Source organism: Mustela nivalis (genome assembly GCF_964662115.1).
Source record: "Mustela nivalis genome assembly, chromosome: 7".
NCBI lineage: Eukaryota > Metazoa > Chordata > Mammalia > Carnivora > Mustelidae > Mustela > Mustela nivalis.
The window spans coordinates 122,745,830-123,709,137 of NC_139026.1; the positions used below are offsets into that span (position 1 = coordinate 122,745,830).

General features: G+C 43.3%; 3 protein-coding genes and 4 long non-coding RNA genes across 37 annotated transcripts; 3 read left to right on the forward strand and 4 right to left on the reverse strand.

The window, feature by feature from the left end:
- Positions 1-1,984: 1,984 nt before the first annotated feature.
- On the reverse strand, positions 1,985-81,377 carry BEND7 (BEN domain containing 7). 13 transcript variants are annotated; one of them, XM_082739545.1, is made up of 9 exons: positions 81,232-81,377; positions 78,816-78,899; positions 54,709-55,011; positions 51,972-52,094; positions 48,115-48,380; positions 36,855-37,080; positions 15,540-15,659; positions 7,137-7,190; positions 1,985-4,161 (listed from the first exon to the last, which is right to left on the reverse strand). In XM_082739545.1, the coding sequence occupies exons 3-9, from the start codon at positions 54,998-55,000 to the stop codon at positions 4,100-4,102; spliced, it is 1,143 nt and encodes a 380-aa protein (XP_082595671.1). In that variant the 5' UTR covers positions 55,001-55,011; positions 78,816-78,899; positions 81,232-81,377; the 3' UTR covers positions 1,985-4,099. The 13 variants fall into 13 exon arrangements, with proteins under 13 accessions (XP_082595671.1, XP_082595677.1, XP_082595672.1 ...); XM_082739551.1 differs by having other exon boundaries at positions 1,985-2,012; positions 7,137-7,187; positions 81,222-81,352; XM_082739546.1 differs by having other exon boundaries at positions 7,137-7,187; positions 81,222-81,352.
- On the forward strand, positions 81,276-116,746 carry LOC309869065. Of its 2 annotated transcripts, XR_014313966.1 has the most exons (4): positions 81,276-81,409; positions 101,857-101,992; positions 104,639-104,856; positions 116,204-116,746. It is a non-coding gene; the product is annotated as an uncharacterized lncRNA (long non-coding RNA). The 2 variants fall into 2 exon arrangements; XR_014313967.1 differs by lacking the exon at positions 116,204-116,746 and having other exon boundaries at positions 104,639-104,857.
- Positions 103,503-104,623, reverse strand: LOC309869068. The gene is made up of 2 exons (XR_014313970.1): positions 104,330-104,623; positions 103,503-103,638 (listed from the first exon to the last, which is right to left on the reverse strand). It is a non-coding gene; the product is annotated as an uncharacterized lncRNA (long non-coding RNA).
- An 18,403-nt stretch (positions 116,747-135,149) lies between the features above and the next one.
- On the forward strand, positions 135,150-183,287 carry PRPF18 (pre-mRNA processing factor 18). Of its 4 annotated transcripts, XM_082739537.1 has the most exons (12): positions 135,161-135,420; positions 150,745-150,887; positions 152,475-152,552; positions 152,664-152,690; positions 155,270-155,374; positions 157,566-157,679; positions 162,905-163,051; positions 164,432-164,500; positions 166,597-166,737; positions 166,867-166,938; positions 169,255-169,410; positions 181,940-183,287. In XM_082739537.1, the coding sequence occupies exons 5-12, from the start codon at positions 155,354-155,356 to the stop codon at positions 182,018-182,020; spliced, it is 801 nt and encodes a 266-aa protein (XP_082595663.1). In that variant the 5' UTR covers positions 135,161-135,420; positions 150,745-150,887; positions 152,475-152,552; positions 152,664-152,690; positions 155,270-155,353; the 3' UTR covers positions 182,021-183,287. The 4 variants fall into 4 exon arrangements, with proteins under 4 accessions (XP_082595666.1, XP_082595663.1, XP_082595664.1 ...); XM_082739538.1 differs by lacking the exon at positions 152,664-152,690 and having other exon boundaries at positions 135,164-135,420; XM_082739539.1 differs by lacking the exon at positions 150,745-150,887 and having other exon boundaries at positions 135,200-135,420.
- A 12,855-nt stretch (positions 183,288-196,142) lies between these two features.
- FRMD4A (FERM domain containing 4A) lies at positions 196,143-800,535 on the reverse strand. 15 transcript variants are annotated; one of them, XM_082739512.1, is made up of 24 exons: positions 800,252-800,535; positions 799,695-799,806; positions 379,954-380,019; positions 340,762-340,856; positions 328,616-328,708; positions 317,345-317,429; positions 303,524-303,580; positions 302,603-302,625; positions 291,172-291,255; positions 285,802-285,867; positions 285,513-285,570; positions 281,950-282,036; positions 259,358-259,434; positions 253,150-253,288; positions 247,276-247,417; positions 230,338-230,471; positions 226,407-226,529; positions 223,193-223,421; positions 220,792-220,848; positions 218,060-218,297; positions 217,112-217,279; positions 214,276-215,138; positions 212,118-212,214; positions 196,143-196,869 (listed from the first exon to the last, which is right to left on the reverse strand). In XM_082739512.1, the coding sequence occupies exons 2-24, from the start codon at positions 799,794-799,796 to the stop codon at positions 196,767-196,769; spliced, it is 3,186 nt and encodes a 1,061-aa protein (XP_082595638.1). In that variant the 5' UTR covers positions 799,797-799,806; positions 800,252-800,535; the 3' UTR covers positions 196,143-196,766. The 15 variants fall into 15 exon arrangements, with proteins under 15 accessions (XP_082595638.1, XP_082595639.1, XP_082595641.1 ...); XM_082739510.1 differs by lacking the exon at positions 800,252-800,535 and adding an exon at positions 209,819-209,890 and having other exon boundaries at positions 196,781-196,869; positions 799,695-799,781; XM_082739514.1 differs by lacking the exons at positions 799,695-799,806; positions 800,252-800,535 and adding exons at positions 209,819-209,890; positions 501,930-502,160 and having other exon boundaries at positions 196,781-196,869.
- Positions 196,877-209,281, forward strand: LOC309869066. The gene is made up of 5 exons (XR_014313968.1): positions 196,877-197,488; positions 199,287-199,404; positions 202,859-203,183; positions 206,820-206,898; positions 207,524-209,281. It is a non-coding gene; the product is annotated as an uncharacterized lncRNA (long non-coding RNA).
- LOC309869069 lies at positions 255,265-259,345 on the reverse strand. Its single transcript, XR_014313971.1, has 2 exons — positions 256,765-259,345; positions 255,265-255,447 (listed from the first exon to the last, which is right to left on the reverse strand). It is a non-coding gene; the product is annotated as an uncharacterized lncRNA (long non-coding RNA).
- Positions 800,536-963,308: the final 162,773 nt, after the last annotated feature.

Consider the following 963,308-nt stretch of genomic DNA (forward strand, 5'->3'; position numbering starts at 1 on the left):
CAGGGCTTCTAACATTTCCTTCATGGTCTTACAGATAAGGTCCCTGACCTCATGAGGCTTAGATGCCAGTGAAAAACAGGCCATAAACAATCATGTTGTTAAACAAGGCAGTGTCAGAGAGTGGTAAGTGACAAGACAGACGGAGCCTGTGACCTGATGGAGGCTGCTTGTGAGCCTCGGGTTAGGACTCGCTCTGTGCTGATGTGTAGTTGAGACTCGAATCATGCTGCATGAAGGGTGCTGCGAATCTTGATTGCCTCTAGTTTGGGGCTGAGCTCCAAGTTCAAGTGCCTTCTCTGGTTCAGGAGCATACTGTACCTTATATCCTGGTGTTTCCTCAGGGCTCACACTTTGTAAATGATGGTCCTGGCAAGGACTTTGGCTCACTGTTCTCCTGGCCTCTAGAACAGCACCAGGCACATTCTACGTGTTCAACACACACATGTTGAATGAATGAATGGAGTCACCTCCACACCCTAACGCACCTGTCATTCTTCTCCCAATGGCGCCTCTCGGTGTTCCCTACCTTAAGGAGGACAAAGGACCCTGAGGTTCCCCAACCAGAGCCCCTCCCTAGAGCTGCACTCCCCTTTCTACCCCAAGCTAGTCCTGTTGGATCTCTCCTGCTTGGGCATTCAGGGCTGTGTCCTCATGACAGCTCGATCTAACACTAGCTATTCCAGCAGCTTCTTAAGGGGACTCCCTACTTGAGGCTCGCCTGTGCCCAGTCAATGTACCATATTTCAGCCAGACAGATCAATACGTTCTATGAATCTGATCAAGAGCTCTTAGGGTGCCTCAGGGGCCCTCGCGACCTCCCACCCCTGCCCTGTGTCTTCCCAGTTTCTTGGGATGGTCTGCACTGCCTAGCCTATTTGGTCTGGGGCCGACCTCCCCAGTCACTGCTCTGTCCCTTGCTTCCAAGTGTCCCTGCTGGACCGAGCCAATGCAGCACTTGCCCACAGTGGGTGTTTAGTGAACGGCTGAGCTGGGCTCGAGGTGCCTCTGGGGAATGAGCCAGTGACTGCTCCCAATCATGCTGTGAGGCCAGGCCTGTGGAAGGGGAGGCGACAAAGGAAGTCTGTGAGCTTTCTGTCTGTGGGGATGGGACATGGTCCCCTTCCTGGTGACGTCTCCCATGGTGCACCTGGGCCCCCCACACTGCCCTGGAGAGCCCTTTAGAGCTGTCTGTTGGCTGACAAATGTGTGGGAGCGAGGGCATCCTAGGGCCTTGGGCCATTGCATCGTGGCAGTTGGGGCCGGCTGGTGTCAGGCTCCCAGCTTCTAGGAGGCATGGGGATGTGAGAGCCTCCGGGCGGCTGGAGTTTGGGTGTTCCTGTTCTTGCAAGCACCTTGCCCTGCTGCCTTCTCACCTTCGACCCAGCTGCTTTCTTCTGTGGCAGCTGCAGAAGAGCTCAGGGCCCTCCCAAGTGGGGCCCCAAACCAGACCCCGAAGAGAGGCCAGGAGAGAATGGACAGACCGGCCTGGGTAGGCTCCAGGCTGGGGAGCATTGGGGTGGGGTGGGGGCCATGAGAGGCAGCGCCCTCCTGTGTTCAGAGAGGAGAAGAAAGCGATTATGTTGGACCAGCCACTTTGCATTAAAGAAGACTGATTTGTCCTTCTGATGTGTTGTTTCCATAGAAGCAGGGCTTAACCTTTTAAGTGAAGATTATAAAGCTACCTAATTCATTTAAAATTAGGCTTCAAGCCTATCCGCACTTAATGCTCCAGTGGTACGAGGGGGACCGGCTTCAGCCATTCACGGGGACTGCCAGGCAGAGCTTGTGATTTTCTGTGTTTGAAGACAGTCTTTCTGGTGGCAATCTAGTTTATTTATTTATTTTTAAAAATTAGCTTCCTAAGGAGATGTAACCCTCTGTGTAGGATCACCCGAGTATTAATAAATACCTTTTAATTAATGATTAGCCCCGACTCCTCTTCATAAGCACAGGAGGACTGGCACACAGGCACGAAACAGGCATGTTCAATTAAAGTAATTTATTGTATTCTTCTGGAACGGACATAAAGAGCATCTTGGGAATTGATATCACAACACAATGTTATTCACCATTTCACAACTAGCCTTGTGTTGAAATTCTTTTTAAAGAACATAGTAATTTTTAAAAATCTAAATATTTACATATTAATAAAACATATATACAGAAGATTGAGACATCATCCATAGATAATGGAATTTTTTTTTTTTACTAAGAAAGCCTATAAAAAGGATTTCTGAATAAAGTCTGAACAGTAGTCACAGTAAGTAAACACAAATACAATTTTAATGTACAAAATATGATTTTACTGTTGCAGTTTTGTGATATGTATTTCCAATTTGTGGATGCATTGCACATACTTGTGAGTTGAGCAGTACCCCCCCTCAAGTACTGAAAAATCCAAGCTGTCACCCAGTCTTGGAAGGAAGTGCTTTCGAAGGTTTGTGACGCGTATTTAACAGATCCCACAGTGGTAAGGTAAATGTTTCTACCTTTATTAGCAACACACTCATCTCACTGTAATAGAGTTGAAAGGTCACTAATTAATCTTTTCAATTCCCTTGAGAAATATCTCCTGCTGAGGGGCAAAAGACAAATTTTAAAACACACGTTGTGGAAAAACAAAAGCCCTGAATGCAGAACTTCATCAGGCCACTTGATGACCAGTGGGACCAGTTTCAGGGAAGGGATTCCTAACTGGCCTAGAAATGTAAAAGGCTAATAACTACAGAACGTGACGGAAACCGTTTCTCTGAACCTTTCTTGTAACTTCAGAAATAAGACAAAGGACGCACGGATAAGAGATGGAGCTCTCTAGCAGGGAGGTGGATTCCACAAGCCACGCCTGTGACCAGCTTTGTCACATTTCAGGGACACCTCCTAGCTCTCATCTTTGGCTGATGAGCTGGTCTTTGGTGGCACTCCGCATCGCCCCCGAGCTCAGGGGGAGCGGCTTGGCGTGTTACGGCACATGTCCCCTGGACAGGGCAGCTCTACAAGAACTCGGAGCTCTAATGCTCTATGACTCATAAAACAAGTGCTAGGGAAATGACAGCCGTTCTCTCCCCCTCTGGCTCGGCGCGGCTACAGACCCAATATCTTTCTGGCCGATTTTTGGCCTTTGGGTCAAGTGCCAAAGACTTTATGGTAATTTAATTATACAGTGAATGAGATCTACGTGCAATGTTTCTAAGTAAAACAGTATTTTTAAATTCACCATCTTTTTGGAGAAGGGAATGTGGAGGTGAATATTTCTGTAAAACAAAAACCCACATGGCAAGATATCTCTTTAGTGTAAACCCTTATTTTCATATGTTGGTTTTCTACGAAGCAGAGGGCGAGCGTCCTTAGAGCCAAATAAAGTATATAATATTAAGTCCCTTTGTGGCTGGTTGTCCAAAACCCTGGGCCCTGCAGTTTAAAATCCTCTGTGCAAACAGTTGTCAGGTATCATGTGGGTCACTGGTTACTTTGAGTTCCTCGCCTTTTATTTTGTCACTGTGTTGATACAATCTTTGTGAAATGTCTTTCTTTCCTTGGGAGTTCCTAGATCAACTTACTTACTGAGTAAGTGGCTATCTTTGGAGGAAATAATGTCACAAATGATTTCATCTACTAGGTCAGAGCTCTCCTGTCCCCCAAAACAACTTTTTCATCTTCGAAGCCACTGAAGGCCTAATTAATGTTGGCCTTCCCGACTGCTCCCCAGGGCTGGAAAGAGCTGTTTTCCTTTATTCTGTATCTAAGCAGTACACATTAAAATAAATACGCTTCAAAACTCTATATATTCACATTGAGCTTATGAAAAAAAGAAAAAACGAGAGAGAACTGCTGCTTTTTAATGAACAATGAACTCACCGGTCTGACGCCAGACTTTTGAAAAGGAATGAGTTAACTCTCAAAATGATTTCCAAAAATCTTAACACCAAATTGGAGGCTTGATTATCACACACGACAAAGTATATGACAACTATTCAGATAGGACGGGAAAACTTCACAGAACGCCCACACTTTGCAGGAACCTGAAATGCTACGTGGATCTTTGAAGGAATTCAACAGAACAGTTACGTGTGCTAATGAACAGTGTCACTAAAATGAAAGTCTAGGCAGTGAAATCTGGCTCTGTGTCTTCCGTGTTTTCTCTCCTGGTGTCAAATATATGACCTACAACAGAGACAAGACAATGAAGGGGGACCGCTCCTCTAAAGGGGAGTCGCACACTTCTCTATGACTGGGCAAGAGACAAGGAGGCTGGGCAGCTGGAGAACCTCACTGGTGAAGTATCGGCTTCACATTTAAATCACTGATTTTTCAGCCAAGGCTTTAGTTGCGAGCAATTTTAGCCCCTGGAGATTTGTACTGATTATTTTTACAGGAAAGTCCATGACACTGTGTCACTATTAGAGCATGTCCACATAGTGTCCGGGATAAGAATAGGGCTAAATAAAATAGGGTTTACCTGTAAGAGAGAACATGATGCAGCTATTAAAATAATGTGTACGAAGATTTGTGAAAAGTGGATAATGTTTGTTAGGTTAAAAAAAAAAAGGGGAGAAAAACTCTCAGGAAACAAAAATTTTATGTAGTTGGGTGTCCGATGCGTAAATAAAAAAGTCTGTGGGGGAAAATACCCATTAATGGCTGTCTCTGAGTGGTAAAACTAATTTAAATTTTCTTCCTTTACTTCTGTTAAGTGTTTAGAAGTATGTAAAAGATGGCCCATTTTTGACAAAAATTGCTAGGCCCAGGTGAGCTCTGCTCTCTCCTCTTTCAAATTAAGAAGCCTTCTTGCTCAATTTTAGAAAGCACTATTTTGATTTTACTTTCTCTGTAGTTTTTTTGTCTCCCCAACACAGCGTGTTCCCCAGTCCTGGGTGGTTTCTTGGGGTTCTCAGAGCACACTGCCCACCCCGCCCCCCTGCTTGCCTCACATGGGACCAGGCTTCCCTGAGGGCCGGCATTTGTTCCCAGAACCTAACAGGGCTGAGGCGATCGAGACACACTAGTCTAACCAAAATGATCTGTTTCCAATACTGTGACATTTGAGCACCAATCCGTGACTTCGTTTCCCCTTTTCTAAATTGATCACCGGTATTATTTATCATGCTGCTCAGTAACCTGTAGCGAACGTCAATAGACTCGTGAAAGACCTGGCCTAGTCCTGTGTCCGTCAGGACCTCCCCACCTTGGGCAAGGTTCGAGAAAGAACTCCAGTGAGTTTACACAGCAGAGGACTTCCGGTAGGCTTACAACAGACATTCTAACTGTGAAGACAGACAGTGGAATGGAATCCTAAAGGGATTAGCACATCCAGTGACTCTTAAGATCTTTAGGAAACATGCAGAGAAAAGCTGGCTTTGGCTTAGGTATAAGAAAGCTACGCGGTGTAAGGGCTGGAAGTCGAGAGGCCGGGGTCCGGCCGGGCCACCAACCAGCTGGGAGACCTTGACAGAGTCATTTAGTGTTTCTGGGCCTCAGGCTTTTTTACCTGTAAAATAAAAGGACTGGATAAAAAGAAGGGAGGGGACTAGATGATCTCTAACGCTCCTTCTTTCTCAGATTCCTTGAAATTCTTTTCAGTTCCGTGAGGTGTTTCTACCATCCCGGGTTCAATTTCCTCATCTGAAACATCTCTCTGCCTCCATCTTCAGACAGGAAAATGCAAAGGAATTATTTCAAGGGGAATGGCTTTCAAATAATAATAGCAGTACTGCTAATAATCACAAAGCCCGCCCACAGTGTCAGGAAGATCATGGGGAAGGGCAGCACTGTGGGCTCTGGGAGGGAAGGGGCTGGGGGAGCGGGGGAGGAAGGCTGGACTGGCACAACCGGGACAGCACAACTGGGACAGCGGGGATTCCTCCGACCGCCTCCTGAAGTGCACGGTTTCATGCCTGGCGGTGATACTTCCTGTGTCTACTGGGAGCAAGGGCTGGGTGTGATCAGAACAAGGCTCATACGAGCTGTGCTGATGGACAAGGACACGGTGGGAAGGAACAGTAGAGATCATGCATTTCAGTTATCTTAATTCATAAATGTGGAAACGTAGCCAAACAAGCAGTCTTAGATTCCCTTTCGTATGACGGCTGCACGCGGTAAGGGCTTGATGTAAGCAGAGCTTTTTTGCACGAGGGGCCGCAGTTCATTTATGTGCCCATCCATCTGTCCCTTAGCCACGGAGTAACCGAGCGAGCGGGACGACATTTACACGGCCCGGCTTTCTCCCGGCCCTGACCTGGGTCTGTCCCGCAGCTGGGAGCTCTGCTCACCTTGCCTCCTCAGGACAGGTGCTCCCAGGGAGCACACGACCCAGCAGGGCTCCTACGAAGACTAGCTCCTCCACTTATATTTGCTAGATTTTACTTAAAACTTACCACCCTATATCTGGAGTTGGGCTTTTTGGGGTGTCTGGGTTTTATGGGCAGAAAATGGTCAGGTTGACTTTGCAGGGAGGTCAATAAAGAGTCAGGGAGTAAGCAGTCACGTGGCTCAGGCATCAGGGCCCATCCCTCGGGCTCTCAGGCAAGGGCAAACAGAGGCAAGAGGCCGGGGTTGGAGTCAAATACTATGAAGTCAGAATGATGTCTGTGGCTTCCCGCTGCAGCAAATGCTGCCTGGAATGTTGTATCAGGCTGATCTGCTTCTAGGACCAGGAATTGGCAGCCGGGCTGGAGGGACTGGCCTGTTCATACACTCGCACTATTCGCTGAGTGCCTGTTTCATGATGAGCCACTACTGCCTCTCAAAACCCCTTTTGGGGGAGGTGGACGAGGACAGAGTGGACACGAATTTTATCATAAAACTGGTGATCCTTGTTCTAGAAAGCAATATCGTTTCATGTAAAAGTCCTCTTAATGCCCACAGGTTTGGGGAAGCACGATGTTATGACACTAAGTTCTTAGGACTTGCTGTTCTGAGGCTCTCGAGAATGTGAGACAGTGTGAGAAAAACGGGAGCTTTTCAGACTCAGGGTAAAAATATCTCTGAACACAGGGCACTGAGAACCTCTGATTACTAGGGTCTGGGCCAGAAGCCGTTGCCTCAAGCATCTGCGTCTGTGACGTTACAAACATTTTCAATGCAAATATTTTCGTGTGCTGCATTTTCCAGCGGGTGGTGAAAATGTAAATGTGTTTTACCTGTTGGTGGTAGGGAAATGCTGTCCAGTCTTTCATCACCGTCAGCTACCTCTGCTGGTTACAAACATAAAACACAAATCTCATTAGGTTCAGGGAGCACATTCATTTTCCTGAATGCAGTAATACAATTTAAAAACTCCGATAATGCATAATATTTTCAACTTTCTCACCCCCTCTTTCAGCTTCAGTTGGTTCACATTACATATTTTAGTACCAGTAGTTAAGTAAAGTATTTTTTTTAAGATAATGATATAACGTCTTTTCTTCTGCATTGAATTTCTTTCTGGTATCTTATGAACCTTATTCTGTCAATCACTGATGATTTCAGTTCATTTTCCCTTGTTTGCCAAGGCTTAAATATCCACCCAGTATCTGGGGGGAATTGTTTAAATATGATCATGGAAGGATAGAAGTCAGTGAATCCCTGTGGTAGAATTTTCCCATGTCATCCCCAGAACCATCCCGGTGGGGGAGGCTTAGGAAATCCTGGAAACGAGCCTTTCTTTGGAGATGACTAGAAACTCTGATCCCAGAGCGGCCTGTCTAAAATTGGCATCAATTCAGTCATAAAGACAATCAGAAGGAATAAGTGTCTCTTCAAAAGATTCGTCACGCCTGTGTTTTAAAATGCAAACCTTTGCTCATGCCTGATATGTTTTAATCTTCTTAAGAGTTTTCCAAAGGTATCTCCTTCAGTCACAGAGAACCTTCCACTAAGTACAAAAAAGAGAGTGCTCCCATGTCTCGCGATAACTGATGGGGTGCTTGGGCTCCGGGACCTGCTGGGTCCAGGTCAAGACGTTTCGTCAGGGTCATTTGCTCCCTGCATCCCTGGGCTGGTTCCCTCTCACAGGGGCGTGTGAGGCCAGTCATGTGGGGGCTACCATTTGCCATCGCGTTGGAATGTTGAGTGGCGGGGGGGGGGGGCAGCAAAAGTAATACTGTGCTCCTGTTTTTATTGCTGTGGCTTTAAACCCAATCAGGGGGGCAGATATGGCCGGGAACATTCCCCTCCAGTTCATGCTCTCACACCTTGTCCTCAGATTGCTACACCCTGACTGGCCTCAGTGAAAGACCCATTGTGTGCCGACCGGCTGAATCCACCACAGGGAAAACACCGAGAGGACACAGCAGTCAAGGCCAGGCTGGGCTGGAGAAGAGTTTCTGGTCTTCTCCTCTAAAATGGTGCCGTAGGGGACTATTTAGTAACATAGAACTTTCTATTGAAGTGTGAGGATAAATGAGAGGATTAAAAATCTTTAAATAAGCTTATAGACAAAATACAGGATATACTAAAATGTTAACAGTGTCTCCTTCTGGAGGAGAGGCTTATAGGCATTTAAAATGTTGTTCTTTGGGTTTTTAAAACCGTTGTAAATATTTATGAAATGATGAACATACATTATCTTTATATTGAGAAGACACCATTTTCTTCTAATTGGCCTGAGTGAATTTGATTAGGGAGATGAACTACATGGTAGTCCTTTCACTGCCTAGGATTTTTAAAAAATTTTCAATAATAATACCAATAATAGCAACAAGAGCCACCACCGTTTATTAAATGTTTACCATTTACTGAGCACTTGACATACGTCGCGTCATTTAACTCTTAGAAAATCCTACAAGGGAGGTCAGTTAATATGCCTGTTTTGACAACAGAAACTACTAGGGGTTAAGAGACTAAGGTAATACAGGGCAGCTGGCTGGCTCAGTTAGAAGAGTGTGTAGCTCTTGATCTCAGGGTCATGGGTTTGAGCCCCCGCTGGGTACAGAGATTGCTAAAAATAATAATAATGATGATGATAATAATAAACTTAAAAAAAGAGAGAGAGAGAGATGAAAGGGCTGTAGCTAGTAAGTGGCCAAGGCTGTGAGTCAGGTTCATGCCTGGGCTCTTAATCTCTTTGCCGTTAACAGTCCAGACATATACTGCCTGCATCACTGTGAGCTAATTTTGAAAATCTTCAACTTCTAGTTCATTTTATATTTTAGTTACTTTCTCTACAAGTATAATTACTTTCTCTTTAGTTATAACAAAACCCCACCCTTTGTGATTTAACCATCCCTACTTTTTAAAAACCAGACCTAGGCAGTCCTGTGCTCTTGTAAAAACAAAATGTATACATCTGAAAAATATACAAATTATTGTATGCAAATTAGTGTCTGCTGGCTACAGGAACAGGGCCAAGTGACACGGCTGAAGAACACGGCTGTGTTCCTTAAATTTAATTATAACATCTGTCTGTACCAACAAACTCATAGTCTTTCTTCTCAGGTGACAGTCAAGTTGTGAAATTTAGAAAAGATTGAGCAAGTTCAATAAAAATTTAATAGCAGTGACAGCTTTGCTCTTAGATCTAACACAAATAAAAAACTGTGGTTGCAAGCTCAGAGGAAATAACCTAATGAAAATGATTAAAAATCTACACTGAGAAAGGAATCATTCCAGTTACAAGAGGAAATTATTACATGGGAGGAGAGCCCCCGATGAATTTTTTTTTTCCTTTCTTTCTTTCTTTCTTTGACAGAGAAAGAAATCACAAGTAGGCAGAGAAGCAGGCAGAGAGGGCTAAGCAGGCTCCCTGATGAGCAGAGAGCCTGATATGGGGGCTCGATCCCAGGACCCTGAGACCATGACCTGAGTTGAAGGCAAAGGCTTAACCCACGGAGCCACCCAGGTGCCCCCCTCAATGAATTTCTACTCGGTCCTGCAGAACCACCTTTCAGATCTGTGTGGGGCACTTCTCTTTCCTGGAGGCAGGGTGGGCTTCCTTCAGCAACAAGCCAATGAGCTCGCCCAGTTAGGAGTCTGTGCCTAATCCCAGGAACTGCACCAAATATGGTAAATAAGGTTGAAAATGTGGAACATCTATGGGACACTGTTCATATGATCATTTGGACAGAGAATAATCAAGACAAAAGAACATGGCGGGACCAACATTGATCTAGGACGCTCAGTTGCTATCAACCTCAGGAAATCCAGGCAAGGGTCCCACTTTGGTGCCGCTTGAGAAGAATGAAGTGTAACAATATTTGATGAAACTAGAAGGGAAAAGCTATTTGGCAGGTCACCGCTGATGTGCTGTGCCTTGGTCTAGTCTGGTCTGTAGGTCAGGGCTGGGTTCGCCCAGCCTGGGTTCACCCCCCTTCTCAGATGCAGAAGGGACCTGCCGAGAAGGCAGAGGTATGCCAAGGTGCCCACCACAAACAACTAGGCAGATCCTCTAAACCCAGTGGTCAGACGTGAAGATGCCCTCAGGCCAATACAGGGATGACAAAGGAAGGGGCAGACACCGTCTGAGCCTGAGAGAGGCTCCGGCAGGATGGGAAGGGTAGGAGAGCAGTCCACACTTTGGACCCCATTCTGCACAAACAGGCGTGCATCTGCGCAATGTGTGTGTCCTCGTGAATTACTAATACAGATGCCAGGATGGTTAAGAAATGTGCTCACTGGCCAGTCTGTGGGAAACAGAAGCAGGAACGTGGAGGAAAGTCCCCACTATGTGCAAGTGTGTTTGCTGGGGGGAAGCAGGGAAGGGAATGGAGACCAGAGCTCATCCTAATCAGTCTCAGCAGCTGACACTGGGGTGTGGGGGGGATGTGCTTCTGGATAGAAGATATAGCACAAGGGAAACAAAAATTTTTTAATCAAATATAAATTTATATCAAGATCCAGGTTACAAGTGGATTTTCCTTTTTCTTTAAACAAACAAATAAACAAACCCTGCCAACTATATGTTGAAGATGTTTTCACACTACCTTACAACAAAGAAACAAAATTTAAACCAAACTTCCTATTTTAGTCATGTGGGCTGTTTCCAGTTGAAAAATACAATTCATCTGAGTAAATGTGGAGACCCAGTTGGCTCTATGAAGGGATTCAGGAATCGGGAAGCATCCTAACCAGCAAACAGACAGGAGCTCCAAAGGGCTCCAGCAAAGCATGAAGGTTTTAAAAGACAGGACGAGAAAGTCATCAACAGAAGAAAGGATTATTGTGGGTAAGGTCACCTTCCTTTGGGGACAGAAGGGTCTTAGTAGGTAGATTACTTCATCTTGCTTGGGGAGACGGGGAAGGTCCATGTGACCGATTACTTTATTGGAGCTGACCCCCAAATCCCTGACTGACCAGTTACGAGTACATTCCCACGGGAGACTGAAAGTGCAGTCAGATTAGGGACGACACCCCAGTCTGGTGATGCGGCCTGGCACAAGAGACTCCATTTTGAGTCTGTGGGTTTCCTTTTAACACCAGAAAGGCTGTTTCTGTGTCTCTAAAGATAGCTTTCCACTATACACTCTGTATACTCAATACCCTCCCTACTTCTCATGTCTTCTACCTTCAGAGGTTCCTCTTCAGACTTAAACTTTTCAGGTCCCCCAGAGACTTATATTCCTTCTCCTCAGCTAGAGGCACGTGTTCTGTAACACAAAGCCCCCTTCCTCCTTACTTGGAGTTGGCTCTGTCTTTCCTGAATTAGCAGTATCAGTACTCTGGATTCATACAGTTCTTTTTCCCCAAGTTCCCAAGTTGCTCCAAGTATTTCTCCCATTTTCCCATTGCCTCCCCCCAACCCTCTGTGGAGCAGGCAGGGACCAGGCAGCTTCTGTGGATTCTAGGCTGAGGAACAGAAGGGCACGCATATGCTAACCCCCCTCGGACTAGAGGTTGGTGGCATTCCTGGGACCAGTGTGTGGAAGCACCAGAAGGTAGTCAAGTGGCCGGGTCTTGGGTACTTTGGGCCTTTCCCTCTCTTTCAGGCTTACAGACTATTAAATTCAGGTTTCTTCGCTATGGCAAATTTCAGATTTCTCTCAGGCCTGACGATTCTCCTTAGCATCTCTGTTTTTGGGGCTTCAACTATTTCTTCAATAGGTAAACGAAGTTCCTATATATGCAAACAGTCCAGATCGCCAAGGTAGAATTTTGGCAACACAGAACCAATGAAATACTCACTAGCAAAGACACTATTCAGGTTAATAAGCGGAATGTTGCTTGGGGTATAAAACTAAGGAGATACAGCAGCCAGCATGACATCAGTGCTCAGTTTGCTGTGTGGTCTACTGGGCAGGTGTCTTTGAGAACACCTGTCATTCAACTGTGACCCTTTCCCCCAACACTTTCCTGGAGGCTGAAGTAATAAAAGGGTCTTGGAGAGGCAAACAAAGCTGAGGCAGGCAGAAGACCTTTAGCATAAGAAGGAGTGAGTGACCCTAGGGGAGTTAACCTTCCTAATTGTTATTCAGTGTGTCTACCTTGAGTGAGGTCAGGCCACTGTGAATCAAGACTCTGAACCTTTGGGGGAGGAAGCAGGAAGAACGGAAGTCGGGAGAGGACTAAGGAGGTAGGGTGCAGAGAAGGAAATGGGAGAACGCGCTGGAGGAGGAGGAAGGAAGGGACACTCAAGGACGACCATGTGCGTGCCACAGGCACAGGAGTCCTAGGGATCTCATCCCCAGGGACCGAGCTCAGTGAGGTTGTCACCCTGTGGCTTCTGGGGGGCCATGGAATAAGTATTTGAATGTCAAGTAAGGAACTAGTAGAATAGTTTCCAGGATCTTACGTGACCAGGATGAGCTAAACAGTAAGACCTTTTTGTTGTGGACTATTGCGTCTTCTTTTCCACGGACTGATTTGTGGGTTTATTTGCCAAATATTCTTGTGTACCCACGCTGTGCCCCCCACTTGGGATAGAAACACGACTCAGGTGCAGACCCTGCTCCTGGGGATCTCGTGGTCAGTGGAAGAGACAGGAGTGCCATTATTCTGGTGGCAGAAAGAGCACGGGCCACTTATCAAGGCTCCGGGAGGAAGTGTCCTTTAAGATCTGTGACAAGAGTAGGTGCCATTTCCCAGGGAGAGCCCAGCAGGTTCACAACAGGGAGGTGTCTGGTGAGGCCGGGGCAGAAGTGGGTGAGGAGGGTAGGGCTGGCTGTCAGGGACGCTGCCTGTTGTGCTGAAGGGGGTGGCGTATGAGGGATTGTGTTTGGGGAAGACAAAAAGCTAGCGGAAGTACCTAATTCTCAGAGAGAGAAGTTTAGGGTCTCGGCGCACGGCCAGTCTGGAGCGGCAAACCGGTAAGCCATCCACGGCGGGACGGGTCAAGTCCTGGGTGAGGCCTTAGAATAACAACAGCACCAAGAATGGAGGTGCGCCCAGAAGGAGGCAGCGGCCCTGAACTAGACCAAAGGCAGTGTGGGGGAACAGGGAGGACAAGCAAAGACAGGGAGGCCCCAGAGCCCAGGGGAACAGACCCCATGGAGTCAAATCAACAAGCAGGTCAAGTGGAGTGTTAATGTAAGCAGAGAGCGAACGTGACCATCCCACGCGAATGCAGCGGGAGTTTCTGTATGGGAGCGGGGCAGAGGGCAAAAGGCAATGGGTTCTGAAGTGAGCGGGCACAGGGAAGCGGACTCTGGCCACGAAAACCCTCTGGGAGGAAATCTGACCAACGTCATCCAGGAGAACGAGATGGTGGTGGGTCTAAGAAATGGCAGGGATAAAGGAATAGTTCTGCTTTGTTTGGGGTTGGCAAAGGGAAGGAGGATCGGGGCCTGAACATTTTTTGAGCATTACCCATCAGCTTTATATTAGTGGCAATGCTTACATGGTCTGATTCTAACTCTGAAAACAGCCCTGAGGCAGGTATTAGCCTCGTTATATAAACGGAGAGCCCCAGGCTCAGAGAAGGTCCCAGGAATTTGGAAATGGCAGATGGGAGCTAGGAAGTCAGACCTGTTCTTCCCAGTGCTCCCCTGCTGAGTTTATTTGCGGTGATTTTTAGATTAAGAAAAAGAAGGCAGAGGAAAGGGAGAGACCCGGGAGAAGGGCAAGTGTATCATTTATTCATTATCCAAGCCTGGAAACCTGCGCAGGCACAAAGGGCATTAGTAGCAGTTAGGCTGGGACAACAGGAGCAGAGAGGACTGCCGGACAGGGCGGGCTGCCTGGGCCCCTGTCCTAGGACACCCCCTCCTCAGTGCTGCTGCCCACGAATGCAGACATTTTCAGAAGGCACACTGGTTTTGTTTATGGAGACATTTACGTATGACGTGTGTCTGGAACCTCGTGATGCAGGCTTATCTTTCCGTCCCTTCATGACTGAGACACTGAGGACTGGGAAGCTGGAGTGACTTGCCCGGGGTCCAGGGCTGGTGAAGAGCAGAGGAGAGACCTGAACATCAGGTCTGGACTCCACTACAACTTACTGCCTGATGCGACACTACATCTCTACCAAGGACAAATACCAGTCATCCACTGCTGTTTATGGAGAGCATCAGTTCGCATAAAAGGAAGCAAATGGGGGGAAAAAAAAAGAGGAAGGGAAGGTTTTAATTAAAAATAAAATTATCTACAGTTAAGTACTGTAGAGTCCTGATAACTACTTTATGGAAGAGAGCTGTAAGGTTTTTCACCCTGAAGACGTACTTGGTCCCTTGCCGCCCATGTCTTGCTGCATTGAGGGTGTTCCCAGGCTGAGCTGGGGGACTCCCCACTGGAGACTGGTCACTGTTCCCAGTATGCTGCGAATGCACCTAAGTGATGCAGAGACCCAGGTCCCGTGTGTGCGCTGCTGTTCTCAGGGCTTCCGTACCAGACAGCTGTGCAGCGGTCAGCATCTGGAGCTCGGCTCTCACACCTGCGCGCTCTGCTAGAGAAGCACGGAGGCTCTTAGCGGGCCAGGCGTCCTGAGGTTTGATGGGAATTGTTTGTTTGTTTAAAAAATAACGTCTAGAGGTTTGTGGCCTCCTAGAGATGATTATTCTTACATGATGGCAGAAAACTGATCTCAAAGGAATTCTTCACTGGTAAATCGGCCCACTATCATTTGGGACCTCAAATCACCAAATCTAAGTAGTCCTACTTCAATTGGTATTCACGTTCCTGGGTAAAATCATCTCCAGACTGCCAAAGCCAGATTTGAAAAAATATCTATGCAACTTAAAATCCCTTTGTCTATTTCATGCGGTGTTTCTGGTAGGAGGATTATTTTTTGTTTTTGTTTTTGTTTTTTTACACCTCAAGCAACTGGTACTTTTTAATAAAGTCATGCAGATCCAAACAAATAAAACTCAACAGCAAATAGAAGTGGATCATAAAAGAGAGATCTTGCTTCACAGGTAAGACACACAAAGCCACGAACAAGATGAGTAATCTTCTTCATTCATACTAGTAAAAGTAAATGGCCTGATGTAATTTTTACTATTTAACCTTCAGCTAAATTTCAGAACTCACTCAAGTAAGACTTTAAAATGCAAAATCACGGCACCTTCTCCAGAGCTTTTCCTTCAAAAGACAAAAGACAGCAAAGCGCCCTAGAGCAGAGGAATTGTACTTTGCTGCATCTAAGAATTCAGGAAAGGGCTGATGGTGATGATTCTTTTCCTGCAGCTGATTCATACCTGAGCCTCTTTTTAACCTTCTTCTGGCCAGTTTGATTTGATCCTGCAGAATCTGTACCCAGTCTCTCGGGCCAGGAAGTTTATCCACGTGGTTAGCCGTACAGTATTTTTCTGTGAAGACTGAGAGAAAATATGAAATATTGTTAAATACTTTCATAAATAAACCACGCAGATCTGAAATAGGAATATATCCCAAAAAGAAAAAAAAAATGTGTTTTCCTAAAAGTGGGTATCTTCAACGTCTATACTACGTTCCCTTGGTAAAGAAGGAGGCTGGCAGGAGCCCCCTCACATACACTGGATGGTGCCTCAGGATGTAGCTGGCCATAGAACATGAGTAGATCTAATGGAATCTCTCTTTCTATTTGTTCCACATGCATGTACATGTCTCTTATGGGCAGAGAAGAAAAAGCTTCCTCTGGGTCCGCTGGCGCCATGACAGAATTCAGCCAATGGATTAGTACTGTTGGTAAATTGAATCTCGGGCAAGATCATACAAAATTGAATGCCAGATGATACAAAAAGATGGCATTCTCACAGTGTTTCCCTCTAACTCAGTCAACACTCGAACAATTATGCAGGTGTGTCTTAGAGTCTGGGCAGTACTAGGAGTCAGCTTCTGGTGTGTCTTAGAGTCTGAGCAGTACTAGGAGTCAGCTTCTGGTGTGTCTTAGAGTCTGGGCAGTACTAGGAGTCAGCTTCTGGTGTGTCTTAGAGTCTGGGCAGTACTAGGAGTCAGCTTCTGGTGTGTCTTAGAGTCTGGGCAGTACTAGGAGTCAGCTTCTGGTGTGTGGTGCTTGCACCTGGGAGAATAGTGTATGGGGAGCTATGGAGGGAGCCGCGATGGGACACAGGGGAGGCGGGACAGTGGCCCTCTCGGTAGACAGTCCCGCTTCCCTCTGCCCCTGGGCACTGTCATACCCTCATCTGTGCAAGAACAAGACCTCGTATGTGTCAGCTCCCTGGCTTTGGTGGTATTTAAAATACTGGCAGTTTTAATGTTTTAAAAAGAAAGGGCAAGGGGAAATGTTGATAGATTCCACTCTCTACAACTGTAAAACTTGTACTGAACAAAAAAGAAACATTTCACCAGTTTTAAAAAAGCTGATTGTGCTAAATACGACTGAAGAGGTTCCATATCCACCACCAAAAAAAAAGTTCATTCAAATAAAAGAACTACTTCAAAAGTCTCTGTAGATAAATGGACAGAGTGTGCCCAGGAGACTTGGCAGCCGATACATAAACCAAAGAATCACAGAACACACTTTATGTCACTACATTAGGGAAATGACGTTAAAAAGCTAATACTTAATACAGAATCAACAGTGGGGACCAGACCCATTCAAACATTAGGGAGCAGGTGGCGGGGGTGACTGGACCTGGTAGATATGGGAGAAACGGCATGTTTGAGGGGAAAGGCACGCTGTGCTGGGTTTGGTTTGGGTCGTGCTGACTTGGGGTGTCTGCGATGGTTAGCCGCTAGTTGGCACGGAAGCCTGAGGCTGAGGGAAGGGGTCCAGGCAGAAGATACGGACCCAAGGGGCACATATCTGTAGGTGGTAGTTACAGCAATGAGAAAAAAATGTTGGCCAGGAGAGCATATGGAGTGAAGAGAGCATGGTGCCAAGCCCAGAGCCAGAGAAAACCCCAGACGGAAGGAGATGAAGGCACAGGACTGGCGAAATCCAGAAAGCCGGGAAGTGCGGTCTGTAAAGACAAGTAAGGGGTGCTAAGGAAGACAAGGGACAACAGTCTGAAGTGCAGAAGAGAGGGTCAGGCACAGCGCTTTGCTAGGTGTCACTGGAGCCCCTCAAAGGAGAGGTGGGGCGGCCACAGATGACATTCCAGAAATACCAGGTCAGTGGGGGAAGAAGAAGAGGGGCGGGGTTGGGGGAGGGCTGTAGGCAGGAGAGACGTGAGCATGGTTTCCATTCTGGAGAAGGCAGGATCCAGGGGAAGGAAGGAGACAGTCAAAGGAACCACGCCAGAAGAACTGAGGCGGTGGGATCCGGAACGGGTTGGGGGGAGGAGCTGCCCTTGAAGAGGAGGAAGACTCCCCATCTGAGCCCAGAGAGAGTGGGAGCTGGGGTGGATCTAGAAGTGGTCTAGGTTGGAGCAGTCACTCCTGAGACCTCAGTGACTCAGTGGCAAAGGGTAGGGAGAGTGTGAGGAATGTCTGGCATTGCCTCTGAGAAGAAGAGGAAGAGGACAGCGGTAGACCAAGGACGTGAGCATGACGAGCCAAAGAGAAGCCTACACACTTGTGGTGGCAACAGTCCTGTGGCAGCTTGCAGCTCGGGGCTAGGAGTGGTGCCACTGGATGGCAGTTTTGGCCCAGGTCAGGATTCTGCTGGACGGTTTTGTCAGGAGGACAGGGACAGAAAGCCCTTGCAGATGCCAGTGAGACTCTATGACCTCTGTTTTCTTCACTTCCCTGCCCCCTCCCCAAATCTGGGGAGGAAGCAAAGCCAGAAAAAGGCTCAGACACTTGGAAAAAAATCTCTGGGGATCAGGGAGTGAAATCAGTGGGGTTAGCAAGGAGGTGTCATAGAGTAAGGGCAATTGAGAGTGTCACACTGGAGTAGATGACATCTGTGGGGGAGCGGTTCTGGGTGAGAATGCTGAGGTGTGGTCACAGGGGACTGGGTCTGGACATGGTGTGGCTAGGGGTCAGGATCTTTCAGAGGATCGTGAAGTCACTCAAGCGGCCAGCAAGACCTGAGAGGGAGAGGAAGGCGTGTAGCTGTGGTAAGAGCCTTGATGGAAAGGGTCCACTCCAGCCTCCGCCGAGCAGAGGAAGGGAGACGATTAGAAAGCAGGGCTGAGGATGGGGGAGAATGTCAACCAGACCATCTAGTATACAGCCTGTGGGCATGAGCAAGCCCTGTGGTCTCTACTCTCTACTCGGGAGGGAGGCAGATGCTGTGCTATCCCCAGGGGTAGGTGTGTCCTTGAATCTTCTGTGCCAGACTGGAGACCACTTCAAGGGTCCTCATGTATCTTGTCTCCCTCAAAGCACCGACAACAGTGCCCTGTACTGAACGAGAGGTCAATAAATATTTGATGAACACACACATTTTCCAGTTTTGTTTCTAATGGCAACAGATACAATAGCTCATGAATTTAGACTAATTAGGAAGTTTTAGTTCATGGAATATAGTTAAACAAGATTGAATTACATCCAAATGCCCACAGTAACACTTGCTAATCAGAGAACTGCCAAAAGGTTCTCGAAGTTCTATTTTAACAAAAAGAAAATAATTGTATGTAGCACACTGTTAATTTATGTGAAAATGTGTACCACAAAAATGACTGAATATATCATCTTACCAGGTAAACATCTCCTTCTCTGTGATATTATTTCTAAAATTAATTTCTATAGCAACCCCTCTTTTCTTAGATTGTGAAAAGCCTGTGTCCAAATTAACACACACTAGAAAACAGTGGTTCCAAATTACAAAGTCAATGTGGGTTATGCCAACATCAAAATGACTCCTAGCAACCACGCATGTCAATAACCAAGTTTAGGAGAACCAAAGGGAAGGCTCTGGAATGTTTTCTCCCACTCTGTGAGGGACTTCTAAGCAAATCCTTCTAAGCTAATCTTGGGCTCAAATATTGTCACCCACTAAAAAGGCAATAATTTCAATTTCTTTTTTCTCCTTTCAGTTAAAATTCATCCAGTCACAATAAAAATCCAGGGAAATCTCTGTCTTCTGGGTCTGCGTCTGAGAGCTTTGAAGGCATAGCATTAGGCTTCTCAGAAAGTACCTACACCAACAAATAGTTCCACAGGCTGTATTACTGATATTCTATTTCGTGGATCACATTCAAACTTAAAAGACTTTTAACTTGGATCTATCTCCTGAAGATAAAATCCTATTCTGTTACATGTGCAGATGAGGCCTTAGAACAAGGCCAAAAGATTGTCATTGTATTGATCCAAAAATGCTCAATATGCTGTGTGAATAGAGGTATCGAGTAAGCAGAATATATTTTGCTGTCTGAATCTATAGCTAAAGGTCAAGCTATTATCCTGGTAACAGTTCCATTAGGAGTAATGATGTGAAAAGAGGCATTGCATTAATGCACTGGGTTTCCTACTACGTTAATGGTGGGTCATTAAGAATCATAGCACAATTTGCATTCATCCTTAGAATGCGATAGGTACTAAAAAGAAATTTCCCTCTTTTTTCTATTTTCATGTATTAAGGAGAAGCAAGGACTAATTTTAAACAAGTCCGAATAATCTGAGCAAGCGGATTAGAGCCAACAATGAGACTAAGTAAAAGAGTTGAAGCATCTCCTGCGCTTCATATAATTTGAGGTCCCAAGGTACAAAGGGTATGTTAAGTCACTAGGGAAATGACAAATGTTCAGTTTGATCTGTACTTTTCTCATATGCTTGTGTTCATTTGAACCGTGCCCTTTAATTGTATATAAATTATGAATAAGCTGGCGGTGGCTGAGCAGATCTGTCCCTGGGAAACGCAGCATCTAATGTAATCATCAATGAACAGGCGGTCTATAGGGTGTCTGGTTGTGCCCTGCTGAGGACATGGCAGACTGGCCGCGTTCCCCAAACAGCTATCTGTTCACACAGTGGTTCCTAGAGGATTTTTCTGGCTCCCTATCCTGGGAAAAGCAGAACATGGAGAGGGTGTTTAAAGGAAGTCACTGGATGGCAGAGACCCTCAGAGAAGCAGGAGGAGACCTGCAGAGCTTTCGTTTCTCTGTGGCACCTTCAGACAAGGCCACAGCTGGCCAGCAGAGAGAGCCCAAGTTCTGATGTGATGATGCAGTTTTATGTTTTGGTCAAACAGACAAGTGGTAATCAAGGCGGACATCAAGCCACACTGAAGCCAGGTCCACCCGGGCCCTGCCCATGTCCCCAAGCACGAGAGGGGCCAGGGACCAGTGGGAAGGAGCTCTCGCTGTGGTTAGGTTTTGGGGCTGTGCCAAGGAGAGGGAACCCTGGCGCCAGCCTGCAGGGGGAGTTGATGAGGTGTTCCTGCAGGCGGCCCACCTTCCCCCTTCTCACATGTGAGCCACCCGAAGACCACGAGCACCCTCCCATGGGCCCCTCTTCCCTTTGCTCTTTTGAAACTATTATGTGGAGCTTCCTATGTGCTAATAAGCCTGTTAGAGATCTATCTCATTTAATGGTCGCTGTAACCTGATGGTACCGGTGTTGGGATATTGTACTAGAGACAAAATCAAAGTACAGGTGGGTTAAGTAACCTGTCCCAGACTGCATGGCTCATAGGGATTATTTTCCACATAAATTATTTAATTTTTTTAAATATTTTTTTTAAAGATTGTTTGAGAGAGAGCACAGAGAAAAGAATGAGAGGGAGAAGGAGGCTCCCTGCTAAGCAGAGAGACCTACATGGGGTTTGATCCCAGGACCCTGGGATCATGACCTGAGCTGAAGGCAGATGCTTAACCACCTGAGCCACACAGGTGCCTCCTAATTTGTAATTTAAAGTTATATATGAGCACATAGATTCTGCAGAAGAATAATGGCTGAATTCTAAATATAAGCAAATCAATAGCTAACTTAATGTTGTGAATGTTGGTCTTACTTTCATCTACACAAAACAGAAGCAAGCGGGGACAGAAGGGAGAGGACCCGGGTGTCTGAGATCACCTCCCCTCTAGATCAAAGGGGTTGGTCGGCCTGAGGCAAGGAAGGGAGAAGGAGAGTGAGCCTTCAGGAGGAGGGGCATACAGGTTTTTTTCAACTTCTGAGATTAAGGACTTGGTCCACTTTTTTTTTTTTTAATATTTTATTTATTTGACAGAGATCACAAGTAGGCAGGGAGGCCAGGTGTGGTGGGGAGCAGACTCCCCGCTGAGCAGAGAGCCCAATGCGGGGTTCGATCCCAAGACCCTGAGGTTATGACTCGAGCTGAAGGCAGAGGCTTAACCCACTGAGCCACCCAGGTGCCCCTTGGTCCACATTTTATATGGATCTAACAGAGAATATCTTTTCTTTGATGATAATATGGTGCTTCATTTCCCAGATTCCAGGGGACAGGTGAAATCCCACAAGTCATAGGCTTGATACCCATTCCACTAATTTATTAGTCACAAGAAATGTGGACGTACTAGGAGAGAAAGGGAAAGAGCTAGAAGAAGGGCTGGAGGATGCTGCATGGTGTTCTAATGCTTCAGATCTCAGGGCAAGTTCTGCTGGTTTGGAGATGGGCTCTCAGTGTGCAGCTTCAAAACTCTGATTGTCTCAGACCACCCAGGGCTTCAGGCCTGAGAAACCAGCTCACAATGTCTAGACCTACAAGGAACTAATCAATAAGCGACAATGAAATTAATTAGTGCGTAAGCGGGGATTACCTTCCTAGTATGTGGAACATCTGTCATAACCCAGTACTCTCACTTCTTGGAATCAAGGTGCTGGAATGAAAAACTCAACAGAAGGCTTGACTTGAAGCAAAGGTACCTAGATGGTGTGGGGCTGGCCAAGCTCAAAGATGCCTCTGGAAAACCGCCCCATGCCCCCGACCCCTGCTGCTGAAGTGGGCAGGAATGTTTCCTACCTGCGCCCTCAGCTCAGTCACAGCAGTGACGGGCGCTTGACCACAGACAGCAGAAAAGGATGAGCTTCTCAGAATAGCAAGCAAGGAGAGGCCGAGGGCTTGAGCAGTAATAGGTAAAGCCGAGACCTCATGGTGCGAGTGGCCCTACCACACCTTGCAAACCACAAGGGGGTGGGGTGGGACAGGGGAAGGAAGCAAGGGGAGGAAGCCAGCTGGTAAGGAGGAGAAGGAGCAGATGTGCAGAGAGAAGGGAGACAGAGAGACTGACAAGTGTCGCTTGGAAGCAAGGGAGGCAGCGTGCAGGCAGTCAACAGCGTGTCTATTTTGCAGCCTTGCAAAACTTAGCTTCTTCCTAAGGGAGTGTTAGTGACACTGTGTTTTGAGACCAAAAGAGCCTTCTTGAAGAGAACATTTTATACACATTGAAGTCTGGTTTTTCTTTTTCTTCTTTTTTTAAAAAGATTTTATTTATTTATTTGTCAGGGAGAGAGAGAGAGAGACAAGCAGAAAGAGAAGCAGGTTCCCTGCTGGGCAAGGAGCCCGATGCAGACTCAATCCCCGGACACTGGGACCATGACCTGAGCCGAAACCATCATGATGCTTAGCCACTTAACTGACTAAGCCACCCAGGCATCCCTCCTTTTTTTTTTTTCTCCCTCTCTTCAAACTCACGACCTGAGCTGGAACCAAGAGTCAAGACGCCCAACTGACTGAGCCACCCAGATGCCCCAAGTTAAAACCTGATTCTTAATTCACCACCAATTACACATGAATGACCACCAAACCCTACCATTACCATTACAGTTACAAATTAGGCAACCAAGCACATTCATAAGAATATATACCTAGACAGAGAAAACAGAGAATACCAAGGCAAAGAGATCTTAAAAGCAACTAGACGGAAAAAGATTATCTACGGAAGAACAATAGACCAACAATAGCAACCAAATTTTGAAGAACATGGGATGTTTTCAAATTGCTCTGTAAAAGCCGCCCTCAGGCTAGAGCACAGTGCCCCACTGGACTGCCCACCATTCAACAGTAAGGGTGAAATAGGGAAATGGTCAGAACAGAGACTGCAGCAACGTACCACACAGACCCTCGAAGAATTACTACAGGCTGTAGCTGAGGAAGAAGAGCGCTGAGAGCAGAAGGGAGGAGGGAGAGGGGATGCGGGGAGGGGGGGAGGGGGAGGGAGGGCATAAGCTCTGAGATACTAGGTGCTCCTGCAATGCCAAACTAATGAAAACCGTAGGACTGGCTCAGAGGCAGACAAAAGACCAAGTGTAAACAGGTAAAGTGCGAGCTTGGTATAGGACTGAGGGGCAATTACAATCCAGATCAAAAAAGAGGATGGTGTTAAAATGATGATTGCCCAGAGAGAAAAACAAATTAAATCCTTCCCTCACGTTTTAGGCAAAAGAAAATTCTAAGGGGACGAAAGATCCAAACGGAAAAGATAAAACTTTAAAACTTGGTTGGGAAAAAAAAAAATAGGAATATCATTATATATTATCATGGTAGGAAAAATTTCTTAAAACAGCCATCCAAAAAAAAAAGGGCATAAAGTAGTCTATCTGGTTGTTAGATCTCAACTTTGGTGTGGTAAGTGGTCAGAGACAGAGTTTTCACAGGTGAGAAAATAAGAGAAAACATTTGTACCATGTGCAACTGACAGAAGAATTCATAGAAGTCAACAAGAACACAACAGCCTATTGGAGAGACAGGAAAAGGACAGAAATTCACAGAGGGAAAATAACCAAAGAGTGGTGAGTAGGGAAGGATGGTCAACGTTCTTAATCAGGGAATCCACCACGGAGGTACCGCTGAAGACCAATCAAACAGGCAAAGAGTAAAGCTTGTTAGTACCACAAGTTGGCAAGAATGAGGCAAAACAGGATTTCTTATTTGTTGCTGGGGGATATGTAAGTGATGTGTCACATGAAAGAGCCATTTGGCAAAATGCTTAATGAAGCTGAAAACGCTCGCTCGTGTCCTCAGTTCTGCTCCCTGGTGTGTCCCCAGAGATACGCCCACATGAGCCACAGGAAACACAAAGGGGACTGTCGCCAGCCTAACTAAGCCTTAACAGAAGACTGCAGAAAAAAAAAAAAATCACTGTGTTGATAGGATGGTTAGGGTTAAACTGAATCAACGAGATTTATAATGTATGGATATGGATAAATCTTAAAAAAAAAAAACTCACAAAGTTGCAAAAGTACAGTATAAGGCTGTGTGTGTGGATTCATAAATTCCCAAGACAGTAGTGCGGGTGATTTATGGACACACACTTAAGCAGTAATGTGGAAAAACATAAGGGAGAAAGATTCACACCAACTTCGGGTTGCTCTGGAGTGGGAGGGAGAAAGAAAGGAGATGGTAGAAGAATATTTTTATTAATTTTTGTTAAGGAGGGGGAGGTGCAGAGGGAGAGAGAGAGAGAGAGAATCTAAGGCAGGCTTCACCCCCAGCGCACAGCCCCAAGGCAGGGCTTGATCTCAGGACCCTGAGATCATGACCTGAGCCAGAATCAAGAGTTGGATGCTAAACCGACTGAGCCCCCCCAGGCGCCCCGAACATTTTGACTCTTAATTAAAAAAAAGGGTGGGTATGCAGTAAATAAACATCTGTTTTAAACCTCAGGGGTACGGTGGAGAGAAAATGAATCTTGGAAAATGTCTTCAACGTACTTAAGATGAAGAAGAATGCTACTAGTTCTACTTCTGGCCTAACGACCACTGCTAATGGGTACAAATGCCTATGAATCAATCAGAGTTTCTCCTAGGACAATGCTGGGACATCGTCAGTTCTGACAGGATCTCAAGTCTGCTGCCTATATCCACTCTCGTTGACGAAGGGGGGATCACAGAGAAGACTCAGTACTTTGCCTGCCCCAAGCAGCAGGGGAAGGCGTCAGTCACCCGCCCCTCTCCCAGGCTCTCAGCTGAAATAAATGTGACCTTCTCAGCCAAGGGCCCCCTGAGCTCGTTAACCAATGGTTTTCAGAATTACAGCATGTAGTGATCAGTGAGACTCTGCACTTGGCAAGGGCAGAGATCGAGGCTCCCTCGCACATGGTGGCTGGCCCATGTCAGGCAGTGGTTTGTGAAAGAATAAAACCTGAGAAAAAGTTTGCTCGGGTCTGTGGCTTCACTTGAAAGAACTAGAGAATTTCTTCAGTAAACAGCCGTAGGTCTTGAGATTACACGGAGCCCTCAAGTTCATTTGGGATTTCATCTAATCAAAAGATTCAGCACAGTTCATCAACTAATGCACCTAAAAATGACATTTTTTTAAAAAAATGAAATCTTTAAAGTTAACAAATGAAGAAAATACAGCAGTGCCAACAATGATGCTTCAGTGATGAAATGAGAATGTCCTCCTGGATTATCTATGCAGGGGACTGCAGGTGAGTCAGCTGGTCAAGCAGAATGGTGACCATAATGTCCATTGTATTCTTTGTCCCCTAGTACTGATCCCCGTGCGGGGCTGTAATTTCCATAATTGATTCCCAGTCATATTTACTTAATTCTCTAGGATTACTTCTGAGAATGTGGACTAAAATTACTGAACCATAGACTTTCTGAACTGGCAGAGATTTTAAAAATCAGCCAACCCACACCTCTTCCTTTCTTTCCCCCCCCCAAGAGAAGGTTAATGTTTCAAGACCTTAATCACAGCATTAGGAGTGGGTCTATACCCACAATGCTCCTTTCAGGATCCCCAAACTGGTGGGGCTTTGAGGTCTGAGCAATCTTGTTTAATCACAGCGATCCTCAAAGATTTGAGGCCAGAACAGTCTGGGGAAAAGAACAATACCCCTTGTCTTCTTTTCGCTACAATGGCATCTCTGTCTAAAAGAAAGTGCCTTTAGTGGTTTCTCAGATTAAACAAAGTTAATCTTAAATTTACTTCGATTCGAGAGAACCCTCAGCACAGCTCACGTATAATACAACTTAGTGGGAGCTATGATGAACACTTTCCTTTGGCTTGCTCCAACAACACATGTTTGTTTAACATGTTTGCTATATTTCGAGGGAATAAATTATATCTGTGAAATATTAAGGTCTGGATAATAACCAGTTTTGATGTCATGGTGGTTTTACTATTTACTCCCTTTTTCAGGCACAGGAAACATGCCTGGAAAAATCACAGATTTATAGAAATTCTACTTGGAAGACATCTTGGAAATAGTACAACCCACTTATTTTCTAGATCATAGATAAGAGAACCATCGATTCAAGAAGTCAGGCAAGTGGCATAAGGCACTCCCTAACCTTTGGGGCACAAGGCGCTGCTGTGTTTGTCGGCTCTGCATGTAAATGTACTGACTTTTTCTTCCGGTTTTTAAAGGTAGGGTTTCTGGGACACCTGGGGGGCTCAGTCGATTAAGCATCTGCCTTCCGCTCAGGTCATGAACCCAGGGTCCTGGGATCAAGCCCGGTATCGGGTTCCCTACTTAGTGGGGAGCCTGTTTCTCCCTCTCCTTCTGCCTCCTCCCCCTGCTTATGCTCTCTCTCTCACTCTCTAATGAATAAGATCTTAAAAAAATAAAAATAAAGAATAAACTAAGGTTTCATGCAATATGAACTTTTGAAGTCATTCCACGAGGTGCTGAGTTCATGCCCTGGCCGGTAAATCTGGAAGCTAAAATACCCACAGTACCAGAGTAAGTTAGGGAACATTCTGGAAGTTCAGGTACTGTCCTGGTCCTCACAACCACCTATACTCAGAGATGGCTAAGGGGGGGAATAATAAGAGTGATGAGCTAGGAGGGCAGTGGTAGTGACAGGGCCTCACCTACGAGGATCAGGTCACTGGATCAGGACGCTCGCCACCATCCCTGCCGCTACTGGCCTGTGGGCATTGTGTGGGGTGTGTGGTATGGTGGTGTGACTTCAGGGTGATGATGCTGGGGTTTGGGTAGGCCAGTGCCTCAGAGGCTTTTGTTTCCTGTTCTTTCTTAATGGTGATAACCGCCTCCTCTAATGGAGATCTGCTAAAGGAGAATTTGGGGGCTCCCATTTTGAGGCTGACAATATAAAAGTTCTCTTTTCTTTGATACTGTCTTTGAGGCACCACGTTGCCATGATGGTGAGTGCTAAAAAACACACATGGATGGGTCAGCACACTCAGGTTTCCAGAAGACTTGAGATGGCAAAGACAGGAACTGGCACACTGAGCCGGCTGTTGGGTTCCACGATGGGGTTTGTTTCCATCACAGTCCCACAATGCCATTATTATACGTAACATTTGAAGAGGACTGTTCTCCAGTATGAAGGAAGGCATGACACTCTGCTCCTTCCATGCAGCAGACCGAGGAGGCTGCTCTATGACACTTGACAAGTCAGGGATTTCCAGGTCTCCACTGGACAAAGCGGGTTTGACATTCAGGGTCATCGTGATGCTTCTGGCTGACGAGATTTCTACCAGCCTCAACTGTGGTGCACGACTTGACTTGTCAGTTGGCGTCTCTTCTCATCTGCAGACTTACATTCTGCCTTCTGGAATTTCAGCTGCCCTCCTCTGAGGGTTCATGGAGAAGCTGTGTAGTTCTCCCATTATTCGTGCCCTGTGTGCCTCCAATGTAGTGGAGCTGTGTTGGCATTTTTAAGAAACCACCTTTTTAGGGGCGCCTGGGTGGTTCAGTGGGTTAAAGCGTCTGCCTTCGGCTCAGGTCACGATCCCAGGGTCCTGGGATTGAGCCCCACATCGGGCTCTCTGCTCTGTACGGAGCCTGCTTCCTCTTCTCTCTCTGCCTGTCTCTCTGCCTACTTGTGATCTCTGTCAAATAAATAAAATCTTAAAAAAAAAAAAAAAAGAAACCATCTTTTTCCTTGAAGAGACCTTGACTGCCTCATTCCTTCCATCCCTTTTTCCTTCCTTCCTCTATTTATTCATCATGGATTATGTGGGTGGCACTGTGTCACACGCCGGGGAGCATGCAAAGCAAATCTAGAACGTGGTCTCTGCCCCACGGGGCTTGCAGTCTTGTTGAGAAGACAAGAGGTGCGAGCGTAAGTAGGATGGCCACATATCCTGCTTTGTCCAGGACAGTTCAAAATGCCTGTTTTCCTGGTGAAATGATTGAGAGTCACCTCTTCACTCTCCAAAGCAACACTGTTTGGGAAATAAATGATACTGTCATCTTCCACATAAACCATGAGTGGCAGAGCAAAGGGTTGAGATTTATGGGTAAACTATGCAAAGGTAACGTGTGCGACAGGAATGCAGAGAAAGGAGAAATCAGGGCAGGCTGGGACACTGGGGAAAGTCTCATGGTAGAGATCGTGAGATGTGGCCGGACCATGAAGCGCTGGATTGGTCTAAAGAGAGAAGAGCGTGGCAGTCCCAGAACCCAGCATAACTCAGAGTCCATGATGAGGATGTGACCCCTGGGGTACAGTGTCAATGCTGGGCTGGCTCACCTGGTAGGAAGGGACACTGGGACACGTAGTTGTGGGAGAGAACTCCAGTGATGGCGAGTCTGGAAGAGGCCAGAGTTTGGACTTAACGGGCAAAGACGGGTTAGGTGGGGAAATGGTAGGAAATTTGGGTTTGTAAGTAAATGTTACTTGGCCACATGCTAATACAGCAGGAACTGGAGGGGGAAAGGCAGGGCAGGAGGATATTTACAGAGATCTTTTTCCAGACCATCAAGGCCAAGGGGATGCATGGCTGGGTTAGGAGCTTACCAGTGATGAGGGAGTGAAGACAGGACAGACAGGGCTGGGTGAGTAGGCAGGATTAGGGGCAAAGGCAAAAAGGCACCAAAGAAGATTCCGAGTGTTCAAACGTAAAAAGCAGAATGTTGATGTCTCTGCCAACAGTGTGATTATGAGGGGGTGTTATGTCAGAAGTCCCATGCTACCCTTCAAGGGGTGTGCTGTGTGGGTAAGGAGGACACACCTGACTCTTTCAAAAGAGGCCAGGCCAGGCCCCAAGCCCTGCGATTAAGCCGGCGTGTTCTGCATGTCTTAGTCCCCGCCGTCCACTGTCTCATCTGCTCCTGGCTTCTGTGCCCATTTATAATCAGAATCGGCCCCCACTTAGTTGCCTGTGGCAACTAAGACTATACTGATAGTCTGGGTGGTGATGAAGAGGTGTGGGAGGGATGTACTTAATGAGTACTGGTTTGTTCTGGGGTCAAAGGCACATGGTTGGTGAGTGGAGGTTCAGGTTCTGAGAGCTACCAGAAGCTGGCCACGGAGAGGCATCAAGATCTCATCAAGAGCCCGGTGCAAGAAAGAAGAGCCTTTTCCAGGTTACACAGTCAGTGTAACAAGAGACTCAAGTGTTAGGAGCAGCCGTGGGAAGACGGGATGAGTCCAAGAGGCAGCCTCCCTCTCTTATAAGGGTGCTTTTAACAGGATAGATGCAGCCATGCCTGCTTTTAGACAAAGATGTCTTAAAGGTGGCCAAGATCAATGCCACTTTCAGTTCAATTTTAAATGAAGGTCTATGGATTTTCAAGGGGATTTCTTAATGGAAGCTGACATACACCCTCAATTTTTTTTGCATGGTACTACATGGACTAGAAGTATTCCACGATCGTTTGCACACACACTTTAGGGCAGAAATTCATGCGAGTCTCAATTTCTGCATCTCTCAGATTTTGGAGGCATAGCTTGTAGGAGATCGTCAACAACCATTCATGGAACAGAACTGGAACTTGTGTCAGGTCACTGGCACCCATGACAGGTCCAGGAGAAAAGCTATAAGGAGTATAACATGACCAGCGGTGGGCTTCCTCTACAAGTCTGCTCCCCTACAGTGGGAAAGAAAACAGAGATGCAGCTTTGTTGCCTTACGATGCTGGTGAGCGCTCTGGATCAGCTACATCATTGAGGAATCCATGCAAAAAAAGATGACAGGCCATGAAAACACCGCTTTCTATTTCCGGGCCATAGTTGGGCCGTACAGTGCCGCAGTGCAAACCAGGAAGGCACCCCTTCCTCAGGACGTTTTACTTGTGCCTGCCAGGAAACTGTCATAATGAAGAGACAAATCGGCAAAGTCAACAATGGGAAGGTTGCCTGTAATGTTGTGCAATGCACAGTCACGCTGGAGTGGCCCTCTTTGGGCCACAGAAACTTATCTCTTTTGACAGGAGGCTTTTTTTGTCAACCCAGGTGTTAAAATGTGGGTTTTGTAAGAATTCAGTGACTGGGAGTTGGAGTTGGATCCTTGTGGGTTAGCCCACAGCTGTTTCCTGTCCATTCTGTGAGAGGCTGAATAAAGAGCCACGAGAAGCTGCAACCTTCTTAAGAAATATCTCTCCATTTCCACATGCTCCTGATGTAGCAAGCAGATGGATCTGGATTTCTGAGGTAGGCAAGATTCCTTTGTTGAGCTTATGGAAGACCGGTGACAAAGGAGGGACAGAATTCTGACTTGCTGTGGCCACAACCCCCCAAATTCTGACTCCTCAGGTCTGACGGGGAGACAGTCAGAAGCTTGGGAAGAAACTTCTAGAAGTACAGCTCGGGCCGAAAACCCCTGGGGAGTGTTTCCCTGTCATCTACATTCACAGAGTTTAAACACTTCAAGGAAAACAGGTCAGTGAGGACTCAAGGTCCAACAACTCAGAACAGACTTTAAACAGTTCTGGGGGCAAAAGGCTTCCATCCAGTGTTTTATTTAATTTCGGCCTCCTTGAACTTGTCCTGCAGTTAACCTTCTCCACCCCGCTTGCATTTGATCCACTTCTCATCCTTCACAGTCTAGTTCAGAGTCACCTATTCTGCGAGGCCTTCTTTTTTGGGGCTGTCCCTCCTCCGTACTCTCCCTCCATTCAGTAGTGGGTGCTACTGTGGAGGTTTTGGCATTCTCGTGACTGACCCGGTACTGGAGAAGCAGCCAGGACCACAGCTTTGCTGTCATACATGGTGAAGAAGTTGGCTACACCGAGTGCACCAAACTTGCAATCGAGGAGACTGGCCGTGAGCTTGCCAACAACGGAGAAGACGCTTTCTTCAAGCCTTTACTGAGAAGGCCATACAGAAGACTATACAGCATTTGTTTAGTGATCCAGATGTGAGAGTTGTGCTGATGTCTGGAAAGGCCTTTCTGCCAGTGATAAACGAGGCCATTATTCAGGTGCAGGCATGTCTGAAAGCGGGACCCTCATGCAACACAACGAATATAAGTAATTCCTAGCCCCAGAGATTCGAAGGACAAGAACCTTGACATACGCTATTTTCTCATTTGCTCCAGAAGAGAAGTAGGGAAGCCTTCAGAAAAAGGGCTGTTCTTGAAGAACAGAAGAAGGAGACCGAGTTTCACAGGGTGGCTCGTATGTTAGAATCTGCCATCAGCATCAGGAGCTCCATGGCGTGGCTTCCCAAGGGTGGTCTGACACCACCTATGTCACCGTCACCCGCTGTTGCTTGTCCAAAGTCAGATTTCTGGGACTACCCTACACCTACTGAATTAGTCTCTGAGGAGAACACCCAGAAATCTGAATTTCGGTTCAAAATACTTCAGGTGATCCTGATGCATACTAAAATGTGAGACTCGCTATAGAAGGGGTTGAATATAGGGCTCTCTGCATAGAACGGCCAAGATTCAATACTGCCTATCTGTCACCGGGTCTCCATAAAAAGTGGGAAAATACAACCTCAATAACAACTACGTAAGAGTTCCTGAGCCGGGGACAGCTATGTGTGTGATATAATTATAGAGCTGTTACATGTTATTTTGCTGTTATATATTATGCAGTTTATCCTGTTTTAAGCTGATCTGTTATGTAAAAATATGAACAGATAAATTAACAAATGATTATGCATCTTCCAAAAGGATTCTTGAATTAGAGCATTCATCAATTGGTTTCAATTGCCAAACAGTTCCGCTAGAATTAAATTTATAGACAACTTTGAAAAATTACTTACATGCAGTGTGACTTCCAAGCTCCACGTACTGGAAGAGTCTCAGAAGTGTCTCTTTTCCTTGGGGAGGGGATCGCACTTCTCTTTTCCCTAGCATGATGGGACTGATTCTCACTAGCTTCAGCGGAGCCCTTGCCCTTGAAGTTGCTGAGTAAACTGAGCTATAGCCCTACCCTTTACCCAGAAACTCACTGTGAATGTGCTCTGCATACACAGTAACCGACTAGTCATTTTAAATGACTAGTATAGCCACCTTCCTAGGAATTTATAAAGGATCCAAAAATGCTAAATTTCCAGGCAGAAATTGAAAGTTGGGACACCTTTCTTCTTTCCTTTCAGATACTGCTTGGAGAAGGAAAGGACTGTGCTAGACAGTGGCTCTGGAGCCAGATAGGCCTGGGGCCAAGTCCCAGCTCTACCTTCTACTAGAGGTTTATCCTTAAGTTAGTTACTCAGTTTCTCAGATTTCTGAAAATGAAGATGAAGATAAAATCACCGACACCATGAGGCTGTTCACACCCAAGCTGATGGCCCATCCTTGATCTTACAGAGAGTTCTTAGGATGCACAGAGGTATCAAGAAATAAATAATAAATCAGAGGCAAATCCCACAACCATATTAATCTCTATCTCTATGAGGTCAAATGAAAAGCAGAATGATGTGCAATAAAATGGAAAATTGAAGTATTTTGAAAGGACCGCTATGGGTCCTTCAAGTCCCCAGAGTTCCGGGATAAAATGTGAGGTTTTGGTGGTCAACTCAGCAGAGTCTCTGAAAGGGCGATGCCAACTCTGGTTGGGCTTTCCATTCTTGCTAGAGGCATAGTTAAGTTTCTGGAGGCCTGCCAGCCACGGAGGGTTCCCTCTCAGGGAGGCTGTGACCCCCACGGCTAACGTCAGCACTGACTGCCCGCTGGGGGGGCCAGCGTGTATTCATGTGTTGCAGGGAGTAAACTGAGAGCAGTTGGTGGGGTCTTTCACGTGATAGGCATACAGAATTTCCTCTGAATGCAAGAAGATTCAAGAATCTAGTAGAGTTTGATAGTAATAAAATGTTCTCAACTAATCACCATGAAACTGAATTAAAAATCAGAACCCGGGTCCTAAAAATTGCTTTACAGCAACTGCATTTTCCGAACACAGTCGAAGATCCAAGGATTACATCAATGTTCAGATAACGCTCACTAAGGCAAACTGTACAGTCTCCTGGCATATAGCAAGAATGAACTGGTCTTCAGAGAACGTACCTGGGTCTTGACCTCTATTCTATGTTCTGGCCATGAAGTAAGTTCTGAATTCAATCCAAGATACTAAACTATCCTCAGCCTTAAAATCTAAAGCTCCACTTAATAAGATCATAGGTACTTCTTTCCAGAGTTAAACTCCAAGTGCTCAGGTAAATGCTTCTAATTAAAGATCCTTTCATCATTAATACTTTGGGTCATATTTATAAATGAATTTTTAATGAATTACCAATAAGTGTTAACCACCATAAAACAGATTAAAATATGTGAAAAGTGTGATCTCTACAAAGACTTATGTCTTAGTTTCAAGATACTGTCATGGGGAATATTAATTATCACTACAAAAAGCCTTGTTAATAATCCCACAATAAACTCTTCTTCTGGGGCGCCTGGGTGGCTCAGCGGCGTCTGCCTTTGGCTCAGGTCATGATCCCAGGGTCTTGGAATCGAGCCCCATGTTGGGCTCCCTACTCCTCAGGAAGCCTGTTTCTCCCTCTCCCACTCCCCCTGCCTGTGTTCCCTCTCTTGCTGTGTCTTTCTGTCAATTAAATAAATAAAATCTTAAAAAAAAAAAAACCCAAACTCTTCTTCAGTCTATGTCTGTTCTTATTTATAACCATATTACAGATTTTCATTTATCTTTTTCCCCCACTCCTGTTTTAACCAGCCCAATGACTTCATTTGAAACAAAATTCAGCCCCTACTGTTATTTTTAGTTGTAGTATCTTATAGAATTGACCAGTCTTTGTAAATTCCTAGGTTGTAGAACTTTTGCATTTATATGGTATTGGTGTATTATCCCTGAAAGGATAGAGGAAGGAGGACAGTACTTAATATTTGGAAAATCTTGTCCAAATCTGTGGCAGACACCAGCAATGACACGAGTGGTTCTGCCTCCTTACATATAAAGATACATATAAAGAAGCCATTTTTTTCACTTGCCTAGATGACACTGATTCAAAAGACTTGGGTTAGGGAAGTAAACTTGCCTTTTTATCTCTACCAATAAATAGCAAGAAAAGCCAGGGAGAGTTACAAGACCTTCCATTACTAGCTACTTTCAAAGACCTCTTTAAATTATAATATGTGTATTAATGAACTTTCTAGTAGAAGTATGGTAATGTATGTAAAGGAAAAACGTACTAAGGAATTAAGAGAGTTGTATCTAAATTTATACTGAATTTGGGTTTCCTTTCCCCCCCCCTCTCACTGGCATTTTATTAACTGGTAGAAATTCACAACATTTTGATGTCAATCATTTCAAATCGGTTGAAGACATTAAGATGGGTATTTCATATAAGAACCATATGTCAATACATGAAGGCCAAAGTCAAGATAAAAAAATAAAAACTCATGTCTGTCCACTCATCCAGCATGTATTGATGGAAACCCCACTATATGTAAAGCTTAGTGAAGCATCAAAGGTAATAAAAAATATTTAAGACAGAGCTTGTCCTCAGGGTGCTTATGAGAAATTACCAGAATAAATCAGGTAAAAATGATGGCTGACCATTACAAACAGAATGTCCTTGTAGGAAAGACAAATCTGATACCAGAGTCAAACTCTGAACAAAGATTTCATGGGGAAAAAAGATAGGAATGTACATAGTAACTTCTGAAGAATGTGACTACAGAGGCTTTTTAGCTTTCTATACATTTCTATGGTTTGGAATTTTTACAAGCATGTACTATTTTTGTAACTAGGGGAAAAAATCTAGATCAAAATACACACATTTATGAGTAAATACTGCAAGGAAACAAGGAAACAACAAATACTATATATTTGTTGACTTAAGTTGGTGGCTTATGGTTGGATTTCTCTGTTTTAAAGTGTTCTTGTTGTTTTAATAGAATTTTAATGCCAGATTTAATTCAACAATAAAAGTATATAGAATATTTAATTTCCTTGATTTGAATAATCTGCTTTATTGAAATTAGGAGCAGAAGCCTTGTTACAATTGTTATTTCTAGCTAAAGAGGAGGGCTATGAAGAAAATGAAGGCATATTCTTTATTTCTCTGTGTAATATGCTTTTCAAACTATCGTATGATGACCAGTCTCAAGTGAAAATGGTAGAATAAACCCTATCACTACTTGTAATGACATATTTCATCACCATCTATCATTAGGGTAACTCCTCTACTGTCATTAAAATGGAACATGGTCACTTCCAGTTCCCTAATTTCTAAATTCACACTGTCCTGAAAAAAGAAAATTAAAACTATTCCTGGTGACATTTCAATGTGTTTAAAAGCTTCAGCATGAAAAGTGTCATCAACCTTGACCTTCATGTTTCTAGAAGGCTCCAGCCACATTAAATGGAAATGGGACCCTTCCTGACTTTAGCTGGTCTCAGTTACATCACTGACCGTTTTTCAAATTCAGTAATCTAGTTTTTAGTGTCACTTCAGGCTGAATCATTCTTTTCAGAAATGACACAGATTGTAGTATCTCTGTAGCTTTTCCTATTTAATACAACTCAACTGTCACTTTAAGTGAAAAAAATTCTGTCAGAGAATGAGAAATTTTCTGTTAGTCAACGCTTGTGTCCTTCTGGCCATGAAAAAGGCTGTTGGGTACCTGCTAACTCCATTTAAAAGTCACATTATTTTGTAAAGTTAATTGTGGGTTTCCAAGTATCCTTTAAGCGCTATTAAATTCATTTACTCATTTCACAAGATAACGGGGAGCAGGAGTGGGGAGGAAGGCACTCCGCGTCCAGTCCCAGGCTGCAACCCCAGAACGATGAAGAACGTCCTTATCAGCAATTCAAGTGTAAATTAAGGCCTGATCTCAAATGCCATTTTCATGGTAGTTGTGTTTATATTTGAGAATTCATTTACGTTCTTTTTTGAAAATAACGCTTAAGGACTTCTATTACATAAAATTACATTTATCAGAGTTCTACATAAGGACTTTTTAAAGTGAAGAAATGGGTTTAGGATGCAGACCTGGATATAAATGAAAAGCTACTCACACAGGTGCCTGCACGCCTACTGTCGCGTGTGGAGCTCGGGTGTGTGTGCACGGTGCCAAGGCGGAGAGACTCACAGTTTTCTCTGCACATAACTCATGTGACTCTGCGCACAGAACCAGAGGGAGCAGAGCAGGCCAGGAATGGGTGCAGATGCACAGGGTTTGGCTTCACTTTTCAATTTCAATTTAAAATGTCTTTACTCTAGAAGCCATGACCTATGTATGTGAAGCAACTTCCGAACTTTGGAAGGAACTGTTTTCCTTTATTTTCCAAAAAACATCAGAGTTTTATCCTTTCAACTAAAAATTGAAGTCAAAATCATATTTTGATGAAGTTCTAAGTTAGAAATTACTAAGAGGAAAGATACTTTCTTCTTAAACACTTAGGGAAAAACTTCTTGGTTCGGCAGCAGAACAAACTGGCTCTGAAATCACAATTTTAACAAGCCAGCCTCTCCTTCAAATACCAAATTCTGGTGATATTTGGGGTGCTGAGTTACAGAGCTCATACCCCGAAGCCACACTGGTGTGTAAATTGCCAAGGGCAAATTAAAGTGACCTCTAGCTACGTGACTACAGGTTCCACTGCATCTTTATGAAATGAAGGCAAAGCTTAACAAAGAACCCATAAAATGAAATGACGCACACCAACCTTTGATTGCACCCACAATATTTTGGTCTAGTCCTTTCCGGTTGTCATTGAGTCCTCTTTTCCTCTTCCCATTGGGTAAGGAGTTAGCCAAAGTCTTGTCATCAAAAAATGCACACACCAGCTTTCTAAACAGAAGGCTTCCTGAGCGAGTGTAGTTTGACAATATAGAGTCCAGCTGTGATTTAGGCATGAACACATCAAAGCCTTCAGCAAGTTGCACTTCTGGCTACCAAAAGAACATAAATATTTCATTAAAAGCAACATTTGAAGCATTTGACTTCGGGCATATGCGTAACAAAAAACCCATCACTAGCTTCTGCAATGTCCGTATCCTATAAACGAGGTGGTTTCGGCTTTGTGCACCAGTGTTTGCAATTTATAAAACCCATGACTATTACTCACAAAACAAGATGCTCTAATTCCAGCATTAAGTCTCTTCCAAAGCAAAGGACAGGAGCATGCTGAAAAGGCAGGTTTGTCCTCAGAAACAGTCAAGAGAAGGCAGATCAACTCAAATTCATAGAACTGTAGAGCTACAGGGGGCTTGAGATTTCTAGGTGAAATACTCTCATTTTCTTTTTCTGAAATGAAGGAACTAAGGTCCAAAGAGATAATAATAAAATGATTTAAAAATAATCTGAATGTACTCAGTGCATTGTACTTGACAGGCTACTTTCTCCTACGTGAAATAATTTCATTTGCCTAAGCACACGAATACGGGCCTACCCAGAGGCCTCTGCTCTTTTACTCTGCCAGTGGTTTTCGGCTGTGGGACTGTATTTTTTTTTCCTCCAGTGAGAACTTATGGAAACGAATCCATAAAATAAATAGACAGGAAGAGCAGGTGCCCCAGGCACTTTGATTCTGCCTCTCACCCCTACCCCGGGAGGAGAACCTGCAGCCAGGTCCCACAGCACAACTCGAAAACCAATGCACCTGTCACCCTGCTTCCCTGTCAGGGATTTTCTGCCTGGGCTGCCGGAGCAGAAGACCTATAAGGCACCTTTCAACTTGGACTCTATGTGGTACAATATGAGCTCAGATGATGATAATATATTGTCTGTCAGCAGTCTGTGGATGCTTACAGCCTGTCTTTTCCTCCACAACCCAGTGAACACTTCATTTTCAAAGTCTTTGCTAACTCCTTCCTTCCCGTGGAGGTGGGCACGTACTCTGACTGCTCTTTATGTGACATACTCACATGGCTGCATTTATTACCCTGGATAATTATTTCTTAGATGTGGCCCTTTCTGATGCCTGCAACTTAAGACTTTGTATCTCCTAGGCCTGGCACATAGTAAGTACTCAATAAATTCTTGAATAGAGAAAAGTTCATTAGTCATAATCTAAACTATTATGTCATTGGCTATTGATTATAACATAACTCTCAAATAGTAACTTTATTTTTAAAAAGATTTTATTTATTTATTTGACAAAGAGAGAAAGATCACAAATAGGCAGAGAGGCAGGCAGAGGAGTGGAAGCAGTCTCCCTGCTGATCAGAGAGCCCGAGGCAGGGCTCTATCCCAGGACCCTGAGATCATGACCTGAGGGCAGAGGTCTAACCCACTGAGCCACCCAGGTGCTCCTCAAATAATGACCTTAATACGAAGAAATGCAATTGGTAAATGTTCATTAGGAAAAAGGAAGAAAATCTCACGTAACTAAGATGTATTATAAAAGCTGATTCTTGGATCATTATACTTAACACTTTGCAAATCTGGTCCTACTTTAGATTTTTTAAACCATATTGGAAACAAGAGGATCTGGGATTTGTTCTTCTCCTGGTGAGTAGGAATTATTAGTTTTATTTGTCCTAGTGCTTCTCAAAAATGCCTAGCACACTATGGTCAGCGTAAAGAGGGCGTCAGTGATTCAGATGATGGGGAAAGTTTAGGCCCTGCCCTTGCCAAATGCTATTGTCGACTGGATTATCCATGACATCTCATTTCTCTGCTTCACTTTGGCTTTCAACTTGTGGTCCCTGGATGCTTGGTAAACATCGTTATGCAAAGAGTGCTGTCAGACCGTTTGCTGAGTTTGGGGTACTGCAGCTGGTAGTGTAGGGGCGTTGCTGGGAGCCAGAGGCTGTGACTCTGACTCCTGTCCCATACCGGGTTCTCCATGCATGTTTGTCGAATGAGTCGATGTGGGAATATTAGATGGAGAGGAGTTTTACCATCATCATCTAAGATGAAGTTTTATTCATAACCAGAATTTTGCTATGCCTATCAGTGGCTGCATTCAGACTTTATTCCAAATCAATTGATCTTAGATTTTTGCTAAGTGCTCCTATATCATTTAGAAGCCATTAAAAAAAGGAATCCTAATTTACTTTACAGAAGCAGCTGCATATAGCTATATGGGGGACTAAGGAGGTATAGAAGCTTTTAGAGGTTCAGGAGTCAAAAGGGGAAGACACCAGTCACTCTGGTTCGTACACCCCGTTGAATTCTGATACTATCAACCGGCTGCTTCACACTCAGCCACCTGACCCGAGACTCCCAGAAGCCGACCAGGACCCACCCGGCAGGACTTGACCCTGGTTTGAGGACTGTGGACCTAATCTAGCCATCAGGCAAAACTGAGCCCCTCCTTTCTTCACAGACTCCGTCTTTTCTAGCAACTATGTTTCCAGCACTTTCCACACTGCATTTCTTTGGTTGGGAGTTTGTGTTTCTCATAAGAATAGGCGTTCTTTTATGCTCAGAGAGCCAAATGCCCTGTTACTGCCCAATAGGTATTTGTCAGAATAAACAAAACACTATGTAAGAATTCATTCAAAATTCATTCATTCAAAAATTGTATTGATTTAGAGACCTTTTGGCCCCATGCAAAGGGAGCATATTTGAGAGCCTGCCATGCCGTGGCTGAGCGGACGGTCTTCCCCGGGGCAGCTCAAGTGCTCGCTTGAGGCGCAGACTGCTTGGAGGGCACTGAACTGAGTCAATACGTATTTATTGTGTGTGTAGCTCCACGTGCAGGGGATTTCGGGTTGGGATCCCCAGATGAGATACATGCATAAATATCTGTCATATAAAGTACAAGGTGATAAATGCCACAAGAGAGGTTCAGGGCGTTAGGAAGCATTTGGTGGGTGAGGAGTGAGCGGGGTTGGGGAGGGCCCGGGATGGCATTTTATGAGGGTCTTACAGCAGCATTTAGAAGACAGAGATGCAGTTGCTGTTTCTAGCATTTGCTGCGACTCCTAAAACTGGGTATCTGGAGGTTTCTGTGGAGCCGGGAGACTCCCTATGGGATCATATAGCATGTTGACTTCCGAGACGCTGTCCTAATGCAGAAGCTGGCAGTGCTTCCTAGTCCACTTTCTACTGGCGGACAAAGATTGTTACTTTGAAGTGTTCTTACCAGATCAAGACACGTGAACTTGCCCAGTTATGAGCCGCATACAGAGGGGGCAGCTTTCTGACTTATGGCCATAGCAGTGGCAGCAAGAGCAGAGGTGGCTCATGTTTGGCCCCTTCCTGCTCTCCAGCCCTTCCTCTTATGCAGGTTCTTGTAGCTCCTTGAAAGGGGCGCCAATGCCTTGTGTACAAGGGCCACAAAGCAACAAACTCCAAAAAAGAGGGTCGCTTTATTTTCTGAGACATGAAGAAAACAAATCTCGAAATTTCACTATGAAACCTTCTGATTTCCTTCATTTTATAAATAAGATTACCGTGGACTACCATGTGATGAGCTGTAACTCTGCACGCATGTTTAAAAACAGGTTAAGGGGCGCCTGGGTGGCTCAGTGGTTAAGCCGCTGCCTTCGGCTCAGGTCATGATCTCAGGGTCCTGGGATCGAGTCCCGCATCGGGCTCTCTGCTCAGCAGAGAGCCTGCTTCCTCCTCTCTCTCTCTCTCTCTGCCTGCCTCTCTGCCTACTTGTGATTTCTCTCTGTCAAATAAATAAATAAAATCTTTAAAAATAAAAATAAAAAAAAATAAAAACAGGTTAAAACTCCAGTTGTATCATTGGATTGCCTCTTTTTGCTTACTGCTGCTGGCTTAAACGAGCTCTCTTTGCTTACTAAGGAAGGCTGTGATAGAAACCACACTATTCCAAATGAGCATCATTTTACAAACTAGACTTTCTTTGACAGCATCACTCTCCGCTATTCAAGCAAAGACAGGTCTCTAATACACTAACTGACAGATTCTGTTGTTTACTGAGGTAGTTTGAGATTTAAAGGAGGACATCCAAAGTGTGGGGTTGGGGTGGAATTTACGACACTTAGAGTCCTCATCTTAAGAGTTAAGAGTCTGAATTTGTGCTATAAATTTGGGTTTTCATGGATGTCTTGCCCATTTTGGGAACTGCAGCTACTTAGGACCAGAGCATATCAGAGGTTGAATTTTTCTTATCTTGTGGTGGGAGGTCCTCTACCCGGGAAATCTGGAGGCAGAAACCACTTGTAGTTATAATGACCCTTAAAAATATTCATGGACTCAGGCCTGGGGGCATTAACTCTCCTGTTTCTCCTTGAACTTCAGTTGAGGCCTTCCTTTGCTTAGTAGAAGTTGAGGGCAGGATCTAGTATGGGTGGAGGATTCCCCTAACCAGGTAAATTAAAAGATTTCCCCCTCAGTCTCTGTGAGTGAGGGTATCATGTGATTCCCTTGTACAATCCAAAGAAACACTTGTAAAGCAATTTTAAAGAGATCATATCAGTGAATCACAGAAGGAACAATTCTGATAGAGGCTATTTTCCAGAAGGTATTATCAATGTTGAATTATAGTATAACATGTAAATAGCTAAATGTGGTCCATGGTTAAAGGAGTAAAAAACAGCTGTGTGAATATTCACACCGTACATTAACCTCAGGTTTTCAATTGCCAGTTAGTAAATTACACACAGTAGTTGGTATACTCTGCTGGCTATCTAGTTGAGGTTCAGAAAAGGGGTTCTGAAAGGGGCTCAAGAAAAAAACTCAAACAAACCATGAATGAAGAGGCTGGATTCTGGGGAATAAGACTGATTTGGGGGCTGAAAACCCATAACAGAATTTTTAAGATTGTGTAAAGACTATGAATTTAGTCTTTCTGCTCGTAGGACTTCCATATACAATGGTCCTTTATTCTCATTTCGCATTTATTTTGCAGTATTAGATGTATTTCTAGGCAAATGAGCTTTAGTTTATGAAAAGACATTTTTTAAACACCACAAAAGCCCCTCACAGTGGATTTTATTTTGCTCAAAAATGTGATCTGGTTCGGTTGCTCACAAATGTGATCTGGAAAAACTGAAATCATTTCCTCTAACTCGGGTCTGCTCCAGGTAGGTGAAGCAGGAACCACTATTACTGTTTATTAAATGCAACGCCATCATGATGGCCAGGGAGCTGGGTAGCCATGAGAATACACCAGATCACAAGGCTGGGCTGCCGCAGCCGGGTCTGGCTGAGAGCTAGGAGCCTCAGTGTCAAAGGGGCAGAGTCTCCACCTTGGATGAACTATAGCAAGACTCCATTGTAAGGTGAATGCTCGGCAGTAGGTAAAAAATGCTCGGGCAAAAGTTCTAGCTCAACTATATACTAGCGTACATGTAAGGTTGAACTGGATGAAAATGACAAGAAGTCATTAAAGGGCTAAGCCTTTACAGACTTTTGTGTTTGACAAACTTTTGGTAGAACTAAGCATTTAACTTCAGAAAACACAATACAACTTGGCCCCTTGAAATTTCTCCGTGCACTTGCATAATGAGACACTCTAACGTCTTTTAGAGATGTTTTTGTCTTTTTTCTTCCTCAGGTGGTAAATTAATGACTTGAAGCACTATGGCTTGATTTATGCTAAAGATATTTGAACCCAAATGTTGAAGATGTAAGATGTTAGCTACGGCCCTCTTGCTTCTTCAACTCCAGTGCACCTGCTCCTCAGAGAGCCTGTCCTTGACCTTCCAGACAGAGGGCCAGTTCTGCTCTTGAAGGCTCCTCTGCCATCTTCTGACTGCCACAACTAGACCTTCCATTGTATTACACCGTTCCTCTTGCTTCTGTGTTCTCCTCCTATACTCCTTGCAGGTCAAGGGCTGCTTCCTTCACTGAGGTATGCCCCGGAAAATGGAAATGTCATTAACATTTACTTGTTCCTCCATATTCCAAGCCCTAGGCTAACCCACGTGAAGTGGATTTTTCTAACTTTTATTCTCACCCCGCGAAGTGAGTATTTTATTATTCCCAGTTTGCAAATGCAAAAACTAAGGCTTGGAGAGGTCAGATAACTGGTTTAAGATTATCTAGCTAATTAGGGGCAAAGGCACGATTTGAACCCGAACAGTCGGCACTGGAACATCCTTACTTAAGCATATGCTGCCTGAAGTGCAGTGTGTCAGTGAGTAACAGTCACCTGCTTGACTGATTGGCTTTACTAGTTCCCAGTGGGTGACATATTTATTGGGCTAAGAAGGTGTTAAGAAACCAGATTCTGATTTCAGAAGTTACTTCTGTTGAGAGCAGCAATACATTTTAAATTATTTATTTTTGGAAGAATGACTTAGTATAAACATTAATGAAATTATCTTCAGTTAATGAGTAGCCATAGATTTATCTTCTGATACCTTTTAAATTTGTATAATCTAGGTTTACTGGAAAGTATTCACAATAATTCCAATAAAGAGAAAAAAGTGCTCTACTATTAAAAATTATCATAAACATATATATGATAATTTTTAATTATCATATATATGTTTATGATATACTACATATATATGTACACTACATATATATATATATATATATATGCAATCTGGTGTTCTTCAGGCAGGTCGAAACTCTCAAAACCTAAAGGATTGAAGGGAAAGAATATATATATATATATATATAGTATTTAAATTTGAAATTCGGTTTTGGGTTTTGGGCTCTTGGTTTGGCATGGTTTGGGTTTGGGGCTCCTGGTTTGGCATCTGTGGAACTTGAATTTTATTTAATGTGCTAATTTAAAATGGGTCAAATATTTCTTCCCCAAAGTAGAAACATTTCTGGCCACTCTATTTTTATAATCACTATTTATTCGTGTATATTATTCATTTACATGTACACTTCAGTTTATTTAACAAACATTTAGATCTGTCCCTATAATATACTCAGCTAGGACTGCTACGGTTCAAAAAAGAACCAATATTTATTGAGTGTTTAAATAATACCAGGAACTATTCAAAGTGCTTCACATAGATGACTTCATGTAACTCTTCCGGCAGGCCAGTTCGAGGAGGTCAGCATTCCTATTATTCCCATTTTATGGAGAGAAAACTGAAGCAAGGGCTACCTGGCTGAGCTTCTCACAAAGGCAGCCTGATTTCAGATTTCACCATTCGCTTCTCTCCTAGAACAGAACTGCCTTGATCCCACCTTTCTGTTCTCCTCACACAACAATCGTCCTGTGACCAGTTACTGAGTGAGGGTCACATACAGAAACAGAGCTAGAACAGATGCCCAAGTGTGTCACTCAGTGATTAAGGGCGACTGCAGACCTGAGTGTGAGAACCAGCTCAACCTTTCTGGCTGGGACCCTGAGTAGGCTACGTAAGCCCTTTATGCCACTGTGTCCTGATCTACGAGGACAGTAATGATACCTCAGAGAGCGGGGATGAAAGCGATTTAAAATTATTGAGCCAAGGGGGGCACACAAATACTATTATTATCATATAGCCCCTGCTCTGGAGAAACTGGCATTCCTTCCTGGAAGGAAGGGAAATCATGTAAATAATTACAGACCAGTATAAAAAGTTCTATAAAAGAGAATTATCTTGGGAGCCCCTGGGGGGCTCAGGCGGTTGACCATCTGACTCTTGATCTCAGCTCAGATCATGATCTCAGGGTTTTGAGATCGAGCCCTACGTTGGGCTCCATGTTCGGTAGGGAGTCTGCTTGAGATTCTCTCTCCCCTTCTCCCTCTGCCCCTGCTGCCTGTGCTCTCTCTCTCCTCCCTCTCCCTGTGCCCCTCCCCACACTCCCATGCATGCACGAGTGCTTATTCTCTCTCTCAAATAAAAAAAAAAAATCTTAAAAAAAAAATTATGCTGGAGCCCAGGGAAGGGGTTAGGGGTAACGAGGAGAGAATGAAGAAATGGGAGTTAAGGTGAAGAGAGGTTTCTAATTAAAGCTGAACCCTAGATCTAAAGTTTCCAAAGTTTATTTTGTATATTGTGCTTCATGCAAATGCAGCTGCTTTGTTGTTTGCAGACTAAGTCACATTTATTGAGTACCTTTTACGTGCCAGGCCCTGCAGGAGGGCAGTTGCACATGCTCTCTATCATTTAATGTTTACAACACTCGGCGGGTCAGTGCTGTTGGCTTTGGTGAGAGTGCAGTGTTTTTACATATCTGAGTAGGGGTAACCATTGTGGCTCAGATGACGGGCAGTCTCCCTGCAAGGCCCTGCACGGCCCCTAGACAAATCTGTATTGGGGTGACCCTAAAAGTCACGGTGCAAAACAGAGGACTTAATACACTGTGAATGAAAAAAAAATTAATGTGAATTTTTACACCTAACAATGCCGTGAAAGCACAAGTTTTACATGTCTTTTTCTTGTTGCTTCTAGCTCTAATCTTCCTGCCACCCTCCTAAAGACCCAAGAACCTTTTTGCGATACAAACTTACTTGTGCTTCCCATCTGGAGCTGAAGGCCCGCTTCTGCCCTTGCTTCCCCTACATCTCAGTTAACCGAGGGCCTCACCTGGTTATCCAAAAGAGAAATGTGGGGGGTGTTTTCGACCGAGCCACCAAGGCCTCTGTGCACTTCCTAAATGGCTCCTTTCTCTTTCTGCAGGCTCACTGCTCATGTAGACCTTCCCAGACCTGACCGACTCTGTCTTCTTCCTGGTCTCTTGGTCTCTACTATCTTTTCTCCATCTCCCTCTCATCTACAAGGCAGTGCCACTCTCCACTCTTAACACACAGGTGTGATCATTCCTCTACTTGAAACTTGCAATGGCTCCCTAGTGTCCACAAGATGAAGGTCGAGGGTATCAGCATGGCATAGTAGGGCTTTCACTACCTGGCCCCATACTACCTTTGTATCATCATCCACTACCAGTGCTGGTCAGACAGCTGTTCCAGCAGTCTTGGGCCACTTGCCCAATCCTACAGCTTTGGACCTAATCCTCCCATTGCTGGGTACTTCTTAGGGGCCATCTTCAAATCCACAAATTCCCATCCACTTATATATAATCCAATTATATTTCATTTTCTCATATTCACTCTATCGAACAATTCCTACAAGATCACTATGTATTCCCTATTTTCTCCTCTGGATTTCCACCAGATTTAAAAGGACCATGGCTAAGAAATAATAAAGAATAGAAGGGCACCTAAATCTAGATGCCTTTGCACTGATGATTCTGTCCACTAAGGGAGTCAATTCACACACCCTCCCCTGCCCCCCATACCTGCCCTGCCCAGCGACCGTGGAAGCTGGCTCATTAATGCCAGTGAACACCATCTGTGGACAGAACTGCCTCACCCATTGATGGGATTCATTGCACAGAGCTCTTGGCGCCGGTATAGTTTCTGCTGAACAGATGAATCGGATGGTATATCAGCTGGATAATGTAAAGATAATTATCTCTATATATTTTTTGCTTTTAGAAGCATGTTATTCTTCATTCAAAGATAATCAGCATCTAACTGAGTTTTCATGGACAATTCTGAATGTGCTTTGTTTAATTTAACAGCTCTTGTTAGCAAAAATAATTATGAATAAAAGGCAATTTGTTTTTATTTGGCATATAAACAAAATTATGCTGATATTGGTAAAATTCTATTGTTTTATTAGTGTACATAAGGCTTTTATCAGATATTCCTCAATTTACCTCTGAAGTATATTTGGAGCTTAAAAATAAAGAAAGGAGGAAGTTCAGTTATTAGCATGGAAGTGACCCATTTAGGAGATGGGTTACACCATTCGAATGATGGCTCCTGATACATTAGTGTCTATCAGAAAAGAACTCTTGGAATGTTCAAGAAAAATATAAAAGTTTTACAAAAACTGCTTAAGATGGAATGTACTTTGTGTCATGGAATAATTCACCTCTGTTTCCAAATATGTGATCTATCTGTGTTTTGAAACCGGGGCCTTAGTTGCAGTAAGCATATGATATAATCAAATCAGCTGACTGGCCTGGGGTAGAACATTATCAACATTAGTGATTTTTTTTGAAGTTTAGTTTTGAGTTGATAAGAACTGTTTCATAATTTTAGCATGCGTTCAAAGATAAAAAACAAAAACAAAAACAAAAACAAAAACAAGAAAACCCTTTCACACTAAGGACTGGGCAAAAGTTCAAATGACTTTCTAGTCTAAGAATGTCACCTCCCTTTAGTAAAGACCCAATGTGGATACATACTAGCAAACTGCAATTTCAAAGGGAACACTTTTTTTTTAATAGCAATTATTTTTTATTTAAAGTTTAAAAGGTAGGGCTGAACTCCAATCCCATATAGGCTTGTGGGTGTTCTCAGCAGGATTCTCATCCTATGCAAACTGATAATAATAGATCACTCATTCTTGTTTATTTTAAGAACTCCCCCAACAAGATGGGGCTCGCATCCATGTACTTAGATAAAGATGTTGTGAAAAGCGTGTGGAGTTGCAAAGATGCGTATTCTTAAAGACACGAGTTTCTGATCATAGGGCTATAAAATGGCTGGTCGGATGGATATCTTAGATGTCATCCAACATCTGGGACTGCACCAACTTTCTAGCTAGGATATTAAAATAGAAAAACCTTTGCAGAGCGTGAACCTATCATTACACAGAGTAAATGGCATGGCACTGCGACCTAATTAGCAGTGTGGCTTGCATCTGTAAAATAGAATTAGCACTACTGCTCTTTTTCTTTATTATTAGTTTGTGTTTCTAGAAAGGTGTGACCTTATCTGTAAGGCTCTGTTCATTTATGCCCATTTACAAAGGATTTAATTATGTTCCTTTAGCTCTCTACGATGAGGAAATTGAAAACGGCCACATCAGAATTAAAACTGTTCAAGAAATTAGCAGCTGATTATTTACTCCATCAGCCTCCGTGCAGGGATAAAGGCTGGAGGCAGGTTCAAATAAAGAAAGTAGAAGATTTTGGGAAGAGAAAATTCTAGGCAAGGAAATTATTGATAGTCTTCCTTTCCTCTTTCCCACATATCTTTTGCAAGTTTCTCTAGTGTTCTTGCGAGGAACCAGCTACGGAGAAAGTGTACAATGCTACAAAATTCCTGCAAGTGACGTCAGCTTAGTGTCAGCCGCGAAAGAACATAGACTTACATCTGAGGCAGGCGACTCCAGGACAATGCCGAATCCCAGCACGCGGTTCTCCCCGGCAGAGGGGGGCTCGGGAGCCTGGGGGCCAGGCTGCTCGGAGGCCCCGGATGTCTTCTTCTCCATTTCTAACACACCAGGCTTCTGCCTCATGGTCAGAGGTTCAACGGTCTTTGGGGGCACTTTTTTCTTTTTATTTCTCTTGCGTGAGACAGCAGTTCGTTGGGAGCATATAAGGGAAATTGGGGGTTGTTGTCTGTTTTGGGTTCCAACTGTGGAGAATGAACAAAAATAGGGTACAGGCACCTGAGTCTAACTTAGGAGAAATGATCACCCATCTACATGTTCCACAAGCTGAGACTGAAACAGGGTTCAGTCAAGGAAGCAGACCAAAGGCAATCTCCCGTGGGACCTGTAGGTCACCAAAGGTGGTCTCTGGAGCATTGTCGAGTTGTACGCGCAGGAGAGTAACCCAGAGAAAACTCTGTCCCCCACGCTGGTAAATGATGACACTGACTGCTGCAGCTGGGCTCCGGGGAAGAGAGGGTTGATGAGCCGTAGGAAAATACCTGAGCCTGATCTCACAAGTCGCAGGACATTTTTATATAAATGGGAACCCAGAACTTAACTTCAGGTGTAGCTGTCCGTGCTTCCTGGTAAGCCAAACTCAGGAATGTTCTAATTGTCCTTTGAGGATAAAATGATAAACTGCTAGCAACCTACAGACACCAAAACTGACTAAGACTGAGCAATGGTGACCATGTACTAAAGAACGAGTCTGAAATGACTACTCCGTATGTGGTCAAAGCCTGCTGGTCATTTCTCAGGGACAGTTACTGCTTCCGCACAAACCCATACTGTCCACACATCAGCTATCTCCACAGCCTTACACTCACTACTGCATTCTGCCCAGGCTGCCCTCCATACCTTGGTTTTAGGTAGCTAAAAGATAGGAATGACATAGTTCTGCGCAAGTCAAGAAGACCAGTAAAATCCAGAAACAAGAGGGAGTTCCAAAGACGAAAGCACCGAACAAAGGCCAAGTACCAGTACTGAATCTACACTTAAGGAAACCAAGGATACTAAGTACAGTTTTCACAGACGCTCTTTGGCAAATCATGTTTGTTAACCATTTAGAAATATTCTGATGGAAAGTGTTAGAGAAAAATATGGCATCATTATTTAAATCTTCATGTATCAATATGGCTTACTAAATATGATCAGAGGATATGCCTGCTTTTTTACAGAAAGAAGCCAAATGAAAACCAAAGATCTTTAAATGCACATAAATATGGATCATCTCCTATCAGTTTGCAAATAAAGGGTATTTATACTTTGAACTTGGTATTTGCATCTCTAGACTGGCAAGAAATTCACAAGTATTAGAAATGAACTACTTGGAGAGCCTGGCTGGCTCAGCTGGAAGAGTGGGCAAATTTGGTCTTGGGGTTGTAAATTTGAGCCCCACGTTGGGTACAGAGATTACTTTAAAAAAGAAAGAAAGAAGAAAGAAAGAAACCAACTACTTGCACTTCATAGGAGCACTGAAACAGTTTTTAGTCACCTGTGCAGTAATTAGTCTTGTTCATTGGAGCTTGACCTTGACTGCACATTAGAATCACCCGGGAGCCTTTAAAAAAAAAAAAAAAAAGTCCGTGCCTCAGCCTTACCCCAGACTAACTGAATTGGAATTTGCAGGGATGACACCCGGGCACTTAGATTTTTTTTAAAAGCTCTGCCGGTAATTCCAGTGTACAAGCCCGAGAGAAGAACTCTTGTCTCTTCTCTGGACTTTGACCGAAGGCCAGGTCTCCACACCCAAAGTCAAGCGGACAAGGGAATCAGCTCTCAGTGGTCTAGGACTCACACCTCTCCAAGTCTCGCTATTCTAAAGTAGAAGTGAAAATGCTTTGGCTTTAAAGAACACAGGGACTATTTGAGTTTTTCTCCTCCGTTGGCAAGTCTAGACACAGTTGTCCTCGGTTGCTTCCAGATCTTATCATTTTATCGTATTCCTTGTCTTCTCCCTCAAGCAAAGGTGAAACTTTCTGAATATAATTTAAATCTACATGTTACAGGCAATAAGCCTTAAGTCAATCTACCCACACAACACAGATTCTTAAGTTTAAGGAAATTAAAGAAGAGTAATTTTTTCAGTTTATCCTTTCTGCTTTCCTATGAGCTCTGGACTCATTTACCGGCCTAATCTGCAAAGGTTCAGAAAAGAAAACACGGTGACAAAGTGGCATTTACTTAATAGATTCCAAAAGGGCTTCAGTCAAGGATTTAAATGGTTGCAATTTGTAGTTTGCCATTTCGGTAGTAAGGAGCTTAAGTAACAAAATAAATCATTAGAATTTCATATGCATATTTTTTTAAGTGCTACCAAACTCTTCCTCCGAGAAAAGAACCTGTACATCATGGAGTAAACTTTCTTTCTGTGTTCCTCATTTAAGAGATGTTAACTTTTGCCAGGTCAATAAGAACATGGGTTGTTGTGTTGGAACAAGATGAGTGAACGCCTACTGGCCTGACCAAAATGTTTATTCCTTCCTGGGGCTAAAACCAAATTCAGCACACACAATTAGATGTTGCTTCTCAGGGGCCCTTTTGCTCACTTTCCTTTCCTGTGCTCTTGGGTGATGAGCGTGTCTAAGTATTAAGCTTTTTATATCAAAACCACCTTACTGAATATTATAATTTTACTAGAATTCACCAAATGGTGCCAAGTACGGTTTTGGAAGGACGACCTTCCTGAATCTCTTTCCAGTGCAGGGATGGGAAGGCTGACCGTATATGACTGTACTATTTCCTGCTCAGGGACCAGTCTTCCCTCACCAGAGGAGGCCTTAATGAAATGACTTAGTATTTTCTGGACCTGTGACCAGAAAGTTGTATCCCGCCCCCCACCACTGATGGAGATTAAACACCACAGCCGCTGTGGTGAACCCGCTCCTGGTCTTTAGTACAACACTAATGAAATAGCTGCTGCCTGTATCATGCTTTACAGACTTCATTTACGTTTACTAACTCATCCTATTTTGAAAACTGTCCTGCGAGTTAGAGATTAACGTTCCTGCTCCAGAGGATAAATGTGAGAGCAGAGAAGTCACACAGCTTCATGAGGAGAGCAAGGACCCTGACCCCAGCCTGCAGACTCATGGCTCTTCCACCCCTCCACTTGACTAACAAGAGTGAGAACAGAAGACGCATCGTGTAACTAAGGAAGACAGGACGCCCAGTGTCTTTGGGCTTCTATATGCTGAATATTAGGGAGACAAGTCAGAAGCAGGGCCTAAGAGGCAACACCTCATGTGCTTATGCTTGTGAATGTCTCTTCCAGAACAGCCCGCGCCCCGAGAGTGCCCTCCAGCCCCTGTATGACAGTGTGCGGCTTCCCCTCTGTCGCGCTGCACCCCACAAGGGAGGGGGACAGGCGTGGGAGTTGCCGACGCACACGCAGCCCCCAAATGGAGCACCTCAGGAGGTAAGAGAAGTCAGCCATGCTTTTGTTCTGAGGTGAACTTCCTTGCTGACTCACACAGGGAAAGTGAGCTGAAGAACTATGCCCACCTTCACTTATGACTGTTTTCAAAACTCAGTTAACTGACATGTGTCAAGGCCTTGGAGATGAGGGAGTAAACTATGAGGAGCACGTGTGCACCAACGTGTGAGAAGTAGTATCAGCGATGAGAAACCTGTTAGAGTTGCTATGGGAAAAACGTGTTGGAGTAAAAGCTGAGGAAACAAAAAAGCACAGCAGACAGCAAGGTGGGAAGAACCAGGTACGAAGAGCACAATAACTGTCCCAGCCCAAGAGGCCTAAGGCGTCACAAGCCTCCTCCCCGGCCTGGTCTCGATACCTGCTTGAATTTGCATTAATTTCCGCATGGTCCTGAGTTCTTGGAGGATGGCCTGCAACGTCGACTGGCAATTGCAAGTACAGCAGTTTGATCCAACGGACGAATTCATGGCCGGAAGTTCTCCTAAGCATCAGAGAAGAGAATGGCCCACTCCAAGCATCAACAACAAAATTACAAAGGGGTGGGGAGGGGGAGGAAGGTATCTTGACAGTAGTATGAGACAGTGCCCAAGGGATATGGACCTAATAACGGTTACCACCTGAATGTCAGAGGCCCACGCTCGCTCACAGCAGGCCTCCCTAGTGCCACACCGGTGCATCTCAGGGGACAGCACTGTAAAAATTCACTAGAAACACACACTCCATTGTACAAAAATATGAGCTCTGAAAAGAACGGCCTTCCAGAAAAACCTGGGACACACCTGTTCTAAAATCTCATGTTAAAAATGAAATCTAACTATTAAAAAAAAACCAGTTTTTCGGGGCACCCGGGTGGCTTAGTCATTAAGTGTCTGCCTTTAGCTCAGGTCATGATCCAGAGTCCTGGGATCGAGCCCCACATCAGGCTCCCTGTTTGGCGGGAAGCCTGCTTCTCCCTCTTCACTCCCCCTGTTTGTGTTCCCTTTCTTGCTGTCTCTCTGTCAAATAAAGAAATAAAATATTTTAAAAAATATATAGTTTTTCTAGTATTTCCCTAAATTAAGAATTGTCAACACATTAAAACTTTTAGAACACTCTCTGGGGGGTGGGACATCGGGGCGGGGAAGAGCGGGGGGGGGGGCACAATGTACATGGGAGGCTGTATTCAGACTCAGTGGATTCCGGGCGGGGGGTGTGTTCCCTTTCCTCCACCTTAATGAAGGAGATCCTCATACATCTTTTCTCCATCCCCATGTTTTACATTTCCATCACTTTAGCCTCTTTACCTCTGTTGCAATTTAGTATCTTTTCCTTAATAAAACTGTCCTATTAAAGTAAACAGAGGTTGTCCCCTTGTCCTTGGGATGGATACAGGGGAACATTTGGAAAATCCCTCTTTCTGCAGCACTCCCTCTAGTGCCTGTATCCAGCCCGACCACTGGGAACTGGAAATGTGCTGCGGTTACTTAGGTTGTCCCTAGGCGCAATGGGAAAGTTCGAAGGATTGGATCTAATAGTATCTTTTATTATACATTAAATGCAATTTTAATTCTACGGTATGCATTATTTGAGGATACTACAAAAAACTTCACGTACGGACAACTTAAGGCTTGGGGTACCATAATTATTTACACTCAAAGTTGTAGCAAACAGAAATGTTATAACTTTAAAAACTGCAAACAATTTCAATGAAATTCGAGGTAGTCAGTTATAGATGATGAATGTCTACTGAAAATAAGCAAACAATAAACACAAAAAAATCTGTTTTCAAACCAATATGGGGGGAATTTATGTTTGTAACTTTTAACATTAATAACATTTCTCCAAGTAAATCCACCATCCTTGTATGCTGTAAAACAGAACACTCTTTACACACAACTTATTGATGTTGGGTGAACTAACTTCATACACACCTAAGGGTGTCCTATTTCTCTTACCATTTCTTCCATGGCAGTCAAATTAGGAGGGTCTTATAGAATATTCCTAGTCACTATGCTAAGTACTGTCTTTATCATTTTTAGACGACCAAATCAACCCTTTCCAGCTTGTTATAAATCATTTTCTAATTTTAAAGAGAACTGACTTCTTATTTTTATGGAGGAGTCTTTGAAGAGCCATGTCCCCTTAACTTGGAAGCATGCCAGCACGTGAATGTGATCTGGCTTATGCAATATTGAGAGAAAGAGAAGACTCCCGTACGTCTCTTGGGGTCCCTCCTGTCTCATCAGCTGCGCCTCGGGATGGCTTTTCATGCCTCTGAACTGGTTACTGCAAATTGTGTTAAAAAATAATCAAAACAGTTTTCTTCTTGAAGAAATAATGAATGGAAAAAGGAAACCCTTAACTTTTCAAGGAAAATGAAAAATGCAGTCTTGCTTTTTCTTGTTCTCTTTCTGAAAACTAGAGATCCGCACATCCATATATAATTTATGGGACAACTAACATCCAAGGTTACTGAATGGGAAGTTAACACATCCAAAAAAATTTCAATTTCTTTAAGCTCTGGGGAAAAAAATGCCATTTAATTTATTTCTGAACAATTAGGAATTTAAATTAAGGAAATTTTATTCTAAAGGGATAATTTTCAGCCCCAATGAAGCCTGCCCCACAACAAGGGTCACCTGCTGCTGTTGCTGGAACGTGCCATAAAAGCGAAGGTGTCACTAGGATGTTGGGATATGTGTCCCCTTCCTTTCACCACAAGTCTTGTGCTCACAAAGAAAAGCAAAAAACAAAAAAGAATAGGATGTAATCACAATATACATATGACTGGAAGGTCCCTTTGATGACAAAGGGGAGCTCCTTCTGCCCTAATGTTCAGTCTCTTGTGATAAAAGTATCTGCATGTTGGCAAGTAATAGCTCTCACTTTTTAAAGGGCTGAAATCTCTACTGAGAAATCCTTACTTCTAACATAGAGCCTCAGTCTTGCTTCTCAATTTGGTTTTTTATACCCTTTGCGTTACTCAGTCAAGGCAGGTGACTAGGGAAGGATTTAATGTACTGAACTCAAAACCATGCTAAACATGTAGAAATAAAACACATTCAGACACACCCCTTACCCCCACAAGCATTCTCAATGTCTGATAATGACCATACCGTTGGAGCTCCCAGTGGTGTGGGGCTGACTCTGGAAGGTTCTAGAGCGGGTGCCATACTGCCCTGAGAACTGCCCACTGTGGGGTGGTAACTCATTCCATGCACCACGTGAAGGAGGGTGGAGGCTCTGTGGGGCCTCAGCAGAGGAGTTCAAACGTGGAGGCCAGACTGCATCCAAATCCTGGGGTTCTTCTTTTAATTTTTCTCCTTCTTTGCCTACACGTTGATAGATCCTCCCAGTGCTATCATTCAGTAATCTTCTCATTCCTGTGATTTGTTTTTTAATTTCCATGCTTTCATCTCCTAATGGAAACAGGGCCAAAGAGATCACTGTGCATGAGCAGAAGAAAAAATAATCCACTGCCAAAAAACACACCCCTCCTTTGGAAATGGGAACGATTCCTGAGTTCAGAAGCAAGCTTTCAGAAACTTAAGTAATCTATAAAAATTAAAGGCAAGAAAACTGGCTATGGTCTCAAGCAACCCATCATATTCCTGGTGCATCTCATTTTAACTTTGTTTCTGGCTAAGTTCTCTTAGGATAAAATAACTTTTCCTGAGCAGGTTTCCTCTGGAACACATCTTAAATTCCCTCTGAGGGAGGGTGTCATAAGAAAAATGAGCTGAGGCAAAAGACCCACGATGGGACAATAGGACTGAAAGCCCGGGCTTGGCTCTGCCGCAGACATTCACTCGGGTTGGATGTGGAAGCCAGCCAGCCCGCTCACCCACCGGGCCGGCAGGTGCAAGTACCAGGACGAATATGTGGCATGGGTTGGGACAGAGAGCTTTCAGAGAATAGGCTGTCGGCACAGGAGACACCCCAGTATGATGCTGTTGCTAGAGGCATCACCTTCAGAAATGACAGTGTAGGAGCAGAGAGATATCCAAGGCAATGGAGGAGAGGGTTTTGTCTTTCTCCAGCCTTGACTCACGCGGGGAGGCGTCCCTGCAACTATGCCTTCCTGGACCTACCCAGACCAAATCTACTGCCATCCACTTTGTAACTATGTGTCTTCACTTTTTCCCCCCAATTACGGTTAAAAAACACACAACATAAAATTTACCATCTTAATCATTTTTTTAAAAAAGATTGAGAGAGAGAGAGCACGTGCATCCACACACACCCTCGAGCAAGTGGGGGGAGGGGCAGAGGGAGAGACTCTTGAAGCAGACTCTCCATTGAGCAGGGAGCCCAATGAGGGGCTCGATCTCACCACTCTGAGATCATGACCTGAACCAAAATCAAGAGTCAGAGGCTTAACCAATTGAGCCACTAGGCACCTCACCATCTTAATCATTTTTAAGTGTGTAGTTCAGTTAATGATATTTGCATTGTTGTGCAACGGATCTCCAGAACTTTTACAATGGCTTTAAGATTCTTTTTCCCTAAAGGGATTTTGTTTTTGAACTAAGGTATCTCTGGATTGCACTGGGGGTACAATAAATACTACTTAAAGAAAGTAGTAGGTATAAAATTGTTTCCGTATATAATAACATTAGAAGATGCTATGAGGAGTTGTTTTGGACCTCCTGTCTTTTTACCGTGGGCATCACCTGGTGTCCTCCCAAAGATTGAGAGAAGTGGATTTTTTCCCCTGGGTGTTAAAGTGGAAGTCTTATGCCAGGATTTCTGCACCCCACGCCCATATCTGGGAGTTAAAATAAAAGTCTCACACGGTCACTCCATTAAATGCTTGAAATTTAAACTATGCTGAAAACAAAAGATCTATAGAAAGTATCTATCAGGAAAAGCACAGCTCTGGCAGATAAATACAGCACATTTACTATAATGATATTTTAATGCACTTAGCATCATATAAGCCAGATTTCTTTGTAGAATTGGTAACTGTATAATGAATCTAGGTATTCTGTGTTGCCTAGCTAGCTATTTAGCTAATTAATATATGGATATATTATTGAATATAAGGAAATTTTATATACTGCTTTGAGATAAGTATCTCCAATTTTTAAAAAGGTAATAAAAGTATTAATTCTGCCTTTACTACCTAACATGGGTGAACACAAATGGCACAGATTTCCAACTTTACAATATCGTTATGTGTTGGTGTCTGCTTGAGGGGAGAAATATTTTCATTTGTGATGAAACTATTTTTACCTCGAACACCTGCGAAAAGGACAACACAGAAACAGTAAGTGATATGCCAGATCTTAGGAGAATGAATGACTAAGCACGATTTAAATAATGCAGAGCCAGCAAAATTTACGACCTCCTCAGGATATCTCCGGCACAGGGTGTGTCTGGAAGAGCTCCGGGAGGAATTCCGAAGGAAAGCTGCACACAAACGTGGTGTTAGTTTCAGCACCCAAACAGATACTTTCCTGGCTGGTGACCAGCACAGTCTGGGCAAGAAGCTGCTTTCCTGCGGGGTTTTTCTCCTCCATCTTCTCAATGCGGGAGGCCGCGCACCGGCTGATTTCCGCGGGCACGGCTGGCGGCTGCCACGCCCCCCCTCCTGACACCCTGGCAGGAGCTGTGCCCACTCGGCCGCCTTCTGCCTGCTCCTCCGGTTGGTGCCAACCTGCTTCTCTGCACGAACCCTGACACATGGCGCTAAAGGGATGCTCTCTCTTCAGAGCTTCCACCTCTGCTTTGGAGATCGAGCTCGACGATAGAGGGCTGTCCTCAGACGGAGAGAAAGAAAGCTACCGGATTTGGGACATGCTAAAAGCCAATGTGCTTTGTCACAATCTGAGTTTCTTAGTTCTGAAAATTACCAGAATGAATGAACAGGCCACTTGAGTTTCACATGCTTTCTGTGTTTGTGGGGAGGGTCAGAACCCGGCCCTACAAGTTGACTCTGCAAGAGGAGACGAGAGTATGCAGGGAGCCTCTGGTTAGGGGCCATCTCAGCAATGTTTAGAAACATTTCTTCTGAAGTCACAACAAAAACCCACCAAATGACAACAAATCAGGACCGGGTGGGGCCCAAGGAGGAAGACACAGTGCTGGGAAGGAGGACAGCTCACAGTTTATCTGCCTGCAGAGGATCTCAAAGGACAGAAGACAGCGACCCGCTGCAGTCAATGAGGGGAAAGTCAGCGGGGAAGGCGGAGGAAGGCTGAGCTCAGAAAGCTCCTCAGAAGAGACAGCCTGGGCGTCCCTAGAGGACAACCAGATGGATGTGTGCACGTGTCGTTGGGGTAACTGAACTGTCCTTCCTTTGGCCAGAGAAGCAGGGAGTAGCCCTGAAAATCCCACCTGAAGAAGATGTCCTGGAGTCCTGCTACACCTATGGGCGATGGCGGTCTTTGGCAGAGAGAGCGGAGAACCTACCCCACTCCATGGGGGAAGATGGAGCGAGGGTCAGAAACGTGAGCCAGAGATCAAACCATCCGAGTTAACGGACATAAACTGGGATGGAGTGGGTGCCGAACGCAGCAGGCAGGCTGAGAGGGCACAGGTTCTTTGACTTAAAACGAAATGGTGAAAAGTATGTAAGAGATTGAGATGGGAAGCATTAGTTGACTTTACTTGTCTTTCCAGTTGGGATCAGTCAGCTTCTTCGCCATGTTTAATGCCAGGAAAAGGAAGCTCCGCAAGCATGATTCTATAAGGAAACGTACACACTTTCTTCATTTCTTTCCAAATCTATGTCTTTACTTACACTCAACTCCAAGAGGCTGAATCTTTTTAGGAAAGACAAAAAGAAATTTTACTAAAAGGTATAACAACCTCAACTAAAATCCTTTTGAGAGTTTGGACAAGGTCTTAAAAAAAATTGCAGAATGAATTCTATCTTGGGCTAAATTTCCAGACTCTACCAGATCACTTTTCTTTGCATAAACAACATACAGGTATATCATAATAATAATCCTACATATGATGATTCTGCATAATAATACATACAAAGTCTTGCAACACAGAGATCATACATGATCTCTCTTAAGTTGGCCAGGAGAGAAGGATTTGCTACACAAATCATCATGGTCTGGGATGATAAAAGAAAAAGCTGGTAACATACAAATATATAGTAAGAGATTATGTGTAAACATCTTTTTTTAAAAATGAAGTTTATTTTTTTAAAGATTTTTTATTTATTTGACAGACAGAGATCACAAGAAGGCAGAGAGGCAGGCAGAGAGAGGGAGGGCGAAGCAGGCTCCCGGCTGAGCAGAGAGCCCGATGCAGGGCTCGATCCCAGGACCCTGGGATCATGACCTGAGCCGAAGGCAGATGCTTAACCCACTGAGCCACCCGGTGTCTACCTCTAAATGTCTTACTATGAAGATTCACAGAGAACAGTTATCCTATCTTTGCCCTACAAATGTTCTCATGTAGATGCATGGTATGTAGTCCATAAAATTTTCCTAAGTGAATGAAAGAAATGGCTTTTTGAAACCAGAATGAATCCAGTAGAATTAAATGTAATATTAACATTATAAGCAAACACTATACTCATAGAGTGAAGTGAAAAAAGTCACAGAAATAAATTGTTCAACAAACATTTATCAAGCACTTTCTGGGCCTCAGAGATGTAAAGATCATCTGGCACAAATTAAAAGATAGCCCCTCTCCAAATCTCTTGACATTTTTTACCCAGAATGCTTTATATTGATCAGTTGTTCTGAAAAATGGTCCTGATTTTTCCTGGCCCGTTGACCTCTAACATTGTGGACCTCGTGCCGCAGGACTTAAACCGGCAAACTACCCTACTATTTGCCAATGATTTTCTTCCTGCTAAAGCTGAAGACCTTGCCTGATGGTCCTGCTTTCCCTGAAGCTCCTCCCTTTGGGGCTGGAGATGGTGGCTCCCCAAAACATCACACTTCCGGCCCCAGGAGAAAGCTTACTCTTGTCTGAGCAGATGCCCCAGAGCTGTCCCCTCTCCCCCTTCTTCCTCAATGGCGGTTCTGTGTGCCAGGAGTTCAAGCTCTCTAAGGGGAAGGACAGGTGATGAAGTTGAACTGTAGAGCAAGGTCATCCCATTAAGGGCCATACATGCCAGGCGAAGGAAGAATAATTTTACACGGGAGATACTAGGTTATTACTCCGGGTAATTTTAGATTCATATCTCTTTCAATAGAAGGACAGTAAATAATCAGGTCTATCCCATAGAAAAATAATTCTGGTAAAACTATGGAGAATGCGGTGTGGTGAAAGAAAACCAGTTAGTTACAGTGTCCTTGCTGATGGCTCGGTGAAGGACCTGAGAGTCTGTGCCAGGACTGGAGGGGCTGCGGCTGGAGAGAGAGACCCTGAAGAAGCTTCATCAGACAGACCTGGTGATGGGCTGGACATGGGGACAGTGGGGGTGGTGAAGGACGAGAACCCATGAAAGAGACACCATGATCTCTACTGGGAATTAGGAAAAAAAGGTTGCTGTGGAGTGAGGTTATAATGATAGTTCTGACAAAAAAAATTCCGACAATAAGCAGGCAACTGGGAATGCAACTGCGTTCATGGCTGGGGCATGAAGCGGACTCCAGAGCCATCCTCTTAATAGTTGCTACTGCCACTACCAGTAGTAGCCAGCCCTCTGGGCCGAGTAAGCCCCTGGGGTTCACTAACAACTCAGGGGGTGGAAGGGCACCTTATACAGAGACGCCAGATTTCCTATCAATCTAGCATGCAGAGAGCGTGAAACCCCCATGTCCACAGGAGAAGAGCCACAAGCTCATCTCTTTCCAAGCTGGCAAAGTGGGTCACCTCATTCCTCCTGGGCTTCTGACCCCTGGGCAAGCAACAGTCACCTTGGTCAGAAGTGAGTCATCTGCCAAGCCCTCCCTCCCTCCTGCCACCAACAAGAAGTCCACCACTGAAGCGCCACCCTTGGTACCACGCCTCAACAGGAGGACTGACAGAATCCTAAGGAACCGAGGGACCATTCCACCATATTTGGCACTGGTCAACCTTCATGATACTGTCATGTCCAGTTTTGTCCTATTTTAAAGAGGTCATTGAGAGTCTTTAGGATGTCATGAAAAGTCAACAGGAAAGGTTAAAGGGACAAGGACAGGTTACTGGAGTTGGGTGTTTCACTGAGAAATAAACGTTTTTCCAGGGACTCGTCTTCAACTATACTATGGGCTGTTATGGGTAGAACGTTGTTCTTTATCACCAAAGGAGAAATGGATTGCACTGGAGCTTCTAGGCAGGAGGCTGGGCATATCTGGTCTTCAAGAGCTGATCCTTCCAGCCCATAAACACCAACTGTGCAGCAGAGATGCAGCAGAGAACATGTGCAGAAGGAGGGACAAGAATGCTTTTGTGTTTGGGATGATGAAGAAGTTCAGGAAACGGACAGAGGTGGTGGTTGCACAATACTGAATATACTTTAAAAAAAAAAAGAGAGAGAGAGAAAGAAAGATGCTTTAAAGCTTCTTGTGTTTTTCAGGTAATGAAGTGTTAAAAGATAAAGAAGTTGAGTACATCAGTAAGAAGCACTAAGAGGACCGGATTTATATTAAACAGTCCAACTATGTCTTCTCAAGCACTAGTAGCAGCAGCACGGGGCCCCGGTGTAGAAGAGACTCCCCCATAGCAGCTCAAATGACAGCACTGAGAGAGAGCAGGAGAAGGGGACAGGGTGCTTCTGGCCACGCTACAGCTTTCTTGAGCACAAATCTCAACAAACAGTCTCAGAGCAGAGGAAAGGGAAGCAGACGCTGTGCTGTGCGGAGGCCTGAGGTCGACATCCTCGTTCCAAGCCCATCCTCACACACACAGGCTATCAAGGTTCCACCTGGCCACCCTCAGGGCTGAGAGCCATGTTGACAAAGCACAGGCAAGACTGGGATTCTACCTCAGCAAAAATGGTCTGAAAAGCATGAATTTACAGAGCAATCGTTTCCAAGTGAGCCCTTTCCTCTAATGCAATCTTAAGCGGGACCCCAATAAATAAAGCAGAGTAAAGCCTGCTAAAGAGAACATGCCAGAACGCACATTCCTGCATCAGTCCCTGGGGCGCATTCAGGAACTCTGTGGGCACCACACCACGGAGTCTAAATGCCACTGAGACGGAAGGAGGCAAAGAGTATCTCCAGAATCATTTGCTTGGTTGAATCAAACACTCTGGTAAGGAGTATCTCAGCCGCGTGTGCGTTGGCACATGTGCGGGGACCCAGGTAAACTGAAAGGTAGAAGTGCAAATAATTAAGCAGCTCAGTATATACATGGCATTTTCATTTAAAGGGCAACTAAGATCCTTTCAAATCTATTTAGGGAATAACAGGTTCATTCATCCATTCAATAAATATTTACTGTACTACTACTAAATATGAGATACTGTGAGACTAAAAAAAGGAAAAGAAAAGAGATATAAGCTCCAGTGGCTCCCTGTGAGGGTGGACAGTCCGGCAGGGCAGACACTTGAATGTACAGACAATTTTAAAAACACAATGCCCCTCTTCTAATGAATGGAAGGCTCACCCAGGATAAGCCACCTGAAGCCAGGGTGGGAGGCTGGAGCTCTTTTTATTGAAGGCATATGAAGCCAGGACAGGTACCAGGAGAGGATGCCATGGATCCGAGCTGGAAAATAGGCCTTCAAAGCAAAAAGAACTTGAGACGACTCTTTAGGGCCCAAAGAGCAAAGACAGACCAGGAAATGAAGCAAAGCCTAGCGATTCAAAATGGGCCATCAGCATTAGTACTGAGCTGTAAGAAAAGAATGAGATCTTGCCATTGGCAACAACATGGATGGACTCAGAGGGTGTCGTGTGAAGTGAAATAAATCAGACAGAGACAGATAGATACCATAGGATTTCACTTATCTGTGGAATCTAAAAAGCAAAAACATCCAAACAAAACTGAAACATACTGTTAAGGCACAGAGAACTGGGGGTCGCCAGAGAGGAGAGAATAGGAGGATGAGCAAAATAGATGAAGGGGATTAAGAGGGAGAAAAGTCCAGTTGTACAGTAAGACAAGGGGATGAAAAGTATAGCATCAGAAATCTAGTCAATAATATTGTAATCATGTTGTCTGGTGTCTACAGGAAGCACCGGGTAATGTACAGAATTGTCTGTCTGCTGTACACCTGAAGCTACCATACGTTGTACATCAACTACTTTTCAATAAATAAATAAAATCAACTGGACAGATATAGAAAATGGGCTGTCATACTGCTTCTCAAATGTGTCCCTCAAAGAGCACCTACAAAGGAGAATAAACACATAGAAGAAGTTTGGACGCAAAGTCCTAAAAAGGGACTAGGGAATAATTTTCTTTGAGTCTTCATATTTTACCTTAAAAAATAAATGCCAGTATTATACTCTGCTCTCTACCCATCAAGTGCAGGTTCCTGTTAAATTGGACTGGTCAGCAGGAGGAGACGCTGGGCTGTTACAGAAGGCAAAGGGCTTGGCTTTTTAAGTCAGGCTTTTGAATGCCCCCAGCGACTTACTTTCTTTCTTTCTTTCTTTCTTTCTTTCTTTCTTTCTTTCTTTTTTAATTTTTATTTATTTATTTGACAGAGAGAGAGATCACAAGTAGACAGAGAAGCAGGCAGAGAGAAGGGAGAAGCAGGCCCCCTGCCGAGCAGAGAGCCCGATGTGGGGCTCGATCCCAGGACCCTGAGATCATGACCTGAGCAAAAGGAGGAGGCTTAACCCACTGAGCCACCCAGGTGCCACCCCTCCCCACCCAGCGACTTTCTAAGAGAACATCTCTAGCGTCCATGACGGAACAGACAAAACCAAGAGATTACATGAGAAATGTCTTGGACATTGCATGAATAACAAGGAATTGAGAGGCCGTTTTTTTTTTTTTTAAGATTTTATTCATTTATTTGACAGATCACAAGTAGGCAGAGAGGCAGGCAGAGAGAGAGAGAGAGAGGGAAGCAGGCTCCCTGCCGAGCAGAGAGCCCGATGCGGGGGTCGATCCCAGGATCCTGAGATCATGACCTGAGCCGAAGGCAGCGGCCCAACCCACTGAGCCACCCAGGCGCCCCAGAGAGGCCGTTTTAAACTGGGAGCGCAACAGCCAGTGTCATGAAGATGCCTGATGTGAGGGGTCAGTAAAGACGGCTGGCATTTCCACGGGCACTTCTGGGAAGAAGAGGGAGGGAACGGTATCAAGCAAAGACTGAACACAGAGAAAAACAGAATGGGTAATGGTAAACAAGCTAACTCAGCTGGAGTTGAGGCATGGAGTGGGCCAAGTGAACAACAGAAAGACACTGAAGCTTTTACTTTATCCTGCAATGTCAGGAAGTCAACAAGGTTTTTCCATGAGACTCGCTGTGATACATAAAGAGTAGCTGGAACTCCCCAACCAATTCCAAGAGTCAGAATCGCTCCCTCAAATGCTCTTGTATCATGGAAAATGAACTTTTATTTTATAATAACTACAACATGGCTGTCCAACTGAATGCTCTTTGGATGTGGAATTCCAGCCATTGTTAACAGAAGCCATCACTTTAAACAATGTTCGAGAATAATTAAGCCAGGGGCACCTGGGTGGCTCTGTGGTTAAGCGTCTGCCTTCAGCTCAGGTCATGATCCCAGGATCCTGGGATTGAATCCCGCATTAAGCTCCTTGCTTCTCCCTCTGCCTGCCACTTCCCCTCCTTGTGTGCTCTCTCTCTCTCTCTCTCTGACAAATAAATAAAATCTTAAAAAATAAGAAACAGTTTAAATCCTGTTATCTCCATAATTATTAATGTAAAGAAAATTAAATAATATGACATTCTTTATCTATTAATTTGGCAAAGACTGTAGCTTCATAAAACCCATTTTTGGTGGGAGTGTAGGGTTACCGTTGCTCTCATATGCTGTTGGTAGGGAACCTTTCTGGAGGGAAATTCAGCAATTCCACTACCAGGAATTGATCCTACAGAAACATCCCACCAAGTACCCATGACATATATACAAGGATATGCACGATGGCATTATTGTACTCATGAAACCCTGCGAATCATCCAAACATTTGTCAATGGAGCTTCAGATAAGTGAATAATGGCATGTTGGTATAATGAAATTATGATATATGTTTACATATCCTGTAAAGAACGAAATAGCCCTTTTTATAGTCATTTGGAGGTATGTGCAAGACAAACTGTAAACTTGTGATGGTTGATATCATAGTGACTTCATTCACTACCTTATAACCAGGGCTGGCTGTCTGCCTCAAACTAGCCACTCAGTTCTTGTAGAATACATGGAGCCTCCGTTAAGCAAAAAAGTTATAAAACGTTATATAGCATAGTCCCATTTTCCTTTCATTATAACACACACAAAAACAACTCTATTATTAACAGTGCTTGTTACTGGAGAGTCTGATGGGGACAGGATGCTCTCCTTTTCACTTTCTACCTTTTTTTCACCTTTCTCAATTTTAAGTTTAAAAATGGTTTTGAAATTATTTGAAACATATTTTTTTTTGTAAGAAAAAAACGACCTAGAAGAATTATGTACGATCCTTTCCCTGTGGTATTCTGAAGCTAGGTATAGTGGCAGCTTTGGACATGAAAGCATCTTACAGTGTCACCCAGGAACAGACGAAGGTGGACAGGAGTGAGAAAAAGGGGGCTAGAGGTAGCAGCAAAAGCAAGTCAAGGAAAGAGGATGCTGGGGTGCAGTCTCTTTTGCACCTCTTGGTGTACAGGTCAAGATAACTTTCCTCTGAAGCTCACACAAGCCATGTATTCTGTATTTTTTTTTTTAAGTTTGTTTATGTATGTGTGTGTGTGTGTGTATACGTGTGTAAGTAATCTTTATAGCTAATGGGCTCGAACTCATGACCCTGAGATCAAGAGTCACATGCTCTTCCAACTGAGCTGGCCAAGCACCCCAACCCTTGTATTATTATTATTATTATTATTTTTTTTTTTTTTAAGTAATTTGGCAGTATGTAGTGGGAAAAGTGTTACAGTCACCATTTATGGAGTACTCACTATGTACCACGTCCTTGGGCAAACTCTGCCTACTTTTAATCCTGATGACAAGGTAAGAGTTTTGAATGTTGATGAATACATTTTACCCAGGAAATAACAGAGACTTTGAGATTGGAGTTTTAAACTGGGTAGGTCAGGCTCCAATGTCCATGAACTACTCTACTAAAACGCTCAAGGAACAGGCTGACTGGCAGGAATGAGGCCATTCACAAAATAATGCAGCTGCGTGGTATCCAGGAAGCAGTGAGGACACACACTGGGTGCTGTGTGAACCAGTTAGCACCTTAACCACCCGTTATGTTAACACATATGGTGGAAACAATTCAGTCATTGCACCAAACCATCTATGAATTTCAGCTTAGTTGTACTGTTTCTAAGTAAGGAGAATAAGGCTCAGGTATTTCTTTTTAAACTGGCAGCACGCTTCACGTGAATCCTGTGAGTTCTACAAAAGCCAAATATTAACACTTAGAGGACGCACAATCAGAATTTATTTATGTTCGCGATCCTGTGAAACACAGCAAAAGTCTTTGAATGCTGGAAATAGACAGAGCTTAAATAAAACAAGACTAGCATAGGAGCTGCTTCTGTATTCCTGTAGTGGCCTAGCCTAAATCTCGCCTTTATTCAACAAGAGGTAAAATGTTCATAACTTGGTCTGGAAAGAGTCCTTTTCAACAGAATTTGAAGTGCTAATCCTCTGCTCTCCTGTACAGAAAACTTCTAAAAGAATGCTCAGGGGATGCCTGGGTGGCTCAGTCGGTTAGGCTGCTGCCTTCAGCTCGGGTTATGATCCCGGGGTCCTAGGATCGAGTCCTGAATCGTGCTCCTTGTCCAGTGGGGAGCCTACTTCTCTCTCTGCCTCTGCCTGCTACTCTGCCTCCTTGTGCTCTCTCTATGACTAATAAATAAAATCTTTAAAAAAAAAAAATGCTCAGAGTGCAAATCTCCTCTCTCCGAGCCCTCAGTTTACACATGCCATTCAGAGACCAGTTAAGTGTGAACGTGTTTAAGAAAAAGGCCACACTGTTTCTTCGGCCATTTAAAATTTTAAAATATTCCTAGTTATATTATATACACGCTATTGTCCTGTCTCATCTTCAGTGCGAATAGTGTTCCTGGTGACGAAAAACGGATCATATTCACAGCACCTTTTTTTCCTGAGGATTTCAGGAACTCCGCTGAGTCTGGGTCCAAAGCACCTGGAGAGTGGTAGCCTTTCCTGAGTGACACTAATGACAGAGCTCCAAGGGTAAGGCAGTCATGGCTTAGGTCGGTGAGTTCCAACCTTTTTTGACCAGGGTTCACAGCAAGAAATACATTTTTCATGATTTCACACACTTTCATATGCATGCATGTGCATGTGCACACACACACACACACACACTACGTATGTAATTATAAAAGATTCATGAATTTATCCTTCCTGCGTGCAATGCACCCTGACATTTTCTATTCTACTCTCTTTGTTATTATTATTACCATTATTGTTGTTCGCTCCTATGGGTGACAATCTGCTAAATCGATTTCATGACCCACTTATAGGTCACAACACGGGTGTGAAAAGGACTGCCCTAAATGTCAAAGGTTTTCAGGATGCTGCCTGGGCAGCCTTCTCACTCCCCACCCCCTTTCTGGACCCACAGATCTTCTCTCTGGCTCCGTGGACCATCTGTATGTGAGGACTCCAGCCCTGATCCCACTTCGGGGCTCCAGACCCACACATCCAACTGCCCACTGGACAGCCCCACTTGTGCACTTCAAAAGCAGCCTTAACGCCATGTCCAAAACCATATTTAATACTGACCCTCTGTGAGCCTTACTGAACAGCACCCACCCTGCCATTCAAGCCAGAAACCTGGGAGCTCTCTCTCTCCCTGCCCTCCCACAGCCAGTTAATCATAGAGTCCTGCCTACGGTGACTTCCAAATTACTTTTGAATCCTTCCACTTCTCTCCATCCCCCTGTCCCCATTATCTCTTGATGGGGCTACTGCCAAAAACCTCCAGTGTCGCGCCCCTCTCTCCAATCCCTCTTCCACCCTGAGGCCAGTGTGATCTCTCAGACACGCAAACCTCATTACATGACACACCACAGTGGAATGCCAACCACCTCAGGATGGAGCCCAGCTCCACATCTGACCTTTTTGGTCTCTCTCTCCCGTCTCAGCTCTTGTCACGTTCCCTCCCCATCCCCATCCCCTTTAGTCTACCCAGGGTTTTGGGGGTGGGGGTTGGTTCGCAGGTCTGGTTGCAGTTAGGATCACCTAGACATCTCTGTAAAAATACCAGTGCCCAGGCCTCACTTAAGAACAATTAAATACCAATCCAATTAGTAGTCAAAATGGACAGCTGGAGGTCCTCTGCTTTCCTTTATTTATTTATTTTTAAATTTTATCTATTTATTTGACAGACAGAGATCACAAGTAGGCAGAGAGGTGGGCAGAGAGGGGGAAGCAGGCTCCCCACTGAGCAGAGAGCCCGATGCGGGGTTTGACCCCAGGACCCCGAGATCATGACCTGAGCCGAAGGTAGAGGCTTAACCCACTGAGCCACACAGGCTCCCCTGCTTTCCTTTAGAAGGAAGGTCTCTCGGTGGTCCAGAAGTGCTCTCGCTGCCGGGCCTTCATAGAGCCTCGGCTCTAGCCCCGCCCCATACTTACCCCTCAGGTGTCTGCTGGAATGTCATCTTCTCAAGCTGTATCCCCTAATCCCCCAAGCCTGGTGAGTCCCCTCCTCCCCCATTCCATGTTCCCGTAGAATCCTTCAACTCCCTGTCGCAACCTACTGAGCTTCAAAATCTTTTAGCTTGGCACTAATGGCTACTCAACAAATACCCACAGAATGAACACAAGAATAAGTAAATTCCAGCATCAGATATGCGGAGAAGCTGCAGTTGAGGGGAGCTGACAAAGAAAACACTACTGACGGGTCAAGACGTAGACCATCTGTGCTTTCTTAGATTCTCAAGTCCACGGGGTGTGTAGGGTTGGAAGCAGAGGCCACTGGGCGTCTAAAGTCAATCATGTCTTCTTATGAAAGCTTTCCCAAAGGAACACAGCTCATCCTCATCAGAGGTGACAGACAGGGACTCACCCGCCCCATTTAACAAAGGATAAGACTAAGTTGCTTGCCCAGATTGACCAAAGCAGACCAGAGGAAGGCAAGTCGGATCTGAGCCGCGTGTGTCCGTGGTGCTCAAGGCAGCAGGCTCTGTCTTCCAGAGCAGAGCTAGACAGCAGAACAGCGAACGCACAGAGAAAGCTAAGGCTAACATTCCAGCAGCAACTCCTTTTCAACCGTATTTCACACAATGCTTATTACGGTACCCATTAAAGTCTTGCTAGTAATTGAAAAAATTATATATGTGCAATGAGCATGAGTTAATGTTAACAGAAGAGCCTTAACTTTTGCATCTCCTGACTTTTTACTTTTAGCTTGTACCTTAACCTTGCATTTTTGTGGGGTTCTTTACATTTTATATGGAGGTGTAAAGTCACATTTGAGATATAATTCCATTAGCCATACAAGCAACTTCATAAGGCTATTATGTTGCATCAACTTTTTCTGTAAAAATAAATTGTTAAGGATATTATTCCTGGAACAGAATAAATTCTTGGAATTACTGAGTAACTTATGTACCGTACCACTGTTCCAAGAACACATTACTTATTTTATCATGACAAAGTAAAGTTATTAATCTTCTGGCTTCCATTTCAACAATGAGAAATGCCGTGAGATGCAGAGACACCTGCATTACATTTCAGTTCAACTTTATATCATCCATAAACATCTCTGCTTTGGACACCTCATCCAAACAAATGCTCACAGAATCCTCTATGTAGCATTCGATTTTATGAAACTATAAAAGTTCCTTGCTGTTAATTACAGAGACAAATGTCTCATCACACATTTGGTTACCAGATAGCATAATTAGTTTTCTCCATTAACCTTTCAGATATAAAATTTGATTTCTAAGTAAAAAAACATTGTAAAACCCTTGCAATTCAAATGATACAGTATACTTGGACATGTTTGGGAAAAAAAGCAATACTAAGAAAACAATTTTATGGATTCTTATTTACAAGGATACTGATTGTCTGAAACACTCAAAGGCAATCTGTCTAAACTTCTTAATGATTTTAAAATATATGATGGAATATGCATGTAACAAGGTGTACTTTGTATAGAAAGGAGGCTCAGTAATCTGACCGTGAATGGAATGTGCCCTTTGATCTCGCTCTGGGTATGGTGATGTGGCTGAGTGGGTCCACCTTGGCCGCTCCTCTCTGCCCACTTCACATGGGCATCTGGGAGACAGCTGGTGACGAAGGGTATATAGTCTAGAGCAGTGTAATAGCATTTCTCTGCTCAAAGCTAAATGACCCCACAGCCTTGTCCTGCAGAGGACCACATGCCAGCCAACATGTGTAGGGGGCATTTCCGATCATCACAATGGGGGTGAGGGGGTGTGCTCCTGACATTTATGTACACTGATGCTGCCAACATTCAGTCCTCTTGTAATACGCAGGACAGTCCTGCACAACAAAACCGTCTCGCCACAACAGACTGACCCCCTTGATCAGCAGATAATTGGCAGCAAATTGCATTTTTAACATGTTTTAAACATGGTACTTACTTGTTTATTCAAAAAGAATTATCGAGACTCGACTCTGTGTCAAGTATCGTGTACTAGGAACACAGTCAACAGAGTCTTGGCCTGCAGGAATTCAAACTGAGATGGGAAAAATGAAGCCTTAGACAGAGAGGGCAGCAGGGGTGGGCAGAGCCCAGCAGGCCAGATGCCAGGCCCACTGGACTGCGGCATCCGGGGAGGCCCCCACAACACGGTGTACCTGCAGGGCCCTGGGGGCCAGGGCTGGTACACGTACACAGGCACAGGGATGCGTCCTCTCTCAGGGTTTAACTTTAAGAGGGGGCCCTGCCATTAACTAATCAAAAAGAACAAAAATAGGAAATGAAAACTAAATCATCTGTGATCAGTGTTGACAAATTTTACTCCTGATATGTGAGGTCCAGTTAGCTACTAAGAAGGGAGTGTAAATTTTCAGCCCCTGAAGCCAGGATGGAACTTGGAGGTAAGAGTTGAATAATAAAGTTTCAAAGTAGCTGAATCCACCACTTAATTTTGCATTTAAAAGTGGACATCTTACTCATTACCTGAGCATGTACTGGTGATTATCACGTGACCAGCATGGTGCTAGGCAGTGGGGACACAGAGATGATTCTCAGAGAGTTTACAGCCCAGCAGGGAGAGAGAAGTAAAACAGCAATGCCTTGGCTGTGATGGCACCATGCCCTGGAGGCTGTGGGGGAGAGGTGAGGGCAATCAGAGAAGACTTCCTGAAAGAAGTTTCATCAACTTGAAGACTTTAGGGAGAAGAGAAAGCCAAGCCAAGCAGAGGGAGGATGATGCAAGTGTGAAATTCCAAGCAAAGGAATTTCTACGGCTTCTATGCAGCCACCAGGGTGAGAAAGTGCCTGGCCTCAAAGGCCAGGAAGGATTCCTACTGCAGGAATAAAAGAGGTCTGGTATGGGTGACGGGCCTGCGAAGGACAATGTCAGCAATGAGCTCCAAAGAAACAGGTGGCAGTTCACTCAGAGTCTTATCTGTCAGGCTGAGGAGTCTTAATCCTAACCTGAAAGCCACAAATAATGAAGATGTTCAGGCAAGGAGCAACCCAAGTGGCCCAGCACCTGGACAAATCCCTCCAGGGTTGGGCACATGCGCCTTGCAGGATCTACCACCCCCACTACTGCGTGCACACACTCGGGCACATCGATTCCAGGTAGCATCCGCTCCAGGAATCTGTGACTTATGAGAATAACAGAGTTGCTTTGTAAATGTCCTAGATCTATTTTTAACTTGGAGATGCAAAACACACTGTTCCAAAATCTTTATTTTATCTTATAGATGGCCATGTTATTTTCTTCCAAAAGTAAAAAATCCATATTCCCATGGGAACCAGAGAGGCTAAATTGTTAATACATCTCCTTAGAGCCTGTCCTTCTTGGAAGTTTTTTTTTTTTTTTTTTTTTTTATTTTATTGTATTTATTTTTTAAATGATTTGGTCACAATCAGAGGAGGAACAGCCAATGATCACAACCTGTCATACATGTTACCCCAAGGGTGGCTCCTGAGCCACACCACGTCTGGAGAAACAGAAAGAAGCAACTTTTCCTGGGGACACGGAAGGGCGTTGGGGAGGGGGCACAGCGCGTGTGCTCCCTCACCGTGTCACATGCACCAAGGTCTGTTGCTGAAGGCTTGGCTTTTGGTTTTTCTGAAATTCAGGTAGGAAAACTTGCTTCCTTTGGAAACTGAGACCCAGACAATGCCAAAAATCAGTTGATAAACAGGTCAGTCCTCTCTTAAGCACCCTGAAGAGGGTGTACCAATGTCACAGCACATAGAGAGCTAGCAGAGCTCAGACTATTTTTGTTTTGATTTTCAACATGTCTCTGGCTTTCATATGCAAGGTCCTCTCCTTTTTGGTATTTCTAGGTTTGAAGGGGGAAAATAGGTTTCAAGTTGTATCTCACAAATCAACATCAGAAATCCCAAATTTCTGCGCTAGTTGAATATATTATAAAAGATTCTTCCAGTTAAATGAGGCATTTTTTAGTCTGGCTCACTAAATGTCCCCCAAATCTCAACAGAGTGGTATATCTTATTCTATTTTTTTTTAAAGATTTTATTTATTTGACAGAGACAGAGATCACAAGTAGGCAGAGAGGCAGGCAGAGGGGAAGGGGAAGGGGAAAGCAGGCCCCCTGCTGAGCAGAGTGTCCAATGCAGGGCTTCATCCCAAGACCCTGAGATCATGACCTGAGCCAAAGGCAGAGGCTTAAACCACTGAGCCACCCAGGTGCTCCAGAGTGGTGTATTTTAAAGCAGCTCTTCAGGGTGGCTCAATGGGTTAAGCCTCTGCCTTTGGCTCAGGTCATGATCTCAAGGTCCTGGGATCAAGCTCCACGTCAGGCTCATGCTCAGAGGGGAGTCTGCTTCTCCCTCTCCATCTGCCCCTCCCCCTTCTCTCTCTCAAAATAAATAAATAAAATCCCCTTAAAAAAAATAAAGCAACTCTTCATTGGTCTATACGACAGTGTCCAAGCTACTCACGCACTTAGATATTTGAGTACCTATCATCTGGGTACCTATTATGAACACAATACTGTGCTGGGTGCTTCAAAGGATATGAAAAAGAATCCAGGTCACACTCGCTCTGTGATCTTACAATTTACAGGAGGAGAGATGGTGCAAATAAACAACCACAGTTCAATGCAGTAATTGTCCAGGTTTGGGGATGATGGGCATGTCTGCAGGGTAACTTGCAGTGCAATAAAGCTGTGTACAAAATTAGTAGGTATTAGGCAGTACATGGGAAGCGCCATAAAAGAGTGATGTTATTATTTAGTGCTAAGACATTCAGAAGAACATTTAAATTCTATTTCAGAAAGAGAAAAGACAAGGGGATAATAAAAATCAGAATACAGCATTTCCTACTTTGAAAAAGTGTTTTGTCATTGGGGTTTCCTACATGCTAGAGGAGAACCTGCAGGGGAGGTCAGGGCCCACATTATTATTCTATTACGGAAGACAAAGAAAAACCCTCAAGAGTTTTGTGCAAGGTGTTATTAACTGTTAACCTGAGACTCAAACCAAGGTTTTCTGACTTCAAACCTGACTTCTCTCTACTGTGCTAGACAAACTGAGAAGGCCTCCAGGCTTAGGTAATGTTTGAATTGGGCTTTGAAAACCAATAGGAGATAGGATTGTAATAGATGGAGTCTGGAAACAGGCTACGACATGGGAGCGCCTGGAGAGAACAGGCTGGAGAGAGGTGCACACTTGGGCAGGGCAAGGTGCTCCAGGAAGGAATGCTAAGAGACCAGGCTGACATGTTTTTAGCAGGAGGAAGAGGGAGATAAGGTTAGAAAGGTGAGCTGGAAGCAGACTACGAACGACAAAGGGAGGAGGAAAGGGGGCCTGGCTTTCTCAGAGGCTGCCTCGCAGAGCAGAGCAGCAACAACGTGGGAGCCATGTCCACAGCCAGGCTCTCACCTGTGAGCTCTCTGACCTTGGGCAAACTGACATTTCCAAAGATGCCTATTTTTCATTTAAAAATGGAAATAACTATACTTCTCCAGTACGGGAAGTGCCCTGCGTACAGCAAATGTTCGACTAACTGGGCTTCCTTTCTTCCCAAGTGGGTCCTAGGCTCTGCCCAGTGGAAGCTTCCGCCCACCCCTCCCTTCCACCGAGAGCCCGTGCCCCGCCTCTCACATCTGGGGCCCCGCTCTGCCGGAGAGAGGATGAGACGTTACACACCCAACTCAGTCCATGAGGGCAGAAGGGCAGGCAGGACAGCTGGCAGAACTGCCATGGTGAAAGAGGGCAGGAATGGGTGTCAAGACACCGGAGTCTAAAGCATGCTCAACTACTACTTTCCGTGTGCTCTGGCGCGAATCACTTGCACCTCCAAGCTCTGCTTCCTATCTGTATAGCCGGTATAACACCTGCCTCATGCGCAGTTGTGATGTTAGCTAAATGATTAACCCCGGTATGTGACAGGCCTAACTGCAAACTTCGCCCGAACTTGAGACCATGAGTAATATCTAAGAGCGTCTCTGTCTGCGTCTAAAGGTAACAGAAGCACATTTACAGGCGCGCTTCTACTCAAGGAAGCCATCAGTGTTCAAGAGTCTCAAGAGGCTCTCTCAACCTTGACTTTGCTTGCAATTGTTCAAGAAGCCATTTGTGGACCTAGAGGATGAGCAGGTCTACTGTTAGTGCTGTAGGAAACCTTAGAAACCATTCCGATCAGAGGTTTTTCCAGGGTGACGGGGATGCCCTAAAAGCCGTGCAGATGCCCGCAGAGGTGGGGAGGTAGGTTTGGGATGTGTCACCTGTGATAACACGCGAAGTTCTTACCATGGTGGCTGGCACACAGCCAGCTCTTCCAAAATGACCCCTACAGTTACTGGCTGTGTTTCCAACCCCAGGAAACGCTCAGGCCCACTTGGATGGATCTCCATGATATTTGAGGTTGTTTCTCACTCATGGAACTCCAGCCACAGTTGAGGTAACACATCAGGGCCCTTTCCCTCTGGGGAAGAAACAGGAAGCAAGCAGGACCCAGGCTGCCGGACTCTAGGTGAAGAGCACCCCCATTTAACACACGCACATGTCTATGTCTCCGGGAAGGAGACTTATGTTGTCATGAGAGGCTGGCGCCCTAGCCTGGAAAAGTGGGTAGGGATTGAGTGTGTCATCTTTGAGGAGACTCTGGGACCCTGGTGGGGGTGGCTGTCATTGGCAAAGCCATGGACAAAGATTTCAAAATTCCGACATCTCGATCCTGCTCAACTGGCATGGCTACAACATGTGCTTTCTTTGTCTTCTGAAAGCTGTGTAACCGAACCGAGTATTGAAAGGAATGAGGACAAGGCCAGGGCCTGGCATGTAATTGGAGCTCAAGAAATATTTGTCAAATGAATAAATGAATGAGATCGAACACCTGAGAAACAGACATGTTCCAAATTTCTATCTTATGACAGTAAACCTAAACAAAGCCCAACATCTCAAAAGAGATTTTATCAAAAGTTTGTATTATTGTTATGGGTAATAAACTTGCTGTCTCACTAATATATTTTCCAAAAGTGCCTTGTTCTTTCCGGTAAGGTCTCCTGATGATCCTTGAATTGTCTGGCCCAGCATGGTAGAGAGGAAAGGTCTCTGGACAGGAAACGTGGGTCTGCTCCAGGTTCTGCTATTTCTGAGCAAGTTGCTTTACTCTGAGCCTCAGGTCTGTCCTCTAAGTAATGGGAATAAGAATGCCTGCCCCAGTGACCTTACAGGAAGTCAAAACCACAGGATGACAGAGGTGAAAGCAGTTCTTAAATGGATGACGCTCACTTAATATCTGATCCTGACAACACTTCCCTGCTGTAGCTTACAGCACCTTTTTGCACCTGGAACCTTCTCCAGCTCCCCTCTGTCTATGCAAATTGTCTCCAACTTTGAGGGAGACTCCCCACTTGACCCTCCATTTGATCCTTCCCTTTCCATGCTGCTGTGGCTCACTGCCCCGATGGTCCGTATTTGTTGGTTAATTACCGTTACTACTTGAGCGGCCTCTGGCTACTTGCTACTTGAGCGGCCTCTGGCAGGCCACTAAACATCTATGTCTCCTGTACAAAATGGGGAGGATAATGACTTACAGGTTTGCCGCGAGGGATAAATGAACATAATTCATGTGAGGGATTCAGGTCAACACCATGTGTACAGAAAGTGCCCAGCGACGGGAGCTGTTACAGTCACTGAACATTGTTCCTTAACTGTGCTCTGAATGTGCCCCATCTCCTCAACTGGATTTCATCTTTGAGAACAAGGTCTCTGTCCTTTCCATTTCTTTGGTTACCCCCAATCCCACTCTCATCCCAGAAAAGCACTGAGCACATAGTCTTTTCTAAAAAAAAAAAAAAAAAATCTGTTGAGTTGATTAAAACAGATAATTGTTTTTCTCCAAACAGGACTCAAATTTTTATGGTCGCCCATCACAGCCCGCCTGACAATGTCAATGTCCACAGGGCAAAGTAACCTCCTCTGGCCCTATTATCACACTAAAAATGTGTGGGTAACTCTGAAAGGACTCAGCCAAGTCATTCACACTACTGAGCTATCCTACCATGTTGGATGTGCTGCATTAGTCAACAGCCTAAAAATATTCCAGAGAAATAAATTTCATGTGGGAACACTGCCAAAACCTGGAGAACTCACTCTCTTTTCCTGAGATGTGAACTTTAATATTACAGGTGCGGATAGTATTAAAAATACAACATATGTCTGAACACAGAAAATCCTATACAACATCCTAGGGGCCATGTATTAGGACTAGATTGTATTTGAAACTGTTCTTCTGGCGTTTGGCTAACAAAATCCCTTGGATGTCATAAACCTCACACTGAATTCTACACCCTAGCAAGTAACATCACGGATAGACTCAAGCAATTTATAAAACAAGCATGCTTTAAATCTATGTTTTGAAATGAGAACCTAAAAACTAAAAAATGCCTGTTTTAGAACATCATAGACAACCAAAATCTTAATTTCCTATGTTTTCAGTAACTATTCCCAATTGCTCTAGAAATTATGATAGTGTAACCACTTATTCCTCTAGTTTTTAAAAAAATGACTGGAAATCACAAAATACAAATGTTCTTTGGGAACTACATCTCACGTCCCCCAGAATAAGCAAGACTGAGAAGGAAGCCAGGCACACGTCTGCCACTGTTCAATCTTTGGTCTCCTCATGGCTGAGGCCTTCTTGACCAGAACTTGCAAAGCTTATCCTGATCCTGGTCTTTTGCTAATGTTCTCTTATCTTCCTGGCCTCGAGCTGGGAAAAATGAAAGCAGCAACGTGTGCCCCTTTCAAGAGTTTGTATTTTCCTGAATTCTGAGAACTAGCATCTTCCTATTGTTCAGCCCCCTACTCTGTCATAGCCAGAATTACCTCACTGTATAGCATCCTACTGTTTTCCAAACACACAGCAGCCTGCTTTGTTGGAGAATAACTCAACCAAGGACATGATGTTCCGTTTTTATGATAAATGTAAATTTTCTACTAATGGGCAAATTCCTCATTTCCAATGACTATATCGAGTAGTACTTAGATACAGAATTCCAACCAATCAAGCTTAAGGAACTGAAAATACAAAATTCCAACTGATTAAGTTTAAGGAACTGAAGAGAGTGCCAACCAAGAATATTCTCCTTCTGGGTTGTAGCATTTCACTTGACTATTCACTTTTTGGTTTTTAGTTCTCTTAACCGTAAACAGGTGCTGAGCACAGCTGCCAGCCTCAGTGACAGTCTCTGCTTGAGTACAGAGATCTATGTGCTTTCAGTGGTCACTTATGACCACTAAGTTTGTTTGCTGATACTTCCCTCCTGTTTTACCTCACTCAAGTATCCGTTTTCATTTCTCTGTCCACCGCATCCCACCGTTTCTCTCTCTCAAAGCCAGAAAGAGAGATCCTGGTGGCTGAGGACTCCACCATGTGGCTTTCACGTTGTTGGGATCTGCACCAATCCTACGTCCTTCAGCCCTCGATACTCCTCAGGGAGCAGGCAAAACTGACCCTTGCTTTTCATCACTCTTGCCCCAACTGTCTCCCACTTTATGCTCCCTTGCCATGCAGCACCCAGCTCTTACATCACTACCAAGAATGGTGGGGATGCTCAGGATGGGCAAGATGGAAGCCACACGCCACTGTTTACTCTCTAATCCTACTTCTCCTCCTCTCTGGGTACTCACTCTTAGTGGCAAAATCGCAAGTTGTTTGCATTTTGGGTTCACAGTCTGCAAATAACGAACTGCACATTCAAGTTCTCTCCTGTATGACATTTGTCCCAAAAGCTGTACTTAGAGAGAGTGGCAATGCTTCTGACCACCTACTTATTCATCATGCAGCTAGCCTTGTCGGATGGTCTCCCGGACGCCACTTTTGCTCGGCCTGTCCCTAAGGGGAGCTGGGAATGAGGATGGTAAGAGCAAAAAGTATGGCTAGTCACCCTGACCACAGGTATCGGGGTGAAATGCACACAGGTCCAGGAAAATGATAGCTAGTATTCTCAAGCGGTGGTTAGGTGGACAATCACACTTTGATTTTCCTTACGCTTTTTGACTGTAGATTTAATTTAATTTTGTCATGGCAGGATTAGCAACCAGGCCACAGAGGTGAAGGGACTTTATAATAAGACAGCATATTAATCCTCCATCCCACCCAAGGCAGAAGCAAAACCAAACAAATAGCAGCTTCCTGGAAATTGAATTTCTGTTATCCAGATGTCAAAGATGTAATACCCCAATTACACAAACTATTGCCAGTGAAGCATGCCAGCGAATATGCAATGTAAATGGGGTGAGCACAGAGCGACAAACCTGCACAGTCAGCATCTGGCTCTGAGAGTGAGTGATAATTAGCACTGTGTGTAGACACTAATAAACATTTATGTCTGAAATTACAACTTTTAGCAATGTTAATAAGGGATATATTGGCAATCTGTAAAATAAAAGGTCTTGAAAAGAATGTCATACATTAAGCAATGGCAGACATTTCCCGTTCTGGCACAACCTTTTTTTTTTTTTTCCCCTTCCCCCTAACTGCAAATGGCCACACTGTTTTGCTGAGAAATTAATTGACATAGGAACCTACCTAAATAAATGGGTTGTGTCTCTTTGGCCTCCCCATTAACATCGTTGCTGAATTCTGAGATCTTATATACCTCATGGTGATAATCTGGGATGAGAAAACAACCAAAAATTAAAATTCTAATGACTTGCAAGTTATGAAAAAAATAATAAAAACTAACTCTCCTTATATATAAGAAGTAGAATCTATACTTTAAATTATAAACATAATTTCCAAGAACTCAATTAATCACCGAATTTATAGTCACTAATAATCCCTAAAACTTTGCTTACTCTGAAGAAGTACACAGACTTGAAATATTACTTTGACTTTAGAAAATAGCTTTGCTGATCACATGGTTTTCACAGTAAATTTGGCCCAGAGATGCCAATTACTAGGTCTCTTGGCTTTCAAATGACAACTATGTTTATAAGGGAAAGAAAAACCTTGCCCAATCATAGGCCAGGAGGGTGATTCCAAAATTATCTCAACTCATTTCCATGAGTACAGTATATCAAAAGCATGCTTTAGGGTAACCCGACACTCAGTTTTCTCAGTTTACCCAGCAAAATCCCAGCCTTTAAGCAGCTTACCGGAAAGCACACACGAAAAATACTGATTTGTTATTTCAAATATAGTATAATCTAGATAAGAACACGAGATTCTCATCTTTCTCACAATCTTTTGCATTCAGCTACTGCACTTTAATATGCAATAGTTTATTTGCTAAAAATGCACCTGCAGAGAGAAGAATCAGACCCATAATTTAAAGAGAGGAAAAAAAGTAAAAAGAAAAACTTGCTATGTCAGTCAAACTTTACAATACAGTACTTTAGGAGCTTCCTTTTTCTCTACCGAGGCCCCTGGACTTGCCCATGGTCTATTATCTAAAAAGTAGGATCATCTAGGTGAGAAAATAGAGGTTCCTTCTTAACAGCCATTCCTTTTTTTGTGACTTGAGACCTGACAGAACAAGGTCTACAAAACTATTCTCACTTTTCAGATAAAGTAGGAAGTTTTCTGAGGTCATAAATAAGAAAGCAACCTACATTCCTGAATGAATCAATAGACCAACAGGCCAGTCACATATGGAGAGGTGTTTTTTTTTTGTTTTTTTTTTTTTTTTAAGTACAAATGACTGAGTAATCCACACAGAGAAAGAGGGAAGAGCCAAATATTTTGAATACGTAAAACAATCTCAGGCCTCTTTCATTAAACAGTATCCAAACTAAATCAGGGGGAATAGACATGAACAGATCTTCAAAATGTCTATAATCAGACCATTTTCAGGCTAGCCAAAAGCAGGCTTTATTGAATCTACATCATAGTTAGCTCAGCTTAGCTTGAAAAGCTCTATTACTTGGAATCACCCTCTAATTTTCATCAGCTCACATGTGACTTCCCCAGGTTGCTGAAACAATCGCCTTGCTTTCTACTCTGATGCCAATGCTAGAGAAAACAACAGAGAAAAGGGGACAGGTTCTGTGGTTTGGTTTTGACCTCAAGTTGACTCAAAGAAGATAGTTCAACAAGGTGATTCTAAACTCAGTACCAGGACTTGTGACATTAGGACGAGAAAAGTCACCTCTCTCTTATTTAAGGTGACACAATGCATTTTAATAGACATATATTTATTTCTGCTCTTATCTCAAGTTCTCATCGTCTCTGACAAAGTCCAGTCAGGAAAAGAAAGCCTCTGACAAGTAACTGAACCCAGACAAGGCGATTCAACTTTCCCCTCCCCTGATAAAATAGACCCAAGCCCAAAGACCGCGATGTACACCTGTTAAATCGTCAGGAACCCGCTGGAATTTTTTTTTTTTTTTTTTTTTTTAAATAGGGATACTTTTCTGACCGATAAGTGATCTCTTCCCAAACACCTTTCCAACCCAAATAACGTCTCTAGAAAAGATGCCGGAGGTCAACAATTCTCATTTGGGCTCGTACACCTAACGAGCTTCTTTCTGGTTCTTAAGAGAACCACCACCTTTTTTTTTTTTTTTTTGCTTCTGTTTGGGGGGAAAAAAGCAAACCCACAACCATTGGTCGGTATCCGTGTGTGCACGGCCTGACGGAGAGGCAGTTCTCCCCCACCCCCCAACCTAGCCACAGGAGTGGAATACCAAAGAAGGCTCTCGGCTCCCCAAGTGTCATTGTTTGCTAATTTCCTGATGTGCCCTCCGACTTGTTTACGCTGAATAACATCCTGCCTCCCCCCCGCACAACTTTCCCCGCCGCGCGGCGTGTGCGGCCGCGGCCCCCGCGGGAGGAGATTCGGGGGTCCCGGAAGCCCGGACCCCCGGCTGGGACGCGCGGCCGCGGCGCGGGGCGAGGGGCGGCGGGCCGGGCGCGGGGATGTTTACGCGGCGCCAAGTCCTCCCTCCGCCGCCCGCACGCCCCCCGCCCGGCCCGGCGCGGCCCGCCGCTTACCTCGGCTCACCAGTTTGAAGCTCTGGGATTTCCTGCTCCTTTTCCTCTCGGAGAACTCCATGGTGCTGGCAGGAGGCAGGGGCTGCGGCCGGTGGGCGGCCGGCGGGCGGAGGGAGCGGCGGCCGAGGCGGCGGCGGTGGTGGCGGCGCTGGCTCTTGTCACCCGGCAGCGGGAGCGCCAGGACCAAGGTCCGTGTCTTGAATCCGCAGGGGGAGGCAAAGGCAAGGGAAAAACCACCTCGAGCCCACTCGGGGGCTGCGGCTTGCGGGGTCGGCAGGAGGCGCTTTCCCGGGAGAAGTTGCCCCCGCCTCGCCGCCGCCGCCCGCTCCCCTCAGCACGCCCCCCGACCCCCTCTCATTCCCGGTCCCTGTGCCGCACGCAGCCGGAGCCGAACTTTCCGTTGGGGAGCGAGTTGGGGGCGGGGAGGGCGCGGCGCGGCGGGCCGGGTGCTGCCGGCGCCCTGCGCGCTGGCCGCGGGCCGGCCTGGGCGCTGCTCCGGACGCGGCGGCGGCGGCGGCGAGCGCGGCCCCGGGGACGCGGCGGGCGGGCCGAGGGCGGCGGCGGCGGCGGCGGCGGTGGCGGCGGCGGGGTGCGAGCCGGGTCGGGGCGCTGACCGCCCCCGCGGGAGGAGGGGCACCGGGGAGGAGGCGGCGCCGCCGGGACCCCGGGGCCACCTGCTGGCGGAGCGCGGCCGCCGCCATCCCCGGGGGCCCGGGCAGCCGCCACCCACCGGCCTGGACGCGCGGCGCCCTGAAGAGGAGCCGGAGGCCGCGGCGCAGCGCCCTCGGCCCGGCCGGCCGGCCTTCCCGCGGGGACTGCGGGCTCGGCTGGACGCGGGGGTCGGGGGGTCGGGGCGCTGCTGCTTGGGGCCCGGCTCTCGGCCCCGAGCTCGCCTGCCTGTCGCCACCGCTTCCCGGGGCCGAGCTTGTTATACGTAGTGCTGGGTGTCGGGGACCCTCCGGCCAGCCCACTCCTTGCCTTGAGAGGCAGGATGTCGGAGGGCCACACTCACGGGCTTCATGCAAGTTTTAGGAAACACACACACACTACACACACACACACACACACACACGGAGGGCCACACTCACGGGCTTCATGCAAGTTTTAGGAAACACAAATTACACACACACACACACACAACTTACCCTCCGCGCTCTGCCAGGAAACGAAGAGATTTGAGAATTTACTGGTAAGAAGAGTATAGAAAAGAGTGAGCTTCAATTCTTCTTCACCAACAAAGAGGGTTGTAGAAGGATCCGGAGTTATATTCAAGGAGACAACTTGGAATGTGGGGCTTGGAGCGGGTGGAAGGAACAAGGGGTGCAACGTCAGTGGGTGCTCGATGGCTTTAGAGAAGAAACGGCCAAGGCAGGTGCGGGGCGGGGGGGCGGGGGGACTCTGCCACCTGGTGTAATAGTGCCAAAATAATTGACAGCAACAATGCTTCTATTACTTTTATATAACATTCTTCTCTGGGGAGCTAGGAGCACGCCATTTCCTTCTTAGAACCTCTTTAGGGTGGGAATGGAAGAGAATTTTACACCACCTGGGAATGGCAGTACAGGACGGTAATCTGACATGCTTAAAAGTACCTCACCAAACTGACCGTCCCTAGACCTAAATACAAAAGAGAGTAAAGAGATGGACAATGCATTCAGCCGGGTGGCAAACTCACGTGGCCCTAAAAGAGTGGCGAGGAATATGGGAAAAGGGTATGTTGATAAATGCGATACATTTCATCACAGGTCACACTCAGAGGAGGAGACAGTACCTCTGTTTAACTGGGATACACGAATAGGACAACTTTGAGCAAGGGGGAAGCTGAAGGCAGCTAGGATACACAACACCAGGAAACAAAACCAAGGAATAAGGTAATCAGATAGTGGAAGCAAGCCTGGTATACCTTCTAAGGTCTTTTTGTAAGGCAGTATGCTGCAAGTGAGGAGGCTGGGTGTTCTACCTGACCAGGTGTGAGGAGAAATGTCCATTCACTTTCATTAAACAAACCTTAAACAAGAGGTTCTTAACCTTTTCTGGGTCATTGTTTCCTTGGAGATTATGTTCAAACCTAAGGGTCCTTCTCCCAGAAAATATGTAGAGGACACACAAAATTTTGTATAGTTTTCTTGGAGTAACTTAGACCCCTTGGAGCTCCAAAAGGTAGCAAAAGCGATTAAAATGATAAAAAGGGATTAAATCCACTATGTTATTTGGTTCACTTCCTTACCTCTCCCTTTCTTTCTTCAAAGTCAGGCAGTACACATCTCATGATGTTTTGAATGTTTCTGAAGAAACAAACATACCATTTTGTTATCTAGGCTCGGACCCTTTCTTTTTTGTGATGTTTACTTAAACGTTGTTCCCTAAAACCACAAGGTTGCATACTATACTGGTTGAGGAACATTTAGGATCGTTCCTGCCTTGGAGCATAAAATGAGATTTTATTATGCTTAAACTCTGGTGAAATCATTGCAGGTGTCACACCAGGAAGAAAATCTCTAGGGGAGAGATGAACACCTTTGCATTTTCAGTTAGAATAGAAATATAAGTTCCATGTATTGAAGAAAATATTTTTTATATAATTAAGAATGAAATATTTTTTAAAAATTTTTATTTATTTATTTGACAGAGAGAGATCACAAGTAGGCAGAGAGGAAGGCAGAGAGAGAGGGAGAGGCAGCCTCCCCGCTGAGCAGAGAGCCCGATGCGGGGCTCGATCCCAGCATCCTGAGATCATACGTGAGCCAAATGTAGAGGCTTAAACCACTGAGCCACCTAGGCACCCCAAGAATGAAATATTTTGAAGTAACAATGTTTTTAGATAGTAATAATTTTCCTTGACCCTTTTTCCTGGCTCGGCAAAGGTGGTCTATGAGTGAGTTGGTCTACAGAGGCCATGGGTCAGACCTGTCCTAAAAACACAGAGAAAATTAACAAATATTTATTTTTTATTTTTCACATTGTGCAAGTCACTATGCCTTTATATAACAAAAGTACGTATTCATAGCCTTAGATAAAGATTAATTATGATATTTAATAAAAAAGAGATTGCTTTGTGGGGCGCCTGGGTGGCTCAGTGGGTTAAAGCCTCTGCCTTCAGCTCAGGTCATGATCCCAGGATGCTGGGATCAAGCCCTGCATTGGGCTCTCTGCTCAGAAGGGAGCCTGCGTCCCTTCCTCTCTCTCTGCCTGCCTCTCTGCCTACTTGTGATCTCTCTTTGTCAAAAAAAAAAAAAAAAAAAAAGAGATTGCTTTAAGCAGTGGGTATCTGTGTTTGTTGCTTGAACTACCATAACAAAATACAGTAGACTAGGTGGTTTAAACTATCAAAATTTATTTTCTCCCAGTTCTGAAGACTAGAAGTCCCAGATGAAGGTCTGGCAGGTTCAGTTCCTGGTGAGAGCTCCTGGTTTGTAGATGGCTGCTTTTTCACAGTGTCCTCACATCAGAGAGTTCTGATCTTTTCCTCCTCTTATAAGGACACTAATCTATTAGCACTGCATCCTCAGGACCTCATCTAAACCTATTTCCCAAAGCCCCCACTTCTTAATATGGTCATATTGGGGGTTAGGGCTTCAACATATGAATTTAGGAGAACACAGTTCATTTAATAGCATTTTTGGTGAATTGAATGTATCATTTGTATTGGGGCATCCTGGAAAGTCAGGTTGGAGATTATTTCTCTGGAGGTCATTTCTCTGCCTCAATAGTAAAAAGCCCTGAAATGTTTTAGAACTACAGGTTTACATATTACATATTATTAAAGCTCAGGGAAATTAAATAACCTGTGGCTTCATGGGGCTCAAACATCAGATGAGAATACAAAAACTCAGTTGATTATGAAGATTCAACATAGATTTTAGTTATTGGTAAAGACATGTAATTTGGCCAGAAAACATTTAAGCAAGCTTCATCCTAATTCTTAAAACTCTTTTGAAAACTCTGTCTTAAGAGAAATAGCATTATGAACTTTCCATCTTTAGTTAGATCTCTGCTGTCCAATAGAAATATAATGCCAGCCATTATAAAGAATTTAAAGTTTTCTGTTAGCCACATTAGAAAAACTAAAAATAAGCTGGTTAAATTCATTGTAGTATACCTTATTTAACCCAGTGTATTAAAAATACTATCATTTTGACATGTAATCAATATAAAAATATGAATGAGATATATTATGTTCATTTTTGTATGAAATTTTGAAGATGATGTGTATATTTTACTTAGAGGACAGACAGATCAATTCAGATTAGTGAAATTTCAGGTGCTCAGTAGCCACATATGGCTAGTGGCTACCACACTGGACAGCTCTGATTTATAGGAATTATGATTTGATCCATGCTATTTATATACAGAGAGACAACTGCAACCTTGTTTGTTTTATTAATAACTTTCAAAAAGGAGATAAGCAGGATGGTATTATTGGGCTTGAAACTTTATAAATCTTTAATTGGAGTTTCTGGAATTGAGTATTTTGTCCCAGGTAGATTCTGGAATCCTTCAGGAAGATTTAATGTTAGGATAAAGATTAACTTTTCAGTTGAATGAGAATTGCCTATCAGAAGGGTCATGGAAAGAGTGGGCAGATCTACTTTAGTACCAATTATCAATTTATCAATTTGTTGCTGGCCTAACTCAAGTTCCTCTTTCATTTACTTTATGGGTTTTACTTATTGTATTTTAGAAGAATGGAAGTTGTATTTCTAAGAGATTACTTAAGTGAAAATGGTATCTTGGAAGGCTCCACAAATATTACCTTATAGCATTGATATTTTTACATTATCTAATACTCTTAGTTGCTATATGAGGTTGGTAGATATTACTACCAAGAGGAATTTGCAAATGAGGAAAATCCTAAAACTTTTTTTTTTCTTTTTAAGGATTCTATTTATTTATTTGACACACAAAAACACAGAGAGATAGCACAAGCAGAGGAAGTGGCAGGCAGTGGGAGAGGGAGAAGCAGACTTCTTGCTGAGGAGACCCTGACTCGGGGCTCCATCCCAGGATGCTGGGATCATGACCAAAGCCAAAGGCAGCCGCTTTAACCAACTGAGCCACACAGGCATCCTAAAACTCTTTTTTTAGTGAAACTTCAAAATGGTATACTGGTTTTGTGATTATCTTAAATGTGATGCATTTCTACATTTCTGTCGTTTCTTTAAAATAAATATTTAATGTTCTTTTTTATTAAGATCTAATTTATATTTGGTAAAGAATATAAATATGTTGTGTACACTTCAATTCCTTTTACTTGGGTATACATCTGTGTAAACTCCCTCCCCCCAGATTAAGATACAGAACATTTCCAGCCCAGCAGCAGGCTCCCCTGTGGCTCCCCTACCCCAGATAATCCCCTAGGGAAACCACAGTTCTAACTTCTGTCACCATACCTCCATATGTGCCTGTTCTTGAACTTTCTGTTTTGTGTCAGGCTTCTTTTGGTCAGCGTCCTGTATGTGAGATTCATCCATGTTGGCTAGAGGGACGGTTCACTCTTTTCCATTGCCGTGTGTTCTTTCTTTCTTTCTTTTTTTTTTTTTAAGATATTATTTATTTATTTGACAGAGATCACAAGTAGGCAGAGAGGCAGGCAGAGAGAGAGGAGGAAGCAGGCTCCCTGGTGAGCAGAGAGCCCGACACGGGTCTCGATCTCAGGACCCTGAGATCATGACCTGAGCCCACGGCAGAGGCTTTAACCCACTGAGCCACCCAAGCGCCCCTGCCCTGTGTTATTTCATCATCTAAATCTACCACAGTTTTTTTTTTATCCATTCTATTGTTGATGGATATTCTTGTACATTTGCTTTTGTCTATTTTAATGGAAGTGTATTAACGTACCGTGTTATATTGGTTTGAGGTGTACACTATAATGATTTAACAATTCTATACTTTACTCAGTGCTCCTCAAGGTGAGTATGCTCTTGATTCCTTTTATCTGTTTCACCCATTCCCAACCCCCACCTCTCCTCCGGCAGCCACCAGTTTGTTTTCTGTTCTTAAGAATCTGTTCTTTTATTTCTTTCTCTCTCTCTCTTTTCTTTTTCTTTTGTCTGTTTGTTTGGTTCGTTTTTTAAATTCCACATGTGAGTGAAATCACATGCTATTTGTCCTTCTCTGACATATCTCACGTAACATTATACCCTCCAGATCCATTCATGTTGTTGTACCTGGCAGCATATCTTTTTTTTTTTTAAGATTTTATGTATTTATTTGACAGCAACAGCAAGAGAGGGAACACAAGCAGGGGGATTGGGAGAGGGAGAAAGAGGCTTCCTGCCAAGCAGGGAGCCAGATGCAGGGCTCAATCTCAGGACCCTGGGATCATGACCTGAGCTGAAGGCAGACAACTAAGCCACCCAGGCACCCCAACATATCTTCTCTTTTATGGCTGAGTAATATTCCATGGTATATCTGTACCACATTTGCTTTATCCTTTCATCTATGCGTGGACATTTGGGTTCCTTCCATATCTTGGCTATTGTAAATAACACCGCAATAAACATTGGAGTGCATATGTCTTTTAAAATTAGTATTTTTATTTTCTTTAGATGAATATATAGTCATGGAATTTTTGCATCATATGGTGATTCTGTTTTCAATATTTTGGGCCCTCTGTACTGTTTTCCAAGCTGCATCAGTTTGCATTGCCACCAATAGTTCACAAGGGTTCCTTTTTTCCCACATCCTCACCAACACTTGTTTCTCATGTTTTCGATTTCATTCATTCTGACAGGTGTGAGGTAATAACTTGTTTGGTTTTGATTTGTATTTCCCTGGGGATGAGTGATGTTGTACATCTTTTCATATGTCTGTTGACCATCTGTATGTCTTCTTTGGAAAAATGTTTATTCAGTGCCTCTGCCCGTTTTTAAATTGGATTATTTGTTGTTTTTGTGTTGAGTTGTATACTTTATGTACTCTGGATATTAATCCCTTATTGAATGTATCATTTGCTAATATTTTCTCCCGTTCAGCAGGTTACCTTTTCATTTTGTAGATGGGTTCCTTCGCTGTGCAAAAGACTTTCATTTTGGTGTAGTACCAACAGTTTACTTTTGCTTTTGTTTTCCTTGTCTGAGGAGATATATCTAGAAAAATGTTGCTAAGACAACAGCAGAAAGATTACTGCTTATGTTTTCTTCTAGGAGTTTATGGTCCCAGGTCTCACATTTAGGTCTTTAACCCATTTTGAGTTTATTTTGTAGATGGTGTGAGAAAGTGGTCCAGTGTTATTCTTTAGTGTATAGCTGTCCCTTTTCCCCAACACCATTTGTTGAAGAAACTGTCTTTTCCTTACTGTATATTCTTACCTCCCTTGTCATAGATTAATTGACCATGTAAGTATGGATTTATTTCTAGGCTTTCAGCCTGTTCTATTGATCTATGTGTCTATTTTTAGGCTAATACCATACTGTTTTGATTACTATAGCTTTGTAGTATATCTTGAAGTCTGGGATTGTGATAACTCCAGCTTTGTCCTTAAGATTCCTCTGGCTATTTGGCATCTTTTGTGGTTCCATACACATTTCAGTATTGTTTTTTCTAGTTCTGTGAAAAATGCTATTGGTATTTTGATAGGGATTGCACTGAATCTGTAGATTGCTTTGGATAATATGGACATTTTAACAATATTAATTCTTCCAGTCCATGAGTGTGGACTATTTTTCCATTTATTTGTGTTGTCTTTAGTTTCTTTCATCGATATTTTATAGTTTTCAGAGTATAGGTCTCACCCCTCCTTGGTTAGGTTTATTCCTATGTATTTTATTCTTTTTGATGTAATTATAAGTGGAATTATTTTCTTAATTTCTTTTGCTGCTACTATGTTATTAGTGTATAGAAACACAAGATATGGGGTGCCTGGGTGGTTCAGTGGCTTAAAGCCTCTGCCTTTGGCTCAGGTCATGATCCCAGGATCCTGGGATTGAGCCCCGCATCAGGCTCTCCATCAGCAGGGAGCCTGCTCCCCTTCCTCTCTCTCTGCCTGCCTCTCTGCCTGCTTGTGATCTCTGTCTTTGAAATAAATAAATAAAATCTTAAAAAAAAAAAAAAGAAACACAAGATATTTTTGTATTTTGGTTTTGCATCCTGCAATTTTATGGAATTCTTAATGAATTATGTAAGTAATGTAACTATTTCTGATAGTTTTTTGGTGGGATCTTCAGGGTTTTACATGTACAGTATCATGTCATCTGCAAACAGTGACAGTTTAACTTCTTCCTTAATTATTCAGATGCCTTTTTATTTCTTTTCCCTGATTGCTGTCATTAGGACTTCCAGTACTATGTTGAATAGAAGTGAAGGGAATGGACATTCTTGTCTTGTTCTTGAGCTTAAATGAAAAGCTTCCAGATTTTAATGTTGAGTATGATGTTAGCCATGGGTTTTTCCACATATGGCCTTTATTATGTTGAGGTTTGTTCCCTTGAAACCCACTTTTTTGAGAGTTACCATAAACGAATGTTGAATTTGGTCAAATGCTTTTTCCACATCTATTATGATGATCATATGACTTTTATCCTTCATTTTCTTAATGTGGGATGTCATGTTGATCAACTTGCAGATATTGAACCATCCTTGCATCCCCAGAATAAATTCCACTCGAACATAGTGAACGATCATTTTATTGTAGTGTTGAGTGGGGTTTGCTAATATTTCATTGAGGATTTTTGCATCTATGTTCATCAGGGTTATTGGCCTATTGTTTTCTTTCTTTCTCTTCTTTTGTAGCATCTTTGTCTGGGTTTTGGTATCAGGGGAATGTTGGCCTTGTAGAATGTTTGGTTTAATTTACCTGTGAAAACATTTTTCCTGGAGTTTTGTTTGTTGGGAACTTTTTTGATTATCAATTCAATTTTGTCACTAGTAATTGGGCTATTCATATTTTCTATTTCTCCCTGATTCAATTTTAGAAGATTTTATTTTCTATGTAGTTTGTGTTTTTATTCTCAATGTTCTTTTTTTTTCTTAAGTTTCTATTTATTTATTTGCTGGGGCACCTGGGTGGCTCAGTCATCTGCCTTTGGCTCAGGTCATGATCCACCTGGGGTCCTGGGATCAAGCCCTGCATTGGGCTCCCTTCCCAGCAGGAAGCCTGCTTCTCCCTTTCTCACTTCCCCTGCTTGTATTCCTTCTCTCCCTGTGTCTTTCTCTGTCAAAAAATAAATAAAAATCTTAAAAAAAAAAGAAAAGAAAAGAAAATAAGATTTTATTTATTTATTTGAGAAAGGAGAGCAAGAGGGAACACCAGCAGGGGTTGGGGAGGGGAGAGACGGAAGAAGAGGGAGAAGCAGATTCACTGTTGAGCGGGGAGCCTGATGCAGGGCTTGATCCCAGGAACCTAGGATCATAATCTGAGCTGAAGGCAGAGGCTTCAGGCACCACCTGTGCCACCCAGGTATCCCCATTCTGCATATTCTAAATATCCTTCATTTTATTTATTTTTTGAGTGAGAGAATGAGAGTGAGAATGAGTGTGTCTGTGAGCATTTGGGTGAGGGTGCGGCAAAGTGAGAGGAAGAGAGAATCTCAAGCAGGCTCCATGCTCAGTCCAAGCTCAGCACAGGGCTTGATCTCACAACCCTGAGATTCTGACCTGACCCCAAATCCAGAGACAGAGGCTTAACTGACTGAGCCACCCAGGTGCCCAGCCTCCTTTATTTTAATGAAACTAATTTTATAAACCTATTTATGTCATGTTTAGAAATTATTTTCTATCTGTATAAACTTCTCTTTTAAACTTGAGTTTATCAGTATGTTAGCTCCCTGGAGCTATTGTAAGAACTTATCACAAACTTGGTGATTTAAAACAATAGAAATTTAGTCTCTCACAGTTCTGGAGGCCAGAAATTGGAAGTCAGTAAAGCTGGGCTATTGTCAGGTGTCAGCAGGGCTGTGTTCCCTACAGAAGTTCTAGAGGAGAAGTGTTCCTTATTTCTTTCTGTGCCTGTTCTCTTCCAGCTTCTGGAGGCTACTGGCATTCCTTGGCCTGTGGCCACATCATTCCCATCTTTGCCTCCATCTTCACTACATCATTTCCTGTATATGCATGAGGTCTCTCTCTCTCCCTGTCTAATGAGGACTCTTATGATGGCATTTAGGGGCTACTCTGATTATCTAGGATCACTCCTCTCTCCCCTTAATTTAATCACATCTGCAAAGTTCCCTTTTCCATATAAGGTTATACATACAGGCTTTGAGAATTAGGACATGGATCTTTTGGAGATCCATTATTTGGTCTCACACTCCAATTGGCCTCCAGAGTAACTAAACCTCAAGACAAGATCATGATATTATAGACAAGTTCTGGCTGGAAGTTGGAAGACTTGAGTGTACTTGTGTAAAATGCTAATATCTGTGGGCTTCAGTTTCTTTATAGGAATGATAGCATATGCCTTATCAACTCTACAGAGTTGTTTGGTGGTGAAACTCTGCATATAAAAGGGATCTGAGGGGCGCCACCTTAGTTAAGTGTCTGCCTTCAGCTCAGGTCATGATCATGATCCCAGGGTCCTGGGATCAAGTCCTGCATCAGGCTCCTTGCTCAGTCGGGAGCCTGCTTCTCCTATATTGCAGTTCTCATTTTTGCAGCCTCAGAGGGTCCAGGCTGGGGGCGGAGTTAATCCGGATTCTATCCCAAACACGGGAGACTGTAACATCATATTTGGAGTGTCCCTCTGGTATCAGACTTACTGGGTTTGAAGTCCAGCTTGATTGCTTCCTAGTGGTACAGTCTTGGGACTATTTGGGGTCTGAAATAATAGAGTATCCTTCCAGCACTCTATCTAGGGACAATTTAATATGAAGACTTGCTCACTAGTAGAAGGAGGCTGACTAGTTACAGGAGTAAAAGTTGTGTGCCAACCACTACCTCTTGGCTGAAGAAAGGAGACAATAAAGGAACTAAGGGCCAGGGTGGGAGTCAGTCCTCCTCAGAGAAGCTGTGGATACCTCAGGAACATGCAGCCTGCTGGTGGGGAAGGACTTTCCAGAAGGTAGGACCAGAGCTGTGCTGCAGAAGCCTCTAGGGAGGACAGTGTGGCCCCAGGTACAGCTGGGACTCCTCCAAGCTGCCTTCTGGTTTCTCCTGATGGAAGAACAAACATGGAGGGTCAGGGCCTGGAGGGGAGGGTCTTCCTGGCATGTCCCTCTGGTGCCCTCTATTGACACAATATTTGGCCAGTCCCAGCTCACAAAACCTGGCAAAGGAGGGTGGGTTTGGAGCTGATGGACAATACAGTGATATCCGGCAGTTATTTTTTCTCTTAGGCTTTAATGTTCTTCATCTAGAAACTGGGAATAAGAATTGTGCCCCCAGGTAGAACTATCCTACAAAATAAATGAATTAATGCCTGTAAGTGCTTAGACCAGTGGCTAGCACAATCTAGGTTAGCTATTCCAACCGATCTTATTTATTCCTCATTCCAGGTCTGTGTCATGTGCTGACATGGAGAGAAAAATCCGACACTCCCACTGGCTTCATGGAGCCTCATGTTTAGCACCATAATTACCTGGTCAGATTTGAGATACTTCCAAGGTTATATTTTAAGGACAAATACTATCTCAAAGCCTACCCTCAAGAATTTAAAAAATTTCTCCCCATAGTAGAACAATTTGGGGGGGGGGGGTCTGGTTCTTTTTAGCAGAGAATATGCATGCTATTTTTCTGTCTGACTCTGTAAATGGAGAAGTCAGTGCCAAATTAGTGACTTCCTTTAACCAATCCTTAACTGCATGCTGTGGGTCAGGCAGTGTTCTAGGCATGGGGGTATAGGAGAAAACAAGACAAAAACAAAAAATTTCTGTCCTCGTGGAGCTTAGATTCTAGGTGAGAGCCAGAGGACACAGACAATAAATAAACTAAAAAATGATGTAGACGTACTAAATACTATGGTGAAAACTAAAATTGGGAGCAAGGATAAATTTGATTCTTCTCAAATCTCACTACTTAAAAGGAATTGTGTGCACATGTGTTTTGGTACCAAATCCTTGTCCATTTGGCGATTCTGTGTCATCTGTGGAAACCAGAAACCCCAGGTTTCCTGTGCTGGAGAGCCTGTGCTGGGAAAGTTTTCCTTTTCACACAGAGGAATTTTGGTTAAATTGGAGTTAGGGGGTACCTGGGTGGCTCAGTGGGTTAGGCCTCTACCTTCAGCTCAGGTCATGATCCCAGGGTCCTGGGATCGAGTCCAGCATTGGGCTCTCTGCTCAGCAGGGAGCCTGCTTCCCACCACCCCTGTCTGTCCCTCTGCCTACTTGTGATCTCTCTCTCTTTCTGTCAAATAAATAGATCCTTGATAATGAAAAAAAAAATTGGGGTTAGGCTCTTTTATTTTAAAATCTTCTTCTCATACTATAAACACGTGCACAATTCAGATTCATCGTACCCAGTTTCACATATACTCTGTGAGCAATAAACTCCTCTTCCTTAATGTTCTCTTAACTGTTAGATTGTTGGTGACGATGTCGGGAGAGTTCCTAAACCTCATCTTTTTTCACCTATATGCCTGAATGGCAACATCTCCTTAAATCTGACTAGGACCTTTGTGTTAAGTTCTTTGAAAAAAAAAAAAATTCTTTCTCTTTTCAATATTCATGGGAATGGCTGATCTCCAACCTATGAAATGAAAGGAGAAGTTTTAGAAGAATCTCTTCCATTTAATTCCCCCACTGTAGAGACTTAGAAACAGGCCTCAAAATTATAGGAACCACAAATTTAAAAAGTGTTAGTTTGATATGTCTGAAATTAATGCTTTAATTTATTCACCACAGAATGTCTTCACACATCGCTGTTGTGTGTAATTTATACCATATACTGTCTACTCAAGTTAATGTGTGAAGCATGGTTAAATTATGCCTAAAATGGAATATGAAAACTATCTACAATATGGTGACGGGAAAAGGGCCTAAGTAGGAGTAATGGGGCAAAATTTAAATACGACAAATGAAAATAGAAGCTTCAGAAAAACTGTCAGGTGTCTAAGATGAGCCTAAATGGAACACGCTCCCCAGAAAAGACTTTAAGACATTCAGAGAAGTCTACTGGGAAAGGGGCAGACAAAGTTCTAGAAAATATTTCTATAGGGAACACGTAATTGTACATGTGGCCTAAAAAATGGACTAGATAATCTAATAGGCTTTTGTGTGTCTCATATCTTCAGTTTTCAGTCTTTGGTTAATCATGTCAAAGAAGCTTTGGGATAAAGATCAAATGAACAATTCTAGAGAAAAAGGAGACCTATTTTGTCAATATTATTTCATTTGCTCTTTTCCCCAAAGTGTATAGCATGCTGATAGGACTGTCATTCATTTTTCTTATGGCTAATTTAAGGCTGGTAAAAGGGGCCAAACCCATAGCTCAGGAGAATGCAGTCTGCCCTTCACCCCCCTGACCTTGTGCTCAGTCTCATTCTCAAGGCGTCTGGGGGAGAACCGTAAAGGCAGGATGATCTCCCAGTGATCCATTTTGGTTTTGTTTTTGAGATTAATAATACAATGCTAGTAAGTGTTGTTAATATTAGCAATTTGGAGATTGTTTTCATTAATTCACTGAAACTCCTGCTTATGTGCAAGGCACTTGCTTCTAGGTTTTAGGCCATGTAGGAAATACAGGTCTCTGGGAGACTGCTCCTGCCTTCAGTGGTATACAGCTCGGTCAGCTGCTAAAATGAGAAAGAGCTGCTGTGTTTACAGTGGGCCATCACTTCTAAAACACCGAAGGCACAATGGGAAATGGAATTGAGATTAGGGGCTGGGGAGAGGGGAAGTGCAGGAAGAGGTCTCTAGGTTGGGTGGGTCTAAGTTTATTTCCCTCTGTGATGTTTAATAGTCTTGTTTTTACTCTTATATTAATCAGGGCTTTCCAGAGAAACAGAATCAATAGGGGATATAGATACAGACTCAGATATAGAGATCTGAGGAACTGGCCCGGAGGCGGAGGAATCCCACAGTCCAATTCTGGAAGCTGGAGACCCAGGAAGGTCAGAGGTGTAGCTTGGTCCGAGTCTGAAGGTCAGAGAACCAGAGGAGCTGAGGCTGTAACTCTCAGTCCAAGGGCAGGAGAGGACTGATGTCCCAGCTCAAGCAGGCAGGGAGGAAGGCAAAGGGGTGAATTCCTCTTTCCACTGCCTGTTTTCTTCAAACCCTCAAGGGTTTGGATAATGCCCACCCACCCACTTGGGGAGGGCAAACTACTGAACCAGGCCCACCGAGTCAACTGTTAATCTCATTTGGAAACACCTTCACAGGCACACCAAGAAATAACATTTAATTTGAGTGCCCATGTCCCAGTCCAGCTGACAGATACAGTTAATCATCATCAAACTCTGAAGTTGTATTTCAGTAAAAGAGCCTAAGTTTTGGACTTTGCTAGAGGAGGCATCTCAGGACAGTCTTTTAGCTGTTGTCTGCACCACCATCCCTTAGACCTCGCCCTGTTTCACTCACGCCCTGAGTGCCTCTCCTTGATCCCCTGCTGTGTTCTCTGGTTTGGGGCAGAGGGTGCTCTGCTCTCACAGGAGCCGAGTCACCCCCTATGAGCCCACGGCTGCTGCTGCTGCCCCCAGAACTAGCACAGCCCAGGTCCACTCCAACAGTGGGGCCAACCAAGGGCCTCTCATTGCTTCCACACATCCTGGGTAGCTAAAATCCTTGCTTAGGAATGCTTGAATGAGATCTCTATCTTAGGGGGGACCTGTAGTTTTTTAAAAAGCAAAGCAAAACAAGTAAACTGGAGGTCTGCTATAAAATTCAAGTGATCTGGTACACCTTCTGGTTTCATAAATTGGTTATTAGTAATTAATAATCCATGCAGATATGTTCTACCATTTTAGTACTTTTTGCTAATTTCATCGAAGTCGTTTATTTTTTATTTTATTTATTTATTTTTAAGATTTTATTTATTTATTTGACAGACGGAGATCACAAAGAAGCAGGCAGAGAGAGAGGAGGAAGCAGGCTCCCCACTGAGCAGAGAGCCTGATGCAGGGCTCAATCCCAGGCCCCTGGGATCATGACCTCAGCCGAAGGCAGAAGCTTTAACCCACTGAGCCACCCAGGCACCCTATTTTTTATTTTTTTAAAAGATTTTATTTATTTATTTATTTATTTATTTATTTATTTATTTGTTAGAGAGAGAGAGTGCACGCGCACAAGCAGGCAGAGTGAGAAGCAAGCTCCTCGCTGAGCAAGGAGCCCAATGCTGGTCTTGATCCCAGAACCCTGGGATCATGACCTGAGCCAAAGGCAGCAACTTAACCAACTGAGCCACCCAGGTGTCCCATCGAAGTAGTTTATAATTTCATTTTAAATGAGATGTAAACATATTCTGTATTTGCTCTGAAAGTAATGCTCAACCCCCAGGAAGCTACGCGGCACTAGTTTCAATCTCTGAAGCATTAGGCTGAGCCTGCTTTTTCTTTTCTTATGAGGATGAGCAGTATTGAAGGTGAGCAAGTGAGAATAAACCAGGCTAGACTGTGTTTATCTCTGCAAGTCTTCACATTTCGACTCAATCTATATTAGCGTTTTTCAAGACAAAAACTTCATAGGCTTTTGAGCACTGAAAGGCCTACCTTTCACCCCTGAGTTTTTCCAGGTGGGCCTGGTTAGTTTAGCGTCTTTGATCTCTTTGTCTTCTCAGTCGGGCCAAACAGATTTCCTCCGGACTTTTGTGTTCCTATAAGCAGTTAGCTTTGCAATTCCCATCACCCTTTACAGAAACTGAGAGGAGACTTTGATTTCATCTGTACAAGGTGTGCTCACAAGGAAAGTACCACACGGCTATAGCATCATTTACGCTTTATGGACAAACTGACGTAGTATCTCTCTCTAGTACACCAATAAAATATTTCCAGCTACTTAACCATCTTACTACTCTATGTCTGATTCTGCTGTTTCCAGAGACAGTTTACTATTATTTTTTGATATTCTGATTTTTTAGTTACTTTCTAAAAAAGATTATTTATTTACTTATTTATTTTTGTGTGAGAGGGAGAGAGAGAGTGCATGAGCAGGGGCAGAGGGAGAAGCAGATTCCTGGCCGAGCAGGGAGCCTGAAACGGAGCTCCATCTCAGGGTCCTGGGATCACGACCTGTACCCAAGGCAGGCACTTAACCAACTGAGCCACCCAGGTTCCTCCAGGTACATTTTTAATGGGCAACTCAAGACACAGTATCTACCTAAGAATTCCCATTTTTAAGCCTAACGTATTCATTCCTGGTTGGTATTCTTCTCATTGATTGTCCTAAATTAGGGTTAACAGATCTCTGGGCATAACTCATAAGGGAACACCTAGCTAAATTTGAACTTCACATAAATAATGAATGCTTTTCTTTAAAGTATAAGTATGCCCCATGCAAAATTTGGGACCTACTCATACTAAGAAATTATTCATTCTCTACGTGAAATTGAGACTTAATTCAGTGTATCATGTTTTGTTTTGCAACCTTATCATAAATGGGAATTTCTGCTCTGCAGCATCTCCACCCTTCAACCCCCAGAAATTTGGGGGTTCAGAGTCAAAAGAGGGAGAAGGGGATATAGGAGTAGATACTTGGCTTTCGTTATTAGGTCTTTGGTAATTTCTGGGGTTTTAAACCCCCTTGGAAGCCTAGAAAAGTGGTACCTGAGGCATTCAGTGAAAGGAGAGAGGGACCCCAGGAATGAGGTTGCCCCAGGGATGAGATAGCTCTTCATGACATGGTTTACACATCCATTTAAATCAATATCAATTTATCCACACCCCCGCAGGCCTGCAGCAAAAGATACCAGTGAGTGTGTGGTCCTTGAACTGTTCATCTAGAATCCGTGGGCGGGTCATGTTTTACTGTATGCTATCCTGATAGTGTCTGGCCGAGGTTACTTATCATACTATTGCTGTTTAGTGAAATGGAATTCTGCTTGTAAGATGTTGGTATGACAATGAAAAAGATTCATATTTCAGGATTCATAGCTTCTCCCCTCCTCACCTTGAAAAAGAGAGTTTCTTTTCATCTGTGCTGTCTCTGGTCCCAGGATTGCACGGGGCCAGGTTAATGCATGAGGAAGGGAATTAATACAGCCAAGGCCAGTTTGATTGATCTGAGGAAGCAGCATGATGAGAAAATACCAGATTGAGAAGATGAGAGGGGTAGGCAGAAAAAGAACAGGGTGCTCTATGTGTGCAAGGGGGCCTGGAAGAGAATGAGAAAGGGGGTTTTTGGAGGAATACAACAGAAAAGGAGGAGGTCTGGAGGCAGTGTTTCTGCCAGACTCCATGAAACACCAGAGAAGAGAAAGAAAAGATTAGAAGTTGTGCCATGGATTGTAAGATTCGTCCCCCTCTTGACATTTTTTGAGAGACTGTGGTTAATATTATTTTTATCTGATGATTTTTGCTTTCACAGAGATTTCCTCCGAGTGTGAATAGTCCTGAAACATATGTACATGTAACCCAGCTTCTGCCATTGACACAACAGGGGGAGGGAGGGTAAAGCAGGGCAGTAAGGATCCATTAAATTCTGATCAGACAGTTGTTGGGTAGCAAAACTGAAGCACTTGTATCTCCTGATTTCATCATATACAATTCCCTATTGGGGGGAGTAGGGGGGCTAGAACTGTTATTCCCGATGGGAACACTAAAAAACAAATCAACCCTATCTATTCATGTCTTTGTGACATTATGGATTTTCTCTCTACCTTCATTCCCTTTCCTCATGTAGTTAAGTATATGTGTGACATGATGTATATATGACATGAGTATGAGAGAAATAAACTTATATTTTGGTCATGCAAAGTAGAACTTACACTCCAAATTAATGTGTTTTTCTTCCATAGTTGTCAACATGAATGCTTCAATCTTTGCATCTGTGCATTATTTCCAGATATTGCATTAACTTTGACACTGCATTGTTAAAAAAATTGGGATCTCCTGTTTGGGTATAACCTTCAGAGTCTACGTCAAATTACTTTGATTATCTTCAGTAATGGGAAATCTTCTTCCTTAAGGATGCATTTGACTTTTGGAAACAGCCAAGGATAATTTGGAACATGCTTTGATGGATAAAGTACATAATCATAATAGATAACACTTCTGGGGGTGCCTGGGTGGCTCAGTGGGTTCAGCGTCTGATTCTCGGTTTTGATTCAAGGCGTGATCTCAGATTTGTGGGATTGAGTCCTGTGTCAGGCTCTGTGCTCTGTGGGGAGTCTGCTTGATATTCTCTCTCCCTCACCCCTCCTCCTGGCCCTACTCACATGTGCTCTCTCTCTGTCTCTAAAATAAATGTTTAAAAAAGAAGATAACACTTCTGGATAAAAACAACTTAGGAAAATTGATGAAATTTTTGTATCATTCATAAACAAAAAACAGTTAGAAAAATAAGGTATTCTAAGTTATTTTCGAGCAATGGATTGAGTTGAATGAAAGTATAGTCTACTGAAAAACTATTTCAAAATAACCATATGTTTGGAACTGTATTTATTTTTTCATTCATCTATACATTCAATATTACTTCAATAGATAATGCCTTGAGGACCTACCCAATCTTAGAATGGTAGCTGTTGAGAATATCTTAAAAATCTTAAAAAAGGAAAGAAAGAAAGAAAGAAAGGAAAACTTGGTTCTTGTCCTCAAAGAACTTCTAATTCTATAGAAAAATAATTATGTAAACATGATATTAGTTTGCAGATCTTATCTGAAACCTTTCATGGGTTTTAGAACTCTGAGTATTTCACATTTTTACAAGGTAATAGGAGGAGATTCCAATCACTGTGGCTGCAGAACATTACCCATAATTTTGTGCCTTAAAACAAAAACATGTATCTTTCTCATGAATCTGTGTTTTGGTCAAGGCGTGGGGTCATATCACCCTCCACCCACAAGGACAACAAGAAACCTGGTTCGGATGCATCTTTTCTCTATTTCCGCAAGTCTACACACTTATATAGGCTTACATGACCAATCAGCGAGCAGGGTACAGGAGGGAGCGAATCAGGCTGTGCACCTAAACGAACAACTTCGCTAGCAACCAATGCTGTTTACTTCCTCTTTGGGCGTTCCGCTTAGTCTCACGAGGCAATCCTAACCTGGCAACTAGCCAGGCGCCATCTTTTAATGGCGGAGGCCGCCCTGGCCAGGGGCCTGCCTCCGACAGGGTCAGCTTGTCTTTGCTCTGCTCAGCCAAGGTGGGGGCACTTGAGTATCAAGGATAGGCATCACCTGAAAATGTCAATTCATTCTTATGTCTGGTCGTTGATGCTGGTCAGTCATTGATGATGACTGGTAACTGAGATCTTGGTTGGGGCTATGGGCTAGAACAGCTATAGGTGGCCTCACTACATGACTGAGCTTCCTCACTTCATGGTGGCTGAGTTCTAAGGGCAAGCATTTTGAGAGTGGAATGGAGAATAGGTAGAAGCCATATCACCTTCTGTGACCTAGACTTGGAAGTCAAGCAGTGTCACTTCTACTACTTTTATTCATAAAATCACTCCCATTTTCAAGAGGGGAGTAAAAATAGACCTCCTCTTTTGATAAGTGGTAAAGTTCTAGAAGAATTTGTGGGATGCAACACGTTGCAGTAGCCATTTTCGGAATGATGCATAAGGTAGAGATATGTATACCATGTGTTAACATACTGTTATCAGTGGGGTCTGAGGCTTCACTCTGCAGTGAAACCCATTAATATTTCTGCAGCAAAATTAATGAATATTAATATAAAGTAGAATAAATTGAGATTATAAATATAAGTAGTTCAATTCAGATCTTATCACCAAATGAGTTACCAAAAAAATTTCAGTTTTAAGAGATGTTCTGATTCCATCCAGACTTTCTAGTAGCTGGTTTTTGAGCTGTCATATAATTCACACTGATGGGAGGCCATAACTATCTATAACACATCTGAACAAGAGACCGTAGGAGAACTGGAGGAGAAAAAAATCTTCACAGGACAGGTAGCTGAAAGTGGATTATTTAGGAAGGGTGTTCCAAACCAAAGAAACTCCAAAAGAATGGATGTCTGAGTGGAGAAAAGCAAGATTTTCAAAACAGGTAGAATGTACGCATTAGAGAACACAAGAGGTCAGATCGTGAAGAGTCTTAGATGCCCTATTATGGAATTTGCATTTTATCCTGTAGAGGAATAAATGAAGCCAATTAGGGGTTTTAAGCAGGAGAGAGATGTGATCATATTTGCCCTTCGGAATGATAATTTTGGTGACAGACAGTAGATTGAGGCAGATAAAGATAGGGTTCACTCAGAAAGCTCTTCAACAGGCAACCAAAACTGATGATCACCTGAAATAAAAGCAGGAAAGAACTATTGCATTTAGCTGCCATTTTCTTTTGTGCTAAGATCAGCATTAAGCATGAAAACTGTGATGTGGAGATGGAGAGGAGTTGTCAGATTGTCTCTTATAATTAATTAATTAGTGCATATATCTTCTTTACAGTGTTAACTAACACAAAACATAGATTAAAAGCCAACATGCACCGTACCACATCCCATTACCCCAAGTCTTACTCCCTTAAAGGCTACCACTTTCTCCCCTTTAAATGGTTTCTTCTGGGATCTATATAAGGTGCCGCATCTGCTGCAAGTAACAAAATAAACCAATTTGAAAATATCTTAAATAATAACACTTATTCTCACAACAGGATATCCAGAATGGACAGGCTTCAGACACCATATTTGCTTCCATCTCAGCTGGCTCATCATAATCATAAGATCAATGCTTCTGTTCCAAGAATCATATGAAAAAAATCCATTGTAAGAAGAGGGACCATTCTTCTTGTGAGTCTTTGGGGTTTGTTTTGTTTTGATTTTTCTTTTTTTGTTTGTTTGTTTGTTTGTTTAGTTTATTAGCAATTTTTTTTTTCCAGAAGCTCTGCAGCTCCCTTTCCCTCCTGTGCCGTTGGCTAATTTGGGTCACATGCCTTGTTTGGATTCTGTATTGTCAACTTGGCATCACCGCCACCCCTTCTAAAGTCTCCTTTCCTTTGAAGAGAAGCCAGGAGCTACATTTGCTAGATTCCCCTTTGTTGTATGGTCCCAGGCTAGAGAGTACTGATGAGAGGCAACCTTGAGCCAAAGTAATGGAGAGCTCATTATTCTCAGACAGTTGCAGCCAGAACTGGGGAAACTTCAAGGTGAGTTTTGAAAACCACCTGCTTGAACACTTCAGGTTGAGAAGGTCAGTAGCAGTTTCTCTAACCATTGCTCTCTTAAGTTTCTTGGGGGGAGGAGAATAAGCCACCAATTCCGTGTCTTAAAGCCCCTTATAGCTAGCTCTGGTTTCATAGAATGATCTATGACCTTTCCTAAACAGAGCACCAATGCAAGGGAAATGAATTACAACACTGATATAGACAAATCAGGATTTAAGTATGATTCCAGTGTGGAACACCATGGTAATATATGGGGAAATTTGACTTCAAGTAATGGTAGTGTAGCTCAGTCAAGCTGATCTTCCTACAGATAACAATGATAGAGTCTGGCTGGGAATGTTAAAAACCAACTATCTGGAGGCATTGGATGGAGACCAAACACAAGCAGATATTGAGGAGTCTACCTTTAAAAGATTAGAATTACGCCATTGTGGTTTTTGAGTTTGTTGTTTTTGCTCAAAGTTGTCCACCAGTCCATTATGTGGCTCAGAATGAAAACCTTACTGAATATTGGTGTTAGAGTATAGAGCTCAGGACTGGAAGAGCAGCTGGGGAGCTGCAAGGGCGCATCCTAGGAGGGAGGAGGTCATAGAAGTTGTGAACCTACATCCTCATATAATCTCTGCTGAATTTCTTGTTCAGCTGCTGAAATATGCATCAGTAGGAGAGACCACATAGAGTACAAAGAAAAAGTGACTACTAGAAACTGAAAGAATTAAGCAGAGATTTCAGCTATCACCCAGAACAGAGGAGACAGACTTAGGAGTTTGAGTCCAGCCAATTTAACTCCCTGCTAGAACAAAAATCACAGTCTTCTTAACAATGTAACAGAATCCAGAATTTCTACAATGTATAATTGCTAATGTCTAGTATACAATAAAAGTAACCAAATGTGTAAAGAAATGGGAAAATATGACCCATATGCAAGAAGGAAAAAACAACCAAAGAAAACTAAACCTTACATGGTACATTACATTATAGACAGAAACTTTAAAGCAGCTATTATAAATATGTATGTGAACTTATGGGAAAATATAGTCTTAATAAATGAACAGATGGCGAAACAGCAGCAAAATAGAATGAAAAGTCCATTTTCCTCTGTTTGTGCTACTCTAACAAAAACACCATAGCCTGGGTGGCTTAAATAACAAATATTTATTTCTCATACTTCTGGAAGATGGGCAGTCCAGGATCAGGGCGCCAGCAGGTCTGCTCTCTGATGACATTCTGCTTACTGGTTCAGAGTTGGCCATCTTCTCACTGTGTCCTTGCCTGGCAGAAAGAAGGAGCTCTCTGGGGCTTCTTGTACAAGGGCCTTAATACCATTCACGAAGACTCCACCTCATGACCTCATTACCTCTCAGAGGCACCACCTGCTCTAATAACCATCACACTGGGGGTTAGGATTTCAACATGTGGATGGCAGGGAGAGACACATTCCATCTACAGCAGACTCAAATGAAAATTCTAGGTGAAAAATACAGAAACTAAAATGAAAAACTTACTAGATATGCTTAGTGGCAGATTAGGGAATGCCCAAGAATCAGTAAATTTGAAAGAAGATAAATGGAAATTGTTCAAATTCCAGAAAAGGGAGAAAAGATAGAAGAAATATGAATGGAGTTTTCAAAGAGCTCTGGTTTCTTAAACACGAGCAGTCTAATACATGTGATTAGAATACTAGGAGCCAAGAGAATAGGGAAGAAAAAATATTTGAAGAAACAATGGCTGAAAACTTAGCAATTTGGTAAAAACAATAATGGATCCAAGGACAGTGAAGCACAAACAAAATAAATACAAAGAAAACAACACTAGACACATGACTGACTATTGGATTCTAAAGATAAGGAAAAAGGAGTCAGGAGAAGAATAAGGCCTATATGTTACTTAGAGAGAAACTACAACACAAAAAAGGCAGACTTCTCACGAGAAACAGGGGAGACCAGAAGTCTGTGATACACACCCAGATCACACCAGTGGAAAAACCCGTTGCCCCAGCTGAGAGGAGTGCAGACACCCTTCCATTTTCAGCCCCCTAGGAGGGATTGACTCAGCTGTAGAGCACTGACTTAAGATCAAGCCTCTTCCTGGGCTGTAGAGCCAGTGGTTGATCAGGGTGGGACCTGACCATCTTGGCCCAATGCAAGACAAATCTGAAGGGCCATTCTTGCTCCAGATCTCCCCCCGGGGCGTTGGCTGAGGCTACCAAAGGACACGCATCAGAGCTCAATTTTTCCTTCTGACTACTCTTGCTTCCTTCTCCTTTCCACAGGTTTTGATACCAAGGAGACTCCTTAGTAAACATTCTGCTGGCTCAATTCCACCTCAGAGTCTACCTCCTAGGAAACTCAACCCATGACGACTATTGGATAACACCTTTAAGTACTAAAATAAGTACAGCTATTAACTCAGCTTCTATATGCTACAAAATTATCTTTCAAAAATGAAGAAAAACAAAGATGTTTTCAGATGGATAAAAGCTAAGAATTGGTGTGTTGTGCTATAAGAAATACTTAAGGGAATTCTTAAGTGGGAGGTGAATGACATCGGATGATAACTTGGATTCAATGGAAGAAATTAAGAGCACAGGAAGTGGTAAATTTAGGGGTAAACATGAGAAAATACACACATTTTCTTTTTTTTTCCTTTTTTTTAAGATTTTATTTTTAAGTAATCTCTATACCCAAAGTGGGGCTTGAACTCATAACTCCGAGATCAAGAGTTACATGCTCCACCAACTGAACCAGCCAGGGGCCCCTGGTACCCATATTCTTAATTTCTTGAAAAAGCATAGGATTGCATAATGCGGCTTATAACATAGTATTGTGGGTTTTATAACACAAGTACATATAGTAGATATGACAAAAATCTCACCAAGTTGGGAGTGTGGTAAATAAAACTATGATTATTAAATGTTGCTATATTTTATGTGAAGTAGTACAATATAAACTCTAAGTAGATTGTGGTAATATAAAGATGTATATTGAAGTCATTGGAGTAACTACTAAAATAATGGAAGATATATGGCTAAAAAGCCAACAAAGAAATAAAAATGGGATCCTCTAAAGTATTCCAACAACCCAAAAGAAGGAAAGAGGTAAGGGAAAAAAATGAAGTGGACAAACAGAAAACAAACTGAATGCATTATTAATGTATGGTAACAATCGTGGGAGCTAGGTTGCTTATCATCAGAGAAGGAAATTATCAATGTAGAAAGTAGAGTCAACTAGTGGTGTTGGAATTATTTATATAAGTAAACACACAAATAAGGATATAATATATGTTTGTGTATGTGGGTATCCATAGATATCCATAGATACACACAACTATATTATTTCTAGCTGTGACCACTGACAAGGTTTGAAAACATCAACTATGAGCGTATTTAGAGGCCCAGTCTTGATTTCTGAAAATGTTTCTAAGTGTAAAAGAACCAAGCCTTTTTGTTGAGAAATGACTGATTTGAGGACTGGGGTAAGGAATGTACAAAATGAGCCTGGAACATTCTGTGCCCCAAAGTAAGGAAGTCCCTTAGGAGTGATGGGGATCTGTCAACAGCCATAGAATTCAGCTTGACTGGGCTTCCCACCAGTGAAATATGGAACACTGTGACTTCAAAATAAATAATAGTATCAAATTGTAAGCCATTGAATAATACAAGAATTCATGAGTCCACAGTTGCTCTGAGTAAATACGTGAGTAAATTGAAATTTAGGTGAAGGAACAGATATCTATATAGTCTTTACCTCTTCATGAAGCACTTATTGATTACAGAGGGAAAAAGTAAGTTGAGAGTGGGAGAGGCCTGCCAGATACCAGATCTTAATCAAATGAGCCACAGCAACATCCCTAGTAATGGGACAAACAAATCAGAACCACCTGCTAGAACACAATGAGAAGAATACACAAAACATCACTTCTGTGATCACTCCTGTTGAAGATTCATAAGCTGCATCTAATCATAAGGAAACAGCAGAGAAACCCAAACTGAAGGACATTATACAAAATAACTGTTTTGTAATCTTCAGAATTGTCAAGGTCATGAAAGTCAAGAAAGGACCAAGGAACTATTCCAGAGAGAAGGTTACAAAAGAAACATGACAAGTAAATGCAGTGTATTATCTTGGACTGGCTCCTTTTGCTATTAAGATTGTTACTGGGGGACGCCTACTGGGGGACGCCTGGGTGGCTCAGTTGGTTGGACAACTGCCTTCGGCTCAGGTCATGATCCCAGAGTCCTGGGATCGAGTCCCGCATCGGGCTTCCAGCTCTGCGGGGAGTCTGCTTCTCTCTCTGACCTTCTCCTCGCTCATGTTCTCTCTCACTGTCTCTCTCTCAAATAAATAAATAAAATCTTTAAAAAAAAAAAAAAGATTGTTACTGGAACAACTGGTGAAACTTAAATGGGTAGAAAAATTAAATAGTAATGTATTAATGTTAATTTCCTCACTTTGATGATGGTGTTGTGATTACGCAGGAGAATACCCTTGCCTTTAAGAAGTAAACAGTAAAGTATATGAGAGTAAGGAACATGATATTAGTAACTTCTCTCAACTGGCTTAGGATGAAAAGTACTGTGCACTGTACCTGCAACTTTTCTGTAAGTTTGAGTTTGTCTCCAAAATAAACAAATACCCACTTAGGAACAAAACCCACAAGATAGCATTAGAATGGTTAAAATAAATTAGAAAGGATGATAGAAATGTTGAGAGGAGGGTTCAAAGTAACCAGTACTCTCATAAATTGCTGGTGTAATGTGAAATTATAAAATCATGTTGGAAAATGTTTGGTAGTTTCGTATAAGGTTATCCCTTCCTTTGAGCCAGCAATCCCACTCCTGGGTATGTACCCAAGAGAAATGAAAATGTATGCCAACACAGATACTTGGATAGGAATACTTGTGGCAGCTCTCTTCATAATAGCCAAAATCTGGAACAAAAGATCTCTCAGTAGGAAAATGGATTTTAAATTGTTGATATAATTGTACAGTATAATATTACTCTGATCAAAATGTACTATTTATACATGTAATAGTATGAGTGAATTTCATAGACATTATGCTGAGTGAACAAAACTGGAGTACATATTGTATGATTCTATTTATGGAGAGTTTTAGAGGAGGCAGAACTACTTTATGATGCAAAAACTAAGAACAGTTACTGCCTCTGGTGGGAATAACTGCAAAAGGACACTAGAGATATTTGGGGGGTATGTAGATGTTCTACATCTTGTTGGGTTACAGAGGTGCATCAATTAATCTATATTGTAGACTGTTGACATAGACAATCCTAAGCAATCTACAAAAAAAAAAAAGATGAGAATTTAGCAAGGTTGCAATATACGAATTTACTACTCAAAAATGAATTTTAATTTTATATACTAGCAGCGAACAATTGGAAATGAAAAAAAATTTTTTTTCAGGGAGAGAGTGGGTGCATGAGCATTGGGGGAGGGGCAGAGGAAGAGGAGTCTAAGAAGACTCCTAGCTGAGCAAGGAGCCAACATGGGGCTTGATTCCATGACCCCAAGATCATGACCAAGGCAAAAATCAAGAGTCAACACTTGACTGACTGAGCCACCCAGGCATCTTGGAAATGAAAAGCATAATGCCATTTACAGTAATGTCAAAATTTACAACATTTGGGAAGAATTTAGCAAAAGATATGTAAGACCCCTATCCTGGAAACTATAAAATAATTTTGAGAAAAAAATTTTAAATCTCAAGAAATGGAGAGAGATACCAAGTTGAAGAATTGGAAGACCCAATATTGCCAGTGTGTCACTTCTCCCCAAATTGATTTCAATCCAACTAGGCTTTTTTTGTAGAAATTGAGTAGCCAATTGTATTTTGATAGAATTACAAAGGACTTAAAATATTCAAATAATTCTTGAAAAAGAACATTAGAGGTGTTCCTCAATTGTTTAGTGATCAATGGCCTGTCCTTTTACCTACAGAAATAAGATATTAAAAAATAATTGGAAGATTAATATGTATAAATAGGGCTGTTGTCTGCATAGGATTACTGTCTGGTAGGCTTCACTGTAGGCTAATTGGCATAGTTGTTTTATTGGTAAACTATCAAATGCAAATGTCTGCACATTTTCTCCAGGAAGATAGGGGTAGGTGAGGGGTGGTGTTGTGAGGCACTAGTGGTTGGTGGTATAAGCTTGGGAGATGACACTGGGAAAAGGAACTTCAAATGATGCTCACTATGCAGACTTTCATGCAAAAATGTTTCAGGGACATTTCTTCATTGCCTCCCTCTACAAAGTGTCCATGGCCAGAGTGTAGGGTTAAACCTCTCCAAAAATACAATAAATGTCTTACCCCTTCTGCGGGTTGGTAATGGAGTTTATGGAGGATCAGAGATTATTTTTTTATAAACACTTTAATCCCATTTTCACAACTACCTTCTGTCTTATTTGGTACCTCTAATGTCCAGGCCTTCCCAGGGTTCTTTTTGGTAAATCGAATTGTTTCTTGTCGGCATGTTATTGCCAACAAGTCTGGTTGTGGGTTTTTTTTTTAGCTCTCTCCTGTCCTGCTAAGAAAATTTCCACTCCACCATCTGTTTTCCATTTTCCAAAATTTCATTGATAATACTTATCTTTCACTTCCTTCCCTTTCCTTCTTCTTGTGTGTGTGTGTGTGTGTGCACATGTGTGTGTGGTTTTGCATTTTTAAATTCTTTACTATTATTTTTGTTTGGTTTCAGGAGTGAGCAGGTAAAAACACTTTGTTAATGTGATCTTTAGTTTAATCTACCATGAAAAACTGGAAATCCTTCTGAGCTTTCCTAAAAGGTAGTGTGATTAAGAGTGGTAGAGTGGAGGGGAGGGTATCACAATGGGAGAGAGATGTCTTAGATGGAGAGACGGGACAAATACAAAAGATAGTTATATAGCATTTTTTAACCCAATCCTATTACTTTATATTCTTGAATATATAGCCCCAATAACATGAGTATTTAATCATTCTACTATACAAAGAATGTAAATATACCCTTTTTTTTCTGCACAAACACATGTGGATTATTGTAAAATAATATATGTTTTACTGCTGCTCAAAAATCAATTCTTCCTCAACAGAATATTAGCAAATCAAATCAAACAATGAATAAAAAAATGATACGCCACAACCAAGTGGGATTTATCCCAGTTACGCAAGGCTAGTTCAACATTTGAAATCAATTAATGTAATCCATCATGTCAACAGGCTAAAGAAGAAAACTCACCAGCATATGGATAGTTGCAGAAAATCTGACATTTATTCGTGGTAAAAACTAGGAATGGAGGGGAGCTTCCTTAATTTTATAAAGAATGTATACTAAAAAGCCTACTCAACATCATTCTTAATGATGAGAAACTAGGGACTTTCCCACTTGATTGGGAACATGACAGAAATATACTCTTGCCACTCCTATTCGACATCATATTTGAAGTCATAGCTAATGGAATAAGACAAGAAAAGGGAGGAATGATAAACAGGTTGGAAAGGAAGATGTAAAACAGTCTTTGTTTGCAGATGACATGACTGTCTATGTAGAAAATCTCAAAAAATCAACAACAAAAAACCGCCGGAAACAAAGTTAGGTCATAGCAAGGTTGCAGGATACAAGGTTAATATACAAAAGTCAATTGACTTTTTATGTACTATCAACAAGCAAGTGGAATTTGAAATTTAAAACATAGTACTATATACATTAGCACCAAAACGGAAATAAAGATCAAAGAAGATATAAATGAACAGAGAGATATTCCATGCACATGAATAGGAATACACAGTATGTCAAGATGTCAGTTTTTTCCAACTTAATGTATAGACTTAATGCAATCTTAATCCAAGAATAGAAAGCCCAGACATAAATCCACACAAATACAGTCATTTTAGACAAAAGGAGCAAAAAGGAACTTAATGGATAAATAATAGTCTTTTAACCAAATGGTGCTTGAACAATTGGGATACTCACATGCAAAAAAATGAATCGATGCACTTTTCACAAAAAAACTAACTCAAAATGAATTATGAACTTAACTATACAGAACTCCTAGAAGATAAAATAGAAAATCTAAGTGACTGGTTTTGGTGGTGACTTTTCAGATAAAGCAACAAAAGCATGATCCATGAAAGATAAAATTGATAAACTGGACTTTATTAAAATTAAAAAACTTCTCTGCAATAGACACTGTTCAAAGAATGAAATAAGCCAGAAATTGAGAGGAAAAATCTTTGCAAAATACGTATCTGATAAAAGACTGGTATCCAAATATGTAAAGAACTCTTAAAACTCAATAAGAAAACAAACAGCTCAATTTTTTAAAAAGATTTTATTTATTTATTTGACAGAGCAAGACACAGCGAGAGAGGGAACTCAAGCAGGGAGCCTATTTGCTCCCGGGAGCCTGATGTGGGACTCAATCCCAGGACCCTGGGATCATGATCTAAGCCAAAGGCAGATGCTTAATGACTGAGCCACCAAGGTGCCTCAACAGCTCAATTTTTTTAATGGACAAAAGATCTGAATAGTCACATTACCAGAGAAGTTACACAAATGGCCAATAATTATATGAAGAGATGTTTAATATCATATATCAAAAGGAATTGCAAATAAAAACAACAAGATACCACTATACATTGCTATACATCTATTAGAATGGCCAAAATCCGGAACACAGATAACACTAAATGCTACTGAGTTTGTGGAGAAAGAGGAACTCAGTGGTGGTGGGAATATACAATAATACAGTGAGTTTGGAAGACAATTTAACAGTTGTTTTTTGTTGTTTTGTTTTGTTTTATTTGTATTTTTTATAAAGCCTTAACATACTCCCCTTCCATATGATCCAGCAATCATGCTCCTTGGTATTTACTCAAATGAGCTGAAAATTTAACATTCACACAAAAATCTACACACAATTTACAGCAGCTTTATTCATAATTGCCAAAACTTGGAAGCAAACAAGATGTCTTTCAGCAAGTGAATGGGTAAATAGAATCTGGTATATCCAGGCAGTGGAATATTATTCAGTGATGAAAAAGTAATGAGCTATTAAGCCACAAAAAGACATGGGGGAAAGTTAACTGCATTTTGCAAAATGAAAAAAGCCCATCTGAAAAACCTACATAGTGCATGATCCCGAATATGTGACATTCTTTGAAAGGCAAAACTATAGAGAAAATAATATCAGTTGTTTCTAGGAATTAGAAGGTAGGGGGAAAGAATGATTAGGTGGAGCACAGGGATTCTTAAGACAGTGAAAATATGATACTATAATGGTGTATGTATGTCATTATGCATTTGTCAAAACCTATAGAATGTACAACACAAAGTATGGACCCTACTGTAAATTTGGACTTTAGATAATCATAATCTATTAATATTGGCTCATCAGTTCTGTCAAGTGCACTATACTAATGCAAATGTTAACAATGGAGGAAACAGTATAGAGGGGAAAGGGGGTATCTGGGAACTCTGTACTTCCTACTCATTTTTCTATAAACCTAAAACTGCCCTAAAAAGAAAGTCTATTTTACATATGTATACATACTTTTTTTTTTTTTAATGTAAACTCTACCCAGCGTGGGGTTTGAACTGACGACCCCAAGATCAAGAGTCACATGTTCTATAGACTGAGACAGCCAAGTGCCACAGTCTATTATTTAAAAAAAAAAAAAAAAAAAAAAAAGGAAAGAAAGAAAGAAAGGAAAAATAAACAGAGAAGAGGCTATTTAAAAAGCCATGTCCAGGGGCGCCTGGGTGGCTTGGTGGGTTAAGCCTCTGCTTTCGTCTCAGGTCGTGATCTCAGGGTCCTGGGATCAAGCCTAGCATTGGGCTCTCTGCTGAGTGGGAAGCCTGCTTCCCCCTCTCTCTACCTGCCTCTCTGCCTACTCGTGATCTCTCTCTCTCTCTGTCAAATAAATAAATAATAATAATAAATCTTTAAAAAAAAAAGTCAAGTCCATGACAGAGTTATAGTGATAGGAGTTGTGTTTACACATGTGTGTATGTTAATCAAAACTCATTTAACCATAGACTTAAGATTTATACATTTAACTGCATGTAAATTTTATCTCAATAAAAAATCAAGTTGGTATTATTATCTGTGCTTAATTTGGCTATAGCCAACTAAACATATGATGCAACTGAAAAATTTAAAGGAAGCAGGACTTAGCTATAAATAAGTGTTCTTGACCTTGAAGAGATGCTGCAGTGTTCTTGAGCATCATGACTAGGTGGAGAATGGCTTTCTCAAATGTATTTCCCTGTGTAGCTAGTCCTCTTTCAGGTTAGTTAATATGCAGAGGGGAAAAAAATCTAGCTCCAGCTCTCATTCCTCTCTGACTTTTTTTTTTTGATGTCTCATTATAATATCTTTTCTTTTGGATTTCGTCAGAATCTTGGTAGAGGAGCACTGTTGTGAACTTGTTCTTGAAGGAAGTGAGGGGTCTGCATGGGAAGAGAAATTGAGATTCACAGCAGCAGGAATGCCCATAATCTACTGGTGAATGCTAGGGAATAAGAAAGAGGCAGAGCTGACCTGACTCACCAAGAGAAAGGTTGTATTCAGGATCCATGAGAGATAAGTACTTAAACATAAAAATGAGAAATGTGGGTTTGTTTCCATAATCTTGAACTAATTGGGAAAAGATACATTTATCTTGACCTGTCTCCCATATTCAGGAGTTGAGTGACCTGGATTTGTTTCAGTGGCTGTGATGGTTAATTCTCTATTGGCCAGGCTATGGTGCCCAGTTATTTGGCCAAATATATTAGAGGCTATTTGTTCAATGACACTGGCATTTAAATTAGTAGAGTCTTGAGTAAAACAGTTACTCTTTGTAACGTTGTGGGCCTCGTCCAATTAGACGAGGGTCTTTTTTTTTTAACTTAAGATTTTATTTATTTGACAGAGAGAGGGAGAGAGAGAAAACAAGCATGAGCAGGGGGAGAGGGAGAAGCAGGCTCTTTGCTGAGCAGGGAGTCTGATGTGAGGCTTGATCCCAGAACCCTGGGATCATAACCCGAGCCAAAGGCAGTCACTCAGCCAACTGAGCCACCCAGGTGCCCCATCAGATAAGGGTCTTAAGAGAAAATGGCTGAGATTCCCCAAAGAGGAAGAAATTCTATCTCTAGGCGCCTTTACATCAACACTGAAACATTGGGGCATCTGGGTGGCTCAGTTGGTTGAGCAACTGACGCTTGATTTTGGCTTAGCTCATAATCACACACTTGTGGGATTGAGCTCCGCCTTGGACTCCACACTCAGCATAGAGTCTGCTTGAGATTCTCTCTCTCCCTTTGCCTCTGCTCCTCCCTCCACTCATGTTCTCTCTCAAAATAAATAAAATCTTAAAAAGCAAACCAAAACCAGCAACATCAACTCTTCTTGGGTGCTAGCCTGCTGGCCTGCCCTGCAGATTTTGGCCTTGTCAGTCTCCACAACTGCATGAGCCAATTCCTTAAAATCAGTCTCTTTGTGTATTCATATAGACTGTTCTGTTTCTCTGGAGAACATTGACTAAGGCAATGTCTAATAGCCCACTGCCAGCTCTGAATTCCTCTTGCCTCCTTTTCCCTTCAACCCATATTAGCTTCTAGCTAATTCTCAATTTGTGGAAAAATAGAGAATTTACATTGAAATATTGTTTATGTGAAGTTGGTAGGGCATTTCATATCTTTTTAACAATGATAACGCCCTCAGGCTAAAAAGTTGGTGGAGTGTACCATACATATACATCTAATTATTCATACATGGGCACGTGTTTTCACTTGAGTTTTGGTTTGAGGCTCTTTCTGGATGTCTGGTTGCTACCAGCGGCAGATAGGGGGTGCTAAGTCTTTGTGAATTTGTAATAAATAGATCTTTTCAGTCATGGGTAGTTCATTAAAAACCCAGGTCCACTAGTTCCAGATGTAGTCTGCTGCTCTCAATCAGACATCTCATGTAGTGATACCCCCAAAACCCAAATACTTACATGGGCCTGCTTTATACAACTGGGCTTCTCCCCTGTTTCCTTATTTGCACTCTAGTAATCTGGTAGTTCTGGAATCATACCACAAAGCAAGACCAATTGGCTGCGCTCTGATCCCCTGTCTAGATTACGTTGTCTCCTCTGCCCCTGGGTATCTGACCTTGTTCACCCCTCTCTAAGTCTCGTTCAACCTGGATAAACTCCTCTTGAACTTTGATTTTGGTTCTGCTTGATTGTGTGTGTTACCACCCCTCTGTGACCACCAATGTCATGTCCTTACTGGATAAGGCCTCCCAGGTGGATCCAACTTGAACTTGACCCAAATTTTACTTGCTTCAGTGGACATTGTAATATGCATTTAGGGACCCACTATTGTTTCTGGGTTGGTGTATCATGAATCTAGTCCCACTGGCTCCAGTTTATGTCCTGGTTCCTGCTGTTTATTTAGCCTTTGAGGATTCAACACACTTCAAATTTTGGTCTGTAAGGGTTATATAGAGTAGTCCAATCATACCACATGGAAGCAAATAAGGATATCTTAAGTGGGAAAATGACATGATGAAAGTGGTGTATTAGGATAATTAATCTCTTAGTGTTCTGCAGGATAGATTGGAAGCAAGGGAGACTGGGTAGCATGTTAATCTGTTAAGTCGGAGATGTGATGCTTAAGATCAGGCCTAGAGTGGTAGTGAATATAAGAAGGAGTAAAGAATCTTAATACTTTATGCCAGTAAAATGCTATTTGCATAAAGATGTTCACTGCAGAATAGTTTATAACTGCAAAAACTTGCAATGATCTAAATACCCAACAGCAGGGAGATGATTTAAGTAAATTTTGGTTGTAGCCCACTTCATGAAATGTTATGTAGCTAATAAATAAACTGTTAAAGCTATTAGTCAAAATATAGAAGTTCCTATGATGTAATAGTAAGGGGGGAAAAAAAGCAAGATACCAGCAATGCAAACTGGTGTAGCTGCTATGAGAAACAGTATGGATGTTCCTCAAAAAATTAAAAATAGAATTACCATATGAGCCAGTAATTCCACTACTAGGTATTTACCCAAAGAATATAAAAAATGCTAATTTGAAAAGATATTGTACCCCTGTGTTTATTGCAGTATTATTTGTAGTAGCCAATTATAGAAGCCGCCCAAGTGCCAATTGATGAATGAACCAATAAATACGTGGTGTATACACACAATGGAATATTACTAAGCCATAAAAAAGAATGAGGTCTTGCCATTTGCAAAAACAGGATGGATCTAGAGGATATAATGCTAAGTGAAATAAGTCAGAGAAAGACAAATGCCATATAATTTCACTCACATGTGGAATTTAAGAAACAAAACAAACAAAAGAGACAAACCAAAAAACAGACTCTTAAATATAGTAGAACAAACTGATGGTTACTGGGGAGGAGGGGATGAGGGAAATAGGTGAAGGGGATTAAAGAGTACCCTTATCTTAACGAGCAGTGAGTAATGTACAGAATTTTTGAAGTACTATATTGTTATTGTAGTCCTAAAACTAATATAACACTGTGTGTTATTAATTATACTGGAATTAAAAGTTTTAAAAGGGTACAAAATACACACACAATTATTACAAAGTCTGTAAATATGCATATAAAATATGTATATAAGTTGTATGAAACGATAACAATGATGGTGGTAGAGTTGGGATTACATATGCTTTCATTTTCTCTATTTTCCAAATTTCTCGAATCTTTAATTTTAAAGACTATAGAGTAACTACTACTAATATAATATAAATATATATAATATAAATAATATAATAACTAATTCATTCTCTCATTTAAGTGATTATTTTGACAAATTTATTGGTGTTCTCATGTCTTCTAGGTCCTGGAATGAGCCTGGAGAAAGTATAAGCATAGCCATTTTGAGAAAGTCATCATTTCATTACCAAACGCAGGTTTGGCTGTTGATGAAAAATAAAAACAAAGAAGCAACAACCACTAAAACATCTTTTTCCAGGTACTCCCAGAAAGACCTACTTAATGAAGATTTCTGCATTGGATTTATATTGATTTCTAGCATAGCTGGGCTCTAGCACTCTTATGGAACAACCAGAGGACCATATTTTGTACTCACTTTCTCTTCCCCTTTGGCCATGGTGGGAATTAGTGTTGAAATCAAGAAGCCCTAACCATTGTCTCGTTGACATGGCGTTCACCTGTGATTTTTTTGTCCTCTGACAGTGTTCCTTATTTTTACCTTAGGGAGTGCTAACTTAGTTGGTAAGATCATAGACTTTGAACTAAGGCAAATATGGGTTAAGGTTCTAGGTCTTCTGCTCATAGCTGTATGACTCTGGACAAATTACATAATCATGCTGTGTCTTTGTTTGCTCAAGTGTGAGATTACTTACCTTTGGGGATTGGAGGGTAGTTGAAGCAAGGCAAAGGAAGAGCTTTGATAGAGCTGTCTCTTAACTTTATCAAATTGCTGCTGAGTGAGAAGGGCTTTGGCCCCTGAGTGGATCCTGTAACTTACACTCCCCCCTTTCAGGGGAGGTCAGGGCAGAGCTGTACTCAAAGACCTTATGTCTTTTGACTCAATGGATTCTGAGATATCATCTGCATTAATGACTCTCCTGGGACATTTGGAAGTCTCCATGATCTACTGCCCAGATACTCTTTAGTGCTACAGAATTTATTAAGGACAATAATTTCGAGAGGAGGCTGGAAAGGTAGCACTCTTTGTATACCTTAATAGTGGCGAAGATGAGTAGATAAGTCAGTAATCAGAAATAACCTCTGCATTTATATGTAATAGCTCTCTGAACTCCTCTCCCCTGAATGCTCCCTTTTGTGGTATTTATTGTTTTACTGTCACCTCTTCCAGGATGACCCAGAACCTCTGGGAGCCCAGCTACTGGTCAAACCTATGTTTGAGCTCAGGCTGCTTAGAAACACCTATAGGACATCCTCTAGCCTGACAAGGGACATTATAATACAAGGCCATAGTCAATAGGTACCAAATAGCAAGGGGAGTGAGTCAGATGGGAGAAGTCCTGGCTGTCCTTCTCCCACTCTCCTCATCTGTCCTTGTCAGAGAGTTTGGACCCTTTGTAATGACAAAGTCCATAGCTCTGGTTGCCTCCCACATTCAATTCCTCCATTCCTCCTTTCCTACCTCAATTTTAGCAACTTTTCTCTATTACACAGCCTAGAGACTCACCCCAGCAATCTTATATGAGGCCCCAAACAAGTGATTGGTGAGGTTGATGTAGATACAACCTCCAAGAATAGCTCCAACTCTGGCCCAGTGGAAGGGGGCCAAGACTGCAGGACGCTCAAGGATGCTCATACACAGCCCAGAGGGCAACTCCATTTCTGTCAGAATACCCAGATGGGTGACTCCAGGTCTATCCTCTCTGGTGGGGGGAACTTTTAGAAGAGATTAGCCTGTCTGTATCCTTAAACTGGCCAGCTACTTCTAGCGCATGGGTCCAATCCTCAATGTAAATGAATTGCTACTCTGATACATTGTGCACAGCTTAGAATGCCAAATACTTATTTCAGGATTGCATTGTGTTTTAGGAAGAGATTTATAATGCCTTTGGCTCTTGATCCCTTGCCCCATTTCCTGTTTATGGGTATATACTTGTCCCTCTGACCTCATGCTTGATGCTGTCCTTTGGACATTGCCTTTTAATTTCTCTTTATAGTAACTTTGATTTACCCTTAGGATTACCTCTGCTTCTACTTCATTGAGTCAACACTTATGCCTGGTCCAGCCCTCCCCTCATGATTCCTGATATTATCTTTCATGGCAGGTATTTTCCACCCTGACCCTGTTAAGAGGAACCACATATAAAAAGTAACACATGAGGTTACCATCTACTGTAAGGACTATAGGTTTCTAGGGAGTTTCACCTCTTTCACCCCACAAAACCCCAGTCTAGTAACTCTCAGGGGTAAGATTTATAGCCAGCAGAGTCAGAAACCATCCAAGTATGAACACTTTAAGACTGATGGGGTACAACAAAAACAGGTATAGAATACAACTGGGAAGCTGTAAATAATACATGCATCTAACATTCTTGCTCATGACTCTGATCATGGCATTTTGTTACCTATGTTTCTTCTCTATCTGTTCCTAACTCTAAATGGTTTCCTTGTGGCTGGATCCATGAACTTGCTGGCTATTTTTCTTGACTTACTTCTTCCCCATTGCATTTTGACAATAGCCCTTATTCTCTGTCCCTCATCTGTCCTCCACCCTGTCTCTCTAGCGTGGAATGATCAGGTCCTCCTCCACCAACTGCTACTCTTTTCCTTATTTTGTGATCTAGATACTTTTAAATAGGGCTTACACCCCCTATGGGAAATTTAGAAGAAAGACAGTTAAGCGATGGAAAAGGGGATGAGGCAAAGAGCTAGTAGGAAGTGGGAAAGGGTGAAGCCAGGGAAGAGCCATGGAGGGAGAGGAAGAATTGTAAGGTCATTCAGGTAATATTTGGTGGGTAAAACATTTGAAAGAATGAAGACAAATGGTAAATGGAATTCTCCAAGAACAAAAGTAAAGTGTGTGGACATGAGACCTGGAAATAGGAAAAGAAAATGGGTGTAATAGTCATTGGAGAGGTGTGTGGCAGGAATGAGTGCTGGGAAGGTGAAATACAGGGCCATTCCAAGGTGAAATGATAAGGGTGGGCAACTGAAGCATTAAACAGAGGACTCCCATGAAAGGTCCCTGTCATAGTTCTTGTCTTGAAGAAAGGGATATTTTAAAGTTTATTTATTTATTTATTTATTTAATAATCCCTCCACCTAGTGTGGGGCTCAAACTCATTACCCTGAGATCAAAAATCATTTACTGTAACAACTAAACCAGGAAGGGACCCCAAGAAAAGGATATTCTAAAAAATGGCTTGAATAAGTACAAAAAGAATTATACAACAAAGTAGACTATTAACTACAACCAGAGAAATACAAATAAAGGGTAAGGGGTGACTGCAAAAAGGATGCCATGGCAGTTGACACTTAGTGCTGTGCCTTATATGGAATATATACTCAACAAAACCATTTCAGGAGAAAAGCTGACGTTGGAAAGTGTACATGTGTGCTTTTGAAATCATATAGCTGATGTTTACTTCTCTACTAGTGATTCTCAACAATGGATGCACATAAGAATTCCCTGGGAAGCCTTTAGAATGACCAATATCCAGACTCGGCATTCAGAGGTTTTCAGTTAATGGGCCTGGAATAAAACCTGAGCATTACTATTTTTCTAAAGCTCCCAGATGATTCTAATGGTCAACTAAGATGAGAGACCTTTGGTATGTGTACATTTTTTTCTTTTAAAAGATTAAAAGGCTTAGAATCAAAGAATAGAAACACAGATTTGGGAAGTAGAAGGTACAGATTCTAGATTAAGTACTAATGCCAGTTAATACATCTTGGATAATTTTCTGCGAGGAGTGCCTGTGTGGCTCAGTTAGTTGAGTGTTCGACTCTTGACTTTGGCTCAGGTCATGTTCTCTGGGTCATGACATTGAGAGCCCCACATCGGATTTAGGTGCATTTCAGTATGGAGTCTGCTTGTCCCTCTCCCTCCCCCTCTGCTCCCACCTCAGACTTGCTCATGTGCACTCTCTCTCTAAAATAAATAAATCTTTTAAAAAATATCCTTTCATCAGTACAATTTTAAAAATGGTATATAAACTCAGGGTAATGTGTTGTTTCTGTCCCTTATCTTTCAGGAGTTTAGGGAATTAAATTTGGGGATTTTTTTCAGTAGGAAGTTACTATGTAAATACACTTAATTACTATAATCAATCAAAGGAAAATCATGGGTTTTTGTTTGTTTGTTTGTTTTGTTTTTTACTTTCTAAAAATTGAGGTTGGGTCATCTGGATGGCTCAGTTGGTTAAGCATCTGCCTTCGGTTTAGGTCATGATCCCAGGCTCCTGGTTTTTCTCTCAAGTCTTTGCCAGTTAAGTATTATCTTTATTTTGCAAATGACTGACCTACAGTCACACCTCATTATATGACAAAGCCACTCTCTATTTTCTTTCTTTAATCTTAAGTATCTTTCTTTTTTTTTTTTAAGATTTTATTTATTTATTTGACATACAGAGATCACAAGCAGGCAGAGAAGCAGGCAGAGAGTGAGGAGGAAGCAGGCTTAAGTATCTTTCTAAATCTTTGTTGACATGGTATATTTTACAGTGAGTCAGTAGCATTGGTTATAGTGCAAAGAGTAAAAACTATAGCTCTGTTCAACCAGTTGTCTAACTGATAGGATGATGGAACAGAAATAAAATGTCTTGAGGAGGATAAATAAGTCGGGAGAAATTGGCATTTGCCATTGGCTGTTGCTAATCAGATTAAAAGGACAGAAAAAAAAACCAGTAACAAACTACAATAAACTATTCAGGTTTTAGCATTATAACTGCTAAATAAATGTTGAAAGAATGAATAAATGAATAGGTGAATTTTAAAATATTTATGGAAATGACCATAACGATACATAAACTCATTGAATACTTACATATGCCAGGCACTATTTTTAGCACTTTACCTGTTTTATCTCTCTCTCTCTCTCTTTTTCTTTTTTTTAAAGATTTTGAGTAATCTTTACACCCAGTGTGGGGCTTGAACTCACATGTCCAAGATCCATAGTTGCATGCTCCACTGACTGAGCCAGCCAGGTGCCCCAGGCTTATCTCAATCAACATGCTAATTCTTTTAGGTCGGTATTATTATCATTATTCATTTTGCAGGTGAAGAAACTGAAGTGCAGACAGATTAATTATAGTGCTGAGGCATCTATTTGTCTTTTCTTTTTGTGGTGCCACCTGCTGGAGACAGGACCTGCTTGTGTTGCCTTTCCAGACCACTAGCTCTTCTATCCTGTTCCAAAGTCTGTCTGCACTGCTTGTCAATGCAGGGCACCTCTTTTAGCTTAACTGGGGATAGGAATACAGGGCCACAGGGCTGATAATGTCATACATAACATAAAGACTATGGCCCAGGGCATGGATTCCAGTCCTCTAGATTCTGCCTTGGCTCTCATCTCTTCTGTCTTAACCTTGTCAGCCACAGCAAAAACCTGTGCATCCTCTGTCCAGTCATTCTGCAGCTTATTGATTCTGTGAAAGCCATGAATTTTAAGGTGCGCCAGTAAAAGAAATTTACTACTAAGAAAAATAAAAAATACAATTATTATTTTATTTTTATTTATTTACTTTTTTAGAGAGGGCAAGGGAGAGTGTGCAGAGGGAAAGGGAGAGAGAAAATCTTAAGCAGGTTCCACACCCGGGGCAGAGCTGGATATAGAACTTGATCTCTATATCTCAAGATCTCTTGGGTTTGGGCACAATCCAGCTGATAAATGGATAAACAGTGGTACAATCCATTCAAAGGAGTACTATTCTGCAAGAGAAGGTAGTTAACAGCTGAGAGATTTCAAAACATTATGCTAAGTAGGATATCTCAGACACAAAACACCATACACTTCATGATTCTTGAGAACATGACCTGAGCCAAAATCAAAAGTCAAACACTTAACTGACCGAGCCACCTAGATGCCCCATAAACACACCCAATTATAATGATATGATGTCACCAGTTGAAAGATGCATCCTTGTTTCAGAGAAGTTAAAATGTGTAAAAAAAATTTTTTTTAATTGATGAAATATGTACATGTATATATATATAAAATGTGTTTTGATAGATTTTTCTGACACTTAAGGGCTGTTCATAGCCAGCTTTTCTCATGACCACTGCTATTGCCAACTTGCAGTGTTTGTCCCTCCTTTCAGGTGCTGTGAACTGTAGCAGCTTTTGTCACAAGCAGGGCTTTCCTTGAAAAAATTGTGAAGCGTGTGTATTATGGGGAGTGGTGGTTCATACAGGAGAAGAGAATGGTGGAACGCTCTAAAGACTGGATACAATCAGATTGTGGAATATGCCACATTATAGGGAGGTTAAGGAGGTTCTAGAAGTCTCTCTTTTACCACTTTGTGACATGTAGAGTTTCCATCCCCCCTCAAAGTTTCCTTCCTGCCCCTTTGTAGTCAACTCCAGCTCAGACCCCAGCTCCTGGCAGTCACTAATCTGCTATCACTACAGTTATAACTATTTAAGAATTTGAGTGCATGGAGGGTTACCTGGGTGGCTCAGTCGGTTAAGCATCTGACTCTTGGAACTCAGCTCAGATCTTGATCTCAGCGTGGTGAGTTCAAGATCCACATTGGTGTCCCTGCTGGGTGTGGAGCCTACTTAAGAAAGAAAAAAAAAGAATTCATGTGCATGGAATCATGAAGTGTATGGTGTTTTGTGTCTGAGATATCCTACTTAGCATAATGTTTTGAAATATCTCAGCTGTTAACTACCTTCTCTTGAAGAATAGTACTCCTTTGAATGGATTGTACCACTGTTTATCCATTTATCAGCTGGTATACATTTGGATTGTGCCCAAACCCAATGGGGGCACAATTTAGTCTTTCAACATCTAGTATGATATTAACTTTGTAATGATATTAACTTTGTATGATATTAACTTTGTAAATGCTCTTTTTCCAAATTTGCTGTCTTCTGCTGTGGGTGTTGGATTTTGTGAAATGCTTTTTCACCTATCATTTACTATAATCACTTGCTTTTTCTTCTTTAGCCTGTTGATATGGTGGATGACATTGATTTCTGGATGTTGAATCACATAGTTGGATTGAATTTGTTAATGTTTTGTTAAGGAATTCCGTATCTTAAGTTTATGAGAGATGTTGGTTTGTTGTTTTCTTTTTCTGTACTGTCTTTGTCTGGTTTTGGTATAAGAGGAATGCTGGCCTCATAAAATAAGTTGGGAAGTGTCACCTCCTTTTCCATTTTCTGAAAGAAACTGTCCAAAATTTGTGTTAATGCTTCTTTAAATATTTGAAAACTTCTCCAGTGAATCTATTAGGGCCTGCAGATTTCTGTTTATATCCCAGAGATTTTTAGACCCTGTGCTCTGATTTTCATTCAGTTCAAAATACTTTCTAATTTCCCTTGTGATTTCTTCTTTGATTCTGTGGTTTATTTATAAGGGTGTTTAATTTCCAGTAATTGGGGATTTTTCTAGAAATATTTCTGTTACTGATTACTAATTTAGTTCATTATTAGAAAACATACAGAGCATGGTTTTAATAGTTTTTAATTTATTGAGATTTGTTTATGTCACCAGAATATGATCTGTTTTAGTACGTATTCCAAATGGACTTCAAAAGAACATGTATATAGGGGCACCTGGCTGGCTCACCTGATAAAATATGTGACTCTTGATCTTGGGGTTATGAGTCCAAGCCCCGTGCTGGGTGTAGAGCACCCAGCTCTAAAGTTTTAAAGTTTTTTTTCACTTTAAAAAAATAAATAAAAGAGCACATATGCATTCTGAAGTTCGGGGTAGATTGTTCTATAAATTTTAATTAGCTCATGTTAGTTTGGATAGTGTTCAATCCTATTGTATTCTTACTGATTTCCTGTCCGCTTATTCTATCAATTACTGATAGTAATGTGTGGAACTCTCTCTCTAATTGTGGACTTGTTTACTTCTTCCAATTCGAACAGTTTTTGCTTCATGTATTTTGATGCTATGTCATAAAATACATTCAAATTTAGAATAACATGTTCTCTTGTTACTGCAACATCTTCATCATTATAAAATATCTCTCTTGATCCTTAATAATATTCCTAATTCCAAAGTTTACTTTGTCTGATATTACTATAGCCACTCCCAATTTCTTTTTATTAATGACAGCATGCATATATCCTTTCCCATCCTTTTACCTTTAACCTATTTGTGTTTTTATATTTAAATTAGGATTCTTGTGGATAGTTGGGTCTTGTTTTTGTTTTTTTTCTTTAAGTCCACCTGATAATCTCTGCTTTTCAATTATACTGTTTAGGCAATTTATATTTAATACAATTATTGGTATATATCGTTTGTTACCTTTCTTTTAATAGGATTAAACAATTGGGAAAAGTCTTTCCTATTTAATTCACGTTTAGCATTTCCATACTGTCGTTAGTCCTTTTGCAACATTTTTCTTCCTTATGAAGAACTTCAACATTTCCTTCTTTTTTTAAAAGAGTTATTTCTTTGTTGTAGAGAGGTGGTAAGGGGCAGAGGGGGAGGGAGAGGGACAAACAAACTTGGCCCTGGTCACTGAGCCCCATGTGGGGCTCTATCTGAGGACCCTGAGATCATGACCTGAGCCGAAACCAAGAGTTGGACACTTAACTGACTGCACCACTCAGGTGCCCCAAGAACTTCAATCTTTCTTGTAGCACAGGCTTGCTGATGAGTCCTCTCAACAATTCTTGTCTAAGAAAAAAAATCTTTAGTTCATTTCCATTTTTAATAGATATTTTTGCTGAGTGTAGAATTCTAGGTTGACAGTTTTTTCTTTCAGTACTTTAGAAACGTCACTTCTTTTGTCTTCTAGCTTATGTCATTTAAAAAAATTTGTTTGAGAGAGAGAGAGCAAGTGAGCGAGCACACACAAGCAGGAAGGAGGGCCAGAGGGAGAGGCTGAAGCAGACTCCCCAGTGAGCAGGGAGCCTGACTTGGGCTCAGTCCCTGGACCATGGGGATCATGACCTGAGCTGAAGGCAGACACTTACCTGACTGAGCCACCCAGGTGTCCCTAGCTTGAATCATTTCTAATGGGAACTCTGTAGTCATTCTTTCCTTTGTTCCTCTTTACATAATGACTTTGGGTGCAGTTTTTTTTTTTTTTTAAAGATTTTATTTATTTATTTGACAGAGAGAAATCACAAGTAGATGGAGAGGCAGGCAGAGAGAGAGAGAGAGAGGGAAGCAGGCTCCCTGCTGAGCAGAGAGCCCAATGCGGGACTCGATCCCAGGACCCTGAGATCATGACCTGAGCCGAAGGCAGCGGCTTAACCCACTGAGCCACCCAGGCGCCCTGGGTGCAGCTTTAAACATATTCTTTTATCACTGTGTCTCACAAATTTGATTATGATGTGCTTTGGTGTCGTTTTCTGTTGGGTTTATGAGCTTTTTGGATCTGTGTATTTTCTAGTTTTCATCAGATTTGGAAAAATTTTGGCCATTGCTTCTTGAAACATCTATCCCAACCCCTGCCACCAACCCCTGCCCTGCAACCTCTGATTTCCTGGGGCTCCAATTACAGACACGTTAGACTACTTGATATTGTTCCACTGGTCACTCATGCTACGTTTTTTTGGTTTGTTTGTTTGTTTGTTTGTTTTCATTTCATTTCAGATACTGTGTTTTTGATCTAAAATTTTAATTTGGTCTTTTTTTTCCCTTTCTCTCTTCATTATGTTTATATTTTCCTCTGCATTCCTGAGTATCTGGAGCATATTTATAATAGCTGGTTTGGAAGCTTTCCTAGTTCATCATCTCTGTCATTTCTAGGCTTATTCATATTGATTGACTTTTCCCCTGGTTAGGGATTTTATTTTCTGCATGTCTGATAATTCTGTTTGGATCTCAGGACACTGGATTTTTATGTTTTGCGTTGCTGGATTTTGTTCTGTTCCTTCAAAAATGTTGGCCTTTTATCTGACAAGCAGTTAAGTTAGTGGGGATCAGTTTGATCCTTTTGAGGCTTGCTTCTCTGCTTTGTTAGGGTGAATCAAAGCAGTCTTCAGTCTGGAATAATTTAGCCCCACTACTTGGGTGATTGCCTTCTGAGGACTTCATCCAATGCATGATGCCCTCTGTGGGACATTTGCATGTCCCACTGCTTTATGTTGGTTCTTTACTCACTCTTTGGAATTTCAACGAAATATATGCAGATCGGGATTCAGACAATGACTTGAAGGCTCTCCTCTACAGATCTCTTGAGATCTCCCCCTGGACACCTTTTTGCTCACGAGTACTCTTCCTCCACAAATGTAGCTTCCTCAATCTGACAGTACATTTTCCTCAACTCAGTGAAACAACTGGGCTCTGTTTAGGTTTTCTATACCTGTGCTGTTATCCTGGAAACTGCCTCCATGTAGTAATCCTGGGCTAGGGCTCAACTCATTTGTTTTCCTTCTCTTAGGAATCATAGCCCTTTGTGGCGTGTTGTCCAACGTCTGAAAAATAGTTAACTTTCATCTGTCTTGCCTGTTTTTCTAGTTGTTTATGCTGGGACAGCAGTTCCTATAGCACTTAGTCCTTCAGGCCAGAAGCAACAGTCCATTATACCTTTCCATTATTTTTGTGATTATTATTGGAAATGTATGCTTCCATATGATCTGCAAGCTCATTATCTCCTATTACAAAAACACTGCTCCATTATTATAAGTGAAACATGGAATTTGTATATTACCTTTTGAAAGGTGACACTTGCACTCAATGTACAAAAGCAATACCAAGTTTGCTGACGCACTGGCAGGAATCAAAGCAGTGTCGCTAAATTGCACAAGAAGGCTTATTCCTCATCTGCCTACAGTCACACAAAAGCCAGTGTCATTTAAAAATTCTTTTAAAAAATTAATCTTTACTAACTTTTGACACACGAGTAGGCTTTTTTGTAACATTCTGTGAGATGGCATGGGACACAGAAGCATGTCTTCTGTGGACTGAAGTATGATGGTTGACTGCGGGAAAAGCGCTGGGTCATTGCTTGAATTTCAAGGTGAACTAGCCCTTGTTTTTATGCAGTACTACTTTTGCTTAAAAGAATAATCAATGGACAAATATGGTTATTCAGCTTTGGGGTATTTGGCAGATGTTTTCTTGCAAATAAAGTGACCCTGTCTCTTAGAGAAAACAACTGACTATATTTGCTGCTAGTGATAAAGTATGAGCTTTCAGGGAAAATTAGCATTTTACAATTAGTCAATTGCGTCTGCCACCATGAGCTTAATAGCTTCCCAATAATTAAAAGGCTTTTCTGATGAGATTCAGGGGGTGATATTAATGGATGTGATTTCTAAAATGTTGTGTAATAAAGTGTGTCAACATTTGGAAGGTTCACGTGAATCAGTGAACTAATATTTTCCAAATGACCAATGCCTGATGTTACAACGTTATGCACAAGTAAAAGATCCCTTCGAAGTTCAAGATAGGCCAATGGATTTAATGTGATGGAGAATGAAAAGTTTTTCAATAGGTAGGACACCTGGATGGTTCAGTCAGTCAAGCATCTGACTCTTGATTTTGGTCCAGCTCATGATCTCAGGGTCATGAGATTGAGCTCCATGCTGAGTGAGAATCCTGCTTAAGATTTTCTCTCTTCCCGAACCATGAGAGATTATGGACTCTGGGAATTAAACTGAGGGTTTTGGGGGGGGGGGGGGATAAAGGGATGGGTGAGCCAGGTGATGGGTAGTACGGAGGGCATGGAGCACTGGGTGTTATATGCAAACAATGAATCATGGAACACTACATCAAAAATTAATGATTTACTGTATGATGACTAACATAATACAAAAATTGTTTAACAAAAACAACAGAAAAACTATCTGAAACTTAAAAAAAAGAAAATATTTTTCTTTCTCCTTTTCCCTCTGTCCCTCCCCTACCGTGTTTGCACACGCCTGCTCCCCAGCTCTTGCTCTCGCTCTCTCTCTCTGAAAAAAAAAAAATAAAATAAATTTTTCAAAAGTTTATCAACATGATTTTGGATTACAGGTAACTTTTAGGAAACTACCAGTTGTCATGTCCGGGTGTAGTATCAAAGAAGAATGTCCGCAATTATCTGATAAAGATACTCTTCCTTGGGGCCTGACTGGCGGCAACTCTTAATCTGGGGCTCCTGGGTTCAAGCTCCACGTTGGGTATAGAGCTTACTTAAAAAATAAAGATTCTCTTCTCTTTTCCAAGTACATATCTGTGTGAGGCTAGACTTTCTTCTTGTAGTTCACATAAAATAACATATTATAACAGAGATTGAGTGCAGAAGCAGATATGAAAATCTGGATTTTTTTTTTTAACTTAGGTGTGACACTAAAGAGGCTTATGATAATGTGAAAGAATGCTACTCTTCTTCCTAACTTTTTTTGAAACTTTTTTTTTTACCAAATATATTATTTATATGGATATATATAATATTTGTTATTTTTAAATGAATTAATAACTTGACATTTTTCCTGTTTTAATTTCTAGGATGGTAAGTATTGATAGTTCTAACCTATATAAACAAAAGCCTTTCTGAAAAATTCAAGAATTTTTAAGAATAGACAGGGGCCAGAAAGTTTGAATTATCTGTTTTTTAAAGATTGCATGCAGTGAAAACATCAGGATCTGATGTTTTTTAAATGGGAGAATTTATAATCACCTTTTCTTTCTTTCCACTGTAATTGCTTATTTCAGTTTTATACTTTTAGTTGAGCGATTTTGGTAAGTTTTTGTTAGGAAATCATATCTTTAAGGTTTTTTAATTTATTGCCATTGTGTTGCAGGCAGTAATTCTGACATTTCCTTTAATGTTTTTTGTACCCTAGGTTTTTCTCCTTTCTTATTCCTAACCTTGGATTTTTTTCTCCTGAGCCCCTCTTTATTCCCTTCGGTGCCCACATCCCATTAATAAAACAGTACAAAAGCTTTGGGATGAAGGGAATACAAGGGGAGACCATAGCAGACAAGCGCTGTTCAGGAAGAAGGAAAGAGGTCCGATGGGTGTGTGGGGTATCCCTCTCGTTTGATCCCTATGAAAGTTCCAGACAAAGAGACGTCAATGGGGATTGCCAGCTGGTCTCTCAGCCTAGGCTTCACAGGGCCATCGTTTGTAGACCCACCTGGATCCAAGCCTTTCTTCTCAAATTTTAGTGTCCTTAACTTTAATATTGCTTGTGTTACCAGATTTGGATCAGGTTCTGGAGTAGCTGGCTAACCCTAGTCACAGAAATGACTGATGTGAAAGCTAGAATGCCAATTTAATAGTTTCCTAACAAATGAAGCTGAATACCTGTTGTTTGTGGATGGATGCACTGTTTTCTTTTGCTTGCAAGTGTTTCTGGTTTCCTAGAGACTGCTCCTGGAGATGCATCTGTAAGGGAATGAGGAAGGCAGGGTTTGGCAGAGGGAGTTGCAACTCTGCTGTCCTGGGACCCCATGGAGAGCTCTGCAGTGAGAATGGCCCTTTGAGATGCTCTAAGTTGAGGCAGTAAGCCGGGCCTTGGAATCCCCACATCAGTCAGTAGTTGGTAATGGACACCACCTGGGAGAGCCTGTAACCACAGCTGGGGCAGGTCCCTGCAGCCTGGGGCTTTGCCCAGTGAGGGATGCCGCTGTGCGCCCCCTGTCCCCAGCAGATGGGGGATGGGTGCCTGGGCCCTAAAGAGAGGTCTTAGGCAGAACACCACAGCGTTCACTACAAACGCATTGGTTGTAAGATACATCCTGAATTCAGAAACATTAAATGGGAAGAACGTACAACTTAAAATATGGGTAGAACTAGGTTGTAAAGATTTAGTAGTGTTTTTTTGGTACAGAGATGCAAGTTGGACTTCAGGATGAATCCAAGCAGAGAATAGGAAATCCAGAGGGTGTCAGGGTTTATTCTCCATTGTCTGTCATTTATGATTTTTAAAAAAAAATCTATTTTATTCTTCCTTCTTAATATTCCAACTTTCTTTGCTGAAGAGTTTAGCAAAGCCCACATGGGAGGTGGATGATGGCCAACACTGTGCTGGTGAGCATATAAGTTGGCTCTCTGGTGGAAAAGAAGTGTGCACATATAGTCATGTAATTTTTGCTGATATAAAGGATATGGAGGACACAATTTTAGGCAATAATGAACTCTACAATATTTTTTCTTCTAAGTTATATAGCCAGTTGATTCTCACAGAATGCTTTAATGATTTTTGCAGAACTCTTGTATCCCCAGCTAACCTGTGATTATAAAGGAGGAATGAGTCTAGCTCTGACGAGAAAGCTGGTTAATATTTTTGCCTAAATTAATAAGGCAGAAGTGTAGCAACAACAATGCATGTTAGAACTTCATTTGTTTGTCACATAAGATGACTTCTTTATTGAATCAGATAATAGTTCTCGAATCCTGGGAGAATAGCTCCTCAAGGTTTTCCTCTTCACCTACTAGGAGACAGCTGCAGACACAATACTTTTAAATTTAATTTGTATCAATTCTTTTAGACGGGAGAGAGATTTTGCTCCCCAGAGGATCTTTGGCAATGTCCAGAGACATTTTTGCTGGTCACAACTATAGAAGGAGGGTGTTACTGGCATCTAATAGATAAATAGATGTCAAACATCCTTCTCCCCCAAAAGAATTATCTGGCTCAAGGTTGAGAAATCCTGATCAGTATCAGTAACATTTTCTCCATAACTCTTTAAAGTTTAGATAGTTAACAAAATAATAAATCAAGCCCAGATTTGTAGCAGCTGCCAATTTCAGTGGTGTAAATATTCCCACTGTGGCTGATTGAATCTACCAATATGACATCTTCAAGTGTGGAGTCGTTGAAAAATGTGTGGTAGCACGTTACGTGGAATTTCCACCACAGAGAGGCAATAGTTAAAACTAACGCCAAGATTAGAAATTCTAAATTAACGTGTAGTAATATAATTGTATGTAATAGGTTCTGTGTATTTATTGCCTGTATTTATAATGTACTTATGTAAATAAACATTTAACTTTTAATAATGGCTGTGTTTCACAGCTGGCTCATAAAATTCTTAAAGATTCAGTAGTTTACTCTTGGAGGTCAGTATAGACCAGCCTGGCTCCAGCTTGCCACTGAAATGACTATCCTCCACCCTTGAATTCACATTTTGTATTTCCTGCATCTTAGAAAGATCAACCCAATTCCAATGCCAGTTGCCTAGGGAATGGACTCTGGCTGGCCCAGAGTGGGTCAGGTACCCGCCCATGGGGTAGCTATGCGAATATAGCTGGATCTAAAGGGAGCCTGTCCCCTCCCATTAGGAAATTTCTGGATGCTTCCGTGTGCGTGGGAGGGCACCCGCAGAGGAGTCGATGACTGCTACAGACACATAGACACTTGCTTCCTCCTCCGCTCCTGTTTATCAAGACTCCATGCAGACTGAGTTTCTGACTCATCCACTTTTTCCTCCCCAGAGAGATTTCAAAATAATGTATTAGATCAGTGGTTCTCAAAGTGTGGTCCCGGGATCAACAACAGCTGCTTCACTTGGGAGCTTGTTCAAAAAGCAGATTATTGGGCAGGACTTCAAACCTCCTGACTGAGATGTTCTGGGAGGGTGGGGACCCACAGTCTGGGTTTCAGAAGGTCCTCCAGGTTATTCTCAGGGAAGCTGAAGAACGAGAGCCACTGTACTAGATTATCTAGTTTTAAAAAAGAAGTTACATTCTATTCTTTAGGACAGCAGCAAAACAAACCCAGTCATCCTGATTAAATTTGGTATTTCTTCCAGTCTTCAGAAATGACAGACAATCTCCCTTTGGATGAATTACTTTAGCAGAGGAAAAATGTCATCAATCTTATATTGATTGATTTTCACTATTTCTTCTTTTAGGAAATGACTGGTCTTTTAGTTCTGTGAATGCTTTATTATAACCTCATCTATGCTATTAAATCATAGTTAACTTACGTAATTTGACTTTTCAGGATCAATTTCTTGATTCCCAAGCCAGCTGGTACTATCCTCAAGAGTAGGGACAACATTTTGTATTTGGTTTAGGTCACAGAACCTAATGTAGTACAGAGCTTACAGAGGACACCTAAATATGGTTGAATAATTATAAAGATTTACACAATTTTTTTTGGTCCAATGCCTTGCTTTCTTTTATTAGCATTATTTAAAGTTCATCACACCTTATTTCTAAAGTAGTTACACTGGAAAAATTTATAAAGAATTTCAATAATTAAAACAGAAAATGGATATTTTCTGGATATTTTCTCCAAATTACGGGACTTTTATCAAATTATGTGTGAGGAAGAAAAGGAGAATCACCAGTGGTTACTATGGATAGATAACAAGCTGATATTTTATGTTTCCTTCCAATCATTTTTTCTCAGTTTATATGCTTTTCTAGCCAAAAAGAAACCATATGCTAGATTTCTAGTTTCATTAGTTTACTTTTTCACTAAGCACTATATCATGAGCATTTCTGAAACATGGTTTTTAATGTTCTAGATTATTCTATGTATGAACTGTAAGTTATTTAACCATTCCTCCATTTAGGATATTTGGGTGGCTAACAAAATTTGACTTTTTAAATAACTACTGTGATGGAATGGGATGCAGTTTTCTTAAAGGTTTTATTTATTTATTTAGAGTGCACAAGCTGGGGTGGGAGAGTGGGGGAAGGGACAGAGGACTAATGAGAAAGAGAATCTGAGGTTGACTTCCCGCTGAGTCTGGGGGGTGGGGTTAACCTCCTGCTGCAGAGATCTTGACCAGAGCAGAAATCAAGAGCACAACGGACCAAGCCACCCAGCGGCTCCCTCAGAGTCAGGATGGGTTGGTTCTCTTTTTATCCCTTCTGTATTGAAAAGCTTACACATCAGTTCGCTTGTTCAAGTACACATCTCTCTGTTTCATTTCAAGGCTTTGTCAAGATTTAATGCATATGTTTACATAAACATCGAAATCAGCGAGAGCCTGAAATTATTTTATTTTATTTTTTTATTTTTTATTTTTTATAAACATATATTTTTATCCCCAGGGGTACAGGTCTGTGAATTGCCAGGTTTACACACTTCACAGCACTCACCAAAGCATATACCCTCCCCAATGTCCATAACCCCACCCCCCTTCTCCCAACCCCCCTCCCCCCAGCAACCCTCAGTTTGTTTTGTGAGATTAAGAGTCACTTATGGTTTGTCTCCCTCCCAATCCCATCTTGTTTCATTGATTCTTCTCCTACCCACTTAAGCCCCCATGTTGTATCACCACTTCCTCATATCAGGGAGATCATATGATAGTTGTCTTTCTCTGCTTGACTTATTTCGCTAAGCATGATATGCTCTAGTTCCATCCATGTTGTCGCAAATGGCAAGATTTCATTTCTTTTGATGGCTGCATAGTATTCCATTGTGTATATATACCACATCTTCTTGATCCATTCATCTGTTGATGGACATCTAGGTTCTTTCCATAGTTTGGCTATTGTGGACATTGCTGCTATAAACATTCGGGTGCACGTGCCCCTTTGGATCAGAGAGCCAGAAATTTAAAAGGAGCCTGTTTTTGGTGGCTAGTTTTTTCTCTGTCTTGCGCTTAGCTGTCTCCCATTGGCCAGCTGTTCCTTTGCTGGAAACCTCCCCTCACTGTTACTATCATCCCTGTCAATCCTTCATTCAGGTTTCTGTGTAATAATCTCTCCTCCCTAAAACAGGAAAATGTTAATAAATTATTTGCTTAGGGAATTATAAGTGACTTAAAAGGCTGTTAGCCATATAAGAGTGTTGCCATGTTTATTAGTTCAAGGACTTTTTCTTTGTAAAATATTTTAAGCTTTCCAAAGCCTTAAAAATTAGCTTAGTATCAGGGAGTGAGTTAACTTCCTATGTTGATTTATTTCTGGTAAAAGTCAGCCATCTTTTGGATGAAATGTAACCAACACACACACACACATACGTGCACACGCACACACACAGGTGTACAAAACTTTGTAAATCGACTGAACAGTTCTCTACCATCTTTTATTTTGTTAAATCATCTCACCCAGTATCAACCGACTGAACTGAATGATATTTCTTTCCTTTTTTAGTGGGAGAAACTAAACTGTCAAATATTGTTCAATTATGACTTATTTGGAATTTCAAAAACAACTTCAATGGCATAGAACCAAAGAGAAATGCTTTGTAAACAGTTCCTAAGATTTTTTTTTTCCTTATAAAGATTTCTATTTATTTGGCAGACAGAGATCACAAGTAGGCAGAGAGGCAGGCAGAGAGAGGAGGAAGCAGGCTCCCCGCCGAGCAGAGAGCCCGATGTGCAGCTCGATCTGAGGACTCTGGGATCATGACCTGAGCTGAAGGCAGAGGTTTTAGCCCACTGAGCCACCCAGGCATCCCTTAAGGTCATTTTAAAAATTAAATCTTAGGGGTGCCTGGGTGGCTCAGTGGTTTAGGCCTCTGCTTTTAGCTTTGGTCATGATCTCAGGGTCCTGGGATCAAGCCCCTGGGCTCTCTGCTCAGCCGGGAGCCTGCTTCCCTCTCCCTCTCTGCCTGTTTCTCTGCCTGCTTGTGATCTCTTTCTGTCAAATGACTAAATAAAATCTTTAAAAAAAATAAAAATTGAAATCTTAAATATAATTTTTCTCCACAATTTAATTTCTCTTGGGTTGGACTGACACACACACACACACACACACACACACACTTTCTGATTACATCTCCAATCATGTCACTGAAAATCTTGATTGCTGAACACATGACCATAAAGATTATCTCAGCCTCGGGTAAAAGTTCAATTAGCACCAAGATATGTAAGCCCTTTAGAACTGAGAAATGAGAGACATTTACTTCTGAAGTGAATTAAATGGACGTAGTTGCTTAACTTTACAGGGAATTTAATGGGCTGGCAACAAACACTGCCCCTTTATTCTTTACTGAGCTAATAGTATTGTTCACGGTTTTCCCACTTTAGTGCATTCATTTTGACAAGCAGGTAACTTCAAGAACTCTGGTTTAAACTGGTTTAATGAGTGAGGATCTGGCCCTAATTAATACAATTGAAGTGTTCTATGAAAAGACTTTTCCTTCTGAACTAGTAGATACAAGCAGATGCAATAACTTCTCATTAAAAATACAGCATGTCGACCTCCACCGGCTTCAAGACTCCTGTTTCAGCCTACTTTGAATTGTTAGCTCTCCTAACATCAACGACTGGCGCACTTCCGGAGGGCGCCACCAGGGGGCGCAAGTTTACAGAGGCTTCGTCAACAACAGGGGCCGTGGAGCACTCCCTTCCCTCCTCTCACTCACTTCGGCTTCCGCCGGAAGTGGTTATTAACAGTCGTTGTCGGGTACTTGGGCTTGTTTGTGGTGGGCTCGCTGCGCCTTGGTGGGTGAGGCTTGGTCGGAGGAGTCCGAGAGGGAAGCTCGGGCGTAAACCCGGGCAACGAGATGGACGTTCTGAAATCGGAGATCCTCCGGAAGCGGCAGCTGGTGGAAGACAGGAACCTGTTGGTGGTGAGACTCCTGGGCTGTCGTGGGGCTTTGGCGTTCGAAGACGTGTGGGTGGGGGGCGCAGGGAGTGAGGGTGGGGTGAAGGGGTCTGGGCGGAGATGAGGCTTGGTGGGAGCTCCGCGGCGACCCGGAGCGGCCCCTTTAGACCCACCCTTTGACGCCTACCTCGGGAGTCTGAGGGAGGCTGGGAATCGCAGCAAACGCCCCAATTTTGGCAGATTTACCCCGGCTGCCCTCTTTCCCTCGAAGTTTCTCTGTTTACCCTTTACACCCACTCCCATATGTCTGTATTCTGCGAACGTGCCGCGGTTCTGGTGGTTCACGTCTGTGGTTTTACTGAGGGTTTGTGCCCGGCTGAAACGAGAATAAGGGAGGGCCAGAATTATTTAAAATCTAGGACTCCGTCCTACTTTTGAAACCCGAGTTTTTATTACATCCCTCCAGCACATAGGACAAGTCTTTTGGCCAGCCCTTCGCTTGATAGGACGGTTAAAACTGTTGTGGACAAACAGTGGAGTAAAAGGAGAAAGGAGAGAATTGCGTGATTTAGGAACTTCCTTAACTAGATGTTCCTGACTTTGTTGCATAACAATAACAGACCAGCGGTTTTCAAAGCCTTAGGCCTCCGGAGCCCTTTACACTACTACAAATTAGGATCACAAAGGGCTTTGGTTGGGGTATTTATAGATATTTGCCGCGTTAGAAGTTAAAGCTGAGAAGTTTTTCTTATTGAAATTTAGATGAGGTACAAAACTGTATTAGTTGCGGGTGCTTAACATAGTGGTTGACAATTACAGACATTACGAAATGCTGACCACATTGCAGTTTAATATGTCACCAACAAAGGTATTAAAATGTTATTGAGTGTATTCCCAGTGCTGCACTTTTCATCAGCCGTGACTTAATTTTATAATGGGAAGTTTGTATCTTTTAGTCCTCCTTACCTGTTTTGCTAGAGTCCCACCCCATCACCTTTTCTCTGTATTTTTAAGTTTTTTTTCTTTAGATTCTATATATAAGTGATATCATACGGTATTTCTTTCTCTGATTTACTTCACGTAGGGAAATGACCTCTAGCTCCATCTGTATTGTCCCAAATGGCAAATTTCATTTTTTTATATGCAACTATATAATTTAATATAGAATTGATGATTTATAATCCTTTCTGCGTTGAAGTGTCCATCAGTATTTTTCAAATTTTTCACTGGCCACAGTCACTTTAAGAAATTTTTATATTTTGCTCTGAAATATATGTGGAAAAAATTTCGTGAAACAGTTACCTTAACTACATGTAATTCAGTCATATGTTTTAATCTCTTCTGTTTGATTTAAAAATGCTGGTTGGGGAATGGCTGAATTGTTTTCATTACCTTATCTGTAACTGGAAAACACCTATGTTACCTTGTTGTTCTGGTAGAGCTGCCTCAACTTGGTCATTTCAAGTGATGTCGCAGCTTTTTATTGTTTGTCCGAGAGTTGAAATAGTAAGTAGTTATTGCGAGTGTCTCATTGTTAAATTGGAGAAGCTCCTGTAATAGCCTCCTGTCACCCGTCCTAAATTGTCTGCCTGGTGTAACTACTCAGTTAAGTATAGCTCTCATACCAGTGCTTTGGGGCTAACACAGAGCATCATTATGTGGAAAATGCAGGTGCTTAGGGAACAATAGAGCATAAGTAGCAGTTTTTGTTGTAGTGATGAGGATGGGTTTTGGGTAGAATTTTTAGCTTTGTTTTTTCCCCCAGTATTTATTGAATATTTTGTATATTTCTATATATGTTACACTGTGCCACAGAAGATTAAAAAAAAATCATGCTCGATCCTTTAAGGAGTATGCATTCAGTTTCACAGAAAATAGGGAAACCAACAGGCATGATACTCTCACCTTTTTTTCCTGTTAAAACAGGATGAGGTATCCGTTAAAACTTGGGTCAAACTTTCCACCTGCGCACTGGATCCGAGCTCATCCTAGCACCACCAGGAATCTGAAATGTCACATATCTCATTTCTTCCTTTGCCGTCTATTGGCTTACCCCCTCCAGCCCTGGAACATACTGGATGTCTCTGTCGTCTTTAACAAGGTGGTTTTTTTTTTTTTTTTTTTTTTAAAGATTTTATTTATTTATTTGTCACACAGAGATCACAAGTAGGCAGAGAGGCAGGCAGAGAGAGAGAGGGAATGGGGCTCCCTCCTGAGCAGAGAGCCCGATGCAGGGCTTTATCCCAGGACCCTAAGATCATGACCTGAGCCGAAGGCAGAGGCTTAACCCACTGAGCCACCCAGGTGCCCAACAATCAGGCTTCCTAAAATAAGTTCTAATTTCTGCACACTCCTTAACATGATGCACAAAGGTTGCTGCCCCCACAACAGTACTGAATCCATTCTAATCAGGGACCCAGTGACCTCCATGCTTTCCAGCTGACCTCGACAACACTTGACACTCTTGACCAGTCTTCTTTCTACAGGTGCTCCTCCACCTCTCCTCCTTTATGATAATACTAAAAGGATCTTGGACTTAAAAATGTCAAGAGTTAGTAATTTCTATGCCGGTGAAAATCTGTGCCTTTCTCATTTTTTCAGTTCTTTGAACTTGCCCTTACTCTTAGTCATCCTTTTTTTTTTTTTGTAATAGTCTTCTGTAATAGTCTTCTGTAATTTTCTTTAGCTCCTTCATGGTGAGTGAGTAGCCTTCGAAAGTGTTTTTTTCTTCCTAGTGTAGCCAAAAAAAACAGTGTGATGGGGGCTTTGTTTTCCTGTTGATAGCATATTTTGACATCTGCGGAGATTTTTTTTCTTCAACATTTTACTGTAAAAATTTTTAGTTGTGCAGAAAACTCAAAATTTTACAGTTAGAGGGGTGCCTGGGTGGCCCAGTCGGTTAAGCGTCTGTCTGAAGCTCAGGCCATGACCTTGGGGTTCTGGGACCTAGCTGTGGGTTGAACTCCCTGCTCAACAGATTGTCTTCTTCTCGCTCTCCTTTGCCCCTTCCCACTGCTTGTGACTTCTCTCTCTCCCTCTCTCTCTCAAATAAATAAAATCTTAAAATTAAAAAAAATTGTACAGTTAGAAACTCACATGCGTACTAGATTCTGTAGTTAAACCTGCATTAATATTTTGCTCTATTTGCGTTATCATGTACCTGTCCAAAAGGAAGGCTCCATAGCTCAGGGGTAAGAGCACTGGTCTTGTATCGTGTACCTGTCCATCTGTCTTATCACTTCATGTAACAGTGCAGAAACTACTTCAGAGCGGTTACAGCAGTCAGAACTTTTTAGGACGGTGATAGGCTATTGTAGCTTTTCCACAGTTTGATGAAGGGGCACTCACAAGGTAAGTATCATAACTCCCACAGGTTAACAATAAAAAGCCAGGACACCACTTGAAATGACCAAAGATAAGGGAGCTCTTCAGGAGCTCTATGGACCGGTGTTACTCAGCTGCAGATGTGGTAATGAAAACAATTTAACGACCTTAATATATTTCAAGTTAGGTTATAGACATTGGCACACTTTACCCCTAAACAGTTTGGTGTGCATATCATGAACAAGAGTTCAGTGTTTTAAATAAACACTTCTTTTTATATGTATGCACAATTTTACATATTAAATAAATTTTAAATTTTGAAATTTAAAATATTTTATATATTAAGAAATACACAGATCAGTGAATTTTGACAAATGCATATGCCTGTGTAATCCCATCTGTATCAAAATAGAGAGTCTTACCTCACTCCATCTTCCAGTCATTCCCGTTGCCTACTACCCCCAGAAGCCGTCACTGTTCGTATTTCTTTGCACCAGTGGTTAGTTTTGCCTGCCCAGAACCTCACAGGACTGGAATTGTACTGTGCACTCTTCTGTGTTCCACTGTGTTTCATCATAATGATTTGAGTTTTCTCCATGTTGGGCAGATCATTTCCTTTTTTTGCTGAGTAGTATTTCATTGCATGAATAGATCTGGTTTGGGAATCTGTTCTTCTGATGTTGGGCTCCTGGGCTGTTTCCAGGGTTTGGCTCTGAAGATGAAAGCTGCTGTGGAACGTGCTGTATAAGTCTGCTGTTTGCATTTCTCTGAGGGATTGGAATTGCTAGGTCACAGAGAACATATATGTTTTTTATAAAAAGTCACCACATGTTTTTCTTATGTGTTTGGACCATGTTACACATCTACCAGCAAGGAGGGTTCAGAGGTCCTCCATTCCCACGAACAGTTTGTGTTGTCAGTCTTTTTAACTTTAGCCATTTGGAGGATGTGTAGTGATACTGCATTTTGGTTTTAATTTGCATCTGTCTGATAATGATAAGTGCTCTGTGTGTGTGTGTGTGTGTGTGTGTGTTTAGCTCTTTTGTAAAGTGTTAAAATTGCTTGCATATTTTTTTAATTGGGTTGGGTTTTTTTCCCTTCTTGTGTTGAAGGAATTCTTCATTAATTATTGATGCCAGACTTTAGATACCTCAGAGATGTTTTGTGAACATTTTCTTCCGGACTATGGGTCTTCTATTCCATTCCTTTCCTTTCCTTTCTCTTCTCTTCCCCTCCCCCCTTCACCCTCCCCCCTCTGCTTTTCCCTTTCCTTTTCCCCTCCCCTCCCTTTCCTTTCCTTTTCTTTAAGGATTTATTTATTTAAGAAGGAAGGGAGAGGCAGGGAAAGGGAGAGGGAGAGAAGCAGACTCCTAAGTGGGGAGCCTGACACGGGGCTTGCTCTCACCAACCTGAGATTGTGACCTGAGCCAATATCAAGAGTCTGATGCTTAACTGACTGAGCCACCCAAGCACCCCTCTATTCATTTTCTCAGTTATGTTTTTTGAAGAGCAAAAGCTTTGAATTTTGAGAAGTCCATTTTACCAACTTGTAATGGTTATTGTTCTGTGTGTCCTGTCTGGGACTATGAGAGCACAGCTAGCTGGAAAAAAGTTTGGCCGTTCTTAAAAGCTAAATATACCCCTACTGTATATGACCCAGTCCCTCTATTCCTAGGCGTTAATTCAGGAGACTAAGGTATTCTCTCACATTCTAAAAGCTTTTTGTTTTTATTTAATAAACAGAATTCTAAACAATTTTGAATCAGTTTTTTGGTATGATGTGAGATAGTTGTATGGTTTATTGCATTCCGTGTGGGTATCTCATGGTTCCAGCACCATTTACTGAAAATAATTTTCCCTTTGGATGGTTTTGGTGTCTTGAAAAATCGAATAATTGTTTAAGTGTGGCTCCATTCTGGGTGCTCACTTCTATTCTCATAAGCTCTTTGTTGATCTTTATGCCAATGCCACACTGTCTTTTGATTCCTGTCACATCATGGTGAGTCTCAAGGTCAGGCGAGGTCCATACCACCACTGCTACTAATTCTCCTTCCTTCCTTCTCTTCCTCTTTCTCTTCCTTTTTATTCTCTTGCTGTGATATTTTATTTTTAAGCAACTTTATTGAGGTGTGATTGACATACAGTATACTACACATATTTAAAATGTACAGTCAGGTGCATTCGACGTAACTGTTTACCTGTGAAACTTTCACCACAGTGAAGAGCATGAAATGTCCATTGCACTCCAGAGTTTCCTTTTGCCCTTTTGTAATCCCACTTTCCTGCCCCTCCCTGCTCCCAACACTTGCTCTATCCACAGGCAACCACTCATCTGCTTTTACTTTCAATTAGTTAGCATTTTCTAGAGTTAGCTGAGAAAGAAATTGTTGAGTATGCTTTTTTTTTTTAAGATGTTATTTATTTATTTGACAGAGAGAGATTACAAGTAGGCAGAGAGGCAGAGAGAGAGAGAGGAAGAAGCAGTCTCCCTGCCAAGCAGAGAGGCCGATGTGGGACTTGATCCTAGGACCCTGAGATCATGACCTGAGCCAAAGGCAGAGGCTTAACCCACTGAGCCACCCATGCGCCCCTGTTGAGTATGTTTTCTATCTTGTCGGCCTCCTCTCATTCAGCCTAATAATCATGAGGTTGATTCATATGCTTATATATATCAGTATTTCATTATTTTTGTTACTGAACAATATTCCACCCTTACATGGGGAAACCCCAATTTGTTAATTAAACTATTGAAAGGCATTTAGGTTGTTTACAGTTTTTGGCTGTCACAATAGAGCTGCTTTGAACATTCGTGGACAGGTTTTTATATGGATATGTGCTTTCATTTCCCTTGACTAAATGCCAAGGAGGTGAGATGGTTGGGTCATATAGTAGTTATGTTTAACTTTATTTTCTTTAAGAGTTTGTGTAAGATTCTTGCATACAGTTTTATATAATTGTATATGTTTTATAGCATATGTAATTACAAAATAGATTTTATTTGTGCAAAGTAAATTTTCATGTAGTTTTCTCCTTTGGATGATATCAGAGATAAAATACAGCCAACAGGATTCAGTGGCACTTAATAGCTCTTTCATTTTGAAAAACATTTGTCTTTTTTTCCTTTCGTGAGGACTTAAGGTTTACTCTCCTCAATTTTCATTTTTCAGTTTTCAAATGTGTAACAGTAGTCACTGTGCTGTACACTGCATCTCTGTCAGTAATTATTTTGTACCTGAAAGTTTGTACCTTCTGATCATCACCCATTCCCCAATCCAACTCCTGCCTCTGGCACCCACTAACCTGTGTATTTAGGAGCTTGGTTTGTTGTTAAAATTCCTTGTGTAAGTGAGATCATACGTTGTCTTTCTCACTTCAAACTTCACTTAGAGTAATGCCCTTCGGGTCTGTCCATGTTGCTGTAAATGGCAAGATTTCATTTTTTACGGCTGAGTAATACTCCATTGTGTGTATATGTGTGTGTGTGTGTGAGAGAGAGAGAGAAGGAAAGAGAGAGATTTTTTTAAATTTTTTAATCCATTCGTTCAGTGATGGACAAGTTGTTTCCATGTCTTGGCTATTAAAAATAATGCTGCGATGAACACGAGGGTGCAGACATCTTTTCAAATTAGCGTTTTCCTTTTCTTTGGATAAATTCCCTGAAGTGCAGTTGCTGAGCAATATGGTGTTTCTCTTTTTAAGTTTTTGAGGAACCTCCACATCATTTTCTGTAGTGGCTCCACCAGTTTACATTTCCACCAAGAGTGCACAAGGGTTCTCTTTTCTCCCCATCTTTGCCAATGCTTGTTATTTCCTGTCTTTTTGATAATCGCATTCTGATGGGTGTGAGGTGCTATCTCCTGGTTTTGGTTTGCATTTCCCTGATTAGTGATGTTGATTGGCATCTTTTCATGTGTCTGTTGGCCATTTCTGCAACTGGGCAACTGTTGGCATCTTTTTGGGAAAATGTCTATTCAGGCCTTCTGCTTATTTTTAAATTAGATTATTCTTGTGCTATTTAGTTGAATGAGTTCTATATCTGTTTTGGATATTAACCCTCTATCAGGTATATGATTTATAAATATCTTTTATTCAGTAGATTGCCTTTTCAGTTTGTTGATGGTTTTGTTTGCTTAGCAGAAACTTTCTAGTTTCATGTAGTTTCACTTATTTTTTTTCTTGTTGGCTTTGGTTTTGGAGTCAGACCTAAAAACTCCTTATTAAGACAGATGTCAAAGAGCTAACTGCCTCTGGTTTAATGGTTTTGGGTCTTACATTCAAATCTTTAATCAATTTTGAGTTAATTTTTTTTTTTTTTAAAGATTTTATTTATTTATTCGACAGAGAGAGATCACAAGTAGTCAGAGAGGCAGGCAGAGAGAGAGAGAGGAGGAAGCAGGCTCCCTGCTGAGCAGAAGAGCCCGATGCGGGACTCGATCCCAGTACCCCGAGATCATGACCTGAGCCGAAGGCAGCGGCTTAACCCACTGAGCCACCCAGGCGCCCCAATTTTGAGTTAATTTTTATGTATGGTTTACGATAGTAGTGTAGTTCAGTTCTTTTGCATGTGGCAATCTAGCTCCATTTTTTGAAGAGACTACGTTTTCCTTGTATGTTTTTGGCTCCCTTGTGGTAAATTAATGGATTATATGGGCATGGGTTTATTTCTGGACTTTTTTTTTTTTTAAGACTGCTTTATTTGAGAGAGAGAGCGAGCAGGCGGGGGAGAGGAAGAGAGACTCAAGCAGATCCACTGTTGAGTGCGGAGCCCGACCTGGGGCTTGCTCTCAGGACCCTGAGATCATGACGTGAGCCGAAATCAAGAGTTGGATGTTTAACTGACTGAGCCACCCAGGCATCCCTCTGGGCTCTCTCTTTTGTTGCATTCATCTGTTTTTATGCAACTACCTGTTTGAATTACTCTAACTTCGTATTATAGTAAGAGATGAGGGAGTGTGATACCTCCAGCTTTGCTCTTTCTCAAAATTACTTTGGCTATTGAGGTCTTTCATGGTTCCATATAAAACTTCGGATTGTTCGTCCTATTTTTGTAATAAATGCTATTGTAATTTTGACAGGGATTGGGTTGAATTTGTAGAGTGCTTTGATAGTGTGGATATTTTCACAGTACAGGCATACCTTGGAGATACTGCAGTTTTGGTTCCAGACCACTGCGGTAAAGCAAATATTGCAATAAAGTGAGTCAGAGTTTTTTGGTTGCCCAATGCACATCAAAGTTAAGTTTACACTATATTAAGTGTGCAGTAGCTTCGTGTCTATAAAAATACAACGTAATTTACAAATATGGCTAAAATATTGCTAATATATGCTAACCATCATCTTTTCTTTTAGTGAGTTGTAATCACTGATCAGATACCATAGCAAAAATAATAAAATGATAAAAGTGAAAAAGTTTGAAGTATTGCTGGAATTAACCAAAGTAGGGCACAAAGTACACAACTGCTGTTGGAAAAATGGCACTGATAGACTTGCTCAAGTGAGGGTTGCTACACATCCTCAGTTTGTAAAAGGCTTAATATATGTGGAGCACAACAAAACAACATAAGCCTGTACTAATTCTTCCATTCCATGAGCACAGAATATCTTTCCATTTATTTGTCTTCAGTTTCTTTCATCACCGTCTTAGGGTTTTCAGCATATAGCTGTTTTATCTCCTTGGTTAAATTTATTTTTTGGTAGTTTATTCATTTTGATGCAATTATAAATGGAATTGTTTTCTTAATTTCTGTATCTGATACTTTATTAGTGCATAGAAACAACAGATTTGTATGTTGATTTTTGTATCCTGCAGTTTTACTGAATTTATTTATTCTTACAGTGTTTTGATGGAGTCTTTAGGGCTTTCTGTATATAATACGTCTTCTGCAAATAGTGACAGTTTTACCTTTTCATTTTGGATTTTTTTTTGAGTATTTGCTGTGGTGAGGACTTCGAATACTGTGTTGAATAAAAGTGATGAGAATTGATCCTGTTGTCTTGTTCCTGATCTTAGAGGAAAAGCTTTCAACTTTTCATTATTGACTATGATGTTTTCTGTGGGCTTGTCCTATTTGGCCTTTATTATGTTAGTATGTTCCCTCTCTAACACTATTTTGAGAGTTTTTTTTTTTTTTTAATCATAAGTGGATGTTGAATTTTGTCAAATGCTTTTTCTGCATCTATTGAGATAAGATTTTTTTTCCCTTCCATTTTGTTAATGTGGTGTATCACATTGATTTGTGGGCCTTGAATGATCCTTGCATCCTTAGAATAAATCCCACTTGGTTATGGTGTATGGTTCTCCAAATTCATTGTTGAATTTGACTTGTTAATACTTTGTTGAGGATTTTTGTGTCTATATTCATCAGGAATATTGGTCAGTAATTTTTCTTTCCTTGTAGGATCCTTGTATGGTTTTTAGAATTGGGGTGATGCTGGTCTAATAAGATGAGTTTGGAAGTGTTCCCTCCTCTATTTTTTGGAAGCATTTGTGAAGGATTAGTGTCAATTCTTTGAATGTTTAGTAGACTTAACCAGTAAATCCATCTGGTCCTGAACTTTTGTTTTTTGAGAGGTCTTTGATTTCTGATTGTCTCCTTGCTAGTAATCAGTCTGTTCAGATTTTGTATTTCTTGATGATTCAGTCTTGAAGGTTGTAGTTTTCTAGGAATTTATCCAAGGTTGTCCAGTTTGTTGGCATATGATTGTTCATGATAGTTTAAGATCTTTTGTATTTCTGTGGTATCAATTGTAACGTCTTTCATTTATGATTTTATTTGAGCACTGTCTCTTTTTACTTGATAAGTGTAGCTGAAGATTTGTTGATGTTTATCTTCTCAAAAAAACTTAGTTTCATTGATCTCTTAGCGTTTTAGTCTCAATTTCATTTATTTTTGCTCTGATATTTGTTAATACCTTCCCTCTGTGAACTTCGGGATTCATTTATTCTTTTCCTAGTTCCTTGAGGTGTGAAGTTAGGTTGTTGGAGATTTTTCTTGTTTCCTGAGGTAAGCATGTATTGATATGAGCTTCCCTCTTAGGACTGCTTTTGCTGCATCCCATAAATTTTAGTAAGTTATACTTCCATTTTATTTGTTTGAAGGTGTTTTTTCATTTCTCCTTTGATTTCATCGACACTGCCTTTGTTCAGTAACATGTTGTTGAATCTCCACATATTTGTGAAATTTCCAGTTTGCTTCCTATAATTGATGTCTGGTTTCATACTGTTGTGGTTGGAAAAGATGGTTGATGTGAATTGATTCTTCTTTAAGACTTGCTTTGTGGCTTAATGCATGATCTGTTCTGGAGAATGTTCCATGTGCACTCGAAGAATGTTCTGTTTTTGGATGGAATGTTCTGTATGTATGTGTTATGTCCAGCAGGTTTTAAGGCATCATTTCCTTATTTTTTTAATCTGTCTGGATGATCTGTCCAATGATGTAGCATTGTGTCTCTTCAGATTGTTTGGTATATTACTTTAGGGATTTTTAAGACTTATTTTTGTATTTCAGGAAGATGTTGACCTTGCTACATGGTTTACGATCTCATGTATAGTTTTTTTTTTTTTTTTTTTAAAGACTGCATCTGAGAGAGCATGTGAGCTGGGGAGGGCAGATGGAGAGAATCTTAAGTGGGTTCAACAGGAAGCCCCAGGTAGGGCTTGATAACAGGACCCTGAGATCCTGGCCTGAACCTAAATCAAGAGTCTGATGCTTAACTGACTGAGCCACCCAGGCACCCATATAGTATCTTGCTTTGCATATTCAGGCTGTATATTTGTTGGCTTTCCAATGTGTTTTTGTAGAGTTCCTGGTGATGTTTGTATCTAATTCATATAAGCACTAAAAACCTTGACATGATTCAGGAAGGCTGATTTTAATTATTGAAATGTTGACAGTCATGCTTGAAAGTTTTAAATTTTGCTTTTCCTTTATTAGTGAAGGCAGACATTTTAGATGTTATGGTAGGTAGGTAGGTTTCTGTACTTTGGACCTATGAATCTCAGTTTTATAATCTAGAAAGTACAACTTGGATAGAGTCCAAGAATAACATTTGTGAAGCAGCATGTAGGAATTAGGGTCTGTCTTAAAAAGTAGAAGCACTTTTATATATATCTTTTGTGCATTGTTTTTTAAAATCTGCCAGGGTGAAAGGGCCGATAGAAATGTTGGGTGTTTTAGGAGAGAATCCAAAGAAATAAAAACCATCCATTCATATGCTGTCTTAAAATGTTTACCAGCCACTTTTAGATTTTCATGTTTGTAGGTCTTTATTATGCATTCTATAGTTCAACAAACTTTGAGTTTAAATATTTTGAATATAGTTAGAAAGGAAAGTAAATTTGTAAAGTGAATAAACAAGTTGTAAAACCTGACTGTGGCTGCATTCCTGCATAGCTCTATAACTTTGGGCAAGTTATCCAACCTCCTTGAGTTACCTTTAAAGGTACTGCATCACTGATATTTAAGTTTTCGTACTGTGTAGTTTTAATTCTCTCATAAGTTTGTCCCCAGCACCTTATATTTCAAAGCATATTTTCAGTGTACTTTATAAAATAAAGTTTTATGGTTAGAGAAGCTTTAGTTGCTCTTGCAAACTGCTGTTTTTTTCTAAATAGAAGACATATAAAGAGTGGCATTTGAAACATGGTGGGTAACCTTTTGTGTCAGACATCTTTTGTTGTCATGAAATAAATGGTCACATAGTACAAAGCAAAGTATTTTTATTTTTCTCATCCTAATTTCGAAATGAAAAGCTAAGTAATTAAAAATTTTATTGTTAGTCATTCATTCAGAGGTGCCTGGATGACTCAGTTGGTTAAGCGTCTGCCTCCACTCTGGTCGTGATCTCTAGGTCCTGGGATTGACCCCTGCATCAGGCTCCCTGCTCAGCGGGGAAATCTTGAGCTCTGGAATGCCCCTGGAAGGGATGGGCCTTAGGCAGGAGGAGGGTTTCCTTTTTTTTCTGTTCTGAAATGAGAAAAGTATTGGTACAGAGCTCCATAAGGATTGGTACTGGGAGGACTTCTCTTTCAGTGGCTTCCTTTTTCTCTGTAACAGAGTGGTTTAGTCATTTGCTGAGAATGAGGGGGAAAATGAAGGGGTCAAAGGTCTAAGAGAGTGGAGAATGTTACTGGTCATTGTAGAGAATAGGAGAGCAAACTAAATGGATAAGTACACCAGGATCAGTGGACAGCATTGAGGCCCAAGTGGTTTCCTAATATGCTTAGCACACCGGGTGCCACCATGGGGAGGGCCAATGAAGGGATTCTACTAGGACCGTGGTTCTCACTTCTTGATTTCAGAACCCCTTTACATCTTTAGTTGATGGCTCCAGAGAACTTTTGTTTATATAGGATGTATTTATTGATAATTATACAATTAGAAATCAAAACTGGGAAATTTAGGGGCATCTGGGTGGCTCAGTTAAGTACCTGCCTCTTGATTTTGGTTCAGGCCAGGATCCCAGGGTACTGAGATTGAGCGTCATGTCAGGCTCTGTGCTGGATGTGGAGCTGGATGTGCTTGAGATTCTTTCTCTCTTCCCTCACCCACTCCCCTTACTCTCATGCATGAATGCATTCTCTCTCAAAAAAAAAAAAAAAAAAAAAGAATTACAAATTAAAACTGGGAAATTTAAAAATACTTATATTCCATGTTGACTTCTGTTTTATACTATAGTAAACCCATGTGTGTTAACATAGTGCTCTTATGAAAACTGTATTTTCCAAAACAAAAGATATTAGCAAGAAGAATGACATATTTTACAACTTTGCAAATCTTTTTAATCCCTGTCATGTTAGGAGACAGTTGGAGTCTCCTGTTTCTACATTCAGCCTGTTGGCCTGTTGCGGTATGTTGTTTTTGTTCAAGTATATGAGGAAACTTCATTTTCACATAGCTGGGCAGTTGGAAAAGGTAGTATTTTAATAGCCTTTTCAGATAATTGTGGATATTCTTCTTTGATACTATACTAAAACTACACAAATGGTAAATTTTTAAAGATGAGAGTATGGATTTTGGCTGATACCAATGAACTTTTTTTTTTTTTTTAAAGATTTTATTTTTAAGTAATCTCTGTACCCAGTTTGGGTGTCAAACTTGACACACCTTGATCAAGAGTCATATTTCCCACTGGCTGAATCAGCCAGGCGCCCCATCAGTTAACTTTTTATATATTACAGTCTATTGATCTATTATGCTCCAGATCTATTCTAATCTAGCCTGCTCATAAATCTTCTGCCTATGCATAATTTTGGAGCTTGTTTCCTTTGTACTGTCATAGTTTGCTGAGTTACATAGATTTTCTACATGGTGATATGTTTCAATAGATGATGTAAAAATGGCATTCATTAATATAACCACTGATTCATCTGAAAAGTTTTCAAATATTGGGAAGCCATCAAGTTCATAGTGATGGCTGCAAGTTTGCCACCATTCTCATTTTTGCTTGAAAGATGGAATTTTATCATAGGCAAGAAATAGTATCGTTGTCCTTTTAGTAACAGGCTTGCTTGGTCCAGCTTTGAGAAAACGTCTGCCAAACAGGAGACAGCTATCCTACTTTATTATGTAGCAGAACTGATTTATATGTTTAATTTCATCACACTAAATAGTAAAAGGTGAAGAATACAATGAACTCTGAGGCATAAATAAAGATCAGTACTTTTATTTGTGCTGAGGTTCCAGTGGGTTTCAGCACCCCTGCTTTTGTACCATCAGTGCAAGTATGATCGCAGGGAAGGGGTGGAGGCACATAACCTCTTAGTATTATTATGATAATATGTCTGACCTTGTACAACTTCTGAAAAGGCCTTAGGGACCCCCCAGAGGTCTATGAACAACATTTGGAGTATCAATGTTCTGGGTAAGATTTTCTTAGGTATATTCCATTGGAATTGGGGTGTGGTAGTAAAAGATGCTACTGCAGACTGGACCACAGACTCTGGCCTGGAGAGTCCTTTACTTTCTTCCTACATAGCTGCTCCTTCTAGAGGATACCAATGTGTGTTTGTCAGCTTATTTATATGAAATGTGACGTGGTGCCTGGGTGGCTCAGTTGGTAAAGCGTCTGCCTTTGGCTCAGTTCATGATCCTGGGGTCTTGCTCTGTGGGAGTCTGTTTCTTCCTCTGCCCCTCCCCTGACTTGTGCATCTCTCCCCTGCCCCCAACTCCCACACTCCCTCTCAAATTAAAAAAAAAAAAAAAAAAGAAGAAGCTTTAAATGAAAATACAACAGCTGTGTAGTCAAAAGAAATGGCTGATGCTGGGATAAGATATTGGCAGTGAAGAACTGTAGCTTGCAGTACTGGATCAGTTCAAAGGATTTAAGGACCAGAGTTCTAGTTGTGCGTGTTACTCATGAGACTCAGTAAGTTGTGAGAATGTCCCCTGCTCTTTCTAACTCTCAGGTCTCTCGTGTCTAAACTAGGATTAATATTATTTGCTTCCGGGGCGCCTGGGTGGATCAGTGGGTTAAGCCTCTGCCTTCGGCCCAGGTCATGAACCCAGGGTTCTGGGATCGAGCCCCGCATGCGGCTCTCTGCTCAGCAGGGAGCCTGCTTCCCCCTCTCTCTCTGCCTGCCTCTCTGCCTACTTGTGAGCTCTATCTGTCAAATAAATAAATAAAATCTTTAAAAAATATATATTATTTGCTTCCAACTTTCTCAGGTAGTTTTGATGTTAGGACGATGCCATCAGTTCCTTATTCCAGGGAATATCTTCAACTTGATACCTATAAAGCTGTGTTTAGCGTGTGGTAGATGAATCGGTAAATGTTCATTGAGTTAATGGACTAAAACAAAGCTGTTTATTGTGAGAAATTTAAACATATGCAAAAAGAGAATTATATAATGAACCTCTCTCTATCCTTGTCTTGACACTTTGTAACTCTAGAAACTAAGAACATGTTTCTTTATAAACAAGATGTGATCATACCCCCCAAAATTAGGTCCTTAATATCATTAAATATTCCTCTCACTCCAGTGTCTGCAATTGAATGAAAATATGTGCATACATGTTTTTTACAGTTGGTTTCTTCAAGTCCGATGCAGTCAATCCACTCATTGCATTTGTTTACTATGACTCTTGGTTTCTTTTAATCAAGAACAATTTCTTCAAACCCTTCCCCCCTTTTTATGCCATTAATTTTTTGGAGAAACTGGCTAGTTTGGTAAGTGTCCCAGTTTTTTTTATTGCTTCGATGGCATTTAGTTTATTTCCCTATTCCCTACATTTCTAATAAACTAGAGATGAGACCTACCGTCAACAGATGAATGGATAAAGATGTGATGTGTGTATATGTGTACACACACACAATGGAATATTACTCAGCCATCAGAAAGAATGAAATCTTGCCATTTGCAGTGACATGGATGGAACTAGTGGGTATTATGCTAAGTGAAATAAGTCTGAGAAAGACAAATACCATACGATTTCACTCATGTGGAATTTAAGAAACAAAACATATGAACGTAGAGGGCGGGAAGGAAAAATAAAAATGGAGGCAAACCGTAAGAGACTCTTAGCTTATAGAGAACAAACCAAGGGTTGCTGAAGGATAGGTTAGTGGGGGGAAGGATTGATGGGCATTAAGATGGGCTCTTGATATAATGAGCACTGGGTGTTATATGCAACTCAGAAATCACCGAATTCTATCCCTGAAACTAGTAACACACTGTATGTTAACTAAATTGGATTTAAATAAAAATTTAAAAAGACTTAAATGTATGATTAGATTGACATGGAGCTTTTTGGCAAGAATACTTTGTAGATGTGCTGTGTACCTCCTCTGTGTATAATATAGGAGACACTTAATGTTTTCCTGATGCCAGGCCTTCAGGTGTGGTGCCCTGAGCTGTTGATTGTTCACCATCAACTTCTGTTGTCATGATCTTAACATCCATGATTATTGTCAGAGTGAATGAGCTTGGACACTGAGGTGCTAAATACATGTGTGGAGATATTACTGAAGTACTGTTACAGATACTACTAATAAAGTAGGGCAGTAGCATTATTTGAGCTAAATTATTAGTGGAATAGTATCCAAGATGGATAGCTGTAGACGATGGTAACAACATCCAAATTAGGGACCGTAGGTTTAACAAGAGACTAATGTATGTAGTATAGAACTAATATTTTTTTCTCCTACAGATTTAGAGCTTGTCTCATAACATTGAATCCTATAAAACAAATAGCTTTAATGATTTTGTTAATACTTTCAAACCATTTTATGTCTGGATTAAGAATTAATGCAATTTTATGGCTTGATTAATACAAATATAATTAATTGATACAAAAAGATTACAAGTGACAAGAAGAACTTGGACACACACCCTTGGAACTGTCTGGGTAATGGGAGTTAAGATGTCAGATATAGTTAACCCTAAATTTTGTTTAGTTGTTTCTGTTGGGAGAAAATAAAGCATCTGGTTTAATGTGGTTCATAATGAATTCATTTGTAGAAATTATCTTTGAAACCAAACATTGGGAAATCACATCAAAACAATGTGGACAATTGGAAAATATTGTTGGTTTCTTCTCTTTGCTATTGGATATGCCTGTTAAAATGATGCTGTAAGAAAAATACTTCATATTTAGAGCGGGGTAGAAGACAGATGCCATGTTCAAGAAATCAGTATAATCTCTGTAGAATCAAACTTGACCATACTCTTGAAAAACTGAAAAATGTTTTTAGGTTGATGGTAGAACATGAAATTTTTTCCCCAGGGACCTATTAATGTACTTCTTTCTTCAATAGGAAAATAGAAAGTATTTCAAGCGTAGTGAACTTGCAAAAAAAGAAGAGGAAGCATATTTTGAAAGATGTGGCTACAAGGTATGACTGCTTGCTTTTATGTTATTGTATATTTGAGTTTAAATTTTTATAGCTGTTGTTAAAGTGATAAAATTATTGATCTCTGTTCACTTTATCAATGTTATACATTAGCCTATAAATGAGAAGCCATCTGGAGAGGTATGAGCTTTTTTCTTTTCTTTTCTTTTTTTAATCTTGAATTCAGGAAAATACATGCATGACTTTTTGGCTTGGAATGGTTTGGCTTTTTGTGGACAGCATGAAGTGGCTTGAGATCAAAGCTTGAATTTTTTTTTTTCTTTCAATTCCTGGATCTGATACTGCCTCATCTTCATCACCACCACCACGCCTTTCCTCACCTCTCCCAATAAAAGTCTATTTTAAAGGGTTTCAAAACATTTTATTTATTCAACCACCGAGGTGTTACCAGTGGTATTTTCCCCACTTTCACTTGACTATTTTAAGCCATCCTTTTTGTTTGCATTGTTGGTTCCTTTTGGCCCTAAGTACCTCTGTCTGAGATAGTAAGTCATAATTTATATGCTTTTGTGTAATAAGGTACCACATTTGAAACACTGCTTGTCTATTGTATAGAAAATGTATAGAAATATTTGTTAGAAACAAGTGAGTTGTCTGGAAAACTATATTTTTGAAGCATGACTAAAAGTATCCTTAAGGTTCCCCTATTATTACCCTATTCAACTATTATCCTAGTTGAATAATATTTTGGCGTTTTTATTGGGAGGGGTTAAATGTTATGAGGTGAAGTTCTGTTTAAATTATTTTAAAAGAAGACAATATCTAGTGTGATAATTTTTTAAACAATACTTAGCAGTTCTGTTGAAATATTTTTGCCAGATCATAAATTTGACATCAACTTTTTGCTCGTGAAATGTGTATAATATAATATTCTTGTGCATGTGGTGGGGAAAGTTCTAGAAATTAATCTAGCAAAGCATTTCTAGATGGAAGCATGAGGAATGTAAATGGTATGTATATGCATTTGATTTTGTCTTGTAGTATGGCAGAGGGCAAGTGTTAATGTAGTTTTACATTTCTGATAGATTTCTAAAATATGAAAGTTTGCATTTGTATTTTATATTTCCCATAAATATATTGGTTTCATTTGTTTCCAGTTTAGGAAGTTAAAACATAATTCATGTAAATAGCCATCAAATAGATAATAAGAAGAATTCTTTTGCTTACCCATTGTTGTCTAACTGACACTTGATCTGGAATGATCTGGAATTAGAATCATTGGTTTAGTCTGCTGACTTGTTGCTTTCCCCCATTCCTAAATTTGAACCTTTTCCACTTTTTGGTAAGGTAGGGAAATAATTTAAAACAGTCAGTTTTGCATTGTTTAGATTGCTTCAGTGATGTGTTGGTACTTGTTGATTCAGAACGAAGCACTGAAGCAAAATCACTATTGTAAAGTTATTGATTACAACATGGAGTCATGCTGACAACATGTCTTCGATTTTTTTTTTTTCCTACAAGTGATGAGCTGGCATTCTATAATTAAAAATGCTTTTCATCCTCAGAGTTTGGGAGAAATACCTGTTTTTATGCTTAGAAAGAAAGGGTTTTCTAAAACATGTTTAATATTTCCTTTTGGTAATAATGAACATACAGCATGTGTTACCTTTATTCCTTTATGAAAACTAGTTACCATTTATGAGGCTTGAGGCTGATGTGGTTTGTGAAAAATCTGGAAGTTTAGTTTTTTCTTCAATTTTCTGTCTGTACCAGTTAATATAACCTTTAACCCTTAACTACAGAATCAGAAATGATATAATTTTAACCATATAGCCTTTCTTAATTGCTTTTTCCCCCTTAATGTTGACCTTTTATTTATTTATTTATTTATTTATTTAATCTTCTTTTGGCATTTTAGATTAGTCTCATGATCAGATGGAAAACCGTGTTTGAGTATGTTTTTACAGACCACACACGCCATGGGCCTTATAAATTGCTGAACTTAATTTTCCTAAACTGTGAGCTGGGCAGCAGACTCAAGAAAGCACATGTAGAGATTTTTCCCCCTGCAGGTCCCTATATACAAGAATGTCCACTCTTTGTGGATGAGTGGGAAGGTGCTAGAGCTGTTGTTGATGCTGTGGTGCTGTTATTTCCCTGGGGTTCAGAGCACAGTTTGGGGGCAGATCTCTGTAGCTTTGGGAGTGTTTCTACATGTCCAGCAGTGATTTCAGTGCACTTGGAATCCTGCCTTTCAAAAAGGAGGGTAGGAAATAAACAGGAGCATGAAGCATCATGGGTTTCTTAGAAAGCAGTTTTTTGGGGGTCTTCATTTAAAACCCAGAGCAAGGATCTGGGTTTTAACCCTGTCAGATAATTTTCTCAAAGAAGAGAAGCCATTTGATTGTTTTTAAGAAAAAAGTAAAATTCTTAAGAGTCTAGGGAGGAAGGAGTCTAAATTACAGCCCTTTTAAAAGTTTTTGATTTTGGAAACCATTATATTTCTGTCACTTTTCAGTAGCAAGAATGCTGTCTCCTGTGTGCATGTTTGCTACTTGTGTCCCTAAAATGGAGGCATTTTATGAGTTTTCAAAAGCATGTCCATTTATTTAGAAGCTTTTTCCTTGGTGGAACATTTAGAAAACCTGGAATATTTGAAACATGTTTAATTTCCATTACCAACTAATGCACAGAATGGTAAATATTAGCTATATTATACTTTAAAAACCTGAATTTAATTCTTTTGGCTATTTATGCAGATACAGCCAAAGGAGGAGGACCAGAAACCATTAACTTCTTCAAATCCAGTGCTAGAACTTGAACTGGCAGAGGAAAAGTTACCCATGACTCTTTCTAGGCAAGAGGTAAGTTTATATATAAACTTATACTTATATAAGTGTTTGATTGCAAATGCTCTGGAGATTTTTTTTTTTCCATTTATCTTCCGTTCTTTCCAGTAAGCTTGTGTCATTATTGCCTATATAACATGTCTGGCTGAACTAAAATAATGTGCAGCTAGCCAGTTTCCTTCTTGAGATTCTAAATCTCCACCTCGCCCCCCCCCCTTTTTTTTTAAAGAGAGAGAGATTGCATGCACAAGAACATGGGAGAGGGACAGAGACAAAGGGAGAGGGGAGAAGCAGACGCCCTCCTGAGATAGGGACTTGGGTCTCTATCCCAGGGCCCTGAGATCATGACCCGAGCCAAAGACAGATGCTTAATCCACTGAGCCAATCTCTGCTTTTCTTCATACTCTTAAAGTTTTAAAAGAATATATTTTTCTAAACTTTAAAAATTAAACACATTGCTCTGATATATATTTTTAAAATAATTATACATAGATTATTTGTCTAAATTATTTTAAATACACATTTTGTAACAATACCTCACTCTAGGTCAAAACACAGATCTGTATAATTTTTTATGACTATATAGTTTCCCATAATATTTTAAAAGCCTATTATTATTTTAAAAATCAAACAGTAATGGTCAGTTAGATTGTTTCAGGATTTCCCTATTTTAAATCCTACTGAGATGAACATTTTTATACAGATGTCATTACATGCATGCTAACATTGTTCCCTTCGGAAAATTTGTGAAAAGCATGATTTCTGGAGTCTGTTGACTAAAGACTGTGCGTTTCTGTTACTCGGGGTACATATCACTACAGGGGTCTGTAGACATGTTGCCCCAGTTTGTACTCTTAACTGCAGTGCTCGTCTGTACTTGGATCAATATCAGCTGTTACTTTTCTGGAAAAAAAAAAAAAAAAATCTACTGTTTTTTTCTGGAAAAAAAAATCAATCAACTGTCAATATCAACTGTTACTTTTCTGAAAAAGCCAAAAACCACAAAAATTTCAGTATACTCCTGTGACACGAAGATTACATACTATACAGGGTGGGAGGGAACCAAACAAAAATGAACTTGGAAGGGAAGGAAAGGGAGGAAAGAAAGGATGGCTGACCCTAAACGCTATCATGGGAGTCAGATGAAGGATTTTGGAATACCGAGCCTGAAGAGAAGAATATTGGAGACCTTAAAAAAAAAATCGATTGACAGCAGCTACAATTTTGAAAAAATTTTATATCTTCTGTGGTTTCATGGAGTAGAAATGAGATAAATGGGCAGAATTTTGAGGCAGAGAGATTTTAATTGAGTGTGAGAAGTAAAAGCTATCTGTCCCAAACTGGTATGGCCTATTGCATAAGAGATGTGGTCTCTGTCATTGGTCAGTTGCAGACCTCGTAGAGGTGCATTTAAGGTCATTTCTGCATTGATGGGAGGTAGCACCAGATGGCCTCTTAAGCTGCTTTTGAATACCGAGCTTCGGTTAATTCAGTGGGAGCTCGACTAGTGGTTTCTGTGCTACTATTTATGTTTCCAGATAAAATTCTTGGTACTTAAAAAACATTTTGGATCAACCTTTATTTTTCTCAGTTACAATTTTTTCTTATGAAATGGAACATATATACAAATAACACACAAAACATGCATGTGCAATATAATGGAAGATTCTCAAACAGACACCATTGACCATCACCCAAGTCAAGACACCATATTCTCAGTCCCTCAAAAACCTGCCCTGTGCCCTCCCCTGATCATTACTCACTTCTCTTCTGGGAGGTAAGTGTTTGGTTTTCATGTAGTCTTGGCCATGGTCTGTGAGTTATCAGCTGATTCTGGAGTATATAAAAGTTTAAAAATATGCTCAGCAGAAGAAGCCAGACATACTTTCATGACTCCATCTATATAAATATAAATAAATAAAAATATATAAAAGTTACCATTCCCTTCCATCTTAATGCTTTTCTTAGGTATTCTGTTATACAGATGGAGCCTTTGCTGAAACAGTCAGCCAAAGGACCTTAAATATGGTAGGGTTTTTTAAAGTGTGACAGTAACTCTTTGTATCCATTCATGGAAAATTAAAGAAAAAACAAACACAACTGACTTTTTCTGTCTACATTTCAAAATAAGTATTTTATCACTTAAGGGAGGAATTACTATTACTCCAAACACTGGAATTACTATTATTGTTACTACTTCTTACAGGTTATCAGAAGATTGAGAGAAAGAGGAGAACCAATCAGACTATTTGGAGAAACTGATTATGACGCTTTTCAACGTTTAAGAAAAATAGAGATCCTCACACCAGAAGTTAACAAGGTAAGAAGTCAGAACAAAACTTGAGAAAGCTCACTGTACCACATAAACAAGAATAGTATGGAGTTTGAATTACTGCATTATTTTAGCCAAAGATGAAAAAGTAAAGTTGCCAGATTATTGCTGCTGAATGTAAGTTTTCTTTAATTCTTTTAAAAAGCACCTATCTTAAGCATACAGCTCAGTGCATTTTGACAAGTCCACTCCAGGCATGTAACCACCACCCTTAGGAAGATAGAGAAGGTTTTCACCACACATTTTTGTGTCCAGTGCCCCTTCTTAGCCAGTCCTATTTCTTCTTCTCAATGCCTGAGCCAACACCTTTTAAAATTCTATCACTGTAGATTAATTTTGCTTGTTCTGCATTTCATATAGATGGAGTCATGAAAGTATGTCTGGCTTCTTCTGCTGAGCATATTTTTAAAAAGACTGTTTCTGCAGAAATCGGTAGTTTGTTCCTTTTCATTGCTGGTGATAGTTGCCTGAATAACCCACCATTTGTTTCCACCTTTGGGCTGTTATGAATAACATTGCTATGAACATTTTTTTTTTTTTTAAAAGATTATTTATAGGGACGCCTGGGTGGCTCAGTTGGTTGGACGACTGCCTTCGGCTCAGGTCATGGTCCTGGAGTCCTGGGATCGAGTCCCACATCAGGCTCCCAGCTCCATGGGAGTCTGCTTCACTCTCTTGGACCTTCTCCTCGCTCATGCTCTCTCTCACTGTCTCTCTCTCAAATAAATAAATAAAATCTTTAAAAAAAAAAAAAGATTATTTATTTATTTATTTGACAGAGAGAGATCACAAGTAGGCAGAGAGGCAGGCAGAGAGAGAGAGGAGGAAGCAGGCTCCCTGCTGAGCAGAGAGCCCGATGTGGGACTCGATCCCAGGACCCTGAGATCATGACCTGAGCCGAAGGCAGTGGCTTTACCCACTGAGCCACCCAGGCGCCCCGCTATGAACATTTTTAAACAGGTCTGCTTGGGACCTGTGTTACTTCTCTTTGGTAAATATGTTCTGTCTCTTAGTAAATACCTGAAGAAGAATTGCTGAATAATGAGTAAATGTGTGCTTTAGTTTTTAAGAAATGCCAGGTGTTTGCAAATGTCATCAGTATTTGTTATTTTAAGTCTTTTAAATTGTAACCGTTCTCTTGTATGTGTAGTATTATTTCCTTGCAGTTCTGTTCACAGCCTCCTGTTAACTAACTGTAATGAACATCTTTCCTTAGATTTACTGCCCATACATTTCTCTGGGCAGTGCATGTTAAAACCTTTTGTTCATGTTTTAGTTGGTTATTTGCCCTTTTATTTTTGAATTGTAGGAGTTCTTTGTATATTCTGAATACAAGCCCTTAGATGTACAGATACATGGTTTGTTACTATTTTCTGCTTGTCTTTGGCTTACCTGTTCTTTTCATGGTGTCTTTTGCTGGGCAAATTTAAATTTTGATGAACTCCACTTTTTTATGGTTATCGCTTTTGGTGTTTTTCTGAAGAAATATTTGCTTATCCCAAGGTTTTAAAGAGATTCTCTTTATTTTCTCTAAAAGCTTAATAGTTATAGCTCGTAGGGCTTTGATCTGGTCTTATAGCTCAGCAGATGGTCTGTCTTGGTGAATATTCCATAGGCTCCTAAAAAAAAAAAGTCTTTTATACGTTGGGTAAATGTCAGTTACAGTAGTGTTGTTCAGATCTTCTGTGGCCTTAATAACTTACCTGTTTGCTCTACCAGTTACTTAGAGACAGGTGTGTGATCTGTGCTGTGTAACATGCCGCTCCAAAACTGAGGAGCTTCAAACAACTTACTGTAAAATCTTTTTCAATCCTCTGTGCCTGTAACGAACCGCCCTGAAACTTAGTAACTTAATTTATTTTATCACTTAGGGTTCTGTGGTTTGATTGGGGGTGCACTGGACCATTTTTTTTGCTTGGAGTCTCCCATGTGATTGCAGTCCGATGTGGACTGTGGCCAAGGTCATCAAAGGGTCCCTTGGACTGGCCTTCCAACTGCATAATACCATAGAGGTTCATCTATGTGATAGTGTAGGTCAGAATTTCCTTCCTTTTTAAGGCTGAATTAATATGCTCTTGTTCATATGGATCCCATTTTGTTTATCCACTCAGCTTTGATGGACATTTGAGTTGTTGCTACCTTTTAGCTATTGTGAATAATCCTGCTTTCAACAGAGGTTTACAAATACCTGTTTGAGTCCCTGCTTTCACTTCTTTTTTGTATACCTGAGATGCAGACTTGGTTGATTCTACAGTCATTCTGTTTAGCTTCTTTCTTTTAAGCATAAATGAATAAAAACATTCACCTGCTCTAATGTTCACAGCAATTTTTTGAAAAAATTTCAGACCTGTTGAAATTCTTAGAATTAGTGGTTTTTATAATGCTTAATTTTTACCAACATTTATTTCTTTTCTATATCCTGAATTCCTTTCTTTATCAAAAGATAGTATTAAGGGGCGCCTGGGTGGCTCAGTGGGTAAAGCCTCTGCCTTGGCTCAGGTCATGATCTCAGGGTCCTGGGATTGAGCCCCACATTGGGCTCTCTGCTTGGCCGGGAGCCTGCTTCCTCCTCTCTCTGCCTGCTTCTGCCTACTTGTGATCTCTCTCTGTCAAATAAATAAATACAATGTTTTTAAAAAAGAGATAGTATTAAAATACTAATGCGAACTATTAAATTAGTATGTGATATAATTTTTCTACTAGTCATGTTTTTTTCCTTGAAAATTTTTCTGGTTATTAATATTAATTTATTACAACCTGCCATATTTTAATCTTCTAAAGCTTTTCCCAGGTACCAAAGAGCTTATTTGTAAATTTTTTAAAAATTGAGGTATAATTGACATATTACATATATTAGTTTCAGATGTATAGCTTAGTGATTTGATATTAGTGTTTTGTGAAATGATCCCCACAATAAGTGTAGTTAATATCTGTCACCATACATAGTTACACATTTTTTTTGCTTGTGGTAAGGACCTTTAAGATCTACTCTTATCGGGCTACCTGGGTGGCTCAGTGGGTTAAGCCTCTGCCTTTGGCTCAGGTCATGATCCCAGGGTCCTGGGATCGAGCCCCACATCTGGCGCTCTGCTCAGCAGAGAGTCTGTTTCCCACCCTCTCCTCCCTGCCTGACTCTCTGCCTACTTGTGATCTCTGTCTGTCAAATAAATAAATAAAAAGTCTTAAAAAAAAGATCTATTCCTACCAATTTTTAAGTACACAGTGCAGTATTAACTGTGGTCACCATCCCAGTGACTTATTTTATAGTTGAAACAGACTATTTGAAGATGAAAACGTAAGCGTGAATGCGTTCTAAAGCTCTCCATATTTACGCCTCCCGGCCACGTCTTAGTCACATTTTATATGTTTTTCTTGTGTATCTTTTAACTTAACGATTATAGTTTTTTTGTTTTTTTTTTTTTACTATTTTCGTCTTTATAAGTGATTAATCTACTATCTTTACTATATATTTACCTATTCCAATGAGATTTATACTTTCATATGTTGTTACTAATTAGCCCCCTTTACAGCTTAAAGAAGGCCCCTTAACATTGTTGTAAGGCTGGTTTAGTGGCGATGAACTCATTTAGTTTTGCGTGTCTGCGAGATTCTCTCCTCCAATTCTGGATGATGACTTTGTGAGGTAGAGTATTCTTGGTTGGAAGTTTTTTCTTGTAACACTTTGAATATATTATGCTCTACCCCTCCCCTTTTGTCCTGCAGAATTTCTGCTGAAAAATCTGCTGATAGGTACACAACAGATGGTTTTTCTTTTGCTGCTTTTAATATTCTCTCCTTGTCTTTACCTTGTGATATTTTAATTAGAATATGTCTTGGTGTGGGTGCATGTAAATTTTTGAGGTGATTGCCATACACTTTCCCAGCAGCTGTACCATTTTACATTTCCAGCAATGAAGAGTTCCATTTCTCCACATCCTAGCCAGCACTTACTACTTCCTGTTATTTTTGATCATAGCCATCCTAATGGATTTGAAGTGGTATCTTAATGTGTGTGTGTGTGTGTGTGTGTGTGTTTTAAGATTTTTATTTATTTGAGAGAGAGAGAGCATGAGCAGTGGGAAGGGGCAGAGGGAGAGGAAGAAGCAGACTCCCTGGGAGAAGAGCCCAATGTGGGGCAGGGTAGGGGGGCGCCTGTCAAAGCAGATGCTTAAATGACTGAGCCACCCAGGCATCCTTTTATTGTGGTTTTAATTTGCATTCCCCTAATGACAAGTGATGTTAGACATCTTTTCATTTGCTTATTGGCATTTTATGTGTGGTCTTCTATTCAAGACTTTTGCAATTTTTAGTGTTTTTTTTTTTGTTGTTAATTTGGAGCAGTTCTTTGTATATTCTGGATATCAGTCATCATCAAATTAGTGACTTGCGAATACTCCCATTCCACTGGTTATCTTTTCACTCTGTTGATAGTATCTTTGCAGAAAAGTTTTTAATTTCGATGAAGTCCAGCATGTACCTATTTTGTTCTTCTGGGTTTTGTGTGTGTGTGTGTGTGTGTGTGTGTGTGTGTGTGTTTGTTTGTTTGCCTGTGCCTTTGGTCTTATATCCAAGAAATGATTGCCAAATCCAATATCATGAAGCTTTCCCCATGTATTGTCCTCTGGGAGTTTTATAGATTGAGCTCTTAAATGTACATCTTTGATCCATTTTGAGTTAGTTTTTGTATGTGGTATAAGGGATGGGTCCAGATTTAAGGCTTCTTCTGTTTTTATCGAATGGTCACAAACTGGATGTGAATAGAATGTGGAATTTTCTGGTTTATTAGAAACCTGGTGAAAGCCTATGATATAGATAAGACGCTATCTTCATGCAGCTGACTTTGCTGAATGTTAAGGCAATTCAGAGTTGTTGCAGTGAGGTTAGACATTTTAAGTAAACTGGGAAAATGGTTGAGGGCTTGAGTGGAGACCTGGTCACTTGTTCAGCATCTATGAATATTCTCATCACTTATGTTTTATTTTTCTGACCAGAGTGGTTTTGTGCATACATTCTTTTAAATTTAAATATGTTCATTATATTTAACTTTGGGCAATGATAGCTGCATAATAAATTGAAATCTTTCTCAAGTCTCTGGTTTTACTACGCTCTTAACTTCTGTGGAGGAAAAAAATGAACTGAACTTACTAGTAGTGAAAAATCAAAAGAAACATGAGTGAAATTCCGTAGTATGTGTAATTTTTCACCTTTCTCAGGGATTGAGGAATGATCTGAAAGCAGCTTTGGATAAGATCGACCAGCAGTACCTCAATGAGCTTGTGGGTGGTCAGGAACCTGGAGAGGAAGACACACAGAATGATTTGAAAGTTCATGAAGAAAACACCACAATTGAAGAGTTAGAGGTAATCTTTACACCCACCTGATCTCATTTCCCGATCACATCCTTCATTTCCTGGGGCAGATGATGCTTGATTTGATCGTGTTGTTCAATTCAGAGCATGCTACTATGGGCTGTGGTCATTACAAAGGCCCTTTTTATAACAAATTTCTTGCTTTTATTTATTCACTCCCTCTTTCCTCATTCTCCACTTACATTACCCTACTTCCTGCCTTCAGAAGTAATCATTCTGACATATTTGATGTGCATCCCCTTATTTGTTGGGGGTCTTTGTAAAGCCAGTAGTATTTTGTATGCTTATGTTTTTAATATACGTAAATGATACTATACTGTGAAAATTTTCTTTTAAATGTTTATTTTTTTCTATTTGAAACTATAGTTAAGATCCTTCTTTGATGCTTTATGTATATCTGAACCTTTGATTTTAACTGCTGCATAGCATTTCCTACTTGATGGCATTCACTGCCTTTTACTTTTTGTTCCCTTGTAATGAGAGCTGGATTTCTCCCAGCTCTCTATTACTGCAAACAGCTTTGTGATGAATAGTCTTGTACGTAACCCCTGTGGACTCAGAAGCAGGATGGCTGGATTTATCTGTGTGTAACTCGTCCAAGTACTGTCATGGTGCTCTCTAGAATGGCTGTACGAGTCTGCACCCCCATCAAAAGTGTGTGCGTGCCTTTTATTCCCACAGCACTGCCAACACTTGGCAGTATCTTGCTTTTTAATTTTTGCCAATGTGTTGAATGTGGAATGATAAATGTAATCCTAATTAAAAATCCATGTTATACTATCTGAATATCTCGCTCGAGCAGAAATTATGGCTTAGTTGAAAGCTTCTACTGCTTAATAAACAGAAACTGTTATTTTTCTGTTTCTTTTCATTCCTGGCTGCGTGCTTTGTGAGATCATAGTTGTTTTAATTTTGCCCCCCCCCCCCCAGCACCTCTCTGTAGATCCTAAATTTGACAGAAATAGTGTGAGCAACCATTTCTGGCTTTTTTCTTAAATAGCTTTATTGAGATACTCACTTTACAACTTAACCATTTAAAATGTGCAGTTCACTGGTTTTTAGTATATTCACAGGTTGTTGCCGCCATCATCATGACCTAACATTTCTATTCCCTTAAAAAGAAATTTATCCATTATTTCCCTAAGCCCCTCCCCGCCTTTTTTGTCTTTTGATTGATAAAAGATGCCTTCCTGTCTAAATTTCAATGACAGATTGGTGTTTTCTTCTTTTTTAACTTACCTAGAAGTTCCTTTGGGCTTTTTAAAAATAGAAATTAGTATATATCATAAATGTCCATGTTCAGACTGGTGTTGAGAATGACTTTTCAACTGTTGGTCTTCACTAATGAACAGAAGCGTTGTTTTTCTGCAGGCATTGGGAGAGTCTTTAGGAAAAGGCGATGATCATAAGGACATGGACATCATTACCAAGTTCCTTAAGGTATGTACTTTTAGGCCTAGGAAAGGACATTTGGGTTGGTTAAAAACTGTTGTTTAATTTTTGGATGATTTAAGGGTTAAGGACTGGAAAGGAAATCCCTCAATAAACATGTTTTGCATGTACACAGTTTATGTTATTGCTGTGCACTGGCATTTGGAGGTTAATCAAAGGAGACATATATTTACTTCACTGCAGCACTTTAAAACTGACTTGTCAATGTAAACACACAGAAAAGAGTCACAGCAGTGGAATGAACAAGAAGTTGGGGGATTTTAAAATTTTTAAAAAACATTCCAGGAGAGAGTGCGGTGAGGGGAGTATTCCAGAAGCTTTTATGAGTAGTGATGACAGTAGGGAGAGGAAGGAGGTGGGAAGACCTTGGCGGTAGAAAAAGGCAAACCCATTAGCAACCTTTCAGAGACTGTTCGTTTTCTCAGTTCTGCAGATAGCTGTGTATCCCTGCTGTGATGAGTTCAATCCATCTTTCTCCTCAGCATTTCTTGCTTTACTGGTTTAGGTAGAGTGTGTGCAAATGCCAGATTCATTTTAGCATTTATTCACAAACCATTTGTGTTCAAGCCAAGAGATTAAAATGCAGGAAGTGCTTTTATTTATATTAACAGTTTAAGTACAACATATTAGTCATCAAGATTCTCAGTCTATTGAAGATATGGTATGGAATTAGATAAGCCTGGGAACTAATGTGAACTAGAATTTTCCTCTCTGAGTGACAGCCTCTCCTTATAGGGTTACCCATAGGTAATGCCACTAGAGGGATATGTCCTCCGCCACCTTCCCTGTGTATGTGCCTCTAGGAATGGTGCTCTTGATGTGTTTGAACCCAGGGGGCCCCAGGGTGGTTTTCCAGGGCCAGGAGGAGGGGTTATAGTTTCTTTATTTCTGTTCTTTGTTTTCCTTCTTTCTCCTTTAGTGACGTGCTTTAGTGGGAGTATTTAAATCGTCCCTACTACCGAAAGCAGAAAGTCCAAATAGAGGTGTACCCCACTATTATAGTGCTTGGTTTTATTGTGCTTTGTTGATAATGCTGTTTTATTTGGTGATTTTGTTGTTGTTGTTTGTTTTTTTTTTTTGGTTTCCTATAAATGGATGGTTTGTGGCAGCCATGTGTGGAACAAGTGTACTGGCACTGTTTTTCCAGTAGCATTGGTTCACTTTGTATCTCTGTGTCACATTTTGGTGATTCTTGCGGTATTTCAGGCTTTTTCATTGTTACTATATTTGTCATGGTTAATTGTGATCAGTGATTAGGACATGAAAGCTTAGATGATGATTAGCATGTTTTAGCAATAAAGTGTTTTTTTAAGGTGGGAAGGGGAGAGGAAGAGAGAGAATCTCAGGGAGGCTCCATGCCCAGTGCAGAGCCTGATGCAGGGGCCCAATCTCAGTCTCATGACCCTGAGAATAGACCTGAGCTGAAATCAAGAGTCAGATGCTTAACCAACCAAGCCACCCAGGTGCCCCAGCAATGAAGTATTCTTTAGTTAGGGTATATACATTTCTTTAAGACATAGTGCTGTCATACACTTAATAGACTCCATTACAGTGTAAACATAACTTTTATATACATTAGGAAACTAAAAAATTCATTTGAGTCACTTTGCTGTGATACTTGCTTTATTAATCCAGTAGTGTGGAACCGGTCCCGCAGCGTCCATGGGTGTGCCTAGAGCACAGCAACATACTTGGAAGATTAAGTATCACAGCACAGTAGGTATTATGGCAAATGAATCTAGGTGGGTTGAATTTTAGTAGAAATAGGAGTAAAAGTTTATTTCTGTCAAAGTTAGCTATGAAATTTGAAATTTGATAGTTGTTAGCAGGAAATTGTTTGCATTAGGAATGAATATATATGTATGTAAATATAGAATAGGGAAGTTAGTGACTTGTTAAGCACTACAAACACTCATGTCATACATGACAAAATAAGCACAAATAGTTCATCAGTTAAATATTGATGCTATTAGAAAAAAATTTACCTTAAAGATGATAATACATTGTTGAGTGTGTTAGAGAACTTTAAGCCTTTTGAACCACTGGGGGGCATCATAGTCTAAATTTACCCATTCTTTCAACAGTTTCTTCTTGGTGTTTGGGCTAAAGAATTGAATGCCCGAGAAGATTATGTGAAGCGCAGTGTGCAGGGCAAACTAAACAGTGCTACTCAAAAACAAACCGAGTCCTATCTCAGACCCCTTTTCAGAAAGCTACGGAAAAGGGTAAGGTTCCTTGAAAAACGCTTTCACATAACTGATTTTTTAAAGACTATCTAAAGTTAGTATAAATGGCAGTCTGTAATTATACACAGTAGCTTCCATAAATAGTTATACTTTTCTTTTCTTTTCCAGAATCTTCCTGCTGATATTAAAGAATCCATAACAGATATTATTAAATTCATGTTGCAGAGAGAATATGTAAAGGTACATTACCATGCTGTGCATCAATATCATGGTTATGAGCTTATCTAGGTTGTGTATGCATAATACGTTCATTTGATGTGGAAGTATTTTACATAGGAGCTTTAAGAATAAATGTGAAATGAATTAGTAGTAAAAAACAAAACAAAACCTTTATTTTCTAATTCATTGTCAGCTTTATTACTAGGCATCGATAATAAACTTTCCTGACCACATTGGTTTTTTAGTCATTTTTACGATAGGTGTAAAGATTCTTCAGAGTATGAACTAGATATAGGCAATGTTTATTTCATGAATGGGATTGAATTTCAAAGATTGTCCAAGATTATGGCTTAGAACAAATTTTTCCATAGAAACAATGTTATGTAGTTTCCCAGGCCAGCTATAAAAGCCTACTTAATCCGTAATATAGCTGAACTATTGTACTAATGATACAATGGAATTTAACCACCCTTTATACTTGTATGAGAAAATATTCCAAGTAAGGCTGCTAGAATTCATCCCACCCATTTCAAAGCAGCAACAATAGCAGGCCCCTTGTTAGGGAAGACTTTTCCTCCTGCCCCAGTGTCTTTGTAGGCAGCAGCAGGGGGAAAGAGCTCCCCGCAGCCCAGCGCTCCTGGAGCGGAGTTCAGGAAGGGGAGTGGGAAGCTGTCACTTGCTGCAGGGAATGGAAGGAGAATGGCCTGCTGTACCAGTAGTGGGGATTGGAAACGTGCCCCTGCATCTGGCCTATCAGCAGAGTCTGAAGAGGGAGGCGTCTAGTGGTAGTGCCACAAGAGTGAGGAGGAGGGAGTTTTAGCGCAATGGAGGAGGGAGTTTTAGCGCAATGGTTCCCCTGTCCGTTCCAGAGCCGTAGGTGGGGCTCTGGCAGAAAAGTGGGGAATGCCAGGGCTTACTCCTGTACTCGGAGTATCTGTAGTAAACAGAGGGTTGCCTGGCATGCCTCCCGGCTAGAACCTTGTGCTGATGAGGTGAACGTAGTGTTTTTACTCCTTCTGAGAGCCAGTTTGTTTTATCAAAGGAAATGTTTTTGTTTTATGCTTATAAATTTTATTCCTGGATAGTTTCTGTTAGTTGCATGGTACTTAATAAGGACAGTTGCCTTGGAAGGGATGGATAAGGTCACCATCGCTGCAGAAAGAAGTCAGATCACTTGCCTACTAGCAAGCATGCCTTCCCTTTCCTTGCTTTTTCTATTTTTATATTCGAGAAGCAGGTGAAAGTTTATTTTGTGTAAACTGCAGAAGAACCAAGAAACTTTAATAACCTATTGGGACAGCTTTCTTTAGAAATTTGGGGAGACTAAATATTGGAAATTTTATCAGTTAATAACCAGTGTGAAAATGGACACAAGTCAGAATCTGATAAGTGTGTAACATGCTTTTTAAAATTAAGCTTTGTAAAACTGAGTAGCGCAAATTCAAATTTGCCTTCAGGGCAGAAGATGGTCTTCTAGTTAGCCTATTTGTGGTACCTGATTTTTAAAATCAGCTCTGCATATCAATCGTGTATTTGGTTTTTAAAAATAAAATCTCTTCAAAACCTGGCTATTTGAGCTTCTCTGAAACCCTAGGGGTCTTTCAGAATTTACTTGATTTCTGTTTTATTTTTATTTTTTCCTCCTAGGTAGCCAGACTTGGTTTAGAAAAAGAGCTGTTTGTCTTCATTGATTTCTGTCTTTACATTTTGTAGCTTTTATTTTAAGGTTTTTGGCAGGTGGGAGGTGCAGAAGGGCCAAAGTGAAACGATCTCATCCAGTAACTATTCAGCTCAAGGGCTAGTATTTAATCTCTGTTTACACATCTGCTGTGGACCCTGTGTGATAGTCCCAGCTCACACAGCCGTCCCCACCCTCCCCCCGCCCCCCAGCCTCAGCTTTCAGAGGCAGACAGTGGATATAGTTGCAGGTTGGATTCTGAAAAACCAGTCAGCCTCCATCTTCTCCATGTGACCACCTGTAGAGAAGACTGGGTCTAGAGGAGACCGAAACTAGAGTTGCATCAAAGTACCTACCTGGGAATTCCCGATCTGAAATGTATTAATTGCAGGGGTACAAAGGCTGCAAAGGAATGTTTGTCTTTTTACTCACAGGGTTAGCTTTGGTTTCTGGTTTTCCATGGACGTTTGTGGTCCTGGGCAAGGCAGTCCTGACACCTCATATTTTAATTTCTTTTGTTTGAATAATGGAAATGATAATACTTGCAACATGCTGAAGAGATGGATGAAATTTGTGTTGTAAGGGGCTGTGAAATACTTCACAAATTGGGACCAACCCAGTATTTTTGTTTTCCTGATCTCTTAAACTTTTCTTTTTAGGCTAATGATGCTTATCTTCAGATGGCCATTGGAAATGCCCCTTGGCCCATAGGTGTCACCATGGTTGGTATCCATGCCAGAACTGGCAGAGAAAAGATTTTTTCTAAGCATGTTGCGCATGTTTTAAATGATGAAACACAGCGGAAATATATTCAGGTAAGCAACTGCGAGGGAGAGAAGTTGCTCTGGAGGTTAACGTTCTGCAGTTCCCAAACTGTCAGTTTTTGAGAGCAGGAGAAGAATTGTAGCAAACTGGATACAATACGATAGGACACAAGTCCAATTTTTTTAAGTACTTACACTTAAGACCTCTTCACAGAATAGAAGAGAAACCTTGTAAGTTTCGTATACGACGCAAGACAGGATGAGACGTGCTTTAATTCCCTTGGCATTGGAAGAATGCTGTTTCATTTGGCTTTGGGAGTTTGGTGAAGAAGGACAAATTTAGACTGTTTAGCAGTAATTCTCATTTTGTCATTTTCCAGATAGATCTAATATCTACTGGGCTAAAAAGAAGGTATGAATAGTAAAAATCTGGCTTTAATGAAAAATTATTTTCAGTAACATTTAATGATACTTCTTGACACAAACAGGGTGAAAGGGTTAATAGTTTATTTTCTTACGGTCCTCTTTGCGTCACATAAACTGGTTTGCGTTATTGTTGGGTAAAACTTTTCTCCTTAGTGGGGGAAGAAAGTCAACTGTTAAATCACTATTGCCAAATTGTCAAAAATCCCAGGTTCTGTCTGTATAAGGACTTGTGCCGGATGCTAATTCTAAAGTTTGAAGATGATACTCGGGAAGTTTACTTAAAATGTAAAATTTGCTTAGAATGCATAACGTGCTTTCAGATTTTGTGCCAGAGAGCAATTATTACCATATTCATGAATTATCTTGTTATGTGATTTCAATTCCAAGTGCTGAAGATTAACTTGTGCGTCATGCTTGATGCCTTATTCATATATATTAGCATTTTCAAATAGTTCAACTTGACTCCCTAATATGAATTGTAGAATTTATAGAGTTCAAATATACTTGTTGAAATTCAAAGACCTTTCCATTTTTTAATAACCACTAGTGACTGTTGAAGGCAAAAAGCTTTTATTTCAGTGGGGGGAGGGGAAGGTCATTTTGCTTTAACAATAGAAAACAGTTTCCGATGATTAAATTTGCTAATTGTGTTCAGCTGTACCATGGCCAAAGCCAGAGTGTGTGTAGAAGTTCATATAACAACATAAATTGTCTCAGGGACAGCTTTTAGGTTTTTCAACAATAGCATGATTTCCACTTCCCCACAAACCGATTTTCTTCTTAAAAATATATCTAACATTTTTAAAGATTCCTGGTTTATTTTTGAAAGCTATATAATGACCTGTTCTTCCATTGGTCTTCTTTTTCAACTCTTCCTTCCCATTTAAAAAAATCTTCTTTTTTTCCTCCAAGATGATTAGGGAAAATTGGACTTAGGCTGAACTTTAGGAGGATGTTTGACCTAAACCTAATACTTTTCTCGTGGACAGATGTTGATATGCTAATACAGTCAGGTAGATGCATAGCTGGTTGAGTGCAGGATGCCACAGGACTCGGTAATGGATCCATGGCTCTTCGGATGGATGCTAGTGAGATATCATGGGGTTCTTAGTCACTCAATCCTGTCCTGTTAAAATATTTTAATGATTGATTTGGTTGGCTCTATCTATAGAGAGGTTTATTTATCAGATTTATGGACAAAAAGGGTAGGGTGTGTGTTAAGGTGGAAAAGGACATTGGCATTTCAGCAGTTCTTGACAGACTGAAAGAAAGAACAGATTCTAAAAATGCAATATGTAGCAAGAATGACCATAAAAAAATTGGATCCAGGGAACTGGTTGCTTGAATATACAGTCTGAGCAATGTAGATATGAGAAAGGATTAGGGAATTTTGTAGGCTATACATGCAGTAAAATTAAGAGTATGATATGACTTCTACAGAATCTAATGGTAATTTATGCTACATTATTAGACATAATAATTTAGGTGTAGGTTCCATAGGCAAGAACGTGGTTCACTGTTAACATACCCAGAGTCTAGAACAGTTCCTTACTCAGTGGTGTGTGCTTAGTAAATGTTTGCTGATGGAATGAATATTGTATAGGACCAGAAATGTGAAAGTCGTGTTACTTTTGTAGTTCTTGAAGGAAAGGAGACTGTTGGTGGGGGATCTGAGCAAGAGACCTGTAGATAATGGTGGCCCTTTTCTGGCAGAAAAGGGAGTAAACTTGTCCTATAGTTAAGGATCAATTGAAGTAATAGGAAGGAAGATGCATTTTTTTTAATCAGCCCAAGAAAACAGTGATTTTCTTTTTATTAAACTTTTATTTTTGAATAATTACAGATAAACTCACAAGAGGTTGAAAAATAGGACAAAGAAGCTTTTTAACAGAAGTGCCCTGAGACAGGAGTAGAGCCACTTGCAATATGTGAGGGAGATCTCTGCCACTTGATGTTTGCCAGCATCAGGTTAATTATTGCCCTTTTTGCTCCTTGGATATCTTTGATTCTGCTCTGCCATTTTTCCTTGAGGCCATTGCTTAAACCTAAGGTTGCAAGCTCACATGCCCCAATAGTCAGTAATGAGTGAGCTGAGTGTGTAAGAAACACTTGAGTCTTTTGTTTTCCTACTTCTCATATAGGCAAAATCGAAGCAGTATTTCATTTTGTCTCAACTCGTTGTAACAGGGGACAGTGAAGGCTAGTGTGAGGTGTCAACTGATGCATGACCTTCACTGGTACTGGAGTTACTTCAGCTTGTTGTTCCCTCGGAGGGATAATAGTAGTGCTCCATCCTCCACTTTTTAAAAAATATGCTAAATATCTTAATTTTTTCAAAAAAATTGAATGGTTCTATTTTTAAAATAGTGGCACCAAATTAAAGTAGCATTGTGTATGGACAAGTAAAATGCTGATTTCTGATGTCTGTGGTGCGAATCAGCTCAAGGCCAAAAAACACTGCCATCTCTACGTGAGAGTTTTATGAAATTCTTGATGGCAATGAATGGACTCATTTACTAAGGTCTTTTGAGTCTTCCTCCTGTTACTTTGGTGTTTGGGTGAGGTGGATTTGGACTATCCTTGGAAAAGGAACACTTTAAATATATTATTTGAAGGTTAAGTCAGGGGTTGACAAACTTTGTCTTAAAGGATCGGATAGAAAATACTTGAGGCTTTGCATTTCCCAGGTGTCTGTTGCATCTCTTGGACCTGGCAGCTGGGGTGTGAAAGCAGCTGATGGCTGCAGTCTGAGGACTATACTTAGGAAAGACGCGGGTGGCCTGTGGACCCTAGTTTGCTGACCTCCAGGAAACTGCCTGACCCACACGTTTTCTACTTTAAGATACTGGTGGAGTAGGCAGTAATGGAAATTCTTAATAGGGTAACTATTTCTACTAAATTGAGGTACAGTTAACCTATCAAAGGCAGTGAGTGTGTGAGGTGTACTCACCTTCATTGTACAGCTCAGTGATTCTTGGTGTGCATAATAATTTATCAAGACAGAAAACAACATCTAGATGCAGAATGTTTCTGATGGCACCTCAGAAATTTGTTCATGCCTTTTCCGGCTCAAGTCCTCCTGCCGTCAGAAATAACCAGTCTTCTGACTTGTGTTATTACAAGTTAATTTTGCCTGTTTTTGGACATCATTTAATGGAATCTTAGATGTATGGAATAATCATTCTTTTATTTAGAAAACCTGGTGAGAAATATCTGTGTTAGAAAATACGGTTGAAAATAATTCAAGGGGCTATTTTATTGTACCATGATTTCATCTTTGGGTTTTATGTAAACCTCTATAGAATTTAAACTGTGAAAGTTGTTTGAAGTGTTCTCTTACTCACAAAAATTAAACACACCACAGGGAGGGTTTTTTCACCATGCAGATCAAAGAAAAGCTGTATAGTTTATTAGCTAGCCTCAAATCTGGGGTTAGATTTAAATTGGTGTTAGTAACTTCAAGAACTTTATTTGTTTGCCAAATACAGATGTAACCTTTGGCCCAGATTTGGGAAAAGCTTCTTTTATACAGATTATAGTAAGCTCTTGCTATTGAGAGACTATAATTGAGTCATTTAAAGACATCTCTTGAAAAGGTTCATGTCTTGGGCATTCTTTACTTGTCTGTGAAGACGAGGAGGAGGAAGAGCTAAAATGCACACCAGGTGGCTGTTTGCTCTGCAGGTCACTCTCCACTTTTCCTCACCTTGTCCTGTGCCCCGAGAAACCTGGCTTTTATGAACATTGACAGGCTCCCTTTTCTTGCGTCTGAGATGGGTAGGCAGTGACAGGGACGGGAAGGCGTTTTGTAGGTGGCAGAAGCACAAGTTTGGAGTATTTATTTCCGCGCCTTCCTCCCTGTGGGGTCACTGAACGATGATGGCACCTCCTACCCACGGCCGTAGCTTCTCCCAGATGGCTGTCAGCACACAGTTACCCTCTCTGGGCTTCGGTTAACTCCCCCTTTCCTTGCCTCTCAGAGCACAGGCTGGCTACTGCTTCCCAGTGTTGGTACTCACAAGGCACTGTACTGTCTCCTGTTGGTCCCACGTCCTGCCCATTCCATGCCTTTGTAAAGTTCTGGGAAATACTACCATCGAATTTTCAGGTTTGAGTGTGCTCTTTGTTTCCTGCTGGTAACATCCCTGATATATCTAGATTAATTGATCTGTGTACTGTGTTAGAAAAGATTTCTTTGGGGATTAGATGATTAAGCAGTAATAATTCATTCTGAGTAATTTTTCTTAGAGTCGCACATTCCTATAACAAGTCTGCTCTGATAGTTGTTTTCTGTAATCTAAGTTAGCAAATTCCCTAGTAAAGACATCATTCTAACATTTTCTGTCCGTTATTTCAATCCATATTTCAGGTTTTGGGGTATATACTAACATTTGTAAATTTATAATATATTCATGTGTTGCCCCAAATGATAAAACAGACACTTTAGTCACTGCACTGAGTGGTCACAACTTGAGCCACACATTGAATAGACAGTCTCATGGTTAGCTGGTAAATATTCCCTTAGCGTCAAAGCATATGTCACACTTGTGGGTCATGTGGCTTCATGCTGCCTCCTGGCATTGTTGGCTATGACCTGCCATTTCCTAAATGCAGGTTATTGTGTGATATTGTACTGTTTACCCATTTAATGTTTTCTGCCATATTAGATTTTTAGAAAAAAATACTGCTAGCATTTATTGACCACATACGTCACCTTTTAAGATCATAGAATAGCAGTGTTCAGTGGAAACACATTTGGGGACTGCTGATCTAAGCAGTGCATGTTTCCTTTTCAGCTGGCAACTGAACTGATAGCAAACAGACATTTAACTTGGGGTTCTAAATCTTCTATTTCTCAACTACATGCTTGAGAAAAAAGATCACCCTGTACTGGGAAAGGTAATCAAATAACGGAAATCTTCCCCCAGATGGGTCAGTTAGTAAAAATTTTTACCTAACTTAGCTAAGCAGGCAAGTGCTATTTTTAAAATGGAGTTCTCACTTGTGATTGTACTTTGTTACTTTCTGTGAAATGTTGAGCCTTTGAGCTAGAAATACGTTCTCTTAAAGGAGCATTCAGACAAGTGAAAAATGAGTGCAGCTCTGCTTCTTACTGTGAGCCAGAGAGGCACCCTGAGTCCCGAGTTACCAGTTTTGTTTCGGTGTCCATTAAGTTCTACAGATACTGAAATATTTTATACTTTTGATACTTGCAGTAGGACTTTTCATCATCCCAGGTTGTGAGGTCCAGATAAGTTATTTAAAAGGCTAGAGTGAGTTATTTCGATGAAAGCGCTTTTAATGATCTTGTGTGAAAAGAATTCCTGTAGACAGTTTTTGAGGGATTGGCCTTTTTTTGTCTAACTGTGGGTGTTAGTTGAAATTGTAGAAATTAACTTTTCATTATTAAGTACACGTTTTTTAAATATTCTGTTTTAGGTCAAGTGAGTATTCCTTCAGTCCAAAGTGAGGATTAATTCTTAAGTGTCTTGTATTCATTTTTTATCAGAACTTCAGCAGCTCATTGACAGAATTTTAAATAGCTAGGAAGAAAATGTCACTCAGCTAAGATCTTACTTTTCACATTCCTGGGCTGTATCACTAGACGGATCTGTGCTTTCATTTTCAAGACTTTGTTCTTAGAGTATAGACTAGTGATAGGGACAGAAATAATTGATGAGATGAAATGTCTTTTTTGTACTTCAGTACAGAGATTACTTAAGAACAGTAACAAAATCTTCCTTAAGTCGTAGTAATTAATGAGAATTTATAAATGAAAAGGCAAGTCTAGCCGAAGAATTGTGATTGTAGTTGGTTTGGTTTTAAAAAGTTACTGTTTTCTGCAATAATAATAAAAAAAAATTGGTAATTTTTTAGTGGCTGCAGGTTGATATAATGGTTCATTGATTTTTATCTGGGTATAAACAGCTTTCATTATGGAGAATTTGTATCCTGTATCATGTGCTATAATACACCAGACTGTATCTGTATTTGATACAGATATACTTTATGTAGAATATTCTGTAACACTTTATGTAGAATATTTTATGTAGAATATTCTGTAGAATATTATACACTTTATACTTTATGTAGAATATTTTGTAACACTTTCAATTAGATTTTTGGAATATTGTGAAATAAACAAAATTTACCATGTTCATCACTTTTAAGTGTACAGTTTTAGACTTTTATTTCAATGCAAGTATTTTTCTAGAAACATACTGATGAAAATAGTTTGAAATTTGTGTGGAGAAGAATCATTAAGAAGCCATTAATGTAAACTATAGAATCTGGAGGGATCAAGATGTGGGACTATTTGACACTTCTTCTAAAAGGTCAGACTATAGGATGGGGCTGAAAATGAGGGAGTGGCTGAGAATTAGGATAAGTAGGCCAGAGAGATTCCTTCTCCCTTATCCAGGTGGGCTCTCTTGCTCTTCTCTGGCAGAAAGCAGTTAACTTCCTAAGGGATCTGTACTGTTCAGGAATCATGACATGCCTTAGTGAAAAGAGGAAACTTAACTGAGAGCCTGTGTATTGGCAGATGAGCCCTGTAGTTCCTGTTCTCCCTTGATCCCTGTGATCTTGGAAGCCGGGCTTTTATCTTCCCACTCAGGAATTGAGAGGATTCTTCTCTGTGAACTGACTCGAGAAAAGATTGGCAGTTACTTAACATTCAGTATTCCTCCAATGAAAAAAACTAGCTTGCTGCCATATTGTCCCCAAATGAACCTCCACTGACAGGCCCTGCCCATTCAGGGAGTGTCCCTTAGCTCTTCAGTGCCTCACTCGTAAATATAAATGTTCACCTAGGATCATCAGATCTTTAGAGAAAGTTTACAGTGTGAAAGAGACCAAAATAAACCCTAGAAAACAAGGAATTCAGAGAAAGAAGGAGCAGGGGAAAAAAAAAAAAAACCCTTCAATTAAAAGCTTGCTTAATATCCTTAGCTAAGACTGTGACCATGAAATAAGAACAGTATGCCACAAAGAAGAGTCAGAGAATCAAAATTAGCTTTGAGAAATTAAACATAACAGAAATTCAAAAGTTAAAGGGTTAGAAGGATAAGACAATGAGGGAGTCAGTCTAGAAGATCTGCAGTATTCAGATTCCAGGGAAAAGTGAACAGAGAAATTGGAGAGTAGGAAATAAAGACTAATGCAGAGAAACTTCCCAGAGGTGAAAGATCGAAGTGTCTAGAATGAAAAGAGCTCACTGAATACAGAACAAATGAGGATGAAAGTTCTCACACCAAGACCTAATATAATGAAATACTAGAAGGCCAGAAGTTAAAAAAAAGACTTGAAATGCTTTGGGAGAAAAGAAACAGGTCATTTACAGGGACTCAGGGATTCAAATGCTATCATACTTCTCATTAACAGTTCTGGAAGCTGGGAGAAAGTGGGAGAGTACCTGTGTCATAACAACGAAAATAATTTTCAACTCATTTACATTCTTCTTTGAACTACCCGTTAAGTGTGAATATAGGCTAAAGATGTTTTCAGATGAGTCTCAGAATGTCTTCAGAATGTGACCTCCACGTATCCTTCTCCAGAATCATTGTTAATATTTATATCGTGCTCACTGGATGCTTCACTTCAGTACTTGGGAGCAGCAATATGAGGTTGATGGCATAATTTCTCTGTTTTACAAGTGAAGAAACTGAGCTATGGAGAAGTTTGCAGGGTTACCCAGCTAGGAAGGGCCGGAATGAGGATTTGAACCTAAGTCCATGGTGTTAGACTGCCTCTACTTGAGGATATACTCCGTCACCGTGACAGAGGGAAACAGAGAAGGTCCAGGAAACAAGATCCAGGACAGGAGTGGATCAGAAGGAACTGCCGGATTGGAGGTGAAGGGATGCACTAGGGTAACAGCAGTACAAGGAGCTCCGGAATTCATTTGTTCTAGGTTGGAACACAGAGAGGGCTCCAGGAGAAAAATGGAACAGATTTAATACCTGTTCTGTTTGGCCATATTGAGCGTAGCCTACTGGTGAAAAGTAAATTGGTGGTATCTCCATAAACAAAAAGAGAAAAATATGAAAGGAGGTACCGTCACAATATGCTGCGTGGCTCTGCTTTGAATAATATTTGTGTAGACAGTATGCAGTAAATCCTGGATGTTGCATCCACTAGGAATTACGATTGGGGAGAATGGGGAAGAGAATTGCGGTGAGGTGTGTATGCCTGTGCAGGGCCAGTGAGTGTGGCGTAAGAAGATTAAATCTCAGCTTTCACAGTAGGAAGTCCGTAGAGACGATTTTGAGACAGAAGAAAAATCAGGCACTGTCAATATCAGTACATACCAGAAGAAACAGGAGATTTAAAGTGGTTGCCTCTGGGGTGCTGGAATTAGGGACTGGAAAGTGTGAGGCAGAGGACTGCTATCATTTAAGAAAGCATGTGACTTCAAAAAGATAATTGTGTGTATACAAAACATGGCGTTATTTTTCTGTCTCAGCCCATAACCTGTGTGTCAGCAAACCTTGTGGTTCTATATGCAGAGTCTGTCTGTGGTCGGGGCCCTTCTCCGCACTATCACTGCTGCCCCCTGGGCTTAGCCACCAACCTCTCTTACCTGGATTACTACAGCGTCTCTTGTCTGGACTCTGAGCTTGTATCCTTGTTCTTTTTTCTCTTTTTTAAAGATTTTATTTTTAAGTAATTTCTACACCCAACATAGGGCCTGAACTTAGAACCCCGAGATCAAGATTTGCATGCTCTACTGAGCCAGCCAGGCACCCCATATCCTTGCTCCTCTTCAGGATCTGCACAGCACCCAGAGTGAGGCAGTTCCAGTATGATTCAGATGATGATGCTCTCTTGCTCAGAGCTCTGCAGTGGTGTCCTCGCTCACTTGGAGTAAAAGCTCAAATGCCCTTCTGGCCACACACCCTTCCCTGCTATATTTTTCTTCATCACATTTATCATCTAATATTACATGTTTTACATATTCCTTTTGTTTCTTGGCTCTGTTCCCTCATTAGAATATAATCTTAATGAGTGTGGGGATTTTTGTCTGCTTTGTTCCCATATTCTCAGCTGAAAACCGTGCTTGGCACACTTGTAGCCCCTGAATAAAGATTTCTTAAATAAATGTATTGCTTTCATGGAAAAAAAATTACATTTAAAAATGGCACCAGTTTTTAGGAAGCTGTTTGCAATAAGCTAAGCTAAGCAGTTCGTTGTCTGACTGGTGTAAGCATCCTCGAGCAATTGGAAACGGAAATCCCAGGGGATCTAATTGAAAAGATTTGTTTCCAATTTGGAAAATAACCATATGCTGTCCTGACATTACACCCCTTGAAAAATGTGTGCTGTGTACTATCAGTCCTTACTGCAGAAGTGGGTCATAATGTTTTGTGGTAACCATTTATGACTCAGACTGTTGACTTTCACAACCTTTTGGCAGCTGAGATTTCAGACAGGATACTGGTATTTATTTTTAAATCCTAGAATCTGCTTAGTGAGGTTAAGTAAGCATCAGAGATATCTCCTATGAGGAGCCAACAGCCAAGATTCCATTTCTTACAGGGAACACTACTTCCAGCAGTCTGAACACCAGTTGGCCTCATAGTGGCTCCTAATCCTCCTTGGCGTGTTGCGGCTGACGAAGGCTGCTCGCATCTCGTTGGCGCGGTCTTGCTCAGCCCTCTGCCTTCTCACCTCTTCGTTCAGAAAGTATAAGGTGCCACACGAGTGCGATCCCCTACATTTCCATGGCTCCAGATCACATGTGTGCATGCACATGGTTAGAGTTCCCAGCGGGAGAAGCTGCACTGTGAGAGGGGAGGGTCTTCATCCTGAAGCAAACCCCGATCCCTGGGGGCCAGCCGCGAGAAGACGTGAGCGGGGAGCGACGTGAATGACACGGTCTCTCTCTGCACTGCCTGCCGATGTCTCCTTGGAAGTCAGCTGAAGCATAACCTTACTGCACACTCCCACTTCTTAAGTTAGCACCGTGTGGCTACGCTTTGAATCTATGAAGGACTTAAGTGAGGTGCTTGAAAATCATGCTCCTCAGATGTTGGATCTGTTAGGCTGTAGTTCCGTGTGTATTTGAGGGGATGTATATTTGTGTTCAGTTAACTGTGGCACCAAAGAGGTTTCACAGGGACTTTTGTTGTTGTCATTATTGATTTTGTTTGGCTTTTGGTGATTTCCTGAGTGTAAGCGTTGTTTGCATACTTTGGTAATTACAGAGGAAGAGTTCTAAATGCGTGATGGTGACTTGGGTCCCTGTTACGTCAGCGGGTCTTTCCAGGCTGTGATTTGCCTTCCTCCTCAGACTTCCAGATACGCCCTTGTGTTACTGCATTGTATAACGATCTATATAATGATAGCCACACACTGCTTTTCCTGATAGGCTGTGAAGCTCTTTCTTGTTTTAAGAGCAGATATTATTTTGTTGTATTGTTTTGAGGAAAGACTGAATCCTGACAGAATCCTAGTTAAGTAGCAGGCAGTGTGCTGTATACATTTTCATATTCAGTATCTAGTAGAGCTCTGACCGAAGCCAGCCTTTGGCCTGTGATAGGATTTCATTGTTCTTGTTACTGTGATAGGGAACTGGATGGCTTCAGCTTTTGCAAACCCACGGATGAGAAACCTTAAACTAATTTGTGCCAAACAATACCTTGTGGGTCATTAAAGTGAAGTGCCATTATGCTTGGTGGTGGTTTATGTATAGATCGCAATAAAACATTGAGCAGAGCGTCTCCTTGTAAACAAAGCTTGTAGACTGGCAGACGAGAGTGAATAGCATCCATTGCTATTGGCGGAGCTCTGCCAGAATTGTTCTGGAGAGATCTGTAGTGACGTGTTGCAGATTTCTACTCTTGTCCCTCTCCTGTTGGTGAATTCGGATAATGACTTAGGGGTATATTTGCTCAGTGGTGGATGAGAAAACCGAGAGGAATAACTAAAAGCCAGATGCCAGCTAAGGATGTTGAAAGATCACAGAAGGATCTGTGAAGGGTGAGCTGCAGGGAGCCGAATGCATTCTAATAGTGGCAGTTATTGTCATCGATTCCCAAGTCTCTACAGAGTTACAAACTGGTGAAGAACTGGCCAAACTGCAGAAGAGAGACAGGCACTTAAAATTTGTGAGATCCCGTGTGTCTTAGTTGCTTGTCACCAGAACCTGGTGACAGATGCCAAAGGTGTAGAACAGAGGCAGTATGGGAGTCCTTGGACTGAATTCTGAAGGAATAGCTGGGTTAGGTTTGGGATGCTGTACTGTGCTCTTACACTTATATTAGAATGTTTTTATCATGTAGTACTTGGTAATATAAAAGAATACATGTAATATATAAGTTATGAAATAAAAAATATATCTAAAGACTGATTCCCAGCTTAAGAACTAGAACATTCTGAAGAACATTGACTGTTTTCCTCCTCTACCCCAGAAGTAACTGTTATTCTGAATTTGCCATTGCCTTGCCTTTTTCAGAAGTAATTCTTCCATGCTGTGTGTGTATTTATAAGCCATGTATTGTTTAAAATTTTTCAGTTTCATTAAAATGACATTATACTTAAAAGCCTTTGCTCCTGGCTTTTTATGTTCAGTATTGTTTCTAAGATGCATGTGTTTCAGTTCTCAACAAGAATCCCTCATCAACAGAATTTCTGCATGGAACACAGAACATCTTGTGTGTTTTCTCAGTTCTTGCAAGGATGGTACATATGCAGCACTTTCTAGATGCACTGGAGAGCTGCGATCTGGGTACCTACCATGGGTGCTTGAAAGCAGCACTTTGGGCTTCACTCTCTGTTGGAACCCACTGGAGTTCTAGTTAATACTAAGTTAATACTAGTTGATACTAGTTAATACTAAGTTAATATTAGTTAATACTAAGTTTATTGCTGTAAAATGTTCCATGTGTGAGCATAGTAAAGCTTACTCATCTCTTCTCTTGAGGACGTTTGGGTCGTTGCCAGCACTTCCGTTGTTGTGGACAGTTTCGCTCTGTGTTGTATGCATCTTGGGTGTATGTGAATAAACATTTCTCTCTGTGTACATCTGGTTGGTGTTGCTGGGGTGCTGCATTTTCATGGGGACATTGGTAAACCCGTGAATAAAACGAAGGGTGATTCGGAATAGTTCATTCAGCTCTATCATAACCAGTCTTTATTCTTATTATCTTCTTAGGGATTGAAGAGGTTAATGACCATTTGCCAGAAGCACTTTCCTACAGATCCATCAAAATGTGTGGAGTACAATGCACTGTGAAGTCTGTGAATGGTGTCGAAGTAATAGGAAACTTGAGTGGTCGTGGCACAGACTTCTGGAATTACCAGCAAGAGTGACGGAAGAAGAGCAAGGAACGCGGTTTCCTGTGTTTGAGTTCTACCTAATTCTCCTCTCACAGTGTTAAGAAATGGTGTTGGCTCTGTCACATCCGCTGCGAACTGATTTTTGTGTCATTTACTTTAAATAGTCAAAAAATTAAGTTCTAAAACTTCTTCAAATTTAAATGTGTAGACAACTGTCCCAGAAGGGGATCTAAAATGATGTCTTCCCTCTAGACCTGCAAGCTGGCAGTTAGATGCCTGAAAAGGAACATTTGAGGATGGACTTACTTCTTTCTGTAAAATATGGTAATTTTCACATTGTCTTTTATGTAACATTTTTTAAAAGATATTTTTATATATTTCAACAAAAATATGGAACCATTTAGTGAAACTTTATAGTCCTTAAACGTTGCTGAACTTTTGCCATCTTGCAGTAGAATTGGAATGTAAATATTACTACTGTTAACTCAAGTGTTGTTTTTCTTGCATTTCAAGGCTTGCTTTTACCTTCTAAGGAGTGTAAATTTTGGTATTTGTCATCTCTTGGGACAGAAAGAATTAAAAGGAAATCGTGATTTGAAAAAGATGGTACATGATACCAACAGAAGTTTAAGTTAAGGAACCCCAGTGCATCAGAGTTCAAGGTGGGGCAGTGGATTGTCAAGCCAGCCAAGGATGGAGCTGTTGGGACACCACTGGTTATTCCCAGACCAGGACTGCTGGCAAGTCTCCCCATCGCAGGGTCTGTGGTGGGCTGCCGCCCCTGGCTCTGTGCCACCGGCCAGAGGGACGAGGGCCTGGGACTCCGGTCCCTGCCTGACCCAGTAGGCTGGGTCTGAGTTGGCCCAGATGGAAGACTTGCGGATCTCACAGTGTCCTATGCAGATAATGCCGATGAATCACTGCGGTCTGCGAGCTGCGAGGACTCGGTTAATAGAGGAAGGTGGGTGAAGGGAGCCAACCTGCCCAGGTGGAGTGGCAGTGTCGGATAGCAGTAAGGGGGTGCTTCCGAGGCAGCACTGCCGAGCTGGAGATCCCAGCTTTCCCCCCATGAATGTGTGACCCTGGGCATCTCTTAGCCTTTCTCCACTTGACTTCCCCATCTGCAAGCGGTCGTGAGGAATTGCAGCGTATACCTCAGCGCGCCGTTGTGGTGTTCAAGTCAAATAAAACGCTTAGCACTCTGCCTGGCAAATGAGAGCTCAGCCAGTACTGGTTCTTGTGTCCTTGTTCCTAGAGTGTTGCCACAGTAGTGTTCCTGAGCCCTGTGCCTAGGGACGATGTGTGCTCAGGACATGGGAACCCTAGCGACGGGGTGGGAGCGGTTACTAACAGGGACCGTGTCTTGGCTCTTGACCACTCCTGCTTTTCAGCCAGTTCGGAGTCGAAAGGATGAGAGATCATGGGGGAAGCTGGAGTCCGCTAAGTTGTAGGTGGGGGTCGCTTCTCAGCTTCACGGTCACCTATTCTGGCCGCTTTGGGAAGGCTTGAGAGCCTTTTGTGGTCATTTGCGTATGGCCATGCCTGTCGGATCATTTCTGCGGGGTTACTGCTCGGGGTGGCTGGAGCTCGCCATCGTGAATTGAATCAGGCTTTCTCCCTGCCCCACTCCCCACTTTGGAAACCATTTCTTACGATTAAATTAGTTAGGACTTAGGAGAGCTTACTCTAGGGCAAATGAGAGACTTCCAGAAGCGAGGATGCTAGTCTAGACTTGAGTTATGTAGTCTTTTTTGTGTCAGACTTGATAAGTATTGTTGAATGAATACTTCCCAAATTGCTTTTTTTTTTTTTCATCAGAGCACAGCATGGTAATCCGAGAATTTCATACTCTCTTCCCGTTTGCTTTTAATTAATACTCCACATAAAGAAGAAACTATCATGTGATACCAATACCTTCTAAAATTGACCCATATGGGTAGAAGGTTTGGGGGGAAAAATGGTCACCTTCTGTAGTCCTGTGGGCTTGGGTAGAGGGAAGCAGGTTCATAGAAAAGCTTCCATTTCCCTCAAAGTAAAGATCTTCTGCTAAGTGCAAATAATCATGTGGCTATATGGAACAGTGACCTCCCAGATTGTTCACAGCATGAAAATTGTAGCTCAGCAAATACGACATTCTTCTGGTTTTAGCCATTTTTAAAATAATAAAGGCATCCTTCAGAAATCAATCACAGCCCTGAAGTAACCATTCTTCCCTTTCTTCATTACTGTCGGCCCAGACTCCTGTCCAAAGGCGTTCTGTCTTTTTGGAGTCAAATTTAAGAAATTCTGGTTTTTCTCTCAGAAGTCATATTGTATTTCCTAGGAGTGTTCTTGCCAACTGCGGAGACCAAGCATTGTATTTTAGCATTACAACACAGAGCCTGTGGCAATCTGGAAGCCAGGGCTGTGCTCTCAGTCTTTGGGGGAAAATTAGGAAAATAAAGTTGAAGCCAAAGACAATGGAGGGAGAGAGAATGAGGATGGTCCAGATCTCCTACAGAGAAGGGCGAGGTCCCGGGAGACCTGAGCTGGGAAGGCAGCCATCACGAGTCCCAGAACTGAGGGATTTGCTCCGAGTTTGGTCAGGATTGGGAGGAATGGGAAATAGGATGGATAGCAGTCGGCTTCTTGGTGTTAAGTTCTTCCATCTGGTGATTTCCTGACCTACTCTCACACTCTGGATTGCCCTGGGTGTTGACCTCGGTAAATACGCAACTGTCTTTTCACTTGAAAGAAAGTAATTTATTCTGAAAGCAAACAGTTTAGAAGAGACAACAGAAAGTGTTCCAGAAGTCTTTGGTAGATTTGGGGATTCCTATCACTGACTCCTTTTCAGCCACACAGTCACCCCCTTTTAATGCTTCATATGGAAAGTGGTCGAACTTGGGGCAGTTGCAGTGGAAGGGGAGCCTTAAGTTGCAGTGTGGCAGTTGTCTTTGAGTGTCTTGGAGATGTGCCTCCCCCAGTGTGCTCACATGAAGCCCCTCGCAGACCAATTCGATCCTGTAGAAATGTAGGATATGGGATCACATTGGGAGTCCTGAACTGCAAGAACTTTCTCACGGCATATGTATGTAAGAGTTTCCAGCTGTCCGGAGTGTGGGGAGCCAGCGCCAGTCCCCCGAGGGTCACTGTGGGAACACTGTTATGGCAACTGGTTTTCATCACAGACGCTGTAGCTCCGTTGGCTGAATTTTAACCACACACTAGTAGTGTAATGGTTAATGGTATCCTGCAGATCTTTTGAAATTTAAGAATAAGTTCTGGTGGTGTGGAGTAACTAGGGGGAAGGCGGTGTGGCCGGCGGCAGCAGCTGTGGTATAAGCTGACCCCATTCGGGAGTTTGGAGCCATGCTCATTTAGAAAAAGTCTTTTGTACATTTACCAAAACCGCTTATTATGAAAGCTGAGATTACTTACCCAGGTGTCCCCATTGTACCCCCCAGGGTCCTTGGTACAACTTGCTGGAGCTACCCGTCCTCACGCTGCCATCGGGATTGCTCTGTTGAAGCGGGTGTCTTGGTTTTGTGGAGTTGTGCCTCCTCACCTTTAAGCATCAGGTTTGAAAATACTGTCAGCCTTCCCTCACAGCATTCCAGCTGGACACATACTTTCACCGTGGAGAGCAGCTAAGAACTTTCGAGCTTCCTTTTGAGTATGATCGGTGACCTCAGACGTGTTCACCGAGCTTCTTTCCACAACTTGCACAGTCTGCTCTCCGTACCTTTCTGAACTCCCAGTGTGACAGCTTGCCGAAACCAAATTGCCTTTCCTGTCCAGCTGCTCTGTCTTTAAGGCTTCGGAGCAGTCAGGAACCTTTAGCCTGAGCTTGACTTGAGCTTCTGCCCTCCGGGAAGCAGGAGAGTTAAAGCTGTAGCTTTGGAAACTTCCTGACCACAACTCAAGACAGTAACAAATGCATCCATACATAAACGCATATGGGACTGAAACAAAGGCGCTCACATACCTCTTCTCTTGTATTTCTTTTAAAACATGCTGGCCTTGACTCCACAAACTGGCTTACAACGCATCAATGCGCCGTGACCGGTAGTTTGAAAACCATTGATTAAGACCACCAGTTATCAGTAGAGTTAAGGATGGAAATGGACCTGGTAGATGAATTCAGGACAAAAGGACTCTACTTTTAAAAAGTTTTGTGTTTTTGTGTTTTTTTTTAATACAGAGCTACAGAGATAATACTCAGCATTCAAGGCTAGTGTGGAGTAGAGCAGATTATAAAACTTTTCCAGTGCTGAGTACTTGGGAAGCAGTAATCCTATTTCAGATGAGGAATGTCCACCAAGGGGGGAGTAACCACAACACACAGCCTAGCACTGGCGGGGCCAGGTGGCCACCTTGTGCTGGCTGTCGGTGGTATAAAGCGAGATGCAACAAGATATAAAATAAATGGGAGCTCAGAGGTAGGGCTGAGGCAGAAAAATATACCTAAGAGACCAGTATCATGCATCAGATATGTATTGAGAATTGGTGCGGGCCTTTAAAGATTACTTCCCAAGACTCAGGTAGGGCTGGATTACATTCCCTTTTTTTTTTTTCTATTTTATTTTTATTTATTTATTTTAAAAGATTTTATTTATTTATTCGACAGATCACAAGTAGGCAGAGAGGCTGGCAGAGGGGGGAAGCAGGCTCCCTGCTGAGCAGAAAACTGATGCTGGGCTCAATCCCAGGACCCTGAGACCATGACCTGAGCTGAAGGTGGAGGCTTAACCCACTGAGCCACCTAGGCGCCCCTCCTTTCCTTTTACTGTAAATTTTTAAGCAACCTTGTAACACACAAAAAAGGACAAAGAGCACCATGTCCTGATATATTTTTCAAAGTGAACAACTCCTAAAGTGTCTAGCACCCGGGTCAGATAACGTTATTAATGCCCCAGAAGTCTCCTTGAGCCCCCTTCTGGTCACGGCCTTGGTCCTAATGTCCCGTGATGTACACGTCCTGTGGTTCATCTATTAAAAGTATCTAGTGGATTTAGAACATCAGAGTTGTGCTGCCATCGCTATGATCTAAGTTCAGAACATTCCTTCACCCCCAAAACTAATAGGTTTGCCTGATTTTTTTCATCTGCTCATTTTTAAGTGGATTTGGTGTGGTTGATTTGTTTCATGTTTGCTTTTTTCCGGTTTCTGATTCTCTTCCTCACATGTAGTTGTGGTTGGTTCATTCTCATTGCCACATCCCACCATTTATCTGTTTGACCGTCGGTAGACTTCTGGGCTGGTTCCAATCTGTGCATGAACATTGTGGTGCGTTCTTTGGTAAATACAAATCTCTGGAGGGTACACGCCACGGTGTGAAATCTCTGGGACATGGGTATGTACGTACTCAGCGATATTAAGCTACTGTCCAGGAATTTCCCAAAGGGCTTGTACAGTGGACACTCCCCCAGGCAGGATTTGAGAGTTCCAGCTTCTCTACTTCCCAGCCATGCACGATACAGTCTCTGTCATTTTCATTTTAGCCCTTCTCTTGGGTTAACATGGTATTCCATGGCTTGAATTTGCATTTCCTGGCTGACCCGTGCTTGCTGGCCATTTGGATGTTCTGTTTTGTGCAATTCCCCATTCAGAATTTTATTTTTCCCCATGTCTTCTGTTTAACTGCCTGCTGTTTTCTTAGTGATCGTAGTTTGTTCTTCTGGGTAGGAGTCCTTTGTTGGACGCATTTATTCAAATACTTCTACTCTGTGGCTTCCCTCTCTGTGAGGTTCCTCTTTATGCCAAGTGGAAATAACCTTGTAAGCAGCTCAAATACTGACATAATTGTTGCTACCTGTGCCAGGTTGTACAACAATCAAGTCATGTGTTAGTCTTACAGGAACTTTTTCTCTTGATTAATAAAGTCATATTGGTGTGCCTTAAGGGTGTAGGATTTGAGAGAGAGGAAATCATGGATTTTGGTTTTTTTTTTTTAGTTTTTGCTATACTTCAGTTTTATTAGATTATTTTATTTAAGACTTGGCGATTTTTCTCTTCCTTTGGTGTGCAGGTTGGTATGCCATCTGTGTGTGGTGTAGACACTGCTAGTGGCTTACCCTCTTTTCATTCTTCCCCTCTTGGTAACAGAAGCTTAATTTGTTCAGAGCTACAAGGAGTTAAAACTCCTTGCTCTCCCAGGACCCTTTGAAGTTAGGGTTGGCTTTGTGACCTGTCCTGCTAATAACCTGTGGAGAGAAGTCTGTTGGGTGGGAGTTCCCAAAAGCTGTTGATTTTCTAAGAGAAAAAGAAATAGAATCAGCTGACAGACATCTTTTGCCCTTTCTCTGTTCTGTTCTGGAAGGTGGTTGTGAACCTCACATGCTTTGTGGCCATGGTGCAGTCCTTGACAGCGAGAGAGACGTGCTAAACATGGCAGAGCTGGTTCTTGGGTGGTGTCATGGAGTCGCTGTATAAATCTTGAACTGCTTTCTTGGGGTTCTCCAGAGAGAGGGCAACAGGAGATTATGTATGTATCTCTATCTCTATAAAGTAAATGATGTAAAGTTATGAATATATATATTAAAATATAGGAGCTAATGTAATTACATAAATGTATATGCATTATGAGGAATTGGCTCCTGTGACTGTGGAGACTGAGAAGCCCCATGATTTGCCGTCTGTAAGCTAGAGACCCAGGAGAGATGATGGTAGAAATTCCAGTTGGAATCAAATGCTTGGTATAATCAAAGCCAATGGTATAAGTCTTACTCTGAGGGAAGGAGAAGACCAAGACCCTAGTTCAATGATTAGGCAGAGAGAGAGAGAGAGAGAGAGAGAGGCACACACAGAGCGTGTGTGCGCATGTGCACGTAGTCTCCCCTACCCTCCCCACCAACACTGGGAGGAGCCATCTGCTTTCCACAGTCCACTGGTTCAGGTACTCATCTTACCCAGAATAATGTTTAATCAGACATCTGGCCCCGTGTGTCCCAGTCGTGTTGACACATGAAACTAACCATAACAGCTGCCTTCCTCTGGGCCTCTTTTTTCATGAGACTAGTACGGGGTCATTTCCTAGGACTGTGTGTTCCCGTATATGCCACTGGATTCAGTCCCTAAGCATTATGTATGTTACTCAGGTATTTTGTGGCTTTCAACATCACCGAGACTCGTGGCAGGCGTGTGATGGTGACCTCAGCTGGACTAAAATGGGACTTGGCCGCATCCTGCTAAGGTAGAAATAGGTGTCACTGATCATCGGAGGGAGCGCACTGGGTGCTGGCACCAGGCCACCAGCTGCAGAAGAGCCCCTCATCAGGCTGATGTTAAAGGCAGTTCAGAGACAACCATGTGTTGGAGCCCCAGAGGAGTGCTTCTGGCCGGTCGCGACAATTCCTGCTCATTTGACAAAGCATCTAGCTCTTGTCCCTCTCTTGGGTTTTCCCCAGAGCTTCATTAGAATAAGAAATGACTTGGAGAGGACAGACTCCTAAATACTTCTTACGGATGTGAGACACACTTGAGAAAACAGATGATTGTGACTTTGGTATTTTGGGGAAAATCGGCTTTGACTTGCTTTTCTTCTGAGACCGTGACTCACTTTACACTCCCGTGGGCTGAAAAGATATTGGTGTCTTTTGTCCTTGGTAACATTTCTTTTAATCTAAAAATTGAAGATTGGCTTGCTCTTAATGTGGCGGGAGCTTTTACCCCTGTCTGATGGCAGAGCCTTGGGGTCCCTGCGTTGATGGGATGCCATGGGCCTGCCAGTGAGCCGACAGGGACAGCTTGGGGCATGCGGGCCAGGCCTCTTCGCACTCGTACCACACCTCGCACGGCAGCTGTGACACGGAACAGCGGGCCGCCTTTCTCCTTGGGTGGCCGGCTTCCTGTTCAGTTCCGCTCACGGCGGGCACACGAGAGACGGGCGGCTCCTCTCTGTTGGCTTTTTCCTTCCCTCACAGAGATGGCGCGGCCGCGGCTCCCCAGCCCGGCACAGCCGTCGGGTATGGACGCAGGAGCTGCTTCCCGCGGGCGGTTTTCCACGCGTGGAGAGGGGGCTCCGTTCCGCCGCTCAGAGATCACAGCCCTGTTGGCGGGGGCCGCCTCTCCTGGGGCCCGAAACCCAGCTCTGCGGGTCCTGCCGACTTGCGGGGGCCCCGGGCGGCCGGCTGCCGAGCCGAGCGGCTCCCCTCAGCCTGCTCCTCACGGGGTTGCCTTCCAGCTCCGCGGGGCGCCTCCTCGTGCTTCTAGGTTTTCACAGTCCCTCACCTTGGTTTCCCTGCCCTGAGCGGGGGCTGCTTCCCTGGGGTCCTCTGCGATCTAGCGTCCTGTTGTGCTGTCCCCTCTTCACCGTCTGGGTGACAGGCCGGCCCTTCATAGGAAATCCTCTCCGTTAAGGTCATGGCTGTGGTCTCGGACTCCTGATCCGAAAGGCAGTCAGATGGGCAGCGCCTGCACAAAGGGGAGGAGGCCCTGGGTCCTTTTCCTGGCACCCCTGAGCTCTGAGAAGTTTCCCCGCTGGCGTGCATTGCTGTAGCGTCGAGACTTTCCTTCTAGCTGATAGGATTCACTCCGGGGGGCTGAGGTCGTGGGGACACCCGTATTGTCCCTGCTGTCTGGTCCTGAGGTCCTGCCCTTGCTGCCTCTCTCCTTGCCCCCCGCTCTGCTCTTCGGCGGCCTCTTCAAGGCATCCTTCCATTCCTGCGGGGACTTCCACTTTCTCAGGAATGCCTTGGCTCTGCCTTTCCTTGTGGATCCCATTGTCATTGTCACTTCCTGGGGACCTTCTGTTGCCTTGCTCTTCTGTCCTGCCACACGGTGCTACAAAAACCAAGCTATGTCGTCCCATCAGTGTCCTCCAGAGCGTCTGGAGGGGATTGACCAAGTGTCTGGTGTCCCCTGGGCCCCAGGTGATACCTGGAGACATTCTTCCATCTTCTCTCCTCTCGGGGGCTCTCCTCAGCGGACTGCTCGATGCGGACCCGGCCCCGCCGTCTCTTCCCCTCGCGCTTAGCTGCGGCCTCGCCTGGCTTAGCTAGTGCTGGGCTGACCGTGGAGGGGACCTTCAGCGCGCTGTCTGCCTCCACACTTGTCGGCAACTGGCCTTACTTGACTGGCAGGAAAAGCTGTTCTTCCACCCGTCCTAAGTAAAATCTGCTGTCTTAGCACCTGGTAATGTGTTCTAGAACTGATTTCATTTCTCCCTTCCTGCGTTCCCGATCTCACGGAAGTCTCATCAGGGCACGGATGCTGCGTTCTCCGTGTGCTGCAGATGTGAGGCGAGAGAGAGAATGACTGGATGGTCATCCAGTGGTGTGGCAAGATGGTCGGGTGATCCCGGGCTTTCTGGCCTGACCCTGGACGGCTGGAGATGCCTGGTGAGGGAGCAGGTTCGGAGGGAAGGCTCAGAACTCCGGCTCTGGCCATGTTAGCACGTTTGACCGCCGAGCGGTACAGGTGTTGTCAGCCCCTAGATGACACTGAAAACCATGAGGCCAGGGGAGAGCTACCAGAAGCGTGGTGGCCAGTGGAGGGGAGAAGCCCAAGAGTAGAGCTGGGGGGGGCACACCGATGCCAGGGCACCAGGAGATGACATCTGTCAGGGAGGCTGGAAAGAGGAGCTCCGCCCGTCAAGAGCAGGAGGACCCAAGAGGGCGTCGCCTCCTGGCCTTGTGGTGAAGGACACCCGGGGAATCCACTGTTTCCTGTTGCTGGTAAGTCACGTGAGCTGAGAACAGAGACTCAGCCATTGTCTGTGGCGCTGTGCCATTCCTCCTTGACCTGGGCAGCAGTGGCTTTGGAGGGGGCGGTGGTAGATCAAAAGCACGCAAGGAGTAGGTCTGACAAAACGGAGGAATGAATGAAAAACAGAAGGAACCTGCTCGTGTGTAGGGATAGCAGTTTATGGGGAGAAGAATGGGTTTCTGGTAAGGACTCTTGTACAGTTGCAAATGTACGGGCTCTGTGAGTCCGCTCGCTGTTTAGACTCCGGCACTGCAGGCCCCGTCGCCCCTGTGTGAGGGGACAGTGGCTGTGCCTGGAGGCGGGGGGCCTTGGTGCAAGACAAAGAGGGTGCAGCAGGTTCGTGCCCTCTCCGCGGCTGTGACCCGCAGCAGCCGGCTCCTCGGACCAGGTTAGCAGTGAGATCCCATGTAGACACTCGGGGATTTCTTCCCCTTCGGACCCCTTTGACTCTTTTCCTTCCCTTTAACGTCGGTGACTTAGTTTGCTCTTCTGTTGCGGTGATGGGTCTGTGTCTAACCTGTGCAAGTGTACGCTTTTGGAGACCGGACTCCCCCTGCCCAGACACGCAGCGTGGCACTGCCTGCCTCCCCCGGCCGGGGCTTCTCGGACGCCCGCCCTGGGGAGGAGGTTACGGACCGCCTCTTCTGAACTGGTATTTGGGGGAGAGGAGCCAAAGGCCTGGGCTATTTTTAATGCCTTCTACTGGGATTTTTGGGTGTGTTCTCCGAAAACCAGAATAATAGCTGTGTAGAAGTGCTTTGTGAGCACTTTGTTAGTATGGGGTCATGGGGGTGGTGGGGGTGGTGTGTTGTGTGTGTGTGTGTGTGGGTGTGTGTGTGGGGGTGTGGTGTAGAAGGTGGAGGAAGTGCGAAAGCATGGTCTTCCTGCCGCTTGCCTTCGTGGGCTCGTCAGAGCTTCATGAGGAGATAACGGATTTGTCTCCCGAGCTGTGACATGTCTGCAGGGAAAAAACTTAGAGAAGATCTGTCTGTGTGACGTGAGTGCTGATCATCTTGAGATACGGAGCCCCTGGCTGCTTTCGCAGGGGAAGGCTCAGAAGTGTAAATGCCCTAATGAGCTCGCGTCCCACATGCTTCGCGTTCTCTGTGGATGGTTTTCATTTTTGGCAAGGCTTAGCTCGCTCGGGCTGCAAGTGCTCCAGCAAGGGCTTTCCATCTGGGGGGTGCTCTTGGCTTATAGACGTCTGGGCTCCTGCTGGCGAAGACATGCTTGTTGGCCCAGGGGACGGGGGACGCGACCGCAGCACCGTCCTTACGAAGGTGAGCAGATCACCATCTTATCGTTAAGTAGCAGGGTCGGGGGGCTTTTGGTGCCCGCGGACCCCGCAGGCTGCTGCATTGGGGATGTGACTCCGGCGGTGGGGGATGGGGTTGACGGTAGGGTGGGTGGGCACGGGGCTGGTGAGGAGCCTGAGCATCCCGCTGCCTCCCTGATGGGCCCTTGGCTTCCTGCAGGGCCCTGGGCACCGCACAGGGGAGGAGAGCCCAAGGACGGCCTCTGAAGCCCACATTCCCTCTCTCCCCCACCACATAGAGTTCTGTGCGGAACAGGACCCAAACCTGGCATGAACTGCAGACAGGTAACTAGTTGTAACCAACAGTGTCCGACAAAGACCAGCCTCTAACCTCAGACCCTTTTTTGTGGCGGTAGAATACACAGCTGAGAATGGATTATCTCTGTATCCTTAACAAGCCCGTTAGAGTAAGGGAGAACTAGACTTGACCACACAAACTGAGCTCATCCGTATCTAACAAGCCAGTAAGGAGATGAGCTTTCAATTGACTTTAAAAAAGGAGTCCAGTGAGGCTGCAGGCACCCGAATTAGAGATTTCCAGACTGTGGGTCATCTAGAAACAAAATCTCCAAGAGGCAGCTGAGATCTTTTCATTTTGAAAATGCTTTAATAAGTGTTGACAACACTGTTTTGCAAAATGTAAAGGTACTATACAAATTCTTAATACAAAAAGAATAAATTAAAAGCAGATTTCTTTTTTAATTCTGCAACTTTGTCTACAACATACATCCTTTTCATTGATTACAGTTGAACAGAATCCAGTAAAATCATTTTCCATGCTCTACAGTCAGTTTCAGGAGCAACCTAACCCTTTCTCCCCGTTATTAAACTAGAGTCCATTTTACACGACGTGTAATAAACTATTGACATGAATGTGTATGTAAAACTTTACACCTAGTTAACTAAGCAGTAACTGGTCATCTGATAGCACCTGGAGGGGTCTGCTCTATTTAGAACTAACACTGAATGAAAACAAATCGGGATTTTAACAGTTTCAACACTCACCTGCATGTAAAAAAAAAAAAAATCCACCTGTCTTACAACAAAGTCTGATGTAGGTGTTCCTACCAGTCTTCAGGCTAAACAGGCAACTTCTTACACGTATCCAAAGAATCCAGTCGGGCCTTTATACCAGACCAGGGGCTTCAGATTCCATCTTACTTTGTTTTAAAGAAAGACAGATCTGTGAAGAGCTCGCAAGTGCTTGTTTGCACTAACTCCCGTTCCCTGCCACACTGATCATGAATCCCGTGGCTCTCAAAGGACTAACATTATGTACATTTTGTAGTAACTGAACGCAGCTCAACAGTAAAACCTGTTTTACGTCATCTCTGTCTTTCCTACCAGACTCTCGTGGCGTTTGAACTATAATTTTCCTCCCTCTCCATTCCTTTCTGCCTCCTGAATTTGAAACCCAAGCGTTGAGAAAGAATTTTCATCTCTTATCCCTGTCACCCAGCTGGGCTAAACGCGCGATCCGAGGGACTGCAGGCTGGATTTGAAACTATGGGACATGCTGTCTAACCTGCAGCCACGTGACCTCGTCACCTCCTCTGTTTCTCTGGACTTTTCCCATTGCACACAGTTCAGTCTGATTAGCCAGTATGTCTCTGGGGTGAAAGAAAAATGGCCCAGTGTATAGTGTTCCGAATGGGGAAGGAAGAAACCTGTTGGCCGTAGCTCTGATCCTCAAAGTATGAGCAACAAAAATAACCGCCCCCTCCATCCCCAGAATCCGTTAACATTAGAACCAGTTTAGTTGATCCCGCAGGGTTTACCCACCTGTTGTGTGAATATTCGTCCCTTCCCCAAGCTGTGTCACCAGTCCGGTGCCCACAGGGCTGGGGAAGCAAGCCCTGAATTGTCCGGAGTGGTCCCAGTGTGCTGTGAGCCCACAGCGCTTTCGAAGCTGCAGCGGAGGGAGCATTGTTAAACTGAGTTTTTAGGGTCCATCTTCCCTCCTGGTCTGGTAGTCTCGTGCTTCTCGGATTACACATACATAAAAAAAAAGATTTTTCTTTTTATTCTAAAGCTACCTGTGGTTTTGCTTTCCCACAAAACTACCCCACCCCAGCTCCTGTCCCTGGCTGTCAAATGCCTTTCCAATAGGAAGTCGTTACAAGTGAGAAAAACCGTCCCACCCCCCGCCCCCCTTGCGCCCATAAGCACAGCGTACCACCTCCGTGGAGACCGTGTTTGTGCCATTTTGAATAACCCAACTAAGAGTGTGCGCTTGTTATGATTAGAAAAGTAATTTTGAGGCCTTTGAAGATAGATGGCTTTCTAGTTGTGTCTTAAGCATAGCTCAAAACACATGTAAACATGCAGCTCTTGCTTCCCCTCTGGGTTTCTGCAGACCACTGTGGTCGATCAGGGTCGCTGCCAAGGCCGGAGGCCCCTGGGCCCCCGGGGAGCTGGCGTGCTCTTCAGCCCCGCTCCGCCTGCTAGTAGACATGGGAGTAAACTCTTCCTACCTAAGGGCAGAGTTGGGTTCTCGGAGTAAGTGACACATGGGTAACCGGGTGCCGAGAGAAGTCGGGTCTGGGCTCTTTGTCACACAAGTGTGCTAACAAGTATAAAATGAGCCACAACAGTTAAACACTTGAATGGATCGTGATGTGCTTTTTCCCTTGGTTTCCCATAAAAAGTAAAATCAAACACCTTGTGCAAAACAATAGGACACGCTTTTACTGCTTGTTTTAATGAGAGAGAAGCGCTCTTGGCCATCCCCACCTTCTGCTTCCTACAGATCCCACCAGGAAAGCAGCTCGGTGCAGGGGGCTGGGCCCGGACCCCCACGCAGCCCGGGCTGGCGGCGCACCCTGCTCCCCACCTGCGGGCCTGGCCCCCGTGGGCACAGCCCTGGGGACCCGAGGCCGCAGTGCCACTCTGGCTCCTTTGACCGGGTAAGTTTTCCAGGCTCTGGCCTGAGAGAGAAGGTGGGACGTTAAGGGCGAGGGATAAAGAGATGGAAACAATTTACAAATGGTTGACTTTTCACTTGTGATGAGTAGTAGCAGTTGAGAATTTAAAAGACTTCACTGCAGAAAGAATGTCTTCCTCTTGGCCCCTCATATTTTTTTATTTTTAATTTTTTTTTAATCTTTGGCAGCATAGAACTGATTGTGATCCTTGGATGCATCTCTGACACATGACGCTTCCTGTTCATTCTCCTTCCCCTCCCCCAACAGCGACTCCCCCAGGGAACATTCCAAGTGTCAACTGAGCAGTCCCGGTGCATGCGAGGTGTCCTCCTCACCGAGGGCCTGGTGGGCCTGCGGGTGGCAGGCTGACCACAGCGGAACAAACAGTCCTTCGGGATCACCCTGTACGGAAGTCCCCTTTCCTGTTCTCCTGCCACTTGTCCACAGGAATCGGATGTCTGCTACCTTCCCTGATGGTTTCTGGCCTGGGGGCTGTCACGGCCCCGGGGTGAGGGGAAGCCACCAAGGTGCCATTGAGGATTGGTGCCTGGCTCTCTGTGGGCGAGAGTGCCAGGGGACACACAGTGGGACCGGAACCTTCCAGAATGTCTCCTCAGTCAGGGTTTTAAGGGTGAAGGGGATGCGGAGACGGGAGGAAAAAAAAGTGCTGAGGGCCGAAGCTGGTGCAGGGTGACAGTGCGTCTGGGTAAGGCAAATGAGAGGCAGTGAGGTGATCTCTGAATGGCGTTGAGGCGGTCAGATTGCGGCCGGCTGGCTCACACGAGGGTCCCGGGCTTGGCTTTCTCCTGCCCGTACCACTGGACGTCGGCTAGTTCTGGATAGAGGGAGGAATCCAGGAAACAGCTGTCGGTGTAGCTCCTGCAGGGAGGGCGAGGAGGAGAGGAGCAGGTTAGTGGACGAGCGCGGCCTTCCTCGGCCCGCGAGCACAAGTCCGTGCGCCCGCACGGGGGGTCTGCTACTGCGGGGGGTCTCCCTGGGTCGTGGGGAGGTCGGCCTGAGTCAGGGCCCGGCAGGGGGAAGCTGCTCACAGGCCAGAAAAAAGAAATCCACGCTCAGGAGCCCTGCACCAGGGACGCCTGTGCAGGGGGAGAGGGAGACGGGGGCTTGAGAACTCTAGGAAACCCTCCGGTCGGGGCCCTGCCCTCTGCGCCCACGCCTCAGGAGCGTGCAGACCTCCGGGATGCCTAGAGTCCTCTCTGAGAGCAGCTGCTTGGGTCGCCCTCCAGGGGACCGCAGGCACCACCAGCTTTCCCTGCATTTGTATGTGGTCCTAGAAGCACGTTCAGAGTGTCAAGTAAACGGAGATATTTTGAAAGGAGTTTAAAAAATTTCTGAATCCACACTATTTTTAAAAATTATATCCACTGTTTACTGATTACAGAAACTATGGGAAATGTATTGGACACTAGAATGAAAAAAGAGACTTTTTCAAGTCCTGGAGATACGCATCACCGTGGAGGCTGGGAGAGGTGACGAGGTAACGACAGACACGCCGCGGCCAGTATTCAGGACTAGGAAACTGCCCCTTTGTGATCCCAAACTGGCTCTTTCCGGGCAAGAGTAGAGGTCAGACTTCACCGCCACGGACCCAGGAGAGTGGGTGGCATTCGCCCGGTTGGTATCTGGAGGCGGGCTAAGGGCCTGTTGCAGCCCATGTGGCCTGGGTAGATGAAGGCCTGCCCTCCTCTCCCCTGCCCTGCTGGCTGCAGCCCTACCACTGGCCTGCTCAACTCTGGGCTCTGTTCACGCACTGCATGTCGGGCCTGGCGCCCCCTGGATGCTGTTGCCTTTGTTCCTAGCATGGCTCCTACTGTCCTCTGAGTGTCAATTTGTAGCGAGGCCCACAGCGACGAAACTAGAGGCCTGGAGCCTCCAGGTAATGAAGCAACATGTCCTGTGAGTGACATTGGTCTGTGATTCCGGGGCAGTAGGTGTGTCTAGGCCCCACAGCATACGCTGTTTCAGGGTAGAGCTGCTGCTTTGGGAACACCATGGGGCTTCTGCGTATGTCAGAAGAGTCCTGGTTCTCCCCGCCCTTGGCGCTAGGGCTTGGGGTGGCAGAAAAGCGACCCCGAACTCCATGCCCCGCAGCGAGGTGAGCGAGCACCTTCGCCCCAGCCCCAAGAGCCATTCGGTGAGCGAGAGCAGCTGTTGGGTGCATCTGTCTGACTGGCCGACCTTGCTAGGAACGAAGGGATGAAGGCATTGTGGTTTTGTAGATGTTTCTCATCTGGCTTTTAAAAAAACCCATAAAAGTTGGAAAACCCAAGGCATCGGTGGCATCCAGGGGCCTTTACTGAGAGTCCTGGGCTAGGACTCCTGACCCAGTGGCATGAAGGCCGCTTTCAGGAGCAAAGTGACATATGGGCCCTTCCTCCTGGTCCTGGCCATGGGCACCTGTTAGGGCATTTGAGCGGTGCAGGGCCCTGGAAGTGCCGTTCGCCATGTGCCTGAGGACTGAGAAAGTTTTCTGGCAGGAGGTGGTTGGATCCACTGGGGGAACCTAGATCTTGTACTTTGGGGCTGGTCCCTCCCTAACTCCTTGTGGTCCTGACGCTGCCCTTCCCCTTCCCCCAGGTGAACCAGTGACCCAGGTGGGCCAGTTAGAATCCTCCACCCGCAGCTTCAGAGAGGCCCAGCAAGGCCAAGCAGCCTTCAGCCCAGGAGGACGTGTTTCCTCCCGACACTGTAGTTAGCGGGGGCAGGAAGTGGAGGCAGAGATGAACGCGAACTAGCCGGGTCTGGCTCCCCTTGTGCTCTGAACCACGAGACAGGCATGATACCGGAAAACCCATCCATTTCTAAAACAACAGTTGGATCCAAATTGTTTCTGGGAGTTGGAATAAATTAAGGCTACCTGCTCAGACGGCTGAAGCACCTGTGGAGAAGACACTTAGGATTTTCACTCCCCTAAGTTCCAAATAGACTTGCCCTCTTTTTTCATTCTGGTAAGAATGACTGCCCTGAAGTTCGCACTTCAAAGAAACGGCCTGTATGACAGGTCCTGGAGGAGACCAGCTGGAGCATTTATGTCTCAGAGAGAGAGAAGGCAAGCTCCTCCAAGAAGGATTTTTGGAATTTGTAACAACAAGAACAAAAAAACCCTTAGTGGAAGGGCTTTGAATTGCTTCCAGAGCTGCGGGACTATTCCTGTAAACACTGAATTAGTAAGACGGGGACACCTGTCCTTAGTTCCTCAACAACTGGGGTTGCAACTTGATTAAAAGCCAGTAAGATCCCGAAATTTTACTTAGTTGAATTTTGTTTCCTAACAGTTTGGTGGCAGTGCTGGGATCCCAAGGAGACCTCACACGGCTTCGGGGACAGCAAGAAACACAGGCAGCGGAGACTGTGAACCCCGAGGTGTCTCTGTCACCGTTCGTGAGGCCGAGGGTAAGTTCCTCTCGGTTCCGAGCTCTGCTTTCTTTGCGTTAAGCTCCCCATGGAAGTGGCTTCCCGGTCTAAGTGAACACTGTCTGGCCTGACAGGTGGCTCTGAGTCCTCGGCCCTCACTTCACCTGCAGTCCCAGGCCAGGGTGTGGTGACTTGGCTTGAGCTGGCCGATGGTTGCACCTGGAACCTCAGTCCCTAGTCTCAGTTAGTCCCCAGGGCCCACGTGTTGGGGGCTGCTGGTTGTGCGCACCTGACACCTCCTTTTGGCCAGTGCACGGCATCATCTCTGCGGTTACTGTGGGTCTGTTAACCTGCCCGTGAGGTGAAGGAATAACAGATGTGATGTTCATGAGAACCTCAGAAGCCAAAGCTGCAAAATGGGTGGGCACAGGCCAAGCACTGAGAAGCCATTAGGGCGCTTGCCCCCCAGTGCTGGGGTAAGTGGGTTACGGAATGGGTTAGACGGCCACCAGGTCGACCTCAAGAAAACTTCCACGACCAGGTACACTGCGAAAAGCCCCAAGAACCCCAACCAGAGGCATGCTCCTCTTGGGTGTTCACTGGTCTCTGAGAGACCGAAGGCTCAGCTGAGAGCTCGTGTCCTCCGGTTCCAGACAACGGCATGTGCCACCTGGCGCAGCTGCTTGGGTGCCTTCTGGTTAAACACGCTGGCATCACCGTGGCCGTTGGGAAGCAATTTCAGTCCAGAGCAAGACCAGAGAATGTGAAATGGAGCCGCTTAGGCACATGCCCTCAGAAGGACGGATCGTAAATGCCGAGAGATTGATGTCCTGTAACTCCCTGATCAATAGAAGACGGACACTTCTCTCCTGAGCAGCCAAAACCTGCCCAGGATCTCTCCCTGTTCTCAAGCCAGTGAATTGGGACCGTGGACATTGCTAGAACACTTGCCACTTTTCTGTGAGACTATCTTCTGCAAAGCGTAAGACTGCTGTGTAAGATAAGGTGCTTACGGACACGTAGGCTTTACACCGGGTCACCTGTCACCCACCAGACGATCCTGGGCAATCAGGGACACCTGGTCTTAGATCAGACCTCTGGGAAAAACCCCCCAAAATGGGATCCCAGTCATCTCAAGGCTCTCTGGGTGCCCCCACCAAACCCCAGGGGTTTCATGCTAAAAATAGTTATGGTGTCTCATGCACACAGACCAGCAGCACTGAAGACAACCTAGAATCCCAGAGATCCCTATGAGGAATGTTCCAGTGAGACAAGTTCATTCATTTAAGACGTGCACATGAATGTAAGGGGTTCCCAAACAGAATGGGATCCATGTTTTAACTGGTACGCAGAAGCCTCCGGAAGGCTTCAAAATTTGGAACCGCTTCACTAATTCTGATTCATTGCAAAAGGGTAATGAAAAGTTCAAGGCAGAGGTGGTACCTAAAACAAAAGACTGTCTGCCTGCTGGGACTCCTGCTACTCCCCTTTACCTTCTTTTGTACCGAAGCGCTCGTGGTATTACTCCTTTATCCGAGTGGTCTTCCAGCCCGCAAGAGACTACGTGAGCCTGTAACACGGCTGTCAGAGGAGGGTCCCCACACGGGGCCCTCGAGGGATTCTCTTGCAGCTGCTACCAGTGACTCCTGAAAGAGCCCAGCGGAAACTAAACCTGGGGCACCCCGTCAGCTTCCGGTAGTGCATGAGATACACTCTGTACTTCAGACCCCACTCGCTCTGGAGCCCACAGATGGGAATCCTGGAAAAACTAGCAGAAGCCCGCGACAGGCAGGAATCCTTACCAGAGTCCTCTCTCCCAAATCTCTGTAGCCCACTCGAGAGAGGAAGGTAAAATTTGGAGTTCCTTCCTTTCCAACTCCAAACTGACGGGTTACTGAACCTTTCCCAGGGACAGCTGTTGCCCTCCTGTCTCCTGGGTCCTGAGAGCTGAGCTTGGCAGCCAACACCTTGCCCCCCCACCCCCCAATTTCTGCCAGGCAGAAATGTGGGTTGAACTCCATGTGCTTATCACCAGTCCTCAGGAAGTGTCTCAGCCTGTTTTGGTCATCTCTGGGAGTGGCTCTGGCTCCTGGGCGGGTGGTATTCTCTGTACCCTCTTCGGAGGACACCTTCTGTGTCCATGGTGGTGTTCAGTCCTAGCCAGGAATAGGTACTGTTTGGGCTCAAACCTGACAGAGTTGAAAGGATTTTTAGGAAGCTCTCTGGTCAGAAGTTGGCCAGATTGGAAGCAGACTATTCTCCCCAGAGCCTGACAACAACCTCATGGGCAGCTTTCTCCCCATGTCCTCAGAGGGCAAGAAAAACATCTTGCTGCCATCTGTGGAAAAATTTACTAGAACAAGCCAGAGACTGAGCTCTAAATCTGGAACACAGGAATCTGGTGATTTCCATTCTAACTAGGGTGCAGTGGGATGGTGGGTCAGCCTGTGATGTCTCTCATGTTGCATCCCGATTTCTCGAGGAATTAAAAACAAGGGTTCCTGTCTGAGGACAAATCACATCTTCACCAGAACAAGTACAGCTCTAGGAGCAAGTCAGATCCCACATGTCGTTTTGACCAATCCCCAACCCTTCCCAGTTTGTCTCAAGAGGCTTGATGTGAATTTAAAAACAAAGGCCTTCTCCCAGGAATGATGGGAATGTTCTACTTGCAGAACTTGTCTCGTAGGCCATCCCTTTCCCGTGCAAACTTCAGGGAGGTCTTTCTTACCAGAAGGAGAAAAAAAGGGGGGAGGCTATTTGGAATTAGGTGAATGACAGTCTTAAATGTCTTCTCCCCAAATGCTTTAGCTGTCTGAGCCGGTAACCTGAATTTATCCCAACTTTCAGAAACATGGTTTAGTTCCAGCTGTTCTTTTGTAAACTAGTCAGTTTTGCATTCTCATACTGGTCTCCTGGCTACACTTTAAAACGAAAGCTGAAGATCTCTATGTCTGTGGATGTATGTTGTAGTTGGGTGATGTTTTTTCTACCTCTGGGTGATAATGCCAAAATTAATTTGTAAAAGTTTTTTAATCAATTGGCTTAAAAAGAAGCTTTCCTTGTCAACAAACCACTGCCAGTTTTGTAGCAACAAGATCACTTGAGAACACCATCTGGACCTGGGCCGCTGCCACAGGTTTGCACAGTGACCTCAGAAGCCATGTCCCTGGCCTGCCGACCCCAGGGCACGCACAGCCCTTCCTGTACCTTAGAGGCTGCCCTGCCCTGCCCTCCTTAATCTCCAGAACTAGTCGAAAGGACTAAAGGCATCATGAAACCCCATTAGGAAATTTCTGTGCAACTCTGGAATTTCTCTGGACCAAAATGCGGTCATTGGACTTTCTGAAGCTCAAGTCTGTATGTTTAGAAAAGCTGTTCCTTACAGAGCAGTAACTGGCGGGTGCACGCATTTGCCTCCTTCCTGGTACTCTGACCCTCAGATTGCCCAACCAGACCTGTTAGGATATTTCCCCTTCTTCTCTCTTTCCAGAACAAGAATACCACCTGACCTTCATGAGCCACATGCCAGAGAGCACTCGTACTGGAAGGGACATCAAGTCAAAGACTCCCTCTGCCCTATTGTGAAAGGACCTTTCTGGTACTGCTGACCAGTTCCTGCCCAGCTAACCCTGGAGGCATCTGCCCCTGGATTCATCTGTCCCAAGGTCCAGGAGTCAGGGGACCTGAACGGAACAGCCGCAAGCTCTCTAGCCACCAGCAGCAGAGGGCTAGCCCGGGTGTCGGACCAGGCCTCGACCACTGTCCTTCTTCTCTTTGAAAATCGTGACGGCCAAAAATGAACCAGACTCCTCCATGTAAGTGTTGTTTTTCTATCTGCTCTCTTCTGTTACTCCTTGGAAAGACTTGGAAAAACTATACGCTCCCTCTTACGGACAACTGCCCAGGGAGACAACCTCTCAGACTGCTGAATCAGCCTTCGCAAACTCTGATCTGTCTGTGATTTGGGGCACCCCTGGGCTTTCCTGTAGCCAGTTCTCCTTCATAAACCACATCCGAATTCCCTTCAATGTCAGCTTCTACTTCGCAGCCAGGCTTTCCCAGTGCCTTCTTGTTACCGCTCTCCAGTGATACCGGTCCTTGACCAACGAGGTATAGATACCCGTGTGCCCTAGATAAGTCCACTGGCATCACCAGGCTCTTAACGATTTTCTAAATCAGATTCACCCCTAATCACAAAGAATTTTCACCAGAAGCATCTGCTTTGACAAGGAATTTAGAACAACTCTCTATTTCAGACTAGGAGACTGACTTCCTGAATGTGCCAAAAACCTAACCAACCCCTGGCTGGACCGAGCAGACGTGGCGCTGACCCCCTGAGTAGGGCCGCTTCAGCCCGACAGCACTGATCTTTGTCCGGGGCGGGGCTCTGATCCTCCTCCTCGGGCCTCTGAGCACCCAGACTGGCATATAAGCAGTTCTCTCCCTCTGGTTCTGTCAGTGAACCCCATCTCTCCGCAGCCAAACTGAGACACCTTATTGGTCAGCTCCCCTGAATTTACATTATCAGGTTAGAGGAGACCAGGAAGCATTCATAATTCAGGAGTCGCTTCCTTTGGCTGATCTCTACCTCGCTGATTAGGGGTGCACGAACAGGCTAGGGCCCCAGACTTTGCTTTAACCCATCGAACCACTGACAACTCAAGTGCTAAGGCTATCGCTGCCCAGCAAGACTCCCTAGATTCTCTGCCTAAAACTGTCTTGGACGGCAGGCTAGCCCTCGATTACCTCTTGGCAGTACAGGCTGTCTGTGCCACAGTCAGTCAAGATGCAGACTTGGCATAACACTTCCAGGGAAGTCAAGGTTCAGTTACATTGAGAAAAAGCCACTGGTTACAAGTCCAGTTTGACTCATCTTGGAATTCTGATTTATTCAGCTGGTTCCCAAAAAGACCAGGCTTATGGTTTAAATCTATACTACAATTGGGTCTTTCTATCCTACTTGTCATTTTGTTTTATGATTCTTTAAAGTACTAAGTTTCCTATCTGGCCTTTTTTTTTTTTTTAAAGATTTTATTTATTAATTTGACAGAGAAATTACAAGTAGATGGAGAGGCAGGCAGAGAGAGAGAGATAGGGAAGCAGGCTCCCTGCTGAGCAGAGAGCCCGACGCGGAACTCGATCCCAGGACCCTGAGATCATGACCTGAGCCAAAGGCAGTGGCTTAACCCACTGAGCCACCCAGGCGCCCCCTATCTGGCCTTTGTGAAAATAACGAGCCTGACGCATTTCCAAGCCTTGGGCAAGCAGCTGTCTGACATCTACACCCTTGACAAGGTCTCCTTGCCTTGACCGTCCACTTTGACCCAATATAAGTTGCTCAGGAGTGGGCTTTTGCTTGCTATGATTCCCGAAGCTGTTCTCACCCTGAAGGAAGGCATGGTAAAGAATAAAGATACGAGTATGAGTGAAGAAACAACACGGATCATCAAAAGGTGAAGTCCCTGCAAAAGACACTCAGCGGTGTATTGCATGATTGCTGCCCCTCACTCGATACGGAAGGGGAAATGTAGAACCAAACTAAAATGGAGTCACGTATGTCAAGGACAAAATGGAGACCATCAGTGCAGGCTCATACAGGAAAATTAACCTATCCTTACACAAATTCTAGCTCTTCCCAGAAATCAGAGGCCACCAGCCAGTCTCCCAAAGCCAATTCGGTTTAGTCTCTTTCTGAACTTTCCTGTCCCCTGCAAATATGCATGGTTTGGTTTTTGGCCTTGCTGTTGTTCAGATGGGGCCACTGAGATCCCCTTTCCAGTTCCCTCCTCTGTGGCACATGACACATGTGAAGATGGTCTTCCCTCCAAGGGGCTTGTGCTCCATCTAACATCTTTGATTACAGAAGAAATAAAAGGGAAAACAATGCCTAAACAACATGGTTATCAGTGATGGTTTCTGCAAAAGATCTTGAGCAACAGTGGGGAATGTGAAAGGATTTCAATCTTAAACCAGAGGCTATGAAATGAACAATCTCACACATGTCCCCTGTCCCCTCAGAAGAATGGAACTTAAGAACTCAGAAATTGATTTTCCGTAAATACGTAACTTACTTACAGAAGACTGAGACTGACTGCTTAACCAGAGAACTATGCCAAGGATCTCTAACTGTCCTGCAGCCGGCGAATTTGTTTAGACTCTGGTTGGACTTTTCCCTCTTCGTACACTTTGCAAATCCAGCCTGCCCAAGCCCTCAATGCTCACCTGTCACTTGCTACAGCCTGCATTTCTCAAAGTGCACTTCTTCTGCCACTCCTATATGAACCCCATTTCTGGCCGCTGGAGCCTGCCTCAGTTGACCTACTTAGTGAGGTGGTTCGCCATCACTGGGAACATTCCAGTTAGATAATCCACGTAAGTCAACCTGAAAGCAAGGTTTGCCAAACGCATCAGAATGGGTTACCCACCTTCGTGGGCATGCGGAAGCCTCCAAAAGGTTTCACAATTCCAGAATAGCTTCATTAAGAGAGTCATGCAAAGGATAATGAAAAGTGAAGGCCACAAGAGGTACCCGAAACCAAGACCGTAACACGGACGTGACTCTTCCTGAGCACTCATGATCCGCTCATCCTCTGAAGTGTCTTTTCCCTCTGAAGAGACCACATGACTGTCAACAAAAGTCTGGCCCGTTACTGGCCCCAAAGGTGGACCTCCGATGAGCCCTTCTCATAGTTGACAGGACTCTGAGGGGTTTTCTGATAACCGGTGACCAGTCAGTCCATTAAACAGCCAACGGGAAACTAAAATGGAAATGAATGGAGAGCCTTGCTCAATTCTGATAGATTCCAGGGCTATACGCTCTACTCTATGTCTCACTTGCTTGAGACCCTGCAGGTGAGAGCCTGGGAAAAGCGGCTTCCCTGACTTCTTACAACTCAAGTCTTTACAAGAACAGAAGTACAGCCATTTAAATGGAAGCAATGCAGAGCCCACCTAGCATTTTTAGCAATCCTCAAATCTCCACACCCACTCCCTCTCCTCCTGTCATCATCTCAAAAGCTCTATAATTACTGTAAAATTCTGGCCTCAGGATAACAAAATTCTGTCTTGAAGGAACTAGAGATGTAAGTGTTCTATCTGGTTTTCTCTAGAGTGTCCCTGGAAAATCTCAAAGGATTTGTTTCTCCCCTTACAAAAGATGCTTCACTAATTAGGTTTATTTGCTACGTTAAATTACATGGGAAGCTTTGTCATGTAAGTAATAAAAACCTTCTTAGGTTATTTTTATAGACCATGTTATTCTTGAAAATGTATGAAGTTTCTAGAAATCTGATAAGTCCTGATATAATGTTATTCATAATTTCAGTTATTATCTTTAAATGTTGTATATCACAGAAATAATTAAATTTCCTTATCAATTTCATTATAATGAACTCCAATCAGATCTGAGCATTTTAAAGTGTTTTGTCATTTATAGCCACTTGATTTTGCAGAACTGAGACTCGGGAAGGAATCCTACCAAGAACTCCTGACCCCTGACACTGCTGCTCGATTACAAGGTGCTGAACCTTGGTGCGTATTTTGTAACCCAAGAAGGCTCCACCTCCCGTCTGGTCCAGTGCAGAAGCTGGAGACGCCAGACTCAAACTGACGAGTTAGAGGGGTACCAAGTCAAGGTTGAGGGCTTCCTCCCAAGGTGTGGCAAATTTCTCTTTCCCTCTCTGAGCATTCTTCCCCTAATTCTTACTCCATGAAGGTCTGTATGATCCTTTTGTCCACTTTTCTCCTGGCTCTGGCCTGCAGAGATAATGCCATTGTGCACCCATCTCAAGCCATTGCCACAGGAGAGGTAATCTGGCCTCCGGAAGATGGCCGGATTCTCCACGATGCTCTTGCTCCCGCGGTCCTGCCCATCACAAACTTCTGCCTGACTGCCCGCGCCTCACTTGCCCTGGGCCCAACGCAGCCCCTCTGTGCACCAGGTCACAGTCTCTGGTTACGAACCCCAGGCCCAGAGAACTTGGCATCCAGGCTCTGTCCAAAGAAAGGGACACCAGGCAAGGGTAATAACCAAATAAAACCACAGACCTCGAGTTGTACTGGCCTCCGTGGCTGTCCTCCTCTGAGTCCCAAGCCACAGACTCAAATAGGAATGACCAAGAAGCATTCACGAATCCAAGTTTGCTTCCCTTAGCAGATCGTCCGCCTCCTGGGCAGGAGTGAGCTCGAGTGAGCCTGCACTTTGGGACTTCTCCCTCACTCTCGCAGATGTTGCAGAATTGGCTTCTAGAACAAGACCTGCCTCACGAATTCCTAGGCTCTCTGCCCGAGCTGTTCCGATGTGTAGCCCCGGAGTGTCTCAGCTGAGGTGCCGCTGTGGCCAAACAGTGCCACTTGCTGAACTCGGACAGATGCTTCCCAGGAAGCGAAGACTCAGTTATCCAAGACCCCCGCACACGGCAGTGGGCTTACGAAATGGACGCCGTCTGTGGGGTCCTCCTCAGAAGTTGTTCCTCTGCTCTAACCACAGTCATCCCACTCGCGCACGCTTTGCTCTCAAAAGCTTATGGTTGCAGCCGTTCACCACCCGGCAAAGGATCTCCCTACGGACAGAACTTCAGAAAAGGAACGAAGAGAATGACCAGCTTATAGAATGAACCTGATCTAGTGACCTGTGAGTACCACACAGAGATTCAGCAAAACCTGTGAGAACTGAGTGTTAGCTACAAGTAACCCTAATGCCTTAAGTTTTGATCACATTTCTTGGTGAGGCTAGGAGTCTGAATAAAAGGAAGGAATTGTTAAAAATAAGAAAACAAGCCCAAAATGGAGTCACCGATGCTAAGATCCACATCACCAAACTGAGACCTCAACTTAATTAGCATCAGTTCTCCCAGAGTCATAACCCAATCAAAAATGACCTTGCAAGAACCAGTCGATTTTTTGCCTCGTATAAATCCATGTTCCTGCTCCCTTCTGCCTAGAGAAGTCTCATCTGGGACAGCTCCTTTCTATCTGCTAGAGATGCTGCCCGAGTCATGAATTACTGAATAAAGCCTATACAGTCTCTCCGATTTCCTCAGTTTGTTTCTTTGAGCACCATCTTCCTCTCAAAGGCTAAGCCCCTGTTTTCCTAATCGCCCATCTGCCAACTCAGGAACCTTTCATTAAAAACTGTTCCACGTGTCTCTCCTAGTTTGTTCAGGACCTCATCCTGCCCTTCTTTTTAGGGAGAAGTCTCTACAACACTCACCCTCTACAACAAGATGAGGCTCTTTGCTGGTCATCAGACACCCCTGCCTGTTGCTACATCTGTGTTTTTGCCCGTGGAACGCCGCCTCCCCCCCACCCAACCCACCGCAAGCCGCGGAAGCCAGATTCAAGAGCTACTGCCATAAGCCCGAGACCTCCTGCTCCCCCTGGAAAGCTCTGAAGTCTCGGGGTAGTTAATACCTACGTCCTGCTCTTCCTCCCTCTCCTCGCATGGCTCCTGTTAGAACTCCTGTTCTCAAGCATGGTTCCTGGGACACAGGGTTCTATTTTTGGCTGAAAAAAAAGCTTATAACTTTTTATCCACTATCCTTATCTTTTTTAGTCGACCCTTGAAATGCTATTTAGATCTCAGTGTCTTATCTACCAGTTGGAATCTGGGCCCTGGGAAGCAGAACCTGACCAGGAGGTACTGGTTTTCTGCCCACTACAGCAGGGCTTCGCGAATTTCAATGTGCATTTGGTTCACCCAGGGAGCTCATTAAAATGCAGATTCAGGGCAAAGGGTGGCTCAGTGGGTTAAAGCCTCTGCCTTTGGCTAAAATCATGATCCTAGGGTCCTAGGATCGAGTCCCCTATTGGGCTGTCTGCTCAGCAGGAAGCCTGCTTCTTCCTCTCTCCCTCTCTGCCTACTTGTGATCTCAGTCTGTCAAATAAATGAGTAAAATCTTAAAAAAAAAAAAAACATAATAAAAATGCAGATTCAATTTCTGTATGCCCAGGAGTTCAGCTCTCCACCAAGCCCCCAGGTAATGCTGGTGGACCACATTCTGGAAAGCAGGGCATTTGGCAGAGTCTGCATCTGTCCCTCAGGAATGCTGGACGAAATCATGGGTGATCTTCAGGTGCCCAGGTCAACTCAGGTCTGCTTTAGGTGCTTTGAAATGTCAACTCCAAGAAGCTCTTCTCTCCATGGACTAAACCATAGTCACTAAACCAATACATACACAGAGTCTGAAAAGGGCTAGAACATACTCTGAGGTCTTTTCTGGGAAGTAGCACGGGGGACTGTCTAACATCTGCTATAAAAACAGACATATACACAGAGCTCCATGGGTGTCCAGAAATAAGACATAACAATAACAGCTTCCACACCATTCACAAGTTTCCTTCTGGAAATTACGGTATGGGCAGGGGGGACACATGCAGCACATGTGAGACCACAAACTCATGAGCAGCAAAGGGGGGAGGGCTAGGAGAACCAAACATTCCCTTACGGTACCTCTATTCATCAGTGCTTTGGTGAGTTGGAGACTCAGACCCATCCATAATGGGTGAGTTTTCTGTTGCTTCTCTGAACAAAGGAAAGCAGAAGAAGGAAGAGAAGAGAGGTCATGTTAAAGAGAGGAACTGACACAGACATGATTAGTAGCTTATTAATACGTTGGCGAGATCGGCTGACTCCACACCCAGTGTTAGTGACAGACAACCCCAGCATGCAGAGCTTTCAGGCCCCTGGAGTGAGTCCGAGACCTCCTCAGTTCCGTGAGGAAGGCAGGCTTTGGCACTTTTTACCCTTTTCCCATTTTCTGATCACAGCGCGGGGAGTCGTGACTGGTTGTTAATGATCATTCACCTCCACATGATAAAGGTTCACTTCAAGGACCCAGATTGTTTCCAGTGGGTTTCTGGTTGGTCCTGAGGCCTCAACCAGCTCTCTGCGGTGACACCCAGGTATCAAGACCAGCACAAGCCACGTAGGCCTTTGGGGTTGTGTTCACCCACTTCCGGCCGGCTGTCAGTCAGTCACATTCCGATCACGGCAGACCGGGCATGATCCAGAAAACATGGAGGAGCCAAACAGGCTAAAACCTGAAGTTCTTACTTGGGTGGAAGGGTTTGGCCCCGGGAGGTGCCATCTTGAGAGCAGACCTAACATTCTTGGAGTTTCTCTGGGTGCAACTCTGGGGCCCGAGGCCTTGCAGCAGCTGCCTGACCCCACAAGACGGAGCTGGCGTGCGGCTGGCATGCAAGGGAGGGTCATAATGATCTGGGACAAGGACAGAGCTGTGGCCCCAAAGGTACACCGAGACATGGGAGCAGTTGCAAGTTCCCTGCAGTTGGGACTGCGGGTTCTCCCACGGCAGACGGAGCGGGAGGCGGCAGGGGGCACAGCTCAGGGCCGGGCAATCTCAAGCAAGCCTCAGAACCTTGTTCAAACACAACTGCCCGGTCCCACGCCTGAGTTTCTAATTTCGTAGTCATGGGTGGGCCCCAGAATCTGCCTTTCTCACAAGATCCCAGGCCACAGATGCTCAGGCTACTGGTCTGGGGACAACACTGTAAGAACCACCGGCCTGGCAGAAAAAGACAAGACCCCGGAGGTCAGGGAACACACACAGCATCATTCGGCCGTGTGACTCCGGGCAGGGAACGGCTTTTCTCTGACCCTCCTCTGTCAAACCCAGAGATCTGCGTGTCGCCCCCGTGAGGCCGCAGTTAGGGACATACAAACGCCTCCACCTTAGAAAAAGCTCCTGGCCTTTGAGTACGCAGCAAGCACTCAATAAGCATTAGCTCACCTTCCCTTCCGTCAAACACTAAGGCCCCAGAGAGCCAGGCCTTAAAACCACCACAGATAAGTGAACAGGAAAGGAAACAACATCTGCCAAGCACAGGAGCCAGAAATGCCGGCCGTGGAGCCGGTCACGGTCCCCCTGATCCTGCTCCCGCACAGCTGCCAACCCTTCCCCCGGACGCTCCAACAAACGGGGGCCTGACTAAAGCCAGACAAGGGATCCCTCGCTTCTTCACCCCACGATCACCGACAGGACGTGACAGCCAGGTCGAGGCGACATCTGAGGAACAACAGAGGCGGCAGGGACCTCGAGGACAGCAGCTTCCGTGCGTCCTCGGAGCTTCGGGAGTCGCGAGCTCTAACTGTCTGCGAGGTCAGAGGCGCTCTGCCCACGCTGGAGCCCGAGAAGGAACGGAATGCTGCTTCATCTGGGTGGACCTTGCCTTACGGTTCTCAGGGTGCCTGTCCCCAGTGCCCGGTGTTTGTTACAAACAAGCAGCCGGCCAGGATGGAGACGGGCTCTGAGCCTCCTGCCCCTTTCCCTCAGAAGCATCCTGGTTCCTGGATGGAACACCCTGGGGAGCGAGTAGAGCCTGCACAGGGCCCAGTGCCTGATGCTCAGATCCTCTGCCTCTTGCCAGGCCCTGCAAGTCCACCTGAGACCATTTGAACACAAATACAAAGGCTGTGACCAAGAAGCGCAGTCTACCTTCGGGCACCGACCTTCTCCATGTTCCTGGGACCAGTGTCAAGAGGGAGCTGAGACCCCTAGCCTGTCTAAAGGAACAGCCATGGAAAGGAGCCAGGTCAGAGGGAACAGCATTCTCGCAGCTTCTTCGGGAAGGAAGAGGTTTCCCAGGAACATACCCTCACCACGTGTTTGCTGACAAACCCTTCGGTCACTAGGATCTTGTACTTGTTACTACATCCTTCCTCACTAACAAGCTGAGGATCATTCTAGAGCCTGGAAGAGGAGTCTGGAAAGTCTGAAAGGGGGACTCACCCAGTCTGCCAGGTCAGGATGTGGTGGGGACTGCTTGGGGGCGTCGCTCCAATTTCACTCGACGGTGTTGAGCTTCTCTGGCTTTGAGGTAAGGCAGCTGCAGAGAGGGGACCCAGAAGAGACAGGGCTCACACACAACTCCGGTGAACTTCCTTCCAGAAAACCCAGATATGACCTTGTAGAAGGGTCACAGTGGGGAGATGCTGACCCTGCCCCCCACGTTTGGCCAGTTCCATTTTCATCCTCAAAGCATGTGGCTCCATTCCAGGTCCAGCTGACCTGGGGCTCCTAGGCCCCAGCTCCGCACTGGGAAGTGGCCACAGGAATGGCGACAGCCCCCACTGTGGCAGGGAATCTGAAGCCCCAGGAAGAGCCCGTCTCTCTGGACACCAGGGAGAGAGGCCTCCGGGCATCCTCAGATGTGGCCCCATTGTTAAAACAGTGCTATGAACAGAGAACTTCCAGAAAGATGGCCAGCACTTGCTCCTTGTTTCAGGCCTATAACTGACCACTTGAGGACACGTCCAAGGGCGCAGGGCCTCTATAGGAAAGCTCATCCAAATTTGACTACTAGTGTATGGACACGGGTGGCATTTTTCTAGCTAGAAAAATTCATGTAAAGTAAATCCTCCTGGAACGCATCCTCTGCCTTCCTGGGAACGGAATCTTTCTCATCAGTAACCCTCAGAGACGCTGCTTTGAATTGTCACCTACCATACGCTCCTGGAGAGCTACCGAATCTCTGTCCAGGAAGCCAATCTACCAGGCAAGCGCTACCGTTTTGACAGAACAGAAACCACTGTTCCCGTCAGCTGGCAGCTGCTAAGGCCATTCCAGAGGCTCGTGCTCTTTAAATGGTAACATGTAATGCATTCATTTGTTCCTTCCCAAAATCCACCTGGAGAGTCCAAGGCACATTTCGCCGGGCTTCCATAACAGATGAAGGAGGAACGTGGAGAGGGGCGAGGACCATGGTTCTCTCATGGCTGCCTGAATCACTCTATTCTCATCTCGGGAACTTGATGAATGAGTCAACGGGGACAGAAGGCAGGAGCTGTGAGCCCTGGTGCACCCAGGCTGGTGGCCCGTCCCTCCTCTTTGTCCCACTCATTCCAGGTCCCAAGAATCCCTTCCTGTTCCCCAAAGGTGAACCCCCTTTTCTGTCTTTCCCCCGATTACCCTCATCTAATGCCCGTCACAAGCCAGATCCTGACTTGGAGTTCCTTCTGTTGACTACTCACTCTCATTTTATTCTTCCATTTTTTAAAATCATTTTACTATGTCTCAACCTCCTCCCTTTTCTTTCCCTATGGTCAGTCTGAGCAGAGCCTCCTGGCCATGCCCCCACCTCCCTGCCCTGTGTGTGTGCTGAGAGCCCTGCCCCTCACTGCTGAGCACTGATGGCCACTGTCACACTGTTGTTTCCCAGGCAGGAGCTGGGAAGAGAAAGTAGCCTCTGAAGCCAGCCGTGATGGTGTTCACTCTGGCCCTGCCCAGTACTTAGTACAAGAATAGAAAGTAACTCTTAATCAGGTTAGGTAAGTTTTCAAGATGTAGTATCATCTTGATACTACAAAAACTCCTCCGGTCACGTTCCTAACATCACGGAGAGGGGAATCTCCAGAGCAGCTGGGGCTGAGCTCCGGCACTGGAGCCCACAGCTGTCCTCAGCCCCACCCAGGGGACACCCCCGAATCCCAGGGCCCTGGCACCAAAGCCCAGCACCAGCATCCGTCTGGAAGGGACCCCTCGGGTCTCTAACTAGTGTCTCTTCAACCAGGGTGAAGGTGCACCTTGTACTGGATAAAGCCTGAGACCCTTCTGCACAGAGCTTCTCTGGCTGTCCCTACAGGAAGTGGCTGGAGGGACAGTTTGCACCCCCACCTCGGAAGCCCAAGTGGTGGCCAGTTAGCCCAGCACTGCCCCCATGTTCCCCGAGATCTATGGCCCCTGCAAAACCCCGGCTGTCATCGCGAGTGTGAAGGAGGGAGGCTCCCCCTGAAGGCCTCCAGTCTCATGGGTCTGACGCCAAGGTTTCTAGAACTCAGGATACTCTGAGCAAACCAGAAGCCCTGCAAACAAGCCGCTGGCTCCACCCACCCCCACCCCGCACGAGGACGCATGTGCCAGGTCGTGTCCCGCCCCCCCCCCACCTCACCTGACGTGGCCTTGCACATCTGGGGCATCCTGGTGACCCTGCTGTGCGCCACGAAGGTGCTCTGGGAGGAGGTGCTGTACTGGGAGCCGCTGTCCGAGGACGTGGAGCTGGTGTGCGACAGGCGGCTGTGCTCCTTGTGCGAGGCAGTGGAGCGCTGGTACCACTGGCGCAGCTCGTCCGACACGGCGGCGCGACCTGCGCCCTTGTCGTGAGCGCCCTCGCGGCCCAGCGACGGAGTCCGCAGGATCTGCGAGCGCGACGGCGTCAGGCGGCCCGCATCGCCCTCGTCGCCGCCGCGCCAGCTCTCCCTGAAGAGGCCGCCCGCCGTGTACGAGTTGGAGGTCTTGAACTGCGCCTTGACGCTGTAGTGGCCCTCCTGGTCGCTCTCCAGGCTGCGCACCACCACGGGCGTGGCGCTGCCCTCGATGTACAGCGGGTACTCCTTGATGCGGTACTGCGAGCTCGGCTGGCTCTGGCTGTGCAGGTAGACGCCGTGCGCGCCGCCGCCGCGCGCCGCCAGGTTGGGCATGCTGCCCGAGTTCGCCGCGCCCAGTGCGCCCGCCGCCCGCTGTCGCTGCCGCTGCCGCGCGCGCGCCTTGGACGGCGAGTCCTCGGCCAGCGTGGAGTAGTTGGCGTTCATCTGCGCCGGGTAGTAGTGCTCCGAGCTCGAGTGGCTGGTGCAGGAGGAGCAGTCGTCCATGGGGTCGGAGCCGTTGCTGCTACGAGTCCGTGGGGTGTAGAAGTCGGGGCTCCCCGTGTCATTCTCCGAGCCCAGGAGCTTGCCCTGGGACTCCAAGCTGGAGCTCCGGTGCCTAAAGTGCAGGGCGAGGCTGTGCAGCCGCGTGGGGCTGAGGTCCACCGACCTGCGAGGAGACGGCGCCTGGGTGGGTGGGGGGGCCCGAGGGAGGGGGACAGAGAGCGGAGAGCGGGCTCTGCCATCCTCGGACCTGGGAAAGGGCAGAACGCCCAGCCCGGAGCTGCCATCTAGCAGACAGAGGAGAAGCAGGGCCGCCCTGGGAGTCAGGGCTCTCCCTGCCATCGACAGGTGAACGCAGGGGCCGGAGGAGACAGCAGATCCCTGGAAGCCAGCCCGGCCTCGCCTGTGATGCCTGAGTCCCCGGGGGGCCTGGGACAGGAGCCAGCACCCACGGAAGGGCGTCCTCTGAAAAAATACGCCACTAGCCTGGCCTGTTTTCTTTTTTCTTTCTTTTTTTAATTGTGGAAAGGGCTTCTATAGATACAAAGAGAACCAAGAGAATCCCTATTTCTAGTATTATGTTCAATCATCTGAAACACCCACTTTTTGTAGATCAAACAAGAGTCCCACAGCAGGCTCTTCACAGGCTTCAACCAAATACTAGTATGAAACCAACAGAAATGGATTTCCGTTCCCCTGAAACTACGACGGAAGCCTGTGGGCACATGAGCACTTCAGAATGCCTGGTGCCAACATTCACCCTGCCACTACCTTGTCTACAGTGCCCGCTCTTCTTTTGGGCCCACACTCTAAGCACCCACCTCTGTTGCAGGGGTGGCCAATGCTAGGACACGTGTGAGACTCAGGGTGGCCCCACTGGCCAGGGAGAGGTGAGTTCCTGTTCTGTCACTCAGGGTAGAACCTGAAGTCCCCGGCAAGGGGCCCTCCGGGACTCGGTCCTCAGTTTCCTCTCTGGTCCCACCCTCTCCATCACCTGCTCTGGGCAAACTGGCCTCCTGGGAATGTGCCAAGTGCAGGCCTGCCTCTGGGGCTTTGACCTTGCCTTTCCCCGAGATGGCCTCAGAACTTGCTACCCCATCCATTCAGGTCTCTGCTCAAATGTCATCTTATTAAAGATAACTTGCCTGCCCCTGATGCTTTCACTTAACAGAGACTCTCTTTCCATTGCGCAGACTCCTGCCCTGTTCCCTTTTCTTCCTTGTGCTTATCACCACTTGACATATATTTTTCTTTCTTGTGACTCCCCAGTGCTAAAATGTCACTCCAGTGAGGGCTGGAGTGTGGTCTGTTTTTTCAGTGCTCTAACCCCTATAGGGATACCTGCTACATAAAGGCACCTGATAAATACTTGTTGCATGAAAGGATGAAGGAGATAATCTTGCCTGGACAGCTCAATCTTATCCTGTATAAATCCATCCTTCGTGTCACAGTCCTGGGCAATCAGGCTTTGATAAAATGGAATGGTGGCTTTGGTTCTGCCTCTTTTCAGAAAAAGAAAGTGTGATTCACGTTTTCACTTCTGCCTGTCCTTTTTGCTCTACAATGAACTTACACCTTGCAGCACTGAGAAGTCCAGGAGAAACAGAGACATCAGCAGGAAGCTACGTGGAGACTACAGAATAAAGATTGCCCGCGTCAGTGCGAGGCTGGTGTGGGTCCAACATGCTTCCCTCTAAGCTGGCCAGCCTGGCCTGCCTCCACATTGATCAGCAAATGTCCCTCCATGGGGGCCTGGCGGACTCTGTAGCACAGCCAGCTCTTCCTTTCAGGGTTCTGAGTTCAAGCCCCACAGTTGGGGTAGATATTGCTTAAACAAATAAATTTTAAACAAATCTTAAAAAAAAGAAAAAAAAAGGGCAGCTCCATGCCCACTGGCTCTAGAAGCTTGGGGTTCTCCAGGCGACTCCTGGTGCCCACTGAACATAACCGGGATAAGAACAGGTCCTGTGGCTAACATGGGCTGGCCGCCACCTGCTCGGCTCTTCATCCTGCCTCGCTTTAACAGGAACCTCCCTCACTGGTTTGGGCCTGCCCCTAGTTTACCATTCTTTGGGCCAGTTTGGGGCCAGGGAGATCTGCTCTAGGGAGGAAAGTGGCCCCGAGGCCTGGTAGACTCACCTCGTGGAATGAACATAGTGGGGACTCCGGACCCGGAGGTCCGGCGTGGACGGCATGCTGGACTGCGAGTTCCAGTGGGGGAGACTGCGGATGGGGCTGTTCTGCAGGGAGCTGCTGCCCCCGCCGGCTTCGGCACAGCTCCCCGTGCTGGGAAAGCGCTTGTGGCTGCTGCAAACCAGAGGACACCAGGCTGGTCACTGCCAAGACACAACTGGTCCTCTTCCCGGGGGCCACCTAGCTGCGGACATCAGCTCTGGTGTCGGGAAAGCTGGCCCAGGACCACCCCACCTCTCACTCGGATTCCGATTGTGGTACTCAGCCATCACCCCAGAAGTGGGTGGGGGTCCCCATCCCTGATCCCCATGGTGGTGTGAGACAAACACCCTCATCAGCCTTGTTCTGTGTCGTCCCTGCCCTCAACCAAGTTTCTGTTTTCCAGCCGACAAATATTTACCTGTCTGGACAGCCACTGGGAGCTTTAAAGGGCGTAATTAAAGGAAATGAGAAAAACAGAGAAACGGACCAAAAATGCCTTCCAATAACCCCTCTCTGCAATCTCAGCTGAGTAAGCTGATAACATACAGCTAAGACCACAGCTGTCCAGTTCCAGAATCCTGTTGGACGATGGTGCTGGATTCTGAGCCACTTTGGGGATTCCTACGAGTGGCATCTCACTTGCCATGCAGAGTAGTACCGCCCCAGACTTCCTCGTTACCTCCCGTGTCATCGCACCACCTTTCAGCCCTTTGAGAACATGCTGGCTAGACGTTTCCTTGTGGGGACGGAGCTGCACCTCGACAGGGTCAGCAGCAGAGGGCGCTGTGAGCACAGCACTGCGGACCCGCCGTCTGGGAGGGAGGCCATCGCCCGAGGGATGACTGACTGGTGGATGCGGTTTAGGACAGCCTTTGCTTTTTTTTTCCCTGTGGCCTCCCAGACCCGGCTTACCTGGAATGGCCGTGGGAGGAGCGTTTCTTGACCTTCTCGTAAGGCTCATCCAAAGAGGACTCGCTCCACATTTTGGGTTTTATGGGGGACTTGTCATAGTCGTTGCGGTGATAGTGCATCTGCCGGAGTCCCTCCAGGGACTGGGGAGGGGGGGGCCTGTTGTGTGACGGTGGCCGAGGAGGGAGTCCCTTGTGAGGAGACTGTAAGGGGGACAGTGTGCTGGTGACCTGAGAGTCTTCTGCGCAGAGATGGAGAGAGACGAACTGAGCAAGGGTCCCTCCCGCCGACCCAGACAGACCCGCCACCCCCGCCCACGTCCTCCCCTGCCCCGCAGACGGGGTGCGCTGGGTGAGAGCACCCCAGGCTTCCCCACTTGCCAAGACCAGTCCAAACAGAACAAATCACACTGACATTTCAAGCAGCACTGGGCAGGGAGAGGAGTTTGACTTCATGTTAGCTACAGACAGAGTGAAGCCCGAATTCCATAAAGACCCACCGCGAATGATGGCGTCCTGATTATATCGTCAAGTTGTTTCTCGGCAGACCCTAAGTGTCTGTTTTGCTCTGGAGAAGTTTTAGCTCTGTGGGGGTTCTCTTTTGTTCACGCCTACAACCTCAGTGCCTAGAGTGATGGCACCCAGCAATAAATACTTGATGTGTATTATGTGTACTCTGACGGCTCAGTAAATACTTGTTAGAAGAAATGACAGGTATGTATGTCGAGGGTCATGATCTTTTGGTGGCTCTGGGTTTCCCCCTCTCTGCTTTCCTCAGATCGCTATGGTCCTTTAATGTGTGCCTGGAGATTTCCCTCTCAGACCTGCCTTAGGTTCTTCTGGAAGGAGACAGGCTACAGATACTAACCAAATGGAAGACTATTCCCTGCCCTCAGGGGAGTCACGATCCTTTGCACCCGATGTGCTGAGGGGGTCAGTAGTGGACGGGCAGAGAGGAGGAAGGGAAGAGCCCAGGGCCACATCCAGCTGGGACGGTGGCTGGTGAGGAGGAGGAGGGAGACAGTGGGGAGCTCCTGTCAGGGGCCAGGGCAGCTGACCTGCTGTGCCCCGCGAGATGACCCGGGTGCCCCAGCTGACAGGGGACCTTGGTTCTGACTAAGGAATGGGAATTTGCAACTTTGCAAGCATGAATGTGTCAGAATGAAAATCATGTTTGAGAGCCGGTCAGCTAGCAGGGTTCAGAGCAGCCAAGGCAGGGAGAGGGATGAGGCAGGGGTGAGGGAGAGGGAGATATCCAGCGTGGAGAATGATGGGGTGTGAGGGAGCAGCGGTGAGCAGAGGGGGGGAGGAAGAATTCAGGGTTCACTGTGATGGCAGAGGGGGGAGTGTGAAGGAAAAAATCCACAGAAGCAAACCTCAGGAACTCCAACCACCTTCCACTTGGCTCCATCCACCTCCCACCAGTGTTCTTAATCATAGCCTAATTCTCCATCCGCGATCTGGGACTCTATTACGTACCCTCTCCTCAAATCAGTAAAGGCAAGAGCCCCTAGAAGGGGCAAGCCTGCAGTGGGAGTGGGGGTCCAGGTGAGGCAGTAATGCCCTCAGAGGGCCTGGGGGTCTGGAGACTAATCGCCCATGGGGCATCCACATTAGCTCACCACAGGCAGGTCCCCCAACTCTTCTCTTACCGTGGAATCTCACTAAATGGTCCGTGCTCCCTCTTCTGGAGAGACTGCAGCCCAGAGGCCAGAACCAGGGGTGGATCTCCCACATGCAAAACGCTTCTCCCTGCTCCCCTGCAACCTGGCCTCGTCCCCGCCCGTGTAACGATGCTGACAATAAAAATACTATGACCTGATCACTAACAGCAAGGCCAAGACCACCGGGAAAATAACCTGCCAGCCTCTCCCCCCATCAGTCGCACTATTACCAGCCTCGCAGTGATCACCACGACTCTGCACTGGGCAGATCGTTTTATATTTTCTGTGTGAACAGCTTCTTAGCACTGCCCACAGGTGGTTTCCCTCAAGGGCAAAACAAATTAAGTGCCACTTAATCTATTTCCATATCATTTAAGTCCTGGCCAAGGGTTGGTTTAAATCCACAGGAACATTCTCAAAGATGGTCCCGTGTCTGGGATTCTTTCTTCCCCCACATGTGGTGGAGGTGAGCTCGCGGGCTGGGGTACGGCGGATCAGTTCTGTTTTTCTAAGAATTTCCCAAGAAAATATCCTGATAACCGCTGGGCTTTCAGAGGTCAATGGAAAAGAGCAAGATAGTTCCAAGGCCTGACTAGCAATCTAAAGGGACATCATCTCTTCCAACTTCACTATTTCTCAGGACGATGTGGAGGGCTGCTTTGCTTCCTGCCAACCCCGGGCTTTTCTAGTAGGTTTCCATCTTTGACTTGTGATCCAGCCAAAGTCCATGTCGTTCCTCCAGAAATGATGAAAAATCAAAAGGCAGCTGTACGCGGTGTTTAGTTACAAATGTGGTGTTGGCAACCACAACCCAGAACACCGTTCATGGTCTGTCACCTTATCCACTACCTCGGGGCCACCGAAGATACTCCAGTTCCAACAGACATGAGTGGACGTTGCGCCCACCTGCTCCCAACCGCACACGTGAGCGCCGGGGATGAGGGACTCACGGAGCACCCGGCTGCCACCCAGGCCTGGCTCTTGCCTTTCCACCCAGCTGTGCCCGGAGACACGCAGCCCAATGCCTGTTTACTCTGGGCCCGAGTTCTGAAGCAGGAAACGGACAACCTACCGTCCTCTAGCACAAGGGCGTCTGAGAGGGAACTGTCTTCACTGGCAATATTTCCATCTGAGAAGATAAAAGGCAAAAGTCTATGAGTTTCACACATTCCCCCAGACAGAGCCCTCTCTGTAAAAATCGTGAGTTTAGAACCATCATGTCCTCTTTCTGATCAGAAGGATCGCCTGAAACACAATAAAAGTGCTGCCTGGCATTTCTTTGGACAGTCCCTGGGGTGGGTCATTCCCTACTCCTGACGCTACACTGTGCCCCAGTGTCTCTGTCTGTCTGTCTGCGCTCTTGCTTCCCTGGGACTGGCAGTGCTGAGTAGCTTAATAACCAAGATAAAGGCCGCCTGGGCCTGGTTAAGCTGCGTCACTGTCCCAGCCCAATCTCAGGGCGTGTTCCAACTGGACCAAAGAAAGAGAACTGCTCTTTATTCTACACACGCCAAACCAGGGTGAGGAACTTGGCTTTGCTCTTATGGCCATAAATGTCTTCTCCATAAACCTCTTAAGTCATTAGTAGTGAAAACAAGCTGCTAAATACAGCTTCTCTCTCTCCAAGGCTTATTTTTATGGATACTAGTTAACCATGAAGACGCACCCAAGAGGGAGCCAAATAATCCTTCCTCTCTAACATCTGGGGAAACTGAGGGCCACCTAGGGAGGAGTGGTTTGTCTGCAGTCGCTCTGCTCTCTTGGAAAAAGGAGCCAGAAGTCTCAGGTCTGAAAGTTCCAGGTTTAGGGTTTTAGCTCTTGAAATAAAACACCAGGCTAAGGAACTACAGAGCACTACAATTATTCCTCTAATTCGAGTGCAGCAGAAACCGTATTTAAAGGATGCAGCAAAATAAAGAAGATATATTCTTGAACAGTTAAGGGAAAAAAAAAAAAAAGGCTGCAAACCTGGGTGGGACCCTGCGCCGGGGGGGACAGGCACAGATCTGAACATAGACTCTGTTGGCAGGGCTCACAGAACAGACTTCGCCGGGCGGGCTGGGGAAGTTGGTTCTTCCGTGGCCGGCCAGGGACAGGACCCCTGACCCCAAACTCAGCTCAGGTGACCATGCTGGGTGCTTCCACAGAGCTGCGACTCCCCGAGGGCCTTTGAGGGCCACAATGAGTCCCCAAAGAGGCATCACACAGACCAGGGCTGGCTGCTGCTGTGTTCAGAAGTGGGTGACGAACGGACAAAGTCTTGGCCACGGACAACGGGGCAGGATGGGGAAAGACAGTTACTCCAAATTTCCTAGAGGGAAAGGATTTTTTTTATGGCCTCTCTCTGGTTTTCCTCAACTAGGAAGTCACTTTATTGGTGTTACTTGGTGGACTGTGAGCAACTAGGGGACAGAGAACCTTGACTTTGGTGCCTTGGGAGTTTGCAGTACAGCGTGGCTTCCCTAGTAAGCCCACATTTTAAGGTTGCCCATTTATATTTCATGAATTAGATATTATTATTACATATATATGTAATATATATAATTGTGGTAAAACATACATAACATAAAATTTACCATTTTGACCGCCGTGAGCCGCACAGTTCAGGGGCATTAAGCATATCTGCATTCTTGTGAAACCAGCACCACCATCGTCTCCTGAACTTCTTCATTTTTCCAAACAAAACTCATACCCATCAAATTCTAACTCCCCGCTCCTCCTCCCCCAGCCCCTCGAACCTCTATTCTACTTTTGGTCTTCCTAGAGCCAAAGTGTTTTCAACGTGTCAACTATGAAAGAACACTTGACATGTACTGTACGGAGTCCGCTAAACACGGAAAAAGAGGTCTGTAACCGCTGGGGGACTTGGCGGTGTTGGTGGATTCAGGGCTATTTCCTGCTAGTGTTTACCACACAGAATCACCCAGATTCCTAACCCCTGTTGACCTGAGCTTGGGGGGCTAGAGAGTCAGAGAGGAGCAGCCGCATCCTCCCCGGCTTTGGCTCCAGGACAGGGGCCCTTGGAGTGGCTCTGAGGACAGAGGCTCAGTGGGGGTGCCGGCTTGCCGCGTGCCCCAGCCCTCCAGATGTGGGTAGGGCGTTCGGGTCCCTGAGGAGGTCAGAGCCTGGGCAACTCCAGCGAGGCTGAACCGGCTGGGTGAGCTCAGCCCGGCTCCTGGTGAGGGCGGGGGAGAGTGTGCGGCCCAGGGCTGCGGGCTCTTCGACGGGGCACTAAGGAGTGATCAGGACACTCTGACTGTGCACTCCCCCTCCTCTGTGGACCCGACCTCCCTTTGTTGCTCTCATTTGGTATCAGGCCTTGGCTAGCTTCGCTTTACGGATTTAAAAAAAAAAAAAAAAGCTAAGGCCCAGGGTGGTTCAATGGCTCGCTCAGATCCCACAGGGGGCCAGCTCTGGCCCCGATCTCGGGGCTGGGTCCCGACGCCCCAGTGGGGAGCGGGCTTAGCACGGACCTGCGATGATTAGGGAAGCCCTCTGCGTGGGCTTCTTCCCGGACTTGATGCGGTTCTCGTTGATGGCATTTTCAATCTCCTGCAGCTTCTTCAGTGCATTCAGGTAAGAGGTTTTCCTTTGTTTCTTCAGTTTTTTGCTGACATTGGGGTCACTGGCGAGGCGGCGGGCAGCCTCCGTAATCTGGGACTGAATGGCAAACTCTCGTTCCAGACGTTCCAGCTCGGCTTCCTGTGGGAGGGAGAGGAGGCTGCTGACACTTTGAGGGACACGACTCAGGGAGCAGCTGAGGGAGGCACTGTCCTCCTGGGCCCTGCCCCAAGGCCAACGCGCCCTACTCTTAGGGAGACTCTCCTACCAGGAAACCAGCACTCCCAGGACCCAGCCCCAATCTTGCTGACCCCGCAGTGGCCCTTCCCTAAAATCTCCGGCAGCCAAGCCCTGGCACTCCCACTTTCGGGATCCTTGGCCCCTGTTACGTTCAGGAGATGAGTGCTGATCGCTACATGGGCAGCACCGGCGAGAAGCAGAGCTTTCCCGCAGCAGGCGGAGGCATGGGCTCACTCGGCTTCATCTCTCTGGTCTCCACAGCAAGGATCACGAAGACCAGACCCTCGGGGAAATCAGAGCCTGTCTGGGTGGCGTCTCCCTGCCACCTTGGACGGGGAGGCACCACTGCTTCCAGAGCAGGCTTCCATGGGTTTGCCAGCAGGGGGCTCACATGGGCCCTCTGTCTCTCATATTTTGAGCCCCTCATGGTGGGATGTACCCCACTCCGCAGATCTCTTTTGGAAGCCCATTCTCCAACGTCCAGCGGTCCTCACACCTGCCCGGTGGCAGCAGTGCTGGGCTGTGAGGCGCGACAGGAGGGCAGAGGAGCCGGGCCCCCACTCCTGGGACTGAACGCCCCAGGGCGTTCTCTGATCTCCCCTCCGTCATCTCCCTGCGGCTGCCACCGCTGACTTTGGCCAGAAGAAGCAAATGAGTGAATATATCCTCAAACGGTTTCGGCCCCAGGAGAAATGAGGCTGCGGCTGCCAGGACTGGGCAGATGGACGGGGACGGCCTGCAGGTGGCCCGCCTCTCCGCAAACATCTGACAGGAAGGGACCAACCCACCAACCCACTGCGAGGGACCCATCCCCGTGTTTATGGGGATGGACAGACCTTCCTGGTTAACGCCGCATAACAAAGCTTGCCTCCCAGCAGCCCGTGCCAGCCCCGGAGCTGGCAGGGAGCACAGCACACTTAGTGGGATTCCCTTCTGTTTGAGCACCTTGAGCCTGAGGGAGCGGGGACTTGGAGGGAGGGAAGCACAGGGAGGACACAGAACTGCTTGGGAGACGATCAGCTCCTTCCAGGTCCTTCCAGTGCTGGCTGCACTGGCTCTCTGGAGAGAGAGGAACGTGGGGATGGATGCCTGCCCGGAGTCTTGAAACAAACAAGTCACCAAGGACAAAGGCTGGTCTGTGAGGCTTCACTGCTAGAAGCAGCTGTCCCCGGGCGGTGAGGAGAGCTCTGGCCCTGGGGCCCAACCCGGCGTGGGAGCCCAGGATGCGTTCGCATTCCCGGAGCGGACAGGCACACGGCCACCGGCCCCGGGTGTCCAGATGGCTGCCTGCGGTGTGGACGGGGAAGTCAAGTGCGTTCCCAGGAGAAACAGAGGCAGCAACAGAGCTGAGCGTGGGGAGCCCTTCCTTCCTAGAGGGCTCTTCCTGCATGGGCTCCTGCCGGCTCGGGGGTACTTCCTGTCACTAACTCCGGACCAATACACGCAGGGACAGGTAAGGATGACAGGTGCACAAGGACCTCTTAGGGAAGGAAAGGCCTCGCTTACTGGCGTGTGGGAAGGAGCTGCTGGTGGGAAGGCACTTAAGGCTGTGGGTCCTTGCTAAGGTGGGGTCTGCTCTTCAAAGTTTAGTCCAGCTGTCTGTCCAGCATAAGAGTGGAAGTTGCCCTGGCAATCCCGGTGACAGAGGATTTGAGAAGTACTTGACCTGATGGTCTTCTAAATCCCACCCACGCTCCCCCCTGCTCTGCCCACCCGCAGCCCCTGCTTTGGCTGTCTCCTCCCCGCCCGCAGCAGCTCACGGTTACCGAGCATAGAGCAGGTATCAAGTAGCAAGCTAAGTGTTTCCCACACACCAGCGCCTATAATCCTAGCGACCACTCCAAAACGTAAGGATTATGAAGCTCCTCTTCCAGCAGAGGAAAACTGCTGAGCGTCAGATGTGCCCAAAGCCTCTGGTGAGTCCACCTGTGCCCTGAGGCCCTGTGACCAGATCTCAGACTGGTTCCCTGCTGGTGGCTGCAGGGCACCTGCGTCCCCCCTGAATCTGCCCTCACACTCACCCGCTGTGGCTGTGACTCAAGAACGCCAGCTTCTCTCAGTCCCTTTTGTAAGAATATCTGTTTCAACGTGGCCATGGTACTCCCTTCCCTTCCCCTTTGGCTTTGATTCGTTATTCTTGTAAGTCCTCTGTTCAATAGCATTTTAATTCGTAGCTTCACTCAATAAATCCACGAAGACAGTTCCTGGAGGTGACCTTGAGGCCTAAAGGGTTACATGGCCTCGACTCTCTCGGTCTGAGGCTGGAGAGCTTGTTAACCAGAGGGAGACCCAAGTCCCCATACCTCCTGGAATGTGGACTCTCCAGTCCTAGCCCCCAGCAACTTTTAGTGTCGGAGGTGATAAATGAGCAACGCTTCAGTGGCTCCTCCAAATGCTGACGAATGTCATCAGGACAGCCCAGCATCTAGCTCATCGGCTGGCAGCAGTGTTAGCAGCAAGGCCCTACGGTCCTTCCCCAGTCCACAGCAGCCCTGCGCCTATAGGCAAGACCTTTCTTTCTCCTTTGGTTGTTTCCTCCCACAGGAGGCTGGGCTCTGAGTAACAAAGAGCCGGAAGGCCATTAAAAAGACAGGTACCCCTGAGTGTCTGGGATGTTCTCCCAAGCTTCACTCTGCTGCTTCCGACGGGCCTATCATGTTGGACAAACAACTTCCCCAGAAAGTGAAATGCCTACTCATGCGAGCGAACAAATCAGACCAAGGGGAGCCCCACGCTGACTGAGCAGCTAACCTCAAAGGGAGAATGGAAGATTCTGGGGAGGAAGGGGAAATGGCCTTTGGTATTGGGTAGAAGGAAGACCCTGTTACAGAAAACATGGATGCCTCAATATTTGGGGAGAATCCAGCAACATCAAGAAAAACACACCTCTCCTTTGGGCAGGATTTTCTGTTCATCCAGCTTGAAGGCTGTCCCGATTCTTCTTCGAACGATGGGTGGTTCCTCCCCTGGGTCCAGGGGATATTCAACGGGCAGCTTGCCTGTCAGCTCCTGCATACGAGCAACACCACGAGAACAGAAATCAGAAGACAGCACGGGCTCGGTTCCTAGGACTCATGCATGCACACGCACCGGCTTCAAAGCCTAGATTCAGTGCGTAGGCTTGAAATCGTCACCTTTAGCAATACGTCTAAGGGCTCCTGAAATGCAATTTCATTTCTCTCTCTTAAGGTTTTATTTATTTATGTGAGAGAGAGGGAGAGAGAGTCCATGCACGCGTGCCTGAGTAGAGGGAGGGGCAGAAGGAGAGGGAGAAGCAGACTCTTTGCTGAGCAGGGAGTCTGATGCGGGGCCCTATCCCAGGACCCTGAGATCAGAACCCAAGCCAAAGGCAGATGTTTACCTGACTGAGCCACCCAGGCGCCCCTCTTTTCTCAAAAAATTATGAGAGCAGCCCTTTCTTTGTCAAACAGATGTGCTTCAAAAAGTCTTTCCCAAAGTAAATGTCTTTTGGGTAAATAAAAGCGCCATTGACGTTCATCATAAAACCCGAATCTCACCCATTTGTTAATTTACCAAGTGTCCCCCGTGCCTGCTATGTGCCAGGTGGGACCACACAGCCAGGAGGGGCCAGAGCCCATAGGACAGCTCTGGTCTGTCCAGTTTCTGCGTCTTTCTGCTGCATCAAATAGTCCCTCACAAATATCTAAGTTCAGAATGTCCTTGAAATGAGTGCTCTTAGGAGGAGCAGTATCTAAATGGCAAAGCCAAGAAAGGTGCGTATTACATAAACTAGAAACTGAACATAGTAATTTCTCAACTCAGGTTAGGTGCTCAAGGCGCAGGCTGAGCTTAGAAAACATTACATGTATACAAATAAGAGTTTCACTAGAAACTGAAAATAGACTCCATTTCAGTGACCAAGTAATTAAAAAAGACCTATTGTGCATTTCCAGCTCTTAGAAATCTGTGTGACTATAATGACCGTGAACTTCGCTGATGGACCACCACTGTGACTGACCCTGGCAGACGCCGAGGTCTGTGCAGCGATTCCGGATTAGAACGAGGCTTCATATTAGAGGTCACGTATGGGAATAAAGATCAGTTTGTAACCCACGTGGTTGAGGTGAGGCCTCCAGTGCACGGGGTCACCTCCAGGGGCCAGAGGCATGTGGGAGAGCCACCGTGCGCCTCCACTGGCAAGGCCCAGCCCCGGGTTTCCAGTCCCCCGACAATGCCTACGGGGCTGCTCAGACACAGAGGAGCTCCCAGTCCATCTGCACAGAGAGCCTTTGTGCCAGGCAGCCCAGTATGAGTGTGTAATGTGTGAGCAAGCCCCAAACACAGGACTCGAGGTGTTTACCCGCCTTCTGATAGAAGGAGGGATCTTGCCTTTCCCCACCACTGCGTGTGCACATAGAGTGCTTGTGTGCACACTGGGATGGGCGCATGCACAGTGTGTGCACACTGGGATGGGCGCATGCACTAGGCTGTGTGTGTGTATGCATGTGTGTGTGCATGTGTGCACTGGGAGTGAGACTAGGTTGTATATGTGTGCTCTGGGATGTATCAGTAAAGTGTGTGTGTGCACTGAGTTGTGTGTAATAGGGAGTGTGCACATACATATGTTTGTGTGTATATACACTGGGCTGTATGTGTATATGTGCGCAGTGTGTGTGTGTGTATTTGTGAGAGAGAGAGAGAGACAGCGAGCAACTGGCATGCACAAACACAGCCACCGCTCACTCTCCTGGGCCTCTCGCCTGGGTTAGGCCACCAGGAAATGAACTCTTGGGCTTTTTACTCCCCATTGTAAGCGTTTCTGAACATAATGGCCAACTGTTGAGTATGAAATGCTCTGCAATTTTCTTCCCTGTTTTTGTAAAAAAAAATGTGGTTCAAATGTCTCCAGAGTAGTTATGTGTTTATTCTGCAACATTTTTATCTACTCCCCTAGAAGCTGGTCTATAAATAACATAACACACTGTGGATTTTATATGGTTAGAGCTTTTCCTTTCTACTTTGAAACTTACAAAAAGGAGGGGAATATGAACAGACCATTGACTTAATAACTAACGTGTCTGCAGTTTTGAAACAGACTACTTTAAGAATGCAAGGCTACTGATTTTCCAGCACCCACTAGAAGGTACTGGGTTCTCCATATTTAATCTGCCTTCACAGATAACCAGAGCCACAGAGGGGAGGAGCTCGCTTTGGCGCTTGCAGAGGGGGTCGGCCTGCTCCCTTCTGTTCTGGCATAGCTTACACCCAAGCCACAGGCTCAGCTCACTCTCTTGCATCTGGGCACCCCAATCCCCAGCAGACAAACAGCGCTTCTCCATACTGACCCAGAGAAAGAGCGAGACCCTTACTGAGAAGGGTCTCCCGCCCCCACCACTTCCCTCTGGGGGAGTCAGCAGACTGGCTGAGCGACACCAAGCAATCAGCCCCCAGGGCCCCTGCCCCCAGAGAGGCGACTCCTTCCACTCAAGTTCTGTTTTCTGGTGTCAACGCTCTAAGAAGTGGGAGCTTTGTTTTCCTTATTTTGCTTTTATTTCGAGAGAGACAGGGAGGCCTTTGTAACACAGGCTAACCCTGCCTTGACATGTTTCTCCAGCTTTCTGATGCGGATTCCCTGCTGGGTTTAGGGATGTTTCCTTTATTAAAAACAAAACTAGTCTTATGCAAATTATTAAATGCAGACACCCAAGCTCTCCTTTATTCACTGCTTTCAGGAGATTATGAAAAGGTTACTAATATTGAGAGAGTCTCAGCACATATCCTGGCCAGGCCGGCTGCTTTCTGGAGCTCTGTGGGGGATTTGTGCTGGTGCGGGGCTGCTGAAATCAGCCCAGAGCCTAATTAAGTCAAGTTGAAATGTAATACGATCCCATTCTATAGCCCCTTGTTTCATGCTTCCTGGGGCAAGGCACTGGGATTTGGGGGCAGAGGAAATTACTCTCTTCAACTGAGCTCAGGAACCTCTTTTGCTTCCTATTCCGAGCTGCTGACCACCAGAGCTCTGTGTGACGTCACGCAGAGCACAGCCGCTCTCCCGAGGGCTCCCACCCGATAGCGTCTGTGTGCGAACCCGTGCTCATGCGTGTGTGCATACCCCCACCCCCCGCATGTGTGTTGCATGACCAAATCAACTTTTCAAACATGCTAACAGTCATGGAATGAACAGGAGAAGGTGGAAGCAGATATTCCAGCAAACAAAAGTGGCGGGCCACAGCGTCTAAACCCCCTGGCGACACAAGACCAGTGTGTACACGGGCTTGAGGAAGGCTTGCTTTGCATAAAATTAAAAACATCACTAGGCTGAGACCTCATTTTAAAAAAGGGAAGCACCAGATCACGAGTTTGAAAGGGGATTGTATACCAAGCCAAATCTTCGTTTTCTTGTTGATCCCTACTGAGGCTTTTCCATAGGATTTCCCAAGATCAGTGTGAATTATCCTCAAGAGAAACAAAAGCACCATGACAATAAACTCGGGCACAAATTTTAGGAAGCTGGTGGCAAGCCAGTATGTCCAAGGAGGTAACACCACAGGAAGTGACGTTTTATAAACTATGTTGCACACAGGAGGGACCTCCATGATTACTTGTCATTTGGTCTCCAGTGGGGTCCCAATGAGGGTTCGAGCAGAGCAACTATACCCGCGATGGTCGCATTTCACTAAGGTCCACTCTTCCTGTTCATAACAGGGCATGTTGTAGGGGTTGGGATTCCCACATTTGTGCTTCAGAAGTGGTCCTGCCCTCCGCTGATGCTCACTGTGCAATCCCCACCTTTGCTTTTCATAAAAACGTGAAGACAGAAGAACACACACACACACACAGAATGTGAACTGCTTACAGCTTCTCGAAGACAGAGTTTCTTCAGTTCCTCTAGCCGCTGGCGGAGTGTTTCCTCCAGCGCTTCCTGCCTGGATTTCAAGGCGGCCAGCATGTCCTTCTTGGCCGACTGAGAGCTATCGGATTCCTGAGAACCTGTCAATAAACAGTGGGGTTACTAGAGCAGCGGACAGGGGACCCATATCTGGACTGTGGAGCACGTCACTGGAGCCCATGCCGTGGAGGTGGGACCTACCCAGAAGTCAGGGGAGGGGGGCACAACGCGGGTGCTGCGGAGTCCCAGGGCCAAGGAGCAAATTCTTGGCACTTAGTGGAATTTATAGTTCACTATAAATGGCAGGAAAACTGACATGCCCAGAAAAGAAGTTTCTCTTTCTTGATAATCTGAAGATACATGGCATACCTGTTTGATTTTCACTAGCATATCTTAATAAGATGTATGCAGTGAAGGGCAAAGTTAAAATTCAGGCCAGTAATTTTAATACATAGTTTTAATTCTCTCTTTTTTTTTCCATTTAAGAATGCTTATTTTTGGCTTAGTTCAAAGATGATGCATGCTTGTCATAAAAATTTTGAAAATGGAGACCTGTATAGAAATAGTCTATAAATAAGTCCCCCAGAGAGAACCACTTCTGTGTATTCTTTTGATCTTTTTTTTTGTCAAAGTGCACATATTTTAAAAATAAATTTTGATTTTCATTATATGTATTTATAACTTAATACTGTGTCATGAGCAATTTCCCTCCTGATGAAAGTTATACATATTTTACCACTCAGGGTGGAAATATCTGCATGATGATTCAAACAGCAGACTGCTAGATATGAAATCTTGGGGGAAGGCAAACTGTGAACGAAACACAAAAGGAAATATGCAAGAATGCCAACTGGAGGAATTTAGGTTGGATCAAAAGAACACTTTCAGGGCTGCATTGTTTGGCTCCTGAAGTGGGTTTCCAGCAATGAAGCTGTTAAACATGTTTTCCTTGATAGGTTCTGACAAGGCCCACTGATGCCCTGGGAAGAAGAAACTGATTACATCGCTTCTTATGCCCAAGAATGTGGACAGATGTTCCTGGGTGTGTATTCAAGGGGCTCAGATGATGATGCCATTTACAACAGCATCAAACAACATCAAATACCTAGGGATAAATCTAGAGAAAGATGTGTAAGATCTCTATAGTGAAAACTGTAATATTCTGCTGAAAAACATTAAAACCCTAAAAAACAGAAAGGTATACCATAGTCATGGCTTGGAGGCCTGATGCTGTAGAGGTATCCATTTTCCAGGAATTAAACAAGAGAACTGTTGCAATCCCAGGAAAAATTCCAGTGGGATTTTTTTGGGGGTGGGTGGGTAGGGAAGCAGGTAGGAACTGTATTTCTGTATGAAATCTGGGACAAGTCAGTGATCAGATGACAGACTTGAGAACAATGCAATCACAACTGCCAGATTCAAGTGTTCTGTCTCTTCCAATGGTAAAGAAAGCATCCTAGAATTCTCAGGCTAGAAAGGTCTTTATGACTTTGCATCAGAAACCTCTGCTATACTTAAATCATCCCCCTAAATACACTATTTTTCTTAGTCCTTGAACAGTCTCTTACCATGTGACTAGGTTCCTAGAACCCTAATACTCAATATTTCTCAACAGCTATGTCTATTTTGACTCCAACTTGGGCCTTTCACTTTTTCTCCCTCAGCCCACCTTAGCTGGAAATAGAGAATATCACTGCAGGAACACATCATCTTCATGCCTCCACAGTAGCTAATAAATATTACCTTGAACAAACATATAAATGTCATCATTCATATACTTGGATGCTATGATTAAGCTGTAGCTCATCTTGGTAAAGAAATCTAGGACCCAGGAGTACCTTTAAGTTATAGAACCGGCCTTCCAAACTTTCATTAATTTTTGTAGCTCTTCCCCAGAATTTGCCAAGCTCAGTTGCAGCACTCCAACTTTAACAGCAAACCCGAACAAAAGCTTGAATCTTACTAAGGCTCTCCTGACCTCATAGTTGTCAGACATGAAGGCAACACATCACTGGACAATACTACAGGTTCCCCTCCTGATATGGCTCAGATTTCTTGCCTCTGGAAGTCAATTATCCTGTGCTTATCAGTCCTCAACTATCTCTAGTTTACACCCATCCAAGATCCCACAGCACAATCACGATGTGTCTTAACCTGGTTCTCTGAGCCATACTCACCAATCAAAATGGCGGACACAGAAACCCTTAATGGGGTTCTCTCCATTCCACCATCTAAAGCATTAATAAGGATGTAACATAATGTGGGGAAGAAGTCAGACTTCAGGTTTCAAAAACAGACCTGGAGAAAACTGGACCCAATGATATTAAAGAAGTTCTAGCTCAAGTGAAAAACTCATTGTTCTTTTTTTTTTTTTTTTAAAGATTTTATTTATTTATTTAACAGAGAGAGATCACAAGTAGGTAGAGAGGCAGGCAGAGAGAGAGAGAGGGAAGCAGGCTCCCCACTGAGCAGAGAGCCTGATATGGGACTTGATCCCAGGACCCTGAGATCATGACCCAGCCGAAGGCAGCGGCTTAACCCACTGAGCCATCCAGGTGCCCCGAAAAACTCATTGTTCTAATCTAAATACTCTAACAGCTGGGGGAACAGAGGCAGAAGACAGAACTAGTGATCTAGAGGACAAACTGACAGAGAAAAAGGATCAGGAAGAGGCCTGAAACAGTTTAGAAGCCATGAAAACAGAATTAGGGAAATAAATGATACCGTGAAACGTTCCAGCATCAGAATTACTGGGATCCCTGAGGAGGCGGAGAAAGAGAAAAGACTGGAAGATATAGTTGAACAAATTCTGGATGAAAATTTTCCCAGTCTGGGGAATGGAACCAGGGTTTGTGTCCAAAAGGCAGAAAGAACACCCTCCAAGATCAACAAATCTAGAAAGACCTCGAGACACTTGATTCTGAGACTGAAGAATCATAATTTTAGACAAGAGCTTCTGAGGGCAGCAAGGGGGAAGAGAACGCTTATGTACAGAGGAAGGTCCATCAGAATAACGTCAGACCTGTCCACAGAGACCTGGCAAGCCAGAAAGGACTGGCAAGACATATTCAGGGCACTAAATGAGAACATGCAGCCAAGAATACTTTATCCAGCAAGGCTGACATTCAAAATGGATGTCGAGATAAAGAGCTTCCAATACCAGCAAGGTTTAAAAGAGTATGTGACCACCACGCCGGCACTACAGGAAATATTAAGGGGGGGTTCTATAAAAGATGAAAGAACCCAAGAGTGTCATAGAACAGAAATTTACAGACACAATATATAGAAACAAGGACTTCACAGGCAACATGATGTCAATAAAAACATATCTTTCAATAATTACTCTCGACATGAACAGCCTAAACACTGCCATAAAACAGCAGGGTTTCAGATTGGATAAAATGACAGGACCCATCCACATGTTGTCTACAAAAGACCCATTTGGAACCTAAGAATACATCCAGACTGAAAGTGAAGAAATGGAGAACCATCTTTCATGCCAACGGGCCTCAAAAGAAAGCTGGGGTAGCGATTCTCTTATCAGATAAATTAGATTTTAAACTAAAGACTGTAGTCAGAGATCATGAAAAACTCATTGCTTTCCCTTTCACCCCTTCCTAACCTCTCAACAGGAAATGATGATCTATTAGGTCTAAGGGTTCACCGTGCTCAAAATGGCAGATATCACGAGAACATTCAACTTCGGGAGACAAAGCACAACATTTTTGGATAATCTGTTCTCTGAGCTTTGGTGTTGAATTACAGCGCTCATTAGTGCTACTTAAATTATTATTATTTATAATAATTAGTCTAAATACTAAACCCACATAAGATAGGGTGGATGGCTCAAGAGGCCCCTTCTGTACCTGAAACCATGAATACAGGCAGGTTCCAGCTCATACCTTTATTCTGGAAATTGCTTCACGAGGAATGCAGTGCTGGGTACCAAGTTAAATTTTTACAAAGTAACTGAGCTGGCCTGGCCATGCAGATTTCTTTTTAGTGGTAACTGGATGGTGAGCAGAGGTCAAGCAGACCTGGTTTTGATGCACTCTGTGCTGCTCACTAGTTGTGTAACCTTGGGTACATGACCTGCCCTCCTTAACCCATCATAAAGTCTAAAGGAGATAATGTACAAATGACATTTAATACAGTGGCTTAAACAGGTCAGTCCTCAAAATCCAGGGTAGATTCAATGGGAGTGAAACACACACACAAGCAGAACTGGAAAGAAAACCCACTGATGCTACCTCATTGCTCAAGAAGAGACCTCGCTGTGCAACTCTGCATACAAAGGCAGTATTTTCAAACTGTTTCTTTGGATGCCTGAGTTTGCGGTTAGGTTTTTGGAGCTGCTGTGCCTGAGGTTGGGAACAGGATCATGGAGATTCAGGGGTTCAGGGGCCCCCTACTCCATGCTCCTCAAGCTAGGACAGCTCTGCATTCACTGATTCATGAATTTGAAACACTGCATTTGAAAAGAGGTTCCCAGTGCCTTTGTTTCTTGAAAGGAGATCCAGGGCACTGGAGGAAGGGTTCTGAGCCTGGGCGGCTCTTCCATGCAACCAGGCAAACATGGTGACCATGAGAAGAGATGACTGAGTGCGATGCTACGGCAGCTTCCTACTGGCTCCGACAGGTGCCCTCGGGCATCCCTGGACCATCATGCCAGACACGTACAAGGGAGGCCAGCAGGAAGGCTTGGAGTTGGGAAGCACTGATTCACTGCTATTTTCAAGTGACCTAGAAGGACTCCAGGAAGAAACTCAATCAGAGAAAGGCCTCAGGTCAGCAGGAGTCTTACAAACTAAAGATGTGTGAACAAGAAATGCGGGTGGCAAGATCATTTCCCATCAGCACCTGGACTTGGTGAAAGGTACAGAAGTTCTTCACTGCTCTGGTTTACCCATTTCTGGTTATTTGAACACATGTATGCCTTGGCACACACAAGACCATGCTGAGGTTATAAGTTTCACCTCTTGAAATCAATAAAGATGTCACTCTGCTACCTCTGAGAGAAACGGTGATGGGCAGGGTAGGGACCTGGGTTTCCATCATATATCTGCTATTGATTGGTATAAGACCTCGGGTCACTCAACTCTTAGACCCATGATGTCCCCATCCAGAAAATGGCAATTAATCAACCTCCAAGATGCTCCCAAACTTGGAGACTGTATTGCTTAATAAGCAGCTTACTTAGGTAGCGCCCGCCTCCAGCAATCCTTGCTGCTAATGGTACAGTTGTTACATAACAGTGTCAGCTTCTCTCTTCTTCACCATTCTGGCTTCCAGAAAAGACAAGCACCCTGCCAACTCTGGTCCTATCCCCAGTTACTGGGAGAGTTTGCCTCGAACTGGAGGGAATGTCTAATTATCGACCAGGCCTGAAAGGATTTACCCCTCATCTCAGCAACGGACCACATGGGTGTCAATTTGGATGCTAAAAGAGGCTCATCTGAGCTGTTTTGGGGATTAATGAAGCAGGAAGATGGATGGAACTTCTCTACCGCAGTCAGAGGAGGAAGATTGCAAAATTTATAGGTCGGCCGAACAGTAGTTGAGTGCTACTTGGAAAGGACACTTTCCACATGTGACAGATTCGTGCAGGAGCCAAAGAGAAAACAGAGGCGCTGTGAGCACTTTTGAAAGATAGAACTGTTGCTCCAAGTTTTAAAGTGGTACCACATTTACGGAAGGAGGGAAGTGAATATTCTTTGGAAAACACACAGGCCCAGAGCCTCCCGAGGCAGGAGTGGTTTCGAGTGAGCAGGTCTGGGCTTGTGTCCCAGCTCTGCGACGCGCTAGCAGCAGGGACTTGGCAACGGGGCACCACGTCTCTCAGCCTCTGAATCCTCCCCCTACAGTACAAGGATGAACACAGAACTTCTTCAGAAGCTGGGGGAGATAAGGCCAGAAGATGCCCAAAGAGAGTCAGAGCCTCATAAATGCTACGTGGGCATCTGTAGTTTTTGTATTCAATGGTGCACCTGGCCTTTATGGGGAGTTGGCACCCCAATTCCAGGGAACCCCATAACATTAAAAGACGTATTAGTGGGCAGGGAAGATGCGTGGCGAGCCAATAGAGGGTGCCCACCGTGGCCACCCTGTGCCCTCAGGACGCTTGGGAGGAAATGAAGAGGAAGTGGATTTTCCCAGACTCCTGGCAGGAGCTGCCTGCGTCACAGTTCATGTCATCCTCACAAAAACATTAGCCCCGTTTTCACAGAAGAGGTCCCTGGGACACGAGGAAGCAGAGCTGGAATTTTGGTTGGGTGGTTCTGTTTGGCACCCTGAATGGAAAGGACATAGAAGCTGGAACTTTCTGTCTTGGTCATGGCTGGGTTGCCCCAGTAAAAAACGGTGCAGTGTACAATCGTATCTGCCTTTCACACCCAGACTCTTTCCACATCTGTGTGGGATACGGTGCAGGTTGAAGGAGGGAGGAGGAGTGCAGGGGTTCTTCAGATGAGCCAGTGAAGACCGAGTGTCTGGGAGCACGGGGTGGAAGGGATGGGTGGCCAGATGTGGGCCTGCCCTCAGAGAGCCGGGGGCAGGGGCGTGTGCAAAGCTGCCTACCAGGAAGAGGTGGGAGACAAGCACCACCACCTGATGAGGGAGGGAACAGCATACAGGAGGGACCCCTCGCCTGGGGCCAGCTAGGTAGTTCACCTGGAGAGCTGAAGGTCCCCTCCAGTCTGAGCAGCTGAGACACTCCCCACCAACTCCCCACCCCCGGCCCCCACGCTGTTTCACTGCCAGGAAGCCACATGTCAGCTCCGTACTCTAGAAATCTCCCCAGGTAGTGCTCAATAACCACCTGTTTGCATGACACCAGGTGGAGAACACCATCTTTAGGTTTTGGCGATTTTATTATCATGTTTCAATCCAAATCCAAAGGATTTTCTAGAAATAGGTCACTAATAATTTAACAATTAATTTAGGTGGGGGGAACATGAAAACAAACCTGACCTTCAAGAAGAGATTTCCTATCCATCCAGCCAGAGCCAGAGAGTTCTTGCCTATTGATCTCAACGGTCAGACAGAGTCGCTTTTGGTGTGTATCTGGACATCTTCGGAGAGAACTACTGACCCTGTGGGGCCAACTCTGCAGAGGTCACTGGTGGAGATGTGGTGAAAATCTGCTTGGCTACCTCTGGAGGAAAAGCCTCCACCACTTTCTTATTTCCCAGCTGGGGAACTCCAGACTTCAGCCCGTGGGCAGCCGGTGGCCGAGGGCAGGATGTTGGGGGAGGAGGGGGGACAGCAGCTCCCCTCCAGCCGGCAAACACATGGAAGGATATCCTCATTCAGCTGTGATGGAGAATTTGCTCCAAGCTTTGCAAAGACCCTCGGCCACTCAGCACCGGATATGAACACGCATCCTATGAAGAGAATGTTGTCAGGAACTGTGGCTCATCTGTTTGGACACAGATGGGAATCTGGTGACTAGCCCGCTGATCTCAGAAGACAGAAGGGGTGCTTTCCTCTTTGAAAAGAGGGGAAATTTGAAACAAATAGTACCCTAAAGAAGAAAGAAATCCGTTGTCCTGAAAGTCAGGGAAGGAAATGACAATCTATCTGTTTCAGCCTTCGGGGGCGGGGGCGGGGGCGGGGGGCGGCGGGGAGGAGGAGGAGGATGTTCCCAGCAGATCCATAAAAGCTGTAAGGAAAAGTTTCAGCAGACACCTCAGGAATAAATACGAGGGAAAGGTTTGAACTCTCCCTCATGATGAAGAGATACTCATTTCCCTTACAAATCCTCAATGATGAGTTCCTTCCATAAAAGATGTCCTACGAGATCCTGGGAAATAATGTCACACTGCAGATTTTAAGGAAAATGTTGTCCTCTCTGGAGATGGCCTCCGAGAACTAAATGTGATTTTTTTAACATGTAAAACATGTGCTTGGACAACTTGCCGTTTAGGCTCAGGAATTATAAAAATGAAGTGGTTCACTTCCAAGAGCAGTGATGTGAAGGCTCTGTGGAAAATCAGAAGCTCTGACGGCAACCGGGCGTCTGCGGCCGAGGTCCACCGGGTGGCTGCTTTGTTGCTCGGGGCCCATGTGCCAATGGGTGATGAGGACAAACAGAACTGGGGGAGGGTCAGGTCTGAACAGTTAATTATAAAAATTAGCAGCAGCATCTAGTAAAACCACGAAGTGCGATCTCTAGCTGAACCTACTGCTCACGAGTGAGTCGAACGATTTCCCTTTCCTGTACTGTGGAAGGAGGGGGCTTATCTTTGCAGTTCCCAGACCCTGTTGGTTCCCTCGCAGCATCAGGAGGGCTGGCTTAAACAGGAACAGAGCGGTGCCTAGAAGAGGCCACAGTGAAACTTATTTTTCCAGTGTTTAGAATCTCATTACTGAGCGGCGTTCACTCAGGTCAGCCACGGCTCCTCTGTTCTGGTTCTCTTTGCCAGGCAGAGCGATTCCTGGAGCACCAGCACCCAAGGGCAGAAATAGAGCACTTTAAATGATTTAATTAGGCCTCTCCTCCCTCATCTGAGATCAGAAAGGGACAACTGTTCTTCCTTTTTGTCAGTCTCGGACTCTGGCCCGTCCTACTCCAGCAAGCCCAGGAAAAAGCCATCCCACAGAAGGAGATTTCTCAGCCGTCCTCGGTCATGCACTCCAGCAGGAGCATGGCCTGGCAGAGCCTCAGAAATCTGGCAGGGCCTGCGGGGCTGTGCCCGCCTGCAGAGTGCTGAGGTTCTGAGCAAAATCAAAGCCCCTGGAATCCTGCTCATGCCCAGACCCAAAAACAGAGGCGGCAGGGAGCTGGTAACAGAGACCTTTAAGGGGCTGGTGAGAGACACACTGGAGAGGAGAGACTGAGGGCAGGCAAGACGGGAAGAGGCCAGAAAACCCCGAACAAACCAAAAGACAATGAGATTCCTACCAGCGCCAGGCAGCGTGCTCTGAGAGAACAGCCGTGACCGTGAGGCTGGCTGATGCGATCAGATCACATCTCGGTGGGGAGCGAGGTCAGATGTTGGCATGCTCATTGTTGTATCAGTTATTAATAAACTTCCTAACAATGGAAGGAAGTGCCAGCCCCAGAAAAGGGGAATGTGTGAAAGGGTGAGTAATGGTTGTAGACAGACCCCAGGTGGCTCGAGGGCCCCAGCTCGGCATGCGGTGCCCCCAGGACGGAAAGCATCAGCCTGGGGCACGAACACACACCGCAGGGTTTGGCAGGGGTGGGGGGCTGGGGGGGCGTTTTAGATCCAAGATCCCTCCCCCACCACATTCTCTGCAATCCTGCCGATCACAATGATGACTCAATCGCCATCTCATTAATCACACAGCCTCACTCCTATTTATAGACACAACACAGCCCTTTGTTTTGGAGCAAATGGGTGGCTGAGGCCAGCAGCAGTCCAATGGTTTCATCTCTTGAAGAGAGGACACACAGTACCTTTTTTTTTGTGGTTTGGGAGGCTCCCGCGACAAGCCACAGGGGCCTCAAAACACTTCCAAGTCAGTTTCCACCACTTTCTTTAAATAGTTCGAGAGCAAAACCCTGTTTGGCTCAGCCCCCCGCATGCCTGCGGGCCTCAGCTCTGTTCCCCAATGGTGTAGCCTCCAAACAAGGCCCACTCCTCCGCCACCTCCCACTGTCACTCGGTGCGGGAGGCCAGGCACGCACAGCTACCGGCACAAGCACAGGGGCTCTTGGGGTTTCTGTTTTGTGGCTACATTTTTTTCTCTTCTCCCATCTTTTTTTTTTTTTTTTTGAGATTTCAAGAAATGGGGGAAGGGAAGAGAGGTGTAAACCCTTTGAAGTTCCATAGAAAAAGATTTCGGATTTTTTTTTTTTTTTTTTTAAAACTCGGAGAACACGGGCACTGGCTGGTTTGACTCCACAGCTGTCCTCTCGGCCTCCGTCTGAACCTCCGCAGATTTGCCACCTGAGTGCAGAGGAGCCAGGGCCACAAAGGGGGAGGAACGGTGCTGGCTGTCCCAGGCCACAGTGGAGAGAGGGCCCCCACTTCCCGGCCCTGCAGCAGTCAGACAGTCAGTCCGCAGGCTCGGGGGCACCCACTAGGCAGCGTCAAGCTTGCAGAGAGCAGGGCATGCGGCTCAGTCGGCCTGCCTTGGCGCCAGCGCTGCCTCAATGTCCCTTCTTCTAGGGATTCTGGGAAGACTGCACCACCTCTCAGCTAATGTGTCCTGGGGACAAGTTCCTCACATCCTTTCAAGCCTGGCTGCCAGGCCCCTCCACAGACGGATTCGGGATGAGGGTTCCATAACCTTCTCATGGTCTGAATCACATTCAGTGTTGGATCAGGCAGATTCCTTTTGGTCCAACACAGGCCTTGCGTCTTAGGCTCAGACAGCTCACTGCCTCTAAGGGTGTCTACTAGGACAGGGGCCTACAGACCTAAGACGGCAGGGCCCTATGCATCCCCGTTGAAGAATTTAGGGGGCCGGGCCCTAAGCCCCCATAAATCATTTCAACTATATGGGACCCTTTCTTTTTGAAAACTAGCCACTGGCTCAGGGCATTAGTGAGTGTGGACTCCCAACTTCTTCCATACATAGCAATGACCCTGCTCTGTTTCTCTAGCAACTCATACCTCAGATGCCAAGTACGGGATACCTGTCATTTTAAAGGTATTTACATGTCTTTAGTTAAATATGAAGATCACCCTCCAAGTTACTAAGAGCCTAGAAATATTTTATCTCTGTTAACATCAATAAACAGTGTGAAGCACTCTGAAGAGAGGGACTCTCACTTTTTAAAATGTTGTGCATAGTACTCAGCAAAGCTTGGGGAGCTAGGAAAGGTGTTCACCCCACAGCGATACCGCATTGTTGTTACACGGCTCAGCCACACCACAATCCGGGTATAGACCGGGGTGAAGAAGTGGACTGAAGACAGCAAGGACGCATGCTATTTGCAACAGGAGCCTGACCTGACAAGATTAACCTTTCAAGGTCTGATGCCTGGGTACACAGCGATACGGGACAATCTGAGGGAGAATGTCGGTGGTAAGCAGGTGAGTCCGAGGCAAGGCCCAAGACGCCATACGCTCCAGGAACACCGAACATTCTTAGAATGCAGCATGTGAAGGGTTGTTACTACGCATCTTCTGGTTCTGCTTTCAAGAACTCTACACCACGGACAATGGTTTTGTCAGGGATTTTTTTTGGATTTGACACCAAAATCAAAGGCACCCAAAGTAAAAGATGAACAAGCGGAACTACATTAAACTCATAGCTTCTGCGCAGTAAAGGAAACCGTCCACAAAACAAAAAGGTGACCTACTGAATGGGGGAAGGGATTTGCAAACCGTGTAACTGATTAAGGACTTAGTCTCCAAAATAAATCAAGAACCCATACAACTCAATAGCAAAGAAACAATCCATTTAAAAAATGGGCAGAGCGTGCCTGGGTGGCTCAGTGGGTTAGGCCTCTGCCTTCAGCTCGAGTCATGATCCCAGGGTCCTGGGATCGAGCCCTGCATCGGGTTTTCTGCTCAGTGGGGAGCCTGCTTCCCACCGCCCCCGCCCCTGTCTCTCTTCCTAATTGTGATCTCTGTCAAATAAATAAATAAAATCTTAAAAAAAAAATGGGCAGATCTTATTAGACATTTTTCCAAAGACATGCAAATGGCTAATAGACGTGAAAAGCTGTTCAACATCACTCGTCATCAGAGAAACGCAAATAAAAACCCCAACAAGGTATCATCTCACACCTGTCAGAATGGCTAAAACCAAAAAGAGAAGAAATAACAGGAGTTGGCAAAGATGTGGAGAAAAAGGGACCCTCGTGCACTGGTGGTGGGAATGCAAACTGGTGCAGTCACTGTGGGAACAGTATGGAGGTTTCTCGAAAACGAACAAAACTATTCTGTGATCTAGCATTCACTTCTGGGTGTTTATCCGGAAAGAATGAAAACACAAATTCAAAAAGATACATGTACCCTCTATTCCCTGAAGCTTTACTTACAACAGAAAAGGTAGGGAGACACCCCACCAACGACTGGATGACAATGGAGTACTAGCCATAAAAAAATTTTAAAAATAAAAAAATAAAAAAAATCTTGCTGTTAGGGACAACACAGATGGACCTTGAGGGCACTGTTAAAGGAAGTAAGCCCAAAGGAGAGAAACAAATATTATACTGTATGATCTCACGTGTATGTGGAACTTAAAAAACTCAAATCCAAAAAACTGAAGCTCACAGATACCCAGAATACATTGGTGGCTGCCAGAGATGGGGTCGGGGAAATGGGTGAAGGGGTTCAAAAGGTACTATTTCCAGTTAGAAGTAAGTCATGGAAATGTAATATTAAAACATTTTTTTAAAATCATGTTTAGAGTATCTACTGAATGTCAGGCCCTGGGCTAGAAGTAGAAAAAAGGATTTTCTTTTTTCTTTTTTAAAGTAGGCTCCATGCCCAAAGCAGAGTCCAAGGCGGGCTCGAACTCATGACCCTGAGGTCAGGACCTGAGCTGAGTCCAGGAGTCAGATGCTCAACGGACTGAGCCATCCAGCCACCCCTGAAAAAGGGATTTTAAAATGAAAATTCATTTCTCAAAATATTTCTAAGGAATATTTATTAGACACCTTTTTTTTTTTCTTTCCTTCTCTCTCTTTCTTTCTTAGCATAAGGCAGTAGGTGATGGAGCAAGACTAACTGACCTTACAGGATACAGAATTAGATGCCTCATGTTTTCTAAATACAAAGTAGAACATGGGGTCTGGCATATGTAATAAAAAGAAAAGCATTTAAAATCAGGGTGCTCCTGCGAAAGCAGTACCTCGGCCATCTGTGGGAGCACATCACTCAGGAATTCTCAAGGAACAGTTAGGCAAAAGGACACTGAAGGACAAAAAGAACCAAGGGGGACACCAGCCAGCTGGGGAGCTAGTTAAGCCAGCTAGATGTCCTCACCATGGGGGGTGGGGAAACCCTCCCTTCCAGGTGAGGGCAGCAGACGGAGGGCCAGCAATCAGCAGCCCCAGGGGGAGTGATGACCAGATTTGCGGACACTCAAGATTCCCTTTGCTGACTGATGGCTTCTATGCCTGCCTGTTGGGGATCTCTCCCTGCATGGTCTTTCTAACCCAGGAGGGAAACCTCCCCACGGACTCTCAGCCTCCGCGTGGCCTCCGGCTCCAGATGGCAGGACTGGGCAGAGTTTGAGTGGCTGCCCGGTCTGGTCGCCTCCTACTTTCTGGGCTTCTCATCTCCTGGGGCTTTCCTCAGAGAGGAAAGAGAGTGGGCGAGGAGAGAGCCTGGGGGGGTCAGTGCCCATGGATGTTGCCCCAATGAAAGGGGACGGCAAGGTCTTCAGCTGCTGCCAACAACCTCCCAAAAGCTCAGCCTGGGGCCCCGGAAACAAAATTATCACCCATTTGAAAATCACTTTAATATTCTGGTATAAAGGGGCACCTGGGTGGCTCAGCGGGTTAAAGCCTCTGCCTTAGGTTCAGGTCATGATCCCAGGGTCCTGGGATCGAGCCCCGCATCAAGCTCTCCATCAGCAGGGAGCCGGCTCCCCTTCCTCTCTCTCTGCCTGCCTCTCTGCCTGCTTGCGATCTCTGTCAAATAACATCTTAAACAAATATTTTGGTATAAGGATGCTTTATTTGATAGTATTCTATTATTCTATCAGGCTGGGGGCAGTCACAGATGGACTGTTTTCTAATCCTTTAGATGCCTGGATCTCACTGGCTGATGACTGACTGATGTCCATTCTAGGTCAGGAGGCTTGGGGTTCCTAGGCGCAGCCGGGTCCGTGGCTCTGGTAGGTTACTGGCATGATTGCCGCAGAGGCTGATAGGAATAGTCAGAGGAGACAGCCCAAGACATGGGTCTGGAAGCGGGGACCCCTGCGTTCTGTGCTCCTGAGCAACCCTGTCACCTTAGGCTTTTATTGCTCCCTCAGCAGGAAGAGGGGCTCAAGGTGTGGGCCCCAGACCAGCTGCACTGGCATCTCTTAGGGACTTGTTGCCAAGGCCAGTTCTCAGGCTCACCCAGACCCGCAGAGTCAGACACCCTAGGCTGGAGCTCAGCTCTCTGTGTTTGAACCGCCCTCCAAGTGATTCCGATGCACCTAGAGTTTGAGAAGCCCTGGGCTGTAAGAATCCATTGTCCTTTGGGATAGAACCAGACCAAATTCAGAAAGTACCCAGATTTCCAAAAGGATATGAAACAACAGCAGGGAGGAAAACCTCACTGAGCCCCAAGGATGATTTGGGCTCTTGTGTGGCTAGAGAAGGAGGACCGTGGGCAGATAAATCCAGACTCTAATCTCAGACTCTGGGTTTTGACGAGGGTTAGAAGTACAAACACAGTCTAGAGTACAAACACAGGGGTTGGTGCTGGCTCTGCCCTCCACCACTCAGCAAGGGGCTGAGAGTGGCTATAATTTACAGCAGGGGTCTGGGGCTTTGTAGGACACCCTCTTCAATACAAGACAGCAATGTTCTCTACAGTGTTTGCTGTAAACCCTCAAGGCCTCAGAAGTAACAATCATTTGGCTCACTGTGCTAATGAAAACATCTTGAAGACTCTGAGGCAGGGAGGGGTGTAAGGTGAACCCCACGGTGACCTGGCAGAGGGAGATCTTATAAGCTTATATTGGTGGCTTCGTTTGAGGAAAAGAATGCAATTATTACAATAGCCAAGGTATGGAGGCAAGGTAAGGTCTGCTGATGGATGAATGGATAAAGATGATGTGGTGTATACACACAATGGAGTATTACTCAGCCACAAGAAAGAATGAGAGCCTGCCATTTCTGACAACACGGGTGGACTCAGGGGGTCCTATGCTAAACGAAGTAAGTCAGAAAAATGAATACCATATGATTTCACTTACATGTGGAATCTAAAAAACAAACGAACAAACAAAAAAGCAGAAACTGATCCAAAAATACAGAGAGCTGGTGGTAGCCAGAGGGGAGGGGGCGGGGAGAGGGGCAAAACAGGTGAAGGGGAGTGGGGGGTCCAGGCTTCCAGTGGTGAAATAAGTACATCCCAGCACGTGGAATATAGTCGATGCCATGGTACTAGTGTCGCAGGGTGACAGATGGGAGCCACACCTGCGGGGAGCACAGCGGAACTCAGACCAGTCACTACACGGTACGCCTGAAACTAACATTGGGACACATTGTGTGTAATCTGCACTTCAAGGTGAGAAATCAAAGAATGCAAAATGCGTCACGGTCACAAAAACACACGGGCCCTCCCAAGGCCTCTGAACGGCGAGCCCGGGGTGGGCCCCTGAGCTGAAACTCCGTGAGCCCCGACCCCCGTGCACCCCCCCCAACAGGCCTCCTGCTCCAGGCGGGGCATATCCTCCCCTTCGTCCTCTGGGCCCACATCTCTTCCTGGCTCTGACTGCACTCAGCCAGCCTAGAAGCCTAGACTGCTTCAGGCTCTCCTCCATGGGCTCTCCTCCTCCTCCTCCCTGCTGCTGTGTGCAGTCAGTAGACGTGATTCTAGGAAAGACCCTGGGGACTGACGGGCTTTTATTCTTATGGAGACATAATTACTTTCCACTGCTCATGCTTGCTTGTTTATCTTTGGTGATATTTTCACTTCCATCCTTTTATAACTGTGGAAGTGCCAGGGGAAAACAAAACAGAAAACTAGGAGAGAAACACAATACGGAAGGTGCAACAAAGAGGAAGTGCCGTGAGGGGTGGATGAATCTAGACCAAAGCCAAGGGAGGCAGGAGAGGAGGTCTGGGCAGGCAGGATGCCTCTGTGAATAAAGGTGCTGTGGTTCTCATCCTGCATCTCATCACCAAGGGTGGAAGCGAGAGCAGTGGAGAAGGAAAGGCTTCGTGTGAAGGGCGGGGCCTCTGTGGACTGCATGGGGCGGGGCCTCCCTAGGCACCACCCCCATGGGGCGGGGTCATCAAAGATGGAGGGATGTTCCAACAGGTATAGAACAAAGGTGACACTAAGGACATAATATTCAGAGGCAGCTCCTAGAATGCTAGAACAGGAAGGAGTCTTAAGGAAAAAAAAAAGAAGAAGAAAGAGCAAATACTGGAAGATGAGGTCAGATAAAGACTTCTTGCTTCCCTTTCATGGCGCTGAGGCAAGGGTACACTTTCCCCAAGAACAATCAGCCTTTGATGGTGTGGCCTGGCGACTGACCTGCATTAGTTACTTTCTAATATTTCCAAACAATGATGGGCTCCCTCCCTCTTCCTGCGGTCCTCGAAACCTCACCCTCCTTCCTCTCACTAAAGTGAAAGGCATTGCTATTCTGGACATCAGCCCCATCTGAATCCTCAGAACTCATCCACCCCTCACACACTCATGACAGAATGACTTGCTGGGGGCTCTTAGAAACAAACTTGGGATCAGAGCGCGGTCTCTCAGTTGCAAAGGCGCTTAACTGCTACACCACATTTGGTGACCCCAAGACTCTCCGTGCCGAAGGCCAAGAGTTTCTGTACCTTCTAGGGTCCTGAAGAGTTCCCCCGAGAACACGACGCAGTGTTGCTCCATACTAGGAGCCCCCCCTTAGCCCCTCCTCCTTCTAACTCTCCTTTAAGGACACACAAATGAACGTACCCCACCTGGTCCTCGGACTTGACATTCCTGACCCCCACCCATCAGCATTCAGAAGGCTCTGGGGGGGCGCCTGAGGAGGGATACGGGGCCAACAGTCGTTCCCATACAGCAGGGTTCTGCTGCTTCTTATTCCCCTCCACCCTTTGGCACTTTTGGCAGTTTTCTCAGATGCCTATTTGGCTCAGAAACTTGGTCTCACAGCTGAAGCCAGCTCCTGGCGAGCCTGCCAAGCTGTGCCCTCAGCGGCTGCCGCTCCCCAGTCTTCCCCGGAGCCACTGTGGGGTAGAAGCCATGCGTCGGCAACAGTCTCTCCCACGTTCCCCACTCGGCGGCTCTCCAGCAAGAGCTGGCTTACCTGACGACAAGAGGCTCCCGCTGCTGCCACTGATGATCTTCCCTTTGCTCCCCATGTTGGCCAGCTTGGAGGTCTTCAGCGTGCCCGTCTCAGTGAGGTCAATAGCGATCTCGCTCAGGCTCCGTGCGGCATGGATTTTAGACTACAGTGGAAAAGAGAGCCGGTTACAAAGAGGTGTTCGCCTGGAAGACAGAAGTATAGTTTGCGGGCTTGTCCTCCTCAGATGTAGCAAATGGACTAATGGCCTGGCGTGCAGCATTTTTAGGTGTGTGTTCCCAGACCCCATTCCTCATTACTGAAACTCTCTGCAGGGCCTGTGGCTCTAGAGCAGACACACTAATGACTTTTCCAAGCTATTCTACAGGCTCTACTGTGCCGTGCCGAGAACGGGGGCTTTGGCAGCAGATGGACCGCATCAGAGTCCTGGTTTGGGGAAAGGCCCTTGATCTCACTGAGCCTCATTATTCCCAACTATAAAATGGGAAAAAAACTGAAGGTTCTGTTAGGGTCAAAGGAAGACAGGCATGGGAAGGGCTCTCCTATGCCGCCACCCGCCCCGGGACACAGCTCTCAATAAATAGCAATGATCATAGTTTATGTTTAAAGGAGGAGAAAAAAATAATTTTCAGCTTTATGAATGACAGAAGAGGTATGTGAAACAGATTTGTGAAGTTTCAGTAGATTCTGAGGGGATTTCAACTCCTTACAGTGTTAGCCACATGGCCATGAAGTGTTCAGAGGGTTGGCAAGTGATCCTGCTCTAGACGTACGAGGAACATGTCTACATGTGTAGAAGCTGCTGGAACAACTGCTCCCACGGACACTCAGTCCCACCAATAAGTGACCAACACCGTGTTCTGCTTCTATTTTGATACCTAACTGTGCTCTCCAAAGTCTTCAGATTCTACTTAAAGCTCCACTCTGTGTATCCTGCTTATTAACTGGCCTGCCTTGGCTAAGAATAACATCAGGCTAGATTAATTAGAAAAGTCCTCTGTTACCAGAATCATATTCCTAAAAGTGTTAGTTTTTCACAAAGCTACCTTTTTAGCTACTTGCCCTCGGTAGATGAAAATGGGTTTGCATCTCCTACATGTGTTTGATGTTTGTTTGGGTTTTTTTTTCCTCCCTTTAAAAAACCAATTTTTGCGATCGTGCTTAAGGCAAGAGGCTTTCCCCACAGCATGAACTTAATGAAAACCACTGTAAAGGCTAGTACAACCCATATATTTGCTGAGCTGTCTTTCTGTGGCCATTGGCTATAGCCCGAAGATCGATGGAACCAGGAAACATCCAAAACTGAGGTTTTCAGTCCCTTCGTGTGTGTTCATCCAACCATCCCCCACCACAGCCCTGTGTGTGAGACCAAGTCTGTCCCCCACACAGGAGAAGCCAGCAAAGGGCAGATATGGGGGGCATGGCACAGGGGGTAGATGCAACCCATTCTTCCCTACTGACGTCCTCTGCCCAGGTGCCCTGCGTTGCCCAACAGAGGCTCTCTGAACCCCCATGGCTTTGCCCTTCCTCTGGTCTTCATCACACTGATGAAGGATCAGGTCTTCTGACAGCTGAGCACTTTCTTATTGTTGTAAGAGTGTCTAAGGGACCGAGGAAACATGCAATGTTTTTGCTTGTTTTGTTCTCCGGGTATGCATGTCATCCCATTGGTCCTTCCTTGACTGATATCTCCTTTCTGACCTCGACTCTGAATGTCCCTGCACTCAGATCCAGGTCACTTCCCTCAGGTCAGGGCCTACTTGCTCAGGATATAAGCCTGGCCACCAGGGACCCCACAGTGCTCTGGCTGGGGGTGGCGCGGGGGCGGGGTACAGGAAGAAGCAGGAAGTGCCTTTCATTTCGTAAATAAAGCACAGGACCACGGGCCCAGCTGGTTGAGCTTCACCCTCTGAGCAAGCAGAGGAAGCACACCCATTCCTTTCTATAGCACTCCTCTTCACCAACGCCCACACTTGAATAAAAGGAGCTGTCGCTTGTAGCTACTTAATGACTCATGGAGACAGAGAACAACTCAGTGTGGTGGGGAGGCGTCCAGGCTTTGAAGTCAGAAAGATCTGGACTGGAATCTTGGCTCTGGCCAGTTCACCACTGTTTGGCCATGACCTTCAACCTGTCTGATACTCAGATCCCTGTGTGTAAAATGGGAGCTCTTAAAACTCACATGGCAGAGTTGTGATAAGGACTAAATTAGATAATACATGGAAAAGCCACTGGAATTGAAATAGGAAAAGATCCAAATCAGGGCCTGGAAGTAATTTGGTAAAATGAGGTGAGATTGATGGCTCAACCTGGGGGATCTCCCTAATCACATGGAAGACCTGCCCCTCCCCCCACAACCTTCACTCCCACCACAGATGGATCTGAGAGGCAAAAACCCAAATATGGAAAAGGGACCAAGAGATACCCTTCCCAAGAGAGACTAGATTCTTAGAAGCTTTAGGAAATTACTAGCTTCTCTCCAAATGGAAATAGGACAATGACCCAAAAGACCCAGTGCAAAGAGCAATGCTAAGAAGAGTGGGTACAGATGGGGAGAGTCAAGCCTTTGGGACAACCTAAAAGACCCTCCAACATTCTGAGTTCTGTGCTTTGAGGGGCTTGCCCTACTGAGTTTTAGTACTGTCACCTGATTGCACTGTCCCCTACCATGCTGTCACTCTGGTTCTCATCTAGATGGAATGAGGAAGATGGATAAGGAAAAAAAAAAAAAAAAGAAACTATTGAGAAGAAGGAAAGATGTCTGGACTAGAGGCCAACTTGAGAAGTCCCCACTCTGAGTTCAGAAGAGAGGCATCTAAGGTTTACTCTCCACAATTCAAGCTTTCAAATATTTTCCCCCCAAGTCAACAAGACAGTCCTCGGATCTGGGCTTCAGAGGTTGCTAGGATGCTTGGGGTCAGGAAACACAAGTGGCCAGTTGTAACTGGTGCCTGTACAGCCCTTCATTCTGCAAGAGCCACAGGAAACCAACCAATAGGGGCTCTTTCCTTTCTGTCTTTGGTGATGGAAGGTGTGGTATGTGTGTGTGTGTATGTGAGAATGAGAGCGAGAAAGAGAAATAGAGCGAGAGAGAAAGAGAGAGAGTGCGCTTTTTTTTACAAGATTTGGACAAGGCTCCTCAAAGAAGAAAATGCCTGAGCACCAGGGAAGAACCCGAGACTGCTCGGCCCCCCACCCCCGCTGACTCAGACCACTAGACTGCACTTGTCTCTGGGGCTGATAAGCATCACTTGGGAGGCCCGGGCCCTGCCGAAGCACTTCAGAGAACGGAATGGCTGGCATGGCCCGGGGCAGTGGGGTGTGAAGCAACGGCCCGTAGGCCAGCCAGCACCGGTTGCTCAGAAATATTTTGCAGCTCATCCCAAGCCTGTCGGCCATCACTAAGCAGAGGTCATTCTGCCCACCAGAGATGGATCACATCACCTTTGTACAGAGAACGACATTCCAGAAGCGAAAGGTGTTGTAATGTACTTCCTAAGGGGAATTTTTTTCCTCTCTGACTTCATTTGGGAAGCTTTGAAAGAACTTAACCTTTACGCAAGTGTTGGCCAGGGAACAGTATGGTGGATGAATGCTGATACTTAGAGACAGCACATATCTCAAGCGATTTCACACGCACTATGTCATCGGGCCAGTCAAAAATTTCTGCCTTTCCTTTCTTGTTCTCTAATTGGGGAAGCGAAGCAGGAGCAATGGAGACTTGCCTAGGCTCACAGAACTGGAAACAGAGTCCCTGGGCTTCCACATGGGACAGTTTGTTCCTCCCTTGCCACTGTGGATTGTGGAATGTGTTTCCACGAGAAACGCATGGGCCCTGGAGTGTCTCTGAGCATTCAGAGCTTACTGGGGGAAAGTTCTCCTGCTTCTGGGTGTGTATTTCCTTCGGTTCCCCAGGGGTCACCGAGAAGGACAGCTGAAATTTCCCTATTGCTGTGGGTACATGTTTGGCCTTTTAAAAGACACTTCCTGTTAATAAATGATATTTGATAATTACTTTTTGAAGTTGATCAGAGGGCTACCCTCTAAGCCTGGTGGGTAAGGCTTCTTCAACTGCAGAGTAAAACCATCTTCAAAAATGGGGAAGAAAGAAGGCCCTGTTAATGGGCCTGTTGTGTTACCCAAGAGACCCTCAGTGCAAAGAACGAGTCTGGCAATGGAAGCGGAAGATCTCAAACCACTAATGCACTAAGCTAAGGGTGAGATACGCTTTGTCTTCTCCTTTCAAAATTGTGCTAACAGTGTGTGGGGGGTCTGCCCACAGGAGGAACTGGCAGTGGGGTTCAGGAGGGCTGCCAAGGTCTCTACCCCTTACCACCCATTCCCAAACAATGCAGAGGCTGGAGTCCACATTTTAAGGCTTGGACCTCCAACTCCAGTGACCCGAGGGCAAAATGCTGACACCCACCCACCGTCTCAATCTAAAGCATGAGTCAAAACGCTTTGGCCCTGTTTCTTTTGATCTAATCAGGCTTCAAATCCCTGTGCCAATGTCCATCATCACCAGGAAAGCTGTGGAATGCTATTATGCCTAACAACAAGCCCACCCGCCCCGTGCCCATTCACCCCAGAAAATGACGAAAAAAGGGGTCAGGAAGAAGACTTAGCAGAGGAGAAAAGCGTGTTATAAAGAAGAAAGTGACAGCTACACAGGAAGGGCTCGGATTTGAAACTGAATTATGAGTTGAGAGATTGTTTCCTTTCCTCCTATTTTCGTACTATCTTTCTCCTTCCTCCCACTAGATGCCAAGGTCTCTTCTTCCCTCCCCTTCCCAAGCCAGGGAAAGAGCAACTCCATCTGGACAGAAAATAAGGCAGAAGAAGTCTTAAGTATCCAAGAGGGGACAGATCTGATGAATCTCAGGCCCAGTCAAGCCAGGGTCCGGCCACTTCCTCACCCCCCAAGAGCCCACATGATGGGACAAAACCTCCCAGGGGCCAATGCCAGCTTCCTCCATAGCTCTGCAACCCCTCCTCCCCAAGCCAGCAGGATCCTGGGAAAGGGGCAAGACCCATCCTGATGGGGCTCTTCAGCAGAGAACTCTTGAAGGAGAACAGCTCGTAGGGGGAAGGCAAGGCAGCACGGCAGACAGGGGCTGGAGGAAGAGGGGCCGAGTGTTGATAGAAGCCCCGTGTGAACCAAGGAGACGTCATTCTCCCACCAGCCGGGAAATGCACCTGTGTGTCTGCACAGGGGCTGGGTCAGATCTCCCTTGGAGGATGGCTGTTTACCAAGGCCTGAGGCTCCAGGCCTACCTTAGGGAAGCAGGGCTGGGTGCTGCTGGTGCTGTTTTGTTTTGTTTTAAATGTTTCCAGTTCTGACTTAAAAAAAAAAAAAAAATGGAGGTGGCAGTTGGAAAAGCCTGAAGCACTTTCATAGCAATTATCCTAAACAGTTAGATGGTGTCTATTAATTGCAAATGGTTGCTTTTTTTTTTTTTCCCCATCTCAAAAAGAAAACAATATGCCACTGTTTAAACACCATAAAGGGCTTGACGCTTGTTCCTGGGAGAAGTTCCTGAGGTTCAGAAGCACCCTCTGAATTCCTCAAAAGGGCCCTACCTGGCTACAGGAAATGGTTCCAGAGGCTGCAACTGTGGCTGGGCCCGAGCCCCCTAATCAAGGCGCGTGGAACGTGCCCCCTGGGAAGAGCCGTCTCCGTCCTCCCTCCCATAACTTAAAGGCAAGTCCACACCTGCATGCGTCTCAGGGCGAGGGACACAAGGCCACCCCCACCCACCTAATTCCCAATCCCTCAACTAGGAAACTCGGGGTCTAAGGTGCCCTCAGGCAGGCCAGCGGCGTGATGAAATGGCCAGTCATTACGGAGTCCCTCCCAGTCTCTGGAGAAGGACTTACCTTACTCTGCTTTCTGTCCAGATAGAACTGGTGTTGGCTAATGGCCATAGCCCAGATGGACTTGATCAAAGCTGGACATGCGTACCACGTATGCACCGCAATGCCACTGTGTCCAAACGTCCTCCTTGTCACTGAAGCCCTGGGACCACAAGAATCACAAGGTTCAACCGTGTCAATGATGCAGAACTCCAGAAACCGGTCGACAGCTTTCACTGAGAACCCAAGGGACCTAAAAGCCCTTGCATAAATGGACAGAGGAGTGTACACACATGCAAACACACACACACACACACACACACACACTTAGGGAAACTAACTGGCAAAGGCCATCTCTTTAATTTTTTAATAAAAATTGCATTTTAACCATTCATCAGTCAATGGACATTTGGGCTCTTTCCACAATTTGGCTCTTGTGGACACTGCTGCTATAAACACTGGGGTACATGGGTCCCTTCAAATCAGCATTTTTGTGTCCTTGGGATAAGTAGCTAGCAGTGCATTTGCTGGATCACAGGGTAGATCTATTTTTAGCTTTTTTAGGAACCTCCATACTATTCCAGAGTGGCTATACCAGTTCTCATTCCCGCCAACAGTATAAGAGGGTTCCCCTTTCTCCATATCCTCACCAATACCTAGGTTTCCAGAATTGTTAATTTTAGGTATTCTGACAGGTGTGATGTAATATCTCATTGTGGCTCTGATTTACATTTCACTGATGAGCGATGGTGAGCATGTCTTCATGTGTCTGTTGGCCATCTGGATGTCTGCTTCGGAAAAGTGTCTGTTCATGTCTTCTGCCCATTTCTTAACTGGATTATTTGGTTGTATTTCTTTATATATTTCAGAAACTAACCCTTTATCTGATATGTTGTTTGCAAGTACATTCTCCCATTTCTTCAGTTGCCTTTCACTTTTGTTGATTATTTCCTTCACTGCGCTTTAGTTTTTTATTTTGATGAGGTTCCAATAGTTCCTTTTTGCTTTTCTCTTGGCTCCTTATATAATGGAGTATTACTTGGTGATTAAAAAAAAAAAAAAGAAATCTTGCCATTTGCAACAGTGCGGATGGAACTAGAGTGTATTATGCTAAGTGAGGTAAGTCAGAGAAAGAAATATATCATATGACTTCACTCACATGTGGAATTTAAGAAACAAAACAGATGAAGAGAGGGGAAGGGAGGGAAAAAATAAGATAAAACAGAGAGGGAAGCAAGCCACTAAGAGGCTCTGAGAGTAGAGAACAATCGGAGGGTTGCTGGAAGGGAGCTGGGTGAGGGGTGGGCTATAAGGGTGATGGGCATTAAGGAGGGCTCTTGGGATAAACCCCAGGTGTTGCATGTGGGTCATAAAATCACTGGATTCTGTTCCTGAAACCAGTGCTGCACTCAATGCTAGCTCAAATTTAAACTGAAAAAATTCTATTTCGGGTGTACGAGAGGATTTGATACACATACACATAGTGAAATGATTATTACTCTCAAGCTAATGAACATAGATCATGACTTCATTTATCTGTCTCCAGAGCCCCTGAGATCTACTCTCTTTGTTCATTTCCAGGATTCAGTAGAGCATCATTAACTAGAGTCCCCACGCTGTAGCTTAGCTCCGTGGGCTTACTCGTCCTACATGACCACAACTTTGTACGTCTGACCAACATCCCCTCGTTTCCTCTCTTCCGCGGTCCCGGGAACCACCCTTTTACTCTCTGCTTCTACATATTTGACTTTTGAGAGTCTACATATGCATGAGATCATGCAGTTCTTTTTTTTTCCCCCCGTGTCTGGCTTATTTCACTTCGCATAATGTCCTCCATATTCACCCACACGGCTGCCAAAGGCAGGATGGCCTCCTTTCTTATGGGTGAATAATACTCCGTTGTATATACACACATCACCATGTCTTTATCTGCTCATCCCTCTGTGAACACTCAGGTTGTTTCCATATTTTGGCTATCACGAATAATGCTATTCTTTTTATTTACTGGCTCCTTAGGGTTCAGAATTTCCAAGCCTCTGTCTTGTCTGGGATAAGATGGGCCATTCAAGGTCACTGGACAGTCCTTTCTGAGCTTCAGCTCCTGGCGCTGGGCCAAGACAAACTTCAGAAACAGGAAAAGCCTTTGACAACGTCCTTTATTAAGGCAATACTGCCTATGGTGAAAGATAAGTAAATTCTGTTCTAATCACCAAGGCCACAGCCTGTGGGACGTCCCGAGGGAGTCTGGACTTCTCACACTGCTCTAACTCAGTGTTCCTTGAAAGAGCTGGTTATCCATTTCAAATTCAGTCAGCTGGCAGGCTGGGTATAAAGAGAGAGCCATGGTAGAAAGCAGTGTAGCCCAACTTCCACATTATCCCCACCAACACACACACATTTATGGAGCAGATAAGGCATAAATCTGGGGTACACAGAGGTGATCAGATGGTAACAAGTAGGAAATGTGGGTCCCAACATAATTTGCCACCATGGTGTTGGGGGGAAAAAATAATGACAGGATCATGCTTTCTGTGAAGTGTATTCCCTAGGCTAGGCAGATGATTTTGCAAATGAAATCGGAGAATGCGTTTGCGTGCGCGCGTGTGCACACACATGCTCACATGCGCACAGGGCAAGGTGCTGGGGTGGGGGCTGGGTATCTGATGTGAACATCAGAAAAGAAGAGTGTTCTTAGGTTTAAGATATCTAATTTTTATCTATTTATTTATTTGACAGAGAAAGATCACAAGTAGGCAGAGAGGCAGGCAGAGAGAGAGGGGGAAGCAGGCTCCCCGCTGAGCACAGAGCCCGATGCGGGGCTTGATCCCAGGACCCTGGGATCATGACCTGAGCCGAAGGGAGGCTTTAACCCACTGAGCCCAGGTGCCCCTAAGATATCTAATTTAGAAGAAACTCTCAAATAATCGTTTTTTTAATGACACGTTTTCCCTGGCAGAAAATCTAGAGCTGTTCCCATGATTTCCTCTCAGGGGCTAAAGACCAAAAAGAGGGTCTTCTTCAGACCCACTTTTAGGGAAAAACTCAAATCTGGTGGCTCATTACTGCTACTGGTGCTAGGCACAGTAATTCCTCACTTTAGTTAAAAGTCAGGAGAAAACGCCAGCTCTGAGAGAGAACACAGTTGAAGATAAAGAGGAAGGAGTCAGCAAGAGTTAGGAGCAGCAGCCCCACAGGTCTCTGGGTAAGCAAAAAGTAACTGAGCAGGGCTCCTACGTTGGCTTCTACACCCACGGTGGCTCCTGGGAAGAAGTGTTATCTTTTCTCCCTGAAAAGCGGAATTAGAAAGGAAAAGTAAGGAGCGCCTGGGTGGCTCAGTGGGTTAAAGCCTCTTACTTCAGGTCAGGTCATGATCCCAGGGTCCTGGGATGGAGTCCCGCATCAGGTTCCCTGCTCAGGAGGGAGCCTGTTTCCTGCCTCTCGGCCTACCTGTGATCTCTGTTAAATAAATAAATAAAATCCTTTAAAAAAAAAAAAAAACAAAAGAAAGGAAAAGTAACTGGGAGTGTGTCTGAGTGAGAGCATGAGTAGGTAGAGGCCAGGTGCTTGGCCTGTAAGGAAGGCAAGGGAAGAAGTGTTCAGGGGCTGGCCAGGTCTGGAAGGTTCTGCTGGAAACCATACCAGACACTGAGTCTTCTCCTGCTCCATCAGTAATCTATCTCTTCTCCACATCTTCCCCTTCAGGCTCTTCCCAGCCCACCAACTTCTGTTTTGCCTAAACCTTAGAAACGGAAGATTTGCCAAGCTCAGGGAACCACAGAATCCATGTGGGTATCGAGTTAAGGGGTCTAAGGTTACCTTCTATGGTCCTACCTGGGACCGGGGATCAAGGACGCACCCTCTGCCTGGGCTGATGCCCCGTCCCTACTGTGTCCCATCGATGGCCCCTTTAGGACAGGATCCTGTTCCGTACTTGCTCTCCATCACTCTGGTTCAGACCCCCTTTCCTGGCTGGGACCGCCCCAACGTAGAGTCAACCAGACTCATCTTCCCTGCTCCAAACAAGCCTGGCAACAGCCGTGGGCATGGTGGTTATTGGAAGGAGCACCCTGCGGCCGTGGGAAGAGCGCTTGCTTGCTGCCGCGGGAGGGGAAACTCTCAGGGCAGAGCAAAGGCACTGTGCCAGCAGCAACCCGGTGCACACACGGAAAAGCTGTCTTTAAAGCATCAGGGCAGACACCATCCTGGCCTCCTTCCCCGCCCACCCTGCTTTTAGGCTGACAGAGGGCTGTTTTCCTGGGGGAGAGGTGATCACACTCGGTGCTCCGCCAGCCTCCGGCACCTTCCTCCCCTCTTCTGACACCACCCAATGAAGCCTTCATCCCCACCAAGGGCCGACCTTCAGCCTGCAATCCTAGTCATGCTTTGGGGTTCAGCTCAGAATCTCTCCTCCTCAGGAACTTCCCCGACCAGCCCGGCTGCTGGCCACCTTCAGTATTTATGGCCGGTGTCCCCGGCCCCACACGCGGGCCCCAGTGTGTTGTGCTAAACACAGCAGGGATGCCGGTGGTTTGTGGAGCCAGGCTCCCTGGGTTGAAATCCTTTTTGGACCACTTTGCCAGCTTTTTACAACCTAGAGCAGATGATTTTGGTTCTAGTGTGCCTCAGTTTCCCCACATGTAGAATAGGAAGCTAGCAGTACCTCCTTCCTGTCCTGAAGCACAGCCCCTTAGATGACCCAGTCCCTGGGTTTCATCCTCTCAGGCAGCCCCTTTCTGCCTCTGACTCACTGGGCATCTCACTCTTGTCACAAAGAACTTTTCCCTCCCCTTGCGCTTCTGAGACTGGTCTGGTTCAGTTCGCCTGCAAAAGCCTGGCTGGACTATTATTCTCAGCGTCTGCCTCACCCCCACAGGACCCTGCAGACGGCTTCCTGCTCTGCAGAGGCAGCAACTCCAGCCCGAGACACCCCCAAGGACCCCGAGAAATGCTGCACAAGTCGTTCCTCTGCTAACGTCGCTGCCTTCATCTGATTGTGCAGACTGGGTCTCCACCATGTCCTGCACCTGCTGGTTGTGTGGGAACCGAGGGGCGTGGGCTGAGCCTTTCCCCTCCGTGAAGTGGCTGTGTCACGCAGATTACATGGTGGGGCAGGGTGGCCTGTCAGCCCTGCTGGGTTATCGCTGGCGGCAGGACCAGAGACACTGCCCCAGCTCAGCCCTCTGACTGGGGGGGGCAGCATCCTGTTCTGAGAGCTCTCTGGGAGGCAAAGAGGCTTGTCTGGGCTGCTCAGAGGCCATGTGTGAGGGCAGCTGAGGCCACCTTCTCTTCGGCAGGCCAAGGCTGCGGCATCCATGGTACTTAAATGTCCTGTTGGCCCCTCTGTAGAGTCTGACTTTTCACCATCTTCCTAGGGCTACTTCCTAGTAAATCCTCTCTGGACCTCCTGAAAGCAATTTATCCTTAGGTGTCAGGCCCGTTGTCAGGGGATTTTGCTGCTGTTTCTGAGCTGCCTCTAAGTCCACGACTGCCGGCAGACAAAGAGAGGAAAAGCAGCCAGTATGTGCCGCCCGAGAACCTTCCACGCAGGGCTTGCTGCATTCCAGACTGGGACCCTACTGTTTGGCATCTGACTTAGAGAGCACAGCTTTTTACACTCGTGCTCCCTGCGACCCAATGTGAGGTGGGGAGAAAAAGAACTCTCGCTTTCAACACCCACCCACAACACTAACCCCCCAAAATCACAGCTCGGGGAACCAAACAAGCTCACACTTTAGGTATAGCTTCCTTTCCATGCCAACCGTTCCCCCTGAAACATTCTCAGAAGCTCTGACAAGCTGTCCTTCAGACTCTCTCTGGCACAGGCTTCCAAAAAGGACTCAGGCCACCGCCCGCTCAAGTGCCATCCATCTAAAACGCCCCGGCATGCCAAGACACCACACACGAACACCGAACACGTGTAGCCTGAGGAGATGATCTCAGAATTGCCAGTTCCTCTCATGCACACAGGCGTGCATGCGCATGTGCACACACACACCACACACACACACTCCCGCACACATGCAAAGCACACTTGGACCCACCGCATCTATCGACATATTTAGTACAAAACAAAGCTTCACCGTCAGATTGGAGGGCACTCCCCATGGGCAGCCGCCCTCTTCCCGCTCTCCGCTGCTCCCGAAAATGAACAATGACAGCATGAAAATAATAATACAAATAACATGCCGGCTGGACCACGCACTCCCAAAAGAAAAGCACTTTCCTGGCTTACCTGCGGGGGTCATGAACTTCCACGGAAAACTTCTTCTCTCTGAAATACAGGTTTTCCAACTGCCTCCATTGGAATATCTGGACAGAAAACAATGCGGTTTACGTTCAGGAGTGCTTGGCTCAGGGCTCTCCTCCTCGCTTTGCTACTTAACTTCTACAGCTGGCAGCTTCCTTATCAAAGCAGAGACCGCACAGTTGTTTGCAAGCCCTCCTCCTTTTGGTGCAGACACACGCAGACACACACACACACACACACACACACACACACACTGCTCTCCAATTCAAAACCCGGCAACGTGGGTGTGGATTTTCCTGCAAGTTCTTTGCAAGTTGTTCCCCTCTGCTTTACCTTTGTTGCTTTACCCAAGACCGTGCCCAGCTCCGCGGACTTTTCCCTCCAAAGACTGGGCGAGCGGGGGCGAGCGGGGGCGCTAGCAGGGCGAGCTGCGGAGCGGGGAGCAGGGGCGCGCTCAGAGGGGAGCGGGAGCCATCTGCGCGCAGCGCTGAACTGAGCTTCCTCCCTCCAGTGCTGAAATGGGAAGGCGGTCAAATTCCCAGCCTCCCATCGGGACTCCACTTCCTGCCCACTAATGTGTAAGAGCTCGGACTCGCCCAGGCGATCTGGCTCGGGAAGCTTCCCCGAGAAGGGCGGGGGCTGCTGGAACCTTATTTCGGGGCAGGCAACTCGAGATATCAATATGAGTTTGTCAAGCCCCTGCTTCTTTCCGCAGCACAAAGCAAATCCGGAGTCCGGCAGCCGGCGGGACGCTGCCGCCAGGGGCTGGCTGCCATCAGAGAGGGGGAGGTCGAAATGAGGCCGTTTTGCAAAGTGGGAGGGAGCGAGTTCCTCCCACTGCCCAATGCGTGCCCTCGGGGTTCTGGTGGGCACTCCTCCTTGCACGAGGGAGCCTGTTAACAAGAAACTGCAGGGTCTGGGAGTGATTAGGGCAGCAGTTCCGAAGGGGGGTGGGGTCCTTTCATCCGAAGAAAAAGAAAGTTACTTAACCCTCTGGAAAATGTCAAAAGAGGTTAAAGTTATGTGCATACACATTTGTAGTTCTATTCTTTATGCTTCTGTTTGATGCATTCCGCAGAACCTTCTAAGCACCTAGAATCTGAGTTGATTTTGCCCAAAGTAGGGTAAAACGGGAATCCTCACCTTGGGAACCCCGATGCCTCCCTGGGGTCTTCTCTCACTCATTGCATTGAGGCATGTGCTTTTTAGGGTCTCCTCCTAGCCTCCCCCACAACCCAGTCCTCTGGGCCGGGGCTCCTGACACTCCCTGACCTACTCCCGTTTTTGCCTCCTAGAGATGGGATAGTGATTTCCCTGTGCCCTATCAACCCTGCCCTTCCAGACCCAGACACGCCCACTAGTCAGGTCTTGGCCAAAGGACTCCACCCCTTCGTGGAACTGGGCTGGAAGAAAACCTGCTCCAAGAACGGCTGCATTCTTTTCTTTTCAGGACCTGCTCTGCAGCATGTGACAATTATTTTGTCTGCGTAATAGGAAGGAGGTCATCTACTCTTAACGACTCTTTGGTCCACAGTTCAAAGACCATTTTGCTCTAAAGCCCAAGGAAAACTGTACTTCTCTTTTTCCTTTAGTGCTGGTTCCAAGCAAGCGGGTAGAGAGACATTCTCAAAGCAAGCAAGTGACCCAAAGCCCTACCTTGGCTCAGACAGCTGTGTGTGAGGTCACGGATGAAAGCTCACCTGAGCAGAGCCCATTACTCAAGTCACAGATCTGAGTCTCACGCTCCTGTTGGATGCTCTGCTAAGCTCAATCCCTCAATGAAATACCTTAAGTTCCTCCCTCACCAACCCCCTCCCCCGCTGTTAGATATTTATAGACATTCCACCTGAACTTTGCCAGACACAAAAAACGCCCAACCTAACAGACCCCAGACACTGACCTCCTAGACCAGAGGTAGTAAGTCTATTGGATGCAGCGGCCAGGCACGCACGCTCTGGGGTCCAACTGCATTTGGGTGAATGCAGGGTCCCTGCATCTATGTTGTTTGACCTTAGGCAAGCAAGAGCATCTCCTCCAGCCTGTTTCCCCATTTATAAAAGGGCAATAATGCCCTTCTAAGGTAGAAGCAACAGATCCTTCAACATGCCATCAGCACAAAGGAAGTGCTCCAAGAACTTAGATCTTAGTGTGATTCCTAATTGTTCTTATGTCTTCCAAATCCTGGCAAATAACAGAAACACCAAAATAATTTTTTTCTTAAATTTCCGAACTCAAGATCTGACATCAGTGTTTAAGAAAAATAAAATGTGATTATTCGCATGTTGGAAATCCTCGACTGAAGTGTGTAGAATTATTCCCCTGACCCCTTCTCCCATCCCTCTCTGAAAAATGCTGTGGATGGCAGCTGGCCATTCCCTCAGCCCCGCGCCGCACCCATCTTGGCTAAGACCAGCTTCACGGGCGTGTGCCATGTGCTCCGCAGAGCCCCGCACTTGGTTTGGTGTCCTCCTGTTTCCCTCCCACTAAGTTTTGATCAAGCGGCCCCACAAATTCTATCATTGGTCCCAGTCTTTGGTCCTGGCTGGTGCTCAGGTCACAGGCTCGGTGCCGGACTGGGCCGCACTTAGGTCAGGTGCCTTCTCTGAATCTGATGGGTGCCTCCAGGGCTTTCTCCTCCTGGTCACAAGGAAAGAAAACAAACCTGGCGCTTTGGAACACCTCACCTGGGCTTTTGTGTGAAGCCCCTCCTGCCAGGTGGAGGAGCTGAGAGAGGAGAGCCCTTGCTCAGAGGGCTTGGCTCCCCGTCACCTCCTCCGTCCTGCTCCTCGAAAAGCAGAAGGCAAGCCGAGCCTCAGCTGTGGTCCCTGGCGGCCTGGTTCCTAGCATCTCTCTAGGAGGCTCTGTGCTCGTGGACATTTTCTAATAAGGGACAGGGCACGGGCTCTCCTTCAAGTCTGCTCTAAGCAGGGAGCTCGTCTGCAAATCAAACCCTGGGAAGGGTGCGTGGGAGTGAGGTGAATGATGGACAGTTTTTTAGGAAAGAATTCCACTGGGCCATTAGCAGGGTCCCAGGAGCAGAAGAAGAGGATGTGCTCATGGAGGAACATGAGCCTGATCCTTTTCGCCTCACGCAGGGGGGACTGGGAAGGCTGGGGGCCCGGGGAAAGGCAGCTCACATCTCTCCACCTCCCCCGACCTCCCTGAGCATGCAGGCAGCTGCTGGCCACTAGGATTGACAGTTCAAGCAGCGAGCAAACAGAAGCTTCTCGAGCTTGCCTCCTCTCTGTTAACAGGGTCCACGGGGCGCCGTTGTGCCGGTTTTGGAGGCGGCCCCAGATCATCCATGTCCTTTCAGAGAGCCTCCCTGGCTTGCTGCAGCTGTCCTAACCCAGCTCCCAGCTAGAGCCATCGATGAGCTTTGTGAGTCCACACAAAGACACACACACACAGACGATCACCACCGCCTGGTTATTCCCTTATGATTTTGCATGACTTAGGCCCATGAAGCTAATTAAAAGCTAACATACTGGTTTATCAATAATTAAAGGATTTATTAATTAATACCTATTAAATCAGGCCTTTCTAAAGCACCTGGGCATCTTTAAAGCTCTGCAAACATCACATCTTTGATCTTCCAGCACCCCCCGAGGAGAACCAGTGGGAAATTTTCTTCTTGGGGAAAGTGAGGCCCAGAGAGATTAAGGGGCGCTGCCTAAGGCCACACATCGAGTCAGGGAAGGAACCAGAAGCAGGAATCAAGGGCACCTGGCTCATTACTCTATGCTCCTGTCCACATGGGCCCACCAATTAGTGGGAACAGCTCTTGCTTACTAATGGCTGGTTAACTTTATGAGCGGAATTATTTTTACAAATGAGCAACAATGGGACTGTCAGGAGGAAGTATAAAACCAAGTCTGTGCGTCCTACCCAGTGGCTTTTCTTTCCTGTTTTGGTACATAACAAATACTACTTCTTTATCCTCTTAGAGACCTGGATTCCTCTGGTTTCCTATACAGCAAAGCCTCGTCGCGTTGCAGTGGCTCATGAAGGACTAACAACCAACAAGAACCAGGAGTAAGGAGGGCCTTCATCACGGGGCCTGCCTTTAAAACAAAGACTTGGAGAAACTGTCCAGTGGTGGCTTCATTGACATGGTGTCTGTCACCCTTGAGGGGTCCACAGTGGGTACCAGATGTGGTTTGTAGTTTTTGCCCCAGACAGGTGACTCCCAAGTGATGACAGGTCCTCCACTCTTACCTTCTAATGTAGAGAAGAGGAGCAGAGACACATTTATCCACGGAGAGCAAACAAGAGCGGCTAATACATACCGCCTTTGAGCCCTGAGGGTCCCCTATATACAGTCTCCTATATACAGTTCATGAGCAGACCTGGATACTGGATCCTATTAGCAAGTGTGCTGGATTCCCACATCCTGTGTATCACTGAAGTTTGGCGCAGAAAACAGCTACTGTCCCCACCCCCCCACCCCCCCGCTCCACCCCCCACCAGCCCTGTTCCTTGTGGGTGGGGGAAGGCATAGCAGGGCCAAGTGTTTACAGAGTGCCGGAACAACACATGAGTGGTGGACGAGCTCTCGCCATGATGGCACATAAAGGCCTGACAGGAAGCTCGTTTTAATGGCTCTGATTCTTGACCAGGACTTCAGGGAGCCTGTCTTCCTCCTGTCCCTGAGGCTGAGTCACCAAGCCTCTTAATGACCTCTGAGTAACTTCCTGCTTCTCCTGGGGTGGGGGGGGGCACTGGACAAAAATTCCAGCAGCCATCTGCTCCTGTGTCCTCCTTCCACGGATAAAGCAAGCCCAGTGGAGAGAGGTTAGGGGCCAGGCGGAGGTTAAATAAGCAACTGATGTCAAGACTCATCCTGGGACTGGGTTGTCCTGGGCTCTTTCTAACACACCGGGAAGACCTGATCATGAGCAGGAACCACACTGTTGCGAGCCAATGGGCAAGGAAATGATCGGAAATGATCCCTTCTTCAAAGGCAGCGTCAAGATCCCACATCCTTTCCAAGCATCAGCAAAGAGTTCTCTTACAAAAAGAGTGAGACTCGCAGCCAGGAATAATCTCCAAGCTCAGAATGAAACAAACAAACTAGAAAACTCACTTCCTTGTTTCATTTCTGCTCTGTTCACCTTCCAGGAGGAGGGCTGTCACTCACAACTTGGTGGGCTCACATCATCTACCACGGTTTGTGTGTCTTAATAGCAATTGCATAAGGATTCAATATATTTTACTTTATGCTTAAAGAAGAGAGCAGAGGCCCTGGGCTTTTAGGCCATCTCTTATCCTTACCCCCACTCCCATCTTCCAAGAAGGGGGTGTCTGTTTTGTGCCAACCCACGCTAATAGGAAAGAGAAAGAACATGATGCCTAATGGGTGTCTGTATTTGTCAGGAGCTCACAATCTAGTTGGGAAGGTAAGTCAGACAAGGAGTAGACTGTAGAGCAATGACACAGCAATTAGCTTTGTGATGGAAAGCGAAATCGTCTACGGTTTCTAGCTTAGACTTCTCAAACTCTCCAGAGGCTCCGTGCTACCTTATTGAGATAGAGTTCCTGCTCCTGCCTCACATAATCAATCATGGCCATCATTTATTCTCCACTGTTTCAGTGTATCATTTTTAGGGGTGAGAACTCTGGCTTGGAAGTTGAGAGGCTTCATGATAGTCCTGACTCTCTGGGTCCCTCTCCATCCTAGCTGCCTTTACCATAAAACGGTGTGTGTGTGCACGGATAGGGACATTCCTAGATCTTAGGCACGGGCTAGAGGTCAGCACTGTAAATCCAGGGAGTGTCATAGGGCTACTCCTTCGAATTTAAAAATAAAGTTGCTTGTCTTAAACACTTCCTACTTCTGAGTAACACGGACTAAAAGATGGTTTTCAAAGCCACATTGTCTACCACTCACTGGCTGTGTATTCTGGTGATGTCATGTCTTTGGGTCTTAGATTTCTCATCTTTGAAATACGACTAATAAGTTGGTTTTTTTTTTCTCCCATAGAGCTGTTGTATTAATGTATTAATATATATACTATATATAGCCAAAAGCTGTGCCCGGTACCCAGCACTCAAAAATACTAGCTATCATTATGTTCTCTCTGTTCCATCATTTACACACCAGTGTTAGTCTTCATGTCAAAATACAGTTCTGAACACATAGTAGCCCAAGGTACAGGTTATGTAATTTTTTTTTTTTTTTTTAAAGAGATGGCTAACATGGTAACATGGGCCTTCTAAAAACTGTTTTGTCTTACTTGGATTTTTCACAACGCAATCATTGGCCTAACCGGGGCTCTTGTTCATTGCCTTTTGGTTGGCGTTTGCTATATTCTCTTTGGGATCCTTGGTTCCAGTTATCCAGCCAATTCCTAGGTCCACTACAATTCTGACCAGAGTCAGCTTGACCTGTTATCTCAAAACATTCACCCCGGGAAGAAGGCATCTTACCATAATCCGGCTCAGTAGTCCGTGCATCGGAGTACGTTGGGAACCAAATCAGGCCCTCCAACTTAATAAACTAGGTCCACAGATCATGAGCTTAGGAAGTGAAGAGGAGTATGGCCTTTGTTACCTGCACTGAAGGAGGGCTCCTTGACCGCTCTCTTCTTCTGAGAAAGCCACATATCCAGCAAGGAAAACAATGGCTAATTTTTCTCAGTAGACGTAATGGAATCAAGATGTCCCCCCAGCTGGCAGCCTACTCCTCACTGTCAGACTCCACAAGCTCTGAACTGATTTAGTTAATTCAGTGACAGATGCCCAGAGCACCAGGCCTTGACCCTTTAATGGATGACCTCTTTTTAACCCATCAGAAACCTCTTAGCTTCCTTTGGCTTAAGAGTCATTACTCAGGGCAGAGAGAGAAAGAGGGTCAACAAGTACTTAACAGGCCCAGAGAAACAGGCCACTTTTTCCCCTTACTGGACTACACAGCCTTTTATTTTTCTCCCTGGGCAGGGGGGAACATCTCTATTATCTTCTTGAGTGTACTTTGGCCTTTCTTCTAGAAAGACCTTACCAGAAATCTCTGGCAAATGTAAAAGCTTTAAAGGAAGCTCAAAGTGTTTTTCCTTCTTATCCTTGGCCTCGTGATGATCTTTCTTCCCTCCTCAGAGTGTGCTTCTGGGGGATGCCGCAGGGTTAGCGTTGAATGGAGAAGTTGGCCCGTGATTCTTGATATCTGGGTCTAGATTTGCTGTCTTTCTCTCGCTCTTATCTTAAGCAATGAGCGCTATGGCCCAGTTTTGTGCGGGTCAACGTGAGCTCCAGGCTTTCCTTTAAAAAACCTTCAAGGCTTGGGGTTGTGGCGGGGGTGAGGGGAATGGGTTAAGCAGGAGACGGGGACGAAGGAGTGCTCTTGTCGCAATGAGCACATGGTGATGTAAGTTAGTGCTAACTTGCTAGATGGTACACCTGAAACTAATATTACACTTACGAAATGAAAATAAAAACTTAAAAAAACAATCCTTCAAGGCTAATCACACCTGCCCTGACTTCTTTCAATGGGAAGCCTCATGCAGGGAATTAAGGTGACATCTGGCACATCTGGAGGGAAAATGATGAGCACCTTCACCTGGAATGGCAAAGACCTCTGGATGGCCGTGAAGGGGTTTTGGTTGCTCTGGGGGAAAACCTGTGTTTTTCTCTTGGGGGCGGGGACAGGGGATGGCTGTCCTCAGTCCTCTTATGCCTGGTGGCTCTGTCCGGAGGTGTGGCCTCACAGTAACCCCTGGACTCCATGAAGACGGGGACAGGATAGAGAACAGGTTGGCAAGCACTTCTCCATGGAAAGAAAGGTAGACTCTCACAACTAGAACCCTAAAAAAAAGCTTAAATGACAGTCCTCTACCTTTAAAAAAAATTAGTAAGGCAGCCAAGGGCTCTTTGGGAGTAATTAAGAGCAGCTCATGTACACCTCAGGCTTCCAGAGTTGGCCGATCCCCCGGGAGGGGGAAGGTCTTGCAGACTGAGGTTTTTGTGGGCTCCAGGAGGGAAGCAGCCGGCTGCTGAGACCTCAGGTGTGAGCTCCGAGCCCTTCTGGCTGGATGCATCCCAGAGCGGCAGCCGAGCAGGCAGGGGACCAGGACTTGGCAGGCTGCTTTCCGAGGCAGGCTGCAGCTGAGAACACTTGTGGTCTTACAGTGGGGACTGCAGCCAGCGGAGGTCAGCGACTGCCCCACTCCAGCTGCTGGAGGGTCCGGCCCCTCCCCTGGATGGAGGCATGGAGGGGCCCGGGCTGAGCTGCTGGAGCAGTTTTGTTTCTGTGCCTCTGTGTTTTTTCTCAGAAAGGAGGTTTCCTCTAGGAACCTCCTCTCTTCCTCTAGATTTTCTCTCTCCAGAAGGACTGGTCCTATTTTATAAAAATATTTTTTTATCTCCTCTTCCTTAGATTCTGAAGTGTGCAGGTCAGTTCAGGGAACTATGCGTTTAGGGGAGGTGGGGGGAGCCAAGGAGGAAACAGACACTTGGACTCAGCAGCCAGCTCGCCCTGGGGCTTTCCCAGCCCCCAGCCTATTCTGTGACATTCACGTGAGTATTTCTGCCAAAGCAAGGACCATCCTGTATCACAACGGTCTTTTTTCCCCACAAATGTCTTCTCTACCAAGCTGTAAGCCTCCTGAGAGAAAGTTCCTGGCACCTAACACAGTGCCCGAGGCTTATCAGGCACTCAAAAATGGTCTGTCGGGATGGTGAAGTTTTTGAAGTAGGTATTATGGCAATGGAAGCTCAGAGAGGTTAAGTCACTTTCTCAAAGTCACACAGGTACTAAATGATGGGAGCTAGGATCTGAACCACACTGTGAAGAACTGAAGGGTTGGACCTAGACATCCGCTTACAAGTAGAGCTCTCAATAGGGAAGGCCTATGGCAACAGGGAAGTGGCAGTGAGGGCCAGCCCCAAGAGCCACAACCCAGGAACCACAGCCCTTCCCCCTTCCTGGCAGCCCTGCCTGAGCTCAACTCTATTCCACAGGCAACCGGGGGCATCTATGGTCGCGAGGTCCATCATCTGGACCTCGCCAGACCTAAAGAGACCCCCACAACTCATTCTGCGTACAAACTGTCTGAAGTCAGCTGGAGGCTCCTTGTGAGGCTCCCCACCCCCATCGTAGGGTCTTCTACCCCACCCGCAGGCACCCACGTGAAGCCCCAGAGAGCTGGGTCTGAGGGCCTCATGACCGCGTTCTGGCTATGCCAGCATTCAGGGTTCAACAGGCTCACACTTTCAGGAAGGTGAGGTTAGCCTGGGTTTCCCCTTAGAATCACGCTCATTAAGTAAAAACACAATCTCACAGAACTCCCTGAATATCATATGGCTCAGCAGAAAGGAGCTGCTAAGGTCCCCCCAAGACAAAGGGAAGGTTACTGGAATCAACAAACAGGGTTTCCCAGCAGAGGGTTTCCTGTCCTGCCTGAGAAAGAAAAGGCATCCAGACCCGCCAGCTTGGCTCATGGCCCTGTAGGAGTTCAGTGACACACCCCACATGTCCCAGGACCGTTAGCTTTTTGGGTCCTTTTGGTGCAAGAGACAGAAGAATAAAATCGAGGGATGGTCCAGATGGAAGAAACTCCTTATGCTTTCATCGTCCCATCAATAAGCCTAACGTGTGAAAACGCTGGTGCCTCCCTCCTCCCTTCCTCTTGCTTCTAATGGGCTCCTTCTCACTGGAGTCTTCAAACCCTGCCTTACAGGGGTGACGTGCTTGTCGTGATGTCCACGAGGCCAGTGCAGGCGGACACGTCCCCATGACTGGCGGTGGGACACAGCACGCTAATGCTCGGCTCTGCTTTCACTCGCTGAGCAGCTGTTTATGGAGAAGCTATCATGAGTCAGGCACTGGGCTAGGCAGCACACAGGCAGTACTGGGGAGAAAAAAGAAAGAGAAAAATCTCTACATTTTTCTGAGGGGGGAGGTAGGCAAATAAAACTACACAGTAAGGAAGGCAGAGCAAAACAGGTTCCAACGATGAACAGAAAGACGATAGGAGGAGAGCTAGTAAGGCGGCTGGGGGAAGGCATCACTGAGCCACCACTGGAGTCCTTTCAGAAGGAAACTAGGAGGTGAGTCATTTGCCCTAGGAGAGGATATGGGGAACACAAAGGCCCACGGGCACCACTGGTGGGGGCCGGTGTGTTTGCTACAGTAATGCAGAAAATATGGAAGGAAACATCAGACGACAACAAAATATCCTTCAGCCATAAAGAGGAATGAACTCCTAATTCATACTACATAACACAAGGACCCTTGAAAACATTCTAAGTGGAAGAAGCCAGACCCAAAGGACACAGATACTAGGATTCTACTCACACCAAATGTCTAGAAGAGGGGACTCCACAAGACAGAAAGTAGATTCAGGGGGCCTGGGACTTGGGAGATGACATGGGGAGGGACCAAGAGCTCCCTGTGGCTTTTCTACAAAAAATTGACCGGTTTGACTGGTCAATCCTAGTTTGGATTAATCACAAATCACAGGATACTCTTTGGCTAAAACTTCATAAAGCTAACTATTTCAAAGGAGCCTGCAGTCCAGGACAAAGGGCCCCTGATCGCAGGGGGCTCCCCTTCTCCATAAGAAGCACCACCGACCCGTCAGAAGGTTCTCCTACCAGGGCCGTCTGCTTGGAGTTGCTGTGGTGGCTTCTGTGGGTGACAAAGGACCCTCCCCCCACCCGCCTCCAGCCCGACAACTCTGAGATGTGAGGGGGAAGGCATCTTGGGGAAGGGGACGGGGTTGTTCTCCTCAACGGCTGCGGGACCTGTGGTGCGTCCCAGAGTTGGCTGGTGGGAAATCTGGTCAGGGAGCTGGTTTTTATGGTTTTTCAAGCCCCACAGCTGCAAGCATAAAATCAATGATGTACCTAAACACATTCACGTGTGCAGACATGTGGAGGCAGCTCCCTCAGCGGGACTCCTAACGCCTCCCACAGCCAGGGCTGGGTTTGGGTTTCCAGTCAACAAGAGGCCTAGAGAGATGGGCATTCAGAGCCACTCTGGCTCTCTGCACCCCCAATAAAAGGCCGGGACAGAACATTCAGCACAAGGAAGCTGAGTCTGCTCTGTTCAGGGGGAGTCCATGGACCACATCTGATGCTAGCATACATCTAGCATTACATAACATCATTACATATACATTAACCATTTCTAGAATGATTGTAGGGATTGGTGAGGGGGCTTACAAAGTCCCACGGAGCCATCAGAAACACCTGTTGGTGATGCTGGGAAGAACTGGCTGGTCGGATGTCACGGGATTTCACCGGCCACGCCCCTCTAGAGTTGCCCCAGTTCTTGGCTCAACATAGGGTTGTGACAAGCTGTGCTGTGTGAGGGTGACAGTGCCCCAGCAGAGCAATGGCTCAGGATATGGAAATGGAAGCACCAGCTGAGGCTTTAAGATGATCTTTCTTTTCAGAGGGACCAGTGAGCAGACCACCCTGTAGTGGAGGCCAAGAAAGGGTCAAGGGCAGGCTTGACAGGCCAGCACAAGCCTTGGTCTGCTGTGACAGCCCTGGCTGGTCTGATGTCCTGGTTGGATTGCTCACTGGGGCCGCCATCCACCACCTAAAGCATCCTGGTTTTGGCATGATAATCTTATGGTCACGAAAATTCTGATCCTCTATGATTCCACCCAGATGAAGTACCCAGACTCACAGGCACGCAACAATGGTGGGTCCCGGGGGGAGGGGATGGGCCATAGTTTAAGGGGACAGACTTTCAGTCTTGCACCGTGAAGGAGTTCTGGAGACTGACTGAACGACAATGTGGATATACTTAACACCAAGGAACTGGACAAGTAGAAAGGTTCCAATGGTAAATTCTACGCACATTTAATCACAATTTAAAAATTAAAAAAAAATTTTTTTAAGCCTCATAGTTGAGACGGCTCTGCAACTCCTCACCCTCAATTGGGGTATAAAATGTTTAGGGTCACCTGGGTGGCTCAGTGGGTTAAGCCTCTGCCTTCAGCTCAGGTCATGATCTCAGGGTCCTGGGATTGAGCCCCGCCCGCTTCAGGCTCTCTGCTCAGGGGGAGTCGGCTTCTCCCTCCCCCTCTGCCCCTCCCCCTGCTGTACTTGTATGCGTTTTCTCTCTCTCTCTCTCTCTCTCTCTCTCTCAAATAAAGAAAATCTTTAAGAGAAAAACATTTAGAAAGGTAGAAACTGAGGGAGAATATTAGGGGGAGAGAGGTGTGCTGTGAGCCTCCCCGACCTGGGGAGGGCAGTGGAGGATGCCTTCTGCAAATATCCTGAGAGAGAGCTCACTAGGGGTACCGGGAGAGCTTGAGGGCTACCTTCTGAAGTTAGGGGAACCAAAAACGACTGCCTCACTTCTTGCTCCAGAGATCAAAACACTGAGAAGCAGGCTGGCCATGTGAATCGGAGAAGGGAAAGGATTTAACTTTAAGCCAAGCTTGGAGCTTCCGTTGTTAGAAAGGGCTGGCACTCTAATTACTTAAACGAAATCAATTTTGCTAATCAAAGTGACTGTGAGGCTTTGTATTTATTACTTAGAAGTGATCCGACAAGTCAAAGGACTGCCCCTGTTTTCAATCTAGGGAAGAACCCATTTCTAACAAACACTATGCGATAAAAGAGATTTGCCTTTTGAGAGTCCCAGGTGATCGCGGTTCTTGTTAGACTAGTGAAGTCTTTGGGTTTTCATGAGCCAGAGAAACCGAATCTATTCCTGCATCCCTGCTGGCTCGTGGTTCCTTCTGGAGTGGGTGGGGCTCTGGGATGCTCCTTGCAGGGGTCTAGGATCCAACAATAGCATTTGGTTTTGATTTGCTTCTTCAACTTGCATCCAAGATCAGTGGGGTTCCCTGAGTAGCGGGAATCTGGTTCTGTGACTTAGAAGAGTCGGTCTCCAGGCGGCTGCTGGCCAGGCTGCCTGGGTGTTTATTAACATGTTATAAATACCTAGGCTAGTGTTTGACCCCTACTCTCCACGCATCACCGTGGATGTTTATACAGACCATCCTCCTCCGCAGGACAAGAAGCCTGAGACCGGGAGAGGTTCTGGGAAGCAGTTGAGCCCTGGAAGACCTCACGCGTCACGGAAGGGACAGGTGTGTCACTCAGGGAGAAGTGCTGCCTCTGCTCATCTCATCAGGTCTCCCTTGGGCTCTGTCTGAACCGGGCAACCATCAAAGACAGCCAGGGGTTTGCCTACTTAGAAATGGGCATTTTCTCTTTCTACCACGTTCTTCTGAGGGAATGTTGCCCTTCATCCCTCCTTCTGTTAACTGCTCCTTTCTAGTTCTATGATGGGCTCGCCTCTTGCTTTGTTCTCTTCAACTGTTTCTAGTCTCCTGACTCTCCCCACCTCAAGAGTCCTGACTGTCTATATTAGCTGTCTTGCCGATAAGAATCCGAGGCCTGGAGAAGTGACTTGTCTTACAGCCCGAGAGCTAGGACTCAGGTGTCCTGACTAGCAGGCCAGCTGTCTTCCCACTACAATTAACGGCAGGGCAGGTGGAGGGGGCTCGGGGAACAGGAACGTGGTGCCCAAAGGGTTAAGCCAGCCCTGGAGGTTAACCCCCACAGCCAGTCCCCACCCCCCACTCCCCCGGGACCATCTGGCTGGGATCTTGAGGGCAGAGGGCACCCACCTCTATGGGGTACCTTCCAGCAGCTCAGCCCAGGAGAGCTTGGGATCTGTCTCTCCCAAAGGAGTAATTACATTCCTCTCCTTCCGTAGGGCTGCCGAGAAACTGCTCTTCCAGGCAGCTTCTTTCTAAGGGTGATCCCCCTGGATGGGGCAGTACTTTTAGTTTCTGTTCAAAGACCTTGTCTTCTGCCAAAGTGCCTGACTGACAGCAGCACGAGTATTGTGGGACAGTAGCAACAAGAACACAACAAGATACAAGCCGTGTCCTTGGAGCTTTGGGTAACTTAGGACAAGGCTCTGACACGGCTTTCACAGAGACTTGTGCGAACAGATGGACCTTGGGTTCCCAGATCCAATGACCAAGGGGGGAAAAAAAAAACAACAAAAAAACACGGTCGTCTTAACAAAGAGAGATTGTTTGCTCTTCATGGCAATTCTTTTTTTTTTTTTTTTAAAGATTTTTATTTATTTATTTGTCAGAGACAGAGGGAGAGAGAGCGAGTGAGCACAGGTAGACAGAGAGGAAGGCAGAGGCAGAGGGAGAAGCAGGCTCCCTGCCGAGCAAGGAGCCCGATGTGGGACTCGATCCCAGAACACTGGGATCATGACCTGAGCCGAAGGCAACTGCTTAACCAACTGAGCCACCCAGGCGTCCCTCTTCATGGCCATTCTGCCTCTTTCGCTCGGTATAAAAGAGGCCAACGACATTTCCTATGTCGGGGGCCGCAGCATTTTTAGAGAGAAAGTAAAACTCAGATGTCAACATTCAAATGGAGAAAATCTGACTCTACGTCATGGCTTAGTCTCCATTTCACAGATATAACAAGAGAGTCCCACAGAGTGAATGGCTTATCAACACTGTTTTGAATATGCTGGAAGGACTCGTGGACACGGAGTGCCGAGTCCCACCCTCTGACTGTCTGAGTGCACGGCTCAGGCGGGGACGTGGAATGTGCCCCTTTCGCAGGTTCCAGGGTGGGGGGCTGTGCTGCTGGTCCATGGCCATGTTCTGAGAACCACGGCTGTAAAAGCCACATGCCCTACTGACTAGTCTCTCCCTCTTGGACTGATGGGCTCATGCCTTCTCTGAGAATTGCCCTCCATGGTAGGGAGCCACTTTGCCAAGGTCACAGCCCCTTCCCTGTGGGTCCCCTTCATCTAGTGATTGGGGATTAGCCCCCCCCCCCCACCGTCTCAGGTGGTGGCTCTGATGGCTCCTCACGAGCTCCAGAGCTTGGTCCAAGCCTGCATCGTAGCTCAGCCTCCCTCTCTGCGGGGTCCTGCTTCCTTCCCCTGCCCCACTGGCATTAATCCCAGAGTACATCCTCCATGCCAATCTGCCTTCGACGCTGCTTCCCACGGGGCCTCATGTGCCCCCTCCTGGAGGGAGGGTCACTTAAACATCACCTGCTTGGCGAGACCAATCCTGACCATCTGCCACTCCTCCTTTCTGACTTGTCTTTCTTTCTTTTTTTTTTTTTTTAAGATTTTATTTATTTGTCAGAGACAGAGGGAGAGAGAGCGAGCGAGCACAGGCAGACAGAGAGGCAGGCAGAGGCAGAGGGAGAAGCAGACTCCCTGCCGAGCAAGGAGCCCGATGTGGGACTCGATCCCAGGACTCTGGGATCATGACCTGAGCCGAAGGCAGCTGCTTCACCAACTGAGCCACCCAGGCGTCCCTGACTTGTCTTTCTAGAACGGAAGACGGAAGACGTTGACACCGTGCATCGTAGACTGACTTCATGTCATTATTGGACCATCTTCCCTGCTGGGCCGCATGTGCTGGGAGAGTAGGGACCTCTTTTGTTCCCTCCAGCAGCGCCTGGCCCACAAGTGGCAGTTCTTGAACAGGAGGGAGAGACTGGGATTCCCACGCTAGACAGAGAATTCAGCCATGCCTCCTACTGGTGTCTTGAGGACAGGAGATCTCTCTCCTACTTTGGGAAGGGCATTTCAGCTTCCTTAGAAGACAACTGATTTTCCCCCTTTCTCTTGGGGAGTTCGGATGGCAAACTCCGGTAGAGCTCTATGTCCCCAACCACCCCATCACCCTTCTGGCAGGCCTGCTCCCCGGCTTTGAGGCAGGCCCCTCTTGGTGACCTGTGGTCAGGGCCCATCGCCTCCAGTCCCTGCACCCTTCTGGGTCCACTCCGCACCGAGGGAGATCTCTGAACTGATAGGGGGCAACCAGAGGACATCCTCCGATCCAACACTGTGAAGGAGCAAAGGCTTCAAAATATAAGGAAATGCTCAAAGCATGGCATGGGGTTCTTCCTCCACGCAGCACACTGGGTGCGGTGTCCAAGAGGGATACAGACAGCGGAACTGAGGGAGGAGCCCACCCAGGGCCCGCCAAGGCAGAGGGCTCAGCAGCCTGAAAATAAGTCAAGTGCCTCCAAACAGAAGCTGAAAAAGAGGTCGGCAGTGCACTTAATGGAGCGCTTATGGCTGAATAATGGAAGCAGGCTAGCTCCACTGGGAGTCAGTTCACAGTTAATGGAATATTTCCTGTAAATATTATTTTTTCTTCCTGTCTCATCATCAGAAATCTTTACTAATCTGGGGAGGTGACAGTAATGCATCAATTCCCTGAGCTAATGCCCCTGCTTCTGAAATACTCTCAGGAACCGTAGGAAGCTCCGCTGGCTGCTTGGGGACATAGGGCAGACCACTTACTCCGGTTCCTTCTCCAAATGTCTCAGAGGGGACCCCACGGAGCTCCTAATTGTACATCTAAGTGTGCATAAAAGCGCCCCCTAATTGCATATCAAATAAATAAGTAAATGATGTCTGCTGAATATGTAACCAAGAGCATACCGCCATTCCTCCCCGGCGGGCAGACCTCATCAGATGCGGGCTGGCCTGCGGGCCGCAGCCATAAATGACGATGAGCAGATATCGAACATCCCTTCCGGGGGTGGGTGGTGGTCCTGGAGCCACGGGTCTCCTGCTGTTTGTCTTCTAATGCTTATCGCCTCAGACAGAGCCCACAGGAGGGAGGACTCGCACTCTCCTGGCGCCCCATTTGGAAAGCCTTTCCTCTTGTAATTTATGATGGCTTCTAATGGTTCCATTGTTGGGGTGTCCACAGCTTTGAAGGGTGCTAGCTACAGCAGCATGGCAGAGAAGCAGTTCAGCGTGGCACCGAGTGGGAGCAGAGTCCCGAGTGTGGGACACCCTGGTATCCCAACACCTCTGGCTCTCGCACTTCCAGGAAGGGACTGGTGGTCCCAGAGATCAGGCTTTCAGACTTTCTCAGTTTTGCTCTAAGGAATGCAAGGTTCTCCTCAAAAAGAACCCTGTGGGACAGATTTCTTCTAGTCTATTCATCTCTGCCCCGTGTGACACAGTTTCATGAGAGTTAATAACCAACACCTCCTCGAGATCTGCCACATAATTTTCATTCGAGTGATGTCCATAGCATGTCATCACGTCACCACCATCACCGTCACCACCAAGAGTCCCTTTACACAGCTGGCACTCAGTCTTTTGATGGCTTAGGTCTCTTTGTTCAGCTGTAAATGCAAACTAAGACGAAGCTCAAGACTGACTTCAAGCGCCCTTCAAGACTGGTCCATGTTTCTTTCTTCCCCAAGGCCAGGAGGATGGAGCTAACTTCTGAGAGCAAGAACCTTGTCCTTAGGCAGCGCTCCCTTGCTCCATAGGCGTGCACGTGTGAAAATGGTCTGTGGTAGCTAGGAGCAAATGTGCTAAGATAATCTCTGCAGCTGCAAGATTCTATTTCCGGACCACTGTGACCCTCCTTCCCTTGTGTGGCCAAAGCCACACAGGCAGATGCATGGACACTGGGGTTCCAGTACATGCAAACCAAGCTCTCGACGGTGTATGAGAACTGTCCAACCATAAGGAGAGAGGAGAGGAGGAGATAGGCAAGCTGAGGCAACCAGAGGGAGGTTTCCAAGAGTCACACAGTATTGCATAGGAACATCCTGGAGTTCAAGTGTGGGGAGGTGGGCACAGGGTGGGAGGGAACCACACGTGGCTGGGGAAAGGGGAGAAGCAGAAGGATTTGCTGAGGACGTAGCGGAGTATTTGAGAGTTTATCACAGATGTGGATCCGTAGCCTTGGATACTGTTTAGGGTGCTCCCTAAGCTTCTCAAAGGAGCTCATGCGTGCAGGCAAGGGCTCATGTTCTCGGATACGTGTATGTAGTGTAGATTCCTATTTTGATTTCATTCTTTTTGTGGATTTTTAAGTTTTTGGTGGGCTATTCTTCTGCAGATGCAGTTCTAAAATACTTCTGTGGGCAACCTGGGTGGTGCAGTCGGTTGAGCCTCTAACTCTTGGCTTCGGCGCGGGCCGTGATCTCGGGGTCCTGGGACGGATGCTCAGCAGGGAGTCTGCTGGAGCTGATCTCCCTCTGCCTCTCTGTCCCCCCCTCACGGGTGTGCTCTCACTCTCAAAATAAGTAACATCTTAAAAATAAAAAAAAAAAAATACTTCTGAAGTTGGCTTTGAACTTCTGAACATACACAAAAGCCAAAACACCATTTTCAGGTGTCCCCGCGTGTTCAGCTGCTCCTGACACATGCGCCCTGAGGACAAAGAAGCGGGTTTTCTCCTGATAAACAGGAGCGGCTTGGGTTGGGGGTTGTGCATTGCAAGCCGGAGCCCATCTGTTAGAAGGCTTGGGTGGCAGTAGGAGCGTGTCATTAGGAAAGGACTTCCATGTTCTCTCTCTTCCACCTGTGAGGGACTCTGCTTTACTCCAAGTCCCCCAAAGCCACCAGGGCCTCAGAGTGACAATTAAGCAATTTAGGGAGACTCTGTGACCACAATGGCAAAGCGCACCCAACAGAGTGGCTAGAATGAGCCAGGGTCCCGCCCATTTCTGGACAGAGATCAGCTACCCGCCGCCCTCCTTTTCGGTGGATCACATGGAAACACTTGAGTGCGTTCTCACAGGCAGCTTCTGAGTTCCTCCGGCTGTGTTGATGGTTTGCTGATGCATACCAGAGGATGCCTCCGGGCCCTCTGAAGAAAAGGCAGCGGGCTCAGCCTGTCACTGCCTCTACTTGAATGTTGGCTCTTAGAAAAGCGCTGCATGTGATGGAGCTGCTGGAACTGGGTCAGAGTGTCGGCTAGCTCTGCCCTGGCTGGACGTGCAGCTCTTGCTACAGAAGGGCCTCCAGGTGCGCAGAACTGGGCGCCACTCCCAGTCTCCTGAGCAGCGCTGGGGGCCCACCGTGGTGGAGCTCCGCCTGGGCCCTGAGCAGGAGTGGCGGTGCTGCTGGAAGGCTACCCTTCCAAAGAGCTGGCCCTGCCTTGAGCCTGGGCTCTCCACGCACGGAGGCACTGCCAGACACACCTGCCAAGCTGGCTGACCTTCCCAGAGCTGGGCCAGGAAGTGCAGAGGACTGCAAGTCCTAACTCCAGGGGTCCTGACTCCAGCAGGCCTGGGGGGATGGGGAAATGGCCGCTCAGAGACAGTCATGAGTCTCTGCGGCCCCCGCATGTCAGTTCCCTGTGAGTTTCCAATATTCACGGAGACAAAGCAGCACCTGTCCGGAACTCTGGATACTGAGTTCGGGCACTTTCTGTGTCACTCCGCTTCGGCAGGCAGCGGAACAGACGTCCTCTTCCGACCTTGCTGATGTTGGGAGTGAGGAGAGGGAAGAGTTCCCTGCTGCGTTCCTACCATGGCTCCGGTTTAGGTCTGGTTTCCTGTGGGCTCCACCCCGCATCTTTGCAGACAAGAATACTCCTCCGGCTAATGAAACTCAGACATCTCTTCCTCGTCCAGCCCTTGCAAACGCCTTTTCTTATTTCACGGGCAGACTGCTCATTAATTTCTTAAAGAGGACTCCCCAGATGACATAGGGTTCAGGGCTGCACCACCTGGTCTGTGCCACAGTGAATGGCATGGTGGGAAACCCAGCTGAAGTCTGTTCACAGCTACTAGAAATTTCTCTGGTGTGTCAAGAGTCTCTCCCATTCATGTACCCATTCAGTCTCTGGTTCAGCTATGCTTTTGGAAATTCTTCACACTCCAGAGCTCCCACTGGATACCGAACTGCTTACCTCTCACAACAACCCAGATGTTCCAACATGCCTCAAACTCTGCAGGTCCTAAACTGCCCTTATATCCCATGCTCTGGCTGGGAGGCATTCCAAATGCCCTCCTGCTCTGACGGCCACTGTCAACCACACAACAGATCAATCTCACCTACCTTCTAAACATCACTCTATTACTGAGACCCTGGGCCCCCACCAGTTCTGGCCTATGCCACCATAATTACGTCCCAGTTTGCAGGTTCTGTCCTGTATTTCTCCAGCTCATCCTCCACACACTGCCAGACCGATGCTTCTAGGACAGTGAGACTGCCATCCTGCTGCTCCTCCACGTCCAATGTTTGGTGGCTCTTACTGCCTCAAAGATGAAACCCTCTTCACAGTGCCTTCAGGGCTCCCCAAGCTGCCCAGTGGGGCCTTGTCACTCTCCTCTCTGGCTGGCCTCCTCTGCCTCTTGCTTCCAAGCCCAGAGGAGCTGTGTGCTTCTCCACCTGGCACGCTGCTCTCCTTCCTGAGGCTTCCATGCACTCTGGCATGCCCGCCCACCCAGCTCCTCCTGCTCCCACTCTGCTGCCTAGGAAGACTTTTCTTTCCTCCTTAAGCCCAGTAACTCTCCTTCAATTCTTCATCGACCCCCACGCAGACCTCTCTTAGAGCACTTGGGGACACCAACACAATTATACACCTCACTTCCTGACGACCCGGCCAGGCCTTCTACCTCTGCACCTTCTGCTCAACTTGGCACATAACGAGTATGCAATAAATATTTTTCTGAATGAGCAAATGAACGGTGACTTTGGTGGTTTTATTGTCCCTCAGTTAGTAATAGATTCAAGAATCTCAACTACTGGGGTGCTTGGGTGGCTCAGCTGGTTGGGAGTTTGCCTTTGGCTGGGGTCAAAATCTAAGTCCTGGGGTCGGGCTCCAGGCTCAGTGGGGAGTCTGTGTCTTCCTCTCCCTCTGCTCCCCACGAACTCATAACTACTTCCTCAGAGGCCACAGAAACATCAGTTACTTTGTGTAACAACTCAGTTTGAATACAGCCAATGCTCTGAATAAATATCCTGACCTTTTAACATTTTTATTTTGCTGACCTGGATAAACTCAACAAATGAGTCTCAGTCAATGGCTGACCCTCTCAGTCAGTGGCTGATTGCCCACCCTTTTGGCTTCGTACTTTTCCCGATCCTGAAGCCTGTCAGAGTCCCGAGGGACAGCAACAATTGATGGCATCCCTACCATGTGTTGTGCCCTACGTTTCCCATCTATTGGGTGCTACCTCATTAATTCTGCAATCTTCATTAGCACCTCAATTAGAGAAATGAAACCAGCTCACACTTATTAATAAATGAAACTGAATGCCCAAGAATACATGTCAGCATGTCTTTTTCACCCCCAGAGGGAGAGCAGAATGCTACTGCTGCATTAGAACTCTGTTCACTGGGAACTATGCACATCCGCCTTGGTCTTCCACCAGGGTGGGTGATCAGGAACTGGAGGGATTGGGACCAGGGTTTTGCGAGAGGATCTAGGAGGGTTCTTGGCTCTTGCAAGCAGGGAAAAAGGTCAGCCAGGTTCCAAAGAGAGGAGAGTGGATGTCCAAAGGAGGAGGGAGGGAAGAGACCATGCAAGGGGAAAAAAAAAAAAAAAGCACAGAAACTTACAAAGGCCAAGTGGGAAAGAGGCAGAGGGGAAACTGAAAGAAAGAGACAGTGTGGAAGCAGCACAGACCCTGTGACTGAGAAAAACACAGAGAAACCAAATCACACAGGACCCAGTGCAGGTCTTACAGCATATAGAGAAAACTGGAGAGGTTTGGGATTTAGCCACCGAACCACATGTCCTTGGATGCCCAAGTGAATTGTTCCCAAGGGAGAACGCCCCCTTCACTTGCTCAGGATCTTTTCTTTGAACTTAACTGACTTACTGATCAACGGAGTGAAAATCCTCCCCAGCAAAGGACCATTTTCTCCCCCTATCATTTTAATAAAGCAGCTGGCTAAGGCAGATGCTAAGCAGACAGCCTACCGTAAGCTCAGATATGTAGTATGGAGTTCCATCCCGTTCGTGGATAAAGAAGCTTGGAAAGTGATCCAGAATGACATAATGGACCAATATTGCTTTCCCTCTCCTACAGCAAGTGTGGTTTTGATAGACTTTTAATATGTATTTCGGGGCTTGAACTGCATACCGTCTCTCCATTATTCTCTGCCAGAGGATCTGAATGACAGCTCTAGCCCAGAGACATTTTTCCATTATAATTTTTCAATTTGTTCTGGTCTGAAAAATGTGTGTAAATGAAAACAGAGAAAAGTCAAGCACTGTGTTCCCTTCAAATGTTCTGTTTTGCGTTTACGATGGCTTTGCAAACGCGGTTCTGCTTCCCTTTCTTTTTGGCAAATGACCTTATTTTTCCCAGATTTCTGATCACTTCTAATATGCCATAAACTATTTATCCGATTTGTAGGAATGTCCCTGACTCTTCTTTATTTTCACCCTGTTTTGACCTACAATTTCTTCTTTTAGCTCCCCACCACCAAAACCAAAACAAACAAAAACTAATGAAGCACACCGACAAGCTTCGGGAAAGCTCACATTGGCCTCAGGACAGAAGAGATATATTCCCTCCCTTTCCCAAGTGCACGGAGCCCCCACCTTCCCCAGCCAGGAAACAAAGGAACAGGACAGTCCCTCAAAGCCCTTTTGCCCATCTCCTTTGGGAGAGCTGGGCCAGTTTTCTTACCTTAAATAATTATAACAGTTCAGGTTTCCCTAGTTACCGGGAGAAAAAATATTTACCCGGGGAACTCAGACTGGACGACTGCGGAGTAATCTGTATACACTCAGGTTTGCAGGGGATTGGTGAGCCCGGAGGCCCGGAGGCTGCACAGTGTCATATTTTTACTCACTTCTCTCCACGAGCCATCTGCCCACAGAGGAGAGCACGCTTACCTTCCGCGGCTTCACTTTATCATGGTAGTCATACTGGAAGATTCCTTTGTAGCTCAGTCCCAGCCACCATGGTATCCCCTGCTTGTCCTAGGGCACGGAAAAGAGTACGGGTAAATACAGGGTGGGAGAACACATATGGAAACCAAGGGAAGGTCTCTGGGCTCAGGAAAATGCAAATCCCTTGATATGGATGGAGGCCACCTCTCTCTTTTTCACCTTAACAGATGTGTCCCATCATCAACTGACGCTCAGATATGTGAACAGATGCCATGGAAGGTGCCCTGGGGTGGGGACCCAGCTCTGTTCGTAACCAAGAGGCCACCATGGTCCTTCCTTTATAAATAAGTGACAAATGCCTTGTTCTTTGTCCTCCTTCTAAGACTCCAGGTTTCACCAAAACAGAATACCTGAGAGCATTCAAATAAAATGACCTGAGTAGAAAAACTGTCGTCAACTATCAGAGCTGGAAGGGACCATAAAGAAGGCAACTCCTCTAAAACCCTTTTTAAAGACCTTATTTATTCTTTTTTTTTTTAAGGAGAAGTCTGATGTTCAGGTTCACAGGAAAATGGAGAGGGAGGTACAGAGATGTCCCACACTGCCCTGCCCCCATACCTGCAGGGTCTCCCCCAGGATCAACATCCCCACCAGAGGGGAACATTTGTTATAACCTGATGAACCTACATTGATACATCATGGTCATCCGAAGTTCACATTAGGGTTCATTCTTGGTGTTGAATCCTCCGTGAGTTTGGACAAATGCATAATGATGTCTGTCATTATAATACCACGTGGAGGAGCTTCACTGCCCTAAAAATCCTGTGCTCTGCCTATCTGCCCCTTCTTCTCCCCAACCCTCCCCACCACCAGGTTCTGGCAGAACCATTCCACTCCTTGGAACCCTACAGTATGTACGCTTTCCACCTTGGCTTCTTTCACTCGATGATATACATTTAAGATTCCTCCAGTTTAAAAGACATAAAAGTCAAAGCAGGGACACCTGGGTTACTCAGTCAGTTAAGCGTCTGCCTTCGGCTCAAGTCATGATCCCAGGGTCCTGGGATGGGTTCTGAGTTAGGCTCCCTGGCTCAGGAGGGAGTTTGTTTCTCCCTCTGCCCTGCCCCCCACCATTTCTGCTTGTGCTTGTGCACGCATTCTCTCTCTCTCTCTCTCACAAAAATAAATAAGTAACATCTTAAAAAAAAAAAAGTCAAAGCAAAGGGTTTACCCTGCTCTACTCAGAACCCATGCTATCCATCCAGTAGGCTAATGGCAGACACCACCATGTGGTCCTGCTCACCTTAAGAGATCCACTGGACTGAGTGACTCATGCTGTCAGACAAAAGTAGCAAAATCCAAGCTTAGACCTTCTGAGACCCAAATTAGAAACACAAAGTCCCTCTCTTTATTCCTTTAACAGAGACCTCTTGCCACCAGATTATAAACTGGGATCCTACATTCAGGCAGGGAAGACTCTGAGATGTTAATTAGAGCTCCCACACACTAGGAGCCCAGTGGGCATAGGAAGCAGCCTTCCCCTACATTTGTCCTAATTGCCACACCCTTAAATAACTTAGGTCACCCCACTGAAGATGTCTTAACAACTCAAAATTGGCTTCATGTTTTGCAAATACTCAAGAGTTATCTCAAGGTCGGCACAAAGATAAGAAAGGGCAAGGAAATACATTTGGAATTTTCAGAAAAGTTTTAGGGTATAGGATTTCCTACAAATTTTTTTAAAGGTATAAAACGTCTGTCTCTGGAAAGTGTCTGTGTGTCCTGCAACAGTTCCGGAGAGCAACCCAAGGCGGGGATTCAAGGCCACCGCAACTCCGGGGGGCAGGTGCGGGCGGCCACCACGCCACAGAACACAGCCTCTGTGAAATCACGAGGCCTCTGACCGGCGTGGCTGGAGATGGCAGGTGCGGGCTTGCTTGGACTCCTGTGCTCTTTCTCCCAGTAAGTAGGAGTGCAGTTGTGGAGGCCTGAGGATTCCGAGCCAAACACACACACGCTTCTGGCGCTCTGACCATCACAGAGTCTGCTCTGCTCTCACAGACTGCAAAAGAGCCTGTTTCTCAAGTTTTTTTGTAAGGCAGAGAGCATATATATCAGAAGCTATCTTTCTGTCAGGCTCCGGGGCTGACAGAGAAGGGACACGGGTTTACCCAAGTAGAAGACCGGATGGAGTCTCTGCTCAAAGATTTAGCAGTGTTAGACTGTCGACAGTCTAACACTCACCCGGACTGTCCTCCAGCATCTGGGAGACTCTGGTGGGGGGAGCTGGAGAGGTAAATCTCATAATCTCTCTAAGTCTGAGAGACAGAGGCGAGATCAAATGATGATCAAACGGTGAAGGAGAGAAGTCCAGGCCATTCCTCCTTCGCTCTCTAGAAAGCAGACCCGTTTGCCACACATGCCCCTGAGACACAGACCCGCTGGCTGACTTCTGTGAAAGGCCTCTTGTAACACAACGGGTGTCCCAGCGTCTGCCTCATAGCTGGGCTCCATGAGTCGAGTTCTGACGTTTGTTCCCGTTGCGGGAGTGTACCTCCAACCACCTGGTTCAACTCTCAATAAACACTCGCTCAGTAAATACCTACTGAGCGTCTACGACGGGTTCCAGCAACATGGAACAGAAGGCGACACACAGTCTGGGCCACCAGAAGGCTGCAGGTTGGTGAGAGATACAGGCATTTGACATGTACCAAGGACCCACAAAGTGTTGTGCGAGCTGCCGTGAATGATGCAACGATACGTGAAACACGGAACACGTTCTGGCCCAAAGGAATGAAAGATACAGCTGGATGAAAACATGGGGAAAGAAAATGGCCAAGGAGCAAGAGAATCTCAGGTTGGCTGGGGGAAGTGTCTTGCATTCAGGAGTGCTGTCCCCTCTTTGTGGCTGGACTCTGGGCCAGGACTTATACTTTTTCATGGTGGGGTCAGTGAAGGGAGGAAAACAATGCCTTCTCATCATCGATAAGGCCCACCAGCACCTCGTTATCTGTGAGTTCAGGGAAGGGATCCCAGGCAGGGGCATTATGGATAAAATTAAAGCAGGTTTGGGAGAGGGTCCACGTTCCACTGGACTTCACAATATTTAAGACAACAAGATCTGTCTTCTTAAATAGCCATGTACTCGCTCTGTCAGTCTTTCATGCCAGCCCTCCTCCAAAATTGCCTGCGTAGCATCTGACCACCAAGAAAAACACTGTGGACGCTGCCTAATGTTTTTATTCCCTACAGTGCGTTGCCTTTACATGGAATCGCCTCAACTCTGAAGTCCCGACCTCCCAGGGTTCTTCTGAGTATAAAAGGTAGTGGCAATTGATTATACCCACTTTACAGGAGGGAACATGAGTTTTGAAGAGAAATTGCATCAATTCCTCCTACGTGGAGGACTTCCTACATGGAGGACTCCCCCGGCACATTATCATCCTGACCTAGGCCTCCACCACACACCACCCCCAGTCCCCCAACCACATCTTCAGTAAGATTAAAAAGGAAAAAAGTGAGAGGGACTAGTATTTTTTTGGGGGTGGGGGAGTCTTGGCACTTACCTTCACTGCGTAATAGTGAACGCCGTAGGTCGGGAGAGACTCCACGATGCTCATGTAGCTGGGAAGAGAGACAGAGACACACACGAGGGTGGTTATTTGGCAGAACTGGAACCATTACGTGTGTGTGCGTATGACAAAACTCTCAAGAGTGAAGATTTACTTGAAAACGACCCTGGACCATCACCCCCGCCCCAAGATTGGTCTTTGCAAGCAGAATTGAACAGCTGTGACACATGCTATGTGAACACACACAAACACAACCTCACGGGCACTGGGACGGGCCACTTACTTTACAATTGCTTGACCTCTGGTCTGGCCATTCAGTTTCTTGTAGTGTTCAATTACTCGATCCTCGCTAGAATTATAAGACAAAACTCTGTTATATATGGTCCCTAGATCACTGGCCAGCACCCTGCTAAGAGATACTTCTTCCGAGCCTGAGCCATGTCAAGAAGAGCTCCAAGGAGCCAACAGCTCCTGGAGAAATGATTTGTCCTGCGTGGTATTTCTGAACTCGACCTGTGAGGTGCCTCGGGCTACAGGTTCCCTTGGGGTCAGCTCCCTGCAAGAAATGCTACCATGGGAGGTGAGGAAGCAGCAGTGAGCACACGTGTCACTGGAGAGGGGCACAGACTGGGGACAGGAAGGAGACTGCCCGGCGGGGGATTGGGGGGAGGCTCTGGCTAAATGCCCACATGTCTTCATGGTCTTCCTCACTGCCCAATGTGCACACGGCCTGTGCAGATGTTGACTTCAATAGAATGCCCACGGCTTCCTTAACATGAATCAGTGGTCAGGGCCGAGGGCTTCCAAGGAGGATGGGAAAGTTCTGGAATCTAGGCCTGGCTAACACAAACCATGAGACAATAAAAGGCCCAGAGAAGTACTGGGAAACAAGCCAGCTACCAGAAGTGAGCTGGGAACTCCTTGATCTCCTGAAGTCTTCCTTCTAAAACAAGAGACCAGCTCGTGCCTTAGGAGACACTGGCCAGCCAAACCATTCTTTGACAGGGCAGAGGGCATGAAGAGACTCTGGGAGGTGACTCCGGTGCCCAGGAGGCTATGGCTGCTGTCTTTGGAAGAAAAGAACCAATCTGGGGAGTCACAAGGGACGCACATCCCACCTGGGGTAAAGAGTCAAGTTCAAAAGACTGGGCCTCTGTGACCTGGCCACACCACCAGGAGCCCCATTTCTCCACCTTCTGTCTGACGCCTCCCTTACCTCAGGCCAGGACCTCTAGGACAGGACGCAGCTCTAGGGAAGGACCCCAGACACCTCCCTGGTTGGCCTTCATCATCTCTTATTTAGTATCCCAGAGCTGATCGAAAGCTTTTCCTGCCAACCATTTTTTTTTTTTTTTTAAGAGGAGAAAAGAGGGCACCTGGGTGGCTCAGTTGGTTAAGCAACTGCCTTCAGCTCAGGTCATGATCCCGAAGTACCAGGATCGAGTCCCACAAGGGGCTCCCAGCTCTATGGGGAGTCTGCTTCTCCCTCTGACCTTCTCCCATCTCGTGCTCTCTCTCTCAAATAAATAAAATCTTTAAAAAAACATTTAAGAAAAATAAAGGAAAAAAGAAAGGCCATTTCTTGGGAGTAAAGTGTCCTGTATGTTCACTAACTACTACTACTTGGGGGTCATTTACTGATTTTCCAGTTATTATCTTAATCTTTAATGGCTGTCTCTTCATTTTAGTACTCTGAAATCTGTGTGTGTGTTTTTGATCATCTGACTTGTCATAAGCGAGTGTCCTTACAAACATCCAGAAGAGGAACTGGCAAGCTACAGGAGCCCTGCTCTCGTTGGAGAGTCACTCGGATGGGCTCTGGACACCTTCTCTTCAGAAAGGCGCAGAGGCAGCTCTGTTTCTCCTCGGCTGCCGGGCAACCCTGGACCCTCTTCTCAGAGTGTGAGAAAGCCCCCTCCTGAGAGAATTCTCCAGCAGCGTCCTGCCCGGGGAGGACCCCACCCCACCAGACCTTTGGGGTCACGTCGAGACATTCCAGGGCTTGCTTGCCTAGCTTGTTCACTCTCACTCACTGAATCAACGGCTGCCGTGGCATGTTTCCCACCACAGACAGGATCTAGCATTCTGTGAGGTCAGCTCTTGGATCCAAGCTCAAGCAACTCAGGGTAGATCTGAGCCGCTTCCCTTCCGAACTCTGGGAGGGAGGACCCTGGGGCTGGGCTGGGGAGATCAAAATCAATGTAGTGCTGTGGCTGTGAACACAGAAGAGGCTCAGAACAATGAATGTCAGAAAACACCTGCAAGCAGCTGTTCCACAGCTTCCCGACTAAGTGTCTTCTCAGCACCCGACAGCTGCAGGGCTCTGCCAGCCCCACAGCTCCCCGGGTCTCCTGCTGCCCGAGGCCATCGGTGAGGGCACGATATCTAGCTTCTCCTTCCTCCGCTTTCCCCACTTCTTTGAGCCCTGAAACGCCCTGAAATGCCGTGCACCCGTGCTGTGATTACACACGCATTGCCAACTGTGAACCCGCCCTGCCCCCAGCCCTGCCCCTTCTTCCTCTGGAATTTACGAGATGGCTCCAGTCCGCGCGATTTGCCAAGTTTCCCAGCTACCCCAGAGCTGCGGTAGGGGCCCCAAGGAAAAACTATTAAAAAAAAAATGCACCAACCAGAGTAAATAGAATCCCAAAAACACTAATTGGAGGATACTATGGTGCATGAAGGAAAAAGACAGGTGATTAAGGCTGACTATGACTCGCCATAGCCATAGTCGTTCAGTGAGATCATCTCTCTGCAGGCAAGGAGCCCAGGAAATGCATGGGGGATTAAGAGGAAACATGGGGATGATGATACAGTTTCCCATCTTGGAGGAGCCATCTCCTGCAGTGGGCAGTGACTTTGGAGTAAAGACTGGTGTCTCTGCAAAGCCGCTCTGGGTGGTGTGGGGGCTGGGGAGTCCAGCATTTGCCAGCTCGGCCCTGGAGAGAATCCGGGTCAGAGCCCTCATACTGCTCTGTTCCATGGCCCTGGGCACATATTTCTAACCTCTGCCTCCTCATATGTCTCCAGATTGGGAAGTCCCATGGAGTGAAAGTCCAAGCTTGTTACACGCTTGGGGAAAATTAGCAGAAAGGATTACTTCATAGTTACTCAGCATTACTATGTACCTTTCACTATTTGTTAATTGTGTCATGTGACTTCTTACTTCTGCTCTTAATCACAGTCTGGATTGGGCTGGTAGGGTTAATTCTGTTTTATAGATGGGAAATTGAGGCAGCAGGGAAGTAATTCAAGCCTCGCTGAGCTGTCATTACCCCACTGCTCAGAAACGTGGCTGGGATTCTCAAACCCACTGCCTCGCTCTGGAGGTGGTCACTAGTGTGCATGGGTGCCCTATGGCTTATTCCAGCCTGACGGTTGTCTGCTACATCCGAGAAGGCCAGCAAGAGCGGGAGACCCGGAGGAACTGCAAATCCGTGTCCTCCTTTCGGGGATGATCAGGGCTGCAGGCAGCTGGATAGAAATTGTGATGCCAGGGCGAGTGAGCGTCTGCTCCACCAAGGGGTCATGTTAATCGCTGAGATGCATGAGCTGGGGCCGAGGGACGTCTTTGAACATGTTTGGCTGCCAGCTCTATGAACCATGAACATCATTCATCTCTTCCTGAAATCTCTGCTTTTCTAAAAATCCAAATAAGTAAGTTGGAGTACGAAAGCAAACTACGACTAGCCAACCACAGTGAAATAAGGTGTTTTTTAGCAAGGAATCAACAGGAAGGTCCACACTGCTGGCTTGCCTGTATGTAGCTGGGCTGTGGGGCCTGGGGGCACCCGCTTCAAAAATGGCCCCCCTCCCCATTTCTGCAACCTCTCTGTGATGTGTACACGGTGGCGTGGGTGTCTCTGGGTCTAAATGAGGCACAGAGAAGGTGCCAGCCAGGTCAGAGAGACGGAGGAATGCTCTGGCAAGATAGGTACAGATGTGGGTAAAGATGAAGATGTTCGTGTTGACACAGGAGAAGACAGGAACACGAAGGAAGGCATTTCTGTAATAGTAACAACGTGTGAGCAAGAAGCCGACTGCAGAGATCATTAAAGAGAAATCCAGAAAGAGAGGAGAGAGAGGGAGACAGGGAGAGAGAGGGACACTGAGAGAGAAGGAGCAGGTAAGCACAGGGTGTAGAAAGTCTGGCAACAACTGAATGAGGACATGGTTGAGGGCTGGTTTAGGCTAAAAGTGACCTTGACCCCAAACAACCCAGCAACGTCAGAGCCCCTAGATGGCAAATACATCTCCTTCTTGGAGGAACTACTGGTCTCAGAGTCATATTCTTGTGTCTAGCTCTTTCACTACTAGTTCCCTAAACATGACCAGCTGGGAGGGAGGGGGTGGGACAGGGAAGATGAGGCCCAGGGAGCACATGGGACCGGGAGAGGGCAACAGGGCTCCAGGAATAAGGGAGCAGGAGTGTCATCTGTTGGTGTTCCCACATGCAGACAGCCAAGCTGGAAGGAGGTGAGCAGACACATGCACAGTCTCAGGTTAAACAGAGTCTGTTCTGGAGGGCAGGTTCATTATACAAAGCTATGACACATCGACATCTATGTTAGCAAAGGACCAATGGCAAAAACCAGCTCAGAGAGATGAGATTGGTGGGGGTGGGGGGTGGACTGGGGGAGGAGGAGATGCCAGCAGCCTGGAGGGAGCTCTCTGCCCCAGGAGTTGTCTTCATCATTTCTGCTCCCACCGACCCAACCTGTGGTCTCTTGAGAAGAAACGACTTCTGGGCTGGAGTCTCACTGGGCTAATACCCTCTGCATCAAAGCATGCCCCATCCCAGCCAAAGGTTCTCTCAGAGTCACGTGCATGGCCAAGCCATGAGCGTGCCAACTGCAAACGTGTCCACACATGACGACGTGTTAGTAATCCATGCATTTTGTAAAGCAGAGTAAAGAAGTGCTTAGAAGAGTCACATGGTACAATTGATCGGGATTGACCTGTCCTGTGATTTTTGTTTTACTGTTATTGTTCATAAAAGCAGTCAACACTTGTTGTGAGGGAGGCAGAAGGGACATGGGGACAGGGCCTTCTGGGTGTCAGGGGACGGTGGCCAGGGCCCGTGCACACGGCACTATTTGCACACACTACCCAGCAATGCAGGCCCCACTCCGCTGTGACCAGAACTGCAAGCTGGGACCCTTTCGCATGCCCGTTTTGGTCAGAATCAGTAATTCAGGGCCTGACAGATGAACTAGGGCATAATGTTACATGGCAGCCAAATCAGGAGATGTGAAACGCTGTGGGAAATATCAAAGAATCAATCTCTCTCTTCTGTGAAGGAAAAAAAAAAACCCATAGTTCTCCCACATCTCAAAACCTCACACATCCTGTCATCAAATGACAAGGATTCCAGAACGAAACTCGAGCAGCACATGAAAGGGTCTCCAAGGAGGCAAACCATCCAAAGTGAAATTTTAGAAGTTTTTTTTTTTTTTCTCTTGTTAAAGAAAATAGAAAAAGGAGGTCTCACGCAAACCATGGCGTCTAAATACGTGCGGGAAATGGTTTGACCAAGGCCCAAGCAGCTCAGACAAGATGGAGTCAGTTGGGCTGGGGTCCAGCTTGACCCTCGGCAACCCCGAGCCCCCTGCGGGCTCACTCCTGAGGGGTGTGTGGAGAGGGCACAGCTTACCAGTAGGCCAGAGAAGGGTGCTCCTTCAGGGCTTGAGTGGGAAGCGCTGGCAGCTTCTTCAAGTCACTCCTCACCACCTCATTGCTGGAAGAAAGAAAGAGGACAGAGACAATGCCAAGGAATGGCTCGCCCTCCATCCGAGAAAGCCGCCGTGCTCTGGATCTGACCCGACCCAGGAGCCTTGGCCGAGACATCCCACATCTGCTCTCTTTGAATGAAAAGTGGGAGGGAAGAAGGGGTGCTCCCTTTTAATCAGTTTATTTAATAAAGAGGAAAGAGGACACACAGGGTGCAGAGCCCAGCGGCCCTCCCCTCTGGGGCACGGAACGGGGCAGAGCAGAGCACTCACAGGTGGCCGGTACACAGAGTGGGACATGGACCCAGTGCCCCCGTCAACAAAAATTTGGGAGGAAAAGAGTCACCAGGGTCCCTTAAGCTCTCAGAGGGAGCTCCTAGGGATCTATCAGGGGCTCAAAGGCCTCCGAGAATGGACCACTTCTCCTTGAGAGCTGTTTCCCTCGCTGACACACAACGCTGGTTTTCGTTGCTTGGACTGACCACACATTGAAAACTGTTGTCCAAAATAGGACAAATAAATAACTTTCGCTTTTGACAAGGCCTGGAAATGACTCTGAGAGCGGGAAGAAATTATCTGGTACTTGTAGGAGGTCCTGGCACCAGAAATCCTTTTCCCCACAGACTCACATGTTTGAGCGATACTTTCCCCACAGACTCACAGGTTTGAAGGATACTAAAAACTCCTCTGGGTTTCAACCAGGGCTCTTCAGAGCCTCGACTCCTCTCGGCACAGTCAGCAGCCCTCCGGCCCTGCTCGGCCAGTGCATTTGCTGTTTGTACCGACTCTTTACCTGCAGAGGCAATCACTGGCCTCCTCCTTGGGATGGTTTTGGTATTTAGAGGTCCAGGAAGCATCTCATGGCCCCTGCAGGGCTAGCAGACGCGCACCCCACGGAGCCTGCCTTGATCCTTGGTTCTAACTTTTGTGCACCTCACACAAAGCAAAGCAGAGTTTAGTCACTGGGACGCTGGGCAATAACATCAGAAGAGCAATGAATTAGGAGCTTGGTGAGCAGAGATGAAGGAAGGAGCAGCACAGTCACAGATGGGCAGCGCCTGCCGCATCTGGACAGCAAACACCCCAACACTCACGCTGCTCACTGATCACCCTCCACAATGACCCACCGGCCGGAAAAGCCGTCCTCACCAACGAATCAGCAGCTCCTCTCTGGATGCCACATGCCACGAGGCAAAACCACTCCAACACTCTGAGTTCATCAACATGGTGACAAGGAGACACACGGGTGTTGGCTGATGACACAGCCGTTCTCGGAAAGGGTGTTTCCCAAGTGGAGTGAGAAACGGTGTCGGCACTGTTGTGAGTCCTGGCTTAGAACCAACCCGCCAGAAGGCTCAGCTTGCTACTGTTTGAATCAATAAATCCAAGTATTTCAACTGTTATCACCTAGGTGTTAAGGCAAGGATTTACCAATCATTAAGAAGCTGAAGGTAGCTGGGGAGCCCCCGCTCCATGGATGGTAGCGTAGGGGTGCGAACATGACAGACCACAGTCCTCATCCGAGAGGTGCTCACGCGTAGGCAGGCAGGCATGATGTGCAAACAGAAAGATAACTGAATACCAGAGCAGCGTTTCATTGCGTTGACTCAAACAACGAATTCAGTAGCTCAGAGGAAAGAAAGACCCTGGGCTCTTGGGGAAGAGCAAGCTTTAGGGCAGCGTGTGCAGGAAGAAAAGGACGGGAATATACTTTTCTCCTCGGTGGGATGCAGCAGAGTGTGGCAGCAGGTGCACTGAGCCAGAAAGATGGATTGGAGTTGGGGGAGGGGTAGAGCTGAGGGGAGAAAAGGCCAACCGAAAGGCAGAGGAGGCACAAACTGTGAGGACCTTTCAAACCAGGCTCAGGGAGTTCAAACGCACCCAGTAGGCTATGGTCAGCCACTGGAGGATTTCAAACAGCGAAGCTCCCCATGCTCAGGGCTGTTCAATTCCCAAGCAGGGTTTGGAATTTTTACTCACACGCTTTAAAGGCACAGTGTAAGCAAATATTCAGTTCGCCAGACTCTGGAGAGCCCACAATGATGAATCTCTGGGTCTTACCTCTCCCCTGTTTAACGACAAGCACCCTGAGATTTGAGTCGCTGTAAATATCGGAAAAGCACTCTTCGGGGATGAATTTTACTGGCTGAAGCAAGTGGGAGAAGCAGCAAAGCTGAAGCTGGAGTTTGGGTTTACTCACACTCATCCTACTTAGAGTCTATTTGTGGAAGGAAGGAGCTCCAGGAGGAAGAGATTGTCTTACCCACCAAACACTAGTTTGTTGGCAAACAAGTTTCCCCGATGACAATCACAGGCTTGACTTCCTCGCTGGAGCCTGCAGTGGCTTCCCCAGCTCTCCCCCAGGGCAAGGTTACACAGACAAATAGAACGAGAAATCACTAAGGCGTGAAGACCGTCCAAATCCATTACATTTTGGAAGGGATCCATGGCTCTTAATCCTTCCCAGAGGACAACTATGTAGAAATGTTCTATTTGCCTTTCTGCTGTCTGTAAACATCTGCACTAACTTAGAGGGGGTCAGCCCTGTGGAATGATCTGGCCCTGCTCTGTGGCTGCATTATCACACAGTTGCCCTGATGGGAGACCTGGCTGCCCCATCTCCAGAGGCAAGAGACGCTAAAACCTAATGAATATGCTAGAAGTTCTCAGCTTCCTCTTTCAGGGTCTTCTACTTACTTGGACGTCTCCCCCAGAGTTCAGTGCACCTGATAAATGCTAACTTAGAAGATAAATGCTAACTTAGAGTCATTTACTAAACTGAGAATAAAACAGAATTTTTTTAATTTTTAACATTAACGAGATTTTTTTTTAAGATTTTGTTTATTTATTGACGGGGTGGGGGTAAGTACAAGCAGGCAGAGGGGCAGGCAGAGGGAGAGGGAGAAGCAGACTCCCTACCGAGCAGGGAGCCCCATGTGGGGCTCGATCCTAGGATCCTGGAAGCATGACCTGAGCTGAAGGCAGACGCTTAACCAACCGACCTATGCAGGTGCCCCCATTAACCAGCTTCTATTAGAAACTTTTAGGTAGTTATTAACGTTACCAGCAAAAAAGTGGACTCCCGATGCTGCGCCAGTCTTTGGTTTAGGGGTTTTTGAGATGATGTGTCTCTCTTCTACTACTTACACTGGTCATCAAACATAGAAAGTTTGAATGATTTACTAAGAAAAATTTCTAAGATAGGAAACATCAGACGGGGAATTTGCCGTGAATAACAGCAATGACAAATTAAGTAAGACACCATAAAGCCAAGGAAGCAGAAATTAAGTTGCAGAGCAAATTAGCAAAATCTACACAGTTTTGTTTTCTTTCAAAAAATGAGGAAATGCTTTTTCAGGAGATTCTCCTTGGGTTAAACAAGACATGCATAATTTGCGGGACAAATCTGGGGCCAAGAGAACACGCTTAGTGCGGCAGAATCCTGCAGGGGTTCTGACACACACAATTCTCAAACACTAAAGGGCACTAAACCCAGAATGTCAAACCAGTATAGCAGAGAGCACTTCCCTGAAATCCAGAAAAGGCAACACGACGCTAGCGTCACACTAATGCCTCCAAGTTTTATGAGCCCATCATGAAAGTCAAGCTCCCCAGCAAGATGGATTTCATAAGTAAAAGAGTATTACAGTTCCTCGTGATCCACAATTCCCAAACTGAAAAGCTCTAAGAAACATTTCTTAACCCACTTGGAGGCAAACGTAAACTTTTCACATGAGGCAATGTGTGACCTTTCTCTGTTCTACTTGGTGCGATTATCCATCCATGTTCTGGTGCCGGCACAGTAAGAGATGAGGCTCCAGGTGCCATCCCAGACCCCGACACGGTGTGCAGGAATTCCCCAGATCACCTGTCTAAAACCTACACATTTCTGAATTTGGAAACACAGGGACTAAAGTTTCAGACATGCACTGTTGGTCTCGACAACTTTATTCCATGGTACAATGAACCTAGAAAACTCTGAGCTGGATTACTAAGGAAAGCTACGTATTTTTTCTTCTTTGTTGATCTTTAAAAGCCATACAGCAGGGGCACCTGGGTGGCTCAGTCTGCTAAACATCTGCCTTTGGCTAAGATCATGATCACAGTGTCCCCGTTCAGTGGAAAGTCTGCCTCTCCTTCTCCATCTGCCTCTCCCCCTGCTCTTTCTCTCTCTAAAATCTTTAAAAAATGCAGGAAACTATTCCTTTCTTTCCTTCTCATTTCTCCCTCTTTATTTTGTGAAACAAGTTCAAGTTCATGTTGCCAGACACTTGCTGATCGCCTCCCTATCACCTACTTTTTTGTGGGGGTGGTGTGCAGGGAGGGCTCGCAAAGCTGGTAGCTGGGATGTTGTCTGTAAAGCTTCTCTTGGCAATAGTGTGACCATTTGCAGAAAAGGGAAGCACCTGGGCACCCACCTGGGACTTCTCCAGCATGGGATTCTAGATTCTGGGCATGGATCATGGATAAACAGGCCACACTGTACAGAGGGGCAAAATTACAAACATTTATGAATTATGTGGTTTTATTTCTGATGCTAAGTGTTAATTTATCTCAGTAAAGATTTTTTTCTTCATTGGTGAGTTTGGTTTCCTAGGGTGATACACAACATTTTGTGAGTTTCTAACATAGTTGTAAACTTGTAACATTCAAAACAAGTTTTTAAATTTTTTTCTAAGTCTATAATTGAAGACCATAATCTTACTCAAATAGCACAAGAAGAAGCAATTTGTTACATCACCCTTTAGAGTGGGAATCTTAATTTTGAAAAATTGACATAGTGTTAAAGCCATGAGCCGCTGTGTTATTCACAAAGTCAACACGAAATATGATACTGACATTACATAAAGGCTTCACAAAAAAGACAGCTGTCATAATACAAAATCTCCTTACTTTATATCTAAACCATTCCCATAGGATTTGAAGGCTATCACCCTGCAAAATACCCTATCTGAATACTTTCCTACGCTCAGAAAATATGAATTACACACTTGAAAAACTCAGTAAAGTGGATTTTTATGCAAAAACAAAGACTTCTGTAACAATGTATAACTTTTCCTTGAACATTTTGCTTCAAGTTTTCACAGATTCTGTTCCTTTCAAAAGGTCTTGCCTGCCTGAAAGATCCCAGCTGCTTCTCCATTAAATCATGGGAAAAACAGCACACACCCCTTTCTCTTTCTCCTGCTCTCTTTTTGTGAAATAATATATGAGAATTATATAAATTTAAATTATTCCCACAGAAACTCTTCTTTGGGCTGACAGATGGGTTTCAAACTTAACTGATGACTTTCCTAGTAAGTTTCCAATAGGACATTTGCAAATTTGGGGTATTAAAGATAGCATGAGGTTATATCAGTTATATTCCAAATGTTGACTATTTCAAACACCACTCTCCGAGTATTTCTTACTAATTATCTAAGAGTCTCAGCAAATCCATTTCGCTTACTCTATGTGATTACTGGCAGCTGTTTTCTTTCAAGAGGCCAATTAAAAAATTGCAGGAAAACATATGCCAAATGATCAAATGCTCTAATAATGATTTAAAGCTAAGCTTGCTTTGAGTTGTAGTAGTAAAACCATTTATGTAAATGCAAAGTAATGACATCAGTGGACTCGGAACTGTGACTTATAGACTGCTGCCTTAGATTAATCAACTTTCAACACCAAGCAAGAAAATAACATTGTCATCTTTTTAAAGATAGCAATCTACACTAATGTTTATGTTACTAAAAAAGTCTTTCAGAAGAAAACCAGCTCTTTGTCTTCTTTTCCTGTTGATCTTCCAAAATTCTGCCTTTAACACATGACTGCCTAAAAGGTTTGGTCTGGTCTGACAAAAAGGCCCCCCCAAACCTGGAATTTTCAGACACCAGAGGGCCAAGCTTCATTTACATTAATTCACAAATGCTCCCTGAAAAGGCAGAAAAGATTTCAAACAAAGAACAAAAAACCAAGAGAGTACTTTTTTTTCTTTTTATGGTCACAGAAATTTCATTTTGTTTTTCCAGACAAGTGAACACACGGTCCCATGATTTACATAAGATAAAATATTAAATATTAAAAGGTCTTTACTTTTTTTTTTTTTTGCTTTTTAACTGTTCCTCCAGAGACGTATGTAAGAACGTGCAGCCTTTGAAAGTTAAAGGGAATGTTCCAGCACAAGTAAACACTCCCAACTCCTCTTCTGAAAGGGAAGGAAAAATCAATTTCCCCTGTGATGGAGGACTGCTGACTTCTTAGTACTGATCGAGTAATGTGTTGCTCCATTTCAGAAAACATTATTCTATTATTAATACCGTATTATTATTATTTTAAGAAATGGAATTAAAGGCCTGCAGGTTGCTACTCAAGACACAGTGAAATTTCTTACATACTACTGAACTCCACTGAACTAATACTCACTTGGACCTGCATTTTATTTCGTACAGATGTCACAGAAACTGACCCCCAAGTACTCAATCACAGCCTCACTTTTTTTCCTGTGATTGCTTATGTTTATTTTGGAACAGAGAGAGCCTGCAGATGTAGGTTTCCCTCCTCCTGCCTCTTAGGCACATGACAGGCTCAGCCAAACAGGTAAGCAAAACGTAGCCCACGGACCTTTACGTGAAATGTTAAGACTGTCTTCTCCAGGTGCCGTTTGCTTGCTGGTTCTGATAAATCTTATGCTGGTAGCATCCTGTTTTAATGATTAGCACCAGTACATCCGGTCCTTTATAACAAAGATATTTCCAGGTCCCAAAGGATGGCCTGGCCTAACAGAGCTTTACTGATCTGGTTTCAATAAATCTTGTTAACAAAAAATTCTATATAACAGATTTTTTTTTTTTTTTTAACTAGTCCCTGTTAGTGTTCGGATGTTTCTTTATACGAAAAGTAGTGTGATTTGGGCATTTAGTGGTGCTGTTCAACATAAACTATTTTTTAATCAATTCACTGATTTGACAAAATGTTTACAATGGTTTTTCTTTTCTTTTCTCCTGGCATCCTTCTGGAAGCATCCAAAGGGCTGATAGCAAGTAAAAGGTGAGGTGATTCTCGGAATCAAGACAGACTGGCCACCAGGCTTTTTAATAAAGGTCCCCTTAGAGAAAACAAACAAAAAATCAAGTTCTTGCATACAATGTAGCAAGAAGTCTTCTGTTAAATTGCATCAGAATGTAACTATACAATCTGGATGTCCTGTTCAGTTGATTCAAGGACCTTCTCAAGGAAGAGAATATTATTTTGCTATAATAACCCAAGGTTTCTTCTTTAATTTTTTGAAATAGGAAATGTCAGTGCTCAGCGCTCAAACCCCCGTAGCGTCTGGAATGCATGAAGTAAGTACAAATCACAGAAAGTGTGTGTTAGCTAACAAATGGCCAGGAGTGATTATCAAATAAGAACTTTTTGTTTTTAGGGACGCCTGGGTGGCTCAGTCTGTTAAGCAGCTGCCTTCCTCGGGTCATGATCTCAGCATCCTGGGATCCAGTCCTACACTGGGCCCTTTGCTTGGCAGGGAGCCTGCTTCTCCTTCTGCCTCTGCCTGCCACTCTGCCTGCCTCTGCTCTCTCTCTGACAAATAAATAAATAAATAAATAAAACCTTAAAAAAGAAAAAAAAAGAACTTTTTGTTTTTAAACGGCATTGATCCTTCTCAACCTAACATCTGCCTACAGAGCTGCCATGGTTAGCAATTCTCAGGCTATTCAATGGTTTTTAAACAGAAATGCCAACTCTAGATTTCCAGATTGTTGACGGGCACTCATTTTTGTACACAGACACACACCAGGAAGGAAAGTACGAGTATCATGCTGTGCTAAGGAAAATAATACAAGTGAGAAAATATTATTTTTTAGATAAGGCCATTTCCTAAACCTTTAATGCTCGCTTACAAATCTGTCCACAATATGTTAGAAATATGAACATGTATGACATAGATTTCTTCCTACCAGGGACAATGCTTCATACCTATCTAGACCCCGGTCATTTTCTTTCAGCAAAGCTCAACCCGACATCTCATGGCCAAGTCCAAGAAGACAGGATGGTGAACATTGATACTCATTGGAAAGAAAAGGGAGTTACGTAAGAATAAGCCTTCAAAGGGTCTGCTGGGCAAACAAGTCCAAAAGAAGAAACAAAACAGCCTGTGAGGATTTTGATTCCGAGCTGTCTGTAGACAGTTCTCCTTGTATTTAAGTATATCAGCACTTTTGACTTCTCCCTTTTGTAAAAATAACCCTTTTCCACTTCAAGGAAACTAACTGCTCCCATAATTTGTAGATTAAATGTAATTCATATATATTCACGGACACGTAAATATATAGAATAGGAGCCCGAGAGGCAAAATAGCCTTTTAGGAAGTTAGATTCAGGAGCCTCTGGTTATGAAAGTGTTACTTTGTCTTCCATGTGTAACCATTAATTTAAAAAGGTTCTGTAAGCCTCTAGATTCTAGAACACCCCCAACTTAAGCCCTGGACCATGCCTTATTTAAAAGCTTCTGCTGGGGCGCCTGTGTGGCTCAGTGGGTTAAAGTGTCTGCCTTTGGCTCAGATCATCATCTCAGGGTCCTGGGATTGAGCCCCTCATTGGGCTCTCTGCTCACAGGGAGCCCGCTTCCCTATCTCTCTCTCTGCCTGCCTCTCTGCCTACCTGTGATCTCTCTCTGTCAAATAAATAAATAAAATCTTTAAAAAAAAAAAAAAAAAACCCTTCTGCAGACGCACCCAAGTGGTTCAGTGAGTTAAGCGTCTGACTCTTGATTTTGGCCCAGGTCATGATCTCAGGGTCCAAGGATTCAGCTCCACATGGGGCTCCAACACACTCTGCTTGGGATTCTCTCCCCTTCAGAATCCTCTGCCCCTCCCCTTGCTCACATTCTCTCTCTCTCTAAAATAAATAAATAAATCTTTAAAAACAAAATAAAAGCCTTCTGCCATGTTCTCTGTATTCTAAGCTGACATCTCATTTCATTGATGCTATTCAGAAAAGCGTATTATATTTACAGGTTATGTCTACAAGATGAGGCCATCCAGTTAAATACAACTAAGGTGGCACAGTCCTGTATTAATTATTAATAGAATAAAAGATAACTCTAAAATACTAAATTACAAGAATGGGACACCTAACATGCCTAATGTTCAGCCACCAAACCAAATATGCTCAGCGTCAATGCTTTGGGGCTTTCCCTGGGTTTCGGTGAGAAAGGGCACAGACAAGGAATTTAGAATTACTTCTCTCCTTCCCAAACTCCAGGCCACTGGAGCCTGCAAACGCTGGGCCTGCTGCAGACACTGGGTGTTCATCAGGGCACCCCACACAATAAATCCTGTCCACCTTCCATGATGGGAGTGCTAGGCTGGCAGATAAACTGACCTTTGGGCCAAGGTGTCTGACCTCTCCCTCCCCTGACAGCTATTTCTCTCACCAGACAGCTGGGGACAAACAAACGGAGAGGCCACACTTTGACAAATGAAGCTAAACCAGGAGGCTTTGTTTCTCTGAGGCCCACAAGCTGGCATTCCACAAGCTCTTTAGGGGACCATGAATTACTGGGAGGCCGGGCCTGCACTTCCTCCTCCTTGGCAATCCCTGTGGCCACACGTTCCCATGATCTGTGAGGCCAGACTCTGCTGGTCCCAGTTCACATTCCATCCTGTCAGAGGACTCTCAAAAATAAATAATATTTACAGCAGAGTTCAGGGCTGGTGAAAGCCAACGGGAGAAAATTACCTTCAGGGAATCCACGGGAATTGTGGTTGTTAAACTCTTTTTCATGAGACCAGAAACCTTTGTGAGTCTATGACCCTGCACTTATCAAAACCCCCAAATTCCAATGTCAAATGAAAGGCATAAAACAAGTAACAACTATAAAAAACGGGATATTTTTAGGATCTAGAAAATATTTCATTCAACAACTTCGGTGACTGGGTATTGGCCACCTACAATGTTTAAGGTCTCCAGCTCAGGATGTAAAACAGCCTTAGTAAAACAGAACAAAACAAAACAAAACAAAAACCCCCAAACAAGTGACTATCTCTGCTTTATAGCAAGAACTTGGGAAGTCTAAATAAAAGGGGCCTGGAGGTTCCCTTATACAAATATTCAAATGGAGCTGAAGGGACTAATTTTAGAATCCGGGGTAAGCACACTGCAACTCACCAGCTAGCTTCAGCCCTCTCCCTGTTTTTATATGGCCCACGAGCTAAGAATGGCTTTTACATTCTTTAAATGGTGAAGGGGGAAAAGAAAAATCAAAACAATAGTATTTCATGATACCAGAAAATGTATACAAAATTCACATTTTCAAGTCTATAAATAAAGTTTTATTGGAACGGGGCTACACTGATTTATTTACACTGTCTATGGCTGCTTTTGCATTTACAAAGGGAGAGCTGAGTAATGACAACAGAACCATAGGGCTCGCAAAACCTTACCTTACAGATCAAATCCACCAAAGCAAGAGAAAACATACTGAGTTCCTTCAAGGAGTAGAGGCAGGATTTGTTTTTCTTTTTAATACCAGTTTAGCTAATTTCCTATTGATGAGACAGAATGCTAGGCCCTCATACTCTGTTTTCTTGGATATTTAGACCCTGAGTCTAAAACACAGGCTCTCCCAGACATCTCAGGGAGTTCAAAAACCAGAATACCAGGAGTCACGTCTGTCTTTGAGCAAACATTCCTGTTGATGGGCGGCCACAACTCCCTCCCCTATACAGGCTCCAGTAATGACCATGAGAAACTGAGAGGAAAGCAACCATGCGGGTCAGCAGGCGAGGCCTCAGGGAATGAATGGTAAGACTGAAGCTGCCAGTTCTACGGGGTTAATAAGCAGCTCACATGTCCCCAGTGGTTAAGCGCTGACATTCTCTCCAATGTACTATCTAGAGAAGGAAGTAAAGTAGAAGTGGGGGACGGTAATACTTTTATGAAGGAACTCTCCCCATGGGATAGCTTTTGTCCTTTGGATGGTCAGGGAACTAAAAATGAGAGAGAGAAAAAAGATATCCACATGGCAGGGTTATCTGAAGCCCTATTCACACCAGAGGGGTGATTCCTGACTCCATGGACACACTTGGGCAACCTGATAACCCTCTAGACAATGGCCATGGGTGACACTGGGTGCGACTCCTAGCTTTTAGTCACTGCTAGACTTCTCGTTTAGTACAGAACAGCCTCCTCGCTATGACTGTTTCCTCTGCCCGAGGTGGTTGGATCTCATCACCAATATATACTATGAAAGCACTGCCTTCCTACAAAGGATCCAAAGAATAATTTCTTTTAATAGAGATGTAACACAGCACAGGACCCCCAAAATAACAAAACAAAACAACCCCCCAAGCCCCCAAACCTTTTGTAAACTCACCTAGAAAAATCTCCCTTTGCTTCCTGTAGAAGAAAAAAAAGTCAACGTCAGTGAAACATTCCAGTCCAGTATCCCAGACTTTCAAATACATTTCAAAAACACTCAAGCTTATGATGGCTGTTGTCCTATCTGCTACACGAAGACGATGAGGAAAGGACCAGACATTTGCCACCTGAATCTAAGACACTAAATTACACCTTAGAAAGTAATATACAAAGAGAGTGATTCATAATGACAAAATGCAAGTTTCTCCCTCTTAGGACCCTGGTTTACCGTTTTCTAGTTTAAAGGTTCAGAATCAGAATGTGCGTCTGGGTAGAGCTGTCTCTGTCTCAACGTTACTTGTTTTGTCTTGTACTGTGGGCTCCTTCCCAAAATTACTGCAGAGGAACCATGGTTAATGACTCTAGCACCATGCCTTGGATATAGTAGTTGTTCAATAAAGCTTTACAGGAGAAATAAATTAATGACCTTCTTTCAATTCATCTTGCTGGTGTGACTAATATGGTCATTGTTGCTAAATTTCATTAATAACTCTTACACATAAGCTAATGGTCTCCTTGCCTTTCCACATGTGTGAAATGATTCTCTTGTCAATTCATTCTGTTATTTACTTGGCTTTTTCCAGAGTGAGGAGGGCACCACGCTTGAAGGAAATGGGGTCTCTGAATGATCTCAGTTTTCCCCGGACTCAAATGATGTAGAGACAATTTTCCTTTGCAGAGAGACCCTGTCCTAAAACTTGGGAATCCCAGAAGCTCCTCATTTACTGCTATGGCATAGCTCCATCCCGTTACTGTTGTAAATAATTAAGATGACGAATAGGGAGAGCATATGGCAGCTGGCTGTACCTGGTACATCTTATTCTTGTCTCTTCTGTGTCTGGCTCTGGGATGCACACATGAGGGCAGAACGACCTACCTGTAAAATATAGGAGGCTAATTCAAACACCACTTCACTGTCAACGTCGATCAGCTCCTGAAAGGAAAAAACAACAAAGAAGGTTAAAGCTGGTACTTCTACAGATTTTTTCATGACATCTCCTAGAAAAAGGCCCACTCTTCCTTTTCTGAGCTGTGTTCCAGAACCTCAAACACTCAGAAAGAATATCTGTGGTTTCAATGACTGGACCCCCAAAAGCCCCCTGGCCCTGTTCACGGCTTTCCCAGTGGTCCCGGGCCTCCCCAGTCACCGCAAAGGCCTCATCTTTAAATCTTGAGAAATTAGGTGGTGAGCCAGTCCTGAGGGTCCTACAAACTTGTTAATCTGATTCAGCTATGGAGTATGGTTACTTGATATCCAATTGTGTTTTCTTCGTGAACTCTACTTAGAACCAGGAGTAAGGTTTTACTGGAAAAAAAGTTATTAACAGGACTGTAACTCTTTAAATTAAAATGAAATGAAATTAAAAATACAGTTTCTCATTGTAATGGTTCATTGCTTTCAAGCACTCAACAGTTTGATGTAACGATTGGCTACCACAGGGATTTTGAGTAGATACAGGGCACTTCTGTCCTTGCAGGAAGTTCTGCAGACCAGCACTGCCAGAGCCTAAGTTTATTCATTCATTTATTTTTTTTTAAAGACTTTGTTTACTTATTTGTCAGAGAGAAGAAGAGAGAGCGAGAGGGCACAAGCAGGGGGAGCCGCAGGCAGACAGAGAAGCAGGCTCCCTGCTGGGCGTGAAGCCCGATGCAGGACTTGATCTGAGGGATCCCTGGGATCACGACCTGAGTCGAAGGCAGACGCTTAACTGACTGAGCCATCCGGGCGTCCCACAGAGTCTAAGTTTAAAAATGCTTCTTTCCGGGGCGCCTGGGTAGCCCAGTGGGTTAAGCCACTGCCTTCGGCTCAGGTCATGATCTCAGGGTCCTGGGATCGAGTCCCGCATCGGGCTCTCTGCTCAGCAGGGAGCCTGCTTCCCTCTCTCTCTCTCTGCCTGCCTCTCCATCTACTTGTGATTTCTCTGTCAAATAAATAAATAAAAACTTAAAAAAAATAAAATAAAAATGCTTCTTTCCTATTCCTTCTTTCCCTAAATATTTCATTATCATCTGTGGATATGGTCTTAAAAGGACATAAACCTTTCTGTGGTTTTTGAAAATATATCTAATAAGTATGCATATTTCAATATGTATATAATTTCTATCTATTTTCTAAACAGCTTTTTGAAGTGTAATTGATACATAAAAACGCTGCATGTTTAATTTTTAAACAATTTAAGGAGTTTGGATGTGTGCAAACACCTGTGACACCATCACCACATTCAAGGTAATACACATATCCGTAACCTCCAAAAGTGTCTTTGTGTCCCTTTGTGTGTGTGTGTGTGTTTACCATATGGCACAAAACACATAACACGAGATTTACCCTCTTCACAGATTTTAAGTGCATGACATTATAATTGTCATATACAGTTCAGAGCATAAAAATAGAAGGAACTCTGGGGCGCCTGGCTGGCTCAGTTGGTTAAGTATCTGCCTTTGGCTCTGGTCATGTTCCCAGGGTCCCGGAATCAAACCCCGCATTGGGCTCCTTGCTCATTAGGGAGCTTGCTTCTCCCTTTCCCTCTCCCTCTGCCGCTCCCCCTGCTTGCGCTCTCTCTGTGTCAAATAAACAAATAAAATCTTAAAAAAAGAAAAAAGAAAAAAGAAAAGCAAATAGTGGGAACTCTGGAGTCCATCAGCACAGAAAAATAATAAACAAATGAACTAATGCTGTACTTCTGTCTTGAACTTCAAAAAAAATGTCCATTCTTTTCTTTTTCTCTCCCTCGTATCGCTAGATGCTATAGCAGATGAAGGGATCACAGCACATTAGAGCTAAGCCAGGCTTGGACACCAGCTAGCCCAGCCCTCTGCTGTTATTGAGATCAGAAATCCACCAATTGATGAATGGATAAAGAAAATGTCACACACACACACACACACACACACACACACACACACTGGAATATTAGTCATAAAAAAGGATGGAATCTTGTCATTGGAACAGCATAGATGGATCTTGAAGGCATTATGCTAAGTAAGATAAGTCAAACCGAGAACGACATGTATTATACAGTATCACTTATCTGTTCCACGTACATGGAACCCAAAGAAAAAAAATTCAAATTCATAGATACAGAGAACAGGTTGGTGGTTGCCAGAGGTGGGGCTGGGGGAAGTGGGTAAAGGGGTCCAAAAAGTTAAAAACTTCCCAGTTTATAAAATAAGTAAGTCCTGAGGATGTAATATATAGCACAGTGACTACAGTTGCTACTATACCGTGTATCTGACGGTTGCTAAGACAGGCAGATCTTGAAAGTTCTCATCATAAGAATAAAAATGTGTATGTGAGATGATGGATACTAACCAAACCTATTGTGGGGGTCATCTCATAATGTACACAAATATTGGATCATTATGTTGTACCTGAAACTACTATAATGTTATATATCAATTATATTTCAAGCAGGAAAAATAAGGACTTGGTCTCAGCCAACATGTTCTCAGAACCATATGTGTCATTGAAGTTAGCTAAATGTAGAATTACGTTTCTCTTGGATTATAATCCAAACTCCAACTCATGGATTTTCTTTCTGGTTTGTTTTTTTTTTTTGTGGTCCACAGTCGGACCCTGGAATTCAAACCAACACACTCAAGCAAGCCTATAATCTTTTGAGGGATGGATATCATTTGGGCCCTTTCAGTCTCAGTAATTGCAAAGATGGATAATGATATTTGCTACCAAACCACCTCAGAAGTGTGGGCTAAGAGAACCAAGGAAAGCATATGGAAGAATCGGGCACAATAATTCTTTATGCCTAACCAGCCGAGAGAGCTTTATGGCCACTGTCATTGATGCAGACTGTCAGGGTCGGGACACAGCGGAATGTGAGGAATTACCCTTCCGGGATTACCAGATCCCATCAGAATGTAAATCATTTAACAGTGTACAAATGATTTAACAGAAACATTGTCCAGGGTTTCCACAATGGCCCATTTCTACTTGTATGACGTTCCTTTCCATTCCCACCAAGGACATGCTGGGCGCTCACATGCACGGCTGGGTCCGGGGATGTGTGCTCTCCAGTCAAACATTTACACCCGTGTTGCAACTCATGGTCAATGGTGGGCTAATCTTTAACCTTCGAGGAGAGGCTTATGCATGCAACCTAAAACCAGCCGCCGGGAACAACCCTTGTTAGTGTGAACGGAGCTTTTAGTTCATTATTTGACTCATCTGCCAAATGAAAATGTACTTCTGTTGTGGGGTGGGGGGAGAAGCAGAGTAGCAGAGGCAGAACATTTTTAAAATTTCACTTTTTTTATGTAGTCTATTACACAGTTCCAGGAGAGTCAGTCAGAGACCAACCTGGTGGTGAGTGTGAGCTGGAATGTGCCATTATTCAGTCAAGCTCCCCAAAATGCACAGGTCAATGCCTGCCCCAATTTACCCAAGTTCTTCCTCACAGCACTTGTCCTCAGGGTAACCAGGCACCCTCGCCCTTCAACTGGGGTGAGTTTTCACCTTCTCTGACCTTGGCCATCTCCCGGGGACGATATTAAAAAAACAGGGCAAGTCAAAACGTGGCCAGGAAGAGGGAAAAAAATTAAAGACTGACGTGGCTCAGACAGAACCTGCGCCTACACAATCCGATGGAAGTGCGGGGCATTAGTCCTTCTCACCAACTCTACTTAATACTGAGTTCAGGAATCATCTTGTCGTCTGCCCTCAGTCAGCACAGACATCTGAAGGACATACATTCCTACCGTGCAGCTTCTACTCCATTTTCCGACGTCTCCTGTTCATAATGTGCCCCCCGCCCCTGCTTTTTACACTTGACCCTCCCCGGGGGATTTTCTTCTTTAAAATCCACTGCGATGCATCAGTGTTTGAGACTTTCTGCCCACACCACACATTTCCTCTTGTGCCTCAAAACCTACAAGCTGAGTTCCCTGAGTCAGGGGGTAGACAGATGTTTCCAGGGGACCTCCTGTAAAGATGACTCTCCCTTTCTTTTTTTTTTAAATTTATTTGACAGAAATCACAAGTAGGCAGAGAGGCAGGCAGAGAGAGAAGGGGGAGCAGGCTCCCTGCTGAGCAGAAAGCCCAACGTGGGTCCTGATCCCAGGAGCCTGAGATCATGACCTGATCTGAAGGCAGAGGCTTAACCCACTGAGCCACCTAGATGCCCCCCGCCTCTCCCTTATTCTTATGTGACTTTTCTGGCAATCCGGAGGTGGTATCTTTCACGTGTCCCTGCTCCAGCAGAGAAAATAAGCTGAATGAGACCTCACAGGGGGCATGCAAAGACCACATTGGGTTTTCGCTAGCTGAGGACCACATGGGACAGGGGGAGTGGGAGAGGGCCCATCAGGGAAGAGCTGGCATGACTCCGAGGCTGGGGTATGACCATCCTCTGTGCCTCTGAGGCTCTCAGAGCTGCTGGACAGGCGCATCTTGGGGGTATCTGCTGAGTTCCAAAATCGCCTGGGAATCCAGGGTGGTCTGATGGGCATGTAAGAACTTTACCTAAGACGCACGGGTATGAGGAAGATGCTGGTAGAGGGAATGTGATGCCCTCCAGTTATTACGGCCATCGAGGGCTGTACTCTGGGCATCTGTTTTACTTACTACAGAATAATGTGTTGGGCTTTCTCTCATCTTTTGAAAAAATGCCACGGAAAGACACACAAATCTGCCGGTGTGCGCTTGGGCGCTCAGAGGGGGGTGGGGGAGGATGGCCCCACTTCAACCCCCACTCAGCACTGCTTGATCCCAGGTGATTCACTAGCCGAGGGAAGAGGCCTGAGGTCATTTATCAGCAGCGTAACTGTGAACAATATTCTCAGAAAGATTTCCATCTGTGGATCTCCAAGAGTTCCAAATAAATGGCCCCAGGAGAACCGTGAGCGGCAGGTGTTATGGACGTTCTCCAAAAGTCCCGAGAACTGGAGGGCCTCTTCACGTTCCCCTCACTCTGAGGGACTTGGTGGTGGTCTTCATACAGCCCTCGATCTTAATGGAAAGCATTCCTCTGTGGTCAGGAGTGACAGAAATTCCAACGTTCCACATAAGATGAATAAGATAATTGTAAAAGAAAATGTGATTAACCACCACATGCTAGGTTGACAAGATTTCACTGAGGATGATCTATACCGAGTCCATCCAGAACAGCTGGCAGGGATGCCCCAAGAGTCTTCTCTTGCTAACCGCCGCCACCCCTCTTCTCACCACAAAATACCTAAAGATTTCCATTTCTTGCCATCCTCCTTAAGATCATTTCTACCCCCACTGGAAAGTTCCAGGTACTAGTTCCCATCTCCTAACAGCTCTGAGACATTGAATAAATCACTGGGTCTCCTTGAGTTTCATTTCCCTCATCAGAAGAAGGGGGATAACGATTTCTTTTCCAATTATTTTACTGAGTTTGGTGAGGATACGGATAGGTGACTTGGCAACTCTGAGACACACTGCAAACATCCTGACTGCAGTATTTACTTAGATTCACGGGGGTTTATAAACGGACTTCCCCAGTGTTGCCTCTGTTCTCAGCACCGGTGAGCATTTACAGGAATCGTGGTAAGATGTATTATTTTAAAGAGGAGGGCAGCGTTATTTAAACATGTGTGTCTACCTGTGTCACTATATGATCCAAGTGGTCCTGATGCCGCGCCTGGCCTCCCTGTGCCTGTGTAGGTGGCCCAGCTCCCTGCACAACTCGCAATGGCTACGTGAACATGCTTCGAGCAAACGGGGACTGTGGTGCCGGACAGGACCGACATGGTCTTGCACAACCGTCTTCCTCAGCCCTCTGCCAGTATTTCATCTGTCAAGTTACTTCAAGTTTAGCTGATGAGCCACTGAGGGGGACAAGCCAGCCAGGCTGGGTCACCATAATCTCATTTTGTGGCTCAGCGATTCCTCCTGCTGCCTCTTGTTTACCACCCATGTCAGGCCCTGGGGGGAGTCTCCCTTTTAGAGGCCCCAGGCACCACCAAGAAGATGAGCCCAAGTGAATTTGTTTCTAGAATTGAAAACGAAAGTCCCCCTCTGTTCTTTTTTTCCTCTTACCCCCTGTTACATGAGCCCACACACTAACACACACTGACCCTGCGACAATTGCGCTAAGAGATAAGGAAGAGGATTCTGATGGTCTGAGATGAACATTTATGTTTGTTCCTTTGTGCTGTGGGGCCTGATTGTGGGCTTTGTTTCTCTCAACTCCAGACAAGATGATACTATCTGCTCCTTAGCAAAGCTCTTTGAAGATCTTGGATAAAAGACAACTTATTTCAGTTCCAACAAGAGCGACGGTGTTTAGCCCTACATAGCAAATGTGGCCCAAGGATGCTTATTTAAATGTCAGTAACGTGGGAAGCTCTCAGACCAATGTGGACATCTCAGAAAAGTAGGTGGAACAGGACCCCCAGCCCACATGAAGCAGGAATCTTTAGCTGCTTCTTTTCTGACATGATCTGCTCTCAGTGGGTACACGCAGACACCAGACTTGGTAATTTCATAGGAAATATGCAAATCCTTGCTCCCTGGGTTTGGAAAGCCTTAAATAACAACAATCTCCTAAGCACTGTCTATATGCCTAGTTCAGTGATAGGTCATGGAAGGTGATCCTAAAAATTCACTCTGAAGAACGCTTATGCCAACTTTTCCTCTAAACCAAAGAAGGAAATTACAGTCAACCCTTAGATGGTGATCATGTGTTTTGTTTCTTTCGTTATCATTGTTGGGCAGGATAAGGGCTGGGATTAAGCATTTAAGTATGACTTAAATATTAAGTATATTTAAGTGTGGATGGTCAATCCCATATTACCTATGGGATTCCTTCTTCGTCATCTTCTTCATCATCTTTTTTTTTTTTTTTTACGATTTTATTTATTTATTTGACACAGAGAGAGAGAGAGAGACACACACAGCAAGAGAGGGAACATTAAGCAGGGGGAGTGGGAGAGGGAGAAGCAGGCTTCCCGCCAAGCAGGGAGCCCTATGTGAGCTTCCGTCCCAGGACCCTAGGACCATGACCTGAGCTGAAGGCAGACACTTAACAACTGAGCCACCCAGGCACCCTGAGATTCCTTCCTTTTTAAAAATTAAAAAGACACTAATTTTATGACCTAGCAGTTGTGGTGTGCAAGACTTTTGAAAATCGTTGTAGTGACTAATTTTTGACAAATAGACAATGACAAATAGAACAAAACACAATGAAGCATCTTTCCTCACTTTTCCGCTGTTGAAATGTCAGAGATTCTCTCTCTGAAGAAAATGAATAGAAAGCTGGAATGAGGCCCCTATCAAAAGCACCAGGAATAGAAAGGGAGTCTATACCCCAAGTGGAGGGGTTCCTTCCCCTACCCTGGAAGTGGAGGACGCACCCAGACAGGAAGTGGAAGACCAGACAGGAAGTGGAGGATGAACACCCAGACAGGAAGTGGGAAGATTCTCCTCTGGAGAGAATGAAGAGCCACGGGAAAGGACACCCAAACACTGCTATTCAGGGCTCCTACTGAAAGAACCAGCTCGCCCGCGGATTGCTCCACGAGGATGTCCACCAGGAGACCACCCCCTCCCAGAAACCTCACTCTTCCACATGGATGAATGGACCAAGATCAACAGATGACTGACGCAAGCCTCCTACATGAAAGACAGAGGCCAAACTAAATAGGAAATACACAGAGGGGAAAAAAAGAACCGAAAAGAAACGGCACGGAGCGTGTAATTAATATTGAAACGATAAGAGAATGTTACATTTAAAGGCAATAACAGGATAATAGACAATACAGTGTATACATGTAAAGAAAGATCAGATAATACCGAGTCTCAGAAATCGAAAACATGATCACAAAGGTTAAAAAGCCAGTAGAGATTAAACATTATATCGATGAAATCTTCCAGGAAGTAGAATAAACAGACAGATGGAAAATAGGAGATACAAGGTATCATAGAAGGAGGCTATGCCCAGCATCTAATTAACATCAGTTCCATAAGGAGAACGTGAAAAAACAGAGGAGACCCCATCAATGAAATAGTACAGAAAACTCTCCCAGAACTGAAGAATACCAATCTCCGGACTAAAAGTCGCCATCAAATACACATCCTAGCAATTTACAAAGACCCATTTTAAGGCATACCGCCCTAAAATTTCAAATGAAGAGGAATAAAGAGGAAACCCTAAAAGAGCCCACGGGTGGTCGTGGGAGAGGGGAGAGGGTCCACATACAAGGTGCAGCACAGCAGACTTCTCCCCAGCACACTCTGAAGCAACACCTTTGATACTCTGAGAGATGTCTTCATTCCGTATTTCCATATCCACTCAAGCTATCCATCAGATATAAAGGTAACACAAAGACTTTTTCAGATATGCAAGGACCCAAACACTGTACTTCCCATATGCACCTTCCCTGGATTTATTGGAGGATGTTCTCCAGTGAAAAAATGGTGTAAAACAAAACACAGGGAGACTCGGGATGTAGGAAACAGAGGACGCACTCCAGAGCTGGGTGAGGGACAGACTGGAGGGGAAAGGGGTCCCGTGCTGAGGTCTGTGGATGAGGCCAGGTCTAGGCTAGAGGGAGAGGATGGAGGATGGCTATAGGGAGGTCCCAGGACAAACAACAAAGGAGGCAGCAACAAAAACGAAACCAAAGAGAGGAATGGATGGATGAATTACCCAGTGCATTTGGAAATTAATGTGGGCATGCACTTGGGAATCTACAGGAGCTCTTGGGGAAAAAATGATGGGCCCAAAGAAACTAAACAGGTAACAGCAAGGCAATTATTACCTTTAGGTAAAACAAGTGGTTGTCTAAAAAGGGTGCTGCTTGGATTAGTCATACTAATGTAATGCTGGCAGCTGGGGCTTTTACCCAGAATGGGGCTTACCACCACTTTGGGAAAACGGGAAATGGGAAAGTGTAGGTGGTTATATTGGAGGCGTCAATCTTCACCCAACTGAGTTGAAATTCGATAAATCTAAAATGGATATAATCAAGGAATAATGATTTGTGCCAACTTATTTGGAAATAGAGAGGTAAGAAATAGCTGAAATTGTTGAAGGTGCTGGGACTTGGGGGTGGGCTTTTTTCCCCACAATAAGCCTCTTAGAACCATCTGACTTGAAACTGCATCACATGTTACTTTGATAAAAGTATTAATTTATAGGCACCTGGGCTCAGTCTGTTAAGCATCTGACTCTTGATTTCAGCTCAGATCATGATCTCAGGGTCATGAGGTCGAGCCCCATGTTGGGCTCTGTGCTGAGCATGGAGCCTGCTTGGGATTCTCTCCCTCTGCCCTTCACCTCACCCCCTCTCCCACTTGTGCGCGCTCTCTCTCTTTCTAAAAAAAAAAAAAAAGTATTAATGCTTTAAAAAGTGAATGAAATAGTGCCTGAAGGGAGCAGGAACAAAGGGCTCACTTATTTGAACAATTCAGATTCTGGTACACTGCAGGGATCATTGCCGGAGAAATAGGGAGGGAGTTTGTATGAATCCTGCGCTGGGAAAACAGCGCCCCGTCTACCAGCATCATGTCCAGGCTGCGTGCCTGGCACTGCCGTGTGGGCTTTTCCAGGACCCCCGTAGTGCTGGGGGGGCAGCATGGGTGGCACACAGAAACTCTCAGTTGAGACGAACAACTCGGGTCTGGATCCAAGAGAGCAGGAGCTCATAAGGTTCCCCGTGTGGAGCTAAACCAACCACACTCATGCTTTATCTTGCTTCATCTTTCCAAGAAGGGAGTGGGTCCATTCCTTTAAATATTTATTTATATATTTAGAGAGAGAGAGAGAGAGAGCGCACCAGTAAGTGGTGGGGGGAGAGGGCAGAATGAGAGTATCTCGAGCAGACTCCATGCTAAGCGCAGACCTGGAAACAGAGCTCGTTTCCATGACCCTGAGATCATGAACTGAGCTGAAACCAAGAGCTGGATGCTTAACTGAGTGCACCCCCAAGGCACCAGGGTTTGGGTCCTTTAATGTCCTTGTTCAACCAAAGAGGAAAACTAAGCTTGGAGACATCAAAGAAGGAGTCCACATTCAATGCATGTACTATGAAGCAGAGCGAGGACAGGGACCCAGGTTGTGCGGGACTCCAAACCGAAATTCCCGATCGCCCTCTGCTGCAGGGCCTCCCACCAAGCCGGCATAGTTAACAACAGTGTAAACCAGACCGTGCCACTTGTTCAACCACTTTTGGTCCTTGGTCCTCGAGGAAGTCACTTAACCTCTCAGACCTACCCTTTCTGGGTAAAGCTAATGATTCTGGCTCTACCTCTCGATTGGGCTCAATTAAGATAATAGATGGGAAAATTTTAAAGAAGCTTGAAGTGCCAATGTATGCAAATGCACATATTATTTTTGATGACAGGAGGGAGACAGACAGGTGGTCTTGTTACCCTACTTGGTCCCCCACTTAAACTTCAGGGAAGCGGGTTCTAATAGGATCCTGAGGAGACAACCCGGGGTTCTGGAAGACAGACAGCAGCCAGGTCAGCAGGCAGGCTGACACTGGGCGTGTCTCGGTCCCAAGTATGGCTGGCCATCTCCCCTGGAGGATCTGTAATACTAAATTTGGAGGACTTCTTTTTCGTTTTCCATATATCCCAGGTTCTTTTGTGAGTATAGTATTCAGAAGCACCGCAGCCTTCAGCTACGGCTAAGCATCTGTGACTGGACTGAACTGAACAACTCTGAATGAACGGTTTCTCTCCTTTTCCCCAGGTGTCTGGACACGCGATTTGGGGCCACCTTTTACTTGGCTGAGATTTCATCAGTTGGGGAATTGGAATTTCCAGGCATTTACTGCCCCACTGTGCCCCCTGGTGGAAAGTCTCATGTTTTACTTCCCAACTTTCTCAAAGTGCTTTCACATTCATGAAACAAAAACCCTCAGAGACGCTTGGGAGCTGCAAGCTAGGAAGGCTGGTCTTAGTTCCACGCTAGAATGAGAAAACACATTTAGAGAGAGGAAGGATTTTGCAAGTTCCTGGAACTGTATTTAGTGTCTTTTTCCGCCATTTAGCAAAACCCCAAAATACTGCAGTCTGAGTGGTCTGGGTTTGAGCCCAGTGTAAGTCCTGGTTCAGCAACTGTCACCAAGCGAGGTCCTTTCACAGAATTGAACTTGATCCCTACCAGGCCCTTCATTATTGTAGTCATTTGCATTTGGAAGGACTATTCTGTGCAATGAATGTGCTGAAGTACTTCCAGAAGGAAGACTGACAGCTGATGTACCAAGCCAACTGGTGCGTGTGTTTTAATGTTTGGTGGGTTTGCGGCAATGCCTTAAAATAGGGTTTAGTTAAACCTGAAAATATAGGCGGTGGGATCTCCTCAGACTCCTTCCTCAGCTATTGACCACTTCACCATGAGCCCACTTAGCTTTGAAGTCCTCCGTGGCTGCTGGGGGCGGCGCGGGTGCGGTGGGGTGCGGTGGGGTGGGGTGGGGTATCTCCACTCTATGGGAGATCCTGCCCTCTGGGTCTCAGAGGTGGCTGACCTGGAGTCAGGTTGCCAGCTTCTGATCTGTGCCCTTGGGTGAATCTCCTCACTTCCCTGTGCTTCTTCTTCCTCCCAGGGGAAACAGGGCTAAAAAGTAGTATTCACCTCTAGGTGCTGGGAAGATTCAGCTACACAAGTTACAGAAAGCGCTCAGCCCCAAAGCTGTCCTTCTCCATGGCTGTTGATGAGCTGACCTGGGGAGATGCCCCGAAGTCTGCATTTGTGCTACACAAGGGACAGCAGTGTGGGCTTTTCCTTCAAATACCTTCTTCCAGTAGAGGATCTCAGCCCTGGTGGTGTTTGCAAGCCCCTCTCCCCAGGCAGGGGGTGTGTGGGCATTTGGGGTTGGCCAATGAAAGGAAACACTGCAAGCATATCGGGGAACTGGACACAGTGCAAGGGAGGGACCATCCCACTCAATTAAGAATTGTCCCTGAACAGACTTGTCTCTAAAAAAGAAGTACAAATGGCCAATAAGCATATGAAAAGATGCTCGGCATCACTAATCATTAGGGAAATGCAAATCAAAATCACAATGAGATACTGCCTAACACCCATTAGGACGGCTATTATTTTTTTAAAAAGCCCCTAAAATAACAAGTGTTGGAGAGGATGTTGAGAACTGCTGTTGGTAGGGATATTATGCGGTGTCGCGGATAAATGTACTGTGGTACTGTGGAAAATAAAATGGCAGCTCCTCAAAAAATTAAGCATACAATTACCGTACAATCCAGCGATTTCACTTTTGGGTACACACCCGAACAAACTGAAAGCAGGGACTGGAAGAAATATTTACCCATGTTCATGACCCATGTTCATGGGAGCATTATTCACAATAGCCAAAAGGTGCAAGAAACCCAAGTATGCATCGGCAGATGAATGGATAAACAACACACGGTCTCTACGTTCACTGGAGTATTATTCAGTCTCTACAAGGAAGGGAATTCTGACACGCCCTACAACGTAGATGAACCCAGACGTGAAATGCCAAGTGAACTATGCCAGTTACAAAAGGGCAAACACTCCAGGATCCATGATATGAAGTGCCTAGGGTAGTCTAATTCACAGAGAAAGCAGGAGGGTGGTGGCCAGGGGCTGGGAGGTGTATAGACGAGGGATTTTGTGTTTGCTGAGTACAGAGTTTCAGTTTTGCGAGAGGAAAAGAGATCTGGAGATGGATGGAGGGGACGGTTATTGCACAAATGCTGTGAACGCACTCGGTATCATGGAACTGTATACTTACCAGTAATTATCATGATAAATTTTATGTGTATTTTAGCATAATAAAAAATCTGCCCGACCTGAAGTGCCAATAACATCCCTTTGAGAGAGAAGTGGTCAGATAGGCATGCATTTGGTTGTAAGAAGTCCGCTCATCCCTTGCACGTAACACCCAGATCTCCTTACAACGTGCACCCTCCTTAATGCCGGTCACCCAGTTACCCCATCCCCCTCCCTTCACCCCAGCAACCCTCAGTTTGTTTCCTATAGTAAGAGGCTCTTATGATTTGATCCCTTTCTGTTTTCACTAAATTCTACCCCTGAAATTAATAATACAATATACATTATCTAATTGAATTTAAATAAAAAATTAATTAATTGAAAAGAAAGAACTATATATACTACAGGACTAATGGAAATAGAAACAATTTAATAAACGGAGGAATGTTTCATAATTATAAATGGGAAGAGTTCATCTTTTAAAGTTATATATTATCCCTCCCCTTCTGAATTTTTCTCCATCATTCAATACAACTGCAATTAAGTTTTTTGTGTGTTTGTGTTTGTTTTGCTACATCTTTTAGCAAGTGCTCTCACATTTCTAACATTTATCTGGAAGAATAAACCAAACAGACTTGTGCAAGAAGAGGAAGAAGAAGAAGAAGAAGAAGAAGAAGAAGAAGAAGAAGAAGAAGTAGTAGTTCTCGTCCACTCGTCCTTAGGGGCACAGTCTACGCGGACTACGGCATCTGCCCTCCCCATCCACGTTTCCTCTTTGTCTCAACTGCCAGGGAAAGGAGACCCCAACGAGCCAAAACTTGATGAACTCCTGATGGTATCAGGAGTCCCGTAGTTAAATGGATAGTGTTATTTCAGGATGTTCTCACTTATTTATAGAATTCCACTTATAAATGACCTATATTAATCAATAAAATCACACTGGGGCAACAACATGGGATTTCTGGCTTCACATGATATTCCGGCTTTCAGTGGAAAACTGAACAGGAGGAAAGAGTTCTTACCTTGTAGATACAGGACTTAGCATTCAGAAAGAAGAGCTCGATGGTAGCATTGTCCTTCAGGTATGAGATGCTTTCTATATAGAACCTGAAAGAGAAAAACTGCTAATGAGCCACAGAGGCAGAAACTGATTGAGCTGAAAATCAGCTATTTTCTGAGCTACAGGATTTGACATGAGGACCAGAACTCCCCAACCTAAATGAAAAAGGAAAAGGCGTAATCTGTTGTTTGCATACGGTTCCTTTTCAAAAGAAAGCACAGTTTTTCAAGATCCTTTCTAGCACATGAGGACTGCCATGCCTGACAACCTTGTCCAGAGCCAAGAAGCCAGGCCTCCTACCGGAGGGGGTTAAACTCCACCATCGCCTTTCTTTTTCCTAAGCCATGTTCCAATTTTTAATAATATTATTTGATTTTCATACCTTGCTTTTTTGGTCCTAATCATTGTTGAGTTGGATTTCTTGAGGATAATTTTTCCTGCTCAATTGAAGAAGGGGGCCGTCTTTCTCTTTGAAATAGTTACAACGTTATTTTCCCAAAGGTGGAGAGGTGCGATTTGATTTCTGCGAATCCCGAGAGCTATGGCAGTGCTCTTAGGCTGTGATATTAATGCATATTAAGCCAAACGAGAATTGGATTTTCATCCAGATGGAGCTTATAGATTTCTTTCGCGATGAAACATGCTGAAATTATTTACGTTTACATTTAATGCACCTTTTTACGCATTGACTTTGGAGTTTATTAAATCATGTAATCAGATTAGGCACTTGTACTTGTCTAGGGACCAGCCGCGCAAAGGGAGGGGTGATGGAAGGCAGAGCCTTGCCGGGGAACAGGCTCTGAGTGGGGCCTCTGCGTCCCTGCCACCCGGAAACTGGGGCTACGCCAAGGTGGGGGCGGCAGGTGTGATGGGAAAACAAGGGCTATGTTCTTCTAGAACAATGTTACAATATGATGGAAAGAATCCTGGGGAGAAAGTCAAGAGGCCAGTGATCTGGCCCCAGTTCTATATGATTTAGGGCAAATCACTTCATCTCTCTGGGCTTCTGTTTTCCACACTGTAGAAGAAGACCGCAGGTCAGTGGTTCTCCACCTGAGAAGTCTACCGTTTTCAAATATTAGAAACTCATTCAGATGAAAACAACAATCACCACAGCAAAAACAAGAAACCAGTATTTCATGAGGCTAGCAAAACCAGTTTGCAACCACTTGTCTGCAGACAAATAATGTTTTCGGTCATTTTTCATGTGTGTGTGTGTGTGTGTGTGTGTGTGCGCGCAGAGGCTGTTGTAATGAGTATCACACAGATTCATTTAAATTTGTGAGTGAATCCACAGTAACTTCAGATACCAGCAGATATTTTCAATCAACAGGTACTAATACAATTACCACCATGTGAGAGTCTACAGAATGTCTGGAAATTATAGTATAGCCCTCATTCTTGCAAAGCTTGGGAATGAGTAGGATCCTTAGTGGACCCCTGCCACCTGCTCTCTCCCTGCAAGAAAAAAAAAAAAAAAAAAAGCAAGTACCAGCCTCCTGCTTTTTGGAGCAGCTGTTTTAGGTCATGGAGGTTCCATAAAGGGTCTACAGTGGTCCCCCTTACAGCACAGTGGTCCCAATGGAACCGCAAAGTGGTACAACTTCCTCGTCTCTACAAGTGGAGACTTGAAATGCAGTAGCAGGACGCTTGGGTGGCTTAGTTGGTTAAGAGACTGCCTTGGGCTCAGGTCATGATCCTGAGTCCCAGGATCGATCGAGTCCCACATACATCGGTCTCCCTGCTGAGCAGGGAGTCGGCTTCTCCCTCTGCCCCTCCCCACCTAATGCTTGCTCTTGTGCTCCCATTCTGTCTCCCAATAAATAAATAAATAAATAAAAATCTTAAAAAGAAATGCAGTAGCAAGCTCTAAGTCTTGAAGCAAAGTAAGTTAAATTGGATTTAATAATTAATCCACATTTGTTGTGAAGGATTTTTTTTTAAACATTTACTTTATTTATTTATTTGACAGGCAGAGATCACAAGTCTGCGAGAGGCAGGCAGAGAGAGAGAGGGAAGCAGGGTCCCCGCAGAGCAGAGAGCCCGATGCAGGGCTCGATCCCAGGACCCTGGGATCATGACCTGAGCTGAAGGCAGCAGCTTAATCCACTGAGCCACCCAGGCGCCCCTGTTGTGAAGGATTTTTAACTGGGAGCAGTCAGAATAGCAAAATCAGAAGGAAGGAAGGAAAGAAAGGGAGACGGAGGGGTTGAGAAGGAAGAGCAGGGAGTCAGGGAGGCTGACTTGCAGGCGTGACTCATTATAGATGAATCTTGCTTTGCACCTTTGTCCAAGCTACTGCTCTTGACCCAGAAACCACCATTCTCCATGCCCCAAGCCACTCCTGCTCCCTTCTGCCCTCACTCAGGAACACGATGTTTCCTGGACTTCGCTGATGGCCCCCAGGGAAAAGCGCTTCTCCTGGGCTCTTCCTCTGCTTGCTGTGCTGCCCCAGGGTCCTGCACTTTCCCGTTCCCTGGGGCATCTTCTTTCTAGGCTTTGGTGAGGCCAAACCCCATTCATTTTTGTATCTCCACCACTAATACAGCACCTGGCACACACGTGGGCTTAGCAAGTGCCTGGGAGGGAAAGCTTCTGCAGGAAGGGGAGGAGCTCAGTGATCCCCGGATGTCCTGAAATTTCCGGTCAGGGGCTCATATTCTTCATCCAGGCCCTGTCCCCCTGCCCATCCCTCACTGTCAACATGGAAAGATGAACAAGCAGGCGCTGATCCCCTCGGATCTTAAAGCCAGGACAACAGCAGAAGTTTCTGGAGTTTGACCGTGAGTGACCTCAGTTCTACAATAATCACTCTGAGTCAAATTTCTGTTGAGTTTGAAATCATGTAATTTTCAATGCAATGCCTTATGTCTTTTCTGCATTTGTTTCGGTTCTTGAGAATTAAGGAGTGAAGACGTTCGCTACTCCTGCCATCCATTTTCTCCTCAATAGTAGGAGGAAACATAACACCCCCCACCCTTGCCAGAACTGAAGTTGGAAAGGACAGAGCAGGTTCTGTTCTCTGCAACAGCATTCGTGTCCCCCGAGTTCCACGGGGTCTGGCTGGACACGAGGCAGGAACGTAGAGAAAATAACCTAATCTGAGAAGAGGAAAAATAAACCATCTCCTCTTGACAGAAACTGAGAAGCAGGTTCCTGTTAACCTTTATCACCGAGAAGCAGCCTGGAAAACAGTGTGAGCTCCAGGCCTGTCATATTATTATTCTGTAACCCTGGATATTTAACTCATCCTGAACTTTCCATCTGTGCTAGGGAACTTGTGAGTCAAAATGCCCAGAGGAAAACAGACCTCAGACATCTCAATCCACACACTGAGGATCAGGACAAACTAGGGGAGCACCATGGAGAAGAAACTTCTGGAGAAGTGGGAAACATTGATGGTTCGGTTACAAAATCTGAATTTTTTTTTTTTTTTTTTTTTTAAACCGGTTCTGACCTTTTTGATTTTCATGAGAGCTCCTCGTTTTTGACAGTAGGTGGCGATGTTGCATTTCCTTAACCACCAGTGCGCGGGTTGGGTTGGGAGATCGGGCAGAGCTTCCTCATAGACCAGGTTCACAAAGAAAATTCCAGGTCTCTGGGTAAAGCCTAGGAACTGAATGCTTTCGTGTAGATTCACAGGGTCTGCACGGACAGTTCCAAGTCTGGCTCTGTATTAATCTTGGGGTTCTGCTGCTATGACATTTGGGGCCTTGGTGGCTCTGAAGGGACTGCCCCTCCCAGGGCTGACCAGTTCCTTTAGAGGCCTGAGCTTGCCTTTCCTATGCAGACCAGCCACTGGAGAGCTCACACACCCTTCCCTGCTCCTTTGTAGGGCCCTCACACTCCAGGTCAGGACCTTCCTGCCCTCATCACCCCAGGGCCTGGGCCAGAGCCAGACAACTCTGTATAACCCCCATGCCCCAAAGCCTGCTGAAATTATTCAAAGAAGCCAAGCCTAAACCTGATTACCCTGCCTCACCCATTCCTTCCTGTAGAAACCACAGAACAAAGGCTCTTCCCCACATTTCCCCCCACTCCCTCTGCCTCCTGACCAACCCTTAGTGCACCCTGGGCAGCGCTGCCTGCTGCAGCGTGCCCCCTCCTCCTGCAGACTGTGAGTAGCAAGCTGTCTTTTCAATGGCCACCACCCCCTGATGGGTTAGGAGTACCTGTACCCGAGTAATAATAAAACTTACTTTCAAATGTGTTCTTTGGCACATTTAGCAGGACTGAATAGGACAACTACCCCCCTCCCCCACCCCCCGCTGTTGAGTCAAAGGGCCAACCTCTGTTCTAGGCCCAGGGCAAACCTGGGTATGTCTGTTCCCTGAATCGCATCAGCAATGTCACACCCCACCTGGCCCAATCATGCCAGCCTGAGCTCCTGCATCTGACACTCTGAAGCAGGAATAAATATGGGCTGTGCTCCTACGTGTTTGGGCCCATAAAATAATCAAGAGGTTCTGCAGCCTTGGGGAGTCTCCTTCCCTTTAACCCGCAGACGCCTCGGACAGCAGCAGCTTGCGCGGGTGTCCAGTGCAGGACGTCAGTCCGCTGGCCCCTTCTGGACGGCCCGCTCCTCCTCTTCCCTCTCGCATCCACCCCCCGCACTGGGGAATCACCGAATCTTTACGGCAAGTGTTAATTAAATGGACCGCTGATTTCATTTTGTCAGGAACACAAGGGTCACATTCGGAATGCTGACTTTGAGTAGCAAAAAGGAGCAATGGGAACGAAACGGGTATGTGGTGCCGCTGTGAGTTTCTGGGGCTGGGTATCTCTGGTCTTTAGAATTTCACCAGCTTGAAACAATCCTCACTGGGGCACCCCGTTGAGATCTAGCAAGTTCTGGTTAGCAGGCACCTCATTTTAGGATCCCTGACTTCGTTGTTACTATGGTGACAGGAAAGAACAACCGTGTCTCAACCAGCCAGGAAAGACACCAACAGTCAGGTCATAAACTTGGCTGTAAAATCCCCACTCCCAGATTAAACCTTCCTGGGATCGCCTCTCTCTCTCTCTCTCTGTCCTAGTGCTCACTTCAGTTTACTGTTGGTGAACGTCAGTTTGAGGAGACAAATCTAATCTCTTATTTATTTTGCTACAGACAGTGGAGATGATCAGTGTTGCAGGGACACTTGGCTGAAGACGATACAACTGAAGCAACAGCCCAGGCATGGAGGGGACCATCCTGAGCACAAACGTGATCCTACAGAAATACACAGAGATTTCCCTGGGCGTGCAGGGGAAATGCATGGTTGACCTGTTTCTTAAGCTTGCCTGGTGAATACGATCAGAGGGTCGTTGTTCTCAGATTTGGGGAGTTTGTGTCCTAGTTCCAGACGTGGAGGGACGTGACCTTGCTTACACACTGCTGATCACAGAGCTGCAGGAGGGGAGGCCAGCAGGTGCGGCAGTCAGGTCATGCCGGACATGCTAAGGAGAGCCGCAGTGTGATGATGGGAGACCAGGAACATTTTGAGGAAGGGAGCAGACGAGAATTCTGGAAAGTACTCAGTGGTCACCTAGAGAGGGCCAGAAGGAGCCATAACCAGGACAGTGGTTCAGGGAGAGTCAGAAGTGGGTATAGGACCTATTTAAGACACAAAAGACAGGAATTAGTGAATGAAGGAAGGCAAGGAGGCAGGGGAGGGAGAGCAGGGGAGTCAAGGTTGACTCCTGAGTTTCCGGCTGGGTGTGTGGCTGTGCCAATCACAGAGATAAGGAGGTGCCACAGGAAGAGGAGGAAGTTTGGGGGCAGAGAGATGAAGATGCCATTGGTTCAGGCAGAGGAGAGCAGAGAAGCGCCCATTTAATTTGGGGCCTAGAGACCGCCCGTGACCATGGCAGTGATGGGGGGACAGCCACAAGCTGAGGAGCCAGCAGGACGAGGAGGAAGGAGAGGAGGGCAGACCGTTGGTGTGGACATGGGTGCGGGCAAGGAAGCAGCAGCTGAAGAAGGATGCAAGTCAGGGAGGGCATTCACTTTTGTCAGGGTAGAAGAGTCATGGTCATGGTGGAAGAATCCGTGGAAAAGGAGCAGCAGAAAACAGACAAAGATGGAAGCCTGGAGGCAGGGAGCTCTCGGAGGAGCTGGAAGGGGCCGCACTGGAGTGCGCGTGGACCTGGCTGGCCTCGGACGCTGGGCTAGGGTCGGTCTCCCTCCGAAGGGTGTGCATGTGTGAGTGGGTGGGCACGTGTGCAGCAGGTGGCTAAGGAGGCCACAGGATGGGTGGATACGGTGATGTAAGGGAGCAGGAAGCCGCAGCTCCCTTGGGCCAGCTTTCCCTTTCTCTACAAAATCATAAGCAGTATCACCTTGGAGCAAAGGAGTGAGCTTCTGGTTTGGAGTCTGTGGCAGGAGCAAAAGCTACCATGGGCAAGGCAGGGGACCCCGAGCAGGTGCCATGGACAGAAGTGGCTAGAAACACCAATGAACTGTGTGGACCTTCGTCCCTGGCCCAGTCATAGTCCTCAGCTCAGGGACAGAAATAAAAAAATATGTGACTGGACTGATCCCACCCCACATGTGTGTGCACGTGTGTACGTGTGGAAGAGTGCATGCATGAGAGCCATGGATGCACAGGGCCAGCAGCCAAGGGAGGGGTGGTCCTGGGGAAGGGGTGACTGCAGTGGTGCATAGCAGGCTTTAGACTGAATCGGCAGAGATAAGGACAGGCAAAGCTGAGAGGACCCCAGAATTCAGGGAAATGGATGCACAGGTGCACAAGGGTAAGGGTTCGTATGCTTTGCCTCCCCCACCACACCCCGCGCTCTACCCTTAGCTCCTAAACCAATGCCCACAACATAGTCAGTACCTGGCTGATGGGACCATGGAGTCTTCTTTATAGGAGAGGAAAGAGCAAAACAGGGCAGAATGCTTCCCCACTGGTGTTCACCCTCATCAGCTAAGGGCAAGAGTTTCTCAAGTGGGGCTAATAGCACACACCTCGGCTCCTGAAAGCTGCTGCTTTACCATCTGTGAGGCCCCTTCCTCCACCGCTACGGAGTTTCCAACCTGCCACCAAGATTTGCGATGGGGGGCTGGCCCCCTGCTAATGGGGTGCACTCCACCAAGGCCACTGGGAGTTCAGCAGGGCTCGATCTGGAATGTCAGGCCTGGGAGGGTTGCTCTCCGCACTTTCTCACCCAGTGGGGGTGCAGCTGGGCCTGACGCCATCTCTGCAGATGGACCCCGGTTCTGCAGCCGCAGCCGAGTGTGCAATGCAAGAGGGACCAAAGTCACCAATCCTGACTTGGTCTGTGGCCCCGCCAGAGTCTCTGAGAAGCTATCATGGGGTCGCTTTTCACTTGTGGAGAGAGAGGCAGTGTGGTTGAGGGGGGAGGGGGGAGGTCTGAAGTTTGGAGTCAGATCTAACTGAACAGAGGTGGTAACTTACTAGCGGTACTAGGAGGAGAATCAGCATGTTGGGCGCTCATCTCCCTCCCTTCTTAATTTTTTTTCTTTTACATTTTATTTATTTATTTGACAGAGAGAGAGAGAGAGAGAACATGCAGGGGCAGAAGGAGAGAGAAAGGCAGGGTCCAGACTGAGTAGGGAGCCCGATATGGGACTCGATCCCAGGACCCTGGCATCGTGACCTTAACCGGAGTCAGATGATTGACTGTCAGAGCCACCCACGTGACCCTCATCTCCCTCTCTTTACCCAGGAGTAATAATACGTGATTCGAGGGCTGTGAAGATTTACAATCATTCTGAATAATGGACGGGTGTTTAATAATGGATAGTTCCCTTCCCTCAGACCTTTTTCCTTTTTAGGTAATTATTAAGACTCTGAAGGTTCTGTGATCACTCCCAGTGATCCGTGATCTGACTCAGGAGAAGGAAGGGGGAAGGTCCTCTTCAGGCTACAGCATGGGTCAGTGAAGACAGATTCTCGGTCCTCTGTCCCGCCATGCTGAGAATACCACGCAGCACGACACCAGCTCCAGGCCCTTCGAGGACCTGCTCAGAGGAGAAAGCAGAATTACCTCAATTCAAATTCATGTTATTTAATGTATTGGGGTCTTGTTTTTCATCATCGGTTGAATGGAGGGGATGATTTTGCCCCCACTCTCACAGATGTTTCGAATATGCATTACAGCAAGAGAATATACAACTGCCAAATAGTAAGCCATGCTGGGACAGCAGCCCAAATTTAGCTCCCCAGTGGCACGGGGTTAATATTTCCACTGGATGAATTCCCAACTCTTAGCTTGAGGCAGTCAGCCTTTTCCACGGTCTTTTATTGGGTGCTTTTATTCTTCATTTCCACAAAGGCTAATGGTGCATGTGTTACAGAGATGGAATCTCTAGATGTTTAAACAAAAGGAGAGAGGCTAGGAGCAGCTAGAGAGACTGCTTGTAGGCATGCACGTGGGCTGCTGGCTGGGCCGGGGCTGCTTCGGCCATCACGTTCTCATTGAGAAAAGAGAAAGGTCAGCGTGCACATGGGGGAATTGCCCAGCCAGATGGGGGCTCCTCAATGGACCCCAGGATCATCCAAGGTCTGAGTCCTTTATAAAGATAATTCGTCCAGCCATTTCTTTGAAGAAAATAGCCTGCAGGCACCCCTGGAAAGGTACCCAGGTATAAGTTAGGAATTCTTCCCAGGTACCAAGGTAAAAAATGCATAATTCGCCTACATGCCAGCATCAGCCTCCTCTCTTACAGAAAACAGACCCTTGGTGTTTTGCTTCTGTGTTGCACAGTTGGCTGCAAAGTGGGGACTCAGGAGAGTGGGGTCGGGAGCCAGGCTCCTCTGTGATGGGTGCCAAGGGGACACCCACTCTAGGAGGTGGCGGCAACAGTTCAAGTGACAGATGATGAGGAGACAGGCAGAGAGGGCAGAAGGTGGAAGTAGCCGCAGAGAATTCACGCACCTAAGAATCTGAGGAAGAGGAAAGACTTCAAGTTTGCAGCCTACGGGACTGAACGGATAATGAGGTCACAGATTTGAGGAACCACGGAAGGCCTGGGGAGGTCAAGATGCTGAGACTGGCTTTGGAGCTGCAGAGTTAGAGGCAACTCAGGTGGGCCAAGACTAGACATAGCAACCCGAGGCTCTGCAGAAAGAGCAGCTTTTGTGATGAGCTACAGAAGGAACTCTACCTGGTGATAATATTCTGCTGGGGTCTATCCCCAAACGTGGCCCGGGAGAATTTTTCCCTGGGTGTGTCCTCCCAAGTGCTGGCTGCAGCCACCTAGGAAAATGGGTGGTGGATGGCAGAAGCTTTCATTCCTGGTTCTCCACATTGTGAGCATGGGATCTACTTCTGCAGCTCTGCTCTGTATCTGGCATCACGGAGAGAAGTCAGGAGCGACTTGGAATGGCCTGCAAATCCTCAGCGACAATCTCAGGGCGCCCCAAGCTTTCTTCCAGGGCTCAGTTCCCGAAACCCACCAATAACTCAGCTTGTAACAGGCCCCTGCAAAATGCAGCTAATATACAACCAGCTCAGAATCTTCTCTTCTTGATTAATGTTGGTGAAAAGCAGCAGGAAGCGGGGGAGCTCCTGATGTATGGCAAGTGGACTCAGCCACCTTTGATTACAGGTTAATGAAACGTTTAAATTCAACTGAGCCTTGCTGGATGCTGCCACACACCTCCCTGGTGGAATTGTGAACTCTCCTTTACACAGTTACTTTCCCATTTATCTGAGAAAATTGAGCCACCATTAAAGAGACTGTAACATCAAGATCACGCCCATCAGTAATGGAAATGGCTAAGATTAGCTCTGATAGGTTTGCTGCTCTGAAACAAATAAAAAGGTCATTAAATGCAAGTTTAGATCTGCTCCACCAGCAGGGGTAAAGATCCATACTCCGGCCTGGGAAATGGACCCTTTAATTCTCAGATAGGCTCTCTGATGGTATCCGTGGCATCAGTATGGCTACGATTAAAATTGCATTCCTGACCATGTTCTCTTAGAAAAACTGAACTTTTAATTGTTTGTCCTGCTCTTGAACTTGTTAACATGTATTTTGTAAAGATTTTATTTATTTATTTGAGAGAGAGAGAGAGAGCATGAGTAGGGGAGGGGGACAGGAGGAGAGGAAGAAGCAGGCTTCCTGCTGAGCAGGGAGCCCAATGCAGAACTCAATGCCAGGACCCCGGGATCATGACCGAGATGAAGGCAGACACGTAACTGACTGAGCCTCCCAGGTGCCCCACTGAACTTGTTAACATATTTTTTAAAAAGGACAGGGTGTGTATATTGGGTATGAGCGTTGGTGTCCACTGGAATACGGAGGCATTCGAGCCTAAATGCCCCTGCAGTTGTGCACAGTGACGGTTCTGCACAGACACAGACTGGTGGCTCCAAGAACCAAGGGCTCCAGGAGCTGCTGGATCTGGACGCACAGATCCTGGCTTCGCCCGTGAACCCAAGACATGACCCCCCTCTCTGCCTTGCCAAAACTTTCTGCAAACGAAAGTGTAAGTCTGGCTGACTTCATGTTTGTAAAAGTTAACCATGAGAAGCAAATTATATTCTCTGCAGTCACAAAATAAAACTTCTTATAAGAGATTAGTGACCAGAAAATGCACATCGTTTCTGGTATTTTATTACACCATATCCTCCCTTACTGGGCAATGCCGTGATCTATGGTTTGTTGCTGCATTTCAACTAGTCCTATTTGGAGTAAGATAAAATAGGCAAATTTCAAGAGGCCAAGTGCCACTTGTGATAAAAGGAAAGAAGACACAGGGTTGCCTGGTGGCTCAGTCGGTTGAGCACTTGCCTTAAGCTCAGGTCATGATCCCGCGATGCTGGGATCGAGGCCTGTGTTGGGCCCCCTGCTCAGTGGGGAGTCTGCTTTTCCCTCTATCCCTGCCCCTCCCCTCACTTGTGCTCTTACTCTCTTTCAAATAAATAAAATCTTTAAAAAAAAAAAAAGGAAAGACGACATAGACATTTGTGATGTAGTTCCAAATGACTCCCACCACCAAAATAATAATAACCCCAGGGTTTGTGTTACTATAAGAGACCAAGTTTAGTTTGAGAAATATACCCCCCCCAAAAAGCAAAAAGAACTTGGACACTCACACTAGGACACTCACACCCTAGGATCTCGTCTACTAGGAATGCAGCTCTACCATGACCTCTGTCACTGGCAGTAGATGGCAGCGAACTTGATTTCCCTCTCCTTTAATCATGCGGCCCTCCCAGGCCTTTGTTGACAAAGAAAAGGAGCAGCAGCAGCAGGATGGACACGAGGTATACATACCTGACACAGAAATATAAAACCACCGGTCCGGACTTTTTGGGGAAGTCATGTTCCAATACTCTTCGATCTAGCTGAAGCCAGTTTAAGTGTCCCCTGAGGAGAAGAGAGATAAATGGGTTAGGACTCCGGAGTTTGCATCTGTGATGAAGGCCTGTGTGCGGCAGAACATGTTGGATCACAGATCAATGTGGCCCTCCACTTCACTCCTAAGTTCTCAGTATTTGAAGGACCTCAAGGCATTCCCGGGGCGGGGGGAGGGACACTGAATCAGCGGCAGATCCCCTGTGACCTGAAGGAGGCGAACAGCAATCAGGAAGTGCGGGGCTCACGACCTGCTATCCATTTCCGAGATTGTGCTCAACTTAAAAGGGAGGCATTCTCTCTTTGTCCTGAATTCCCTTATCACCATCTTCCTGGATGCCTTTTTTCCCCAAAGAACGCAAAACCCACTTTAGAAATGTTAGCAATCTTCACAACATCTTGCTGGAAGCAGACGGGGTGAAAAGTGAATCACAGACAGTTTCTTAAAAATTTAAACTTCCATGCATCATGGACCCAGACATTCTATGCCTAGATATTTACCTATGTCTGTGCCAAGACTTTTTTACACACAGATGTGCAAAGACACTTTAACAGCTCAAAACTTGGAACAAGCCAAGTGTTTATCAACGGGGGAATGAGCACGATGTATTATAGAGCAGAATACTATGACCCAATAAAGCCAGTAAGCTATTGATACGTACACCCACATGCATGAATCTCAGAGTAATTACTGAGTGAAAGATGCCAGACAAAGCGTACAGACTGTAGGATTTCATCTATATAAACTGCAGAAGATGGGGCACCTGGGTGGCTCAGTGGGTTAAGCCTCTGCCTTCGGCTCAGGTCATGCTTGGCAGGGAGCCTGCTTCCCCCTCTCTGCCTGCCTCTCTGCCTACTTGTGATCTCTCTCTGTCAAATAAATAAATAGAATCTTAAAAAAAAAAATAAACTGCAGAAGGCGCAAACTGATCTATACTGACAGGGCTCATTGGTGGTTGCCCTCGGGGGTGGGTGCGAGGGAGGGCTTTCAGCGGGGCAAGAGGAAACTTTCAGGAGTGTTGGATATGTTCATTATCTTGATGGTAGTGATAGTTTCATGGGTGTAGACACATGTCAAAACTCATCAAACTGTACTCTTTAACGAGTGTTTATTGTATGTTAATTATACCTCATCAAAGCTATTTTAAACAGTGAACCACAGAGACCTTTGATAGACAAATGGAGTGGCTTGTGTGTTTCTTCCTTCCCTCTCTTCTTCCCTTTTGTAAATATTAATTAATCACTTTCTCGGAGAAAGGGTCTGGAGATGCAGCGGTGTATAAAATAGACACCATCCTGATTCCCCTTGAGCTTATGGTGTTGTAGGGAGACAGACCCTCAGCCACTATTCCTGCAATTAATAGCAGGATTACTAATCAGAATGGTATTAGGACCTCACACCTATGGTACAAGGACCATGAGAAATGAGAACACGTAAGGACCTGAGCTAGGGTCTGAGAAGTACTGCCTGGTGTTTGAGATTTGAAGAACAGTAAGAGTTAGCAATGAGAAGGGGGACTACGTTCCAAGCAGTGTAGCCAGCATGTGCAAAGGCCCTGAGGTAGGGAGAAGTCTAGCATGTTGATGTTGTGTGACTAGAAAAGGATGAGGTTGTAGAGGGCAGCGACCAGCTGCTAGGGCCTGGGAGGCCACAAATGAGGACAGTGGTCTTTGCAGAGTGAGGCAGAACCATGGGATAGGTATGAGGAGAGGCGTCTATCTTTTCTTCTCCTCTTTGGACCCAGTTTTGGTCCAAAAGCCTGGAGAACTGAGTCCTATAATCACCTTTACTCAGGAAGCTCATGTTGAACAGACACAACTGATCCATGAAGCCTCCTCAGGTGCCTGATGTTGGGTAACATGTTCATAGCACATATGCAACATGTGAAAGGCTGGCACTAGCTCTGTGGACAATGGGAGACAAAAGTTGTCTGACTCGCTGCATTAGAATGTCTGTTCCTCCAAGCACATGCTTGCCTCCAACAAATGCAAGACAGAAAACATGCTAGAGGTTTCCATCTCCACTTGAGGAGCTGTACATTTTACACAAAATCTCTTTCAATGAAGCCCACAGCTATGGCTCTGGAGATGGTATTTGAATCCGCTTCTGAAGAGCATCCACCTGAGGAACTTCTCTTTTCCCTCCTCCTAAGGATCTCCATCTAGAGAAACATTTTTTTTTTCTATTAACTTTATCTTTCATGTTTGGTTATTCTTCTCTGAATATAGTAAGGATAAAAAAATAATGGGAAAAAAGGATTTCTAAATAAAATGACCAGATCACTTTCTTCCAGAAAGGTGGGATAAATTCCCATCCAACTAGAAGATGGGATCTGGAAGCAGAAGACCTCGGTGCCAACTTGGTCTCTGGCTGTACCGGAAATGCTGAGACTGCCCCACAGGGTCATACTGCTTCGGACCTCTGTGCCTGAGCTCATCTCTCTGCCTAGAATGCCCTTCCCTTCCTTCTTCACCAAGCATAGCCTGACCCATCCTTCAAGACCTGGCTTTCCTGTGTTTCTTCCAGAAAGCGCTCCTTGACCTACCTTCCCACACCACAAACCAGCCTGGGCCGGGTTCCTCTCTGGACCCTCACGGCGCCCACCCCAGGCATACCTGCTCCCATACTCCCTCCCCACCATCTGTGGAAGCTCCTCTATGTATGCTTTCTGTCTCCCCAGTAGACCCTTTACATCTGAAAAACAGAGACCTGTGTATGTTTGATCAAGTGGGAGGTATTAGCACAAATGTTAGCCCTAAGTACCGGATAGTAAGTTACAGTCACGCTCTTCCTGTCTCTGAAAATGTCCAGAATCTCCCAGAGCCTTTCCTCAGGCTCAGAAAATCTTGAGGAAACTCTGAACAGCAATCCATCCAATGACTAAGCAGATTTAAATTTTAATCTAAATTTTAATCTCTTGCCTGACAATAATTTGTGATAAAGGGTCTATCAGGAAGAACCTTTTTATGATTATCACAAGAGAAATCCACAGTGCAGTCCAACGGCCCAATATTACTGACCACACCAACTGCTTGGGATTCAACCTGGCCTTGGCAGGGGCAGGGGGGTGAAGGTGGGCCATGATTCACTTGGTGAAGAACCTCTAGGTGGGGACATTATGTATGAAAGGACACAGACATAGGTGTCCCTTGGATGCCACTCGTTTAGGGTGCTCTGCCCTACTTCATCCATGTGAGCAGAAGACAACAAGAGGAATAGATTATCTCTCTACAGAATTTCATTCCCGTTAAAATTTTCTTAAAGATGGGCACCTGGGTGGTACAATAATTTAACTGTCTGACTCTTGGTTTCAGCTTTGGTCGTGATCTCAGGGTCATGAGATTGAGCCCGGTGTTGGACTCTGTGCTCAGCATGGAGTCTGCTTGAGCTTCTCCCTCTCCCTCCATGCCCCAGCAAATCAATCAATCAACCTTTAAAATAAATAAATAGAAATAAATAAATAAAAATAAAAACATTTTTTAAAGAATGACTGTTTCATAATATATTTATTTAATTGGAAATTCCTTCATTGGAGCCATATTATCAGTTTAGCATTTACCAAGCACTGAAATAGTCAGACACTAAGAACACAACCAGGAAGGAGGAGGTCAGAATCACTCCAGACTGAATAGCCAGCATCCGAGGAAGAATGAATTTCCTTTCTCCACTTCCTCTGCTTGACTCCTGAACCCCCAGCTGAGTGATGTGGGCGATGGCAGGACGCACACCCACGCACAGGGTTCTGACAGCCACAGACAGGTGGACGCCAGAGTCCTGAGGCCCTTGGGCAGAAGGAAGCGGCCCCCTCCATTTCGCTCCATTTCATGTGCCTGCAAAAATCTCTTCACCGAAGGCTGCTCACTAAGACAAAGACCAAAGGGACTAGTGACTCATCCAAGGTCTCTTAAGATAACTGCCTTATATTTGGGCAAAAGCTAAGAGATGGATTGAAATGTCGACTGGAAAGTCCAGTACCCTGGAAACTCCAGTACTCTGGGCTTGTTAAAATATTGTTCTCTCCTTGTATATGGTTCCAAGTCACATTTGTGACAACTAATGGCCCCAAGAGTTCCTCACCGCTTCCTGCCCTGCGTCACACCCCACAGTCCCAGCACCAAGACCCTTCCTCAAATACTTTTTTTTTCCCCTTTAAGTTAGGGTGGGATGGGGAATGAATAGATCAAAGGAGCATTTTCTCTATTCAGTGTAAGTAAGAGATGTCTGATAGCTCGGTTTTCATTATTCTTATTGATTTTTCATTTGAGATTTCACCTCGGTGCATTTACCAATAACAAAGCAAAAAATAAAAAAATGCTCCAGCCGACACTCAGAGTATTTGTGTTACTGCTTGACTGATAACTATCTTTAAAGCTGAGCGAGATAACACTCATTTGCTTTATGGTGGCGATAGGTCAAACTATTGGGCCGGTAATAAATATGCAATTGCTTCTGGGCAGCAGAAATTGGATGCATTTATTTAACAGATTGCTTTTAGCTTCTACATATAATACAAATAGATTTTTGGTTCCAGCGTTGGCACCTTCAATAGAGATGGCCCTAAGGAGAGCTTTGTTTATGGGGAGCTACCAAGGGTAGAGGTATCTGATAAGCTGGTCTCTGCTGGGACCCTTGAAGGAAAACGATATGCTGTGCCTTGTGCCTTTTAGAGGTGTTTAACACAGATAGAAATGAGTTCCACAGATTGGAATGAGTTTCCAAAGAAAGCCAAAGCAAGAGCATGAAATGCATATGGATGTCACTGGACTGGGGGGCCGTGGGGGTGAGCAGAGTGCTCCTCAAAGGGAAGAATGTTTGCTAGTTCATGTCCTTAGTTGGAAATACGTGGGCTCATCAAGGATAGCTCAGGGGTCGTAATTAAGCTAGAAACTCTCAAACAGTGGCCTTCAAGTATGTGAGTGAGTGTGTGTGTGAGAGAGACAGACGGAGAAAGAGACAGACAGACAAAGATGAGTATCAAGGAAAACAGATGGCTATTTGGTCCCACTGACTTTATGGCTTTAATTTTTTATTTGTGGAGGAACTGTTTGCTCCACTATGTTCTCTTAAGGCTGTTCTGAATTTTCATTTGTAGCACCTCCTACACTGTATCTGATTATTACTTTCTAAACTAAAAATGCAAGCCCTACAGAGGTCAAAGCTAGTCATCTCTCTATTTCCAGGGCTTAACAGTGAATGCTAAGAAAACCATGGCTCCAGAACAAATCCATCAGCTTCAAATATACTCCATCGATCAATACTGCTGGTGTAATGACAGCCATCCATGTAGAGACACAGCTCCAGCCCTAAACAGTCTCCACATTTGGGGAGAATTCACTGCTTACTGACCCCAGGATCTGAGCACCACTGTCCTGCTGGCACTGGGAACGTAAATGTCAGAAGACAGGGATTCCTCAGGCCTCCTCAGATCACCCCATTCTTTTTTATTTATCTCAGGTGCACACAGGAAAAGCTCTAGAGCCCTTCTAAGTGGAAGGCACTGTGGTTTGCCATATGTCTGGATGTCTACACGGCTGTCTCCGAGGCAGCACTGGGAGCCGAATGCCACGTTCTCACGAGCAGCAGTTACAACCCAGGCATGGAGGTCTTGGCATTGATTTTTCTCCCCCGTCTCCTGGTACACAGCATTTCCTGAATGGAAATCCCAAACTATTTCTAAAACTACTTTCTCAGCACTGTATCTTCCTGCTATTTCTTCTGCAAGGGGAAAACTGCTTTTCTACGTTATTTTCAGATTGTAGATAAGCTTGAGGCTGGGAATGTTCACCACCTAAAGCCTTCTCAGATGCCTCCACCAATGCCAGTCATCCTTCTCCTTGAGGGGAGCAAGGACCCCGAAGGTTTTCTCCACTGTCCCAGCACAGGACTGCTGAGGCATTTCCAGTATAACAAGGCATTTGGGACCTAAGTTATTTGCATGAATCAAACTGCAAAGAGTACCAATCAATGATGTGATCCATGGAAACATAGCATGTTGTTAAAAAAAAAAAAATCCTTAATTGGCTCTTATCCCAGGATTCTGGTTTCATGTATTTGAGAACCCTCTAAAACTTGAGTATAAATTATTATGTGTGTAAATTTTGGTGGAGGTGATGGAATGTAACTTGTTAACAAATTTCAAAGGGTTCTGTGATTAAATAAGAGGTTAAGAACTAGTCATTTTCTTAATTGGTATGTGAAAATACATTCTAGCTGTACCTGGCTTTTAAAATATGCAATGATGGCTCAACACGTTTCTTCCTCCCTCAGCTTTCTGAATACTTCTTTGAGGTTTTCATTACATAACAAGACTCATTTACAGCATCTGACACACAATTCTGAACACTTGTCATAGACCTACACCTAAAGGAGCTAGAGAAAGAACAAGAAAGAAACCCTAAGCCCAGCAGGAGAAGATAAATCATAAAGATCAGAGCAGAAATCAATGAAATAGAAACCAAAAAAACAATGAACACTTTTCATAGAGATTCAAATTAAATAAATATACAATGAAAATCATTACTTCAGGGACGCCTGGGTGGCTTGGTTGGTTAGACGACTGCCTTCGGCTCGGGTCATGATCCCGGAGTTCCGGGATCGAGTCCCGCATTGGGCTCCCAGCTCCATGGGGAGTCTGCTTCTCTCTATGACCTTCTCCTCACTCATGTTCTCTCTCACTGTCTCTCTCGCAAATAAATAAATAAAATCTTTAAAAAAAAAAAAAAGAAAATCATTACTTCAACTTGGGGTGTGTTTGACTCTTTCTGTTAAATAAACTAAAAGTTATTTTAAAATTTTATTATTATTACTATCTTTAAAGATTATTTATTTTAGAGAGAGAGAGCATGAGAGGGAAGGGGGAAAGGAGAAGGAGAGAGAATCTTAAGCTGACTCCACACGGAGCACAGAGCCTGATGTGGAGCTCAACCCACGACCATGAGATCACGACCTGAGCCGAAACCAAGAGAAAAGATGCTCAATCGACTCTGCCACCCAGGCGCCCCTATTTTTATCACTATTATTTTAAAGATTTATTTATTTGAGAGAGAGAGAGAACATGTGCTGAGTGCAGGGAGGATGAGAGGAGGGGGAGGGAGAGAAACGCATAAGAAGATTCCACGCTGAGTGCGGAGCCTGACACACAGCTTGACCTTGGGACTCTGGGACCACCACCAGAGCCAAAACCAAGAATCAGATGCTTAACTGTCTATGCCACCCAGGTGCCCCTACCATTACTTTTTTAAGTAGGCTCTACACCCATTGTGGGGTTTGAATTCTCAAACCTGAGGTCAAGAGTCACAGTCTCTACCTACTGAGCCCAGTCAGGCACCCCTAGGATAAAAGTTAACTAGAGCTTTTGATGATGGGATCTTCTGTCAACAGTTAAAAACTTAAAACTTAACTATACACACCTGGCTGTGAAGGGTGTTTGCATGTGTCTAAATTCATTGAATTGCACACAAGAAATAGGCATGGTTCTTCGTGTATCAATTACACCTCAATAAAGAATTTTCCTTTAAAAAGAAACCCAAACAGGGGTGTCAGGGTGGCTGACATCTGCTTTTAGATCAGGTCAAGATCCCAGGGTGCTGGGATCAAATCCCACATTGGGCTCCCTGCTCAGCAGAGATCCTGCTTCTCCTTCTCCCTCTGCTGCTTCCCCTGCTTGTGTTCTCTTTGTCAAATAAATAAATAAAATCTTAAAAAAAAAAAAAAAAGAAAAAGAAAAACCCAAACAGAGAAAACAAAATGATGATGGAGAATAGATCAGATAACTGCAAACAGGGCTTTACTGGTTTAAATTATGCAACCAGAAGCATGGGCTCTGAAAACAAAACAAAACAAAACTTGGGTGTTAAAACCAAATAGTCCATGGAAATATCTCAAAAATAAAATGTACAAATAACTTTTCTTAAATGATGGGAGCCAATGACTGAAAATTTCAGTTATTTCAGTTATTATGGCTCATGGAAACAGTGAATCTGAGCTGATCTCCAAACATCAGGTTTCCTGATTCTCCCTGGAACAGAGACAATTTCTAACTGTGCAAGTCTCCGGCATGTGTCATGACATAACTGGTGATGTCTGGCCCCAAATAACTCAAAGTTTGCGTGAACTCAGCTTCTCTTCTTGGATCTCAGGGAGGAGGCAGAAGAAATTTACTCCAACTTTCCCTTCTCCCTCTAGAACAGGGGTTTTCAAACTCGGCTACATGTTACAATCTGTCGGGAGCCTTTGAAAGATCTTGATGTTCAGGCCACCGCCAGACCAAATAAATCAGAATTAGGAAGGTATGTCCCAGGCACTGGTATTTTATAAAATGTCTTAGTGACGCCAGTGTGCGATCAAGGCTGAGAACCGCAAATCTAGCAAAGCATAATTATTTTAAGATCAAATTTATACCGGGCTCCCCCTTTGCTTCAGAATGTTTTAAAGGCTGCCAAAATGTCATTGTTTGCAGGGACCGCCAGCATTCAGACCATCTACAGATGACCACTGATGTCGCTTTGTATTAGTTACTAAAAATAAGAGGGGGCTAAAGTCAACTGGATCTCGGAACAGAAAAAAAAGAGGCATTTGTGGAAAAACTGGTATAACTTGAAGTCTATAGTTTCATACCAATAATATCAAAGTTGGCTAGTTTCATGTTAATCTCTCCATTTTGAAAAATGTCACACACTTTGTAAACTGTAACAATCAGGGAAGCTGGGTGGAGGGTGTATGGAAATTCTACGGTCTTTTTGTCAACTCCTGTGAGTTTAATTATTTCTAAATAAAAAGTTAAAAAGTGAAGTTAAAAGGCGAAGCCATTACTAATGCCGCAAAACTGTGGATTAGTCGATGATATTAAATATCCTGGGGCTCAAAGTCATGTCTGGTGCATTTAGGCACTTTATTAAAAAATATAACCTGATGGTGTCAGAGAAGCTTAGAGAAACTTTTAACTTCCTGTCTTCCATTTGCTTTCATAGACCTCATCTCCAGCCCCATCCAGATCCTACAAAATGTCATCAACAGCATTAATATGAAAGGCCATGCTGGCCATCAATGGCCTTGAAGTCTTCTGGTCTATCATAAGGAATCATAATACTGCTGGTGGGATCTTACACTTGCCTGGTATTTTACAGCTCACGAGCCCTGTCCAAATGTTAGTCTTGTTTGATCTGCATTAGGAAATATGCAAACAAGGTATATACCATGGGCTATAATGAAAGATAAAGCTTCAATTTCATTTTAGGAGGCACGGTGTTGCACCTGCATAAGTCACACACACACTCCATGTCGTAGCACACACGCACAATTCGGACACAGGGTTATCTAAAGATTCCATGTTGGGGACGCCTGGGTGGTTCAGTTAGTTAAGCGTCTGCCTTTGGCTTGGGTCATGATCAAGTCCTGCCTTGGGCTCCCGGCTTCTCCCTGCCGTTCTGAATCTTCCCTCTGCTCGTGCTCGTCTCTCTCTCAAATGAACAAACAAAATCTTAAAAAAATAAAATTAAAGATTCTACATGAGTCCAACAGTGCCTAGGAGTGGGGGCCAGAGGCACCCGTCACAAGGCCAAGTACTCACTGACACAGAACCACTGACCTAGGCCAGGACTCAGCTGCAGGCACAAGTTCATGGTGGCAGCTGTCCTCCTCTCTCCCTCCTACAAAAGGAGGGAAGTTCAGATGACCCACAAGTCCGTCAGCCAACATCTGTTGGCCCCAGGTGTTGTCAGGCCACAACTGATTGTGCCCTGAGTCATGGCCTCCCCTTTGTTTCTGTCTCCTTGGCCTAGTCCCTTGGGGGCCCTGGTTTTCCGCGGGGCCCCTGACACTAGCCAGGTCACCGTGGGTCAGGCCCATCTGGCAGCTGCAACCCTTGCCCACTGAGCTCCCGCCAGCTGCCTGCCACTCCGACACTTGCTGGACGGATCCTCTTGCCCAGACTGGGGGGAAGGGGACGGTGGCGGCCATGCTTTCCCTGGATTCTGCCAGAGGATGGCTCACATCCTCCCTGTGACTTGCCCCCACGCTTTCCTGGCCAGCTCAGAGAACCAGGAGCACTAAGACCCACAGCACACAGGCTGGGTCTTTTGGTTTTATTTTGTTTTTAAAGATTTTAGGTATTCATTTGTCGGAGAGAGAACATGCATGCCTAAGCAGGGGGAATGACAGGCACAGGGAGAGGGAGAAGCAGGCTCCCCACTGAGAAAGGAGCCCAACGAGGGACTCAATCCCAGAACCCTGGGATTGAGCCCAACGAGGGACTCAATCCCAGGACCCTGGGATCATGACCTGAGCCAAAGGCAGATGCTTAACCAACTGAGACACCCAGGCATCCTTGTTTTTTTATTTTTAAGTAGGTTCCATACCAGCACGGACCCCAAGGTGGGGCTCCAACTCTTGAACCTAAGATGAAGACCTGAGCTCAGACTGAGTCAGACACCTCACCGACTGAGCCACAAGGTGACCCAGAAAGTGACTTTCTACCTTACAGCCGATTCCTTGTGGCCTGTGCTGTTCAGACAGACATGTGCAAATTCAGCAGCCGTATTTCTTCCTCACTGGCCAGGGACAACATGCCTCTTCTTTGATTTTTGTTTATTCCAAAGGGAAGTCTAATTGGGGCTCATGCAGGGTACACGGATCTTTTACAAGAGTAAACATACTCGGGCAATGTGAACAATGGGATATGATTAATTGAAACTTCTGGCTTCCCTCTAATTAGTGAAATGTATGACTAGCAATTTAGGGGGTTTAACCGTGATTCTCAGGGTAAAGGGTAGAACACCTGCATTTGTGAAAGTAGTTGCGATGTGTATTTATTTTAAAGCATTTGTTTTCTTTCTATGCTGGCTCCTTCCCACCAGGGTCCTCCAGCTCCCAGCCATGCTCGCTGGTCCTCCTTGCAGGCACAGTGATCATTCTAGACCAGGGCAACTCTCCTGCTTTCCTTTCTGACCAGTTCCCAAGGCTGACCCGGCACCTCCCGGCTTTCCTGAGGAAGCTGGAGCTCTGTTCTCCACGCCTGCAACCTGATCACTTGAAATGTTGCTAATTCAGAGGGCAAATGTTCCAGTTCATCTAAGACAGCACTCATTTACCTGCCCTTTTACTCACACTGTACTGATTCAGACAATAAATCAGACGGCCATTCTGCCAACTTGCAACTCCTGAGGCAAAGTGCGCCTGTGGGCAGGTACATCTGACAACCCCTCCTACTGCCTGATGTGGGCGCCTCCTGTCCTTGTGTCTGAGCTTGTCCTCCCTTGATGGCACCATCTTAATGGAGGGGGCATGGCCCCCCTCAACCCCCGAACTGTCTTGTCCGGCCTAACCCTTCTTTGTTAATATCCTAGGAAATCACATCTGTAATTCTAAACATTTGGAAAGAGAGAGATGGAGTAGTATACACAAAGGAAAAAAATTGTGAAACACTTCCTTTTTGTATCTTATCTAGGAATCTGTGCAGGTGTTCAATGTGTTCTTTTGATAACAGTATATTAAGAAGGAAATTGAAATTTTAGCAAAGATATTCCTTGCCTGGGTTGCGAAATGCCACTTTATAGAGCCAAATTGAAAACCATTGAAAACAAATGTATTCTTCATCAGAAGAATTGGATACAAATTTTCGATTTTTATATTCTATTTCAGTCAAGACAGTGAAACTGCACAAATACTTTTCATTTTGAGTTTATCATCAAATTCATTTCCTGTTATTGTTATTCTACCATTGGAGAGAAATATTTAATTTCCAGAAGTTTTCATTTAACTTTAATAGGAAACAAACCCATACAAAATCCACTTAAAAAAAAATAAACATTTCAGTTCTGAACATGAATCTGCTTGATTGTAAGAACCAGTTTACCTAATAATTTTATATTAGCATCCCCCTAATTATATCCTTTGGCTGTTCCAGGCACGATCACAAGGTCTTTGAAATTCGGACGATGAACTTGGGCTGACCCCGTAGCACATGACCCAAGTGGCCTGCTGCTGACTGCCCTGTTGACAGCTGGGACAGCACAATGTCAGGGTCTCGTTCTCCCTGCAGGTTTGGAGGGCCCATGGTAGCACTTACGTCTCATCTGTGAAGGCTATTCCAAAGTATTCCTTTTCCTTCAGATTGAAGTGAGAGGCCACGAGGTCCAGCAGCTCCTTGGCCAAAAGCTTGGGCTGGAGGAAGAGTAAGGTGGAAAAAGAACAAGTGAGTAGAGGGGACTCTTCCTAAGACAATCTCAGGTAGATAGAATTTTTAAATGGGATATCTCAAAACTCAGGGACATGAATGGTTTTTGTAAAACCAATAGGAGTAGACAAGGAGGAAGCCACCGAGCAAAAAGCCAAGCACAGGGCCATGAACGGGCGGAGACCTTCCGCCTTGTTTGCCCGGTAGTTGGCTCTAGAACAAATGGTACCTGCTGTGTTTGGCAGGGCTGTCAAACCATCTATAGCTCTTCTTCTCCACACAGGAGAACATTTTATGCCGCACCAACAGGAAGATGCCTTATAGGAATATATTTTTATGGATACACATGTGACATATATTCGCATAGTGTGTGCTGCATGTCACACCCTGTTCTACGCACGTTACAAACCCCAGCATCTCTGCTTCTCCTGGGGCCGTGCACCTGCTACTTACTCTGTTGTATGGGTCAGAACAGGGAACCAGAGATTAATAGGCAAGTGTTGGGACTGGGATTTAAATCCTCACTCCCACTCCATAATTCTGAATACAAACATTAAAAGTACCCTCCTCCAGGAATGTTAAAATTAAAGCCAAAGAACCTTGGGACAGGAATGTGAGAATTACAAATTCACCCTCCAGTTGCCTTTCCAAAGGAGAATAGCCTTTTTTTTTTTTTTTTAAAGATTTTATTTATTTATTTGACAGAGATCACAAGCAGGCAGAGAGAAAGAGAGAGAGAGAGAGAGAGAGAGAGAGAGAGAGAGGAGGAAGCAGGCTCCCTGCTGAGCAGAGAGACTGATGCAGGGCTCGATCCCAGGACCCTGGGATCATGACCTGAGCCAAAGGCAGAGGCTTTAACCCACTGAGCTACCCAGGCACACACCCTCCCTTTTTAAAGATTTTATTTATTTGACAAAGAAAGAGATCACAAGTAGGCAGAGAGGCGGGCGGAGGGGGAAGGAGAAGCAGAGTCCCCGCTGAGTGGAGATCCCATCAAGGGGCTTGATCCCAGGACCGTTGGGATCATGACCTGAGCTGAAGGCAGATGTTAATAGACTGAGCCACCAGGAGCAGCCCCAAATATTTTTTGTTTTAAAGATTTTAGGAGAAGAACAATCTTTATGTGAGAGTGTTTTTATCATAAACTCTTTTCTAAAACACCTCTGCCAATCTAAAGGAGTATGCCAGGGGTTTAGGCATGAAATCACTGTCGAGGTCTATACTGGTAACATATCATTCACCTTTGCCAATCACAGGCGAGGCGGCCACAGAAGGCCGGGCAGTGGGGTGGGGCTGTCTGCGGCACACACAGAGCTAACGGGAGTAGTTATTTCTAAGCCAGCTTCCAGGTCAAGTATCCACAAACATATTGTCCTTACGATAACTACAGTATTCCACTGTACTTGCTTGGTCTCCAAGCTCAGAGCGAAAACAAAGGTTCCAGAAGAGAAAGATTTGTATATTGCTTCTGTGTGTGTGAACATTAGTGTGCATCTGTGCACATCCATATACCTTCCTGAGTATGTTTCCTATTCGGGTGGTTACCCTGTTAGGAGAATGGATAAGATATGTTACAGGACAAGAGTTACAGGAAAGTTTCCTTTCTTTTTTAAAAGATTTTTAAAAAATTAATTTATTTGAGAAAGACAGAATGAGCTGGGTGAGGAAAGGGAGAAGCAGACTCCCCACTGAGCCGGGAGCCTTGACGTGGGTGGGGCTCAATCGCAGAAACCCGAGATCATGATCCAAGCCAGAGGCAGTAGTTCAAATGACTGAGCCACCCAGTAGGCCCTAATCCCTACTGTGGCGGCATTTGGAGATGGGACCTTTAGAAGGGGAATTAGGGTTAGATGAAGTCACGAGGGCGGAGCTGTCACGAACGGAATCAGTGACCCTACGAGACGAGACATCAGGAGAGATCACTCTCTCTCTCCACCATGTAAGGACATGGCGCCAAGGTGGCTGTCTACAAGCCAGGAAGAGGGCCCTCATGAGAACCTAACCATGTGGGCACCTTGGTCTCGAACTTCCAGCCTGCAAAACTGTGAGAAAATAAATTTCTATTGCTCAAGCCCCCCAGGCTGTGGCATTTTGGCAGCCCGAAGGGACTAATTCAGGTACATTTCCCTTTAATTCAACAAATATTTACTGACCATCTAATCTGGGCAGGGCAAGGAGCCAATATTGCAAGACACAGAGAAATGAGTGGCACATAGCACCTGCCGATAAGGAGTGCTTATCAGGGGCACCTGGGTGGCTCAGCCATAAGGCAACTGCCTTTGGCTCAGGTCAAGATCCCAGGTCCCTGGGAATGAGCCCTGCATCAGGTTCCCTGCTCAGCAGGAAGCCTGCTTCCCCCTCTCCCACTCTCTTTGTGTTCCTTCTCTCACTGTATCTCTGTCAAATACATAAAATTTTAGGGGGAAAAAAAGGAGTGCTTATCAGGGGCACAAACTACTAGTTTATGCTCATTTTAAAAAGCCAAAGCAGACAGTTTCCTTTGCTGTCTCACTCCTGGGCTCATAGGGTAGCAGCCTCTGGGCCTCCATGGCCATCCGTTTACCAATAAAAACAACTGGAAATGACAGGACTGGGTTTGAAGGTAGGGCAGAGTGACCTCACCCTGGAAGCCAGAAATCAACAGGGGAATTGGTCTCGATAAACTAACACCATTTAATGTTCTATACTTCTGCTCAAGCTAAAACGGGAAAAAGTGAATATGTAATCCCTGTTACCAACAGGGAATTTGAGATTTTCTCTAAGACCCACCTTCCAAACGGTAGGTAGCCTACCATGGGGGGTTGCGGTGGGGTAAACGTGGCTCAGCTCAGGATGTCACCGATCAATTACAAAGTAGATCCAAGGGAGGGGGTGCATAGATCCAAGGGAGGGGGTGCAGGCCACATTTGCTGCGGGCTCAGCCCCACCTCTTGGCCTGTCCCCGCCCCCAGGAGGTCCCTGGCTGCCCTGAAACAGAGCATTTAATGCAGATGTTGTGACCGAATGTCAGGTAGGTATGGCCGACTTTTAAATCTCAATGCGCCATCCTTTATCTATCCAAATGATGGCCATTGCTTTTCAAGCAGTCACAGTATTCCTATGGTGCTTGCTAATTCTTAAAATGTTTTAGATAATCTTTTGAGTTGCTTGTAAAGCTCGGGTCATATTTGTAAAAGCAATCCTCACTTGTGATGAATTTTTTGCACTCAGAATGGATTTGATCCCTTTTTTCCAAGTGGCAAAAGTCACTTAAAGTCAAGTATAGGGATTGGAGACAAGACGGGGAGGAGGAGGAGGTCAAACTGGTTTTATAAAATGAGGTGTGACTATTAGGTAATTACTGTGGGGTTCTTGGGGTTTATGGTGAGGTTTCTGGCCCCAAATTGGAAATGACAGAAATCAGATTTCCTTCCCTTGAAGATTCAATGTTAAAGCCAGCATCTCAATGGGACTGATCAGAGACACATAAACTTACCCACAAAGGGAAAGGATCACTCTCAGGGCTGGTCTAGTTATTCACTCTGTGGAAGGAGTGGAGGGAGTAGAAGACGTGTGGGGGGTGAGGGATGAAGCGGGAAGCAAATGGGGTCTTAGCCAAGAGGCCTCGGACACCAGGGCCCCAGCGGTAAGACCTCTCACAAGGACAGACGTGGAGGCAGGAAGCTACTTCATCTGGTCATAGGAAATGCTCCTCTGTGTAACTTTCCTAACGCCGCGCTTTATGAAGAACTCACTGAGGCCCTGATACACCCAGCACACAGGTGTGGTGCTGAGCCCTCTGGGGTGCCATCGCCTTACCATCTAGAATAAGATTCTATCATTCCTTTGCCAGTGGAGATTTTAAGGCAGTCCTCGTTCTCACAGCAAATCCAGGATTCCAAATAAAGTCAGGCTAGACTCACAGGCCACGCACATCCCCCCTCTGCCATCCTGACCCTGCTGACTCTCCTTCCTGGGTGGGAGGTCAGAGATCACGTGCCCTGAGGGCCCTGTCCGGGTGGGGGCGATGCCACTCACCCGAAGCCAGGTCACTCCCAGTACGGATTTACACTTTGGTACTTTGAACTTGGGTAATAGGAGTCTTCCCCCGAGAATGAAAAATCATGTTTCTGAGTCTGCAGAGCTTAAGAACTGACTCGACATGCTGAAGAAATCACCAGAATAATGGATGCGACTCCGGGAGCCTCGGGGAGATGGACTTTTGGCTTCTCTGTGGTGACAGAGCCCTGTGATTTAGCCTGTAACCACAACGCTGTCTATAGTAAGAAAACGAAATTTCTTGGTGACTCATCAACCAGGCAACAGCAGCAGCACCAGAATAAACTATCATCTCAAATGAACCCTTGTACACGATTGTACCTATCTGAATGTTTATCTTCGGTTAAAAAATGAAAAACGTCAGTCCCGTTGCTTTATACGACCGCTATGATGGGTCGCACGCATCACTCTCAATGAAGAAAAGCCTAAATTTATTATGTGCAATTTACAAATACGGAAATAAAGGCACTGAAAGGGAAGAGAGCAGATGCAGAAGATGCTGAGGTTACAACTCTGAATCTCGTATCCCTTGAAAAGCCACACTCTCTCTTCCACTGTCACGGTGAGTGGAGACAGCCCAGCAGGTTGCTGCCCATCGCTGGGAGGGAGGGCTCTGCTCTCACCGGCCTGATGGATGTGTAGTGCGAGCAGTTAAGCCACTGTGACGTATGGGGTTGTTTGTCATCACAGCCCATCCTAGCCTATCCTGATTGATTCAGGCACCGTCTCAGTGACTCTTTAATTCTCTGTATGGTTGGTTTAAAAACTACTTAAGGCATCAGCTCTGTGATTTCCTGATCTTGCAAACGAAGACAATATCCCACCTTGACACGCTTGTGATTAATGAACTACATTGTTCCGAACATTTCTTAAACTCATTTAGAGAAAGTTGCTGGGTAAGCAGAAAGCTTTATGCCATTATGTGCTTTGAAGGGATGTTTACAGAATCTTGCTGATTATAGTTTGCTGGTTACTTGCGCTATAAACATTTGTGAGGCTTTGCAGGGACCAGGCTGGGATCAAGGCCAGAAAGGCAGCCGGTGGCCCAGTCAGGTTCTACAGGACACACTGGGTAAGTTGTGTGCATCTCAGGTCAGAAGCAGCCTGTTCTGGGTCACGGGCACTGTCTTGGCCCCACGAAGACAGTACATTTCAGACTGATTTTCTCCTGGCCTGTAATTAACTACTCTTGCTCAATGGCTCTGCCTTTTCATTTTCTTTTCTCTTCTCAGATTCTTTTTCCATTTATCCTACGTTTTTATTCCTCCTTCTATTTGACAAAAAGAATCTCTTTATAAATGTCCCACTCGAAATGTGCTGCCTGATGGGAGCTGCATAAGATGCTAGCAGGATGGCCTTGCTGGGGCTTAGAGAGCTTAGAAACCTGGGTTTTGGTCATATTCTTCAGGGAAAAGGGCAGAGTAGCTCTTTGGCCTTGCAGTGTGGCCCTACCACCCAGATTTGAGTTCCCCAGGGCTCTGGACTATTCCAGCGGGAAATGTGCTCATACCCAGCACACCACAGGCTTCCAGAATAGACTCTGTTTCATGCCTGATCTGCCTTCCAAGGTGGGACGTGATCAGAAGAACACTTCCCACAGAGGGAGGGCTATGGACTGCTCTAGGCAATGTCCCCTGGTAATGATCCCTCCAGATGATCACTGTGAGCTGCTCTGGCGGAGCGCAGGGAGAGGAATCAGATGACCAGTGGCACCCTGGCTCCTCTCCAGTTTCCCATGTGATATTTTACCATCACTCACACATATCCTTCCCCTACTTTAAACTTAACATTGGTACATCCCAGATGGATGCTCTTGGACAAACTGTCCAACCTGAGCCTAAAAGTGCCCATGTCTAAAATGGCCAGGTGGGTGCATGAACTGGATTCCTGCCTTAAGACCTCCACCTTTATGTCATCATTACATGTTGTTTCTTCCTTCCCTAACAGTACCCAACCTTCTCAAGGTCTATGCACCTATTCTCAGAAGCTTTGCAATCATTCTGCATCCCCCCTCCCACCCCTTGATCTCATAAATCTAGTGAGTTTCTTATATAATTTTGGGCAGCTTACCCAACCTCTCTGGGCCTCAGTCTCCTCAGCTGCAAAATGAAGGTGATGACTACACCTACCTCTCAGGGCTGTTCTGAGGATTAAATGAACTAATACTGAGCTGCACAAAGTGCTTGGACAGTGGCCCGCACAAATCAAGGCTCTCCTGTGTTTACTCCAGATTCTCATGACCTCACCTCAGAATTATTAGGAGAATCTTCTAAATGATGTCAGTTTATAAATGCCAGCCTGGTATCTCAGGCCTCTCTTTGAATCTAGGTCCAGTTAACCCACGCAACCTCACTCCACCCAGTTCCCCATACAAGTACTCATCTCTGTTCAACCTTTTTGTTTTGGCGTAAAGGAAACACCAATCTCAATTTTAATTCCAAACTTTTGCCCACAGCATGCTCTCACCTTCCTCTTCCCATTTAAATTTATCCCTGTTCAAGGCCCACTTCTTCCAGGAAGCCCTCCTGACCTTGCCACGTCCAAATGGTCTTTTAACTCTGAATCTCTATAACATTTGCCACATGTACCTCAATCACCCTTAGCATGTTCTTGTGTTGTAGCAAATTTATTTTGATTAAAACAATTTTAAATACAAGGGTGCCTGGGTAGCTCAGCTGGTTAAGTGTTGGACTCTTGGTTCCAGCTCAGGTCGTGATCTCATGGGTGGTGGGATTGAGCCCGACATTGGGCTCTGAACTCAGTGGGGAGTCTGCTTGAAGATTCTCTCCCTCTGCACCCCTACCCGCCCCTCTCTCTATATGAAATAAATAAATCTTAAAAAAAAAATTTAAATTGTAGTAAAATGCTCATAACATAAAATCTGCCACCTTAGCAATTTTTAAGTATACAGTTCAATATCATTAAGCATATTCACATTGTTGTGCAACCAATCTCCAGAACATTTCCTCTTATAAAACAGAAACTCTGCACCCATTAAACAACTCCCCCTTTTCCATTCCCTAACCCCTGGCGGGCACCATTCTGCTTTCTGTCCCTATGTGTCTAACCACCCCAGGTAACTTGTATAAGTGCAATTATATAGTCTTTCTCCTTTTGTGTCTGGCTTATTTCATTTAGCATAGTATCCCCAAGGTTCATCCATTCGTAGTAGGTGTCAAAAGATCCTTCCTTTTCAAGGCTCAGTAACACTCCATTGTCTGTATAGACCACGTTTTGTTTACCCATTTCACCTGCTGATGGACACTTGAGTTGCTTCCATGTTTTGGCTAATGCTGTAGAGACATGGCGAATTTTTTGTGACATGATTTGTACACCCAATAGTAGGCTAAATGGTGGCCTCAGAAGTTATGTCCACATCCTAATCCCTGGAACCTGTATTACCCTACATTACAAAAGATGTGACTAAGATTCCTGAGAGGAAGAGTTTATCCTGAATCATCCAGTTGGCCCTAAATGAATCACATGGATCCTTACAAGACAGAGGCAGAGGGATTTTTGACCCAGAGACACACACACCACAGAAGGCCAGGTGAAGACAGGGACAAGACTGAAGTGACAAAGGCATCAAGGGACGCTGGCAACCACTGGCAGGCTGAAAGAGGCAAGGGAGGGATGGATTTTCCTCTCATGCCTCAGGAGGAAGCACGGGCCCTGCCAACAGCCTGGTCCCAGCTCTGCCTTCCAGAGCTGTGAGAAAATGTTTCCATAACTGTAAGCCACCAAGTTTGTGGTGATTTGTTATGGAGCCTCAGGAAGCAAATACACACGCTCAGACTACAACCCCCTAGATCTGGTATCCCTCCACAGTGCCTGACACAGAACTCCTAACAGCAGGAAACTCCACAATGGTAGGTTGGTTGGTTGAGGCGTGAGTAACTTGGGATCTCAGGTCAAAGCCTTTCATTAGTATTTGAATTCTCTCTTTACAGTACCTGGGGACTTTTGGGGCAAGGAAGCCATACAGGAACGTCCAGGGGGGGAAGCCTCTGTCTCAGAGCTGACTCTGGGTCAGTCAATGGCACAGTGGGTTTCATCGCGAGGGACTCTCCCCTCAAACCCTTCCCGGTCATTGTTCCCTTGTGGCATCTCGCAGATTCTAAATCAAGGGAATTGCCACCCCTGAATTAACTGCATTAAAAAGAATTAAAACATCAAATGACTCCCATCTGTGCTTCCGAAGGAACCAAGGGCCCAGGGACCGAAAACGAATCCCTCCGCCCCCCTCCCATCCTTCCCAAGGCCATTTTTGGACAATTTGCTTCTCCTGCAATGCAGGCGCACAGGGACCACTGGGCCACCAGGGCTGGCTCCACCCCACTGGCCAGCCCCGTCCCCGCACCCCCATGGCACCCTGGTCCCAAGAAAGGGTGACTCTCTGCCCTGCAAGAGGGGCCACTGCCAGGTTGGTGACAGAAGAGCACAATGCAACACAGTCTGCCCTTTCTGTCCAAGTCCTCTGGAAACCTAGAGGGAGAGAGGGGTACAGAAGGGGCAGGTCCCAATACATGAAGTCTGAGCTCGCTGCCCCTTTGAAGACCCTGCCTGTTACTGTGTTCCTGAGCAGCTGGGAGTCTGTCTCCCGCCCTCCCCCTGCCCTGGGGGGGGGGGGGCTCTGTAACAAGCTAGGCAAGTGCTTGTTGGCTGTCCATTATTCTTGGGGAGGGGGCACCAGTGATGGAGACAAAGCATGTCATCCTCCACGGGGAGAGAAAGCAGAAAGTCATTCTGCATGGGGACAAGGGTCTGGCGACACTCCCCTTCCCAGTCACCCTCCTGATGCTCTGGCTGATTAGCCTAGGAGACTTGCTCCCTTCCTGCCCGCTGAGCACGGCCCTGGGCTCTGGGACAGGGGCAAAGGGAGGTCACCTCCTTTAGGCAGGTTGATGTGAAGAACAATGGGCCTGGGGACTTCCAGCCCCTCCACCCCCAGGATAGGTAGCAGGGATCCTTAAGTGGGTTCTGCCAGGGAAAACATCTGTCTGTTCAGAGGTCCCCATCCAGCCTGAACCCCAACCCACAAGAGGACACGAGACAAATGCTGTACCTCCAGTTTAGGAATGACCAGCGGGTACAACTTGTCCACAAAGCTGCAGAAGTACAGCTATTTACGGATGTGGCCTCTACCCGGTCACTGCCCGAGGGGCTTTATACAAATGAATGCGTCAGTCCACATTGGCGGCCCAGGAAGTAGATGCCAGCATCACCCTGACTTGATGGGAGGAGGCAGCTGAGGCACAGAGAGGAGTAACTGGCCATCTACCAACCACTAGTAACCAGCAGATCTTATTCCTACGGCAAGGGCGTGCAAGTCACTCTGGAATGCTGGCCCATATACAGAGCCCGAGAGACCATTTAGGCAACCCACTCAACTTCGAGGGGAGAAGATGAAGGGTCACAGGGTGGAGAAGCCTGTCCAAGGATGGAGGAGATAGGGCTGGGGTCCAAGCACCTAGTGCAGCCCTTGGGCCCTTCCACGATTCTGTGTAGTAGGGACTGCACAGGTTCTTTCAGGAATGGCTGCAAAGTTCTGAAGCAGGAAGCAGAAAATGACAAGGGGTGTCCCGGCAGACAGAAAGTGGTCATTTGCACACTATGCTCCTGTCCAGGCTTCCTAGCTTCTTCCCGGCTTTCCCTCCTGCTGCTTGTTTCCCCAACACCCAGCACTGTCCTAATGTCAGGCCTCCCCACTGCCAGGTTCTGGGCTGCAAGCTTCATTTATATCACCTAATTTAATCTTCTAAACAATCCTGCAGAAGTTTCTGGAGGAGGACACAGGGGCTTACAAGTGTTAGTGTGCCCAAGGTCACAGTCCCCCCAAGGGCACAGGGTACATGCAGAGCTTACGTCTGTGAGTGACTCCAAAGCTTTGGCTTTAACGACTGGGCAGGGATCCAGCAAGTAACAGTGCAATCAGGAGGGGACTGCGCGGCTTTTTCCAAATGCAATAGAATTTTGCCAGACGAGAAGTTCCTAAAGGGCAGGGATCGGGTTTTATGAAACAGTGTACCCTGCACCCCAGCACACTGGCCGACACACAGCCCGTGCCTCATGCAGGTTTCTCAGTGGCAGACAGGGACAGACCGAAGGGTCGCGTGGCTGACTGTTAACAGCAGCCTGGCAGGGAAGCAGAACACTGGAGAGGACACCCACACACTCTCTCCAGCACAGATCTGCCAGGCAGAGATGGTGTTGCTGCACCGAGCTAGCTGGGGCCAGACAGCATAAGCTCAGATGTGACCGAGTTGCCTGGTTTCAACAGGATGCCATGATATGGACTTTGGCAACATGACCTGTAATCCCAAGAAGGGATGCGTCACGTCCGTGCTCCTAACCCCTATTTCGGTGCCCCTCTTCCTCCTACCCTGACTTCTCCCTCATGCCAACTAGGTCACAGCGGGCTCCTGTAAAGGCCTCCCTCCCCCTCCTCCCCATTCCCTCTCCTGCCAACAGCCTCTGCCACGGAGCATGGAGATGGGGACTCCGGGAACAGCCGTCTTGGCTTCCCGGTCGGCCCTTCCACCTCTGGGTACTGCCCAGATAGCCTTCTTTCTACAATACTACTTTATTCCCTTGTTCTCTTCCTCTTACTTCCACATGGTTTCTTCCACATGTCGCTGAGAGACAGCCTGGTCTCAGGCTCAGGAAAGTTGGGGCTGCTATCCGTCTGGGGAGCTGCGTCTTTCTCATCCATGCATTTGAATGATGCCCAATGGGAAGGCTTTGACAGGCGTACATAATTACTGCTCCTCCAGAAATGCAAAGTGCTTCTGCCAGCCGGCCTTGGGGAGCCCGCTTTATTCAGGCTCTGCCCCCCCTTGGGACTCCGGGCGGGCGGGCAGGTGTTCATTAGGGAGCGCCTGCTGATCCGCATCGTAACCCCCCCCCCCGACGCCAGCCCGCTCACGGCAATGTCACAAGGGCTGTTCTTCCAAGGTGGCTCTCCTCGGCAGCCTCTTTGCAGTAATGAAATGATAACTGTTTCATGGAGGCGAAAACACAAAAAGACACACAGTCGTCAGCTTGGCTGTACCGGGGAGGGCTGTCAAGTCTGCACTCCCAACTCTTTTCTAGCAAAGAGTGGGGTGCCGAGGTTCCTGGAATTCAAGCTTCATGTAACCATCATGTCTACCACTTGTATTGTTTTTCCTTTAAAAAGAAGCCTGCTCTACAGTTCCATCATGACCCCCTCTGGTCCTACTGTAGGTGATAAATCACCATTTGGGGTGTAAACTGTCCGTACATTCACTGGAAGACAGAGTGAGTTTTCTCCAGGACCAACGGGCAGATTAGTTAACTTTTCTAGTTGGCCAAATGGTACCAGGACCCAGTTCGAACGTGAGGTTTTGTGACACAGCACACGGACTTATTCACTTTGCTTGATGCTCAGGGAAGTATGGAGAAGAGTGACTTTCACGAGTGCGTGGAACTGGATCTTTGAGGTTGGTGCTCTGCATGGTGCGAAGTCTCAGGCCAGCTTCAGTCATTCCAACCATCACTTTTATAGTCAGCAGGAGCTTGGAGCTCTTAGGAGGGTTGTGAGCGAAGGCACTGTATGGCCACGGGGCAGAGAGGAATAGTAGAGGTAGAGCCATTTGCAGGGACAGGGAATTGATCTGCTACTTTCTAGTGTCATGGAGAGGAGAGGCAGCACCTGCTGTCCTCTGCCTCCGGCATGGCTGGCCTTCAAACAAGGTGACCTGCTTTCTAGTAGGGTGGGGGGAGGGAGTCTGCAGGGGGTAAAGTTAAGTGTTCCTTCCTGATATCTGGGCAGTGGGCTTGTAGTCAGACCACAGGGTTTGGAAACATAGTTTACCCTGCGCGTGTGGCTGCTCGGCATTTACTTTCTCTTTGAAACATGGGGACAGCAGTATCTATCTCAGAGTAGTCGTGAGGCTCAAGACATGATTGTTTAGAAAGTGCCTGGTGCATGAAAGGTGCTTGAGAAAAGCAGACTCCCCTCTTCTCCTCTGACCAGTCACTGAATCCCCACAAAAATTACCGAACTTCTCATCAGGTCGCCAACAAACCCGCCCTGATCAGAATCTCAATCCTCTTTCTGATTGAACCGCCACACCCTTCATATCAGGAACCATGAATAAACCATCACTATGCAGTAAGGAGAACAGAAAGCAGACGACTTCCGGCAAAATGCAACTTACCTGGGGAGACTTGCCCTAAATAGCACACCTTCTCCGCTCCCTGTGTCCACTCAGTAATACCCGCCTCCATTCACCGCCTACTTGACCCCATCCCATCTGTCCCTGCCTCCAGCTTCTCCAGGGCTAACATGACACTTATCAGCTAGAAGAAAAAGAAGCGTCTCTCCAGCTCCAGTGAGATGCTTAGAGACATGGCAACTGGCTTTCCATTGTTTGTCAGCATTTTAATTTGGAAGTTCCCCGAGCCTCCTCCCTGTGGATCCTTCCCCCATCACTCCTGCAAACTGCTGGCTGGTACATGCTGGAGAGAGAGACTGAGCTCTGCTGATGATGTCATTTTCAATATGATTAAAACGGTCCTCCCCCGGGGGTAGGAGCGACGAAAAAGTGCAGGTACGGGTGTCCCGGGAGGCGAAGAGCAACTTGGCTGAAAAATATTTGTTCCTGAAAAGCAGTTTCATTAAAGTCAGACAAGCAGTGATGCCAAAGGCACCGCAGCCCGCCCCCCTTCCTCGTGCTAATTAAGTGGATGAGAACAGATGATCTGCCGCAGGGGCCAAAGAAAAATTGTGCGTCTGTAATATCCTCGTTCTCAGATCAAAAATATTATTTTATTATTTACCACCTACCTCCACCCACCACCATATTCAGGTCTGGAGGAGGCTTATAAGATTTTAAATGGTGTAAAATCGGGGGCATTAAGAACATGTAGATGACAGAGGCCAAGGCAGAGGATGGGGCACAGGAGATAAACTAGCTCCAGCCACCAGCAGACTTGACGTAGTCACCCAGGCAAGTTCATCAGCAGGTTCAGGGAGCTGGCCAAGGTCCCACACACCTCCTTCCCTAGAAGTACACCAGAGAAGGAATTTGCCGTATGGTCCTGCACATAAGGGCCACTGAAAGAAATGCAGCTCACGTGAAATGTTTCCTGGTTTAGCTTCTGATGAGGCCCAGGACAAGGCAACGTGCACCGCCTCTGTTGCTCAGAGCAGACTTTATAAAGCCTCTTCTCACAACTGGTGGTATATTCCTTCTGGGAGAGGCCTTAGATGTTGTCATAAGTGAATCTGGCCAGAAATTTTGGAAGCAGTATTTTGTTAGGTTTTAAACACATGCTAATATTAGACATTAGCAGCTCTGCATGGACATTTTGTCTTGATGTAAAAGCCAAACTGCCTAAGAAATGCGAAGTCAGTCCCCATCTAGGTAAAGCGAAAACAGCCTCCTGCAGACCTATAAGATGAGAGGAAGGAATTGTGTTCAGAAAAACACGTTCAAGGAAGTGAAAGCAGGTGGACTGAGTCAAGTGCTCTTGGATCCCAGGGGGATGGACGGGAGCCCTGGTCATCGGCCAGGAGGCAGGGAATGGCCTGGGTCTGCCCTTCTGCTAGGCAGGTCTACAAGCCCACCCCTAAGAGATGGCCAGAGCTGGGGCGGGGGGAGGTTCTGGCGGGTTCAAGAACAGGAGGGAGAAGGGGTCTCTCTGCTCCCACCTGCTTCGGCTCTTGATGGCCCGGCTCAGCTCTACACATCTGCTCCTGCAGCCCCCAGGCCTCTTGCTCTTTGTCTACTGCCCAGATCACTTCTCACTGGGGACCCTGCATGCTGACCCCCGTGCAGACAGCTGTCGCCATCTCACACCCCTCCCTCCGCTGCCTGCCCTGCTGCCCCGGTGGCTCCATGGCTGGCTCTGCTCAGGGAGGTACCCTCTCCTGACGTGCTTGCCCCCCACCCCCCAATACTTTCATCTTTGTTCACATCTGTCTTTCCAAGAATGACCACCTCCTGGAAGCAGAAACAGTGTCGCATGCTCATTTCTGTTAAGCTCAGCCTACATGGCCAGGGGTAAAAGTCTCCATGAATGGATGGAAGAATCCACGAATGAGTGAGCAGGGAGGCGGGGAGATGCAAAGCGTTCCCCTGGGTTCAATTCCCAGGTCAAATCCCCCTCAATCTTCACATGAGTCCTGGGTGAGCTCATCTCTTCTCCTGGTTCAAATGCCCCCCAAATTCAAGTGTGTCCCAAAGTCAGAGGCAGGACTCTTCGAGACAGAAGGTCCGGCTTAGCGGTCTGCTAGTCCCCAGCACCCTTACAAAGTGGAGCTGAGCAAACGGGGAGGTCTGGCAGTGGAAATAAAGAAAAGTCGGGACAAGGTACTCATCCCAGCCTGATTTTGCCGCCTGCCTGTTTCTCCCTGTCAAAACTGTTTCATCCAACTGAATCGAAGGCGTGGCCGGGCCACCTGCAACCTCTCACTTTCAGTGAGAGGATGCGTGTGCGGTGTGGGGGACCCTCTGACCCTGCCTGTCACTGAGGTCTGCGTCCAGCAACGCCTCAGCTGGGGACCTGCCCGCACTCCTCCAGCTCGTCCTCGCGTTCTCCTTTCCAGAGCACAGTCAATATGCTTTACATTCATAATAGCGTGTCAGTCTGGAAAGAGAGAGACCATCATGGGATGTGACCCCGTGGCGGCAAGTGTCACTGGTTGCTAGGCAGGGTGTCCTTTGGGCAGGGAGCTGTCACTCCCGGACCCTCTTTCCTTCACTTGTAGGAGGGAAGGGTCAGACGAAGGCCCCTGTCACTGGCACAAAGGAGATTTTGTTGTCTGGGCTGTTGTCTTTCAAAGCCTCTCTGAATGTCTCCATCAAAGAAATCAAGGATTCAACTCAGCCGTAGCATCAGAAGGAGAAGGTGAAACAAACAATGCAAATATAACACATTTTCCTCCCAGAGCTTCTCTAAAGCCCGGCTGGGGTAGAAGGAGTCCCGGGCCCAGCTCAGAATGAGTTCCAGGTGCTTGTCCCAACTCTGCAGATCCCAGAGTTCTGTGCTTCTAAGAGTAGAGGGGTTAGGATTATAGGTGATTTCCCACTGCGGATTTCACCTATTCTCATCCTGTGCAGAACCAGTAGGAGGCTCCGAAGAAACACAACTCCAGCACTGCCATGCAACACTTCGTAAGAAGCCTAAAGGCTCGCTCTGCAAGTTCGTGGTCGGGGTCATACAAAGGGTGAACATGTGCATATGCACACACATGCGTGTACATCTGCACTCAGTATTGCGGCTTTTGATTTTTTATTTTTATATTTTTAAAGACTTATTTATTTGAGAGGGGGAGAGCATGTGCACATATGCATGTGAGCCGAGGGAGGGGCGGAGGGAGAGAATCTTCAAGCAGACTCCCTGCTGAGTGCGGAGCCTGACTTGGGGCTCGATTCCACAACCCTGAGATCATGGCCTGAGCTGAAACCAAGAGCTGGATGCACAACCAACTGAGCCACCCAGGTGCCCTAGCGACTTTTGATTTTTTTAAAAATTACTCCAGACCTATGTCCTTCCACATGACACTTCTCAGATGAACAGAGAGGCATGAGAGAGGTGGGACCCTCGCTTTCAGCCTGCCAGGTTTTTAGACCAAACATGCCTTCTCTGATCCCCCAGTAGAGCCTCTCTGGATGAAAATGACCCCATGAGCTTCCAGCTGGAGTCCTGGGCACTGATCTGGGCCTTAAGGACCCGGGATGGCCCCGGCTAAGAAATAGGAGGGGACTGGGTCAGACATCTGGATCGAATCAGGATTCATGAACTGTTGTGCGATCGTGGCCAAGTAGCCTCATTTCTCAGAGCTTTAGCTTCCACTCTGTGAAATGGGTTTAATACTGCTGACCTTCTAAATGTTGTGAAAATGAAATAAGACCATATGTGCAGAATGTAATTCAGTTCTTGACACATGATTATGACAGAATGCCTGTTAATTCCCTTCACACTTTCTCTTTGCACTTCCCCTGCCACACCCCAACTTCTGTCAACGTCCTCATCCCAAGCTGCCTTCTTTGCCTAGGAGCTTCCCAGACTGTCATGACCAGGGAACATGATGGCATTCGCTGGGGTTGATGTCCACTGGATGGTCCTGGTGTGGGTGGATGTGCACCTTTATCAGAATTCATTAAGCCTGCTACCCCTAGACCTTCTTAGCTGAGCCCATGGAAAGTCTCCTCTTGATGCATAGTTTCTAAGACTTTCGCTTCCTCAGTTGGAGAGCAGAGGGAAGAATGAAACAGAGCAAAAGCAAAAACAAAACCCAGGCCTGACTTATATTCCAGTGCATGTAAGAGGACACCTCAGACTACAAGAACCAGCTCTCCCATGGGGCTCCCCGGAGAGTGAGCCTGGACCCCGATTCCCTCCCGGCACACTTCTGACCGCTTCCTCCACGTCTCTTCAGAGATACAGCCCAGGCTGGTCTTTCCAACTACTTGATTAAAATGCCCTCAAGGACGAGCCACCATACTCCCCAGATCCGTTCCCCAACAGAACCTGGTGCTTTGTTCAGATTTGGAGGTTCTAGAACAGGAAGCAGGAAATGTGAGCAGAAAAACCACCTGGGATGTTCTACTCAATTAGTGATTTCCAGCCTTGGCTGCACGTGAGGCTCGCCTGGGAAATCTGAAAAGCCAGAACTGCCTGGGCCCCGTCAAGATAGTCTGACTGAATGGGTCTTGGAGGGGCCCAGGAACTGGCTGATTCTAATGAGAAGCCAGGATTGAGATTCCAAAGGAAGAAACAGTGAGCAGGGGGGACGTTTACCTGTAGTGTTATCAGAATCCTGATACCTTTCAGTTTATAGACCGTCTTCACACACACGCTCCCCTAACACAGAGTGGCGTTCACAGAGCACCCACTTTGTGCTGAGCCATGTGCCAGGCACGGAGCTCTGCAATAGGAACCCACAAGGAAGCAGTCCCAACTCCCAACACCATGGGCGCCCCGCCACAGGCTGCGTGGCTGATAGCCCTGGTTCTGGGGCTGCAGGGCCTTGGCGAGTTAGATGGACCTCTTGATACATAACAGCACTTACTCATCCTCATGTCGTGAGGGTTAAAGTCCTGACAACAGTGTCTAGCATTTCCCAAGATCATCAGAAGTTCTCCATGATATACACACCTCTGTAGTTCATCTCAACAACCCTATGAGACAAGTGCTATTGTCACTGTTATTCCTACAGCAAGGGTCCCACACCTATCAGGGTACCTGGGGTTCAGGCCCAGGCAAGCAGACTCTAGATCTTGTCTCTTTATCCAGGGAGGCTGTAACTTGGCACTTCCGGTGCTGTTTGCAGGGAAGAAATGAAACAAAAAACCATGAACCTGTAGGTTGGGTGGTATCCCATGGCCAAGGTCTGAGCTTCCAGCTCTAAGTGGAACATTCCAGAAAGTCAGAGGGCAGGACCCAACAGGAATCTTCTGTGCTTTCTGGAGGGACAGTGAGTGGAGGAAGCAGAGGCGGCAGCAGTCTCTGACCATGACCTTCCCTGACATCCCTATTCCAGAAGCATCTCCTGGCCACTCTCCTTTCCTGGTTGTTGGTTCAACCACAGCTCCCCTCTGGACTTCCTGCCTTTCTCCAGGAGCACCCTCCTGGGCAACCTGGTCACTTTCAGGGGCTAAGTCTGGAGGAAAGATGGCCTGAACTCCAATCATGGGGCCTCAGAGCCTCTGGGGAGCTGCTGCTTCCTCCTCTTTTTGAGCATCAGGGGGTCAGAGAATGTTAAGCAGCGTTACTCTTGGAGCCTCTTAGTGCTTATCACAGCGAATTGTACAGGTAGTGTTAAGTACCTCTTTCTTTCCCCGAAGAGGGGATGACGTGAAATTCTGAGAAGAAAATTAACATGGGCATGAATTCCCTCACTAAGAAGGTTTTGACAACCCAGATGCTTTCTAAGAAGGCTGCGGCTTTTTGGCGTGTGGTAAGACATACCACCAAATTTACCATCTCAGGGTTGAGAACAATTACACTGCAGTGCAATCAATCTCCAGAGCTCATCTCATTCAGTGACACCGAAACTCTGTACCTATTAAACAAGGTATTGAGTCTATTACAGTTGAAGGAAAATTAAATCGGCGCGGTTTTAAAAACTGGTCTAAAGATCTAAAGAAGACATGGAAGGAAAACACACAAACCTACAGGCCTTTTTCCAAATATCACAAATTCAGAATTCTAGCATTTATTCTTTTCCTACTGCCTCCTCCTTCACTCCGGTGTTTCACACATGCAGCATATTAAAAATGTCGGAAGTAAAGATTCTCAACAAACCCTGAAGTCCAGTTGTGGAGAAAACACACCAGTTCCCCTAAGAATCTGACCTTTATTTATAGCCCATCGACATTTCAGGAACCAAGGGCTTCCCTTATTTCATGCTGTTAAAATTGAATCTGAAAACCATGGAATTTTTAAAAAAAATTTTTTTTTTTTTAAATAAAAGCAGTCCTGAAAGGCACCCCCCTTAGTGACTTGAGACACTAGGTCACATTTCCTGCTGGGCTGGACTGCAGACCAAGCGTCATATACGTGTTGCTCAAAGCAGCACCCCTGTTCTTCATGCATCCCAGTCTCTGTCTTTCAGTTTTAACTGACACAGGACTGGGCAAAAGGTCTGACCCTCAGTTTACCTTTATCCATTTCTTTCTGAATAAATTATAACCCTGACAATTGAAGAGTGAGCCACAGGAACAAACTTAGCATCTTCACGGAGTGAGATGTTATGTTACATAACAGAAAGGGTACAGGGTACCTGGTAATTCCAACAGGTTATGTGCATGCCCTGGATGAAGTTTTAACAAAACTATAGGATGTAGACAAAGCTCTACGAATGTTGGTGGGTTGTACTCAATCTGTGACAAAGGACGCCCATGCTCTTCAATGCGGGGTATATAACCTTTTTTTTTTTTTTTTAAGATTTTATTTATTTATTGGACAGACAGAGATCACAAGTAGGCAGAGAGGAAGGCAGAGAGAGTGGGGGAAGCAGGCTCCCTGCTGAGCAGAGAGTCCAATGCAAGGCTCGATCCCAGGACCCTGAGATCATGACCTGAGCCAAAGGCAGAGGCTTAACCCAATTGAGTCACCCAGGTGCCCCCGTATATAACGTTTTATGCTTGGATTTCTTTTCTTTTCTCTTCTTCTTTTTTTTTTTTTTCAGATTTTATTTATTTATTTGAGAGAGAGCATGAGTAGGGGAGGGACAGAAAGAGAGGGAAGGAGAGAATCTCAAGCAGACTCCCCACTGAGCAAGGAGCCCGATGTGGGACTTGATCCCAGGACCCTGGGACCATGACCTGAGTCAAAAGTGGACATTTAACCGACTAAGTCACTCAGGCATCCTTATGTTTGGATTTCAAATAATGGCCTTTGTATGTCAGACGTATGAATAAAGTGGGTATGTTTGAAATAAAAGTTTTATAACTCAACATTTTAAAAGTAACAGAACCTTGGTAATTTTTACTTTTTTCTTTCTTGTCTGTACACACCTCGGCAATACGAGGGAGGAAAGGTGGAGGGCTCCATGGGACAGTCTGGGAAACAGAGCAGGTCTAATTCTTGCACTGACTTGTGCTCTGGTGTCCACCCCCCAACGCCCACCCCTGCCCTCACTGTCTGTGCCCTCCCTTCGGTATTTATTTTGAGTTTGGTTCCTGCTGAAATGCCTCAATCCTAGGACTCTTCCTGCCCGTCATCCTGACTTGGTGCCAGTGAGGAAGTGAAAGGCTCCCCCATGCTGAGTGTGCTCTAGAACCCAGATTACAAGCGGCCAATGGTTCACTCCTCACCCTCAGAGTCCCTGCCAACTTTTCAAGGCCCGGACAGTGCTATGTGTTGCATTCAAGACCGGAACACCCCAGCTTCGAGTCTGGGGGTAAAGGCATGGAGAAGTAAAAAAACGCTTGCCTTTCCTTTACAGAGCCCCTAAAAATTTCTAATGTGGTTTCCAGAAAGCTCCTGAGCATGCTGTGATAATCTGCTGGCCCGGCCATCCATGGTCTGCAAGGCGGGGTCTGGGGTCCGTCAGCTTCACCAAGCAGGGTGTCTGAGTGCCGGGGGCGTTGGGTGGGCCCAAGGGAGACATGCTTGTTGGCTGTGGCTGCGGAATGAGCTAGGGTTTTTTGATGGTTCCCAGGGTGTATACACACATCAAAACAATCAGATTACGTACTTTGAATACGCACATTTTGATAAATGTCAATATGCCTCAATAAAGCTATTCAAGATTACTTACAAACTTTGCTTTTAAAACAGAAAGGTGGACATGATGCACAGTAAAAGGAATGCACAACGAAGAATCAGTCCCTCCCTCCCCGCCGCCCCGACCTCCAAGCCCCTGGTCAAGGGATTTTTCAGACAGACGCTCAGACACAAAAGTGGGCACTCTGTGCTTACACGTCAAACCCAAAGTGGGAAGTTCTCCTCCGTGAGGATGTGGAAGCTGGTTCGAAAAATACCAAGTGTTGAGGAAGCAGAGCCGGTTCTCTTAAGAAACCAGTCTCTGGACACAAATTCGTTTAGTCTTCCTTAAAATATAACTCTCTGCCTGCAGACATGAGCTCAACCCCCATCCTCTTCTCCAGGAAGAAGAATGGGGAGTTACCAAACCTCTTACCCCTGAGGCTTCTTTCAGCTCCTCCAAGTATTAATTTTTGAATAGTCAAAGGGTACCAGAATTTGAAAGCTTGACATTAAAAAGAAAACTTTTGAAAAGCTTGACTTCATCCCCTAGGGCATATAGGAGACTAAATTGATGTGCCTGAAATTTCTGGTCTGGAGAATAGTCTTCACAGGGTTACAAAGAACATCAATAGAGAAAGGAATGGGGGCCACAGGGGGGGAATAGGGAATAGAGAAGGGCCCAAGTTAATGTATGACATACTTCCAGGAAGGCTATTAAGATGGGGTGATTTACATGAGCTCAAGGAGCACCAAATGGCTTTTTAAGCAGACAGGGTTAACATTTCTCTTCTTGACTACACAGACCTCACTCTTACCTCTCAAATTCTTCTCTGCTCAGCTTTTTTCCTTAGATCCACTTTGGCAAAGGAACTCGCAGACAATCAGATTGTCTCCATGGTGGCCGTGTGCACAGAGCATCATCTCAGACCACATAGTCAGGCTGCCGAGGGCGCCTGGGATGGAGGTCACCAGAACAAATTTTGAAAGAAACATAGTCTCTTTCTTTTCAAAACTCACTCAGTCGGCATGCCAGCAAATAGAGTGGCTGAGAGCAGAACTCTGGGACCAGACAAACTTGGGTTTAAGCCCTGTTCTTTCACTCCTGGAGATGTATGACCTTCAGGAATTAACTCTTTGTGACTCAGTTTCCTCAACACCAGCATGGACATAGAAACAGTTGTTTCTAGAGTTGTCATAAAGAATCAGTAAAAACATACACATGTATTTAGTAGTGTGCCTGCCAATGTAAATATTTGCAACTTTAATATGTTATTATATACTTTAATATATAGCTACCTACTCTTTATATATTATTATTTTTATTCAATGATTCAGTGAGCATCTAGAGAGTACCTATGATGGACTGGCACTACAGGGCTCAGTAGAGAATTCAGTACAGAATTTTTCTTTAAGGAACGGATGTCAGTTTTTCTTGGAACTCTTAGGACATTGGACATTTTGGTTGCACCACCTTCCTAAAAGGCTCAAAACATTATTATTATTATTATCATTATTATTTTGATCATTTCCTTGATCTCAGTAGTTTCTGGGAAAGGAAAAAGAGGTAGTATAGAAATCAACACTTTTTGTGGGAGAAACTGAGGCGCAGAAAGGCCAAGTGGCTTGTCCAGATCGTCCCATTTGTGACTTAAGTGCTGAGAGAAGACAGGTGCCTTGGCGGGGAGTCAAATGGGGCATTGCCCCGACTGTTAGACACAGAGTCCTGGGAAGGCTGACCAACCTTTAAGTGCCTCTACAGCAAGCCTCCTCAATGACTTTCAGAGCAAATGTGCCCGCATCTCAGATGGGAATGCACTGTAAGGCAGTTCTCACTCTTGCTTGACATGGAACCCTCTCCTCAAACTTCTGGGCCTCATGTTCCATGGAGCACACCTTTGGGAATGCTAGTTCAGGGAATGGTCTCCTCAAAGGGCGTGGACTTTTGAAAGGACCATCCAAAATTAGAAATACAAGTTTAAACAAACAAAACTGCCTCCTTTCTCTCTCCCTTAATATGGTCACTGAGCTGGTAAGAAACTTCTGAAGCACAGCGGGCTGAGCCCGGCAAATATCAAGGGCCCCGACACTGGGATTCTGGAGTCCCAGCTGGGCTCTGAATCACCACTTCCCCGTATCACACACCAAGAATCCAGGAATTCCAGCCAAGATTCTTGACCCTGTTTAACGAAACTGTTCAGAGATTTCCATAAATCAGAATGCCAGCAGTGGGGAACGCAGATAAAATCCCAAAGGATCAGAGGGTCGTGTTTGTAGTCACTGAGCTTTCTCCAAAAGTTGATCAAAATGGGTAGCTTCTGCTTTTTTTTACATCCTTGGATAGTATTATTCCTTAATCTCACCCCTATGTCAGCCTGAAACAGATGTTCATCAACTGTGCTCCCACTCTTGACCGCGTAACCCTGCATCCACCGGTAAGAAATGTGTGAGTATGGTGCGATCGTGACTTCCTGCCTTCTTCCCATCCAATCCCCATCTCACTCTCTGCTAGGTGCTCCGACAACCGACGTGACTGGTGACACACACCCGCCGGGCACCTCCTGTCTACTTCCTCACTCTCCATTCTGCTTCCTGTTCTGACCACAGCAGAGCGGTCAGGAATTTGTCTCTGGTCTCTTTGGTAACCCACCAGAGAGCACCTCTAAAGAGGATGAAGAGGAAAGGAGGCTCAATGCCACCAGAAATCGTAACCTCTCCACTGCTTATCCCAGTCTTCAGAACATCATGGGAAACGTCTCTGAACTCCCAGGCACCATGGTGGTCTGCTTTCATAAGCTCATCTCTTTGTACTGTGCTTCTTGGTTAGTCCTGTTGTTTCTTCTCCGAATTGTTTTCTACGTATCTGACCATATTGGCGTTAGATTCTTTACTCTGCAAGCTCCCAGGAGATGGAGACAGTTCCGATTTTCCTTATGATACCAAAACCCGTACCATGACCATGACATTGAATAAAGCCATCCATTGATGAAACAGATAAACACAATAATTAACATAACTTTAGGGCCGAACTGGAAGAACCACTTCTCAAGACATTTTGAGGAGGTCACTGCGTATTTAGTTATCTATCTTAGTTAGAAGACTAAGAGAATTGTATTTCTGAGGAAATACTTTTCAAATGACCCTCCTCAGTGGTCATCTCAGCCAATAGGCTTCCTGCCCTAAAATGCCACTGAGATAAATTTGAGTCTATAGGTACAGTTGTCAAGTTCTAACGTTTTTCACAGTGAGGTCCTAGATATTTTGGCTTTGGGCACAATTAACATTCTTCTCTTTTCTTTCTCCTTTAAGTTCATAGGCCAAGAGGGTTTAAGATTCAGATGGCATGCTTTTCCAGATTGCTATGTCAAAGACAGCTGGCTCAATGCTCCTCAAACCCAGGGCATCACAGACACTGGAAAACCGTTTCCTGGCTCACGGGGGGTGGTGGGAGTGGTGGGAGGAGGTGCAGTCATCCATGTGTTATGGTGACTGAGGTGAGGAAGTAGTGGACACCACCACCAGAGCAATGACTTGGGCCCCAGCTGGCAAGTGCTGAGCAGGCTCGGACTCCCTCTGGTAAACACCCAGTCAGAGAGCAGCCTTCAGAGCCAGCAACACAGAGCCAGACTCATGAAACATTCACTTCCCAGGTGAGAAGCCAGGGTCTCATTGCAGGTAGCACACCAGGGTATGCCCACACAGATGATGGCGGGAGGCCTGTTGCATTCCCTCAGGATGGCTGTGGGGTGCAGCTCTGCATACCCTATCACTTTTATGCCTCACAACTGTCCTTCAAAGAAAGAATCATTATCTACTTTCACTTCCTTTTACTTACTTTCCTAACCAAAAAAAAAAAAAAAAAAAAAAAAAAAGATTTCAATTCCAGGCTTAAAGAGGTCAAAATCACTGTTATGAACTAAATTGTGTCCCCCAAATTCTTTGGTTCAAGCGCTCACCCTCAAGTGACTATCTTTAAAAAGGTTAATTAGGTGGGAATGCAAGTTGGTGCAGCCTCTTTGGAGAACAGTGTGGAGATTCCTCAAGAAATTAAAAATAGAACTTCCCTATGACCCTGCCATTGCACTACTGGGTATTTACCCCAAAGATACAGATGTAGTGAAAAGAAGGGCCATCTGTACCCCAATGTTTATAGCAGCAATGGCCACGGTCGCCAAACTGTGGAAAGAACCAAGATGCCCTTCAACATATGAATGGATAAGGAAGATGTGGTCCATAGACACTATGGAGTATTATGCCTCCATCAGAAAGGATGAATACTCAACTTTTGTAGCAACATGGACCGGACTGGAAGAGATTATGCTGAGTGAAATAAGTCAAGCAGAGAGAGTCAATTATCATATGGTTTCACTTATTTGTGGAGCATAACAAAAAGCATGGAGGACATGGGGAGATAGAGAGAAGGGGGTTGGGGTAAATTGGAAGGGGAGGTGAATCATGAGAGACTATGGACTCTGAAAAACAATCTGAGGGGTGTGAAGTGGCAGGGGGTGGGTGGGAGGTCGGGGTACCAGGTGGTGGGTATTATAGAGGGCACGGATTGCATGGAGCACTGGGTGTGGTGAAAAAATAATGATACTGTTATGCTGAAAATAAATAATTTTTTTAAAAAAAGGTTAATTAGGGTTACATGTGATCATAAGGGTGGGGCCTTAATGCAGTAGGATCAGGGTCCTACTAAGAAGAGGAAGGGATGCCAAGGATGCTCTCACACACAGAAAAGGCCATGGGTGGAAACACAAAGATGGCCATCTGCAGGCCAAGGAGACCTCAGGGGAAACCAACCCTGCCTCCAGAGCTGTGAAAAAATAAATTCTTGTTATTTAAACCACCTAGTCTGTGGGTATTTCACAATGGTGGCCTCAGCAACCAATAGGGTCCCACAGTTAAAAACTTGTCTGAGGTCCAAGTTCATGCTTGGGGGCAGCAGAGACTTCATTCATTAACTCTGGTCTTGTTTCAACAATCTCAGAACATGCTTTCAGATTTTGGATGCCTGCCTCATTAACTATTATTGTATAACAAAGGATTTGATTCGTTTTTATCCCCAATTCCTGGAAGGTAGTCTCTATATCCTTGGAATTTCCCTAGTAAGGGAGTGTCTTGGATATTCACAAAACACACCTGACTTCATTGTAATGAGATGACTCAGAGTGGGGTTGGTCACCCCCCATCACGTGATTATCGGGCTAGGGCTCTGCGTGGTGTGCCATCAGCCTAATCTACAATCTCTGGAGACTAGGTCCAATCACAGGGCCAACGATTCCAACTGTTGGTGGAATGTAAAGCCACTATAGAAAGCAGAATGGAGGTGACTCAAAAAAATCGACCTGCCATCTGACCCAGCAATCCCATTTCTGAGTACACATCCAAAGGAAATGAAAACACGGTACTAAGGAAATATCTGTGCTCCCATGTTCATGGCAGCAGTATTCACAACAGCTAAGATAGGAAAACAGCCTGAATGTCGGTCGATGGAAAAATGGATAAGATGTGGCGTACACACACACACACACACACACACACACACACACACACAATGGAATACTATTCAGTTGTGAAGATGAAGTCAAGCCTGTCATTTGCAACAAATGTGGGTGGATCTTGAGGGCATTATGCTAAGTGAGATAAGTCAGACTTGTAATAACAACATGTAAATGTACCAAATCAACATCTTGTATACATTAGACTTACACAATGTTATATGTCATTTTATTTTTTTTAAAAAAAGCCTATATAATGAAACCCTAATAAAATCTCTGTGCAGTGAGGCTTGGTGGAGCTTCGTGGTTAGTGAACACATTGATGCACCAGGAGGGTGATGTCTCTCTGGGGAGAGGGCATGGAAGTTCTGCATTTGGGGTCCTTCCAGACCTTACCCCTTGTGCCTCTTCACTTGATGGGTCTGGGTTTATATTCTTTATGATAAAACTGTATAATCACGAATATCATGCTTTCCGGAGTTTTATGAGTCATTCTAGTGAATTATCAAACTGGGGGTCATGAGAACTCCCAGGGTTACATCCAGCTGGTCAGAAGTGCAGGGGGCGTGGGGATCCTTGAACTTGCAACTGGTTTCTGGAGGGAGGGTCACCTGGCTGGGAACGTGTGTGGTCTGCACTGAGTCCCCGTGCTTAGTGCCAGAACCACGACGCCACCCAGCACCCATCCACTCTCACCTACTCCCTCAGCACAGGGCACTGTATCAGCTGGTAATTCGGCAACCAAAGGCTTTGTCAGTTACAGATTGGCTATTATTACACAGCTAAACATGTGAAGACGGAGGTGTTGGGAGGCCAAGGAACAACTAACCCCAAGACTGCCTGAGCTTTAGGAAATAAAATGGTTATCCCAAGAATAATCACTGGGGAATTTGTGTCCCATTCGTATGTCCCCCTTTCTCTTTTTCTGAGGATCACCTAGTTCATATATTTGGATTCAATGAAAAATAGTTCAGTTGTTCCTTCTGTCGCAAATAAATGAAGATGGAAGCCACACACTGAAGAAAGGAGAAATTTTCATTTGATAGCTCTTCATGCATTTGTTCATCTGGTTAACATTGATAAACTTTTTGGTGACAGCAGTTACCATTTACTGGGTACCCATGACTAGAGTACTTGGCTCTGTTATCTGTACTTCTCATCATAGTCCTGCAAGGTAGTTAATAGAATTCCCATTTTAGCAACAAGAAAGCTGAGGTTCGTCAAGGTAAATATTTCCCAAGGCCACATACTGTCTGGGTGGGAAAAGAGAGCCAGGATTCAAACTTGGATCTGATTTTAGCCTAAGCGTGAGCTTGATCACATCAATGGCTCCTAAGCCCCAGAACACCTGTCCGTTAGTGGTACGACAGAAAAGTAAGATTAATATATGTAATTTTTTATACATTTAAATGTATCCCATTTAAGGACTTTTTTAAAAAATTGTTTTCCTATTCTTTTGATCTGTTTCTCTTTTTTATTATACAGGTGAAGATAAAAGCAATCTGCAAAGTTTTTTACTACCCTTACTCGGCATAAAACAAAACTTCCAGTCCTACTTTCCCTTTATCTTTAAATTTTCTAGTCACTTAAAGGCCAGTCTGGGAATCACAGTGGCCCTAGCAGTGAGCCATGGAGGAAAACTCCAGAAAGGTGAGCCTCAATACTACGGTTTGAACATAGAGCGTGCTGGGAAAACATACAAGCTCCAGAGGCTGACTCTATTGAGTCACGTTCTGGCTCTGTTCAGGGTGGAGCCTGAGAAGTTGCATTTCTAGCATGTTCTTGATGAATGCTGATGCTGCCTACCCAGGACCACGCTGTGAGAATCACCGAGTTAGCCAATCACATGAATCCTACCTCCCTTGTCAGGGACTGGTCCAGACAGGACAAAATGACCCAGCTACAGTCTGGGGTAGAGCAGGGACAGGAGGGACAGGGAAGACCATCTGAAAAGGTTTTTTTTCCCCCATGAGAAAAAGAGTTAATGAGAGGAGCAACTCCCTTTCCTCCTTTCCAACACTGCTGTATCAAGATGTGGCTGGAACCAGCCAGCCCCGTGACCAGGCTACCTGTGGCTGGGAAGCACACATATATTAGAATTGACTGTGTTTTCATTTCACTGTGCTCAAACAGAGTGAAGCTGAAGGGAAAGATTAGTATTTCTCTTCATGCTTCTGAGGACAATTTGGTGAGGACACTGCTGTTGAACCCAGAACTCCGGGGCAGAGTTCCTCCCCAAGATTTATGTGTTGTGTGGGGGGCGTGTACGCATGTGTTTGAGACAGCCAAATGAATGTTGAAGGCATCCTGCTACCACAGTATTCACGTGTGAGTGTGTGTGTGTATAAAAGATATTATTAATCCCTCAAAAGACAGGTGAGAAGGCGGTGGTTTCCCCATACCTCTCTGGCTCTTGCCAGAGTAAAATGTGGTAAAATGATGCAGAGAATGGAGGTCATCTGCAGGATAAGAGCAGTTCATTCAGATCTGTGCAGGAATGCAGTGATACCTTCTGTTATTTTATAAATCACAAGCCCTATTATAAGCAAGGAAGGAAGGCTAACGTAAAGGCTGACAAAGGATTTTGATAATGCCGACATATGGCCCACTTTGATGTTGTAATATATCCTAGGCTCTGTCAACAAGGTAAAATATAAGAATTGTTGTCTGGATCTATTGCCTCCCTCAAAAGGGCTCTGCATGAGATGTTAAAATCTTCTTTCCTTAAAGAATAAAATTTGGACCGGTTTTGAACTGGCAGCCAGGCCTCCTGGGAGCCATGAGGTTCTCCTGCATTTCATCAAAGGCTGCTAGGATCCAGTAGGCTTGGGGAGGCCCCTGTTCTTATAAGTCTCACAGAGTTGCACTGAACACATCTAAATGCCCCAAATCGTCCACCCTGTTGTGCACTGCAAAATCTGGCTAGCAGGCTGCAACCTTTGTGAAAGATCCAACCCCTAATGGGAAACAAGTGTTCGTACATGAACTTGAGAGCAGTTGAGTTCATGAGTAATAAGCTGGGAAACCAATCACTAATTTGGGCACAAGGGAAAGAATCTGCCTTCAGTCCTACCCTCCCGCATTATCACAGCCAATACGATCCTTCTGTATATAATTGTGCACCAGCGTCACTTTAACATGAAGCAGTAAGGCTAGGGTCACTCATCAGATACTGGGCTGCACCTGTCAAAAAAAATTTTTTTTTTCTATTTTGTCTCCAAATATGTTAAGTGATTAACATGCCTTGACATACTTGGAGGTCAAAACTGAATTCACTGATCTAGATGTTTTCGGTATTCTGCATGAACACATGTCCGTATACATCCTGCCTGTCCTCACATGACCTTGTCTTAAGGATGACTTTGGAAGGATTAGCATTGTTAGCCAGTGTTTAGGGAAACATTAGGGGATGATGTGTAGGGAAGCCCAGAAGGTGAAGCCCAGAAAGTGAAGGCATTTGAGAATCAACCCATCACAGTCACATGAACTTACATGAAATTCACAAATACACCACAAAGCCTTGCACAGAATCATCATGTGACCAAATTACTAGGAGTGATAGCCCGGGAAATTATGCAGCATTTCCCTCCAAGGTCAGAGGTAGTTTATGATCCCATTCTATAGATGACATAGCAAAGGCACCCGGCTTGTCCAGATTACCACAGCTACTAAGTGGTCTAGCCTGGACACCTGATGCCAGGCTAAGGCAGTGCCTATGAGGTGCCAATTAGTCTGCTGAGCACTTCCCATGTTCGAATCTATGAATCCTAATCACAACTCTAGGATGCCAGTAGTGTCCATTTACAGATCAAATCATGGCAGGAAGACTGCAGGCCTTATCCTTCCAGGGTTACAGATAAAGAAACTGAAGGTCCAAGAGGTTGGGTAATTGGCCAAGGTGATGGAGCTACGAAGATTTGGAGTTAAGAACCCCATGGCTTTGGTCAATTTTGAATTTTGGTCTGGTTTTGAAGCCAGGCTGCCTGGCTCCAAAGCTTGTGTTCTCAGCGTGCCGAAGTCGCTCTTACTCACATGGCCTGAGTTACATGGCCTGATTTGAATCTGGTCTCTACTCTTCGCTAGCTGGGCCACTTTGAATAAGTTATTTAACATCTCTGTGCCTAAATTTCTTCATCTGCAAGATGGGAACAGTGACAGTTACCCACCTTCTAGAGTTGTGGAGGTGATTATCAGCTGATGATTTAGCATCTAGGAAGCACTTAGAACAGAAAGAAGTGCTCAATTAGCTAATGGATGATTAATCACTACGCTAAAGTTTCTCATGGCATTTAAAAGATGGCTTATGTAATTAAAGTTTGATTTACACTTAAATGTTCAGGAATGCATGCATTTACATAAAGCAAGGCATACTTATATTTGTCGTCACCTGCTCTCTATCTAGAACAGTGAGTTCCAAGCCCGGAGGGGTGTACAGAGACGTCTCCGGGGAATCGTTGGAAGAGGCGGTGGGCGGCAGGTGGGATTCCAACCTCCTCTACTTACGTGTACCAGACAGAGGATTCTACATGTAAGAGAAGTTGGAGAACCACTGGTTGCAAGGACTACTGTGGGGTCATGGGATTGCTTCTGTCCAGGACCATGGATATAAGTCCCTGCAGTTATAAAATGCAGGACGCCAGTTCTGTTGGCTGAGGCAGGCAAACAGGACCCCCTAGGGCACACCCAGAGAGGGGACAGTGAGGGACAACATTACACTCTTCATGTCTTCAATATATTGCTCTTGTAAGAAGGACCAGTCAGATTATGGAGGGCCATGAGAGTCTAACAGAGGAGTCCAAACCAAATGAACTATTGATTAGAGACATGTCACAAAAAGGAGTCCTTTCGGAAGAATAATCTGGCTGTGTCATGCAGGTCCAACTGGAATGGACAAAGCATGGAATTACAGAGGTCAGTGAGGAGGCTGCTGTAGGACTCCACGCAAACAGCGGTGACAATGTCAAAGCCAGGTGGTGGTGACTGTCTATTTAAGGGTCATGGGAACTGGAGAAAGAAAGAGACCTGGCCACACATCAGGATAGGGATGGAGTCAAAAATAGGAGCCTGGTTGTCTTGGCAGAGTGGAAGGCTCCCCTTCAAAGAAGGTACAAGAAGAGCATGATGTGGGCTTGATGAGGGTGGGGGTGTGCGCTGGGGGTGTGGAACGCAAGCAGCCACCTAGGTGGTCACTTACACATACCCAGCAGGCAGCTGAGATGCATGACTGGGGCTTGGGTGAGATCTGGAAATCTTCCATGTCGCTTGGATGGCAAAATCATTAGTTCTATGCTGGCCTTCGTGACGGAACAGGAAAACAGAGAGCATGAAGGGCTCTGGGGCAGGCCCACCGGGGTGGAAGAGCCAGAGAAAAATACACAGCAGCTGAGATTCCCCCTGACTCTTCGATTCCTTGCTCCGCCACCCCTGGCTGCCTGACAGCTCTGTGTTTCTCAGGAGAGCTGTTTGCCTCTTTCCTTCCATCTTCAGGAGGGGTGGGACAAGGAGCAGCAGGGTTTTGAGAATGAACAGATCGGCTCTCCTTAAAAGGGAGGACAGGGTGCTGCTGGCACAGCTGTACCCAGGAGGCGGCTGTCCCAACCAGAGGAGGGAGGGAAAGAGAACGCACAGCCCACTGCAGGAAGAGAAACCACCCCACCCCTGGATTTGTAAAAAGTCTTATGGCCTGAGTAATTTCTCCCCTCTAGACAGAACCTCTTGCCCCAAAGGGAGGTTCTCTTAGGTCTGCAGTGCCCACTGGTAGACGAATGGAGATTTACCAAATGAGCAAGGATCTGAATTGAGCAATGAGCCAAACACCAATCTGTGAGTTCTGGATAAAAAACAAAAAACACCCAGATTTGCTAATTCCCAGATTCCTGTGATGCCATCCCTTCCAGATGGCCCCCTTTCTCTCCAGAGCCATACTCTTCTTAGGGGTGTGTGCATGTGTCTGTGTCTGTCCTCTAGAAGCACAGCTACTCCCATTTTGCGGAACTGCACTGTGTGTGTTAAATCTGTTTTAATCCCTTTACTCCCTGCTCCACCTTTCTTATCCCCCTCGAACAGAGAGATGAAAAACTAGGAGCCCCTGGTCTGCAGCCATCTCCCGAGAGTCCTCATCTGCCAACACTCCTACTGGGCTACTACGGAGAATATGTGGAAATGATTTAGTAAAGGGATCAAAGAAAAAAAAATAGTAACTCAGCAGTGACATCAAAGCGAAAACATAACATCAAGTTTCTGGAGGGTTGTTCCTAGAAGGCCAGGAGCTGCATCGTCTCCCTCTCCTTTCCTCATTCTCCTTCCCATGGGGTGTGTGAACCATATGAAATGGTCCCTTCTGTAGGACAAACTTGGTTCCCAATCAGCCATTTAAATGGCTCCAACTAATACATTTTCAAACTGGTTAAAATTAGCATCCAGGGAGAATGGGGGTGTGGGGGGTGTTCAGAGGGAACGTCCGGTGGGGGAGGGGAATGGAGAAGGGGTTGTTGCTCAGCAACCAGATCCTGGACAACCCCCACCCCTCCAACCAATGCCCCAGACAGCCTCTTCCCCTTATCCCGAGCCCAGACGAGCTGTCTGGTCCAGGAGCTGTGAGCACTTTTGTGTTGCGGCGGGGGGGGGGGGGGGGGGGGGTGCGCGGCGGTTCCCTGGATGATTGCATCAATCTGCTAGATCCTGACACTCCATCACTGCCCCACAGGGAGACTGAGAGTCTCTTTTGTTCTCAACCAGAGCGCTGCTCACCAATTTCTCGGTCACAGCCCTCGCTGGTGCAAAGGGAGATGTACCAGTCCCTCCCTCCTTGCCAAGAGGGAGACTCGCTAGCTGCTTGTGTCACCCAAGGCTATGCGTTCTGGACTATTTCTCATTCCGCCATGCCACTAAATGAACGCCAGATTACATGCAGAGCTAGCCTTGTGTTACCTGCCTCTCGTCTATACCTTAACGTTGATTTGCTTCGTTACGTGCCTTTAGAATGTTAAATATGACCAGCCACCCTCAGGGCTCGGAAAGACATCTGTCTGGCTCATTTGGGGAGGACCCAGCTTTGCAAAGAGGAGCCGAAGAAAGGATGACGGCAATCGTGGTGAAGTTTGAGGTCAGCCCAAAGCAGTGCTGCCCATTTCATGAGGCTCTTGTTTCATGAGGCAGCCTGTGGACTGGGAGGTCCCGGACAGAAGGTTCCTCCCACGGAGTCCCTCAGTCTGTTTCTAGTCCCTGCACATGGCTCCCCGCACGCACGTGGCTGACCCCGCACCTCCTGGTGAAGTCAGACCAGACAGGAGCAGATGGCAGACCCAGCTCACGCTTCAGCAGGCAGGCCAGCAAGCCAAGCAGACCACCCTTCCCAGTTGAGCACACAGAGGATCAGCTCTGTGTTTTGTTTTGTTTTTTTCTTTTTTCTTGGCCACACGTGCTTTGGGGGAATTCCTGATTTACTTGGTAGAAAACAGTACCTTCTTTTTTTCTTTCTTTCTTTTTTTTTTTTTTAGTGGAAGAACATCCTTATCCACAGAAGCAGCTGATGAGGGAGGGAGGGTGAGTGTGTATGTGGGGGTGTGCACACACACAGAGAACCCCAGTCTGCTCTTTTATTCTAGTAGCACTATTTATTCTAGTAGCACAGATTTTTTATAGTTGTTTTTTTTTAAAAGCCCATTATAGGCCAGAATATTCACTTTGTCCTCCATGCCGCTTGACTCAAGGACCAGAGCAACTTACTGAACCTCTAAGAGGGAGTATCACCAGCACGGTAGTCAGACAGAGAAATGATCAGAAGGTTCTAACTGTTGTGGCTTGTTTCTTCCACACCTGATGCCTGGAGGCAGACACGTGATGTGGAAATCCATCAGCACGTGTGTCCATGCTCAGATCTTCACCAGTCAGATGAGCAGCTCAGCTCTAAGACATGAAATGACCTGGGTAAGCCCATCTTCGGTTCCAGACTTGAGATGGGGGTTGGAGCCTCTAATTCCAGTCATTTCCGAGGCTGGTGCTGGGGGTCAGCACAGTGGCCATGTTACAGGGGAACTCTCCCATGTCCCGGGTCTTTATTATATATATTTGCTACAGTGCAGTGCTAGGAGGTCAGGCTGTACTCTGTGTTCAGGCTGCATAGACTACTACTACTACTATGTGACCTCAAGCGAGTTATCTGACCTTCCTGGATTTGTTTTTTCATCGGAATTATCACTGACTTTACACAGTCAACATAAAAATTAGATAAATAAGCCCCAGCGACATTCTATAAGGAACTACAAAGTGTGATCATTCTTGCAGAGGACATCCAGCATTGATCTGGGTAATCTGACTGTGTCCACAATCTTTTCTCTTGTTAAATGATCTTCTCTCTACTCTTTACAGATAGCTGTCCAACAGAAATAAAATGTCAGCCACAAACATGAACCCAATATGAAGTAGTTCTATTAAACAAGTCCGTGACTATTTTCATGGACATATTTTCTTTAACCTAATTATTATACCCCCCAAATATTTCATTTTCGACATGGAATCATCAATATAAATATCCTTAAGAAGATGTTTTACTTTTTTTTTTTTTTTTAAGATGTTTTACTTTTTGTTTTCATAGGAAACCTTCAGAACTGGGTGTGTATTTTACACTTCGGGTCCGTGTGGACGGCCCACATTTCAAAACTCCCATTGCCTGACAGAGTCCAGCTTTAGATCCTTCCTAATGTTTCTGTCCCACTGGCTTTCTCAGAATTAGGGACACCGTGTCATGTACAACAATAACCCAGCTATGATTTCTCATTCTCCTGGAAAATAGCTGAGGTTTGAGCCACTTCTCAGAATCACAGGACACTCTGTTCCTCTATTTTCGCAGAAGTGGATGGTGGTGAAAGGGCTGCCAATAGCCACTGAAAGCCTGGGTCAGACCCGACAGTCCAAGGATGTTAGTGACATCATGGGGCAGCTTCCCAAACAAAACATAAAGTGAGGCAGTTGAGGCAGTCGTGGGGCTGGAGAGAATTGCAATTTGTAAAGCTCTATCATCACAGGGAAGAATTCCTGCCAACAGAGCATAACATCTACTCATCTATGGGGTTTGGGCAAAGCCCTGAAGTGAGAAGGCCCACATCTATTTTCCTTGTCCTGGCATGTCTTCCTGTGAGAAAGGAGGCCACGTAATGTCATAAGCCTCAAGAGAACCTAATAAGGAAGAGCCACACCTCAGCCATTCCAATCAAGTGAAAATCTATTCTATTTTTAAGAAATTCAAGAGAAAGAGTCTGGGATCTTCCTTCCTTATTAACGGCTTCCGGGACTCCATCTACTGACCCCCACTGTCCGGAAATTCTTCCCAGTCTTATTTAAATTGTTCTCACTAAGGCTAAGGCACATTTTCCTTTCTTGGCTTTCAAAATGCTCACCTAAATATTCAGGGGAAAAAAATGGAGAAATTAACTTTAAAGGAATGGCCATATGAAGCTAAGACTTGAGGATTTTGCTACAAAACATCGAAGACACCCTCTTAGCTGGCTACAGAAGCATCAGGAAGTGGCTGACAGAGAGACATGCATGATGGCAGACTCTGTCATTCTGATGCAGGCTTTTTTGAGTACATTTCGAATTGGTTGAAATAATTTTGGGCAACAGGGCAAATGACACCATTTCCAGGCTGGATGGGAGGGCGACGTGCCTGGACCCTGTCACACATTGGTGACAGAGGATGATGGAGGCTTGGTTTTGTTGCGGAAAGCTCACATCATCGTTCCTGCTGTCCTTAAGTGGAATTTAAGGACTATGGAGTCACGTGGTAATGCTGTGGGTACTGGGGACCTGGCTGTGGATTTTGAGATGAACTTTTCAAATATCCAATCCCAGTATGTGCACGCTTGACCTTTGCCCTTTCCTCTGTAGGGGTGACGTGGGATTTACTCAGGGCAATCAGGGATTTGGAAGGACAGATCTGCTCAATCATCTCAAAGGGCTTTGTAAGCATTAAATGTTGGGATTATGGCCATTTTGCTCTCTAACCTGAAAAAAGGGAAATGCTATAGTCACAGGGACCAGGTCTACACAGGAGAAAATGGTCTGTGCGGGTGTCTGGTCACCAGAATCCTTCTGGTGGGAGGGAATCCTTGTTAGCTGCTGACTCCAGGACATCTGGGGCCTTTTTCAGGCTGTCGGAGTTTCGTGAGGTGTAGCCTTTGATGCAGCTCTTACCCTAACAGCGGCTGAAAAACTCGATGTCCCACCTCTGCCACTATTTCAAATTGCAGCCACCCCTGAGTAAACCCACTTGCCCCTCTGTGGGAGAGAAACACTTCCTCCCAACCTGCCTCTCCGTCTTCCAAACCTTGTCGGGTCCACACCTACCCCAGCCCAACTCCGCATCTCCAGATTGCAAGACTGAGAAGAGCTTTTCTTCATCTCAGGCGTGTTACGAATACTCAGAAATTGTGCTTCATGGCAACACCGACAAAACCGTCTGCACCTACTGTACTTGGGTGACTCAAGAGTAAATGAATCTGCCAGGTTGTCACTCTGTAGATTTACGGTATCAAAAAGAGAAGTATGGGATCCAAATGCTTTGTTCTATGAAAACTAGCATGAGTCCAAATGAACCTGAGAGAGGGATTCCCTTTAGAAAGGGTTTTGTCAAAAGAACATAATCCAGGACAAGGGAACTTTGTAGAGAAGAAAGAAAAGTCATGTTTAACTTGGTGTTTGTCCAATAGTTTTAACCTTGCTCCTCTATGTTTTGCTGAAGTCTGCTTTGTAATCATGCCCAAAGGACTTCAGAAGTGTTCCCCCCCCCTTTTTTTTTTTATCTATAGTGTTTTTGTGCTAAACAAAATCCCCTGCCAAGCAATTCGTTCTACGACAAAAAGTCCTTTGGGAAATAATACCAAGGTATTTTAGGATTAGTCCTTTCTTTCATTCCACAGGGATTTGTTTAGTGACATTTGTGCCAGGCATTGGGCTGGGTGCTGGGGATACATGGGGATCATGATGGAGACCCTGCCCTCTAACCGTTGGTGGCTCTGGACAACAGAGTAAAGAGGCAGGGACAGTGAGCTGTGACACTGAGCCGTGATAGCGCCGTGAAGGGTGAGGGGGCCTGTGGGGGAGAGCGCACAGGGAAGGAGATCATGGGGGGGAAGAGTGTCTTCTAGGCTGTGAAATGGAGGCTTAGCAGAAACCAGCCACAGGCACAGGGATGCCGGTGCAGGAAGCAGAGTTCTAGAAAAAGGGAGTAACACATGACGTATGTTCTGGAGGGGGAAGGCAGAACAGGTCTTCTCTTGCTTGCCCTAATTCAACATCTTCTGGATTGTGAAGGGCTGAGAACAAGCCTTCCAGAGGCGCATATAGTAGTAACTAAATACCTTTTCTGTGATTCAAGTTCACTTCCAATGTCCTGGTTCACCTCTTCCCGGGGAAGGCTGGCTGACAGACCATAACTTCACTGCCACTTGAGGTTCCATTTCCTGTTTCAGAGAGTGGCTGCTTTCTATCTAAGTGTTGATATATACATATATGTGTGTGTGTATATATATATATTTTTTAAATATTTTATTTATTTATTTGACAGACAGAGTTACAAGTAGGCAGAGAGGTAGGCAGAGAGAGAGAGGGGAGGAAGCAGGCTCCCTGCTGAGCAGAGAGCCCGATGTGGGGCTCGATCCCAGGACCTTGGGATCATGACTTGAGCCAAAGGAAGAGGCTTTAACCCACTGAGCCATCCAGGCGCCCGATATATATATATTTTTAAAAAGCATCTAAAAAACACTGGACCACTCTCCTATAAACTCTTTACGCTGATTCTTAACAACTGAAAGCTCTAAGTGCTTTGTCAGTGATTTTGCGGATGAGATCTCACTCACTTTACAGTTGTCTCCTGCCTCACCTCACCCCCCCAAATCCAAACCACAAGTTTGACTTTTAATAAGACTGTAAGTCTTGGAATCAAGCCTAATAAGAACATAATCCAAAACACTGAAGACTTCTGTACTCGTGGGTAAATTAATGACAGTGTTTACTGGTAATAGTAGAAAACTATTAAACAAAGCAAAAAAAAAAAAAAAGCCTTAAAAGTGCCCAAATGAGTGAACCATTAGATAATAATGGTATGTCCATTTTTGTAATTTATGCTGATATTAACAAAGATGAACTTACAGTAACTTGGGAAAAGCCAATGAAAGACAATGTTAGATGGAAAAATAAAATAGAATTGCACACATTATGATTACAACCACATAAGAAATAGGAATCTGAAAAATACTGGAAAGAAATGTGCTGAAATGAGACTAGTAGGGAAATGAGTGGGCTGTGATTATGAGCTTTTTCCTACTTACTGTTTCCTACATTGCTTTTATAATTTAAAGCTAATTGAAAGTATTAACGCCTTTAAGTTATTAGCAATTCAAATATTTTCAAATCCAAGCAGTATGTACAAGGGAACATGACATTAGAGTATTTCTATGCAAATCTTCCCATCATGGTAGTATCATTCCCCCACCCCAGTGAATGAGCATAAAGGTGTTATTTCAACCTAGTGATGAATTACGTATTGTTTGGCAAAATGTTCTGGATAATGAGGGGCACTGCTCTAAGAATTTGATAGACGTTCGAGAATTTCAAGCAAATATAGTTCTAAAACTTGGGAGTCAAACAACAGATTTGGAATTAAGGTCTTTAAATCAAGTTGGGCAACTTTGTGATTCTTTGGAGCTCTAGGTATAATGATGATTTCTTTTGAGAACAAATTAAATAAGGCCAGGGTCAATGATTCTAATACTGCTCTGATTTCTCTGATTTCGATGGGTGGGTACAAAGTTTGTAGATGGACTGACGGATCTCCTGAGTGTCCACAGAGACATAGGTATTCAAGAGTGATACATTGTGGACACAGGGGATGGGGGTTATGTTGCTCCTGGAAGGGAGCCAGAGCCAGGAGATTGCCTCTTCTTTCCCACACCTACGAAGGATTCACTTGGAAACAGCAAATTGTTTTCCAGTCCTCTCTAAGTAGGGAAGACGTGCATCAGTTACAGTTGCGGCAGGAGTCATTTACATTATATTCCAGTTAACTCCTGCAAATAGAAATTGCTGATGGCAGCTGCAGAATTTCCTTTTCTAGAGCTTTGCAACAATAGGTTAGATATACATCTGGCCTTGAATGCCTTAGGCGTGGTGTACAAAGAAACAGAATGAACAAAAATAGCACTCACAAGCACAAAAATACCATGGTGTGCCGCCCTTCTCTCCTAGATTCTACCAGATACCCATTTAAAAACCACTTCTATCCTCTGCCCACCCACTGGCTGAATTGAACTCTGAACCACATCAGCCTCGGAAGAAACTTAGAACGTTGGCCAAAATCAGTTACCTGTACTAGCAGTTCCAGCTTCCTGTCATCAAGAAGATGTACTTGACATCGACGGCCCTCCGTCATCTACGAAGAAAGACAAACGATGGTCACTGAGAGTCTGACAGCCTGACACACAGCAAACGAGCATGGCCCCTGGGCTGGGCACCACCAGGCACCATCCTTTGGGCAAGATGTCCCCCGAGGATGGAGCTATACAATGCTAAGAGCTGGCAGGACCAATTTGTTCATTTGTTCCTTCAAAAATATTTATGGAGCCCCTTTCTGTGCCAGGCACCATGCTGGGAGCTGGGTGTACAACGACACATAAGACAAGGTCCCTGCCTGCATGGAGCTTACATTCTTATGGAGGAGATAGGAAATAAATTAGCAAACACATTCATAACCTAATACCAGGCTGTGATAAGTGTTCCATGCTTTAATCATTCTTCCATTCAATCATCTCATCACTACAAACTGGGGACAGACTTCAGCATCCGAGCTCCACCACCTCGTTCCTCTTACAGAGCAGCCAGGAGCAGACTAGCACTCCTCTGGCAACTGCTTCTGATTTCTGTGAAGCTTCTTTCTCCACAGGATTTCTGTGTTACTCATTTATTACCTGGTCCCCATAGTGTTTTCCCCGGTGACAGAGGAACCTGGGAGCCGAATGTGCACAGCTAAACCTGACTCCTCACCCTTGCCCCTTTCACTACGCACACCGCCGGCGGTGTAAGGGAGGCATCCAGACAGGCATCCTCAGGTCTTGGCTGCAGGCCTTTGGACAAGGGTCTGTTCATCTCTGCAGCCCTGTCTCATGTACAAAAGTGAGTGGGCTGAGCCCAGGAGAGTACAGCTGAAATGTTTAATCACTGGCTTTCTGGACGGAAGAAGCCTTCATTTGTAGCATTTGCTGGAGCCCTGGCAACACTCTCAAAGGAAATCTTTTCAAGAACGAGGCTCCCCATCGATGTCAGCTGGCCACCACTCCAACCCAAACTTGTCTCGCTGCACTCCAGATAGCTTCCCTGGGTTTGATTTCAAGCTAGTGTCCTGACAACATATCTCCTACACATACGGTAACCTTAAATAACCCCAGGGGCATGGATGAGAATAGAGTTAAATAATCAGGAAATTTTCCAGGCATGAGTAATGGGTTTTGAGTTTTTATTACCTTTGTTTTTAGTATAAGGTACTTACCTCTAAATTTAGAGAATTTCATTTTAATAATGTTTATGTTTTTACCACTGGCACACGGAATTCCCAACAACGTACCAACGGGCTCTCACAACAGCTAAGAGCTGGTTCTGACACCACTGTCTGGACCAGAAGACCCAGAAGTTTCCGTCTAGCCCTCGTATTCTTCTATGACTCTGTAGCCCCCTCTGAAACCACCTTCTTTTTGCCCAGCTAGCATCCACTTCGTGCAGATCAAGGGGGGGGAAGCACGTGGGCAGATCCTGGCCCTATCTCCATGCCCAGCCATCACAGTCCCTTCTGATGAGCACTTTCTCCAGGAACAATGCAACAGATACCATCTTCTCTTCCTGTTCAACAGGGATTATCCTCTAACGATCAGCATGTCCAAAGCTGGCATGAACTCCTAAAGGAAAATTCTCTTATTCCCTCCTCAGAAGAAGCCAACCTCTCCAACTACCATCAAGTCAGATTTCCCTGGTTATGGCATCTTAACCAAAACAGCACACGTGCTTGGATAGGGCCAAAATAAAGTCTCTTGAATCTGAGTTATAAGAATAACTTGGCAGACCCCAGCTCTGAGAGAAAACACCAAGAGAAGTTTTACATGCTCACAGGCTCTCCAACAGAGGTTAAAATAGAGTTAAAAACCAAGGAAACCAGTCCAAAGGTCTGTTGTTTTGCACATATATAAGCTGAAGCTGGTGGCCATGGATGTGAGACGGATCTATGAAAAGTCCTTATGCATTCTTTGGACTCCTAACTTTAGGTGTTAACTGCCTTAAAAGGAGAAAGGGCTCAAATTCCATTAGAATCTACCAACTTCGCACATAGGAGGAATCTTAGCTGACTGACTTCATTTAAAAAATCCGTCAGCTTCAAAAAACAAACAAGTGGGACAACATCATAATAAAATGCTCAGGCACCTGGATGGCTCAGTTGGTTAAGCGTTTGCCTTCAGCTCAGGTCATGATCCCAGGGTCGTAGGATCGAGCCCCACCTTTGGGCTCTTTGCTCAGCAGGGAGCCTGCTTCTCCCTTTCCCTCTGCTCGCTCTCTCTCTCTGACAAACAATGAATAAAATAAAAAACCAAAAGAAAACAGAAAACTCCTGCACAACAAGGGGAATCATCAACAAAATGGAAAGCAAGCTACTAAATGGAAGATAATACTTGCCAGTTATGTATCTGATAAAGTGTTAATATCCAACAGATATAAAAAACTCAGATGACTCAATAGCAAAACCTCACACAATCCTATTACAAAATGGGCAGAGGATCTGAACAGACATTTCTTCAAAGAAGACAGAGAGATGGCCAACAGACACATGAGAAGATGCTCGACATCATGCATCATCAGGGAAATGCAAATCAAAAATACAATGAGCTATTGGGCGCCTGGGTGGCTCAGTGGGTTAAGCCGCTGCCTTCGGCTCAGGTCATGATCTCAGGGTCCTGGGATCGAGTCCCGCATCGGGCTCTCTGCTCAGCAGGGAGCCTGCTTCCTCCTCTCTCTCTCTCTGCCTGCCTCTCTGCCTACTTGTGATCTCTCTCTGTCAAATAAATAAATAAAATCTTAAAAAAAATTAAAAAAAAAATACAATGAGCTATCAAACTCACATGTGTTAGAATGGCTATTACCAAAAAGACAAGAAATAACAAGTGTTGAGGAAAGTGTGGAGAAGAGGGAAGCCTCCCACACTGCTGGTGGGAATGTCCATAAGGGCGGCCGTGGTGGAAATCAATACGGAGGGTCCTCAAACAATTAAAACTGGAGCCACCACGTGACCCAGCAATTCCAACTGTGGGTATTTACCCAAAGAAGAGGAGAGCATTCATTCAAGAAAATAAATGCACCCCCATTTTCAAGGCAGCATTCTGTACGATAGAAAAAACACAGAAGCAACCTTAAGTGTCTATGGGTGAATAAACGGAGAAAGAATATGGGGTGTGTGGGGCGCCTGGGTGGCTCAGTGGGTTAAGCCTCTGCCTTCAGCTCAGGTCATGATCTCAGGGTCCTGGGATCAAGCCCCACATCCGGCTCTCTGCTCAGCAGGGAGCCTGCTTCCCCCCCCCCCCTCTGCCTGCCTCTCTGCCTACTTGTGATCTCGCTCTCTGTCAAATAAATAAATAAAATCTTAAAAAAATATACGTGGTGTATATATACAGTGGAGTATTACTCAGCTGTAAGAAAGGAAGAAGTCTCGCCACTCGTGACAACAAGGATGGACCCTGAGGGCATTATGCTAAGTGACATTAAGTCAGAGAAAGACAAATGCTCTCATAGGTGGAATCTAAACAAGCAAGTAAACAAAACACACAAATTCATAGATACAGAGCCCAGATTGGTAGTCACCAGAGCTGGAGGGCCAGGGGGCTGAGGGAAACTGGTGAAACGGGTCCAAAGTTTAAAAGGTACACATTTCCAGCAGTCAGTTCTTAATGAAGGCACCCAAGGTTACCAAGTGGAAGTTCAAGGAAGAAAAGTGCTATAACCATCCAGCATTACTTTGAAATTCCTTGAAAGACATTTATTACAGGTTTCAGAAAAGTTTCTGAAGGGTGGGAAAAGAGGAGAATTTTTTTTTTTTAAATGCTGCTGGTCCTCAGTGTCTTTAGAACACAAAGTTTTGAGCTTCCTTTATTGTACAAGATTAAGGATATAAACACGTTCTTGACTTCCTTAACCACATTCTAATAAATTTGACAAAAAAAAAAAAGGGAAATTGGTACTGCCAAGATATTACTGGGTCAAATGACGTTTTAATTGCAATGAAAGAAGTAGGACATCATTTTCCCAAAATATTTCAAAGCACACAACACATGACATGACTTTGAGTTCATACCCCATACCTCAGATTTACTGTGAGGCTCTCATTTTCATCTGAAAAATAAAATCCTCATTCCATTAAATAATCTCACCTTATCTGCTCAGCAGTTGAAGGAATTAGCTATACATCAAGATGTTAACATCTACTCAAAGTTTTCCAAGTTTACTCTTCTCTTCCAAAAAGCCTCGATTTTCAGTCCCAGGGAATTTATTTCTAAGCATGTTCCCTATTTGAACAGGGAATTTCTAAGCTGCTTCCCTTTGGGAAGGCAAAATGTCCCTAAAAAAAAAGGGGGGGGGGCAGCCCAGAGCAGGGCGTCCAAACAGAGACTCAACTTTGAATCATCATGTTTTTGAACGTACGCCTTTTGTTGGACGGCACTGCTGTAGTTTTTTTTTTTTTCCCCTCCAAGCAGGGGCGGGGGTTAGGGCAGTCTGTCCTTCCATACTGAAAGAAGACGAGAGTATCCTGTTCTCATCAGTTCAGAAAAGGTTTACCATTCTGGGTGTGGACTGGGAAAGAGTGGACATCTGTCTGTAGCTTTGTCTGGCTTTTCAGGCATATTGAAATTTTCTTTTGAATGCTAACAATTGTAAAATAATACGGCTTTGCTTGTTTTCATCTTCAGCTGCTGAGGCACAATTGCAGTGTTGCCCCCCCCCCACCCCCAGAGGAAAGCCTTTTGGAGAACAAGGCTTCTGGTAGATGTCAGCTGGCGACCACTCCAGCATAAATCATTTCGCTACAATACAATTCCATACCAAGCAGAGGCCTGCTAAAGGTTCTGTGATTTTCAAGGAATATATGGCCAAGTGTTATTCTGGAAGTGAGGTATCCATCCCATTGAGCCAATTTTGCTGTTAAGAGGCACACTGAATCAGGAAGACTATTGATAAACAGAGAAATGCATTTCTGCTACTAGATTAAGGGAGCATACCAGAATATGAATTGCTATGTGTCCTATAGAGGCAGCCAATAAAATTATCGTGCACTTGGACTGGAATTGGGAGGCAAAAATAAAATAGTTGATGTGCTAAGGAAGTAGGCATAGCTCCCGCCCATCCCATCTCAATACTACTAAAAGCTTTGTTGTTGTTTTTGTTTTTCCCAGTTAAAAAAATGTAAAAAAGAAACTTTATCTAGAAAAATGAATGACAGTGTTTGAGGTCACCTATAGGAAATGGATCCTGAGAAGCTTTGTTCCCAATAAACTTGTTTCAGATTGCCTATGTTTTTAATGTATCAAATCAGATTAATTAGTTTACAACTAAGAATTACAACTGTCACACAGGGTCAAAATACTGGAGATGAAAGGTCTGACACATTCTCTCTCCGCAGGTGAAATTAATGGGAAGTCAACTGCGATCAGAAGTCGCTCGGGGAGTACAGAACTATGTCTGAGGGCATCCTTCTCCACTATCCTGAAGTCTTCCTGTTGGTGGAAGGAACCACTGTCCGAATGTGGCAGGGGAGTCCCCCCTCCAAGTCATTAGTAAAAAACAAATAATAGGGACGCCTGGGTGGCTCAGTTGGTTGGACGACTGTCTTTGGCTCAGGTCATGATCCCGGAGTCCCGGGATCGAGTCCCGCATCGGGCTCCCAGCTCCATGGGGAGTCTGCTTCTCCCTCTGACCTTCTCCTCACTCTCTCTCTCAAATAAATAAATAAAATCTTAAAAAAAAAAAACAACAATTAATAACTAACTAGCAATGACAAATACCCCCCCCCAACCATGGGGATTTTCGGATGCTTTACATGGAGAAGGGCAGACTACCAAGTTCAGCACGTGCAAACATGTTTTATTAGGAACATTTTCTCTTCAAATTCAAAACTAAGCAAATCCCATTTTTAATTATGCTTTGTATTATCATCCTTTTCTCTACAGAGCACCTCTCCTGCTCTCTCCCTGTCTCTCTTCCTCCTGCTCTTCTTCTCTTTCTCTATCACTCTCTGAGCCACTACTTGGATACCTCCCTCTCCTGTTACTTGCCCTTTGCCAAGTAAGTTACACACTATGGTACACACACCTAGTTTCACTATGGATGACATTTTCGTTGAAATCTAGTGCAGTTGTACGAATGACTATAGGGGCACTGATTCCAAGCTTAGCAATGCACGTGGCTTTACTTACAAAATATTTCCTAAGGCACGTTTAGACGGAGACGGTTATCCCTCAGGCACCGGGGAATAGGATGAGGGCAGGGTGGACACTGGGAGGGGAGGCTATGTTCACAAACCGCAAACAGAGCTTTGAACCCAGCTTTGAACACACCCACTTGGTGCGTCTGCGTGCATAGTCAGGCACTGTGCTGTGACTCATATCCATTTTGGAGACCGTAACTTTCTGAGACAACAAAGTAAGAAATATTAAAGCCTCACTAGGATTGTATAAAGGGAAGGATTAAAATTTCCAAAGCATGCTTTATTTAGAAAAGTTATTAATATTCCCCCTTCCCAAGCCTGAAATCCTATCTTTTAAAATTCTACCATCAAATAGAAAATTCGGATTTCAAAAGCCTCCAAGCCAAGGTCCAGACAACACAGAGACAAACCGCCTCTCCTGGACTGGTCCATGAAACCGCGGGGCAGCCCAAGGCAGCTGGATGGGCGGATGTGCTTCGGCAGCACCTCACAATCCGCCCTTTGACCTGGGCCCTTCTGCGGCTCAGAAGGAAATTCCAGAAACATGACTACAACTTCCCAGTGCAACTCACTGTTAGAGCGTCTGCTCTCAGGGTCACCTCAACATGTGACTGACATTCCTCTCTCCACTCTGGTTTCCTCTCACACTAACGAAGGCCCAACAACCCAGCGAAGGTACCAGAAAGTCACAGGCTCATGACATAAAGCTATCACATCCAGGAATGATGTGATATGCGCACAGTGTTCTCAAGAAATGCAACTCACAGTAAATACACAGAAAGGGCTTCGGGCAAATTAAAATTTACTGAAAATACCCATCCTTTTGCTGCTGCTCACATCTAACTTGCACCATGGAGATGCCAGACAGAATAAACTATTAAATGTAAATAGTAAGAATAAACTATTAAATAATAATAATTAATTAATTAATAATTAACATTAATAAATATTAATAGTGATCAACTATTAAAATGTAATATTATAACATTTTAACAGGCATGAGGAGGCTCTGCCTCCCCTTTAAAGGTTAAAGGTATTTTGCCCACTTTTATTATAATTATCCCCATAGTCAAGCCTACAATTTTTGTCTTGAAGTGACATCATATTAAAATAACACAACTGGGGAAGGAGACACATGGTGCTACACACCAGAGGTCCAATTCAGAGAGAATGACCTTGTCCCTATTTCGCCCTATGTCCTTTGCAGATTGTTTCATCTCTGTCTCTACCACTAGTCTCCTGGATTTAAAGGAAGGACACACAGGCATGTCCTTGATGCTCTTGGCTGCTGAATACACTTGTGACTTATCAAAACCAGAGGAAGGTGATTAAGTAAGCAGCTCCATTAGAAACAAAATCACAAGGCGGTTTGATGGATTACAAAAGGTGAAAAAGCCTTGCATTCCCCAAAGCTCAACCTTCCCCAAGTGTGCATCTGATGAGGTCACAAGCAGGGCTGGTGTTTTACCAGAGGATCTTTGGAAAACGTGTTTTAGGGCCATGGTTGCTGAGATCCCACTTCTGCCTTCTGTACAAGGAACCGGTGCTTCCTCTGATAATGCAGGGAGAGAAGTCGTGGTGTCCTGGGTGCACTCAGGGCTCGGGGGCTGTGCAGGGCCACTGCTCTGGGGTGGACCCTGCCTCCCAGAAGACTACTGCCACACATGATCAAGCTACAGGTCCTGGAGGACAATCCGTCTTAGTCTTTCCAGATGGTACTACAGGGCAGAGGGTCAAGAAACACTAACAGTTTCGGGCCTAACATCTAGAGGATGAGGAATGGACCCAGACAGGTGAGTGGTAAGAACAGCCAGGGAGCCCCAGTGATGAGTTTTGTGATTCCAGGACAGAGGGACTCGGGGTCAGCGCTAAGCTGCGGAGGAGGAAGGGAGGAAGGGTATTCTTCCCACCTTCCAACAAGGCCTTACCATTTGAGGACAAGCTGTTGATGTGGAGGTGGGACAGATCTGTTGCAGATGTAGAAAGACAAGGTGGAGTCGGTGCCACCCAGGGCCACCATGGGACAGGCCATCATTGTCCTCTGTCTGAGGCCAACCATTTTGAGGACACAGTCAGGAGGACTCGGGCGCCGGGAGATCCAAACACGGGCTCCGCAGGCTGCCTGTGTACCAACCCCGGGAGCAGAGCAGGAAGCTCACTCCCATGACCCATGTGCATGAAGCATCCAGGGTTCTGGAAGGCATGGAGCTTTCTGCACCTCCTTCCAACTAGCTAGATGCCTAGAGAGCAGTAACTGGATGGCCCCACTTGGGTTCTGCTAGGGCACCTTCTGCAGACAGGCTCTCCTTTATCTCCGCATATGACCACCCCTGCCCCCGCCCCCAACACCTATGGCCTTCTGCCGCCCACACTCTCTGCATCTGCAGCTGAAGTCTCTGAAGACACGGAGAGACTTCAGCCTCTCAGAGGGAGAAGGAGAGCATGTGAAATACCCAATCGGGCCTTATTCCCTGGTCCACGGCACAGGGACAATCACAGCACCGCCCTGTGAAGGGAAAGTGTGGGCTCTCTGCTTGGTGCACAGCAGGCTCTCAATCAATATTACCTTTAGAAGTTTCCAGTCCAGGAATTCAAGACTCCTCTGAGCAGGAGTGTCAGAAAGCAGACGGTATACCTCTCCCCCGGTGCCCCAATTCCAGGATGGCCCCAGGTGAGGCTGAGGCTTTCTGCCCACTCACACAAGACTTTTGGCTATGTGGCAGAGTGGGACCGGTGTGGACAGGCTTCATCTGGGTGGCAGTGCCAGGCCCTTCTGGAGCAGAGCTCTGTGGGGGCCTGGCCATCCAGAGAGGGGGGCATCTCACCCTGATAGAGGCCCAGGCCAGCCCGTCCTTCTCCCCAGCCACGGCAGCTCCCAGAGTCATGCTGGGAGAGCCGGCCATCACCAACAGAGAGCTGATATGAGGAACATAGAGTAGGCTGCAGAAGGGAGGCTGAGGAAAGTCAGCACGTGACACGTGGGCAGCCAGCTCTGCCAGACCATAGTCTGCAAGGTCAGTGGAAGAGATCAAAGTTCTTGCACCTGTTTCTGTGGGCAGGTTCAGGGTGTGATTCTTACTCACACACTGTTCACAGCACAGGTGTCCATGCAGACAGGCTTTAAAGGTGGCTGAGTGAGGTATAAACCCCAATAAAACATAACAGGCCAAGAAACAACAAGAACTTACATACCCAGCTAACATCTCACTGTGCTCCTGGAAGTAAGGACAGATGCAAGAAAATGATATGTTCTTGGCCGTGTGGAGTTTTAGACTTAGTATCTTAGTGGCAGAGCCGTGGGGTGGAAGGAAGATGCTTCTTCCAAAGGAAAAGGTAAATATTTAACTCTTTCTTTGGTTTGATGACTGTACTTGGAATTTTTATAGTAGGAGGACGGTGTAGTCATCCAAGGACCCCAGACCCAGGGGAAACAGTTTTTTAAAAGTCTAGGAAAAGAAATAAAAAGGTTGACTCTGTGGACCTTAAGGAATATTGTTTTTATGAGACGGAGACTTTATAGGTAAAAATTTCACAACCTAACAAAAATAAAATTGAATGAGAGAGTGAAGAGTGAAATATCCAAAGCACACAGCGTTATTTGCACAGAGAACTCCCAAAGGAGACAAGCTTTTGGTGGAATACATGCAATGTGTTCACGATGCACAGTACATTATACGTATCCTGTACCAATATGATAAATGTTTTCAGTGCGTCACAGACTGACAGAGATGGAGCTGGAAAACCAAAGCTATCATGTGAAATAAGGGAAGTTTAAGAACAATCAAAGAACCTTTAAAGACAGGCTCAAGCAAGACAAGAAAGGAAAGGAATGTTTTCATTATCTGGGGCCAATCAATTTTTGTTAAAAGAGGAACCACTGAACTACTCAGTTCTGGGTTGGTGTCAATCTTCTGAAGCAAGAAGGGAAATGGTGGGCTAGCCACGACAAAATAAACTAAGTGTACCTCCTTCCCCCAAATAAATTCCTCCCAGGGTTCATAAAGTGAATATTAAAAATAGGTAATTACTGGGGTCCCTGGGTGGCTCAGTCAGTTAAGCATCTGCCTTGGGCTCAGGTCATGATCTTGGGGTCCTGGGATCAAGTCCCACATCAGGCTCCCCGCTCACCAGGGAGTTTGCTTCTCCCTCTCCCTCTGCTCCTTCCCTTGCTTGTGATCATGCACTTGCGTGCGCGCTCTCTCTCTCTCTGTCTCTGTCTCTGTCAAATGAATAAATAAAATCTATAAAAAAAAATAGGTAAGGGGCACCTGGGTGGCTCAGTGGGTTAAAGCCTCTGCCTTCGGCTCAGGTCATGATCCCAGGGCTCTGGAATCGAGCCCTGCATCAGGCTCTCTGCTCAGCAGGGAGCCTGCTTCCTTCTCTCTCTCTGCCTGCCTCTCTGCCTGCTTGTGATCTCTGTCTGTCAAATAAATAAATAAAATCTTGAAAAAAAAATAGGTAATTATTAGGGCTTTCTAAGCATGAAAGCAATGGGTGAGCCCAAAGGGGAAAATGTAGACACACCTTAAAAATATTTCCATTAAAAAAAAAGTAATCTGGGGCACCTGGGTGGCTCAGTGGGTTAAAGCCTCTGCCTTTGGCTCAGGTCATGATCCCAGGGTCCTGGGATGGAGCCCCGCATCAGGCTCTCTGGTCAGTGGAGGAGCCTGTTTCCCTTCCTGCCTCTCTGCCTGCCTCTCTGCTTACTTGTGATCTCTGTCCGTCAAATAAATAAAATCTTAAAAAAAAAAAAAAAAGGGATTTTACTTTACAAACACCCTGAGCAAAAAGAAAAAAGCAACTGCAAATTTTGGGGGGAGGGTTATAACAACTACAATGAGGAGTTAATGTTATTAAAGATAAAGTTATTTCATTAGTATATAATTACAAATTAATTCTCAGGTGACTAATACCCTACAGGAATTAAATTACACTGCAAATGGCTAAAAAGTTCCTCTGGCTGGGTAATTTCTCTTCTAAAGAAGAGATGTATCTCTGTCTCCAGTACTCCAGAGAGTAAGTAATCTTGTGACCAACCCATCCTAATGAAATAAGGGGGGGAGAGGTTAGAGGGTGATATACAATAATGTCCGCCAGAATGTGGGTTCATTCGGCAAGGGTTTACATTATAGTATTATGTGCAGGGCATCTTATTATATAATGATGAACATGATTTTGTTCCTATATTTAATGAGCCTCTGTACCCCGCAGAGGAGATACCAAAGTTAACAGGCCATTACAGGGTAATCTGTGTGACAACAGGGAGGGTGTGACATGTTCTGGGCAGAGGGTAGGAGAGACCATAACTCACACCTGGGGGACTGGAAGTGGTCTATGAACAACAGGACACCTGGCAGAGGCAGCCTGATGTAAAAAGGTCTGGGATGGGTGGGAGCTGGGCATGTTCTGGAACCATGGATTATGCAGAAGAGGTGTGAGCAGAGAGTGGTGGGTGGACCAGGAGCAGTGAGAAAACCAGCTAGAGAACTCTAATTATGATAAGAAGGCCATATATTCAATAGCTTGAGGGTGGTACATCCACTGTTGAAATAGTAAGGAGCCATGGAACATCATCTTCCTCCTCTTCTTCTTAAAATGTTATTTATTTGAAAGGAGACAGAGAGAGCATGAGCGGAGGGAGGGGCAGAAGGAGAGGGAGAAGCAAATTTCCTGCTGGGCACAGACCCTGATGCCGCTCCATCCTAGGGCCCTGGGAGCATGACCTGAGCCAGAAAGCTAGATGCTTAACCAACTGAGCCACCCAGGCATCACAGAGTATCATTTTCAAATCAATTTCATCCTAAATGATACAGACATAAGGGGAGTTTGGAAAGAGGGTTTTAAGTGCAAGTATTGAAGCTCAGTATCTAAGAAGATCCACACGCACTTGGAAAACTGTACGGAAATACTAAATATAAGCTGTCTTTCTTAGTATCTGTGTGACCCCCTGTGACTTACAACAAATGAAGAAAGTGTGCTGACCAAATGTATAGTTCACAGGGAGGTTCAGATGGTAGCTTCAAAATTTAACAGCTGGGATCAGATTATTTATAGTTTGGGGCCCTATTCTTAGTTCACATGCTAGAAGCATAACTTCCTGAATAATGGAATTAAGCAGCCTCCCACACTCCACCACGGCTAAACCATTTCTGGAAATCTGTGTTCGTTCTGGGCACCATATTTTACACAGGAAATGAAAGAAAGTGGAGCAAGGCAAAGAAGAGTAAGCAGATTGGGTAAAGATCTGGAAACCAGGTCTTCTCAGGACTGAGAGGAAAACCGCATATCAGCCGAAACAGCAAAGGCTCTAGAGGTAGGATAAGTCTATATAATCTACTGTTCATGTCAAGATATGTGAGTGAAGAAGAAGGGGAGTGATGACTGATTCCAGGAGTAACAGGTATAAATCCAACGGAGGATGCCTGGATGTGGGGACTGGTCAACTTAATGATTTTATGCTAATCTGATGATTACATTTAATAATTTAGCGAAGAGGGAGAACTTTGCTTTGGTGGGCAGAAATGGAATCAAAGAGCAGAAGTTCCAGAAGACACATGTGAATTCAACAGCAGGGAGAACTTTCCAACAAGCATCATCGTTCAAAATGTAATGGGTTGCCCCCTCATCACTGCATGTGATCAGGAAGGAGCCAGAAGACCTTTGGCCAGGGACAGTGTAAAAAACTCCAGTGGACAGACACACTCTAAGGTATGTTATGGATATATGTGCACGGCCACAGACAAGAATTCTCCCCCAAAATTTTCATTTTAATAACATATGTGTTTACTTATAATGCTCCTGTTACAATATTACATTTGATAACCAAATGTTCCCAACATCCATTTCCTGCTTCAGAAGAGTTTCTTTTAAAATTGCACTGTAGACAGGTAGGCACCAACACATTATTCTACCTTTTTTCCTACTAAATTCCTTCATATAAATATGCAAGCAAATGTCCTCTACTTAAAATATAATGCTGTGGAATGGTTGGTTTTATGCATCTGTTACTGGTTTGGTATTCATGTATTTGAAATCCAAGAACCTCAATGACATTTTCTTGGTAACAGGAATATGCCTCTTTAGCTCCAATGTCTAATTCAGTCGGTCATTTCAAATGAAAATTTTTTCAATTTTTGCTTATATTGTGATTAGTGGGATGAGATCACACTGTTACAACTATGGGTCTTATGAAGAAATAGGTTTTCCCATTTTCACTGGAAGTATTTGGTTAATGTTAAAATGATATTATATATCATGAATGAAACAGAATGACTTAAAAAAATAAAAAATTTTAAAAAAGAAACAATGACTTGACTGCAATAACAGGCACTCACAATATGTATTTTTACATGAATTCATAAATATATATTCAAGTAATATATATTCTTATATACCATTTCAAGGATAACTCCAAAATCTAGGTACTATACAACTTAATTTGCATTCAGTGAGATATGTTTTTAATTTACCTATTCTGTAGGAACATATCCCCACACAGGGTATGGAACACCATGCATTCTTTGTAGCTAGAGGACCACATGACAAATGAGCAGTATTGCTGTCAATCTTCCATCACTGGTAGCTGGTGTATCCTGCCATACAGACTATCCCTGGGGATGTGGTAGGGGGCAGAAAAGAGTATCCAAGACCATCTGCAAGCTAGTGTGATTCTCTTCTTAGGAGACTCTTGAAGCACAGGCAGAGAAGGTCGCCTAATACAATACATGGCTCACCTACTTTCACAGAACCTACATGGGAAACGAAGCCGCCGCTTGTGCCTCTCAGGCCTGAGTCCAGGGGCCCTGAGCTCAGATGCCAAGTCCTCCAGGTTTGGAAGGAAGCATTCCAGACCGACAGCTGACCCTTTTGAGATTCATGCTTAAATCAGACCAAATTCCCAGCAAAGCGCATCTGAAGACCATGGATGACTCTGCCTGGAAAGCCACAGTCCCACGGGGCGCTCCCAGCCCAGGAGACAGCCCCAAGGCCTCGTCCTCCCTGGCCAAATGCCCTATGAAGGGGTGTAGGGAGAGCTTAGGAAACGGAAGTGCTTGCATTAAGGGCAGTTTCTCCCGCTACCTCTGACATCTGTATGAGGGGCAGCCCATCCAGGCTGGCGGCTGCTATCTGGTGATTTACAGAACTAGAGTTCTCTGGAAAGGATTCTGCTGGAGAGTCCTGGCAGGGACTCACCATGCTTGCACGAGCTGCACATGCTGGTTCCCTTCCTCTGTTCATCTCGTCGGAGGTTTCTGTACTGGGTGGCTGCCCCATGAACCACCCCAGACTGTCCTAGGGACCTGTTTATGGGAATCCTGATGCTGCTGCCACAGCACCACGCACAGGACGGGTTTCTAGAGCTGTTCCGTTTCTTCCTGAATACCACTTAAAAATGGGGGTGGGCATGAGGCTGGGTAAGGAAGAGAAATGGAGGAGAGTGCTGGGCAGAGGAAGGGAGAGGACACCAAAACCAAAGAGGGTCCTCCCCGCTCTACGCACAGTTCACAAGCCTCTCAGTGGAAAAGCTGTCACAGGAAATAAAGCAGTGCCTTCAAACACAATGACCGTTTGGCAAAGGGCAGATCTAAAAATATCCGGGGTGCGTATCATCAGTGAGCAGTTACAGAAGTAAAGACGTTCTGTTGTATCTGCGAGTCAAATCAAAAATTCTAATCGGACACAGAACAATTTCTCAGAGCTTTCGGCAGGAGGTAATTATTGTGTTGACGACACACAGAAATAAAGATGAAGCTGAGCCTGCTGTTTGGGCTGCCTCCGTGGAAGGAGGAACGAGGGACGGGTTTTTGCCTGTATCAGCACTGATGATAGGATGGCAGGGTTCCTAATCTTTCCTCTTTCCTGATTTCACCAGGAGCGCCGGTGTGAAATGGTTTACACGTGGCATTCCAAACTCCGAGGACACCAAACTTCAGCGTACTTCCAGCAGAGCCCTTAGGAGAGAGAACTGTGTAGGGGAAGCCAGGATGCTGCATCAGAAATAGAGAGGGCATGGGTAGTGGCTACAGTCTAGATCCTTCCTACCACCTGGCAGCTTTAAACACACCAGAGTCTCCGGAAGTATCACTGATTAAAAGGATGGAGTGACAGTTCCTGATGGTGGTGATGGCTTCACAGTATGGACACGGGTCAAAACCGATCAAATAAGATCCTTCAAATATATGCAGTTTATTGTAGGCCGATGACCCATCAACAAATCTGATTCAAGTATGAAGGTTGAGATATTCTTTTCATGTATACAAAAAGAGACAGACCCTCAGGAGGATATGGAGAGCTCCATCTGCAGTGGGACATCTCAACAGAGTTTTTCACATTTCAAGGAAGTACTTCATTTATTTTTTTTTAAGATTTTATTCATCTGAGAGAGAGAACATGCATGTGTGGGCACACAAGTGGGGATGGGGCAGAGGGAGAAGCAGACTCCCCCGCTGAGCAGGGAACCCCATGTAGGGCTCGATCCCAGGACCCTGAGATCATGACCTGGGCAGAAGGCAGATGCTTAACCCACTGAGCCACCCAGGTGCTCCACTTCATTATGTCTTATATCCTTTTCTCTTTGAAGTTGGGTGCTTACGGTGTCCCCCCAGATGTTGTCAGGTGCAGGGCTGAGGCCTCACATCGTTCTGCTTCCCCTCTTGGTGGCTAAGCCCCACTTTGCATCTCCACCCTGAATTCCTCCTTTCCCCGGCTTGTGTGTGATTCTGTCTAAACCCACCCGCTCAACATCTGCATTTGGCTCGGTGTCAGGATCTCAGGCTCAGCGTGTGCCAGACAGAGTTGCTGACCTGTCTTCTCCCCTAAACCACCTCTACCCACAGCTTTCCCCTCTCGGGTAATGGCCACTCCATCACCATGTTCTGTTCTGTGGCTCCCAGCTGGGGGGACTTCTCTCTCCATCTCACATCCTACACCCAGCACACCAGAAAACCTCAGTGGTTCTCTCTAAAACATCCAGATCCTGAACACTTTATCATCACTTTATCACTGGCCCGATTCTTGCAACAGCCACCCCCACACACACCCTCCACCCTGCCCAGGGCACTTCCTGGCCTCACAGTCTTGTCCCCACAGAGCACCCAAACCATCTCTGTGCAGCCCAAGGGGGCCACGGTGCTTCCCAGATCCGTACTCTCCAACTGATCCCTCCTCTCCCAGTGGTTGCTTCAGGGCCCACAGGACTCCCACCTCGACACGGCCCCTCATTCTGCTCTTCCACACTCGGCTCCTTACTCCTCCCTCCCCGTCACTCTTCCCTCCCAGGGCCCTTGAGGAGCTCCTTCATCTGCCTGGAATGTCTCCCCCACACACTCCCATGGCTCGGGTCTTCACACCCTTCAAAGCTCTGCTCAAATATCACCTTCGCATAGTGTCCCTTCTGATCCTGTTATTCAAGATGGAAACCTTGCCAGATGTTCTGATCGCTGCTTTATTTTTTCTTAGAGCATTTGCCACCGTCTAATGCACCATGAAATTTACTGTGTTTGCTGTCTGCCTCTTCCTGTTGGCCTGCAAGCTCCCTGAAGGCAAGACTTTTTATCAGTTGTGTTCACAGATACATTCCTGGGACATAAGAGGCCTACCATTAAGTGTGTGTTGAATGACTGACCCAACGATGGATTGGCTGAATGAAGGTACTTCCTGCCCCCCTGCCGCAGTTTGCAAGACCAGCCTCACATAAAAGATGACAGCTGTGTTGTACCATCCTTACTCTCTGGCCCTCTGACACAGACACATCCAGAGACAAAAATCCTGGCTGAAAAGCAGAGAGAGAAGAGCGGACAGATGGATAAGGACACCAGGCTTATGCAGGGAAAAACTCATTCTAGCTATCTGCAAACAAGCAAGGAAATGGGAAACCACAAGATGTGACAAATAAATACTCAGTTATATTGTTGAGAACCCACCAAATAAATGCCAGACATAAGATCAGGTGCTGCAGAATCAAAGATTAGTAAGACATGGTCCTTTCTTAGAAAGGTGGAAATCCTACATAAACAGGTCATTCCAATTCAGGAGATCAAACCCAGAGCCAGGCGCCATGAGGTCACTTTGCGAGAGTAAGGGAAGGAGAGCTGCTCTGCTTGGAGGAACCTGAGAAGGTATCATCATCAGAGGTCTGAATTCAACAATGAGCAGGGATGTCCCCAGCACAGGAGGGATCGGGGGGGCTGCCCAGTCCCCAGGCTGAGTGTTTGCAAGAGGCTGACGTCTAGAAAAGGCCAAGTATGCTTGGGGAAAGGCAAGGGGGTGTGTGGCTATGTACGTGAGATTACACACTGGTGCTGCTGCCCTCAGCAACACCCCTCCCCCTAAAGAGAGTCATGTGTTAAGTCTTAACCTGCAAGTGATGGTTTCTTGAGGGGGGGCCTCCGGGAGGTGATGAGGTCATGGTGGGAGCTCTTGTGATGGGATTCATGCCCTTATGAAAGAGAGCTCAGAGAGCTCCCTCCTCGCTTCTGCCTTATGAGGACAAGCGTGAAGACAGCCATTTATGAACCAGGACGCAGGTCCTCACCAGACACTCCCCTGTCTCCAGAACTTTGAGAAGTAATCATCTGTCATTTACAAGCCCCCCAGCCTTTGCAATTTTACAGTAGCCGAGACAGACTGACACAGTGTGTGAAAGTTGGTCTAAGAAAAGAAGTTTAAGAAAGTTGGTCTAAGAACAGAAATGAGCTGCCAGGTTGTGGTGGGTCCCTCTAGTCCCTATGAAGTCCTGTGGGTTATAGGAAATGAGGGCAGGAGGGGGGCAAAGAGGCTGGGGAGGGGATGTGCGTGTGCATGTGCCAGACGGGAAGGTGGGAAGCTGCGATGATCTTGTAATCACCCAGGAAAGAACGGGGAGGTGCTCAATTATGAGTGGGCACCTCCCCCCCGTCCCCGAAGGAGTTTGGGAAGGAAACACAGGAACAAGGTGTTAGAGAAATTTATTGTAAAGCCTTGAAGAGCTTAACACTAGTCATGCAGCCGGGAGGAAGAGCAAGGCAGGCGAGTGACTCACTGATCACAGGACAATGGTGGTTGAGCCCAGGAGGAGGAGGAACAGAGGTCGTCAAACCACCGCCGGTTGAAGTAGTCAGAGGTGACACTCGCCACCGCCTTTGCTAACTCGGGACTACTGTCACAGGGTGTTCCTCTGAGGGGTCACGCTGGGAGAAAACTGATACATAGCCAAATGGAGAACTGGCCATTTCAAAGCCCGTCTGGCAGGCAAGCCGCCCTCCCTGGGTGAGGGGCTGGAGAGAAGGGCAGGAGCCTGTGCTGGGCTCTGTCCTCACGCCCACTCTCCTCCGGCTCACTCAGGAAACTTCAAGAACCCGAGCGTCCTTGCTCCCACCTATCCCCCATGCAGATAAGCATGTGTCCTCACATACTGACTTCTTTCCATTTCCAGTGTAAAACCGAAAACAAGATCAAAAACAAGAGATTATGAGATTTTTTTCTGATGGGTTTTGTCAGTTCCCTAAAAAGTGTGGTCAGTTCTGTTGGCAAGAGCAAAAGAAGAATCTAGCTGCAGAGCAACAAGAAAAAGACACACACACACAAAAACAAAACAAACAACAAACCTGTGGTGTTTTTGTTTTTGTTTTTTTGTTTTTGGATATTATTCTTTGAGTATCTGGATATCTTTCCAAGTTGGAAGTTCTAGATCTCTGTATCTTAACAGTGTAAATCTCTATGTACTAAGTAAGTTATAACCTTAGAAATGGCGGGGGTGGGGCGGGGGGCGGGAAGGACAAACCACATTGTGCAGGGACAAAGAAACCATATTTTCCACAAGAAAGAAAGCAGGAACCACAAACAAATCCAAGATTATATTTTCTCCAGAAAAACACTCACTCCACCCTGTCCAGGAGAACTATTCTTATAAGCTGTCCCTGAGGGTTCACCTAAAATACATCCTGGTCCTGCACATGGCTATCATGTTCTAGAAATACTTTCCCTGTTTTTATACTTATTTCATGCTCTTATTCTTTTGCCTGTTTAACCTGCCTCCAGAAGACGGACCACATATCATTCTGATTTATTTTATCTAACACCAAGAAGGTTATTAAGTGCTTAAATAATTTCTAGTGAATATTATGCAAATTGGTATGTTGACTGCTCCTGCTACAGAAAAACTCAATATTTTCGGGGTTGTCAGGCAGTGGGTGCAATGATAAAAAAAACTCCCACAAACATTTAGGACATTCAGGTTCTAGGCTTATTTTTGCTACTAACTCTGCAGTAGTTACTTGAGTGAAGCATAAATAAATAGAAGCTGAAAATTCACCTAATAATGGCAATGAATGGGAAGTAATCAAAGAAGGGAACATAGTGACTGGATTTTTGCCTCTGTTGTGAAGAAAAAGATGGCATTACCACTGACTGACATAACCTCTGTCATTCTGGTTTTGATTCTAGGATTATTTTTCCTACCATTTTTGAAAATGGAAGAATTCAAATTCTCCCTCTGCTTTTCAGTGCCAAAGCAAAATCATCTCTCTTATTTTCCTCCGTTCCCTCCCCATATTAATGTTCCAGGACCCACTGGAGTCTCACCGATGTGGAAGGATGCCAACAAGTCTTTACCATCCGAATAGGAGAGGATCGCTAAGGTGATGCCTTTGCCTGCAGAAGTCTTTCTGGGAGGCCAGAGGACACATAGTCTCAGAGCTAACAGCTGTTCCCTTATGCTGCTTTCTCTTTACAAAACGTGTCTCAGGATTGTAGGTGAGGAGGTACCATTACTTTTTTTTTTTTTTTTCAAGAAAAGACAATTTGTTATATTGTGAAGAATGTAAATTTGATATTATTTGATATTTACGTTTTATTTGTTTTATTGAGGTAAAATTCTTGTAACATAAAATTTGCCATTTTAAACAAAGTGTACAATTCAGTGGCACTCAGTACTCGCAGAGGTGTACAACCATCACCTTCATTTCTAAAATGTTTTCATCACCCCAAAAGCAAATAGGGTACCCACGAAACAAACCCTCTCATCTAACATGATAAAATTTTTAAAAAATGAAATAAGAAAAAAAAAATAAGAAATTCCACTCCTATGTCTGTATGTGAAGAGCTGAGAAGAGTTGTTCAAACAAACACTTGTCCACCAATATTCCTAGGAACACTATTCAACAGTCAAAAGGTGGCATCAACCCAAATGTCCATCAGCAGCTGAATGGATACACAGAAGGCACCGTACCCACAATGATGGAATATTATTCAACCACAAAAAGGAAAGACTTACTGCCCAAAACTACAACATGGCTTCACCTTAAAAACACGATGCTCTGTGCAAGAAGCCAGACTATAAAGGTCACCTACTGTATGAGCCTACTGATACGAAAGTTTCAGGACAGGCAAATCCACAGACACAGAAAACACACTGGTGGCTGACACGACTGGGGGGGTAAGGAGGTACCACTTACTCGAGTCGTACTTCCAGGGCCAGTGGCCTTCTCACACCCCACGTGTGCTCTCAAGTATCTTGCTGAACCTTCCGGTGACTTAACCAAGTCACGCTGCGGGGGTTGGGGGGGGTGAGGGTGGGGATGCAAAGACAAAAATCACTTATTCTAAGTCTTTCATGTTTTTGTGCTAGGTGTTTCACAGATAGTGTTTCACTGGCTCCTCCAAATTCAATGAAGAAATGGAAGCTTTGAGAGATTCAGTGGTTCAGTCATTCGTCCAAGGCCTCAGAGCTAGCAAGAGGCAAAACCGGGAATCAAAGCCACACTAGATGATATTATAGTTCACTCTCTTGTCCACCATACTTGCATGCCCTAAGTCCTTGCCAGGCGATGGGGACTCCAGTCTTGGTGCTGTAACTGAAGCCTTGGCGAGGGCCCTGAGCATCTCTGAGGTTCTCTTCAACTGTTAACATGGTCTGCATACTCCTTCTCATTCCTAGAACTCCCAACTATCTGAAATCTTTGACTGGACCGATAATCCCCAAATCCCACCTGTGCCTAGTTCACAGCCGGCATGGAACATTTGATGTGTCATTAGCCCCCGTTACCCTGCTGGGTTTGAGGCCTCTGTCCTCTGGCCAAGACCTACAGGCTACATCTGTGCTACTGGTCACTCTGTAGTTACTCTGTTACAAAACACTCGACAATCCCAATAAAAGGGGATTGAGAACGGCAAACACTACTCTCCATTGTGCTCAGCTCCAGTCTGGTTCTTGTCCTCACCCTCCCCTCTCTTCTGCTCTCTCTCTCTGAGACAGAGAAATGAGTATCTGATATCCATTGGGGGCAGCCAGTGGGAGCAGAGGAATGGGTAAGCCAGCACTGCATTCCCCAGCTTGGTGTATAGGTACACTGCACCGCTCCAGATGGCTCCACACTATTTGGTTTCCTAGTTTGGGTTTGTCACATCTACACACTTGTTCACAGGCATGTGGTGAGAGTGTAATTGTGCATTTTATGGTTATGAATGGGGCACAGCCTGACAACACTCTGATCATCATTTCCATTCGCTGTCATGCATTATCAATCTAATTCCCCATTACACGCCTTTTTTTTTCATGCATTCTTCGTACAGCAAAGACAAAGAAAGGGAAAAGCCCTGCAAAGAAGACTGAATCATGAGAATAACAGGCTAGTCTTCGTGGAAACTGTAGAGCTATATCACCTTAAGTTTGGGCGGAGGGCGGGGGGGTTAGCTTTTGGCTGATTTGAAGAGAAAATTATTGTTAAAAGGTTTAGAGTTTTTGGTCTGTACCAAGACTTCTGGCCCTAAGATTGGCAAGGCCACACCACAACATAGACTAATGCAAGGTACCCACAAGCTGACCTCACAGGGTACATTTTAGTTTAGGCCACGGGGTGTTCTAAAGATGCCTAATTATATCCATGTGGGAGCAAGGTATGATAAAGTCACTCAGTGACTGACTTATTCCAGTAGGATCTACCATGTGCCCCTCACAATCAGGGAGTTCAATGCAGTGAATGTTAAGTGAACAGGAAGTATGCAATAACCATGGGCTGGTAAGTAATTGCTAGTAAGAGGGAGACCAGAAGACCCAGGTGGACATAGTCAGAGTTTAGGGGCAAGAGTGTGTATGTACAGATACTCTCAACCATGGACAACTAATTTCTTCTTGTGATACATCATGGAATAGCCAGGGCTCCAAGTTTAAAACAAAACAAAACAAAAAAAACAGAAACCACCACAGACAATAGAGATCTAGCTTAACAACCTAGATCTAGATATTCCACGTGTGAATTAGAGTTAGCTGTGCCTGTGTTCTGACTGAGGCCATCAGCCTTGATTTTTATTTGGTTATTTTCTTTGATTCTTATTTGGTAGTAATAAGGCCACTAAGCTGAACCAGATTCCTTCTATTCTTCATATTCCTTCCAATAATCATGGTCTTTATTCTTGTCAGTAATTACCCAACTTTCACTGATACGGTTAAGAACAGAATACACACACATGCACTCACATACACACTCACTAGGCCTTAAATGAGGATTAATGCGACTCACTAAGTAGGAGCAATGGCTCTGATCACCTTCTGTGAGAGGAAGAGAGGCATAACGACTGATTATTTTTAAGGTGATGCTTCTAGGAGTGGAGCCGACTGCCATAAATGTAAGGGTATGTCTAAATTATTTCTTAAAAGAGAAAGACATGCTGATCCCTTGGGATACAGGAAAAGGTGGGCGCTGATGGATTTGGGGAACCAGAGGAAACTGCTGTGGAGAGAATTTTGGATAAGCTGGATTTAGGTTGATTCAGAAGACTTCTTGCAGGACACGGTAGTGAAACCAGCAGGCCTGTGTGTGCAGTGGGGACCCTGAAGCCCAGAGCTCCAAGAGTTACTGTACCAGCTTTTCAGATTAGACATCTTGGGAAAAACAACGGAGGGAAATGCTATGGAAGTACCAGGCTCTAATTAGGGCTCGAATGAACACAAGGTAAAAGACTCAGATCCCACCACTCCATAATAGTAGCCACTTTGTCCAGATGCTTTATAGCCCTGCTTTTGCTCACTGTAGGGCAAGTTCAAGTATCTGTGTATCCCATGCAACTGATGGAATGGTCCCTCTCCCTCCTTTTCTCACTTCACCTTCAGGATCGCCTTTTGTTGCTTTCATCACAGTTCAGAAAGAAATGGACAGCAAAGAAGCAGAAGCGGGAAGGCGGAGTAAAGGGACCGCCCCGTGTCCTGTGGAGGGAAAGAGGGGACGTAGGCCTGAGGGACCTCGGCTCAAGGAGACTAGAGTTTTGGGGAATTTAGATCAAATGGCCAAGAGAAGATCTTTATCCCAAGGCTTATGCTCCTGTGAGGTCTCAGAAATCATTTCTAATGGAGGTGCTGGGATTTTCACTATGAGTAAACCTAAACAGAGAACTTCTGCCACACATTTTATTGCTACATCAGGCAGCATCTAGAAAATAAAAGATGTGAATGGAAGTCAGCACTGGATCTGGACTTATCCATTCTGATACTGTGGGGAGAGTAGATTAAAATAACTTCAAGAGTTCTTTAACCGTGAGCATGTCTACTTCTTGCTTTGACATATGAAAATTGAAATTCTCCAGAAGCTGCACTGTTCCTTCTTTTTTAAAAAAGAAGTATTTATCAAAGAACAAAGCTTTAGAATAGAAATCACTTGTTCATTCAGTATGTCAGGCTAAATGCAACCCTTGTAACAGAGAAGCATATGGCATGTGAGTAGAACTGTGTCTTACACACACACACACACACACACACACACACACAGAGCAATGATGTGAACACAAGTGGTACATGTATGCAGTAAAGTTAGCAGAGATCTGCGGAGGAGGTCTCGCTCCATCCCATACTTACTGAAGCACACAGGTGCCCAGCAAGTCCCCTCACATAAGATTTTTGGACCTTCATCTCTTCGCTACCTTTCCCATCACAAACCCATCACACTTTTTCCTCAACTCATCAAAGTTAATTCTACAGCCCCTTACTGCACAAACACTGGCATATCGACTCATCTACAGAGCCTTCTCCCAAGTTCCAGAACCCAAGCAAGGACTCATTGTTCTTGGCTTGTTCTCTGACCTCAGCCTGTGACTTTGCTGTTCCAATAAAACTGAGCACTCTACACATCTGGGATGCTCTTCTCAGAGATTATGAAATCGGTGACTCACTGAACCTCAAGGGGTCTCAGTTTCCCCAACGACAAGATAATGCTAATGGCACCAGCCACCTGCCAGGCTCTCAGGGGACTTGGCGACAGCATCTACAAATCACCAAGAGGCCCTATGCCATAAATAACAAGTCTTATTAATAAAATTAGTTCAAGACAAGTGCCAAAGAGAATACAGCAACAGCAGCAGCAGATCACACTTGGTCAGAACAAAAGAGGGTGGAGGGATTCTCTGATCTTCATTTCTACTAACAGTGCCTCCCTTTAATACAAGAAGACTTTATTTTTTTTTTTCCTAAGAAGTTACTTCTACCCACACAACTTTGCACATCAAGTGAAAAACTTCATTCCAAGTTATCAGGAGGCAACATTCTATTCATTAGCAGGATAATATAGTATCGATTTCAAAGCAAGTCCAAATATTGCTTCCAATTACATTAACTGTGGCTATTTAACCTCTCAGCACCAAATGGATTCCAATCTATTTGCTGCATGACCCTCATTCCTGTTGTGCCTTAAATAAATCCAGATTTCATTTGCAGCAGAATGGTTCCCTCAGTCAACAGAAGGGACTCAGCCCCTGATACTCTGTGTTGCCGGAGCTCAGCGACACGTTGAGAATCAAAATCCAGTTTCTGCTGATCTAAGGGTTTGGCTCTCTGGCCTTGTCCAAGTCAGACTCCAGAGAAATGGGGTCAAATGCGATGAATGAACATGGAGCAATGAAAAGACCAGAAACAAAACAGTGAAATGTGTTCTCCCTCCTCCACCCTAACCCCCACACTTTGGTCCATATTTTCAAGATGGCATACACAGCTAAGTTCCAGTAAGTGTAAGGTAGAGATTTCTGTGTCCAATTCCCCAGGGCTGGGAGTGGCTTCCCTGGATGAAGTCAGAAGTTTGCTCTGGGCTCTCTGGCTGGTGCTTTCCCACACCTGGCACTCCCACTTTTGGAAAAGGATGAGACTTAGGGGATGCAGAGCCAGGAGGGAGACATCTAAGCAGCTGCTCAAAACCCAGTCAGGTAAACGCAGATAAGTCAGTCTGACCAGGTGCCTAAAAATACACCGGTAGCACACACACACCCCTCCCCACCGCTACTGAACAGGCCGCCAGCAGTGAAAAGCTCCGATTGAGAAATGTGCCTGTCTTAGGTGTTCTGAGAATTCCTTTCACACGAAGCTGTGCGGATTCAAACTGCAAGACGCCAAAGCAGCCCCGGCAGCCTCTACTGGGATGTTCCATTCATAGGGGAGAAAGAGTCTCATCCATTCACGGTGGGGTCAGGGAGTCCTTTGCCGGCATTGGATCACCCAGCTCAGCAAGCTGAGCTTCCGGCAGGCAGCCGGGCAGGGATGCATCATTCAGAATGAGGGTGTCTATTAGGAAACCACCGCCAGCGCTATTATTAGAACGGCCATCCCTCGGAAATTTTGCAGAATTTGCTTGAATCTACTGAGCGGTTACTTCGCTCACAAGGTATTGGAGAAAAGCACCAGGTTCCTTATTACACAGGGGCGGCGCGCACAGCTTTCAAAGTGCAGGACTGATTCATCTTCTCTAAAGGCAATAGGCACAAACGTTTGGGCATCTGTCTGCAACACAGATGCAATGCGTTTGGTCATTTTCAAATGACCACGTACTAAAGGTTTCCTCCCGTTCTCCTCCTCTCCCTTTCTCAATGCATCAAACTTGCTGCAGCCATTTGGAGTGTAAAAGAGCAGTGTATTTTAGCAGGATCATCTGTCTGCTTCCTGCCACCCTGAGGCACGCAAAGGACAGGACTCTCCTGTCACTTTCATAAAAATGGCTTTTCTTAAAAAAATAAATAAATAAATAAAATCCCACCCAGGGCTGCTTTCTGCAATGTCTTTTCCTTTCTCCCTGGGTAAATTCAGACAGTGTGAGGTTGAGATGCCAGAGAAAGTGTATGGGGGGAGGGGACGGGTAGCAGAAGGGAGTGTAGTAGGTGCCGCACGTGGGGTTTGCAATGAAAAAATGTCACATCCGCGACATTAAATACTCTACGCTTCCAGTAAAGAAGAGTCATGTCCCTTTCACCGGCCCAGCATTTAAAAATGGACACACAAGTGCGCATAATCAACCTCCTCCCAGCAGTCGCGGCTGGGAAACAAAGACACATTACCTTTTTATTTGTTGCGCTTCGCTAGGAGCCGAGGAACTTGAGGTTTGCAGCGGCCGATCCACCGAAACCGGCGTCCCATTCGCCCTGGGGTGCGCAGGCCCGTGGCCTAGCAGGCAGCATCAGCGCCCGGCGCCTCCGCCTCCTCCACGGCGCCCGCAGCCGCCCCGCCGGGTCCCGGCGCGCCCCCGCCCCCGCCGCCGCCGCCGCCGCCCCCGCCGCCACCGCCCCGGCCCTGCCGCCGCCCCGCCGCGGGTCCGCCGTCAGCCCATCGCCCGCTCGCGCCGCTCACGCCGAGCCTGGCCGCGCGCCAGGGCGCACCGCCGCCGGCCCGCCCCCCACCCGCGCCGGGCCCGCCGCATGCTGCGGGGCGCCCAGCCCGCCTCCCCGCCCCGCGCCACGCCCCCGGCGCCCCCTGCTCCGCTTCTCCCGCCCTGCGCGCGGGGCCCAGGCGCGGCCAGCAAGGGCAGGCGGGCCGCGGGAGGCCGGGCGGCTGCGGGGCGGTGCGGAAGGCGGGCTCCGGCGGGTCCCGCGCGGCCCGGCGCGCGGCTCTGCGCGCCGCCCGCTCCCGGACAACAATGAGCGGCCGCTCCCCGCGCGCCTGGCGCGGCCCGGCCCCTTCCACGCCGCGGGAGCCGGGGGCGCCCGGAGCCAGCCAAGCCTCGCGTTCCCTCACCGCCGCACACGCAGTCAGGACAAAGTTAGGTACCGAACGCGCCTGCTAACCGCGAGAGGCTGTGCGGGGTCAGGCGTGGAGAGGAAGAAGAGCAGGGATTTCGAAACGGAGGATTCCACCCCCCACCCCCCGCCAAAACCCACCAAAGCCACCGCGGGAGTCCCTCTCCTACCCTGTGAGCCGCAGAGAGGGGCCACCTGAGCTGAACTGGGCTGAAGATGCAGCTCTTAACCCTCCATGTCCAATTGTTCTGAGTCTTTACCTCCCTCAACTCTTTGGAAATGGAAGTTCCTGCGAGATAACCTAGTCTTGGAGCTATTGTCAAGGATTCGCAACAATTACAGGGAAAGGAGACTTCCATTTCAAGAGACCTGGGGGAGGGAAACAGGCTGACACGTTCTCTTTCCAAAAAAAGAGAAACAAACTCAGAGAAATATCCCTACGAAGAACAATAACTCAATTCACATTATGTGTCTAAATGTTTATTGCTTCAGCAGCTCAATTTGCCCTAGACACATTTTTTTTTCCATGAATTGTCAAAACACGGTTTGATAAAATAAAGGGAGAAGCAGACAGGAGCACCCGCTTACTGCGGGTGGGAAAGCCGGGCTTGTCTCGGGGGTAAAAATCTTTCTCTAAAACTCACTCATCGCTTGAAATCCCAACATGTCTTCATTCGTTCATCCATCCATCCATCCATCCACCCAACCTTCAAGGGAGAAATGGCTTCCCCTTTAACCATAGTTCAAGGATTAGATCTAACACAATTGTTTTCCTGACACTGGCAGGAGTGAAGACTTAAAAAGTTCATAATTTAAAAGAAACATTGCTTATTCTTTCTTCCCAATGATTGAAAATTAACTCTTTCTAGACACAGTTGGTGTATTCTTCTCTAAAGATCTCTGGTGAAAATGTCTGGCAGTTCAGGATGTCTCCCAGTCAACAGAAGGGAATTTCTGTATACAATTAGTATTGGAGAAAAAGGTGAATGACCACCTGTGGTAAGGATGACCTTATTTCAACCTATTGTCATCACAGACTCTTGACTGGGGAACTTGACTTAATTATCTGAGTCTGAGTCATGAGAAGCCATGTTTAGATGGGAGGTTTCTGTACCTTGGGAGTCCGTGAAGTTTGTTTTAATGCAAAGCCCCATTCTTTCATGATGGAGTTGAGAGAGTGCTCAGAGGGAGTGCTATTTCACTGAAAGAGCATTTCCAGTGCTGATCTGTTTTGACTACACCAGCTAATGAAGGGGTAATAGTGTTCAGACCTCTCTATTGGGGTATTTAGTTCCCATCCTTCAAAAAGTCATTGGATTGTTTCTACATCTACCTGCTGATTTTCCACCTTGGCCAATGAAATTGTTAATTTGGCCTGAACTGAACTTGTCCCATTGGCAAATCCTCTTTCCAGATTCCCCATCTTCCTGCACAGTTTCCCTCTGCACAGTTTTCCCTCTACACAGTCTTCCCAAATGCCAGAACAGGGATACAGGGGTCTTTTATCTCCTTCCTTTCTCTCATTCCTTACATTCAGGTTATCATCAAGCCTGTCCCCATAAATGGCTCTAGAAAGTTCCTTGAGAGCAGCCTCTTGTCTGAGTTAGTCCAACAGTGCCCGATGACATTACATCTTTGCTGAACGAATAACCAGGGCCCCAGCCTCATTGAGCCCCCTCACCTTTCACTGAGAGGTCTCCAGAAGCCTCCTGGCTGGACTGCAAGCTTGTCCCTCCAAGACATTGTCCACACCAGCTCGACTCATTCTCCTAGAACTCAGATTTGATCATAGGACTTCTTTGCTTCCACCTGTTCAGGGCTTCTCTGGCTCTTAGGAATAAGTCAACACTTCTTCAGGTGGCCAGATTGTCCTGAGCATCAGGACCTCCTGCTCCATCTAGCCTTATCTCTTGCAACCTGACCCCTCCAGGGTCCATGTTACCTTTTATCCTCAGCTACATAACCCTTTTCCAAGCCCCCTCGATTCCAGGTTCTCACTCATCCCTGTCACCTAGCAGCCAGTGACTTCAGAAACAACTCATATCGTGTCATAATCTCTGTGACTAAGCATGTCAGCAGCTTCTCATGGCTCCTAAAAGCATCTTCTCCACATCTGTCCCATGTTCTTCTCCCTGCAACGCCCCCCCAAGGCTTTCCCACCCCCAAGTCACATTTCTGCCCTTAAGAGACTCTTTCCTCGCTTGGCTTTTTTCTGCATTTCTTGTTCCTCCTGCTAGGAATACTCTCCCATCCTCCTGGCCCCAGTCTTTGTATAGCTGACTCCTTGTCATTGTCAGGTTTTAGCTCAAACACTGCTGCCTCCTCCCTAACCTTTCCTAATCAACACAATGAAAGTGCACTCCACGCACCTTACCCCACCAGATAGCCTTCCCATTAGTATCCTCTTTATTTCCTTGTTAACATTTAACCACAATCTATAGTCAAAGCCCTGTGTTAAGAGCACAGAATCTTGCCTTGGCCACCTGTTAGCTGTGTAGCCTTAGACAAGTTTCTTAACCTCTCTGTGTCTCAGTTTTCTCACCTAGGAAGTAAGGATAACAAGGTTGTGAGGAGGATGAAATGAGTCAGTGTATATAAAATATTTAGGACAGGGCCTGACTGCATAAGCCTAAGACCCATGAAGGCCTTTATGTATTTACTTCTCATTTTGTGCTCATGGTCTGGGCTAGTCCTGGCACAAGATTTCTTTACGCCTTATACCTTGTATGTTTGGGGTCCAGACTAAGAATGGATAAAAATTTAGGGAAAAAATTTTTATTTGAAGAATTTAAGTACCGGGGACATAGGCATTGGAAAACTTGATGAATGAGATAAAATTCAAACTTAAATTATCAGGAAGTTAGTGGACATATGAAGGAAATACATCCTTTTTATCACCAGTGGTAATCCTGGGAGCTGATGGATGGCAAGCTTTGCCAGTTGGAATTCTCTAATGGTTTGTTTTCCGAAGAGCAGCTGATTCTACCACCAAGAATTCAGGCAGTTACTTGCAAAGGCACAGAGAATCAAAGGATCTTTGCAAAGTGTTGGTCCATCAGCCAGCCCTAACATGCAGTCTTGATGAAAGAATACAGTGTTTCCATTTTTCAGCCTGAGTTTAATACTTTTTGAAGAGTCTAACTCCAAAAAAAGAAAAAAGAAACGTGGCAGGCTGGTTTCTGGACATTTGCCTTTCTGTTTCCTTCAGCGGCTGGAGAAGATTCAGAAAGGAGAAATACTTTTCCTTTTGCCCTTCCTCAGGGCAAGCAGGATTTTGAGACTTGAATGTCTGAGGCTCCCATTGCCTCTTACACAGAGTTAGGGAGCTTTATTTTGAAAAAAGCTGAACCCTCAAAGGGCGGAGAAGTGCTCTGAAGCTTGGAAATGGGGGATGGAGACCAGCACCCCAGAAGGAAAGGAGGGACATCTGTAATTAGAGAAGCCCACACCGTCCCTGCCTCAAGAGGGCGCCAGACATCTGACCCCTGGGCACGTGGACACAGGAGGGGTAGTAAGTTCTAAGAGGTGTGTCTTAGGCACAGCAAAGGATCTTGGGGTTTGGCCTCTGGGGATGTCTTTGACATTCAAATGGATCTCCAGTTCTTGGGCACTGAGCATCTCAGTGGCAACCAGGATTGATAAACGGGAGACCCCTTTCCCATCTTAAGGTACAGTGTAAGCTGGGGGAGAGGAAGAATGAGTAAATCCCTACCACCTTTGTGAGTGAGAATATAACCACATTTTCACTGGGTTTAGAGAAATAAATTAGTGTGATGTTTTTTAGACCCTGAGTTGCAGAGCAAAAATTATCTCTGCTATATTAGTGAAAAAAGTACCAGGTTCTTCACTCTGGGATCTGAAGTCACAGCTTTCCTAAGCAAGTTCCAGGCAGTAAATGGGCCATTAGCAGAAGATTCCTCGGCTCTGATCTTGGCCAGCCTACCATGATTAGTGAAGAAAGATGGCTTCCATTCCTGCCTCTGTGTAGCTGCCTTGCTGAGGACAGACCAGTGTGGGAGTGGGTCTGAGTCTGGGCTACATAATCCTTTCCAGTAACATTGGATAGCCCTGCACTCCCCTGTAAGGTCCAGTGTGACCTTGAAGGAGTCTTTTAACTCTTTGGTGCCTGTTTTGTTCACTTTTAAAATAACAGGCCTGATGATCCTATCTCTCTTCAACTCTGTGAAGACTATGGTTTCAACACATACTAAGGATTTTCACAACCATACAACTGATATTCAACATTATTAGGAATATGTACTCTACATATTATTACATTAGGAATATACTACATTAGGAATATATACCAGGCACAGTGCTATGAACTTTCCAAACATTCATTAATTTCATCATCCCCAGATTCCTATGAGATGGAAACTATTTTTGTTCCCCTTCTACAGATGAGGCACTTGGGGGTTTAAAGAGGTTAAGCAACTTGCTGAGATGCCTCTGTTAATTGGATTTGAACCAAAGTCATCCTTTTGTGACTCAGAGCCCTCATCTTTCATGCTTCACTGCCATACACAGACACACACACACACACACACACAGAATGAACAAGGCCTCAAACTTACTTTATACACAGCATTAATTATGGATTGAATCACAGTTGGCTTTGGATAGTACCTAGAGGTGACCATAACTTGTCCTCATACATTAGTTCCTTACTATGTGACACACAGTTACGTTCCATTTTGTATCTTTCTAGAGAATAACACTGCTGTCTTTTCCTTCCATAATCCAACCAGGTCCTCTACCCCTCTGTGGTAGGCTGAAGTGCTTGACAGATTTTAAGTGAACCCTATTATATTTTTATACCCAATTGTTTTTTCTCCTCACTCCAGGTCAATTTAAGGCCAATGCTGAACCACTTCAATCAAAAAGAAAGAATCCCATCTCCTCTCATGGCTTGACAGCAAGTACTTAAAACCATGTTCCCTGGGGTCCATGAAGAAATCATCTAATAGCTGTGTTTTATTTTGTTATTTTTTTAAATAGCAATATCGTTTTTTTAATAGCTATGTTTTATAATCTTGTTATGTTCTCATTACATTAGATTATTGCTTATTATTTTTTCCTGGTTGGGATCATGGTTTTGACTGCCTCAACTCATGGCAACAAAAACCCAGGCAATGATTTCTGAAACACAGACAAGAATCAATCAAAACATCACAAGCTAATTAATGTAATTTGGAGCCCCTGGGAGCAGCTGTGTTACAGTGAATACCTCAGTATGAAACTGGTGTACATTAGAAGCATGCTCAAATATGCAGGTTAGCTTTCACCAAACCCTTTCCATTTATTTACTCAGAAATAGGCATTAATAATCATAGTCAACACTTGGTTGGCACTTACCAAGCACCAGATCTGATTATGTGCTTTACAACAGAACTCATTTAATCTTCTCATCAGTCCTATGAGGTTGGCTCATTATTAATCCCATTCAGGAGAAAAGGAATTAAGGCACAGAGAGGTTGTATTTATTTATTTACTTAAGATTCTGTGTATTATAGAGCGAGAGAGCATGAGCAGGGGAAAGGGCAGAGGAATAAGCAGACCCCCACTGAGTGCAGAGCCCAAAGACTTCAAGCCCCATCCTAGGACCCCTAGATCATGACCTGAGCTGAAATCAGATCCTTAAACAATCGAGTCATCCGGGCGCCAAGCACAGAGAGGTTTTATAACCCACCTCTGGACCTATACATGTTAGGTAGGCAAGAGACAATTAGCAAACCCTGGCCACCTGACTTCATTAGTAACACTCTCTCATCTTACTTGCCAATTTCAGAGTATGCAGAGGCATTGCTTCCTTATAATGCATAGCACAGTGTCTGGAACTCAGTACCTGTTATTTATTTCTCGGCCCACTGTCTCATTTCAAAAGTGAGTTAAGACAGAAATATTTGTGAGATTGAATGGAAAAAAATTCAGCAACTATTCGATTTTCAGTTGTGACTTCTAATAGTGTGGAGGCTTACGTGCAGGTGATATCAATCAATCAATCTCACAGGCAAGCAATAAGAAGATATTGAAATGATGAATTAGTGTGGGAGGAAGAGCCCCAGGATTTATAAGAACACGGACCCCTGAGGCCCAGGGAGGAAAAGGCAAGTCAGTTTCTTGGAGTTGAGATAGGGCTGGAAGCTGTCATGCTTGTGACAGGATGATTTCTTCTGCCCCCTAAACCAAATCCAACCTACCCCAAATTATTATGGCAAAGAATGGTCACAATTCACATTATACATTTGTTGAGTTCTTTGTAGCAAATTTCTAGAGTTCTCCCTCGCCAAATGGGAAGCTGGTTCAGCTATTTGTTGAGATGGGGATTGAATATACACAAGTAGAACTCAAAAGCAGGCACCTGGGTGGCACAGTCAGTTAAGCGTCCAACTCTTGGTTTTGGCTCAGATCATGATCTCAGGATTGTGAGATCCAGCCCCACATCAGGCTCTGGAGCTCAGCAGAGTCTGCTGGAGATTCTCTCCTCTCTCTCTCTACCCTCCTGCTTGTGCTCTCTCTCTCTCAAATAAATACATGAATAAATATTTTTAAAAACTCAAAAAGAGATATTTGGCTGGAAAATTAAAAGTTGACAATGGCTATACATAGAGAGCTTTGAAAACTATGGAAAATGATGGAATCATCTAAGAAGATTTTCCAGGAAAGTAGGAATAGAGGAGGGCTCTGGAGCAGTTCTAAGACAGTGTTTCTCAGACCAGCCAGCTTCAGGAACACCTGGAAGGCTTCAAAGGATGCTAAATCCCACCCCTATACTTTCTGATTCACAGTCTGAGTAGGGGGTTTGGGATGTAAGAATTTGCATTTCTAATAAGTTCCTGGGCTGTTGATTCTGCTGGTCAGCTGAGTGGATACAACTTTTCCACTTTGGCCTTCACTTTGTTCAAGGCACCCTGGCCTCCCTGCTATAGTCCCTACTCTTCAGGCTCTCTAGCCCCAGGGCCTTTGCATGTCCCTCTGTCTGGAAGGCATTTCCCCAGATATCAGAAGGAATTAAGCCAGCATCTTTTTCAGATCCCTGCTCAAATGTTACCATATTAATTAGTGAGGTCTTTTCTGACCATCTTTTTTTTTTCCTTTTTAGTAGAGAGGAATGGAAGGAAGTTCTTTTTTCCATAACTGTATCACTTGATTTTTCTTAAAAAAAAAAAAAAAAAGATTTTATTTATTTGAGAGAGAGTGAGCAAGCAAGAGAGAGAACACACATGGGGGAGTGGCAGAGGGAGAAGCAGACTCCTTGCTGAGCAGAGAGCCCAACATGGGGCTCAATCCCAGGAATCGGGGATCATGACCTGAGCTGAAGGCAGATACTTAAATGGCTGAGCCAGCCAGGTGCCCCATTCAATTCTTTAAGTGCTCCAAATCACAGTGATCTGTGACTATTCCTTAAAAATGGATCCTCTCACTTGCCCTCCTGCTACTGCCCCTCTCCCTACTCCCTAATCCCTTCCCTGTTTTTTTTCTCTATTGTCCTAATCACCTGCGAACAGACTGTATTCAACTTACTCACTTATGTGCTTTGCTTATTACCTATCTCTCCCAGGAGAGTAGGGATTTATGTCTGTTTTGTTTACTGCTGACTCTTCTGAGCCCAGAAGAGGGACTATGTCTCTGGCACATATTAAACATTCAATAAATATTCATTGAAGGGATGAATAATATGAATGAATGAGCATTCTTGGATGTAGAATTGTGGTTTTAAGAATTTAATTCTGAAGGAGGCACTGGGCGGCTCAGTTAGTTAAGCATCTGCCTTCTGCTCAGGTCAAGATCCCGAGGTCTTGGGATCAAGCCCCATTTGGGGCTCCCTGCCCCAGTTTGTTTTTCCCTCTCCCTCTGTCCTTCCCCCACTCGTGCTCTTGCACACGCTTACTCTCTCTCTCTCTCTCTATAAAAAAAAAAGAAAAGAATCTAATCCTGATGGACACCCTTCCTAACTGGTCACCTCCCTATCAAAAATGATATATGAACATGTTGCTCCATTCTGAAAACACCTGCTCTGGCACCAGGGGTAAAGCTCTTGCCTGGGTATGAATTCACCAGTAGGCACTGGGTGGGGCTGGGACATGGCAGGGCACCTCCCTGTCTTCCTTATCCTGACCACCTTCTCCTGCCTGTGCAACCTCTTCCGTGCTCACCACCTTTCAGGGAGCAGCCCGTATGGGTCCCCAACTTGCTCACACTGCATTTCTGCTCAGGAGGCCTCCTTCCCCTCCCTTCAGCAGTCACCCCTCACTCTTCACACTCACTTTCTGGGAAGCCTTCCTAGAGGCCCTCCTCCAGCCCTCCAAGAGAGCCCACTGTCTCTGCATGCGTAGCCCTTTCCCCTCTGCATTTGCGCATGGGCCTGTACTCCTCCCCATGGGCAGTTCCTCACAGGTAGAAATCATGGCAATGCTTTGCTTGTTTTTGTTTTCAGAATTGTTTGGTTCCAGCTCCTCCGAATGTATTAATCTCTACATGGTGTATTTAATTTTGCTTTATCACTTTCTTTTGGCCAAGTATTGTGATAATTACCCAATAGATTTTTTTTTTAATTGAATCCATCTTGCTAATAAAAAAAAAACACAGGAAAAGAGCCTGCGATGGTCGAGAACAGCGTTTGACCAGTGTTTATAAGCAATTCCATATAATTGTCTTAATAAAGGCGGCCCAAATTATGGCCAGTCTGAAACTGTGAGTCGGCTCTGTCTCTCGTAAATGAGCTTGGGCCTTTCGCGATGTTACATGCCCACATCAGAGCCCAGCTTTTTTTAGAATACTTGCAATATGTTCTAAAGATTCCTGTGCTTGTGGAGGCCTAAACAAAACTCTTAATAACCCAGTGGCTGTAATTTCTATCTTTAAATGGTTGTCCTTCCATCTCTCCTTTTACTGTCTACTTAGGGACTCTAAATTGTTCTGGCATTGTCTTGCAGAAGCCTAAGGATCTCCCTTTGTTGATATTCTTGCACCTTCTCAAGTATGTTCTTGAGAATATCTTCCCTGATCTTTTCTCCTGTCCCACAGCTTTCAGCCCCCCAAAAAGCCAAAACAAAGCATATAAACATTAAGTTCAGAGCAGCTGATTTTTTTTTTAAGATTTTATTTATTTATCAGAGAGAGAGAGGGGGAGAGAGTGAGCACAGGCAGACAGAATGGCAGGCAGAGGCAGAGGGAGAAGCAGGCTCCCTGCTGAGCAAGGATGTGGGACTTGATCCCAGGACGCTGGGATCATGACTTGAGCCGAAGGCAGCTGCTTAACCAACTGAGCCACCCAGGCATCCCCAGAGCAGCTGATCTTAAGTAGAGGCTAGGAGACCTGAGGGTAATTTTGGTCTTGACTTTGATATAAGAGGGGCCATACAGTGGAGAGAAAGGAAAGTATCTTTCGAATCTTCAGAGAATGGCCCCAGTGTCCTTTACAAAGAAAATTCCCTTGCAAATAGTTCTTACTTGGGAACCAGTGGGACTAAACTGGGACCAGCTACTCATCGTCACCATTCTCCTCATTGCTCTTCTTTACCAAGAGGTCCTGGGCACATCATGTCTGTCCTCTACAATCCTCGCAGCGATAGTGGCTATGATTCATTCCTGTTGTGCAGAACCAGAAATCGAGGCTCAGACACATTAAGGAACTTGCCAAAAGGCCACCACAAAGAGGCAGAGTTGAATCAGAGTCTGTCTTCAAAGTCTCCAGTGTGTTCTGTCCACACACTTGCTTAAGTTTGAGCAAAAGCAGAACGTGGTCCACGAAGGACTCTTAGGAAGAAGTGTCTTGGGGTGGTTTCTAGTGGAGTGGAGTGGATGGGTGGAGGGGGAGCTCGAGGAAGGGAAGAGAAGCAGGAAGCACCAAAGATAATATTCAGCTACGGGACATTTTTGTTGATCACTGCCCCTCGTTGACCCTGGCCATCAAAACCATCCCCACCCAAGCAGAGGTCTGCAGACGCACAGGGGTATTCTCCGGTAGGACCAAGTCCAATGGCGAGCATAACAAGTCACTGCTCGCCCCCAGTTTGCTAACTCAACATAATTCTTGGTAAGTACTATTACAGCAGTTATTGAAGGATTCTATTTTCACCATGAACCTTCTGGTTAGCACAATCACAGGCTGGCACTGGGGTTACAATCCACTTTCCTGTTCAAAGATGCCGAGGGCAACAGTGTTCTGGTTAAGAGTGCAGACCACAAGAAACTAGACTGCCCGGTTTTGAACCACAAGTCAACAACTTATTGTTGTGTCGCCTTAGGCGACTGAGTTCTAAACTTCTCACCGGTTCTCACTCACAATTTTGCTCTGAGGATAGGCACTGTATAATATATGTGAAGTTTTTGGTATGGAGAATGTGTTTAATAAAACATATCTTATTAATATTCATACTTGTATTATCTGCATCGTCTAAAAGCATGAAATCTGGCAGCTTTTGCATCTGTATAATGCTGCTTTGCCCACTATGTTAGATGTTGATTCTTGGTTGAAGCCCTATACCTAAGTGTTGTGAGCTTTAATGAGATCCCAGGTGAGCTAAGCCCCTGTAAATAAATCATAGGAAATATCCTTGCCCTAAATAATTGTGTCCTGAATCCCTTTTCCCTTCCTCTGAGGACACTGAATGCCCTTTCCTTGTAGAGCATGTCCACCCTGCTCTTCTGTGATTCACGTGAGTGGGATTAAAAATCTATTTACAGAGCCCATAATCTTGTTCATCTGTTAAGGGTACACCATTTGCTATAAATGGACTCTCCTAGGAATGATGACCAGTTACAGCATTTGCACCTAAAGGGTCACTCCTTATCCTCAGATGTGGGGTATAGCATACCACCCACATATGGACTTCTGGTTCCTTCTGCCTACTCATACCCTGTAGCCTCAGGTCACTCAGCACGCTAGTGACAGCAATGGTGAGGTGAGACAGAGCCTCCAAAATCGTATCCCACTCCTTAGGAATCTAAATTCAATTTCATTTTATGTAAGACAAATTCTGCAGCGGGAAGTAGGAAATGACCCTGACTTTCATAAGTTTGTACTATCTCCAGTTCAGTGGGAAATCCAATGGGGGTTTCAGACTAGACAAAACCAAATGCCCTGACTGGTCCCTCCTGGGACACTTAGAGGGCCTGTCCAGCTCTGGTCCTGTTGAGGGTTGTAGGCTTCTGTCTGCGCCTCTGCTGGACACATGAGGAAGCAGGTGTTGAGCAGTTCCTAGCCAGTCCCAGGGCTTCCCGTGAATTTGTGGGATATCCCGACTTCGAAGATACAGCTTCTCACACTAGGTCATGAACACTGTATACCAATATTTGTCACCTACCGACTCCTACCTGCACAGGGTTGTTGCTAGATCAAATATTTATACACTCCTAAGTTACTTCCTACTATACTGAGTTCCTCATAATACAAAGGTACCTAAATTTTTTTTCTTTAAAGTTTGCTGTCCTTCTTCAAAAAGTATTTTGAATAATAAAGCATATAAGCATTCAGAAATGGACAAAAAATAAAGTCGTGAATAACTACCATTAAGACGAACATTCGGCCTTATTGGCTTTAGATTGCCTTTCTATTTTTTTTAATTGAGATATAATTGACAGAAAACATTGTGTAGGTTTGTGGTGTCCAGCAGGTTGATTTGATACATTTATATTTTGTCATTTGATTACCACTATAATACATTTATATTTTGTAATTTGATTACCACACCTCTATCATGTCACCTAAGTATTATTTCTTTTTTGTGATGAAAATAATTAAGATCTAGTCTCTTAGCAACTTTGAAGTTTATAATACAATAATGTTGACTTGTAATCACTATGCTATGCATTAGATCTGCAGAACTTACTTACTAACTAGTTGTTAAGTTTGTGCCCTTAAACAACATTTCTCCTCTTCTCCCACCTGTCAGACTCTAGTAACCACCAGTCTACTCTGGTTTTTATGAGTTTGTCTTCTTTAGATTCCACATATAAGAGACAGCAGACAGTATTTGTCTTTCTCAGTCCAATTTATCTTACTTAGCATAATGCACTCAAGGTCCATCTCTGTTTTTCCAAATGTAGACTGACCTTCATACCCAGAGAGAGGGAGAGGGAGAGAGAAAGGGGGCTGGGAAGAGAGAGAACCACACCTCTCCATTTTTCTCTTTCCCTCCCCAGAGGCTGAGGCTCTCCTACAGTTGCTGTTTATCTTTTCCATGACTGTTTTGTCCTTTGATTGCATATGCATGTAGCCATGAACAGTATATAGTTTTGTGTGTTTTTAAACCCTACAGAAATACGACCAAACAGATTTATCTTTTCACGAAAGATAAATAATGTTTTTGAGATTTATCAATATTGACGCATTTAGTCCATCCAATTGACTCCATCGTACAAATAAACCATAAATTATTTATCTTTCTCTTCCTGCAGAGCAAGTTACTTCTGAGTTTTCACTATTAGAACCTTTGTTCTATTTGCCCCGCCTAACACGTTCACCTCCCAGTTACTTGCTCATTCAACAACATTCTCACGATGTTCACTCGATTTGCCCCCTCATTCCTGCAGGACATTCCTCGACTGTCACTAGGATTGCCAGGTAAAATACAGGGAGCCCATTTAAATTTGAATTTTAGGTCAACAAAGAGTAAGTGTGGAGTAAATACTGTATGGGGCATGCTTATTCCTTTTTGTTTGTTTTTGTTTTTTGAGAGGGAGAGAGAGAATCTTAAGCAGCCTCCACACTCGGCACGGAGCCCAATGCAGGGCTTGATCCTACTACTCAGATCATGACTTGAGCTGAAATCAGGAGTCAGATGCTTAACTGACTGCGCCATCTAGGTGCCCCCCTGGGATGTACTTATTCCTTTTTTTTTTTTTTTTAAGATTTTATTAATTTATTTGACAGAGAGAGATCACAAGTAGGCAGAGAGGCAGGCAGAGAGAGAGAGAGGAGGAAGCAGGCTCTCTGCTGAGCAGAGAGCCTGATGCGGGACTCGATCCCGGGACCCCGAGATCATGACCTGAGCCGAAGGCAGCTGCTTAATCCACGGAGCCACCCAGGTGCCCCTATGTACTTATTCTTAAAGAAAGTTTATTGATTATCTGAAATTCAGGTTTAGGGGGTGTGTCTTACATTTTTATTTGCTAGATCCAGTAGCCCTAATTATCCTGTTGTCAGTGAGGTTCTCCCTATCCATCTTATTAAAGTTTTTCATCCCCTCCCAACACTTCCTATCTTGTTTATTTTTATCCATAACACTTATCACTCAATTTACATGCTATATATTTTCCTTACTTAGTTTGCTTATTTTGTGTCATCCTCCCCTAGAACATAAGCTCCTTGAGGGTGGAATTTTTGTTTCTTTTGCCCTCTGCTATCTCTGTAATATATATGTGGGACACAGTATGTGCTCAATAAATACTTGCTGGATGAATGGATAAATGAATGAAAACATGCAGAGATCATAGATGTCACCTTAGCACATGTCTGAGAACTTCTTCTGGATAAACACTCCAAAATGGAATTGCATTTTGCAAGGCGTGTATCTTACCCAGGGATTGCAAATTTGCTCTTCAAGGTGATTGAAACATCTTTCAGTCCCATCACTCATGTCTAAATGTCCCCATTTCCCCATATTTGCTTGCTTGCTTCTCTCTCTCTCTCTTTCTCTTTGAAAATACAACAATTTTAACTTTGTAGCAATAGTTAAAACCAGAGTGAAAACATAAAATTCCCAGTGGTGAATTACAGTTTGTGGATTCATAATTAATGGAAATTGTTAATCCAAAAGGTTTCAGATGTTCTTAGGTGTTTATTTAAAATATGGCTTAGGGGGCGCCTGGGTGGCTGAATGGGTTAAAGCCTCTGCTTTCTGCTCAGGTCATGATCCCAGGGTCCTAGGATCAAGCCCCTCATCGGGCTCTCTGCTCTGTGGGAAGCCTGCTTCCTCCTCTCTCTCTGCCTGCCTCTCTGCCTACTTGTGATCTTTGCCTGTCAAATAAGTAAATAAAATCTTAAAAAAAAAAAAAAAAGATGGCTTAGATTTTATGGATGTGAAAACAATCCTAAACCGTGGTATCTCTTGTGTAAGAAGCAAACAGAAATTGCTACAAAACCATCACTACTGCAGAGACACTGAAAAGGCCGTTATACACATTTTGAAAGAAAGCCACCTTACTATTATTTTTCAACTAAAAATTTATTTTTTAAATAAATAAAATTTATTTTATTTTTCAACTAAAAAGGAGGAAGTCTTGGTCAATAACCAGGACTAAGCAAAGCTATGAATGCTTTTTCCTGCACATGGTTAAGATCCCTTCTATAAAAAGGAAGTTCTACAACTGAATGCAAAGAGTTGATGGAGAACAATAAGCTTTTTGTAATCCTAAATTCGTTTCATGTTAGGAAAACCACTGGGATGAGGGTCAAATAGAGAAGAATTCTTTAAGTCATCTTCACCGAAAGCCCTAGATAGCCAGGAATTTAAGAGACTGACTATGGGGCCAGAGGCACTCTCAGGTCCCCTAAGCAAGCAGATGCATTTTTTAACATCTCCTTATGCAGAAGCCTCAAATGCTCTGTGGTTCGGTAGCATCCCAGGGAATCTTTAGGGATTACGCTGGCAGAGTAGGTAAAGCAGGGTGAGAAGTGTTGCTCTTTCTGCTCACATATGTAGGGGCGTCCATGTCCTCAAAATGTGAAGGCACCAAGACAAGGGAAACTCTCTGGACAGTGAAACTGACAGCTTTCATTTTCTTCACTCTTCTTTCACACAGCTCAGCTTTCCAAGATGAAAAGGCACCATTTAAATACTTCCCATTTTTTGTTTCCTTGATTTTTCCTGATGGTAAGTAATTTTAATTCTAGAAACAAATCCTTTCTATCATGGAAAGGAATGCAACATTTAAAAGGAATGCAAGATAAGCTCCATCCATAACCAGTTTTGGTGAGGATGGAGAGAAAATGGAACCATCATGCATTGGGGTGGGAATGTAAAATGGCGCCACTGCTGGGGAAGGCTGTCTGAGGTAGCCTCAAAATGTTAAACATAGAATGACCATATGATCCACACCTAGGTGTAGATCCAAGAGAAATGAAAACAGACATCACGAGAAACCTTGTATATGAGTTTTCATAGCACCATTAGTCACCATGGGTAAAAGTGGAAACAACCTAAATGTCCCTCAGCTGATGAATGGATGAACAAAGTGTGGTCCTTCAGTACCATGGAATATTAGTCAGCAGCCAAAGGAATTGAGGACTGGACAGCTGCATGCAAAGAAATGAAACTGGACCACTTTCTTACACCATTCATGAAATAACTCAAAATGGGTTAAAGACCTAATGTGAGATCTGAGATCATAAAACTCCTAAAAGAAAACACAGGCAGTTAACAGACACATGAAAAAGTGCTCCACATCACTTGGCATCAGGGAAATACAAATCAAAACCACAATGAGATACCACCTCACACCAGTCAGAATGACTAAAATTAACAAGTCAGGGAATGACAGATGCTGGCGAGGATGCGGAGAAAGGGGAACCCTCCTACACTGTTGGTGGGAATGCAAGCTGGTGCAGCCACTCTGTAAAACAGCATGAAGGTTCCTCAAAAGGTTGAAAATAGAGCTACCCTATGACCCAGCAATCACACTACTTGGTATTTACCCTAAAGATACAAATGTAGTGATCCGAAGGGGCACGTGCACCTGAATGTTTATAGTATCAATGTTCACAATAGCCAAACTATGGAAAGAGCCTAGATGTCCATGAACAGATGAATGGATAAAGAAGGTGTGGTATATGTATACTATAAAATACAATGCAGTCATCAAAAGAAATGAAATCTTGCCATTTGTGACAACATGGGTGGGACTAGAGGGTATTATGCTTAGCAAAATAAGTCAATCAGAGAAAGACAATTATCATGTGATCTCCCTGATATGAGGAAGTTTAGAGGCAACATGGGGGGCTTAGGGGGTAGGAAAGGAATAAATGAAACAAGATGGGATCGGGAGAGAGACAAACCATAAGAGACTCTTAATGTCACAAAACAAACTGAGGGGGTGCTGAGGGGAGGGGTGTAGGGAGAGGGTGGTGGGGTTATGGACATTGGGGAGGGTATGTGCTAAGGTGAGTGCTGTGAAGTGTGTAAACCTGGCAATTCACAGACCTGTACACCTGGGGCTAATAATAAATTATATGTTAATTAAAAATTTTAAAAATTTTTAAAAAAAGAAGAAAGAAAAGAAAACACAGTCATCTCTTGGACATCAAACTTAGCAACATATTTATAGATCTTTTCCCTCAGACAAGGAAAGCAAAAGCAAAAATAAAACACTGGGACTACACCAAAATAAAGTTCTTTCACAATGAAGGAAACTATCAACAAAACAAAAAGGCAACCTATTGAATGGGAGCAGTCATTTACAAATGATAGATCTGATAAGGGGTTAACATCCAAAATACATGAAGAACTTACACAACTCCACACCACAAAAACAATCTGACTATAAGGTGGGCAGAAGATCTGAATACACATTTTTTTTCAAACAGGATATACAGATGGCCAATAGGCACAGGAAGCTATGCCGAACATCACCAATTTTTCAGGGAAATGCAACTCAAAATCACAATAAGGTATCACTGCACACCCATCAGAATGGCTAGTATCAAAAAGACAAGAATCAAGTGTTGGCGAGGATGTGGAGAAAAAGGGACACTTGGCCACTGCTGTAAATTGGTGCAGCCACTACAGAAAACAGTTTCTTCAAAAAACTTAAAAACAAAAAGACAATACTATCCAGTAATCCCATTACTGACTATTTACTCAAGGAAAATGAACACATTAATTCAAAAAGATACATACCCCTATGTTTTTTTACAGCATTATTTATAGTAGCCAATCTATGGAAAAACTGAAGTGTCCATCCATAGATGAATGAATAAAGAAGACGTGGTGTGTGTATGCAATGAAATATTACTCATGCATAAAAAAAGAATGAGATCTTGGCCTTTGCAATAACATGGATGGAACTAGAGGGTATTATGCTAAATGAAGTAAGTCAGACAAAGACAAATATTGTATGATTCCACTTGTATATGGGATCTAAAAAACAAGTGAACAAATAAGCAAACATACCACACACAAACTAAGCAGACTCTTACTTAAATGTAGAGAACAAACTGGTGTTTGTCAGAGGGGAATTGGGCGTGCCAGGGATGGGTAAAATAGATAAAGGGATTAAGGAGCACAAACTTTCAATTATAAAATAAGTCACGTGATTGAAAAATACACCATAGGGCATAGAGTCAATAATACTGTAATGACATTGTATGGTGAGAGATGGTGACTACGCTTGTCATGGTGAATGCTGGGTCCTATATAAAATTTTTGAAACTATGTGCCTTTTCATGTGTCATACACTTGAAACTAATGTAATATTTTATGTTAATTATACTTCAATAAAAAAATAATAAAGTGAGGACAAAGGGCAAAAAAAGGAATTAAGGACTGATACATGATACAACATGGATGAATCTTGAAGACATAATGCTAAATGAAAGAAGCTGGTTACAAAAGAAGACATATTTTATGGTTTCATTTATATCAAAAGTTCAAAATAGACAAATCTACCTAGAAAGGTAATAAATTAGTGGTTGCCTAGGGTTAAGGGGCTGGGGTGGGGGTGGTGAAAGTTAATGGCTACGTGGTTTCTTTTTGGGGATGACAAAAATGTTCTAAAATTGATGATGGTGATGGTTGCATTATTCTGTGAATATACTAAAAATCCTTGAATTATACACTCTCGTGGGTGAATCACAAAGCGTGTGAATCATTAGCATCCCGCTTTCATTAGGGCCACTCTACCCCAGCTCTGGTGAACATCTTTCGTCTTCTCTGCCATTGGTACTGGAGGATTCTATTATCCTAAACAAAAAGTCTGGAGATAATCTCAAGTACATAAGCCCCATTTATTCATCTAACAAACATTTACTGAAATCCTCCAAGTCAGACAGTATTTTTAGTACCAAGGATATAGTTAGTGAACAAAACACACCCCCTCCTCCCCAATTCTCTGTCTCTGTATCCATGCAGGTGAATTTGGACAACAAACTTAGTGGGAGCCCCAGAGTGTCATGTAGTGGACCCAAAAGCTAGCACCATTATAGTATACAAAATAAATCACAGTGTTCTTGACAAGGGTGTTCACAGGACCAAGGGATTCAGAACATAAATGACTTGCTGTGTTCTGTTTCACGGGCTATGTTTTGAGATAAATGTTTGCAAATTTAACAATGGCAATAATTAGGATGAACAATGAGGATGGGGAAGCCCTCAGGGCCAACTTCACTGGTTGAAGGGATGGCAAAGATTAGTCCCAAAAGGAATAGGTCCAGTGGAAGGAGCCTGGGAGGCAGCTCCCTGGAGAGCTATTCCCAAGGAGGGCAGGTGTGTTGAGTGCTGGTGCCTGAAACCAGGATCGCTATGTGGGGAGGGGACAGAGCTTACCCTCAGGAGGACTCAGAGCTGCTAATCCAGGGGAAGGTTTCCTTGTGAAGTGGTGGTCAGAAGTCCTGTCACCAGGAGTATCCCTGCAGGGCTGCGGGCCACCGGTGAACAAGATAGGGACCCCTATCCCTGGAGAGTGGTCGTTGGACTCCTGACGTCCCTCTGGATCTCAGAGTCTGGGAGCAAACCCCCACCAACCAAGAGCTCCAGCTGGCGGGTTGGCTCAAACATGGGGGTTCCCAGCACCAGTCATTCATATTCAGAGAACAAACACAACATTGGCAGATTCTTAAGCGCCACTGAAGCCTGGGCTTTAAGAAGTAAACATTATCTGGAATTGGGCTGGCTGCAAGTAAATTAGAAATGCAAATCTCTCCAAAATAGAAGCATGCTGGCACCCTCTACAACTGCCTCACCCGGCTTGACCCAACCATACATGAGCCCTGGAGTCCTTTACAAAGTTCTATCCTGTCCCTCTGCTCCTGTGGACTATTTCAGGAAGCCCCTCTCCCAGCTCAGCCATCTGAGCTGCCTACGCCAATCTGCCCGGTCACCGCGGTAGACTGTTCACTCTGGTTTTGCTTTCTGCCTCCTCTCTGGGGCAATGCCTCACTTCCTGCAGCTGCCTTCATCCAGCCCCTACACCTCACCGTTCCTTTGGCTCTTGAGGCTCCCCCTAAGGATTTTGTGGATCATAGCACAATTCAAGGCCTTTATACCCTGGATGGAAGGTCCAACAAGTGTGTAGCTGGCACTCATTAGCCCCAGAATAGTGTCATTTATTATCTACTATGTGCCAGACATGTAATGATTTAAAGTTACTTTAGTTTCAATAATGACATCTCAGAGCAGATGTTATGCCCATTTTATAGACGAGGAACCTGAAGCTTGGAGGCTAAGTAACTTGCTCACTTCCCCCATGAGTAAAGAACTAGAATCCTATCCTCTATCTGCGTCCCAGATGCACGTTTTTCTCTAGTTTGGAGTCAGAACTGTACTAAAACTATACCAGATTTTCAGTAACTATTTGTTGATTATTTATTTTTTGGCCATTTGCTTGTTTTTAGGGGATGAAGAAAAATATTTCACTCATTAAAAAAAGAAAGCAACAGGCCATGATCTTATGACTTTTACATAAACAGTGGCTGAGCACATTTCACATGAAAGCTTTCTTCTTGACAGATTTACTTTGAGGTTTTATACTTGGATAATTCTAAGTAGGAAAAAAAAATGGTCTCTGTGGGTTTACAGAAGTTTTGGCTCTCAAAACCTAGCTTATGAATGAAACTAAAACAGTTTCCAGGATAGTGGGGATGACGCGTCCTTCCTGACACAGACTCTCATCACCAGGAAGTGGCTTTCCTCTGATGACGAACAGGTCAGGTGATGGCCCATTGACACAGGTACGGGCACCAAATGTGGCAGGGAGAGCAGCCCTTAGCTGTGCCTCGCTCTAGATGTGTACACACAGGATGGGGTAGGGGATTAGGCCCAGACTGTTCGAAGAGTCTTCAGTTTTATCTGATTCTTTTCTTTTGCTGTACATTAATACTCTTTACAGATTTCATTTAATAATAAATACCCATTGCCCTTTTGTTTCCCCTAGGGAGAAAACAGACAGACACCAAACCCAGAAGCTAAAGGTCAAACTCCATGAAACAGCAGCTCTGTCTGAGTGGAACCCAAATGCACCACGGCAGGCTTCCCCATTCTGCCATTGGCAGTAGGGATGCAGATGGATGCTCTCTCCCCGTCACCAGAAGTGTGGAAGATGGGAGATCCCGGCCAGTGCCAGACAACACCACTTACTGGCAAGATGACTAAACTGTGTAATCCCTCAGTTTTAATATCAATAACATGGAAACTGTGGAGCCCTCACAGGGCCTCAGAGAAGATCCAATGAGGTCCACATATGGGAGTCCATAGTGAACCATAAAACATTGCAAAAAATGGTTACCATTACTTTAGTCAACAGACTCTTTCCAGTGTGTGTGTGTGGGGGGGGATTCAACTGACATGCTCTTAAAAAGAAGATCTCTCATGTAAAATTGCCCACAACAAGCTCTCTTCCCCATCACTGGTTTGTTTTTCTCCTTTGTACTTATCACTTCCTAATATGACCCTTGTTTTCTTAGTCACCCATTATCTGTTTCCCCATATTAGGTGATTTCCCCAAAGACATTGTTTTCATTTGTTTTGTTCTCTGTTGAGTCCCCGAAACTTGTACCTACTAGGCTCAATACATTCTTATTGAATGAATGAAGGTCAAGTGATATTTTTAGTCTAAGTAAACCCCACACTAGCCCCTAGCTCTGACATCATGAATAAACTGTCACAAGATCATAGTTATAGGAACTTGAGCTTTGAAAGAAGGATTTAAGTGGTTTATTCATCTATGCATAATTTTTCTGAGCATCTACTATGTACAAAGCTTTGGGCAAGGCAATTAAAGAACCATGCTGAGTGTGGGTCATAATCACGAATATTATAAAATATGGGACACCTGGGTGGCTCAGCCAGTTAAGTAGCTGCCTTCCCCTCGGATCATGATCCTAAGGTCTTGGGATTGAGTCCCACATCAGGCTCCTTGCCCATCAGGGAGCCTGCTTCTCCCTCTGCGTGCCACTCCCCCTGCTTGTATGTGCTCTCTCTAACTATCTCTCTCTCTCTCTCTTCAAATATATATATTATGAAATAAAGCAAAATGGGTTTTGTAAAAAAAAAAATGATGTCAAATACATATTGAAACAACAAGTGTCCCCCTAATTCCCAAGGATCATTCTATTTGATGTCTTCATAGCCCATTTACAAACATCCTTGCTTATAGTGGCTTCTTTTTAGATTTAAGAGGTTTGTTTTAATTCCCAGAGTGACATCTGGTTGGATGCTGAGGGGAAGATACTATATTCTCTGGTCTCTTTCACACTCACTTTTAAAATATTTGCAATTACTGGAGCTCTGTGGGTTTAAAAGATAACCCTAGTGAGTGTGGTTGATGTGGAAAGCAATCCCTCAGCAGAAAAGGTTAAAAAGAAAGTCCCCATTCTCACATGATGACTTCGAAATGAGCCAGTTGTCTGTGACTTTTGTTTATCCTGCAGTTGGGTATCATTTTACTCGGGAAGCTATTCATTCATCATTGTCCTAATGAGTTAATAAGTAACCAGATGCCTGTATTTTCCAATTATGTGCCCCACTTTATTTCTGGGCAGTGACAGAAAGAATGGTTCGAAAGGAAGGACCCCAGAGAGAAAGAGAACTTAGCAACAGCTCAGAACTTTTAGAAATACATTTGTGGTACACAGATTTCAAAGAATAACTCATTATCACTGGATTGAGGGTATAGAAAATGCTTCACAACGGCATATATAGACACAAAAAACACAAATAATTATTAGAAGTCACAATTAAGTGGAAGAATATCCATTTTGGAACCCAAGTAATTTTTTTAAAACTTTGGATTGAAACTATGCTGCTACTTAAACATCTGACCTGATGTATGAAACATAATAGGGACCGTGAAGAAGAGCAATGAAAACTCTAGAAATTTCCCACTCCCATAGTCCCACATCTGTCCCATCTCTCAGAAGACGAAGAGGATCTGTAAAGCCATAGAGTTCACATCAACTGAAGAAAGCCTTCAAGAGATAAGCAATTACAAAATCGCATCAGATCTTTATGAAATCAGTTAGATGAAGAAAAAGACATCAGGCCTGTTAGCATTTCTCTAACAGTAGGGCATTTTTATGGGGGAAGCAAAACTATTATGAATAAACTGACTGAATGCTCTCCTTTCCATCCAAATGTGTAGGTTTTGTTAGGACAATACTGCCATCCTATCCTCAAAGCTATGGGTAGGTTCTTTTTTATCAAACACCTGCAATGTCTCCCTTGCACGCTGCCTGTTCTCACACACTCTTGCCTGATTATATAGACAATATTAAACTCTTCCAACCAGGATGCAGACTTTCAAGGTGATTATAGGATTCCTTTCCAGAACGTAAGAACCTATAGTACAATATATCCTTTGGTTGCATCCCAATTCGAACACCTCCTCAGAACATGAATTTTAATAATTTAGGTGTGTATTGAAAAAGCACCATACCTAAGTATTTCCTTGATATTAGCAGGAAGTCAGAAATTCAACACTGGCTTCTCCCATGGGAGTCTTCTGTTTTAGGCAAGTGCCCTTCATTATTATTCCAAAGTTTTTTTACACCCATTGTTTGTCTGGGTCTGGGAGCCAACTTTTATATTCAATGCATAGTGTTCTTTTTATCTTTTTAATCCCTCTGGAGCTTTTAGAATGGGACCAGGTATGTACAGATGCTCCCACAGGAGAGCAGTAAAGAACATTCGATAAATTCTTCCTCTGTGTCAGACACTGGGCCAAGCACTTTATCTACCTCAGTTCACTTAATCTTTGTAACATCTCCATTTTATAGATAAGGAATAAAGTCACAGAGCTTGTGAGAGCCAGAAGTGAAATTCAAACTCAGACAATGTGGCTCCAGTGCCCTTACTTTATTCCATATTGTTTCTCGTAGCAACCTCTGCCTCCTTATAGGTTACGAATTTAGGAATTTTATATGGTGATTGTGATGTACCGAATTGTGTCCCCTGCTGCCCCCATTCATACGTTGACATTCTAATCCTTAAGGTGCTGGTTTTAGGAGGTGGGTCCTTTGGAGGAGATTATATTTGGATGAGGTCATAAAGGGACATCCACGATGGGATTAGTGTCCTTATAAGAGGAAACACCAGAGACCAGAGCTCTCTCTGCCATATGAGGACATAGTAAGACCGTGGCCAGCTACAAACCAGGAAAAGAGTCCTTACCTCGTACTAACAAAATCTACCAGCACCTTGATCTCCAACTTCCGGGACTCCAGAACTGTGAGAATAAATGTGTGTTGTTTAATCCACCTAGTCTGTGGCATTTTGTTATATAGTAGCCCCTCCTGCCTGAGACGGTGACAATTCATCTGTCTACCTCTGATATTGATGATGTGTGGAGAAGAACAAAAATTAAGGTACCATGAAAGTAAGCAGGTAGACAATGGTCTTTAAGATCAATGTCAGTGCTTGTATTATAACAAATATTAAAGAATTGTACAAAGCCAGAAAATTTGCTTGAGACAATGGAGTCCAAGCCTTTTACTGAATAGAAGAAAGTAAATCCCGGAGAGCTTAAGTGCCTTGCCCCAGGTCACACAGAGGTTAGTACAAGGAATAGACAGATGGTTGTCTATTTTGTGGGGTTAGAGAAGATTATTTTCTATCTATAAGGTAAATGGACTCTGTTTTGAAAATAAAAAGTTCTCATTCTTGTCCTACCCAGACTCAAAGTAGTAAGTGTAATTCCTGTTTCATTATTCTAATGTCAAGATCCCACCACTTCTGACTAGAAAAAGCCAAAGTATGAGATGTAATTAGAATCATATGATGCCAGTTAAAAATTATTTAGAAACCAGCAAGTTCAGTGCTTTTTAATTTTTCTCCCTTTCTCTAGGACATAGTTAGTAGAAGTGAATCATTACAATGAGACCTGTGACAGAAATGTTGACTATTTCTGCCATGTCTGTCTATTTATGACTTCTTCAAACTACAGTAATTGTCGGCAATAAATAGACCGTCTTCAAACAGCAGGACTGATTTGTTATTCAGTATTATAACCAACTGTGAGTAGTTCATTCTTTGGTTAAATTATGCTCGTCAAAACCGAAAAAATGGGAGGAAATAAAACGCACTCCATGTATCATGATAACCTACAGTAATCACGTATATTCTCGAGAGAAATAACAGAGAATAAACACCATGGACACAGAACAATGAGTATGGTGTATGACTGGAGCAGGAAGTCAATGTGAGTGAAGATTTCCGGGGACAATCTTATCAAAAATGTCCACCTGTTTGAATTTTAGAAGCATCCACACATGGTTCCTTGAAGGCGATAATTACCTGATCAGACCTTCCCTTTCACCTCAGGGGAGGAGAGATGTCCGTGTGAACACAGGTACATGGGCATAAATATGGTGGCTTCCCTCTTCAGGTATCTGCAAAGCCTGAGGCCAAGCTAAACTGTGAAGGAACACAGCGTACCCAACCACCGGCCAGGTGTTCCCGAGTGTGGACCTTTCTGCTTCCAAACTACCAGTATCACAGCCTCAGCTCTAGGTTCTGCAGGTTGGCCAGGGCCTTATTCTGATGAAAGAGAAGAGGTTCCTGCGCTTGCTTACACACTCACGCACACACACACACACACACACACAAATACACACACACATGCAAATCCAAACCAGGAGTGTTACACCACACCATGTTTCACGCACCGGGCTTTTGTGTGGGGTAGATGTAAATGTGCAACCTGTTTAGACTATAAGAATATACTTTTTATTTTTAGAGAAATTTTTAAAAAAAAATTTGTGAGAATGAGCAAGAGAGAGAGTGCGTACACATGAGAGTGGGAGGGGGGGGAACAGAAGGAGAGGGACAAGCAGACTCCACGCTAATCTTATGACCCTGAGATCATGAACTGAGTTGAAACTGAGAGTCGGACGCTTAGCTGACAGAGCCATCCAGGCACCCCAAGATTGCACTTTTTTAAAGAAGCAGTTACAGCCCATGTGTGCTTCACACTGAATTCAGGTCTGCTAAAAATAGGACTTTTTCCACATGAGCTGTAGTAAAGCTAGACCTTATTTATCGTATACATAAGCAGCTGATTCTGAATCTATTTCATCTTCCCGGTGCTAATCAGTCCTGAAGGATTACTAAAGAATGCCCTGATTACAAAGAAATGTTATTGACTCCCTACTGCACACCAGCGCCGACCAATGGGGAGGTGAATAGCACTGCTCTCCTGCTTTCAAGGATGGCTCAGTGCTGAAGAGGAGAGGACGGAACGTGCAAGTCACAGAGGGATGTGATGATAGAAGTGGGCACCTGCCTTAACAGAGCGTCACCTGGGAGGCCTAACCATGGGGAGAGGGTGAGTCTGGGGCTGAGTCTGGGGGTGAGCAGGGAGGACTTCATGGCGGAGGCTGCTATTTAGCTGGGCTGTGAGAGTTAAGAAGACATGTTTTTAAGATCTTGATTCTGTGGTGATCCCTGCTTTGTATAATTTGCAAGTCTCACAAACGCTTTCTGTTTCGGCCCATTAGAAAATGACTGAAGACCACCTGGGCTCCTGGGCCCGGCCTCCGCTAGCTTCTCTCCCAGGCAGCCGTCCAAGCAACCCTTTAAAATGATAAGCCAGGATCCCATTGTGTCACAGTTCATATCCCTCCAAGACCTTCCAACAAACCCAGCCTAAGTATGACTAACAGCGTTTGGAATGCCTTCTCCCTGCTTGGATGTGTCTCCTCCTGTCTTCCTCTCTCTCCCTCCCCTCATTCCAGCCACCAGACTGGCCATGCTCACACCTCCAGGCCATTGTCCTCCATTCTGTCTGCCTGGAACTGTTTTCCCCAAACGTAGTCTCTTGGTTAATACCAGACTTGTCTCACAGAGATGCTTCGTGATGACCCAGTCTAATTAACACCCCTGCCCCAGCCTCTACTCTCTATCCTCCTCCACTGCCTTCTTTTTCTTCCTGGCGTTGCTCAGCAACTGGGACAGTCCTGACTTATCTTCCGTCCACCCTGGGCCCTCACCAAATGGAACTTCATGAGAGTGGCAAGGACCAGTTCTGTTCTTTGCCTTCTCCCCTGTGTTTGAGGAGCATCTGGAAGGTAGTGGGTTGTCAGTAGCCATTTGCCGAAAGAATGACCTAGTAGAGAAGGCAGCTGGAGTGTTTCTTCATTGAACATGGGCCACCTGGTGACACAACTGGCGAGGCTCTGCGGCCGCTTGGAGAGATTGCTGGGCCGGCTGCAGCTGACCTCATCCTTGGTCCGGATTGAGAGTCAGTCACTACACCAATAGATGTGACCACAGGGCTGAGAGAGAAAGTAGTACAGACATTGCCCGAAGAATTTCTTCGAATGGCAATTTTTACAGGCAGTCAGAAGCAGTTGCATGTTTATTTTTGTGTAAAAATTCAATCTCACTGATGGGATCACTTTCCGCTCCTGTTTATTCAGACCGTTTTCCTGGGAAAGTTAATTTGAACCAGAGGAAGGGTATCAATGCTTTTCAGTTTTTGGCTTCTCTCTCTTTATTAAAACACACTTTCAGTATAACACAATGAAGTGGTCCACTGTCGTGAAGTGTTACCTACCTATCTATCCATTTATTTATTTATATAAAGGGTCTCTTTACTTCATGCTACAAAGATTAAAAAACCATAGTGAAGGAATATATTCAATTTTGGAATTGCAAAATCACTGGCGATTATATGAAGACATAGGACAGAGGAGAAAGTGAGGTTGTATATCGGGAAACATTTCTCAACCTGCCCGGGCAGATCCTGAGCACAGATCCCCAGGGAACCAGTGAAAACCTCCTTCTTGAGGTCATGTGCCTCCAGACTGCTCCAGATACTTGAGCTTTTACTGGAGGGAATAATGCTGTCTGGGCCCCTGAAGGCACAGGGATGGGGAGAGGTAAGTACGATCTAACAGGCTGTTACTTTTTGTAGTGGGTATTGATTAATGCTAAGACTATACCCAAAGCAAGTCCAGTCCATGGGGGGGGGGGAGAAGGCAACACAAAGTCAGTGTCAATAAGCAGCTACTTACTGGGTCTCCCACCTTTCAGAGAAGGTAGTAACATGGTCAATGATCCCAAGTCTAGAGTTGCACATAAATTTTGGAGATTTCTATTTAGACATAAGCCCAGCATCATTGTTCTCCCCGCAGCACAGAAAACCATCCAGTCAAAACAACCAATTCTACAAGAATGAAACATCTCCTAGAAACTGGTGGTCTTAGAGCACTCAGGCTGCTATAACAGAATACCACAAACTGGGTGTCTTACGAACAACAGAAATTTATTGTTCACAGTTCTGGAGGCTGGAAGTCCAACATCAGGGTGCTGGCATGAATGGGTTCTGGAAAGACCCCTCTTCCGGGCTGAAGACAGCTAACTTTGTGCTATATCCTCAAATGGCAGAAAGGGCAAGGGAACTTTCTGGGGTTCCTTTTATGAGGACACTAATCCCACGCGCAAGCTCCCCGCCCCCTTTCATGACCTAACACCTCCCAAAGGCCCAGCCTTTGGAGACCACCACTCTGGAGACTAGGTTTCAATGTATGAATCCCGGGGCGGGTGGCAGGAGGACGCAAATCCTCAGACCATAACACTAGCCTTACCCTAAATTCACATCTGCTTGTGAATTTCTGCCTGAATTTTTACAGCATAGTGAATCATATACCGGTATCTGATTTTTCTCATTCCACTCAAAAAATGAAAATTTTGAATGTCAGTGGGGCTCGGTTGGGTTTTCCTTTTTACCTGGACACAAGTATCACAAGGAACAGCAAAATAATTTAAAAACAGCCAAGAAATATCCTGGAAAAGTTATTTCCATTCGGCTGTCTTCTTTTATAAGTGAAGCTAACATGATCATGACGCAGAGACTATAAATTCTATACATGTGGACAGACTGTCAGTACAAAAAAGAAGGCTGTAATCTCATAACAACATATGGAAACTGAACACAATTTGATCTTTAAATTTTAAAATAGTTGGCAGTGCCCGAAATTCCAGAAACTTAAGTTCTTTGGGAACATGTAAGTTAAGCCGGGGATCCTAGGAAATGAAATTCATTTTTTCCCCTAGTATCATTTTTAGAGCCCATTTTAAGAATTCGACTGAATTTATATTCAAGATTTAAAATTATAGCTCAATGATCTATTTTAAAAAGTAGAAGTTCAGCTGGGAGAAAAAGGATGGTTATACTTAATGTATCTTTAGTTGCTTTCACAAGTGAGTTTTTCTTTTCTACTTAAAAAAACAAAAAACAAAAAACAAAACCCTGAACTGTGGATTCAAATCAATGAAAAACTGAACTATTTGCACAAGTATTTGAATTGGCATTTATATCTTGGGCTGAGGCAAATGATCTAAATGTACAGTTTTTTTTTTTTTTTTTTTTAACTTGTGGAATTAAAAAATAAAGACTTTCTAGAAGACAAACAGCAGGATTTTTTTTTTAAAGTGGCTCCAATTCATTTCTTTTTACATTCAGTGATAAATAGGGATTATATGTTCTCCTGAATAGCCTGCTTCATGATTTCCCCAGTGGCAAGGCTGGCTAAGTGTCGCTGCTCAGGGGTCCCACGGGGATGACGCCTTATCCCTATTCATCCACCCAGGCCTGAAGGACCCATTGGACACTCAGGCAGTACCTAGGGGATACGAGTCATGGGGGACTCTTGCCCCTTTCCCTTTTCCTCTTCCTCCCGCCTTCTCAGGGACGTGCAACAGAATAACGAGAAGCAGGAGGCCTGCTTGGAATAATGGTACGTGGAATTTTTAATTTAGCCTCCAGTTTGTTCCAAACATGATTGAGCATTTGGGGGCATGTTAGAAATTGGTCCGAAAGTAACTGGACATGCTCGGGATTCTTTTTTTCCTGTGCCAAGCCATCCTGCTATTCTCACATTTTCTTTCCTTATTATTTGTAGATGTGTTTGGCTGCCCAGCAAGCTACAAATTATTGGTGAGAAGGCAGCCTGCAGCAATTTTTTATTTTTAAATTAGGTTACCGCTTGACGTACAAAATGTAAATTTTCTGTAATCATACGGGGACAGTGGCAGCCCATGCTTTACAATTTGTCCACTCCGTTCTCTCTCAGACGGACAATCAGCAGATGGTCTGACAGACTTCCTCATGCATTCTCTATAACAGCCTCTTGCCAAAGACTATCCTCAGCTCCAGGGATGGGCATCCTTCCGGGAGGCCCTTGGGGGAAGCTGGGGCTGGGCCTGGAGGCCCCTTGGCATCAAGCCCGACTGTGTCTATGGTCACCTGTTCATGGGATTGATGACCCTTCAAGGTTTTCAGTGGCCCTGTCCGGTGGGGAGAAGTGTTGGCCACTTCCAGAATGAAGATCAATTTATGAACATGAGAACTGCAGTCTTTGGAAGGAGTAATATAATTGGCCCACAGCCTGATCCTTCCACCTGACCAGGAGAGGGGAAAGGAGCAGAGCTCCCCAGTGTGGGAGGATATGGGCACGAAGGCAGCCATTCCCAAGTGGGAACCTACGCATGTGTTTTATAATCTTCTGTATTTAAATTCTCTGTAGGCAAAAATGGTGGGAAGGTCTAAGAAAGAGGCAGGATCTGGGGTCAGCCTCCTTGGATGTGAGTCCCATGCTGTTTATTGGCTCTATGATAAGGCAAATTAAGTTACATGTTCTGTGCCTCGGTTTGTCCATCTTTTAAATGGAGACAACAATGGCCTCATAAGGTTGTCGAGAGGATTAAATGAGATCTTCCATAAGAAGCACAAAGACCAGAGCCCAGTACATAAGTACGCAATACACAAACACATTAGCTGGGATGACTGTAAATGTTACATGTCCATGACAGCATATACAGTGAGAATTCATCTTTTTTTTCAAGAAAATTCCTTGGAATTTCTGGGAAGAAGAGTTTCATAGAATAATACAGCATCTCAAACTTAGCAAGGAGAGAGAGGACTTCACTAGTACACAGAATTATGTATTTGTGGAGTGTTTCCAGCGAAAATTCCAGGAGGCTAAGTCAGGTGTTCAAGGGCCTACCTCCGTTACTCATCATAGGCTCCTTCAATCAAAGACAGTCTGCTGCATTCGGTGGCTTGTGCAGCTCTGGTTGAGAACTGCAATAAAGAGGTGATGAGTGACAAGAGGGTAGGCTCCTGCCACTATCTGACTGCTTGGTTAAGTGTCTGATAATGCTGGTCTACACTAGATAAGCCACAGGGTTTTCTTGTCCTGTGTGAGCCTTCCAAGGAATGAGAAAGGAAGCCAGTTGGTGCCTATGGAGGCCGGTGAAATGCCCTGTGGATTGTTTTTCAATGAGGGACGGTTTACCCCTTGGTGTACAAGATGATTCTCTCTAATCTACTAGAAAATCCAGTCACAGGCAAAGAGAGTCACTACCAGACATTTCCAAAAGGGCTGGGGGGAAAGACAGAGATAAGGGGATTCCAGCTTTAGGGGATAATGTTGTTTGAGCAAAAGAACACTTAAATAGAAACATCGCAGTGCAGAGTTAATAATAAGGTAAATGGGCCCTTTAACTGCCTCAGAATCACAGAGCAGATGTTCTTCACCTAGATAACATGCTCCCGGGGAAACTTTCTCACATTTTAACCTAACACCCCAGGTGTGATGGAGCCCCGTAGAGGTCAGCGGGGAGAAGGGAATCGAGATACTCCAGTTCATTGATTTGTTGGCAGGAAAGCGGCTAACTCTGGACAGACAGGCAAGTTGCTCAGGCTGCAGAGCTAAGTCACAGCGAAGGCAGGAGTGGAATCCAGAGCCCTTGGTCTCTCCCTCTGGGCCTTCTGCGCAACCCCTTGTCTGCATATGAGCCTTCAGGACCAGGATAGCTCCAGCCAAGGGTGAGCCTCAGCCCAGGACTGACCAAATCCATTCTTCCTCCCCACCTTCATTCACTGTTGCACCCTTAGGATCCTTTACAGTGGCTCTGGTTACTCATTCATTCTTCTTTGTTCCTCACGTCTCAGAGCTCAGACGTCAGCACATCATTCCCTGGGAGTGTTGGTGGGAGGCTCATCTCCATTCCCCCTCCATCCCCACATATCTCACACCTGATATGACTATCTGCACTTGAGGGAGGAAACAAAAAAAAGCATCTATACAGAAACAAAAAGATCCAGAATTAAGAAACAATAAGGCAACCCCTTGTGCACTGTTGGTAGGAATGGACTTGGTGCAGCCACTATGGTACAGAGAATCTTCAAAAACTTAAAAATAGAACTACCCTATGAGCCAGCAATTCCACTTCTAGATATTTATTCCAAGAAAAGGAAAACAGCAGCTGGGAAAGATATCTGCACCCCCATGTTCCCCAAAGCATTATTTTATAATCATCAAGATACAGAAGTAACCCAAATATACATTGATGCATGAACAGATAAAGAAAACATCACACACACACACACACACACACACACACACACACACACGGGAATATTATTCAGCCATAAAAAGGAAGGAAATCTTGCCATTTGCAACTACGTGATGGACCTTGAGGGCATTATGTTAAGTGAAATAAGTCAGACACAGAAAGACAAATGCTGTATGATCTCACACATCTGTGGCACCTAAAGTAAAATAAATAAATAAATAGCTCAGCTCACAGGTCCGGTGGCTGTCTGTAGCGGTGTGTGTGTGTGTGTGTGTGTGTGTGTGAAATGAGTGGAAGTGGTCACATGGCCACACATCCAGTTACAAGGTAAGTCAGTGTTGGGGATGGCAGGTACAGCATGGTGATCCCAGTCAATAATACTGTATTGTACATTTGAAAGTTGTTGCCAGCACAGGTCTCAAAAGTTCTCATCTCAACCAAAAAAATTTTGTAATTATATGTGGTGAGAACGTTGACTAGGCTTCTTTTGGTGATTATTTTGCAATGATTGGAATCATTATATCATACACCTGAAATGAGCATTGTATATATGTCATTTATATTTTAGTTTATGAAAAAATTTTTTTTAAATTAGACCTCAATTTAAAAAGATGAGGCCTCTTTTCCCATAGAATTATAGAGAAGTGGTTCCTAAGTCAAACTATATTGCTCCTGGAAAATGTTTTTGCTGGGTTTTCCCCCATGAACTCTAAGTTTTGTAAAAGCAGCAACCTGGTCCCTCTCCTGTTGCCCACGGTTCCCTTCCTGGGCACACAGAAGGTGCTCAACAAAGGCTTGATTAATGAAAGCTGAATGAATGCATTCATTATAACTAATAAGAATCAGTCCCGTCCTCCTAATACCTTCTCTTCCTTAAGTTAAACAGCTCCATTTTTTTCTGTTTCTCATGGTTTCCAGAATCCTCATCATGTGAAAGCCCCCTCCGGGCAAACTACAGGCTCGTCAAGCTCTGCTTGAAGATGTGCTCCAGAAGGAGCAGGCTGGCTCAATCCATTCCTCCCGTGAGCTGGTCCCTGTGTTTCTATGAACGAGGCCAAAGACGGCGTTGGCTCCCATAACCGCGGGGCACCACTTTCAGTTCATCTGAACATAGTCTCATCGAAGCCCACCATGTATTTTTAGAAAGAACTTACCTAAAGAACTTACAGTCTATCTGAAGAAGTTAAGAATAACAATAACATGATAGTGGAATATATGTTGCCATATGTACGTGTGTGAATGCAGGAAAAGGAATTGATTTTATTCACTGTAATTACAAAACTATTTTGACTACATTTAGAAGAGTGAAGGGCTTCTAAATTATATATGTGCTAGAAGTCATACTTGAAACATAGCTGGGAGGCACTAAGTTAGAGTATAGGAACCAGATGTTCCCCTATTTGTTTAACTCTGATTTATCTACATTTAAATTTTTCCCTTTTCCAATGTAAGGAGAATATTGGTTGTTTTGGTGGTATTTTCACTGATCGTGGCCAGTATATGTTGCCTGTCTCCTGTATCTCTCTCCCTGGTCACTCTTGGGGCACAGACAGAGAGGACCTGGTGTCCCCAAGGACCTGGGCAACAGGTGAGGTGGCCAGAGAGGGGAAAGCAGGTGGTGGAACAGATGGAGGGGAGAAGCTCATTTCTGTGAGCTATCAGGCAACCCCAACCTTGGGCGTAACTGAGCAAAATATAGAAACATCACCAGTGTAACTGTGTGGGGAAAATGTAGCATCCTTGACAGCTCGATAACTATTATGCAGAAAATAGCAACAGCCAGAATCATCCAAGGTTGTAAAGAAACATTAAAACCGTTATGAATGAAGATCTAAAAAGAAGTGATCAAAAAAAACCACTACAGGATTTGGCAAGCACCTGGATGTGAGGTTAATTAAATTTTCACACTTTGGAAAAAATATATGAGTTCTATGCCTAAAATCCACTGACGATGACAGCATTGAGGGTGGTGAGAAATATTGAAGGGGGCCTAAGGAAGGCTGGAAAGAGCTTAGTTTTAGGGACCCATTTATTTTATTATATCTAAATCACAGACTGCTAGAATAAGGAACAGATTCTAGCAAGGTAAGCAATCTTGTTTCTAATCATGCTAGCAGGCTGCACAGAGGTAACCATTCATTTCAACATCTGGACATCAGAATTTGGAGAAAAGTCTGAATTCTTTCCCTCAACAAAGATCTAGGTATCTAGGATTTTCATTTAATTCCTGGATACATTCTGTAGGTGGAAAACAGGGTTCTTAAAGTGTCCTTGCCATCCACTTAATTTTTGTTTTCTTTTAAATTGGAGAAGTTGACTGTTCTTTGATGTTCATTGACCAAAGGGCAAAGGGAAGCCAATTTTGCAGGCAACCCCACTTGATCTGTGTTGGCAAATACTGAAGCTTCCTCAGAGTATATGCTCTTTCACTACACACTTGCCGAAGTAAAATGCTCATCCTTTGCCCTCAGTGACTTGCAGAACAGTTTTTCGTCGCATTAGTTTAGACTGTTAAATAGTAGTGGTATTTTCTTCCAGATAAACTAGACATGGACCACGGGCCAATTACCTCGTAAAAATAATTCGTTAGCAGGTTATGAGGAAGATCATGTAAACTCAAGACTAGAACAGCAGTCCTCATTTCGGAAATGACACCAAATAATTGATGATATTCAAGAAAATCTCAGGACGATCCACATGCAGTGCATTAAGTAGAATAATTTCATATAAAGTGTGCCGTATTTTCTAGAGAGTTGGTACAAGCCAATTTTTCATCTCTGGTATTTATTTCTCTGTGGTAAAGCCAAGCAAAGCCCAGTCAGAAGATAAGAGCCACGGGGAGCCCTTTCCTGAGTGCACCCTACTGCCAGCAGCTGTGTTGCGATGGATCTTCCCACAGATCTCCCTGTGGTTGATTCTCACACCAATCAGGGCCACTCAGCTACTACTGTACTCCTTCTCACAGCCAGAAACTGAGGTTCAGGAAGGTCCACAGAGTCCCTATAGAGATGTCTCTTCTCGGTGGAAAAAACATGACTCGAACCCAAGTCTGTCTGCCTCTGGGATCCATGTGGTTCCCATTGTAACAGATTGTTCTGACAAAGATGTCCCTTTTTCTTCACCCCTATGACCCGTCACGGAAGATCTGTGTAAGTAAGGGAAAAATGTGTTTGCACAAGAAGTAGTTCTTCACATTCTCCTTTGTTCAAGATGCTGAGTTAGACGTTGTGAACAAAATATTGTTCCTATCCCAAAGGGGCGGTACATGGAGAACCATGAGCTGGGTTGCACACCCAGGAAAGAGTCACAGAGGGAATCAGCATAGGAACTTAGTGGAAAATCAAGACCTTCTGGACGGCATATATCTGGCAGGATGTAGTCATTGTTTGAAATCACGAAGGGGTGGTGACATGGCAAGAATGACCCGGAGCTAGAGTCTGAGGACCCAATGGGGCTCCTTGGCCCGAGCTCTGACTCCCTTTGTGGACTAAGATGGCTTTTCATTGTAAATGCTGAGAGGAGTCAAGGATATGTGGGTTGCTTTGAGTCCCAAAGATCTAAGCATCTATGTTCTACTTTGATTAAGAAAAATCTTTCTCCCTTTGTAATGCTTTCATCACTTATGCAGCACACTTGTGTGTTAACTAAGCTTTTCCCCATAAATGAATTGTTTTGACATTTCTTTGTGCTGCATCTGATCCATTTAATAAACACTGTGGAGGTCTCTGTCACCAAGGACCAGACAGGCACCGACAGCATTTTTGGATGGGCTAGCTGCAGGAACTTTGGTTCTCAGCCAGATGGGAAGACTCCTGACAGCAAAAGGGAGGTTGAAAAAGTCCTCTAGGGGTGACGTTTTTGCAAACCTTTTGGCGAGTAAGCCTCTTTACTCTCTGGAAAGCATCAAACTTGCCATCCCCAGAAGCGATGTGTCTTTGGAGAGGAAAGAATAGCACTCATTTTGATAATAGCAAATCTCAGGTGGGTTGTAAAGGAGCTCCTCCTGTGATTACAGAGGTGCTTCCAGCAAGATCTGAGATAATTGACCCCATGGAGAATGCACGTAGGGAAGCTGAAAGGGGAGGGCTAAAATCATAGTTAGCAGATACACTGAAAAACAGCTTTAGGTTCACTTTGTGAACAATGAAAGCCAACACTACAACCCCTCCCCTGCAACCCAGCGCCAAGCTTTTTAATGTCCTACTTATATTTAGGGTGCTGTTCCTTTACTTGTGGTCATGGACAAGGAGGGGTGTCTTTCAGGTTCAGACCTGTGTGGATTCGAATAGCACATTATCAGTCTCTTTTACGCTACGCTGCTTTTTGGTTAACTGTGGTAGTGACGTTCATTATCTTCTGTGAGCCATGCTCCAAGGCCCTTTGGGCACTGGTGCTCATAAATTAATATTTATGATGAAGATTAATAAAACTGAAATAAAAAAAGGGACTTAAAATTAAAATTTAAAAAGCTCTTCAATCTGTAAATCCATTTCCAGCAAAAGGGATGGAAGAGCAGTTAGTATCACGCGTGTTCTGAAACATTTATCAGTAGGCAAATCTCTTAATTGTAACCATTATATTATGTTATGAATGATCCACTAATCTCTCAATTTCATTCTCCACTGTTCCTCATTTAAGCATATTCTTTTTTCCCTTGTATGCCTACTTCATCATTAAAGAAGGAAAAAAGCCTCTCATGAAATAATTTACTTTTCCTCATATTCTTACGTACTCACATGCTTTTCTGTTTATGCTTTTGTTAAATGTGAAAGAAACCAAACAAAAAGTTTGAAAAAAAGACTTGAAGGAAATTCCACTCTATTTACCCACTCCTCCCTAAACTACCCACTTCAGATAGCCTTAAAATTAGTTTTATTAAAGATTTTCGGAGTGGCACTGAATATCTCTCATTAATAAGTACCCTCATATGTGAAAGTTGTTTTTTTTTTTTACTTGTGTTCAGAAATCTTACCTGTGGTGGTTTTAATGTACTGCTTTTTTGCTCTGTTCTTGGGAATAAATCATAAATAAATAAATCACGATAACATATTCAGACAGCACAAATTCAGGTTAAGTCTCACCAAAGCTTTGTAGCAGCCACAGAGGAGTTAACAGTGATTCTCAGCAAGGGGTGTGTGGCAGGGGAGACTTTGCCCTTCCCCATCCCCCACCCCAGGGGACATTTGGCAACATCTGGAGACATTTTTAATCTCTACAACTTGAGAAGGGCTCCTGGCATCTGGTAGGTAGGAGCCAGAGGTGCTAGTCAACATCCTCCAGGGCTCGGACAGCCCACGCGACAAAGAATGATGGGGAATGACAGGCCAATATCGCCTGGGGTTGAGAAAGCCCTGGTTAGAAGGAAGTGGGAGCCACGTGAGAAGGCAAGGCCCCCGAGACAGCTGTGGGGAATTCGACCCCAGTATCCACTGCGTGGTTCCAATTGTTCAGAGTCTCATGGGATTAATCAACGTGGAGTGAGATTAGGGAGAGCAACCCAACTGCCCTGGAGATCGTATGAGGTTTTGAAAATTATTAACCACATGATTTTAGTTATATTTGGAGTTTATTTCCCATTTTTTCATGAGATTACCAACCCATTTGCCTTTATTTTCCATCAGGTAAAAAGCTGTAATTCATTATTTGGGAATTCTAATTTTTCAGGAAACATTTTGGCTTGGCCGGCTTCACTGTCAGCCTCTTGGTAGGCTTCCCCGGCGTAAGGCTGGTTAGTCCCTGGCTCTGACTTTAGAAACTGTCACATTCTGGGGGCAGCTGTACTTTCCCAACGTTAATGTGAGAGCTTGAATGTTTTTTTACCCCCCTCCAGAAAAATGCCTGTGTGTCAAATGTCAACAAGATAAAAGTATTCCTAATTTCATAGCAGGCATGACTAAATATAGAATGGAACAAACTCCAATGACTTCGTGGAGCCAAAAACAATAAGATAAATCCATAGGGCTACAAAGTGACTGTCTTCCTGACAACTTCCAAATGTGCCACATGGCTTTTCAACAGGATGGCCACAAGGGAAGTTGATACAGAGCCTATGTTAAATCAGGTTTCCTACCCTGGCAGCAAAAAGTTTTCCCATCTCATCACCTTGGTTGGAAATGAAGGTCTAATATCCTGACAGCGAGCAGAAGTACTCTGTAAACAGTAGAGGGATGCACACTTGTAAGAGTCATCAATGTGTTAATTTCCAGTTTGTTAAAAAGCAAACGGTGCAGCCCTTTGACAGAAATAAATATGGGAAAACAACCTGTACTTGCTTAAGTTCTGTCCACCATAAGCCATTTGGCCCTATGAGTTAGAAAAAGAGATGTTACTACCACCCCCATTTGCTCCTTGAAACTGAAGGAGTTTGTGCAATATCCTTCCTTCCCTGGAGGGTCTGACACTGTTTCACTCAGAGCAGTGTCAACTGAGGCCAAGTTCATGGGTTGACTCCACCCATGGGCAGCCTGCTTCTTCAAGTCCTGTCACCAAAGCCCGCCCACCTAGCCTTCCCTAGATGTCCATTTAAGAATATGCAAACTGCTGTAATTGGAAGGCACAGGAATGTGGGATCATTCCTACTGGTCCACTTCCAAGAAAGGCCATCCTACAGTGTAACATTGATTTCATAGTTGAAAGATAGGAGTCTTTAAATTGAATACGGTGCCATATATGTCACCATTTCTTGCTCCATTAAAAAAAAGAATGTGTCCTTGTGTTAAAATTAGATTTCTGTGAAATGTCCATTTATTGGCCTGGGAACATTTCTCCTTCTCAATCCGGATGCTGTGAGTCTGGAAGAGGAAAGACTCCATCTCTGCTTCTTTGTACCACAGTAACTGTCTTATTTGGTGGATTCTGAGGGATTGAGAGATGGAGGGTTATAGGAGCAGTGATGGGAAGAGGGTGCTGACAGAACAAGGGTCTGATTGCTGCCGTGGGAGAACAATGTCCTGATGGGGCCTAACCATTTTGCTTCTCCAAGAGCCTGACCTTGTTACCCTATCTGTAGACTCATGGAAGGTGACCACTGTGGGCCAGAATGTGTAAGTATGTCAATGATTGCAGAGCCAGTCAGTGGCCAAGTTGCAATCAGCCTTCTACTGTACACTGCCCCTGATTACAAAGCAAGGGAGCAGGATGGACCCACAGGAAGGATGGAGAAGACCAAAGACTTGAAATTCCAGTGTTTAAGAGCCATGGGACTCAAGAGTGCTCAATTTTGGTGAATATGAAGTGTGGATGGAAAAGAAAACATATAGCTTTCCTTTCAAAAAAAAAAAAAAAAAAAAAGGCATACTAAAGAATACAAGGGCTCAAACAACAAATAAAAAAACCAAAAAACCAAAATCCCAGAACAAAATTAAACTAAAGGTTGAGGGGAGGCTTTCAGGTGGTAGACCTCTGACATTTTACCCAGTTTACCCAGAAGAGCTTTTCTGCTATCTAGAAGCTCAAGCTGGTAGAATTAAAGCAAGGATGTGTGCTTGTCCTTTGGGGAAGGCTGCCACAAGCGCAGAACTGTCCTGGAATAGAATGAGCCCTCTCCTACTATACTGATAGAATCAATGTTTCTCTAGCATGGAACCTCCCAGTTTCTGGGAGGTTCTCACAGGAAGGGAGCCAAGTGGCAGACAAAGGGTGAGGCCAGGAAAGGTCTGAGATGTTCCAGAAGCTTGACTCAAGCTGGATGGGGAGGGGGGTCCCTGGAGATGCCAGGCCCTGTCCCAGGCCCATTGGAACCCCTGCCCTCAAAATGGAGACCTGAGAGGTCACAGGAAGGGGTAGAGAGGGGCCCAGCATGTCCAGCACACACCCTTAGATCTTCATTCAGGTGAGCTGCTTCTGGAGCCTGCAGAGCTGAAGGCAGGGGTCTGGGATCTCCAGGTCAGCAGTGTAACCTCCGTTCTGGGTCATATTAAATTTTCATCACTGTATCTCTGTGAGAGAGGAAGCCTGTCCTTTCTGATAGGGGTGACCCTCTCTGAAAACTGTTCTGTGACAGGGTAAATGATTCAGAAAGTTTCTGATTCAGCCTCAAATGAAACTGGGAAAGGCTCATTAAAGGCACTAATGGGTTGTCTCTTTCATTCCCAGGGCTGTCTTGACTTCTCCAGCACTGTGGCTGCAGTGTGAGGCCTCTGAGCTCCTCGTGGGAGAGCAGACTTACTCAGGTGGAACTCTGTGAACAAAGGCAGCATTCTAGTCTGAAAGGCAAGTCCATCCTGAAGGTATCTGAAAGTCACAGAGTTATGGCTACCCAGGCTTCCCAGGGCTGGCTGATGACTGGCCTGGAGTTCTGCTCTCAGAACAGTATTCAGGACATACAGTACTATAGACTGGATGCTGGGCCCCACACCCCACTTTGTATGTTAAGACCTACACACCAGTTGACGGAGTTTGGAGGTGATTAAGTCCTGAGGCAGGAGCCCTCCAGAATGAGATTAGTGCTCTTCTACCCTTGTGACGACGCAAAAAGAAGTGTTCCACGAGCCAGGAAAGGGCTCTTGCCAGACATGGAATCTGCAGATGTCTTGATCTTGGACTTCCTAGCTTCCAGAAATGTGAGAAGCAAATTTCTGTTGTTAACAAGTGACCCAGGCTATGGTATTTTGTTACAGCAGCCCGAATGGACCTAGGGCTTGATTTTTTCTGATCAAGATGCCTAGAAAAGGTGTGAATGAATTGTTTCACACCCATTTTACAAAGATCTCTGAATTTTGTGCAAAAACAGAGAGCCTTCTTCCCAGATGGCAAAGAAATGGTTAAGAAAGCTCTCTTCTGCTTTTATCTTCCTTGAGAGAAACAAGATGTGTTGTGGTTTATGTCATAAAATTTCTGATCATATGGGGGGGTGGGTTTCATGAATTATAAAATGCTGTTCAGTCATTCTAAAACTATGGGTTATATGTTTCATATGGAAAATTTCTATGGACATTAGCAAATAACTGCTTTTTCACATGGCAAAATGTCCAGGAGAACACAAAAGCCCACCCTAACTTTAAAAAAATATGTATGTATTTTTTAAAGATTTTTTTTTTTTTTTGAGAGCGAGAGAGTGGGGACAGGGGCAGAGGGAGTGAGAGTGAAAGAATCTGGAGTACACTCCATCCTGAATGTGAAGCCCAAGGTGGGGCTCAATCCCACAACCCCGAGATCACGACCCGAGATGAAAACAAGAGCCAGACGCTCCACCAACTTGAGCCACCCAAGCGCCCTGAAGCCAACCCTAACTTTTGATCAAAATGGTTAATTTGGTGAAAATAGACCTAAATGAAAAGTCATGTTTTATGTAAAACCATAAAAGCCAACAATTTTTATGCTTTCAACTAATATAGGAGCCAATGATCTGTCTTTAAAAATTTCTGACATGGAAGAAGGTTGGTATTTATGGGTTAAACTGCTGTTGAAAATCTGTTTCAGAAGAGGCCGGAGCAGGGGGTCCTGCTATGGTGGGAAGAAAAGCACACTCCATATGGCAGCGAGAGGATATGGTCATAAATAACTTGAGCTATACGTGAGAACGCTCAAATGTGTTTTCCACCTAGAGACAACACAACTAAAGAGCTGGAGAAACAACACAGTTAAAGACCTCCCTTCAGACAGGTGAACACTGAAACCATCAGGGTGGCCTGTTTATTCTTGTGCTCATCTTTTTATGAGATGGGGACCACGCACCCATTAGGGTCCGACAGAGCATGACACTATTGGGTCTGCTTCACGTTCAAGGTGTTTTCCCTGGCATTAGATAGAAAACCCCTGTTGATACGTTTGTAGCAATTTATGGGCCCAATGCTGCCTCGGTGCTGACCAATGGCTTCTTTGTAAGATGGGAATGGTTAATAAGTGCACTCTGATGCTGTGTCTACTCTGCCCATGTATATGTGAAACAAATAGGAAGCAACCCTATCCTTCCAATGAAGACCACTGACTCTCTGAGTCTCTGTGAGATCCCCCGGCTGATGAGGACAGTTCTGGGGTGTGGATCCCATTGTGGGAGGTCAGCTAATGCTAATGAAAGGTGGGCCCATGGTTATGTGATGTCATGTGAGTGGGGATCAGCACTGGCCTTACCCTGTGTCCCCCTCCATGCCTCTCCACCAGCAACAGGGTGGTGGGAATAACAGAGAGATACACCTGAGCTGGAGGAAGGTTGTGAAGGCACCAGGCTGCCCTAACCCCAAAGCTAGAACCAACGGACCACAGGTAGAGTGAAGGAGACAAGGGAGCAAAAAGAAAGGCATTTCTTGGGTGGGTCTGCTGAAAACTACCAAGTTCGTCTTAAGTACTTTCTTTTCAGTAAAATTTTTATCTATTACCTCGGGATGATCAGGACTGTGTGGTTAGTCTCCTTCTAAATGCAATGGGTCCAGCTGTTTGATTTGGTCCTAAGACTTTTTTTTTTTTTTTTTAAGGCAATGGTGAATTTTTAATAGGTTCCTTTCTTTCTTTTCCCTCCTACAACAGACCTGGGAAAGGAACTTAAAACCAGAATGCTATCAAATCCTTTATGAAACATTTGGGGCTAATTACCCTTGCTGGAAGTCTCAGGATTTTTTTCTGTCCCCCTCCCCGCTTTCATTTTAATGGAACACAGTTCAAGTCTCATAAATGCTTAAATATGTAGTCGTAACGTTTGAGATGTCTCACGGGCACCGCTGTCTGCAAACCTGCCAGGCGGGGCTCTGTGGAGGTTCAAATTTGAACTGGTTTCCGCCTCTCAAACAGAGCATTATATAAACTGAGCCGGGAGACTTCACATGCTCCATGAGACATGTCATTTCATAAAGCTTTCTCGATTCCACACCCAGGGTCACCCCTGGAAATCTGGCCCCCCTACCCTCTCATTTAAACAGGGAGAAGAACTGTGCATTTGGCGGCTATTTCTTCTCCTTATCCAGTTATCACCAGCAACTAGACCTTTCATTTCCTTGCTCATTACTCCAGGTTTTGAGAAAGAAGCCAGACCAGGCCAGGGACAGATACTCCAGTTTCCCCCTTTATCTGGCCACAGCCAAGGCCATAAATCACACATCCTCTAGAATTTGCCTTCCCCCCGCCCAGAGCAACATGCCAAGTGGTTTAGAGAGGTTAAAAAACAGGATGCCGGCACAGAATAATTTGGGGCCCCACAACTATGAATTAGGACGGAACAGCGCAAAGGAAGGGATCCTGTGTACCCCTAACTCTGTTTGCTTCTAACCCTGCCGAAGTCAGCATGCCTGGCCACAGCAGGGAGAATGGAGGAGAGATGGCCGGGGAAATTAGAGGCCCATGAATCCTTCCCGAACTTCAGAGCTATAAGAACAAATTTTCCAGGCGGGCCCTTCCCTGAACACAAAGGGCCGTATCTGACAGGTTGAGGATCTGAGCTTGGAACCAGGGAGCTGAGATGGGCTGGTTACCCAGAATCCCCTGCTCTCTCTTCCCAGGAGTCAGTGGGGTTCTTGGGAGAAGAAAACACTTTTCTCATCACAGCAAAGCCTTCAGGTGCTTTTGTGTAAGAGTCACTTGTTTGTGTACCTCGGATCATTTTCCTAATCACACAGATGTCTTTCACTCACTGAGTACATTTTCTTCCTTCCTTCCTTCCTTTCTTTCTTTTTTAAGATTTTATTTATTTAATTGAGAGAGAGAGCACGGGAGCACAAGCAGCGGGGAAGGGAGAGGGAGAAGCAGGCTCCCTGCTGATGAGGGAGCCCAATACAGGGCTCGATCCCAGGACCCTGAGATCATGACCTGAGCCAAAGACAGCCCCTTACCTGGCTAGGCCAGGTAAATGAAAGTTCCCATTTTCATTTCTGTTGGGTCACTCTACAAACCCTAGTGGTTGCTGACTCACTTTTGAGTGATACTTTACTGTGGGAATAGAACGGAGACTTTCTTTTTTCTCGTCTTTTCTTTTTCTTTAAAGATTTATTTCTGGTGGCGCCTGGGTGGCTCAGTGGGTTAAGCCGCTGCCTTCGGCTCAGGTCATGATCTCAGAGTCCTGGGATCGAGCCCCGCATCGGGCTCTCTGCTCAGCAGGGAGCCTGCTTCCTCCTCTCTCTCTGCCTGCCTCTCTGCCTGCTTGTGATCTCTCTCTGTCAAATAAATAAATAAAATCTTTAAAAAAAAATTTATTTCTTTGTTTCAGAGAGAAAGAGAGAAAGCGGGAGGAGGGGTTGAGGGAGAGAGAGTCTTAAGCAGACTCCCTGTTGAGTGTGAAGCCTGATGAGAGGCTCCAACTCAGGACCCCGTGATCACAACCTGAGTGGAAATCAAGAGTCAGATGCCTAACTGACTGAGCCACCCAGGCGCTCCTTGTCTTTTGCTTTATACCCCCCAACTTGCTTGTCCTTTCTTTTACCCCCTTCTCTCCGTCGAGCAGTAAAGGTAATCGATTGGTTAAAAATCCACACGGCGGCCTGTCGCAGGCATATATCATGAGCAACACAAGCACAAGCGTGGAGACGAGAAACAGAATGTCCGACACCAAAGCGAACCCTAAAGTTAACTGTGGACTTTGGGTGACTGTAATGTGCCCCGAGGCTTGATCTCTGATAACGACTGTACCATCTGGTGGTGATGCTGATGACAGGGGAAAGGCTATGTATGTGCGGGGGTGTGCTGAGGTATGTGGGATATCTCTGTACCTTCCTCTCAATTTTGTGGTAAACCTGAAAGTGCTCTAAAAAAATAAAGTCCTGGGGCACCTGGGTGGCTCAGTGGGTTGAGCCTCTGCCTTCGGCTCAGGTCATGATCTCAGGATCCTGGGATCGAGTCCCACATCGGGCTCTCTGTGCAGCGGGGAGCCTGCTTCCCCCTCTCTCTCTGCCTGCCTCCCTGACTGCTTGTGATCTCTATGTCAAGTAAATAAATCTTTAAAAAATAAAATAAAATAAAAAAATAAAGTCTTTCAAGAAATTGCGTGTCAAAGAACCAAACAGGTAGATTACTTGCCAAGTGAGTGGTGTGTTTAGTCAGCCGGTGTGTCTATCTTGACATGTTCGATCTGTTTAGACTTTTCATAAATGCCTCTCCATTGAGGTGACTCTTCATGCCGTCAAAAGTCAACAAGACGACCCCTGTACTGGCCTTTTCAAACAGTCAGGCCTATGAGCGTCCTCTGGTGTACAAAGTACTTATCAAAGTGCTGCGGAACTCTCTTTCTTGTGAATGTCATTCCCATTGAATGGTCTTATCATAACCAGATGCTGTATGGTTATGCTGTTAAAATGTCCTCCTTCAAACCTGCTTTATACATCAAGAGTTGAGCAGACGATCCCGCATAAAAGGGTGTTTTGCTGCTGCAAAGCTTGGCCCTGGAAAAGAAGCAAATAGGAACCCCCGGCGGTACCGATACTTGAGCAGACAAGGGGTGTATCCCATGGTGGGTGAAACCAGTGCAGGTGAAGACAGTAGGATGAGGTTGGGGAAGGAGTTCAGGGCAGTGAGCGGGAGCTCAAAGGTACAGGCTTGGGGGGCAAAGGCTGAACGAGATGGCAGGTGGTAGAGATGGGGAGACAGTACGAGCAGAATTGATAAGCCAATGGAAAGAGAGGATTTTTAAAAGGTAAAGTACAAAAAACTTATTTGATTGTTCAAACACCTTCTGACATTTGCAATAGATGCATTCCCTAAAGGATGGCTATTTGCTGGGGCGTGGGAATTGGAACTTGCTCGTTTTTAGGACTCATTTGATCTTTCACTGAATTACATATAATCCCAAACGTGGAATCGAACAATCTTCCATCCCTGTGTAGCCACTGGTAAAGGTCTCTCGCTTTTACCAGTTAACTCTGTAAACTCCTTAAAAACAGGTCTGCCATGGTGCCCAGGGTACAAATTGTTGGTCATTTATAAGAGGGGCTCTTGTATGTTCTAAAATGAGAGGCTTTCTGCTTGTATTTTCTAAAGCTTAATTTTCTAGGTATAGCCTTGCTTACTTACACAGCAATTTCGCTCATATGGGGATTAGTGCGTGACTTCAAGTTGAGTTTTCTTGGTGCACTCATCTGCCTGATTTGGAAGATACAGCATGGTTACTAAGAGCTCACATCTAGGGCCAGACTTAATCAAAAGGAGCTCTGGGCATATTTTGTGCTTGCAGCTACACATAATGAGAACCAGAATGGAGACTGCCAAGACTACTCGAAAGCTTCAAACATACCTAAATATTCTATGCCCTTTCGTACTTACAAAGCAATTTCACAACTTTGTGATCTTCACACCAACCACATTAGTTAAATTTTATAAATCCCTATTTTGTAGATAAGGGCGCTGAGGCCCAGGGTGGGTAAGTAACAGTTAATAAAGGCTGCCAAGCTGATAACTAAACCTAGGTGTGATATTGTATTTATAATAAGAAATGTATATTTGGCTTTCATCCCTGTTCCTGGCACAGAGCTCCCAAAACTCTAGGCATTTCCTAAGTGGAAAGAGTGGTAAAGGTGTCTTTTGTTATTCATAACAAACCCCTTTCAATCATGTCTGAGTTTATGTTAACGGAGTGACTTTTGGAAAGCCCCAGTGGTTGGGGGGCAGTTGCTAAGAGAACCAACCATGTGATTATAGGGTAGGAACTTCCCAATCACAGGCAACGGAAGAGAGAGTGGAGGTTGAATCAGTCTCCAATAGCTGATGATTTAATCAATCATGCCTACATAATGACACCTCCATCAAAAAACCCAAAGGATGATGCTTTGAGAGCTTCGAGTTGGTGAACATGTAGGGAATCTGGGAGGGTGGCGAGCTCAGAGAGCATGGAAACTCCCACCTACCTTGCCTTATGCCCTCTTCCATCTGGCCTCTTCCATCTGAGTCCTATCCTTTTAAAATAAGCCAGTGATCTCGTAAGTAAAATGTTTCCTTGAGTTCCCTGAACTGTTCTAGCAAATCCATCGAACCTGGGGAGAGCTTCGTGGGACCTCCTGAGCTATAGCTGCCTGTTGAAAACACAGGGGACAATTTGGACTTGCAGCTGACATCTGAAATGGTGGGGGGGAAGGGGACGGTTTGGTCTTGTAGGACCAAGTCTTCAGCCTGTGGGATCTGACACCATCTCTGGGTACACAATTATGAATGAGATAAACTGTAACTGAGCTGGTGCTTGACCTGTCACACACCGGGTGTCAGAGGTGCAGCAGTTTTGGGGTGATTACAAAGGGTGGGGGGGGACCTAAGTGCTTTCCTTTTCAGACTAGATTTTCTGACACCAGGTTGCACCCTGAACTCCCAAGACTTCCCGATTTTTGCTCTAGAGGTGACGGTTACAGAGAGCAGACACCCACATCTGTGTGTTTGCATCTGTGGAATGCATGAAATGAGATGCTAGTCACTCTCCATATCATTGCAAGTCAACGCTCCTCATGACAGATCACAACATCTCAGAAAACGTTTAATGAGCAGTTGTTTCTGGCTTTGCAACGTGCAGACTGCTTCCCCAGGAAAACCTTCTGGGTTAATTCAGTGTGACCTTATCCTGTGTTAGGAATTCTCCTCCACCCACAGCTGGTCCTGCAGAAATGAAAAACATGCACACGCCCTAAAATCTTGTCCCAGATGAGTGGCTTTGGGGGATGCTAAATTCCCAGGCAGGAGGAGACAAAAGAGAAAGGGACACTTGCTGTACTTGTTCTGGCTACATTTCACTGATGTCTCAGTGTGATGTTATTTCTGGCATCATTTTGATTAGTGATTCAAAGACTGGTTTAACTTGGGGAAAGTCTGTCTCTTAACAGATTTCAATTCTGTCTTGTCTTCTTTGCTAAAATTCAGCTAATTTTGATACTGTGTTTATCTATGGCTGGAGGGGATAGAAAAACAAGTAAGATCTGATCTTTCCACTTGAGAGATCTACAGTAGGAGATGTAAGACATTATGTAAATAATGTCATGACAAGGCAGAATGAAAGTAATGATAGAATTGCCAAATGATGTAGGAATTGAACATTTTATGGAAGAATCTACCTTTCCAAACATTCTTTCTTCCACTCTCCCTTTTGCTCACCACACTCTAGTCATGCTGTTTTCTTTCTCTTGCTAGAGCACACTATATTTGTTTCTGCCTCAGGCCCTTTGCACCTGCTCTTTCCTCTGCCCTTTGTTCTTCCTCCAGAACTTTGCTTTCTTCATTCTTTCTCATCATTTGGGTCTCAGCTCAGATGTCATTATGTCAGGAAGCCCCTCCTGATGGCCTTATCTTGCTTGTTTAGTTATTGTCCATCTTGACCAACAGAATATAAGCTTCCCATATGTATTTGGGAGTTATGATTAACTATGTGGTGAACATGCTCAAAATACACTGAGATTCAAAGAGAGTACAGTTAGCCCTTGAATAATACAGAGATTAGGGGTACCAACCTCCCACACAGTAAAAAATCCATGTATAACTTTTTACTCCCCCAAAACTCAACTACTAGCAGCCTACTGTTGACTGGAGGCCTTACTGACAACATAAACTATTGACTAGCACAGATTTTGTGTGTTACATGTATTATATGCTATATTCTTATAATGAAGTAATCTAGAGAAATGAAAATGTTATTAAGAAAATCATAAGAAAGAGGGGCACCTAGGTGGCTCAATGGCTTAAGTGTCTGCCTTTGGCTTAAGTCATGATCTCAGGGTCCTGGGATCAAGCCCCGCATCGGGCTCTCTGCTCAGCAGGGAGCCTGCTTCCACCCCCAACCCCGCCTGCCTCTCTGCCTACTTGTGATCTCTCTCTCTGACAAATAAATAAATAAAATCTTTTTTAAAATTTAAAAAAAGAAAATCATAAGAAAGAGAAAAATACATTTATGATACTATACTGTATTTGCTGAAAAAAAATAAAATCCACATGTAAGTGGACCCATGCAGTTCAACCTCGTGTTATTCAAGGGTTAACTGTATACAGAGAAAAGAGAACAAGACTGGGAATTGATCTTTGGATTTATCCATTTAGGTGGAATGAAGGAAAAAAGACACTAGCAATGAGAGCTGAGAAGGAAGAGGAGAGTAACATAGAGAGAGAGAGAAGCCGAGGGTACTGGGTGCCTCCAAGTGAGAAGCTGATCCCACTGAAGAGGATGGGAGACTGGCATTGGATGGGACAGTGAATGGTCACTGGTGGCTTCTGAGGAAAGCAGGGGCAGTAGGGGCAGAGGCCAAAATAGCAAGGGCTTATGGAGGGGGTGGTGAGGATATAGGTCTCCAAGAATAGCACACGCTACCTGCTTCTTGGTAGACAAGGAAGGAGAGTTAGTGCGCCATCTTGGGACCACAGCCACTTGAGAGAACTAGCTTTGGGGATAGATGGGAAGGTCTTAGTTTGAGAGCAGACCAAGAAGAAACCAGAGAGGGGAAACATGATGAAAGAAGCAGGGGGAGTTTTTACAGGAAAAGCTGCTAGAATATGCAGGAGAAGGAGAGACAGATTGCACAGAGGAAGGTTAGGGACTGGCTTGGGGTCCGGGGTATCATCCTAATCTATAGGAAGAATGCTAAGGATGGCCATGAATTATGACCTAAAACTCTGTGGAGAAGTGGTAGGTGAGACTATCTGCTCACTTTGCATTTCCAAGTTTTGGAGTTCTTTTCTTAAGACGTTCTTTTAAATTTTTCATCTTAAATTAGAAGTGCCTTGTTTTAGAGCCAATTAAATCTGGTTTAACGAACATCTCTGAGATGAGGAACCATGATTTTTTTTTTCACAGCGCATATGGTTTTTTAACCCCCTCTTTATGCTTTCTATTTTTTTTTTTCAGGTAATACACGTTCATTGTCAGAAGCAAAATTGGAAAACACAGAAAAGTGAAAGGAAGTTAACATATATCTGTATTTCTAGTATCCAGAAATAACTGCTCTAATACAGCATGGTGACAAAGAGCATGAATTCTAGAAGCACCTGCCATGCTTCAAATCTGGTTCCATCACTTCTTGCCAAGGGATAGTTACAAATTACGTAAACTGTAAAGTTTCAGCATCTTCCCGTAAAAAGATAGTGACAATGGTAACAGTCACTGCCCAGCAGGGCTGTGGTGAGGATTGGACTGTATAATGTTCTCAGAACATAAACTGGTACCTCAAAAGTGTCCACTTGTATGATAATGGAGTGTCTTCCACTTGACTCTTTAAACATATAGATATTCTGCCCCCTGTGACATGGGGATTGCTTTGTCTGAATATTATGCATCCTGTTTTCGTTCCCACATACCATTAACTTGTGAACACCCTCCCGAAACATCTACAACATTTCCTGTTATCCTAGGGTAAGCAACGGCACGATTCCTCCAGCTCGAAAGAACTGCTTGTGGTCCGAGATCAACCGTTCCCACCCTCTGGAAGCAGAAGAACTCCGCCCATCATCATCACCCGAGGAGTTCACTTTACAGAGAATCATCACGGGGCCGCAGCCGGTCCGTATTCCCTCTTTACATAAACAAACGGGAAGCGAAAACGAAGGAGCGGCACTGTGCCAGGATGTCAGGGAAGAAACAGACTGAAATGTGCCCCGTTTCCAGTTCTCCACCCGGTCTTTGCTGCTTCTCTTTCGGTTGGGCTGTGTTTGCAGAAACACAGGACAGTCCTCTTTCTAATCAGGGTTTCCTACATGCTCAGTGGCGCCGGTGGTTCAAGTAACAGGAAAGGGACGTAGCACGAGCAACACGGCCCAGCCCTAGGGCAGCCCTTGCAGACACTGGTTTCTGGGGCCCAGGGCGGCATTTCCCCATCCCCACCTCCTGGCAGTCTACGTGACTGTTGGGGTCATGGGCAAAGCTCCTCTAAGGCAGCACCCAGAGGATATCACAGGCCTACAGCCCGGGGTCCAAAACCCTCTCACTAATACCCCACCCCCAGAGTGCCCCTGCGAAACGCAGAGTCTGCACACAAACATGACTCCTGTCGTCACCCTCTTAATTTATGATACTTTAGATCACTGGTAGGCTAGAAATAATCAGCAATTGTCTTTAAAAACAATTTAAATTCTCTTCTAATGAAGGACATTGACTTTAATTATTTGAGCCACAGACACAATTTTCTTTCTCAGACAGGCCCCATTTATCAAATGCCACAGGATTTTAACAAAGCATACATCATATTCAATTGGCTAAGGAAGTCCTCCAACCTGGTTTTAATAATTCTGCTCCTAAATGCCACTTAATGGGTCATCGATCCATCGTTCTCCTAACCCAAGTTACCAAAGTGTAAATGCCCAAAGAAGGATCTGGAGGCCTATGAAGCTGACAATCAGCAGGGGTGGAGAAGGTTCTCAGTCGCCCAAGGTCTCTTCATTCTGCAGAGGAGTGGTATTACCAGCCTATGGACTCCCTCATGGGGCTAGGAGCTAAACCTGAAGTCTGGGGTTATAGTTTCTTCCTTAATTCAAAACACATGGTAATACCAGAGACGGAGCCTGGCGGCAGGCTGATCTGCCAACATGGAGGCAGTGCCCTGGCAGGGGCTACTTCGTTTTGGAATTTCTAGAGTATTAAAGGCCCTACAGAAAAACTGTGCTCCATGTGTGGAGAAACCCAGCCCTCTAGAAAAGCAGAGGCTAAGGGAAGAGGGGATTTGGTTAGTCAGTGCTGGGAGGGGAAGGACATTGTTCTAATACATGAAGTGGTATACGTGAAGAACATTTCTATATTTTCCAGGCTCTCCCACCCGTGGTTTGAAATTGGTAATGCATGTGAAATATATCACGGTGGTGGTCTTTGTTGTAAGCCCTTTCATATTCCTCCCTAAAGCTGCTGCAAAGGACCTTTCAAGCAAGGCTAGGTTTCCAGGAGTGCTTAAATGGTGAATGAAGAATTGTTAATGAAACTACTATAATTTACAGAGCACCTGTGTGTGCTAGTCAATATCCTGAGTGCTTTGGGTTGGATACCTTCTTCTCAAAACAATACTATAAGAAATTGATCTTCACCCCCTATTTTGTAGAAGAGGAACGTGTGGCTCGGAACAGCTGAAGAGCTGTCAGATTCATGCAACAGGACGTGATAGACCTGTATTTGGTGAAGACACGTAACGTGAAAATGTATCAGTCCAAAGTCTCTGCTCATCTCGGATCCAACATGATGCTAAGCTAAAATTACTAGAATTATTTAAAAAAAAAAAAGATGTGTTTGAGAGGGAGAGAGAGAATAAGCACGGGAATGAGGAGAAGCGCACAGAGCCTGACACAGGGTTCGATCTCATGACACCAAGATCATGACCTGAACCAAAAATCAAGAGTCAGACACTCAATCGACTGAGTCACCCAGGCGCCCCTCCTTGCAGCATTATTTACAATAGCCAAGGCATGGAAATAACCAGATTGTCATCAATGGATAAATGAAGAAGGAATTTGTAGTATATATACACAATGGAATCTTAGTCAACCATAAAAAGGAGGAAATCTTGCTTTTTTGACAGCATGGATGGATGCTGAGAGCACCATGCTAAGTGACATAAGTCAGAAAGAGAAAGACAAATACTGTATGATCTTATTTAATAGTGGAATCTAAAAACTAAACAACACAAAAAGCAAACTCATAGCAGAAGAGATCAGACTTGTGGTTGTCAGAGACAGAGGGTAGGAGACAGAGGAACTGGAGGTAGGAAATCAAAATGGTAAGATAAGAGTCCTGGGGATTTCGTGTACGACCTGATGACTATGGCTAACATTGCTGTCCAGCATATGGAAAAGTCGTAAAGAGAATAAATCCCAAGAGTTCTCATCCAGGGGAAACAACCCTTTCTTTCTCTCCTTCCTCCTCCTTCCCTCGCTCCCTCCTTTCTCTCTCTCTCTCTCTCTTTATACAGGATGACAGACGTTAGCCAACCTTATTGTAGGAATCATCTGACAATATATGTAAGTCAAATCATGGTGCTGTACACCTTGCACTTACATAGTACTTATGCCAATTATATCTCAATGCAGTTGGAAAAAAAAGAAAATCACCAGCTAGGAAAAAGAAAATAATTGTGAGTGTAGAGCTATGTATTTTTCCCAGTGGCACAGAAAACTGTGAATTGATTTGGCAGTGAGTTTGAAGATGCAAATGAATTGACGTGAACTTCTGACCAGCAATCTGGAGAACAACACAAAGCCGGATGAGAAAACAAAGCAAACGAACTACTCCCAAGTCTTGGCCCTCAGCAAACGCCTGGGAGAGGCAGAAAGCAGGAGATTTTGAGCATTTTTGAAAACTGAGATTCACCACGAGCTCCACATTCGTTTCTGATCCTGCCTCCCGCCTCCACACTGGGCACTTCCTCCAGGCCTGAGAACGGAGTGTCTGCTTGTCCAGAACATTCTTGTTAAATCACTGGCTTGGAAAGCTGTGAAAAGAGTCAGCAGACCCTGAACCAGAGGGTAACCCAAACAGTTTACAAATGACAAGACCAGCCCTCTCTAGCGGATGGCTCTGACTCTGCACAGATGTGTGTGTGCGAAGGCAAGTGTGTCTTGAAGCTGAAAGATTAAACAAACAGGCAGGTAACGCTGACAGGCTATACTGTCTAACTGTGGATGTTTATGGATCTCACCACTTCCTTTTGGTTTGTACTTTATCACAAGCAGAGTCCAGAGAAAATGGAGATAGTGTAAACCCTCCTTTGCTAGGAAGGAACAGTGTCTCCTATGGAGAATCTGGCTGGGAACTGGGAATCCTTGTGTTATTTCTGGCTGCAATAGTAATTCAGAGGGTTGAGCAAATAATAAGCTTTTTTCTGCCTTCAGTTCCTCATTCAACTCATTCCGATTTGTGTCCTTATATCTCTTTGCCCCCCTCCCAGCTCCCACCCCTACTGACAGCCACTTAGGAGGTTGATCATATATGGTAATGTGGATATGTTATACGCTTGTTCCCCTTTGCTTGCACTGTTCTCCTATTTAGAAACCCTCCTCTGAACCATAGCCCGGATAAATCCCATCTCTTCTTCATCTTGCATCCTGCTCTGCGCACCCCTGAAATCCAGCAGGGTTTGTCGTCTGACCTTCTCATGGCCTCCTTCGACTCCTGCCAGGCATGGCCATTACCTCTTTCCCACTTGCCTGACTGATTTCCCCAGCTGCTTTGAAAATTGCAGCAAATATCTTGTCCCCTTCTTTTGTGTCTCTCCCTCAGCTATCAGCACACTGACTGGCATGGAACCCAATAAACGTTGGCTGATTGAAAGGTAAAACAGTAATGTCAACACAGCAGCTACCTTTTTTTTTTTTTTTTTTTGTTGAATGCCTACTGTCTCCCAGAACCATGCCAAGAGCTTTGCAATGCAATATTTCACTCAGGACAGCAACATTTTGGGGTCTCATTTATGTTCATTTTACCGTGGAGGGAACTGAAGTTCATTAACAATGATAATTGTTAGAACAATGATAATGGTCATACAACGAGCAGGTGCTGAAACTGGGATTTAGCCCTAGAGCTCTAGTGTTCCCTTCTGGTACCACTCCTGTGCCCCCCTGCCTCAATCAAGAAATACTTGATTGATTAAAACAACAATGATACAAGGCGGGGACATTTGCATTTGTGATTCATGCGACCATAGGAATGGTAAGTAGGCAACTAAAACAGGAGGAGGAAGGAGATAATTTGAGGACTCCTTGCCAAGAGCTTTACAGGCAGCAGATTCTCATGTTGGATCCCCGCATAGGCGACACCGCTGAGTGCTTCAAACCTTGAATTCTGAACTCAAACTGACTGGGTTTGAATCTTGGCCCTACAACTCACCAGCTGTTTGATCTTGAGAGATTGACTTAAACCTTCCTTGTGCATACATTGGACAATAATGGTACCTCCCTCATTTGGTTGCCTTGAGAATTCAATATATATGTAAAAAGTGCTCATATAAATTCATGTCAGCTATTATCATCAAGAACCTCTAGGGGCACCTGGGTGGCTCAGTTGGTTAAGCGTCTGCCTTTGTCTGAGGTCATAATCCCAGAATCCTGGCATCAATCCCTGCACTGGGCTCCCTGCTCAGTGGGGAGTCTTCTTCTCCCACTGCACCACCCCCCACCCCTGCCACATGCTCAAGTGCTCAATCTCTCTCTCTCTCTCTGAAATAAATAAAATTAAAAAAAAAAAAAAGAAAGAAAGAAAGAAAAAAGGAAGCTCCAACTTAGACCAAGGCAATAGAATCTAGGCTTACAGGCAGAAGTTGGGTATTTCACAGGGATTTTTTGGGGGAAAGAGCTCTAACTTTTACCCTTTAATCCCTAACACAACAAAGAAAGTGCAGACAGGTAGTTTCAGAAGAGAGAGAAAGGCAACCCAAAGACCGTTTCTTAAGGATACACTGCTGTCACGTTGACCGGAAACTCGTCATGACCAAGGTACGAGAATAGGGTGAGCGCCAGGAAGGTCCTTCTGCTGGTACACGGTTGACACTGCACTATATTCATTGGCATTTTCTACAATTACTAAACCCAGTGATGAAAAGCTGATGCAAATTTGGCCTGAGATTGTTTCTTAGGAGCGAGGTAACCTTGGGCTGGGTGACCTAACCTCCATTTCTTCTCAGTAAACTGTGGTAATCATAGTAGCTACCTTGGAGGATCCTTGGGAGAATTACTGTACATGTTAAGGACTTGGAACCAAAGAAACACCTTTAATTTATTTTAATTTTTATAGTTATAACCAGTCTAGACAAGTAGTTCCCTTGGGTGGTTGCAATGTAGCCTTGACAGACCCGAAGGGCTTACTCTAGACTACCCTAACAAGATTCCCCAGCACTCCAAGTATTTTATTCTATAAAGTGGATTAAATATGGGACTATTATTAGACAGCTTTGGCTGGAATTCTCAGAATCCCCTTTCAACAACTCCCTCCCTGCCATGATTATCTGATAATGTTATTCAGATTCAGAAGCTGCGAATTTTTTTTTTTTCTTTTAAGATCTGATATCATCGGGTGATGTGCTCTGAATGTCCTGCAGAGAGCTTTTAGTGGAAGGCCAGGTCGTGTGGCAACGGTTGAGCTGATTCTTTCCAAGGGTTTACCTAAGGCTTCACTGGGCCTGGGAGGCAAACTAAATATAACATCAGTGGCTACAAGGAGGCCACACCAACCACATCCTTGTCCCTGATTCCGACCCTGAGCACACTGAGAGCTGGCATTTCAGGCCCTGTCTGCTGCCATGCCTGGATTAGAGCCCTCAGAAGAGGTGTTAGCAGCAATTTGCGCCCCCTCCACCCCCAGGGCAGAATATCAACAGGCACTTCCTCTTGCTTAGAAAATGCTTGGGGGTGCCCCAAGCTCCTGGCCAAGAGAGAAAACAAACGGCAGGTTATTTGGCCGAGACCCGTAGACGCTGTGGAAAAGCCACAGCGGCTTCCCCAGAACAGGGAAATCACAAACAACATGCTCCTTTAGGGAAACAAAAACAAAGCCGCATGGTGTGGGAGACACAGCCCCCGAGCTCAGATCTGGCTCCTCAGGGAGGAGAGAACAGAGGGCCCTTCAGATTCCTAGGAACCACTACCCTACGACTTTCATTCAGCTCTGTGTCCCCAGTGGCATCTGCTACCTAAAACACCAAATTGTCTGCTTATGAGCTTGGGTCACTGCTTGTTTCTTTTCTGACAGAACTGTCCATCAAGAGATTTCCTTAAATTTCCCCTGGAAACTTGACAGGAAGCTCATGAATCATAACCCTATACACATTTGGAAATTGAGGATTTCTTTTCTTTCTTTAAGAAATTAAGAAATTGTTTTGTATCCCCACTCACTTCTAGGAGAGATGATACAACACAATTGAATATCTGCAAACTTGCTTTTATTTTGTAGCAAATAAATACATTGATAATAATGGTTTAGTATTTATTGAGCCCTTACTATTTATGAGGCATGGTCTAAGTATTTTATATGTAATGTCTCATCCCACAGTTTTTATTTCCATTTTATATAGGAGGTTTGACCTAAAAATTGGGACTTACACCTAATTCACACTCCAGGGGACATGCTATTACCCCAGGCTAAGCTGACCCTTTGTGATAGGCAGGCCATACACCTGCTCTTCCCGGCGTCCATGTTGGGGGTGGTCATGTGACTGTTCAGGCCAATGGGATGTGAATAGAAGGGAAGACCACCACTGCTAGGTCTGTCTGACACCTAAAACGGTCTGATGGGTACTTACTTCCCTTCTCCCCCTTCTTTTGGTAAATGAATAGGTCTCTGGGCCCCTAGAGGAGGGCAAAGTCCTGAGATTACCTAAGTGATCCTGCGGAAAGCTGTCTACCAACCAGAACACTTTTGGACTTAGCAGGAGTGAGAACTAAATTTCTGCTGTGTTAAGTCACTTTGATTTCCAAGGTACCTGCTGCAGAAGCTCAAGTTACTTTACTTGATGTGCCCTATGATAAAAATGAATCAAGTGTCCACAGTTAAAAAGTTACTATTGGGGGAGCTTATGGCAGAATGGCCATATAGTTCTAAAGTGCATGTTTTCTTTCAATCTGCAGGGTGTGCAGCCCTATTGGGAAATTCTCCTCTCACTTAGAAAGATGATAAGGACCAAGTACCCTCTTTCCATCTTCCAAAGGGAGTCAGCATGACATGAAAATAATCAGATTGCACAATCATCATTTATTGGGAACCCATCTGGTGTGGGGATGAGCTCATACCCTTGAGAAAGAAGAACACTTCCAGCTAAGGATGGTTGGTGGGGCTTCCCAAATAGCCCAGCTGGTTTTCAGAAGGTCCTGCAGTAGGTTAGGACCAGTTTAAGTGAAGAGTGTTCAATGATCACTCTGGTCAAGTAGTTTGGTCACCGTTATTGTAAATAACATAAAACACATTGTATTTATTAAAGGGCATGTGATTGATGGGCCTAAGAAATTCAGTATTCTTGCTCTGTCTACTGCAGCAACTTTGGGTCAGTACCTAGTGTTACTCCTGACCTTCTCCCTCCTACTCCTTTGCCTTGTTCACCCCACTTGGCTTTAAGATCTCTGCTCATGTATCGCCTCTTCAGGAATACTTCCCTGAATATCTAAGACAAGGCAAGTTCTTACCTTCTTAGACCACCAGGTACCTTGTCCTCAAAGCCTTGACCCACAAATATAATTTCACCTGAGTTTGTATGATTATTATATTAGGGCTGTTGAGTGAATGAATGATCGTCAGATCTCTACCATTGGCATATAACCTCTATAAGAATATGGAATCATGTTTGGTTTTGTTCATCATCCCATCTCTAGAACATAGCCAATACCTAGCACATAGTAGGTGTTTGCTTGTAATTTGTTGGGTGGATGGACAAACACAGGAATGAATGAGTGAATCTGCATTTAATTAGTGGAGAAGCAGAGGCAGACGTCAGCCATACCCAGATTCACTGTAAAAGCTAGAAATGTAACTTAGAATACTTGGCTCCAGCATCTGCTGCTGATCGTTGTTTTCCAAATGACTGTTGAAGGGGCTATGCAGAATAAACTTGAATATGCATAGCTGGGCACTGCCCCAGAGCAAATGTCTAGATACAAGGTCCTTCTCCACAGGAGGCCAGCCACAAGCTTCCCTGAGTTTCCATATGATGCCCTTTACTTATAACACCTCCCAGTGGTTTGGAGAATCTAAAAGAAGGGAAAGCATTTGAAAGGACGGGGTAAACTATAAAAAAGATATGCCCGTGTAGTTATCTTGAAGTTAAGTGTGAAAAATTCTCTCTCAAATGGTGGGATTTTGGAAAGATACCAGCTTGTGAAGAATAGGACATTTTGAGGATGTTAGGCAAAAAAATCTCCATTTAGTTAAATATCATATTTTCATAGCAATGGCAGAGAAACTAGGGCCCCCATGCATTCCAACAGCCCTAACCCAGAGACGCTGAAACGTACAATTTAAGTGAAAAATTGGCCACTCCCCTTCTAATGGGATTACAATCCGCGCAGGCCCCACCTAAGTAGAATTTAGAAGTTCTTGCCATCCAAAGGTCGTCTGATATTGGTCCAAAGCTACAATTCTGAGTTGATTTGCACAGTGCTTTGAAAGTAGATTAGCATGTGTTGGGAGGGGCTGACCCAAAATGAGAGATGGTTGAAGTAGTAACTAAGGGCTTTTTAAACCTCCCAAGTATTACTTTCTTACCGGAAATGCCTTCCAGGAGGATGAAAACAGACTGCATGTCAGACTCAAAAAATATTTTATGAACAAAGTAAAAATCGAGTTCTTACATTGTTTGCAAATCCTGTCCACATCAAAGAATTGGAAAAGCCAAGAATGGGAGTTTTGCTCCCGGTCTGATTGCAGAGACGTGCTTCCGTGTCAGTGTAAGAACATACTGTTGCAAACGACAGGGTGTGTGACATTCAAGCACTGGTGGAAATGCAAACACATCATTTTTTACTGACAGGCACCAGCCAATGAGTGGCAGAAAAGGTTAAAACACACAAATGTGCGGACTTGACAAAACTTAGAAAGACATATGATAAATTAGCTAATTGTTCTTTTTGGTGCAAGCCTTCCTTTTTTCCTCTCCTTTACCCATAACACATGGTATAGATCACTGGAGAAAAGGCTAAGCCCCACGCCATATGGAGGCATTAAATAATACAAAGGGCACAGCCCTTTGAAAACATACATTGCCATAACACAATGATGAAAGGGGAACAGCAAAAATAGCAAATTGAGAATCAAAGCCCAACTTGCCACATGTGGAAACGTTTGCTGAAATCATGGCAAACCCACTGGTCCCAGATTGGTTGTATTAGTTGTTTCAGAAGATATGGATGAATCATTGAAAACCCAATCTCATTTGAGAGGACTTGCGTGTCGTTAGGAGAACGCAGCACCGACCTCACTATAACTCATCATGCGGGCAGCTGACAACGTTGCACTTTCAAAATAGTTCAATTTCTAGAACCTCTCCATTTCAGAGACACGTTTTTCTATTAGGAAGAAAACACACAAACCTTTCTCGCTGCCGACGAACGCCATCCCACTCGGTCAGGCCCACAGGTTAGCTGGCGGGTGTTTGTGTGTGTGTGTGTATCCAGGTCATTGCGGCCCTGGTTCTGGGCCACAAAGAGCTAACGGTAGATACATGGGATGGAAACGGCTCCATTTAATTCAATAATTTTTTTTTTATTTTTTTAAAGATTTTTATTTATTTATTTGATAGACAGAGAGAGATCACAAGTAGGCAGAGAGGCAGGCAGAGAGAGAGGGGGAAGCAGGCTCCCTGCTGAGCAGAGAGCCCGATGTGGGGCTCGATCCCAGGACCCTGAGATCATGACCTAAGCTGAAGGCAGAGGCTTAAACCACTGAGCCACCCAGGCGCCCCTAATTCAATAATTTTTAAAAAGATTTTTATTTATTTATTTGAGTGACAGAAAGAACACAGGAGAGTGAGAGGGGAAGCAGACTCCCTGCTGAACAGAGAGCCTAATGCTGGACTCGATCTCAGGACCCCGGGATCATGACTCAAGGGGAAGGCAGACACTTAACTGACTGAGCCACTCAGGTCCCTGGTGCATATAATTTAAAAAGCACTCTTTCCTGATTCCGGACACCTGGGTGGTCCCTAGAAGCACTGGTCCATATTTCCTCCCCAAAGCAGCAGTGATGGGTGAACACAGATAATTTGAAAGCCACTTCTCAGAGGAAGGTGGGAATGTGCCCCGAGACATTTTTCCACGCCTACTTTCTCTGATACAGCTTCCATCCTAAAATCTGGAGGACCAGGTATGTGGCCTCCTTTGGGCTTTGTTCAGCAGCCATCAGAAACTAAAAGGCAGAAACAAAGTTGACAACTCTTATGAAGGGTGCTGTTTCTACAAATAGACCAAAAATAAAAAGATAAAAAAAAATTTTTTTTAAACTGATGACATCCAACTTAAAAAAAAAAAATCACAATCTAAAACAGGCTCACATATGCTATACATATGTGATCCACATCTTTGGGGCCAGAAGCAATCTTATGGCATGGCAATAATTCAGGTTGTTGGTCTTATTTATTTTATTTTTCTTATAATTCATACTGTACAACCAGGGGCTGGGGGAGGTAGTTGGGAAGGTACAGGGGTGCATTTATCACAAAGCTTAAACTCCAGGGCTTCTCACTTCTTGTCTCCGGGAAAATTCCTAGCAATATGTGCACATACTCATATTTGCATAAGTAAGCTATATCATCAGTTACGACTCATGGCTCTCTCCACACTGACTTCCCCTCTGCTAACCCTCCCCTCTTTATCAGGTAGCATCGGACTGACTGCGGGGATTTTTGGAATTCACGTAAGGGTAAAGCTGAGTTGAGGTACTTGTAGTTTGAGATTAGTGGGATGTATGTATGAAGTTCACAGTCATTTACAGCTATGAAAAGATGGAAGTGAGCTGTATGACTGTGGAAGGGGATTCCAGTCAGGTTCCTCACTCCTAAGTGCCAACACCTTGTCTTGTCCTCCACAGTCCAAAGCTAGACCTTATGCAGCTATCACTCCATGTTACAGCACCTGGCTCTGGAGGTATGTGACCTTCAAGCACATAGGAGAAATAGGGTTTAAAATGCTGGGAGCCAAGGGCACCTGGGTGGATCAGTCAGTTAAACATCTGCCTTTGGCTCAGGTCATGATCTCAGGGTCCTGGGATCCTGCTCAGTGAGAAGTCTGCTTCTCCTTCTCCCTTTGCTCTTCCCCCTGCTTGCACTTGCTCCCCCCCCTCTCTCACACACAAATAAATAAATAAATAAATAAATTTCTTTTAAAAAATAAAAAATAAAATGCTAGGAGCCAGAAGCTAGTCTGTGGGGAAACCTTCCAACCATCAGACCAGTAAAATTATAAGTAAAGATTTTGTTTCTCATAACGCCTAGTCAAAAGTTGAAGTTTTTCCCTCTGTCAAGAGTACATGTAATATACAACATACACAATTACAGAAGCACTTATAATTTTTTTTCTTATCAAAGGGAATAGAATGTAATTGAATTTTCCCAGAATTCCTCTGTTCAGAGGGCACACACCTGTGTTCTTACTATAAACAAGTATGTTGGGTAAGAGATCACATGGAAATAAAGGTTGGCAGAAGATTTTTCCTAATCTAACAGCAATTCTTGCACACTATTTCCAACAACGAGCATGCCTGAAAGAAACCTTTCTAATGTAACAATAATGAAGGGGCACATTTTGCTAGGCCATGCGAGAGGAAGACAGTGATTGCCCAGTGAAGAAGAGATCAAATAGTAAGAGAGTCAAAAGATGCAGGACAAAGCAGGGTAACAGCGATGTGTCCGGTGGTGAATTGACAAACATGTCATTTCTCTGGATTTCGTGATGCTTACGGTATTTGCTGCTTTACATTTGAATGAACTGATTTTCCATTCACGCCTGTTTGCACAGTTTTTTTTTCTTTTTTTTTTTTGTTGTTGTTGTTTTTTTTAATTTTTTATTTTTTATAAACATATATTTTTATCCCTAGGGGTACAGGTCTGTGAATCGCCAGGTTTACACACTTCACAGCATTCACCAAAGCACATACCCTCCCCAATGTCCATGACCCCACCCCCTTCTCCCAACCCCCCTCCCCCCAGCAACCCTCAGTTTGTTTTGTGAGATTAAGAGTCACTTATGGTTTGTCTCCCTCCCAATCCCATCTTGTTTCATTGATTCTTCTCCTACCCACTTAAGCCCCCATGTTGCATCACCACTTCCTCATATCAGGGAGATCATATGATAGTTGTCTTTCTCCGCTTGACTTATGAGGAAGTGGTGTTGCACAATTTTTAAGTCATTTTTCTTTCAAAACTTCCCCGCCCTGGATTATAGGGCTATAGATTCTGTATCGATTGTAGGCTCCATGATGAACCCTTGTCTGAGAGAGTGATGTGGAAAAGTGCAGAGCGCCAGCCACTTCGGAAAGGCAGAGGTCCCTGTGGGGAAGAGCCAGGCACTCCCAGCAGGGCTACCCTGAGGCAGAGCTTAGTGGGGATCTGGGAATGAGGGAAGTCCCTCAGGGCCTGCAGTCCAGTCCTGTTCTAGAAGGGGGTAGTAACTATGTGCTGACTAACCCCTTCAGCATGACCTTGCGCGATCAGGTTCGTTCTTGTAATAATAAAAACAGCTAATATTTACTAAGTGCTTTGTATGTGCCGAAAAATGGGCTTAATTTGATCAGAGTTCATCCTCATGATGATCTTGTCTTTTATAACCCTCATTTTTTGGAGGGCGCATAATGCTTTTTGTTTTCCATTAGTGGTTCCTACTAAAACAGTGGATCATGTATAGACTGCCACCTCTATGCTTAGATATTCTAAATCATGAAATCTAAGGTGGGGCTAATAAATTAATACATGTATGTGTATATTTTAAAGTGGCTCTCCTGATTCTGCTGCTGCCTATTAGGGTTTTGTAAGCATCTGCTTACTCTATGGGGTTCCTTCTGCTCAAGGACCCTCTAGCACATTAGAATCACCTGGATAGCTTTAAAAACATACCAAAGCCCAGACCCCACATCAATTAACTCAAAATCTCTGGGTCAGGCCTAGGAATGGTGGGGGAGGGGGACAGTTAAAATCATCCTAAATGAATCTAAAGTTCGGCCAGGATTGACAGCTATCTCTCTAGCCTACAAACAGACTGCAAACCATGAAACCATTGTTATGAAAACAGCAACAGAAAAATAGAAAAAGAATATATACTGGTCTCTGTGCCTGTGTCCTGGCACAGAGCTCATTAAAACCCTTGTAATTTTCCTAAGTGATAAGAGCATGGGGAACATCTTCTGTTCTAATATTTGGTCTTCGACCCTGGGTCCTGACACAGAGCTCCTAAATCCCTTGGAACTTCCTGGGTCGTAGCAGTGTCTTTTGTTCTAATGAGGGGACTCTGGGTGGGCTCCTGGATGGGGGCTGCTCACCAGAAAGTCCAAGCCATAATTAGAAGCTTGGAATGTTCAGCCCCACAAGTCTATCCTCCAGGAAGGGGAAAGGGGCTGGAAATGGACCTACTGATTGATCAGGCCGTCAGGGAGAAACCTCCATAAAAATCCCGAAAGTACTGGGGTTCAGAGAGCTTCCGGGCTGCTGGGAAGGTGGTAGAACTCAAACTCTCTAAGGGGACAGGAGCCCAGGATTCTCCCAGACGCCCCTGTGTGCAGGACACCCCCACACCTGGTCAGAGGGTCATGAGGATGGTAGCAAGATGTAAATAAAGGAGAACACACAGACTTCCCCCCAGATAATGAACTAAACAAAATATATAGAAATGACCATTAGTCACCTTTTCACACCAATAAAGACACCCTTGATGAATTTTTCCCAAGATAAAAAACAGTAAGAGGACAGTATGTTAAAAAACAGCACTCCTCATTTGTATATGCTTTCGTATGTGTAGCACACTCTCGGGAATGTGAACTTACTGGAACCGAGCACCGGTTTGAACTATCACCCCCGCTTTAGAAGGAAGAAAGCAAAGGCTAGAGAATAAAAGATTTTCTGGTGACGTTTTCCTGAGCAAAGCTAGTTTCTCTCTGCTCTTTCCTTGAAGACTCTATTAGTCAAAACGTAATTATTTGGTTTCTTGACTCTTCCCCAGGAAGCTGTGAGCTTTTGAGGATGAGCCTGTATTTTATTTTAAATGTCCTTTTAAGCCAACCTGGCTTGTCAGCATGAGTGGGGGCTGGGCAAAGGGGGCTGATAAGTCCTGTCTGGAACACATTCAGACCACCCCTGCTCCGGCCAGCTGCTTTAGGCTTTGGGCTCCCCTACCTTCTCCCTGCCCCTCAGCTTGGTCCTGCAGACAGCTGACTGGCCATCCTGGACCCCTGGGTCAGTGAACTGTCTGGATTTGTCATCCTGGCTCTCCCCCCAATGACTGGTTTCCGTTTGTACGTGTGGGCATTACCTGCCGGCTGTGGACAAGGCAGTGGGGGTTACAGGCATCTGTCCCTGGGCTGACCAGCCCGGCTCAGCCAGAGACAGGCGGTGAATAAGCCCGAGGTGCGATTAGCTAGCTTCTCACAGGGCTGGTGATCCGACCTGAAGCTGAGCAGGGCCAATTTGTTTTCCAAGACCTGGTGGCCAAAAATACAATGTTCTCTTTAGGACACTCGCAGTGTTAAGGGAAGTCCTGGAAAAGCGCCCTGGGTTGGGGGCTGGCCCACTCTGCTTCCTTGATGTACAGTCTTGGTCTTTATTTAACTTGATGAGACATGAGAGGAGACAAAAAGAGATAAAGTGGGAGTCGGAGGTAAGGAGTCAGGGCCCCCAAACCATGTGCAATTACAGCAACAGCAAAGGACAGAATTTTCCTGACTAAGGAATCAAACGCCAACCAGGAGGAGTTCAGGAAAAGCTTCAGATGGACAAACCAGCCACGTGACTACTTGAATCTCCCATCTGGGAGACTTTTTCCAGAATTCTTTCAGATTCACAACTCATTATTTGGAAATGCCGTACACACTTTTCAGACTGCTGTCCAATTTGGGTAGACTGCTCTCAAGTTTCTTTTATGATGTATTGCAGATAGATTTGCTGTTTGTGGTAAAACTCCAGCTATGTGCCCTTCAAACACAAGAATTCTGGAAAAATATCTCATTCCCAGAAACCACTTGAACCATGTTCACCCCGTCTGCCAACGAGGTGATGAAGAAGCAAGAGCGGGAGCCCTGGAGGGTTCTGTCCTTCTGTGAAGTCAACACAGGGCTCTTCGGCGCGTCTTCCAAGGAAACGTTCCTTCAGTGAGCCCAGACATTCCATGAGGTGGGGTCAGGGGGAGGGGTGACCACATGGCCCTACACTGTTTAGCTATTACAGTTCATTAAGGGATTATATGCTGCCAAATTATGCCCCAAAATACAAAGGCCAGCTGTATGTCCTTGGTTCCAAGCAGTGGGTTGAGCCAGCTAACTGAGATAGCAAAACCACTCAAGTTGACTTAATGAGGGAAACTAGGTTAGAAAACCGTCAATGGAGAAAGAGCTAGTGACTCCCCCTAGAGAAGCAGTCAGGGGGAGACTTCCCCATTACTCCTCTGCCTTCACATCCCCCAGTCAGGTCTACATTCTTTTTCTCAGTCTCGGCTGGGCAAGTCCCCATGGCAAGTGGGATCTGGCTTTATGCCACCAGTCCGGATGGATGGATGGGGAAAGCAGACCTCTCATTTCCCTGCTGTGGAGTGCTCTGTACCCCCAGCCAGTGGACTCAGAAGGGCCACCCTCCTGCAGAAAAATGTTCTCTCATGAGAAAAAGAGGCTGAGTGTGGATGTCTGACTTCAGAGATTGCTGGGGAAGCCACCGAAGGACAAGGAGGTGAGGACAGAGACTCAGGACAGCTTGTCAGTGTCCTTCCCTCCTTGTCTCCTGTCCCATGGCCACTTGCTCCTTACCAGCTGGTCACCACTCTCACCACATGGACACACACACACACACACACACACACATGCACCCACATGCACAGCTTTTGAGAAAATAGCATTTCTCCTGTGAGAGGAACATGAACCCATGGAAAGGGTATCCTTGTCTTTTTAGCCAGAAAAACCTTGTTCTGTCACAGGGCTCTGTCATTTACTAACAACGTGACTTTGAACAAATGATAAACCTTCTCCGAGTTTCCATAACCCCATCTCAAAATGCTGACAAAAGAACCTATTTTACCGGTTGTTTGGAAGACTGAATTGCATCCCGTTTATGAAGCACCTCTCACGGTGCCCAGTACCTAAAAGATGATGCTCGATTAATGTCAGCCCCTCCCCCACCATTACAACACACTTCATAGTACTCAACATGTGACAGCAGCTTATGCTCCTTCCCCACCATCACCGGCTGATTTCTTATACTGCAAAGAAATGTAAGAAGAGCTTCAGGTCCCACCTGGTAGACAGCCCTGGAGATGCACCATGGTTTCAACATCAGCTGCAGGACCCGAAGGTGTCCCCCTCGACACGTCCTCAGCACCCGGGAAGTCAGGCCCCACACCAGACGGTCCCAGCTACATAGCAGGTCTTCTGAGCCCAGCGGCCCTGCAGCCATGCCAGCTCCAGGCCCCGCCTTTACCCCTCTGGTCCCAGGCCCCACGTATAGGGCTGTGTTCTTTTAGTAGTAACACAAAGTTCAAATGTCACCAAGATTTAATCAGGCAAGGGAAAAATGCAGTCAAAATAACTCTGTTTCCTCTGTCCTGCTCTCCTCTCCTCCTACCTTCCCGCTACCCTCACTAATCTGCAGGGACTGTTTTCCCTCAAGGATTAGCAAATAGCTCCTAAATCAAGATGTTTTCTCCCTGTCTCTGGGAACTAACCAGGGACAAGGTAGAAATAAGCCTCTCACCCTGCAGACAATCGCACAATCCCTCCCTGTTCGGGGACTGCCGCAGACACAGAGTGGACTTTGGGGGCAAGTCAACCCCAAACCGAGGGAAGAGCATTAGCCCCGAGTCATCACTGGGTTCTCGTGGTTTCGAGATTCCATCCAGGGCGAGAAGCAAAGGGGAAGGAGCTCTGGCTTGCCTTGCCAACATTCCCAAGGCATTCCATCTCTTCTCTTAACTCTTTAAAACTTAGAGAGCCAAAGAGTTTCTGTGTGGTGAAGCAAGAAGGCCAACTTTGTATCAATACTGGAGAGACTGCTATTTCTGAGGGCACTTTACAGAAACGCACGCATTTTCTTTGGACATTTCCCAAGTTTACGTTAGGGGCTGTAAGAAAACCTATCTATCAGATTTAATATCAACATCTGTGATTTTGGAGGAAAGCAGATAAAAGAGGGAAAGACAATGTATCTCTCCATAATGGGCATTTTCTGCAAAAGCTCTTGTGACTCTATTATGTGTTAGAGAAGCCCTATGAAGACCTTATGCCAAGGGAAGACACCTCGTTAAACCGGGTACAGCTATTTGCCATATCTATTAAGTTTTTTGAGTTTGGGTCATTTTTTTTTTAGATTTATTTATTTATTTGAGAGAGAGAGTGCCTGTGAGTGTGGGCGGAAGGGTAGAGGGAGAGGGAGAAAGAGAATCTTAAGCAGACTGCACTGAACATGGAGCCCGATGCAGGGCTTGATCTCATGATCCTGAGATCATGACCTGAGCTGAAACCAAGAGTCAGATGCTCAACGAACTGAGCCACCTAGGTACCCCGAGTTTTGATCATTTTTGACCCTGTTTGAGAAGGGCATCTGCCTTCAAATTCAATAGGCTATGTATGCCAAAAGATGAGATCCCAAGTGGGGAGGGCAGGCAACTTGTAGGGGAAAATTCAGTCCCAACACAAGCTGTATGGTGTCAAGAGAAGAGGTGTATTTAGTCTCTTATTTCCACACACTCTGTCATAAAAGGTGATGGGGTTTTAAGGACTCTTTCTTGCCTTTCTACAAACACTCCATTAGCGGAGATTGTTTTATTAAGACAGAGGAAGGAAAGATGGAAGGAAGGGAGGGAGGGAGGAGGAAAGGGGGGGGAGAAGAAAGAAAGAAGCAAAATTAAAAAAACAAATAGTATGTGGAAAATGATTGCTCCATTAACATTAGTTAACCACCTTGGAATTCTCGAGAAAAAACAAAGGCAAGCTACATCAGCATTAGCTTTTGCCTGTGTCCCTGAGCTCATGCTCTCCATTCTCTGGGGATTTTGGCCATGAACCAGACTCTTATCCAAAGCATGTAATTATGGAATAGATAGGGACAGTTTTAAAGGCACTGTTTTACTCTATGATTAAACAATGTGACTTAAAAATTTTTTTAAGTTAAATATATATATTTAGCTTATGGTCTGGGAATCTTTTAAGTATAAAGGTACCATAATAGGCTTTTAAAAACATGCCTGAATATAAACATATTGGTTCCTGAGAACAGCAAAGCTTACTCCAACTGCCCTGAAATCTTTATCACAGACACGTCCTCTGCAGAGCCTAGTGACTTTAGCAGATGTGCTGATGGAGGACACCACCCAGTGTCTTCGGCTGTCTCTGATTCTGCCCTAGATTTGAGATCAATCATTCAGACTTTGACAGGCAGCTTCCCCGATGGCAGATGGGAGGTTGTGCGTGCAAACAGCACCATGACCATTGACCATGAAACCCTGTGCTTTGAAAGGGATTTAGAATGCTCAGAGCAATGGGACACAGATGTGTGTGTCTCTGTATGCATGTGTGTCTGTGTGTATCTGTGGGTCTGTCTGAGTTGTGTGTCTGTGTGTGCATCAGGGGGTAGGAGGAGGAGAGTACAAGGAAGAGGGTGGTGGCGGTGGGCGCGAAACACATGCATATCGTGAGGGAACAAGGACAGGACCCTCAGGGCTCACCAGGCATAAGAAGGGCCTCCATTTGCCTTACTGACTCCTACCTCTTTCTAACCATGTTCTTTATTCTTTCCTGGAAAATAAAAGAAAATCGGGGTTTTCTGGGCAGTGTAGCACTTAGACATTACTCACAAAACTTTAAAGAACGATTTAAAGAATGATGAAATCAGTGGTCTCGTGGGAGCCCAAGGGGTGATGAAAAGCATTTGATATACCAGGAAGGCATCAGAAAGAGCAATTACAGAATCACCTCTCCTTTCAGAAGACTTTTTGCTCCTGTTTGGGGTGAAGAGAGTCTGAGGACTGAGTCAGTTGGCAGGACTGGCTTAGTTGCTGAGTGCTGGCCTCCTGTATGCCTTGGGGGAACAACACTGGGAGATGCAGAAGTCTTGATCCTGTGGTTCCATATTTGGGATGGGACCAAGACTAGAAACTCTAAATCAGGTGCTGACCTTGGGAAGGAGGTGGGCGTGGCCAAGCCAGGAGTTCCCATCCATGGCAAGGGCAGCAGAGGCAGGTGGGGCATTGCCTGGGACATAAAGCCGCCTTAGGGCACTGACTGCACTGCCACCCCCACCCCTCCCAGCTGTGCACCCTACCATGCAACTGTTCATCATCTTGCCTGTGTCTACCTCTGCCTCTGGATTTTCTGTCCCTGTGCGTTCAGACTCTCATTCACTGTATTTGTATAAACAGAGGAATTCTTTTCAAAGCAATAAATACCTTTGCCTGACTCTAGGGATGTTTTCAGACTAATTACCGCCTCGAAAAGGACTTGGAAAAACTCTAAGTTGAAAGTAGTATATGGCACAATTAAGAACAAAATTTGCAAATACATAAAGATACAGGAAATTGCGTGCACACAGAGAAGTCTATTTATAGCAGCCCGAGAAATATATTCAGAAATGTATTCTAATGTAACCCATCTTAATTATTCAGTGATTATTTACTGCCTATTTTAGAAAATGTCAGCCCTAAGATGGATGGAGAACTCCTATGCTGTCTGTCAGGTGAAAGTCAGCTGCTGGGAGGCAGAAATACCATTTTTTAAAAATTCTCTTGGATGCATTTTGATATCTTTTACTGACGGAATCTGAAGGTCAAGGACAGTTGCTCCCACATCAAAGCCCAGTCCAGTGGAGCTCCAACACCAAGACATTTCAACCAGAATGAAGGTCTTACTCCAACCAGATCTGTTCTTTTGGAAGGACAGGGATCAATGGGCAACTTACTCCAAATGAGCCCGACAAGGTGCAGGAAAAGAAATGAATCCACAACAGGAAGGGGAAAGCTGGGGCTTCTTTAGAAACACCCAACAACCCTATTTCCAGGTTTTGGAGAAAGCAGATCCCTTTCAGTTTTGCAGTTACCATTTCTGTGCCACATGTGGACATTTTCAGTTCTTAGCTACTAACTCACATTTTAATTCTACTTTCACCTCCTGACTTCCAACACAGGACTCAAACTTGGGCTTAAATTTATTGCACATTTTGTTCTTTCCTTCCATTGAATGCTTTTGTTATTAAATCCCCATGTGCGACCAAATGCTGGTCGGGGGCAGAGCTGGAAGCTTCATTCTTTAAGTGAAGGTGGCCCATACTTCTTTGTTAGTATTTTTTTTTTAAGATTTTATTTATTTATTTGACAGAGAAAGAGTGTGAGCACAAGCTGGCACAGAGGCGGGCAGAGGGAGAGGGAGAAGCAGTCTCCCTGCTGAGCAACAGTCCAGTGTGGGGTTTGATCCCAGGACCCTGGGATCACAACCTGAGCCGAAGGCAGATGCCCAACTGACTGAACCATCCAAGCACCCCTTCGTTAGTATTCTTAACAAAAAGAAAAAAAAAGAAAAAAAAAAAGAACTCAACAGTAGAGATGTAATTTACAGTCCATACACTCCATCCATTTAAATAGTGCAACTGAATGGTTTTATAGTATATTCATGGGGCTCTACAGTCATCACCAGAATCTAAAGTTAGAGCATTTTTATCACCCCAAAAAGATAGCCTGTACTTATTAGCTACCATCAGCACTCCAAATTTTCTCAGCCCTTTCCCAGCCTCTGGCAGCCATACACCTACCATCTCCATACATGTGCCTCTTCTGAAAATGTTATATAAATGTGATCTTTGTGACCGGCTTCATTCATTTAGCATAATGTTTTCAAGGTTCATGCATGTCATGGCATGTACCACACCTCATTTCTTTGTCTTGGTGAATACCCTTCCACTGGATGGACGGATCACATTTTCTTTATCTGTTCACCCACTGGTGGGCATTTGGATCCTTCCCACTTTTGGGCTATCAACCATAATGCTGCTACAGACACTTAGGGACCAGTTTTTCTGTAGATGTATGTTTTTCACTTCTCTTGGGTAGATCCCTAGGAGGGCAACTGTGGGATCACATGGTAAATCTATGTGTAACCTTCTGACGAACTGCCATGGTGTTTTCAAGGCGGCCACACCAGCAGTTGTGAGGGCCCTAATTTCTCCACAGCTTCACCAACTGCCTTAGTGCCCATCTTTCTGATTAGAGCCATCCTAGCGGGAATGAGGTGGTAGTGTTCTTGCTTACCTAGTCAAATTCTACGACATGTCTTTCAGTCGAGGGGATGTGGTAGCACGTGGAAAGGGTGCCTCTCAGGGGCTGGCTGCTGTCCCCCTGACTGTGCCCCATGCTTGCTGCTGCAGATGGACTCTGGGGAAACAGGACGGAAGGTGCTGGAAAGCCCAGCATTTCCTCTTCCGTCCTCAGCTGCTCCCTCCACCATGTCTTCCTTCCCATCCTGACCCTCTCATACCCACCATCAGGGGCAAGAAGTCCAAGCACTTTTGGATGTCCTCATTTGTCTCTTTATCGTCCTAGCACCAGCTCTTTGGGAAAAGGATATTTAGAAATAGCACTGGTATGGTTAAGTGAGTGGGCGACAAAAGCAAAACCCAAACAATCTTTTGAAATCCAGAGGCGTTTCAGGGCCGCTCACTAACATATTTAATCCCATATTTGGGTCTGGAAGATGTCCCAACTCTGACAAAGAGTCATCACTGCATCATCATTCCTCAACCTGAGAACCCAAGGGGCCCATTTATATAAAAGCTAGGGAGCTCACTCTGTTCATTTGGGAGTATTATTTTAGAAAAAAATGCTTGTCTGTGTATATAAAAATATTTTGGGTCCCTGGGAAAGTAGAGGAGAGGCAGGAGCTGCCCTCTGGCTTAAGCGCTTCCAGAAAGGCATGCCAAGAGCTATGTTTAGAAATATTTCCCCATGCTCCACAAACCATTATACAAGTAGTCCTATGGCCTTAAAAGTGATGTCATCCTATCAATTACAGTGGTTACGAAAGTTAAGTTCTCATATATATGCCAGACCCCAACAGAAATACAATCACGGCTGTCTGAATTCAATCAGTCCAGGCCCTGAATGAGAAATTAAATGCTCTCGGCTCCTCTTTTCTTGATCTCTTATTATTTGGTTTCCATGGAACTTAGTGGCCAAGGATAATTTTTGAGCCTCTATTTAGCAAGCGTGTGTTTATGAGATCATGGCCTTCCGTGAAAACAATAAATGCTTTGTTTTGTTTAGGAGTCCCAGAACAATGGTTTGGGGCCTGTCGGGAGTGAAGGTGTAAGGTTGGGGGTCCTATTCACAAAAAAGGAGGTTTGCTCGCTTGAGAATCCCTTCCATCTTCTCTCACACAGGAAGATGTGCTAATTCTCACAGGAGAGTTGTTGACAGATCATCAACACTTGCCCTCCACGTAGGAACTGAGAAGACATTAGAAAACTTGTCTCTAGGAGCTGTGAAGAGGTCTGAGGATAACTCAGTGAGGAGGAAGTTAAGGTTTCTCCTCCAGACGTAAAAGGAGGCACGTAGAACTGAGGAAGACATAAACTGGGATAAGAACACTCAGTTTTTACCTATCGTTTAAATTCCTTTTAGACCTTTACTCAGTTGTGGATATTACAAAGTTTATAATATTGTGTTACTTATAATATATTAGAAAATTTTTAAGACAATGTGTTATTCATTTCCTCAAAAGTCTATTTCCTCTCTAAAGTTTTTTCTAATTTAGCAATCTTATTTTTTAAAAAAATCCTTAATGTTTGAACTTAATAGAAATGTAATGACTACAGGATGAATAAAAATGTGTATTTTATATAAAAGCATAGGCTTGTGGTTTTTCCTGCTGCTCTTGGGTGACCTGCCTTCATAAAACCGACTCTGGAGTGGCTTAAGTTTCCTCACAGGAAGTTCTGTTGTTCTTGTCTTGGCTTCTCAAGGAGCAGGCATATTAGGTGGGGTTAGCCCTCCGTCCCCTTTCTTATTCAGTAATGAAGGCATGACACACAACGACAAAGACAATGCGGGAGGCTTGATGAATGGGAACGGAATGGCCTTCCTAATGTAGGTAGGGTCAGTGCAGCTCTGCAGGTCACAAGCAATTTGGGCGAGCTAATGACTTTGGGAAGCCATTTTCAAGGCTACATTTTTCTCTTGCTTCCTTAGAATACTTTTCTCAAGGGGGAAAACGAAAGCAGAGATGTAAAAGAAACCAGCTGGGAGACTATTCGCTGACCACCACACTGTCCCATCCCAATGCTCCATATCATTTGTATCACAGAGTCCAGAGGTCAGGACTTCAAAAAGCCCAGAGCTACGCCTGACTCAAGAGACCATATTCCAACATGACCGTGGCAGAAAATCGATTCTATTCTAGTCCATCCCATGTTCTGAAGTTTACAAAGTACTTTCAGGAAAATGCATCCCTACAATGACAGAAAACTCCAAAATGCACAAAACCAAATAAAAAGCAACCATAAGTTCTTTACTTGAATTGGTCAATGGGTATTGGATTAGTCCATCGGCTGGAGTTTGGTATTACAAATTTCAAGTGAGCCAAAAAGTAAATCCTTTGATATATATACAAAGTTAAGCCTGTTTTAGGGTAAGTTTATTGATGTGGTGAGTTTCCCTAGACTACCATGGAAGAACTCAATACCATACTTTTCTCATTAAGACCTCTCTCTCTCTCTGTTTCTCTTTTTAAGATTTATTTATTTGAGAGGGAGAGAATGAGAAAGAGAGAAAGAGCGAGCATGCAAGAGTGGAGGAAGGGGCAGAGGGAGAGAGAATCTCAAGGACTTCCCCCTACGCATGAATCAGACATGGAGCTTGACCCTAACTTGAGCTGAAATCAAGAGTTGGATGCTTAACTGAAGAACCACTCAGTGCCCCTTTCTCATTAAGATCCCTTATAGATAAAAGTATTTATTTGGAATGCTGCGTTTTGGAACCATTTAAATTAGCCTGACCATAGGTAGCAAGATCTTTTCTGCATCCATGGCTGACCGAGGATGCAAGGATGGTAGGGGTGGGTTAGGATTTAGCGACAGAACTTGGAAAACCAAGAACTCTGTTGGGGTTGGTGGGCAGTCTGGGCGAATTATGTTTAGGAAATCAGGACAGTGGTCGTATACATCCAGAATGGGGGCCATGGCTGGATGGAAGACTGAAGGAGAGCCAAGCAGGCTGAACCCAACGTGCAGGTGTGCTGGTGAGGAAAAGATGAGGCTCTGACAGGTACCTGTGTGAACCACTTCAAATGCCCCCTGTCTGGATCTCTTCTATGTCCTGCCAGTCTCTGAGTGGCTAAGTGAAATATTTACTGAACCCAAGGCTCAGTGTGTCCCTGAAATTGCAGGAGGTCCTCTACCTCCTTCAGCAATCCTGCAATCGGTGAACCAGGGAAACAACCGATGAAACAAAATATAATGCCTTCTAACGACTCAAGAGAAGAAATGTAATTACACTTGTGCAGGCCATGAAAGCCTCTGAAAATCTATTAGGAAAACTAGCTTAGACTTTACCATTGGATTTGTCACAAAAAATAGAATATAATAAATTTTTTCCCTAAAAAAAAAAACAAACCACCTCCGTGTGTTATATAATTTGAGGCTAATTTCCAGGAGAGAAGGAGGAAATTGGATTGGGGTATTGGTTATTTCCCCCTTGTTTCAGAAACAAAGGTGATGATTTAAGATTCAGCAGGAAGGGGATGCGTAGGAGCTAAGCGCCTTCTCCTAGTGTCTCTTAATAAACCCAGGACAACCGCCTCATTGTATTGCAGCTGGGACCAGGCTTCTTGTTAATTAAGCACCGGTAATAGGCAGGTCTGAGCTCTCCTTGGTGAGTTTGAGCACAATTAAGCGGCCCGAGGTGCTCCCTCTAGGGAGCACTCCACCTCCTCCACCAAAACTCAGGATGGATCTCAAAACGTGAAAACCAGAGCAGCGCACGTGGCAGAGGTTTTGTGACACTGAATGTGTGTTCAGAGCCCAGACTCAGGTTGATAATCCCTTCTTCACTTCCAGTGGGACGCACGGAAGCATTCCCCTGTCGGCTTTCACACTCCCAATCCTCCAGGTTTCAGATATTTATTTTTTTATTAAGTTAAAATATATATAAATTTACCATTTTGACCCTTTTTAAGTGTACAGGTCAGTGGCACCACATCCCAGTGTTGGGCAAACTTCAGCATCAGCCATTTCCAGGACTCTTTTCATCTTGCAAAACGAAACGCCTATACTCATTAAATGCTAACTCCCCACTCCTCGCAGCCCCTGGTCCCCAGCATTCTACTTTCTGTCCCCGTGAATTTGTGAATCTGTCACACATGCTCTCGTCATGTGAGTGGGAGCATCCAGCGGAAGCAAGCAGGGTCTGTCCTTCTGTGTGGGGCTTATTTCGCTTAGCATTGAGTCTTCAAGGTCATCCATGTTGTAGCAGGTGGCAGAGTCTGCCTCCTCTTTAAGGCTGAATGATGTTCCACTGTATGGCTAGACCACATTTCATTGGCCCATTCATCTGTCAATGGACATTATGGTTGTTTCCACCTTTCGGTTGTTACCAACAATGCTGTGATGAACGTGGGTGTACAAATATCTGATTGAGTCTCTGCTTCCATTTCTCTGGGTATTTACCCAAAAGTGGAACTGCTGGATCATATGGTGAGTCTATCTCTGATTGTTTTTGAGGAACTGCCATGCCATTCCGTACTCATCTTTTCCATCTCCTGCTGCTGCCCTGTTCAGTTCCTAGGCCTTTCTGGAGGCAGAACAGGACTTTGCCCACAGACGGGCACACAGCTCCGGACATCTAGAAGTTGTTTGTCCCAGTGAGACCCCTTCATTAGGTGGCCCTGGGGTAGACCTACACATCTTTGCGTGCAGGAGCCTCCCTAGCCCTAACCTTTACCATGTCTGCTGGATTTGCGTCCTCCTTCCCAGGCTGGACCTGGGGTCTCCCTCTGAAGTCTAGCTCAGTTATTTGCTGCCAAGCCTTCTGCAAGGCCCTCAGAATTCTCACCTCTGGGACATGGTGCTGGCCACTCTCCTTGTCATGCCCCATGGGGCCTTAGTGTTCAGGTAGGCAGGTTCCTCTGCTGAGGGCTGGGGAAAGGGAAGGAAGTCAGGAATGGCTGGTGTCCACTGAGAAAATCACACTGGTCTAGGGTATCTGGGGGCTGACCGAGGCTGTGGCCCCATATAAATTACCTTGAACTTAGGCTTGTGGGTGTGAGTGAGGTTTAGGCATCAGGACATGAGAAACTACCAGACAGGGATGAAGACCCTTCCTGATTTGAAGAAGGGGCCCCATCGCAGAGCAGGGTTAGGAAGAGTGAAGTGGGGCATTAGGACTACAGGCCTAGCAGGTTCCAGCCTCTGTGGGAAGGTAGACACAAGTCAGAGTCAAGAGTATGACCCTTGGGTTTAGCCTGGGTTTAGGAAGAAACATCTACCATCTGGGTACATGTGGGTCCCAGCCACTGGATGCCAGGCTTCAGGGCCAAGAACTCTGCAGCCTTGCTCAGTGCCACCTGAGCAAGGAGTGGAGTCCTGACAGTTTGGACACCTGCAGCTGGTAAGAATCAGCGAAGTGGCCTCTGACAGGATAATGCCACCTGGCTCTCAGTGAAGCCCCTCCCACCCCCACTGTACCTACTGATGACTGGGGAGCCACCTGTGGCTTTGGATGGCTCTGTTGCCTGGCATGGCAAGTTGGCAAGGCCTGCCCTGGACCCTGACCCACGGGCTGCCGGCTCCCTGTCCCAGGCATCAGCATTTCAGCTGACTTATTGGCACCCTATCCACCCGGGTCCCTCCTTTCCCTCAGACTCACGGTGGCCCACCCCGGCAGCTTGTTAGAGTCGCCAGGGTAGTCTTCATGAAATGTTTTGACTTGAGCTCCCCTCTTAGAGATGCCAGTTTTATCCATCTGGGGAGGGGCCTGGTGTCACTATTTTGCAAAAACATACCAGGGGTTCTAACCCCTGGCAGCCCAGGAAAAGAAGCAGCACAGACGTCTCTGTCCTGCAGACAAGTTCCTTTGAGTCATGTGGTTACCATTTGTCACACTGTAACCTGCCTCAGAAACACAGATCTCTGGTCGGGGGTGGGTGTTGGGTGGCTCAGTTGAACATCTGACTCTTGGTTTCTGCTCAGGTCATGAGCCCATGGGTCGTGAGACTAAGCCCTGTGTTGGCCTTAGCGGGGAGCCTCCTTGAGGATTCTCTCCCTCTGCCCTTCCCCCACTTGCTTGCGCGCTCTCTCAAATAAATAAATCAATCTTTTTTTTAAAAACAAACACCCCCCCCCCCCGCCCAGATCTCTGGGCCTCATTCCAGAGTTTTTGACTCTGTAGACTGGGTGTCAGGCCTGGGTATCTGCATTTCTAACACAGTCCTCTGTAAGTCTGAATCTCTGGTCCTGAGACCACACTTTGAGAATCACTGATCTAGGCCTGCCATAGCCCTTAATTCTCACCGTCAGGCTGACTGACAGAAATGGAAGCGAGCTGGGCCAGTCAGTTGACTGTGTGCGGGTTGCATTCTTCAACAGCCTCTTCAAAAGCCCTGCGTTCACCTTGGAGTATCACGGGAAGGAACACTCCGGTGGGATCGCAGGTCCGGGGTGGAGACTCCAAATGCGAGATGGAAAATCAGCACTTAAAGACCATCCACGCAACTATTCCTCATCCCTGTCCTGAGAGAATAATTGGGAGAATTAAAAGGGATGGAAGTTTCCTCCCTTCACGAGGATCACATACGGACTTGAAAAGCCTGGGTATTAGTAACATGTGTTTATTTCTAAATTAAAATGGTTTCTTAATGATGAGTCCTTGGGCTCCCCAAAGGCAGGAATGAAGCAGCCAAACCGAGACCCTGAATCACTCAGTCCTTTGTCCTTGAGGCTGGGAGGCCAGAACGTTCAGAGGTTACAAACTGCCGTCAACAAAGAGCATTGAGACTCTTGTTTTAGAAAAGAGTGACTCATCTTCGGGTCATTTTCTTGTCTATCTGCCCTCTCTCTCCACTCTTCCCGAACCGTGAGGAAACTGCTCTTCTTTATCTCAATGCACAAAGAACACAAATGCTGCTGATCGCAGAACCCGACTTCCTGTTAAGGAGGATATCCTACAATTTAATGGAGGAAGATTTCTAAGCAAAGCAGAAAGTCAAGTGATTTTAGAGTTTGCTTCCCACCTACAATTAACGAGGCTACAGCTGTAAAGGAAGAGGGAAAAAAATTAAATCCCTCCAAGGCAGGAGCTCTTACTATCATCTGTGGCTGAAAAATAAATACTTCATGTTTTTTTCTTAAAGAAGGAGCTCTAAATCTAACAGAAACAAAATACTTATGATAGGATAGAAAATGAAAAATATCTGATCAGACAATAGACAAAGACTGGTGTCCCAGGCCTACTTATTTAATTTCCCACGTGTACAAAACAGAGAGGGGGATGAAATCATCTCTTTCCTGCCTAAAGGCCATGATCTGCCTTCCATCTGTGCAGAGGACTTTTTTGTTTTTTTTTTTTTTAAGGGTGATACACAACCTATAAACATTCCTTTTTGGTCATGCAAGGGTTACGGACGTTTTTAAGACCCAAGACTGTTTCAGGTCTTTAGGAGTTCCAAATTTGGCAAATGTAAAAGTCTCATAGCAGACTCTTTGACCTTGGGAGGATGTCAAGAAGGGAGAGACTATTTCAGAGGGGATTATATTTTAAGTGTCCACAATATGCAAGGAAGGAATGCCTTTCGGAAAGGACTTCTCAATGTGTTATGTTCCTTCCTTTCTCTCTTATAACCTCTCTTATAACTTCCAGAAGGAATTCATACCTTGTTGAGTGCACTGGACGCTCACACTGATCTTGCCTGTATGTCTGTATAAAATGGTCAGGGTAAAGACAATAGATGGGTATAGGGACAGTCGAAGAGATGGATGATAGATAATATCTGAAATAAACAAGGGAAAGAAAAGTAATCTATGTCCACATGCATCAGTTCAGATATGTCAGTCTTATTACTCAAAGTGTCCTGCATGCTCCCTGGTGTTTGCACTATCTGGGAACCGGTTAGAAATTCAGATTCTCGGACCCTGCCCCATGCTCCAGACCTAAAGAATCAGCATCTGCATTTAACAAGATTCCTAAGTGATCTCTTGTCCACTGAAGTTTGAGAAGCCCTGCTTTTGAACATAACAGCCTAGAACGAAGAATAGTGATTTTTAGGGACTTATTATGGAAATCTTATTAGCCCACACGAAATCTTAGGTGGATACCTAGGAACGATGTCAGAAGTGTTCTGGTGAGGCAGGGATGGGGGATCGAAGTCTTCCTAGTGCCCTCCCTGGCACCTCCCACCCCCACACCTCTGTGCAGCAGCTGTCTCCTCTTCTCTGGGGGCGGCAAGGATTCCCAGCACGCATACCCTAACACTTACAGCTTAGAGAACACAGGCCACCACTTAGAGTCCTCTGAACGACAGCTAAGCCCTGGGCATCTTACAAGCACTCAAGCAATAGCAGATGATCATTAACAATTGATTTTAAAGCAAGGTGATGTACCAAAGTCGAGCTCAGAAATTGCACAGAAGGACCCGGGAGGAGAAGTCAAGAAAAGCAGGGGGATAGCATACTGAATACGAGAGGAAGACAAGAAAGAGAAAGAGATGGAGAAAGGGAAGAGGCCCCAGTCGTCAGGGGCTGCCAGATAAAATATAGGGCACCCAGTTAAATTTGAATTTCGGATAAACAACATCCTTACACTAAACAGCTATTTGTCAAAATTCAAACTTCACTGATTTCCTGTGTTTCCATTTGCCAAATCTGGCCATCCCAGTTCCTGCATCAAGGACACTTTTCTCAGCAGCCTGGGCCCCAAGAGTCTTACTCTAATTTAGACCTCAGTCATATTCCCTCCACAGAGATCCCTGGAGTCATACTGCCTGGATTCAAATCCCAGACCTGCTCCTGCTGTGTGTGACCCCGGGCCCATGATTTCCTCTCTCCGTCTGTTTTCCTCTGCTATAAACTGCACACCCACACCCATGCTCATCGCAAAACCGTCTTTTACAGTCTCCTGGGTCTCGGCAGTGCTCTGTCTGACTTTGCCCCAGGTCATTTTCTAGAAGACCCGAGGTCAGTGTGGAGAGGTCCGGAAGGGAGAGGAAGATGAGGTGCCTGAAAACCCGCAGAAGGAGGTGCTCTCTCCTCCTTCCCCACGGGCCTGGCCGTCGCGTCTATCCGGTCAGTGCATTTCCTTCCTCCTGTTCCCAGGGGGCTGTGTCTGGGGATGTGCTGGGGAAGGAGGGAGGAAAATGTGTCACTTGATATTTGCTCCTTGACCCTGGCTGACCCAGCTAATTCACTGCAGGGTGGAAGGAAGCACACTGTGGAGGCCTTCCTTTGCCAGAGCTTCTCGGCCTTTCGTCTCAGCCATCAGGGAGCGAGATCTTGCTTCCTCGACACTTTAGCTGAGCCAGGGGAGAGCCAATCACCTGGCAAAGTGTACAGGCCCTAGAATGATGACATCTTCTATCTCAAGGTCAGAAATTCTCAGAAAGCTGTTAAATCCCGGAGCCAGCATTTGGGAATGTGTTATTTCTTCCTCTCAGAGTAAACCTGACCCACCAGTCAAACCTCATCTTGAAGCCTTTCTTACCATATTTCTTCCCCATGAACTGCAAGATCTGAGGCTAGATTCCAGGAATGAACTGTTTTTAAACATTAAACAAAACAAGAAAGCCAAGGTATCTTGAAGCATGTGGGGCTCAAAGCTCCCCCTGCTCCCGGAGGAGATTCCGGAGCCAGGTTCCGAGGTAGATTCTGACTCAGAATCCCTAATGGAATTGAACAACGATCCTGAAACTGCTATCTGAATGCTTTGGTTTCCCTAAAACAGCATTCTTGGCTTTACTACTCTTCTTGGCACTGACCCATCGCCTGCAGCAGCAAATCTTTCCCAGGAACCTATTGTTATTTGTGTATCTGATAGTTTACAGCAGAGCTCACTGACAGCAACATTTAGAAAGAAAAGGAAAAAAGAAGTGTAGGGTGAAAAGGACAAAACAGAGGCTTCCAACATCCTGGTGGGAATCGCAAAGCAGAAACTGCCTCTTTCTTGGCCCTCAGCACGGAGAGCTAGGAGGCTATAGAAAAGTCATTAACAGGAATAGCCACAGCCTGTACGGAAGGTGGGCATCAGACGCAGAGACTCCGAATGGGAGCACGCACTTTCTGACCCTTCACTGGAGATACTCATCTCTGGTGTACTCTCTGTTCTCCCCAAGAACACCCCTTCAACTGCCACCCAGGGGCTGTGCTAAGTCACCACGCACACACAACACACAATGGGGTGAAATGGAGTAGCTCTGCTTTGTCGGGGCTGAACACTGTGAATGAATTCATTCCCTTCTGGGAAAAAGGACTGCCTTGTTCAGAACGTGATGTTCCCATGTCTCAGCTTACCTTTAAGCATTTCTGATACACCTGTTGGGATCATTAGTTCTGCCAACAGAAGGGAAGTAGGATACTTTGTTCTATTTTTTACTCTCAATGGACTGTGTTGCCATTGTGTTGGCTTCCCTTTCAGAAAGGAACACAAGCAGGAGGGAAACTTACAGGATTCCATGCTGCTTGGCAGGGGTGGAAAATATAGGTGTATAAACAAATACATGGAAAATAAGAGTAAACTAGGAGATGAAGGATAATAGAAATAAAAGAAAGAGCTACTTAAAAGACTGGGATAAATGTGAAAAGGCTTCTGGAATGAGCTACCCCATTCATTAGCTGGCAGGAAAGGTAAAAAAGGTAAGCAAATTGAAACAGATATATACTGCTTATCATCTCCTAAAAGAAATCAACAGGGTGGAATTTATCTAAGGGATACTGAAAAGCATAAGGAAAAATATATATGTGTGTATATATATATACACACATATATATTCCAAGATGTATTTATTTGAGAAAGAAAAACAGACAGAGTGCAAGTGGGGGGTGTAGGGGGAGGGAGGGATAGAGAGAGAGTCTTAAACAGACTTGGCACCAAGTGCAGAGCCCAACTCGGGGTTTGATCTCAGGACCCGAGATCATGAACGGAGCCAAAACCATGAGTTAGATGCTTAATCAACTGCGTCACCCAGGAGCCACCAAGTGAGCAAGGCGCCACCAAGGAGCAATATCTTTAACTGTCATTTTGAAAAAGTTTCAGAAGCATTTTCGTATATTTCTTTTGTTGGCTTTGTGATCAAGGTTGTCCGACTCTAACCCCCTCCCCCAGCTCCCTGAGCTCAGACATGGGGGCAGCTGTGTACTTCTGCCCAAACTCTTCCTCCCACCTTCTGCTTTGAATCTGCTTCTCTATTTCTCTGGTCTCTGACTGTTTCATTCCAACTGCTTCCAGCTCTAACACTTTCAGGCTCATGCCCCATTCAGCTGTCTCTGGGGCTTATTTCAGAGATCATGAGCACCTGCAAACCCTCTTACCTGGCCTTGGTTTTGTCTTCTCTAACTCCTGCCCCCCCAACACCCCCCCCCCCATGTCCTGACCAAGACTGGGGTCAGTCAGCCCGGTTCAGGCCCAGAATGGGTTGCTGCTTGTTGAAAAAAAAGAAGGTTAAACACAGAGCCTCAATAAAGATGAATAAAATCCTAACTCAAAATAGTCCCTGCAGGGAGTTGAAAAAATACAGCCCAGGTATATTGATATTTGATTATTTAACTTCCTAAAGATAAAGCAAAAAGGAAATAAAGTAATGAAGAGTTGACACGTCCATCGACCTACATCCCCTGGGGGCGGATGTCCCCAGGAAGCCTTGGGTTAAGTGCTAGAAGGCAGTCAGCTCACAGTTGCTGTATCTGGGAAGATGCAGAAATGAAGCTATTCTGAGATGACAATGAAAGAGACACATCTCTGCTGCAAAAATGACAAGTGAGGGCTGCTATTCAGAAGGGATAGTTAGGAAGCGAGACTGGCATTGTCTTCCAGCCTGGAGCGCCCTTCCACCTGGTATGATCAAGAGTTCCAATGGGAAGAGCCAATGCTTTCATCAGAAAGGGAGCTGTGAATCCGTTCAAGTTCTCGCCCGGGGACTTGGCTGAGACCCCAGAATTCCCTTCCATCTAGCATGAAAGAAGTGATTTAGAACTAAAAGGTTTTAGTTCAGCTGTTACCAGTCAACCACCTTGATCATAAAAGAACCTCATTCTGGTTCTCATGTGGCCTCTGGTTTTGAGTAGGACCACACACTGCTGTTCTGTAAATATGGGTTAGCGGCAAACTGTAGACCTCTGGGTGGCAGAGCGATGGCTTCATTGGCTGAAATTGTTCGATATGGTTTCCTTTAACACTGGGAACATCTGCTGAAAGCAGAAGAATGTGGCTGATTCTAAGCCGTCCTATCAGGTGGTAATTAGACTGTAGGTTCAGTTGCTCCCAAGTTCCATTCTCCTTGCTACGTGATAAAACTATGCTCTCAGCGAAGAGGATGCTGTCTTCCTGTTTCCTATAGCTGGAGGACATGAATCTAATTTATTTAAATATATTTTAAAATTTGCATTTAACCTGTCAAAAGAGGTTTTTTCCTTTTCCTATTTTTTTTAATAAATTCTAATTTAGCAGTAGGAGGATTATGATACCAGCTGGAAGGCCTGGGGATCTATTCCAGGATGAGTGGTTTTTCTTTTTTTTCTTTTTTTTTTTGTATTGAGATGTCCCGTTTTTATGAAATTCAGGACTGGGGAGAAAGAATACATAGATATTTAGGTCGGGGTGGCACTCATTTTATTGTAGAAGTTGAAAACTGGCATCTTGTGGGCCAAATGTAGCCCACAAATGTGCTTTGTTGGCATGCAAGGTTTTTCTTTGAACTTGGATCGGTTGCCTGCATATAAAAATTGAGATAATTCTCCCTTCCCCTCTCTCTCCCTCTGTCTCTCTCTCTCTCTCTCTCTCTCTCATACACACACACACACACACACACACACACACACACACACAGAAGCATTTTCCCTTACTTAGAAGAAAACTGCACAGAGATTTTTTGGAAATGTCAGAAGTGCAGGACAAGGAGCCTCTGTCTCCCCGTGACAGAGCTGAGTAGTACTGGCCCCATCTGCTAGGGCCCTTCTCCTTGTTGTCCTAGTTATATGACTACCTGGCTCATATAGGGTTTGAGTTATAATGCCTGGATGGGGCCTTAATTTACAGGACACTGAATGTGAATAGAGGCATTCCAGGATTAACATGAAGGATTAGGTCCCAAGGGTACCATAGGAAATAGATACAAGCTCTTGAAAATAACCACTTTCTGATTGGTGAGTCTCAGAAGGGACAGGCAAGTCTTGGTCTGCACATTATACATGTTTCTCTCATGCCACTTTATGGTCATTCGACTAAAGGAAAGAGGAAGTCACAAGTCTCAAAGATACTTTTATCTGCTGTTAGGCATATTGGTTCACTACTGTCCAGAGGGGACCACAGAACACACAAATCTAAGGAATTGTACTAGAAATAAAGGACAATGAAGAGGCTCTGAGCACAGACTCTGTCTGAACCAAATGCCACAGGATGTTAGTATTATCCCACAGAGGAGACAATGAGCGGGATGGCACATGGCCTAGGGAGCCTGGGTTCTGCTCTTCGGACACTGGTTCTTGGGAGAGACTGCAGAGCTGCCCCTGGGGGCGAACACATGAATGTTTCGCTCTGTGCTGCAGAGTCCAAATCAATAAGTGCTTCTGGAGGATTTTTTTTTTTTTCTTTCTTTCTTAGCTCCTCTCCCTAAAAGCTCTCCTACTTGAAAACTCAGAGCCGGATCCCAGCACGATGAGGGGTGCCCTCCCCTTTTCCTCTCCTTAAGTAGTGAGTTGACGTTTTAACAATAGGGATTCTAGGACCTGGCACCTGCACTGCTGCCTATAGGCATGGACCTGGCTACACAACACAGCCCTGGAAGGCAAGGGTGTTCCTGCTTGTGCGCAGAAGAGTGTGCTCAGAGCACTGGCAACTGAGCTCATCCACACACAGGTCTGCCAGCTCTGCTCCAGAAATAAAATAGTTTTATTCACCATAATCGGCCCAGAATCGTGGGAGGGACATGCAACACGTCTGCTGTTAGAACTGTTCTCTCAATAGTTCAAATGTGATGTGCCAGAGGCACCTCCTTACCTAGAAGGGGAAAATGGGCGGGGATGGAGAAGGGAAACCTGCACATTTTAACTGGGGGAACACTGATGGGATTTACCTCAAGGACTGTGCTCAAATCACTACTGGTTGTGATTTTCCTTCAACCTAACCAGCAGATATGAGCATGATTTTCTTCTACAAGAACGCCACGAAGATCCAGTGAAACAAAGCCTGATGTCAAAGACATAACTTCTTCTGTTTCGATTCAAATCCATTTGCTTTTAAAGGCCAGTTCCAAGGCCCTGGATGCAGAGTTCAATTTAGGACTTGCTCATTTCAGTCCCTCAGTGGCTGGCTCAACCCTAAACTATACTTTCTAAATATATTCTGGGACTTGGCTGAGTTATGAAGCCCTGACACATGATTACATCAATCCATTTTTTAAAAAGTTTCAGAGGCCAAACAAAGCAAAAGAAAAGAGGTCTTCTTCAGATAGATCTTAGGAAAGCTAAAACTTTGAGATGCAATGCTCGCTTTTGCTATATAGGTGACCAAAAAAGATAGTGAAAATTTTCATCTGCTTTCTTAGGCATGCGTGGGAGTTTTTTGTTTTGTTTTGTTTTTGGGTTTTTTTTTTTTTTTTTTTTTTTTGGTTGGCTAAGCTGTAAAGGACAGAACAATTCTACTTTTCTGATACAGTGGTTTAAGTGTGTTGCAGGGGGAGATGTCAAATAGGAACACTGTTCCTAGGGTGCCACCAGGAGGAGATTCACTCCTGGCCTTTGTTTTCATAAGCTTCGCCCCAATACTCCCCACCATAGCCTCTACTTGCTGTGTCCGGGATTGACTTTGGCTGAGTAAAAATTGTCCTGAGATGCTCTCTTTTCCTGTCAGCATTGTTTGCCCCTACCGAGGCTGTGCTCTCTTCTCTACCTCACTGGTCCCTCTGTTTCTGGGAAACTCTATTGCAGGTACTGTTTCTCAAACTTGAGTCCATGTTGTATGGCCCAGATGTTCAGATTCAGTATGTCTGTGCTGGAGACTACACCTCTGAGATTCAGAAAATGCCCAGCAACTCTGATACACAAGCTGTTTGATAACAGTGTAATGAGATGATTTTCTAGTCCCCATCTTCCATGGCTATCAGCAGCACTGGACAGCCTGATGTTGCCTTCTGAGAATGTCTCTGCGATTCTATTTCTACCTCACTGGCTGTTCCTTACGAGTTTCCTTTGCTGGTTCCTCCTCATGGCACTGACCTCTAAACATTAGAGTGGCCTCAGGCCCAGTCCTTGGACACCTCCTTGCCCCCATCCACATACATCCCCAGGTGACGCCACCTGGTCCTGTGGCTACACCATCGGCTAGTGGTATCCTAGTTTAACTATGAACTCTCTAGAAGAAGAAAAAAAAAGACCTGATTCGTAATGTTTGCTAATTTGCATGGTACATTTCTCCCGCCAGGGCCCATCTCAAGCTGCCCACATGTCACCACTGAATGGGGAGCTGGGAAGAGGTGCACACAATCAACTCTCGAGAGCCCCGACAAGCCAACTTCAGGGCACAGGTGACAATGTCCACATTTACCTCTGTAGCCAGAACTGTCACACGCACACAAAACTCCATTTGAATTTTAATCATCTCAAGTTCACCCCATCCAAATAGAGCTCTCAGTCTCCCCTGGTCCTGCTGTCACTCTCACTGGCCTCTAAACAGTGTCTCCAATCTTAGGGTCAACCCCAGGCTACAGCTGCCCAGGGGTCAGTCTTGACCCTTCTCTTTCTCTCCTCACTTGTCACCTGATCCATCAGCCAATCCTGTCAACTCTACCTTCTAGATAAATCCAGAATCCATTCATTTCTCAGCACCTCCAGAATATCCTCTGATCTAAACCATCGTCATCCTTCATCAGGATTTTTACACTAATGATGGAATGAGTCACCCTGCTTCCATCCATTTTTCTATCACCCTTGTAGCCACAAGGATTCCTTCAAAACATGTCAGCTTATGTCACCCTTCCATTCCTGGACCACTGGTCTTCTTCTGTCTCACTCAGAGGAAAACCCCCTATCCTTATCATGACCCACACAGCCCTCTGTCACCAGGGTTCCGAACACTTCCCTGATCGCTTCTCTGCCCCACATACACCATCTCCTCACTCTACTCTAGATCTGCTACCCACCCCCCATCCTGGACTAATTTCCAAGCCCATCAAGATAGCTCTGGCATTGCACCTTTTGTGTACTGGTGATATCTTCTGCTGGGCATGGTCCTTCCCCAGAAGGCTCTGTGGCTTGTCGCCTTTACTCTTGGTCTCTTCTCAGACAAGAGCCACATCATCTAAAAATGCAGCACCTCCCTGCTCAATTTTCCCTTAGAGGCCTCAGCATCACTTAAAAGTCTTGGCCACATCCCTTCTGTCCAGAGCAGTGCATGGCATGTAGTAGGTACTAAATAAAAATCTGTAGAATTACTAAATAGTGTGTTGGTTCCTAAGTATTATATTTGTATTTGTATTTGTATTTTGTATTTGTATTTTGAGACTGATTTGATTGAAATTGGACTGCATTTTCCAGAAATGATCAATATACTTCTAAGCCTTATTGGTTTTCCCGATTAATGTTCCAGTCAGGGCATCAGAGGACTATGTGGAAGCATTGTCCATGTAGAAATGTGACCTTGGTATTTTTGAGAAAAGTTAGCAAGCAGTAGAGGATAATGATCAGAGGTGTATTTATTGACGATCTCAAAATATTCACATACAGATTCTGACTAGGAAGGAGGACAGCCTACACACTCAAAAGTGTTAATTGTGTAGAGAATTTCAGTAAGTTTTTCATGAGCAAGTTGTCTACCAAGAAGAGCTAGCATCCTAAAATAAGCCACCAATTAGGACTAACAGTGACACAAATATGTGTCTTCATAAGAAAGGAAGGCACTTTGCAACCCTATCCTTTGGGTGACAATTTTATTTGATTAAAGGACTGGGTTTATGACCATGAAGACATTCTTTTTATTCATCTATGCACAGTCATTCAATAAATATTTAATCTGTCCAATATACATGCCAGGCACTGTTCTAGGTTCTGGAACTTAGGAGCAAAACTGACCAAGTCCTTTGAAGCAGTTAATTACTGAGTGACCAGAATGGAAAAGGAAAAGAATGAAAAATCCACAGATGTGGTATATCTACTCCCAGATTAGAAAACAAAGGTCCATGGCCATAGTTTCTCCCATATTGTTTTATACACATAAGATAATAGTGTTCTCAGAAGTGTACTGATGAATCAATACAATCAAAAGTGGACTGTTTTTAGCTGTCTGTCCAAAGCAGCTCTCATGTTACACAGGAGGATAATACTCACTCTGTTAGAGCAATTTATAAGAGATCTGTTTTCAAAACACCCACAGAAAGTGTTCAGAGATCACATGATGGTTTTTGCAGACATAGCTGCAATACAGCAGGTTGGACTGTCCCTGTTCCAATGAAGACAAACTCTGAGGGACTAGCTGGATTGAGTGTTTCTGATCTCAAATTGTCTGTCCTGCATGAAACTGGCTCCTGTGACTTCAGAACGTTGTGTTTAATAACCCAGAATTTGGCCTCCAAGTGCTGAGCACTGCCTAAGATGTCCTAGAAATACAGACCCAACTCTCAAGAAATTTAACGGATTTTTTTCCTATTGATAATGACAGTTTTGATAAAAAATCCAATATGATCCACTCAATTATTTCTTTTTCATGTGAAGACACCAGAAAGTACGGGTATTAGATAATTTCCTTGAGCTCCACCAGGCCCAGATGATCCATCTTGGCCATGATCTTACCTCAGTGTCCTACACACTAGAATTTTCTGGGGGCTTACATACCCATGCCCAGGTTCCCTCTCCAAATATTCTGACACATACAAGTCTCCCAACCAGCCTGAACACTGGGATTTTTTTTTTTTTTAAAGTTCCGCAGGAGCTTCCCATGTGAAACCAAGATTGAGAAGCACTGCTGTAGGATGAGTCATGGCATGTGACCCATGACATCTGTGTCCTAAGAAGCAGTCAGGACTGGTAGACAAGCTGTCTAAAGAGAGAAACCATCCTTTGGTTTCAAGCTCAGCTGGATAATGCCATTTGGTGCAGGATGGGGAAGCTCGTGGGGGTCCTAGCCATTTAAATCAAAGTTTCCTGCCCTATTTTCCACACTAGCCCGAGGAATGAAAACTCTAGAGTGGTACCTATAGGGACAGGCTTTCCACCATGCAATCTCATTCTGACCAAGATGGGAAGTCATAGCTTTAACTTGACAGAAGCTACTGCAAGAAATAAAATCAATATCAGCTCACCAAGTTTGGGTCACTTAGAATTGCATGGGAATAGCCAATATGGGGGAAAAGGGCCTTCCATGTGGCCTGTGAACCAGAGAATTAGAGTCCTTGATAGGCCATGTTCTTCTCCAGAGAGTAGTATATTTGTAGAAGGAACAAAACCTTATGCAGGATGAGGGGGTTGGATAATAATATGTGTGAATACACTGATCTGTCTGAACAGTTTCTTGGCTGTCTGCTTTCAATGGTAATAAATATCCACTAAAAGCCGTCTGCTGTATGTGTTTCTGGTAAAGTCTCACACTTCCCTGCATGAATACATTCAGAATGTAAGCACCACACATTCGACTATAGAGACTCTGTTGTATTCTGAATTCTTAAGTTATTCAGCTTAGCAGCTGTGATAATGTAATGGTTTGCAAAATAATAGACTGGCAATACGTCAACCTGAAATAACACATCAAATAATGAATAATGTGGGTGCAAAAAGGTTTAATTTATACTGCGTTAAAAATACTGCTCCAGAAATATCACACCATTTCAGTCTTTCCAAGACAAAAAAAAAAAAAAAAATCCTTTCACTTAAATATTCAAATAATTGTGGTAAAAGAGAATGCTTTCTTATTTCTCCCCTGCCCAATAAAAATATCAAATTTGCATTACTCTGTGAAGAGACATATAAGCTAAGTCTGGTCAGTTTGCACACACGCTTCTTTCTACTTTAAGATACATGTATGGTTGAAGAGTTCAGAGCATTTGTATGAATATTAAGAGTAAACACATTTCCTGTCATTAAGAATTGGGCATCGGGTAATTGAATGTAAAAGAAAATGAGGCTGTTTCTGTTCATGTCTTAATTCTGTTCTTCTTCCCAAATTTTCTCACTGAGGGAAGTTTATAAAAAGCTTTCAGATTTCATTTGTTTTTGTTTTCATCTAGTGAATATAACCAGAGACCAAGATGTGCTTCCTGCCCTCAAGGAGCTTGTCATCATGTGGAGATTTGAGATGATAGAAATAGGATGGAAACAGGGGGATTCAATACAGTGTGATCTGTGTTGCTGTCAGGGAAATGCAGAGGGAGGGGAGGGTGCAGGGTGTCTGGAAAACCTTCTCAATGGTATTACTTTTAGGCTGAAAGGATGTGACTAGGAAGTTAAGGCAGCAGAGGGAGGAGGCAGTGTGTGTCAGGCAGACCAAAGCATGTGCAAAGGCCCTGAGGCAAGAAAGAGCATAGTGGTTAGGAGGAACTGCAGAATGTTTAGTGTGGTGGGAGTCCAGAACTCTCAGGGTACAGTAATGGGAGAGCTGAGGCTGGAGAGGGTAGCAGGGTCCTAACCATGAAGGCCTTTTAGTTATATTTAGATAATTATATAAGTCCTTATCTTGAAGCAGAAAACCACATAAGGGTTTTAAGTAGACTAGTGGACACGACCCTGACTCTGTTTTAGAAAGATCACATTGCTGCAACACAGAGCATGGACTTGGGGAAACAAGAATGGCAATTGTTTGAAAGTGAAAGATAATGGTGGCCTGAGCCAAGGGGAGGGAGGAGGTAGGGTGGGTGCCTGGGTTCTGTTCTGTGTGTTCAGGTAGCTGGTAGACTGAAGGAGGAGTAGGATTACGAGGAAATGACCAAATCCAGTTTGGACATGTTGAATTTGAGGTGCTGCATCATTCAGGAGAACAGAGATGTCCAGCCCTTCCTGGCATATGTGGGTCTGGATGCTAGAGAGGATAAACCAATGGGTAGAGGAGCATCCTTAATAAACATGCATCTGAAACAGTTTGGGCTGGGCCACAGAAAGCTTGGCCTACTTATTCTTGGGATTTGGAACTATAAAGAAAGAAAATCTCCAACATGATACCATGTCCTCATAGTGTAGGGTCATAGTAGTTGAATAAAGACATTACCCCCACTCCAAGGCAAACTCCCAGGAAAAAGGTCCACATTTGCTCTCTCCTTAATTCGTTTACATGTTGTGCTCTTAGATTCATTAGAATTTTCCACAGGTTCATTTTTGCCTCTGGAGTAATAACATCGGCTTTGGAATGAAGAGAGACCCTATAGAAGCATATGGGCTTGAGTAAGTTTAGTTAGCTGGCATTCGTAAGCAATGAATTTGAAACACTTTGTTTTCTAAGTGTCTTACATAAAATTGGAAGTCCAAGGCAAATCATCACCAGGAAATCCTATCTGTCTTGGCTTTACTGGATAAAGATCCCTAAAGGACTTCTCCAGGTGACAGTGAGTCATGACCAAAAGTGTGTATATGTGTGTAAAAGACCATCAGCTATTAAAAATACAAGCCAAGTGTCCCTCCTCTCCAAGATAGGCAAATTTTTAAAATGTCCTTTCATTAATAATTGCTTTCTACATGTGAGGTATTGTGTTAGGTCCTTACATATGTTCCCTCTAACCCGTAACAACCGGCCTCAATGGCGGAGAGTGCTGATATATAAACTAACAACGCGGAGCAAGTCTGGTCACTCTGTCAAGATCACACGATTAGTAGAGAGTGAGACTCTGAGTTTTGGGGACCTGGTGACTGCAAGCCCTACCCCTTCCACCCACTTTGCTGCTTTCAGTAGCACCTAAATTGTCTTCATTTCTTATTTTGTAGCTAAGATCGTGCCCTGTTATGTCCATACTGTTTTGTTTAGGTAAAACTCTATCCCTACTCTCTCCTATTTTTACCAAGCAAAGTATCTTGTATTTCTTTGTTTTTGCCACCACGCCTCACTCCGCGATGGGCTCGTGGCAGCCCATGAAACTCTGAAAAAGAACTGAGCCCAATCTTGCAGTCTGAGTGAGTGTTTCTGAAATCCGATTTGATGAACAGCATAGTTAGAAAGGTGCGTTTCTTTTCTTTCAACTCAACCTGCAGTTGGAAAACAGGACCAATGGAGCACTCCTGGGTGCCTGAGGGCACATGACCAGCCCTGGAAATCATTATTCTCCTCAGTCATGAGTCTTCTATATTCCCTTTCATGGGATGACCTTGTGACAAGTTGCTTACAATCCTTTGCTCGGGGGCAGGCCGCCATATTGACGTTACTCCAGGGAGCAAAGATGATGAAACAGGAACAGAAGGTCCTGGGTTCCTAGACATGGGTCCTGCTCTGTGGTCGACGGTATGTCCCTGGACAGAAGATTAAACCCCTCTGAGCCTTGGCTTCCCTGTTCCTACAGGACAAGTGTGATAACCCCCATCCTCTGTGCCTCGCCAGCAACTCAGGATCGTAATATGAAGTAACGAATAAAAAAGTCCATTGGAGTAAAGACAGTACAGAGGTGAGACCTTAAGATCATCATATATCTCGAGATAATGGAAACCAACCCGACTGTCTGTCACCCTCTAGGCTGCTGATGTAACTGGAAAAGGTGTTGCTGCTTTTAATTCAGGGAGTCCCAAGAAAAGAGTGCTAGTTCCCAGTATCTGCCCTTAAAGCAGATGCCACTTCTCACCTTTCCTGCCTTCATTTTACTCAAATGCTTGACTCTGATTCTGAAAACTGTCATCAAGTCAGCAACAATATAAAATGCCCAGTTGGAAGTGACACATTCATCATAGGTTCCAATTAGCGTCAACCTTCCTTAGTGTAGAAGGGGAGATGGGTGGCTCATAAGGAATGCAGGGGCGCTCTTACTGTGAGCAATGGTGTCCCAACCCTCTCGCTTCACCTCTAGCAGCCGAGATGAATAGGATGTCTGACGCTCCAGTGATGTGTGTGTGCTTTCTCCTAAGGGGCCAGCAGCTTGCAGGTCTAAGACCCGTGCAGCACGGGTGTGTGCCCATGGGCAAAAAATAGGTCTGCGTGTTTTCAACGTAAGTACATGCCAACACATGAGTCAATGTTTTATGTATGATGCTGTGTTTACAGGCTGTCAGTTTTTTCTTAAATTGGTTAACAATGAATAACAGAAATGGTAACTGCATATATCAGGATTTATTAAAAATCCATGATCTATCGAATATCCATCTGGAGATTCTAATGGTTAAATAAAGGTTCCTATGGAATTTTTCTGTGCCTATGTCCAGATAACTCTCTCCTCAGTATTGCCAGTTTCCAGAACTCCGGTCTGTTCAATTCATGTTTCTAAATGACTAGTTGTGAACGGAACACATGATATAAACTTAGTTACTGCAAAGGTCAGAAAATTTTCAACCAAACCTAAAGTCATATTCAATATAAGCCTGATATACTTTTAACATTTGCTGTAATTGTTAGTCCTATGCTCTAAAGCCACTGGTATAGACAGGAGCATGTGATAGGCATTTATTGTATATTAGCTGATGACTCTGATATTGAGCACAAGAGATCTGTCTCAAAATAAAGACCTACACACAAACAGAATAGGAAGTAAAGCTTCCCCCCCCCCAACAGTACTCAAATGGCAGAAAGAAATGTCACTCATCACAAGTCAGGAAATCAAGCCCATCTTCATTCTAATAGACCCTTGTATTTTAAAGTTTCAACTGTGTTTTCCTTAAATTTAAAAATCACCAAGTAGTAAGTATACCAGCCAGAAAAAGTGACTCAAATTCAACCTGGTTCCCCTTTATAAGATGCAGCAGGTTGCTTATCTATCAAGAAAGCTTTTTGTGAAGTTATTTGTCTTATGGCTGTTAGATCACACCTTAAACTAGGATGTTTAAGTAGACTCCACGGCTCACAGAGGGGACTGCCATCATTCAAACAGGAGCTTTGGGGTTTCTGAGACCTACAAAGTCATCACCTTCAGTCATCCCCAAAAGTGCCTTGGTCATTCCAAAGAAGGACAAATCCTTATTATTCTACAGATCATCTCTGCCAGGGGTTACCAAAAAGTAACCATGTTTCAGAAAATTAACAGAGTCATTTTGAGCCCAAATCCATGGTATTAAGAAAAAAATCCAAAATGATGGCAAGGTGTGTGAAACAGCAATACCACCACAGAGGGGATTTTCTTCAATGGGGGCATAATTTAAACCCTCCAGGCATCAAAGCTCCTTAACATCATCAGCGCCGTCTTGGAAGACACGGTCACCCCACAGAGGAAATCCGCAGCTGTGTCACACTAATGCATCTCTTTGCAGCCCCTGCTTTTCTCCACAGGCACTCACATCTTCCATCCTGACTCCAAAGGGCAGTCCCCACCCCAGTCTCTTCGCTCCTATCTCATCTCTCACGGCACCCCCACATGCACAGCTGGCAAAAATTTGTTTCAAATTTCTCATCATTCTGTGTTAAGAAAAAAATTTACACATGGCACTGTATTCTACAGTCCTAGGAACTCAAAATTTCAGGAAAACAGGGAGACCAGAAGGGATGCTACGTACAATGAAAACAAACGTCTCCTTTTCTTTGGAGCAATTGCTCCACGCAAAACAAACAGCCCGCCACGTCGCTTACCCTCTCCACGCTGCGTCTTCTCAGAGATCCATAAGGAATTTTCAGTAAAAGTCTTTGAGATCTATTCGGAGCCACTGCAGCCTGAACCACCATGGTGTAGAGCTGCGTGTGTGCGTTCGTGTGTGGGTATGTGTGTGTGAGAGAGAGAAAGAGAGAGAGAGAGAGTGTGTGTGTGTGTGTGTGTGTGAGAGAGAGAGAGAGAGAGAGAGAGTGTGTGTGTGTGTGTGTGTGTGTTCCCAGCAAAGTGAGAGACAAGGCTTCCTCCAAACTAAGTTATGGTCTCCTGGAGGTTTCCCAAATATCAAATAACCGAAAAGAGTTTTTTCTTTCGACCATATGAGTCAAGATGTGGTTTGTCGGGAGGCGGGGGGATGGGGAAGCAGAAAAATAGCCCAAGTTCTCCAACTTCAGCCTGCTTTCGGCAGCACGGTGTTAGCAGCCCCCTGTCTGTCCCTGCCTGTCAGTCCTTCGGTGAGACTGTATGTCTCAGAAGTTGGCAAGCGACGCCTCTGGGGACAGTGATCCAGAAATGTCAACTTTGCTTCTCGTGGCTACAGACAGTAACCAGGTCAGTTGTCCAATCGAAGCTCTATCAGTCGTATTATTCATTCCATCACGTGACTCCAAAGCCCCTCGGCCATACAGTAGGTCACATGCTCACCTTAAAAAGACTATTTGGAATATCACCATCTGGTGCGGAGATTAATGTGAAATCCTGCATTCTGATTTCACTCTTTTCCGAACACAGGAAAAATATTTGCAGACCCATGACATAACGCACTGGGGACTTGGAGGAATCCCTGTTCGCAGTCATAAATTACACGTATGACCCTGAGCATCAGATGCGCCTATCTGGTTTTTCTCTCCTGCTTTCCACTGCACAGAAAATAAATGTAGGAGTGCAATTAATTATATATGTGAATGTAGTCCACAAAGATAAAGTGTGAGAGAAGGAAAAAAAAAAATGCTGGTATCACGTGGTCCAGATGAATAGAATATACGAGACAGACTTACATTTGGCATCTCTTCATTTAAATGTTTGTGTTATAGAACATTTATTTTTATGTGTGCCAATAAACGTGAAGAAGTTCTGTTTGATTTTACAAGGCTCTGAAAAGGACGAAGTTCAGATTCATTCATCACGTTTCCCTATTCTTTTATAATAATAATAATAGTGTGTAATTCGTGATCAGACAATCCACTGAAAGATGGTACACATGTCCGAAATTTTGACTTTTCTGTAATGTTTTATAATTGATATATTCGTCATCTATGGCCCCCTCTTTCTGTTCTCCTCCTCCCAAATCTGCTTATCTCTATAACAGAGAAAATTACAATAAAGAAAAGCAAGTAAGGGGCTTCCAGAATTGGAGGTTTTTGTTTTTGTTTTTTTGTTTGTAATGTATTTCTATATCCACTGCTTCTCTCTATTCTGGGTTTTATGAAAGGGATGCCATTTCCCTTGTAGAAATTCATGCTTTTCAGTATTAGCCTGATATCACTTACATGCTTTGGGATTCGGCTTTATATTTACTCTCTGCAGACCAGTTTATTGCAAACCATGGAAAAGAAAGTTCTGTTTATTCAAAGATTCTAATAGGAAGTGGGGTGGGGTGCAAGGGGAAAGAAGTGAAGGTTTACACTGCTGGAAAATGAACCAGGAAAGACTCTCAGAAGGGGGGTGCTGGTGGGGGCGGGGTGGGAAGGATGGATACGTGGGTCTGGTCACCCAGTGCAGACACACATTAAGAGGCAGTTAAAGAAAGCATCAAGTTGATGTGGGAAATTCCAAATATACAACAATCGGGCTTTGTTCGTAATTGGTTCCATATGTGCATCGGGGAGCCAGTGAGAGGGTGAGAGAGAAGGCCGGCAGCAAGGAGAGACGGGAAGTTCCTCAGCCCGACTTGCGGAGCGTCTCTGGCTAGGTGGTTGAGGTTTATATGATTTTTTTCCTCTTTTCTCGCTTCCTTCCTGAACTGCTTGGTTTCCAACTATTTTGGGGTGGCAATAGAGCTGAACTGATATGAATGATTTGGCCAAATGCATCGAATTTCCTTAAAACCCCACTCGACTACTAACAGTTTTGAACAAAGGACAGGCACATTTTCAAAACACTTATGTGTCTCTAGTCCTGGGTTTGCTTCCTTCCGGGGGGGTTGAGAGCGGGTGCTGGACCACATAAGCTGAGAAGTCACTGTCTCTCTCCTGACCTGGGCCAGGGCAAATCCCCTGGGAACTGAATTTATTTATATTTAACTAAATGCAACTTCCTGTTTCCCAGGGGTATTAATGAGTGTTTCACTGAAGAGCTTAAGGCCTCATGGCATAGTTCAGATCATAAGGGACACTTTGATGAACTAAGTGCAAATAAAACAAAAACATATGCATTTGATTAAGGTTAAAATACATATAGAAGAGAATGTTATTTGAAACAAAAATAATCCTGAGCCAGACTCATACACATTTGAGCCCCATATACTCTACCCCCCGGGGGGTGAGGAGCAGGATCATTTCTCACATCAGCATCCGCTCCTTCTCCCAGCTAATGGGGAGGAGGAGGTTGGCTCTGGAGCTTTCTGCCGTCCCCACAGAGTAGCCAGCCACCTCCTCAGTCAGTTCTGAAGGCTCTCAAAGGGTAGCTTATCCAAAACTATTGTATTGATGGTTTTACTGTGGATGTTTAAGATTTACACATGTAAAATTAGTTATTGAGACTAAAGTATTTAATTTCAGAAGGCTACTGTTATAATATAATACAAATATGTTTCCCAGGAACGGTTATGCACTCACACCTTTGCAGATATGACCACTTTAGGAGAGGTGAGGGGAACTGACGTTTACTGAGTACATAGCAATTGCCCATCAGTGTGCTAGAAGGTGACCCAAGGCTATCTCCACAGCAGAAATGAGCTTCGTGGTCAGTATTCTACAACTGATGAAACTGGGGCTCAGAGAGGTTAATAATTTGAGCAAAGTATCCCAGCTAGAACTGTCAGATCTAAGATGAAACCAAAGTCAAGATGTTTTATTTCAGAGCCTGACCTGGTCCATTATACCCTCACATGACACAGAGGACTTGATCAGATTACAGCAGGTTTGAAATCCCGAAAAGACAGATGTCTGTGGGACCTAACAAAGAAGGGGAAAAATCGCTGCCTTTGAGAAAGAGAATTTAAGCCAGGAAATGGCATTAGAAGGAGCAGATCTAGAGTCTCTGGAAGTGCTGCTCTGCTGTCCCTTGGTAAGAAGCATGGGTGATAGCAAGAGCAAAGAAGCCCAAAGGAGCTGGGGAGGCAGCTCAGTGGGGAGGCAGGACCATCCCTGACCTGAGGGGTAAAGGGAGGAGCCTAGGGCCAGGGTCCCCTTGTAGAGGCTGGAACACTGTGGTCCCTCTGGGTGAGACTCCATCACTGCTGAAGCCATAGGCCAAGGTGGAGTGGAGAGCTGGGGAGCGGGGAAGGCCCTGCTCCTCCCTTCTACTGCCCTCCAGCCTCCCACCTGCATCCTCCAACCATAGCACTGATGCCAGCCAGTTGACTGGGAGCCCTGGAAACAGCCATGAGGGCGGGGAGGGAGAGAAGAGGAAGAGATCTGAGGGTAAATGCCCAGGATCAGCACTGAGACCAGAGACATGGGAACAAAGGACTGGGAGAGGGTGACTATAGAGTAACTAAAAGACAACATACAAGCATGGGGAAAACATTTGAAACAGAGTATTACTTAGAGAAAGCATGTTTTTGCCAGGATGCTGGGCATGGAGATCCCCCGGGCACCCATGGCGCCGTGTCATGGCCCATGGGACACGTGGGGGGCTTGCTGAGGGGATGCAATGTGAGTGAACCCCAGGAGACGGGGTGGAGAAGACCCACCTCAGCTCTAGAGCCCCTGACGCAGCTGCATCTGATGCCCTTAGAGTACAGCACCCAAGGCTGGCAGAGATTTTTTATTTGCTTATTTTGAACACTTCCTTCCCATCTCAGTGGAAGTGTTTACATTCAAACTCTGGAATGAAAATGCATAGGGATCAGCTGAACCATATTTCAGGAAAATCAATGGTCTTGACACACCAAAGCAAGATGTATCAAATCCAATGGGTGTTCTTGGTCATGAATAGCATGAGGTGGAAGTGGGGGCTTGGGGGATAATGGCCTGTCAGAGAGAAAGCATGTGACAACACCAGAGCTAGTGGGGGCTGCCACAGGAGAGGAGAGACCTCACTGCTGAGTGTGTGAGCAGGGGTGCAGCAGCTGATGCAGATCAGGTGAGCGACTGAGCGTACTGCACTGCTGTGAAGCCATGGGAGGGGTGTGTGTGTGGCAGCGGCGGGGGTGTTCCTGATAGGACACCGAGAACTGAGAACTGAGAACAGAAACAGGGACAATGGTCACTGTAGCCTCTTGTCCAGACTATGCCTTGGCCTAGCAGCCTCCAGTGTTCATCCCAACTGTGGCCCAGTGCCTGAAATGACCATCTGGAGGCTCATCTCTCTGGCCCGCTGAAGCTCCCCATGCATGCGTATCTCACCTCAGACTTGTGATCACTGGTACTAGGTAAACTCGTCCAGTCGGCTTTATTTTGTTCTTTGGCCAGAATGCCGAGAGAAGGGATACAAGGCGGAGAGGTCTGGGCCAGGTTTTGGGGGTGGGAGGAAGGTCGTAACAGGTCACACAGTGGGTACAGTGGGGTGCCATAGTGAATGAAGCTCCTGGCCCGAAGGCAGCCTGGGGCCCATGTGAGCTGGGATGAGGGGAAAAAGGGCAATGACCCGAGCAGCGCTGGGAAGGGGAGTTGAAGCTCCCTTCTGGAAAATAAGGACAGAAGCATTTCAAGAAATGTTACCCTTGCCTTTCATTCTCTCTCTGGTAAAAGGTGAAATATCGCTTACGTTAAGGACATAGGTACAAAGCTGACGGTGTGAATGACTCTTCTAACGTCCATCTCAAGCCATTCTTTGTTGTGAATTGAGCAGCCTGTTGAAAGCAGACTCTCTCTCAGTTTCATAAGAGGTCTGAAGACCACAGATACCAACCATTCCCTCCTTCTCCTTCTCCTCTACACGTCTCGAAGTGTATAAAGGAAAGTCTGAGACCAGATTTGAGGCCCTGTGTTGACTTGGCTCTGTGGTCTGTCAGCAAATGAGTCAGAAGAACAGGGAGGGTGGGACCTGCTGCCCCCTCACTTCAGGCCCAGTGAGGGGCTCTGAGGAGCCTGTTGGGAGGCAGACAGCGAGCTTTTCAAGGGATGGGGACTGGTTGAGCATGGGTGACAGCCACGGGAAGAGAAGAATGGTGTAGGCGAAGTATCTCCAATCCCAATGTCTTGGGTCAGATGTGGGTGCCTGAGAGAGCTAGTCTTGGTCTGGTAAGGTGCTCAGTGCATTGTATGAAGGCCTAGGGAACCTCAGGAGAAAGAGACTGGGTCTGTGGGGCAAGAAGTGATCTTAAATGACTAAGTGGAAGAAAAGATATCAGTTGTGCCAGGAAACAGTGGTAAGAAAAGGGCAGGGTCTTCAAAGAGCCCATAAGGTACTCCACTTCACAAGGACAAGAGCTGGGTTTGGGTGTCTTTCAGCCCCACAGAGAGACCCCAGATGTGTTAGAGGCAGCTCGGTGAGCAGAGCCCGTGAGTAGTGACAAGAAGAGGAAGCCAAGAGCCACACACTGGCCTTTCCCATTGCAGCCCTGAGTGGAGGAAGGGAAGACAGGCCTTGAATGAAGTCTGCGGCGTTTAACTGTTATCCTATAAAACAGGTGGGAGGATAAATGGGCTGAGATTGAAACAAAGACACACACAAAGAACTCCTCAGCAATTTGGAACATTCCTGGAGTAGGAGTGAGGGGAGCTGGGAAGGGAAACTCTGTCTTTCTTTAAATGCCCCATCACCCTTCCCATTAGCTCCTAACTCAGCTAACCTAGGTCATTCATGTCACGTTTTATTAGAGTAAGCTCTGACTGAGGTTATGCAAACAGAAATGCTGCCTGCATCCATAATTTTGTATTTGAAAAGTGGCTGGAATTTAGGCCAAACACGAAATCCAATATCCCCAAGAGCAAGGGGAAGATATCAAGCAACACAGTTATCACCAGACCTCACATGCTCAAGGCCTGCGAGATTATGCACAGTTCTCCCTGGGGCAGGATAGTTGAGGCTTCTCTTGGTTTTAATGTAGGTCTGCATCGATGGAGCGCATTGTTGGCATTTCCATCTTTGGACAGATTTTTCTTCTCTTATGGCGTTTGGAAGAAACTGTAGTTATAATTACACCTAGGGTGGGTAGGCAGATAAAATTTTCCTTCCCTTCCTTGCCTTTCCATTCATTCTTCCTTCCTCTTCTCCCTTCTGCTTCTCTCCTTCGTTCCTTCCTTTCCTTCCAGCCTCTTTCAAGTGTCCCTTGTCCACTTGGGCTACGTTCTGGGCTTTATTTAATAGTTCTCCTCCATGACCAGCCAGACAAAGAAAATAAAAGAAGTTTGAAGTGAATTGTTCAGGTTGACTCCTAATTATTATTGCTGGTAGTGGTCTGGTGGACTGAGATGAGCCTACTACTTGCTTCCGAGATTACATTGTCTGTGCTCTTCTTGTATTCCATACCAAGCTCTATGTTACTGGCCTTGCCCTTGTCTAAACCAATTTTAAAATATCCTTTTACTGTTTATGCTGCATGGTTCACTCAACAGTTACTTTATTGAGTGTCTAACAGAGTAATGGCAACCCCCTTATATGGCACAGTCTTTTGCAGACACTATTCTAAAGGCTTTTAGATACATTAATTCTTTAAGTCTTATAACATCCTATCAAGTAAGCACTTTCCTTTTCCTTAGAGGAAGATGGAGACACTGAGGCTGAGAGAAATGGAGTAACCTGCCTAGGGTCACTCTGCAAGAGGCTTTAGGGTCCAATAACTGGTGGACTTGCTAGATAACTACTGTGTATCAGGCGTTGAGCTAAGAATTGAGGATACAAACTCTTTTTGGAAGAGTTTGCTTTTGTTCCTCAGACTTAGTTCCCTCTGTGATGAGGTATCCGTAGAGAAGTAAGAAATAAAAGAACCTTTCACCTGATTCACACCTGAAAGGTTACCGAACAGCTACCCAATAGGATGAAATAAAATTTATCAAAGTTCTTTGTAAATGGTACACACACACACACACACACACTCAAACACACTTTCCACTCTTACTTCTGCACACTGTTTCCCTATTGCCTCGACATAACAGCCTTTGTGGATATCACCATCCACCTCTCCGCCTCTTCATGCATAATCCCCCGTGACATCCATGTTTCATCTGTCTGCATTCTTTAAAGGTCGTCCAACTTAGCCACATATATTGGTGGTAAAGAGGCTTCTTCTTGGAACCTTGAGAACACCTTATTCAGTAGTTTCACTGGAGTAACTAGGAGCAGAGAATTAATTACCCCAGAATAGGACCCCCGTTCCCATCAACTCAACAATACACATTCCATCATAAAGGAAACCAGACTACATTCTTCCGGGGTAGGGAAGAAAATACAGCATTTGCTGCATGGAAAACTCACGTGCTAAACAGGCATCCCAGAATCTCATTCAATCTTTCTGGCAATGATCACGCTGTAAAGAATGTCAAGTGGAAAATATTAATGGCCTCTGTGGAGGATTAGTCCATATTGTTTTAGCATCCCTTGCTTCACGGACATCAAATTCTAGCTCATCGGCATGCTGGCAGGATTATTCAATTATTCATCTGGAAAAGGAGGGAGCAGGTAGAGATCCTGCTTGCAAGGGGCAGATATATGATTCCTCCATATGAAAGTCCTTCACATCTGCCCTGGATATGATTTGCCCCCATCAGAGTTCCACTTGCCCTTCTCAGCATGAGACTAAGTCAGGCAATCAATGGCTGCAGCCTGGGATAATGGCTATTCTGCATGGTAGTAATGGCTTATTGCCTGTGCTATTAGAAGTGATGTCATGTCCAGGTCTTGAGAAATCGATAAGATTGCCAGGATGCCTGTGTGATTAATCAGGTCATAAGCTGACCCATGTGGGGCTGGCTGTGTAGATTGGCTTTCGAGACCATTTTGCAAAGCTCTTTTTCATGGGCTATCCATCCATGTGGATGGATTTTGATAACTAGCATTGATTTGCCATTTTTATGAAGTGCAGTTTGCACAGGGTAAACTGTGTAATTGCACCCAGAATGGCAAAATAAATAATGTTCTTATCTATGGTATTGACGACCCAGGATTAGCTGAATATATATAGTACACTTCCAAACAGAGTCAATGGATGTTGACTTTTGATTTTATTATCTTGGCTCTCAAATTTCAGGTGTCTTAGATAAGCACTGGGTAGCAAATGATCAACTTTTTAATCTGCTTCTAATTTCTAGGCTTACTTTTTCCAGGAAGAGAAGTTTAATGTAATATTCTTCAATAGGAGAATGGTGGTCTCAGCTCAAGTAATCCCTCTGATGCTGCAAAGAGAAGGGCCTTCTTTGGGGCCATCAGATTGCTTCCAGTCCTGTGCCCAGGATCATGTCATTCCCAAAGGCAAGTGCCCATTTGCGCAGGGGTCTCTGGGATAAGTCACATGATCTGTATTTCCCCAAGGCAAGGAAGGAAAGCACTTGATCTGTCAAAAAGATAGGTACTGAGAAATCTCACTTTATGGGAATGGGTCTATGTTAAGTGTGCCCTAGAGGGCTACCAACACCCCGTAAGTCAAAATGAGAAAAAATTACAAAGTAGAAGATCAAGGCCAGAATGGGTAAAAGACATACAACAGACACCTGCTGAAATGTCAGTGAGGATGCAAGGGGGATGCTCGCTGCTACTGTCTACATGGGGTCCTCCACTCCATTTGAATTTCAAACCTGAATTATAGCATGAATGCAGATAATAGACTTGTTGAGAAAATTAAATGAGACTGTAGTATCACATGTGTGGGAACAAAGGCATAAGAAATGCCATCAGAGCCAGGTTCTGACATGCATTCTGTAGAAAAATATATTTTAGACCTTATTCTGTGAGCAACAGGGAGTCATTACAAGTTACCTTTTTCAAGAAAGTGATACCCATCTAACTTGAATTTTTTTATCTTGAGTGGTACCCTGCTGTAAACAATGTATTGGTAGACATAATAAGATTCAATTTTTATTTAAACTGTGATATAGATATATCGGTAAAAATCAAGGGAAAGAGATACATGGGTATTTGTAGGGATGTGGAGCAGCGCTTTAAGTGAGTTAAAGCCTCATCTTTCAAGGGATGTCCTTGGGGAGAGGACTCAGAGATCGGGAGAAAGGGTTGGAAGCCTGATATTTTTCTTTATAGGCCTTGTAGTACTCTTCAACTTTCGAATGTTACAAACACTGCCATGAACATGTATTATTTTGCTAAAAATGAGCTGAATTGTAAACAGAGGAGCAATGTTCCAGAGAGTGGGAGCAGATGAGGGCTGGGAGCAGTGTATGGCATTGAAGGGTCACTGATGGCCTTGAGAAAGTGTGTCCAGAGTGCTGACAACAGAAGCCGGGCTGCAGGATGGAGAGCTGGAACTGTCTGGCCTCATTCTAAATGGACAGATTGGAGTTCAGGTACTGGGTTATTGAATCTGACAAGAAATGTTTCAGGAGCCCTGCTTGATTTCCCACATTTTCCTTTCCTTCAGTGTATGCATCAGGGCTCTTAGGCCATGGATCTGCTATTGAAATGGCTGCTGGATAAGAAACCTCCGAGCTATACCTGAAAAGGAAGAACCTTAAATCCTATGAAACCAGATGAGGACACACGGACAGAAGGAAACAGGACAAATACATCAGCAAGGCACTGGTGACAATTCTGGAGATAGTCCTGAAGAGTCATCCGTGTACTTTGACTGGACCTTCCGTGTGCATTACTTTTGGTGTGACACTGTGTGTGTGTTTACATGAATACACTCGTGTACACACACATGTGTTATTTCCTCTCACGAGGCCAGCGGCACTGCAGCAGCTACAGGAGCCGCAGAGTGGTGACAACTAATTATGAAACACCAGGTCTGATATGTCCCTCTTATCGCATTTTGCAGAAGCCTTGAATTCCCACAAAATCCCCCGGTGGCCCCTGGTAATCCTGGAAAGGAAGTGACAATCTGGAAACAGCTGTTCTTGAGATAGTGGGATGACATCCTAATGAGCATGTTATGAGCAACAGAGGAAACCCAAGGCTGATGGGACTGTGAGGCAAATATTTTTTCTAGACAATCAGACTCACAACAGAAGCCTATATTCCCTAGCAAGGCTGACAGGAGAATCACTGACCTATAGATGTCAAGTTCCCAAGCCCTGTGGGATGTTGGGTACTTTCTCCGGCTCTCTCCCGGGAGATGGCTCTGGCAAGGCAGTCCAAAGTCACCTTGCTCAGAGGCTCCACCCGAGAAAGGCTCACCCAGCTGGAGAGCAAAAGCAGCCTAGTACAGGCCTGTACCTGGGCTCCATGTGCTCAGGTGTAGAGCTCAGGACAAGGTAGCTCCTGCATTTTGGGAGCAGGCAGGGAGGATGGCCTCGCATTGAAGTAAATGCTTCAAATTCATCAATGCTTCAAATTGATAAGTAAATGCTGTGCTTCCACAGAAATAAAACCTCTGCTAATTTCATGGAGAAGGTTGAGGGTGAGTAGGGAGAGAGAGCTTAGGGGTAAAGGGGTAGAGAAACAGAAAATGACTTACTGCAATTAAGGGTTTGAAACAGATGCATTTTCTAGGGGTAGGCAAAGGGAAAATGATGACTAACTCATGACTACCTCCTTTGCATCAGGCATGGCCCTGGGCACTTCCTCGAAATTACCTCTTTTAGATCTTCACTATGATCCTGTAAGCTGGGTAACATTAGCTACACTTCACTGATAAGGAAATCAAAGCTCTGAAAGATTAAATGCTTGCCAACAGTCATGTGAGTAGGACATGGTGCTGAGCTGGGATTGAGACTTGATGCTGGGCTGCTCATGTAACTTTAAAGTTCTTTTTCCATATTCTTTAGGGATGTGTACATGGAAACACATCAGAGCACCCTGTCTTTAACAAGACTTGCCCTCAGGACAAACCTCGTTATGAAAGCATAAACAATGGGGAAGGGAAACCCTTCTCAGGAGCCTCCCTGGGGAAGTGAAATAGTCAACTCTAGCTGGCTCTAGTTTTCCTTGTGTGGGAAGGGAAATCCCCAATTCTAGCCCCTCCATCCATCCAGTCTCACCTAAGGGAGAAAAGCACCCTGAGAAACTGTGGTGTGGTTCACATCCCAAGGCCACAGGTTCACTAAAAGACTGAGAACTAGCATAGGGCTATACAGTGCCTCTCCTCCCATATCTTACCACCACATTGCTAAAGGCCTATTTCCCATAGTTCCTTTCATACAGTACATCATGTCCACTTTAAATTACAAGACATACTAAGAGGCAAAAAACACAGTCTGAAGAGACTGAACAAGCAACAGAAAGAATGAGATATAGCAGGAATGTTGGATTTATTAGACTAGGAACTAAAAAATTAACTAAGATTTATATCCTAAGGGCTTTAATGGAAAAAGTTGTCAATGTGAAAGAAGAGATAGATGGCTAATGTAAACAGAGAGATGGAAATTCTAAGGATCAAAAAGAAATTCTGGAGATCAAGAGCTGTAAAAGAAGAGAGTAACTTGATAGATTTATTAGTAGACTGGACACAGATGAAGAAAGAATCTCTGAGCTTGATGACATGCCAATAGAAACTCCAAAAATGGAAAAGGAAAAAGAAAAAAAAAAAAAAAAGACTGAGAAAAACAGAATACCCAAGAACTGCAAGACAACTATAAGATGTGTAACATTTGCATAATGGGAAACATATGCATAATGAAAATAGAAGGAGAAGTAAGAAAGGAACAGGAGCAATATTTGAAGAAATAATAACTGGGAATTTCCCCAAATTTAATGTCAAGCACAAAACCAACCAACCAGAGAGCTCAGAGAACACCAAACCAGATAAATGCCTCTTTCCAAACAAAAACAACACACAAAAACTCCAAACAGTAAAACCTCCAAAATACTCCTAAGTATATCATAGTCAAACTCAAGAAGATGGAATATAAAGAAAAAATTTTGAAAGAAACCAGAGGAAAAAAAAAAAATCTTCCCTACCATAAAGCAAAAGTAAGAATTATATTCAACTTTCCCTCAGAAACCATGCAAGCTAGTAGAAGGTGGAGTGAAATATTTAAAGTATTGAGAAAAAAAAAGTCCACCAACCTAGGATTCTGTACCCTGGGAAATTATTCTTCAAAGCTGAAGGAAAAATAAAGATTTTCTCAGACAAACAAAAATTGAGGAAATTTGTTGCCAGGAGACCTGCCACATGAGAAATGTTAAAGCAAGTTTTTGAGAGAGGAAGAAAATTATATTGATGAGAAATCTGGATCTATGTAAAGAAAGAAGAGGATCAGAGAATGAAAACAGCAAGAAAATAAAATTTTACTGGTTCTTTTTTTTTTTTTTTTTTTTTACAATTTATTTATTTATTTATTTATTTATTTGAGAGAGAGAGAGAGAGACAGATAGCAAGAGAAATCAGGAGCTGGGAGGGGAGGCTTCCCACTGAGCAGGGAGCCTAAGGTGGGGCTTGATCCCAGGACCCTGGAACCATGACCTGTGCCAAAGGCAGATGCTTACCCAACTGAGTTAAGCCAGTTAAGATGTAACATTTAAGTATGTTCAACCTAGTAATAGTAACAGTGCATTTGATTATGTATGCTCATGTATTTATGTATATGCATGCATGTATATGTAAGTATATATTAAATATAAGTGAAATAAAGGACAGAAATGATACAAGGGACAGAGGGGAGAGGAATTAGAAATATTTTGTTAGATAAGGTACTTGTACTTTTTATGAAGTTGTATAGTGTTATTTACAGGGGTACTTGGTGGGGCACCTGGATGGCTCAGTGGGTTAAGCCTCTTCCTTCAGCTCAGGTCATTATCTCAGGGTCCTGGTATTGAGCCCCACATTGGGCTCTCTGTTCGGTGGGGAGCCTGCTTCCCCTCTCTCTCTGCCTGCCTCTCTGCCTACTTGTGATCCCTCTCTCTCGGTCAAATAAATAAATAAAATATTAAAAAAAATTTTTTAAATATAAGTGGACTTGGATTAGTTGTGAATGTATATTACAAACTCTAGGGAAACCACTAAAAAGAAGTTTTAAAAAAAAGGTATAATTGATATACTAAGAATGGAGAGGCAATGGAATTATATAAAAATACTTAATGAAAATCACAAAAAGCAGGAAGGTATAGAAGACAAAATTAGGAACAGAGAACAAGGACAACAAATAGAACATAGTAACAAATATAATAAATGTTTATCTAACAATATCAATGATCACTTAAATGTCAATGGTCTAAATATACAATTAAAAGACAGAGATTGTCAAAGTGGATCAAAACAAAGGCCCCAACTATAGGTTTTCTATAAGAAATCCACAGACACATAGAAAGGAAACAAAGAGATGGAGAAAGATAAACTATGCTACAACCAATTGAAAGAAAGTGGGAGTAGCTATATTAATTTCAGACTCAGCAGAATTCAAGTAAAGCTATCAGAAATAAAGGGAGTATTAGGTAACGATAAATGGGTCAATTCTCCAAGAAGACATAACAATCATTAACATATATGCCCCTAATAACAGAGTGTCAAAACATATGAAGAAAAAACTGATAGAACTACAAGAAAAAAACAAGTCTACTATTATGGTTGGACATGTCAGTACTCCCTATCAGGAATGGACAAATCCAGCAGGCATACATTCAGTTCAGCACATAGTTGAACCAAACAACATCATCAATCAACTGGATATGATGGATGTCTATAGACTATTTCACCCACCAACAGCAGAATACACTTCTTCTGAAGCTCACATGAGCCATTCACCAAGATAAACCATTTTCTGAGACATAAAACATACCTTAACAAATGTAAAAGATTAAAAATCATACAGTGTCTTCTCCCAGACCACAACAAAATTAAACTAGAAATCAAGAACAAAAAAGATAGATAATACTTGGATATTAAACACCATAGTTCCAGAATAATACATGGATCAAAGAAAAAATCTAAAGAGAAATTAGGGGGTGCCTGAGTGGCTCAGCATGTTAAAGCCTCAGCTCAGGTCATGATCCCCAGGGTCCTGGGATTGACCCAGGCTCATCAGCCTTCCTGATGAGCAGAGAGCCTGCTTCCCCACCCCTTCTCTGCCTGCCTCTCTGCCTAATTGTGATCTCTCTCTGTCAAATAAATAAATAAAGTAAAAAAAAAAGAGAGAAATTAAACATTTTTTTGAACAAAATGAAACTGAAAACACAACTTTTAAAAGTTTGTGGAGTGCTGTGAGAGAAGTGCCTAGTGGGAAATTTATAGCATTGAATGCATAAATTAGAAGAGAAAACAAGAAAGATCTAAAAATCAGTAATATAATATCTTCCCATTAAGGAATGTATAAAAAAGAAGAGCAAATTAAATCTAAAGTAAGCAAAAGAAAAAATAATAAAAATTAAAGCAAAAATCAATGAAATTAAAAACAGGAGATCAATAGAGAAAATCAATAAAACCAAAAGATGGTTCTTTGAAAGGATCAATAAAAGCAGTAGCTGCTTAGCCAGGATAAGTTAAAAAAGAGAGAAGACACAAATTACTAACATCAAAAGTGAAAGAGGAGACATCTTTGGACATTAAAAGGATAACAGAAGAAACACTATGAACAACTCTTGCCCACAGATTTGATAACCTAGATGAAATGGATCCATTCCTTGAAAGATAATCTGCCAAAACTCACACAAGAAGAAACAGAATCAATAATTGATAACCTTGGGATGCCTGTATGGCTCAGTCAGTTAAGCATCTGCCTTCAGCTCAGGTCATGATCCCAGGGTCCTGGGATTGAGTCCCACATCAGGCTCCTTACTCAGCAGAGAACCTGCTTCTCCTTTTCCCTGCTCTGCCTGTTCTGACTGTAGCTCTCCATGCTTCTGCTTTCTCTCTGACAAATAGACAAAAATCTTTAAAAAAATTTTTTTAAATAATAATTGGTAACCTTACAAAACAGAAAGCACTAGACCCAGATAAGTACACTGCTAAATTCTGTCCGACATCTATGGAAGAAATTATACCAATCTTCCACAATATTTTCCAGAAGATAGAAGCAAATACTTTCAAATTAATTTTATGAGGCCAGCATTGCTCTAATATCAAAACCAGAAAAACACATTACTAGAAAACTACAGACTGATACATGTCATGAACACAGAGGCAAAAATTCTCAACAAAATATTAGCAAATTGAGTACAACAATGTACAAAAAAATTATATACCATGATCAAGTGGGATTTATCCCAGGTATACAAGGCTGCTTCAACACTAAAAAATTAAATAATGTAACAAAAAATGCAAGAATAAAATGTTTAAGAAGAAAAATCACATAATCATATCAATAGATGTAGAGAAACTATTTGACAAAATCCAACACCTATTCATGACAAAAGCTTTTAAATAAGTAGGAAGAGAGGGGAGCTTTCCTAACTTGAAAAAAATATCCTCAAAAGCCTTCAGCTAACACCACACTTAATGGTGAGAAACTTAAAGTTTTCCCACTAAGATCAAGAGCAAGGGAATGATGTCTTTTTCACCATTGGTTTTCAATATCATCTTGGAAGTCCTAACTAGTGCAATAAGACAAGAAAAAGAAATAAAATAAATGCATATTGGGAAAGAATATATATAAAACTGTTCACAGATGACATGATTATTCATGTAGAAAATCTGAAAGAATTGAAAAAAAATTTGTGGAACTAATAAGTGATTATAGAAAGGTTACAGAATACAAGGTTAATATTCAAAAGTCAATTGCTTTCTTATATACTGGTAAGGAAGAAGTAGAACTGCAAATTAAAAATATGTTACCATTTATGTTAGCATTCCCCAGTGAAACATTTAGGTATAGTTTAAACAAAATATGTACAAAATCTATATGAGGAAAATGGGAAAACTCTGATGAAAGATACCAAAAAAGAACTAAATAATTAGAGAACTATTCCATGTCCTTGGATAGGAAGACATGATATTGTCTAAATATCAGTTTTCTCAAATTTATCTATAGATTAACACAATCTCAATCAATCCCAGCAAGTTATTTTGCGGATATCAACGAACTGATACTGAATTTTATATGGAGAGGCAAAAGATCCAAATTAATTGATTTAATATTGATGGGAAAAAAATTGGAGAGCTCACACCACCCAACTTCAAGACTTACTCTAAAGCTACCTTAAGACAGTATGGTATTTGTGCAAGACTAGGCAAATAGATCACTGAAACAGATTAGAAAGCCCAGAAATAGACCTACATAAATATAGTCAGGTCTTTGGCAAAGGAGCAAAGGAAGTACAATGGAGCAAAGGCAATCTTTTCAACAAATTGTGCTGGAACAACTGAATATTCACATACAAAAAAAAAAAAAAGAATCTAGACCTTATGCCCTTTATAAATATTAACTCAGAATGAAATTTAGACTTAAGTATAAAACCCCAAACTATAAAACTCCTAAAAGATAGCATAGGAGAAAATCCAGATGACCTTGGATATGGTGATAACTTTTTAGATATAACACCAAGGCAAGAGCCATGAAAAAAATAACTGATAAGCTGAGCTTCACTGAAATGAAAAGCTGCTCTGCAAAAAGCTGCCAAGTGAAGAGCCATAGACTGGGAGAAAATATTTGTAAAAGATTTACCTGACAAATGGCTGATATCCCAGATATACAAAGAACTCCAAAAACTCAACAATAAGGAAATAAACAACCAGATTAAAAAGTGGACAAAAGACCTTAACAGATACCTCACCAAGGAAGATAGCCAGATAAAGTAAGCATATGAAAAGATGCTGAACATCATATATCATTAAGGAATTACGAATTAGGATAATAATGAGATACCACTACATACCTATTAGAATGGCCCAAATCCAAAACACTGACACCACCAAAGGTTGGCAAAGATGTGGACCAACAGGAGCTCTTGTTCAATGCTGGTGGGAATGCAATATGGCATAACCACTTTGTAAGATAGTTTGTTGATATTTTTCGAAACTAAACATTTAAACCACACAATCCAGCAGTTGAGCTTCTTGGTATTTACTCAAATGTATTGAAACCTACATCTACACAAGATGTAGAAACCTACATCTACATCTACACCTGCACACAGATGTTTATAGCCATGTATTGTAATTGCAAAATCTTGGAAGCAACCAAGATATTTTCAGTTGGTTAATGAATAAATAAACTTTGGTGCATCTGAACAACAGCCCATTACTAAACACCAAGAAATGAGTTATCAAACCATGAAAAGACATGGAGGAAATATACATGCATATCATTAAAGAGAAGAAACCAATTTGAAAAGGCTACATATCAGTCTAATTATATGGTATTCTGGAAATGACAAAATAGTAAAGGAGACAGTAAAAATATTAGTGGTTGCCAGACATTAGGGAGGAGGAGAGATGAATAGGTAGAGCACAGTGGATTTTTAGGGCAGTGAAACTATTTTACATGATTCTACAGTAGTGGATACATGTCAGTCAATTACAGTCAACCCATAGTGTGTGTAACACCAATAGTGAACCCTAATGTAAACTACTGACTTTGAGTGATAATGGTGTGTCAGTATAGGCTCAATGATTACAATAAATGTATCAATCTACTGTGGGATGTCTGTAGTGGGAGAGGTTGTGAGTGTGTGGGAATAGGAAATGTATAGGAAATCTCTGTACTCTCTGCTCAGTTTTGCTGTGAAACTCAAACTAGTCTAAAAAATATTTTTTTTAGCAATTAATAAAATAACATATAAAGAGGTTGATCTGAAGATGACAATCTGAAATGAACAGAAGGAAAAATAGTGGATACAGGAGAACAATTAGATGGTTAGCCCAAGTGAGGGGTAGTAAGGACCTAAACTGGGGCAATGAAATTATGGATTGTATTTACAGAAAAGGAGGAGTATGTGACTGCACTTTCCTCTAGGGAAGAGGGTATCTGGGAGTTCCCAAATAAGGTAAAAGTGGGGGGGGGCAGGTAAGGAGAGAAGGTGACTACATTAATGATTTTGTGGTATTTAAATGAAACAAATTCTTACTTAATTAATTTTTCCCTGAGGTGACCAAACTCACACCAACCCCTTGGTATGTCACTGACTGCCCCCACACAAGACCCTACAGCCACTTACCACCAGCCACCACCATGGCAGACTGTGGTTGCTGGGCAGAGGGTATCAGCCGCCAAAGAAACTTCCCATCCTCTTACTCAATCTCTACTTATACTTCAGAAAATCGTGATGCTGGACAGGAGCCTCCCATCACTGGAAATCCAGAAGGTTGCTCTCCCTTCTTGACACATTCCTTCTCGAAGGCATAACTTCCTGACCCTCCGGTCAGAATGAATGTGAGGTAGTGGGATTCCGGTATCCAGCCTGGAAAGGGCAGTTCCCTCCGGGAATCCTGCCAGTGTAATGTTGCCTCAAATAGATGACAGATTATAAATTAATAAAGCTCAAAAAAAAAAAAAAAAAAGCCCCAGACTCTAACGGCTGCCAAAACACACCATTCCCTGTAAAGTTCCTGAAAGGGACTTAGTGATGTATAGTGAAAGAGCCAACCCCCCACAGCATTTTCCAGATTTGAGACGCAGACTGAATGGTCCTCAGATGGACCACTGCCGCCTTTCCCAGGAGAGAACCAATGTTGTTCTTGGAAGGAGAACACCTTTCTTTGCTAACTATCCCCTGCATGCTTCACACAGTCTGAAGCTCCCTAAACCCCCATCAATAATACAAAACAGACAGACCTATCACCAACAGAAATCCCCAAGAAAAGAGTAAGAACGACTGTGGTTGGTTTGGGGCAGAAACGATGTTTAAGTTGCTGTGGATGCCAGGGGTTTTCAAAGATTGTGTTTCTAAAATCATCACAGGAATAGAAGTATCCTTTGTCAGCTGCCGCTTCTTTCAAAATCAGTCGCTCAAACCGCCTCACGCCATAAAACCCGTTCCTGAGGAAGCACTGGTGACCTAATCTCTAGGAAAATGGCCAGGATCCAGCGGCTGGGGCTCTATGCAGAGCGATGAGCTCTCTCTACCCTCACCCTCAGCATTCTCCGCGGGAAAAATAAAGTATGTTGAGCCCACCTTCCCTTTTGTTTTCTGGAATGATCACTTCACTTCACCAGGAGATCCGCGTCTCCTAGGGAATACCTTCTAAAGCTGCTTTCCTCTCTTGGGCAAATGTGTTCCATTCATTCAGCCTCCCGCACATTGCTTGTTCTCAGAAGCCATTTCCCTGCTAGGTCACCTGTACAGACCATTCCCTGACACTCAGGCATTTAGCGACTTTATGGTTTTGTCCCCTCAAGGCACATAAGCACACGTCAAGCCACTGTGGGAGCACTGGACCGTTGCGGAATAGAATCCTAGTCGGGAATGGGGACAGAGTCCTGAAGACTGCGGGGGTGCAGAAGGGGATCTGTTGTGCAGAATAAGGGAAAGCCTTTACTTACAAACACATCCATGAGCAGATGCTCCAGCGTCACTTCGAAGTCTTCCAGTTTGGCAGCTAACGTCATAGTGAACGCTCCGATGCGCGAGGAGGCTCCACTGACACCCACGCCCGTGAGCTCCTCAGCTCAGAGAACACAGCAGGTGTCAGACGGAGCCACAGGTGGGACTGGCACCAGCGGGACGGGGACTAGAACATCACAGACGGCGCTGATAGAGCCCCGTAGCCAGAAACCTTCAAGGGTTAAAGGAGAAAGCTGGGTTTTTCTAGCATGAGGGACCAGACCGGATGCGAAGTGATGTCACCAGGTAAAGAAACCAGCCACGGCCGGCTCTTTACGGCTCCCCAGTCTGAGGTGCTGTGCGAAATGCAGGGAAACCCCAACTGTGGGCGAGGGAGAAAGCACCGAGGAGGTGGTGAGGGGCAGCCGGGAGAGAATGGAAGAAGCCGTCTGACTCTGATATTTATAGGGCCACATGTTTTTGACTCTAGCCCATTTCTCAGTTCATTTCTGACCTTTCATAAATGGCCAAGCACACTGGGGTGTATTGTAGAGCGGGGGCAGTGGGTCCCACAGAAGTTGGCTGTGACCAATGCTAGGGCAATTCACACAGACACGCCATCAATAGTTCTTTGTCAAAAACCCATCAGACCTTGTTCTGTACACGATGACAGAAAAGCACATAGTCTTGTGAAAAACAAGGAAACGAAAGTCGTGGGGGTACTAAATTTTTCCTTGGAATATTATTAGATCCTTACACTCTCCCCCGTTCTCTGTCCTCTCCACCCCCTCCTCTGTGAGAGTAGATAAACATCAAGGAAAAAATTTAATCTCTTGTGTCAACTCTTCAAACTTCTGCCAGTAAAGAATATCCACTATATCTTGCAAATGTCATTTTTCCTTTTTGGTCTTCAAAATTTGACATTTTTTTTCATACCTAAAACATTGCAAAAATTGTGGTAAAATACACGTAACATAAAATTTACCATCTTCACTGCATTTTATGTGTCAAGGTCAGTAGTGTTGAGTACTTTTGTATTGTTGTAGGATGCATCTCTAATCTCATATTGCAAAACTGAAACCTGTACCCATTAAACAAATTGCCAGCCCCCCTTCTTCCCAGTCCCTGGCACCCGCTGTTCCAGTCTCCATCTCTATGGATTTGACTGGTCTCAGCACCTCACATAAGTGAAATTATACAGTATTTTGTACAAGTCCTTTTGTGTCTGGTTTATTTCACTTAAATTATCTTCAAGGTTCAACTAGGTTACAGCATATGTCAGAATTGCTTTCCCTTATAAGGTTGAAATCTTATATCCTAAGAAAGACCCCTGCTTTGGACAATTCTTCAGGCCTGCGAAAATCTCTCAGGAACACTTGTCCATCAAGTCTTTAGTGACCATTCCTGCTGTGACTTTCCTAACAAAAACAGCCTTGCACTACAAGTAAGTGCTGCACTGTTCCCTAAACAATTTCCAAGCTGAATGGTCCATGAAAAGTCTGGTCTCCAACTCCGAACAGGGTGTGACCGCTTAACAGTCAATATTGATGCCAAAGAAGAGGGAGCCCCATGTGAAGTTGAGGAAATATAAAAAGGCTCTATGATAAAACTTCTCCCCTTCTTGTCAGAGCTCTTAAAAGTGGGAACAGCTGAAACTCTCCAATTTAGTATCTTTCCATGAATTTTCATTTTCCCAAAGGAGATACAGCCCCACTTAATTCAGCATTTAACATTTAAACAAAGCAACCATAAAGGGCAAGGAAAAAATTGATAAAAAGCATCATATTATTTCTAAAGCAGATTTGGAGTCTGTCAGGGTCGTTTAGCTTGACAGTTGGTCATAAATTGTACATAAATGTTCTTTGAGTTATGGTTTTGATTCTGTTTTGGGGCCTCTTATAGAGGAATGAGAGTGGCTTCATGACAAGCATTTCTGTTTAGGCAAAGGCACAAGGGCAGCGATGCCGTGATGAATGGCTCCAATAGCCAAGAATGTACAGAAAAAATATTTCCTGGATGGCTGAACTCATACTCACAGCAGTTCCCATCAGCAAATGCATTTGCCATGTCTGCAGCGGGTGCAATGACCAGAGAAAACAATGCCAGCAACAAAGACTCAGCACAAGCCAACTTCTTGCCATGCGGTTGCCATGTTTGGTTAAAACTATGGATTTCCAGGAGAGACTCAAAAATCCAGGTGCCTTCTCTCACCAGGAAAGACAGCGTTGAGTGAAAAATCAGCCACGTGGTCAGGAAGATTATTGGGGAAGACAGGTGTATCCATCGATAACAGTTTGGTTCTGGCCTCTTGGCCATCTCAGGAGAGCTTTCAAAATCAGGTTTTGAAATGCACTCTCTTTATGAATTACATTTGGATGAATTATTTCGAATGTCTGGAATTTTGTAAAAAGGATACTTGCTTCTTTCGTTAATTTTCTTCCTGAGATGGACAAGGCATGAACCAATGGAGAACAGTGAATATTTTTCCTTAAAGGCCGGCAGTCTCCCAGCCCCAGCAATGAGTTTACATGGTCTTAAGCAGCAGACAATGGCTTCTCTAGAATATGAACAGCAAACTTCATGGACTAGAAACTGTATAATTTGAGCCATGGAAGTGGTTAGTATTCGGGAACTAGGGCTCTGAGGATGATGTGTTGAGAATATCCTACTTTTAGGAACAAAATGACTTGAACAGTTTCCAAAGGGAAGAAATTGGCCAAAAGGGAGTCAGCATGAAGAGAAGAAGAAAACTGGTAGTAGGTTGTGGATGACATCCATAAGAGACATTTTTAATGAATTCAAAAGTTAGTGGATGAAACGAGGCATGTGGATTAAGTGGGTACCCTTGAGGCAGCAGGACCCCACCAGCCTTAAGGCAGGGAAACTGTTGGTACAGTACTATAAGGCAAGTTCACTGGCATCAGTGCTTATGAGAAGCTGGTGAAGGATGGCTTTGGGAAATTGAAGGTGGAAGTTTTTTTTTAAGTAACTCTGTTCTGTCTAATGAATATATATTTTTGCTAATGACAGAGTTTTATTAATGCTAATGTCAACTCTGAACATTTATTTGCTCATTCATTTATGCATCCTTTCTACAAAAACGTACTCAGCACCCGGCACAGAGGGTGGGATGATGGGTGCTGGTGCTGCTAAGATGAAGGCACAGCTCTTTCTTCAAGACCTTACAGTCTTGAGAAGACATGGCAAGATGTGCTGGTGCAATTCTATACTATCCTTTTTTGAGGTTATAAAAAAAGGATATATCTCCCTGTCAAGGCCATTTTCTCTGAGACGTGGGGGGTTAGGGAGAGCTCACTGATAAAGGGGGAAAGGAGAACGTCACCCCCGCCCTATGGGAAAGGCATGAGCAAGAATAAGTGAGATTCAGAGTCCACCCCCAGATGGATTTACAGCAATAAGTGCAGGGGTCTGGCAGGGGGCAGTGATGGAGGCTAGAGGTCTGAGCCCCAAAGACCATTTGAGAAGGTGGCAACCAAGGTCTCAAGATTCACAACACAGGATCCTGATTCACAACACAGGATCCTGATACCATCTCAAAGACATGCCTTTGATGGTATAAATCTCATTTGAGAAAAACGACAACAACAACACACTTTAACCATTGATCAAAGCTTCTGGGTCACCCAAGAAGGATCTGACACGCACCACTGTGCCAGCACGGTGGTGAATAAGAGTCAGCAACACATCTGATACAGGAGGCAAATGCAACTTGAATAGTAACATTGGTGTGTATGGTTTTAAATCTCGAGTGTCTTCCTGTTTAAATCTTGGGTGACCATTTTCTTCTTCCTTGTCTATGAAAAATTCCCCCCAGGAAGCTCCACATTTTGGTGATAGAACTCAATAAAAGGAAAATCTGTGGAAGGTGGGGATTTGGCTGAATTCCCTATATAGCCAGGTAGACAGTCTCCCTCAGTTTCCCCAGGGGAGCTGTGGGCAAACCATCCTTCTAGAAGGATGTTTAGAGTACTGTGTTTTCTGCAGCCCTGAAAATGAACTGTCTACTTCAAAAGCATGAGTCTTGATGGAGGTAAGGTCTGTGGCTCAACTAGATCATAGTCCAATTCATATCAAACAATTTCTATTAAGTACAAAGATGAGCAAGCCCAAGGCGGTAGGCAATTGAATAGGCAAAAATGTTTTCCTGGAAAGGTCTCTCTCTCTGCCCTAGAGAAGTGGTTTTCTATTTATTTATTTAAAGACCATTTATTTAAAGGTCAGGTACAAAGCAGTGGATCTGACCACCATCAGGTCAATCAAAATTTGTCACTGAGATAACCTAGTAACCATTTTAATGCCTCAACTGGTGAATCTAAGCAGAAATTTGATCCGATGATGAAATAATTATTGAGATTTTTTAAAGGCAAAATCACTGACTCTTATTTTGATCACTCACTTATGTCCCACAGACCCAGTTTATAATATAAAATACCCCCAACAATATGTGTAAAAGCAACTAACATTAATGTCCTATTGATGACTTTGCCTGTCAAGCTTCTTTCTCACCTTAAAACCAGAAAGGGAGGGTTTTTAAAGAAATCGTGCTTGTTTAAGTAAACCAGACTCTTCTGCTTGCGCTAACAGATAGCTGCCTGTCTGGGACTAGTTATAAAGGCTCTCCTGTCTGCTCTGGCTGTCTCTCGGACGACAGACATGGGAATTTAAAGGTTTGTTTCTATAGGGCCCCCGGCTGGCTGGCACAGCAGTGCGTCAGGGCTGGGGTATCAGCAGACCATGCTCTCAGTGTCTGCCCATCCTTCCCGTGTTGGTGTCAGATGGCTAACACAACCAACCTTGTCTTCGCTGCTCACAATGCACTTTCAATTTTGACAGCCTCTCAAGTACAAAGGCTCTATTCCTCTATATCTGTCCCTCACTCCACTCCGCCTGTCTCTCCCACCCAAATCCCCCGCCTAGTCACAACGAAGAATCTCAAGACTTTCAAAGCCAACAGGCAGTGAAATTCGTGTCAGGCACATGCAGTAATGCCCTGGGCTCATGATGGAGAGAAACAGATAATAACTCTCCTGATCTCTCATTCTTGCCACCTGTCACATGGCCTACTACTTGGAGTATAGGAGGCTTATGGAGGTTCTGAAACCAGCACCAACAGGGCGTGGTGGAGATGTGCCAAGAACAATCACCTCAGCCCCACCACCTGTGTTTTTTAGACACCTTGCTTTCCAGAGTTTAAATGCAAGTTTTGGAAACATAGACCCTTACCACATTCTCCCAAATTTTTTACGGATGTTTTTGATGACTTTTTCTCATCTGTAAAAGTTGCATGGGATTTAAAAGATTTCCATGCCTTCCAAGGTTGTTTTGGGAATGTACATGATAAAGGTAAAGTGCTTAGAGCTAGTCTGAAATGAGAAGATATGCAATATGAACTACACGATGGTTGCTAGTTGCTGGGTACTGAACATGTAGGTACCTCCTGAAACTCAGAGGCAGAAAACCTAATGCCCAGTGTGATGGTATTTTGAGGTGGGAATGCAGGGAGGTGATTAGGTCATGAAGGGGGTAGCCCACATGAATGGAATTAGTGTCCTTATAAAAGAGGCCTCAGAGAGCTCCCTCATGCCTTCCAACTGCCATGTGAGGTCACAGCTAAAAGATGGTTGTCTACGAATCAAGAAGTGATAGGACTATAAAGCAGGAAGTAGGTCCTCACCAGACACTAAACTGGCCAGTGCTTAATCTTGGACTTCCCAGCCTCCAGAACTATAAGAAGTAAGTTTCTGTTACTTGTAAGCCACAAGTCTATTGTATATTGTTATAATAGCCTGAACAGACTGAGACACTACTGTTACATATGTTCCTCTTTGGGGACCTATGAGTTGACAAGTTGGCTCAGTTACATCATTGCCCAAATGAGTGGAGTCTGCTGGTGGTAAGAGAACCACCATCCATTTTTAGTAACTCTGACTTAGATTGGGTCTTCTCTACCCAAAAGCCTTCCTCATGTTGCCTTAGAATGATCAATGACTCTTAATCGTTTCAGAGACAATGGCCTTTTGTTACAATGAATTTTTCATAATGTCCCTTACTGTCCTCAAGTGAAATAATGGATAATGTAACCTGCCTACACATATTATTTAAAAAATATCAACACAACTCTGCTACATAAAGAAGCAATAAAATGAAAGCAATCTATAAAGAAATAACAATACCAGCACACACAGAAGTCTTTGTACAATGCAACTACACAGAAAACATGGTGAACTGATCACTTAATCACTGTCAATGCAACCAGTCCAAACACAAACTGACATTAGCCTGCTCCCCATGATATCAGTGTGGTGGTCTGCCTCCTTCTCTTCTGTTGTTTGGGGACAGCCTCCCTGGGCTTGACCAGAGGTAACAGGAAAGAGGAGAATCTAGACGGAAGGAAATATGGCTGCGCATGTTTGGGCAGAAGAGAATGGTGTTTGGTGCATCCTGACCGGTCTTAGCAACTTAGTAGCCTATTGCTCCAGACCAACTCAACTGTGATTTGAGAGGCTATAATAATTACCAGACAGGCCTGGAATGGAGCTGAATATCTCCTCATCTCCAGTATGTTCTTGAGATACTATGGCCTTGAATAGCAAGAGCCATCTAGTATAACTTTAATATTTTTCCATTTGGATCCTAGGGTCTTCCACTAAGGATAGACCAGGAAGCTATGGCACTTGATCTTGAATTTTCATTTTTACTTTTCTCAGGGGCTCATCAAAATGCCTGTGTTGTATCTTGCTTGTCCTGGCCTTACTCCTCAAGCTGTAGAGGAGACAGCTGAGGCAAGTGAGTCGGCTGTGGCAGGCTGGAATCACATGTGTGAGATTCTCTAAGAGCTCATAGGTGATCAGAATCCTGAGGCACTGGCTCCTAACTGTTGTTTCATCCTTCCTTTGGCACAGCCCTGTGTTTTCCACTCCAGAACCTGGAAGGGCATTCTGGGTACAGCCTGCCATAGACTTGCAGGGGGAAGATGACTCTTCACCTTTACTCTTGTTTGATTGATCTAATCCCATCACTGAGAAAAATGAAGCTTCTACAAAACAACAAGATAAATATTTTTGTTAGAAGCACTCTGAAGGTGTATGGATCTTGGGCTTTGGGTGTCCTCTACCCACACCTCACAGCCCTAATCAATGAGAAAAACCTAAGCTTCAGATGCAATTGACAACCCCTGGTCAAGGTTAGCTAGAGCACGAACCTGGATGAGAGAAGGACTTGAAATGATGTAAATGTATATCGCCACAGCAGTACTGCTCCAGAGAGAGGCCCTAACTTCCTTGCTCGGGGTGTCCTTTGAAGGGAGGAGGGCTCACTGCATCGTAGGTTCTCTGACATTTCCACATAACTATAGTTCCTGGGGTAATTTCATAGCAGGGAGATGCCTGTAACTTCCAGTTAAGGCAGGTGCACACAGGAGCTCTTTACTGATCTTCCATAGTCGTAAAATGGAGTCCAAAACATTCAGTGTCTTAGAGCTTTGCTTCTCTTCTGAATCTGTGCACTGATCAGAGTAGAATGAATCTTTTCCAAAATATGGTAAGATGAAAAACCCATTAGTCACATCAAGAAAACAGGGCACTGAAGTGTGAAAACTTTAGCAATGATGCTGTATTCAGTATATTATTAATTATGATACACAACTATGAAAGTTTCTACTTGCTTCATGATTTATCCCACATTATTAGGGCTGTCTCCATAATTAATATTGCTTCTCTCACTTTTAACAAACCTTTGGCTTAAGATGGAGAGTGAATGACCCAAGAATTTATTCCATGGGATTGCTTTACAAATAGCCAGGCTTTGCTGTAAGTTGCTTTCCACATGGTTACCAGTGGGCTTGCTGGTTGGAACTGGAAGTTACAGGCACAGTGAGGACAGCACAGTGCATATTCTTCCCCGTAGTGGAAGGCTGTCCCAGGACAGCTGAGGCAGGAGTGACGCTGGCATCCCCAGTCTGTGACTTGAGGATGTGAGCCTCTTTGGCTCAGTTTCCTTGTGGGTCTAGTTCCAGGCAGAGATTAGACAAAGGTTTCTAGATGTTGGGATTACAGTACAGTACAATGTGCACATCAAGTTAAATACTAGGGGACCAAGCTGGGATTGCCAATATGCAAAGCTGGGGCATTAAAAAAAACTGAAGTAACAAGAACAAGTCAATTATTATCTGCCATCACCATGATTTTATTTAAGAAAAGACATTTCAACACATAGCAAAACTGAAAGATATATCATCTTAAATTTTAAAGTGGAAGGCAGTCAGCTGGATGGCCAAGTCCGTCTATTGTCTATGTGCATTTTCCAAGAACTTTATTTTAGGCCTGTGTGGGTCAGGGACTGGGGCTGGAACCAGAGATGGGAGGGTCTTCAGCTGCAATTCAGCTCTGATGCCTGTGGCTTCATCTCCAGTTTTCAGTACATCCTCACTGCTTCCCAAACAGACCAAAGACACGCAGGAGTGAGCTGATGGGCAAATCATTGGAGACAGACCCATGTGATTTAACCTCTCACCAGCTCTCTTGGCATTGAAAACAACCTCAGCAAGGCAGAAGGGAAAGCCCATATAAACACTCTGCCTTCACCCTGAGAGGCGTGGAAAAGGGACGAAGCCAGATCAAGGGAGAGTGGAGTGATGCTTATTTCACTTCTCGATCCAAACACGACCTTGCAGGCTTGTTCTGGAACCAGCGGCACGCTCTGGAAACTACAGGCCTCACTATGATGAAGATTCTTCTCTATGCAAGCGCCTGGGAGGGAGCAACCTGATTTCTGTCCACAAGACGGGATGCCCTCTTTTTTGAAACTTGTTTTGTTGATGGTTTAGAATAGGTAGTATATGCAGATGATACAAAATTAAAGATTAATAAGAGAGTACAGATAAAAAGTTAGTCTCTTTTACATCTCTGACTTACAGTTCCCCTTAGAAACAACCACCTTTATTATTTCCAGTGATGTTCTAATCAGATTCAGGCATAAAATATGACCATTTGTATATGCAATACGTATATGTAATACGTATGTTATAATTATTTACAACTGTAAATAATATTTCATCGTCTGGAAATTTTCATTTAACCTATCCCCTATTAATGGGTATTTGCATGGTTGCTAAGGCAACATGAAAATGCATTTTGCCTAGGTGCCAAAATATTTTTTATTAAAGATTTTATTAAAGATTTTGTTTATTTATTTGACAGACAGAGATCACAGAGAGGCAGGCAGAGAGAGAGGGGGAAGCAGGCTCCCCGCTGAGCAGAGAGCCCGATGTGGGGCTCGATCTTAGGACCCTGGGATCATGACCTGAGCTGAAGGCAGACTTTAACCCACCTAGCCACCCAGGTGTCCCAGGTGCCAAAATATTTTTAAGGTAGAATTCTAGAAGTGGAATTGCTGGCTCAAAGGTTATGTGCATTTAAAAAAATTATATTGTAAATTTTACTCTCTGTAGAGCTTTTGTCAGTTTATACTCCCACAAAACAGAGAACACCTGATTCCTGACACCCTCAGCCACAGGGTATGATAGCTAGCTTTTGAATCTTGGGCGAGGTGATGTGAAAAATGGCATCGCATTTTACTTCACTTTAAAATCTCCTTTAATAACTGAAAAGATTCTTCACAAAAATCCCCCAATATTAATTCCCTTATCTAAACCAAGGCATCACTGATCCAAATGGGTCCAGCTGTGTCTCATAATCATTCCAATAATGGGCATACACTAATGATTAGCAACAAGATGTTAGACCCATCTACCCAAGAAGTCCACATTTAAAGGCAATTTAAGAGAATCTTTATTAATGGTTCCCTTATGCATCTCTGTATTACATACCCCCAAACACACCTGTTAGGATGAATGAAAATTAAAACCACACTGAGCAAGAACAAAGGGTAATTCATCCAAATAGTCTCCTTTGTAGAATTTCCCTTCGGCCTTGAGAAGAGATATCAAAGCAACGAAAAGATTTACTCTTGAGAGACTTTGGACCATGACATGTGATCAGATGTGGACTGGAAGAAATTGATAACATTTGTCAGCTACTCAGTTGCGAATCTCCCGCACTCCGAAGCTAATCTCATGGAGGATCAGCAGTGTAGGCAGTGAAGATCCCAGCATTTCCACTGTGTGCCAAGGTACATGGGCATGAACACCTTTCAGTGTTGCTGCAGGTTCCCCGTGGCATTGCTGAGCAGACGTGCTACCCATGACTTTTATTGGCAAGGATGATCCTATTGCCTCACTAATTCTCCAGGTCATGAGCTGTGCTTGGAAAAATGATCATAAACATTGACCTTCGGGATACCAATTCTTGGGCATTTTTTAAAGGGACAGTGTAGATGCCATGAATTTCTTGGATGTGTAAGAAATCTTTACAGAACAGAAGCCAACAGGCTAAATAATTTATTTAATTCATTTAACTTAATTTTAACATATTAAATATTTATCGAGCTTGTTTTCTATCAAATTTGCATTGAGGTTGTAGTGATTTTGTCACACACTGCCAACCCTAAGCTATGAATCCTGTGTCTGGAAATGGTTAGATTCATGAATTGTTAGGTTATTTTATAGACCATGACCTGTACTTAGACTATTTACCTCTACTGTTGTTTAGTAATATCTTTTTTGCTCATAATGGGGTAGATATTGTATAGACTACTGGTGGAGAGGGATTTCACATCTAGGGATTTGCATTTCTAATTTCTAAGTAAGATATAAAAACTAGATTGCTTGCTCCCTTGCTCATCTTTCATCTATTATCTACCTAACCACCTATCACCTATCTAATCTTTGGTTTATACCGGGCACTGTTTTAAGTGCCTTATATATATATAAACTTATTTAATTCTCACAATAGCCCAATTAAGCGGTTATCCCATTCTATCACATTTCACAGACGGGGAAACTCAGGAACAGAAAGGTTAAGTCACGTGATCACAGTCACACAGCCAGTTCAATGGTGCAGTCTGAACACAAGCTCAAGTCTCCTGGCTCTGGAATCTGATACAATGATACACTGGCCTTGTGTGTGAAAGACATTCTAGTTTTGTGAGCAATCACTTGTCCCCTGTCTCTGAGGGAAAATCATTCTTCTGTTGAACGAAACACAGAGAGCCCTCGTGAGGAAGCAGAGCTGGTTAAAAAGTGTAGGGGGGTAGGGAGGAGGGTGACTGGAAAATATCTGGTATCCATTTATAAGATACTCTTAATAGCATCTCCATTGTGTCATGGAGAGAGTCAATAATGGTACCAAAGGAATTTAGTTGAAGTGAATGTTGGAGCAAAGAACATACAGTGATGTAATTCTTGAAGTTGGTGGGGGGGGGGGAATATAGTGTTCATCTGGGACTGGAGATGAGGGAACAGGCCCTTAGGGCCTTGGCCTCAGTTGGCCTGTCTGCCTAAGGCCAGTGTGAAACTAGTGGCCTGAGTCCAGATGTTCTATCTATTATCTATCTCCTGTGCTCTTGCTTCCACCCCTGGTTAAGAGGACTGTGGACTGCTCAGACAAAACAGATTAATTCAGGCGTCTCCTTTTTGCTCTCTGCAAATCCGTTCTTCACAGGCACTGAGGTGAGGAGGAGATGGGGTACAGCGGTTCTGCCTTCCTCGTGCAGGTGTTTCCTTTAACGAGGTGTTGATGGGAGGTGGTGGAGACAGAAAGGCATGGAGTGTGAGAAGAGGGAATGGCAAGATGTCTCACCAACAAGCCTATATAATTACACTTCTCTGGGCTTATAAGAAGCAGGCACCAGGCCTTCAGAGTGGAATAACTGTTTTTGCTTCCTCTTAATTAAAGGAATTATATGACTCCCTTGCGAGAAAGCAAAATGACTTATTTTATCATAATTAAGCTTTTAAAACAGCAACTTGCAGCACTTTGAAAAAGTCATGGAGTATATGGAGTTACACTTGATTCCTTTTTTTATTTTGTTTTGTTTTGATGCTGAAATTGGGCAATTAGAACACTTCTTCTTTCTCCAAATGGAACAGAGCTCTTTCTGTCCTTCCAGTTTTTCAGAGCTGCTTCGTAAGGAAGCCTAACAGCTTCCTTCTGATGTTTTTCAAAAAGCCTTTCTTACGACATTCTTCAAAAAGCCTTGCTTGGCTGTAGCATTCCCAAAATTTCAACACTTTATCTACAGATTAATTTTCCATCCTAAAATTCAAACTAACTGGAAGTTCTTTTGTCTGTTTACCCATTAGTTTTCTGCACCTAAAGGGAAACACATCACCATCCTCCTACCTGAGCCATTTTGTTAAACAAGACTTAAAATTAGGAACATTTGTAAATAAGTCCCCAATCTAGATATATACCCAAAAGAAACATGTCTATATGAGCACTTAAAGATATGTCAGGGATTTTCAGAGCAGTATTATTCATAAGTGCTCCAAAATGAAAATAATTCAAATGCCCATCAGAAGCTGAAGAGAAAAATATATAGTATATTCATATTGAGTAATCATGTAGTGGGATAAAATAGATCAATAAAGCTAAATGAACCTCTGCTGATTCAAGAACATGGGTAAATCTTATGTATATAGTTTTGAGTGGTGGAAGCTAGACACAAAAGAATACATATATTGTGTTTACACTTTCATGAAGTTCAAAACCACTGAAAATCTTGAAGATTTTCAAGATAGGACAAGGCTTAGAAAACTTTTTTAAAAAGGACACTTTGACTTGCAACATGTTACCATGTCATCTGTCTGCATATTGAAAAGAATGTTTTTTTAATCAAAAAACTTGAACGTATAATACTGAAGTTGCTAAGGACTGAATGCAAATCTCTTTCTGACGGATTTTCTTTTTATGGGAAATTTCCACCATATATTCTATGTTATTTTGTGAAGAAATTCTCAGATTTGTTGTACTATGTGGATACAAAGGTAATACTCAAAGGAATTGTCTGAGAATATATGTTTATGTTTTAGCAGAGGATTAAATCACGAGCTTCAGCCACAAAACCATTTTTTTTTCCTTCTCTTTTCCACCTCACATCTTGCCAACTGGCCTCCTAAATCCTCCCACTGCCTTTTTCATCTCCCTTCTCCTCTGATGTGCAATTAAGCTGTTCTCCCCAGTCCTATCTTCTGCCTTCCCCCTGCATCCCCTTGCCATCTGGAACTTTATCCTTTCTGATGATAATTTCTCTTCCTCCTTCGGCTGCATTATTCCTAATCCCCATTACCTGTCCTAACCCCTGTCCAGCACTCTGGCCTCAAATGCCCCGCTGTCTCAGCCACACACAGCTACGTCTTTTGCCAAGATTACACAATACAACATAAAATCAAATGAATTCTCACTAAACAAGCTGTGGCTTTCTACTTGGTGATCCGGGTTGGTGGCACCACCACTCACTCAGGTGCCTGACCCTCACCATGGGTTACATTTAACTCCCCTTTTCCCATTTTCCAACTAGTCACCCAAGGATACCAACTCTGCCTTTTACTTTCTGTTTAATCTCTGTCCCCAGGGTTGGTACCATCTTGGAGATTCATCGTTTTATTGGCTGCTTTGGATTCCTCACTGATCTCTCTGTTGCAAGGCTCTCCTCATGCTAATTCTTCCTACGTTTGGCTACTTAACTGGGTTGAATAGTGTCCCCCCTCAAATTCATGTCCACCAGGAACCTGTGGATGTGAAATCATTTGGAAATAGAGTCATTGTGGATATTAGTCAAGATGAGATCAACTGGTATTACAGCAATCCCTAAATTCAATACCACTGGTGTCCTTATTAGAAGAGGCAAATGGCTAACAGACACATGAAAAAATGTTCATCATCATTAGCCGTCAGGGAAATTCAAATCAAAACCACGTTGAGATACTATCTTATACCAGTTAGAAGGGCCAAAATTAACAAGACAGTAAACAAGAAGTGTTGGAGAGGATGTGGAGAAAGGGGAACCCTCTTACACTGTTGGTGGGAATGCAAGTTGGTGCAGCCACTTTGGAAAACAGTGTGGAAATCCCTCAAAAAATTAAAAATAGAGCTATCCTATCACCCTGCAATTGTAGTACTAGGTACAGGTACTTACGCCAAAGATACAGATGTAGTGAAAGGAAGGGGAACATACTCCCCAATATTCATAGCAGCAATGTCCACAATAGCCAAGCTGTGGAAGGAGCGAAGATACCCTTCGACAGATGAATGGATAAAGAAGATATGATTCAGGAGTGCCTGGGTGGCTCAGTGGGTTGAGTCTCTGCCTCCACCTCAGGTCATGATCCCAGGGTCTTGGGATTGAACCCCACATTGGGCTCTCTGAGCCTGCTGCCCCCGCCCCCTGCCTGCCACTCTGCCTACTTGTGATCACTCTCTCTCTGATAAAAAAATAAAATCTTAAAAAAAAAAGAAGAAGAAGAAAAAAAAAAGATATGGTTCATATATACTATGGAATAGCCACCAGAAAGGATGAATACCCACCATTTGCATCGACATGGAGGGGATTGTGTTAAGTGAAGTAAGTCAAGCAGGGAAAGACAATTATTCTATGATTTCACTCATATGTGGAATATAAGCAATAGCACAGAGGACCATAGGGGGAGAGAGGGAAGCTGAAGGGGAGAAATCAGAGGGGGAGATTGTAGACCCCAGGAAACAAACTGAGGGCTTCAGAGGGGAGGAGCGTGGGGGGAGGGAGTAATAGGGTGATGGGCATTAAGGAGGGCACATGTTGTGATGAGCACTGGGTGTTATACATAACTAATGAATCACTGAACACTTCATCAAAAACTAATCATGTACTATACAGTAGCTAACTGAACATTTCTTTGGAGAATAGTGTGGAGATTCCTCAAGAAATTAAAAATAGAACTTCCCTATGATCCTGCCATTGCACTACTGGGTATTTACCCCAAAGATACAGAAGTCGTGAAAAGAAGGACCATCTGTACCCCAATGTTTATAGCAGCAATGGCCATGGTCGCCAAACTATGGAAAGAACCAAGATGCCCTTCAATGGACGAATGGATAAGGAAGATGTGGTCCATAGACACTATGGACTATTATGCCTCCATCAGAAAGGATGAATACCCAATTTTTGTAGCAACATGGATGGGACTGGAAGAGATTATGCTGAGTGAAATAAGTCAAGCAGAGAGAGTCAATTATCATATGGTTTCACTTATTTGTGGAGCATAACAAATATCATGGAGGACAAGCAGTGTTAGAGAGGAGAAGGGAGTTGGGGGAAATTGGAAGGGGAGGTGAATCATGAGAGACTATGGACTCTGAAAAACAGTCTGAGGGGTTTGAAGTGGCAGGGGTGTGGGAGGTTGGGGTACCAGGTGGTGGGAACAGATTGCATGGAGCACTGGGTGTGGTGAAGAAATAATGAATACTGTTTTTCTGAAAATAAATAAATTGAAAAAATTAAAAAAAAATAAAAAATAAAATTAAATTTAAAAAAAAGAAGAAAGAAAGTATGGAGCATTATCCATCAGACCAGATAGCTGCTTTTTCATCTGTCATTTGATATAGTCAAAGTAAAATTGTTATTTAAAAAAAAAAAAAAAAGAATAAGAAGAGGCAAATTGGACAGAGAGACATTGTCACACAGAGAGAGAACACCATGCAAAGGCAGAGACAGAGATGGGAGTGGAGTATCTACAAGCCAGGGAATGCCAAAGATTGCCTGCAAGCAGGAGAAGCTGTAAGACAGCCACACATTGGGTTCTCCCCGAGAGCCTTCAGAGGGAGCGCGGCCCTGTTAATGCCTTGGTTCCACACCTCCAGCCTCCACAATTGTGAGAGAATAAATTTGTGTTGCTTTAAGCCACCCACTTACATACTTTGTTCTGGCAGTCCTTGTAAAGTAATAAAGTAAGCCACCACCATTGTCTTCACAAAACACTGCTTTTTCCCCGTAATATTTCTCTCTTCCAGAACTTTCAATGCCTCCTTTTTGTCTAATAGCTTAATTTCAGTGATGCCTTTACTGGTCAGGCGGCGTGCTCTGCTCCTGCTGTTATAACCTTATGGGAGTTCCGCTACAGCCTTACAAAGCCTCACGCTTTGTCCCTTCCTAGCATCTACCTGCCTTTTCCACTCCATGTGCGCAAAGTCTGAGAGGACTTCTCCCCTTGACATCTTCCTGCTGAAACTGTGCTACTTTTTCAAGGTGTTCAAAGGCCAGTGCCTTCGTAAAGCATTCTTCAGTTCAGCGGAGCATGTGTATTCCCTCTTTTAACACCCACAGTCAGTGCCACTGTTATATACTAAACACATTTTACCATGTCTTAGGGTGATTTCTACATTTTAAACAAATTTACCAAGAAATGTTTATGGCAGAAATATAAAGAAATGCTATTTTAGTAAGTTGGATGACTGAAACATACTTTCAAGTTTACTAATCAAATACTGTAGCCCTTTAGATCTGGGTCACCAGCACTGATGTATCCTGGCAGACGCACAAATTATGACTCACTTTCCTCAACACATGTGCTGAAATAATTATAATATTTGCATAAGACACAATTGAACTTTACAATCTCTAATGCTCTACAGTGACTGCAGTGATTGGAGCTGTGACACTTTCTTCCCATGAAACCCTGGGATGGAAGCTTGTTAATGGAATGACAGGAGCCACTATCTTCTCCGTTTTGCTAAAGCAATGTTTTCAACATATTATTTTTTCACGATTTGATGGATTGGTTGATTGATTGATTGATTTAGAGCATGTGAGCAGTAGGAGGGCAGAGGAAAAGGGAGAGAAAGAATCTCAAGCAGATTCTCCACTGGGCGTGGAACCTCACTAGGGGCTTGATCTCAAGACCTGGAGATTGTGACCTGAGCCAAGGTCAAGATCAGATGCTCAACCAACTGCGCCACCCAGGTGCCCTTTTAACACATTGTTAAAAGGACTCAGGGCAACATGCAAAGATATTCTGCAACTTTCTTTCTTTTTTTTTTTTTTTTTAAAGGCTTTTCCCAGATCAGCTGAGCCTAAGTGGCTTAAATTTGACCATATTTTAAGAAAATGAAAGGCAGAATTATTCTAATACTTGTTAATGCCAATGAGGAGATAACTTTCAGCTTTATTAGTGTCTCTGGTGATTGTACATCTGGCTCTAGCCTTTCTGACTCCTGACTCAAGAGAGGAAATCATTTCTCTTTGCTCAGGGCAATGATCAAGGCCCTGACCTTGGTGCTCACAGCTAGAATGCTTTGATGAGCAAGGTTTCAGTATCCTGGCTGGCTTTGGCCCAGAGCAGCCTAAACACGGGGGAAGGGAATAATTTTGTGGCTGCCCTAATGAAGAAAATCCAAACTGATCCACATATGGAGATATCACATCCCACAGAGTGGTAACTGCCACTCTTGTGAAGCATGTTCATCAGGGCTGTTGCTGGAGGTTATCTGGAGAAGGGAAAGAGTGAAGTCTTTATAAACTGTAGACCTCATGCTATCCATATTCCTTCTGATTTGTCAAGAGATGCACTGGGCTTCTATCTCCAAGATCACTCTCACACTGTTGTGGAATAACCCTCTGTGAAGCATAATGATGTCTTGATTGGAAGAGAATTTTTATGACTTGTGTCAAAATTTCAATTCCATTAAATAGATCCATTGAGTAAGGAAGAGATTCCTCATGGTGAAAATATGTCATTGCAAATTGCTTTGTTTCCACTTCTTTATCCTTTGCAATTTTGTTTTTATTGTTGTCCTTGCCTGGAGGAAACGATGTGAAGAACGGCTCCCTGGTTCCTTGGGAGTGAAGGTTGCCACAGATTCTGATGGGAATTGGTTGTAATAAACCAGTATCTTACAGCAAAGCTCTCATACAATACCACTGTCTTGGAGGTCCAGATAAAGAAGTTCTTCATATGCCTGCCTACAAGCTTGTAGTCTATGGACATTCTCTGCTCTCTTCTTGTCCCCTGATGGGAATGTAGTATTTACCCTCAAGAAGCTCTGTATGAATTGGCCTTTGTGGAGATTTCTGGAGTGGCAGCTAAATGGGTCTGCAGGAGGCAAAAGGTCCAGGCCTTGAGCAATGCAGACCACACTGAAAGATGGCCCAAAGTTAGACATCCCATCCATCTAGGACAAAGTGGAAGGTTGTCTTCTGGAGCCCAAAGCTGAGGTGATTAATCTGGTGTTGGCTTTGCAAACTGCTGGGAGAGAAAGAGGGTCTTAAGCCTGGAGACCACCGTAACCACTGCCTGACTCCAAGATTGACCACTTGATGGCTTTTGGAGCATCTTCTTTTAAAAACTGCCAATTCAATATTGATCATTCAATTCAGTTTTTACCTTGGGAACCCTTGGTTTCAACAGGACTGAGAAGCCTCAAAGACTGTAAAGAAAATGTGTATAAGTACATGTATAAGAAACAAAGAGAAGCCATTGTGTTCATTTCAGTTTTTCAAACTGGGGCATAGTTAGTTTTGGTTCTTTCAGAGGCCAGACAGTCAAGGGGGTTAATGGGAGCTCTGTACCATCATTAACTTCTGCTGTCTTTAATCAGCTGATTATCAGTAAATGGGGAAGCTAATTTCAATATTCCTGTCTACTCTTCTGGCTATGCTCTAAAAACCTAAAGAACCCCATTGTACTACTGCTGAATAACACAGAAAGCAAAACTGACTATAACATGAAATATGAAACTTAAGGAATGAAAAGTACTTTCCATCTTAGAAATTTCCCCTTTGAGGAATTTCCATGTCCAAGAAGTATGGTGGAATGTGACTCTGGGGTTTTAATACCAGTGAGTGGCAAGGTAGTGGCATGAAATAGAGGCTTTGCAGTGGGTAGAGCTAGAATCATGGCATTGCTGCTTCCCCACCGTGGGGCCTGTGGTGGGCCCTCTAAGTCAACTCTCAGCCTCCTTCTCCACCAGTGGTGGCAACAGTACCTACCTCACAGAGCTGTTCTGACCACTTAATGGAGAATGTATAAGGTATTTAGCACACAGCCCACCGCATTGTTGTTTCATACACAATAGACCCCATTTCTGTGTTCTTTCTCAGTAAGATCTCAAGATAATGCAGGAGGGAAGTAGAGAGAGCTCACGGAAGAGGAGGAAGTGAGAGGAAATCGAGGAAGTGGGTGTGTGTGAAGGTGGAGGGGGCCACATAGCAGTAGCCAACGACCTCGGATCAGGATGAAGAATGAACCAGTCTACCAAGACATTACTAAGATGGCTGCTACTGTCCTGAAAGTCCCAGCCAGCTGTGGACCTGGAAGGCTTGCTGCACATATTCAAGCCAGAGCCAGAACTGCTGGGATTTGGACGGTGAAGCATGAATTTCGGAGAGTGTTGCAAGACTGCCTTATTCATAGCATCCACCTCTTGACAGCACAGTCCCCCTATTTTGCATGACTGATTTTTTAAAATTCCCCACTTATTACATTATGGCCGAGTTTTACAGTCATAAAATAGTAGTATTTTTGTTAACAGAATGAGACTTTCCCTGGTTGGTACAAAAACAAAACTATTTCTTTCCTTCTGGCCCTGTGTCACCAGCTGGACCCCAAGACCTGACCTTTACTCCCCACTTGCTTGGACCCACTGACCTTTGTCCCACATTTTTCCTTAAGGTTTTCTTTCCAGCTTATCTCTTAACTCAGGCAAAGGACAGTATGGGCACAACATCCCATGATGGGATTTGAAACTACCCCCCCCCCCCAAGCAATAATGACTGCTGCACTCTGGAGGCCCAGACAACCCAGACCAACTTGAGTTAAAGCCCCAACTCGTGCCTGCATAGATGGACCATGAAGTGACCTCTGGAATGACTGACAGTTACCTTTACCTCATTAAAACGCTAAAATCTCCGCCCAAGGAGAAGCACAAGCCTTGTTCACATAACATACTATGTACATATAGGTACATTTCCTTAAGGCACATGTGTGACTTTAGGCCCACCTCTATATATCATGCAAATCGTCCCTATCTAAATATTCATCTTAACCCTAAAGAGAAGGAATCCATTCATTCTTAATAGAGGAATCATGGCTTTGGAAGTCATTCCCCATGATCTCCTTATTTGCTACAAATAAGCTTCCTTTGTGACAACTCTCCTGTAGTTTCTGTCTGACTCACTAAGGAGCCAACTCACATTAGTTCCCTGATACCTGGAGATTTCCATTCACTGACTGTACCTCCAGTTCCTAAAGTTCGCTCGGAGGTGTGACAGGAGCTGACCTGAACAACAAAATATCTTCCTGGCAGAAAGTGGATTTCAAAAAGCAGGATGGTCACACTACCAGGGTTTGTGTCAAAGAACAATCTGGGACTCACAGAATCATGTGAAAAGGTGGGAAGCAATTCCTCTGGGAAAAAACGGGTTGGTTTTGCCCAGTGCTGCCTTCCTGATTCACTGACGTGCTGTTTTAAAAAATTTGTACCTGAGACCTTTCTCATATTTTTTTTAAGTAAAGAAGTTTCAAGCTAGTAAACATAGCAATTAAGCTCATTAGAATTACAAATATGCAATGGGGGAATTAGGGGTAAGGAGATAATTGTCCCTATAAATAAGCAATTTATGGTGAAGTGGAGAGTTTCACACTAGATAGAGTCTTCAAAATAAGAACAGGAAGCTGAAGAAACACACTGGCAAGCATTCTAGAACTTTAAGAACCACAGGTGGACGCTGACCTCTTAAAACTAGGATCCTCCAGTGTGGTTGTTGGTGCATAAGGAAAGAGGTCAGCCAAAGCCGTGTCTTTCCGCTCCTCATAACTGATAGTTGTCTAAATCTTTTTTCCTCTCAAATTTCCTTGGGGGTTGTTGGATTTATCTTTTGTTTTTTTTTGTTTGTTTGTTTGTTTGTTTTTGCTTTTGTTTTTGTTTTTGTTTTTTTTTAACTTGGGCCTCGTTGGGTAATGATTTTGTTAAACACAAGGAAATATTTTGCTGTTGTGTGTCAGGTATGTTTTCATAGTCGTCCTTCCCCATGCTTAGCACTATCTCTGTGTAGCCCAGACTCTCCTGCTAACAAAGGTTTACTGAGCACCTACTATGTGCAGAGAAAAGAGTCGTGGTTTTGGGCATTGGCTTTGTCTTCACTGCTTACAAATTGTCTTGTGTCAGGTACTTCTTTAATTTCTGTCTCAGTTTTCTCATCTGTAAAATGGGACTAAGGGTATCCATTCCACAGAGTTGTGAAGATTAAATGAGTTAATACATGTAAATCACTCAGACCATATAGCAAAGGCACATTCAGCAGAAACTTCTCTCAGGTACTGAACTGTTCCCTGGTGCTAGACACTGCCGTCTTGAGAGCTTTGCAGTGAATTAACTTATTTAATTCCCATGAGGACACTGAGAGGTAGGTACTATTATTATCCTCTTTTATAGATGATGAAATTAAGGCTTAGAGAAGTTAAGTGATGCTCTATTAGAAAGACTAGCAGAAATCATCAAAGAGTAACCAGTAACACAAGAAAATACAGATTAGTATTGTGGTATAATTAAAAAATAAATATTAGGTCTTAGTCCTTGCTTCCTGGCACAGAGCTTCTGAAACCTTTGGAACTGGGGCACTTAGGCAGCTCAGTCGGTTACACACCTGCCTTCGGCTTAGGTCATGATCCCAGGGCTCTGAGTCCTATGTCAGGCTCCCTGCTCAGTGGAGAGCCTGCTTCTCGTTCTCCCTCTGCCTTCCCCTGCTTGTGCTCTCTTTCTTGCTCGCTCCTGCTCTCTCTCTCAAATAAATAAAAAAATCTTTAAAAAAATAAAACCTTTGAAATGTATTCTTTGTATGCTAATGAGATGATTCACTGGGGAGCAGAGGATATATAGTTAAAGGATGGGGCTGGTCCCTAGAAAGATCAAGCCACCATTAAAGGGATGGAACTTTAAGCCCTGTCCCCTGAACTTCAGAGATGTCAGAGGGCTGGAGATGGAGTTCAGTCACCAAAGCCAATGATTTAATCAACCGTGCCTACATAATGAAAGGTGCTAGGAGGGTGGCTCACCTAAGAGAGGAAGTAGAAGCTGTCTGCTCCTCTCTCCCCAAACCTCACCCTACGTGTCTCTTCCATTTCCCTGTTTTTGAGTTATAGCCTTCATAATAATCCAGTAAACAGAGCAAAGTGTTTTTCTGGGTTCTGTGAGTTGTTCTAGTCAATTACCAAACTTGAGGAGAGTGTCATATGACACTCGGTTGATTTGCAGCCAGTTGGATGAAGTATGGGAGGCCTGGGAGCTGTGATTGGCATCTGAAGTGAGGGCCAGCTGTAGGACTGAGGACTTTAACTTGTGGGATCTGACACTAACTCCAGGTGGAGAGTAGTAGAATTGAACTGAATTGCCAGACACCTACCTGATGTTTTAGAATTGAGAATTGATAAGTATTGGTCTGATCCAAATCTCTTGCCTCTAGGTGTCCTCTCTCTCACTCTTTTTAAAAAAGATTTTATTTATTCATTTGAGAGAGAGAGAGAGACAGAGAGAGCATAGCAGGGGGAGAGGCAGAGGGAGAGGGAGAAGCAGACTCCCCACTGAGCTGGGAGTCTGATGTGGGGCTCAATTGCAGGACCTGGATATCATGACCAGGGCTGAAGGCAGATGCCTAACCACCTGAGCCACCCAGGTGCCCTTCTTTTTCTCTTTTTGAACTGAAACTGCATTTCTTCTGCTTTGGAAGGATTCTCCTTGCTGAGCATCTCACACCCATCCTTATCTCTGCATTCCCATGACTAGGTCACCTGTGCCTGCTCAGTGACAGCATTATTTCACCTGTGTCTTGCATGTTCATGTGATGCCTTAGACCCCTCTGGGCATGTCTGGGAGGACCCATGGTGTAGCCATGCCAGGTGTCCCCGAGAGGGTGCATGTAGCCTCCTGTAAAGAACTCTAGAGGAAGAGAGCATCATGTCATGCAAGAGAAGACATCATGTCCTCTGTTAGGAGGGTGGGCTGAGTCTGCTACTCAGCTTGCCCTAGTGCCTCTAATCCCAAGGACTCCTACTTGGGACCCAGAAAAGGGAGCTGCAAATGAAACAGAGTTGAAACTCAAAGGGCAGTTTCCCCTCAAACCTCCACAGTTTGACACCAGCCTGGGGAGCAGCCCAACAGGCTTTGTCATGGGAGGGTAGGGTGGTGGGAAAGGGGGTTGGCACCGTGGGAGGGGGTGGCATCTCAGCTTTCAGGGGATGCCTGGGCAGTGTGGGTTCGCACAGGGCAATGGCAGCTTAGTGGAGCTTTAGTGGCCTTGGCAATAAATTTTTTCCCGGGAGAGAGCCCAGAGCAGGGCTGGAAGGAAATCACTGCCAGGGAGTTGCTGAAAGAAACATCCCACTTGCGCACTGGGCAGGCTGACCAGTATCCCTCCATCAAATTCTTGTCCTTGGGATCTCAGAACAAGAGCTTATTTGGGGGCCGCCTGGGTGGCTCAGTGGGTTAAGCCACTGCCTTCGGCTCAGGTCATGATCTCAGGGTCCTGGGATCGAGTCCCGCATCGGGCTCTCTGCTCAGCAGGGAGCCTGCTTCCCTCTCTCTCTCTCTGCCTGCCTCTCTGACTACTTGTGATTTCTCTCTGTCAAATAAATAAATAAAATCTTTAAAAAAAAAAAAAAAGAGCTTATTTGGAAATAGGATTATTACAGATATAAGACACGGAGATGTTAGGGTGAACCCTTAACACAGCTGGTGTCCTTGCAGAAAGAGAAGAAGAGGCTCAGAGACAGACACACAGAGAGGAACATCATCACATCATCATGTGATGATGGCAGTTGAGACTGGAGAGATGCATCTACAAGCCAAGGAGCACCGAGGGTTGCTGGCAACCACCAGAGGCTTGGAGGGAAGGCATGGGACAGACTGTCCTTAAGAGCGCTGTGAAGTGTGTAAACCTGGTGATTCACAGACCTGTACCCCTGGGGATAAAAATATATGTTTATAAAAAATAAAAAATTAAAAAAAAAAAAAAAAAAGAGCCTCCAGAAGGAAACAACCAGGCTGACACCTTGGATTTGGACTTCCAGTCCCAGAACTATGAGAGAAACAGCTGTGTTGTTTCAAGCCACCCACTCGTCAAGCCACCTACTCCATGGTGATTTGTCATGACAGCTTTTGGAAACTAATACGCACAACTTAGACCTCTTCCTGACCACTCCCAAAGTACACGAGGAAAGATTTTGAAGGATACCCACAGAGATTGTGAAGCGGGAACCAAATAGACACTTTTTTTTGATTCTTTGATTTCTGTTTTCTCTCTCAAGCTAATAATCACTATGAGGGAAACGAGGTCATGGGACGGTGTCTCTCTCCACAGTGACCTGTGGCCATTGATCCATGATGGCAGAGTATGGCTGATTTGCTGCACCGACGGAGGATCAGATCACTGTGAGTGATTCTGGACCTGCGTAAGTGACACCTTGTAAAATGTGAGGGTCTTGGGGTCGGAGTATACAGGAAGTACCCAGCACAGCCTGAAAATCATGTAGATTATATGGCTTTGTTATCAGCAGAGCCCAGCCCTGCACACCTCCCCTAGCCGGAAACTGGAACGCTCTTCTCCATGTCCCGTATGTCCCTGGAATTCTACTTTAAACGTACATTTCCTATGATCCTTAGCTTACTATCCTCATCCCTCACAGGCAACTCCTTTCTTCTACGTTCTCTGAGTGTTTTAGTCTCTTCCAGTTGCTATAACAAACTACCATAAACCGAATGATTTAAAATAACAGGAAAGGGGCGCCTGGGTGGCTCAGTGGGTTAAGCCGCTGCCTTCGGCTCAGGTCATGATCTCGGGGTCCTGGGATCGAGTCCCACATCGGGCTCTCTGCTCGGAAGGGAGCCTGCTTCCTCCTCTCTCTCTGTCTGCCTCTCTGCCTACTTGTGATCTCTGTCAAATAAATAAATAAAATCTTTAAAAAAAAAAATAAATAAAAAATAAAATAACAGGAAATTATTTATCACAGTTCTGAATGTGGGGATGTCTGAGATCAGGGTGCCAGGATGACTGAGTTCCAGTGAGAGCCCTCCTCTAAAGTATAGACACAGCCTTATCCCCTCACATAGCAGACAGCAGAGAGGGCAGTGCACTTGTGACTCATGAGGGCACCAGTCCTATTTATAAGGGCCATACCCTCACAGCCTCATTTAATTCCAATTACTAATGTACATCCTAATACCACCACATTGAGGGGTAGAGTTTCAGCATATGAATTTTGGGGGAACACAGCATTCAGTCTATGACACTGAGTACTTACTTTGAGTTGTTGACTTTTGAGCCTCACAGCCCAGGACTCACCCTCCTTTGAATTTGAAGTAAGGTCTTTATACCCAGATTATTATGGTATCAGTCTGCCTCCATCAAAAAGACCCCTGCTGTTTCTGAGCACTTCCTGAAGCCCTGACTTCAGTTTACTCTGGGGCAAACAGCTCTGGTCCCTGGGCTTTGGCTCTTCTATCAACTGCTTATGCTCCAGCTCTGTTCCTTATGCTTATGTTCCAGCTTATGCTCTGTTCCTGGTGGCTCTGGAGAAATGATCTTTCCTGGTCTGGCCACTGCTACCCCAGTTCCAGTTTTGAGACAGGGGTTATCGTTCTTTCTTCCCTATATAACTGTCCTAAGAATGGACACAAGCTTTGTCTTAATTTCCTGAACTATAGAGGCAATGCTGAAACTTTTATAAGGTCTTACTTAGTGATGATTCAGCAATAACTGAAAGAAAAATTAAAATTGCTTTACAAGTGTAGACCTATCCTAGAGTCTGCTACACATCCTGTATCCCACACAATGCTTGGATAGTCTTCCATGGATGAAGGAGTCTAAGTCTCTCCAGGCTTCACTTTCAGGAAAAACTGCCTTCTTGGATCACACGAGAGGGAGTAATTGCCTCTACCACCATCTGAAGTCCACTTGGCTGGGTCTTCAATTCCTGCCTTTCCCCAGAAAGACAGTGAGAGTATGGATTTACTCCAAGAGAAAAACTCACCTCCAGCTACATAGTATCATCTGGTTCTTTATCTCCAGAAACTCAACCACATTCACTTTGCTAATAAGTTAATTAATACATCAATGCTCTATTTTCTTCTAAGGAGGATGCAAGAAGCTTAAGTTATCAGGTTACATCATGAATATGCCTTAATGGACCTGGTTTTTCCAGATGTAATGTTCATCTTCATGTCTGTATAACCTGTGTTCCTATCTAGACAATAAGATTCTTGGTAATAGAGAATAAGGGTTGTATCCCTTTCTTCTCATTTTCCTATACAGTCCATCCTTATGTTGTTCTAGCTACACACACACACACACACACACACACACACACACACACACACACATTCTCTCTTTCTCTCTCTCAATGAAGACCTAAAATCATGGATCCTGTATACACAGCAGGCACTCAATGATCACCAGCTTGTTTGTTTTGTCACAAAGCTTCTGAAACAACTGAAGGATTAAAAAGACTGTAAATAATGCCTGCTTTCACTCTGAAGATATTTGTTCTTTTCAGTTTTTACATGCTCAATTCATTAGCTTTTTCAAATTGAAGAAAAATTGAAAGTATTTCTTTCCAGTATTTCTACAGTACCAGTCTCTGTCCCAATTACCATTTCTCTAGACCCCCTGCTGTGTGCATGGCCTCGCCAATTTGCCATTGGCTTTCTAAGCTGCTACTCACACATCCTCCACCCTATCCAAACCCACATTCCCTGGGAGACCTCCCCACCATCTGCTCCCGTTCATTCACGCACAAATACTTAGGCATTTCAAATTCAAGCTAAGCTCTTTGCTGTTTCTTTGTCTCTTCTACGGAGAGAAAAGAGCTTGTATTCTTGCTTCTTTGAGTTCTTGCTTTCTGCCCCTCACACAATCAAAAGAGAAAGAAAAGGTATTGTTAAAATACGGGATATTTTAGAAAAACAGTCAACTGTTCCCAACATTTCTCAAAGTAGCAAGTGAGTTTTTTGTATTTAGCACTGCCAGGTCTGGCAGATGATGTTTTGTCATAAAACCTTGAAGCCATTAGTGGACTGACACGTCTGTATCTCTTTGGGCTTGTCATATTTAAGAAGCAGCAGACAATAGAAATGCAGTTCAGTTAGGTGTAGGGAAGATGCCTCAAAGAGCTTTGCAATTAAGGCATTTTGCTTTTAGGTCAGTGAAAGTTACACAATGTAATGTTTTAAATACAGACCCTGGACTCTTTTTTTTTTTTAAGATTTATTTATTTATTTGAGAGAGAGAGAACAAGCACACACAGGGGGTCAAGGGGAGGGGCAGAGGGAGAGGGAAAGAGAGAATCCCAAGCAGGCTCCAAGCTCAGCACAGAGCCCAACATGGGGCTTGATCTCCAGACCCTGAGACCATGACATGAGACAAAATCAAGAGTCAGACACTTAACCGACGACATAACCGACTGAGCCATCCAGGTGCCCCAAAATCCTAGACTCTTATTTTTTTCTCAGATAAAGTAACACAAACAGAGAATACACTAGTGCTTTACTTTTCAAATTCCAATAAATACAGTGAAGTTCTTAATTAAATGAAAGCAATAAAAAAGAGGGTTTTTTCCCCCTACTCAGCACCATCTGAATCTAGTTTCTTCTTCACACATCATCTTCACCTTTGAGCTGAATTTATGAGGCTATGTCATGTTGACAAATACAAGAAAATAATAAAATCCAGGCTCTGTAGCTGTTTCATATTATTGCTTTAATTTGAGAAATTTCAAGGAAGGAGAGGCATGAATCAAACAAGACAAAAAGCAATGCATGTTGCAGCCAACATGCATTTCCTTTGGTTTGAAACCAAAGAAGCCCTTTCCCATCCACTGGGTTTATTTATACTCTTGCTCTCATTTGATGTATCAGAGTCTCTTAGAACCAAACTCAGTTTGCTTGACTGTGTTGGAGGATATTATTAAAAAAATAAACTCACCCAGAAATAAAAGAGTAATTTTGATCACAGAAGTAATATCTAATTACAGATAAAATAATCTGTTCACCTTCACCTAGGTCTTAAGTTGAGCTCAGCATAAATGGGGGTATTTTCTGGTTCCGTTGGTGGGTGAAAGCCAAAACAAATGGGCTTGGTTGAGGGAAGTGGTGGAGGGTATGGTAGGTTCCTCTTTCCAAATGCATCCCATCCCCAAATGCTAGCTTCCTCTCCTTTTCTCAATCCTCAGGGATGAGAAAGCCCAGGGATGTGGTTGTTTTCAGCTTATGGTCAATCCGAAGTTTGAACTTACATGCCTTTTGCTTTTTTTTAAAAGGACAAATTGTAGCTAGCAAAATGCAGTTTGAAAACACACTTTTGAAATCGTAATTTCTCGTCTTAAGAATCGTTTCCCCGGAGGTGCCGCCTGGGTGGCTTAATGGGTTAGGCCTCTGCCTTCGGCCCAAGTCATGATCTCAGGGTCCTGGCATCAAGCCCCACATCGGGCTCTCTGTTCAGCAGGAAGCCTGCTTCCTCCTCTCTCTGCCTGTTTCTCTGCCTACTTGTGATCTCTGTCTGTCAAATAAATAAATAAAATCTTAAAAAGAAAAAGAATATTTTCCCTGTTTCTCTGTTAGGTACATTGCCTACTCTGGATCAATAAAAGCATGGGCAGAAAATAGAAGAGTCTAAGAGAGAAAAAAATGTAAAGAGTATTTTTTTTTAACAACTGTATTATTATTCACATCCAGGACTTGCCATTTTCTATAGTACAGTTGAAGCTGAGAAAAAAAATTGATCACATTTCACAGAAGAGGATAAATATAGACATTCACTGTTGACCAAGGACCTAATCCAGGTGAGCAGAGAGTGGATTCACGGTCCTCTCTCCACGCCCTGCATGACCAGAGGGGATGGCCTAACTACAGTGCTGGAAACCTCCCAGCACAGCGGTCTTCAAGGGCACCATGCGGCCCTTTGGTGAGGAAACGTGCCACAGAGCTCCCTGCAACTGCAGAGTCTGCAGAGAGCGGGCTGCCTGTGCCTGTTGACACACACCCATCGGCTAAACCACAGGTCCAAATGCAGTGTGCAGCACTCAAAGGCCACATGTGGAGTTTTAGATTGCCATAATCATGTATAATGTCTACCCTTGGTTTAGAAGGTGGGTGGGAGCAGGAGAAAAATGCCCCGGTCAAACTAAAAATGTTTCCTGTAGTCAAGACAATAATGGATTTGGATATAATTGAGGAGAAAACAAAAACCAAAATTCAATGCATGCTTACTGTCTGATAATTTGGGTTAAAAAACAATGGAAAAACAAAGAGCTTATATCAAATCATATCAGGATTGAGAGAGAGAGAGCAGACCTGGTCTAAATCTAATTATGTTTTGTGAAAGTCACTGTGGAGTCTAATGTTTGTGTGTAGATGAAACCATGTAGCTAGCTAACATTAGCTATTGTTTCTGCTAGGGTTCCAATGCTATTAACTCCCAAACAAAGAAAAATGTAGAATCTAGAGGTGGAATTTCCTGGAAACTCTGGCTATTCAGCTGGGTGGTTCAAGAATGAAAGGTCCCCAAGCACCCCAAAATTGTTATCCATTCTCCTTTAGTATTATTGTCAGGATTTGAAATTGTCCAGAATCAAGTGAAGATATTCCTTGGATAATAAAAATAGCTCTTATGTATGTTGTGCTTACTGTGTAGGTGCTACTCTAAGCACTTTACATGTATCAATTTATTTAATATAATTACAGTAACCCTATGAAGTAGGTGCTTTCATTACTATCCTCATTTTACAGATAAGAAAACTGATGCATGGTGAGGTTAAGTAACTAACCCAACTGGTAAGTGTTGGGAGAAGGATTCCAACTGTGGTCCAGGGTGCATGCCTTTAACATTATGATGCCCTACCTCCAAGTTTAAGCAATAATGCCCTCACTCTGTGCCAGACTCTGAGCATTTTACATGAATTCACTCACTTAATTATTACATCAGTTCTAAGAAATAGGTACTATTATTATTACTATTAGCGTTTTGTACAAGAGAAAACTGAAGCACAGTGGGGCAAAGTATTGTGTTCAAGGTCATATGAAGTCACAACTTTTCATAAGTGGACAACCTCGGAATCAAACCAATCACTCTTGTTCTGGTACCTGTACTTTTAACAACAGGCATGTGTATGATTTAAGAAAGACACTAGGTCTAACTCATCTGTTTCTACTTTCATCCATAAGCAAGGTGCTTTCAACTTTGAAAAACACCAGTAAATATGTATTGAATGCCTCATTTAAAAAACGTGTGTACACAAATAATTTACATATTAGGAAATTAGTATCTTATAAAGATGGTATTCTCCAATTACTGGGGAGAAAATGAACTATTTAATTAATGTTTGGTGGGACAGATGGCTAGCCACTTAAAAGAAGAACCATTAAAAAAAAAAAAAAGCCACAGGTAAATTTGTTTTGATCTTTGAGTTGGCATGGAGTTCTAAACATATTAACAAAGCCAGAAACAATAAAGGGAGGCATGATAAATTGGACTACATAAAAATTAAAAATTCTGTATGGCAAAATTCACCATGAAGAATGTTAATAGGCAGACAGTCAATTAGCAGAAAAATTAGCAGCATCTAGGATCCTAATATACAGGACTTACTTTTCCTAATATATCCAGAGCACTTACAAACCAGTAAGAAAAAAATTATTGAAAAAAGGTCAAAGGATATAATCAGGTAATTTTATAAAAGAGCCAAAAAACAGCCAATAAATATTTGAAAAGATATTCAATAAGTAGATAAATATGAAAATCAGGTATCTTTTTTATGTATTATCAGATTGACAAAAGGTGGAAAAACAGACACTGATGGTGAAAATACAGTGGACACAATCTTTCTGGAGAATACCCTGTCAGTATTCTCCTCATCCCGAAACTTTTCTTAGCTAGCAGATTAGGGGTCCAGCCAATTCTGGCTAAGGGATACAAGAGGGAATTTTCCAGGAGCCTCTAGGAAACATTGTTCTTGGGTAAAAAGAGATGCATGGGAAGAAATGCCCTTCTTCCTCATACAGGCGTTGTCATGTGATGCCTAGAATTCTGACGCTGTTTTGTAACCATGAAGGATGAGATTGAGAATGACACCAATACACTGAAGATACCAGATGAACAGGATGGAAAAAATCTTGCATTTGGTGACATTACTGAAGTTGCTGACTTAGCCCTGGAATGTCCCAACTTCCAAACTTCTTGTTATGTAATATACTCAATTCCTTATGTTTTTATTTCTTTAATCAGAACTCCTATTCTTTGTAACTGAAGGAATCCTGACAAAATGAATCAAACGTGTATATGCTTTGAATCCAAAATATAATTTCTACAGCTTCATCTTAAGGCGATAACTAGACAAACACAAAGAGAGTATGTATAACATATTACATGCAGTGAAAAACTCAAAATCCATTTAAGTGCCCTTCAAAGAGAAATTGGTTAACTACACAATTAATGTATTTATACAGACAAAACAAATGATGTAGATTTATATTTACAGACAAAAAATGTTATTCAAGACCTATTACTCAAGGGAAAAAACCAGGTTATAAAAGAGCATACATCTAAGATGTCATTTGTGTGAGATTATGTGTATCTGATTAAAGAGATGTATAGAAGGATATTCACCAAATTGAGGTACGGGTAGGGTTGTTAAGCCATAGATGCATAGAGAAGGACCCTTCCAGAGACAAACACAGGAAGGGTCTGGTAGGCCATTGCTCCTGGGAAAGTGAGTGTTGGTTATTGGACTTCAAGTCTTCTTTTTTAATGGCAAAGCTATCTCTAAGGTGGGGATAAGAATAAGGCGTTGTAAGGGCTCCTGGGTGTCTCAGTCAGTTAGGCATCTGCCTTCGACTCAGGTCATGATCTCAGGGTCTTGGGATCAAGCCCCGCATCAGGCTCCCTGCTCAGTGAGGAGCCTACTGTCCTCTCTCCCTCTGCTGCTCCCCCTGCTTGTGGTTTCACTCTCTCTCTCTCTCTCTGTGTCAAGTAAATAAATAAAATCTAAAAAAAAAAAAAAAAAAAACCCAAAAAACAAAACAATAAGGCATTGTAGCCAAGGAACTTCCTATTTCTGGTCTCATTGGCAAGACTTCCTCTTGTGAGACGGTGCATCCAACAGAGCTGGTGTCTTCTGTTTCTGTCTGATTCCTTCAGTGGCAAGTTACACAATCCTCTTTAACCAGTGAGGAAATGATTATGTCGCCTAACTCAAACCCTGAGTTAGAGTGGACTTGAGATATGATTGATTCATCAAAGACCATTAGCAGTCACATTCTTACTGCGACACTTGAATTAACTGCTTGGGATAAGGATAGCATTGCCCTTGCCCAGCTAGGTTTTCCAAAAGAACTAAGGTTGGGCTGGCTTTTTCCCTGAATGGTGGGTACCTGACCAAAATGTTAAGAAAAAAGTGGGAGAAGTATGTGGTTTGTGGGTGGGCACTCAGCAGTGTCCACTAACTCACTGCACTGGTCCTCATTTTATTACTTCAAGTTCCTTGCTTTAATCCCCAGTGGTTTTGTCTATAGGAACATAATATGCTGATCTTTCAGACATTACATGTTTCCTGTTTGTTTGAAAGCACTTCTTACGATAACTTACATCTTGGTTATCATTTAATGAAGCACTTACCACATGCCAAACACTATTTTAAGAGCCTTACACATAGGAAGGAGAGGGAATGTACTTATTTTTGAACTTATTTTTTCATTCCAAATAATCAATCTAAAATTATAAAAATGCATTCAAATTAATAGCACCTTGGGGCCCACCTGAGTCTCCTGGGTGCTGTGATTACTGTATGATTATCTCTCCAGCCTGAATTACTCTGGAAATTAACAAGAGTCAATCTCTGACTCTTCAAAGCAGAGGCAAGATCCAGATGCTTCTTCTAGCTTTAGTCCTGATTTGCCTCATCAAAATGAGCCAGACATTTGCTATGCTATTTCTACTTATTAAGTTATCATTCTCTCAACAACACTATTAGGTTTATTTCATTATCTTGAGAGATTTTACAGATATGGAAACTGGCTCGGAAAGTTCAAATAATGTATCTGAAGTTAAAGATCAAAGCCAAAGTCCTTCACACCATGTTCCTTTTTCTCTTAAAAAAAAAAAAAAAAAAGTCTTACATCATATGCTTTAATTGCATATCCTTAATTTAGTGATCCACTCCTTATTGTTCTTTTGAAACTCACCAGGTTTCAACCAAATGCTGAGCATGTAGTTATAGCTTAATAACTATCTGGCCATTATCCAATCAAATTAGGATAGACAGGGGATCACTGTTTTAAAGCATGCAATCTTGTGTGTGAATTTAGCTACCTCCTGGCTGGTACGTATTCTCCTGATGGTGCATTCTGAGCTACTTAGAATTTCCTATCTGCCTCTGTATAAAAGGCACTGTAGCCAAAACACAAGAATTAAGTCGATTTGTTATATACATGCCATTGAAAAATTGCCCCACAGGTTTTTAGCTCATTAAAAAACTAAGAATCAGAAATAGAAATCTCACAGCTTCCCCAGGACTTTGGGGTGGGGAACGAATGGTTCAAAAGCTTAAGAATAGCAGCCTATCAACCAGGGATTTGAAAAATCAAGTCATGTTCTTCCTGCTGCTTAAGTCAATACCAAGGGCAAAGATTTTGCAATCAGAAGCTCACTAGCAATTTTGCTGGGAAGCGCTCAACAATGGAATGCCACTTAATCCCCCCAGCTGGATCGGAGCAGTGGCCCAACAGTACCAAGTGTGTCATCCTCATAAAATATGACTCAGAAGCATTCATGGAACTGAGATATTGAGGTCCTAAAAATAGCTTATTTTTATATTGGTGTTTTCCCTAACTACAGCCTCGCTGAAAGAATGCATGTGTTCACAGTTCCACTTTCCCTTTCATAGAGCTTTTAAATTACATGCCGTTACGGCCACTTCCAGTCCGCCCAGAAATTCTTATTGTAAAACAGGGCCTTGTGAAGGCTGCCATCTGATTATCCAATTCCTGTACCCGACATTGCCATGGGGAAGGCTTCTCTTAACTTTTGGAAAATAAGAAATGCTTATTCTCAGGAAATTATGATTTCTTCTGCCCCTGAACTTTAAAGGCACTTGCTGGTGCCCATGACTGTTGTGCTCTGATGAGCTTCAGGAATCAGAGAATTATGCTTATTTTTAACATTGAGGAAATGGATCATTCTTTGACATAATAGAAGAGGTAATTTTAGAAGGCAAAACTGCAGTGATAATAACATATTATAATAAAGCCACCACATATTTACTGGATGCCATACCGTTTTTAAGCATTTTCAAAGCACTACCTAATTTGAGTGGGAGAGCATGTTGTAAACCCATGTCGTTGGCTCATTGGATCCTTGTTCACACTCATCACTGCTGTTTTATTTTACCAGTAACAGAAGGAGGCAGATGAAGAAGAGTAGCCTTGCCTCATTCAGCTGAACTTTGTTTTTCTAGTTCACATTTGAAGCAGCATCAGAGTGGAGGCCTCTGGGCAGCCTCTCCAATTTCCCACTGAAATACCTAAGGTACAGAGAATAAAAACTCACTCAAGTACCTCAAACAGCCTCACTATTAGGCTGTTGGAATTAAAATGAACAGTAATCTGGCTACACTTAATTTTATGAAAGAAGGCCTACTCCCATGAAAAAAGATAGGGACATGTCATTCCCTCTTCTTTGCATGGGCACCTGGCTTGGACTCAGGGCCTGAATTAAACATGAAAAGGATGCAGTACACATTCTCTCTCTCTCTTTTTTAAAGATTTATTTATTTGTTTGTTTAGAGTATGTGTGTGTATGAGCAGAGGGAGGGGCAGGGTGGGGAGAGAGAGTCTCAAGCAGCCTCTGTGCTGAACATGGAGCCAGATGTGGGGCTCTATCTCATGACTCGAGATCATGACCTGAGCAGAGATCAAAAGTCAGCTGCTTAATTGACTGAGCCACTCAGGCACCCCTATAGTACTCTCTGCTACATGGAATAATTTAGAGGTGACCAGAGTCCTAGCCCCTAATTATCCCTAATATAATGATACTGGCATGAACATTCTGTGACTTCCAGGAAACAACGAAGGAGGAAATGGGAAGTAGAAGGAATGTAGGAGATGTGTGTATGTGTTGGAGAGGCTGGGATGGGGATAGAGATTGGTGGTATCTCACTGTCTTCTGAAGGCACAGCCTTTGGATGTGAGTATAATGGGTGGAGGCTAAATGGAGATACATTATGGGGAGAGAATGTTCAGAAATAGTCCACTGATTGAGAGTTGCAGAAACCTGGCCAGCTGAGGAGGAGACATATTTGGTACAGGAGAGCCACACAGGAATCAGAGGGGATGTCTTATATCAAACTGTTCCTCTTACTGAAGATCCACATGCAGGGCCAGTCTGGAAAGATAGCTGAGTCAAAGCCTCTTCTGATGAAGGTGACTGGGGAGCCCACCTGTGTGCTCAGGGTTTGGGGAGGTGTGTACCTATTTCCTCAGTGCCTTAAGATCAGGAAACCTGGCTGATTGTAACTCAGGAAGGCACTTGATATCTGTTTAAAAAAAATAAGGCAATATTGAGTCTGGATAAAGAGGATGAGTAAGAAGGACAAAAGTTACATATATGTGCATTAGAAGTGGAAAGAGAATCATACAAAAAGCAGAGTACAATAGGGAGCAACCACCATTTGAGGGATCCAGAGGCAGAGATTGTATCTTGTGTGCTACAACCTGAATTCATGGCAAAAAGGCTCACAGAAAACTAAGAACGGTAAAGTATATTGGTAAAGGGTACAGAATTCACACTGAAACAAAGTTGTGAAACCCTATGTAGTAAATAACCTAACATAAAAATATGTAAGGCAAAATTATTAAAAAATATAAAGAGAAATAGGGAGAAAAAGAGACTTAAATGCACATCTTTCAGCTTACAGCTGACTGAATACACAAAATCAAATAATGCTATGGAAGAATGTCAACAATCACAGAGCTGTACCAACAGAGGTACATCTAACCTTCTGTCCTTCAGAGAATAAACCTCCTTCTCAGGAGCCCATACAAAAACCTGTGATATAGTAAGTCATATAGAAAATCTTAGTAAATCTCTCATGGAAGTTAATAAATTTTTAAGCATTAAAAACCAGCATAGGGTAAAAAAACCAAAACAAAACAAAAAAAACAACTAAAACTCTATAAAACAAAACTGAAAGAAAAAAAGTTAAACTTGGGAAAGTCAGCCTTATTTATGATAGCAGAAATAGAAAATAACACAAATGTATCAGTCCCCTGGCTTGCTGCCTTATTACCAACACCAGCATGAACGTGTACCCATACATACATACATACATAAACAGAGTCATCTCATTACTAGTGATAGTAATAGCAGGCCAAGGACAATTCTAGATTTCAAAAATAATAACTAATATAGCAAGATTTACCTTGTGCTGGGACAGTTTCCTTCCACTACAAGTATGTCCTCCAACCACGCATTATTTTATTCGGGGTTCTACCATTAGAAGTTCACTTTAATACACTAAGCAATATACTTTCTAGGCTCATCTTTTGGAGGCTAAAGATGCCTTAGAGAAGTACTTAATGAAGTTATTATAAAGTGCACCTTTTCCAGGTTCAGGCCCTAGGGAGGAGTGAAGTTTCTGCTGGTGTCTACGGAAGGAACAATGTGTCATTTCACTGATGGCTTCTCTAAGTTGTGATCATACCAAATATCTGAGGGGAAGGTTTGGGAGAGTGAACCAGTTAGGATGAAAAACATATAATATATAACAGATCTCTAATATTAATTTGTTTTCCTGTGATTTTTATCATTCAAGTGTGGTACAAAAAAAATTAGTTCAATAAAGTTTTGATGGATTCTAATATATATATATATATATATATATATATACACACACACATACACATATATACACACAAACCAATATATCAATATATATGTACATATACATATATATACACCAATATACCTATATATATGTGTGTATATATATACACACACACACATTTATATATAATCTGGTACATTTACTGTATCTTGTTCATTATATTCATATTTAAATCTGACTTTGGGCTGTGCTAAATAGCTATACTTAGAGTTCCCAATCTTGGAATCTGAAAAAGGTGAGGGTATTAAGGAGGGCACATGCTGTGATGAGCACTGGGTGTTATATGCAATTAATGAATCATTGAACACTACATCAGAAACTAATGATGTACTAGATGTTGGCTAACTAAACATAAATAAATAAATAAATAAATAAATAATAAAAAATAGAAAAGGCTAGGGAGGGTGGGAGGGCAATTGTCCTTTCTTTACCACTGAAAATGATTACATGGTACAGAAACAATAATACCTTACATTGATATTACTTCCATATGTGTGAGCTCAAAATCTCACACATGCATTATCATAGACTGTTGGGTAGCAGCTGAACTCGGGATTTTCACATATTGCGATGTTAATTTTGTGATGTTTAATTGAAATTATTTCCTGGATTCCCCCCTCCACCCCTACCCAAGCAAAGTAAATTGAAGGAAGCTATCTTATTTATTCAGTTCTCTCTCTTAAAAATATCCTGAATGATTTGTGGGTATATTATTTTCTCATGTCAAAGTGCTAAGCTTTTGTTCTTCTGTCTATTGCCCCTGTATCCAATTACCTTTTTCCTCACTCCAGTTCCTCACTCCCAATTCCTATTCCTATCTCTCCAGGATAGTAAGAAAGTAGATTTGCTGGTTTACTTTTCTGCATTGTTGGGGAAATGCCATTTGCTCATTATGTTATATTCTCAGTGTTAGGTAGTTTGACTAAGTCAGTGCTGAACTTAGGTCATGTGAATATTGGTCTGCCACTAATTCACATGGTAATAGACTGTAAGTCATTGAACTGCCATACCTTAGTATGCACAGCTATAAAATTAAGATAAGATTGTAAAAACTTACTGGCAATGGTATGTTTAATTCAAATGACTGATCTCTATTAGTGCAATGGGTTCTCTGGGGCACAAGTACTTAGTTTAGAGATGACTCCCTGAGGTTCTCTGCAAAAACTTGTGTGCATATATGTGTTTTCTTAGGAGAGGGTTCCTAAGTTTTCTCAGGGTTTGGAGGAGCCTGTGTGCCCTGGAGTCTCTGGGGCAGCTGTTCATAAACACTGGTCTGGGGACCCATGATGAAATGAGGAAAAAAAAAAAGAAAAGAGAGAAAAGAAAAAGACAGTTGTAAAGGAGTTTCTACATAGCTAAATGTAGTCAGCTTTAAAAGCTGCATTTCATTTTAAAAGTATATATTTTCCAGTTTGTTGGTATTTAATTTACTGTTATGATGGTGTTAATGTAGGGTAGTTCCCCATTCCCCTGTCCCAGTGGCTTCCCATGGCAAAATTTAAGTGAGCTTCAAAAAAATTTTAATATTTTCATGGCTCATGAAACTGAGTATTTGGGAATTACAGCTTTTCTAGAGGATTATACTGACCCTTTATTTTCCCTTCTAGCTTTTGCTATCTGTCTTTGGTTATTTTGAGAATAGTATTAATCAAGTATCATTGGTTTGCCTCTAGAGCCAGCCTATTCAATACCAATCAATAGCCATCAGCCTTGAAGAACAGGTCTTCACCTCAGGTGTTATTGCAGGGATAGCTCTCACACACAGCACAGTGCACTTAGACTTTTCTTCCCCTCAGACCTCACGTTGAGCAGAACTTCTCAGCTTCTTTCCCTAAGGCCTTGCACTGCCAACTTCCCCCTGCCTTCTCTACCCCCTTCTGAACTCAGTGCCATGTCCCATTCCTTGCTCCTCCCTGGGGACCCGCTAACTTGGCCAGATCCCCATGGAGTGCAAACCTACCTCCTTTCCAGTGCCTCTTTCCCCAAGCAGTCTTCCTAGAATTTTGGAAGATTAAAATCCTCCGTCTTGTAAAAGAAGTTACAGTTCAAAGAACTGAGACTTGAAAACAACAACTTGGCATGCCTGGGTAGCTCAGATGGTTAAGCATCTGCTTTTGGCTCAGGTCATGATCTCCAGGTCCTGGTTTCAAGTCCCATGTTGGGCTCCCCGCTCAGCGGGAAGTCCTCTCCCTCTTGCTCTGCCTCTCCCCTTGCTTGCGCTTTCTTCTGTCTCTCTCTCTCTCTTAAATGAATAAATAAAATATTTTTTAAAAAGAAAGAAAAGACAATGACAAGTATAAACTATATTCTTCATCCTTAATCCTTCATTTCATTTGTTTTTCCCCCTGGTCTCCTTCTTCCACCAGCACTTTATTAGCAGTATAGAAGGGCAGCTCATTGGGGAAGAACTGGATGAAGGTAAAACACCTGGTCAAAGAAAATAAGCCACGAAGAGAGGCAGAGACGTGAAGAGCCGGTCTTCAGTCTGAGTAAGACGGGACCTGATAACAGCGCTGTTGGTTTGGGGCTTCAGAAGTACTGGACAACTCATCTACCCCAGTTCTTTGAAGTGCCTTGAGACTGTTATCCATGCTGCAGTGCTATATCTGGGTTCATTCATTTATTCAACAACTGTCTATCAAATGTAGGCTGCACACTAGACACCGTGCTAGGTACAATGAACAAATGCAGGCATGGTTTCTATAAATGTAGACAGCTCAGACTGACACTGAATCAGCAGGATTAGGGAGAAGGGTATGTTTCAGATCAATGAGTTGACAGATGCATTTCCCAAGGAAGTTGCTTTAGCTTCTTAAAAGGCAATACAAAGATTTCACACCAAGATTGATGCATCTAATCAAAAGGAATTGAAGGGTTGCAAGGCAAGATCCATACCAGTGAGTCTTTGGTAATTATCCTCTAACAAAAGGCATAAACTGAGGTTACTGATGTACCAGAGCATATGCTCCTTTCTAAGAAAAGAACCCAGATCCCTAAATATTTGTGTCTTCCTCAATTTCTTGATTTGCCTTTCTGCAGTTCCATGTGGCCATTGCATCTGTGAGAGCATTGAGATCTCAGTTTCTCAGAACCCAGTCAAGAGCAAATATAAATCCAGGGCTGACTTAGTGCCCCCTGAAACAGATGCCCTCCACGCCACATTCACAGAGACCAAAATTAAATCAAGCTGGCATCTGAATTGGCTGGGCAGGAAGTCTATTTAATGCACATGACCTTTAAACAAAGTTCATGTTAACACTGTCCGCTGTGTAAATCCTGTTTTTTTTTTAGCTGAAAGGTAAGTACACCCTCCATACCTCATGCCCATGTTCCCAAGACATAGGAGAAAACTTGGGTTTTAGGATGAATTACATTAGAAGTTTTTAAATGGAAAATTTTTCTACGTAAATGATCCAGGGTTTTTTTGTTTGTTTGTTTTGTTTTTATCACCAGATGGAAACAAAACATAACTCCCAAATTATTATTGTCCTTAAACTCTATTGTTAGGAGGTGAGTCGACTGGAATTTGGATGCTCTTGGTGCCTTAGGATATGAGTGATAATAGGGCAGAGGGGATGACCAAACACATGCGTGGGAAAACCTGCACTTCTCCAAGGGAAGAACTGAATGAAGGAGAATAAGACTGGCTGACAGCACTGGGAGATGGTGCACACTGGGGTAGATACTGGACCAGTGGGAGCTGGTGGCTAGGGTGACAGGGAGAGGAAAGAAGAAGTGTTGGGAAGTACTCCTTTCCCTGTGTTACAAGGCTTCTTCTCGTAGTTTCGTAGCCTTAACACAAAGCACAAAGGACTATGACCAACATCTAATAAGCTTTCAATAAATGTGGATGTTACACCTGAAATTCTACCCATTAGACACTGATTTATACTAACAACTTCTTCCATAAAATAAAAATTCTCTTGGGAAGGTTTGAGTCAATTGACCATTCATTCTCTATGATGAATGTTTAATAAGACTGCTTTCTTCAAGATATCTAGTGGAGATCAGCTGAATAATAAGAGTTTGATGGCCAAGTAGATAAGAAGAAGCAAGGGGATTTGGGGTCAAGGAGATACTGGGTGGAGTTTGGGCACAAATGGGGCCTTGGGAAGTCAGAAGTTTTAATTTCTCCAGGATAATGTCCATTGAAGGAGATGCCAGGAAGAATGAGCCAAATATAATTACTGTGGCTAGGCAATGTTTGGCATAATATAGGATTCACGTAACCCTAACTCTTCTAAGTTGTTAAGCATTCTTTAGAAAATAAAAACTTTAAAATATTTTTAAGATTTAAATTCTGTGAGTTGAAGTCAATTGGTCTGCTAAAGTCTAGTGCATTCTGAGCCTTACTGGCCTTACCCCATCCTGCAATCATCCACATCTGGCTGTCCAGATCTGCGAAGCTCTAATTTTCAGTAAGATGTGAAGTAGGCGTTTGATGGCAATAGAAGCAGCACCACAATCATCACCACAAAGGATCATTTATCAGTTATTTTGGGAAAGGGGAGGATTTTATCTTTTTTAAAAGACAGGAAACCATGCTAATAAGCTTTTGGTCTGCACTCATTTCTCACTGAGATCCCATATCAGTGTGTCCCAGTTTGCTACATATTTACCCTTAAAAGAAAATGAGGTGAGACGGAGATATCTGAGTCACAGAAGTAATAAAACATGCTTCTGAAAAACAGCTTTTCTACCCTTATCCAACCCTGCACCTCTCAGCTGAGACTTGTTTCTTCAATGCAGTCTTGATAAAGTATAGCTAGGGATACTGATTACTAAGAAGATATATACATATGTTCATAATTTGTATGAAGGGAAGGAGAGAAAGAGCCAGAGGAAAAACCATTAAAGAAAAATAGCATAGCATTAGAAAAAGAGAAGAGAAACAAGGACAAAGCTTGCTCTATGAGGATCTTCTGTTACCTGGACCAGCTTCCCAGGCTGAAACTCAGGGTGTCCCCATTTCTTAGTTCAGATGTTGGTGCTAGCCATTAACTTCTATTCATATGCTTTTCCTGGGGATCTTGCTGGTGGGTATACTTCTTATAATTCCTTTATTAGGCAGGAATAGGAATGACATGAATGTTGGCTCCAAGGAGATTGATGAGATAAAGTTTGAAAGTATTTTAGTATAAAAGGAGGTGTTCTAAATGTGAAGAGCTAGATCCACTGGGTTCTCTGCAACAAATTTAGCATTCTTCAAGTTCCCAGGCGATTCACTTAACTTGACCGTTATCTTTGCATGGTTGGTTTTATGGTTGTGTGATTGAAACTAAGCACAAAAGACTTTGAATGTACCCGCCAAAATGAATATATAACTGGGACCTGAGGTCAGACATTGCTTTGCTGGTATCCATTATGGGAGAGATCTTGCATGAAGGATAATGTGGTGGTATCTTGGCTTGCCCAAGGGCTGTTATAGGGGAAGGGGACGGAGTGAGGGGCAGTTCAGGGAAAAGAGTAAACTATCTTCATCTATTTTTCATGATGCTGTTAGGACTACACAAATGGTCAAGTTGAAGTCCCTGAAAACTCAGGTGTTGGAAGGCTGAAAGCTGGCCTATGCAAGTTGGGTCATCAAAAGTTCCTTTTATATTTTGTGTAGTTAGTACCATGGCAACAGCGAAGTACTCAGATGGTTAGCAGAACTGTGAGGGGGCAGGCTATGGAATAAGGTCTCAGTAGACAGAGTAAAACAGGGAGCCATGAAAAGGGGTTGGGGAGCATATGCCTCAAGGGTATACCAACTGCCCCTAGATCTAGGTTCTGTGCTCCCATCTTCCATTCGTCCAGAAACTGAGGATCAGATTCAGGCAGTACAAATGTTTAAGACCCGATCTTCAACAAAATGAATTATTAGCTATCTCATGGCTGAAATGTTAGCTATATACAAATGAGAAAAAACAAGAGCAACTGAAACAAATAGTTGAGAAGACATCAGAGCCATTGTGAAAGCTATAAAGCTATGCAGAACAACGTTTCTGTGCCCCTGGAAAGTGACGCTTTCAGACTCCATGCCTCATGAACACATAGAAGAGAAAATGCTCAGTCAGTAGGGTTCTGGATTGATCTACACACAAGATTGGTTGTAAAACTAGTTCCTTCCCCTTAAAAATTTATTGAGCCCCTATAGATTCTGGGAAGTGTCCAAGAATCAGTCCATCTGCTTGCATACAGTTACACACAGCTGGTACGTAGGTGAGTCCAACCAGGGGACAGAAGGAGACCCACACAGGGTAGAAGGGGATTATAGACCCACACAGGGTAGAAGGGGATTATATGAAGGAAACACTGGTAAGCCCTGGCTAGGCCCAGGCGACATGGTGATGGAAGGCTGTGTAAGAGAAAAGCCTACAGGTTTTAACTTCAAGGGACTTAGATGGTTTAGTCTTGATCCTGTAGAAGCTTATAATAAAACAAATCCTGCAAATAGGTAGATGAGATTACTCAGAATTAGGTGACAGTCTACATATTCTTTGAATATGTAGACATATAGTCAGAGAAAGATGCCCATAATAACTGGTAACCAAAGCCAACTTCTAGCTACTAGCTTTGTCAGGAAAAGTTTCCACAAGGTCATCAGCAGTGACTAGATATGGCTTATTTGAAATTACACTTGTATTTGCATGCAAACAATAAATGGTCTACATCTCTCAAACAATGATTTCTCCTCTCCAGTAAGTACTTTATGTCCTCACGAAATCTTAATCATGTGATTATTTTATTATACCAGGAAGAGGAGAGGCAAGAAGGAGAAGACACATTATTTCCTTTGTACCTAATCAATCTGGGCACCTATTAAATACATTACTTCCATTATCAGATTGAACAACACTATGCATTACTTATTATTAATTTTATTTTTCAAATCAAGAAACTGAGGCCTAAAGAGTTTATGTAGTTTTCCCAGCCCCTGAGAACAGAGACGGTCCCAGAAACTGTGTCTATCTGCTTCCAATGCCATTCCTCCAAATAAATGCCAGGATACCATGCTGATTCACTAAAACAACAGTGGAAAAGTATATTTTAGAGCCCAATTTGGGCTGAAATATTTTATCTATGAGTGAGTGAAGTTTCACTGGGTATATATGATGCAAAATTCTTAAATATTGGCTATATATATTTATGTGTCTGCATGTGTGTATATGTAGTATGTGTATTCACATTCCATTAAACATTAATGGAATATATATCATATATGTATATTATATATGATATATATTCCATTAAATCAATTATATAAATATATGTTTCATGACATAACAAGCCTGCATTAATGATGTTCTCATATTATTGTAGACAGAGAGTGGGACTTCTCAAGTTATAGAAAGGCTGCGTGTCTGTGTCTTTGCCTGTTTGCTGATAAATGCATGTTAGGCAGAATGTGGCTCAAAACTTGTTTTCCTTGTTATACACCCCCTATCTTTAACCACCGGAGGCTACTCATATTTATTAGAAGAATCCGACCTTAACTGGATGGCTCCCTAGTCTTGAGTCCATCTGCCACTCCTGAGCCCCATGACTATGAGGCCAGCCCACCATGTACCCCTTTAACTAGTCATCACCCAGCGTGGGTTGAACCTAACAGCTGTATCATGAAGACCTGTATATGGATCTCTACCAGTCTCTCCCAGATTACCTGCAGGCTTACTAAAGACCTGGGACTTTTTGAGCATGGCCAAGGGTTTGCTTTGTTATTTGCGGGGCCGAGTCAAAGCCATCATTTTAAGAAGCTAAAAGGTGGATAATTGTTAAAACACATCACTAATTTGTGGGCACAAAGTATTAACATGGGTAAAATCTGCTAACTTGTCTTTCCCTGTACTTGTCTGTATTTTCCCTAATAATTAGTTATTTAATTGATTTCTTCATGTGTCCATTCCACACATATCCCCTGAATGTGACAACTTGCCCTGGAATGCAAAGCTGAATGGGGTGCGGGCCTTGTCCTCCCTGAGCACTTAAGTGAGGGAACAGAGGGGGATGCAGAGTGAAGGACAGATGCAGGGGCTGGGTGAGGAGATGTGCACCATGCAGCAAGCACAGAGGGGAGGGGAGTGTCCAGGGCTTACGGGAAAGGCACCCCTTGGAATTCCCCACTTGGATCCTCCTACCATAGAGCTTGGTTCTAGGAGAATCTTGAAGTTCCTTGAGGGCCAGCTCAGGGTCACCCAAACACTCTGAGAAGCGAGGGGATGCCAGGGATCCCAGGTTCTGCTATGCACAGTACCAAGGTGAGTACCGAAACAGACTGAGGATGATCCACGAGACAAGAAATACACGCTGGAAGAGTTGTCTGTCCTCTGGGCCCCAAACTGTTGTTCCTATTCAAAACTCTTCTTGCTTACTGGGATGTAAGATTTGAACCTGGTCAGCTGGAAGGCAGGCCTATCCTCTAAGGCGGCATGACTATGCAGTCTCTGAGCATTGACCTTCTTATTCATCCCATGAGGGTAGGAACAGTAATCGTAGTAATAATAATGTTTAGTCCACTGACCTCTCCTCTTTGTTATGAGGCTCAGAAGGGATAATGCACATGAAGGTGCTTTGTAGACTCTACAGTGTGCCCTGAGTATTTGCAGTGATAATGATTCGTATGGGCAAAATCTCAATTTCTGCATCCCCTTCTATCTCAATGGAAAGACTTTTCCTCACCCTGCCATTAGGAGGTCATGCGTGTCAATGCACAGAGGTCCTCTGCAACATGGGAGTTTGATGTTGCACCTTGTGGGTTGCATTTGGAGCAACCTCCTCTTAAGGGTTGATGAGTCCATTAATTTTTAGAAGCAAACAAAAGATGAAGCCGGCCTGTCTTCCCCGAGGTTTTATGTCTAATGTTCAGAGGATTTTTAAAACTAAATAATAGATTCCATCTTCAGAAATACTCAGAAATAGTCCCATTCTCAGAGAAGCTCAGTATCTCGCATGTTCCTGTTGCTTGTTGCTGGGTGATACATGTGTCCCATGGTGTGGGGATGGGCCTGCCCCTGTGCACTCACCCACATGAGACTAGGGTGTAGGGTAGGGAAAGGAAAAGGTGGAAGGGGGAAAGGTCCTAGGAAGTGGACCCAGTTGCGCAAAACACAACACGACGGTGAAAGCCCCAATCCACCTGCCCATCACCGTGGCTTCAAAGATTAATGAAGCTTGTCATTAGATTTCAGAGGCAGTCAGCATCTCATTGCAGGAGACCATTTCCTTGAATGGATAATTTTAATAAATAGCAGCCAGAGGCTCATCTTCTCTCTGCTTTGCCAGACCCTGAGGGGACAATAGCCCTGCTTGTAGCATTCTTGCCCTTTTTTGGAATCCCAAAGGTAAGAAAAACCTGGAGGATCACTGTTTTGTCCCTTGTCTCTCAGCAAGACTACCCCCAAACCAAACCAAATGGGGTGGGAACAACCTTGACACGGCTAGGGGAACAAGTTCGAGGCTTTAAAACCCTGGCTCTGAGGAAGTCTTCGGACTGCGGTGAATCTTACATGTAGCTTACTTTTAGAGCCAGAGGTAATAAGACTCGTTATCAGTGGCATACTTTAGAAAGCTGCTTTTTCTGCATCTCCCTCCCGCACCCCCCCCCCCGCCAGAGGATATATAGGCAGTGTCTTGGGTGACCTGAGGCCAGAGTGAAGACTGCCTCACTCAACATTCATTGAGCTCCCCTTATGTGCAAGGTGTTTTTGAGACATGCTGCATTTTATAGTGTTTGACATCTGCTTTCTCAGACAGTGGGGGTTGTGACCTCTATCTTATGGACCAAGATGCTCAAAGAAGTTATGTGAGTTCTCCAAAGTCCAAAGACAGTGAAAGTCAAACTCGGGTCTTCTGGCTCCAAACTCATGTCTTCTGTTCTACCACATCAACCTCCTGACACCCTGGGCTGTCATTCCTCCCTGTGGAGACAAACATGTCTGCATTTAACTTCTCCCAGCTGGCCGCTTGTATTAAGGTTCCACATTCTGGATGAGTCCTAAGAATTCCTCACAGGAACAAGGAAACAAGACTAGCTTTAGGTCCACTGAATTTCCCTTAGAGATAGGAACAATCCAGGGTCTGGTCATCTTGGAGTACCAAGGCAGAGCACCAGTACACCTTGTCTTCCTTCCTATTGACCCCTGCCATCAAACGCCACAGCGCAGGAGGGCCCCAGCCCCTGCTCCCTGTGTAGCAGAGAGGTTTAGAGTAGATCCTCGCAAGTGGTTCAAATCCATTTATTTCCAAAGTATCCACTCTCTCAGCTACTTTTGCACTTTTTAATTTGTTCCTTAGGTACCAACTGAAGGCTTTTTTGTTCTGCACCCCCTTCTCTTTTCCACCCTATTTTTCCACTCTGTGGACACTGGAACTGGCTCTTATGCATGGATTAATCTAGAAAGGCACCCTCCACACACATCCATGATGTCCTAAGCCCCCCAGCACCTCACACAATTTCATCTGACTGGACTTGTGGGGAAAAGCAATTTGACAAGCAGGGAGTGCCCTTTGTCGGCACTTTGCTCTTTCCTCATGCCATGTTGGATCCAGGGCCAAGAAGACGAGTCCCTCCTGGCCTGGGGGTTTTCTGCCAACACTCAGCTGGACCAGATGACCTTTTGGATCCTGGGCATGGCTTGCAATTAATAAAGGACACCAGGAGCCAGTTATGCAAGCCCTCATTTTACAAGTGAAGGAACAGAAGCCTGAGAGGTGGCAAGTCCTGCCAGCAAGAGACTGAATTGGGAAAAGGACCCGGGGTGGTCAGTGCTCAGTCAGGATCCCTTTATGCCTCTTCTGCTGTTTTCCTGATGATTTTTGCCAGGCTTCGTCGTCAGAATTAGGGACTGATCTTAAAGAGAAAGATGAGTCAAGTGACAGAGAGGCCTGGAGAAAAAGGCAGTTCATTTGAAGTGGGGAGCGTGCTGCTGGGCACCTAAGCCAGCTTAGACGTGGGTAGGGATAGTCGTTATCTGTGCAAAGGGAGATAGCAAGTGTCATCCTAATGAAATCATAGCTCTTTGTCAGTTTTATAGAATGATCAGTCACTTTATAATAACAACCCATAAATTAATAAATGCCATTAAGTTTATGGTCTTCTCCTAGTCAGAGTTCTTTTTAGCTGTCAATTTAATTTTTAATAAACTCTTCATGACTTGCAAAACCACAGTAGTCAATTTCTGGTCTGTGTTGAAGTGACATTTCTGATATGGACTTCCTTCTGCACATGTGTGTGCACTGAACTTGAAAGAGCCCTTAACACAAGAGCAATGCGGCCACGAGACAGTCGTCAGCTTACCCCATCGGGCAACCGGAATCAGGCTGCTGTGTCTCCCTTCTGGGCTCTCGGCACTCACTTAGTTAGAGAGCTCAGGCAGAAGAGCGGACAGGGAAGCCATCCCTGTGTGAGATCCTCTGAAACAGAACTGGGTGGGAAGCATGGCTCACCACAAGCGATTTCTCATCTAAAAATAATACCAGAGGTGCCTGGGTGCCTTCAGCTCCGGTCATGATCCCAGGGTCCTGGGATGGAACTCCACATAGGGCTCTTCAGGAGCCTGCTTCTCCCTCTCCCTCTTCCTGCTGCTCCCACTGCTTGTGCTTTCTCTCTCTTTCTGTCAAATACATAAATAAATTCTTTAAAATTTTTAAAAAAATAATAAAAATATACCAGCTCTGCAGACCCTATATAGGCAGGATGACTGGGGATGAAACAGGCAAAAGCTGAGGAGCAAGCTCTATGTCATGGAGACCAACAGTGCAATAGTATGACGACAATGATAATGGCAAAGAACTATCTCATACTGAGTGTCTTCTACCACGCAAGGCAGGTGCCTAGCTCTAGATGCTCGTTACTGCTCCTGATCCCTACAGTGCTCTGAGGAGGCAACATCATTCTACTCGGGCTCAGAGTGGTTAGGTAACTTGTTTGAGGTGACACAGCTAGCTTCATGTGGCAGATTCAGAATCTGTTTTCAGATTTCAGGGGCTGGTCATCTGGCTCCAGCTGTGGTGATGCAATCTTTCTAAAGGTATATCCTTCTTACTTCCAGCCATATATTTAAAAGATTTTTCTATTGATTGTTAAAAACACAGAGACAGCCTGGCATATTTTTATTAGTACTCCAGGCATGGATTCTGCAGAAGACATGCCATCCCTACTGACAGCCAACACAAGAAGCTTCCTACAGAAGTTAACCTTTCTTTTTCAGGAGTGATAAGAATCCTTATGGACTTGGAGGTTAGGAGACACGGGGTAGATTGTGGGATCCTGGTAACTGCTTATTCAAGGAGGGCCTAGAATTCCTAATGGCATTTGGAATAGATTTCTCATGAGCCACTAAATCAGAAGAGACTATAGAGTCCTCTGAATCCAACATCCTTAACCACACAGAACAAGGTTCTGTAGCTCACAGAGTTTGCAGTGCGGTATCTACTATGACCAACTAGTTGGTGACGGAACTGGGTAAGTTATTTTACCCCCGGTGCTCCCTCCTCCATGCCATGCTATCTCTTGGGCTGAGTGGCACCGCTAGTAGCCCACTGCTCTGGCATTTCACTGTGGCCGAAGCTGCAGAGAGATGGGGCTGAGGTCAGGTGAGTAGGAGGTATCTGAAACTCAAGTGCGTTTGACTTGGTAACTGGTTTGAATGGGCACTGTGATAATGTAAACACAGTAGCTCTGTAGCCCATAAGCTAACTCTTCAAGTCATCTCTCCCAGCGCATTTTCAGAACTACATGATAGGTAGTCACAAACCTGGGGGGGTTTGATTGTGACTTTATAGAGTGACCTGCAAAGATCCGCCAAAGATTGAAACAAATAGATTTTTCAAGAATGGTCACTATTTTATCCCCCGTACCTAGTGGAGAATCTTATACATAGTATCACTGATCTATCTTTATTGAACAAGATAGATTTTAATATCTCAGTTTATTGAAACAGTGGCTTCTCAGAGGCCAAATCCAGTAACTTGTTCTGCATCCCACAGATCTATCGAAGAGGTAAGGTGAAATTTTGAAGTTAGATGTGTTTGCCTGCAAGGTCCCTAACCCACCCACTGTGCAACCCTACACTCTAAGGTGGGGCTCTCACACATTAGTGGGCTGAGTATATGTAAAAACCAGCTGGGGTGCAGAATCCTAGAACCTTCCTTAGGATTCTACAGGACCCTTGTCATAGCGTCTTACATGATTTTGCTGCAGGTAGACCCTGGTCCATGTATACAAAGCTGTTCGAAAGATCATTAATAGCGGCCGACATTTTTGAGCCCTTACTCTCTCCCTGGAATGGTTACTTAACTCACTCCTCTTATCAACCTTATGAAATAGGCTCTATTATATCACTACATTCTAGAGATTAGGAACAAAGAACCTTGAAGCACAGAGAGATTAGGGGGCCAGCACTGGTCACTTACCCACATGGAGCCAACTGCCATGCTGCAGGGAGCTTGTTTTCAGCCAAGGGCAGGTAAGGAGAGAAAGTAAAGTGTGATGGGCTGTGACCGTCTCCATTCAGTTCTGTCTTAGCCTAAAAGGAATTGGGTCCCCAGGAGCCTCCACCTGACTAAGGCAGCCCCTCCAGACATGGCTTCAGTCTAGGGACATACCAGAGGGTGGAGCTAAGCAGGGAAATGACAGAGGAGTAGCATAGCGTCTCTAATTGCCTCCATTACTGCTACAGTTTCATCCCCACCGATGAATGAGGAGACATTTCGAATAAATTCTTTTCTCAGCCACAACTTCTTCATTTATGGGTGCAAGACGGGCAGATAATTGGAAAAGACAGAAATAAAACAAAAACTAAGTATGAGCTCATACTATGACATCAATTACTTGGTTAAGTGCCTCCTCCACACCTTTGCCCAGCTGAAACTCTAGGTAATGAAAACTTTGGCTGTTAAAGAAGCAGACGATCATATTTCTAAAGAAATATTTCCAGGATCCAAACACTGGAGCTAATAAAGACTCATTTATGAGGGGTTACACCCAGATGAAAGGAGTACAGGGGCACGTTTCAGTCCTCATGGACTTGCAAACAGTGCATACACAGTGAGCTCCACCAACATCAAAACTGCCCCATAAAATATCTGTAGCCAGGACTGCTGCTTAAATTTTAAAAAGGCACAGGCACAGAAGTTTTTTTTTTTAGGTGTTCCATTGTATTAATAATATTTTTTAACTTATATATTTTATGATATTTTGACATCTTGGCTCTCCCAGGGTGAGCTCATTCCTAGAGATAGCAAAAGACTTGCCTGCAAGCACACCTTGGTGCCCAAACCAACCAATTCTGAGTCCATACCCCCACCCACATCATTTTATCAGGCGCCTGTAAGCCAGGACATTATCCTCCTACCGGGGCCTGGAAAGGACAACTGCAGACTGCCTCTATAGCCCAGAGCTCGCCCAAATTACTCAAAGCATCCAATCCTAAACGTGGTCAGCTACTTACACTGACTCGTCTGTTCTTTTCTGTGGAAAAAAACACAATAAAGGTTTTGGCCCACACTTTCACTTTGCTCCTTCTGCCTCTTGGCCAACCTTGATGTACCCTGGGTGGCCCTGCAAGGCACACCATGCCCCCTCCTCTTGGGAACTGTGAATCACAAATTCTCTTTCCAATAACACAGATATCTCTTAATGCTGGCTTCACTGAAGCTCAATGAAAACAAAATGCCAGGTATATATTGAAACACCTCCTTATTAAAAGCCAGAATAAATCCTCCTCCTTTTCACTAAGGGAGTCACCTGCCCCCCATCTGTTTGTACAAGAAGTATTCCTCACCTGCTCTGAAAACCTTCTCACAGGGTAAGTAACCTCATGCCATGCTAGGCCCGTGGTTAAGTGTGTGGATACCGGAGACAGAAAAGTGCTTGAGTTCAAACTCCTATGTACTAGCTGTGTGACTTGGGGCAAGTTATTACCTCTCTGCTCTCTCATCTATAAATGCCGATGTGAACATCACTTCCTAGGGTGGGGGGATTACCTGACATGGTGTACGTGGAGAACCCAGGACTATATGAAGGGTAGCTTTTAGCAGTTCTTATTTTCTCCAATCAACAGTCCTGGTACAATTTCTTGACCACCTTTGGGTGAGGCTCTGATGCGTTGCAGGGGGCACACTCCCTTATCATAAATTCTTTCTGCAGCAGAAAGATTGTACAAGCCTCAGAACCTCACATTCAGAGCTCCTGCCTTTCAACCTGATGCCCCTGGGTATGCTGGGAAAAAAGACCGTCTCACACATTGGGCACCGCAACAGGCCAGCGAGCACTCAGCCTGCAGAACAGGGTGGGAACTTGTGGGTAGCTATCTTCCCATCTATTCATTTGCGCTCACTGCCCTGTGAAAACCTCTTCTCGGTGAAATTGGTGCAGTCATGATTTTGGGGATGGACCATCTGCCTGGCCCCAAATGTGATTCATGAACTTGGATGGATTTGCATTAAGTGTTCATTTCAGCAAGAGGAATTATCAATTAAATTCACAGCATAGAGAATCTGCACCTTTTTCAGACTGCAGCAGGCATGCATAGACTCTGGTGTTCTGATTAGCATTGAAACCAATTTTGTCGTTTTTGTAAAATCCTCTGCTTTCAACTTTAATGTGATTGGCAGTAATCCTTTTATATCTAGGTCTTTCAAGAGCCCTCCATCATATTTAAAGGCACGTATTTTCACTCTAGATATATATTTCTCTAGTGAATGTATACATTTGGTACGAGTGTAAAATAAATGAAAGTGATGTACTTTTCTATTTAACTCCTTAGATGTAAAACTAATTAGGTAGCTAGGGGATTGAGGTATACTGATTAATGATCTGTCTAAGTAAAGGCTAGACAGAAAGCTCATTTTGGTTTCTATCACTTTAACAAAAATAACCAGGCTGCTTTTCTGCCTTAGTGGACTGAACATTTGATTAATCTTTGATAATTCAACTTCTGGTGGAGTTTCAGATTCATGAATACGAACATCAAGTCTGCCAATCCAAAAAATTTGAATCAATTTTTCTTTATGTTAAACAAAGGCTAGAAAAACTTATTTTTTAAAAATTCTTCATAGTTTACTTTTTGATGATTTGTATCATACCTTCTGGAAGTGGAAAATAGGGCTATTTCCCACTAATAAAATTTGGGATACTCAGTTTCTGTTAAAAAGTATTTTATCATAAATTACCCCCACTTCCTCTGAAGGGGGTTTCCAACATTGGCTATTTCCAACAGTGACTTAATTAGGTTACCATTCTTTCAGAGTCCTATTTTGGGCGAAGTTTGTGGCCCTCCTTGACCAGCATATAGTTGCAAATAAAGCCTATCCTGACAAACTTTTATGTGTAAATCCCCTATGTGTTTATTTATACGTGTATTAGAATTATGAGTGGTCACCATGGCATAAAAAACATCCCTGCGTGGACTGATTCTTGGTCTTCTGCCTGACTCCAGAAGATCCCTAGCCCTGTGTCCACCAATATCCAGTAGGAGCTGGATACGTGGTTTCACTGCCCTCTACCTCAGCTTCCTGATTTCTGGGCCAATTCCAGAATGCTGGAAGTACATGGTGCATTATACTAGTGGTGTGTGTGGGTGTGGGTTTGTGTGCATATGCATGCATACACACATATGTATGTGATGACCAACCATCCTGGTTTGCCCAGAGCTGAGAAGTGTTCCCAGGACTTAGAACTTTTTTTTTTTTTTAAAGATTTTATTTATTTGACAGACAGAGATCACAAGTAGGCAGAGAGGCAGGCAGAGAGAGAGGGGGGAAGCAGGCCCCCTGCCAAGCAGAGAGCCTGATGCGGGGTTCGATCGCAGGACCCTGGGATCATGACCTGAGCCAAAGGCGGAGGCTTTAACCCACTGAGCCACCCAGGCGCCCCAGGACTTAGAACTTTTTTTTTTTTTTTTTAAAGATTTTTATTTATTTATTTGACAGACAGATCACAAGTAGGCAGAGAGGCAGGCAGAGAGGCAGGCAGAGAGAGAGGAGGAAGCAGGCTTCCCACTTGAGCAGAGAGCCCGATGCGGGGCTCGATCCCAGGACCCTGGGATCATGACCTGAGCCGAAGGCAGAGGCCTTAACCCACTGAGCCACCCAGGTGCCCCAGGACTTAGAACTTTTAGTGGGACCACCAGCAAAGTCCTGTCCCAGCCTGGACAGGTTGGCCATTTAGTGGGGAATGTGAGAGCACAGCCACAGATTCATGCAATCTGTTACTAATGGCCTTTGATTTGGAGGGTGAGGTGAGAAGGAGAGAAATTACATCAGTAAAGTACTAGCATATGACCTGGAACATAATGTTACTATTACTGTCTTTCTCAAGCATTTCCACAATTTGTTTCCCATATTCACAGCAATTCTGTGTGTGAAGCAGAAGCATTTCATCTCAAGAAGGCATAAGGGCTTCATCAGTGCTGTGGGTCCTGGTGGAATCCTGAGAGAAAAGCAAAACTTCTGAGTTGAAGGGCTGGAACCAGCACCAACCCTAGTTCACCCTTCTCCTCTTACCTTTCTGGGGAAAAGGAATTAAACGTGGAAGTCTATTTCAGGTGCTGCCATAGTCCTCACTTAGAAGATGGCTGTGACTTAAACAGCCCATATGCAGCAAAGATTTCGAAGTAATTTACAATCAATAATTAATCTAAACAACAGGGCTGTGTGCGCCACCTTGTCAAACAGAAGAGGAAACAGAAACAGAAAGGAGTCTGAGAGACTTCCCTCTGAAGGCTCATGTTGCAGTGGTTTCTGCTGGAGAGTGAATAGTAAATGCTAGTTGGGGACTGTCTGTCATTCACAAGAAGGAGAATTGGATTCCTTTACTTTCATAAAATTGCCTTGGTGTCTGGAAGGATAATTGTAAAAGTAGAACCCAAAATAAATGTGTATAAATCAAACATAGCAGGGATGTTCAGGACATTGCCTCCCACCTGCTCGCACTTCTCTTTAAGCCCAGAGCTCATGTCCATCTATTTTGTCATGATTAGCCCTAAAGCTAACGCAAGGTATAGCTAAGTCCCCATTCACTTGTCTTCCCAAAGCAAGACTAATTACAATAGACCTTTTTGTATTTATTTCTGTTGGACCCCAGGTCCTACATCCATCCAGCTCTCTATCTTCCTGTCTCTCCATCTATCCTTCTGTCTCTTTATGCATCTATCTATCATAACAATCACCATCCTCTATCTGCCTGTCTGCCTGCCTCTCTCTCTGTTTATCGATCCACCTGCTTATCAGTCTACCTATCATCTATATATCTCTTCCTTGTTAACCCTTGATAAACATGATGGCTCTTGGAAGTTGGGGTGAAGAAGGGGGTCTTGCACGTTGGAGTCCCCTCCACTGATTGTCAGCTCCTGCACAAGTGTCCTGAGTCATGAGGGCACGTCTGTCCTGATGAGCCTCCGGGAATTTAGGTGGTCTTTGGTAAATTCTGATGAAAGGAAAGTTTACAAATAAATTCCATAAAATATCCTCTTATCAGGCCTCCTCTTCTTAGCTTCGTATCTTCTTTCATATGACAATTTTTAGAATAATTGAAGATATTTGTCTGCCTAAGCTTTTATTATCTGGCTGACCACCCCTGGTGCCATCCATGCCCTCTGATCTAAGGACACATTCCCAATTACCCCTGCTTCCCCCAGAGGGTAGCGGCAGGGACCGCTCATGACCCCAGAGATGGCTGAGTGAACTTAGACTCGGAGAACACTGCTACTTGTAGAGATTTTAAAAAACAATAATAATTATAGTTCTAATGGTGGAGCTAAAGTCTGTATGATGTCTTTGGTACTTTCAATGATGCATTCACTCAAGGGGAGAATACAGTTGGCTGAGTCCTCTGTGCCCTTTCCCAGCTTCCGACACACTCAGGGTGGTCAGCTTTTCTCTCTGTGCTCACCCACTGCTCCAGCTACTGTGGGCCCTTTGGATGCTCCTTCTGTCATTCATTGTTTCCCCAACCTCCTGCTTTGAGTCATCTACCCAATGGTATCACCTGACTGAGAAGTGGTCCCACAAGTGAGCTAATCATCGTGAACACTGCCACGGAAACCAGCATGTGTAAATGCACAGAGTGGAGTGGCTCTGCTCCCAGCACACTGGGCGAGAGGCGGGGCATAATAGGCATGATGCTCATTGGGCAAAAAAGAAAGACCATGGACAGTTTGCTATGTGGATAGTTCCAGGGAGGCACTCAGTCCTCACATCAACCCGGTGAAATAGACAAGAAATATTCTTGTCCACGTAGAAGACACCTCTGCTGGGGCCCAAAACCAGCCTCCGTGGGCTTTGCTGCTAACAGAGGGCACATGCTGCCTGCTTTGGAGGCTTGTCCTCAGACTGCTGGAGCTGTGTTGCCAAAGAGGGAGAGAGAGCCGGAGGTACACAGAAATCGGAGTCTACCCCACTGTCCTTGCAATGACCTGACTGCTGAGAGGGTACAGAGGCCTGGATCCCTTTTCTCCAGAGGAGGTGAACTCAGAGATGCGATTAGTACTCCAGAGCTCCTTGGAGATCAGGCTGAAGCTGGGACTTACTTTGAAATCCAACCCTCAATCGGCTTCTTTGCCCTCCTATCCTGTTCACCCTCCTCCTCTCCTGGTTTTCCTGGGAACACTTCCTGAATTAATCCCTTTCACCGGGGTCGTTGGTTCAGGGTCTGCTTCTGGGAGGACCAATCGAGACCCTTGGTTTTGCACACGAGGAAATGGAGGTACATGAAGGTTGAGTCACGGCACAAGCTCACACGGCTGGGATGCGGGAAAGCGGGGACTCAGGCACGGAAGGGAGCTGGTGGTGGGGCTCTGATGAGGGGCAGGGGTGGGCCTGGAGGTGCTGGGAAAGGCCTATAAGCTGAGCCTCATTTATGAGGGAGCCCGTGGGGCTCATCCAGCAACTCTGGTCCCCACCACTTCAAAGCCTCTTTCTTGGAAAGCCCCCAGCACTTGAAGTGCATTTACTTCCCCAGCTGGTTTTACTGTCACAAAGGTTCCCAGTTCTACCTCTTTTCCCACAGACCCCTGGCAGTGGCTCTCTGGAGGTTCTGTGTCTGCAGGGAGAGAACAGGGAGCAGGGTGACTGCCTCTGGCCGACTTCCCACCCATTATTCATTCTTCCACCCACCGGACGGGCCCACCGGTCCCACGTGTGCACATATCAGCCAGGTTCCCAGAGAGCACGGGCTCTCTTACTCTGAACTGTCACCTCTTCCAGGGAAAACAAAGACCCTTTCCCCCAACCTTCCACCCAGTACACTGGGAACAGGGCCAGCCCCATTTTATGTTTTCAGTAAGTTTCCAAACATGCTCATTTTGGTGGCAGCTTTTGTGCTGATTATCTCATTAGGGTCTTGGCCTTAAAACACCTATTTATGGTAGATTGAAAAAAAGTTTACTCTCTCAAGCTTTAAAAAGAAACAAGAAAACAGGCTATAGTTTTACTAGAAATTCTTTACTTGTAGGAAAAGATCTACTTGGCCTCTTGAGAGATGCCATCACCAGTGATTTGGATTTATGGGAGGGGACTGGCCCCGTTCCATGGAGCAGAAGCTCACGGATGGTGCAGATGTCTAGGTAATTTCCAGACCTCGTTTTGTTTCATCTGTCCTCTTCAGAGGAGTCCAGGATTAAACCTCATGAGCCAACAAGCTCCTGACTGTGTAGTATAAATTGCACAGATTTTTTATGAAACTAGGATAAATCTTACTCTATCCTGACAGAGTGGGGCTGACAGTCTCTAGAGGACAGGGGAACCATTGGAATGGCTCCAGAATGGATGGCAGAATTGTGGCTATGTCACCCCAAACAGCAAGCATAAATAGTAAAACCTGGCCACAGGTGCAGATGGCTGCTAGGAGGGTATGTATAGCAGGGGCCTAGAAATCACTGTAAAGGGAAAGCCTCCTGAGTAATGAGACAGCTCTTCCAGGTGGCACTCCATCTAGAAGACATCCTTGCTCCTGTCTGAAGTCCCAGAGGTCTGTGTGTCCACCACACAGTGGTGTCCACACACCACTCTGTTCACAGAGTACACAAAATTCATACCTCAGGGACTCTGTGCTGCATAGACAGACAGGGATTAGAAAAAGGAAGGAAGTGGTAAGATTATCAGGAGCACCTTAGGGAATTTCATGCTGCCCACTGCAGACTTGCAGAAAGAGGAGACCACAGTCAGCATGATAATGGTCATCAGGAAGGGGCTACTTTGCAAGGACCTAAGCACAGGCAGGAAATATAGAACTGGGTCAAGGGGGGACGGTCAGGGTCCAAATCAGGTTGCACTGCCCCCGAACTCCGCAACCACTGCCCAGAAAGCAGGTGATTAACTAATTCTGGAATCATACTTTGATGAGGCCTGGGTACTCATTGTTGTTGGTGGTGGTTTTTTTTTTTTTTCCTGTATTTCTAACTGTATGAACTGCAGCAAGTGCTCTTTGTAGCAGGGTTCAGTACTTCGCAATAGATCTTTGTGTCATCATTTTAAATTCCTGAGCTTCAGGTTTTACTAAAGAGAAGGACCCAAATTAAATATCAATTAGCAAAGAAATCATTACCCTTGGGTTCTGATAGCAGAGACTAGCAAAACATAAAACGACACCAAACGAAAGTATAAGAACATCAAGGCAAGCACAAGACTTCCAGAAAATGAGAGAAGTTTAGACTCCTAAAAAAGTCTTCTTCAAAGGATGTCCTTAAATACTTGATTTCTTAAGTAATTTTATTTTTTAAAAGATGCATTAAAAGCAACAGCTGGTGTGTCTGTGTGTGTGTGTACACAGGAGAAAAGGTATCTTGCATACAGTTTTCAAAAAAACAAAAAACAAAAACAGGAACACAACTTAATTTTAGAGAATACAGCTGCATGAAAATATTGCACTAAGAATGTAAAGATTTTTCTTCTATATACTCTTTTTTTTTTTTTTTTTTTTTTTGACAGAGAGAGATCACAAGTAGGCAGAGAGGCAGGCAGAGAGAGAGAGGGGAGGAAGCAGGCTCACTGCCAAGCAGAGAGCCCGACGCGGGGCTCGATCCCAGGACCCTGAGATCATGACCTGAGTTGAAGGCAGAGGCTTAACCCACTGAGCCACCCAGGCGCCCCAAGATTTTTCTTCTAAAGAGCATCTTTTCGTAAGCTGATTTTTTCCAATCTTACTTTTCCTATTAGGGAATTTAATCTATGTCTACCTCCCTCCAATGGGAGAAACAAAGAAGAGCTTGGCATTTACTTACTTGCTTTCCAGCTACTGTATCACTAAGACTTACGAAGTATATCTTTAAGTCCCCAGCTGGAATCGCCACTGTTATTAACACTCCACACTACTCACTAGATAATTAACACAGGCCAGGAGCACAGCTTTTCTAGAAGGTACAACTGTCCACTACATATGGAATCTTAGCCTCAGATGATTTCATTTCTTGGCTTGACTTCTGCTTGCCACCACTTCAAGATCTCTTGATCGCCTACACGATTAGAGCTAAGGCAGGTGATTTTACACTCCTGACACATTCATCTCTCTTGCAGCAAGTGAATCAGGCAGAACATGAGTGGTCTGGGGTTTCACACCCCAAGCCAGGCGGTTCCCTCACATCTGCTCAGTGTTGTATTTGCTTTCTGGGGAGCGGACTGTGTGGACCCAGGAAGATAGTGACTAGCGGAATATTCAGCACTGTGATTTTTTTCCCTCTCATGTTGAAAAACCTGTCCGTGGACAGCTAAGGAAAGAGTTCTACCTGAAACCAAGATGGGACCCTTTGATGACCTCAGGCACAGCCAGCCATGGCCCAGTTTACCACAACAGGACTGGTGGGACTATGGCCCAAGAAAGCCTCTTCCTACAAAGGTGGGCAGGGTGTGTACAGACTCTGCTGGCGACCTTGAGAGAAGGTGCTAAGGCAGAACACAAAATCTACAGGCAGGGGGTAGCCCTCTGTGACAGGGACCATCCCCTATGTCCACTGTATCTCTTGTACCTAGCTCGGAGCCTCGTTTACAGTAGGAGTCATTGAGCGCAAATGTAGCAAAGCTGCAGTTTTTAATGATGATCCTCTTTGGAGGAGTTGGGCGTGGTGGAATTGCGTGGTTCCCAAACAGCTCAGGGGAGGACACTCTTGGGGCCTGGGAAACTAACAATATTCAGCAATCAGAGGCATGCAGTTGGCATGGGAAGGGGAGTCTGTCATTAGAGAGTGGGGTCCTGGGACCACCAGGCACGGCTACCAAAGTAGCACTTTATCTTGTGGGTATTTGGCAAGAGCGAGGTGGGACTAGAGGGGGCCAACTGGTTACCAGGATGGGGGCTCAGGTCTAGAGAATGGCAGAGACCTGGGTGTGGAGAAGAAGCCAAAGTGGGAGAAGCCCAGCCATGAGAGCTGGAGTATGAGATCCGGGTTAGAACAGCAACGTAACTGATGCAACAACACCACTGTGTCCAAAAATGTGTGCTAGAAATAGAGCTCCTGACACCACTGTCATTAAGTCCTGGGGCCAGGGCCGGAGTAGCGCTGTGGATGGGGAGCCAGTGGGGTAGGGGGCCAACGTGATGATGTGACAGCGCCTGTACTCCTGATCCCAGTGAGTCAACTCTCAGCTGTAGGCAAGACTCAGCAGTTTACAGAAACGGCCTTTTTGGTTGATTTACAACTGTTTTCTTCCCCTCTGAACAGAGCGCATTTAGGTTAAAAACCAGACAGCATATAAATAAACTAACTGACAGTGTATGTACTCAGATTTTAGTGTCCTTTCATAAATTTGAAGTTTTAGAGTCTTCCCAAAGCCGAGGCTGTATAGATTCCAGGCTTCATCTGCTTAGAAAACAGAGTTTACTATGGTGGAAGCAATGTCCTTCTTGACTGATAAAAGGGGATGACAGTTATAATGGAGAAATTAATCAAAGAACAATGACACTTAAATCCTTGAAGTCATCATGAGGTGCACACATTCGCACAAGCACCCACATGCACTTACACACTGACACTGACACACACATACATGCAAAATTGTTTCTGAATGGGTAGGATCTAGTTGTAACCACTATTTTCTGCAAAGGAAAATGCCTATAGGCAATAATAAAATGTCTCTGGTTTCGACAATAGTATGATACAACCGGGATAGAAATGATCAGCAGAATGTTCAGAGGAGGTTTGATGATAAATCTTACATTTCATCATTTAGTGAAAACTAGGTGTTCGCCTTACGCCGCAGCTGGTCTGCTATCAGGAATGTGTGTCAGAGCCCACAGCTTGAGAAAGGATTTTTTAAATTCGCCATTTGATATCCTGGAATGTTCAACTGCACTTGCCTCGGAATGCCTTTTGAGATGAGCTCTCTTTCCCTCCTGTTCACTGCCACCTAGTGAATTACTTGGGAAAGAAACTATAACTGGAATGGAAGTGTTTTCTTAAAAAGGCAATAGCTTTGAGGGGTGAGTTTGATTGCAGATTTGAATGCGTACTGGAGAAGGGAGGTATTGGCTCTTGCCAAACAGCCGCGGCTGAGATAATGAAGTCCGCCCGCTGGAGCAGAACACACACACGAACTGTCCAGCGGGGGCTTCTGAGAAGTGCGGATTGAAGCCGGCAAGCCGTGACAACACAGGGCTTCTGATCACGACAGTCTGGTTTGACAGAATCTGTTCCTTTGACTGCCTCTTGGTTGAACCCGAATGCAGGGGCAACCTGTCATGCTGTCCACCCCATGCAGATGTTAGGGGCTTGGTATAGAAAAAAGGTGTTTGGTGGTCTGTGCAGGAGTTCCAGGGTATACAGGAGACATTAAAACTCTGTTAACGAGGCCCCCTGGGGGGATGATCACAGAAGTGAAGGAAATGTAATTAGAATGGAAATGTAATAACATGCGGCTTTCCTCCATCCTCAGCTCTGTCTTTGGCCAGCCTATCCCCACTATCAGTACAAAGGCTGTAATCTCATAAATTCAGAGCAGACCAGGGTGAGCCTCTACTCCCCATACTCAGTCACCTGGCACTTCCTCCATCGCTCCACACACAAAACTGCCTGAGACAGGTGGGCGTGGTGCTGATTCAGGGAGCGTTGCATGGCCCAATCTGGCCATCCTGGAAATATGCGGTTTGTTCCAGAATCTACTTTGTTGTTCTCTGTTGGACAGCTATCAGCCCTGCCCAGTATCGGCTGGAAAAGTGGGAGGCTCAGGTTCAGGGAGTACTACCTGTGCTGGTCCCTGGAAAGAAACACTGAAGATCTGCAGGGGTTACTGCCAGTGAAGTGTGTGTGTGTGTGTGTGTGTGTGTGTGTACGCGCGTGTGCGTGGGCGCGTGCGCACTGAGGGGCTGATGACTTTGAGTATTTTGTCTTGTTGTACACTCTCTCTGAAGGGTGGGTTTTAATGCCTATGAGAATTGAGAAGATGGTAAGGCTGTTTGGCTCAGAAACTACGAAAAAGAACCCAATGATTTCAATAATCAAGTAAGACCAAAATGAAACTTGCTCACTCAGATCACTGACCATTCACCTCATAACATCTCTTTCCCAGGCATCCTCCAGAGAAGATTTTTTCTCCCTAGGAACTAGTTTACATTTTAAGTTACAGAATGCCTGTAACTGAGTGCTTCTGGGGAGCCCTCACTGTCACACTCAGAAGAGTGTGCCCTCCTGAAAAAATGGTGATATCATTTGGCACAGGGCCATTCACTGGTTTGATGCTATTTGTATTGTAATTTACAGTTGTCAATTGAGTTGGAATGCCTGCACTATCCGTGGAGACATAAGCTATCAATAGAGCAATATCTAGGGGCACCTGGGTGGCTCAGTGGGTTAAAGCCTCTGCCTTTGGCTCGGGTCATGATCCCAGCATCCTGGATCGAGCCCCGCATCAGACTCTGCTCCGCGGAGGGCCTGCTTCCTCCTCTCTCTCTGCCTGCCTCCCTGTGTACTTGTGATCTCTCTCTCTGTCAAATGAATAAATAAAGTCTTTAAAAAAAAAAAAATAGAGCAATATCTAAAGACCCTAAGCATACTGCAGGAGATCACTCAGGTTGAATTATTTTTACATTTGCTCTTTCTAAACATAATTTCAGTGTTACTACTTTACAGTTTATAGGCCGTGTGTTCGCTGGATCCATTTCTCCAAATCATTGTTCCTATCCCACATGGCGGGTCAAGTCCTTATTCAATATGAAGTAATGAAACAAAGACCACATGGGTAGGTGTTAGCCCGTATACAGCATGGTGTGTAATTAAGGCTAGCTAACATGCTTTCCAAACAATAACCAACTTTTCCAGAGCCTAATAACACTGGGCCTCTTCCAGAGGTTGGTGGTCCCACCACAGGGCAAGTTCAAAGTGCACCAATGCAAAATGGCCAGAGCACTAGCTCTCCGTGGATCAATAAAACCAAGAGAACAGGAAGATATGGGGAGTAAAAATGACAAACTAGAACACTATAGCACTGCTGTGAATTTGGATCTTCTGTGCTCAATTGAGAGAGGCTATAAAAATAACCCCTACCATCCTGTTCTTGGGGAAAAATAGTGCCAAGCTTTAATTAGTTCTTTCCCTAGCAGCAATTACGTAGAGGGATTCTGTGATCTCCAAATTCCACTAGATGTAGATGTAGGGAGTTGACTTAACAGAAATTTTCTGGGCAACTCTGGGAAAAATAAATTTATAACCCAACTTTGCAAATAAATAGATTTTTAAATATTAGATATTTCCCTCCAAAGTAACAAAAGTTAATTCACTTAAAGAGAATACATTTTAAGCAACTAATTTTGTGTGGGACTCACTCTGGCCAAAAAGGGAGGCAGATGTGGACTCTGCGGTCCAGGAGTTAGGGACCGAGGATGGATACACAGATCTGAGCCAAACAGGCAGTGAAACAGAAACATAAGAGCAACACACGATTTACCATCCAGCCAGTGCAGCTCATTAGCAATGCAGCTTGTTTTGCTGTGTTGCGTTTTAGTTTTTCAGCCAAAGGACAAAAATGTGTTTATCTATGGAAGATACCATGTACCCAGCACAGATTCTTTAACCTACTGGTCCATAAGAAATGTTAGAAATGCAACTTTTGAAAAACTTTAATTGTTGAAATGAGGTCATAGTAAAATTTTAAAAACTTCATTCTGATTCTCTGCAGACTTTTGTTCTCTGGTTGAGACGAAGGACAAAGTTTATGAGCAGTATTGATAAATATTATAATGACAATAGAATAGCAAATATTTATTGAGCACTAACTATGTGCTAGGCAACTGGATTATAATTCCTTTTGTCATTCATCTTTTTAAACCTCACTTTCATAATATCCTTTAAGATAATATCATTGCAATGGATTGAATGTTTCTGTCCCCCCAAAATTCATATATTTGAAACACTAACCCCCAGTGAGATGGTATTAGGAGGTGGGACTTTTGGGAAGTAATTAGGTCATGAGGGTGGAATCCTTATGAGTGGGATTAGTGACCTTATACAAGGGATCCCAAAGAACTCTCTTGCCCTCTTTCTGCAGTGAAGGGATACAACGAGAAGTTGGCAGTCTAGCGGAAGAGGGCTTTCACCAACCCCAGCTGTACTGACCGTCTGATCTTAGACTTTTAGCCTCCAGAACTGAGAGAAATGTCTGTTGTTTATATGCCACTCAGTCTGGGATATTTTGTTATAGCAGCTTGAAATAGCTAGGACAATTCTTATCTCTGTTTTACAAAGGCAGAAATTTAATGTCCAAGGTTAAGCAATGAATACATGACAGACGGAGATTCAAACTTTGAACTATCTGATCCCAAAGTCAGTGCCCTTAATTGTTATAGTTATGGATATGGTATACTTTAGATATTTAGGTACATATATAAAACTTCTTTTCCATTCCCATCTTCCTATCCCAGGAAACCCTCAAGGGACTATGGAGATAGTCTTTAAACTGGTCACTTTTGACTCCTGACTTCTGTCTCTGCTCAAGTAAATCCAATCCCATAAGCTGCCATTAGAGTTATGTTCTTAAAATGCAAGTCATGGGACGCCTGGGTGGCTCAGTTGGTTAAGCAGCTGCCTTCGGCTCAGGTCATGATCCCAGCGTCCTGGGATCGAGTCCCACATCGGGCTCCTTGCTCAGCAGGGAGCCTGCTTCTCCCTCTGCCTCTGCCTGCCATTCTGTCTGCCTGTGCTCGCTCTCTCCCCCTCTCTCTCTCTGATAAATAAATAAAATCTTTAAAAATATATATATATTTAAAAAATAAAAAAAATAAAAAAAATGCAAGTCATATCACTCTCTCCAATATTCAAAAGTTCTCCATGGCTCCCTTCACTTGACAGATAAAGTAAATACTTCTGAATATGGTTCTCAAGGACCCCATGATTCAGCCTCATGTCCTCGGGCATCATCTGTCCATTTGAACACCCTTGTTCAATGTTCCAAAAGTCCAGGACTCCTGTTCACGCTGTGGCCCCAGTCTGGCTTGCCTTCTGCGGGGGGGTGGGGGGAGTGGGAAGTATGGCACAGTGGGCATATATATGAGCTCTGGAGTTGACTGACTTGGGCTGGAATCCCAGCTCTGGCACCTACCAGCTGTGTTATCTTGGATGAGTTATATCACTTCTCTAAACCTTGTTTCATCTGAAAACGTGCATTGCTGAGAGCATCAAACAGAATAACAGACATTTTGTACTTAGCACAGTGCCTGGCACACAGCATTCAGTAAATAGAAGCTAGTTTGATTTTCCTTGGGAAGTTCTCTGGCCTTTCTTAGATCTGTGTGTCAGGGATTACCTAGACATACAGGCCTTGCTCTATTTCGTCTGAGCTTCATATTCCATTCATATCAGACTCAGGTCTGATTTTTGGCTTCAGTCCCAAATACACATCTATGGTTTGGCTTTCTCTTGGTCTTCCAGATGCACCCAAGAAAATAGTCTTTATAGTCAAAATTCATAGGGTAGAGTCAGGAGAGAAGCGGGAGGTAGAAGAGGGTAAAAATCCAGAAAGTTCCATACTAACTACCATCAAGCCAACTAAAATTTATTGAACACTATACGCCGGGCTCTGTGTTAGGTGATGTAGGTGTATATACTTAACACACCTTCAAAAGATGGGTGTAATTTTTATTATCAAGGACCCCATGATTCAGCCTCATGTCCTCGGGCATCATCTGTCCATTTGAACACCCTTGTTCAATGTTCCAAAAGTCCAGGACTTTGGAACTAATGGTCAGAGAAATTTAGTCACTTTTAAGTGACAGCCTGATTTGAACCAAGGCAACCTGGTTTTAGGGGGAGGACCTTCTTCCTCCACCCACTGTCTGGCTGTACCTTCAATTCCCTGTCCCTGTCACTGATGCCAACTCTCAGGTAGAGCACAGACTACTGGTTGTCGCCCCCAAAAGTGCCAGCCTTGGGTGGCTCATCCGGGCCTTGTCTTATAGTCCACTCAGCAAAGCCAGCTGCTTGTGCTGCCCTATCACTTAGGTCATCCTCATTCCCACTCTCATCTTCATTCACCTGAACTCATGAATTTAAAACCACTGAATGCATAGGGTAAGGGAAGCATTTCATTTGCTTTTGCTTTTTTTTATTTGAAGTAGCAGCTGTGCTGGAGCTGGAGCTTCAAAGAATTCATTAAAAACATTCAGGTGTAGCCAGAGCTTGTGTACCTGGACACTCGGGAGAAAGGCTGAGGAAAATTCCCTGTTGCACACATTTTCCGATTGTTCTGTCACTATATGCAAGGACAGGCTGGGTCTAGGTTCTGGGAAACCCAGTTAGGGAGGTTTTAGGATGAGATATTTTAAAAAAGACTGTCCTACCATATATTTTTCCTCCTTAAAAATCAGAATAAATGAAATAACTCAACCTTTCTATATGCAATTACCATCTAAGATCTGGGACATTTGATTTTTTATGCTTAGTGGGGCTCATGATCTGTCACACATTTGAATCAACATGAGAAAATCTAAATCTCTTTAAGATCTTGAAGCTGAAATTATTGAAGTTTATTTTTTTGTTGTAAATACAGCATACATTGTTTTTGGATTAATGGGATTTTAGGTGGATTTAATTCTCTATCTCCAAACGTCCTACACTTTCCAGGTTTTCTAATAATTAGAAAAAAAATATAAATGTCTAAGGGAAAATCAGTCATTTAATTACTGTTATTGAATTCTGAACTAGAAGTGTGGTATGTGGGATACAGTTTTGACTCTGCCCCTTTCGGCAGAGTCAAGGTAACTTTGGATAAGTCTTTAGGCATCTCGGGGCCCAAGCTTCTGAATCTTCATGGTGCATGGACAGGATGGTACAGTGGGGTTTAGACTCTTGACCCCAAATTCCAGTGGTTCCTACATGAGCCTCTGGCTTTCCTTCTCCCTCTACCCCACCCCCCAACGATATCCACCAGGTTTCTATCAAAACAGCTCTGCTACATCTGCTGTTTTACATGGTAAGAATCCCAATACTGTGACTGTTAAAAAATATTCCACTTATAACCAAAAACATCTGAAAACTTCTGGGCCAAGTTACAGCTCAGTGAAGTTAGAGAGCTTCTCACTTGTGGTTTTTACAATCCTTTTGTCCATACTAGATCTCACACAGGCTATGGGATTGCCCAGAACTTCCTACGCTTCTTCATCTTGGGGGTGGGGGTTGGGGTGGCCAATGAAACCAGTGGGACTAACCTGTAATCATTAATTTTGTTAAAACACTTCCCAGGTTTTTTTCTTAAAATTCCTTGCTGCACATTTAGACTTATGAGAAGGTAAAAAAGGCCTATGCACCCCGCTACTCAAAAGATCCTTTCTCAGTTACTCACATTGGCTGACATTCCAATGAAACCCATTTACACTTTATTACAATTGAGGTGTGAATTATTTTAGCAGATCTTCTTGAGAAGGGAGAAGGGAGGAAAAAGTGACAGGGAGTCAAAGCGGAAAGGACATAAGGTGAAGGGAAAAGTGGTAAAAAATAAAAGGGGGGGGGTTAAGGAGACACCAGTGATGCATTTTATCTACTTCACATCCTATTCATATCTGGACCTGGTCAATATGGCCGTCATCCCCTTGGCTTGAGAATGTCTAACTACAAGACTTAAGCCTGTTGTCTAAGACTAACACAACACAACACGACACAACACACTCACCCCAGGGAATAATGCTCACAAACTACCCACAGATCAAAGCACAGAAGTAGATTCTCTTCCTCTTCCCTACTGCATCAAGGTTATCTTATCTAATTTAAAGCATATCTCCCATCAGATATTTGATGACCATCACATCATCTCTCAACTATTTCTAGAACCTGGATTTCTAGAATTCTAGAATGAAAAAATCAAGATGCTTTTACTGGATTTAAGCCCAATTCGTGTACTGCCATGCTTTTAGGGATCCAGAAGATGCAGATTTCCTCCCAGTTAAGCATATTTGGAAAAAAATGCAAGATGCAAAAAATGATAGGAAAGAACACAGGTGGAGCAGTCCACTGAGCAAAAGATTCTTTGGTGAGTGGAAGACCGAAAGTCCCTCACTAGCAGTAATGCTTCAGTAATAAACATTCACAGCGTGTAGCTTAATCTCTCTCAAGAGAAAGACTGACTCATGCCCTGCTCATTTCTTATTAACCAAGCTTTTGATTACATAGGTATGTCAGGGCACCCTGACCACGGATTATCAAGACCCAGTTGAACCTCACATAATGCTTAAGACATCGGCCTACGGTATTACGATCCACAGTTTTAAAAGCCTTGGAAATTAAGAGACTTTATATGGAACAGGATATCTCAAAGAAGATTTCCCTCAGCTACACTGACTTTTCTAAGTTTTCTAAATTTTATACACAGCAAATACCTGAACTTCAAAGGCTTATTCCATTGGATTTGGCTTCCAGTACAACATTATTGTTAAGTCTTAAAGAGAGAGAGAGAGAGAAAGTCTTACAGAAATGTATTCTTGAAGAGAGCAGGGTTTGGGTGTTCCCATTTGGCATGTAGCCCTTAAATAGATCTGACAGCTCAATTTTCCAATATGATATGCAGGAAATATGAAATTAGCTCCCAATTATATCCGGTACAGTGATTATATGCACGGGAGGTTTCATGCAGGGCAACTTGTCACAGCTACTTCCTGAAGCTTTATTTTCTAAAATTCTAAACCCAGCCCACAGAAAATCAGGAGCATTTTAAAAAAGTTGGAGTGTGAGGCATGATAACGATTTGCTTTTTGTTCTGGTTGGGTGTATTTTATATCTGCTTTCATAACATTTGCTTCTCTCTTATACATGTGATTTGGACAATAGTGGACTCCACTGTAGAAATGATGGAAAAAACCGTGTCCCCCACAACACACTTTATCCTCTACCCCAAGTAACAAATGTGCCCTTAAATCAGATCAGCAATGAGCTCATCTAAATGGGTATACAAATGCGCTCTCACATAGGTAGGTTCTGTGAATATCCTTTGCCTAGTAGGATGCTTATGAAAGTCTTCTTAAATAGGCTTTTCCCTCTTCTCCTTACTGCAGTTTAGAAAACAGAAGTGATGCTCCAATCTCAAGGTGCCATCGGGGGCCATGAGGTGATATGGATGGTGAGGGTGATGGAACCCCAAATTACAGGAGGCCAGGGTCCCTAATGACTATGGACTCTCCATGCCAGTCCCGGATTGCCTACCTGCAGATGGATAGGGGGATTGCGTTACCATGTCTGCCCACTCTATTGGCCAGAATTTTTACTGGTATGGTTAGAAGGTAAAGAGATGTTTATTTTCCTCCCTTCCTCCTTCCTTCCTTCCCTCTTCTCTTTCTCCTTCCCGCCCATCTTTCCTTTCTTCCTTCCTCCTTTCCTTCTTCTCCCTGCCTAGGCCCCAAGTCTGTGCAGTAACCCCAGCTGGCCTGTGCAGAAAAATGCAGGAAAACGTAAGCCAAGAGACTTTTCCTGACCACTCCTGCATCCACAGGCCAGTCCCAATACTCAACATGATGAGGTTGGGGCGTGTGAAACTGCCAATAACCAACCACTGTTGACCCATGAAGCTGACAATTTCATGTGGTTCAGTATTCTGAATTCTGTACTGTCTGCTTCTCTCCTGTAAGGAGTAAAATAAAAATCACCTCACACAATCCTATCAGAACAGTGAGCTATAAAAGATTCTGAGTTGCATGTGCTATAGGAGCAGGGCTGAGAAAAGTGTCCTCAGATGACATCTTGAGGGGGCACTATCAGGGGCTCTCAGGATTTAACGTACCTGACCTAAGTGACACCGAGCCCTTCCGTATAGCTTTTGGACATGGGGTACCCTCCCTATGGGCTCTCCTCCCCGTTGCTCCACATCTTCATGTGGCTGACCCCCCTCTCATCTTTATAGTCTCAGATTCAATGTCCTTCTAAAACCCCACGCAGCCTGCCCTAGAATAAACTGGTCATATTAAAAGCAAAGGGTGTTGGGCACCTGGGTGGCTCAGTAGGTTTAGCCACTGCCTTTGGCTCAGGTCGTGATCTCAGGGTCCTTGGATCGAGTCCTGCATCGGGCTCTCTGCTCAGCAGGGGGCCTTCTTCCCTTCCTTTCTCTCTGCCTGCCTCTCTGCCTACTTGTGATCTCTCTCTATCAAATAAATAAATAAAATCTTTAAAAGAAAAAAAAAAGCAAAGGGTGTTCTTTTAAGAGTTTTTACAGTTATTTCTTTTCTTTGGGTCTTCTTTTAAAACAATTTATTTCCAGCATTATTGAGATAATTGACATATAACATTGTGTAAGTTTAAGATGTACGGTGGGATGATTTCATACACAGATGTATTGCAAAATGTTTACCACAATAAGACTAATTAATATATCCTTCACATCACATAATCCCTGTTTTGCAGTAATGGTGAGAACACATAACATAAGCTCTACTCTCGTTGCAACTATTAAGTATAGAATACATCTTGTTAACTATAGTCATCATGCTGTACATGAGATCCCCAGAACTTAATCATCTTATAACTGAAAGTTTGTACCCTAGAATATTTCTTTACCCTACCCCAAGACTCTGGGAATCACCATTGTGCTCTGCTTCTATGAACTGAATGCTTTTAGATTCTACATATAAGGGAAATCATATATTATTTGTCTTTCTCTGACTTATTTCACTAAGCATAATTCCCTGAAGTTCTGTTCATGTTGTCACAAATGGCAGGATCTCCTTCTTCTCATTACTGAATAACATTCCATTGTGCATGTATACACACACACACATATATATATATAAAATACACATTTTATATATTATATATGTATATATAATTATACATATAACAACTTCTTTATCCATTCATCCATCACTGGACACTTAGGTTGTTTCAGTGTCTTGGCTATGTGATTAACACTGCAATGAACATGGGGATGCAGATAACTATTTGAGATAGTGATGTCATATTATTCAGATATGTACCAGGAAGTGGAATTGCTGGGTCAAATGATAGGTAGCTCCATTTTTAATTTTTTGAAGAAAATCCATACTGTTTTGCATCGTGGGGGCACCAATTTACATTCCCACCCAGTGTAAGATACTTCAAGCTCTACTGCTTCTAGAATAGTAGGCATTCATGTGCTTTCTGAATTGAATGGCAAATATGGGATGAGAAAGTGCTAGTTCAGTAAAAGCACCTCATAAAAAGCCTTGGAGACCATAACCATGGGTGAGATATTACACCCTACACAGGCTGAGAAGGACTATTTCATTGACTGTCTTATAGAGTCAGCTCTCTAGCAGAGCATACTGTCCAGTTTAGTTCACTCTTACAGAAGTTACAAAGAAAGTGAAAGAGGAGAACTTAGCAAAGTGATGGAAAATTAGTGTTATAAGGAAAGACAAAGAGAATTATACTTATCTCATTTAAAGAAAATAAAAGTAGGAGGTATCCCATCGAAGTTTTCAAGTTCACTTAAATTTGAACATATTTTATTGCTGAAAAATAAAACACATAATCACCTCTGTTTCCCCTTATGTTTAAGCTGCCCAGAAAATTTATAGCAAAATTTGTTCATAATTGGCATAAACTGCTCAAGGTATGTGCATAAAGGTCTTCACTATTTTTAGTTCTTACAAATGTTCTCTTCTCTATTTCTAAGTGTTTAATGTATGAGCCACTGAAAGTCTCATCAAAAGTAGATGTGGCAAAGACAAAACAAAACAAAAACAACTATGCACATACAAACACTGCTTTCAAATGTATAAGTACAAGGACGTTATGAAAAGGCTGCTAAAATCTTTCAGTCTAGTTTAAAAGATCAAGTAAGGAGAAACTGTTTTATAAAAAGAATAGAAAGAATTCGTTTGAAAGAAAAAAAATGTCTATTGCCCATGAACAAGCATGGAAACGAGGTTCTGAAGATGTCAGGGACATCCTTATCTTTGAAAATAACAAATGTGAGAGATTTTATAAATTGTAAAGTGCTCTGTAAGGTTTTTGTGGAAAGAACCACGATGCCCTTCAACGGACAAATGGATAAAGAAGATATGGTCCATATATACTATGGAGTATTATGCCTCCGTCAGAAAGGAAGAATACCCAACTTTTATGTCAACATGGATAGGACTGGAAGAGATTATGCTAAGCAAAATAAGTCAAGCAGAGAGAGTCAATTATCATATGGTTTCTCTTATTTGTGGAGCATAAGGAATAACACAGAGGACATGGGGAGATGGAGAGGTATATTCACATTGCTGTGCAACCAGTCTCCAAAACTATTTTTATCTTGCAAAACTGAAACTCTGTACACATTCAACACCAATTCCAATTCTCCATTTCTCCCTCCTACAACTTCCCTGGCAGCCACCATTCTACTTTCTGTCTCTGTGAGTTTGACTACTCTAGGAACCTCAGTTAAGTGGAATCATATAGTATTTGTCTTTTTGTGGCTGCCTTATTTCACTTAGTATAACGTCCTCCAGGTGCAGAGGCAATATTTTAACTCTTATTTATTTCTGCTTTATAAAATCACAGGCCTCTATGCATGGGTTTCTCTGAGGCACGGATCCTTTGAGGATAATGAGAGAATATACCATGCTGTGGTTTGGCTCATGATTTTGTTGTTGCCACAGGGTAGTTATAAAATGCACATATGTCCAGCTTAGGGATTACCTGAGCCTTACACATGCTTTCCTCCAAGACAAGAGTTACTTGTAAAGCATTGCTATATCTTCCTTGGATAGATTCCTAAGCTTGAAATGTTATGGTCGGTTTTACTATGGGAGATACCAGAGTACAGAAATCATTAAGTCTGAATTTTAATAAAATCAATCCATTAGAAGAAATTGTTTATTGAACATACCTACCAAGGCAAACCAATATGTGAGGAACCAAAAAGAATAACACGTGATCCTTCCACTGAGAAATTGGAAATCTTATTGATAGGTAAACACAATAAAAAAAAATGAAGTATATACTATAGACTGAGTATTTGCTGCCCCTCCAAATTCATACATTAAATCCTAACATTATGGTGATGATATTTGGAGGTGGGCCTCTGAAAGTGATTAAATCATGAAGGTGGAGCCCTCATGAATGGGATTAGTGGCCTTTTAAGAGATCCTCGGAGCAGAGAAATCTCCTGCCCCTTCAGCTATTTGGAGACACAGCAAAAAGATGGCTGCGTATAAACCAGGAAGCAGTCTTCACCAGACACCAAATCTGCCGGCATCTTGATCTCGAACTCCCAGCCTCTCAAACTGTGAGGAATAACTTTCTGTTGTTGATAAGCCACCCAGTTGATTGTATTCTTTTATAGCAGCCTGAATGGACAAAGACAGTTTACAGCAAGAGCATAAGAGACTGGTCACAGGATTCTATCGCTAACCAACGAACTGATGGCTAACAATGAAGTGCTATGTACTCCAGGGAAGGAGGACGTCCCGCAGGCAGGCAGAGTTGAGAGCAGGTCTCACATACAGCCGCTAACACATTGTAGGTGTTCAAGGATTACTGAAGGCAGGAAGGAAGGTCAGGGTTTGAAAAGGCAGAGAGAATGATGTCAGAGATTTGTGGCCTGAGGAATGGCATGAGCAAATGCTTGGTGTGGGAAAGTTCATGAATGATTTAAGAAACCGGAAGCAGACTGGTTTGTCTAAAGGAAGGGGACAGCCACAGAGGTGTCTGAGGACGAAGGTCAGATATGTGAAAGTGGGCCCTGTGGGGGAGGGCTTGGAGCAGCCGAATCTGTTTTTGAATTTAATTATCTAAGTAATTAGGAACTATGAAGATGGGTGAACAGGAGTAAGATGATTAATGTGGCATTGTAGGACAATTAATCTGGCAGACTAGTGAAGAGAAGAGAGTGGAAGACAGAGCAGTTGAGAACTCTTCACTGTGGTCTAGAGGTGGCCATGTCTGTGTTTCCTCTGAGCCCATTAAAAAAGAATGAGATGGTCTTGAAGAGAGAACACTGGCTCTACTGGAACCTCACCATCTTCACACTTTGGTTTAGACTTATAGGAGGGGATGATTAAACTTTATTTCTTTCCAAATTCAAATGTTATGCTTCCATCTCCACCTTCACTCAATGAGCGTAATTATTGTAATTGAGGAGACATACAAAGGCGTTATTGAGTGTGTGCTAATTGTGGAATACACACCAAGAGGGTGGCCATGAACAATCTGTTGTGGGGAGGAGAGGCACTAGGGAAGAGGAGTTTATGTATCCGTACAGATTTGTACTTAAAATTCCTTTTAATGACATTATGTTCTGCCTACTTTCAGGCTTTGACAGCTCAGCTGGCAGTGAGAGATTCCTTCTTTGTCCTTGGTTCTCTGTGCTTATATTTTCCCAGAGACACTCGTTCAGAGGTATGGTTGGGTTGATCTGAGTGTCTTGGCCAAATACTTGGCTTGACCTTATCCCCGTGGCTTTTAACTTTCCAAATACTGCATTATCCTAGATATACCTTAACCTCATCTTTCAGAGCTCACTTCCCAGGTCACACACTTGCCTCAGATGTAAGCCAGGGACTAGTGCTAAGCAGATGCCCTAGGAAGAACCAAAAGGAGCTTAAGTCCATGCTCCAAAGCCTATGTCTACATGGAGGCTTCTCAAGCTCTCACTTGGAGCTGATTTATTCTTACATTTAAACACAACTCTAAAAAGCCCATTTTTTGTTTCCTTAGTTCTCATCCACTTATAACCTGTCATTTAGGAGAAATAGACCCATGAGGTGCAGAATAACCACTGATAATGTGGGAGCAGCCAGAAAAATGTTTCCAAGCAGGAACAACGGTCATGTAACTATCAGATATAAGAAAGGATGACCATACACTTATTTGAGTCAACTAAAATTTTTGAGAAATATAAGAGGTACGAGAACAGGGAGCGAAATCTGAGTATACAGAATGAAACCCCCTTCAGAGAGTTTCTGAATCCTACAGATCCACTGGCAGGTGTCCCGGCTTACCAACTCCCCCTTGAAGCTGCCAAAACTAGCCCAGGACTTGTGATGGTCATTTACACACTGGATGCTTTAGGACAAGCTCTGAGTGGACTTGTCAGAAGCTACAAAGAGGGGTGCCTGGGTCACTCAGTGGGTTAAGCCAGTGCCTTTGGCTCAGGTCATGATCTCAGGGTCCTGGGATCGAGCCCTACATAGGGCTCTCTGCTCAGCAGAGAGCCTGCATCCTCCTCTTTCTCTGCCTGCTTCTCTGCCTACTTGTGATTTCTCTCTCCATCAAATAAGTAAGCAAAATCTTAAAAAAAAAAAAAAAGGTACAAAGAGACTATAGAAGAGGAAGGAACATGTGCAGAGGGAGTTAGTAAATAATCATCTACCTATCTGTGACACTCCTGACATGTACTTAACTCATGCACTCATTCACCCAGCAAACAGCTTAGACCACCTTGTACACTCCAGGAATTGTGTTGTATTCTAGGGACACAGCATGAAAACCTTACAATCTAGAACAGCCCCAACTGGAAATCCAGTGTGTGATTCATACTTAAAACACTTTAGTTTAGAAGAAGCATTTTGAATTGTATAGCAGCCACATGTGCAAGTGCAGTACTACATGCACGCAGGTCCAGGCACAACTGGCTACTCCTCAATCACTGCGTATACAAAGGTCCCAAGCCATCTTTGGTTGGGCTCTTTGGAGCTTACTCTGCAGCCCTCATAAAATCACAAATTACATAGGAAAAATCATAAATAATTACTACTTTACCTAATTACATATACTATGATGAGTCTTTCAGTCTTTCTACCATAGATTAAGGTATTGCTTATATGACTGTTCTCTATCTCATTCACAGAAATCAATATAAAATTCTATTTAGCTCTCCTGAACTCTAGCCAACTGTCCATCAGCATCTCTGGCTGTACTGTATTCTCTTAAAAAATAAAATAAAATAAAGGAAACACCTTGACCATAATAGACACTCAATAAATATCTTTGAATGAAAGACTGAAGAAATGTTTTGTGAATGTTATCCACGAATAACGAATGTTATTCGTTTCAAAGCACCAGGAAAACAGCACCAATATTCAGAAACACTTTCGATCCCACAGCATTAGTTGCTTTTCTCCCCAGGCTCACACCGCTTTCGTGCATATAAGTGGAGGGGTTGGTTAGTGCAATTTCATGCCTTGCCTCTTTGCTCTGTCCTGTGAGGAAGTAGAGCTGACACAGAAAAGCAGGGACAAATTCCGTCCCAGATGCATGTGCAGCATCTGTCAGAAAGACCTGAACATGGTCACAACAGCTTGGACTTAAGGAAGGCATGCACACCGTGGGTGGTTTTCGCATGTTTGTTCCTCTGTTAAATTCAAATTGGACCCACTGGACCTGACGGGCTGAATGGACTTAATCACATGTTACGCCTCTTGTGTTTGCTATCTCAGCTGAAAGCGGATATTGAGAGTCACCCCAATAATGGGATTTCCCAAGCTCTGATGCTGCAAGGAAAGAAGCCGTGGTGGCAGAAAGAGAATCTCAGATGGCAGGACTCAAAGGCAGAGAGAAGCCTTGGGGTCCCTGAACTCAGCTTCCTTGATGTGCAAAGGCCCCATTTACTGCAGCTTTATAAACAAGCAATAAACAAAGGCCATCTCATAAAAACATTTGCCCAGCTTACCTTCCCTCCATAAATAGTAGAGTGAACTCAGACCAGCACCTGGCACCATTTACAGCAACCCACCATCAATTACCCCTGGTTTTCAGAAGGTAGGTAATGGCTCTTGGCCAAGAAGACCTAAGGCATCTCAGGAAGATGGATGTAACTTGCTCTTACATCAGATCTGACTTCACGCCAAGGTTCACTTGGGCTCCCTTTCTCGTTCTGATTTTGGTTAAAAGCATGGCTCTGCGGCCACCAGGAGAATGCACCTGGCAAACCGCCTATAGCCGAGAGCACACTTGATGGGGGGCTGTCTTCTATGTGTCAAAGTCGATTGCTGTGTTTTCCCTGAGGCCTCACCATGCACAGGTTGCTCCCTGCCAATGACTGAGTCCAGCACACGTACTAACATAGACCCGTTGCAACATAGACATGACGCTGGACTCCTATGGCCAGTTTAGGCTCCAGTACCCCCAAGGACTTAAGCACTCTGCATGTCTGCACACAGCTTAGGATGCTTCCCCCCAAACCTCTCTTCCTGCCCTAGTCTGTTTGGGCTCCTGTAAGAGATTGACAACAGAAATGTATGTCTCACAGTTTTTAGGAACTGAAAGTCTCTCCAGCAAGGCCAGGTGAAGAGCCTCTTCTGGGTCACAGAGTTCTTCCTGTAGTCCTACAAGTTGTAACGGGTTGGGAGGTCACACTGGAGGCTCAAGATAAGGCACTAATCCCATACAAGTGGGCTCCACCTTCATGACTCAATTGCCTCCCAAAGGTTCCACCTCCTACTACCCTCACCTTAGGACTTAGAACTTTAGTGCATGAATTCGGAGAGGGGCAGGGGGATACAAACATTCAGACCATAGTGTGCCTTCCCCTTCACTCAAGGTCGAGCTTAACGTTGTCTTTGGGCAACGTTAGACAACTAACTTCTCCTTGTCTCCTTTCACATGGGCAATTCCCCTAATAAAATCCTTGCTGTATAATCTGGTCTTGGTGTCTGTTTCTTACAAGACCTAGACTCACACAGGCTCCTTTTTGGTGACCCGGGAAAAGTCACAAGTCCATTCTAAGGCAGGGCCTGAAGAGGACCTCACACACAGAAGGCACTCAAGTCGTACTGACTAAATGAATGAGTGAATGAGAGACCCTTACACTCCAAGGAGGTGGCCCTAGCTCTGAAGATGGATCTAATTATGACATTATGCAAGCGACAGTGCAAGTGCAAATGACAGTCTGCTGAATTCCTTATCATTGGGGCACTACCTCCACACCTAAGGAAGCAGAAGTCCTATTTTCTGAAAGTTGATGGGGACTTCTTCAAAAGCCACGGAAGCTGCAGTGATTCTCAATTTCTGAGATTCTAACTTGGAATTTAAGCAGCCTACTTTTTTGAACTTCATGTTCTTAAGGCATGGAGCACCTCCTTTCTATCCAGTGGGGCCAGAGAAAGGAGGCCTCATCATGAGGCCAATATTGCCAAGTAAAGGCTGAAGTTAAATACGAGTGAGACAGGTTGGTTACCCTGGGGAAGGGAGGATGGAAGGAAAACTAGGAGAGTTTGAGGAGGTGGCTCCTATCTCAATGTGAATCGTGAGGGCACCTATTGATGCAGTGGAGACCTGTACTTACCCCCATAAGGCACTCTTGTGACCCCAAGAGGCATATTAAGGTAACCTGGAAGTCTGGGGCAGCTGCAGTATGTTTCCTTGCCTGTGGAAGTGTGACCTGCCTAAAACCTGGGCTAAAGCGCAAATGTCCTAAATATTCAAGCAGTTAGTGGTAAATGCGGAACCTGAGAGATAAGAGTGCAAGGAGGGTTGGCGGAATTGCCCCAGTGTGTCAACGCTAAACACTTACTACACCCCCATCTCTGGATCTAGGGCCCAGCAATCTGAATCTGAACACGCGTCCAAAAAATTATTGGCCCTAAATGTAGTCTACATGACCCCTGTTAAAGACACTATAATTGGGGATCTTGAGAGAATTACGGCTCATTTTTGGCAAGAAACCATAGAGGAGAGATTCCAGACAGAAATGTAACTGCAAAGAACTTCCACTGTGAGTCAAAAAGAATCAAAACTCCTTGGCCCTTCTTCCTCTGCATGCCCAGAGTGTCAGAGGCCACTAGCCCCTATTAGTGGGGAGGTAGGAAGAAGGACAGCAGATGTTTACAAGCAAAGACTTTGGGGAAGTGGCAGGAGGGTTGGACAATGGACCCATTGTCAGAGTCTGACAGTGTAAACTGCCTGTTATGAATAATGTTATAGACTACAACACTGTTGATAGATTTAAGCCTCATTTCATCTCACAGAGGCATGAAAGAGAAACAGCCAACAACTAACCTCCTTCCTGTTTGGGGCATGCCCACTGGAAGAGTCTCCGTGGGCCAGAGGTAGTTTCCCACCATAAAAACTGAAAACAGAGGGCACTCACTGGCCTTGCCAGCCTCTCTGTTGTAGGGTGTGGGCACTGGACCTGTGTACATGCACTGACCTTAGACCTGGAGTCAGGGGCTGGTGTCATAGAGCCCTGGACACTGAGACGCAACCCCAGTGGGAGAGCGTGTGGCCCCAGGGCACCCTAGTGAGGACATCTGGTAACCAGGTTTGGCATCTCTGGGGTGCAAGCTGCAGTATCCGGGCTTGGTGAAGACGCAGTGGGATCCTCAGGGGACCCTTTTGGTGGTGGGATGTGGGGCTTCTTTCCTGGCCACACGACCCTTAAAAAACAGCCTTTCTCTGGCTGGGTCCTCTGGAAATTCTGTAGCCTCCTGAGTGGCCTCATTTTTAACAAATTTCCTTCTTGCATGACCAGCCAGATGTGCTTCTGCAGTTAGAACTAAGCACCCCAGCCGGCTGAAGTCGTCTTTTGTGGTAGGAGTCCTCGGTTTCCGGTTGAGCCTGCAGCTCTGGGGAGGTGGCCTGCCAGCAGCCAGGGCAAGCCAGGTGAGTGCTGGGCGAAGGGGCACAGCATGACTCATCTTCGTTCCTGCTGACACCAGAGCTATAGGATTCTGCGGGACCATCTTTTGCACAGGAGGGGATGGTTGGAAAAGAATGATCCTTTCCAACAGGACTTGGTCCTATAGTACAAGCCCCTGTCCTCTGCAGGAGACAGCTGGCAGCGAGGGCAGGGCTCTGTGTCCCCTGGGTGGGATTATGCCCCAGGGAACTCCCTGGCTGATGCTTTTGCGGTGGGGCAGTTTTCAGGACTTGCAGGGGGAGAGGGTGGGCTGGAGCACACCTCCCTGACATTCAGAGTTTACATTCCCTTGCCTAAGATGTTCTTTAGGAGCAGATGCTGGGCCAGTGACAGTGAGGTTTGCTGTGATATATTGGCAGCGTTTTTGAAGCAGATCAGGGAGCAGTGGCGAGGTTACCCCAATGCAAAGCTTCAAATCAACCTGTCTCTTTTACATTCAGAATGTCGTGTGATTAATGGGGGCCCGTAGCACAACAAATGAGAGGAGGTGACATCGTGTGGGCTGCTCTCTGTTCTGATTAAGTTATTAATCACTCCTTAATTATGAGAGACAGAATTTTGTCTCCTGTCCCACAGACCTTCTAAAGGACATATTTAGGGCTGACAATTTGGAGGAGAGATGGTTTCCAGCTTTTCCAAAAACCCGTACCACACAGGGTTGGGAGGAGGTCTGAAATCTGCATATCCCCCTTTAAGTAATGAGTTCTCTAGGGCAAGGTAGGTGATGGCTCTTCCAGGAATATAAAATGTTGGGTAATTTAAGGCAGTTTGCACCTCCATTCTTGCAGAGATATAATGGGCATCTTAGCGAGGAAGCTCATTGTAGGGTGTGTGTTGCCATCTGGGTGACCAGGCACAAGGGGGCCATGCAAGGGTGTGCACAGAGCTATCTGCATCTTTTCCTTCCAGCATGGGCCAGACCTTGGGTCCACTTTTCTCACATCTCACAGGAGACAGACAGCTAAGCCATTCTGAATTGTGCTCCTTTCTATCCCTCATCATTCCCTGATACCACAGATCAGCCAAATGACATCTTCGTCTCCCAAAAGGAGTTCACCCGCCATTTCACACACGCTGCTTGCTCTGCAGTCTGAGTCTTCAAACTTCACTCTCTGCCTTGTTTATTCCTTTCATATGCCTAAACTCAGATCAGTGTTAGTACCTCCAGGAAGCCTTCCCTGATGTCCCTGCCTGATGCCCATAACCTCTCCTGTGCTCCCAGAAGAGCTCATTCATACCCACAGTCTCCAGGCACCGGGCTGCTCATCTGCCCTTCTGGATGTTGCACTTTTTGTGAAGACAAACGGTTCTACTCAGTTTGTGACACCAAGTTCCTCCACGTATCAGGCATTAACAAACGTCCATTGAATGAAGAAAAAAATGAATGGGTGAATGCAAGAATCTCACTCATTATTCGGTATTATATGGAATGAATAAATGAACAGTTGCGAGCTAAAAGTTTCCAGCGAACTATGGTGTAGACTGCTGGTTGTTGACTCCATGGTTTTCCTGAGCACACAGCTAGGGCCACCTCTTCCACCTTCCCTTGCAGTCAGAGGTGGCCATGGCGGGAGAGGGGGGGGGAAGGCCCATCGCTCCTAGCTTGCTGGGGGAGCAGAGCCCTCCCCTTTGATTGGATTTTGCATGAAGGAGAACTACATAGCCATGACATTATGTCATGGAGACTCAGTTTATCTGTCCCTGCAGCTATTGCTACCTTCACAGACACACCAGTCTCATCCAAGGGCTGTGTCTCCTGGCTGATGTCCCTTCTTGTGACTCTGGGGAAAGTCACTTCCCTCTCTTCCCTGTCTTGGAAGTATTGGGACTGGAGAGCGGTTTGGTCAATGTAATCTCACTCTGCTATAGCGTAGGTCCATGCTTTTCCACCTTTAAGGTACATATAAATCATCTGGGGGGTCTAATCAAAACACAGGTTCTGATTTCAGCAGATCCGGGTGGAGCCAAAGATTCTGCCTCTCTAACAAGCCTGCAAATGGTGCCAATATTGTTGGTTCACAGACCACACTTTGAGGACCTGGAATTTAAGAAGCAGGGTGCAGCTACTATCAAGTGTTCCCTAAAGAGGATATCACCTACAGGTGTGACAGAGCATTGCCAGATTGCTTGGTGCCTTTATTCCGGATATTCTGGGGCAAGGGGTGAAGATGAGACTCTGCATTTCCAACAAGTTCTAAGGTGATGTTCATGCTGCAGTCCTAGGGATCACGTGCTGAGAGCCACTAGCTTCATGACTAAAATTTTGCACTTGGGAGCCATTCGTGCCAGCTTTGGAACCTGGCTCTGCCACTTATTTGCTGTGCAAACTTGAGCAAATTAACTTCCTGGTGCCTCCATTTCCTCCTGAGTGAAATGGAGATGATTCCGTTAATAGTATCACCCTTACAAAGTGTTCTTAAGCACTACCTTAATGCTTGGCAAGTGTGTTCTGTGTCAGAGGGAGCTGCTGCTGTTATGTGATTAGAGTGTGCAAGTGTGGGCTTCAGAAGGAGAACGACTTGGGTTCTAATCCTCGCTCATCTCTCTATCTATCTTTCCACCGGCTCTGTCCCTGGCCAGATGACCTCTCTAAGCTTCCTGGTCTCCATCTGCTGAATGGAAATCATTGCACTTGCTTCACAGAGGTGCCCGGGCATTAAATGGGAAAATGCAGAGAAAGCATTACAGGACTCCAATGAGTAACGCTGCACCCGCACCAGGCGGATTTAAGTGTGTTCTTGGCCTGCCCCGCTGAACAGGCAGTCGGCCAGGCCTCCTCTGCTGTGGCATTTTCCATCTGCAGAGCAGCCATAGGATCCTACCAGCCTATGGGGCACTGCTGTGAGCCCAGCCTTGCCCTATATCCTCGCTCTGCCCCAGAAGCCTTCCTTCGTGCCAGCATCTTTGGGTTTATGCACGAACCTTTCAGCAGTTGCGTCCAGTTTCATTTCTGTGAACAGCTGGGAGGAATAACTTTGTCAAAACAGCCAAAACCCACAGGACTGGAGAGCTCCCATCTTCTCCTGACATACGGAGACTGGAAGTCTCTGGAAAAGCCAGCTTCCTCTGCAAGTGTCTAGGGCCACCTTATTGGACTCTCCCCCAGGTCTCCCCCATCTTTATTTCTGGCTGTGAAGGGACCCTGGGCTGAGTCTTCTTTCTCAGTAGTGTTCCTCATATAGCCTTTCTTCAGTAGAAAAGCCTCCTGTGTGCTAGAAATCCCATTTACCTTCCAGAACCTTTAAGAACTATGACGTGCTTTGGCTCCTGTCCTAGGAGGGAGGCCACTGGGCTATCTGGAGCTGAAGTTTAAATATCCACTGTTGTTACTACATCTTCTGTGCCATGTTTTCTCCTCCTCGTGCTCAGTGTTCACGGAGGTTTGCTTGTGTTCAGTGGCCCCCTTTGTCTTGCAGACTGATGGGCCAATTTTATTTGCAATGCATCATACAATCCATTTAGTCTTCCAGGTACCTTAGGAGGATTCCGAGGGTTGTGTAAAATGCTCCAGAGAGGTGGGTTTAGGGCAAATATTTGGCCAAGAGACCACCAAACCACACCGGTATCACCCTGCAACCCGGACACCACTAGTCTCTGGAGTTTCAGTCAGTGAAACTGTTTCCTGAGCCGATATTACAAATACCCTTACCCAGGAGATGCAGGACCTCTTTACTCAAGCAGAGCAGTGTGATCTAGTCAGACAGATTCCAGAGACAAAAATTTAAGTTCCAACCTCTCTGCAAACTCCTTTTGTGCCTTTAGCTATGATAATAACTACAATATCTGGTGCTGAACACCTGCTCTGTGCAAGTTACCATCGTTGTTGCTTGATCTGTGGTTCCCACAACAGCCCCACCCGGTAGGTGTTAATATCCCCATTTCACAGAGTAGAAAACTGAGGGTCAGAGGGAGCGAAATTGCTTAACAGGTAGTAAGCAATGGGGCCAGGATTTGAACCCATGGGTAGCTGATCTCCAACAGGACTCTATCCAATACCTACACGTTCCTTTCCCTACCTGTATAAAAGGCAGGTGCGGAGAGGGTAGGAACTCTATGTCCCCTCTGGATGGGTCCTTCCCTGGTGGTCAAAGTGGGCCGCGTGAGCCTGTGACTACAATTATAGGCCGTATGAAGAGCAGGAGAGAGAGAAAGGGAAGAGGTAGTGCTTCCTTTGAAACATCAGTTTTTCAGCGCAGGGGAGCATGAAGCCCTATGTAGGGCTGTTTCCAGCTTCCCTTTTACAAATGAGGTTGAAGAAAGTAAAGTTAATGAAGCAACACAGCTATGATGGGGAATGCAGCAGGAAGTAATCAAGCCCGGGACTGTGGGACGGTTGCCATGACATTCCAAAGCATGCACCATGATCACCATCTATGAATATTCCCTCCCTTGATTGATGGCCGGTTGCCTCTCTTTTCTTGTAAGCAAATGTGATAACAATATTAAGCAATTACAAGTAATATCCCCCAGCTGCTTCTTCACTGCCTCTGAAATATTATTTTGCATCTGCCCAAATAATAGGAAACCTAATAACAAGGATGGGGACAGCATCCCTACCTTTCAAAGACAAAAGGATAACAAACCCCCTCTTTCTAGGACATTCAAAGATGCCATCACCCTGCCAAACAGCCCAAGGCTTGCAAAGGTCCTGCTGCACTTTGAAGAAGCTTGCTGGATGAACCCTGTGAACACGCACCCACTGGAGGCATGATCAGGAGTGAGGGTTGCTGATGAGGTGGACTGGGTTAGCTCCAAGGTTAGAAGACAACTTTCCCACCAGTGTGAAGCTATCTGATCTTTATAATGCCACAGGCCAGCTAAACCCACCAAATGTTTATCCAACACTTCCTGGGGACAAAACAAGAATTTGCCATTGGGAATGTGGTCTCTCTCTCATACACACACACAACCGTGCATGCACATGCGCACATATCTTCTGCCATGTCAGAGCTCTCAGGCTGGTCTAAGGAGGAAATGTGAACATTATTAGTAAGTAAGTTCAATACAAGGAGGACTGTGATTAATAGGACAACACGGGGACCAATAGAGTACAATGAAAGCAAACAAGAAGTTGGGATGAATTCTGACTCACTTTAATTTATGGAACCAATATGGAACACTGCATGAAAGTCTGGACTGAATGACTCTCCTTTTCTCCAGTATTTTCTATCTCAGCAACCGGAACCACCATTCAGCCAGCCAGAGGTCAAACCTGGAGAAATGAGTATTCTTCCTTAAGACTATCTTCTTCCTCATCTGATGTCCATAAACATCATCAAGTCTTATTCACTTTTATCTGCTAAATTTCTCCCCATTTTTTTCCCAACCCTGCTAGCACTACATTGGCCACCAGACAATCACCAGCAGCAGAGGCAACTGGCAGCCTTGTTCACCTATAAGTATATGTCCCCTCCTTTGGTCTGCTTTGGCAGCTTACGCCATGGGCCACCCCTGGGTCAATAGCAATTGCTAGAGAAAGACTACAAGGTGGTAGAATAATTAGAAAGTCTTTCTAGAACAGGGGAGTGTGCAGATGTCTAAACAAAATGTGGATTTTATAGGAAGGAGAAAGAAGAGAACGTTTTCTTGGGGGGGGGGGGATAGCAATTTGCCTCAGGGAAAAGGTACCAGAGGAGAATAAATCATAATTAGTAATTTGTCATATTACATACTTCTTGTAGTTGCTGAATTCCTAGGCACTACATAAAGCCATCATTTATTCATGTGGAAAGTATTTAAGTGACAGGCATTAGGATACAACACTGAGCAAAAATCCACAGACTTCCTTCCCTCACAGTGCCTGGAGTCAACCAGGGAGGACTGACATTAATAGGGTCACATAATAAGGGAAAGGGCAGCCCTGCTACAGGGAGGAGACCCATGTACATTACAGGAGCCTCTGGTAGCAGAGTTGATGCCAGCCAAGAGTTAGGAAGGCTTCCCTGAAGAGGAGGCACTTGAGCTGAGACAAGGAAGATAACAAGGGAGGGGGTGGAAACTGACCCAGGAGGGTGGCCCATGAGTGGAGAGAAGGGAAACCCTAGGTTCTTGAAATTACAGTTGAGCTGCTGCATTTATCAGTGATGGCTCTTGTCTAACCTCTGAACTTCTTGTTTTGTGAGGTTATATATTTCCTTTTTATTTAAGCTCATTTGTTTTGGGGTCTCTTGCAAGGAAAAGCAAATTAAGAGACACTGAACTTACCATCCCACAAGATAGAGAGGAGACTTCACCATACTTTGGGGAAACTAAAGACAGAGAAGGTTTTGAGCACCCAGATAAGAGGCCCTAGCGTGTGAGTTTGAGGATGGCTTCCACAGCCAGACTACCCAGATTCATTTCCTGGCTTTCTGACTGTGTCTCTCTGTGACTCAGTTTTCTCACCTGTAAAATGGGATAATGATAGTATCTGCCTCTGTCTCCAAGACAATTCACAAGTGGACCAACTGCCTACCTTTTCAGCCTTTACTCAGAACCCAATTTCCTATGGTCTTCCAGTTGGATCACTCATGATTCCCTCAACTTGCTCATGTTTTTCTCTTCCCTGCCTTTGGTCAAAATGGATTCTCTCCCCAGAATAAACCTCCTACTGAAGGATCCAACCCATCCTCCAAAAATTCGCTCAGATTTCATCTCCAAAAACCATCCTCAATTACCCCTAGCCATCTCTATTTCCTCTAGGCTCACTTTTATACACAGGCCATTTTTCCCATCACTTCTCATCTCTCACTTTTTTGTATGGTTATAGGAACATGTGATTCTTCCCTCTTCTTCAGTGTGATGTTACTGAAGGCGAATGCCATTTGCATTGTCATTGTATACCCCTAAATCCTAGGCACTCAAATCTGATGCAAATGTTGGTATATTTTCCCCATGAAAATAAAGTAAATTTGCTGGCTAGAACATGGTTTTGCATATTGTAGCTGAGCAAACTCAGGATGTATGGTTTCCTGCCTCCCAACTCGGTGTTGCCAACATTACTGCAGATGAGTCCTCTAGTTCATGATGAGAAAATGCAGCGGTGGCTCTGCAGATGGTAAAGCATTTCATGTATATGAATTGCTACCATCATGGTCAACACTGTCTCCGTGACCACCACCATCCCTACACTTCAGGCCTGACACCATCCTTAGGGGGACACAGTGCCCCTTTAGCCTCATTTCTCACCTGCCCTGCATGCCTCATCATTGGATTGTGGCATTAGATAAGATCTGATGTGAAAACGTGGTGCATGAATGGAAGCTACACTGCTCCTTTCTTAGCTGAGAAAAAAAAGCTGCATCGGCAAGTCTGCATATCCATGGTGCAAATGCTTCCCCCAAACACCAAGTTTCTTCCTCCCAAGGCCTGTCCTCTGCAAACCTCTGCCTTGCCTGATAGTGATGGTATTTCTACTGATAGCAGCTCTATCCCCGGAGCCTTCAATTCCTCTCCCTTTTTGCACCATTGTGAATGGTAGTGAAGCATCTCATTATAGCATATCTAGTTAATAATTCAAGGAACCAAAGTATAGAGACATTTTTTTTCTTTGATCATTTGATTTAAATCAGAAAAAAAAAAAAAAAGCAAAGCAAATAAAAACAGTTCCTCTGAGGACCGCAGGGTTGCTTACTGATTAAAAATCACCACTGGTTTACAACAATGTCATTATTATTCTTGGATGTATGTGAACTGTAGAACACAATTTAGGCTCAGCAATTTAAAAACTAGCTCAAGGGCACAGAGAGGGGCAATACCAGAGTGGAATTACCACTCAAGACAGAAGCCTAACTTTAGATGGTGCCCTGCTAAGAAGGAGGTCTCTGGGGGGCCCATCTGCTGGGCAGGAGGCCAGTCCCTGGAAACAGAGGCATCTGCACACTACCAGCCTGGGGAGGAGGGTCACTTCTAACACATCTGCTGGAGGCACCAGCTAGTCAATTCTATGTACTACTGCCAAATTGACCTAGTCCTTTTACCTCAGGTTTCACCACTCCCGGGAAAAATCTAAAATATAAGACAGGAAGTCTTACCCTTGGGTGATATTAACAGCTTTCATTAACATTAAACAACAGGAAGTCAGTGGTTGATATTTGAAGTTGGCAAACCTCTTTGCCCATATGCTGCCAAATTTTCCATCTTGTGGGCACCTGGTAGCTAGCTTTCTGTGGCTGAAGCTTTGGAGAGATGTTCTGTCTAGCTCCTTCCATGTTGCCACACGCCCTCTCGGTTCTCATGGCCCCCCGGGGAGGCGGGGTGGGGGCGCTGTCCTCACTGCCAGGCTGCCTGGGCTGTGCTCCAACCACTGCACCCAGGCTGCTTCAGGGCTCATGGACCTGCCTTGCTGGCTCTCCAGCCCAAGGTTTCTTCTTCCCTTAACCCCCCAGGGACAACCACAGATGCACATGTCCCTTTGCTGTCACTAACTTGCCTTTTGACCCCGCCCCCTGGATGCCTCTGACTTTTGTCTTTACTATATTCCGAGACCTTCTTGGCTCCACTAAACCAGAGGCCCCTCTCTGTGACACTTGCCATAGTCCTAGTTTTATGTTTCCTCCGTAGGATTTGCTAGGCTGTTTGGTCTGTGCACAGTTGCAGGTGACACTGTCAGAGGCAGTTAAACACATGACTCATATTGTAGATTCTCCTTCACATTAGAAAAGCGGGGTGATTATCGCATGCTATATACTGTGTACCAGCTGCACAGCTTGGGCATAGGCAGGACTACCTATCTGCATGCACACATTTGTAAATACGTGTCTATTTCTTTGACATAGGAAATAAAGCTTTATGCCTTTACCTCAAAACTCTCAACTTCCCACTCCCAGCAAGCGCTGAAGCCTGTCTGGCCTGTGATCAAACCTCCACAATTTCTGAATTCTCCAACAGGACATTTGACTGGTTGCCAGGTTGGAGCTCCAGCTCCCATCCAAGTGTGATGTACCCAAGTGGGGTCTGGCCTCTTTGGTCTACGCCCCTGACACGCGTGCAGGGTGGTCCCTCCTTTGGAGGAGGTGAGCTGTACCAGACAGCATCACATTCTCATGTGCCAAGGCCACAGTTCTCCTGTATTGGCCCTGTTATACCATAAGCAGCTCACTGCCACACCTATAATATGGAAGTTACCCATGCATAATCCCCAAATTATACTTTTGCTAGAACAAAGGAAACAATGAATTATAGAGTTGACAGATTTCTCCTCTAATTAGACCATGCCCAGAAAGTCAGGCCTGGCAAAACCAGCAGAGGGAAGAGAGGCTCAGGTGATATGGCTACACTGGGGGAGCTCCAGGGCGGCTGGGAGTTGGAAGGTGGAGAAGGACAGCCAGCCTCCAGCAGCTGAGCCTGGCATGATGCCCACGGTCCCGGGCCCCAGATACCCAGCTGCCTCCTCTACAGCATCCTTCCTAGGCCTTGCTGGCTCAGTACTCAGCCCTGGGTTTGCAGTCCAGTTAAGTGTGACTATTCAAGAGGACCCAGATCCAAAGCATGAATAAACAGCGTAACTTCATGAACAGTCTATGACTCAGCAGTGTGGCTGCTCCGGCTCCTGTAACCAAAGTCTAAGGCTTTAGTCTGAACTCTCAGATCCATTGTCAGTCCATTACAAGAAATTTGGGCACAGACGAGAATACGCTGTAAAATCTTGGCTTGGGAGGAACAATGTGGCAAATGACACATTGCACCACGAGATGGAAGGGATCCTTTTCTGACCTAGGAGGCTTCATTCTTCTTCCTCTGCAAGATCTGCAAAATGCTGTCAGGGCTGGGAGCAGGGCCGCTGAAAAATCACGGACCTCTGTCCTCTCCCTTTCACCCTTGAAATGACCTCTTCACTTCCGATCAAAACACCCTGTCTCTGTTCTCCCGTCTGAAGACCCCGGCTTGACTGGCAGTGACCCTCTGGTCTATAGGCACACGGGCAATTTCCAATTTCTTATCCTTGACCAATGGGGCATAAAACTCAAACACAGTCAGGTGGGAGTTCCCAGAGAGCCATGCATTTCAAGCTGTCAACCAAACAGACTGAGAAATATGGAGGGAAAAAGAGAATGGAGCAAGGGTGATTTGGAGGGCGGCGTGCCGGGGGCTTGCAGGAACTGACAGCAGGCCGCGTTCACCTCTAAGCGTCTCTGATCGTGCTGAGGTGGTTACCACATTGGACCCTGTCTGCCTCCCCATGGGCACTTGGGCAATTGGGGAGGCTCTCATCATGAAAAGAGGGACGACAAAAGCTGGTGCTCTGGGTGGAATGTTTGTCCCCCTCGAATTCATAGGTTGAAACCGTAATTCCCAACGTGATGGTATTTGGAGAAGTGGCCTTTGGCAGATGGTTAGGGTACAATGAGGTCATGGGAATAGAACCCCCTTCCACCCTGTGATGGGATTAATGTCCTTATAAAAAGAGGAAGAGACACAAAATTCCGCCTCATCTCCCTCCTGTCCCCTGCCTCCTTCCTTCTTTGCATACAGACACTAAAGAAAGGCCAGTCAAGGACAGAATGAGAAGACAGCTGTCTGCAAACCCTGAAGAGGATTCTCATCACACACTGATTCTGCCCACACCTTGATCATGGACGTCCCAGCCTCAAGAACTGAGAAATAAATGTTGTTTAAACTTCCCTGGCTATGATAATTTTTTGGTAGCAGCCTGAGCTAAGACAGCTGGGTCTTGAGTCTTTCCTACCATCCCTCCTTCCTCTCTTCTAAAGCCTTCCATTTGATACGGGAGTTTTACTTCCACATGGCAGGTGGACGGGCAGGGGCTGCCAGGGGAGCCGAGGAGCAGGACACACTGTGGCCTCAGTCACAGGCTCAACCATGAGAGGGCCCACTTGTGGGAAGCCACAAGTGAGGTACATCCCTAAACCTTGCCCTGCTCTCTGTGAGTAACACTATGAGTGAAGGGAAACTGGTTTTATTCTGCCTTGGGCACAATGTGGCCCCACTGTGACCTACTGAACAGGAGGTGAGCTCTTATCATAGTTCCAAGTAGATTCAACAATGGCACAAGTATTTCCTTGTACTATTAGAACTCCTAAGTAGGTAGGACAGCCATTGTGGTTATCTAATTCATTAAGAGGTAGTCCTATTTTATCTTCATGCCCTGAACAGTGAGATCAGAATATGTGTGTGTGTGTTGAGGGGGGAAGGAGAATCACCAAAATCTGAATAAGTTAATTCTTACCAAACTTCAGAAGATTGGGTACAAGATTTTGGCTGTGGAGGAAACAGCACTGCTGACAAAAGTGATTTCGATTCAGCATATGGTTGAGTTAACTGATGGTGAATTAGCAGGAAAAGATGATGTCTTACTAAGGGGTCCTTGGGACATTGCTATTTGGGGCCAATTCAATACCAGTTTCTAAAAGTCCGTAGGCTTTTAGCCAGCCAATGAAAATTAAGTGAGTAATGGAACAGTTTGGTTTTAGGTGACAAAGCAATGCTTAAGCATATAAAAATGAGGTGGGGATCTGGCCATATGTTTTCAAAGCATCCGTGGGTCTCTCACACCCATGCAGCACATGCTTGGCTATCTTAACAAGAAAGAGGAACATGGGCCATACAGAGAGAGTCTGATGGCCATGGCTGGGCCACTGTTTCCTTGGCTTCTTTTTACTGTTTTCCCTTTGTCTTTCTTTCTTTGTTCCTTTTCTGTTGTAAGGCATGTGTTTTGTAAAATGTCTTGAAATCTATTGGGGAGGAGACTTGGAAAGCATTAATGGATGGATGGATGGATGGACAAGCATGTGGACAGAAGGCTGAATGAAGTAGAGATAATACCGGAGACTTAGGCAGTGAGGAGAAGAGTGCATACTACCCTATCTGGTTGTTGACATGGGAGATAAAAGAAAAATTACGAGGGGAACTGAGGTTGAGGTCTCAACTCAGGTGACAGACATGTGGTCACAAACCCAATGCTGGTAGGGTCTAGAACACGATTCCCTCATCAATTACATAAAAGGGAAACAAAAAAGGATTTGAGGAGGTTTTTGTTTTTTGTTTTTTGGTTTTTTTTTTTAAGGATTAGAGGCTACACAGGTCATCTGCCACTCTGTTTCCATGGATATTTGTTTTTACAAAATAAGAAAACAAGCACTCCATCTATTGGCAGTACTAAACTGAAAATTTGGCTTTCAGATTCACTTTTTCAAGTTCTCAGAGGTAGAAGATGAATTTCAAATGCTCATGTCATTGTGAATATACTCTGAGCACCCCCCTCCATCCTCCAACCCTGATTCCCTAATCAGCAAGGTTGGCCCTGACCCCCTCATTGCCCTTTCTAGCCAGGCTACTCAAGGCTTTCCTATCCCCTCATTGTTAATTAATCCCTAGGAAGTGGTGGGTTTCTAGCATTCATAATTAGCACCATGCATTTTGCAGGAGTGTGAAAGCAAGAATAAAATCAGGCACTGCCAAGTGAAGCAATGATGAATCTCCGCGAAATTCCTAGGGATGTACCTGTCTTGTCCATGTTCCTGCCAGCTAACAGGTCATATTTAGTGTCATGCTCCTTCCCCCTCAACTATTTGCACTTGCCCATTACGGCAGCTTAACAAGAGCTGTGTCATTAGGTGAAGGCATGGAGAGTCTTGCTATTCTGAGCTCCCAAAAGCCAGCACACATGGACGAATTTTCATAAGGGAGGGTCTCCTACTTAGCTTTGTTTCCCTCCCACTGAAAGGGAACAAGTATAATTTGGACCTTAAGTCATTAAAAATCAATCATTTTCCTCCGCGGGAATAACTCCCCCTCTCCAGTGGAAGGACATGCTTGGATTCTGAAATAAGATTTGCCATCTACATGCAGGAGCTGGGCTTTAATTCTGTCTGGGAACGTTTGGGTTTTGAAGTGATGAAAAGTGACAAAAAGGTGTGGATTTGACTGAACAGAAGCTTTGAGTTGGTTTGGTGCCTTTCTCTCTTTCTCCCTCTCCCAGTGAAACTCGACCCTTTGAATTTTGCCTCGTGACTGGAGAGCTAGCAGCACACGCTGATTTTGACATCAAGAAGTTGTTTGCCTAATATGAGTGAAGTGATTGAAGTTGAGTAGAGATGAGTAGAGAGGCATGATAAAAATTCATGCTGCGTAGCCCAGGAAAACCTGCTTTCACTGAATATAAACACCTCTGAGATGTGGTTCCCTGTCCCCTGCCCCTCCTTGCCTCCAGCTTCCTTGTCTATTCTTGATCGTCTCTCTTCTCATTAGCTGCCAGTTGCTTACATATTTTTCCTACCTCTGAATGTGCAAGGGTATTATGCTGCCCTCTCTCTCTATTTTCTAATTTAATTTTAATTCTGTCTGAACACATTTTCATACCTGTCTCTTTTCCCTCTCTTATAAGATGGAATTATTTAAGTCCCAAGTGCTTTTTCTCTGGGAAGCACTTTGGGGCTGGGCACCCCAGCATACTTTGAAGAAAGCTGCTCTGCACTCTGCACTGGTAAGCAAACATGGGCAAGCTCTTCACAATAAGAAGCAAGTTGCTATGTACAAAAAACCACCTATGCATTCTAGCAGGTAAGGCAAGGGACTAAGCAGTGTCAAACCGTATTTACTTGAAGGGAATTAAATGTGGGTCATTAGGTTTTCAACTAGCTCTGAATTCTGAAGGAATCAAGAACAAGTGTGTTCATTTGCGAAGCTGTATTGATCACTTTCTCCATGCCTAGCTCAGTATTAGGTGTTGAAAACACCAAGTTGACCAAGATGTATGTGCCTTTGGTCTCTAAGATGTTCCAATATGGTAGGTAGGACAAAGCAGCTCAGTACAACCCTGCCTAGTGGAAAAGAATCTTTATTGCTTTTTAAGGAGCTCTTATTCCTAACATAATGATCTATTTCTAGTAATGCAGTAAATGTTTGATGACAATAGTAACAAAATAAATGAATAATTTGCTTCCCTAAATTCCCAGTGCTGCTGAGAGAATGAAGCAGTAGAAAATTGGAGGCCTAGTAATTTCAACTTACCTATGAGCATCCATGATATTTAGCTAGTCAACCACTATGGCTAGACTGGTCGTTAAAATACTGACATGTCTCGCAAGACATGACCTTGAGCCCCATAGCCTGACTGCCAAAGTGTCCTTGTCCCCATGGCCTGGACTGTCGAGCCACTCTGCCTCTTCCCCGGGGCCTCTGAACTTCCCTAAAATCAATATGGTATGGGCCTCTGAGATCTGGCTCCAATGCTATGTATGAACAGCAATCATTCTGAGTGGCAAATACTTATGTCCTATTGGTTGTTAGACATTTTTGTAATCACCCTCTGTGTTATACACAAACAGCAGAAACAGGAAGAAATATATGTTGAACAAAGCCAGAAGTTGTTTAGAAATTGGCAATCAAAGTACAGCTGTAGCAACGGTAGGACATCAGAGATAAAATGGTCATGTAATACACGGCATCTGAAGAATATAACTTGTTTCACAGTATGTGTGTTTGAGCTGACTATCATTCTGTTTCTTAAATGGCACACATTAAAGGTCACTGAAGTCATGGACTAGGCAATACTCTTTCTTATCTCTGCTGACCAAGGAAGTTAATAAATGCTATCAAAAACATGTCTCTTACAAGACATATTGTCATTCTTGTCTTCTTGGCCATCAGAGTTGGTTCAGCCCTCTGGAAACCCTTCAAATACTAATTTCTAGGACTTTCTTGCACAAGCTGTAATTCCCTTTCTTTACTCCTTGTATATATTCACATATTGCTGAAAAAAAGGGAAGAGCTCCTACAACTGAAAGATAGGTTTTAGTAAACAGATTACTTATTTTCCTTATGATTCATATTAAACTGTTTGCCTCTGTATTTTGAAGTATACCTAAATCCAGAGACCCAGAGTAACATAAAGAAATTTTCAACAAGGATTTCAGAATCTGCCGTATATCAGTGAGTGCTCTGAGCACTTTGGACATGTTATTTAATACCCACTGTTGAGATGGGCATTAATTTCCCATTATTATTTATGAAGATCTGAGCAATTAAATTTTACATATTTTCTATACTTGACCTCTGAAGTCAGGCATCAAACTCTTCTCCTTAAAAATCTTTCTTCCCTTCTCTTCCTTGGCACCAGCCTGGTTCTTCTTCTCTCTGAACACTCATTCTGAGTTTCCCTTTCCTTTCCTTTTTTTTCCCATTGTTTTTTTCTTTAATTTAATTTTTTCAGTGATCCATAATTCATTGTTCATGTACCACACAAGTTTTTTTTTTTTTTTTAAGATTTTGTGTATTTATTTGAGAGAGAGATGGTGAGAGCACAAGTGGGGGTAGGGGCAGAGAGGAGGGAGAAGCAGATTCTCTGCTGAGCAGGGAGCCCAATGTGGGGCTCAAGCCCAGGACCCGGGATGAAAACCTGAGCTGAAGGGAGATGCATAACCAACTGAGTCACCCAGACATGTTCTCTTGAAATGTTGGTGGCCCCAGAGTGTTCTCCTTAGACCTTATCTGACTGTGGGTTTATCTTTCTCCTGTGTGTTGACATATATTCCCTCAAACATTTATGGGAATGAGAAGGAATGGCCATCACTTCATCATCCTCACTATATATAAATATAGAATCATGTCATTGCTCTTCTCAACATCCTTCGATTCTCCCATTTTTCACAGAATAAGGCCTGAGCTCCTCAGGAAGTAGGTAGTTTGTCACTATCCCTTTCAGATAGAACAGAAGCCCAGTGGTGCTGAGAACTGGCTAGGGGTGCTTTCCCTGGGGCCTGGATCAGGGAAAATGACAGGTGACTGGCCTGCACATGCCCCCAGACAGAAGAGCTTCAGCCACAAAGGGCGGTGGAAGAGGCTATGGCATAATGACCCAAAGAAGTATGTGTCTAAAGAGACTTGAGTGCAGAGTGCAAGCACTGGCAAGAAGACATACTCTAGGGAGAAGGAAGATTTCAAAGAGTTGGAGTCTGGACATGTCTTCCGAGCTTAAGAGGCAGTGACGATTTGATATATTCCTCTACCAGGAATGGGTAGAGAAGGAGCCTTGAACAGTGGCCCTCAGAAGACACACAATCTGTACCTTACAGATATTTGGTGAGCACCCAGTAAGTGCCAAGTGTTGCATGAACCACTTCAGGGACTGCACCAAAATCTCACACCATCTGTGAGGCAAGCATTTTTATCCCCATTTTAAAAGTAAGAAAAAGAGGCCCAGAGAGCAGGGTATTTAAGCCCCTTCACTGTAGGACCCTGTGCTACCCATTCAACCTGATCTCCCATTTCTTTCCATAAAATTAACCATCACCCAGTGTTCTCCCTCAAGGGATTCATCCTGAAACATGCCTGTGGTGGTTAACTTTATGTGTCAACCTCACTGGTCATAGGGTGCCCAGATATTTGGTCAAACATTATTTGAATTTTTCTGTGAGAGTATTTTTGATAAGATTAGTATTAAAATTGGTAGACTGAGTACAGCAGATTGCTCTCTATAATGTAGGTGGGCCTCATCCAATCAGCTAAAGGTCTGAATAGAACAAAGAGCTAACCCGCCCTGGAGTAGGAGGAAATTCTCCCTGGTTGGCTTCCTTCAGATTGGGTTGTCAGCCTTTTCCCTGCCTTTGGACTACAACTGAAGCACTGGCTATTTCTGAGTCTCAAGTCTGCCAGCCTTTGGATTAGAACTTGCAGCACTGGCTCTCCTGGTTCTCAGAACTTCAGACTTGGGCTGGAACAATATCCTTGACTCTCCTGTATCTCCAGCTTGCTAACTCACCCTGCAGATCTTGGGACTTGTCAGCCTCCAAGTGAGCCAATTCCTTGTAATAAATCTATATTTTACACACACACACACACACACACACATTTACATATATGTATATGTTTTAATATATATGTATTATAAGTATTATATGTATATACCAAAGCATGTTTGTGTATGTATACATACATATATAGATAGATAGATGTATATGTATAGTATATGCACCCACACAAGCTATTGGTTCTGCTTCCCTGGAGAACCCTAATATAAGAGCTATTCCTTTTGGCCAAAATCCCTTCCTGAACTATTCTATCCTCATCCCATCTACCTAGTGAAATCTCCTTTCCCCTCTTTAAGGAGAGCTTTAAGGAAAGGTAACCTGAGAGCTTACCTTTCCTGTGAAGCCTCCCTTGTTGTCCTTCTAGTCCTCCCCATCCCTCCCACCCACAGGCAAGATCTGACTGTACTGAATAAAGGCTGGTTGCCTGAAAAATCTCACTTCCCTTGAAACATCACAAAATACCTATTTGCAGTAATGGGCTATATTGTCACAAAGGAAGGATCATGTGAAAAGCAGGGTTGTAGTGACTGCCCTTACTAGGATACCTGATATATGATAAAAGCTCTATTACACATGAAGACAGCACAAGAAATGGAAAAAAAAAATTTTTTTTAACAAAGGTGTTAATTAACAGAAAAGATTTTTTGTCAGAAAGTTCCAGCTTTCTCAGCTGTTACCCCTTGAGTAGGCATCCTCTCTGTCATGTCATAATGGTTATTCAAGATGTATGCATCATTTATATACATGTTCTGGTGACATTCTCTAAATTGTTGAGCACAGGTTTCCTAAGTAAAGTGTATTCTCTGCTATTAAGGGAAACTGTCAAGCAATTTAAGCAGAAAATGTGACCTAGTAAAATGCTGACCCTTCAGAAGCTGTAATCTCATGGTGACTGCTTCTCAGAGTACAAATACTGTCAAAAACCCATCATATACCCTAAGAGAATTGAAAGAAGCAAAAGCATTAAGCAGTATGAAATGTATCCTTAACTGGAAATCTGGCTCTAGGACATGGATTTTAAGAGTTTGCATAATAAGATCCCCCAAACCGGTGTTTGAATCACCATTAGCATCAAGGACTTTCTACATCTGCAAGAGACCTTGAGAGATAATATAATCCATCTGCTCCCTTTACAGATGAGGGAAACTGAGAACGGAGTCAGAAGTCCTTAAAGCCAGAGAGTATTTTAATGGATAGAATAAAGCCCCCTGCATTAGAGTTATCTGAGCTTGGCTCTTCCTGCCATATCTAACTGCCAAGGTGATGTTGTTGATGTCATAAAAATGGTGCCCAAAGGTAGACTATATGTATCTTTTTCAGTAAGTGAGGAAAAAGAGTGAGAGTTTAAAAGAACTGGAATAAAATGCTCAAACTGAAAAGGTGATAAAATGTGGAGCAACATAAGTGCATGGAAGAGGAGGCCCCAATATGCCCTTGGGAAGGACTCAAAGCCTCCCCTTCACACCCCTCTGAAGTCTTCCCCACCTGCTAGCTGATTCTTGAAACTTCCTCCTTGGAAGTTCATTCATTTGACTTGCAGTTGTGTGAAAATGCAAATCAGCACTGCTCCTGAGAGCTCTAGCACAATCAGTTATGGTCATTGGTGACTTTCTTTGGAGTAAAGGAGAAAAGGGTTGGGGACTCCCCTGGGAACTCGTTCTGAGGCAGGGAGGGTAGAAGAGGGGAGGGAAAGCAGGTGTCTAATAACTCAACGAATTCTTTCTTATTTCTCTTGTTCCTTTTTTTTTTTTTTTTAGTTTATTGTGTTCAGGTGAATCTTTTAAATAGTACAGATAATTATCTTTGCTCTGCATCATATGCAATTTACATTTCCCAAATTGAAAAGCACAAAACTCTCCTGGGTTTCTGCTCTAAACCGCCTCACTGGCAATAAATGTGTCTGTACAGCATTTTTCTATCTGCTGTCAGCGGCATTATCGTAAGTTTGGTACCGTCTCAGCGCAATTTGTGTCACTCAAAGGGTATTAATCATGCTGGGGTGCTATGGGGAGAGTTGTTCCGATGGATGGCATGGCCATCTATGAGCCTAAAGAAGGGGAGGGGGGTTCCTCAAGCTGTGAGTAGAATAGACTGTCACTTCAGAAAGAGAAAAACCTAGACTCTTCCCTGTTCTGTTTAGCTCAGGGGCTAGATAGTGCAGAACATGAACGGACTGGGGAAATGGCACAGGGGATGGGGACAAGAGGTGGGCATGGCTGGAAGAAGATGCACACATGGAAACCAAAAGATACACTTTGCTTGACGAAACCATAGTCAGGCTCCTCTGAGCCTCCACATCCACGGTCTGTCCTGGTGTCCTCAGTGGGCCTTCACTGCCCAGTTGTCACAAGAATCTGGTCAAGCTGGTTTACACAGAATCCCCACCCACCATATCTGATCAAATTCCATAGCTCTCACCACCTCCAGGTGATGTCTCATGATCCTAGCCTTCCACATCTGTGTCTCCTCTTAGTAATTTCCCTGCCTACTGACCCCACCCTGCTCCTTGCTTCTCATTCCTCACTGGCCCATGCTGTGTTCAGAATGGAGCCCAGGGGCACCTGGGTGGCTCAGTGGGTTTAGCCCCTGCCTTCAGCTCAGGTCATGGTCTCAGGGTCCTGGGATTGAGCCCCACATCGGGCTCCCTGCTCAGCGGGGAGCCTGCTTTCCCCCTCTCTTTGCCTGCCTCTGTGCCCACTTGTGATCTCTCTCTCTGTCAAATAAATAAATAAAATATTAAAAAAAAAAAAAAAAACAAAGAATGGAGCCCAGTTCCCTTTTCCCTGGGTCTCTTTTCCCCTATTGCCTTAGGTCCTGATAAAAATGTACATTACTCTTTTAACTACTGTCCAGCTCTAGTTTTCTTTGGCAAGACAAACTTTTGGAACTAAAAGTTTCTTCGAAACCATCCAGTGTTGTTCCTTTTACTGAGGCCTGGAGAAACTGCTGGTGGTTAGTTGGATTTTGGTGGCAGAGAAGGGAAAAGAACCTAAGGTCACTGCAAGGTTCATTTCCAGAGTGACTTGGAGAACAGTGTTGCCATGGACAGAAAGAAGCTTCCCCTGAAACAGAAAGAGAGCAAATACGTGCGTACAAGGACAATAGCAAGAAGCAAAAAGAGCACACACAAAAAGAGGGTGGCAATCACAGAGCAGAACTGCTCAGTAAGCAAGAAAGCCATAGGAAAGTAGACTTCTAATCCTGAGATTTTACCACTGATTTACTGAGTTGCTTTGTTAGAGTCACTTAATTAACCTCCCCCTGATCCAACTCATCATTGTCTTCTTCAGATCAAGATAATGTATACAATTAACTAATGCTCATGGATTTAAAAAATGGGTTCTATTTATAGGTCACTGAGGGACTCTGTCTTGGGTCCGGTGTCCAGTTCTGAGGACTACTCTGAGAGGTTGTCCCCCAGGTTCAGGGGGCAAGTCCCAGCACTAATGATATCCACTGCCTTGTGCTGGGCCCTCTTCTACTTAGACAAATGATTAACACATTATGGTAAGGCTATTTTGTAGATATAATTACTAGTTTAGTAGTTTACTAGTTGAGTATCTGTATCTGCAGAATTTGTGTTTCCTATTACCATGTACAGAAAATGAGGCACAGATTGGTTATGTAACACATACATGGTCACAGAGCTGATGGTTGGCAGAACTAGGATTTGAACTTAGGTTGCCTGGGCCCAGAAGACAGGCTCTTAGTCTCTCACTAAGCTGCCTGAGAGACAGAAATTAATTTGAAACATGGGGGATTGTGTTCACCGTCCTTAGAGGCAAGGACTTAAGGTGTCTGACATGGGATTAGCAGGATTTTCATTTTGGAAGAGGAATGGGCTTATTCTCCACTCTTCGAATAAATAGGATCAGTGGATTTGGGGCACATGAAGGCAGATTTCAGAGGAGCCTTAGAATATTTTCCTAACCATGTAATCTAGAAACGAGATAATTATCTCAAAACTTTGGTGGTTAAGAGTTCTGCTATCTGCTGGAGTGACCTCGAGAAATTACTTAACATCTTTTTGTCCCTTTCTCAGAAATATGGTTAGTGGCAGGACCAATCTGAGCCTGGCTTGAGTTGATAATGAGGAGAACTTAAAGGATGGCTCACAGAAAAGAATTCCATCAACATTAGCTCTTATCTTTGTTATCATCTCTCCATTATGCTGACCATGGCAGTAGACAATCATGTGACAGCAATGATACAGGAAGAAAAAGATTCCTACTAAGTGTGGAAGGTAGTCAGTGAGTAAGATCTGTGAGTCCAGTAACTTCACAGAAAAATGCAGTACAATTCTACACAACACAATATAACACACAGCAAACCCACACCTAGTATAGGATCAGAGCTCTATCAGTATAGCTGTTGACCCCATCATGGTCATAATCAAAATATGATAGGGTCACTGATACACTAATGAGAATCCCGAAAATCCAGGGAATAGGTTGCTCACACTGACTGGTTCTTAACCTCTCAGAACCCTTACTAATACAATTTATGACACAATAAGACACTGCTTTAGATGTGATCTAGTTCCCAGCTACTGGGCCTCAGGCCAGACTGTCCCTGAGGCTAAATGCTAGCATCTATCCACGTCTTAAACATCTTTGAATCACCTGCAGCACCTAGTACTAGTTGGGTACATGGTAGGTTCTCAGTAAAAATAAGTTGATTGATGAGGTTAAAAATAAGTATGAATTTCTGTGATCAGTTGGGGCAAATGACAGGGTAATAACTGGATAATAACTAGTAATGCTGAATCACAGGTATAATCATGTATTTCCTTCAATTCCTTTTCAGGTTTACAATTTCTGTTTTTATTTCATAAACACATGTGCACATGTCTTTTTTGTAAGCTGCTTCAACCTCCTTTCAGGTAAAAATAAACAAAATGCCAGACAGGCCAGTTCGTTGAAAGATGCTCTGGATTTTGCAGATTTAAGAGCCCTAGGACTTATTATCTTTTAGAAAAGATATAATTTGTCTTTTCTTAGGCCAACCTGTGGCTGAAGAATAACTTATGAGTCAAAGTAGGTGAGAGTCACTGGTAAGAGGTGAGATGGTCTAAGAGTCAACCCCCTGGGGGTCTTCATTATGTTCTCAAGATGAGTTATTTGGCTGTAGATGTGGGGGCAAAACCATAACTTCTAACCTGAGATGCCAGTAGAGCATTGCTAAGATTGCAGGCTCTTTACCTAGATTGTCTAAGTTCACATTCTGTCTCCCCCACTTACTATATAATCTTGGGACAGTTACTTAATGTTTCTAAGTCTTGGTTTTCTTGTCTGAAAAGGAGTGGATGCTCTAAATAATTCCTTTCTGGAAGTGTTTAAGTCTCAGAACCCTACCTGGGATAGTGTATGCTCTCAATAACATTGGTTGTAATCATTCCCTTAAGAGGTACTCTCTGTATAAATGTGTATTATGCTATTGGTACAATGCTATAGAGAAGGTGTTGGAGAAACTCAGACCCACCATGCATTTGACCCGTGCACACATCCTGTTTACCGTTCTGGAGTCCAAGAGACAGAGTCAGATATTCAAAGGAAATAAAATATTTTAACTGCCCTTCTTCAGTTTCAGATCGATGAGCTCCAGGAAGTGTACATGTCATGACTGTTTTATAGAAGTTACCATTTTTCAACACAGTTAACCAAAATACATGGTCATGAGTTGACCATGACCTCACCAAGAATTCTCCTTTGCAAACAGTGAATAAACAAAGAAGATAATCTCATAGAGATTGAGAATCAAGAGGAAATGTTTTTTTAAAAAGAAATAATGAAATTAACCTTTTTTCTCCCCTGTTTCTTGTGAAGACTTACAGAACCAAGAATGTTAAACTTTAAGAGCTGTACCAAGACCTTATAGTGTTAATGTGTTTTCACCTTATTAGAGGTTTACACTAAGATTTTTACTTCTCACATATATACTCAGACATATGCAAATGCACACACATTTGTAATTATAAACAAGCTATAATACAGGCTTACATGTATACACATCACTGAAAAAAAAAAAAGCCTAATTCACACGCCAAAGCACAGAAATGACAAAATATTGATTAGGATGATTCTAGGAACCCATAAACATCATGAGAAGTCAAAAGTCAAGTTCTTTTTTTTTTTTTAAAGATTTTATTTATTTCACAGAGAGAGATCACAAGTAGGCAGAGGCAAGCAGAGAGAGAGAAAGGAGGAAGCAGGCTCCCTGCCGAGCAGAGAGCCTGATGCGGGGCTGGATCCCAGGACCCTGAGATCATGACCTGAGCTGAAGGCATAGGCTTAACCCACTGAGCCACCCAGGTGCCCCAAAACTCAAGTTCTTAAAACTTACCAACCTGTACTTGTTTAGAGATAAAATGTGCTCTTTCACAGACCATTGTTTTCACAGAAAACTCATGTCATGGAAGAATTTCAATTGGAAAATGATGTACAATATTCATCAGGCAACTGGATGCCTCCCATAAGATGCTTAGTATTTCAATATTAATTACAATAGAGGCATAAAAATATCCAGTGGGTTTGGAGGCACCTGGGTGGCTCCATGGGTTAAGCCTCTGCCTTGGGCTTGGTTCATGATCTCGGGGTCCTGGGACTGAGCCCTGCAACAGGCTCTCTGCTTGGTGGGAAGCCTTCTCCCTCTCTCTCTCTGCCTGCCTCTCTGCCTACTTGTGATCTCTGTCTGTCAAATAAATAAATAAAATCTTAAAAAAATATATCCAATGGGTTTGATCTAAATGTCTTTTAAATAGTCCCCCTATCACTTTAAATATGGAGTCAGCTCCGGTTCCTACCCTCAGGAAGGGTGGAAGAAGGAGACATGCATGTTTTCGGTCCCCAAGTGACATCCCAATTCTAGCTAGTTCTCTTTCATTTAAGTCTTACTGTTGACTATAAAAAGAAGTACGTGAAGAAGCACAGACTTTTAACACATGTAATACATGACCTCCCTGGTAAAAACAAAAACAAAAATGATGCCCATATCTTGAAGATAGAGAGTAAGTAGTAGCAGCTTCATTGTCAGAGTATAATTAGATTGGTATTTTCATTTACACTGCATAGCTGAAGTAGACATAATATTACTTCATTTGTACATTGCTTAATTTTTTACATGTTAATGGCACAAGATTGTATTCCTGTCCAGCCAATTCACCTGTTTTTTTTTTTTTTCTCCACCCTAGACCTGCTTTGACCTCATAAGCAGCTCCAAGAGATTTCACTAAGAATATAGTATTTTCTTTATTAACTAAAGACTGGGGGACTCAGCCAATGATTTGCTTTTTTTTTTTTTTTCCCTTTCCCCACACATATTCACCCTCCTACTTCTCACTTCCCTTCTCAGAGATTCAGAAAGCTTATGGCAATCCATCCCAGGTGGTTTCCTAGGAGACTCACTCACAGCCAGAACCCCAAACTACACATTTCCATTTTCCTTCCCACCTCCTCTCCAATAAGCTTTAGCTAGTGAAACAAGGTGAAAAGACATCAGCATTTTTAAAAATTACTCTACAAATTACTCTACCGATTTCTTACTCATTCATGGGGAAAAATATGCAATTGCAGACTATGGGCTTTTTCTAGACAAATCTCAATTTAGAATCACACCTAATACCCAAAGTATTAGATTTGTCATACGCTCAGGGATTTTCATGCTGCTCAGAGGCTAAAACGGAGGTTACTGAAATGCCTTGACTTCCCAGTCCTAAGCTCTGGGTAGCTCTGGTAGTTTATTTGCTGGTATACCCCTTGTGCCTACTGCAGGAGAATGAATATCAGACTGAAGGAACAGAACGTTCTGCAGTGAGAATAGCCCACCCCTCCTTACAACCAGAAGGTGCATTTCTTGAAAATGCTGTAGGTTTAATTTTTGGAGGTGTTTAATTCATTTTTTTCTCATATTTTTCTCTCCTTTGCTGTAGAAAGGCAGCAGACCCTTGTGACCCTCACTTAAGGAAAGCTTCCACCCCAGATCAAAGGCAGTAGCTGCTCACAGGACATTTCCTACCCCAGCTCTAGTTTCCTAAAACCAAGTTCATTGAAAAGATATTGACAGGATTTGCAGGGGGAGATGAGAGGGAGCGGGACTTTGAGTAGTATGAAGGGAAGGCTATGTAATGCATTTATGCTGTCCCTCAATACACTAGAATTTGCCAGAAAATAAATAAATAAGTAGATAGATAAATAATGAGGCGAAACCAGGATATATTCATGTACTCACATTAGAGAACTCTAAACATAGGATCTGGCTAGCATCTTGGTTGTACTCACCAAGGGGCCACCTGAGGACAAATGTCTTCCTTCTGGATGGCCTTTCTTGAGCACCTGCATTTAAGAATGGAGAAAAGAGGGACTCCCCAAGCCTGGGACAGTGGTAGAGGTCAGGCGGTTCCATGTTCAATGAGTAGTAGAGATCTTTACCTGGCTCTCTGGCAGAGCCCCAGGATGAGACATAATCCAAGGGGAAAATATTAGCAAGGGGCTCCTGGGAATGCTGGACCTTAGGGTCTAGGCTATGACAAAGAGTCCTGGGCCCCACAAAAGGAAGGAAAGCAGAGTACTACCTGACTTCTCCTATGCAGCTTGACAGTGAGTGGTCAGTGGCATCATGGTGGAGAGGCATGGTGAGATATTTACCCATTTTCCATGCACCATATGAGAAGAATAACAAGATTAAAATCTCCCACCCTTCTAGAGGGATGAAGACTTAGATTCAAATTAATTCCATTTAAGAAAATAGAGAAATAGACAATCTTGCACACCTGTGTTTGTAGATAGACTAATATTCACCTGTGCTACATAGATACTAACTTTTGTATGTCTCCTGATATATTTTTCTTTTCTTTTCTTTTTTGAGATTTTATTTATTTATTTCACAGAAAAGAGAGCATGCAAGCATGAGCTGGGGGTATGTTGGGGGTAGGAGGAACAGAGGGAGAAGGAGAAGCAGACTACCCCCTACCTGTGGCTCAATCACTGGACCCTGAGATCATGACCTGAACTGAAAGCAGACACTTAACTGACTGAACCACCCAGGTGCCCCTTGAAAGACTTTCCTGATGAAGCCAGAAAACAGCCAGAAAAAAATGGTATATACCACATATGAATGCTGATAACTCACTTTCTGCACTCATGACAGACATATATATTTTTTTAAGATTTTTTATTTATTTGCCAGAGAGAGAGTGAGAGCGAGAGTGAGCACAGGCAGGCCGAGTGGCAGCAGAGGCAGAGGGAGAAGCAGGCTCCCTGCCGAGCAAGGAGCCCGATGTGGGACTCGATCCCAGGACGCTGGGATCATGACCCGAGCCGAAGGCAGCTTAACCAACTGAACCACCCAGGTGTCCCTCATGACAGACATTATTAATTAAGCCATCACACTTTTCATTGTAAATTAAATGTATCTGTTACACACACACACACACACACACACACATTCAATGAAATTAAAATTACCTACACACACTCAAACAGAATCACAGGAACTTCAACGTGGGGCTCCAGACAGCCACAGCAACCAATGAGAACGGATACAAAATAGGAATCCTATTTGCCTTTCCTTCCATAGGGTGAGGACATACCAGTGTGTAGAAGGTAGTCATTCATAAAAGTCATTCTCAGTGTCAGTCATCTGAGAGGAGTGATGGGTCATTGGACATGAAAACAGAACCCGGGAGTATGCCTTCATGTTCTGATTTTTCTCTTCTCCCCCGAGCTCTGTGTCAAAGAGAAGTACAATCCCAGGCTTGTTGTCTGCTGGCTTGCTCAATGGGAAGTGGAGAGGGAAGAATGGAGGAAGACCCTTTTTCTCTACTTCCTGTAGTGTTGTCTCCCATTTGAGCTGTCTCTTCCTTCATGAACTGGGCCCTTACCAGGAAGCCCCTACTGTCATGCTAAGTCCAGATGGCTCAGGCTGGTACTTTCTTTTAACCTCCCCTCCTCCCTGTGTCCCTATAGCCTTCTGGGGGGGGGGGGGTAGTGGCTTCCTGCTGTCACTTTTCCATCCTCTGCTGGGCTTCGTAGCTCTCCCAGCACCTGGGTAACCAATTCCCTGTCTGAAATGATCTGTGTTTGAAATTCTTGACTGGAGCCTGACTGAAACAGAAAATGACCCCAGACAGGCTGAACAGGCATGTTCTCTCTTGACTTCAAGTTCTGGGATGTGAATTTTGAGAGCTTCTAACAGCTTTGTAGGAACTGCAAGGTATGAAGAAGGAAGACCTCGGACAAAGAAAGGGGCCAACAGTAGACTGCAGGAGGACAGGACGCTGGAGATGGAGAAATTACCCCTCCTGATAGAGATTACCATTGTAAATCTGTCTGCTTCCCTTTGATATCACTGAGACTTTAGAAAGTCATATGGGAATATTCCAGCTGGGTCTCAGCTGTACTGAGAGGTTTGATTTCACTTCAGAAACGTGTGGACCCCTTTTAATCTACTCCCAGGTTTCTGGTGTTGGCCTAACTTGTTTTTATTATAATTTTAGTTGTTTAAATGTGTACCACCAGAAGAAAATCTATGTATGATTACATTCTTACATAACTATAAAATCAAATTTGTAAATTAAATATATACATATGTATAAAAATCAACAAAATCCAAATGAACACAACTGAATTAATCTGATGACATATATATAAATCTTATTTTTTAATTTTAATTTTATATTTTAAATTCTAACATTTTTCAGTTTTAATTTTGCTTTTTAAATTATATATATGTATATACATATGTATATATAAAATTTTATTTTTTTTACTGAAACTAAATTGCTTGAATAAGTTTCTGACTCCCACCAAGCAGGTTCTTAGAGTGTGGCATGCCTATATTACCACGTGCCAGATAAAGAGTCCATTCTCCTACCATTTTCTTGCGGCTCAAACCTCTGCACAACCTTTAATAATACAAGGTGATGCCCTTGACCTACATTTGACAGAACCACATCATTTATTACTAAGTAAATCTTCGCTCTTTCCTCATTAGCCTGAAAGAAATACGGTGGACAGCTCAGTCATGTGCCAGTGCTCAGCCATGGGATCGTCATAGGATGGTGCATACTCTCCTACTCTTTGTGTATTGAAGATTATTATGTTAAAACACAAAATGAAAATGCTTATGGAGGTCCCCTCAGAAATAGGAATAGTTCTAGAAAATAGGAATATTGCCCCTGAGGCCAGTCTAGTAGTGGTGGCAGTAATAATGAACAATCCCCATGGAAGACAGACCACAAGGAAAGGGAAGGGAAGCTCAAAGGATTAGCTCCTGTACCTTTCCTTATGGACACTGTCCTTCCTTTGACAGCCTTACAGGACGAGGGCTTGGTTCTACTAACGGTCCTTACAGTTTTATGAAGTTTGCATAAGGACAATAAAATCAAGTGACCCTGACCAGGCCATATTGATGATGTCATACATTAATTAATTAATACATTAATTAGAGATGTATATCAATGCCATACAGAAAATACAATGAGCATCAGGGAAGAAGCTGAGATACTGGAATGATACTGAAAGTACATGTTTGAGTGGAATGACAGTGAATAGAAGTTTTGGAGGGAAGTAATAAAACTCTCTCTTACTCTCATGGACACAACGTAGCAATGTTCTATATGTAGGCAGGAACATTTACACTGCCTATTTTCTGGAGTCCTTAATTGTGCACAGATATGCATACCACAGAACACAGTGGAGACAGAGGTGTAGCACAGGGAAATAAAGCATGTTTTAATAGTCATTGTCCTTGGGGAGCAATTTAGTCACTGTTAGGATGCTCATACCTCACAGTCCAGCAATTCCCCTTCCAGGTGTAGATGCTAGGGAAAAGTGTAAGAGGAGACATGTATAAGAACGGACACGGCAATATTGTTTGTAATGATTGAAAAGACAGAGAGAGATGTTTACCCACAAGAGGACAGATATATGACTGATGGGTTATTCATGCACTGTTATGCTCAAGCAATTCATAAAGGAGGGAAAATGAATGTACTACAACCGTGCACATCCATGCTCTTGACCGTCCCCCCCCAACAAAGACACACACACAAACTACTGAGTGGAAAGAACATGTTGCAGAAGATTCATACACTTGGAATGTATACACTTAGGCACAAAATATTTGTAATAAAAATATGAATAATTATATGTTATGATAAATACCAAATTCAGGATAGATATTACCTCTGGGAAGGGAGTGCGGGTGCAATTAGAGAAGGTACACAGGTACTTCAACTCTATCAGCAGTTTTATTTTCTTAAGCTAACCGATACATATATAGGTCTATATTCTTTATGTGTTTTTTGTGTACCTGAAATAAGCCATGATAAAGAAAACATTTTAACAAATCAGTCATCTTACATAAAACTCAACTCTCCCTGAAAAACCCTTTAATGGAAATGTCTAAAGCTTCTATAGATGCCCAGACATGCATGGAACAGAGCTTGTCTGGAACAGAGCTTGTAAACCTGAGTACAAGCCTTGTCTGATGAGCTCATTGGGTTTTTCCATCAAAAAAGGCTTATTTACTCTCTTGCTATTCTATCAAGACTCCCTACATGAAAACATTAGTCTGTAAAGTAAAAGGAACTTTGCAGCAATCTGGATAAGTGCTTTTCTTAAAGCAAAAGCATTTTTCCTAAAGTAGTTGGTTTTACTGTTCATGGTGGTTCATTTACTTGATAGAGAAAAAGCTCCTGGGGCAGAGGAAAGGAAGGCATATATTTCCACTGACAAAACTTGTCACCCTTTGGGAGCCCTGGGGTTCAGGCCTGAAAGTTATACCAAAAGTATAAACTGAATCTAAAACCAAGTTGAAAAAGACTCACCTGTGCTTCTTAAAAGAGGTGCCATACATTAGACTAATCTCGTAAGAGGGCATTCAGCAATTGTTCCAACACAACTGGGACATGGATCTCACATAGAGCTTTTGAGACTTTGCCAAGGCTCCTTGTCTATCTCTGCTCCCAAGTGGGGCCTAAAACCTACTGTCATCTGGCTCATCCTTCATTCTTCTTCCTGAGGAACTTTGTCATCTTTATATCATAATCAGAATACCAAAATCCACAAGATAGGTTTGGGAGACATCTGGATTAGTGAAAAGACTGAGTGTGGGATTTGTGGCCAAATAAGGGTTCAGATCCTGGCTCCCTCCCCTTAATGGAGGTAGAACTTTCTTGAGAAAGTTACCTGGCTTTTTTGAGCCTCAGTTTTCTCAGCTTTAAAATGGGGATGAAGACACCTAACTCATGCATGAATAACAGTGGCTAGAACTCAACAGATGACATCACTGTCCCCTTCATTCTGGAGCCCAGCCAACAGCAGCACACAGCACACAGATCCTGCTACAGGTGAGCCCTGCTGCTCTGCCTCACATGAAGGCCACCTGATCCTATGCAATTTGCATGTACACATCTGTAGGTGATTATTAACCTTCTATGGTACAGCACACACAGGACATAAGGCAGATATTTCATGAATGAAATGTTAACTCTGCATGTAGCTAAACTTCCCATCTATTTGGGACAAGCCTGAGGGCTTAATCCTTGGATGATGGTTTTGTCTGTTCAACAGTCATCTGTTGAACATCATATGAATGACCGGGTGTAGCAGGTGTAATGTGTTTACTGAAGGTAATGGATGTGGCAGTGGAGACATGGGAAAAAGAGACATTAATAAGTCTGCCCTTCAAATCAGGGGAGGCTTCATGGAAGAAGTGATATTTGAGTCAACTCTAGGGACTATGGAATTTCCAGGTAGACAAAGAGGAGAGCAGAATCTAGGCACGAGATTTGCCAAGTCAAAGTCATGGGCCATGGTAAAGCATCAGTAATGCTAGAGCATAAAATCCCAGAAGGCAGTGGTAGCAGCAGAGACTTGATCAGTAGGCAGGGACTGATCACAACGGACCTGAGTGTCACACTAAGGCTAGAATTTTCTCCCAAAGGCAATGGGAGCAGCTAAAGAATTTTGAGAAGAAAAATTACATGACTGGATTTGTGGTTTAGAACAAAGGCTCCATCAGTAATGAACTGATGGATGAGAGGGTGTGAATCATGGAGCCAAAAGCCCAGCTAGGAGACTATGGGAAGAATCCAGTCAGAAGATGGCCACTTGCACCAGCTCTGTGACCATGTGGAAGAAAAGGAAGGGAAAGACAAAATATAGTGGAGAAATGAAATAACAGGACATGGAAACTGATGAGATAGAAAGAGCAGGGCGTGAGGAGAGGGGTATAAAGACCCAAGTGTCTGCCATGGGCCAGGACAGAGAGGTCTCTCAGCCCGTGAGATAAGGGACATAGAAAGAGGAGCAGCTTCCCGGGCATAACAATAAGTGCATGCTTCTATTAAGACAAACATGTCTCTGGGATATAGCCAGGGGCTGATGAAAACAACAACAAATTCAAGCAATGACTTGGGTGTGTAGCTATAAAACCTGAGCATGGTGTAGACTAGGGGCAGATTTTCTGGAGGCCTTACATAACAGCAGTCAGCAAGTCCAAGAACGTGGACCCAATTATCTGGGGAGACTGAAGGGAAATGCTCCCTTAGCTGACGATACCCTTATACAGAGTGCCTTGGTATCTGCAGCAACTAGCTTAGAAAATCCCCACAGGCATGCAATTAAACAAAAGAAAAAGATCTGAAACAACACGTGGACTGGAAGAGAAAGAGAGAGAGATTGAGAGAAACTCAAGATCGGTGTTAAATTGACTGGGAAGAAAGTATGGAAAACCACCAAGTGAACTGCTTAGAACTTCTCCGATCCCCTGTGTCCACATTTGCCCTCTGACCTGACCCTGCGTCCCTCCGGCACAATGGGAGCACTGAGCTAATTCATTCTTTGTGTGTGATCATCAGCTTTCTCTACAGAGGTCAAAGTGCTCTGGGCATTCATCCGACCAAATATGCTTGTACCAGAGGTCCGGGGCTGTGCCAAAATCCCAACGACAAAATAGCACTGCAGGGAGACTACACGGTCAAAACAGGCTATTAGGAGAGCAACTGCAATTTACCAGTATTAGACAAATCCCAGTTTTATGGGTTCTTTGGTTGTACCAATAAATCAGGTAGAGCTGGCCTGTCTAACACAATAGCCAACTAACCGTGTGTGTCTACTGAGCACTTGAAATGTGGCCAGTCTGGATTGAGATGTGCTATAAGCACAAAATGCACACCAGACTTTGAAGACAATATGGAAGAAAAAATGTAAAATATCTCATTCACAATTTTTATATTGACTATATGGGGAGATGATAATGATGGATATATTTGACTAAGTAAAAAATATTATTAAACTACTTACAACTGTGTCTTTTAATTTTTTTTAATGTGGCTACTTACTAGAAAATATAAAATTATACCTGTGGCTCCCATTGTGGTTTAAATTATATTTCTACTGGCCAGCACTGGGTTAAAGGTTGTTTTTGTTTTTCAAAGATTGTATTTATTTATTTGACCGACAGAGATCACAAGTAGGCAGAAAGGCAGGCAGAGAGAGAGGGAAAGCAGGCTTCCTGCTGAGCAGAGAGCCTAATGTGGGGCTTGATTCCAGGACCTGGGATCATGACCCAAGTTGAAGGCAGAGGTTTTAAACCAGTGAGCCACCAAGGTGCCCCTGGATTAAAGGTTTTAAGTATCCTTCACTCCTCAGCATATACTAGGCATATCCTTGGGCACATACTATGCTCCATTGTCTTATTTATCCCCAAAATGAAAACAAAGTAACTTAGAGTAAATGTTAATATTTTTCCAATCTACCCACAGTAGACATACCCAAGAGCTCTGCCCCAGAGGAAACCATGATTTACTCCAGCTACAAAATGAAGACTTGCTTTATAGCTTGTAGGGTAATATCTAAATCCTACACTGGCCCTGGAATCAACTTCAAAGCATCAATATTGGAAGTGAATGACACTCCCCACCACACACATAGGCAGGCACACTAAATATGACTCACCAAGAATCTGTGAAGACTGAAGAATAGTAGAAAGTATATGTATGTGCTTAGGGTTATTATAGTTCTCAAAGCTAATTGTTGAAGTAAAGACTTTGGTCTTTATATAATTTCATAGTTTCCTATACTGTTTTCTAACCTGGTTTCCCTGGTGTTAAATACAGTGTTTTACTTTGAAATCTTAGGAGAAATGACTACATTTAGGTTTCCTCATTTAGGAAATATGTCCAAGTTCATGCTCTTTGTGTAAAATAAAGGAAACCTTTTAAGACTAAATAGGATCCTCCTTCAGGCATTTTTTCCCTTTGAAGACACTCAGTTATTACCATTAACGTAATTCCCTTTGAATATCAATGCGAAGTTAATTTACCCAATTGCTATCATCTTCTTGTATTAAAAGCATCACATTTAGTGAAAAAGAATGTGGCCTTTGGAAAAATCATTTTCTCCTGTTTGTAGCTCCTGGAGTGTGTGCACTCTGACTCGTTTAGAGGAAAAGCGATTGGGTGGCTTTGTTTTGTTTGTGGACCCTTCAACATTTCTCCTGTTGTTTGTACAACATTGACAGACGTAAATGTTCATTGCCTGACACTCGATATGAACGTGTAATGAGTCCTCCCTGGATGAATAAGTAAATGAGAGAGAAGAATGGCTGGACTACTCTGCGGCTCAGAGTTCTCTTCCTCCCCCGCTTGGGAGGTAGCACAAAGATCTGACCAGAACATGAATAGAATTGCTACAATTTAATCAACTCCCCAATTTGGTATATATCAGAAATCATCAAAAATCCTCATGTCATGCCTTCCCCTCCGTCAGTTGTGTTATGCTCTACCCACCACACTCCTATTCCAGTTTAAATATACAGCGTGAGGTCAGTGGCTTCGGGATTTTCATCCCCCTTCTTCTCACCAACTTGGTATCCGCCCCTGCAAGTGCAGCGTGGCCTCCCAACCCCTGGAAGTGAGCCATTCGGGGCCCTGACTGACAAAGCCAGTGGCCCGCATATCCTCATTCCACAGGGCTGTCCAGACGGCTTCATAAAATCTTCTGGGCCAACAGGAGTTTTGTTGGCACATGACAGAAAGGCCTTTAAATCAACGATGGCTTTGAAAGGCCAACATTTACCAGGCCGACACTTGTGGTCTGTTCTGGCCTCTTTCATCTGCCTTCTGGGGCGTGGAGCATGGCTTGCATCCTGCCTTTGCCTAGGCCTAGCCTTAGAAGGCCAAACCTTCATTGTTGGGAAATGTAAGAGCTGTTCAATCTGGAACATCCATCCCCAGAAGGAGCCTCCTGTGCTGCTTCCTGTCCCCAGTCCTCCCTGGTGGACTGCAGCTACTGTAGTGAAGATCACGTGAGATGATGTAGGTTCAACTATGCAAGATCCAAAGCATAAAAGAGAGATTGTTCTTTTACTAAGATGTCAGTTAAGAGATGACAAAACCAAAGACTAAAGGAGGAAGGTGATTTTCTTGAGGTTCTGGAGAGGAACTCTTCGGCTTAAGTTGAGTCTACAGTCCTTTCTTCTAAACAATCTACCTGCCATAGTTAGTTCTCACGAAAGGCTTTATTCTAATGAGAGGGGATTTGTGCTCTAGAAGCAACTGTTTTATTCTGGGCTCTCTGAGCCGCACCTTGACAGGCAAGGACCCCACTTCACAGGGATCTTGCGGTGGAAGGAATGCTCTTTCCGTGTCTCAGTTAGTAGCAGCATCTTGAAAATACATTGCCTGCCTTCCCTACTTTTACTCATGATGATATCAACTCATTCCAAACACTGTCATGAAACTTGTATTTCTTCATATATTCATTTATAGATTTCCTCATGCATTCGTACTCGTACTAGTTAGCACTTGTTATGATGTGCCAAGACCTTGTGGGCATTAAAGTATTTACTTTTAACAGCAACCTTTGATATAGATCCTATTTTTTAGAAGGATTTTTATTTATTTACTTTAGAGAGCATGAGAGAGAGAGCAAGCAGTGGGAGGGGCAAGAGGGAGAGAATCTCCAGCAGACTCCCTGCTGAGCGCAAAGCCCTCAAACAGGGCTTGATCCCACCACCCTGAGACCATGACCTGGGTTGAAATCAAGAGTTGGATGCTTCACCAACTGAGCCACCCAGTGCCCTTTTAGGTCCTATTGTTGTATGCATTTACAAATGAGGAAACTGAGATTCAGGAAACACCTCAGGAAGGGGCAGAGCTAAGGTGTGAGTCTGTAGTCTCATTAGGACAGGCTATGATGCTTCGCACATCACCTTTTCCACATTAACACAAAAACTTATAATACACTCCTCACCTTCCTTTGAACAGTTCACATTTGCCTTGAAAGGGGTTGTTTGAAAACGAATAAACTCATTTCCTATTTGCACACAACTGAGTTCAGTGATTTAATAAATGCATTACAGGAGCTCTTTGTATAGGAATTTGATGCATGCCTCGTAAACAAACCTATTTCTGGTTTTATTGGCTTTATGGTAAAAATTCATGGCACCATAAAAACATGAGATGTCTTAAAGGCTTCTGGCTTTACAAGGAGGATCAACCTTACATGTCTCAGAGGCCTTTAGATTAGAAACTATACCAGCCTTTCTCAGGAAAACATTTTAATGTCAAGAAACAGCGCCTTGAATTGAATCTAAACGTGTCATGCTTCAGCTTCTGCAGGTTTCCTCTTATTTAAGCCTCCGTGAAGATAAAGGATAGCCTGTCATTAGCTGGTGAAAAATCTTCTGGATATTTCATGTGTTTGACAGTAATTGTGAAGCCCTCCTTAGTCTTCCTTGCTCAGGCTTACCATTCTTTCGTCCCTAATGATTCCTGGTTCACAGAGCTGTTTAAAAGGGATAGTTCAATATTTTATCAGAATCCCTGTATCGAGAAGGTGGAACACAATGGATCATTTCAGCCACTATGTTCCATGGAGTCCTGGCAACGTTTCAAGTTGATTTAGCATAATTCTAAGTAACTGTAAGGGTTTCAAGTACTGTATGATTATTGGTCTAATGAGCCAGAGAACCTTTGATTGTACTCTTTTGATTCTTTCTTTCACTATCTGCATTATCTATAATTTTAGGATTTTTCCATCTAACATCTATATCTAATGTGCTCCCTGAATTGCAGTGTGGTGAAGAAGGATGATTCTTGGACTCACCGGAGCTATGTGTGGCACTTACTGTGGTTATGCAAGAGCTGGACTCACGTGAAGGACACAATTCAAATGCTCATTCTTGATTCTCTCAGCTTCCAGTTCCCTGTAAATGTCCCTTTCATAAGACTTCCTTATGATCCTTTCAGAAGACTTCCTTTAGAAGTCTTCTGATCCTTATGATCCTTTCAGAAGACTTCCCCCTTAGAAAACAACTTTACGCACACAGATCTGAAGTCATTCCTTCCAGAAAGTAACTGAAGTGCAATAAAGGAAGACACGATGACTTTGTGGTAGCAATAAGGGAAGTCTGGACAGATACCAAGCATCTTCTCTGGGAAGTTAGCTAATTGTAAATGGACTGTAATTGTAAATGGATGTAAACAGGTATTAAAGACAACATAGGGCACCAAGGTGGCTCAGTCGGTTAAGTATCTGTCTTCAGCTCAGGTCATGGTCACAGGGTCCTGATCAGGCTCTCTGCTCAGCAGGGAATCGGCTTCTGTCTCTCCCTCTCCCTGTGTGTGCTCTCTCTCTCTCTCTCTCTCTCTAGCTCTCTCTCAAATAACACAATTTTTTAAAAAGACAATAGTATCACAGCACACTAACTAAAAAGTCCAGCTAGTCCACAAAATAGTCACCAAATTGCCAAGTTGAACTTTGTAGAAGTTTAAACTCCAGTCTTTCTAGGGAGGTTAATTTAGGTCCACTCTCCACTTACTGTGCAAGCATTTGATAAACAGACAAATAAACATCTATAACCTTGTTTGGATGCAAAGAAGGACCTCCAGTTCCTCAAAAAATTTAAAAGTAGAACTACCAGAAGACCCAGAGATTCCACTTCTGGGTATTTATCTGAAGGAAATGAAATCACTACCTGAAAAAGATACCTGTGTCCCCATCTTCACTGCAGCATTATTTATAATAGCCAAGACAAGAGATAAACATCTGTGGACAGATGAATGGATAAATAAATTATGTGCATATACAATGGAATATTATTCAACCGTAAAGAAGAAGACTCTACCATTTGCGACAACATGGATGGACTCACCCTGAGGACATTACGCTAAGTGCAAGAAGTCAGACGGAGAAAGACAAACATGATGGGACCCCTCTTACATGCAGAATTGTCCAAATAAAAAACAGAAAACAAAACCAAACTCACAATAAACGAGATCAGATCTGAGTTTGCCAGAGGTGTGGAGCGGGGGAGGGAATGGGAGGAAGGTGGTCCGAAGGTGCAAACTTCCAGTTATAAGAACAGTAAGTCCTGAGGATGAAATGTACAGCATGCGACTATCACTAACCATGCTGTATGGTATATTTGGAAGTTCCTGAGAGAGGAAATCCTAAAAGTTCTCATCACAAGGAAAGAGACTTTTGGTATTTTTTGGTAACTACAGGCGGAGATGGATGTTAAATAAACTTAGGTGGCTTTGTGTACCTTAGCCTTATGCGGTGCCATATGTCATTATATCTCAATAAAACCGAAGGAGAAAAAGATGGACGTCCAACAAGCCACCTCACTCTCCCCACTCCTCTCCCTCCTTCTCCTCTCTCCCTTCCTCTTCTCTTTTCTCTCCTCCTTCCTTCTTCATCCTCTTTTGACACCATAGCGGGCCCAGAACACACTCCCTGCAGAGTGCAGACTTGTCTTGAGTACACATGGCCCTAGCCAGGTGCTCACTGAAAACTCCACAGCAGGCACTGGCAAGCAGGAATAACAAGAAGCCGAAGATGAGGGGGGATGTTTTTTGCCAGCCTCCTTCACTGGAGGGAATGCACCAAGGATTAAAGAGAATCACGGAGGTTGGTGGATTAAAAATCGAATCAGAAAAGGACACATTTTAAAAAGGACACAAAGATGAACAGTTATAAAAATTCTTTCCTTTGCCCTCATAGGAGAAATGACTCAATCAGTGTCTCTCGTTTTTCCCTTTTTCTTCCCCCCTGCCTCTGCAAACATCGTTTGTTATGGTTAGAATCCTGAGGTCCGTGTCGCGGCCTGCCAGGAGGCCAGTCAGAAGTATATCCATCAGCCTGGAGACTCTCTAGATTGCATTATATAGAAAAGAAAGAATAAGTAGTGTGCCCAAGTGAATCCAGCCGAGAGCCAAAAGCTGTGCTAAGCCTGTGTATCACTGACAACACACTGCCTGTGACATGGGGAGGCCAGCTGCCGCCCTGTCTGTTTCTAGGTACGTCAAGTGTGGCCACCACCCAGGAGACAGTGTGTGCTCAGGTGCCCCCTTTGCAACTGCCTTCATTTTCACACTCGTGAACATTTTGCCCACCCTGTTTTGCCACTTCCAGTTAATCTCATGCATATTTATGTGCCAATTATGTAAATCCCCAGATAAAAATGCATTAAGCACCCATGATTTAGACTGGTTAAGTCTATTACATGGCATAATGAAATTACTGCATGATGTCCAATTTACCTCAACACTTGCTTTAAACTGTCAGTAAGTTATTAAGTAACCATAACACACCAAAATTTAGCTCTAGGAGGCTTTCTTTGTCCAGATCTCATGATACCATGAAATCAGAAACTTCAAGTTGAATCCTTACTAGAGGAGGAGAATATTCTAGAATAGGCTTAATGAGGCATAATGTGGGATAAAGTTTAAAAATGACAACACATTATCACTGATACAAGTCTTTGGGTAAATTTTCAAAAATCACTGGGCAATTTCAACAACACAGGACATAGCAATTTAGGAACTAAAGCTGAGTCTTACCAATGGGATCTCATTTCATAGTCAAGTCCCGTTCCCTGAGTAGGCAACTGTAGGTTGCCAAATTCAAGTGTAATTTGAATCTTCATTATGGATATATAAATTTCCAGCATCAGAAATAAAGAAATGAAAGAAGAATCCACAGGAGGAACTTAACAGACACACACACACGCACCCCTTGAAATCTAAAAATTAAAGGGTTTGAATGAGAATCAGTTTCCTACATGAGATTTTTATGTTTGAACTTTGGTGGGACCCAAACCCCCATAGTTTCGACATTCACTAGACAACTAGATGGTTAAGGCGCAAGCTGTGCTGTGAAATTAAACGATAAATATAATATATGAGTAGTCCGACCTTCTCCCCTACTACAGCATGCCATTTTAAGTGGCCCACTGTGGGATTTACGCAGCGTTTGGGTCCTGCTTCATTTGCATAGGGAACTCCCCTCCAAGTCTATGAGAGTTGTACTCCTATAAGGCTACGAGCTCAGATCCATTGATCCGATGGAAACAGAGTGTGCATGGTACAAGGATAGAGGGTCTGAGGTAGCAAATTCAAAAACTAGTCAAATAAACAGATAATAACATCCCCTAAGGTATTTATATACTAACCCATTAATAAAGGGTGCCATTTGCCATTTTCTTTGCAGTCGTACAAGATATTATGAACTGGTACCTGCCGTTTCCACACCCCCCTTGGACTGAGATATGCAGCCTGCAACCATCAGGACTTCATCTACATACTCAGTGAGAGCAAACAGGTCACAGACGGGATCTCACCGGAGATCAAACAGATGGACAGGCAGCCAAAGGGCTGGAATTGGACTCTCTGGTAACAAACCCTCTCTTGGGGCGATCCTTCCAGAATGACTATCAGATGAGAGGGAGATCAGGAATTCTCCCAAAGGACGGGACGATTTCATGCTTAAGACCCTAGTTCTAATATTTTCTTAATACATTGTGGTCATGCTCATTAACTAGCAAGAAAAATATATTCAACATGCTTGTGCTGGAATCACTGAAAAGCGTATCAAAGAGAAGAGGTAAATCAAAGCCTTACTCTATTGGCTTTAACTATGCTGTGTGGTTACAAAGCCAATTTCCCCATTTTTAAAAAAATTTCTGAATAAAGAAAGTACTATTTCTAGCATTATTTAGAACTTTTGGCCCACCCATTTAGAGTTATATGTGGATGCAGCAAATATCAAATAGATTCCCCATCATCTGAGCTTTTAATGGAAAGCCCCAGCTCCAAGGCATCCCTTTCTCAAGTGAAAAAGCAAACTCCAGCCAAGAAAAACAAGTTTCCAGAGCTTCTAGGAGACTGTAAGCAGTTCCCTGGGAGCATCTCTACACGTTTCAGGACCAAGTTCAAGATGTCAGGCAAGTCTGGTGCTCTGGATTCTTTTCTGTAGGTCTGGGAGCTCTCTGAGAACATACTGGCTTCCAGAATGCATTAACCTACTTTCCACAGAGGATCCCCTGACCCTCTTGCTCTGAAGAAGAGGAGGAGGAAAGAGGATATTTCCAGCAGGAGCTGGGCATGCTCTGCTTTAAACGTGTCACTCCTCCTGCTAAACAGCAACGCCGCCAGAGAAATTGGTAGTTCCTGCAATGAACAGCTCCAAGGGTTGCACAGCCTCCAAGAAGAGTGACTGGAAATCCTTCTAAAATATGGCTGTCTAATCAAGCGAGAGGAGAACTCATTTACTAGGATTCCCATTGTCCACACTGACAGATGGTTCTCTCCCCCGCCCCTCTTTCCCCTTCCCACAGATCGCGCTGCCTTTGAGGCTAGCCTATTCTTTCAGGGATCCAGTTGCATTCACCAGCCTTAGTTCTGAAACAAGACAAAAGCTCAGTGAGCCTCCCATTCACAGAGGCTCCGGCACCTCCGCTGCCTTCTCTGCACGTCCAAGCCGAATCAAAAGAAATTAAGATTCACTCTCCTTACCTTCGTCCTCATCGGAGACAGGAGCCCTTCCATTTTGGTGGAATCCTCATGCCAGTTCCTCTCCTCTCCAAGTTACTCTCTCCAGGGTGCCGTCCTTAAGCATCCCACATGAGAAGAGTCATGCGGGGAGTTGCCAGTCTCTCCCTGCTCCCAGGCGGCACCGAGGCACCGTCACCCAGTCTAACTTGAATCTCCAGTGCCTGGAAAGCGCTGTTCCTGGAGAAGCCCGCTCCGTTCCTCGCCCTCTTCCCTCTCTTGCTTCTCTCTCTCCTGAGCTCTCTCCTCCCTCCCTTTCCTCCCTCTCTTTCCATAATCTGCCTAGAGCTCCCTGTGTACCGCGCGCTCACTTGACAAATGATCCCTGTCTTAGGTACCGCATCTGAGCCAAGAAAAGTGATCTGCACCAAACCACAGGGGCGGCTCACCCAGGAAAGGGGGCGAGGGGGGCTGAGCTTTGCTGGGGCATCCTCGGCTCCTCGGGGGCTCCCGGCTCCCAGGGTTCAGCTGTGCGGTTGCTCTCTCTAGAGCTGGCAGCTGAAGGCACTGCTTTAGCTACCCATTCATTGCTCTTTTAAGAAACAGGACCCTGAAAGCAGTGGATCCACTTGTCACCATTACTCAGCTGTTTTTCTGATTTGTGTTCTGAAAACTGAAAAAGAAATCTCACCTCTTAGGTATTTCTAAATACTCATTTGTTTAGCCTAGTTGTTGACATAGCATCTGGATAGGTAAGTGGATTTTATTTTTTCTGTCTGACCAGATGTTTAGAAGTATATGAGCAGAGACTTTTCTTACGAAAAGTTTCAAAACTGATTTATAGACTCAGCTCCTAACGGCTGAGCATAAAATAATAAGTGTGTGTGTTGTGCAGGACTCCAGATAAACTAGATTTTACTATTTCATTCAGCATTGCTGGCCACTTGTAAAAAGTAGACAGAGAGAAAATATTGCCAAGACTTGGTTTACACAGCATTATGAAGTCGAAAAGAAAAGATTTTCTTTCTGGAACTTTCTCATGCTTGGGGAATTCTCTATGTGGGAATAATTCAACATCTCTACTTCAACTGGTGACTCCTGTGGCTAAGAACATTTGACCATTACAAAGGCTTTCATATTACATGGTATGCACATTCCATGGTATATGAATTCATCAATGATATTTAAGGCTGACACCCTGTGCCCCTTGTTCCTTGGATGGAACTTGTCCCTCTCTACCTGCTACATTTATGCCTGGCTCCCAAGACACCTTCAACATGGGGCAATCTATACCTGTTCTCCATATGGTGTCAGGATGGTCCTTTCCTCAAGTTCTTAATCCTTGATTAACTCAAGTTTTCTCTAGTTCAAACAACGGCATTCTAAAGAACGTCAGATTCTACACCAACTACATTACCCTGATTCAACTCCTTGGCTAGTCCCTAATTTTCTTCTCTTAGCCTTTTTGTCCTACACTTAGGTGCATGTCTGCAACCTCATTCTCACTTTGCCAGGTGCTTATTACTGCCCTTGACCAGAGTCTTTACACCCTGACAAATCCTCAATGGCTCCGACACATTTAGTGCAACACTCTGCCCGTATATAAAAGGTCTCTGCCATTTCTGGGGGCCTCTGGACCTTGTTATTGGCTTAACCATTACATTTTCTTACTCAGTGTCCTAGTGTTTGGGGTCCCTCGATTGTGTGTTTTATTTATTTAGTCAATCAGTAAATAGATGGAATGTACCTCCTGCATGCCAGGACATTTTAACTTCAGGTGACACAGTGGAAAGCAGAGAAAGCCTCTGTCCCTTCGATTTTGTAGTAGGCTTGCTACAGAACTCAACCAACTCATCAAGCCCTTCCATCTGTCATCTCATTTTGTATTTCCACCTCTATGTTACTGTGTTTCTCTACAGGATTATAAACCCTACTAGGAGATTTCCTCTTCCACTATAGCTTTGCTCTCTTTTGACCTTTTTCTTAACTGGGTACCCATTATTAACTTCCCCTAAAAACTAATTTATTCATAAGAATTCCATTCCTTCACCACCATCTTTAATTTTATTTCCTCTCCTCTTTCCCAGCCCTCCCTCTATCCTCTCAAAGGCTTTATTTTGGGGGTGGGGAAGGAAATCACTCTTGTGTTTTCAGAATACCATCCCTCCTCTGTCCCACTAACTGGCCCCGAACATTTAAACAAACTTGCTACCCTGGCCATTGTGGAGATATCACTCATGCCACATGTTGTGTTCAGCTTTCATCTTGTTCAATTGCTCCTGATTTGAACAAGCTGTATCTGTTATTTGTTTTTTACTTTCAGCAACTCTTTCTTGAGCCATTCTGTTCTGGTCTTTTTGTCCCTTCCTAATCCTGGAGACCTTCTCACCAGAATTACCAATTGGGATCACTCCTCTAGAGCTTTCTCCTTGCCATTTTTTGTCTTTGGCACAAAAGATCATCCCCTGCCTGTCACTCTGACCCTAAATTTTAGTTACAGCAGTAGAACTGAGTGGGATGGTGTCACGATTTAAAAAAAAAAAATTTTAGACTAATAACATGTTTAAGACTGGTTGGTTTCTGCTGAACTCCAAGCATAGTTTCCAGAACTAGAATAGACTTCCCGAGCTAGAGAAAGCGCCTTTAGCCAAGAATCTTGAATATCTTATATCATCACACCACATAAGAAAATTGTAACTTCTTTGGTTGTTTACATTCCAGTCCACCTAGTCCTCAGAGTCTGGGCTTGTTCACCATGTTTTTATAGTGGTCTGTGAGGTCCCTGACGAAACCAACCCCTGGGAATCAACAGGACCCAAAGCCATATCAGGATCTTGAAATTATGCTCATGGTGATGATAAAGATGAAGATGACAACAGTTGTCAAACATTTACCTTATACTAGGCACGCACTAAGAAATTTTCCTAGATTAGCGCCCTCCTATGAGGGAGGCACCATTCTTACTGCTATTTTGCAGAAGCTTTGGTTAATTGGCACACAACAGACCTACATTTAGCTCAGGGAGGCCACTACTAGTGAGAACACCATCTCCTTCTCAAATCTTCTATCAACATATAAAGAGTAAAATGCATATTTAATGATCTGTTCTTTATTAGTCAGAGGCTCCAAATTAAACATTTGAAAGTTTATTATTTCAGGCCATTATGTTAACTTTTGGTACCTCATTCACTTACTTGTTCATAGAACCAATATACTTTGGCCATCCCTCTCAAGCCAGGTACCATGTAAGACACTTATCAAGCACAAGTCTTGTATTTATTACACAGTTATTTATAAAATGGGATGTGCCAATTTGTTACTTTCATTTCCAAGTCCTTTAACTACTGATTACCCCACCTCTTATAACTTAAGTAGTTAGATTTCCTTAATGATGGGAGGGGGCAGGAGGAGAGGAGGTAGTGGTTGAGGAGTTTAGGAAATACTCTAACCTATGCAACAGATGTGTGATGTTAGTAAACAATCATCAGATCATTAGGCGTCCTAACACTCTTAAGATCAATGTTGCCCAAATATTTAGTATTGAGAACACTCATTCACGTTTCTACATCCCAAATTTCCTTATATTGGGGTTCTCTCAGGTTGCAACTTCATGTTTCAAGAGAGCCTCTTCAGCTTCAAAAAGGGCAGAGTTTACAATCTGGATTAACTGAGCCTTTGAAGCAAAGGTCAGTGAATATCAAATATATAGAAACTGGTGGAATTAAGTTTGCACCACAGGGAAAGGGAGTCTTAGATGCAATTCAACTTGGTGAATTTCCACTGTGTGGTGGGGGCTTTTGAGCTACAATGGGAATGTCCCTGTACCATGCAACCTCTCTAAGCAAATCCCCTTGTCCTTTGAGCCATTCTTCTTCCTTATTTTGACATTAAAAGAAGAAGGAAGGAAGGAAAGATGGCTGGATGGATGGAAGGATGGATGGATGGACGGACCTCATATTAAACGTCTCTAGACCAGGAGCACTTGGAAATATAAAGACTGTTAGATAGGGCATTGTCAGAGGCTCAGATTTCCAGTCTCTCTTGCATGAAAACACTGACCCTTTCTTTCCCACAGCTCACATCCTCAAGGTTAATTTCTTTAGGCCCCTTGTAGTCTCTGGGGACCACAGCCAGTTGCACAATTAAGGTTCATTATCTGAGGATTGGGTTGCCTTGCTTCATAAATGGTTTTCGATTCATTAAGGTAAGAGGATTGTGACCTGACAACCACTTAGGTCTTTTCCTCTGTGACTCATCATTCTTTATTTCCTATTGGGAAACATCCTCATTAAGAATGAGGCTTTGAGGTGATAAAGGATAGAAAAGACCTTACTCCTGGACTGATTCCAGGTATCTTGGGCAACACTAAGGGAGTTACTTAGCTAAGGCGATAAATCTCTACCTGCTCTCAATTTCTCCTGTCTCTGCCCCTCATCTTAGACCACATATATTTGTTTTGTTTTATAATGTAACTATCAAAATATATCACAGAGAAAATTTTCACTTACTACATGCTAAACTAAAGCACTCAATGAAAATTGTGATTCAATTCCTCAATGCTTGAATTTATATTTTATCTGTGTAAGGATACGCATTCTATAAGTTGCTACAAAACAGAAATTACACAGTGACTGACATCCTTTCAAAGAGCTCTCACATGTTTTATCTTTTTAAAACCTCACAATAATCCTGTTAGGTGTGGCAGGTAATAGTTTCCATTTTGCAACAGTAGGGAGGTGAGTAGAAAGAAAGAAACATTTATTGAGCACCAAACTTTGTTCCAGCCTTGAGCTAAGTGCTTCAATGTGCCATCTCATTTCATTTTCAAAAGTATATTATTATTTGGGGAGGGGCACAAAGAGGGAGGAAGAGAGAGAATTTCAAGTAGGCTCCATGCCCCAGTGCGGAACCCAATGCAGGGCTCGATCCCACAACTCTGAGATCACGACCTGAGCAGAAATCAAGAGTCGGACACTTAACCAACTAAGCCACACAGGTGCCCCTCAAAGGTGTATTATTATTCCCATTTAACAGCTCTGAGAACTGAGATCGAGAGAATTAAGTGTTGTGGTAGATCTCATCATGTAGTCTCTGTTTTTCACACATGTTGTCATCCAGGCCACTTGCCACTCAGACATGGTCATGCTCTCGCACTTTCTCTGAGTATGGCTACGTGGCTTCTCTTGGCTGATGGAATGGATGTTAACAAATATGGTGCCCATAAAAGGTTAAAAATGTCCCTGATAGTACACAGCCCAGCTTGTCTGCTGATCCCCAGAGGAGGATGAGAGAAAAGCCAAACTACAGACTTCTGAGAAAGCTCAGCCAATACCAGCAGAGCCCAGTATAGATCAGTGAAACTGTGCACACTTGCGAACACCCAACATCTACCGTGGTGTGGCACCAGGCAGTACATTTGTTACGCAGCTACTGGACACAACAACCAGAGTTCTTAAACTATAACATGAGAACCAGAAACCTACATTCAGGACTTAGAACTTCAAAGATGTCAAGTTTTCCTACTTTTCTCTAGCTCTGAGAGCAAGTCATGTAGAGTGATGGAAATACTTTATGATTATTCAAGTATTTTCCAGAGCTATGGATCAGAATCTGAGCTTGCAGACACAGAGACTAGCACTCTTAAGTTACTAAACACCGAGTGTAAGACCTATGGCATTTCATGCCCAGTGTTTCTTCCTCCTTTATCTTCATTTGAAAACTGTGGAAGACTAGAGAAAATAGTGGTGTTAGGTTCCACGTCTTGGTTGATTAGTCATCTTGTCTTTATGATCTTTCAGATTCTCTGTCCCATTTTCTAAAGTACAGTGATTGCCTAAAGTTATCAGCAATCAGTACAGCAGTTAATTGGATTCTGGCCCTGGGAGACTTCCTTCAGCAACTCTTGCCTTTCTGAAAGAGTAAGCTACAGTGGGAAGAACAAAATTGCTTTCTTGTATTGTGCACGCCTGAGCTGGAAATGGGTCTCTACCTACCCCTGTGTTTTATGAAAAGGTATAAAGAACAGAGTGACATTACTTTGCAAAGTGTTTGAGAGGGGTATTTACATTTCTTTCTTTTCTTTAAGGTTTTTGGTTTAAGTGCTTTTGTTAAGAGCCAGGCAACCAACAGCTGCCCTGGCCTCAGATCATTACACAAGTGTTTGCTTAGGGGACCTCTGGGAACAGAGATAAGAAAAAAGCTGAGAGGAGCATCCAGGTGGAAAGGCTGAAGAAGCTGCTGGCACTCTCCCTTCCAGTCCCTGGAAGAGCAGGAAGTCCTTGGATACTCCTCTAATCCTCTCTACCCACCTCCCGAGACACAGGGCATTCAGTTAGCGTTTTTAAGGTGTCTTCTTTCTGTTATGGTGCTTACTTCAAAGCTCCAAATAAGGCAATAAGGTGCTGAAGGGTATCATATCATGAAGAAGGAAGTTTTTTTTTTTTCTCCCTCAAAGTATTCTGGAAGGTCAGGCCTCAGACAAGTCACTTTCAAAAGCTGCCTTGCAATTGTTTATAAAAATCTGCACTTGGATGGGACAAAAATGACAGTGATCAATAGAGATGGGAGTCCACATGTTTCTGCTTCTGAGACTTCTTGGAATCCTAAAGCTGAGTAAACAGAACAAAAACTTTTTTTCTCTAATGAGCCCATCCTGCAATCTGCGGGTGTGAAAGCCACCCCCCACCCATCTTACACCCTAAAAAAAAAAGCACATCAATAACTACAGAGCTTATCTAAGCTTGGCACTGGGATGCTGTGGGATTTTTTCAAGCCACACATATGTGTTAAGAAATGTGTCAGTCCATTCAGGCTGCTATAACAGAAATACCACGGACTGGTGGATTAAAAACAACAGGCATTTATTTCTCATAGTTCTGGAGGTCAGGAAGTCTAAGATCAAGGCACCAACAGATTCAGTATCCAGTGAAGACCTGCTTCCAGGTCCACAGACAGCTCCCCTGCTCCCTATCTCCTCACATAGTGGAAGGGCCAAAGGAGCTCTTTGGGGCCTCTATTTTAAAGGACACTAATCCCTTCATATGGGCTCCACCCTCATGACCACATTACTTCCCAAACGCCCACCCCTTAATATCATCGCATTGAGGATCAACCTTCAACATACGAATTTTGGAGGACACAAGCATTCAGCCTATATAAAGAGCCTACTGTATGTGAGGTCTAGCCAGAGGCTCTGTCCTGAGGTTACCAAGGTCACAAATACAGGTAATGACTCTTGAAGAATTCTGAGGACTGAAGATGAAAATGCCTTAAACAATTGGGGAGGGAGATCTAGTGTAGAAGGATGGCCAACTAAAGTGGAAGCAAAGGTGAAAGGAAGTACTCATTCACCTGGCACTGTGGAGTGAGTCCGCCTTGAGGGGGCTATTCTTGTGGCTCCAAGACCACACAGATGAAGTCCCTGTGTTGGGACTTAGGGCAGCTGAGATGTTGGGATGGGTAGAGAGGAATGTGGGATTAAAGAGCGGATCTCAGACAGAGAGAGAAACACATACAAAGGATATCTAGAGGCAGAAAGTAACATGAGCTTTGAGGACAGAGGTGAGAACACTGAGATGGGCAGAGACCTAATTGTGATCTCCAGGTTATGTGACCTCAGACACAATTTTTCTTAATTTAAGACTTAATTTACATCTTTCCTTATTTGAAAATATCTACACACCATACACAAATAATGGGCATGGTTCACTTTATATTGTCAGTGTTCTTATGAAAAGTTGCATATATTAATTTATTAAGTTCCTGAATGAAATTTTTTTATATTATGAATTCTAATTCTTTTAAGTAATGTACTATTTTAAGTTGAAGTGTGCATACCTGAGCAGTACTTGCTTGTCTCTTTAATTAACAATAGTGAGATTACTTAATAGTGGAATTATGTTGGGAATGTGACCTTTCAAACAATAAACGTGCCTGAATGTGCTTTATTTTCATAGCTCTGAGGAGTTTTTCAAATCAATTCTGCATCTTAAATTTCATTGGCCAGTTCTGACCTGAGGCACAAAGGAAAATAATTGCTTGACTCAATTTCTTACTGTGTCAAAATCATGAAGTTATTGATAGATATTGATGGGCCTCTTTTATTAAAAATCCTGGAAGCACACTCTGTTTTGCAAATTATATTTTAACCTTGATATCTAAGAACATGCTTTAGAAGCAAAAGTATGTTTTTTCACAAATGGGAAAAGAGGCACCAGTGCCTGAGGTCATGAAGTCATTGGTATTTGGATCAATCAGACATGAGGAATTTTTCTGCCTCAATTCTAATAAAATATGATTCTTCTGATTCAGAACCTCTGCTTGAACCTGAGAGCACCAACTTTGAATGTGAACGGTACTGACTTCAAGCATAATGGCAATTAATCACAAGAACCAAGAGAAATGAAGAGAGTATGCAACTGAGCTTCAGGAAAAAAAGATTTTAACTTGAAAACTTTGCTATGCTTTCTGAGCGTGGTCATGGAATGATCACCCAGCCACGGTGCAGGGAAAGGAAATGGACCAGATCATCAAAACTCTTCTATCCAAACTCATTTTCTCTATCTAACCTACTGACTGATCTTGACTATCTTCTTAGCTTCTCATGGCAGCTTTCTAGTCTACTAAATGTAAAATGGGAAAACCACTCACTCTCACATGTTTCAAAACCTTCCTGAAAAATGGTCTTTTCTTTCCAATCTAAGTGCATTCATTTGCTCCACAAAGATTGAAGGTCTCTGTGCCAGTCACCACGTTCATCTCCCAAGGGGCACTCTGAATATTCACAGAAGCACATACCCAGGCTGGGCAAGACACAACTTCTTTTTTACCTCTGCATGAAATAAATATCTCCTGGAGCTCTTCCCAAAGAAGCTCAGATGCATGGTACACAGGCTATGTGTCAGACTTGAAAGGAGAGAGGTTTGGGGAATGGAGTCACATTTCTTTTTTCTTTTTTTGAAAGGAAGTGCTGGATTTCCTTGCTGCATCCTTATGCACGGATGGCCAGGATGCAAATCTGTGGGCACTGTGGAGCATAAACAAACATGACCACTAACGTAGTGTTGGGTGTCTCCCTTTCCTGTCTGAATATGTTTAGATAGTTACACAACCAGAGAACTTGGAATGAAAGAAAACAATCCCCAGGAGAGAGGAATGCTTTGAATCTGGGTCGCTGGGCCTGGATTTCGCTTACTTCTTCTTTGTTAAACCAACCTGGGGCCATTGAACATATTTGTCTTCTTTTGCCAGGGTCTGTGTCTGGACAAATTTTTCCTAGGCATACAGCTCAGCAAGATCATTCCATCTACCTTTCCCTTGCATGTGTACTGTAGGTGTAGCCTATAGCCACTGTGGGGTCTAATCTGCATGTCTGCTTCAAGAAGCCTAGAAGATGCCATTTGAATAAGGCTCTTGCTTGCTGGGAGATCCTATAAGAAGGATTTAGAGATGGATTCTTCTCATCTTCTCATTTAGTCCTAGACATCTGCAATGAGAGATATTTGTGACTTAACCTCGACCTCAGTAGGGTGTTCTTGGAGAAAGGGATACCACCCTAAGGAGAAGGAGAGGTACTGAAGATCAGAACATTGCAATAGAAGCAGATGCCCAAACCTGGGCAAGTCCTGCCACTGTGTGCACTCTTTCTGATCCTCTTGAGGACTTAGGATAAGTCCACCAAAACAGAACTAGATCACTAAAACCTCACAGGCCTCTTGTGGCAGGGAAACAAAAAGGCTCAGTGTAGGGAGGAGTATCGCCCATGGGTAAGAAGTATGAGGATAGCAGTTAGCATTACAGGTGAGGCTGATCATAGTAGCTACACATTGATGTGAGCGCACATATCCGTAATGCTCTTGCCAGAAGAGGTGATAGGGTGGCCACAAAGGCAGCGGAGTAGGACCCGGGGTTGGACCTGGGTATGAGTGGCAGCAGCAGCTGGAATCAGCAGCCACATGGAGTATCTCCGATAACCACATTAGAGCAAGGCATCAGGGAGTGGCCTCTACAGCAGTTCTAGAGGGATGTGATGGTGGTGACAGTAGAGAAGGCTGACCAGTCAAAACAAGAGGGAAATGTAATCCAGACTAGTCTTGAACGGCATGGCCTGAGCTGAGCAAGAGCCAGCAGAAGCAGGAGTGGCCAGTTGCCACAGAGAGGGACAGAACGGTAACAGCGGTGAGGCACAGACAGACTTAACAATGGCTCCCAAACAGCAGCAGGTGAAAGTAAAGCCAAGGTGGAGTTACCTGGGTCAGTGGTCATGACAGGAGCAGGCCAAAGGACCGGCTGCACAGAATCTGTGGTCAGTGGAGCAACGGAGTAGGTAGAAGTGTGGACTGGAACTCATGGGATCAAATAAAGGAAATACAATGGTCTGAAAACCCTGCTGTTCTTTCATTCAATGTCATCCACATGTGAACCTTAGGAGTAGACTGTGCACCTTCTTCCTTATTAACTATCTTCCTAGCTTCCTAAGAGAGGACAGGGTTTCTCAGCCTCTGAGGCTGTGTTGTCAGGTTGAGCCCAGGATTCACACCAGAGGACTCAGAAAGGGAGCTGTGGCCTTCAACTAGTCAACTGGATGTAAGTTTTACTCTCTAAGAATGATTTACAATCAATAGACAGCTTATAGCTTATCATCCACATTGTATTTATACAATTTATACAATTTATGATGCAAAGACATCATAAGCCTAACTCCATGCTATAAAAACATAGGATATTGGAGTGGAATTCTCTATGAAGTGTTTATCCATTCATTTCCCAGATAAGTAAATTGAGTCCCATGGAGTTCAGTGAATCTCCTACGTAACTCCTCACAAAGAATTCAACATTCTTTTTTCTCCAGCATACTCTTATATGTCCTTTGTAAACGAAGGTATTTTATTTAGACCAGGTTTACCAGTGCTGATGGAATGACTTGGAAACTCTCCATAGACATTTGCTTTGACCTGTATCCAACCATTCATCCATTCACCATCAGTGCATGTAGGGAAAAGGCCAAACAGGTGTGGTGGGCAGAAGATGAGCCCTTCCCCCGGAGGTAGTCAATGAACACTTGCTGAATGACATATTTGGAAGTAAGCAATACCAGTAATTTGCCCGAAAAAAAAGAAAGATAAATTTGCCAGAAAAAAGAAAGATAAAACAAAGAGAGATGGAGCCAAATAAAAATGTACAACTCACACTCCCCTAGCACAAGGACCAGAAAATGAAAGCCATTACTACTCTGGCCCTGTAAGAAGGCAGAAGGTAGTTTTCAGTGGTGGCCAATCTCTCTATTCCCTAAAGAGGGAAGATAACGTGTGCCATTCGTCTCATAGGCCATGTGTGGCTGTGGGCTGCCCAGTTGCCCATGAGGATGGTGAGAAGGTGCATTCTCCATCATGCGAGTTCCTCATGTCTAATACTTTCTACCCCCATATGCTTCTACTTCCCTCAAATTTTATACATCCCAAACTCAACTTATACCTTCCTTCTCCCAAATGAGCTCCCTCTCCAGACTTTGCAAATGCTGTCATCAATGGTAATAATTCTCCTGCCCAACTTTATCCACATCCTTGCCTTCTGCCTCTCCTCCTGTGCCAAGATACCAAGACCAGATGCCTGGGCTGTGTCAGTGGTCTCCACGGTTGCTTTCATCAATATTTCTTTCTTAAATTGTACAATGGGGCAGATAGCATTCACTACTAAGAAATGTGCAATGGCCCCCCACTACACAACAGTTAAGTTCAAACTTCTTAATTTGCCTTTCAGAGTTACCTGACATCCTCTTTCTTATTTATCTTCCCTCTTGCCAAACTTATTTGATCTTTCCCACTTGGAGACCACCATTCCCACTTTCTCACTTTTACTCCCTTATCAAGAATCCCCACCTTAATTTATCAGTGAAATCAAGCAGACACAGGGCCCACTGCCCATAATTTCATAAGCACTTCATAAATAATTAAATGCTCCCTTCAAAGTCCACATCTACCCTTCTCCCTGAAAGAAGCATCTCCTCATCAATGCAGCCCACTTCTTTTCTGTAATGTCTATTAGATACTAAATTCAGGTTACCTTTTGTTATCTTATAACCATCAACTGCATTGTAACCCTCAAGCACAGGCTGTTACAACTCTGCACTTCCATCATTAGGTACAGTGTCCCCTAGACAGTGAAAGCTTAATACCTCACATTGATGATGATACGGCAGCATCTCCAGAATGTGGTCCTTTGTTCCAAACATGCTTACATCACTGACTTACTTTTTAATTCCCACACAGCAAAATTCCAGAAATGCAAGAATTTTAGATGAAGAAAGGGATAAGAGGAGGAAGGTGAACAACTACTGATTGGCTACCTTCTTATACAAGGTACCATGTTTTGTTCTTTTATAAATGTCCTCTCATATAAAGAAAAATAACATAAAGGAGTGAATTAATTGAGCAGGATAACAAATGTCTCTGTTGTCACTTAGGACTAGAACCCATAAACTTCTGATTCCCCCTGAAAAACAGCCAATGTCAAGGTTAGTTTAGATGACCCTTAACCTGATGCTCATTTTAATGAGCATGATGGTATAAGTTGGGCACCCAAGTCTGCCTCAGTAAGAAAACACTTACAAGTTTAATGAGAGCTCAGGAGATATTATATGTCTAACTCATGCTTGCAAGCTTCTCAGTGTTCTCCCTAACTTCAAGTGAAGCCATGTAGCCCCTTGATGCTTCTCATACATACACCGGGGGCAGGTGGGATTCTCCTGACATGTACAACCCCACCCAAACATGTTTGACAAAACTAGTCTAAATGTTGTATAGATATTACCCTTTGAGCAAGAATAGGGACACCACTTCAGTCATCATTCCCCTTTAACAGATGGTAAAAATGGGGTGCAGATCATTGTAGCGACTTGTCCAATTTTTTGTGACACAGTAGCATGGCCTGGCTCTTGCAGGCTAATCTGCTGCTCATTTTCTGGATGAAAATGGTACACTTTTCATGGCTAATGACCACCCCTCATATATTGACGGCAACTTTAAGACAACTGGGCATCGTAATTAGAAGGGGTTATCTGCTGGAAGGAATTTTATCCAGATAGATATACAATTCATGAAACAATAATACCGTTGATATAGAGCAGTGGCTCATCAAGGCAAAGCTGACACCCAGCAGAAGTGCCAACTTGCAGAAAAAAAATAATCATAACCTGGTTCTAGTTTATAAGGCTTAGAACCAACAGGAGTAGAAGTCCTTCGTGGTGGCCCCTGGTCTCCGTGTCACTAATTAGGAAATGCAACCAACTGCTTCTCTGTGCAGCAGTACATCAGGCATCATGTGACTACACAGAACAAAAAGTAGCATCAGGCTGTTGCTATGGAAACCTCAGAACCATCTGAATTGCTATGGCATCATAAAAGCAAAATTCCAATCATCAGTCTTTAACTATAGGGCTGTTGAAATCTATCTCATATTTTTAGAATGTGTGACATTTAACACACTGATGAGTATTTCCAGCTTCAGAATACATTCCCTGCTTTCATATTTAGATGGGATTTTTCAGTTCAACTGGCTGGATTCTTTTTTCTTCTGGTAAATGCACTGTCTTCTTACGAGCGATTGCAGCTCTTTATATACTTATTTCCAAGATGTTGCTTCATTTGTGCTGTTTATTTTCTCTTTATTCTATACTTAAAACTGTTTTCTCACTGGCTGCCTATCTCTGTGTCCCCTAGACTCTCTCTGGTTGTATGTTTCATATCCCTAGTCGAAACGTCATCCTGGTCTTAATCCTCACTAGTTTTAACTGATCACATTTTAAGCTGTAGCTGCTAATAATGAGCCTCAGCCAAAGGTGTATTGTTGCTTCCCTGGTGATTCTTTATCTCTCAAGTTACCATCCCCTTATCATTCAAGGTGATCCCCATTTACTGACTTTGCCAGGCTTCGTAGAAAATCTTTTTCTGGATCTGGAATAATAGGTGTGTCATTTCCACTTTCCCCCAGGAGAACTGCTAACAGGATTTTGTTTAACTCTGTATATGCCACATTTTGGATATAAGTGTCTACATGCACACACATGTTCCCAAATATGTTGTTTATCTTGTCTGAAAGATGTTAAGAGATTGATCGGCTGTTAAAGGGAACAGCTCTTACAACCTAGTTAAGCTTAGAAGAAAGAAAAAGGGAAATTGTGGATACAGAGACAGGAAATACAAATTCTGCTCAAGGAAAGCTGTTAAGTTAGTACACTGTTGTGTGGTAAGTGTCCTCCACATCCTCCTTGTTCATCCAGCACCAGCCTCTTCAAAGCTTCTGGACTATGTAAGAGCATTCTTTTTTGAACCCCTTTCCTTAAGAGAGTTTCAGGATCTCTTAGGTTTATTTATTTTCTTCCCCTCTTTATACCTCTCCAAAGAAGTGCCTTCTTGCGCTCTCCACATCATTAGACAATAAACTCCAGCACATCGGTGAGTGTGGTATTACCAAGATGTGACTTTCATCTGTGACTTTCCAGGAACTGACATCCCTGCCACTGTGTTACTGAATTTAAAAGCATAATGAATTCCTGGAAAAAGTGTTAAAGCATTTTTGAGTCAACTTTTTCTTCCAGAGTCACAAGACTCTCCAGAGGATTATTTATTTATTTATTTATTTATTTATTAGCAGGTCTATAATCACTCACCAATATGCTGTAGGTATGTAGCGATGTGAACGAAACACATTTGCACAGAGAGCAATGTCACAAAAGAGATAAAGAATAAAAACCTAATTTGCTGGTTTCAACATCAGAAACTGCATTGTTGTCCTTGTCAATATCTAGGTCAAGTTAAATACTGTGCTCAGAAATTCCACACTGGGCCAACCACAGCTAATTTTTTTGGTGTCTGAAAAAGATTTCTGGCAATCATGATCTCATGAAGAACATGCTCTTGCTTCAGATGATTTTTAAACACATTTCTACTGTCTATAAATGAATGGACCATAGTCCCATTTCATACACTCATCCATCCTCCTGCTCAATCCTCTGTGCATCACCTCCGTCCCTGCCAAATGTTCCAACCTCACAGTTTGATGTTAGACTGATCCGTGATCACTTAAGTATATGCATAAAGGTGCACCCTAGCATTTGGATTTTCTTCTTTTTGTTGAGGTGAAATTCACATAACGTAAAATTAACCACTTTAAAATTAACAGTCCATTTAGTACATTCATAATGTTGTGTAACCACCACAGTCCTCTAGTTCCAAAATTTTTATCACCTTAAAAGGTGCAACTCAGTAACGAAAAAACAACCAATTAAAAATAGGCAGAAGATCTAAACAGACAGTTTCTCTAAAATCAACATATAAATGGCCAAATATGTGAAAAGGTGACCAGCATCACTAATCGTCACAGAAACACAAATCAAAACACAATGAGATATCACCTCATACCTATTAGAACGACTATTAATGAAAGACAAGAAATAACAAGGCAAGGATGTGGAGAAAAGAGAACCCTTGTGCACTGGTGGGAATGTAAATTGGGGCAACTCACTGTGGAAAACAGTATGGAGATTCCTCAACAAATTAAAAAATAGAACCACCATATGATCCAGCAGTTCCACTTATGGGTATTTATCCACGGCAAATGAAAACCCTAACTTGAAAAGATGTCTGCACTCCCATATTTACTGCAGCACCATTTATAACAGCCAAGACTTGGAAACAACCTAAGTGTCCACTGATGGATGAACGAGTAAAGAAAACATGTATCTTGCTCTTTGCGACAATATGGATGGACCTAGAGGACATTACGCTAAGTGGCATAAGTCAGCCAGAGAAAAACAAGTACCTCATGGTCTTACTTATGTGTGGAATGTAAACAAACAAAAAAACCAAACAAGCAAGCAAGCAAAATCAAACTCACAGATACAGAGAACAGATTGGTGGTTGTCCGAGTTGGGTGAGAGGTGTGTAAAATGGGTGAAGGGGGTGAAAAGGTCCTAACTTCCAGGGGAACATACAGCGTGGGGACTATGGTTGATAAAACTGTACTGCATATTTGAAAGTTGCTCAGAGAGTAGATCTTAGAAGTTCTCATCACAAGAAAAAAATTGTAACTACATGTGGTGATGGATGTTAACTAAATTTACTGTGATCTTCTCACAATCATTACGTTGCACACCCGAAACTAGTAAAATGTTATATGCCAATTATATCTCAATAAAAAAAAAATCTAGTATTAAATAATAAGTCATGGGAAAACACAGAATAATAGTTGTTCTCATTAGTTTCTTCTCCTCCAAGCTTAGACATAAGTAAAAATAGGATCCCTAAATCATTAAAAAAAAAAAAAAAAGGAAATGCTGTACCCCATAAGCAGTTGCTTCTTACTCCTCCAGCCCCTGACAAGTACCAGTCTGCGTTCTGTCTCTAAAGATTCACTTATGGTGGCATTTCATATAAATGGGACCATATAATATGTGACCCCTTTTCATCTAGCTTCTTTTGCTTCACAGAAAGTTTTCTGAAGTTCACCCATGTGATAGAATGCATCAGTACTTTATTTCTTCTTATGAATATCCATTACATGTATATGCCATAATCTGTTTATCCAATCAGCAGATGACATGTGGGTCATGTTTCTGACTTTGGCTACTGTCAACAGTGCTGCTATAAACATGCATGTACATGTGTTTGTTTGACTACCTGTTTGCAGTTTTGGGGGGTATATATGTAGGAGTGGAATTACAGGGTCATAGGGTAATTGCATATTTAACTTTTTGAGGAGCCACCCAATTATTTTCCACGACAACTAAACTAATAGCCACATTTAAGCTGGAGAATATTGAGAGCTCCAGGAAATCTTACATAGATTTCTAAAGCTGCTCTCTGACCTGCCATATCCCCAAAAGGTGCCAGGGGACGGAACAGGCTGTGTGCACTTCCAGACAGGAGAGACAAGTTTCACCTTCCTTAGTAAAATAGACACCTGTAGGGGGAAGTCATGACTAGGTAAAAGGAGAAATACAAAAGGTCAGTGAACGTGTGAACGTGTGGCAAAGTCAATCAAAGCTTCAAAAATGGCCTTCCCTTCGATGTATAGAAACTATCCTGAGGAAGTCATCTAAGATGGCATAAATATTTACATACAGAGAAATTATTATGGAATCATTTTTATAGTGAAAATTTAAATGTCTAACCTGCAAGAAAATGTAATTATATCAAAGTATATCCAATCAACTTTTAAACACTATTTTATCTGAGAAAGTACTCATGACAGAATATTAATTGAAGCAACAGTTAATCACAACTACGTATTATGATGTCAAGTTATAAAAATGGTATACACTTATACACAAACACATATGTGTGTCTGTGTGTGAGTGGATGTGTCTGCATCCATATGTGTCTGAAAAACAGAAGGCAATATGCCAAAATATTTACAATAGGATCCTCTGTGATTATTATTTTTCATTTTTATATTTATCTCCAGTTTCCAGATTTCCTACCATGAAATTCTAGGGCAAAAACAAACAAACACACAGCACAGAGATGATGCCATAATACCCACTCTGTTTCAGTAATCCCTCTACACCCTTCTTCATTCATTCCTCAAGCACACACTGAGCTCTTTCTCTTCTCCCAGAGCTGGGCTGGGCAATGTGGGAGGGATGGTGAAAAAAACTAGAAGAGATCTTATTTTTAGGAACTTTTAATTTCTGACATGTCAAGAGGATGACATTTCTGAAACCTTGTATTTCAGGATCCCTTCTCTCATCTCCTTAAACAAAATGTAAAAGCTTCTTTTTGTTCTCAAAAAAAACATTGTTCTATTTGTATTTCAAATGTCCTTTGAAAAATGCCTCATCTGATCTGCAGATACTGTTCGATGAAAATAATGAACCACGTCTGGTTTTGTAGAGGAATGCCCCTATTCTACTTTAGATTGGTCAAAGCATTAACACAATCATCTTTCTGCTCACTTTTATTTTTCCTTCATTCCCTAAAAGTGAGAGAGTGATTCTTATTCTCAGGACAGGTTTAAATAGAACAACGAAACTATTATTAGTAGTATCGGTTATTTATTTCTTCCAAGCATTAAAAATAATCTACCATATTCCCTTGACATTCCTTTTTATGTAGGCTAGATGTCCTAATTTTTATTTTTACTTGAACTGAAAAGCCCAGAGGGGTTAAGGATATTGCCTATTATACTGCAGTAAATTAGAAATGGAGCAAGAACAGGAAACCAAATCTCCAAAATCTGGCCCAGCATTTCAGTGAAATTTAAAAAGAAAAACATACCTAGGAGAGAAGCATATCTGCATGAGATAGTAAATCTTTCTCACAGAAGTAAAACATCTCCCCTGTGCTTCCTTGCATAAAAAATCAGTTACCATCAGGAAATAGCAGAGAGACTCAACACTGCGGTTAGAGATTGAAAACTACCTGTAAAAATTATTTCCCTAAGGTTCTCCATTTATTCTGTTCTCTCCTCAGATAATAAATAAACTTGCTCAGTTTTGAACATCAAGGCTGACTCTTCTTGCTGCGAGATCTCCAGGTGTCCCGTGTTGCAGGTGGAGTCAAGCTGGGTCCAATCAATTTCATACACAACTGCCAGGAGCGGAGGTGGTAATATTCACGACTGAGAAGACCAGAGAAAAAGTGCCTCCTTTTCTGAGGGCGTATCCGATTAGAAAAAATAACAACCGCAACTCCTTGAATGAAGTGCTTTCTCCAGGATGTGCACAGCCCAGGAGAATCTATATGGAGGAAGGTGGCAACTGTCTACACTCTCAGTTTCTTGGGCCTATGTGGAACAATACAAACTAAGGATCTGAACCAAGTTGTTCTTTATCACTTTCCAACACTGAAAGTTTTCATTCAGCATATTCAGAAAGCAGCTGTTTTGTCTATTAGCTTTGTATGAAAAATTCAACAAAGACTTTCCCAAGGAAGGCAAGTTAGTCAATATGGCCAGGAACTGCAAAAACATATTCTGATTCTTATGGTAAAGGCTTCCAGCACAGAAGGCGTCTGGGTGGCTCAGTCAGTTGAGCTCTGTCAGACTCTTAATTTCCATGCAGGTCATGATCTCGGGGTCATGAGATAGAGCCCTACATTGGCTCTGCGCTGGGCATGGGACCTGCTTGGAATTCTCAGCCTCCCTCTACCCCTCTCCCCATCATGCATGCACTCTCTCTCTCTCTCAAAAACAAAAACAGAAGCAAAAAAACAGCCTTCTAGCATGACAAGCGCACATGCACACAAGTGCATGCATACATGCACACAGGTGGACACACACACAAAGGCACTGCACACGCTTAAGGGGAATATGGTAGGGATCTTATTAGTACAAACCTGGGATAACTGGGGCAACTGAGACCAGAAATTAAGATCAATTCAAACTTCTATTCAAACATGACCTCCCCTTCAAGGGCTGAGCCCAGAGGCCCTCACCAGGCTGGACTTAGGCCATGAACCCAACAGCCCAAGCTTCACCAGTTCCAGATATGTTGCAAAACATTAAAATGTGCCTATTATCCAATAACTTTGGGGCATATAACAGACATGAAATTTTCAAATCAAAGCCTAAAATTCAATTTAAATCAAAATCTAGGGGCTCCTCGGTGGCTCAGTGGGTTAAAGCCTCTGCCTTCGGCTCTGGTCGTGATCCCGGGGTCCTGAGATGGAGCCCCGAATTGGGCTCTCTGCTCAGCAGGGAGCCTGCTTCCTCCCTCTCTCTCTGCCTGCCTCTCTGCCTACTTGTGATCTCTGTCTGTCAAATGAATAAATAAATAAAATCTTTTTAAAAAAAATAAATAAAAATCTGAAGCCTCTATTTTTATAAAGGACCAAAACCAACCAGTCAACCAATCAAACAAACCCTCAAGCACAAACCAAAATAGTATCTCCTAAGTATATTATAGATATGGAGAGCCATGGACCTCAGTGGGGTTGGAATGTGCATCACAACAGAGTCTATAGTGTACTTCTGCTTATCATGATTTGGTGCTTGATTAGAAATGCTTTTCTTAATGTAAATTGCTGACCAAAGAAACCTCTCAGTAAATGTTAACTGTTATTGTGCTTAATGGTGCTAACTATGATAACTTGAATTCAAATACAAAGTGGTTGGTAGGCAATTCGCCTCCATCCTCTGTGTCCAGCCCTAGTTCCCTAAATGGTGTGGGCAACATTCCTGTCTAGGGGAGGGATGGTGGTAAAGGGATGCCAAGGCCAGGCAACAAAGGCAGGCAACCCTGTCTAGGATGGGTGGATGTAATCCCTGGAGTCGGCCAACCCAATCTCCATGAACTGGAAACCAACTAATTGGGAGACTCCCAGCATTGCTGCTACTGTCATTCATGTCTCAGTCTGTCACAATACTCAGAAGAGTCCCTAGGGACATTTAAGTCAAAAAGCTGTCACCAGGTGGCGCCACAACAAGACTGGGACAACAGTTCAACTCCACTCTGTTGTCTGACCCCTCACTTGTTAAAATGCATTATCCTCCCAAGTAAGAAACCTCATCTTTTATACAATCAACAAAATGGGACCCCCACTTACTGTGTTATGGCTATTGTGTTATGATAACTTTCAAGGGTGAAAGGAGGACCTATAATAATGGAGCAAAAAACAAATCAACATTATTCAGGGCAAATAGGATACATAGTCACCCTAGTTATGGCAAGGTTTATATTATTACTATTACTATTATCTTATACCATTATATTGCTTTATTTTTATATTTTATTCCTACCTTTTTATTTTTTTGTTATTTTGCAGTGAGAGAAGGAGCAAGTAATGCTGAGTAAGACAAAGTTAGTGGTGCCCCCCATGGCCATACCTATCTAGAACCAGGACACTGCTTTGAAGTTATTTGTAACACATGCAAACTTTGCTGTCTAAAGTGCCAACTTCCTGCTCATGCATGCCTGAGTGTCTATATCTTACTAACCCTAGAAAACAAGGATAACGTGGATGTAAGCCTTGGGAAACAAATAGCCGCAAACCATCTCAAAGAGACAGAAAAGTCCTACTTATTCATCACCAAACCCATGCCATTCCAGCTCAACCTGTTTCCTGATATTTCTACTCTGGCTTTTTGGTGAATCTGGAGTTTGTAAGATAGAATATGTCATTGTGGTTGCTTTCTGATGCTTACTTTCAGTCCAGCAAAATACATCCTTTCAGAAAATGTGCCTGCAGAGCATCCTGGGATCACCAGATTTTCCAAGACTCCCACGGAGGGTAAGAGAGGACACAGTGACAGAGCTTGAAGCAGCAGGTGCCTGTGGGGCATGGGTGCCTGGACATGGGGGAAGAGCCTTTTCCTTGGGATTTCTAGAAGAGCAGCTCTCTGCCAGGACTGTATGAGCATGGAGTCTTGGGGCAAGGAAGACTTGAGTCTTAATGTCTGATGGCCTCATCGGGACCTACAAGTTGATGAGGCCTGGGATATTGAGGCAGGGCCAAGCCATCACGATGAGGCAGTGGGACACACAAAAGTCAAACCAGGCTGCCCAAGGCCGCTGACAGGCCAAGGTTGCTTGGGAAGTCCTCTTTGCAGGCCAGATAAGAGCAAGGCCTAACAAAGGGACCCATGCTCATTCATTAAGAGTGAGGCAAAGGGCAGAGGAGATGCTCAAGGCTTAGTGACCAGGGGCCTTGATGCAGGGATAGAGAGGCCACTAGAGAGCAAGCCTGTTTCACAGGGGACTTTATAACTTCACCACATCCTTGATTTTTGTTATTTTGTTTCCTCCCATTTCCCCCATATCCTCTTCTCTGATTTTGCCGTCATTTTATCTTATCACAAGTATGTTTTATTGAACAAATTGTTAACTCATCGTTACTTTGGTATCTCACTAATATTACAGGCACTGATTAATGTGTTTCTTCCTCTTTCTACTGTTCATTATCTTGGAACTTTCCTACAAAACTTGGGCTCTGCATCTAGACAGATCTAGCTGAATTTAAATTCTAGCTCCATAATTTTATGAGCTGTGAGGATGCTCTTAAGTCTCAGGTTCCAACCTATGAAATACGGGGTCTAAGAGGGCCCACCTTACAGGGCAGTGGGAGGTATAAGTGAAACACTACAATGGAAGCACTTAGCACAGGGCCCGTCATTCATTCTTTAAATGCCTGAAAAATGGTAGTTAGTATTCTTTCATTATCCTTGTTGTTTTACATTAACTCAAATATGTATTAGGTTTTTAATTCTCTTACTTATTTTTGGTGAGAACACTGAAGTTCTACTCTCTTAGCAAATCTCAGTTTTATAACCCAGTCTTACCAATGACAGTCATCCTGCTTTACAGGAGCTCTTCAGACCTTATTCATCTTTTTTTTTTTTAAAGATGTTTTTATTTATTTATTTGAGAAAGAGAAAGAGACAGCTCAGGGGGAGAAGTGGAGGGGGTAGGAGAGAAGCCAACTCCACTAAGGGTGGAGCCAGATGCCAGGCTCGAGCTCATGACCCTGAGATCACCACCTGAGCCAAAGTCAAGAGTCCAACACTTAACCCTTAACCAACCAGGCCACCAAGGTGTCCCCAGACCTTATTCATCTTAGAGCTGCAAGTCTGTCCCCTTTTACCACTGTTTTCCCCTCCCCTTGGTAACCACTTTTCTACTCTGTTTCTATAAATTTGACTCATATATGTTTTCCTTTTTGGCTCCACATATAAATGATATCATGCAGTATTTGTCTTTGGCTTATTTCACTAATTTCCTTATAAGTTAGTTAGACATTTCTCTATTCTTGTATTCTCGTTTCTTTTAACTTACTCTTATTGCAATTTTTAAATTTTAATCTTAACCTTTCATTTTTATTATCTTGTGCTGATATGAAGAAAAGGTCTTTCAAGATTTTACTTGCTTACTTATTTATAGAGTGAATAGGGAAGGGCAATAGCAGAGGGAGAGGGAAAATGAACCTCAAGCAGATTCTATGCTAGGCACAGAGCCCAGTGCCAGGCTTGATCTCATGACCCTGAGATCACAACCTGAGCTGAAATGAAAAGTCACACACTTAACTGACTGAGCCACCCAGGCACCCCCAAAGATACTGCTTTTAGATTGTGTGAACCTCTCCCGCCTTCTAGGGGAGAGACAGATCATTTTTATTAGCAGGGCGACAGTGAGGGTATGCAAGATTGGAGCAGGTAACACAGTGTGGTTCATTTTGAAAATGAGGAGGTAGCTGTAGAAGGGGTCCAGGGTGAAGATACTGGCCAAGGGAAACAGATTTTGCAGGCATTTATTCTGGGTGGAAGGGACTCAATGTCCCCTCTGCATTATAAATTACCTCTCACACACCTCCATACAACCTTCTACAAGACCTGTATGGTTCACCACACCAGTAATTAATCTCTTGTTTCTCTGTTTCAAATCCACCGTCCCAGACACCTCCTCCTGATGCCTGGGCTGCTTTCCACATCAGCCTGACCCTCTGCTTCTCTCTGAGGCTCTGGGCACCCGGGAAACCAGAGGAAACCTGCAAATCTGCAGGGGGCAAGGGGCTCACTTCTTCCTATCTGCCTCTTGTCCCATCTGCATCACTGCAGTCCAGCTATGTCCACCTGCCAGAGCATTTCGGTCCAGCAGCAGCTGAATCCACTTTGCAGTTTTTCTAGCACCAGTAGCATGAGCCTCATGATGACAAGCTTAAAGACACCACACCCCCTCCTCAGAAATGAAGGTCCAAGCCCAGAGACCCCCTGATGTTAGCATCCAGATGCCCTGGCACAACAGGGCCCCCTCCTCAGAGGTCTGAGTTTCAACTCTATGGAGGCTCTGCCTCCAGGCTTTTCAGACTAGTTTAAAAAAAAAATTATTTATGTATTTGACACAGAGAGTGAGAGCGCAGGACAGCACAAGCTGGGGAAGTGTGAGGGAGAAGGAGAAGCAGATGCCCCGCTGAGCAAAGAGCGATGTAGGACTCAGTCCCAGGACCCTGGGCTCATGACCTGAGCAGAAGGCAGACGCTTAACCCACTGAGCCACCAGGTGCCCCAAGGCAAACAATTCTGAGTAGGGCTTCAGAGTTGGCTGGGGGGGAGGAGGGGAGTCATACAAGTGTCTCAGAAAGTGACAACCATGTTTGAGTTATCCTAATATTGCCTGTCCCTAGAATTACTTTTTGCTTCAACGACCTTAAAACTTATTTTTCATTATGTCCAGCAAAAAGTGTGGCCTGAGAGGAGAGGCTCCTCACCAAACCAAGGGAGCTGCTGCTCTTCTCTGTAGCTGCCCCTGAAGCCACCCTAAGAAAAGAGGGGGATGACTGGCCAAGACCTCCAGGGGCTATGGTTCTCTCCACACCAGCGCCACAAGGCATTATTCCAAGAGGTTTGCTTCCCGACACCTCACACTAACCACTCATGAAATCCAGAGAGCTGCTGGCTCCTGGAAACAAGGCAATGATGTGCCTCAAGGTGGCAGTGGGCGGGGGCCTGCAGCCGGGGAGCAGCTTTCCTGTCTGCGCCAGTGCCTGACTTTGGTCAGGAACAGCAGGTGGTGATGCCCTAGGGATACTGAAGACAGGAAAGTTGCTCTGAGGTGTCTGCATAATGATAGCTGCCCCCTTACCCCAAGCACCTGAATGGTTCTGACTGAACAGTCACCTTGCGGCTCATGACTGGGTGTTTCTAGCTGCGCTATCACACCCATGACGGAGGAGAGGGACATCCAATGAACAGCTGACTCAAGATCATACTAGATTCTGGAAAGCATCTGGATCCTAGAAAGTAAGCGCCTACGATATTAGTTGATGATACTAGTTCATCAACAATAACATAGCCAAGTGTCTTCTGCCGCCTTCTGATCGCAAACAGAACAGACACTAACTCTGCTAATTTACTTCCATTTCGTTATGGTTCTGATCATTTGGGTTTTGAATCAGTAAATAATTCCCACAGACATCACATGCCCTGTTTGTTATCTTACTTACCATTTGGCTCTATTCCACCACCATTTTTGCATTTTCCTTTTCAATTTCCCCCTTTCTTCCATTTTCGCATTTACCAGGAGTAGTAGCTGATGGAAAAGATCTTTTTTGGTAATGGGGAAACTAGTGTCACACTTTGGATAGTCAACTTTCTACTTTAACCACATGCCTTTGCTTTGAAAAATTACTGGGAAGAAGAAAGGGAGGCTCCTTTAACAATGTCCCCAAGTCCATCCAGAAATGATTAATTTGGATAACGAGGCTCCGTTTAAGAGCAGAAACTCACGACAGGCTAAGTGATCTTAGGTCACGGGGAGCTGCCAGAGTCAGGGTTCGCCCTTTCTCCCACGGCAGTAAACTGTGAACAAGGCCCCACTTCACCAAGGAATAGGGAGAGAAACCACATTTGGGGCCATTGGGTTCCTCTGGCGGGTCTTCGTTTTTCCTTCATAAAGTTGCATTTTTATATTTTCCTCTGTGGGCACATCATAGAAGCTGTCATACTTGATCAGCGCCCGGAGAGAAAGATGAAAACGTCATGCTCACATCTGTGCAGCCAGGATGAGCAGGGAGAAATCGAGAAGATTAAGCAGAGAGCTTTCACGCTGGAGATAACCCAGCTGTGTGAAAAATCAAGTCTATTGAACATGAAAGCACTGAACCACCAAAATAACTGCTTTAACCAGGAAGGAAGGGACTAAATGCCCCAGCAAAGCACAGTGACGCAGACCTCGACTGCATTTCTAACAAATTCATGACTGTCTCTCCACCCTGTGATGCGACTCTGGCTCAGCCGTTCTATTAAAGTTCTGCTCACTCATCCTTCTTTTTTGAATAAATAGTAACACCTTACTTCTGTGAGGCTGTATAAATTACAAGCTTTCATAAAACACGATTTGGGCTTTCAACATTCTTAGCCATAAAACTAAAAAGCTTTTAATTACTTGTAACCTCTGTGCCACCCAATACAGCAGCCAACAGCCATATGTGACCATTTATATTAAAGTTAATTAGGATGGGGGGGGGGGCTAGGTGGCTCAGTTGGTTAAGCAACTGACTCTTGATTTTGGCTCAGGTCATGATCTCAGGGTCGTGAGATCCAGTCCTGTGTTGTGCCTGCTTGGGATTCTCACTCTCCCTTTGTCTCCCACACCCCCTGCCCCAACTCACGCTCTTTCTCTTAAAATAATAATAATAATAATGTAGTGATAAAATAAAAGTAAAGATTCAATTGCTCAGATGCACCAGCCACATTTCAAGTACTCAAAAGCCACCTGTGTCTCCTGGCTATTGGACAGGGCAGTGTCCACATAACATTTCCATCACCGGAACAAGTTCTCTAGGAAAAGAAAGGATAGTGGGGCTCCACTTCCAGGATGAACCATTTATATTCCTATGAGCTTTCTGACACTCCAAACACCTGCTTTACCTGCTTCCCAGTAGAGTTCCTGATATTCCTACCGATGGGGCTCAGATGCCAGGAATTCAGGGCATAGGTGACTCAGGTTATTTAGAAACCATGTTCAGTCTTGCAGACTATGAGTCCCCTGCTTCATGTGGGATGCAAAAGGAAACTTCTCTTCCTAATATTTAAAGCAGCTTCCCATGATCCCTCTGAAGGCTAATTGTGTGTCTCAACATAACTAAATTGTGGGGCACCCTGATAAAACGTTATTTCTGGGTGTGTCTGCAGGAGTGTTTCCAAATGAGATTGGCATTCGGATCAGTGAAGTCAATAGAGCAGGTGACTCTCCCCAGTGTCGGTGGGCTTCATCCAATCCATGGAGGGCCTGAAAAGAACAAAAGGTGGAGGAAGGAAGAATTCACTGCTCTTTTCCCTGCCTCCCTGCATAATCTATGTCACCTTCTCCTCCTTTGAACAGGGAGTTACGCCATCAGCTCTCCTAGTTCTCAGGCTTTTGGACTCGGACTGAATTACACCATTGGCTTTCCTGGGTCTCCAGCCTGCAGGTGCAGATCATGGGGACTGCTCAACTTCTGTAATCTCGTGAGCTAATTCCAACTCCCAGACATAAAGCATAGGCAAGCCTCTCACCTGGGAAAGAGCCTACCCTCCTGGCGTAAGCACCAGCTAATGCTTAGTGGTTAGAGGGTTCACACTTCCAGTCTTTGAAATGTAACAAAGATAATGCCAAGGATAAATAGGATAAGGGTAAAGAGTATTCGGGGCCACCAGCCTCTAGGACAGTTCCCTGGCAGACAGCAGAGTGTCACACCTGGTCTGATCTGGATTGCTTGGATCTACTATGCATTATTAACAATGCAAATGACTAATCCCAGAATTTGTCACTTCTTGGAACTCTTACTTACAGTATAGTCTGGAGGGAGTGGGGTCAGACAGACAAAGTTGGCTCTTGGCTGGTTTTCCTTGAGGCCAGCCCTCATGTCAGTGCTCAGTCTACTTCTCTATTTGATGTCTAACACGTCCAGCTACTGCAAATAGAAGCCCAGCAATTGACTGCCTGTTTGATTATTCTCAAGGCTAAATATTCAGGATGATCTAACAGACTCATGCATAAACACACATACAACTTCTCATAATCTTCTCAACATAAAAGTTCCCATTTTTTCTTCCCATCCCAGCAACAAACTAACAACCAGCCAGCACTTAAATGAGGGGGAAAAAATTAAAAGAAGACTCTACCACCTATGTACAAAAAAAAAACAAAAAAAAGGGACTGCAGCTGTCTCCTTTGTTCTAGAGGCCTATGTTTTCAATTTTAATTTATATTCAACAACTGTATGCTTGGTTACCCTCTTTCATCCTTATTTCTCTTGGCTGTCTCTTATTTCTAAGACCAAATGTTTTAATTAAAAAGCCATTTCAAATACAGTCTTTAAAAGGAGAAATAAAACTTTTTTTTTTAATTGCATAAAACACTGGAGGTAAGCTCGACAGGCTCATGCTGCACTGATAGGAGTCCAAAATGGTCCAATATTTCTAGGAAGCAGCTTCATCCAGACCAATCGATGGCTTTAAAATTACTCATGACCTTTGACCTAATACATCTATTTTTGATAAACTAAAGACCCAATCAGATATTCCATAAAGATTTACATGCAGGGATGTGTTATTTATAATATTGGAATACTGCTGGAGAGGGCACCAGAAATATTCAAGAGAGACATGGCTACACGAACAATATATTTATACTCTGGAATGTTATGCAACCATTAAAGATCATGCTTTCAGTGAATACTTAATAGCATGAAAGCTTGTTATTAAGTGTCAAAAGAAAAATATAAACCTGTATATGAAATGTGAACATAGTGGAAACTGAACCCCAATCTTCTTACCCATAAATACTGTTAATTATGGTACCCCTCACTTTAGGTTTTCCATAAGGTTTTAATGAAACAGTCCTGTGAATTCTTAGCACTGTGTTTAACACTGGCAGGAGAACAATATATGTTAGCCATTGTCATCATATGTGACAAAAGGCACAAACACACGTATTTGCATTTACACACATGTATGAGAAAAGACTAATTAGCAACATACAAAGGATCAATAGACAATGAAATTACTAGTGATTTTTATTTCCTTCTTTACACTGTTTGCATTTTCAGTGTTATTTTCAGTGTTACCAAAGGAGCATATATTACTTTTGTAATCTGAAAAAGACAGTGTGAACCTCTCCGTAATATAATAAAATCGTTGTTTAAATACCACATGCTATATTGGAGAGGTCGCAGAGAAGGGTCCTGGTCATAGCTGCGGAAGGAATAAAATGTGATTGGTCCACCATTGGCTCTTGGCTACCCTGGGTCTCTGATGAGGGATGTCACCTCCATAATAGGGAATTTCATTACATGCTCACGGATCCACCCACATACCCTTTTATGTTCACACTCATTCATTCTCATTTCATTAACTGCGAGGATGCAGCTCATTCGGATACATCCTGCCTGGGGGATGAAGAAAGGGTGCCTCAGTGATGCTACCTGCCTGCCTCTCCCACTTCTATCACCCTGGCCTCTGTCTTCCTGGTGGGCCCATCGGGCCTACAGGCTGGGAATATAGAGGCCAGAACAACTCCTGGCCATCCCAAATCCAGAACGTTCCTTTTACAAGGAAACCAAAACTCATAACGGGGCTGACTTTCAGCCAGCACACAGAGAAACTGCCAAATTCATGTTAAAATACTAAGTCCTCCCAGGGTGGACAGAAAAGAGTCAGCAACTTGAGCACCTCACCCTCTGCTGCAGCACTTCCCCCAGGAGCCCCAGATCCCCCCAAATCAAGGAACTAGGAAGCCTAGCAGAGGACCTCAGTATCATGTGGCAGCATGGCTAGCCTCTGCATCTACTCTGATAGCCAGTCCTGTGCTGGCAGGAGAACCCCACTTCCCCTCCCCTATGGGGGAGGGGGTGGACAGGAGATTCTGGGCTATCTGCAGGGAATGGTCCTGTGACTGGTCAGCCACCACTTGGGGCCCCAGGATCTTGCTTTAGAAATAGGGACACAGCCCTATGACCTTCCAGATCTCAATGGTAAAAATTTAAGATCTTAAAGGAAGCAAGAAGGATGCAAAAACAAATGACTTAATATTTGAGACCACGTGAACATCTCTTTAGCTAAAAAACCATGTGGAAGGTCAGACTACGGGTTCTAGCTCTTCTTATTTAGAGAGGGGATGATCTGGGACACCCTCCTCTCTACTGCCAGCAAGGTTGCAGAGAGCAAAGTTATTTATTTCCATGGGGTCATTCCCCTGTATGTGGGAGAGGATTATAAATTACTCACTTGTACCTTTTGTGTCACTATGTCCATAGCAGGACTTCACTGAATGCAAGGTGAAGAACAGGATGGATGAATATAGGAACCAACGGACTAATCGTTCAGACCCCAGGCTTACAGATTGTATACAGGGATGGTAGTAAAAGGCGGAGTTCTTCTGGCTGAGCTATTTGCCCTTTACTAAAGTTACTACTTGTTAGTTTGGGTAGGAACAGGGTCTCTAAACTCAGACCTCCTGGACTTTGATTCTGCCTTTACCAGTTGTGACTATGTAACCTTGTTTAACCTCTCTGTGCCTATTTCATTATGTATAAAATGGGAATAATACTACTACCTACAACAAAGGACTGTGATAAGGATTAAATGCACATAAGAAATCCCAGAGCATAGTAAGGACCTGATAAGTTTTCTATCTTTAATACTATTAGTTTATATTTTCCTGTAACAAGTCTCATCTCTGATGCAGTAGATTATCCTACCCAGAAGAGGCACAGGTTGGGACTCTGGCTTCTTCTTATCCATATTCTTCTGTCCCATCCCGTGTTCCCAGATCCTTGGAAGATCCATGCTAGTGAGATAGTAAAGGGTAATGGGCATCAACAATTTGCATTTCTCCCACTTTCCCTCTCCTGAGGTCTTCAATATTTAACAGGAATCTCCTGACACTCCAGAGTAGGTGATTCTTTCACCGAAGTTCAGGGAGGTGGTGGTAGGGGGAGAAGCTAAGAAGGGGGAACCTCTTATACATATACAAAGTGCTTAGTTTCCAACCTCACAGGTAACGGCAAATTATTTGATCCAAACATAACACTAAAGAGGAATCAATCATCACAAGGAAAGAGAGCAAGAGAAGAAAAAAGGAACACAGAAGAGCTACAAACAACCAGAAAACAATTAACAAAATGAGAAAAGTACATACCTATCAATAATTACTTTAAGTGTAAATGGCTACATATGCCAATCAAAAGACACAGGGTAACTGAATGGATTAAAAAAACAAGACACATCTGTATGCTGCTTACAAGAGACCTAAAGACACATACAGACTGAAAGTGAAGAGATGGAAAAGACATTCCATGCAAAAGAAAGCAAAAAAAAAGGAAAGAAAGAAAGAAAAAAGAACCTGAACACTTATTGTCCCCCAAATAGGCTTTAAAACATAGAATATAACAGGAGACAAAGAAGGGCATTATATAATCATAAAGATCAGGTTCAGTAAGAGTTGGATTATATATATGATATATTATTATATAATACATGTTATATTAATAATATATTAATACTTATTATATATTATATAGAGAGAATATAGAAATACAAGAAAAAATGGGAAATTACAAACATATGGATGTTAAACAGCACACTACTAAGCAACCAATGAACCAATAAAGAAATCAAAGAAGAAATAAAAAAAATACATGGAGACAAATGGAGATGAAAACACAACAGTCCAAAATCTTCCGGACACAGCAAAAGCAGTTCTAAGAGGGGAGGTTACAGACTGCCCTTGAGAAACAACAAACAATCAAATAAAAAAAATCTCATCTTTTGCCTAAAGTAACTAAGAAAAGAAGAATAAACAAAGCCCAAAATTAGAAGGAAGGAAATAATAGAGATTAGAACAGAAATAAATAAGATGGAGCTGAAAAGACAATAGAAAAGATCAATGAAACCAACAGCTAGTTCTTTGAAAAGGTAACCAAAATTGATAAGTCTTTAGCAAGACACATCAAGAAAAAAAGAAAGAGGATTCAAATAAATCAACTAAATCAGAAATATAAGAAGTACCAACTGACACCTTAGAAATACAAAGATTGTAAGAGAATACTACAAAAACTATATGCAAACAAACTGGACAACCTACAAGAATCGGACAAATTTCTAGAAACATAAAATCTTCCAAAACTGAATTGGAAGAAGTGGAAGATCTGAACAGATAAATTACTAGTAACAAAAGTTAACTGGTCATTAAAAAACTCCCAATGAACAGAAGTCCAGAACTAGATGGATTCCCAGGTGAATTCTACCGAACAGTTAAGGAAGAATTAACACCTATTCACCTCAAATTATTCCAAAAAATAGAAGAGGATGGAAAGCTTTGAAATTCATTCTACATGGCCAGCTTTACCCTGATACCAAAACCAGACAAAGACACTACAAGAAAAGAAAACTATAGGCCAATATCCCTGATGAACATAGATTCAAGAATTCTCAACAACATATTATTAGTAAACAAAATCTGGCAATACATTAAAGGGATCATTTACCATGTCCAAGTGGGATTTATTCCAGAGATATATTATGGTTCACTATCGGAAAATCAATCAATGTGATACACCACATTAACAAAATGAAGAATAAAAACCATGTGATCATCTCGATACATGCAGAAAAAACATTTGACAAGATTCAACCTCCATTTGTGATTAAAAACTCTCAACAAAGTGAGTTTAGAGGGAACGTACCACACCATAATATAGGCTGTATAGGACGAAACCACAGCTAACCTCATCCTTGATCAGGAATAAGACAAGGATGTCCACTCTTACCACTTTTACCCAACAAGTTCTAGAAGTCCTAGCCACAGCTATCAGAGAAGGAAGGAAGGGAAGGAGAGCAGACAGGGCAGGAAGGAGGAAGGAAGGGATAGGAAAGGGAGGAAGGAGGGAGGGAGGAAAAATGTAAATTGTTAAGGAAAAAGTAAAGCTGGTGTGACTTGCAGATGACATGATATCTTATATAGAAAACTCTACAGACTCCACCAAAAAACTATTGAGAATACTATTAAAGGATTCAGAAAAGTTGCAGGATGCAAAATTAATGTAACAGAAATCTGTTGCATTTCTATATACTAATAACAAAACAACAGAAGGAGAAATTAAGAAAACATTCTCACATTTGCATCAAAAAGAATAAACCACCTAGGAGTACAGACCTATACTCTGAAAGACCTATACTCTGAAAACTTTAAAATACTGATGAAAAAAAATTGAAGATGATATAAACAAATGGAAAAATGTATCATGCTCATGGATTGGGAGAATTGACATTGTTAAAATGTTCATGCTATCCAAAGCAATTTACAGATTCAGTGCAATTTTTATCAAAATACCATACTATTTTTGCAGAACTGGAACAAAAAATCCAAAAATTTGTACAGAAACACAAAAACCCTAAATAGCCAAAGAAATATTCAGAAAGAAGAACAAAGCTGGAGATATTATAATCTCATATTTCAAGGTAGACTAATATATATATACACATACACATTCACACACAATGAAGTATTACCCAGCCATAAGAAAGAATGATATCTTGCCATTTGTGACAATATGGGTGGACCTAGAGGGTATTATACTAAGTGAAATAAGTCAGAAAGAAAAAGACAAATACCATATGATTTCACTTAAATATATAATCTAAAAAACAAAAAACAGAAACAGAATAATACAGAAAACAAACTGGTGATTTCCAGAGCATTGGGGTGGGGAGATGGGTGACACAGGTGAAGGGGATTAAGAAGTACAAACTTCCAGTTATAAAATAAATAAGTAACAAGGAAAGAAAAGTACAGCATGGAGAAGGTAGTTAATAATACTGTAATAACGTTGTATAGTGACAGATGGTAACTTTCCTTATCATGGTGAGCATAGAATAATGTATGGAATGTAATGTATGAATCACTATGTTGTACACTTGAAACTAATATAACATTGTATGTCAACTATACTTTGCTAAAAAAAAAAAAAAAGAAGGCAAATTCTTTTACATAATAATTTGTTTCTGTGATGCTTTTAAACACTCTTGCAGTGGTTTGAATGAGTGGTCCCTCAAAAGATATGTCTACCTAGAAGATGTAATTGTACCCTTATTTGGAAAAGGAGTCTTTGTAGACGTAATTAAATTCAACATTTCAAGAGGAGATCATCCCAGATTAGGGTGAACTCTGAATCCAATGACAAATATCTTTGTTAAGAAAAGGGTAAGGCAGAAGACACACGAAGGAGGAAGCCATGTGAAGACACCTGGGGTGATGTGGTCCCAAGCAAAGAACATGGAGCCACCAGAAACTGGAAAAAGCAAGGAAGGATTTGCCCCTTGAACATCCAAGAGGAACCAAACTTGCACACAACTGGGTTCTGAATGGCATCCAACTATGTTGCTCCAAAATATACCACTTTGGCATACAAACTATTTTGAGCTGGAGGTAATTGAGAAACCACAGATGCAGAAAAAGCTCTTGGCTCTCCCCCATTTTCTGCATAGAAGCAGGGTGTAACTTTCCCCTCTGTGGAGGTGTTCTCCTTCCTCTCCCCTGTACCAAGAATGGGAGACAACTCTTATCAGGGAAGATGGCACTGACTTGAATCTTCACACAGACCCTGTGAGTCCTTATTTTCCATTACTATCCTTCCATATATTTACTTTTCTTGAAAATCTGAAACACTTGGCCTTCGTCCGTCCTGTCATTCCTCCACAAACTTACCATTCTTTGTCAAAACAGCATACAAGCTTTCTGGTCCCACCCACTTCTATGGGTTTTCATTTCCTCTTCTGTGATAACCCAGTGTACACCTAAAAACTAAATATTAACATCAAACAAAATTGTTATGCTTCTTCTCTTGTTAATCTGCCTTTTGTTACTTAACTTGCAGGGCTCCAGGTACTAAACCTAAGGAGGTAGAGGAAAGAGTTCTTCCTCCCCTACAGTTTCTTTTTTTTTTTTTTTTCTTTTTAAGATTTTATTATTTGAAAGAGAGAAAGTGAAAGAGAGCATGCAAAGGGAGAGGCTCAGAGGGAGAAGCAGGCTCCCTGCTGAGCTGGGAACCTGATGCCAGATTCGATCCCAGGGTTCCAGGATCACGACCTGAGCCAAAGGCAGTTGCTTAACCAACTGAGCCACCCAGGCATCCCCCTCCATTTTTCTACATTTAATCCTTCCAGCTTCCACCTTCCTGGTGGATGTTCTGTCATAAACCCCACTGGACAGAGGAGAACACAGAGCATAGATAACTAAGGTAACTCGCTCGGGGTTCCAGAACTAGGACTCAGAGCAGTTAGATCTGAGTGGCAGATCTGGGATTTGAACTCAGTCTGATTGGGAGCCTCTGCTCTTAATTACTATGTTCTTAGTCACTATGTCATTACAATAGCTCCTTAAGGGATTAATCTCCATTTCCCAGGCAAGGAAGCCAAGGTTCACAGATATTTCTACAGAGCTGCAGTAATAACCAGACCAAATTATGCATATTGTTTATAAAGGGCCATTTACTATTTCTCTTAAATCACCCTTCTCTCCCCTGCCATGGTAAGTTCTATAGAGACAAAAATTGTAGTTTACTTATTCTGGGTCCCCCTGAAGCTTCACCAACTGTCCCTGGGAAAGCAAATGACAACTGAGAGTCTGTTATGGGCCAGGCTGGATCACAGTGAATTTCGGCATTCCCTAAACCACTCTAAACACTAAAGTGTTTAGAGCTGGGATTTAACATTTAAATAAGAACCACAAGAATGGGTCAAATTAAGTGAATGAAAAACGGTCAGACTTTACAACATATTATAATTCAATTTCCTAATGGAAGTTGTACACAGGCTGCCATGAGAGGGATTTAAATCTGAAGTGCCTAAAAGCCCTGACTTTTATATATCAGTGATGCCTTAGCACCAGGAAACAGGCTGCCGGATTTTCCTCATCTCTAGTGGAAACCCGTGTGGTATAATGAGGCAGAATCAGGCACCAAAATGACACCTAGAGTATAAACAGACATTCCCTTTGATGCTTCCAGACAGTAAGTCTTTGTTTGGGTTGAAGAAGTGCCCCAGGATAGCGCCAAATTGTCCCTCCTCCCACAGGAGGAGAAAGGGGGCAGGCTCTTCTTCAAAGCATCCCCCACCCCGCTTCCCTACAGAGCCCCCACTAACAAGGACTGCTCAGCAGCGACCACACTGAGATTCAGAGGCCCTGAGGTCTTTGTATTAACAGCCCAGGAAGGAAAGCCTTTGGGAGAATATTAATTATAAGAGACAGCACATCATTACCCTTTGCCTTTCTAGACCTCCTATGTCTAGGGAGAGATGGACTGGCTCCTGCTGTCCTTGTAGCTTCACCTAAATGTTCCCCCACCCCTGCCCCAACCCCACACTGCCACCTTATCAGAGAAGAAGGGGAATATATCAGATGTCTGGCTCTGAGATCCTAGCATCCAGTGATCCTATTTCTCCCTTAATGGAAGAACAGATCTGCACTCCTGATACTGAAAATCACTTAGTACTTGTAATGCCGGCCACAAGCTCAGCCAGATCTTCTACTCTGGACACTGGACACCAGGAAAAGAAATTTTATATGCATATAGAGGATATTGAAGCACCAGAAGATGTTCTGAAACCAGTGTAGGAGAGCAGGAGAATGACTCTTGGTAATTTTGTGATAGATGCTTGTCCTAGGCAACATGGCGAGCTGTTTTTAGAGAAGGTATTTCAAAATTTGAAAACTGTAACGATCTTAATGGTCTTTGAATAAATGGCACAGTGCTTTATGGTCGCCAAGGGAGAGATGCCAGAAGGGCTGTACTCATAAACGCATTTTTCACAATGGCCCAGATACATGCCTTTAACTTTGTTGCCTCAAGGAAAAAAGTGAAATTGATTTCCCCTAAGGCCTCCGAGTCCTCAGAGGGATTGCTCAGGGCAAACCAAGGGCTGGATGCAGAATTTCAGGGTAGATTAGGACCCTAATGGTTAAAATGGTGAACAGTTATTTCATACTGCTACAGACTCACTGTTTATCCCAACCCTCAACCCCAATTCATACTGAAACCTAATCCCCAAGGTGATGGTATTCGGAGGTGGAGCTTTGGGGGAGGTGATTAGGTCACGAGGGTGGAGCCCTCATGATGGGATTAGTATCCTTATAAAGCAGACCCCACAGAGCTCCCACTTCCCTTCAGCTGTGGCAGGACCCAGGGAGAAAACAGGTGTCTGTTTTCTAAATCCACCAGTGCCTTGATCTTGGTCTTGCTGGCCTTCACAACTATGACCAAAAAATAAAAAATAAAAATAAAAATGCTATTTAAGCCACCTTGGAGTCTGTGGTATTTCTGTTATAGCAGCTGGAATGAACCAAGACACTATAGACCAGGTGCTCTGATAATTGCTTTATAAACACCATCTCATTTAATGTTCACAACAACCTTGTGAGGTAGGTGCTACTATTATCTTTGAGCTCAAAGAGGTTAAGTAACTTACCTAAGGTCACATGGACAGTAAGCAATAGAGCCATTACTCAAGCCCTAGTCAAGATTTTAGTAATGCCAAGGATTCCTGAAATGCCCATCCTTGAAGTGAGGTCTTACTGATTTGGCCTGATTCTCCAAGAGGTTGCCCCGGGCTCAGGTGGTCTACTCAAACAGAAAGACACCCAGGGATAGTAGAGCCAGACACAGTCAAGGAACCCCAACACATGATCATTTCATGTTCTCTGTCTCTATAAATCCTGCCTTACATCTTCCCTTCTGGGAAGTGGTCATCCAAGCCTATGGGAATGTACCTGCTAGAGATGTACAGGGTCCCAACCTGCACAACTCTACCTAAGAGGCCCTGAACTTGGGTTTTCAAAGCCTAATTCAAATCCTATGTCTGCTCTCAATTGTTCCCTGATCGCCCTTTGGAGGTGACAGCAGGTGGTGGGGGTCCATAAAGGACTGGGCTGGAAGTTAGTTAGTGGACCCTGGAGCTGGCTACCTTCCACCCTGCCACAAATGCATTGAGTGACCCTATACTAAAATTTTATGACCTGTCCCTTTTGAACTCAAGATATTTGTGACTTAGTGCTTAACATACATTAGCTTGTATAGCATTATTATTTCTACATATCTCATTTCTATCATATTTCTCTAAAAAGAAAGTGGGGGTTTTCAAGGCAGGATCTCTCTAGATTCTCAGTCAATATTTCATTGAGTTTTGATAGTCAGAGTTCCAGTGTCCACAGATAACCCTATATTTGACATATTTCCTAGGTGTCTCAAAATCCACCATCATTGTACCACAGGGACAGAACCAAAGCATTGTAGCATTCTGAGAAAAACAGAAAGGAAGGAAATCAACTGATAATTTAAAAAATCTTCTTTGTATGGTGCCTAAGTGTAAACAAAGAATTATCTAAGAAATAGCCTCTTGTTCATTTATGCTTTAATATCATAATTTGTAAGACTGAATCACACCAATAAAGCTAACAGGCATGTAATGAAAAGCACTCTATCCCAATTTTTTGCAGTTTATTTTTGTGGCTAAATTAGAGCAAGCATGAGGAGATGGGCCATTTAATTAGATTAAAGATAAAAATAATGTGAAGTTTAAAAATGCCAACAGTTGGACTGTTGACATGGCATGAGGACAGCCAGTTAAGTAGGAAAAAGGTAGATGCCATCAACTCTACAAGCCATTGTCTTGACATTAATGGAAAATTCATGGAAAATAAATACATTCTGGGGGCTCAAAAGTTATTTTAAATTCCATGTGTACGCTTAAGTGAAAAACAAGCCAGGCCCTAAAATAATTAAAGCCATCAATATAAACTACTCAGGTTTGAAAGGGACCAATATTTCTTGCTCATAAAAAAATGAAATAATGTGCAATTTGGTTTCCTCGCCATCTGCTACTTGAATTGCAGAGTATTGTTCAAAAGTTAATTTAACACCAGAATATAATTATTAAGACTATAGAATGCCTAATTTTAGCCACTGCATTAAAGAATGATTTTCTTTTTTTATGGTAATTTTTCTAACTTTATAAACTAAAAGTCACAAAAGTGATTTTAGACCGTTTTTTTTTTCCCCCAGCTTTCCCTCTTTGTAAAAGAGCATTAGGTAGAAAGAAAATTTAATAAAACTGAGTATAATAATATAATTCCCCACAGAATACTCTGGCAAGGTGTTCAGCTGTTTCTCCCACTCATGTTGAAAGCTTTTCTTAGAGGTTCTATTTGAAGAGCTTGGGTTCTATTTGGAAAGCTTGAAAGAATAGTACAAACATGTGAGCGACAGTCTATATTAACAAATCAGTCAGTAAATTCACTAGGTTTTACCAAAGAACTAGGAAAGACTCCTGTGAAATTAACTATTTCACACTTTTTAAGGATTTAGTCATGGGGGTCCCTGTTGCTGCTTCTCACACCTCCCAGCTGCCGTGCAGCCTCAGCTATGAAACCTTACTATCCTGAGCAGTTCATTCCATTTTCTTTTTGGGGGGGGAAAAAAAAAAAAAAAAAAGCTTTGATTTGTTTTCCTTTTTAAAATCCTGTTTTGCTAATATTGCAATACCCATTGGGAAAAGAAGTTCAACCAGGCTTTTCTGATAGTGACACTTATGGCTGTATTTGCTGCTTTTAGAGATGAACTCTAATGTTTGGGTTTAAGAAACCCCCACCAGCTTCACATACACTGTGGTTATTCAAAAGTTCCTCCAGTATCCTGAGATGTGCTGAGGATATATTCACTAATCCTTACCATTTACAATGGAATCAACTTTTAATGTAATCAAAATGTTTGATTTTATCTCCTCTCTTCCCAAATACTCCAATATTTTACGGCTCCTTTCTGATTTCTTTAATAGTCTCAAGATAATGCTCACAGGATTTCATTCTCAGTTCCAAGTAGGGATACTATCTGGGTTTGCTCAAAAGTAAAATGGGCTTGGTTTTTTTTTTTTTTTTTTTCTTTTTAAATATCGTTGGTCATGGGAAGAGGATATTCAGGTTTTTAAAAGAGGATGCAAACTGTCAGTCTCTCACCAACCACCTACTCACCAACAAGCCCTACTCCTTTTCCCAATGTCCTACCCTTCCATCAGTTCTTTCACATAAATTTCCTAAGTGTCTGCAATGTGCCTGAAACATTACTGGCTGCTCGGAACACAGGAGTGTTCTCATCTCTTCCTGACAATGGGTCCATGTGATGTACTCAAGTGCCCCTTCACTTGCTCACTTTTCTGTCATTGTGCTGGCTGCATTCTTCTTTTTTGATTCAACGTGTTTCTATGAGAACAAATTTTCAAAATGAATGTGCACTCTCTCTTATGGATTATATTAAAAGAAGGCAAATGAAATAATCCCAAACACCAATTCGTATGGGACCCGGTGGCTCCCACTACTGACCCCCTAGCAGGACTGACAGGCGGTGGCCTGCATAAAAGTACCTGGTCCCAGTGGTATTGGGGCTGAACTCCAGCTAGCTCTCTGTGGTCTGGGCCCCTCTCCTGAGACAGGACTCCTTCCACTAGCAGGAAGGACCACCTTTCGAAAATTCTCAAAAAGGTACTTTGTAGATATGCAGGGTCTCCTTCAAAACAGTCATCTCTTATCTCTACTGTCTCCTTTTTTTACAATCTACAGCCAATCATTTCCCAATTCCATGATGATTCAGTTTGTTGAAGCTGGTATGAAATACAGTTGGAGATTTTCCTAAAGATTATATACACTGATCCCCTTCTTATCCACACACTCATTCACACCAGCAGAGAATTTATTTGATGACTGAACTAATTTTTCCTTTCACCCAGTAGGCACAGTTGCTTAAGTGTTCATTAACTATCCCAGATTAGAACTCAAAGCTGCAGAGTTACCAACCTTAGGGTTAATCCACTGGGGTTCTGGTCATCATTACAAGCATCATCCCCACCACCAATAGCACAATTCTTTACATTTGTTTAAGATTTTACAACTTACCAAGTTCTTTTGTATACAGAAAGTCGTGCCATCTCACGCAATTCACCTAAATTGTGATAGGTCATGGGGCTGGGTGAAGATGGATGGAACTTAGTTATGGAGTAGCTCGTGATGGAAATTAGGATAAGAAAGGGGGCCAGGAAAACAGGGGGTGAGAAGGGGCCAAAGAAAGAGCAAGAGAAAGCCAGACATACAGAGCTTAGACTCTGTGTGACAAAGAGAACTAGAAACAGGGGCACCTGGCTGGCTTAACAGTAGAGCTTTCAAAACTTGATTTCAGGGTTGTAAATTCAAGCCCCACATTGGGCATAGAGACTACTTAAAAAAGAGAGAGAGAACCAGAAAATGAATAATAAAGTCATCACAAAAGTTGATTGCAGGATCCAGGGAGATGACTTGAACACCCCCCCCTTCTTTAAAAGTCATGTTGGTCTGCTATAGCTCTAAAGTCATTTGCCCTGAAGAAGATGAGTGGGAAACCCTCACTGTATCTGTCTTTCTTAATTTGTGGTGTTTTGATGGCAATGGTTTTATTTCTGAACTCCTCTGTAATATCACAAGGGGCACAGTTAGCTATTGAGGTATGAGGCCCAGCTTCCCTTTTCAAGATAACAGGCTTAGAAATGATGGTTGCTTCTCTCCAAGGCAGGTAATTACTTTTTGTGGGGTTTGCTGTCCCTGCTTCCTAAGAGAGAGGATGATTGTTCACTTGCCCACTAGCACATATAAACCATATGTGCCCAATGTCTCAATTTTAGTTCATCAGCGAAGTATGAAATTATTTTTAAATGACGTATCTTTCAATATTCAAATGAGAATCAATCTGGCAAGGAAAATTACATGATGCTAATTATTCTTTGTGCATATTAATCAGCTGTGAAATCACTCAAAACTCCTGTGTGTTTGGGTTCTTTACCAGCAGTGCGGAATAATTATCAACAAACCGCAGTAAGCTGCACTTACCAAAAGGTCTCGTTATTCAGCGTGAGCGCAGCTTTGCTTTACGTTCCCTGGCACACAAAATACCTAGCTGGGCTTGTGCCCACCACGAAGCACACCTGAAAAGGTATCTGATGGTTATCCAGTTCCCAAATAATCAGGAGCGTCTTGGAGAGAAGATAGGAGAATCTGATTTGATTAGCAGGAGAGAGACAAACTAAGTCATCTATAACAGCAGATGTTCTAAATCAAGAGTAGGAACAGATACTTAAAAATTAGAAGCTACTTCTTATAATGACATTCAAAATGGGATTCTTACCACATGTGACCCCCTCCCATTCAACTCGTGCTCCTCCCTATGCTCCCAACCCTCTTGCAGAATGAGACCACAACTCTGAAATAGGTAAGTCCAGATCTGAAATGGGTAAGTCACCAGAGTAAAAGCATCTTGAGAAGATAAACATCATTATTTTCTTATTGCTTTCAGGTGGTACTTCTGGCTATTGGTGATTGCAATGGAACTTCAAAATTTAATAAACTGGTGGGAATCATTGCTCTGGTGATTCCTACTTCCTCTGAGATGAAGATGAAGACCACTGTAGCCCACACTTCTTCAGAGGATCAGGCACAACTGCTCAGTATGGTCAGCATAACATCCTCTCCTGGGCGCCATCTTTTCTCCATGGGTACAAGGGATGCTTGGCCCCATTGTGGGAAGCAAGAAGAACCCTCCTCCATCTTTCCTGTAAACCTAGACTGGAGACCAAATCTATGCTTTATCTCTGGGAAGAGTTGCTCTCTGGAAGGCAACAGACTTCCCTGCCATTGGCTCCAAAGCATCTTCTTTGGGGTTCTTGGAGAAATGTTGAAAAGAGCCCCATGGGACATGTTGTCTGAGGCAGTTACAGCCAAGAGGGGCCACCCTGGCAACCCTCTACCTCCTCATTGTCGAACTCTCCTCTTCAACCCCACAGGCACCTGTGGCATGGATGTCCTCCCCACCACTAACTCATTCCTACTAAGAGGTTAGCTGAGAAGATTTTAGGGGACTCCTCCCTAAAACAGATTATTCTCAGCAGGGGCTTGACCCTGCTTTCCCTCGAACTACTCCCTTTGAGAAGCTGGCATTGTCCTCAGGTGATATTCACTAGACATTGTTCTGCTCAAGGAGGAATTCCTGCCCCTCATATGCCTGCTCTGCTCCCCTGACGGAAAGACTAGTCCCTCTCTCAAATGCATACTTTCCCAAGAGTTTGAATAAAGCCAACTCCACAGAAACAGCAGTGTCTTACGAATCAAAGTTCCTGTTTCCACATGTGTGGCACCCACCCACAGAACTGCCCCATCCTCCAATGGGCTTCTCTACACATCCTTTTCCTCTGCAACATCTTATGGCTCTCTGAGAACAGCTGCCACTGGGTGATTGTTACTTGTAAATATGTGTCTGTCTCCCCAGCAGTTCAGAGGCCCTTTGGGAACAGAATTGTGTTTTATTTCACTTGGTCTTTCTTCCCTCACCTCCAAGGATTTGGGGGTCTGGCCAATTTAAAGACTGGCAAATATATTTAGGAGGAAATATTTTTGACTGTGAAAATGACACCTTGACTCAATTTTGAACTCTTTTTCCTGTGAAGAGCTTCATCTTGCAAGCAAGCCTAGATGGATAAAATCCCAACTATTAGGCTGTCCCATCCAGGGCCCTACTCAGAACACCAGCCAGAAGCAGCAAAAGATGAAAGAGAGCAAGTATAAAAGAGACTCGTGTTTATCTCTATAGAACATATGACTTTTGGTGACAAACTGTGTTAAAGGAAATACCCTATTAATTTAATTTCACTGGCCTGAAGCTATGGGGAGAGAGAGGCCCGAAGTTTTGTCAACTTTACTTATAAGTCCAACTTGCACTTTAGAACGGCCCCAGAGAAAAACATTATTTACTTTTTTAAAGTAAAAGGAAAATATTCAAAAGGTCTCAAAGAAATGACAAACCTCAAATAAATGTGCACTGCCTTCCCTATCACAATAATGTATCATCTGAATTATAAAACATCCTAAGAGCAGAAGTGCCCCCCTGCCACCCCCAGTAAGAGTTGCCAGACTCCAGAGATGTATGGCATTCTTGTTAGAATTAGCAAGAAGAGTGAAACATTATATATAAAACAGACAAGAATATTTTACAAATCAACATCTACAGAAATTTGCTGGATAACATTTCTCCTGAAATAATCATTACCAAAATCACTGTTTCAGGAAAATATTGTATCCATTCCCCCTTAAAAATTTTAAATGAGAGCCTCAACAAAGTCTCATCTCCAACACCCATCCCCACCCGCAAGGCCAAGAATGTAGAATTGAGAGAAAAGAAACTTTAAAATCCACACGACATGGGTGAAAAAGCATAGAGATGTAGAGTTATTTCAGAGAAGGTGAATGGGTCTTAGGGCAGCAAGACCAGTCTTTAATGTGATTGAAGATATTCATATTCCAAAGACAAACTGTGTTTTCCTTAAAACAGAGCAGAACGGGGTACCTCGGTGGCTCAGTGGGTTAAAGCCTCTGCCTTCGACTTGGTCATGATCCCAGGATCCTGGGATCAAGCCCTGCATCGGACTCTCTGCTCAGCAAAGGCCTGCTTCTCTCTCTGCCTACCCCTCTGCCTACTTGTGCTCTTTGTTTGTCAGATAAGTAAATAAAATCTTAAAAAAAAAAAAAAAAAAAAGAGTGGATCATCTGTGGAAGCAAAGAAAGTTGTAGAGATGAAAGTTGGCAGTTCTTCCCAAGTACTGTTCAGGGCAGAGGGGCAGCCAGCTTATGGTAGATTGGGATGGATGGGCTACAGTCCACAGTCAAACTGGCAATCCCTCTTGCTCATGGGAACCACCACATCAGGTGACTGGAGCCTGATCTCATTACTAATTCAAATCATTAAACCAATTCCCTTGTTCTGGTTCCATGCGTATCAAACAACCTTCTGATAATTTGTTTCCCTCTGTAGCAATTTTGTAAATGATAGAAGAGACTGGTTAGGCAGACAATGTATCTGTTCCCCCTGCCAGTTCCATTAATTATAAATTAATAATTTGGTATTTGGGTGCTAGATATTGTCTAAGCTTTGTGAGTTTGAGTCATAATTTCTGAGTCTATTCTGGGAGCATCTCAAAGGGGAAATTCCTTAACCCAAGGGGTAGCCAAGTCTGGGCTCCTGGTGCTTGCCATTCTCCTTGGTACCACAGTCTTGCTGTAATCTCCTTTCACGCTAATTCCTATAAGCAAATATTTTTAAAACAACATATAACAGAGCCCTTTTCTCTAAATGATGTGTGAGTCAGGTGTCCAATATTAAGGTAATAGTAGGGCTTACTTTCAGTCCACCTGGCCTGCCGTGTTCTCCCTCATGTCCACTCCCATGGTGCCAGCTCCCACCCACACACAATGACTTTAAATCTGGAACTCCTGAGCCTTGACTGTTCCACAGCCAGGTAGACCTCTCAATGTGGAGAGTCAACAAGTACCCCCAAAGCCAACTTGTCAAAACTAAGTCACCCCATCCCCCATGATGGGCTTCTGCTCCTTTGCTCTTGCTTAAAACTACTTCCTGAAAAGTACCCATATAGTCAAGCTTAAAACCCAAGTAGCCATCTGTATCAGTTGCCTGGGCTGCCGCAACACCGTAGCAAAAACCAGGTGGCTTAAACAATAGAAATGTATTACATCAAACTTTTGGAGGCTCCAAGTCCAAGACCAAGGTGTTGGCAGGGTTGGTTCTTTCTGAGGGCTCTGAGGGAAGTATCTGTCCCAAGACTCTCTCCTTGGCTTGTAAGGACTATCTGTTCCCTGTATCTTCACATGGTCTTTTCTCTAGGTCTTTGTCAAATTTCCCCTGTGGATATGGACACTATGGGCTAGGATTTCAACATAAATTTTGAGGGAAAAACTCAAAACTCCCTGCCCCCACATCAATGCTGTTACCAATGCCTGCTGATTCTAAGTATCTATCACTGCCAGGCTCTCTTTTAGGCCTCCCAGTTTGCTTTACTGCCCTCCTGCTCCCCCACCAGACCCCTGATCTACTCTTCCCACCTAGACTGATAGGTCTTTTTCTAAAGCACTTGCTATTATTGCCTTTAAATTACTGCAGTGGTCCCCCCTTACCCTCAATATAAATTTAAAATCCCCCCATCAGAGTTTTTTTTTGTTTTTTTTTTTTAATATTTATTTATTTATTTGACAGAGAGAGATTACAAGTAGGCAGAGAGGCAGGCAGAGAGAGAGAGAGGAGGAAGCAGGCTCCCCGCTGAACAGAGAGCCCGATGCGGGACTCGATCCCAGGACCCTGAGATCATGACCTGAGCCGAAGGCAGCGGCTTAATCCACTGAGCCACCCAGGTGCCCCCCATCAGAGTTTTTAAGGGCCATTAAGGTTGCGTCCACTTACACAGCCTCATTGCCAGACTACTCCCCCAACCAGGGCTACACGCCCCATAAGACAGATCCACCTTTCCCTCTACTTTCTTCTCGTCTCCTGATCTTTGAATATACTCTCCCCTCAGCCTAGAACATCTTGCTTCTCCCTTCACCCTTTTAATTTCTGCACATTCATAAACTCTCTGCTTGAGTATTACTCACAAGAGAGTGCCAAGTGTCATCCTCGTGTATTCTCCCAACATCCTTTCTTCACTCGTCTTAAAACACTGACATGGTCCATGTATTCATCTACATTCTGCACCGACTACAAGCTTCATGATGAGCTGGACTCTATCTGACACACAGTTGCATCCCTGGAGTGCCCAGCACAGGTTCCTGGCTCATAGCAGGTAGTAAAGAGGATTGCTAGATACTTGTTGAAAATAATAACTTTCTATTTTTTCTAACAATGCTTTCTGACTAGAAATTTTAATCAAATCAAATTTTAATCAAGTCAATTTAGATTCCAAGCAGACAATAAGACTTCTATTGTGGTTTTTGTTGCAAACCTCCATGGCTAGGAATTCAAATCCATCTATATACTCACATGACAATATGTTCACACAAGTGAGTGACCATAGGTCCCCATTCGATTGGAACCACCCGGGTTAAGCCTATTGTTCCAATGTAATTATTAATAACATTCCCGTTCACTCTCTCTGGTACGCTGCTTTCGGTGATTAATTAAGTGGCCACCTACTCATAAACCAGTTCACAAACATTTCATTTTACAGATGAAAATAGTGTGTTCTTTAATCTGCTTTTTTACAGGAAAGTAAATAGGTATTGTCCAAAATACAGAATAAGATTTGAGAAAATGGAGTTTAAAAACAGAAGGCCAATAGTAGTCAAGATTTGTAAAGATGCAGACTTTTGCTGTAAAGCAAACAATGAAACAAGTTTGAGTCAACCTGTGATCAGGCCAACGGGAATTCACATGTTGGGAGTAATACAGTTAAAGGAGATTAGGTCTCATATTCACACAAACCACTAATTCTGAGGGGGGTTTTGTTTTTAGTCATTGAGAAATACATCCAATTAATTTCTTACATTTAAACAAATCATGACCAGACCCTCCTAGTTCAAAAGCAGAAGGGGGTGGACAAGGACGTAGGTCTGTTTTCTAGAACTCCCTCACCAGATTCCCTGAGATTGCCCCGTGATTCAATTTCAAGTGCTGAGTATGCCCGAGTTATCAGTTTAACGACCATGTAGTGTGAGCATGAAAACACATCCCAGCCTACCACAGTCACTACTAGAATTATCTGTTCATACGGATTTCCCTTGTCATTATCCTCCTCCATATTACCAATGTTGGGAAAATGACTTAATGAGAAAAATGGATCTTTTTAAATAAGAGGAGGTAGATCAGGTTCACTTCTAGGGTAAAATTACTTTGTCATCTTTTGACTAACATAGTTCAGATTTTAAAAGCAAATTCTGAAAAGTAAATTCTAATAGAGGTAATAAAGCAAAGACTTACCATTGCATAAGCATCAACACAGGGTTTAAACATGTCAACTTAAGCACAAGTGGGTTACATCAGGGGAGGTGTTGTGGGGGGAGTGGTTTGCATGCACGTGCCTATACCACCATTTAAATTTGTGTTTTTTGAAATAATACACTTCTTTAAGTGGTGCCATTTTTAAGACTAAAACCAGGTATGGAAATCCGGCAACCAGAGAAATTTATACACGCTTGTAAAATGAATTCTTGTGTTTTTTGTAAGGCCAACTACACAGGACTGTCATAATAAATCCTAAATATGTACATAAACACTCATTTTTGTTTTCAAAAAAACAAGTGATTTAATGTCAATTAGGTTCTATATAAAACATAAAACTAAGATTCTGACTCCCCAGAAGTCCCACATGAAATAGAACTGAACACTCCTATGATCTAGCTAGCCTGTCCTCTCTACATGGGGTCATTCTGGCCCAAATCAAAACTTGAATTGTCCTATGAACTACAAAAGTTGAGTTCATGCCCTTTAAAAATTGGTGGAAAATCCAATTTGCTTCATTCCACTCCTGTCTACAGAGACAGGCTGATCTAATTGTCAGAGAGGTTTCAGATCTCAAGTGCTCTGAGAGTTTCTTGTAAATACAGTCACCACCTTTCCTTTTTTTGAATACCACATGAGATTTGTACAATCTGTACAAATAAAGATCTAGATTTCTAGATCTGTAGCAGTAAGGGGGAAAGGGGGACTTTCTCTTATACCTGTTATTAAAATGCAAATTAATAATTGCTAATCAAACACACATTATTGCCAAGTAATTCTTAGCTCCTAATTTAACTACTGTGTTCATCGGCGGGGCGGGGGGTGGGAGGACCTTTTCCTAGGATAATCAGCTGCAAAGGGCAGGCAGTGTTGGAAGTCCCCTCAGTGATCCAGCACTACTCTGGAAAATATGCCTTCAGGTTCTTTCCCATTCCCCAGGGCAGCAGCAAAACCTTCCCACCACCTCCTTTTGGCCAAAGCAGCCAAAGGTTTAAAAGTCTGGTTCACAGATGGCTAGATCTGCAAGTACTTTCTTGTTGAGCTCCACCTGGCACTTAATTATACTGACAACGAATGCTGGATACTTCAGGCCATGTTCCCATCCCTGAAGAAAGCACAAGCAAAGGTATGGAGCTCTCCCTTATAACCTACAGCAGGTTCATTACAGTTGCTCATTTGATAAATTAGAAATGTGGGACCCTATTCTTCCAGGTAGCATGGGACAAAAGCACCTAATGTAGGGACACTTCTGCCTGTTTGTTCACGGAGAAATGGTTAAGAACTTCAAAATCTGGATACTATGATTGGGGTAAAAGTTCATAAACAGAAGCTGTCCCTGAGCAAATTTCTTAGCCGCTCTAGGACTCAAGTCTCTCTGTGTTCATAAAACAGGAATACAAACTGGATATAGAAGGGCACTGGGGTGGCCCAGCTGGTTTAAGTGTCTGCCTGTGGCTTGGGTCTTGATCTCAGGGTCCTGGGATCTAGCCCCATGTTGGGCTCTCTGTTCAGCTGGATGTCTCCTTTTTCCTCTTCCTCTGTGGTTCCCCTGATTGTGCTCTTTCTCTGTCAAATAAGTTAATAAAATCGTTTTTAAAAAACTGTATATAGGGGCGCCTGGGTGGCTCAGTAGATTAAGCCGCTGCCTTCGGCTCAGGTCATGATCTCAGGGTCCTGGGATCGAGTCCCGCATCGGGCTCTCTGCTCAGCAGGGAGCCTGCTTTCCTCTCTCTCTCTCTGGCTGCCTCTCTGTCTACTTGTGATTTCTCTCTGTCAAATAAATAAATCTTTAAAAAAAAATAAAAATAAAATAAAAAACTGTATATAAATTACAAAGGGCTCAATAAATACTAGTTATTATTATTGTTTTTGAGTTGTATAGACTGGTACAGTACTTTAAAAAAAAAAAAAGATACAGGCCTTGTGATAAGCCACATCTATATTCTAACCCAGTTCTGACCCACAATAGTTATTCAATCCTCTGCCACTTTCTTTTCTTTTCTTTTTTTAAATTTTTATTTATTTATTTGAGAGAAAACATGAGAGGGGAGAGGTCAGAGGGAGAAGCAGACTCCCTGCTGAGCAGGGAGCCTGGCTCGAGACTCAATCCTGGGACTCCAGGATCATGGCCTGAGCAGAAGGCAGGTGCTTAAACAACTGAGCCACCCAGGCGCCCCCTCTGCCACTTTCTTAACCTCCCTGAGGCTCGGTTTCCTTACCTGTAAAATGGGGATAATACCTATCTCAGAGGATAGCTGTGAATTAAAGGTAATGTACAGAAAGGGAATCAGGACAATGGGAATAAGCACTCATCAAATGATTGCTACTGATGTTATTAGTTCTTCTACTTCCAACAAGGCATAAAAATATATGTTCTTAAAACCATCTGATTTCATGGCATTGCCCTCACATAAAACACAATTATCATGGACACTTTTTTTGACCCTAGTCAGTTCAGGATATAATATAAGAGCTTTGCAAACACACAAGAATAAGAACAGAGTAGAAAAGAATAAAAACAGAGGACGGAGACCCACTGGCTTCGATTCCTTAGGAAAGAATGCGCTCAGCACAGGGAGAGGCAGAGGCAGCTGCAAACAGGCTGCACAGTCATGCAGTTGATTGGCTTTTGCAATCTGGACAACTGAAGTCAGAATCAGAATCCGTTTCAGGTTTTAATTCAACATTTAAAGGCTAGAAAGATGTTATTTGAAAGTAAGTCTGAAATAATACATCAATGTGACACATGGAAAAGATTCTAAAGAGGCAACGGTTTGCCATTGCTGAGAATTCAAACATCTCCTCCTTGCTGTGGTGACAAGAGGCATAGCAGAGAAAGAAACCCCAAGCTGATGGCGTAGAAAGCTACCTTACTCCCTCTGGAGACTAAGCCCAGAGCACATGCTCTCACTGTGCTCAGGAGCAGACAAGCAGATAAATGAAATGCATCTTTCTTGTCTGAACCCTTGACAGAGAGCATCTCTGAAGATAAGCATCTTGTATTTTGATTGCCTATTTGTGAGGACTTCAGAGAAAGGGGGAAAATTCAGCACTGGTTGAATCAAACCACTGCAACCTTATTTTTCTGGATGGGTTTGGATCTGTCCCTGGTGAAAAGTCTGTAAGTTTTGAGGCAGCCCATCCCCCTGATCAAAACATGAGAGACAGGTTGTGTTTTACCTCTGTGTTCACATAAAATTCTTATCAGTAATTTCCTCCTCTCTCCTAGTTCTCTGGAGCCCTCAGGGAGATCTCAGGGTTAAAATGAATTAGACACGAGGGGATTCCTCATAGGCAACAAGGAACCTATCTCACACAGCGCTGCTCAACTTCCTGGCCGGGAAAGGAGCCACGGGGGGCTGGGCTCCAGCGTTGTGGAGGCATGTCCCATGCCAAAGCAGGTCTTGTGTGGCTGTGGCCTGTGAACGTGGGCCATGCACCAGGGTCAAAAGGGCCTTCATCTTGTTTTGGAAGCAGAACTCGGTAACTGAACCCTAATGCTAAAAACTACTGCTTTCTTATTAAGATGGCTGGAACTTTCAGCCAAGAGCAGCCAGAGAAATGTCTCAGTGCTGGGCCTGTTCACATTTTCTTGTCTGAACAGATTCTGCTGCTTTCATTGTTTCACATCTGCTAACAGCTCTCATCCCTCTATGTTAGATATCACTTCTGTGTCCCATGGATTACAGGGAATTTTCAGCATCTTGCCCAACCAGCTCCAAGTTCAGGCTCTGAAGCATTTTATCACCTTCACGTACTGTCCTTATATAGCTCTGGTTACTTTTGGGTTATTTGCTACTATAGAAATACACACAGGAGTAGAAGGTATAACTCCCTTCCCCTTAGCAGTCATCCACCTGTGGCTGTGCTTACTACAATGACGTTTTCTGGGTCTATGGGGCTTCCACTTTGGCGGGAAGGAATTGTGGGCAACATAAGCTGTCTTTTGGCAACAACCCCATCTTCCCACACATGCCCATCTCTGCATTGTGAGGAAGTGCTTTACTCTACAGTTACTTCCTGTACCACACCAGAATGCACCTTCCAGACCAACGTCAACACCTGCTTGTGTGTTTCTTCAGTGGGGCTTTGTTACTGAATGTCTGTTATGCCTGTAAACACATGTATTACAGGATTGGCCACTGCCCTGTGGGCTATATGTAAGCTTCCTACCAACCACTGTCCAGTCAGCCTGAGATAGCTATGTTGTAGCAGAGATCACAGAAATGGATGGAAAGTTCCAGAGTACAGCAGGATCTCTTCTGCCTGGGGGACTAGGCTTGCCATCTTGTAGGCAAAGGCAATGATTCAGGTGAATTTGGAAGCACTGTATAGAATAAATACAGTTATTAGTCCTTGTTCCAAACTATATTCATGCTTCTGTCTTCTAAGAAACAGGCAACAAAGCTAACCTTTCACATGAAAGATACAACAGCTCAGAACAAAAAACAGAGTATCTGAGTCTCACTGAAAGCCCAATAGAGCCAGAAAGAAGGTGAACTAGAAAGAAGAACACTGAGTCTCACAGGTGACTGTCTTCCATGAGGTCTCTCTGAATCTTTCTTTCCTATCCTTTGGGTTTTCTTTTTTTTTTTTAAAGATTTTATTTATTTTTTTGACAGACAGATAACAAGTAGGCAGAGAGGCAGGCAGAGAGAGAGGAGGAAGCAGGCTCCCCACTAAGCAGAGAGCCCGATGCGGGGCTCAATCCCAGGACCCTGAGATCATGACCTGAGCCGAAGGCAGAGGCTTTAACCCACTGAGCCACCCAGGTGCCCCTCCTTTTGGTTTTCTAAAAGGAATGCTCTTCTTGCTCTACTTGCCTTTCATCTGATGGTGAAGAAGAGCAAAAGAGAACCCTTTGCCTCAGTTCCACTCCATTCCACAGCCTCACCCCCATTGACAGATCTTTAGGGGAACACACTTTTTTCCTGGACAGAACTCATATCAGTAGAATGCGGCCTCAATTTCTCAGCAGCATAGATGAAGAGTTCCTGGTTTTCATCCAAGGAAGGAATTTCAGTTGATTCAAGCAAAAAAAGAAAAAAGGCATTACTGGAAAAATATGAGGGAGTGTGCTGAACTGAGAGGAGGGCTGAGGACCAGAGTTAGAGAATGAACAAGAGCTAGGGGTCTAGAAGGCTAAAGAGACAACCAAGGTCCCCCATGATCAGTCAGTTAGACAGCTGGCTCCATATCAGTGCCTGCTTGATCCTGCCACCAAAACCTGGAGCACCTCTAACAATCCCTATCTGTCTCTGCATTGGTGCATTGGTTCTGCAGATGCAAAGAAGCAGGCAGGGACAGCCGGTCAGCCGGGTCTGGATCACATGTCTGTACCTAGCTGCCAAAGAGTGAGGAGATGAAACATCTGCCTGGCTAGGCTTCCATCCTGAGCAGTGGGACCCTGTCTTACATACTGGGTGGGAGAATCCCCTAAATGGGCCAGGAGCTCAGATGATGGCCAACCAACAAATAAGGGAACAATCCAAGAGGCAAACATTCAGAACAGATGATATTTAACAATAAGGACAACTAATGTTTCTAGGAAAAACCACCTAAATCCTGTGTGACCTTGGTCAAATGAGTTAGGGTTTTGGGGTCTTGCTCAACTCATTAGTAAAGTACAGGTAATAAAGCCCATGTTTCAAGAGATGCTGGGAGATTTAGAGATACTATGCACAAAGTGCCCACAGGATTCATGATTTACTATTCTTATCTGAACATGAGAAATGACTTCATCAAAGAGGGTGGTGGTAAGAAAAGGGTCAATACTGTTTGGGTCATCTGCCTTCTCTATAGGATTTAGAAGCAAAAACACATGATCTGAAGACATAAAATGTGTCACATGCTATTAAAGGAGGAATTGGGAAGCATGGGTTTGGGAGCCTAGAAGATGTTTTTATTGTCAGTATGTAAAGCAGGAAGATAAGGCCGAGTATAGTGCTGAGAAGGTTGGAGAGCTGGAAGTGAAGAATAAGGGGGTAGAGGTGGCATAGTCTGGGACAGACTTCTTCAGCCAACTGCTCACCCCTGGGCCAGCCTGCTGTTGAAGAGGCAGGCAAGGCAAGAGCTCCAGAGCCCCTGAGGGTTAGGAGAGTGAGTGGGGTGGGGTGGAGGGCTACTACCACAGCCAGAAGGGCAGAGGGCAGAGACCTTCTACAAGGAGTGGCTAGAGAGCATGGAAGAACTCTGGAGTCCACAGCTTAGGTCGTAGCCAAGGACGAACCTACCTAAGAATCACTTACAAAATGATGGTAATTATTTTCTGGGTTTCCTTCCAGTTAGGGTACTGACAATCTCAGGTTGTCCTAGACTGAAGTTTGTCCTGTTCCCTAGAAAGTGGGACTTTCCAGGCAAATTGGGATGAGCTGATCATACTGTTACCAGTGCCAGGCTGGATCTCAGACAGAAATTCCAAGTGGAGGCAAAACAACGATGCAGTGGCAGGAAGTGCAGAGAGGCAGAGCACAGCTGTCACCCCACGTCCTGCAGTAGCCTGGGTATTCCGATAGAGACGAAACGGAAGCAAGGCAGATGGGGAGTGCTTCAGAGACCTCCATATTCAGGAGCAAAGGCGGGGGAGGACTGCAGGGAACACCAAACCACTGGTCCTGGGAGCGATCTTTGTAGCAACGTCTCCCACGGTAGCAGAATGACTGTCTGGCTTGTGGTTGGCAACTAGCCTCCCGGCACTGACGTTACTGTTCTGGGGAAAACCCTGGCCTCTCTCCACACTGGAGAGGAGCCCTGAGTTCCGAGGGAGGCTCTCCTGCTAAGGAGAGTTGTCATGGTGCACAGAATGCACCAGGAGCCCCTGCTGAGCTGCTTTCCTTCACTGGCTCCACTCCCTAGATTATTGCACCCAGCCTACGCTCTGAACAACATGAGCATATTGATGTTACCAATTTTTTTTTTTTTTAATCCATCGCAGACCTCTCTCCTGAGCAGGACTCATCCAGCTCCAGCTGTGTGTATAAGCGCCACTTGGATATCTAACAGGCATCTTTTTTTTTCTTTTAAAGATTTTATTTATTTATTTGAGAGAGAGACAGTGAGAAAGAGCATGAGCGAGGAGAAGGTCAGAGGGAGAAGCAGACTCCCCATGGAGCTGGGAGCCCGATGCGGGACTCGATCCCGGGACTCCGGGATCATGATCTGAGCCGAAGGCAGTCGTCCAACCAACTGAGCCACCCAGGCATCCCTCTAGCAGGCATCTTAAACCAATACAGAGCTCTTGACTGTACACCTTCCTTCTAAACCTGCTTCTCTGTGTTGGTAAGGAAAAGAAAGAGTGACCACAGGGAATTACAAACACCCAAACACTTGATATTTGCAGCCCACCATGAGGTAGGTATGGTTGTTTGTTTTTAGATTTTATTTTATTGTGGTAAGAACGCTTAATACGTGATGTACCCACTAATCATATTTTTAAATGTATGATCCGTGACTGTTGACTACAGGTACAACGTTGTACAGATCTCTAGAGCTTTTTTTTTTTTTTTTTTGCTTGACTGAAACTATGCTGGTTGATTAGTAGCTCCTCACTTCCACATCCCCCTAGCAACTGAAAACCATCATTCCACCACTGATGCTATGAATGTGACTATTTTAGATAACTTATTTAAGTGGGATTATGCACTATTTGTCTTTCTGTGGCTGATTTCACTCAGCATAGTATCTTCAAGGTACATCCATGTTGCTGCACATGGCAGAATTTCCCTCCTTTTTAGGCCTGAATAATATTCCATTGTACGTATATACCACATTTTCTTTATCCATTCTTCTATCAGTGGGCATTTAGACTGTTTCTACATCGTGGCTATTGTGGATAGTGCTACAATGAACATAGGGTTTGAGCTATAAGCCATTCAAAACTTGGAGTCTTCACAGGCTTTTGTGATAAACACCGATCATAATTTGACATCAGCTAGGTCAATGACTCACCTCACATCTTTCTTGTTCCTTGCTACTTAATTGGGCAGAAAGATCAATAGGTATCATTCTGTCAGTAGTACTTATCATATATACAACATTAAGATGAGCTACACATGTAAAAGTTATGAGAAAGCATCTGTGTGTGTTACACCGTGGTAGAGATTGGTTACCACACTGTAACTGCACTGAGTGTGATCTGCCCTAAAGGAAATCTGTAAAAAGATTCAGACACTAAGTACAGAGTGGTAATATTTCCAAATTTTAATTTTCAGATATTTTTGAAGATGCATATGACATATCCACCAAAATTCCCCAAGATTCTTTCATTTTCATAACACTAATTGTGCCTTTCTCACTAGATAATGAAAAATTTTCCTTCCACTAAGTGAAATTAGAGGGAGTGGGAACTTACTTTATAAAGTTTATTTTATAAGTTGTCGATGGCATTTATTTTGTATATCAACATGTTTTCAATAGGTAAAGTTTACACTACAGAACAAATCTCCAGGATTTGGGGCTTCCTGAACCTTTAGGAAAGGCTGGAGTTCCTCACTCTGAACTTGAATAAAGAACTCTAATGCCCAAACATAAATAAATGACATATTCCACTACTAGAAAAATATTCCACCCAGTGGTTTTTGCTTTCTGGTAATTCAATACCCATAATATTTAATTACTAACAAGGTTAAGGTGATTCGGTTCTCAAAAATCTCAACTACTTTGTGATGAAAAGAACACATCCATCCTCATGCTAGTCATGTATCCCCAATTTTGAGCATGCTGAACCTGACTGGATTAGGTACTGAGGATGGGGCAACTGGAGACATTGTCATCAAGGTATTCCATAGGGAATGCAGACAAACTACAGGCAATGAGGGAAGGGTTTGATGGGTCAACTTCAGGGCAGTACAAGGGCATGGAGTCACCTGACAGATTCTTAGTGGAGGGGTGGTCAGCAAGGGCTTCCTGAAAGAGGTGACCTTTAAGCTGAGACCTGCAGAGAAAGAGGGGTGTGCCGGGCAAAAGGGGGCTAGAGGTGGAGGGGAGATGGGAGTTGTCAGGTAGAAGGACCAGCAGCCTGACAAGATGGAAATGACTTAGTGAGCAGGATTCTTGTCACCTTTCTTCCCTCTTTCTCCTATCCACCCTCCCTACCTATAAAGATAAATAACTAACACTAGTTTCATTCTCTTTGGTTTTCTGTGCATGTATATGCTTATCACCATCTCTGTGACTACAGCAATCCCCTAGGGTATATACATACATCTTTATTATCAAAGCTCCTTTTTCGCAAATGAAGACCTGAGGCCCGGAGGACTTAAGTGGCTTGCTCGTGTCCACACCAGTGAGCAGGAAAAAATTCCTGAACACAAACCCAGAAATTCTAACTGTACATGCCATGTGCATCCCTCTGAGTGAGGATGAATGAGCCCAGCCAGGGGGGAGATGCCCAAATCTGGGAGCTCAGTCTTCCCTGATACTCCACTGGCCGTTGCTGGCATTCCACCCACAGCTATGTGATGGGCTTTCCCAGGAGGTGGGGTTAGGATGGGTGGGTGAAGATCTTTTAACATTTCTGTGTGAATCCAGCAAAAGGAACTGACTCTGTGGAAGCCAAAAGGGCCCTGAGCAGTGTTGCAGTACATTCTGCATTTGGGCAAGACCATAGTTAAGCGACAGCAAATCCACAAGGACACAGTCCACTTGGTTTCACAGAAGACAATTTCATTTAACAATCCACAGCAAAAACCAGTCTGCCTTTTGTCCAGTTGAATTTTGAATTCTAACAGATTTTTTTCAATTTTCCAAAATTTATAAAAAGAGCAGCTCTGATTATTAAACTGGCACCTTCCCAATGCTATGGTTTTTGTCCTTCCTGGTTATAAAAGCTTTATGTTGGGGGTTCCTGGGTGGATCAATGGGTTAAGCCTCTGCCTTCAGCTCAGGTCATGATCTCAGTGTCCTGGGATCAAGCCCCACATCAGGCTCTCTGCTCAGCAGGAAGCCTGCTTCCCCGCCACCCCCCACCCCCCGCCACCTCTCTGCCTATTTGTTATCCCTCTCTGTCAAATAAATAAAATCTTAAACAATATATAAAAAATTACAAATTAAAAAAAATTAAAAGCTTTATGTTGGTTTGAGAGCTTCTTTGTTAAAAAAGTTTACAAAGCTATCTTAGCTTGGGTTTTCCCTGAATGCAGGATGTGAGTAGTTTACCTGAGAGGAAATCTCAAGAATTAGCAGTGAGAGGGCAGGCATGTGAGACAGAAGGAAGGAAAGTAAAAAAAAAGTATATCATTAAATTGATTCTTGTGTGGTAAGAATAGCTCAGGCTTATTGGGAGACCCTCTAAGGAGTCTTATAGAGTGTCTCCCCAAGCTGTCTGCTTAGGGACTAGAAGATACTGGGGTATCTGTCTGCTGACTCCAACTTCCATTGGTTGAGAGCTGCCTCTGAAGGTGTTAACTTTCCTGCTTCAAGGTCAGGAGGCTTGTGGGTAAATCCTGGAGGATAAAACAGAGAGAAACCAAGGTTCTGCACTTAAAGTGAGTTTATGGGCACATATAGGCACTGTTCCCACAGCTGCAATGAAGCCAAATGTGACAAAGGGACATGACATGAGCACAGCAAACATTGCCACAGTAAGTCAGGTCTCTAGGATGTGAGATTAAGGGGCAGAAGACATGCACTAAGTCCTGGGCCTTCTAGTTCTTAGGCTGACTCATTTAAACAGGGGCAAGTCACAGATTTTGAGGATCAATTTCTCTCTGAGGAGAGAGAGGAAGGAAAGAGTCTCAGCCCTCTTTGTGTCTTAGGGTCATTGCTAGGATCAGATAGGATAATGTGAGGAGCTACCACTTATTGTCCCTTCCGGGAATCTACTATTTACTCTGGTCTGTAAGCATCAAATACTGTGAGGCTGCTAAGATTATTGGTTGAAGGTCCCCCTGACGACTTCTCCTAGCAGCAAGGCAGATGTGGCCTTGGTTTCATCTGTTTTAGGAACATTCATTCCCTTCTCAGGTCTTGTCATTCCAGGATTCTGCAGCACATCTGTGCCATGGACAGGAACACTTCTACCAGCCTTTCAGCTGAGGGTCTTTAATGGGACAAGCAAGCAGCAAGCAGCAAGCACCACTCCCCACATGCAAATAATACTCATTGCTCCCTTCTAGAGTTCTGCCTTAAAATCCTCTTTCCCAGCAATTGACAGCAAAAATAAGGCATGAACTATCCTTTCATCTACTGCAAGCTTACAGTGTGCCAGGCATTACCTGGAACGCCTTACATACTGTGTGTCATCTAATCTCATTTACATGTCATATACATATAATATATAATTATTATCCTACATTTATGGGAGAAACAGGAGCTCATCTAATCTTGTGCAAAGTGGTTTAGCAGTAAGAAGTGGCAAAAGTAAATGAATCCAGACTCAATCCCAGAGCTAGAGCCTTGAACCACAGTGTGATAGTCTGTCCAGAAGTCAGATCATCACCCATTTTATTTCTTCCTTGGGAAATAATACCATCCTCTCACCCATCACTTCTCCAAAGGACCTTTCAAATATCTGTTTCTTATCCCCGTTTCTTTTTCAGGCAAAATGTACTTTTCTTTGGTTGATCTATTTCTACTTTTCCCTCCTGGTGACCTATAAAAATGTCTTCTAAAAATGCGACTCTAGTACTGAGAACACAGAAAGGCAGGTACAACATTTCACCCTGAAGCTACTGTCATTTTAATTACCTGGCACATTCACAGAAAAATGTCCTGGAGATGCTTCCTTTTCTTTTCCTTTGTGGTAACATAGTTGGATCACTCAAGAGTTGAAGGCCCTGAAGCAGAGATGCTATTTGGTTGTTAAACACCACAGGCATTAATACATTTATGAACCACCTTAATTTGCTCTAATTAAAAATGGCTTTTTAACTGCTTAAAAAAAAAAAAAAAAGCAAACCAACAAAAACAACAACAAAACCACCAGGAAAGTAAAGTAAAGAAAAGAAAGTCTGGTTGAGAATTGCTCCTTTAAAACTGATAAAGTAAGGCAGGGTCGGGCAGGTTTCTATTGATCTGCAATCTAACCACTCAAACCACTTGAATCCCAGCCCAGCTTCTGAGATTGCACAGATTGGCCACATGGATCCAGAACAGAAGAAGAAGATGCGCTCCAAGCATTCGCTCATCTCAAAGAGTGGTGTGATTTTGGGAAACACCCACTTGGGCCCTGATTGCATTGAGTGAATCTGTTCAATGAACAGTCATGATGTTTTGTGCTAGAACAGATGTAGCATCTTCAAAAGAGTAACTAGTTTGGCAGTAGAAGCTCTTTACACCTCAGAAAGTGAATTATATCATGAGATACTTGGTGATCTAGAAATCAAATCATGTACTGATTTGGAGAATGCTCCAAATATATCCTCACTTAGGCTGCACACTGATAACATATGGTAGGAAGTTGATTATTGCCAGGGTTATAATTCCAACACCAATAGAGCAATGACATCTTCATTATTTCTTGCCCACTCTCCTCCCCATCCCTTCCAAGCTTCCCCCAGCAGAGGCAGGCTGGTCACAGAGTAATCTAATACTGTCATGCAACTGAAACACGGGGTCGGAAATTACAGTCAGAAACCATACAGGCAGGGATGAGATGCCGGCTGCATGACAGCTATATATGATTTCTCAGACCTTTTCCAAATGCTTTCCTTTCCTAGTGTGTGCATGACATTTCTATCATGTGGCACACTCAATATCTGTGTCAGGCCTATCCCTAAACAAGACTGCTGGTGTATGATGATAAATAGTGCCATGATCAGCAGTGATTCGCACCCTTCCACATGCTGACAAAGGTCGCCTAGCAACTGTTGTTAGGGGCAACACCAGCTTGTTTAGTCTAAGGCAGTGCAACAGGACAGCTCTGGTCTCCTGAGGCAGGTTCAAGTTTATGCTCCGGAGATTAGGGCCCTGCCATAAATCCATACCCGTTATAACCCCCCTTGTGCTTGCATAAGGTTTAACTATTATTACTAAATTTGCCAATTTAACAAGATCAAAACGGTCATCCTGAGCTTATCACACCTTCCACACAGGCAATGGAAAAGGGTTAGTATCTGATTTTTGCATCCAGGTAATAGCTTGGCCTTATTCCCTTCCCTGCTTAATATTCACAACGTTGAGTTCAAAATGGTTTCTAAACTGGTATTAAAAATAAAAACTAAAAAAAAAAAAAAAAAAAAAGAAAGTCCTTTATTAAGCCCCTGCTGAGATGCTTTTCTCTTTAATGCATTTCAAAAAGAAAAAAAAATGTACAATTTTGTATCCAGATATAAGTCTGTGTTTCTGGATTACACCACCCCCTACTGATTGATCCTCCTAATGGCTTAGCATTTTGCAAGTGAAGAAGCAGTTATCCCAGTTCCATTGGCTATTAATTCAATCTACCTAGATTTCTGCTGGGCTAATGAACATAGACTATCTTCTACCAAAATCCAAGCTTTCAAAGTATTTGATAAAAGAGCCCTAAAAGATTGCCTATATTAAAAGTAGCCTATAATAAACAGCCAGATAATATAAAATTTAATTTTATGTCACCATACTTATAAAATAGCCAGTCAGTCCCCATTCAGAGAAAAAAGAGTGTGTATTGGGGGCACGTGGGTGGCTCAGTGGGTTAAGCCTCTGCCTTCAGCTCAGGTCATGGTCTCAGGGTTCTGGGATCAAGCCCCACATCAGGCTCTCTGCTCAGCGGGGAGCCTGCTTCCTCCTCTCTCTCTGCCTGCCTTTCTGCCTGCTTGTGATCTCCATCTGTCAAATAAATAAATAAATTCTTAAAAAAAAAGAAAAGAGTGTATATCAAACAAATTCTACTGTGACCCGAGCTCTTTGTATTCAACAACTTCATAGCGACTCAGTTGGAACTATCTGAACCTGCTACTTGAAATAGCTACTAGAACCCTTTTGCTACGGTCAGCATTTTTATAATACCCTTGTATTTAGGCAAGACTGATTATTCAACAATAACTAAGATTCCTATTTAGCATAAAAGAGATTTCAATTATGAATTTATTTTTAATTCTTATTTTTCTTTTTAAAGTCTTCCATTCCTAAGAGCAGAAATACAAAAAAGTGCAATGGTTTGAAGGACACTGTAAATTCAGACACTTGTGTTCAGTTTATATAATTTACACTCAAATTACTTTATTAGTCAGCAGTGATTGTAATCCCCTCCGACAGAGTAGTGGAGGGGATTTGTTTTCTTCTTCTAAGAAAAGCCAACAAGGAATTAAAACAGAGGTGGTACGAGGAACCGAAAATTACAAAAATAAAATAAGAGAACAAAAGTGTCACCTGCATATATGTGCATCTCTGCCTGTTAGGATGCGAAGATGGTCTCCTGAGGACTCCCAGACCACCCATGTATGGATTTCCAGGTGATTTGGGAAGCAGACCATAAGTTAGAAAGTCTTTGTTTTCCTGAGCTTGTATCACCACCAAGATGCTTTTCTTGGAATGCTAATTAGCACAAAGGTAGGAGGGGTCTGCTGGGGGCCAAGATATTGGTGATGGAAAAGAGCAAGCCTTGCAGAAGGGAGTTGTTATCAGAAAGAACCCTTGGGAACTTGTTTTACCTGTTCTCTTAATCCTTAAAGCATTTGAACTTCTCCTCACAGGCTAAACACACAATCTTGGGAAATTAAAACCCCCTCGGGTTTGGGACCTAAGAGATGTGGGGAAAATCCACCATTTCAAAAGCAAAAGGGAGAGATAATACTGAGAAAATGGGGAGGAACTCCACTGATGCGTATTTGTCATCATTAGAAGTCATGGAGAGTGTGTAAGGGATTGGAGACCTATATAGTCAGACACTAACCGAACAGCAAATACAATTCTACAATTAATTTTATTCCCACAAATCTCTAAGGGGCTGCATTTCTATCTTAGCTTTTGCAAATATTTCTTACATGTCATTGCTAAGGATGTTGGAGAAATTCAGTGATAGATAGCCCAGAGGTGCTGGTAGTATATTAATGGTAATAAAAAATGACAAAAGTCCAATAAAGACATAGAAAGGATAACTTTCATGTTGACACGTTCTTTGTAAGGATTTAAAGTATAACTTAAGCCTCTAGCCCATGACCTCTGAACAAAATTACAAAGTAAAACAAGGATAAGGAAGCAATAGATGCCAAATTAAATAATGATAGATGGGATGCAAGAGGGGGCCCTGTCCTTCATACAAAAATGTGAAACAAGCAACTAATGCTCCCAAGCTCTTCATGGGGAGGCTAGCCACGGAGCAAGGAGTAAAAGGGACATGGCTGGTGGAAAGATCAAGCAGCACAGCTGCAGTTGAAAACAATATTGCTGCTATTCAAAAAATTGAAAACAGAATTACCAGAAGCTCCAGCATTTGCACTTTTGACTATACACCCAAAAGAACCAAGGACCGGAACAGATATTAGTATACCTGGGGTACATAAATAATGCACAACATGACATTACAAGCACCATTCTTTCTGTCTGACCATGCCAGCTCTCAGGGAAGCTTGTCCTAATAGATCCTGGTCCATAAGGGGCTTTGTCATCTCAATCTTTATTGTTTTTCTTAGTACTGGAAAAGTCTCATCCCAGTACTGTCTTCCCAGCATCCAGATTAGCGAGTCTGTGATTGGAGGCATTTCACATTCTTGTGGGAAACCAAAGACTACATTTTCACCTACACCATTCTCACTGCCTGTAAAAAAAAAAAAAAAAAAAAAAAAAGAGTAGGCCTTGGGACACTTGGGTAGCTCAGTCAGTTAAGCCACTGCCTTCAGCCCAGGTCATGATCCCAGAGTCCTGAGATCAAGTCCCTTATCTGGCTCCTTGCTCCACAGGGAGCCTGCTTCTCTCTCTGCCTCTGCCTGCCACTCTGCCTGCCACTCTGCCTGCTTGTGCGCTCTCTCTCTCTCTCTCTCTCTGACAAGTAAGTCAAAAAATAAAATCTTCAACAACAACAACAAAAAAAGGGCTTTACTTTCTTAGACTATCTTTGGGAGTGAAATTTCTGGCCCTTAAAAGGACTGCATTTTGGGGGCACCTGGGTGGCTCATTGGGTTAAAGCCTCTGCCTTTGGCTCAGGTCATGATCCCAGGCTCCTGGGATAGAGCCCCGCATCTGCACAGCTTCTCTGCCTGCTTCCTCCTCTCTCTCTGCCTGACTCTCTGCCTACTTGTGATCTCTGTCTGTCAAATAAATAAATAAATAATCTTTTTTGGGAAAAAAAAAAGGGCTGCATTTTTGTACCTTCTTTTGGGATATTCTTATGACTGTGGCTAAACTACAAAAGGTTTATCAGATTGAGTTGCTATTGTGATTAATATATTGCTCATCAGTGGCCAGATGATGGATCCTTTGAATTGGCTATATTTAAAAGAAAAAAAATTAGAGAGCTCTCATCCTAAACAACTGTCCTATTGGTACCTATGGAAATACTAAGTTAAAAGTGGACACAAAAAAAATACAATAGCTAGCATTAGGGACTCTTAACAAGATGAAAGGACAGAAATTAGACTTAGAACAAAAAAATTAAAATCCACACCCAACATAAATTTCTCTTCTCCATATCTGGCCCCATGTGCCTGTTTTAATTTTCCTTGCCCTATGAGATTTACACAGAACACTCCAGCCTAATCTCTAGGCTCGGAGTATATAGTTTACTCATGCAAATGTTGAAAGTCAGGAAGTTAATTTAGCAGAAACACCCAAGACAGGTGGTAGGGCTTTTTTTTTTTTACTATTCCTTATAACCCTCCCACTCTGTAATCAGGCTCTGACAGCTTTAGGCCTTTCCATACAATGTCATTTGCAGATGTTTTAGATCCCCACTGCAACGAATGCATGTCTCTTAGACACTAGCAGATTTTGTAAATTATAAAGTCCTTTTACTTCCACTTTCAGAAGATCCTACCAAATTTAGACTGAAGTTAAAAAGATTAGTGATCATTCACAACCCCACTCAGAGGGACCTAGACCAGCTGTTAAGAGGTGTTCTTCCCATCCATGAATATACAGTAGTTATCAGGTAAGCCAGATGGACCCCCAAAAGAAACCACCTCACTGAGAAAACAGATGGCCATAATTTTTCCCAGGCCCTCATACAAAGGGCTAGGAAATAGCTCAGCTGGAGACTTTTATCCGGGCCAATAGAAGCAGAGGCAGGGAATCCCTCCTGCTAAGGTGAACTAGAACAATGTTGCAATGTACATTCAGAAAAAAGGCTTTTGTTAAACATTTTATACATACTTTAAAAACATAATGCATTAAATCTTAAAGTGCTAGAAATATAAAAAATCTTTTGATTTCTATCCTTGTTGGAAATCTTCCTGAGATAAAGAACCAAATTAAAGAAAATGTTGTTGGATGGTACGGTCAGCCTTCTGATATCATTCAGCCAACAACTCAATTTTGGGGGAAACTGAAAGCAACCAATTTCTACAAAACCAGAAATATGACTCTAGAAGCAATTCAAATCCCATCTCTTCACCAATCCTGTAACCTCACCTATTCATCTGAAAACACTTGTCAATTTGGAGATATTAAAAACAGAATTATCCTGAACTTAAGAAAGAGGAAAGATTTAAATAATTCTAGAGCTCTGATAATAGGCAAATATTCCTCCCAAAAATCCATCTTGGAGAAAACTTGATACTTACTCAATGTTTTTTTTTAATGTAGATTTTCAAACTCTCCTTCTTTAGGACCAAGAAGCCATTCCTTGAAATAAAATCTTTAAAAAAAAAAAGGGGGGGGGATGCCTGGGTGGCTCAGTTGGTTGGGCAGCTGCCTTCAGCTCAGGTCATGATCCCAGCGTCATGGGATCGAGTCCCACATCGGGCTCCTTGCTCTGCGGGGAGCCTGCTTCTCCCTCCGACTCTGCCTGCCACTCTGTCTGCCTGTGCTCGCTCTCGCTTCTCTTTCTATGACAAATAAATAAATAAAATCTAAAAAAAAAAATTTATGAAACTCTCATAAAAAAAGTAGATTCACAAAGATGTTAACAAAAGATCAGTAAGAATTAATTAAATGGGACCAAATGAACTATGATGACTGTAATTTTTCTGACTTTGTGTTTGAAACATTGCTAGTTCTTTAATGTTTTGTTTTTCCAGATTTAAGGAAACTTTTTCTCTTTTTTCTGAAGCTAATTATGACTTAAAATAATTTGGTGAAGTGTGTTTATGTGAACAAGGATGAAACAATTTTTCTCCCTACCTTATCCCTTCAGATTTGGGAAACTCTTAGTGAGTGTATAGTCTTATTTCCATACATTTTTATTTGCATAAATTCAGTAAGAATCTGTTCTCCTTTTTAATGGGACACAACTTGAAATACTGGTTAAATTATCACTGTTGTAATATGACTGGAATGCCATATTTGATAATGATGTGCATAAAATCAGATATGCCAGTCAGCTTTAAGATTAACTTTTTAGAGCTAATAAATTCTCTTAGAATAAAGGCCTAGCACCTTGCTCATAGGATTCCTATCAGCCTAACCAGGTGAGTAAGGTAAGAATGACAACTTCCTGGCAGATGTAGACACCTCAGGGGGACCTGGAGAAACGAGGAATTCACCCAAATCTATAGTACTACAGGGAAAGTCTGATGGCAAATCTTTGGCTTGGCTTCCTAGCCTCAAGAGACTTTTAAAAGTTCAATTTGTGATTCCTTATGAAAAGTTTGAGCAAAGCAGATTTATAATAATTGGGTGTGCCTGGGTGGCTCATCCACTTAAGTGGCCGATTCTTGGTTTCTGCTCAGGTCATGATCTCAAGGAATTAAGATGGAGCTTCGCACTGGGCTCCTAGCTCAACACAGAGTCTGCTTGTCCCTCTTCCTCTGCTCCCCCCAGCCCTCGCTCTCTACCATTCTTTCTCTCAAATAAATAAATATTTATTTATTTTAAAATAAATATTTTTATTTTATTTAATAAAAAAAAAAAGAGCCTAGATGATCAATCACTTTTCTTGCTGCACTAACATAAATAATCAAGCCAAGTTTACTAAAATAAGGATTACTTTGTAAACAAATTAGTTTTAATTCTGCTGTCTCTGATAGGAATGAGGGTGACTGTAGAGAGAGAGAAACTAGGTGTCAACAGCAACAATAATACACACTTATGGACACTGACTCAAGTTCTGTTAATTGTCTTTGAGATTTTGCCATTGTATGGGCCTATTTAGCCAGAGCGACCCCACCTCGGTTGAACAGCCATTTTGTTGTTTATGCAGTAAAACTTAAATTGACCCTGTCCCCCCCGCCCCAGGGGAACTTTATTAAAAGCAAGCCCAGGAAACCAGTCCCAGGTAACAAAGCCCAAATACAAGGGTAGGTCAGGTCAGGTAGAGAGAACAGCCAGAATACGGGGATGAGTCCGGTCAGGTGGAGACATCCAATCAGTAAAGCACGCATACTGTCTCCCTAGCTACCAAGGAGTGTGGGCCCCGCCTTTTGGGGGCCAATTCTCACCAAGGTGATAGGTTAGTGCAAATGTCTACTATGGGGTGAATTATAGTTCAACTGGCCACCGGTCTGTGGCCAGGCTCAACCACATGGCCTTTGCTCTGTAAAAGTTAGTCTGTGAGGCAGGGAGGGGTCGTCCTCTCTGTAAGGGGCGGCCCCAACCGGTCTGTTTGACAGTTGGTTTGATTCTTGATGGTTGGCGTGAAATAAAGCTTTGCTTGACCTTCGCTTTGTATCAGTCTCGCTCCTTTGACTATGGACCCAACATTAGGGACCCAACACCATTTACCTGTGAACTGGACTGGATGCTGTTGGGCTGGCAGGAAGGGCTACCAAAGATGGCGAAAGTTCCCGCCACAAGACCTGAGCTCGGACAGGAGAACAAAGGCCCAAGCAAGAATCTGAGACCCCCTCCCCGGGCTCCTGTGGACCAATGGGATCCCGATGAGCAGGCGGGATATCCAAATAAGGGAAACTTGCCAAAAGACCCCTGAGCTTTCCCCAAGACCCCTTAAAAGCCCCCTCCTCCCTGCCTTGGGCGTGACTTCCCCCACTCTGTTTTCCAGAGTTGCGGAACCTCGCCCGAGGGTGCCCACCTCCTCCCGGTGCAACTTTCTCGGCTTCCCTTCACATGGGCCCTGAAACTTCACTGGAGAGAACCTTTAATAAACTTTGCCTTACACCCACTTCGCCTGGTGTGTTTATTTTGTCGGAAAACCTTACAGATGCTAAATTCTTCTAGTTTCCTCATCTGGCTACAAATCTCCAAGCTAACACTTAAAATTTTCTCTCATCCTTTGACTTGGAATCACTGACAACTAAAACTACTTTTTGCCTGAAGCCTTGCAAATGAAAGCTAAATGACTGGGTATAATGTTGACAGAAATCGGAAGCCACAATTCCTCATTTAAGCCAAGCTTCTGCATGTCTGCTTCTGTACACACCGCTCTACTGGTTCCCCCAAAGACAACATCAGAGACATGCAAACTGCAAACCAGGAAAATCTGTCAGATTGCCACTGCCTGCCCTCACTCCATCTAAACATGCTTCAAGCCCGACATCAAGAAATCTCAACTGGCAGCTCTTGGGACTCAAGACTTTGTTCTTCTTTCGTTTCTATAGACATGCCTCTTATTAAATACCTGACAGCTGGCACGATACAGGCCTAAATTTGAGATTTCAGCTACATCAGTGCTTCTTGAAATGAGACACAACTGTGTAATTGAGTGGAGCACTTCTCAAGACTGAGACTACTTTAATAAGATATAGAGCAATAGATCAACTTAAAATTCTGGATTATGAAATTTCTTATTTTAAGTTTCAAAGATGGGACTGCCACTTTGGCAGGAGGACTGTTTTGAGCTAAAAGCAACCAAACCCCAGCAGATTCAGGAAAAGCTCTTTTCTTCCCCCTTCAAATGCCTCAATTTACATTAGAAAGGTGGCGTACCTGGAAGGGAGTTATTATCAGGGAAAGGTAAGAACCTTATCTGCATAACAGGGCATCCTTTGATTTCCAAACATCTCCTCTGCCTTCCGGTGCAAGGCCTTCCTCTCCTTTGTATCCCCAGAACCCTACCAGGTCATTCTGGCTCAGAATGTTGTAGGAGACTCTATCACCTAGCTGCCCTTTGAGTCTCCTATTTTTATTGGGCTCTCATAAGCATGAGACTGTTTTTCTGCGTTAATGAGTCTTATGTCGATTTGATTATTAAACCAAAGAACCTAGAACAGGAAAAGGAAAAAAATTTCCTTCCCTACAAGAGGGATGGTGGTGATGGTTGCACAACAGTGTGAATGTAATTAATGCACTAAACTATTGCCTAAAAATGGTTAAAATGGTAAATTGCCCATAATGAGCATTTTACCACAATTTTTTTTAAAAAGGGGGGAAGGGAAAAGTCAGTACTGGGACTGCAATCTAAGTATAATCAGGTCAGTGACAAAAAGTAGTGTGGCCCTCAGCTGTATAGTTCAAATAAAAATGACTACCTCTGAACTTCACCCCCTGCCTGAGACACACAAACACTGACCAAATTCCACATAAATTCTTGTTTTCTGCATAACATCAAAATGCCTCCTTTCTATAAATGAACCTACACAGTTCCACCATGACAGCTCAGGATATTCATAGATAATTTTCTGCAAGCATGAGGGGGCAAGAGGACATCGGACTAAATCAGTTAGTACACTTAATTAGGATTAATTAAGTCTTGCTTGAAAGAGAGCAAATGAGACAAATTTCAGTCACTTTCAGAAAAGGCAGGAAGGTCATAAGAATGCTGGTATCATTTACTGAGCGCCTACTCTAAACTGATGAAATGTCATTACTTCTTCACCAGCTATCTCTGGCTTCCCCCATCAGGCACTGGAAGGTTTGCACATCAGAGCAGATTAGATGGAGTGATGTCAGTAGGTCCAGTTGATGAGCTGTAAGCAGAAGTGACATGTGTCACTTCCAAAATGAAGCATTTAATTGCTGGTGCAAGATTCTCTGGAGATCTGTGGTGACCGTCAGAGCTTGTGATGGCGGCTCTCCCATCAGAGTGAGAAGTCATGGGTAAACACGCTATCTGAGATTAAATATTTCCAGCTATAAACCATTAAAAAGGGGAGGAATTTGTTACTGCAGTTTATTTAGCCTAGCCTATTTTTGCTATAAAACGAAACAAACAAACAGTCTGACACTGAATCAAGCACCTTGCATTATATAATCTAAAATTCTACAATGACCATGCAAGGAGAAATTACGTACATATTTCAGATGAAGCAACTGAGGCTAAAACATCACAACCAGTAAGGCAGACTTACGATTAAAACTCCAAAACCTGCTTTCCTTCACTGTAATCTAATGTTCCTTCAACATTCATATCTCATTTGACCACTGAGCCATTTTCTGTCACCTCTATATGGCTATCATGTTCCTTATCCTCAAGATAAAAAGGAGGATTTCTCTTCCTCACTTTATTAACATCTAAATAAGTACCACCTTCCCAAAAGAACAATCTTTGGTAGGCAGAGACCTTCTGAGTTCTTAAATCCCTTAACTCTAGAATCTTGCAAAAAAAAAAAAAAAAAAAAAAAAAAAAAACTTCTCAACATCCTAGATCCCAATGTGTAAAATGGGGACAATAATAACCCCCGTGCTCATTTTCATGACAAGTTTATCATAGATGATACACAACCAGAATTTAGCTTGGGTACTGAGGAAGAAATAAAGTCATGAGCCTTTCTTAGGGTCCCAGTGTCAGGAGTAGTGGCGCTGGAAGAGGGTGGGAGGCCACATAGAGGCAGATCAGACCAGGGACAAGAGCTTGGGCATTGGAGTTAGAACCAGTACTAACTCTGAAACAGGTTGTCTTTCTTCTCTGGTTTTCCCATATGTGAAATGGGGACAAAAGGAATATATACCCCAAGGGATTGCTGTATAGAGAAAATTAGTTCCTACATATAAAACAGCCAGGGAGAAATGTGGAGAAGACCATCTGAATCAGTACTTTTGGCATTAGAAGAAAGGTAAGTGCTTTCCAGAAGCTGCTTGAATTCTGCTATGGGCTGAATTGTATCCCCCTCCTCAAATTCATATACCATAGATATTGTAGTCCTAAACCCCCAGTACTTCAGAAAGTGACTCTTTTTGGAAATAGAGTCTTTACAGAGTAATCAAGTTAAATGAGGTCATTAGGGCAGGCCACAATTCAATATGACTGGTGTCCTTATAAAAAGGGAAGATCAGGACAGACCAGACAGACAGACACAGGGAGAAGACGGGTCATCTATAAGTCAAGGAGAGACAACTCAGAAGAAGCCAACCCTGCTGAAATCTTGATCTTGGACTCCTGGCCTGCAGAACTGTGAAAAACTAAATTTCTGGTTTTTGAGCACCACCCCCCAGTCTATGGTTCTTTGTTATGGCAATCCTTGCAAGCTATACAAGCCCCTGCTGGTTGCCAAGGCCAGAGGAACTTTGAAGCCCTCATTAGATAGGAATTCTGGACAGCCAAAACTGGCTTTGCCCTGAGGCTTAAAGAGGACCCCCTCTCTCTCATCTGCCTTTGCTGTAATCATCCTATGAACTGAGGAGAAGAGGAGGGCTTCAAGGGCTCTCCCAGGAGCTTCCCCAGCTCAGCTCCCCAACTCCCAGAGTCCAAGGTTCAGGGGTACCTCTTAGAGAAACTGTGGACCAATGCTTGGTTTCTTGTTAAATCATCAAAGTTTTCTCAGGTCTAATCAGAGATGTAAGTCTTCAATTTAGGGGTGTTACACAGAAATGGAAGCAGACTCAACTTACCTGGAAGAAACTTTATATCACAGCCTAACACAAACCTAGTATTAGTAGTATTAGGAAAATACTTTCCAAGTGCCCACGTGGACCTAAGAAGTGCTGGTTCAGAAACAAGACACACCACACACACCTACACACCTACACACACACACATGCACACACACACACACCCTTTATCCCACTGAGCCATAAGTAATTAAGTTACTTTGACAAAACACAAGGTCCACTAGACAAAAACATTGAACACTATTCTCAAAGAACAATACGGTGACAAAAGTGAAAAAAGGGGGGTAAGAACCCTCCTCCAGGGCCATAGAGAAGAAAGAAAATGTGATGACAGCAAGGGGCTAAAAACTTGTAGAAGAAACAAGGAAGGGAGGATGACATCCAGGCAGAGGGGCATGGAAAGGAGATGGGTCACAGGCATGTAAGCACAACTGGAGGGACTGGGAAGACTTGAGAAGGATTTGCAGCCCTAGAAACTTCAGTGGAGGCTTTTCCTAATGATCTGACAGTGATGGCAACTTTTCCACTTCTTTTTTTATACAGCTCCATCAATGTGTGCACCAGTGTGACCTGGGGAGTGATATAAACAGCGGATTGCCTCTGTCATCCACATACAGAAACTGCAGCTACACAGAGGTTCTAATGACCCAAAGAGACCAGAGGAAGACTGGAGAACCATTCTCTGGTGGAAACCAGTGTGCTATCCAGACAGCTAGAGAGAACTTCAGAAGGACGCTCAGTTATCGCCCCAATGGCTCCCCGCAATGGCCCTTTCTCCTGAAGAACCGGATTCAGGCCTCAGGTCCCTGGAATATAGACATTTACACAGTGCCCAAAACAATAGCAAATTGAAAATTCAGCTCATAGCAGCTGTCAAAAGAAATAAGATCACATTAAAATTCTTGCCATTTCTTTTTTCTGCCAAACTAGCTAGCTTAATATGCAGATGGCCTTCTCCTACCCTCCCTCCCTGCTTCCCTTTCTCTCTCTCTCTCCCTTTCTCTCTCGTTCTCTCACTGGTATGAAAGACACATTTATTCTCTCCTTTCAGAGCACCTTGTGAAATCAGTCCCATTTAAGGAGATTCAAAGAAAGGCAAGGACAGGGAGTAGAAGGCCTCATGGAGCACGGGACCTGCTCAGAATGATAGTCTCACCCTTGCACTGAAGCCCAACCCCGACTCCATGCTTATATTTGTTGTGAGGAAATAGAATAGCTTGGTTGTAATTCTTAAAAAGCTTCCAAACGTTGTGCAAGAGTCAGAAAGCTCTCTTGGGCCCTCATATGAAATATCATTTCATGAGTTAAAAAAAAAATCATTTTTGGAAACAGACTGTACATGGTACATGGTACATGGTGAACTGTACATGATACATGGTAAAACCCTACTCTAAACCAAATGATAAAATAAGTAAAGTTTGTCTCCTGTTCTTCCCACTCCCACCACCCTAATGGGTACTCATCAGAGTTCACATCTGCTGTCTGAACACTCCACATAACATGAGCTAGCATTAATTGAACATGTACTATGCGCTAGGCAGAGGGCCAAGCACCTCATAAAAATCACATTTGTATTCTCACACTACATTATCAGTTAGATCACCATTGTAACTGCCCAGATGTAAGGAGACCCATCTTACTCAATGAAAATACCCTCCAAATACCACTTTTTATCCAGTTAATTATATAAACTCTTAGGGCTAGAACTGAAATAAATATGACTTATAAAATTTAATTTATTAATTCAGTTGCACATACATATTTAAAACCACAAACTATTTAAATTATACATTAATGTGGAAGTACTGCTTTTTTCCGGTCTTAACAGATCATTACACAGTTTTACTCACTGATGTGTTCTTTTTCTCTAGAGCCAAATTCGGAGTCAGTTAATTCATCTTTTCCAGGACACATTCATCTTCATTTCCATCTCAGTTGTTTGAGATGCAGCACACTGTCACTGGAAATTTTTATCCCAAGCCACGAATACTCACTAATATAACATTAGGGTAGTTGTTCCGTCAAACTACAGGTGTATACTGATGAGCTTCACAATGTAACCATTTACCACACTGCCTTTTAAAGGAATCCTGAGAAGGTCTGTTTACAATGGATCCAATATTCGCATTCAGGAGATCACATTCCCAGAAACAATTGCTAAATCTGTGTTCTATTCTGATTCTATTGGGCAGCCTCTGCAAGCATCCCAAACCAGCACTGATTGAACTCATTCCAGACCAATGTATTTTCTCTAAACAACACTTTTTTTTTTTTTCAGTTAAACAAGACAGCATCCCAAAATTTGAAACATTTTGTACAGATTCCAATTTTGGATATGCCTTATTTTCTAAGGGATGATTTTGGTAAAAGACCTTGTACCCATGTTCCAATTTTTACATGACATCATTAACCCCATTTTACAGATCGCGAAACCGAGGTTCAGAAGTTGAAGTAACTTTGCTAAATTCAAAGACCTAGTATTTAAATAACAGTGTTTAAAGGCCTGCCTAGGACTGCTGGCCAGGAGGCCATGTGTTGAAACACCAACTGCACTGCCTGTAGTCTCGCAGTATGGCCTCTGACCCATGCCAACTTTCTGTAGCCAATTCCCTTTCTAGAAGTTCCCTGAGGCTCTCAGAATCCATGACAATTCTCACTCCTGCCTCTGATTCCATTATTTCACTTACAGGAATTTAACTGAAGGAAATAATTGGAACGGTGCACAGTGATTTAGCCTAAGGATATTCATGATAGCATTATTTTTAAGGGAAAACACACTAAACATCCACAATGAGGGATGTGTCAAACTATATGCTCACAGTAGAATGCTAAGCAGCCGTGTTTAATGTTCATGAAATATTAAGGGGAAAAATATGAGAAGTTGTGTAATAGGATTCTAGTTTCACTTTCTTAACAGCATCTATACATCAAAGAAGACTGGGAGGAAGAACATGTTAACTTGGTTAATCCCTGGGTGATGGAATTAAATGGGATGGTTATTCTCTTATTTGTATTTTTCTGTCTCCTACCTTCCAAAAAATACACCTCTTCTAAAAGAAAAAGTCCAATAGTGAGAGTTAGGTGGAAGAGAAAGAGGAAATGCTCCACATGGAGTGACAGGAAAAATACCTGGGTGAAAATGGTGTCTGATTTCATAAACTGTTGTCTATTCTACTTCCACAAAAGTATTGCCCTGCAAAAGGATTTTCCAATTAAGGGGAAAAGATTAAGTTTGTAATCCTGGCAAATTATCCAGCCCAAAATCTGTTTGGTCTCTCTATTACAACTGCACAGGTGTAATAGCTTGTCTTACAGAGTCAACTAAATGTACAAACCATTTGGCCATATGTCAGACCCTCTGTTGTGGCCAAAAATCAAGTGAGCTCTCCTAGAGAATTAGCTAGTGCTCTTTTAACCCAGTCCTTGGCTCAGGGTTGTACTAGGTGGGAAGTAACAGATTTAGGAATAATGGCACATTCCCTATCCTTGGGGAGCCCACTAATCCAGCAAAGACATGCTGATGAAGACATGGACACAGTGAGCAGAACAGGAATGAGCACTCTCTGGGGGAGGTCCAATATTCACAGCCAGTCACTTGCTGGTATCTCAGAGTATTGTCCAGTACCTGGAGAGCTAATGGTACTGGATTGAAAAAGGTAATAGGAGTCTAATTTGTATTCATTGCCAGGTAGAGGCAAGGCTGTCTCTTAGAAAGCTACCATTCCATATCTCTGCCACATGATTTCTGGCTCTTTCAAGAGAACAATGAGAACAGACAAAAACAAAAAACAAAACCAAGAACACCCACATATATACAGCTAATACGTAAACCTTGAAAGGCAGCATCTTAGATGGCCATGAGTGATCCTTACCTCTTGGGATTTACTCCTTAGTATAACCCCTGCTCCCTAAGAGTGGGGTGGACTTACTGATTTGTTTCTAATGAACAGAATACAGAGGAAGTGATGGCATATCACTTCTGAGATTCAATTATAATAAAGTTGTGGCTTCTATCTTGAGCATCCTCTCTTTCTCTTGTTCTCTCTCTCTCTCCTTACTCTGGGGAAATACACCTGTCATGTCAGAAGGAAGTTCTATCGAAGCCCATGTGGTGAGGGACCCAGGGTCTGCCTCACCAAGTTGGGCTGCCAACAGCCAAGTGAGTGGGCTTGAAAGCAAATATCCCCCAATCAAACCTTCAGATGAGAGCACAGCTCCAGCCAACAGTGCAATCTCTTGAGAAATCCTGAACCAGAGGCATCTAGATGAGCTTCACCCAACCTTCCAACCAACAGAAATTGTGAAGAAAATGTCTCTTTTTTTTAAGCCACTAAATTTTGGAGTAGTGTGTTACTACATAACTAACATGGTTTTAAAATAAGAAGTCTATCTGATTCACTCAGTCCTTACATGGACTCTGGATCCATATACCTAGGAGTTCATACCCCAGCTCCACCATTTACAAGCATGTAACTACAGTCAAATTATTTAACCTCACTCTTCCTTAGTCTCCTGGTATGAAATGGGAATAATAATAATACCACTTAGCGCATAGGATAAAATTCAAAGGAATGTGTATGTGTGTGTGTGTGTGTGTGTGTGTGTGTGTCTTATATCTATGCCTAGAAAGAGTAATTGCATATACATGCCTGTTATTATAACTACTAAAACATGATAATAAAAGAGACATCAGTATATACCCTGTATTTTTAAATTTTTATTGTTTACATTTTATTTTTACAAAATCAGATTTACATTAAAACTTCAAAAATAAAAAAAAGAATGATCAGACACTCCTCTAGAGTCCTTAGATGTTAAACAATTTGTTCTATTTGCTTTATGCTTTAGCCTTCTCTCTCTTTTATATTTTTCCAGACCTATTTAAAAATAATCCCTAGATACTCTAGTGTGTCTTTTCAAAAAACAAGAAAAATTTTTTACATAACCACAAGAAATCATTAAAATGGAGAAATCAACACTGAAGCAACATTGTTATCTACTCTATAGTTCTTGAGATTTTTTTTTCTATTGTCCCAACAATGTCCTTGAGAGCAAAAGAAGATCTAAAATCTTGTACTATATTCAGCTGTCATGTCTCTTTAGTCTCCATAATCAGTAACAGTTTCTCTTTTGGTTTTTGTATTTTTTGATACTAATATTTTTGAAAAATAGAGGCTAGTTATTTTGGAGAACATTCCTCAGTTTCAGTTTGTCCAATGTTTCCTTATAATGGGATTCAAGTTACACCTTTTGGGAGGAATACCCTGTAAATGACGCTGAGTTGTAACTGCATGAATCAGGCAGCACATTCTGTTGATCGGTGCCATTTCTGAAAATGTTAGCTTTGATCACTGGTTAATATGTCTACAAGTAACTCTAATGTTACTATTTTATTTTTTGTAACAAAAAGTAGCTTGTGGAGGATAAAATTTGAGACTATGTAAATACCCTTTCATTCCTCGAACTTTGACTCACTGTGCTAAAACCAATTACCACTATCCTAGTTGGCAAATGGTGTTTTTCTAATTCCATAATTTATTTTATATTTTTAGCTAACATTATACTATAAGGAAAATCCTTTTCCTCCTTCATTTATTTATTAATTCATTTGTATCAGTGTAGACTCATGGATTCTAACCTTATTAATATTTTACTATCCATAATTTTTATTAAAACCAAATATAAATCTGAAAAGCTCTAAGTCAAATAGATTCCATTGACAACATTTACGGACCAAGAAAAGATACATTTATTTCTAAAAGACACAGGTATATTTTCTTTTATTAGAGCAGAGATTTTGATCATGTTAAGAATTTTTCATTGTCTTTTTCTATACTCTGGTCACCCCTGAGAAACTGTGTTGACATTATTATTAATCATTCCTACAAAACATGACAGCAAGGAACATTCAAGATAAATAGTGGGCATCTCTTCTAAGAATTTAAGAAACCTGGTTCTACCCCAATATTTTATCAACAATTTGGCAAAGAATTCCAACATGACTTTACCTTTTCATATAGGTTTTTGTACAAGTATAATCAACATAGAGAATGGACTGCATTCATAGGGTGAAAAATCAGAAAACAGTTCTTTTTGAAAACCACTTCTTCTAAAACATTCTGTCTAATTTCTCTTTCCTAGGACTGAACAGATCTGCAGCTTTGCTCATCCTTTCAGAAGAACATTATTAAGACACCCAAAACTGAAGTTCCAATAGAAATAAGCACTTCAGTCTCTCATCTAATTTAAAGCTTCTTTCTTTTTCCAGTTCAGAATAAACATTATGAACAACCCTGATCTGCACAAGGGGAAAGAGAATTTAGTCTGTTCACTCTTCCAGCATCTTGGTCTTCTCTTTACCACTCTGCTCATTGTTTAGCCTTTGTTCCCTCTGCTCTCTGTAGGACCAATGGTGAGTGAGCAAAATCTTACTTGACTGGTAATATAATTTAGTTACGTGTCCTCTGGGGCAGCTGCCCAAATGCCAACTCCTTCTCTTTCACCAAGTGCTTTTCTGGGTCTGAGACAGCCCATTTCAGACACCTTCAGCTTATACTTTCCCTCCTAAGGCAATGCACTTTCTCATTAACGTCTCATAACTAGGCTCCTCTGTTGGCTTCTGTAACACCCAATGATTCAAGAGAAGACCTAGTGTCTGTCCCTAAATGCTGGTGAAACCATTTCTACCAGTCAGACCTTCATTGAGCTCCAACTAGAATTTCACCATTAGACTTTCTTCCAAGAAAATCCATGCAACAACATGTGACTTTTCTCCTACTCTGACTCCAGGGAACCAAAGTCAATTTTTTCCAGAAACTCATCATATACACCCTGCGTGCACGTATAAGTTTTTCCAGTTCTGAATGCATTTAATCAGGATGACATGTCAGTTTCTTCCTAGGAAGATAATCCTGCTCTTTATAAGTGACTCTTTGGAAGTTCCCTTTACTTGGTCTAGGGTGGAAGGAGAACAATCCTCTCAGGAGGTAAAACACTAGACAACCTGACAACTCTCACCAAAGAAATCCTGACTCCCTCACCCTCTCAATTCTGCCTTCTCATATATAGGCTTGGGTTCTAGCTATGGTAGAAGGACTAATTTCAGTTCCTTGTTTTCCTGTCAACATGCCTACTACTTTTATCAGGATATGAGAGTTCTTGTCACCTTCTTTGTCTGACACTTGCTGTCAAATAAATGCTTTGTGATTTGTATTTTTTCCACAATGTTGAATAAATTTATAGGAATGGCAGCCTAGACTTTAAGGGAAAGGGCAGGTTCATGAGGAAGGGCTTGTATAAATGTTTGAGAAAACTCTCCATTTTCTATGAAGGCTTCTTTTTTTTTTTTTTAAGGATTTTATTTATTTATTTGTCAGAGAGAGAGCGCGAGTGAGAGCAAGCACAGGCAAACAGAGTAGCAGGCAGAGTCAGAGGGAGAAGCAGGCTCCCTGCGGAGCAAGGAGCCCGATGTGGGACTCGATCCCATGACGCTGGGATGATGACCTGAGCCGAAGGCAGCTGCTTAACCAACTGAGCCACCCAGGCGTCCCTCTATGAAGGCTTCTTAATGAAAGATCCCCATCTATAGAACACTAGTCTCCAAAGTCTTACTTCATTTGCCTCCAAACTTCTTACCTCCCTATTAAGAATGGCATCTGGCTTATAGCCCAAGAAGCAAGCTCCAACAGCTTTCCGCTGAAATATCTATGTGTAGGAGAAGAACGTAAGAACTTACAACCATTTCAAAATTTGAAGTGGCCATCAATTTGTTGCTAAAATCTAGGAAAGATTTTTATTATCTGCAAAGCATATGGAAATGGTACCAAATGAACCAAGCCATCCTTTTGAAATTGGGAGGAAAACCATTCCTGCTTCTCCCATTGTATGCCTTCTCTGTTTATAAATCTGCAATAAGCTGAAAGCTGAGCATTCTCCTCTACAGTCTAATTGCTACTTTCTAAGGTAGCCATAATTCTGCCCATACCAGTTCTCCTCCATGTGACTGGACAGAGTAGCTCTCAGGAAAACACATAAGGCATAGAAACTGGTATTGGGACACTGTATCAAAGTCTGATGTCCAAAAGGACATACAGACAAGGACACAAGAGCCTTGGTAGTACTGCTTACTGGAAATCGTACATTTTAATGCACCACAATGTTGAGAATTTCAGGGAACAAAGCAGCAAAGACAGGACACAAGCAAACCGGTAGAACAACATTCTCCAAACACTGGGAGAGTGTCCTGCCTTCAAACTGCAGGTCTTAAAAGGAAATTAATCCACCCATTAGAAAATGATCATCAAAGGGGCCAAAATTTAAAAAAAATAGAGTTCACATTTTGGAGGCCAAAGAGATGAAAGTAATTTTTAAAATTACAGGATTAATACAAGCAGCTTTAGTAAGCAACCAGATTAAATATAAATTTGTCAAAAGCATTTATGTGCCTATATATCAGCAGAAACTGGTTAGAAAAATACAGTAAGAAAAGTAACGACTCCATATATAATAGAAGGCAATAAGTAGAAAATATCCAGGAATGATGCTAATAAGAAATGTGTGTTAGAAACCCACATGATGAAGCTTTAACCAAAAACAGGAAAGACTTAAATAAAATAAAGCATATTTCTCCATAGCATGACTAAAATTGAAAAAGTGACAGTTCTCCTCAAAATCATTCTTTGGTACAATGTTAGTCCAGCAGAAACTGAATGGACATTAAAAATTTTTTAATTATTTTGAAGTTTATCATAAAGAATCTGCAGGAAAAATGAAAGTGTGAGAGATCTTCCCTAATAATTATTAAAGCTAATTATAACATAAGATTAGCACTAACACAAATCTCAAAAAAAGTAATAGAAGTCACCCCATATATATATATATTATAAATACATAATTTATAAATTTATTATATACAAATATATAAGTAAATGTATATAGATATTTATTTATTTATTTATAAAAACTTAAAGAAAGCAACAAAGAGGGTATGAGATGAATTATTCCACAAGTGGAAAATGGTAAGTTTTAAAGTATATGTGATTGTGTATATGCATTCATGTGAAATTATATATATATCTTCAGAATTTAAAAAGGCATTACAGACAAAGGGCTGATATCCAATATCTATAAAGAACTCCTCAAACTCAACACCCCAAAAACAGATAATCATGTCAAAATTAGGCAGAAGACATGAGAGACACTTATCCAAAGAAAAAATGTTCATCATCATTAGCCATCAGGGAGATTCAAATCAAAACCACACTGATATACCACCTTACACCAATTAGAATGGCAAAGATTAACAAGACAGGAAACAACAAATGTTAGAGAGGATGTGGAGAAAGAGGAACCCTCTTCCACTGTTGGTGGGAATGCAAGTTGGTGCAGCCACTTTGGAAAATAGTGTGGAGATTCCTTTAAAAATTAAAAATAGAGCTAACCTATGACCCTGCAATTGCACTATTGGGTTTTTATTCCAAAGATACAGATGCAGTGAAAAGAAGGTCCATCAGTACCCTAATGCTCATAGCAGCAATGTCAACAATCACCAAACTGTGGAAAGAGCCAAGATGCCCTTCAACAGATGAATGGATAAAGAAGCTATGGTCCATATATACAAAGGAATATTACACAGCCATCAGAAAGGATGAATACCCAACTTCTGTATCAACATGGACGGGAATGGAGGAAATTATGTTGAGTGAAATAAGTCAAGCACAGAAAGTCAATTACCATATGGTTTCACTTTCTTGTGGAGCATAAGGAATAACATGGAGGACATTAGGAGAAGGAAAGGAAAAGTAAATTGAGGGAAATTGGAGGAGGAAACAACTGTGAGAGACTTTGGACTCTGAGAGAAAAACTGAGGGTTTTAGAGAAGATGGGGGTGGAGTGATGGGTTAGCCTTAATACATGATTAAGGAGATCATGTATTGCATGAGCACTGGGAATGGTACATAAACAATGAATCTAGGAACACTGGCAAAAAAATAAAAATTAAAAAAAAAAAGAAATTTAAAACACAAAATAAATACTAAGAAAGGAAGGAAGGAAATTTGTTATTGGGGGGGGGGACCCTTAAAGTGCAATCATATACTCTATTCCAAAATTTACTCCAGATTTTAAGGTTAAATCATTTAACAAACTGGAATAAAACAGAAGTTAATATTTAAACTGACCTCAAGATCAGCAATGAGTTTTGAAGTGTAATGCAATGAGCCCAATCATAGAGCATAAATAATACATATGGTCAAACAATTTTCAGCAAAAGTACCCAATTAATTTGGTACTGAGTTAAAGTAAGTCTACCCAACACCTCAGAATGTAACCTTATTCGGATATAAGGCCTTTGAAGATACAATTAGTTATATGAAAGTGAGTTCATATGGAATATGGGGCTTCTAACTCCAATATGACGGGTGTCCTTATACAACAGGGAAAAGGAAATTTTTTTCAGTGGGTAAAAGAAAATCTTTTCAACAAATGGTACTAGAAATACTGGATATCCAAGTTGAAAAATAAATAAAACTTGACACTTATTTCATACTATATACAAAAATTAATTAAAATGGATCATGTTCTGTAATACATTTCTAATAAAATATGGGTGAAAATTGTAGTCACCTTGGGTTTGTAAAAGAGTTCTACAGTAGGACACAAAGAACACAGATTATTTAAAAAATTAATATGATTTCATCAAAATTTAAAACTTACACTCTTCAAAACACATGTTATAAAATAAAAGGCAGGCACATAGTGGGGAGAAAATATTTGCAAAATATATATGACAAAGGGACTTTATCTAAAATACATATGGACTCTCAAAATTCAATATTAGAACAAAAAAAAGCACAAATCATCTTAACAGACATTTCACCAAGGAATATAAAAGAATGCTAATAAACACATGAAAAGATGTTCAGCCTCATTATTTATGGGGGAAAAGCAAATTAAAATCACAATCAGATATTACCACACACTCACGAGAATTGCTAAAATTTAAAAGTCTGCCCATACCAAGTGGTGGTAGTGACATGGAGCAACTAGAATTCTCCTACATAGCTGAAGAATTGTAAAATGTTACAATCACTTTGGAAAACAGTTTGGCAGTTTGTTAAAATGTTACACCTACACTCACCATGTGACCCAGTCATTCTGTACCAAAGGATTTACTTAAGAGAAATGAAAGTCTATGTTCACACGAAGACTTGAACAGGAAATGTTCACAGTAGCTTTATTTGTAATATCTACAAACAGGAAGCAAACCACATGTCTATCAACAGTGGCAAGCATGTGGAGAAAGGGGAGCCCTCTTACGCTCTTGGTGGGAATGCAAGCTGGTGCAGCCACTCTGGAAAACAATATGGGCGTTCCTCAGAAAGTTGAAAAGAGAGCTACCCTATGACTGAGCAATTGCACTACTGGGTATTTACCCTAAAGATACAAACACAGTGATCCTAAGGGGCATGTGCACCCAAATGTTTATAGCAGCAATATTCACAATAACCAAACTATGGAAAGAACCTAGATGTCCATCAGCAGATGAATGGATAAAGAAGTTGTGATACACACACACACACACACACACACACACACACACACACTGGAATACTATGCACCAATCAAAAAGCACAAAATCTTGCCATTTGCAATGATGTGGATGGAACTAGAGGGTATTATGCTAACTGAAATAAGTTGATCAGAGAAAGACAGTTATCATATTATCTCTCTAATATGAGGAATTTGAGAGGCAGGGTTGGGGGTTGTGAGGGAAAGGGAGGGAAAAAATGAAACAAGATGGGATTCGGAGGGAGAAAAACCATGAGACTCTTAATCTCAGGTAACAAACTAAGGGTTACTGGGGGGTTGGGGTGGAAGGGATAAGGTGGCTGGGTTATGGACACTGGGGACAGTATGTGCTATTGTGAGTGCTGTGAATTGTGTAAGACTGATGATTCACAGACCTGTATCCCTGAAGCGAATAATACATCATATATTAATTAAAAAATGATTTTAAAAAACCAAACTTTGGTATAACCAACTATATAATGAAATACTACTCAGCAATAAGATTTCAAATGAAATATTGATACATCCAACAGCATAGACGAATTTCAAATAATTATGCTGAATCCAAGATGCTGGGGGGAAAGGGCACATTTTATGACTCCATTTTTATAAAATTCATAGTGCAAACCAAGATGCAGTGAAAGAGAATAGATCAGAGGTTACTGGGGACATGGAGAAGGAATTGAAAGAGGAATTGCAGGGGCACCTGGTTGGCTCAGTGGCTTAAATCCTCTGCCTTCGGCTCAGGTCATGATCCCAGGGGCCTGGGATCGAGCCCCAGTCTGGCTCTCTGTTCAGTGGGGAGCCTGCTTCCTCCTCTCTCTCTCTCTCTCTGCCTGCTTCTCTACCTACTTGTGATCTGTTTGTCAAATAAATAAATAAAATCTTAAAAAAAAAAAAAAGAGGAATTGCAAGGGCATAAGGAAACTCTTAGGAATGATGTATATGTCCATTATCTTGACTGTGGTGATGGTATACTTTAAATATGTGTGGTTTACCACCTCACACCAGTCCGAATGGCTAAAATTAACAAGTCAGGAAATGACAGAAGCTGGCGAGGATGCAGAGAAAGGGGAACCCTCCTATACTGTTGGTGGGAATGCAAGCTGGTGCAACCACTCTGGAAAATAATATGGAGGTTCCTCAAAAAGTTGAAAATAGAGCTACCCTATGACCCAGCAATTGCACTACTGGGTATTTACTCTAAAGATAAACGTAGTGACCCAAGGGGCACGTGCACCCAAATGTTTATAGCAGCAATGTCCACAATAGCCAAACTATGGAAATAACCTAGATGTCCACCAACAGATGAATGGATAAAGAAGATGTGGTATATATGCACAATGGAATACTATGCAGCCATGAAATGAAATGAAATCTTGCCATTTGCGATGACGTGGGTGGAACTAGAGGGTATTATGCTTAGCGAAGTAAGTCAATCAGAGAAAGACAACTATCATGTGATCTCCCTATGAGGAAATAGAGATGCAATGTGGGGGGTTTGGGGGGTAGGAAAAGAATAAATGAAACAAGACGGGATCGGGAGGGAGACAAACAATAAGAAACTCTTAATGTCACAAAACAAACTGAGGGGTGTTGGGGGAGGGGAGTAGGGAGAGGGTGGTGGGGTTATGGACATGGGGAGGGTATGTGCTATGGTGAGTGCTGTGAAGTGTGTAAACCTGGTGATTCACAGACCTGTACCCCTGGGAATAAAAATACATTATATGTTTATAAAAATAAAAAATTTTTAAAAATGTGTGGTTTATTGTACATTAACTATACTTCAGTAGCCCTTTGAAAAGTAAAGGGCAAAGAATAAGAGGGGAGTATTTTCAATAATAGGACACATAGCCATTAGTGTACAAAGCATATAAAGTGACCTTACAAATCAATAAGAATAGATAAATGAATTTAAAAGTCAAAAGTATAAACAAACCATGCACAACTGGAAACTACGCAAATTTTCAATAGTTATATTAATAATAATATTTAAAACAATGATTTGCCTGCCAATTCTCATTTATAAAAATGGCATTTTTAAACTTAATGATTAATGCTGGTATTGATACACTGAGATGGGCATTCACATTCCACCAATCAATGGAAATATAATTGAAAACTTTTCAGAAAAGCCATTTGCCAATATCATTAAAGTTTTCATATCTCCAGGTGTTGCAACCTGAAGTCATTTTAATTTTTCCCTTTATAATTTCCTCTGTGTACATTTTTAAAATTTAAATATTTTATTTATTTATTTGATAGAGATACAGCGAGAGAGGGAACACAAGCAGGGGGAATGGGAGCAGGATGAGCAGGTTTCCCACTCAGCAGGGGCCCAATGTGAGGCTCAATCCCAGATCCTGGGATTGAGCCTAAGGCAGATGCCTAATGACTGAGCCACCCAGGCACTCCCATGTACATTTTTAACTGTAACCACATATTTTTTAATCAGAGAAAATATTTGTAAAATGGGAAATATGTGAACTAGCTTTATTTTGCAAATGTACATACACAAAGAGTAGATTGTGTCTCCCAGGTCTCCCTCCCTATTGACTACTCATTTCCTGTGGTCCTTGTCACCAAGGGATCACTGTCACCATGTGCTGTATCTTCCACATGGCTCATAAAATGGACACCATGATGACAACCACATTGCCCCATTGCCATCTCCCAGCTATATGGTTCTAGCTCATTCTGTCATATATGCATCAGTCTCTTTCTAACACTGCTCAGATTTTTGCCAGGAGTCTCAAGTCTCTAAGGACATTAATACTAGCTTCTCAAGAAAACAAAAACAAAAACAAGAAAACCTAATCTTTATGTCAATGGATGAGGGGGAAAGGTCCATGTTTGGCCCTCTTGGCAACTAACCCAGACTTAAAGGGCAGATTATCACTGACATCATGCAGAATAAAGAACACAGTGGAATGGGTGAAGGGGAGGTAAGATGCAGTAGACCTCAGCAGTTCATGGAAGGCCCCAGACCAGCCTGCCATGACCCAACTTCCAAATATTGCTCTCCCTCCCTTCTATACTATATGGACTCTCATTTGCTTTCAGGGTAATCCAAGTTTTGAGTGGAGATCTATTTATCCTTGAGTGAACTAATAAAGGAGTTTAAGTTCCCACAAAGCAGACCATCTAGCAGAAGGAGACTGTCCGGTCTACAGATACTGATATCATACAGTGACTGTGTCAATGGGTCAAGCTGCAGAGCAGCTGCAACAACACACACACGGCATGAAATGTCCTCTTGGGCTCAGGGTTCACATACAGATCCAATCCAAGGATTACCAGTTGTCCTAGACACTCATTTAAATCACAAGTGAAGAGGGTTTTCTCTCATGGCCTGACATCTCAATGACCACGTTGTATAATTTTTTAAGATTAGAACTAAAGCCAGAATGATTACCATTCAAGACACAGCTTGGTCTTATGCACTCCAAACTGGCCACTCCTGGTTACCTCCAATTCATTGGTAGAACAGATGAAAACATTCACAGCCATGCTCACAATCTTCACTTTTTTAAAAAAATGATTTTATTTATTTATTTGTCAGAGAGAGAGAGAGAGATAGCACAAGCAGAGGGAGCAGCAGGCAAAGGGAGAAGCAGGCTCCCCACTGAGCAGACAGCCCAATGCAGGACTCAGTCCCACGACTTTGGGATTACTACCTGAGCTGAAGACAGACGGTCAACAGACTGAGCCATCCAGGTGCTCCCATTTCTGTTCTTGAGAGAACCACCCAGCAATAACAAAACATGGATTTTGTCAAAGCAAACTATTTTCTTGACCCTAAAAACATGCTAAAAAAATTTTTTTAATGGATATGGGTGACAACCTAGACATTTCCCCAACTAACAAAGAAAGTCATTCAGAATGTTGGATTCCAAGTAGAGTTCTGGGGTCAAGTTTGGTTCTGCCATTAACTTTTCTGGGTATCTCATTCATCCCTCTATGCTTCAGTTTTCTCACTGGTAAAATAAGTGTGTTGAAGTAGATGATCTCTCAAAGCATTATGCCTAAACCCCTGGTTAGAAGTCTAATACAAGATGGCATCTAGTCAAAAGACACATGGTACCCAAAGGCTAGAGCTTGGTCTTGAGGCATAAAAGTGGTCCATGGTCTCTTTTTCTAGTTAGTATCCAATATTTCCTGCCTTAGGACAATATGCCTCATGATCCAGCCTTGCAAGTAGAGGCCACATGGAATCATGATTTAAGGGGGCATCAACATATACCCGGTTAAGTATTTGGAAATATTAATCCCAATCACATTTGCTTATGAGCTTGCTTATGGATTCTTTACACATGGTGAGCTAACAACGTATTTGATGAATTAATGAATGAACAAGTGAAATGCAAAATCTGTGGACCACATTTTAATATAGCAAACTTTACTGATCTTGTCTATCTAGGCATCAGCAAAAAACAATACATAAAAGAACAGATACTGAAAAGTAAAACAGGTTTTTACTAATAGATATGTAGTAGTAATTACACAGTAAGTAATATAAGATTATTAAATGAGCACAGTGAGACATATGGAACAAATGACAGAGTCTTTAAGCATAATATATAAAACATATTCACACAACTTTGGATTCTGGGATTAAGACCTCTGCCATTTGAATCAACTATTTGTGTTTCCTGACACCAGCCCCTATTAACAGATAGTTTTACTGGCTAGCTGGGACTCCAAATGTGTAACGAACTCTTCCACTCAAACCCTTTCCAGTGAATGCTTATATTAATTTGAGATACAGGAAAAGATTCATATTGGAACTAAAGTGAAGAAGGAAATTTGGTGCCACTGGGCAAAGTAGGAAAGAGAGAAGGGCCAGAGTTTGGTGAAGGTATGACATCTGTTCCCCATCAGTGTGTATACTGGTTAGGAACTGGGATCCAGAAAAGGATTACCAGTTTGAGCTTTCACTGCCGCCTCCCTTAGCTGGGTAACCATGGGAAAGTGATGCTCTCGGCTTTAGCTTCATCATGGTAAAACGGATGCTAGTAATTCAACCTGATAGGGTTACTATGAAGATTAAATATCACTGTTGTCTGGCACTTAAAAGACTGTCTGGTGTAGAGTAAGAGCTCAGTAAATGGTGGCTGTTACAATGGCCAACTTCTTAGATTGAGTCTGAGCCCATATGGCCAGGAAAAGGAGAGCTAGAGAAGGTTTTCAGGAGAGACTTACTGAGAGTCTGGTGAGGGGTTAAGCCAGAAATGGGCCCAAGTATTCAAGAAAAACTTTATAAAACGCAAGACATAACACACCCAGAAGATAAAAAGTTTCTGTGTAGGAAGCATCCATTCTCTTCAGGTCTGCAGAGAAACTAACTATGCTAAAGCACTTTGTAAAGTGGAAGCTTGAGAGGCAGCCAAGGATGATGGTCTTTTTTTTTTTTTTTTTAAAGATTTTTTATTTATTTATAAAATAAATATGTCCTGACACACAGAGATCACACGTAGGCAGAGAGGCAGGCAGAGAGAGAGGAGGAAGCAGGCTCCCGGCTGAGCAGAGAGCCCGATGCGGGGCTCAATCCCAGGACCCTCGGATCATGACCTGAGCCAAAGGCAGAGGCCTTAACCCACTGAGCCACCCAGGCCCCCCCGGGATGATGGTCTTAGTATTAATATAGTGTGCATTTTGGGGGCACTTGTTACCTGTCAGGCCTGGTTTAAGAATATGGACTAATTTTAGCATGGAGATTTGTCTTCTCAAGAAGGGTAGGAGGAGTAGGAATGAGGCTGCTTCAAGCAGCTCTGAGGTCAGCAGCTGCGGATGCATGGGAACAGGGAGGCATGGACAGGTTTGTAAGATCATGGGAGGCACTTCTCTAGGGGAGCTCCTAGGACATCTAGGAGGCACGATCAAGGGGAGCTAATTCCAGCTATGAAACTGATGAAAGATCAAGCTTTCATACTATGGATATCTAAAAGAAGTGACCTAGACTTACAAATATGAGGCTGGTCTGTGCCATGTTATTTGGAACATTCACTCAAATTGTCAAAAAGTGTGGATTTATCTTCATGGCTACAGCATTTGCCAACATGTGGGCCACATTCAATTTTTCTAAGGGAACCCGAGACCATGCATAATCAGATGAAATCTTTACCCACATTTGACTCTTAACACCTCCTTTGCATTTGTTTGGTGTCTAGTTCTTAATTATTTTTGTTTATTTAGCCAATACACAGGCCGATCAATGCTATGTCTCATGTAGTTTGAAATGTTTTATAATTGCTAATCTGTTTAATCTTTACAAACATCCTATGGGGTAGGTATTAGTCTAATGTCCATTTTACAGACTAGAAAAGTGAGGTAAACCAGTTAAGTAGAAATAAGTCTAGGCTGCACAAATGGCAAGAGATAGAGCAAGGATTCAGACCCAGACACTCTCACTTCCAAGTATACACCAGCAGCCTTGCCACCATGGACTCCCACATCTCAGAGGCTGGGGAGGAGATACTTCTTTTTTAATACTGTTCTTCATCTAGTAGTTTCACTTTTAGAAGAAGAGGGAAAACAAAAAGGAACAAAAAGGTCTGGAAGCTTGGAGGGAACAGACATTCCCATGGCACCATGAAGTGCCTGTCTGACATTCCAGTCACTTTAGAGCAAATCCTTTTCCCTGATCAGTGGGCTGGAAAGTGATGAGACAATCCTATGGCATACAACCTAGAGTGGATTTTGCTGCAAAATGGACTGTCATACTGTGTCCCTCTTATCCCCTCTTCTAGGTGGTCCTAAACCGAAAAGTGACCTACTGTCCATGACTTCCCTTTGGGGACTCAAATAGAAGCTGCCACGTCCATCACTGTAATAGTTGTCAGAGAAGCAGCTTCCTGACACCTGGGTTTTCTAGCTATTTTCCCCTCTAGGGAGCATGCCATCGCTATGCCACCCTGTCCCATTTCAACCTGGTAGACTTCAATCCCCCTGGAGGGCAGCGGCAGGTACTGGGTACTGGGTAATGAGCGAATCGGGCAGTGCCGACAGTTAGTTGTGTGGCCCTGGGTAGGTCCTTTAACGTGTCTGTGCTCATCTATAACCTGAGCCGGGAAAGATCTTCTTTGACAACATTAATGTAGTTAGTAAAGATCTTTTAATACCCATTTTTCCAGGTTCTCTTCTGCCCACTTGTATCCAAAGCAAAGTAACTGAAAGGCTCCAATCCAGCTGGTGAGAGGCAACCATTCACACTCTTCCCCTGACACCTTTATCTCCGTGTGTTCACACTCCCTACTTCTCTCTCTTTCTCTTCTCCTTTATCATTCAACATACGTTCTCTACCCCTACAAAATTCTGGACTTTTAAGAGTAGTCTTTGACTCACAAGTGGAAAGACTTTGGGGGAAAATCTATCTTCGGGATGCCTGGGTGGCTCAGATGGTTAAGCATCTGCATTCTGCTCAGGTAATGGTCCCAGAATCCTGCGGTTGAGTCCCAAACTGGGGTCTCCACTCCGTAGGGAGCCTGATTCTCCCTCTGCTGTCCCCTGCTCACTCTCTCTCTCTCTCTGACAAATAAATTAAAAAAAAAATTTTTTTTAAATCCATCTTCATATGACAGAACCACAAAACACAAACAGATAATCATGGCTTTCTCCAAATTTCTCCATGAACTCTGGGTGGAGAAATTGCTTTCCATTACTTACCTACTCCAGTTATCTCTTCTCCTGGTCACTAAGTAAATTGAGGCATTTATGTCATTCTTTGAATTCTAGTTCTGTAAAATGGGGTTAAAATACTCTATCAAGTTGTTGTGTTAAAATTTCGGTGCTTGGCACAGTGTAAATTCTTGGTCATTATTAAGTGTAAATATTAAGAATACTTTTTGTATATATATTTTGTATAATGAGGCTTATCCAGAAGTCTCTGGAATGGCAGTATGTATGGGGCTGCTGGCATGGTCAGACAGGAATAAAGGGGCAGGAGGGGAGTGCTTTTCCTCAGAGAGCTAAACTGCCCTCACCTCATTTTCCTCAGACCCTTGCCAGAGCTCATGATTTATAAATACACAAAAGGCTCCTGGGTGGTGAGCAGCTAAAGGAATTTGAAATGAGCCTCTTCGCTTTCTTTGAGGGGTTGAGAGACAAATGATAATGCTCCGGTGAGGGGGAAAAAAATTGCAGACAGCACATCATAAACCCACGTGTGGTCTTCTGGGGCCTCAGACCCCTGTGTTTTTTAATAAGGACCTCAGGTGTGCACGCATGGTGGTGAGGAGCACCCTGTCCTAAAGAACATTTTCTTTTACAAGTTAATTAAACAAGTCAGCATACTGAATAGCTTTCTAATTCATCAGGAAAACCAGAGGGCAAGCCATAAAAGAAGTAAACCACAAATCCAGTGCATGCTGTTCTCATTCTGTCAGTCAGAGCCAGCAAGAGGGGTAAATAAACCAGCACAGTATTCCTCTGGCTTGGATCCCTGTCCCATCCTTGCTCAGAAATTTCCTTGCAGGATAAATGGCCTAGAGGGGACCATGTGCTCTTTTCTAATGGCAGTGTTAAAGCAGATAGAGCCATAAAGTTTGGATCGACTTGATTTGAGAAAGCAGGACACTGATGTCCACTCTTATGAGCTGGCATGGCAGCCCAATGGCCCAGCTTGGTTCCCTCCCCTCAGCCCCATCAGAGCAAAGCTGCTCCTTGGCAGAGTCAAGGCCACTGCCCAGAAACAGAGCACATGGCCTTGACTTCAGCCAGTTTAGGAGGAGGCAAAAGCAGCCCACATAAATCACTCATGAAGCCACCGGACAACTTGCTCATAATCACCCAACATTTCCAATTTCCTTCATTTCACAAACTTTAAAAAATTTTTTTAAATAAGTGGATCTATTCTGCATGCTTTGGGACCTCAAAATATCCAGGTTGTTCCCTGCAAATCTCCTTTACCCTTCACCAGAATGTCATCCCTGCTCAGAGTGGTCTCTGAGCTTCCTGAGTCTGTTCTTCTACCACACGTCATGTGTCCACTGCCCAGACGGATGCTACTGGGACTGACCAGGAAGTGCCATTGTCAATGGTAGGATCTTTGGATGCCAGAGCCAGCTACATTCCTGAATTCTGTGTGGGCAGAATGGGGATAATGTTCAAGGAGGCCCTTAGGATCATCAGAAGAACTATGTAACACTTAATTTCCATGGGATTCTTGCCTACCCTTGAGAAGTACTAGGGATTGCACATTTGTATCCCCACAAAATTCTTATGTTGAGACCTAAACCCCAAAGTGATGGTATTAGGAGGTGTGGCCTTTGGGAGCTGCTTCAGTGATGAAGGTGGAGCCCTCAAGAATGGGACTAGTGCTCTTACAAAAGAGACCCCAGAGAACTCCCTCACCACTTCTGCCATGTACGGACACAGTGAGAAGACGCCATCTATGAACCCAGAAGCAGGCCCTTGCCAGACAAACCCGCTAGGCTCCTGAATAAAATGTCTGTTGTTTATAAGCCACCCAGTCTATTGTACTTCGTTATATAGCAGCCTGAACCCACCAAGACAATAAGCAAATCTCAAATCTAATTAAGACATTCCAGCAGCAAAGCAGTTGTCAGGAAAGACAACCCAGGGAAGGCACGTGGGGGTAGACTGGAGCTGGGGAAAAAGCAGTCAGCAGGCATCAAAAGGAAGGAACTGGTCAAATCAGCACAAGGCTCTTCTCTCCTGAGTGAACAGCACACTAACCACAGAGCTGCTGCATTAATTCTATGTCTCCTTGCTGAAGAGTCACTGCTGGAATGTCTACGAAAATTAATGAGCACAATCACAGCACCTCTCAAGAACTTTTCACCTGTCAAGCACTTTACAAGATTAGCTCATTAATCCACACTGCCCTCCTGTGAAGCTGGTAATTATTATTATGCCCAGTTCAGAGATGGGGTAACTGAGCAGAGACAAAGCTTCCTCCTGGTGCCTCTGGGCATGCGGCAGCCCAGGTCTTTGAGCTACATTTTCCCTGTCTTTCTCCTTGGCCCAGCCTCCCATTGATACAAGTATCCCTGAACTGGGTGGAAAATACACAGGCTGAATCTTCATGTCATGTAATTACTGATCAATTCTCCTGTAAAACAGTCATTACCCAGAAGAAATTACTCTCTTACACTGAGCTATTGCTAGACTCTTGCAGATGACCAACTCATATTCAAAACAATGAATTATTAATATAATCAACAGATATTTACCAAACACTTTCTATATTTCAAACATTATACCATGCACTGCATTCAATTCTAAGTTTTAAAAAAATAATGTGGATGTCCCCCTCAATTTTATTGTAATTTATTTAACCCAAATATAGGGGATTCCTATAGAATTAAAATGCCTATGATTCCATATTTCCCTGCCCCCAGCTTTTGCATCCTCTACATTTCATTGATACAAAGAAGGAACTAATCACTTAATATTGTAATCTATTTCAACATTATCCCAGGTGTTGGAAAAGAAAGGAACCTTTTGCCCATTTGGCTCTGAACTTACTATGTAACCAGTTCTACTCTTGGAGCAAGTATGTATCCCTCCCCTTGGTTCCCAGAGCATAGCAGGCATCCCTTAGGGAGCAGGAAATCTTAAGATGGTAGGAAACCTCCAATGAACCACTGTGCAAATTTCCAGGGTGTCCATTCTTATCAAAGATTCAGAAGGTAGAAGCTAAGTAAATTACCTGGTAAGTAATTTAAAGTATCGATTTCTTAATGAAACAAGTGAAATCATATTATGGAGTAAACTCAAGCACAAGACTTTAAACAAATACCAAGCTCATGGCCCACCTTCAGGTGGCTCAGTGCCTTGGGGTGCTTGGGGATATATTCAGAGGGGTGCTGCTGGTCTGTACTACCATATCAGGTCTCTGTCTAGTTTTGGGGTGATCTGAGCCAGCACTAGAGGGAATGTTGTTAAGGCTCAGGATCAGATTTAGAGGTCCATTGATCTCAAGGGCGTCAATTAATGTAGACATCACTGCCTGTGTTATCACCTATGGATGTCAAGTTTCTAGGGAGCAGAGATCAGATGGATGTATGTCAGGAGGAAGACAGGTGCAACGGAGGGAGGCCACTTAAATATATCTTGTGGGAGCTGGAGTAGCTGCTCCTGATGCCAGGCCTTTCCTAATCCAGTATGATGGTGCTTATGAAAGCACATGGCTAAGAATTCAGAATCTGATCAGATAGGTCTGGGCTCCAGTCCTGGCATCATCAACCATTACTAGGATGAGACACTTAACATCTCCAGGCCCTCAATTTCTTCAATTTCTAAAACAGACTGAGCAGTTATGTTTCATGACATGGTGAGGATTAAATTAAGTAATACACACAAAACGCTCTCTTCCTAAAATAATCATAAACTATTAGGATTTCTGAATTATCAAGTGCTACATAATTATAACAAAATATATTAATTTTCATTATTACATTCCTTTTAAAAAATTTCTCACTCACTGGGTGGCTCAGTTAGTTAAGTGTCTGCCTTCATCTCAGGTCATGATGTAGGGTCTTGGAATGGAGCCCTACATCAGGCTCCACACTCAGAAGCAAGTCTGCCTGGGGATTCTCTCATTCCCTTTCCCGCTGCCCATACCCCACATGCTCATGCACTCTCTCTCCCCCTCTGTCTAAAAATAAATAGATAAATAAATAAATCTTTAAAAACAATTTCTCACTCAGTGCCCTTAGTTTAAGGTTATGCTGATTAAAATGAACAGATGATATTTTTCCTTAGTTATAACTGTAGGACCATGGTAATTTTTTCCTTTTTTAAAATTTAAATTCAAATAATTAACATAGTTTCAGAGGTAGAGTTTAGTGATTCATCAGTTGCATATAACACCAAGGGCCCATTACATCAAGTGCCCTCCTTAATGCCCATCACCCAGTTACACCCATCACCCCACCCACCTTCCCCCAGCAACTCTGTTTCCTATAGTTAAGAGTCTCTTATGGTTTGTCTCCCTCTCTGATTCTGTCTTATTTTATTTTTCCCTCCCTTCACCTAAGTTCCATAGGGATTTGGATGTATGTTCTATTCAGAGAAACCCATCACTTATTAGATGGAAAAATTTAGAAATAAATCATACAAACTTCAGAACAAGGATCCAATACATGAAATAGTAGAAGCCACAAACAATATGAATGTATTCTACAGATTCAGTGCAATATTGGGGTAGAAAAGCAAAACCAATTATTCCTATAGTCCTTTCTGATAATCCCACTGGGATTAAAACTGAGTGGCCCATTAGCAACCTGACAAGGATATAGTGCTGGTGCTAAGTGATAGGATGCAGTGATGGAATTCTAGGAAGAAGAACATTTCATAGCTGCATATCAAAATCCCAAAACAGTCCCCTCCAGGTAGGTTGGGAACATGATTTCACTTGTGCGTGCTGTTGGCTGCCAGAGCAGTCAAAAGGAAAGAGAATCATTCCTTGTAAGTCCCACCTGACACTGCCCCAGCCCCCTCTACTCATGTTGAGGTGAAGACCTGCACCAAACCCACTATAACAACAGTTTGTTGAGTTGTGCTATGTCTATTTTTCCTTATTATTTCAAAAGAAGTCATTTATTCGGCCTAAAAAAAGGTGAGCATGACGAATAACAGATCTTACCTTAGAACATATAATAACTGAATGAATGATCAAGCTGTCAGGGGGGAGGACAAAAGCAGTTAGTGGGAGGGAGATGTGGAGAGGAAGAGATGGTATACTCCGAAAATACAGAAGTATGCAGTACGTCCTAACATCTGACCCCCAACCTCTACAGCAGTAAAAGTCTTAAGATTTTCAAGCAAAGAAGCTAAACTTCAGATAGCCAATGTAAATACTGCTGGGTCACCAGAACCCATGAGTTGAATCAGCTGCAGGGTTGAGCTGGTTTTCTGGCACTACTGACATTTGGGGTTAATTCTCTGTGCTAACGGTGCAGTCCTGCACACTGGAGCGTGTTTAGCAGCACCTGTCTCTACTTGCTAGATGTCAATAGCACCTTTTCTTGAGTGACCGACAAGCAAAAACCTCTTGAGACGTTGCCAAATGTCTTCTTAGGGCGGGGATGTGGGGTGGTTTAGGTGACAAATAGCCCCCAACTGAAAACCACTGCTTATCATCTCTCAAAAGTAGTTTCTCTCCAAGTCAGATAAGAATTGGGGAGGGGGCCTTAAGATTATTAATAATATTTTCTGGTACAATGCCATTGGACTATTGAATTAGATGATCCTATTTCTGCTTCATTTGATGCTTAGAATTCTGGGTGTGTGTGTGCGTGTGTGTTTAAGGCTATGCAGGGCTGTTTTACACAAACAAGCAGGAAATCATAATGCAGAAAAAGCTGTTTGAAAAATATTCACAAAAGATTAATGACATAAATAGAACACATTCATACAAGAGAAAAAAATGGGGAAGGAGAAAAAAATCATTTTCATACTTGAAGGTACGTCTTAGTTGAACTGCCTTTATTTTCTTCCTTATCATGAAGAGACTCCAAGAAATGTAATTGCAAATACTGTCAAAAGTTAATTACATTATTATAAATTATATCCTTTTACTACTGTCTGGGGAACACTAAGAATTTTAGGATGAATAGACATGTATAAATGTTCATGTTGTAGTCAATATACAATTTACATCATCGAGCTAGTATTAAATATAATGAATTCCCACATTGTGTCATGGAAGTAATCAAGAATGGAACTATTTCTTCTTTGGAATTCCTAAGAAGCATTTAAGTTTTAGTGCTGTTAGCACTGTGCATTGACAAAACACGTTTTATTTGAGAGACTCAATGCCTGGGGCAGGCAGATAGATGTAGTTAACAGAGTCAGATCAGAAGCACATAGAGAAGACTTCGGCTGGAATTCTACGAAGCAAGTTAATGGCTGAAGAGAGAAAGGTTAAAAAAGGTAAGAGGTTAAGACCTTGGGATTTTTTAAATTATTATTTTATGTATCACACATCTCTTTCAGACAAATGCAGCTCTGTGTGCAATGTGGTTCTTGTGAACACGTGTTTGGAGGTTTAAAAGAAGAGAAGGAAAAGCTCAAAGGTCTTTATATATTGCTCCATTCAATCCTTATAATATCCCTGGAAAGTATGTGTTATTGACCCATTTTAAAGATGAGGAGGCCCAGGAAGTAACTTGTCCAATGTCAAGTAATAAAACAAAAATGCCACAGCCCAAATTCAGCTCTATCAAGTTGCAAGGTCCTCCTTGTACTCACACACCACTTAAATAACCTCTCTGGCCAAAATATCTCTTTTCATTTTGAGAATGGTCTACTCTTTTCTTTTTCTTTCAGTGTCTACAATCAGCCAGGAAGGAATTTGTTTAAGTTAACAAATAACCTCTCCTAAAGATCTAAATAAATTAGGTTAAATATTTATAAATCATATATGTGTCAGCATAAATAAACTGAAGATTAACACATATTTAGAATTTATAGTTGAACCTGGCTATTCAATTTATTAGCTATGTATCTTGTGGAGTCAAAAGCTTTATGACATAGTAGTCATCTGTGACCTGGTCTAGGCACCTAATCACCATGTGCAATCACTTTATACAAAATAATGCATTCTGGATTCTAAAAAACTGACTTAAAAATGTTAGAACACAATCTAACATTAAATAGACGATCCTTGTATTTTAAGTGTCTAACTCAGATTTAGCCATTTATCAGTGGGCTAATATGTCTGGGTTTCATAATTTGTAAAATAATACTCCACCCATGTTGTCACAATTCTGACAGGAATATCCAATGGGATATCATATGTCAAAGTGTTTTGGAAAATGATCAGAAGGGTACATGAATTACTAATATTGTTACTTAAATGTGTATGTGTGTTTTCAGCTAAAAACAGAAAAAATAATTACTATGCTACCTAAATGTTTTGGTTTATTTGGTTTTGGGCTTTAAGTTTAAAATAGAACTGTCAATTCTGGTATAGCTATAAATTAAGAAAAAATGACACCTCTCAATCAAAATGGCATGCAGCAAAGGGCAGTTTCTCCCAACGTCACAGGTCATTTGTACTGCCCACAATGATATGCACAAGAGATCACTGAACGTGATTTCTTTTTGTAGATGTCTTCATCTAATCAATGAACACCTCAGTCTCTCCTCATCCATAATGCTTCAGGCATAGATCTATTTATTTTCTGCAAATAGGCCTAAACACTGCAAATGTAATATATTGTAAGACTCCTTCAATGCATTTACTTTTTCATTCATCTTCATAAAAAAATATATAGCAATGAAATTGCTATAGTTCTTCATGTGCTACCTACCTGCCAAGGGCTCTAACAAACTAGTGAAGATTAACTAATATTTGGAGAAAACCACTTAAAGTCTGAAATATTTGATGCATTATGAAATCTACATACTATCCTTACGGAAATGCAAAGCTTGGTGGCTCTTCATTTGCAATTTGTGTGCGTGAGCAAGACAGTCCAAGGAAATGTTCTGCCTAAGCTAAAGCAACAGAAGCCAGTCAGCATTTCCAGCAGTGTTAAACCATCCAGAGAGCCAAGATAATTTTTCAGTTTCTACATATTTTGTGCTTTTCCTCAGTTTATAAATGCTCTAAATAAAGTAGTAATTGTATTTTAAAATAGTCCCATATTTGAAGCAACCACTAGGTAACAGTTGTTCACTAAGCATATCCCTTGGGATAATAGGACAGGCGGTTAGTAACAAAACTAAGCTTTGATTAAATGAATTAGGAGAAAAGGCCTCAGATAAACTTCTGTTCTCTTTGTGTTTAGATGGTTGCATATTAAGCCCTGAAGTCATATCACAATAGCTCCATGGATGCCATTGGTTGGGCAAGGCTGTGGGTGGGTGATGGCTCTTCCTGAAGGAGAGAAGAGCGGCTAGGCAGTGTGTCACTGATGCCACATTAATTGTGAACTCAATAAAGAAAATGTTTGAAATAGCACCCACATTATAGTTTAGTTGGATTAGGGACTGGCTGCTTTATGAGCAGATTTAAAATCTTCCATGGTTGTTACTAGTTTCCTACCCCTTCTATAACAAATTACCACAAACTCAGTGGCTTCAAACACCCAAATTCATGATCTTACAGTTCTGTAGGTCAGAAGTCTAACACGGGTGTCACCAGACTAAAATCAAGGTGTTGGCAGGACTGTGTTCCTTTGTGGAGCTCTAGGTGAGAATCTGTTTCTTTGCCTTTTCCAGTTTCTAGAGACATCCAGTTTCTTGGCTCATGGCCCCTTTCCTCCAACTTCACAGCCAACAAAGAAGCATCTTTCTGACCCACTTTTATTGTCACATCTCTTTCTCAGATGCAGGAAAAGTTTTCTACTTCTAAGGATTACTGTGATTATATTGGGTCCATGCGGATAATATAAGACACTCTCCCCATCTCAAGGTCCTTAGCCTTCATCATATTTGCAAATGGAGGGTAACATATCAACAGATACTGGGGATTAGAAGGACATCTTTGGGGGCGCCTGGGTGGCTCAGTGGGTTAAAGCCTCTGCCTTCGGCTCAGGTCATGATCCCAGGTTCCTGGGATCGAGCCCCCACATCAGGCTCTCTGCTCAGCAGAGAGCCTGTTTCCCCCTTCTCTCAGTCTCCGCCTGCCTCTCTGCCTACTTGTGATTTCTATCTGTCGAATAAATAAAATCTTAAAAAAAACAAAAAAGGACATCTTTTGGGGGCCGATTAACCTGCCTACTAAAATGGTCCACGATATGAAAATTCCCATATCCTTTACCCACCCATCCTCTTTAATGGGAAATCCCTCCCACCCAGTGCAGTGAGCAATTCTGTTTGCTGCATATTAACCCTGAGAACCCATTATTATTACTATTAATCATTTATACAGCAAATTCTCAAAGGGTTCTCCTGACAACTATTAGAATATAGCTCTGCTGGGGTTCCTGGGTGGCTCAGTCGTTAAGCATCTGCCTTCGGCTCAGGTCATGATCCCAGGGTCCTGAGATAGAGCCCTGCATCAGGCTCTCTGCTTGGTGGGGAGCCTGTTTCCTCCCACCCCCTTCTCTGCCTTTCTCTCTGCCTACTTGTGATCTCTGTCAAATAAATAAGTAAATAATTTTAAAAATTTTTGAATTAAAAAAAAAAAGTGTTAACTGAGGTAAAATTAACCTGTTCTGCTCTGGGAACTACAGAGTGGCCAACACCGTGGCATTACTAATCAGTGGAATTCTTACAGCTGTTATGTAGAAATTAGCTTAATTAGCACATTTATAATTAATTTTAACTAATAATAATTAAATGTAATTAACACTTAAAAATTTATTTGTTATTTTACCTAAACTGCTTGGCAGGAAAGTCATAAAGAGACCTATTATACTGGTCAGGTTAGAATAAGCTATGCTAGGGGCACCTGGTTGGGTTAGTTGCTTAAGTGAGTGACTCTGGATTTCAGCTCAGGTCATGATGAAGCCCCATATCAGGCTCCATGCTGGGCATGAAGACTGCTTAAGATTCTTTCTCTCCCTCTTCCTCTGCTCCTCCCCCACCCCTCAATTTTTTTTTTTTTTTAAAGAATAAGCTGTGCTATGAAAACTAATAAATACTGGTATTTCAAAAAAAACCCTAATAAAATGAAGATTTATTTTTTTTCTCATGTAGAACCCAGTGCAGTTAAGGTAACTTCATCCCATCATGTAGGTAGCTATACCATCAGGAAAGTAGGGTTGCCAACGTTGTTATGGGAAGGATGACAGACATGGAAAAGCAGACATGCTTTTAATTCCCTCAGGTACAAAGTGACACATGTCACTTCCTGTCACAAATCACTGGCAAGAAACAGTCATATGACTCTGACTGGACCTCTGAGGATGCTGGAAACAGAGGGGAGTACATGGGTTATTTGATCAGAGCTAACTGTCTTTGCTACTCTATCACCTTCACCCTTTCACTGACTTTTGTCTTATGAAAGGTGAGCAAATGGGGCACCTGGGTGGCTCAGTAGGCTAAGCATCTGCCTTTGGCTCAGGTAATGACCGCAGGGTCCTGGGGTTGAGCCCCATATCAAGCCCCACATTGAGTTCCTTTCTCAGTGGGAAGCCTGCTTCTCCCTCTCCCTCTGCCTGCAGCTCCCCCCGCTTTTGCTCTCTCTTTCACTATCACTCTGTGTGTGTCAAATAAATAAAATCTTTTTTAAAAAAGGCGAGCAAATGGAAGTAGAAGTGAAAGTGATCTGTAGTTAAAAAAACCAAGCCACCCTCTATCTTAATACCTCCATCAGTGTTCTACCATTTTGTAGTTCTAGAATTTTCTGAAGGTGTGATCATTTTCTATATCTAAAACAGAGTCTCTCAAGGTTGTCTAATACGATTCATTTCCTTGTGGCAATTTCCGTGACTGACAGTTTAAAGCCACTTCATTTGTCTTTCCCTGAATGATTTACTTTTAGGATGGTCAATAATGTTGACTCACTCAAAGCTTATACATCACAAAGGGACCTGAGTGTCACTTTCCCAGGTACTTGAAGTTAATATTTTAATCAATTTAATTTGCAAATATTTTATTCAGATAGACATCTCAGGCTCTGAAATACCTTCTGGTTGCTTTTCAAAACATAGCCTTCGTGGGGGCAATAAAGTGACCAATTCCACCACTTTAGAGAACTATGATTGAAGTTACACAGCCAGATGCAAAAATGTCAGTTCTCCAGGTTAAAGACTCCTTGTTGTCCTATTGATCTATGTTCAAACTTTCAGTCATTGTCTCTTAGTCATAACACTTGCTTCCTATAAAACTCAACAAAATTATTTTTGCAAATGTAAAATTAAAATAGGTGATATAAAATTTATCACCTCACATAATCTTCTCACATTTCTGAGTGAATGAATTTAGTAGTTTTCCTCTACTCGCATTTTTAAAGACTTATTCATCTTTTTAAAGATAGAACATGTACATGTAAACAGGGGGAGGGGCAGAGGCAGAGGGAGAGAGAGAATCTCAAGCAGACTCTACTCTGCCCACAGAGCCTGATACAGGGCTCCATTCCTCAACTCCAAGATCATGTCCTGAACCAAGAGTCGGACACTTAACTGACTTAAATGCCACCTAGGCGTCCCTTCCCTGCTCACATTTTTAAGTTAAAACAAAGTCAATGCTTAGCTTTTCACTGTCCCTTCCAAATCCAAACACTAAACACTGATGTGGCGAGAGTTATAGTGCAACCAGATCTCCATACACCTCCAACCCAGGGCTCTGAGTGGTCAGAGTCAACTCCGGAAAGTGTTCTATGTCCTCTGGATGAATTAGGATGGGGACTCTGGGTCCTTTGATAAAATCTCTGGATTCAAGATTCAGACTGTCTCATAGAAAACTTGAGATTTATTCAGTCATTCAATAAAACAAGCCCTTACTAGTGCCCTTACATTGTGCTGAAATCTGTTCTACAACAATGGACAAGTAAGATATCATTCTGACCTTTCGACATTAGAGCCTAGTGAGAAAGGTGTTAAGGGAGCCAGAGAAAGGAAGAAACAAACTCCAAAACTCCAGTTAAGTAACTATGAATGATGCTAATTGCTATGGAGAAAACAGGGTACTATTTGCAAAGACTACCAGAGGGAAGTCCTTTGCATAAATAGGGAGTACCCCCTGCAGAGTGGTGGGGACAGAGGCTGGTGACACAAAGCCAGGGTAGTGTCACCTGGCCCATCAGCTCAGACTGGAGCAGCCACATGTGAGTAGAAGGGATGACAGAACTTGAGGACCACCTTTCTGCCCCATCTCCTTGCAGATTATGATCACCATCATTTCTTGAGGACTGAGCTCAGCTCTAACACTTTAAATGGGTAAATTCATTTTACAGATAAAAAAATGGTGGCAAGTGGTGCCACCCTGTCTCCAAGAAGGGTGGGTCTGACTTCCTGGGTGCCAGGCTCTCTGCCCCATCCCTGGCAAGTGAGGACTATCAAGGTAATCTCTTGTGGATCACTGACCTCCCAAACTAACAATCAGGTCTTAGCAACTAGATTAACTGATTAACAGTTAATAGTGATTGCCAAAGTCTCAGTCTCTCCCAACAGGACTAAAGATAATAAAATTGTCTTAAATTTTACTAAGAAAGTATATAAATGCACAGTGTTATATGGCATCAATGGACAAAATATATTGGAGTGTGTACAGCAATACTTCCTTTCCCTTCAGCCAAAATATTAAAATACAACCTGTATTTTCATAAGCAGTTACATGGTATTGGCTATCTGAATATGTTGAGCTTGTGCAAAGACATTAGGCAATGCAAAGATGGGGAATATAGAAAGGACAAAAGAAAGAAAGAAAGAGGGAGAGAGAAAGAAAGAGAGGGAGGGAGGGAGGGAGGAAGAGGGAGGAAGGAAGGAAGGAAAGTAGAAAGGTTGGTCCAAGAGGCAAGACTCAAGTCAATTTATACTTGTAGGTGATATTTCTAAAGTCGTCTCAGTGCATTCTCAAGTTTTTGCCTTTCTTATAGACAACAAGATCGCCATTACATAATAAAGTTGGTTAAATGCAAATATCTTGGTATTTAAGTAAAATGTTGTCTTTCCCATCAGGAGTCCGTCTTCAAACATACAAAATGGCAGAGTATATCGAGACCTTGGCTTGGGCCTTGATCCTGCTGGTGTCTGATGCTGGCCAAGTCACACAACTTCTAGGGGATATTTTTTCCCAACCAGAAAACAGTATTTTATATCCATTAACCTGTAAGGACCCTATGAGCTCTACAATTCATGCTTCAGTGCCATGAGTATCAAACACTGCCTGAAACGGTGGCTATCCAATTCCGTGTGCCCTGAGAGCTGGAAATCAGTGGAGCAGAAGTTAGATGTGGCCACCTTCACAATCTGGCCCAGTTTGACTCAACTCGGACACTTCCTCTGTGGAGCCTTCCCAAGACCCCCCAAAGAGCCACTTGGCTCAAACCTTGCCTCCCTCTTTTTGCTTTCCTCCCTACCCCTTGGGAAACCCATTCAAGAAGAGAATTCCCTTCAGAATCTCTTAATGAGAAGGCCCCAGCCTTCTGGCCTTTCAGCTCAGGAACTCCATGTCCCCATTTTCAAGGTCCAGCTTGCCACTTTGGCCCTCTGCCTCTGGCTCCTGTTCCTCACCAGGGAAGTCTGAAGTTGTATAAAACCATGTGAGAAAAACTGCTGCTGTGTCAGGAGCCCCCATAGGCAGGAGGAAAAAGCGAGAATCCACCCATTGCTGGAGCCAGAGAGGGCTTTGTTTTTTTCTGGTTTTGTGTTTGTGTTTTCTGTTTGTGTGCTTGCTTCTCAATGGTTTCAAGCCTCTACCTTCCCTTCTGACCTGGTCAGCAGTGTGTCTGTCCCCTCCATTCATCCTGTCACAGATCCCCCACTTGGGCTAAGGCACTATATGTTGCCTATCCAGACCAGTTGAGATACTCAGAAGGCCTGGAAGTCATCAGGAAGGAAGGTCAGAATCTGAATCTGAGTGCTAGGAAGAAGAAAGAAATGAGGTAAATGAAGAAGCAGGCCCTACCCACACGCTGTTACCATATACTCTATCTGGTCCCCTTCCCAGTCTCTCCTCCCCATTGCTGAACTGTCTACAGAAACACTCTGGGTTGAGTCACGAGTTCTTTGCCTGCCAGGGAAGGGAGCTCCCTGAAGGCCCAGCAGGGCCCAGGGATAGGAAAGCTCAGGCTTTCTCTGACTTCTCAAGGTCATTTCCTTGCAGTGGCCTAAGCTCAGCACCATGTACACTGCCATTTGGTTGTAAACTTAGCAGTATAAATTCAACACCAAGAGGGCATATCATGACTTGCCAGTTCTGGAATGGCAACAGATTATCCCAGAGCACGTTCCTCAGTGAACACCTTACCATCTGCACACTCAGCCTCCACCAAAAGGACCCTCTTCGTAATGTCAATCACTTTTGTGATATTTTCCCTGCAGGGACCTCTCTGACAGGGTGGGGTCCTACATGTCAAGTGAGATATGAGGCTCTAAGAGTTTGAAATTGGGGCTTGCCTGAGCAGAGATCTACAATGTTGGGTCCCCATTCTCAGGTCACTTAGTAACTGAATTTAAGATTAAAAGCAGTCTTTGTAGGGACTTAATCAATGAAAGCCAAGCCAAATTATTTATAGATATCCTTTTCCACTTTACCTTGTTCCTCTAACTTACAATTTCCCAAATCAAGATTTAATTCCCCTACCACACTACTACCCACCCCCCAATATCCAAGTAGACCTCCACATTCCCCAGTGGGCAGGTGAAGCTCAGCTTTGAATATGGCTTCAAGTGAACTAGTACTTTTTTCCCCCAATATTTTGAAAACATTTATCTAAAGTCACCATAACTCAAAATGAAAATTCAACAATCTCCTCACATTCACAGAATTCTACATTTTAGCCACTCCTCTAAACAACTTTGGAAACATTTATTCTTACAACCTTTTGTTGAAATAAATAAGTACAGCCAGACTCCATTTTCTTAGAAATAGAAATGAAGGCCCAAAGAAGTGGCACACATCAAAAGCTTCTTCAGATAAGCTTGCAACAGAATCGTGTCCACCATGGCTTGGAGTGTTTCCTCGCTGACCATGCAAAAGAGGCTGAGCAGAGGTTACAGCTCCCAGAGCTTTGTGGTTGGCCAAATAAAGCCATCAATTCCATGCTGTCTGACAAATGTTATAGGAGACCGGCAGCTAGAAGAATGCGGGGGGGGGGGGGCAATCTTTATTTTCTGCATTTGATTTTGTGTTCTTGGGATTAAATGTATGTTTTTTTTCCCCCTAGCTAATCGCAGCTGTGCTGCCATAACTCTCCTTTATTCCTTTCGTCTTAGGTGTCCTTAATTCACCAGCTGGGTGAGGCATGGGCACCTGGCAGGGTCAAGCCATTTTAGGGTGTGCTAACCATGTGGCCTGGGCTCCTTTGCAGTGTACCTGTTGGCATTGCTCTGTGGGTATGTAGAAAGTGGGACAAAGATTCAATCCAAACTCACCATCAGAGTGAACTATTTCCCTGAGGAAGAAGGACTGTTCAACTTGTATAAAACTTAGGAAAAGGATCTGAATTTACTACCTATAATGTCATTTCATCACACTTCTTTCGAGAGAGACAGTTACTCATCTAATCAGACAGAATTCTCTCCATTGTGATTTAGAATCACAGGACCAGGACATTCCAAACTTGGAGTGGAAGTTCAGATGGTAATGTTGATGATAATGATGGGTGTGCCTACTCTATGCTAGAGTTTACATGCATTATCTCATTTCATCCCCATAATAACGCCACACCAGAGAGTCTGTTATTTTTCCTATTTAGAAGAAACTGAGGGTAGAAAACAAAGTGACTTCTTCAAGCTGACATAATCTTCCAACCCAGGTCTGTCTAACTCAAGTCCACAGTCATAACCACTATACACGCTTGCCAAGTAGTACATGCCCCTCACTTTACAAATGAAGAAACCAAGGCTCAGAGAGGCCGTTCTTCAATATCACCATGTTAAGTAGTGGTAGAGCGAGTGCACCAGCCAGGGCTCCTGACAACTCCGCGTTGAGCTGAATGCTGCCCACCCAGGACATAATTGGTCATTTATTTTTTTTAAGAACAATCCTGCCAGGGGTTGAGAATGCAATGGCATGGCAGAGCACAGCAGACAGGGTTAAGGAGGGAGCAGTCCACCTTCCCTAGAACCTCACCTTGGTAGAAAAGGTCATGGAAATCACTTCCTGCTAGGTTGGTTATTCCTCCCGGAGACCTTAGTCATACACATCATGAAATTCCTTCTCTCTCAGAAACGTACTCTCCCCAACATACTTAAGTGATTTCCATGCATAAACACCATGATCTAAATTTACATCAATCAATTTTTTTTACATTAAATATAATAATCATTCCTTAACAGACTCCATTGACAAATAACTCTGGTTTGAGCTATAAAATTAAGCAACTAGATCCAGTCTTCCTTTCTCTCAGACTTGGCTCCCAGGGAGGTATTTCAAAATATCTGGCCTATGTGTCAAGATTCTGAAATTCCCCAGGTATGTGAATTTTGAAAAAAGCTTACAGGCAATCATGCCTTATTTGAGAACAACCGAGTTAGAAATTAAAAGTTGTAGACTCTTTCTGATAACACATCCAATCTGCTTTGTACAATTTTATTTTTCTTATGGGCTGAATTATAAAATTGAAATTCATATGATGAAGTCTTAACCCCCTCCCCCATTCCCTGAGAATGTGACTATATTTGGAAATTAGATCTTTAAAGAGGTGATTAAGTTGCAATGACATTATTAGGGTGGGCCCTATTTCAGTAGGACTGGTATTCTTTTATGAAGAGGAGATTAAGACACAGAGGAAAGTCCCTGACAAGAAACAAGGGGAAGACAGTCATCTGCATGCCAAGGACAGTCCTTGAGAAGAAAGAACCCTGCCAACACTTTGGTCTTGGATCGTCAGCCTCCAAGATGGTGAGAAAATGAATTTCTGTTGTTTAAGTTCCACTCAGTCTGTGATACCTTATGATGGCAGCCCAAATACAACAGTGGTAAAATGCACATAACCTAAAACTGAACATTTTAACCATATTTAAGTGTTCAGTTCAGTGGCATTAAGTACATTCACATTGTTGTACAACCATCACCATCACCCATCTCCAGAACTTTTTTCCTTTTCCTCAGCTGAAAATCTGTTCCCGTTAAACCCTAACTCACTTTTCTGATCTATTCCTGATGATATGCAATACGATGGTCTTAGCCAGCACAACCTCTTCATGCTTGATTCCCATGCAGAATGGTACAACTCACACAGGGACATGTAGGAACAGGTTAGTCAATAAATTAAAGGAAATTATGTGTGAGGATATTTATTAGGGGTGACAAGTGTCCTACTTAAAGGTATTGGGGCTTGATCTAAACCCTGATCCCAAGAAGCTCATGGCCTGCTTAGTCAACTCTCCTGTTTACAGACAAGAAAAACAAGCAACTGTGATTCATCTACCCTTCCAGAAGGCTCAGTAGTCTGCAAGCAAGTACTCTAATAAAATGAGTAATTGCCTTTGTTTTAGCCACGAGAAAACAGCAACAACTCAGTACATTAAGCAAAGGCAGGGGAGACAGGGAAGTGAATGCATTCTAATATAGCCCTGTCACAGGCTTCCAAGAAGGACTTCTTTGGTCACTTCCAGTGTTAGATGGAGTTGAATGAAGTAAACACAATCCAAGAAAGTATGGGAAGTTTCCAGGACAAAGCAGAGAAATGAACTATATTAAAAAAAGAGAGAGAGAGAGAGAGAGAGAGAGAGAGAGAGAGAGAAAATCAACAGAGTTCAGACTAGAGGTCACATTTGAACCTTATGAGTAGAAAGATACACATTTGATGAGAACACATCTGAAAAGGGACATGCACAAGTTTGTTTACCATTTGAGCAATCATTCAGTGGTGCTGAGAATTTGAAATCAGGGTCCTCCAAGTGAAAATTTATATACACGGCCTTCATCTTTCCATCTACTGTTCTTGGACAGAACTTATTATACAGACCAGCAGGTCCTCCTCCTCTTCCCTTTTTTAGGTTGTTGAGCTAGAAATACTGCTTGCCTTAACCACAACCAGAAAAAGTGGTTTCTTGGGGTTTGGCCTAACATAATAGTACACGTCTTCAGAAGGCAACTAGAAGGAAGCTAACATCCAAATAACATTGCCACTGGACACCAACAGCTGTGTTTTCAAACGATGTGATTGTCTCGGGTGAGTTTCAGTTGTTGAGCCTGTAGCTCAAACTCAAAAATGTGGAGGGATTATCAAACAGCAGCATCAGCCAAGAGCAGCACTTGCTAAACTTCATTCACAAGCTCCTCCTCCAACTCTCCCCAAATCAGATTTGGACTCCTACTAGGAGCTGACTTTAAAGCTAAAAAGATTTCAGAACTCAAATGACTTCCAATCAAGACTTCCGGCAAATTCTGCAACTGTTAAAGGAGCAGAGCTCAAATTGGTAATAGCCAAAAAGTTGATTGTTGGAAGGAAATAAGGCTAGATATAAAAGAAATTACATAGTATACCTAATTACTGATTTATAGTATTGCTTTACCCTACATATCCCTAATATCCGTGGTAAAGGTGAAAAGAACTGAAAATTTTTCTTTAAACAAAAGAGACTAGGAAAAAATGAATCCAAGAAGGGAAGGTTTGGGGACTGGTCCTGTGTACAGGTATTCAAAACCTGTAAGTGTTTATTTTCTCTTGTGTTCACATTTGTTTCCTCACCACCTCATCATCACAGGGATTCTTCTGATTGGGTGTAATGTTGACCTTCATTTACTGATTTGTGATACACAGTGTTTCAACAATTTTGTTTATTTTGCAAATCTTCCTTATAGGAGCTCTGATTTGAAAACATGCAAGTACACACTTTGGAATCAGAAGAGTGATCAATTCTGGGCATTTCTTAACCTCTGCAGTAATTACTAAAAATAGCTATACTTCATTATGCACAGGGACAAGGTCAATTAATCCCTCCATAGCCCTTTGATCAGTATACAAGTATTATTCCTAATTCTCAGATGAGGAAACTGATATTTGGGGTAGGGGGTTAAGGAACTTGCACATGGTCAAATAGCTAGTGAGGAGTTCCTATCTAAACCCAAACAGCCCAGTTGTATTCCTTGACCTGAGACCCACTTAACTCAACTGTAAAATATAAGCAAAAACACTTAACTCATGGGATTTTTGTAAAATTTAAATGAGATTATATATTTAACCAATCCCACAGAGGCTGGCAGAAAGTAGGTACTCAATAAATATTTAGTTGCTAATATTGTACACCTTCCTAAGGTGTCTAAAATTGTCACAATGCATATCACCACTGAATGAACTTTACTTACTTGAACTTAATGTAGGCATGCCAATTTTAGATAGTGATGGTCGTAACTGGTATAGTTAGCATAAAACAACAACAACAATAACATACTATTGCAGAGTTAAATATGTTAGGATCTCTCAGCAATAAAACATGTGTAGTGACAACAAAACTTGTATGGTGCTATATGCACTTGTGTAGTACTTATTCTATGTGCTTGTGTGATGGTAATATATCTCCAGTGCTCATTCCTCCCTTCTCTTCCTGGAAAACTTCTATTCATCCTTCAAGGCTTATCTCAAATGCTATTTCTTCCAGTGCCTTCTGTTCCACTCGCAGAAGGGAATTGCTTTCTCCTCTGTAATACTACAGAACCCCACTAGATGGTACTCTAGAGTAGGGACTACTCCTTAAGAAACATTTGCAACTAAGGTCCAATATGGGAACTGATATACAGAAGGTGCACAATAATTGTTTATTTAATGAAGGAATACTTTGTACTGACTTTAAATCTCAAAAACCTGAATATGTGAGGTGGTATAGGATGGGGTTTAAAATGTAAGTACTGCAAAATTGAACATTCATTATACTTTCCGCTTTAGAATAACAGATGCCACATCGCAGTACAGATAGAGCGAAGGGTCAGACTGGAGTAGTGAGCAGATGCTGTTGACCCTCCAAGAAGATCCACCCAGCAGGGTTCCCCTAACTCACCTGCCTAATCTCCACATTCACACTGTTGAGCCAAATTCCTGTCTTTACAAAGCCTTCTCGAGGGTTCAGAGTTGTATTGGGGCTCCAGGCAATATACTTTAGGAGCTGCCACTTTTCTAGACATGAGAAAGGATGTGGGTGGTAAACCCTAGTCTGAAGAGTGAGGTTCAACTGCGGCACCTGCAGAGAACACTGGAGGCCTTGTGGTGGGCTCTCCCTTTATCCACTGAATGGAGTTTGACAATGTTTTCTTAGGGACACTGCCCACCCATATGGAAAGCTGAATCCTGGATGACTTTGCTACTCCCATATCTGCCTTGGTGTAGTGGAAAGAGGATAGTTTCAGAGTGACACTGGTCTGTCACCTCACTTCTACCATGTGCTGTGAGACCACAAGCAACTTAGTCAACTTATCTAACCATCTGTGAAATGGGATAATACACCTTAAGGCTGTCATGAGGATTACAGAAAGTACTTCAAGTCAAGCCCCTATTGTAGGACATAACACTGGCTATGCTCAATGAATAGTCAAGTTCCTTTGCTCTTCTCCTTCCTCCAGCACCAGCTTTCTTTCCAAAGAGAGAATCTCTCTCTCCTCTAACTCTCAGCTCGTGGTTTAAGATCACGGATCAGTACCAGCTGATTGGGAATCAGTCGATCAGTCTCCATTTACCTCAAGAACCAGTAAACTAATCAAATGATAGCAATGATGTTTTAGTCTGAATACTTTGGGTTTGGAAATACTAGTTTCCTACAAATCCAGTAAGAAACACAAAATGACAGACCCATGAAAGGACTTCAAAGTTCCTACAATAAAGTTATGCACCCCAGCATGGGGATCATTAGAATTCTTGTGCATTGGGCTGCTAATTTAAGATCAGAAACTGTCCGACCGTATTTTGCTTTTCAAAGCACTGGCATTCTCCACGAAGCCCCAGTTCTCCTTGGACTCGATACACGGACTTGTATTTGGCTGGCTGAGAAAAGGAACTGTAAATGCTCAATTCTCCTCTCATCCTCTCACATTGTGAAATGGTCAAAAAGAGAAAGAGAGGATTTATAGCTTTGGATTCTCTTCCCCCTCAACTATTTCCTGTCTCTTAAATGAAATCATGGGCAGGACCCCTGTGTTCTTTAGCAATAATGTCAAGTCTCCAGGCTGAATGGGTCTCAGAAGCTCAGACTCAAGTTTTGTGCTGAAATTTCATTATTCATATTTATACTGCTCTCTCTTAAGTAATAGCCTGAGAAAAGAATGTGCCAGGAAAACCCAACATTTTTATGGTGGGGAAAGAACTACATGAAGAGAAACACAAGTGTCCACTCCGCGGTAAGGCTGTGTGTCTAACAGTGACCTGAAGTTAAGCAGCTGCATATTCCAGCACAAGCAGGAGCATGCCTGCCTCAGTGCTACAAGTCACTTCCACTTTGTTGCAAATGGGTATATGGAGGCCACAATCTATCTCCAGCACAGAGAATATGGACAGCCCTCAATCTGCTCTGAGCTTAGTAAGTCTGAAGAATGAACACTTCAGACGAGATCGGGCACGTTCAGGGTGGTATGTAAGTCAAGCAGAGAAAGACAACTATCATATGATCTCCCTGATATGAGGAAGTGGTGATGCAACATGGAGGCTTAAGTGGGTAGGAGAAGAATAAAAGAAACAAGATGGGATTGGGAGGGAGACAAACCATAAGTGACTCTTAATCTCACAAAACAAACTGAGGGTTGCTGGGGGGAGGGGGTTTGGGAGAAGAGGGTGGGATTATGGACATTGGGGAGGGTATGTGCTTTGGTGAGTGCTGTGAAGTGTGTAAACCTGGTGATTCACAGACCTGTACCCCTGGGGATAAAAATATATGTTTATAAAAAATAAAAAATTAAAAAAAAAAAAAAAGAAATGTAGAGGAATCTGCTGCAGATGATCTCATTTCTCCTTCAAAACTACACTAAGAACTGGGTTTAATAAATGAAGAGCTAGAGAATCGGAGAGACTAAGGAGATTTCTGGTACTTGAATTTCTGGTTGAGCAGGAAATAGTGGGAAATAAATATCACCCTGAACTTTTTATTTTCATCAGCCTTTTTCCTTGAGAAGGAACCAGGAAGTAAAGAAGACAGTGCAGGGGGTGCCTGGGTGGCTCAGTCGGTTGAGCAGCTGCCTTTGGCTCAGGTCATGATCCCAAGATCCTGGGATGGAACCCCACACCTGGCTCCTTGCTCAGTGGGGAGCCTGCTTCTCTCTCTCTCCTTCTGCCTGCCATTCCCCCTGCTTGTGCTCTATTTCTGTCAAATAAATAAAATCTTTAAAAAAAAAAAAAAAAAGAATGAACACTTCAAAAAACCAATTTGCTTCAGAGGCAGGAATGAGGCCAAAAAATGAGGTAGGAGGGACTTGTTCCACGTGGAAAGACTGCCAAGGACTGTCAAGGGACGAGACTCTGGTTGTCCAAACTGGTGAGGACAGTGGAAAATTTGAAATGGTAGAGGTCCCACAGCCTCCTGTGAAACAATAGGAACAGTACATTTTCATTCTCACAAAGGGTGTATTTCAAGTTGCCCTCAGGTTTCTCTCCTGTAAGGATCAAACTTTAATAAAATGGCAAAGCAGGGGCGCCTGGGTGGCTCAGTCGGTTAAGCGGCTGCCTTCGGCTCAGGTCATGATCCCACAGTCCTGGGATCGAGCCCCATGTCAGGCTCTCTGCTCAGCAGTGAGCCTGTTTCTCCCTCTACCTGCCTCTCTGCCTACTTGTGTTCTGTCTGTCAAATACATAAATAAAATCTTAAAAACAAAACAAACAAACAAAAAAAAAAAACACAAAAAAAATGGCAAAGCAGGTCAAGTTTATCTTCTAGTTTCACCTACCAGCATGCTAGTCTTTCTTCTTGCTCTCATTTTATACTTTGACCTCCTTCCTCTGCTACCCATTCATGCTCCTCCATGGCCCTCAGATCCCCCTACTGAGCAAAAGACTGGTCATTATGATGTCCCTCTTCTGTGATTCTATAGAAAGTGTGTGTGCATGTGCGTGTGTGTGTAGACACTGATCCCACTGCTATAATTATAGCCTTCTTGTGTACATTGAACCAGCACATGAAGTCCTTAAAGGGGAAGGCTCTGTTTCCTTCCTTTCTCTATCCCCTTATAGCACTTAGTGGTTACTGAATATAATTTTTAAAAATAAATGAATAAACTAACAAGTTAGTTGATAACACCTTCTGTACATCTTCTCTCAGACATAAAAGCATTTTTAAAGAGACTACAAAGGATCACAAAACCTTTAGGATCTAAAGAGTGAGCTGTTGGTCAGTGGGGGCAGGAAACCCCACCAAACACCTTAGACCCAGTTCTACTGGCGGCCACCAACAACTCTTATACATAAGGTAGACATTATCATAAAGAAATGTGTCCTTCACTAATGAGGAAACAAGGTCCCTCTTCATACCTGCCCTCATTCCTCTCTTGCTACATACCACCCTCCCTGATGAAGCAGTGTTCTCAATCTTCTGAAGGCTTTCCACTGTGCCAATTCTTGAGGTTTCCTTTGCAAACATCTGGCAACTGGGATTAACAGCAACTGTCAGCTTTGAGAAGAAACAGAATGTTAAGGTGATGATTCTTTAGTATCAGAAATAACAGAAAAACTCTTATCCAAGAAGCCAAAAGTGCCTCAAAAACTATCCACAGGAATCCTCCCAGGACTCCCATGGAGAAGCTGAGTGTTTATCTTCCATTTTCAGAGATAACTGATTCTTGAGATGAAATGACTTTCTCCAGTGAAGAAGGTAGGTGAAAAGACTGCTCCTGAGAAGAAAACACTTATGCCAACCCACCTCCTTCATCAACCTTTTCATCTGCACTTTTATCAAGAAATGTATGACCTAGAGTATTTAAACAAGTAGTTAAGAACAGGGGCATTCATAATAAAGCTCGAAGTCCTACTTCCCAATAGTGAAGAGGTAGGACATCCCATTATTCCAAAAAGGAAATCAAAATTTTTACTGTAAAGTCAGTCTCCAGCCATCTTGCAATGTACTAGAGCTGGGGAGAAGGGAGAAGTTTCTCTATCTAAATTATAATTTTGCATACAAGAGGGAGTAAGTAGTTTTACACTGGGAATGTAGACCTTCTATAGTCTAAGCAAGCCATCACCTTGTATTAATGATACCCCCAATAAAACAAGAAAAGCAGCATTGTGGTGTGGAATAAGGTTAGTCTTATATGATTCCATCCTGGAGGATCCTGGGCAAGTTACTCAACTTCTTTTAAACTCAGTTTTCTCATCTATAAAATAGGAATAATAATTGCCCCCAGGGTCTTGGGTTCTGAAACATGTAAAGAGTATGAAAAATTCCTAGTACAATGCTTGGCCCGTAAGAACACAATAAAAGCTATCTACTACTGCTAGTGAAATTGAGTTTTGACTCCATAGCAAGTAACTGAGGCTTCAGGAGTGTGTAATTTTTCCGGAGCAACATGGGATGAGAAACAAACCCCAGATTGTGATCTTTTACACTCAACTCTTACTTCCTCTCTGTGAGACTTGGAGAAAAGGAAGACACAAGTTGAATTAGTGGTTTTATTGCTCTTTCCAACTTGTATTGAGATAGTAAGAATGAAAAATGTGGATGCTTTTTTCCTGGACATAGATTCAGAATAATGGTAATCATTTTTTTTTTTAATATTTATTTGACAGAGATCACAAGGAGGCAGAGAGGTAGGCAGAGAGAGAGCAGGGGAAGCAGGCTCCCTGCTGAGCAGAGTCCGATGTGGGGCTCGATCCCAGGACCCTGAGATCATGACCAGAACCAAAGGCAGAGGCTTAACCCACTGAACCACCCAGGAGTCCAGAATAATAATAATCTTAAAAATACAATGAATTCCACAAATAAGTGTGGAGGATATGGGGAGTTAGAGAGGAGAAGGAAGTTGGGGGAAATTGGAAGGGGAGATGAACCATGAGAGACTATGGACTCTAAAAAACAATCTGAGGGGTTTTAAGTGGCGGGGGGGGGGGAGGTTGGAGTACCAGGTGGTGGGTAATATAGAGGGCACGGATTGCATGGAGCACTGGGTGTGGTGAAAAAATAATGAATACTGTTATGCTAAAAATAAATAAAAAATAAATTTAAAAAAATAATAAAAATAAAAATACAATGAATTGTAAGATATACATGTTACATATATTTGTAACATCATCTACAATTTTCAATGAAGTGCCTAAGATTTAACAAATAAGATTTACAAAACAAACTCTTTATAATAAGAGAGGGAAACTACTGATTATTCAGTTAAAATCTGACATCATTGAGACATGGCCTTTATTATTTAAAAAAAAAAAGTATGTAACAGAGAGACTTATAAATGTTAAGTTCTCTGACATAGGATTTGGATCTTTCTACTATCCCGCAATGTATTAAAAAGGATGCCCATCACATGTCCTTGGTTGTATGCCAAGAATGCTAGGTTGGCTTAAAGGATTAATGTAATTCACATCCTTAACAACTTAAAGGGTAAATACTATCTGATCGTCTCTGTAGATACACAGTAATAATAATTGAATAAAATTTGACATTCATTCATGGTAAGAACAGAATTAGCAAATTTGGAATAGAAAAGAATTTCATTTCCCTAATATCCTAATAAAGTATATCTATATAAAAATCTTTAAGAATTAATACATTTAATGGTGAAATGTTAGAAGTACTCTGTTACACTGTTTAGAGCAGAAGGAAGCTAAGAAGTCCCAGTACAACTACTCCCACACAACATCCTAGTTAACACAGTGAGATAAAATACATACACACACACACCACATACACATACCTAATTGCAATAAAAAACACCAAATCTGTCATCACTTACCACTGATATAAAACTCAAAAGAATCTATAGATACATGACTAATAAGTGATTAAATATGATCAGTAAAAGATTAACTTAGATAATATATTAAATTCAACTATTTTATTTTATTTATTTATTTATTTTAAAGATTTAATTTATTTATTTGACAGAGAGATTACAAGTAGGCCAAGAGGCAGGCAGACAGAGAGAGGGAAGCAGGCTCCCCACCGAGCAGAGAACCTGATGTGGGACTCAATCCCAGGACCCTGGGATCATGACCCAAGCCCAAGGCAGAGGCTTTAACCCACTGAGCCACCCAGGAACCCAAATTGAACAATTTTAAAATGTTATATGTTAAATCTACCATCACAATCATTATATACATGTACATATTTCTCAGGAATAAATCTAAATACCTATAGGTGCTTTAGAAGGAAAATGAGATTTTTTTGGTTTTGTTTTTACTCTTAATCCCTTTTATCTACTTCACATATCTTCCCACTCACCTCACCTCTGGCAACCACCTGTTTGTTCTCTGTAATTAAGAGTCTATTTTTGAATTTGTCTCTTTTTTCTTTGTTAATTTTATTTTGTTTCTTAAATTCCATGTATGAGTTAAATCATATGCTATTTGTCTTTCTCTGTCTGACTTATTTCACTTAGCATTATACCCTCTAGGTCCATCTGAAAATGAGAAATTTTTAATGAAAGACTGCAGAGATTTAAAATAAATGGAGACCTAAATAATTCATGGATAAGAAGACTTAAGTAGTAAAAATGTTAATTTTCCCCAAATTGACCCAAGTGTTCCATGTAATACTACTGAAAATACTAAAAGGAATATTTTATGGAACTGGATGAGCTGATTCTACAGTTTATGGGGAAAGAAAAGGACTAGGAATAACCAAGATGTTCCAAAAGAATAAGTTGGAAGGAGGACTTGTCTTGAAGATATCCTACCCTTTTTTTAAAAAAGATTTTATTTATTTATTTGGCAGAGAGAGAGGGACACAGTGAGAGAGGGAACATAAGCAAGGAGAGTAGGAGAGGGAGAAGAAGGAGGCTTCCCACCAAGCAGAGAGCCCGATGTAGGGCTTGATCCCCGAACCCTGGGATCATGACCTGAGCAGAAGCTGGATGCTCAACGACTGAGCCACTAGATGCCCAAGATACCCCATTTTTATGAAGATAAAACAATTAGACAGTAAGATATTGCCACTGACTAAGAGGAAGAGGCCAACTGAACAGAACAGAATGCTTCGAAATATCTCTGAGCATATATAGAGATTTATCTCAGAAGGGCACTGAAGACACATGGAGAAAGGATAGACAATTCATAAATGATGCAGGAATATCATCATTCCATATGAAAAAAAGTAAACTGCATACCTTCCTCACATGCTATAAAAAAATCAATCCTGGGTAGACTGTGATAAACCCCACAGGGAAAATGGTAAAATTTTTAGAAGAAACAGGACCACCAGGTATAATCTCTTAAACACATCAATGTATATGTAATACGTAAAAGACTTATGAATTTGACTAGATTAGAATCAAGAATTGCTGTTCACTCAAAGCTATTATCTGAAAAAGAGTGAAAATATAAGCCACCAAATGGAGATATTACACTTATAATTGACGAAGGATAAGTATTATCAGCATGTAACAAACTGACAAAAGGTATTAAGAAAAAGACAAGCAATTGATAGAAAATGTGCAAAAGACAACAGAAATTTTATAGAAGAGGAAATGCTATGGTACAATGAACAAAAATAACCAATTTCATTGACAATAAGGCAAAAAAACAAAATCCCATCACACTTAGATTATCATTTCACACTATTGGGTTGGTAATTATAAGTTTTGATGGAGATACAGAAAAAAAGGTAATGCTTGTCTACTGCTGCTTAGAGGTTAAATTACTACAATCTCGTTGGAAGCACTTTGCATTACATATGTTGTGTTTATCGTGAGCCCCAGCAATTTCATTCCTTGATATGAACCCTGCAGAAACTCTTGCAAGTGTGCACCAGGCAACATACTTGAGAATATTCACGCAGCAATGTCGTACTAGCAAACATCCAGAAACAACCCAGATGTTCAGCAACTGTTCAATGAATAAACTGTGGCATGTTCAGAAATGAACATTGTATCAATGTGAAGGAAACTCAAAGATAAAGAAGGAAGTCAGAGGGGAATACATAGAGGATCATTCCATTTATATACAGTTCAAATATAGGCAAAAATGAATGTATTATCTGGGAATAGCTACATAGCACAACCACCAAGAAAAAGCAATGGGATGAATAAAACAAAATACAGACAGGTTGATTCAACCCCCCAGGTGAGGCAGGAGACAGTATGGTCAAGGAGGGGCCCCAAGACTTCTAAGGGCTACTATTTAGTTTCCTACTCAGACTGGTACATACATTGATGTTTATTTTATTCTTCTTCAAACTAGCCATACCTTCCACATAGTCTTTTATATGTATGATTTAGTTCCTACTTTTTAGTAAAAGGAATAGGCATGCTTTGGTTTAAGCTATCAGTGATGCTAAAAATCAGGGCTTTGAAGACCAGATGTCCAAATGGCCTAGTGGGGACTAATAAAAAAGGACAAGTAAACAAACATATTAGGTGTCCTTTACATCCTAGATAAAACAAGGCCATGCTGATGGCTTTGTAGTAAATGCAATATCTCTGCAAAGCACTGCAATCCATAGTTCATTGACCCTTGATAGAAGCATGATTACTACGCTCCCTTCATGCACAGCGAAAACTGGCCCCAAATTCAGGCAGATTCAAAAGGACAAGCCCAGTGAAATTGAGGCCTTTAGTATCTTGCAAAGAAAAAAAAAAAAAAAAAGAAAGTCTAATAAAGACATAAAGGTTTTTTCTCTACAACAGTGAGCACATTCTGCATCGTGTTAACCTGCTGACACTATTTGTAATGGCATAGAAAGGTCACCAAAGCCTAAATCTGCCCAGCAAGATTCCCCCCACAATCTTCTCAAAAACATAAGCTTTATTAAATATCAGCTCTCATCTTACTTCCAAAAAGGCCATCCAAAGGTTACTGTGGGCTCAGGTGTGCCGAGCACAGCTATTACTGTGGCCTTCATTTGCATAGCATCTGCCCTCTGAATCATTCAGCGCATCACATTCATCTTCTATCCACCCTGGCAACATGGGGATTGGGGGAAGACGGGGTTCCGTGCTTTATGAAAGTGGGGGAATAGAGTTACACACACACACACACACACACACACACACAGTATTTTTAGTAATGAGATTATTCTCTCTCTCCTCAAAGTAGTAATTCCAAGGAGGGTCAGGCTCAGGCTTTGGGACAAAATGATACAGAGTGGAAGAGATGAGGAGAGGCCAACATCAACATGATACGACCTTTCCAGGACACCCCTGGGGCTGAACCCCTTGGGATGGCATCAGGCATGTAGGAAAGCTGCCCCAGGTTTTCAAACCTGCCTCTGAGCGATGCCCTAGTTTACTAGGACGTTTACTCTAGTTACTGAAACACCTAACTTCCACTGAGACTCCAGCTAACTGGGAAGCTCTGATTTTTCTAGGAAGTCAAGTGATTAAAAAGATGTAAGAGGAAAACACAAGCTGATTTTGTTTCTGTTTTGCTTTTTGGGTGCAAAGAACAGGCTCTGTGTAGTGTCTCTGACCCCATATATTACTCAAACTTTCCACTTCAATTCCTGCTGCCTCAGACTCTTCATGCTTCGCAGTCACAGACCAAGGCACACAGCTCACAGTCAGTGGTGCGCCCATCAGAGTTACATGTCACAAGGCTCTGTCTAAACTCTGCTACCTCTTGTCAGTGGGGCAGGGGAGAGAGGAGACATAAGGCCATATAAATTGTGGCTGCAACAGGGGCCACGAATGGACAGCTCTCTCTTAGGAGTTTGGGAGAGGGAGGATACAGAATTTTAGTTTAATTCATGTCTTAAAGAACAAAATGTACTGCTCAATGTGGAAAGCCTCTGAATATATTAAAATGTACATAAACTCAATATATTAAGCTTTCAAAAAGCTCTTTTGTCTTGAAAATAATTTCAGAGAATGGGATATGACAGTTTAAACTGGATCAAAATAAACAACATGACATAATACTTGTGGAAGTGCAGGGGCATATTACACTTCTCTTGGCCTAAGCACTTCATTAACAATTGTTTTCCCCTATTACTATTTCTACATTTAAAATCACTTAACAAGAGGTATCTTTATAAGAGAAAATGCGAAACTGAATCACCTGGCATGGCAATGAGACTCCTGCAATCACACCTCACCTCCTCCTCCCCATAAAAGAAAAATGGTGCCAAGAGAGAGTGATGTGTACCAAGTCATAAACATCTGGAGGATGAGAATATTTCCTGTGAAGGCCTTTAGCCAAAGCAATAAAATCCTGGCCGGACCTGAAAAGGCTACTCACACGCAGGAACATGCAGATGGAAAAACAGGGGCCAGTGCTCAAGAGAAAGAGCTAACGCTTGACCTCCTGCTCCAAGACATGGGGTGTAATGTGCCCTTTGACCTGCAGTAGGAACTCTCTGTTCCCCCCACATCCTACTTGCCGTCTGCTCAGAAAGGCTTTCCTGTCCTTGCCTCCACAGGCCTATGGCTCTGTCCATTCAGAGGTCACCTTTCTCATCCCCACACCTTTGTTATCGACTGCCATCTGCCCTCAGGTATTAACGAGATCATCTCCCTACAATGTCTGTAACACTCAAATGCTCTCAGACATACCAACAAAATGCGCTAGTACCTCTGGCTCCTTATTAATATAAAATGCTAATGTGGAAAACAAATGAGAAGAGAGACCAAGTGCTTCAAGCCAAAAGGGGATTAATGATGAATTCCTGTTCACCTTCTCATTTACTTTCGGGAGAGGTACTACCATCAATTACGACTACTCTCCTCCCTGCCTCTGGCCTCTGTTGGTTATCTCTCCATCACAGCATCTTCCTTCCTTACAGCTTTGTCTGTATTACTGTCCCAGAGAGGAATAGCAAGGAGGAAGACAGCTAATGTAACTTCTCACTCCCCAGTTATCTTCTTGTCCTAAATTAGAGACGGAATCATGTAGCCTGTATGCCCCCTTCTCTTTTTCTGTGCCATGGCAGGCATTGCTGGTCAATCACAGAACTCTCTCTCTCTCTCTCTCTCTCTCTCTCTCTCTCTGAGCCCAGATAACTTCACAGCACTGCCCATCACAGTGCTGCAGGCATCTAGGAACAAGTGCACAGAAACAGCCCACAAGATAAAACCTATTTTTCAGCTCCCCCTTACTTCTAACAACTACAGTTCTGCCAGACACAGAGAACCCCAGCTCTCCATAATCTTTTCAGACATTTTTTCCTCTATTTCTTTTTCTTAGAAAGGTAAAGAAGATATAAACAATATGCATATTACTCAGGCCTCCATTTTAAGAGATTATACTCAGAGTCAAATTGAAGGCACTATGAGGTTCAGGTGTTACAGAGTACCAACGGGAGAAAGATCACTTTGTCCCATGCTCTGTTAAACCCCCCCCCCCTTCCACCTTCCATCCTTATTCCTACAGCTCTATTCATATCACTGTGTCCAGCAGGGCAGGGTTAAAGCCCAGAAGCCCGTGAGGTGAAGTGGAAGTATTCGTATCAGGCTCTTAAGAGCTGAAAAGCTAAGATCTTAGCATCAGTTCTGCACAAACTAGCAACTGGCATTATCTGGAAAATAAACTAGATCAGGAACTGATATATAGCTCAAGGACCAAATGAAACCCAACTTCGGTTTTGTAAAGTTTTATCAGAACACAGATGTATTCGCACATTTACATATAACGATTGCTTTCACACCACTAGGGCAGAGTGGACTTAACTGTAAACATTTAGGTTCCACAAAGCTGTAAACACTTTAGGTTTTATGGGATGTAGTATTTCTATTTGGTTCATTTTTATGCTTTCCATTTCTTTATTAAACTTCTCATTTCATGCATTGTTTTCCTGATTTCATGTAGTTATACTTCTCTTGGCTGCAGGTGACAGTGGACAGGGACAGATAGGTTAAGGGAGCACAGGCCAACCCTGGCATTATATCTTAACCCCAAAGTTCAAATACCTACATGAATCAGACAAATAACATGAATCTGTGAAATACACCAGATTTATGGAAAGTCATTGGAGACACTTGTGACCTTGGCATTAACTATTCTGATTGGCTGGATCTGTGTTTGGCTTTATAGAGACAAAGCACTTCAGAAACAAGGAGGACCAGCCCAAAGAAGTTCTAGAAATGAAGAAACATGATAGGGAGAAGCTGTGGGGAGCAAAGTGTTGGGGGGATGGTGAGGACATTTAGAGGAGGCTTGGAGGCAAAGCTTAGCCTGCAATTGTCAGACTAAACAAGGGGGGAGCCTCTGAGTTATTCATTTGAAAAAATGGTGTTTCAAGATCAGTATTACGGAGGCATTTTCAAAGCTATCTGGGGAAAGGGGGAATCATTGTAGGATAATGTGCTGTTCCCATTTGCTCAGGACTGAGGAGTTCCCTGGGTCGTAGAACTTTTGGTGCTTAAACTGGGACGGTCCTGGGAAAATGGACATTTGTTTGGTCTCGCACAGAGACCTGCTTGGAGGCTCTGCTTGTAGTCCAGATACAAGGTGCCTAGACTCCTAAACTAAGAAATCATTAATCCATTCTGTTCTGAGAGACAACTTCCTGGCAGTTTTCATGGAAAGGAATGGCCTCCTCTTCTCTGCTTATGCCTTGATCCAGATGCCTTCTAACCAGGATCTTCTGGCGGCAAATTTTTATCTGAAGGACTTCACAGATTTAGTGGCCAGAACGTGGGCACATGCATGGCTGGACAGTGGAGGAGCTACTGGGCAGGGAGCTATAAGGAAGAGGAAGGAAAGCTTGCCGCTCCTACTAATAATAAAGTCTCCCACTGAGAGGCATTTGCTATGGCCCAGTACTTCACTTTATATTTATGACAACCCAGACAAACTCAATATTATTTTTGTCCCATTTTGCGAGTGAGGAAGCTGAAGAGGTGAGTTGTCTGCTATTAAGTATGGGTGCCAGAATTTAAGTTGAGGGTCATCCTAACCCCTCCTCCTGTAGCACATCTTACCTCCCACGCCCTACTCATCAACTCCTCTGTCTTTTGGGGGGTCCTGGTCATAAGCACCGATGCCCACCTCCTGGGAATGAAATGAGCTGCCTCAGATAAGACTTGTCAACTGCCAGAAAAGTAGCCTGAAGGGAATTCAGAGGAGAGCCACATGAATAATTAAGGGCTGAGAAGGATTGATCTGTCAGGGAAGATTAGAAGAATTCAATACATATAGTTTGGCTAAGCTGAGACTGAGGTAGGGAGAGGCTGGGGGCAGGCAGGAGCAAGAAAGCAAAGTCACTATCGAATAGATGGGCTCTCTACTGCCTACAGCGGAAGGAAGCACAGCTGAGAGGAAGACAGGAGAAACTGGAAGCACAAGGAGGAGGTTCTAGAGCGATCTTCCAAAGGACAAATTTAGCCCCAGAACAGAGAGAGGAACCCAGTCTAGCACCCATGCTGTGTATATAACCCAGAAAAATCTCCTTGACAAGAGTCAATGCAAATATAAAAGCTCAGTAGCTCTGTTTTCTCTTTTTCCAAACGGAATGAATTTCTTTAGCAAAGTATTATATTCAAGGTCTTTCCCTTGTCTCTCCAGCCTCCAGGACTTCCCCAGGTCTCCCACAACTGCGAATGAACTGGTTTATTCGATCTACCGATCTACCGTCAATCCTCAATTACTCGGGAGAAAGCAGGCTTGGAAACATGCAGGACTAACATAAACACCCACTTTCCAGGCCCTGCGCCAACCACTGCATAAAACTTCAGTCTTTTATTTACGTTCCAAGGTCACAGTATGTGGTTAGCCAGCCTGAAAGTTTGTTGTTGTTCGTCTGTTTGTTTGTTTGTTTGTTTTTTAACTCAGTCTCAAGCTATAATTACTTGTTTCTTAGGTAATTGTATGAGCCCAGCACAGCGCTAAAAGCTAGCCAGGCACTGGTGCCCAAGGCAGGCTTTGGCCCTGGCTCCCTGGGATATATAATCCAATGAGAAAGACAGATATTAATGTGATATACTTGCCCAAATCATTGATGAAAAATGGCATGAAATAATATGAAGGAAAAGAATGTTGTATAAAACAAAAGGACAGCTCGGTCTGAGGGGAAAGAAAGTTTTCCCCAAAGAAAAGATGGGGAAATGTGGGGCACCTGGGTGACTCAGTGGGTTAAAGCCTCTGCCTTCAGCTCAGGTCATGATCCCAGGACGGAGCCCCACATCTGGCTCGCTGCTCAGTGGGGAGCCTGCTTCCCTTCCTCTCTCTCTGCCTGCCTCTCTGCCTACTTGTGATCTCTGTCTGTCAAATAAATAAACAAAAATCTTTTAAAAAAAGATGGGGAAATGCAGGCCTGGATATTAGGTTAGCAGTGAGGGGCCATGCAGTGAAAAATTACCCTTACCCAAAAGAGAGGTCTTGTCTTTGCCCTTGGCTACTGGCATTTGATCTCCAGGCCCCCGGAATTGTCATGCTTGATAGCAGTGCCTATTTTTGCCTTCAGGCTTTGGCCACTAGACAGTCTAGCAATATGATTATGATGTGGGCTTGGGGCCACACTGTGTTAATTCTACCTCTGGAAGCACTGGAGACTAAAGGTTAGCCTTGTGGGAAATATGTTATTGAGCCCCAGTATACCTGCTGAATGCTAAAGGGTCATGTGATCTTCCCTGGCAGGGAATACTCTGTGCCTATTGTTGAACATCAATACTAAGAGAGTAATGCTGTCCTGAAACTAGAGAAAGGACAACAGAATATGATCCAGAAATCCCACTTCTGGATATACAGCCAGAAGTACTGAAATCAGGATTTGTAGAAATACTGGCACTACCATGTTTTTGGTGGCATTAGTCACAATAGCCAAAATATGAAAACAACCTAAATGTCTATTAGTGAATGAATGGATAAAGAAGTGTGAGATATATTTATACACACACACAGGAATATTATTCAGCCATGAGAAAGAAGGAAATTCTGTTATTTCACTAGGATGAATCTTGAAGGCATTATGCTAAGTGAAATAAGTCAGAGAAAGACAAATACTGTATGATATTACTTGTATATGGAATAAAAATTTAAAAAAACCTCAGAGAAACAGAATAGAGTAGGGTTCCAGGGACTGGTGTTAGGAGAAATGAAGAGATGTTGGTTAAAGGGTGCAAATTTCCAATTACAAGATGAACACATTCTGCAAGCTAATATACAGCATGGTATTATAGCTAATAAAACTGTATTATATATTTAAAAGTTGCTAAGAGACTAATCTTAAATGTTCTCATCACACAAAAAAAGAAATGTAATTTGTGAGAGCATGTAGGTATTGGTTAACACTATGTCGGTCATCATTTTGCAATACATAAAAAGGTATCAAATCAACACCTTGTACACATTGAACTTACACAATGCTGTATGCAATTAAATCTCAATAAAGCTGGGGGAGTATGGGGAGAATGATGGAAGCGCCTCATCTGGAAACTTTCCTATGTGCTTCTTCCCCTGGTTTTTCATTTGTTTCCTTTCACTGTAATAAGCCACAACTATAAGTGAAAGAGGATGCAGTGAGTTCTGTGAGTCCTACTACAGAATTATTGAAACTGAGTATGGTTTGGGGAATACTTTGAACTTGTAATTCCTGTCAAAATTGGGGTGGCTGTCTGTGGAGTCCCCTAGGTAGAGAGCAGAATGTGAGACAGATGTCTCCTGTTTTACTTTTAGCATTGGGCCACTTTGCTCTTAATAGCCATAATTGTTTTCTGTATGTACCCCCAAGCCTCGCTCTTACTCAACTGACTTAATATTGACTGCGACAAAAAATACTCAGTGCCTAGTGAATTCTACCATTTTTTTACTTTCTACAATCTCAAGACTTACTAACACAACCACAGTCAATGTACATTTCTCATTTTGCTGTAAGAAAACATTTTCATGTTTCCAACATAATTTAGAAATGCTAAATTCACAATGGATCAGAAAAGATTTATAGGCAGTAAAATCGATAAGGCAATTCAAAAGGGTGGAATTGAGCCAATTATTTTAAAACAGCAACTAGAAATTGCCTGGAGAAGTAGGAGGTAGAATCCCGAATGATTGGATGTAGGTTGAAAGAACTCAGTGAGTAGCAAAAGCAGGGCATCAACTGACCCAGGGATGTCAGTTAGGAAAGGCTTTTGAGAGAGGAAAGTAATTGCCATGAGTGCTTCCCAGACAAATGTGGGGAAGCAGAACAGTGAAGTGGTTTGCTTCCAAGGCCAAGTGGCTATAGAACAGACCTCACACAAGGAGGTAAAACTTTGACTTTTACTCAGTGCATCAGGTGATCTTTCTTCTTAAGTCCTTTCATGGGATTCTCATCCTCTCTAAACTTCTCCTTAAATATTGATTTCCCTCTAAGATTCTACAACTCCTTATTTGCCTGGAGCCTGTCCTAGGACAATGACAGATCTTGACCACCAGAGGCTGAACTAGCTGGCTTGGGGGTGGGGGTGGGGGTACATTGTAACCATTAAAAAACAAACTAAACTTGTATGTTATGCAGAGTCCTCCTGGACTGAGTAAAGGAGCCACAATGTAACACCCACCTGCTTTCATGTGATGTGTTCAGGGAGATTTTCTTACTTTGTATTAGAGGATGCTTATGCAAAAATAGGATAACGGTTAAGAAGATGGGCTCTGGAGTCAAACTCTAGTTTCCAATTCTGCCATGGACCACCTTGAACAAAGTACTGTGCTGTGTCGTGTCTCCAGTAAATAATGGAAATAATTATAGGGTTGCCCTATAGAGTTTTTATGAGACTTAAATTACTGAACACATACGGACTTCATAGAAGAGTGCTTAGCACATAATCACTATTCAATAAATGGTTAAACAATTATTATGCTGTATCCCGTGGCAACACAATTAGAGTTTCAGAGTACTGGCAGTTTAAAAAATCTTCCTCCAGCTCCATGATTCTAATGGGTAACCAGGATTGAGAACCACTGGTCTTAAAGTCTACCTAACTACTTCTCAAATTTTAATGTGCACAGGAATCACTGGGGATTCATGTTGAAATGCTGATTCTTATTCAGTAGGTCAGGGTGAGACCCAAGATTCTGCACTTCTAATAAGCTCCCAGGTGATGATGCTGTTGTTGGCCAGTGGACTATGGAACTAGGATCTAGTAACACAGGAAGTGCTTGGATAGAAACCCAAAGTGGGTGCAGAGAATTGCAAGTAGGCTACTGGGGCCTTGGACTGGGAAATGTGCCTTGATCCTAAGCCCTACTGGACAAGATGGAAGAAGCACTGAAATCCATTACGTGCTTCTCAGGATGGTCAGGACTCTGGAGTAGGTCTGAGATTGCACACATGGGCAATTAGTGAATTCAGCTGTGCAGGGCTGGGGCAGCAGAGACCAGCTGACACAGGCAGCATTTGTAGTCGGAATGAAGAGATCTAAGACTTAAAAGTAAAAAGGTGGAGGAACTAGGTATGCAGCCACAGCCATTTTTCCTCCCCTCTCCCCTGAATGCCATCATTCAATGAATTTGACTGTTCTCGGTACTTGCACCAAGGTGGAATAATACAAGTCATTCTATGACTGGCTTAGTTCACATAGCACAAGGTCCTCCAGGTTTATCCAAATTGTTGCAGGGGTCAGAATTCCTGACTTTTTAAAGGCTGAATAGTATTCCATTGTATGTTTCCACCACATTTTGTTTGCCAGTTCTTCTGTTGGTAACACCTGCACTGCTACCACCTCTTGGTTATTGTGAAGAATGCTGTTGTGAACATGAATGTACAAGTATTGCATGGAGACCCTGCTTTCAATTCTTTTGGGTATATATCTACAAATGGAATTGCTGGATCTTAGGGTTATACTATTTTTAGTTTTTTGAGGAACCGCCGCACTGTTTTCCGCAGCAGCTGCACCATTATACATTCCCATCAACAGTGCATGAGGATTCCAATTTTTCCATTCTTGCCAACACTTGTTTTCTTTTAATAGTAGCCATTAGAATGAATGTGAGATCATATTTCATTGTACTTTTGACCTGCATTTCCTAAATAATTAGTGATGTTGACAGCAGTAATTTTAATAAAAATGGGTAATATCACTCTCAGCATTTATAGGAAGCATCTCATCACTTATTACTCATGTGTGTGAGTCCTAGCTTCCAACTAGGCTGAAGACTGCATCAATTAAAGAGACATGCCATTTTTCTCCTGGGGCCTCAAGAACACATTGAGTCCAGCTAAGCCAGAGTGTCTGCTCTGTTCATTGATACTATGGTAGTCAGTCTCTGTGTCCCTCAAGATCTTCTCAATCACTGCCACCTACTTAAAAACTCTGCCTACGGGCTTCCCGACCTGGCAGTGGAGGAATCCTCTTTCTCCACAGAACATAATGAAAGTGGTATAGAATGAATGACCCCAGAACAGCCCTCCAACAGCAATAAATGGAGAATTGGTAGATCAATATCCCAGCTGCCTCTCCTAGCATTGGGATAACTCTGAAGGGCCCTCCACACCACCTCGAAGAGTTTCCCCATTGAGGGTCAGATGCTTATCATGAAAACTGGTTTGACAATGCTTTTAACAATCCTTTTCTTGCTGTCTTTCCTTCCCTGCCTTACTTCCCCACTTCCCTACAAGTATTTCCTCAAATCACCTCCTAACTTCATCAAGATAAAAAGCTTCTGCACAGCAAAGCTAACAGTCAATAAAACAAAGAGGCAACCCAGGGAATGGGAGAAGATATTCTCAAATGACACTACAGACAAAGGGCTGATATTCAAAATCTATAAAGAAGTCCTCAAACTCAACACATACAAAGCAGATAATCACACCAAAAAATGGGCAGAAGACATGAACAGACACTTCTCCATAGAAGACATACAAATGGCTAACAGACACATGAAAAAATTTCATCACCATTAGCCATCAGGGAGATTCAAACCAAAACCACATTGAGATACCACCTCATGCCAGTTAGAATGGCCAAAATTAATAAGACAGTAAACAACATGTGTTGGAGAGGATGTGGAGAAAGGGGAAGCCTCTTACACTGTTGATGGGAATGCAAGTTGGTGCAGCCACTTTGGAAAATAGTGTGGAGATTCCTCAAAAAATTAAAAATAGAGTTCCCCCCAACCCTGAAATTGCACTACTGGGTATTTACCCTAAAGATACAGAGGCAGTGAAAAGAAGGACCATCTGTACCCCAATGTTCTTAGCAGCAATGGCCACAATCATCAAACTGTGGAAAGAGCCGAGATGCCCTTCAACAGACTAATGGATAAAGAAGATATGGTTCATATATACAATGGAATATTACATCTCCATCAGATAGGATGAATACCAACTTTTGTATCAACATGGACGGGACTGGAGGAGATTATGCTGAGTGGAATAAATGAAGCAGAGAAAGTCAATTATCATATGTTTCAACTTACTTGTGGAGCGTAAGGAATAACATGGAGGACGTTAGGAGAAGGAAAGGAAAAGTGAATTGGGGGAAACTGGAGAGGGAGACGAACCATGAGAGACTGTGGACTCTGAGAAGCAATCTGAGGGTTTTGGAAGGGGGAGAGGGGGGAAGGTTAGCCTGGGGGTGGGTATTAAGGAGGCCACATATTGCATGGAGCTCTGGGTGTGGTGCATAAACAATGAATCTTGGAACACTGAAAAAATAAAATAATTTTTTTTAAAAATCACCACCTAAATAAACAACCTACACACCAATCCTGGCCTCAGGGTCTGTTTCTGGGGGAACTCAAATCAATAAAGGCAATATTGTATTTCTTTCAGCTACAAATACTTGTAAACAGCACATGGCCAATCTTGGTTGGCATGAAAAAGTTAGTTAAAGATTGTTAGCTTTGAGAAAATGCTCAAGGGAGTCTATTCCTTTTCTTTGACCAATCTACCAGGTTCCATTTTCTGCATTTCTCCAAAATATGCCTGTTTCCGAAGGAGATTCATATGTCCATAAACTTACTTCTAATACTTCAAGGTAGCATACTGCATACTGGAAATTGATTAAAAACAGCAAAGCAGTTCAGTTTACATATTTAAGTAATAAAGTTCGTGCCTTTTCCTAGTACAAATATTTGAGTCCTGAGTACGACAATGTAGTATGTATTAGAACTCTAATATATCTCATGCCAAGAAAACATCTTCACAGAGTTTAATTCTAATAATAAGGTAATACATTTAGTAATCATGGAATCCTGAATGCCAGATGTTCTCTCTGCTGGGTTCCCCTTGGTGGTTAGCTATACCTTCATAAATATCTGGTTCATAACTGTTACACACAGAATGAGACTATGGAAAGCAACTGTTATATGAGAAACATAAAAGTTTTTCCTGGAGGGAATTATATGCATGTTTTAAAGCAATAGAGTGAAAATTAAAATTAGCCAAGTTCAATATGAAAAAGGCAAGGGAGATAGGTAATGTCTGTTCCTGACGCTGAGTGGTCATCAGTGCTATCCTTGTGGGAAAGTAAATATTTACCCAAGAGAAACCCAGTGGTTTCTAAGCAGGAGACAGAAATAGTAACCAGTTAATGCTTCTAATGTAGCAAACAGCTGAGCAAACTGAGATGACATAGGAAAGATCCAATGTTCCCTTTCAAGGTTATGGCCATTATAATAGTAGACAATGGTAACATCTAACCAATTCCAAATTTCAGGATGTGGGTACAGAGGGTCAGGGGCATCTGTTCATTTTCTCCATGGAAAACAGAAAATAGTTAAGGTTCTGATATTTTTAATGTAATCCATAATTTGAATCTATGCCCCTAGAGGGGAATGCCCATATTATAAAAAAGTACCAATGTAGAGGTAACAACTCAATAAGAATTCAGTAGAGTCTCCTCTGTTCAAGGCACAGTGGTTAAAATTCTTATTTTCAACTTTCAATTTCTTCAGCTCTTTAAAAGGTAAAATTACTTGTCCATTATTCAAAAACCATGATTTTACTTTATACACATGAAACTCCAAACCCAAAGCAATTTCAGGGTGTTTATGTGGGGGGAGAGGAGGGAGGAGGGTGGGGGAGAATGACCAAAATCATAACACTTTAAAAACAAAAATTTTGGCTTCTAATAAAACCCTACTCCTATGACTAATGTAGGAGCCAAGAAAAAACAAAATACCTGAGATGTGATGTTGGTAAAAGGCAAAATGCTTTTTTTTATTTACAAATTCATTGACACTTATTAGCCATTAACATGGTTTATTAATTTTCTTTGATTCTCAGTTTCTGACTTCTGACATTTCTCTTTGATAAAACATTTGCATCCATTTGTCACCAGAAATAAAATACACTTCAGTAAGCTACTAATTAGAACCCAACAATGAATCAGACACAATTACACAAAGAAGAAAAAAATCAACACATCAGGAAGGGGCTGACCCCTGCAGGTCTATGTTAACCAGTCGTCACGGACTGAAAGCTTATGTCCCCCAAATTTATATGTTGAAGCCCTAACCCCCAAAGTGACTGTATTTGAAGATGGGGCTTTCATGCAAGTAATCAATGTCAAATGAGATTGTAAGGGTGGGGCCCTAATCTATTGGGATTAGCATATTTACAAGAGGAGGAGAAGCCAAGAGACCTCTGTCTCTCTCCCAGCCATGTGAGGATGGCACAGTGAAAAGGCACCTGCAAGCCAAGAGTTCTCAATAGAAACTCAACTGTCTGGTATCTTGATCTTGGACTTCTAGCCTCCAGAACTGTGAACAATAAATTCCTATTAGTTAAGCACCCCCAGTCTGTGATATTTTGTTATGACAGCCTGAACTGACTGATATACCAATCAAGGAAACTGGCCCCAAGTGAGAAATCACTGTCCTCAAAAATGAGACAGGAAAAGAAAAAGAGCGTAAGACACCTTCCACTTGTTCTGGTCTGAGGTTGTCACCAGTGTCATTTACACAGTGTATTTGGAATCTATCTTGGGGGGCCTGGGTGACTCAAGACATTAAGTGTCTGCCTTCACTCAGGTCATGATCCCAGAGTCCTGGGATTGAGCCCTGTGTTGGACTCCCTGCTCAGCATGGAGTCTGCTTCTCCCTCTCCCTCTGCCTCTCCCACAGCTTGAGCACACACATACTCTCTCTCTCAAATAAATAAAATCTTTAAAAAAGGGGGGGGGGAATCCATCTTGAAGAGGAAATGCTAAACCTGTTTCTTCTGCTTTTAATTCCACACCTTCCAGAAACAGAACTACAAACCTATTCTTTGTCCCTCCTCTGGGGGTGAGAAAACCCCTCTATGACCTGCTACACCTGTGCCAATAACTACAGAGGAAAACCCAAAAGGAAGAAACAAAAGAAATCCCTTCCCAGAGTGACAATTTGTGTGACAGGGAACATTAACTTCACTGAGGTTCCTTCAGAAAGGAGGAGAAAATGTGGGAGAAACTCTATAGGTAGTTTTTGTTTAGCAACATTTATTGCCTTCCCAATGAGAGAACACAAGGAATTAATCTTAATGGAACTTCAGGTTGGGGCATACTGTCTGGGTAAGAAAGACATATTTGCCCTTATCTTAGAACCAACTCTAGTTCTGGTTCCGAGTTCTTTACTGGGGTCCTGATTCCCAATTCTTCACTTCTCCTCCACGCAGGATTTATTGCAAATCACAGATTAAAGCCAGTGGCAAAACCTGTGTTAGTTAAGTACCCAAGATGCATCCAATACAGTTTCTCCTTGACCAATTGACAGATTTTGACACAAATAATCAAGGGAAAGGTGATTTTTTAGTGCTCTGAAGCTCAGTCTTTCAAACAAAGGGGAACTTGCTCAATGAAATTTCATTTTGTCATCATTTAGCCATGGTTAAATGCAGCTATTTTTGAAGAGCATTTCAAAGTCTATTGATGGACAAATTCTACTATTGATTGGTACTGACTGTAAACTCAAAGTTTCTCACCCAAATCCCTTTAATTAGACTTGAGTGTCACTCCTTTAAATGACCTTAGGGAAGACAAGGGAAAGAAACATGCCAAGGATAACTCACACAAAGAAAATTTACATCCTGTCTTTGTTTCCCTTTCTCTGGCACAGATACTAACTTTTTTTTTTTTTTTCTTCCTTGAGAAAAGTAGTGAGAATGTGAACAGCAGTCTGGATTTTTCTTGTTCTGTTACCATAATTAGAAAGTAGGATAAAATTATGCAGGAGCAGATTGAAGAGGAAATGTAGCTCAGCTTTTATATGAAATAGCTACCTCTTTTTAAAATTCAAAGGTTCTCTCTCTGCATGTATCTTTCATCTTTGAGTAGAAACTGTACTTCTTTTAAGTCGATTTTCAGGTTGAACAACATATAAACTCTTTGAAAAGGTTCAAGCTTTGGTGGGAAGTGTGTTCCTGACCACAGCCACCATTGGCATGAAATATTCCCTGATACCTTGGTGTCGTTCTAGGGGAGACAGGTAAAAAACCACCACCCCATAATTACAGGACAAATACAGGATAAAGATCAGTTTGGGGTTAAAGAAACTAGCTAAATTGTTTTCACATTAATTGATAATGTGATGTATCAAATCACCCTTAGATCAATCATCCTATAAGAGGCCATGACACAGCTAATATTGGGAAGAATTAACGAAAATTCGTTCAGCAGATGCCCATTTTTTTAATGTACCTGAGGAGCTATTTAAGGATGCAGTAGTATTTCCTCTCTGACACCTGCCTTTTCTTCAATTCTCTTCTTCCTTGAAGAAAAAAAAAAGTGCTTTATACCAGCCTATATTCAAACTACAGTTCATTCACAGATAAGCATGTTAGGGTACAGAGAATTTCTGAATGTATGTGATTCTTGGGTTACCTGCGACAGAATCATCTGCAGTGGTTTTTAAAAATCTCACATTTATGGAGCCACACCAGACCCTGAGAATCAGAATCTCAGAGGTCAAGGCCATGAAATTAGAATTTTAAACAAACTCCCAGTGGAGTTCTTGGGTTGTCTAAAGTTCTGAGACCCTCTAAAGCAGGTCAAAATCTACTGTCATGGGGCGCCTGGGTGGCTCAGTGGGTTAAGCTGCTGCCTTCAGCTCAGGTCATGATCTCAGGGTCTTGGGATCGAGTCCCACATTGGGCTCTCTGCTTAGTGGGGAGCCTGCTTCCCTCTCGCTCTCTGCCTGCCTCTCTGCCTACTTGTGATCTCTGTCAAATAAATAAATAAAATCTTTAAAAAAAAAAATCTACTGTCATTAGGGTTTCATGAGTGGGCATTCCCAAGTCCAGCCACCTGGCCCTTCTTTCTAGTTCCATACTCAACAGAGGTCATGCTGCTCTATTCTTACGTCTTTCAGAACTCCTGTGATAATCTCCCCACTGACTGGCTCACCATCATCTCCCCACCCCAATAAAATCTCCTGCTTAAGAATCTGTAGTAGATGGTAATTTGTTACCTAATTCAAAATCAACTCCCAGCCCAGAATGCAAAGACTGATTTCTGGCCTGATTTCCTACATTTCCCTGTACTCCATCTATCTAAATTCCCAGGATGGCAGGTTACACTTCCAATGCCAGTGATGTCCATGTCCTTCCTTTGGTTCTTGCTCATCTCTCTACTGGACATCCCCTCCTCTTGCCCCTCTTCTTCAACTCTCCAATGTGTCCTCGAATGTCAGCCTGAGTCCCCCCAGGAAGCCAGGATCTGTTTCTTCTTTGAACCTCCACAGCATTTTGTTGACACCTATCTTTGACTCTCACTCACCTCATCTGGCCTTGTTCTTCCTGGCTTTATGTATTCAACTAGCCCACACTACACCCTTGAACAAAGGAGATCTCTTACCAGCTTCTTCCTACCCTCTAACATGGGGTCTGAATACAGCAGACCCCACCCCCTTCACTAATACTTACTGGATTGTTTCACAGACTCACTCTTCCCTCTCTTCGCCATCATCAAGACTGGGTTACTGGGTTTGTACGTCCCGGTTCTATTTGTGCGGTCCGTGCCCACCAGTGCACTGCTACCATGAGCCTTTTGTAGCCATGTGCCTGTACTACCACCTGGGGCCCTTACCTCCTGCCCAATTCTAATCCCCTCCCACCCATCGTTGTTCACCAGGAAATGTTTCTTGAGTATCCATCCAGGTCCTGGAAAACAGCGGTCTCATCCTCTCAAGGCGTGGCATATTTAAATAAATTCACAAAGCTTTGGGACAGAAGAAAGAGGACATTTTATATGTGGGACACTAAGAAGGGTCCACCTCAAATTCAAACTGCTGAGTGTGAGAGCCCAGGGCACGAGCCCTTTTGGTTCTAAAGAGCTATTCTGCATACATTAAGGTTCTTCTTTCCCCCAAACACTCCTTCCAGTATATCACACTCATTTTCCATTACTTCCTATTTTATTCCTACCAAGTGTGGTCTTTTGTTATGCAGCCCCACCCCATTCACCCAACCTTGCTTCCAGCATCTTCCACACAGACTCTCTCCTCAGCCAGCCTCCACTCAGTTCCTTGCTGCCCAGTGCTCTTCCATTTCTCCCTCCAGGCCCTCAACACCAAGCTAACCCACGTGTCTCTTAAAGTCCCTGACAGCTCTCACTCTGGGAGCTTTGTATTGCCACGCATGAATAGGTAAATAACAGAGCTTAGCAATTGGATACTCCATTCAAGTTTTCTATGTTGATTTCTCAATCTGTTTGTAAAGTCACTGAAGGTAGGGACCATGTCTTCTCAGTTTTGTTGTATGGCCCTCCTCATTTTATTTTTATTTATTTATTTATTTATTTATTTATTTTTTAAAAAGATTTTATTTATTTATTTGACAGAGAGAGAGATCACAAGTAGGCAGAGAGGCAGGCAGAGAGAGAGAGAGAGGAGGAAGCAGGCTCCCCGCTGAGCAGAGAGCCCGATGCGGGGCTCGATCCCAGGACCCTGAGATCATGACCTGAGCCGAAGGCAGCGGCTTAACCCACTGAGTCACCCAGGCGCCCCAATAAATTCCTTCTTCCTCCTCTTCTTTTCTTTTTTTTTTTTTAATGACTTTCAATTTTTTTTTTAAGATTTTATTTATTTATCAGAGAAAGAGAGGGAGAGACAGAGAGCACAGGCAGACAGAATGGCAGGCAGAGGGAGAAGCAGGCTCCCTGCTGAGCAAGGAGCCCGATGTGGGACTCGATCCCAGAACACTGGGATCACGACCTGAGCCGAAGGCAGCTGCCCAACCAACTGAGCCACCCAGGCATCCCAGCCCTCCTCATTTTAAACAATTATCAAAACTCAATATATATTAATGGGTTATATCCCAATCCCAGGTATCTGCTTACTAAACATGTAAGGTAGCTTCTTCGTGCTTTCTGTTAAAATTAATGTAGTATGTGAGAAGTGCAATAAACCATTTTCTCAGTGGAACTAGAAGAGGAGGGAGCAATCTGGGGAAGGGAATGAAATTTGGGTATAATTCTTGGGATATAAAATTAAAAGGCCATCTGCCTTTGAGATGCAGCAGATGCGTAATTGATATTCACTGCTCATTTGCCACTTGAATTTTGCAGACATTTAATGCTATAATTGTTTATACAGTAAGATTCTAAATACCCTTTAGAGAATAGTTAACTTTTCTTATAATCCTTCTATTTCTTACCAGCAGATAAGAATTGGTGCTTATATTCCTAGGGCTTTGAAAGTAGAATTTTTAAAAACAAATTTACATAGTGGCCTTTTGAAGATAGTAATACGACAATATCTATAAAAATTTTAAGTGGCTTACCCTTGATTCAGTACTCTCTCCCTAGGAATATATTCTATGGGACACTCAAGCCATCTGCACAAAGATGGAAGCACATGAACGCTCACTGCAGGACTGTCTGTAAATACAGAATGTTGAAAATAGCCTCATGTTCATTAATAAGAGATTAACTAAATAATTATGAGTAATTCATACAATATAATATTATACAACCTTTAAAAAGAATGAGGTAGCACTATAAGGATTGACAAGGAAAGATAGTGCATATAGGTACAGAAGGATACACAAGAATCTAAAAGATGAAAAAACTAGGGTGGCAGGCAATTATTTACATGTATGTATATAACATGTAAAAATATTTTTATTTTTAAAAACCAGCCAAACAATTAATTTGCAAATAAAATGGTGTTAGTAAATGAAAGGATTCAGAACCAACAATCGAATGGCCAGATATCTACCAAGAGCTTTGAAAATATCTTCACCATATTGCCTGTTTGTCTATATACTCATAATTAAGATTCTAATATTTAAAAAAGACACAGTGTTTATTCCATCTCTCCTTTCTCTCCTGTTGTTCCCCAGATTCCATTTCATAACTGTCATCCTTGGATTTGGACTCGTGTCCTGACTGATGTTGCAGAGGATGCTGTCAACCATGGCAACAGGGATGAAATAGGCTTAGGTTTTGTACGAACCACTCTTTCATATAGGCCACTTTTATAGAATAATAGTTTTATTTTAAATATTTTGATAACTTCCTAAAAATATCATGTACTAAATAAAACACTGACCTAGTCTATTCTCTTTAAAAACTTGTCTATGTCCACACTTACCCTTAGCAGGTATTTTTTTGGTTCGCTACATAGCAGCCAATACCATGAGCTTTCTTCTCTATTGCAAGAGCCTAAAAACGTCAGCTGCTCTCTTCCCTAGCCTCCCTTACAGCTGGAATGCTCTTGTGTGTTTCTCAGGATTCTTTGCTGCAGACAACAAGATCGACTCAAATTAGCATAAGTAGAAAGGCATTTATTACAGGGTATTAGGTAGTTTAAGAATTGGGGGAACCAGGTGGTGGGTACTGGAGAGGGCACGTATTGCATGGAGCACTGGGTGTGGTGCAAAAAACAATGAGTACTGTTACGCTGAAAATAAATTTAAAAAATTAAAAATTAAAAAAAAGAATGTATGGGAAAACCAGATAACCAAGGTCATTCCCCACAGACCAAGATGAATGCCAAAGCACACCTTGAGACCATCAGGGCAAAGACCGCATAGCATCACCCAGTCACCACCACTGACCCTAGACACTGACCGCTGGAACCTCCACAAAAGCTGGTCCCAAAGGACCTAACATGTTGCCACCTTGCTCTCAAGGACATTTGATCTGCAACTGCCACTTTAAGTCATTCATTTCTCTTTTCCTGCTCTGGTGCCAGTGAGCTTGCTTGGTGGAAGTCAGGTCACATGCAGGGAGGTTGGGAAATGCATTGTTTAGATCCCCAGCCTCTACAGTTTAGACTTTGTGGAGAGGGATTGTGGGTGGGGGCTGAGTGAACCAGTCTGCTACAAGTCACATAAGTAACTCTGTTCTGGCCAATTAAAAATAATGGGATGTGTCCTGGGGAACTTCTGGGAGAAATTTTCCTCCTTGATAGAAATAAAAAGACACAGGAGAGCTCTCTTTACTGTTCCTCTTCTTTTTGCTTTTGGACACAGGAATAAAGGATGTGAAGCTTAGAGCTTCACAGTAGCCTCCTGGAGCCAGGGAAGGGGCGGGGGGGGTGTCGCCCACATTCCCTCCCATCTCCTTATATTGCTCATCTTTCAAAATCTCTGAGCCTCTTTCCTTGAGTCTATCACAATCTTCTGGCTTTCCCCATCTCTGAAATACCCTCCTTGTTTCTTCCCACTCCTCAGGCTACTATCCGATGTCTCGCCTCTCAATTTCCTTTGTTCCCCTCTCTGTTTACTTGCTCACCTCCTATTCCCTCTTCATTCACTTGCAAACTGGCTCCTGATTTTATTCTGTTTATGAAACATCTCACCATAAGCTCACTGCTGCCATCCTGACTGGCAAATCTGGTATGTATTTTTCAGTTTTTAACTTCCTTAATTTTTCTGATGCACTTGATAGTCATGATCACCACTCCTCTTTCTTTCTTTTTTTTTTTTTTAAAGATTTTATTTTTTATTTAACAGACAGAGATCACAAGTAGGCAGAGAGGCAGGCAGAGAGAGAGGAGGGGAAGCAGGCTCCCTGCTGAACAGAGAGCCCGACACGGGGCTCGATCCCAGGACCCTGGGATCATGACCCTGGCTGAAGGCAGAGGCTTAACCCACTGAGCCACCCAGGTGCCCCTCCTCTGTCTTTCTTGAAGAGAAATTCTCTTGTCATCCAAGATAATATATAACCCTGGACCTCCTTCCACCTCTCTTTCTTTCTTTGCCTCTTATGTGAGCTTTCCTTCCACTCCCTACCCTTCCATTGCCTCATGCACGGTTCATGGCTTCCTCTGCTCTGCACTCCCCAGGTGGTCTTCATCCTCATATTGTTCTGTTATCCTGCTGTCTGCATACTGATAATTCTAAATATGTATGTCCAGCCCAGAAATCTTCCCCAGCTTCACACACATACACCAAACCATGGCTAAGCCCCTCCACTAGAACGTCTTGCAGGCCCCTCAGAAGAACCTGTCCAAAACGAAGGTGTCATTACTCCATTTATTTATTTATTTAACTATCTTATTTATTTATTTATTTGAGAGAGAGACAGAAAGAGAGGGAACACAAGAAGCGGGGAGTGTGAGGGGGAGAAGCAGGGTTCCCCACTGAGCAGGGAGCCTGATGCGGGGCTTGATCCCAGGTCCCTGGGATCATGACCTGAGCCAAAGGCAGATGCTTAACAACTGAGCCACCCAGGCGCCCCGTCATTACTGCTTTTAAACCTGTTCTTCGCCTGATTGCCACCTGCTTCCTTACCTAACATCATGATCTGAGGTCAGCCTCGACTCCTCCTCTGTCTCACATTTCCAATCAAAATCTAGTCAGCTGCTGATTTACCTCATCATTTCTTACTCATATTCCTACAACAGTTTTCTACACATCATTGGCAAAATGGATTATACAAATGCAGCATGATTATTTCATTCTCTTGTCCCAAACTGTTCAGACGTCTTCCAGTATCTACAGGATATGGCTCAAGCACCTCAGCAGAGTGTAGTCCTTTCTTATCTCTCTAACCTTGCCCCTCCCTGTCCCCGCTTTGGATTTTAGTGCCGGAACTTCTTAACTCCTTGACTTGTCTGAAATATATCTTTCAACTGTATGATCCTTTACATTTACCAGTTTTTAACTCTGCCTGAAGCCCTCCCTTTATCACCTGGTCTGTGCCTTCAAGCTCAGGTACCACTTCTTAGATGGCTTTACTCATTCAACAAATCATTGGCACTTACCATGTGCCAGGCACTGAAAGAATCAATGGTGAACAAGATATAGTTCCTGCTCTAAAGGAACTTACAATCCACATACTGACCTCCTTCATCCGCCAATTCTGGGTTGAGTAGGTTGAGTGCCCTATTCTGTGCTCCAGTTAAAGATACTGTAGGCTGTTCATGCAGCAACCACACTCCCCTTCTTCCCCCCCCACCCCCACCCTTTTATGTAAGGTAGTAGGAACTAACCCCATTCCAAGCTTCAGCAGTAGATACTGATACATCAAATCAAGCATGGTGATTCCATGTCTCCCGGCTACTGATTAGTTCAGGATCTCACGCTTAAGCCAATCAGTGCCTGGTTTTCCTCTCAAGAGGGGAGATGACTTGAGTTGGCCCACTTGAAAAGAAAGGAAAAATTCCTGTTCCTATTTTAGGAAAGATATTTCTTTTCTCCCCCAGACTTGAACAAAGAAGCATATTGAGCAGTTCCTGTTGGCAGCCATCTTGTGACAAAGCCCACAGACAAGAGCAGAGCCCAAAGATTCAAGGGGGTTGGAGGTGAGAGTGGGACCAGAGGCATACTCTAGAACTGGCTTCACCTCTGGACTCAATATATAAGCTAAAGAAGTTCCCTATTTTAAATCCTGTTTGAGCAGGGAGTCATTACAAATGACTCACCTCCATCTCCCACTTGAATATCTCATCCCTGCCTTTTCCTCCATTCCCATTGAGCCACCATTAGCTCAAGCCCATGTTATTGCTGGCCTGGATGACTTCCATATCTTCTTATACAGGTTCTCTTCAGATCACCCCTTCTTTGAATCGATTCTCTATATTACTTGGATAGTGATATTTCTGCATCCCTATGCTGATCATGTCACTTCCTGCTTCAAATCATTAATGTCTATTAGTAAGTTCATGACAAAGTTCAAACTCATTTATTCAGAGTACAGTTTGGGTCTGTCCCTAGCTGGGATTTTGTCCTCCTCTCCTCTATTCTTTTTTATCTTCCCTATTCAAGAATGGTACATAGTTGTTGGAACACGTAACTCTCTCATTTGCATTTGTGTATGTCTTCCCTGTAGCTGGAACTCCCTACCATCATCTACCTATCCACCTCTAATCCGTCAAATCTTACCTGAAACAGCAGTGCCATGTAGAGATTCTTGCTCTGTGCTCTCACATTCTATAGCACTTTGATGTCTTCTTTGTCATAACATTTATCTCACTGTGTTGGAACTCTCTGTTTATTAAGGCCTTTCCAACTAAACTCTAAACTTCTTGAGAGCAGGGACCAGGTGGTATTTACACATATGCCTACATATCCTCATTATGCTTCCCATAATGTCTCTCTGATTGCAACCTTCCATAAGTGACTTTTTAAAAAAGAAGAGAAGGGGATGGGAGGAGAGGAGAGGAGGAAAGGGAAGCTTCAAACTGTCCTGCCCTCGTGTTTCATGCCTTTGGAGTGTGTATTAAAAAGGCTGCTTTGTTCAGTAATTGTGGGGAACGGGGAGGAAACAAATAGTTCCCGATACAGGTAATGTTCATGTTCCCAATTGTAGCAGCATATGGCATTAGTTGTAATGGCCTAACATAAAGCATTCCCAGACAATATTAATGACCAACTAGGTTAATGACCGAAGACTAAGCCTCAGGCCATGAACGCATTCTCCTTGTCATTAATCCCTGGAAAATGACCTCAGCTGTGTTCATTACAGCTCAATTATGCTCACACTCCTCACGAGGAAAGAAGCATTTCAGCCTAATACCAAGCTATGTCCCTTCTTTTACTCTGACACACGGGCAATAAAGATACAAAACAAATTATGAGTCCAAACACAAGGCATGGAAAGGAAGCAACACTACAGTTTATTAACTCCCAATCATCAGCTGGAACTAAACCAGAGAAACTTTGAGGTCACAGAGAAGGCAGATCTGACCATTCATGATTCACACCTTCTCTGGGTGTTCTTTTTTTTTAAGATTTTATTTATTTATTTATTTGACAGAGAGAGAGATCACAAGTAGGCAGAGAGTCAGGGGGAAGCAGGCTCCCCGCTGAGCAGAGAGCTGGATGCAGGGCTCGATCCCAAGACCCCGAGATTATGACCTGAGCCGAAGGCAGAGGCTTAACCCACTCAGCCACCCAGGCGCCCCTCTGGGTGTTCTTTGAAGGCATAACTGAGAAACGCTAAACATGTTACTTCTTAGATGTTTAGAATTTGAATAAAAATCTAAAAACTCGAAGGTAACTTTCTGCCAATAGGCAAAAATATTAAAACTGGGATTCTTCCAATACCAACTTATCATTCAATCAATAGTTATGGAATTCTTCCTCTGAGCAAAGTTCCATAGCCAAATTGTGAATAATTCGAAAAGGATAAGACCCTCAAAGTCCATGAAATTAAATTACACAGAATGAACACCCATTGTGGTGGCTTTAAACATATCATAAAATACGTTAGTACGCTTTCACCAACAGGTGGGGTCTAAATCCTCTCCCTTCCAATCTAGCCTTAGTGACTTGTTTGTAACAAAGAAAATGCATCAGAAACAAATCTGTGTGACTTCTGAGGCTACCTCACAAAAGGTCACACAGCTTTACCCTGGTAGCTCAGATACTTGGTTTTGGGCCCTGAGCTACCATGTAAGCTGTCTAGCTTCCTCAAAGCAGCCATATTGTGAGGAAGCCCAGGTCATGTGGAGTTTTCCTACGTAAATGCTGTGGTCCAGCTGATTGTAACACCCAGCACCAGCCACATCAGTGCAAATGCCTCTAGGAGATTTCAGACTCCAGCTGTTGTGTCATCCCAGACTTTCACTCTTCTCAGGTGAGGCTCCACACATTATAGAGCAAGGACAAGCCATTCTCACTGCCACCTGTTGCAAGTCCTGACCCACATAACTGGTGAGGCTAACAAAATGGTTGTTTTAAGTAACAGAGTGCAGAGTAGTTCCTATGCAGCAGTAAGTAGTAAGCAGAACACACACCCAACAGATAATGGTGCTTGGTAAGAGGTGACATGTGCACATTCCCAGCCCAGTTGTGCCCTACAAGAACATGGGAGGAGGTACAGTTATCTAATGAAACTGCATTTAACCTGCATCTAGTGAAAAATCTCTGAGGCTGCTTCAGTTAGGCCATGTGGTACATTTAATGTGAGGAAAATTAATGCCCAAGTCAAGGTAATACAGACCTGGTACAAATGTGGCCTATATCACAAGATAATATGAACTCTTTCTGACCATGGCTTTTAGAACACCCCTTGCACAGGTATAGTCTTCTGTTCTTTTCTCCATACAGTCTTTCTTCAGGATTCCTGGGTTCCTAATCTCATTCTCAGACCTGCCCCTCCAAATCTAATCACTGACCTAAGTGACCATGATCTCCAACTGCCCATCAACCATCTCTGCTAGGAAATCCCATTTTTTCTTCAATGCCTTTAACTTGGTGGTCCTACATTAACTGCAGCCCTTTTAACTGCAAATTGTATTTCCCACCCTGATGCTGTTCCTGTACCACTCCCTACAGCTCTGAAATCCAACACTTTGTAATCCTGGCTGGCTCCTCCCTATGCCTGGGCCCCACTAGCAATCTATCCTATGGTCTTGATGATGCTGCCTTCAGAACGTCCCTTAAATTCATCCACTTTCCTCTTTTCCCTGAGCTACAATGCTGCCTCTTCACCTTCCACCTGAGTTAATCCATTTGACCAAACTGAATAGCCATTCTTCTTCCCATCTCCCCAATGCACCTTGAGTACCATCACCAGATTAAAATTCCCAACCCCCACACTAGCTAAGTCAGTCCCCATTAAAGAACGCAAAGTCTCGTAAATTCCTGTGGCTCCAATCCAGGTACTCATGGGACCATTTGCAATGTCTTCCCTCATTTAGTCCTAACTTGCTCCACCTGAAGTCCTCACTTCCATAATGCAAATCCTCTCCTGCCAACCCCTCCTTCCCACCCCCACCTCTACCCTCATCTGATCCCCACCACAGTGGTTTATTATTGTTTCCTCCTGAATCTCCCTCATTATGTTGTTCCTTTTCCCAGAAAGATACTCTCTCCCTTTCCTCCCCCACCAAAAATAAATGTACCCTAAACTGAGAATATATCCAAAGGAAATGAAAACAGGATCTCTAAGAGATACATATATATTCTCATATTTATTGCAGCATTACTCACAATATCCAAGACATTGGCTAACTACAACAACCGAAGACATCGACTAACCAAGACGATCTAACTGCCCATTTATGGGGGAATGAATAAACCAGATCTCTCTCTCTTTCTTTCTCTCTCTCTCTCACACACACACTCACACACACACACAATGGAGTATTACTCAACCACAAGAAAGAACGAAATCCTGCCACTTGTGATAAAACGGGTGGATATTGGGGACATATTCCTAAGTGAAAAAGTCAGAGAAAGACAAATACTGTATGATATCATTTATATGTGGAATCTTAAAAAATGAAACTTACAAAAAGTAGAATGGCAGTTACTAGGGATCAACAGTGCGGTAAATGGGGAAATATTGGTCAAAGGTACAAACCTGCAGTTAGAAGATGAACAGGTTCTGGGGATCTAATCTAATCTAATCTAATTTGGGTGACTAGAGTTAACGACACTGTATTATATACTTGAAAGTTACTGTGAGAGTAAATTTTAGATTTCTTTGCACAAAAAAAGAAATGGTAAATATGTGCCTGATGGAGGTGTTAGCTAATGTTAAGGTGGTAATCATACTGCAATATGTCAGTGTAACAAATCAATATGCTGTACACCTTCAACTTACCCATAGTATATGTCAATCACATCAGTACAGGTGGAAATCTGCACCTTTCTACTGGCTTAATGTCCTTATCCTCCACAGACCCTGTCATACCTAGATCTCTAGGTCTCCCTCCCCTATCCCTCCCAGACCACTCCTCTGAATTCCTTTCTACACCCTGTTGGTACCATGCCCTTTAATGGGGGAGCCCATTTTCTCTCACAAGGTCAGTGTTTCCTTTAGGTACATTTCTTTTGTGATATGTAAGCTCTGGAGCAAGACCCATGTGTCTTAAGATGGTTCTGTGTTAAGCGGCCAGAAGTAATTAAGCAATATTTTAATTTACCGATTGTATTTAATACAGTGCAAGGTGCTGGGATGCAATAAACTCCCACAGGTCCTATGGCTTCTACCTTGATTGCAATGTCCTGCCCGCAACTTTCCACCACTATCTCTTTCTTGCCAGTCACCCTTCAGTTTCTTCAGAGAAGGCTCCCTTGATCACCCACTTTAAAGCTGTCACTCAAGCACTGTCTCCCCATCATCACTTAGAATTTGCTCTAGAACAATTACCACTCCCTGATATTTCTGTGTGTTTTTAGTGTACTTACTTTTTTTTTTTTTTTAATTTCTCCCCAGGTAAGTAAAAGGACATCAAAAACCTTGTCTGTCCTGTTCACTTTATTATACCCTTCATGTTAAAATAGTGTCCAGAAGATAGTAGGTGTTCAATAAATATTTGCTGAATGAATGGACAAGAAATACTCTATATTGTTGATGTGCTCACATTCTATTAAGGAAAACAGGTACAAAAGTCAAATGTCATATAGTAGTGTTAGCAATAAGTGAAATGATAGAAAATATAAATATAAATGATTCCCTCCTTCCTCAGGAAGAAGTGAGGAAGTGGAAAGAGCATTTTCAAAAGTACATAGGCTTGAACCAACATGGTGTTTCTGTGGGGCAGGGGCCAGCTTGGTCTTTCTCGGGAGCAGGAACAGACCAACACTACGAAGGCACCAATTCTCAGGAGTGGTGGGAGATACAGCAGGGCATGGAGTTAGATAGGGAGGCAGAGGTTGGAGGTGAAGTGACTAATATGTATGTTAAAAAGCTTGATCACTTTGTAGTGTATACAGATATAAAGTTATAATTTTATACATCTGAAACCCTATATACTACAATATACCAATTTTACCTCAATTAAAAAATAAAAAGCTTGGGGCACCTGGGTGGCACAGTGGGTTAAAGCCTCTGCCTTCGTCTCAGGTCATAATCTCGGGGCTTAGGTCATAATCTCGGGGTCCTGGGATCAAGCCCTGAATCAGGCTCTCTGCTCAGCAGGGAGCCTGCTTCCCTCTCACTCTCTGCCTGCCTCCCTGCTTACTTGTGATCTCTCTGTCAAATAAATAAATAAAATCTTTTTAATAAATAAATAAATAAATAAATAAATAGCTTGAGGTTTATCCCATGTATAATCAAGTATAATCAGGATTTTAGACCTTCATTTTAGAAGAAAATAATAGATCTAATTAGTAGCAAAATCAGAATTTCATTTTATAAATATCACTCTGGAAAATATACAGAGGATGGACATAGGGAAAAGAGAACAGAAGCAGAGATCCAGGTGGAAGAGATTGTAAACTTGATCTAGACAGGTAGAGGGGCATGGGCAGGAGGGGCCAGATTACAGAGAAAAGAGGGAGCAGAGACAACAGAACCTGGAGATAATTGGACAAGGTGGATGAGGAAGAAGGAGGAGTCAATGGTGAATTCTCAGATGACAGGCAAAAAGGTATTACCACCAATGAAAGACATGCAGACCAAGAAGAAGGTCACAATTTCTCTATGGGGTGAATTGAGTTTGAGGCATCTATGGGACATACAGGAAGATAAACCCGATAAGCATTTGGATTGCTAGTCATGAGAAACCTGGGGGCAAGGCCTGAGCCAAAGACATGATTAGGGAGTCATGAGTGTACAGATGAGAGTTAAAACCATGGGCATACATGACATTGCTTGGGGAGTGGAACTCGATCTACTGCTCAGGAAATGGCTTCTCCAGGTCTGTATTGAGAGACTAGCATTTCAATGTCCAGGATTATAAAAAGCACTCATTAGTAGGAAACATGGGTGGCAGGCCAATGTTACCTTGACATTGGAATTTAGTCTTCTTATACTGTATATATACCATGGTTTTAGTCAAGCATGTTTCCAGGACCTTTGATTATGACCAGGCTAAATACCATATGTTCCATTTGACTTCCTACTTTGGCATAGAATTCAATGAGATACTGTTACCTGCACTAGTAACATATGCTCTCTAAATGACTATTAAACTTTGCAAAGCAGCCAGACAATTAATTTTTAGCAGAGATGCACTAATAGCCAACCAATCATGTATAGCAGCCTGAATGGCATGCATTTTGCATTTGCCAGAGAGAACATATTGTAGCCCATATTTCAGTCATCTCCCCTCAGAGGTTAAGAAAATTTTGTTAGTTAGTCAAGACAGGAATGCAAATTTAAATTTGCTCATGATCAGAACAATTCACCTGATCCTAGGAGCATCTGTTTTTCTAAAACAACTGACGGATTGTTCAAAGTGGTCACTAACTGTTCAGACACCGGGATGCAGAGAGGTTTGGGCAACTTCTCCTTTTAGATTGACTGTGGCTCATTCAGGAATCCAATGAGGTGAGTTTGGGTGGATGGTAGTTTCATATCATGTTAACATAACATGAACAATTGCTAATACTGACTGCATATTTACTTTGATCCAGGAACAGTGCTAAGTACTTTACCCGCATATCTCATTGAATTATCCCAAATCTTACATGGTAGCTATTATTATGCCACTTCACAAATGGTGAGACATTTTCAGACCACAATGCTCTAAAGCTAGAACTCAACCACAAAAGGAAGTTTGGAAAGAACCCAAATACATGGAGACTAAACAGCATCCTTCTAAAGAATGAATGGGTCAACCGGGAAATTAAAGAAGAATTGAAAAAAAATCATGGAAACAAATGATAATGAAAATACAACGGTTCAAAATCTGTGGGACACAACAAAGGCAGTCCTGAGAGGAAAATATATAGCGGTACAAGCCTTTCTCAAGAAACAAGAAAGGTCTCAGGTACACAACCTAACCCTACACCTAAAGGAGCTGGAGAAAGAACAAGAAAGAAACCCTAAGCCCAGCAGGAGAAGAGAAATCATAAAGATCAGAGCAGAAATCAATGAAATAGAGACCAAAAAAACAATAGAACAAATCAGTGAAACTAGGAGCTGGTTCTTTGAAAGAATTAATAAAATTGATAAACCCCTGGCCCGACTTATCAAAAAGAAAAGAGAAAGGACCCAAATAAATAAAATCATGAATGAAAGAGGAGAGATCACAACTAACACCAAAGAAATACAAACTATTATAAGAACATACTATGAGCAACTCTACGCCAATAAATTTGACAATCTGGAAGAAATGGATGCATTCCTAGAAACATATAAACTACCACAACTGAACCAGGAAGAAATAGAAAGCCTGAACAGACCCATAACCAGTAAGGAGATTGAAACAGTCATTAAAAATCTCCAAACAAACAAAAGCCCAGGGCCAGACGGCTTCCCGGGGGAATTCTACCAAACATTTAAAGAAGAACTAATTCCTATTCTCCTGAAACTGTTCCAAAAAATAGAAATGGAAGGAAAACTTCCAAACTCATTTTATGAGGCCAGCATCACCTTGATCCCAAAACCAGACAAGGATCCCACCAAAAAAGAGAGCTATAGACCAATATCCTTGATGAACACAGATGCGAAAATACTCAACAAAATACTAGCCAATAGGATTCAACAGTACATTAAAAGGATTATTCACCACGACCAAGTGGGATTTATTCCACGGCTGCAAGGTTGGTTCAACATCCACAAATCAGTCAATGTGATACAACACATCAATAAAAGAAAGAACAAGAACCATATGATACTCTAAATAGATGCTGAAAAAGCATTTGACAAAGTACAGCATCCCTTCCTGATCAAAACTCTTCAAAGTGTAGGGATAGAGGGCACATACCTCAATATCATCAAAGCCATCTATGAAAAACCCACCGCAAATATCATTCTCAATGGAGAAAAACTGAAAGCTTTTCCGCTAAGGTCAGGAACACGGCAGGGATGTCCATTATCACCACTGCTATTCAACATAGTACTAGAGGTCCTAGCCTCAGCAATCAGACAACAAAAGGAAATTAAAGGCATCCAAATCGGCAAAGAAGAAGTCAAATTATCACTCTTCGCAGATGATATGATACTATATGTGGAAAACCCAAAAGACTCCACTCCAAAACTGCTAGAACTTATACAGGAATTCAGTAAAGTGTCAGGATATAAAATCAATGCACAGAAATCAGTTGCATTTCTCTACACCAACAGCAAGACAGAAGAAAGATAAATTAAGGAGTCAATCCCATTTACAATTGCATCCAAAACCATAAGATACCTAGGAATAAACCTAACCAAAGAGACACAGAATCTATACTCAGAAAACTATAAAGTACTCATGAAAGAAATTGAGGAAGACACAAAGAAATGGAAAAATGTTCCATGCTCCTGGATTGGAAGAATAAATATTGTGAAAATGTCTATGCTACCTAAAGCAATCTACACATTTAATGCAATTCCTATCAAAGTACCATCCATCTTTTTCAAAGAAATGGAACAAATAATGCTAAAATTTATATGGAACCAGAAAAGACCTCGAATAGCCAAAGGGATATTGAAAAAGAAAGCCAACGTTGGTGGCATCACAATTCCGGACTTCAAGCTCTATTACAAAGCTGTCATCATCAAGACAGCATGGTACTGGCACAAAAACAGACACATAGATCAATGGAACAGAATAGAGAGCCCAGAAATAGACCTTCAACTCTATGATCAACTAATCTTTGACAAAGCAGGAAAGAATGTCCAGTGGAAAAAAGACAGCCTCTTCAATAAATGGTGCTGGGAAAATTGGACAGCCACATGCAGAAAAATGAAATTGGACCATTTCCTTACACCACACACAAAAATAGACTCAAAATGGATGAAGGACCTCAATGTGCGAAAGGAATCCATCAAAATCCTTGAGGAGAACACAGGCAGCAACCTCTTCGACCTCTGCCGCAGCAACATCTTCCTAGGAACAACGCCAAAGGCAAGGGAAGCAAGGGCAAAAATGAACTATTGGGATTTCATCAAGATCAAAAGCTTTTGCACAGCAAAGGAAACAGTGAACAAAATCAAAAGACAACTGACAGAATGGGAGAAGATATTTGCAAACGACATATCAGATAAAGGACTAGTGTCCAGAATCTATAAAGAACTTAGCAAACTCAACACCCAGAGAACAAATAATCCAATCAAGAAATGGGCAGAGGACATGAACAGACATTTCTGCAAAGAAGACATCCAGATGGCCAACAGACACATGAAAAAGTGCTCCATATCACTCGGCATCAGGGAAATACAAATCAAAACCACAATGAGATATCACCTCACACCAGTCAGAATGGCTAAAATCAACAAGTCAGGAAATGATAGATGCTGGCGAGGATGCGGAGAAAGAGGAACCCTCCTACACTGTTGGTGGGAATGCAAGCTGGTGCAGCCACTCTGGAAAACAGCATGGAGGTTCCTCAAAATGTTGAAAATAGAACTGCCCTATGACCCAGCAATTGCACTACTGGGTATTTACCCTAAAGATACAAACGTAGTGATCCAAAGGGGCACGTGCACCCGAATGTTTATAGCAGCAATGTCCACAATAGCCAAACTATGGGAAGAACCTAGATGTCCATCAACAGATGAATGGATCAAGAAGATGTGGTATATATACACAATGGAATACTATGCAGCCATCAAAAGAAATGAAATCTTGCCATTTGCGACAACATGGATGGAACTAGAGTGTATCATGCTTAGCGAAATAAGTCAAGCAGAGAAAGACAACTATCATATGATCTCCCTGATATGAGGAAGTGGTGATGCAACATGGGGGCTTAAGTGGGTAGGAGAAGAATAAATGAAACAAGATGGGATTGGGAGGGAGACAAACCATAAGTGACTCTTAATCTCACAAAACAAACTGAGGGTTGCTGGGGGGAGGGGGTTTGGGAGAAGGGGGTGGGATTATGGACACTGGGGAGGGTATGTGCTTTGGTGAGTGCTGTGAAGTGTGTAAACCTGGTGATTCACAGACCTGTACCCCTGGGGATAAAAATATATGTTTATAAAAAATAAAAAATTAATAAAATAAAAAAATATATAGTCAGTAAAAAATTATTTAAGAGAGGGAGTATGACTCATTGATTTTAAATTTCACCCTCTAAGACAGATAAATTTGTACATTGCACACTAACTACAAATATTATAAATATCAGGATTTCAGACATATTCATTAGGAAATTTCACTTTAGAAGATAAAAAATTCAGTTTAAGAAGGATTTTACCGGGTGCCTGGGTGGCTCAGTGGGTTAAGCCGCTGCCTTCAGCTCAGGTCATGATCTCAGAGTCCTGGGATCGAGTCCCGCATCGGGCTCTCTGCTCAGCAGAGAGCCTTCTTCCCTCTCTCTCTCTCTGCCTGCCTCTCCATCTACTTGTGATTTCTCTCTGTCAAATAAATAAATAAAATCTTTAAAAAAAAAAAAGGATTTTACCCACTGACTTAGATATAACAGTTACATAAACATTTTCCAGGGATGTTTTGACAATCAACCAACTTTAAATAAACAATAAAAGTAAATGATACTAAGAACCCATCCTACTATAGACCTGAACATCCTGGACCCCTGTCTGGATCCCACTCTGTTCACAGTGCTTTAGATGGCTATGCTCCGTATTAACACATAATTATTATCCTTTGAATTTCCATAAAGGTGGTCAATATTACATTTTCATATGTATGAGCTAACCATTATGGAAACCATTACAATTAGCCAAGTCATCTTGGGCAAGCCATTTACTATTTCTGGATCTCAGCTTGATGTTATAATAGAAAGATATAGTATCTGTCCTGACAGCATGCACAAAAGCACTTTGAAAAATATAAGGATTATTATCATTAATTCAAGAGCAAGATTCCCCAAGACAGACTTTAACTTTATCCTAGGCTTTTTGCCTTTTGTAATCTGGAGAAAAATCCATGGTTTTAGTAGAAACTCCAAATAGATACCTGTCACAGGTCAAATTTAGAGGAAAATGAGATTGTAGTTATACAACTAGGACCTTGGTCACACCCTTAGCCTGCTTTTCTGCCCATATAAGACTTTGTCACCTCTAGGAACTCTGTCCAAACCAGTCTACTTTCTAACTCCCAACAAAGTCTGGACGTCATCCTAATTCGTTCACTCATCTCACCTCAGATTCATTCTCATCTACCCTTTAACGTGTTACTAAGCTTGAACCAGTTTCCCCACTCTGATAGGGAGTGCACCCCAGGGCTTATTTGGTTACAGATTATGCACTGTCTCATTGCAGTTCTCATGTGATTCTCTGAAGTTGTCCTATAAATTCCTTGTTGTTATAATTTCCATGTCTCTACCTTGTCTTTCCAATTAGTTTTTTTGTTTGTTTGTTTGTTTTTTTTCAAGATTTTTATTTATTTATTTGACAGACAGAGATCACAAGTAGGCAGAGAGGCAGGCAGAGAGAGAGAGGAGGAAGCAGGCTCCCTGCTAAGCAGAGAGCCCGATGCGGGCCTCGATCCCAGGACCCCAAGACCATGACCTGAGCCGAAGGCAGAGGCTTTAACCCACTGAGCCACCCAGGCACCCTCCAATTAGTTTTAAGTTCGCTAAAGCTAGTGACTACCTTGTATTCTTCCTGCACAGAGTACATACTCAGCAATTATTTGTTGGTTGATTAATAAAGAAAATTTCCAAGTGAGGAAAATATCTGAGGAAAGAAGAATCAATAATAAAATGAAATGAGGGGCACCTGGGTGGCTCAGTGGGTTAAGCCTCTGCCTTCGGCTCAGGTCATGATCTCAGGGTCCTGGGATCGAGTCCCACATTGGGCTCTCTGCTCAGCGGGGAGCCTGCTTCCCTCTCTCTCTCTCTGCCTGCATCTCTGTCTACTTGTGATCTCTCTCTCTCAAATAAATAAATAAAATATTTTTAAAAAATGAAATGAAATGAAACTAGAGAGATAAAGTTTTACAAGAACAGATTATCAACTGGAATCTATTCAAAACAGACCAGAGACCTAGTCTATTCTTAGTGTACTCAAAGGAATCCCAGAAATCGGAAATCAAATTTTTAGAAATGGAAAGAATCTTCAAGATAATTTAATTCACATCCTTCATTCGCTGAGAATAATCACTCACTAATTTCTCTGACTTATCAATGGAAATTTTTACATATTTAATTTTGCTATTATAAAACTTGACTCTTGGCAATTTTCTTAGAAACAGAGTCCAAGAGAATTCAACCTTGAGAACACAGGAAGTCTCATAGATAGAAAAAGATTTCTTTTTCTTAGAATCAAACCAGATGTCTTGAGCCAAATATATGGTATCAACTTTTAATTTAAATTATAACATGGAAAAGAATAAAGATAAATAAGAAAACATCACTACTCACCTAGTGCAGAGTGGCTCAGAAGTAAGACCCCCCGAGGGGCTAAATGCAAAGTGTTAGAAGATCCTGGTGGTCAAGTTCTTGAGCTTTGACATGGTATCAAAGAAAGCCCTGGGTTGAGTATCAGAAACCCTGATTTTGAGACTTTGCCCCATCAATTTCAGTTATGTGACCACTGACAGTTTTTCAGATTCTGATTATCAAAAATTTCTGTCTTAACACCAGGATTGTTGAAGGGATTAAGTGAGATAATATATGTCAAGATAATTTATAGAAAAGCATAGTTTGCATTATTGCCTGGCTAGCTAAGTTACATTAAAAATATTTTAATCTAGCTGTCTGAGCTTTCAGAATCTAAAAGCCAAACATCCTAATACCACCTCTGTAGCCTCTTGGTTATACATCTCTAAGCTATCATTAGAGAAATGATCAACAAGTCCCTGGCTCTAGCACATTCCAACCCTTAAAGAGTTCCCTAAACTCATGTGATTTCAGCAAAAGACACATAGCCAAGAGCTTCCTGCTCTATAATTAGTCACATCAGGCTGGAAGCTCCCCACAATGTGGTGAACACAACACTGTCTTTTCTTGCTTCCCAAGATTTCTGCAAAGATAGAGGAGGCAGGCTTTTCAATGGCCTGTTAGGTGGTCTTTACCACCAGCACCTGACCTCGCTCTGAATCCACCCTTCCTTGGTTGTTTGAGGACCTCCATCTTGCATGGACACTCCTCTTCCTCCCACCCTGACTCTTTATTGGAAGAATCAGTGAAATCCACCCACCTCAGACGGTCAGCACCTGCTTACAACCCAGGCCCCCTTCCAGATACCCCACAGTCTGCACCAGCTTAGAAAGTTACCTTATGTACTTTCCAAAAGTCACCTGCTCTTGTCCAACAGAATAAATCAGGCTCCCATGGGATAGGACTCCAGACAGCAGAGTGTGAACAAACCCAGATGATCACCTCTTCCAGCAAATAATATCAAACACTTTTTCTGGCATAAAAGCCATACAGATGGGAACAATTCCACCATCTTTTAAAAAATTAATTATTTTTTATTAATATATAATGTATTATTTGCCCCAGGGATACAGGTCTGTTAATCGTCAGGCTTACAAATTTCACAGCACTCACCATAGCACATACCCTCCCCAATGTCCATAACCCAACCACCCTCTCCATACTCCACTCCCCCCATCAACCCTCAGTATGATTTGTGAGATTAAGAGTCCCTTATGGTTTGTCTCCCTCCCAATCCCTTCTTGTTTCATTTTTTCCTTTTCTACCTCCCAAACCTCCCAACCTGCCTCTCAAATTCTTCATATCAGGGAGATCATATGATAACTATCTTTCTCTGATTGACTTATTTTGCTCAGCATAATACCCTCTAGTTCCATTCATGCTGTTGCAAATGGCAAGATTTCATTTCTTTTGATGGCTGCATAGTATTCCATTGTATACATATCTTAAAAGCAACACTGTCATGGGGTACAAATAAGACATAACGCTGAATAAAGCATTAGAGTTGCCTCTGTTCTAGACATATTCCTGGAGGTCTTATATTATGTTTAACAGAGCTTAAAGGGACTCTACAGATGAGCATGTCCCGCCCCCCCAGTAAGCAAGGGCCACAACTAAAGCTCAGTGAAAGGATCACCTAGCTCACTCAGGATCACCCAGTGAGCGGCAAAGCTGGAAACAGAGCACAGGGATCTCCAATTACAGATCTGTTGCCACCTGCAAAACCAAATTAATCTGTTCTGCCCTGAATCATTTATAGTTTACACTGAATATAATGTCTGGTTGCCTCCTTATTCAAAACCAAGAGGTGTGGTCAGTTGCTCTCCCCGAGTTCCCTACAGCCCAATGACTCCACAGCATAAAACTGTGGAATGCAATCAAGCCACCTGATAGTCCCCTCTTCCCTAACTGGGTATTTATGAGCTCTCACTCTGACACTTATTCTATGCTACTTTCTTCAGTCAGCAGGTACACCATCAATACTGAGACTGACTGGCCGATTGATTAGCTAATAAATAATAATGTTTACGCTTCCTTACTGAACTCACAGCCAAAGCAACTCTGCTAAATGGCTTCTTTTCCTCCTTTCTTCCCTGTTGACTTACTTATACATTTTGAGACTCGTCATGTGATAGGTTGAGAAGCAATTATTTTGAGATTCACTCTTAAAAATGAAAAAGGCAACAAACGTGAAAAACAACACATGGGAAAATTCACCCGAACCAGTCACAGCCCTGAAAACATGCACTGACTACGGTTATACATGGTGCTCCAAGGTTGTCTAATCTAATGGTCCATCATGGTATCGAGAGCTATTTCCCTGGCTTCTGAGAGAGACATACACGCAAACCTTTAAACTGGGCAGGAGGTAAGCACGAGGAATAGATCCAAGGGCAGAGGCTGCTAATACACAGAAAATAAAGTCTGCTGCAAACACCTCCAGGGCAGCACCCAAAATATTTGAGAGTACCAGGAAAAAGAAAGCCTGAGTGTGTGTGTGGCAGAAGCAGCTGGACCAGGATGCTGAGCTGCATTCTGTTTGGGTACTGAGGATTTATCCTTAGTGCTCCTAGTAAAACAAACACATACCTGATTGCTCAGAAGCATGGGGAAGAAATCAGAACAGTAACTTGGAGGCAAAGAGGCCCGGCTCTCCCTAAAGCTAATTTTTATGAACACATTTCTTCTCTATATTAACATAACACAAGACTTATTTCTATTAAACAATATTAGATAATATTCATACCTTAATAGGGGCATATGTGCCTATATATATATATATATATATATATTTTTTTTTTTTTTTTTTTTTTTTTTTGCAAATGACTCAGACTCCCAGTTTTCTGGAATCTCTTGGTCCTCATAGATACTGCCACTGCATGCCTGCCACAGTCAGAAATGTTAAGATGTTTACCATCCACATACATGACCACAGGTACACAATGGAAAATAAAGAATCATTAGACAATACAATTATGAGGAAAGGAGAGGAGTCAAGAATAATTTCTCCAGAAAACAACTTCAATTCTTTTGAATACTTATCTCCCAGTAGAATTGGAAGTCAGCAGAAGCCCATGAGATCTCAGTCATTTTAAATGGCTCTGTGGCCTAAATGACATTTGGGATAACCAAAAACCCTGATATTTACCCCTCTTAATCTGACTTAGCTCATCACTCCGGAGGCATGTTCCCCACTGGTTCCTCTTCCAAGTGCTCTTAATAAATGCATCAGGCCTCATAAAGCTGCATTTCCCCTTCTCAGTCAGAAAACATGGATCAATATACACAGCAGAAGCACTTATGCTTTGTTCGTAAAATCTCCTGTGCAACTGTTAGCGCATTCACACACCAAGCCTGATGCGGGCTATTTCCGTCAACATTACCCTGGCCTATGGGCTATCCAGCGAGGAGAGGGGGAGCAATACGACAGTAAAAGCAAACTCTGAACCTAGATCCTAGCAAAAAATCAGTCAGAGTAAAGCAAGGTGATGCCAGTGTCCCTGTTTGCTTAGATATGCTGAGTGGGGGCCTTCTTAACATGACGGAAATCAGAGAAGCTTAAAGTAGGTCAGTGGTCCACACACTGGCAAGTGCCTGGACAAGGCCTCTGCCAGTGTCTTCCCAGCAATCACAACTGGGAGGTGAGCTCTGCAGTACAAGTGTTAAAAAAAGGCCACAACCTCCTCAGTTGCTTCTACGGGGAAGTCTGAGTAGACACATGGGCACCTAGAAAGACGATCTTATTCCACGATCTTATTCCAATGCTCCGTGGGCAAAAAAATTCCACAGTTGCTACGAGAGGTTCAAAAACAAACAAACAAACACCATCACCTCAATTTCAATGTAAAAGGCAGTGGGACAGGATGCTGAGAAGCCAGGGGGAGGCGTTGGTGGGAATCTATTTCCAGGGGCTCATAGCACCTGTTTGCAAGCATATCTCTCAAAACAGCATTAAGCAACAAGTTTCTAAAATGGCAAATCTAATGCTTCTTTTCTCTGAGAGTGCTTTGTCATGGCTGATACTCTTACCCAAGGAATCATTTCAAACAAGCCTGCAGGATAAAGCAGAAGGATTTTCCGCATGTCTGCAGCTACTGCAGCAGCTCACTGTGCGGGCAGGCAGGCAAGCAGGCAGGCTGGCGAGGCTGGAGCTGGGCGCTGCCTGGGCCCCACCTCCTCCCGGAGCACTCACCATCAGCAGGCTGAGAGCAGAGTCGGGCACCAGCTGCACGGCCATGGTCTCCGATTCCCATGCACAGTCAGTTCGCCTGGGCCCTGGATGACTGCGAGGCATCCACAAATACCTACAGCAAACAAGCCAGAAATCCAGACTCAGGGTGCAAAAGACTCAAGATGAAGACAGGCCACGTTTCACACGGTGGGGGGTGGTGGAGGGGGTGGTCAGGCGGATGTTGGGAAGAAGGGGTGGGAACAGTGCTTAGGGATGAAAAAAAAAAAAGAATGAAAATAGGAAACTGCAGGTTATTTAAAGGTGAGCCCTCCCTAGCTTCACTAAGCTGCATGAGCACAGAAATCACATCTAACACAAATATAAAAGCTGGGAACACAGAATTTTTAACTGATACCTTAGCCTAGGCAGCAACTCTTCTTTTTAACTGACAATTAAAATAAAACATTCCCTATTGCAGATAAATCAACCAACCCGAACATCACCACTACCACCCCCACCCCCCACCCCTCATCTCTCAGCAATTCTGCTGCATAAACATGCTGAATGTCACAACCTACCGCTTGCAATCTGGTCAGTGTCTTCTTTTCCTGCAGAAAGGTGTGTCCCTTTTGCAAAATCAAGTATCTGGGAGTGAGAGAGCCGAGCCTGACCAAAAGCATGAGGCAGTCACTGGAGATCAGCAAATGCCCTCATCATAACTGAGTAATAAGTCAGTTATGAAATGACCCCTTCTACCATCCTTAAATCTACTTTTCCTCTCCAAGTGGACTGGCCAGCTTAGTTCCCCATGGGGCTAACATACTTACAAGGAACATGTAATTACACTGCCTGTTCTGTGAGCGTTCTGATCTCCCAGCCTGTACCACATGTACGCAGCAGACAGGCACCCTCTACCTCTCTCCCTCCCTTCCTCCCGCCCTTCCTCCCTCCCTTCCTTTCCCTCCCATCTCTCCACCAGGCTGCCTGTTAGGAATTTTGAAGGAGCCTCTCTAGCTCAGGGAGGTGCACAAGGCTAATTTGTAGCAAGAGACACTGCTTAAGACAAAAAGGCAAATTAGCCTTGAAAATCATATCATGCAGCATTTTCCTTGGAAGATGTCAATGGCAAAAAAAAAAAGAGAGGGAGGCTTGCCCAGTCTTGTTATATAATGAGTGGCTGAAAAGCCTTCTCAGAGTCAAAGATTTAAGAAAATTAAACACTTTTTTTTTTTTTTTTTTGATGAGCACCACTCAGCTTCTCTCTTCTTAGGGAGCACAATTATTCAACTACATGTGGCAATTACTAATACTTCTCGTAATAGTTTTCATGTTCTCTTCAGATTTCTTCCTTCACTCACCTGCTGTATTGACTCTAAAAATTCCTTGAAATTAACTGGATAGTGTGAAATGTAAGAACACCAATCACCACTCTAAGTAAGAAACTCAGGGAGGAAATTAATCACCTTTACATGTTCCCACAGACAAGTATAGCTGTTGTCCTTCTATCATTCATATTTTAAAAGCATTTATCTGAATATCACAAAGTAAATGCTCAAAAACAGTCACTGAATGAGTGAAAAGATTCCCTTCTCATTGTTTATCCTGTGGCCCAATGAAGTTGAACCTTTATTCCAGGTTGTCTGATTGGATTCTAATGCTTTTGACCTCAGGAACCTCTGAGAATCTCCTGCTATCAGGTGCTTGGAGATTGACAGCATGACCTCAGTCATGTGAATGTGTCCTTGAACTGAGCTCTCAGAATATTCGAGACTTGCTGGTGAGTTTCTCAAAAGAATTTTTATTATTATAGTAATCTACTATTTGACTACAATAATTTAAAGAACATATCTACAGTGTTATCTTAACCTTGCAGATAGCTTTCTAAATGTATCCAACAGATAAATGCTGAGTGCCTACTGTGTGCAGTGCTCTTTGATAAGCTTTGTAGAAGATGCAAAACTAAATCATATCCCTGCCCTCAAGGAGCTTTTTATCTGACAGATGCTGTGATGCCCAACAATCATATATGATACAAGACAATATGTGATAAATACTAGAAAGTGACTTAAAAACAGTTTGGGCTGCACAGAGTGAAGAAATTTTACTTTTGCCTTCAAGAATATGTTGATTTTTGGGCTGAAACTTGAGGAATAAGCAGAATGTATTTTTTTATGACTTGTGTTTTGTAATTCTAAATGGACTATGAGCTTGTAAAACACAGAAAGCACAAGAAGTTAATATCATGCTACTGCAGCTGGGGGGCAGTGGGGGGGGGACAGAGAGGGTGTGCCCACAGAGGGCCCACCAGGAGCAGCTCCAGGTGTGCCGGGGTGCAGGACACGCTCAGGTAGGACAGGCAGGCCTGAGAGATGTTATGTCAACCACTGGTACGAGGCCCCAGCACACCTGCCTTTCTTTACACTTTGCTGAACCTTTGCCCAGATTCTTTACAGAGAAGAGCCTGCAGCAGATCTCACGTGTGAAGACATTACTGGGAGATGCCCTCTTAGGGCGGCAGGAGTGAAGGAGCTGGGAAGGAGGGACAGGGAAGGGATGAGAGCAGCTACAAGGTGGTATCTATGAGCTGCTCACAGTAGAGCTGCTCAGTCATGAGAATAGGTTTCTAGACAGGCATGGAACATCATTCCTTGGAACAGTCCATCAGGGAGACAGAGGGAATTGCTAGTCTGTTCCTGCCTATCAACTGAATCTTGCTGGTCACATTGACCCCAGAAGGCATGAACTCCCCTGCACTTCAGAGCCATGTTATACCAGATCCTGGCATAACACACCAGAGCAGAAACAGCAGAAAGGCATGACATCTGAAGCCAGGAATGGAGGAGATGCCACAGACTTTGTGGGTCAGTCAGATAGGACCTTGGTGCTGGAGCTGCTAATGCTCCGTCCCCAGTGTATATTATGAAAATTGTGCCAAAGCCCACCGCACATTCTGGAGAAGTCTGCAATGGCTGGGAATGCCAGGAGTTGAAATGATAATGATGGCACCTAGGGTCCCACCAAGCAAATAGCTAAATCCCAGGTGCTAGTTGGGGTGGGGAGGAGTAAATCTTGGGTTGGGGGGTAGATGAACTGAGTCCGGTACAAGTGTGTCTATTTACATATATTACTCACAATGTCAAAAGTTATATCCTCCATTAAATATTCCATGGTTTTTCCACTTGGGTATTCAAATTTGCATATTCATATCTGTAATTCTAAATTGCTGTTTTTATAATAGTTATTGACTTTCCTCTACTATCCCCCTACTAGAGAGTAAGCAACCTGACATCAGAACTAGGTATCATTTATTTCTGTGCACTCCTGTAGCTCTGAGTATCAAACTCAGAGAAAGGAGACTGTCATATCAAGTTGGGCTTTTATAAAGGTGCTAAAATGTTAAGTACAAAGAGAAAGGGGCAAGGATAGCATCCCAGCTATGGGAGTAGGCAGGTAAAACACAAGTAATTTGTAAGGAAAAGTAACAGCTGACAGAGAAGGAGGGAGCCCCAGAATTCCAGTGAATGGTGGCTCCACAAAGATGCCAAAAGCTTTTAGTAGAGTTAGAGACATAGAAGTCAAAGTGGAGGTAGGTGAACCATAAGAGACCCTTAACTCTAGGGAACAGACAGGGTTGTGCAGGGGAGAGATGATAGGGGGATGTGGTAACCGGATGATGGGCATTAAGGAGGGCATGTGATATACTGAGCACTGGATATTCTATGCAACTGATGAATCACTAAATTCTACCTCTGAAACTAATAATACACTGTATGTCAACTAAATTGTATTTAACTAAAAAAAAATTTTTTTTAAAGAAGTCAAAATACAAAGGATTATAGCGCAGTTTGTGAGAAAAAGGAGTTAATTGGTAAAAACAGACTCATCTTAAAAAACAAAAACAAAAGCAGTGAGATAAGAGTCCTCTAATTCTTTTCAAAACCTCATCCAGAAAAACAAAAACAAAAACAAAAAACCTCATCCAGGAGGAATCCAGATCACAGAAGGTGTGCAGGACAGCAAGCAGTATTTTCCTCTAAGGAACTAAATTTCATCTCTGGCTAGTGTTATACCCAAGAAAGACACATAATTCCTTTCAGTATAGTTCCTCAACTGAAGGGCAGTTCAATGTTACAGCTATCAAAAGTCGTTACCAAAAAAAAATCATTAAAAACTTCTGTGTTTAATATGAAGCTACTGTGAAGACACTGATCATTGTATCACTCAGAGTTGCCCATATAAATTGCCCACGTGAGAAATTTCTCTCAGCATTCAGTACCAGGAAGATGTCTGTCCCTCCTGAGGTAGTGTGAAGATGGATGGCATTATCCTTGGAATGCCTGCTGTGACATTTTACTCTTGGGAACCAGAATGCCTACTCTGTCATTTACTCTGTGCCCCAGGGCAGGTACCATGAGGCTGAGGTAAAAATCAAATACACCTTTTGTTAAATTGCACATAGTAGGAATTCAATAACTGTTATTCCCTAGAAATCTCCTTTTCATTCTGATAATGAAAATAACAGAACTGATGACAGTTGTCACATTTGGCTGCCAGAATACCCAAGCAGATATTATCATAGTTGGCATTATTACTTCCTTGGTTTTTCTCAACCTTATTTTCCCTTCTAATTCATAATGTATTAGTCTTATTTAGTAGGCCTTTTTGTCAGTAAGCCATCTGAAATTCTTTTTTGGAAAGAGGTAGAACATAAATCATTCTTTAATGTATAAACTGCTCTCAAATAAATTTGGCACACTGTGAAACATTTTGCAGCTACTAAAATGGCAATTATGAAAACTATTTAGGAAATATGGGAACTGTCTATCTGAGCTACAGTGTTTATTTGGCCATAAAATGATACATATACTTTAATTACAATCATATAAATATTTATATTTAAGAAAACATGAAGTAACTTTTGATTTCAGCTAAGATGAGTAAAAGGGACAAAATGTATATTCCTACTTGAAAAAAAAAATGGGCAAAATATACACACCAATACTTTTCAAGACACTGGACACAGAACAACAAAGGACAATGATAAGACTTAAAATAATCCCAGACTATTGAATTCAGAGTGTTTCCGGGCCACAGAACAGAGGGGGAAACCCAGGTGCAATCAAGTGGATTCCCTAAATTGAGGGAGAACCAATGAGTGAGAATCCAGAGTCAGGGGAGACCAAGATGGATAGAATTCATAGGGCAGAGCACCAAAGAGGACAGTAGTTTAAGGAGAAGGAGAGAACTTCAGAGCTCTCTCCTTTGAGCATTTAGTTGGCTACTAATCACCACATGCACAAGAAGAAACTATCTGAAGTTGTGGAAAGAACCACCTAACATAATTAAAAAGACTGGTGACTTGTGCTCACTTAGAGCCAGGAATAGCACCTGTTCACACCAGCCAGACTGGAAGGCCTCACAGATTCATGGTGCATTAGATAGGATGCTCAGAAGGTTATTGCCTAAGGCGTGAGGAATAATTAGCACTAGATTGATCACTCCCCTATGTCTGCCTAACAAATTTGAAAACCAAGATCCTGAACGGATCCAACCGTTTCCAAGTAACTTCATTGTGTTCCAAAACAATGTTAAAGAAAATTTATAGAAATACAAAAATATCCAATATCCAACATGGTAAAATTTACAAGGTCTGGCATAAAATAAAAATTAGATATGGTATCAGGTACAGAAAAAAGTAGGAAAATAAGACCACTAAATTCAGGACAAATCAAGCAAAATCATCCAGATCTAACAGATTTTTGAATTAGCAGAAAAGAACATTAAAACAATTATTATACTTTTCACAATATGTTCAAAAAGTTAAGTAGAGATATAAAAGATATTAAAAAAAAATCTGAACTTCCAGAGATTAAAAGCTACAATGTCAAACATTAAAAAAAACACACATTTGCTGGGATTAATGGAGATTAGACTATAATTACAGAAGAAAAACTTAGAGAACTTGAAAACATAGAAACTATTCCAAATGACACAAAGATTAAAAATGTTTTCATTAACAAAAATAAAAATAAAATACCTGCAAGTGGTGGAACAATTTCAAGCAGCCTAATGTACAATGTAATCTGTATCCCTGAAGAAAGAGTGACACACATATTTGAAGAAATAAAGGCCAAATTTCCCCCAAATTATACACTGAACAAATTATAAGGAAAAGGCACATCATAATGAAATTGTTCAGTATCAGTGATAAAGGAAATATTTTTAAAACAACCAGTGGGGATAGATATATATAACACACAGCAGGGGACAAGGATAAGGATGACAACAGATTTCTTATGTGGAACTAATGTAATCAAGAAGACCGTTCGACAACATCCTTTAAAAATTTTGAAGGAAAACTATCATCAATCTAGGATTCCAAATCTAACAAAAATATCTTTAAAAAATAAAAACAAGATAAAGACTTTTTTTCAGACATACAAAGTAAATAAAAGGCAAACAGGTTGGAAAGGAAGAGGAAAAACTTCCCACAAAGAAAATTCCAGGCCCAAGGGCTTCAGTGGCAAGTTCTAGTAAATATTTAAGGAAGAAATAATACTGAGTCTCTTTGAGAAAACTGAAGAGAAGGAAGTGTTTTGAAACTCATTTTATGAAGACAGCATAAATATCAGACAAAGAGAGTATAAAAAAGAAAACTATAGATTATACCCATGAATTAAAATGCAAAAATTCTAAACAAACTTATAGAAAATAAAATCCAACAATATGTTAAAAAGGTAATGCATCATGACCAATCAGGACTTAGAAATATAAGGTTGGTTTAACATCTTAAAAGCAAGCAGGGGAATTCACCATATTAACAAACTAAAAAAAGAAAAAACCCACAATCAGCTCAATAGACACATAAAAAGCAATCGACAAAATTCAGCAACTATTCCTGATTTTTAAAAAATGTCAGCAACTAGGAATAGAAAAGAACTTTTCAACCTCATAAAGAATATCTACAACAAATTACAGCTATTATCATACTTAACGTAAAGACTGAATGCTCTCTCCAAATGATCAGGAATAGGGCAAATAAATCTACTCTCAGGATCTCTCTTCAACTTTATATGGGAGATTCTAGACAATAGGTGCAATAGGATTGGGGGTAGGGGGACTGTGGTCAGGTCAGAAAAGAAAAAGTAAAATGATTTTTATTCCCAGCCAACATGATTTTCCATGTAGAAAATCTAATGGACTCTACAAAAAAGGTACTAGAATAAGAAAGTTTAATAACGTTGAAGGATACAAGACTAATTTCAAAAAGCTCTTGTATTCCTACATGCCAACAACAAACAGTGAGAAATTTAAATTAAAAGTATAATTAATGGGGTGCCTGGGTGGTTCAGTTAAGTGTCTACCTTCAGCTCAGGTCATGATCTCAGGGTTCTGGGACTGAGCTCCACATTGGGCTCCTTGCTCAGCAGGGAGCCTGCTTCTCCCTCCTCCTCTGTTTGCTCCCCCTGCTCCGGCTCACTCTCTCTCTGTCAAATAAATAAATACAATCTTAAAAAAAAAAAAGTGCAATTAACAATACCATCAGACCATATGAAATGCTTAGGGACAAATATGACAAAGATATAAAAGATCCGTACACTGAAAAGGACAAAATATTGCTGAGATTCAGTAGGGACTTAAATGGAGAGATAGACTGGGCTCATGGATCAGAAAACTCAACGTTCTTAAGATGTTTATTCTCACCAAATTGATTCAGAGATTCAACAGAATCCCAATCAATATCCCACCTGGCTTTCAGCACAGAAATTGGCAAGCTAGGTCTAAAACTGATATGGAAATGCAAGGATATAGAATAGCCAAAACAATTTCAAAAAATAAAAATAGCGTTAGAGAACTAACTCTGCCTACCTTCAAGATTTATTAGAAACTTACAGTAGTAAAAAGTGTAGTATTATCATAATAAAAGACAAATAGTTCAACAAAACTAAAGAGAGAATCCAGAAAGACATCTGACATACAGACAACAGATTTTTGACAAAGGTACAAAGTCAATTCACTGGAGAAAGGATAGTCTTTGGAAGAAATGGTAGTGGAATAATAAGATATGTATATGCAAAAGAGTGAACTCCAATCCATTCCTTGCAACATACACAAAATTTAACTTAAAATATATCACAGATCTAATCACAAAACCTGAAACTATAAGATCAGTAGATGAAAACATGGGGAGAAAATCCTTTGGGTAGAGGAAAAATGTCTTAGATGTGGCACCAAAATTACAATTGATAATAGATCAATAAATTGGGCTTCATCATAATTAAAATTTCTGCTATTTGGAAGACACCATTAAAAGAACAAAAATGCTACCCACAGAATGGGAGCAAACATTTGCAAAGCTTATGTTTGGTACAGGTAATGTATCCAGAATATATAAAAAGCATCTTAATACTCAATACAAAGAGAACAACACAATGAAATGTATACAAAAGATTTGAATAAGCACTTCACAGAATATATAGGTATGGAAATAAGAACATGAAAAGGTGCCTGACATCATCAATCATTAGGAAAATGCAAGTTAGGGGCATCTGGTTGGCTCAGTGGGAAGAGCATGCAACTCTTGATCTTGGGGTCATGAGTTCAAGCCCCATGTTGGCTCTAGAGATTACTTAACTAAATAAAACTTTTAAAAAAGGAAGATGTGAATTAAAATTATAATGAGACAACACAACACACCTATTACATGGCTACAATTAAAAAGACTGACCATACCAAGTATTAGGCAGCATGTGATGATCTGGTGGGATGTAAAATAGTATACTTACTTTGGAAAACAGTCTGGCAATTTCTTATAAAGTTAAACATATATCTATCTGGCTATCTGAGGAAAAATGAAAACTTATGTTCATACAAGATTTGTGCATGAATGTTAACGGCAACTTTATTTGTAATAGTCAAAACCTGGAAATTGAAATGTCCATCAATGGGTGAATGTCTGAACAAACTGTACAGCCATATAATGAAATCCTATTCAGCAATTAAAAATGAATAAAGCACTGATACATATTACAAAATAAATGAACCTCAAAAACATTATGCCTAGGAGAAGAAGACAGATAAAGACCACATATTTTTTATTTCATTTATAAGGAACATCCAAAAAAGGCAAAACGTAGAGAACACTAGTGATTGCCTCTTTGACACTGGCTACAAAGGGGCACAAGGGATTTTTCTGAGGGGTAAATTGTTCTAGAATTGGATGGTTGTGATGGTTGCACAATTCCGCAAACTTACTAAACTTAACTGTACACTTAAAATGGGTTTTATTGTATGTAAATTATACCTTTAAAATGCTGGGGGTTTTTTTTTTTAAAGAGAAGGAATGAACTAATGACACAGGCAAAAATATGAATGAATCTCAAAATCATTAAACTGAGTCAGGGACACTTGGGTGGCTTAGTCAGTTAATCATCTACCTTCCACTCAGGTCATGATCCCAGGGTCCCAGGATAGAGTGCCATATCAGGCTCCATGCTCAACAGGGAGCCTGCTTCTCTGCCTCCTGCTTCCCCCGCTTGTGAGTCCTCTCTCTTTCTCTCTGACAAATAAATGAAGGCTTAAAAATAAATAAACAAATAAACTGAGTCAAGGAGGCAGGAGGAAGGAATTAATGTGGGGCACAAGGAGACTTGGGGGGTGATGAGTATGTCCATTTTCTTCATCATGGTAGTGGTTTCATGGATGTATAAATGTATCAGAACTTATCAAATTATGTGCTTTAAATATGTGCAGGTTATTGTATGTCAATTTTACATCAATAAAGCTGTTTTTAAAGGACACAGATGGTATGATAATTACCAAAAAATTTAAATTAGTTCTGTTAGAAGCTAGAATTTCCCTGTTTAAAATTTTTAACTTGTCCTTACATCATATTTTCAAAAATTACAATAATGATGGTTATAGAAATCCTTTATTGCCTAAATAAGAAGAAAAGTCCAGACTGAGGAGCCAGTAGAGTCAGGAGAAGATGTTTGTTGCTGGCGAAAGCAGAAGAGCCCAGGCGTATCTTAAGGCACGGAACAAGAACTCAGCAAGATGAAAAGACAAAAAGATTCTATAAACACCAAAGACTGGAGGGAGAAGAGAATCCAGGCAGACAGGTTATTTTTTCATGCAGAAGACAGGAGTTTATTCCCATGAGATGAAAAGTAAACAAAAGTAAAAATGCAGAGAAATGTTAAGAAAGCATGGAGGAGTGGAAACAGAGATATTGTAGTCTGTAAAGGAGTGTGTGAAGCACCTTCTATCAAGGGTCTTGATCTCAGTAGATGCAGTAGATGTTCTTTATGTTTCTGTCCCTCTCTTCCATTTCACAAGCCCTGGCAGCTGCTGGTTCCCCCACTCCAGCCTCCTCCCCAGGCCAAGCCCCTCTTTCCAAGCAGGCACCAACCATGAATGCACAGGGTTCCAGAGGGAATATCTGCCCCCATGCAAGTCCTGTGTTCGGCCAGGCTTCCCTGGGGACTCTCCCTGATGCCATTTCAGAGCCCCAGCCCACAACTTAGATTGTCCTACCACAGCCCAGACCAGGCTTAAGCCTAGGTCTCTGCCTGTTCCTCCGCAGCAGAACTGTGGATGGTAGCACTACCCCTGGTGTCCCAGGTAGTGGGTAGACCACTGAGGGTTACAATCAATTATTTTGAATTCTATATAATCACTCTGCAACAGAACTGTGTCTGGGGCCCCACCCTTAACCTCCCTAGGGGCCCCCACTGAGGGTTACAGAAGACACAGTCTTCTCAGCTATAAACCAGAGCAAGTTGTCCCCTGGAATCCTGTAATGTCCCTAGGGGACCTGGTCCCTGTAGCCTTCCTCCGCCGCATTCTTGCTTGGGTAGCTGGATCCATACGACCTATGACCAGCTTGTGCCTGTGCTCCCTGCCCCGAATTCCAGTTCCACGAGAGATTTCAATCCTGTTCTCAAATCCTAGGTCACCTGTCGCCCATGCAACAAAGCAGCGTGGGTCACCTTGCCCAGCCCCACCCATGGCCAGGATTCTTCCACTCCAAAGGCCCAAAGAAGGAAAGTGCTTTCACCCACTCCACTTCCAAAATGAAACAAGCAACATTGCTTAAGGAAGTCAAAGCATAGGAAATGGGCAAATGAATACATTTCTTCTAATATCCTAAAACCTCCAATTAATCCATTAACATATGTACATGTTTATACTCACTCCTTTTTATACAAATTATATCCCAAATTCCTTTACCTAGTTTAACTGCCCATCTCAATGGCATCTCCCATCTTTTTTTTTTTTTTTAAGATTTTATTTATTTATTTGACAGAGAGAGAGATCACAAGGAGGCAGAGAGGAGAGGAGAAAGCAGGCCCCCTGCTGAGCAGAGAGCCTGATGCGGGGCTCAATCCCAGGACCCTGAGATCATGACCTGGGCTGAAGGCAGAGGCTTAACCCACTCAGCCACCCAGGCACCCCAGCATCTCCCAACTTTAACCAAGGTAAATGTTATCCAGTATTTGGATCATGATCAAAATTTTGTGTTCTGGCTCTTCTTCCCTATAACCTCTTCTGATAATATTTTCCTAATCTTCCATCTCAGACTCATAATAAGCAGATTAACATAATAAACCTATAACTGAGTAATAAGATTATTCAGTAATAGGTTACTTCATCACTCTCCAATTGTTGACCATTGTTTTGGTTGCTAGTCATTGTTCACTACCACAGGTGCACCACTATAGTGCACTTTTGCATAGTTAACATTTATCTTCGTAAAATTATTTTCAGACGAAAATTTCCCCCATAAAGAGATTCCTCGAATTACACTAAAAATACTTTGATGCCTAAAATACTGCTCTTTTGAAGAACTCCGCCTACTTACAGTGTCCTTTCTTTTGTGTGAGGCACCATTTCTTTAAGATTTATCTGTATGTCCCCTGATTTGAACTCTCTTTTTTTTCCTTTTAAGATTTTATTTTTAAGCAATCCTTACATCCAATATAGGGTTAGAACTCACAACTCAGAGATTAAGAGTTTCATGCTCAACTGACTGAGCCAGCCAGGCACCTGATTTGAGTCCATTTTTTGACTGCCTGCAAGTACTTAAATAAAATATTTTCTTTATTTTGCTACTATTTTGTTTGTAATTTAATTGTAAAAATGTTTGAATGTTATGTAAATACCTTTGCCCATCTTTTCTTCATAACTTCTTTAAAAATCTAAAATGCTTTCCCTCTTTGGTTAAATAAACAATCTCTTTGCACATGATGTAATTTTCTACTTTAATTTCTTGAGGTAAATTTGGTTTTTGTCATATTGAAATAAAGTTACTCTAGCAGCCATAATTATGTATAAAATAATTATGTTCTCTGTAATTCTATTATGCTCATTTGCCATATATTATATTTTCATATGTACTTAAAATTATTTATGCATGCTCTATTTTATTTCAATGAGCTACATATCTCCTTCTAATCCAGTGTTACACTGGCTCAGTTATTGTTTTTTAAAGAACAGTCTGTTTTGGGAGATAATTATTACTCCTTCATTAATGCCTTAATATTATTATTCATCTTTCTTAAGTATTCTGTAGAATCAATTATTTTGAATTCTATATATTGCCAATGACATTGTTGGTATCTTAACTGAAATTATGTTAAAACTGAAAATTAAACCAGAAACAATTGCCACTTCCAATCATTGTCCCTATCCAGGAGCAGGACATATTTCTCTAGGTATTCAGGCCTTTTTTTGCCATTAAAATTTTGCGGAATTTTTGGATAGATGTTATAGGCCCTCACACAAGTTTAATTAACATGTAATTCCATTTTGTGGCTATCATAAATTGGAAGTGTTTTATTATTATATTTTAAGGGAGATAATAAAGGTATTTGAGTATGGGACTGATTTGTGTTATTCTATCTTTTGACCAGCAGTTTTTCTCCACTGTTCTATTATCTCTAATAGCTTCCGGTTGATTACTTTAGCTCTTCGAGGTGTGTAATCATAGTTTCCTAATGGGGTTCCTTTAAAAGCTCATTTCTTTTTTGTACTTTATTATGGGGACAAGAAAATATAAATCTCTACAAAATAGTCCCTGCAAAAAGTCTCTCAATCTTTCCTGCTGCTCCCGATGAAAGGCAACTCGCATCCACACTTGATTATTCAGCGAAACCTGCTGACTCTACCTTCAATATCTCCAGAATTCCACTGCTTCTCACCATTTCTGCTTCACCACCTTGCTCTCAGTCACCACCCTCTCTCACATGGATTATTGTAATGCCTTGCTAATCACAATCCAAAAGAGCAGCCAGCATGATTTCTGAGAATTTAGGTCAGAAATTATACCACTTCTACCCAAAACTCTCCAAAATCCTAACATTTTCTTATAAAGCTCTATATGGTGTACCTCCTCCATCCATCTAACCTACTCTCCAATAACATTTTTCCAGGTATAGTAGGCTCTACTATTTCTTAAATATATCAAGTATAGTCATGCCTCAGGGCCTTTGCACTTTCTGCTGTGGATGCCTGGAAAGCTCTTCCCTGGAGATTTGCATGTGTCTCTCCTTTACATCCTCTACACATTTGCTCAAATTTCAGATCATCAGGGTCGCCTGGGTGGCTCAGTGAGTTAAAGCCTCTACCTTCGGCTCAGGTCATGATCCCAGGGTCCTGGGATCGAGTCCTGCATCAGGCTCTCTGCTCAGCAGGGAGCCTGCTCCCCACCCCGCTGCCTGCCTCTCTGACTACTTGTAATCTCTGTCTGTCAAATAAATAACACAATCTTTAAAGGGGCACCTGGGGGGCTCAGTGGGTTAAAGCCTCTGCCTTCGGCTCAGGTCATGATCCCAGAGTCCTGGGATCGAGCCCCTGCTGAGCATGGAGCCTACTTCCCTTCCTCTCTCTCTGCCTGCCTCTCTGCCTACTTGTGATCTCTGCCTGTCAAATAAATAAATAAAAATCTTTTAAAAAAATATCGCATTAAATTTCAGATCATCAGGGAAGCCTCTCCTGACTCCCTGTTTAAAAACACATCCTACCTGTACCCATGGGGCTAATAATACATTATATGTTAATAAAAAAATAAAAATACACCTTATAGAAGAATTAAACTCAACCATTCTCTTACATCATACACAAAGATAAAATCAAAATGGATAAAAGACCTCAACGTGAGGCAGAAATCTATCAAAATCCTAGAGGAGAACATAGGCAGTAACCTCTTCGACATCAGCCACAGCAACTTCTTTCAAGACATGTTTCCAAAGGCAAAGGAAACAAAAGCGAAAATGAACTTTTGGGACTTCATCAAGATCAAAAGCTTCTGCACAGCAAAGGAAACAGTCAACAAAACAAAGAGGAAACCCATGGAATGGCAGAAGATATTCGCAAATGACACTACAAAGGGCTGATATTCAAGATCTATAAAGAACTCCTCAAACTCAACACACACAAAACAGATAATCACATCAAAAAATGGGCAGAAGACATGAACAGACAATTCTCCGAAGAAGACATACAAATGGCTAGCAGACTCATGAAAAAATGCTCATCATCATTAACCATCAGGGAAATTCTAATCAAAATCACATTGAGATACTACCTTACACCAGTTAAAATGGCCAAAATTAACAAGACAGTAAACAACAAGTGTTGGAGAGGATATGGAGAAAGGGGAAGCCTCTTACACCCTTGGTGGGAATGCAAGTTGGTGCAGCCACTTTGGAAAATAGTGTGGAGATTCCTCAAAAAATTAAAAATAGAGCTACCCTATGACACTGAAATTGCACTACTGGGTATTTACCCCAAAGATACAGATGCAGTGAAAAGAAGGGCCATCTGTACCCCAGTGTTCATAGCAGCAATGGCCACAATCACCAAACTGTGGAAAGAGCCAAGATGCCCTTCAACGGAAGAATGGATAAAGAAGATGTGGTCCATATATACAATGGAGTATGATGTCTCCATCAGAAAGGAAGAATATCCAACTTTTCTATCAACATGGACGGGACTGGAGGAGATTATGTTGAGTGAAATAAGTCAAGCAGAGAGAGTCAATTATCATATGGTTTCACTTACTTGTGGAACATAAGGAATAGCACAGAGGACATTGGGAGAAGGAGAGGAGAAGTGAGTTGGGAGACGAACCATGAGAGACTGTGGACTCTTGAGAAACTAACTGAGGGTTTTGGAGGGGCGTGGGCTGGGGGGTTGGGTAAGCCTGGTGGTGGGTACTGAGAGGGCATGTATTGCATGGAGCACTGAGTGTGGTGCATAAACAATGAATCTTAGAACACTGAAAAAATAAAATAAAATAAAATTTAAAAATAAATAAAAATAAAAATACATCCTCCTCCTTTGTGGTCCCTAAACCTTTCCTGCTTTATTTTTCTCCATTGCACTTTTCACCATTTGATATTATATACGTATGCTTATGCTTTCATCTCCCCACCCATCTCTTTCCCACTCCACCCCCACCACGAAACTAAAATACATGATTCAGAGTGCAAGGATTTCTGTCTGCATTGCTCATTACTGTATCCTCAGCATTAGGAAGTAGGTGCTCAATAAATAATTGTATTGAATGAAAACACACCTGATGTTTTGCATCAGGATGTAGATAAATCACTCTGAATATATAAAAATACAGTATGATTTTTACCTATGAAATAAGTAGCCCCTTCTTATCATATTTTGGAAGAAAAAATTCTTTATTTTCATAGCTTTAATATGAACTTGTCTTGAACTTTATTAAATACTCCATTAGGCAGATGTAACTTTATATAGCATGCCAACCTTCAGGGGGTTAATGCACTTCAGTAAACATTTCTACCTTGAATGATGAAATGAAATTAATCTCTAGGGATACTCCTAGGAATATTGGATATATTGTTCAACTGGTCTTATTGCCTTTTCATGGATGCAGGCCAATGGTTGATCCACTAGAGAGCAAAGAAGAGGAAATTCTAATGATTTAGCCAGCATGAAAAATAACCAAGATGAAGAGAAAATGCTTTGCTGACATATTTCAAATTGACCCCTGTGAACATGTCTTATTTGTTTGTGTACATAACATTGATTAATAACTGTCTGGGTTAGTTGATGGGAATTCCAGCTAGTTTTTTGCAGATAATGTTTCAGTCATATTACATGTTCCAGAGTTATAATTTCTTTTAGCCTCCTTGATTTTAACTTTCTAACTCTTTTACCAACATCTGGAAATTTCCTATTCTCTACTATTTCCTAAAATTGCCCCACAAGTAAAAAGTAAAAGGTAGGTATCAATTCTAACATATATATCTATAATACCAGCACAGAAAAGTATTCAAAAATTTTTTAAAGATTTTATTTATTTGAAAGAAACAGAGAGGGAGCATGGGGTGGGGGCAGAGGGAGCCCAACACGGGCTTGATCTCAGGACCCTGGGATCATGACCTGAGCCAAAGGCAGATGGTTAACTGACTGAACCACCTAGTCACCCCAAAGTGTTCAAATATTTTAATGAATAAATCGTATTAACCTTTGTCTTCAGTGGTAAAAAAAATCTGGCGTTTACTGCAGAATAGAATACCACAGAATTCAGAATGCTTAGAAATATTTTTGAGTCTCCCATGAGAGACTCTGGATTCTGGAGAACAAACTGAGGGCTGCAGAAAGGAGGAGGGTAAAAGGATGGGGAAACCAGGTGATGGGTATTAAGGAGGGAACTGGTGTTACATGCAATGGGCATATAATGATGAGCGCTGGGTGTTATATGCAATAAATGAATCGTTGAACACTACATCAAAAACTAATGATGTACTATATGTTGGCTAACTGAATGTAATAACAAAAAAAAATTTTAAGACTTTATTTATTAATTTGACAGAGATCACAAGTAGACAGAGAGGCAGACAGAGAGAGAAAGGGACGCAGGCTCTCTGCCGAGCAGACAGCCTGACTCAGGGCCGCATCCCAGGATCATGACCCGAGCTGAAAGCAGAGGTTCCAACCCACTGAGCCACCCAGGTGCCCAAAAAAGAAATATATTTGAGCTGTTTTTATACTTACAAATATTTGAAAATCAAATGAAATCTTAACCTGATCAGAAATTCAAATATTTTGTCAATTTTAGGTAGTTTTGTTTCATTCCATGTCCATCCAATCTCTTACTACCCAAAATAAACATTACAGCCATAATTTGTTTCAGGTGAAAGCTGACAGGTGGCACATAAGTAAATTTCTTCATCACCCCTCAAATATGCAATGGAAACTTGCCATTAAAAAGAGTGCTATGCCAGCAAAGGGAACCATCAATAAAACAAAAAGGCAACTCAACAAATAGGAAAAAATATTTGCAAATGATTTATCAGATAAGGGCCTAATATACAAAAAATACAAAGAATGTTTGCAACTCAACACCAACAAAACCCAAATAATCCAAATAAAAATGGGCAGAGGACCTAAAGAGACATTTCTCCAAAGAAGAAACAGAAATGGCCAATAGAGATGCGAAAAATGCTCAACAGCACTCATCATCAGGAAAATGTAAATTAAAACTACAATCACCTTACACCTGTCAGATGGCTAAAATAAAAAACACAAGAAGTTTAAGTGTTGGCAAGAATGTAGACAAAAAGGAACTCTTGTGCAATGCTGGTGGGAATGAAAACTGGTGAAGCCACTGTGGAGAACAGTATGAAGGTTCCTCAAGAAATTAAAGATAAAAATCCCATATGATCTAGCAATTCCACTATAAGAAATTCAAAAAGATACATGCACCCATATGTTTATCACAGCAATATTTATTTGGCTATTTATTACAATAGCCAAAATAGGGAAGCAACACAAGTGTCCATCCACAGATGAATGGATAAAGAATATGCTTATACACACACACACACAGGAATATTAGCCACAAAAAAAGGAATGAAACCTTGCCATTTGCAGCAACATGGATGGATTTAGGGTGTGTAATGCTAAGTGAAATAAATCAGAGAAATACAAATACCATATTATTTCATTCATATGTAGAATTTAAAAAACAAACAGAAAAAAGACAAAAAAATAAACTCAAGTACAGAGAACAACTTGGTGGTTAACAGCGGGGAGGTGGGTTAGAGGAATGGGTGAAATAGGTGAAGGGGATTAAGAGTACACTTATCTAGATGAGCACTAAGTGATGTATAGAATTGTCATATCATTATATTATATACCTGAAACCAATATGATACTAAATACATACATATATACATAAATGGTAATACTCTGTCTAACTAACACTATCTCAACCAGGTGATGTAAGTCAATATCAACAGTAATACATCAGGCTGATAGTATGTACCCTTGACACAAGGCGATGAAAATGGTACTTTATTTCACCAAAAAAACTATATAACTCATGAGAAAAGCACTAGACAAATCCCAAATGAGGGACATTCTAAAAAATACCTGACCAGTGCTCCTTAAAACTGTTAAAGCCTTTGAAAACACGGGTCTACGGCCATACCACCCTGAACGCACCCGATCTCGTCTGAAAACACGTAAAGTCAAAAAAAAAAAAAAAAAAAGAAAAAAAGAAAAAAAAAACTCACAGTCAAGAAAAGCCTAAGCAGACATGACAACCAAGTGTAATGTGGTACCCTGGATGAGAGGTCAAAAAAGAAAAGACATTAGGTAAAAGCAAAAGCACTCTCAACGAAGATGGACCTGAGTTAAAACTATGTGTCAATACTGATTTTGGCAACCACACTATACTAATATAAGGTATTAATAATATGGGAAATTGTGAACTATATGAGAATTCTCTATACTATCTTTTCTGTAAAATCTAAAATTGTTTTCTGTAAATCTAAAACTGTTCTAAAATTTAAAAGTTTATTTTCTTTTCTTTAAAGATTTATTTATTTGAGAGCGAGAGAGCATGCGTGCGCACCTTGGGGGCTCATGCTCACATGAGTGGGGGGAGGGGCAGAGGGAAAGAATCCTCAAGCAGACTCCCCACTGAGCACTGAGCATGGAGCCTGATGCCCAGGGCTCAATCCCAGGACCCATGAGATCATGAGCTGAGCTGAAAACCAACGGATGCTCAACTGACTAAGCTACTCAGGTGTTCCTAAAAAGTTTATTTTAAAAATTAGAATTGTGAACATGGCAAAAACTTGGTCAAATATATTATTATTGTGATTAGTTTTCATAACTTATGCTGAAAAAAGTCCCAAACCTATCTGTTAAAATTCAAGTAAGTGTAAATATTTTACAAATAAGTGGCAATATGGTTTCCGGTATTCTTTTCTCCCTGGATTCTGTGAAGATATCAAAGCAATTTTTGGTTTGAATTATCTATATGATGAATTTACTATTCCAAGTTGCTTATATTTGTGAAAGTAGCCTATCTTTATAAAAATCCAAACAAGTAAGATAGCAACACTGGTTCTGATCAGTAGAATAGTAAAGAAAGAACAGATACAGATCCCACTCAAAAAATAGAAAATAGAAAAAATACAGATCCCACTCAAAAAAAAAAATAGAATGATAAATATTTGTTTAAAACTGGTGATCTCTTGGGATGCTTGGATGACTCACTTGGTTAAGTGTTTGACTTTGGCTCAAGTCATGATCCCAGGGTCCTGAGATTGAGTCCCACACTGGGCTCCTTGCTCAGTGGGGAGAGCCTACGTGTCTTTTTGCTTACTGTTCTCCCTCCTTGTGAGTGCTTTCTCTCTTTCTGACAAATAAATAAATAAATCTTATTTTTAAAAACCTGATGATCTCTTTGAAAAATATACGGCCATTAGATTTTCCTCTTTGTAAAGCTTGATTTTTGTGCAGTATATTTACTTAAAATAATGCATACTTCCACAAACAACAAATTATACAGTATATCTAATGGTATCAAACCAAAGATCACTCTAGTGAACAGGTGTCAGCCATTCTAGGAATAACCAGAAAGGCCACAGAGCTCTGGGCCCAAGTACACAATTGCAAATGGCATCAGCCAGAAGGACAAATTTCAGCAATTTGACAGCAAATGATTACTCCATCACTTTCCCATGGAAACTAACAGTGTTGGGCCCTATCAGGTCAACAAGCTGAAGAGAAACAACTCATGGCATGAATTTAGCACTCTCTACCCCTCATCCTGAGCTAATAGCAAGATGGAAAAGTCAAGCAAAGAGCTGGAAGCAAAGAAAATTTTGAGTTCATAAACTCAGCATTACTACAAAGTAGACAAATCCCTAAACTGTGATTTTCTGTCTGTATCTTTCAGGTTCAACTTCCAATTTCCCTCACAGGAGAATTGAAAGCAAACATTCCCTAGCAATGTGTTTTAATGTAAAAGAGGGAGCAAAGGGGTGTGGGAATGAATCTTGGTAGTTATTTCCAAAGGTCTAGCTTCCATGATCATGAACAAACCACTGCTGACTTGTTATTTAAGAAATGTTTTTACATTTTAAATATTTACTAATATAAAAAAAAAACCCACATTAGCTTTTCATAGGAATATACTAAATATGATATTTTTATGAAAGTTCTCAAGAAGACGTTTACTTAAGAATACTGAACATATTAAGGGGAAACTAGTAAATAAATTCACTATATGCAATATAGGGAAATTTTCTATTCCAAAATATTTTTAAAAACAAAATTATTCAATGGGGGTGTCGGGGTAGTGCTGTCGGTTAAGTGTCTAACTCTTGGTTTCAGCTCAGGTTGTGATCTCAGGGTCCTGGAATCAAGCCCCACATCAGGCTGCGCGCTCAGCAAGGAGTCTGCTTTGGACTCTCTTCTCCCTCTGCCCCTCTGTCCCACAGTCTATCTCTTTCTCCTTCAAATAATTAATAAATAAGTCCTTAAAAACCTCAAAAAATTATTCAAGAAATATAGAAACCAGAGGGCAATTAACCTAAAAATATAAATAATCTGAGAGAAAAAAATACAGTATACTCTCCTCCTTCTCTCTGTCACACCACCTTAGGAAATAGCTGCCATTAAGTGCTTTACTTCCATGTGTCTCACTTGTTTTTCGTTACCTTCATTCTTGTCTTAGTAATGATTTCTCCCGGGGTTACATATGAGCAGGTCCAGTGTTAATATGGAATTTAGATACTGTGTTTTTACCTGAGAAATCGTCAAACCAGCTGCTGGCAGCCAGCACCTTATTCCCCTACTTGGTTCCAACAACAGGGCCTCAGGAACCCTGTACCTGCCCCAGGCAAAAAGAGAACACAGTTGAGGAGAGAACTGGAAGGCAATGGGGATATCTTCCCACCCTATTTTTTGCTAGAAAAGCTTTAAAAGAAAGAATTAAACAATGCCCAGTAAATTCTCCTGCCCCCTGTCAGGTTTCTGAAATGGAAACATAAATGCAATCTAATTAGGCCCTAAAAAAATGCAGGGAATGTTCAACATAAAATAATTAAAACCAAATGCCCAAAAGGTCAATATCTAGATGGTAAATATCAGACTCCTCTAGCCAATTATTATGAAATGGTCTTAATCACGCAGTTAGTTTAAATATTAATTGCCCAATACACCATTTGTTCACATAGAATGAGAGAAAATACATAAATTTTGAGAATTCTGCTTTAATTACTAGAGTTTTGTCCATTTAGTTAGTAACTGCTATTGGGGATAGGTGCTGAGTATGTGAATGGAATGTGATTAAAATATAGATGAATTTTTAATAGTATCTATCCACCTCTCTCATTTTCCATCAGAATGACCAAATAAGTCTCATTATGTCCCAGCTATATGCTCATTAGGGCCCTATATAGTCATTTTCAGTTTCACACACTTTCTAAAAAAGATTAGCCTTTCTTTCAGAACCTGCAAAGGAACAATACCGCCAAGACTCCAAAGTCTGTTCCAAGGACTTCATTTACATACTGGGTCAGGCAACTGCTTCTTCCTGGGAACACCATGGCCCCCCTGCATGGGGAGAGAAGTGAAGAGCTCTGGGCCAGGGCATCTGCCAGTCAGGTGGTGTTCTGGCTCACTGCCCAGGACAAGTCCCTTGTCATAGCTTCAATGGGCGGCAGGAACCAGTACTGCTGAGTCATCAATCCTGGCGGTACTGTGGAAATTTAAACAGCATCCTTCTCGCTGCTGGAGTAATCAATGGTGTGCTCCAGATCCCTCCTTATTCCCAAGGTCCAAATGCAACTCCTTAACCCAAATATAAAAAGGAACATTGGCCTGAAGGCCCAGAACTACTGATGGCTTGGTAGACTTTGGGCAATGGGCTTATAAGAAATGTAATATAACTGATTTTTCTTTTCTTGTGTCACCCCTTTTTGTTGGTATGGATTCCTATAGTGACAGGGATATTCCAGGGCACATACAGTGGACAGCAATGAAAGTAGCTTCAATGCGGTTGGAACCAATGACCTGAAATAAAAGCTATCTGCAATCCTGCTTAACCTTCCCAGGTTCTTAGGTAGTCAATGCACTGACATTTTAGAATGGAGACAAGTTTAAGAGGCAGGCGTAGCAAGAACCAACCTTCAAACTTAATTTACAAAGGTGCTGAAAGAAAGGAATGAGGCCCCCGGGGCAAAAGGGAAGCAGTGAAGCAAGCTGCCAACTCAATAAGTCAGACTGCCTACTGACACCTCTACTTCCGGACTTGGGAGGCTCAAAAAACATAACAATGTTCCATAAAAATCCGTCTGAGAAAGCCAGCTTTCAAATGTTAGAGCATGTGTTCACAACAAATTTACATTCCATTTGTGATTTTGTAAAATCAATCCTAAGCAAATTCTGCTGAGGGCACTCGGTCCCCAGTGCTCTGGTGACTCTCTAACTCTTGGATTCCATTTTTTGCCAAGTCCCTATGCAAGAGATCAGCATCAGGCAGTCGTGCTGATCAGCATCAGGACCTCTGAAGATGCTCTTTCCCTGGAAATGCCTCACTCCTTCCTTGAGCTTCCTTCTTCACCACTGTGTTTATATCCTCTTAGAGCACACATCCTGCTTTCCCACGAATAGTTTTTCATTAACATGCCTATGGAGCCCACCAACCTGTGTATTTTATGACAGACCAAGTCTTCTGCATCTTTAAGATATCCTACAGTTCCCTGAAGATGTTCGTGCTCAATAAAGGTTTGCAAAATTAATAAGCACATGAAAAAATGGATAATACATAACTCAAAAGAATCATTTCTAATAGAATTTCAGTCTCTGTGATACCTGAGTGTAGTAAAGAAGAACTTTTTGTACAGAGAATTCTTTTCCTCTGGGCCTCATCAACTTCTGCAGACATGCATAAATGTATAGGCATCCTCTGAAATGTACTTGAGGGACATAAACCACAAAGAAACTGAAATTACTCTTTGCTTCCTAGGACATAAAATATAAACATAACTAATTTTCTCTCTCTTTTACACTGAAATTTGCCATTTTATGATTCATAAACATAAATCACAATATTGTCTTCTCCCAGTATAAATTCCAAGTTTTCAACAATTCAAGAAACATCTCACTTCTCCAGACTACCAGAATTATTACTAACTCCTTATGACAATAAGCTCATTTTAGATCAACTCTGCTTACCTTTGGCATTGCACACTTTTGTACTCTCATGATTCTTGTGTCAATATAGTCTTAATTTGTTACTATTAAATTATTATAGATGGTAGTTTCAATTCCATTTCTTCAAAAAACAAATCAGAGAAAATTATCCCTACTTGTCTAAACTTTAATAAATGCAAATTGGAATATTCAATGCAAAGAAAAGTTTTGTCTTCCATTTACTTCTTCTTCTTACATATAAATGGTTCTTGTTCATAGTTAAGTTTTTTTTTTTTAAGATTTTTTTATTTATTTTTCAGAGAGAGCGAGCGAGAGCGAGCACAGGCAGACAGAGTGGAAGGCAGAGTCAGAGGGAGAAGCAGGCTCCCTGCGGAGCAAGGAGCCCGATGTGGGACTCGATCCCAGGACGCTGGGATCATGACCTGAGCCGAAGGCAGCTGCTTAACCAACTGAGCCACCCAGGCGTCCCCATAGTTAAGTTTTAATACATGAACATATTCTCTGCTTACGTAAGCACAGAGGTAACAAAAAGATTGATAGATTATAGACAAACATAAATACACGAATGGAAGAGAGAGTGAACATGAATTTGAATTTATACTGTATATTCATATTACCTAAAGACAAAATTCCCATCAAGCTTGGAAATGTTCTTACAAGTGGTGAGATAGGACTTAGGCATGAAAAAGAATGGAAGAACAGGTTTACCACAGAGAGAGAGATTACCCAGCCAGAAAGAGAGGCTTACAAAAAGGGATGGAAGAGAAGTATGAGATCTGTAGCCAGATAAATGAGTGATGACAAACAGGCACAGAGAAAACACTGAGTTTCAGTCTGACTGAAATCTTGACTGAAATCATTAAAGTTCAATGCTAGAGATTTAGTAGGAATTTATTTATTATAGATATTATTTTATTCATTTTTCTAGCAATTTAAAGAGAAATTCTGTTTATATATGTATTCAACTGTGAATAAATAGAATTCATTTGCATATAGAGAACCCCCTTACAGCTCAGTAGTAAATTATATTCATGACAATTAAATATGGAGAGGCAGGGAGGGAGGGAAAAATAAAGTGAGAGAGAAAGGGAGAAAGAAGAGATCCCACAGACATACATACTATAGATTTAGATCCATTCTGTCAAAAGATAGAGAAGGAAATATTATAGGACAAACAGAGAAATTAACTATTTTTTGTACTGTTTTATTTTCCTCCTGAAGTTTTCCCACAACAGAATGATGAATTTTCCTACCACAACTCCACCATTTAAGAAGAGGGTCCAAGGTGTTTGAACCCTGGGAATCAACACTTATCTTGCTTGGGAGTAGTTAATAGGCTTGTTTTTTGTATTTTGTTTTTGTTTTTTTTTTTTAAGTAGGCTACCAAGAAAACAAAGGTAACTCATTCAAAAACAAGAGAGCTCTGAGCTCAGAGCAGCTCCCAGGACTGGAAGAGAAGGACCTGGCCCAACCCAGTCTCAATTGGAAGTGGGGGAAAGAGTAAACACAAAAGGATAGTACTTTGCATAAGTGTGGGAATACACCCTCTGTCCCCAGGCAGCTTCCTGGAGACAGGATGGCAGGGAGGCTGGACACTAAAGCCACAGCAGTAGCAGCTGCAGCAAGGTCCCCTCTGGCCAAGCCTGTGGTTGGGGGATTACGCCCTCCCTGTAGCAATCCCAGTGCAGCTGGCTGGAGACAAGGGTAGCGAAGGCACCGTGCAGCAGATATAGCCATGGCAACAATGGTGTAGCTATCAGGGTGCTTTGGTTGTAAGCAACCTTAAAAAGGATAAAGGGTGTCTCACATAATTAAAGAAGAAAACTGAGAAACCAGGTCTCTAAAAGGACAGAAATCAAGGCAGTTCAGGGTACCAAGATCAATGTCCACTCCCCATGGGACTCTTCTACTGGGATGCTTTCATTCCACCTATTTTCTGTTCAGATGTTGAGTTCTTGACTCCAATTCAAACTCCCTAAAAACTGAGTGTGATTAGTTTAGTGGGTTTGATGGCTCCCTATGGCCAAGGAAGAGCAGGACAGTTAGTTGACAATCCCACCATACAGTATACAACGGATGGGGAGTCATTTCCCAAATAAACACGATGGGCTATTTGCAACAGAAGGGAGCAGACTGGCATAACCGCAGGTGACCACTATGAAGAGGCCCCTTCAGTTTTTGCTATAGTTATATACAGCCAGGATATGTATATGACCCAGTGTCATACAGGGGAGCCTCCTAATAACTGACGTTTGCTTTGTGATCCAGTGTAATAATTGCATATTGAGCCAGTTGTATGTTGATTTAGAAAAAGAAAGCAATGAGACATTTCTCGAGCCCAAGCATAGTACGGTAAATTCATCCCTACTATAGCTCCTGGTGATTTTCCATTCTCCACCATACACTTTGTACCCTTCACTGATACCCCAGGGGGCTAAACTAAGTAAGCTGTAAATGGCTTCCTTTGCCATTTCTGGCTGGGTTGGGTCAGTGAAGGATAAGAGGTTACAGGGCAGGAAGAATATATGAGGTTAGGGTATTTCCCCCCAATCCCTCTCTGCTAGGTGGCCAGAGAGCGGCTACATCTCTGAACTAAATGTTACAACTCCATACGGATCTCTGGTTAGGCAGTCCTCTCCTTACAACTGCTCTTCCCAGGCTCTCAGAGTGGTGACCTCTTTTTGTCCCTTCAGAGGTCAAAGCCGCTTCAACTCATCAAAGGGTACTTCACCATTCCTTCTTGCTACCTCTTTACCACCACCACTTCGACTTTATAAAAAGACCCTTTAATTAACTCTCTGCAATTATTCCATTGAAATATTCCATCTGTTTCCTACAGGACCCTGATTAACACACACAGTAAAAACAAATTCAAGTTGAAGAATCAGGAGAGCAATAGCCAGTGTGACTCATCAGTCAATCACACCCTGTTAACAAATACAAGTGCCAGGGCCTCCTTCTCCCAAGATTAAATATGATCTGAACAACTCCAACAACAAATTTAAATCTGGCAAAGAGCTTAGAAATGATCAAACTACAGCTTTCAGTGCAGCTTGTTCTTCAGGAGAAATAGGGGCCAATAGTCACAAGAGCCCATGAAAACCCCACCTCCACACATCACACAAATGCAGGGTCAGCTCATCTGCCATTTCCGCACCACCCCACTCCCCTGGCAAAGAGAAGGGGAAAGATGGCAGCTGGGTTTGGGCACTACCATAAGCTCATACTCCCCCTCAACAGATCACATGGATACCACTGCCAGAGAGCATCCCCGCACCATTGGCTGCTGCGGCTGTGCTAGAGTGATCTTGGAAGGTGCGTGCCCTAGTCACCACAGTGGGAGAAAGTGGCCAGACCACACACTTTACATATGTGTGAGTGTGTACCAGCGCCAGCTGGCAGCACGGGTTGTTGATCCTATTTCATAAGCACCCAACAGTCAGCCATACCAGGGGAGACAAAAATGCGTTGCCCATCAGAGATAGATCTAGAGGCAGGATGCCATGTGGTGCTGTCGTTAGAGTTATAGCCAGTCCCAGGAGTAGAACTGGAAGAACAAAAGTGAAAGCAAAGGAAAGCGGTGCCTGGAGGTTTCAAAAGTTACCTTCTGCCCCCAGCATTCTGGGAAGACAGGCAAAGCAAGTGTCTGGTGGCTTCTCCTATGGATTGGGAAATAGCTACTAGAATTTACTAGAGCTTTAGAAACCCGAGTGCTGTCACCAGAGAGCACAAGCAGGGCAAGTGGCAGGCAAAGGGAGAAGCAGGCTCCCTGCTCAGCAAGGAGCCCAACTTGGGACTCCATCCCAGGACTCTGAGATCATGACCTGAGCCAAAGGCGGATGCTTAACCAACTGAGCCACCCAGAGGTCCCTCACAGCTGCTTGTTTATGGGCCTTCCTGTATTAAACACACTCAAACGTCAAAAACTGCACTTCTCAGAATCTCCTGCATTCAAGTAAACGGGGTTTGGACATCACCGTATCTTTTGGGGGCACATAATTTAACCCACATCAGTCCTTCTTCCTTCAGAAAGGAAGATTGCTGCTCACTCTGAAACCTTACTGTGGCAATGGCTATGTAGTTTGGTGGTAGCTGAGTTAACTGAAAAACATTTTAACTTTCACTCAGTAGAATGTGTCTCTCATCTCAATTTATCCTTTTGTAGCCCCTGAAACTACTCAGACCTTCAAAAGCCCTTATGGTACTTAACACTGATAACTAAAAATACAATACTGAGGTAAGAAAAATTAAATGAACAAAGAAAAATTAAATGAACCAGGGGGCATGCTATATTCATGAACTGTAGTACATGATATTATAATCACATCAATTTTCCCCCAATTAATCTATAGATTTAATGAAGCCCCAAACAAAATCCCAGAATTTTCTTTTCTTTTCTTTTTTCAAAAATTGACAGGTTGATCCTAAAACTCTCATGGAAATACAAAAGGCCAAAAAGAAGAAAAGCAGTCTTGAAGAAGGTAGACAAAGCTGCATAATTTCCACCCTTGGACATTAAGACCTATTACGAAGTACAGCTTTATCTTAAATAGGACATTAAGACCTATTACACACTATGGTAATTAAGATAATACAAGAATAGAAGAGAAACAAGAATAGACAAAGTAACCAATGGAATAGAAGGTCCAGATGGAGCCTTATACATACAGCCTCCTGAAAACATTCTCATGACCTGGAGTAGGGAAAGATTTCTTAAATAAGACACAAAAGATACTGAACTTAAAGGGAAAACTGATAAATTGGACTGTATTAAAATTAATAAATTCTGTTCATCAAAAGTCAAGAGTACTTTTGAGAGAGTAAACAGATAATTCACAGAGAGAAGTTTATTTCCACACATATGTCAAATGATTCGTATCCAGATTATATAAGGGATTCTTACTAATAGGTAAGAAAAAGACAGATAACCTTATAGAAAAACTGGCAAAGACTGGATCTCAATGCTTCAGAAAAGAGAAATTCCAAATGGCTGGAAATGTTCTGAAAGTGCTCAGCGTCACTAGTCGTCAGAGAAATGCAAGTAAAAGCTACATCATGTCACTACGTACCCATCTAAATGGCTAAAACAAGAAAGACAAGCAATATCAAGTACTGACAAAGATTTTGAGCAAGAGGAACACTTATATACTGCTGAAGACAATATAAATTCATACAACTACTTTGGAAAACCATTTCAGAGCATCTAGTGTAGCTGAACATACACAAACTCTTCTGGGAGTCTGGTAATACTCTGGACCTTACTCTAGGCGTTGACTTCAGGAAAACTCATAAGCTGCATACTTTGCTATATGTACTTGTCTTTATGAATATTCTCCCCCAAAAGTTCTATTTTTTTTCTTCAATAGCCCTCTAAGATACTGTGAAGCAAGAGTCCCTAAACTTGGAGGACCTACCTCATGAGGACTTTATAGCCTAGAGCAATGACCCCAGGTATCCCATTTTGGGTGTCCCAAGAAGCAGACCCTGAGTCATGGATATTTAGGCAGTAGACCTGGGAAACACTGATAAAGTAATAGGGTAGTGAGACCCAGAAGGGAAGGAAATCAATAAAGGACCCATTATCAAAATAGTTAGAAGAGCAATCAAACTCAGTTCCAGAGAGTGCTGTGGGAGACAGTGAGGGGCAAGAGAGCCAGTGTCTTATCACCAACTTCCCATCTATCATGGATTCAGAGATGTTCTCTAGTCCATTAACTCTCTCCAAAACTTCTGGTTTTCTCTGAAAGGAGGCTGAATGTGTCTCCAGGACCAGGAAGAAGTGTTCGGGCAGAATCTGTAAGCAGCCTTTGTTGTATGGATGAATGCCAAGGGATATGGGTACTTCACCAGAAGCGTCTGCTTCAGTCTAGCATTTACATCAGTCAGATACATTCAAACTACATGTTAAGTCCACTGTGTCCTTAAGATGGTGGCCACTCACAATTAAAAATAGAAAAGGGTTTCAATGTGTTAGTGGGACAAGATACAACCACATTGCAGTTGGTCTCAAAACTAATTTTCATCTTCTCCCTGATCCACCACCTGTTCTAGATTCCTCTCATCCTTGGACAGCATTTCTGCTACTCTAGTTTACTTGTGAGGGGAGGGGGGAAGTAGGGGACAACCCAGGCCTTCACCCCTATAGGGATCTGAGCCCTTGTCAGGGCTGTGATTGTCCTTGTCAGGATTTGGTTGTCACTACTGTCTATTTACAGTAATCACCAACTATGGCAGCACCAAGAGATACCTGGTGAATCTCCTGAATCCCAGACATACCATTCAATCCCATCCCCCCCCCCATCTCATTATGTAGGAACAACCCTATCTCCTTATGATAATCAGGGCCAATTATCACTAGTGTAGTAATTCCTTTGCCTGCTGGACTACTGGCAAGAGGAGCCCAAAATGACCAAGAGGTAGTCATACCTTGATTTAGTGGTATCCTTTCCAGGTGTGCCCTAGAAGAAGAGGCTCTCATTCCCAAAAGAGCCTGAAGTCATGGGGATAGAAAGGAAATTCCCCAGTGGGTCACTGGGATTGACAGTAAGAGAGAGATGTATTCTACACCCACCCTTAATTCTATTTTTCAAGGATAGAGCAACAAACAATAGCCATTAGTTCAAAGTACATATTGCATCTCGAAAGAAAGCACCCCAAACCCTCAGGATGTCATCTCCAAGTTGGTACATTAGCTGCCACTTGAAAGAACCATACCAAAATTTGGGCTGGCGATCTCTGGCCAATTCAAAATAGCAGGACGAGTGGATCCTGGGTCACTTCCTTTGAAATAAAATTGGTTCTTTGTTCTAAGGTTACTCAATATCCCAAGACAATACACCAGACATCTAAGGTTACTCAAGATCCCAAGACAATACACCAGTTTTATTTATTACTCAGTTTTATTATAGTTTCACATTTTCTGTAAAAACTCCTAAATATCTTGCTTAAATCTGCTCTGCATTCTATCGGTTGCCACACCAACCATCACGTAGGTTCTGGAACTCTACTACACACTCATGGGAGAATGACAGTGAAAGAGGCAAATATGTCCTAGAATCATCATAAAGAATAGTTTTGTCGGGGCACCTGGGCGGCTCAGTGGGTTAAAGTCTCTGCCTTCAGCTCAGGTCATGATCTCAGGGTCCTGGGATCGAGCCCTGCATCGGGCTCTCTGCTCAGCAGGGAGTCTGCTTTCTCCTCTCTCTCTGCCTGCTTCTCAGACTACTTGTGATCTCTGTCTGTCAAATAAATAAATAAAATCTTAAAAAAAAAAAAAAAAAAGAATAGTTTTGTCTAGAGGATGGGTACTAAAATTTCCTGGATTGGTGCAAAGGCTAACCAGCTAATTGGTGTAATGTGTCTTCTACAATAGTAATGTTGGTTATTTCATTATACCTGTTTTATAGATAGAGAAACTGAGATAGAGAGGTTGAACCATTTGCTGAGGGTCACAATGATAGAGAGTAAGTCTTATTATAGAAAGTGGGTCATAATGAGAGTATCACAATAGTATCATCAGAATTTGAATCCAAGTCTTAACCATAAGGCATACTAGGTGTTTTTCATCGCTGCTCTTCTTCTCCATCATCAGGTACGAATGTCAAGTCAAGAGAATAGGGCTAAGGTCAAATGTTCTTTAAAAGAACACCCCTTAGAAGCGTGAATTGCTAGTACCTCGTCTAATGTAACCAAGAGAACTGACAAGAGTGTTAATGTGACATCTGAAGATCTACTTCCCTCCAAAGGCTAGCACTGCACATCCATCTCAGGTTGCTCAAACTGTAAAAGATCTTTGATGTGGTAAGGCTATGCCCAGATGTAATGGATTAGTCAGCAGAAACCCTCGGAAACTGCTGGAACATCATATGTCCCCAAGCATGGCTTCCAAAAGAGATGCTTTAAAAAATTAGTAATGTATCTTTTCTACTTATTTTCTCCTCCCTGCGACAGCTGGTAGCTTCCCAAGGGATGACCAAGAGCCCCAATGAGCCCACAGAGGCCAGAGCAGGGCTGGTGTGGCTTCCGGTATGCTGAGAGCATAACACAAGGGAATCCTTCTTCCCTCAGGCAGCCATGGGTGACTTCTGATACCCTCTTGATATATTCTCCCTGTCAGGCTCTGTCACTCTCCTGTTTTCTCTTCAGCCCTCTTGGTCTTTCTTTCTAGTCCTCTTCATGGAAACTCAGGGAATTTTAAACTTAGATCTGATGATCCCAAATCTCCAGCTGTAGCTTCAACCTCCCTGTGAGCTTCAGACATATGTCCGGAGGAGGGCACTGCACACTTTTTCTCAGCTCCTCCACATGCACCTGGTTGTGACCAAAACAGGTCTCTCATTAACTACACAGTTATCAAGATGTGAGGGATTTTAATCTTTCCACTCTGTCCAGATGCCTGTGACGATCTTCTAATTCGGGATATCTTCGCTCTCATGATCTATCACAGTAGCTTCTAACAGGCTCCCTGCCTCTGATCACTTCCTTATTTAATGAATTCCTTGGAAGTTCCCCCAACAGCCAGGCACAGGCTCAGCGGATGACAGCCTGCACTCTACTCATCTTTCAGTTCACCATCCCCACTGCAAATAGCGTGATCTAACCGAAGCTCTTTTCTGCCTGAGGTAGTATAGGAAACTAGGTATGTGTATGGGATTTGGAGACAAATCCCTGCTGTTCTGGTCACTGACTGATAAACCATGGAAAGCTGACTTATCAGTATTTTGGTTTCCTCTTTTGCAAAATGGAGAACAGCAATTCCAAACTCATGAAGTTATTTCTAGAATTAAATCTGGAAACAGTACATTATAGAGCAAAGAGTAAATACTCATTAAGTGGCCATTATTATTATTGGCCATTTAAAACCCTTAAGGGCATGCCATCACCCACAGAAAGTATTCTGAGCTCCCTAGAATGGCATTCCAGGCTTGCCCACCTGTGTGTCTTCAGCCTTGTCACATCCCTCTGCGTCTGTCACAATCACAATGCCCACCCAACCCTGTGGCTCTCGTAAACCAACCTCTCTTCTTAGAACGCTTATCTCACCTCTGTCCTGCGTGCTCTCTCTCCCCAAAGCCCTAGGTGCTCTTCCTGTGTGGCACTGAGCCAGAAGGCATAGGTATAACTGCAATGCAGTGAAAAGATCACACACGTCTAAATTGCCTAGTTGGCAAAAAGCTGAGGTCCCAGGACTACTAAGTGCCTCACCTCAAACACTCTAAACTCTCTCTCCCCACAAGGCTCCTTAGCCAGAGTGGGGCTAGACAGTGGAAAGGGAGGTGACTGCTCTGGCGACAATTCTGGCACCCAGTTGGGCAAATGTCCTCATGCCTCCAGGTAGGAACCCCTACAAACCCCTGAGGACATAGTCGTCCCCTGCCAGCCAGTGCATCCCTTTCATCTGTCCAATGTGGGAACTCTGGCCTCCATGGGACACCCTACAGGCTGATGAGTTTGGACTAGCGTCCCCATCCCCAGCTCCCCAGGCTTGGCACTATCCAATCACTTAGCCTGTCACACTGACGTTGCCTATTTGCCTTCTTCCTGCAACCAAACTTTAGGCAGGGTCAGGGAAAAGAAAGGGTTCAATCCACTGCACACCCCAATACCAAGCCCATACTGATATATCAGTAGCACTGGTGAAAATAATGAATGACCTGTGAACTAGCCAAGCTCTCTCTGTCCACTTAGGTAACTGGGAGTTAGCGATCTAGATTCCAGAAGGAGATTAGGAACGGGGGGCATGCAGACGTAAGAAGGTCACACGGAGCTGCTCATCCCTCCAGATCCTCCCCTCCCTTTCTGAAGACAGAGGACCCTTCCAGCAGGACAGCTGCTTCCTGTCAACTGAGCCCTCAGGAGGTGCCACCCACACAGCCAGGCCACCAAACTGAAAAGGCCCAGCACCGCATCATTAATCCTAAATAGAAATAAAAGCCATCATCTGGTTCTGAGCTTTCTCCAACCCATCCAATTTAAATAATACCGTCTCCAGGCTTGTCGGCACATTCCATTTTAATGGAGCTCAGCCCGCTATTTTAGGGATAGATAGAGGTATCTGCAGTTTTCAAATTAGCCTCCAGTGCTCGTCATTAAATTATCAAATCTGTCCCTGCCAAAACTCATATACCTTAATGTTGAAATATTTCCTGTTTTATTATCTCCAGTAAACAGCCAATTTCCCCTGAACAGAGTCATCTTCCAGTCAGTGATCTGCCCTCCAGCCTCCTTCTGTTTTTATCTTCATTTTTATAAAGAATGGCTGCTCACCTTTTATTAGGTGCCTAGTCAGCTGTGCGCCTTCCTCCTTCATGATGCAGTGCCAGAGCCTCTTACCAATGGTGGAGGCCCCCATTCCTGGCCAGCTTTGACTGTCACAACTGCAGTTCCCTGTGGTCTGCAACTGTCTACAGAATATTTAGGGAGAATGTCATAGACAAGTTGATGCTATTCACTAAGTTTCTGCTACAGAGCACTGGAGGATAAAGTTTTTTGGTGCAAGACAGACCAGAGGGCAAGTCCTGGCCCTGTTCTTTACCACCTGTGTGACCTCAGGCAAGATGCTCATCCTCTCTGAATTCCAGTTTCCATTTCTGCAAAATTGAGCTAATTGTACTCATCTTGCAGACTTTTTGGTGTAAAGATTAAATGAGATAACCTATATATAAAGTGCCTGGGTACATAACAGACCTTAGATAAATGAGAGTTCCCCTTGCATTCCTTCTTTTCAACTCCAGTGGCATTAACTGGTATAATTAACATATTACTGAGAAGGTTAGACTCTTACTCAAACTGAGAGTGGGGATCCTGCTTAGTTAACAGGTGAGGTAGATGAGGCCTCTTGACACTAACCCTCTCCTAAAACATAAGAATTTGTGGCCAAGTAAACTCTCCCTCTCACTCTTGACTATACAGTGACCCAACTCCTCCATTAGTGTTGAGAACATTTACATCCACCAGAGAGATTCTGCTTGAGGCCTGCCACATACAGTTGCACAGGCTGTACACTGCACAATTAAGGAAGTATATTCATATAAAAACTAAGTAAATAGCACCTCTGGAATTCTGATACATGGATCCCTGGATTTTTCCAAGAGGAGAAGGATACACCTTCTCTTCTTAGGGAGAGCTAACAAGAGGGACAGACAATTCATACCGGAAGCCAGGTGTGAGGCTGCAGAGAGCTGACTAGAATGCTGGCCTCAGAAAACAAACTGGAAAGTGAGTGGTTTCTGATAGCTATTCAGCTGGGAAAGGGTCAGACTGTAACCACCCAATTAGTAAGCAGTTATGAAAACTTTACTCTGAAATACCATGGTAAGACTGTTGGGGTAATGGGCCCTAATTTTTTCACACATCCCTGTCTCCATGCCTTCAGGCATCTCCTCTCACACTGGCTCTGGGGTTGGCCATAGGACTTGCTTTGGATAATAGGACAGTAGAAAAGTGTTACAGAAGCAAGGACTAGAGACTGCTAATTCCTCTTTGGTACTCTTAGGCCCTTGCAAGTCTGTTAGCAAGCCCAAGCCAGCCTGCTAGAGGATGAGACACCATTGAAAAGGGACCCCACTATTGAAAAGGGACCAAGGTAGGGTTGTAAGGAACCAGCCCTCCACAGACACATGAGTGAGGCCAGCTGAGATCAGCAGAGCCCAGCTTAGACCAGAATTGCCCAACTAAGCTGAGTGCATGTTGCCAACCTGCAAAATGATGAGTTCAATAAACAGTTACTACTTTAAGTCAATAAGCTTTAAGGTGGTTTGTTATACAGCAAAAGCAAACCACTGCAGGTACATGGTAGGCTTTGCAGAGGATTCCTGAGACTAAGTAAAAGAAGAAGAAATTACAGAGTGCATAATGCAGTTGAGGAGAAAGATTTGTGCAAGTAAGGAAGCACACTGAATTATGGCTAAGAGTCAAATGAGGTTTAAGCACTCAGGGAGGGGAAACTTGAATTGTCCTTGAGAGATATCACTTACTCAACCCAGCAAACATTTACTGTGTGTTTTACAAAGCCCAGCACTACACTGAGGGCAAACTCTATGTATAGCACTGTCCCATCACCATATCTTCTGTGTAAGGGCAGGGCTGTCACCTCTGTTTGTGGGTGAGGTTAAGTAACTTGCCCAAATTCACACAGGAAGAAAATGCAGAGCCAGAATTTGAATCCAGGCAGTCTCACTCCAGAACCCATAGTATTCACCAACAGTTGTCCTAAATTCAGGCAAAACATATCCAAAAACCCTCTAGGGCCATTCTTGTACTCTGTCAGCTGTGGGACATGTCCACATAGGATTAGCCCTGTAATTACATGAATAGTTTATACTCATTCTTCCTGACAATGAGAGCAAATGCTGAAGGGATTGTTTCTCCCATTTATTGCACCAATTCTTGCGGTGGCAGGTAAGGACTGGCGCAGAATGGGAGCTCAGTGTCTGATGCTGGTAGCCCCGGGGCGGGGGTGGGGGTAGGGGGGTGGGGCGGAGGGTGGTACAGGGCCTCCTCTCTCCTCCTGCAATGCTTCTGACATTCAGGAAGCCAGATGGGGAAAGGGAGGTAATATCATAAGTGTAAGAGGGAAGGGGCAAGGGCTATGATGCAGAAAACAAGAAAAGGGAAAATCTTTCCCTTATAAATTTCTGAACTAGCAAAATTATTTCAAATGTATTATCTTTAAACTGAGAACATAACTAGATCTGATTTCTACTTCTGTCTGTGCTCTGTGGGAAATACAATTTTACTTCTCTATACCTATAAATAGAAGGGATAAACATAATTTATTCACATGACTTTGGGAGGGGAGCTTTGTGCATATTGATGAGCCTATGCCTAAAATGTGCTTAGAAATTCTCCAAAATGGAAGGCCAGAAATGCAAGAGCTGTTAATATGTATTGGGCAGTTACCAAGCACCAGGAATTGTGCTAATTGCTCTTCCTACATTTTGCCAGTTGATCCTCTTTTTTTTTTTCTTTTAAAGATTTTATTTATTTATTTGACAGAGAGAGAGAGAGATCACAAGTAGGCAGAGAGGCAGGCAGAGAGAGGGGGAAGCAGGCTCACTGCTGAGCAGAGAGCCAGATGTGGAGCTCGATCCCAGAACCCTGAGATCATGACCTGAGCCGAAGGCAGAGGCTTAACCCACTGAGCCACCCAGGCACCCCACCAGCTGATCCTCTTAACAGAGTTATAAAAGAACGGACTACCAGTTTCCTCATTATAAAATGGGAAATTGGGACTTACTGAGAACAAATAACTTATCTGACATCACACAGCTCATCACTTTCAGCCACTCTGTAATTGATTTAAACACATGATATCAAGCTTGAAGGAGGTTTTCAGTGATTGCAAGAACATGTACCAAGCAGATAGGAGGGGTAAGGAGATGTTCATTCAAATGTATTGTGCAGGGACACCTGGGTGGCTCAGTCAGTTGAGCGGCAGCCTTCAGGTAGGGTCATGATCCCAATGTCCTGGGATCGAGTCTCACATTGGGCTCCTTGCTCAGCAGGGAGCCTGCTCCTCTCTCTGCCTCTGCCTCTGCCAGTGTGCTCTCTCTCTCTCTCTCTCTCTCTCTCTCTCTCTCTCTCTCTCTGACAAATAAATAAAAATAAAATCCTAAAACAAAAAACAAATGCATTGTGCAAACTAGAAATATTCACAGGCTAACGTCAGAGTTCCTAGCTTGAGACAGAGTTAGTCAAGGGATGTTAGATATTGAGAAACACAGCCCCAAAGCACCAATAATAATACATAGTGAAGATTTAAAACCCAGGTTAACTGGTATTGATTGGATTTAGCGGCATGGAATGGAAAACCCTGGTAGTGACTTAAACTAGGTCATAAGTGTATTTCTCTCTTACATAAACATAAACACAAGTGTCTTTGTTCTATTCACCTCTACATGTGTTTTCCATGTGGCCCAAGTTAGCTACCATAGCTCTAGCTGTTGTATTTGCATTCCAGCCATCAGGAAGAAGAAAAGGAAGGAAAAAAGCACACTCCCTCGTTTGAAGGGTGCTTCCTGGAAGATGCATACATCACTTACACTTACATCCTATTATCCAGGATTTAGTCACATGACTATACCCATACACAAAGGAGGCTGGGGAATATTGTCTGTTCCAAGAGACCATATGCTACGCAAAAATGCGAAAGCAGATAAAGGGAGAAAGGATATTCATAGCACAATAAGCACCATTTGTCATAGAAAGACGAATGAGGACGTTTACTATTGAGTCACTTCTCCCCTGTCTTTGGCATCGCACCAACACCAGGCCAACTCCAACAGGAGTTACTGCACCTCTGAGCATCCGAGTATCTAGTACTTTGCTCTCTTGTAAAGTACAATGTGTTGTCACCAGCTATTTTATTCACCTGCCTCTTCCTACAAACACACCTAGGAGCAGGGCAGCTCCTAGGTCTTCATCTCTCCCTCTGGAGCCCCTGACCTAACCCCCATAAGACGGAGGTTGGGGTTCAAAATTTATATAATTATCAGAGCTCTTTGCACCTCCACATGCATTGTCGAAGCCAAGCTGTGAGCCACTGGGGCCTAGATACAGTTGGATGCATCTTCCTTATGTCAAAGAATATTTTTTTGTGTGGGAATAATACATTTGATGACTCTAATATAGAAACTCTAATAAAGGTATACACTGAGGTGTCTAGTGTTATGTCTTCTATCTACTCCCTTCATTTTGTCCCCCAAAGTAACCATTTTTATTAATTTCCTTTCTACCTTCTAGTGCTTCTTTATGCATATGCAAGCAAATATGAATACATGCTTATTTTCCTCCATGTCTCACACAAGCATTAACACCATTCTGCTTCTTTCTCTCTTCCACTGAATAACATATACTAGCTTTCTTACCGTGTCAGTAAAAAGAACACATCCTGACTCCTCTTTAAATGGTATAGGCTCTACTGTGTGGGTTAGGTGCTAAAGATGTTATTTTGTATACAGGGAAGTAAACCTATAAAGTAATTTCCAAAAGTGGGAATTCTGCATGAAAGGGCAAATTAATTTGCCATTTGTGTAGCTGATGTGGTACAGCATTCTTAAACTCAAAAAACAAAAACAAAAACAAAACAAAACAAAAAACCTAAACCTGAAGGTTATCTTCTGTGCATTAAAACAAACAAACAAACAAACAAACAAACAAAAACAACCTTTTCTAAGTAAATAGACCATAAATATAGCTTTGGACAATTATATCATTGTCAGTGGAATGTTATGTCACGTTCACAGTGGACCATAAGAAGCACCAGGTGGGAAAAATCACCCTGGCTTTGCTCTTTTTACAAACGCAGCACATCTGAACCCAGTGATTTCTTGGCATTTACAAAAAGGCCATTTCTGCCTGGGGTTTGTACCACTACAAAGCTTTTCATGGAGCTATAGACAAAATGACAAATTCCCCACACTGGAGGCACTTTCTTGGAAGCAAGCAATGCAGACACACATGTCACTCTGGGAGCTTTGAAAACATCACAGCATATCAAATTGCTGGGCCATCTGTAGTTTCCTGTCCATGAGAGGGAAGGGATAGGAGCTGCCTCTCTGGACCTCAGCAAATATGCTAGGGTTAGGCTGTGGCCATGTCCATCTGCATCTACCCAGCAGATACTCTTCTGTGAGCTCAGAGTGAGTTCTGTGAGTTCCTGTCTCCTGTCTGAACAAGCACAGAGACTACCAGCTCAACATCTTCCTGACAAAAGCTGTCTTCAGGGAGAGCATACATTTAGTAGCATGTTCAAGTTCCCAAAAGACCAAAGCTAAATAAGTGTTGAGATCTAGAAAGATGTAAGGAGAGTCAGTGCCTCTAACCCTGCCACATACAGCCTTAAACCCACAAGTTTGAGGGCTGCAGCCTTCATGAGCAAACACAAGGAATGTTTTCCTCTCCCACTACTTCCACCACTCTCTCCTAGTTGGTTTGTATTTGACATCAAGGCTAAATGATAGTCACTTTCAAAATATTTCATTTCCGTAGTGACCTAATAGCTGGTATTTTATTTTATCACATTATAATATATATATATCAAAAAACATATTTAGAAATATAAGTGTTTATATTTACATATACACACACATATGGTCTACACACTCATCCTATCTATCTCTGTATGTGTGTGTGTGTGTGTGTGTGTGTATATATATATATAAATTTTCTTTATTTTATGTATCTTTGATGTTAATCACTGCATGATCTTTCTAGAAAGTATAAGACTATAACATAATACACTCTCTCTCTAGTCCTAGATACATTTTCCCTTCAGGGCATATTTTTGTAGTAAAGGTAAGGTGAGTGACAAAATGACAATGGCTGTTAACATGGTTGTGAAGCGCCTGAGATGATGTTGGTAAAGGAAGTACCAATAAGCAGTTCAGGGTCGGCAGCTGGACTAGAAGAACCCAGGACTGGAGGTGCAAAGTCCTAGGTCCAGTTCTTTCTTCCTCCCATGGCAGCCCTGAGACCTGTGGAGGTGTTTCTCTGTGACACAGCTGTTTCCTGGCCTGACGAGGGTGTTATGCTAAATGCAGTCTGGTGTGACAACATCCACGTCTCATCAAAGCTGAAACAGCTTGCCCTCCCAGCCAATGTAGGAACATGAAAAGGGGCAAAACAAGATGATGATTCTGTGCACTCTGATGGTATTCCAAATCAAAGATGCCTGAAGCCAAGAACACCAAAGCTTCCAACTTGCCTTCCTTGGAGACTTCCGTGATTTGAGACGAATTAATAGTCAGATCTGAACTGTTATTTAGATGAATGCGGGGCAGTGGTTTTCTGGAACCCACTCTAAAGTCAGATTTTGGAATCTGCTCTGAAACTTATTTAAAGAAAAGACAGAACTGGGGCACCTGGGTGGCTCATTGGGTTAAAGCCTCTGCCTTCTGCTCAGGTCATGATACCAAGGTTCTGGGATCAAGCCCCACATCACTTTGGGATCTCTGTTCAGCAGGGAGCCTGCTTCCTCCTCTCTCTGCCTGTCTCTCTGCCTACTTGTGATCTCTGTCTGTCAAATAAATAAATAAAATCTTAAAAAAAAAAAGAAAAGACAGAACTGATAGTAAAACCCTGTATCTGTTTCACAATATAGATAACCAACCATGCCCAGCTCTGACCACAATCATTGTTACTGAACTATTTACATTGATCTGATCCAGGGACACTGGAGTGCCACCATCAATCTGGAATGTAACAAAAGTTCTAAGTCCAGCCATTTCCTGCATTCTTTAAGCAAGAAGTGCCAGAACTAAATTTCTGCACCGTGTCACCTACTGTCCGTGGTTGCTAACCACTGCTCTATCTCAGCACCCCCTCTGACTTGCTGTATCAGCATCATGTAATCTACTCCTTCCAGAAGTCCTCTCCTTTCAGGACTTTCTGTGTGCTGCGTTCCCCAGATTCCTTCTCCCTGACTGGCTGCTCTTCCACTTCTTTGGAGGCATCCTCTTCTCCAAGCCTCTCTAACGTGAGATAGTATTTCCTAGTCCTACAGTCTGAATGAAGCCAATCTATAAAGGGAGGCCCTCAAATTCCTGTCCCATCCCTGGCTACTGGGTAACAGGCTCACAGTCCAACTAGGCCTCTTGAATGTCTCCACCCAGACATCCAAGGGGCCTCTCAGACTTCAGACCTTCCGCATGGCGTATTGATTATTCACACCTTACCTGGATGTTCCACTGTAGTAAATGATGTCACCCTCCACTCAAATTGCTTAAGTTCAACTTCAGGGGCACTCCTGGACCCCTCTTTACCCCAACCTGCACACTGACTTGAACAACAGGCCCTGTCCACTCTGCCTCAAGAACACTTCCCAACCTCATCCGTCCCTCCCTGTGCTGTGGCTGCCACCCTAATGCAAGCCACCAGTGGGTCTGCTCTAAACAATGGCCTCGGCCTCCCAACTGAGCTCCCCCGCTATGACTCCTACTTCCCTTCAATCCATTCTCCCCTCAGTAGGACAGTGATGTTTTTACAGTGCAAACCAGGTCTCTCTTCTGCTTAACCCTTTCAGAGGCTCCTAATCACCGTGAGAATAAAACTAACATTCACAAGTAGGTTAAGGGCACTGCGACCTAGACCCCACCTCCTTGGCTTCCCCTCATACATCCCTGTTTCTTACCTTGCTCTAGCACAAACCCATAATCCTCCCAGGCTCTCCATGCATCTTCACTGCCTTTAACATCAGTAAATTCTCTTGCTTGTTTGTTACTTGTTCGTTGCCTGCCTCTCCCACTGAGTGTCTACTCCATCAGAAGGAGTCTTGTTTCTCTCATTCACTGTTCTATCTCCAGGGCCTAGCACAGTACCTCACACATAGCTGGTGCTCAATAAGTATTTGTTGAATGAATAAGTAATGTCAGGTACCTAAAAAAAAAAAAAAAAAAAAAAAAGCCAGGTCTTCTTTTGTTCTTCCTCCTCACATTTTATCGTGGGCATTTCTCTCAGTAAATTCTCTTAGTATCTCATTAAATGGTACTTCTTATTCATGTGGTGAAGATAAATGGGACAGCTTACTCTTGAGTGTACATTGTAATAGAGCCATTAGTAGTTATTAATCACATACTCCTGAACCCCCTTTACAGCCCCAGGCAGTCTAATGGAGAGCATCAGTCACACCCCAAAGGGCATTCCTACTTCACATCAGAAATAGAAAATGTGAAATGAATCCATCTACCAAGTCACATGTATAAGTCCCACAAAACAGAAAACAATCCCAACCTGGTCTCTCCTATCTCCCTGAACCAGCCTTGACCTTGGCAGCTGAGGAGTGGCTCCCAGTGGCTCCCCAGGAACATGACAGTGGCTCTGACCCCACTCTTTGGCTCCTGTCCTCTGAGAGGCCCTGGTTACCCCACAAGGTTCCCAGGGGCCACTCTTGCCTACTCACACATGCTTTCTGGTGTATTCATTTCTGCCTCCTCCAGTGTTCTCACCGCTACTTCAATGCAGGCTCTCCCCAGCCCTCACCTAGCTGTCCACGTTGCCTCTGGTACCTCATCCACACGCATCCAGAATTACCTTTCTAAGAGACAAATGGGACCTCTTCTCTCAGCACAGATCAGTTTCATATGTGTTGAGTGAGCTTCAGTGGGTATAAAGGAGGAATCAAAGACATTCCTGTCTTCAAGGAGGGCAGCGTGAGTAGTGCGAATGGCTTCCCCAACAATCTTTCTCAAGCAGCCCTTGCTTATTTATCCTGCCTGGTTCCAGCTACGTTCCCGTCCTCTGCCCCAGCCACATGGCCAACTGGGTCACTCTGGTCACTCTGCCCCTTGTTCCCTTGTGTCCTTAAAGCCTCTCCTGACTGCACCAGCCTTTTAATCTGGGGTAAGTCCCATTCCTTCTCTGATGTCTAGCTGTTCCTGGACATAATGCCTACTAAAGCTCTTTTCCTGTCACGTTCATTGTGCATTTTATTTAAACGGCTAATATTCTTGTTTGTCTGCTCCACAAGTGATACTTATTGAGGGCAAGTCTATATTTCAATCACCTTTCAACCCAGGAGTCTTGCACAGGGCCTGGCAGGAAGCACCCCTCAGTAAAAGGTATACTCGGTACAGGAGCAGAAGCTCGGCAGGGTGCAGTATACAGATTTCCCTTGGTTAGGTCGGCCCTCCAACCCAGCTAGAGTTCTTTGGTTACTTCAAGCATGTGCCTGAGCAGGAGAGATCCCAGCTCCCTACTCAGGTAGAAAATACCATGGCTTGAGCTTTCCGAATCATTTTTCCTAAGCCTGCCTTCAAGATGAAAGACACCAGATCCGCATCCCAGGTTCATCCATTCTGTACCAGGTAAACCTTTTCAATATGATGCTGTTATAATCCAAGAAAAGCATTTATATTTTTTTCAATAAAAACCTGTATGTATCTTGGGAGACTATCATTGCGGCATGACCGGCATCAGAGGAGGTAGATTCTCCTGTGAGTGCACCACAGACAGCCTTGAGCTCTCCCCCACCCCACCCCCCGGCCTTCTTGATCCCATGCAGCCAGGCCCCTGCTCCAGCATTCCACCTGAGAAGCCATCAGCCACCAGGTCATGACGAGGAAGGAGAAGGGAAAGAAAGTGGAATTGCTCTGCATAAGAAAGTGGGGTGCGCAGCCATCAAAAGAAATGAAATCTTGCCATTTGCGACGACGTGGATGGAACTAGAGGGTATCATGCTTAGTGAAATAAGTCAATCGGAGAAAGACAACTATCATATGATCTCCCTGATATGAGGAAGTGGAGATGCAAAGTGGGGGGTTAGGGGGGTAGGAGGAGAATAAATGAAACAAGATGGGATCGGGAGGGAGACAAACCATAAGTGACTCTTAATCTCACAAAACAAACTGAGGGTTGCTGGGGGTCCGGGTGGGGGAGTCGGGAGAGGGGGTGGGGTTATGGACATTGGGGAGGGTATGTGCTATGGTGAGTGCTGTGAAGTGTGTAAACCTGGTGATTCACAGACCTGTACCCCTGGGGATAAAAATACATTTTTATAAAAAAATAAAGATTAAAAAAAAAAAGAAAGTGGGGTACATTTGAGAATGTTGCATTGAGTAGAACAGTAAGAAACCCCAAAACAGGGATGCCTGGGTGGCTCAGTCATTAGGCCTCTGCCTTCGGCTCAGGTTGTGATCCCAGGGTCCTGAGATCCAGCTTGCATCCAGGCTCCCTACTCAGTAGGAAGCCTGCTTCTCCTTCTCTGATTCCCTGCCTTGTGTTCCCTCTCTCACTGTGTCTCTCTCTGTCAAATAAATAAATAAAATCTTAAAAAGAAAAAAGAAACCCCAAAACAGGGGAAAGGAGGAGAGCTAGGAGATGAAGGGTCCCAAGTTGGATATAGAATCCTAAGAAAACAATAGTAAGCAAGACTTGGCCAATAGGCAATTTCCTTGACACAGGAAATGATTTTTAAGACCGTCATGTTGACAGGGCAACCATGTCATCTTCCCTGCACTATAATCCTGCACCGTGACCCCAAACACAAAAGCAAGCATGGACTGCCCAATGTTAGGTGCACACGGGTATGCACAGACACAGGACCACAGCAGGGCAAGCTTGGTTGGCAAGAAAAACAGGAGCCATGGGAACAAAAGCCAGGAACAACAAGACCAGCTTCATTCTGTGAACCTGTGAAAAATTACTTTTGTTAATGAGCAAAAAGATATAACATTAAGAAATTTATTCTGGGGGGCACCTGACTGGCTCAGTCTGTTAAGCATCTGACTCTTGATTTCAACGGGGATTGTGGTCTCAGGGTTGTGAGATCCAGCTCCACACTCAGTGCACAGTCAGCTTGAGAGTCTCCCTCTCCCCCTGTTTGTTCACTCATCTCTCTCTCTCTCTCATTCTCTCAAAGAAATAAATAAAATATTAAAAAAGAAACTTATTTTCTAAAATTATTAACTTCCAGAAACTTTTCTGTAGGAGAATATTTCAGTAAGAATGAAGTATCCCACCCCTACTTGGAAGCAGCCTAGATTTCCAACCCAGAAGCAGAGCTGCCCATAAGTGGTTTGGATACAATATTCTGCACTTCTCTTAACCCTGTAGTTTCCAAGGAGACAGGACTGAATCTGTCTGCTCCTTAGCCCAGTCTGCTGTTAATTTCTTTACACACAGCCCTACTTTGCTTTGAACCTTGTATTATTTGAATTTTAGCTAAGTCCTATCATTTCCCCAAGTCCTGTTACAACCTAGCAGCTTCCTCTGTTTGAGGAGGACCTCTGTGGTTCCCCTGGAGCCCTCTCCTATGTAGTAATAATTCAGCAAATCTCACTATGAACTACACACTTACCCCTGGTGATCTTTGGCTTTATTATTTCCAACATTCCAGGGAAAGCAATCCCTGAAAGTACACAGGAATACTGTGGAAGATGAGGAATTCCCTCATACAAGAGAAAAGAAAGGATGTAAGACCTATTATATGTGATAATAGTATCATCTTACAATATAACAGGGGGTTTTAGAGTCTGACAGTCCTGGGTGAGATTCCAGTTCCCCAGATTACCAGCAGGGCGTCACTCAACTTTATTCTGGGGTTAGTGAGGATTCAATGAGATAATACACGAGAAGCGCTTATTAGTCCCTGTCATCTAGTAACCGCTCGATAATGGTAACTATTCCTACTTGTAAACTAGGCATGGATATGAATGTGAAATGGAAAGAATCAGGAAAAAATATCAGCTCTGTTGAAATTGAAGGATTTGGATGATTTTTTTCTACATTTTCTTTTGTTTTCCTTTTATTGTTACGTTTCCAATTTCTCCTGAGCACACAGCTAAAACACAGGCCTACTTCTTCTGCAGATCTCCCCATCTCAGTGAACGGCAATTCTGTTGCTTTCATTGCTCCAGCTAAAACACCTGGAATCATGCGGGGGTCCTCTCCCTCCTGCCTCACACCTAAATGACTAAATCCTGTTGGTTCTTCCTTTAAAATGCCACCACTCTCATTCCTACCTTCACCCCTACCTTCTGACCCAGCTGACCACCACCATTGCCTTAGCTACTGAAACTGCATCATGAGTGATCTTCCTGCTTTCCCCATCACTCCTCTAGTATGAATACTCCATTCCGTAGCCAGGAAGAGCCTTTTAGAATATGAATCCTACTACTCCCCTCAACTGTTCAAAATCCTCCAACAACACACACATCACCACAAACTTTATAATGGTTTACTCGGTCCTACACAAGCTGGCCCTGATTACCTCTCTGAAAAAAAAATTCTCTCCTCCACACCAGCCACACTAACTTCTTAGCTATTCCTTGAAATGTCAAGGGCACTCTACTTCAGGGCCTTTGCACATGCTGTTCCTTCTCCCACCAGATTTCAATATGGCTCACTCCCTCACTTCCTTCAAGTCTATGCCCTAATCCCACTTTCTCAGAGATGCCTCCCTGACTATTGTGTGTGTGCACACACACGCAGCAAATTTCCCCACTCCCACTACATCCTATCTCCTGTAATCTAATGTTTTTTCCCCCTCACAGCATCTATTGCCATTGGACATATAAAAATACAACAAAGTATTTAACTTTCTCTTTATTTCTTATCCCTGCCATTAGAGAAAAGGTTCCACTTCCTTAGGGGCTTTGTGTTGTTCACTGACATATCTCCAGCATACAGAACAAAGTTAACATAAAATAGATGTTCAATTAATATTTTAATGAGCTGTATGCAGGAAATCAAAGTTTTAATGGATATTAATTAATTGCCATGTGCTTCTGAGTAATAGAGACAATATTATTTTTCTTTTTGATCACAGAAAACAATAGGAAGAATGATTTTCTCCCAGCCATATCAAGACCAGGAACTTTCAATTGCTGCTTCTGCACAGAGAAGCAATAGTCTCTGAAGACTTCCCAGTGGTCATGGGCTCACTGGCACACACCCCCTTGCATACTATACTGTACAGATAAAACGCTTACTAAAGAAGGTAGGCAGTCTATTGCCAAACCACAGTAAACAGCAGATGCAATTACTGCTATTTTTTTTAAAAAGATTTTATTTATTTATTTGAGGGAGAATGAGTGAAAGAGAGCATGAGAAAGGAGGAGGTCAGAGGAAGAAGCAGACTCCCCAAGGAGCTGGGAGCCCGATGTGGGACTCGATCCTGGAAGTCCAGGATCATGACCTGAGCCGAAGGCAGTTGCTCAACCAACTGAGCCACACAGGTGCCCCACAATTACTGCTATTTTAAGAACTCTAAATCAGATTGCTTAAAGACCCCAAAGAGCTATGCTTATTGTCTTCATGTGGAGACTCAAAAAGCAGGCCCAGATCAGTAGCAGCAGCATCTCCTGGGAACTTGTTAGAAATGTGAATTCCTGAGCCCACCCTGGTCCCATTAAATCAGAAGTTTTGGAGGAGTGGACCCAGCACTCTATAGTTTAGCAGGCCCTCCAGGTGGTTCTGATGCACTAAAGTTTGCGAACTTAATGGATAAACAGAAGCATATGAGAAGAATAAAACATGGAAAATATGGGTAAAATTATCAAGTGCCATGTTAGGTCTAATATTGAGTCCTGACGTGAATGTATCTGGCTGTATAAAACTGCAGTAACGTCAGGAGGTAAGAGGAACTGGCTCCCAGGAAAGCAGAAATCCTATTGCTTCCCCATCACTGATCTCTTACTCTGATCCAGCTGTTCCTGTCAGGATGGTGTGAAATGAATTCACAATGTCACCAGCTTCCCAAGGAACAGGTGTCTCTGCCATATCACTGTAACCACTATCACTGCCTGCACTAATTAGGTTGCCCTTGTCAGGTCCTTTAAGAATCTCAGGGACTAAATGGGCCCAGGAAGGTAAATCACTTTCACAGGCTCAGAACTTTCTCAGCCCCACCCCATTTCAGTCTCCGTATATGGGAAATATGGGACAGCATGGGAGAAGCATGAAAATATAGGCCATTGCTAAAGTATGTGGGAGGAAAAACAGAACCCAGGCTTTCTGCCCTAGTTACACTACATTTTTAGCTCATAGTGAACAAGGGCTCTTGTGGTTAATGATGTCATCAATATCCACCCACACTGTTTCTGGACCCAGGAGCCAATGTTGCTGAAGAGTGTCACGCAATCACCCAGAAAAAAAGACACAGGTTCTTCTTAAAATATCACTCCCCTATCTGATCTCCAGGATGCCTTTCTTCTGCACTTAGAGTAAAATCCTAACCTCCTTAAGAACAATGTAACAACCCAATTCAAACATCACCTAGGAATTTGAATAGACATCTCTCCAGAGAATACACCAAATACTAATGATGTACTGTATCCTGGCTAACTGAACATAATTTAAAAAAAAAGAAAATTAGAAGAGAAAATATACTTACATATATATATATATATATATATAGAATAAGCATGTGAAAAGATGCTCAACATCACTAATCATTAGAGAAATGCAAATCAGAACTATAGTCTGATACCACTCCACACCCATTACCATGGTTATTATTTGAAAAACAAAATCAAACCAAACCAGAGGATTGTAAGAATGTTGAGAAATTGGACCTTTTGTGAATTACTGGTGAGAATATAAGGCACATTCACTGTGGAAAACAGTACAGTGTTTCCTCAGAAAATTAAATATAGAATTACCATGCGATCCACCAATTCTTCTTAATAAATACTCAAAATAATTGAAAGCAGGAAATCAAACACCTATTTGTAAACCAGTGTTCAAAGCAACATTATTCCAAATAGCAAAAAGGTGGAAATGACTCGAATGTTCATTGGCAGATGAGAAATGGATAAGCAAAATGTGCTACATGCATGTAATGGAATATTACTCAACCTTAAAAACTGAAATTCTGATAGGTGCTACAACATATATTAATGTTGAAGACATTACACCAAGTGTAATAAGCCAGACACAAAAAGACAAATACTGCAAGATTCCTCTTATACAAGTTTCCTAAAGTACTCACATTCATAGATAAAGAAAGTAAACTAGTGGTTGCCAGAACTTGGGAGGAGGAGAAATGGAGAGTTAGTGCTTAATAGGTACAGAGTTTCAGTTTGGGAAGATGAAAGAATAAGGGAGATTAACAGTGGTGATGGTGGCATAACAACGTGAAAGTACTTAATGCCACCTAACTGTATACCTAAAAATGATTAAAATGATAAATTTGATGTTATGTATTTTTTACCACAATAAAAAATCTGAAAACCCCAAACTCCTCTCCTAATTGGACTTCTACCCATTTACCACTCTCATATTACCCCATCTCTGCTCCCCATACTTCAGCCAACCCATTCTCATTTCAGCTCCTCAGACATGCCAACCTCTTTCTTGCCTCAGAGGCTTTGCATACATCTTTTCCTCTGTCAAGAACATTCTTCCTGCTATTATTTGCAGATGTTAAGTCCTTTTAAACCTTTGAATCTATGATAGAAACTAGCTAGATATTCAGCAAGCTGCTTCATCTTCTTCCAGGGTGCAGAGCTAGACCTGATTTCCCAGCCTCCCTTGTAGTTAGATGTGTCAAATGATGGTGGGCACAAACAGCACACATCATTTATGGGCTTGCTACCCACTACGAGAAAACCACAATGCAGAAGAGCACAATGGCCTCTGAAAGCTGTATTGAAAACTGAGGAGCCACAAGATGGAAAGGGCCAGGGTTCCTGAACCACTGTATGGAAAAGAGCCACCTGCTGATAAAATCATTTGGATTTTATGTGAGTGACTTAAAAAAAAAAAAACAAAAAACAAACAAACAAACAAAAAACCCAGCCTTGTCTTTGAGCCATTATATATTTTGCAGTGTTCCTACTATGGTTAAAACAATAATCTTTAATACAAATCTCAGGGGTATTCTCTGCCCAATGACAAAAAGCTTTACCCCTCCACCATTTTCTGTGTCATCATGTTGTTTCTTTTCCTCTTCTACTTTGTAATTTATTAATTAATTTTAAGACACTGATTTTGTTACTAGATACGCAAACTCCCACTAGATACTTCTTCGTTACTCTATTTCCCACTGCCGAATACAGGCTTAATAACATCCTGAGTGAATGGATTAAGGTCTAAATTCCAGCCCAGGTATCAGTGGCACTTGTCCATTCTGTTAGACTCCCCTCTGCACTCCTGGCATTTTAAAGAACATGTCTTCATCAGTCGTTTCCTTGATGGTCCCCCAGCTTTTTAAAACTTACACACCTTTATGATGCACTCCTTAACACATTGTCAGATGTCACAGCTGTCTGCTCTCCTCACACTGAATTTTTCCAGGGTGTATTTGCATTCCTAGTGCCTAGCATGTAGTAGACAGTCAAATGAATTGAGTGAGCCAGTGAATCTGTCAAGAAAAGGATATGGAACTGATCCTATCTCAATGTAGAGGCGGAGCACAGAATGTAGCATTTGCAAAGTTTGGCCTATTCCTTGTCTAGACGAATTTCATGAGTCACCACACCTCGGGGATGGAGAATGGCCTGGAAAGAGCTATGGGTGGTGGGGAGCAGGAGACATGGGCTCAGAGCCCATGCCAGAGCTCACTCAGTCTCTAGCCCACTGTACACTCTCTGACAACTCACTTTCTCTCTCCCAGACTCAAATCTCTTATCTGTAAAAAGCGGGATTTGAACTAAACAGTATTGAAAGACTTAATTTTAAAATGACATTATTTAAATCCGGGAAACCAAAGAAGAAATAAAGAACAATACTCTATCTGCACATATTCAGAAGTCACTAACCACATGTGGTGATGGGGTGCCTGAAATGTGGCTGGTCCAGATTGAAATAAGCTGTAAATAAAAAATGCACACTGGATTTCAATGTTAATAATTGTTATATTGATTACAGGTAGAAATGATAACATTTTAGATGTAAATTTAATAAACTATTAAGACTATTTGTACTCACTTCTTTGTATCTCTTTAAATGTCATTACTAGGAATTTTTAAATTACACATGCAATGTGAATTGTAGACACACCATTCTGTGCCATCATCAGTACACATCCAGCTACATAATCCAAACTAAATACGTAAATCATTGCTCTACATCCTTCCTTGGATTTGAGTTTTTCAAATTCATTGTCAAATAAATCCAAAAGAAGTTCACCAGAGTGTAATTACCTATAATAATACTTCATTATAAATGTGTGCCCAGGTAGACACTAAGCAATTTTGTTTCATAACCAGTTTGTGTTAGGTTGATACTATTAGTGACAAAGAAAACACCTGAAACAATGGAAAAAACACAAATGACCTAAGAGAAAGGATATCTTTTCTAGATACAGGATAGCCCTACTTCCTCCCCTCAGTTCCAGATGTAATGTCCTCCCAGTGAAAGCAAGGAGATATCCATTCTTTGTTTCACTCATTTCAGAAATGATCAAATTCTGAGCTGAGATGGTGGTTAGGACCAGGTAGAATTAGAGAGAGGAGAAAAGTGATGAGAAGTATGGGGGGCAAAAAGTGTCCATATGAGACATGAGACATCTGAGAGAAGCAGAGAGGAACCAGGGAGAGAAATCAGAAGAGAGATTATGGAGATCATTTGTAGGATCAGCAGCTTCAGGATTACCTGGGATCTTGATGGAAATACAAATTCTTGGGCCCATGCCAGGGGGTCAACATGTCAGCACTTTATCTTCTGAAACTTTCGCCTCTTCAGAGCCTTGAGAATATGGGTCATCTAGGCCTGGGGTTTCTGAGGAGTTGATCTCAAAGCATTCCATGGTGGACCCCCAATCCAGTTACTACCACAGGTTCTCCCTCTCCGCCCCCCTCTACCACCCTTATCCCATAGGGCAGCCAGAAATTTCTGAAGGAATGGAGGAGAAAGCCCCTTTGTGGGCTGCTTTGCACCTTAACTGTCAACAATGTCTTCCTCCCACTTTTCCATCTAGCCTCCCCAGAGACCTCCCTCCCCAGGGACCTCGTCACCTCCCCACAAAAGGCTGACCTGTGGAACTATGGATCTAGCACTTTCCAAATGAGTTGCTCAGACACTGAAAACGTGATGTAAAAAAAAAAAAAAAAAAAAATTATCTCTGCAAGTTTCATAGTTACCTGGTCTCAGTGGTCAAGCACCAGAGGTGACATGGATGGAAAGCAACACTGAGCCAAACTGGGTTTTAATAGTGACAAAAGTTGTTTCAATTTTCAATCAAGTCCTTACTGGAAGTGGAACTGAAATGTAACACAAATGAAGAAGTAAAGTTTCATAACAATAAATCACTTTGTCTGGGACACACCCCCTCTTAATCAGGCCCTCTAGTCTTGATTTCTCCCTTTATGCTTTTGTTAACACTGTCTGCAATAGTAAATTATGTGTATATATTTATTTCCTTGTTTCATGTAGGTTTCTCCCACTCAATCATAGCTCCTTGGGAGCAAAAACCCTTGTCTGTATTTTCTCTCCTATATCCTTAAGGTGTCTGATTCATATTGGGCACTCAGTAAATATCTGCTAAAGGAAAAAAAAATCCAGAAATTGTTTAGAATTATAAAAGAGGTATAAGACTTAGTTCTCCACTGTTTTATGTAAAGAAAACAGGGTTGATAGAAGTGTCATGGCCAAAAACATCAGACAACTGAAAGAAAGGGCCAGGGTTCTGGAAGCTTTGGCCTCATTTTGTACACAATAGCTCAAGATGTGGGCTAAAAAGCCTGAGAGTGGAAATCAAGGCCAAAACCCCACCTGGCATGAAAGGGAAGGAAAGCCTCTTAGGTATAGTCAACTCATAACCAAAAAGAAAGAAGAGACAGACTTCAGAAGTTGAATTTTTTTTTAAAAAAGCCAACATTTATGGTGAAATTTTCCGAAGGCAAATTAAGAAACAAAGTCCTGAACTAGTTCTAAATCAGGTCAATTCTCAACTGAGACTCTTGAATATTTATTTGATCATATTTTCCATAGCCACTTGGAGAGCTCTTGCCTGTCTACACAGTGTTGTGATCTGAAACCCATTTACTGCACTTTCCAGTGACCATGTTGACACAACACAGTTAATCTGCAGGAATCCCCATCCTGAGGATAGAGAAGTCAACAACGGTGACTTCTATCAGTAATTCATCATAAATCTACTCTACTTCTACCAGAAACCTCTCACCTTAAGATACCAGAGGAGTGGGCATAGGAAGACAAATGTCAGGAAACCCTCAGCCAAGAGTTTATTTTTTCCTTAGATCTACAATCCCACTTGTTCTGCTGGCGACTTTAGTAGGCCACTTCTCTTGTCCTAAATAAATAAATAAGCTTTGCAGAAATGAACAGATGGAGGAAAATTTCAAAGCAGCATGTGGGCGTTTCAGGCTCAAATCCCATTAAGAGATGGCAGGATTTATAACAGCAACTCCCACACAGAGCTTTGGAAATTTTAAACTTGTGCGTAATAGACTGGGCTCCTCCTCCCCGAAATTATCTGCATTGAATTCAGAGACATGATTTTCCTTCATTTGGGCTGAACCTCTTTCTCCAAGCCAAAGAATTCACATTGCCACTCAAGAAGTACACATTAGGGGCACCTGGGTGGCTCAGTGGGTTAAAGCCTCTGCCTTCGGCTCAGGTCATGATCCCAGGACCCTGGGATTGAGCCCCGCATCAGGCTCTCTGCTCAGCGGGGAGCCTGCTTCCTCCTCTCTCTCTGCCTGCCTCTCTGCCTACTTGTGATCTGTCTGTCAAATAAATAAATAAAATCTTTTAAAAAAAGAAGAAGTACACATTAAGAGCACAATGGTGGGAAAGGGGCCCAAAGGTGGGCAGCACCTGTGGGATCATTTACTCTGCTTCTTTGTTTTCTCTCCTTCTTTCCCAGAGGAATTGCACAATTTCTGGAGGTTGGTGGTTTGATTGTTGTACATTAGAACTTAGACTCAAAGGAATGAGAACTACAAGCATGGGGGCTCTCAGGAACCCAAAGCACATGGTTGCTGTGTATCCTCAAAACAAGAAAATATATATCCAATTTAATATCAAAATGCTGAAACACCACTTAGCACTCTACCTAGCAAAGTATCAACACAGTTTTAAGTATAGGAGTGGTTACTACACTGACTCCATCTTTAGGCCTCCATCTTATTCTCTCTTCTAATACACAGATGGCTCCACTTTAGATAACCAGCAGAGTGCCTCTCCGGAGCACAGGTGGCTCCATGTTAAATAACTAGTAAAGATGACTGGTGCACAGAAGGCTCCACTTTAGGTAACTAGGAGACATCTTCTGGTGCACAGATGGTGCCACTTTAGATAACTACCCTGTGACCTCACCACCATGCCCCTCTCTCCATAAAGCGAGGGGATTAAGGTCTGGACTGGGTGGAGAATAGCTGGGTAGTACTACCTGGGTATTTGCCCATCTTCTATCAATAAGTTACCCTGAATAAAACTTTGTGTAAGTGACATGGAGTGGCTTGTTTTGTTTTTCAGTATTAAAGCGCCTTCTCAGTCTGGAGGATTACTGACCTTCCACCTTCTAACAATTAGGAAATCAGAGTGAGAAAAACAAGGTGATCACTCCAGGATAATCAGGAAAGAACTCTGATAGGCACTCAGAAGTAGATGGAGGAGACCCACGGATCCCCGGCTAGAGGAAGCTGTTGAGCAGCTCTTGTTAATAAGACCCGTGTTTACTTCATGTCCCCTGTCAGACTGAATTACCCTATGGTAGAATTCTACTAGGGTAGAAAGGAAGGTTCTTCATTAATTCATCGACTGTCCTGCAACTTAGTATAGTTGGGGATAAAATCCATAATGTCCATGACTCAAAGTTGAAGTTAAGTTTCCTTCTAGCCCATGACCTGGGCACAGGCCTCATAATTTCATATGTGTCTCATTGAATCGCTGGCCTCCTGAAATGCAAAGGCAAGTGAAACAGTTATGACTAATTGATGTGGCCCCCAGAGCATGGTAACAGAATCAGGGTTCTAGGCACATCTGAAAACCTGCTAAAAATAGTATCCATCCTACATACCAATATGCAGATGCTTCCATTCTATTTCAACTTAAATTTCCTCAAGAAAACCTTCCCTGACGTCCAACTCAGGTCTCCCTGTTGGGTTACCAGAGCACCCAGTTTTCCCTTATGGCATTTCACCAAGCTATAATCATGCATTTAGTTATAATTATAATGATGTGCTTAATTTCTGTCTTTCCTGCTAGACTATGAGCTCTGTGAGAGTATAAAACATGTCTATTTTTTCACTAGTTTATCCCTAGAGCTTAGAAAGTTTATGTCAACCAACTCTCGACTAACAGCCAAGAATAATGCAAAGAATTAAGAATAATTCTTAAAGAATTGAATGAATAAGTGAATGAATCAACCAACAGCATTTCATAAAGGGGGGCAATGATTTATGAGGTTTATTCAAATTGGGGAGCATTTAGTGTGAAGAGACATAGCACAAACCCCTGGTTCTAGACCATGAGATTCGAAAAATGTTAAGAGAACCTGGTTGGCAGATTGGGATCACTGATCTTGACAAATTTCAATGAGAGACCTCCATTGATGGTTATGAGTCAAAAACTCAACTTGATGTTTGTCAAATGTATATTTCTCCAGTTTGGTATATCTTTAGCAGTTCAAGGTAAGCAATGAATGTCTTGATATGTTTTGGTGAACTAAATTCATCAGGAGAATTAAGATACCAACTTCTAGTAATGATCACTTGCTAGTAAGCCTGATTAAGTATCAGTCAAGAATTCAGAATGAGCACCGCACTGTGCAAATGACATTGAATCCTGAGAACCACATGTACCCTAGAAGGAATTCACTTCACACCAACACACATTTACTAGGCTATATTTATGCTAAAAAGTCTACAACATGATAGCCCTAAGGATGTTAGCTGATTATAAAGAATGTCCTATATTCATTACATAACCTTGGCTTCCTGCTTCAATTTAGGCAAAATCAATCAGATTTCTAGCTGGATGCAGACGGACAATTGACCTATCCATACATATTAAACTCACTGACTTCAGTGAAGGTATTGTGTCTGATTTAAGAGGAAGTATATGCATTTCCTCAGTTCCCCACATCTGGTCAATGACAGTCATAAAACTAGGTATCAGTGTCTTGGGTTCTGATGACACACTGCATCCTCCAAGTACAGTGCTCTCATGTAGGCTTAAAAATAAGATTTGGCAGACCTCTTCTTAAATTGTGTAAACTCTCCTAGGTTCTCTTATCATCCAGGTGAGGGAAATACCCCCAAGAAACACTAGATTTCCCACCTATCTTGGGGAGAAGGAGTACCTGTGAAATAATGAGTATTTATAATTGTGGACATACAAAAGATGTTATTTTACTTATATAGTTTATGCTCAAGGAGGAAATCCTGGATTCAAGGAAGTTGATTCTGAAATGTTTTTCTTTTCTTTTTTTTTTTTTTAAAGATTTTATTTATTTATTTGTCAGAGAGAGAGTGAGTGAGAGCGAGCACAGGCAGACAGAGTGGAAGGCAGAGGCAGAGGGAGAAGCAGGCTTCCTGCGGAGCAAGGAGCCCGATGTGGGACTCGATCCCAGGACGCTGGGATCATGACCTGAGCTGAAGGCAGCTGCTTAACCAACTGAGCCACCCAGGCGTCCCCTGAAATGTTTTTCTGACCAGCAAGAGAACTTAACCTAGTTTATATAACTGTGGCTAGTAAAACCATAAAAGTTTAGTTATTAGTGAGTAAAAGAAATTTCCTATGACAGAGTTTATAAATAAAGGAACAAATAGTGTTTCCTTTAAGGACTATCTTTAAACTTTGAGGTTTACACAAGCTGGTGATTTGGGGTTCCAACCTTTGGTGATAATTATCCAAAAATAAATAATCTCAGAAGGAGAAGCCAGATCTCATCTAAAGGATCCGATCCCCTTCATTAATCAAATTTCAGGAAGCACCATCTTTATATCTACAGAAGTCAGAACATGTGAAAATTTAAACATAAAGATAAGGGGTTTTCCCTCAGCTGGGGGTCATTGGTCCATTGTATTTTATGAACTACCAAATTTAAGCATTGCTTAATTCAATCTTTTGTATCTTGCTGAGATACAGAATTGCTTTGCATGGCCCTCTGAATTCTTAAACCAGTTTTATCAACAAAGTTTATTCCCTTTCAAGGTTTGACCCCATCAAAGCCACCATAACCTTTTTCTTACTCTTACAACCTTATTCCTATTTTTTCTAGTTTTAACCAAGACTATAATAATGTAATTTTAAGTTGATCCTTTTCTTGTTTTTACAGGCTAGTTTTAATTTAATTTGAGGAAATAATGGAGACATGATAGTATTTACAGCCTGAGGGCTATAGAACAGTTCGCACCTGCTATTTTAAATATAGATACAACATTGTATTTTCTATTAATTAACCCACATAGCATGACTTTGTGCAAAAGCTTTGTTTGACTTTCATGTGGCATCAGGACTGCTGAGAAAGGGGACTAAGTATCCAGTAATGGTCTATCAAGTGTTTTGTTGGGTGGTATGAGAGGAAATATATTTAAAAGTATTGGGCTGTGTTTTATACCCAGAAAAAAATTATATAAGAAAAGATCCCTGGAACTCAATCAATATACTGCTGTGTTTCAAATGAGGGGCTGATGATTCCTTGTCTCTCTCCAGAAGAGCAGGATTCTAACCATCATTTTCATCAATATGTCCTGATTTTCCACCATTCTGTTCTTTCACAGTGCCAAGCCTAGCAATAAATATGAAGGTAACCTCCTTCTCTTGACCAACAGTCCCTCTCCCAGTTCGTCACATCACTCAGGTGCCTAGTGCCCTCATTCTCCCTCTTTCATCCTTCCAACAAAATCTAATCTCAGGAAGTGACCTGATAAACTCATGCTCATTTAGGTAGACATGTCTGAAAACAGATGAATTGGCCACCACTCCCAGGAGCCCTCGCTCTTTGATAAAAGGACAGGCTTAAGTCAAAAGAACAATGCTGGCCAAATTTCAGGATTCCTTAACCCGGTGGCCATGAATGGATGTCTAGGTGAGCCTGACGCTGTGCTTCAGAAGGCCCCATACTCTATCAGCCTCATGTTGACTTGTCTGGTACCCATTTCCCTCGTCAGCCCAGCTCACAGTTTTATTAGTTATCTCAGCTTTGAAATTCCCTCTAAGATCCTGAACACTCCAAGTTCTGACACCACAGAAGGAGAACAAGAAAAGTCAATTTCTATAGTTTCTTGGATCGTAATCATGGCATAATCAGTCCCAGAACTGATGGCATCAACAGTTCCCTCTCATTTTGGAGAATAGAAAGAGAGCAGGGGGCTGGGGAAATAGACTATAAAAAGAGAAGTGCTGAGGTCTCACAAAATGTGGTTGTCATCTTAAAGGCCAGGGGCCAAAAATTTTTAGAAATCACTGAAGTGCTTAAATCTGCATCAATGGGACAGATAAAAATGGCTGCTATGACCACAAGCAGCAAGCTTAAATCTGACCCATCTTCTGGGCCCCTCATCCTAATCACCAGCTGTTTAGTGGCTGGCAGTCCACCATGACCCTCAAGCAATGATGTGCCAGGCCCACAGCTGCATGGCTGATAATGGCACGCCAGGAGCTGGCCAGCCATCTCCTTTGCTGTGAAACATTGCATATAGCAGGCTGAGGGAGGCTGGCAAGGCTGACCAGCCAGCTGCATCTGATGTTGCTGCCTGGGATGGACCTCACCTTTCTTTTTCCTCTACCCACTTAGTTTGGGCTTCAAAAGAAATGAAGTTACAAATCCAAATAGTACAAAAACCAGAGAATTTAGCACAGTTTCACATGCAATCCAAATACTGGAATTTCCTGTAGGATCGTCCTGAAGGAGCTTGGATTGGCAAAATCCTGCAGGGATCCTAGTAAAACTTCTGGCTCATTTTATGAAAACATGTAACGGAAACTTCTTTTCTTTATGTAAGATAGGTAAGCAGAGATTGCTTTGTTCGTAGTAGCTGGCACCAGGCAAACAAGTGAAAGAAAATTAGTAATGAAACACATTGAGTCCATTTTCTTTTAAAACTTAAAACAGGGGTACCTGGGTGGCTCAGTGGGTTAAGGCCTCTCTTCCGCTCAGGTCATGATCCCAGGGTTCTGGGATCGAGCCCCGCGTTGGGCTCCCTGCTCAGCGGGGAGCCTGCTTCCTCCTCTCTCTGCCTCTCTGCCTACTTGTGATGTCTGTCAAATGAATAAATGATAAAAAATGATTCTTCAAAACTTTAAAACAGACCATCTTTGTGGGAGTTTTCTGGGCATAACTTCACCTGACCAACTACTGTGTTTGAGACACATGGGAAATAAAAGTGACCCTTCACCCCCGATGTCACTTACTTTTTTTTTTTTTTTTTAAGATTTTATTTATTTGAAAGAGATCACAAGTAGGTGGAGAGGCAGGCAGAGAGAAAGAGGAAGAAGCAAGCTCCCTGCTGAGCAGAAAGTCCCATGCAGGGCTTGATCCCAGGACCCTGAGATCATGACCTGAGCTGAAGGCAGAGGCTTTAACCCACTGAGCCACCCAGGCGCCCCACTTATCAAGGGGAAGTTTCAGAATGAAGCTGCAGTTATTTATTCAGCACCCACCATGTGAAGGCACTTTACCAGACAGTACATTCCCATATGTGATCTCAGCAAGCTTCTGAGGAAGGCAGGGGAGACGAGTTGAGTCCACAAAACAGTGAAATAACAGTAAGTGCCCTGTGGTTTACTCAAAATCACAATTACCAACTTAGTCGAGTAGGTTTATAACTCATGTTATCTTTTTTTAAATTTTATTTTATTTTTAATTTCTTTTCAGCGTAACAGTATTCATTGTTTTTGCACCACACCCAGTGTTCCATGCAATCTGTGCCCTAACCACCTGGTGGTGGGTATAACTCATGTTATCTTACTCTCCACCAAACTGGCTTCCCCAAGAATTTTTCAATCTAGCTAAAAGGAAAAGAAATGTAAAAAATAACTAAGGCAAATCTTTAAAACAAAATACACCTCACGAACAGTACAGTTAACAAAAGCCAAAGGAAGTAAGAAGAAGCAAAGGTGGAAGGCCGAAATCATGCAGGAAGAACTCACAAAGGACACAGAACATGAGCTGGTACTTGGAAATGTATAGAGTAAGTATAATTGGAGAGAGGAGGTAGTGAATTTCTGGTGTACAAGAAAATAATGAGAGCAATTTTGAGGTGGTAAGGAAACACTTGTCCAGTCTAGTGATAAAGGACAACTTATAGGAGAATCGTGAAAAGAGTAACACACAGTCAGACAAAGGCCTTGTAGAAAATGAGGAGTCACAAAGAGGTGTTGGTTTTTTTTTTTAAGATTTTATTTATTTATTTGACAGAGAAAGAGAGAACACAAGCAGGCAGAGAAGCAGGCAGAGAGAAAGAGGGAAGCAGGCTCCCTGCTGTGCAGAGAGCCCAACTCGGGGCTCGGTCCCAGGATTCTGAAATCATGACCTGAGCCGAAGGCAGAGGCTTAACCCACTGAGCCACCCAGGCACCCCACAGAATCACAAAGAGTTTTAAACATGGGAAAGACATAGAGTCCTTAGAGACATTCTGACCTATTGAAAGTCCCTTATCCTTGTCTAGGAATTCCATGATTCTACAGCTTATGAAACAAAATCAGGGACAGAGGAGACTGATGTATGGACAACACTCAGATGCTTCCAAGTCAAGTCTAGCACAAGATGATGAAGCTATGAAGTAAGGTGGAGGTAGCAGAAAGGAAACGGGAAGGGTGACAAGGTGTTCTGAGAAATGACAGTCATTAGGGTTTGATAATGGCTTGTGTAAGCGAGTTAACTTGACTGACGTCAAAGTCTGCCTGGTTCTAGCCCCTGCTCCATCACTGATTATCTGTGTGACCTTGGATAAGCCAATTCTGCTCCAAGAAAAGATTTTTTGAGACATCAGTAATCCTTGTAGATTCATGTATTTTCTTATCCCACATCTCCTGACCCACAACACCTTCACTCAGCTTACATATTTCCCTTTCATCAACATGGGAATGGTGGAGAATTTATGAAATGTTGTCACCTTGGTTGAAATGAGAAAATTAAAGTTATTTTAATAACTATTAGCACCCCATATTTAGGGACTCTGTGCTACATTTCATAATCTAATCAATTGCTGCCTTTCTCTCCCCAGTTTATCAGTGCCTGAGTCTCTCTTCCTCTCTGTCTGGTCTCAACTCCATGACTGGTCACCTGAGTTCCTCTCCTGTCTTTCACTCAATTCTTTTTCACCTAGTCCCTCTTGCCCACTTACCCACCAAGCCCTCATCCTTGCATTGGTACTATATTCTACCTTCTCTGCTCCAAACACAAAGCTAGGAATAATGAAAACTAGACAGTGTGTACCAAGTCATGGTCTATACCTGAAAAAGGTCCTTAGCTTGGTCAATCAGTGATTTACTTATTGGCCCACTTGGTTTCTCCTCAGTAACAATTCCAAAGGACAGCCCTGTTCACTAATAAGCTTGACAATACCCACTCTCATCCTTATCCTCCCCCTGAATCTCTCCATTTTGACTTCTACTGTGCATCTTCTCCTGGTTCTATCCACTGGCTCTCTTTCTCTCACTCTTCTCCTCTGCTTGCACTATGGGAAAAGATGTTCCAAGACCCACAGTGAATGCCTAAAACCACAGAGAGTACTGAGCCCTATGTATACTACTTTTTCCTATACACACATACTTATGATAAAGTTTAACTTATAAATTAGGCAAAGTAAGAGATTAAAAAAAATAACTAACAACAAAATGGAACAATTATAACAATATACTATTATAAAATTAGGTGAGTGTATTCTGTGTGATAATACCTTATTGTACTATACTTATCCACTCTTCTTCTTGCAATGATGTCAGATGATAAAATGCCTACATGATTAGATGAGGTGAGGAGAAAGACATAGGCATTGTGATACAGCATTAAGCTACTACTAACCTTCTGACATCAGAAGAAGGATCTGCTTCTGGAATGTGGTTGACTGCAGGTAACTAAAACTGTGGATAGTAAAACCTCGGAGAAGGAGAGATCAATGTAAAAAATCTAAATGGATTAATTACTAGTAAGGGGATTGAATCAGTAATCAAAAACCCCCAAGAAATAAAAGTCTAGGACCAGATGGCTTCACTGGTGAATTCTACCAAACATTCAAGAAAGATTAAATACCTCTTCTTCTTAAACTCTTCCAAAAGGAGGAAGAGAAAATGCTTCCAAACTCATTTTATAAGGATAGCGTTACCCTGTTACCAAAACCAGATACAGATATTATAGAAAAAGAAAACTACAGGACAATGTCTCTGATGAACATAGGTGTAAAAATCCTCAACAAAGTATTAGCAAACTGAATTCAACAGTACTTTAAAAGGATCAAACACCAGGATTAAGTGGGACTTATTCCAGGTTAAAGTCTCTGCCTTCGGCTCAGGTCGTGACCCCAGGGTCCTGGGATCCAGCCTCGCATCGGGCTCTCTGCTCGGCAGGGAGCCTGCTTCCTCCTCTCTCTCTCTCTCTGCCTGCCTCTCTGCCTACTTGTGAGCTCTCTCTCTCTCTGTCAAATAAATAAATAAAATCTTAAAAAAAAAAGTGGGACTTATTTCTTGGACACTAGGGTAGTTAAATGTCTACAGATCAATCAACATGATAAACCACATTAATAAATAAAAACAAAAATCATATGATTATCTCAAAGATGCAAAAAAATTTTTTCCAAAAAATCAACATCCATTTTTGATAAAAACTCTTAACAATGTGGGCATAGCAGGAATGTACCTCAACATAATAAAGGTCATATAACAAATACACAGATATCATCATACTCAATAGTGAAAAAATAAAGCTTTTCTCTAAGATCAGATAAGAAAAGGATGCCCACTCTCTCTACTTTTTTCAACAGGGTATTAGAAGTCCTAGCTGCAGAAATTAAGCAAGAAATAAAAGGCATCCAAATCATAAAGAAAGAAATAAAACTTTCTGGGGTGCCTGGGTGGCTCAGTGGGTTAAGCCTCCCTTTGGCTCAAGTCATGAGCCCAGGGTCCTGAGATCGAACCCCACATCGTGCTCTCTGCTTAGCAGGAAGCCTGCTTTTCCCTCTCCTACTCCCCCTGTTTGTTTTCCCTCTCTCGCTATCTTTCTCTCTTTCTGTCAAATAAAATAAAGAAAATCTTTAAAAAAAAAAAAGAAAGAAAACTTTTCACTATTTGCAGATGACATGATACTGTATATAGTAAAACCCAAAGACTATACACACACAGACACACACACATTCACACACACACAAACTGTTAGAATAAATTAATTCAGTAAAGCTTCAGGCCACAAAATTAATATACACAAATTTGTTTCATTTCTATACATTAGTAATGTATTACCAGAAAGAGAAATCAAGAAAACATCTACAATTGCCTCAAAAAGAATAAAATACTCAGGAAGAAATTTAGCCAAGAAGGTGAAAAATCTGTACCCTGAAAATGATCATGACACTGATAAAAGAAGTTGAGGACAATACACACAAGTTGAAAGATATTCCATTCTCATGGATATGGAGAATTAATGTTGTTAAAGTGTCCATATTACCCCAAGAAACTATAGATTCAACCCAATTCCTATCAAAATGCCAATGCCGGGGCACCTAGGTGGCTCAGTGGGTTAAAGCCTCTGCCTTCGGCTTAAGTCATGATCCCAGGGTCCTGGGATCGTGCCCCGCATCAGGCTCTCTGCTCAGCGGGGAGTCTGTTCCCCTTCCTCTCTCTCTGCCTGCCTCTCTGCTTACTTGTGATCTCTGTCTGTCAAATAAATAAATAAAATCTTTTTTAAAAAATGCAAATGCCATTTTTCTCAGAACTAAAACAAAGAATTCCAAAATTTGTATGGATCCACAAAAGACCATGAATACCAAAGTAAGCCTGAGAAAGAACAAAGTTCAAGGTATCATGTTCCTTCATTTCAAACTACACTGCAAAGCTATAGTAATCAAAACAGTATGGCATGAGCATTAAACAGACACAAAAATCAACAGAACAGAGAACCCAAATATAAACCCATGCACATGTGGTCATTTAATTTATACCAAAACAGCCAAAAATACACAACGGTAAAAAGACAGTCTTCTTCAATGAGTAGCATTTGGAAAACTGGACAGCCACATGAAAAAGAATGAAACTGGACAACTGTCTTACACCATATGCAAAAATTATTTCAAAATGGATAAAGACTTGAATGTGAGACCTGAAATCATAAAAATTCTAGAAAATAAATAGGTGGTAAGTTACATGACATCAGTCTTAGCAATGTTTTTTTTTTGGATCTGACTCCAAAGAAAAAGGCAACAAAAGCAAAAATAAACAAATGGGACTATCAAATTAAAAAACTTCTGCACAGGAAACTATTAACAAAATGAAAAGGCAACCTACTGAACAGAAGAAGACATTTGCAAATCATATATCAGATAAGGAGTAAATTCAAAAATGTGCAGAGAATTAATGTAAGACAGTAACAAAAAAAAGATAATCCAATTTAAAAATGGGCAGAGGGACCTAAAAGATATTTCTCCATGGAAGACATACAGATGGCCAATGGGCACATGAAAAGATATTCAATATCACTGATCATCAGGGAAATGCAAATCAAAAGTACAATGAAATAATCAACTCACACCTATCAGAGTAGCTATTATCAAAAAGAAAAAAACAGGAAGTATTAGCAAGAATGTGGAGAAAGGAAGGGGTGCCTGGATGGCTCAGTGGGTTAAACCTCTGCCTTCGGCTCAGGTCATAATCTCAGAGTCCTGGGTTCGAACCCCGCATCCGGTTCTCTGCTCAGTGGGGAGGCTACTTCCCCCTCTCTCTCTACCTGCCTCTCTGCCTACTTGTGATCTCTCTCTGTGTCAAATAAATAAATGAAATCTTAAAAAAAAAAAAAAAAAGAATGTGGAGAAAGGAGAAGCCTCATTCACTGTTGCTGGGAATGTAAATTGGGGCAGCCATTGTGTAAAACAATATGGAGATTCCTCAACAAATTAAAAATAGAACTACCATATGATCCAGCAATTCCACTTCTGTGTATCTATCCAAAGCAAATGAAAATGGTCAAGATATATGCACCCCTGTGTTCACTGCACATTATTGACAATTGCTAAGATATGGAAACAACCTGTGTCCATCAACAGATGAATGGATAAAAAGATGTGATACACACACACACACACACACACACACACAATGGAATACTATGCAGTTACAAAAGAGAATGAAATCTTGCCATCTGTGACAATATGGATGGACCTTGACGGTATTATGCTCAGTGAAACAAGTCAGGAAGAAAGAGAAATACCACATGTAATCTAAAAAATAAGACAAGCAAAACGAAACCAATCCAGATTTATAGAACACAAACTGGTGATTGACAGAAGGGAGGACAATTGCAGGGGCAGGGGGGCAGGGAATGAAATGGATGAAGGGGATCAAGAAGTACAAATTTCTAGGTATAAAATAAATACGTCATGGAAATGTAACATAGAATAGGGAGAATAGTCAATAATATTGTACTGACTTTATATGGTGACAGATGGTAACTAGACACTGATTTGATCATTTTGCAGCATATATAAAGGTCAAATCACTGTGTTGTTCACCTGAAACATAACATTGTATGCCAATTATACTTCAACAAAAAAGTAGATATTTTGTCCTCAACTTGCTACTCCTGTCTTCAAATGATTTAATCTATCCCTATTGTTTTAAGTACTACATGGATGCTATACTGGGTTGAACAGTGTTCCTCAAATGTCATGTCCTCCCCTGAACTTCAGAATGTGAGCTTATTTGGAAATAGCATCTTTGCAGAGGTAATTAGTTAAGATGCAATCATATAGAGTTGGGGTGGGGAGGGACTTAAATCTTACATGGTGTCCTCATGAGAAAAGGCCATGAGAGGGAGATTTGAAAGGATGAGTCCATAAGCCAAGGGACAACAAGTATTGTTGGCAAACACCAGAAGCTCTCACGAAAGCATGGAACAAATTCTCTCTAGAGCTTCCATTAGGGACTAACTCAGAGGATACCTTGATTTTGTGCTTCTAACCTCCAGAAACGTGAGAGAATAAATTCCAGTTGATTTAAGTCACAAAGGTTTTAACTGTTTGTTACAGAAGCTGTAAGAAACTAATATAGATGCTGGTAACTCACAAAACTATATCACCATCTTAGCCTTCTCTTCCAAGGCCCAAACTTGGGTTTCCAACTCATGTTTGTTTTCACCTGGCTCCTCCAACCTGGTTGTCCTCCCTGTGGACATACCCAATAGAAATCAGGATTTTCCCATCAAAATGTGTTCTTCCGTGTACCCTTTATTCATTCAGTGCCACCACCATCCTTCCTGTCACCCAGGCTGGAGATACGGAATGCAGTTTTTTATCTCCTTTTCCCTCACAGGATTTAGTAGCTAAATTCAAGTCTTCATCATCTTTTGACTGAGTTTCTACAAAATCACCCTCCACTGGTCTCCTCCTCCAGTTTTTGTCCCCACCCTTCAATCTCCTCTACATAGCCAAAAGAGTCCTCTACAAAGCAAATCTGACTCTACATTGCTCATAATACTCAAGAACCCTCAAGAATTACTTATAAGATAAATGCCATGCTCTATACTTAGCACAGCAAGGTTCTCCACAATCTGCTCTTACCTACTTCTGTGGACATAGCAAGTACTCCCTGTCACACTCTCTGTGGTGTAAGAACCTTGTATTGGCCCCTGATCCCTGTATTTGTTGACTTCTCCCTGTGCCTTTGTTCGTGCAATTGGTCCGCCATGGCTGGTAAATCCTCCACTCCTCCTACCTTCTCCTCCATGGCACCTTTTGTGCTTAATTTGACTCCTGCACTGAGATTTGACTTACTGTCACTTCCTAAGGAAGCCTGAACAGACACACCATTCAACCCTTCTCTTTCCTATACCTTACCCCACTCCCTCTCTATACTTACTTAATACTTCGAAAACAACTCAAGCTTTGGACTCATTATATTGTTTTATGGTTTGTATTATTATTATTATTTTTTTTTAATTTCAGGTCCGTTCCTCTCCAGACTACTGGCTTCATAAGGACAGGAACAGTGTCCTTTTCATCTTTCTATCTCTGACATGTGGCACACAGTTGATCTGGGGACATAGTATATCCTCAATTCACATTTGCTGAATGCATAAACAAATGAATGAGGGCCCAACTTATTTACCAGTCACAATACATGTTTCATTTTGATCAGTAAAATGAAGTCTTTCCAGTTACATCATCTCTCCTTTCTACCATTTTCTACCCCTTTAAGTACCAGAGACTGTGGTGAGCTAAAACAAAGTTCAATCAAAATGAAGTGTATGAGTTTAATTTGTTTCAGTTTTGTTTCATTTTCAATACCTAGATATCACCCCAACAAGAGCCAGTTGAGGCAAGTTGAATGGTGGTTCCCCAAAAAGGATGTCCATGTGCTAAAATTATGAATGTAAATATGACCTTCTTTGGAAAAAATGGGTTTTGCAAATATGATTAAATTAAACATCTCATAATAAAATCACAGATGAAATAAGTCCTGGATTACCCAGGCTGGTCCTAAATCCAATGCCAAATGTCTTTATAAGAGGTACACAGAGGACAGTTACATGAAGAAGAGAAAGCCAAGTGAAGACAATAGAGATTTTGAAGTGATGTAGAAACAAACCAAGGAATTTTTGAACTACCAGAAACTGGAAGAGGCAAGGAAGGATACTTTCCTAGAGACTTCAGAGGAAGCACAGCCCAGCTGACCTCATGATTTGTGGATATCTAGCCTCCAGAAGGATTGGTGAATAAATGTCTACTGTTTTAAATCACCAACTCTTTGGTAATTTCTTAGGACAACCCTAGAAGACTAATGCACAGGCGATCTTAAATACTTCCAAAGGGAATACCAGAAGACTCAGGCTACAGAGTATACCCCTTGTGGCCCAACTGTTCCTACTCCTGGAAAACTAATTAGTTGAGTCAACACTAAAAGTAAGTAATTTTTATTAGCATTATATTACTGTATAACAAAACAGGATACTTTGTAGTTATTGAGCTCTTATCAAGTACCAATCACTACTGTTCTAACCATTTCACACCTAGAATTCACTTAGTCTTCTTGACAATCCAAAGATGTAGCTAGTGATAATCTCTCCATTAAATAGATAAGCAAACTGAGCTCAGAATGGTTCACTCACTTGTCCAGGTTCTCTTAGGAATGAGCAGCAGAGCACACTAGGCCACATCTTTGCATAAATCACAAAGAAATGCAGAAGAGAGAACATTCTCTGAGTTGGAGGGCTTGGTTCTCATCTCAGACGTCCTTGGGCAGGATTCCCAGCTTCTCTGAGCTGGACGAAAGCTCTGGCCCATCTCCCTGATTCTGACATTCTGGGGTCTCCCAAATCTGTTCTAGTTCTGAAATGTTATGATTTGTAAAGCAGGTTTTTCCTATTAAGGAGTGATTTGCTTTTACATTTGCACAATGCCCTCCTGCCAGAATCTGGACACCTGGTCTGCTTTGCCACTCAGGGAAAATAACCAGAAATGCAAAAGAATCAGCAATTCTCCAGGCCATACGGAGGGGAGGGGAGAAATGCACCTCATATTTTAAAATGTCCTTCTTCCACTGCAGCCAGGCTTCATTGACAAAGCAGGTCCTAGGATTGCCAGGAAACCAAGCTGCCTCTCATTCTTATATTTAAATTTAATTTAACTGTAGCATTACCCTGCATGTCAACAGTTCAGGACAAATTGATGGATTCTAGTATAACTATTTAGCTGTGCCAGTGGTAATATGTTCAATCATGCATTAGATTAAAAATGACACTTCGAAATATGTATATCCTGGACTTCAGTTCTATGCACCAAATAGGAAAATATTTAAAATGCTGTCTGGTAGAGGATTACCACTGAAGAAGCATGAATCTCATTAGTGGAGGCTGCATGGAACACATTTGCAAAGTCTCTGATGGTAGCAGCTTGGTTATCTGGCTGGCTAAACATGCCATTTCCTTCCCATAAGAGAAACCTCAGCTGCGGCCAAAGCAAAGATGTTGTCAGTGTCCCCCACCTCCTCATACCCACCTTGATTCCATGAGCCATCCATGGCTCATGTGTCACCTGTCCCAACTATCCCTCCCCCGCCAATACTGCCGTCCTACCCTTCACAGACATGGACAAAGTCTTCCAGAGATATACATAACTAAAAGATAAGAGCAGTTACCATTTATTAAGCATCTCCTATGTGCAAGTCAGTTTGCTAAGCACTTTTTTTTAAAGATTTTATTTATTTATTTGACAGAGATCACAAGTAGGCAGAGAGGCAGGAAGGGGCTCCCCATTGAGCAGAGAGCCTGACGCGGGGCTTGATTCCAGGACCCTGAGATCATAACCTGAGCCAAAGGCAGAGGCTTAACTCACTGAGCCACCCAGGTGCCCCTGCTAAGCACTTCTTATATGTCACTCAATAGCACTCAATAGCACAACGAAATATTACTATCTTGTTTGGACATATATAAAAGCTGATGCTCAGAAAGGGTAGGTACATTCTTCAGGGTCACACAGTGGTTAATGGCAATACCAGAATTCCAATTCTATCTATTCTAATTCTAATGCCCAGACTCTTAACCATGGGCAGCACTGCTATTTAAACAATCACTCCTAAAAATGCCCAGTTAAACAAGCTTCTGTGTACCGTTTATACCCATTCAGGAGCCCAAATGAGCCTAGGGTACATTTTAGGTAAGAACTGCAAAACAAAAAGCATGAGCTTGGGATTCTCCCACTCTGTTTGCTGTGCCTTTATCCTCTGGGGCCAGCAAGTCCTACATTCCTAGCCTCTGGACTCTTTATGGGCAAGAATCAAACTTCTTTATCTCCTATACCCAACGTTCCACCACGTGTCCAGCAAAGAGCAGGCGCATATGGCCATTTCTTGAGCTATACTTAACTGGACACTGGGAAAAAAAGGAAAAGAAGAAGTAGGGGCACCACCAAGGTAAAGTGAGGAAGCCAGAGAGAGGACCCTGCCTACAAGAGGACCACAGTCATCAGAAACTTAATGGTGGGAGAGGAAATGCACATCATTTTCCCTTTTCAGTTACAGGAAAACAATTTCCCTAAGAGGCAAAGTAACTATTACCAGAAAGATTGCAGTCTTCAAATTCTTTCTTTTTTCCAAAGTTCATTTTTTTCCTCTAAATCACACACACATACACACACACACACACACACACACACAACCAAGTCTAACAGCAATTGTTCTCAAGGTTAAGTACAAACCTGAATCAACAAGCAGGCAAAACAGACTACAGAAAACAAAGGGAAGGACACTTGATCTAAAATCCAACTTCAGTGGTTGCAGGTTCATTGAATTACTCAATTCTGTCTTCTTGTTTCTCCACATGGACACAGCACTGTCACAATGGCAAAATACAAATAAACCTTATTGCTTCATCAAAAGTCCAATCACATAACCCAATTAAGTCCACTGTTCCTGAAACAATCTTATCTTCTAGGAAATGAACACAGATCAAGTTGGAGACTTTTCCTATCACCGGATTCTGCTTTTGTGCATTTGTCTCCTATTATCTATGCTCTACCCAACTTTCACCTCCTAATGATAGCCTGGCAATTTCTATTCCAAATAGAAGTCATGCAGCCACCCAGTTTTGCATTTATTTAGCACACACCCTGCTGAGAAATGCCCATTAGCGGGAGCTTTACCATGACCTAACCTTGCACAGTTCTGGGTTGAGCTGGCATTGGCTGTGAGGGGACAGCCGCAGGACGAGGCTGAAATTAACCTGATTGCAGCAGTTGGCTTCCGAGTGTGTTTGCATCTGTTGTCTTAATGGACTGTGAGGGCTGCCAGGTTGTCTTCCAGAACCTGCTGTCAATGTCGAAGGACACAGGCAGGAAGCCCAATGGGAGCCTGGATGCTCAGCAGCTATCCCCTGTTGGTTATTCCATTCTGTCAGCCTTGTCTATCTGGAAGATTTTGACTTCTTTTTATTTTAAAAATAAAGGAACTATTCAACATGCGCTGAGTTCATTCAATTAGAACAAAACTAAACATTATCATTAGCTTTGTTTCCTGGGGATCATTTTAGTGTCTTATCCCTCCACAGAAGGAACTCCCCATTACAGAGCTCAGGCAAAGCATACTCATGAGAGCACATGACCACAAACAGGGCTTCTGACCAATCAAATTGAAATTGCACAGTTTCAGCCTCTTAAAGGTATGGGTGAGGTGGTTTTTTGTTTATTTGTTTGTTTGTTTGTTTTTTAATAGCTATTGTTTATTGAATAGTAACTACATTCTAAGCTTTAAGATAAATACTTCAAGTAGCCCTAGTATTGTCCTCATATTACATATGAGAAAATTGAGGCAAGCAGAGGCCACAGATCTTTGCCAGAGTCACATAGCTAGGAATGGAGAAGCAGACCTGGAATTCAAACACAGGTCATTTGATTCCATTTATGGTCCATCCTGGCTGGCTCCTGGAGGGGAAACAGGTTCTACTCTCAGGAATCAAATGAAGTGGTGGAAGGTCTGGAGAACTAGGTGCTATTCTGAACCTCATTCTGTTGTTCCATTAACTTCCATCCTTTTCAACATTAGAATCCCTTTGCACTTCCAAAAAATACATCATCATCACTATATTCTCAGTACATGCTGAATAAGGCAAAAAGCTACTATAAATTTAATAATGTTTATAAACAGTCTTGTATCTTGTTTCTTACAATAAAATCCATGAATCTCACATATGTACATAAGTCATTATTACCTAGGCAACACACAATGTTTAGGGCACATAAGGAGTCTTGGATCCCTTAAACTAATTTAGAAAGCCACAGCCAGCATTGATTTCTAACACTGCTCCTTGTCTCATAGGTGCCCAAAATAGTGCAAGGATGGAGATGCATTCTGGCTTAAAAATAACTTCTCAGCAACAATAACAAATGAAACACTTTTAAATGTTTAAATAAAGAGGTAATTTAAGGAGATACTGAATTTCTTCTTAGGGTCCAACACAAAGTCAGCCTGCAGGATGATTAGAGGGTTCTGGGCTAGGAGAGGAAGTATCCTTTTAGAGTTTCTAGAGCCCTGAAGAAAGGATGCTATGTCTGAAATAAACTGCTTCCCTCACCAGGACAAAATGCCCAAGACTGCCCACTGCGGTCAACATGGATGCTGTTCTATTGTTTTGCTTTGTTGTCTTTTGCTGGAATACTAGGATCTGGTCTGGCACACTTGGTAGGTCACTCTCATTATGTCACCACACTCAGAAAGAAGATACCGAATCAATATATCCCTTCTTTTGGATCTAATCTGCCACAGATCAGATCTAACGAAAAGCAAAGAAGCTTTCAAATTGTTATTTTTCTTTTTTTTTTTTTAATTTTTTATTTTTTATAAACATATATTTTTATCCCCAGGGGTACAAGTCTGTGAATCGCTAGGTTTACACACTTCACAGCACTCATGTTGTTTTTCTCTTGATGGAATGGCTTTACTGTCAAAGGGCTCAGAGGGCTATGGAGAAGGGCTCTCTGACCACAAAGACCCGGTGGTCTTTCCTCTGCCAAATATTTTGAGTCCCTTTATTTTGAGATGAGTTTTAAGTAACTCCTGGCATCAAAAGAATCATTACCTTCCAAGCGGTCCCTGAATCACCTCAAGTCTCACAAAGGAAGAATGCCCCTTTTCTGGATGTGTGTTTATTCTGAAATCAATATGGGCAAGAGAGTTCATTCTGAATGTTTCTGATTATGACTTTAGAATTTAATTCCATATTACTGCCAGTGTTATTTATCCCAGGGAGAGGAAGCTAACAAAAGATTACTTATGTGTATAATATGACAGGTGTCCCTGTGCAGGTTCCATCCAGTCACGTATCTGTGTTCAGATAGGATTCATTCTATGGGGTCTGATATTCCAATCCACAAATCATGGTGCTAACTCAAAGAACCTTACCTACTAAGTAGACACCTAAGGAAGCATTTTCGACCCTTTTCACCTCTAATTCTCACACAACAGAAATGCAACCCAGATTCTGAATTTTGCCTCAGCAATGTAACCCAAGTCCCAATCTATTGTAGACTTGCCATGGCACACATTTACTGAGCAAGACCTAAGGGTGATCATGAGAAGAACCCTGATTCTGGCTGACTCTAGCAAGTGCTTTTCTCCTGAGGGGTTTTATAGCAGGCCTTGACTTCTTCTTTTTTTAATTTAAATTCAATTAGCCAAGGGCACATGATGTGAAGAGCACTGGGTGTTACACTGTAAAATCACTGAATATTATATCAAAACCAATGATGTACTACACCTAGGCCTTGACCTCCTTATCTTCACAAACTCTTTGTGGGACTGAGTTCAAAGCAAAGCCACACCTAAGCTAAGCATTTTGTCACTCACCTTTTCTGCTGAATATCTCATGGAGCAGAAGGGAGAGACTTGTGACTGGGCCCCAGATGGAAAGAACTGAGAAGTGATCCTAAACTGAAAGGCTGTTTAGGATAGAAGGAAAGCAGTCAGAGTGTGGGGTCACCCCACTGGACACTGGGTGTGGGATATGAGCTGTCAGCACTTGGGATAACTTAAGCAGTCTCCTAAGTTTTGATTACCTTGCCTGTAAATGAGATTAAATGACATCAACACTAGACAGATGTCATGAGAAGTGTATACATTAAATACATTAAACCTGGAACCAATGGACCTTAGTTCTCCAACATGGATCTTGCTTAGGATACAGCTAGGCTCCTGTCACTGTGCCTTAACATCCCTTACGTAGCCCTGTCCCCTCAATGTTTAAGCATGGATTGGGTTCACAATGAAAGAAGAATAACCAGAAGTGAATTGCAATTCTTCTCTTTAATGTTTAAGGTAGGTCAAAAAATTCATCCATGCAATTCTTAAATGGCTCCCAAATCTCCCAGGATCCACCCCTCTTTTACTTTAACCAAATTCACCCATCCTGGCCCCATCTCTGCTCCCCATTCCCTTGTTTCTCCATGCAAATTACCTATATTCCCACCACCTCCAAGAAATATTTTTCTTTTCTTCTCTTCTTCTTCTTCTTCTTCCTCCTCCTCCTCCCCCTCCTCCTCCTCCTCCTCCTCCTCCTCCTCCTCTTCTTCTTCTTCTTCTTCTTCTTCTTCTTCTTCTTCTTCTTCTTCTTTTTTTCTTTTTTTACAAAAACTTCTGCATATGGCTTTGTCCTTTTTTTCCTCAGGAAAAGCAGGGTTGGAGAAGGTCAGGGAGCTGTGAACTCTCACACATAAATAATGTTTAAACTACCTTATAGAATTAAAACAAAATTATTTATTTTCTCAAGTATCATCTTGGTATATACAGTTTTTAAATTTCCCAGGAGTTTAAATAAAATATGTTATATGGCCCATAAATTGTGATATTAGCCCTTGGATGGCATGAGAAACACTGTAATTTTTTCCTGGCCTTCAAAATCATAACTAGCATCATTGCCAACACGGTACATTTTACAACCCTCTCTGGATTTTTTTTCATTCCAATTCTTATTTATATTTTAACAGTTATTTGACCAAGCACTCCTTTTCCTTCTTAACTTAACTGAAAACATATTTTCCACTCCTCATATAGCTATAGTGAACTTTAAAACAAAAATACTTGTTTTTAAACACACTTACACCACAGGGAACAAGCTTAAAGACTAAAAATATCATAGAAAGTTTAAATTTGTTCATTATATTAACTGACAAGGGAGATGATGACAACATCTAGGTGTGTGTAAACAGACCGTCCCAAATTTTTTCAATAAAAACCAATAACCTACTACTATTTTTAAATTATAAAATTAGATGGAAGAAAAGTCTTGACCTGGATTCTCTTGAGCCCACACCGTCTTCTTGCTGTTTCCCCCTCCCACCCGGGGTGGGGGGGTGATTCTTGCTACCTTTTGTTTCCATATTGTGGTTATTTCCTTGATTTTTATCCTCACACTACTCTTATGAATACTTCTCACCTCCCAACCCTTCACCCCATCCAAGGTCTTTAACCTTGACCTCCTATGAGTACCATCTCTTTTTGTCTACCCCTTTAGTCTTGTCCCCTCAAGTGACCCCTAAATCCTTCACTTATTCCTTGACACATTAATACAACCATGAAACCACACCATAATGAAAATAATGGACATACCCATCATCCCCCAAGGCTCCTCATGCCCCATGTAATCTCTTTCTCTGCCTCTTTGACTCAGTTTAGTGATTCTGAGATTCATCTATGCTGTTGCTTGTGTCATTAGTTCATTCCTTCTCTTTAAAAATACCCTAGCCCCCTTTCTTATTCCTATGAAAATTAAGATAAAACAGGCAGTAAAAACAAAAATATAAACACTAGCTACATTTCACCTAAAATTCTTGGCTTAAAACACCAAAGATTTAAGTAGAGATGCTCCGAAGCAGAAAATCCACTCCTCTGATGACCTGTGATATGAAGCAAGAAAGTTCTTGCTTTGAGTTGAGATGAAGACAGAGATAAGCCATGCTGAAGAATTTGTCACTGCCAGAATTCCTGGTGTCAGCCAAGAGGGAGAAGAACAAGCAATAAAGGATGTAGAATCTGTGGCTCTGGTTTGCCCTAGCTTTGTCCTTGATGTGTTATGTCACAGGCAGCAGTTTATCTCACTGAATTAGACCATCTTAAGTACCAATGCATTTGTTATTCTCATTTTGTTTCTCTCCTTCCATTTGGCAAAAATGGTACAACCATCCCACCTTTGCTGAGCCACCTTCAGCAGGAAAATCATTAGGAGTGAGTAGCAATCAGGATAGCTCCTTACCAGCAATACTAATTAGCCACAGAATCACATGGTTGCTAGCCTGTGTCAGAAAAACACAGATGTCCTTGGAAATAAAACCATGAAACGCAACAACCAAAGATTTTTTCTGAGTCACAGGATTATGGACAAATTTTTTTAAAAATTCTTCTTGTTCATTTGAATTTTCTAATTCAAAATAAATTATTTTAAAAATTGACAGTTTTTATAATATCTAAAATTTTTGGATAACAGAGGTCTGTGGGTTTTTTTCATCACTGTCCTACTCTAAACTATATGTTATTTTAAGTAAATTAATAATTTGATCATTATACCTACTGACAGGTGAATTGCTACTGGTTTCTGAATCTCCCTCAGACATCTAGGGCATGTCTTCCGATTACTGCAGAACTCAGATAGAATAGCAGTTTTTAATCAAGAGCATTCAGAGTGCCTGTTTTTTTTTTCCTTTTGCTACAATTAAAGGTCTCTGAACAATCCCCACTGACAGCAATGATTCCCTCCTTGCATAATTTCAGTGTTGGGCAGACATTTAAGATGCAAAAGCTTCCTTCAGATTCCTCCTAAATGACCTGACTTACTCAAAGAAGAAGGAGTTTCTAAGATTCTGTGTCCTCCCACTGAAAAGCTTCTGGTTAAAATTTTTTTTTTTTTTTTTTTTACTTACGTTATTTTTCTTAAAAATCATGCTTGCAGGGGCACCTGGTATCTCAGTTGGTTGAGCCTCTGACTCTTGGTTTTGGCTCAGGTCATGATCTTGTCAGTTGTGGGATCCCACTAGTAGGGCCCTGAAGTGGGGAGTCTGCTTGGAGACTCTCTCCCTCTACCCCTACCCTCACAGGTGTGCATTGCTCTCGTGTGCACTCTCGCTCTAAAATAAATAAATAAATCTTTAAAAATTTTTTTTTAAAAATTATGCTTGCAATCAAAACAGACAAACATTAAATTCAAAACACATATAACAGACAGTAGTCTTAGATTTTATCAGACAATACACACATTGATCCAAAAATGTTATAACAAATGGGATTTATAAGCACGGTTAGCAGAAAAAGCTGTTTTTTTGTTTTTTACTCCTGTCAGATTTCAGTGTGTTTCTACTGCCACATCAAGATTCAGAGCACTGAGACTGGTGGTTACCTACCAAGGTGTATCAGGGATCATAACAATACCTATGTCATAGGATCATCGTGAGGCTTCATCGTGTAATGATATAAATAAGGCTCAGAATAATGATCAGCACCTACCAAGCCCTGCTTGAGTAGTGGTTTCTGTCTTGTTGGAATCACAAAGCTCTGTGAAAATCATGTCTCTATAGCTCACCATCCCCTACCCACATTCCCAGATCAGGCATAAGCCCTAGAAATGTGTGTTACAGAGCAGTTGGTTTACTCCACCCCCAGAGTCACCTGGCCTCGGCTTAGTCTTTAGACTAAGTATTTATTGGGCAGTCTGATCCAGGTTTAAATCCCAGTCTTACCGCATTATGTTCAGAGCCCAATTCATGTGTTATAGAAGGACCCTACCTGCCCTTTAAGGTTGTTTTGAGCATCCGAGTCAATGAATGCAAAGATTACAGTGCAGCGTTTGGTACATCACAGGCACTTCATAAATGGCAAATAGAGCATTATTATGATATAATATTATTATAATGATTTTTAAAGCTAAAGATGGCACCATTTAACGGTAGTTTTTTTTTTTCCTCCCGATTTCTGGTCTTTGATCTTGCCATGGAGAGACAATGAGAGAAGGCTCTGAAAACATTCCTATTCTTCCCTAGTAGAAACAGCCAGTGAGAACTCCCCCTTTGAAACAAGTAAAGCTCTGTAGTAATGTGAAGTATGTGTGGGTGACTTTAGTTTTCCTGTCTGAATCCTGGCATATTCAGAAGAACCTTGAGGAGTGCCCTTGGGGAATGAACAGCTCTCTGACTGCGACAGCACCATTTCACTGTAGTGGAGGAATCAAAACAAATACCAGGTATAGGCTGTATGTGTATCACTATACATTCTCCCAAACCAAAACTACCACTCCATGCTAAACCCAGAATAACCCAAAATCTAGCAAAATAAATTGTACCATTTGAAGTGCCCTTGGGAATTTACTTTCTATGTAATTGTCAGCTTACCTTGTGTGGGCTTCATTTGACTTAATTATTTGATTTATGAATGGTCAATGTTATTGACTGACTACCCATAAACCCTTCCACTTAATAAAACAGTGGCCTATTAGCCCACTGGTTCAATAAACAAGCATTGAAGGGGAGCAATATCTGTGGGTACAACTAACACGAGGAAGCCAGTCTCCCCAGGCCCCATGAGCAATCTCCCAAAAAGAATAAAGATTTCATTTTCAATCTATAGGTGCTTCATTTGACTTTGTATAAAGAAATGACTACATGATTGAATTCTTAGTTCCTCTAAATAGCAGTGAACATTTCAAGCTTCAAGAACACTGCTGAAAATGTTACCAAGTATAAATACCCATATGTCAAAAGAGAACATATTCATCTTATGGGCTACTCAACGTCTCAGCAGCATGTCATATATTACAATAGAAGTAATTCACTCATGTGGTGCTAGATTTGCTGCTCCTGTAAATAAAGCACGGGAAGTACAGACACATTGGAAAGGCCTTTTGAAGACAATAATATTCAATCCACACCAAGGAGATTAGGGGTTACTTAAGTGGTGACCTCAGCATGAAGTCAAGGTCTGTGTGTGTTTATGCCCTCTAAAAATTTACTGAGATTTCGCATCGCACAAAAAGATGCAACTCTGGACCATCATAATGAAAGTCTCCCCAGCTCTGGTAGGTTTTAACACTCCCATGCCCTCCACTATAATCAAACTGAAACCAAGGAGTTCTCATTTTAAGCACATACAACAAAGATCAGAGTTTAATAACTTGTCTCTTGCTGTCTCTGAACAGATTGGGAGTTCAGCTTATGATATAAGAGCACATTAAAAATTTGAAGACTCTGACATTCCTCACTGGAAGTGATGCCTGAGACTTGTTTCTAAAACTCACAACAGCATGCAAATGGAAACTTGGTTCTGCTTTCTCAGCATGGGGTCCTGCAGAAAGCCATTAGCAAATGGCAGGGTGAGAGCAGCCAGTCACACAGCACTTACTACCCATGGTGGCAAATCCTTTTTCTGTTCTTTATTTTATTCAGATGTCTCCCACAAGCCCCTAAGTCTGTATGGGTATCTAGGAGGGCGGGAAAGAGGCTGAGAAGGGGCCAGATCTTGGTGAATATATCCTGGAGTGGGTTGGGCTAGGACTTAGCTGGGCTTCATGCCCAAGAGTCTCAGAACTTCTGAGTATTTTGTTCATTTTGTTGAATATTTACAAATTTTATTATCTATGACATTGTTTATGAATTGATCCAATATTCTTGGAGCAATGATATTCACTGTTTTGTATGAATTACCATTTAAACAAATAATTTGTACCCTAACTTGGTTTTTGAGGTGTTTTTTAAAATTTTATCTACTTATTTTTGCAAGAGAATGAGAGCGAGAGAGAGCACAAACAGTGGGGAGGGGCAGAGGGAGAAGCAGGCTCTCAGCTGAGAAGGGAGACCAATGTGGAACTCAATCCCAGGACCCTGGGATCCTAACCTGAGCCAAAGGCAGAAGCCCAACAACTGAGCCACCCAAGCCCCTGGTTTTTGAGGTATTTCATGCTTGTTATTCATGAGAAAACTGAGAAGAAAATTATAATGCATGTGCTCCATAGTATAAAACTTACATAGCAGGAAGAGGAGGGGAAGATATCTCATTTACGTGGGTGACAACATCTAAAAACTTCCATGTTGTCATAAGAAATAAAGGTTCCTAAAATTGCTTGGAAAGTGGTCTTTTTATATTTAGCTATATAATACTTTAACTTATTAAAACATAAATGAAAATGAAATATTCAAGTAATTGGAATGTTGGTCATTCCACTTTTGAATGGAAAGGTAAATGAAAAGAAGGCTTACATCAGGGGTTTATTTTATAACCCTTATTCTATAGTACCCAGAAGTACATGTAGATCATAGGTATTCTACATATACAGAACTGTCAATCCAATGAGACGGTCTTTGAATATTAAATAAGTACTGGAACAAACCCCTCAGACTTGCCAGGATGTCCAGTAATTTTATGACCCCTTCCTAAAGTATTTTAATTAATTATGATCTTCATGACCAAAGAAGGCCATGAGTACTTGTGTGCCTCAGTTATGATCCACTGAGCTCCACAGACAGATCAAGAAAGGAATAATCTTATAAAGATCTAGTTCAATAGATGTCCTACAGTTTAATCAACCTAGAGACATAAACTCATCAATAGATAAGCAATAAAAGTCAGTCAACTCGGAGACAGAATCTCATCATCAAATACTAAAACTAGCAGACAAAAGCTTAATGAGAAAAAGGACATAGAAGTCTAATGGTATTTCCCAGATAATATTCACTACAAAGGGAGCAAAAGTAACATTACAAGGGAGAGACCTCACTTTAACAAGTTAGCAAAATGACCATCACCAACACTGGGACAAAGAGACAAGTGTCTCCTGATACAGTGCACTGAGAGAGACGCAACAACACTTCTGTGCTATTCCTGCCAACATGCAGGAATAGCATTCCTTGTTTCTATCTCCATCATCAAGAGATAGAAACAAGCCAAACAAACTTTCTATAAAATAAATGACCTCTACTCTTCAAAAATGTCATGGTCAAGAAGACAAAGACAGACTGAGAAATTAAGACAAAGTAGCTATGACAAATAAAGGCTTTCTGTATCCTTGGATCATCAGATCCTAGGCTAGGGGAGAAAACGGCATAAAGAACATTATTGTCACCAATGAAAAACTTAAGCATGTTTGAACTATGGACTAAATAATGGCGTTATAAAAATGGTAAATTTCCTGATTTTTATAATACATGATAACATAACAGGAATTCATGTTTTAAGGAAACATACTGAAGCATTTAGGGATAAAAGAGGATGGTGTTTCCAACCTTCTCTCATATAATGTCTTAAAATGCACATGTGTGCGTATGGAAATAGAGAGACAAAGAGGGAATAGAGAAATTGGAAACAATTGGTGATTTGGGTAAAGGGTATTTAGAAATTTCTTGTACTGTTCTTGAATTTTTCTCTAAGTTTGAAATGTTATCAAACTAGTATCAAGGAAGAAGTCACAGCTAGAAAAAATTTAATCCACAAATATTTATTTGTATTGCAGGGTGTCCACTGGGCAGAATTTTGAAATTTCTCTAACCTGTTCTATCTCCTTTAGAGGACACTACACATCATCCTGAAGATGTGTAGAATCACTGAATGGCCACTCTTGGCCATGTCAGTGTGGGGTAATGCTTCCCCAGGCTTCTCCTGGAGGCCAGGATATAGACAGACTTGAGGGGACAAGATGGACTAAACACTGGAGGAAAGGACCAAGAACTGTCCCAGAGAAGTTACAGAACATCAAACGTTTTGTTATTCAGATCCTATGCCCCACTTCAATACATTTGGAAAATCCCCTTAAAATAATACATAGCACATATCTTTATGATGTGAATCTCTCCCTAAGCTGCTGTCATATAATTTGTAAAAAAAAAAAAAAAAAAGAAAAGAAAAAACCTCACAGCAATCTATCTCTGCAGTAGCAGTCATATATTTTTTTCAAAAACGGAGATATAATATGCTTTTCCCAGAGCCACAAAAAGCACAGCTGAAATCCTCATCTTCAAATTCATTCACTCATTTATCCAGTGAGCATTATATAATCCCACCTACTGACAAAGTAGACAAAGGCTCTTAAAATTCTCTTTCCCGGGGCACCTGGGTGGCTCAATGGGTTAAAGCCTCTGCCTTCGGCTCGGGTCATGGTCTCGGGGTCCTGGAATCGAGCCCCGCATCAGGCTCTCTGCTCAGTGGGGAGCCAGCTTCCCCCTCTCCCTCTGCCTGTCTCTCTGCCTACTTGTGACCTCTGCCTCTCTCTCTGTCAAGTGAATAAATGGAGTCTTGAAAAAAAGAAAAAAAAAATTCTCTTTCCCATTACCTGGCACTAGAGATGCATTTACTGGCTCTCTGATAGACATGTCACATGCACACACCCCAATCCTACTCCCTGATTTAAACACCACCCTCCCAGCCTGGTTCGTCCTACATTTCCCATCTCAGTAATGGCAATGTCATTTTTCTAGTTGCTCAGGCTAAAACCTTGAAGACAGCCTTTACTCCTCTCTTCTTCTCACACCCAACACTTCAGCCAAGAATAAATTCCCTCTCTTCTACCTTGAAGATATATCCCAAATCTGACCATTTCACACCTCCTCCACTTACAGCTCACAGAACTGAACACCAGCAAATCTCATCTGGATTATTAATATAGCATCTACTTGTTCTTCTAGCTTTTGCCCCTGCCCCCACATTTTGTACTCACACGGAGGAGAGAAGAAGGTCAGTGCTTAAGTCTGCTAGGGCTGCCATGGCAAAGTACAGTTCCGGAGGCTGGAAGTCCAAGCTCAAGGTGTGGGCAGGATTGGTTTCCTCTGAGGCCTCTTTCCTTGGCTTGTAGATGGCTGTCTTCTCCCTGTGTCTTCACATTATCTTCCCTCTGTGTGTATCTGTCTCCTAATCTCTTCTCCTTATAAAGATACCAGTCACATTGAACTAGGTGTTCACTAGTTCACAAAAACATTGATTTTGCCTACAGTAACTCTTTAAAGGCCCCAACTTCAAAAACAGCCACATTCTGAGGTATTGGAGGGCTAGGACTTCAACAAATTTATTTCAGGAGGACACAATTCAGCCCATAAAAGCCAGACTACACACTCCTCTGGAAGTCTTCAGTGGCTTCCCTTACTATTCAGCACAAAAGCCAAAGTTCCTAGCATGACCTGCAAATCCTATAGAATCTGATCTCAAGACTACTCTGAATTTGTATCTCATTAATCTCATCCTTGCTCAATCCACTCCTGCCACACTGGCCTTCTTGTTGTTCCCACGATGTGTTAAGCACACCCCACCTCAAGATCTTTACATGGCATTCCTCCTGCCTGGATCCCTCTTTGCCTAAATAGCCACATGGTCTCTACCTTATTTCCTCCAGGTCTCTGCACAAATGTCACTTTACCAAGGTAAGGCCCTCTCTGACCACTCCATATACAATAGCAAAAACTCCCAATATGCCCTACCCCTTCCCTGATTTATTTTTTTCCATAGCCCTTATCACCACTGACATTTATATTTTTTCATTTATTTGCTTATAATCCTTTCCTCCACTGAAATGCAAGTTTCTTCAGGGAGCAATCAGTCCAGCTTGTTGATGACTATACCCCTAGAACTTAGAACACTGGCTGACTCAGAGTAGGCACTTGGTAAATATTTGTTGTGAAACTGAATAAATTAACTTATTTTATTGTCTTGCACCATGCTTTGGGAGAAATATAAAAATAACTAGCACACTTCTGCCTTCAGTAGAAGAGCTTATAGTCTTGTGTGTTAAGAAATCATTTATTAGTTACTTTTTTTTATGTCAAGAAATAAAGGGGGAAAAACTAAATTCTCTTTAGTTTTATGAAGTGACTGAAGAGTACTTTCTAAGCCTATGCATTTTCTTGAAACATTTAACAAGTTCTATGACAGCATGTTCTTCATTATTATAAAGTTTGTGAGCCATAGAGAAGACATTTTAAAAATAATTACGCCTGGTAAATGGTGTCATTGTCCCTCTCTATAGAACTAAATCCGCCACAAAACATGTCACTGCTCTAAGGGTATTTTTAGGTTTCCTTTTTTAGACTATAAATATATACAACTCAAATGGCATCTGCCCACTCTTGTTAATTCTTCCTGGATAATTCCTATTTACACTATTGGTTCCAAAGTTTAATCTCTCTAAAGAGATCTGCAGGGGCCCAAAGGGAATTGTCTGAAAGACCCTAACAAGTTGTATCACTTCATTTATTGGTACTTAGTGACAGCAAAGGTTGAAAGTCTGAAGTGGAAAGGGAAGCTGTAATTCTATCCCTAATTATCATGATTAAGTAAAAGCTCTGATATTTGATTTGCTGCTTGTTCTTGGGACTCTTGTTGTCTTCCGCCATTCACAACTGTAATGCTAGGAAGACACTCTCCAAGCAATGAGCTGAACTCCTGGCCTGACAAAAGCCATTCTCTTGGCCACATACTCTACATGCAGCCAAAGTAATCTCCTGATGTGTCAGGCCATTTCAGCCCCAAAGGCATACCCAGAATGGTTCCACTACTTCGAGGCCTCTTTCTTGCCTATCTGCTCAGCTAACTCCCGATCATTTTCTCCTTTCCCTGGGCTTCAGTAGCTCAGAAATGAACACTAGCATTAGTCATTGTATCAGCTGGCTTAAGGTGTGTTATAGAACAATAAAAATCAACTCTGAAAATCTTACTTATTGTATAAGCAGAGGCTTATTTACTTCTCAAGCAAGGCTTTCTCACTAATAGTGAGCAGGATACATACAGGTCCTCCATGCAAACTCAGTAACTAAGAAACGATTAGTCACTTTGATCCTGCCTAACTGCAAGAAAGGGTATACATCCAGAAGAAGAGCTTAAGAAGGGGGTGGGATTATGGACATTGGGGAGGGTATGTGCTTTGGTGAGTGCTGTGAAGTGTGTAAACCTGGTGATTCACAGACCTGTACCCCTGGGGATAAAAATATATGTTTATAAAAAATAAAAAATTAAAAAAATAAAAAATAAATAAAAAGCCACTTTAAAAAAAAAAAGATATGGATATGTATTACAAGTCTGACTGCAGTTAATTTTTATGTACTCTAATCAAGGTAAATGTCTCCAACAATAGAGTGTGAGCATCTTAATTAGAGGAATCATAATTATTCTTCTCACTGCTATATCCCCAATTCTGAAAACAGCACCTGTACCTAGAAGGTTCTCAGTAAATATTGAACAAATTAATGAATAATTTATACTAATTGATACCAACTGCCTGGGGCTAGGAAGAGCCCAGCCTCTCCAAAAGCACATGGCCACCCAATATCAGAAAGAAATCAACATTTGTTAGGAAAATGAAAGAGATAAAGTGGCTGTTAAGGAAGCACAAGTATTAGCTACCACACTTCATGATTACTGAGTAAATGAATGGATGGATGGGTGGGTGGATATGTGGAGGAGTATTAGGCAGACCCATCCCCAGTGGCACTGATGCTATCTTGCTCAGATCACTTTCTCTATCATCAAATTACAATGGCCACTCTAACAAACATCATCATCTCCAATCTTTTTTTCCCCTCTCCATATATTCTCTATACTGATGTCAGAGTCATCCTTCTAAAATTCAGCTTGAATCATGATAGTATCCTCTTTCTTTCAAAAGAGTCAATTATTTCATCATTTAAAAAAAGAAAAGAAAAATACCCAAAGTCCTCCCTATAATATTCAAGATTCTTTACTATTATACCTTTATCATCCTTTACCTGCCTCTACTTACCATTGTCCTCCAACACAGACCAAGTTAGCTTTGTCCACACTAGATTGTTTGTTATTCCCTAGAAAGGATGTGCATCTTCACATCTCTGATCCTCTGCTGCTCATCCCGCTTTCTCCGTATCACAGGATGCCTAGGCCAACTGGTATTTCCTTTGTGAAACCTTCCCAGATGCCTTCAGACAGAATTCACTACTCCCTTCTGTGTCCTCCCATTACACCTGGATTATAATTTTTTAAAAACACAGCACTTAGAATAACAAGATTTGCATTTGGATTTAGACACTAGAGTTGAAAAGGACACTCTAGGAGCGCCTAGGTGGCTCAGTGGGTTAAGCCTCTGCCTTCAGTTCAGGTTATGATCTCAGGGTCCCGGGCTCATAGGCTCTCTGCTCAGCAGGGAGACTGTTTGCCACGCTGGCCACCTGCCTCTATGCCTCCTTGTAATCTCTCTCTCTCTCTTTCTCTCTATCTCTGTGTTAAATAAATAAATATATTTTTAAAAGAAAGAAAGAAAAAGACACTCTAGTTGCAGATGTGTTTCTATTAGGCTGTGGTTTCTTGAGAGCAGGGAACTTACTTGATTCTCTTAATTAAGAAAGTGCATTATAAACACTCCATCACTCATTCTTCACTCAACAAATACTACCAGGTGCCAAATATGTTCCAGGCAGTGAAGAAGACAATTAACACATCTAGAATGAATTAAATCCTAAGTAGAGTTCCGTTCACCCAGAGCCCTTTTGTCATTTTCACATAGTACACAATTGCCACATGATGGTTATATCATTGATATAGTGGTGTCATAATTGTGAATTCAGCACCTTGCCCAGAAGCCTATTGCACTCTTATTCTTAGAAGAGTGGAACAGAGACCCTTACTATGAAATACTTCCCTGATAATATCTCATATTCATTTCTCAGGGGATAGGTTGCCAATGTCCGAATTTTATGGAAGTTTTTATGGGCCAACCTGACCCTTTGGATAAGGATTTGCCTTGGTTACAAGATGCAGAAATTGGACTCTCTGTTGTGCATTTATTTGCCGAACATATCCCCATTACTCAAGATGAAATGTTTGCAGTGTTTTTAAGATGATCCTTAATCTTCTCAATGGTCACATAAAATTGTTCTTGTACACATTGGGTTTTCATTTTATATCTTTTTAAGGCATTGATAGAGAAAAATGTAAATGCTTTCAAAATAGTTTCTATTTTCTGCATGGTATAAAAGTTGGGTGTCGAAATATACACTGAATTTCTTCCCTACGGATTTAATAGCACAGCGCCAGCACTCTACCATAAACCATCCATTCTCCCTTCAGACCAGGCCCTGAAACTCCCATTAAAGTTAATGGAGACAATTATGCCCACAAACCAAAGGGAAAATAAACCCCTTCATTTGTAAATTAGCCTGATTCCAGTAGATTTTCTGTGTCAAACCAAGAAAGAGTAACATGAAAACATGTCAATCATGACCCTCTATTTAATTGTCTGAATTAAATGTTCATCTGGGAAGTCTCCCATTCCCTCCAGGAAGAAAAAAAGAGACAGCAAACTCAACAGCTATTTAGGACATTAGTTTTGAACTTGCTCACTATTTCCTTTCCAAGCCTTTTTGCTAAAGAGTAAATGGCTGTCTGCTGATTGCATCTGGAGATCCCATAAATTTATATAGATCAAGTCACACTTTCTACAAGCCATTTTCTATGGAGATAGAAAGGTTTGCTTTCACTTGTGCCATTTGTTTATTAGAAAGAATGAAAGTGGACATCTCTTTCCTTTAAGATTATTTCTGTAAAATCAAAAAGTGTGTTTCCCCTTTCCAAAAACAACTATCTCTAAATTTTGTTCTAACTTATGGAAGTCATAAGTTGACTCCCTATAATAGGACTAAAATATCCCAGAGCACTGGCCCAGAAAAGTACGTGTAATTAACAGAGGCCTTTGAAGAGTCTTTTCTTTCTTTCTTTTTTAAAATATACTCAGCAAGGTTTTAGTCATCATTTAGATATGGGAACTACAGGGAGTCTTCTGGGACACCAGTCCATGACTCGCCTACTTGCATGTTTACCAACAAGGCACAAGTAATTCCATTGCTAGGTATTCACCCCCAAAAATGAACACACTAATTTGAAAAGATATATGCATGTATATGATTTTTGTGGCATTATTTATAACAGCCAAGATATGGAAACAACCCAAGTGACCATCCACAGATGAAGGGATAAAGGAGATGGGGTTACATATATACAATGTACTATTACTCAGCCACACACAAAAAATGAGAGCTTGCCATTTGCAATAACATAGATGAACCAAGAGGATATAATGCTAAGTGAAATGAGTCAGTCAGAGAAAGACAAATACCATATAATTTCACTCATATGTGGACTTTAAGAAAAAAAAAAAAAAAGGAGGAAAGAAAAAACAAAAAACAGACTCAAATACAGAGGACAAACTGGTGGTTGCCAGAGGGGAGGTGGGTGGGAGGAATGGGTAAATAGATAAAGGTGATTAAGGAGCACACTTTCCCAAATGAGCACTGAGTAATGTACAGAATTGTTGAATCATTATATTGTACACCTGAAACTAATAAAACACTGTGTGTTAATTATACTTCAATTTTTAAGAAGAGATTCACCTGCCCATTTTGCCCTTAGAGTACAGCTAATATATTTCAAAAATGAAATGAGCTATGGAGATCATTTCCATCCATAAACAGCTGTTGCCCATGCATTTTCCCCGGGACATGCTATCTTCATCTTCCTACAACTGGCCTTAGTCCCTCTCCTTCTATAGCACAATGACCCAGGGCCAAATTCACAGATCGGTGCATTTTATCCCAACCAAACAGTCTGCCTTCACCAGGATTTGCTGCCCCAAGTTAATAAAGGTGCTATAGCTAAGGTTGTTTGGTTCTGGGAGCCAGAGTTCCCAGTAGGTCAGCTAAGAAAGTTGCAGCCTGTTATTTTCATTGTTCTTTCTATTCATTACACTTACAAAAAAAAATTTTTTTTAAGTTCAAACCATATGTAAAGCTATAAAAGATAAGATAAATTGATATATGCAATACCTTTCGTAAAGATACACAATTAGAATGAAATTTAAAAGAAAAAAGACATTCAAAATACAGTAAGAATGAGGGTATCTGGCTGGCTCAGTGAGTGGAGTATGTGGCTCTTGATCTCAGGGTTGTGAGTTTGCATCCCACATGGATGCAGAGATTACTTAAAAAATAAAAATCTTAAGGACACCTGGGTGGCTCAGTGGGTTAAGCCTCTACCTTCTGCTCAGGTCATGATCTCAGGGTCCTGGGATGGAGCCCTCACCGGGCTCTCTGCTTGGCAGGGAGCCTGCTTCCCACACCCTCCCCCATGCCCGGACTGCTGCTCTGCCCACTTATGATCACTCTCTCTCTTTCTGTCAAATGAAAAATTAAATCTTTTTTAAAAATAAATAAAATAAAATCTTTTTAAAAAAATACAGTAAGAATGATCACAGCATTATCTACAATAATGAGAAATGGTTTCTGTCATTTTCACCAGTGATGTTCAGTGTCTGTGTAAAGCTCATTATAGTCATTAAATATTTGTTAAATTAATGAATGGCAAGTAAATTATTGTAATTTCCTACTTTAAAACTTTAACTAATTTTAGATAAGAAGTATAATGCTCCAGTGATGCTGGCAATTAGATGGTAGTTTCCTTAGTAGGGATTAAGTATAGACTGGGAATGGGCATCTTGGCAGAAGCTGGAGGTATCGATCTTGGTGGGGTTACATGGAGATACACACACTATATACATACAAAAATTCATCAAGATGAACACCTTAGATTAGTATTATAATTTACTATAGCTATAATATCCTCAATTTTTAAAAAAGTAAACGATTATAGCATGACACTTCTGATCTCTGTGAAAATCTGCTTTGTTCTCCATTTAGAAGGCCCTTTGTCTACTTTTATTGAGGGGAGAATCCTTTATTCTTGAACTCATTTATCAATTTGATTAAAATATAAATACTATTTCCCACTAGTTCCTGCTTAAATTATTGAGAATTCCCAGATATCTCTTTGAATTTGGTTGGTTTTTCTGGGGCCAAAACCCCACAGTTTGAAACTTCAAAATAAAAACCTAAAAGAACATAAAAAATACATAAATTTTCAAGCACATTTAGACACACTACAATAGAGATTTCTTAAAACCAATATAAAGTTTGTCATCATTCAGTGTTTTGAGAATCTTAAAATATCTAATTAAGAAAAGACCAAACATTATGTGGAAAACAGTGTTTCCAGTCTGCAATATTGATGGGCCCTTTTTTCAGGAAACTTTCCACTCTACCTAGAGAGCATCTACCTAGCTCACACCATAGTCATTAAAGGAAGAGAGCCCCATTAGTCATGTGACTTTAAAGAGGTTACTAGCCCCTTCACTAGGTTTCAATTTGCTCTTAAAAAGCCAGGGGTGGGGTGCCTGGATGGCTCTGTCAGTTGGGCAGTTGGGCGGTTGGGTGTCTGCCTTCGGCTTGAGTCATGATCCCAGCGTCTTACGATTGAGTTCCTCATCGGGCTCCCCGCTCAGAGAGATCCCTGCTTCTCCCTCTGTATGCTGCTCCCCCTGCTTGTGCTCTCTGTTTCTCATATTAAAAAAAAAAAAAAAAAAGCCAGGGGCTACTATTAGGTCTCTAAGGTCACAATCAACTCCATTTTTCTATATTTCAATGAAAGAAGAATTTTAGTTGTATTAGAAGCACTTCTAAAGTCTTCGGTTTGATTTAAGGGGTAAGTCCTCAGTTTGATTTAAGGGAATAATAATAATAGTAATAATAATAAAAACAGACTTGTAAGCTTCTTGTCTATGTAAAAACGGTTTTGCCTTTATTCCCAATTCAGTGATGGCAATGATTATTGTCTCATATGATGAACATTCAATAAATATTAGTGAAGTGAAAATTAGAAGTGAAGAATTTTACTGTTTTTTACATTGTGCCAAATTGAATAAATGTCTCTGACTCTCAATAAATATTAACTAATGTCCTTGGAGCTATTAAAATTAATATCTCCAGTGCCCAGAAGTTTATACATCACTACAAAATAAATGGCTCATCTCGATTTTAAGAGTCTGCACTATCTCTAAAATTTTCTTAGAGTCTATGATTAGACCACTCTTGATATTATCAGTTAACTATTAATATTTTGACCAAGCTAGGCAAAACCAGAAAAATTCAAAATGAAGACTAAAACTCAACTTTGAACCTACTTTATGATCATAAAGGGCCAAAAATAAATGAAGTGAATTAGGTTAAGCTTCTCTACTTCTATGCTAATCTGCTAGGATTAGTTGCTTTAGAAGAATAATGAGCTCAAGATAATGTCTTAACCTGAAGCTGGAATTTACTAATATTGACTAAGTGTCACCAGGAACTACAAAGACTTGTGTTGCTGCACCAAAGACACCCATTAGTACTTCCCCATCAACAGGTCCTTCTCAAAGAATCTGCTTCATCACAATTCAGAAGATGCCACTCTGTTGGGGAAAGCAGAACATGATGTGTGTCCAGTCCTCCTCCCACAAAGGCATGTGGAATGAGAAACAGAGTTTGAATTGGTCAGATGGAGTTGGAGCTGAAACTCATGTAAAGTTAGACTCACATGGCATGAGGAAGTTAAATATTAGGGAAGTTATGGTCTTAGTTCGTGTGGGTGTCTGCCAGAGCATATCAGAGGCTTATAAACAACAGAAATTCACTTCTCACTGCTCTGGAAGCCAGAAGTCCAAGATGAAGATGCTAGAAGACTCAGTGTCTGGTGAGAGCTACTGGCCCATAGACAGCCTTCTCACATCACATGGTGGAAGGGGTAGGAGAGTTCTCTTCTATTTTTTATTTATTTATTTTTAACAAGGGCACTAATCCCATGCAAGTGTGTCATCCTCAAGACCTCATCACTTCCCATAAACTTAATCACTTCTCAATACCTAATCATCTCCTAATACCCTCGGTGTCAAAACATGAATTTTGTGGGGACACATTCAGTCTATTGCAGCTATAGAGACCAAAAACTAGGAGGCTGGCTGAGAAAGGTTAATCAAGTAGCGACCATAAAAGATGCAGAGAGATGATAGGAATGGATGAGTGAACCCAAAAAGAAAAGGATGGAGACAACAGACACTTATGATTTCCTAGGTCCTTTGACACACTGCTATAATTCTGGCTATTGGACGTTAAAAAAACTACCTGTAGTCTTAACCAATGCCTTTTGCCATGGTAAAAATGATAAATATAAGTATTTACAGCCTCATGAACTCTCTCTCTCTCTCTCTCTCTCTCACACACACACACACACTCACTCATAGACATTCTGGCACATGTATCTAGTATCTGTACTAGTTACAGAATTAAAGAAGACAGAAAAACTAGTCTTGGTTTGTATTGGGAAAGAAGAGGACTGCTCAGCGTAGGGGACAAGAGCGAACAAATACTCCAGACAAACTGTGGAAGAAGTTGTAGTTGTGTTGAGAGAATAAAATAAAATTGGAGGGACTGAATGAGATATTAGGAAACATTTTACAAAGTGGCTATTGGCTTAAGTGGAATACTGCTTTGGAACTCTGCAAACTGCTTTATTTCCCAGGACTTTCTAAGGAAATAGACTTGCATTCCTCTCTTAATGAGATCCTATTATGAGCCTGGACACAGGGAAGTCCAGTTTTGCTCCGGTAATGGCAAACTGCATTCTCTTTCACAGGTCAGGGCTTTTCAACAGGTTTCTAACAGCACTTTCAATAGAACAATTCTTTATTGTTCAAGACTGTCTTGTAGACTGCAGGATGCCTAGCATCACTGGCTCCTAGCACTAAGTGACAGAGTACTCACTGTCATTGTGACAACTAAAAACGTCCTCTACATATTTCCAAATGACCCCAGGGTCAGGGGGAGAAGGCTGCCTATGGTTGAACCACTGATCTAGGCCTTGACAACCTGGTTTCCAATCATTGGACTGAAACAATTCCTGATGTAGATGGTGGCTAATATATAAGAGCGGACTCCTTTTAATTCCTCCCTAAAGCCTTCAGCTCAGCGATATGCATTATCTATCTCAGCAAGCAAACATGCTGTTGTTTGCTTCATCACACAGGATGATTGAAAATGAAGCCCAAGATACTATCCTCCTAGCCTTGCGCGAAATCCTGCCCTGAACGTGGGTGATGACAACAATCAGCAGGCAGATAGCAGAGCTGGGCTTCCATAAACGGCGCGTGACAGAGAGGAATTAGAAAACGGGGCTCGGTCTGAGGACGGGGGCTAGGAGAAGCGGCTCTGGGACCTCAAGATCTCGGAGAGATGACAATAAGGTGAACACACTTCCGCACTCGATCCCGGAGTGCCAAGCCTCGGGGCCTCGCGGAAGGCTGACATTCTGCACACTCGCTGCAGGGGGCGCTCGTGAGAAGAGGCTAAAGTTTCTAGACGTGTGAAAGCAAGTACTACTTTTATACATGACACCATAACGTGCTGTCAGCAAGAGCTGTGGTTCAGATACTAACAGAGTTCAGAAACGAAGAATTGTGCACTTGTTTTTCCTGGTTCCACCTGGGATGTTCCCCTCCCCGGGGGCGTCCAGACGCTCACTCACCTTCCTCACGCCGCCCTGTGGAAAGCTGGCTGCTCCACCGTCCTTCACCCCGGTCCGGTCAAGATGGCGCCCCAGCCCCGGGGCGCCATCTGAGGAGCCAGCGACTCTGTGGATTCCACCGTCCGAGCTCCAGCCCCACGTCAGGGGTAGAGGGTTTTTTTTGTTTGTTTGTTTGTTTGTTTTTGTTTTTTAAATAAAATAATATGGTGGAACTTATCGCTGTCTCCATCCCCTTCGAGGTGGTGACTAGGAAGGTCCTGAACTCTCCTCTCCCCTCACAGACACGCGAAGCCTACAGCTGCCTACAGAACAACGTCCTCAGAAAAGTAACCCAGCGACTATCTGAGTGACTCCCACGCCGAAGCGCCTGTGACAGGCGGATACACGGGGACACAGGTTCGCCCTAAACCCCATCCTGGACACTGCGCCCACCAGCCTGGAAGGAGCTCAAAACCCCAAGCTTCTGCCTGAGGGCGGAAGGGCTGGAGCCCCACACCCGGCATCCCAACTCTGAACACCTGTGTCTGAGAGGTCAGAGGCTGCCTGAAACATCTAGTAGCACAAGCCAGCACGTCTGTGCCCAAGAGCCCCAGGAGCAGCCCCAGAGGCCCCACAAGCCCTGCGAGCAAAGGTGGTCCCGGCAGCGGCTCTTAAAGGGCCCGCGCTCAGATTCACCTGCCTCAGGGTCCCGGCAGGTGGCCACTGAACAGTGCCCAGATCTACTCTGAAAGAGGCATCTTTACCTATCTTCAAGCATCAGCCTGAGGGGCAGGCACCAAATTCGGTGTGTTAAATTAAACACACAGCTAGGGACCTATAAATTGCTCTCCAAAGATGGCAAACCAGTGCCATCTTTGCACCTCTCCCTCTGCTGGGAGCCAACTCTGGAGCTCACTTTTTGCCACTGCGGCCCAGAGGACAGCTCTAGACCCCCTGGCTCTAGTGGCCAGTGGGACTTCTGCTGGGAGGACACCTATTTGTACGCTATAAAAGCTGCTGCCTGAGGGTCTGGCTTCCAATCAGCCTGAATCCAGGAGCTGACTGAGATCCTAGGGCTTGGGACCGTGCAGGGTCTCGGCACCCTCCACTACTGGGAGCCACTGGAAGTGAAGTTGCCTGCTCAGATAGTCGCAAAAGCCTGTGAGATAACCAAGGGTCCGCACAGGGGAGTATGACAAGGTTCATCTCCTCCAGGAGGCTGCTCTCTCAAGACACAGAGTCAAGCAAAATGAAGAAACAGAGAAATGTGTTCCAAACAAAAGTACAAGACACAGCCTCGGAAAAAGACTGTTAATGAAATGATTGCTGCCTGTCCTCTTCTTTGATCCATTCTCCACAGCTTTCATCACCCCCTTGATACAGTCACAAAGTGTTCGTTCATTTACTTGTCCAGGTGGGAGGCAGTATCCCCACACTACAAACGCCATGAGGACCAGGACTTAAGGTCTGTTTTTTTTCATCCAGTGCCCAGGAAAGTACTTGAGAAAAGTAAGCACCTAATAAATACTGAATGGATGAATTTAAGAACTCTGATATATAAATATATAATAAATCCCTAGCACGAAATTAAAGAAGGCTAATGATGTTTAAGGTAGCTCCCTCATTCTTGGAGGTTGACACCATGGAAAACAGACAGAATTCTACCCAATGGGTCCACAATTGTTATGTGGCCCCTTTCACTCCTATAGGCCTCCCCCACAGGAGCACCAAGGAGTTCACTGGAGCAGTGTTGCCCCCACCTGGTAGTTTCTGACAGCACAGTTGGAGGGAAAAGGGCATCCCTGAGTTCCTTAGCTCAGTGTTTCTAGAGCGCTGTGTTCCAGGTTCTGCCTGACAGTGTTTTCTTTTCTTTTCTTTCTTTTCTTTTAAACATTTTATTTGAGAGAGAGAGAGAACGTGCACAAGCAGGTGGAGGGGCAGAGGGATAAAGAGACTCCCTGCTGAGCAGCACCATCCCAGGTCCCAGGGATCATGACCTGAGCAAAAGGCAGACACATACACAACTGAGCCATCCAGGCACCCCTGCGTGATACTCTTCTAGAGACATGAGAGTGAATGAGTCGGACCCAGTTCCTGCCCTCCCAGTGTTTTCAGCCACAGAAACAAGGAGGCAGCCTTGGAGAAGAGGTTTATAAGAAAATGGTCTGTGGAGAATCTGGGAAGGAGAATTGAAAAAAGGAGAGAATTAATTGGCCCAGAAAGAGTAAAGACTCAAGAGAGTTCTTCCCCTAACAGAAGTTAAATAATCTGTTTCTTCTTTTCTCTCTCTCTCTCTCACTTTTTTCTTACCTGTGGTAAATATCCATAGCATGAAGTCGACAATCTTAACCCTTTTTACGTGTACAAGTCAATGGCATTAGGTCTGTTCACATTGTCGTGCCACCATCACCACCAGAACTTTTTTGATCTTCCCAAATGTAACACTGTACTTATTAAACAACTCTCCATTTCTCCGGCCCCCTGCCACCAGTCACCTGTACTTTCTGTCTCTGTGAATTTGCCTGCTTGAGATATTTCATATGAGAGGAAGCACTATATGTCCTTTTGTGACTGGCTTCTTTCACAGTGCCCACAAGTTTCGTCCATACTGTAAGGACCTATTCAGCCAGAGCGGCCCCACCCTGGTTGAGCTGCCATTTTGTTGTAAAACTTTAATTGACCCTGGCCCCCCACACCGCAGGGGAACTTACTTAAAAACAAGTCCCAGAAACCAGTCCCAGGAAACAAAGTCCAAATACAAGGATGGGTCAGGCCAGGTGAAGATATTCAATCAGTGGGGGTGCATACTGTCTCCTAGCTACCAAGCAGTATGGGCCCTGCCCTTTTGGGCACCTTTTGGGCGCCAATTCTGACCAAGGTGATAGGCTGGTTCAAATGTCTATATAGGGTAAATTGTAATTCAATTGGTCACCTAGCAGGACTGTGCAGCTTTCTCTGTGTGTTATAATTTCATTGGCCACCTGTGCGTGGCCAGGCCCAACTATATGGCCTTTGCTCTATAAAAGCTAGTTTGTGGGGCGCCTGGGTGGCTCAGTGGGTTAAAGCCTCTGCCTTCGGCTCAGGTCATGGTCTCAGGGTCCTGGGATCGAGCCCTGCGTCGGGCTCTCTGTTCAGCGGGGAGCCTCCTTCCACCTCTCTCTCTGCCTGCCTCTCTGCCTACTTGTGATCTGTCTCTGCCAAAGTAATAAATAAAATCTTAAAAAAAAAAAAAAAGCTAGTTTGTGAAACAGAGAAGGGTCATCCTCTCTGTAAGGGGCGGCCCTGACTGGTCTATTTGACGATCAGTTTGATTCCTTTTTTTTTTTTTAAGATTTTATTTACTTACCCGACAGAGATCACAAGTAGGCAGAGAGGCAGGCAGAGAGAGAGGGGGAAGCAGGTCGGTTTGATTCTTGATGCCTCGCACAAAATAAAGCTTTGCTTGACTTTCACTTTGTATCAGTCTTGCACCTTTAATCACGGACCCATTATTGGGGGACCCAATATTGGGGACCCAACACACACCACAGCATATACCAGAAGTTTATCACTTCTTCAGGCTGAATAATATTGAATTGTATGTATTTACCATATTTTGTATTTCTATTCATCAGTCAACTGACACTTGGGTGTTTCTACCTTTTGGCGACTGTGAATAATGCTGCTTGGAACATGGGTGTACAAATTTCTTTCACTCCCTCGGTATTTATGCTGTTTCTTGTTCTTAAGGCATACAATATAGTTTCACATTCAGTACTTGTGAAGAGTTCTCCTGGTAGGTATAGGTCAGTCAGACACTGAACTCAGGGTTAATCCTCCCATTCACACATGGTAGTGATGTTTCCCTCATGTAGCTCACTCATGTTGAGTGCATCAATGGATGAAGTCCAGAGCCTTGGAAATTTAACATAATAACTGCAGGCTGCGGGGGACTCTTTTTCACCTGGTGACTTAGGGGTTAAGGATTTTGCTATCTTACGGTGTGGCCATCTCAACAAAGTTGACAAGGTCACTGTTCCAGGGTGGAAGAAAGGGATCATTCCTGAATGCCTTAGCCAAGAGGTGACACAGTCCATTGGCCAGAACTAGTCATGTGACCTACCCTAACTGCAAAGTGGTCTAAGAAACATAAAGGAACTGATGAAATGAAGGGTAAGCACTCATCACAAGTAGGTGGACTTAGCTCAACCTCACTACATCCTAGAGACCCATTCAAAAAGAAAACAAATAGGAAGAGCCTTAGTCAACAGCCCTCTGTGGCACAGAACTTCCAGATACTCCAGTCTGAAACCAGAGCATCTACAGAATTGCCATAATGTCCTCTAACCCACTAAAAAGAACCCTAATTAACTGATGTGTTCACCAGAGTGGTATTTTGAAAAGATCCAAAGCTAAAGATGGCAAATAACCCACTCCAGTGACTTGGTAGGCAAGTGCAACACTACACTGAGGAAACAGAGGCCATTGGCAGTGGAAGGGAGAACCATGCCCAATGGCAATGTCCACCATGGACACAAGAAAGGAGAGTAGGACCCTACACAACAGCAGTGATATATCCCTGCCCTAATTCTTGGGTCACTGATGCACTGCCCCCTGAAATACAACTCCAAATGATCATATTTGGGAGACAAAGGTCACATTTAGATGATGCAAAGTTTATCCTAAGATTTACAAAACCATAAGAATATAGGGGGTGGGGAATCCAGCTGAACTCTTAACTCTGTAAAGCTGAACTCTGTAATTCTTTTCTGAACTTTAAAAACTTCTATTTGGAAAAATAAGTGAAGAGGTTTAGAATGGAATGGTAGCCAAAAATTGTGAAAGAAATCTTATCCCCAGAACCACATTAATTACATGATAGTGTATGTATGGTACCAGTGACCATCTTGGTACAAATTATAAAATAGGCTCATTCAGACATAAGTGGCTATGTATCAGAAAAAAATAATTGGGCCCTGTTGAGAAACAAAATATATTCCCAAAGCCTCAATCCCTTCTTTACCTCACTTTCCTATAACTAATTATGAATTCAAGTAGTTATGTTTCATTAATAATTGTGACATTTTCCAAACTATTATACACTTGGTACACAGACCACCTTTGACCCGCTTATCATGATCTGCAGCATAGGGAGACATGGAAAATGTCTAAAGGAGGATTTCTTTTTTTTTTTCCTTTTAAAGATTTATTTATTTATTTGACAGACAGAGATCACAAGTAGGCAGAGAGGCAGGCAGAGAGAGGGAGGGGGGAAGTAGGCTCCCTGATGAGCAGAGAGCTTGATGCTGGCCTCTATCCCAGGACCCTGAGACCATAACCTGAGCTGAAAACAAAGGCTTTACCCACTGAGAAACCCAGGTGCCCTAAGGGTTTCTTTTTTTAATTGGGATGAGGGCAAAAGAAGATTAAGATAGTTGGTGAATCATAGCTTTCATCCTTGGGGGGAAGCCACGCCTGCTAGAAATGTCCCCCATCCATTCCTAATGATAGCCGTTCAACAAATTTTCCTTGAATACCCATCAAGCTGATAGAACCCATCATATCAAAACAAATAGCTCTGTTCTCCTGGAGCTTGCATTCTAGGGGAAACTCTAAAGTATTGTTTCAGATACCCTTTGATTATTTGACCTACTTCTGTTTAGCAGAAAATTTTGACTTAGTGGTGAAAATTTCAAAAGTTTTAAAATTTTCTCTGGCACTCACGTAGAAATCATCACTAGAAGCCCATCTGTGCTTCCACTCATGGTATTAAAAGCATTGTATTCATACCAGAAATACGGAGTGAGAGGGCTTTCCATGGTAAGGAATTAAGTTAAAAAGTATGAAGGGATATAAACATGCATGAGACATACAAACTTGCCCTCTAGTGGTTACCCCCACACCATGGTTTCAAACGAAAATACTGTCATCTCTATGTTACAATGGCTCGACGACATCACGCTATCTATGTCACCTCCACTAAATTGCACTACAGGTTTTGTGGTTCAGATGTGTCCACCATGGGGACCAAAATGGGAATCAAAGAGCAAATGGCAGTCTTGGTGGCAGTTTGGATGGAGGATCATCTAGGTCTGGTCCTGAGAATCAAGGTCCTAGAAGAATGAAGACCCATCCAAGGCCACCACAAACCCAGAGGCAGAAATGAAATGCACACTGCCTGTCATGTGATCATCCTAGGCCAAATATTAATCTCACTCTTTACATCTACCATTGAGAACTATGCTCTATGACAGAAGGCGATCTTGAAGGAGGTGACAGGGTTATCTTGACATGCAGTGCAAGTCAGCCAGAGCTAAAGAGAGTGGCCATGTTTTTGCAGGAACTGACAGAGTTTGTGCTGGAGGTGAAAGCAGGGGAGCATGAGGTCAGACGTCCTGGTTAACTGAAAATGCTTGGGCCACATTTCAAGTTCCAAATCACATTCTACAACTTCTTGTTTGGGTTATGTGGCATAATCTTTTATTTTCTATTTTTTAAGTTTTAATTTTAATTTGTTTGTTAACATACAGTGTTATATTAGTTTCAGATGTACAACATAGTAATTCAACACTTCCATACATCACCCGGTGCTCATCACAAGTACATTCTTATCCCAGTCACTTTTGTCACCCATCCCCCTGCCCACCTCCCCTCTGGTAATCATCAGTTTGTTCTCTATAATTAAGAGTCTGTTTCTTGGGGTGCCTGGGTGGCTCAGTGGGTTAAAGTCTCTGCCTTCGGCTGAGGTCATGATCCCAGGGTCCTGGGATGGAGCCCCCATTGGGCTCTCTGCTCAACAGGGAGCCTGCTTCCCTTCCTCTCTCTCTACCTGCCTTTCTGCCTACTTGTGATCTCTGTCAAATAAATAAAATTAAAATATTTTTTTAAAAAGTCTGTTTCTTGGTTTCTCTCTCTCTCATTTTTCCCTTTTACTTGTTTGTTTTATTTCTTAAATTTCACATAAGAGTGAAATTATATGGTATTTATCTTTCTCTGATTGACTTATTTAGCTTAGCATTGTACTTTCTAGCTAAAACCACATTGTTACAAATGTCAAGATTTCATTCTTTTTTATGGCTGAAATATATATGTGTGTGTGTGTGTGTGTGTGTGTGTGTGTGTGTATGCCACATCTTCATTATCCATTCACCAATCAATGGACACCTGGGCTGCTTCCATGTCTTGGCTATTATAAATAATGCTGCCAAAAACATCGGAGTGCATGTATTGGAATTAGGGTACTTGTATTCTTTGGATGAATGCCCAGTCGTGTGATTCCTGAACCATAAGATAGTTCTATTTTGAACTTTTTGAGGAAACTCTATACTGTTTTCCACAGTGGCTATACCTGTTGATTCCCACCAACAGTACACAAGGTTTCTTTTTTCTCCACAGCTCAATTTTCTATTTTTAATTTTAGTAAAAATGAGTTAAAACATCAATGAACTTCTGAGATTTTTTTAGACCTCAAAGGGCCTTTAAGAATAATATCTTGATAAGTTAGGAATAAATGATTCAGAAATGTGGATTGAATTTACTAGTTTCTTAAAGGATTTTATTAATTTGAGAGAGAGAGAGCACAGGAGCACAAGTGGGGGCAGGGGAGGGTGAGAGGTGTGGAGGGGAGGGGCAGAGGAAGAGGGGAAAGCAGACTTCCCACGGAGCAGGGAGCCTGACACCCGGCACCTGGCTCTATCCCAGGACTCTGGGATCATACCCTGAGCTGGAGGCATCCCTGAATTTACTTTAATATCATAATTGAACACAAAATGCATTAAAATAGTTGGCTATACTCTGTGCTATAGGGTAAGCTAAAAGTCTGGGAGAATTATCGCAACATGAAGAACACGGGGCTACCTCCTGTACCTCCCTGCTTTCCTATGTATCTCTCTCTGTTTATTTTTGCCTTTCATGCCACTTGGAACACACACTAGACTTCAGGTACATTGTAAGGAATAGTAGCCAGTGGCTTGAAGGATCTCAACTTCCATTTCCCTGTTAGAATTGGGATTTCCCCAAGATGCTGTGTTCAGTAAATATGAACAAACACTGCAAAAATCCGCTGTGATCTCATTCCCATTGAGGGAGTCTGTTTTAGTGTTTCATCCAAATCCAGCTTTCTGTCTGTCTGAGAAACAGATCGGGGCATTTGATGACAGGACCAGCTCCATCATTTGAGAAGCACAGAGTAAAATGAGCAGGCGGGTCCCTTGTTCAATAAGCATGAAAAGTTGCAAGATGGCAAAGCTGAGCATTAAGAGAAATATGGGGAGTGTGACCATGAAGCCAGCCCTGTGTGTTGATGTACTGAGACATTTTCTCCCTTAACATCTCTTACTACAAATAAAAACAAGATGGCAGAATATTCAATGTGAACTCAGATTAAAAATGAATATGACATGGGCTTATGATTTAAGGATTTGGATTTCCCAAGCACTGTAAACGAAAATCAAGTGATGGGACCAGATATCACCAAAGATTGCAAATGGCACCACAGCAGGAGTGAAAAGCACTTAAGTTGCAGATAAAACCAACTGGGTTCTAATTAGCAAAAAAGAAAGCAGTTCCGGGAGATATTATTGTTCTTGAGGACATGTGCTTTTCCTTCAGGGGCTCTGAGGAAAGCTATTGTTGCAAAGAAAGGAATTCTCTTTAAAACTGGTAGCACTGTTTTATGACAACACACAAGGATTTTAAAGGGATGCTGAAGAGCTCTGGGGTGTTTGACATGTGGACAAGTCTCTGCTTTTGCGATTTTTAATTTTATCATATTCTTTATTCAGTATGGTCTACTAAAGATCTCTACTTCTTCCCTTACAGTTTCTAGAGAAGAAAAAATACACAAAGTACCCACTTGAGTACAGAGAGTTCGCCTTATAACAAACCTTTCTAAGATTAGTCTTCAAGAATCATAGAACTTAAAAGCAGACATTGCCCATAAGCATGTCTTTAAAAATAGTCTGCACATGGCATATGTTAAGATGTTTTCTTCACTCCTTTTTGCTAAAATTCACAATTATTTTTGAAAAAAAAAGTCATTTTTATCCTGTTAGTAAAAATTTGAGCAGTAACATACAGCACGAAATTTAAGTCCCTTGGTTATTTCAATCTCTCCATTTATTAGGAGCCTATATCTTTTCTATTTTTCTATACGATTGGTCATATCATAAAAGAACATTTTATAAGGTCAGTATTTTTCAGCTTCTCATTAGCCTTCCTTGGTTTTTTTGCCTGTAGTGTCTATGAAGACTTGCTCTTAGGAAAAAAAGGAGACAAAAACAGAATCTGTTTTACATTCTTTACATACAGCGCTCTCTCTCTCTCTTTTTTAAAAAGATAGCTGATTCTATTTCTTTTTTCTTAGCTAAACAGCATGAGGTCAGTTGCTAAGAATTCCATTGTACCATGTGTTTTATCTTCTTTATTTGTGAAGATGGATGAATCTGTTTTATGCATATTTTCAAAAATTTGTCAAAAAATAGGTAACCAGTGCTCCCTTTATTGCAGATAATAAATGCTAAATCAATAAGCAAACTAGAAAAATTAAATATGCCAGAGACTGGGCTTTAGATAAAATATAGATTTAGCTCCATTCCACAAACATTTATTAATCCACAAGTTACCTCTACCAAGGTAGGTACTAGAGATCCAAAGATGAATTGGACACAACCCTGGCCTTGTATTACTTCGTTATAAGTGATTACAGGTATAAAATAGCCAAACACTGCAGGCTGAATGAAGTACTAACAAGAAAGAAGTCCATGCTACCATAGCAGACCCAATGACTTAATAAGCCTTTCATTTCAAATCTATGCCATTTCATAAAGAGCAGAGCAGTGTATAAAAATACAAGGACCTCATTCCCTTCATAGACTCCACTAGGGGACACTTCCTAGCAGACTGGAAAGTATTTCAAACAACATAATCTACACTTGTCAGATCGAGTGAGCAAAGGCCATCTGAGGACACATTTATTTTCTTTGACTCTCTTCTCTAAGGAGTTTTTGATTCCTTGCGAATGTTCAAGATTGGGTAGCTGCTGGCTGATCTCAGAGCAACAGCAATGAATTAGGCTAAGTCTGGCTGTGAGCACCACAGGGAGATCCTACTTAGACTGAAACCATTGCATTAACTCATCTAAGTCAGACATGGTAGAAGCAAGTTAGGGAAATTGAGGACATCAAGAATTCCTACATAGAAAAATTAATTTGGAAATAAATATTCTGTCCAAGCTAATCTGCATATTTTAATAAAGTTGGGGGACATAAACGGAGCCTTTATCATCACAGAATCTACTGCATTTGAAGGTGCATTGGCAAAGTTGGCGGGCAGGAGAGCGGAGGAGGAGCGTGGATGGGGAGTGGGGATGTGGCGGTGTGTAGGTGGTGTGTGAATGGGGGTAAGCACCTGGATCTTTGGGAAAGGAAGGAGAACAGTGACGCTGAGAAAGAGCGGTGACGTGTGGACCAGCAGAAGTGAGGTGAAAAGACAGGCAGGTGGAAAGGCAGTGAGTGAGCAGACTGTGTAGTTGTACCCGCTCATGCTCATTGCCTCTGTGGCATCCTGCCTTTGGCCTTGCTCTCTTGCATGCCCAGCAGAGCCACCCCAGGATAGATGGTCTGGACAGGTTTAAGGAGAGTGAATGGAACAGAAAACATATGACTTGCTATCTTAGTCAGCTTAGACTGTCAGGACGAATCCCATAGATAGGGTGGCTTAAACAACAAACATCTATTTCTCATAGTTCTGGAGGCTGGGAAGTCCAAGATCAAGGTTCCAGCAGATTCAACTCACAGGGAAGGCTCTCATGTGGGCTTGTAGACAGACATTTTCTCACTGTGTCCTCATGTGGCCCTTTCTCAATCCTAACCCACCATGGATCTCCATCCTCATGACTTCATCTAACCCTAATCACCAGTCAAAGCCCTCACCTCCAAATGCCATCATACTGGGGATTAGGGCTTCAATACGTAATTTGGAAGGGACACAAATATTCAGCTGTGGATACTTGGCATCTTCCTACCACTATATTTCTCCATCATCCTCAGACTCCTGAAGTTTTCTGATTATCTAGAGTTACCCTGGAAACGTAATAGCAACCTTACCCTTCCATAAAGTACTAGTGTTCCCCTGACCATTTGTAGGACACATTCAATGACCAAGAGGAGAAACCAACTAGAGCCAGCTCAATCTAAAAAATCTTACAGTTTTGTCAATTATACCATAATAAAGCCAAAAAAAAAAAAAAACCCTCCTGACAACTATTAAAATAAACACATAAAAGTAAGCATCTTCATTTTTTTGGGTTTTTTTCCTTGCATGAATAATTTCATTTATTATTGTAATTAGATTTTCACAACCAAAGTTGTCTTTTCACCATCTGTATTTGGTTAACATGAAATTGCAGTTATAAGCAAAAGTTGGTTGCCTAGGGGACAAAATGTATATACTCACTCTAACAGAAATGAAAGAATATTTGCCTTAAAATTCAAGATTGTAGGGGCACCTGGGTGGCTCAGGGGGTTAAGCTTCTGCCTTCGGCTCAGGTCATGATCTCAGAGTCCTGGGGTCGAGCCCCATATCGGGCTCTCTGCTCAGCAGGGAGCCGCTTCCTCCTCTCTCTCGGCCCGCCTCTCCGCCTACTTGTGATCTCTGTAAAATAAATAAATAAAATTTAGAAAAAAAAGAAAAGAAAATTCAAGATTGTAAGATAGTCTATAGTATTACATTATAAAAAGATTTAACTTCAAAAGTGAAAATTATGGGACGCCTGGGTAGCTCAGTGGGTTAAGCCTCTGCCTTCAGCTCAGGTTATGATCTCAGGGTCCTGAGATCTGGGCAGGGAGCCTGCTTCCTCCTCTCTCTCTCTCTCTCTCTCTGCCAACCTCTCTGCCTACTTGTGATCTCTCTCTGTCAAATAAATAAATAAAATATATTTTTTAAAAAAGTAAAAAGTACTTGTGCTGATTGAGCTTTAAGGATTGGAAATTATAAGTGCAATATCATCTCTTTAAAGAAAAAGCAAATTGAACCAGGCTATGTCTCCCCAGTAAGAGGGAATTTAGATTTACAATTAACATGAAAATCATGTCTCACTCATCTGCAGGAGATTCTTCAGCATACCAGACTCAAAATCCCAGCAGGTTGAATCTAAAACTCAACCTCATACCATATAAAAAAAACAACTCAAAATAAATCAAAGACCAACATGTAAGAGCTCAAAGTATAGGATTTCCTGAAGAAAACATAGAAAAAAACTATTTGTGAACTTGAGTTTTAAAAAAAGATCTCTCAGGTAGGACAGAAACATTAATCACCAAAGAACAATATGATAATTTGATTTGACAAATTTAAAAAAAAGAAAGTGTTTTCTTTTAACTTTAAGTAGGCACCACACCCAACATGGAGCTCAAACTTGTGACCCTGAGATCAAGAGTCTTGACTGAGCCAACCAGGGGTCCGGATATATCAAAATTTAAAATTTTTGCTCTTCAAAAGACACTGTTAGAAAATAAGAAGGCAAGAGGCACCTGGGTGGCTCAGTGCGTTGGGCCTCTGCCTTCAGCTCAGGTCATGATCTCAGGGTCCTGGGATCAAGACCCACGTCGGGCTCTCTGCTCAGTGGCGAGCCTGCTTCCCCCTCTCCCTCTGCCTGCCTCTCTGCCTACTTGTGATCTCTCTCTCTCTGTCAAATAAATAAATAAAATCTTAAAAAAAAAAAGAAAAAAAGAAAAAGAAAGAAGAAGGCAAATCACATCCAGGGAAAAAATATACGTAAAATATATATCTGATAAAGGACTTTCTCTGGAATATATAATGAACTTTTATAACATAACAAGAAAATCAACTAATAAAAAACAATATAGACAAATGATTTGAACAAATACTTCACAGCCTTAAGAATGGCAAACAGCTCATGAAAAGAAATGTTTAACATCCCTAGTCATTGAGGAAATGCAAATTAAGACACAAGAAGAAACCACAACATGCCATTAGAATGCCAAAAGATTAAAAGACTAACAATATTTTTATTGGTGAGAATGCAAAGAAACTGGAACACTCATTCTTTGCCAGTGAGAACCCACATTACACAACCTACACAACCACCTTGGAAAACATGCTGACAAGTTTTAATCAAGTTAAATATACACCTGTCACACCACCAAGAAAACCTCCTTCTAGCTATTTACCTAAAACAATGACAATATATCCCACAAAGAGTCTTGTACATAATATTGACAGTTACCTCATTCGCAACAGCTGCCCCCCAGACTGGAGACAACCCAGACATCCATCAGTGTGTTAATGAACAAACAAAGAATGATGTATCCATACAAGGAAATCTTGCTCAGTGATGAAAAGGAATAAGCTACTGATCCATACGACAGTATGGAGGAATCTTGAGAACATCATGCAAAGTAGAAATAACTCAGACACTCAAGACTATAATATTATTCTGTTTCAATTTATTTCTAGAAAAATTTAGAGACAGGAAGCAAATGAGCAGTAGCCAGAGGCTAGGGGACTGGGGAGGGATTGAGTACAAAGAACCACAGAGGAACTTTCTGGGGTGATGGAAACATTTTCTATCTTGATTGTGGTGTTAGTTAATGATTCTACACACTTGTCCAACTCACCCAATTGTACACTTAAGATGCATGAATTTTATTATAAGTAAATTACAGTTCAATAAAGCTGATTACACACACACACACACACACACACACACACACACCTGTACAAGCAGAAGTGAAAGCATACACATTATATTGTTTAGAAAGATTGCCCATGGGAAAGGGAGGCAAATGGGAATGGAACGTGGAAGTAAAAAAGGAGAGGGGGAGAGAAAAAGGAAGACAGGGAGGGAGGAAGAGAGAGGTAGACAAGAGAAGAGATTGCATGAACCAATAATAATAACATGCTATGGGACGCCTGGGTGGCTCAGTGGTTGGGCTGCTGCCTTCGGCTCAGGTCATGGTTTCAGGGGCCTGGGATCGAGCCCCACATCGGGCTCTCTACTCAGCGGGGAGCCTGCTTCCTCCTCTCTCTCTGCCTGCCTCTCTGCCTGCTTGTGATCTCTGCCTGTCAAATAAATAAATAAAATCTTAAAAAAAAAATAATAACATGCTATGAACTGAGGTACTTAATGATTAACTTCACCCTTTGTACTTGAGTATGAATGGGATACAAACCAACGGAATATAAAAGAAAACCCAGTCATGATATTACAGATCATGGGGACAAAATGGGTTATCCAAAAATGCTTGTATATCATTGTTATCCATTTAGGGAATAACATTTGACCTATCCTTCACAGTACACACAAACATTAATCCCACATAGAATAGGGAATTAACTGTAATGAAAACATTTTCATAGCTTGGAGTGGGGACGGTATTCTGATATAATGCCCAAAAAGAACAAACCATGAAGTAAACACCGACAATTTTGACATTATGATTAAGATGATCTCTTTTTCAAACAACAATCTAAAGATATTAAATATCAAGCCACAAGCCAGAGGATATGCAACACACAACCTAGCAAACAAAGAGTGTCCAGGTCTATAAAGAACTAATACAATATTTACAAAGAGACCACTTACAGAAAAATGTGCAAAAGGTATGAACATTTTCCCAGAACATTTTCTCACAAATGACCAATAGTTGAGAATGAAAAAATACTCAACTTTAATACTAATGGAGGAAATGTAAATTAAAACAACATGAAAATCAGTTTATACCCCTCAGAGAGTCAAACTTTTTTTAAAAGAGGAAATATCAAGTGTTGGCAGGTCTGCAGAGCAATGGGAAATTTTATATACTGATAGGGTATAAATTGTTACGTTTTGGAAAGCAATTCTACATTATCTGATAAAGTTGAAGCCTCACAAGTCTGCAGGATCCTGCAATTCTACCCCTAGGACATCTACTGGAGAGAAACTCACACTGGAGCACAGGCAGCCACTCAGGAATGTTCTTAATAGCATTATCTGTAATGCCAAAAACAAAGACACTAGAATCCATGTCCTTCCATAAGAAAATGATAAATAAATGGCCTCCTCATTCTATGGAATATAGATCAGTTAAAATTAACTAGTTACAATTACATACATGAACAGATTTTTTAAAGGAATTCATCTATGCAACATGAAATGTAAAAAAGTCACAGAAGAATAAATGCGGTAGGATATTATTCATACAGTGGTCCAAAATACAAAAACGAAGCCATCTAGTCTCAGGATTCAAACTTAGGTAATAAAACTGTAATAAAAAGCCAGGGGGAGTAGGGGCAGGCTCCTGGGTGGCTCAGTCAGTTAAGCAGCTGCCTTCAGCTACGATCAGGATTCCAGGGTCCAAAGTTCAAGCCCCGCATAAGGCTCCCTGCTCAGCAGAGTCTGCTTCTGCCTGCTGCTCCCCTACTTGTGCTTTCTCTCTGTCAAATAAATAAAATCTAAAAAAAAAAAAAAAAAAAGCAAGGGAATGATGAACACAAACTTTAAAATATTGTTTATTGCTAGGGGCTAACAGAGAGGAATGTGATGGTGACGTTCTCATAATATTCTTAAACTAGATGATGAGGATGTAGTTATTAATCATCCTTCATATCTTAAACGTAGATACATAAAATATTTTTTATGTCTAAACTCTATTATAGTAATTTTTAAATTTGTAAACAAAACTTTTTTTAATGAAGGAGGAAATAACCATGACATTTAGATGCATCGGGAAATTTTTGCTTCTGTACAAAGTATACCTTCAGAACATTTTGCTACAAAGTGCTGTGGGACTGGGGCTTTTACTGTAGATTATTTTTAATTTCTCATGGTCTCAACCTTTGCTTCAGGGCTACTGGCTGCAGTCAGGAGAAAAGCCTAATACTACCCCTTGTTGACATTTTCTTTTAATCAAAGTATATATTTTACGTTTCCTTGGAAGAGCAGACACGGTTGGGGTGTCCCTTTGGGTTGGAAAAGCAGTTTATTTCTCAATGGTAAACAGATTTGTCAGCCATTCCGACAGCACAAAATGTCAGGGTACCCGTGTGGAAGAGGACGGGGGGAGAAGGGAGATGGCAGCAATCTTTATTTGATGATCCTGTTTAATTATTGATATGCTGAAGGCCCAGATGTATAGGGACTTCTTTTTCAATAATGAACGCTACAGGAAAAAATATGTCCTCATAGCCTAGTCTGTCATTTCACAGAAACCATCCATTTAGATGTGCTCTGCACTCTTTCTTCCAGAAACAGCAATCACTGTTTTGTCCACTGTTGCTACAACCATGAGAAAAAGGAAATGTATACCTAATGACATATTGTATATAAATTATTTTGAATATTAAAAGCGAGAGCTATGTAAGCTATGACCAGTTGTTATTATCCTTGGCCCCCGGGCAAAATAAATGAGGTGGAACAAAGGCAAGTGAGTTGCCATAGGTTAAACCTTGCCTCAGGGTTAGAGAGTCCTGTACAAGTCTCTTTCCAAACCTGAAGCTCAGTAAGTAATCTTTCAAAACAAAATAAAACAAACCCCAGAACTCTTGGTGCAATGCAGTCTGGCAAATTGTTAATAAATCCAGTAGAAACTGAGTGTCCCTGGCTGGAGCATGGACGATCTAGGGACACTCAGCTCAGCCCCTGCCCTGACAGGTGCACTGATCATCTCGCCCAAAGCCCTGACAACCTGGAGACTTCTCCTGACCTTGCAGGTTGCTGACAGTGAGGGGGAGGCCTGCGTAGGCAGGGCGGGGGGATTTCCTTGCAGTCAGATCCCAAATTTTAAAATGTTTTGTTGTTTCCAAACATGCAATCAGTTTCTCCAAGACTGAGTGGCTGAGCCAGGGAAGAGTCCAGGGTCCTGATGACTGAGAACGCTACCCAGCAGGTAGCAGGTATGCAGTGATCATCTACCATGAATAAATAAGTGAAAGAATGAGTACTGAAGGAGCAGTGGTGCCTAGTCCATCTCCAGGGAGGCCTCCCCTCTCATAGCCAATGTGCAGTGTTAAAAACGGATCAGGGCAGGAGGCCTTATATGTCCTTTCCCACTGTGGTGTCAAAGCAGGTGTCCTCCCATTTGAGGATGCTTTCCTTTGAGGATGCTGAATGTGTTCATTTTCTTGTGTTACTTTATGGCCAGCCACCTTCCCCTGTGTAGTCAGCTTTGAGTGATGGCTCCAAGAGCCTCGGGAGGGAAGGGGGGACCCTGATGCTGCTGATCCACGAACCCCGTTGGCTTGCTGGGGATGAGTGCAGGACCTCCTGCTCTACAAATGGAATAGGTCAGCGAGGCTGGGCATGAGACAGGGACGTGTTGCGGGAGCTGGCTTTTTAAGGCCACAGTTACTGACAAAGAAATCTAGTCACAGCCTGGGTGGGAGAGGGGATGGCGGAGAGAGCCGTGCCGGAGAGGGAGAGAGGTTCAGGAGGATGAGACAAGAGGGGTGGAAAAGGGAGGGAAGGGCATCTGTCTCCCTTTGATCCTGCTGGAGACACCATCTGGGTGGATAGGAAAGGATGTTGACATCTTTTAAGTTAGTTCCGGCCCCGGAAGCTGTCTCACTGCAGAAATTCATGTCTCTCTGCTGCCTTTAAATTCACTGCTTATGCTGGTTGCCTTCCCCCCACCTTGAATCTTAACACTCTACCTCCAACACACACATGGGCGCGCACACACACACACACACACACACACATGCACATGTGCACACAGAGACCCAATGCAAACATGCATAAACACACAAATATACATACATGCACACATGTAAGAACACACATGCAAACACATATACACAGGCATGCATGTGTACACACAGAAATGTATGTACACACAACGCACAAATGCATACACATACACAAATGTACGAATACACATGCATAAACACACAGGCACATATGTGTGCCCATGTGCATGAACACGCGTACACACATACACACAAAGACATGCACAGATAGGCACATACACACATGCTACAATATTTAATGCTCAATCACACTTCATTCCAGTAAAAGAAACAGAAAAGAAAGCCAAATGCAGAGGAGTTTCTAGATCTGATATCCCTACCACACGAATAGACACGGATTCCTTTGATTTAGCTGAGACCTCCCTGGAAGAGCTGGTAGGAAATCTTTTTCAGGAAGGAACAATTCCTTGTGGCTCTGCAAATGAAGCCTTCCTCCTGCCCAGCTCGACCAGGGGAGTCTCCCCCTCAGACCAGGAGGGTCCAGCCCACCTCAGCATGCCGATCACAGAGGGGCTCCTTGAGGTCCCATGCCCAGGGCTTGCAACGTTGGCTTCCTTGTACCCCCCCTTCTAGCTTGAGAGAGGTTGGCCGACAGATCTCCGGGCCAGCTCAGTATATTGTTTTACAGTCAGTTCTGGTTGTTCCTAATGTTCTATAAGGTCGCCTGACCTCTGAATTAATGAATACTAGTTCGTTCCTTCTAGGGGAAGTGTGTGTGTGTGTGTGTGTGTGTGTGTGTGTGTGCGTACACATACCTCACACAGATTATAATCTTACATTTTAAAAACAATTCGTCCTGGTAGATTCTACTGTCGTGCCTTTACAAAGGAGAAAACAAGGGGCGCCTCGGTGGCTCAGTGGGTTAAAGCCTTTGCCTTCGGCTCAGGTCATGGTCCCAGGGTCCTGGGATCGAGCCCCACATCGGGCTCTCTGCTCAGCGGGTAACCTGCTTCCTCCTCCTCTCTCTCTCTCTTTGCCTACCTGTGATCTCTATCTGTCAAACAAATAAATAAATAAATCTTAAAAAAAAAAAAAACAACTAATGATGTACTACTATGCAGTGGCTAACTGAACATAATAAAATAATAAAAAGTAATCTTAAAAATTTTTAAAACAAAACAAAACAAAGGAGAAAACGAAGTTCAGAATGTTAAATGAGTTGCCTGAGGTGGCCCCACTAACAGGAGCCAGAGTTGGGATTCAAATCCTAAAGACTGGCCTCAGGATCCCTTGACCGGCCCTACGCCCCCCACCATCCATGTCCATCATCTGGTCATCTCTGGATAAGGCTGAAACAAGAGACTTGTTTGACCTGAGCTGGGAACATATGCAAGGGACAATTAAAATATCTCACCCCTCCGTGTGTATCTGTGGACAACCAGTTGATATTAGGGTTACAGATCCACTATTAGCAATTGGACAAATCTGCAAATACAGAATCCACGAAAAATGAGGAAGCCTGTACATGCATGTAGGGTTTCCACATCTGATATCATCTGAAGAAAGAATTCTGCTCTAAAAATTGTTGGAAAACCAATGATGTACAGCATCCCTTGTTTTGTATGAGGAGAGGCAGGACAGATAGGATTCAGTTAAGTGAGCAAATCCAGTCACTGGTATAGACTTCTGGAGGATTCTGCAACCAGTGGGAAGGGGAGCTTGGGCAACAAAGAATGGGAATGTGTATACCCCCATGGACCATGGCGGTTCGAAAGGGAAAAGCTGTCCCAGACCCCACAGCCTTTTAGCAGCCAAGCGAGAACTGGCAATCAGGACAACTGGGCACCAGCCTAGGGCATTTCCCGCTATTCTGAGCTACTTCTATGTCAGGAGGTGAAAGAGAAATGAACTTAAAATCAAGGCACTGAGTCCCTCATAAATTAAAGGCCAAAGGGTCAGCCTGGGGCATGGGAGACACACAACAGAGTGGTGAGGACCACCAGTCTCCACGCAAGTCCTCCAGCCCCGACTTTTCTTGATCCTGTGAAGTCTTGAGAGGTAACCTGAGCAGAACACAGTTGTGTGCAGAGCAAAACCCACAGGGATGCCGGCCAACATCTGGTGCTCCCCACTCACAACAGAGATGCTCTGCGGAAGCCACTGGGAATGGAGTGAGCAGGACAGCTGCTGAAAGCAAGGAGCCCAGTATTCTGCTAAAAAGGGTGCCAGTCACGTGGGCTGCAGTCTCATTCAGATTTAGGAAGTCGAAGGAAAGAAGCTGAAAGGCACATCTAGGAGACAGGCGTCAGGAGGGACAGTGCTGAGGTCAGCTCTTGCCCAGCGCGGGGCACAGTGTTGCGCCATTTCTGCCAGGGCTTCTTCCCTTTAACAGATAACGGAGTGACTTCTTCCTTTTGGAAATACAGCCAGAAGACACAGGTAAGTAAAAGGATTTATGAGCAAAGAAGTGGTCAGCTGCGATTGAGTGGAAGTGTGGGGAAATTAGTGAGTAGCTGACATGTCCCTTCAGAGCACAGAGTGGCCCAGTGTATCCCAACTAAATGAGGGGCGAGAAAACTCTGGCCATCAGCAAGCCTGGGCCTGGAAGCATGCCCCTGACTAAATCGCCTCCCTTTGTGGATTGAAGTTGTCAACAGCCTTGCTCAGGGCGGGGAATCTGAGGGAGGAAGGGGTTTGCCCACAGAACAATTCTACCTCCACTCTTCAGCCTTCTCTGAACTCAGGCAGGGATCAAAGATAGTTTGCTTCATGTGCCACTTCCTGAGCTGGTTCCTTCTCCAAGGGAACTGTGATGAACTGAAGGTTTGTGTCCCTGCAAATTCCTATGTTGAAGCCCTAACTCCCATGGTGATGATGGTATTTGGAAATGGGGTCTTTGGAATAAAATAGGTTTAGATGTGGTCATGAGGGTGGGACCCTCAGGCTAGGATAAGTGCCCTATAATGAGATGATTTCCCTTTCTCCTCACACATAGAGAAGAGGTCATGTGAGCACATTCCAAGATGGCGACCAACCACTAGCCAAGAAGCCAGTCCTCACCAAGTACCAAGTCTGCCCACACATTGATCTTGGATGTCTAGCCTCCAGCAGCATGGGAAATAACTGTCTGTTGTTTAAGCCTCCAAGTCTGTGGTATTTTGTTATAACAGCCTTAGCTGACTAAGATGGGGGTCTCTCTGCCATTTGGAAGCCAAGGATTCTCCCTTCCAGGCACAGTCTAATAGACCCACTCAAAACATATATCCTAAGGTTTTAAATCCACAGTTGTTTAATAAAACATCCCTTTAAGTATTACATCTTCAGTTCCAGCACCATAAAGGGCACATGTGGGCACATGACAAATATCTGTTGAATGAACATAATAAAGAGTCATTTAATGTCACCAGTTCTAAGACATGCTACTTGGTGTATTTATGGTCCTTAACTCCAAAACTAGATCCTAAGTGAGTGTAGAAAAATCAAATAATATGGTCACTGTCAATATGATAACTGCCATTGTGACCCCCAAATTTGACACCCTTTCTACACATTTCCCATATCAATACACAGCAGCTCACAGAGAAAGAAACCCAGCAGCTCTGCCTCACCTGTGATGGAAAGGTAAAGTACCCAAAGGACCCCTGCTATGAAAATTAACATTTTAATCTTCATTGCATAATTAATTCAAAGTCAATTATTTCTCTGTCCAGAAGAGTGCATTCTCCGAAACCCTATGGTGGAAAAGCATTCATGACACGCCCTTTTATTTCTAGCAAAAGATAATTCGCACACGCTCTTCCCTTGGGAGCATATCCTTTAAACAAGAATAAGCTTCCTTGAAAAAAAATTTAAAAGGAAATGAAAGAAAGAAAATTAATGAGACATTCAGGAAACAAGAACAAAAAAAAAACAATCACCAGAAAATTTCCTGCTCCATAGCAGAACGATCCTATCCCTGGGAACTACTCTCTAAGTATCATCATTGTACCCCCCTCACCTGTCACTATTGAACATTTAGAACACTTAATAAAAAAACACTCATCAGGGCACCTGGGTGGCTCAGTGGGTTAAGCCGCTGCCTTCGGCTCAGGTCATGATCTCAGGGTCCTTGGATCGAGTCCCGCATCGGGCTCTCTGCTCAGCGGGGAGCCTGCTTCCCCCCCCCCCTCTCTCTGCCTACCTCTCTGTCTACTTGTGATCTCTGTTTGTCAAATAAACAAATAAAATCTTAAAAAAAAAAAAAAAAAACCACTCATCAGACGTTCGTAGCGATCACCAAGGGCCTAGCTGCCATCCACATGTGTGAGTCTCAGGTGGGAGAGGGTCCCCCAGAAACCACATCAGTTTCTTCCTGGCCTGGGTCTCTGAAAGGGAAGGTGCTATCTCCTTTTCTTGTGATGATGGGCAGATGCCTTCGGTGCCATATTCATTCTGCAGAGCCCGGCTAGGAAAGAGAACTGCCTACAGAATATATTTCCTCCCTATTCCCATGTCCAAAATCTTAAAAGAAAATTACTGGCTTGTGGACATAAAACGTTGATCCAAAGTGAAAAACGACTATATGATTGTTGAAATTTGGTTTTTGCAAAACTTTTCCAGAAAGACAAAACTACTTCCTGACTCCACATTGCCTGGGAAGACAAAGAGTAAGAAGCGCAAATGATTATCCCCATAGCAACAAGGAACCATAATACTATCACCCTGTGGGCTTATAGTCATTCATACTTTCCAGACTGTTTTCCCTTTCTACCTCCACCACCGGCCCCAGTGACCATCCCCTCCCCTGGGCTGTCACAGCAGCTCTCGATGACCACGCCACACCCTAATTTGTGTCCAAATTAGGTGCATCTGGTGCTCCCCTGCCAAGTGCAAAGGTGCAGAATATACTGAAAAATGCAGGAATCAGGATAAATTTTAACTCAGTGCAACAGTTTTTAAAAATTTAATTTAATGCAAATGTATTCATGATGAACAAAATACCAAAATTATAAATAAAGACATGATGCAACAGTGCCACGCAAAAGTCACTCTGGAGCTTGGGACAGAAGGAAAAAGGTGCACCTCTAGCCATAGGTTTTTAGGGCAAGTGTTAATCAGAACATTAAAATAGTTGAAAACATTGAAAAATTGAAAAGTAGATGAATTAAAAGTTGCAATGTTATTTGAAGTTTAAATATTTTACTTATATACCAAACAGAATTTATTATAATTTTTGAAATATTTTATTTATTTATTTGACAGAGAGAGAGAGCATAAGCAAGGGGGTACAGCAGAGAGAGAGGGAGAAGCAGACTTCCTCCCACTATGGAGAACCCAGTGCAGGGCTTGATCCCAGGACTCTGACGTCAGGATCCCAGAACCCTAAGCAGAAGTCAGATGCTTAACTGACTGAGCCATCCAGGTGCCCCAAGAATTTATTATAATTAAAAAATAATAATTTATTGGGACACCTGGGTGGCTCAGAGGGTTAAAGCCTCTGCCTTCAGCTCAGGTCATGATCCCAGGGTTCTGGGCTCGAGCCCCGCACTGGGCTCTCTGCTTAGCAGGGAGCCTGCTTCCTCCTCCCTCTCTCTCTGCCTGCCTCTCTGCCTGCTTGTGATCTCTGTCTGTCAAATAAATAAATAAAATCTTAAATAATAATAATAATAGTAATGTATTATAATTTTACTTTCCTGGATATATTGGAAAGAATCAGTAGTATTTTCAAAACCTTTTTTATTCATCTTCTTTTCAGTTGGGAGTTGTAAGTGACAATCAATGGAAGAAAATGACTTTTAAAGTATGTTTGGTAAATGTTAAATTTATAAAAGATATCAATAAATTTTTTCAGTATTTCAATCTAAAACAATCATGGGAGTTTCAACACACCTACTTCCCCATTTCTTAATATTTTGCAACTACTATAATGTCCTGAGAAATTAATCATTAAAAAACATACAAAAGAATGTATAACAGAGTAATGTTTTCTCTTTTGCCTCAGGCCTCCATAGGGCTCAGCAGGGCACTGTTGGATCCTGTCTTTATTTAAAATTTGGATATGTTGCTTGCCATGGATTTTTTTTTTTTGTTGGCACTAATCTTGAATTTTGAAAATAGTGCATCAAAATATCATTTATCCTAATGATTGAGCTTTTTGAGTCTCCTTAAGTTTCGCACCTGAGGCAAGTCTCTCACTTACCTCACTGCAAATCACCGCCATCCCTACCCACTCCATTCCCCCAAAGAGCACGAGGATAGATTCTCTCAAAATTGAGATCCCAGTACCCACAGTGCTGGTTTTCCATGATTCCTCCTCCCGTGAGCTCCATGTGTCCTAATAGCACTTCCGATAGCCTTCCTATTCACTTGTCAGTCTCTCCCTCTAGAACATACCAGCAGTGAAGGTCTGGCCCACAGATGCCTCCCCCTGCATGGCGCATGCACCTGCCACAGGCTAGAGACTGTGTGGCTGCCCCTGCCTGCAGGCAAATCGCAGAAGCTGGGGGCACTTACAATGTATCTGTTCTACAGGGATCCACTGAAGTCAGCTAACAGGGGAACGAGATGGAGACCAGGACACGGACTAGGTTCCTGGGTCTCGAGTGGAGGAATAAAGAGCACTGTTGGTAAAGCTCACCGTGATCTGTCTCCAGCCACTCTACACAGTGCACCCCACACCGCAAACTGACCATCCAGTCAGGCAATTGCCACAGGTCGGGAACCAACGTGCCAGGTGGCATGGAGAGGAAAGTTCTGGCTGGAGCAATGTAGCTCCTCAGACATCATCACGGCCACTTTCGCCCGCATGGCCACGCCTCTCCAGCCAGCCCTGCGCGGTCCCAGCTGCCACTTGGTCCTTTCTAGCTGGATATATGTTGTTAGAGAAGGAAGCAGAGAGGGGGAAAAAAAATGCAATTGCTCTTTTACTTTCTTCCGTTCATTCCCATTGCCAGCCTGGTATTTTTCATCAAGCACAGGTGAGAGAAGGAGCCTGGATGTGCCCACCTCACGATCGCGGGCATCTCCGTGCTCTGGGGCTCTAGCACTTGTAAAGCTTGGGAAGCGGTGTGGTTTTCTAGGAAATGTGTTGTGCCTCGCCACCGCCCCCTCCCACCCACCCACCCACCCCCACCAAATGATGAAAAGCAACAAGGAGACTTGAGCTGACATCATTCCTTTCTTGAGAGTGTGCTTATTTTTGCTGTCCCTCTGAAGGTTAGACTTGGCTGTTGGGCATGGCAGAAAATAAAGCCGTGGTATTCTGAGGATCTGGAACACATCAGAACTGAGATCAGCCAGGGAGATGGCTGACTTTGATAACAGGAGCTGCAGCTCTGGCCTCATGCTTTCTGTTTTGGCTATTCTGGGTTCATAACTGATGTTCTTTCCTAAATAAATATGAGGATGAAAAAAGACTCAAGCCCCACCGGAAGTTTCCCCCACCGCTTAAAGCAGATCTGAGGAAGACACAAGCATCAAGATATTGCCATCAAGAATGGCATTTCACGGGCGCCTGGGTGGCTCAGTGGGTTGGGCCGCTGCCTTCGGCTCTGGTCATGATCTCGGGGTCCTGGGATCGAGTCCCGCATCGGGCTCTCTGCTGGGCGGGGAGCCTGCTTCCTCCTCTCTCTGCCTGCCTCTCTGCCTGCTTGTGATCTCTCTCTGTCAAATAAATAAATAAAATCTAAAAAAAAAAAAAAAAAAAAAAGAATGGCATTTCACTGGGTTTCACTTTAAGGCAGGAAAAATAACAACAATAAAACTTGAGATTCAAAAGGAAAGAAGAGAAGATATTTCAGGTAGGTAATGAAACGGGTTTTCTGTCTCAGTGCTGGGTCAATGATGGTGCCATTGGCTTGTTGCAGTGGCCTCCCCGGGTGCTCTTTGGGGACTCAAAAGAGAACAAGGGACCCATCTGCACCTGGGAACTGCCAGCTCTGCTCCTGACCTTGCAGGAGGAAAGGGAGGCGGCAAGAAGGGAAGAATTACTGGGCTAGGACCTGAGAGAGGACAGGAGTCTAGGGACATCTGCTGGCATTTAGCACTGATTTCTCCTAGAAGTATTTGCCCATTTCTCCAGCCATCGCTGAAACTGAGTCCTGCTTTTGACAGAGAAAAAGGGCTAGGGGTCTAGGCTCCAACAATGGAGACGTCCTGGTGGTTGCCCTTTCTTGGTGAGGGCTTTAAAGTTCCATCCTAGGAGTCCGATAAGCTGAAGATACTGGAGGACCTTGGAGGGCTCTGAATGATATTAATCTCTGAGATCGCATCAAGGAAATCTCAGACGGTTCGTGCCCTCCACCCTACTAAGATACAATCAGTCTCTCTTGAGCTCGTAAATATGTCTGCAAACGATTTTGCAAATTCACAATCAAAAATAACCAGCACATGAATTGATAAGGCAACATGAATAAAAATGAGCAGAAATAACAAACAAGAGAAGCAGACCTATAGGATTCTAGAAATCATAGTTAACCAGACACAGACGTTGTAATTACAGTTTTCAAGGAGATAAACAAGACTGAGAATATCAACAGAGAATATGAACTATTTGAAAGGAAATGAAAATTACAGAATTAAGAACTGCAATAACTGAATTAAAAACTCAAAGAATGGGATTAACGGCAGATTAGATAAGTGGAGGAAGAATTAACAAATCACATGTTGCAAACAATAAAAGATCCAGAATGAACCACTGAGACAGAAGGATTTAAAAATACAGGAAAAAAAGGGTAGGAAACATAAAGGGTGATGGGTGAAGGTCTAGCAGTGTAACTGGAGTCTCAGAATGAGATTAGAAGAAAACTGGAGAGAAGAAATATTTGGGTAAAATTGTCTAAAACTAAGAAAAGATATGAAGCCAAAAATTCAAGCCCTACCAATTCCAAATGAGAGGAAGGAAGGAGGGAGGGACGAAAGAAGAAAAAGGAAAAAAAATGCTTATTTGGGTACATATTAGTAAAACTACTTTAAAAAATACATAAAAATTAAAATCTTAAAAATCAGTCTGAAAAGAAAGACAAATTATCTTTAAAGGAGCAACACTTAGACCAAATGAAAAAGAAAAGGAAGACAGAAAGCAAAGGAAGGAAAGAAATGTCAAATATACCCATTGGAAGGATCCTTCAAGAAGGTGAGATAAAGGGGCACCTGGATGGATAAGTGGGTTAAGCCTCTGCCTTCTGCTTAGGTCATGATCTCAGGGTCCTGGGATCAAGACCCATATCAGGCTCTCTGCTCAGCAGGGAGCCTGCTTCCCCTACCCCCATCCCCCACCCCCGCCTGCCTCTCTGCCTACTTGTGATCTCTGTCTGGCAAATAAATAAATAAAATCTTAGAAGAAGAAGAAGAAGAAGAAGGAGAAGGAGAAGGAGAAGAAGAAGAAGAAGAAGAACAAGAAGAACAAGAAGAACAAGAAGAAGAAGGTGAGATAAAGACATTTTTGTGCAAACAGAAGCAGAGAACCAATCACACACACTATGAGAAATACTAAGTAAGTTCTCCAGACAGAAGAAAATGATCCCAGATAAAGTTCACTTTTGCAGGAAGAAATGAAGCACACTAAAAAGGGTAAATCTGTGGGTAAATATGAGTAACTTTTGACTATTTATGAACGCAAAAAAGTTTTGTGGGGTAGAAAATAGAAAATTAAAATAGACAGCAATGATCACCTGTGAGTTGGAAAGTATTACAAGGATCTTGTCTTGGGGTGCCTGGCAGAGGTTTAACCCACTTATCCATCCAGGTGCCCCTTTATCTCATGAGGTCATGACCTGAGCCAAAATCAATAAAACAGTGGCCTTTGGCTCAGATCATGATCCCAGGGTCCTGGGATCAAGTCCCGCATCAGGCTTCCTCCTCAGTGCGGAGCCTGCTTCTCCCCTACCTGACACTCCCACTGCTTGTGCTTGCTCTCTCCTTCTCTCTGTGTCAGATAAAGAAATAAAATCGCTAAAAGCACCAAATATTAATTAGGCTTTGAGAAGTCAAGGATTATGCTGTAAAACCTAAGAGAACCACCAAAATGATAATAAAAAGGATGAAACAAAGAATGTCACTGTCCGCACTTTAATAACAGCAGGATATCTTCCAAGCATCTTCCCTAAGGAATTTTTCCGAAACCCTAGCAAAGGTCAATGTACAAACTTGCTCACTGAAGTGATTATGATAAATGTCAGAATCAAACGTTCAGTGATCGAAGAATCTCTGTGACAGACAATGATACAGCCATTTAATGTGGTACCCTCAAATAATATTTAATGGCATTGAAGAGATGCTGTGCGCATAAGAAGTGAAAAGAGCAGAAATAAACATTGTCAGTAGAGCATGACTAAATTTATTTTTTAAAGTACATATATAGGCAGAGAAGTTACCATTAAACAAAAGAAACAAACAAAAAAAAGAGCATCCCTGGTGGTGAAATTACAAGGGATTTTTACTTTCTTCTTCTTTTTAAAAAGGATTGTATTTATTTATTTTATTTGAGAGAGAGAGAGAGAGAGCAGAGGGAAAAATCTCAAGCAGACTCCGGGTGGAGCACAAGCCTGATGCGGGGCTCCATCTCACAACCATGAGGTCATGACCTGAGCCAAAATCAAGAATCAGTCAATTAACCAACTGAGCCACCCAGGCGCCCCTACTTTCTTCTTCTTTTTCTTTTTTTTTTTTTTTTTTTTGCTGATTTTCTATCATTAAGTGTATGTTACTTTTATAGTCAGTAAGAAGTTCTTAACAAGCAATAAACTATTGTTTTCTTTAAAACAATAAAAGGTGTGGGGCACCTGGGTGGCTGAATCAGTTAAGCATCTGCCTTCAGCAGGGGTCATGGTCTTAGGGTCCTGGGATCAAGCCCCACAAGGGCTCCCTCCTCTGCTGAGAGCCTGCCTCGCCCTGTCCCTCTGCCTGCTGCTCCCCCTGCTTGTGCTCTCTCTTTCACTCTGTGTCAAATAAATAAAATCTTTTTAAAAAATTTAAAAAGGCATTAAGATACCTCTTCTGCTTACACAAAAGGGAACTCGATCAGGATGTATGAAAATATAGCTCATTTCATTTTTTTTATCCTTTTGAATAAATTAGGAATATCTAGTATCAACTACAGCTTTTACCCAGGTAGGCCTATTTACATGTATATTTAATCAATTTAGTACATTCATTCAAAGCCTCAATCACACTTTATACTATTTTTTTTGTTGCTTCTTATACTATAGGTGAACATAGAAAAAATAAAATCATTATTTATTGGTATATTGGGATTCTGAGTGCTTATTTTTTCAAATCTCTGTTACTGCTATTATAACATGGCTCTCATGAGGTTTTTTTTGTTTTTTTTTTTTTTTTAAATCTCAGCTGAGTTGAGCTGGTTCCATGGTAACCTCTGGAAAGGTGAAGTGCAGTCTTCCCTAAGCTCCCATCAATCATGCTCACAGGGAGAGATCTTGGAACTGCGAGCATGACTCACTGGGACCAGCCATCTGTGACCTGGACTGGTGTCCTTCATGGCTCGTGAAAACCAACAGTATGACATGAAGTCATTCTGGAAGAAGAAAGACAGCGTGTGCTGAAACCCTGGAATGGAGCCCAAACTGTAGAAGGGAACAGGCATCAGTCTGCTTTGGTGTTAATGTGTTCTCTTTTTTCCATCTCTGCTTCAAGGTCATGTCCAGGGCAGGTCACTGATGATTATGAGAGAGACGCCCTGGCAGGGCTTAGAATTTTTTTGAACTTCCTGGATTTTTTTTCCCCCTCAGTTTCCCTATGCATAATTTTAAAAAAAGAAGAGGAAGAAGAAGACCATTATCTGAAGTTAGATATGCAAATAAAATTGATTTAAAAGCAGTAAAAATCAGAACAGGCCAAGTAAGCATTCTTCTGTCCTCACATTTCCACGTGGAACCTGTGATTACTCACAGTGGCTTTCCTAGGTCACAGCACTCCTACCAGATCCAGCTGGAGATCAAAGAGAATGGGTGTTGTCAGCTACCTATTGGACAGACGGAGCAACACAGCCAGGGTCAAGGTCTCACACAAATGATCAAGCACACCCTGGGAGCCAGCCAAGAAACAAGCTCTGAAACCCCCAATTTTCAAGGGCTCATTTCTCCACCTTCCAAGAAGGAATTCATAGGTAACCATGAAAACCTTTGCAAAAGAACTACAAATATTTCATTAAAAAGAAAATGCCCTACAGGTCCCAGCTTGAGCTTCAGCCGGGATTCGTGTATGTTGAACTTGGATGTACGATGCAAGCATTACAGATTATGGGCACCCGTGCCTACACACATGCACACACAATATAGAGTAACAAAGAGAGGTTTTGGTTCTACCCTGTCTTGCCACAGACCATCACACAGCTCTGGCACCAGGAGAGTCCCAGAAATTAAGACCAGTGCCCAGAAAAAGATGTGGTGGTAACAGAGGAAGACCATAAGGCCCAGCAAAAATAGTATGACATCAGATGCACCCAAGAGGCCACCACATGCCGAGAACGGGCGCAGTATCCAACCAGCAGCCTTACCCAAGGGCAAGTGAGGCATGCCCCAGAGAGAGCCTGAGATGTGAGGGGAGAACCTCACACTGAAATGGAGGTCAGTCGGGGAGCAGAGGGGCAAGGGGGCACTAGTAGGAGACAATAAAAATGTGCGTTATGGCTCATAATGTGACCCCATTAGACACACAGGCTGGTGAAGCCCAGGGAAACACGGCTGTGAGACTGTATCTGAGTGAGGCTGTAATTATCAGCCCATTTATTTTCACCGGTGACAGGAGCAGAAGCACAGTAATTGGAGGAGAGTCGTGCAAAGACTCAGACAAATTGTGCCCCACTCTCTTCCATATTTTATAGGGAACGCGTACAACCAGATGAACTCTGGAACGGACTACGGCTCGTTACTTCTGACAGGTTGTGCCAGAAAACATGTATCGCCAAGTGATTCATCACCATTTAAACCCAGATCATAAATCTTTATTTTTCAAAAGCTGTGGGCTTTGGATTTGGGGCCGGCCATAGTGTTTATTCTTTTTTTTTGTTGGCTGTCAGAAGAACAGTCTCTTGACATCCTTCCCTATGGATTTTATGGTTTCTCCAGGAACCACTTTGTACAGTTTCTTGGGACTTGTTTTCCACCCAACTTAAAAAAAAAAAAAACAAAAAACAAAAAAAAACAGTTGGTATAATCATGGAAAGATTTTTCACAAGTTGATTTTCAAAAACCTTTGGGGTGACTGTTTTGGCTTGACCCCTGCTATATAATACTGCATTGGTTCATCTATTACACAGAGTCAGAACCTGTGTCTAAGCCTGACATAAACTTTCTGAAATTGGTAGGGAAGTGGAATTACTATTTTTAAACTCTTATTTTTTAAAGAAATTATTTTAGGACCATAAGTTATCCTAAGACCATAAAGGGAAAGAAATGAACTCTGACGTATCACTTACCAGCTACCAGGCCCTTCGTAGAAATAAAATAAGCCTCATTTAATCCTCATGAAAACCTTGCCAAGTGGTCATTGTTACAGAAGCAGAGTTCTTTTCTCTCCATAGCTGGAGACCTCTGGGGTCCTAGAATAATTTAAAGATTGAAACCAATCCAGTCCCAACTATTCCATGGACATTTTGTTGATATGATGTCCGCTGGCCATCACAGAGACCACACCATGGGTATCTACATCCATCTGGATGTCTGACCAAGACCTGTCCGTGAAAAAGCATTCTAGAACCATGTTCCCCTCTGCACACACACACCCCACCACCTCCACTACTCACTCCCAAACCAGTGGCAAAGCCCTATCTATTTTAATTCTAAAATATTCCTCAAATCTCTCCCTTCCCCCTGTTGCCGTGACCAGACTCATGATTACCTCGATGTTCTCAAGAATGTATCCTCCCTTCAGCTCTGTGTGGTGGGCCTATCTTCTCTCCTGTGGGAGCCAGCCTTCAAGATAGCATGCCAGTGATCCAGACCTCCAAGGATTCACACGCTTGTCAGACTCTTCCCCTGGGAAACTGGAACTGGTCTTGTGCGATCCATTGAATAAAGGAGGACTATCAATAACCTCTAAGACAGAGTTGTAAAACGCCTCGTAACTTCTTCTGCCTCATTTTTTTTATTTAAGTAAGAAGTTGGCCACCCTGAAGCAGCCGGTGATGGAGAGGGCACTTAGGGAGAGAGCCAATGAAGAGAGAAATGTCTGGATGGTCACAGGTGCTCCAGGAGCCAATGAAGAAAGAAATGTTTGGATGGTCACAGGTGCTCCAGTCATCCCTATTGATGCCCCAGATATTGTGGAGCACAAATGAGTTGTCTCTGCTGACCTGTGTCCAAATGGTAGATACATGAGTGTCCCCCTGAATTCACAGGTTGAATCTCAAAACCCTGGTACCTCGGAATGTGCCCGTATTTGGAGATAGGGCCTTTAAAAGGTAAGGAAGCTAACAGGAGGACATTAGAGTGGGCCCTAATCCAATCTTACTGGTAATAATAAGAAGAGATTATTTAATCAGAAGAGGAGATTAGGATACCGACAAGAAGGGGAAAGACCTCAGGAGGACACGAAGACAGGGGGAGAAGGTGGCCATTGAAGAGCCATGGAGAGGAGCCTCAGAAATAACCAACCCTGCCTACACCTTGATCTTTGAGCCTCGAAAAAAGAAATTTCTTTGTTTAAGCCACCGGTCTGTGGTGCTTCCTTATGGTCACTTAGCACACCATTATGGTGGCAATAAATGGATATTTTTGCCTTAAGCTACTTAAGTTTTTGGTGTAATTTGCAACACAGCAATTATAACCAGAATATCCCAATCTCTCAGACACACTTATTTTTAAATCACTGGCCCAGGAGATCCTCTACATCTCCCAAAGAAACGCATTCCATATAGAAAGAGATTGTAATGTTTTGAAACTGATGCTCTTCTTACTGAAGCTTAATTGTGGTTCCGCTGTAATCCCACAGAGGGGAGAGTACGGGGGTGCTTTTCCAGCACCTGCCAAAACCACAAACAGCACAGCCCAGAAGCAAGGGAAGCTGTGAGGGAGAATCCTGCCTTGGGATTCCAGCCTTCCAGGCTCCAGTAAAATGGAGAAGTTAATTGCCAGGCTCTAAAAGCGCAATGACTGTTAGGTCCCTCAATGCGCTATCATCAATTAGCATCATGACAACGGTAGAATAGGGGAAACAAATGTGCTGTAGAGCCGCCCAGCTGAAACTCTGCATCAGAATCTGTGCACCTCACAGGAGGTTGGGTGTGTTCATAACCAAACAAGGTACAAGATGCTGGGAAAATGCAGCTCGCTCTGGATCCAAGGTTGCACACTGCCTCTCCCTCAATTAACCGGAAGGCAACTGTCAGGTTTTGAGCTTTCTTTCCCCAAAGTTTCAAGCCATTAGTGATTCACAGGTGTTCCTGCTCACTGGTTTGGAAATCGCAGAGGCCCCTGAGTTGTGTTTCTGTGGGGACAATGAAAACAGTAAGGAGTCAGCAAAAGAATTTCCTGAGTTCTTCCACTCCTGGAGGAGGGCCCAGAGTTGCCAATAACATGCGAAACACATTAACTTCCTCCCAGTTTGTGGCTAGGTCACAGCCAGCTAAGAGGCTCTGCCAAAGCCCCAAGCAGAATTCCAGGGTGGCAAACTAACAGATCTATAATCGGACACATGGCCTTTGCAAGTGAGGTGTTGGGAATGTCTCTGGCCTCGCCCCACCCCCATCCTTTGTAAATTCCTGGCAAAAGGGGGTTTGGCCTTATGGTTCTAAATTCCTCAGTTTTCTCTGGGTGTGTAGCCCATTCTGAAAGCAGTCAAGAATTACTTTGGAACAGGTCAGACCTGGGGACGTACAGGCACACACTGGAGATACCACGGGTTTGGTTCCAGATTCCCCGCAACAAACCAAGTATTGCAATAAAGGGAGTTCAATGGAGTTTTTGGTTTCCCACTGCATACAGTAGTTATGTTGACACTATCCTGTAGTTTATTAATTGCGCAATAGTGTTGTCTCTAAAAGAACAGCATATGTACCTTAATTTTAAAAATATTGTTAAAAAATATTAACCATCATCGAAGCTTCCAGCGAGTGGTCAGTAATCACTAATCACAGACCACCAGAACAAATGTAATAGTGAAAAGTTTGAAACACTGAGAATTATTAAAATGTGACCTACAGACACAAATTGAGCAAAAGCTGTTGGAAAATGGCACCAATAAACTTGCTCAATGCAGGGCTGCCATGAACCTTCAACTTGTAAAAAAACAAAAACAAAAACTCAAAACCAAAAAACAGTATCTATGTTGGGGAGCAAGAACTCCTGTCCCCTTTCCTTCCAGCTGGACTACGAATCAAAATCAAATTTAGTAGCATACATACGAGGGAATCCACACAGATCCGGGAATTCCAAAGACAATCAGGCAAAATGAAGTGTATGTGTCATCCTGAACAAAGGGGAAGAGGGTAGGGGTCTGGGACTTCAGAGGAAGGAAATACAATTCATGGAAAGATGAAAGAGTAAATGTTTGGTAACGAAATGCTTGCTGGGCCACTCAGAAACCATGGATCAAAGAGAGGATTTTGACACTGCAGGATCCTCTCTGAAACCTTAAGTCCACCAAACTTGGTTCATATCATAATATAGTGATCTGGGTGACAGCCCTCTTCCTGGAGGGGGTCCTCTAAATTGTTTTTAGGCACTTACAGGGGAAGCAAAGAGCTTTCCCTGGATCTGTTCCATTTTGACTGCTTTGTAACTCAAAGTAATGTTTCTGCCAAGGTGGCCCATCTTCTGGTGGCCTGCCCTTGCCCCTACCTCCATCTGCAGAGTGCAAAAAAATGAGTTATGCCTGGATGTAGAATTGCATAGATAAGCTATATCATCTTCTACCACTTCCAATTCCATCTCTTCATCAGAAGAAAGCTTGCTTTGACCAAGTATTTGCTGGATGAAATTTCCTTTGCTATATACATTTTGTGCCAAGGCCAAAGCCACTGGATTTGGTAAAAGACTTTAAGAACTTAGCCACTGGATATGGTTAGGTTAGTCATGGGATATTGTCTGGTCCTGAGTTGGGAAGGCATAGTTAGCTCAGGCAGCATTGAACGTAGAAGCAGAAAACCAAGGAACCAAGAATGGAGAACTTGGGATCACCCTTATGTCTGGTCAACCAGGGCCCAGCCCTGGGCCTTGAGCTGGTCATTCTCCAGCTAGAGGCAGGAGTTCACAAGGCCGAGAGGATATCTGCCACCCTCAATAACCAGAACTTACCCCCGACCCTTCTTGACCCTAGAATTCCATGATCAGATCACCCAGAGCCTCTGTCCAGGGCTGCTACTAACTTCTTCCCCAGTTCTGTGCTCTGTGGCCCGTGCTGCTTGCGTGCATCACTGGGGACACAAAGTACCAAGGGGCAGGTGCTTACAGGGGAAGGGATGGAGGCTCCTCATGATACAGATGGAGAAGGGGGTCTGCAGGGTTATAGTTGGGAGATCATACCACATTAGTCCTGAAAAAACTATATTGGCTTTTTCCAACCTGTGACCAACTTTTGGTTTTTTCTCCTATAACCAACAAGGAGGTTACAGAGAACCCTCTGCCTTTCACCTCCTCTTCTTCACAACTCCGTCAGCACTGTGACAAAAAGCTGAAACATAATTATCGTATTTCCTTGAAAGTCATCTTTCTATTACTTCATAGCACAAGTTAAACTTAGTAACACAAGTTAAAATTTGTCTCTCATTTCAAAGCAGTTTGTACCCTTTCCATGTACTCCTCTACTGATTTCTTGTTTTATGAGTTATTGATCCTCGGTAGAAAGAAAAACATGCCCACCTAGAGTCTCCCTGCAGCACTTAAAGCTGCTTCTAAATAATGAAGGTTCTCCATGGCTGAGAGGAGCCCTGACCCTTGAGGTGTGAAGCCAGCCCTAGAAGAGGCACAGTCTGAGCTGTGAGACTGTGATACTTGAGTTCATTCCCATATCCCTCATGAGTAAGAATACTAACTTGGATACCAGGACCCACAAAAAGGTGCTCTCCCCACTCCCCCCACCAATGGCCTGACCCATGTCACAAGCCTAAATCTAAGTCAATCTGTTCTTATGGGAAACACCTGGCAAGGAAACCTAAACCCAATCACAATCCTCTGACTCAGATTTAGCTAGCTCACCTAACTATAGAAGTTAGGACTGGCTAGCCAGTCATGCCCTGTTTCCATGCTGCCTCCTCTAACCCTTTATAAAACTTGTTCTTGCCCAGAATCCCTGGGCAAGAAGCATGTTCCACTGTTTATGAGACACTGTATTCCCCCATCCATGGATTGTTTTCCCTTGAATAAAGGATATAAAATTTATTACTAATTATTTATTTTTGTCATTGGACAGTTTTGGTGGCAAGATGGGACCCAGAAACACCTGTCAAAGATCTGGAGGACCTCTCCTAGAACCAGGTGAAGGTACCTACAAAGCCCTTGTGATTCTCTGCCCTGCTCTCCAGGATCTCCCAAAGCTTCTCTCAGATCAAACTCTGTTTATTTTGTATTCTGAGCCCCTTGAGCTCATCTTTATCCTTCCAGCTTCAGATTTTCCAGCTAAGACTTTGTGAACCACAACATTGGGGTTTGTGTCGAAGTTTATAAGGTAAGTGCCTTCTGACAGATCTCAGAAACTGTGCACAGGCAGCCAAAAATTGTAACTCTAGTTAAATTCAGGAGGATTATATCAATAAGGAAAACGATGGGTACCCTTCAGTCTAAGAAAACAAGATGGCAGCCAGCAGAAGACTCACTGGGCCTTGAGGTAAGTCCAGTGTAAATTCTACATAAATACAGAAGATAAATTTGGACTTTTTTTGACCACATCAAAAACTAAGCAGGCCTAAGTCAGGACTATTAATACCCATTAGGACATCTACCACTATAAAGAAATCTCATGAAAGACATAATAGATCTGTTGTTCATGGGAGTCTGCAAGCTAAAGCTGCAAAGTTGGTGGGCACGAGTCCACCATTTAAAAGCTGTCAGAGTGCTTACCACCCAACTCTAAGGCTCCCATGCTCATGAAATGGATTAGATTGACAGTAGGTCACCCATCAATCTCAAGAGGATCTCTGTGCAACGAGATACACTGTAAAACATCACAAAATCCCTAACTCAAGGGCACATCCCATTACATATTAATTTGGCTCCAAGAAATGCAAAGCTTGGCTAAAGAAATGGGATTCCTAGGTTTCAAAGAATTAAACGTGTCCCCTTTGCACACAACTGCTTATTTTATGTCTAAGAACTACAGTTCTGGAAGATATAGATGTCTCCAAAAATGGCAAAATCTTACTAAGACAACCTAAATTTACAACGGCTACTACTGGGAATATTCCAATTAGACAAGATCATTCATTTAAGAAGTGCACTTGAAACCTATTGAATGGGAGAAAATATTTGCAAATCATATATCTGGCAATAGTTAATATTCAAATATATAAAGAACTCTTACAACTCAATATAAAAAAACCCAGATAATCCCATTAAAAAATAGGAAGAGCATCTGAATAGACGTTATTCCGAAAAAGGCATACGGATGGGGCGTAGGCACTTGAAAAGCTGCTCAACATGACTCATCATCAAGAAAATGCAAATCAAAGCCACAGTGAGATATCACCTCACACTTATTAGTGGATATTATCAAAAAGACAAGAAAGAGTGTTGGCAGGGATATAGAGAAAAGGAAACCCTTGTGCACTGTTGGTGGGAATGTAAATTGGTGCAGCCACATGGAAAACAGTATGGAGGTTCCTCAACAAATTAAAAATAGAACTACCATATGATCCATATGATGAGCAATTTCACGTCTGGGTATTTATCCAAAGAAAACAAAAACACTAAGTCAAAAAAGATATATGCGCTCCCATAATCACTGCGGCGTTATTTATGATAGCTAAGACATGGAAAAAACTTATGTGTCCATCGATGGATAAGTGGGTAAAGAAATGTGGCATATATGCACACTAATTTGAATATTATATAATATATAAATAATATATCATTCAATATATATTGAATATTATTTAGCCTTAAAAAGAGAATGAAATTTTGCCATTTGCGACGTGACTGGAAATTGAAGGCGTTATGCTAAGTGAAATAAGTCAGACAAAGACAAGCCCCATACAATCTCACGTATATGTAGAATCTTTCAAAAAAGGAAAAACAAGCTCATAAATACAGAGAATGAATCAGTGGTTGCTAAACCAGGATCGGGGTGAAACGGGAGGAGGGCGTCAAAAAATACAAACTTCTCACTTGTAAAATAAGTGAGTGATGGGATGTAACTATAGCTAGCTATATATAGTAACTATAGTTACTAATACTTCACTGCATATTTGAAAACTCCTAAGAGAGCACATCTTAAAAGTTGTCATTACAAAAGCAAATCGCTATAACTATGTATGGCGACAGATGCTAACTAGACTTACTGTGCTGATCAGTTTGCAGTATATACAAATATTGAATCACTAGGTCGTATACCTAACATTAATACAATATTATATGTCAGTTATACCCCGATTTAAAAAAGGGGCGGTGGTGATACTCAGACACCAGCTGTCTTGTGGCAACTGCTGTTCTGAGTGGGTTGCAGTCAAAATACTGCTCATTTTTTTGTTTGTTTCCTACTTTATAGATTGACTCATTTCATGATAGTTTCTTACAATTTTCCTCCTGCTATTTTTCAAACAAAGATGAGAGATAAAATATTCTGTGAGACTTCTATTCTGCCTTTTCTGGCCTCTCTTCTCTTTACATTTGCCGAGTGAATTTGCATATTTGTCTTCTGTTTTGACACTGACATTATCCAGGTCCTCACCATTTTACATATTCATTTTCTTCACTTAAAGCCTTTTCTGCCTTATTTTCCCTTCAATAACACATTTAAATTACCCTAACTTGTTCTCTTAAATAATCCTGCTTAGCTTAGGGATGCTTTAAAATTAAGATAAAAAATTTCTTTATAGTGGACTGAGAGAGAGAATGAATTAGAAAGTGGCCAGTGACTTAAAAAATGTATCCATCTTTTGCTGAAAGTAGTAGAAATATAATAAAGCAGAAAGAGCCTTGGTTCCACAATGACTCTACAAGCCAACCCACACAAATAGCTCTCATGTTATCTTTGCTTGGCGTAGAGCAATTTCCTAAGGGTCAGGAAGCCCAGTTCTTAAATCTAACCTTATTGCTAACCTTTTAAGCCTTCTAACCTAGTTGCCTGTATGGACTTAGGGAATCCATTGAACTGTCCTGGGCCTTGAATTCTCTATCTTTAAAAGGAGATGTTGGATAGAGACTAAACTCCTTCTCAGCTGCAAAATGCTAAATTAGGTCTTTACATTATTTTTGATGACCTGAAACATGACCTTGATAACATTTTTAATTTGATGGAAGAGTGTAAAATTTTTGGTGTTACTACTTTTGTACAGGGGGAGGGAGGAAGGGAATGGCCCCTTAAGTATTGTGAAAAAGTAAAAAAAAAGTAATTGTTCCCAAATCAACAAAACAGAATGGGGTACCTATTTTAACTGGCATGCAGAAGCCTCCAAAAGGCTTCAAAATTCCAAAATAGCATCATTGAAATACTCATTGCAAAAAGCTAACAAAAAATCAAAGACGCAAAATGTACCTAAAACAAAAGACCATAAGACTAACCTGACTCCCACTACTCACACCCTTTTACCTACCTGAGAACTCAGGGTCTACAAATCCTCTAACTGAACTGGTCTTTCTACTCTGAAGAGATTGCGTGACTACAAGTCTGCCAAGTTAGTGGTCTTACAGAAACCCCATATCTACCCTCAATGGATGGCCCCCATACGGGCCCCTCCCATACTGACCAAATTCCAGAGGATTCTCCTATAACTGCTACCATCTATTCCCTTCAACAGCCAAGGGGAAACTAAAATTAAAATTAATGGAAAACCTTGTCAAATTCTGGTAGACAAGAATTTGTTTTAAAACAAATTCTCTGTTTTAAACCCCACTCACTTTGGACTCTGTAGGTGAGCAGACAAAGGGTGAGAATCACAAGAGTCAGCTCTCCTACCAGGGACAACTCTTTCCTTCTTCTAAAAAAAATTTTTTTTTCATTTATTCATTCATTCACTTGAGAGACAGAGAGAGAACACAAGCAGTGGGGGAGACAGAGGCAGAAGCAGACGCCCCACTGAGCCAAGAGCCCAGATGTGGGACTTGATTCTAGGACCTGGAGATCCCCACCTGAGCTGAAGGCAGATCCCCAACCAGCTGAGCCACCTAGATGACCCACAACTGTTGCACTCTTATTTGTCTCAAGTGGTGTCCTGAGAACTTGGCTTGCAAACATCACACTGGGGGCTCTAAAAATATGGCCAGACAGAAATTTGGGTTGCACTCCAGTTGTGGCTGGGGTCCTGTCCATTTCTGCCAGTCCTCAGGAAACTGTCTCCGTCTTGGTTATTTCAGGTGATCTTTGGCAGTGGTCCTGGATCTTGAGAGTGTACTATCTATTGCACCTTCTGTGCGAATAATTGCATCCAGGGGCCGTTCAATTCTTTTTTTTTTTTTTTAAGATTTTATTTATATATTTGACGGATCACAAGTAGGCAGAGAGGCAGGCAGAGAGAGAGAAGGAGGGAAGCAGGCTCCCCGCTGAGACTGATGCGGGGCTCAATCCCAGGACCCCAAGATCATGACTCAAGCTGAAGGCAGAGGCTTAACCCACTGAGCCACCTGGGTGCCCCGGGCTGTTCAATTCTGCCAGGAAAAGTGACTGCTTGTCTTGGGTGAAACCTGACAAGATATTTGAAGGGACTTTTTAAAGCAGCTCTGTGGTCAGAAATTGGCCAAATTGAAAGCTGATAATCAGAGTCTGATAGGAACTATTTTTTTATGTCTTCCTCCCTTAAGCCAAATGAAACTGTACCCAGAAGGAAAGAAAAACATCCCAAAGACAAAGGGCTCTAAATCTAGAACATAAGAATGTTTTGATTTCCATCTTACTTGAAGATCTTCCCCCTGAATAAAGATAAAAAGAAGCAAACTGGAAAGAAAAAAAAAAAGAAGAAGCAAACTGAAGATAATGTAGTTGGATTAAGTGGCCAGTCTGTGAGGTTACTCAGGTTACAACCCAATTCTGAGAAATTAAAAAACAATTGTCCTTATCTTATAAATTGAGCCTTTACAAGAACAGAAATTCAGCTCAAAAAGCAATTCAAAGCCCACTTACCCTTTTTGTCAATCCTAAAACCTCCCCAATTCATCTATAAAGGCTTGGAGTTATTGTAAAATTCTGAATTTAAGAAATAAAATCCTTAAAAAAAAAAAAGAAAGAAAGAAAGAAAATCCTTGTCCAAGGGACTTGCATTCTTTCCCTGTGCCTTTGAGATGTAAATGCTCTACCTAGTCTTCTCTCTGAATTGAAGGCCATCTCTTTGAAATGCAAACTTCAAGGAGGTAATTCTTATGAGAAGGAAAAAAGAGAGAAAAAAGGAAAAGGCAATTTGGAAACTAGGCAAATGAAAAATCTTCACAAAGATGAAGTCATCTGAGCAGGTGAGCTTAATTTATTTCATCTGTGAGAAACACAATTTGGATCCCACTGTTCTTTTATAAATTAGTGAGTTTTGCATTATTGTATTTGTCTAATGGCTAAAATTTTAAAAGAAAGGCTATCAGATCTGTATTTTATTTGTCTGTATGCTATATGTACGTGTGTGTGTTATAAATATGTGATTTTTCGGGGCACCTGAGTGGCTCTGTGGGTTAAGCCTCTGCCTTCGGCTCAGGTCATGATCTCGGGATCCTGGGTTCGAGCCCCATACCCCACATTGAGCTCTTTGCTCAACAGGGAGCCTGTTCCCCGCCTCCCCTGCCTGCCTCTCTGCCAACTTGTGATCTCTCTTTTTGTCAAATAAATAAATAAAATCCTCCCAAAAAAATGTGAATTTTTCTTCTACTTTAGTACCATCAAAATTATTTTATAAATAATTCTATTTGATTAGCTTAAAGGAAATTAAGCATTTATATAAATCAAGTTTACTCTCAGAAATTTAGAAACCAACAAAAATGTTGTTTAAGTTTTCATGATCTGGGGTACTTTTCAGTAAATAAAAGCTAGTTTCTTTGTTAATTTAATTAAAACAAGCATGTCTTGGGGCACCTGGGTAGCTCAGTTAGTCAATTAAGCCTCTGACTTTTTCTTTTTTTTTTTTAAGATTTTATTTATTTATTTGACAGAGAAAGAGCACAAGTAAGTAGAGCAGTAGGCAGAGGGAGAGAGAAATAGGCTCCCTGATGTGGGACTTGATCCCAGGATCTTACGATCATGACCTGAGCCAAAGGCAGCAGCTTAACCAACTGAGCCATCCAGGTGCTCCAAGCCTCTGGCTCTTGATCTTAGCTCAGGTGTTGATCTCAGGGTCGTGAGTTTAAGCCCTGCATTGGGCTCCATGATGGGTGTGGAGCCCATTTTAAAAGAAACAAAAACAAAAACTCTTGATAGTGTTGTGTTCCCCAATAATGGGTCCGTGATTAAGGAGCGAGACTGATACAAAGTGGAGATCAAGCAAAGCTTTATTTCGAGCCAAGTATCGAGAATCAACCTGACCTGCCAGGGCCGTCTCTTTCAAAGAGGCGACCTCTCTCTGCCTTACAGACTAGCTTTTAAGGGTAAAGGCCATGTGGTTGGGCCTGGCCATGCACAGGTGGCCAATGAGATTGTAATACAAAGAAAGCTACACAGTCCTACTAGGTCATACATAAGTGACCAATTGAATTACAATTTACCCTATAGTAGATATTTGAACCAGCCTATCACCTTGGTCAGAATTGGCGCCCAAAGGGCACCCAAAGGGTGGGGCCCATACTCCTCGGTAGCTAGGGAGACAGTATGCGCCCCCACTGATTGAATACCTGCACCTGGCCTGACCCACCCTTGTATTTGGGCTTTGTTACCTGGGACTGGTTTCCAGGACTTGTTTTTAAGTAAGTTCCCTGAGTGGGAGGGGCAGGGTCAGTTTAAGTTTTACTGTATAAACAACAAAGTGGTTGTTCAACAGAGGTGGGGCCCGCTCTGGCTAAATAGGCCCTTAAAATAGCTCTCTAGAGTTATCAATCTTAGATACAATACTACAAAAACCTTTTATTCTACTTAGGTTTACTAACAGTCGAATAAGCTCAAGTTATTTCTGTTACAAAATTTGTTGGCAAGAAAGATGACTTAAAATGTTTAACTGTTTAAGGTCTCATGAGTAATCTAAACATAATTACTAAGAACAAGTAAATTAAATAGATGTAAATAAGATACAAGATTTATAAACTTTTCAAAAATAATTACACTCATGGCACATCTACTTAAAAAATATGGTAAATTGATACCTTAAAGTTATACTGAAATAAGTCAAATGAATACTCACTGAATATCTAGATCATTTTCAAATAAGATAAAATACTGAAACACTAATTACTATTTGTCCACTTTTGGCTTTGTTTGACAGAGGAACTAAAGATATGTGAGTCTATTCATAAACATGTTTTATGCCACATTGAAAAATTCACTACAAGGAAGAATATTCTTCTAGAAATTACTACCTATATCTATATCTATATCTATATATGCCAATCCACAGAATTGTAGTTTAACAGTCCGCAAGTGCTCATTTCTTGATTTTCACTGGAATTTAATTATTCCAAGGGTTAAACATTCTAATCAATGTATATAATTAAATCTTCTAGAAATAATGCAGTTAACAACGTTTGTGAAAGGAAAGTAAATGTATTTTTGGTAAGAAAAAGTATGACCAATTTGTGCTAAAGTAAAATTATTGATCCAGAATGAGAAGGGGGGGATAAGACAAATTTGAATGGGTTATAAAAAATATAATGAAGTATTTATGAGAAAAAAATCTTAGGAAAGGAATTTTAGGTGTGGTTAAACTGGCTAAGATTAGAATGGATTTATTTAAGGTTTGTTTTTTAAGTGAGTTTTTTTTTTTTAAGATTTTATTTATTTATTTGATAGGTAAGAGATCACAAGTAGGCAGAGAGGCAGGCAGAGGGAGAGGAGAAAGCAGGCTACCCGCCAAGCAGAGAGCCCGATGTGGGACTCCATCCCAGGACCCTGGGATTACGACCTGAGCTGAAGGCAGAGGCTTTAACGCACTGAGCCACCCAGGCACCCCTTAAGTGAGTTTTAATATAAAAAGCACACTGGAACAAAATTAGGATTTGGTTTTCTCTCTGTTAAAAGAACAAAGTTTTCCTGGACTATTGGTCTGTTCTTCATAAGAAATTGTGAAAGTTTTTTTTTTTTTTTTTAACTTTTGAGTAATCTACTTGGACAACAAAGATTTTGTGTCTTACCAAAATAATTTACTGTGCTTCCTGTTGTCTTTATCAAGTACGATTATTTAAGAAAACCTAGTCTTCTTCATATTAAAGGAGCTAAGTTTTGTTCATCACTATGTTACCTTCTGTATTTGCCTTTAACATCCCACATTGTCCCTTTGGTGAAATAGATGTTTAAGTATTATTTCCTAATTATCTGTGCTTTTATTTAGTCAAATGTTCAAACCTTTTGCCATTTTGACAAGTTCCCTAAACCAAACTCTAAATGGAGTCTTTTGACCTCAAAGTAACTTTGAGATTTCCCAGAGAATCCCTGGAAAATCTCAAAGGATTTATCTCTCACCTTGTAAAGAAAAATGTTAAACTAATTTAACTAATAAGTAATTAGTTAAACTAATTTAACTAATTTAGCATATTTGGTATGCTGAATTATGTGGGTAGCATTGTCAAGTGAGAAGTGATGATAAACCTTAGGTTACATGTGTTTGGATATATGTTACTAATATGGGTATTCCAAAAATTGGTTAAAGTCTAGAAATTTGTCAATACTCTCACTATCCAACTATTTCCCGAAATTTTTGTATGCCACTGAAATAACAACATTTCCTTAGCAAATGAACTGCGCAGATGTTTAACCTTGGACTTTTTAAAGTCTTTTGTCATTAATAAATAGTATTTTACTGTGGTGCTTTTGCAAAAGTGAGAGTCACGGAGAGAACCATACCAGGAACTCCCGAGTGCAGACACCACTGCCAAATTACAAGACAGTGAAACTTCGATGCAGATTTCACAACAGAAGAAGACTCCACATGACCTCCTGTTCAAACACTGGAGACCTCAAAATCAAGCTTACTGGCACAGAAATCCACTGAAATCACAAACTAGACTGTTTCCACCCAAGACATTAGAACAAGAGTCCTGGTCCCTTCCCTTCTCATCACAAAACCCCTTCTCCCCTTGGTATCTGCTTGGCCATTCGTTCTCTTTCTACCACTTGAAAAAATTATGCTATCATCCACATTTCTGGAGTTCATGGAAATGGAGAAACCTATCTGATTGATGGGTTTCCCACCAGATGACCTGGTCAGTCCACGAGGCTGGGGGCACTATAGTTCTCCCAGTTACAAACTTTTCTCAGCTTTTCACTGCTTGATTGCCTTGTTCACATTAAGCTTTCTCCGTATAGAATCAGACTCCCTAATCCTCAGCCTGCAAGTCAATTATGAATTGACTCTAGTTAAAATCTGCCTCTAGTTAAAAAACTCCAAACTTGAGTAACTTCCCAACCTTCCTCTGCAACAGAAAGAGAAATTGGTATAATACTCTCTTGTGGTTTCTAGACTCTTCAATCTGATTTGCCTCCAGGGCTATCATCTTTCCAGTTCAGAGCACTGGCTGGTCGCCATGCACTCTGCTGTTCCAACAGCCCCCACATGGGACATCACTTTTAGCAATGCCACGGTGCTCCTCCTAGGCTTTTCTTTACCTGTGGAGGACTAGCACCCCCTCACTGATGGGCAGTTCAATGTTCAAACAGACGGGAAATGGGTGGGAGCATCCCAGGCTCAAATGGGAATTGTCAGGAGGCATTCGGGATTCAAAATTCACTTGCTTTGGCAGATCCCTACCACTCTGGCTCAGAATAAGCATTCATGAGACTCTGATGAGGAACCTCTCCTTAACTCTTGAAAGTGTCACAGAATCTCTTGCTGCAGCCACTGGTGTCCAACAAAAATCCCTACTTTCTCTGGCCAGGGTTGCTCATGGTAAGAGGAGAGCCTTTGACTCTCTTGTAGCTGGGCAAAGAGATGTCTGTGCTGTGGACAACATGACTTGCTGCGTTTAGATGAACGCTTCTGGGAAAGCTGAGAGCCAGCTAATTGAGATCACTGGAGAGGCCACTTGGCTTACAAAAAAGGGACTCCTTCAACAGGGCCCTTCTTTGATCTATTTGATTGAAGTTAGTTTGGGTCATGGGGATCGTGGCTCCCAACCATCCTCCAAACGTTGGATACTATCCTGCTTATAGTCCATCTAATAGCCTTCCGGGGAATCTGTGTTTTCTCAAAAGGTTTAAATGCGTGTGTGCAGCTGCTGGTGACCAACCAAATGATCTCCCTTCACTCAGAATGCCAAAAGCAAGATGGAAAAAAAAAAAAAAAAGGCCAACTAAGGGACCAAGACCCTGATATCCCAACCTCGGATCTCCAGTTGGAGATCCAATCTAACTCCAACATCAACAAAAAGCAATTGTTCAAAATGGCAGAAATTTTGATTAATACTCTCAAAGGGAGGTGACTGATAAAGTTAATTCATATATTGGAACCCACAAAATGGCCTGCCCCACATCACAAATCTAAACCCATGTCAGCCTGACTTTCAGGCAATAGCAGTCAAGGAAAGCTAACGTTCGCCCGTCACTATCCTCCCTCAGAGCTCTAGCTCGCTCCCCCTACCCTAGAAAGCAGGACCTGCCAGCCTTAAAAGGAAATCCCTAAGCCGTTTCCACGTTGCCTCTGCTAACATTATAAAACTTGTTCTTGCCCAGAATCCCACGGGAAGAGCGCACCCCTGCTTGTGAGGTACCCTACCCCCCACCCCCATCCACATGCTCCTTTGAGGAAAGACCTCCACATCCTTGCTGAACTGTCCTAGCTTTGCCATTGGCCATGCCGCTAGGAGGGACAGGGGAACACCATTCCTTGCTGATATTCCAGTATATACTAAGAATTCAGTATAAAACCAGCAACCAAACCCAGATTGCCTCCCAGATGGGGATGAGCTAAAAAGAGCTGAATAAAATCCCATGGCTAATTCAAGAGCCAGATATAAATAGAATAAAATTAAACCGGGGCTAGAATTTGGGGGCAGAAATAGTACTTTTCCTGTGGTTCTGCCAGAGCCTCAGCGATGCCGGCCTGATGTATAAGATCGAATTTGCGATGCCACAGAGAATTCACTGGTTCAAATTTCCTTTGCTCCTCACTTTTTGTTCCAAGCCAGAAGCCACCGAAACGGACGACTGGCCTGCCAAGGGCCACTGGATGATATGGAGAGAGGGACCTCTAGTGTTAAGCTACTTTTCTGCCACCCAGCAGCAAGCTCTCTTCCGTACTTATATATTTATCTCTTTATCTATGATTATCATAATACTGCTTCTCTGAGAAAGCCTGGATTTAAAGTTTAAAGTTAGTGTTTGTCTTTCACTTCTGGAATAACTTTGAAAAATTTAATAATGACAGAATATAAGTGGTGAACACATAATATTAAGGAAAGCCTTAAGTAACCAAACAATAGGAAATCTATTTTACAGGTCTAGCAAATCTTCAGGCCCGGGGCAGGTATTGAAAGTGATTTTGAGAAGTCTGAGATACAAAAAGGCAACTAAAATTCCAGGAGTGAATAAGTACCAAATAAATAATGAAACATGAAGTGTATATCTTTCATTTATATACACACACGCACACACAAAATGTGTGGAATAAATTTTGGAATAAATCCCATGTGCCAGGCACTCAACCAGGCTCCAAACCGCAGCGACGAAAGATGAAGTGTCTATCCTCAGGGGTCCACAGATAATCAGGGGAAGCAGACACATTACAACCAGAACTGAACGGTATTAAAAAATGCAGCACTTCTACCCAGGACTTCAAGATGGATAGGAGTTGGACAGGCCAGGGAAAGGGGGAAGGATACTCCGGCCCCAGGGGAGTGAAAGTCCTGGTCAGGCTGGATGGTGAAGGCATGGCTGTGCTCAGGTCTCGCTGACATCAGCTTTCCTACAGAGCACGGTGGGAAGGAATGTTGGCACCCAGAGGGCATCCCGCATCTTTGATGTGATACTGATTGTCATTCCTTGACTCATTCGACTACCTTGCTGAGCACCTTCTGCAATCGGGCACTGGGGCCTGCCCAGAGGCCTCCCAGATGAGCATGACATGGCCTGAACCCCTCAGAAACTCACAATCTAGTGGGAGAAGGGGACAGGAAAGCCACCACCCACTATTCCATGAAATGAATGCAACCAGACCAGAGATCGGGCACAACGGGAGCAGTGACGCCTGAACCAAGGATTCTGAGGAGGTCACAACTGCGTTGTACCTTAAAGATGGACGGCAGTGCCGGAAATGGACAAAGGCAGGGAGGGAGGTGGAGGGGGCCACTCTGGGGATGCCTGGTGTCTGCAAACCCCATAGGGAAGCCTCCATCTGATCAGAACCCCACTTAGGATCACTTAGGAGCGAGGATCTCTCCTGAAGGCCAGTGAGAACTATGAATTTACAGGGGGACCAAGACAGAGGTCCCCATGGGGACATCTAGAGACCTTTCTTTCAGAACACTGGAGGAGGGGGCAGGAAGTAATATGGTAAGATTTTCACTATTTAAAAGTTGGAGATTGAATGACAGATGGATTGGAGGGACACATAACAGTCCAGTTTGTTTTGATCCCAATTACATTATGTTGAGGGATTCTTGAACTCGATTTTCGGGAATTTGACTGGCACGAGAAGCTCTCCAGTCAGTTTGGTTTGGGCTAAAATTTCTTCCCATTCTTCTCTGGAATTAATGACAATAGCAGTAATCACACCACTGCAATGATTTATTGCACATTTAGAATACGCAAGGCCTGGCATTAAGAACCTTACCTGAGAACCCACAAGACAGGGGTTCCTCATTTCATAGGTCAAGAAACCGAGGTTTCCCGAAGCCGGGTAATCATAACACTATCAAGTAGGAGACCTTGGATGTTTTCGGACTCCCAAGCCCACATTTGTAACCATATACAGTCATCCCTTTTTTTTCTTTAACCATTATTCAAGGTCCCTTGTAGCTGATATACCCCTTTTGTTAAAATGTATGCAGTTGTGTTATTTGTCTCAGATATTACTCCTAGACATGGATTCCAGCAGTTATCTTTGTTGACAACATGTTGAATGTGGGTCTGGAAAGCTTGGAGTGCTAATGGTAGAGTGTTACCTGTCTGAAAGCTTGGAGTGCTAATGGTAGAGTGTTACCTGTCTGAAAACGCTGAGCGCAAACCAGAAGAACATTAGATGACAACTTTAAGGCTGAACGGGAGGCAATTCTGTATTGTGGGATTCTTTTCATTATCCTGGATTATATTCCACCAGTTTAACATCACATCTGGTCTTGGTGCCATCCAGGGGCACTCAGCCAAGAGGGAATTACAGAATGTTCCAATGAGAGATGGGATTCTCCTTTAACAGGGCTTTCATCAAAATGTACCCTTTGAGTTAGTCTTATTCTAGAGGTATATTGGGCTCCCACAGGGCAGCTGGCGTCAGAGATTGATAACATAGGCCAAAAGTCATTCTGGGAACCAGGGCAGACTCTGGCTTCTCAACTTTAATCCAAGACTCGGAATGACTAAAGGAAAAAGGATGAATTCTGGGAACAGTCCTTAGCATCTTTATTACTTCTCTCCATCAGTACCAGCTTCACTTCACAATCAGAAGCCTTTCAATGGCTGTTCTCTGTGTCCTGGAATGCTGCCAGAGCTGAAGATGTCCAGGGCAATTCTGACAACATCCAAGCACTTTTATTGACTTCTGGAGGTAATGCAGAAGTCAATGGAAAAGTGGGAACTGGCTCTTGCTCTCCTTAGTAAGTGTTCCAGATAGAAGGTCTTACAATGAGGTCAGAGAGCAAAATTCTATTATCATGATATTCTACTATTTCCCGACAAAACCAATTTTTTCTCTATTCCTCCTCTGCCTCCTCGCTCCCCCTTCCTTCCTCATAACAACTATTGCTCCGGTCTTATGTCTCTGTCCTGGAGGACTCTGCTACCTCCAGATTGCTAACGAGATGGCTGATCCCTGCTACAGCCTGACCTCAGTTCTGGAAGGCCAGCCGGCCGTGCGCATGATGCTCGGTCCTCCTCAGAACCTTCCTTCCTATGTTAACACTTCTCGGTACTTAAATTCTACATCTAGCAATTACTTTCCTCCTCGAGCAGTTGGTTTCCACTTGAACAGGCAGCTGGAGGTAGTCAAAGCATGACTTAAGTGATCGTTTACTATTGTAAAGCTCCCTTCATCCATAGGCTTACCATTAATCACACAGGAAAATAATAGAATGGTAAAGAGTGATTGCTGGTATTAATAAAATCATGTCAGCCGAGGACGGAGCCAACCAAACAGAGCCACTGGGAACTGCTATACTGCCTTATTATCTCTGAGTGATTGTCCGGCCGGCAGAGCTGAGCCACATGCTCACAAACAAAAGGTTACACTCCGAGGGACACCACGGACACCGAGCAGACCAACAGCCGGGGTGACATCTGACATGGTGACATCTCCAGGCTCCGTAACTCAATGTCAGAGAGGGCTGTTTTGTTAACCAGAATGATGCCGATGTATTACTATGCAATGAAATGCAAGATATTTTTTTGAATCCAGAAATGAAAAACGACTGAAACTATAAGGCAAGCTGTTGTGCGAATCTGACATTACAGAAAGGGAAGTGAGGACTGAGGTTCAGCCAACCCAGCTGGACCGGTCGCCCTTCTCCACAATCACAGATCCTTATAGTCACAAACACCGGCAGAGTATGTCTGCGTGCCAGGCATGGTTCTAGCTGCTAAGGAGAGACATGGGCAAAGTCCCTGTCCTTTTGGAGTTTCTACCTATTGAGAGGAAAGGCAAAAAGCAAACAGATGGGTACATAATATGATATCTAGGAGTGACAAGTGCTGAGAAATGAAGCAAAGAAGGAGAGAGAAGGTGAGGGTACTCGGGAACTGTCCCTCTGAGGAGGGGACATCTGCGTGGAGAACGGAGTGGAGACGATGAAGGCTCTGTGAGCATCTGGGAGAAAGGCTAGCCCAGCAGTGGGAAGAGTCAGACAAAGGCCCTGGGGAAGCACACTTGGTGTGCTCAAAAGAATGGGTTTTGCTTCTGTTTTTTTTTTTTCCATCTTTATTTTTTATTTTTATTTTTTTATAAACATAAAATGTATTTTTATCCCCAGGGGTACAGGTCTGTGAATCTCCAGGTTTACACACTTTGCAGCACTCACCATAGCACATACCCTCCCCAATGTTCATAACCCCACCACCCTCTCCCTCCCCCACTCCCCCCAGCAACCCTCAGTTTGTTTTGTGAGATTAAGAGTCACTTATGGTTTGTCTCCCTTCCAATCCCATCTTGTTTCATTTATTATTCTCCTACGCCCCTAAACTCCCCATGTTGCATCTCCACTTCCTCATATCAGGGAGATCATATGATAGTTGTCTTTCTACGATTGACTTATTTCGCTCAGCATAATACCCTCTAGTTCCATCCACGTCGTCGCAAATGGCAAGATTTCATTTCTTTTGATGGCTGCATAGTATTCCATTGTATATATATATACCGCATCTTCTTTATCCATTCATCTGTTGATGGACATCTAGGTTCTTTCCATAGTTTGGCTATTGTAGACATTGCTGCTATAAACATTCAGGTGCACGTGGAATGGGTTTTGCTTCTTAATGAACATCCTAACTGATTTGGTACCCCCAAGTGAGTGTTCTGACCCTCAAAGTAAGCAGAACTTGTTATTACAGAAAGCTTGTTATTACAAAGGTGCCATTTTGTAACAGGGACCTGCATCTTCAGGTTGCCGTTCAGATGCCTTTCTCTCAAACTTCCACCAAAATCACCAAAGAACATAAAAATGAGCAAGGAAAAGACTGTTGGGAAATAGCAAAGAGGACCCTCAGCAGACCCCTGAAAACCTTGCGAGCGGGGTGGGCCATGTACAGTGGCTGGGGCAGAGTTGATGGAAAAACAGTCCCGTGGAGAAGGGGAAGCACTTTCCCCCACGGTCCTGCAAAGCCCTTGAGCTCAGAGCTGCCTGGAGACAAGACTGTGCCAAAGGGACATTGAGAGGAGGAGAAACAGAAACAGCCGCTGTGACTGCACGGGTTCCGTACGTCCACACCCCCAGGGTCCTGCAAGATGCACAGCACAGTAAGGGGTTGGGAGACTGACTGCCTGACAGTCTCCCGATATCCGTGGGGGGAACAGCGAGCCAGACAGTTTGATCCTCAAGGAGCCATGTGCCCCAAAGCTTGCAGAAGAGGGAAAGGTGACCAATAAAGCCTTTGCTTCTATGTTAACGCCTTCCCAATTTCCCCCCAGGGACCATCCCTCCCACCCCCAACCCCTCCTCCCACTTGCTAATCCCACCACAATGGGCATTAGGATTCCACTGTATGAATCTGGGGGGAATACAAATATTCAGACCACAACAGTCTTAAACCTCCCAACCACATCGACAGCAATCATTTATTTATTTATTTATCTTCAGATTATTTATTTATTTATTTGACAGACAGAGATCACAAGTAGGCAGAGAGGCAGGCAGAGAGAGAGGAGGAAGCAGGCTCCCCGCTGAGCAGAGGCGCCCCGACAGCAGCCATTTAAATGTAACTTCAACTGGGGCGCCTGGGTGGCTCAGTGGGTTAAAGCCTCTGCCTTCGGCTCAGGTCATGATCCGGGGTCCTGGGATCGAGCCCTGCATCAGGCTCTCTGCTCATTGGGGAGCCTGCTTCCTCCTCTCTCTCTGTCTGCCTCTCTGCCTACTTGTGATCTCTGTCTGTCAAATAAATAAATAAAATCTTTAAAAAAAAAAAGTAACTTCAACTATTAATAGTTCCCCTGCTCACTGTAGTATTTCTTTCCCCTTATTGAGTTTATTTACTTAATTCACAAATACCGAGCTAGTGCCAGGTACCTGGCCTGCGTGAAGATCTAGCGGTAACAAGGGGACAAAGTCTCCGTCTTCAGTGAAGCTTCCATCCCAATGATGGCTTTAAATTATCTTGAGGCTGGCTGCAGGATAGCCTTAAGTAAATCTGCATTTCAGCTGCTCTTCCTAGAATGCTCCTCCGCAGCAAGGAAGCGAGGCTGTCTTGTGCTCCTCCAAGTCTGGGCTCCAGTGCCACGTTCTCAGGGAACACACACACACACACTCACACCACTGAAAACAGCACCCCCTCCCGACCTCACCCCTGTTGTACTCTCCTGCACAAGACATCTGACACTCAAAATATCTGATTTCCGCTAAGACAGCATGAATTTTAAGCCGCGCCATGATGTCGAATTGCCAGCAAGTCGCGGCCTTCCTGTGAGGGTAAACCTCTCAAGTTTCCTTCAGCAAGTCAGGGATTTTAAGGGACTTATTCTGCCTTTGGTTGAATTCCTTGGCATGTAATAGTCGATCCTTCTGCAAATAGAGCTCACTAGTAAGACATGACACTGCTTCTCCTCCTCACTTGGGGGTACCCCGCCTCCTCTCCTGTGGTGTCAAAACTCTGCTGGTTGTTTATGAGGAAATACGGCATTGTGGTCCTTCCAGGAATGAATATTCGCTTCTTGGTTTCCACGTGTTTCTGGGGACACGATAACTTCTTATTTTAAGGCCGAGTCACCATGGATTCTTTTTGGAAGACGTGCTGAACGGCGAATTAAGTCCTACATGTACCCACACCGTGCATGACCTAACTGAAGTCGCAACAATACGAACAGCTCTCCTCAGGCTTGCAGACTCATAGGCAATGACAAAGAGTTAGCGGCGGCTGCCTAGGTGACAGATGTTCCAGCACGCCAGGGATCGTGGAAGGCTTCTCCACTTCAGAGTGGCCAAAGTGAAACATGGTCAGAGAAATGCCAAGCAGGAGAAGGACACAGTGTTGGTCTTGCTGGCCAAAGAGAGGGTTCCAGGTCCTATGAGTGGGTCCCCACCACCACCACTGAAGGCAAACAGGAAACAGGACCTCAGTGTTACAATCACAGGGAACTGACTCCTGCCAACAACCTGAATGAGCTTGGAAGACAAGAGCCCAGCCCAGCTGGCACCTTGACTTTGGCCTTGGGAGAGCTTTAAGCAGAGACCTCAGTCCAGCTCGTCAGACTTCTGACCTAGAGAGCTGTGAGCTACGATGTGTGTGCTGTATGTGTGGTGGTTTTTGTTACACAGCACTAGAAAATGAATCCACCATCCATACCAGGGAAGTGCTGAGGTCCTAGCATGTGAGCACACGCTCGGCGGTTACCAAGTAATACTGGCTGCTTTCCAAAATGTTGCAGCAACATCCACTCTCCAGGGTACAGCAGTTCTAGTTGCTCCATATTCCTGCCAAAACATGGTATTGTCAGTCCTTTAAAACTCCAAATCTAGTGTGCATGCAATGGCATCACATTATGGTTTTAATTTGCATTTGACAATCACTAATGAGGCTGGCCGTCCTTCAGATGCTTTCTGGCCGTGATCCTTCTTTTATGGTATATTTGTTCACACTTTAATGCAATGCTCTGTTCAGTTCTTTGTCTTATCTTATTAATTGATAAAATCTCCTTATCAATTCTGGATGGGAGCCCTTTGTCAGTTATTATTTTGCTAATAACTTCCTTACAATTTTTGTCTTAAGAAATGCATCACTATTCCAAAGCCCTGAAAATACTACTTTCTAAATGCTTTCAACTTTTGCTTTCATGTTTAGGTTCTTTAATCCACCTGGAATTGATTTTTGTGAATGGAATGATGTAGAATCCAATTTCATTTTTCCCACCTGGATAAATGATTGTTTCAGCAACATTTATTAAAATGTCAACCTTTCTTCCTCCAGATTTGTAATATCAGCTATGTTGTATAACCAATGACAATATCTGTGTAGATCTGGTTTTTGAATCCTATTGTGTTCTCTTGTTCTATTTTTTTTTTTTTATTTCTACATCCATACCACACAGTCTTAATTATTGCATTTGACTTTTGAACAATGCAGGGATTAGAGGCATGGTTGAAAATCAACATATAACTCCCCCCCCCCCAAATCACTATTAATAGCCTACTGTTGGCTGGAAGCCTTGATCAGTCAATCACATGATTAGTCAATTAACCCATATTTTGCAAGATAGGTATTGTGTACTGTGTACTTTAATAAAGTCAATTAGAGAAAAAAATGCTATTAAGAAAATATTAGGAGAGAAAGGACCCAAATAAGTAAAATCATGAATGAAAGAGGAGAGATCACAACTAACACCAAAGAAATACAAACTATTATAAGAACATACTATGAGCAACTCTACGCCAACAAATTTGACAATCTGGAAGAAATGGATGCATTCCTAGAAACATATAAACTACCACATATAAACTACTGAACCAGGAAGAAATAGAAAGCCTGAATAGACCCATAACCAGTAAGGAGATTAAAACAGTCATTAAAAGTCTCCAAACAAACAAAAGCCCAGGGCCAGATGGCTTCCCGGGGGAATTCTACCAAACATTTAAGAAGAACTAATTCCTATTCTCCTGAAACTGTTCCAAAAAATAGAAATGGAAGGAAAACTTCCAAACTCATTTTATGAGGCCAGCATCACCTTGATCCCAAAACCAGACAAGGATCCCATCAAAAAAGAGAGCTATAGACCAATATCCTTAATGAACACAGATGCAAAAATTCTCACCAAAATACTAGCCAATAGGATTCAACAGTACATTAAAAGGATTATTCACCACGACCAAGTGGGATTTATTCCAGGGCTGCAAGGTTGGTTCAACATCCGCAAATCAGTCAATGTGATACAACACATCAATAAAAGAAAGAACAAGAACCATATGATACTCTCAATAGATGCTGAAAAAGCATTTGACAAAGTACAGCATCCCTTCCTGATCAAAACTCTTCAAAGTGTAGGGATAGAGGGCACATACCTCAATATCATCAAAACCATCTATGAAAAACCCACCGCAAATATCATTCTCAATGGAGAAAAACTAAAAGCTTTTCCGCTAAGGTCAGGAACATGGCAGGGATGTCCATTATCACCACTGCTATTCAACATAGTACGAGAGGTCCTAGCCTCAGCAATCAGACAACAAAAGGAAATTAAAGGCATCCAAATCGGCAAAGAAGAAGTCAAATTATCACTCTTCGCAGATGATATGATACTATATGTGGAAACCCAAAAGACTCCACTCCAAAATTGCTAGAACTTGTACAGGAATTCAGTAAAGTGTCAGGATACAAAATCAATGCACAGAAATCAGATGCATTTCTCTACACCAACAACAAGACAGAAGAAAGAGAAATTAAGGAGTCAATCCCATTTACAATTGCACCCAAAACCATAAGATACCTAGGAATAAATCTAACCAAAGAGGCACAGAATCTATACTCAGAAAACTATAAAGTACTCATGAAAGAAATTGAGGAAGACACAAAGAAATGGGAAAATGTTCCATGCTCCTGGATTGGAAGAATAAATATTGTGAAAATGTCTATGCTACCTAAAGCAATCTACACATTTAATGCAATTCCTATCAAAGTACCATCCATCTTTTTCAAAGAAATGGAACAAATAATTCTAAAATTTATATGGAACCAGGAAAGACCTCGAATAGCCAAAGGGATATTGAAAAAGAAAGCCAAAGTTGGTGGCATCACAATTCCGGACCTCAAGCTCTATTACAAAGCTGTCATCATCAAGACAGCATGGTACTGGCACAAAAACAGACACATAGATCAATGGAACAGAATAGAGAGCCCAGAAATAGACCCTCAACTCTATGATCAACTAATCTTTGACAAAGCAGGAAAGAATGTCCAGTGGAAAAAAGACAGCCTCTTCAATAAATGGTGCTGGGAAAATTGGACATCCACATTCAGAAAAATGAAATTGGACCATTTCCTTACACCACACATGAAAATAGACTCAAAATGGATGAAGGACCTCAATGTGCGAAAGGAATCCATCAAAATCCTTGAGGAGAACACAGGCAGCAACCTCTTCGACCTCAGCCACAGCAACATCTTCCTAGGAACATCGCCAAAGGCAAGGGAAGCAAGGGCAAAAATGAACTATTGGGATTTCATCAAGATCAAAAGCTTTTGCACAGCAAAGGAAACAGTGAACAAAATCAAAAGACAACTGACAGAATGGGAGAAGATATTTGCAAACGACATATGAGATAAAGGACTAGTGTCCAAAATCTATAAAGAACTTAGCAAACTCAACACCCAAAGAACAAATAATCCAATCAAGAAATGGGCAGAGGACATGAACAGACATTTCTGCAAAGAAGACATCCAGATGGCCAACAGACACATGAAAAAGTGCTCCATATCACTCGGCATCAGGGAAATACAAATCAAAACCACAATGAGATATCACCTCACGCCAGTCAGAATGGCTAAAATCAACAAGTAAGGAAATGACAGATGCTGACGAGGATGCGGAGAAAGAGGAACCCTCCTACACTGTTGGTGGGAATGCAAGCTGGTGCAACCACTCTGGAAAACAGCATGGAGGTTCCTCAAAATGTTGAAAATAGAACTGCCCTATGACCCAGCAATTGCACTATTGGGTATTTACCCTAAAGATACAAACGTAGTGATCGAAAGGGGCACGTGCACCCGAATGTTTATAGCAGCAATGTCCACAATAGCCAAACTATGGAAAGAACCTAGATGTCCATCCACAGATGAATGGATCAAGAAGATGTGGTATATATACACAATGGAATACTATGCAGCCATCAAAAGAAATAAAATCTTGCCATTTGCGACAACATGGATGGAACTAGAGCGTATCATGCTTAGCGAAATAAGTCAAGCAGAGAAAGACAACTATCATATGATCTCCCTGATATGAGGAAGTGGTGATGCAACATGGGGGCTTAAGTGGGTAGAAGAAGAATCAATGAAACAAGATGGAATTGGGAGGGAGACAAACCATAAGTGACTCTTAATCTCACAAAACAAACTGAGGGTTGCTGGGGGGAGGGGGGTTGGGAGAAGGGGGTGGGATTATGGACATTGGGGAGGGTATGTGCTTTGGTGAGTGCTGTGAAGTGTGTAAACCTGGTGATTCACAGACCTGTACCCCTGAGATAAAAATATACGTTTATAAGAAATAAAAAATTTAAAAAAAAGGAAAAAACAGAGAAAATATTAGGAAGAGAAAATACATTTACAATTCTATACTATATTTATTTTAAAAAATCCACATATAAGTGAACCTGCACAGTTCAAACCTGTGTTGTTCAAGGGGCAGTTATCTAGTTTATACTGTCTTGATATTTGGTAGGTCTAGCCTTCTTAGGCTGATCTCTTCCCCTTGGTTATACTTGGCCCTTTATACTTCCTTATAAATTTGGAATCTGCATATTGAATTATACAAACACACACATGTGCCTGCACACACACACACACACATACAAAACTACTGAGATTGCTTTGAGAATATAAATCAGTTTGGAAACAGTACCTTCTAATACACGAGCATAGTATATTTCTCCATTGATGCAACTTCTTCCATATTTTTCAATAAATACTTAGAATTTTTTAAATGTTTCTGCTATTCTAGGGGTGCCTGACTTTCGATCTCAGGGTTGTGAATTCATCCCCAGGTTGGGTATACAGATTATATATTAATATATATATTAATATATATATTAATATATAATCTGTATACCCAATTATCACCTGAAGGGAGAGAAATCACAATTATTTCAATGGGTATAGAAATATATATATATATTACATTACATTACCTAAATTACATTACCTAATATAATTACATTACCTAATATAAAAGTTTAACCAGTCTTGCATCTCCCCAAGGAAGAAACTTGGTTCTGACATCTTACCCTTTTGAATATTGCTGGAGTTAGTCTGCCAACACATTGTTGGAATTTTTGCATCCATGATCACAAGTATAACTGACCAGTAATTTTCCTACTAGCCCTTGTTCTGGTATCAACATTTTGGAAGTCTTGTTAATTGAGTTGGAAAGTGTTTCCTCCTTTATTGTGTTGAGGCATCGTTTCTGTAAAATTGGAATTATTTTTTCTTAACTATCTGGTGAAACCTGCCATTGAAACTATCTAGGTACTTTTACAATTCTTCGATCACTGTTCAGTGTTTTTAAAGTGCATAAATTACTTAGTAGTATTTTGGTCTTTTAATGTAATATTTCCCCCACTTGCAAATTATTTCACACAAAGCATTTTTTATTAGCATCCAAAAACACAGACAGAAGAAGGCCTTGAGCTTCATCATCTTTAAGTCTGGAATGGTTTGCACAGGAAGGGCAGAGGAGTCTCCAAGGTGAAAACAGAGGGAGGAAGACATTCTTTCTTAGAGAACAAGAGACTTAGCTTCCGATGTCCTAGACTATGTTTATCTGTTTATCATTCCAAAGAAAAAAAGATTTCAGCTTTCATTTACCTAATTCATCTTTCAAAAAGAGAAAACAGGCCACTGCAGGGAGCCATTTCTTTTGACTTATCTCTGGCAACACCGTGCTCCTCCATTCTTCCCTGCATTTATAAGATTTTAAATTGCACGAGCAATTCACATTCATATTTCTCTGCACTGCCCGCAATTTTCCAATGAGTTAGACCAGCTCTAATTTATAGGCAAGGAAACTGATTTCCCAAATCAATTAAGAAACTCTCAGTAATGAGGCTGCAGAGCCAAGATCTGAATCTAAGAACTTGAGGACTGGAAGGGACTTCAGAAATAATTATGAGACTCCTTAGTTCTGCTGAGAAGGTTAATGAAATTCTGCCTTAGTGAGAGGCAGAGCCCCAGACAGAACCAAGTACCTGAGCCAAGATCAGGTCCCTTCCATTTCCTGCCAAGGTTCTCCCCCAGTTGGAGTCACTTCAATGAAGTCACTTTTCTTGAAGTTCTGCAGGGAAGGTCAGGCTCGCTTTTTGTTTGTTTGTTTGTTTTAAGATTTTATTTATTTATTTTATTTGAGAACGAGAGCATGGGGGAGGAGCAGAGAAAGAGAGAGAGAGAATCTCCAGCCAACTCTCTGTTGAATGCAGAGCCCAACGTGGGGGCTCCATCTCAGGATCCTGAGATCAAGACCTGAGCTGAAACCAAGAGTCAGACGCTTAACCGACTGAGCCCCCCAGGCGCCCCCAGGCTTGCTTTTGTGTCAAGTCTATATAGGGACCACTTCAAATCTCTTTCTCAGGAAGTAATGGGACTATTTCCCCAAGTAGTAACCCCTGGTTAAAAGGGTAGAAGTAATCCCTTGTTGGTATAGAAAGTGGGCTAAAATCAAAAAGCTCAGAAACAAATGAATATTATATATTCTAAATCCATTTGTATTTTATAAAGACATTTTCAGATCATCAGCAGACTCACGTTTCTGTGGCATTTCCCAGAAACGTGAACATAGAACACATCCTCCTGTGCTGTTCACTTACTCCAACCCAGCAAAACTTCCTTGAGTTGGGATTGCTGACGCTGTCTTCGAGATGCTCGCACTGTGCCAAGGGAAGCAAACAGGTACAACCTTTATCATGCATGACAGAGCCTGACACACGCGGGCCTCCTCTGGAGCTGGGGGTGCCAGAGCAGGGGCAGAGTGTGGCTGTTAGGAGCCCAGTCGTGAGCAGTCAGTGATCCTTCAGTAGGAGGCAGAAGGAAGGCACGTGCTCCACGTGTGATGGAGAGAATGGGCAGAGGCACAGAAACCGGAAGGAACAAGTCGGTGTGACAACGGGCTTAGGGCTTGGACTCTATGGCAGGAGGAATTGGCTTTCACTTCCAGGGCTGCTGTTTAGTGGCTGCGGGACCTTAGGCATGTGCGTTCCCTGCTCTCTGCCTCAGTTTCCCCACAGGGGAACAAGAGGTAATAATAAGGTTGCTGTGAAAGTTAGTGGATAAAACACTTAGCAGAATACGGGGTACGTAGTAAAGATCAGCTGCTGCTATTTCAGAAAGCCATCAACAGCCTACTGAAGCCAGCCAGGTTGACTGGAGTCCCAGCCTCCGTGACGGGCACATGGCACCTGATCATACAGTTGGCCCCTGATGGTTTCGTTTTCTGCAGCTTCCGTTACCTCAGGTCAACGTGGTGCAAAAGCAGATCCTCCTTCTGACATAGCCTCAGGCAATGTCTCAGCGCCTAGGACACTCACCTCACTTCATGCCGTCACACTGGCCTTTGGTCATCACACATACCACAAGAAGAAGGGTCAGCAGGCCCAAGAGGATATTTTGAGAGAGACCCCATTCATATAACTTTTGTTACAGTATATTGTTATAATTGTTGTATTTTGTTACTGTATTTTGTTACTATTGTTGTTAACCGCTTACTGTGCCTGCTTTATGAATTAAACTTTATCACAGGTAGGTATGAGTGGGAAAAAACAGTGTGTGCGCACACACACACACACACGTGATTGATGGCTGCATGAATGACAGGGTGGAGCTGTGATCCTCACAACGCAGGCGAGGGACGGTTTGCCCAGTTCCCGGATGAGGAAAACTGATCGTCAGGCGGCTCCGTGACCTGCCCACCGCCCCACAGGAAGAGGCAGCCCTGGAGTCAGAGAACCTGGCATAGCAAATGGGGGCAGGGGAGGTTTGGTTTACACTAGTTCACCTGGGACCAAGCGGAAGATTAGGGTTCTGAGAAAAAAAATTCTAAATCCAACAGAGGAAACGATGATAATAATGACGATGTAATTAATGAATTACAATTCTAATTAAAAAGTTTTGAAAGTCCCGCTAATGCACACTAGGTGGCAGCATCTCGCATCATTTCCAGGACGGTAAAAGCAACAACTGCAGGCTCCCTGGAGGAGCTAAAGATTAAAATATCCTGACAGGGGTGCCTGGGTGGCTCAGTGGGTTAAAGCCTCTGCCTGCGGCTTGGGTCATGATCCCAGGGTCCTGGGATTGAGCTCCGCGTCAGGCTCTCCGCTTAGTGGGGAGCCTGCTTCCCCTCTCTCTCTGCCAGCCTTTCTGCCTACTTATGATCTCTCTCCCTGTCAATTAAATAAAATCTTTAAAAATAAAAAAATAAAATATTCTGACAAAAAAGAGCTAATCCCAGTTGCAGAAGCCTAATGTCACCAATATCCCTATTGCCAACCCCGGGCATGGAAAGGGGTTTCATTTGGCACACACCCGTGTGTACACACACACACACAGAGAGGACTTGGCTGCTGCCTTTTTGGTTAAGGGCATTTTGCTCTTATATAAACGTTCAGTTGCCTGGGTGGCTAAATCGGTTAAGCCTCTGCCTTTGGCTCAGGTCAAGATCCCAGGGTCCTGAGATGGAGCCCCAGGTCCGGCTCCTTGCTCAGCAGGGTGTCAGCCTCTCCCTCTGCCCCTCCCTCTTCTTTGGAGCTCTCAAGTAAATAAATAAGTCTTTAAAAAAAAAAAAAAAGTGTGTGAGCCTATAATCGTGTTCATATGGGGACACAGACAAGACCATGCTGCTTCCTCGTGACACCTGAACTTGAACTTGCTTCATACATAGAAAAATGTGTATGTACTTTCATAGCTCCTACACTTTCCACATCCACCTTTGTCAAGGTCAACATGTGGGAGGCTCCTTGAGTGTGGGGGATGCTTGTTTACTGGCAGAGTCTTCCAAAGAGTATAAGCTCAAGAATGGGGACCCTGTTCTAGTCCCCTTTTATCTTCATGCTGACTGGCACATACAGTGGGTGCTCACCACATGTTAGTCGACTCAAAAAAAAGTGTGAGCACACAGTAGGGAGAGGACAGAGTGGGCTCAGGAAAGAATGAGTCTTCTTTGGATTCCCATCAGTTTCATTCCCTCGCCCGGCATCTCTACGGCTCCCTGGGAGAGCCTCTCACTGCTCAGGCACAGAACAGGGCGTGGGGAGCATAAGCAGGCATAGCACAGGCACAAAGCCACCGTGTATGAAGAGATAGGACGAAAATTAAACAGTACCACAGAAACAGCCAGCACAGCTTGGTTAAATGTGACGCTGGCAAGAAGCCTCCAGATCTTGTGCAGGAAATAGAAGCCATTATAGAAAATTAGGTAAGAAATATTGATTCATTAGAGGCTTGAGGTTCCAAGTTTGCAAAAAAAAAGTACTCGCCTGACTACATAATGTGCGATCAGCCTATGGTCTCGCTATGTAAGAACGAAGGACAGATTGAAGGGAGAGTCTGGAAAGAGAGTGGGAAGGACAATGAGTTGTATAGAGAAAGAAGGGAGGAGACTGCTTTGTGAAGACTCAGAGCGTATCCATAAGGGTAAACTATTCGCTTCCATTTGAGTTTATTCAAGTCTTGGTTATAGATTCCATCCCCTTGTCTGAAAAATAGAATGTGGAAGAGCAAGGGAGACCACTGCATTCCAACTGGGGGACAAGCAAACCCCAACTCACCCACAGCCTAACCTGATGCACCCAGGAAAGTCTATGGAAATCAATAAGGACAGATGTTTCCTGACAACACTATGGTCATGGGGGTGGGGGGGTACTGTGTGCTGATCACCATCTCTCCCACCCCACCCCGGCCACTCCCCATCCAACACACAACGTCTCTCCCATTGCTGATCTGACAAGAAACAGGGGTTTCAAACTGTCCAGTCTTAGTTTTGGAAGAAAGAGTCTGTGAAGCAGAGAGGAAGATCAAGGATAAATAAGATTCACATTTAATTCCAAACATTATCCGAACTGTTAATTTCCGCAGCCTCCCTCAGAGAACGTTGATGAGACCATCTAACACAGCCCTGAAACCATTGGATTTAGTGTGTTTATTTTCTTTTCTTAATTTGCTCCTGTGGTTCACATGTTATAGGTGTCGATGTGGCGTTTTGTTTAGTACTCGTTATTATTTATTACGTCTTATGCGATGCCTTACCTCTGATTACGAACACCTCCAGGGCTGGAACCAGCTCCTCTCGAGGTAGCTGGTAAGCGGTTTTGGTAAGTAATTTTAGTTGATTGATCTGGCTGCTTATCTTTGGGAAATGTAGAGATCATTCGGGAAGGAAAGGGGCATGAAAAGAAAGAGCACACACAGGAACAGCCCTCTCCAGATAACAAAGGCACCGAGTCATCAAATTGAAGCCCATTTATAGTAGCCAGAAAATCACCTTCGCTCATTTGAGTTTACAGTGAATGTTCTCCTTGTTAAGGTCTTGGGATGGCTGTTACCTCCAGAGAGTCTCCTTCTGAAGCCTGATACTGGCTTGCAGTTCCTTGTGTAAGATTCTGGTCTGTCGGTTAGCAGCACATGTTTTAGTCATGCTACTTCCCTCCCCTGCTGGCACTTGGCTGACACAGGGGCAGGTATTTCCTGGAATCTCTCGAATGAATAGCCATCGGCAGATGACCAGGGAGGTACCCAGGGGAGGGCACCTCAAGCCTCAATGGTGATGTCAGAGCGGGGAATGCTGTCACTTATGTTCTCTGAGCTGAGGCCCATTCTCACTCTCGGCCAGCCTCTACTAGGCCTTCATCAAAGGCCAAGAGTCATCATTCCTCGGTGCTTGGCTAGCTCCTTTTCCAAGCTTAAATCTTAAGCATCATCCAGGAGCAGAAGGAGAAATGAAAATATTCTTAGCAATACGATGAAGCCCCCATCTGGAAGCAAGGAAGAAGGTGAGCACAATTTTCGCCATCATCCGAGAGAGAACGTGTGCCAGGAAGACCGGGACTGGTTCCCCGGGATTTCCCCCAAGGTCCCTGTGTGCACAGGCCAAAAGTTCACCACTGAACTGCATTTCCTCACACTGCCAGGTACCTTGGCCTCGGCCAATAAAAATAATAGGAGGGGAAAATGTAGTTAGTCCTGTAACCACTTCACCTTAAATTCTGGCAGCAAGGCATAAATTTAAAGGGGGGGAGCCCAGGTCTAGGTCTCTGTGCCACCATTACACAGCCGACAGAGCGCTAAAACCTTCCTCCCTGCCATTCTGGAGCCCAAGCTTCCCTTTATTCCCTCCCTGGACCCTTTTTCCTTTGACTGGCATCAACTAGAAGTCTGTGTGCTTAAAATAATTGGATTCTTGGGCACCTGGGTGGCTCAGTTGGTTGGACGACTGCCTCCAGCTCAGGTCATGATCCTGGAGTCCCGGGATCGAGTCCCGCATCGGGCTCCCAGCTCCATGGGGAGTCTGCTTCTCCCTCTGACCTTCTCTCTCATGCTCTCTCTCAAATAAATAAATAAAATCTTTTAAAAAATTGGATTCTTGACCATTTCTTACAATGGACTCACTTTTCCTCTGCTAGTTTGGAACCCTGAAATCATTCTGTTGTGATTTCTCACCGTACCTGTACTCTACATGCAAATAATCATGAAATGAAAAGCGTTTAAATATGAGATAATTCTGTATGAAGCAGACATATTTTCCAACTTGTTTCTTTGCTTCTTATGCCTTTTTATTTTTTTAAAAGATTTATTTATCTAAGAGAGAAAGAGAGAGAGAGAGAGAGAGAGAGAGAGAGAGAGTACGAGCAGGAGGGGCACAGAGAGAGGGAGACAGAATCTCAAGCAGACTCTGCGCTAAGCTTGGAGCCCAGAGCAGCGCTCGATCTCACAACCCTGAGGTCATGGGCAATGTGACCCGAAACCAAAAGTTGGACACTTAATAGATTGCAACACCCAGGTGCCTCTGCTTCTTATGCCCTTTTATACTCCAGTGATTCATGAACATGTTCTTATTGTATACAATTTTTAAATATAAAAATATACAGATAAAACACGGCAGCCCTCTTTTATTTCTGACCCCAACTCCCTTCCTTTCTCACTTTGACATGATCAATAAACTTCCAGTCCTATTTGTAAGCATTTATATAGCTATATGGCTATATATATGTACTTTTTTATTCTTTTCATGTCAATGACATTATGCTATGTATTGTTCTGTAAGCTTGCTTCTTATATAACAGGTAATATAATAGACTATAATAGCAAATAGGGGTGTGTTCTACTTAACCTAGTAAGCTACTATTACGTAGTTGAGTTCTCCTGAGAAATGCTGCAGCTGTATCTTTGACCTATGACCTTTGTGCACATGGATATTCCCAAAGGCCAATTTCCTAGACATGAAATGGTGTGTCACAGGATATGTGTGTGTTAGAAAGCTTTACTGATGTATTACTCACAAACCATAGAAGTTTTAGGTAGGTAGGTATTAGTATATTTTTATTAATATGATTATTAGTATAAGGAAATATGCCACCATCACCATGATTTTAAATAATTTCCATCACCCCCTAAAAGACACCTTATGCCCATTTGCAGTTGCTCCCCATTCCCATCCTAACCGCCCCCTGCCCTAGGCAGCCACTACAGTACTTCATCTGTCTGTTCTGGACATTGCATAAAAATGCAACCATACACCTTGTCGTCCTTGGTGCTTGCCTTTTTTCACTTAGCACAATGTTTTTGAGGTTTATCCATGTATCAGTACTGTGTTCCTTTTTCTTGCTCAATAGTATTCCACTGTAGGGATACATCAACAAGTTGCTTATCCACCAACTGACTGATGGACATTTGGATCATTTCCACATTTTGGCCACTGTAAATAATGCTGCTGTAAACATCTGTGTGCAAGACTTTGTTTTGGGGGTGTATATACTTAGAAGCAGAACTGCTGAGTTATGATAGATCTATGTTTGACATTCTAGGAAATTCCTAGACTTTTCCAAAGTGGCTGCACCATGTTATATTCTCACCAGTATCCTAGTCAACACCTATCTTTTTTATTATCTTCATTCCAGAGGGTGTGAAGTTACGTGTGTCTTAAAGTTGGCTTACCAATTTACGCTCCCACCAAAGTTGTCTACTTAATGGTACCTATTTTCCACATCCTCACCAATAATAGCTATTATCATTCTATTTAAGTTGCGCTCTGTGACTGTTTGTGCTAAAATGTCTCATTTTAATTGCTTTTTGCTGACACTAGTGACACTGAGCATCTCTCCATACGTTAATGAACCATTCACATTTCTTCTGTCAACTGCCTGTTACATAGTTGTTCATTTTTTTATTGGATTGACATTTGCAGACATTCTGTATATAGACATGTAATAGACACGTATGTAATGTGTTATTCATTTGCTGCTGTACATGTAGTATATCTTAGTTACTTGCCTTTTGACCCTTAAAATTTTTTTTTGTGCAAAAATGTTTCATTTTCACTAGCTGTATTTGCCAGTCTTGCTTAGATAATGACTTAAATGTCTTGCTTAGGAAAGCCCCTCCTATTCCCAGAATTATAGTTTTATTTTTATGTGAACACTTTAATAACTGGCAGTCAGTCTTAGAAAGACCTAGAAAGAAAGAAAAGACTTAGAAAAGTCCTAGAAAGATATGGTGTTAGAAAGAGGAATACATATTTGTTTGGTTCTAATGGCCCCAAAACTTTTCACTGGATTGTTTATCTTTTCCTAACTGATTTGAAATAAGATTCTGCCTTAATCAAAAAGTAAATTTCAAAATGTAAAATTTCTATTCTGTTCTATTGATCTATTTGTCTACTGTGGACCAGTATTCACCCAGTTAAATTACTGCTGCTTGAAAGTATGTTTTGATATATAGGCAGGCAAGTCCTTCCCTTTCATAATTCTTTTTTTAGAAAAGATTTTTTTTTTTAGGTTTATTTATTTAAGAGAGAGAGAGAGAGCACACGAGCAGGTGGGGGGAAGGGGCAAAAGGGCAGATGGAGAAGCGGACTCCCTCTGCACAGAGGGAGCACGGAGCCAGACTCGAGGCTCCATCTCAAGACCCTAGGATCATGACCTAAGCCCAAGGCAGATGCTTAACCGACTTAGCCACCCAGGTGCCCCTCAACCCCCTGCTTCATAATTCTTAAAGGAAAATATGTCTGTAAATCTAAGTGTAATGGAAAGGTTTCTGGTTCAGTAAGACTCACCTAAAGGGTTAAAATGGAAAATCCAGGGTGACTTCATGTCCCCTAGATCTATCACTAGTAAAAGTGGAGGAGCACTTTGTCCACCAACTCTCCTGTGCACCCCTCATGCCAAACAGTGGTCCCCGTTTCCATTCTGCATCAAGAGGAACCAGGACTCCTTGAAAGGCAAGTATATGTCTTAGGTCGGGCAAAAAAAAATTAGGCTGATCTGAAACATCTTACCGTTGTAACAGAGTAAGGATACTTTCCTGTTAGAAGCAATATTTTATAAAACTCTGAAGACATAGGAATAACCTTCAGGGGTTGCCACTAGCCAAGTTACAAAATTCTGAGCATCAAAAAAAAAGGGAGATAAAAATTCTAAGAAGCTAAATCTACAAAAGGCCAGATTCATGATACCCAAAAGAGAAAAATGAATTTTAATCCAAACTAAGGATGGATATGCTTAAAGGATTGTTTCTATATGAGAGTATTTTTGTTCTAAGAATACATATTTTCATAAAGCATGGACGAGTGCTTATTTCTAGCTATCCATGCAGGAAGGAATAAATGAAGGAAACTCAAAAAAGTAGTATAACTAGAAAGAAGACTGGTCATATGTCACATACAATAACCAAGTAGAAAAGGGGTCACTGATGAGACACAGTAACAAATTTAAATGGACAGAACAGTATGCCCAAGATAATAGGCAGATGTCTCAAAGAATTCGCCACGCAGAATTGATGATTCTTTATAGACAAAAATCTCAACATGATCCTACCAATTAACCTCAATATAATCCTACTGATCCTATAGGATATCGATAAGGTGTTTCTAATTTTCAATAATGCTAATAGACAAGATCAATGTATCATAAAGTTAGGACGAATAAAGCAATCCTGGCCACGCAAAATTAAATACTTCATTTCTGGGAAAGACACCAAGTTCCAAAAAATTCCAGATATTAAAAATCCTATGACAAAGTAAGTATGAATGAATTATAAAATGAATTGATCCAAGGCCTGTGGCTCATGGTTCAATTGGCTTTACACTGTGTGGCCAGGCTCCTTGTCCTTAGCTGGTGCTCTCAGTTAGTCTGGAGAATTCCTTTTCTTTAAGGCTTGGTATAAGATTACTATAAGCCCAGGAAATAGAGCAAGATATGACTGAATCCCTAGGACAATATGAAAATAAATATAGCCATAATAGTAGAAAACTATTCTTTTTTTTTTTTTTTTTAAGATTTTATTTATTTATTTGACAGAGAGAGATCACAAGTAGATGGAGAGGCAGGCAGAGAGAGAGAGAGGAGGAAGCAGGCTCCCCGCTGAGCAGAGAGCCCGATGCGGGACTCGATCCCAGGACCCTGAGATCATGACCTGAGCTGAAGGCAGCGGCTTAACCCACTGAGCCACCCAGGCGCCCAAGTAGGAAACTATTCTTAAAGTAAAAAATTTTAGGGCATTAAGCTCGTAAGTTGATTTGTAAATAGGTTTATGTATGTTCTTTTTAATACTGTGTTAACACTGTATTCAAGTATGATGGCTAATTTTGTGTCAACCTGCCTGGGCCACAGGGTACCCAGATTAAACATTATTTCTGGGTGCGTCCCTGAGTGTGTTTCCAGAGGAGACTGATGTTTGGATCAGTGGGCCCAGTAGGCAGCCTGCCCCCCAACCAACGCACGGAGGGCCTGTGAGAACAGAACAAAAGGGGATGCAAAGAGGTTTCACTCCCTTTCTCTCCCTTTGCCTGACTTCCGAGCTGCAACAGGGTCACCTGCTCTCAGACTGTGAGTTACACCTTCAGATTCAAGCTTAATTAATCACATCACTGGCTGGCTCTCCTGGTCTCCAGGATGCAGACAGCAGATGGTGGTATTCTCAGCCTCCATAATTGTGTGAGCCCATTCCTCGCGAGTCTATCTACCTACCTACCAATCAATCATATCTTTCCCTAACTCTTTCTTATTTCTTCTTGGCTCTGTTTCTCTAGGGAACCCAAATTGACACATCCAGCATGGTTCACATATTGTTTGAGTTTTGAAAGGTACAAAATAGGCATACTAAATCTGCAGTTCAAGAGACTTGAGGTAATTTAGTTTAAATTCACAATCAATGCTTAAAATGTCCAAGAAAAACCTGTTTGTTTCTTTCCTTCCTTGATAATTCAGCCACAAAGCTTATAGGCAGGGCTGGAGTGGGGACGGTGCTGAGTGAAGGCAGGAGATAGATTAGGTATGGGGTGGGGTGGGGTGTGTGAAAATGAGTAAGTACATGGAGCAGGCGTTCACTGTTAGAGAAAGAAGCTACACATACGGAAAGAGGAAAGCTAGAAGGTAGTACTAAGTTAGATTTGAGAGTATTAATATAAACTCATGATTTTCAATAACTAGAAACATAAAAATAACTATCAGTGCAGATGTGTAACTATATATTCACACTGACACACACAAATAGATTCCCCAACCTCAAGGGGCCTGGGAGCAACAACACCCAAGCAGCAATCAGCACACCCTCAATAAATAACCAAGTGTCCTTTGTACTGGACTCTGGTTGGCAATTACCATCTTGCAGGATATCTAGAAACAAGTGGAAAGATGTTGAAAACATCCCTAGTTGATAGTCAGACTGCATCTTCTTAAGAGGAAACAAAAAGGAAGAAATTGTAATTGTGAGGCTACCTCATAAAGATTTTATTTACCCTAAGATCTTAGAAAGAAAACACTCCATTTCTCATTCTACTAGTAAATGTAAGCCTGCCAGTTTTATTCTAATACTTTTTGGCTGCCCTTGGCATTTCAAATGTTATCAAACACTTTAACTGCCCTTTTTTCAAATCTATAACTCTTACTCTAAGAAACAAGCTAGCACAGAGTGGCTCTATCACTTTGGAGCCCCTCTGCTGCACTGGTCTTTAGAGCTCACAGTATACCCTTAGAGGTGGGACAGCTACACTGCCCTGAGTAGATCTGATTTTCAAAATAGAGTCCAAAGACACTAGCAGTTAGGTCATCAAGGTGAGTAATGATTGGGGGCTGGAAAATAAAGGCACAAAGAGGCCAGAATCTCCCAACTATTTTAACTAATAGTACAAAG

What these genes read in the sequence shown, in the direction of transcription:
- PRPF18 (XM_082739539.1), top strand. Translation starts at nt 135,355, where the DNA reads ATGGACGTTCTGAAATCGGAGATCCTCCGGAAGCGGCAGCTGGTGGAA. An exon ending in TTGAAAGATGTGGCTACAAG is followed by an intron (nt 152,553 to 152,663) that starts GTATGACTGCTT and finishes GTTATACATTAG; the next exon opens with CCTATAAATGAGAAGCCATC. An exon ending in ATGAGAAGCCATCTGGAGAG is followed by an intron (nt 152,691 to 155,269) that starts GTATGAGCTTTT and finishes CTATTTATGCAG; the next exon opens with ATACAGCCAAAGGAGGAGGA.
- FRMD4A (XM_082739512.1), bottom strand. Translation starts at nt 799,796, where the DNA reads ATGCCTCGCAGTCATCCAGGGCCCAGGCGAACTGACTGTGCATGGGAA. An exon ending in CTGCTCTCAGCCTGCTGATG is followed by an intron (nt 380,020 to 799,694) that starts GTGAGTGCTCCG and finishes CTTTCTTCGTAG; the next exon opens with ATGACGGAGGGCCGTCGATG. An exon ending in GAAGTTCATGACCCCCGCAG is followed by an intron (nt 253,289 to 259,357) that starts GTAAGCCAGGAA and finishes TTGTGGTCCCAG; the next exon opens with GGCTTCAGTGACAAGGAGGA.
- BEND7 (XM_082739541.1), bottom strand. Translation starts at nt 81,282, where the DNA reads ATGGAGTTCTCCGAGAGGAAAAGGAGCAGGAAATCCCAGAGCTTCAAA. An exon ending in GACACAACCCATTTATTTAG is followed by an intron (nt 55,012 to 78,815) that starts GTAGGTTCCTAT and finishes TGTTTCCATTAG; the next exon opens with GAGATGAAAGCATGGAAATT. An exon ending in TATTGTGGGTGCAATCAAAG is followed by an intron (nt 15,660 to 36,854) that starts GTTGGTGTGCGT and finishes ATTTTCTCTCAG; the next exon opens with TCTTCACAGAAAAATACTGT.